This window comes from Excalfactoria chinensis, chromosome 11, assembly GCF_039878825.1.
Source record: "Excalfactoria chinensis isolate bCotChi1 chromosome 11, bCotChi1.hap2, whole genome shotgun sequence".
NCBI lineage: Eukaryota > Metazoa > Chordata > Aves > Galliformes > Phasianidae > Excalfactoria > Excalfactoria chinensis.
The window spans coordinates 8368996-9515180 of NC_092835.1; the positions used below are offsets into that span (position 1 = coordinate 8368996).

General features: G+C 41.2%; 21 protein-coding genes, 3 long non-coding RNA genes and 1 other non-coding gene across 55 annotated transcripts; 11 read left to right on the forward strand and 14 right to left on the reverse strand.

Annotated features, from left to right (window-relative positions):
- The first annotated feature begins 3396 nt into the window (after positions 1 to 3396).
- Positions 3397 to 73640, forward strand: WTIP (WT1 interacting protein). Its single transcript, XM_072346852.1, has 8 exons — positions 3397 to 5176; positions 28429 to 28530; positions 54858 to 54925; positions 62477 to 62539; positions 64875 to 65005; positions 66044 to 66095; positions 67886 to 67954; positions 69613 to 73640. The coding sequence occupies exons 1-8, from the start codon at positions 3739 to 3741 to the stop codon at positions 69763 to 69765; spliced, it is 2076 nt and encodes a 691-aa protein (XP_072202953.1). The 5' UTR covers positions 3397 to 3738; the 3' UTR covers positions 69766 to 73640.
- Positions 73641 to 119917: 46277 nt separating this feature from the next.
- GPI (glucose-6-phosphate isomerase) lies at positions 119918 to 140207 on the reverse strand. Of its 2 annotated transcripts, XR_011904976.1 has the most exons (19): positions 139599 to 140207; positions 136561 to 136651; positions 136304 to 136372; positions 133645 to 133764; positions 132541 to 132624; positions 132307 to 132453; positions 131052 to 131123; positions 130022 to 130066; positions 129208 to 129261; positions 128172 to 128232; positions 126484 to 126527; positions 126106 to 126258; positions 125657 to 125786; positions 125225 to 125301; positions 123918 to 124046; positions 123286 to 123361; positions 123130 to 123196; positions 120529 to 121692; positions 119918 to 120057 (listed from the first exon to the last, which is right to left on the reverse strand). XR_011904976.1 is itself a non-coding variant. In XM_072346197.1 (18 exons), the coding sequence occupies exons 1-18, from the start codon at positions 139715 to 139717 to the stop codon at positions 121569 to 121571; spliced, it is 1662 nt and encodes a 553-aa protein (XP_072202298.1). In that variant the 5' UTR covers positions 139718 to 140207; the 3' UTR covers positions 119919 to 121568. The 2 variants fall into 2 exon arrangements, 1 of the variants encoding a protein (XP_072202298.1); XM_072346197.1 differs by having other exon boundaries at positions 119919 to 121692.
- Positions 140208 to 156476: 16269 nt separating this feature from the next.
- GARRE1 (granule associated Rac and RHOG effector 1) lies at positions 156477 to 207781 on the forward strand. The gene is made up of 14 exons (XM_072346691.1): positions 156477 to 156553; positions 183062 to 184381; positions 189394 to 189600; positions 191339 to 191479; positions 191760 to 191855; positions 192000 to 192161; positions 193083 to 193241; positions 196487 to 196584; positions 197869 to 197994; positions 198627 to 199615; positions 201958 to 202123; positions 202624 to 202758; positions 204296 to 204374; positions 205198 to 207781. Exons 2-14 carry the CDS (start codon positions 183887 to 183889, stop codon positions 205519 to 205521), a joined length of 3177 nt encoding a protein of 1058 aa, XP_072202792.1. The 5' UTR covers positions 156477 to 156553; positions 183062 to 183886; the 3' UTR covers positions 205522 to 207781.
- SS18L2 (SS18 like 2) lies at positions 164735 to 209682 on the reverse strand. 3 transcript variants are annotated; one of them, XR_011905007.1, is made up of 5 exons: positions 209560 to 209682; positions 209323 to 209399; positions 208933 to 209120; positions 202622 to 202742; positions 164735 to 164891 (listed from the first exon to the last, which is right to left on the reverse strand). XR_011905007.1 is itself a non-coding variant. In XM_072346693.1 (3 exons), the coding sequence occupies exons 1-3, from the start codon at positions 209626 to 209628 to the stop codon at positions 209033 to 209035; spliced, it is 234 nt and encodes a 77-aa protein (XP_072202794.1). In that variant the 5' UTR covers positions 209629 to 209682; the 3' UTR covers positions 207737 to 209032. The 3 variants fall into 3 exon arrangements, 1 of the variants encoding a protein (XP_072202794.1); XR_011905006.1 differs by lacking the exon at positions 164735 to 164891 and adding an exon at positions 207663 to 207733; XM_072346693.1 differs by lacking the exons at positions 164735 to 164891; positions 202622 to 202742 and having other exon boundaries at positions 207737 to 209120.
- Positions 209683 to 210315: 633 nt separating this feature from the next.
- Positions 210316 to 227823, reverse strand: LSM14A (LSM14A mRNA processing body assembly factor). Of its 6 annotated transcripts, none has more exons than XM_072346415.1 (10): positions 227423 to 227823; positions 221409 to 221572; positions 220398 to 220530; positions 218653 to 218772; positions 216741 to 216917; positions 216372 to 216434; positions 215687 to 215866; positions 214176 to 214347; positions 213474 to 213702; positions 210316 to 211652 (listed from the first exon to the last, which is right to left on the reverse strand). In XM_072346415.1, exons 1-10 carry the CDS (start codon positions 227541 to 227543, stop codon positions 211629 to 211631), a joined length of 1383 nt encoding a protein of 460 aa, XP_072202516.1. In that variant the 5' UTR covers positions 227544 to 227823; the 3' UTR covers positions 210316 to 211628. The 6 variants fall into 6 exon arrangements, with proteins under 6 accessions (XP_072202516.1, XP_072202515.1, XP_072202521.1 ...); XM_072346414.1 differs by having other exon boundaries at positions 218653 to 218775; XM_072346420.1 differs by lacking the exon at positions 216372 to 216434.
- A 3675-nt stretch (positions 227824 to 231498) lies between these two features.
- LOC140257111 (transcription initiation factor TFIID subunit 4-like) lies at positions 231499 to 358234 on the forward strand. Its single transcript, XM_072346133.1, has 15 exons — positions 231499 to 232644; positions 236400 to 236572; positions 243876 to 244013; positions 245118 to 245345; positions 246112 to 246234; positions 247721 to 247810; positions 249612 to 249869; positions 258390 to 258495; positions 262613 to 262727; positions 268327 to 268496; positions 285127 to 285257; positions 286226 to 286351; positions 295026 to 295082; positions 315363 to 315485; positions 356502 to 358234. Exons 1-15 carry the CDS (start codon positions 231585 to 231587, stop codon positions 356667 to 356669), a joined length of 3066 nt encoding a protein of 1021 aa, XP_072202234.1. The 5' UTR covers positions 231499 to 231584; the 3' UTR covers positions 356670 to 358234.
- On the reverse strand, positions 357944 to 552976 carry KCTD15 (potassium channel tetramerization domain containing 15). Of its 6 annotated transcripts, none has more exons than XM_072346145.1 (6): positions 399633 to 400610; positions 398217 to 398301; positions 393886 to 394061; positions 373651 to 373795; positions 367444 to 367749; positions 357950 to 361839 (listed from the first exon to the last, which is right to left on the reverse strand). In XM_072346145.1, the coding sequence occupies exons 2-6, from the start codon at positions 398226 to 398228 to the stop codon at positions 361684 to 361686; spliced, it is 795 nt and encodes a 264-aa protein (XP_072202246.1). In that variant the 5' UTR covers positions 398229 to 398301; positions 399633 to 400610; the 3' UTR covers positions 357950 to 361683. The 6 variants fall into 6 exon arrangements, with proteins under 6 accessions (XP_072202245.1, XP_072202246.1, XP_072202247.1 ...); XM_072346146.1 differs by lacking the exon at positions 399633 to 400610 and adding an exon at positions 399158 to 399401; XM_072346147.1 differs by lacking the exon at positions 399633 to 400610 and adding an exon at positions 398386 to 398475.
- LOC140257118 (uncharacterized) lies at positions 409278 to 553117 on the forward strand. 2 transcript variants are annotated; one of them, XR_011904963.1, is made up of 3 exons: positions 409278 to 409333; positions 519699 to 519873; positions 553007 to 553117. It is a non-coding gene; the product is annotated as an uncharacterized lncRNA (long non-coding RNA). The 2 variants fall into 2 exon arrangements; XR_011904962.1 differs by lacking the exon at positions 553007 to 553117 and adding an exon at positions 552923 to 552985.
- Positions 427953 to 594279, reverse strand: CHST8 (carbohydrate sulfotransferase 8). Its single transcript, XM_072346143.1, has 4 exons — positions 594156 to 594279; positions 552883 to 553106; positions 433706 to 433743; positions 427953 to 431608 (listed from the first exon to the last, which is right to left on the reverse strand). Exons 2-4 carry the CDS (start codon positions 552989 to 552991, stop codon positions 430469 to 430471), a joined length of 1287 nt encoding a protein of 428 aa, XP_072202244.1. The 5' UTR covers positions 552992 to 553106; positions 594156 to 594279; the 3' UTR covers positions 427953 to 430468.
- PEPD (peptidase D) lies at positions 594011 to 758174 on the forward strand. 8 transcript variants are annotated; one of them, XM_072346135.1, is made up of 15 exons: positions 642875 to 642980; positions 646576 to 646759; positions 647998 to 648125; positions 660045 to 660108; positions 662688 to 662735; positions 664354 to 664415; positions 670057 to 670101; positions 673264 to 673339; positions 674748 to 674794; positions 705109 to 705177; positions 710540 to 710617; positions 726063 to 726211; positions 740238 to 740422; positions 750374 to 750565; positions 757530 to 758174. In XM_072346135.1, the coding sequence occupies exons 1-15, from the start codon at positions 642964 to 642966 to the stop codon at positions 757677 to 757679; spliced, it is 1494 nt and encodes a 497-aa protein (XP_072202236.1). In that variant the 5' UTR covers positions 642875 to 642963; the 3' UTR covers positions 757680 to 758174. The 8 variants fall into 8 exon arrangements, with proteins under 8 accessions (XP_072202241.1, XP_072202236.1, XP_072202237.1 ...); XM_072346142.1 differs by having other exon boundaries at positions 642946 to 643046; XM_072346141.1 differs by lacking the exon at positions 642875 to 642980 and adding an exon at positions 643144 to 643437.
- Positions 758175 to 761191: 3017 nt separating this feature from the next.
- CEBPG (CCAAT enhancer binding protein gamma) lies at positions 761192 to 766645 on the reverse strand. Its single transcript, XM_072346151.1, has 2 exons — positions 766532 to 766645; positions 761192 to 763315 (listed from the first exon to the last, which is right to left on the reverse strand). The coding sequence occupies exon 2, from the start codon at positions 763208 to 763210 to the stop codon at positions 762755 to 762757; it is 456 nt and encodes a 151-aa protein (XP_072202252.1). The 5' UTR covers positions 763211 to 763315; positions 766532 to 766645; the 3' UTR covers positions 761192 to 762754.
- Positions 763323 to 811321, forward strand: LOC140257116 (uncharacterized). 4 transcript variants are annotated; one of them, XR_011904958.1, is made up of 15 exons: positions 763323 to 764023; positions 764774 to 764984; positions 767289 to 767351; positions 791049 to 791131; positions 791218 to 791695; positions 793334 to 793510; positions 796728 to 796842; positions 798314 to 798513; positions 798743 to 798908; positions 799007 to 799117; positions 801296 to 801384; positions 802261 to 802423; positions 804061 to 804173; positions 807772 to 807844; positions 811203 to 811321. It is a non-coding gene; the product is annotated as an uncharacterized lncRNA (long non-coding RNA). The 4 variants fall into 4 exon arrangements; XR_011904957.1 differs by having other exon boundaries at positions 763323 to 764984; XR_011904959.1 differs by lacking the exons at positions 763323 to 764023; positions 764774 to 764984 and adding an exon at positions 767056 to 767191.
- Positions 779026 to 781552, forward strand: CEBPA (CCAAT enhancer binding protein alpha). The gene has a single exon (XM_072346492.1). It carries the CDS (start codon positions 779386 to 779388, stop codon positions 780358 to 780360), a length of 975 nt encoding a protein of 324 aa, XP_072202593.1. The 5' UTR covers positions 779026 to 779385; the 3' UTR covers positions 780361 to 781552.
- Positions 811322 to 823130: 11809 nt separating the features above from the next.
- On the reverse strand, positions 823131 to 952380 carry LOC140257117 (uncharacterized). The gene is made up of 5 exons (XR_011904961.1): positions 952208 to 952380; positions 951681 to 951751; positions 825472 to 825573; positions 824216 to 824333; positions 823131 to 824020 (listed from the first exon to the last, which is right to left on the reverse strand). It is a non-coding gene; the product is annotated as an uncharacterized lncRNA (long non-coding RNA).
- A 113-nt stretch (positions 952381 to 952493) lies between these two features.
- On the forward strand, positions 952494 to 982983 carry SLC7A10 (solute carrier family 7 member 10). The gene is made up of 11 exons (XM_072346313.1): positions 952494 to 952635; positions 969585 to 969789; positions 973052 to 973203; positions 973833 to 973958; positions 975108 to 975261; positions 976643 to 976766; positions 976862 to 976965; positions 978084 to 978180; positions 981077 to 981226; positions 981577 to 981754; positions 982723 to 982983. Exons 1-11 carry the CDS (start codon positions 952494 to 952496, stop codon positions 982839 to 982841), a joined length of 1551 nt encoding a protein of 516 aa, XP_072202414.1. The 3' UTR covers positions 982842 to 982983.
- A 5012-nt stretch (positions 982984 to 987995) lies between these two features.
- On the reverse strand, positions 987996 to 1011341 carry LRP3 (LDL receptor related protein 3). 3 transcript variants are annotated; one of them, XM_072346674.1, is made up of 7 exons: positions 1010910 to 1011341; positions 1007328 to 1007375; positions 1001680 to 1001818; positions 994508 to 994716; positions 993147 to 994233; positions 992170 to 992302; positions 987996 to 991309 (listed from the first exon to the last, which is right to left on the reverse strand). In XM_072346674.1, exons 1-7 carry the CDS (start codon positions 1010974 to 1010976, stop codon positions 990503 to 990505), a joined length of 2490 nt encoding a protein of 829 aa, XP_072202775.1. In that variant the 5' UTR covers positions 1010977 to 1011341; the 3' UTR covers positions 987996 to 990502. The 3 variants fall into 3 exon arrangements, with proteins under 3 accessions (XP_072202775.1, XP_072202776.1, XP_072202777.1); XM_072346675.1 differs by lacking the exons at positions 1001680 to 1001818; positions 1007328 to 1007375; positions 1010910 to 1011341 and adding an exon at positions 1000727 to 1000821; XM_072346676.1 differs by lacking the exons at positions 1001680 to 1001818; positions 1007328 to 1007375; positions 1010910 to 1011341 and adding an exon at positions 1000497 to 1000593.
- A 13657-nt stretch (positions 1011342 to 1024998) lies between these two features.
- TRNAT-AGU (transfer RNA threonine (anticodon AGU)) lies at positions 1024999 to 1025072 on the reverse strand. Its single transcript has one exon. It is a non-coding gene; the product is annotated as a tRNA-Thr (tRNA).
- Positions 1025073 to 1026192: 1120 nt separating this feature from the next.
- WDR88 (WD repeat domain 88) lies at positions 1026193 to 1034126 on the reverse strand. Its single transcript, XM_072346833.1, has 11 exons — positions 1033921 to 1034126; positions 1033244 to 1033354; positions 1032602 to 1032687; positions 1031372 to 1031435; positions 1030735 to 1030873; positions 1030364 to 1030493; positions 1028310 to 1028494; positions 1027663 to 1027745; positions 1027397 to 1027465; positions 1026907 to 1026999; positions 1026193 to 1026330 (listed from the first exon to the last, which is right to left on the reverse strand). The coding sequence occupies exons 1-11, from the start codon at positions 1034002 to 1034004 to the stop codon at positions 1026193 to 1026195; spliced, it is 1182 nt and encodes a 393-aa protein (XP_072202934.1). The 5' UTR covers positions 1034005 to 1034126.
- Positions 1034127 to 1035096: 970 nt separating this feature from the next.
- On the reverse strand, positions 1035097 to 1048434 carry GPATCH1 (G-patch domain containing 1). The gene is made up of 20 exons (XM_072346324.1): positions 1048326 to 1048434; positions 1046934 to 1047068; positions 1046561 to 1046646; positions 1045975 to 1046135; positions 1045547 to 1045644; positions 1045331 to 1045389; positions 1044758 to 1045003; positions 1043800 to 1043947; positions 1043095 to 1043174; positions 1041945 to 1042149; positions 1041304 to 1041591; positions 1040728 to 1040909; positions 1040328 to 1040455; positions 1039929 to 1040062; positions 1039368 to 1039537; positions 1038452 to 1038692; positions 1038017 to 1038127; positions 1036769 to 1036893; positions 1036108 to 1036253; positions 1035097 to 1035418 (listed from the first exon to the last, which is right to left on the reverse strand). Exons 1-20 carry the CDS (start codon positions 1048399 to 1048401, stop codon positions 1035397 to 1035399), a joined length of 2841 nt encoding a protein of 946 aa, XP_072202425.1. The 5' UTR covers positions 1048402 to 1048434; the 3' UTR covers positions 1035097 to 1035396.
- A 3235-nt stretch (positions 1048435 to 1051669) lies between these two features.
- RHPN2 (rhophilin Rho GTPase binding protein 2) lies at positions 1051670 to 1076722 on the forward strand. 2 transcript variants are annotated; one of them, XM_072346764.1, is made up of 15 exons: positions 1051670 to 1052118; positions 1061537 to 1061652; positions 1063222 to 1063350; positions 1066181 to 1066256; positions 1066968 to 1067045; positions 1067546 to 1067670; positions 1068602 to 1068768; positions 1069512 to 1069699; positions 1070965 to 1071121; positions 1071593 to 1071712; positions 1071809 to 1072003; positions 1072639 to 1072715; positions 1072812 to 1072958; positions 1073772 to 1073927; positions 1075284 to 1076722. In XM_072346764.1, the coding sequence occupies exons 1-15, from the start codon at positions 1052062 to 1052064 to the stop codon at positions 1075533 to 1075535; spliced, it is 2040 nt and encodes a 679-aa protein (XP_072202865.1). In that variant the 5' UTR covers positions 1051670 to 1052061; the 3' UTR covers positions 1075536 to 1076722. The 2 variants fall into 2 exon arrangements, with proteins under 2 accessions (XP_072202865.1, XP_072202866.1); XM_072346765.1 differs by having other exon boundaries at positions 1071593 to 1071661.
- On the reverse strand, positions 1052131 to 1079705 carry FAAP24 (FA core complex associated protein 24). Its single transcript, XM_072346767.1, has 9 exons — positions 1079677 to 1079705; positions 1079444 to 1079588; positions 1078852 to 1078991; positions 1078407 to 1078559; positions 1076766 to 1077873; positions 1072806 to 1072950; positions 1055659 to 1055841; positions 1054883 to 1055081; positions 1052131 to 1053290 (listed from the first exon to the last, which is right to left on the reverse strand). The coding sequence occupies exons 2-5, from the start codon at positions 1079553 to 1079555 to the stop codon at positions 1077631 to 1077633; spliced, it is 648 nt and encodes a 215-aa protein (XP_072202868.1). The 5' UTR covers positions 1079556 to 1079588; positions 1079677 to 1079705; the 3' UTR covers positions 1052131 to 1053290; positions 1054883 to 1055081; positions 1055659 to 1055841; positions 1072806 to 1072950; positions 1076766 to 1077630.
- A 156-nt stretch (positions 1079706 to 1079861) lies between these two features.
- CEP89 (centrosomal protein 89) lies at positions 1079862 to 1097389 on the forward strand. Of its 2 annotated transcripts, XM_072346686.1 has the most exons (19): positions 1079862 to 1079992; positions 1080178 to 1080284; positions 1081098 to 1081253; positions 1081820 to 1082027; positions 1082857 to 1082959; positions 1083688 to 1083716; positions 1084169 to 1084223; positions 1084555 to 1084773; positions 1085114 to 1085256; positions 1085637 to 1085687; positions 1086737 to 1086820; positions 1087464 to 1087567; positions 1087970 to 1088085; positions 1089213 to 1089393; positions 1090040 to 1090207; positions 1090865 to 1091006; positions 1091714 to 1091803; positions 1094077 to 1094246; positions 1095392 to 1097386. In XM_072346686.1, the coding sequence occupies exons 1-19, from the start codon at positions 1079954 to 1079956 to the stop codon at positions 1095621 to 1095623; spliced, it is 2397 nt and encodes a 798-aa protein (XP_072202787.1). In that variant the 5' UTR covers positions 1079862 to 1079953; the 3' UTR covers positions 1095624 to 1097386. The 2 variants fall into 2 exon arrangements, with proteins under 2 accessions (XP_072202787.1, XP_072202788.1); XM_072346687.1 differs by lacking the exon at positions 1080178 to 1080284 and having other exon boundaries at positions 1079897 to 1079992; positions 1095392 to 1097389.
- A 6805-nt stretch (positions 1097390 to 1104194) lies between these two features.
- Positions 1104195 to 1113966, forward strand: SLC7A9 (solute carrier family 7 member 9). The gene is made up of 12 exons (XM_072346669.1): positions 1104195 to 1104299; positions 1105595 to 1105742; positions 1106567 to 1106809; positions 1107429 to 1107554; positions 1107879 to 1107978; positions 1108759 to 1108803; positions 1109120 to 1109243; positions 1110968 to 1111071; positions 1111854 to 1111950; positions 1112669 to 1112818; positions 1113363 to 1113537; positions 1113902 to 1113966. The coding sequence occupies exons 1-12, from the start codon at positions 1104195 to 1104197 to the stop codon at positions 1113964 to 1113966; spliced, it is 1482 nt and encodes a 493-aa protein (XP_072202770.1).
- Positions 1113967 to 1115705: 1739 nt separating this feature from the next.
- On the reverse strand, positions 1115706 to 1136875 carry TDRD12 (tudor domain containing 12). 3 transcript variants are annotated; one of them, XM_072346589.1, is made up of 29 exons: positions 1136742 to 1136875; positions 1135501 to 1135553; positions 1134527 to 1134682; positions 1134082 to 1134218; positions 1132928 to 1133047; positions 1131563 to 1131618; positions 1130751 to 1130836; positions 1130117 to 1130315; positions 1129476 to 1129552; positions 1128546 to 1128650; positions 1127990 to 1128175; positions 1127185 to 1127341; positions 1126580 to 1126707; positions 1125985 to 1126176; positions 1124761 to 1124889; positions 1124205 to 1124322; positions 1123344 to 1123480; positions 1123052 to 1123257; positions 1122796 to 1122895; positions 1122198 to 1122385; positions 1121658 to 1121862; positions 1121439 to 1121531; positions 1119759 to 1119928; positions 1118482 to 1118603; positions 1117633 to 1117687; positions 1116902 to 1117015; positions 1116661 to 1116814; positions 1116497 to 1116563; positions 1115706 to 1116189 (listed from the first exon to the last, which is right to left on the reverse strand). In XM_072346589.1, exons 2-29 carry the CDS (start codon positions 1135519 to 1135521, stop codon positions 1116104 to 1116106), a joined length of 3564 nt encoding a protein of 1187 aa, XP_072202690.1. In that variant the 5' UTR covers positions 1135522 to 1135553; positions 1136742 to 1136875; the 3' UTR covers positions 1115706 to 1116103. The 3 variants fall into 3 exon arrangements, with proteins under 3 accessions (XP_072202690.1, XP_072202691.1, XP_072202693.1); XM_072346590.1 differs by lacking the exon at positions 1136742 to 1136875 and adding an exon at positions 1136462 to 1136537; XM_072346592.1 differs by lacking the exon at positions 1135501 to 1135553 and having other exon boundaries at positions 1136742 to 1136768.
- A 1748-nt stretch (positions 1136876 to 1138623) lies between these two features.
- Positions 1138624 to 1142500, reverse strand: NUDT19 (nudix hydrolase 19). The gene is made up of 3 exons (XM_072346535.1): positions 1141776 to 1142500; positions 1140829 to 1141036; positions 1138624 to 1140120 (listed from the first exon to the last, which is right to left on the reverse strand). The coding sequence occupies exons 1-3, from the start codon at positions 1142475 to 1142477 to the stop codon at positions 1139894 to 1139896; spliced, it is 1137 nt and encodes a 378-aa protein (XP_072202636.1). The 5' UTR covers positions 1142478 to 1142500; the 3' UTR covers positions 1138624 to 1139893.
- Between the last annotated feature and the right edge of the window lie 3685 nt (positions 1142501 to 1146185).

Genomic DNA, 1146185 nt, shown 5'->3' on the forward strand with positions numbered 1-1146185 from the left:
CACGGTGAATAGCTGCATTTGCAATGAATAAGAAGAATGTAAAATATGTTAAATAGTGTTTTACTGCAGATTTAGAATGAGAAGTGACCCGTAAACCTGCGGAGTAGTGTTAGTGAAAAATACTTTAAATAGTTGTGGCCGGCAGTCAAAGGCAGCCGCTGAGCTACAATGCGTTCTGTGCACCAGGAGATGGCGCCCTAGAATACATTCGGTAATGGCAATTTTTAAAAGCAGCGATTTGTGAATGAGTATTTAAAAACAAACAGACAACAACAACAAAACCACGCTAGACTGCAGCCCTAAAAGCAAAACAATGCAGCCTTTGTGATGCTTGTACTTTCATTCATATCCTGAAGTAGTGTAAAAATAGCTGCATGGTTTGCTGCTTGCAATGAAATGGCTATCTAGATCTAAAGTGTTTTGGAGAGCTGGAATGACCTTACCTGACTTTATTTCCAAATGAATCACCCAAGTATTAATGCATATTCATATCCAGACTTTATGTTCTGAAATGCTTGCTTATAATTAAATTCACCACAATACAAGTGAACATACAGGACTCAAGCAAGATAAAGCAATATAAAACACAATACAGCCACAACTTAAATGAATACAAAATAAAAACTCCAGATGAAAATATTCCTCTTTGTATTTCTGTATGGATTTCACAAGTATTTCTTTTTAAATCAGGCTTTGAAACAGAGGGAGGAACAGGAATAATCGTGATATTCTTTACCCAGAAACAAATCCATTTCATAAATGGAGATCAGAAGAGTAACCCCAAGTAGCACTAAGCCTTATTTACTTGTGGATTTCAAAAGGTAGTTTTGTTGTTTTCTTAATGTGGGAGAGAAAGAAGGAAAGTGCAAAACAATAATCAGGTAGCATCCAGTTTAATACACAAATCTGCCGAGCAGCTTCGCATCGATAAATGGGTGCAATGAGAACATTAACTCCCTCCTGTGCTGTACCAGTAAACACACATACGTTGTCAAACATGCTACGGTGCAAGTCAGGCAGATTTTTGCCACGGTCTTAAGGAAGGCCAAAGTTTCACCAGCGAATTCTTAAATCTGCAGATTCCCTGCTTTGTTTCAGCTTGGGGAGACGAATCCCCAGCAGGCCATTAATTTGCCCTGCCTGCTGGCTTGGCCAGGGCTGTGCTGAAGGCACTGGCAATTAGAAGAAACAGGAGTGTGCTGCCTGTGAGGCCCAGCCGGCCAATATTCACAGATCAATAACTCCACCTGGCTTTTTTGCTCCCTCTAAATCTGACACAAAGGAGTTTATTTAGCAGAAGCAGCTGGCTTTCCTTCATATCTGATGTGCTGATATAACTTAACAGCAGACACAAGGATTGCCACAACGAATTGCAAAGCGACGTTCTCCTTTTTTTGATATTCCACGACAGCTCTTGTGTTCCGGGTTGCACTGGCCTTTTTGCAATATAAACATTTATTTCAGGATGTTAAAATTAAACATGTGCACTTAAAACAAATTGGGGAGAAAAAAACTTGTCAGCACTGTCACACTGTAATTGCCAGTCATTTTTTCTTTTATATGGCAGTAAGGAGCGTGGTAGGGGCACTTATTACAGCAACAGCAGCTCTAACTGTGTGTCTTGTTTGCACAGCACTGCACATATGGTCCTCTGTGAGAAACGCAGCGCTGCTCGAGTGCATTGTGTACCTTGCAAACATATTTATCTCACCCATGTGGGCTACATCTGTGGCTGCAGCAGAGATAAGCACTATGTTCATTACGTGTGTGACAGGAGGACGATGTGCTGGAGAGGAGCAGGCCTGCAGTAGGGACAGAGCGCTGTGCAGGAACAGCCCTGGCCCAGGGCTGCAGCAGACGCGACTGGGCCTCGCTTTGAGGAGTTACTTCTCCAGTGCAAGCTTTCAACAGTGAACGTGAGCGATTCATATCATTTGATCCAAGCTGCTTGCTAAAAAGGGCTGTTTCCTCTGATTCCCTAGCCCCTCTCAGAACCCAGTGTGCTTTCCCATGAGTTAATACCAAGAAAAGCACGTGCTTGAACTGCTGAGGTACCAAAGGCGCACTGAGGAGCTCGCTGCCTGCTGGCAGCATTGTGCTGTGCTGTGCTGCCTGGCACAGGCTGGCTGGGGCTCAGCAGAGAGCCGCCAGGACCACAGCCTGTGCCTCAGCTCTGCAGTGCAAACAGCCACTCGGAGTGTTTCCCTGTGAGCACACAGGCACCTTGCTCAGTTAATTGAGAACTGAACAACAAAAGCTCCTGAAGCAGCGTCCATCAGCTTGTTCTATAGGGCTCCGATGATCCAGGCTGTCACACAGCGACAAGGAGCGCCTGGCTCGCAGGTGGGCTGCATTAGCACACATACAGCCACTTGTGAGCGGTCTCCTCCATGTCCCACAGGTCTGCTTTTCAGAACCGGTTCTGCTTACTTTGTTGGCTTGCAGGACCTATTTATTTATTTACTTGTTGCCCGCCACCCCGCACACACAGGCTGCCCATCAGTTGCCCTCCACAGCTGGGGAGCTTTCTGAGTACACAGTTGCATTCAATGTTTAATTAGGAGCGCTAACAGGACAGCACGTCCCTGGCACGGGCAGGGCACCTGCGGCCCTGACCTGCGGCCGTTGGTGGGTGCGGGGCGCTCAGCTTCAGCGCTGTTTGTTTCTGCGAGGACTGCACGTAATCGGCTGCAGCAGCGCAGCTCCCGTTCGTGCCGCCCCCGCCCGGGGGTCTCACACAGGTGTGGCCGTCCCGCTCCCGAGCGGCGCTGCGGGAACTTCCACTTGCAGCTGCAGTCGTTCGGCGGGCGGTTCGGCGGGCACGCGACACCCCGGCCCGGCGCTCCCGCGCGCGGCGGCTCGACCCCCGGCGGCCGTTAAAGCTCTCCTGACGGAGCCCGCCGGGGTACGGCTCCTCCGGGCGCGCTTCGCCCTCCGAGCGCCGGCACGGGGACTGCCCTCGGCCCTGCTCCGCGCCCTGACCGCAGTGACAGCCCCGATCCTGGGCGAGCAGCGGCGTCTGCGGCCCCGAGCGGCTCTCGGCGACCGGAGGGGAGGCTGCCGGCCCCGCGGCCGAGCCGCGCCGCGGCCGCCCTCTCCCTGACTGACTCGGTGAAAATCATTGTTTGGCTCCGGCATTAACTACATTCCAGCGGGACGCAGCGCCCAGTCTCCTTCCTCGCATTCCTGCCCTACACAAAGGAGTCCCTGCCTCGCCGAGCCCCGCGTTCCTCTCGCCGCGCCGCGAAGCCCCTCCGGAGCGGCCGCCGCCTTCGCCCTCCGCCCCGGGGTGCGGGCCGGGCCGGGGCCCCGCTGCGGGGCGGCCGGCCGGGGGCGGCGGGGGCAGGGAGCCGCCGAGCGCAAATTCCTCCGCGCGGCGCGCCATTGACTGGACCGAGCAACTTATTTAAGGCTGGAAAGTGACACGGGGGCTTCTCGTCTCCGCTCGCCGCTTTCCGCCGGGCAGCGCGGTCGTACCGAGGCGAGCTGCGTGGCGTGGGGATGCCGCCGGGGTGTGCGCCTGCCGCAGCCGGGCCGCTCTGCGAGGAGGGAGCCGCGTCCCGCTGATAGCACCGCCGATGCCCCGCGGGGCCGCGGGAAGGAACTTTTGGGGGTGATTTTTTTATTATTATTTTTTCCTTTGGCTTTTTTTGTTTCTTGGTTTGTTTTTCGTGCTGCGGACTGTGTTTTCGTAAAGAGCTTCCCGACCCGCTCCGGGCCGCCGGGCACCGGACGAGCATGGAGAAGTACGAGGAGAACATGGCACTGAAGGCCACTAAGTTCATGGAGGACCTGTCCCTCTACGAGCCCTGTCCGGACGCTTCCTACGGCCGGGGAGGCCGCCGGGACCTCACGCTGCACCCCGACCTGGAGGAGACCAAGCGGGTCATCGCCGCCCACATGACGGCGGAGCAGCGGGGCCGGAAGATGAACGGTACCGCCGCGCCGCCGCCGCCCGCCGAAGCGTTCCCCGCCGCCACCCCCTGCGGCAAAGCCGCCCCGCTCCGCGCCGCCAACGGGCGCCCCGCCGCCGAGCCGCCGTGCTGCGAGGAGGGGCTGTGTACCCGCTCCGAGGTGGCGCTGCCCTGCTACAGCGGCTTCCCCGACAAGGGCAAGCGCTACTCGGCCGAGGGTTACCGCTACGCCGCGGGCAGCGCCTACGAGGGCGGCTACGTGGCCAAGGGCGGCGGGCGGGCTGCCGGCGGCTCGGACGCTAAGTACGGCAACGCCAGCCCCCGGGCCAGCCTGGCCGCCCCGCCGGGCCCGAGCCCCGGCGTCGAGCACGGCAAGTTCTCCAGTCCGCGCTCCAGTCTGGGCAGCGCGGCCGCGCCGCCCTACGAGAAGTTCTCCAGCCCCCGCTCCAGCCTGGTGGTGCCCGGCCAGGAGAAGTACGGCAGCCCCCGGGGCAGCCTGGTGCAGTACGACGGGGCCGCTCTCAGCCCTCGCTCCAGCTACGCCAGCACGGCCAGCGACACCAGCAAACACTCCAGCCCTCGCGCCAGCCTCACGAGCTACGACGGCGGCAGCAAACCCAGCAGCAACCGCACCAGCGGCATCAGCATGGGCTACGACCAGCGGCACGCCAGCCCCCGCTCCAGCACGGCCAGCCAGTACTCGTGCACCACCAGCCCGCGCTCCAGCTACTCGGACTCCAGGTACGGGCCGCCGGGTGGCGCCGAGCTGGACGGGGCGGCGGCCGCCGGGCTCGTCGTGGCCAGTCCCCGCTCCAGCCTCTGCAGCCCCGAGGGCCGCGGCGCGCCGGGCGCCGCCGTGGTCAGCCCCCGCTCCAGCATCTCCAGCCAGAGCTCGCGGAGCTCCCGCGGCTCTATGAGCGCCTACCCCGAGCTGCAGCTGCCGTCGCCCCGCTCCTCCCTGCTGGGGCCCGGCCCGCAGGAGGACTGCGCCGCTCCCGAACTCGGGGACGTCTACCGCAAGGTCCGTGCCCAGTCTCCGCCGCGGCACGACCCGCAGCACCCGGCGGCCGCCGGGCCCGACGCCGCGCCCCCCTACGCCTACAGCCCCACCAAGGGCTCCGCTTCGGCGCCCAAGTTCAAGCTGCCGTACCAGGTGACGCCGTGCCGGGACAGCGGCCCCAGCCAGGCGGAGAGGCGGCTGGAGGCGTTGACGCTGGAGCTGGAGAAGGAGCTGGAGATGCACATGAAGAAGGAATACTTCGGTGAGTGACTCGCCGGAGGGGCAGGGTGCAGGGGAAGGTGGCTCGAGATGGTGAAGGTGTGTGGGACCTGAGTGCAGCTGAAGGCTTTGGCATTAGAAAAGGGTGCATGATGCCCAGGGCTGCTCTAGACCTGTTGAAACCTCTGGTTATTGCAGGAGAAAGCCAGCTTGCAGCAAGTACTGACTGTTACTGGTGACACCAGTGTTTGCACCTTACTTCGTAACTGATGCTTTGTCTCTCGTTCTGTGTAGCTTGTCGGGATCTGTGATGCTTTTCCTTCCAGGGGCTGATAGGAGACTTGTCTGAGGCGTTATAGAAACTGTGCTGCTGGAGTTCACAGTGATTTATGTTTTTGTCAGTAAGACTCAGTGTCCCCGGGTTGTGGCATTTGTGATCTTACTTTCAGGCTGTGTACTGTGTTCTAATGCTTGTAGACAGCTTGGCTATTGAGGCAGTTCTCAGTGTCTCATTCGGTGATGTCCTAGGCCATGGTGCTCCTGGGAACCCCAATGTTGTCACAGCCCCTTGTGGCCTTGCAGGACCCGCACTGTGTTGAGTCAGGCAGGGGCTGGTATCACCCGTGGGGTGTGGGAGGGAGGGAGGGCAGGAGAGACCTTGTGTTTGCTGAGGCTGTCAGCCTGTTGGCTATCTCCTTGACGTCTTTGTTCTTTATAGAACACAAAGCACGTGGAAATGCTTTGTAGGCACACCAAAGTTCAGATAGATCTCCTTTGTCTTTTATTTTGTACTGGGTGGGAAAGGCCAGAATATCTTTGGCAGGTAATCCTGGAGTGTGCAAGTACTGCCCTGCTCCTCTGAGGTGCAGGGGACTGATGAGCTGGGTGGTAGCTGGGCTGGGCACCCCTGGCAGTGGGCGGCTTGTCCTCTTCTTGCTGTGGGGATGAGGGCTCTGCATAGAGGAGCTTGCAGGAGAGAAGGGACAGTGAGACCCAGGCAGATGAGGAGCATAAGGTGATCCAGATCCCAGCTGTGGCCATGTGCATCAGGGCTGTGGAGTCTGTGGCCTTCTGAGGCAACCTCTCTGCCTTTCTGCCCTGGCTGAGTGGAAAGAGAGAGACTTTCTGTTGGTGGGCAATCTGATCGATAGAAGTGTTACTTGGGACAGAGACACAAATTATCTTGGTCCTTGACTTAAATGCTGAAGATTCAAGCTGCTTTCAATGTAACATTAGTGTGCCCTAAGCATAAGAGAAAGTACAGGACTTAGTGTGGTGCTTGTTGTGAGACAGACCTGGGCTGTTCAGATGAGGTAGCTGAGCGAGCAGTGCTCTCTCCTGCAAGGAAAACCTTTTAGCATTGGGCACTTGGTGCAGGGTTCAGGTGATTGCTGGAACATCAGCAGCTGAGGCTGGTAACGGTTCAGGTGTGAGTATCTGCAGGAGCAGGATTGCAGGGGAGGGTAGTTAACATGCTAAGAAATGTTATCTTCAAAATATCATCAGTGTCCAGAGCTGAGAGCTGAAATATGCTTAGGTAAGAGATGTAACTTAGAGCTGTCTTGACCCTTTGAGAGAATTCTCCCGTGGCCAGAGGAGCTGGGTGTGATCAGGGGCTCCAGGAGCAGCCTCAGGAATGGGTGTTGCAGATAGTTCTTTCTTATTTAGAAGAGCTTAACCGTTGTGTCAGTATTTGCATGTGTAGGAATGTGTTGCAACAAGCCCTAAGCTCTGGCAGATGTGTCCTGTGTCAGATCAGAAGGCGGTTTGCCTTTATGTCTAGGGAACGTAAATGCCAGCTGCCCTGTGTATGTTGTGGTGGCAGAGAGAAGCACTACTGTGTCTTGCACCGTCAAAGCAGATGAAATTCAGAAAACATGGTTACTGTAAAAGAAGGATCATTTCTAAATCATCAGGGTTTTAACAAGTCCTGGCGGGTCTTGGTCCTGCATTTCTGCTTCTCTCATAGGGGTGAATGCTGAACTTGGGCTGAATGAACATGCAAAGGGCAAATCTGGTATGACTGCAAGCTGATCTGTCAGAAACAAGGAGAAAAGAACCAGGGAGGGAAAAGTCCACTTGCTGACAGATCCGTTGATGTAAATAATCCACTCGGATATATTGGAGAAGGTCTTCATAAAAAAGAAGCCAGCAAAAAGTTTTGATTTGCATTGTGGTTCATGCATACTTGTATCTGACACACTCTAAAGGCAATTGCAGAGTGTCCTGTGGTACCTATGGACAAAATAAACGTTAAGCCAATTGTCTAACAACAGATGGTTTAATACTCCTTAATTGGATGAGCTCCGTTGCCCTATGAGTAAGCGTTCATATGGTGACTATAATTTTACTGTGTTCTCTGCATTCTCCTCATCTCCAGGAAAGGAAACAGTAATCTCTATTTTGTCCATTCAGTAATGGACGCAAATCTGCTCATCTGTGTGGTACTGTGGTACTGCTGTCTTCGTGCCGCTCTTGTTTTTGTCCACATATGACTTTGAAAATGTAAACAGTGGGTTACTTTGAGGTCAAGTGACTAAACTAGTCCTATTAGGAGAAAGAAGTATCTGTACTGCTTGTGGGTCAGTCTGAGTGTTCCACTAACTGCCTATACTGCCAGTCTTGCTCCATTTCAGATGGAGCCCATAGTATGGGGCAGATAATAAATGATCAAGCTCTTGTTGCTGCCCTTGATCTTTCCCTTTTCCTGAGATGGGCAAGGCAGCAATTCTAGATCAGGTGTCTGCACCAAGTTAGAATGTAGAAGTGTCAATAGCGAGACCTAAAGAGAAGGGACAGGGCCTAGTCCTTTGGTGATGCTGCTCTGACAGTGCTGCCCCACTGGGCTGGTTTTGACCTTGGGGGCTACCTTCCACCTAGAGAGGATGGACAAGAATTACCTTGGAGCCCTGCAGGCACTCTGGAGCTGCTGAAGTGCCCTCGTGTGACTGGAGCATGTACAGGGGCTGAGCACTGGAGAGGCCTTGGAGGAGCTAGCAGACTCAGCAGACTGGGGGGCTAGCAGCTGCTCTGAGCAGTGCTGAGTGCTTTTCTTTGCTGCTTGTCCTTCTCCATCCTCCCATTTCTTCCTGGAGCCTGTTCATCTGCACAGTGAAGGAAAATGTCATTCCACAGTTGGTTTAATTTGTCTGAAAGTGGCAGAGCTGCAAAAAGTGCCTTGTGCCTGCCCTACTCCTGCTTGCACAGCTGAGATGTAGCACCTTGCCACTTCAAGTGCTCCTGCCAGCACACTGCAGCCACATGTACTTGCTGATCTTAGAGAAGACAAGTGAAACTGAAGCAGCAAAAAAGGAAAAAATAAAGGAACATGCATGGTATCAGCAAGCTTTATTATTAGCTTATTTTGGGGGGCTGTGTTCAACAGCCTGCAAAGGTTCAAGTCCTGTCAAGACGGTGGTACCTGGGGCTGTGGCATGGCAGTGCTTGGAGATGCTTCCAGGCTGGCAGTAGGGGTCCTGCTCACTTGGAAGCTGAAACAGCCTCCAGCTCTTAACAAAATTAGTGGCTGTTCTAATAATCATTCAATAGATGTTTGGTTTTGGTTGTGTTTTTAAGTGTTTTTTCCCTGTACCTGTGTAGATCCTGTCTCTGGAAGTAGATTTTGCTTCACGCTCTACACTGGTGTGGGTATTTCTGTTTTGACTCGTTATCTCTTTCTGTTAGCCTCACTATGCTGTTTTAGCTTACCCTCAGTCTAGGCTAGTTTGTTGCTGCACAGTGAGGCAGAGGAGCACAAGGAGGTGGCCAGATGCATCGTATCTCTTCCAACTGGAGTATTTCACATCATCTGAAACTTTATTTCTTGCATATCTCTAACATTACACTTATGTATTCCAGAAAACTTAAGAAAAGGCCTATGACTCATTAAGGAGGAGGGGGAAGGGGAAAAAAAGACAAGACTGGAAAAAACCAACAGCATAGCTTAGCCCAGACACTCATTTAATACTCAACTGAGAACTACCGTGCCTATAAAATATGTAGAGACTTACCCTGGGTGACTGAAGAGGGAGTAAGGATTTATTGCTAATGACACCTGTTTCCAAATTTGTGATCCTGTAAAGTTCCTCTGAGCAGGTTTTGCACAAAGGCTTGTAGGCAGTTGGTTTAAATCTCTGTTGCTCAGGCTGTGGTGGTGTGCACGCTCTGACAAATTCAGCTCAGCTGTGTTGCCCAGCATGGCCGTGAGTCCTGGCTCTCTTCACCACTGAGATGGGGGCAACAACAGCAACTACTATGTGACTTGAAAGGAAAGAATAGGTCTCATGGAACTGATGTGGTTGTTGTAGGAAAGGCTTTGGCTCCTGCCTGAAATCCTGGCTGAGTGGGCTGTGAGGTGCTGTATGGAAGTTCTGGCTTGTTTGTTTAAGCACATGCCTTAGAGAACTCCTCTGTGTGTGATGTGTGCACTCTACACCCGGCAGTGATGAATCCTCTTAGAAGATTGTTCCCTCACACGTGGCAAAGCAGAGGTAGCACCTCCAGTCCCAAACACAAAGAGCTCTGTGTGCTGAGTGTGGCTGTTCACCCTGCTGTGATCCATGCTGCAGGAGTTGGTCTGGTGCAGGGTCTGTGTGGTAGCATGCAGGATGTTTGCGGCAAGTGTGTTCAGAGTTTCCCTTGTGATGAATTTTTAGGAGCTGAGTTACCTAAAGGTGCCTCCAGGTCAGGATAGCCTGGGCTGGTCAGCCAGAGCTTGGATTCGTAAGAAAGCTAAAGCTGGGCCTGAACGAGGCTTCTAGCACTGACTTTTGAGGAGTTGGTAGTGAAGATAAGCAAATTCTAGGGAAGGAAGTCAGATATCTTTGAACAGGGGTGTGATGTGGTTGGAAAAAACACAAATACTTAAGACTGTATTTGGGGGAAGATGATTAATTCTAATGTAGTTAATTGCAGACGGCAGCACTCCTATGGATCTAGTTTATTGTGAGAGTAAGAATGTACGTTCACAAATACCAAGGGAAGTGTGGGGAGAGATGTGCTTACATGTAAAGAATAATAATATGTATTGTCACAGAATAGCCAAGGAAAGGTTTAAGGGAACAGTGATGAGGCATTTAATAGGTTACTAATAGTCGTGCCTCAGTAGATACCATTGCTCTTTTATGAGTTTGGCCTAACAAGGTATGTTTCAATTCAAAACATATTTAGTCTTTGTGAGAAGTAGACAGCTATTGTGGAAGAACTGCTGGGGATTCTCAGATATTTTTGGTTAATTGGTGAACAGTTTGACTTACAATGCCACAGAACTTCTGGAAAGTGAAAACAAGATGTTTTCTCCCTTTTCATGTGGCCACTTAGAAATTTTTTTTTAAGTTAAAATAAAGAGCAAAGAAAAGCCATTCCTAACTGCAGTTTGACAGTTGTGCAGATTTAGATGCTTTTGCATTGCTCCAGCTCTCTTGGATCATATTTCTTGTGGTCCATGGGGACATGGAGACCTTGTGGCCTCTCCCAGGCATGGGAAATACATTTCATTCTGGCGGTCATTGCCTAAACCTTTCTCCTGTGCTGCAGCCTTGTTCCAGAGCGCGTACTTTGCAGAGAACTGGGTTCCCATGAGTAAAGCTCCTGTGGTGGAAGGTCACTGGTGTTGCTGCGCTTTTTCCATCTCCCTGGATGTTACCTCTGTATCAATGGTCCCAATTTACAGAGTTGCAAGAAACACTGAGTCAGGCCAGTACTGAAAGTAGGTTGCTGGCAGGGTCATGGTGAGGTGCTGTTGGACTTGAAACACAGGGCTAGGAAACTGTTTGCATAAAGCCCAAATCGAATTGCAGGTCATCTGAGGTGCGTTTTTGTGTTCAGATCCCATGTGTGGCCTTTGCGTTTGCATTGCAGTACGTGTGTAGGGGGGGATTTTGGAGGGGATCAGTATGATTTCTTTTCAGAAAAAAGTATTTACTGATTGAAGTGCTCAGGAAATGTTCAGAGTCAAAGGAAGAGTTTTAATTAGTGGCTAATACTGCTGTGGTGGTTTTTTTGTTGTTGTTTTTTTTTGACAAACAGTTATGTGCAATTTCTCTGTAATTGGTTTGTTGCCCATTTTTAATCAAAGCCACGTTTCTCAGATCAAAACACTCAATGGAAAACAGAACTGTACAACAATCAAGTGTATTGGAGTCCAGATTTTGATCTGGTTTGAAAAATAAGCAAGTAATTTTCTCAAGTGTAGGTCAGTAGCTGGTATTCTTAGAAAGCATGTTGGCTTGTTCTACCTGTTGTGGGCTGGAGCAGGCCTGGGCCTCTGTGCTGCAGCACTGTAAAGCAGTGGCAGTTCACGTCAAGTGATGGTGCTTGCTGCGGTTGCAAACTGCTGTGGATCAGTGCAGCGATCAGTGGTTTAACTTTGGGGGGGGAAAAATGGTACTTTAGTACATCTGATTTTCTTTAGTGCTATTGTGTAACATAGGAGAAACCCCCAAGGACATTGTAGGTTGGTGCTGCCTGTCTGCATGTGAAATGATGTGCAGAACAAGTCCTGACAAGTGATAGAACAGGGACTCTAAGCATCCTTGTGCCCTTCAGTCCTGTTGCCCTGTGTCAGCTGCTGGGGTGGATGAGAGTTTTTAGCAGAACATCACACCTCCCATTTTCCTATGTATACATTTTTATTGCACCTAGTCATCCTGAATGCTAATTTGAATCTTGCACCCGCTGTGTATTTTGGTAGATGGTCTATGAAGCATTGGAAGGTTTTCAGTGGCACTTGAGGGGGTTGTAGCTTTACTGTGAACATTTGAAACTACATGGAAGTAATACTAAATGTAAAGTTTACAATGACACTTGAACTCTATGAAGAGGTAAAAAGTTAACAATTAAATGTTTAATGGAAAAATAGATGCCACATCTGTCACCCTGCCAGCACTTGACAGGGATCCTGTGTGGAATTTCACTTAACAGAGCATGCTCTGCTCTCATTGTAAAAGCTATATGCAATTTTTCCTGAAAAAGTATCTTGTCCAATGGACAGCAAGATTCTGGAAGTTATGATGTAAATAAAGATGATCAGCTAGAGTTAATGATATGAAAGAGGTCTTTGATGCTCTCTCTCTTAAGTCCTGCTGACCTCTTTTGGCTTGTAGAAAATTGGCTACGGGCACAGGATTCTGAAATGCTCTGTGCACTTTAAGTTGGATTTATTGAAGAAGGATGTGAGTCCTAAGAAGGCTGGAGGCTGTATCCTGAAGTTGAGTGACAGCAGCTCCTCCAGGTGTTGGTGTATGGGCAGCTGGAAAGTTAATTAATCCTTCTCCTTTGTCCACCTGTGATCCCTGTTGCTCCACACCCTTTCCATGCTTCCTTGGCTGAAGTTTTGCCCATGTATCTTATGAAAACACAAGGATTCTTTTAGCAGAGCTCCAGTGGATGGATGGTGTTCACACAGGGCTGACTTGGCTGTGCCTCTGTGGAGAAATTTGGTTTCTTGCCATTAAAGGGTTTCTTGCCAAGTCAAGACTTTGCCAAGACTTCTATTTCCACCCAGTGCTTTCATGTGATGTTTTTTCCTCTTTCCAGCAAAGTGTGCTGTGTACTTGGCTTTTTCTCTCCATTGTTTTCTTATGCACAGGACACCTTACTTAATGGTACGAAGACTTAAAACTGGAGAGGATGTACCGAGCAAAGGAATAGGTCTGAGTATGGGTGATGTATGTGACAGTCATCAGGCTCTGGTTGGTAGCTGAGTGCATACAGCTACCTGATGCTGTGTGAGCTGTGAATGAAAGGCTGGGGCTCCAGGTTCTATTGACCTTTCTTCCTTTGGTTTCAATTTTGGCAGCGAAATAGTCCTACCCACTGATACTTTGTTTTTCTTGAAATATTGGAGGCTATTAGGTGTGGATTTAAATGCTGTTTCACGAACAATTGGAGAAAAGCTCCTCATTTTGCATGGTCTGGAAGGAGAATCTCTTAGTATTGTTTTTGTACTGGAGTTCAGGGGAAGATTATTCTTGTGCAAGGCCTGTGAGAGTGGCATAATACTTCCTGGCACCAACGAGCAATGCTTTCAACATGGGTCACTACCCAATTAAGAGGGGAAAAATCAAATCCACGGCAAGTTTGGTGCTTGTCAGGGCTTGGAGTTTTGTGTGATTGCTGCATAGGGAGAGTACAAAGCAAGGTTTGCTGCTCGCTGTAGTTTCTGTCAGGGTAGAGGCATGGCATTTCACTCACTAAGTCCTATGCAGTCTAAGAGCCGTTGTACTCTTTGTGCTGGGAAGACACAGAAGTGCCAGACCATGCTGTTGGAAAAAAATGATAATTACAAAACAAATGCACACCTTCCAGGCCTACTAGGAATGGGAGAAAAGAAGAGAGTTTTTGCTGGAACAGCCTTACATGGTGTATAAGAACAAACTGACATTGCTCTTTTGGGAAAATCCTTCCCAGCCAGTGTTGCACACCTGGGAGGAATTCAGGCTGGTGAAGAACTGGCTCAGAAGGAGGTGATCCCCAGAGGCTAATTTGCATTTGTTCACAAGAAAAGACTTTGAAGACACTCCAAGCACAGACTTGAAAGTCAGCTTCCTGGTGCGCTAAGTGTGTGAAGCTTGTGCTGCTGCTCCCACCTTGCAGGGGGCTTTGCCTGACTTCCTTTGCGGGGGGTGGACGGAGCAGTTTGGACCTGTCTGGCCGTAGTGCTGACCAGCTCTGTCTGGACACCCCTGCCTTGTTTGTGCCCACCTAATTTATTTCCAAAGCTGTGAAAGAGAAAGAAGAGAAAACATTCTAACTCATGAGACCGAGGCCAAGACTGAGACTTTGCAGGCAGAACTTCCTTTGAAAATGCTGAGCGTTTTGCTTGGGTAAAGGCTGGCAGAATTGGGAAGTCCAGTGGTACATTATTGCAGGGTCAGAGAAGGGGTGAGTCACAAGGTCTGGGGGGAAGTAGAGTTTCTTTTGGTTTTCTGACCAAGTACCCCATGAATAATGAGTATTTTGGCTTAGAGTTTTGTCATTTCCAAATAGGTCGGTCCCTACACAGTGTGCTGTGAAGGGAATTTCTAACCCTGCTCTGCAAGTGGGAAGATGAGCTGAAGAGCTGCTGAAGGCCACTCTGCTGAGTCAAGGTGGAACAGGGAACTTGCAGACTGAGTAGCTCCATTCACCTGAGTACCGTGTCATACCTGGGGACTCTGAGCAAGGGGTTGAATCCCTTTCTATCAGTACCAGCAGTGAAAAGGAAGGCTCTGGGCTCCTGCTGAAGCACCCAGCTGCTCTGAAATCTGTGTCTGAAGCCGTGTGTGAGGGTAACAACTGATACAAGTTAGGGATTTTTCCTTTTTCCTTGGGGGTGTTTCTCTCTCTGACTCTTCTAGCCCATGCAATTGGCAAGGATGGTATACATCAACTGGTCCAGGTAGTCACAGTTCCTTTCTGCTCTCTTTTGATCTTTTGGATGGGTGTTGATGATAGCTTCATTACCGTAACTTGCAACAGAAAGGCTTGTATGGGCCAAAGACTATGGCTTCTGCAAGGAGGTAGCTGCTCTGGTCCCTCAAGGTTGCCATTATTTTTGTTGTGATGTTTTAAGCCAAGGAGGAATAGGCAGGCAGCAGTAAGGTGGAGGGAATGGCTTTTTAGGGGGTGAGTCACTCTGGGAGTGCCCACTGTGCCAGGGCAACTCACCAGCATGTGCATATGGAGACTTAAACAATATCTGGAATGCAAGAGAAGGCATTCAAAGAAGGAGAGGAAGATGCTGAGAATTTTGGCAAGTATGCAGCAATGATAGCTTAAAGTTTTGAGAAAGCTGTTGTTTTACCTTTATCTATGAAGCTTATACTTGTGCATTTGCCCCATCCTCCCATTTTCTAGGCTTTTGCCATAGCAAAGCATTTGCTCATCCAGAGCTGCTCGCAAATGTGGCTTAGCTGAAAGTGGCTCTTTGCATTCATTTTGAGCCATTTTCAGTTTGAGAGTAGAGCCTAATTATGGAGGGACATGTTAGACCATAAGTTGTATTTTGCTGTATTCATTTGAAACTGGATTAGGTGCAGCCAAACTGCAGTGAAATCAGTGAAAAATCTTTAATTTGAGGAGGTCTATCTCAAACTCTACCTCGTGTGGCTCTGTGACTCGTAATCCTGATTTTATTCCTGTTTGCTGTTAGTGGTGGGGTTGAAGCTGTTTTTTATGTTGTTTTTTTTTAGTCCCTTCTTTCTCAAAGGATAAGAACTAGATACCCAGGTGAGGGAGGCATTTCTAAAAAATGCTTGTCAACAGGCAGTATTCCTGTTCAGAAGCAGCAGCTAGGACTAGTACATGCTGCTTCTGCAGAGTTAGTTCTCCTCACATCACTTCCTCCTTTAGCACTGGTGTTCTGAACAAGATTGTAAACAGACAAAAGCTATCTCCAGTAATTCTGCAAGCAATTTGTTAATCAAATTTTTGGCATAACTTGATGCTTGTCCCAAACTTGAAGTTGATTTACCAGAATAAGGGTTGTCTTGGGTGTCTAAATTAGAGTTAAGTCTGGCTCCATAGTCAAGTGTGACTATTTCATAACACATAGTTCCATGTTTTTCATCCTGAGCTCAGGGCCCAGGCAATAACTCTTCAACCTAGAAGGAAAAAAAAAACAAAAGGTGGGATAAGTCTGTTATGTTCTCTGCAGGCTGAGGTATAGATTTGAACAGAGAACGGGCCACATGATGATCCTAAATAGACAGTGAGTGTTTCAAGTAGTGTGATGGTAATTGTTATAATTTGTTGTTTCCTCCAAGGGCCCCTGGGTCAGGTCATCTAAGAAATAATAGTAACTCTAAACTCTGGGCAGTACTGTACAGGAAGAAATCATTGTCTGGGGTACACCCAGTATTTCAGGTTTGAGATAAAGGTTCTTTGCCTGTTAATAGATGCTTGATCTGTTTCAGAGGGTAGAGGATTGAGATATTTGCCAGGATTTAAACCTAGTGTTGTGGAGGAATGTAGCTTTTTCTTCTCTTTTTTTCCTGAATAAGATGTAAGTTGCTTCCTAACTCTCATGTGGCATCACACACCTTTGCAACTTGTCAGTTGGTGCAAAGAAAGATAGGTGTTCTGCCAGAGACTTGTATAAGCCATTGCCTTAGCATGAGCCATTGACACCACTGCAAGACATGAACTAGGTCTGCCATCAGATGAAAACCCATTGGGAATAATTGTGCTGTTTGCTTCATTTTTCTTGTTTTGCTTGAGGTGATCTCTCTCTCTCTCTCTCTCTCTCTCTCTCTCTCTCTCTCTCTCTCTCTCTCTCTCTCTCTCCTGGGCTGCCATGGGAGACAACTAGAGGAGATGTTGTGTGACTGGTACTAGATTGAACAGAAACCACTCATTGGAGGCTAGACAACGATTCCTTCTATAAACTGGACAAATAGCTTGTCTCTCAGAAGGGATGAAAACCTTCATCTTGCAGAAGTACCAGTTGGAGAAGCAGAGAATTCGTAGTCACTAGCTTGATAATGGCAGTGCTGTGCTCTGCTCTTACAAAAAGAACACAGCAGGGAGATTCTTCATTAAGTAAAAGCTACTCTTATTTCTATGGATCTAACTACAGAAGAGGCTGGATTCATATGGAAACAGAGGCTCCATTAGTTAATAAAATAATAAATAAAACCCAGAGACATCAATTACTTCTGCTAGTTTTCAGAATAATTTTTGTCGATTTTTTTTAAGGGGACATTTACGAATGTATGTCTTTGTGGGTACAGTAAAAGGAAAGATTCCAGAAAGACTTCTCTGAAATTAAGGGAATAGTTACAATTGTTTGTACTGCAGTGAATCAGCAAGTAAGAATTAAAATCCCGACTGTGTGATTTACACACTGATCCTGAGTACTTTGATTAAAGGTCAGACTCAAATGCATTTGTGCTTATTTGGAAGCTTAAAGAGAAACCACCAGGGATAAGATCTCTAAGTAGAAGCTGGGATATGGAAATATCCTTATAGCTCTTATATTGCCTGTTTTGTTTTGTTGTTGTGAATTTAGCAATAGGAGAAGCTTTAGTAGAAAATGAATGTCCTGCCCTTTGTAGTACGTACAGCAGAGGAATGCACTTCTGTAGGCTGTCCTGACTTAGCATATCACTGAAAGGACTTTAAGAGGAGGTAGGGAGAAAAGGGTGTCCAGCAAAGTTGATTTTTCAAGGACTGCCTTCTCCAAGCTCAAGAGTGGTCTGTTCTGTCATGTAGGAAGACTCCTGAAGAAAGAGTGGCAGGAGGACCACGTGTCTGATCAAAGAGCTCCTAAGAAATGAGAAGGAAATGTGTAAGAGTGGGAAGCAGGGATAGGTGACTGGAAAGGAATGTAAAAAAAGCTATCTTGGCATGCAGGGTTCAGGCTAGAAGAATTCAAAGCTCATCTGGTATTGAATCTGGGCAAAGATGTCTCAGTTGTGGGTGTCTGCTCTGGCTGCGGCTTGGTGCTACAGCAGGTTGGGAGCAAGTTATGTCCAGTTGTGGTGCAAACTGGTCTTGGCTGGAAGAAGTAGCATCTTGCACCCATTGTGAGATAGAAAGTCTGGCAACTGGGATGTGTGCATGTTGGGGCTGTGCGGTCTCATCCTATCTTTGCAACAGTGGCTGTGGTACCCAGTTCTTGGGTGGACCTTTTAAATATTTAAAAGGCTACAGATACATACCATGCTGATCATAATCAGTTGTGAATTATCTTTTGTTGCTCTTGTCACAATCCTAATCTGAACTACTGCTTTAGTAGTAGGGAAATACTTAACGCTGATGTTACACGTGGGGTTTCCACCATGCTCTGTCATGTTGAACAGGCAGCTCAAATGAGGTGGAAGGGGTTACCTCTCTTCATGTATTCTCTGTATTTTGCTGAGTATTTTAATTAAAACCAGACGGAGGAAAATTTTTCACACAGTTTCCAATTTTTAGTGATTTCACCTGCTGTTGAAAATTGCATCAAGACATAACAGTGAAGGGATGACGTAAGGGTGAATGAATGTTCCTTTTAGCTGTAATGAATAGAGGCTTCTCATATCAGTTAAGTGTTGAGTTTATAATTATGAGAGGATAACACGTTTCTGTTATTTTTAGCTGGTCTTCTAAGGCATAAATTTGCTAACATTTCACCACTTTGTGTAACCTTTCCAAACAGAGAGGGGAAGCTTGCCTGATAAATTACATAAGATCACATTTATTTGGTGATGTTTACTGTAACTAATGAAGTGGAAAATTGTTTTTCTTAACCCTCCAGTCTTTCTGTCACTTTGCTCTTTCCCTGGTTTTGCAGTTTTTGCATTTTCTTTTTGCTTCATATATAGAGATTTTTAAAAATAATTGTTGTTCATTGTGCTTTAGTAGTAGTTTTCTTAAGTATGGCTGAGCCACAGTTCTTTTCTTATCTGGGTACTATAGCAGAATCTTGATTCTTTCCTCCCTAGATGAGTGCTGTCTGGGTAGTGGGGTGCTGCAGTGCGTGCTGGGACTGAGGGGGAAGAGCATCTTGCCTCCTTTTACCACTTTTGACTTGATTCTGGCATCCCAATCCACAAGAAACAGAGTTCAGGCTCCTAATTTTAGCTTAAAATGAGGGTGTCTAACTGTTTTCATGCCTGCAGGGTGAGTGTGCTGCTTTTGGGAACAGACATGGGTTGTGGTTGGGTACTTGCGGTGCTGAGGGCTGGTTGACAGCTTCTGTTCTGTGAAGGTGATGCTTGTTACACACCAGGTTGCCAGTGCAGTGCACAGTAATCATTTTAATCTTCCATCCTTTTTTATTCATTTTCCTCCAATTATGAATTGAGTGAGGCATTCAGGGGCAAAGTGGGGGAAGAGGGATGTCTCTATCTGTGATGTTTGTGCATTTCTGGATCACTCAGCAGTACTAAACCAGAGGTATGTCGTGTCTGTTGACATTTCTGTTGAACCAGCCAGACAGGCCACATACCCCAGAGTTCATGCCAGTTGCCGGAGAGTGGTGTGTTACCTGATCCTGAACAGACAACACCTGATCCAACAAAAAGTCAAAGCAGTCCAGTCAGTTGATACCTGACATAGCAGAAATCGTGCCAATACGAAGTTAACAATATGTACTTTACACTGTGTAGCATCTTCTTATATGGTAGTAGGAGTTGTGAAGCTAGCTTAATTCTACTGCTCTACCACTGCCAGTCTCAGTGGAAATGTCACTACTGAGTGAACTGAGATCTGCTCACCACTAAGTCTCAGCAGTGCTGTCTGGCCATTGCTGCCTTGGAGAGCAAGCCACAGAAGATGAAAATGGAGCCTAAGTCCTATCATGGTTATGTAGAGCATGAAGTTGTCTTCTAATGCAAACCACTGTGAACAGAAAACTGTCAGAAACAACCATTAACGTTTGCCTTTGGTCTGTATTGGAAAGCGGCTGAACATGTGACTGGCGAGTTTTGTAGAAGCCTCATCTTGTTTTGGAAGTTGGCAATGTCTTGATTTTCTGATTTTTTTTTTTTTTTTTTTTTTTTTCCACATGAATCCATAAGAAGGAAATGAGCCTGCTTGTGCAGCACTTAGCATTACTGTTTCTCAGGGGGTAGGGAGGTGAAGAAAGCAAAATTGGAATATCCTGTTTACATGATGCTAGTGTTATATTTCACCACCTATCCCGAGAGCTTTTGTTCGGCTAGATCAGGACAGGCTTTTCTGATGGTCTGAGAGCCTTCCTGTCCTACTGGAAGAGGAGGTTAACTGCACTAGCATGGAGCTCCTCCCTGTGCCTAATTGCTTGGAGAAGGCTGGTTTTTTTTTGGTGAAGCTAAGGCAGGGGAAGTGGGGCTTGCCAGGATAGTTATTTGAGAATTAATGTTTCATGAACTGGAGGTGTGAGAAGCCTACAGCAAATGACTTTCTGAAATTGCTGTCCCTGCAGGATCCCTTTATATGAAGGTATATTCCACTACTCACTGCATTTCCAAAGCATCATTGACTTGCTTTACTTGCTGTGACTAAAAAAAAAACAAACTCAGAGGTTTGAGGTCACAGAGGTTTTCAGGTAATTTCTAGCTTTAATTCAGTAACATCTTTTAAAAGTGTTGTATAGTGCCTACCTGTGTGCTTGCTTTTTATTTAAGTGAACCTGTTTATACTTCTGGAAATGATAAAGAACCTCCACAGTGCATGCTAATGACTGGGGCAGCGTTGCAGGGTAGGTAGTAGGAGTTACGCACTGACATCAGCTTCAAACACTTGAGCACTGTTCATGGAAGGAGTGGTTGAGTATATAACCCTCTGTGGTTATGTAATGTCATGCCTTTTCCAGAAGGGCATGTTCATTCTGGAAATAGACCATTATCTAAGAAAATAGAAGAATGTACCTGGAAACTTTCTAATGAGTCTCCCTGTTTAATCAAGAACCCATTTTAAATATGTTAAGGGAGGCAGATGTAATATGACCTATTTCTGCCATATATTAATAATGACTCATACAAGCAATGTCAGAAGACTGTAATGAAAAATCTTTCCAACTTGACCTGAATGCAGCTGATGTTTCCGGATCTGACGTGCTATGTAGTTCATGATATTTGCACTGCATTGCTGGTGCTTTAGTGTCACTGTTGTTACCTGGCTGTATGGATTCTCAAAGCCGGAGTGTTAAAATTGGTTGTCTTTTCCATGTTATCTCAGAAGGCTCATACATCACCTTCCCAACAGGTAATTCACCCAGGGGAGCTTTGGATGCTGGCATTAGATTTTTACGGACTGAGCCCAGGGCTTTCAGGAGCCTTCGTTATTTCTGCTTGTAAGCATGACTTCTGTGCCTCTCGGATTTTACTTGGCCAGAGGCAGCCTCTGGGTGCAGTGGTGTGTCCTCTGCAGCCAGCAGTTGTACAGACTTGGGGCTTGGTGGCATCAGCCTGTTTTCATCTGATTGCTGCTGCCACTGTGCAAGAAGTTGCTGCTCCTCAAATGTCTGAATTGTGCGTGATTACACTTAAGATTCCAGGCAAAAAGAGCCAAGTTAAGGATTTTGAGCAGAAAGGCCCTGTTGACCTGGGCCTGTTGGACAGAAATGAAATAGAGCATGCAGCCACCTTTACTGGCAGAACTAAAGGGATCCTAGTCCTTGGTCAAAGGGTGGGGACAAACAGCTGGAGGTGGGTGTAAGTTGGTGTCTACATAGTTATTGTAAATGCAGCTGCAAGGATGCTGCCCACAGTGAGATTTTCCTGATGTTCTGCAGTGGAGAGTGGGTAGGATATGGATGGATTTTTATTGACTTGTTTTTCCCTCCAGAAGTCACTCATTCTCACTGGTGCTCTGCATTACTAACTATGTATGTTTCCTTCTTTTAATAATTTCAGTAATAAAGAGTTGCTTTTAGGATTTATTTATTTATTTTGGCCAACAAGTCAGTTGCTGAAGTTATTTGTAAGTCCTCTTGTGCTTCTAGCTGTGATTGTCAGCTTAGTCATGAGCAGTCAGCTGAGCTCTGAATTGCAAACAAAGCGACCCAAAGCAGCAGACGATAGAGCAGCCCACAAGAACTGTTCGGTCTTCCAGTTCGTTGCCTCAGCTGCAAAAGATCTTTCTATAAATGCCAAGTGAGAAGTATAAATCATCCTGGAAGTGCTGTGCACTAAATCAAGAAGCAGAGAAATAAATGAATATTTGTAAACCAAGTGTCAGTGTAACTAAAATATTGTGAAGAACAATAGCCCTGTGATAAGCCTTGTGCTGTTGTGAGGCTCTGTGGCAGAGTTAGATATCCACACAAAAGAAAGTTATGTGGAGGCACGCCGGCTGTAGCCAAGGCAGGATGAACTCTGTGCAAATAGTGTCAGTAATTTCATGGTTCAGAGCAGTAATTTCACATACTGTATGGAGCAATAAGCATTTTCTGTTCTAGCTTCAGGCTTTCAGTGTGTGATTGGGTGGATCTACTTTAAAAGTAACAAAAGCCTTCCAGTTTCCAGCAGCTGCTAATCAGAGCTGATACTGGCTCCCATTACTTTACCCACTCTGTGATGCTGACCCAGAGTTGCCAGGGTTTAATTCACCAGCACAGATGTTTGTTGAGTTGATAGCTGCTAAAATACAGTAGGAGAAAGCGGTATCAGAGAGTCATTTCTACAGCCTTCTGTCTATTCAAACTCATACCCGTTGTCTCACACTACATTTGAAACTTTGGAAAGCTTCCAACAAAACAACCCATGTATTAACTAAGCAAGTCAGAATAGGCAGATGCCAGACCCTGCTGACCTGCTCATTGGCAGCATGGATTCCTTCAGGCTGATAAAGTTCAGCTCCAGTGTCCTGACCAGCAGTGCCATGCCTGGAACTGGTCCCAGTGACTCCTTTCCTGGCTTTATCCTCTTTTAGCAGCTTTGTCCAATGCAAGCCATGATTTTGCTTAGCAATAGATGGAGATGGTTGATAGTTTTTGTTTGTTTGTTTTTTCGGGAGTTAACGTTTGAGCATAGAGCTTGCTTCTGCAAAACTTTCAGTGAAAATGAGCTTCACTGCATGAATTCATGCCTAATTTCTGCTCTCCGAGTAAGTTCTAAGCACACGTGCCTCCTGCTCCAAACCTAAGCTAATTGCTAATGCCCCCTCCAGTATGCAGACAGTGAAACAATGGAGATCTTTTCATGTTGGCTGACAAGTTTCTCAAGAGCCCAAATGGTGTCTTGGTGACATTTTTAGTTTTTCCAGGAGGAGGAAAGCCAGGGGGATGTGTCAGAAAAATTTAATAGTAATGCTGAAATGTCTTCTGGTCTTGTTTTAAGACATTTCTTGTTTGCTGAAGACATAGGTGATGCACCTATCTTTCCCACAGTTTAACCTTGTTCCTACTTTGTGTGGGGTACATGTGAACCAGAACAGTGTCACTGGATGAGTCCAAGTCCCCCCCAGCCATGAGGAATCATGACTATGTGTATGGGTTGTGGCCTGGGAGGGCGTTTAAAGTGTTCACTTGAGTATGTCCACTTCTTAGTCTGTCATTTTTCATCTTAAAGTTGTGATGTCCTTTCATCTTCCCAGTGGGAGAGGGAGCAGTGTAAGCAGCGTACCCAGCTGATCCCCTCATTATACCTATTGCAAAAATGCAACAGCCAACTCTTGGTAGAATTATTTTGCTGCTCAGAGCATCTAGAGTATATTTTTCTTGCACATATCAGATTTCATTTTATGTTGAGTACTGAAGTCTTGGAAAAATTGCCAGGCATCCATCAGGTGACAGATTCATTGTGAGCTGCCAATAGTGGCAAGACCTGGGAGGAGTTCCCTCCCTGGCTGCTGGGAAGAGGCTCTGCCCCTTTGTCCTTTGTAGGTGCCTTGCTTTTTACTAGCAGTCTCTTGCTGGTGATGACGTGTACATCAGAACATCGCTTCTCCTCTGTTTATTGGAAGAAGGGGAGCATTTTTCTCTCCTGAAGTCACAGCATCCGGAGCTGCTGCAGAACAGGATGTCAGTACAGTAGCTGCTGTCAGCTCAGGCAGGTACAGCTGCAACACAGCCTGGCTGTCTGTGCCTTAAGCAGCTTTGCTGCTTCGCTACTTACCAGCTTCCCAGCGGAATATTTTTTAAAGGTGGTAACACCGCCCTGTTTAAAGCTTGCTTAACTGTGAGGGGCTGCAGGCCTTTCACTGAAGGAATGCCTCCAGTGGTATGGGCTGTCCGTGGAGGTCTAGCATAGCCCATCTGCAGTCCTCATGCTTTCACAGTTAGCTCCTTTTACCACACTTTGCCTTCTCTGAGCTAAGGTTTCTTTCTCCTTTCTAATTCTTGCTTCATGCCTGCAAGTTTTCATTCCCTGCACCTGAGAGTGCCAAAGGGGTGCGGAAAGCTTGTTATTGAGGTTTCTGGGGATGGTCTTTCTTTCCCTGAGAGGAGAAAATGAGATTTTGCAGTAGCCTGAGGGTAAAATACACTCACCCTCTTCCCAGCACTGCAGTGTGAACAGAACTGCTGAGGCAGGGAGGGATTCATCTGTGCCATGTGTTAGTTGTTAATTTTAGCTTTACCATAACTCTTGACGACAGGGCATGGTTGTCTCCTACTGTAGGCAGCATGTAGCAGTTATCCAGGAGATACAGCGTGACTGTAAGACAGTAAAGCTGCAGCTCATCCATGCGTTGTGGCATGCTGTCAAGGAGTGCAATAGACAGATTCTCATTCTGACTCATACAGCTGCTTCTTGCTGAAGTTGAGGCCATATGGTACCATTTTTCTTGTATTTGTGCTAAACCATTGACTTCAGGATAAGTGAGGATAGAATTAGGTGCAGGCTGATTTCCACTTGTGCCTGAGGACATGGCCTGGCCAAAAGGTCTTATATCTGCTGTTATACATACTGCATTTAATCTCCGACTATCGCCTTTGTCCCAATTCTTGTAACTGGTGAAATTTGGATGAAGTACCAGTCCGCTGCCTGCACTTGCATGGTCAAAAAGACACAGGCTTGTCAGGAGAGAGATCATCCCAGAACTGGATGTACAGGACCCAAACTGACCTTACTCCAACATGTAGACTGCTGCAGAAAACTCTTATGTGCGTGATGCAGCAAGTTTTACTGCATAGCTTGAAGGTCTTATCTAGGTAGCTGCTGGTACCTTTGTTACACTGCATGCTTTGATTTCTTGGGTCCAAACCAAAACCAGGCTATGATAGAAAGTAGATATCTAGGCTGATAACAGGTTTTCTATTTTCTTGTGATACTTGTACGGGAATTCACTAATGCACATGTTAGCCAGGGAGCATTGCTTTTCTGATAGCTCTGTTGCTGTGCAATGCTGGAGCTTGCCCTGGTTGCACCTGGAGATGCCATTCTGAGTGATGCAGTCAAGCTCGATGAAGTGGACTGGTTGAAGTGTGGGGGAGTGCTGGTAGCATGCTGTGGCTAACTATGGCAGCCTCTTCGGAGCTCATTTTCTTTCCAGCATTGCTATTAATGATGGACTTCAGCTGAGGTCCACAGAGCACGTTTGTTCAGTGGTTTCTCCCCACCGTTCTATTAAATACTGTGTAAAGATGCAGACATTGTTTTACCTCAGCTAAGGAAGGATACGGTGTCATGCTACTGCTGAGGGAGACTTTATGCAGACTTTGAGCCTATATGCAACATCTGGTAACACCTTTTCCTAGCTGAAGAGAGAGACCAGCTCTGTAGGAGCATTGGACCTAGGTGAAAATGCAGTCATTAATGTGTTGAAGCTGGATGTACAGTTGGAAGCTTAATGCAGAGGTGTTGGGAGGGACAAGCAATTGAATGAGAGCTGAAACAGCTGACCTGAAGTCACGTAAAGTGAGGGATCAGAAATGAGATGTGCTTGCTGTGTAACAGAGCATTCTTCATTGGCAGTTTAACAAGTTTTGGAATTAAATCTGGAAAAAGAAAAAGTGATGTAGCTGTTATGTCAAGGCTTACACAAGCTTGCAGTGTGCAGTCTGGGCTGTGACTGGTGGAAAACCAGACCTGAACAACCATGTGATCAGTGTTTTTCCAAGGCAGTTATGAGCTCACACTATGCTCACACCACAGCTGCATATATACTTTCCAAAATATACTTTTGGAATTATGCATATGCCTTTTTAGCATGCTGATGGTCTCTGTGGTCATTTATTCCTGGAGCTAATGACTGCTCTTTCAGAGAATATAAGTTAACAAAGTGACAGCTGCTCTTAACGAATCACTTGCTGCAGAGACCAACATTAACATCCACAATAAATCCTCCTTTTGCTTCTAATGGTTCACTGGAGCAATGGCAAATAAATTAGGCAGTACTGAGCAGTTTTTATCTGAGCAGTTCATGGCTGTAGTAGAAGATGAGAACTCACTGACAGTAACATCAGAACTACAGGCTGGATTTCTGTTATTCTTTGGATAAACAGGAAAGCATAAGTAGGGAAAGGCGAATGTGTGACCTCACAGCCAGGCTAGTGTTAGCCTTCCATCTCAGGTACACAGCTGGCATGAAGAGATGGGAAAGAAGAGTGCGGCTGGGAAGCTCTCATAGGTCTCTCTCTTCTGGCTTCTCTACCTGGAGTTAAACTGAAATATGGTACAGCAACCTTCTGCTGAAGTTAAAAGGTGTCTGATTTCTGAGACAGCTGCTTTCTTTGCTGTGTGTGCAGCCCCTCTGCCCCAAAGGCCAGGAGGGATGGCAGTTATTTCAGGGCTTGTAGCCTGTGGTGGGATGGCAGGTTTGGGAGTTGCTCTGGCTGCTGTTGGTTGCAGTGCTGTTGTTGTTGGTTCATCCTGCAGCTGCTGGCTGACAGACCCTTTTTCTGATCAGTGTCTGCAAAAATCAATAGTGGTCTTTTATCAGCAATTAACCATTAACCCGCAGCTAATAGCAGACCTTTTTCATAACCTTTGTCTTCGCATAAATAAATAGATGTAACAGCCTTGGATAAGGCAACAGATATGCTGAAGTTCCATTTTCTGTATCTGAACTGAGCTTGTCTGAGGAAGGACCAGCGATACAATGAACTGATGGATATAGCTGGCAGCTGGTTAGGTGTAAGCTAAGGACACGTGTCTAGTATTACTAAAGCTGTAGTTTCTGCTTCACTGAGACACAGAATTCAAGTTCAGGAGTTTGTTTTTTTTTGTTGTTGTTTTTTTAAACTACTGCTAATAGATTTGCTGGTTTCTTTAAGGCTATAATTTCACTTAATTGACAGATATTCTCATGGTGCAAAATTACAGCATTGTTGACCAAGATGAATGAAGAGCTGATCTCTTTTCATGATTTGAAAAGAGGTAGTTAAATGTAGAAACACCAAGAAAAACCCGTAACTTATGGAAGGTCTTCCCATTTTAGTACTTGGATTACTAGTGTAGGAAGTTGCTTTTTTCTTTTTTTTTGTCCACACAGTCCATACAGATGCACAGTTCAGTTTCAGAACTTGAGTTTAACGTAAGTCTTGAGTAACTTAAGGGTCAGAGTTACTTCTGGGCTGTTGCACTGTCTGACTGCTTCTTTACTGAGAGATCTGGTCTCAGTAAATCTCAGCTGCATTGATGGCTCCTGCTCTTCTGCCAGCATTGCTCATCTCCTTACTGCTATCTGCCAGAGACAGATGGCATTTTCTTTCCTCTCCAGTTCATATGCTGGAAGTGGAAAGGGAACTGAGACACCAAATGATTTGTTAGCCTTTTTTTCTTGCTATGTAAGTTTCTACTAATTCATAATATACTAATTTTCTGTAAGCAGCTTGCATTTATATATATTTTTGTGTATGCGTATAAAATAAAATGCTCATAGCATAACAGGGAAAAAAATCCGGGAATAGCATAACAGGGAAAAAAATTAAAGCTCAGTTTTGTAGTTCTTGAGTTCCTAGACTTCCAAGTACATTAGCAGTTTTGTTGATGCTAGCAATGCTGAGCTTGTGCATGCATTTGTAGAAATAGGGCCTCAATCAGCCCATAGATCACAACTTCCTTATAAAGTTGTGCGAGGTAGAAAACTCAATTTCTGTTTTCTACTGTAGTGTTTCCAAATTCAGAATTTTGAGATGCACTGTACAGCTCCAGTGAGAGACCACTGATTATCTCAGATGAACTTAATCACTTCTCTGGAATATGTGGAAGGAGGATTCAGATTTGTGAGCATTTCATTTCTGCTTCATAATGAGCCTGCCCTGTATGAGACTGACAGCTGAGTTTGCCAGCTCTGTGCTCCTCTGTACTTTCCTCTTATACAGACCATATATGAGAAACATCCCCCACCTCACCAAGAGCAGGTTTTAGGCACTGAAGGTGAATTTCTGCTCCCACTACAAAACTGCCAGCCAGAGTTTTCGCCCTTAGACCACGAGAAAGGTGTAAGCTTTGCTCTTCTGTTTTGTAAGCTCCCAGGTTATGTTTTAGGTTGCATATTACTAATTGTGGACGGTTAAGCAATTATTAAATCCAACAAACAATTCCTGTTTCCCTGTGCTGGCTTCCACCTGGACCAGCATTACTGGTGTATTGTTTGTGCTCCTGGAGAGAGGAAAAGAGAAAATATTTCATTTTAGACCAGATTGTTGTCATTTATAATTACTGAATGTAAAATGGTCAAGATCTTACTAGATTGTTTCTTCAGTAAAATTTCTATCTTAAGCTAACCTCAGTCTCCACGTGTTGAATTGCCAGCAGAGGCCTGCTCCAGCCCGCTTATTTTGGGTTAATTACAATGTATTTATTTCATGCAAACTGTCTGCTGCTAACTTGCCTACTTGAGTCTAATGATGTGGAGGAGCTCATTGATTTGGGGGTACTGTGAGTGCTAAGATTCAATGGCCCAGAGTTAACTTGAGGATCTGAAAAGAATTCTAACATTTGTTCTGTTTCTTCTTTGTAGGCATTTGTATAAAATGTGGAAAAGGTGTGTATGGAGCGAGCCAGGCTTGCCAAGCAATGGGTAACCTCTATCATACCAACTGCTTCACGTGTTGCTCTTGTGGTAAGTCAGACCTGCTGCAGCCTTACTAAGTGGCTTCCTTTTGTAATACATGTTCCTGTAGCAGCCAGTGTGCAAAGTGAGACCTCATCTTGCTCGTTTCCTGAGGCAAAATTCCTATGTGAGATTCTAGCTTCAGAAGTTTGTTTGTTTTTTTTTTTTTAATTTGTAATATGTGAGTGTTCAGTGGTGTTATTCTTAAACAACAGCCCCCAAAAGTAGTATTTGGTTGTTTTAAAGGTTACATTTACAAAATGGCTTCAGCTTGGCATTTATAAGCACTGTGAGCTTGGAATCACTTGTTTATGAAACTGTAATGTATATTTAGGATTTTAACAGGGGGGAAAAAAATGATAAAATTTGTGTAGCCAAAGCCATTTTGCCTCACTATTTGTAAATGCAACTCCAATCAAGCATAGATATATATCTACATATATACTAATAGTTTCTGGGCTTTTGTAGTGCTCAATTTTTTGTTTTGTTTGAATGTGATAAAAAACAAATAGAAATCACAAGTTGATACACCTTACGCAATATTTCTCTTTTGTAAAGGAGAACTGTAGGTAAATCACCATCTGCTTACTACTCTTGGAACTTCTTTAGCTTTCTCTTTAAATCTGAACGCATGTAAAAGTGATGCACATAGTATTTCATTTGGGGGAGTCATGGCTTTGCCAGGGATAACAGGCATTGGAAAATTCTTGGCAGCACTTTCAGCTGTGTTTGTTTGAAGCTAGGCACTGTGGAATCGTGTAGCGGCTTGGGTTGGAAGTGTTGTTAAAGCTCATCTGGTGCCAGTGCCCTGCCATGGGCAGGCTTGCCACCCATTAGATCAGGCTGCCCGTGGTCTTATCCAGCCTGGCATTGGAAGCCTTCAGGAACAGGTGTCATGGTTTTGTACGGTTAACTTGTGACAATAGGGCATCCACTGGCACCCCGTGCCAGTGTCTCATTGCCCTCTGAGTGAAGCACTTTAGATGGAAGCTTCCTCGGTGTTTTGTTTGAAACTGCTGTGTGCTCACAAATTCCTACCAAGTTCAAGGGAAGGAGGAGAGCTTGTTTTCTCTAGTAAGGTAGTTTTCCTTGATAGATCCATGCTTTTTCTTTTTTTTTTAATGTTCCTAATATTTGATATCCAGATCAATATCTTATTGTGACACATGTATACAGCAAAAGATGGAACAGAATATGCTGAGTGTAACTTGTTTATTAAAATAATATTTAAGGATTAGAGAAAGAGAGTAAAGGATTATTGGTATAGAACCAAGATAGCTTATAATGGAAAAATCATTCCACTGTGAAGTTTACTTCTGAAAGGAGAAATGTTGACTTTTTTCCTGAGATTTGTACAGATAAGTAAATATTTGTTTAAAGAAACCTACAACCTGAACGTAGAATTCAGTGACCTTTATAAATCACTCTGGACCATTATCAGGCTCTAGAATAAACTTGTCTCAAAGCTTGGGGGGTTGCTCATGATTTTGTTCAAGTTTGACAGTGAATAAGTAGCTATCCTGTTGGCTCCCAGAGTTAATGAATCACAGAATCACAGGGGTTGGAAGGGACCTCCAGAGATTGAGTCCAACCCCCCTGCCAAAGCAGGTTCCCTACATGAGGAGCTCTAGCATCCCACTGAGCAGGGGATTACAAAATATGACAGTGGATAATATCTTTTAACTCATTGCCAGCATTAACCTAATTGCATGGGTGAGTTCCAGCTTCCTCTGTGGGGCAGACTTCTTTTTTTTTTAAATAGTTAAGATGCACTTTTATGACCACAGGTGTCTGCACACAAGTAGCTTTGTTCCTCAGAAGAATACATGTAAGGGCTAAGAAGCATATTAACAGCAAAACACACTCCCAGCTTAAGTATCCAAAAGCACAACAAGCTTTTGTGACCATTCTGGTGAGGTGCGTGTGGCTGCTGTACATCTAACAGAGGCGATTTGAGACATGTCCTTTCAGAGAATGATTCTGCCTCGCCCTGCTGTGCTGTAGAATTTCATGACTCCTACAACTTTCCATGAGTCAGTCATGCCCATATGTGTGAGAAAACAGTTGCCAACTGAGCTTCTTGCTGGTACTGTTAGTGGGCTGGAGAGCCCAGATGTCATCTGCTAGGATACTTTGTGAGCAAGAAGTGTTTGGGTGGGATTTTGCCTGCAGCCTCTGATACAACCTACAGAAAAGGGGAGCAGTCTGGGCCTTTCTGATGTTGGGCACTGAATAAGTGTCTGTACTGTTAATGCAGCAGCAGGTCTAAGTGCAGGTGAAATACTTCATCAAAATTTATATTCAGTTGCCTGCAAACATGAGACAAAAGCAGAGTTTTTCCTCTCAATTCAGCCTCTAAATAGTATCAAAGTGAACACAGTTGGAAAGAGGATGTTGCACTAGTTTTTCAGATGCTCACACTTGATTTGGGGCATCACATGCACTAAATCCAGACCTTAGGAATGAAGCATGCAGGTCAGATCTATGGGAGCTGCATCCTGGAGTGTGCTGCTTAAACAGTTTTATCATATAACTTGTACAAGCAACTGAACGCAAACTGCTTACAGTGCTGGAGTTTATGAACAGGGAGTTCATTTTACCATATCGTTGGTGAGACCCAGTTGTGCTCTAGTTTTGATGCATGCCTTCAAAAAGGTGAGGAGAAACTGGGAAGGATCTGGAAGGAATTATGTGGGTGATGGAAGAGTAGAGAAAAGATAATCACTAGAGCCCAATGTATTTTGAGTATCAGAAATAATGGGGGCAGGGGTTTGTGGCTTGGCTGGAGCTTGTAATCAACTTTTTCCAGGAAGTAGCATTAAAAAGTGGTTTCATACATACTAGATACAAACACAAGACAAACCTCAAGACAATTCAAATAGGGAATCAAAGACAGTCTTTATATGATGAAAATCATTAATCACTGGAACAACAGCAGAGAAGTGCCAGATTCTCTGTTCTTCTGTTTGCAGATTAAGACCAAATGTCCATTTGGAAAGTGTCTTAAGTTTAATACATACTTGCCTGGGTAATAATTAAGGACCTTTTTTAGGTCATATATCATGAATTAATGCTTCTCCTGGCCAGTACAGTCTGTGTTCTTGACAGGGGAACAGAAGTGTGAGCAGTTATGCAGACAGAGACTGTTGGGACTCTTCTGAAAGCCCTCATGCTTATCTCTTGTGATCATGAATGCAGAAAGGTTAGGAAATACTTCAGAAATGTAGTAGATAAACAGGAAAGAAGTGGTGATTTGCCTCCTGTAGACATTCTTGTTATATGCTTGCATGGTGAGTCTCTTCATTGTCTTCCTTGTTTCTAGGAACTTTGGGGCAGGACTTGATAATATTGATTCAGAATTGTTTGAAATGTTGCAAGTGAGTAGAGATGAGAGGAGAAATGAAACAAAAAGTCAATGATCCCGTAGGCAGAGATTTCTGTTAGAAAAAGAACACAATAAAGAGGCAGAAATGCATCAGTTGGTTTTGGATATTTGAGTCTTACATTTGCACCTAAACAGTGTCAGCATCTCAGAACTTTGCTTTTTCAGTTATGTTTTTATTTCTCTTTGTAACTACCTATTGCCTTTTGTGACACGCCATGTTCCTCAGGCAGTTTTCAAAGGTCAGGTAATTCTTTTCAGGTAATATAAAAGCTAATGCTGTCCAATTTCATTGGGATCAGATAGTTTACATGTATCTTCATCACAGTCTCTTACAGAAAACAACTGAAGTTTGTTAGGGTGCTTTTTAACAGTAGATTCAATTTCCCCATTAGTTGTAATGCCATTGAAATCTATTTTAGGCCTTGATTCAGCAAAATGCTTATGTATAAGCACATGGCAGTTACTCATATGTAAGTGTGCTTTGCTGGATCTTAGATAACAAAGAGATTAATTTAGGCAGCAGCATATACTGTCCCTTCTGTTAAGTGTAAGATTTTTCATTCTGGCAAGAGTTCAGCTGCAAATTTTGCTGAAAAATGTGTGCCTGAAAACCTCATTGTCTGGTAGTATCTCAGAGCATGACAGGATGTCTTGGAGGATAATTGCGATAATGTCAGATCTTGTGTGCTGTAAGTGCAAGTTGGAGGAATTAATGGGCTCTGTTTGATACTGCTTGGAGAAAATAACTTGCCTGTCACCTCCAGGCTTTAGGGGGCACAACAGTGTTCAAGTCCCACTTGCATCAACAGCATCTTTTCAGGCTGAATATTTTATTCCAGTGCCACCGGCTGGAGGCATTTCAGTAAAATAAATCTATACTATGAAGAAATCAACTTGGTCATTGTTTCTTTCAGAGTGGTAGAAGGTGGTGGTAAGGAGTGAGCTTTGCAGAGTCTGGGGGGTTTGAAGTCTCTAGGCTCTAAAAGCTGAGATGTATTTCGCCATGGAAAACAGGGGCATATTCTGTTTCTGATGAAGGGAAATGTTTGAGCATGCCATTCGTCTTTAATTTGCGCTTTTGCCACTGGTGTTAAGGCACAGGAAATCACTGCAAGATCAATCAGAAGCCTAAAGCAAACTGTATAATCCCAAAGGTATGCAGCTCATTTCTTTCCTAGTAGGTATTGATTAGTCTGGAGTACTCGGGGGTTTTGTACAGCCATTTCATTTCAAGGGATGGAACATGAAGTTATCACAGTTCAGCTGCTTACTGGCAGTGTGGCTGCTGCCTCAGTGCTAGCCTTTGTCCAGACTGTACGAAACTCATTGGTGCAAGCGTCTCTTAGAGATCACAGTGAAAGCTGTCAGCACATTTGTTCTAAAAGGCCCAGGAGGGATAACTGTAGCACTAGGTATTGTTGCCCTGAGGGTATGATGTGGTGTTCTGAATTAGCTGCTGCTCTCCAACTGGTGTAAAAGGGGAATTAGTTCATAGATGTATTTGCAACTTGAATGTAGACTTGTATTATGTCTCAGAGGCAACAGCTGCCTTCTTATTGAGGCCACTGAGTGCTGCCTTATGTAAATGTCTATTAATAGGAAGCTGGTTGTGTCCCTACTTGTACAAGTTCCTTGTGACTCTGGAAAAGTTCTTTTCCATGTTTGCTGCCTCCAGTTGAACTTTTGTTTGCTCTTGGTGGTAGTAAGGCACAGAGCATCCTAAGGGATGCCTCCCTTTGGGGATGTTTCCCCTTAGTGTATATTTATCAGCAGTTGATGAGTTTTGGTGGTTAGATTCTGTGCTGTGTTTTTAATAGAATGAAATAAAAGTCCCGGTGGAAGGCTTGTTTCCAGTTCATATTTGTTCCGTCCCCACGTATTTATAAGTCTAGTGTGAGTCATTGCATCCAAATTGCACATTGCCAGTGTTTGCTTCAGAGCCTTCAGTTAGATTCTCTGTGAAAGTCTTGTTCACATAAAACAAAATTCAGTGTCAACTCTGAGGTCTATACTTTGTCCACTTACTGTGGGATTGGTAATCATGGTACAAATTTGTGTGTGTGCATGTTGATGACTTTTAACTCCGTAGTGCTTCGTGGCTGAATTTTAGGTGACTCAGTATCTGTTCATCTGGCTACCACCATTTTGTGTCACTATTCTGAGCATAGAGGAACACAGCGAGAACACTGAAGGCAGAGAAGCTGATGAATACTGCTTTGAGGGGTACGAAGCTGAGCAGTGAAAGTCTGCTGGGTAGTTCACGTCATTGCATGCTTTCCTCTGCAGTTTTTTAACCACATACTGTCAGACCAGCGCAGACTGGAATTTTGGGATTTTTGGTCTGTAATCCTGTCAGAGCCATTAGTTAATACCTGGTTCTTAGGGGAAGACAAGCTGGCGGATGATTCAGTGCTGTGCATGTGGGAACATTCCTTGCCGACCCCTGCGGCCTGGAGCGTGAGAGCTGGATGCCCCGAACTTGCATAACTGCGATTGTTACTCATCTTCAACTCAGACCCCGTGTTCAGATTGAATTCATGGCCACCTGAATGTTTGGTGGTTTCCAAGCCATAAATGGAGCTGGCAGTAGCTCCTGATGCTCTGTGTGCTGGGCTGTTATTTTGAGGAATGATTCATGGAAAAACTGAAGCACTTTAGAAAGATGTAAGTTCAATTAGGAAAAAGTACTGAAGGATTTGTGAAGTAGTCTCTCGGTGTCTCATAGGTAGCTCAGACTGTGGTTTGAGTTGACTTGCAACGTTGCTCCAGAGTGCAGAATTTTGCCTGAGTCATTCTGTGACTGGGAAAAGCTACAGCTTCCACTTTGCTCTGTGCCTTCAGTTTTAACACCTATCAAGATGGACAATTACAAGTTATGTAAGGTATGTCTGTTGCTGCAGTCCTGGGAATATCTATGAATATGAAACTCACCTAAAGGGAGGTACTTGCTTTAAAAAAGAGACAGGCAGATTGTAGAGATAACAGCTGGCTGGAGATGTTTGGGTTTACCTTGCACTCTGAACCATGAATGTGTCTTAGCAAAGGAATGTAATCTTATGTCTTGATACTTAGAAGCCAGACTTGGATACCAGCTCCTCGAAGAGCCCAAGTACATTCAGGTACCAATTGGTAGGAAAATATTTCCTGTATCTCAATCCATTTGGAATCCAATAGTATTCTTAGCTTCAGAAAAAATGAGAAAGGATGGGGAAAGGGTAGTCAGAAGTGTTTGAGTTGGAGTCGACGTAGGAAACTCCTTCATGCAGAATGTATTTAGCTATGAGTTGTTTTCTTTTGTTGCTGATGGTGTGTTCTTTCTTTTTTTTTTTTTTTTTTGTCTTTTGGTTGTGACTTTCAGGCTGTATTTTGCAGTGCTTTCTGCATTGCTCTGTGTCCCAGCCATGCTGTGGTCTGACGCAGCACTGGTTTCAGGCAGATAGATCGGTGTCCCTCTGCAGACAGTTCTGCTAGATATTATGTCACAAAAGGTTTTCAATTCTGTGACTGCTTTAAATCAGGTTGGTTCAGAGGTGTGGCAGGACCTGCTTTTTAGGGGCAACACGTCTGATTATCTCAGTCCTGGGTCCTTGCTTTCAGGGAGTTACCTCAGATGCTCAAAGAAAAACGTGTGTTTAATAATTACCTGAACACAGAGTATCACTCTTCTCTGGGCAACTGTCCAACAGAGAAATGAAAAATGTTTCCACCATCCTCTGTTTCTGATTCATGGAGGAGATGTGATTAGTAGTTGGCCAGTGGTTTGTCTCCATCTCTGTTTCCTTGGAAAGTATTAATTGCGTTCTCCCATTAATTACTCTTGCATTAAATGCATTGGATGGTTATTTTAATCGGTGGAGGTTACTTGGCAACTAACGATGGGAACTTTCTTCTGCATTGACTGACCATAGATGTTATTAACACAAAAATGTATTTGAAGAACTATATGAAAACTGTCATAAGCAGCACCTGTGTTCTTTTCAGGGGCTGGAAATCTAAAATGCAAAAATTAGACTCTCAGAGGTTTCAGCCTTAGTTTGTTATTTTTAAGAGCTATGGTAAATGCTACAGAAATCACTTGTGTAATTCTGTTTGTTCTGTGTAATTTTTGAGTATTAACTAAAAACAAAGGAAAAAACAGTGAAAAATGTGTAAAAGAAAGCAGATAAAAGGAGATTAGGGGGAGGGGGGGTAGTTGCTGAATGTAATTTTATTGATCAAGGTTCTGCTGTATGTTGTTCTTAGGTGTTTTGCAAAATACTTGTTCATTACTTTAGTATTCAGAGTATCAATGTATCTGAAAACCAAGCCCCAAAAGGCCGTGGAGTTCTCTTAAATCACTCCCAATTCAATGTATTGTCACTCTGTAATAAGTGAGGCCTGCCTTCACATTTATTGGCTAATGGATGTTTGTCTTTGATCACATTGGCACTCAGTACGGCTGACAGTTTCCCGTGCTTATTCTAGTGAATTTTGGCGTCGGTTACAAACCTGTCCATGTACACACACATACCCACGTCCATGGGATTGGCCTCCCTCTAAAAGCCCGTCTCCTGGATATTCTCCTACTGCTTAACTGAATCTCTCGTTCCTCTGTCCTTCTGCCCTTTGGATGTGTGGATCCCACTGCCCCTGCATTTTTACTGCTTCTGCTATCTTCATCTTCATGTGCTCTAACAAAGGACAGTCTTTCTTTGCACTTCATCCATATCTCCTATCTGACCAAGATTACTGACCAGTATCCTCACCAGTATTTTTTGCTTAGTATTTAATTCAAGGGAGGGACATCTGTATGGCCTAAAAACTCATTGAAGTTTCACACCAGAAAACAGCTTGTGTTTTACCTTTCAGAATAGTTTTGTGGATCAAAGGCTTCCACTATCACTTCTCACTGTAAAAATGGGTTTAAGAAAGCTGTTTGTCGGAAGATTTTTTGCTACATGTGAAACAAAATAGATGATCTTTTGCTTGCCTTCACATTTATGACATTGATTAAACAATAGCAGCAGACCTGGTAGTATTGTCCCTGGACAGGAAGTTTGGCATTGTCTTTCCAGTTTCCTTTTGGCAGAGAATATTAACAGAAGACTCTTGTTTTCAGCTGAATTATTAAGCTGGTGGTCCTGAAGGGGTAACTCAGCCCTGTGAATCAGAGGATGGGGTTTTACTCCACTTTGCTATGGACTTGTCACTGTGGGCAGATCACTGAACCAGTCTGACTTTTCCCATGCAGCTAATTCACACCTACCTCACAAAAGGGATTCTGTGCTGATTTCATTAATATTTTGAAAAGAAATAGAGATCCTGAGATGGAAGTACCAGAGGAGTGACAGGTTTTGTAAATTGTTAAATAACTGTTATATCACAAATAGATGCATTTGCTGGAATAAACATTTGCAACATCTGGCAGCCAAGCCGTGCAGCTGTTACAGCATGCTACTGAAAATAATTACTTGCTCAAATAATGCATATCTGCAGTTTATGAAGGACCATTCTGAGGATTGTATGTCGTTAAATACATGGACTAATGTAAGATTTTTAAAAGACTACTTTCCCAGCACCGTTCCCTAGAGCCCTCAGTGCATGGGCCATGTGAATAATGTTCCCATTCCTCTGTCCAAGCCCAATGTTGTGTTTTTAATTTATTTTAAGTATCCAAGGAATGCTGTCTCCAGTATTCAGAGGACTCTCTAAATCGGATGTGAGGCACAAATACACCAGAGAAGCATATCAGAGAAATGGGCTTGGCGCAAAGCCCACATAAACAACCATACTTTTATTTTTTTTTTCCTTGTTTAAATGATGGGACTTGGGAGGATCAGCCGATTATAGCTGTGGTGGGCTGTCCTTGGGACCAAGGAAAGTGCTTTGGTGACCCCTGGTATTTGACATGAGCTGAATGTTTTGCTTCCTTATAAACTTACTGTTATAGAATGAGCAACTTTGTTCTGATAAATTGACTTCTGCAGGTCACTTTCCAGACTTGCTTGCTGATGGGTCAATACTGTCTTCCATTCTTAGGCTTCTCAGGAAATTGTAGATTGGTTGTAAGCAGGTTGGAGTTTTTCTCTGCCCCTCTGTCTTTCTCAAAACAGGAGGAATAAAATCAGTAAATTAGATCTTAGTAAACATTTTTCCCCTTCCAATAAATATCTCATTTCCTGGAAATTCTTCCTTTGCTCAGAACTTCAACTGAGATTTTTTTTAGGTCTATCACTGTCTGTGGCCAAATCCATTTCCATTTACAGTCTAAAATACCTCTGACTTTATGGGCAGTGCCATGAGCTTTTGTTGAGCAGCAGGAGCCTGCTCCGATCACACCAATGCTAACAGCTTTACAGTGTGGTTCTCCCTAGGTGAGCCTGTTCCCTGTCCTTGTTTTAAACCAAGGAATGTTCATTACAAACACTGTGACAGAAATCATGGGCTAAAATAGGACTTTTTCAGTAAAAATATTAGAGTGGAGCCTCTGCATGGGTGCCCTGCTTTGAACTGACATAAATAAAATATGAAATCTTCATGCTTGTGAACTCTATCCCATGGTGTTGAATTAGGTGTGGTAAATGCTTTTTAAAAACAGACATGATGCAGAACCCCGCTGTGGCCTCCCTTGTGGCCAGCATCCAGTCTGTATTCAGTATTCCTCCATTTATAGGATTATTGACTCCATTTGGCAGTTTTCAGGACCAGTATCTGATTGAGCACAGCCAGTGCACTTTGGCAGCCAGCAGAGATAACATGATACACTGCAGTATCTGTGTGTCTAGAAAGTGGAGCTGGGCTGCTGAGGATGAAAGCATTTTGGTTGTGGCCACTACCCACTCCTAAACTGCTCCATGCTGCCCCTTTAGATGGTTACCCCTTAGCAATACTCTTTTTCATGTGAGCTCACTACCACTTCTGGCTCAAAAGTCATTTAAATCAATGAGAATTATTTTCTTAAAGCAGTGGAGGGAGTGGAAATGCAGTAATTTGAGGTGTAGTCTGTGTTTCTTGCCTGGCTTTGGGCATGCAGAGAGTGAGGATGGGTTATTTAGGGAACGTCACTGCATATTTGCAGGATGCTTAGTCCTTCTCTTCCTCCAGATGTTTAGTACTCAAAGAACAGGTCTGTGGCTACCATTGCTCTGGAGACAAGTGCTTCAACATTTCACACACAGTACTGCTGTTTCTGGGAGATGAAAGGACAGCTATGCAAACTGAAATGGCAAAGACTGTTCCCACTTCTCTGTACTTTGTCCTACAAAGTGAAATAACAAGTGAAGATATAGCTCTGTATTTTTGCCTGTAAACTTCAGTTTGTATGATGGGGACAGAGATGTGGAATCCTACCAGAGACAGTAAGCATTGTTATTCTTGCAGAGTGTTTTCTGCCAAGTCATTTTGCAAGCACTGCTGTTGTCTCGTGCCAGGAGTGTGTTGGGAGAGAAGGGTGTAGGAGAGGCTGCTGACAGGCATAGCCTCTGAGATGTGTTCAAACCCCTGGTAATAAACTTCAGTGTCAGTGAGGTTACCGAGGCCTTGTGAAATCATTCCTGTAATCCTTTGAGAGCACTCACTGCCGCATGCTGTTAGCAGAGGGCTCACAAAAACAGGTTGCAAGTCTCACAGACGTCCTGCCTTGCCTCTGCCTGCTCACTGCACGCAGCAAAGGTAGTATGAAGGCAGCTGAGTTGGGCACATTGCAAGGGGTTCCTTTGCTGCTTTGCGCACTACCCCGTTTAATCTTCACAAGCTCCCTTTATCAATACACAAAAGCAGCTATATTCTTTTTTCTCGTGTTCAGGACCACAAGTAACTTCATACTCACTTCCCCATCTGCTCTCACTGCTGCTTCCCCTGCGATCGGCTGATTGGTCCCTAGCACTGCTCTTCTCTGCTTGCTCTCTGTCTCTCTCTTGCAGGCCAGCTTCAGTATGGGGCAGACAGCCTGGTTTTCAATGCTGCCCTTTGCTCTGGTTCCCTATTCCCTCCTGAGGCTTGCTGCTTTCTCCCTTCCCTCCCACACCAGCCTTCAAACTGATTTTTCTTGCCTGGAACTATGAAACCTCAACCCAGTTTGATGCACTCTTGTAAACTTCCACAGCACTCAGAATAACAACAAGCTGCCTAGCTCGTAATAGGTAAGGAAGCTGAACAGAGAAACTTTTATATTATCTGCTGTAGGAAGAAGTAAAGCTAGTAGATACTGCTGGCTTCTGGCAGCAAAGCTGGCCATGGTGGTGTTGATGACTCACACTGCTTGTGTGCATGCATGCAGAATATGGCTTCTGACAAGGTCTACCAGCTCTTCAGTTGTACCTGTGTGGAGTTAGAGGGATCTGATTTATTACCTCTATAAATGTGGGCATGTATTTAGCAGTCAGTTTTTACTATTGGCTGCTGTGTCTAAATGGTTCTCTGTCAATGTATTTTAAACCATAAGTATGGCATTTTCTTAATGGTAAATTGGATAGAGTTACTGGACCTCAGTTACCGTGCTGGCTGCTTTGGTGATCTACCCTGTTGCTCTTCCAGCTGTGGCCCCTGCAAAGCTTTGCCTGGAAATAATGCAGGTAGCTCAGAGTGAGTCAGTGGATTTCTGACAGGAACCTCAGCAGTGTAAATTCAGACCTGTGGAAGCAATTCACTGGATTGGTATTAATGACCCAGTGGTTTCCAGAGCAGTGAACGCCAAAGTAGAACATGTGTATCCCAGGCGATGCCCGTGATGATTGGCTGCAGGAAGAAACCTTTAAAATTTCAATAGCGCATGTATATGTAACTTATAAACAAGCGTATGTATATTGGGAAGCTGAAAAAATTCTAAGTGGTAGAGGAGCATCATAAACAAAAGTCTGAGGATGGCTGTTCTAGAGGAAGAAAGCCTAAAGATTTCCTAGTCACCAGGATTTGTTTTGCTGCCTCCACAAGTTATTTAAGAAAGAAGAGTTTATACAATTGGGAAAATTACATTGGAAATTGTGTACTTAAACTGTTAAGAAGACACGGCGGTGAGAGTCAGAGATCACGTTCTAAGTCTTGTTTTTGAAAAAGGAAAACTGTTACTTTCTTTATCACCCTGGCTAAATTCTAGAAGTAAATCATTCCTGCTGTTAGATAAGTTGATTTTCAGGCAATAGTGAGGGGGGTTCGCTTAAGTAAGGCAATCTGTGGTTGGTATCTCAGAAGTACCTCATTGTTTAGATGATGATGATGGTGAAGATAATTTGGTGTTGGGTGCAGAGATGGTACACCTCAGATGCGAGCAGGTACAGGCATGCAGAACCAACATGTTAGAATCTTTGGGAGGTTCCGCTGAAATATGTGAAGGGGAAATAATAATTTATCAGTGAAATTCTGCAACTGGTTCTGTACAGTTTTGAATGGTTAACCTTGGAGTTTATAGCAACCAATGCATTTGGTGTTTGTGGTTTGCTGTACAGCTGCTTTTCCATGAAGGTTTCTCTAGCCCAAAGTTTTGTGAATGGGATATGAGGGGGAAAAAAAAAGCATCAGGGAAATAATCCAAAAGAAGGAATAACTAGCTTTGATATAAGCATGGCTGAAGGCAATGGTTTTCATTGTTTTAGTCACCAGTGGCTGCAGTGGCAAGCTGATGTCTCATGCTGGTGAGGGAAGAGGAGAAGGAAGTGGACTTAGTAGAAAATTGATTGCATCTACTTGGGCTCTTTCCAGCTGAATCCTGAGTTAAGTACATTCATCCTGAACTAATCGCTGAGGAGAATTGGCTGAAATCTCACATACTTCTTAAAAGGAAAGCTGAGCATTAAAGGAACAATATCCTTATTGTACCTGAGTGCCAAGGGGAGTGAGTGGACTATCAGAAGCCTTACCTATTCAGCTCCATGTCTTGGAAGCTGCTTGTGCTTTTAGTTTTAAAGGGACCTAATGCGGGAGGTGATGGTCAGTCTGCCACAAAATACCAAGGATAGGCTGTTTGGCAGGGCTGTTTTCTGACTGTATTTTGAACTGGCTCAGCAAGCCTCAGTTCATTTCAGTAATTCAGTACAATTATAATTTTGAGTTGTATTTCATCAACAGCAAAGTAGATTATCAGCTAAAACACATCTAAGGCCCTAGCAAGTGTGGAATAAACCTAGACTGATATTATTAACATCAGTATAATCATTCACTAGCATGAATAAGAGAGCTTCAGAACTGTCAGAACACTGTAATGCTTTGCCATCCTGAGGTTTTTCACACGGTATACTACTAACCTGTCTAAGCTTTCTTAGCACTGTTGGTGCTGAAGGAGAACATATTTAGACCCCCTTTTCCAGATGGTGAACTTGCATTATCAAATTCAGAGTTTAAGCCATTGCTTTCTAAGCACTGTAATTCTCAATAATCTCATGTTAATGCAAAGGTTTATATCAGAATGAGAATCTGAGCACTGTGAGCTTGATTTCACAAATGTACGGGTTCATTGGTGTTGGCTGCTCAACTCTCTGGATGTGACTCAGTTCAAGCACTACCAGCATGTTTAAGCTCAGCAGCAGCATCCTTTGATGCTACTCACAGTGAGGTGCTGACGCATACAGTGCTACTAGGAGGAAGAACGTAAGCTGTTCCTGTGCAAATCCATTCTTGTTTCTCTGAGATAACTCAGAAGGTAGTTTAGGGAAATTGCTCATCACCCTTGAGGCACTCCTGCATGTTGCCGCAGGTTTGGGCTGTGTCCACTCCTTGTGTTCAACATACTTTTATGTATAAAGTATTAGGAAAGACGGTGACGATGCTATTGCTATTTCCATGGAGAGGTGACATCTGGGATTTTGACCAAGTTTCCATTCAGACTAAGTTATGATTTTGAGTCTAAATTTGAAAGGAGAATGACTTGCAGGAAAGAACTGGTGGCAATGGTTAGGGGTGTGCAGTGCCCTCAGCCAACTTTCAGTGCCCAAAGCATCTAGCTAACTGTTGCAAGTTAAGTTTGTCAGGTGAAGTTTCTGGTGGATTCCTGTCCTAAACATCCAGATAGCAGTCGGGACTAAATGACCTTCTTAAACAAGAATCCCACACCTTCAATTTTACTGGAATACAGTGATTGCTTCTTTTGAATGTATTCCCATAGGAATTACGTCCCGTGTGAAGTGCAGCATGTCACTTCTCGTGGAGGCCGCTTGTTAACTTGGGGCAGTGCAGAACTCGGTGGCTTTCACAGCTCCCATAGGGAGAGCAAGGAGTTTGTGAGTTGTTTGTAGGTGTCCACTTCTGTGTTACACAGCAAGGACCTGAGCAGAGTGTCAAAAAGCTACTTGCTATAAATACTAGCCGTGTCTGTGACCTGCATCTTTTTCATTGCCATACGCAGCTCAAGAATGAAGTTTTAGGCTTTGATTTACAGCATTCTTCTCTAGTCTTGTGGTGATGGCTGGCGAGGCTGCCTTGTTCTGTAGGAAGCAACAGAAGCTGAGATTAGGAAAGGTTTAAAACAAACAAAAGGGGAACACTTCATACAATGCATAATGAGACTGTGGAACTCGCTGCCATAGGGACAGTGTGGATGCCAGAAGTATAAATGAGCTCATAGAGGAATTAGACAAATTAAAGAAGGATTGGTCCAGTGAGACTATAAAACATAATAGTCTGATGCAACCTGCGGTGCAGGAAGGCCTGAAGTGCTGCTTGCTGGAAGCAGAGAGGTTGTTCTTGGGAACACATCAGCCTGTGCAAGCTCTGTTTCTAGTGCACTTTCCCGTTCAATTTCAGCTCTTGGCTGGAGACAGGATACCGTGCTAGATGCTGTGCTGCCATTGCAGTAGTTCTTAATGGAGCTTGAATAAAAACCACCCACCATGTTCCATGGGTAACAGCTAGCGAGGCTGCTTGGGAAGGTTGTATCCTGTGGAGTCAGGAAGGCTTGGGCTGGAACTGACTGCAGTTCGGTGATGGATGTATTCTGCCATGGAATGGGCTGACACTGGAACCCCTGGGAGAGTATGATAAGACAAGTATTCTTTTAAGTCCCAGCTCACAGGCAGCAGCTGGGAAAGCTGAATTCCTTGTAGATAACAAGCTGGGTCTGTGATGGAAACATGAAAGCCTCCCATAGCAGAAGCTACCTTGGGGTAAGAGATACACCTCCTTCCCTTCTGCTCGTTGAGTGGTGGGAAGGTCTCATACAGCTTTTACTTGATGATCTCTGTTATTCTGCCTTTGTTTTTTATAATTTTTTGCAGTTGTAAAACTAGTTCTGAAAAAAAGAATCCTAATTCAAACAGATTTGGAGCTTTATTCTACATTTCCCTGTTAGCACGTCTGTTTGCTAGCTCATAAAGACTATATTTTAAGAGGAATCTTAATATATGTAGGCCAAAGCCAGCTATTAGATCAGTACAGGCTCTTGCATTTCTGTTTTTAAATACATGCTTAGCATACAATTTTACAAAGTCCTTTTAAATGCAAGTTTGTCTGTCAGAGCTCCATGGAAATAATTTATGCCTTAATTCTGGAATTGATGGGTGATGGGATAGAATATAAATACGTAAGTGGGGAAAGAACAGAAATTTCAACTTTTTGCAACTTGTCTGGAAGTTTGAAAGCATCTGCAGTTTATAATATGGTCTGTACAGGAATGCTTTGCCTCAGTACCAGAAGTTAGAGAACTTCTAGTTCCTGCAGTGCTAAGTAGCCTTCTGGTTAAATAACCTGACAGAAGAGCAGGAGGAGAGAGAGAGGAAGAGAGAATTCCACAGTAGAGTAAACATGGCATGGAGATTGTGGATACCCTGCCAAGAAAGGTGGGGTTTTCCAGCCAGGTAACAAAAGATATTAGCTATTTATCTATGTAATCCTACTGGAGACTGACAGCTTGGTCACACAGCTAGATTGGGCCAGAAGCACACCTTCCACATTCTCTCCTCTCAGTCCCAGGTTTGCTGATTTAGTGAAGATGAAAGCTGCAAAACGGTCTGAGCATGACATACCTAAGTGCAAAAATGTGGGGCTTCTTGGCAGCAAGGGCATGCTTTCTGGATGTAAAGGTGCTCTCTTCGGTGTACTAGTTGACACTAGGCAAGGTCCAAGAGAAGGTAATGAGTTTTTCATTTTGACATCATGGCAGGTTAAGGCAAACTGCAGAGGAGACTTTAGAGTTTACCTTGAGTTACAAATGTGTCAGAGTAATAAAGCACCTTGTTTTCATCTGGATTTTACTGTTTGGCTAGTGCACAGCAAAGACGCAGTATGTTGGGGCAGGACAGTTTCTACCAGCTGCAAATTCAGCTTAGTGTATTTGTCTGTGATGGGAGGTGTGGGTACAGTACTTGGGTCTGGCAGCATAGAGCCTGGTTAGCAGCACAGACACAGAATTGGCCACTGTTTTATACAAGAGGGTGGGGCTGTGAGTGCCCCTGTAAGAGATGGGCAACAGGAATTGGGAGGGAAAACAGCAAGCTGCCATCCGCCCCTTTGGGACAGATCAACTTGAGATAGAGATTGAAAATGATTGCTAATTTGTGCCCAGAGGTTATTTTTTAACATACAAATAAGAGTTAGTGTAGGAACTTAAACTGTGGAGGAATGTTCAGATAAAGGATTTTTAAAAGACGTTTTAAAATACCGCGTAAATGTTTTAACAGATAAAGTGGATCAGAAATTTCTAACAGTAAACTTGCTAATCCTTAAAACTGTTCGTGTCGTACCATTTCTACCTACCTGATGATAATATTTGATTAGAATTTGTTCACAGACTGAATACTCATTCCTGAAAGAATCTATGTAAAGGGAGGAAACAATACACATCCTGTACTCCACCTTCATAGGCCTCTAGCGTACGATGCCACCTTTTGTTTGCAAGAGTTTAAATTTCAAATAAAATCCCAGCATTCTTTTGAAAAAAAGGAAAGGGCCTCTCCCCTGCTTAGATTGTCAAATCCCAGACTAGCCCGGAATTGAATAGGCCAAGTCAGTGACCTCAGTCAGAAAGAATGTTGGTTATTTACGTAGGGCTTCTGCTATTTTAGCAGCAAACCTTTTCTTCTGAAAGGACAATGTATACTGTTTTGTGTTTACAGCCAAGTAAAAAGCTTGTACATTTGAGATTTGCATTGTAATAGCCTCGTAACTCAATATACGGCATCCTCAAAAATAGCAGTGCTGGACTCTGTTTTGTCCTGGCTGGTGCCGGTCTTTTAAAGCCTTTCACAAGAGTTCTCTGAAAAACCATCCTAAAGATTCAGCTGCTTATATATTTGCCTTCGCGTTTTGTTTTTCTCTGGAGTTTTGCTTGTTTTCAGGGACTAAATTTAGCGTGGTTTCTTTATGAACTATCGGGCCACTGCTCAAAATATTTTGATGCATCTCAAGCTAAGCTGTGCCCGCAGCTTGAAACCAGCAAAATGTGTGAGCGGACGTGTGTGTAATTCACACACCGAGCAGTTTCCCTGAAATAATGGAAGATCTTTACAAGCATTCTGGCCCGGTGGATGAGCCTGCAATTCCAAATGGTTTTTAAAAGTGTGCCTTTCTCAATAGATCGTAACCATGAGGAGCTATTGTGTGAGTAAAGCACACATTTAGGATCCAATCCTGCATTCCTTAAAGTCAATGGGAGTCTGAGCGTGAAAGGAATGCGGGATTGGGTCCTGAAACGGGGAACCAAAATTGTGTGCCAGATTGCTTTGAAAAGAAGAATATAGCACATCCACAGTAGCCACTTTTTAGTGTTTCAGATTTCAAACGGCTGCAGTCTGTGAAAAGTGCCTTCTGCCAACATGCAGTATCTTCTATTCAAAGGAATTTGGCATTGATTTTTTTTATTTTTTTTTCCCCTATCTTCAAAACCCTGAAAGCCGCAGAACTTCACCCCTCCTCTCACAAAGCCGCAGCGCTGAGCATTGTGAGATGGGGACCGGGCGGTGGCGGTGGGGGATGGAAATGTCACCCAGCCCGGTTGCGGGCCGTGGGGTTGGGCCGCAGGTCTGCCGGTGGCTCCTGGCCCTGTACAAAGAGACGCTGCACGGCTGCACCCTGCTGCCGCAGCTGCGGGCGCCGCATGGACCGTCCTGCCTTACTCGGGGGGGACACCCTCCTGTGGAGGAGATGGAGAAGAAAAATGTAATTAATGGTTATTGAGGCGCTAAGCAGCCTCGGTGCTCCTTGTTTTCAGCTGAGTAACAGAAACCCCAAGTAGAGGAAACCTCTCTGCAGATAGGCAGTCAGAAGCCGGAGTGAGGGCTGGAGAACTGAAGGCTCTAACTTAATGTCAGTCGAGATGATAACAAATAAATAAAAAGCATTGTAAGCTTTTGTTTTCTTTGGGTACATCTGTAGTGCCTGGGCAGGCGAGTGCCCCCTTTGTAGTGAAAGAAAATAGATGTGGATGAAATGTATCCATTTTGTTCTGTGCTAAGTGGTAGCGGAGGTAACAGAAACAAGCTGTTATTTAATATTTTCACCGATTTCTTCTGAGTTTGTAAACTTGGTCTTTCTCTTAAGGCGTCAACCTCTAACATTAAGCTTCTGCTTCTCAGACATGCTGCTGTCCTGACTTCTGATTTGGCAGATAGTATTCCAAATATTGCATTCGCTTTTCGGTGCTTGAGCTGTCTTAGTCCCTGCTTCTCAATTGTTAAAATGTGTATCTAAATTTTTAACGTAATGTTTTTTGAAATCTGGATCTGTCTCGTGCTATCAGAAGGCAAACACAGCTGGCATCTTGCATGGCAAGGAAAAACAGACTGCAGCATCTGTGCTGGAGAATCTAATAGTAGGGATGGTGGTCTCTATTGTGGTGCCCTGTGCTGTTGTGTGTATCTGCAGCCCCTGCCACAGATCCATTGGGCACCAGTCACCCCAGCACAGGCTCAATGATGGGCCCCTGGGGCACAGCCATGGGTGGCACGTGGGATGCAGTGGTGCATGTGGGGTTCTGTCTGTGCATGGAACAAGGGCAGCCTGTGGATGGCCTTTGCAGAATGGCTCTAAAACAGCAGTCCCCAGCCAGGAGCTTTTGTAAAACTAAGTTACCGAGTCCACCCTGCTAAATTTTAAATCTCCTGAAGCAGTGCTGGCTCCAGCTGCAGAAGGACAGCAGGAGAGCAAATGCAACTTCTGCTCAGCCTAGGCTACCTTGTGACTGCTCTGGTTTCGCTTGAATGGCGTTCTTGGGCAATGTGCAGGCATTTTCCTTCTCTCTTATGACCACTGTGAAACACTTGAGCAAATGTTGCCGTGTATTAATTCTTCCTGTGTATTTACATGCCACTTCTAGTCCAACTCTTTGAGAGACTCGCTTAAGATGCTAGCATGAGACTGGTAATGCTGCTGCTGCTGCATCAGTTGCTGCAGAGTTGGCGTCTGAAGCTGCTAGCCAGCAATTAGGTCCATGTTTAACATTGCTAAATAAAACAGATATGCACAATTTGTTGGTCAGTCAGGCATGAACAGCCAGGGGCTGATGTGCTCAGAAAGCTGCATGAGCTCTGGTCCAAAACTTGGAGAGTGTGGAAATGCATACTGAGTGCCCCTGGAGCAGCACTGGGCTGTGCTGGGGGCTCAGGTACATCTCTGTGCCTGCAGCTGGAGGGGAGGTGCTGCAGCAGGGCAGCAGCAGCCATCCCACCTGCTCTCACACAGCCACCCCTTTCTGCCTGAGCAGAGCCCTGGAGGAGCCGCACCTCCATGGGAGGGAGATGCAGGGGCAGAGCTGAGGTCTGTGCTCGTGTGTGGTCAGACCTACCCAGGCATGTTTCTAGCGAACAGGAATGGCAGGTACTCAAATAGTATTCCGTGGCAATAACTTTGGCTGTGCAGGCTTCTAATTAGCTCTGCTTTAACGAAGGAAGCATCCTTATCTTTAGCAGCAGTGCAGCCGAACTCTTCAATTGCAGTCCACACTGGGAGGTTTTATTTATGTTTTCTGACTAAAATGTGGGCTTCTTGTTCCATACAGCTGTAACATGAGAAATAAAAAGGATATTATTAGTCATCTTGCATGTTGTTCCCACTGAAACCTTCTAGCATGAAGTTATGAGAAGAGGCCCATATATAAAAAAATATCCTGACAAAGATGATGAAGGTGAGGAACTATGCCAGTGTATTTTGCAGCACATGAGTAGTTTAAGGGCTGTGCCGGGCATTATCTTTCAAGCTGAGGCTGCAGCATTCCCATTATGTCAGAGGGGAGCTGTTTGTTTTTAAGCAGCAGTAGCCCCTGAGACAACACAGACTTCTCACATGAACTTGCTTACTCTACAATAGTAGTAAATCATTATTACCCAACGGTTGCATGCTTTTAATCATCAAAGTCCTTAAAATATTATAATAATGCTTGGCACTTTTCAACTTCAAAGCACGCTGCAAGCAGTAATTAGGTCTAATAACCATGCTGTGACAGTGAGACATTGCTATCTGTTGTTTTACAAAGGAGAGGAGGGGGGTCAGCCCCTGACTCGGTTGCATCATCCTATGTGGGGCTGTAGATCTACTACTGAAGGCTGTGACTTGATAATCTCACCTCTCCATAGACAAACATCCCCCTGCTAACAGCATCCAGAAGGGCTTTGAAGATGTTTTCAGTGCTGCTGGGGAAGGGGAAAGGACATTTTCAGCACTTGGAGCTCCTCCTTGAGACTGTAAAACCTGATCTGATTCACATTTTGTTCCATAAGGGCCTGGAGCAGCTTTTGAAGCTGTTGGAAAAAAGTTTTACCCCATCTTGGCTTCCTGGCTGGTGTGTTTTCACCACCAGGCAAAGTGTTGTGGAGAATGGAGAGAATAGTTGTGGACAGCATGTGTCAGTGGTGGGTCATTTTTCCTTTTGCAAGTTCTGTCCTTTTCTAAAGCAGCCATTCTCTTATGCCTTCCTTTTAGTTTGCAATACACAGAACATAAAAATGGTGCAGGAAGTAATTATTAGACACATTTAAACAGTAGAAATGCACAAATTGGTTAAATGGAAAATTGACGTTAAAAACCTAGAGCTGATTCTGACTTTATGTATTAACCAAGTTCCAGGGGGCCTGCTTTCCTTTGGGTGTTCGTTGTCTTGGTTGCAAATACCAATTGTGATCATTCCTCGAGGGAGCTTCATTTCTAGCTTACCTTTTCACATAGATATCTTAGCATTTAATAATGCCTCATTCTTAATTAGAATATCTACGAGCTGTCTGTCTTCTGCCTAACATAGCAATACCTTTTTATCCTGGAGCATCTATCTCTACCTTATCAACATGTGGGTGTCAGTTTAAAACTTAGTAGGTGGGCATATATTGTCACTCTAAGTGCATAGGCTTTATTTTCTGTAGTAATCAAGGCTAAAGAGCACTAGGGGAAAAAAAGAGCTTCTTGTAGCAGCTGATGTTACATATCTGCACCTGGATTACAGTCTGGACAGTGTTCTGCCCTTGTCTTTGGACCTGCACAGTCCCCTCATATGGTCTTGACTGACCTGCTGCTATTTGGGTCAGATATGAAACTGAGCTTCTTCCCTGCTGCTGTTGAAAACTGGTCTGACAGGGTAGATGTGCCAAGGTGGGTATCCAGCTAAAAGAGGAAAGAAGTACAGTGTTTGTGAAACATTGTACTTGTGAACTCCCTGCTATGCTGCTCATTATAAGTGCTCATTATTATTATAATGAGCTATCTACAAGTTGCTTCAAGTTTTGTTAGAAACTCTGATTTTTTAGCTTCGATATTATGAAAGTGAATAGTAACCCTGACTTGGCTGTACTCAGACACTTACAGGAAAACTGAGCAGCAGGCCCATTCTGTCAGTGGACAGGAGATGTACCTGGTTATCTGACCAGATGCTTGACTCAACCGGCTAAAACAAATTTGGCTAAAGCTTTTCTTAGGGTTTACTTGACAGAACTGGGTTACAGTTGCATGGGACAGACTCTGTGGGCTCCAGAGCTGCTCCAGTAGCTCAGGAGAAGAAACTGCCCTGACAGCAGCTCAGATGGCTGTTCCTGCCTGCAAAGCCTTGCACCCTGGTACAGGGCTTCCTTGGCTGGCTGGCCAGTCAGCACAGTGCTGCTTGAGGCCAATGGGTGCCCCATGCTGTGGCTTTTTTGGCTTTGTGTTCCTAGCGGCAATTGCTGGCGCGTTTGGGTTGATGATGGTGCGGACTTGGTGCCAGGCACTCCCAGAGCTGGGTGTGTGACTGTGCTCAATGCAGACATTTAGTAAATGCTCCTAGTGGGCAAGTGGAAAGTAGATTTTTGCCTTCATTTCTAAAATGCAATGTGTAGACACCAGTGCAGTGCAGCCTGCACTACTTGTGTGATAACTTACTGCTGCTTGTTTATGAGATACTATCCCTGAATGAATGTCCCCTAAGGTAGAAGACCTATCAATCACATTAATTATTGCTAATAATAGTAATTAGCATGTGAGTAAGATATTTGCTTGTTTTATGAGTTTAGGCAAGTCAGTTCCTTAATAGGTGGCTTGTTGTTTTTTGTCAGCTGTGAAATGGGGAAAATAGCTGTTTTCCTCAGTTCTGCAGCAGTGTGAGCGTTGCATGTGTTGTGGTTTAACTTAGTAGGTGCTCAGCACCACAGTCATTCACTCACTCCCTCTTTCCCAGTGGAATGGAAGAGAGAATTAGAAAAAAAGGAATACTTCTAAGATAGAGAAAAGTTAAAGGATAATAGGACTGTATGTATGTATATGAATGTGTACAACAAGTGATGCACAAGCAATTGCTTACTATCCACTGACCGATGCCCAAGCAAGCCCCCCAGCATGCAGAACAGAGAGTGAGATGAACTCTCATCCAGTTCTAAACTTTCCTCCCATGTGATGTCATACGTTATGGAATATATCTTTGGCCAGTTTGTCAGCTGTCCTGATTCTCTTCACAGTGCCTTGGGCCCCTCAGAATCATAGAATCACCAAGGTTGGAAATGACCTCTAAGATCATCCAGCCCAACCGTCTACCTATCACCCATATTTCCCACTAAACTACGTCCCACAGTATAACATCTAAATGCTTCTTGAACCACCTCTAGGGTTGGTGACTCCACCTCCTCACTGGGCATTCTGGTCCTGTGTCTGACCACTCTTTCAGAGAAGAAATATGTCCTAATGTCCAACCTGAACCTTCCCTGGTGCAACTTGAGGCCATAAGGCCTGGGAGGCCCTTGAGCCTCCCTGCTCCTTTTGCTCCTCTTGTTGGTAGGACAGCAGAGGAAATTGGGAAAAATGAAGTGTCCTTGGCATTGTACAGCACTGCTTAGTATCAACTGAAAGCATCAGAGTGTTATCAACATCGTTTTTCTCCTAAAACCAAAATATTGTAACAGATACTATGAAGAAAAACAGCTCTGTCTCAGCTGAAGCTAAAATGGTATAAAACAGACCACATCAGCTGTATAGGAAGGGAGGTCAGTTATCTGTGTTCGGCAGCTGGTACAGAGCCACGTGGAATCGAGCAGCAGCTCGCACGCAGTGCAGTGACTAGCATAGGGGCCTGCAGCTTTGCTGTGCTTGGGTGAGGTAAGGTTGTTTCATGTCTCAGGGCAGTCAGCTGCCAAACACCTTTGATATTGTAAGCATTACTGAGAGTCAGTCTAAAACATCCTTTTTGCCATGTTTGCTTTTCACCCTTCTTGTTCAGGGCAGAAACAGGCTTGATTGATTTCTGCCAGGGTGCTGTGCTGAGGAAATCACAGGATTAGAATTTGAGGCCCTTCTGTCAACCTGAGCTGCCAGGGTCTGCACACTGCAACAAGGAGGATGTACAGGCCCTCATGTACCTTCTGTAGTGCCTCAGGAGATGCCAGTGCCTGCCCTCACTGAGGGCATTGCTTTCTTGTAGAGATGCTTCCAGCAGCATAGTTCAGGATTTGCCCCTAATTATCTCTGCTGCTTCTGATCACAGTGGGTGTGCAGTGAGGATGATGGCCAGAGCTTTACCAATGAAGCCAATGCCCTCTTTCTACACCAGTGAAGGTAGTGTGTGTAAGTTGGAAGTGCATCAGCACATCAAGTACAAGTGTGTGGCCTCTTCATTTCCACCATATGAAGATGTCCTTCAAAAAGCTACTCTGACCTGTGTCCTTTTCCTTCTTCCTTTCTCATAATTTTACTATTAGCTCCTTTATTTTCCTTTAGGTAAGTACATCAGGGCAAAGGACAGCAGTCCTTGGTTTCTTTTCTGGAGCAGATCTTTTCCATAGCCAGATGTCCCCTTATCCAATTCTGTGCCTGCTCGGCCCTGCACCCCAGCAGAGGATGGTACTTGTCAGCAAGCTGGCACAAGCTCTGTGCTCAGAGATGTTCTGAGGGATGACAACAGGGCTGTAGTTAAGAGCAGGCTAGGAAGGGCAGTGACAGATCTTTTGGTGGAGTGGCTTGAGAATAGTGGCAAAGCAGCAGAGATTGAGAAGTGGTTGCTCCTGATCCAGCCTAGAGAGGCTCCATGGACCCCCTTGAGAGTGATCCTGGCCTCATGTCTTGTTTCTGTGATATATGGCACAGAGCCGTTTTACCTAAGAGTCTCAGGGAAGATTGATGGTCTCAGTGCATTGTCTATGCTGCTGGGCTCCTGGTCCCCACCAAAGCTACCAGGCAGCTGGAAAGACAAACAAGTGCTGACTCCACCTACCAGCAGTATGGAGACAGCAGCCTGTGAGATCGACAGCCCAAGAATGTGCACACAAAAGAAGCATTTCCCTCTGCCACGACAGTAAAACCGCCAGACAACCACATGCAGCATGTGATTTCCCAGAAGCATCAGTCCAGATCCTAAGTTTTTTGTGCCACACACTGTTTCCCAGGATCGGATCACAGGGGCAACGTGTAAAAGGCACTTTTAAGCAATGAAAATTAATCATATTTTCCTCAACACTGTTTATGGAAACCATGGGGCGGGGGGGAGGCTGCTTCTGCACCTCCGTGCTTGGCCAACTGGCTCAGCTCTCTGGCCCTGAGAGTTGAACCCACTGCACAGATGGGCAGTGTTTATGGGGCAGCTGCTCTGTCTTGGAGAAGTCCAAGCTTGTTCTGTGGGCTTAACAGTGATGTGGGAGAGATTTTCCATTGACCTGTAGTACGGAGTCTTTTGCCCTCTTCATTACCCTTGTGTCCCTGACAGTATTGATGCTGTGTGCTCCCATCCGCAGCTGGTGTGCAGCACACAGTATGCACTGTGCCATCTTCCTGCCTAGGCTGTAAGTGGCTTGTGAGAGCATCAAAGTATTTGGGAGCTTTGGCCACTGGGAACCTGACAGGGAGTGGAAATAAAGTGAGTTAGCACTGGTTTGGTTTCCATCTACTAGCTGATTTTACACTGATAAAATCTCTTCCCCTTTGATGTAGCAATTCTGGTGTATAGCAGAAATCTCGTGTGTGGTATCTAAAATCTGGCTGGGCTTGGTAATCTCTGAGTTCCTTTTTTTGTATCCTTTTTGTTGGGGCTCACTGTAGCCCGTTGTGTATTTCTTAACTGTAAGGAGTGCTGCCAGTTCATGATGATCACAGGCTGTGTCAATAGAGTTCTGTAAGATTTAATGAAATCTCTTGTTTTCGATGTGATTTTCTGTGTTCACCTCACAGGTAGTTCAGTGTGTAGTTATTTTGACATTGATTGATGCTTTAGTGACAGGATCAGCCATATGCTGTATTCTGTGTTTGTGGTCCTTCATAGACAAATGTGTTGCTGATGTTGATTCCGGTGGATTCCAGTGCTGTGACTTCACTTTCTAAGGAAACTATCAATTTACAAATGAGCCTTTCCCCACTGCTCTTTGGCTTTAGGTTTCAAATTTTCCAGGAACTGGTATCAGCTGAGTTCTATCACTCACAACGAATGTTTGGTTGATAAGGAGTTTGTAAATGAAGGATGGACGCTGCAGGCTAATCCTCATCCATGTACCTGGATAGATGATGCCAAAAGCTGGCCACACTAATACACGCAGCAGGGCATACTTTGTATTTGGTATCTTGAACAACTACGTTTGGGAAGAAAGTATGAAATTCTGACAGTACAATATTTTAACAGGGAGAAGACTAAGAGGAAAAGCGTTCTACAATGTCAATGGCAAGGTGTACTGTGAAGAAGACTTCCTAGTAAGTAAGACTTCAGGCATTTTTTTCATTGTTTTTAGACCAAATTGTTTTTTTATGTTGGGCTGTTCGCTTTGAGAGTTGTTTTTGTCTTCTGGGGTATCCCTCTGCCAGTGCTGGAATTGGGAAACATTGCTACTAATTCTGTAACAGGATTGGGCCTGTAGTTTGGAGAGGTGGGTATGAAACCAAGTACGTAACTGTTCAAAAGCCATTACAAGGTATAAATTACAAGAATAAACAATGGAGTTGCTTAAGCATGGGGTTTAATTGCATCCACAAAGCCTGCTGAACTCAAGGTTAAACATCTGGGGAATGCCAGTCACAACAAGAGGGAAGGCATTTCTGTCTGGAGCACATCACCGCTGTGTGCAAGTTGCTTTGTCGCAGGTGCAGTTCTGATATCACAGCTCTGCTAGGAATGATGTGGAGCTTTACTGTGATTAGCTAAAACCTGTTAGCTACAGAGGAGCGACTAATTTTCTCTCCATGTGCCCAGAGTTTTTATAAATGCTATATGTTAATAGAAACTGAGTCATGAAAAGAAAAAGGACGTTATTGCTGGGTTGTGCTGTTCCAGAAATAAAGTATTTGTACAATTAAAGATGCAGACTGTGCAGCACACCCAGAATGATTTCATAAGTGGCAGACCATTTATAATTAAGAATGAGTGAACAGTGTGGCTGGGAATTGAACTGCTACGTTTTAGCTTACAGGATGATGAATTGGAGAAACCAGTGTGTTGAATTTACAGCACCTTTGCTGTTTATTGAAATACCATTCATTTAGAAGCATGGGTCTTCCAGAACAGCTTTCCATTTCTAATGAAAATATGTCCATCCTTTTCGCAAGGGAATTACTCAAAGTATATCCCACAACAAAAGTATTACTGTCAGTTCAGACTGCACAAATGCATTTCTCATCAGTGCAATCCATGGAAATCATGGAAATTCTTAGAATGTAAGCCATGTTTGCCTTCATGTGCTATACCTGTACCCTCAGCCTACCACAGCTGGAAACTCTTGAGAAGGGCTGGTTATATATTGTGCAGAAATGTTACTTGTTGTAACTGAAATATGTTACTGTTTCGCCTGTGTTTTGGAGTGAAAATGTTGTTTTCTTCCAAGCTTTTTTCAACTCTTTCTTGTCCCTGTTTGAGTAGAAGTGTAGAAAGACAGGAAAAGTAGAGTGTGAGCTGGAGGGGCTTTTGACCCTTTGAGATTTTTACTTTTTGCTGTGTCAGAGTGGACTTTCTCCATGACCAAAACCTTTCATTCAGACTCAATGGACATGATTGTTGCTATCAGCTTGTAATCTCAGCCTATACGAGGCAATTTTAAATCTGAAAATCTACATCTTTTTGGAGAACATTCAGGGTTTGAGTAAGGAATGGACATATTCTGTAGTAGGTTCTGTAGGGAGACGCTTGCAGTGATGTTCCCAACAAAACGGGTTAAGGACCTGATAGGAATATATTTTTTGCAACTATGGAGGCTGTTTGGATGTTTAAGGTATAGATTTTTAAGCCTGCGGGCACCTTGTAACAGATATGTCCTAGCATGGAGAGATGAGAGAGAAGCAGACTCAAGAACTGCAGCAAATTGCAGTAAACAAAATTAAATTCTGAAGTTATCCCTGCCAGCATGAAGCGAGCTGCTTCTCAAACAGTGACTTTGCTCTCTTTCATTTTCCCTTGAACAAACCTCATAGCAAGAATACCAGAAACTGCCTTGTTTCTCTAATTAAAACAACTTTGTCTATTTTGGAGTCCAGTGGACTGAGCAAGCTCAGAACATAGCAGTCAGAGGAAAAGGCTGCATAGTAGTGTTCAAAAAGGAAATCACTTTAACTACTTCTTGCCTCTAGGTCTTGCTCTGAAGCAGTGCAGAAGCCTAGTGCTGTCTAAAAAGAGGTGTTCTCTGTCCAAAACTGAGCTGACTTTTTTTCAATATAACTGAAAATTTAAAGCTCCAAACCTTGCTACAGATTTATATACAGATAAGCTGCTCATGGTGCCAAAGTAGAATGTCAGTCAGAGATGGTGGGGAGGTAGACTGTCTCATTGCAAATTATTTCTGAGTATTAATTGCAGTTGGATGCAGTTTGGGTCAGATTCTGGTCTCATTCTTAGGCATGGAACATGGGGGGGAGAGGGGGGAAACGGAGAGGGAAAGAGTAGCAATTGACCTACATTGTGATTGTATTCCTGCTAAGAAAATACTGTCTCCTGTTGGTGTCCTTGCCTCCTTGGCTTTTGTTTCCCTTAAAACTGATGAGGATGAGTTACATGATCTTATATGTATAGGAGTGTTGTCAAAGTTACAACGTTGCAGCTGTTGACCTGGTTATTTATTATACAAATCTGACCCTCTCTTTGGAAGGTACTTTCAGTTTTTGGACAGAGGTGTTACAGAAGTGCAGATGTTGTCTGCACTTTAAAATTGCATTATGAGCAATTTCCACTGTGCAGCCATAAAACTATCCAGAGCACAGATACACCCATCAGAAACCATTGGCAGTAGCTGCAAGGTACATTCTTCTAACAGATAGTTTTCCCACATGTTTGCTTTTATTGAGGGCACAGATTATCTTTCTCCAAATCAGGCAGGTTATTTTGCTCATTCTTTTCAGGGAAGAGATGCTAAAAGCTTTTGGACATGCTTGTAGAAGCACAGATGGAGGGAAGATGCCACATGGCATTGCTGGGATCATCCTTGGACAGTAGCGTTAACCTTGATGTGTGAGGGATTCTGAATCAGTGTGTTAGGGCTGGTGAAGCACTACTGGAGGAGGGGACGTGGCAATACTCTTTCTTCTTTATTTGTTGTCAGCTTTCTGGTCCTGATCAGCTGCAAATTCTGCTAGTGCGCAGATGGAAGCCACACTGGCTAAATGCAGTGAATGAATCAGATTTAGGAAAAAAAGCCACGGTGGCAGATAATCCTGATCCTACCTAGGCGTGCCATAGAGATTTCCTAATCTACGGTTTCTGGTAGGAGCGCTGTGGTAGCAGTACTGTGTTACTGAATAGAAGCAGGAAAAAGAACAAAACCAGAAAGCCCTAACTTTTCACTGGTTTGCTATAGCTCCAGGGAAGATACATTTACTCTTCATGCCACCTTAAGGTAGCAAGTCCAGCAGTTTCCAGCTCTTGCCTCAGCCCTCTTAGGATACTTATTTCATGAAAGGAAATAAAACAAATGACAGTTTAATCCTTCCCTGAAAGCTCCTAGGACACAGATGGCTAACTAGCCATAACAGGGACACTGTTCCTGGTGAAGTGAACAAAAAATAAATTCCTTACTGTATAGTAAATAATCCCAGTCAGATGTGCTTCTGCCAGTTTGTTGATAAACTGCTGCCTCATCACGGGTGAAGGAAAAACAGCTCAGTAATTTTGTCTTTCCAGTTCAATGCTTAAATATCATGTAGAGAAATTTAAAATAAATTACTGTTATTCTTGGAGAAGAAGACTTTTAAAATGTCACAAAGCAGCCTGAATCTTAGATCTGTTACTGCAGTGTTTTTTTGCTTTTTTTTTTTAACTTTTTATGGACCTTTCCTTTTTCTCGGGGTAATGAACGATATTGAGTTGGGGGTCCAGCAGAGGTTAAGAAATGAGAGAATTTCCCTCTAGGGAGGAGATCAGAGAGAAAATGAACCTTGTGACAGCTGTTAGTTACGTTGCTTAATGTGCTACTGGAAGACACTCAGATGCTATAGAAATAACTTATTACTGACACTACAAGCTGCACTGCATAGCATTAAGGTCACACAGAACTTCCTCTTTCAAGATGTTTTTTTTCCCCCGTCTTACAACTTTGCCAAGTTTAATCTTTTAGGCTGAAATTCTCTGTGCTGGGGTTTTGCCTTTGGCTAACTTTGCTGTCAGTTTCTGTTGAAGGTTTCATCTAAGTCTGTTCATCCATTTCAGTGAATAAGACTTCAGGAAGATCTGTAACCTTGTCTATAAATCCTCAAAGGAGAAAGCTCTAAAAATGTCAGATGCCAGCCATACAGAGACATACAACGCTGGGAGGCCTTAGAGTGTCTCCTTTCCGCCCTTTGTGTCTCTGAGTATGGTCAGCCCCATGATGGCGTGCTTCCTGCCATGGCCACATTCCCTCCTACAGAGGAGTGAAGGCTGAGGTTGTAGCAGATGGAGGGTAAGCAGCCTGCAGTGCTGACAGAGCTGTGCCTTGAAACAGTGCTGGCTGCCTCTCAAGTCTCCCCCTCATTCCAGTTTTCCAGGGCTTCTAATCATTCCTTCCCACCAGCAACTGGTACCTCCTCATAACACCCTTTTCCTTGCCACAACCATAGCGTCTGCTCTGTAACTGGCCGCTGCAACACAGAAGTTGGTTACAGAGAACATACTGGGCCTCATCTCATATCCAGAATTGTAAAACTCTCAATGACTTTAAAGGTATGAAAGGGGCAATGTGTGCAAGACTGGCAAGGAGGAGACAAGGATCATAGGAGTGGGATATTAGTGGAGGGCTGATTGGGTGATTTGCACCTTCATCTCCTGTAGCACCAAGTAAAATGAGACACTGACCTTGATGTGGGCTGCTAACATACATGGCTGAAATGTAAATATTAATGATAATGAGGCTGTTCTTTTAATTTGCATACATGATGTTTTCTAAGCACGGCAGTGTGGGAAATGGCCTGTCCCACTTGTTGCGTCCCTAGGAAGATAGTTTTTATTTAGTGTAATGGAAGCTGGTGTCAGCTGGAGTCACGAAAAAAATAATCCAGTTGAAAGGTAAATGATTTAAGTTGTAGCTTGTGTCTATTTGATCTCTAATGGAAGTCACAGAGCAAATGTAGTTCTAGATAATTGCCAGGATGTTGCATTTAGGAGGATTGCGATTCAAGTACATTCTCCAGTCAGAGAACAGACGAACGTTGTTAATTGATATATTTAAGAGAGTAATGGAATGAAAGCTTGGAGAGGGATTTGCTGTGCACAGTTTCTGGTAGATGTAAGTTTGAGGAAGTCTGAGAATATTTTCAAGGTGCTGACTGCTGTAGGTTGGGACAGGAGGGACTTTTAAGTTCTGTAACACTGATACCATTAATCTAAAGTGGACAAATCCAAGTCATGTGCATTGAAAGGTGGAGTTGGTTACCAGCTGAATTCCTGGGTTTTGGCGATGTTTTTCACAGTCCGACAAACTCTGTGCTGAACGTAAAGTCCCTCCTTGCCCAATCCATATCCTTCAGCTGCAACTAAGTGGAAATGCAGAAACATGAAGATATGCTGTGTGGTAGTGTTTCCTTACTGGCAGCAAGACAGGGTGCAGCAACAGGGTATATGGAAGATTTTTCAGCAAGATGAAGAGTAAAGTTCTGGACTATTTTGCTTTAGTTTGATCTCTGCCACCTGCTTCAAGGCTCCAGTATCTTTGAGTCTGTGAAGGCTCCATTTTGTTCAGTTCAGTTTAATCACTGCATTTAAATGTGTGTGCAAAAAAAAGCCCCAAAAAACAAAAAAACCCCAACCATCTGCATGAAACCAAATTTGATATTCTCTCCCTCTTTTAATGTGACCCCATGAATTTCTTGCATTGTTGTGTCCCATGTACTAAGGGTCCCATGCAGAGCGCAAACAATAGAGCAGTGAGAAGACAGATGCTCTGCTAATGGGAAACCAAGGAGAAGAGAGTCTGTGAGGGATTACAGGCAGCCTGGGGTTGGAATACATTATTAGCATAGCACCCAATTCAGAAATTAGTTTTCAGAATTAAATGCCTACAGCATTTTGGCAAAAGCTCCTGATCATCCCTCTCAAAAGCCCCCGAAGCATAAAAGAGTAAGAATCTCACTTTTAGGCTTAACAGTCACATTCAGTGACTTCGCAGTTGTGTAACGGTTTTTACAGCTTCATACCATGGGCAGTAACTGCTGCACCTACTGAAATGTGACCCACTCGATCTGTTTGCACAAACCTTCAGCAGGTTTTGTACATCTCCATCAAAGAAAATGGGTCTGAATGAGATTCCAGGGTCTGTTTCCAGGAGGAAGGTTTTGTTTAATTGAGTACGTAACAGCAGGGAAGTGCATCGGTCTCTCCTTGGGCACAGTTAGGCATGTGAAGGAGAAGCAGCGACACGTCCTTTCAAAGACTTGCTGTTGCCTAAGGTAGAAACTTGGGGTCCTGAAGCCTCTGTCGGGCGTGCTTGGTTTTGTTCTGTTTGGTTATAGACCAACACAACAGTCATGTCTGAATTCTCAAAGAACAAACCCTGCAGAGCTGAAGTTGGCTGACAGGTGAGATAAAAAAATGTAGAGATGATGATATATTGTTTACCTCTAAACAGCACTGCCATCATATGGAAAAATGGTGCTGCTGGGTTCCCTGCCTGTTACTGTTTTCCAGTCCAAAGAGAGGTAAAGCACAAGCAAAGCCTAATCTACCAGCTGTCAGTAAATCAGGTTTCTGATTTGTCTGAGACCAATGCTGCCATCAGAAAGAAAGAATAGTGTAGTGGTAAAGGGACAGCGTCCCCAGCCTGTGAAATATTCTATCACTGCTATTAGACTTACTACCATTTTTCAAAGTCTTCTTAATAGAGTTAATGTAGTTCTGAAGGTGACAAATAACAGTTCCCTTGTTAAAAACAAATCGGGGTTTTACTATAATAGGGTAAGTCATGTAAAGAGTGATTTTGTGTCTGCATAACCTTTCTTTCTGATAAACAGTGTAATTTATGACAATCTAGTTAGCACTAAATGACATTAATGTTACCACTAAGCCATTCTCTTCCTGGGAAATAAGGTTCTTTCTTAATCAATAGTTGGGTAAATGCTCCTTTGCATTCCTTATCAAACGGCAGCCAGATGGTACCGGTAAATTCATTCCAGCAGGATTTTAGAATTAGCAGGGTTTGAATTATTGTTAATCCTCTGCTGTCTGTGCCGCCAGGACCTACCCACCTGTTTCCAGTAACCCTTGAGTTCGCAACCTTAGGAAAGAGTCTAGCCAGATGGTTACTGAGATACAGTGCAGCCAAGAAGCATCCTGAGCAGCGAGGCCCTTTTACTACCTCAGTTAGAAGACAAAAGCAAGGGTTTTGATACAAAACCTGCTACTTGAAAGCAGGGAGGTGAACTCATCTGTTTCGTCCAGACTTGCACACCAGTTTGGCTGCACAATTCAGAACAGTATCTTGCAGAAATAGCCACCTCTGTATGTGCTCCTCAACACTCCGGTCTCTTTTGCACAAGTTTCAGATCGCATAAGCTATATTCCTTAATGTGGAGCTGTGACAGCTGCCACACTTGACTTTTCAGGCCCATCAAAGTGTCTGCCAAGACCCTTTTCTTCATAATCACTTTGCTGCATAACAGTAATGATTTTGCCTCCAACCTCTTGATCTGAAATAACGTGTAATCCCCTCACACCAGTAAAAAGGAAAACATATGGCAGCAGATCTATTGTATAGTTTGCTTTCGTATACAGAACAAGATGAAAAACAGTTTGATGTTTATTATTTCTACAGCTAAAAGAGTGGCTAAATAACCCTATTCTTTCTGTTATTTCAATAGTACTCGGGTTTCCAGCAAACAGCAGATAAGTGCTTCGTTTGTGGACACCTTATAATGGAAATGGTAAGTGACCCAAACTCCTAACTGTGGGATATAGTTTTTGATGTATTTTGAATAGTGGTCTGTTAGACATCATGCTTATTCCCTAATCAGAATATCACCGTCTCCGCTATTGTAAAGGCAATTTTTCAAATTGAGGCAGAATTGTAACCTACCTAAAGTATATTCATCCTTAATTGCTATCAAGTACATGGAGTTGGGCTTCTCTCATGGGATGCTATTTTTCCTCCACATGCCAGTTAAAAAAGAAATAATAATAAAAAATTGGATTTTAATACTAAGGGCAGAATATAGGCCACAGCTTTGTATGAGCATGGTAAAGGAAAACAAGACGAGAGTTTTTTTAGTGGGGTTGAGGTCTGGGCTAGCAGAGAGGAACGCTAGCAGTAGCCTTGAGGTTTGTTGCCAGCTCTGTGACTTACTTCTTGTTTTATTTACCTTCTGCCACTTGCTCTATGTCTGTTAAAATCTGTTGTTTGCTGCTGTGATTTGCAGGGAGACAGTGTTCAGTTACTTTTATAAGAAAATGAAGAGCTGTGGTTTGGGCCAGATACTGCTGGCATTCTCCTCCGGGTGAAAGCAGGATAAATTTCATCTGTTCTTTCTAAACAGAAATTCCCAAGTAAAATGGTTTGCACACTGAAAAAGTGCAGATCACATGTATGTCAGTGTTTTCCTCTTGCTTTAAAATGTATACGAACATTTATTTGTGCACATAATAGAAGTAGCAATTACACTGCAAACACAGAGGTGCAGTAGGAGCTGGAACAGAGACTTCACTAATGAGAATTCTGGCACATATCCTGGCACCACTGGTTGGACAAGGATATTGTTCGTTTTAGCCCAAGAGCAAATTTCTAGAGTTGTGTCATGCTGGGAGGGGGAGGGGTATCACAACTTGCATGCTTTGAACTGGCCTTTAATTGCAGGATGCCAGGCAGGAGTCTATAATATCTCATTGGTGGAGCTCAGTGGCTGGAAGCTTGGCAGGTCTGCCTTTCTCCCATCAGCAAGTATACTCCAAAAAAAGGAACCTGCTTTGGGAGCTCCAGGAATTAAGCAGTCTTATTTGGCTAATTGCTTTATGTTCCTCCTCAGGAGTGCACAGACAGCAAACACGTCTGCACAGTCACATTACTGGTGTGCAAGTGAGGAACAGTGCTGCAGCCTCACAGGCTTGAGTTCAGCCTGAAGCTGTTCAAGGGCTGAAAGTGCAGCTGTTCTATGGCCACACAACCACACCAGGCTAATAGTGCTTGTTATGTAGCTGTTTGGATAGCAGTGCATGCCTAAAGATAAGTTGCATCCAGGTAGGAACAAAACAAAATGTCTGATACCAGTCACTGTACAGAGAGCTATGCTCCATGTCTTAGTTCCTGTTGATCTTTACCTGGAGAAACAGCTGCTGGGCCACATGAGCTTTGTCAGTGGAGATTCTCCCTGTACAGTCCATATGTCGCTGGGTGCTGCTGCTAGCAGAAACTTTTGTGAAATTACCTCCCAAAGGTGGTGGTTACACCTGGATCATGTGTGATTGGTGCTGTAACCTCTTGAGAGTTGCCTGAAGATGGAACCTTGTCTAACCCTTCCCAGAACCTAGTCCATGAACTTGGTGTGCTATCTCTGAGGGCCCTGTGCCATGCCACCTTCACTGAGTGGAAGGGATTCTATAACAGTATTGAGAAGACTCCATAATAAAGGCTTTCTGTGAAGCCTTTAAAATCACAATCACAAGGGTTAGAAGGAGCCTCAATCACCAAGTCCAACGCTCTTGCTAAAGCAGGTATCCTACAATAGGCCTCAAAGGTAGATGTCTGGGCAGGTCTTGAATATCTCCATAGGAGATATGCAGTAGGGAAGGTTGGCATGGCAGAAGCCTGGGCAGTTTTGATTACCCACTGATACAGATTTTAGCCAAAACTGATGGGCCCCTATAACTGAGTGATAACTGGGCGATAACTGGGCAGTAAGTGTGGTGAAACAGGAGTGGTAGCAAAGGAAAACCTATTTATTTGTCTGTTTTACTATTTTACTTTGTAGGTCTCCAAAGCTGTGCTTAATTTCTGTTGGGCAGTATTGGCTGTGCAGAGCTAGTGCTGATGGGACTGACTTAACCTGATTTTCACAGATCTCTGTCATTACTGGGAGCCTGATTGAAATCCACAGAAATCAGGAACTTCATTGTTTTAAAAGGCCCCTTGCTGACAGAGCTCCAGATTGGTAATTTCATCCCAAAGCGTGTGCTTCTCACTGTCCTTTTACAAGTCAGACACAGTGGTATATGAGGAAGCATTTCATGTAATTGTGCAACCACTTACTTTACTCTTTGCCTTTTAAGATCTTACAGGCCCTTGGAAAGTCATACCACCCTGGCTGCTTCCGCTGCGTGGTATGTAACGAGTGTTTGGATGGAGTCCCCTTCACTGTAGATGTGGAGAACAATATTTACTGTGTCAAAGACTACCATACGTAAGTAAACAAGTCCATTGCATGCTTGGAAGGTTTATACTGGTTAAGTTACTGGTATAGCTGTGAGCCTTGCAGTAGATTAAGACTTATTCCTATTTGTTCAGCTGTCCCTTAGCGCTCTTCTCACCCGTTGCATTTGTAAAGTGTTTTAGAGTTATCCTAAAACTCACTCGGTGGGTCCTCTGAGGAATTCAAGGGCTAAGTCAGGTTGAAACTGAGGTTGTGTCAGAAGATGTATTTCTCTGGTGGCTGCTTCTCTACTTCTTTCAGGACTTCCATCACTAATTAGACATGGCTAATTCTGCAAGTGGTGGTAGGTTCTGCTAGTGTCCAGATGCTAATGGTGCATGATACCTGGGAATACTAAGTTATGTCAAGTTAGATGGGACAGAAGACACAGAATTAGCAGCCAGTGTTAGAATGATCTTACCTTCACCTGATGAAGTTTTATTGTTTAACTAAGTGATTGCTTTTGGACTCTTTTCTACTCCTGCTCAAAGGCAATGTATATGCTCTCTGCTGCAGCCAACCAGTAACTCAGCCCATGGAGTAGGAAGAAATCACTTGAAATTCAGTTGTATTAGTCTGCCTGTATTGTGAGGATGGAGTGATGTTGGCCCAGTGCCTACCATAAAATGCAGCGATGGGTAAAACCAGTTTGGTTTACATAGATCTTAATTAACTGAGATCAGTCCCTCTCCCATCTAGCATGTGAGCTGGTGACAGGCCCCAGGTCAGGAGCTACTTTGCAGAATTTGAATGGCCTTATGAATAAAGAAAGGTGAGAGAAAGGGCACATATAGGAAGAGGGCTGGATTGATAATACTTAGAGGTCAAGAAAACCTGAGCAATAAAGCTGGGGTAGATGTACCTTTCTAAGTCTGTTTCCCTGAATGTTGTAAAAAAACAAACTGTAGAGATGCCTTGAAAGCCAGGTTCACATTCTGCTAAAAGAAGGCATGGTTAGAAGAGTTCTCCTGGTTCTACTTTTTGAAGAAACTTTAAATGTGATTTGAACAATTTCTTCTTACCCCGTAGGGTTTTTGCACCAAAATGCGCTTCCTGTAACCAGCCGATTCTACCAGCACAGGTACATGTTAATGTGCACGGACTCTTTACAGAAAACAGCTGTTGGCATAAGAACACTTTCCAAGAACTTTTCCTCCTTCTAGAATGTGTGTCAGACATTAAATTAAATACAGTTCAGCAGTAATGTCACTCCCAAGCATTCCCAGCGGTTGTAATAGTCACAGTGCTTATGTAGCATATTACTTTGTATCATTAGGGTGCTTTCCAGGTCTTAATTACGCCGTTATAAATCTTGTTTAATTGAAAGCTTTAACTGGGGCTCCAAAAACAATCCAAGAAGTAAAGCCCTGTTTATTTTCAGAATTTCCCATTAGCTCAAGTAGCAATTTTCCATGTCCGCTATGTTTGCATTTTCAGTGTGCATCTGTTATGATGCGCAAGCTTGAAAAGACAGCTGAAGGGTTACCCTGACCCTCAAAAGGCCACACAGCCAGTTGTCCTGGAAGGCCACTGTGATAAAGTGGTTAAAGGGTGGAAAAGGAGGTAGAAGAGTTGCCTAAAAGGAAAGCCAGATGAATGACTGCTGCTTGCAACCTCAGACCACTGTGATGGTATAGTTAGCACAATAAGACTCGGGAAAAGATGATCCCTTTCTGCCTGCCCATAGGGATGTTCCATTAAGCTCCAGCAGCTGCAGAACTCTCTGAGTTCCCGCTGCTTGTGTCACTGGACAGCCTGCTCATAAGGAAGGCCCTCAGCACCTCGTTTGTCCTCTCAACAGGTGCATATAGCCAGAGCATGCCTCCTGTAAGCTGCTGTGCCCTAGTAAAGCCACCGTTACCATTCCACGTCATCGTACATTTGTCATTATTATTTCTGCTAAGTGGCCAGGTCTCACAACATTAAAAACCTTAAGAAAGCTGAGACAGAACTTCACGCGTGCTGATGGTGGTATAAGGACTGAAGTTTCCATAGAGCTTTTCTAGTTTCATGTCTTACAAAATGATTAAGAAATTAATAATAATTAAAAGAAGGTAAAAATGCAGTCATACTGCTGACTCATTTGATGGTTAGCAAGATAGACTCCATGTTCTTTCCCACAGAGGTTTCATAGGTTAGTTCAAGTCTAGCAGTGCAGGTGCTAGCCTGCCCGTGGCTTCTCTCAGACATAGTCTACGTCATATCTGATGCTCTAACCACACCTGGAACTGGAAACAATGCGGGTCAGCAAATTTAATGAGCTCTGTCTTCAGAGGCATAGAAGAGGCTCAGGGAAAGGCTGTGAGGTTACAGGAAGGGTTACAGCAGGGCCTGGGTTGCTGCCAGGTATTATACAACTCCAATGCATCCACTGTCACACTTAGGCTTTGGCCTGTGTGCATAATGTAAATCACCATAGGGTACATACAGTGCCATGTGCAGAATAACTGTGCACCAGCTAGTTTAAGGGGAATTAATTGTGGAAAAGTCAGGATGTCTACTATGAATAGTGGCCTAGTCATTATGTCATACTGTTTAACTTATAATTTGTTCAGATTCTGGGTGCTCCTGGAGAATGATTTTATTTCAAGAGAAAGCTGTCTTTTGAGCATGAAATTTCAGCTACTCTTCCCGAATTACCTTTATGACCTATTTCAGACACCCACAGGGCTGCTAAACAGGAAAACTGGTACTGCAGTGCAGTGCATGGAGGGGCAAGACCCTCAGCAGTTACAGAGCTCTGTTCTACAAAAGGAGAAGAGAGAGATCCCACACAGAAGCACCTTTCCAAAGCTATAGGTTGGGCACTGAAAGATTGAGAAAACACCACTTAAAAAGCCCACTCTTACCTTTTCTGTGCTTTTCCAACAGGGATCTGAAGAAACCATCCGAGTAGTGTCAATGGACAAAGACTACCACGTGGAGTGCTATCACTGTGAGGTGAGTGTCATGGAGGAGCTGGGCAAAGACACGGGACAAGGCTTTGCTTTTACCAAACATCCTCTCAGTGGGTGCGTGACTTGCAACCCCGGGTGCATTTGCTGACTCCTGCATGCCTGGGCAGGTAGGGCTCTGCACTGTGGCTCCTGGAGGGAGTCTGAGGAATGAGTGCTAGCTGGGCTGCAAGTGGCACTGCTATTTCCACTAGAACCAAATAAGGTTCCTTTTGTTTTTCTCCAGTATGTTTAACAGGCTGAGTTTCGTTTTGGTGGGATTTTCTCTGTACCTGTAGATGGGGAGAGATGTGGTTGTGATCTTTGGAGGTTTGAACACGCTTATGTAGGGGAAGACCTTTACTCTGTGCTGGAAAGCTCTTCCAGGGGATCTGTGTATTTCCATGCTGAATGAACACTTGTTTACTACATAAGAGAGGAGGGGTATCAGTGACACTGCTTTTGTGCAGAACATTTAACCATTTATTGGAACAGATGAAGTTCTGGAACTAGTGCTCCTGCTTCACAGGGAGGAGAGCTCAGTCGAGTGTTCTGTGTACATCCCAGGAATATGAAGAAGGAGACAAACTCTTTAGTTTGAGATCAACCTTTCATGCAATCTAGCTAAAAAATGGTTTTGAGGAGGTTTCTAATTGAGGGAGAAGGACAGCAAAATTCTGGACATCCTGAAATGTATGTGAACCTACATCTGTGTAGCCTATGCACTTAGCCTGCTCCTTCCAACAGAGGTAGCTTATACTCAAGATAAATTGGCATAGGACATTTCAGCATGTGGAGAGCTGTATTTGCCTCCCTTCTTCCCTCAGCTATTGCTTTGTGCAGGCTTCACTTAGGATGACAGCTCCCTCCCCTTCTATTGACATTATATTAGAATGTCCCAATGGGGGTTTATTTTCTGTTCTGTTTCATTATTCATTTCCCCATTCTCTTTCCAGTTTGAGGCAAATTAAGCTGCTTCCACATCTGCTGAGAATGGCAGAGTACATTTATGTACAGTAATCAGGGGGTTAGCCATGTGTTAGCGGGGGTAGGTTACTGCCTAATAGCCTCAAATTAGGCTCTCAAACTGTACACACCGGGTCACTGCTGTCTCCAGATATGCCAGTTCAGTCAGTGCCAGCATTCTGAGGTATTCACGCAGACACTTTGCAAATGTCCAGTTCCTATGAAATGTCATTTAAGTTGCCATCCACCATCTGTTCATCATGCAAAGTCAGTAGTCAAGCTTGGAAACATTTCTAGTGTTCTGTGTCATCTCCTCCTGCTGTGACAGCTTAACGGCTCCAGTGAAACCTCAGTAGATTCTCATTCTAAAACTGAAATCCTAGAAGTACTGGACTTTCTTCTTGCAGAAAAAGGAATACAGTTTTAGAGCGGTTTTTGTCCGAATTGCTTCTATACTGATAAGATGAAGAGGAGTGGGGAAAAAAATGTTAGAATTGGGTTAATATTAATATGGATAGCCCTAGTATATTTTACTGATGTCATTTTGTGTACAGTAGTCAGACCCTGAGTTACCTGCTTTAAACTCTTGACCTTGCTGCCTTTTGTGGCAGGAGAGAGAGCACTCAGGGTTATTCAGCGCTGATAAAAGATGACCTACCTGAATCACTCATGAAACTGGGATGTATATTTTTCTTCTAGGATTGTGGCTTGCAGCTCAATGATGAGGAAGGCCATCGTTGTTACCCATTAGAGGGCCACTTGCTCTGTCACGGCTGTCATATCAGGCGCCTTAATATTAAATTGCCGTCACATCCACCGCCGAGCTATCCAATGCACGTCACAGAACTCTGAAAGACATTTCCATTGCCTCAAATTTAAAGTGACTTTCCTGTTCCTTTAAAGATGATATTCCAGTAATAACCATCTAAACCAGCTATTTATTTTTTAAATCAGAGGTAAGGGGTTCTTTCTAATCTTGTATATATGTGTTCTTTTATTTAGACATTTTCACTGAGACACCGTCTACTTGAACAAATAGTGCGCCATTAAGTCATAACTGCAAGTGGCAGCATCTTTAAAAACAGTGGTACAAAGGGCTGTTCTGCACTCCTGGCTTATCGTATTCGGTGGAAGTTTTGCCCAAGCAAGAAGTGCAGAATAAATTTCCAAAATGTAGCACCTTTATCACATTGCAGCAGGCATGGTGAGATACATGGCAGCAGCTGCGCTGCTTTCCCTGAAATCTGGTCTTAGAGAATACAAGTATCACATTTAAAAAAAAAAAATTGACATTCCCAGAATTAGTGAATAGGAAGCAAATGAGTGTTTTTAGCAACGACAGTTTTCAGCATGAGTTAGAAAGTGGCATTCTGTGAAGACGCATCAGGACAGCTTTTCAACCTACATGGTTCCAGAGTGATCTAACTTGGTCAAGGGTCTCATAACAAACCACGAAACAGAAGAGTATATCCCAAAGAGCAGTACATGCAGGGTTGTAACAATTGAAGGAAGCTATTCAGCTCTGAAATTGCTTGTTATGTACTAGTGTAGCTTCAAAATGCATTCCTATGAAATTGATGATTCGGCACTTTGTAAACAATTCATCTTCAAATCTGTTTTGTTTTGTTTTAATAGGGTTAGCAGCCCCTCTCTATGCAAAGGCAAACTTGTCTTTGTGCTGCTTGTTTTATGCAGGTTACCATTTGTTCATTTGTTACCAACTGCTTTAAATTATATGTTGAGATGTTAAAAAGGAGGGGCTGTGCTTTCTGTATAATTTTTCTTATCAGCTTTGCGTTCTTTTCTAGTTGTACTTTTCAACAGATGATGGTGGTTATCTTCATTGGATAAACAAAATACAGTTTAGCAGAAATAATAATTTAGAGTCAGACAATTGAAACACCGATATTTTATAACAAGTATTAGATGTACATAGAGTGTACACACTTTCATGTTTTGCATAAGCTGTTACAGTAACCTCAGAGCTCTGGGGAAATATTTGTCTTCCATATAGGAAGTTGGATGAATCTTTTTTTTATGGTTTTTCTACCATGTGTTGATGATTTACATGCAAATCACACATCTGTATGTTTAAAAAATTCCTTGCATTCTCGTGAGAATTTATCCAGCCTTCCTGAATTTGTATTTTAAATAAATCCATCATTGCTGTCTTTGTATCCAAAATTACAATAAAATAAAACTCTTCTGCTCCAGAGGAAGTGGAAATACCAGACCAGATTCTCAGCATGTGTAAACTGGGACACTTCAGTGTGAGTTCTCAGCATGTCCAGAATCTGAGCGGTCCATGCAGAAATGATCACGTTAAATTCAGCACGCAGACTGATGAAATGACTTATTTGGTAACACCATTGCAGTTCAGCTTCTTATGCTCCATTGATTTTTTGAAAGCCATTTGTGGTGCTCTTGAAAAAAGTACAAAGGGCATCCAATGGACACTAATTCCTAAGTGGAATAATTAACTCCCTTAACAGAATTTTTTGACAGCCTGGAATTTCCTTGGGGAAGTGGGGCAGAGCGAAGGAGGCAGGAAAAATTCTTGTGAAGTATTTTTTTTTCTGTTAGTAAGGAACAAAAGCTTTGTTTTCTGAACTTCTGCCAAACGTCCTCTGGCCTAGATGAACCTGTTCTATCCAGTGCTCTTTAAGCAAGTCAAATACTCCTTTAAAAAGTAATTTTCTAATTAATATACAAGTTAGTGTGAGAGCCACGTACTATAGGAATTACTGTATAACTCATGCTCTGTTTCTGCAGTGTGAGCTAGGAAGCCCCCTTTGCAGAAGGGTAGATATTGGCTGCATGCACACATGCCTTTACAAGCATTACTTCTGTGCCCACAGTCACCAAACGAGCCTCAGAGAGAAGCAGAAGTCCCAGTGCCTCTTGTGCAAACAGCAAATTCTACTAGAAAAAGAAAAAAATTGTCTTCAGTTGGGTTAATAACCAGGTGAATTCCAATAGGGTTACTAGGAACAATAGGAAATGGAAGGTAGAGCTTCAGGATAAACTTTTAGCCTGAGCTGCAATGTAATACTTCACCATTTAAGGAAGCTGCTTTGGCCCACATCTATCTTTGAGGTATTTCTAATTGCTTGTCTTTACAATTACATATTAAAGAATTCAAATTAAGGAAACAATCATTAAAATACACAGGGGATGTTTGGGTCTGTTCCTCCAAGCAACTCATCCCATAGCAGTACGTGCTGTACACTGATGCAAAGCCTTACAAACCACTGCGGCCAGAGGTGGAGGTGACTCTGGCATTTAGCCTGGCCTTCCGCCAGTACCTTCCTCAGCACTTCCACCTCCAGGCAGCAGCAGGGTTAAGTTTCCTGCTCAACGTTACTTTCCAAGGGTCAGCAGATTATCCAACATGAACGTGTAATGCCTTTTTTGTTTGTTTTTTGAAAATGATCATACTTTAGAACAGAATAATGTTTAATTTCACATGTTAATTTGTCTTGCTTGTAGTTCTGCTCAGTTCCAACATGTTAAGTATCCTCACAGTGCTATTCTGAATGTTACAGTTCCAGTATAGAGTAAGAAATTTGTTTAAGACCAGAAAGCAGCAGTTGTTCCAGCATTTCCTACAGACAGGTGTGGTTTGGGTTTGGATAATGAAGTTTGCCTTTCCAGCATTTAATATAAAAACTGGCGGTTGAGTGAAATTTGCCAGTTTTCAATCAAAGAACAGAGGAAAAAAAATAAAAGCTAATCTGAGATAACGATGTGTGCACGCTGTAGTGCTAGGAACAGCTTCTGCACATTTCACCTCCTGTCTGGGGAATTATGTGAGAAAACTTCATTTAATTATTTTCTTGAGGACTGTATGCTTAAATTAAAGCAGTTCAACACAGATGTAAACTTTCCGGAGCTCATTTTATGACGTGGTCGTTCATAAGAGGCCTTTTTACATTCTGTGCTGTCAGAATATTTCCATGAAGTTAAAACGATACCAACTTGTTCTCATTTGCATCAGGAATGCACCTTACTGCTTTGGTAAGGAGGTCTTACCAGGTCCCTGCAGCACAGAGCTGTTCTAGGAGATTCAGAGTCCCTCATGTGCTGGAGGAAGCGTTCCAAAGAAAGGACCAAAATAGTAACTGAAAAACAAAACAAAAGAATGCACTCAGATAATTGAGCTTTCAGAAGGAGTTTGTTTGGGTTTCTTTCTGTTTCTTTTCACTTGTGTGCACATGTGTGTGTATGTATATTTTGTAAGGTGGAGCTTCAAAAGGAAAACATGGTTAGAGGAGCTCTTTAAGACGAGAAATTCCAGAGTAGTTAAGTAAACCAAAGCTCTAAAGGAGACAAAAGCTGCTTTCTTGTGTTGCAAGGAAAGTTTAAAAGTTTGTCATTCATCCTGTAACTAATGCCGTAACTAGAGTGTATAATTTGACTTAAATTAAGTTTTCATTTGAGAAATATTTTCATTTTCTTTAAAAGAATATAGTTTTCTTCCAAGAACTTGGACCAACGTTGATTTTTATTTTGTAGGAAATATATAAATTCCCTGTTTGTATATCATGTAACTAGTTTACATGCTGAAAATATACATTAGTTTAACTATTTTTGTATATATCCTTGTAAAACTTTCAAATGTGCTTCTGTCTTTTAGTCTTTAGAGTTACTTGTGGTTTTGTGTTTCAGTGTTTGATTCCCTTGATTGTTAAAGAAAAATAATTGGGAAATGTAGATTTATTTATCTAAAGAAGAAGCTACTTGCTATCTCCCTAAGTTATTTAATATTAAAGTCAGACGTTTCATTTAACCTTAGATGCTATAATCTGCCTTTTTCAATAAAGACGTTTTCTAGTTATCTTTGATTTTGCAGTTCATTGCATAAGTAATACATGTTCCTTAATCTAGGTGGGCTCTGACACCGTTTTCAGGAGACCCTCGTACTGCCTAAAGAAATGCCTAACTGATATTAATTTATAGCAGCTGCACGCATGAAAGATTTTGGTCCTCCAGTGCAAGTGTTACTAATTAAGGTCTAAAACATGCCCACAGCTAATATTTTGCAGCTGCACTTAGAAAAGAATGTAGCCACTCTGGCAATTTTTAATTAAGCTTTAACCAGTCTGGATAGCTGACATGCAGGCCAGTCAGTGTGGAGGAACACTTCCTTTTCAAGACTTCCATGAGATCTCAGAGCGTTCCAGAAGAGCTGTACAATCCTGGGCTGTGAACCTGCATAGGTCTTACATACCAAGACCCTGGTTTGGAGAAGTTACTCAGTTTTCTTTGCAAAGTCATAGTAAAGAATCCACGGCCAAAGCTCTGACAGGATCAGAAAGATGCACTTTTTTGCGTATCAATCTATCTATGCATTTTACCTTTCTGAAGCTCCGTCTCCAGCTTCACAGCACAGATGGGCATGTTTACCCCACACACAGCAGTCCTGCGGGAGCAGCTACATCTGTCATGCAAAAGATCTGTCAGCACTGGTATCTCCTCGTCGGCTGTAGCCAAGAGTGGATGCCTGGGGAAGAAGTGAAGAATAAGGTTGTATCCCTAGTTTCTGTACACTTACATTCACTGTGTTTCTTTTAAATTTACCTCGTCATCGTCCCATCCCTGTGGATGCTTTGTCCCCCAGCAGCTTGCATCAGGTGTTCACAAGCAGCTGCTCCAAGCATGATGCCACTCTCTCCACCAGGGAGGCCTGCCCCAATCCACGTTGGATTTTCCAGAGTACAAATGGCTTCAAATTCAGGAATGAAACTTTTCGGTGGGTTTCATACAACAGCTATTTCAGTACATTTTTCTTCTACATAGAACAGAAAGAGTTACAAACAATTGTTTTAGGGACACAGTCTACACTTCTGTGCTTTGAAACAGACGTACCACACATCTGTAAGGACTTCCTTAAAAATACATGCTATTTTCTCACAATTCTAAAAAAAAAAAATCATTTGAAGTGAGCAATTCACACCCTCTTTGAAGAAATAAAAAGTATAGACCATTTAACTCATAAAGCATCTTAACAGCACATCACGAGTGACACAAATGTAGTCAATAAAATCCAGGACATACTCATACTGCAGCAGGTATTTTTATGCCAATCCCCAGCTAGCCTGGTTGAAAAGAGCAGAACACTTAAAAATACTTACTGCCCTTTGTGGGCCTCCTTGCAGGAAACACATGCTGGAAAATGAACGTACATTCACTGCAGAGAGACCATGAGTCAGGGCCCAGCTCCCAGAGGGGAGCACCACAGAGCTTGGCAGTGGCATGTGTTTCCCTGGCATCTAAGCCACAGGGCAGCGTACCACTGGAAACTGCTACATGATGCATGACTGTTAATCTGCTGCCATGCAGAATATTCAAGAGTGCTTTGCTAGCCCTGCTTTTCACCTTACCAGCCGTTCCCGGGTCTGCAACCTTTAATTTGCAGCTGTAGAGGTAAACAAAGATTTGCCAAGCCTCCCAAGAATGAACCAAAGACACTGGCTGCTGATGGGAACCACAAGGACTGTGTGAACTACACCGCTGTGTCTGCCTTCAGCTCATGTCACTGTTACTCAACTTTTAGTCATCCTAATTCATGGACTGAGGCATAAGTGAGGACTCAGAACACGTGAGGCTGGACAAGACTTCAGGAAGTCATCTGACGTGACACTTGCTCCCCTCCCAGAAGGCCCAAAAGCAAGACTAAACTTATGTGAGTGTAGTACCTTAAATATTCCCTTGGGTGCATCATTGAGGAAGCTGGATTTGCAGGCTCATTCCCACCTCTACTACATCTTCTGATCAGCCCAGTCTGACAGGCACTAACACTCAGCTGCTCAGCATTCCCATTGGGTGTTAGAGGTTTCTTTCCAAAACACCAGCTGGCTGGATCACTGCTGCCAGTACTTCTACTTCACACCAGCTAGGAGGAGCAAGATGGCAGAAGTTAGCAAATGAAGAATGACAACAGGGCTCTGCTGAAGGTGATAAAAACCAACTTTGGGTCAAAGAAGCACTTCAGTTTGTACACGTTTTAGACTGTTATGGTTTCTTTCAAAGGCAATATCCTTGAGGGTGGTGAGTTTTTGTTGTTTTTTGTTTGTCTTTTCCTAAAACATTCCAATTTCAATCATTGATTTAATTACATTAAACTTTGGAACGTGGCAACAGACTTGTGAAATTCATTTAAAAGTAAAAGACAGGATTCTGCAATTACAGCCTCTGTCCCATCTGAAAGTTTGGACCTCATCACTCTGAGCACAGAAGCAATCTGCAGACTTCTTCCTGCTTGTTGCCCAACTTGCAGCTTTCCAAAGTACAGAATTTGGCTTAATTTGCCAGACTGTGATCCTACTTGGTGCTACCAACTCCTGCCTGGAATCACATAGAGATAAGAAACTCTAAAGGAGAAAACAGTATTAAGTAAGGGGATCTGGAAAAAGTCAGCGAGAGCCGCTGGATGCTGAGCAGGACAAATCATGGTTAGTTTTTTCGATGTGTCTAAGCTAGATGTGGAAGCGTCACCCATTAAGCAGCGACTTCTTGCTTTCCAGAAGAATTTGCAGGCTCTCCCTCAGTGACCACCTCTGGGACCATCCTTGCCACAGAACTGAATTACATAGCTTTAAAACTATGATGTCAACCACCATTTTTTGGCAAAATTCCAGAAGAGTACAATTTTTTTTTTTTCCCCCTCCTGTTAACCATTCATATAAGGTTCTACCACAGTGGTCAATGCGCAGCACTCACCTTCACTTAACACTGAGATCGTAAAACTAAACCTTAAGTTGCCATACTGCTTATTGAGAGCACATACAAACTAGTTACATTCTGCTGCATCTACATCTCTCTTGTGCTGTCAATTTTTGTCCAACTGGAAGAAAATACTCAACGTTAGCTGTAAATCACAGCACTCACACACAGTGTAGAACTACAAGCTGAAAACTGTGTAAAGGCTAAGAAACCACACAGAGAACTGGCTTGTCAGAAGTGTTCGGTATCTACCTGGCAATACAATCAAGATAAATTCTCAAAGATTTCAGTCACAGATTAAAAAACATCCACAAAAGCCCATATCTGTACGTACATAGAATCATAGAACACTTCCCCAACATGCCTGGGGAAGTCAGAGAATGAGTACTGCACTGCTTGCTTACAGTGATTCAAATGAACGGACCATCTAAAAAAAGCAGCCTTTCCTTTAAAAATGGATGTTAAGGCCAACTGATGGTTTCACTGATACTCACTGGCTGCTCTGGCACAGCAAGTAAACACCGTGCCATGAACTGTTCCCAGCTAATGAAAATGAATGTTGCTCAGATAAAACCAAGGAAGCTGTGCTCATTCAAGCTACATGAACATCTCTCATCCTATGCAAGACAAGGCATTAAAGATAGGAAAGAAAATTCATCTGTGTCCTTCACCATCTAAATCCTGCAGCTGAAACTTCATTGAAATACAGTTGAAATAAACTTTGCTCTTTGAAGGGCAGTTATTACACAGCTGTGGTCTCACCTTACTCCCTTGTCGGTAAAGTTCTCACACTGCATATAAGGATGGATGCAGGAAAGGATTAGAAAACAAGAACAGCATGCATGGCAGGGTGCAGCAACAGGCAGAGAGCTACAAGAATTGCCTGTGACACCTGCAAACTGTGAGTGTAACTGAACTTACCTCTAGTAGTCGACACAGATTTCCACAGAGCTTCCTTAATAGGAGGAGGTAAAAAGGGGCACTTGGTGTCCTGCAGCAAGAAGTGCACACATCTTTCAAGCTGATGGCAGTGGCAGCACTCCTCCACACCTGGGTTTGCCAGGAAGCTCATCTGAGAGTTTCTACTTCAGCAAAAGAATAGGGGGGAAATAAATAAATAAATAAAGCTTTCTACACCATTTCTGTCTCCATTCCTTACTGGGATATTTGCTGGCAAGGGAGAAGCCCTTTGCCCACCAGCTGGGCACATGGCTGTGGCACCTTGGCACAGGATGCTTGCCAGCAGCCAGTCTATAACACATTAATTCTTTTTATCAAACATTATGGTAACCCCAGACAGATCCTGTTGTTCCTAGCAGCATCTTACTATTTAGAATAGATCCCTTGCTGTCTAGATTCACAGGCTATAAAAGCTATACCTACACTTCATTTGGCCCTTTGTTCTTTTTTCGCCCCACTATACCACACTTAAAAGCAACAGATGTTCATCTGTAGTTTATTAATATAATTGTATTCTCTATTTAGAAGAAAAAACGTTTATAACCTTTTAGTTTTTAACATTATTTCCCAGCAACCAGCTGGTAGATGCCCTGTTCCCCACAGCACATTTTCCAAGCTCTGGATCAAAAATGTATTGCTCCAAAGAGCATTACAGAGTATTTTAAATGTATCCCAAAATCACACTTTGGAGACAGGTGCTAACTCTGACACACAGGTACAAACACATACCCTTGTGCTTTGCTGTTCCTGGCAGCATTCCTGCCCTTTCCATCTGAAACGTACTGAATATCCCATTTTACCATTGCAAAAATGCCCCTGGTGCATGCTGCAGATACACTCTGAAGGACAGGCAGCAGAGGAGGCAGGAGCAGAACACACGAGCAGAACACCGGCTGCAGCCAGGCTATGGCAAAACATGGGGACCAACATCCTGCACTGCTTTTGGTGACAGCATTTTCAGAGACACCACCAAGCAGCCTGCTACAACAAATCAGCTTCAAGAGCACAGCAAGAAACACCCAGCAAGCCAGAGGTGACCTGGCCAGTGGCTCTGTATACAGAGATGGCTGCCACTCTGCATCCTGCATGGTGCCAAGTGCACCAACTTTGAGGGACACGGGAATGGCACCGGAGGATGTTTTTCTGTTGGAAATACCAAAGTTATTTCAAACAACGATACCCCTAAGGAACATACTCGGAGCATCCCTCTGTGAGCAGCACAGCCAGCTACCCAGCCACCACAGAAAATAGGAGAGCAGCACCTCTAGCCCCTCTCCTTCTGCTCTAACAGTGCTGACTAGAGCTGCAGGATGGCACAAAGCCTTATCAGATCCCCCACATTGAGTGGGGCAGCTTCTCTGCCACATTTCTCACCTCACGAATTCTGAAGGAGATCAGTAATTAGTATCTCAGAGGAAGACCTCCTCCTCCTGAGCTGTGCGCTGCTGTCGTACATCACAGAGAGCTCCAATAAACTCCACTGCAGTAAATGAACTCAGCTTTTGTTGTGCATTTTTTTGTTTTTTTTTTTTTTAATTGTAAGTAGAAAAATTAATTAGTTTGGGTTTTTAGAGCTTAATACAACCACATTTTGGCTGCCTCTCGAGATGGCACTTCCTGCCCTGTCCCTACTTGACAACAGATTTTTCAGTCATTAAGAATGTTCTGCATGCACAGAAATATCTCGGGTTATTTTTCCCATAATCAAAAGAAAACAAATCCCAGAGCAGCCCTGGCAGGCCGCTTCCGGCCAGCACTGCTGTGCCCCCAGAGACCCATCATGCTGCTGCTGACTTCAGAGGGCAAACAAGAAAGTTTTCTTTCAGTATAAAATTAGACACTAAAAATGACTTTTTTCCACCCCAAAACCAACCTCTTGCCCAAATACTTTTCCACTAAACATATTCCAGGACAGAAACTTTAATGTATACGAGTGGCTTGGATTGTATTAAAGCAGTGTCTATGTTCTTTCCACACTCCCCTCCAGCTGTCAGTACACCTCACTTTGGTCCTGGGCAATGCAGCTCTTAGCAGTCTCTTTGAAGCAGTTGTGATACAGCTCAATCCATGTTATCAGCTACCAGGATGCCCTCTGCTACCAGCTGCTTGCTTTCACATGCTTTGTCTTACAAGGCCTTCTCTCATAAAGAATTGACATTTAGAAGAAAGCGCAATATTACCTACCTCATTATCCTCCTATAAATCCCACCCTAACACCCTCACCTGCTGTAATATCTAAACAAGCTCTGCCAATTAGACTTACTAATGATCTATGGCCACCATCCTGTACCTTCCATCTTAAATTAGGACAGTCAACCTCTGAAGGCAAAAAGCTATTTATTTCTATTATTATTACAAGGAAGCCATTCCTGCAACCTTAAACTACACGTTTATGAGTAAAGGCCACCAAATTTTCAGTGCTGCCAAAATATCCTTGGCCTGATGTAAAGGCAGTTCTGCTATAGGAAGTATTTGTCTACTGATGTCTGACGCTGAAAGCCATCCTAGCAAACATCTAACAGAGCTATCCTTACCAGCAGTGTACCCACAGCAGATTTACCCTGCTAAGTGTAAAGAATTTCACAAGCAGTTCACAATAACTTACCCAACTAGTCTTTTGCTTCCCCTGTTGAACAGCATGGGTGAGAAAACTGCTGGCCACTCTCTGGAAGTACTGTTAGAAACCTCTGAAATGCTTTGTGTTCTTGCAATAGGAGCTTTAGCAAGAGATCACCTTTGGCTCTCCCAGCCTTGGGTATACAAGGTCAGGTGAATCACTGCAACGTCTCCTTTTCATGTCTGATCAAGTATCCAAAACTCAAGTTCAAGAACTCCTGCAGACCCCTTAAGTCCCGAGGATCCTCATTCAAGAGCAAAAGCTAGCAAAAACAAGGCTGTAAAGCAACACAGTTTAAGCATTTAAGCAGAGTTATAAAAAACATCTGAGTCCTAAACTAACCCTGCACTACCCACCTACAGTACCCAGCACAACAGAGATGTGGTGTGATGACTATGCCCTCTCAAACCTTGGTCCATCAGCAAGTCCTTCAGTAAAGCTTACAGCCAGAAGTCATAAACCTAGCAGGATTGGTGCCAAGGCAGTGGGAAGCAAAAAAGGGCCTCCAAGCAGCATGAGCACCTGCAAGCAAGTGATTAGCTTACAAAAAGACCCGTATTCTTTGATTTTCTAGCATTAAAACAAACAAACAAATCTATTAAGGAAGGGAAAAGCCAGAAGTTTTTCTTTTTGTCCATACCTTAACTTTTTAATGTTTCTGTACAGGATGCTGCAGAACTCCATAGAGCCACCTAGTGCTGGAAAAATCACTTGCCAACTCCTGGGACTTGTCCTCTGCTGTCCCATAAATATTTGGGACTAAGTGTCTGGCAAGGAGGAACAAAAGCCAACTTTTTGCAGAAGTCAAGACCCTGCACTTCCAGTTATGTGCAGCAGCAAGTCTGAGAACAGAACAGCCGATGAACTGTGCATACAGGAAATACATTTTTATCCTAATAAACCAGGGGTAAGAAGGACATCCTGAAAAAGACATGGCAAGTGACCAGGGATTATCAAGTAGTTATTATCTGTGGGACTTCCCCTCCATGCTGCTGGCCTAAGCTGAGCAGCGAGTAAATCTAATTATTTGTCAAGGTACCTGAGTTGTTCCTCTTGCCCTACAGGCCCTCCCAGCTCACATTCTCCAGCTACTTCACTTTATTCTCTTCCTAACAGGGAACCTCTTGGATTTGCTTCTTACTTCTTGGTGATTCCTTGCCTTCACAGGGCCAAGACTTCCTGTCCTCATATCCAATCATGGCTATGAAAGAATCAGCATGCTGTGCCCCCTCCAAGTCACTTGCTCCTTTGCTCACACTGCCTCCTCCCATGTGCTGGCACAATCAAGAAGCCATGCAGTGGAACAGATCAGGGAATCAAACAACTGATCTGTATCAGAACTAATCCAGTAAAGAAAATAAACAAATAAATAATATATATATATATGTATATATATATAATTTTTTTTTTTTTTTTTTTTTTTTTTTTTTTTTTTTTTTTAAAGTTGGCAGCAGGCTAGATCAGTTACCCGACCCTGTTTACCACAGGGGTGATGCACTGATGCTTGTGAGAGACGGAAACCAGGAGTAACACAGGGTGAGCTGGTAGCCTGATATATTCAGCAAATGACAGTCTATATTCAGCAAATGACAGTTTCTGCTATGGGCAGAAACGTCCAACAGGAGAATCTAGAATAAGCCCTGCAGTTCTTCCACCAGTCAAAAACAGGTTAGTTAATGCCTCTCTTTACAGCCTTTATTTCTCTGCAGAGTTCAGATTTGTTGCCTGTGAGATTGCAGATAGCCTTGCCCCGGAAGCATGCAGTTTGGATGTCAGACTGGAATATCCAACTTATCATTTCCCCTCCCCCCTTAGAATCTGAGAGGACGTTGCCACAGAACTGGCTAGCTGGGCCTTGGAGAGATTCTGTTTCTTGTTCTCTGGTTTATAAGGGAAACTTGAAACAAATAAAAATTATTCTGGCCTCCTACTAAAGGTCAGCGTTGTGGGGAAAGATGACTTGTTTGGAATTCAGTCAGGAAGTTTAATACAAATAATCCAGCTTGGAGTTCTGTGAGAACAACTCCCAGCCAAAAAAAAAAAAAAAAGCACTGATAGAACTGACTGCAGAGCTGCAAAACTGCTTTCCAAACTTCCCAACCGTTTTTGTTCCCACTGATAAACCCGGAAGCTTTCAAAGCTGCCATGTGAACAACTATTTAGTTGAGGTGTGACAGAGATACTATTTGTACCTTCTCAGATAAAACTAGGCCTTATCAGCAGACTTAAACAGGAATGAGCAAGGGAAGGAATTAAAGGTGTGAGTTGCCATGCAGCTGGACCACACCGTACAGTGTCTCCATTGTCTGTTATTGAACATCAGGCTGCAACAATCTTTTTTCAGTCAAGTACTCACACCATGGAAAAGAGCAGCTGAGACAATCCAACTACTTATTTGCAAATACATAACTAATTATTTGTTATTAAAGAAATATTGCACTGGTGTACAGGTGTCTTCTGCACATACAAAGGAATATTTGCCTCGCTGAGCCTCCATCCCAAATTACATTTAGAAGTGTTCATGACTCAGAAAAGCTTTCTAGTGGCATATTCTCAACAGAAGTGGTATTAAGAAGCTGATATTGGAATGAGTGAAAAGGAGTAGATGCTCCACCTTCATGGCACTATCAGCCTTGAAAGGATGCCTTCAGAAAGAATTAGAAATCATTTGTGCTTTTGTGAATGTGTGCCTAGATACATAAGCACATGTACTTTTTAATAAAGCTCACGAGGACATAGCTGGTTGAGACATTCCTCCCCACCACTGGAAATGAGAACAACGTGAATTCTCACTTCCTCACAGATTTATACCTGTGTAGTTGCTCTGACTACAGCCAGTGGGGCTATAAAAGAATCTGCAAAGATTTAAACCCAGAGTTAACCAGACTGGTTTTGTTTTTCTGGCTGACCAAAGAGCTGCCACTAATGAACACCAAGTCTTTCAAGCCTTTCTTGTTGCTACACAGTATTATTCAGTTCCAACAGCAAGCAGCTACTTAAACAGGTTATACCTGGGACTAAGAAAGCATCAAGACCAAAATGCCTTGTGATATTCCCATAACAGCCAAATAACATGGCAAGTTCAGAATGCCACAGTCTGCGATAAAATTGTCCTGTAGTAAGAAAAGACCACACATCAATCAAAAAGCATGTGGCTTTTTGGTGTGTTTCCAGAGCTGCTGAGCTAGAATGATAATTATTTCATGTTGAAAATCTGCAAGTAAGCGTTACGTTCTGTTTCTGTATCTGAATCTAACAGGGCAGCCTGCCAAGTACTAAATATATACACACACACACATATATATTTGATAATTTTGTGCAGCTCTACACTCAGCCTTCCAAAAGAGGCCTCTGCTGTTACCTGCACACAACAACCCATACATTCCTCTATGATCACAACTCTGTGCTGCCCTCTTTACTCCAGTATCAGTTCCAGTGCCTGATAAAAGCAAAGCATCAGGAATCCTCTTTACACTTGGTGATTCAGCATTTGTCTTCTCAACTAAAATAACCTGGAGAAAGTTTGGCTTCATTCAGAAACAGTCCTGGTAATCCAGAGGGGAAAAGAAAAATCAGAAGGCTCTGACTCACTGAGTGCTCACTTCCAACAAATAACATGATGTGTTGCCACCCAAGATGTTACAATCAGACCATTAAAACATGGCTGTCTCTTTTTGGCTCCAACGACACAGCAGCAAATGGATCACGTATCAACAGTCTCTCCCTTTCTTCTGCCCTGGGGAGGCAGGTGCAGATTCAAGGAAGGTTGACAAAATGGACTCAGATGTGACCAATTTGTAAATTCCCAGGCAGTATCTGGAGAAAGCTTACTGCTGCCAAAAATGTGCACTTTGAAACACAGCTGAATGTTTTCTCTGTTTACAGTAACAGCTTCACTTCACACAATCCCTCTCAAGATAAAGAATCAGAAGCATTTTGGTGACCCATTAAGCTTTATGGTGTTTAAGCAAAAGCATCAGTGCCAGCACTTGCTCACGGGTGGTAGCAGAGAAACACCCCCAAGTTTTCTCCCAGAGGAACAGCAGAATTTTCTTCATGTATTTTAGCAAATACTTCAGAAGGGGGGCAAAAAAAATCCAAAATTCCATTTCCTAGAGAAGGTTAAATGACAAAACGTAACCACCAACCACACACCTCTGCCTTGAACAGAAGCAGCATTTTAAACACAGCTTTTAGAAGGTTAATTCTCCTAAAGTATATTCCTGAAAGCCCTGCAGTCTTAAATGAGAGCGTGCCGTCCCTGTTAAATGCTGGCTGCCAATGTTTTGACATTTGGTTCTCCCTGAAATCCACCTGAGCAATGTGGACTCACTTCTGGCTGTGCTCTGCACTGTTGCACACAACACACTGTGGGCATCTGGATGACCAAACATCATCCATCTCATCTGTGTTGATGGAAATTATTCTATGCTTTAGGAATAGCAAATTAGGACTACTCTTCTGAAACAGCGATAAAATTTTACTACATACCATGTTTCAGGTCAAACTTCCCCAGAGTTCACATACATTTGAAGAATACACCTCATCTCAAATGGATGGGTGGAAGGATGATGGTGTTCAGAAACAGCCATCACGAAATTTTCAAGCATGTACTCGCCCACAAAGCAATGGTGGCAAACTGGACATCACCCTGTCTTAACTTTGCTATTTATAAACTGTTATATCTACAAGACAGCCCCACAGCACGGCACAATGATGAGAAACAAGCAGAGTCCTGAATTAATGCATTGGCACTTTGTGATTTCCTTTGTGTTGTCACACTCTCCTTATTTGCTGATGGAGATTGAAGCTCCCTGTATGAGTGGCAGCAAGCAGCCCTGTAGCGGTCTCCCTCCCTTTAACTGCTGCCTCCAGTTAAACAACATGACAGCAGTGACACAGAACAGCTGCCCCCAGAAAGTTTACTTTCATAGGCCCGCAAGAGCCTACCATCCACAAGTCCCTGCACAATGTCACATCTAGCTTTCATGCCACTCAATGCTTTTAAAAGTCTCCAGAGCAGGAGCGGTGGCATGCAAGGGGGAAACAGTAAACCTCCTACCTCCAGAGTACTTCAGCAGTTTTGCAGAATTTCTTTTTTTTAATACCTTGAAGTACTAAAATAGGTCAGAAAGTCTGTTTTTCCATATTATTTACAAAGTCTTTCCATGGTTATGAATGATTCATGTGGCTCCTGAAGAGTAAAAATAAATTCTAAAAAATGAAGTCCAAGAAGCACCCTCCTACTCCACATTCATTTTTTGCTGTACCCTCGAGCTCTGGAATGATACAACAGAGGGAAAAGGAATTCAAGTGTATACATAAAGATCTATACAGCTACAGCATAAATATATGAAAACGCAACCCCTGAGAATACCGGCTGCATGTTTAAGAAGACAGCTGCACACAGGAGGATTTCATGTGCGAAGTTGGACTCCAGATGAGGCTGTAAGAGTTCCAAGGATTTACGCTCAGGTGCATGCCTACATTTTCTCTTAGATATTTTGTCAAGCACTTTGTCACAGACACTCAAGCAAGCAGCTTCGTGCTGGCCATAGATGCCTATTTCTGTAAAAGAGAGATGGACAAAAACTGTTTGTCATTTGCTTTCTTTGCATGTAGGACAGCAGTAGGATACTACTGATGAAACAGAAAAAGCTTGTACTACACGAGACTTTCTGGAGATGGGAATTTCTGATAATTCAGAAAAGCAAAGCCAGCTACATCCCGGAAAAATAGTTTTCACCTCTTGCCTTGCTGTCCCTGGGGGTACCAGCACAGGTAGGGGATGCACGTGCGTTCTGTGGTTTGCTGCAAAGAAATCAGTAAAGCTGGTGCACTGTACGCCTACCACGAGATAATTCAATACACCATGACTGAGTGGAAAGGCACAGAGACAAAGTCAATTAGTGCGATCAGCAATTCCAAACTGCAGACATTACATCTTGCTCTTGGTGTTCCTGGAACCTTGAGTCTCACTCTAGAAAAATTAGTGCAGATATTCTGAAAGAAATTAAACAGAAAAAACAATAGCAATTCCTAGCGATCAGGCTAAGGATTACACAAAGTGCAGTACAAACTCACCCTCTTAGGGAAATACCTCTCATAATCCCACATGACATTTTGCCAAGGTATGCACACATACTGCAATTTTATTATGGCTACATAAAAGCAGATACCAAACCTCAGAGCTGAAGTGTCAACACATCGACAAGAAACTTGAGCCTCTCTCTAATTGTGCAAAATAAGTTCCCAAGATGAGTACAGCTCACAGTGCAGGCACGTTTGTTTCCAAACCTTTTTGTGGATAGCATGGATATCCAACCTCATGACATCCTTCAGAGTTCTGAAGGGAGACAGTGACAAAAGTCTGAGCTCCTGACAGCTGAACAGATCGCTCATTTGTGCAGCTCTGCCCAAAGTGAGGACGTATGTTGTGCAATACTTAAGGCTTCTGCTCCTGCCCTCTTCTCTCTTTCTCTGAGCAGTCTGCTTAATTCTAAGTAACTCTCCACCGAGCTGAAACAACCGTGCCTATATCCCAGTGGTACCCCAAGAAACAGTTTGTTGATGCTTGTAAGTTGTTTTGACTGTGGTAACAGACACCAGAAAATGATTTAGAAATAGATTTCTGTGGAGTGGGAAAAAAAACAACAACAACCCAATGAACGTGTAAACATTTTAAATGTAGTACTTATATAAATACAACTCTGTATAACAGAGATCTTCTAGTTAATACATATAAATAAAGAATGGTTTCTGAGCAAACCGAACTACAACACAGTGTTTTTTCTGTATAGAATTCAAATACAAGGACTATATTTTCCATGACAGTATCAAATCAACACTTGTGAGACAGCCAAGGCGATATTCTGCCCTGGATATCTTTTCTTAAAAATAAAGAGCTTAAAAGAAAAAAGCTGGTAAAGGTGACATAAAAACTGAACTTCAGCAAGCTTTCCCTATTAGCCAAGAGCCTCGCATACTGTGGGTGGGAATCACACAACTGACAGTTGAGGAGGAGGTTGTCTACGTTATGTCATTAAGATTTGAATACTATTAAGAAACACTTGAAATGAGAGTCACATAAAGCTTCTGTACGCAGCAAAGCATTGACCTGCATTTCCACTGGGATGGTGGCCTTCGCCACCTGCACACTTCTGCTGCTCCGTTCCTAAATGCTGGAACTCAGAGAGCAGAGTATTGCTGAAGTCAAATGATACTACAACAATGTGCAACCTGTCTCTCCAACACCAGCAAAAATAATTTTATCTGACTTACAAGCTTAATCAAGACTTGAAAACCTGCTGAGTAATATGCATGTTTAGCTTCCAGGTGAGGTACAGCCTAAGAGCCTCAGAAATGATTCATCTCAGTGAACCAAGAAATAAGCAAACAGTGAAAGAGTGCCTGGGCAACTGAGGTGCTTATCTGGGACAGTTCTTAGTTACAATTAGTCATTGGTACATTTTTGTTATCACTTCACACCACATTTTTCTTCAATTACAAAGAGCTGACACAGTCTTTTCAAGACATAGTTGAGACAAACCATAAATATTTCTTCAGTAAAAATGTTGTTGCTATTATTTAACATCTAATTTTCCTTACCATCTGTCTTACATTAATTCTTGCCCCTTCCATAGCTTTATGTTCAGTGTTTTGGAAACCAGTCAGCTCCATAATCCCCATCTCACTCATTTCCCAAAAATGACAGTGAAGAGGAATAGAATTTCTTCCTTAACATTTCCAGTTGTGGCAACTGAAAGGATTACCAGGCTGTGCAGTAAAGAAATGCTCTTGCACGCACAGAGAGGGATGACCAACAGCACTCCAACCAGAAGTCCCCAGAGAGCACCACCAACTCCCACTGCGCTCAACATGCCTCTTCTGTGGAAACTATAAACACCTTTATCTTGCACTCTTATTGTTTTACCCCAGTGTCATAAATCACAAGCAACACGTGTCCTGCAAGTATTGATATTTTGGCAAAATTCCTCTCAAAAACCAGGAAAAGCAATCAAAAATACACAAAATTGCTGGGGACTTCTCTGAGAGGTGAGATCCCAATGTTCAAACTTCACCTTGCCAGACTGCAGTGACCTGGAGTGAAAACCTCTGCTTTGGCTCAGACACAGCAGGTACTTGCTTTCTCATAACCCAAGTGCAAGTAATCTTTTTTTTCTTCCAGTGCTTCTTCTCTAGCCTCACTAGTCCCAGAGGTGTTCTATCTCAGTGATAATTTTCTATAAAATTTTGTTCAGCCAAAAACATGCCTGACAGTCTCTGATCTTAGCATTTATCTGCTCTTCTTATTCCCTGTGGTTACATCACTTTGAATTATCCTGTGTGAAAACTCACTGTCTTGATTACAAAAAGTACAAAGCAGAATATTTACAACACCTAAGAGATGAGCAAATTAACGAGTTGCTGGACATGATAAAATACACAAGAAAAAATGGTGCAAAATTTTATTTGAACACCGAGACTTCAGCGATGGATCATGTCATGCAGTAATGTTTGAATCAGCGCATGGCTTGTATTCCCTACACAAAGGGACTCTGCTTGACGTAGACTTACCACACTACCAACACTGCTGATATACTTATTTGCATGAAAAGTCTATCATGTTGTTTTTGTTGTTGTTTTCTAAGGCAAATATACCCCCAACCGTATTTTCCTAAAACACAGTTCTTAAGGGTAAATTATTACCTTGTGTAAAAACTAGGCGAAGCTTTAGAAGTATTTTATGTGACTTTCCTATCTATGTAAGCCTTCCTCAGGTACTGATGTGCCTGAGCTGAAACACTGAAATCGCCACAGTTAAGACAGTAGGAATGAAAGTAACATTACATTTGTTGAACAGAAACATAACAAGTGTTTCCAAAACAACACGAAAACGCCTTGCAATCAAAATGCAGCTTTTTCACTTTTAAGTATGAAATAAACTTTTTAAGTTAAAATCCTGTTCAGCATATAAGAAAAGGTTCAGCAACACATTGCTTTCCATCATTAGATGAAATTTTGAAAGCTGTTTCCTAACTGAATATTTCCTCACAAATGTTTCACACACTTCCAACTGACTTTAAATTCAGCTGGTGCTTGTACCTCTTATGCTCAGAAGAGAAGCAGCAGATTTCAGAAAATAAAAGTACTTATCTGTTCCAGAACGAGCCAAGGTTTTCAGAAGGGAAAAGGCCTACAACAGTTCACAAGAAGGAACGGGTGGTTGGTTTTTTTTTCCTTTGAAAGAAAGAAAATATAACAGTCACACAGTGGTTTAATTTGATATCCAAGATCACATTTAAATAACAAATTAACTTCTAAAACATTAGAAAACCCACTCTTTATGTTTAAGCAGCCAGCAGGAAAACCGCAATGCTCACAGCCCAAGTTAATTTCCATTAATCTATAGGTGGGACTTAATTGTCCTCAAACAAATGCAGTGCTGCATATTCTCTTCCTTGGAGATACACTGATGTGTCACAAAAAGAGGAGGATGCAGCATGGTTTTATACTGCAACATAATGTACTTTCTTTCATACTCCAGAGCGTTTCCTGCCCAGCACTGCATTATTTGGAATGATTCCACAGAGAAAGGCACTCTGTCCCTTAGAAGTTCATTGACTCCTACCACAGACCTCCAAAATATGGTTCATTTCCAAGGTAAGAGCAAGCTACTGAACACAGACTGCTTTGATGGGTTAGAAATCAACAGCAGGAGAGAGTAATTGCAAGGAAGGGCTCTACCTAATCCGCATTACAAACAAAAACCCATCAACAAACACTTAAACACATCGTGTTTGTATTACCTCAAGGCACAAGAGAAATAAGGTGCTCTTCTAGGACCAGGAACACTCACGGTCAAGGGTGAAAAAAGAAGCTACTTCCTTGCTGACATCCAGGGCACAACACAGGATCTCCACCCTGTCATGTGGGTGGCTCTAACCACAAAAATCCACCCAAGAAAGTCCTAAGTAAAGGACACGCTCAGCTTTCAGCAAAGCATTACAGGCTCCATGAAATGTAGTTCTTGCTCAGTGCAATGAGAATACACTCATCTTTCACACAAAGTCGACCGAGTCTATCAAAACTTCCCCAGGGTCACAAACGATCATCTCACAAATGCAAAACTGAAGTTTCCTTTTGTGTACTGTATGGAAACTAAGCTAGTTCAAAGGAAACAAAAAGGAAGACAAATTCCCCAGTGATTATCTGATTCCTTTCACATCTTAGGGCACATTTACTAGCCTTCCTAACACAGGTTTTAAAGGATTTCGGTCCAGCTCTCAGGACAGGCAAAGACCACTGAACTCTGAGCCAGAGATGCACTCAAATAATGAGGACGCTTCAGAGAGGGACTTTTTGTTTCAAGGAACAGGAAGCTGAAGGTTTCCTCTTGGAAGACAGTTTATCAGGAACAATAGCACTAGTAGATGAAAAACATGTATATTTCCTTAAGGCTTTTGAAATGACACATCAACAACAGGTAACACACATACAGGAAGGATTCACCTGTACAGGATATTACCAAACTGCACAGGGAAGTTCAGCTGGACTGGGAAGGGTGGTGAAGTTATGCCTAAAACATTGTAGGAAATAAGCTCTACAGGTGAAGTTTCAGGTGCCCCCTGCCAGAGGCCATGCTGAGGTGTATGGAGTGGGATGCTTTGCCCTGATTTTGGATAAGATGAGGAAAGTGAAAAAGAGAAGAACGTTGGAGATCTGTGTCTGATACTGGGAGATCCAATCACTGCATGTGTAGATGGCACTACATTGAAGCCTGCCCTATCTCAATAAGAGATAGCAGCGCTTGGGCCTGTTTTCAAACAGTATCTTTCTTCAACTAAACATCCTTTTCATAAAGGAAAACAAATTAGGGCAAGAACTTTACAGTTCATCCTAAAGATTAGATCAAGAAGCACATCACAGTCCAAACCATCCATCAATGGAGAAGCACCAGTTTAATCCTACCCTTATAGGTCTTTCTCCCCAAGATATTGCAAGGGCCACATGCTGCCGAGTCAGTGCAGGTGGTGAAGCCCGCTCCTGGGCCACAGGAGTCAAAGTGCTGAAAGTGGCACCCCACACCCTGCGCTGTTCTGGCTGTGAAATATATCTACTCAGATGGGAAGAGATGTTTCTGCAACACCTCATTCTCCTGGCATGCTGAACATGGAATTAACAACAACAGCAACAAAAGGAGTGGGATATTTCTCAGCAGTTTACAAAACAAACAGAGAAAAGAAACAAAACACAAAGAAATTTATGACTAATACAATATGGTGGGGGGAAAAAAAAACAACGCACAAAAATTTCTGTTTCCATTACAAGGTTTATCTACAGCAAGATGGTAAACAGAGTGGTTGAGTTCAAAATGGATCACACTGACTATGGAAAGGCAGCTTTTGTTTACAGCATTGCAATATAAATAAAAGCTGTTTGTAGCCATATAAAAGCATTATTGATAATCCCCAGCTAACACTTATCTCTGTCTCCAAGAGGCTAGTTCAAACAGAGAAAAGGATGATATCTGATACTCACCTTTGTAACAACTGAAGGTGATGAAGGATTCTGAATTCTAATAGTTTTGGGGATCAGTCACTGGAAGGAGCTAGGAGGGAAGCATCAGAGCACTCACCACCTCCTCATCCTCCATGAGTGCTTTTCCAGGTACCAAGACTAATTACTAGCAGAAAGCAGATTTTAAGGCAGCTATTTGTACAACAGAGCTCATGATACCAGGTATAGTCACATGGTCACAGAGTTGGAAGTTCAAAAATTCAGTTCAATCTGATATTTTTTCTGCTAGCTGCACTCATGCTGAACTGCAGCTCAGGGAGTAGAATTTGCAGTCAGAGCTTCTTAGGAAGTCAGTGACAGCATCACCCGCATTTAGTACTAGATGTGACTTCAGAATTAAGAACTGAAAGTGCCTCAAATGAAACAAATGCTTGTTCAAAACCCACAAACACATAAGTACTAGTCACTACACCCAAATGCACTTCATACATAAACCAAACAGAAAGCAAGATGATTAAAGCATTTGCCACGTAAGATGCACACAGCTCTATGAGCAAAACAGAAAAACATGTCTGCAGATATGTAGATATCAAAGATTTATCAGTAGAATAATATGATAGTTTCCATGATTCATAACTATCTTGTTGAGAGGGCGCAAAGAGTGAGAACATAAAGACAAAAGAGATCATGTGATTTTTAAGATTCATTCAGTAAGCAACTGACTATTTCTAACAATAATGAAGAAAATGAGATTTACATGTATCTTGCAATATTTATGACCAACTGGGTCCAAATATTCTTCCTTAGCAAACTGGTACACAGGTATGTAAAATAGCACTTACACAAACAGATCACTAGGTGTATAAACATTTCCCCATAAACGTTGTTAGTTTCTCAAGCCAAACCTGATTCCATTCAAACCCATGGCACAATTTCTTTTGACTTTTTGATTCAAGGGGAAGAAAGAATGGGAATCTGACCTCTACAAATAATAAAAATAATAATAATAATTCTCAAGGTTGCTTGCTTTGATTTAAATCAGCCCAACATATTGGATTGTTCAGCAGCTTGAAAATCATTCAGCAATTGAAACAGATTTATAGGAATTCACTTCTGCAATCTCTCCTCAACACATGTTCAGTGAAGCCTTCACAAGTGGCTTTTTCCTCTAGACTGCACTCAGATTTACATTGCTGATACATCCAAAGGCACTAGAAGTTTTGCCTACAGATTCAAAAAACAGTCCTTTGTATTTGGGATGCAGTCATATTTTAATTCCAGAGGACAGTCTGTTTTCCTTCCACTAAAACAAACATCAGATATTCTGTTTTATAAGTAGCTTGACAGAATTCTGGTGTGTAAATATACAGAAGCCCTACTTATTAATTACAGCTAGCTTTGTTTAATCTCTGCACATTTATAGGAGTTTACTTATTTTCTAACAGAATAATCTTATTTATTTTTTCCATCTACCAATATTGCTTTCACCAGCAGCTAAAAGGCATCCAGGAAAAGCGATCCATAAAACACAGCAATGCAGTACATTTCCCATTGCTGCTCAAGTTATTAAAAGGTTAGTTCAAGTCTGTAGGCAATGAAATCATATCACCACTATCATTGCCTTGTGGGAGCAATAACTCTGGGTGGTCTGTAACACTACAACTCCTGGCCTCCTAGATAGTATGACGATGTTGTCTAGAATAGCCTAGCAAGGAGCGTAACCAGGCCGAGGCTTTTTGACCTCATAGATAAATAGGTTTTGGTGAAAGCTGTTCTATTATTTTTCAGATTAGCTTGGACTTGCATTTGGTTCATTCTCACTTGTGGAGATGGGGAAGAGAAAGAGGGCTTGAGATATCCAATTAATGTTTATCCAGCTGCAGTAGCTTAAAGTATAACTGTCAACATCTCCGCTCCCTCATGCAAATCTAAGTTTGTAAACAATTCTAATAATTCCTCCTCACTGTTGTTCATTTTAGTTTTACATTCCTCACTGAGCAGCTACAGCACTTGAAGCAAGGAGAGCAATGCTAGTGAATCCAGTGTTGACTGTGGTGGAAAAAAATGTTGTACTAAAACCATGGGCTCCCAGAACAGACTGTTCAATGCTAATTTTATATCATAAAAAGCACTGCCAGTTTGACATCAGAGTGGAATATTTTTCATACTTTTTATATAATCAAGAGCAACTGTGTTGCTTTTCTTAAAAAACAAACAAAACCAGTTGATTCAGCTCCCATTCTCTTCTGTAAATGCCTTAGAACATTTATGATTTTATTTTTTTTTAAAGCCACATAATCAGAAAATTCACCTTATGAGCATTTTCCAACTACCGAAATACATGCAGTATTTCATCTAATTTGCTGATAGTTTGCTTTTCCCTTGCTGAGAGCCAGTAACTCAGGAAAGATATCTACTAAGCTGTTGGTATCATAAGTGAGATGTTACATTTTTTTCCCCTTTTTTCATTAATTATTAAATAACGATGACAATAATAGTGGAAGAAAAGCTTAACCATCACTGAAGACATTTTACTTCAGCCACAGTGAAAAGCTCTTTTTAGATTTACATACCTTCAGCAAAGGCAGGCCTTTGCTTAGAAGTATTTATGCACAGGTTTAAAGGAGAATAGCTGTGAGGAAAATAATGAGCCTAATGAATCGCCAAGACTAGTCTTGCACATAAACATTTGTAGCACTGGGGACTGACAGCTTCAAAATTATAGAAATAATTCACTTTTAGAAGAACTTTTAGATGTTAAAACAAATTATTCTCTGAGCAGCAAAATCAAGTATTATTTCTCATAGAGTTTACACCTCAAGGTTACTTGCTAACCTTATTGAACCTACTGTTGTAAAATACATGTCTAGTTTTCACATATTGAATTGGCAGGTTACATCCCAAGAAGAATGCATAAGCACAAGGAGCTGGTCCAAACTTAATTCCACACTTCCTATCTATGGTTTCAGTTCTCAGCATTGGCACAGCTTCTATATTACCTTCTAAATGCAAACATTTACATTTGCCCACACTCATCCAGAATTCCAGCAACTGAAATGAATACCATGTACAATCTTACAACTTCAGTATGGCCCCATATTTCACATCCGATCGCATTTCACATCTTATCTGAGAGTCCTACTGTGTGTCAGTCTACCTTCAGTTCCAGCTGGCAGATGGAAGATTCCTGTCTTCATTTAATCTATCACTTCTTTCTCTCTTCTGATATGTGCTGATAAAGCAGTTTTATGAATTTAGCATTTTGGTGGTTTTTTTCCTCTTTATCATCTTAGTCAAGACCCTTCCATATTTCCACTGGGGAAAGCCATCACTTTGGTCAGTCTAGCTGCCAAACAGACACTGAACATCACCTTTAGAGTCCTGGAGGCCCTCAGATGGTTTCTCATATATCATACCATCACATATGTGATGAATTCTTAAGGCCTTGAGTTACTCTAGAGGCTAGTATTCCCCAGATTTGCCATTTGACCAAAATGGCACCATTTATAGTAAATACCTGATTCACAAAAATGCCAGAAAAAGCACACACCACTGCTTACAGTCGCATCTCCTCTTTGGTAAATGACTAAGGATATTTCACTGGATAGGGAAACATGGTCTCTAGACATATGGAGATGAGAGATTAGAAATAAGTCCCCTGGGAAGCAGATGAGAGGTATTATATCTTCCACCTGGACTCAAAAGATCGTCCCTTCAGCATTCAGTAATATTAATGATGGAACATGATATGAAAAAGATTCACCTTAACCTACTAGGTAACATTACTCATGTCTGCATGACCCTAATAAGGACAGTATACACGGCTGAGGGTCAGTTTGGCACACAGATGTTGCCCTTATCTGACCCCTTTTCCATTTGCAGAGCAGGAAGCCCCACAGAGCAGCTGCTGAAGGGCAAGAGAATGGGATGATATTACAGAGGTTACAGCTTCTCCAGTTCCAGGCTTTTTTAAAAACAATCTGAAGCTCATTAGTTTTTTCACTCATACAAATCTGGACTATCCATTCTGTCCATTCCTCGTCCCTGAATTTCCTCATTTTCAATACCAACACTGAAAAGAAATCAGAATAAGTTCTACTGCAGGAAGCTTTTCTGTGACTTGTCTCATTGCTTCTGCATATTCCAGTGGTAAGTCCTAATTTTCTGCCAATATTTGTCAGTATCAACCTGCATCAACCTGATATCAGATTCACTCACAGCATATCATTTAAGTCATTTTTATAAGACTTTCTCAATGGTCTGGCTTTATAACTGCAGAGTAGCACATACAGCTTTACAAAAGAGCTTGAAATGCAAGCTTCGAATACAGGTTAAGCACATCATCATTTTGAGACCCACTGTACCAAGCACTAGGTGCCGACTTTACAGCTCGTCCACCCTATCTACTTGAGCAGCAATATCTTCAAAGAATTCCATCAGGGCAGTGAGCTGTGACCTCCATTTCCTGACACTGTGTCAGCCCGCTGTAATCAAGCTGAGCTTTTCTGTGTAGTCTTCCATTTGATCTCTGAAAAAAGAAAATGATTTCTAGGACTTTCCAGCTAACAGATATCAGTCTCTGGAGCTGGTGCGTATGGGTGCTTTCCCAGACAGTCGAAGCAAGTTGTTGTGCCAGCACACGTGAGGACACAAGGAGCTTCTATGGAACTTCTATGCCACCCTGGCATAACATATCCCAAATTTGCTCTGCTTCCCTCCCCATGCACCTTCCTGCTCTTGGGCAGGAATTTGCTGGGTATTGTCCATACACTGAGAGGGAGGAAGGGCTTAGTCCTTGCCTCAAGTTGGAGCATGTGCCCGGCACCAAGCAGGGTTAATGAAATGAGAGGGGAACAGCAGCAACCTAATAAATCTCCATGAGCCCGAATGTGTGTCCTGGTCTGTATCCCATTAGAGACTGCTTATTTAAAAAAATAAATAAAACCAATATATCTAAGTGACACCTGGATACCAGCCAGTCCTCATTTTCTACCTCTAAAGCCCAATTCCTTAGTCAAGCAAACATTCACATATGAGAGATAAAACCAAAACGAATCCAAGTTTCAAATAAAAAAATAATTCTTACAAGGCAGATGCTTCCTTTAAAAGCATCTTTATTATGATTATTATTATGGAAGCTGCAGAAAACGCAATTTACTTATTTTTCAAATAAAATCCTGATGTCTGTTTTCAGTACAAAACAAACAAAAAGACTTAACATTCCACTACAAACGTGAAGCTCTGAGTGAAATTTTGGGATTTCAGCATTGGAGTCGAGTACAACATTATTTTACAGCATTTCATTTTAGATGTGCTTTTGTTTGTTCTTAAAGGTACTGAGGTTAAAGGCTGTTTTATTTTGGTTTTTTCCTTAAGCGCTGCTGAGGCTTTGGAGCTTTGATGATTTCTGTGTGAGCAATGTAAATACCACCTCTTGTTCAGATAGACTTAAGAAAAATTTTGATTTGGTTATGTTTCCATTAATTTTTATTTTAAATAATTATGAAGCCTGTTGCAATAGGGTGGAATCTGACATGACATCTCTAAGCGTTCTTCTTAAGAAGTGGTATAGAAAGAAAGCTTACTAATAATGTTCAAAAACAGTGTTCTTAATGATAATTACTGTTTCTGAAGTTATATTCTTCTAAAGAAAAGGACTATTTATTTTCCTAGAAGACTTTGCTAATGTATAAGCCTATTATTGAAGAAAAAGTTCTGTGCAGAAATTAGCAGAGCAATGGACATCAAAATATACAAATTCTTTTTCTAGTTAGGAATAGGCAAGGCAGATAAACCTCATGTGCCAAGTAAATCTGTATCATCAGAGAAGGACAAAGGTCCCTTAGGATCAGTGAGAATACTCAATTTGTGTACAGATGAGACATCCACCTAAATTCTAATGATTTTTAAAAGTTTTTAAAGCAACAGAGTGGACCTTCCCCACTGTATTGTTAAGAGACCATGTCAGACAAGCACTTTCATCTTTTTTAACAGCCATAGCCTTAGCCTATGTCGCCCTGTGCATAATGCACTTGAGAACACACCACTTTCTGAAGCAAATGAAGAACCAGTTGGGCTAGCATCAAATGACTCCCTAGGGAACCAGACTCTTTTTTATAATCTATAAGCCCATTCAGGGTAAATTCAAGATACTCCAGAGCAAGGGTTGGGCTACTGTGATCCGCAGCAAGGGCACTGCACCTAATTCCTGCCTCCCATTTCTGTCCCAGTAGGGTACAGTGCAAGAAACTTAAAACTTGTGAGGATGTAGTTGTTCAGCCATATCAAGGGTTCATGGTACATCACAGGGCAACAGGCAGCTGGAACATCGATTTATTGAATTCAGATGTAAAAGAGATTTTTTTGCTCGCTTAATGTGAAGTTTCAAATTGGTCGCAAGTCTGAACTTCCAGAAGTCAACAACTCCTTAGATTTCAAATAATAATTCTAAAGAGGAGATTCAGACAAAGATGAAAACCATCTAGGTGCCATTAGCTCTCTTCCCTCGCAAGAATTAAACAAGGTGGGCAGAAGGAATAAAGAGGAAAAGAAGAGTGAAGGTACCAGCACCACTTTGAGTTTTCTTTTTTGCAATGCTCTTATTATACTAAAATATATACTTGCCATAAACAAAGAAAAACTGCACAACTCTGTTTGTCCCTGGAGAAAAAAAAAAAAAAAAAAAAAGAAAAAGAAAAAGAAAAAGATTGCTTCTTTCCCCCTACAAAGTTTTGCCCTTATACTGTCCTTGCCTTTATTTTCATTATAGCCTTTGTCTTTCTGTAATGTCTGAGATTTCTTTTTAATCTTTCAATTACTCCCCAATATCCATTGTCCCAATTCTCTACACTTCTCCTGCTTTAAATGCAACCCATGTCCCACAAGCATGTGAGGAGGCCAAATACCAGGCATCTTGGCACAAGCTAGTACTTTACACCTATTCACAAAGAGAAAACATTCCTCTTTTCTGAAGGAAAAAGAAAAAAATAAGAAGGGGGAGCATAGCTCCACTGAGCACTCATAGCAAAGGGATGAAGTAATGTTTACACTCAGCCTTTCTAAAATATGTCTGGTTCTTTAATAATGACCTGTCAAAGCTGAAAATTAAGAGAAATACAGTCAGTCTACTATTGTTAATTATCCATGCTACAGTAATTTACCAAGTTTCTGTGAGTGTCTTCATCACGTTAGCTCAATTACACCTGCAAAATAAGAGGGACTTTGCTCCAGAGCATTCTGAGCTTGCCCCATGGTTTCATCTGGAGCAAGTCACAGCCAGAGCTGCTTGCAGACCCCGCAGTCCAGCAACACCTTGGCTGCAGCTCCTGGCAGCCTCAAGACCCTCCAGGTTTCTGCACACAAGCCTGGCCCCAGGCTGGACTGATGCCCACGTACAGAAGTGCAGTTGTGCCCAGACATCCTATTTCAGGCACTGATGTGAACATTGTGCCCTGTGGATGAGCAGAACAACATAGTTTCCCCAAAACTGTCACTGCTCCAGCCAGTGGTCAGTCAGTCCAGCATGAGGATGGAAAGTTCAGTCTGAGCACTGATGCTACAGCAAAGAGTGCAGGGCAGCTCTGTTCTACCAGACCTCAGTCAGGCACATTGCACAGAAATCTTAATTCTTCTTGCCTAGTCAGCAAAAAAAAAAGACAACAAACGGCAACGAATCTCTAGTGTGAGCAACAACCTACAGTCATGGCAGAGGAAGATTTTTAGCCCGAAGTGTGAGTTTATTTGCCTTCATTGTACCCTTTTATTTCAGAATGGCTTCTTAAAAAAGAATTGAGTACCTGCTATCAAATCACAAGCAGTATTTAGGAGACAGCATTATGCTTTTCCTCAAGATGTAACATTTTGAGCTCACACTAAAATATTAAGATGGTAAGGAGAATTTATCACGCTGTTTAAAATCAGATTCTTAGCACTATGAGCCTTGATAAGGTCACGGTGTAAAACTTACAGGCAAAACAGCACAGACCAGCACCAGAGAGGGCTCTGGGCATGAGCACTACAATCTCACGGGCATGCACAGCTACCCAAGGAAGTTGTGTTCCAGGCATGAAGAAAAGCAATCTACTACTCAAATAGGAAACTTGCACTAGAAACATTTACTAGTGCCTATTTGCGCTTTTTCAGCTCCTAACTTTCAAGCCCCTAAGTCAACAAAACAATAATACACAATGTACTCCTCCTATCGAAGCGAAGGTAGATTGAGCCTCTCATCTGAAGAATTTATAGCATAGTCATCACTTCCATGCCCTGTTTTTATTTTCTAATGTCACCACAATGCACACACATCTTTGACATAAACCACCATCCGTAAATACAGAACAATACTACTATTTTTTTTAAATGATTGATTTAACACCCCATCATAATCACACCTCTTCACATATTTCAACAACAAAGTCCATCCTACCAAGAGTACTTTTTTATTCTCATGGGCACCCATGCCAACAGCAAATTATTCTCAAAAGATGATAGCACCTGGGGGATGCCATTGGCTGTTAAAGCAAGAGCACTGTCCTGGGAGACAAACAGGGGTACAAAGACAAAGCAACGCAGGCAGAGACCTCAGCAGCAAGCAACTTAGTCCCTGAGCAAGAAGAGCAGGTCCAGTGGCACAAACCAGGGCCAGCCACAGCCCCACACTTACCAGACAAGTTTTCCACAATGAGGTAGGTCTGAGGTCAAGCAGGGAAGCCAAGGCAAGGTCAGGAGCATCAAGGCACACGGTCAGACACTGGTACACATGCAGTGTAGCTCAGACCAGGATTGGAGCTTAAATACCACATCTGAACAAAGGTAGGATGTCCCCAGGGCAGCCTCACACAGCTTTTCTTCATAACACCGTGATCTGAGGTTACAACACAGCTGCCCTTCATCAGCGTTAGTCTTGATCATAGTCAGGTGGGTGGGGAAGATCTTACAGACCCTTTTGTTCTGCTCAGCACCTGATGTTCAACTCCTGGAGCAAAGCAGCAACCTCAGAGCTGTGTGGTCTCCCATCTCTACAACTGTACTCTTCAAATAACTTCTGTTTTGCACAGACTTTCAGTGCAAAGAATTATTAAGCAGAATAGCTATTCTATTTATGTATCTGTTGGCTGAATCTTTGAAAGCATAGTGACTGGTGCAACAAATATAAATCTGAGTTTATCAATTTTACTAAAAGGATTACACTGAAGGACTCTTATTCATATACTTTAAGTTAGACATATATTTACATTAATGGCAAATTTGTCAAAGCAAGAATTAGACCAATCAAGGGTCCTAAGCATTGTGGGCAAATCTAAGTGGGATTATCTACCTGCATTTATAAAAATAAAGACAACGTTGAAGTGTAAAGACAGAAGGCACATGTTTAATAAAAATGTGATTAAAAAAAACAATCCACAGACATAACACACAGGTTTACGTATGTAAAACGTGCAAGGGCCAATGCTCCACAAGCACACTGCAGTATTTGAGGAAGTCTACAGTTATACACTTGTTTTCTGAAAAACAAAAAATAATAGAAACAACAAAACCAACTATGATTTCAGACAGCTATTCGAAGAAAAACCAGAAGCAGAAGAACAAGACAGGTTTTTACTGTGTTAGGCTGACTTAGCAAAGGGAGGTCTTTTGTCCCCTAACAGGCATGAGCTGTGCACAGCTGTGAATGAGTGAAAGCAATGCCCAGGTGATGCAAAACAGCCAAGAGGAAGGCACAGATGCCAGCATGGTGCCTCATTTGCCCTTGGCAGCAAATTAAAATTTGAAACTCTACTTCGAAGAGATTTCTGCTCACTCTTATTTTTCTAGGATTGAAGGAGATTTTTGTTTACAGAACACAAACTTTGCTCCAACCTGATGTTTCTGCAAAGCTGCATGCTGTTGCAATCTTTAAAAGAAATAATTTAAAAGGTTAAGAAAAGAAATTCCTCAATGACAGGGATTATTAAGTGGGTTTTTGTTGTTGTTATTTTTCTGTTTTAAATATTTATTGCCTGAAAGCATGGTGATAGACTCAAGCCTATGGGAACTGAATAACTAATAATACATGTAACTGCATAAACCTTATGCTGCTCCATGATAGGTACTAGTTTGGCATATTCAGACAAGTGTCTGTAGGCCTATTTTACATTATCTTCTCCTTTAATTTTCATACAGCTTCTTCCACCCCTAGCAGCACTTTGTCATTAAACAGAAAGTCACAATATAGTAGCGAATTTAAAGTACATAGTAGAGGTTGTGTCACGTTCAGCTTATTAACCAGCAGTCAAAAAACTCCTCACTAAACTTTTCCTCAGAATTAAAGTGGGGAGCCTTAAATTGCCTCATCACCATGCCTCACAGCTGCACTGCAAGCACACCTACCAAAACAGGGCCCATTCCTAGCAGTTTGCGTATACAGATGCAATGAACAAAACATCTTAGAATACGTGCAGCTTAACCTGATTAAAAGAAATGCCATGTGTTTTAAAACCAGTCTATCCTATATTGGTTTAAAAACAAAACAGTCCGTACCAGCAAGTGTTTTTAATACTGAAGCTACGTCTGCAGGCTGGCTTTTGCTTGCACAGACACTTCCTCAAAGTGAACAAAAGCCTTTGACAATCACCACTGAGGGAGGGAGTACAGAAATTGTTGTATATTATAAGTTTGTATTCTTTAATCATACAATTCAATACAAAATGCAGACCATATTTTAAAATGCTACAGAACCGTAGATGCCAAAAATGGAAAGCTAAATTGGTCACATCTGAAAAGCTTTATGATGATGTGTGCTTACCTTTCAGCTGACAAGCATTTACCATTAGCAGCTGGTGTTTCAAGAGCCATCAGACAGAAGGAAAAAAATCAAAAAAAGAACCTAAGCTTCACACTAACCCTAAGGTGGAAACATACAAGAACAAAAATTTACTATCAAGTCTGCTATTTCACTTGAGAAAGATTTCTAATATGAATAAGGCTGCAATGTACATATTAGTGAACCATATTACACTTCAAAGAGCGTTTGTAAACAGAGGAAGTAAGGAGCATTTTTGTCTGTTTTAAAAAGAGGCATTTCATTTTACTAAAACAAATGGAAAATAAATACGTAATTTCTAATTAAAAAAAACCTTGCTTCAAGAAATAAAGCAAAGATAGTTTTATAAAACAAAGGCATGCAGGGTTCATAAGCAACACCCTGCTTCTCCTAAATCAGTTCTGCAGCAAAGCTGGATGCCCTTTGTCATTTTTTTTAAATCCTTGTGTGTTTGGGGAAAGAAGACTCCTGAAAACAAGAATGTTAAGAACCCAATAGAATGCTTTATTTTTCCCTTCCAAAAGAGTAAAGCAAAATAATTTTCTGGAAGAACTTGCTTTTGTGCTTCCAGGCACTACATACACAAATACAGTTAAAAATACTACTAATAAAAATATATACAATCCATAGATTCCCCATCAAATATTGAGCATATCTTGTCAACAGATGGTTTTGATAAGGCAAGATGCAGTCTCTACATAGAGCACCTACACACTCAGGACCAGACTGCCTCCTAATACATTTTTATCCTTAAAGATAAAACTTGTTGAACAAAAATAGCTAAATAAGTTGTTCAGAGCCACAGGGGAAACAATCCGATGTTCTGGCTGGCACCACCAGCTCACTTTCTCACCTACAAAAACCTCACAATCACTGTGGCCACAGAGTATTACAGCTGGCTCATCTGACACTACCAGCCTCTCAGGGCATGATTTCTAACCAGTCAGCATGAATCAACCACTCCCCTGAAGCTGCAGGTCCAGCACTCACTCACATAAAAACACTTGTCTCGATATCTGTGGTCTGCTGTAAATTTCCTCTATTAAAGACCCCCTAGCTTTCCCAGTACAGCATTAACAGGAGCAGAGCCCCCAGGCAACCTCAGAAGAGAAATAATGTGGAGTAAGTTCTGCAGAGTGACACCTACTGAGCAAGGCAAAAGTACTGATGAGTTCTACACAGCAATCCATGAAAACTCACTTGTAGTAACAACAAGGCAGGCTCTTCTTTGCTTTGAAATATGAGTGTGCACAGGTATAACTCAAAAGAAGGATGCAAGTTGCTGTTTTCTCAAGCACCTTGCAGATGCAGTCTGTTTATGCTGTTTATACAAAGATAAGTTTCTTTAGAGCTCCCTCTATTGTGAAATAGAAGAAAAAAATAATAGTTCTCGGAGCAACTGGCAAAAAGGATGATTATTTTAATATACAGTTGAGAAAGACAAGATATATACTAAAACATAAATGTTAAATTAAATCATCTTAGGAGTTAGTAACCACAAGTGGATATTTAATTTCTGAGGAGTGAGAGAGTGGGAGAGGGACTGAAACATGAACAGATGCAAAGCTCTGGAGGATTTTTTTTTTTTTAAAATTAATTTTCTTTTTATGTTTTTTTTGAAGAAACTGCAGTAGGGAAGTTAGGGGAAATACTCCAGCAGCTCTTCAAATTACCCTCTTTCCACAGTTAAAAACAAAACAAAACAAAACAAAACAAAACAAAACAACCCAACAGAAAACCAACAACTTTTAATTGCCTTTTCTCGGCAGCAAACTGATCGTACTGAGATAAGCTCACCTTTGGTATGCCATTAATTTCAGTGCGGTCACAGTGAGGATGAACGAGCCTGTGTCTGACCTAGATCTCTAATTCAAATCAATATTTGGAATGAAATGTTAAAGTCCTGTGAACGCTGTAAATATGATCAATAAACACATCAAAGTGGAGTATAACAAACCAGAATAATGTGACAAAACCTGTGTTGGGGCAGTAACTGATGTAGCAATTGACAAGAATCACAAGATAACAAATTCCTCAATAAATGCAAGAGTACATAGATATCACTTTGGATGTGAAAGCAGCTGTAGCATATCTATCAGTAGAGCATAAATAAAGAAAAGAAAAATGACCTAGGTTGGAAGCAGTTTACTATGTAATATATACTAATGTATAAAATTTTTAACTCTGGAAGAAAATCATTTTATGTGCATTCATGCAGTAAATGGAGATGGATCATTCTGCCATTCACACTTACCTTCTGTGTCAGTATATGTAAGTTTCCCAGTCATGAGGAAACACAGTTCAAGCACACTTGGCTCTTGCTTCTCATGCTCTCAAGGTAGGCTTGTGCACCAGAGTTGCACCTAACCCCATCCGAAACACTTTCTTTTGCCAATTTTCTCTTTAGAAAAAAAGGAAGACCAAGAACATCACCACCTTACCCGTAAGTGGGACAAAGGGCTGGCACACTTTCATTGTAGCATTGTTACTAATTCAAATCTACAGTTGGAAGTGGAAGGAAATGCTTTTTCTTCATCTAAAAGTATCCTAGGCTGGCTGAAGCCTGGCTACTGCTCTTACCCCACTCCCCAGCCAGGCATGCACACAGACTGAACACCACCACAATTCAATACAAAAATCACATTAGCTATTCTAGATAAAGTTAGCATCAAGGGAGCTGTTGTAACAGTTTTCATCTAGATATAGGAAGGCAGAAGGGAGTCCTGTGAGATACTATTACCCTCTATTACTTCATGCCCACAACAAAACACATCTGAAGGCACTGCAGAAAACCTGTGTAATACCACTGAACAGCCATGCACCTGAGTGCTACACCACCCGTCTCCATAATGCTCAGGGACACTGAATTCAATTGCCACAGGCACAGCCTTAAACGGCTGCCTGATATGAATGTTCTCAGACACACTACACTTCATAGTAGTTCCACAACACACAGATCACTTTCTTTATCCTCCACCACAAGATCTTTGGTTATTTATTCAAGCACCATTTTTTTTTTCTTCATTCTTTGATTAGAGATCACGAGTTCAGACCCACACTCACTATGGGAAATGCTTGAGCAGAGCCTCAGGAACTACACAAACAGGTTTGGACCAGGTGCAAACTATCCAAATTAAAAAGCAAAGACCAAAACAGAAGCAGTTTGTTTCACCAAGAATGATGGCACTGGAAATTGCAGTGACTTTTCCAACTCTCCTGACTTCCTGTGCTGTCCTACAAAGCCGTACACACACATCTCAGCAGCAGTACCTCACCAGTACCACCCTAAAAGCCAGGAGAGCAAAGAGAAGCCCTCATTATCCCCATGGAGCCAAATTTGACTGAAAAAAAAAAAAAAAACCAACAAACCCTTAACATTTCTGGTATCCCCAGGGTAATACAAGAGTGTTTTTGACAGGGAAATAATTAGCACATCAGAGTGCACAGGGCAAAAAAGCATGCAGGTACAGCTTGGTTATAAAGAGGAATCCAGAGACATTACACAGCAAGAGCCAAACCTCCAAGCCCCACCCCATGAAATCAAATTATGGAGTCACGCATGCTTGCAAGGGTGTGAACAAGACAACTAAATCTTTCATCTGAAAGCAGTTCATGCATCATTTACCATTACTGCAGTTAAATTTTGATGCTGCTGCATCGCTGTGGGTGGTGTGTTTCAATGCACCTCTGTAAACCTAGGTGAAAAAAAGATGCAGGAAATGAGCTGAACGCAAACATTGTGGAGAGAGTTGAGATTTTTTTCCCTCTTTGCCTTGGAAGAGACACAAATAGCTAACGGCTGGAGGTCACTTGAGCCCCCCAGCTAGTCTTTGTCATAATGGACAACAACCGCCAGGTCTGCAGGTGATAAGTTATCGTTTTTCAGAAATATTTTGTATACCTCCCGCTAAGCTTTTCTGGTATTCAAGGCACAAATCAATATTTGGTATTTTCACTGCGCTTGAGGTGCTATTGTTCTTTGTGTTTGGAAACAGTAACTGTTCAGATGTTTATAAAGGTAATTAGGGTAGTTTTAAAAGGAATGTGAAGTAGAAAAAAAATCTAAAATATTTTAAAGCATGTAAAAAAAAAAATCTCCCAACTCAAGCTGGCCCCAAGGTTCTGTATCAAATTAAAGAAACAACCTAACTTTTATTTGGCAACACACACAACCCTCAACTGGCCACAAATGGAAGCCTCTGCTCCCTTCAGTGCTTCTTTTTTTTTAAAAAAATAAGAATTGGAGCATTCCATGAAGCCAGAAAGAAAAAAAAAAAAAAAAAAAGAAAAAGAAAAAAAAGAAAACAACCATAAGTCAGTTATATCAGTAACAACAAACAGCTGCTTACCTTACAAATCCCAAGTCTACCCTTCTGGTCAGGCCTGTATCTCAAGAAATCTTGTCTCCCTGCTTCTCCCCTTCCCTCACATCCTACCTTCTCTTCCCATGCAGTGCACTCATCCACACAGCTGCAGTTCATCAGTTCCCAAACCCTGCATGCTTACAACTGTTGCCAGGTAAATTCTCCAACAACCCCTAGCTTGATTTCAGCTTAACTAATTGCATTCCACCTGCATACAACGTTCTGCCATGACTCTAAGAAAGATTTTTCAGTTTTCTGCTTGCTATGAAAAGAAAGCATTTACCCTACCTACGAGCATTATTAAGGCCAACAGTTGCCTAAATGGTTGACAAAAATGCAACCAACAGAACAACACCAGAAAAACAGATGATCAAGGGGTTCTGCCCATTCCAGCCAGTCCAAACTATGCTGTACCATCTGGGCTTCCTGCAAACAGAAGAGACAGAAGTGACAGAAGTGACACCAGTTTCTGTTTCTAGCATGCAGTCACAAAAGCAACAAGGCTATCACTCTGTCAATCAGCAGCCACCACTCAGCCTCACAACAGCAGTAACAATCTGGACTATTGCCTTGGCTCTAGCTGGTGATAGCTGAAGTGTTTTAGAGCTGCAGCAGGACTACATATAAAATATATCTATACCTAAAAAAAGGTTACAGGTTATGAGTTTGCAGAAATAACTGTATAGGTCACCCTTCAGTCTCAGCCTCTAGTTCAGTTCCCTAGGCACCTTGTTCATGGCAGTACAGCAGGAACAAGCTTCAGGTCTAGCAGGATACTGAAGAGAGGAATCAATAGATCCATTTTCAGACACTGCACTTGTTCCAGTAGTATTGCAGCATCTCACTTTTTTCTCTGCATTCAACTCTAGAACACACAGAAAAATAATGATAAAAGAAGGAACTGAAGGACTGAATGGCTTATTACTGACTACAGCAGAGCCATTAACAGCTGACTCGAGCTATCCTAAGCACCTAGCAGAAGCGGTTGGGTCTTGAAGCAGGCACAGCACTTGTATTAGACTGCCTTTTCTTAGCTCTACTCCAATTGCGATAACTTGGAAATTGGTCAGCCTTGCAAAGAGTAGATCTTTCTTCTGTTTGGATGAGGAATAGAATCTAAGCCTTTACTGCAAGGAGCAACAGTTCTGGTAATGCAGCTGGTAACGTGCAGGAAGATTTTCACAAGGGTGAAGGCAAACATGAGCTGACTGAGCAACTGTGCAGCTGCAGCAGTAACAGCAATTGCTACTAACCTTTCAGCCATTTCACTGATGGTCCACAAGTACAAAAAATGGAAAAGCATCATTAATTGCCTGTATTTTTAATGGAATCACACAAGGTTGGTCCTCTGCCATTTAACAACTATATCTATAAACTGGAAAAAATATAAACTGCTTGAGTAATAAATCTGCAGGTCACATAGGTGTCTGAGGATGGTAAACCAGAATAAAGCATGGCTCTGCGACACAGCGATTGCTTTAAATTAGGCTGCATGCACTGCAAGTAGTAAGATGTAAGATTATGCATCTAGGCCTGAAAACTACAGGACCTACGTCCATACAAGAGCAGTCTGCAGGGGAAGCAGAAATCAGCTTGAGTATCACATAAAGCACTATAGCCAAAAGGACTTACCAGATCTCTAGATCCCTAAACAAATCCTGCTATGAATTCTGTTGATGTAAGCCCTGAAAAAATATACTCTGCTTCTGATATCCTTAATTCAGGAAGGAAATAAAAAAAGAATGAAGGTTCAGAAAATTATAAGATGACATCAAGGCTCAATGCAAGACACACGGACTGAGGGAGGCTGGTATCTTTAATTTGTTCATGTCTGATTTGAATGTACTGTTTTAATGTCCAGGAGATTTAGTACCTGTCAACTGATTGTGCTTGTTGTACTGCATTTGAGCTGTATTCCTGCTGTCCAAAACAGGCTAGGAAACACTATATATTTTTATCTCTAATATATATATTTTTATCTTTTATGAAAGGGAAAAAATAATATATTTCTTCCTGAAGTCACAAACATTAGGTATAGCCAGTGTATTCACATTCTTTATGGTATTAAACATCTTTGATGCACAAGGTTAGGCAAAACCAGGAAAGCTATTCATTCAAATCAGGCTGTTAGGGGATATGACAGTAATAGTTTTGTCTTCTTTTGTAGTATAGCAGTAAGTTTGCTTTCCAGATGAAGCTCTTATTCGCTCCGGATCTCTTCCAGTGGGACATAGCAGTTTGCAGCTTCTGATCTTTGGCATAAGATTAATAGTTTTAAGTTTGTTACAGGTGTGTTTTGCAACCTGCGCTTTGTAGAAGTATGTAGAGCAGTATCATGAAGACCATTCTGGACTTCCAGACATAACTCCAATGTGGTAGCAGAAGGCAAGGCTTAATGACAGTGTGACTCCTAATCTTATCACTCCACTCATGTAGTAAGTGCAGAAATTTAGTGCAAACTATCTGATTTCTACCCTATGTTTCTGAATCCATTCAGGTCAAGACAAAACAGAGCTAACGTACTTCACAACAGTTGGATCAGCAGATATTAGTAAAGCTCCTGGAGATGGTATATGTTGGATATGAAGCTACAGGCGAAGAATTTGAATCTCATAAAGAGAGTTCCATTTGCAGCACTGTGAGAAACACAAAGAAATCCTGTTTTGACTAGTTAATTGAGCAAACATTCCATCCAGCCCTAAAATATGCTTGCTATGCTTTTTCAGATTTTTTTGTGTGTGTGTGTGGGGGGAGGGGGGATGTATCACCTCTTAGCACGTTCATGTCTGCACCAGTCTAAAGAGCAACTGTCTGTTTCAGCACCCTGGGGCTCACCTGCTGCTCCCCCATTCCTGCCAGGCTGGATTTCTTTAAGGAGCATGTCAGTAGTAGCAAATCATCTCATGCACTAGGAAAAGGGAGACTTTTATATTCACCACCAGATTGGTTGTGCTGTCTGTTCCCCAACGAAGTCTATACTCCCCTTGACTGCTTTCTGTTAGTGTCGTTTATCACACATCATCAGCCCTGCCTTCACTTGCCCGCCTCTCCCCGAAATTCTGGCTCACAGCATTCTCCCACCGGCTGCTGTGTTGGCTGTGCCAGACTACCCTTCTGCCCTGCTCTATACAAAATCCAAGTCTCTCCCAACACCATCAGAACTCCTAAGAAATCTTACGTTGTCTCCCTGGTGCTCTGATATCTCCCCTTCTCCTTGTTGCACTTGTGCATTATGCACAAGCTCCCCTCACCTGCTCCTTGGCCCCACAGCCTGCATTCCAAGTCCCCTCCCTGCGGCACTTTTTCCCAATAGAAATGCCAGGCATGGACTGCATGGCCAGGGTCTCTCTGTTTTCTGTACTGTACACTTGACGTGTTTGCAGCCTGATGCAAAGCTCATTCAACCAAGAGAAACAGTTCCTTCGACTTTAATGGATTTCAAATGAAGACTTCAGACTATGCCTCCACAGCAGCACAGGAATAACGACAGTGTTGTGTAGAGATACGAAGTCAGCTTTAAACTAATTAGGTTGGATCCCAATAACCGTCTAATCATAGGAACAGGGAGCTCAATACTCAGTAATTTACCCTAATGAGACTGTAAGCTTGTCAAAGAAGAAAGCCTGTGTTTGCTTAAGTCCGGTTCCAATTTAACATCATATGCCCACTGCCTCTTAAGAAACACCTACTACTTGTTAAAAAAAATGAACCCAGCACTTGTCAAAATAATCCCTTTCTGCACTTTTGTGGCTGTTTAAAGCAAATGTCCAGAATATAAAAAAATTTGTAGTCAGTTGTCACCTCTCTCCTCTGCCCTTCTACACACTAAATAAACATCATGTGTAAATACAAAATGCAATATTGTACAAAAAGGCAGGAAATGCCGGCTACATGAACCTGTGCCTTATTTAACAATTTATTAGGAAAAAAACAAAAAAAGAAAGAATAAATAATTCATTCTTCAGTACATAGAACCAGCTATACCTTTCTTTGTAAAAAATGTAAATGTTGGTATTACTTTATCCTTTCGAAACACACAAGAGAAATACAGGACTTTACAGCCAGAAAAACAAGTTTTCCATTGGAAACTAGAGATAGTAACACCTGCAGCCTTCAGACACAGGAAAATGTGTAAAGAGAAAAGCATGTTGAGTGACAGAAACACTATTTTTCCTACATTTCAGTATGTACTCCAAATTCCAGTTATGCAAAAACTGCAGCTTAGGCTTCCCTTCCAAATGCTATGGAAATAACCTACATTTACATATCATTTTCTGATTTTAAGGAAAAAAACGATTCGGTTTTAAGTTCACATGCAAACACCACTGGCAGGTTCATTCTGCCAACACTGTCCAGAACAAGTGCCCACATGTCTGAAAGGAGACTCCTGACTTCTTGTAGTGGTGTACATTCAGCAGGCACCACTGAAGCCAAAGGCATCTACATAGTTTTGGATATCAACCAACATAAGCAGTAACCCAAAGATGGATCTGGGAGTCTAACTTTGGGTTTCCAGCTTTGAAAGGCATGATTTGTTAAGTACTTCTGAAACCGAATGCCATCTGCTCATCACACATGCCTTAATTCCTAAAAGCAAAGCAGAAGGTGGCAGCGCAACATTAGAAAAAAGTACACGAGCACCTTCCATAAACACTGTTAGGCCTGAGAAGATTGGCAGCCATCAAAAATCAGATCTCTGAAATCACAGGCTGTGGGCAAAGGCACACACAAGTATCAGAGCTGCGGGCTTGCGTTGCCCTGTTTGAGTTACTCAGAATCCTTTGGTGCTTTCTGAAAATTGTTTCCTTTTGTGTTTTCCTTTGTCAACGGAAAGCTCCAAACAGAATATTTGTGTGTTTTCCATGAGCATAAGGAAGAGAGAGTTAAGCCTCTAAGCTAGGCTGTAAACAAGCTCCTTCTCGTCCCTGAAACAAAGCGGAGCTTTTAAGCAACTGCTAGTTAAAATGCTGTCCTTTGGAACTGCTCCCAGTCCTCCAGGTTACACCAGCAACAGGTTTCTGGTGGTTTTAGAGTTCCTGCTTTTCAGTCTACAACCTCTGCAATCAGTGAGAACAAAAAGCCAGGAAAAGCAGAATAGAGTGTGTTAAATGCCTGCTAGAACAATGGTTATAGGACACCAAGTTCTATCGTGTCCATGTCCTCAGCATGCCCCGCACAATTTTTACATGCTGGCATGCGTCAGGACAGAAAGGCTTTCCTAAACAGCAGAAGCCAAATTCAGAGCTAATTATGCTTGTTCCCCTTGCATCACCTCTCAGAGAACTTTGTGCTAGACTTTTTGATCAGAACGGATTTCATGCTAATAGCAGGTGTGGTAACGGACAGCAAAGAGAAATGTCCTACTCATTGGTAAGCTATGCACTGCTTACTCCCACATTTCCAGCCTCCCTGAGCAAGTACTCTCTACTATAACTTCATCTTTGCAGTATTAGGGATATTCTTGTATTCTGTTTTCTACTTCCTGGTGCATATGACATTTTTTGTCCCTTCTTGCTCTGGACCAGCTCCAACAGCTGTACATCTCTGTTGTGCTGTGGGCCCCAGAGCGAGATGCAGTGCTCCAGATGGGGCCTCCCAAAAACAGAGCAGAGGGGGACAATTCCCTCCCTTGCCCCACTGCCCCCCCCCCTTGTCCCCCCCCTCCTTTTTCTTTTTTAACTATCTTTATTTATATATTTAACTATTATTTAACTCCACTTTTTTTGTTTGTTTGTTTGTTTGTTTTGGGGGGTTGTTTGTTTTGTTTTTTTCAAATAGCTGAGTTTTACTTAACATTTCTTAGGGGAAAAAAAGAAACAAAAAACAAACATTTCAGCAAGCTCATCCTAAAGAGAGAAAACCTGTTTGGTCAGAGCTCTACACCAAACTGGGACCGTTGCATCTAAACTTCTAAATTTCAAATTCCAATGAAAAGGCACTTACATATTTCTTAAAAGACAGAAATATCTGCCAAAATTTCATATAATTTGTTTTCTTTATACTTCAGTCATGCTCAAAAGCTCAATAGTCATCTATCTCTGTTCTTAACATATTAAGTAGCATGCCACATTTCACCTAATGTTCATGTCCTACTTCTGAGGGAGCAGTGTAAGAATGCCAGAACACGTAACTGATTTGCTAACAGTTGGGATTTTTCTAGTCATACAAACATAAGGCTTGAGGCATCAGTTTCAATTTGCAGATGATAATTATACCAAATACAGCTAGTAGGAGAGGTAAATAAACACAGATAAGAAATAAATATAATTGTGATCCAAAACCAAAAGAAAATAGATAATTAGGTATCCCATAGAAAGATTAGCTGAGTTTCTGCTAGAGTGCAGAAAGTTGGCTGGTATGCAAGGCAAAGTATATGTTGTGTAGATATGACAAGTCCTGACAGATGTACTACCAACTCTGGTTGAACACTTGCAAATACAGTCCTTGACTGTGCCACTAATTTGCCCAGCCAGACCATTACAGACAAATAAATGCATTTAAACTAATGGGCTCCACACCAACCCCAAAACCCATCTTTTGGGGTGAGAGTGCAGGACCAAGAACATCAAAACAAAGTTTAGTGTTGATAATGTTGGTTTTCTTGCTGCACCTACAGGCATAGTAAAAATTACATTAAGTTACATACCACAGGCTAACAACAAGTAAAACTGGGAAGGACAGAAGATGCATGCTTTTAACAGTTTTCTTCTGTAGAAATACAAGATTTGCTTAGAAACAAGGAATACGAGTCATCTCCACTGCCAGCATTAAAACAGAAACAACTAATCAATAATAATCCTTGTAAAGCACTAAGTTCATCTTTGAGTACTGAAAACCCCAAAGTTTGCCCCTGGTGCTATGAAACATTTTGTCAGTAGAAACTGTCTAAAAAAGACATAAAAATGTAAAATTCATTCAATGATTTTTTTTCTTACACTGCCATCTCCAAATTCTAGTTCAAATAATCATACCCTTTTTTTCCTAAATACCCTTTTCAGTTAGGATTAATTTCTATTCCAACATTGTTTCAGTGCTAGACAACACGTTACACTGTTAGTGCTCCTCAGATTTTTTCCACAAACCACCCTGGGTGACAGATTCACCTTCAAACTGAAGCTAGTTTGTCACTTTATCAGGCACCAGTCATTCCTTCAATGTCATATGTCATTTGGGAAAAGGGCCATTATTTCCTATGATGAATATTTTTAAAAGACAGATCCTAGTAGTTGCTAGAGTTGGTGACTGTACAGTGCATCCTCTACAATTTCAGAAGCCACTGAAAACTCACATAGAAATGTTACATATGGCTGAGTAGGGCACACCTACACCTACACAAGGCTTTAGGGCACTAGCACAAACCACAGCCCAAAAGTTTAGCTTGGTTAAGTCCTGGTATCCATGAAAGTATCACAGATTCTCAGATCTGATGTTTGTCAATAGTCAGTGTTCAAAATTTCCCTCCAGCAGAAGGGAATGAGGAGGGGTCTCATCTTGCAGGAGGGAGCCTGACACCACTAGAACAAGATTCAGCATTACCACCTAGTGGACACAGAGCGCTCCTCCTGCATTCTCACTCCAGTCCTCTGATGACATTCTAACTTTTCCCTTTGTTGATACATTAATCAGTTAGTAAACTGCTGTGTCTGGATTTGGAACATAAATGTTTGTCCTGACACACTACCAAAGAAGGCTCACATTCAGCTTACCATAAAAACACCATTAATGTTTTAAGCACTAGTCTGGACAAATCAAACCTTGCAAAGTCAGTAAGTCTTGACATTCCCTGCCATTTTCAAGCAATTTTGTAATAAACACTTAGTGTTTCAGAACTCTAAAAAATCCTGATCTATCCTCTAAGATAATTCATTTTATAAACATACTAAAGACACTATTAACACACTTTGCTTCAAAGGAAATGAGCACCATGTTAAATTTAAAAACCACGTGAAGCCTGAAGAGTAGCTGAAAGTCCAAAGTAAAGCATCTGGGACTAGAATGCAAAGCAATTTAGGTACCAGACTCCTGCTGATTTAGGAACCAACATGCCTTGTAGACTAAAGCTGATTTATGATTCCCTCAGGGAATTCTGTGTTTCATCACTGATTTTTCTGTTACCATAACACTTGATCAGTATCCTATTTCCCCCACTTTGCACCTCTCCCTGAATGGGTTAATCTTCATTCTGCAAAGTCTGTTAAAGAACTTCTTTCTTCCATTTCCTTTCATACTGTTTGATTGCTTCAAGTACTTTGAATTTCTGCTACATTCCAATCCCTTTAGATTCTTGCAACACCAGTAAGTTTATAGCCTTTATATTAAAAGATCACACTTATTTAATTCAACTTACAACTCTAGATTTGCCTACCTGGGACACAGGCTACTTTTTTTGTGGACTTTTTATATCTCAGGAATGTCTGCTCAGCTGGTCCCATTAGTATCCTCAAAACGTCAGCAGAGTTTAGATATATCTCTGTCCACTACTGAGATGCTCCAGCACTCTGTCTTTGGGCTACCCAGTCAGTACTCATGTTTCCAATAAGCACCTTTTGCTAATTATTACATACTTTATTTTAGAACAGTAGCTCCATGAAACAGCGAAAGGCACAAACTCAAGTATTTTGACTCAGCAAATAAATCTCAGAATTACTTGCCACTTCTAAATCTGAATGCTTAGAGGAGTGTGCAAGAACATATTCCCCATCCAAAGCCAAGCCCAACAGGGAAATCAACAGACGCTAAGTGGCTAGAGAGGTAGACGCCTCTAAGAGACATGCTATTATAATGGTCACACAGAAGCACTATGAGCACTTCAGGTGCATTTGCTCTTTTTTCCTTCTGAATGCTGCATATTTCTGATTTAGAAGTAATTTTAATTAGAGTCCACTGATTACAAAAAACAGCAGATTGGCAACCCAGGCGGCTCCACAGAATGTGATCAAATAAGGAGAATAAGACTATGTTCCAAATCAAATCAGGTTGTCTTCTTCCCATATGCCGTTCTCAGCTGTTGACTTAATAGCACTGCACGCCCAAGGTCAGCTCCGCTAAAAATGAATCCTGACTGCATCATGAAGTTGGCTCCCACACAGCAGCCCTTCATGCAATCTGCCATGCTGCTTTTAATCAGGAACCCTAGAAAATGCACGTGTGCAAGCAGCAAATGACAGCACCGTATGTGAAACTTTGGCTTAGAGCCACATGCACCAGGAGAGAGAAGCTCTGTTCAGCAGCAGCAGCAGACAGTGAAAAGGAACATTTCCCCCCCATTTGTGAACATCACTTCTACCCAGTGCTAACATCTCTTTGAGGCTCTCCACACTTTCCTAAACACAAGCTAACCTTCTCTTCCCATGTGTTTTAATTTCCCTCACTAAGTTTAGGTACCATCATTATATTGAATACTTCCCCTTTAGCTTTCTTTAGTTTATAGAACTGACTTGCAAGACAAATATAACAAAATACCGTAAAAATACATTTCTCTCTATCTTTTCACAAAGTGCCATTATTGCCTGTAATGTAGCAATGAACACGGTTCTGAGCACAGCTTGTTCTGTTAGGCCTATACCAAAAACTGCAATTTTGATTTAACATGACTGAATAATACGTTTACTGCATAAACCGCATTAAATAAGGTATCTAATCATTGGAGTGCAATCATGTATTAGGAGGGCAGAAATCCTTGGTGCACAAAGAGGAACTGTTCATGTACTTGTGTAGAGCAGAAAGCTCATGTTACTACTAGCCCTTCTGTCTGTAGAACCAAACAAGTGTTTTTTGTTTGGCCCAGTCTTGCACATTTGCCTTAAAACGTGCTTGCAGGCAAAAGAGCTTTCCTGCTAATGGAGAAAAAGACACACAAACCTCTGAACTATTTGTTTTCATGGGGAGATGAAGCTCTATGCGCTATAAAATACCATACAATAAAAAAAGACAAAACAAACAACCTGTTTTCCTGTGACTGTCTTCAAACACTCAATTCATGTTCTAGCTATATCACACAGAAGGGTGATTTCTCACTCATAGATGGTGTTATTTAGGAAAGTTACTTGCTTCCAATGCACATACGCCAGGATGCCAAAGATTACTGTGCATCCACCACAACCTGTGAAGATGCCAAGGAAGGCAGTGAGCACAGCACCCATTCTGGTTAGTGATGCCGTTCTGTCCTCTCTGGGATATAAACTCTAGCCAATTAGCCACTCAATAAAACCGCACCCAAGTAAAGGGGATATATTAATTTTGTAAGTACACAAGCTCTTAGCATATATAAAAAAAATATGTTTTCTCTTAAAACAGCAGGATAAGATGCAATTCCTTGGGGTCAGTGAAAAGACACTGCCGATGACCAAGGCCCTGTACTTCTGACAACAAGTATCCCCGTAGCCTCCCCTTGGAGACCCATTAATTACCTCCACACCCTGCTGATACGTTCAATTTTTATTTTTATTTCAAAATCAAAGCTAAATAACTAGAAAAATCATGTGGCTGAGTCAAACTGTGACTGTATGGGTTTTAATTTTTGAGATTAAAGCAAAGTACAAAGACACACCCAGCCAGCAAAGTCTGGAGACAATAAGATGTAAAGCAATCCTCCTCCTGACCTCACATTAACACAGAAATCACCCTACAGCATGCAAGTGTCAGCCAACAACGGCACCTACTTATTTCCTGTCAGCTTGTCCCTTTGATCTAACCTGATCCTTCTTCACTTTATTAAAAACGGTCTAATCTTTTGACTTTGATCTCCCCGTAGGATTCTTCAAAGAGCTTCAAATTAGCAAACATGCAAACAACAAAAAAATGTACTCTGTATCTGCTTGAAACAATGATGTGGAGAACTGTTTCCTTCCTCAGCACACAAGTTTAATGAGGGGCAGCATTTTAAAGCCAAAAGATGCCATAGTTATCTGTTGTTTATTGGCATTAGGGTGGATGACAGAGTCCAAGCTTTTTTTTACTGGGGGTGGTTTGCTCTGAAGGTGTAACAAGGCAGCCCAGCAGGGGTAGCAAAAAAGCCATGTGCATACTTCATTCAGCATGCCAGATGAAAGGATTATGTCACATTCAAGAGCAACAAAGAGCTCTGTTTAAGTTTGTACCAGGCTGGAACTGTGGGGCAGCCGTTAAAGACCACCAAGGTTTTAAATAAAACCGGACACTTTCAAGTTTCCTCTAGTTTTCCTTGTGGTAAATCCACCCAGTATGAAGGGAATGTCAGTATCTCCCAGGAGGAAGATGTATGAGGGTTTAAAAAGAGTGAAAAAAAAAAAAGTTAATGTAACTATATATGTATTTATGTATACACACACACTTATATGCACGTATTTTATGTATTGATATATACTTCTCTCTTTCTTATTTATGGTACTCCCAAACTTAAGAATATCATCATGCTTACTTTGTTCCAGCAAGGCAAAGCTCTGCTCTTTGACCTCTCCTCCCACAGCTGAACAGTCAGAATCATCCCTCAACTGTAACTTCAATTTAGTCCCAAGGGTTCCAAATAAAACTGGTGTTTTTCACTGTTGAATCCTGCTTACCTCTGAAAGAGGCTGTGAAATTATGTTAGATTCTACATGTTTTAAGTTCCTCACATGTGCATCACCCTCAGTGTGGAAACTTGTTTTCATCTCTCACTCCACAGAGCAGATCTGTAGCCATACTGAAACAGTCCAAAAGTTTTGCAAAACAATCCACGTCAACAGAATTGCCTCAAGACTGCAGTTAACCCAAGGGCCAGAGTAGTGTCCACTGAAGTCAATGTGACACTTTCACGTGTACGTGAAAGTCTAGTTATCAATTGTGACGCAAGAGGTTTTCTCAGCAAAACCTTAATCCTGCACAAATACAACTAATCAGCATCTGCCTTAGACTCGTATACACACATCTTGGCCAGCAGCATACCATACCACGCTCCATTCTATAAGATTAGAACTAATTACTTAGTCAATCTACCACCTTGATGCTTACGGTGCTATTTTGTACACATACATTGTTGGCTTACCTGTGTAACCCAATGAAGCATCCCATGCTGTGTCTCCTTAGAGGCCTGCAAGAAAAGCACGCGTCCTGTGGCTCACACACGGGAGTGAGGATCAGATCCTGGTACAGCTCAAGGGACCAATGAGCTTCTGCTTACTTCAGACATGTTACTTCCTCTCTAGTCACTTCCATCACACAGCACATACAATGAGATGTTCCCCTTTCCTATTGTCTCACTGGAATTCCACGCTCTCCACAACAAAGGCTATTTCTGCGTTGCATATTCCAGCAGTATCTGGTTGGCCTTTATTCTCCTTGCAGTATAGAGAATAACAGGGTTTCATCAGGGAGCTCAGCCGCCACCTTTAGAGTTTCCTGGTCAAACATTTTCATCACTAGAGCATCGTTTACAACCAGCACCCTGGGTTTTGTTCAAGTCTAGATGCCTCCATTTCTGCAGCTTTCAGGCTGCCCCTCAGCCAGCACACAGCACAGTGCTGCTCTGCCTCCTCGCCTGGCCATGCTCCCAGGGCCTGCAGCTTCTTCCTGGAAGAGGCTTCAAGCTGACCAGCTAGAAGTTTAGAAGAAAACCAACAGTATGCTGCAAGATGGTCTCGTGTACCCATTTAGCAGGCAGCCAGTCACCTTCAGGAGCACCCCACCTCTACAGCGCAGCCCGTCCGTTCTCTGCATGTCACCTGCAGCCTGCCTCGTTACAGGAGAATTTCCCGTAAGGCTTTGTTCCCTTTTTTGTCCCCGTGGTTGAATGCAGACATCAAGGATTCACATGAACGCACACGCGGAGCTCGCAGCCCTCGCTCTGCCCGCAGCCCTCACAGGAGCCGCCAGGTGGCGCCACGGGGCTGCGGCACGCGCCGAGCTGCTGCGCGGGAAGGGCGGGCGCGTGGAGGAACGTGCTGCGGAGCGAGCAGCTTGCAGGGTACGGCTGTAACAACCAGCGTCCTGCTGCTTCAGTTCTGAATCGCCACTATGAGAAGCGGGGTCTGAAAGCCAAACAAGGTCTGACAGCACCATTGCTTGAATATTGTTTTATTACACACAACCAGTATTGTGATCTTACTGCTGTCCCACTGGGTTTTTTACGTTTGCAAGCTAACGGCACCTGCTGCTGACATCCCTTTAGCAAGAGTGCTCGTTTCACAACAGCAATGAGGCTGCACACATTGATAAACCAACACGTACTCCTTAGCAAGATGCATTCTTTACAGAGTTAAGAGAACAAGTCTCGTTCCCTTCCCTCTCCAAGAAAAGCTTCTGGAGTTTGGAATTTGCAGAGTAGCACCCAGACAAAATCGACAGCCTTCCCCTCAGCCTTGGACCACAGCAAGCACAGCCTCACTCTCCTGCCACCAAACGGAGCCCTTTCACAGCTGAATGGCAGTTGTACGGCTTCCCAGGAAAGTATCTGAGCTCCCACTAAGGGTGAGTGGTGACAGTGCTTGATGGAAACAACACTTCATCAAGCTCATATCAAACCCAGAGCACCCACAAGCAAAAGACAGACACAGAGTGAAGTTAAGTTCGTATCCATGCAGATAGCTGCCAAGGTCAATGAAGGGATTACTGGTGTGGCAATGGTGGGTGATTAACTGGCAGTGCTGTCAATCAATGTGTAAGCAGCAGACATGCACATTAAAAGGTACAGGCTCAGACTTTCTAAACAGTAGCCACTTGCCATGGAAATTTGCTGAGACTCACAGTTAATCCATCTTACTTTTCCATGCTTGTGTCTTACCTTCTTAATAAAGGTGTTATAGAGAAAAAAGGCAATGCATGCTCATCTGCTAACACAAGGGTAACAACAGCAGTAGAGAATTAGAGGATACCAGCAGCCTGTTCACACATAATTGACAGTGCATTCTATTCAATTCTTTTAGAATAGCGATGCCCACTTAAGACTGAGATGAGTGAGATGAGCTGCCTGCAGAGGATACCAAAACACACAGCTGCAAGCAATGCCAGACTTCAGCTTCATATAAGCTCTTGAAAACAGTTTGGAAAATAAAAGTATCACAATCACTCCAGAAGCTTTCCTCCCTTTTGAAGAAAGAAGCCATCTGTGCAGAGCTTCCACAGCTTCTGGAGAAACAAATACAGACTTCCATTTGTAAACCTTGCACAGCAGCACTGAAAATAACCTGCATCTTGCTCAAATGCATATCATACAAACTGAACAGTTATAGCTGTAGATCACTTGATTCTTTGAACATACATCCTGCATACAGCAGACCCAGACCAGGGCAATGACATGGCAGACAGAAGTTAGTGTACATGGCTTTAAGAGAACCTTACACACAGTAAGGCAAGCCTTTCTAGGTATGCACCTAGTATTTAAAGATACAGAATGAAGAACTTCTACTCATCCATCACATCTTTTATTTTCTGGTATCATTGTGATCATCTTTAAGGAAGCTGACGGATTGAGGAACGTACCAACTGCACTTCACGGATGAACAACCACAAAAATAGAAAGCACCTATAGAATCTCTGGGTTTCACAAAACTAGCTTTCATTTATAACACTTAACGCAACGAGGTCAACTGCCAACAAGTGAAGAAGCTACATTGGTAAAGTGCTATTTTTGTTAAAAGTGGCTAAAAAGCACAACTACAATAGACTTGAGTATTCGGTGGTTAGATTGTCGATGTCCTCAGCAACTTTCATTTCAGGCTCTGTGTTTTTTGATGAAACTGATGAGCCCGTTTGTTGAGCTATCATGAGATGTCACTGGAGCATCTGACTCCAACTCGGGCTCAATTTTCTTGGCAAGCTGCTTTCCAAGCTCAACTCTGTGTTTATAAAAGACAGAACAGAGAGGAAAAACAATTAGTGCTAACAATATAAAGCATGGTAAAAGATGTGCCAGCAGAGAGTAACGTGACAGTGAAAAAGTCAGTGTTCATGAGTTACTGAACAAAGGATTTAACCAAGTGCCATTCACAAAAAGCTGAAGTTCTCACAAGTAGAGCTGCCTCATTGAGCAGACAGCTCAAGTTACAGGACACTTAGAAAGCTTTGTTTTGCAGCCTCTGCACTGTTTTCCCCTTCAGTACTCATTTGTATTATGCAGCCAGTCCCAAAGCAGAAGGTATTCACCTTGCTCCTGTTCAGTATTCAACACATCACTCAAAACACTGATTTGTAGCACTAAGACAATAAACAGCCAAGCTTTGGGACTGAAAGCTTTCTTCAGCACTAGAGAACTATCCTGATGAGATAAGAAACAAGAATCTTCTAACTGCTCCAAGAAAAGAAACTGGTTCTACAGCATACTTTGTTCACCCTCCCCACATTCTCCATTTAGTTTAGATTCCATTCTCAGTTTTTCTAATACTGTAGAAAAAGCTCCTTTCATACCTCACTCCCAATTTCAGATTCTATAGTAGATACTTAAGCTTTTACTAGACAGTTTCCAGTTTCTGCTGCTCTAAAATACATATAAAGAGTAACTTTTATCCTTCAGTTTTCAATGAATGAGCTATTCTAGGCCTTCAGAGCAAACTTGCACTTCCAAGTAACTCATCACAGCATAGACAAGTCTCAATTAAAAAAAATCCTATTCATTTCTCAAGCACTTTTTCCTGTGCAAGCTTCTTACAAAAAAATGTTGTGCAGTTAATATTACTAAAATTAAAGACAGCATCCAATTAGTCTCTGAAGCCTTCCTCTTCAAAATAAGGGAAAGTAGCAAAACTCCTCATAAAGTAGCTGTTCATGGAGCTCTACCATGTACCTCTGAGACAGGTGTATTCCAATGCAGGAACATTCTTGGTAGATGGCCTCATCTAACTCCAAAATAGGAAAAACTAAAAGGTGGTCGCTCTTTTGACTAGCAAATGCCATTCAAGATGCCTACCAAATGTTTCGTGAGGTAAATTCTTGTCCCCTTATTTTAAAGGGGACATTATTTCCCCCTCTACTTCTCAGAGTACAAATTCAGCCTGCTCAACTATCTTCTTATTATTACTGTATCTTTTCTGCATTTATAGTTGGTTACTTATTTAATCTGAAAGGCAAAGATCCCCAAACTCAGTTTAGAGTCATTACTCATGGCTGGACTAGGTTACACAGTGATCTATTCCTAAAAAAAAAAAAAAAGTTTACATTTAAAACTATCCTACAGTTGTTTGATTTAAATATCTCACTATTTTTCCATCACCTTCTCTAAAGCATGGCACATTAGGGAATACAACAGTAAGTATATAAGAAAGATCAAGAAAACTTACCCCCACTGATCATAGCTGTTAATATCCCAAACGACCCCCTGAACAAATATCTTGTGCTCATACATGGCTATGAAAAAAACAAAACACCACATTTGATCAGTAACCTTATCATGAAGTCTTAAAGATAATTCACAACCTTAAGATCCATTTACTTACCAATGATTGCTCCCAAGGTGAATGGGTTGAGTTTTGTAAACATGATGGAATTGGTTGGACGATTACCCTCAAAGACCTTTCAAAAACAAGAGGTACATTACAGTACAGTGCACTGCAATGAGTTTCTGATGCAAGTTCCACATTTTCCCTACAGCCCACATAAAATTATTTGTATTAATCGAAAATACCAAATCACAGAGTCCTGAAAGCTTTAAAGGCTAATGGCTTTGTGACTGAAGCAGTATTTTCATACTCTGCACATTTTGCCCATTGTTTATTAAAAGCAATGGCAAAATGGATCTCCAAGCACTGATACTATTACTACAGCTCTGGAGAGTGGCAAAATACAAACCTAGGGGCACCGAAGAGACAGCTCTTATTTTTCCCTAAAATGCCTCAGAAGACTTCCAGTCATTATTTTTAATGGTAGTGCCATTTACAGGCTGCTCCACTACACCTGACAACCTTTAATACCACTTTCACTGCTGTCAAGACAGTAGCACTTGACAGCCACCTGAGGGCATGGCCCCCATTATACCAAGCTCCATCAAGCAGCTTAATACCACAAATCCCTCACTGCAGCAGTATTACTAACCAGGAGGAAACTGAAAAAAATGACAGAGCCTGCTTACCTTATGGGGAAGAAGCTTCTCCAGAGCATCTCCACTCAGTCCAGCTGCTTGCAGTTCCTTTCGAGCTTCATCAGCAGTCTTTCCTTTCATCAAGGCCTCAGTCTGAGCAAGGAAGTTGGCCAAAAGGATCTAGGAGGTAGAGATGGATACATGAACTCAAGCTATTATTTCCTTAGATAGAAAAGTGATTCTCAGAGCCTGAATCCAGACAGATGCACTCTAGTGACATGTCATATTTTTAACACTATGGCAGTAAAGTGTGCTAATTTTGTGTATTACACCTGCCATTTCTTTTTACCTCAGTGCTATTGATTACTATTTCAACAGTGCATGCATTCAAAAACATCCAGGTTTGCCTAGAGAAATCCTGTCCCTGCTGGAATAGACAGCAAACATCCTAGTATGAGCAAAGGAAGTATCATTTGGTATATCCCTTTCACAATGACTAACCTTTGTGGAAAAGCAAAGTTGGACAACTATTATGTTTTTACCCTATGAAAGGTAATTCTTGCAGTACAGCAACACAATGGAAGATTAGGTTACTATTCCTTGCCTAACGTTCAATTGCTAGTTGATGGGTGGGCTTTTTCCTATCAGCTATAGTGAAAATAAACATGTTATCTACAAGAAATAGTAAAAATCATTTTCTCTTTCACATAGCCATCTTGTAAGTAGCACAGTTTGTAGTACAACTGAAGAAATTTGCTGGTACAGAACCCAAACAACATTTTTAACCTGAAATCACCACAATGCTAAAGTTTAGCTGACAGGATATGCTTTTTCTGAATTATACAGCAAGTGATAAACCTGAACACTTGTTTCCACATACAAAACACATAGTTTGACATTGTTCCTTGAGAATCCTTGATTTGATAACTAAAACATGTTTTTAATATCTACACAGGAGGTTACAACCCTAAGCATGCTGGGTAGAAAGAACAGCCACAGCATCTGAGGAAACTTTCACCAGCTCTGGTAATGTGCTTCTTCCTACTCTGCGAAGAGTTACACTCCTTCAAATTCCTACAAGGAAACTCATCTCCACAAGCCTAGTTGATCAGCTTCTCCCAGCTGGAGGCCACACTGCTGCTCTACCTCAATAACTGAGCCTACTGCTCTTAAAGAACAAGAATGCCTCTAGACAAGTAACTATAATTTGCATTTTTTCAAATCTGTTGCAAACATTCATGGAGCCTGCATGTATGGTCTTCAAAGCAACATTTAGAAATCAGGCGCACTACAATACTGGATAAGCTTCAGTGTGTTCGGTGATGAGAAAATGTGCGTTCTGATAAAGATTTAATTACCTTGTGATGCAAACCATTTCTGACAGGATGTTGAGTCTGAACTGGGATCATGAAGTCACAGGGAATCATGCGTGTTCCTACAAGAAAAGCCATGTTCAGAGCCTTGCATCAGAAGAAAAATTAAAACAGTAAATTCTCACTTTATGTTGAGTTATTGGTAGACTCAGCCACTTCAAAGATTTTCTAGGTCATGTATAAGGGGAGATGACAATACAGCTCAATAGCTTCAGTTTTAGCTGACTCCCCACACTCTAGGAAAGAGACCAACATCTCATGGCCTTCTAAACTACTAATTAAGAACACAATAGTAGTATCACACTAGCCTGCACAGAAGCCCAAGCCTAGTTTCTAAACCGATGTCAATTCTGTAGACTCTTACTGCTTTGTAGTCAAAATTAATTCCAAAACAAAATAGTGAATAGTCTGTTTTACCTTGATGAATGAGTTGGTAAAATGCATGCTGCCCATTGGTGCCAGGCTCTCCCCACACAATAGGGCCAGTATTGTAGTCCACACGAGATCCTTTCTTGGTAATGTATTTGCCATTAGATTCCATGTCACCCTAAAAGGAAAGAGTACTAGTATCATTCTCACAGAACCATACACCATCAGTACAAGCTTCCATACATACTTGACTATAATACATACAGCTGCTTAATTTATGGACACAAACTTAACTGACATTTAAGGAAAAAACATATCTAAATTACTTGAACAAATGATGATAGCCATTTTCACACAACTTTGTCCCTGATTACATGAATTTACATAGTTGCAATTTTAACCTAGCAACATATATTCAGGTTCTAGAACCAGGTCAGAAACATACCTTTATTCTTTATCCTTGCTTTTTTAAACCTTCTGCTCCAATTGAATCTTACCTGCTGGAAGTAGGCAGCAAAGCGGTGCATATATTGGTCATAGGGCAGAAGTGCGTGGGTTTCACATCCATAGCAGTTTATGTACCACACCCCCAGCATGGCCAAGATTACAGGCACATTCTTCTCCAGTGGAGCAGTATGGAAGTGTTTATCCTATTCGACAAATCAAAAAGATTACATTTTCCTTGCAGCAATTGTCATACCTCCCAAATCTTTAAGCATTTTGGTTTTTTTTAACTGCTGTTTTGATCCAGAAAGCTCCCAAAGCAGCATCATTCTACAAGCACTGCTAGAGCACAGGGAGATGAACTTCGGAAGGCAGGCAGCTTCTAGTTACTGTGCTAAGAAACAGATTTGAAACAGGCAGCCCACACTCACCATCCAGTGGCCTCCAGCAAGCAGGCTCTCAAAGTTGTCAAAACCTAATGATTGAAAAAAAGAGTTAGTTTAAACTTACAGCTTAGATGTCATCTTCCTGGTAGAGGCAAGCCTGGAACAGCCTGAGATTTTTTTGTACACAGAAAGGCTCCCTACCACTAACTGAGTTTAAAGTTATATTCTGACTTTGTACCCCAGCCTTATTAATGATTAAGGCATGGATCTCGGTGCAAGACCAACTTCATGAAGCATACTTTACAAACTTCACCTAAACTCCATTCAGGGAGTGAGCAACAGGAAGGAAAACAAAGGCAATTGACATCTATTAGTCAAGGCTGCTGTTTCCAGTTTCTCCACTTATTGCTACAGTGGAAAAACTTGCCCAAAGTAAAATAGGTCAATGAAACAGGAATTCCTGCATTTGGGCCTGCAGATGTGCACCTGAAGTAAGGTCTTCTGAAAAATATTTTAAAGGTTCTTATTCTTTGTTCTCTTAGAAATTAAAAAAAAAAAACACCTTTGATTGTTTGCTCTATAAATTGGGGATTTAACCATCACATATTTTCACTAATGAATATTTTACTAATATTCTTTCTCACAGGAAGCCAGAAACCCTGATTGGCACATGTAAAAAAAACTTATGAGATTGTGGTGAAACATCTGACAATCAAAGCAGGAGCTCTACCTATGGTCAGGGGGCAGCTCTGGCAGATGAAGGATGCAAGATGAAGCAGCACAGACAGAGTGGCCCATCAGCAGTCAGCACTGTATCTGTCTGACAGCACGGATGAACAATTTATTGCAGACAAAACAGTGAGTGCCTGACATTTATTTTGCTGATCATGTACGCTTTTCCCACATGTGACAACTCCCATTCACATCATTCCAAGAATTCCACAACCAGTGTTTTTCTTTTGATGTCATTCTAAGGAAATTCTAGCTTTCAATAATAACTTCACAGTCTCAGAATAATTACTGGAAAGGAATGATGAAGGAAGAGACACAGGGATGTAGAACAGCCTGTTCATCAAGAAAAAACACTTCCCAGAGCTCTTTCATACACACTCTGTACTCACCACCTGTGTTTGAGATATGCATCAAAGACACCAATGGTGCCATAAAGCACTAAGATAGGTGAGGATCAATTTAGAAGGTCATCTATGTTTGCTTCACAACCAACCAACTGCAGTTAGACTACAGGGTCTAGTGGTATGATGATGTTTTTAAGAGAAGGAGTAGTGGAGCAATAAGAATATGATGGAATATAGCATTGTTTCCACTCTACACACAGTTCTCATGCAGAATTTATGACATTTTGTGATGCATTTTGTGACATGCTGTCACAAACTTGATATTCTACTCTTAAACAGTTTAGGCAAATCAGTTACAAGATTTAGCTTTCAAGATTGATGTGGCTTTTTGTAAAGCCAAGCAACTTTTGGCTATACTGGAAACTAAAGAGATAATCTGACCATTTCTATCTACATGTGAGCAATTTCCAAGATGACATTTAATAGTACTTCTGACATTTCCTTTGCATTTGATCATTTCAGCACAAACATTCATCTGCTTACAGAAACAATTGAGTAAGTCTGTCCTAAATTTGATTCACAATCCAGTACTATGCAGTTATTCTTTAAGTATACTCCCCAAACAGATTCCTATCAGTTAATCACAGGAATACCTACCAATATGAAGGGCAATGGAGAGACCAATGGCTGACCACAGAGAATAGCGACCACCAACCCACTGAAAACAAAAGAGTGGTTTACAGAGGAGAAGCACAAGGCTCCAAAATTCAAACTTATTCAAACTACTACACAATGGCAGCATGCTTAGACTACTTTCAGCAAAATATTACTTTCGCTGATAATCCAGTACACATCACATGGAAAAGTCAAGGGGACCTTATAGCAGCCCTTTAACAAATACTTAAGTGTGCATTTCTTTGAGGATGTGAAGTTTTCTACCTGGTCTAGAGGTTATGATTTACATGACATATCTGCTGAAGCACTTCCTTTCAGAATGTCTGCAGCTCACTTTGAAATACAAGCTTAAATTTAGTATTAACTGTTTTCCCACTATTTATGCTCTATAAGTACAATCTGCTTCAGCAAGGCTTTGACATTTAGGAAAAATTAACACTCTAGGTAAGTTCTAAACTGCAGCTATAAAATCTGTTTTGTCAGAGGCAGTCAATGAGACGAACCAAACTGATTTGAAGCAGAAGGGTCAAGGCTAGATGTACTATACTTAAATATGCATGTGCTATAAAATATCAAACTTAGATTCCTGTTTCTAATGTTTGACCTTTACAGGCGTAGATTATATACAGTAGACCCCAACAGTCAAATGTCACAGCTTATAATAACTAGGAATAAGGTAATACTTCTATCTCCTATTACCCAGCAGATGATTAGTCAGCCAAGAACATAGAAGGTTCCTCTTCAGACCTCTAAACCATTCTGTTAAAATCCTGTTGTCAAAGACAAGACTATTCTACCTGTTAGGCATGCTCTTAATTTGTTTCAGTCACAACTTTCCACATGTTTCAGTGCTAAGAATACAAGTACTATTTTGGGGGGGGATTTTTTGTTGTTGTTGTTTCATTTTTGTCAGTTACATTTAATCAAGATTTTTCATAAATAAATTCAGTTATTCTAATAGACATTCTAACTGTAAGGGATATTCTAAGTACAGCACAACATCAAGGCTTTTACTTACATCCCAGAACTCAAACATGTTCTCAGTGTCAATTCCAAACTCCTTAACTTTAGGCTAGAACAGAAAAAAAAAGTACAGAAGATTAAAAGTGTCAAAAATTTTCATGTCCACTAAATATGAAACACTCATTTGGTGCCTATTAAATGCCTTCTATTTTAAAAATACATCACTGCCATCACATTTCCAAATAGCACTATCACCATTCAGCAGTTCTGAATGCTAAAACATACACTGCTTACATGAGAATAACAATATAGTAAAAACTGACACTCTCTACACTGGAAGTGCCTGGAGTGGAAAAAGGAACTTCACACCAGATGACTTAACAACCTCTCACTTACTGCAGAGTCTAAGTGCTGCATCTCTTTCCAGCTCAGTCTTTTTTTTCCTCCCATGAAATGCCATGTCAGTGCAAATCACATTCACTGCATGTAACATTGGCACAAGCTACCTGCATCACTTCAGCAAGTATCTGTAGAGTTTAAAAGTACCATTTGTTTATAGAGAAACTGTGCACACATACACACTTAAGAAAAAACAGGTACCCCTCTTAATAACAGAAAGCACTTATGCTTGAAGTATCCATCATTTCGGATTTACAAAGCTCTAGAAGAAAAAGTAAATCTACAGTGGTGATCCACTTTAGTACTCTGGAAGTTCCAATTATTTTCAGCAGAATAAATGCATTATTTCAATAAGAAGCTGAGCTAGAACACCATTACTTGAACACCAATGAAGGCTTCCTTACTTGACTTACAAGGAGACTACCTTAAAGGTACACAGAAGAAAGTCTAAATAAGATAGTTATACTTACACCATTGGTAGACAAGGCAACAAAATGCTTGGCCACAGCTGAAGGCTTAATAAAAAAAATGAAGACCATTAGATCTGAAATGCTAATTATTTTCATTTCTTGTTATAAAAACAACTTGCTAGTATTTTACATATAAGAAAAAACAGTTTACTATCATTTTTGCATTTATCAACTTGAAATCATCTTATTTGCATTCACTGTAAGACTTGGCAAATAAAGTGTGTTCTGACAATGTTCTCAAAGAGTCTCTACTTCCATTGAGATATTTGGCTATTTTTCTTCCAAGTACATAATCAGCCTGCTGCACCACTAATGCCACTTCCAAACACTTCAACTTTGTAGTACCCCTCCCTGCTAGGGAGGAAAGACCAAGTACAACTGCAACTGATAAACCTCAAGCTAGAGATTTAGACTTTGGTCTTTCAGTGACTGTTCTGGCAAACTTCTATAATGAGAAACTTAAAAGCTCAGTTTTCAACCTAAGTACAGCTAATCTGACTATAACATGTTAAAGATCTCATATTAACTACCTGAGCAAGCACTACTTGCTGCTTCTTTTAAATGTTAGAAACAGGAGGGAGTAAGTTAAATACAAGGTTCATATTCAAAGCACAGCTGTCTGCTACAGAATCTCTGTATGTTACTTTAACCATAGTTTCAATTCCAGTTTGGAATGACTTATCAAGAATTGGAAGACAACGACATGCAGACACCATATTCTTTGATTTCCATGTCATTGGTACCACCAAACTATTAACCAGCTCTAAGGCAGATACCATCGTGTTATTTGAAGGCAGGATTTGGGAGAAAAAACAATGTTGACAGCACAAAACTTGTTTCATGGCTTCAGACAGACAGCTTGTCACTAACCATGATGCACTTCAACATTCTGTAATGCATTTGCTAAGCTATGCAGCTTACATTTGGGCAGTTATTGGCTCTGCTTCAAAGCTTGCTTGAAACGACTAGGGAGAAACTGCACAACAGGAACCAGTTGCATTCTGTTATGTAACCCAAGCATTAGACTTACATCCTTAGCAGCATGTAGGAACCACTCTTTGGCCGTTACCGCATTGGTGATAGTTTCTTGGGTGGTGAAGGTCTGAAAATCAGAAAATGAAAACATTTTATATTTAAAATTGAAACAAGTTCAATTTGTTAAAGTATCATTTAGAATTGCCCTGCTGTGGTTATCAGGAACAGGGGCTCATAACACAGGGCTGTTGGCACACTCCAGACAAAAAAAAAAAGCAAGCTTATCAAACCAGTGTAATCTTTTCGCTGGAACTGGGATCATTACTCCCTGTTTCCTTCCCTCCCCAGCTTAAGCCTTCTACTTTTTCAATTCACTAAATATAAAGTTTTATCACTCAATTAAAAAGGAAATAACTGAGCTTCCAAACATGACAGTTCACCTGGACTGTCCTTTTGATCTCCAATTCCTCCTCTTCCATGAAGCAGCACTCATTTCAACTAAAAGTATTTTGCTGACTAAACATTTTCCTGCTTCATGAAGTGTACAAAGTTCAGTCATGCAGATCTGCAAAGATCTACAACCATTCTGATGTACTCAACCATCCAAATCTTCCTTTAAGAGTGAACACTACATTCAACCTCATATCTCCAGACATATTTCATTATGAAACACAAGCCTGTTGTGGCAAACAAACAAAAAAAAGCCATTCATCCGCTTCCAAAGATATTTAATTATCCAAGTACAGTTTGGCAAATAGAAACTGAAGCGTTACTCTTAATCTGGCAGTCTTCTAAGGCTTTGAACCATGATGCCTGAACTCAATTACTCAAAACTGACCATTAGCATTACTTTGTGAAGTTTTCTTATTATTCCATAAGTTGCTCTGCCACACTATTGCCAAAATAAGATAATGAGCACCAGAGTAGAGCACAGCCAGCATTACACACATCCATTTACTGCAGATTCTGTCCTCAATGCTAAGAAGGGCCTAGTGTGCTTCAGAAACAAAGCAACCCAAGTTACGTAATAAAGAATTTAAGGTAGCAGTAGAAGATCTTCTATGACAGAATGAAGATTTCCAAACAGAACGTAGCACTACTGACCAATTAACTGAATCATTTTCAGTGCTTGAGTACTGTACCCCTGAATATTTCATGCAGCAATACAAGCTTTAATTCCAAGCTTAGGAAGAATCAGAGCAAGCCTTTTTAGAAATAGTTCACTCTACAGATATCTGGTTTAGGTCTTCCTGTTTTGACTGAACCCTTTGTCACTTGACAAGTCATACTAGTGATGTTATTAGACATACCTTTGATGCAATGATGAAGAGCGTGGTTTCTGGGTGAAGTTCAGCCAGGGTTTTGGCTATATGAGTGCCATCAATGTTAGACACAAACCAAACACGTGGGCCTCCCTTGGAATATGGTTTCAAGGCTTCAGTTACCATCAGAGGCCCCTAGAGAGAAGCAGCAGTTAGGTTGTCTTAACTGCATATATGCACACAAAAAAAGATGAGAAAGGTATATACAACTCAGGTGCTTACCAAGTCAGAGCCACCAATCCCAATATTGACCACATCAGTGATAGCTTTTCCAGTGTAGCCTTTCCATTCACCACTACGGACTTTCTAATGAGGGGGGAAAAAAAACAAACAAACCACAACACAGTAAGTATTTTATGCTATTTATATATTGAAATTAACAATTTTAACACTGGAAGCAGGCAGTTTTCAAGTACTATTGTAGAGAATCTCCTTAAGACAACACAGCTTTATACTACTGTCTTTGAAGCAAGTGTTAACTGAGTGTCTAGCTAGCAGTTAGAAGTTTAACGCACATATTTACAACAGACTGCAAAATTAAATCTTGCCCTCCTGAATCTGAACCATTATAGCATTCACAACAAGTAGAAAAGCAAAATAAGTCAAGCTAAAAGTTAAAAAAAAATGCATAATAAACTCAGATATTTAATTATTTGCATGAGATTCTTGACTCAAGGGTTTTTATTTTTTAGTTGTCCTTAATTAGCAAAATCACTTCTAATTAAAGTGGAAAACTTTATCATATTAATAAAGCCTTGGAGGTAACACCTACGGGCAAACTAGGCATTTGAAAAGCTTCTCTACTGCATATTTATGTTTTGCATTGAAATTTCTGGAGTTTTGCTCTGAAGCATATGGAATTCTCTGCTCTATTCTTGCTGGTTTTTAAACAGTTATCGAGTCCCAACAAGAAAAAAATATGATCGTTAAGCAGTATCAAAAAACTGCACTGATTTCTGTCCATTGAGTACCATCCATGCACTATATCCCACATAGCCAGGAAATGATGTTGACAGTTTTTAAATTCCATCTGTTTAGGTGAGTCAACTAAAACAAGGATCTTCATTGTCTTTCTAAATATGCTGCCTAATAAGATTTATTTTAAAATCCACTTTGGAAGTGATATTCCAACTGATGATTAACAGCACAGTAAGTCATTCCTAGAGCAACTATAATTCCACACTTGAACCAGTAATGTTAGAAGCTTGCACAAAGAAGCAGAGAACAGACTGTGAATCAGCCTACAACCAGCACTTGACAACATGCATATAAGGGAACCTGACTGATTACAGTACATGAAAAGTAAGTTACGGTGGTACTTGATACCTGGCAGAAGTGTTTCATCTTGTCCAACACTTTGTTTACTTCTGGAACAACATCTTTCCCATCTACAAGTATTGGGGTATTGGAACGATTTCTCAGAGCGATGTGAAGCACAGCTCGGTTCTGAAACAAGAGCGGAAAAAAAGGTGCAAGTCAGAAGTAACTCCAAAGTGTCCCATCCAGAAAGTTGTACAATCTTAAACACCATCAAAAACTCTTCAGATTAACTGAAATTGGCAGCAGTCATTTGTGTATATGTGTAATAGAAATGATGAGTCTCAGCTTGAAGCAGTGATTGAGAACCTGGTGGGAAGGCAGGGCCAACCCAGGGCAGCTCAGTGCATGCAGTGCACCCGAATGACCAGAAGAGGTAGAGCCAGGATGCACCCCTTCCCAGCCCTCATTTAAAGGTTGTCAGAGGAGGTGAGGGTATCTCCTGCTGGAGATCCCTGCCTACCTGCAGCCTTCCAAAGGTAAGTAACTCTTTTCCTTCATTTCTGTGCCCAAATGCACCAGCCACATTCTCATCTGCTGCAGCCGAAGACTTTGCCACCCTGCTATTATCATCCCATTATAGCATTACAGTACATATACCCACACCTAATCACCCTCACTTCACTCAATCAGTGCAGAGGGCTCACAACCTCACTGAGTAAACAAATCTGTCATTTTAACTACTTTAAAGAGAGCACTCAAGATCCCTTACAAAGCATTGAGTACTTGAGGCTCAGAATTCAGCAATACTCAAGTCCTCAGTAACACACTTTTTTTTTCAGTCCTACAAAGGATCAGTTTTTCTCTTAATAAGGATTCAAATAAAACTGTTTATTTCTCTGGTATCGTCTGTTATCCAGGAGTCCTTTCCATACACAGAGACATATCTGAATTATTTTTCATCAAATGCAGAGATACAGTAACCACATTATTCTATCCACTGGCCACAATTAAAGGTCCCTTGAACATCCTGCACACCAGATACACAGCAGTTGGTATCTATGGGGAGAAAAAGCACTCCTATTAACAGAGAATGATCATTGCAGTTTGTATGCTGCCACAAGTCAAAGAACCAAAATCTGGCCTCTGACTTGCCTGTTCAGGAGCTTATTGTTTTAATCTAGAGCAAAGGAGCTGTAGTCAATACTAATGACTAAATTAAATAACTTGTCTCCTGCTTCATTGTTCCTCATTAAAATGAGAGGCACTGAGAGACCAAGGCCACACCAATAATATACTCTAACAAGCTATCACTTCAACACAAAATACTTATAAAAAAAAAACAACAAAAAAAATCAACACTGAGTTAGTGGTTTCAACCGTTAATAATGAAGATGTATGTGCTTAAACGTGGAGCAAACAGGTTTGTTGTGCATTTGTTTTTTAAACTCCTACTCATGGAATTCTATTACTTTGTGAATACTGACAATACAGAATCATAGAATTACCAAGGTTGGAAAAGACCTAAAAGATCATCCAGTTCAACTGTTCACCTATTACCAATAGCTCCCACTAAACCATGTAATGTATCTATCCATGTAACATATCTAGCTTAACAGATTTTTTTTCAATCAAGACAAGTACTGGCATTCAAAGTACTGCCTGCTGTTATACAAAAATACTTCCTAAGTTCTGGTAGGCAGTAAAGAACACCCTCTTAACAAGTGATCAGATGCATGCTACCTCGTAATGCACTGCTTCTGCAGCATATCAGGCTACAATCTCTAACTCAACAGGACAAACACCTGGCAATATCACGCTTGAGCGTGCTATAAAGAATTTCTTCATAAGGACCAACCAAGCAGTTGATGCCTGCAGCACCAAATACAGACATGTCTTAAATACTTACAATGTCTAAAGAATGCCCTAAATCAGCATAAGAGTAGTGTACAAGTCAGCTCTCACCACTCAGCAGCACCCTTCTGTCTGGCTGCTCTAGGTTTATTCCATCATGCTATTTGACAGCAATCTGTTTAAGGCCTCATCAACATTTCACATGTTCATACTCCATAACCAATTTGCTATTCTACATTAATAGAAAGTGACTTATACCAAATTTAATTTCAAGTCAAATTCTGACCAGAAATGGGAAGTAGCCTGAAAAAGACCAAAGTCATCATGTAGTTTACTGTTAAATCAAGTCATCGTATTCAGACGGTACTGAAGGATGGAGCTGGCAGCTGAAACCAAACACATCAGTATTAGTGTGTTCAAGTGCTACTGGGGCAAGTACATCCTTCTGCCAATCTTCAACCACCAAATTTACTTTCTGGTAAATAGTGGTGCAGTTCTATCCTCTGTATGTTCTCATGAAGATCTAAACATCATTATAATCCTCAGATCTGCAGATAGCAATATAACCTGTCTTCTGGAAATAAGTGGCTATTTTTTAAAGACACTTCATAGTCTCTACTGGTAGAAGTACCCAAAATTAAACAGCTTCAGTAACCCAGTATGCCTTACACAACCTTATTCACGTTTTCTTCTGTCTGTGTCAGAGCTGTTGACATTTCTCATGTAAGTAATGAACAAACATTACAACCACCTTCAGCATTTCAAAGTAGCAATTACAGTAAGTTTTCCAAAGACTCAGCTCTTAGATGCACGAACATCCACAATTACACATGCACAACTGAGGGGAAAGATCCACAGACAGAAATAGCCTTACCTCAGTGAAGTTGATCTTCTCTCCACTGAACATTCGTTCTCTGGCACTTTCCACACCCCTTGACTTCGCCTGAGTAACATAAAAATAGATTCCTCTTAAAAATAGCAAGAAGTCAACATGTGCTGCAAAGGTCCAGCTAACAGAGAGCAAGCATTTACCACAAGACAGCCAAAGAGAAACTGTTTGCTAGAGTCAGTTACCGGTAAGAGTTAACTTTCCTAGAACACTGAATTCACAAAATAATTTTGTTTACTTACCAGTTCGATCAGCATTTTCATCACTTCTTCTGTAACCAGGTTCTTTGAGTAGTCCAGTAAGATATCCCCATGATCAGTATTCAGAGTCAGGCTATCAAAACAAATATTTCAGTTAATTGCACATTTATGACAAATCATCAACAGAACAATGACAACTCTACAAGCTCAGTAACTTCAACACCAGTTGGTCTAAGTTAGTAAAGAGAACCTGAGAGACCAGCTGGCCCCCCAAGTTCTGTAAGATGACTTACTAAACAGCATATCATTTTAACTGAAGATTGCTGTTTCAAACAAGTTATTGTGCCCATTTTCTGCCTGTAAAAATACAAACACAATGAAGTATATTCAATGCATAGCTGCATAATCTCGTCCTGTTGTACCAAGCCACGAGCCTTCTCTAGCAATTAGGTTTTTTCCTAATACATAATAGGTTAAAAAAAGCTCATCACAACCTTCTGCTGCTAAGAAAACCAAACTGCTTTCAGTTACATACCGATCATTTCAACAAATCCAGACATACTTTCTCCTATGGTGACATGAAAAGAGCTACTTACATGTCTATACGACTTCACAGAGAAAAGTTATCTGCCAAGCACAATGCAGAACTATATCCAGTTTGTGCAATGCACAGCCTTGCTACGCTCACAGCCTCAGAGGATTCTCCATACAATTTTACCAACCCTTATCTGAGAGCCATACACAAGCATTTCAGAACACAAACACCTCAGGTTTACATCCAAGCTAAAACATCGAGACAGCTGTCTGTTGGAAGTCTACTAAGCCCTTTCATATTCACTAACCTTATATCTAAATGAGAATTGATACAGCTCCCCTATTGTCCTCCACTATTTTCAACCAATTTCTTTGCACTAATTAACAACTTAATGAATAAATACATTTACTCTGAACTCCCACCTCCAAGTCATTTGGAAAGCTTCAGACAAAGCACATCAGGTAACTTCTTAGTAACTCTCACTTCTGCTCCACGTGCCTGACCATAGGAAATTGCACATACCTAAACCGATGGTATTTCCGCCCTGCTTTCTCTTTCCCAACACTGAGGCCTCATAACATTTACTGTTATTTCAGTGATATCTGGGCTAGGAACTTCACAGGATGAAACACAGCATAGCTGCTATTCCAAAAAGATATGATGGAGCAGGCAGCCATCTGGACAGGAGGAATGGGATGGATGGAATTCATAATAACAACAATCAGCAAGGCCTGGACACCTTGCTGGTTTCAATAACTTAAAGAAAAAAAACTGGAAGAAACTGCAGCCAGGTGGCATCCCAAGACATTATGCAAGAAGTAGCAGCAATGGCTACCAGTGAACACAACCAAACAATTCCCCACTTCCCATGCACGAGGCACAAAACAGGCACACACCTTGATCTCACCCTGAACTCCTGAACCAAGAGTTCCGCCCTTTCTTTAAACAGAAGAACAAAACCCTTCAGCTCAGCTGCATTCTGCTACACTATCCATTCTGCAATACAGCACCTGGTGGGAGCGCCACCCAGGTGAACAGCACTTGTCACATAAGCCACATCCACACCTCAGTCACGCAGCCTGTCACTGGGAAGTGGGAGGCTCACCATTCCTACTCACTGTACACCCAGGCAGCACAAGAAGCTCAAGGTGTGCCCTACAGGTCTGACCACGCTGCATTAGGGAGAGGACATGCAAGTTTTCACAAGTGGAGATGAAACAGAAGGAAGAAAGGGGCTATGCTGGTAGGACACAGCCAGTCAGTGCTGGGTTCCTACAGTAACACTTAACAGCTATGGAATCAAACTGAAAACAGCCAGTTTGATTCAGCTCTCCTTTGTCCCATGGATATCAGGAGATTCAGGCTCTTGGAATGCACAGGAGATACAGAAAGCTCACAAGCAGAACGTTACTTCCTACTGAAAAGTTTTAACTAAGATTATTAGAATTGCTCTTCTCACAATTAAGCAACATCCTGTTAGAGCCAGATAACATCAGCAGTCCAAAGACTTGGTGCTCCTTTTCCATCCCTGCAAACCGGCTGTGCGGAACCTCACATGGATGAGCTCAAGAGGAAAGAAGTCACTTGGCCTGGGATGCTGAAGGAGGTGTTGACACGTGCAACAAGGAAGTCCTACCTCTGCATTTAAGAGCTCGCTGTATCTGCATTGGGGGGCTTATGTGCAACAGAGCATCAGCGATGCACCTCCACATACACAGACCTGCCTGACTGCTGTACAGCCCAGCAGACTTTTCATCAGCCTGCAAAGCTCTTAAAGCAGTCGTGCCATTTGACGGACTGGGGAACCCAAAGGCTCTCACACCGCTTCCACGCCTTACTTCCGTAAGGAAAAAAAACGAAACACACAATACGTTGTTTGCAAGGTGCCGGCTGCTGCACGGGCTGCAGGAGTCGAGGCGAGCAGGGCCGCTTCGTGGCGCGGGCCGGCTCAGCGCTAATCCCGGCAGCCGGGGGCGGCTCCGGCCATCGCCGCAGTCACCTTATCGCGGGGCTTTTCATGACTAAGCACGCGGCCGCGAGATGGCCGCCCCACAATGCCGCCGTGCGCGCCGCAGCCGGCGCTGTGCTGCCCGGCACGTACCGCGCTGCAAGGATGAGTCAAGGACGAGCACGCGCGGACAACGCGCTCGGGGCCGCCGGATGAGCCCCCCCGCCCCGCGCCATCCGCCGCAGCCCGGCCGGGGGGCGCTGTAGGCCCAGCAGAGCGTGCCCGGCCCGCCGGCCGCCTCCGTGCGCTCGGCTCGGCCACGGCGGCCGCGTCTAAGCCGCCCCTGGAGCGCCGCGGGGAGCGGCAGCGAGACGGGCGGCGGCGGCGGCCCTCCTCCAGCCCGGCCTTACGTGCACGCCGCGGCTCCTCGCGGCCCCGCCAGGCCTCGGGGGCCGCCCCAGGAGAGCGCATCCCGTCCGCTTACCGCCAGCCCCCCCCGGACAGCACTCCGGAACGCGCCGCAGGACGGGAGCACCACGCGGCCCCGAACCTCACACGCGGATCGTCCCGCTCGGCTGCGGGCAGGGGCTGCCTCACCTGAACTTATGGAAGCGGTCCTTGTCGCTCTCGAACAGCTGCCGCAAGACGAGCTTGGAGGCGTTCGCCTTGTGCCACTCGTGCAGCTTCTTGAAATGAGGGTCTGCAGACAGCGCCATGCCGGATGACAGAGAGAGACAGCGAGGACGTGCGACTGCAGGCACGGAGAGTAAAGCGGCCGCTGCCGCCCCGCCTTTATAGCAGCGAGCCCGGCCCCGCCCCGGCTCCTTCCCCTCCGCGATTCCCTCCCTGCCACGCTGGGGTCGGAGCCGGGCTGGGGTGGTACGGAGCGCGGCGGTGCTTGAGAGCGGCTCCCTGTCAGGCAGCGGTGTCGGAGGTGCGTCCCGTTATAAATCTGCGCGATCCCGGAGCAGCCTCGTGAGGTTCCGCTGAGCGTGGCGGTTCTTTTTCAACCAGCTCGGCCTGGGTTCAACTTGTCCGCGCGGCGCAGCCCGGGTGAGGGCTGCCGGGGCGCTGTGCGGGCTCTGCAGCCGGCCTTAGCGCAGCCGTAGCGTTCCGAGCCCCCAGCCGGCACCGAGGCGTCGAAATCCCTGAGCAGCTGAGCGCGGCATCTCCGGGCCGCAGCTTCAGACATGTCGCTGCCGCGCCTCGCCCCGGCCGTTACATAAGGGCTCGCCCTGCCGAGGGCAGGCTGGGGCGGGCGGCGGCCGCTCGGTTGTGTGAGCGGCGCGGCTGTGCGGCGTATGGGCGTACAAAGGATGCCAAACTGTGGAGATTATGCGCTTGGGGCTTAGGAGGATAAATCCCGGTGAAGTCATGTTTTAAGAACCTAAGCCCCTCGGTGGATCTGAGCCGAAATCAGAGTCACTGAGCGTGAACTTGGCACAGATCGCTACAATCACAGCCCCAGCCTGCAGCAATAGAACCAACGTCGTTTTCCTCACTCAAAAAATATTCTATGATCCTTAATTACGTTATGTATACTTTGTGATGTGTACTTTGGTCACTGTGGCAATAAACGGGTCCTTCCCTGAATCAGAGCACGTTTGCTTGTTTCTAGGGTTTGGGTTTCCAAACTTAAAATAGCTGTTTAACAATCCAAAGACTTTTTCTTCAGCGTGACAAATCTTGAACATTTCAAGTCTCCGGGGTTTTTTGTTTGTTTCTGTTCTTTGCATTTTAGAAGGCTACACTCATCCATCTCCAGGTTCATCTGACCTAAATCCAATGGTGGCTTCACATCCCAAATCTACAACCGTTCTCCCTATAGTTAATTTTATACATGCAAGAATGTATGAGTGCAGGTCATCAATAACGACATATTAACTCTGGTTCACAATACGGGCAGTAACATCACAGTCTTGCTACTAATTCAACCTTCTAAAATGCTTATTTTGTTACCCATGACTACAGTGCATGCTGTTCACATGCTGCAAATTCCATTTGCTTTCTTATGTAGTACTATAAGATCTCAAAATGCTGTTTTCTCTCGTGTAATTGACCTAAACTTTCAACATTTGTATTTTCTTGTGTGTCCTTTGCAGCCAGCACTTCCTTACTTCCTGTCTTCTATCTCTCGGCTACAGGGTGCACACTCAGGAAGTTCTAGAGTTCAGATTATTCCTGCAGCACACTATGCAAATTTTATGACACACGCAAAAGATATCCAGGTCAAGGTCCTAACTTTAATCTCTAAAGACCACAGGATAGGGTTTGTAGCTGTTGCAGGAGTTGCTTGTCACTCCATAAGCTGTGTGACAGCTGATCACTATAGGGACAGCGAGGCCTTGTCTACACTGAAAAGATCAATTGTAGACAGCAGGAGGAGGATTTGGACCTGGGAGGTTCAGAAGTTGAGACAGCTGCTTCTCTGACAGCTGCTAGCTGTCCTACCAATTAAAGATTAATTCTAAGGCAACTAGATGGAAGCCATCATTTAGAACACAGACAGGACCTTAGACTAATGGAAGATGGTGTGAACACAGTGATGCTTCAGCTCTTGCAAAGTATCTGTCTGAAACATGTTCTCATTCCAGAAAGGCCAAAGGCTATCATAGCGAAGGATGACACCCTTTGGGGCTAAGAAAGGATATTTTAGTAAAGGATATTCTGTAATTGATGGAAATCCATTTTCTGACCTATGGGGTACAATGGTGAATTTACCATTTTACAAATGCCAGCCTCCATTAACAACAGCTGCACAATGACCTACTTATTAGGAAAGACAAGTGAAAGTTCCATTCTGGAAGACAGCTGCATAGAAATTAATATTTCTAAATGAATGTGTAGAGCCCAAATACTTCTGCCTCCAGCAGTTATGCCAGAAAGGTTAAGCGGCATGTTTAATAGATAATCTCTATCATTAATTTATCAGAAGGAACCAAGTGGCTAATTTCCCTAATTGAAAATTTCCGGCATGCAGGGAATTTTTCATCTATTCCATTCCCAATTAAATCCATTGTACTAACTCACTTTATTATATGGATGCAAACAAAACTACAGCCTTGAATCCTGCCTTTGTTTTCTAATAAGGAAACAAAATATTTGAGCAGTAGCAGATAAAGTAGATTTTTCTGAGGACTGAATCTGGATTTTGAAATCAAATCCCAAGTTCCAAATAGAAAAAATGGGCCAGACTTGCAGAGCGCTCCACAGCCATCAGGCTTTGTCAGTAGTAGTGAAGTAAACCTGATCCCATACTCACTGCTGTGAATTAGGTGGAACAGTGCTCACTGACATCAGCAAAGAAACACAGGGTGAGGTTGGAGCAGAAAAAGGCATGGGTCAGTGTGTTAATTCCAAAACAACCGAACTTATCATCTCTACCTACATTTTCAAGTACTGCTGCGAGCTTAAAGCGCCCTGAATTTTTAAGAATGGGAAGTTAGTCAGGGTGAGGTAAACTTATGACAATCGGATACAGAACCTTCTTCAGGTTTGGCACAGAAGAAGCAAGTTTCATGCTAAGGATAGACAGGAAGCAATTGTTCTGACTTTGCTAGGTTAATCAGTAAAACATTGAGGGATAGAGGAGTGCCAGTATTTGTGGCAGAGGAGGACACTGGCAAGGGCAGAGGTAATACAGCTCCTACACAGAGCAGGGACCAGCAGTTGCGCATTTCCTTTGTGCCACAAGCAGTACATGTGGAAAATTTCCACGTATTGTAAGCTCAATGTCTCCATTATATCCATGTTTGTTTGTTTTTTTCCACTCTGCCTTTTTTTTTTCTTTCTCCATGGCTTGTTTTTTCTGAATTCTTTTTAAGTCTTTCTGACCACACGTGGTGATCACTTTGTTTAGAACTCCCACTGCCATCTCTTTCTGTTTTGTTACTTGGTCATAAGAATTCACTCCTGTGTGCAGTAGTTGATTGCAGTAATTGTGCTTCTCATATAACCTGTGTAAAGACTTTTGCTTCACTAGACAAAATACAAGACTTTGGAATATGGATGTTTAGGAAGCGTACTGATGGCTCTTGTGCAGAGCTGCCAGGTTTTGAACCCACTGTACAGATGCATGGCACTTCTGAACTCACTGCACAACATCTCAGCTTGGTGGTGCCTAAAAACTGAACCTCTGTGCTTTTCTGAGGGTTTCCGAATTTCACTGGAACCAGAAGTCACACTCCTAGTCCCAGGAACTGTATGCCCAGTACTGAAAAATATTACCATTGATGAATCATATGGAAACAGTTCCTGGCTAAAAGGTAGAACTGCACATTTAATATGCTTTCCATTTGTCTTGTGTGTCACATTTCTCTTTCCCCCTCAGAGGGGCTGTGGTGTGCATGTGGGATTCTTGGCCATTCCAGCTGCAGACCTGCCTGGTCTCACTGCCTGTGCCCCAAAGCGCAGCTCCAGAGGTGGAAGAGGAATGAAACAGCCTGGGCCGGCTGCAGCCCTGTCATGCCCAGCCAGCTCCTCAGCAGGGCAGCACTATGGAACAAATGTCCTGTGAGGCAAACAGCCACGCGGAGGAAGAAAACAGTAATAATCTCCAGCAAGCCTACGAGGCAGGAATCGTTCATGGCTTTTTAGCAGTTATGCAGCTTTGCTACTCGATTACCAACAGATGGCAATACTGCACTGGTTATCGCGTGTATGTATGCAGTACTATGGACTTAACAGGTAATTCCAAAATGGTTACTACATTGTTTTAAATTCTTTCAGTAAGGTTGTAACATACAATCATTCTGAAGAAAATTATGAACGTTGCCTGCTTTGATGGCTATCTACAGAAGCGGTGTGACCTATCTCTTTACCAAAGAAAATGAGAAATTAGGTAATTTCACATAGGGTTCTGTAATGATCAATGTTTCCTGAAACATTTCACCCTTCTGGGTCAGATCCTTGTGAGCTAACCCAATGAAGAACCTACTGAGACAAATGCTGCATGAGTAGGAAATGTCTCTGTTCACCTGCTATGGAATGCACGTGGAAAAGAATGCCAGTCTCACTCTTCTGAAGAATTTACTCTTTCCATGATTCAATTACCAGCCCACAAAATGACTGTAATGCTAACACTTCACATGAATGGTAACAAGTTAATTAACATTTCTTAAAGTCCTGAAACCTCGAATTAATAATGCTCTGGAGTATAAAGACATAATATTATTTCATTGAGCATTTGTCATTTTAAAAGCCTTAAGCCTAAAGCTTTAATCAAACTCTATAAGATGAGAGCATTTCATTTTTGTCGCATTTGGATCTCAGCTCCACTGAGATCCACGTACTACTCAACTACGTATTTCTTTGGAGAGGAGCAGAAGCACTACTCTGTATACAGTTATGGATACTGGACCAGATGGAGTCCTACACTTGAGAGAGGTGCATAGTTGTTTAAAGTTATTTTTAGAAGACATCTTCCCTGAATGTACAGACTGCAACACTTCTATTAGCACAGAAAACATTCTCTTCTTCAGTTAACTATTGTTTTGCTGAAGCTTTCAAGCCAACATTTCATTTTTTATTAACATAAAATAATTGTTGGCTACCAGATTTACACTTGTTTAACACAGGAATACATTTATCTTTGATACAATTTGTCTACAAGCAATGGATTTAACAAGGCAGGAAATTGATTTATAATCTTCCATTATGTTATATCATGTAGTAGAGAAAGCAAGGGTATTCTTTTGAACAAAAGAAGTGACAGACAAGGACTATATTAAGTTATATACAGCGCTGTAGAATCCAGAGCTTTTCATGGTGGCCAAGAATTTGCAAAGTATAAAATCACTTCAGATGTATATGTATGATCAAGGTGGAAACTTCATAGTCAACTGGCAATATACATTCTGCCATAAACATTAAGACAGGAATGCAACTGAAAATGCTGAGACACCAATGACTTCAATGGCAATAACATCAGGCCTCATGCAGTGACATAGATGACACTATAGAGGATTAAACTTCTTACAGGAACACTAGTTTAGTATCCATACAGAAATCTTCCTCTTTTCTAAAAAGCTCTATTCCAAAATACAAGACCTCTCCCTTAAAGATATGCATTTCAACAACAGAAGATTGTTCCTCAAGCCTCATTGCTGGCTCAACACAGCATCAAGGACCTCACTGAAAATGGAAAGAAATTGAGGAAGCGCAACTTATAACTCTGCTAATGATGCAATGGCCGGGAAGCTTACTCTTTCATAACTGCACCAGTGCTATCACACTAATGAAACTAGGTAGTAGGAAAAATACTCAGAGGGCAGTGGAGCTGGGAGCCTGCCCAGAGCCATGGATGCCCCATCCCTGGAGGTGCTCAAGGCCAGGCTGGATGGGGTTCTGGGCACCCTGAGCTGGTGGGGTTGGGGCTGGGTAGGCTCTAGGGTTGCTTCTAATCCAAGCCATTCTATGATTCTACTAATCCAGACAGCATGCAAGCAAGCAGATTATTTTTATGTAGAAGGATAGTGAATTAAATTTAATGCCAAAAATAACAAGACAAATTCTGTATATATATATATTATATTTTTGTCTATATTCACAGTAAAAACACTAGCCAAGTTCTCAGAGGAAATCATTGGGAAAGCCTGCTTGCGGGCCTGTGATTTAGGCATCTTTGTCTCATTTCCGCAATGTGAGCCAATCAGTTAGGTAAAATATGGTTCCACTGAAAACAATGGGAATTTCATTTTTATGTGAGAGCAATTATACTAGCTTTCATTACTATTACTTTTTCAGGTAATTGTTATAGGTACTATACATTTTATTAGCATTAATAACATATTGCTACAATTATGTGTAATTATAATTATACGCACATAACATATTGTACTTATTTTGTACATATAGCATACAACAGAAAGGTCTTAAACTGCTTGGAGATAATGCTATGTTTTGCCAGGTAGAAAATAGTTTTCACAACAGAAATGGTTTAATGCGGTTATTTAAATTCCTTAGGTTGCTAGCAAAACAGATTTCCTACAGACATAGGGTTTGATCTTTGTCCCACTATGTTCAAAACAAGGATTGCTCCTCTTAACAGCTGCAGAAACAAGCTCTTGGAATATTCCTTTAAAATATGCTTAGTGCTCTTAATTGTTCACCATTGCTGCACTGAATATACATGTCTGAGGATTAATGCAGTATCAAATAGGAGCTGACTTTAAGTTTCATTATCTTGGTTATATGCATATTAAATCAAAGTTCCAGCAAATTCCCTACGTATGATTTTTAGACTGTCAGGAGAGTCCCAAATGGGAGGCAAATACAGCTTTAAAGGACCATTCACATGCAGTACTTCTTGGCAGCTGACCCACTAATGCAGACTTCAGAGACTTGTGCTTTGCACTGCTATCATTTCTGTGACTGGTTTCCTTCCTCTCCTCTCAGTGGGGCTCCTGTTGGGAATGTAACACACATCACTGGAGTAAGCAGCGATGTGCCAGTCTGCATCTGCTACAAAGCAGCCTAAAAATAAAGCCCAATTGGACAATGCCATTTGGTGTACAGCAGCAAATATTCTAGTAATGTAAACCAGACAGTCAGCAAAGATTAATGATTGTTCAGCTACACGCTAAACAAATTGCAGAGTCTTAAAAAAAACAAAACCAGAAACAATCATTTGATATTCATTTATAAACTTAATCTCTCAGGATTTATCATCATTGCGATTTAATGAATTATCATGAGTGAAATCATAATGAGAATCTTGTTAGAAAAGCTGTTTAAAATGACTAATATTTTAAGAAACCAGCCCATCCCACAACTTTTTTCAGCTTGAGGGAGTTGTCTAGTAATGCAGATTTTGTTTTAGAAGATGCCTGCCCATCAAGTAGGCTTTTTTTTTTCATTACATGTCAGGGGAGCCCAATGATCTTGCCAGTATTCCTCTTTAAAATCCCAGTTCTGTAGACTGACTTAAAAAGCTGATCTTCATGATGATTTTGCTCCTTCAAGCAGATTCTGCTTGAAATACTTGTTTGTATTTTTTATCTGTAAAAGGCAATGGTCACATGGAGTGCACCAGTAGCTATAATGCAAATAATTTCAGGCTCTTCCTTTACAGAAACAACTTTCCACTTTATCTTTCATGCTACAGTACAATGTTGGGTAAGGAAAACTCCTCAGGCCTTTGCATTTTGAGGTTTTCTAATTCCTACTGAATTGAATTTTAAGGTTATTTACAAACATAATTCCTAATTCATATATTTTGGTCTTGAAACAAATGCCTACATTTATTTTATGCAAAATGAGAGCAGCGTTAAACACGTACTGGAATCAAACTAACTGCAAGTCTTGGACTTTTAATGAGAATATGTATAAATGTTTCACATAGCAAGACCTACCGTGATCTTTAAAAGCCACTAACTAACTACATGACAGAGAGGCCTTAGATATCTTCTGTTGTTGCTAACTATATTTAAGCCTGGAAATCCCAAAATTACACGTATCCCATAGCACAGCTGGAGAAATGAGCTTTACAAAGATTTCTGTTTAGTATTTTCAGAAAAATGATTACACAGTCTAAAAAGCATAGGGTATAAAACCACTACAGATGGAACTAAGTTCTTATTATGTACTGTGCTGTTTTACCGATTCTGCATGTACAAAAACCATGAGGGAATGTCTCAAACTACTATGAGTTTGATCTTCTCAGGAAACCACTAGTCCTAGGCTAAGGAAAACATCAGTTGCATGGAACTTGCAATCAGAAGGTCAAAATTAGCAACTCTGAAGTATGTCAGTATGTTATTTACTCTATAAGAGGAGAAAAACATAACTCCCTTCAGGGACAAACTCATCTGATCTGCAAATCCTACTTCTGAAACCATCACTGGGGTCACCTCGTGTACATAGTCAAGAGTTTGTGTGTTAGCACAGCAGTCAATGAAGTTCACATGTTCGTGGACAATTATTCTGGGAAATAGCAAATCATATAACCTCAACAACTACACAGACTATTTGTTCTCTAGAAGAAATGTTCAATAGACCAGGGGGTGTATGGGAACTGATGAGTCAAGGCCTGAACCACTGATTGAGCACCTGGGGAAAATACTGGGTCAGTCCTGGGAGCACAGGTAGAGGCAATTCAGCTGTGTGGCTGGAAGGGATGCAGCACCTCTCTCAGACCCTATTTAAGGGCTGGCTGCCACTGGGGAAGGATCTCCAGAAAGAGATCCTTCCTTGGTGAAGCCTTCCTCTGCACATCTGCAATCTTCTGATATGGGTGAGCAGTCTTCTTCACTTTCCTTACAGTATCTTTCTGTCATAATGGTCCTTCCATAATTGCACCACTGTTGTAATGCCTTTCCCATTGCATTGATCTGTCCCATTGCTACAGGGGGATATATGTGCCTGCTGTATGTTTTAATTTACAAACACAATAACAGAAAATTTTCATTAGTTTTATAAGTAATATCTAATACAGTCTCTATGACAGAATTGTCTCCAGAGAAGAGAAAATATTTAGATCTGCGTTGTCTCCTCAAATCACATTGCTATTCTTAAGCCCCAGTGTTACTGCAGTTTATTTACCACCTTCTTCTCTTCAAAGCTACTGCCACAGTGAAAAACAAATTACAACTCTTTGTATCTTTATCACATCAATCTTCACAGAAAAACATATAATTCATTTGTTTCTCACAGTGTCCATGGTAACAAAGACGGGCAAATTCTTGTATGTACCTATTCATGCATGTATGTGTTTCTTGCTATGTTTTAAGGTTGCCTTTGAGCTCATAAAAACTGATTACAGCTGATGTTAGTACGGTATAAAAAAGACTGGTTTATTGTTCTGTTACCTTTATTTCATACTGAGGCAGCATGTATTTACTCTATTGTGAGGGGATTAAGCAGAAGCCACTACATTTACAATCAATTCTTAGTATGTTCCCCTACTAATTCATTTGATTTCTATATAACTGTGCAATACAATCTTGTTTCTTCTCCTTTTAAGCTGTGCTGAATAACTGTTAAGTCTCTCAAATATTACCCCACTGAAAAGGAAAAGGCAGCATTCTCAGCATCTTATTTTTGTCCTCTCATCTTCTGACTTTATGAATGCCAAAGGTCCTTGAGATGTATATGTAGTCAATACCAGTATCAAAGTGTCATTCTGAGAGATCTACGTAATATCAGTTCCCCAGTCTCACTCTTAAAATTCCAAAAGAAAACTAACATGCAAAATCCAATAACAGAAAACAACTGATATATAGATTCGCTTGGCCTACATATTGTTCTACTACTTATCTGCTAATAACGGATAGTTTGAAATTATATGCTTAAAAGGACCTGAAGTACATCTTCTTGAGTTATAATATCTTGCTTCATCGGTGTGAAATTCACAAAAAGGGGACTGGTGGGTGCCATTTATCTGCTTCTTTTGAGTTATTTAGCAGTGCTCTCACAGAGCTGAAATTTTTGTTGCCCTCAGATTTCAGCTGTCAGTTGCTACCACATAGCTATGGTTCTTAGTACTGACACATAAGCAACGCTTGTTTAAGTTGTCCTATGTGCATACGTGCAATTCCTGTGAGACTGGTATTTTGTTTCTTGCCTCTTAGACCAGCAGCAACTGTGATCCCACAGTCTAATAGACAGTAGCTTTTTATATCTCCTTTTTACAATACTGAAATTGATTAGATGCCATGTAAAAGAGCTGGGAACTGAGGCTATCAGTTCCAACAGAGCTACACACAATTAGAATTAATGACAGATGAATTGAGACCTTTGGAGCCAAACCACAGGAGAGAGGTTTGCACATGCTTCTTGGTGTAGAAATTGAGATGGGGATGCAGAGAGCACTTTTAGAAAGACCACTCAGACATACAAGGCATCTATCTGACTTAGAGGTCATGGTGCACTTAGAATATGGTGAAGGATCTAAGATTATGTGGCGTGCTAAGGAAACCAGTAGAAAAGGTGAACCCTGAGAAACCTGCTCCTGATCCCTGATGTGTCCAGCTGTGCATGATGTTTGCATCTAATAACATAACCAGCTGTTTAACCTTTTGGCTAAAGAAGTTTAAAAAGCCAGCAAACCATTGGATGCAAAACCACATGCTTCATCTTAGTGATAAGCAGAGTGAGTTTCTCAAGCCTGGTGTTGAATTCATGGAGGAGAACCAGACCCAGGTGGGGGGACCACGATGAGTGCAAACCAAATACACTCTTAGCTGCGGTTATAGAAAAAGTATGGAAGTACTGGAAGCTGACAAAACAAACCAAGAACCTGAAACCAGCCACTGAGGTCAGTTACACCAGCTTTCCTGTTGGAACCAGAAGAAAACAGAGCTCAGCTGAGCACGTATTGCTAGCTGTACAGGCTCCAAGGAATACAGACCAGACTGGGATGCCAAGGCTTTGCAAATAAGTCCTACTCTTCTCTGTCAACTCTGTGACTATTGCCTCTAGCACAAGACAGACAGAGACTAACTGACAGGCATCTCGCATTTCCTGATGTCACCAGGGAGCCTGGATTGGTTTGGACATGATGCCCAAAGGAGGCTCTGTTTAGGTTTAGCAATAACTGTTTAAGAAGAAAGCTCTGATAGTCTCAGGTTTCATTGTTCTGAGAAATGCCGTCTTGTACATGGATTACCTGCAGCACAATCCCACACAGAGCCTTTGGGTATTTCTGTAATTAGTGAAAAAACTTTAGAGAAAAGACTACTTCATTCAACTGGCACAACTGCATCAGAACACAGTTTTTACCTACTAAACTTTTCTGTGCAGTAATTTAACGAAGTTTAAACTACGAGATACCAGCCTACAAGTTTCTGTTATTCCTCTGTTCAGCCTACTTTCATAATTACATGTTCTCTATTATGAAATTACTCTTTTATTTGGCAGCCTTCCACAACACAAAATAAGCTGTATAGGCGAAAGGTAGTAACAGTAACACTGAGGCAGCTGAAATTAAGTTACCTTTATAACAGTACTCTTACAGACATTATGATGCAACAGCTTTCAGCCCCCTCTATTGCAGGAATTACCCAATGCAAATTCTTTAATAATACCATTTGGGCTTCTTTCCAGACCACTTTAAAGATCTATAAATATTTATAAACATATACGTATTTTGTATGTTTATATAAAAATACTTTAAAATAAATCACGTAAGATTCATCATTCATCCATGAATGTTTCACATGGACTTAAAAATAAGAATTGTATGTCCAATATCAGACACTTTCTAAAGATGTCAAATTGCATTACCTGGAACATATACAATGCTTTAATGAAATCAGCTGCACAACATCAAAAAAGGAAAGTGTATTTTGGCAGCTAGCCTCTAATTTCGAACATTTAGTGGAAGCAATACAATTTTTTCTGTAGCTGTTTATTAATATTGCTTCAAAATTCATTCTAAACTTTGTTTTAGTCTTTCTTAAATTGTGTTTAGACTCAATTATGTTAGCAACTCTAAATACTCTGTTAGTAAATACTGTCAATCACACAGAATTACATTTCACTCCTGTTCACAATCTAACAATGTTATATATTTAAGTGCCATATTAATTTCAAGGTAACAAAAATCAGTCTAATTCTCATTCATATATTGAGAGCGTATCTGTTTTATAAGTCTAAGATTTACTGTTATGAGCGTATCTGTTTTATAAGATTTACTGTTATGAAAAGTTGTCAACAACAGTTCTTTGTTCTTCATAAGTAGTCCCTCAACACCTCCGTGTTTTCTGCATTCTTTGCACAGTTCTAAGCCAGCTGCTAATAGCTAATAATGAATTCACAATTGTTTGCTACTCAGCAGAATAAACTCGTTTTAAATACAAGAAATTCTCCCGTATTTAGATGGCCGTGCAAACTATTTTACCACAGCTGGTTGAGAAGAACATTTTTGTGGTTTTACAAGCTGACTCCTTTTTGTGAAAGTTTTCAAGAAAACAAGCAAAATGAGATCCCAGACATCTGAATCATCAGACTTCAAAAAAAATTATACATATACTTGAGCAGTTGGCTTCCTGAAACAAAAATGTGAAATGTCAATGACAATTTTGTGTGTGTAGTTGAGAGTGCTGCATTCCTGTGCCCGTCAAGCCTGTTGCAATGGACAAAGAATTTCAGAGTCTAGTTCTCCATTTCAGGACAACTGGAAGACGGGTTTTAAAGCAGAACAGCAACTTAAAAACAAACACATCTTCTCCTTCATCTCTGGGCTAGGGACAGTGACCTTAAAAATATCCGAGATTCTTCCACTGCCTGTAAACAAAAGTGAACTGCAGGCAGTCACATCATGTGTTGATCTTACAAAACATTCTTACTCGTTGGCTATTTTTTGGAAAGGTTATTTGCTGTCAATCAAGCGACAAGTTCTGCTTATAATAATGATGATGATATCAGACCAGTAGAAGAGAAGATTACTATGGGGAGTCTAAATATATAAACTAGAAGGTCATGGGATATATCCAACATCAATAGAAGTCAATGGCCTCTACTCACTTCAGAGTTTGACCGGTACTTGTAGAAATAAGAGATTATACACATTTTCTATAACCAGTATTACTGTCCTGCAACCTTGACTTTTTTAAGGTGACTCAGATCTCTGATTTGCTTGCCCTTTTTTGTTTTTAGGTGGCCTGACACAGTCAGCCATGTTCACTCTTTCCAAAGTGAGACTTGCCCTGTGAAGGTAATGGGCAAAAGTTTTTCCAGACAGCAGGCTGGGAGCCCCAACCATAGGGCTCTTTTGCCATTTGGTAGTGTTTACGAAGCTGCTGGGCAGGAGGCCAGTTCTCATTTTAAGCCTCAGGTTGGACACAATGGTTGGTCAATGTACTGAGGGGTATAAAGCATAGGTCAGCAGCTTTCCTGTCAGGCAGCAAATAACTGAATTTCATTTGTCTGAAATGGGATTTCAGTTGTCCAGAGCTGCTGGACAAAAGGCCTGTTCTCACTGCGGCAGCTGGAATGGATGATTTGTGAAATGTATTTTTAGAAGTCTTATTTGCCTACGTGTATGCCTGCATTGTCAAACATTCAGACAGCAAGAGCAAGTCAGGCTCTGAGCCACAAGACCTGTCACATACTGTACAAACTGTATAACGTGTATCTAGATCTAAAACTGCATTTTCATTACTTCTCAGTATTGCTGTTCTTCCTGTACTTCAACATACGATCACAACTTTCATAGCAGTCACTAATCACAAAGAGAAAATCACTGCTGATGCAACAGATCACATCTGCTTTGCAAAATCACCCTTCACTGCCTTTCCTCCCATTTTCTTTTCCTAAACGTATCTCTGTATGATTAACAGAAACAGGCAATCCCTGTAAATTAGCTTTTTCCCTTAACAGGACAACCCACTCTTGAGGGATTTTATGACTAACATTCATCCTCCTAATCTTATCCCACACCTTGTGATACGCATATCCTTATTAACATTTGCACATGGCTATTGTGCCAGTGCTGCTTTTTTTTTCTGTGCTAATGATTTCTTCCTCTTGCAGCCCTGAGATCAGGTTGCACTCATAATACGTTTCAAAGCTGGTTTCCTCTCTCTCTAAACGGCATTGTTACGTTTTTTGTTTATGCAACTCCCCAGTTTCCTTCCCTTCCTATTCAATGGAAGTCTTGGAAAGCACATCTCGTATATATGTAACATCGATAGGAAAATTATAAATACAATTGAATGCTTTTATTGTATGCAGATCTACGTAGGACTTTACTAAATAGTTCATCATACTACAACCTTTCAAAACAGTTTGAGTTTGCACACACACAAATTCACAATAAATCAACCTGTCACACCACATACTGCCCAGTCCTTAGGAGTTTCCCTTTTATTTTCAGTGGTTATTATTTACTTTACTAAACAGAGTTTCATTCTCTATGCACATTAAGTGTGAACTTCCTATTTTTTTCTCAGTCTGTCTTAAATTTCTACCATCTGGTTAAAAGACATTGGTGCTCAGGCTGGGATTCCTACCAGTCTTCTGTGCATTCTTGCTCTTAACCCATACATTTCACCTGCAATCCTCCTCAGGTGTCATATCTTTTGAGATGTAGTGTTAAAAATGGCTATACAGCACTGTAAAACAAACAAAAAAAGGAAACAAATCCTGCAAATTAAAATAAAAAAAAAAAGCTTACTAAAAATGTATAACATCGTTACTATTCACAAAACCAGATTCAGTGCAGAACCACTCAATAAAATTAAGCCACTTGGATAACAAAATGCAGCGCAGATTTGAAGACCCCCTGCTAGTATAAAAGAGCATTTGTGAGTTGTATTGAACTGCAAGATTAGGTCTGTAGAACACAGTATGTTCCTATCAGTGTAGCTGATGTAGTCTGGGGATCTGTTGGCAGAAATGTATCTATAGTACTCTTTAGAAAAAGTATGTTGGACAGCCATCACCTGGTACTGTATTTCTTTACTGCAATATTTGTCATGCTTTATATTCCAGCATTTGCCAGCTAATCATCAGAGCAGAAGATCGTTGTGATCCTGTGAGCACCAGATCACAATACTTGCATGACCAAGTACTGCCAGGTACGTGGCTTGGAGATCAGAAAGAATATTCCCAGAGAAGTTCATAGGTGAGAAATGCCAGCTGCTCAACAGGGGCTATAGAATTCTTACTGGACAGGGCCTGGGCTGGGCATACAAGAAGACTCGGGAGTGAGGGGTAATGTTTGCCTCAACAACTCCTGCTGGTTCGCCTTTTATTTCAGCAGCTCACAGGGCTGCTCTGCACTGGTTGCGTGGCACAACCTCAGCACCAGAACAACGCCTCAGCTCCTGGAGAACTGATAGCAGCCAGAAGGCTCCAGCTTGGCCCCCTGCCCGCCAAAGACAGAAAACTGTACACCTGAAAGCAAAAACAAAACCAGGAGGTATTTCGGGTCCTTCTTTGCATTGCTATTAAGGTACAAACCTCTGATCCCGGCCTGAGAAGAAAAATCGACAGCAGTATTTCTTTGTTTTCTCTTTCCTTTTCCTATAGCTGTTCAAACCCCATCTGAGTCCTTTATTTTTTTTTTTTTTTCAAATCAGTGTTTGCCATTTAAAAGTGGCAATCCCTGCCTCCACCCCCCACCCCAAGGTACCTTTTCCAGCATTTTACTCCAGTTTTAGAGTAAAAAAGAACACTCTGGCACCTCTCCCTGCTGAAGGAGTGGATAATGTGACAGCCTTCTGTTCCCTTGCTTGCTTTCCAAGTATTTCCCAGGTGTCTCTTAATTTGATAACTCAGTTGACTAGGAAGAGACACACTTAGTAGACATGCGAAAATCAGGGAAGTTCGGAGGCAGAGCACTGATGAGCAGCCCGGTCTGCCAGCAACCATCTGCTACAGAGATGGAAACAAAGCCACAGATTGCTCCCAGGCAGCTCCCCACAGACACTGCTTCTTGCTTGTGGCTAGAAGGTGTCCGACAAATTGACACTTTCACTTCTTCCCACGGTGTTTTCTGATTAGCAGCACTAACTGGTGGAAATGGGTTATTTTCACTTTGTTGGTATCATATTCAAGAGGTGTTTTTTGGGGGGAGGCTTATTATCTATATTTTTTTAGGATCACAGATGGATTAACTCAGTCCTAGAAATTTTCTTTTCACTTATATAGAACTGTTGCTCCAAGAACTGTTAACAACTCTCCTATGATTACACAATCTGATCTTCTAATGTCTACCGACTATTTATGTTATTATTTGCTTCGTTTCAAATGTAAGGTTCTAACCAGACCTTGGAAATTAAAAGCACTTTCTGCTAAGAAGTCAGGATTAATGGGGCAGTTTATTTGGAAATTGGATTTGAGAATACATCAAACTGCACAGCAAACGTCTCCATGTGAACTCTGAATTAGGCCCGAGGAAAAGGAACAACCTGCTTCACACTCACAGTGAAGCCATCAGGCACAGGCCTGCTCCTCAGCAATCGGTAACACCAGTAGCACTGGGATAATTACGGCCAAGGGACCAACTTCAGGTAACCTTTGTGCGTTTTACCTAATTCCCAAATAAACATTTAACAAGGGTGCAGAACTCGGTATTTTCTCTAGCTGACGGTTTTAAATAGGAGTGGCATACAGTGCTCTGCAGGTGCCACTGGCCATCTCTGTCACAGACCGTTCCTGTGTGGAAGAACGCATCGCGTCCGGCCACAAGACAACAGGGCGAGAACCTCGTCGTGGTAAACACACAGCAATACTGTCAGATTATCCTGCCTGCATCCCCTACCACGAATTAACGCCCTGTCCGTCCGTCGCAGCTCCCAGCGGCCAGGCCCAGCCCCCGAGCCAGACAGGACCGGTCGGAGGACCTCCGGTGCTGGGACCGAGCACGATCCGCTTCAGCTCAGCCCCCCCGGCCCATCCTCACCTCACCGCGATCCGCCCCCGCGAGGACCCCCGGCCCTCGCCCTTCAGCCGGCGCCGCCCTCCCCCTCCCGCCGTCCCCTTCCCGCTGTCACTCGCGGCTCCGCCCGCCCCCTCTGCCGGCCCCTCCTCCGGCGCCCGGTGGAGGAGCCGCCGTTTCCGGAGTACACAGAGCGGGGTTGGCCGTGCGGCGGGGTTGTGGCGGACAGGTGAGCGAGCGCCGCGGCCGTGCCCCGCTGCCCCCGCGCCGCCTTCCCTCCGCGCGGCCCCGCGCCTGGGCCCACCCCCAGCGCTGCCCGCGGGCCGGGTGCGAGCCCTACAGCCCGGCCGGCGGGGCCCTGGCGGTGCGAGGCACCGAGCTGGCGTGGACGGGCACCGAAGGGGGCGGCGGGCGGCGCTCCGGACAGCTCCGCGGGCCGCGGCGGGGGGGGCGCCGGGACGGCGAGGAGCCCCCGGGGAAGCCCGGCTCGGGGGGAGGGCGGCGGCGGCGGTGGCGGCGTCCCGGGGCGCGGCCCGGGGTTCTGTCGCCGCGCACCGTCGACAGCGCGGGGCCGGCCCTGTTGGCGGCGGGGACAGCCGGGGCGCTGCACGGCACAGCTCGGGGCGGCGGCGAAGCTGCGGCCGGCTTCCCCCAGCCCCTTCCCTCCGGCCCCCTTCCCGCTGCCGTGACCCGAGTGCGGCCAGCCCGGCGGGGACTGCGCCTGCGGGAATTCCTGCGCACCTTCCTGCGAAATAGTGACCGCCGCCCGGGGCTCCGGCCTGCTGCGGCCCGGCACCGAGACCCCCGCCGCCGGGCCTCGCCTCGGGGCGACGCTGCCCGGGCCCTGCCAGGTGCTGAGGCGGCCCCTCGCCCCACGGGCCGGGCTCGCGGGCGGCACCGGCGGAGCCGCCCCGGTGGGGCGTAGCGTTGTGCTCACAGCCGGCCGGGGAGGTGGGTTTCTGACAGCCCCCTGCCGGGCAGGCGGGCGGTGCTGTCTGTGCCGCCGGTCACGGCGGTGGGGGCTCACAGCCCTTCACCTGACGCTTGCATCAATGGCTATTTCTTGCTATTTAGGGTTATATTTAGCATGCTGTGTGCACACTGCAGGCAGAAGAGGAGAGCTCTCGTTTTGGGCTGTACATTACAACTTTACTCACAGGCTCGAGCTTCTCTGTGCTTGAAATGGGGCCTGCGCTGGGATGAAGGGGTTGGTGCTGACACGTGCCAACTGCATGTTACTTCAGGAGTTTGGAAGGTTTTGAAAGATCTCGTGTTGTTTTGCTTAAGATTATAAACCCAGTGCCAGGTATAAATCAGCCATTACAGAGGGACAGATGTCTGGGTGCTGTGGTGAGAAGATCTGTGTCTGTCGCGTGGCGGAGAGGAGCTGCTGGGCTGTCAGTCAGTGGCTGTGGGGGCACACAGCTGCCAAAAGTGGAGATCTGGTTCCCAAAATGGCTCTGCACTTTGTATCCCCAGTGTGGCTGCTGGCAGGCTCCAATCTAGAGGGCTGGGGAAGAGGTCAGCGTGGGGTTTGAGGGCATTGTTGTTCCTGTGCTCAGCCCAGCAGTGGCTCACGAAGTGCAGGGTGCTCCTGACTGCTGCTTTGGGCTGTCGGTGGTGGGCGGCTGTAGCCCCCAGGGTATGTGGTTTGTGTCACGGAGCTCCCAGCCACATGAAGGCTGTGGTACGCTGCTCATGGGATTGTGAGCTCCAGCTGATCACTGTGCGCACGCAGGTGCTATTTGTGTACCGATGCAATTTTTCACTTGGCTGGAGACTTTTGCTAAGCAACGCTTTGACACGAAATAAGATGGACACTTCTTCTGTAAATAATCCTTATTTTTCCCAATCCGAGGCTTGCACAGTTTTCTTTTGAGCTTCTGGGTGGACTTTCTAAGTATCGTTTTTGCAGTGGCAGCGAAGCTGTGTTTCAGGCCAACACACAGGTTTCTGGGCTTCGCGTAACCTTGGGTGTGAGTCGTTCCTTCGTGCGTGTCTTGTGCTGCTGCTCCTTAGGTCAGCGTAAGGCATAAATCCTTCTGTTAGCACTTTTCTTTCTGATTCAGGAGTTACTCAGAGGTGTTAGGAAACGAGAAATACTGCATACAGGGAATATTTTCCAGATGAAAGTCTCTTCTGAGACTCTGCAACTTGGTCAGCAGTTGTCCTTCATACTGAATAATATGGAAATATCTGCTGAAAGTCTCTAAAGAAGAAGTGTAGGTTTCTCCCACTTAACCATCCACTTGTCTTTGATCACTTTCTGTATTTTGTTCTTCTGTTGCCTCCATCCTGACAGATTTTTTTTCTCTGCATTTCTTCCCACAATCCATTATTTTTCACGAACTTTTCTTTCTCAGCACAGAAATTACAGCCAGTTTTTCATTACAGCAAAACAATTGTATTTTTGTGGTCCTGCAAGGCATAAGTAAGCTTCCTTTTGTGTCTTGAATGGCATGTAGTTTTAAGTGCCGTTGCTTCCTCTCGTTACCCAGAACGGGGTTGTGTGAAGAGAAATTGTGCTGCTGCTTTTGTTTATATAGTAGTGCTGTAATGGGAAAAGACTTGTTCTTGGTACAGTGAAAGCTGGTACACCAGAGATCCTGCTAATGATAGTGATTAATAGGTGCTGCTCAAAATAGCTATCACTGTTGGTATGACTAATTGTACTGTATTAAAAGAGCTCCTTTATACCCAGTAATCTCAAGACGTTTCTACAGTTTGAGAGAAACGTGTGATCTGTGCAGAGAGATAAATGAACATTGAAATGCAGAACTTACACTGAAATGTGGCAGCTCTTCAGGAGCTTGCTGCTGCTCTGCAAAACCACTTGGGGCTGAAAAGGAAGACTATCTTCTTGTGGTTACTGTCGGTAGATAGAATATTATTACTGGAATTGGATGCTGGCCAGAACAACACCCTACATGTTGCAAACAATGCCAGGGTATTGTTAGCAGCTATAGAAGGGTTTTTATATCATACATGAAAGATGACATTTCCAGCAGCATGGGTAACCTCATCACAAAAGCAGTGTGCTGGGGCTGGCGTGCAGGGCGGATGGTTGTGCTGGGTTTGACAAAATCCACATTCTGATCACACCAGTCCTCCTAGAGCCTGGCAATACGTCTCGTTAGCGTTTCTTAACCTTTGTTGGCCTTTGGGTAACATCGGTTAACATTAAGTAACACGCAGCAGGCAACATTGTGCTCTCCAGGCAGAACTGTATTCTGGGATGTGTTTAAATTTTGTGCATCCTGTAGCTGGAGGCAACTCTGGAATTGTTTTTGGAGGCTGTAGATCTAAACCTCAGAAGGTGCTGTTGGTGGCTGTAGAATGTGACGTTCTGCCTGGTAGGATGAAAGAATATTTGGAAAGCTAAGAAGAAAATGTTAAAGATGTGTTCCAAACTCACTGAGAAGGAGCTGGTGGTTGTGTTTTCTTGTGCCTCTTCAGCTTCTTGTGGGATTCTTGTCTTCTGTTGTTGATGTACATAAAAGATAATTTTATGGTCGGAGGGATTTAGTGCCTTCTGATCCCCAAAAAGCTAAGGTGTGTGAGGAGGAATATGAGGCATTCACTTTACTCATACAGCTTTCTGAGTTACCTGTTGAATTTGTCTGATTTGATCCTGGTCTTCTGGCATTCTGTGATATTTGGTCAAATCCTTGAATTTTCCCAAGAAGGTTCTGAATTTTGTCTTCTGTTAAGACCATTGCCATCTTTTGAAGGGGACAGCATTGGTGCTATCGAGATGTGTTTCAAAAGAAAAATTATTTGGGGAACATTGTTATCTTGAAATACCAATCTTGTCTTACTCGGCTGCAATTGCAAGTTAAGTGTATTGGTTACTTACAGTCACCTCTACAGATTTATCCTGCGTGGTTCTGTTATGATCATAAGCTTTGCATGGGGCTGACCAACTTCCAGGGGCCTGGGTTAGGGCAGCCTGGGAACATGGGAGGAATGGGTGCGAGGGCAGAACAGAGATCCCAGAAATGCTGGCTGAGCTTTGAAGAATAGAAGAGGGATGAAAAGGGAAAGACGAAGCACTGTGGGGAATCCTGAGCTGTCTGAGTGAAAGCCAGCAAGGATGGATTTGAGGTGGGAGTAACTGAGGCTTTGTGAGGCTTTCAAGAGCCTTTATAGCAAGTCATACACTCTCCAGCTGTGGTGTTGCATACCACTGGCAGTGCATTGGCTTCAGGCTAAACGATAACATACAATTGGCATGAGCACATATTACAACTTTTAATTGAAGCAACGAACTGGGATGTTCTGGGCCGTTTCTTCGAAGAAGTATTTTTCACAAAGGAGATATACACTCTCCCTTCTGAGGATAGCTCTAGGAGATAGATACGTATAAAACTGCACAATTATCTAAAGTGCACAGCAGCTTTGAAAAGATTTTGGAAAAATATCTGATCCCCATTTAAAACAAAAAATGTTACCCTGTGCTCTTATTTGTAGGATCGCATCAGAGAAAGTACGAACTTAGGAGACACCTTCACAGCACTCCTTGAAGCCGATTCCCAGTTATGTTTTTAGTAAAATTTTCTCCTCGAGATGACTGCGTATTTTCTACTTAAGGCTCTCTAGATTGTCATTGTTGTACAGTGGGGCTGTATTCCTTCTTTGTGATCTTCCATCTCTTGCTTTTCTAATAACGTTCAAATCGTTAGGTTGTTCTTGCTTTTTGCAAATATGGCACCTTTTGATGTTCTCTCTTTTTGTCTTTCAGTGGGGTACTTGTCAGAAGCTAGCATTTATTGCTATGCATTCTGTAAAACAGCATTGCCAAAGATATTATTTGGAAAATTCTGACAGGAAAATTCCTCTGCCTCTTTATCAATCAGCCCATCTCAGCCTTGGATACTGTACTGTGTTCTTTCCAGACTTGTGTGTTGGTTGGGAAGTCATAGTGGAACATGTGAAGTGGCTGTTTAATAACAGCATTGAAGGTGTGATTCTTGTTTAGTTGCATGCTCAAAGTTGACATTTACATAGAGCTCTGATTACACAGGATTCCTCACAGGCTCTGTACAACATATGCTGGTGCAATCTGGGGATGGAACAGACCTTCTTTAATGCTATGTTTTGGGAACTTTTTAAAGCAGTGTATGGAATGTGTTGTAGAGGAAAACATAGAAGAAGAGCATGAAGACAGGAATGTTATGGACCATTTCTCCCCTTACATTCTGAAGATGTCCCTAGCTTTTGTTACTGCCAGAGGTAACCTAGCAAAGAAATCCGTCTTTAATTCTTTCAGGAACAGAGAGTTTTAGTTTCACAAGTAGATTTCCTCAGTGTGATAAATTGGTGTGTTGGCGAGTTTCTTGGTGCTATTAAGAATTCCTCTGGATTTGCTGGGATAAAATCATTCTTTCAAGCAGGTCTACGTGCTCTGTCTGATACCATGATATTCAGGGCAGTATTCTAGGCATTCTTCTTGTTTATGAATCTGAATGTCTTGCTCTTTTGTACTGATTACAGAACTTGGCTGATTGTGCTGTAGAAGAACTATTCAAGTCGAAGCATAAGAGCTTCCTCAGAGAAAGATAAAGCACCTGAATGTCTACAACTCACATTCCAGAAAAATCTTGAGATCTTTTAAGTGTTTCTTCAAAAGAGCATGAGTACAAGCCAGTATTTTTAAAAGTTCCTTCAAAATACTCAAATCTGGTGATCTCATCCTGAAGATGTGAGATGTTCCTTTTATATGGCCCAGCCATAGACTAGAAATGCTGAAAACAAATGAAAGCTGTAGTGACCAGAAAGGACTGACACAGAAACAACTCATGCTGTTGTTGAAAGACTTTCTCTTTATCCATCAAGCTTGTGACAAAGGCTGAAGATTGCAGGGGAAAGATCAGTATGGGTGAATGTAATTCTATGCCAGAATCCCGAAGAATTGAGGAACATGATCTTTCTGTTTAGTATTTCAAAATCTTTCTCAGAATGCTATTTGCAAGTCATGCACCAGACAGTATTAGGCAGAGGGAGGAAGAGGATAGCTAAAGATTTCATTATTCCAGATCTATTAACTTAGTTTTTTTGCTTGCAACTTGCTAAGTATGAAATGGAGTTATCATCCCCAAATGGCTCAGATGAAGCCATGAATGTGAAATAAATGTAAAAATGAATGCGGGTTTTCATCTTCTGTTAATTTGAGGGTCCCGAGGACAGGAATAGTTTTTTATTTGTATGTTTGTACAGAAGAATGTCTGCTGAATGTCTGCAGTTCTTTGTCTGAGCAGGAATTGAAGGCCCTGTAGTATAGGGCAAAGTTAACTAAAACTGTATGAGTATGTTGTATAGAATCCAACTTCATCAGTGTGTAGCCCTGGAAAGAGCTGTATTTAGTCTCTTACCAAAGATACAGTTAGATATTTGTGTTCATTTGGATAAGTGACATGGTTTGCAAATATTTGCAATACAAGATAATAAGTTCTGTGCTTTTTCCAATGTGAGATGACTGTTTACAAGCAGATGATGTAGCTGAGAGCTTTAATATGTCACAAAAAAAAAAGTGATCTGAAGCTAAATAAGCATGTATCATTCAGAAAAGCTGAAAACTTTTTTTTCAGCCTCTATTTAAGAAATAGAAAAAAAAAATAGTTTGGTTTATTTGTTAGTGATAAGAATTTTACCTTATGGAATTTAGTTCTGAGCAGTACAAGTGAAAGCTTCAAGGCTACCAAGTTGCCACGTTGTTGGCAGGACAGCAGAGGTTTATGTAGGTACTCATGCATCCTTTACCTATGGTGAGCAAACTGACGTGCTGTGATAGCTCACACGGGAGTACAAATAAACTGCACTGGGCAGGAACTAGTGTATATAAGCAGGTTATAATACAAAGTTGAAGTTTTGATGGTATTATATCTTGCACTTCTTTATCAGTTACTTTTGAAGAGAAGCTGAAGTTTTTGTATAGAAGAGCAGGGCTGTGTTCAATAAAAACTTCCCAAAAATAATGGAAGTAAGTGGACTTTTAATTCTAAGGGCTTTTTGTTTTTTTTAAGAGACTTCTGTGCTAATAAAAACTGCATGAGGTGCAGGGAGGATGTGCCAATTATTAGAACAATGTACTGAAAAAAAGAGTGTGTTTGCCTTTACTGGAAATATGCTTGGTTCTGTACTAAAGTGTAGAAAGAATCCTCACTGAGAGAGCTTCCAGTTTTTCTGCATATCTTGTGCTGCTTTCAGGAAGAGAATGGAAACATTTTCTCGCAAGCAATCCGATTAGGTTAATAAACCTTTTCTTTGTTTAAATGCTGCAGTAACTTCCAGGGCAAGAGATTGTGATGTCAGATTCAGCACTTTGACCTCATTTCATATCCAAAGTGAATAACTTGTCTCCAACTTTATAATGCTACAAAATAATTCAGGTGATAAGTGAACATTATATATTTTGTAAGGATTTGACCATGAATTATTATTTTCCTGCAGATCCATGTTGTCAGCACTGCTTCGAATGTTATTTCTCCTGCAAATATTTATTCATAAAACTGAAATAGTACTGTGGGTCATGGGACTGATGCGATGTAGTTTGGCCGACTTTGGTCAAGTGCACTTCTTGCTTTATCCACGTGGAAAAGTGATGCATCTGACCTGTGCTATTTTGAAATTGATCTGTTGCTTGGTTTTGTGGTTAGGAGAGATCCTGGTCTGGTTAAGTGAAATCTGTTGCTCTGCAGATGTTGCTGAACGCGAAGTCTTTTGAAAACCACTAATAATACATGTTTTGTTTTTATATAGGAATGTTAAATTTTTGTGGCGATGGATTGGTATGATAGAGTAAATCCGTAGTTGATGCACAAGATTAAGAGAAATGTTTTTGGGAAAAGTTCATTTTCTTCCTTTGAAGACAAAACAGGAAGAAGCTCTTACTTTTCCATTTTAGTTTCTGGAAGAGTTAGATTTTATGAAGTTTGATTAGAATTGCCTGGTACAGTCTGACAAAAACAACAAACTGTAAAGATGCAGTTTCTTCTCAGAAATCTCTTGTTGTTTCAGCCAAGGAATATATCACCTCCTCTTTGCATGTACAATTTGATATATTCTGATCCAGCATGTGAGTTACTCATCTCTATAGGAAGTTGTGTTGCACCATGTTGCAGTTGCTTGATGTGATGAGAAATAAATTGTATGAATTCAGGGTGTCTTGCATGCTATATCTGTGCTAAATATATTTCTCTAAAAGGAATCCCAATATGAGCAACGTTAAACTGGTACAGTTTTCAGCAATGGAAGCAGTTAATACTGATTATTGAGCTCAGTGATATGTAAAACCCTGACAGTACCTTAAAGCATTGTTGACTTAGTAAGCTTCCTATCCTCCACATAGCAGTCTCTAAAGGTTGTGTTGTCAAGGTGTGGTAGTTTGTTTTGTTACGTTTTTTTTCCTTTTGCATCACACCATCATCCTAAGACAAACAGTTCATTAGCTTTGTTTACCTTACCCTGTCTAGGCAGATAGTGTTTCCCCAGCAGGCGGTGTTTGAGGGATGGTAATCCATCTGAAATAGTCCAAACCCGGTGATCTCGGAAGATTCACTCAATACATTCTGAAAAAAAGCAGAAAATAGTAATTGCAGCTGTAGAAATCCTCAGAGGGTAAATACTGGGCAGGTTGACTTAAATATACTCTTGTGTCTTCAAACACAGGATTTCCTTCTTCCTTTACAACTTACTGTTGTCTTTCTGCTTTGATTGGGCACTCTATGTCTTTTAGGTAAGACCCAGAATTTTAAGAAGTAATACAACTGAAATGTTTGTTTTATATTTTATGTAAAGAGGAGGAATTGGTTTTTATTCTTTATTTTCACTTAATAATTTTTGCTTTGTTTTCCTAAAACTGATATTTACTTTCTGCTGTATGGAAGATACTGCCCCAGCTGACTGGTGGTAAGCTGTAGGTTGTGTGGCAGGCCCTTGTGGCTTACTCATGTTTATACTGGGATGCCTGTCCTGCTGCTGCTTCTGTTCACTCTGCTTTCCCTTTTAAAGGTTTTGGTTTCTTGTTAAGTGCCTTCATATGGAGACTACAATAAGAAGCATATAAAAGTGACTAATCATGCTTAGTGTAGTCTTTAGGATTTATCAGATAATTAGGAGGAAAACTTTACATTCACCTATGAATTACTAGCTTAAATGTGATGTAAATCACTGAATCACAGAATTGTAGGGCTTGGAAGGGACCACTAGAGATTCAGTCCAACTCCCCTGCAAAGCAGGCACCCTACAGCAGGCTGCACAGGTGGGTCTTGAATATCTCCAGCGAAGGAGAATCTACAGCCTCCCTGTGCAGCCTGTTCCAGTGCTCCATCACCCTCACTGTGGGGAAGTTGGTGTGGAACTTCCTATGCTTCAGTTTATGGCCATTTCCCATTGTCCCGTCCCCACAGACCACTGAAAAGAGGTTGGCCGTGTCCCTTTGACTCCCACACTTAAGATATTTATAGACATTAATAAGATCACCTCTGAGTCTTATTTTCTCAAGGCTGAACAGACATGGGTTGCTCAGCCTTTCCTAAGAGAGGTGCTCCAGGCCCTTTATTATCTTTGTGGCCCTCACTGGGCTCTTCCCAGGAGATCCCTGTCTTTCTGTACTGGGGAGCCCAAAATTGGATACGGTACTCCAGGTGAGGCCTGACCAGGGCAGAGTAGATGAGGAGGGGGATCACCTCCCTAGACGTGTTGGCCACCTTTCTTTTAATGCACCTCAGGATTGGCCTTCTTGGCCACCAAGGCGCACTGCTGGCTCATGGACAACCTGTTGTCCACCAGGACCTCCAGGTCCTTCTCTGCAGAGCTCCTCTCCAGCAGGTCATGTCCCAGCCTGTACTGATACTTGTGATTATTCGTTCCCAAGTACAAGACTCTACACTTGATTTTGTTAAACCTCATCTAGTATATTGCTGCCCAGCCCTCCAGTCTGCCCAGGTCCTGCTGAATGGCAGCACAGCCTTCCAGTAAATACAGCTTAAGATGCTGTAATTTTTACTGAAATGGCATGTTGTAAAAATTGAGGCACCACAGGACTTTTTGACTGGTGTTCTTTCTTGAGTTGTTTTGTAGGATCTTAACTTTAAAACAATAATTATGAAGTACTGCTTCTGACCAATAAAAAACCATTGTCTTGCCCAAAATAGGGACAAAGAAATGTCTATGTTTCAATTTCAGAGGCAAAGATATTCCAATAGAGTAATCTGAAAGATATGGAAAACAGCTGATAGAAGAAGTTTCTGTCAGACAGAACAACACGTTAGCTGTAAGGGGGATATACAGATGCATTTTGTAAGCGGCTGTGCTGTTTAATATGATTCGTTGGTATGCGTGTAAGAACTCAAAATGCTGTAGACTGCCTTCCTAATAGCATTTGAGACACCATAAATAGTTTAATCTGATTCTGATCATCACATTCATATGATGTAAAGAAAAGAACTTCTACTGCCAAGCCCACACTGATTTCATTTCCTTATGCTGCTGAATCTAGTCACTCTATTTATTCTCCTAAGCTTTTTTCCATTTTTTTTTTTAATTTTTATTTTTTCCTGTTTTGCACTTGAATTCAAGTTGAAAATGCTCTTGATTGTATGTACCTGGTATGGATTGTTAACTGAAAAAGGTGAAGTTCATTGTTCTGATCTCTGCTGTGAGTGTTACTATCTGCGTAATTGAAGCACGGCTTTAACTCTCCTACTGTGCATGAGTGAGAGCTGGTGTATAAAATATTGCTTTGATTGCAGTTAGTCTCATTTATGGCTTTAGTATAGATTAGTCCTAATAAAGTAGTTGGTAAATGCAGGACGTGGCGTGATCTGCTCCAACCACATAATGTTACGAAATGCTTTGCAGGAAGGTTTGTTGTATTGTTTGTTTGTTTTAATTATTTCTGAAATGAAATTTTTGAGAAAATAATGAAATATGAATGTAACAGATATTATTAGGTCTGAGAAGAAAACATCTGTTGTGACTAAAACCAAACATAAGTACCGTGGTGAGTTATAAGAATGCATCTCTGTTAGTGTGGTTTTTAAGTTTGCTAGGGTGAATCTAAAAGTAGGAAAAAGAAATTGAAAATAGGACTGATCCTATGGACTTGTGATCAGAAAGTAAGGCATATTTTTAATGTTCAAAGCTTGCAGATAACTACGGACTTGATATCATAGTAGGTAAGAGGAAACTGAGCTTTTTGGGAATAGATGGAAAATGTAGGTCTAGCACATCTCTATTTGTTCATTACAGTATTCATTGGGAGATTCCTGTGGTCACATGTTGCAAGCTTGTGCAGAACCTAAAATTGTTATTGACTAACAGAGTAACTCTGGATGTAGAGCAAGATCCTCACAGGGGGCCTTGGCAGGAAGGAGGAGCAGTAATAACACGGTGTTGTGTTGCTTTGGTTTTCCTCCATACACTTTGGAGTCCTTCCCAATGAAGTGCATTAGCTGTTGTGTTTGGTTGTGCAGTAGCAATTCGTACTTCATACTACCGTCAGCAACTGTGGATCACGGTACAGACATGTTTTCTGTCAGTCTGTGAAAAAGGGATAAATGTGAAAAGAATTATTACTTGTACATAAAGAACATAGTCGAAGGAAAAACAGGAAAAATATGAGCCTTGCTTACTTGTTAGGTCTGCAGCTAATGGTTCTGCCGGGGACTATTACTGCATTGTTTATCTTAAAGCAAATATAAGGTGAACTTTTTGCTCAAGTAATAATTCCACTTATCTTCTCCTGGGATATCTGTGGAAAGAGTCATTATTTTTGTTTTTATCTCTTAACTCTATTGCAGGTTAGACAGGAAGGAGAGGTCCTTTAGCAATGGAAGAACTTGGGCAGAAGTGACTACACTAGCAGGCTGCCCTTTGTGTTCTGCTGAAAGCACATCTCCCTCCATAAGCAAAAGAAGGTAAAGTATTTAAACTTGTTGAAAGGAAAATGTATTTTTGGGTAGGGGAAAAAAGCCAGGCTATGTACAAGGACAGATTTAGGAACTATAAAGTAGGCAGAATTCCATGGGATGCGGTTGAAAAGGCCTTCCTGTTTCTCACAGAATGGGCAACATTAAAGAACCCATCAATTTGTAGGTATCAAATTAAAGCAAAAGAGAGCACTGGGAGAGAAATACTTTTCCTGAACTTAACAGAGTTAAGTGCATTGTTTGCTAAGGTGGGAGCAGAAACAATTTTGAAAAAGCGAAGAGCTTTTTATTACCATCCTCGCTGAGTTCAGAATTGTTCCCGTAATCCTCATGCTAAAGGCAGAGGCATTTTTAATATGATATTTACATCTGATAAGCAGTGCTGTATTAGCTCTTTGCTTATGTATTTTACGGAGACCACCGTAATAAAACGCTTAATGAGTGCACTGTTTTGAAATAGCTACTGAGGTTGTCTGACAGTAGAGGTGTGATACTCTTTTTCCATTTGAATAACAGCGTCCTTTTTGAAAACATGCTGGCAAATAGTTTCCTAGCGCTATAATAGATTTTTGTGGCTATCCTTCATTGACATCAGAATCACAGTGTTGGTTTTTGAGAAGTTTCTAGCTGTCACTTTGGGATGGTGGGAAAAAAAACCTTTCAAACATTGAACCTGAAGACTTGATGAAATTACCATCCAAAATGTGTTTTTGCAACCTCCCTCCCCCTTTTTTTTTCTTTTCTGAGGAAAAGGCAGCCTTGAGTCTTGACTTGAAGTTTCCATTTATGTTGACAGTGTCTTTGTAGTTCAGTTTTTTATTCCCTCAGTAGCCACCTAAGGAGGAGTTTCAAATTGGGCTGCTCCTGATTGCACTGCTCCTGTTCTCTGCTTTGTGGTGTAAACAGATGCGCTAAGGACGTGGATGAGATAAGACTTCAATGTTTTTATATTTTTTGTTTTCCAATCCATTTCAAAATTTAGCTCTACTGCCTTAAGAAGTTCTTGCACATGTTTTTCTCTCGTCTAATTTATGTTCACTTATCTGCTTTTATTCTTAATTGCTAGAGGCTATACTCCCACTTGTGGTATTCAGTTTCTGTGGAGCTACCAATAAATTCAAAGGATGCCCTGCTGAGAATAGGATAGAGACTGAAAGAGTGGGAGAGAGAAAGTAGAACAAACTAATGATACTTACTAGAACTGCCTGTGCAGACTAATGGAAAGTAAACTGTATTTATTGTATAACCTTTTGGTAGCATGTATAAATTGAACAAAACCTGTTGTAGCACTTCATATCCTAGTCCAAAAATTATTCCCCTTCTCTTAATTTTAGTTGTGTAGTCAGGTTGTCCCCTCAGCTGATTATGTCTAGACTGTAATTCAGAGAATAATTTTTGAGCCACAAAGGGCAATTTCTTTGCTCTTATCATTCTAGGTTGACTAATTTTCTGATTAATGAAAGAAGTGCCTATGCAGTTGGCCTTGTTTTGAAAGACTTGCTGCTAGCTTGATACAAACATTCTGGTATGTGGTAGGTTGGAATTTACTCCCTCTTCTTTTCTCTTCCGCTTTTACTATGTATTCACTAATTCAAGGTGACCAGATCTGTCCTTCACTACAGAATAAGCACGGCCAGCTGAACAGTGATAGACATTGCTGCAGCCTTCTGAGGTGATGTGTTTTCTAGGACTGAAATAGGTTGTTTTAGGGTAGGTGGAAGAGTGTTAGCGTGGTGTTGATGAAAATGCAGACATGCTCTTGTAAGTGTGCGGCTCTGCAGAGGGCACGGCTGTGTCAGACTGCAGTCTCCTGGCCAGGGATGCATCCTGAAAACTGGTTTTCAGCACTTTGGAGATGGAAAAATATTTTTTCATTCTTCAGGGAATTGTTCTGTATGAAAGTGCTTCTCTGGGAGAATCTGTGCACAGAGGAACATCTCACCCCAGCAACTGTTCAGATGTAAAAAAAAAGATAAGAGATATGAAAGAGGATTATGGATTGTGCTAGTGAATCAGAAGTATACATTCTGACCAGGATGGACACCCAGTACAGTAGGCCATTTTTATGCCTACTGCATAAACTGCAGATTTTGTTACTGTTAAAAAAAATGCCCAAGTTTAAACAAAATATACAAACAGTGGTAGGTGAGAAGACTTCCTTTGTAATAGAAGCCCTGTAGTTTTTAAAACATCAGCTTAATGTCTGCAAATACTCACTAAGTATCTATAATTGCTGAAAGTTTATGCTTCACTTTGCAGACTGCCCTGAAATGTAGTGCTGTTGTATTTTAAGGTCTTCATCTAAACCTCCCAACAAATAAAGCTGTTTCATTGCAGCGGAACATTGGCAGCAGCAGTGAAAACTTCTTTTTCGGAGGCTTGTAAATCTGTAATACAGAAATACTGTGTGTTTCTAATGCTCTTAAAAGTAATGTAAAATTGTCCTCAACAAGAAGCATATGCTTATAAATCCTGGTGTAGTCTGTGCACTATCGTGACTATAGGAAGCAGTATCTGCCACATGGAATATTTAATTTAAAAAATTGGGATAAGGGTCGTGAATTGTATGCTAGAAATAGAAAATAAGATTAGAGGTTATGTTTCAGGCATGGAGCCGTCTCTGGGGGGGGAACAGAACAAGGTTACTTCAAGGTTTGGAGCCTGCTGGGGGGTGGGGAGAAGGGAGGAAATCCAGCAGAGGCTAAAAATGGTGCCTGGGGGGGATGTAATATATTAAGTAAAATTTACCAAGCGTCTCCTGGGCACCTGGTATTACGGCTGGTAGCCTTTTGTGTACCATCGCCTGTCCCTGCCCCATTAGTCACGGGCAGCGCTTGGGACTGCTGAGGTGGCTCTGCCTGGGCTGCTGGCACACCGTGTACACAAACAGACCCAGTGGCAAAAAGGTCGCTTTTTCTAAATGTAGCACTTGGGAAATGTGTTTGAGGGGTCTGGCCGGATCACTGGTAGATGCATCAGCTCGTAATGAAACGTCGCTTCGGTGTATTTGGCATCTTTGCCACATGCTACCGCTGGCAGAGCAGTACTGTGTTGCAATTCCTGCAGCAGAAAGCCCTTTGCCAACACGAGGTGTTGTGAAGGAGTGTCATTTGGCTTAAACCACCTGAATGTAAGCCTTGCATTTCGCAATTGCTAGTTATTTTCTGTCGTGATGCATCAGTAAATACTGGGTATTTCAGTCTTCATTTGTGAATAGAAATCAGCTCTGTTAATGAATATTGAAATACAGGGGCTCAGTTAATGAGGTGTGAAGTGAGGATCTTCCAGAGGTATATTTGTGTGGGGTGTCTTGGGCTGATGGTACTGAGTGCTTCCAGGGAAAAGGACACTTGAGTTTTCCGAAAGATGTGGCAGAATGTAAGAGTTGGGTTTTGCTTAGGGATGTGTTCCTCCGGATTCCAGTCAGTAGATCACGTTAATTTCTGTTATGGGTTGAAGCATAAATGCAGCGTCTTCTCCAAGATGTATTATACCAGCATAAGTGCCTCTTTGTGTCCTCTGCTGGGAGAGAAATTTCTTGCACAACTCAGTGCAGAAATTTTGGCACATAATAAATAACCTGGCGACAAATCATGCGGATGGATGAGAGCTTAGCTGTTTACATAAAACTGTCAGTACTTCTACTTCCAGGACATCGTGAGGTGGTCTGACTGTGCATCGTATGTTGTAAATTAGGTCAGATGATTATTTCCCAATTGATAATTTTATTGGAGAATATCTGGAGAGTTCTTTGGGGAATATTTTCTAACAACTTTTGTTTTAAAAGAGAAAATCACTTGACATCAGGTCACGTCAGTATTTATCTGGACAGCAGCTTGACTGCTGTGTGTCTTTCCATGCTGTGTACTTAATGTAGTAGCTTAAAGCTGGAAGTTGGCAGAGCCGTGTGTGCTGCAGAGCCGTGCCGGTGGAATGCCATGTATGCATTTGTTAGCAAATTGCTGTAGTGTTATTTTTATTCCTTAGTAGCATCTACACTGATTATAGGACGTGAGATTTATTTTCCAAGTGCGTACATTTATTTTTATTGAACGAAGTTGGTAAACTTCATTATTAAGAGTGTGAACTCTTTAAAAGAAGCAGAACAGCAGCTTGCTGACACATTGACGACTTCTGCTTTTTTAATATAAAGAAGGTAATTTAAATCAAGCTAGTTTTCCTGGGAACATATAAATGTGAAACTAAATCATTGAGGTCTCTGAGAAACCAGAAATTTCTCCCATCTGTGTCAGTGTAAGGAGTGGATGGAGGCCGAGCAGTGCTCTAACAGCCCTCAGCTTTCAGGATGCAGTTATTTGAATTTTAAGTTGACCTGTGGCCCATTTTGACATTTATACTGTGTGGATAAAAGGCAACAAATGATTCCGTGGACTCAAATAGAGCTCAGGATTACTGAAGCAGCTAATAGAGGACACTAAATGCAGGAGTCTGGTTTGAGCTGTGGCCATTGTAGTTAACATGGAGTGCTACCTGCTGGGATGCACAGTCTTGCTTAAGAAGGGCAGGAGGAGAATGCTTTTGTCTCTGGTGCTTAACTGCTGTTTGGACCAGCTGCTAATGGGACTTACAGAAAATTGTTATCTGGGCAGAACCGAGTTTTGGGTGTACCTGGGGGGCAAAAGATGACAGCAAGGAGCTGCTATGTTTTTCCCTTTGGATATTTATTAGAAATGTAAAAACTGGAGAGTACTACTACATTTGATCTTTTCTAACTGATCGTGTTTTGACCCATGACTGTACAGTGTGAGTTGGAGCTATTTTAAATCTCATCTATATTTAATTAAGACTTATAAATTCTGGTCTTAATGAGGAAAGGAAATAGCTGTGCTGAAAGACATAAGCAGCTCTTTTGATTGGAAAAAGTGAAGAAAGGTTATGAAGTATGCATGCTGCCATTTCTAGTTTTTAATCTTTAGGAACTCAAATTACTTGTCACCACTGTTCGTTCATCAGCTACAGAAATTACTTCTACATAATTTAGCGTATAAAAATGTAGATTTTTTGGAAGCAAAGCATTTTGACAGTTTCAAAAAGTCTCTTGTCAGAAAGATTAGTTCAAGAAGGATTTTGGAATCGAGGCTAAAACTGTTCACCTACTAAAACATAGGAAATTGTGATTTGCAGCAGTGTTGTAAGATGCATTTGCAGCATTATGTACACGTGGATGTTTGGTTTTGTTATAGGACAGACTGCTGTGCACACTGGATTGTCCTGGTTTATTCATATCCTGTGACTGTGAATCAGATATTGCTGTCTATATACAGACTGAATTGCCAGCCAACTTTGGGCCCAAATATGGTAAACATAATTATGTTCATTTGCTATAAAAATACATTCTCCTTAGTTTAACATTTTCCATGATTACAGTTTTCTGATAATTCCATAATTTTCAACATGAGAGGGATGTGAAAGGCCTAATTATCATGTCCCTCTCTTCTGTATAGAATAGTTTGTTATCCTGGGCAAAACTCCAGCTGCACGCTGATGAATCTGCTGCTGCTCAAACACAGTAAGCCTGTAAACCATTTGGAAAGTCAGAACACAGGAGCTGCAGTGCAGGGACGTGAATCTGTGCATTAGTTCGATGACAAAAAAATCTCATAGTTGCAACTGTCAGGAGACAGTCCGTGTGTGTGCTGGTGTCAGTGTTTCTGATACGAAGCACTCCTGTTTTCTATTTCCGGAGATGAAATTTGTATTTCAGAACGCTTAATGCTTCTCAAGTAGGAGACTTTCAGTGAATGAGTTGGGTGAGGGGGAAGGAAAATACTCAAATAGATAAAGCCTCTAATGTGTGCTGGAGAGAATAAGTACAAGTAAATATTGAATTAGTCCTAAGTATCAGTCACAAGGAAATAGAATGGCAATATAGTCACTAAATATGAAAAAGTGAATAGTTTGCATGTGGAAATACTTGCTGATAGTAGCCATTTCATTTGCATAAGAAGACAAAGATTAATATATTTAATACAAGTTAGAAAACATGTTTGCAGGGATTTAATTCTTTTTTTTTCTTTATATAGTCTAGTATCAAGGGAATGTTGCAGTTGTGTTCTGTGGCCAGCATTGAGAGTTTAGAAGCAGTGTTAATAATTTGGGAAAGATGATTGATGTTGAGTTACTCCAAATGTTTTGAAACGTGTCATCATCCTTGTTGTAAACAGGCAAAAAATCTTATAAAGGCTTCTCAGGATGTTTCGTACATAGTCTGTCTCATGCCCGTAGTACTCAAATAAAGCTCTTCTGTGAAGAAAATATGAATGTACAGATGATTTACGATTTTCATTGCCTTGAAACATTACTTTTGTCTAACACTACTAAAATCTTCGGGTACTGAAGTGACTCCGAGTTTTAGTTTTCCTTCTTATTTTGCTCAAACTGTCAAGAAATGTAGTTGAGGAATATTTATTTCAGTGTAGAGGATCGAATTCCAAATATGTATATGCTAATAAGTGTAAGTGCTGTGCATTTGTGAGGCGTAGTTTCTGTGTTGGCTGGAAGCCTTGTCTAGAAGTTAACAGAAGTATTTTTTCATTCATTGGTTTCTCAATCAGCTGTTTCAGAGAGCAGCTGTAAATAGGATGTCATTGCTGTGTGCTGCTTCTGATCATCCACAACTTGTAGTGATTAAGGAGGTAAAAAAAAAAGGCTACATTCAGCCTTCTCAGTAGATCTAAATTGGCCTCATGTAACACTGCAGTGGTTCTAAGTGGGTGCCTAGGGAAAGGCAGGAACGGGGTAAACTCGAGGGCTGCAGATGTTTAAAACTGTCTTTGGCGATTTGCTGCATGTAGGGCACCCTGAGCCTGCAGCTGGTCTCTAGAAAGCCAAAGGGACCAGGATAGTAATACATATAGTAATACATATAGTAATGTATGTGGTACGTCATGCTTAAACACTGTAGTATTTGACTTGGGCTGTTACTCCCACTTGTCTTTTCAGGTCTTGTTTAAGATATGGTTTGTTTGGGGGTAATGAAAACTTCTTCAGAAGAACCTGACTTTGAAAGAAGAGACTTTCAGTTATCTCTGTAAGCACTTTGCCAAAGGGTAGGAATCATTCCTGTTTCCAGGGATGCAGAAGCTTTTCATGAAGTATTTGAGACCATGAACAAATCATTTTAAACAAGTAGGAATTAAGGCTCAGCATTGAGCCCTCTTCAAATCCTTCATCTGCACTGACTCAACAGTAACGAGACTTTTCAAAGCACTCTGCAAAAAGCAAATTGTTGAAGAGATTTAGGCAAGGAAAAAAATTTAGAAAACTTCAGCATTCATTTTAGAATGCAAACTAAAATCTTCTCATCCCATTTGATAATACTGAAAAATCTGGCATTGATTTATAACAGAAAACTGTAATTCATGATTTAACAAAGTCTGTGAGAGATACTACTAACTTTACTGGAGTTAATCATATGCTGTAGTCCATCGCTGAAGTGAGGTCAAAGATTAAACTGCTTCCAGGTTGGAAATGTCTACTGTGAGACTGTAACATTGTCTGTGTCTGTTGCTGTTGTTCTGTGTTGTGCTGGTCTTCTGCAGAAACGCTGGAAGCCCTGGTTTTGTACTTAATAAAGGAACAAGAAACAATTATTGTTCTCTTAGTACTTGGTTTTGCTATTATTTTTTAACTTAGAAACACATGGGCAGTTTCTGCAGCTTAAAAAGTCTTCTAAGTGCATCTCTGAACGTATGATGCGCTGTGTGGATTTAGGAGGGAAGACCTTTGCAAAGGGTAGGGGTGTGTTACCTGAAATGGCTGTAGCTGGGCCACAGTGTACAAGCCTCACTGACTAATATTGATGTTCCATACATGTTTTAATTTATTATTTTCTGTAGCTCATTCTTTTCTTGCCTTCCTTTCAGTGGGAAAGGAAATCTGGCTGAAAAATCCCATTTGTGGGAGTAGATATTCAACTTATTCTCAGACTTGTCTAGCAAATTGTCTGCTTTCCATCTCTTCCTTGAAGCCATGGCCTTCTATACTTTGACTGCAAGTGGCTTCCTTTCAGAGACAGCAGGCATCTCTTCCCAAGCAGTCTGTAGGTAGTGATGAGAAGTAAAGAATGCTGTAGACAATGTATTCTGAGAGGCAGAGCTGCGTCTTTTTTATGGAAAGCTTACAGTGTTTATGCTTGCTCTCGCTGTGGTCCCATGAATTTTTGTTCATCTAAGCACGTTATACAGTTCTGAGAGAGCGAAAGTGTGAATGCTCGTGGCTGTTTAGTGCACCCTTTTCGGATTTGAAGATAGGTCTCGAGTCTCTGGCTGTGAATCACATTGCACAGTAATTTCTCATGCTTTCTGCAAGTGCTTTAAGCTACCATATCAAGAATGGGCATTATCTTCCTTCTCTTCACGCAGAGTTTTCTTTCAAGAGAGAACTGGTCCTGTTCTTAAACCAGATAAGCACCAACTGCCAAGGGAGGATTGAAACAGTGATCCTGATCTGACACAGGCATCTATTTTTGACGTTCAGGGAGGTACTCAAGGCTGAAAGAAGGTCTGGTATAACACATTCCTTTCACTAGCTTTTCCTTTTGCTGTCATAACTTACTGCTGAGATTTCAGGTAGTGCCATTCTGTGTTACAGGTCTTTCCTAAAGCAAAATGTGAGAAGCTGTCACATAGTTCTGGGGCAATGCCCTGGAAAAAAAATAAATGCATTCAGTATAGTAACAGTGCTGAATTTGGTTTAGAAGATTACCTACTTTGCCAGTGTATTTTATAGGGAGTACAGCTGGATAGTTCAGGACTATGGATTCTTTCCCGAAGGGTTAAGCACTTGTAAGTGAGGCGGTATGGTGCTGAGTAGTCAAGATTTTCAGTCCTTACCTAGTTCTGAAAATGTTTTTTTCAGTGTTCTTCAGTTCTGTCATAGAAACCACTCCAAAAGCAAGTCCTTACTGATTTGTTTCTTTGGGCGCAGGAGGTGGGGTTAGTTTTGTTTTTGCTTTTCATTTAGGACACGTAGCATAGCTGTGCTTCCGGAGTATTTGTCAGTGAAGTCCAAAAAGCACAAGTTGGCACAAATAACTTAATAGTATTATTTTAAGGAGGGTCATTTTGGAGGGGAAATAAAGGCCTAGACAAAACATAATAAATAGTTTTAGAGACCGTCTATAAATATTAGATACTTTGTTGGTGAAATTTTTCTTTGACAAGCTAATAAATTAAGTTTCTGAAGCCTCCTACTTAAATCTAATAAATCTCCATGCTTCTATTTGTAATTGTTTCACTGCTAAATGAGAAAATCAGTTTCTGTTATTAACAAATTAGTCTGTTTAGATTTATATATGACCCAATAGAATGCTCAGTTGCTTCTACACAACTGGTAGAAGGGAAAGCATGGAGCAAATTTAGTGCTGTGGCCCAGGAGAGTGGGATACAGTGTCTGGTGAGCCAGTATTGGAAAGGGTAGATGCTGGAAAGGGGATGTTTCCCGCAGGAGCTTTGTGGGCATGCTAAGGATTGCCTTGCCTTCTTGTTTTGTTTTGTTTTTTTTTTTTCCCCTCCAGCCATTCTGGGCAAACAGCCAACAAGGAATCCCTACAAAAGCAATTCATGATCTAGCAAGAACTAAAATTATATTGGTATTATCGGCTATTTCTGTCTCTCTTCACCTTTCCTTCTTTGCTCTTCTCAAATGGAGATTTCCAAATGCAAGAGGTGCTTGGATATTCCAGCGGTTGCAGCCTATGCTCTTAGGAAGGCTCTCAGCCCAGGTTTTTCCTTCTGACTATGTAGAATGAGTACAGGCACCTGACCAAAGGCAGCTGAGTTTAAGTGGTGTGTGGTGCCAGCTGGGAGGCTGAGCTGTTGGCACGGGCATCCTCTCCCACCGTAACTGCTTCCTCAGCCAAGAAAGTGAATTGTTTGATATCTTGAGTATGTGACTTAGGAGCAGTGGGAAAGATGCTGCTCCTGAGTGTAACTGACTTTATAAAAAATAATGAATTCCGACCAGGAAAGCAAGTTTAAAATATTAATAATATGAAACATTTTTGTTACCTTTCATAAGTAGTATATGAGAAGTAATCTCTTGTTATTGTAACTTCTTGCTATCGGTCATGTTCCACAAGCTAATGCTATGATTTTTGCATTGCAGGTTTATTATTGTGATGTTTAAATAAGCTTCCTTCCAAAATGCATGATTTAGAATTTCCCAGCAATATGATACTGTTTTCTTTTTATAACTCTTACGTTTTAACTGCATGACAGTCTTTGCAATGTAGCTTAATTCTACGGTGTTTCTTTTTTACAGATGGAGTGTTACACAGCTGTTGAGAAACTCCTTAATGTTCTCATTATTGTTGATATAGCAACTTAAATATCAATAGAAGTGGTATCTTAATTGAGGGTGGAGATGTTCTAGTTGATGGCAGAACTGAATTTCTCAGGTTATGAAATCTGTTAATGAACTCTGTTATTCTTTATTTTTAATCTCTGGCCTATGGATTGTAATATTTAGTGTTTTTAAATAAGTATGTGTTGTAAATGTTTACCATGCTCTGTTGCTGTGGATGCAATCCATCTTTAGTTTGGAATAGCTTAAAATGAATCAACTCCCAGTTAAAATCCGTGAAATTTCTTTGTTGCTGTCTTAAAATTGGGAAGAAAAAAGGCAGTTGGGAACTACTTGTAGGGTATTTTTCTTAGCCCGTTAATTTGCTAGGATCCTGAAAAGTTGATTTGGAGGAAGTAGTTAGCATAGTTTGTCCTAGTTCACTCTTACTCTCATCTACCATTAGTAGTTTACTTAACAGGAGAAGCAAAAAACCAAACAGCTTGCACACTGCACACAGCTATGGCTCTTGTGCCTGGATGAGAACTTGATATGATTAGTTTGTGCCTTCAGTATACTGGTGCAGTGTTATTAAGGTCCACGTTTGAAGTTGACTTCTCATTTGTCTTGTTGAACTTTCTGCTGTAGTGCATGCTGCTGGCTTGAAGCCTTTGTGTAGTTAGGCCTCTCTGTGCTGCTTTCTGCTGAATCCCTGCTATTGTACCTTCTATCTTTGCTGTCACCTCTTCCATGCATTTGTCTTGTCCTTGCTCACAGGAACCTTGCAGTGGTGAGGAAGGCAGGGCCTGTCTCATGGCCATGGGCTGGGCCAACTGTCCTTCCCTGCTGGTGGTCATTGCTTTTGGCCACTGAAATAATAGGCTGTAACCAGTGAGTGTGAGATGCTGATAGACAAATCTGTGTTGTTTAGGCAAGGTCTTCAGTTCTGATCCTGCTGTTGGTGAGAATATTCAAAGACTGTTCTTTTGGAAATAGCACTTTGCTTCTGGTTTGCTATTCAGATGTCAAAGATCATTTCAGATTATTTTTGGTGGTAACCACATCTGGACTTTGGGTAGGCTGGCCAGGAATAGGATCCGCTGTACTTGTTACTGGCAGCAGAACTGAAAGGTGGAATAACTTCTTTAGTAGTGGATTTGCACAAATCTGTGTAACTGAAATTGAGAGGGACTTGGTGTGCTCTCACAGGAGGCCTGTGACTTGGCAGCTTGCTGACCTTTTGGCCTTGCAGTAGACTTTGTTTGTTCAGCCCTTTTCCTGGTAAGTCATCTGGCCACTGGGGTTGTTTCTTTTGAAGTAACCTTTTTGGGGAATGTTAATTGCACTTAGTTATTTTTGTATTTGATTGTTTTACGTGAATGGTGCTCATGGAGATAAGCGCATCCTGAGTTTGGAGGAGTGCGTCATGTTAAGGGAGGTACAATACTTAAGTGTTACTTGTAACCTGAGCTTTTCTTTGGAGAGTATTTCAGATCATCTTATTGGTATGTGTGTTAGTTACGTATATATTACCCTTTTACTGAAATTACAATAAACTTCACGAAGGCCACCTTTGCAGGCAGTTCTTAAAATTGAGATCAGAACCTATTTTCAAACACCGTAAATACCTCAACGTACCATTTCTGCCTTTATGTTGTTTTTTTCCTGTTCTCTTCCCCATCTCACTGGGAAGGAGGGAACAAGCAAAGGGCCGTGTGGTGCTGAGCTGCTGCTGGGTTAAACTGCAACACCAGCATGGTCTACAGAACGTTTATGTAGGTGATAAATAAGTTGTCTGGAAGGACTTTGGCAGTAACTGTGTAACTGGCCTGACTAGCGATAGACTTTTGTATTTTATCACTGCTTCCTCCACTTAATTTCCTTTATTGATTCAGAGAAAGTGTTGCCTCCTCTTATAGCAGGGTGATGGCATATGGAGCAGATTAGGGATTAGGCCTCACGTTACTCAGTAAAACAAACTGGAAGGTGCCAAATTCTGTTTGTATGAGAGTCTTCTGTGTTATTTTGTGTCTCTTGCAATCAGTGAAGCTGCTGAAAATACTTGTGGTTTCTTGGGAAGCATCTCAGCACAAGCAAAAAATTGGGTGCTCTTGTGTTTAAAAAAATAAAAAAAAAATTCAATCTGCATTTTTTCCTCTACGTACATGCAGCAATTGCTGGAGCAACTCATGCAGATGTCTGCTCAACTATCTGTGGAAGTTCAAACATGTAACAATCCCTTGCAACGAGAGCATAAACAAGGTGATGAGCTTTTTCAGTAGCACTCTGCAGCTTTCAGTGAAATGGCATTCAATGTAGAGCTTGCTTTACGCTGTATATTAGTACTATTTTTAACTTTGAATAGTATGTGAACAACGTTTTGGCCTTGATTGCACAGGGGGAGAATAAACTTCATTCGTGGTATGCTGTTTTCAGTCTTCTGTACTCGATTTCTGAACACTTGTGTTTCCTACAAAATGAAATACTCATACAGACCTCGCAGTTATATGTTGGACAGATAGCATGTTGTTCTCGTATCACCAGAATGAAATCCTTTGCATTTTTTTCTAATACAGCAAGATTTGGACTGGCACAAAGTTCAAATTGTTATAATACAGAGTCCCCAAGAGCAGTGGTGCATTAGAAGTATTGAGGAGGGAGAGAGGAGCGTGGGAACAGCCCTCTCTTCACTTTTTCAGGGAAAGATACAAAAGGAAGAGTGTTTACTTTATACATAGCATGTTGGAGTCTCATTATAGAATGTGTAATACATGCCTAGTGTTCAGAAGAGTCAAGATCGTTCTTCAAATAATTGTCTTTACAGATACAGAAGGCATAAGCCGTCCTCTTTAAACTTGTGTTGGTTTTATTATAAGTGAATTTCGAAGCCTGTGAAATGCTGAAGAATTGCATATGTTACTACAGATTTGACTATGAAACTGTCTGTAAGACATATTGATCTCTAGTGTTAATAGAAAAAAAAAGCTGTGTTTATGTTTCCTACAGCTTTGCATTTCATGTGTTCTTTCTGGGTGCAGCAGGTTGTGTTATCAGTTCAGTGCCTTAGCTTCCTGAAAGGCTCAATGTGTAATCAGAACAGACAAATTATAGTGCATCTCTAATGTGCTTGTATAATCCAGTGCTGTATAGCTCAAACTCCTTATTAGCTTTTTTTTACTTCTGCTGCTAATTAACACATGTTGCATGATTATTTTTTAACTTCTGCAATGTGAAACTCATATCTACTTAGGGAAAATAATCACCAATTTACTTCTACGGTGCATGAAAATTAAGAGACTCTCTTGTTCTGTCTACATTTTTATGCAATCAAGACAAATGATTTAATCTTGCTCTCCACTGTAAGGCACTGAAGCTTGTAAAGCAAGGAGGAAAATGTTTTCAGTTCTTCCTATGATATTGAGACCTAGAAAATTCCATTTTAATGAGTTTGCTGTGTTGAATGTGAATTCTGAGAGAAGTGTAAAGTTAGTTATTAGGAAATAAAGTAATCAGCTCGAAGTACTTTAATAAGAGATGTGCAGATGCAAACGGGAATGCCTGCTGTATTTTATCTGTTCATCATGTTTTTAAAAGTGCTAATGTAGAAGAAAATCTGCTCTTAATCTCAGAAGCAGAACTGTCTGCAGCAGTGACTTCCTGAAAAACTTGTGTGTCTGTTTTAGTGGGTGTGAGACAATCTGGCTCCCTGGGTGAAGTTCTGCCTTGCTGTGTCTCTCCTGCTTTATTTTTTTCTAAACCTGTGAGGCTGTGTTTCACACCTATGTCAAAACACATTGTAATGCTGTAACGGGATGGAAAGTAGAGTGATAGCAATGGGCTGGCAAAGTCTTTGGCTACAGCAAATGAGAACGTGCCCAAATGCACCAGCCACAGAAATGAAGGAAAAGAGTGGCTTACCTTTGGAAGGCCTCAGGTAGGAAGGGATCTCCAGCAAGAGATACCCTCACCTCCCCTGCCAACCCTTAAATGAGGGCTGGGAAGGGATGCATCCTGCCTCCACCCCTTCTGGTCACTCAGGTGCACTGAGCTGCCCTGGGTTGGCCCTGCCTTCCCACCAGGTGCTCAATCGCTGCTTCAAGCTGTGACTCAGCATTCCATTACACATGATATGTGTGGGGGGGAAGGGTTCCTTGACTTCGTAATTATTTGAAAAGGGTAAGGTTAGAAAATGGGATAGCTCCCCCTCAGGATTGCATTAGCAGACCTCTGCTGTTGCAATGGGGATTGTCCATTAGTCCTGAGTTTGACAATCTAGGAGGACAGAAGAATTAGGAAGAAAATATTCAGCAGTGTTGAGTTTAGTGCCATGATGATACCAGCTTGTAGCTGCTTCTCAGTCAGTGCAACTCTCCCTTCTTTCCAGGCTTACGTATTGTCAACAGTGTGTGCCTTGTGCAGCATACTGGCATGTTGCAGGAGTTAAAATTGTAATGCTTCTCATTGTTCTATGACATCTGAAACATTTTTTTTCTCCTTCACAGGAAATGACCTAGAGGCCTTACAAATACATCTGTGCATTTTTGGTCTGAGTCGACGATCGAGGGCAAGTGCAGTCTGGAAGCACCACCACTTAATGTTACAACAGAAACAACTACCTCAACAAACAAGGAAAGGGGAAGAAGGCTCGCAGTAATAAGCACTCTAATTTTCAGTAGCTTACACTTGGAAAGTCTTCTCTATACCGAGTCCGGATTTTTTTTCCCTCCAGTATTAAGAAGAGACACTACAAGTAAACTAATTTGGCAGACTGGATCTGTCAAGACGTTTGAAGATATTTGATCTGCTGACATAAGGATTTGCTTTTTTTAAGGAAGGCGCCTCTGCACTGCTTTTATAATCGCTGTTGATCGGTGGTTTGCTCCACTTTTCCTGTTACTACTAATTGGAAAATTGTATTAAAGTATTGCTTCTAAAAATATTATTTGCATTGACAAAATTTTTGTAGACATAACAGCAAGTAATCATATTACGCTCATGAAGAAACTGTAGGTGATAACTTCTCTGCTTTTCTGTGTGCAGAGTGGAATACCGAACCAGACGGAGCATTACTGAGATACTTCGGTTTGCTTTCTGAGTACAGTTTATAACTGCAGCAGGGCTGCACTGAACACTGAAAATACTAAGTCAGCAAATCTGCTGCCTTTCTCACTGCTGATACAGATTATACAGACGCTTGCCTTTTGGAAATGCCTTTTGTGAAACCTATGTACACAGTCCTCCACTGTTACTGTACATAACTATATGTTTGGGGAAGGAATTTGACAAGTGATTGTTAATTCAAGAAGTCTTCGGACAAGCACTCACTTATGTATTGCTGTAGTGCACAAGAAAGCAAAATGGACTATAAGCGGCGCTTTTTGCTTGGCGGGTCCAAGCAAAAAGTGCAGCAACACCAGCAGTATCAAATGCCTGAGCTAGGCAGGACCCTGAGCGCACCACTGGCATCTACAACCCCAGCATCTCCCCTGGTCTCCTCAGCTGCTGCGGGCAGCTGCAATCACCCCGTATCCCATACGACTCCGATTGCAGACATCCAGCAGGGAATCTCCAAATATCTGGATGCACTCAACGTATTTTGCCGTACGAGCACTTTCCTTACAGACCTTTTCAGCAGTGTATTTAGGAACTCTCACTATTCTAAGGCAGCTATGCAACTGAAAGACGTGCAGGAACATGTCATGGAAGCAGCGAGTCGACTCACAGCAGCAATAAAACCAGAAATAGCAAAAATGCTGATGGAACTGAGTGCAGGCGCTGCGAATTTCAAAGATCAAAAAGAATTCAGCCTACAAGACATTGAGGTAAGTTACTTTGGGGGATTTTGTTTTGCGTGTGGATTTGTATCGTTCAGTTGGACTTGTACTTAAAAATCACTGCTACACTGAAAGTTCTGCCTTTTTGTGACTAATGCTGATAAAAAGAGAAGCATTTGATCTTTGTTCTCAAAAATATTAAGTTATTTACAGTGACCATCTCCCAGTTGTGTCGGGTGAGATATTTGGTGGTTACTTTTGCATGGGGGTTTGCACTAAATTTAAAGATTTCATGAAATAAGATGAATTGTAATTGAACTGTACTACTTACATAATTCTAATCGGTACTTTTCTATGCGATTTAAAGTAAACTTATAACCTCTTTCTTATTTGGGGAAACCTATGTCCAGTCTAAAAAATAAATGGTAATAATAATAAAAGCAAAACAAACAGCATCCCGCTGCCCCAAATTAACAAGCCTAAGTAACTAAAAATCAAACAGTAGTTTAAATCTTTGATGCAGTCCTGTGTGGAGACAGATGTTGGACTCAGAGGAACCTGGTGGATCCCTTCCAGCTCTGGATATTGTACGATCCTTTGATTTCTTGTTTCATGTTAGTTAATTTCTAGTGATATTAGGCCATCTTCTAAGTTAAACCGTGTTTTCCTTGGCATTATCCATTCTGAAGGGAAATTTGAACTCTTGGGAGTGGCATTTTGTCATCAGTATTCACGTAAAGCTGCGTATCAGTTGAGAAACTATAGAAATTAGTAGCAAGAAATAGGTTTTTTTCCATGTTCTGTGCTTAGTATACAGTGAAGTAAGATTGGCTATATAGTTAAAGAAGATACCTTTTCTAGACTTTGAACACAGTCTAATAAATCATCTGCACAGAACTGTGCAAAGGCAGTTGTCATCTATTTTAACATGACCGTAACCTACATAAGCCATGAAATAAGCATTAAAATCTCTTCACTTTGGGTATTGTGGCCTTAAATTCAATGCTGCATCCATGCATGACTACATGACTTGGAATAGCAAGCAACTACAGGGACATGTAGTAATCAGACACCCAGAAAATAGGGCTTCTGAGGACAAACTAGAAAGACTGACTTTTACAGAAGAGAAAACTAAGAAGGAAAGTTGGTAGTCGTCAGGTATGTAAGAAGCTGCCTGAAGTCATGGAGTTGTTCTGTCCTTTGTGTCCATGTAAGATGGAGTAAGAAGTAATGAACATAAATTTCAGAAGGGAGGACTCGTTTCAGATGTTGTGGAAGCACTTTGTAATGTCCAAGAATCGCTGAAGTGGTTTGCTACAAAAGGTAGGGAGCCTCCATCACAAAGACCTTACAGTGTGTGTTAGACTTGCATGTAGCAGAACTGACTGAAATTACTCCTTGGGACAGAACAGGGACCTTTTGAGATCCAATCCTAATCTGCTGTTCTGTGATTTGAATACTGAACTATTTATGCTAAAACATGATTTTATTTTTTTTCCTCCTTATCTGTGTGAAATGTTGACATCTCATAAACCCAGGAGCAGGATTACAAACTCACTTTAAATCCACAGAATGGAAGCAGAAAAAAATGTGAGGCTTGCACAGCTTCACCAAGGTACATTGGGGAAAAGAGTGTGAGAGGCGGCATAATTTTTTCATAGGACTGAGGGGTAAATACAGTAATATCTCAAGTTGTTTTTCCATCTTTGCAGTAGGTGACTGAGGAACATAATTGATTATTTTTTTTTTGTCTGAAGAGGAAACAAGATGTTTCAATGTCTTGAGTGGCAGCTCAGAAATGTCCTCAGGAGCCTTTTGTTTGGGGTGGGTGTGTTAGACTGCCCTTGGCTCCTTGCACTTAAGTGTAGTGGAGCAACTACCCGTGGAATCTAGTTTTTCTTGCAAGTAACTCTTGTTAGTGAATAGCATTGTTTCTTCCTTTGGAGGTGCTTCTGTCATATGAGATCGCTCTTCCAAACTGCAGGGCACTGCTACATAGTTAAAGTAAAATAAAGTAAAATAAAATGCAATACTCTGATCACTTTCAGGAATGTATAAGAAAGAGGGTTGTCTCATTATCTGGCACACCAGTTTGAGTAAAGGCTCATTGTTAACATAATAATATTGGTATTGTAGTCTGGTCTGTTCAGTGGGTGGGGCTTGACATCACCCAAACCTTGAAGAACTGGTATAAATAAGGAAAATGAGGATAGTGGGGAAACCACTGAGTAAACCTGTTGTGGTGTCGTGTTTCTGTCTGTGAGTTTTTTTGTTTGTTTTGTTTGCTTAGGGAAAAAAAGCCAAAGCCATTATACTCCATTATATAGAATGGTATTTGGAACTACAGATCATAGTGTCTATCAGGTCTAGAAAACTGATGCTGCTTACTTGTTAATTTTATTTATGCTTATTTTAAGCAACGGATTTTTTAAACATTTGCTTCGCAGGCAATTTGCATGGCATCACTGTTCAGCACTGAGATCTGGCAGTTTTGCATGTGCGTTTTCTGTATCAAAATACTCTGAAATGGATTACATGCACCCATCACGATGTTAATGTGGGGCAGAATGTAACCTGTCACTACAGCCTCATCTGACACTTCTGTTTGTATGTCATTGGTTTAATTAAACTCATCACCTGCTTCAGTGACATGGAAGTCTGAAACTGCATCTCCTTGGAAGTAACTTTGCTTCCAGCTGCCTAAACACAATGACAAATCCCTTTTAAGTTGGGTTATTCAGAGAGAGACGGCTGCACTACCTGGTAAAGGACTAGGAGAATTGTGGTGCCAGAGATGTATTTCTTGGGATAAAGTTTGCAAGCCAGAAGACCTCATCATATTTGCAACATAAATGATTCTAAGAAATAATACAAGAAATTGCCACCACCAGCAGAAACTTACAAGTTGACACCTGCAATGGCTCCAGTTCTTTTTTGAATATGACGCAATTTCTAGGTTTTAGCTTGTTCTTATTATGGTCTAAAGTAGGGGAATGGAATGCTTTTGCATGGCGAAGTAGAGAAAAGTAAAGTAGATGGTGGTATTCCTCATTGTGGAAACACATCCATACAATAATGTCGTTCTGCACATCTCACAACATGAAGTGTGTCGCTTTACACGCTTTGGTACTGCTGGCCAGCCCTGGCTGTATTTAAACTGGTGGTGGTTGCGCTTTCCCACCATGAAAACAAAGATATGGCTCTTTTGGAGGAAAATCTCCATGAACTGAATTATAAAGCAAAGTGAGTTTGCTATGTAGAGTGAGCATTTAATTCTATGGTACAGAAATCCTCCACCAATTAGTCTCTATTTAAGCAGTTAAAGCCACTCTTGCCCGTTTCTGAGGAAGACTGGGATGGATTATTTTTCAAACAAAACAGAAGTTTGGCGAAGCAGATGTTGCTATTTATCTTCACTGCTTAACGTTAAAAATTACGCTAGGAATGCTGTGTGGAGCCACTTAAACTCAATCATTTGTTTATTTTGAACGTTATTCCCAGGCAGGAGAAACTTCAACCTCTGTACCTTAAATATTCTTTGAAACTTAATCAGCTTGAAATTCCTAATGAGTCCTGGTTTTCTTCTTCCCCCAAGAACTGCATTCTTTGTACACAGAAATATTCACATTGCAACTTTGTTTGTTTGTTTACTGGAGTGTTTTTACAAATCTTTCCATCTCTGTAGTCAGGAAAGTTGAAGTTTTATTCATCTTTATCATTTGCTGAGTGCTTTTTTAACAAGGCAAACTGCATTTTCAGGGGTCAGTCAAAGTACCAAAAATGTTTAATTTTATGCCTCATACAAAGAAGGGAAGTGATGAAACCAGAATGGAATGTCAAAAGGAGACCGGATGCAATGGAAAAAAAAAAAGAATTGCCACCACGGATCCTTTTAAAGTAGATAGCTAATGCATATAACTGCTCATATGACTACAGCGTCTTGCCAGTAAGATCATCGTGTCTGAATATTTTTATTCCAGAAGAATGTAGCTGAAAATAAGCCAGATAATTTATTTGCTCTAAGGCACAATGGCTTTGTACATTCTTTGTATTTTATGAATTATTACTATTATTCAAGTCTAGTCTGTTTTAATAAATCAACGTCAAATATACATTTTAAACCACCTCATGACAAACTTCATAAAAGAAACAAAGCATTTTGAATAGCTTAAATTCTTTCTGCAGCAATCTGGGAAATACTTGCTTCTCTCCTGCATCCCGGATGTGCTTTGTTGCAAGCCTCTGTTCACTTTAGAAAGTGTGGCCTTGCAAGCAGGCATAGCACTTGTGCATACGCTGCTTTGTCCTCAGAGTTGCCTTTTCACGTGGCTGTACTGCAACTATTTTACACATAGCATCTACACCTAAACACTTGGTTTTGGGGATCTTTACTTTGTTTTGCTTGTAGTAATGTGGTCATAACTGTTACTATAACTGTAACAGTAATTTACTGTGATTACTGTAACTGTGGCCTATCTATGGTCATAATTCTCAGAAGCAGTGTTGTTAGCATGAGAGGGAGATAAGCAGGGATGCATGGGGTGCAGAGCCCACTGCTTTGGGTGGCTGCCCTGTGCAGCCAGCTCTGGCATCGCAGAAACTGGTGTGCTGTCAGTGCTGATCCCTCCGGGTGTGGGAGCAGCCCAGCAGCCCTCTTGCTCGCTCTTTCCTACTCTACGTCCTCCTTCCCAAAGGATTAGTATTAGGTGACACGTTTCAGTGAGATTTTCTGACAAAAAGATTTGTGCCAGCATTAGCATTCCTGTCAGTAATTCCTGTTAGTAATTATTAGTTGGTTTGGAAAGATAAACTTTTGAATTAAACTCTTCTGATTTTGTGATCATGTATTACAATATGGATACATTTAGCATAAATGCAGCCAGGTCTCTTGTTTTTTTGCTGTTGACTGTACTTGTGATAACAAGCTACTTTTGTTTTTGTTTTTTTTTAAATTATTTTATGTGCCTGATACCACGGTGTAACTTAAAGGTTAGAAGAAGGGAAAAAAAATCTGTAAAATCTCTTATTGATATAAAATTGTTTTTTTCTTCTTCCTACAGGTGCTTGGACGATGTTTCTTGACAGTGATGCAGGTCCACTTTCAGTTCCTGTCACAGGCTTTGCAGAAGGTCCAGCCGGTGGCACACTCTTGCTTTGCTGAAGCTGTAGCCCAGGAAAGAAAGAATGTTGGTGGAGCTGGAGCCTCAAATTTAAGCCCCACAAATGAGCTAGAAGATGCAGTAAGATCATGGAGAGGAGCAGCAGAGGTATGGAAGGCTCAGTGTGGTGATACTGTGTTGTATTCATTGGAACAAAAATTCAGGCCTAGACGCCCTAATAAGAGAAGAAAATCCCTATTTTAAAGAAATGCTGCATTTGAAGGAGGAAACTAAAATCTGTTTTACCTACATGGTGTTTATATGATCTCTGCCCCATGAAACGCTTTTACTCATGATATGATTGTATATAAAGAGCGCACAATGGAAACAGCTGTTTGTTATTAGTGATGAATTAACGACGATCAAATATGGATCAGTGGACAGAAGGAATTATTTTTAAAAAACAGTCATTGCAGATACAGGGTGAAATTTTAGATGAACAATAACTTAGATAACAGCTGTATCTCTTTAATTCTGAGCACTAATTTAATTTTGTGGTTTTTTGTGGTTTTTTTTTATGATAACTTCTAACAGTTTTTGTCTTTGTACTGAGGGAGAATTAGCTGTTAGGCTCAATGTTCCTTGATCAATCAATAGCTGGAATGTTTATCTTATTGCTTAAATATACTACTCTCTGGACTTGGATTTTAGTTAACACTGCTACTTGTGGAATCCTCTTCTGCCAAAAAAAAAAAAAGTACTTCCAAGGAAAAAACAGTTGTATGAGTTTTCCTGCACTTCCTGTACATTACTGAAGTGTATAGACTGACAGACCAAAATGGCTTTAGACATGGAGTACATCCCTTAGAACTCTGAATGCAAAGGAATTGTTTCTAATTCCTACCATGGCGTGAACTGCTTTCACTAGACAAAACAGAGATTGGAAATGCTTGCTGTATACTGTAATGTGTAATCTAATCTATTATAATCTATAATCCTTGTGTAGTTTTACTTCTTTTGTATAGGAATAGTTAATTCTATGCTTATTATTTCCATAAAATTGTGTTGTAGCTTCTAGAAATGTCCTCTATTTGCTCTGAAGTCCATTTAAAATCTGCGTAGAATTAAAAGTGGACTTGGAGACCTGGGACTCGGCCCTTTTTTTCCTAACACCCCATTTCAGCTATTTCTCTTAATAAAAACTATATTTCAAATAGAATTTAATACAACTATTACACTATTCAAATCAACAGTACCTAAGGTCTAAAATGCAGCCAGAAATAGGCTTCTCTTTGTTTTCCACTGCTCAGTATTATTTCAGTTTTTAAGCTAGGTATTCTGTGTTTAGTATTTACCATTTTATTAAACTGCAGTATGTAAGCATAATGTTATGCTCTTATTGCATGTGGTTAGTTTTAGTCTTGTGTGGTTCTTCTCAATTGGTACCATTGTGATCACCCTTAGCTTCATAAGGTGCATTGTATATACACCTCCATGTCTGTACGTACGTGATACGTTTGTTTCTGCAGCAAGTATTTTAAAATACCCATTATAAAAAGATTTAAGTCCTTCCTCAGCTGAGCACACTGATCACGTGGCCTATGTAACCAGGAGCCATGGTCCAGAGAAGGAATTGAATTAGTAACAGCAAACAATGCTGATTTGATTTGCTATCCAACACCATACAAATTACACGAGATTTATAATTTCAGGGTGACCCTAGAAGTTGAATCAGTTATAATAAGTAATTAGCTCCAGAACTCTTCCACCATGTGTTTCTTCTCATCTCCTTTATGTTTTAAACTCTGTGTAGTTTATTTGGTTTTGTTTATTTGTTTTTTAACTTGCATGTGATTTTGGTTTGGTGTTCAACTTCTTAACGCAATAATTCTTCTTGATGTTATAGGCTACATCTCGATTGCGAGAAAGAGGTTGTGATGGATGTTTGGCAGGAATTGAAGTTCAACAGCTTTTCTGCTCTCAGAGCATAGCAATCCCTGAACATCAGCTCAAAGAGCTGAACGTGAAAATTGACAGTGCTTTGCAGGTGAGTTTTTAAAATCAGTTGCTTTTGTGTGCATTTAGTGCAGCCAGTGGGACAATGGATGAAACAGGGAGGGAATATATTACTGCAGAAACATGTACCACAGGCAGCTCTGAAGTACGAGAGAACTACAGGTATTGAACTGACATGGTAAATGTGCATATGCTACAGAACTAAGTAAAACAGATCTACTGAACAAATTTTATATGTGTATGCAGACACAGTGACTGCTTGCTTCTTTGCTGATGTAGCTGTTCCCTTTCAACTTTTTGTTTAATGTCAGGCTTACAAAGTGGCTCTGGAGAGTTTAGGCCATTGTGAATATGCAATGAAGGCTGGCTTCCACTTGAACCCAAAAGCTATTGAAGCAAGTCTTCAGGTAGGATCTGCTAAACCTGATCTTTTACCCCTCTTTGCCTTAAAAATAACTATTTAAAAGAAGAAAAAAAAAAAGAATTGGACTCATAAGGATGTCTTCATTATCTTCATTTCCTTCTAACTCATCTGTGTCTTCCTGCTTCAGGGCTGTTGCAGTGAAGCCGAAGCCCAGCAAACAGGAAGGAGACAGACTCCACCTCAGCCAATTCAGTGTGAATTGCCCACTGTACCGGTTCAGATAGGACCGCACTTTCTGAAAGGAATATCCTTTAATGAGTCTGCAGCAGAAAACCTGAAGCTGAAAACGGTAATAGTCCTGAATCTAACCACAATGGTTAAAAAACAAAATGAGAATCAGTAGAACTCCTTAAAACTCAGAGAAAACCTGCAGTAGTTCAGTGCCAAACTTGTACTTAAAAGTGCATATTTTTAGCCTGACTTCCTGTGGAATCAAGATGTGATAATGCTGTAGGTTCACTCCTCCCTCTGATAATGTTTAAACCACCTAGGCAAATTCAGTCCAGTGTAAGAGAAACACAGAAGTCTAAGAGGTAATTGGGGTTCTATAAAGTTTTTAAAATGAGGTTGTTAGGTATCAAAATACAAAGAGGAATCCTTACAGACGTCCTAAGCAGGTGATGGACTTCAGAGCTCATACAATCTTAAGTGCCAAAACCAGTCAGGACTGTGCCTTCTGCTGCTCAAGGAAGTACTTTAAAATAAGCAGTATTACAATATATTTTGTTCATGACTTCCAAACTTTAAGCAGTCTTTCAAAGTCAACTTAAAATGTATTTTTAGAAGTTGTAGAAAAGTTAATTGAATTTTCAGTGTAAAGAAAACACAAGAGGTGTTCAGCGAGAAGTAATTTGGGAATTTTAATCAGCTTTTTCCAGTTTTTAGATAAGGCCAGTCCTTGCTCCTGAAAGTGTTGAAACAACCAAAACTCAAAATGTTTTTCTTTTGTCTTTGAAGTGCCTTTTGTAGTTCTGATTAAACTATTCTGCAAAAGCTAAATACTGTTTATCGTGTTGGAGTTCCGTGTTGAAAATAGCACACACTGACTCCAGTGTTTCTGTTCTGCAGTTAAGGTCTTAGATATAGGACTGCTGAGAGGTAGCACATGTAGGAATAGGTGGTTGAAAAGCTTTTGAAAAATGTTTACATATGGAGGCCATTAATGTTAGCATTGCTGAATCACTTGACGAAAGGTGGGTTTATTTTTCAGCACACAATGTTGCAACTAATTAAAGAAGCTGGATGCCATAATGGACTTACACCACGGGATGACTCTCCTGTTACTGAAGTACTAAATCAGGTTTGCCCTTCGACTTGGCGTGGAGCCTGCAAAACTGCTGTACAATTGTTATTTGGCCAAGCGGGACTGGTAAGTAACTACAGATAGGCTCAGCAAAAAAAGGGCTACTTCAACATCCTGAAGGAAAACTAGATATTTAAAGTGTTTGAAAACTAATTTCTTACATCTTCCTCTGTGTTTCTGTTTTTAACATGCAGCTAACCAGTAATAAACAGGATGTATCCTCAGGAATGCGAGTTTGTAGATGCTACCTGTAGTTGTTAGGGGCAAGGGAAGACAAGAAATGAGACTTCAGTTCTAATAGTGAAATAGGAAGATATTTGAATCTTCCTGTTCAGTAAGACAAAGCAAACAAAACAAGGACCACCTCTGCCACTTTCTCTCAGCTCAGCTTTGAAAAATGCCATTTTTCTATTTCCTTTCTCCTTCAAATGGAAGCTTGGTTTTGCTGCAGAACAGAAACCAGTATGTCTGCACCAAGTAATGCAACCTGGTGCCTCCAGCAGAAGGCATAGCAATGACATGCCTTTCTGTAGACGTGTATATTCTTTAGAAACAAATGAGCAAAAGACACTATAGATTCTGCAGTATCTATGGACTTAGTAAATAGGTGTTTGAAATGCATTTTGATAAGAAAACGCACTTGTGCTCCTATGACCAGTTCCTGAGATCTCTTCATGTAATGAAGTGTTGATAAATTCATTTTGCCTCAGAGGATGCTGTACCCCCCACTGCTTCCTTTCCAACAGAACAAAAGCTTACGGGTTTCATTGTCGTGTATGCTCAAATCTTGCCCTGATCAGATTTTGGGAGTGGCCCAAGGCAAATTTGAACTCAGGAGTCTGTAAAACTGATGTCCCCTAGTCTAGACATAACTAGTTAGACCTGCTGGTAATTAAATCACTGATACTGTTCAGGTTTATCATAACATATGGAGAGTTGTCAGCATAAACTTATTATATGTTCTCCCATAGGACAGTGCTGATACAAAGAATATTATCTCAGTAGAAGCATGAATGTCTTTGCCTGAAATTCTTGTTCTGAAAATAGCAGGTTTCTATCTTCAATGACACAGTAATGAGCTCTACACATAGTTGAAATACTTGTAAGCCTTCTGTCTGAGTTCATTCTCACTTTTGATTTGTTACAGTATGAATGGGTGTGAGGGTATAAAACGTGTGCCATAGTTCTTTTTACATGATTCAGTTATGCTTGTGTGTAGTCTCATGCAATGATGGGAAAGTAATTCATTTATTTAAAGCCTTCTTTGGGTGGAGATGAGGGAGGAAACACCTTTAAAGCAAGAACAATGGATGTCTGATGCACAGGAAACTATCCAGTGAGCACCCAGCAGGCAGGGAGCGAGAAACATGTTTATTTTATTTGGTGTGCAACTCGGATAAATATATCATGGGACAGTATTATGCAGTCTTTCGTTTACTGCTTTTGAGAACTAAGCTATCTGCATTAGTTCAGAATGGTGAGGTAAGCTGAGTCAATATCGAATTTAAAAAAGAATGTTGATACACTCACTATCTTTGGCCTATTGTGCCATGTGCCTTTGCAGAAGAGACTCTTATTAAGTGTAGAAAGCACAACGAGGTGTAAATTTTATTTACACCTTTTTTTATTGTTTTAGGTTTTTAACTTAAAGAATTTTTAGAATTGTGTGTGTGTGTGTGTGTGTGTGTATTCCTAAGGTAACATCTGAATATATACATGTGCGAAAGGGTGTGTGTAGATGAAGAATTCATGTCTTTTCAGATTTAGGTCAGCTAAGGAAATGTTTGTTTGAATAAAAAGGTGAAGGTGTTAAAATAATTCAGAGGACAAATGGAAATAAAACTTTGAATTTGCGTCCTGCAAAAAAAGAGTTTAACTTAGTCTCTAATTAGCCATCCTTTCCTGTGCAAACAGATCTTCGTTAGCAGAAAACGTGCATTGTGGAGCACCAAATCTAATAGTTGTAAATCTGAGATATTGTAACTGTGACCAAATGTTGAGAAGTGTGACTTTTCTAAAGGGAAGGAGGAGGAAGAAAACACCAAACAAATGCAGGGAAAACCCCTACCCACGAGCATTGGCACTGCAGTTCATCGCTTACAGGAACGAGCATTGGCACTGCAGTGCATCGATTACAGGAACTGATCTAGATTTGCACCAATTAATTTTACTTCTTGACTGATGTGAGAGTGATCTGAGATGCAGACAGTATTTCTGGGGGAAGCTGAGGGGAAAAGAAGAATTACTACTTAGTTGATCCTGCCCAATTATAATTGCAATATAGCTAAATCTATACCAAATTGCTTAAAATGGTACAAACATGAAGAAAAACTAATGGTGTTGCACTGATACTATGTTAGGTATTGTCATGAGTGGATAATAGCATTTTGCCTTGTAACTGTGCTTAGACAGATTTTACAAGTCCAGATAAACCTGAGCAAATGTTCAGAGACTGCCAGAGGAAAATGAAGGCCTTATGTTAAAACATTGAAATGGTAGAAATAGTAATGCTTAAGCATGGTTGGAGGAGTTTGGTAATGCAGGAGAGAGAAGAGAATCTCAGCTGTATTTATATTTCACCTTTCTTCCTAAACAGTAATAGACGACAAGACAGAAGTAGAGCAAGTGTAGGATGATTGCAGAGAAGCCAGTAATGCCCCTTAAGGCTTATTTATGCTGGAGGACTTTTTGCCATTTCAAGGATAAATGGTACAGCTAATCTGCTAGTCACTGGAGCAAGAACTGCTGACTGTTGCCAAAAAGCTGCTGGTTCAGCATGACCAAAATAGGAAATTATGGAAATGATCAAAAAGGCCAGCTCATGCAGACTGGACAACAACAGAAAGCACAAACCAAATATGGAACTTACTATCATTGGTATTGAAGTTTAAATGAAGTTGGAGTGAATCCATTCCTTCTCAGTTTCCATAAAAAGAAAGGTTCATGACAGATTAATTTTCAAGACTTTCATCTTCTGTATAAATTCATGATGTCTTACAGAAGGCTTAGAATTAAAAAAAAATAAAAATTCAGCAGTCAATTTTCTTCTCTTTACTACTGTTAATTCTCTGTTACCTACAGTACTGTTGGATAGAGATATCAGTTTACATGCTTTCATTTTTTCTTTCCCCGAGACATTAAAATAGAAATTAACGTATGATGATGATTTTTGAGTTGATTTGTTTTTATCTGGTTCTTTGTATATCTGTAGCGTGGCAGGGAGCTGAGACTATTGCATCTTGACTGGTGATAAAAATAACTAGAACTAATTCTTAAAATTCATTCCCTTTTATTTTCATATTATTTTCTAGGTGGTTGTGGACACAGCACAGATTGAAAATAAGGAAGCCTACGCTCCTCAAATAAGTTTAGAAGGATCCAGAATAGTGGTGCAAGTTCCATCAACTTGGTAAGTGAAAGTACTCATTGTAGATTATACTAGTAGGTCTGACAGAAATACATGGGAAGGAATACAGTGCAGTACAAGTGGAGCAGGGACTACTGTGTAATTATGGTTTATCTTCCCTAGGTTCCTTTATGTGGAACTGACTACCACTATTCATCAGACTGACCAACAGTTGTACTTGAGCTGTCTTTGTACTAGTGCTCCCTCTGTTGGCAGGAGTGGAAGGGAAGCAAGGCTGGTGCATAAGGACAAAAGAAAAGTAAAAGCTAGGTGACGAAAGAGACAGTTAAATAGATATAAATCCAGAAATACTCCTGTTACTCTCCCTGGCAGGTCCTGGATGTTAGATGAGATTAATGGAAGAGCTTTAGCTCTTAACTAATATGTTCTTTAGGAGCTGCTGTGAACTGCAGAACTCTGTGGTTCAAGAGGTGCCATACCTAGTGGTTTAACTAGTTGCCTAGGAAAGCATAACATTAATTTGCATTTTTAGGTGAGGTCTTCTTCCCTTTTGAAACACTAGTTTGGAGTTACAATACTTCCTTCATTTGTTCAGTGTACTTGGTGTTATGAACTTCAGTGTAAAACACTGCATTCATCTGAATCCTTAGTGAGATAGCCTGTCGCTGATGGTACCAGTGGTGTGTCCAGCAGTGCAAGTCAGCCCACAGTCTGTTTATCCAAATTCATCTTTAATTCCACTATGGAGCATAAACTGGCACTTCTCTGTTCCCTTTACTTAAATTGACCTATTGTGAAAGAACTGAAGTACTGCTGAGCGCTCTGTGCCAGTGTTTGTAATCTCTGAGAAAGCCCCACCTGCTGGCACACTGAGAGAGAGTGCCTGTTTACTCATCTCCGCCGAAGGGGCTCATTAAATACTTGGCAACCGTGCCAGTATTTAAATCCAGGCTATGCTGATTTCACCTCAAATTAAGTCCTAATTCTGTAGATTATTGAAGAATTACAGATCAGTGAAATCTTCCACAGATTATTGGATGCGCTGAATCATTTTTCATGTTGTGTCAGGCTGGGTGTATCTTGATTTGGAAAACAAACGATCAAACTCTTGCCTACAATGAATTGTTACATAGTCAACAATGAAAAAAAAAAAGAAACTAGGGCTGCAGGTGTTAGTCCTTGGGAATCCTCAGGTATTCATGTTATACTGCCTTACTAGCTGTACCTTTGTAGGAGCAAAAGTAGCATATTAATTAGCCTTTCATTATCTGACTAGTATGGTAAAATTGTTCAACGTGACATTCCAAGTTTTGATTTTGATTACAGGTGTCTAAAAGAAGATCCAGCAACAATGTCTTTGCTACAGAGGAGTCTGGATCCAGAGAAGACTTTGGGACTAGTAGATGTGCTTTATACTGCTGTGTTTGACATACCAAGGTGGAAGGAGGGAAGGTACATCTCCTTTTGAGCCTGTTGTTTAAACAAAGCCATCACTGTTGAAAAGACTATACTGAGGAATTTAATAGCACTAACCAGAAAGAGAAATCACTGGTCAAACAAAGCAAGAAACTTGTATTCTATGTAGTTAATCTTGTGGGTGCATACAGAGATACAGCATACTTAAAAAACAAAACAAAAAACCTTGCAGCTTATCTATGTGCACAGAAGTATTTTTCTCTTGCATAAAAAACCACTTGTTTTATATTAAATTAATATCTTTGTAACCTGAAATGCAGTTAAAAAATGGAGAATAGTAAATGCTACTGCATGTCACAGAGTTACTGAATAGCTGGGATTGGAAAGGACCTCTGCAGATGATCTAGTCCAGTGTCTCATACAAGCAGGCTCCTGTAGAGCACATTACCCGTGACTGTGGTTAATAATAGTTTGAATTGTTACTGTAAGTAGCCAATGTTCTAGCAGTCCGATAGAGAACTTTGGTTTTATTTCTTCCACTTTCTATTACCCAAATGCATTTTTTTTCTCCAAAATATAAACTCAGTTAAATTTCTTTAGATATCCAATGCAGCGTTAGGATAAATGGGGTTTATTGGGTGGTTTGATAAATGTTTTTGTTGATGCAGGGAGCAAGCTTTGCCTTGTATTCAGATCCAGTTACAGCGTGAAATCTCAGACTTTGGGAACCAAGTTGACATGCCATCTGGAAATGGAAGCAAATCTTCAGGTGGTCTACAAAAGACATTTTCAAAACTGACTTCACGGTTTACAAAAAAAACTTCCTGCACCAGTACAAGTAATAGTGGAAGTTATTCAATCCCCAATACACCTTCCAAAAATGTCTTCATAAGTTCCAGCTCAGAGGAGAAGGCTAAAATGCCCACTAACATAGATGCACGGCTACAAAGCATTTTGAACATTGGTAACTTTCCTAGGACCACAGATTCACTGCAGTCAATTCAGAGCACAAATAATCAGATAGTAAATGGGTTTTTAGTTGAAAGACAGGACAACTTCTTCAAACTGGATGAAGGCAAGGATGACAAAGGTATGAATTTACCAACTGACCAAGAAATGCAGGATGTTATAGATTTCTTGTCTGGTTTCAACATGGGCAAATCCCAGCAGACTTCTCCAATGGTGAAAAGAAGAAACTCTATTGCGTCCTCTACAGCAACAGAACAAAAATCAGGAACAGTACAGCAGCAGCCCCAGTCTGTCTCTCACACACCACTGCATCCTTCTCAGCAAGGCTTGTCACAGCAACAACAGTCACAAAAGCAGCAGCAGCAAATGCAATATTACCAACATTTGCTTCAACCTATCGGACCACAGCAACGTGTACCTGCCAAATGGCTGACTAATTCTTCACAGCAGCCAGCCCAAACTGTTGGAGCTGGATTGTCTCATTTAAACCAGTGGAATAATCCTGGTTTTTCAGATTTAAGCTCCGATTTATACAGTTTGGGTCTTGTGAGCACCTATATGGACAATATGATGTCAGAGATGTTAGGACAAAAACCACAAGGACCCAGAAACAACACGTGGCCAAATCGTGACCAAACTGATGGAGTGTTTGGAATGCTGGGAGAAATTCTGCCTTTCGACCCTGCAGGTGTGTGTACATTTCTTTATTACTTTTTAAGAGAATCCTTTTACAAATAAAAGAATACTGTTAAATATTCTTAGCAGTAATTATTTCCTAGTGCTACTTACGAGATGCTAAGGTTCTTAAAAATAGAGATATAGGTATTTGTGCATGGCTTTTTTTTAAACATAGGTTGAACTGAAGTACAAAGAAAAACTTAAGTAAAAACATCAGCAAGTTTCATTAACAGATAATTGGAACAAATTCCTTGTTAATCTCAGTGGTAGTTCTTACCTTTCCTATAGGGATCACATCCAAGTGTTGAAACATACAGATAATGCTCCTCCTACCGTTATTTTTTTTAGCTTGATTAAAAGAATTGATAACATTTGGATTTATGTATTTTGCCTCCCCCATTAATTATTCTTCCTGCCCTTTACCAGTCTTGCATCTTTCCCATATTCCCTTCTTTTCCCTGTCAGTATGGGAATCATACCAATTCCTGCTCTCTGGCTGTTACTGCAGTGAAAAGCTTGGATGCTAAAGAATAAGACACTAAGGAGCAAGCGTCATGTGGTTTGCCATATATGTTGGAACCACCAGTAAACTTGAAATGTATGGGGATTATTATTAAAGATGAAGTGAGATTTAATTGTTTGTCTATAAGCAAATAACTTAGAGACTATAAAACTGAGTATAGAATCTGGGTCTAAGAGGGGATTAATGATACTACTGAAATCAACAGACCAATCTTTTCTCTTACAAATATATCTGCTGATGTGGAACATAGCTACACAAACTTTGTTACATGCATTTATTAGAAGTGCCAGAAAAATCTTTTATAAAACCACGTTATCCTTTTCCTGCTGTTACCTCTGTGTGTGTGTGTGTGTGTGTGTGTGTGAGAGAGAGAGAGAGAGAGAGAGAGAGAATTCTTCAACCAAAGAGATTAGAATTAGACTCTTTCTTCATATAACATGCCAGGTTGAACTGTGCTGTTGTTTGAAATCTAAGTTTCAATTAGTGTAGTACAGAAAGCTTTAGACATACACACACAAAACATTCATTTTCAGACTTCCGTAGGACTTGCACATTTGTCACTTGAAACAAATTGGGTAACTTGATGAATATTTCCAGTCTGAAAATAATGACTTTTTAAAGGAAAATCTAATTAAGAACTTACTGAACTGATGGGTTTCTTTTTATGGTCAAAGGCCTAAGTTGCTGCCAAAAATGTATTCCACAGTATTTTTATAATCTCTAAGGAACTGATGCTGTATCAGTAGAGAGAAGGCTGACAATCTGTATTCTAAAAAAGTATTTTCACAGGCGAACCTATCTCATGAAAAGGCGTTTATCTGTTTTTACAGAGGTAAAAATTGACACAAGTTGCTATTTTGCATGTACCTGTAATTTAACACCTCATGCTACCCAGAGAACAAAACTATTCTTGCCCTTCAGCACCTATCCTTCGATCTGAGGATTTGTCTAACTTCCAGCCTCAGCTTAAATTGACATAAAAGTATTTCTCAAAGTAAGTAGTAGTAGTGGCAACACTTTGTTTCTGTACAGCTGTCAGGTAGCTCTGTTACTTGCTAATACAATAAAGGATGTCTAGAAACAAAGGTAACTTATTTGTTTTTGTTTTAATTTGCATGCAGCAGAACATTAGAGCTTTCCTTCAAATGCTGAACTGAATGTAGGGGAGCAATCACATGAACAAAAGGTTTCTGTTTTCCAAGCTGTGCACTCTAAGACTTTTTATGTTAAGAATTACTATTTGTTTTCAGTAAATATCAGTCTTACCCTGAACTGCAAAGTATTTCAGGATCAGAATTTTTTCAGAATGGCTGTGGACTTTGTAAGAAGTAGGAGCTTCTGGGCTGCATGTTCTAATGAGATCAGTCTGAGCTTTTGATCTCTTGAGAAGCAAACCAAATCACACCATGGAAATCATTTTGTGATCCTGAATAAGCAATAATAATTCAAATATTGTTTTTCTGAAATTGGATAAACATCCAGTCTTCAATTTTGTCAGTATCTGCTGCTGGACCTTTCCAGGCATCGGCATGTTCATAGTCACAAAATGCTCCTCTTCACAGAGGATGAAAGGGACAGATGCAGATGAGATGAGAATTCCAGGTGAGAATTATTATCTACCATGTACAACACATTTACTTTTTAATAAAACATTTCCTATTCAGTGTTCAGTGCTCCATCAAGAAGTATAAATTGTTTAGCATTGACTATGTGAGAAGGCACTTCTTTTCTGCTGGGGTATAGTCAGGTCTAGAGGATTCAATGAAAGGGTTAAATGCAGTAAAAGTGGCTGAATGTCAGCTGCTGACTTCATGATTTCTTTTATTTAGTTGGGTCTGATCCAGAATTTGCCCGTTACGTTGCTGGGGTCAACCAGGCTATGCAACAAAAAAGGCAAGCACAGCACGTCCGTCGTCCAAGCAACACACGAAGCAACTGGCTCCTGCCTGATGATCCCCACAAAACCTGGCCCTTTCCTGAGTATTTCACAGAAAGGTAAGACCTGGTCAAGCTACTATTTTTTGTTTTTTTTTTCTTTTTTTTTGTATTTGGGTCAGTTCTACACTCACAACTTGGCAAGATATGGGAATAAGAGCTATTTTGTTCTGATTGCTGCTGCACCTGTAAAAGTTGCAGCTCATGGCAAGAGTGAGAAATCTGAGTAACTGAGCATTTTCTAGCTCAGTTACACAGTGACAGAGCTGAGTGCTTAGTGACTGCAAAACCAACAATCTTTTGTTTTCCCTTCTTGACCAGGACAGACAGATATTAGAATATATATGAGCTGACTGTAACCTGTAATGGACAATTGGTGATATGATTGCTCAGAAGTAAATACATGAAAGTATGTGTTAGTTCTACATTTAACAACATATGGAAATGTCCTGGTGCCCTGAGGTATCATCTGTCACAGAGATTCAGCATAACTAACTAGAGCATACAGTCTGGACCAAGCATTATAAATACAAGGACTAATAAAACGTTTTGTCTTACAGTGATGTGACAAACAGCTGGTCTGGTACTCAAGGAGATTCTGCCAGCTCGAGTGATGAGACCTCCTCAGCCAATGGGGACAGCTTGTTCTCCATGTTCTCAGGGCCAGACCTCGTCGCTGCTGTAAAGCAGAGAAGGTTAGAAAAATGAATAGAAATACATATTGCTTTATAAAAATTGGTGGTGTTTTGATAATTTCAGTGCCCACATAATTGACTCCTGTTACTCAGATAAAGCTATATGAATGTTGATTTGTGTGCTACACTTATGTGAGTCAGTGTATAGTGTGCATGGTTGTACTGCTAGGGGTTCACAAATTGAGTTATATTAGCAGATAAATCTTAATACACATTAGCATCTGTACAGATAGCCAGCTGTTGGCTGAAACTGATTATGTCGAGAAAGAGCTGACATATGCCCTGTAAGATAGTCGATTTGGGATGACACTTCTTCATAAAGTACTGGGGTCTTAGAGATCATCTTTGAATTGGTTTTATAAACTGTGTTGCAGTGTAGCTTTGTCATGCCCCTACACTGCGTTTTGATACCAGCAAGTTCCTATTCCCCAGCTTCTCCTGTAGCTTTGTGGCACTTGATAATACTACCCATAATATATAAACTTCTGTCTAACATTGCCCACCACCACCATTTCAGTAGTTTTAAATACTTAAATACTTACTATTTGTGCATTTCTTTCTGATCAAAAAGGGAGCTTAATTACATTCCTAAATAAGCTCAGTAACTTAAAAACTAAGCTAGGATTTTAAAACATGAATAATCAACAAGTGAATTTAAATGAACTGTGAATGCATTTAAATGTAATAGCATAAATTACAATGTAGTTACTTCCAGCTTTCCTACAGGGCTAGTAGCTCTGTCTTTGAAATCTCAGTGATTCCATGCTAGGGGTTAGTTAAGAGGATAATAAAATGCTCAACATGAAGCATGAATTCCCACCAATTAAGGCAGGAGATGAAGCATGATCTCTCACCAAATTTCAGTCTGGAATCATCAATTCTCAACTTATTCTACTTTTCAAAACCTTTTCAAAAAATATCCAGTGACCAAATACTTTTAAAATTAATATTTGATTAGAGACAAAATCAGAGTTGATACATTAGAATACAGCTGTCTAATCTCTGGTGACAGGAAAAATATCAGAGGCCACGCTGAGAGTTTTCTGCAGTTACCACAGAAGTTATTTTTATATGCATTGGGGTAAAGAAAGCATGCTGGGGTAAAATAAGATGAAACTGAGGCAGACAATTTGAAATGAATTGACTTAGCCAGGAGGTGCTTTCTGAATTTGTACCTTTGCCAAAACTTTTAAGAAGGGAGAAAAATAAATGCTGAATTGAAATAAGTAGGAGACTAATAAGTCTAATAAGCATCACAGCAGAAGACAAACTCATCTTCCTTTGTCATCTCCACAAAAGCATGTTGTTGAAACTGTAGCTCCACTGCTGAGTCTCTGACTGTATTCAGTAGCTAATTTCTTGCTGCATTAACTCGTACTTTTACTTCTACTAAGAAAAAACACGAAATGCCAGGACATATTCTAGGCTGTCCAGTAAGACAGAGTAGAACTACAGAATGGTACTCTAACAGCAGATTGATGTATGTGACTCATTTAAAAACAAGTAAACCAAACTAAATGTTGTTTTCTTGGTGCAGAAAACACAGTAGTGGAGAACAGGAACCTAGTACGCTACCATCTCCACCTCTTCTTTCTGCAGCAGATGACCGCAATCAGGTAAGCGGAAAACATCTTTGTTTAGTCATTTTTCCTGCATGTGTTTTGGAGTGGTTTTCATTAAGAAACCAACTAGAATACACTGCCCTGGCAAGGTGACTTGTGGAATACCATGTCCAGTTCTGGGTTCCCCAGAAAGACAGGGAATTTCTAGAGAGAGACCAGCAGAGGGCCACAATGACAATTAGAGGCCTGGAGATTTCCCATGGGAGGAAAGTGAGACCTGGGATTGTTCTGTATGGAGAAGATGGGTAGTGGAGTGTGGGTAGGTATCAATGCTTGTAAATACTTAAAGCACTAGAAGGGTGGGAGGCCTTTCAGTGGTGCCCAGCAGTAAGTCAACGGGCAGTGAGCACAAACTGGAACACAGAAAGTTCTATGAGGAAGCACCACTGGAATGGGCTGTCCAGAGTGGTTGTGGAGTCTCCTTCTCTGGAGATGCTCAAAACCTGCCTGAACACATTCCCGTGCACCTTACTGTGGGGAATTGCTTAGCAGAGGGGTGGGACTTGATGACCTCCAGAAGTCCCTTCCCACCCCTACAATTCTGTGATTCTGTTAACTACCTGGATTACTAGGAGTTTTAATTTATGGCAGGGCTGCTGGTCATCAAGGAAATGGGCTGAAATACACAAAGGCTTTTCAAGAGGGAAATACTGTAAGAGCTTCGAGTTGTTTATATGCATCAATTATGGTTTTAAAGGTTCATCTTCTGAAAATGTTGTAGGGAGAGGATTTGTTAAGTAAAGAAAAGAAAGTATGTTGATCAAAAAACAAAAAAACAACCCACTTCACAAACTAACAACTAATTCTGTTTTCTCAGGATAATAAAACAAAAACCTGGCCTCCAAAGGCACCCTGGCAACATACATCCTCTGTCACAAATACACTACCCGGTCAGAGTACGTCTTTGTACCCTATGAGCAGCCCTGTCAGCCAGTGGAGTGACACGATGCAGATCCTTCAGTCACCTGTGTGGGCAGCAGCCAACGACTGTGCTCCATCAACAGGAATTTCCTCTAGCTTTGCCTATGCGCAGCAGCAGCAATCACAGCAACAGGCTTCCCAGCACAAACAGATGAATAAGGGCTTTAAATCTTTTCCAGTAAAGCACGAACGCAGACCATCTTACCTGCATCAATACTGATTGCTTTTCATATTGGAAAATGCAGCACAGGGCCAAACAGTTATGAAGTACGTGTACTTTTTTTCACAATTGTGCGTTGGCTATATCCTGTTTATCTCATTAAATTGAGGGGGGCTTGAGGAGAGGTATAAAAACTCTTGAATCTTATTTACAGTGCTGAGCAATATGGCCAATATGTTTGTTTGTACATGAAACAGCCCAAAACTGTGATGTAGAAATGCTTTTACAAATATCTATATTGCCTTTACTTTCAAAAGCTTTTTTTTTAAAAAAAACAAAACTGCTGAAGGACTACCACACAAAAACACTGTATTTTGTAGCTATTTTTCATATAGATTTATAGTGGACATCTTACTGAAACACGACGAATATGTTGAAGCAAATATACAGTGGTCACTTTGCTCAGCACTGTGTTTAAATTTTTGAGCAGACAAGCTGGAAAGCCTTGGTTTCTTTGTTTCTTCCATTAATGGCCTGTGGGCAACTTTTTTTTTTTTCTTTTTTTTTTTTTTTTTAAATGAAGTGTAAGCGCAGCTTTTCATGTGCCACACAAATGAGTTCATTGTAACGCTGTTGCAGAAGCAGTTGTGAATGTGAGTGTTGTGGTAGTTTCCTTACTCCAAGTATAGATCAGCAGAACCACTCAAATTTGTGTCACAAATGTTATCTGAGCTGCTTAAAGTAGATGGCACCTGTGTGGATAATATGACACTGGTTTGCAGATAAATACATTTGTTAGCGCTTCATTTGGCCAAAGGCATTATCCACACAGTACTCCTTCAGTGTGTGAAAGTACAGCCTGAAAGACTACTTGCGTATATTTTAAAGTCTTATTTCAGATGCTAGTTGATCTAAAAAAAAACAAAAGTTGTGAGCTGGCTCAGCAGATAATATCACAGCAGATAATATCAGAACTGTCACGTGGGGTAGCAGGTAGCTGTAAGAACGTTATTTTTTTTAAAGGATAAAGTAATTATTTGCAGTCAATATGTGCCATTAAGTGAACCTGTGGAATTGGGACTAATCTTCCAACCAAAGTGGATCTGGGAGCGACTGGTGCTTAAAAAGTGAAGAACAATGGTAAATATATATATAGCTATCCCACTGTATATTAACTGAGAATACAGAAGATTCTTTATATAGTTAGAGCTTATTTAAATTTTCATATTTCATCTTTGAAAGAGACTAAAAACCACAATATTTTCTGGTATAAGAGTTTTGACAGTATTAATCTTATTTTTGTATTTTTCTTAAGTCATATCATTCTAATATGTTAACTACTAGTAAAATGTGTTATTAGTTCTAACTACATAATTTTTCAATGAAGAGAAAGCACATTTGTTGTTTTTGTTTCTACAAACTAAGTACATCTATATCTAAAGATACCAAAAAATTAATACATAAATATATATATAAATAAGAAGTATACACAACACTAAAACTATTAAACATTTGGGTATTTAAAACCCATCCACCTTTTTTGTTTGTATGGTGATGGGCTGTATTTGCTGGCCCAGATTGTTACTTTTTGTGCTGTTTGAGGATGCCAATGTTGCCTGTATTTATGATATTGTCACCACGTTTTCTGAAAGTTCATACTTACATGTTTACAAAGATTTGTTTGCTGTACATAGACTTTTTACAGTAATGTGCTTTGCACAATCAGTGTGGCTTGTCTGTAAATTGTTGATGGTCTGTACTACTACAGTTTTGAAAACCCTCTGCTGAAAATGTTAGTGGTTACTTAACTTGATGAATGGTTTTGAGTTTCCTCAGTCTTGTCATTTAGATCTAATATTAAACCCTACATTTGGTTGTAGTTACTGGTTATTCATACTAAGACCAAAACGGAAGTTAATGAAAACATCTTGTTTTGAACTCCTAACAAGTGCCAAAATTATTGCTATAGTTTGTGCAGCTGATTCATAATGACAAATGCTGGCAGGTTTCTAGATGTACATAAGTAAACTGCAGAAACAAAGTCTGTCTGCATTTTGACCACGTAGGTGCTACTATGTCCTTTGCTTCCGATTGTTCTGAACACTGGTAATTTTAAGAGTTGCTGCACTTGGCAAACGAGTCTTGCCATTAAACTTCACTTACACTGCCAAGTGCAAGGGTTTGGTGCTTAGTTAACTTACCCTTATTGCAGTGCTTCTGTGAATAGCTAATGCTTCTGAACTGGAACTGTACATTTTGTATTTTAAAGCTTCTGTAAAAGTAAAATATTAGCTTTATTAAAGATATACATTTAATAGGTCATACCTGTTTAAAATATGCACCTTACTGAAAATGAGCAGCACCTAAAATTGTTATTTTGGTTCGTAAACAAAGCCCTTACTTCATTAACATAGGATTATTTAAGGTTCAGAGTTGTGAACTGCCTACTTACATCTTATAAAAGTGAACTTAATACACCATACAACCTGAAGCATCTTTAAAGCTACACGTGCATAGGAAAATGCCTTAACAGTATCTTTGAACTATTAGTGCAGATGAACATTGCCACAAACACGTAATATGTGAATTTTTAGACAAGTAAATGATTTTAATGGTAGTGAGTGAATTTTTTTTTTGTTTTTTTTTTTTTTTGTTTTTTTTTTTTTTTTGTTTTTGTTTTTTTGGGGGGTAAATGGTGAGAAGGGGAGAACTAATTACTGAGGCTTGTTTAGCTTCTGCTAATTGTATCACTGACATTTACAGTCAGGTGTAAGGATATATATAATAACAAAATAAGCTGTGCTTTCAGTAGATAAGAGTATCAGACAGCTGATATGCTGACAAATACCCAGGGTGCACACGAGGCTGTACTGATTATGCAAGAAGTTTCTTGTTTACAGAATCTGTAGAGCAGAACATTCCAAGCAAAAATGAAAATCGTGATGCAAGTGGGGCTAACATCAGCCCTTTCTTACTGAACTTGACTGTTGCATGACTTAAAAGCTGTTACCTCTTCCCTAGAATTCTGAAGTTCAAGCTCCTATTGCAATAAACCCCAACATGTTCCTTTAATAACATGTTAGCATTAACCCAGAAAATATTGCTTTACAAAGCTGATTTATTCAGCACCATTTTTACAATACAGGATACCCAATAGTCTGTTGTTAAGGTACAGGGCAACATGCACCTCTTATGATTTCTACTTTCCCACCTGCTCAGTGCCTGTTCCTGTTACATAGTCTCAGAGATGAAACAGTGGCTGCCTCACTAAGGCTGCCAAAATCTTCCAAAGGCAGCAGTGGTGGTTTCCTGACAACTGAGCTGTTTTCAGAAATGCATAACACTGTGGTTTTCCAGAGATAAATGCTTGGTAATTCCCTCTCCTAAGTAACTACTTAATAGGAAATAAGAAGCTATTCTAAAATTAGAATTCTAGAATTCACGTTTTAAGATAGAGGGATGGCTCTTTACCTGCCTTGTGCGACTACACCTCCCTCTCACAGTGGCAATCTAAACTAAAGCCTTTCTATAACTCTTTAAAGCATCGCAGCCTGCAGCCGGGTACATGCAGTCACTCTGTAGTTTTCTGTGCGCCGGGTGGTGTCGCATCTGCAATTGTGGCTAAATAAATGAGGTTTCTGTGCAGGATATGCTGGTACCTATCAAGAAAAGAAAAACATTACTTGGCAAGTGAGCGATGGCCTGTTGTTGTCCAGCCGATGACGCGCACTGTAGCCGTCGCTTCCATAACCCGCTCAGCACTCCGTACGCGGTCTGCGCCGCGCGGGGCCGGGCCGAGCCGAGGCGGCCGCCTCCCACCGCCCCCCGCGATGCAGCTCGGGGCTGCCCGCCTGCACTTACTGCACGCAGTCGGTGGCGCGGCCCTTGCTTTGGTACTCCACGATGCAGCGGATCAGCTGGTCGTTCTCCTCCAGCAGCTGCGGCAAACACAGCCGTCACCGCCCGCCTCGGCCCCGCCTCCCGCGCCGCCGCCGAGGGGGGTCGCGAGGGCGGCGGCGGGGCCGGGCGGAGCCGGAGCAGCCCGAGCCGCGCCGGGGGGTCCCGTGCCGCCACCCCGGGATCCCGCCCCTCACTCACCCGCTGCAGCGTCTCCTGATTCACCTCCGCCTTGCCGCGCAGCCGTTCCGGCACGAACACCACCGACATTCCGCCGCCGTCCCGCACCTGCGCTGAGGAAGCGCCGCCCCGCGCCTGCGCTGACAGAACTACCGTTCCCGCCCCGCGCTGAGGCAGCCGCCGCTCCCGCTCCCCCGCCTCCCTCCCGCTCTCGCGCTCCTCCCTCCTCGCGCCCGGTTCCCGCCCGACCGAAAGCGGCCGATCCCGCCGTGCCTCGTGCGACGGCACGAAATAACTGCCCACAGCCGGGTAGTATTGAAGAGTTTATTCTGGTTTAAAAGAAAAGCCCCTCGCTTCCATGAAACAAAGTAGCCCGCCGGTGGCCGCGCCGCCCGCTCCCTGCGCACAGAGCCCCCGCCCCGCAGCTCCCCGTACCGCCGCCTCCCGCCCGCAGCCGTGCCGCGGCCCCGCGCTCCCACAGCGCTGCAGCTGCTCGGAGCCAGCCCGGACGGACCCGCAAGGCAGTGCTGTTCACATGCAAAACATTACTAACAGTGTTATCTAACCGCTACGGCTGCCAAATACTTGACCTTAATAAGGAAACCAATTACAAAATAGTTCCTCATAGTGCTATACAAAAGTTATAAAATTAAGATTCTATCACCCACTTTAAATATCCCAATTTTCCAACAGTGCAGTTTTCCGCATCTTTATCACCACTGAGTACTTTGAAGTAAAAAAAAGAAAAAAAAAAAAAAAAAAAAAATCAGTAAATTAGATCAAAACGTTTAGTCTTTGGATCCCTTTATTCCTGTGGCCTTCACATACATATACAGACACAAATGACCAGGTCTCTATTTCAGCATATCCACAAGGTGGAACTAGGCATTCAGAATTGGCAAGAAGTCCATACTATGTCATTTGCGGATGCAATGTCTTACAACCAGGTTCTCATCTTCTCCAAGCTATGGCCTATCAAATGCAAACAACTCCAAGCACTAGAATTCCTCACTCACTTATGTCTACGGGTATTACAACAAAGTTAACGTTTCAAGAACTGACAAATGCAGGCGTACTTCCGGCCCAGGCATTCCAGAAGAATCGCTTTAACTCATGTGCCTGGCCCATTATTAAAAAAAAAAAGTTAATATTTATCACTAAGTAAAATTAATTGAAAATTGGGACTTACGAAATTTCTTTTGTCCTCATTTGAAAAATATCTCTTTCTCTCATTTGGTCAAATCCTGTGATATGCCAGAAGCTACAAAATCAATTGCTTGCAAGAGAAGCAAAGAGTGTATCCAGTTTTGTGTAATGGAAGAACGTTTTAAATCTTCATTGTACTCCAAATATAAAATCAAATTTAAGCCTGAAAAGCTGCTAAAGAAATAAACCCAACTAATTCAGTGTTCTTCAGCATATCAACTTCTGCAATAACACAGTATGTTTGCCGACTTAAAAATGTTTATTCTTTAAAAAATTAGTTGCTTTTTATACAGCTATACAAAGTTTGTAATGTTTCTTTGGCAATGGGATATAATGGAATTTTACAACTATATAAAAAGTTTCCTTTGCCTAAGAAACAGTATTTACTGTGTGTACATATCTGACTGACAAAGCAAGTTTTCTACTGTCCAGCACCCTAGTTGATAAAGTACAACCATCTCAAAAGGGATATTACAGGATTTCCAAAAAACAACCTTCAGTGGATCAAAACACTCACAGTATCGACGGCCTTCTGCATACAATTGTCCTTACAACTCGAAGCAATTATCAAATACAGTTTAGTAATAAGAAAAATCCTTTCAGTGATGAAAAAATACTTAAACTCCATCGAAGTACTGCTTTATAATTAACTATACATAAGAAATTACTTATCCTTCTGTCTCAAATATATTTAATGCTCACTGCTCTCAAAGATGGCCATTTTTCAAAAAGTAACTGCATTACACCCCTTTGAAATTAAATAGTTAAATCCCAGTGCTGGTGACAAGTATACAGCAAATTAACTTCATTCTTTGCAGAGATTGAAACTAATTCTCTGGATCAAGAAGATCTAGACGTTCACGCAGTTTCAGCTTTCCTGTAGACTATGCAGCAACTTTGTTGTCTTTCTAGAGGGAACAACAGTAGAACGTTACAATTAATTTTGCAGAACAACAAACGCAGGTTAACTTGGGTAACAGCGCTGGGAGAAGATACACTCCGATGGCTACTTTTGATCTGAAATCAGGAAGGACACCTCCATCACTACATTAACAGCTGATCAAAATAGTGGCAAGCACAGAGAGCTCACTGACTGAAGCTGTAGTGCAAATCGTCTGCCTGTATGCCACACCTCCTACTTACCCACACAACTGTGAAACGTTCATTCACAAAATCCTGTCTATGATCTTCAACTCCTCATTTCAGTTCATGCTCAGCTACTAAACGTTTCTTTAAATCACAGGACTAATTCTTGCAATTTAAGCAAGTAATCGCTGAGGGACAGACCTTCAGTTATGAAAAGGCTTTAAAAAAAACCTGAATCTTCAACCAGAAAACAATGATTTTGCACTGTAAAAATTCATACTGCTCACAAGGTAAGTTACCAGAAAGAGTTCTTCTGTCTGAATTGTCAAACTCTACGTTTATTTGCATTAGTTCAGTTAATTATATTTGTTACTGATTTTAAACAGTGTGCCCACATCATTTCTGCTCCTTCATAGGGTAACATTCCAGTTGAAGACTGTGTCTACAAAAATAGCTTGCACTGAAATCATGACAAGATTTTATTTTTGCAAGCAACTGAGCCCTCATAATTTATGTAATCTGTCTGATCCATTAGCCAGTGCTAATAATAATAAGAGGCAGGGTTTGGGTTGATTCTAAGAAAAGGAAAGTGCACCACTCGCACAGAATAGATAGACACCACTATCAAAAGGAAGATACCACTAGCACAGAATACACTTTGCTAGCAGAGGGTGGCATCCAACTTCTCCTTCCTTGGAATGGCTGATAAAAACAGGAGTTAAGATATTCAACAGGAAAGAGGGAAGTGCATGCCTTGATAGTTTTGTATAAGTCAACTGCCTAACTATACTCTAAAAGAGAAACTGTGATTTCACCTACCAAAGCTTCTGCAGAGCAAATCACTATTTACGACTACATGACGATGAAAGCATGTTTGTGCATGTTTGGTTAACGAACTTGTACAGTAACTTGCACATAATGTTTTAAGAAACTTTAAGCCTCTTCGTATTTACTCAGAACAATAATACTTGTTTTTACTTTTAGAAAATATTTTATCTGTGGGATGGGCAGGGATCTTTTCTGCAAGATCTTGCTTTATCTCCCCAAGTTCCTTTTTGCTGTATGAGTGGCTGAAAAGAACTCAAAGTTGCCTCAGCTTTCCCAGTAGCTACTGAACTACAGTAAATTACAAACAGTGCGTAACAAACTTACATATGTCAAATATATTTGAGCGATCTTTTGCAAAGGGTCATCTCCACACAACTTCAATTACTCTATTTTAAGGGCTGTGTATATTACAAGTATATAGGCACTGTTCTAACTCATTCACAAGAAGTCAAAGAACTTCCTTGCACACTACAAGTTAAGTTTCTTCTTTGTGTTTTTCAGTATTGACTAGAAAAATGCTTGCAATTCTTATTCTTCTCTCATATTAAATCTGTAGATCTTTTATATTTTTCTTCAAATCCAGCTACAGAACAAATATTTAGGACATCTGATTAATGGCAGCTTTTGGCTGCTGCTGATAGCCAAACAATGCTAAGTAACAAGAATCAACAGACTTTCTATTGAGTAGCTGAGTCGACCTAGACAATACTATTCAATAACTCCTAGTTCAACATCAAACCTAAAAGCAGCAGGAGTTATACCACTAGTTTCCAAATACAGTTGATCAAGTTATAGTAAGATTAAATATATTTTACCCTATATTCAAAGTCAGCAAACTCCCTGCCTCCACGACCTCCTCTGAAACCACCACGAAATCCACGGGGAGTAGTGAAACCACCTCTTCCACCTCCTCGTCCTCTTCCACCTCGGAAACCAATCCCCCCTCTGCCTCGGAACCCTCCACGACCACGATTAGGACGCAGTGGTATCCCAAAGGTCTCTGCATTCAATCTTCTTTCCTCAGCCCAGGTTGGTCGACGCTCCCTGTCACATACATAGGAAGAAAGACTGTTTTTCTGTCTTTAAAACACTTAAGAACGAAGGCTGCCCTGCTTCGTTAGAATCACCACAAAGGCAGTGAAATAAAAAATGATGCACTATCACATCAAATTTACCAACTATGCCTTCATAGATGTCTGCCATATAGAACATAGATGTCTGCCAAAACTCACTTCACTCAATAAAGAGGTGTGTTACAATACCGGTTATAAATCAAAAACACCCTAAGTTTCCTTCAGTGAACAGCAAGGTCTGTAACCTCTGTTACAACATGATAAATTAAAGAAAAAGAGCCATTTGCAATTTGAAATGGAGAACAAGAAAATAAGAGTTTACAATAAACACTAACTTCTAGTTAACTTCTGATTCAGAACAAATTGTAATGAGTAGTGCCAACACAACCTTATTACACAGACACTCATTAAATAGACTAACAAGCTTCCCCTTACAGGCCATACCTATTGTCATCACAGGAGATGTTATCGAAGAAGGATTTGGTTTTGTCATAGTAGCAGTTGGGTCCGAGTGGATCTTCTTCATCTGCATTCCCTTCGCTATTTTGGGTATCAACACCTGAGTCACCTTTGTCTTCTCCATTTACAGGCTTCTCTGGTTTCTCAAGCTTGTCTTCTGGAAAAGAAAATTAAACAGATTCCTTCCAGGCCATCAAACTAGACAGTACAGCAATATTAATCTATTACAAGACATGTATATACCGCCTCCCCCCCCTTGCCTTTAATAGCTTCACTGCTCTTCTCTGGACATGCTGCACGACCTCGATGTTTTTCTTACAGCAAGGGGCCCAAAACTGAACACAGTACTCAAGGTGCAACCTCACCAGAGTTGAGTAGAGATGGACAATCACCTCCCTGCTCCTGCTGGCTGCACTACTTTTGCTGCAAGCCAGGATGCCACTGGCCTTCTTGGCTACCTGAGCATGCTGATGGCTCATGTTCAGCCATGCACCAAGACACCCAAACCCTTTTCCACCACACAGTTTTCTAGCCACCCTGCCCCAAGCATTGCATGTGGTTGTTGCAACCAAAGTGCAAGATCTGACAATGGGTCCTATTGAACTTCATCCCATTGGCCACAGCTCATCAATCCAACCTGTCCAGAACACTCTGCAGCGCTTTCCTACCCTCAGGCAGATTAACAATTCCCCCTCAGTCTGGTGTTGCCTGCAACCTCACTGAGAGTACACTCACTTCCCTCACCCAAGGTTTCTCATTATTCTGTAAAATTTATTATCAACATTAAACTAACCATCTATGTGTCACAATATCATTTAAAAAAATATCCAGAAGAGGCAAGCACCAGAGAACTAATGCTATAGGATTCTACTGGTGATTTTACTCTGCTGAAAACCTGACATACTTTTAGCCAACTGTTTGCTAAAATAGAGAAATCTATCTTATTGCATTTTGTCCAAAAATTGGCATCCATAACAACCAACAGGAGCTGGTCACAGAGAATGAGGTAATTAAAACATAATCCTGTCAGAAAGCAAAATAAACATGCTAGCAGCATAGATATGAATTACTCTGATGTTTCTTTAGAAAAGAGTAACAGCAAAGAAATACCAGAAACTTTGCACACAGAAAACCTCTCACATTCTCCTGCAAAATGAAAACAAATATGGATTTTCTTTTACTGCATCTTTTCCCGAAGAACACTTACGACTGGGACTTCTACTCAAGTATTTTTAACTGACAGATTTGCTAAAGCATGCCACATACTTTCAACTTACAATTCTTTCAAAGCCCATACTTCAGTATTTAACCAAATGCTTAATAAATTAAATAGGCGATTTCAGTTTACTTGTTAATTGGTTTATTTTCCACTACCATAAACAAGACTTTGAAGGTAATAATCCTTAAAAGCTGTTTCCCCAGGGCAGCAATAAAACTTGAACAGCAAGACATGCTTATTTTACCCACGCTTAAATCTAAAGCAAGTGTTGGTTTACCTTTGAGTTTAAGTTTATTATGAAATTCTCTATCAATTTCCTCCTTGTTGAATTGTGCGTTTGCACTTTCAAAATCGAAGTCCTTCTCAAATTTCATTGGACCATCCCTCCTAATACCAAATCTTCCTCGGCCTCCTCGGTGACCTCCACGGCCTCTCCGTGCTGAAGGAGCACCTGGAACTAAAGAGGGGAAAACTTTTTTTTTTTTAAATAGCTCCTCGAGTAGAAGTTGGGACTTCATGCATTTGGCACTTCTGTTTGTTACAGCTCCTACTGGAGCAGCTTGTAATTTTTTAATTCGCTTACAGTAAATACAGCTGTGATACTGAACGCATAATGCACTAACCTTGGGGTGTACTAAAAGACTTCCTGGAAATCATTAAAAGCTTTCTTAAGATATAAAATGCTAATGTCTTTTCAGTTGAGTATTTTCTTCAAACGATAAAGTTTGTTTCATTCTATTATGTTTACAAATCCATGACCCAATCAATGCACTACAAACAATACTGTGAACGCATTCTGAATTCTTAAGTTTTATTCTGAATTCTGAATACTAGAAACAAAGTCTTTGCACTTTGCAAAGTATGCATAATGCTGCATTTTTAAAGCAGGCTTTAAAAAAAAACAAAAAGAGTAACTCAAGTCTGAAACTAGAATTATAGCTATTTCTCAAAACAAGATTTACCAATTTGTCGTTTGTTTTCATTTCTGAGTTCATTTTCTGATCTTGAAACCTTGTGTGCTTCAGCTAAAGTTGGAAATAAAGAGATGTTTGTTTATCCAATTAGGTATTTTCTATCATACTTGTGTATATCACTATACGGCCCTGATTTTCAAAAAATCCAAACCTACGAAAGTAAAATATGAGTTTAACTTCTTACAGGAGGAAATAAATAAGTAACTATTTGACTTTAAAAAGCAATATGTAAAATCTAGGTCTCTGCTACCCAGTCTACTAGTAAAGGGCAGCAGGAAAATTCCTACATGTTAACCTCAAAAAGAGCACTTAAGCTGCATGTGGAAGAAAACCCATGTGAAAATTATCCAAAGCTACCTCGTCTGTGCTCTTGACTCTCTAATGATTTTTGGCTAGCAGACACCATAGGTCTGGCTGGCACAGGACTCCTCCTCCCAACTGGTGCTGGAGTAGGCAAGTGGGCTGAAGCTGTTTGTACTGCTTGTTCCATGGTAGGGCTCCGTCTCAAATGATCTATTTGAGGGCTTGAACGACCTTCAAAAAACAAGCAAACAACAATTATTTCTCATCCATAAATTTAAGTTGCTGGTCCCAACCAATCTAGACTGACAGGTTTATCTGCCTTACCAGTCAAGCCTGCTGTGTCCAAAGAGGAAACAAATATTTCTGCACCCTCAGATCCACTAATCCAGAATGAAGGATATTTAGCAATTGCCCTTCCCCTAGTCTAAAAGAAAAAAATGGGTAGGACAATTAATCCCTACCAACACATCCACGATGTGCATTTAACTGTGGAATGAAATTCCTGGACCAAGGTATACACATCCTTTCTGCATCCCTGGAAAGCCAAAGAAAAGCAAATGCTCCCAAAGGCGGAGACAGAGTTACAATACTTACATTTTATTTCATCTAGCACAATATTTTACATTCACTACAAAATAATGAATAGCGATAGCTAGTGGCAGGCAGACTGAAGGTGAAGGAGTTGTGCACACTTCCCCATAAACTGCTGTCCATACATTTCAGCTTGCAGCATGAGTGACTGGGGTCAAGAACACCTTTAGTACTGAGATATCTGATGACTTGATCTCATAAATTTGTTATATGATATGCGCTAAGAATTTAGTGGGATGAGACCTAAGTCCCAAGAAAAAGAAAAGAACAGGCATTCCACAAAAAGTTTACAAAACAGAAAAGTTACTACACATGATCTAAAACAATTACTTTCAAAAGCAAAAATACACAGAGAAACTTATTGGCGTTCCCTGTAAATTTTTTGGAACAATGTTTGCTTATCTGAAGCACACTGTATGAAGTAAAAAAATCATACCCAATTAACTTCTACAGGAAACAAAGCAACGCTTTCAAGAGAAAATATTAAATGCTTAGTGTAATTAATTAATTAATTTAGAACCTATTTTTGGTAACCCACAAAACTAATCTTTGAAGGCAGTCCCTACAAGTTACCAAACTTCACCTAGAATTCAGAAACACCAAGCAAAATGTTTTGACTTTTAACATAACTACATAAACTCAAAAATAGCATCAGGACTGTATGTCTGTGCAAACTTGCAGTCACAGCAATGAAAACTGGAAGAACAGGAAATATGCATTTGGGATCTGGGGAGCAAACTTAACAGATATTCAGGACAAATTAGGGTTAAGTTGCATGATGTTCAGTTTCTTTTCTCTTTGCCACTCAAAAAAGTATCAAGAATTAATTTCACTGCTGTTTGCTTCTTTATGCAGTATTACACAATAAATCACGCAGCTTCTATTATTGTTAAGCAGACTTAACCGTCAACATCACTATCTGTACAGACATTCAAGTCTGCTGTAAATACTATTTAAACACGTTAAGAAAATACCTTTAGAAATAAAAACAAAGAACTGAAGATGAATGGACTTCCCAATTAAATCAGCATGAAGTATCTTGAGCTTTCTCATACTATCAATAAAACTACACGCCCAATTTCCATATGTAGCTATCTGCTAAAATTATTCAACTGAACTAAGTCCTACTCCTCAACAAAGACATTTTAAGAACAACAAATGCATTGCTAACACAATTACTTATGCAGCATATCTAGATGTAGGAAAACACATTTATAGAGCAAAAATTTACAGTGGTTTGGGTTTGTTTGTTTTTTGTCTTAATATAAAATGTTTTCATGACAGAATTGTTTGGTTATATTTCTGGCAATCACCTAAATCACAGAATTAAGGAAATTATTGGTCAAAAGTAAAGTAGTTTTTCAAAACAATTTACCTTGAGACATTTGTGTTTTTAGTGCTCTTGCATCTGTTGTAAATGCAGAACCAACTGCAGTGCTTTGGGACATGCTAGCACTGGCTGAAGAGTCTGTTCCAAAAGACGTTAATGAACCTCCTGCTTTGAAAGAAATAACAGACTTGTAAAACCGTGGTTAGACTTTTTTTTTTTTTTTTTTTTTTTTAAGCTAAAAACCACAAAAGTTAACACTAAATGATCAGTGAAGTCATGTCAGGCAATCACCCTCTCACTCAACAAGTGATGGGGTTGTAATACCCCGTTGTATTTATTTAAAAAAGTTCACATCATAAGCATAAACAGAGCAGGGTCAGCATCTCAGAGAGTAAAGAACAAACACAACTGGTAGATATTTCAATTTCCTGTCTTTCACACAAAAATATGACTATCAAGTTTTACTTATTCAAGTTGAAGACAGTTCTGCAGCCTACCTTTCACATGAAACCTTTTCACATGAAACCTTTTCAGTAACAGGAGTAACACTGTCAATGTAACAGTTACAAGAATACAGGATCTTAGGAGATAAAATACATAAAATAAAATTAAAAAAAAAAAAAGAAAATCCTTTGAAACTCCACTTCTGCTGTCTTTTCTCACTCACCAAGATGAAGGCTTTCACCTTCAGACTTACTGAAAGCCAACAGATAGATTTCAGTTTAAAAAAACCATATTTTTCACTAAAGAAATAAACCGATCATTAGTGATCTTTAGTATCTTAAAAACAAATGCAGGTTCCAATTATACTAGGGAAACATTTTTATGATTACAGAAGATTAAAAAAGTAAATTCTAAATAATTTACTTAGAAATCTAAGAACTAAGAATCTAAAATAGTATTTCAACTACTTTTAAATGTTTTAGTCATTGGTGTAAGTAACACCATACTCTATTACAGTTGCATTTGTATCAGCACAACACATACCTGTCACTAAATTTCACTGCATGCAAGACCTCAATTTCATCGTCAGACCCCCAAATTCCTATCTTAAACTACTGTGAGGTACAACAGCATTATACTACTTCACCTGTACACACTGAACAGAAACAAGCCTCGTGAGGATTTTGTTTCTTTGTAAAATGAGGCCCTTACACACTCAGGTGCCGTTTTTTTATTGCTGTTTTTTAATGCTGGAAACATAAACCGAGTTCTCTTTCTACTTAAGAAACTTAGAGGAATGAAAGTTGGTGAGTCTTGCAGTACATCTACAGCATAAAGGCACAACTAACACACGCCGCTCACAAATACTTCAAGCAATGGACTCTGTACCACACTAACATCTCATGAATGAGGACTGTGCTGGCACATGGGCTGCTCAGTAATCCAAATCCTTGGTGAGGCACACACTACCTTGACCAGCCTAGGAAACCAGATATTCATAGCACAGCTGAGGCTTTTAAGGAGGTGCTGCTTCTACCACTTGTGAAATAGAACAAACACAAGATGAGTGTAATGAATATATATGAAATATAAAGAACTCATGAATATATAAGCCCTTCACCACTCATCCCTCTGAAGGCGGTTAGTTCTCAATCACACGAACACTTTGATTAGATATACAAAGACTATAAGAAACCTAATACTCCTCAGCTACACTACGAGACTGATACAGACTGAATACTCTGGATCTGCCCCTTAGGATAAAGCACTGAAGGAGTTACAAGCTCTGTCTGCACACACATACCTGCAACCTCACTTACAGGAAAACACAAAAATAATAAACATACCAACTCCAACAGTGCCAAACTGCTGTCCCACAAGCGGGCTTGGACTAAACTGACTGTATGCAGGCATTCTGCCAAAAGGACCATAGGACCCCACGGACTGGAATGAAGATGCTGTTGAAGATCCTAGTGAAGACTGAAGACAAAAGCACAAGAAGTAGAACATAGCTCTATAAGGCAAGAAATGCAGGAACTATTTATGAAGATTTACCCTAACACACACAAAAAAAACTTAACTTCCAAGAGCTTGTTTTAATAGCAATTATTTAATCACTTCAGTGGAGAAGCAAAGACAACACACAAATAGATAAGCATGCAGATTACTCTGCATAAAAAACCTCAAGGCAGTCAGCAGCAGAAAACATTTTCACAAGCATGTGTACAGTTTAGAAAGTGCGTTCACCACATCAATACCACACACTTGTGAAAACAGTACCCTAAAATGTGCAATCTCTTCTTTGGAACCTCCAGTACTGGATTTTACTTTGGGCACACACTCATAAAAGCTTCTGTCAGCAAACCTGAGAAGTGCTACATGTTTTTCCTAAAGTTTCAAAAACATATGACCAATTGACTAATGAAAGACCCTAAGAAAACAGAGGGCAGTGAGTCTATTACAAATTTGGGGTTAGCATTAACACAACTCCAGAGACCTCAGCAAATGCTGACAAAAACAGCTGTACTAGAATAACCAGAAGATCTTAGAGGACTGCAGGTATAATCTGCAAGAAATAGTGAAGATTTTTGCCTTATCAACCAGCTAGTCATTAGAAATGTGTTAACTTTTGTGTCCAGTGAGCTGTGCTAGAGTTAGACTTCAACCCTGATTTTACCATAGTTAAGAACATGATTCAGAAGAGGAAAATAAAATAAAATAAATAATGTAATGGTTCTTTATACTGGTTTGTGAACTTCAACAAAGATTTGATTTTTTAAGCACTCTCAGCTAGAGAGCACTCAAAGCTGCTATGTTGTATCTTAAGCAACAAATACATAAAATATATTTTGACTTACCTGAACAATAGCAGGGTCCTGCGGCAAAGAGCACTGAGGCTTTGGTGGCTCACAGACAGTTAAGTCTTTAATATCACTACCACGGAATATAATATACTCAAAGACTTCATCTCGAGGCGGTATAGGTCTGTCAGTTGGTCTATCTTCTGTACCAAAGGAACGAACTGCAAAAAATGGAAACCATCTCACATTTAATCAACATTTCAAATATACTGCAGAGACCAACTGTTTTAAATAGAAAGAGTAAGATTTTATTGAGCACAACACTTATATAGGCAGTATACTCTTTACTGACTTTATTAACTACTCAGACATAAACAAGGAATTTGATCTTGCAAATCTCAGTTAAAATTGAAGCAGAAAGGCATCTCTTTGGTTCTTCACTAAAACACAGGTAGCACAATCATGGGCTGAATATTTCCACTGCTTAGTGAAGCCGAGGGGAAGCAACAAAGTGGTTTTTGCTTATGTTATCACTCTCTGGACATTAATTTTATCAGTAGAGATGCAATGGAGCAACAAAGGTTGGTAAACCAGTCCTGTGAATTAAGGACTACATGAGATTGTACTTCATGTTACGTATTTACAAACTGGGAAAATAAATAAATAAATAAATAAAATAATAATAATAATGCCAAAATTACCAGAAATGAAGATATGAAAGATGACAAAAATCAAACTTCTTCTCAGTAGATTCAAGATCTGAATGAATATTTCAGGTCAAAGTTAGGCTCTATGTAGTATGTGTGGACAATTTTCATGAAGCAGATCATATTTTTCTTGCTGATGTAAATTTCACATGATTTTCACCAAACTAAGTTAACTGGGGCAGGATTATCTTCCTAAGCGTATCAACGCAGTATGCAGCATACTGAGAAGTTACATATCTTTATATGTACTTAGCTGACTTCCAACAACGTCCAGATTGTGTAATGATGCTTATCATGCTTTTCCCTTCCCACTAAACACTGCATGCATACATGAATAGAGCATCACATTACAACTTTCTTCAAGGCCCTTCCACACCTTGTGTGACAATCCTAGCTGAAAACAAGATGGAACAAAAGACGTGTCTACAAAAGCTGGAGCTTCATAAACAAAAAGTAATCAATGAATTGCAAGAAGTTAAGAATAAAGCATCAAATTCTACTGAGCATCAACATGCAGCAACTCCAGTAACTCCTTGCAACTTTTTGTACTAGCTTTTTAAGAAGCTTGTTTGCACTGTAACAAACTAGAATCTATGCATCGGTACTTAGCATTAATATACGAAGTTTCCCCTTCTTATTCAGATGCACAATCAGTTTTGAGACATTATTGGGTATTTATTTTCAGTCATAAAACCTTCAGTCTGAGGGGAGACCTTTACTGCTCTCTTCAAATAGCTGAAAGGTGATTGCAGTGAGAGTGGGGTTGGTGGCAGGACAAGGGAAAATGGCCTCAAGTTAAGCTGGGGGAGGAGGGGGGTTGGGGGAAGGGAGTGTTTAGGTTGGGTATCAAGAAAAACTTACTTACTGCAAGGGTTGTTAAGCACTGGAGTAGGCTCCCCAGGGAGGTGGTTGAGTCACCATCTCTGAATGTGTTTAAAAACCTTTGGATGTGGTGCTGAGGATCACAATTCAGCAGAGAGTTGTTAGGGTAGTATGGTTAGGTTGCAGTTGGACTTGATGACCTTTAAGGTCTTTTCCAACCTGAGCAATTCTATGATTCTTTTAGACTTCTACAAATATTAATTTGCAAAATGAAGCCAGTAGAAGCTTAAATTCTTGCAAAGACCTGAGCATTTTCTTTAGTACAGGAGAGCACAGAAAAGGAAAGGGGTAGATTTCATTAAGTTTTTACGAAGCTGTTTTTCAGGGTCAGTTAAGGAACATACTGCCTACATGTTATGAGGTTTATGTGTGCCAAGATCAACTGTGTGTGCAAAACGAAACCCACTCATGTCCACCTCCCCCATATCTTGTCTCCCTGTTAATGCTCCTATGAGTATGAGAATGCAGACTAAGTTAATGTTCCAATGGGTATGAGCCCACTATAAGCTGACTCCTTCACATTAATCTTATTGCATTAATGGTGTGCAGCCATCCAAATATGCTACAGAGAAAAGGTGGTGAAATTTTGGGTAGAGATGGTAATTGCAATGACTTGTTCTGGTAATGATAGCCTTCCTTTGGTCATCAAACATCTCACAGACCCCTTAAAAGTGAAGTTATGCTGACTTCTGTAATTACACGACACATACACAGTAAGGCTGGTAAGACTGTCTAAATGCTGTATGCAAAGACTGATTAATTACATGTTTGCAATAATTCACTTTGCAGGAGAACAGAGCCCTTTTTTGCAAGTAGAATACACAAATTGATTAGTGGAGTATTTTTTCAGGTGTTGGATTTTCTGCTGACTGACAGGGGAAGTTACAATGATCACACTGGATAATGAAGTAGCAATAATACAGTAAGATGTATTAAAGTATGCTATATAGTAGTAATGTAGAAGTTAGTCAAAATAAGATTCAATATATGATTGCCTTTTTGGATGGATGTACACCACAGCCCTTTTAAGTCTTACAAGGTGATATTTTTTATGTGCTTATTTTCATTTCCCCTCACTCTTCTATATTTTGCAAAGTACAGTTTGCTTTTGCATGTGTCATCAAACTATGGATAATACTATCACAGCCGGCTGAAAACACCAGAATATTAACTGCTTATTAATGAAGCTGTTTCATGAATTTAGTATCTATTAATTATAATGGCCCAATGCAACTCCATACAAAGTCCCAGCAGCTGATAAGTGAAAACTGATGCATTACAGCAGAAAGATAGCATCTCATTTCCTCATTCATATTCACATCCCCAAGGATTCCCCAGGTACCTACCTGTCAGAGAACAAAGCCTGGTTGTTCTTACATAGCCTACCTACGTTAAAAATCTCTTTTTCTAAGTTAGTGTCTTGAAATAGAAAGATACGTATTACCAGCGAAAGATAACAACTACTTTCTTAACACTGCAACATATGAGATAAACAGAAACCAGTCATGATTACATGATACAACTGCTCACAGGCAGGGCAGAACCACTTTTCAGAAAGAAAACCTGACCCTGCGGTTCCCCAACAGCCCACTCCAAAAGTCTGGATCCAATGATTGTTTAAAAAAAAATAAAAAAATAGAACTGGAAGGACATTTCAAACTAATTTAATTTGAAAATTGAGAATGAGAGGATTTTTTTTGTTACTAAACACTACCTCCTGAAAAGCCACGAATCCAAAGGAAACACGTGCATCAATACCATATAAAAGCCTGAAATAGTTGTGTAATGCAATAAATGTAATACTTTTAATTGGAATTTTTATTTATAAATGACAGACTCAAGCAATTTGTGAAAAGATGCACTGCCTTCCATTATCAGTCTCAACATTTTTTTAGAGTTCCTATATATATTCCTTGAACTCACAAGAGAAGCTACAACTTTTACTACAGCTTAATGGCTTTGTAAACAAAATTAACAAAGCAGAACAGGCACAGATCGTCCCTTAAAGAACTGAAGAGAACCATCAGCATTCTATTATCAACCCAAAAATCTTATTTCTGCACAAATCATTCCAGATTTAAGATAACTGAGGACATTTCACAAGCACATCCTCAGTTTCATCTGACTTCAGCTGAGCCCACTGAAAGCCCTATTGGCAGCAAATCTGTAGTTATTCAAGAACAGATTCTAATTCTACTTTTATACTTCATGTCACAAACAATTTCATCTATTCTAGTTAAGAAAAAGAATAATGGTAAACTGTCATGCATTCAACCCAGATAACAGTCACATGACACCCACCACAGAAGCAAAAAGTTGTTTTTCTTCTAGCAGTAAACCTGATCAACATACGTACAGCTACAGACAGTTAAGATACACTTTTTCTTTCCCAGACCTAGCTATAATTAACCACACTTGTCGCCTTATATATACACACTCTGTTCTAACGCATGCATATGACCTAAGCTAAGCTTTCATTTGTTCAAAAACGTCTACAGACTTGAACATTTTGTTCATGAGCACAGTGAGCTGTTTCAAAGCCTAACATGGTTGTTATCAGCTTTCAGATTAAGAGCAAGATTTTAGGTTCTTAGTGGTCTAGAAATACTGGTTTATTTTCTTCTGAATCATAACACTATTACAAAACACAAATTCCTGAGCAAACTCAGCCAAGTTATATTAAAATAAACGAAATGATTTAGATTTACATTTTTTATTAGAGTTAGGAAGAAAGTAGATTAGATTTGTAACTGTAGTTTGATCCATCTTAAATAACCACACTTTGGCAGATATGCCAGAACGTGACTTAATCGCTCTTGAGAAGTCATGAAAGACTGGCTTGGTCAGCATTAAATCTGTCTAATTTAAGGTAAGACTATGACAAGCTCCACAAGAATAGGACTCCAAGTGTTTCTGTATGAATCTTAACAACCACAGCATTCAAGTGGAATTTCTAAACTTTTTTTTTTAAATCACTGTATTAATCTTTTTCTCATATAGAGAAATACCAGCTATCTTTTTTGAACAGATAATTCACTTCTAGCAAGGTGAATCAACTTGAAGGCAACCTTAGAAATAAGATCACATCAAGAGAGTTAAATGCCCAGTAAATGAACTATGCACGCCAAACAAACCAGCTATGAAGCACTGTAAAACATACATATAAGAAGTCACAGCATAAAGCAATATATTCTTTAAATAATAATTCTCTACACACTAGAGGGTGGGAGGGGCCTTAAAGTGACATGGCACACAAACAGAAAAATACCATAAATGCCAATGAGTGACGAAAGCAAACAAACTGCTGCATGGTATAAACTCCAGAGACCAACTATTAAGTATCTATATGAACTATACTGAACGCGAACAGAGCTCTGGAATATTCTCAGTCCCAGAAGTTTAATTTACACAAGGAGCAATTTTCCTCCTTGCCTATCAGCTGGATAAAATCTGTTCTTATGTGTGTGCTTGCATTACTTAGACAGACTGAATAAATGTAAATTAAAATAGAGTCTATAAGTATAAAGATTTTCACTTAATTTTTGACCGGAACATTACACACTCACTGTGATGACCACCACGATCGTGCTGAGAGTGCATTTTTGCAGACACGAAACACTGAAGTCTTTCGTTTGTGCAGTCTCAAACTTTTTTTCATTTGCTGGTCTCCAACACTCACCCAGTAAACATCCCCCCCCGCCCCCCATAGCTTTCCAGCTCACATATTCTCCAGTTCACATGCTCTCACCTATGTCCGCACCCAATTTTAATTTATACAGTGCCATAATTGCTTACAAAGAACTCTCGACCAGCTTCTTTGTCGACAACCTAGCACTCGCAGTACCTTCTGCAGACTGCAGCTGCCTCCGGTTGTCTCCCACCGCGGGATGAGAAGCGTTCAGCAGTGCGCAGCCTCTTTAGATTCGGCATTTTTAATGATGCAAATAAATCCTCTTTCTTTCCTCCTCTCTTACTCTCTTTTACGAACTCAGGACCAGCTGAGGCTTTCACTTCCCCTCCGTTCAGGACTCCTTCCAGCAGCCCCTCCTGCCCCGGCCCGCCTAACTAAGGCTCTGAGCCCCTTTCCACGGCAGTGCCTCCGTACCCGTCGGGTTTCCCACCCCCCCGCAGCGGGAGCAGCGGCCGCTCCGCGCCGCCACGACTCTCCGAGCCCCTCCCTCACTTCCACCGCCGATCCAAGGCGTCGCAGCCGCCACAGGCCCCCCGTCAAGGCTCCGGTGAGGGGAAGAGGACGGAAGATCGCGTCTCCGGCCAAAACGCCGCGGGCTCTCGCCAGAACTCCCAAATTCCCCCTCGCAGCCGCTGCTGAGGCCGCAGGCCTACCCGGAACCTCCTTATCACCACAACGCCGCCACTTCAGGCTCTCGCTCCATCGCTGCGAGGCCCCAACGGGCCCCACGGGCTCCCCACTCTCTCCCGCCCCGTCTCCGGGACCCTTCCTTCGCTCCGCTAGGCCCTTACCCTTGGCCAGAGCCACGGTGGAGTTCTCGGTGTCGATAGTGTACAGGATCCCCTCATAACGGATCTCGGCCTTGGAGATGAGGCTGATCTTGCTCCCGATGTAGGGCGTCCCCCCGCTCATGGTGCTGCCTCCTCGGTCAGGGACCCCCCCCCTCCTTCCCTGCCGAGCGCTCCCGAAGCCGGACTCAAACAACGAAACAAGCCCGGCTCAGAAACGTAAAAGGCGCTCTTCTCCTCCCGATTCGAGGCTGACTTTTCGCCGATCCTCCAGCAACAGCTCTCGCCGCGCAGACTCCCTCAGCACACCCCGCACCAAAACCGCCCCGAAGCTCCCAACATGGCCGCCGCCTTCATCTTCCCTCAGCGGCGCCCCCCTTCGCTCCAGCCGCGAAATGGATGCCGGGAGCAGAGCAGATCTCGCGAGAAGCTCCAGGCGGAGCTGAGGGCGGGGAGCGGTGTTGGCGCCACCCGCCTCATTACCTCAGAGGCGCTGGGCGCTTTGGCGCGCTTCTCTTGCGCTGCGTTGTGTGGTGCAGCTTCTTCAGCCGGCTGGGTTTGACTGTACTTTGCCTGCCAGGCCCAGAGGTTGTGTGCTGGGAGAGCTTCGTGTTTGCGCTGCTAATCCTGCTAGCTGTGCGTTTTGCAAAAGACACCCGAGCAAACCACCAGCGGTGTGTTTTCTCAAAGATAGACCAGTCAGCAGGCAGTGGAGAATTCCATCACAAGAGATAAGGAAGTAAGCTGAGAAAAACAAGTTAAAGGCTGTGAAACACCATTGGCAAATGAATTTCCTAAAAAGAAAGAAACTGAAGGTTGGTAATATAACTCTGCCTGTATATGGCTAGTAACATGCTTTGTGTAGGTTACAAACCTGAAGTACTCAGGAGTGAAGATCCAGGGAGAGAGAACTAGTGCCGGACATAGAGAACAGAAGATGATATTGCTCCCACAAGTGCATTCCTGCTTACAGGATGGCGAATAAACTTACTTTGTATGAGGCGTTGCCTCAAAATTACTGAGACGTTTCTCACAGTCTGGGAGCTCGTGTAGGATCCAGTCACTTGGCGTTATCTCACCACTGTAAACAGGAGAGGTGCATCCTGCTGATGTCAGTGGTCCTCTTGGAGGTGATGGGGTGACTTCCCAGCATGGCTGATAGAAAACCGAAGCTATTCTGTTGAAAGGCTGGCTCTGCAAAGTCTTAGGGAATGACAGGCACCATCATCGAAAATTAGATCTGGTATCTCTGCGCACAGATCAAGGTAAGAAAATTAAAGCGTTGCCTTGGGGTTTGGGAGACCCTTGCATAAGGTATGACTGAGACATTAGTGCAAAGTGATGGTGGAGTTCTGATCCACGGTTCTGTAGTCCCATGAAGGACACAACTAGAGCTGGATGAAGCATGAGACTAAAAGAATTGCAGGGAATGAGAGAGCCTGTAAGCGTATGGCACACTGTGTGCAGAAAAGTGCTCAGCAGTACAGTCTCAGTTTTTCCAGGTCCCAAGTGTAGGTGTGCTGTATCTCTATGAGCACTGAAGTTCATAGCAGTGCACTGGGAGGGGCTGGGAAAATGGGGAGCTCCAGGGAGAGATGGGGTGAAGAAAGAGTCTCTGGAATTGTGTCTGAAGATAGCTCTTTGGGAAGAGTGATTTGGAATTGCAAAAATAATCCTAAAACCGGGAATGAATACAAGAAAAAATGGTTAGGTATTGAGTACTAGTGTATCCTAGAGAGCCTAAGATGAATGTCAGTATTTTGGCTAAAATACAGGTAGGTCTGATGAATATGTGTTTTGTCAGGCTTTGAACATATATGTAAATAATAAAACCCCCTTTTTCAGAGGCTGAGTCACATTGTACTGCTTGTTGGAAGCAAGAGGTGAATTTGTTCTTAGCAAAAAGTCCAGACCAAGGGGAGGAGGAATTAAAGACAAAATCCATCCAGTGGGGTCCTCTAGATAATTTGCTTTGAAACACAAGAGAAAGCCCAGGTTTTCTGGAAGAGCTGAGGTATTTGTAAATAGGAGCTGTAAAGGCTTATGAAAACTTTATGCCAAGGTGGAACTGACAGTAAAGTCATGGAAGGTCTTAATGCCCTGCAGGTACTACAACAATGTATTCTGAGGATGTTGTGAAGTATGCAAGAGGTGTGTGGCCATGTCAGGTCAGTGGGAGGCAGCTGCTGAAATCAGTATCTGTAACTCTGCTCTACATAAAGCATTTAATAAGAAAGATAAAGGTACCTTTCTCATGATACCTTACAAGGCAAGAGAGAATCTTGCTGACCACTAGAGGATGGCCTGGAGCTGCTGCTCACTGTGTTGAAATAACAGCGTCTTCTGGAGGAGATGTAGAGCCTAACAGCCATCTAGAGGATCAGATTGTGTGCATTACATTTTTCCTGCCTCCTTACTGAAGGAGATTAACCACCTTCAGGAATGGGTGGAGTTTAGGGGAGTGTAAGCAAAGCTTTGGAAGAGTTTTCAGGAAAGACCTGGCCTCTGGCTGGAGATGCTGATCTAAGAGCAGAGAGAGAAGTAAGTGGAATACATTGAAATACAGCTGCTTTTTCCAGATCCCCATGTGGCTTTGCTTCTGGCCAGTATCTATTTCAAACAAAGAATAATTCAGGATTGTTTTTGAAGAGGTCTAATGAGGTGAGCACAGTGGTCTGTGATTTTCTAGGAGCTACATATGTATGGAATTAAGTAATGGAGATGAAAGAGCAACAGATTTGTTCAGAAATGTTTTCTATACTTTTCATCGTTGAAATGCATGTAAATATTTTTAAAGGGGCTTTTTTTTTTTACTTGTGAGAAGTCCGTTCCTAAAAGCATTAATCTGGAAAAACACTACCCTGAATAAAAATGTGTAACCTGGATGGAAACAAGTGACCAGCAGCTTAGCCCCATGAGTCCAGCCAGATCATACAGTGTGACTTTGGAGTTTGAAAATGGATTACCAGCTGTGTGTGGGTACAGCGAGACCATCATTCTTTCCTACACGTTCTCTTTGTGCTCAGAAGGTTATTCACTGATCTGCGTTTTTCAGTTTGGAGGAGAATCCTGAAAAAATCATAAAGTGAGTCACCATTTCAGGCCACCGAGTAGCAGACCAAGTGCATCCAACTTTGCAGCCATCCATGCTATCCTAGATCGGCAGACAGCCGCTGGAATCTGAGCTGTTCTCTGCTGTCAGCTTGAAAAATACACGGTGGTTATCGCTTGTGTGCAAGAAAGGATGTAATGAATCGTGGAAAGTGATGTGGGCAAAATCGCTTTCTCCGCAGGTCCCATCAAAGAAACTGCTCTGTCATTTGTCAAAGAAATTACAGGTTGGGGCTACCGTTTTCCTCTTGGAAAGCAGCGATGGAAAAAGCGCGTATAGAAATGCAATGACATAATTGCTACAAACAGGACGAACCGCCTCAAATTTCCAGTGGGGACACTGAGGGCAGCGCCGTGAGGATGCAGAAAGCTTCCTGGTGGGGTTACAAGCCTTCTGCTGACAGTGAAATGCAGGAGTTCTGGACACCAAAGCTTTAGAGCAGACACGACAGCCTGCCTGTGTGAGAGCTTCCAACAGCTTCAGCAGCACGACGCCGCCTTGGAAAAAAGAGCCTGCGCTGGGCTGCTGAGCCCTTCTCACAGCTGCCTGCTTTCAGTTCTCGCTAAGAACCACCTGCTGCCTGGGATTGTTTTCATGAGAAATGACTTGAAGGCAAAGCACACGGTTATGGCAGCTTTGCGAACGCCAGGTAACGCGATCGCACGACCCTTCATTTGGCAGCGTGCAAACGTACAGCGCTCCGAGCCGGGCCGGCAGGCTTTCCCAGCGCTCTGCCAGCCGTCAGAAATCCCGCACCGCCGTAGCGCTGCTGCCCGGTGCTCCCTCACGCGGTGTCCCCGCCCGCACCGCGCGGTTCGCCAGGCCCTGCCCGCACTGCCGGCCGGGAGCGGCGGGACCCTGCGCATCTCGGCAAGGATTCCCCGACGCCGAAAAGCGAGCCCCGCAGCGCCGAGACCAGCGATCCGCCCGCGCCCTACGAGCGCCCGCCCCGCGGCGAGGGGAGGAGGAAGGCGGCCCCTCCCAGGGTGCCCCGCGCGCGACAGAGGCCGGCGCGCCTGCGCGCTGCGCGGCCGGCTCCCACCTCAGCGCAAGATGGCGGCGGGCGCCTCGGACCCCCTGGAAGAGATGCTGCTCTTCTCCGAGGAGGTGGACGAGAAGGCGGTCAGCGACCTGGTGGGCTCCCTGGAATCGCAGCTGGCCGGCGGCCGGGGCTCGGCCGAGGCGCCCCAGCCCAGGACCTCCGCCCCGTCCCAGCAGCAGCAGCAGCCGCAGCAGCAGCAGCGCCAGGGCAGCCTGGCGGGGGGCAGCAGCCCCGTCCGGCAGCAGCAGGGGCACCCCGCGCCCCCCCCCGCTACCGGGGCGGAGGAGGCTGCGGCGGGCCGTCCCGGAGCCGCGGAGAGCCGAGCCCCCGCCCCGGGGCCGCTCCCGTCCCCGTCCCCCCCGGCGGCAGCGGCGGCGGTAGCGGCGGCGGCGGCAGGGCGGGGAGTGAGTGTAAACAGTAGTAGTGTGCAGCAATCACATGGAGCGGCTCTGCTCGGCGGCAGCCCCGCCGCCCCGGCCCCGTCGCAGCCCGCCGCACCCCCGCCCGCCCCGCCTGTCAACAACCATGTGGCCGCCAGCACCGGCTCTCGGGACGCGGGCAGCCCCAGTCCCGGCCGCAGCCCGCCCGCCGCAGAGCCGCAGCCGCGCAGCGAGGCCGCGGAGGGGAGCGGGGCGGAGGGCGGCGGGCGGGCGGCGGCGACGGAGGGAGCCGACGCCGCCGAGCCCGCTCCGCTCCCCGGCGAGGTGGCGCCCAACGGGGAGGGCGCCAGGGGCCGGGCGGCGGCGGTGCCGCCAGTCAGCGGCCGGCAGAGCCCGGCCGGCAGGGAAGGCGGCGCGGCGCAGCCCAAGCCCGCGCACGGCCCGCAGCCCGCAGTAAACGCGCTCGGCAACTCCGCCAGCCCCGCGCCCGCCGCTACCCCGCCGGCACCGGGCTCGGCCGCCAAACCCGCGGGCGTCTCCAAGCCGGGCGCTGCCCTCCCCGCCGCTTCGCAGGCGATGTCGCCGCGGCCCGCTCTGGGTGCCGCCCCGAGGCTGGTGGCCCCGCAGCTGATCGTCAGGCCGCCTCAGCAGACCACCATCCAGCTGCCGCCGGGCTTCACCATCCCGCCCGGTAAGTGGGGCGGGCGGGGCGGGCGCTCGGCTCTCTGCTCGGCCTTTCTTTGACGGAGGTTTTCAAAGTTCGCGTTTTCCCGCTGCTCGGCGTGTTGAGAGCTAAAAGACAGGCACCCGTCTGAGGGCGAGTTCTGGCCGACTGGCTGGCATGAGCGAGGTCGTAGTTGGCTTAGGGCACTTTGCTGTTGGTGCAGAGTAGTTGTGCCTCTTGTTTGGCGAGTACTTGTTTTCCCTCGTTGGGAGAGTGGTGGTCACGGTAAGTAATTTTGTAACGGTGTAAAAGCAGCTGTGCACCAGAACAATGTGGAGTGTGTTAACCAGGAATCACGTCTCTCTTGAAGCGCTCTGCAATCTGCTATACTCTTGATATGGAGAAAAGTTTTCAGGGAGCACCTTCTCATGGGCACCAGGTGACCGTATCCACACTGCAGTCTGATTTAATGTAAAGTTCATCCTTTTGGGGTGTGTGACTGTGTTGCCCCTTACTGGGTATGCACAGCCTTGCCATCACTGGATTTTGTTTCCAGCTGTGAAGAATTCCCCATGTCCTGCTTGTTCTCCTTTTATTTTCTTGGTGTTTTGTAAAGATGCAAGTTTAGCTGATGAATCAAAGCAGCATCTCCCCATCCCGGTAATTCCTACTTCACCATGTACTGCTTTACCTAAACATTCCCAGGGTCTCAGTCTGTGCTCTCATGCTTAGATTACAATGTTGCAAAAAGTTGCTAAGTTTGTTACAGGTCAAGGAGGTGAATTGGCAGGTAAACCTTTTTTTATTTTTTATTTATTTATTTATTTTTTTCCATTGACATCAACAGTGTGCTACTGCCTGGAGATGCTGATGTAACCTCAAATAATCTATTTCTTTTGCCATGTTTCTTTTAATAGCTGTTTTTGTTAGCTAAGATAAATAGAGCAAAATGCAATAGAAGTGTGTTTCTGTAGCTGTGTATTTAACTGCAGTTTATGGAACTCCAAATTCTGGTGTCCCAACTGGATAAAGTTCAGTGGTTTCCTGGAGACCTGACTAACTCAAAGGGGTTAGTTTAAAAATGTGTGGCTATATTCCAACTGTATTGGTGGCTTTTAGCGATTGATTTCACATTTTTAATATGCTTGATAAATACTAAATACCTGTGATAAGTTGTATCATGACCTTCTATACAGTTTCTGTGGCTTATTGCCTTTGTTCCACTATGTAGTTTTTAAACAGAAGGGGAAAACAGCCCCTTGAAAGCAATCTTGTCAGAGGTTTAGAGACAGTTCTGGAAACAATAGTGTGGAAAAAGTATCGCTTGAATTTAATTTTATTACTAGATAGCTTGAAATCCATTCAATTTGCATTAACAGGAGGATAGCATGTTCTAAGGATAGGAGTAATTCAGAAAATAAATTGCTATTTTTGATTAATTGCTCTTTAAGTTTGTGCGTTGTTATTAATTGATATTGAAGCTCTTGTATTGTGATCTTCTGCCTAATGCAGAAGTTTAGAATGAGTTTATTTTAGCAAGTATTACTAATTAGCATTTAATAACCAGTTCTAGCATTTCATACCGGCTTACGAGTTGGATCTTTTCATGGCTGACAATAAGGAAAAATTAATCTCCATGTTTAACTCAATTCCGAGGATCTGATCACTTCCTACGTGCTGCAAAATAGTTTTCAAGTCCTTAAAGCTGGATTAAAATATAAAATTGCTGCACGGACATCTTTGTGTCTGTAGAAGCAGTTATATCTGCAACTTTTATTCAAACCATGTGGCTCGTGTTGCAATTAATTTGTCCATTCTTTTTTTTTTTTTTTTTTTTTTTTTTTTAATTCAGATTGAATTTTACAAGGTTGGAAAAGTAATTAACAAGACGTGGGGACACGTTTGCGTGGGGACAGGACTAGGGGCAACGGGCTGAAACTCCAGCATAGGAAGTTCCGCACGAATGTGCGCAAGAACTTCTTTACGGTGAGGGTGACGGAGCACTGGAACAGGCTGCCCAGGGAGGTGGTGGAGTCTCCTTCTCTGGAGATATTCAAGACACGCCTGGACGCCTACCTGTGCGACGTGGTGCAGGGAGCCTGCTTTGGCAGGGGGGTTGGACTCGATGATCTCTAGAGGTCCCTTCCAACCCCTATAATTCTGTGATTCTGTGATTCTGTGAAGACAGATGTGAATTGGTGTAGTGCCAGTAGAACGTGTATTTTTTTTAATGTGTGCTAGGCTTTATCCTATAAGGATTTTTATATTAGGTTCACGACACTCAGAGGAATGGTATCTGTTCCACACATTGGGGCAATGTATTAATATTTGTTTGTCCAGAACAGCAGATATCCAACACAGCATCTGCTTGTGGGGTTTCCTACAAACCATTAGGTCTGGTGTCAGAAGGGCTGACGCACCCAGAAAGTCACCGTTTTAAGATTTGTTGTTGAACTCTTCTTTTAAAAGTTCCTCATCAGGCTCTGAGGGAGATGGGATCGTATCCTTTGGATGAGGTCCTCACAGTAGCTCTGTGTGCTTTTTACGTTAAAACTCAGTTCCCACAGCTCTTCAGTTCATAGTGGCAGAAATGTGTTTTGTGTTTGTGGTTTTTGTGAGTTGGTGAGTGAGGGCTTCTATTGCAGCTGCAATTCAGTTGTGTTCATCATGAGACTGATGAACATCATGAGATGGGCTCTGTGTTTCTATGTCAGAAACTGAAATAAAAGTAAAGACTGCTTTGAATTTGGTTACTCATTATAATTGTGCTCAGTATGTTTCAAAATCTATTTACTGAGGTTGTTTGTTTGTTTCCGGGAAGCTAATACTTAGAAGTGAGTATACGTTTTTACCTTCTTTATTTTCCCTTGCAAAGTTATCAAATGTGCAGGAAGAAATCTATACGTACAGATAAGTTGCAAGAACAGTGACTCCTGGCTCTGTTATTAACAGACTGAAAGATTTCCGAGACCCTGAAAGACCTGTCCTTCTTGACAGTACTATATATCCTACTTGCATCTAGGTTAGATTGGAATGTATTCTGAGACTAACTTGAAAATTCTTTTTAGATAATGTATCTGGAGAATGGCTTCTTAGTTCTGACTGATCTAGAAAAAGCACATTATGTGCTTGTAGCGATCTTGAATTAAGTGTAAAGGTCCAGGTGACTCAGGGGCCACCTGAGCCATTGGAAGCTCCTTTTAGACCTGCTGATAGTGGAAAAGAAGGACAGTTACAATAAGGGAAAGTCTGGATGTGTAGAGAGGCTTTTATTTGTGAAACGTATTATGAGAAAACAAAAGTATTTTCATTTTCATCCAGAAAGTACTCTGTTCATTTAAAACAATTCCTTGGGATTTTCCTTAAATTCCCATGCTTCTAGTTGCGTTGGGTCTCTGGGTGTGACAGTGTTTTTTTTTTCACACCCAAACCTCCCAGTACAGTGATGGTAGGTACCGAATAAATTCATGTGTCAGTGCTCAAACATTAACTAGATCTCAAATGTTGTATACTCAGAAATGTGACTTAATGTTTGCATCTACACGTTCCCTAATGCTGTTGTTTTAGTAGAGCTCTCTTGTCATTGTCCCTGGTATGTTCAAACTAAATGTTCTCAGCAACTTGACCGTTGTTATAGTTTACTTTAATGACTATTTCTTTCAACTTTAATTCTCCAAACAGGACAATGCTATTGTTGTTTTTATTCCATATTTCATAGTTATGCAATTCTTTATGATTTGTCATGTTATTCTTTACAGTTATTGTCACTTTATTCCCACTAGGTATGGTCTTGGTGCGCACGGATGCTGGACAACTTGTGATGGTGCCTCAGCAGGCTCTAGCCCAGGCACAAATGCAGGCTCAAGTACAGACACAGGGACAAGGTCCTACCAGCATTTCTCCTCGACTGTCAGTGCCCACAAGCGGCCCAGTTTTTCGCCTAACAACAACTCAGGTATGTCTGGCTTGATTTCACCTTGCTTTTGTGTGTTTCATTCTCCTCTGTCATCTCATACATTATCAGTTCTTTGACAAACATGCTTCTCGCACATGCGCTTTTTTTTTAATTGACAACCAGGAAATACTTATTCAAATACAGTTTCTTTTCAGCACTTTTTTTTTTCTTTTTTTTCTTTTTCTTTTTTTTCATATTTTTTAAAAATTTCAGAAAAATCTACTTTGCAGGTTTTCTTCAACCTTTTTGGGCTGATATTTCATTGGAGGTCAGAAGGCTCAGTCTTAGACAGAAATTAGTTTGGAACATGTGCCACTGACTTAGTAAATGACTTTGTTCCCTCTGTGAGTCACTGTGATATTCCAGTGTGGTGAATGGATTTATGTGATCATTAGATTTTACTAGAAATCAGAAACGAAAAAGCAAAGCACTTTCTATGCCAGAATTCACAGTAATTAAATTTCTGTAATATACTTTATTTGGAAGAAAGATATGATTCCTTTGATTCACTTCTGGATGTGATTGATCTGCACTTAAAGCTTTGTCTATGTTTTGACTACATTTTACTCTATTTTAATATGAATTGACAAGATACTGTGCTTTTCTCCCCCAGACTGTTTCAGTGGAGAGTGTGGAGGTTGTGTATTTATTTATTTTAAATTACTTCGTATACTTTTTTGGTTTAAAATTCTGTAAGGGTGCTGTTCAGCTTCAGACTATGTATGGCCACTGCTTAACTATCTTACTAAGATGTAGGGGCAAACATCTTCAGATGTGTAATGCTGTTGTGCTGTGATAATTACGGACAGAGTGAAAGGTAGTTTTGCCTAAGTTCTTTGTTTATAGAAGAAATAGATAACCCTGAGTGAAATGGGGTGGAAAATATACCTTTATAATTTTTGATTGATTCTTGTGTAGCTTTCTTGAAATATCTTGAATGTGTATTTTCCTGTGTTAATATTTGATTGCTATCCCATTATATGCTTTGTGTTTTACATCTTGTTTGTAGTTTAAAAGATTGTTTAGTTAAAAACTAAAACCAGTGGTAAACTTTTCAGAAGAGAAGGAAGCCAGAATAGAATTGTATAATTGAAAATGAGGTAATCTAAACCATAGAGCAGCCAAGAAAAATGCAAGTTTTAGATGTGAATGTAATAGGAGTAATGTGTAGTTCAACAGAGTGTATCTCAATAAGAACATGAAAGCCTGGAAACATTTGATGAACTTAATGCTGTCAGAAAAAAGGGTAAGCACAGTATTAGATTGACTATTGTAAAAGAACTCTGCAGAAAAGGCAGCTGGTTAATATCTAAATTCGTGATATCTGGAAGGGTAAGAAGATTTGTAAAAATCCTTCAGAGATAAGTATGAGATGCCAGGAAAATAAACACATTGACAAGCCTATATTGATTTCCAGTTGTTTGGTTTTTTTTAAGTAATTTGACACAAAAAAAAATCTGGACAATATTCATTAGTTTGAATGTCTGTCATTGGTTGTTTGCTTTCTTGTTTTGTTCGTTTGCTTTTAAAATAAATGCACCACTTTATTGTTGACTACGACAGAATATATAGCACACACTCTAGGAATGGATTCTGAGATGAGCATACAGTACAAATGCATAACAGATCATGGGGTGGGACTGCACCAAGAATATGACCTCAGTCTGTTAAAATGAGTTAGGTTTAGTTGGTTTGGTTTCATACTGTAAGTTTTTGTGCAACTTTAATTGCTGTGGCTAGCATTCAGAATTAAAATTCAGAGTGGAAACATTCATAGGAAATTACATATTAATAAATAGTTATTTGAGAACATAAGAGGAGTACATCTTTATTGTACATAGAATCTTATGACAAAAATACAGTTCTGCTTGGCTGCATGTGTTCAGTCTTTATTAGAAGACTGGAATTTTATGTGTGCACAACAGATGTTGGGAGCTGATCACATTGGCCTCAGGCAGGTGTTCTCGAGTCATGTGAAGCTGTTAAGATTGTGGAAATAGTGTAATCTGACTTGTTGGGTTTTTCTAAAAATTTAGCTCTGATGATACTGCATGTTCACGTGGTAGAGATGCTAAAAATCTGAGGGAGGTAGTTCTAGTATTAGGATGATGTTGTTATTTTTTACAGAATTCTGACCAGCTAGATAACCTGCAGAGCATTATAGATATCTCTTTATACGTATTGGTGTTAATTAACAGCTCGAGAATAGAGGCCAGCAAAGCCCTAGGAATGGTAAACGCCTCACAGCATACAATAATTTGGGTATTTTTAAGGTGGTGAGATTCGAGTCATGATATTGTAGCCAGTCAGGATTCATCTTCTTCAAGAGACCTTTGTGCCTCTAAAACTGAAAGCTCTGTGAATCTCTTTCCTCTCAATAAATAAATAAATAAATAAATAAGAAATGTTTTAGGTGTTCTTAAATGGAATTGACTTAATCAATTGATACAGCTATATACAGCTATGCAGGCTCTAGGCTGCTTCTTTAGCCTGGTAATATATCAAGATTTTCTTCCTGTATCCCAGGACCACTCACTGTTTGATAAATCTTCTCCCAATTGTTTGGGAGGGAAAATTCCTGTGACTTCAGCAGCTGTGCTTATGTCCAGGACGGTCTATGAGGAAAGAGCCAACTTTCTGTAGGAGCAGCAGAAGAAAGCATAGTTTAATTTCCCTCAGGATTTAGCGTATGAGCTTAGCGTAACTCTTTCCTTTGATTAAAAAACAAGTGTGTGTTGCCTTGCTGAAGGGTCAGAGCTCAAATATCTCCATATAAGAATATTTTCTTCCCTGGGTAGAAAAGTATGGATTGTGATTGCAGTGTCAAACAGAAAAGTTCAGGAAAATTGAGACATGCGAATTCCCATTCATCCTACAGTAACCTCTTCTTTAACTATGCAGCGAGTTACAGACTCTGTGTGATAAATGCACAAAGATAAAAGCTTCATCTAGACCAGGCGCAATAGTACTGCAATTACTGCCGCACTGCAAACTGAAATTGAGTGTTTCTTTCCTTTGGGGTGCTTGGCTTTCCTATTCAAATTACTTCTTTTGATTACAGTTAAAAATGAGAATGGATGAATCAAATAAGCAAGTACCTTGTGGGAGAGGCCTCAATTCTGGTTAGTTTAGTGCATAGCTTAAAGGCTGTAGAGTATGGGAGCATCACAAAAGAATGTGCAATATTTGACGGGCAGTCAGAAGTAGTGGAATGGACTTGGTGTGAAGAATCAGCATTTGAAAATAACAGAATAGTGCAGAGAAAGCAGTTGTAGAGACAAGTACCTGTAATGTGAAGGTGTGTGTAATATTTCAGTGATCTTCTAAATTTGTGTGTGGTTTCTTTAAGTAAAATATGAAAGAAAGGCTTGAATATGTACAATTGTATATTAAAATAATTTCAGTTCAGATCAATAATAAGGTTGTAGAAGGCTGTAGATGACTGAGAGGGGTGTTCACTACAGCTAACTACAATTCTTTTTTCTTTCTTTTTTTTTTTTTTTTTTTTTTTTTTTTTTAAAGGGAGATTATATGTCCAAATATTCAGATATAGAAGAAGAAAACATTTTTCAGTTTAGGAATACAATTCCTCTTCTCCATGTAGCTAACAGGATCTTATCTTTTTAAAATGTTCCGTGTTCTATCAGGAGGAACTTACTCTTAGGAAGGATTATTATGAACTTTTGTTGATTTAAGAAGTTACACTGTGAGTACTTTCTCACTGATAATGCTTGTTTGAAAAAAACATTTAACAAAATAATAAATTTATAGTGAATATTGGTTTGAAATAACAGTGCGTAATTTTCTTTGTTTTTTATTTTATTTCTACACATTTAATTTAGTTCCTTTTTTTTTGATCAATATTTTTTTTTTTTCTGCATATTAAATCATTAACATTGGCAAAACTGTACATGCTGTACAACCTCAGAACAGAATGCTTTAAGAATGATCTGTTATTTGATGGAACTTCAGTTATCTTAGAAAAAAAATTGTTCTGGAGTCTCCTGTAAGTAGATCAATAAGGCACAAGTTGACTTGCATCACCGTATACTTCAGAGATGAAGACTTTTGGAATTATTATTTAATTTGTTTTACACATCTGCCTCCATATCGTGTTTGGAAGCCTGTGCTTGCAAAATTATGAAAAATGGGTAGGTGCTGCCATCTAGTTTTTCTCTGGTGAGCTTCTTTTGTTTATCTGCGCTTCTCATTTGTGCAGTTGATGGCTTTTCATGCTTCTGACGTGACACATACTTGTTTGCTGGTTTTCAGGACTGTAATACCCTGTTAGTTTTACTTTCATAACCTAAAAGGAGAAGCATAAATTTTTCAATTGAAATTATTTGAATTTAGTTACAAAATTAAAGTGCTTCTGGACAGCAAGAAGAAAGAAGTGAGCATCATACAGAGGAGAGCGGTGTTAAGCAGCAGCTTGGCCTTTGCCATCATGAGGTCTCAAATTATTGATGTTTGAGAAGCTCTTCTCCCTAAAGCTGAGCCTATCAAGTCTGAGATAGTTCTGATGATACACTTTGACTTTATTTGTAATTCTCTTGTTTTATAATTTTGACATTTTTTTTCTGGTTTGTGTATTTATTTTTCCTGTGTTTCACATCCATCCTGCTTTCCCGATAAATGCTTGTTTTACTTCTAAATAAATTGTTAGCAAATTGTGAAATTTTTGTTGTTTCCTGAAGTTCATTAACTTTATTATCAAATTAAATATCCCATAGTATTTTTGTATAGACAGTTTTGAGGCTGGTTCCTCTCATACAGTATTCTGGAAAAGGCATCTGTGTTAGCAGGGCAGGTAGGTTGAAATGCCAACATCTTGGCTGTGCTCCAACCACAGAACCATTTTCCTTTCCATGCATTCTGCTGTTTACCCTTCATAGTGTTAACTTATAATTTTTCAGCTTCTTAAAGTATCATGCCTACTCCCAAACATTAGTAGAATTAAAATTAAGCTTGCAAAGATTAGGAAGTGCTGACTTCCTGAGCAATGTAGTAGTGGGTCCCATGTGTGTGTGCGCTTTACCATTATCATGTTACTATTTTTCTTAATTCCTAAGATGGGTAGGTTCAACAACCTTGTGCAGAATTATGTGCCATTTCTTCCTCAGCTGTTCAGTGGATTGCTTCAAGCTCATTTGCTGCTTAGTTTCTAAGCATCTTTTTGAAGTAGGTATTAATAACTAAACAGGGTTTCTTCTGCAGTGCTTACCCTTTCAGTAACTTTCCCAACAATACGGTCGAGGGGATTATTAGCCTCTTTTTATAAGTAGAAAATGAAGTTATTAAGTGAACAATTAAATATAATGTTTAACTTTTTGTGTTTTGACTTCACTGTCCTCAGTTGCAGCCATGACCATATCGAGTCACTATAACTCCACTTTTCAAGTTGCACACTCCTAAGTGTATGGCATAGGAGTATTCATATTAGGTTATCTGTATTTGCATGCAATAGAATAATTGTGCAGCAGCACAAACACTGTGCCATTGAGGCAGGAGTAGAATATAACCTTAGGGCCAAAATTTACATACCTTTACCCACCAGATTCTTTGGTTTGCTATCTGAAGTATTCTCAAGTGTCCCTGTGGAGATCTGTAGTGGAGTATTCATTCACGTCCTGTTTTCTTTGCATGATAATTCACAGGTGCAGTGGAAAAGCCTCTTAAACATTACATTTATATATTTAGGAAATGCAAAATACATGATGCATCTGTTCAAAAATAATACACTACATTTGAAAATACATCCCTTCCTTGGTCTTTGTTAGTAATTTTGGAGTTTAATTACTCTTGTACCAAACCTTAGCTGTTGTTACTTAAAGATCATTCCAAAATCTTCTGTGTTCCTGTAGGAGCTCGATACATTGGTTTATGATTTTCTTATACAGCACTGATAGTTATTTTGGTGTTTTTTTTCCCCATGTATTTCTGTTGACTTATTTACAGTTTTCCCTTCGTAGAAAAGGCAGCTGATAGCTTCTAAATCCTAATTATTTTACTAGATCTTGATGTGTTTGTGTTGGGAGTTCTTACAGTGTCTTCTGGCAACTCATGGTTGTCATTTTAATACAATTTTCATGATGCTTGGAAATAACCTAGGGGAGATTCTGATGTTTCTGATCCACTCAATTCTCATTTGACTTTTTAATATGTTTGAGATTTGGAACCATGGTAGTAATAAGTTGCATTAATTTCTTTGCAGTTCTTTGGTAGTAAGGCTTTTTCTTCATGTCCAACTCATTAATAGATTTTACTGAAACTTTGTATCAAAAGCTGTTGTCGCCAGTGATTTTTAAAATAGGATGCATTCAGGCTTAACACTGCGCAGCTCACTCACGTGGTCTGGCACAGTGGAGTATTGTGTATGGAATGTGCTGCACACTTAGTTGGATAACACAATTATGATACTGAAGTTTCATGTTTTAATTATATGCAATTTTTTTCCCCAGAGCATATTCTTATGATGAATTGAGAACATTTACTAATTGAGGAAAATTCTGTGGCTAGTAATCTGAGCTATGTAGAGTTCTGACTGCAGATCCTTCTTGGAGCTGAGTGATGTCAGAAGTTTGCTTGGTTATCTCCCTCCTTTGTAAATCCCCACTTCTGTAAGCAGTCACTGACCAGAAGGGTGCTGGCAGCATAGGGATTTTTAGCTCAGAAACTGATCATAAGCAAATGAACAGGATATGCAGTATTCATATTCATAAATGCAAGCATTCTTCATGTACATATAGTTTCATATGAGCAGTGAAATTGAAGCTAGTGGTCTTCTGTACAATTGAGAAAAGAAATATGGCATTTTAAATCCTAAGAAGCATTTATGATAATGCTTCTATAGAGACAGACAGTTCTACCTATTTGTGATGATGCTGTTTATTACCTCAGCATGAAAGATATCCTAACTCAAGAGAAAAAAATCTTGAGAACTATCCAAACAAACAAAGCAAAACAGAGACAGACAAAAAAAAAAAAAAAAAGTTGCATTTTTTTTTCTTCAGATGTCAGGTAGATTTTAAAAATTGATTTATTCCCCAAGTACGGAAGTTAGATATCCAGTAGCTGGTGTTGCTGGACTGATTGGTGTATTCATCTGGAAAATAAATATATTTTTGCTGCCCAAACTTTGTCCCAGTCTTAATTTTCTTTGAGAAAAATTCATAGAAAAAGTAAGTGTATACAAAAAGAACCAGTATGTGTCCTGCGAATTAGAAACTCGCATGTTGATGTATAATTACATATAAGTACTACATATAATTAATAATTAATTTGCTTACTTTTCCTTTATTAGCAACCAACTTCTGTAGCCACATCTACTGTCCGCCTTGGACTTCCAGTGCAAGCCAAAGTTGTTCAGGCAACTGCGACACCTGTTAGTGCTCCAGCTGCTGCGACTCTGCCAGGAGGTTCTATTCTTTCACATACCACAGTAAGTACTGAGAATATAAAAAGCAAAAGATGGAGGAAGAAGTTTTTGTTTATAGTCATTTGGTTTTCCTAATGTGAATTTTAATGAGAAATGTTAATCCATTTAATTTTATCACAAGCATAAAAATCAGTTATGAATTGATGGACTGTCTGTTTTATGCTGGTGTTGGATGATAGGCTATATTTTATTTGGTGTTGTTTCCTAGCTAATTGGAAATAATGAGTATTAAAGTAAAAAATCAGTTTGGCTCGTTAACATTATTTCAGTGATGGACACATAGCACTAGGTTTGTCCCCTGTCAAGAACTGTGGTGTCTGCGGCTGCATGGTCGTCAGTGCCACAGTTCCTGGGTCAGCTTGTTCTGTGTTTGTGCCAAAACTCTGCAGGTAGTTTGGATCAAGAAGTCCTAGTAGCAGCATGCTGTGCCACCTGGCTGAGCTCTCCAGTTTCTGCAGTGCCATTTGGTGTGTCTGTTTGAGACTTTGGCACTGGGAAGGGTGGCATATTTAGTCAGATCATGTCAGTGCTGAACGGGACTGAGTGTGTGTATGTGGTTCCCTGTTCAGTCTGATAAACTTTCCAGCTTTCTGAGATTGAGGAGTGTGCAGCAGGATCTTTACAGCTATTTATATATTTATATATTAATATTATAGCCCAGCTATGTTAAAGACAGTTTGCAAAGCCTGTTTGCAAAGGCTAAAGCACATGTGCAGCCCTTGGGCTCAAATTAGGTTGTGAAACTGTGTTATGTGTTTGTGTAATCTGGGTCTGGGCTGTAACTGTGGTATAGAGCATTGTAAACCTGATGACATGACAACAGATCACTGGGAATTATCTTGCTTATGTTAAGGGAAAATCTACAAAAAGTTGAATAAAAGAAATAATATCAGAACAATCATCTTAAAGGACTGGGTATTAACAACTCATTTTTAATTGTACATTGATTTTTGTGGATAACAAAATTAGTGTTATGATAAATAAATGTTTTTATTTTGTCAGTGAAGGTGTACTTGAAATAAATCTTCTTGTCAGACTTCTAAGAACTTTGTGGTTGGGTGAAAGATTTAAAAGAATGATCTGTTTTCCAACATAAAACACTCATAGGTGTCAGTAGCTACAACAAATGCTCAAAATTTATTCAAGACTACAGTATCAACGGGAACACCAACATCTCAACAGCCTGCAGTAATTACTGGTGGACAAACCCAAGCTGCAGCACAAAACCAGAGTCAGCCTCGGCTCCCGCTTCCACCTCATACAACAGCACAAGTGCCAGCACAGCCCCAAGTCATACCAAGCTCTCCTGTACCTGGAACTACAGTTGTATCACAGGTAAGTATTAAAATATTGGTGGCCCTGCTAGGCAGGGGGGTTGGAACTACATGATCCTTGAGGTCCCTTCCAACCCGGGTCATTCTGTGATTCTATGATTCTATGATACTCATTTCAGTTAAGTGGGATGCAAATTCTGAGAGTGGCTGGTTTTCTCCATCTTGCCATATATTCATAAATAAGTGAACATCTATGGTTAAGCTGGAGTGCCATGTTTCTGGTTTGCAGAGTCCTAGGACCAAATTACGACATATAGAAATATCTTGAAAAATAAGAGAATCTGATCTTATGCTGTTGAAAAACATTGGATATGGTAGAATTTGAATGATTTCTAATTTGATTTTGTTGTTGCTGCTTTGTACAATTGAATCAATAATTTAACAAATTAGGGTAATTTAGGGAATGCTTTACACTGTGCATTCCAAAGGAGAATGCATCTGTAACAAATTGTTATGTTAGTTCTTGCATTTATAGTTACTTCTATCAAGTCAGACTGTAAGATAGGTAATATTTCTTTCACTGACTTCTGTTAGTCATTGTGAAGTATGATGTTAAATAATAAACATTTAAAATAAGCTAAATAAGAAACAAAGAAAATGTCAGGTAACTGACAGCAATAGTAATATAGCTGCTGTTATACATGCAATATCTCCTGCTTGAATTGGAACAATTTAATCATTTTCTCTGTTTATGGTGATTGGAATTTACAGGGATCATACTTGGAAAATAGCGTGTGTCTGATTTTAATTTTCTTTGTCTTTTGCAGGAAATGCAGGAGAATGTGAAAAAATGCAAAAACTTTTTAGCTACTCTTATAAAGCTTGCTTCTCATAATTCACCTTCTCCAGAAACGTCCCGCAATGTGAAAGCTCTGGTTCAGGATTTGTTGGTAAATATTTAGTTACCTTTCACTAATGTTAATTATCCATTAAATTCATTGTTTATGCATGAGTAACGTATGCTGAAAACTGTTGCTGTAATATAGGGAAAGGAGTTGAGCTGCATCAAAATGCAGATATTCTGTTATTCTGTATATTTCAAAAATCTGATAAGGTAGACTTTCTCTTATATTCCGAAAGGGGAAATTCAACAGAATATTTAGTATGGATTAATCAAAAATCTTGTTTTGATAGATAATTCTTTGGTCTGTGTGGAAAATTTAGGTTAAAAAAAAAATATATATATATATTTTTTTTTTTTCCTTGAGGATTCATTAAGTTTGCCTCCAAACCATGACCTTTTCTGAAAAAGGTAAAAAGCTGATTAATGTTTTAACCACAATATGAATGTAGAAATCTGCACAATGTGATTGAGAGTTTCAAGAACAGAAGGAAAAGTACTGTGCTAATCTACAGAGTCTAAGCAGTTCTCCAGGTAGATGCCCCTGTATAGAGCCTTAACATTGAGTGAATTTCTAGAGGAAAAGCCATCTTTCACCTGAACAGAATCCTTGAGCTTGGAAAAAAGGTTAACTAGAGTAGTCTTCAGTGCACCAGATAGTTCAGAGTTATATAAATGCACTGCAAACAGTTGGACAAATGGTCAAATTTCTTAAATGGTATCAATCTTCAAAGAATTTGCACTTGAAAGTAGTTGATAACTATTTCTTTGAATTCATTGACAGAAACCTGTATAGTTTAAACAACTCTTAAAACATTTCAGGTAGGAATGATTAGGCAATAAGATTCTATGGTTCCAGTAAAAACTCATTCTAAGTTTTCCATGGAACTAAGAAACAGTAACTAAATAAAGATAGCTACTTAGTGTGTCTTGTAATAATTGAGCACGTATATATGAAAGATATTTATTTAATGGATGTTGTTCTGGTTTGTTTCTTTTTCTCTGTCTGTCTAACAACCTGATTGTACTGGAAGTGTCTGAAAAATATATCTGGATTATACAGTTCTCCTGTATTTACTACTTAGTAAACTAGTGTATATATGTATAATATAATCCATATATTTATAAGCTTACATTTTATGAATATATGTATGTGTAGGTGAATGTTTTTATGTATGTGTACTTTTAATATATGCATATATGTATACATATATTCCATTAATTTAAACCGGACCTTTATAACTGTCTTTGGAATCAAGTAAAGCTGTTTTCTTATTATAAGATCTGGCATATTTTGTAATCACCTGTCACTCTACTTCAACAACCTCTGTTTGGATTAATATTTTTTTAAAAGAAATCAAGAATCAAGTAAATATGTGTGTGTATGTAAATACATATGTATACCACATGTGGACATTTTTACATATGTGAACTTGTTCTCACTATCTGAAAAAACAACTGAACAACAAAACTGAATTGTTGACAGTTTTTGATTGCTGTTTTTTTTTTCTCCTTTTTTCTTTTTTTTCTCCAAGGATGCAAAGATTGATCCAGAAGAATTTACAGGCCGCCTTCAATCAGAACTCAAATCATCTCCTCAGCCATATCTTGTACCTTTCCTTAAGGTAATGCGAATATTGTTTAGATGAATTTATTTCAGTGGAAATGTTAGTACTTTGAGTTTTAGAGAATGTTTTTTAAGTGGAATTAATTTCACCTGTCTAAAGCAGGAGTAGTCAACATTTACTTTGAGGTGAGGGTTTCTACTGAAATCTGCTCAGCTGAAACTTATGCAGTACTCACCTCTGTCAGGCCAGCCAGGTGCTGCTTATTCCCTTCCTGACTGGGAGCCTTGGCTATGTACCCCAGTTAGCTGCACCCAGCAGGCTGAGAGAACGGTAAGAAAGAGGGAGATCTTCTGTTTGAAACCCTGGTTTAGGTTTAGGCAAAATTTATGTGTGGTCCAGAGCTGATCTGGAGCTTACTGCTTGAGTAGCCTTGAACTAGAACAATTTATTAACCAGATTTGTTTATAAAAGTTGTTACAGCTTTGTTTAGAAATGATATGATGTTTATTCTGTAGTGTTTCTTTACTGTTAAAATGTGTCAAGCTTTCTGTGTAGTCCATTTCTGTAAAGCACACCATTTCCACTGGAAGAATTACAAGGTCTGTGGAATGCTTCAAATTCTCCATATTCTTTATTGTAATCTTTGAGATATTTAGAACTTTCAATTCATGTGCAATTGTGATGATGAAAAACTGAACTGCATAATACCATGGAAATAACCGATAAGCTGATTCTGCCTGTGATCTGGAACTCTTCATATAGAAATTCTAATGAGTTTCCAAACAGATTTATTGATCCTACAGGAGGGGTAAATTTAACTTCTGTTTTTTTTTCCTACATTACCTAAAATAGCTTCCCTATGCAAGATTAGACACGTGCAAACCATGCTTAATTATGCTGTAACAAATCTGCAGCTATTGTTTTGAAAGCATTTTTCTTCTCATCCAAAAATTCTCAGTTTAGCGAAGATTTCCTCTTTTTTTCTTCTCTTTTCATCTTTTGTTCAGAACTGTCTCCTATTGCTTTTTGTTTTTTCTTTTTCAAGTTATCATTAACCCTTTTTTCTTTCTTGCTCTTATTCTACAGTCACTTTAGCTTGAACACAAGTTTTAACTTGTTTCTTTTGCTTGAAGTCCTTTCTTGGCACCAAACGTTAAATTTTAAATAAATATTAGAAATTTAGAAAGGGCTATAGCTTGAGTTAAACACTCGTGTTCTACAGCTGCCTGAGGGAGAGCACTTCAAAAGAACACTACTACCACTTAAATAGTAAAAAGTTTATTCATGAAGGTACGGTATAGCCTTTTGGAACTGTATTTTTTGGTTGAACTGGTCTGAACATGTAAAGCACACTTTTCTAATGCAGTCAGAATACGTTAGATCAGTAGTAATACAGTAAACAACTATTGCTGCAGGGGAACAACAGTTCAATCATCATGTTCTAGATACTGGAGGCATGTCAGGAGAAGTAAATTGGTACAGCTTACTTCTAGCATTCACTAGGTTGTTCTTACTGTTCTGCCTTTTCTCTTTCAATTTTTTGCCCTTCCAGAGACCCAGGCTACAAGTTCTAGATGATCTTAACTTGGGGAGGAGGATTATATTTTACCATGATAGTGGAATTAGGGCATGTCAGTGTCTGCAGAGTTGCTAAATACAAATTGAAAGCTTACTGAAATTATAAACTGAGCTTTCCCTCATATGTGTTCAGTATATTTTCTTTTTCATGCTAAAGTTGTTTGTACCATTGGAAATAAAGATATAACCTTTTAGTTAGGTTTACAGCAAATTTCAGAAGATTTTATTTCAGGCAACCTGGTAAATTTGATATTTCATGAACTTTTTTTTCTGTTTTTAGAAAAGTCTACCTGCATTGAGACAATCATTACTGAATAGCCAACATTCAGTTTTGCAAGGACAGCCGTCTCAGCAGTCGCTTCAACCAACCAAGTTATCACAAGTTATACCTCAATCTGCCTCTGGAAGTATTTCCTCCATTGTCACGACGCAGACAATAGGAATAAGGCAACCAAACAACATTTGCACAGTCTCTGTATCAAATACAGTGCAGCCTCCTCAGGTTAAGGTGGTACAGTCAAATCAGAGTTCTCAACTGGTAGGTACTGTTGTATACAGACTAAATAGCAGTTTTTAGTGTTATTTTTATTTCAATTAGTTTGGGAAATACTTTCTATATCAAGTTCTCTGATGTGCAGTAGCAGTTCATTTTACGGTTGTTTACATACATGCTGAACCATTAATTTAGATTGCATTATTAACATATCTTAAATTTAAGAAAAGCTTGTGTGGCCTTTTTTTCTGAAATATGGCTGTTATATGATCACAGTAGAATTTGAATTAATTACAGATGTAGAGCAGAAAACTTAATAAGATTATAGGTAAGAGTATAATTTTAGATATATTGCTTTTCTTCCTTTAGAACATTAAAATTTGCTAACTCATTTTCAACTATTCTGTATGTAGTTATAAAATTTTGTATCAGTGTGTTTTGTTTTCTGTACTTCATTTACTGAAACGTACTCTGCAGGTTGGAGTTCTACATGATAAGATTTGTTAATTGCAGAGGTATTACCAACAGGGCAAAGCATACTCAGTTATTGAGAGGATGATGAGTTTGTCTTGTTGCTTAAGATCCTTTGAGTGTGTGTACACTTGCAATTAAAACATGTTTGGAATTTTTATGAAGACTCTGAGTGCTTAAGGCATCATCATCCTTCTAAACAAAGATGTAGAATTTTGGTCTGCAGTTTCTATGTATAGGTGTGTGAACTACTTGGCTTAGGTTTCAAAATTAAATGAGCGAGTTCCAGAAAGTGTGTTGAGCTGGAACAGTTCATATTATCTAGATTCAGAAGTGCAGGTATGATGTTGTAACACCTTCTATCCTTGAATTTATAGGCTCTATAAATGTAATAGGTTTTAGGAGGCATGGAGGGAGAATGTTTATTATTATTTTTAATTAAAAGTGGCAGTACACAGTTTGAAAACGCGGGTCTTTCAAACCTTACACCTGGCAGTTAAATTACTAAATTGAAATTGAAATTAATATAATTTTACCAGCCTTCTGTGAGCAGAGTTTTAAGGTGTAAGAACATCTGACTTGGTTTTTAGACACCCTACTTCAGCTTTTGTAGTACACAGAGGATGTGGATGTTTTACACCTTTACTTGACTGCTTTCCATTCAGCCATGTGATTTTCTTTTCTGGGATGTTTTCACTCCACCTCTTCTGGACTGTTTTATTATTTAGAGAAGTGTTTCTTAGACTTTTTTTAGCTCCTGCTTGTCTACATCTTGTAAGACTGAATTGACAGTAGCATTTGTTCTTCAAGGCAGGGGAAATGTAACTGGTTTTGATTACAGGCAGTCAGTGTACAAATTAGTGTCTGACCTGCAGAAAGCAAATTTCTGACAGCAGCTACTAGGTTCCTTACAGGTATAAATGCTTGTGGCCACTACATTTGGTCTGCTCTCACATCACAATCTGAGGGCAAAGCCACTGTCACCTAGCACTACTTTTTCAGTGTTCTGCAACCCACTCTGAGCACTCCTGTGACCGTTGGGCAGGCTACATTCCACCTGTGAGAAACACTGATGTAGAACAAAGAGCAGTTCAAAGATTTTCTCTTATGATAAGTAAGCTCTTCTGGAATATTTTCTGGATGGAATAAATCCAAATTCATTCAGGTCTTAACATTCACATATGTTCTCCCTCTCAGACGTGCCCGTGCATATAGAAAACAAGCAATCGTGACATTATTTGGTGTAGAGACTAACCATGTGAAGAGCTGCTTTGTCATTTGACGAACATATGCAACATGAGGGAAATGACAGCTGCATTGAAGAGACTGGTCTGGTGGGCAAACGAAATTTTCAGTCTGTAGGGAGCTGATAAATCTAGAGATAAATTTTAATCATACTGGATACGTGAGGTGACATCTCTGTTTTCAGGTGGCAAACTGGAGCAAAATTATCCTTAATAGTTCTAGAAAATATTTAATGGAGAATGAATACATAAATGAAAATTTGTTGGCTTTATTGTAAAATAAAGCTGTATTTTGGCTTCTGTATTTGTTTTTAATTTATCAGTTACAAAACTGATTAATAGAACCAAACATTACGTTAATCAAACACTTTTTAATGTCCCTCAGATTAGTACTGTACAGACAAAAGCAGCATCAAATAATAGGAGATACTGAATAAAAAATCCTACATTCCACAACAGCCATCGTCTCATGTGCCAAGCAGACAACCCAACATCATCTCATATCATGCTAATAGTTGTTTGTAAGTATTGACTTTTTTTGTAGTGATAGTGATAACGCTCTTCACACTTCTTAGTGCTTCCCAAAATCAGAGCACAGCAAAGAACTCCTGGCAATCTTGCCTGGAACTTTTCCGGAAGAGGAAGATTACAGCTGGCTTGCCTGAGGGCAGCCAGCACTGATGAAGGAAACTGGCTGAGCTCCAGACTCTCCAAGCCTGAAGCTCAATGGAGAAAGTTCCAGCTGGCTATGCAGACTGTCCAGCTGCAGAAGGGCAAGCCTGTTTTGGAATACAGATCTCTCAAACCAGCCAGTTACAGTATCCATTTTCATCTTAAAACATGGATAATTTGTTAGCTGTTCATTTCTTTTGACTTTTCTGTTTTACAAAGGGGTCAGTATTAGGCAATAATCCACAACACTTTTGGGAAGATACAATATTAATCTTTATCACTGCATGCATTGAGTCTTTCAGAGCACCTCATCTTATACTGTTTGAATTACATTAGTCAGAATGATGTTCTTTAAAAGCATTACAGTAGGAGAATGCTCTTCTCTAAAGAATGTTCTTCTTTAAAGTCAGTGAAATACTGTCCTTCTGCATTCAGTAGTGATCGAGTTACTCCATCTCTTAGCATTTTTGGAAAAATCAGTCAGAAGTTATTCTGATTTGTTTTTGCAAGATTTTGCTTTTTTAAAACAAAACAAACACAAAGAATGTTAAATTGATGGGAAAGCAGAATTTTTCCAGGAAAGCAATATGAAATGTATAAGAAGGCATTCCAGCAAAACTGAGACATTTGAGGGTAAAGCTGCATTGTCTTCACATGTTATTCATTGCTAATGAAGCATCCCTGCTGATAATTTAGATAGAAATTAGTGTAAGACAAAGAGCATGTCTGTACAATTCAGCAGTGGGACTAAGATGTGTGAGCTGTTACTGTCCTGATTTGGTGTACATATAGTGAACCTAGTACTGTGTAAGATACTGAGATGTTAAATCATAGTCATCTTCACTTCATGTTGTATATAAGTTCTGTCTGTAGGGCCAGTTCATGTGGCTTGTGGCTCTTCTAATGTGGTGATACTTCTTCCAGTGTGGTTTCTCACAACTAGAGACTTCTCTGTGTACTGCTCAGCTTGCAATTTAGATTGCACTAAAGGAGACTTGATCATTAAAATCTGTAGTGCTGACACAGATGAATGAGAGGATTGTATTTTTCTGTCTTGTAAGGTGTGCATCCTTTTCTAAAACTATGACAAATCTGTGTTGTATAAGAGATAGGCAATTCTATTAGAAATGGTAGCTACTACCAGCTGGGGAAATGTGGATAAGTCTTGGGCTAATATTTTATTGATGAGACACTAATGAGATAAGCCAGCAATCAATTTCTGTAATTGTTCTAAGTGCAATGTTCAAAGTTTCTCTAAATTGTCATCCTCAGTAGGCAAAAGCTCTTCATATGCTGATATATGCAGACATTGCCTGCCTAAGTCTAGGTGTTATTGTGATTTCTGTGAATGATAAAGGTTGTTTTTAGTTATTAGAAGTGTTGAAGCTGTAAGTAGATTGAATAATGGAGACTGATTTGCACCTTACATGTTGTGCTGTTACAGTGTTACAAGAAATATTTCTGGAGGTTGAAGCCACTTACTGAATTTATATGATAAAAAAACCCAAAGAAACTTGAACTGATTCATCTTAAAACAAATTTAATTAGATAATCTGATTACATAAACTAACCTATAGACTGTGCAGGTCTAGTTGGAGTCTTTTAGAAGATAAGATAGAGCAACCGAGTATGCAAATAAAATACAGTGGCAGAATAAGCATCATGTTATGTGGGGATACTGTGCTTTGTTTTAAGTCTCTGCTGAAGCCTTTCTGTCATCAGAATTGTGCTTCTAGGGGAGTGTAATTTGTACATTTCTTCAGTGACTCACAAGAAATGATTTTGTTCTTGTCTTATGTACAAGGTGTCTTAGAAACTGAAGAGTAGAAGTTGCCTATTTGGATAAAAGAAGTAGTTTATATTAATGAACTAATAAATACCTAGTTGCAAGCTTTGAGTTGGTGTACAAGAAAATTTATATAAAAATGTGTGATCTTCAGTCGGATCAAAACCTATAGTTTGAAAGTTGTATGCCTGCTTGAAATACAGTTTAGTGACTTCTTAGTAGGTTGCTCTGAAAGTAATGCCTGCTAATTTCCATGGAAACTGCAATGGATTCAAAGAGCACAGTAACAATGTTACAGCAAATTCTCATCTACAAACCACTGTTATTCCATGTAGTCACCTTCATCAGCTGTGTGTTTTCACCAGCAGTGATCAAGAACCTGCATGTAGTGCTTCTAAAAATCTGCACCGATGGAGGTGACCCACTGTCACTGTTGCCACTGCTGAAACGCATCACCCACCACCTCACTGTGCTCATGTCCACTGTTTGGGCTCCATAAATGTTCAGCAAATGTCAGTGAGTGTTGGTGGATTCCACTTTTTGTGCATGGAGAAATTCAATATTGGTGGAAAGGCTCAGTAACTAATGCCACACCAGCATCCACCTCTGCCATCATGGGCCAACATTACTTTCAGAACAGCCCTCCTACACTGGGGAGCAGGTCGGACAAGTGTCACAATGGCTTTTGTTTACTTCATTACTGATTTGAAAACTCAATAAGGCAGCATTGTCATCTTTACATAAGAAATCTTATGCTCCTTCAAAAAGTAATATTTTTATTCTATTTTTCTCTGGGAGGAAAGCGGTAATCATGTATGTGTAAATTTTGAGGCACTGTTGAAAAATTCTTTTACTATTACAGCATGTTCAGTAATGGTAAGTATGAATTCTAGGCCCATGAAAGCATGAACATTCTAAGTTAATGCTGCCAGATTACATGATAGCTGAGGTTTGATATGACATTTATCTTCAGGAGCGAGGAGACTGATAAATCACAAGTGGCATAGCCACAAGTGAGTTAGCAAGTGTTTACTCATGAGTGAAGATGTATGTCATATCAGTCCATAGTCATTCTGCATTTTGAATGAGTAGCTTACTTGTTTCTTCCTTCCACAGTAGGTTTTGTGTTATTAATTGAAAGAAAAAATGTTCAGTATAGAACATACTTTTGAAATTTGTTTCTGTTTAGTTCTTTGCAGAAGCTTCTGTTTCCTTTGTTGTTGGTTTTTATTGCTATGCTGCATGCTTAAGCTTTTGGATCAGATGCTTCTGTTGTGAAGTGTTGCTTTGTGTAAATCAGATGAGACTAATATTGCAATTCCAGTCAAGATACACACAGCATGTCAGTGTGGCCATATGCATCTGCAAAGAAGCACCTGGATTGTTGACATCTGCAAAATTCCTTCCCTTGAAACCTTTAATAGAGTGAGCTGTAATCTGATTGTTTTAAAGGATTTTTCTTTTTAATGGTTTGCATGTAATAGCATTCATTTCTATTTGGTATCTCTCTTGTAGATATAAGGGAAACAGGAGTTGCCATCTTTCTACTTCAATCCATTTTATGCACTTTGGCTCAATTCTTTTTTGGCTTGTATTTTAACCAAAAGAGTCTGCATCTGTCTTCTGTGCATCTTCCCATTCTGTAGTTGGGGACAGCAGTAAGATCTCCCCTTCTGCTAAACATAAAGTAAACATCTCCAATTGTCTCAGTATACTAACAACACCCACTCGTCTATCTTCTGTGTTGGTATAATTTAAGATATTGGTGCTTGTGAGCTGATTCAGCATGTGAATGGGTAATGTTAGATGTGGTACGTTCAGACTTTCAAGCAATGAAAAACATAAAATTGGTGAAGTAAATCATCTCTTAGATTATCATGCCAACACCCTGCTCATTGCTTACATTTTCCAGGCCAAATTCTGGACAAAATAATAACGTTTATGCTGTGGGAGAAACAGGCAAGAGGATTAGAACAATTTAAATTAGTGTAATTGATGAGCAGTGGTTTAGATTGTTTATAAATTTTCACGCAGTTTAATCTACCTCTGTTTCATCAGTTTTTACGATGTTCTTTATTTATATTTGTCTGGAAAGAAAATTGCACATCCTGTTTCAAAAACAAATTGGTAATGTTCATTCCTTAATTGTTGCCTGTTTTGAAGATCACATCTGCAATGAAATATATCATAAAAGCAAATAGACTTAGATTTCAGCTTCTAAAATGTTGCTCCAAGTTCAAGTTTTTCTCAGTCATTTTCTGTACTTTCAGCACTTTTGTGTATGCTGAGATCCTAGAACAGAGCACTTCTTAATACATTCAAAATATATTCATATATATTTTTTAATAGTAAAGATAGTGTCATTATTTACATAATCATAAATGGTTAAATACTAGCCTTTCTTTAATAGTCTTAATTGACCCACTTTGTAAAGTATTTGTGTGAAAATATGAATCAAATGGAACAGAATTTGATTCTGAACTCTACAAGTTGTTTGCTTCACAGAGAAAGAATTTAGTAACAGATGACAGTAATACTAGATGATACTTCCATGCACAGGTCACACTCATGTCCTTTTTGGCATGACTTCTGGCCAACTAAGGTATGGCTGCTTTCCTTCGCTATTCTCTGAAGACTCGTCCAATAAAATAAATCACGTTCTCCTTTCCTGTTAAATAGTTGTTTTTTACTTTTGGGCTATTATGTCTCCTTATGAAAATATACTTGTATGTGGAAATTTTTGTGCCTGGAAATGGAGTCTAATTAAATTTTTTCCCTCTTTTTCACTTGTCACTTATATTCTTCTCTAGTTTGAAACTTGGTAGCTACTTTATTCTTTCCCTCCTGAGTATGCTGCTATTTACTCACTGTCTGTCTTGACCTGGTGCGTTTAGTCTACTTGCTCCATTTCTGTGCTAATTCCAAATACTCACTTATTCTTGTGTCTACAGTTGAAGCTGAATTTTTAATCTGTTCTTTTTTTTCCCCTTTTCTCTTTCTGCAAATTAGAAATTCTTAATACTTTTACATCCACAGGTTTATTATGACCTCACAGCTTTTAATATTTTAGGTTGTACGGGATGCAATTTCTGTAATTGAAAATGTCCCTATTTGTTTTTTCCTCCAGATTATATTAGAATTCTTGTTTCCTCGTTACTCTCTTCTCCTGTTTGTAGTTTTCACCTTCTGATTCAGGAGCCCTGGTTCCTGTTGATGGAACACTTGCCTGTCTGTTCCCCAGCTCATTTTTATTCTCTACTTTTACATTTCATTTGAAGATGTGTGTGTATATATGTATGCATACATGTATATATATGTATATGTTTCTCCTTTCCTTTTCTCCATAGCACGCTTTGAAGTCAGATTTGGTCTGTCATTACGCAGCTAAACACTGCATTTGCATATACTTTGTAAGAGTAACACCTAGAGATGCATTGTTTTCTGTTCGCTTTGTGTAGCGGGACATGATGTCTTTGTGGAGGTAATAAGGGTGCAAGAAAGTGACTTGTAATTCAGAAACGGGATGTATTATGCTATGGGCCAACACAGGAGTGACTGTGAAGAGCACGTGACTTCCATGGTTTTTGTGGTTGTAATTTATTTACAGTTATCTGCCTGTATTTTCAAAGTTTATGGATTTTCTTTTTCCCCTGCTTTGCAGCATCCAAGTGTATCACTGAGTCCTCTGCTCAATATGTCTTTGAATACTTTGGCCCTGATTTCTTTTAGTAATCCTTAGAAATTACCTTTGCAGGTTTTGTTTTGTTTTGTTTTTTGTTTTTTTCTTTGAATTCATTTCTGATCCAAATTCTAAGTTTCTGATCCAGTTTCTGTGTTGGGTAAGGACCTCAAAATTTGAATAAACAAAGCCACGAGAACATCCAGTTAACATTTAAAAGATAAATAATAATCCCCAAATATTACTTTTCCTTTTTGTGTACATCTGATTTTAGAACTCATAATATCTTGGATTTTACTTCTAGTATGTATTTTCTTTAAAAAGCATAGCTTTATAGCGAGAGACCTAACAGCTGTAGATGTAAACCAATGAAATTATTGCAGCATTTTCTATTGCAAATACTTTTCTTCTCAGTAAAGTTTGTGAAGAGAAAAGTCTGAACTTTGATGTTTGCCTCTCATTTTTTTATGAAGGTTGTGACATACAACATTTGTGTCAAATATTATTTTATCTTTTTTAACATAAAGGCAAAATATGTATATATACACACACACACAACCACATGCACTACGTGAATATGACTTTTGTCACTAGCTGGTTGTGCTTGTAGAGATCCATATGCTTATATTAGTAACTGCAGGTATTAGTATGTTTACGTTGTGTGTGTTTGTGTATAAAGAGTATAATATAAGTATACTTTTTTTTAATAATAGCAGATTATCCAGTCAACATCTGCTCAAACTGTGAAACGAAACCCTGCTTGCCAGACTACCCAGATTAGGATGCCAGTGGTAATAACTCAGACCATTAGACCACAAGGTATGGGTTTAAATGTTTTAGTGAGATTGTTACCTGTGTATGAATTTCATTGTAATTACAAATTAGTAGCATGGGAAAAACTTACAGTGCTGATGTTAGCAGGCTTGACACTTTTTTTTTTTTTACTTCATACTGGCTGAGGAGTGCATGTTTTCACTGTGCAGTTTTAACATTTCAGACCTATGCAGTTAACTATTTTGAAGTTACCTTAGAATTCAACTTGCATGTGCTTAGTTTCTTACTCAGCAGTAAGGAACCTGACTTTTACTATTGCACACTGTAACTCTGGGCCGAGAAAGAAATGCTTCGTTTTTCCTGAAGCTTCTAGAATTCCTCAATTTAATCATCCGACTTTATCTCTTGCTCTTGAAGCAGAATGTTATAGCTCCAGAGGTCAAGATAGGAGTTGGAGAAATTTCTCAGCTCACATGCTTTTTTCTGCCAGTATGTTTGCTCTTTGGTGAGGTCAGAGACAGTTTGCAGCAACCTGTCATGCCAGGGGAGAAAAAGGTTTAACGGTATACACAACTTTCTCAAGGGTTTGTGCACAGGTGGGTGAATGTCTGGCTGATGCATCCCACTTTTTAAGAGGGTTTTGAACCCAAAAGTATCCTTTTGTTCCTTTCTACCACCCTAGACCTTTTAGCTTTGGTGTATAATTACATGGAAGAGTATCATTTTGGATATGGGGATTTAGATGATCAAGGATTTGTAATGGAATACAGAGTTTATCATCATGGGGTACTGAATCAGAAACCAAACTAATTTAAATATACATGGAAGCAATTGTTTTGTCTTTTTCATTGGTCTTGGGAAAAGGAAGCTTAAAAAAACAAACAACACACACAATAGCAGTTGATATCTTGTTCACTTTAGAGAATCCAAAGGCTGGATGGACATGGAGACCAAGGTGTCAGTGTAATCCTTTTGTAGACTGCTTTTTCAGGTTAGAAAGATGTGCATTTACTTGTCATAAAAGGTATGTACTTGATAGCACTGACACTCATGTCCTGAGTTTATTAACGGGAAGAGTATTCAGTGCCTTACAGTGCAGACTTTCACTTCTAACGTCTGAGAGTAAAGGCAGATTTAATTTCTGTTCTTAGTCAGTATACTGCCTCTTACGTTGGGAATGAGAACAGTATGCAAAAAATTTGCATGATACTGGCATCACCATCTTTTAAACAGTGACTTCAGATCAAAGATTTATTCCTGATAGCCAGTAACTGGCCAGTGAAATACAACTTAACTGGCAGTTTGGGTTAAGAAAAAGTCCATAAAGGTCAATTCATGTGAAGCTGTGCTTTCAAGTCAGCTTATTCCTATTTACAAGCTTTTTTTTTTTAAGCCTACCACTACATTGTTTTAATTACACACACAAAGCGTGTGTGTACACGGAACGGAAGTTTAAAAAATGCCCCATTGTGAAGACTATATATTCTGCAGCCCATGTCTGGAGAAAAATCTGCCTGTGTGTTCACAGCTCTAAGAAATGCCTATAGCATATTGCTGGATTACTGTATGTTTTGATTGTGATGTGTTGTTAAGATTTTGTTCTGTGAACACCAGTATAATTGTGTTTTATGCTGGTTTAATGGTTCCCATAGAAAAAGGTAAGATACTGGAATAGAAATTTGTCTGTATAGAAAATTACTGGAGTAAAATTTTGTGGAGTGTGACTTTTCAAGGATGGTTATGCCAGAATTGATCTGACTTCCACAGAGTGTAGCATTTTACATTAATATTAATATCAATGCATCCATGTGGAAACTGTAATGCTTTCAATGCTATAGTATAGATATGTGGCAGACTCTAAAAAGTGTCGTAGTAGTAAATGGCATCCACACTGGGGAAGTAACATTATAATTATTTAAGGAAAAAGTCACACTCTTTTATCAAAACAGTTATCAGTACAAAATATCTGTGAATTGAATCTTGACAATGGAGGAATAGAGTCAAAGGGTAAAATCATTAGTCAGCGTGTTCATTACAGATATTTAGTGTGTGCAAAGACAGAACTAGGAACTTAGGAGCTAAAAAATGTGGGTTTATTTCTCAGAATCATGCTACTTGAAATTTGAAGCAAGGACCCAGTGTTGAAAGACTCTGTATGTCATTACCAATCTCATGAAAAATCACCCACAAGTGATTTTAATTTTCAAAGTATGCCATAGTGTAAATTGGTAGGTGAGCCATAATTTTTGTCTGACTCTTTAATCACACACAATTGTGATTTAAACTGGAAGACTTGCATGTCATCTCCAAACTTACATTTATTTTGTCAGGTCCATTTGAGCAGAATTATGTAACAGGGTGAAAGAAAGCAAGGTCTTTTTTGAATTTCCAATGTAGACATATAGCTTTCCTTCAGCCAAAAAGTTAACTACACTGTTGTTGTACGCTTCCCTTAATTTTGGGGGTCAAAAGTTATCATCTGTGGAAAAGAAGAGACTCTGATATTAGCTGCAATGTTTATTTTGGAGAAGTACTACTGTTCCCTTACTGCAGCCATTGCAATAATTTTCAAGGCTAGTACACTTAATTTCCTCAAAACTTGCTGCTGAAAGCAGAGATCTGCTCATTTTTATTATGATATAATTTCTTTCCTTTCAATTCACTTAGTAAAAACTTTTCAATTAGTTAATCTGAAATAGTTAAATGGACCGGGCCGTGAAATAATGCTATCTGTGACATCTCACAGACCTTCAATTTTCTGATGACAAAATAGTTTTATTCCACAGGCTTAGAACTTGAAGTCCTGAATCTTGTTTTGTATTTGCTAATGTTGAAGGTTCAAGCAAAAATGTTTTTGTCGAGGTTGATTAACTGAATGAAAACTGTCAATTAAGTTTTGCTCTCAGAGCGTATATTACGCTAGATGAAGACTGGGAAAGAAAAAGAGATGCTGGGCTCTGAAAAGCTCACCCTTCTGCTTCAGCTAAGTGCTAAAAGGATTTATTGTGATAGATGTGGTTTAGGTTTTCAGAATTCATCTGAGTAGAATAGCTTATTTCTACTAACATTCATACCATGCCATTTTTAGGCAATTGATCCATAGATGTGCAGGAAGAACTTTAATGTACTTCTCAGTCTTAACTCCTATAGTTTGTGATTCAGTACAATTGAATGATATACAGAAAAAAACAACAAATTAAAATCTCTGAAGTCAAGTAGACATGTGACTTAATTACTTTCACTTGTGAACATATGAGTGGGGTTTAAAGAAATGGACAAAATATGTCCAAACTAAGCAGGTCTTAAAATAGAACTGAAGAAAGACGTAGTAAGTCTTTTTCATTTGTCAGTACTATTTGAGTCAAATACTGTTTCAGTGTTTTCTAATGACAATTAATACATGTCCATTGACTTACCAATTAACAGCATGAACATAATTATTTTTTATTAGATTTTCCAAATGTCAGGCCGGAATTAATTTTTATTTTATTTTATTTTTTTAATTTGGTTTCACGAGAAGCTGAATGTTCACCACAATTTGGCTCAGTTAGGAATCCCATTATCTCATACATAGAGACTTGCAAAGTCAAAAAGCAGATATGTATTACTTTTTAAGCAAGAGCTTTTTCAAAGTAAGAAAGTAAAAGAAAACCTTTACGAGGGAGGGTATGTCAAATTTTAAGATAGTATGGGGCCTTTCACATACAGTAGAAATATCTAAAAATACTTCAAGTAACATTTTGAACTCAGCAATGCATCAAAAATGACTGTATAAGGAAATGTAAAAGGTGTAGTTAATACCTTGAGTGACTAAAAACATCTACGTTAAGAACATGTGAAATTGTTTCTGTATGTTGTGCGGAATATAAAGAAAAATGGTTCACTGCCAATTGCAAACACACAACCTTTGTGTGTAACGTAACCAACATTGGCCAATGGTTTTCATGTATGGAATATTCAGCATTATGTAAATATAGAGCAAACTGTAATGTTAATACAAATTTTATGTCTAAAGTTGTTCTTCTTCAGCAGTGTAATCTTTAAAAATAATAACTTCCTTTGTTTGCAATTTACAGACAGTTAAATTTAGTTCCTGGACAGAAGGTTCTTTGATGTAAATTGTCTAAGACAGCTCATAATAACATCGCTTGGTGTTTTTCAGGCACAGTAGGGAAGGCACCAACAATACAAGCCAGCAAAAGTCCTGGGGGCTTTGGTGTTCAGGTCTCTGCAAATCAGAAAAACAAGCTGAATGACCCTGGAGGTGGTTCTTTCAGGTAAAAAAAAAAAAGAATGCAGGAGGGTGGCTGGAGGGGGGGGGTCTGAAATGTAAAATTTGGAATTGGTTTAACACCAGAGGGCAGTGTTTTACAATAATTCCTGGCTTTCTTACTGTGATTGGATGATAATTTCCTTATTTAGTTGTATTAGAAAAAGAAAATAAAAAGGAGTGGTGGGGCATGTCTTGAGGATTTTTATCTAAATACACTTTGGAATGTTTTATAAAGCCTTCACTTCTGTGGATTCCAATAAAAATTATGGTAAATGAAATTATGTATATGAAGCTTTAAAAAATACACTGCTGCTTTTATGTATGAGATTTGAATGTTCATATGGAATATATCTTGCTGAGAAGATGCTAATTGTAATGACAAGGCATCCTGTTGATAGATGACTGCTAAGCTGCAGCCATCTCCACATAAGCATACTGCAAACACTGTTCTTGCTAGTGTAGTTTCTCTGTGTAAGTGTACTTCTAAGAGAAGATAAAACATTGCTTTATCTTCATGTGCCTACTTTTGTGGCAGAGATTGGGTTGTTCTGTGAGTTTCTATAGTAATTTGGTGCTGCAAAGTTCAGCATAGGAGCGCTGCTGCATAGAGCTGCTATTTGCAGTTCTTTTGTACTGGAAACTTCTGTGTTTGGTTGTTTTTTCTTTTATATTTTGGATATGTTAACTGTTTGTAGTGAAAAACTGGTCTTCTGTGTATTGTGTTTTGATTTCTCTCTCTTCCTTTCCCCCCCCACTCCCCCCCATCTTCCACTGTTGGGAGTACATTTAATGTGCATGTAATGGTTGAGCAGTTTCTTTTTCTTCCTGTTCCTTCACTAAATGACAAAATAGTCCAGAAGGAAATTAAAATCCAGGAATTCTTATGCTGCTCTGATGTCATCAAACCAGTAATTAATTTTGCAGGCTTAGACTTTTTCAGGTGCAATAAAAGATTTTGTAGCTCTTTGTGAAATATCTCTGCTTTGAGGCATGTCAGTATTGCAACTAATAGCAGTAGTACTTAGTATTAATCTAGAAGCAAAATCATTCAATTTTTTACTTTCCAATGCTTTTGCCTCCCACTGAGTATTTCAATGATTTAAAATGTCTTATGGGTTCAATTGTACTGTCTTAATAAGTATTTTTTATGTTTGTAAGCAACATGAGCATTTATTCTTCGTTAGTATAGCTTTCAATTTTACATACACCAAAAGGGACAGCATTTTTTTAACTAGATGTTGTAAACTGTGCCAGGATTGATTCTTGCATTCACTTAGTTTATACATAGAATATATTAGGTTAGTTGGAATTGTTAATTTTCCCTTGGGGAGAAGCAAATGCTCAAGGCACTGATTGATAAATCAATAAATCTTTAGTGAGTTTGGTAAATAAGCTGTCAAGGGTGTATGTCATTTTTCCTCTAGAGAACAAATTTTAGTCAGAATGAATGTGTTTGTTTCCTTGCATTGTTTTCTCCTTCAAAATAGTAAGACACAATACTGCATTTAAATAAGTCCATAAAATTGGAGGGATTTATTAAACAGCAGCAAAGATCAAGCTTTTCCTTGATATCTTAACAAAGAATTCAGTTGTTTGCATATTTGCATTTCAACCCCTAACCTTTCCTGAGGACAAATAGATGTCTGACTATTAAGCCTAAAGGCACAGAGCTGGAAATCTGTATTAATCCTCTGAATGCTGACTAGTTTTCCTCAACATTCCCAGCGTGTGTGAAGAATGTGTTTTTAGCCAGAAGGCAAACTGGCATCTAAAGCAAAGCAAGAATTTTGAAAAATAGTTGTGTTATGTATAAATTTATTTTGCCCTTAGTGTTTCATTATTGCATATTTGTTTCATTATTCTATATTCTACTTTTTAAAAAATAACTTATTCTAGCTTTTTACTCATGTAAGGAAGGTGCTGGTCACCAGAAATGGAAATGTGCACTTGGCTATTTTTGGTTTCTTGCAGTCATACACATTTTTAAACTTATGACATTGTTCTAGGCTGAGAAACAGTGGAAGGAGTTTTATGAGAGACGTAGCAATTAGGAATGTCACAAATTACAGCTTAGCCTCTAATGTCAGCATTAGTTAATTAATTGTAAGACTGCGTACATGAGTTCACCAGATATTGTGGTAGCTGCTCTATGACGTACAGTGTTCAGCCCTGAGGCTTCTGCACTACAAAGATGATATAAATTTGAAATTTTACGTCACCTTTTTTTTTAAATATTAAAATTTATCACTAAATTTTTAGGTGGAAAATACAGACCGTTCAATTTAGTTGACCTTTCTACATTTACATAAATGAATGGAAATTGGAATTGCATTGTTTGTAATATTTTTTGTTTTATAGTGGGTGTCCAGTCTTGGTACTTAATAAAGTGCAAGTAGAGGTTTATGTGGTTAGGAGAAATGAAGCAGACTGCCCCTTGATGTTTGCATGGGGCCTCCATATTGTGCTGCAGCTGCTGTGTACATTGCTGGTCTCATTTAGAAACATTAGAGCTTCCACTGATGTTTCATACTACTGAAGACAATGAAAATAGCATGCTCTTGAAATAATTATTACCTGCAGTTCAGATTGTGGTCAATATAAATAAAAAGTGGAATCATTTGTTTCCTCTGAAATTAAGTCAAAATCATTTTAGTTGGAAGGAATGTTGCGTGGTCAGCCACTCCAGCTTCTGAGTCAGGGCAGTTTGGTTACACCAGGAACATGCCCAGTTCTGTCTACAAGAACAGAGGTATGCATTTGTACTCCTGTATTGTCCTATCACTTCCTAACAGAACTGAGTGAAGCTCAGAGGCGTTGTACTTAAAATTGGGCACTTTTTTTTTAAGTAATTCATGTCATAAAATGACTGCTACCATTTGAACCTTATCTTAGTATTCACATTTGATACTGTTGAGTGGTTTGTTTTGAAGAATAGTATACCCTGGAATAAAATAATCAACTTCATTTCAGTCTTTTGTCTGCCCAAAAGACATGCATTCTGAATCAGATAGGTCTATTACTGCCTCTTCAGTTTATTTAAATCAATGTTTAATAAAGTAGCTTTGGCAAAAAACCTCAAAATGCTTGCTGATATATCTGATAAGGCGCCAAGCACTGTGCCCTTTTGGAAAAACTAGTAAGTGAATGCAGGTGTTAAATGGGTGACTTCACCTCAGAACAGTATTCTTAAAATCATAAGCTGTAATTTTAAGTTTCCTTATTTTTTTCCAGATCAACGTTTCAGGCTCAGAGATGAGCATGTATTTTTTCCACGTTTGTCAAAATAAAATGAAGTGTTGATGACAAATGTAGTATGTTCTGTCATTCTTCTTTTCTTGTTGCTGGTGAGGTCCAACATAGACTTCATGGATGAACTGTATGATAAAGAAGTGGTAGGGATGAATCTCAGAATTAAACCTATAAACGTCAGAATAAGGATTATAATAGAATTTGCATATGTAAAATGGATGCTTTTAAAAGGTAATACAATAGTGGCTGTTGCTGTAATTTCAAGTGACACATTCCATCCGGTGCTGTAGCTGATCTCTGCTCACCTGATTTGTAGCCTTAGTGCTTAGTGTCTTGCATATGTGCACGGACTGCTATAAAAATATGAAATTTTACTTTGGAAAAAGTGAGGAATCAGTGGCTTATGCTGTCTCGGTTGTTTTATGTATTATTTTATATTATTTTACTTTTTAATTTCTTTGGGAATAGTTCACTATTGGAGATTTGGACATCATGAGCTCAAATCTTAAAAAGTGCACGAGGAGAAAGTATTACTCTGCAGTCACACATAGGAGATTTATTCATAAGTAAAATGCCTCCAGATTTTATTAATGTCTTGTCTTAATTTAAATAAAATCTTTGAAGTACATTATAGAAAACTGTGCTAATATTTCAGTTTTATGTGCCAGGATGAAAAAAGAAAAGATAGACAGTAATCATCAATCTAGCCAACCACTGGATGGCATCTTTGTTCCACTGAATGACTTTTGAAGACATGGAGTTAGAAGTTGACTTCTGTAGAAAATTGTATGGCAAAGATGCTGGCCCTCTTTTGTATACAAAGGTGTTTATGTCAGTATCCAAAACCAAGTTCTCTTTGTGTTGAATTTCTCAAAGTAAAAAAGGATAATCATAGAAATTTTACCATCAGACTGGAAAATCTGTATTGTTAACCATGATTAATGAAAAGATTTAACATCTGTCTTCTTGCTGATATAAGATAAAAACAGATGTACTTGGTGGTAGTGAATTGCTGCTGTAAGTTGACAGGAAATAATTCTGTCCAGGAGTTACGTTGATAGTCTTCTTTGTAAGCGCTATTGCACTGATTTTGATAATTTGTATGAATTACTATTTTGTGCTCAATAATAATAATAAAAAAAAGTAACTGCTTTCCTGATACTGCGTACCAAAAAGAGAAGGTAAAACTTGGAATCTCGGGATTATCAAGGTAGAATTTTAAACAGACAAAAAAATGCTCCGTGAAAAGTGACAGTATCCTCAGGAATTAAAACTCTGGAGAAGAAATGAAGTTCTTAGCTCTTGTGGAAAATAACAAAAGCTGACTTGTGCAAGTAACAAGTTTTTTTGGACAGTCATTGTAAAATTTGCCATTTTTAGCCTCAAGTATTGAGTGTATTTCACCAGGCAAAAATCCCTTCAAAAGAAAGCAAAACCAATATCTTAACAAGGTACCGAAGTCTTTTGAAAAAATTGGTTTCTCTGAGGCAGACATCTGGAGGAGTATGGGGGACAGGGAAGGCATGGATTTCTAGATTCCTCTCCTTATTTTTGCTCTTAATCCTTACTTGTAGTTTTGTTTTTTACTGTTTTAGCAGGCGAAACTAGGTATTCTAGAGCATGTAGAAGGTCACGTATGTATGTTTTCATATAAATCTTTTAAATTAAACTGCTTGTTTTATGCAGTAATAGAAGTTTGAAGTTGGATGTGCATGGATCTTTTCCATATGTATATTCTCAACAGTTGTGTGGTCATTCCTAGAATACACTCAGATACAGTGTCTGTGTCACAAATAGCTCCAAAGCAGAAAGTGCTGAAAACAGATGGTTTGTTTCCACAGTTATGAGCCATCTCTTATAGAGGTAGGAGTTAACAGATGCTTGGGAGATACCGGTATGATCTGTCTTCTGAAACTCAAATTTGTCAGTTAGTCCTTCATCAAGCTGTTAGGAAGGGTATTGCAGAGCAAAGAGTGGTTTGGGAAATGCTGCTACCATCGTCTGAAATGCAGTTCATTTTTCTAAAACTAGATGACACGTTCAACTGTTTTTGTATGTTGCTAGGGAAAATAGTATTGTACAATTAAACCATGCTTGGAAACCAAGCTTACCTGTGAATTCATTGTTGTTAATCACAGATGAAGAAAAGGCACCTCTATCACTTCCCAATGTGATCTAGAAATAGTTAATTCTGAATCTAGAATATATAATGTGAGAATTGAGACCTTGATAGATGTGATTTAAGTTGGCCTATACAGCAAGCCTGTTGCGTGCTTTGGAGTAGCAGTTAATTTGTATGTATTAATTGAATGTTTCCTATGGATAATTATTTTTTATTTGTATTTTCATTATAGAGATGATGATGACATCAATGACGTTGCCTCTATGGCTGGTGTTAATCTAAATGAAGAAAGTGCCCGAATTATGGCTACCAACTCTGACTTGGTTGGAACCCAGATACAGTCATGTAAAGATGAACCCTTTCTTGCTGCTATACCTCTACATAAACGCATACTTGAAATGGGTGAGAAATATGTCCTCTCTTTTTGGTGGTTTTTTGTTCTGTAGTTCTGAGTAGCGGAATATGCTTAGTGTTAAGATTGTTATAAGTAAGGGGGCTTTTACCTTTTGTCATATAATTTTGTATTCTTGAACTTTCAAGGTTTCTGTGATAGAAGTAAGTGAGCTATACCAAATCAGAAAAAAAACATCGCGTCGGTCCTTTCATATTTCATACTTTACCCATGTTTTTTTATATCCAAGGATCTCAAAGCTCTTTGCAAACATTAATTATTTCTCACAATCCTTCTTCATGTTTTACACATGAGAATGTTGAAGCAGAGAGGTAAATTAAGTAGTTCAGGTCACAGAGGACACCTGTGAATAAGATTTAACAGATTGCTGAAGTTTCCTGTCAAGGTTTTTTTTCCCCCATGCAAACCAATAATTCAGTTCCTAATGCTTGCATCTATTTAGGGTCACAGTGATTTTCTTCCAGTATTTTTCCAAAAGATTTATTTATTTACTCTGCCATTTGAAAATGAATGTTATAAATTTCAGTAGAAAAAATAATTACTCAAAATTAGCGATGCTTTAAGGTTATTAGGCATGCTCATTAAGTATTTTATTTTACATACATAATTAATATATTGTGTATGATTGTATCTTACCTAAGTGTATCTTTTCACCATAATTTTTGGTAATGTTTTCAGGTACATCAATGTCTTAAGAGACAGAGCTCCAAGTGCACAGAAGCTTTTTTATTTTTCTAAGAACTCTCATAAATTTGGGAAAATCTGTAGGGAATCATTGTCCTTGTGGCTTTAAGGTCTTGTTAAAAATCATTATATTTAGGTTTTTAAGATTGTAGGCTTTTAAGGTTTGAAGGATATTTCTGAAATATTGTGTTTATGTTCATTGATTTAATGAAAGCCTTTTCAAGTTGCAGTTACAGCAGGTTTCTTCTTTAAACTACTGCTGAGCTTCACTTTTGTGTTATAATTAGTTGAAGCCATTCTGAGAAATGAATTTTGTATGTTTTAGTTATCATGTTGCAATGATATGACAATTACATTATGTGATGCAGTGTGGGAAAGCATATGTGCAACATGTGCCAGCTGAGATGGGAAGGCAGAAAGATTTTTGTGAAATTTGTTTGAGAAAGTGTTGTGAAGGATGCTCACATAATGGTTTATACAGGTGTTGGAAAACAAAAAGGAAATGGAGACCGTTAAAAAGAATGGGAAATCAGTAATAAATTTGCCATATAAGCCTTAATGAACTGTCTGGGTGTAACAATTGCTGCACAACATGGAGCTGTAATTACAAGTGCAGGACTTGCAGGAATCTGTACATACTTTAAGAACCACAGAACCCATCACACTATTCATCACTGCCTTTTGGGGTTTGCTTCTCTGAGGAGCAAATCCCTATGGCTGTTTTTGAAGCTTTATTGGCTTTGATAATTGAAATGAAACTTTCAAAGCTTTTAAAAGCAGCTGCAGGGATTTACTTCTCAAAAGCAGTGAATCCAAAAGAGCGGCCACTCCTAGTGATCTCCTGCAGCCACTTTTGGAGCTTTATTTTGTCTTTATATGAAGCCTTTTATAGTTTCGAAAGTGTCTGTGGGGTTCACTAGTGGCTACTATCTGGGATCTATGGCTCTTGAGAAGAGAATTCCTTCAGCTGATTTTGAAGTTTTAGAAGCTTGGTTTTCACTGTGTGTGGCCAGATTTGTTGATTGCATGGGACCACACAAATTTAGTAGTGTGTGCTACTGGGCACTTAAAATAACAACATTGTAAGATCATGATGAAATGCAGTCTTACCATGTGTTGCTGTGCCTAGACACACCAGGATTTAGCACAGGAGGCTGTGACCTTCTCAGACACATTAGGGAAAGAAAGTGTCTTATGCGAGTCCTCATTCTTCTGTTTTTGTTATGCCTGTTGACAAATGAGATAAAATGCATCTTCTTCTTTTAAACTGAGTATGACTTAAATAGACCTTATTTTCTACCTTTAAATCTGTTCATATTTAATGATCACCTTAGGTTCAGGGCATGTTTTTAATGTTTTAGTAATAGAGAGATTTGTGGTATGTACAGTATTAGGAAACTGTTCTCCCTTCTCAGAAGCTAGATCTTTCAAGTTTTCTGTAATATTAATCTCTTCCTCTCTTTTCCAAGTAAGATTTCTGTCCAGCAACTCAGTAGTGTTCCCCAAAGGCTGTTTCAGAGATCGTGCTTCCATTCACCAGAGTCAGAATATAAACTGCTAAAGCAAGAACAGATGCTTCTCAGTCTTTGGGAGTAACCACCTGCCAAATGCCTCAAAGTTATAGTGAAAGAGGTTTCTTAATATATTGTATGTTCTTATCTCTACTGCTCAACTTGGCATAGCTATCATCCAAAGTTTATTTTAAATCTAAATGAGTAATATTATTATTGATCCATCTAAATGGAGGAAGTAACTGAAAGGTAATTCATGCAAAAATATTCATCTGCTTTCCACATGCTTCCTTGTCCAATTTGATATCTAGTTGTCTTTGTCTGGTAATCATTGCCGTTTGTTATTGTAAGAAGACAGCATTGTGACTGTTTCAGTTTCTTTGATGTGAAACCAAGAGTGGATATTTCTGAGTAGATAATGTATTTCTTTTGCTATTCCGTACAGGATCATAAAAATTTAAACCCAGATCTTTCTGTATGACAGAACAGCACAACGAAACACATGCAAAGAGCTGTAAAACTGTTGTTTCTTTTGTTCAGAGGCAGAGACTGATGTTCTTCGTGCATGTGCTGATGTGCATGTAAACTTTAAAAACTTTCTGGGCCTTTAACTCCATTAGTAAAGTGAGTGGGTAAGATAAGCTGAATAGTGCTGAAAAATCCTAGCTTGTTTGTTTGTTTTTGTGGGAAAGAAACAAGGAAAATAATTTTGTGGATGTTTCACTTTATTCATTCACAAGCTATTTCTTCATGGGTAAGAATGCTGTATTGGTTTTATTAGGTTTTAGAAGATAGTTTTAGACATCGAGTCTTCACTGTTTATCAAAAGGGTCAACACTTTAATAAGATGGTATGGTGTAGCAGGTTGTTTTAAGAGTGGAACTGTGCTTTGTAACTGTGTTGTGAACATAAAAAGTCCTTGATTCAGGAGTTACTGTAGTTACAGCATTGTTCCCAAGACTCATCAGATAAGAGTTAGACTATACTGTATTTTTAATAACGTGAATGTTATCAGGACATAAGGATGGGTTAATAAGGTGATCTTACGTATATTGTGTGATAACCAAGTCCATGGAAAGGTGCATATACAGAAAAGAAAGGGGGAAAAATACCGTAAAACATTAACAAGCAATAGCTAAGAATTGTATTTAAATAAGAACTGTATATGGTGAGAATGTAATGATCAGCCTAATAACTAAATTGCAGTCATTAACCCTATTCTTTATCAGGCTGTGGTTTTCTATTCTGGATACCTTGTAGCAGTTCATGTTTGACTGTTTTGTTGTTTGTTTTTTTCCTCGTTTGTGTTTGGTTTTAACAAGATGGGAATATGAGTTTTTCATAGCGCAGTACATTTTTTTGTGTGTGTGCAGAAGCCCTTGTGAATATCTTGTTGGTTTTACCCAGCATGGTACGGTGGGATGAAGTTTGCTTTTCTTATGCAGGTTACTTTTAAAATTTCCACTCATGACAATGATGTGTCCTTCAGTCTTTTTACTGAGAATTGGTGGTCTCAGGACTAGCAATTGCAAAAACTTTGCTTGTGATTTTGTGGTCACCAGAGCATAATATCCTCACAAGTTTAGTGCTTGCAGTATATTAACTCCCACAGCTGTATTTCAGTTCTTACGTCCTCTCCAACCAGATTATGCCATTTTGCTTTTTCCATGGCTATCCCTAAAATGTCACGTTCTGAGAAGGAGACTCTTAACCTTAAATTAACTGTCTGCAGTCAATAATAGTAACAAAACATAATTTTGTCTTATTTTGCTCTCTGTGTTAGTTTCTTTCCTTCTCACTTTCACATCACCTTCAGTGTTCTTCACTCAATGTTTCGATTTCAGTTTGTGTTGTTATAGAGCTCTGGCTAAATAGAATAATTACAAATGTGACATTGTAAGAAGCGTGGGACTGATTTGGCCATATTTAATCCATTTTTAGTGTCCATCTTGTATTTCTAAACTATTTATACTTGAATGTGTGATAAAAACGCACTGAAGAATTATGAATTTTTATGTCACATTGATTCCTAATTATTTTTATGTCTTCATTAAGAAATCTTTTTTTTCTGTAACATGTTCTTATTAAGTTATTGATTTATGTATATAAGCAAGTATTATTATATGTTTCCTTTAAGAAGTCTATTACATGGACAAAATAACATACATCTCTGATATTTGCTATCAGTAATTACTACTGGATTCTCTTGCTTTGTCCAAATAGATTTTTAGTCCAGAACACATGTAATGGTTTAATGGTGTAATTATTATGAAACTTGTCATTGCACTGTTGAATCCAAATGCTCCTAAATCAGAAGAAGTCTACAGTCATTCTTAAAATGGCCTCAGAGCAGTTCAGCTTTATAGGTTTAAGCCACTGTCTCTGCTAGTGTAGCAGTTATAGGGTTAGGTTCAACGTAATACATAGATTTACCTCTTTGTTATTTTACTGGCAATTTATTTTTAATTGTCTAGTGACATGCTGATCGTTGTTCTGCTTGATTCTTTGTTCAGTTATGTTTGAATTATGTGTCTGCTATAGAATGCATGTTAAAACATAAGTAAATAGCTTATCTGTCTTTCTGTATTCTGTTGCATATTGGATCTACATTTTGACATCACAGTGGCAACTGAATTGTATGCATGTGTACGTATTTTAAATAGTTTGAATACTCTGGAGGGCATTTTTTATTGTTAAACAACCTAAAAACTGGAATATCCTTCATGGAACCAGGCCAGTAGATTTCAGAGTCTCTGTTTAAAGCATTTGTTACTAGTTTTAATAATAGAGTCTTTCTGTCATCTCTGTTTCATCTGTTTATTTGTCAAAAGTTGTATTCATGTTTGAATGAGATAAAGCTACTATTGATGATTGCTCTTTCACATATGGAGCATTTCTAACATAAAAGTATACTTATTTCTGTGGTTGGTTTACTTTAGAGTGTTTTCATAGCTGCTTAGATTACAGTTGTTGTGGGTTCTGAAATTCTGAGCCATCAGATTGCCTGCAAACATGTTTGTTTTTTTTGTTTTCAGTGCACTTCTTGTTGATCCTAGTTGTTTCCATTATTGACTTTTAACGTGTTATCCGTACGCTGATTTGCCTTCAAACTGAAATATTCCTTTCAATACCACTCTTTTCCAACAGCATATTTCTGTCACGATGGCCTCCTTAAATACTGTGTACATAGCTCTGGTGTTTGGAGATGGTTCTAACGTGCAAATCAGCCCATGAAGTCCTTGTTCTCCTCAAGCATAGAATTTTGAAGTTGTTCATTGTCCTAAGAAGATACATAGTCCAGTTGAACTGTACCTAGAGAGGTGTTTTCTGTGACTTTAGATGTCACTTCCCAGGAAAAGAAAAGAATTGTAATTATATATTACATATTGCAACTTACTGTGCATGCCAAATGTGTTGACTTTCTAAAGCTCCTATGAACTCAATTATGTCACGTGTAGGGAGACGTGACATATATGGAAATGTATATAGCTGCTGACATAAGAAATAGTTCTGTGGCTTTCTTAGTAAGTACAGAGTTTTTCTCCCACTCTGAAACACAAGCAGTTTACTGGAAATTTAATTTAGGTGTCCACTTCTTTACCCTTATCAATGTTCATACTTATGAACATTTAGTTTATTATTTTATATTCAATAGCAAATTTGTTGTTCTTTACTGCTATTTATTGTTTGCAAATGTTACAATATTATAAGACAATTAAATGTGGTTTACATTTATTTTTTTCGATTTTAAAAAAAAAAAAAAGGTGGGAAAAAGCTCCCATCTGAGTATCAGCAGCAGTGTTGCCAAATAAACACAACCAGTAAACATTTCAGAAGAGTGTTAAAATGTATCATTGTTCTTTCTCTAATAGGTCCATGATTAGACTTCCTGTTTTACAAGATGTCCCAACATGTGTTGGAATGATAACTTCAGTACCACCTGAGAGCTTGGAGTCTTGCCTTTCCGTGAAAGGTAAGGCAGCCTCTGTTCAACATTTTTTGTATATTTCTAAGGTTTTCTTTTTATTACTCTTATTGTTTCTGCAACACTACGACAAATAAATGAAGATATGTTCAAACTATGATTATTTTTGAAGAAAATGAAGCTATAATTTGTCACTCAGTTTCAGAATAAGTTTGTATCTGGAAACAGAATGATTTAAATTTCTCAGTCTCTGCAAAGGAGGGTAAAATTAATACCATTCCATGGAGATTCATTCTTTGTCAGATTCATTCATAAGATCTATCTCATAAATAGATTTCTGGTAATAAACATGGGATGTAGAATAAGAACAATAAAAAGAAAACCTTAGAGAACCATTCAATATTGCAATAAATCTGACTTACATTATCCCTGTAGGCAAGCTCCATGCTCTAGAGGTGGTACTAATGTCCCGAAACTCAACACATGTTGGAACATCTTTGTGGAGTAGGAAGTCATTGATCAGTGAGCAGTATCTTCGAGGATCATTTACGGGGAAAAAAGTAAAAGGTAATAGTTTCTAAAATATATTGCAATGATTGTTCATTACGTTTATTTGGCAATCCTGCTGCTCATACTAAGGTTGCAATGTTTTTATTTCTTAAAATTACTGAAATACCTCATCATTTTAAGTCTTTCTTTCTCCTATAAGTTGAATTTTCACTTAAAATTCCAGTGCTCTGCAGGTAAAAAATGTCACTTTCTGTTTTAATACGTTGTATTTGTTAGTCTTCTTTATGCTGCTGAATCTACTGCGCACAAAGTCCATGTTGTAGGATAACTCACTGGCAGTTTGACACTTTTTTTCAGTGGTTAAGGTATCAAGAGTGTTAGACTGTGGTTTCTCTAGTGTTAAATAAAGTAAGCCTTAGCCAAGTACTGAAAAGTATTGAACCAGTACAAAGACTTTTTACTGATAACAAAGGATTGTTTTCAAGGAGGTAACTGCATCGCTGGACGTTGTGCCAGATGAGGTACCATCTGTTCCTGCACGATAATGTAAATGTATGAATCTGATAGAAACCACCATAGAACACATCTGTTTTGACAAAATCAAGTGACCACTTCTGATCTGGATTCACTTTGTAGTGGTGGATGATCTGGTAATACACAGATTTAGCATTAATTAGTGAATATGGTGAGACGTCCTGATCTTGACAACTTTTCCTCGAATCCTGGACTTGCACAGATGCTGTTGCTGACACTTTGAAATTCAGGTTATGGTCTACTCTTCTGGTATCCTTTATAATTTCCTTTATTCTTTGTGCACAAATATCTTTTCCAGGTGACTTGCCCATCCTGCCTCCTTAAGATTTGGCCTCATGTTTAACTAGTCTGCCTAATATCAGTGAACATCTGTGATAGCACTTCAGACACATAACCTACAAGACTTTTATAGGGTCAGAGTTAGAGTTTCTTCAGGAAAAATAAGTTGCCATAGTCTCTACATTATTTTCATAATCAGCTTCGAAAAAACAGAAGCATATAGGCAAATTCTTTTTCATGGTATTTATTTTTATTCTCCTGGGAACGTGAGAAAGATTGTTCTGGTATTGCAAGGACCATATCACAGTATACTGGCATCTGTGCTTGTCATTTCTGATATTCTTATAACAGTTTTTTCTCATGTCTTGTTCACCTAACAGAAACCCATAATCATATTGTTCTTTTACTTAAGCCTGAGGTCCTGTAATGGTTTAATATCTTTTCCTCTTTGGTTTAGGACACTGAGATTTTGATTTCTTCCACAAGGAATTAGGTAACATACAGTTTAGTTACAGAGAAAATACGGGAAAAGAATAATCATAGTCCACTTCTGTTCCTTCAGAGTTCAGATTCTTTTTCTGTCCACTCTGATCCAGCTGTCAAGCTTTCTGTCTGAATACCAAGTATTCTGTTCTACTACTAGATGCGCTGCTTTTCTGTTAGTGCTTTCCTGATTTGTGGCAACTGCTTCCATTTTACGGGCCTCCACTTAACTGTACGTAAAGCTGTTTGGCAACTAGCATGGTTCTGTTGAAGACAAACTGCTTGGGATTATAGAAATACTCTTTAGGGATGATTAATAGCTGCCTTTTAGCTGTTTAATTACTTAGCTCAAAGACAGAATTTTGGAAACTGGATTGCCTGGTTATAAATATTTTTAGGTCAGACCTCTTCTCAAATTAGTTCTTTCTTTTTTGCCAAAAAGTATGAATTATGTTTGTAATCCTGGACTTACGCTGTTGTTTAAGAATTCTTCTTAAAGAAGTGTAAGGCTTTTTTGTTTTTTCTCATTTTTTCATTACTTTTGTCAAAAAACGCTAATCACATAAGAAGGGTTAAACGGTTTCTCTAGTAATTCTTCTTCTGTTGCCTGGATATTTTTCCCTGCTCTAAATCCTACTGACTTGCATAATAGCTTTGAATAAGCATAGAGAATAGGCGTTTTGGCCTGGTTAGACGTGGATTTTTGATCCGTGCAGCTCTTTCCCTGCCTCTGTTGTGTTAAAATAATTATACTGCCATGACTCCCTAGAATGGAGCTATTTTCCACTCTGGTCTCAGTCTTGTAAGAATTAGGGGTGTTAGGTAAAATTAGGAGGTGAATGTTCATAACAAGCAAAGGTGAAAAGTTGTCAAACCTTTATTTTAGGATGTTGCAGGTTCAAGAAATGACTTGAAACATTAATGGAAAAAAAAAATTCCATCAAGAGGTAGTAAAGAGTAAGAGAAGAACTTTAGGGTTCTATATATGCTGTATATGGTTGCAGTTTTACATGGACACTCTATATTTTTTCAGCAGCATTTCATGCTCCTACTGTTAGAGAATGGGTGCTGGACTGTATTATTCAGTATGACCTTTCTTAACTGTTTGTACAATTGCAGAAGCACAAAAAATTTATTATAGTATGATTTGTACTGAATAAGTTAAATCCACTGTAGTACCTGAAAAAAACTTTGAGTGCTTTTCTCTGCAGCGCATTCTCCTGCAGATGTTGAGTCTTAGCTGAATCTTACTTTGCTAAAATAATTTGGTTGGCACTTATTTGGGAGAAGGCAGAGGAAGAGAGTATGACAATTTCCATAATATTTATTTAGACTTTGTATGCATTAAGTTGCATTAGAATTTGATGGCTGTTCTTTTCTCCTGTGTCTTGCATTGAAGATACCTAAGTATTTCAAGGATTTTCATCTGTAAGTTGGATTTATTTATATGTATATTTATAAATAACTAGTGTTGCACTGATTTCTCAGTTTCTTGAATTGCTTCCTGAAGAACCATCTCAAGCTGCGTAGCTCTGAAGCAGTACAGAAAAGACATTAGACCCCAGCAAATCCTGAGTACTCAAGCGGATCATGCACTTTTATCCAGAAGTGAGCTCATGAGATTTTATCCTATGAAAGGAAGAATGTTCTTACATAAACAAGCTTACTGAAGTAACTAATTGGAGTCTTCCATTATTTTGTACATAACGTTTGTGATAATGTCATTATTTCTAGCATAGTCAGCTTATGTGAAGGTAAACTAGAAGTGTAGGATTGAACAGTGTGGGGTGCTAGTTTACCAAATCTTTCCCATAACAGTTAGTTCAGGATTGATTTGGAGCTGTGGAATAAATCTTGGCCATCTGCCCTTCACTGAAGGGATGCTGTTTTGTACCTGCCAGAGGGAATTGTTTACCAAAACACAAAGCACTTGGCACCAATTCTCTCTAGTTAGGCACAAAACGTTCCCTAGCCTGTGGTTTCCCTAAACACTCTCCAGATTCCAGGTTTCTCAGAGGCACCTGCTCAAACTACTTTGGATTTGCTGATTTTGTGAAGGAAGCAACTAAAGCTTTAGCTTTACCTTTCCTCATTGTGTCTCCCAGACAGTTTAACAGTAGAGCAATTCAACAATGATTAAATTATTTATTTGTTTATTTAGCAAGACTTAAAGTGAAGCTTCTTTTTGTTTAAAGGACTGAAAACCTAGGATGACAGCTAAAATCATGATACTGTTTGTTTTGCCAGGATTGCTGGGTTATCTTATACCCCTAGGAATCTCTAATCCCTGTCATCACAGCTAGTGATTTACTATTTGCACATCACTCCATTTAACAAGCTTTTCCTTCTGTTTTTAATACTAAAAGGTAGACTGGGGCTCTGGCAGCCCCTCCAGACAACTCTGGAGCGTTTTGTACCCAACCAACCTCCTCAGTTTCTTTCATTGTTGTGTTCAATCCCCAACTGTCTAGCTTAATGTGTAAGATGGAGTTTTCCCTTTGATAGAGTTTTGAATGCAGTGTTGATGGCTGAGGACACTGCTGCATGGGAGATGTCCCCTGTCCTGAAGCCCAACCTGATTAGACTGGGACAAGTAAGTTCAGTAATTACTATTTTATGGCTCCTTGGGCTCTTAATGTGTTACAGTTGTTTCCTCACTGTGTTTAGTCAGGCTGATTGTTAAATGCTGTTGCTCAGTGTAGAATGAATGATGTCATAGTATTAGGCAAAGTGCCTATTGCTTTCTGCTGATTTCATGACCTCGTTCTGTAGAGAACACATGGTATGTTTTAGGACCTGCAGATATTGTTAGTGTTGTTCTAGAAGGAAACTGCTCACCACTTTTTCCCCATTTTTGTCAACTGTTAGCTGTCAGAAGTTTCTGTACCGTTTAAGTCTTGCATGATGACTACTTTGACTGGTCTTGATGTATTTAATAATATTTAATTTTAGAGGGATTGACACCTTCAACAGAACTATAAAATCATCGCTTTTTTCATGCTATTAAAATGAAGGATTGAAATTAATTAAAGAATGACATCATTTTAAAGATTTCGAAGATTACTTCAGCAATTTAGTGGGGTAATTCTTTCAAAAACACTATTTTTATTGATGGGGAAAATTACAGAGAGACAGGCTTGTAAACTGTAGTGGATGTTTTGGGATGAATGAGGAGGAAGGATGCATGAGCTTATATTCATGGGTGCAATTCAAGGCACAGTCAGGTACTTTTTATGCTCTGGGGATGGGGTAGATAGGTATGGCCAAGTGCTTCTTGGTTTAATTATTCCCCATCTGATGCTGTTAAAGGAGGTAAAATAGAAATTTAGACAAATTAGGAATGTCCCAGATGCAAGGAGGATGAATTCTTGTGATTTCCTTCCATCTTGCTCTATGCAAGCCTATTGTAACAGCAGATGAGGCCTGGACCTGAGAAATCTGTTTCCAATTGTGGCTAATGTTGAACACAAAAAACTTGAAGTTTCTTTTAACTTTAAGATGATAGCAGTGAGTGCTTTCTGCACTTCTGGCTGACCTGTGATAAGGGCAAATAGAGACCAAATAGGCTCTCTCCTGGTGTTTGTGTTGAAGGACAAGACAAATTCAAGCTCTAAATATATGCTTTTTAACCATTTAAAACCAATTCTCTAAAGTTTTTTTGTTTTAAGTGTAAATGTAAAGGCTTTATACAGGCATTCAATAATTTATCACATCAGTAATCAGTCAGACCTAATGTTTTGCAAATAATTTATCTTTGATCTCCATCCTGTCAGTCCTCTTTAAGTATAAATTATTCAAGTAACTTTTTGATTCTTTGAAAGCCTGTCTGCAAAGATAGTGTTTTGTCCTGCTCCTCAGATAGGACAGTATTCCTCTTATGATTTGTTTTGGTTTGTTTGATCAATAAAATATAATTAAATTTCTAAAGCACGGCAAAGTCGGTACCCATCAAATATGGAAGTAGATAATAGCACTCTTCAAAATTTTCACTTCTTGGAAACTGAAAGTTTTCAATGACAAGGTTTAGGCACTTTTATGTTTGTGAAAAAACAACCTTGTGCTAGTGACACATATGCCAATATCAGAATAATATTGCTGAGTGCTTTTTCCCTCAAGGTTTTTGAAACTTATATACAAGTTCTAACTTTATAGAAATTCTCTTGCAATATTGCAAACTTTTAAGTAGAGAACAGTTTATTTGTAACAAAAATATTCCAGTGCTTTTTTTTACTTTCTTTGCATGCTATTTCATATGCTGTAGAGCTTTATTAAATGCTGACTGTGCCGTGGTTTGCTACTAATGCTTTCAAAAACATAATTAAGATTTAATATGTAGACAGACCTTATTATGCTGTTCTGTAAATGCTTGGCAGATTAGAAATTTGTTCATTTTGGGAGTATTAATTTGTGATCCCTCATACTTTTCACATATGATCAAGTGACTCAACCAACTACTTTGTAGTGATACCCCTGAGGAGCGATTGAGACTTAAGTTCTGTCACAAAGAATAGAAATGTTCCTGCAGTCGTTCCTCACGTCTTCATGGTCTTTTACAGTTGTAGTGTACTGGCAAGAATGCTTGAATGAAAAACATGACCTTAATTTTCCTTTTTAAAATGTAAAAACACAAATTCAAGTGGAGAGATCGGTTAAAATTACAGCTTGGAGCCTTGCTTTGCTCCATCTCCACCTTTGTTGTTATCCTTGATGATGTTTTTATCATAGCTCCAGGAAAAGTTCAGAATTACATTGCTAAAGTCATTTTAAAGGCTTAAGGATTGTGCTTGATGTTGAAAATGCTTAAATTTAACAAATGTATTATTTAATAGCAAGCAACTTTTTTCAAACTATGCATTTCCTGATGTTTTAAATGTGTAGCTCCTTGCTACTTTATAATGCTGAATTTGGGTTATGAATCTAAAAGTTAAGACGTCCACAGTATCAACCTTAGAGCACATTAAGGGGAGCAGAAAAGAAAAAGGAAATAATTATAACTTTTTTCAAAAAAAAATAAAAATAAAAAATCAAGTGTTCAACAGCAGTTTCTTGATCAACATTAGTTTTTTAATCTTTATTTTCTCTTTGTATTTTTTCTGTCTATATGTCTGTAAATATATATACTGTGAGCAGATGGTACAATTAAGGTGGGAATGTAGAATGCTGGGGCTTAAATAAGATCTGCAATTGAACCAACTATCCAGTGACCTGGTTAGTAAGCAGTATCTTTTTCTTCACCACTACAAGTAGTAACAGTTCCCAGCCTTTCGCACAGTCAGTTCTCCTGGCATTTCTGCGCTATGTTTTTTTGCTACTTTTGCTGCTTTTAAGTGTCTATTGATATAGCAGAAAAAATATACAAAAGCTATTTTTAGAAGTCTCTAAGAAAGTTATCAAAACTTTTCTTGAGTCAGAAAGTCAGTGAGGCTGCATACATGGCTGTTTATGAGAGTATAACTTAAGCAACTTAGATGAAATTATTGTTTCAGGAGCATGCTGGTAATTTTCCCGTCTTTGCCCCAAGTACAGTCCAAGTATTTAAGCAGTGTGCCAAATCTTCATGTAATATACAGCTTTGGAATGTACCCTGCTTCTGATGTCCTATGCTAGCAGAACTTATGACTAGTGTAATTTAGAGCAAGGAAGACGTGATGCTTCCACACATGATGAATGTTGTGGATGACAAGTTGATTTCTTATACATTTATCTTTTTGTACTCTGGTTTCTTCATGTTTTTTGGGGGAAATTTGTGCTGTATTCTTTCTTCTTTAGCCTGCTTTCCAAGGAAAGCTACCCTTAAATGATGGAACAGTCTATTTGCCTTCCTTCTCTCTCCCTGCAGATAACTTTTGAATTTATTGATAAATCAACAGTTAGATAGCCCTTGTGTGTGTTCCAATTGAGGGGAAAATCAAATTTTCTTTTCTTCTCTTTGCTCTTCTGAATGGTTAGCTGCCAATCAGCATTCTTGTACAGACTTGCCTCAGGGCAAGCTGGCTGTGCCCAGCTGGCAAGCTGGATAAATGTGGGCTGGAAGATAGGCCAGGGGGTGATGCTAGATGTGTGAGGGAACTACAGATGTTGTGATAAGAAGGGATAACAAGGAATGTGGGAGGAAACTGGAGCAGTTCAAGAGGAGCAGGGATCATAGAATCAGACTAGACTGTCTAGGTTATTTTCCATCCGAGTCTTAAAAACATACAAGGTGAGAGATTCCATAGCATTTCTGTACAAAGTATTCTAACATTTAATGAAGAATTCTTGCCCATGTCTGGTCAGAACCTTTACTGTTTCAGTTTATGAATTTTTCTCATCCTTACTCCAGGCATCTCAATAAAGAGTCTGGATTAATCTTCCTAAATAACTGCTGCCTTAAGCTTTCTCTTCTCCCAGATAAAGATCCCTCAGGTTCTGCTCATATTGACCGCATGTTCCAGCCCTGTAACAGTCCTGGTGACTTGTCTCTGGACTCAAAGTTGTGATTGCAAAGTTGTTGCATTGGGGTACCCAAAACAAATGTGGGCTGGGCCAAAAGAAAAGGAGTAGTGACCTCTCTTGATGTGTACTGACGACTTTTGCCTCCTGTTGATTCAATCAGCTGTACTGTGGCTGGCTGACTGCCCACCATAAGTTTTCTACCAGCTCTGCACCATTTGGTGTGCTGTCATCTGCAAACTTGATGAGGGTGCTTTAGATCTCCCTGTACATCCCTGAAAAAGGTACTCAAAAAGGCTAAGTTCCCAGGACAGACTCGTGAGGGCCACTGTTTATAACTGGCTTTCTGGTAGTTTCCTAGAATTGTGAAGACATGTGCAGAGGGATTTTGGGAGTAGGAAATCTTCTGGGGTTATCAAGGGAGCTGGTGGGGAGGGCCTATGACATGACTGTGAGAAACAGGCATCTCAGGAAATGATCTTTTCATTATGGATGAAGTTCCAAAGAGTTGAATAGGCAAAACAAGCTGCATAGTAGTTGAGTTGACTTAGAGCAAAAGTACTTAAAATTAGGAAGACTTTTATCACAAGAAAAGAAAAAAAAAAAAGATGGTGGTAGCTCTTTATTACAAAGCATTGTGTGTTCGGAGAAGTTGGGTAGCTGTAGTTAAACTGCTGAAATTCAAAGATTTGTTATTGTAACAATTATTCATTCCTACTCGTAACTGGAATACCTGGCAGAATTTTCCATCTCAAACCTCTCTTCTAGATACTACTTAATTAAATTTCCCTTTCTGCTTGTATTTTATCGTTCAGACTAGGTTTTTTATTTTCTGATTGATAGCTTTGCTTACGCATTTGCATAATAAAATGGTGCATGCTCAAATAGGTGTGGATATTGCGAGCCTGACTTGCGCAAATAGCTCCCACCAACATGAATAGTCCCAACGACTTCAAGGACTTAATTTGCATGAGTAACAGTTGCAGCGTTGGGATCTTAATGTGAATGTCTGCTTTCCATTATGCGTTCAGCTTTCAGCAACCTCGGTGGAGCTCCATCTCTATTACAGGGGACAAATTGGGCACCAAGACAGATGGAATTTTTTTTAGCGGCAAAGCAAAAATCAGTTGAAGTCATATACATACTGCTGAAGTCCTCAAGGTATCGTGTACAGCATGAAGGCAGTGATGGCTTAAGTTAAAGAGATAACGACTTCAAAGAATCGTTACAAAATAAAAAAAATTAATATCAGAAATATATGACAGAATTCAGTTCTGGGAAGCATGGGGATGATGTGCTGTAGTGATGTAATAAAATATACATTTAAATAGAACGATTGGGGGAAAAAAGAAAGAAAGGAATAAAGGAGCTCAGCCAGCCGGGCACGGCCAGCTCCTGCTGCAGCTGGGTGCATTATGCGGACTCTCCCCACATGCACCCCCTGCTGGGAGGGCAGTGCTGCCCCACAGGTGGTGGCACAGCCCTGTGTGATGTGTGTGCTGGGGGCTACTCTCAGATCCTACTGCTGAAACAACAGCAGGCTGTAGGCATGCCAGAATGCTGCTCCATAACTCGTCTTCATTTTTCGGATGTGTGATGGTTTCTTGCCCTCAAGTTTGGCTGGAAAAAGATAGAAACACATCATAAAACAGGCTCATTTTTAAGCCTCTCAGGTTTGTATTTGTGTGGAGGTACCTCCCACCAGAAACAATGACTGCTTTAATTAGTCACTGAGGAAACACTTTCCAGAATATTCTCAGTCAATTTCCTGGAATGTTTTGCGTACATATTAGTATGTCAGAAGTGAATGTATTCAAACACTTTTAAGGCTTGTGTTTGTTTAAAGAGAAACTAGTAGTGTGTGCTGTGGGCCGCGGCCTGGGTGTGTGGGCGCTGAAGGGGTCAACAGTGGTGATCCCAGAAACAAAGGAATTGCTGCTTCTGAGAACTCAGATTGCCTCATCTTCTCTTCTACTTTCTGTCAGTATACTGTGATAAAGCCTGGTAAGGTGCCTGAGTGTCTTCTGAGGGGTAAAGGAGCAACTCTGGGTTATCTCAAACTTCAAATCGTAACCACATCTGTTTTCAGCAGGTAATGCATGCATCACCAAGGCTTCAGAAATGTACTATCAGGAAAATAATAAAACTCTGTGTTCTTTACAGGTTGGGCTTTTTTTGTTGTTTTGTTTTGTTTGGTTTGTTTTGTTTTCCTTCGGTGGAAGGTCAGCTAATTTTCTTTTCCTTTGTTTTGCTTTGCTTTAGCTAAAAAATTAGGAATTACTGATGTGCCAGCTGAGGTGGTTACTTTTATTTCCCATGCAACCCAAAGCAGATTAAGAACAGTAATAGAAAAAGTAACAGTGATAACCCAGCACCGCATGGAATCATACAAAGTAAGTGTGTAAATCAAGCTATTGGATGTCATATAGTGATGCAACTTGACACAGTTTTCTTTCTTAGCACATGGTGTTTTGTGTTCATTTTGTGTGCAGAGCACATTTTAATCACAAATTTATCTACCTCAGTGCAAAAAGAGCTGTGGGATGATGACCCTGCTTGCTGGACCTGGCTTCTTTGTCATAGAATTTGTGTGTAAGATTGTATTCATCCTTATATGCAGAAGTTTCCAGCTTGGCTCACCTGTTAAGCTATTTCTGCTCACCTTTTGTGAACAAGGCTGTTGTTTCATGCCTTCTCTTTTGATCAGGATAACCATTAACTGGATAAAAATAGCTTAAATGTATAGGAATCTGTAGTAGCTATAGATGTCTTTGGCTGTGCAAAATAGTAATGCTTCTATACTTGCCATTTAAAAAATTTTAGCACAAAACTTAAAATGTTTCACTTAAAGAATACAATGATAAGCCAGGGATAGAACTGTCTTCAGAGGGAAGAGCTACTAATTTGTCTTAAGCCAGCAACTGAAGGATTCAACTGTTAAATTCTTCACTGTAATTAAAGAATATTCTCTTGAAAAAAAAAGAAAATTCAAGTTATTCTGATACTATTGGTAGTGATTGTATTCTTGGAGAAAATTGAAATAATTTAAATATCTCAAACCAGAAGGAAAATGGTAGTAAAATACTGCAAACCAGTTGGAAATTCAAGTAAGTCAGATATGTTTTATTATTAAAAATGACTTTTTTTTTTTTTTTTTTTTTTTTTGTTTTGTTTTGTTTTAATAGAAGAAAATTGGTAGCAACTGTTACACTCACACAAAAGCACACAGGTGGCTGGCTTCATTTTGCAGCAAGCTTGATTTTTTTTTTTTTTTTTTTTTGTAAGTACGGTAGAAAGATTTCAATGTATGCATTCAGTCTTGATGAAAATGCATGTATTCATAAAATATTGTTCTTTACAGGATGATGAGTGGTATGAACAAGCTACAGATGTCCGATCACAATTAAAGTTTTTTGAACAGTTGGAACGTTTAGAAAAGCAAAGGAAGGATGAACAAGAGCGGGAAATCTTGCTGAAGGCTGCCAAGGTATTTCTTTATTCTATTTTTAAAAATTATTTAGCAGTTCATAGTCTTCAAACAATTACTTAATCTCTTGAAATCTGTTTCTGGAGCAGTTTTTGTTTCTTATGCTGTAGCAGAAATGTTGAGTCTCAGCTTGAAGCAGTGATTGAGCACCTGGTGGAAAGGCAGGGCCAACTCAGGGGAGATTAGTGCATGCAGTGCACCTGAGTGACTTGAAGGGGTAGAGCCAGTATTCACCCCTTCCCAGCCCTCATTTAAGGGTTGGCAGTGGAGGTGAGGGTATCTCTCTGGAGATCTCTGCCTACCTGCAGCCTTCCAAAGGTAAGCAGATTTTCTTCCTTCATTTCTGCTGCCTTTGAGCTTCTCATTTGCTGTAGCCTAGGACTTTGCTACCCCACTAACATTAAAAAACATTACTGTTTTGACACTGCACCTTTAATCTACCAAGTCATGCTGTTTATCCACAGTGACAGCACACCTAGCTTGCTGGAATGCTCCTGCATATGAGATGGGCTCTTGAGAATATGTGAGACAATGCCTAACATATCTGTGGATAAATTCCTATCCAAAACTGCTGATTTAATTGTATTACTGATTTATCAAACTGCAAATAAGTTTTTTCCTTAGTTATTCTGAGTTATTCATCTCTTGTTTTACATTTTCACTGAATTCTTTATTATGTATTCTAAAGAGTTTATATGACACAACTCAGTGTTCAGTGGTAAAACTTTGTCTGTGCTGTTAAAAGACCTTTCCATTTGCAAACTTAACAACAACAACAACAAAAAGGCAATTGAACAACAGAACCTGACTTGCTAGTATCAGAAAAATGTCTCCCAATTTGGTTGTTTTCATCTTTCTTCATCTTTCTTTTACTTGTTTTCTTTCTTAATTTGTAATTGTTCACATTCTTAGATATTCCACAATTTTGCACAGAACATGTATGTGCCCTGCCCTTTAAATGTTTAGATGGAACACTTCTCATTTTTAATGCTTTTTTTTTTTTTGTTCTTCATTTTCTACATTCAGTGAATACATCTTGATGAATCACATTTTCTTTTTCTGTGTCTATTCTTGTTTGCTACTTTTTGAAGTCTTTTTTCTTTCTTTCTTTTTTTTTTTTCTTTCTTTTTTTTTATGGACATTGAGGAAAATGCAGTCCTGTAGTCATTAGTTTAAAAATATTTTGCCAACTGGGCAAAGTCATGCGCAAGCTGATCTAAGGCTGGATTAGATGTTATCACTTCCAAACTTATGATGCCATGTTTTTTGGATTCTTTTTCTTTTTCTTTTATCTTGGGATAATGTTGATTCCCACAAAGTCGAGATTTAGGAAATAAATACATTAAGTTTGATTCCTATAGATTAGAGAGCAAATTCAAATAATTACACCAAAAAATGTTGAAGAAGAGTCTTTTACATGACTTGAAAAAATCATTTGAATTAACATAATGCACATGTAAAATTTATAAGCTTTATAACCAGACAGGCATAAAGAAATTTTGTACTAGAAAAAATATATTTTGGGGAAAAAAAAGAAACAAACTCACAAAGTAACCATGGGAGAAAAATGCTGATTTACTGGCATTAATGTTTCAATTAATGTTTTGAATTGAACTGAGAATGGTAGCATCTGTCCCTGCTGGAGCGTGTGGCTGGCTCTCCGTCATGCTGTTCCGATGGATTGACCACCTGTTTCAAAACTCACATAGAACGCAGTTCAGCAAAACGTGGTCGAATTACAACTTTTTATTCTAAATAATACGTTGTTTGTTAATTCCTTGGAATCTAGGTTGCTGCTGAAATGCAGGGTTCTCTGTACTTCAAAAGACAGAACTTGTGATCTCTATTTTGAATTCTTACGTACACAATCCTGGATTTTGGTCTTTCTGGTCTTTTTCCACATCCTTAGTTGTTTGAGGAGATGGAAGACTTTCTGTAGAGAATGCAGTAATTGCAGTGAAACAGTTATTAAATGGACCCAGTTAAAATCTGCTTCATCTGCTCTGGTAACTAGTGATACAGACCAGAAACTGTTTTGTGTCTGTTTGTGACATGCTGATTGCTATTTGTGCCTGCAAGGAGGATAAAGATTAAACTGGTTCCGGAGACTGAAATATTTCTTATGGGAAGAGATTGTTTCACAGGTTGGGGCACCTTTGTCGCCTGGATAGCATTGTATATTTGAAAGTTAGAAACCTTGGGATTTTAAGATGAAGTTTCTGTTTCTGCTTATTTTTCAATAAACACTTAAATCTAAAAATCATACATATATTAAAAAACAAAACAAAACAATACAGAAGCTGCTGCTTCTTAATGTGCCTTTCAGACAGTGTTTTTTTTCATCCTGTACATGTTTTGTGATGTTATTCTGCAATGTTTTTAAAGATACTCAGAATAATTTTAGGAAAAGTTTTGAAGTTGCCTGCTAGTGGTACCTAGTGTGTTGTCCAGGTATGGAACAGCATACACAGGTTTAACTAGCTTAGTGAAAGTTCTTTTGTAAGTACTTAGTTTGTGAAGCCTCTTTATCAACCAAGTCCACATATTCACGGAGAATAAGATTCTGACAAAGGGAATATTGTGTTTGGATTGACCTGCGACTGTATTTCCAGCTACTACTCTAAGATATGAGTGTAGAATTCTTAAGTACCCTGGTGGGGTAGGATTTGCTACAGGAGATGTCTTGGGAAGAACAAGAGATAAAGTCAGATGGTGAGACCAAAGGAAAACATAAGGCTTCAGGAACTTTTAATAACATTTTTGCAATATAGTGTTTATTTTTAATTAAATACCTAAAAATTTTAAATGGGACTTTACTTCAGGGTCCTTTGTGTCATATCTGATAACATATGTGTACCAACCTAGAATGTATGGCCCCAAACATTTCTCTAATGTCTTTACTTTCTGGCAATACTTGTTCTAATTATAGTGCTTAAAGATGATATATTCATCCGCAAAACTGTGCGATCTGCAGTTGTCATCTGGTGGAGCAACTCTCGTTTCACCAGATGTAATGATTTAAATAGAGAAGCTGTACAGGGAGGTACTACAACTGCCTTGATTATCATTGCTTTTGAATTTTCTTCCTGTTATGTGAATAATAGGGTAAAGGAATAATGACACAAGGAAGGGCTCTCTTGTGTTTGTACATATACACATATGTGGAGCGCATTCTCTTTAGATAAACTATTTTGGAGAGTCACCTCTTTCTCCTTGTTTGTTTTCCTAAGAAGCCACTGGCCATTCTTTCCATTACATGCAGAAGCAGAGGTCTTTTGAATCTGTCTTTGGTGGTTGGTATGGGAAATCAGAAAAGAAGCTAAGGGAAGTCTTAAGACAGCAGAAAGGTCAAAAGCCAGACTGAAATAACTTCAGGAGGTTACCTTTATATTTGACGTGGTGTGTGTTGTGTGGACTTTCTGAAAACACATGTCTTGCTGTAGTGAAAGATGCATTCAAAGTGATTCATCCTTTCTGCTTTCATAGCCATTTCCAAAATCTGGAAAATGTAGGTTGTGTGTGTCAAATAGAATGAGGTTCTGATCTGAGTGTAATAACACAAGTATTTCTGGCAGCAGAAGGGAGTTTGTGGTCTATTATCGGTATTCTGTATTAATAGCACAGGCCTGTCTAGTTGTGGGTTTTAAAATATAACTATAGCTATCATAGGAATTAAATCTGCTTTGTGGCCTCTATTGTATAAAATGTATCAGTAAGTAAATTGAAAAATTGCTTGGTGTTGTTTGCACAGTTAAGCGGCATTTATGGATGATGGATATTTTGATAGTGCTGTAGGTTGAAGGGCTTTTTTATTGGAGAGAGATCATTGAAATTTGGCTGTGCAGATTTCCTTACACAGCGCTATCACGTGCACCTCCTGTCATTACTTGAAGGGCCTATCTCTCTGAGTGAGAGATGAGTTCAGTCGTCATGCCAATTTAATCCTTTCCTTCTCTTCTGAGACTACAGTGGATGTAATGCTGCTTTTTTGTGAGATGAAGCACTTTCTGAACTGAAACTTGTAACTCAATTCTGATGAGAGGAGAGCAAAGAGTGAATTATTGCATTGAGATAATTTTCTCAATTTTAAAAAATTTGTTACTTCAATTTTAATGATTTTAAAATGAATCTTCTTTTAGACCTGCACTCTCGCAATCTTCCTCACTGTGGTCATAGCTCAAAATAGGGTTTTACCCTCAGCTATGCTGCTTTTAACTCTCACTTTTTATTAACAAAGCTAATGTGAAAGCAAAGTGTTTCATGTTGCCAATTTAATTTCTTTAATTAAAAGTGAAAGTTATAAGCTGGTACAGCCGTGGGTGAAGTTCTAATGTCATCAATGGGGAAAAATAGGTTTAAAATTGAAACTGTTGGCACAGCAGTGACTCTCAATAGTACAGCACCTGCAGTTGTGACTCTTCACTTTATTTAATGAAAAAAGATGAATTTGAAGCATTTAAGACTCCCAGGACATGCATTGGGAAGGGGGAGATGAGGCGTGAGTGCCTTAACTGGGATCAGATTTTGCTGATCAGGCAGCAGTCAGGTATTCAGGAATGGAGAGATTTAGCAGACTGAAATCATCACAGTTGTACTAAATCTAACAGAAACCTTTTTTTGCTAGTGGGGAAAAAAGATGCAGCTGTAGTGCTACTTTGACATTGCAAGTGACAACACAATACAGAATAGTGGTCCTAGTTCAGTGCATCAGAAAGAGTGTTATTCTGCTCATCTGCATAGATGACAGGTGTCCTTCAGTTTTAAAAATAATTGTTGCCTTATTACATTGAAGTCGTATAGATATTCCTTTGAAAATACTTTTGATTCCTAATGTAAGGCAATTGTAAGAAATATGAAGTCTGCTCCTTAAATCTACACTGTTATGTGTGTAATGAGATGTCTGTTTTTGTGGCATTCCTCCTTAACACAAGCAAGAAGAAAAGCTGAGGTTTGGAACATTAGTTTGGTAACATGTAAATGAAACCCCGTATTTCTAATATGCTTTGGATGCACGCATTAAACATGTGCTGCTTTTCATACTTTCAAAGTCTGATATTTCCATAGGGCTAATGTGATCTATGCAGCTTTCAGATAAATAAGGTAGCAAGTTCTCTAACACAAAGCTCTTTTGTTGTTAACAATTAAAATATCAGTCTGTCTGGTCTAATGAAAGTAGCTTATGTTTGGGAGAAATGTTAACAAACCTGGTTTGGAGGATACGTTCTCAGTAGAAGACATCATTTAATGTATTTAAAAGTATGTTATCTAGTTATGATCATCATTCCTAGGTTTCTCTAAAATTATTATGGGAAGCAAACTTGCTTCTAAGGATGTTTATTCACCAACATGAAAATGTATTGCATAAATCCAGCTTTCATTATTTACAGATATGGAGATGAAGAATAGAGTGGGGGAAGGGAAAAAGAGTCTTGATGAACTCTTCGGAAGTGTTTGAGTATGGGGTCTGACTGGTGGATGTTTCTGAAGCTTTAGAAGGAAACACAGAGCTGGCATTGGTGCCTTAATGGATTATTTGATTTTTATTTTTTCTTTCTCTTTTACAAATCAATTGGGATGCAGCATATTAACTTTTGGAGGTTAGTGGCAAAGGAGAAAGGAAGACAAACTCAACTGTAGCAGATGAGTTTGTAAAAATAAAAAAAAAAAAAAAAAAAACTAGAATGAAAAGAAAGGAACAATTAAGTGGTGGCTTGATGAAAGTAAGTGTAAAGTATTAAAGTAATTGGTGAATAAAAATGATAGGAGAGATGCAGGCACTACGAGAGCTGAATAGCTGCAAAATTATTCAAACTTCACAGGACCAAAAGATGCTTACATGTGGAATGGAGTGTAAAGAGAAGCCAGTGACATTTTTAAAGCTTATTTAGCCACCTCTATTAAGTCTGACATTTTCGTTTGCTTCTATTTACTTTTATCTGCATTACATCAGCATTGAAGAAGCCTTTTGTGGGTTAACATCAGATCATAAAATGAATTAATACAATTGTTATTGCTTATCCTTTTTTCTCTTCCTTTAATGCGTTTTAGTCTTTGTATGCTGATTTTATTTCACTGGCTTACTGATTTTCAAGCTGACACCATAGTCTGCAGGAACACGTTTTATTTTGAACAATCTGTTGGAAAATCCCTACTAGCATTTGTTTGAACACACACAGAAAAACCTCAAAAACAGCAAATAGAAAAATGACAGTAGAAATTACTTAATTTTATTAGTATGGTGCTTACACCAGCAGTGACACATCCAATTTAAAGTTGGAATTCTACTTATTTGAAGCAAGAGCTTGAGCTCTTGGAAAACAGCATTTCATATGGGTTAAAGGAATAACCAGAAACTCATTGCATTATCCTGAATGTAAAAGTAGTTCTAAATCCACTTTTTAGTCTGGGTTTTGATATCTGACAATACCTGGTATTTTAAAACTTCATTAGTGATGTGTGATTAGTGATTTTTTTGTGTTTTATGTCACTCAGCAACTAAGTGCTTATTTTCACCTAAGTAGCAATCTCTGCTATTTATTTTGTGTATAAAAGGTCTGCTGTCCTGATGTCCAGATCTACTTTTATTTGGTCAGTTCCTGAAAATAAACAAAGCAAAAGAAATAATCTTTAAATGTAAAGAAGACAACAACAAAAACCAGATTACTTTAAAAAGAAAAAAACTTTTTCAGAGTTTTTCCTTCACTGATGGAGACGAGGAAATGTAGATGTTACTTTGGATCTGTTGCTTTCATTTTTTTTTTCTCCCTATGTCCCTGAATGCAACACAGATCTGGTATGTTTTCCAGGATTCTGTCACTTTCTTATAGAAACTTGGTAACATTATTATACGTCTCAGCTTGATTCTCCAAGGACTCCATGCTTTCTCCTTCAGCTGAAATGCTTTTAACTTGTGCTTTGCATTTGGCAAATGATTCAACTTCATGTACTAGTATGAATACACTTTGTATTTCTGTACTGCTTTCTCTGCGAGATTCAGAAAGCAATAGAAGTTCATTGTACTTATAAATTTATCATCAAAAAGCTATGAAAAAACTAAAGCTGATTTCCCAAACATCATACTGGAGAAACTGAGGCACACAGTGATTGAACTGTCATCAGAAAATGACAGAGCAAGGACCTAATTCAGCATAGATCTTAAATACCTAAGTCCGTCTCCTAGAGAAGCAACTTACTGATCTCCCCCCACCCTAAATAGATACGAACATAATCAAGTTCTGAGTAATTGCTCTAAATAGAGTCCCAGCTCTCTGACATATCCATGTATTTCATGAATGTGTCTTTTTGTTTGTTAAACAGAAACTAGATCAGATTATCTGCATTTCTGCATTTTTCTTTTTGTCTGACCACAACACCTAAAAGGAATCTCAGTCTACTTAAAATTGTTTCTTTCTTTGTTGGCGTAACTATAACATGAGAGTCTAATTCAGTCATCAGTTATCTACAGTTTTTGGTATCTCACTGCTTTAATACAGACGCTGTCTTGTCAAACTACCTTTTATGTTAACATGCACAGAATCACTGGTAGGTAGCTCTGGAAAATGATGCTAACACTTTTGACACTTGCACTGTGCACATTTTCTAAAAACCTCCTGGTTGTTTAATTTGAGCTTTCTTTACCATTATGTGTTGTATGTGTGTTAACATAACTGTATTAGCAGAAAAATTAATCCTAAATAGAAATAAATAAGACTGTGAGGAAGAGGGTAAATAGATTGGTCATCATTACTCTCATTCTGAAATGATAACAAGACTCTCCTCAATAGCACATCCCCTCCCCTTAAAACTTATCTTCAACTGGTTCAGTTCATGTATTTGTCACTTCTGAATGTAAAATGATATGAAAAATTCAAACAAAGGAAAAAAAAAAAAGAGTATTTGTAGGTTGATAGTTTAATACTCTTTCAAGTTTCAGGTCTGTCTTCAACCTAGAAGGAGGCAGAGAAGGGGAGAGCAAGGAAACTGTTCTTTTAGGAGTTATGTAAACAGTGTCAATTTAAATCTGAAACAAAGAATGAAATAAAACAATACAATCTTTCATGTACCTGGGACAAGTTTTTTGTGGAACTTCTGGATATTGCCAAATCGTGCAGTTAAAGAAGTATAATAATGCACATCTGCCTACCTCTGTAATTTCATACAAATTGTGTTGTCTTTATTTCTGTAGGTTTGTTGTTTGAAAGGGTAACATTAAAACTGTTTCCAGCACATTCTCTACCAACAGCTGAAGGAAAAAAAAAAAAGTTTAGATACTAACAGTAAATTATTTTAAAATAACTCCCTCACTGACAAATTAAAAAGATCAAATATTGGGAAAAGGTGTCAGTTCTGCTCTCAGACGCTTTAGTTTGTTGGTATTAAGTAATTGAAATCTAAACCTGTATGGAAAATTTAGAATTGAAAAATAAATGGAGGTGTTGGTTTTGTTTGTTTTTAAATTTAAATGTTGAGTAGATTTTACTTACAACTGAATATTAAAGGCCTTTTTGGTGAGGCCTATGCATTTGAAATTGCACCCCCGTGAATTTAAGTATTCCACCTTTGACACCTTGTATCTTGTTCCTATTTCTTTGCTATCTTTTAACTTACTGCAACAGATGAGGGGTTCTTAAACCATCTGTTAACCTTTTTTCCCCATTTTTTTTTAAACATATAGAGTCGCTCAAGGCAAGAGGACCCAGAGCAAGCTAGACTGAAACAAAAAGCAAAGGAGGTAAGCAGAGCTAGAGATCATTACACTTGACATTTCAAGGCTTGAACATATTAATTTTTTATGCCTTGCTACTTGTATATCGTTAATAAAAATCTGACTAAAAACTTTTTAGGATGTATTTGTTGCTTTGCCTTTGATCTTAATGTTTGCAAACTAATACATTAATACATGTGAAGCCTAAGGAGATTTTATAAGAGAATATTTCCATACATTACATTTTCATTTCCATTTTAGGTAGCTCTAGCTTTTGTTGGGTTGTTGATGACAGCAGCATTAGATTTTGGTGCAAAAATATATGCCTTTGTCTTTTTTTTAAATGTCACTTTCTTAGAAATGTGTTACTTAACAATTCTGTTGTGGCAACAGTCTTTCAAGTAGTGTAATTGCCAGTCATTCTCTGCACGGTGTGGTTCAGTGTACCATTTACTCATTGTTCTAAATTGCAATAATCTAACGAATATCAAATAATTTCAGTTCAAGTTTTGATATGTTACTTTTAGTATACCTTAACGTGCTGTAAATGAGAGTGACGATCCTTTGCTTAAGGCATCTTATAGCTTTGGATCAGTTTGTGACTTAAATTAAAAAGGTTAACATATATCCATGAATGGAAAGGTGTTCTTATGAAAAAGAAATTAGCATCATATGGAGCAAACTGATGCTTTTTTTCTCTAGCTAACTTGTTTGGATATATGCACTAGAAGGTAATAATAACAGATTAGAGGGTAATATATACAGAAAAATGCATATAACACATTTTTTTTTCTATTGACCTGTTCTTCCAGTTTAGTTTCCCTTTTGGCAGTATTCTGTAGTTCCGTTACATATACAGATTTCTTTATACATGTAGCAGGAAAAAAAATCAAGAATGCAGTTAACTTTTGTTTGTCTTTTTCCATTCTGTTACTGTGATTCTTGTAAACTTAAGGCCATCCAGTGTTGGAATTGTCAGACTTTCTAATGAAATATAGAGAGATTGAATTATGTGGTAGGAGAAGACACAGACTATTGAGCTTAGTAAGCAGCCTATATATGCAAAGGAAATCACACCTGAAAATATGTGGAAAATAGTTGTTGTTTGGCAAGACTTGCATTTGAGCTGAGAACTAAAACTACCATGCTGCTGGAAATGAAAGTGTGCTAGAAATAAATGCATTTCTTGCTGTGACAGTATTTCTATTCACTGCAGTTCTTTTCTTCGTAACTAGAAACCTGAGACAGGAGAGTAAACGACAGGGCTAGAAAATACATTTTCTAATAGAATGAATTATTGGCTCTTTTTATAGCTGTGATGGAAGACTTGTGCTCTAGACAGTGTTCTTGCTTTTGGTGTAGCTGCTGGAATACCTCCCTCTTGTATGAAAATCCAGTATTTCCATTTAAGCTGCATTTCTTACCCACTAGAGGGAGTGACGCAGTGCTGTCATGTGAATAAAAGCATGGGTATGAAATGCATTATAAGTAATTGTAATACTGGTATTATTAAAGACATTGCAAGTAGCTTGGTGATAATCTTATTAGAAATGCTTAGGTTTTATGATTTTAGAATAGAAGTGTTCCTAGAAATGCTAAGACATTTGAGTATATGCAGAGCGAATACTTCTGTTTGAGTGCTGCACTCTCTTCTCTTGTACATCAGCCCTGCCTTTTTTCCCACCCTTCTAATGAAAGCATATAATTTGCTGGCACCTTGCCTCCTCTGAAGTTGAATTTTATTCTACATACTTGAAAGCATAAGAAATTTAGGCATGTAGGCATGTATCTGTTTTTAGTAATTAGAGTTCTATGGCTCTTCAGCTATTTTATGGACTTTCACATAAAATACTTACGTACCACAAAATTGAAACAAAACTCGTACAAAAGAAGCTAATTAGGAGGCATTACTTCCAGAGCAACATACATACAGAAGGTCTTATTACAGAAACCAGATGTTACAGTCAGGTTTCACGCACACATGGATTAGCACTATTATACTTAAGTCAGTGCAACCCACTCTTATTTCAGTTTGATTGACTTATTTTGCTTTAACATCAGCCTGCTTCAAATGGATTTGAGTGAAAGCAGTTGGAAAATGCACCTGTGGGAAGGGTTCATTGCTTAAAATTCCATTACTTTTGCACTTTTAAATTACTCCAGCTTTCTATGGTTTTGCCGGTGCACATTACGTGATTTTAATGGTAGACTTACTTAAGAAACTTGTAGAACACATTTTCCATCCAACCTCTTTCAGGAAACTATTTACATTGTTTGTAACAAATTCTGAATTGTTTCACTTGTATTATATCTTAGTGTAAGAAACAGAATTGTTTGTGAGTAGTATCTACTTCATGTTCCATGACTGAAGCTTTTAAATTTAAGTTTTAGAAAATACGCTGAAGTTGTCTGGAAGAATAGAAAGTCACAAATAATAGTTAAAGAAAATGAGTTCTCTAATTTCCATTCAGAAGGTTCATTAAATGGGACGTAAAATAGGCCGTATAACTGATTGATCCAGATTAGGAATAATTGAGTCAACACCTAGCAGTTAATCATGTGAATGACTTGGAAGAAAGACAGAGGAGGTTCAATCCTAAATATCCTTTCTGTCATGAATATTTTTCCTCATATTCAGTACCTGTTGACTAAAAATCTTTTAATTTAAAAGAGAAGTAGCTGAGTGTGTTGATCCTGAAAGATTAACTTGGTTAAAATCTTTGTGTCATCACCAACCAAGAATATTGCATAATAATAAAAACTTAAACCAGACACCATAAATGTCTGGGCATGTATCCAGGACCTAGATCAGCTTAGATAACACTCAGATGAATCTATTCTCAGATGTACTTGTTAACCATGTAAGTGAAATCACAAGCCTGTTGATCTTAGTAATAGAAGCCTTGCTAATGCAGGCATCCCATTTTTCTAAAGTTTAATAGTCCTTTAACAGTGATATTTAAGTGGTTGCTGCTGCTGACTGTTACACTGGTGAGGAGCTTTGGGAGTACCCAGCTCTTGCGTAAGCAGACCAAAGGCAGGTTTTTTCCACAGTCTCCACATCACTGTGGTACTCGTCCCACCCGGGTGCTGTCATCCTCCTTGTCTTTTGTAGTAACAGATTTATTTGGTTAAGTTTTACGTTTTGAAATGCATTCTTTGCTGAGGTACGTACACAAAAACATCTGTACTGTTGGGAGAGCCTTAAGATCCTTCTCTCATCTAAAAATACTAATGAACTATGTATTATGTCGATAGTGCGATGTATTTTGTAGTTCTTTAAATGCTTTAGGAATTTTAAATCTTAAAACAACTTGTATTAGCGATAGTAATGAAACTCTAGTGTTATGTATCTAACACTTCTACTACAAAACCAGTTTTACTTTGAATAATTTCTTGTCACCACATTAATACTTATATATCAACTCAGTAGGTGTGGTTTCTTGTAAAAAATAATAGTTTATTGCAGTCATTCATGCTTTGAAAGGACATGATTGAAATGAGAAGCAAATGAAAAGGATTCTGTTTTGTTGAGTAAGTTCTTTTTTCCACCTTAGTAAAGCAAGGTTCTTCAAGATTTTTCTAGATTTTGTGATGAGATGTCTCAAGTTTTCTGTTGTACCATCCCTGACAAGGAAGTATTCAAAAGCAACAATCTTCTCTTAAGTGGTTTCTTATAAAATCTTTGTTGGGAAATTGAGCATTTTAACTGAAGTAAGTTTGAATTAAGTTTCCATTTAGCTGTGTAATCCACCCGAGGGTCATAAGATGCAAGGAATAACTGGGAATGTGATAGTAATGAAGTAGTGAATTACTGCAGTTGAAATACTGCAATATTTAGGCAACAGTGTGTCCTCAGGACTTGGTTGTTTCAGAAATGTTTTACTGCATCAGTTTACTAATACTGTAGGTGTGATGCAGAAGGAATGCCAGTGTTTTGTCAATACATGCAGGAGGCTATCCAACTGCCACTTTGTGTACCTGCTCTTGTTACCGCAGTTCTATTCTTTATACCTAGAAAAATGCTTAGACTATTCCTGTACTCTTTAAGCCTGTGCAACACTACTGCAGATTTGGCTCTAGAGTACAAGGTTTTCCTGAAGTTATGAAGTTTAGTGACTTTAAATACTAAAGCTGAACTTGCATCTCAGAAAGAAGCAATCCTGTCTGTTATCAATTAAAATACTTTCATGAAAATCCTGCTGTGTTATCCAACTTATTGCTTTTATGTGAAATGCATTTTTTTCCTTATGAGCAGAGATTACTTCAGATGTACAGATATATTATGATAGCAGTCACAAATTCTGATAACTGGAGTTGATATGAGCTTCTGGGAAGGACAGGAGAGAAACAGCTTTGTATTTGCATATGCAAATACTGCTGATGAAGAAATTATTTGTCTATAACCAATTTATTCATAATAAATACATTTATTGCACAGGAATCTGAATGTGTAGATCTTCTAAACTGCATATTAGCTTGAAGATAGTGAGTATTGACAATATTTAGCTGTGTTTCTGAGGTACTTAAGAGCTTTGTGCAGTTGTAGGCTTACTGTTCAGCAGAATTCTTTTTGTAAAATTGAAGACCATGACTCTTCCAGCCTCTTTCCCTGTGCTTGGAGCAGAATTGATGGCAGGTGTTTGGCTGAAGGTGAAGTACGGCATTACCTGTGCTGTACAGAGTCAGAAAACTGAGTAATTGACAGGAGAAATAAAGCCAGGAAATAAAGGGAATGGCCATAGCACTTTCCAACTAAGTCAAATTGTTTTGTTCCTGCTTAGGTAAAATTTATATTAATTAGAGTTGAGTCAAGGACTAGATTTTTTTTCTGGTCTTTTTTCTGACCTAGCTCTGACCCAAGATTACCTCATTAGTCTAGCACAAATCTAAATTAAATCCAATCCTGTCCAACATAGTAATTTCCTTTCTTAAAATCACGTTGTTGGAGTTCTGTTGTGGTGCATGATTTTAGTGCATATACAGTGCCTGGCTCTTGTTTGCTTTTTATAAAAGAAAAAAAAAATGGAAAAGCTTATTTGTGTGACTGTTTGTAATTAGCATTATAGCATTATACAACAAAATTCTGTTCTACTTGTGTACAAGCTAAATTCATGGTCTTTCTTAACAACCTAAATCTATTTCATATTTGATACCTTTTTATAATAAGCTAAAAACACTAATTCACTAATTATTATCTAGAAAACCTTAGAACGTTATTAGACTCCATTGCTGGAGTTGCATACAGTTTAGTATGCACTGTGTAAGAAGGGTCATTTGAGTCATTGGTATCTGTTGATGTGTTTTGCTACTTCATGTCAGACCTGAGTCTTTGTTTTCTGAGTGCTTATGAGCAGTGCTGAAAGAGGTGGCAAATGGGGACTGATGCAAAAAATACAACAAATGATCAGAACAGAAGAGAGCAATAAGAAGGAAAACTTTCTATTCAATCATTCTTCATTACTTATCTGGTGTATAATGTCATGGTAAAAGTGCTTCTAGAAGAGGTGTTGGAAAGGCAGCAGTCTTCAATTCAACACAGCAGCATGGTTTTGTATGACTTAGATTTTGTATGGCAAATGTATCTGCTCTGATGCAATCTGCTAGTTGAGGCATTAGCAGCTGTGAAGGCAAATGAGTTACAGTATTTTTCTCACTGAAAGATTCCCATGTTGTTCTCCTAGAATTTGGGAACATGGAACAGTCATGTATGTTTGTTAGCTTTCCTTTTCTAGATCCTTACTTCTCACTTTTCCCAACAAAATTTTACAACTTTACACTGATTTTTCCAACAAAACTAATGAGGAAGATTTGGGACTCATTCCCAAACTGAAGTTTGACTTTGTTCTGAAACATACTTTGTTTATATTAGAATATTTCAAAACAATGTGACAGCTGTTACAAAGTGTGCTTTACCTGATGTGCTTTACTTTCTGAAAAGCTGAAGGGATGGGTATACAGAGCACTGGAGCCCTGTTTTGTAAAAGATCGTTGTAACAAGCAGTCTGTCATTATGAAGTAACAGCACTACTTAAATACAAATGTACAGAACTTGGGCTTATTGTGGATTGAGCTTTCTGTGAGGACTCTCTGTTGCTGGAAGCGGCTGTTTAGAATCTCACCAGAATAATTCAGTAGAAACTTTCTCCTGTAAAATGAGTTTTCTGGAGGTTGTGCATGAGAGGATTTTTCAACCTTTCAGATCCCTGCAATTTGCTTTCTGTGTCTAGAGGAAAAATGACTGCTTTTGCATTGTGTGGCTGTGCCAAACAAGGGGGTGGCAGCCCCTCTGTTTCTAACCACTTCTGGGTGCATGGACTGCAGAGCACAGAGAATTGCAAAGGGAACAGTTTTCTTCCACCTTTGTGGTTCGGGGTATGCCATAAGGGTGGTTTAGCTTTGCCTCTGCTTTGTCTTAGCAATGGCACCCACAGGTTCCGTGAGAGGCAGGGAGGAGTGCATTCAGCAACACTTCCTCCTCCAAAACACTTCTACATTCTTTCATGTATTTGAGTATATATGTATGTAGATATAGATCAGATCAATTTCCTAAAGGAAGACGTGAAGACTGAATTTCCAGTTCTCTTTCTGGCTCAGTGGTATTTTGTCTAAAATGGGTCATCTTCAGGGAGAAACAAGAGAGCTTAATTTGTGACTCTGGCACAACTTTAAAAAAAAAGAAAAAGAAAGAAAAAAAAAAAAAAAAAGAATTAATTTCAAGCAAGATGTGAATGTGAAAAAATCACCAAACTGTTTTATCTAAACTGCAACAGATTTACTCCCCTGCTGATCTGGAAAAATGATAGTGCTTTAGGTTTTAAAATACGATTGCCTATTTAATAAGTAGAGGGCAGCAAATGTCAGCTCTGTCTGATTGTCAGAACCTGAAGAGGTTACTGGGAAGACAATACAAATTATGAGCTATTTTGGTCCCTTCATCAAGTTTGCCCTGCAATACTGCAGCTTGCAGGGAGAGGTCAAGGTGTACTTAGGCTTCAGCCTGCAGGGCAAGTTTTCCCCCATCCTCTGTATGCGCGTTGGTTTCTTGCTCCAAAATAAGCCTGAATGAGGGCTTTAATTCTGCCGCTGAGCTAACATGTTTGTAAGCCCTGTTTGGCAGCCTCCAAGGGCCTGAGGCAGCACACAGCTGCCAGCTTTCATCTGCCCCCAGTTCCTCGGGGCGCTCCAGTCACATGGCGTGACCTGCGGCGGTGGAGACGCACCTACTAAATCTTCTGTTCCTCTGCCCACTCAGTCTGGGTACTGCACATTGCACCGGCAGCAGGCAGCTGGCCATCAGCAATCAGCTGCATACCTCCTGCTGACAAATCTTCCATTGCTTTTTTGTGCAAGACCCACATACGGAGTTCTACCCGTGGTACCCACATCTACTCCCTGTTATAGTCAGGGAGGGCATTTGCATCTTCTGTTGCTTTGCAATGGAAGGCCCTGGTTTGAAGTGCACACTCTTGGTAGAATTTACTGCATTTCATAAAATGAATGGTGTTCCTGGCCTGTTAGTAGGAAATGAAAGAGCTTATTGAAGCAAACTTATATTTGGAACTGTAAGTGATAACATTTTTAAAAGGATAACCTTTAACCTTCCTTGCCAGCACATTTTTGAGAAATGTGAAGTCTGTGTATGTGATACTTTTGTGCATCTCTAAGTAATTTATAAGCAAGACTTAAATTTTCACAGGCCTCTTATACAAGAAGTAATCTGGTTCTGTAAGTCCGCTTTGGAAAAGTATCCTATAGTTTTCTTATTTGTCAGCATCTCCTTTTAGAGTGTGTGTGTGAGAATGTGACAATTTATGTTTATGTACATGTATGTATTAATTATGGAGAAATGTGAACATCAGCTTTGTTGTCACTGTCAAGGTTTGTTGTGGTTGAATTTTTACTATTGAATCTTCAGTACAGTTAACAGTAGGGTGTCAGCTTTGACTTAGTAAGTACTAAGCATTTCTGTCTATGGCTAGAGTGTGTGTGTGTGTTTGTATATGTCTCTGTGTGTGTATGTATATATATACACACTTTTCTCCTAGGTTGCAAGTCATTTGGCTAGTCAGTAACAGAGAGAGGACAGGAAAGCTGTATTAACATCTGGTCTTAATTTAGTCTTTTTATCAGAAAGACCCTTGTCTGTCTGTGGAAGAGTCTGCCAATAGTTGCCTCATCATAGCAGAATAACAAGATACTGCACAACATACTCCTACAACTCATTTCCCTGTCTAGTAGTAGTATATTTAAAGATTAAAAAATACAAAGTGTTATTGCCATTCACAATGAAAGCAGTATGGTTTTCATTCCTCAAGTATGTGTTTACCAAGGGAAGATATGACTCTCTATAATGTAAACATTTAAAAGGAATTATTGCATTTTTGTTGGTGAGTTTGTGATTAACTTCTAGTTTTTTATGGAAATAATCAGGAAGTTCTGAATCAGTTTTTGTGGAATGTTGTATGTTCGTGCTGATGTTTCCATACACTGAAGCGTTGTTTTTCTGATATCTTAGTGTTCCGTAGGATTTAAGAATATGAAATGTCACTAGGCTATCCTTCAAATATTTGTATCTTGTAGCCATTTATTCTTTTTTAAAAATCTGAGGTGATTCAGAGCTGCGTGGAAGACTTCCAAAGAGTGTGAAGCTACACTTGTCAGCTCTATAAACTACTCTCATTTAGTCTCAGGTTAAAATCATATTTTAGGATGGTGAAGTCTGGATTGTACTAGAGATTGTACTTCTCAGAAATGGGTAATTTGAGGTCACGAGAAACTCTCTGGCAGGGTTGTCTGAGAACAGTCATTAATCCCAGTTTTGTCAAGGTTTAGTCTCTATCATCTGTACAGAGATAAAATATACTTCACTGTTGAGTTAAACCTTTGTGTGTATTGTGTGTAGTCACACAACTTGATCAGTAGGAGGTGGTGGGGTTTCAGCGGTATGTGATAGTGTTCTGCTCATTTTTTAATGTTTTGGGTATAGAGAAAATGTCTTATAAACAGTATTATTATCTAAAATGTATGTTTCTTAAATTTGCCATCCATTAGTTTATGATTCCAGAATGATTATAGTTTATGATGTGTTTTGTGATCTGCCCAGCTGTAAATAAATGAATGTACATCTCACAGATATTCTCTGGTAATTTTAACTGAGGCATTAAAAATAATTCCTGAGCAAAAAATGCTCATCTATCCATCTGTCTCTATGGAGAAATTATCTCTTGTTAGTATTGAAGTTTTAAACACAAAACTTCTCAACGTGGAGTTCCAGTGGGGAAGGAAATGTCTGGTTTAGCATGCTAGATGTCGTTTGGAAATGTGGAGATGGTGTGATAGATTATGGTCTAAATGGTAGAATAACCTGACTCTTTTGTCTAACGGATTATTATTTTTATCCTGCTTGCATTTTTGTGAATTTCTGTCGCTTTTAAAATGTCTGTTCCTAACATTTAAAATATTGGAAATTGAATTCTTCTTTGCCACTTTGCTGCAGCACTAGAATAATAAATCTATTGACATCAGTGGCACTATTCACAACAGACAGAATTTGCCTCTTTGGTATTAAATATAATCTCATATCAAAGCATCCCCTGCGAATGACTGGAATTTGTTGTTGCTGGCTACATTTAACACTTTACTCAGATGCAAAATATTTTTGTAATTACCTATGTATAAAAGAATCTGTCTATATATACTCTTTGATGACAAATCAACTAAAAAAAATATTATTTTTGAATGAATTTTTGGTATTGCGTATTTTACATAAATTTCTAAACCCTTTACTTTGATTTTTATTGAAGATGCAAAGAAGAATGTAAAGCTTTTAAATACACCAAATTTTTGTTCCAATAATTTCAGATTTAATTTCCAATGCCTTTGATAATAAATTTTGTTCCAGAGTTTGTGATGCATTTTATAAAGCGGAGTCCTTTGGTGGGTTGCTTACTGAAACAATAAGCATTTGTGACAGGTTGTTTGCTGAATAACTTCCTCTGTGCATATGGCAGATCATAGTTCAGTAGTTAGCAGATTATCCATTGTGCCTTGATGTTAAAAAAAAAAAATAGGATACTTCTCAGTCTATGTTTAAAGCTGTTCTGCACTGTCTTAAGAATGGTTATATTGAATGGGATCTAAGAGAAGTTTGGGGAAGTTGAGGGATGCTAAGGAATAAAAGAGCACAGCAAACAGATTGTAGTGATTTCAGCTTTCTGTTCATGATCCTTTGTAATGGGTGTTGTGAATTCTACTGAATTTGCTTTGAAGCAGGAGGCAGTTAATCAATTCTGTACTAAAACAACATTAAATATTGTTCAAGATTATCGCCAAAAGAGAATATTTTTAAAGGCATGTAGAACCATTGTTACTTAAGAGCCAGTATTCTAATCCTGTATTTTTAGAACAACTGTAGCCTGAAGACAGACTTTTTTTAGACATTTTATGCACTTCTAGTATTCTAAACATAAATTTTAGGTTGTAAAGAAATTTTTCCCAATTAGAAGAAAGTCTTGCTTTCAAGATTGTTAGGAAGGCGAAGGTGTAATAAAGGGATAGTCTGTAGTTTCCCTTGCTTATTACGATGTGCTAAGGAATAAGAACAAAGAATCTAGTGGTGTTCTTCTGTGATTAATTCTATTCTGCCGTTGATGATGCACATTTTAGACTTGTAATGTGTTGCAAGATCATTAAGATCTAAATCAAAGATTCAATTTGAAATAAATGGAAAATAAATTAAATCTGCATGTGTTATTGTGGAGATGGGGAAAGTATTTTTGAGAAAAGCAGAAGGAAGAAAGAAAGAATAAAAAACATTTTACTTGAAAAGGTGAATGCAAGGAGGTACACTTTAGATCATCTCATTTCCTTTTTAATGCAAATCTGATGCCTTGGTTATTCATTTTTATTATTTATTTATTTATCCTTATTCAAAAGTTAAGGATTCTTACATATTGTGAATGTAGGTGTTATTATAATGCACCTAATAGTGCAACTATTGCACTCATTCCATCTATTAATATAATGGTTTTCAAGAAAAAAATAACTTTGAATAAAATGAATTGATTAAAGGACACTTAAAGTGCTAAATTTAATGCAACTGCAGTTCTTTAAAGCAGGAAAACAGGAGAGAAAACAAATAATGCCCCCTAAGCAGATGCTTATTCATGTAGGATAGCTGCGCTTTGATTTTGGAGAGGTGAAGTGGCTTGCAGTTGGAAACCTTAATTTATTGCGTCGTTATTTATGTCTGCAATAAATGAGGTATAAGCATAAAACATGAAAAGGAAAATTAGGCATTATGCTAGATGTCTTACTTTTTGTATTTTATTTACATGAAATATATGGGTTTTTTTCTAATGCCATGTTGCTATGCCTTTTGTTGACCATATCTGTACTCCAGGTCTGTCTGCTTGTTTCCATTGGCTTGTCATGTTCACTAATTAGGGAACTGCTGCATGATTCACCTTGTTAATTAGAGGGACTTGCACACAAAGGCCCTTCGGGCAGTGCGAAAGAAGAGCCTAGCACTAGTGCCCTGAGAAAGCTACAGCCTGTGAAGTAATTCTTCTCATCTACCTTCTATTTTTTATTTGAAATGAATAAATCATTGAGATTTTCCTTGTGGAGTGAGAATGCAAGAATTCACATCTTTGTAAGATGTAAATTATACGTGATCAATAGAAGGAGATGACTACTGTATTGTACTTACAAGATTCCCTAATTTACTACTTGTCAGTGTATGAAAAATTGCTTGAAATATTTTGTCCCCACACTGGTATTTTCTTCCCTTGATCTGCAGGAGAAATGAGCAGAAGCGGCTTTGCTGTACTTAAATCTAAAATAGAAAAGATGTAGATTATTTAAATTTTGAGCTTGTTTTGCATCCCCAATGGAAATTCCATTTTGCCAGCGAAGCCCCAATACTACCCCTACAACTTTTCAGGAGAAGAAGATGGGCGTCTGGCTACTTTTGTTCCACACTCTATGCTGCCTCAAATCCCACTTCCAAAAAGAGTAGCATGCTTCCTATATTGCGTATTCTTTAGTTGAATATAGTTTCAGAATAAATTAAATTTGTTTTCATCATGTCACTTAGACTTGATCGAACTGCAATCCAGACTGCAAAAAAGGATGTTGTGTTAAAAGTGTACCACTAATCTCTGTGCTACCCATTTCCCATCTGTTTATGACACTATAGAAATTAACTGCGATCACATTCTTTCTAACTGTTTGATTAGAATCACTTATTACAACCAAATGATCTTAGTAGACTGCTGCATTTTCCACATTTCCTCGAATGAAACTGGCAGTTTAGAGATAAGAGTTTGCTATAGGAATGGTGTAGATTTCTGGTACCAAAATCTGGACTTCTTTTATATATATATATATATATATATATATTTCTAGTTGTCTGGTCAACTAGTCTTTTTACTACTCTGAAGTTTGGTAGTAACAAAATATAGACAGGTAAATTTTACAAAAAATCAAAAATGTGTATTTTAAAGGGTGGGATAAATGCTTTAGACTGAGCTGAGCTCTGACAGCTTGGCATACAATCTTAACTTCTACAATGTTGAGATCTTCCTGTGTACCTCATCCTTCGATTTGCTTCATTGCCATGCTGACTAAATCACACTTTCCCCATGATTTTGGTGCTTTATGGAGAGTTTTCAGTGATGAATTAGTTGTTCTGTAACTCGGATATAATGAAAGATTCTTTAAAGGATATCTTCCAAAATGTTTATTTCAGGAATACTGAATCATAAGAAAATCCACGGTGATTGGTACTCATTCTTGTACAACCTTAACCTCTGCAATGAAACTCTAATTGCAGTAGGAGTCCAGCCTCTAGGAGTTAATGTGTGCACTCCAGCTTCAAGTGTGGGGAGTTGTTAGAAAGCTTGTTTGAGAGGTTCGTTTGAGCCTTGCATCTTCCCACACACTGTTTTAAAAAGATGAAGCATGTCTCCTCACATCTCTTAGGTGAGTTAGCTCCCATTATCCCAGTATAGCCAGCATTGTCAGATCTCCTTAACCAAAACCACAACTCAACAAGTTTGCTGTCAAAGCTATCTAGCTTTTTCAATGTGTGGCATCCCTACCATTCCTTTTGCCTCCCCAGCCTGCATGAATATGTTTATTTTCCTTTGAAAAATAGTTTGTGAATATATGTAGATGCCTCGCTGGGTTTCTCCAAAAGGAAATAACAGACCTTAGGGAAATACTTTCTGAACTTTTTCTGACTCTTACTACAGTTAAGTTGCAGGCATCTGAAAAAGTTGCCATCTGTAGTAGTGCTGTTTTGTGATATTTGTGTGTCAGAAAACCGTGTTTTCAGTTTCTCTATGTTTGCACCAGCAAAACTGAGAAGAACAGTTATGGAACTTAACAAAAGGCTTAAAATAAGAGTGTCTCTGGCTCAATATTGAAGAGCCTGGAACTGCTGCTAATGGAGATAAGTTGTTTGAGGAGTCGTTTAACCAAAACCAGACAAAATGTGTTGAAGCTTTAAGAAAAGATTTTTAAAGTGAAAAAATGTAACAAATAGTATTAGTGAAAAGGCACAAAACACATTGTTGTAGCACATTTCTAGAGGAATTGGAAGGACATCTTTCTAAAAGATGTATACAGCCTTGTACTATAAATATGAATATGGCTTAAGAAATGATTGGAGAGTTGTGGAAATAAATGATTTTAAGTTAAATTTGAATAGCACGTTTTATAAGGAAAATTGAAATGTCAAATGAATGAGAATTGTATACAGCGTTAACAGGAAGTTCATAGACATCTGTGAAGACTGTTAGTTGATCAGAGACAGTGGGATGAGAAGAATTTCTTCAAAGTATTTATGAGGAAAAAGTAATATTGGGAATGAAGTACCCTGAAAACTTAAGACTTTACTCATAGTTGTATGTGGCTTCTTCATGCTTTTCATGTTTTATAAGCTATGAGCAAGGTGTTAAGAAGACTTGCAAGAAAATCAGACCATACAAGTATAAATGTATATAAAGCAGTCCAGATAACATGTAATGAGGAGATGAAATTGTTGTTTTACTGATCATTATTTAAAAAATCATAGGTAATGTACGTAACTTGAGAATCCTACAGTTAAGGCAGGATGCACCTGGCATTTTCCATATCAGAAGTTTAATACGTTCTCCCAGAAGTGATGTGGCCAAACGTTAATGGAAATTTTGAGTGAACTTCTAAAACATAATGAAATTAGAAATAATGAAACAGCATAGGTCTATTGTAGGAAAGGCATCTGGTCACAAATACTCTCTTTAAGGTTCCAGAACTATATTCATATGCTCTTTATTCAGAGAGACATTCATCTTGGGAGCTGAAATGTTCCCAGCTTAGTGTTTATCCAGGATGATTTTTCCAACACTGTACAGTAATTTTTGACTCTCAGTAAGAGTGTGTGAAAGAAAGAAAAACCACGCACACGCACTCTTTTTCAGTACACTGGAGCCTTCATATTCAAACAGATGAGCAGCCATCACAAGTGACCAGTGGAGTTTTTACTGTGTGGTAGAAGAACTGTTGTGGAGAAGTAGCATCCAGCTTTGCAATGAAGAAAACAAGATATTATTTTGTAGAACTGTGAGTATGATATGTGCAGTGTATGCTTTGGTGTTGTGCATGTAACATGCATATTATTATTGCAGTATTACTAATTCGTGTTAGCTACTACTGGTTTCTTACTAGTAGTGTGCTATTGCTGTAGGAGCTTTGTTGACTTTTAGAGACTTGGGTAATGCAAGAAGAGCAAGGATCCAAGCATGAGCATTCTGCAGAAATTAGCTGTTTTTCAAGGCTCTCTCTGAAGTTAACTGATTTTCTAGTCTTTCTTGATCATTGTCTTGGACTTTGTTGAGGTTACTACCAGCATTTTTAATGAGTTTCATTTTTTTAATTGCACTTTCTGTTGTGGACATCTTAGGACATGTATAATGGTTCCACATTTCAGGCTCTCCTCAGCAAAAAAGATGTTTTTCCAGAGGGTGTAATCACTGTCTGAGACTGATAGATATATGTTGCAGAACCATCAATTAAGGCAGGCTTCTCCCAGCATATGACCCTGCTATCAAGAATTAAATCATTCATTGCAAACAGAATTAGGAAGGATATCTATTGATGCCTATTGGCTAGAAATCAGTTTTTAAGTCATTGTTTATATGATCTTCCTTTCATCAAGCTTTTCTGCCATTCAGTGCTTTCCATTGCCGATTCCCTGTTTGGTGTTCATTTCTGGCTGTCTTCATTCTCGATTGTGGTTTACAGTCTGCCAGTATTTATAGTTTCTGTCAATCCGTTCTTTGTCCACTTTTCATCTTTTCAGACTATTTCTGAACTATGATGGGGATTGTAAATTGCTAAAGTCTAATTATTTGTGAGCTATTTTTTAACTACAGAAACTTAATTCTGCAGCTCTGTTTCTACTTCCATACAAAATCCTGTATTGATAGTATCCATATATACTTGACTACCTTCTCAAGCTCTTCCTTCTTCTTTACATTCACAGTCTTCTCTGTCACCAGCTTATTTTTCTTCTAGGCCAAAAAACACCCCTGATTTCTATCTTGAATTAGAGAAACACTCAACCTTTCTTTATCTGATATGATGCCACTCTCTCCTCTTCCCTTTTAAAAAAAAAAATGTATTTGTGTAATTTGTATTTGTATTTGAATAATTAGGCTTCCAATCATTCTCTTACTTTCTGATAATATTGAAGCAAGTTTCTCATGCTTCAGACCTTAAGGACCGTGGCTCAGCCCCATGTTTGGTCTATATCTCTGCTAAAGCAAAGGTAATTTATTTTTGTAATTTTTGCCCTCCATTTGGAGCACGTTTTGCCTTCACATCAAGATGCTTTTAGCGCATGGTTTTGAACAACTCTTGTCCTTCTGATTAGTAGCCTAATATCTCATTTGCTTTTTGGCATTCACTTCCCTGTAGATTCAAGCAAAGGAGAGCTACTGGAATGTTTGCTTAGTTTGACATTAACAGACCTATTTCTCTTGGGATGCTCACTTTTGTGTTCACTGAAGTAAGCGACTCATCTATGACCAATACAGAATAGCCACTGCTAGGCCATTTAATTTTCTGTACTGAAGTTGCTTGACTGGAGAGCTTGTTTGTCCCAAATATCCATTTGCTTTATTATTACCTTTCCAGACAAAACTAATTCCTTGAACAAATATATACAATGTATTCCCCTAGCCATAGCATTCTGAATTTGCTTTTATTTTGATTGATGTCATAGAAAAGTGGATTATTATAGTACTAATTACAGTAATGGTTGGGGACTTAAGATCTTTAAGAAATCTTGACAAAGAATCCATGCTCATTTCTGAAACAGGTGGTTTTTTCTACTTGCATGGGCCGCTTCATGTGCTGGTGGAAATAGAAATCTAAGAAGAAAAAATGTGCTGAACATATACCAACACCATATGTTTATTCATTATTGTCTTAGTGACTGTTCTCACAATGGCTTGTAGTGCAAAAGCAGCTTAAAATAAATGCTTGGTTTCTGCTGCAAAATTATTTACTAGACATCGTGAATGTGTCCTTGATGTGCTTTGTAAGTTATTAAATCTAGGGTTTGAAGATTGAATGTTGATTCTTCCGATAGGCGTACGGCTGTCTTCCTTGTGGCGTATGGCTTGTGGTGCTTCTTTTTTGAAATATCTACATGGAACAAGTAACAGCCCATGAAAAACAAACCAAAATTTTTGAATCTCTGTTAGTTTTTCTTTAATAACGCACTAGTGCCGTGTTCTTTTTATTAGTGTTTCATTTTGTGAAATAGTATTGATATTCTTATGCTGTACTTCTTGTCAAAGGCATCTCTGTACGTTAAAGCTGTCATAAAGGAAGTAAGTGGTGTGCTAAAAATAGATTAGGATTTCTTTTGTAAGCAGTTCTCTTCTGTGATATATTGGAATATTCATCTTTGTTTTAAATAAATGTTTTGACTTTCAAAAAAATTAATTGTTGTTGATTAGAGTAGTTCCAAATGAAGCATTGGTTCTTTTCCAGAGGGCAGGAATTTTAATATTGATAAATATATCCATATTAATTGTGGATGAAGGCAAGTTAAAGAATGATATTGAACTGTGATATGAAAATGACAGTAAATGTGAATGCAGCAATGAAGCAGCTGTATCTCATTGGTTGATGTAATGAGTTGGATACATTTCTACTAAAAATGTTAATTAATAAGAAAGTTATTTATTTTATCAGGATGTATAGTTGTAAACAGGTGCTTCATTTGTTTAAATATCCAGAAATTATTACCTTAGTTAAGAGAGAAGCTGTATTATGATAACAGGCTGCTTTTTAGGTATTTCACAATTTCAGCCCCTCATTTTTATTATATTTCAGGATACTGTGATCTTACTGATAGCATACATATGCTTTTGATGTAGTTGATACATTTTGACCAATATTCATTTAGGTTCACATAAAAAGGCTTATATTTTTTGTTGGAGTATACCAAGGTATGTGCTGTAAAGCCAGTATTAGCAACTGTATTTTGTATTTACCTGGAGTTTTTACACCTGGCAAGATATTCCTTATTTGTATTAAGGTAACGTCTACCAGCCCCAGTGGCACTAGATGGTAAGTAAAGCATGTAGTACAGAAGGATCCATGTCTGGAGAGCTTATAGTCTGACTATCTGGGTGAAGTGAGGTGAGGAGCACAGAAAAGTGAAGGGAAAGGTCTTGCCAGTACTCACACCAAGTGTCAGTGAAATAGAGCCCACCTCCTTTGGCTCTGTCTGTTGAGCCAGGTTTACTGTCATCTGTTAAATTACACTTAGCTGAAAATCTTGTACACTTGTTTGGAGCTAAGCCGATGCCTTTGTCAAAAATTAGTATTTGATATCATAAACTATCTTTAGCTCTTCTCACTGAATAAAAAATACATGACATCCTGAGTAATAAATGAGTGTAAACCCTCCTGCATACTCACAAATCTGTTTAATATTTACTTAGTGAAATAGCACTAGAAACATTGCAGTTTTTGAGGTGAGAGTAGGATTCGTCCCACGGTGTGCAGTTTATACAAACAACATGTTTTATGTCACAGCTGGCATGTGCGAAAAATAGAAAAAATACTGAATTACAGATAGTGGAACAATCCTTCACAAGCATTACGTGTGTACATTACATGTTGACACCATCACTGTGTATTGCATTGCAGATTGTTCAGCGGGCAAAGTATTAGCTTACTGCTGGTTTGAAAATGGTGACTTTGGACAAGATACTCCTATAACAATAACCTTTGTATTGTACCAGCTATGTATCAGGCTGTACTTCTGGTTCATGCCTCCCAGGAAACTAAAACTTCTCTGCTGCAAAATTTCTTATTCTGTGAAGCCATCCACTTTGCAGCTTCGTCTGAGATCACTTGAAGCCAGTTGGCCCTAGCTTAAATATTCATCAGACTTCTGATAATTGTGATAACCCTTATAGGCTGGCAAGTATGGCAAATTAGCAAAAAGATGATAGATCTTTTTTTATATGCAGTTTTATCTTCAACCTTTCCTGGATATATGTTATACTATAGTAATAATTTCTTCTCTAAGGTATTTGCCGGTATCTGGATTTGCACATCTATTTACAGTTGCCTTGAAGCCTCATAATTACAATACAGCTGAAATGTCCATTTTCTTTCCCTGACTACAAATAGGGATCAATCGAATTTTAAATGACTGCTTACGGGCTAGCTCCCGATCATGACCTTTGTAAATGATTAGAGCTCACCACTGTTGCTATCTACCTTGAAAGGGTAAGCGGGCAGGTCTGTCTAACTGGCATTTAATCTGGAAGAGAGCCAAAGATATTTGAGCTAAAAACCTAATATGAGTTGGCAAAGAGAAGTGTGTGTAGACCTTTGCAGTATTATTTAGATATTTTTTCCATGTTTCTTTTTTGTATTTAAAGAATTCTTTTATCCTGTAGATAAATTAGGTGTTTATTTATATATAATTTTGTACTGAAGTTCTGATAGTAACTGAAGATGTGAAAATAGGTTTTCAAACACCAAATGTACTAAATTTGCTTTTTCTGAAGAATGCCAAGATGTTGCATTGGTAAATGAATGAAGCTGAAAAATGCAGTAAGAAAGATTTATGAAGCAGACCTGGTTTTTCTAGGCAGTACTGAATGGAGAAAAGATACCATACTCTGTTCTTTTCTATTTAAACCTCCTTTCCTTTTAACATCGGTTAGGTAATTTGGACCTCACTCGTATATGCAGCTCACATTTACCTAAAGTCAGACACTTCTATCTAGGCCTATCAGTTCAGATTTATTTTAATGAACAATTGTGCCTGTATTGTACAATGTCTTCATTACCATTACTCAATTTCTTGAGTTAACCTTCTATGCATTTCTGTTGAGGGAGGAATGACAAAAGTGGGATTTGCAAACAAATACTTGCTCTGAATTTGCTGGTGGGGTTGCAGTATTACTAAGAGTTATGAATGGTTTTATCTAATTAAAATCACATACTTCTTACCTCATCAGATATTTTTGTGCAAGATGGATTATCAGAATATTTAATAAAGTAATATTGTTCATGGAACTATGTCTCTTATTATTAATTCTGTAAAAGAAGTATACAGTGAGTATGCAATCTTACCTCTTCATCATGTGGTAGCTGAGGTATTTTCTTTTTCTATAGCACATGATGCTGTTACATAATGAAACTGGCAGACTGTTGTCTTAGCCTCAAAGTAGCTAAATATGTTGTTACCTAAATCCCAATCTCATAAAGCAACTGTAGATTCAGTTTCTATGGTTTTTATTTCAGTATTATTTTTTTCTAATGTTCAAATAGAGGTAATTTATTTAGCGTTGTTTTTTGTAAGTGAGTATCAAGCCTAGTTATAATATTCAAAGTAAATCTGAGATAAAAGAAAATGTATTTTTTGAGAATTTTAATCAATAGTTACATTCACTGTGTTGATATTAAACTGGTTTTGTAAACTTAATATGTAGGGCTTAATAGGTGAGACAGTTTTGAAGGCTAAGAGCAGGGCTTTCGAAAACCCCATGATATATGTGATATGTGGAAGCAGAAATTCTGTGGAAAATCAAGAGAATTTCTCTGTTTCATTATTACTCTGCTACAATGCTGCATTCTTGAGCTGCTAAAATGGTATTTCTAGGAATAGCTTGGTACTGTTAGTAATTGTTCATATATGATTTTCACCTTTTACTCATAAGTCTGGAGAATGCTCTTTTTGTTATGACAGCAGAATAAAATCTTATCTTTTCTCTCTAATAGATGCAGCAACAAGAACTTGCACAAATGAGGCAGAGAGATGCCAATCTAACTGCATTGGCAGCTATTGGTCCCCGGAAGAAACGGAAGCTTGATTCACCTGGACTGCTTACCATAGGAGGAGAGGTATTTGTTTATACACATAGTAAGAGACCCGATTCTTTCAAAAGCTAGTAAGAGTAACTAGAGATACAGCATTCTGATGTTTTCAGTGAACTGTAACCTGGAAAAGGAGATACAAACTACAGAATTAGAAGGGCTGTGAGTCCAGTTTATCTTATTTGTCACAGTTAAAATGACATCATTGTTTAGTTGAATTTTGAGTATTGTCTTTCAACAGATGTTAAATAATATTTTAAAAGGAGAGCTAAACCTGAAGTACGTAGGTGTCTCCCTACAAATGTTTTGTGTGTCTTTGTACTGGTTTTCACCTCTGTATTATACAAAGGAAAATAGAAGAATGGGTAGGGCATGAAGAAAAATCTGGAAAAACAAAACTGTAGTCTTGATCTCAGTTCAAACTGGGAGCTTGTACTAATACTGGTAACTGAGGTTTTGTGATAAATATGTCAGAACCTTTTATGGAATGGCCCTGCAACTGCAGAGATGAGTTTCTAGTCGTGCTACATTATGTTGTAATTCCAAGAAGAATACCATGCCCTAGAAGTAGGATCATATTTATTAGCACACAAAGCAAAGCAATATCCTCAAAAGTGAAATATATTAGCCAAGGTGGGGAACTGTGATAATGTGGTTACATTACCTTGGATACATCTTACTGAGTACTGTATTCTATAGTTCAGTTACAGTTTAACTTCTTTTGTTGCTGCTACATACGCCTACACCGTGGGAGTCAAAGTAATTCTATTATATGTGTGTTCTGAGGAAAATGCAAACATTTTGTTTTAAGTAACTAATTTATGTACTTTGACACACCCATATAAAGAGCAGCTTTCTGAAAAACAGGGAAAAAAGATTTTCAAGAAAAATGGATGAACAGGAGTGAGAGGTCCTCAAATAACACTTCCACCAAACATCTAACTAGTTTCATAATGTGACTACACAGTAGCCTAAGCTGATCTCTGAGCTTTATCCCAGTCCCTAGTGCATTCCTATCCCTTACATTGGCTTTGGCTCTTGTGCACTGTGCTAACCCATTTCCATTTGATAAACTGGCAAAAAACTAAGCTAACAACAACAAAAAGTGAATAGTTTTGACTTAGTTTGCTGAGGTAGTTTGGCTTAGAACACTGAAAAAGGAGCTTAGAACAAGGTGGAGGGAGATAACTTGAGATTACCTGCTATCACCTTCATTTACTGTGTCTACTACCTTTCTTTCATTCTCATATTTTAGATAATCTGCTGGAAATGGCTTCCTATGTAGCAGGCAGCAGTTCCATCACTAACTCAGTCTACTTTTATTATGTATAATGCAGTTTACATCAAAAATTTAAGAGAGGGTAAAGAGAAATGAGACATCATCTAGAAGAATTTAGCTTTTCGTTTTGCAGAGTATGAAATATTACATGTGCAGAATTGTATACTTTTATTTGATGGTGTCAAGCAAAGTAGTTGGAAAATATCTCTAAATACTGCTGCTTTTAGCAATTTAATATGTGATTGTCATGTAAGATATCAACCAATCCTGAAGTGGTACTGCCCAACTCTTCTTTGCTGTCTGGGTCCTTTCAGTTCACACAGAGCAGTGCATGGCAAAGATAGAGCAGTGGATGAAACATGCAATAGAGGGAAAGCAGCAACTATTTATACTCTTTAGTTAGTATCCTGAAGCACTTTCCAGATAATAATATATTTTGAGATGTTTTTGTTTACCTTCTGGATTTTTAATCTATTCAGTTTCAATTTGCAAGCTTTTTTTCTTGAAACGTAAGGCTTTTTATTATTAGCATTGAAGTTTACTTTCATTTATGAAATAGATACTCTCATGTAGTTGTAAGAGTTAAAGCTTTTAGAAAATAATGAACAAGACAAGGCATGGTAGTTTTAAGCATCAAGTATTTGAGTATTGCTAAGGTAACATTAATGCAAAATTTGCATATTTCAAAATCTTTCCTTTTTGTCTATGGAATGAAGGTGTAGAGGCTAAGTGCAGGTGTTTGTTATACTTAAGAAAAATAATGTGGCTTTTCATCAAGACCTATGGCTAGTATCCCAAAATGCATAAATAGAAAGTATATGTTTGAAATATCTGAGGGTATAATTTGTTTAAACATCAAGTGAAAGCCCTCTCCTGGTACTTGCTGGCACAGATGGTTTTTGAATACTGAGCTTCCAAAGGCAGCTTCAGGGCTAGTTCAGTGAATCACCACTTATTGAAGACAGTCATTTTAGGGATAAGAAAAAACCTCTTTCTCACATTGTGGAAGGGCAGTCAATTTAGGAATATTCAGTGAAGTATCTTGAAAATCCACCTTCCAGAAATTCACAGGAGCGTAGCGCTCAAAGGAGAGCTGATAGTTTGTTTCTTTTCACAGCCAGTGTTTATTCAAGCCATTAAAACAGCCTGGAAATATAATGTTCTTGCTGATTTGAATATCCCAAAATGGCTATAGTTAAAGTGGTGATATTTTGAGTAGGGAAAAACTAATTTTTCAAGGACTGCAGTGATTGACAGTCTACTTTAGATTATTTCGGTAACCAGTGTGGATACCAACTTGATTGAGTTGTATTTCTTTCATTTATTCTACTAGCAGTTGGAAGCATAAGGATGAATACATGATTATCTCGGAGGCATTTGGGTACTATGATGGAAAAAGTACTTCTGGCTCTAGACTTTTTAGTCATCTGAGACTGAATGCGATTCATTTGCTTGCACTTGTAAGCAGGTGGCATTCTCACTTTATGTACGAGTTATCTGTAGGTGTTTCAGCAACCCCTACAGTTCTTCTTCAAACCTATTGTTATTTTTTTAAATTATTATTTGATTTGATTTGATTTTTTTGTCCAAAAGAAATCTCAATACTAGGTAATTTTCTGTTTGGAGTGGGTTATCATAGTATCATAGTATCATAGTATTGTGCGAGTTGGAAGGGACCTTAGAGATCATCGAGTCCAACTCCCGGGATTCGAGCCCTCTGTGTAGCAGAGCGGCACTTCTACCCCCTGCTCCACAGGGGGGGATTCGAACCCGGGCCCCCTGGTGTTGCAAACGGGAATTCTACCGCTGCGCCACCGGAGGCACCGGAGGTTACACGATAAATAAATGGGATAGAGCTTCTCTTGGAAAACATGGCCTTGTTTCCTTCTTTTCTCACCCCTTTCAAACAGGAAGAAATGCATGGTCTGTCTTGCAGAAGTCCTTGTTGCAGAAGGGCTGTGTCGTAGGTTCTTCCCAAAATGTCTGTTCAAAGAATATTGTGCAGATTTTGAAGTTTGTGGATCAGCCAATATGATTTTAAGCATAAAACTAGTTTTGAATGATCTGAAAGAAAACACTCTGAAGTATTTTATTCAGGGGAAAAACACCAGTCAGTATGATTGCTGTGGTCTGAGCAAATTTTGGGGGTATTTGGGACTAAGATAGTTTTATGGCATCCTCTTTAAAAAATTATTGGAACGACTTGTTCTACAGCTCAAGTGTCAGCTTGGTCTTCGTGTTTGTGCAGTTGGCTCTTGATAAATAACTTTTTGTTTTAAGTGGTCAAAATACATTTAGAAAGCAGTTGAATCTAAAGAACCTTTATACTGGTTAAGCTTCAGTTATATGGAAGTAGATATAATAGACCATAATGCCTTTTGCAAGTGTTTATGGTCCAAGAAGTTAAAATTTTTCATGCTTTTAAGCCTGTAGACTAGCAGCAGAACATGATGTTTCTTTATGATTTATTATATCATTGTCCTTTCAAACACTGTTGCTCCATGCATCACTGACATGATAGAATGCAGTAGATATCTCAGTCTTGTTTTGGTGTAGGATGTCACTCCTGCAGATAGTTGTGATTTCCCTTTTAGGTGTAGCAAACTATCAGTTAAAAATGTTGGTTTGAATTTTCAGGTAGACAGAAGGTAGTTAAGCAGTGTGTCCTCATCTCTCTTTTATGGAGTTGAATGCATACGTCTTTGTGAAGCTTTGAAATGTCCAAGTTTAGATCAGTTTTTTGTGGCTTGTTTTGCTTGTTGTTTTCAAAACTCAAAATACAACATAAAATAATTTGCAGTAAATATATTAATATCTATTTGAAAGCCAAAGTATTTTGAAATACTTTACAGATATTATCACTAATTATTGTGCCTATTTTTCTCATTCTTAAATAAATGAGATTTCAAATAATTTACCATAATTATTACTGTATTTCAGATTTAACTTCAAATGGTGTTTTAATCCATCAGGAATATTAAAAAAACATATAATTGTGGGTTTATTTTGTGAAAAGAATTTATAATCATTAACACATTTCACAGGCTTGGTAATAGAAAGTAGGAATGTCTTAAACAGGGGGGCAATGCCAACTTTTTATTGATGATTTATATATTCACTTCATATTAGAATTATTAACATACATTGTGCCTGTTGGAAACAGGCAGAAATACAGTGAGTAAGAAGGCAGAACAATTTTGTATGGATCTCATTTGACAGGAGGAAAAATAGTCAGTTGGCAATACTAGAAAATAGAAAGCGGGCTCTGTGCCAGCACAAACATTCTTTTTCACTAGTAGAACAGGTTTGCATACTGTTTGTATTCCTTTGATCTGTGGAACACAAAATATTCTGACACACATTCTGTGATATTAATCATTTTTCCTTACTGGCCAAGACAAATTTGATTTTTACTTCATTTGGAGATGGAAAGGGTAGTTGATCCCTGTCTGCATGGTGTTGATCTAACACACAGAAGGAGACCATTAGAGCATTTCTTTCCCTGCTTTTCAAAGGTTTCTTCCTGGAGCCTTACCTAGTATTTTGTATTTAAACTAAAATCCTCCTTCTTACTAGAGCACTGAAAAAAAAATCATGTTGAAAATAATTTTATAAATGTAGTACTATTAAATACAATATTTTCATTTATGGGTACTTTAGAAGTGTAGTCAGTGTGTGCAGCTTATTAGCAAAGAACATGAGAGCTTGGCAAAATGACTTGAGTGGTTAGTAGTTCATTATTTGTCAGTCCCTATACATGTCGCTGTTATTTGCCAAAATATTGTTTTTCTTCTTGCAAAAGTCTGCTCCTTTGAGGATTTGGGGGACAGAGGGTATGTGAGTTGCTTGTTGTTAGGGTGATTTTATGGAGAATTTAAGGATTGTTTTTATTTACTTATTATAAATGGGTCACTCTGAAAGTAATGACTCCTATTTAGAATCATAGAATCTTTAAGGTTGGAAAAGACCTCTAAGATTATTTAGTCCAACTGTCCACTTACCACAAGTGTAGCCCACTAAATGTGCTCCTCAGTGCCACATACTCACATTTCCTGAACACCTTCAGGGACTCAATCCTTTCCAGTGCCTGACCACTGTTCTGACCACTGTTTCCTAATATCCTGCTTGCACCTCTTCTAGTGCAACTTGAGGCCATTCCCTCTAGTCCTATTGCTAGTTACATGGGAGTAGAAGCTGACTCCCACTTTGTCATGACCTTTCAGGGAGTTGTCATGATCTCTCCTGAGCCACCTCTTCTCCAGTCTAAACAATCTCAGTTCCCTCAGCCATTCCTCATGTGAATTTTGCTCCAGTCCCCTTACCAGCTTTGTTGTCCTTTTCTTGACACGCTCCGTAGCCTCAAGTGTCTTTCTTGTAGTAAGGGACCCAAAACTGAACACAGTACTTGAGGTATGGCCTCACCAGAGCTGTGTACAGACAATCACCTCCCTGCTGCTGGCTACACTGTTTATGAAGCCATTGGCTTTCTTGGCCACCTGGGCACACTGGTGGCTCATGTTCAGACAAGCATTGAGGCATTGAGAAGCTCAGCCTTTTCCTTATCCTCTGTGTTCACATTGCTTGCTGCATCCAGTAAAGGATGGAGATTCTCCTTAGCCCTCCTCTCCAGCAAGCATCAATGAATGTCAGTAGGCCAATTTTTTTCTGCATGAAGGAATTCAGTTCCACATCTTTGCTTCACAGTATTTCCATGTCAGATGCCAGCTTGTCAGACTGCCCCTCTGCTGCCATCTGTCACCTCACAACAAAATGGAATGGAATGTTGGTGGGAAGATTCAACCTCAGCCATACCAACAATGTCTGCCTCTGATGTTCTGGGACAACATAATAAAATAGGAGCCACTACTTTCAAAGTAGGCCTTGTGTTTTCTCCCTTCAGTTTCTTAGTGTTCAGAGGAGAAATGATAAACTATATTTTGTGGCCTCTGTTTTTCTGACATTTACAATTCAAGAATTTTTCTTCTTCTTGCTAAGTAAAACTGTAAGTCTAAAATAATAAAAGGACCTAGCTGAGGATTTTTCAGAACTGACTTGAATGTCTCCATTGACTTCAGAAGACAGGACTCAGGTTTCTGTGACATTTTCAGATGTCTGTGAAAGTATTTTCTTAGAACTTGAGCAGAAAGTGTCCATGGTGTAAGATGGACACATGGAAAGATTTATTATCCTAAAATTGCACTGCTTCTCCTCTGACTGTCTCTTCTCTAACAGAGTTATGTGAATCATCAAATTATTTTATTTCCTTCTCTCTTCCATCTTGTTTAATATCAGATAACTTCGGGGTAATCCTTAGAGTCTTAAGAAATTTAATAAGATGTCAATTCTTCAACATTTCCAGCCTGATTCTTTAAAGGAAGTCAAGTAGTATGTTGGTGACACCAAGGATGATTAGGGTACAGTGTTTAACATTTTGGTTTCCTTGGAACCTTTGGGCAGGTAGGCTTGAACTTCAAGGGAATCTTTTTGCTGGCTTCTAATATAAGTGGTTCACATTGAAGTACTGAACAGAATTTTTGTTATTTAACCTCATCCAATCTGTAAAACCAAACTGTTACCCGAGTCTCTCTTCCAGACAAGAGTGTCTAAGCAGTGCTTCTGCTACTTCTGTAGTGTTTCTGAAGTTACCTTCATACAGCATCAAGTCTGAGAGATTCTTTTAAATTCCATGATATAGGATACAGTGAAAACAGCTTGGAATAACAAGAGAAAATTCGCTTTGAGAAAATGAAGTTATCAGTACAAGCTTTCTGAAGTCCTGCAGGTAGTCTGTATTGATGCTCCTGAAACAAATCTGGCCACCAGTTGCAAAAATGTTCTGTCGATAAGGAGAAATTTCTTTCTGTAAAAAAAACACCTGACATAAACATTTCATTCAGAACTCATCTTGCTGTGTGTACTAAAAATGATATTAAGTAGTTCTACTCAAAAGAAAAAAAAAAAAAATAGAGTGCATCAAAGAGGAAGGAAGACAAGCCTATTATGGCTTCCTCATGCCACATATGAGTCTTCCAAGATTGCACTGTAAGTCTGAATGGTTTCTTTATCAGTTTGGAAGTATTAAGGTATGTATAGAATTCATGTATATTTAAACACAAATTCTAGAGTCAGGTCCTATTACAGTTTTCATAAACAAAGTCATTATGAAATGACAAAATATCAGCAGTTTGTGGTGCAGGGCTTTCTATTCTGACAAATTTTGCTGTTTAATGATCATGATGTGCTGTCAGCCCCTATAATCTACTGTATACTGTAAGAACATTTTGAGCAAACATTTGTTTAATTTGGAAATTATTGTTTGCACTACTTGCACATCTGTTGACCAGTCTGCTACTGTCCACATTTCTCTTTCGAATTTGGCTTTCTAAAATTTGTCGATGATAAAATTGAAAGCAGTGACTCAAATACTTAAACTGAGCTTAAAGCCAAAAGCTTGACAAGTTTGCATGGCTTACACATCCTTTCTTTGTAAGAGAGATGAGAAAATGGATCCTGGTTGGCCGTGTTCACAAGAAGTTAAGCATCTGAGCTCCAGACCTGCAAGGACATGTGCACATGCTTAACTTTAAGCACAGTGGTTGGTTTGTTTGAAGTTGGTAGCATGCCTTGTGTAGAACATTAATTACATGCAAGAAGCTTTTGTTGGATCGCTGTGTATTTCAGTGTTCCTGTCAGTCCTTTTGTGTTTCCTACTGCATGAACTCTGCTAATCTGTAACTGATTCTGATTTAGGAAGTGCCTTATTACTGTTTTCTGTACATGATAAAAACAGAGTTTTCTTTTTGGGAAACAGGCATATTGCATGCTTTTGAAAAGTCTCACATTATTTGGCCATCAAAGACTTTGGGACTATAAGTGTGTTTAGGGGCAGGCTTCAGAACTTTCCCAATGTGTCTTCAATATTGCAGGCTGTATTTTGCTTTCAAAGAATTAACATAGTAAAAATATCTGACGGGGATCTTCGTCTTGGTGTTCCTTTTGTTACAGAGCCTATTCTAGTGAGTGACTAGGAAAAAAGGGGTTTTGTTTTTGTTTTGCCTGCAGTCAAACAGGAGCATGCTGGTTAAAGGGATTCTGTGGGGGAGTTGGACTGGAGAGGGCCTGAGGGAACTCGGAGAGACATCTACCACCAGCAGCTTGTCTGTGCTAGCTAATTATAGCTAGGGTACTGTTTACTTTAGTGGTATACTCCTTATTTATTAGTTACTTAGTTACTGCTTGCCTTCAAGTTACAGGCTTGCAGCCAGTTGCTGCAGGGGAGGTGCAATAGGAAGGGAAGGGCATCATGCAGCACTGCAAATCACAGCTCCCCGACCTTGGCATGTTTTTTAAAATATATATATTTTTTAATTTTTTTTTTCCTCTTTTTAAATGAGACACAATTGGAGATATGGTCAAAAAGAAAAGTATGCAAGTTAAAAAATGGAAACAAAGGAAACAAAGAATATATATATATATATATTTTTACAGTCTAGCAGGACTGTGATGACAAAATTATTGTTTGCATGATTTATAAAACTGTGTTTGTTTTCTTCTTTTAACTCCTGCTTTCAGACCAAAATCCCACTTTTTTGTTTGTCTAAAGTTCCACCGATTTTAATAAAATTTTGAGTTTTATACCTTTTTTAACTGGTACCACTTTGGGAATCCAAAGTTTGTTTATTTGGGCACTCGTACTAGTGAGGTAGTTTCACATTAGCATTCTTCCAAGCAAATGAATCTACACAGACATGTTTCTTATAATTAACTAAAACTAAATTAAACCATAATAAAGATTGTATATGGAAACCATAGGTCATTTAAAAGCCTAAGCCCTTCAGAGTTAAACATAGATGAGCTACTTAAGAAAATGTTACCCTAATTTGTCCTCATTTTTGTCATGAACTTTGAGCAGAGCCTATGGATTGGCTATGTGAAAGAGATAGAGTAAGTACATAAACTTATTTCCAGCGCTGGCTTTTTCATTGCTTTTGTTGTTCTGTTTGTAGTCGTGTTGGCATGATAATGATCTCAGCAAACAACAGGACAAAGAACAGTAGTGCTGTATGGAGGCAAATCAAGAGAATTGTGAGATCATCTGCAACTCTGAGAAAACAGAAGTTATCACAAATAGTGCTTCCCATGACTTAGAAGCATGGTGATGGTGATGGTGTTGACTGAAATTATCAGTAAAAGAATTATTTCTTTAGTCTTTCTGAGCATTACAGTATCTTGTAAAGCTGGAAGCATAACAAGAGCTGGACCAGTTTCTGAACAATATAGAGGAAGCTCTGTTAGAAGAATAAGCATACTCTAATAATACGTGGGGGGGGAGAGAAAAAAAAAAAAAAAGGAAAAAAAAGAAAAAAAAAAGAAAAGCTTCTATCTCCAAAGAAGAAGGTTGGGAATAAAAAAGGAGCACAACAGGTTAAACAGCCTTGGCCGAAGAAGTGAGTACCCCTAGGCAGACCAGCATCTCTAATCAGTGGTAGTGGTACTAGCTCTGAGGGGAGGGAAATTCAGGCTGGTGCTCTCATGTAACATTAAAAAGGACAAGCAGTCTGTCAGGAGAAACAGTCATTGGCGTGGGATTTCTTCTCTTGATCAAAAAGACAGCAGCACTGCAGCCTGCTTTATCTATGAGGGAGGTGTCAGCAGAGGGCATTTTTTTTCCCAGGCCATATCACTGGCCTATGGTGCATTTTTCCCAAGCCATAAAAGAAGTCACCTGCATTTCTCTCTTTAGCAAGTTTTTGCTGATTTTCTTCTTTCTTCTCTTTTCACTTGTTTTCAATTTTATGCAAGTAAAATCCTTCCCTCCCCTCACATCCCCCCTCTCCTTTACAAAGCAGAAGGGGGAGCTAAACCTGATGGACCCGAAAAATAAGCCTGATATCCCTATCTCGAAAGCCAGTACTTGTTCTGTCCTTTCTATTAGTAATTCTCTATAAATAACAAAAAATATATATTTACTATAAGAAATACTGTGAATCCAAATCTGGAATTAGTTAGTTTCTAATAAGCAACTTACTTGTAATGAGACATGTTTTGTGGGTTTTCTTAGTTAAGGGCAAGAAGAATTTATAAGGGCGGTCTGATTCAGTGCCTGATCATCATTTTCACACTTGAGGATTCATCTGTGTCCATATCACTTAACCAATAATGCTTCATTTTAACAAAAATTCTTCTGGCTCTATTATATTTAGGAAATTATTAATGAGTCTCTAACTAAAACATCAACTCTGTTCATATCAAATCTGGTCTCTGTGTGATCAAATCTGTAGATCATGTATGTTCTGCATTTGTGTCTGGCATCTAATCAGTTTGCAGCAGTTAAGGAAAATTAGGAATGTTTAATGAATATTTGAATACTTCTATTAGTTGACATTCTTGATATGTGTTAGAAAGATTTGAACTTTCCAAGACAAGAGAAATATATATCTGGATCTGTTAATGGCCCATCACAGCATTTATTCTAGCTGTTGTGACTAATAAGTTAGTTTGACATATTCAGGTTCCCTTTTAGAGTGTCATATATTAAAAAATGAGATGTAATTCATAATCCAACTTCTTCTACCTGTTTTTGAGCAGTGAGTCTTTATTGGTCTGAAGTCAAACACTAGCATTAAAGAGACATAAAGATTTTTGGATTTCAGGTTCATTTAAAAATGTTATTTATTATATAAAATTTATCCTAGTGGTGATAAAAATAAATTATTTTCAATGTTTCCTATACTTCTGCCCTTACTGTGTAAGTCTGTGGTAAATGCATTAAGTTGTACTAACTGGGAGATAGCAAAGCAGTACTTGTTCTTTTGAGTATGTTTTTCCAACTACGGATTCTACAACATTAGATTTTTGCTATTCCTATTTAAATGATGAATTTAATTTAAATCTTCTAATTTTAACATAACTCTTTAACAAGGCCATGTAATCTATAATCTAGTTGTGAGTTATTTCATTTAACTGTACAAAAAAAAGGAAAAAAAAACAAAAAACAAAAAACCAAAAACAACTCAATGATAGCCTTTTCTGTCCTCTCTTTTCTCTCCTTTTGAAGACAAAGCTACCTGACTTATGGCTGGTTAGAATGAGCATCACGTAAAACAGACAAATCACGCTGTGTCAGATTAATCCTCCTTAAGCGGCTTACACTCCAGTTGCATAGAAAGACACCATAACATGGAGAACTTGTTCACAATTGACACCAAACTATAGATTGCATATCAAAGAAAATGCTTTACCTACCTATTCTGCAGTCTACTCTTTAGTGTGAATTGTTCTTCTAGATCTGATAATAGAACACTTCTGGCTGACTGTACCGTATCAACTTGACATTTGGAATACAGATATATGAGAAGCATGTCATGTTAACAGAACACTACAACAGTCATACTTTGTCTCAACTGATGGGGGAATTGCAGCGTACAGAGTAATTCATGTTGACAGTAAGAACTTGCAGATAGGCAGCCTAAAATGGTGAAATCATTATAGAAATTTATTTAACTGGTTGAATGGCCGTAGCAGATTGGTTGAGCCAGCCAAATCAAAGAGAATCTGAGGGAGATATCTTCTCTACTACAATTTTAAAGATTAATTTATGTCTGGCTTCTATATCCTTTGGAATACATATATTTATATCTTTGAATATTTATACAAACATAAGAGTTAGTAGTTATTGATTAAATAGTATATTTTTCATATCTATTGTTCAGAGAATTAGGTACTTTTTCATGGTTACTGTTTGAGAAATAATCTTGTAAAGAAGGTGAGTATATAATTGGAAGTAAACCAATTTTGTTTGATTTACTTATGAAAGAGTGTTTTATCAATTTGATTAATAACAGAGTTTTATATTTTAATTTAATTCACAAAATATTTTCCACTTGCGTGTTTCTCTGTGCTTTTAAATCTCTTATTGGTGCTAAAAATCAGATTTTTTCCTCAAAAATTGAATAAAGATGATATTTTAGAGGGAGAGTCGATGCTATGCCTGTAACAATAGAGACAAGTGGAAATGAAAGAGAAACCTTGGAGTACCTTCTATTCCTGCTTTTAACTGAACCTTAACCAATCACCTACATTTGTTTTCTTAGTACTTAATTCAACAGGTTTTAGTCATACCCTCTAGGATCTCCATAATACAATTCTGTAGGTACAGCAAATTCTTCAAATCGCCGTCAGCAGCAGAGCACACAGGCATGTTACAGACTTCAGGCACGAGAGACCTGAGTCTGTAGAGAGAAGTATGCTTTGAGTATCATCTGTATAAAAAAAAAGAGATATCCCAAACTTTGCATTTAAAAATATTTCTCCAAAGTATCTCTTTCAGTGTAAATGCTGATGTGAGTTGGTATTAAATGAATCTATAGAGAAAGCTCTTTAGCCCAGTGCAATGGGAATTTTTCCATTGTCAATCTGGCTCTACTTCTGTCTGTGGCTTACTCTAGTTGACTTTATCTTAGTGTTCTTATCTTGTTCATTGCTATTCATAACCCATACTTGTGTGAAGATGGGCCTTTATTCATATGAAATATTTGCCAAGTTCCTTGTTCCTTTATGTAAAGGAACAATAAATACTATTTGAACATATATACCTTTGATTTGTTTTCATTCTCAGTTTAATTATGCAGTGTGTATTTTAGACACGTGTGTCTGATTCTTGTCTTGTATTAATTTGTCTTTTCATGTTAACAAGTGTGAGTACAAAGCAAGCAAAAGCAGTACCGCTCTCCAGTTATCGGTGTGTTTGAGGCCATATGTGTGTTATAGTCACAGACTTTTAAAAGAAGGTGTTAGCCAGAAGATTCTCTCTTTCTGGATACTTTAAAGAAATGCTTTCCAAAGATATAAAGGATGACATTTTGGCATTCCTCAGCTGGATGAGAAAAGAGCAGTCTGCCATTGACTCCACTTCTCTCTTTTCCATTTGTTCTTGCAATTCCTTCAATGCTTAGTTGGGAGAAAAAATTGATTGCATAGTAGAGCTAGGTTGTGGTAGAAAGCAAGCTGAGAATATAAGTATAGTTTTCAGTATCTTCTGCTAGCATGTATAATTTCCACTGCTTAGAACTGAAATGTTGTCAGCCTCTTCCTTTAGTTACTTAACCAATTGCATTTTAGCTGTTTTATGTGACATATCTATCACATGGAGAAATAATTACTAAGAATTCACAAGGCAAATGAAAGGTGCAGGAATCTGGGATTGATATTCTGATGCACTGCTGCACAGGTACTGTTTAAGGTTACTGTTTCTGATTGAAGTCACTTTCACCTTTGTATGAAAGCAGCATAATTAATCAGACTATAATGAATTCAGGTACTGCCAGTTTGTCACCTCAAGAAAAAAGTTACCAGAGCAGGCTGAAATCCAATTGAAAATGTGGTCATGATTAGTAGTTAATATTTAAGGCACTGTTTTAATACGTGTAGTGTGATGGTAGACACATTTTGACAGTGTTGGGAAATGTGTTGCATGGCTTCAAATGTACCTTGAAAAGTAAGTGCAAGATGATCCCAAATTCTCATGCAAATGAAAGTATTATTTTATGATGCGTTTTACAGAGGTACAGAATCTGCAGCTCTAAATGTTTCCTGATTTGTCTATTTAGTTTTGCCTTTATTAGCAAAGACCTCAGCTTGTTTCAGTGTGAAAGTTGGATTGGGCATAATATATCCACCTGAAATCAAAAATCACCGAATGAAACAGCAGTTTAGCTTGTCTTTTAAGTTGTTACTCTTAGTGATCTCTTATAAGTGTATTTGAATAGAAGTAATGTTTTTGAGGTTGTACACTTTCCAAGGGAGGTTTACATCACTATTCTTGGTACTATTTTCAAATGTAAATACTGTTGTTAGTGATCTGTAGTTCAGTAGGAAAATTCAGTGGGTGCTTTTGTGTTGTGGGGGAAAATATATATATATACATATATATATATCAGGATTTAAGCATTGCTTTATTTGCTTAGGTGATTTTTAAATGCTTTCTATTTAAATTATTGAGATTATATTTTAGCAGTGCTTGCTTTCCATGGCTTCAGAAAGGCAATCACAGTGCAAACAACTATACTAGTGGTGATCTTTGTGTGAGCCCTCTCATGGGTCTCACCACGGTGAAGTTCAGACTATAGAATGGTTCATACTTCAGACAAAATCAACTGGATTATTTTAAATAATATAAATAGGTGGTATGGATTAAGTTGGCTGATATCGCCTGGAGTGAGTTAGGGAGCGCTCAGATGAACTACTCTGCTGGCAGATCTTCAGGATAATAACTTCAGCAGGGGGCAGTGAGGAGCAGCTGGGGGGCATAAAGCCTTTGATCAGCACAGCTGGATCCAAATCTAACATCTGTCTATAGTCTTAGACTCAACACTTTTGTTAATACTGTGAGCTGTATTTGCATTTGTTAGATTATTTTGGTGACAGTACTTTTCTGTCTCTAGTGTTCCATTTCTTTCCATAATCCCCCCTCACAGCAAAATCAGTATTGGCAATTCAGAAGAAACAGAACAATTATCTTCTTCATGTAACCCTTTAACAATTATTAACTTTCCTGTACTTTTCTAGCAATGGTTATATGTGGAAGTCTCAGTAAGGAGCAGCTGGGAAATTAAAATGCAGGAATTACAGAAAGAAGCTGTTCAATTTTGCTGCATTTGCCATCAAAGAATGCATATACGTATTCTCTTTCTCAGATCTAATAAGAAGGAGCCCAAGTGCCCATATACCCAGGATATTTCAGGTTCCTGCAGTCATGAAGCTTCCCTGTGCCTGTGAGGAAGTGAATGGCTGATGGAATGACGAGAGGCTTGAATTTACAGTCCAGTGCACGCTTGACCATAACTGAGTTGATTACAAACATTCCTGTAATAATTTAACAATAATTTAAAGAACACAGGGTAGAGAAGCTAGTATCAAAAACTCAGTGTTGTGAAGTAATAGCCTCAATATCTCTTAAGCTTCCTGCATACACTTAATCCTTTCTTTTTCTTCCATATTCTCTATTTGCTGCAGAGAAACAAACCTTGTAAGCATTTGCTTATATTTGGCATGGAATAATAAAGCAGACAAGTGTCACATGAATGATTGTGACACTTGTACAAATGTCTGTGAGCTCAAACAGGACAGGCAAATTATGTTTTGACCCATTAACTATAGCTGTCTTAGAAAAAAAATGCCAATTTATCTAAACGCTTTAAATCAAGCAAACACTTAGGACTCAAAAATTTGTCAGAATCATACCTTGAGTTGTCTTCATATTAAAAGCATGCTGAGATGTATCCTTTCAGTTTACTGAAAAAAATACAGCTTTGAGAGGATGAGAAGGAGGAAAATCAAATTGAGTATATACAGATATAGACCAACAGTTTTCCATTCATTATATTCTATTTCCTACTGCTTATCCATTAAACTGGAAAGAGAATGGTGAAGGCTTTGGGTATGTTATCCTTTGGCACTGTCAGTTTTTGAAATTTCCTTTTAGCTTCCTATAGTATTATTTTAAGATTCTAGGGTTGTGGTGAGGAGTTTTCCACAACATAGTACACATAACTGCCTCTGTGTTAAATGAGTGAGTGGAGTAACCTGGTTGTGGAACTTGGATGTGATGCTGCAAATAATTTATTTTCTTATTCAATATGGCTGAAGTTGATAATTGATTTGAAAGAGGTATTTTGTTAAAGAAACTGAACTGCATAAATTCCCTTATCTCAAACATTCAGAGTTATCACTGCCTCCTTTTTTAGTGTAGATATTTTTGTAGTTGCATTGCTGTGTTGAAGCCTGATGCCCTTTGAACTTTTCTTGCCAGCTCCCAGTAGTCTTAGTCTGGAAAGATCATTCAGTACTTGTGTGATGCAGTAACTCAAAATGCCCTTCCTTTGCCTTTGTTTCCTGCCTTCTTCCTTACCTGTTAATTATCTTCACTTTCTTATCTTTCTTCAAATATAGACAAAAAATAATAATCAAGGATCATGTACATTTTTAATGCAAGACTACATTTCCATGAATTCAGATTTCATTTTTGATACATTTTTCTAAAAATTGTATTAATGTTAATGAATTCTCTGTTACTTGTTTTTGAGTATGTAGTTGATAATATGATAATACAGTCTTCAGAATTTAGGCCAGGGAATAAAAGTTTCAAGTATTTATGCACTCTTAGTTTCAGTATTCTAATGGGTCCTCAAAGGGCAGCCTTTTATTAATGAGAGTAATTTGGAACAAGATTAGCTGTCCTACTAAGGAGTAAACAGTCTTGAATGTACATTTGTATAGTCTGGTTTAATATAAAGGAGGAAGTTAGTTTGGATCTGCCCGGGTGAGACAAAAAAAAAAATCTCAGCTAAGTTAGAAGGCATAATAGCACTAAAAAAGTGAGGCACATTTTTAGAATAAAATGAGAGTGAAGACTTGGCAGATTAGGTTTGCCATATATCTATGATAGTTAAAATAACCGCATTTAAAATTTTGAAACTGTAATTTACATACTCATTTATTATTATTCAGATTAATACTAAAAGGGCAGAAGTCATCCAAGGAACTTACACATTAATTTTCTTCCCCTTCACTACTCTGAGGATTTATTTCAAAATATTTTTCTAGTACCTTGAATTTTGTTGTTATTTTTTTGTTCTAACAAGAAGTAACTTTTCATTCTGGCTGTCTATTAATGCTGCTGAGAAATAAAGACGCTTTTACAGAATGCTTTCAAGCACAAAAGGAGATGGTTTTCAAGAGATTATTTTACATATTTACATATTTTACCTTAAGCATTTTGTAGTCACTGCCTACTGGTGAATGTATCAGATTTTTACACACACTTTCAAAATGAACCAGTTTTGCTTCTAAGCCATTGCAAAGGGAGGAAATGAATTCTAACTTTTTTCACTTCATTTTCACATCCTCACATTTCCTTATTTCACATGGTTTAAAACAAAATGCCTCCAGCATTATTTTTCCTTTCTCAAGAGCAAAGTGAATGTGACTTTTCTAAGGGGGTCACAGGATGCCTCTGAGGCCTGTGGGTGTTACTGGACTGCTGCCTGCTTTCAGCTTAACTGAAGGGCTTGTCATAGTTTTCATCTCCTAAGAAATTAGCCCTAGGTGCTGGCCAGAAGCAGGAGAAGGCAGCATTATGAGTCCCACGCTGGTTATTTCCCACTGACATCAAATCCTGAGGTTTTCAAATTAATCCCACACAAAGACAACCCTTCATTTTGGTGCCAGTTTGAAATTAGACTGCAATAATGACCTTTTAAAGATGTCTAGTTGTTAAGATAACCCCCTGTTGAAACTTGAAGGTAGCCATTGCACCCTGTGTTGATAAGACGTTACTGACGCTTTAGCAGATTTTGTAAAGGTGACTGGAAGTCATGGCCAGTGACTTGACCTGTGCTGCTGAAAGGAATGAAACCGATAGCCAGCCAAGCCTGCCTCGCCTTGCATCTCGCTGCATTCTGGTTCCAGAAACAAACAAAGGGTCTTTATAAACTTCCAGCAGGCAGATTAGTTACAAACTAGTAATAGACTTTCACAAAAGGGGACTGACTTTACCATCAGAAAAAGTTAATACTCAGCTCAGAGTGTGAATTAAAAGCATACCTTCTAGTACTTTTACACTGGCTGGCAACTGGCAAAGCTTGGAAAATGGAGCATTAACAATAACCATTAATATAAACAAGTAAAAGAGTAATTTGCTGTATTTTATCCTAAAGTATTCCATGTGAAGTAAAAACTGGCCCAATAGAAAATGGGCATTGCAGCATACATCTGTGCAGTTTGCAGGAGATTTTTGTCTATTGTAATGAACAGAAATCTGGTTTTGTCCAAAATTAAAATAACCCACCTAATTGGTTCCTGGTTTTTCACCCTAGGGTTTAGCATCATAAACCTACATGAGTTTACCCTGTGCAAAATCATCCTTCATTACCAGTAATAAATAGGTATGAAGCTGGAGATGATAACTCTTTGTAGTCAAAATAAGTGTATGTAAACAACAATGAAGCACTGAGTATGAAAAATTTTGATAGCTATTTGGTCTTAGCAATTGTTTATGTGCATCTCATTTAAGAAAATATATTTCTGTAAAAATCTGTCATTGTTACTTGTAAAATTTACTATGCTCAGTTTCTCTGTGTTTTTAAATTTTGTACTTCTTCAATTGCAGTTACAACCATACAGAGCATAACTGATTGCTGAGGCAAATTTTATTATGAATGTAACTATTTATAATATATGAAAATTTCAGCTGTTTAGCCAACATCAACGACAAGTTTTCCTTTAAAACTATAGTAAGTCCCATAGACTAAGCACTTTTCAGCTGTTTGAATACTCTGCTTTTGACTGTTTTCAGTTATTTTATTTCTATTCACCAAAAATAGAAAATATGCATGAAACATTTTATTATTTGATGGTGTACTACACCATCTGCTGCCATAATGCACTCAACTAGTACTTGTTTTGAGAAATGTGCTGTGAAATCATAGTTTGCATCTATAGATTTTGAAAACATACAATATACAGACATTTAAGCATTCCTTTTTTTTTAACCCTTAGCATTGTTAGAGCTTTCAGAAGCTTCTCTTCAGCGTTTCAGAAATTAAAGGGTTATCAAAAGGCAGGCATCAGAAAAAGACTGTTGATGCCTGTATTTCTCTTTTGAATATCAAAATAGTGGGGATTATTTGCTTTATCAGTTTAAGGGGGTTGTAGAAAATTGAATCTTTCGTTTTGTGATCATTTCTCTTCTTTAATATATTTCACCTAGTTTAGAAGTATGGATCAGAAACTCACAAGGAAAACTGATGCCCTTTCCTGCAGCTAAATTAACAGGAATCACGTGGAAAACAATCTGAGCCTTGTATGAAAAGGGGAGCCATTAAAATTAGCCCTAAGCTATGGACTGCACCCAATATCACTAGAACTGCACTCACTGCAGATGTGGAGGCTGGCTCTCAGGCAAACTGAGCTGTGTTGTATAGCTACAATTAAAATCAACTCCTCTGCCAAAAAATAAAAGGGAGGAGGGTAGAAGGAGAACATCAAAGACAGATTGAAATGTGTAGTTAGTAATAAGAGTGGTCTCCTCTTGAACCAAGCCCTGCAGCGATTCATGGCCCCCTTGTTAATGAGAAATTTTGACCTCTGGTTTGTAAGTTAAACTTGTAATCCCAGCTAATGAAGTAAATCAATCCCAACTTCAGTCTGTTGTTCCCATTTTTCTTTGCACAGTGTGTCTGGGAGTTGGTATCCAGGTCTACAAATACGATTTGGGGGAAAAAATTTATTCAACAGCTCTGTAACTTCTGTTTTGCAGATTCACTTAAATATGTCTGAAGCAGACAGATTATTTTAACTTGTCTGTTTGTTTGTAAAATGTCCTATTAGCGGGGATGTTTTAGACACTTGAAAATAATAGGCCTTAGTTACCATTTTAAAAGGTTTACAAGTATCCCCTAATATTCGTTTCATGAACAGATTTACATTTTGGATTAGTAGATCTGTTTGAAGTTATTTAGGAACCATATTTTAATTCTTGCTGTATGTTTCTGGGGATACTGATGATCGTTCTGTGTCAGAAAAAAAGGTTTCCCACTGCTTTGAGGGAAAACAGATTCGCTAGCAGTAAAAACAAATGTAAAGCTAAGATGCTAATTTTCATAATGGTGGATCATCCTTTGAAATACATACTGCCACGTCTTGTAAGCCATAGAGTGACAAAAAACCTAGCCATTTATCCAGCCCAAAAGCCTTCGTAAAGCCTCTGAGTTGATGCCATGTCATACCGTATTACTAAAGAATCTGTAAGAGATCAGCAGATGGTAAAAAAAGGAAAAAAAAAAAAAGGTGAAGCTTTCACGACAAAAATGAGAGACTGGATTTCTAATGTGATCCCTTAAAATAAAACATCATCAGCCAGGGGAAGAAAAATGCTTGTAGCTGCTTTCCCTTTCCTTTTGTATTGGTATCTTTGTAGCCCCTTCTACATGATAGGACCTTTTTTTGCTGTAATCGTTTTCTCTATAAGAGGAGCTTTTATTTTAGTTTATAGCTGATTTGTGCTACAAATGCTGCTTTGCAGGAGCAGAAGCTTCCCAACAAAATGTGTTTTTCTAACACAAGGGGTACGTGAGCTCCCCTCTAAAAGCAGGGGATGTGCTGCATCTCGGCCCTTGCTTGCAGTGGTAGGCAGAGTGGTGCAGAGCTGTGCCTCTGAAGGTTTTGGCTCTAATGTTGTTTTTTATAGCCACGTTCCTGCAGTTTCACTGACAAAGCCACATTGCATATTATGATCTTCTGTAGATGTCATACGTTTGTATTTCTGTTGTGAAGAGCGAGCAAACAACCAAGTGTTGCTGTGTTTTATGCAATTGTATTAGAGAAAAGAGAAATGGGTTTACACTGGTGAAGTAGGAAGCTTTTGTGATTGATGCAGCTCAGTTGTTTTTCTGTGGTGACCACAGAGGTGTGTGGGTTTTTCTGTTTGTTTGTTTGGAGGTTTTTGCTTTGTTTAGCTCAGTGACTAATCCAATTCTCTTACTTCTAGAGTTGGAAGTCTTATTACTTATGTGCCTTAAAAAAAATGGTAGATTCTAAAGGTGGCTTCTGATGGGATGTGAATATTTGCTGCCTAGATGGTTGTCCAAGGCTGTGGGTGCTGCAAGCAGGGATGTGTTCCCACCAGGTGGGGATGCACAGGTCCCAGTGAGTGACTTGGCACCAGCCTAACACCTGGCTCTCTTAGCTGAGGGATGCTGCGGTGCACTGGGAAAGCTGAGATTCAACCATGCTTGGAGAAAAGGCTCCTTTATACCATAGTGAAGCTTATCTTTGAGCCAGGCCTTGCAGCAATGGCTCTCGAATAAGCTACTTTTATCCCTTTTCAGAATGTAAAGGCAACTGAAATGGTGGGACTGGAAAGAGCTGCCTAATAGGAGTGTTTGCAGAAAACCAGCAAGTTGTGGGGCTGAGATGCAAGAGACTGTCTCCCAAGGATAGGGTGCAAGAACTTTTCTGTAGAGGAACCAAATATTAATGCAATCCAAATATAGAGATTATATCCCCTAATAAGCTTTAGTTTGTAGTGTATGTTTTTCCTATGTATCAAATGTACTGAAAAATTATGTTACTCAGAATTCCTCTGTATGTAGAAAGCCTCTATTTGCTTTATAAGTAACACATTAAGGATTACATATAGTTTTCAAAATACACATGAAGGGCTAAATTAATTTGTGTGCTATTTTTCTAGATGATAATGTACTGTATAATCATCAACTCTACCTATGTTGTTCTTTGAAGATGCTCATGACTCTCAACGATCCGAAGTGGGATGTTTTATACAGCTACAAATCATCAGTATGTTGTAGGCAAGAGTTTATTTTAACCTATTTTTTGTCTCTCTAAATTTAAAAGAAGCTTTTTTAATTCTTACAAGTGGAAAAACACAGCAGTGAAGCTGTTCTCAAGTGATACACCTTAGTATATGGAGGATCCTGTTGCGAAGAACTTCGAAAATAATCATGGTTTATTAGCTGCACAGTCTTTTCCCCTTTGTTTCTATTCATTTAATTTAAAGTGAAACAACTCAGCATGCAAAACTAAAATTAGCTGCAAAAAAAGGTGTAAGTGAATAAACAGGCAAATCCATTAGAGTCGATGGGTTATTGGATCCCTTGCCATTCCTCAGATGGCGGCCTATTAAAAGTGGTAATGTCTGCCTCCAGCGTGGCCTTAAGGCAAGAAAGAAGGCCAAGACAGGCATATTTCACATGCATCAGACACAAGAATTAAATAGACCAATGTTCCCTAAAAGACTGAAGTACATCTCTTTCTGACGTTCATCTCGGGCAAAAATTCATTGATCTCAGTATGTCCCTTGGCAATTATAAAATATTAAATCCAAGTCACACTTTTCTAGTTGGCTTAATTTTTTCTCTATTCACAGCTTTCTATTTGATCAATTTTAACAAGTTAGGAATAGCATCTAATAATAAAATAAAAACTGCAGAGTTTAAAAGTTTGCTCATTTGACATTCTTGTATTTTTGCATTTAGTCTTTAAACCTGCCCATCATTTTATTTTATTTTGAGTAAATTTGCACACTACATAGATGAAAAGAATATGTATTTATACACGTAGACACAAAATAAAAGAACACCCTTACCTGTAACCTTTGAATTAGCAGTTTCTTTATAAAGGCAGATACTCATTTATGGTCATAGTATTGCAGTGAAATCTGTATTTTAAAGCTAAATCTGTGTTGTTAATCATCACTGTTGTAACTAATGTCAGACAGCAATTATTTCTGCTTCTTGTTTTTCTTATTATGTCAGAGTGGAATACATAATCTTGCATTCTGAATTACTACTTACACAAGGGTTTTTCTGGTTGGTTTTTTGTTGTTGTTTTTATGTGTGTGTTCTTGAACCAAAATTTGATTTTGTTTCTTTTGTGTCTATAGCACTCAGGCAGCAAAATGGAAAACGTCCTGTCAGATCTTGGATCTATTTTAACATAGATTTGGAGGTTGTAATGTACAATACAGCAGAAGGGATACAATTGTTGTTGGTCTTTGCTGACGAGAGACTGTAATTTGAGGAAAAATACTTCTATCATGGCAGTATACCTGTTGTGTTAGCTTGTTCTGCTCCTGTTTGGCACACTTACAACCTTCCATTCCTTAAATAAGCTCATTCAGTGGCCAACAGCTATAAGCAATCTTGGCTGAAAAGATGTCAAGAAGAATGCTCAGAATCTTGGTTGGCTTTCAAAAAGTGACAATTTTGATTATTTACTATCAGTGAAATTACCCCATGGAGAGGGGGGAAGGCTAACCTGGAGGTCTTACATTTTCAGAAAAGTTAAGCCTAGGATTTTGCTTTGCATTTTGGAAACAAGATCCTGTTGTCATGTCGCTACATGTTTATAAAGTGCTTACATTTGTTTTAGTAAGAAAAGCTATTTTAAGTATTAATTAAAAAAAAAAAAAAAAGAAAGAAAGAAAAGAAAGTATAGCTCTGTTAACACCAATGGAGCAAACACCTTGTCCTGTGTGTGCTTGGTTAAGCATACAGTTCTAAATGTGAGCCACTCAAATGTATCTTTTTGTGCTTTCTCAATGGAATTTTAAACCTGGAAAACATTCACATTCACATTCAACAAAATGTGCGTAAGACTAAGCTTCCTATCTGTGTTCACAGTTCTCAGCATGGGTTTGAATTCACTTGCTGTGAGCTAGGGCTTCCTGGGTGGCTGCAGGAGCTGGACTGGCTCTCCGGTGGTTGCATTGGTTGCACTCAGACCCCCTTTTGTAAAATGAGGATATTAGTACATCTTATCTTTATCTTCCATCCTTTTTCTCTCTCTCTCTCTTTTTTTTTTTTTTTTTTTTTTTTTTTTTAACCTTTTGTTATATTGCTAATTGTGCCTGTTCCTTGCTGTAGTTTTGTGCAGTAGATATTGTAAAAGAGCCCATTTTCAGATGAGACGTAAAGACAAATATAGTTACTAATTGACTGGTACCCATCTATCCCGCTTGAGACCAACAAAGAGGTGTGGATACGAAGCAGTATTCAAGTAGATGGGAAAACTGGACTGGTGACTTAAAATCTCATTAGTTGTAGAGGTTTTGGGGTTTTTTTTCCCCCTTTTTCATAGAAATTGTGATCTAGGCATTTAAAAGTTACTTCAAAAGCAGTGGTACTCAGAAGCATGTTGAGTCCTGAAAAAATGTAGATATAGTTTTCCTTTTTAAAAAATATTTATTTTTAATGCTTCTGGAAGAGACAAAGTTTTTAAAAGGTCTACAATAAAACCTAGATTAAAAGGTATCTATCTCTATGTCTCTCTCTATATGTGTATATATATATGTAATGTTTTTTAACTATCTATCTCATTTGCTCTCAGTCATTTGATACAGCATTGTAGACTGTCTCAAACATAGCTAGAACTAATCTTGCTGAACTTAGAACAGTTGTATTCTATGTTTGCTGAATATAAGTTGCTGGAGTAAACTGGACCTTTCCAAGGTTCAGAATGCTACTTGGTAATATATTCTCTGTAGTGCTGATTTTGTTGAACAGCCAGCACACCCTTATGACCAGACAAGATTTAATTTCAATTTGTTGCCTAATGGACCAACACATAATATATTATTTATTGAAAACTTGATTCTAATTGAAGTTGTATCTCATTAAACATTAGTATATTGGGTTCAAACACTACTTCTGTTCAAAACTTCCTTCACTGAGTCTCCACTGCTGTTGTCCACATACTCTTAATCTCCTGCTACTCATCTGTCCTGAATATAACTTTTCCCTCTTGGTCTTTGAGAATTTATAAATTGCATAACTAGGTTTGTTTTTGAAATCCATTTAGAGTTTTGTATTTCAACAAAATGACACAAAATAAGATTATTTTTGGGTAAACCTATTTTGAACATTTCCACAACTTCACAACATCATAGGGAAAAAAAGTCCTTCTCCAGTTAGCTGTTTTATTTTATTCTACACAAAGAATTACAACTATTCTTAATTTAGAAATAGTAATAATAATAATTTTAAAATGTAGATTAGTAATAATTCAGTTTTCTGGATTTTACATGTTTTTTTCCCTAGTTCTGCATTACGATATTCTTATACGTTATCCTATGATGTTATCATACAAAGGTGAAACTAATAGCTGTAAAACATGACAACATCCTGCTGCAAAGGATGTGCTGTGTTGTTTATTAAAGTGATCCTGTTTAAAGAACGTTTTACTGAACTTAATTTTTCTTGAGCTGCATATTAATTTTAAAGGTCAGTGTGGTTAGTTACCATAGTAGTGACCTAAAAATAACCTTTCTAGTGTACCTGTATATTTCTGATCTGTAGTGTTCGCATTCAGAAATGTTCTTTCCCTTAGAGTTTCAGCAGCTAAATAAGTTGCAACCCCTTCAGCTATACTCATAAAAATTTGCTTCCAGACAACATGGTCTGTTTATTGTGTAATAATCGAAATGGCACTAAATTGCAATGATTGCTGAACACTTAGGAATTGCATTAACCACTTAACTGCTAAACTATTTTCCATTTTCTACCTCACTGTGAAGTATTATATTGATTTTCCTCTTAGTTAGAGCTGCTTACTCAACCTCTGAGATGAACAGAATATTTTAGTAGCCTCGTAGACTGTCGTATTTTGAGTCAATCAGCAGTGACCTTGGATAAGTATTTTCTAGAGGTTTTTAAAAGAGCTACCAAGCTAAATAGCTTGTAGTGCTTATCCTTGAATCTTTGCACAAAATTGAGGGAAACACAAAACGTCTTTTCATAAATGAGTTAAAAATTATAAGGAGGAGTAAATCTTTTCTTCCCTCTGAAGTGGGCTGTTTCCTATTGCCTTTACTACACTGCTGCTAAGACAAATTAGTTAATGGTTATAAGGCCTTATTTGGGGACTTAATCACAGTCTATAATGTGGTGCTTGGCATGTAATTAAAAATCTAAATATGGTGATAGGTGAAGATTTTTGGTAATAACACTGCTTTCTGTGGAGAGGATGATTTTTTTGTTTGCTTTCTATGTAGTCGTATTTAACTGCGGTGAAGTATGCAAGCATCTAAGAAATATCAAACTTATAAGCTCCTTGCTGATAGCTAAACTAGTCTTGCTATCAAATGTTTTAGTTTAAAATCTATTTCCTTTTTCCTTTCCAAGATTTATAGAGATAAATTCTGCCTCAACATATTTATGAGATAATTTATAATAACTTGTTAGGAAAAGCAGAGGGGTTTTTGGTTTGTGTTTCTTTGTAGGGCTTTCATGGGTTTTGTTTTTTTAAGCAAAACCTTTCTGAAATCTTACAGCAAAAAAAGGGGGGAAAGGCTGATACAGGTAAGGAAGAGTTAAACAGAAATTGAGCGGGGATGCTGGGGGGCAGCAGTGCTGCAGAACATAGCAGTGTTCGTGCGAAGGCAAGTCATTTCCCGAAACACTGCAGACACATGGCCTGAGGCAGTCTAAAACCTTTGGAGACCAAAATGGCTCGCAGGAGTTAGAAGTAATAAGGTGTTTTTCCCTTCTTTCTCCTTCACTGAAATTCTGTAAGGTTGCTATGCATTACCAAGGAACAATGCCACTATTTTTGTGTTTTATATGGGTATTAAGATCCATTACAATTTGACATTTTTAAGATTGGTTATCCTGTAGTTTGGTGTTAAATTGAAGTTGTTTGTTTTGAATTTAATTCTTTCATTTTTCAAAGGAAAAAAAGGCAGCACTGCTGTGCTGATAGCTTACCGAAGTGTGCCAGGATTTGATGTTTGAATTGAATGGTTGCTGTCTGAAAATATGGGCAAAATTATCTTTAAAGGAACTCTTGATTTATTTTTTTTTTAACTTCTTTTTTAATCATTTAAAAGTCAGAACGATGCTTTCTGGCTAGCTTTTTTACAGTCAGATTGTAGAAGGTATTGCTCATCTCTCTTTAAGGCATACTGTTCCTGGGATTATTTTTAACACTATGTTACACATCTGAGATGTGTTGTGCTTAATGCAACCTGCTTATGATTATTACAACCCTCGATGTTTGTATCATCTAAATAAATTCCATATCAAATAAATTACTGCAGCAGTGATATTAGGCCAGCAGCAATGTAAAGGACATCTGTTAACTCTTTTTCAAATGCCCTGTCCTTACTCGTTATTCTATACATTTCTGTTGTTAATTACAACCTAAGTACGTTACATCCTCCTGCAAACAGCACTGTGAAGACCTGCTTGGGAGGGCAGAGGCAGGCCTGGGAATGCCAGGGGAACTGCTGCTTGTTGGGTTGGGGTGAGCACTGAAAAGTCATGTAAATCAAGGTGGTGGGCACGTACTTACATTACTGCAGTTCTGGCAGCTGGCATTGCTCTAGCAAGGGAGACCTCTAAATCATCACAGTGCAGTCTGTGCAACTTCCCCCATGCAGGCCCTGACAGTCTAGCTTCTGATCATTAGCGCTAGCGAAGAAGTTGGCAATGAAACTTTCTCTGTCAAAATCATTTTATCAAAGATAAAAATGTTTGTTGAAAGTACATCTGTTTCAAAAATTTATTTCTTGAGAGGTTTCTCGGCTCCAGGATGATGTTTCCACTGAGGAAGCGAGTCTGCTGTCCATTGGTGGCAGCACCTGGGCTGTTGCACAGGCTGAGCCGAGCTGCTGTAGCACAGAATGGAAACCTTGTTCAACACTGAAATGTGGGAAACTGTTGTTGCCTATTGGAACCTAACTCATTAGAAATCATTTCCTTTTGCTTGAAATTCATGCCAGACTGCAAGGTTTTTTGCTAGCTGGCACAAAGTGTGGCCCAGGTCACCATCTTTATTTCTTATTTAGTGCATCTAAGATATTTGATCCTGTAAATAAATAAAATTATGTCTTTCAAGGGTTAGGAGATACGTAAGAACTTCTGTAAATTAAACAGAAGCAGTAATAGAAGGACTGCAGAGGTTTTCTGTAGACAGTGTCTAGAAGCTTTCTGTTTCTTTTGGGAAACTTGCCAGAATAGTGTGAATTTACATTGCTTTTCATCAAAATTGTATGAAAAATAGATGCAAAGTAAAGGAATACTCAGTACGTATGTTTTGGTTTTGCAACTTGAATATTGTCTGATTTTCAAATTACAGCCTTACATCTCAGTGTAATTGAAGAAAATCTGTAGTATGTATTTATGGTATTTCCTGTTCTAGCATTTTCTCTTTCTTTATTACTGGAACTCAGTTAATCACAAAGTATGTGTGGCTCATTGCAGTGTATGAGGCTGTGGAGGATCCACAGCTCTGATAAGGAACCTCTGGTTAAATGATTCATCTGAGAACAGACTGAGTGGTTGCAGGGTGAACTGCTTGCAAGCGTGGAAGTTCCTGGTTGCAAAATGGCATCCCTTCATTCTCTCCATGGTAAAACCATGACTTGCAGAGCCTGCCATGCTGCTGCCAGCCCTGGTGAATGCTTCTGCCAGAGATTCTCACACATGCTCTGTAGAGGCTGTCAGATAAGATCATGGCTTGGCCAACTTTTATTTATGGGCCAATGAATTATGCAGCTGGGGTAATTAGATGTTTTTGTTTTGTGAATCAGGTTTATGCTCCTGGGGTGCCAACCTAGGGAAGCCTGTGAAACTGCATAATAAAAGTCATTTTTATGCAGAGGGGGAAATATTTGAATGCAAAAGAGAATTATGTGTAGGGAAGGTAATGTCCTCCTGCATTTGGAGAGGAAGAGTGAAGTGTAAACTCTATCTGTTATCTGTTAAAGCTTTTATTTCTCTTGCACTGGATAGAGATGGAACAGACAGTTTTAGCATAAACTCCAGAAGAAAACAAGTACTTCTCTCTTCCCCCAAGTACAGTTATAAAATATAAATGCTCTTGTGTAGTTAGAAAACATGTGTGGAATTAGATATGTGTATTCAGGGACTCTGTGTGTGTATAGTCACTGTATGCTATTTATTTACTAGAACTCCAATTACAACTAAAATTCAATGTGCTTTCATCAAATTATAGTTTCCATGATGTCCTTTAATTGCATATTTTGAAAGACATTTGAAGTAGCAAACTAGCATGTAGTTTTGACTTCTCTAACCTACATGCCTTATGTTTGTGCCTCAAGATAACATTGAATAACATATTTAAACTACTCATGTGTGAAAAAGCAAAATTATATCTCATGAACTGATTTCTTCACACATTCAAAAAATTGAATTCCCCTCTTGTTCAGATACTAAACAGAAATCAGAAGGGAAATGTTTTTCTAGAAATGATATTGTTTTTCAAATTGGAGATTATGTGAATACCTTTAATAAAAATGGGTGATACTCATTTTAAAAGTTAAATCATTTTACAAAGGTATACTTTTATAAATATGGTTTTCATTATGTAGGCATTACAGTCTGGTTCAGTTGATAATGAGTCAGAGAAGTTTACTGAGCTGTTATAATTTAATATTTTGAGTTGAAAATGGTTATTGTGAAATGGTAATTGGTGATAACCATATTTGCTTCTTTCTTCCATTTCATCACCCAGAAGAACTAGTAGTGTTGAGTGCTGATGCTTTATTTACATGTAGTAAAACTGAAGGTGTATATGATCTGGATGCCATTCATTTTTATTAAATATATATTTAGGATTTATATATGCCTGTATGTATAATTAGTTTTGTTAGAGGTGTGTTTAAATAGTAAGGCCACAGTCTTCCATTTTAATTACTGTATTACTGTTCTCTGAGTTTTTGTAAGCAAGGCAGATGTTATATTTAAAAGCAGTGTGACTGATGAGCTGTTCTGGCAACGCCTAGAATTAAAGCTTAGACTTTCAAACTCCAGCATCTGAAAATAGAACTTGGTGACATGAGATGCAAGTCTTTAAAAACAAACAAAATAAAAAGCTAAAATAACAAAAGCTTCAAGCATTACCGCCCAATTTACCAAATCTGTCTAATTTTCCTAACTTTAAGGAGAATTTATGTTTATTACCATCACATTAACATTCTATTTTTTTATATGATGCTATTGTTCTGTTTAATTTGTAGGGTGACTCAATAGCAAGACAGTAAGGTGTTATAGTAATCTTGCTGTGTGTGCAAAAACCTAATTAGAACTGCTCCACTGTACAGTGTGAGGTAGCTAGAGAGGGACTGAGTCAAGCAGTGTGGAAAGCATTGCTGACAGATTGTAGTTTGTTCTTGGAAAGTATCGAGTCCACTGTAGTTCCACTGAGGATGATGCACTTCTCTAAACAGAAGCAAAGTACTTTGCAAATGAGTATGTAAAGAATGTGGCAGGATCTTGAGCAGTACTTCTCGGAATAAAGGATGTTCTGGCTACTGATTTGTCTTAGTAACTGGAACAAAAAGAAAAAGAAAAAAAAAATTGTTTAAGAAGACCTTGACCAAATAGAGTCACCTGAGGAGCAGTGAAGGCTTCTGGAAAGTAGCACTGAAAAGTAGTGGTCATCTTGCTTACAATTTAATTACAAAAAAGGGAAATTAGAGGCCAGGATCTGAGAACAGTGGTGGGAGGGAAAGCTGATATGGGATTATCAAGGTTAGAGTGCAGATACAGCAGATGGTAAAATAGTTATAACCTACTGTACCACATGGGACTGCCACACACGTTCAGGTAGCGTATTATATATGCCATGTGGAGAGATCAGTGATCCTAACTCATGTTTTTAGTAAGACCAAAATAAAGCTCCTGAAAAAGAAATTTCATATTTTCAGACCAGATTAATGAACTGTAATTGGTTAGACTGCACAATGGAGCTCAGAATTAAAGAAAGGGATACAAGAAATTATGCATAGCATGCCACCTTATCATTTTTAGTTCCTAAAAAGCTAAAATGAAGCTTGTCTTTCAGGAAGTCTATTTCAGGCTCATTATGCTTGAATTTCTGAGGAAAGTATTTAAAGAACAAACAAATCTACTGCACTGAATTTAGACCATTAAAAACAGGTTGTCATTTGATTTATGATTTTTGCAACTTTTAATCAGGCCAAATTTTCACAAGAGCACACAATTTTATTCAGGTGACAGCAAAGTGATAATTTTATCCTTGGAAACAATTACGACTTCCCTGGGTTGTGGCACTTCAGAAAATCTTACTGCTGATGTATAATTTCTGCTGCTATTATTCAGCCATTTTTTAAAGAATGCAATGGCATGAAAATGTGAAGGTAAAAGACAAAAAAAAAAGAGAGAGAGAAGGGTTAATCAAGTCAGAAGTACTGGGAGAAGAAGTGGAATGGTAGCAAAGAAGAAAAATGAAGGCAGAGAGTTGTGATTTGGAGTGGTGCTAAAGAGCCTCTGGGCTTGAGATTCATCTCGCATTTTATAATGCTCATGTTGTGTTGTATCATAATGCACTTGCTTCTACTAGAGCTAGCTGTTTCTCGTCTCTTATTGCCAATGGTAAAAATAGGCCAGTAGCATCATTCCATACTATTGAGCGCATTCTGAATTCCACACTGTTTTTTACTTGCCTCTCTAATTAATTTAGTAATCCTCTTCAGTGTATGTGCATGTGTATATTTGTGTATGTCTGCTCTGTTGCCCTCTTCCGTCATCTGTTCAAGTTCTCACATTGCTGATGATTGGTTGTGCCAGCTCTCTTCCAAAGACAGGGAATTTATTACACTTCACTGCCTTTTGTTTTTTGCCTCCCAAAAATCCCATCATGGTCTCCATTTTGGGTCAGTACTTCGGGAAAGGTTCTTCTATAGCTAGAGCCCTTTCTTTGTTGTTGTTGTTGTTGCTTAAGTATTATTCATTTTCATTCTAGTTTAGGAGTAATCAGATATGTGAGAGCTGTCAGTTTATATATTGGTCATTGTCAGATCTGGGGATCTACTCTCAGTGTTTATCAGATGAGTTGTGGTAATAGGGGAGCTTGTGTCTCCCTTAGACTTTTTCCTATTAAATGTTTTAAATTTGCTCATAATGGAGCCCTTGATTTTGGCTGTAATATATATTAATAACTGTACATGTATATTTTCTAATGAGGGCTAGGTTATGGTAGCTATGATATTTATTTTCAATTTTTTTTCAAGGTAGTCTGCATGGTACCCAATTTTACCAGGATAGTAGAAGTGAGAAATTACAGGTAACTAAGAGCAGAGCTTTAATGTCTGGAAATGCTGTCTTTGTGTGTCACTGTCTCCTCCATGAGTATCTGTAGACTGAGGAGATTTTTCCTTCGCATCAGCATGGATTGCTCCATCATGCTTTTGTTACAGCAAAATGTAGTTGGTTAAAGAATTTGTTGTGTTCGATCCCACTTTATAAAAAGAGATAGATCTGGGATAATTGTGAGAGTGCAGGAATGTTAACTTCACAAAAGCAAGTTATTTAAATGGCTTAGTTTGAAATTCAGGGCTTATTCTTATTGGTTACCTAAAACGTAAGTATAAAATATTGCTTGTTTGCTCTGCAGTGAAATGGCTCTGGTGGAGGATAAGGGTTTGGAATTCCTGAGGAAAGGGAGGATTACAGCTTTTTCAAATGTTAGAGCAAAGTTTAAATCGATGTTATTCTGTTTATATGTTCAGATAATCTGCTTTTCACTCAAGGCTTGCCTCATAATGGAGACAAAGGGAAAATCTGGAGGTTAGAGGAGAGCACGAAGCAGTCGGGGCTTTTGTTTATCTTTTTTTTAATGATTGAGGGATGTCTGTTAAAGCAATATGAAGTTGGGCAGCAGGTCCAGCTGTGGTCTGCAGGGTAGTGATGATACATCCAGGCCATGAAGCCCATAGAACTGATCCCGAAAAGGCAGAAGAAAGAAGCTCAGGAAAGGATCTGAGGTTAAAAAGTTAACTGTTTGAGTTAAAAAGCAAACTGTGCCCATGCCGAGCGGGAAGCTGTCTTCATCATGTAGAAGGGGATTCTAAGGATCACACTGAGTTGGAGCTGCTCTCTATATACTGATGTCTGTAGGAAGGGAAACAGTCTCCTTTTTGGAGCCTTTCTTTCAAGAGCTATTGGTGCAGGTAGGACCCAGAAGTTCTGAACAAAAGACAAACTAACTAACAAGGCTGGTAACTTAAAAACAGTCATGAGAAATAACTATAGGAAACAGAAACATTAAGAAATAAAGAAATGAGTAGCTGAATGATTCAGACTTTTCCTGTTGAACTCTGTAATTTTTCCCCAATGTCTGAAATACATTAGGCCTTAATTACATTCTACGGTATGTGCAGTAACAGAAGGTGCTAACCAACTTCTGTATGTTATTTATAAATGTTGATCTCTTATTTCCTACACACTGGACTGTTCTCTGACAACTTATTAGCATTTAAGGCTTAATTTTATTGCCACTCAATTCTAAGATAACTGCATTGCCTGCTTTATTTATTTAATTATTATTTGATGGACTGGATGTATGAATTAGGGCCATATACCACCCTCAATCCACAGAGGAGCCTCTGGTAATTATGCAGAAGGGTTTGTAACGCTATTCTTAGATTGTAACTAATGTACTAGCAAATTTTACACTGAAAAAAAAAGTGCCAAGAGCTGGTAGATCTGTGGCTGTTTTTGCCCTTTGTTTGGCAAGTAGTGCATAAAGTCACTTGATTGGCACTTGCACAATTGCTGGGAGTGTACAAGATGGCCCACAGTTGCAAACATAATTATTTTAAAGCCTGGGTGTTATACATCATAATTAGGCTTAAGAACAGAAAGTCAGTGGAGATGAATGAGGGCAATTCATTCTCTCAAGGGTTGAGGAAATGATTTTGCGTTTAGATTTCACATTTGTAATTTTTTTTTCCACAAGGATTGAGATTTAGAGTTTTCTGTCTGCCTTTCTTCTCCACATCCGTGTGAGGACTGACAAATATGAAACAGTTATATGGAATCTGTGTCTCATCTTAAATAGAGATGTAGCTAGCATATAAGGTGGGCAAGATGCGCTTCTTAGCCCTGGTTTTCTCCTTAATCAGAAGCAGCAGCAAATGAATCTAAGACCCCCACAGTTAGCCTGTCCCCTACAGTTGTTTTGCTCAGCGTGTCTTCCATAGCAGACAGGCCAAAAAGCAGTCTTTACTGGCTTAGCAATTAGAATATTTTAATTAGATATTTAAACAATTAAATGTTACAGTTGTGTGTCTAGAGATTGATGGATGTCAAGAATATTGTAATTATTTTAAGTTTAAACAAAAGTCACAATCATACAGGTTAAAAAAGAAAAGGCCACCCACTATGCAAACTGCACCACCAAACTGCAGTAGTTTAGAACTAATGCAAGGATTACCCCAAGAGAAAACTCAGCTGGGAGTCAAGTATGATTCCAGGAAAATGTGAGTCCTGCAAGTTCCACTGTAGGGCTTCTCCCAGAGTTGGTCTGACGTTTCTTCTCTCCCAGTGAGAGGGAATATGGGGATGTACAGAGTGGTTGGACTAGAGTAATACTGGCAAGTCCTTAAAAAGAGGGGAAAAAACCCACATGCTAATATTGAAAGATGAGAAGGAAAAGGCACCACAGCACTTGAAAAATAACAATAAAAAATTTGGCAGGATTAGTATTTCAAAGGGAGCCGCACTTGATTAAGCGTTTGGAAAGCATGGGAGGAGAAGCATTCCAAGCAAAATGAAAATATATGTGTATGATGGAAACAGAATAAATAGAATATTCTACTTATAATTAACGCTGCAAGAATTCAGTCCAAGATGAGAATTCTTAATCAGGTAAAATTGTCATTGCTTTTAAGTCCAAGTAATGCAGTGAATTGTGTTAGGTATGAGATGTTTGTGGATAAAGATGTTGGCAAGGCCTGTCGCTGCAGTGGAGAGCAGGTCCATGAAGAAAGTTAAATGAAAAGACCTGGAGACTGCAGCACCTGAGCAGAGCTTGTGCTGAGAGGTGGCAGAGGACACGAGGTGCTTTTATCACACACTGAGAGAGGAACGAGGGATACAGGAAGGCCTTTGAAAGGTGAGAAGTCCTAGCGGAATGCCGAGCTGTATCTCAATGCAGGGAAAACCTGAGTTTCTTTTTCCCACATTAATACAGCTTATTGTTCAGAGATCTGCTTGGATAAATTGATTAAGAATCTGAAATGATCTGCAGTCTGATTCCTTCCTGAGGCTGACCCGTTGAGGACTGGGCAGTTGAGCGTTTATCTCCCTCGAGCAGGTAAATGAAATGGCCCGTATCTGCTTCATGTTACTCCGTGTTATTTATTTCCATTGGGGCTCACTTCTCCCCAGGTTGTTTCGCACTGAGATGTTCCATGACTTGCTTTTTGTCTGTTCTGATTCAGTTTTTTGAGGAGGGTGGTCAGGGTGGCAGGAGGTGCTGAATTCTTTCAGCAGGAAGGTTTTGGTGCAGTGCTGTTTTGCAGAGCAGCTTTTCAATTAGAATAGCTCTTGCATATGTGATTTAGCTCTTAACATAACGAAGGCAAAGAGCAAGTATATATAAAGCATTCTTCTTGTAATGGCAGTCCGTTTATATGGGTTGAAATAACAGTGTGTAATTATAAACTAAAATGATCACATCTAAAGAAAATTCTTTCACTGTATCCGTGTCTCAGTATGATTTACCTTCCTCTCACTATTTCTTAATATAAAAATTACTGCATGCTGTCTTTGAAATGTTGCAATTGTGTTGGTATTTGAAGTACTTGTAAATACTTGTGCAAATCAGTTTTTCTGATGTTTGTCTGCAGGGTGAGGTGTGTGTTTATGTGCCCAGGGGAAAGGAGACGCATTTGCATCCAAGAGGGCGTTGCAGGTGATCGCGTGCCAAAACGGAGTCTGTAGGAACAGTTGCACTAAAACAGTATAGGGTAAAACGTTTGCAAATGAACATAACTAGCTGCCTAAGAAGTGATGGTATCCTCCCTGGAAATGGTGCTGACCTGAAGGCCTAAATGATAGCTTTTGGTCATGAATCTCTCTAAAGACAATTGTGGTGCCACCATATTGTGCATATGAAGATGCACAGCCCTTTCGTAGATATAATTACATTTCATACAGTATTGTTAATCTTTGAGGTGCTGACAAACAGTTATTATTTACTTTTCTGTACTTCAGGGGAATACTGATTTAAGGATGTTTCAGCTTCCATTTAAATCAGTTAAATCATTACTGTTAGCCTTAGTAGGTTCTGAATTAAACTCTAAATTACGTGGGACAGCTAATCATACATAATATTATACCTGTTTTTCATGTACAAAGTGCCTCTCAGCCAAAGATCTAATAGGACTTTATGCAAGCAAACATTATTGCTGCAAAATATCTCCAGAATATTTCTTCTGATCCAAGATGTCTTATTCACAATGCCAGACTAATAGATACGTTATCTTCCCACTCCTCTACAGTTCATGGAGGCTGGAGAGAAACAGTTCCTTGTGTTTTTTACTCCATAGATTGCTGAGCTTTGTATTGTTGCTGTGTGATTCCCACTTTCAGACATGGGCTTGAAGTGCAAGTCTGCCACAAGGATGTGCCATGTAGCCTGGGAAGAAAACCAGCAGGTCTTTTATCATTATTGCCTTGTCTCTCTGGGTCACAGAGAAGCAATAGCCGCAGTTCAAGACTGTGTTCAAAGGAGAGATGTCAGGACTGAATTGTTTTCTGGAGAAGGAAGGATGGATAAAATATTAAATGCAATTTTCTATTTGCCCTTATCTTAGTGTTTTTTGGCAAGAATATCACAGCGTATTTCGATGGCTCTATAATTCAATGCCTTCAAAGATTTAAAGGTATACAATTTAATTGTTCAGTGGTAGAAATCCCTGTTATAAAAATCAGCGTAGATTTATTAGAAATGTTTTTATGTTACATGAAAGATATTCTGTCCCAAACAAGGAGCGGCGTACTTTTCAGTTTTACTCACTTTAATTTTCATGCACCTGCTGCTATAACTATTATAGAATCATAGAATGCTGAGAATTGGAAGGGACATTTAAAGGTCATCTGGTCCAACTCCCCTGCAGCGAGCAGGGACACCACAGCTCCATCAGGTTGCCCAGGGGCTGATCCAGTCTCGCCTTGGAAGTCTCCAGGGATGGGCATCAACCACATCTCTGGGCAACCTGCTCCTTTGTGCATTAAATTATAATTCAGTGCTCAAGGACATTTTTACTTTCTGAGTAGTAGTTTGTCCATGAACATTTTGGAAGAGGTGAGCCTGCTTTTTTTAGTCCAGTCTCTCAGCAGCCTTTAAGCCTTTTGGGAAATACTGATCACACCTGGGAGTGGGCAGTGAAGGGGGAGAGAGGCAGAAATAGCGGGAGAGCAAGCCCATGGAATTGTCCTGAAAACTGTTAGTTTGGGTACAGGAAAGACGAGACATGCAGGTGCTGGCAGTGCGGAATAGGCTCCTGTGTAAGCTCCACCAGCCCTGGGGTGGGTTTGTCTTGGGGGGGCCACGTGTCTGCTGGGTGGCTGGTAGGAGTGCTGGGCACTTGGTGAGGGTGGGAGAGGAGCTGGCCATGGGGTGCTTCTGAGACGGTGTGGCTAAAGGCTCTACGGGCAGGGGGACATCTGTGGTGCATGGAGGGAGAATGTTCCTGGAGGGGGTGAGAGGTGATGAATGCCGTGTGGAGGAGCTGGTTTTATTCTGGTAAGAAGTACTACAGGAGAAATGCAATACATCTGGAAGAAATCAGGCTCCATGGATTTCTCTGTTCACAGCACTATTTGTTTTAGTATCTAGAGTGTATGTTTGTTTGGCAGATGGCTGTATGTTTACCTACTAATCTACCAGCTCTTCGGCTGTTACTTTATTTCGAACTAGAGCAGAATAAAAATTACTCTGCGTTTCCAGCAGCACAAGTTTTCTCACAGACGATGATCATAAAAATAGCAAACAAGCTGAGTGGCCCAAATCTTGCGTCTCATCTGACGTGAGCTCAGAATTGCTTCAAAATGTGCATACTGAACCAGTTACTGCTCCGTTTCTTTTTCTTAAGCCACAGTTTAAACCTAGATAGCTTCCAATGGTTGAATTGAGCTTGATAGCCCAACATGACTTAGAATTCTGCGAGTTGTATATGCACATGTCAGCTGGATGTATCTGAAGTGTGTTAGTGCTCATTATAGTGGGTGCAGTCTGGCTATGTCAGTGGGTCCTGGATTACAGGTTCACAGGAGCGCGGCAGCCTGCCCTTTTTGCCACTTCCTACCTTTGACTGTCGGTGCATTTCCCTTCCAGGCCGTACACACAGCCCAGCTGGGAGAGGCAGTGCTGTGGGTACGCAGGAAAGCCCCTTCATCGCCCACCTCCCTGCAGCCTGGAAGGGAACAGACACTGAGTGATGCAGAGCCTTGCAGTCGCTCTCGCTCCCTTCCTTACTGTCCTGTGCGATTTGCAGCTGCTGAGTTTAGAGTTGAAGGAAGGAGCGGGTGAAGCAGCAACAGCAAAGAGATGGTGGGAGACAGGAGAGAGCAAGATGGAGGGGAAACAAGTCGCAGTAACTTGTCTATGTTGGTCCTTTCAAAATGAAGAGGCAGGAAGGGTTCATGCAGTATATATATTGTATAAATTGTTGGCTTTTTTCTTCTCTTTCTTTCTGGTCTGAAACAACTTTCCCTTACGTTATAAATAGAATGTTGCTGATACAAAAACTGGTACTGATGTATTTTTGAGTGGGTGTGATTTGGTAATAGCTTGGGTGTGGCAGGCAGGAAACAAAGGATGTAAACAATTTACAGCCACTTATTTTTTTATTAGAGCTTTTATCTTTGTAACTCTTACGAGTTGCCATAGATACAGCCAAGATTGGGCTTGTTTGTGTTGGTGAGGAGCCTGTCCTGCTGATCAAAAAAAGTTTGAAAAAGCACAATCTGCATTACTTCAGTTCTGCTGCTCTCACCAATGAAATACGCTTCTATTTACATACATAGTTAAAAAGGTGGTACTTGGCAGCACATGTTTTTAATGTAGCACTCAGTAATAATTTTAAGTTCAGTACCAAAAATTCAGTCTTTAATTTAAAATGGAGATCATTTTGACAGGGACAAATTCCTGTTCTGTCAACTCACAGATGTGTTTTTCTGCTTTCTAACGACATTGTTACATTATTTTTACCTTGTAAAAGAGGATTACGGGGTGACAGCAGGCTCCCTGGTTGGCTGCAAGTGAACGTGCACAGCTTCATGTCCTGTTATGGCCCTGCATCAGCTAGAGGCTCTTACCACCCCAAAATTCAGTACCTCGAGTGATAAATGCATCGAATGTGTCTTCATCTTAATTCCAGCTGCTCAGCCCAACAAATACAAAGCAATTATTGGATTTATATGTACCTCAACAAGTAAAGAAGTAGTTTTAGATGAGGAAAAATTAATAGAAAAGCTACTATTATTTTTTTAAGGCTTGCTGCAGCGTGTGCTTCGTGCTTCTGGGCCAGTGAGCTGCAGGTGGTATTTCTGATGAGTTCTTGGTGTGAGTTCAGGGTGGCTGGTGGCCGCGTTGTGTGTTTGCTGCTGCTCGGATCTGACAGAAGTGTTGCTGGGTAGGAGGAGAGATTCAGCGTGTAGGAAGAAGAGAAAAAAGAGAAATATTTTTGAGTCTGTTTAATTAAAATAAGTATCCAGGTGGTCGTTCCTTGGAAAGTTGGAATTAGTCACAACAGCCCTGGCTGAACAGAGTGGGACGAGAGGCAGCTTAAGGTGGGGCACTGTTCCAAACCTGTGGAAGGTAGAGAATGGAATGATGCTCTTCCATTTAGGAATGCAATGTGTTTTGGCATAAAGGCTGAATAAATTCAGAGCACTGCTAATAAATGGATTATGCACTGGGGATATGTCTGGCTTCAGCATGGATGAGCAACCCTTGCAGCTGCAACACATGCTTTTCCTATGAGCGGTGAGGCTGGGTGGTAAATCAATTAATCTGTTAGGAAAAGCTACTTCATACTTAGAGACCAGAATCCCTAAGATCAAATGCTCATGGTGCTCAAAGGTTGTGGGCTTTTCCTTCTCTTGCCTCCAACCTTAGCAGCATTCATTTAACTACAGTAAGGCTATGTTAAGAGAACAGGATTTGAGCCACTGTTGTGATTTAATAATCAGATATGAGGGAAATGTATTGAGCAGTATCGCTCTGCTGGTGAGCAGAAAAGCAATAGAGAAAAGTGTCACCTCTTCCTCGCAATGTACCGTACATGTTTTCCCCGTAACCTTTCAGTACTAAAATCACGCTGAACCGTATTTGTAAGGGCTGAAATCGAGATCATGCAGGAAGTATTTCCTGGGGACAGAAAGGTAGGTTAAGAGCAGCAGTAAGTAGGCTTGGTATTTTAAAGGTATTGGAAACTTCTGCCAGAAATTTCAGAGATTTGAAAAATAATTTATGCATTTTTAGAAATTAAAACCTATTTTTCTGAGTTAGAGCATTCTATTTTGCCAGAAATCAATTGCAAGTACTAAAAGTGGTCTTGAAAGGATGGAAAGAAGGTTGAATGTAGTGGTCAAGTTTCTGTTTTAAGCTCAGCAAGGCTGCAGTGTATACAGTATGTTTGCTCAGTTTCTGAGTATTCAGACCATTGTGTCTTCAGGCCCAGATCAGAAATTAAGGTAGTTTTTGGATGCTACCTCTGTTGGAAAGACCAGGATGAGTTATTCAGTGATTCAGGAGCTTCAAACCAACTTAAACAAGTTTTATCATTGTTTTACATAGCAGTACAGTTATGTTTGTCTCCATCGTCTTACAGTGTCTGAGTCTTTGTTGTGATTGCTCTCCTTGATTTGTCCATCTCACCAAGATGGTTCAGTGTCTCCCCACACCAAGCCTTTTTCTTCAGGACACCCAGAGGAGGGAATCTGGGCATGCGTGGGACCTGCAGCTGCTGAGGTGATGGCAGCAGCAATACACCCATACAGCGCTCACCTTGTTCCAGCCTCAGACGCTGGACGTGGAGTACAGACTGTGCACGCATTTGATGTTCTAAAGAAGGTTTCATCTCATGCAGTTGGTTCTGTCCAAAAAATACTGTTGACATTATACAGGCCTAATACATCTGTGGTTCACGTGACTGTAGCAGGAGAATTTTCAGTACCTTTGTCCTGTGCTGTAAGCAAATACTGTCCAGTTTTATCCCATGTGCTTGTTTCCACTTGTTTCTGTACTCAGTCTAACGTGGTGAGACTCAGAAGTAGAAGGAAGTCTTACATAATACTTTCAGAGTGAGGCTCATAATACACGTGAGATACTTAAAATAATCCAGCAGGTGGTAGCTGGAGGAAACTCCCGACTGTTGCAGGACTTTGAACTCTGCTGTGTTTTCTTTGTAGGGCCTCAGTATTTCCGGTGGAGGTCAGGCTGGTTTGGGGACTCCTTCATCCAGGCAGTACGCACGACAGAAAATAACGCGAGTAAACCTCAGGGACTTCATCTTCTACATGGAACAGGAAAGAGAAACGAGCCGTTCTCTCCTGCTCTATCGAGCTCTGCTTAAGTAAAGCCAAGAATTGTACTGATTTCTCCATACAGAAGTTCAACTTGCATTGAAAAGCTGTCATTTTAATGTGCCTTCTATTTTTTTCAGAAGTCAATGTTCTGGTAATTTTGTTTTGTAAAACTGGCAGACACATGCAATAAATTCCCTTTATGTAAAAAAAAAAAGAAAAAAAAATGTGCAAAAGGTTTTAAAACGTTAAATCTGCAGATGTAACCAACTCCAAAGGCTGACTGCATTTGGCCACGTTCGATAAGGCTAACATAGATGGCATTGATTTACAGAAATGCCAAGTGGCTGCCGTAGATGTCGTGGCCAGGAGGACCAGGACCTGAATGGGGTTAACCTTCGTGTTCACCGGCAGTGCTGGTTTTCCTTTAGGGTTTGCTGTTTCCACTAACCATGGCAATACCTGTTAGATTGGATCTGATTGCAATTTTTTGCACAGCTAAAAGAATAACCAGTGCACGCTGTCGCACATTTGATATATTTAGGACTTTTGCTTTTACAGCACAGTGCGCTCCTTCAGCCCTTTGCTGAACCAAATCCTAAGTGTATGAAATCTGTGCATTCGGGTCCCAGCTGAGGTCCACCGAGCTTCCTCTTGCTTTCTGAATCTCTTCAACCTTTTGCACATTTGTAGCAGCTGGTTAGTAACATGAATCCTTTTATTTTCTAAAAATATCTTAATTTATTTATTGCACAGAGTATGGTTTAGTGGTGGTTATAAAAGAGAGTATTGTTCGGGAAAGATTTTAGAGTATCCTATATGGATTATTCGAGTCACTATAAAGGAAGCTTTTGGGGTCCAGTTCCCTCTTGGCAGTCACGAGAGCCGGGTGTGCCCCGGGGGCTGGTGCTGCGGTGACCGGCGGTGCTTTGCCATGGACGACTGGACCTGAGGACTCCAGTCCAGAGAGGCTCGTGGACAAGTGCATGCCTTTAAGCATATGGGTGGCTGTAAGTTCTTATGGCGGGATGAATGCTTTTCAAATGTTTTGCTGAATTGGATTTTCCAGGGCCCGCACCAAAGCCAAGCAAAGTTATTAGTGTGAGTCTTTTCAAATGGGAATTGGACAGGAATGCTCAGCAAGGAGGTGGGCACAGGTCGTGCTTCAGATGTGACAGTATTACCGGTAGCCGTGGAAGGGAGGCATTTGCTTATTTATCTTTTCAATTTTACTACGTTATGCTTGCCACTTTTTTGAGGCAATATTTTTTTGTTTTTAATGGGAAACCGTAGCGAAAGCACAAATAGAACTATTTGTCCAATAGTTTTAAAAACAAAAGTTTTAATTATTTTTTAAGGTTTATGAAAAGCAGAAGAAAATTTATACTGCTGCTATTTAGCCAAAAGATTATTCATAAGGTATTTAAGGCCAGGAAGTGTAAAATTATGTTTTAAATGTATTGATAATTTGTACATATTGTTTATAAAGGCCTTGTGTTTATTAGAATTACGTTATTTTGATGATTTCTGTACATACTCGTAAATACCCCCAATTTGTGTGAAAACATACTCCCTTATTTGTACTTATTTTGTAAAGAAATAAAACAATTTACTAAAGTAACACATCGAGTGACATAGCATTAATTTATCAAACATGAATTTCACATTGTCTGGTAGTTCTTAAGCACTGTTCAGAAACATTTTGCATTAAAATATTAACAGGATACCCACAAAGAAATATTAAAACCAAATACTTCAATGTTTTGTTGTGCTGATTCTTATCCCTTGTCAAACATCTAATAAAATTGTCAACAAACCTCGATGCTATTAATGCAGTGAATGAATGCACTCAACAGTTGCCTTTTCAAGGGTGATCGGTCCAATAAGCACAACATAACTTTCTTCCACTTCTTTTCAGACGTGGGAGCAGAGCGGTGCCATGGGGTTGTACAAAGAGGGCTGGCAAAGACCGTTCTTTAAGCCACAGCTTCGGTGCTCAGCAAAAAAAAAGGTCAGAATGATTCTGTTCCATCACATCAGGCTAAAACCAAGCTACGTTTGCTTTTTGGCCTTTGTAATGAAAACATCTGCTGGCTGCACACCGGTTCTATTGGAGACTCGGTGATATTTTAAAACCTGTTTTAGTGACGCAACGCGATGTCCTTGATTAAGTTACGTTGCTATCATTTAAGGCCAGAAGTAAAAATTCAGATCGGTTTTTGCTGATGTTGCTGCCTAAGAACACAGGGAAAGAAGTAAAAAAGATACAAATGAAACTGTAATAAACTTTAAATAAGTGACCTGAAGTTACTAACTAAAAAAACATGTCCTAGCTTAACTTTTTTTTTTTTTTTTTAAAGGCATATTTCTTCTAACCAAGTGATTGTTTCCACATGTCTTCCTTGCCTTAGTGCTGTTCTGCAGTCAGTGCTGTGATGTCGTGGCTCAAACTTTCCGTCTCAAGTTCACATGAACGCAGCTGGTGCAGCCTGGAACTTCTCACGACGCCACCTTCACAAACTGCCGTGAGTACCGGAGCTGCCTCACTGAGCTGGAAAACGAACGGTAAACACCAAAGTAAAAAAAACCACCAGCCAACCACAAAAACTTCCAATGACTGCCCACATGCACCTAGAAGCACCCTGCTTCCTTCCAAGCGTGTAAGAGAACCGGCTGCCTGCAACTTCAGTGCAAGTGGGCCATGCTCAGCACCATGCAGGGACATGGCGGCTGCTCCTGCTGGCAGACAACCCGTGTGCACCTCTGTGGCGGCTTTGCCTGAGTAGGAATAGCAGATCAGGGTGTTTATAAATGGAAGTGTGACATATCCACCTTCATCTCCTAGCTGAGAGGTAACAAAAGGAGGAGGATGCACAGGCGAGCATTCAGCCTCTGCTAGTAGTAAGTCTCCCCAGTCAGGAATGCAGGACAAAAGCATACATGGGATAAAAACAAGGAGCAGAATGGATTATTTAAGGATATTTTGAACTTCAAGTCAACTCAATGTATGACAGTAATAAATAAAACCATTTTTTCCTTCTCTTTTTGTAAGACGAGGCTACATCAAGCTGAATGGAACAGAAGGCCAGAGGAGACGCAATCGGAGCTTCTCACCTTTCAAACAACGTGGGAGATACAGTGAGTGTTCCACCCTACTTGCTTATTTTTGATCATTTACTTTACAGAAATGTTTATGGCATGAAGTACTGTATAAGAAATGTGCATACACAAATACATGACAATTATACGTTAAGTTCTTTACAATATTAAATGTATAATATACAATTCTACAGATATCTTACATACAAAGGTGAATGTCGTGCCATGTATTCAAATATGGCAATGCCTAGGAACCTTAGACTGTCGTACAAGTATAAAACCACAAAATAAAATAACTTTACAACTCTTTTGAAGTAGACAGATTTGCTCAACTGTTTTGCTAAGTTAGCAGGTCAGTATGTATAGGCTAAGAATTTCCTAAGGGATTTCTGGTTTGGGCAACCAGGGTTAGAAAAAAACACCTGCTGAGGTCTGATTTTCCATGGATGGGGCATCCCACATTTATCCAAAAAAGCAGACCTCTGCCCAGGTTGCAGCTTTGCATATTCAGTACAACTTGTCACTTCAAACATATCAGTCTTAAACTTGAATCTTTATTTTGCCTGATTATAATCTTTCGGTATTGAAGAATCATTAACCTTCAAATACTGTCATGTATGGCCGTATTTACGCATCTAAAACGTTTAATTCGAATTCAGCATCTACAACAGCGTTCTATAAATGAACGTGGGAGAAACTAAGTTGTGATTAACACGTGAATTAGTTACTGAGGACCCAATCGTGCTGAACAGCAATAAAGAGGATTGAGCAGAATGCTATTTATGACCTTGCACCTGCAAACACGGTGCTGTCTCCTGAGTTAGGAAGCCCTGTAAGTCAGAGTCAATACTGGTTCATCAGAGGAGCAGTAACCTCCTACAGACATGGGCTTGTTTGAAGAGAAAAACAGAGGGCAGATACACAATTGGCATTTTAATAATAGTTTAAAATATAGAGGAAAAACAATCTAAACAAACCATGGCCTGCTTTCATCGGACAGTGGAAGGTAGAGGGTTTTAACAACTTTTTGCAAAAAATTCCAGACCCATAAAGAGTTGGTTGTCCCCATAAACACGGTTCATAAATGAACAAGAGGTGGCAGAGCTTGCTTGGCAGAGCCACGATTCTTTTGACGATGCAAAACTTAGTTTCTGAGTCAAAACACGACTGGCTTTGAGAGAGCTACAGCTCCACCATAGGTATGTGGCCCTTGTTTGATGGAGTTTTATCTTGTGCTTCCAAATCCCTACTTTTGCATGTATTGCCATAATTGGCCTTCTCAATTATTTTGTTGCTTTGTTTTGTTTGGTCTGTTTGCTTGTTTTTCAGTACTGAGCACCAGTTGACTATAAATCGGTCCTTTTCTGATTCTAGATTCTGTCCACAGAAAGATATTTCAGTTGGAAATGTTGTATAAAAATAAGCCATTTGCTAGCATGAGTGAGTACAATCACAGAAGTGTAATGTAACGTACGGAGGTGTAAAGCACATCTGATATGAGGAGGTATGGCAGCCAGGGAGGGTTCTCAGTGCAGTTTGTAATGTACCACCTTCCTCTCGGAGGCCGCACTTCTGCGCATCACGTCTCGGGCTGTTGCTGGGAAGGCTGTCGGAGTCGCTTCTCCTGCTGATAGATTCAAATTGCTTTAATTGCTCTTTCTGCAGAAGTCCGTTCTGGGGTCAGGGTTGTACAAAGCTTTGCCTTTTTCACCACCGCAGCTGTTCAGTTCAAAGAACGTTCCCACTGAGCCCGGTATGCTGAGCATGCTCAGTAATTTCATCGTGGAGAGCAGACAACTGGTTTTTCAAATGCATTTCATGGCTGGCTATGTGACAGGTAGTTTCAGAATACCACTAATTGGCAACATAAAGTCAAAATCTGTTTGCTAATACTGTTTTGCAAATCCTTAGTGTTTCACATAAGGGACTATTAAACACTTCTATGGTTACAAAGGAGTACAGGTAGGGTCTAGTCCAGGGGCTCCTGTTTTATTCTGATCGTTGGAGTGGGTTGTGGTCGTCTGTCTTCACGACACAGCACGTATTCACTGAACTGAGAGGAATCCACCCCGCCACCGCAGGAAGCTGCCATGTTAAATCCCTTCTGAAATAATCTTTCGAGCACCTGCAACGTGGAAAAAGAAATCAGCTTGATATTTAGCAATCGTTAGTGATAAAAGCTTCTGGGAGCACTGGATCTAAATGATGGATTTAGTCTTTCCAGTCTTCGTGGAACGAATTTTATTCAGCTATAATTCTGTAACTTATTCTTAAATGACTACACTGTGATTAAAGTCTCGCTCTCAGCAAACCTCTGCAGAAAACAAAAATTAATCAAACAAATAAGTGCTCTACAGAACAGCTTACTACATTATATAGTAAAATACTGGACTGCAGAGATATCGATGCTATCTCTTACTGCTTAAACAAATCAACAGCAGGTTTAAGTCATAATAAAAAGTGCCCATTATTCATTAGTAATGTGAACAGTCTCGCAGATAAGGGCTGAAAGCATTTGCAAGCTCTTCTTTAGGAGATGAAAAGGTTTTAGGAATCTGAGTGACACTTGCACCAGACCTTCATGGAAATCGCAGCTGTGATTTTCCCTTGCTGGAAGGGAGTGCTGCTTCTAGCAAAGCACGGCAAAGACAGGATGTGGAGCCAAGACATGGACAATAAGGAGACATTCTGGCCCAAGAAAGAGGTTAATTTGTATTGCCCAAATATATATTTTCTCTTTCTCCTTCTAGAGAAAAGTTGGTGCAATTTAGATGCATGAATTTAAGGAACCCAGAGGCAACTTTAATTTCTGAGACTGTCACACAGCACATTACCGCAGGATATACTGATCTTGGCAGTGTGACGGGGGCTTTGTTTTCACATGGGTGAGCATGTTGATATACAGTTTCCCAGCAGAGCAGGAAGCACACAGACTCTTTGCAGCATTAGGTGAGAGTGGCTGCCAGATCCACCTTGGGCAGATCTGCAGTGTAAGGTCCACTGGAGGAGATGTCGTGCTCCCTCCCTCCCACTGGCAGCTCACCTGAGCCCAGGGCAGTAGCAGTGTCTCCAAAAGTGACATCGCAGCATGACAAAAGACACTTAGACACCCTTTAGTGCACGAGAGACTCCCACCTATTACAGGGGGTCGGAGGGTTGGCAGGGCTCATTACATACAGCAGAGCTGAACCAGGCCTACAAGTAAAGATTGGCTCAGAAACAGGAGTATTCACACCCACATGCGCAGTCTCCATCCATTACTCCTCCAGCCAAGCCTTTACCAGAGGCCATGGCACTGTGAGCACTAAGCCAAATTACCACGTAGGCTACTAACACTAATGATACTCCAGCACATAAGTGAAAAATCAGAACTGGGTCTGAAATTTGTACCACTCAGTGCACTAACTGATCCGCATTTATTTTACAGGCAGGAAAAGTGGCAACATGATTTTCTCTGTGGAAAAATGTCACAGAGAAGCCTCCTGCACTGCTCTGGGTGACAGCCCCGCCGTGGTGCTGCTTCCGCCGCGCCATCACATGGATCCACCACACTGCCAAGTGAACCTGGCCATTCCCTAAGCCTGACAAACGCAGTAATGACCCTCATGTGACTCTGCCACCAACAGCTCCAGGGACTCCGTTAAAAACCTGGCCACTCAATTTAGGTAAGTGTCTCAGCAATATCCCCCACATCAGGACACAACTTGTGCGCTTTCATGGGTTTGCTGCAGAGATAATTTGATTTCTTTTTAGTATCACCATGAGTGACACTGTGAAGCACTTCAATACCTACTACAGTGGTACCTCAGTCTTAATGGTTCAAGGCCTGAGCTAATTGCTTACAGAGGTACTAAAAATAGTGCCATGTTTGCACACCAGACCTCTGCCCTCACCCCTACACACAAACCCACGTGAGGCCAAGGTGACCATCCCTTCTTTGCTTGCCATGCAGAATCTGCTCAAAATCAGCTTGCCCTGAGGAGCTCAGCCTGGCCTTGGGACGAAGTGCCTTATGAGCTCAGGAAGTTGTGCCAACCAGATATTTTCCCTGAAAGTTGTAGAAATCAAAGTGCAAAAAGCATCCCAGTGTACAGAAGGAAAAGAGGAGCCAGAGAGGTTAAAAGAAGGGAGGAGTAAAAAAAAAAGTAAAAAAAAACCCAGTAGAAGCTTACCCCTGTCATTTGTCTGGGCTGTACACAGCCTTTAGGGCAGAAGTGACGTAACACACACGTCCCAGCATAGTTTTACTAACACTTGTTCCTGCTCAGAGAAGGCAGGAGTTTGCTAGAGAAGGAGGAATAAAACGTCACCAAGCTGTTTCACAGGCTGGCATGTGCTTTGACTTTGTGTCCCTGTTCTTAACCCAAGCAAGCAGGCAAGAAGAGGACAAGAGGCAGCTCAGCTACAGGAAAGGAGGCTTCTTCCATTTAACTGGGCAGAGAAACAGAGGATTGACAGGTAAAATTTCAGAGAGAGATGTGACTTCAAAACCTTGCTAAAAACTTTTAAAAATCAATTTGGTTGTAAGACAAAACAAGCACTGGGGTGCCCTTGGCTTGCCTCAGTCCAAAGCAAAGGAAGGCTGCATGTTAACACGGGGCTTTTGTTTCCTGAGCCAGCTGTGTGCTAACACACAATCCAGGTAGGCATTGTAGGCATTACACCCTTAGAGCACCGCATGCAGAACAAAGCGATTCGTTTTTGCTCCCCTTGCGCTCCAAGGACTGGGCTGCAGGCTACCATGGAGGGTTAGAAAGCGTGGGATCATCAATTTTCTGGGCAAGAAACAAAACCAGTCAAATCCTGTAAACAATGCTGTGAATGTTTAAATGCAGCAGAGTTCTAAGGATAACTCGAATGAGGTTGTGCTCAGTTCTATGGAGAAAGTCTCCCAAGGGCTGTTTTCCATGTGCCCCGAGCATTTGTTTGTGTGCACCAATGCATGCATGAGACTAAATGGCATGTTGAACACGAACAGATTTAAATTCCATTTAGTGAACTTGGCCCTGTGTGCATTACTTTTTTGAAGGTAATAGACAGATGGAGGGAAACCAGTAAGTGCCTGTAAATAAAATCTGAGCTACTTTCCTATAAATCTCCCAAAAGAATATGCCAAAAAGTAAATGAGTATCAGCTGTGGCTCTCCTACATACAAGGAGTCAGGCACACAATATTGAATAGAGGATTTGTGCTAAGATTTAATATACTCTGTCTCCCGGTACTCTGAGCACAAGAAGATGCAGGCTCTGATTTTGTTGGAAAGTTTTCCAGATAAAAACATGACATTTTCACTTCCTGCATTTTGTTTACATTTTGCAGAATACTAAAAGAATGCGGTCCTGATTGTGAAGGCTCAGTGCTTAACACAGATACGCGTCAGAGGATTCCTTCTAAGGTAGGCTCATGGATCTCACCAGCATCTGTTGTGAGGTGTTGAAAAAAGCAGTCTCAGTCTTAAGAAAATGATACCAATATGTGATTACAAGTGGGCATTAAATAAGAGCTGCTGTTTTCTGGTTGCCACCACCTACTCAGTGTTGAGGTTCTGTGTTTTATATGCACAGCTCCTGACAGAAAGCACTGAATGGAAATCTTTTTAAAAGAGCTGAAGGATTTATAAATGTTGCAGCTGTGCTACCAAATACGTTAAGCAGGACAGAAGGGGACAAAAGTGATGCATCTCAGCAAAGAGCAGGCAGATTTATCACAGCACTCTGATATTCTCTGAATGTGCTTCTGCTCCACCAGCCACTGCACCTTATAACTGACCTCCCTTAACTCCTCGCTGTTTACTCCACCATACTTCCATCTTCTGACTCCATATCGTTTTGTCAAAAAAGACTGGGAAGTGGAAGGGTAGTGCCTGTGTGCTGATGAGTGTCCATCACAGTCAATGATAATTAGCCGCCTATCTCGTCAGGCTTTTGTCTCAATAATGCATCGTTTTCAAGAAAGTGCTTGAAAACACTCTTAATTATACAGTAAAATGATGTAATTGAATACAATTGTATAGACTGTAGACTCTCTGATATAGAAATTTTCTTTCATAAAATCAACCTACAAAATGACCTGATTTTGACTGAATTCAAAACACAATCCAGTAGTAATAATTGGCATTCAGCTTTTATTGCAGATAGTAATAAAAGCATGCCACTTAATAGAGCCAAGTGTGAGCCTTGGCTGCTCGCTGTGCTGCACCCATCAGTGACCCTTTATTGTTTCAGTTACTCTGATTTCTTGAATGCCCCTGACCATACTGCACAAACAGAGTGTGGCTGAAGCACAAACATGCTTCTCTACCCACTCACCTTAGCTGAACTGCAGCTGCTCCCCTCTCCAGCTCAGTGGTGAATTCATCGCTATTCCCACTGCTAGAAAATGGATCTGTCTCTGACCCACCTCCAGCCTTCTATTTTTGGGGCAGCCCACTCCAACCCTTGCTGAATGTGAAACTGCTAAGGACTGTGCAAAATTAACCGCAGGCAATGGACTGTTAAGTTCAACTAAATAAAACACTTGGAAGTCTTAAACTAAGAATCACACAAATCACTGCTTTTTAGAATGCTTTCAGATGAAAGCTTCTGTTACCATACTGTTCTTACCAGACAGCGTCCAATGGTTTCAGTGGAGAGAGTCTCAACTTGCTGCATGCTGACAGCACTGGTAAGCAAGTGCTCTAACTTCTTCTAACTGCTTTGTTACTGTGCCTCCATCCTGAGCCTGTCTGGCCAGCCTGTCTCACAGGCCAGCTCTGCTGTGGATATTTGCCCATAGGGAAGTTTATCAAGACCACTGAGGCGTTTCCCACAGCCCAGCCAGCACCTCTGGTGACGGTGGCTTTGGAAATGTGCTCCTTTAGGTTGATTTCGATTTCCATAATGATACTCTTTCTAGCATAATTTAAAGGCATACATGCAAAAACCAAGAGCTCTGTGTTTTCCCATGGTAATTAAGGAGTAAGTTAACAGCATCATCAACGCTGTTCCTTCTCCTCAGCCCAAGGACAGCTACAGCAGAGCTCTGGCCACAGTGCTGGTGATGCCTTGTGAAGTGGCATTTCTTGCCCAGAAGGCTGCTGCCCAGACACAAACCACCTATTTATTTCCGCTACCACCCACCTATCTGTCCAGTTATCTTCTTTTGTTTCATATGTTTAATTTTGAACCTAATGTCAAAACTCTGAGCACAAAATGAAATACATTTTGTTTAAAATACTCTGGGCGATTTTTATAGAACATCCTTTTGAAAAAAAAAAAGTGCAGAGATCAATTTTTTTAAGTCCATCCCGCAGGCGCCATCATTTAATTATGAGTGAGACATAAATTATGCATTTACACATTGTTGCATTTTCTATAAAATGGTGTGGAGATTTTTTTTTGTAGTTTTTGGAACTCTCTCTTTCTTCCCGAGGGCACTTTGGAGGGAAAAAAAACCTGCTGCAGGCCATACATTGATGAAAAAATTAGCATTTATCAGTATAACACCATTCTGAGACCAGCATGGCACTAACATACACAAAATCTAAATCTATTTTTCTGCTTAGACTTAGGAAAACCTGAAAGACTGTGATCTCACCAGGCAGAAAATGTCTCCTTGCAGTATAAGCACTAAAGGTAATTGGGCAGAAGCAAATAATTTGCATATAATTGAACACGGAATAATACAAAAAAAAAAAAAAGAAGAAGAAGAAAAAAAGCATCTAGATGAGCCAGCACTAAAAGGCCGTTACCTGCACTGAGTTCAACCGGCAGTATCCGTTCAAAGGAAACCTAATAACGTGGGTAGGGTCTTGGTTCCAGCCTGCGTTTACAGAGTTGCACATGACGTCCCCCGTCTCAGGGAAGATCTCTTCTATCAAAGCTTTCTCCCCACTCAGTGCAATTCTTTCCCCCAGATCTGGAGTCACTCTTACAACCAAGCAGTCACAAGGCTGGAAATGTTTCCTTTGTTCTTTCTCTTGTTTCCATCGCTCAAGTTCCTTAATCATTGGCTGCAGCTGGTAATACTTTGCTTCTTCATATAAAAGATTAAAGTCCTGAGAGGAAAAAAAAAAAAAGGAGAGAGAAACTAGAAATGCTTATAGTTCTCTTTTAAAAATGAGCATTGTTCCTGTCTGACCTACTTAAGCTTATGTATTGTCAGCAAGAGTGCAAAGGCAACAGGTCAGGTTTCCCATATTTTGTCATCTTTACACCTACACAGAAAACCACAGTGTGTTAGTGATGAATTTATTTGAGCTGACCATGAAGTTCCCATTGCACTGAATTATTCTTTCATTTATTATCCCACAAGCTCAATGCAAGGCTTTACTTTTGGATTAAGAAATCAGAATAACTGGTTGCAATAAGTAAAGAATACTGACTTAAGAGAAGTTGACTCGAGCCCTGATCTTCACTCTTGACCTTGGATATTCCCTTCTGATCTTACGACAGTAGATCTGGGATTGTGCTGTCATCCCTCACATATGTGTTACAAGATAGAGATGGCAGTTCAGCTTCTCACTTCTCACCTGGTTTTGCCACATTTGAAATGAAGTTGCGGAAGCGGAGCTGCTCCTTGCATGATTATTCAAGCACACTTTGGAACCCAGCAAAGTACGCGGCTGTAGTGACCACCCAGTAGCTGAGAGCTCAGCTGTGTTCATTCCAACAACTTGAAAGAACGGGCTCCTTTCAGCCAGCTGTCCATAACCCAGCAGGGACATTCAGGCAACTCACATTCCCAATTTGATACAATTCCCAGTTAATTGAGATGTCATCTGCATATGCTCATTAATAACTTTTCATCAGATTTCAAACGGATCTTCCCGTCTCAGCTTGAATGCATGGGAATATAGCGGGAAATGGGCACCAAATTTGCACAAGGAAATAACTGCAACACTACCACAGAACCCAAAGAAGAAAGATAATCAAAAACCATTGAATGTACAACACAAAAAGGTGCAACTTCTCACAGCATCATGGAATTAACCTGTAAAACCTGCTGCTGCAAGGAATTGCTGCTGAACCAAAGCAGTCAGCTGTGCTGGAATTTGGCACCATAGAGCCACTGCCAGTAGTGATGAGGTGCTTCTTCACCTCAGGACTGCCTTCAGCCTGGAGATACGTGAACATTAACAGTGACACGAGCAAGGTTATTGCATTACAGAAGGGACATCTGATCCTTTGCATCTCTTTGATGTCTGTTAGGGCTGGGTCAATATGCACACCACTAATGGAGAAAAAGGGACTGGAGAAGGTGCAGAGAGAAAAGAGTGATAGGAGCGAATGTGAGGAAATGGGGGCAACAAACACTTGAGAAGGATCCAGAAGATGAAAAGCAACAGGAAGATTAAAGAAGAAATGCTGTACATAAGCTGGAGGTAGCATCCGGCCTGCCAAAGAGCTGCCACCACCTGGTGTCAGGTAGGAGCGTGCCAACTCCAGTGCCTCATCCCCTGCAGTGCTGGCCCAGGAGTCAATCAGGGCTGAAGACAACTGGTGTCTTTCCTACACATCAATGGAAGGTATTTTTTTCCCCCCAGATCAGCATGCTTTGCTGAGACATTACTGTTTTTCTCTCCCCACCTGTGAAGCTATCTGGTTACTGCATGTGGGATCAGTTTAAATCTATAGGGATTAGTGGTTTAAATTAAAAACAAAATACAACTTCTACCCCAAACTTTCTGAAATCTTCATGCAGGACACCAGAAGAAAACAATCCCCCATGCACCTGTTTGTTACAGAGGTGTGGCAAATGTTTGCTGTGAATCTGTTGGCCCCATACACCCATGCTATAGAGTTAGCAGGGGCACGGAGCACTCACAAGTCAATGGAAAGTTTTCCACTGTTTTCAGTAAGTTGCACAAATCTGGTTTTGCAGTTTGTGTTCATGGCTACTATAAAATAATGCTGTTTGTTAGGAATTGACTGTGTGCTAGTAGAACACAACATTAAAAGCTATAAGAGGTGGTATAGCCTTGTCCATTTTTGAAAGCAAACAGAGGTATGGCGCTCCTAAGACTCAACACACTGCTAATGCACTCTCTTCTCATGCAGGTTTTATAAACCAGCCATAGAAGTGTGCAGCTGTGACTGGACCAGCAGTGATGCCCAGCTCTGCACTGCCTTCGCAGCACACTCAGGATGCTCAGGTAACACTGACTTTCCACCCTCACGCTGTAGATGTAAAATCATATCCTGATGATTTGCAAATGTTTAACAAAATATCAAGTACAAGAATTTAACCACAAGGGACCCCTGCCAAGGAGGTGCCACAGGAGCTGCGAGAAAAATTTCTCCATGCTGTTTGTTTGGATAAGTTACCGAAGGCAGATGCAAACACGAATCTTCTCAGACCTATCAAAAGAAGGCAGATTTCACTGTAAGAGGAACAGGAGTAGCTACAGGGTGTTAACTGCCTAGTGCATTGGCAAAGTGTACTCTGTTTCATTGAAACCCAGCCTCGGAGCAGCTTGGTGTGGCTTCTGTTCCAGGTGTATGATGATAAATACATATATGTACTGCACCCTCTCTCTCTCATGGAAACTCCATTTTTTGCTGGGCAGCTGGCAGCATCTCAGGTCAGATATGGTGTGGGATCCAGGAGCTCCTTGTCCTGCAGGACAAGGTCTCCCATCCCTGAGTCCCTGCTAGCAATGGTGGGGCTAATGTGAACCCTCAAGCCTTCAACTTCTTGTGGCTGCAGTAGGAATTAGTGGGCAGGTTCTGTGCTGTCACCCAGAAAAGGGAGCAGGCAGCCAGCTGGGATGAAACACATCTCGCATGAACCTGGTGCTGTTCTCTCAATAGTAAAGGGTTTATGTACTTGAGTACATAAGATTGACTCCTGAACAGGCTTTCTACCCATTTTTTCTTGTTATTTTTTGTTTCTACAACAAAACAGTCATTCTGACTCAACGTTTCTTTTATAATTCAGTGCCATGAAGATCTGACTCCTGAACATGAGAGCAAGTTGCTCACTTCTGCTGCGATGAATGCACCATTTGCTAAGGTCAGTGTGAAAGCACTTAGAAATAGATGTAGGCATACAAATTTTAAGACTGTATAATATAAAGCAGATGCCACCTAGCCCTATGGGTAACCTCAGTAAATGTCCTCTGCATTTGTGCTCCTCTCCTCCTTGACATCAAATGATGATGTATATATTGCCTGTATCTATTTTTGTTGGAAGATGTCTAAGCAGGGAATGACAAATAAGTAGGTACAATGGGCAGTGTAGTCCTGGTTTTGCATGTAGAGGTATTCTGTGATTGAAGGGGAGAATGCTGATCATAATTGCCATGGGGAATCAAGGCAGATATTGGGTTCTGGATGAAGGTTAGCTCCTGTGCTAGCCACCCACTAGCCCTGCAGTGTGGCAGACCCAGGGTGCAGGCCCAACACTTGAGGACATGTGTCACTTAAGGTGGAATGGCTCCATGCATAGGACTCTGACAAGAGCAGAAGGGAGCTGTAAGCCATTGCCTTGCTCAGCAGACACTGCAAAGCAGAACCAAGCCGAGAGCTCATGGTAATTTCTCAGCATACTTCATGTGGTTAAAATCCCCCAAGCCCAGGAAAATTATATGAACTATTAGAATGTTGCTTTCAGCAGGGAGACCTGTCAGATTCTAAACACTTTCAAGTTCTGGCTTATTAGTAGTTGGAAGAGTAATTAATATTCACTGTAAACACACCAGTCAGACTTGATAATAAAGAATCACTAGCCTAGGAACACATACCCCACTTTCTCTGCATTTCAGTGTTAACTTAGTCTGAAAACAACGCTTAAACAGCAAACACTGCGAGGTTGGTGTGGTACTAACATTCCAAACTTTGCAAAATAACCATCTGAGCAGCAATTCAAGTTGAAAAGCAACTTGGCTAAACCTTGAGGCTAATAAACTGCTTGATTAAATTAAGGGGTAAAAACTAATAAATATTCAAAACACTTGATAATGCTTTGTTTGACATAAAGAACAGTTAATGCAAGTCTCACTGGAAAAACTGTCAGGTTTTATACCTTAAATAGAGTTTTGCATTTAGAAACACCGAGTGATTCCATTTGCTGCCTTTGATTATTGTCTTCTGTCACTTTAATCATGCTGGTAAAATTACACGATTTCTGTGAAGTCAAATCCGTTTACAATGCAGTTTTAATACAGCTTTGCAATGCATTCTTCTATGCATTTTTATTTAGTTACTCCCTACCTAGCAATACTTTGCTTTGTTCTTGAGCCCTCATTAGCCTGGGGTTTGCTCTAAAGCTCTCTCAGGGAGGAACCAAATAAAGTACAGTTAACCCTATGCAAAGAGATGGTCTGGAACAACGGACTGAGTTGGGCACAGCGCCGGCTCTCCCAGGTCTCTCCCAGCCCTGCCAGCGGCTCTCTGTGCAGGCAAGTCCTTGGCATCCTCTGACACTCTCCCCTCGAGGCTCTTACTGAATCCTGCTGGTTTTGTTTCACAGCACCTCTGAAATCCATCCTCTTGGCTGCTGGTCGAGGCCATAATCAGGGTGAACTAGATCTCTTCTACATTCCCTTCTCTGTCTCTCTTTGGCCATCAGATTGTCCAAAACACTACTGATAAAGCACCTCTCTGAGGCTGTATCAGTACCACATCCTCTTTAATTGTTCCTTCTTGCACCCCACAGGTCTTTAGCTTCAATCCTACCCACACATTTGTTCTCATCTCTCTTGTCTTGCATCCGCCCCTTCATGCTCTGCCGCTCCCCACATCACAGCATCCTGTGCCACGGTGCAGCCGCCCTGGCCTGCCAGCCACTCCCACAGAGCCCAGTGCTCAGACAGCCCCATAGGGCTGGGCCTTCAGTCCTGCCTGGGAATGCCAAAACTTCTGCTTGGCCTTGGCGCAGGAGGTGTGCATCCACTGCGCTGTGTGTCTGCTCAGTGTCAGCTGTAAGTGCTGAGATGCTGGTATCAAATACAAGTACACTCGTGATTTAAGAAAAAATGTCTGAGGACCCGTTTGCAGCAAGAGGATCAGCTGTATGCTGCAGTAACTATACACTTAGTATGACTCAGGAAGGCCTGACTAAATTACCTTGCCTACCCAGTCCAACATGAAAAATGAAATCTTACTACCAAGCACGGGAACTTTCCTTTCTAGTAACACTCAGTGTCCTCTAAGGCTGAGCGGGTCCCCATTAGCATCCCAATTTATTCATCATTTCATCCTGGAGTAAGCTCTTTTGTTGAATCTTGTCATCTAGTTTGGATAGTTTTGTCTTCTAATTTTCATACATAAGGATGACAGTGTTGCAAGTTTCATAAGCACAAAGCCAAATAAACAACACTAGGAGGAGAGGGTTTCAACAATCAGGATTTACAAAGCAATTTGCTGTCATTATTTCATAGAAAACATGTATTATTGCTCCTTAAAAGTCCCTCAATAAATTCTCTTTCCCACGAATATTCTGACATTCATACATTGTGTAAAAGAGCACTTATTGAAATCAAAGTATCTGAACTGGATATATCTAGCAGAAATCCTCATGGATTTGTTTAAGGGTGTTTCTTTTTCATACCAACAAGAAAAAGATTTATACCATCTAATTACTCTAAGTATCAAATTTAAAACATTTCTACCAGATTCTGAACATTAAACCTTGGTGAGTGCTAGTTGCTGGTGTTGATTCTTAATTGTTGTTATACTCCAATAAATAAGCTAAAAATGTGAGAAAATACAATTAGTTTAGAAAAACTGATTTAGCTGTAAGCTTCATCGTTTAACTTTTTATGGTATCCATGACAACCATTGGTCCATTTATTAAATAATAGCATCCCTAGCGTAATACACAAGTACTAAAAATCCCAACAATAAACAGCAACATTTAGCTAAGTGTGTTTAGGTCAAGCACACAAACCAACCTCCTCCAAAACAAATGACAAAATGGGGGAAAAAAATAGATTGCAGACTATAGCTTTCCTTACCTTGAAGTCTTCTGGGAGCAGTAGCTTAGATGTCCTTAGGAAGCTTAATATATATCTGAAAATTTCACCATCTCGATCAATGAAATAATGTTGTTTTAAACTGTCCAAGACAATAGGCTCCGTGCCATTAAACAGACGACTTATTCTGAAAAAAAAAAGAAAAGAAAAAGAAATGGGCAAGAGAGACAAAATCTCATTCCCCCCTCTGGGTGTAAAAAACATCCACTCAATATAGCTGTATCAATTCAATGTGCATAAGGTAATGCGGTGTCTTCATTTGGTGACAAATGCAAACAAACGTAGGAGGATAGACGCCTTGGATGTGTGCACACACACACGCATGAAGTGCCCGTTGGCAACTGCTCCTAGCACAGAGCTCAAACTGCTCTGAATCAGCGCTGCAATTTAGGCTCAGAGCCCCAGCAAGGGAAGTGCCTATGAAATTCTCAGCCTGTGGCTGGCAGGATAATCTCTGGAAGAACATATTATTGGATAAGTTATATACCCCTGTTCACGGGTACCACTCATGCAGTACTGGGATGCCACTCACAGATGAGCTCCTGGATGCGAGCTTTCTCACCAGCTGTGCTGCCATTTTGGTCAACACCATCAAAGCTCTTCCACATGAGAGGGGAGGGTGCCTATGCATTGTCACGAGCTGTACAGACACCTTGCTGCTGAATGTTTTGGCAAACCAGCAGCAAGGGTCCATACAGCCCCAGCAGTGCCCTACATACTGGCTTCTGTTGGGAGAACAAAACCTGCCAAACCCTTCCTGAGCAAAGGCAAGGGGTGAGGCCTGAGAGTACAGGTCCAGCTGGGTAGGTGTAATCCAAACCAAACACTGCATCTGCTGCATTGTGTAAGTTTTCTCCATGTCCTCCTGATAGTACGCTCTGCACCACACAGGCTGGGTGATTGCTGGGCTGCACTTCCTCTTGCCTCTCCTCTCCAAATGTCTGGCTTCTTTCAGAAGGCTTTGTCTTCCCATGAGAAATAACCCAGCTGAATATATGTTCTTGAAAGGAAAATCACAGGAGACAGACAGCAACGACCTATTAAGTAATTGAGTCCATCTCTCTGACAGTGCAGCATTGTTCCCAACTGCAGAATGTCTCGTGTTTCAAAGTCAAGTCTTCAATAACCCTGCCAGTGAGGACTCCACCATTTCCCAGTGAGACTATTCCACAGCCCGCTAGATTTCACTGTCGAGCGCCATCCCTTAGGCTCGGCTGTGCAATCCACCAGTATCCCCCACTGCCACCAGGGAAGGGCATTTCCCTGCCGTGGAAAGAAGCCCACCCAGCCACTGTGCGAGGCAATGGCCAGCACTGCCAGTGAGCTCAGCAGCTGCAGCCCGGCTGCTCCTGCTCTCCAGCCCCACAGAGAGGGCCTGGGGCATGGCTGGGATGGGGAGTAGCAACCCATGTGCTCACAGCAGTGCAGATGCTTGCAGCTGCGTGTTTTGAATTGTGGGGTCTTTGTGGGTGAAATTTGTTCTCTGCAGCTGCCCCTCAGCCTGGTCTTCCAACTTTCTGAAGTAGTTACAAATATAATTAACATGCCATTAATTTCCAGATAAACTGTGGAGATAACAAGTTAGCGATTCCCTACTGAACTCAGGTAAGAACCCTTCTCCACTCTCACATAAGCTCCAGGTTTTCCTGTCTGCTCTCATTCCCTCACATCTGTGCTAGCATTCAGCTACTCTGAGTTACTTAGAATAATCAAATGCTTCCCTAAACCCTAATCATAATATATTTACTGTCTTTCTCCAACCTCTAACTTTCTAACTGTATCAGAAAAATCCAACTCGCACTGCAACATTTAATTTATGTAATCCCAAGGTTCGGCAAGTCTCCAGTAATTCATTATTTTCATTTTCATTGTTATTTGAGGGTCTATTTGCTTGAGACAGCTAAATATATTGCTTGGTGCAGAGCTAAATTTCAGCCCAGGAACCAGACAGTTCATTTATGTCCTTAGACATGCACAGAGCCTGGGTGCTGTTTTGGGTTAGCCTGAAAGCCGATAGAGTAACTCAGTGTTTCAGTACAAGACATCCATTATTTGTGTGGCTACCAAAAGTTTTGAGAACTCATCTTTCCCACTTAACTCCCTAAACAAGCTGGGTTGTGGCTTAAACCTCCTCCTACTGCAGCCCGTCTTCTGTGAAGTCTGTAAAAGCGAAGCAATGGCTGTTGTTCAGCTCCTTGGTGCATGTGGGGGAAGGTCTGCCAACAAAGAAAGGATGCAGGGAAGACAGGATACAAAATGCTAATGGGCTGCTCTTTAATGTAGTGAAGCTTTTTTTTTTTTTGTAATGAAAACAAAACACGAATTTTGAGGCCTTTGTAGAGTGCCTTGAGCTGTATTTCTTCACCAGCAAAATTACTGCTGGGGAAAGAAACTTGCAGAGTGTTGAAAGACTTAACTGCCACCCCAAAAACACAGTGATGAATAGTTTGAGGATTTATTTGACATTTTAGGGGTCTGTTGTGTTCCAAGAACAAGCTTCGCTGCAGCCTTCTGTAATGCTGCGTGTGGAAAGTGATCCTGCTTCTCCTGCCTCATCAGCACAAGCTGTACCTGCAAAAAGCCTATCAGAAAATGCAGTTCTGCAAGAACACAAAATGGACCCAAATGACAGCTTCCAGAAGCAGCTTTGGTGCACTGGCTTTACTTCTGATAAGCGAAGCTGTAGAAGCACAATGACCAACAGCTCTGCTACCAGATGCACTCAGCAACCAGCTCTTAGGTTGCACAGCACACACTACTGTGTGCAGATGTGGGAGCTTGCTGCAGCTCTCAGATTTAGCAGAGGGTTGTTAGGGTACAGACTGTGGTTGGACCTGATGATCTTTAAGGCCTTTTCCAACCTGAGTAATTCTATAATTCTATGATTGGAGAGTGGTCACTCCAAAATGTTTGCTTTATGAGCAGCCCTGCTGCCTAATGCATCATTTTCCGGAGGAGCCACTTGCTTATAGCACATGGGAATGATGCTCCCAGTGATGTCTGCAAACTGGAAGGCAGAGGAAAACAGAGGCAAGGCAAAAAGAGCTGCAGATGGGTGAGTCTCAGCAGTGAATGTTTCTTCAGTACTCCCACCTTTTAAGAGATTGTTCACTTTTGTATTTAAAAATGCTTTAAACTTTTTTTTTTTTTTTTCTCCCCATGTTTCATTTCCAGGCAGCAGCCAAAGCCAGGATCAAGCAAAACAGTTCCAACGTGCATGTTTCCCCACTGCTTTCACCTTCCTGGTCAGGTCTGGCTGTGCATTGCACCCTTCCCAGCCATGTGCTTCTCTCACAACTGTTCCAGCCTCCCTCTCACCCGGTCCCACTCCATGTGTGCCCACCCAGCCCTTTGCAGGGTTCCAGCTTCCAGCCCTGCAAAGCTGGGTGATGAGTGAAATGGTGCCCAGCCTGCAGCTGGATGCTTCTAACCCCTCTTCCCAGCATCCAGAATACATCCTGTTGATCCTATTTTTGCAGCTTCTTTGTGCTTCAGTTGTTTCTGCTAAAGGCTCTTTTACATTTTCAATAATATTTAGCGAAAATGCCAGGGGGCAAGCTTCTGGCTTTGTACCTATTTCACTATGATATTAAGATCTCCCTTTTTATTAGATCAAAAACAAACAGTGAAGCCAGCCAACCCACAAGGACAAGAGTGCCAGTAAATTCTTTCCTGAGTTCTTGGACAGGTAAGGAAGCTGTGTGTGAGCACCCACAGACACCCCTGACAGCACTTGCTCCCTCCTGTCCACCCAGGACCATGCAGGTTGCCTGCAGCCAGAGCACAGTTGGGGAGGGTGCATGGGGGCACCAAGTCCATAATCCACTACAGCCCTCACCACACACAACCTCATTCACAGACCCACCCAAATCCATCAGAAAGCTGCCAGGGCTTTTTGCTCTCTGAAGCACCCCACCTTCTCAAGATTGCTGCCCAGCCCAGTGCAGCACAGCTGGGCTTTGTGCATCACCAAGATGGAAGTTAATTGCATTTTGGGATAGGCAAGTGTTTGCAAGTGGGGGTGCTTTCTCCTCTTGGGCCAGATTAACCATTTTCTTGACAGCTCCCTTCCTGAACAGAAAACTGAAGTTCTTTCCAAACAGATCTGATCCCAGGGGCCTTAAGAGGAACACCAAGTACAGGGGGACCTGCAGGAAAACAAAGCCAAGTATTCACTGAGTCTCCACTGCTGCACCTCGCTCCCCCAGCCAGCACAGCCACAACACGTGAGTGACAGCCTTTATCACAACATTGCAGTAAAAGTATTAATTTAACTAATTAAGTGATTAATATTTAACCATTCCACGATATTTTTGTCATTCATAATTCAGTTGTTTGCGTATATTAAAAATTTATTCTGTAGACACTTTTTCTGCCCAATGTCACATCAGCAGGGAGTGCACATTATAGAGGACTGTCATTAAACGTGACTCTCTTCTGATTTTATGGGAAGAGCAAGAAAGAAAAGAGGAATGCTTGCTGGGGAGCCCCTCCAGCATGTGGGGCTGCGCACGGCTTGCTTCCCTGCTCCATCCTTGCTCTGTCCCTGCTCCCTTCTGCTCCTGCTGACACATGGTTGGGCTGCTGGATCTCTGCAGCTCCTCCTGCACCGTGCAGGCTCTGCTGGCTGCATGCAGCTCCTGGCTGCTGTGGGGCTGCAGGACAAGAGGCTTTGAGAGGTGCAGCAGGGAGGAGGAAGGGGTTGTACACAGCTGGAACAGAGACAGGGGCAGGCAGCGCCACCCAGCATGACCTGAAGCCACCCTGCTGGATGTGGTAGCACTGTTGGGTGCGTAAAGAGTCCAGCCACTTCTGCTGAGCCAAAAGGGCTGCTTGCCTCCTAAACATTTGTTCAAGGTGGGTATGATACATATTGCTATCTGCTCTGTGGTGAAAAAGTGCTGTGAATGGGAGTGGAGGCTCTGGAGAGACTGGAGAGTACCTATCCAGACAGCCAGGAAGTTTGGTCCCTGGGTGAGAAGCAGGAGGGATGGCAATAGAAGGGACAGGGGGAACATGGGCACAGACTGTCCCCTGCCTCCTGCTCCAATGGCAGCCAGGAGGGAGGGATGGTAGAGAAGTCAAGCTGGGACTCTGTTTTTAGCACCAACAAGGTATCAAATAGCACCGTATCTTAGTGGAGGGGTGAGTAGGGTAAAATAATATCATGGGCTTATCCACCTTTAATTCCTGAAAACCTTGAGTGGCTGCCTTCTAACATTGGCCCTGGAATACCATAGGAGTTACTAGAGCCACATGCTCACTTTGCAGCGCTTTTGAAGGATATTATGCTTGTTAACTGGGACCTGGAGGAACTGCAGGATCTATTACCTAGATCTAATACTTCATATTTTGCTGTTCAGGCTTGACTGTCTGTTTTTGTAATAGGTCAGAGTTAGCGTATGTAACACCAACATGTATTTTTACAAGTCAGTAATCCAAAAGGAACATTATCATCTGCCATGCAGAATCATTCTTACAAAGTTCTGGAAGATTTTTTGCACTAAAAAGCAAAATTAGTATAAATTTTGTCACTAAAACAAAGGTAAGTAAAATGATGTTTTCCGTTCTATGTTACTATCCGCTGAGGACCACTGAAGCAACAGGCAGTAAAATCCACTGAAGTGAGCTGTTATTTCTGAAATACCACACAGCATCCATAATGATAAGGTTGAGACGTCGCAGGTCTTTCTCTCTGCTTGTTGCTAACAATCTGTCTCCACACTTCAGACACTTTCCCAGGTATCTACTTGATATACATACAGTTCCATGGAAATATATTTGAATTTTTATATTTCATAAATTTCCTTTTTTTTTTTTTTTTTTTTAATTTGTAGAGTTGGAGTTGCCTGTACTATAAAATAGCATTGGGAACACTAATCCTGGTAGAGAAATACTCTTGTTATCAAAAGTCTGGCATTGCTCAGTGTGGCTGAGCGTCTCTCAGCTCCTTGGGGAGGAGCAGGAGGGAGCAGTCACACAGTCAGAGCAAGCAGAGCAGTGGCCAAGGAGATCTGGACTCCAAGTGCTTTCATTTCCATGTGTTTCATTTCCACCAGGTTTATTACAGTATTAACCCATAGCCCTTCACCTTGTTGGGAGCCTGGAATTAGGCCCATCAGCACTGGCCGCTCATCCCAAATTTATCAGCAGCATGTTCGTTTCCTGAGGGCCTGCTTCTGCCACCCGTCTCCCATAAACAGTTCTTGAGTAAAGCACTGCTTAGCCATGAGTAATGGTGGCAGAATCCAGCCCTAAGTCAGGCTAATGATTTTATTTTGCCTTATTAAACTAGCATTTGTATATTTTAGTGTGTTATTTTAACAGCTATAAAAAGACTTCACTAAACAAACAGTTTCTAGTATGTTAATTGCTATATTACGAATTCTTTCATTCTGCTCAGCATATAACCACATTTATAAGCTGGATAAGTAGAGACACATACAGACAGAACGGCACTCATCCTACCTACACATCATAATTCTGCCACATTCATTTCAGTTGCCAGTTGTGAAATGCATTTGCTGTGCTTAACAAGAAAAAATGTAACTTTCAAATACAGGTAGAATTTGCATTTCTCTGTAAAACTTCCCTGTGTGCTACTGACACTGCTCTGCTGGTCTTTTTAATCTTTTGTAACAGAGAACGTGAGATACAGCCTTCCATTAAACATACCATTTGCATTTATCCCCTACAGCCTCTGCTGTGCACCATTCTGTTGGTCACACCCAGGAGAATGCCTGCCTTATTGGTGCAAGCTGCGAGGTTCTGCTGCAACTGGAACTCAGCCCATCCTCAACACCCCTGAGCCCTCGGCATAAAGCTCCCTGGGACATGGGCAGAAGCCACTAATTCAGTTCAGAATGATGCAGGTGCCACAAAAACCAGTGTACCAAAGTGGGTTCCATCACTGGGAGAGTGGCTGGGCTGGCCGGTGCTAATAGCAGTGCAGCCTCACACATTGCTGTGGTCAGGCAGGCTGGCTCTGCCGGCCTGGGCCTCACAGGCAGCAATGGCTGGGGAAGAGCATGAGGGGCACAGTCGGGCTGACTGCATCATTCTAGCAGAAGCATCCAAATGATATTACAGTATGATACCAACCCTTGAAATACAGAATTCATTGCAGGTAGGAGGTAAGCATTTTCTTCTTCAGTGAAATATGCCAAAGCCCACAGGAGGGTTTGCACATGAGTAACTGCACAGGAGTTCGTACACTGTAGGTAATATCTGTGCATCTGGGAATTCATCTCACTTTAAACTGTGGACTAGCATTTGAGTTAAATAAGTATGTTAGCTAAGTTAAGCAAGTGCATTGGCTTGATTTTCTTCCAGAACCATCACTTTTTCCAGTATGAAGTTCTGGATACTTTTCCTCTTTTGTCTTTCAGTTCATTCTAACTGAATTTCTATCCAAATGATTAGTGAAGATTAAAAATACTAATACAAAGTTATATCACTACAAGTATCCTATGTGAATTATAACATTGTTGCTGCTGCTCTTATCTGAGCCCTGTGAGAGTTCTTGGCCTTTCATGTTTTCTCAGTAGAGAATTTACAGTAAATTTTGTCCATGAAAATCACTGCAGGAACAAAAATTCTTTGATTTCAAACAAACTCCCAAGCTAGCATCTTAATGCTCTCTAGTTTCCCAAAGGTCCCAATCCTGCAAGAACTGTATTTCAGTTCAAACTGTGGGAGTTGTGGGCACTCAACAGAATTAAGTTAATACCTGAGAAGATGCACAATTCAAATAAAACATGCTTGCCTGTACAAGCCTTTTCTTGCTATTCCTTTAAACACCCCTAAGTCATAGTACTATGAGGGACCTGACGAATAAAGGGTTGCATGTCACACCTCTCCCTTCTTACTTGCTGCAACTTCAAGTGGAAGCTAACCACACATTTTTACAAATATTTTCAGATCTGAGGGTGTCTGGACATTGCTGCCACTAACATCAACCTCGTACAACATGCTGGGAGGTTGGCAAACATGCAAATACTGGTTTTATTTTAATGCAGATGGCCTAAATCCTTGCTCATTGAAGTCAACAGAGAAACTACCAGTGGATCTCAGTGAGGGCAGGAAAAAATTCCAAATGTAACTCAGCCCCCTTCCAGGGTGCAAGTCTGGCCATCCTCATCCTTTGCATGTGTGGGTGCTGTGAAACCATCACATTTCAGCCTACAGTGGGAGTAAGAAGAGCAGGCACTCATGGTCTGCACCACCTTTATAAAACGCAAATAGTGACAGTTAACACACTTTGGTACCCACTGCTCATGCAAACTGATAGAATATTTCATCTGTCCAAGCCATGTCCCTGCACTTCTGAGCACAAGCATATGAAAGCTGAGCAGTTTTTTTTTCTTATGATTGTTTTCTTTCTTTCCAGGCCAGCAGAAAAAAGCCACAAGGCACGGTCCGCCAGGAGCTCCACTGCCTGCCTCCACTACACCAGGATGCTCTCCACTGACATGGACAAGAATGATGCCAGTGACACTGGGTATGGATAAATTAACTTTATGCTTTATGTTTTCCTTACAACTCAGGCCATGTGGTAATACTGGCAGTAGGCTGGCATGCCAGTTTGTGAAACTGGTAACTCTTCTTGCTGAGAATTATAATATGGAAAAAACAGTTTATCTTACATTCATCCTCTATGTGGTTTTCCTACACCCCATCTTTTTGTCCTTTGGTGAATAAGCTATGCTGATTTTGCAGTGTCCCAGCATTACACTGCTGAATACCTCATGCAGTTCACACCACTGCTCTGGTACAAAGACACCAGGAGCAGTTACCAGCACACCCAAGGCCACAGCTGTTTGCAATTCTCTGTAAGCAAGTGATTTGGAAGTTGTACCCAGCTTCTCTATCCATGTTTTTGTTGTCACACTTAAAACAATGCGTGGATTATGCTCCTGTTCATTTTTGCATTTAATTACACTGTATTTTACACAGTTTATTTTACACATGGCCATTTTCCTGGCTTACTTAGAGAAACTGAGCATGTCAATAACGATTTGTTAACGTGATTTTGAAGGGAAAACAACCAACAAAGACTTTACATCTGCATGTTGCAAGTTGGAAGACTTGGCTAACAGTTTTTTTTACTGGTATGCCTGAGCAGTTGGCAGGTGAAAGGCAGAACCAGAGTGCAATTTCCAGTATGTTTTTTTGTTGCAGCAGCAGGGAAAGAGCAGGTAAAGAGAAACACTGATACACTAATATGTCAAGTGGGAGAACCAGGCTCCACAGCCACATTCTGGAAGAAAAGAGTGGGGAGCCTTATTGCAAGGAGGGAACTGGCACCCCAGTGGGAGATGGCAATCGATATACCTGCTGCACAGAGGATGCTTTGGGCTTCACCTTGGGGAAAACTTGACAATAATAAGAAAACTGTTAACTGTTGGATTCTGATGAGGTGCAAAGTTGAACCTGGCTTTTTTATGTGACTGAGAGAGATTCATTCTTAAATACAATACTATGGTCATGGGTTTGATTGTGGTCCCAGTGAAGTCAAGACCAAAACATTTTTTTACTTAACTGAAAACAGAAGTCAGCCCCCACTTTAACCCTCACATCTGCAAACAGAATTTAAATGAATGTGAATAGAAGAGGAAATGTTCAGAGCTGGCAACAAATCTATCTTTTTAATTGGGAAAAAAAAAAAAAAAGCCATCACTGAATTTATTCCTCTTTCAAAAGCAGTGTTAAGTACTTCTGGCCCATGTTCAGTTGTCATTCCCTCCCAGACAACCCCAGCACAAGTGGAGGACCAAGCTTCATCTACTGTCATCTACTGATTCCCATGGAGTTCAACTAGCCAAGTTTGTCCATGAAATTATATGTAAGTTTTGTAACGACAGAATTTAGGCAGTGGTCTCCCAGAAGGAATACCACGTTCTCTAAATGCCAAATCTGCAGCCTCTGATGTAATCATACCCATACAAGTCATTGGCATAACACCATCAACACAGTATGACACCAGTGTTAAAAGAAGAGTCCCTGTTTTTCATTGTCTGCTTTCTCAAGAGAGAGATTTGCTGCTGCAAAAGCTTCTACCAGATCTAAACGGATTACCTGCAGCACTGGTAGCATCTGCTCTCCATTAGGACAGAGGCGTAACGGGAGCCTGCCCTTTGGACTGGGATTCCTTCAGCGTTTCAGCTTTATGGTGAAAATCTCAGTTTCCATTGCTTGCCAACTGATCCTTTCTGAGTCTGACCAAGAGTAACGTTGCAAGTGCTGCATAATAGCTTCCCAGCATCCACGTGCAGGATTCCTTTCAGGTATTGCTTTTTGTGGTCCTCAGCAGATAAAAAAGGAATTTTAGCCTTTGAACTCATACCATACTACAGTAGAGTGAAATCAATACAGTACACATGAACACTGGAATACCTCTGCTTAGCCTGTTTGTCTGGTGCCCAGCTCTGACAGACAGGCAGTCATCACAGGGATTGTATCAATGAGGAATGCAATAAGTGCACGCATGCTAAGCTAAAAGCCAGCCCTCCTAGCACAGATTCAAGCGAGAGCAAATCAGGTGAAAACAACAACAACAACAACAAAAAAAAACAAAATACAAAATCTCTTAAAATGTTTGCCTGCAAATTATTTTTAAGTACCAGAAGATAAAACGCATGCTAATCACAGCAGATGAGTTGGAAGAGTAGGTAACTTTGTGGACAGAACATGGAGATATGAGTTTATAATTCTGGAGCTCATTTCTAGCTCTGCAGCTTCTCCCAGCTGCAAAATCAGGTTAGGAAAGCCACCATCCTGGGTAATGCTGTATCAATGAAGTTATACCAGGGATGAGAGTGGCAATACTTACCCATTTCTCACTCAGCAAATTATTCATTTAATGTCAGTATTGCACAATGGAGCAAGCTGATGTGCTGCAAGGACTTAGCACATTAATCTATTTGTTACATTCATGTAACAAAGAAACTTGGCAAAACTGATGTAGCTAGCAGCAGTTTAGGGCACAACCTGTGTTAGCTGTAGCCTAGCATGTTCCACATCACACTGTTACTGTGTGCTTTCATATGTCTTCTATTTAAATATGCACTTTGTTCTAAAAGACTTTATTAGCTCATGAATAGATTAATTCTATTTTCAGTTATACAGGTACAAATTTGGAGTATCTCCTTCAAAGCCAGTGAAGTCATCTTTTTGTGAAGGTCATCTGACCAGGAAAGGCACGTGCACCTACCTGCAAGGGCAGGACTCTTCTGTGCTCACCTATTGATTTTATACCTTCAGATGTTCTTTGACAGCTGTCTACACATCAACAGATATTCCTGATGTCACTCCACAGTAGAGAACAGAGTTACACCAGGGATGATTTGGGGCAGTTTTCTAAAAGAACAGGACTTATTTTGTTTCCATTTAAGCTTACTGCAAAACTCTAATTGACTTCACTGGAAGAGAGATTTGGCCCAATGCACTAATATCCAAGCCACCTCCATTTGCTTCAGTGATAGTAGGCAATGAATTAATAAGACCCAATGTATTTTTAAATCTTAGATTTCATAAATGATCACAAGCATGTAGGTCACAATATATACACAGAACGACACCTACAACAACCACCAGTGGGATCATTAAAATAATTAAATTAGGCCTAAAGACAAATTCATTTCATAACATGCTCCTTACAAAACAGATACCCCTTGCTTCATAATCTAGGGACTCTTTTTTATAAACTTCCTAAGTAGTTCATGAAATATCCCCCTAAGGAGACCGGGTCTACTTGCCATTGCAGAGTCATTATAAAGCAAAAGTTTATAAATCACAAGACAAACACCAGTGATGTGTACTCAAAGACCAAATATGAAGAGGTAACACTTCTTTTGCTTTGCTGCTGCAGTGGTTTGCTGTGACCTCAGGACATAATTTCCAACACAAAGTTACTGAATCCGCATCGTAACGTAACTCCTCTCCATGTGTTGTGTCTACTGGATGCACAGCATACAAAAAAATACATCAATAAGGGGGATTCCTCTTTGTTTTAAGTGTAAAGCTGCTACAACTGTGAACCTGGGCAAAGGTGCAGTATTTTGCACCATGTTCATCAGCAGGAAAACAGCCTCCACTAGCAGCACATAAAAGGAGGAGACAGGTTACTTCCATAGCATCCTATGGGAGCAGTTTCTCGAACCGTGCTGCTAATGCTGATGCTTTTCGTGTTTCATGTTAGTGCCCTGAAAACGACTGCTGAAAAATACTTAAATTGTGCTGCTGGCACTGAAGTGCCCTGGCAGGTGAGAGGTGAGTGGTAAACAAAAGGAGGAATTAAAAAAATGACAGAGGACTTAACCAACTAACCTCAGAAACTGCTATATATACATAGCGCTAAAGCAAGAAAATGTTGAATTACTGGTCTCCCTATCTCCTGGGTTCTATGTGTGAGTTTTAATAAACCAGACTGATTTTTAACTCATTGTAAACAAGAAGGAGGGGAATTACTAATGGGATAAACTCATCCCAGTTATTGTTGCAGGAGAACAGAGAAGAGCAGAAAATGAGGCAAGGCCATCTGAGTTTGCAGCGAAGTTACTGGAGAGACAGCCCAGCAGCCCCGACCTGCTCTCAATGGCCACAAGTGACATCTGTCTGGTCACAGCCAGGATGGACAGATTGCATAGAGAACACCTCCTCTGTCTTCCCTTTTGACTAGCCAAGCCAAAGGTAATATCAAGATCAGGAACATGGAATTTTCTCAAGTGCAGGCTTTTTGAGCAGCCTGTGCTGGGCTTAGCAACACAGCTGTAATTTTATTTCTGTAATGCGGATGAGTGTGGTTTGCTACCTTCTCCTCTCTAACAGTAGCTCAATCCACCCCTTTCTAAGTGCTGTAATACCTACTTGTGCCTAGAACACCACACAACTCAGGCTGTAATATATATATGTATACAGAGAAATAATAATTTCAGAAAAAGTGTTCATCAGAGACTAGCTGTGTAACATTTCCTCATACATTTCATCAAATATTCCAGGTAAACATACTAATAATTCATTCATTGACAGGTCCCAATCTCTGCACCCAATTAGAGTAAGATTTGTGCTCCCAAAGGATAAGCTCTGCTTCCCTCTCCAGAGCCTGCGGGCAGTCCCTGGGCAGCAGCTGTGCTGGGCAAGGCAGCATTTATGAAGTCCAGTAAGGAGTAAACACCTTTATCACAGCAGACAGCTCAGCTCTGTTGTGGCTCCCTACATGCCAGTTCGTCAGAGATCCTGGAGAGATGGACACAGACAGGTCTGAAGAATCAGTTTCCATACAGATTCCTTTGCTCCCATCTCTCACAATAACTGGACTGAAAAGTTGCATTACAGGGCTTGTTCTCCTTTACCACCAAACCCACCACCACTGCTTAAGCACAGCAGCATCCTTGGTTAACACAGGGAAATGTGTTTTTGTGTATTATTTCCATGATCTCTGCTCAGCTTCTCAAAGCAGACTCTGATTCTAGGATTTTTCCCTCTAATGGAAGGCAGAGACAGGGTACCTAGGTCATTATCCCCACCTGTAATTACTTCCCTGTTGCAGATTTTTATTCCATGGAGGCCACACCCAGTGTGCCTCCTTTATCCAGGCAATGCCCTGCTCCTCCCAGACCTGGCTCTGGTGAGGCAGCTGCTGCAGCAGCTCCATCCAACCCAGCCAGGAGAATGAAGGGTTTCCACCTCTGCCTGCCATACTCTGTCCTGCACGCTACCCAGTTGTGCTGGCTGGGTCCTGGAAGCAGCTCCCATCCTGCCCCTAACTTCCCAGAGAGCTGCATGGACTTGGGTGGCTGCAGCCACTCAGCACCCCTTACAAAACAGCAATGTTTTGCTGTACAAACACAGAATGCCTGGTTCATTTTCCATTATTTGATTCAGCAGTCTGGAAATAAAGAGTTCTTTTCCAGCTCCCACTCAGGTAAGCACAGCACCCACAGGTTTAGATGCAGACTGAGGGGAAGGGAGGGTGGGATACAGAAAGGATCTTTTTAAGGATTTTTTTTTTCCATTAACTGTTGGTCAGAATTCCCTTGGAAACCAAAGACTTGCCCAGTCATCAACCAAATGAGAAAAACTCTCAAGATTTATCTGTTAATTACAGGTATGTTAAATGTAACAGAAAATGATTTTAATCTCCATGAAAATTCTTATGTTAATTCAGAAGAGGCTTTATGCATAACTGAAATATCTGCTTTTCTATTATCTTCTGCAGCAGAGCTGGGGGGGCCCTGGCAGACTCGCCCCTCTAATGTCAGTGCACCACAACCAGCATGCTCGTGCCATACCTAGGCTCTGCAGCTCTTAGCATCAGTAGCACAGGAAAACAATCCTGCCTCTTCAGGTGTTTTCCTTTAAGGTCCATGTATGTTTCAAGTTCACAATATCTATTAAAATTAATGAGCTTTGTGCTGCAGCTCAATGCAGGTGCATTTTGTAGAGCTTTGCCTGAATTTGGGCTGTAGGCACCAATTAAGAAACTGCCTTTTGGGTAACAGACCATGCTTTTCAGCCTGCTTATGCCTGAGCCTCGTGCCACCCCACAAATGACCTCACTGGGAAGAGCAGTACCATACTGAGGGTGTAATGTGCACACATTGTACTAAAAGAGCATCACTAAGCAGGTCTGCGGAGATACTGAAGAAGGACAACATGCTGTACACACTCCAGGTGAGTGAGCTGTGGTCAGTGTGGTATGGAATTGGAATTGAGAGGTTTTGGAAATGCCTAGGTTAGTACTGATGCTAACAATTACACAGGGCCAAAAGAGAGTGAGTGGACCCAGGAGAGCTGGCAGTTTTCTGCTCCAAATTGCAACCCTGACCTCAAATGTGCTGTGTTTTAGAGGCCACAATCGGTCTCTGGTTATGAACAAATTTGCTCTTAACTTCCTGGCCAAAGCAGAGCATTTGTTTAAGAATTGATTTACACCTTTCTGCCAGTATGTGGTGAGTGACAGGATCTGATAATTGGCATTGTTTTCTTGTAATAGCATCAAAACTCCACAGATCTGATGAGGAATTGGTAACACTGGATTGATCTTATGTGCTTTTACATGTGCTAAGTCTGGAGAATTACAAACACTGAACATGTCTGAATTAAGAATTTCCCTGCTCTCTTCCAAGAAGAGGAGGAAGTTCTTGGTTATAAAGGGTGAAGTGGAAAATCTGTCTTGGAGATCTCAGTATTGGATGTGTTTGAGTTAATCTGCATCTGGCTGTAGGGTGTCAGCAGTCATGGTCTGGCAGGGACAACAGGTGAGTCTTGAAACTTGGAGAAGCACCTTGTCCTGGAAGTCATTCCAGCCTGGTGAATGACAGTTTGCTTTGACAAGAAAAAGTCCAAAACTTTAGGAAGCTCTTTTGTAAATTCCTTCCAAAAGATCATGGGTTCAGAGGAAAATAAGGCAAAGAAAATGGGAAAATTCTACTGTGCCTCATAAAAGCCTACAGTCGTATCATTGCTTTCTGAAACAGTTAAATGAAACACCTGTGCTGGTTTTCTCTGGAGGGCAGAGCCTCCAGAGAAGTGGGTGATGAAGCCAAGGAGCCTCAAGGTCAGGGCATGCACTGTTAGCACTGCCTTGGGCCACAGAGCCAACAAGATTTGCTTTCCTAAAGAGGTAAGAGAACTTTAAAAAAGGTGGGTGTTTTTGGTTAACCAGACGGAGTAAAGGCTGAAGGTCCAGTTTGGCAGGTCCCAACCACCTTGTGCTGCCAAGTGGTGTTGGGGAAGCTCCCTCAGGTCTGTGTGATCACATGGCTCCCACCAGGGAACTTCTGCTTCAATTAAAACGATGTCTGCTCACTTCTCACACATGACCAACACTCCTGGAAGTGAGATCTCCTAGAACTTCCTTTCAAAATAACATCTTTAACAGAGGGTTAGTCAACAAATACTAAGTAACCAAGAATGTACAACTCACAAGGAGCTCACAGCAATTCTCTGGGATAAATGTTAAATGGGGCTGTAAAAAGAACAGGCTTCTAATGAAAAAAATGCTTTCTAACAATTCAAAATCATATTGAATTTTCAGTGAAATGGCAAAGTGTGGGCTTGCTGTGGTATAGGGAGATTGGGAACTTTTTGTTCTTTTCCACTCAAAGTTGATGAGATATGTCACTGAATTCATTGGGAGTAAGACTGGATGATTAAGCAGCATCTTTGGGTAGACCACTCTGCGCATTAAGAGCTTGGATTTCTGGTTGTCTTTTATTTTTGTTTTTTAAAAGCTATCATATTCCCTTGAATAAATACAATTTACAGCTCACTTTATGGATGTGCTGGTCTTTGCAGCCTTTATAATCCGTCATATGAATCCACACTCAAGTGTCAGTGTGTGAAGGGGTTGCTTTTAGAGGTTCTGTGGGTGAAAACATTAATGGAATTTCTAGAGGAAATGCTCTCGAAGTTGTATAATTTGTCTGTTCAGTTGGTTACTTTAGAAATAAGATATTGATGGTAAGAGCATTCAACAGAAGTTGTTTTTTTTTTTCTTTTTTTTCTTTGCCTTTACATATCTGTAGCTCATAACTATCAGAATTGGTAGTTTTGGTGGAAAACTTACTGAGTTACAGAAATCGAGCCTTATGTGCAGATAAGTCAGTGTCAGCCCCTGAGAATCCCCCCAAACTTGTTAACTTGGATGGCCATTTCAGGTATTCAAGAATAGCAGCTTCAACTAGCTATAAGAAGAGGGATTAATCCTACTACTTCTGAGATCATCTCTGTGACTATTATGCTGTTCTTATGTTGTTTCTGCTCACAGTACCTTTTGCTTGTTTCTTTTTTCCCTTGTCTTTCACCCTCCGAAAATCCAGCTTACTTATGTATAAGGTGTTTCATTTAAACAGCCAACTGGGAAGACTTGTAAGAGTAAAGACTAAGGTGAGCACATCTAGTTTGGAAACTGTCCTTGACAGTGGCTGTTTAACCCTTCCCTTTTGCCACAACAGTTGTGTGCTGCTCCAGTGTTCTCTTCTTTAGAGAAGTTATGTAGCCCATAACAATTTACTGGAAAGAGGGCGTCTACCACCTTTAGTGCCTAATCTGGCACCCTTTGCTTATGCAAATCTAATCAATGGACAAACTCTCTTCTATCAGCAGCTGCACTAGTACGAACAACATCAAAGACTTCATCATAGTTGCTCCGAAACAACTCTGGGAACGCTGACATGCAAAATTAGTTCTCCAACTTTACATCGCCAGCTACTCCCTCACGTGAGTAAGACTCCAGAATCAGGTCCTTTGTTTCCATGAATAAGGGCTAACCACATAACTTGGGATCAGAAAAGCAAAGCAAGTAAGTGGGCTGAGCACAGTCAATCCTAACAAATTACAATAAGAAATGTATCATGCTGCCTGCTGTCAGGTGTAATTTATGTCATACCAGAGGGGTGACTGGAGAGCAGGTATAGGCAGGAACTGGTCATACCTATACTTGCTCCTGCTGGGCCTGATCTGGCAAGCTGCTGAGAGCTCTTCCCTCCCACTGAAATCAACACAAACTGAGTTCGTTTAGGACCTAACAGGATTGGGCCTCCTCTAAATACTATTGAAAGATAAACACGATTCAATGATTTTTTCCATTTCCCATTATCAAGTGATGTCTCTGTGTACAATCACATTTATATACGTGTCCTTATACATGTGCGTGTGCTGTATACATTACAAGCTAACAGCCTATTTGGGATTTTGGAACACAGAAAAAGAAATAGAGGTTGTAACATGAACAGGAAGGTTATTCCCATAGCTTTCACTTTCAGTGAGTGCAAATTATATTTTATGTGACACAAGCTAAGCTTTAGCAAAGCATTTCAGCATATGCTTACATCTTTCCCTGAAACAGAAGCTAGAAATTTGTTTAATTTCTTGGATTTGAAGCTTATGAACTCATGCTCAAACCAAGAGTTTAATATGCTGTCCAAAATAATCCAGGAAACTCTGCATGTGGATGAGTATGGCTATGCCTCTATATGTGGCCATGCACATCATCATGTGAGCATAATTTAACAGTGCTATGGCATTCTTTCCAGATGTCTCACCCAGAAAAGCTATCTCCTTCTTCTTGCATCTGCAAGAGATGCCTCTCTCATCCAGAGCACTGCAATGGCAATCTGTGCCTTGTGGAAGAATCACACAGAGGCAGTGAAGCACCATCAGGAGCTCCCATCGTCCCCACTGAAATAACTGCAAGTTTTATGTAACTGGGAATGAGAGTAGGACAGGCTCAATGAGGGGTAACCAACCAAGTCTACAGAGCACTGCTGCAAAAAGCCAAATTATGAAGAAGAGAAAAAGCCCACAACAACTAAGATTTGATTTGAAACTTAAAGTGAACCCTCCATCCATAACATATGTAGCAAGGCAGTCTACATAGGTGGTGGTAAGGGGTTATGTTTTGCTATAAAACTATACACAGTTAATAATTATTCTTTCTGATTTTCAGATCTAGCTCTTTAAGCTCCTACTCCTGTAAGGACCGAAGTTTGAGCAGCTGAAAAAGCATTCAAGCCTTATGAGATAATACTGCGATGCAAACAACGTACAGTACACAGCAAAACATCTGGCAACACAAGAGCTCTGGTCAGTCACAGTTTTGTATTTTTAACTTAAATAGAACTACAAAACGCTAAGGAATATACTTCTGGTATTTTAGCAAAGGGGGAAAAGATTTTAAATTGCTGCTCTGTTCTCTTTATATAAAATATGTGAATTTCTGTATATTCTCCCAAAAGTTACATAACTGAAGCGCTTATTAAGCAAGTCTGATATGGGGCATATTTTAAAAATAGTGTCAGCAGTGGTATTTTAAAATGTGGAAACAGATGTGCTATTCCATCACAACTACTGAATCTTCTCTGTATTTTTATACTATGAAGCATTTGTCTCCTTCTCTGTTAGAAATCTCTCCCCACTGAACAGACTTCTCTATGATTAAAGTACCATACAAACATTAGACAGCAACTGTTCTGAAAAAAAATCATATGGTTTCAGTCTAACCATAAGATAGAGGTATTTTAGTAATTGTTTCTTTCCCATAAATGATGCAGCAACTATCTCTCCTTGGCATGAGAACACATCCCTGTACTTTACGACATCAGAAGCGTACCAAGGTATCTCCACAAATGCCATTCATTACTGGAGATCCTGCCAAATCTGTGCCAAAAAGCTAGTTCTTCAAAAGGAGAAATCTCCAAATAAATCTAGAGCTTTACAGTGGTTGTCAATTAAAAAAAAGTCTTCTTTACAGAAATACTGGCCACGCAGGTAGCAAAATCTCTGATATCTCGCTGGCCTGAGCTCTGGATTACTTTTGAGTCCATAGTGCCTCCTTTAAGCAGTCTGACAGGCACACTGATACTGCATATCCACACCTTCTGGTGGTTACCTACGAGGCATTTATCCTTCTGAAGCATAAACAGTCAGAATGACAAAAAGATGAATCATTTGAGTGATCAATAACTGTAAATCAAAATCAGGTACTACTGCAATGGAAATATTTTAACCCTGAAAACAGTGATCTCTTCCACAGTACCATTACAGGTCTGATGCTACCCAGGATGACTCGTACATCGTGGTGGCCAGTACCCCACAGATCTGGGCAAGTAACAGAGACAGCATTGCATATACTCATGCCACCTCAGTTCATAGTTTGATGCATCTGGAGTTAACGCATTCAGTGCTAATCAGCTACTCTAAGCCACACAAACTTGATCCAAAGTGTGGCTGCAAGTGCATGGAGCTAGTATACTGCCTACTGCCCATAGGACGTGCCTGCTGCCACAGAGGCACTGAGCTGTGCCTGACTTTCAGGTTTCTGCTGGCAGAACAAAAGCATCTATTGGTTCTAGCATAACTGAACTGTTTCAATTTCTTGAAAGAAGGGGGCCTAAATCTGAAAGGAATAGGTAGCCAGGTACAGTTGGAAATAATCAAGGACACCAACAGGTGCTTCACACGTGGCAGTGTAGTGCTGAAGACACTGAGAGAGAAAATGAATAGGCTCTCTAAATAATACATAAATTGTACAGGCATTTTTTTCTATACAACACCAGGGAAGTTAACGTATAAATCGGAAACTGAATTATTCATAAATGGTGAATATATAACAAATCATATTTCACACCGAAATATGCCGCACAGGTACGTACATGAGTATTTCCATGCAATGAACAGAATGAGGCAGAGAGCCTGAAAACCCACAAGTCTTACCTGGAGTCTGGGTACTTGGTCAGGGTAGCCAGGCTGCTGGTGTACATGTGTCCTCCTACATCGATGTGCACAGGAGCGTTCGACTTGGTGAGCTGGGCTGGGAGAGGAATTCCTTGAGCAGCCAGAGGAGAAACTGGGGACCGTGTTAGAGACAGACGGGACATGCTTCTTCCCTCCTGGAAACGGAGGACAAAAAGAACAGTTTTTCTTAAATGTAGCAGTGTGTTACCTTTATTTTCAGTGTGATCACAGATCTAATCAGATCATTTTTGCATCTGCCTGATCACATATTCAGCTAACAAATTATTGCCACCACTGTAATTAAGTGTATTTGCATCATTTTCTTTAAAGTACCAGAGGGGAAGGGAAAGATGCTTATTAGCAATAAGAAATCAAGAAAAAAAATTTCAAGGTGTCAGCCTCAAGGGGCATAAAACAAACTGCAAAATTCTAATTAAAGGTCGCGGGCTTATGTGTTAGATGTGAAATATCCCCTGACAAACGAATAACCAATTTGTGAATTGGGATTCAGGGGGTTTTGCAAGTTTGTCTCAGTAACGAGACACCTCTAAATTAGTGACTTCCTCAGTACCTAAGGCATTTAGTTTATACAAGTAGTAAATTTCATATCAAACCGGGATCAATTTTGTGTCTTATTTTCAATAATTGCAAAATAAATTGATAATTTTTAGTTAAGCCTTAATACTAGATACAAAGAACTAATAAGCTTTCAAACCGAATGCAATACCTGGAAGCAGTGAAAACAGAAAGATACATATATATAAACTGACCTGTGTTTTCATGACAAGAAGCGTTAGAGACCACTATGCAATCTGGCAAGTGAAATTACAAATTCAACATCCATCTAATGGCTACTGCACTAAAAATGTTTGAAAATTAGCAGAATTACTGAATTGAGTCAAGAATCTTAAAATGTCTTACAAATGGAAAAGATTAGCAAAGCAGGAGAGCAGTTCTCTTCAGTAAGAAAAGCACAGCTTATCCTGCTGAAACGTGTGTCTCAGAGCTAATTTTGGTTCAATCACTACAGATAGCACACATGGCAAACAAAAAAATCTGCTGTAAGTTTTAGAACATGTCCATTCATTCTCCCCCTTATGGGTAAAACAACATATGCAAAACATTATAGCTGAAGATATTTCTGAATATAATCTAATTTTCTTGGTATTTTGTTTTGCAAGCATGCTACCAAACACCCAGTCTCTCCCTTCTATCTGACAAGCACTTCAATACAGCATTACAAAGTGAATTCCCATTTCTCCCACATTACTTTGATAGTATTTCCTAGAAATCTAAAGCTGGTCTTGTCTTTCTTCTAGCAGTAAATATTTTGCACGAGGAGCCTGGCTATGACACACAATGAACATGCAGTTAGAAATATTTGTTGTAAAAATACAAATCTGAGCTATGTAGAAAGGAGCTGAAAAATCTTAATTCATCCAGACAGCTTCATAAAGTCATCATAACGTCTCCATTAACTGCATTTATCTAGTTTAGCTCCTAAGGATTTCTTGCATCTAAAGCACAGCAATACATCACCCCATTATGAATCCACATCCTTTCCTCTTCGGAGGCAGAATGGACCTCTGCACTGAGCACGAAGCAAATGCCAGCTCTGTCCTAGGACTTCTGTGTCAGTCGATGTGAAATTGGGCATTAACATTTTTGCTACAGCACCACCTTCAAGGAAAGTGATTGAATCCTTTCATGACTCAAGACGCTGCTTTCTTCTTTCCCACAAGAGCTTGTTGTGGGCAAGCTTCAGTAAATAGGTTGTATAGCATAAATAAAAGAACTAACTTTCAAAAGCAACTTAGTATGTAAGTACCTGCAGGATTTTAGCGCTCTGTTTACCAGTCTGTGGGTGCCTCATCTGTCTGCCAACACAAAGGTTTTTCTTTCTTACCAAAGAGCACTGCGAACTCATATTCAGTCTGTGCTCCCTCACTTAAATGAAAGGGTCAGGAGACACAGGCTGAATGTCAACCCTGTCTTTGTTCAGACCCTAACTATTATCACTAATGATAAAGGTACCTCGCGCAGCACAGAGCTGCCTTAGAAACACATCTCATGCAGTTCCACAAAACAAGTGCCTAATTAGGGCTCATCTGCACCCCTTGTTACAATTTCCAAATGAAATCAAAGGGCTTCCAGTCCTCTGTAAACGAGTCTTACATTTAACCATTTGTCTTGAAATACAGACTTTTATTTTAAAATATGCACAGACAGCTAAAGATCAAGTGATCTGAACCTATTTGTGCATATTTAAGCACGGCTGCTATCTTAGGATTTTGTTTAATGTTAGTATACCAGTAAATTCCTTGATCTGTAACAAGTCTGAGATTCTCAGTGAGGCCATACTCACACAGTAGATATTTAATTTATACTATTCACTGGAGGGACCTTTTGAACAATCCTCTGCTTTTGGCATCTCTCAGCTAGAGCATGTGTTGAAAAAACACTTAATTATAGAAAATCACTGGAAAGCTAAAATAGTTCTCAAACTTTTATGGCTTTTCGTACTTACTGAGGATGCTACCGGCTTTTTGGGGGAGGAGGGGGAATCAGAACACAGGCTTTTCCCTTGCTCAGAGAGGACTCGTATTAAAAATGAACCCAAGGTGTTTATGAGAGTTGTGGAGTTCAGTCATTTCCTATGAGCAGATGATCAGGGGGCGTAATTGTTGAGTGTAAGGACACTGAAAACACTTGTAGTGCTCCAAAAAATAAGCACTCTTGTTTCCTAAGGTACCGTAACACTATTTCTAATGACTCCTTCCTCTCCTTAATGTAAAGCACAGATAAAATTCATCACACTTAGTAATGCACTTATTTTATGCACAAAGCAAAATCTTAAATGTATTTATCCAGTGAAAGTCTTTATGCACATATTTTCTAATGCTGATGTGAAAATTAAAACCTTAAGGGTAACTATTGTAGGAACACTAACCAAATTCATTTATTAAACCATGTAAAATAATCCTTGCTCTTTAGTTGCCTACGACAGGATACAGCATCCCAACTAGTGGCACAGGCAATAACCCTGCTCTAATCAGTAACACAGGAACCTGCTGAAGGCAAAATCAATAGAGCCCGCTTCCCAAATTATCTGAATATTTAGTTTTTCAAACATTGCACACCAAGATCTTTCAGAGCCAGCTTATCTTTTTCTGCCTTTCTAAGCTAACTGCATAAGTACTGCTTGTAAAAACTATTTGCCCATGCAAAGTGAAATAATCACAATGCCATGCTCATTTACACACAAAATGATTTTGTGTCCCATTGTGCTCACAGTTGTTCAGCTCTCTAGGGGTGATTAAACTAGCTATGCTGCTACAGCTTGAGATGATTTCACTGAATCGTTTCTCCATGAAGTTGCTTCTTTGCTAAGCTGTTATTTTAACCATAAAAGGTAAACAGAAGGCAGTTGTAAGAGCTCCATTCAGCTCCGTGCCCAGGGCTATAACCCTAGGGCAGAGAATGCTGAAAGACTGCAGAATTTTCCAGGGTGTTGCCTTTCTTGCTCTAAAGCCTTCAGGAATACTGTTCATTTAATACACACTCTAGATGATACATTTCAGATCCTACTAAAAGAAAGACTTCAAAAGTGTAAGAACTTTTGGGCGGATGAAGCTTTCCCACCTCTGCACATAGCCCGGGGCCATGGTAACCAATACTGCTGCTGATGTTGGGAAAATACAGTAGAAATAAACTGCAGAGAGCAGAGCAGACAGATAGGGACAGGGGAGGTGAAAGGTTGCAGGAGAAGCAAGCGGCAGCCTGGAAGGGATAACGAGAAAAAAAAAGGGGGGAGAGCGGAAAAGGAGGCAGCTCTGAAGGAGGGACAAAGTTAAATCGAGGAGCAGGCACTTAAAAAGACTACAGATGGGAAGCAAGACTAATTGCGGATGTAAAAGCGCTTTGTTTCTAAAGTTTATTGTTGCCAGGATAAAAATTAATTGAAACTAATGCTGTTATTCACTCGTGCAGTTTAATTCCTTCATGCACATTCGAGACGTGAAATGAGCACCGCAGGTTCCAGGAGCCGCCAGTCCCCGCTCGCTCCGCCCGGGCGCCTGCGGGGCCCCGCGGGTCGCGCCCCGCGCCCCGCCCGCAGCAGGACCGACGCCCGCCGACGGGCGCTGCGGCCGCTCCGCTCCGCCCGGCTCCGGGGAGGCCGGCGCCCGCCCGCGGCCCGGCCCCACCGCCGGAGCGGCCCCGCCGCAGCGCTCCGGGCCGAGCAGCTGCGGGAGCGGCCCCAGCCCCGCGGCCCCGCGGAGCCGGGGGCAAAGCCCCGGGCCGGGCATTACCTTTGTCTCCATAAACACGCACGGCGACCGCTCGGGTCTGCCTCCAGAGCCACTCGGAGACAATTGGTTACGCTGAGAAGCGAGCCTAGAGACAAAGAAGGGATGGGGTTACTTGAAACCTCGCACTGGATGGCTCCAAAATTTAAAGTCCGTCAACATTTGCACACACCTCCGCGCTGCCTCACGCACCGCTGTCCCGAGTGACAGAGTGGATCGTGCCCAAAACTTTTGCAGGGGGGGTGGGGGCTGCCTGCGAGCAATCCTCGCAAAAAAAAAAAAGAAAAAAAAAAAAAAAAAAAAAAAAAAGAAAAAAAGAGAGAGAGAAAAGCAGAGCCTTTCTTTCTCCCTCCCTCCCCGCCCCCGCCCGCTGTGGCAGCCGCCGCTGTATCAGTGCGGCTTCACGTCACCCCACGCCTCTCCCCGCTGCTGGTCAGGGGAACCACCGCGGAGCGCCGCAGCCGCCCTCCCAACTTCTGCCTTTCGCTCTGAAACGCGGCGTGCCCGAAGGGAACCATCGGCAGGGAAAAAAAAAAAAAAAAAAGCACAACATGGCGTCCTTTACTTATTCCCTCATAACAAGGAGATATCTTCGATGAACGCGAGGGCAAAAAAGCCCCGTAACCCCGATCGCATCCAATTTCGGTGCAGCCAATGGAGGTGAGCGTTAGCCAGGCTAATGTATGAATTTTGCAGAAGTGTGCCACATCGCATGCAGGAGCAGAAATGCAAACTATAGCCTAGAGTGGTTTGAAGTCTGCCCCAGCCCGAGCCTTCCACTCTCACTGGCGCCAGAGTTTCATTCACAGCCCGCCCGTGCTTTCCATACGCGGCGCTCCCATTGTCGCCCGCCTTCCCTTTGTGCCGAGCCGCCCCGCCGCCACCCCCGCGCCCCGGCCGCGCACCCCGCGCCGCCCGCCCGACCCCCGCGGCTCCGCGTGTACCCTGCGAGAGCGCGGAGCGGGCTGCGCTGCCTCCGCCGCGCCGGGGCCGGGCCGTCTTCAGAGCCGGGGCCGGGGCGGCAGCGCGGGCACCCCGGGCCGCGGGGCTCCGCCGGCGCTGCCCATGCTGGAGCGGAGCAAAACAAAACATACACACACGCACGCACACACACGCGCAGGCACACACACGGCGCTAGCAAAGCGGGAGCTGTAGCTTTAAAAAAAAAAACACCCCTCTGCCGCTTCTCCTCCGGAGCCGGGAGCCGACTTAGTTGGAAGAGGCACTTTCCCAAAAAAAAAAAAAAAAAAAAAAAACGGAAAAAGAAAAAAAAAAAAAAAAAAAAAAAAAAGAGCGAGAGAAGGCGCGAGCGCGCCGCGCGGTGCAGCGCAATGCAATGCAATGCACGGCTCGGCACGGCACAGCGCGCTCCAGCCCGGCCCGGGCAGCCGCGGGAGCAGCCGCTGCCGCGTTCCTTACCTTGAGCACAGGATGAGCCGCGAGCCCCCCTCAGCTTTGGGCTCTGCTGGGTTTGTGTGTGGATGGGCTCGGTTTTTTTGCCTTTATTACTATCTTTGCTCCTCAGATCCTGCTGTGATTATTATTATTTTTAAGGCTTCTCTCTCTCCTCGCTCGCTCTCCCCCTCTCTGTTTTTGCCGCTTCTTTCTATTTATGTTGTGTGTGCGCGGATGTGTGTGTGTGAGGGGGAAAAAAAGCCTTTAAATGAAACTGCCGAGGCTGTTATGAGAAGAAAGGCAATAATCCCGTCTCTAAATAACAGAGGGAAGGGAGAAGAGGAGGAAAAAAAGCGAATTCTTGCTCAGGGCTTTGCAAACGCCTGCAGGGCAGAGGATTAGGCTACAATTAGCTCAGCCCTTTGCTCTCGCCCTAGCTAATTTTGCGATGAAAATTGGATATTTTCCCCTGCTTTTAGCGAAGGTCCCCAGATTTATTTCACACCCCCACCTCCCCCCCGTAAAACAAAACACGAGCCCTGGAAATGGATGGGGCCGGGAAGCGCCGCAGCCCGCGGAGCCCTGCGCTGCCCGCGGAACTGCGCGGCCCGGCCCGGCCCCGCCGGCGGTAACGGGTCGGTGCCGGGGAGGCTCGGGCCGCTGTCACGTCCTTCCGCGGGCTTACTGAAAAGAAGAAGGAGGAAAAGGGGGAAGGGGGGGAAAAAGCTGATTTTAATCATTGTCATTTGGTCTGATGTAATATTTCCCCAGGCGTTTTCAACTAGGCATAAATTTTCAGCTCCCAAATAAGTAACGCAGGGCACGTTTCTCACATCTCCCGACTCCTCCGTTACAATTAGGGTAGCACCCACTCCGCACTTGTTGATAAACTACAGCAAGTTCAAAAATAAATAATAAATAAAAAAAGCGCCGCGGCCCCCCCGGGCACATCCCCAGCGCCGGCGGGCTGCAGACGGGGGGTCTCGGCGGCGGGGGTGGGGGGGGCCGCAATTATTTCCAGCCCGCCCGCCCGCCCGTCTCCCCCTCCCTTTCACCCTTTGCTAATGTCTCGCATTGTAAACGCCAAATTTCCTGTAGGCCATTAAAACCAAATGACGTCTATCGACATGCATTGTGCTATTGCGGAGCGCCCTGGCAGCCCGCCCCCGGCCAAAAGCGCCATTTCAATTAGAGCGTGCGGCGCGATGGCGCGGGGCTCCGCGGGCGGCTCCGCGGGCGCGCAGCGCGGCCCTAAGGGAAGGGGGCGGGAACCCCCTCCGCACCAAAAAGAAAAAAGACAAAAAGAAATGTTAATACAAATTAAAACAACGCGAAACCCGCCCCTCAACTTTCCGCCCAAGACGCGCCTCCGCCCGCGGCTCCGCGTTTCCCCGAGCCCCTGCGGGGGGATGCGCGCCCCGCGGAGAGCGGCCCCCGCGGGAGAAGTTCGGGGGGAGCAGCGCCCCGCAGCGCCCGGCTCTCGGCCGCCGCAGAGGAGGGGCTCCGGCAGCTGCGCGCCCGCGGAGCGGCGCCGCGCGTCCCGGTGGCCGCGGCCGGGCGGGCTGCAGCGCCTACTAGCCGCCGAGCGTGGCCGCGCAGGGAGTTACGCAACACGGCGCGGCCGCCCGAAAGGTCAGCCCGGCGGCGAGCCGCGCTCCTCTCCGCGCCCGCCCGCGCTTCCCTCCGCGCCGCGGGGCTCGGAGCGGCCCCGCCGGTGTCTGCCCGCCTCGACCGGCGGGGAACGAGGACAGGCAGGCAGGACCCCTGCAATTCGTTTTTTTTTAAAGTTATCTTGCGTGGCAGGAATAAACAGAAACTTTTCTCCTAAGGGTAGCTTTTTTTTTTTTTTTTTTTTTTCTCTCCCTTTTTTTTTTTCTTTTTTTCTTTTTTTCCCTTCTCGAGTACAAACTACAGGAGAAGAGGGAAATTTTCTCATTAAAGTTACATCCCTGCAGTTAGTTCAATTACTTGATATATGCAGAAGATGTTGTAAATTTAAAGATTTAAATAGCTTACAAAGATGCCGGAGGCTCCATCAGTTAATTTCCTTAATTTATGGATTTTTAGCTGAGCTTCTGAAATGAAAAGGAGAATGAGAACTAGGTCAGCGGAGAGATTTGCATCCAGAACAGACTTAAATTTGTTTTCCTTGACCATCCCACCGGCCCAGGTGCGGGTCTCGGTGGGGTTCCACCTCTGAGCTCTGCGCGGCCCCAAGGCCAGCTCCGCCCCGACGTGCGGCCACTGCGCGTCCCCACGCGGCTGTCCCGCCTGCCGTCGGACCGGGCGGCAGCCCCAGCAGTGCCACCTCTCAGCGCTCAACAAGTGGAGCACGAGCAGGACAAGATGTGCCGAGGCTCCGTGGCCCGTCTCCCAGCCCCAGCTACCTCCTGTTTCTATAGGGATGAACGGTCTGCTAGGGTTCACTTGACAACGTAATTTTTACTTCCTCTGTGATCTGCTGAGTACTAAACGAAAACCAAATTTGAGAACCTTGTGCAGCAAGTAGAGCATTGCAGGAATAGGATGTTTCTGCACTGAGATGCGGTAAAGAGGAGAAAGAAAACGTAAGAACACCGCACTGAACAAAAAGTAGAAATTGTTTTCTGACTCATCCCAACACAACTGCCACAGGTGCCACTTCACTGGCATGCATGGCTAATACAGATCTGCTTTGTTTGTTTGTTTGGAGACCAAAGACTGATCAGCATTTGGGATGAAAGAGGCGTGCACATGGTGGGATGTTTTTGCAGTAGCTCGGCAGAACAATGTACTTGAGAGCTTTGAGTTTTTCTCACCTAGATTAGCGCTGAGGATAGATAATAAAGCATTATAGCTCCATATGCACTCGCTCATCTCTTTCTTCTCACTCGAGTGTGCGAATCTTTCTGTTGTTGTGTTTCAATATGTATGAATATATACATATGAATTAATACTTGAAAGTTTGATACAAACTAAACAGTTTTAGGAAGCAACACTGCAATATGATCAGTATCGGTGTTTGTGATTTAACGTTTCTTTTCCCACTAGATGAAGTTTCTAAGATTTGCAAGGTACATGTCAAGGACGGGTATATAAATGGATTTTTATTTATTCACAACTCCAAGACTAATTGCTTCTCTTTGCCTGAAGGCCAAGAGATTGGTTTTAATATGACACTTCAAAAGTATTCATAGAAGTACAGAGATACTAAGTGTCATTGTTTAAGAGAGAAATCTCACTATGCTACTTGTGACCCTGAAAATAAAATCTTCCACTTCAGTTTGAATCCTAATGCTGTTTTTCAGAGTTTCACTTAGAGCTCAACTATTAAGAAGTGTACAAAGGAAAATATTAAATAGTATGTAGTGAAGAAAAAAGAAATACTATTAGAAGCGAACATAACTTATTCTCTCAAAAACTCTATCATCCTACTTACAAAGCAACACAAAATTTATAACAGAAGATTCTTGGGCTAGGTTGTAGGATATTACAAGTAAAGGAGCTAAGTTGCAGCTTACCATAGGAGTTTTAAACCTTCTTGGCTAAATGCCTTGCATGGGTCTATGAAGATATTAAATACTTCATGTTAAATACTTTGGATTTATTTTATTATTAGTCAGCGGTTCTTTGCATTCTGTGCAGATGCTTCAAAACTGAATTGTCAGAACTGTTCTCTAATGTGTTTTTCAGTCTAATTTTTCCATAGCTCATTTCAACCTTTTCAGTGAACAGATCAAAAATCACCCAATGTTCTGATAACAGTATGAAATAGAAATCCATAGAGAATCCCACCTTCTTTTCCTCCATCTTTCGATGTTTTCCAAAAATAACACTGCATATTTGTCAGAACGGAAAATGAAAGTTTGTGGAAAGATGCAGATTTTGAGCAACAGCGATTTCCTATCAAGAAGATATTCCAAATATGTTCGGAAATGATCAGGTTCAAAATCTATTGGCTGTGTGAAAGAAGGTATAATGAACTGAAAAAAACATCAGCCTCTTCTACACTATGACATATGAATTTGAATATGGATCTCAAAGTGCCTGGATGAAGATATTCTGGAGACCTCATCCTGTATTAGTGCATATCCTTTCCTTTATGTGTCTTCACTTGAAGTTTGAGTCTGACTTCAGCACCTCTCATGTTACATATATGAATCTGAGGCCAGTTCTGGCTTCCTGGCAGTAAAAGCAATATTCACACTAACTGCAAAAAGTACACAAAAAGAAAGTCCAGTCTGCCCAGTCCTCTTCTTTGAAACACTTTATGCTCCAGTGGGCATTTTAAATAAGAGAGAAAATAGAACATTTAATGAAATGTTTAAAGCAAGCGAGAATTTGAGTTTTGTTCCATTAAAAGAAAGGAATCTGTGTTTGCATGTAGATTAATACTCTTCTTAATCACAGTTGAGACACAGATGAAATCCAGAAGTAGTTTTGAGTAATAAATTTGTTGTGGTTTTGTTGCCTTCAGTGAGGTTTAATGGACATGACTACATCAGCCTTGTCTCCTGGTGGGAGAAGACTGACCACAGCCAGCCAGGGAGAAGCACATCTGAGCAGTCATACCATAGGTCCTGTGACTAGCACCATCACCTCCCTCAGTTACAGTGAGATAGAAGCGGAAGTGTGGAAGGCTGATGTTACAAATGCATCGAGCTACTGAGAGAGGTTTGCTCTTGAAAATATGAAGAACTTTAAGATATCAGCACTTGCTTCAGTCAGCTGACACATAATGGATTAATTAAAAAAAAAAAAAAAAAAAAAAAAAAAAAAAAAAAAAAAAGAAGGAAGAATTAAGGACATCTCCCAGCTGAAGCCAGTGGCAGTGCAAGTTCTGTAGCAGGAACTTGATCCAGGGTTTGCTAATTAAGACAAAAATTTGTTTGTCATTTGTAGGCAGATAAGGGATTTCCTGGGAGCTGTAAGCATGGCCATGAAGAGAATAAAATCTGATCTTTAGGAACTCAACAAGTCTTGTCACTCTATTGCTTGAAATGCACTTCTATTGTTTTCAAGAAACTTATTGCTGCTGAGTGAATTTATAAACCATTACTTTATTGCCTAAATAGAGATGGACTGCTTTTGAGACTATCCATTATCCAGCACCTAACTCATGACAACGGTGTAATATAATCTACACTGGACTGCAAAGATAAAATAGCTTGTCAGGAAATACAGAATAGAATAAGTTTGCCCACCTCTTCATGCTTCCAAATGCTACAAGCTGAAATCAGGTCTTAAAATTAAATTTACTTAAGATGTCCTATGTTAACTTTTTCAGCATGATGTTTCTCAGCTTGTGTTCTCTCATTTATCATCTTAAGCAGTTACAGTTTTGAATATTTTAAACATTTTTAAGTTACTTTTGTGCCATTTGTTTTTAGCTCCTTGTTAAATAAAGCGTATCCATTTTATAAATGTCATGGTAAGGAAAAAAACATTTCCATGGTTGAGTGTAATCTATTCATTGCTTTTTAGAGATGCATGGTACTCTACAGCATGTCACAAATCCACACAGTGTCTCTGAAAGCTTGATTTTTGCATACGGATTGCTGACTTAGCTGAACGATGTATAAGATCCTGTGCAGCCAGGCAGCTCCCAGTTGAATATACTTCTAAGGGAAGTTGTATGCATAGTTTCTTCTAGCAAAGGTCTGGAACAAGTTATACTGCAAAAATGCCACTTAACTGAATACAGAGACTAAAGAAAAGAGCCATAATGCCCCTTTTGGATGCAACTATGTACTGTTTTTAGGGTTTGAGGTAGGCACAAGCACATCCAGAACTAAAGATAAGTTGCTTCTTATTTATGTAGCAGTATTTCAGCACTCTTCCTCTTTGTCAGATAGACTGAGAAGTCTGAATCTTGTGTGATTGAACAGAACCTGAGAAAGCAGTAGCTCAACAAAGCACGATGACATGGACATGAGAGTAGAAGAAAAAGAAAACTGAGCAAATTCTTCATATATGGATTCTGGAAAGGGATAGAATAGTCAAGATAAAACCAAAGAAAGTTAGATGTCAGTGGCAAGGAAGAAAATACTCGTAAGCACTGTGGTTTCAGAACCACTGTAAGCGAAAGGATAGTACAAGCTGTTGTAACCCTCAGACAACAGGATGAGTAGACAGATGAATTCTCTTTGGAGGCAAGGGAATGACTTCTAAGCCATGAAACCATGAATTAAACAGTACGTGAAGAGTTGAGTGAAGCCCACTTTTGTGTTGCAAAATATCTAATAGAAAAAGCACAACTGGGAGGAGAAAACTAAAAAATTAATTCAGGGTCATGAAATTCATCTGTTAGACTAAATGAAGAGCGAATTGGAGTTTGTGGGCTAAAACTAACTTGCAAATTAGTACACATCTCAGAACAAAACTAATTCCTGGTAATTGTATGAAAAGGCAGAATTAGCAGTGTTCTGGTCCAGCATTCCTATTACTGCATCACAGAAAGACTCGAAACTGGCAGTGGTTTTGTATGATTGTCCTTTCAGATCTGCTTATATTGTGGTGCTGCCACATGACAGCTTCAGTTTTCAGCCCAGTGTCCTATTCCCCACAGTGGTCATCCTGCCTACCTGTGATGTGTGCAGACTCCGCTCAAGCATTTCCACCACATGTCACAATGGAAACACACTCCTGCCAAGAAGATGATGCATCACATTGCTGCTTTTCCTGGCCCACTTGAGTGCTGCTGTGGACAAGAGTTTAACCACAGCTTTGACACCTTTGTTTTAGTACAAAGAAGATGAGAGCTCTGAACCTGGCCAGCTAAACAGAGTCTAACCAAATCCTGTTATGCCAAAGACCCTTGGAAAGGAGACAGTATGTCAGACATATGGTCGCAACATGCTGTGCTGCAGCCATCCTCAGCTAGCGTATGGTCTCCTGAGTACCATTGCCAGCTGGGCTCTAATTTACACTGGGCCTGAGAATCAGGGACCTTAACAGTCTCCCTGATGGTCTCTTCTCCTTTGCTTCACTGATTTCAGTTAAGCAGATTTTCAAAGCCTTTCATTCCTCCTGCCTGGAATCCTTTGAGGCAGATACAGTGGTATACACCGCTTTACTTATACTATGTGTTTGTAAAAAGCGAAAACAGACAAACATTCTGCAAGAGGAAAATTTCAGAATCTTGACTCTGTAAATTTTTTGCTATCAATGGTATCACTTTGAATGTTGTGTAGGTATGTGAAGTTAATAATACAGATGCCTCCAAAAGTCTGATATAAACACAGCATTGCCAAGTAGAAGAAATCATATTTACCTGTTCCGACCTTTATGTGCTATAGCACTGTTTTTCATGGCATGTTTTAAAAGGCACGCTTCTCACCATGACTCATGTATTTGAAAGGAAATCATGCACAGAATAACCAAACTCTTAAGTTAAATAAACGTAACATTTAGTTTAAATATTCTATTACAGTGCCACAGTTTTTGACCTTGTAGCCTAAGTTTTCAGTTGGAAAAGTTATTAAAGGAAGTCAGTTTTGGATTTTAAAATCCAGTTTTTATTTTGCAATTAGCCTTTGAGGGACTTTCTGAAGGAATCTGTAAACAGATTAGTTTAATGCAGTTTGAAAATAAGAATGATGTGGTGCTACCGGCCCAAGCACACTGCCCTTAAAATAATTTGTGGCAACAAGTACAGTTATGGTTTTTGTCCATCTTTGAACATTAGACTCATTCCACTTTAGGCAAAGGACCAATGCATGTTTAATGTTTGTGAAGCGTTACCCAGTTGAGTATTCTGTTGTCAAGACATTCTCCATGAAAAGAAATGCAAGCATGTTTTCAGACATATATTGTTTTATAGAAAGGGTATATATGTATATATATATATATAGTCTTTGCTGAATGAAGGCATTTGAGGAGCCCTTGCATCAATTTCTCATATCAATCCCTAGTTCCTGAACATACAGCATTGTCCACAACACAGGAGACCAGCCTTGCTTTTCCTCACAAGGTTCTCTTGACCTGACCAAGTAAGCTGCTAGCAAGCAACTATGTTGGGGAGCCACCAGAATCTGGTGGTTCTGGAGAAGGATAAATAAATTGAACTGATGAAAATCAACAGGACCATCCATCTGCCCGTTGTCTCCCACCTATGCAGCCATAACCCTCCAGTCCCTCCCTTTTGCTGCTTTTCTGCTCATTTTCTATTTCTTATTTCAGATGACACTGGGAATTTGGAGCAGCAAAGCATCTCTCCAGGTTTCTGTGTGTGCCTAGCACACTAGGAACCCGTTTCTTACCTGGACTCCAGTGCTCACCACACGACTGCTAACAAGAGCCATGTCATCAGCTCTGCTGGGGAGGCTAAACGATGAGGGATACGAGCAGGGATTACACTTGGGTCTGTGCGAGGATCCCAGACTGCTTCTGCATTTGCTGCCTTTAGGAATTTTGCTGTTCAGTCACAGGCCTGAAATTCAAATGCAGCTTTTTTTCCCTGTGGGCCACATATTTACTTGCTTTTCAAAAGCATCTTGCATTCATATTCCCAGTATGGCAGGGTGTTTCCACTGTGAAAAGGGCAGTTCTTCCAAGAGATTAAAGGTTCTTCCACACATCTCAGGAGCGATAAAGCCAGGTGATGGCTGCTGCATGCTGAGGGTCGGCAGAGATGGGGATCCTCTTCCCCTTCACTCTGCATTTGTAGAGCTGTTAAGAAACCTGCTTGGTTTTGTGGAAGGAAAAGGACCAGAGGCCACTCTCACATGGCACCATGGCAGCAGCATTCCTCCCTCATCCCCACTTTGGTTTGTCGGATGTATTTTGCCCTTTGTTTCTTCAAGCGAAGGCCATTGCTGGTGCAGTCCTTCTCCTCAGCACTGCCACATTTAGGATGGCAAGTCCCTGTTTCTCTTGTTGTGCCACATGAAACTAAAAACAGTGGCCCCACTGGAGTTGCTGCTACATTAAAGATGTAAGTGAAATAAAAAATCACTTTCAGAGCTTTTTATTTTTTATTTAATTTTTAATTAATCTTAATTAATTTGAATTTTGAAGCGATCTGAAAAATAGCTTTAAATGAGTAGATATATATATATATATATACTTAGATTTTCATTTCCAGCGCTGAGAGCATGAATAATGCAGGACAAACGTTGTGGCTCCATCTGTAGTGCAGGAGCCAGAGTTTGTGTGGGACAGGCAACGGCGGCCAAAGGGCTGGGGTTTCTCATCTCATCAGAGCTGTGCAAGAGAGCCGGTCCCGGGACAGCCATGGGCTCCTTCTCCTCATGGGAACTGCTGGGCCGGCTGCCACGGGCCGGGCCGCGGCCATTCTGGGCTCTGTGGCAGACGCCCTCAGCCTCTCTCCCGCGAGCCGCCTCAGCCCTCCGCTTCCTCCTCAGCCCGCTCCGGCCTTCCCGCCAACAGCCGTTGCCACGGAAACCGGCGGCTGCTCCCGGCGGGGTGCGAGGGCCGCGTGGGGAGCAGCGCCCCGGGGGCAGCAGGCCCAGGGCACGGGGCTCGGCGCGCCGTGGGGCTCCCTGTGGGGCTGCGGGCGCTGGGAGGGTCTGCGGGTGGCAGCCTGACACCGTAGAACGTGTGTGGCTGCCGATCTGACAGAGAGGTGAGTGCAGGCAGGTGTGGGGGGTTTGGGCGGGCTGCTGACTTTGAGGTAAAAGCTGTTTGTGTGCGCAGGTGCGGGGCTGCGAGTTGGTAGCGACTGCAGCCCGACGCCGGAGCACGAGGCGTCACGGAGCTGCCTGGGGAGCGCGGTCTTCGGAGAGGTAGGAAGCGTTGCAGTTCTAATTAATGCCCATGTGGAGTCTGATTGTGCTGCAGTGTTCTCACGGGTATTGTAGCAACCAGGGTATATTTTAGGGTTCGGTTAATTAAAAACTATTTATAAATCTGCTGAGGTCCTGAGTTGCACTTTGCTAAGCTTGGCTCTCGTGGCTCCCTTTGCTACAAAAGTCCCCTCGTGTTGTATTTATATGGCTACAGCAGTTTTTTGGCCAACCTGTAGAGCTTGTTGTCTGCTTGCTTCGTTCTCCATAGGATATAGGATGTTGGCCCTGCCAGCTGGGCAGTGGGAGGGTGGGTTGGCACTCACTTTTAGCCTTTAAAGAAGAGGAAGCCTTTCCCAGGCCTCCTAGAAGTGTGGCACGTGGGTGGTAGTGCTGGCTGTTGCAGGCCCTGCAGGGAGAGAGCTGGCTGCAGCCCTCCTGCCCCTGTGCTGGGTTACAGGGCACAAGTTGGTAGCCTTTGGATGGTGTCTGCATGCTGTGGTAAAGCCTCCTGAGGTGACAGGAGTTAGATTTTGACTTCATTTTGTAGACAGTTCTATTTTTTTTTCTGGTGTTAATTGTAAATGCCTTTACAGGAGTCTAAGGCATCTTGTCTTTTAGCTCTATGTATGTAAGACTAGCATCAGCAGTGCATTTAAATATGTATTTGTAGCAAAGATATGCCTGAATTATTTGAAATGTGACTCAAGCAACTTGATAGAAATGGCCTAAACTTTATACATAAATATGTGTAAATGTATCTACATATTGTAAGTTATTTGTTTTTGAGTTTGGTAAAAGGGGAGCAAGTTGTAGAAAGGCTTGGGTTGGAAGGGACATTAAAGATCCATCAACTTCAAACCCCTAGTTTATCGCTTCTGACAAATTAAATGTAAGGGCAGTAGTCCAAGTTGGATTCTTTATGTACAGTGACTGGATAAATCTAGCCTTTACATATCTCCAAGCTCCAGTTTCACACTGCATTGCAAAGCATGGCAAGCTTTTCTCAAGTAAGTGCTGATACCTGGGAAAGCTTGCTAAACTGCATGTGATGTTCCAATGCAAAACATGATCTTTTCTGAGTACTTTTGAGGAAAAAGGGTTGCTGAATCATACAAGATTACTTTCTATTCTTCTGAGAACAGCAAATGGTAAAAACAAACAAATGGAAAACTCCAAATCCCAGCTGCTGAAGTGCTTCTGTTTTATTTCACAAATGCTTGCTATGAAGGTTTTCTCTGGCTGTGGAGGTGCATTTTAGTACTTGAACTGAATTTCTTGGCTATCTACTTGAGTGGCTTGTTTTATCAAAAATCTGCCTGACATAAGCACCAAAAGTGTATCTTGATGCCTTGGTCTGTGGGCTGCATAGAATAATTTTGTGAAAAAGGCTGACAGTGTCACAATAAAATAGTTTTGTGCAAATGCTGTTTTGGGGTACAACCTCCTGCCTTTATATAGCTTGCCAGTGCTGATCCTGGTACAGATTTGATTGTTTTAAATGGCCAAAAGCAAGCAAACAAAGACCTAATGGTATTTAGCAGTGGAGTTTGCAGAGAATAACACTTGTGCTGTTCTAGGACTCATGTTTTTCATGTGCTTTCAGCCTGAGAAACAAAACATTGGTTCAGTATAGATATACAGGACTGTGGTTAACAGTTTACTAGACAGATTGAGTTGTCACTCGCTGAATAAAGGAATACTTGATCCTCTGTGCAGCTATTAGGAAAGTAATAATTTGAGGACCAGAGCTCACCGTTCACAGCAGAGCTACTCCAGTTAAAACACAGGAGCTTTTAATGAGAATTAATTGGGGGAGGGGAGGAGAACACACATGAGTCCCTTTAACAGAGAATTACAGCATGTTTGCTACATTCTGTGTAAATAATAGTTTTTGTCTCTTCTGTTAGCATTGTTGTTGAGAAGCCATGTCCATATCATAGCTTAAAACACTTCATGGTAATTCTTCCCTTGATTACTTAATGGAGCTATTGCTTACTATTGGCTTTTGTCTTCCCTGCCTACATGGATATCTGGTGATTCAGTGGATGTTTATTTGCTCAAATTTAGAACTCATGTGAACCAAATCCTGACCTCTGTTCACCTACAGTAAACTTTGTCATGCAATTTAATGTCTTTTTGCGTTTCCTTTTTTTTTTTTCCCCCACTTTTTTTCCCCTGCGCCTGATAGTTACGCTAATAGAGTGCTAACTTTGTGATATTTCATATTTACAGTGTTAATAGCAAAACAGTAGCTGTGGCTTTATTGTGTGAGAGGTTTTTACTATTTTATTTGTAGATCTAAAACCTACAAGATATGATATAAAAGCCTTCAATATGAAAAATGTTACATTTCTGAGCAGACAGTGAGAAAATTGCCTTTTAGAGGTCAAAACTCCCAGTGCCTCTGGCAACATGGCCTTGATGTCATTTGACAGGGTGGAAACACAGCCCTTCATGGGAATAAACAGCCAATACCTGCATGATTCATTTTGTTAGGAGGGTTCTCCCATTGTTGCTAGGCAATATTTGCTAGGTGGAGTTAAAAAAAGAAATAAAAAAAATAAATAAAAAGAAGAAAGAAAAAAGCCAACAACAACAACAAAAAATCCATCACCAGAACCCCAACAGTTGTCTTGCTGTTGATGTTCTTTTTATGTTTGTTTGTTTTAATAAGGTGGAAATTTCTCCCTTCTGCAGAGTTAACAGAAGAGGCAGCAAATGAATCCCAGTAGATGACTTCCCTTTTGAGAGGCAGGGTGGGGAAAGGGGAGGGAAAGGATTGTCACCTGGTTTGCAGAAGGTTTTCGTTCTCTTTTCCTCCTGCTGTACCTTCTTAGAGCTGTCTGTTTGGAAATGCTCAGCTGTTCTGCGATGCACAATTCTTAGAGAAGAAACATGGCAGAGACCAGCAGACATTCATTTGAAATGATTTTCATTCGATGCATTCTGGAATGGACTTGAAAGCAGGTCTCAGAGGCAACTTGTATGTACCAGTTTGTCTTACATATTTATTTATGACAGACTTGAATCTTCAGGATGGTATTCTATCAAGTGACATACTCACTCAGTGTGATGTGTGTCTAAAAATAGGTCATTGTCAAGAGACAGGAAAGAAATTGCACAATTTTATACACTAAACCATTACAGCTAGTATGATGGCACACTCTGAAGCTGAAGTAGCACCATATTTGAAATGAGCTTGCTATGGATTATTTTTCTAGAATATTAGATTTGGATTGTATTTTATCAAAACAGAAGGAGGCTGACTGCAGGCTCTAGAGATGGCTAATGGGAATGAGTTACTCCTGACACAGCAGTTCAGAAACAGGTCTCAAAGTAAAATCAACCAGAGTTCATATCAAAAGATAAGTGTTGGACCAAAAGTAGCTCTTATTTCAGGGATATTGAAAACATTACTTTTTTTTTTTTTTTTTCTTCCCCTCCGTGTGTTAAATCATACCATAAATCATTTAATATGGGATTTTGGCATTTGTGTTTGAAAAGAATGTTTCTTTTGTGTGTGTTTAGCCAAGGTGAATACATTATTTTCCTCTGGAGTAAATTAATGGCACACTTTAAAAGTAAAAGCAAAAAGGAATGATACTTTAAGAACAGGACATTGGGAAAGGGATTCTTTTCTCCTTAAATAACCAGTTGAGGTGTAACAATGTGGACTTTTAGCCTCTAAGAATAATGTTAGGTTGTTTGTTTTTTTTTTTTTTCTTGTAATGACAGCGTGAGCACTATTATTTAAATAAGGACTGGAAATCAGTTATGCAAAGTAACGTGTTCTGGTGCTTTACTGCAGCGTTTTTACTTTCAGTCAAGTAGAGAGACTCATGTTTTGTTAAGGAACCGCTGTGGAAGTGCTCCACAAAGGAGCATATAGATCCATGTATAAGGTTATCCAATAGGGTTTGAGGTTAACAGGTAAAGGCGTGGGCAAGAAACGAAGGAGAAGTGTGACATCTGGTGGAAAGATAGTAACAGGAGCAAGAGATCTGTGAACGATAACCTCCAGCTCTTTTAAGGAGGAAGGGAAGGATACTGACAGTGCTTTATATGTATACCACTGCTGGATATGTCACTCATCCTGGATCCATATCTTGGGACCTCACAGTACATATTGTCCAAATCAGTAAGTGTGGGGAATGGGTTATGTACTTAATAAATGCTGATCTTTTCCCCTAAAATATCAAAGAAATTTGTTTCTATTGAGTAGCTTCCCTGATTCCTGAGTCTTCCATAAAAAAGTAAATTCATATGGTATGTGCTGAACTACCTTAGACAACCTGGATCATTTCTTTCAGAAATCATCATCACTGCACAAATAACATCCTTTACTTTACATACTTTCACGTACCTGTCCCAAATCGGCAGGACTGTGTTTGACTGCCTAGTCCGGTTCAGTTGTCTGGGAGGTAGTGGCTATGCCATATGGTATTGATTGTTCGATGTCAGCTGGAGATTCTTTTGTGTTACTTTGTTACTGGTTACAAGTTACAATCACAATTCTACTTTGTAGCTCAGGCTCATCTCCAGTGCATAACCCCACCCCCAGTCCGCTGGAATTTTCCACTTAAGTACAGGTCCTATTGCCTTTGGATAGTCTTATTCTCATGGATTTGTTTCTTTTCTTTTAATGCTTGCGTGTAATTTTCTAGGACAATATAATATAAGAGTTGTGTATTGCTATTGGCAGTGACTTTTCCATGCTTTGGGGGCAAACTCCATCTGCAAGTTTTTGCCTGCTCGCTCAGAAATAATGCTTCTTGGGAACTGGCCAGTTATGGCAGGGAAAACAGATAGTAAATATCTACAACTGCAGTCCTAGCATTTCAGCTTTCCATTGCCGACTGGAACAGTGCAAAAATTAAGTGGTTCTTGGTCAGGCCACACGGGGCTTGTTTGGCAGAGTCACAGTTAGGATGGTATGTACAAACTGTGATGTTTTAGTCCCCTAATGAGTAAAACATTATTTATTCCAAAGAGCAAATTGTTCTGCTGTAGTAGTAGAAATGCAGCTTCTGTTAATCAGAGTTCTTGATATTCTAAATGAGTTTGAGTGGAAGGAGGACTCAGGTGAGGAGGTTACTGGTCCACACTGCACTATTTAGTTCAGTTGGACTGTTCTTCCCCATTCTACCTCTTTGCCAATTGTGGTGATGATTACACTTCTCTGTGTGTGTTTGGAGTAGGCTGTATATGCATTCTCATACTTGTGGAACCACATCAATTAAAATCAGTTAAACTCTCAGTTACTGTCATACAAAGAATGGATGTAGGCCAAGCTTCAGTTGCTTCATGAGGTGCCTGGTTTATGTTTTATCTTGAGGTGAAAGAAACAAGGCTTCTGTTTTTCCTCAGGGAAACCAGTTATATCACTCAATAGCTTTCAGAAGATTACCTTGGGAGTATATAGATAAAAAGGAACAGTTACTCCAGTTTATCTGTCTTAATGACCTAAACGAATGACACAAGGTTTAGTGAAGCTGAAGCCAGATCATTTTTAAAGAGCTCTCCAGACCTAACCTAAAATTCAAGCTAGTAGTTTTGGTTGACCTGAGAACAGAACTGATGAGTTTTGGTTCTCAGCACTCTATATAAAGACACTGAGCTTCTTATTGAGTCATAATCTGGTGATGATACTGAATTTGTGCTGGCACAAGGTGCGTTTTTACTGTAAATGTGACCTAGGTCTGAAAATAATAAATTCACTTAAAGGACTTCAATAGTGTACTCTTACGATTTTAGTTGCCCAGAGTATCTATTCAATATTATTTTCAATTTGATGTCTCATGTCACTGAGTGAGCAAAGTTGTTATGTATTACTCTGGAGAGAAATGTAATGTGGTGTGGGATTGAAAAGGGGAGCAATACAGTGTAATACTTGCTGCACTCTTGTGGACACAAGGAGAAAAATGTCCTTTGTATTTCCTGAATTCGCAATGCATCTTTATCAACATTTATGTAAATAACACAGGCTTCCCTCTAACAGTTTAAATTTCTGACTGTGCAAGGAAGATGTGCGGCCTCTGAACAAGCTGAGAATTTGAACTTGTGTGTCTTGGTCTCCTTTACTGGTATGCTACTGGATGGTAGCACTACCGGTAGCATGTGCTGAGGGGAGAGGAAGAGTATAGGAAGGGTTCCTTAAAATCTTTCACAGAAATGTTTGCATATAAGTGAAAAGTGAGTGAAAGTTGGGTACAAAACTTGCTTATGGAAATATACCACTGGATGCCACTGTTGCTTCATGAAATGTCATACTAAAATAATATTGACTCTGCTTATTTGAAAAATCCTTTTTTCCTCCACTCTTCCTAGTTCTTTATTACTTTAATCTTTCTTCATATCAAAGAAAAGAAGAAGTTGTGCCCCATTTCTTCTTTTCAGCAACATGGCAGTACTTTTCTTGTGTCTAGAAGTGACAGCTTGTCATAAGAAAGACAAAGAAATGACAAAGGTTCTGGTGTTTTTTTGTTTTGTTTTTTCCCCTTCTCTCCTTCTAAGGTAAAATCTTGAAAAGAAGAAAGGTTCAGATGAAAGAGCAGCTAATTTTCCTTGCAGATAAATTTCCTTCACTCTGACTCTGAATTGATCTGGATACAGAGACTATTCCTATCCTAATGTCATCTCAGAGAGCAAGGCAGGAGGTTGCTCTTGCAAGTATGTGTTTATTTCCTTTCCCAAGTGTTGGCTGTCTTTTGCTTGAAAGGATATATATATATATATATATGTTTTTTTTTAATTAATTTTTTTTTCTTTGCGGAAAGCAGGGAGGGTGAAGGTCATTGGGTGAAGGTTTGGTGATGTGCTTTCACAGGCTCACTTGTAATGACCTGATTAGTAGCTCTTGGTCTGTTCGTTAAGTCTTGCAATATTTCTCTTTAAAAAGAAAAAAAGACAAAAACAAACAAACAAAAAAACACATGGAAGCATACCCAGAAATTTATTAAATGAAAAACAAAAACAATAAAACTCCAAAAATCTGGAGCCTAATTTTCAGATGGTTTGTGTTAATTAATTTTTTTTCTTTTTTAATTATGTGCACCTAAGTCTTGTGCTTTCCTATGGAGGAAGGAAAAAAAAAAAAGAGGAAAAAGATGAGAGACTCGAGCTTCTTCTAGTATCATGGTGGTATATGCACTGTGCTAGCATGGCACTGTCAGACACAGGGACCCCCTTCTGCTCTGTTCCTGCTCTATTGGGTAAGCCCTACATGTTATTGGTTCCACAAAGTGCTAGCCTAATTAATGACAGTCAAAATGTGGAGGAAAAGCAAACACAATGCAAATGATGTGTTGAGAGAGCTCTGAAGGAAAAAGACAATAACCATGTAGCCCTGAGAAAGCACGTTTATTCTCTCTCTGCAAGCTGGGCGGGAGAAGGCAGACAGCAGTGCTTCAGCCCGGAGGCCTTGGCAGTGCCATGGAAACGGCACAGGAGCACCGCATCCCTCTGGCACTCCAGGCCTTGTGGCTCTGCTGCAGATTTACAGACAGCAGCACCCACACAACCTGTGTGGGGCTGCAGGGAGGGGGAAGGTTAAGATATATGTTTGTTTGCTGCTTCTTATATGGTAAATCAAGGGAGAAGGGAAAGAACAAGTATATATACTAAGTTCATTGTCAAAGATGGAATAGCAGCTGCAGCAAAATCCACTCTGCTGGATGTCTGACAGCCAGAATGCAGTTTAATTACACCACTGTTCACTTAGAATTCTTGTCTCTTCTGGAATCTGGGCTGAAGTTTTGTCTGTGTTATGTTTGTATCCTAAGTTTTCCAATGATCAGGACTGAATGCTATGTTATGTTGTGGGAGGTACTGAAGGGAAGCCTGCCAGCAGAGCTGCTGTTGATGCCACATAAACTTGTAGTGGTGACCCAGATAACATTGAGACTGACACAGTAAGTTACAGTGTCAGAAGAAATAAATGTCTCCTACAGCCCGTCACAAAGCTCCAGCTGTGCCACGGTACCTGCCCTTAAGCCCAATCTACCCAAGATACTGACCCACTGCTGACAGAGTCTTGCTGGGCTTTGCTCAATTATGAACTAGCTGTGTATGTTGTTTCAGAAAGTGTACCATGCTTGCAAGTATTTGGAAATTATGGTCACTTATGATACTTTGTGAAGGACATCTCCAAAATTGCTCTGTGGTCTCTGCCATACCTGTAAAGAATTGCTGTCAGTCATATAAAGCTGACTACTCTCTGGAGAGCAGTTTGTGCTCTCTCCCCTCATTTCTCACCCTTTGCTCCGTTCTTCATCCTAGACCTGGCAGGGGAGTAGGAGAAATTGTGGCTGACCAGAAATCTTCAGGAGGCTTTCTTCTCTGTCCTGAGACTGTATTCACAAGTTGTCTTTCATATTATAGCATACAAAGGGGAGGTTTTCCCAGTTCTTAACAGCTTGGAGAGGGTTCTTCTGCAATTGTGAGGATTTCATGCTTATATGCTTCCACAGTTTCTTTTCAGTGTTCCTTAAGTGTATAGAATTCAGTCTCTACTGCATCAAGAGCCTTTTGAAGTTTAATAGATAAAAATCACTAACTTGTAGATGTGGCTATTTTAACTTTACCAAGGACATTAAGGTATTTCTGTGGGTATTAAACCACAATGCCAGAAATGGCTAATCATCATTCTGTAATTCTTACAGGAAGCAACAGACAAAGAGAAAATGTTTTTTAGGAGCAGAGCTTGTGAGTGTTTCTCCATGCCACAGGCACTGTCAGTGTTGCGCATATGGCTCTGTATGTGTGTTTGTAGTCATGAATCGTTGCAAAGCAGAAACCAATTGGTTTTACCCCATGTAAGCACCCACTTGCTTATTTATTTAAATCTGCCCAACCACATATACTCTTAGATTAGAAAGAAGAAACAAAAGGTTAAATTATTGATTCAGTTGTTATGCAGACTTCCCTGACTGTTCTGGGAGCTGGAGCAAAGGTAATAACTCAGGGCCAGAGAGAAGACTCACTGGTTATTAATCTTAATTTGCCTATGGAATCTAACTGAAGAGAGTGTGTATGTGTGTTTTTTTTCTGGACAGCAGTACTATGAGACTGTAGGTTTTGTTAAAGTCTGAACTGGAAGTAATTGAGGAGAAATAAGGAAAGCTGATATACTGGTAGTCTGCCTGTCTCTTTCTTTTCCCTCCTTCCCTTCCACAAGAAAACTTAGGAGGGGGAAGGCTTACTCTGAGTAAACCAGCTGAATTTCAAAAGATGGTAGAAAGATTTAGTGGAACTGCCAGTCTTTGCATGAGCCTGAAAGCGTGTGTGCTGGAAGAACAGTTACAACAGAAACAGGTAATTCTTAATAACATCTGAGTAACTTTTGCAGTTAACAAGTCCTTCTGAACAAGGCGTATGGATTTTAGCATAAGCAAATCAAGAGCATTCCCGGATTTCTCACTGACTTTATACCTTCTATACCTATGCCCTGTTCAGTTCTAGCTCTGATGTGTGTATCCTTGGCTAGTTTTCTTAAAGTTGGAACAAATGGGCTTGTTTGTGCCACTCTCACTTAGAGTTGCAATGTAGGCAGTGCGTAGAGAAAGTTAGGGAAGATTGACTATGTCTGTTATTAGTCTCAACCAGTCCTTTTGTTATGAGGTAGGATGTTGATTGCACAAAGCATCCTAAGAGTCTGCCTATATTATACTTGGAAAGTAGAAAACCTTAGGAAATGAATGAAAAGGGCATTGCTAACATTTTGTCCAAAGTACTTAATGATCTAAGATAAGAGAGAACACAAAAGAACTGAGTGGTGCCCTAAATATATTTGAATGGGTAAAAAAGAGTTGTATTAATTATATGGCATGCTACACTACACATGAACAACATTAAAAAGTCAGTCTTTATCTTAAAACACTTCCAGTTCCTACTGTCCTCATTATTAACATCCATATTCTATGTTAATGCTGCTGGCAAGAGGTGAAAGCCATCCAGGGTGAAAAGAAATTAGTTTCATTTTTCAGTAATTATGAGGAAAACTCTGTTCACTGTCTTTAGTCTCTCTCTCAAGTTATTCTAGTGCTGCTGGTTAAAAAGATCCTGTTCTCTATGGTGTTTTGTTAATGATCAATGGTTTCAGAGATGATATTTTTTCAGCAGCATAGCCTCTATTACTGGAAAACTTTTTCCCTCTTAGACAGCTGCCACATCTTTCAGAATCACCTTTTATTTTCTATTTTTTTATTTTTTTATTTTTTTGCTTGTTTTGTTTGTTTGTTTTTCAGCTTGCTGCCACAACTGCTTGAGGTGCAGACTAACATTTCCAGTTTTTAAAGGAAAAGCCTCCTCCTTGAATATGGGTATTTAAGTTGAATCTATATGAGGGGAAACACTGTTAGTATAGCAGCCAGGTAAAGGAATGGAGAATAGAAAATACAGGACAGCTTTTTAAGACAGGGGCTGTCTTACGATGTGGTGAGCTCTATATCAATATGTAAAATATATAGGTAGCTCCAGAAGTAATGAATCCCTTTTGTTTCAATAGCACTATTTGGTAGAGCAAATTCCCAGCTACAGAACACTATTTTTAAGCATGGTCACCACCATTAAATGGTGCATTTTTGCCACTGATAAACAAGAGACTCTGTGTTGCATTTGTAACAATCTGCACCAGTGACCCACTGATTCACAGCTGCTATGATAGTGTTGTTGGTAGGAAACTTGCTGACACAGTCCAATAATGTGCCAGCATCCACTCCTTAGACTCCATAAATGTTAAGCAAGTGTTTTGAAGTGTCAGTGGGTGCAACTTTTTTTGCACGGAGGAATTCAGTTACAAATCTTTGTTTCATATTCATTTCCATGTCAGATGCCAATTTTTCAGACTGCCCCTTTGCTGCCATCTGTCACACGGAAACAAAATATAATGGAATATTAGAGGGAAGGTTCAACCTCTACTGCCATACTGCCGTCATCTGCCTTGGCTTTCATGGATAAGTGTGTTAAAAAAGGAGGCAGTACTTTTGGAGAAGCCCTACAGTAATTTGTCAGCAGCAATTTCCTGTTCTTATTTCAGATAAGCCTTTTGTTTTATAAAGTCGAATGGCAACTCATCAAAAGATTGCAGTAGGAGATTTGTAATGCATTTTGAGAGTTGTGTCCAGGATGGCTGGGGTACATGGGAATGGGAATGAGAATTTCTTTTTCACCTCTGAAAACTGGAGTTATATTGTTATATTGTACTGTAAAAGATCAGTGGTCAAAACAGAGCTGAGTACTCGGCTTTGACTTCCAGTGCATCCATTTAGTGTCATGCAAAGGATTAATTACGCTTCAAGTGATTTGCTTGAATGGGAGAGAGCAATAACTTGGGTACTTAATTTGCCTATTTTCTTAGTGTATTATGTCCCTTCATATCTGAGTGACTTGTATAAGTAAGTTCATTGTTGAAGTGGCCTCGCGCCATTTGCAAAATTTCTCTGGTATTTTGTTGTGACTCAGCCACATTGAACATCTGAGCCCTGTGCAGCCACTCGCTCACTCTGTACAATGGAGAGAAAACTGGAAGGGTTAAATTGAGAAAACTGAAAAAACGTAATGGATGGAGATAAAGACAGTTTAATATGTAAAGCAAAGCTATTGTACAATCAAAACAAAACACAGAATTCATGCACTGTGTCCCATGAGCAGGCAGATGTTTAGCTATTTCTTGGAGAGGAAGGTCTTGTCATGTACGATGGTTATCTGGGAAGACAAACAACGTGACTCGGAACATTCACCCCATCCCACCCGGCCATCCTCCTTTCTTCAGGCTTTTATTCTCTGCATGTCTTATGGTTTGAACTGTCTCTGTAGTCAGTTCAGGTAGCTTGGACCTTTCTGTCACAAGATCACATCTGTAATTAAACATCCTCAATTTTTAAGGCTATTGACAGGCACTGAGATGCATCAGAAATATACTGGGACAAGCTACAGAAGACTTTCTATAGAACATCAGGATTGTGCTTCTACTGAGAATGAAGTCTTGCCTTTGGCTGTTAGCTATACTGAATGCCTCAGAAGAGAATGAAAGGGAAAACCTTTCTATAAGCAGGAAGCCAACTTTGAATGCAGAGATATGTGACTGTGTGCTTTGATTTACTTTTTCTCTGTCTTGACTGTCTCTGCTGTAATACTGTTAGTTATTCAGTCCTTTGGGGAAAACAACAACAACAAAAAACCCACAGAAATGGTGTATACACCAATGTTTCTGTTTTATGGTAAATATCATGAGACCTCACGGATTTATGGTATAGAATAATGTAAGAGGTACAGTGCCCTCTTATTCTAATACTTGTTGAAGAACTGTCATTGATCCAAATGAATGTTTGTTCTGAGATATGTTTGTTAAAAGGTTTATGTCCTATTACTATATATGTGTGTGTGTGTGTGTGTGTGTGTGTGTGTGTGTATTTAAGGTAGTGGCAACCCTTTTTCAGTTATTGTTTGCACCAAGGTATCCACCTGGAGAAATAAACTGTCTGGTATTGACTATACATATCGACTGAACAAGAGTCTTTAATGCAGTTAAATACAGTTAATACAGTTGATGGTAGTGAAGAGTGACCCTGACTCTTGTGAGACTGAGGCTTTGATTGTTTAACATCTCAGTGGATCTTAACATTTTGCCTGTGCTTTACTTTATGGGCAAGTCTTCTGGGTTTGTGGAGAGAAAAAAGAATTGGGAAGAGGGATCTTAAGATGCTCTTTTTCAGAACATGTAAGTAGTGACACCTCGTGATTAATCCTAGTTTGACTGCCCAAATGCTTAAGTAGTGTGGATCCCATAATGCTTCTCCCAAGCAATTTAATCGTCCAGCCAGGGGCTCTGCATAGCACTTTTTCTCCTTTTACCCCGTGTCTGGCTGTTTTGCTTAGCACAGATTCTTTGTCCTCCATGACTTTCACTGTACTGATGTTTATGCACTTATCTTTAGGGACTACTGAATGAAAACATTTGTAGTGAGCCTGGATGCATTTTGGCTACCTATCTCAAATACAGTGACTGTAGGTGCTAATTTCTATATTTTTCCTATAAGATTTGTGATAGTGTGTGTTCTTGATGAACTGGGAGAATGATGTAGAAAATGTGTTAAATGTCAGTGAGAAGCAAAGCTCTTTAGGCTTTTAATCTCAGTGAGTTCTTGCTTGATTTAGTCAAAATCTTCCTGTATGCTTGTTGACAGTGATGCTTAACTCTGAAAATGTGAAGACTTGAGGGTCTGTCTGATTCACGTGGGGGAGTAGGATTGGCCTAATGGGACCCTGGTTGAAACTTCAATTACAAGAAGGCAGTTATAAAAAATAAAAATAAAAATAAATAAAATAAAAAAAATTAAAAGAAGTCCTCCTTATCAACTTGTGTTGTTAATCTAGTCAGGCTAAAAATTCTGCTTAATCTTAGTGATTATTAAGAGTTCTTCATTTCTGTGAGATATGTAGTGGTGTTAAATAAATTACAAATTATTGAGGCAGTATATTAAAGGAGATTTAATCAAGATATCCAGAATATGGTGACATATTTAAAATCCCATAATACTTAAAGAAAAAAAATAGAGGGAGTAAAGATGCTTTATATACAATTAGTGGCAATGTGATTAATAACCTTAGGCTCAGATTCGATGGAGTCCTTTGAGGATTGAAGGATTTTTCTCCTGCATCCCTGGGACCAACTGTATGCCTTAATTACTAATCAGTCAATGAAGGTAGAACTGAAATGTGTATATATACTTGAATTTGCATTAAATTTGTTCCATAAACTTGGATTTGTAAGGCTGAGTATCTCTGCAGATTTTGATTGCGCTCAAAGAATTTGTATCCATGTTAAGAACAGAGATCTTTCGAAGCTGGCAGACCTGTCTGCTTCACATCAAGTGCTATTTGACATGTGTAAAACATGCAAAAGGTAGTTGTTTATCAAAATGAAGATGCAAGTGTTGAGAAGTTTTAGACCACTGAAAACCAGGCTTTCTAGTTTGCCAGGGCAATGTCGTGTCGTTTCTCATCTGTCCTGTTTCTTTATGGATGTTTGAGCAGGGGTAAGAGACTTTGATATGCCAGAAACAAAAACGTGGTTTGAAACCATTTTGGGATAAAATAGAGAACTTGCAAGGCTACATAAACCTGAATTGAATACAAGTGGAATTATATATTTTTTGAGATTCAAACACCCATTGATTGTTACATAGCATGACTTATGAGCGGACAATAGTCTTACACAGCAATGACAGTACTTGCCTACTTCTGTTCTGCTTCTTCAGTAAAAAGGAGGAGTCAATGCCTCCAAAGTCAGTTGTGTTGGGAAGCCTGGTGTTTTGGAAGATGTTGCTTTGCTTTGTCAGATGCATCAGCAAAGGAACTTATTTCTAAGCTATAGTTTTTTTTTGGGAATAGGAGAATATGTTCAAAACCAGCCTTGGCTGTAATTTTGGAAATTACTGGTTTCTCAGTTTCTCTCGAGAAGTGAGGGAGAAACTTGTTCTCCTTGTTGAAGTGGGTAGGAAATGCTTAAATGGCTTATTTTAGTTGAGAGCTCCCTGGGCAATTCAACCATCCAGAAGACAACCAGAAATGCATCTTCCATGGGAAAGGACAAGAGTTCAGCTAAACTGCAATTATTTAACTGAACTCATTTGTCACTAAGTGAAGTCACTACGAAGCGCTTTAAATTAATTGGGGTATCCAGATACCAATGAAAACCTATTCATTTACAAATCAGTTTTGTCAGACTGGTAACATTCTGAGTATGCATCACCTTTAGTGTGAGTTCAATTGGCCATCAGTGTCATTTGAATCAAAGATGACAATGTGATTTTGTTATTATTGATTCTGCTGATCTCTCCTGTGCAGTCAGAGCTACGTGCAGATTAGCTTAACTGAAACAAGTTGCTCCAGTTAGTGATTTTTGTCACTGATCAAATTTGCTTCTTGCTATCTTCACTCTTACCTTACTGAAATTCAGATTTAGTAAGCTACTTTTGTGCATAACTTTGTTACCCCAGAGCAACTGGATAGCGGTGGTGCAGTTAGCATTTAGGTGGGCTTAGGTGGATGTCACAGTGCTAGTTTGTAATAGGTAGTGCTGAAATAAAAAATATATGGAACTTCTTAAATAAATAAATAAAGCAGCGACAACCAAAACCACCACAACAAACACAACCAAACACTCCCCCCACAACATCACTTACTAGAATTTCACTGGCCATCTTTTTTCTCTAATCAAATCCTTGGAGTCTCACTGTGCACATGTTGTCCCTTTATCTAAAATCAATATTACTTCTGCACATGTTTGAGCACTTTCAGGTTGCAAGGTTTGGTCAAATGCAGCCAGGTTCAGTTTCTTATCTCAAATTACTGTTTTTGAAATTCCCTGAGAGCTCCAAGGTAAAACACTGGATCGCTACCTGCTTTCTGCACTGCATTGATTGTAATGTGTACCTGACTTTCAGTTTTGGTGGGATGATCTAATGAAGTTCTCAGACTTATTTCAGATAATAAAAATTATCTCATTTTGTGCAGAGATAAACATGGATAAATTGTCAGATTAATAACCTGTCTCATGTCTGCCATGCTTTCTGTACTGCTTAAAATGATCACTGTATGCATGATTTATGAAGACAATATCACCTTGAAGAGTATATGCAGGTGTCACTTTGGCAAGATTAATGTCTGTATGGGTTTCAGTGGAGAAATCTAATGTTAGAGCAAGAAGCTACAATATTTATATAGTCTATTATATCATCTTCTATTGTTTAGACTATCAGTGCTGTTGTCATTGTGTGTTTTATTTTCTAATACAAAAGGATACATTATTGAAAAAAGCAAAAAGGATCTTAACCAAATTCTATAGGTGAATTGAAAGCAAGGTTTTGATTTCAGTAAGTGCAATGCAATGAAAAGCACTAATGATCACATCAGTGTGAAAAAATACTTTTTCTCAGAGACAGAAGAGCGGAGATGTACAGGGCAATTCTAGGGAATAAGACCCCAGACCAGATAGGTTAACCTGAGTTAAACCTGATAATTATTAGCCCAAATCTCCCAGTTACCAGCTCTAAGCATTAGTACACTTGACTTCTACTATGTGTACGGGTGGTGGTGTGAAATGATTGTAGAAAGATTGTAGAAAAAGTTCAGCTATTTGACCTTTCATAAAAATAGCTAAAATTGTGCCCTTTGCTCTTCAGTGTGCCTACCTATCACTGTGACATGGCTCCTCCTTGGCTATATCACTATGCCTAGAAAGGGTTATACTGGCTGGATATATGCTTGAAACAATGATAAAATAACTTTTTTTTTTTCTTGTGATCATAATGTACATTAGTCTATATCCATGAATTCCAAGGTGAACTGTAGCCTGGAGCTTTCATTTGATAGCAAAGGAGCCACCTCCACTAGTGTTTAATGGGTTGGGACAAGCTCTTATAATGCAGTTGCCTTAGGCCGTTGCTTCCCTAGCTGCTGCTCCCTCTACTTGAACTTAATCTTAACACCTTTTGCAGCTGGTGACATTACTTATGTTTGGATATGTTGAGAGGAAATTTCTCGTATTAAGCAAAAATAAATCTGGACAGGAATCCCAGATTGGGAAGAGAACTGTGGAAGAGTTGGATTGTGAAAGCCTCTTTCATTTTTCATAACTTGACAGCATAATTTTAGGCTCCAGGAAAAAATGATGACACTGCTAGAAAAGATCACGGATAGTCCTATAAAGCAGAATGGGAAACATAGAGCCAGCAGTACAGTAATAGATGAATTTAAACAGGAGAATTCTAGTCTCCTACAAGGCAGGCATGTAATAGAAAAATGGATCACTGCAATTCTGTTGAATGTCTTCAGGTTTTTCTTTTTTCTTTTTTTCTTTTTTTTTTTTTTTCTTCTCCATATCAGATTGCTGAACATGGAAAAAGCTTGTTTATATGGCTGGGTAAAACTCAATGAAGTCTAAAATGCTTGGAAAATTATTTCTAAAGGCTTGTCTGTTTGGCAGATGTTGGATATCTATGTTCCTTGCTACATGTAAATTAATTGTCTGATGAGTTATGTGTAGAACTTCCAAAAGTGTTGTTTTTAAACTAATTATTTTGAGACATTCATCAAAACAGACAAGAAAACACTTTTTACAAGAAAATACTTCTTACAAGGCTGAATGTTTCTATGCAGTTAGTTATAAAGCAAACATGATTTTTATTCTCACATGAGTCATAGCTAACTGTATCAATTGCTTCATAATGTATTATCCAAATAGCTTGTTGGCAATAAGCAAAGCTTAATCCCATTATGTGTCAGTATGTTCCACACTGTCTTGTCCTTACTGCCCAAGGATTTAATACTTTCAAATACTTCACAATTTAATTGAAAAGTTGAACTTGTGTGTGTTTGCTGTTCTTAAAACTTGAATCCAGTGTGTGTGTGTAGATACACATTTAATTTTTGCATGTGTAGTCCTGAAAAATTTGGGCAAAAGGGACTGATGTGTGACAAGTAGGTCCCTAGTATATCTAAGTGCAAAACATAGACGTTACATCAACTCCACTGTGTTCTTACAGCAGTATTGTGCTGGGGAACATCTGAGAAGTTTGTAGGCTTGTCTGGTAGCTACCACTGCAGAAAGCCAGGAAAACTGCTCACCTTTCTTAACCAGCAGCTGTCTTCTTGGGAGAAAAGTAATTACATCCATGTTGCCATGAGAAGCTTGGGTCGTTGTTCAGTGTGCGTGGGTACGTGCTGAGGTTTTGAAGTCACCACAAATAACAGTGCCAACCTGAAAATAATCCCTTGAAGCAATGTGAGCTCAAACTGGCTGTGCTGTGACTGTCTCTTGTGTTGTGGTCTGAAAACAAACTACTGCTGCATGTAGATGCTGTTGTTCTGGTACCGCTGAAATTAAAATGAATAGATCAGGCTGTGATTTGTGCCCAGCTATTGATGCAATTTCTTGCTGGGAGGAAGAAGTTAATGCCTGTTAACTCAGTGATTCAAGGTAACCACTATCGATAATAGGCAATGATAAATACAAATAAAAAACATAAACAAAAAAATTCACTTCTTTAATCTGGAATTCCAGATGATATAGCACTACCTGTGCTGGCCTAACTCATTAATTCATTTATTGCAAAAAGAAACAAAGAAAAACTATTTAAAAGGCAATGCATGTTTGATATTCCCTGTATTATTTTCTAATCATCTGTAATTCTTATGTATCTCTTCACACATGTGGATTCTTATATTAACATATTTCTTTTGATACCTTTAGCATGTAAAACCTTGTTTGCACAGATTTTCTTTTCTATGTGTATTTCATTCATATGCATGTAAACCAGTAGATAATTGTACATGCATTTATGTGGCAAGTGTGCTTATGCTGCGGTCTTCAGTAATAGTGTTACCCCAATGGGAGGGGTGGTACAACAGAATCAAGCATTAATATACTGTGCTGTACCAACAGCCCATGTATGCGGATCTTTCTTACTCTCTCAAAACTAACAGCATTAGAACATTCAAAAAGCAGATCTCTTCAGTAAGTTACTCATCTCCCTATATACAGCTTGCCATAAGCGTATGTATAACCCAAGCCTCTCTTTAAATGATGATTTGTTAGTCCAGATAAAATAAAACCATCCCGAAGTCTTCATCTTCGTTTGTCATTAAAATTTTTATTCCTCTCATGGTTGTTAGTTTTTATTGATGTAGTAAAGATTTTTAAGTAAAATAGATTTGGGGGCTGAGGGATGGAATAAGCTCCTGAACTTGACATAAGAAGGGCAATGTTGCTGTTTTTTTTCCTATATAGGCAGTGAATGCATTGTGCAACTTTACCAAAGAAGGCTGTCAGATGTAAACATGACCATATGGCTCTATCAGTCAGTGTGTGTGTGGGTCAAGCTGAAAACAAAGCGGGGTGACGGAAGAGGAAATGGAAGGAGAAAGTCAGGTCTTTGATGTGAATCTAGCTGGAAGATGAAGTTCTGTAATATTTCCTAGAGCTTTCTAACACTAGCAGAGGGCTGAATACAAATGCTAACCAGCTTTGCCTTGGCCACACTGCAGAATTAACCTCCATAACCATGAGGGCTCTGATCTTTATGATATCTTTTCCTTATGTAGTGAGTGTTTGTGGCTTCCTTAACTACATGCAAATTAACTGTACCAATTTGAGTACCATCACTTTTTAGAGCTCTCAATTAAACGATAAGGAGAGCATAACTCAAGTTACTGGTGGTGTTCTTGATTATGTGTGCACACAAATAATAATCCCATCACTATCAGAATCAATGCTTTCCTCTACTTGTGCTTCAAAGGCACCTGGTTTTCCATGGATCCCTCCTCAGTGAGACCTGTAGAGAGGAGCTCTCAGCAGCACCTGTCTGTTGGCAGAGCAGCCCAAGTGGGTAGGCTCCCTCCTGTTTGGCGCTAACAAAAAAAGTTACTTGGCCTGAAAGTCTGTTGCCCTTCCACGCACTCAGCTGCTGATTGGGAAGCTGAATGGGCAGAAGGCAGGATGGGGGCTGCAGCAGCAGCAGAGTGATGAGGAGCAGAAGGCAGATGGGTGCTAACTGGCTTCGTGGAACAGTGGAAGTTGTTATCTTTTTGAAACTTTCTAAAACATCCACTTCTTCACTGAGTAAAAAATGTTTGGGAATGAAATGCTGCTGTTAGTCAGGTGAAACATTCGTCAGTAATCTTTAATGCAAACTATTTTTATAACATGACACTTCTCTGTTAAAATTGGGAACAACAAAGAAACGTGGGATGTTTGTAGGGAAAGCGAGCTGTAAATAAATGTGTGTGATACATGAAACCATCTGTATAAGTAATTTTTGTTTTATTTGGACATGTTTTATTTTAGTTGTAAATGTAAAATGATTGAGGGGAAAAAAAAACCTCTTAGATATTTGTACACTTGTACTGTGCCAGTTCTGGTGAAATTCTGAAATTGGTTGCAAAATACAAAATGTAAAAATTACTGAGGTGCTTAAGTTCGACATTATTGTAGAATCTGAGACTTGTTCCAGTGTGGCCTTGCATCTTAACTTTGAAATTATTATTTGTTTTGTATGGCTAAGGGACATGTAGACAGGGATACCACATCCAGAGTGGGTGTGAAGGTTAACAAAAGCATTAAGGTGCAGTAGAAGGTCTGCTATTCTGTTCTTCCAAGAGATTTTTGCTGGAAAATGAATGTCTTTATATAGGAAAGGAACAGCTGAATGACAACACTTGGAATATTTTCTGTGTGTGAAACTGAATCTAATTGTTACTAAAATAAACAAGTGCAAATTGTTTGCAGCAAAGAAAAGAACTATCCTGGTGGGCAGGAAGCTGCATTTACTCCTGCTTGTTACTATAAAGAAAAGATTTGATATTCTTGGTGACTATAAAGATTAAACCAGAGATTTATGTTAATGCAAAGGATTAAAAGAATCTTAATAACATGCATAAAGATGCAAATGTTCGCCTGCATTTTATCTGCTTGCAGATGAATATGCCATAAGGGAGATACTAAATGGGGAGAACGCATCCTCTCTCTGAATGGAACATCTGGTTTAATACTGCACTCGCATGGTGACTGAGTATTAATTGTTTTCACCAATGTATTTTTTGAACAGTGTGGTACTTTCCTTTTTTTATTAATATTATGAGGAAATATCAATATTTGACCAACTTCATACATAGTGCCCATTTGTGTGTGGCTTGATGCATTGCAGATTTTGATGAAATATATGTATTCCATATTTGTTCTTGCTATCCTGTAATTTCCAAAGATTTCTTTTTCTAACTAGTAAAGAACTTAAAATACTACATTTGCTGTAAACCTTACAGCTATGTTCCACCAGTTCCAAACTGTCCTTCCACTGTAAACACAAGCTACACCAACATGGAAAATTTTGTGCTTTATTTGGGAGCCCTGACATATAGTATTATTATACATGTATGTACATACACTTCTTAAATGATTTGAAAAAGGAGGCATTTAAGGTGAAGGTGTAAACATCACTAACCACTTATGTTCTGTTTTGGGTTTGTTTTCCTGTTCTTTGACCAATCCTTACTAACAGACAGGTGTGTATAAACAGAAGCCGCCTGGGTTTGTAATGAAATTCAACTGATATGGGAAGTGTTCCACCACTCAAATCAATATAAATCCTCAAAAGGTTTTGAGTAGTTAAACATCAAATAATCCATGTAGTAAAAGTCATAACTTCGTTGCCTTTGAGAGGGAGAAAGCTGTGCAAAGTACTGTTGTGTGATTTTAGTGGTAGTTCTTTCTTCATTGGAGTGCCTGTCTTTGAACTTAGGGAAAGTCAAGTTTTGCGGAGCACCAATTAGGTGCAAGAAAAAGTTTGCATCTTCTTCCATACTTTCAAATTTCCCAACAAAGTCGTAATCTATTAGACACGGGCTGCAAAGCCTGTTGACATGATCCCAGTGGATGTCCATACCCACTGGCCTGTGTACATCCAGGAGATATTGAATGAACTCTTTAAATTTGACTCCAGAGCCTGTCCTTAATGCTTCTTTGGTGGCATTGACACGGTATCTGGAAATGATGGCTTTTCCAAACACGGGATGATAGTAATTGTTTGGATGTTCAAACTTGTCCCGAAATGCAGATACCAGCTTTTCAAAAGGTTCGCGAATAAAAAGCATCTTTGTGTAGGTGTTGAGCCTGTGATAAATTCCCTTGCGATCAAACCCATCCAGCCTTTTTAGATAGTTGCCGTAGTGCACTGTGTTGTGTTGTATATCTTTAGTGGAAGAAGCCAACCCGTTGAGAACCATGAGAACCCGTTTCCAGTTAGAGCAGCCAGCTTTTGGTACTTCACAGTATAAAACTCTGTATTTATCTTCTACAAATATTCTGGAAACATGATAAGGAGTGATTATTCTTCTGTTATTACTCTTGTACTTAGAACAAGTTTCCTTCATTATTTGCTTTCTTTTGCTTTGTATCTGGTAGAGACTTTTCCATTTGTTATTTCTGTCATCGGATTTAAGTGTGGGCAAGTTGGGAGTGGAACTGTTCATGGAAATCAGAATTGGGCTCTTCTTAATTATAAACCTCCTCCTCCGTTTATGGAGCCTCATTGAATTAGTTTCCTCACCTTTCTCTTGGTAATCTTTCATAACTGTTGTGCTGCTTTGCCTTCTGTCTGTGCTCTGAAGCTTGGAGGGCACGTTTTCAGGTGGGTGTAACGAACTGCTCAGCTTTACTGTTGCTACTCCGTCTGCAGTACTTAATCTTCTATCCTGGTTATTGCTGGAAATGCAGTCCTGATAGAAAAATAGATGAAAGATGTTACTAAATGATAGATTTATTTGTCACTATTAGCATCTTGTGCAACATAACATGGATCTATTTGTACAGCTCTGATTGTATTGCTGCAAGTCCTTGGTGCGGTGCTGTGCTGGTGGCTTTTCTCTATGCCTACACTCATTCTGAAGGCTGATATGAGTCTGAACTGGTAAATTCTGGTTCAGATTTGGGTTCCACTCTATTTTACTTGGTGCCTGTGCCCATATTTTGATAGACTTTTGCCCCAGATATGCCACTTTAAATTCTTTTGTTGGAAATGTCAGCATATTTTGAGGATTTAATTTTTCTGGACTGCCTGTTGTCATGCATCTGTTTCATGTTTTGTCCCCCACCCCTTTCTTTCAGTGTGTTATCTTTGCACAGGGGACAGTTGTCCCCAGAGTGAAGCCTTCCAGGGAAAAGGAGGGTAATGGGGCTTGTGGAGTGAGGATGTAGAGGGCAAATAGTGGGAAGAAGGAAACAGAAAGAACTGCAGTGGTAAGATGGAGTCTTTATTGAGTAGAAAGAGATGAGGTTAGAGCAGCATGAAGCAGAGACCCATGGGGAGCCTGGTGTGAGGAGAGTTTGGAGACCAGAGTAATTCGCACTTGATGAGAAGCAGCAAGTGATAAGAATGAAGCTGTGACTGGGATTAGGAGGGTGAGAACAGAGTAAGCAAAGTGGGTCTCTGGATAAGGAGTTTCTGGGACTTGCTCTCTTTCATTAGTTGGATCTCACTGCTTAATATTCCTCTTGGCACCCAGCCTGGGTGTGTTCTGCTGCTTCCTGCTTCTCAAAGCAGCTTCAGAAAATCCCTGTCTACAAGTCTATGCCTCTACATCTGAAATTATGTTCTGAATATACTTGAGCTCCTTGTCAACCCTGTTTTGAGGAGTCATTTGGGAGCTGAGTGGCATATGAACCACTAGGGAGTCTTTCGACAGAAGAAGCACATACAGCTGTGCGGTGTATATTGTTTATCAAAAAGATTTAATGTTTATTTAGATGTTTTATAAATTGTAAAATTCAGATTTTTCAGCCTCTGTTCACCCCCATTTGAGTGACTTGAAAAATAAGATACAGGAGGAATTTTAAGGTATACACATGAGAAACAAAATTAGTAGAGTACTATGCAATTTGTTGTGGCACTTTGTGCTGTAGAATTTGGGCTTCTAAAAAGCTTTGACTGTTCTGATAGTGGTGGTTTGTGTGATGGGCAGACAGGGAAAGCAACTGATGATATGTTACACAAGATGTATCTATTCAGCTGTCGAGAATGATAGTTCTCTCTTTATCTTGAGAGGCTGCTTGTAGTGGTCAAATGTGTATTGAAATTTTTGTCTAGATAAAATACGTGACATGACACATTATTTCTAACGCCCTTCCCATAGTGGCAGAAATCTGATTTTATTTATTCATGATATCGCTGATATTTCATGTTGATCAGATTCAAACTTCTGAGATATTTACAGTGTGGTAACAAAGAACCTCTAGGTCTTGAGAAGCTGTCATGATTTAAATGTGTTCTGTCAATGTAGTTATTGCTCCAGAAGCCCAGGCTGGATCTACAGAGATGGAGGGATGTCATTCAGATCTCACTGCTTTCACTAGGCAGTGGCTTTTGGGTAACAGCTGGCAGCACCACAGTTGTTCCTTTGCATACTTTGCACTGGGGCTTGACCTGAAATTGAGTAGCTGCTGTGGGCTGTCACTGCTGCTGCGAGTGTGTTAGTAGCCACTAGATGGAGGAATTTCACCAGGATTTTTCTTTAGCTTATTTTTAAGTGCATCTCCAGACACTTCTTTGCTCAGTGCAATTTCACACAATATTAATCAAAGTTTACAGTATCTTTTAGCAACATCCAATGTAGGAAAAAAGCTCGTAAAGCTAAAGTTGAGTAGGTTATAAAATTCATGTATGAAGAAGAAAATTTGCACTTAATGGCAAAGCTTTGATGCATGTTTCCATTTCAGTGCTTCATCTCTAGACTAGTTGTGTTATCTGAGCCATCTCTATTCTTACTCCAAACTCAGAATAAAGATACAATTCTCCTTATGTGCTTCTGGAAACTTACTTTTTTTGGTTGCTGGAATTCCTTGTTATATTTTATCCCTAAACAAAGAAAGAAATTACAGTCATTATTCAGTAAAAATACATACACATTAATTTTGCTTGACTGATATCAATGTGTGTCTTCTCAGTAACTACAGGGAGAACAGAAACGTTGTTAGTACAGTGATGTATGGATCTATGATGAATTGAAGTTAATGTGTATTTCATAGTAACAATGCTCCTTTGAAGGACTCTCTGTATATGAAAAAGCAATTGTGAAAGGAAGTAAATGTCATTACTTCCTTTCTACAGGTGGGGAAATTGAGATGAAGAAAAAAGCCATTGCTTAACCTCAGTAAATAGGCCAGTAGAAGAACAAGAAACTCCTGATTGTAGGTTTGAGCTCTAAGAAATGTTCTGTGTGTACTTACCCAAAGCTGTATTACAATTGTTTTTCTATATTTTCCTAAACTTTGGTCACTGGGGTTCTTAATCACAGCAGTAGTCTGCACTGAGCACTATCTTTTGCTGTGAATCCAAAGCAGTGCACAATGGAGTTACGTGTAAGAAAGAACTGTGTTTTGCTTAATCTTCTGGCTTATATAGTGAAGACTGCCTGAAAATGTAATGATAAAGATGTGAAAATCCACAGACAGCTCTGTAAGTTGTTCTTAGCCTCTGCTAGTATAATAATACAGGATGCATGATGGAAAGAGTTTCTTAATTACAAAATTAGTTCAGAGCTTTTCAGTTTATAACAACCAGCATTTGCTGTCAGTAGTTCTAGTTTAATAAATCTGCATTACAAAGCCACAACGTTTCAACAATTACAGCTAAAGGTGTTACAAGACACTCTTAGTGAAAGCATCACTGGAATAGCTTAGTCCGGATTCGATTTTATTTTGATGTGAAATCTCTTGCCTTCCTACTTATTCACACTTCACTTAATTACAATTATAGTAGTTAGCCCAACTTATATAATCAATCATGGTGCTTTTTCCTCTTTTAGAACAAAACTACAAACTGATGCTAATAGTAGTTCAAGTCAAATTGCTAAGTTATTTCTAGGCTGTTAGAGCTCAACCTAGCAGTGCTTATTGCTGCTTTGGTTTGTGTTTGAGTTTTAACTCTGCCGCAGCAATTTGTTAGTTGTAGCAGAAATGCTGAGTCACAGCTTGAAGAAGCAGTGATTAAACACCTGGTGAGAAAGCAGGGCCAATCCAGGGCAGCTCAGTGAATGCAAAGCACCTGAGTGACCAGAAGGGGTGGAGATAGGATGCACCCCTTCCCAGTCCTCATTTAAGGGTTGGCAGTGGAGGTGAAGTTTTCTTGCTGGATATTCCTGCCTACCTGTGGCCTTCAGAAGGTAAGCAGATTCTTTCCTTTGTTTCTGTGCCTAGTGCTGTTGTGTTTGAGCAAGTCCTTGCTTGCTATGGCCTAGAACTTTGCTACTCTGCTGTCATTGCTGCGCTTTCCATTGTGTTACAGCATTAAATTTGTACTAGATTCAAGGTGGACTCTTATAAGCAAATGGCATATTATTTTTACTTTATCTGAAGTAGGTTCCAGATGTCTAAAGTGAGTCTGGGTTAGAAAAGATTTAAACTGGCTGTCTTGTGCTAGGCTTTATGTTACTGACTTGCTGTCCAGGTCTTGATGTGATCAAAGCAAGGATCTTCTATTTTCCGTTCTTGTGTAATGTTACAGAGTAATGAGGGTATGGAATCTGCTGTCCAACAAGAATTACAAAAATCCAGCACCAGCACTTTCTACATATTCATACTAGAGCCTGGATGATTGGGTTAAATTGTAAATCAGTTGTTTGCCAGCACACGTAACCTCTTGCTTTCTTTGTAACCATAGATGCAAAACTTTAAGCTACTTGAGCTAAATCTGTGTTGGCTGCTTGGCCTATAGACTGAGGCGTCATTAATAAGGCTAGCTGGAGTAGCTGCCTATCTTTTACTTTGGACTTTCTTATAGCAGAGTTTGAAATTAAATGTAATTTTCCTTAAAAATTTGTAGTATTGTTACAGTGTTCCTTCTTTAGGAGGTAGCAATCATATGTGCGAAGTACAGCTGTGAAAAATTAATGCAGAAAAAAATTTGGTTCGTGGGTTGGTTCTGATTTCTAGAGTAAATTTAGCATAATGCACTGTGAAACAATGTTGTTAGGAGAATTACTCACAGTGGCTACCAGTTTCAGTTCCACTTTTATTCCTCGAGGTATTTCATTTTTTTAAAATCTTTCTTTAAACTAGTTTGAGTGTTAAATCATGCCTCATTCTCTGTCACAGAGGGCTGGAGGTTTACTTTGCTTGTTGATAATGCCAAAATATGTAGGTGAAGGTTTACATATTTAAAATATTAATCCCACTGTGAACAAGTTGTGTCAATGAGTGTAAGGCAGAGAAAATGGTTGTGCAACTGTACCCAAAAGATAGGATTTTGTAGGCATTATATCCTATTTTCCTCTTTGTTTCTAGGTACACTTTGTGATTTTTCCCAAATGAAAACATGCATAGGTGAGAAAGACTTGGTCACTAATAAGAAAAGTAAGCCAGTGTTTTGGACTGAATCAAAGGCAAACATTTGAGCATGCACTGTGTCTAGATTGTAGTATAAGAGTTAGTGTTAAGTTCTTGACAGCTTTGTTTAGTTATAGTCATATAGTCTTGACATCCGTAGGAACAGTGATAGTTTATAGCAAAATCACATCCTCAGTGTAATTACCCATAGAAGTCTGCATGTACCTGCTATGAATAATAATAAAAAAACAAGGTGCAAAGAGCAGCTATGGAACCTGTTCTTTTTATCAGTTATTATGTTTCCATAGCATCATTTCATAAAGGTTTATTGTTTTAGGGACAAATACCCTGCGCTCACATGCTGTCCTTTGAAAAATTACAAATAAATGCTGGTAGGCAACGAGTAACAGTTTTAGAAAATGATTTTTCACTTATTGCCATTAACACTTAGAACAATAATTCAAGTTCAGTGTAAAAGTTTGGTGGAGCACTTGCCAATCCCTTCAATGTTTCCTGAATTGTGACTCCTAAGATTTGGCTTCTTCTAGCTGTCTTTCTCACGATACAGTCTGTCACTTTAAATTCAAAAGTACGTGAGGAAAAAAACTTCTTAAGTTCAGTGAATTTAGAGAAAGCATATTGCACAGATCTACTCTGCTAATCAACTGTAAACTTAATGTTATGCTGCATCTTTGTGATCTTAACAGTAACATTTGAGAGCTAGTAAGTAACATGGATGATAATTTCTCTTTGCTGTAAATAAAAGGATGGCTGTTGTCTGCTGTGCCCAGGTAGTTGGTGATCATTTGATGTTTGGTGCCAACATCTCTAGTGCTCAGACAGCGAAAGAATAGCCAGGAGATGGAATCATTCTATCAATTGTATGCTGTTACTGTCAGTTTCTGAGGTGTTTTTTTTCTCCTTCCCTTGTGTAATCATGATTTTCCAGACCTGAGCTTGGTCTGCTTTTGTTGTCTTTCAAGACATACGAGCCTTATGCTTCATCCAGTCCTACCATATAGTCAGCCCCATTGTGAGCTTTTCTTTTTTTTTATTTCTTCAAAAATGCTACTTGTAACACAATATAATGGCCTTCATCTTCCCTGTGTAATATTATATAGCTTTGCCTCTCCTGCCTTCTCCTCTATCTCGGCTTCAAGACCTAATTTTGGTTTGCCTGGAGTGGTGTTTTGTTCTGTTCAGAGACTGCACTACAGCTGAAATATTTTTTAATAAAAATGGTAACTTCAAATGTGCTTCTGTGGCTCCTTCCCTTTACTGGGCTTCTGTGAGCAGCATAGACTTGTTTGCTTCATCTTAACTGATTTTTGAAATATGTATACTCTGGAGCTGCTGTTTACATCATTGCATGAACATCTGAGCCAAGTGTCCCATTCCCATGTGCTTCAGTTTTATGTGCTTACTCAGGGAAGACAACCCATACTTAATCACAGAATCAATAGTGGATTAGTTCACAGAATTCTGATTAGTGTGAAAAATCATTTGTTTCAAAAGGATTTTCCCCAGAGTGCTGGTCAGATGGTTTTAAATTTCAGAGAGAAAATAAAAAACATGCAAAAAAGAAAAAATTGAAAGAATCTGGCCTGAACTGTATATATGTTATATATGTTATATATATGTTCATTACCTGATCCCAACTTATTCCAATATCTAATTGTTTGCTTATTTTAATTAAGTTACTTAAAGTGCAAAAATGGAAATGCTGTTATATATGTAAAACCAAGGAGCTCACAATAAAAAATATTTTAAGTACTTGGAGTACTTCTTAACTAAAGAAACTTTGTTAGAATTCTATATTAAAACTGAGGCCTAATCAATCGGAAAGTATATTTGTTTTAGTTGCTTACTGTGCCAGTACGTATGATTTTATATCGAAAATTCAGTGTGTTTTTTTCTGAAAGAATTCAAAACAAGACAAAAAAAAAAAAACAACAACAAAAAACCCCAAGAAAACAAACCAACAACCTACCTTGAAAGTCACCATCTAAGCTACATACAGAACAACTCATTATAATAGAGGAAATTAATGTGGCAACATAAAATAAGCTAAGCACAACTACAGGATATTTCAGTTCTGTATCAAGAAAGGAGTCCATATAGTGAAGCTATGTAATGTTTTTTGAGTTAACAGCAAAGCTGGAGGTCTGCAGTGTCATTTCCCACAGAGGAAATAAATTTTAAAGTGAGTGTTTTGGTTAACTGATGCAGTGCTTGAGCCACTGTCAAAGCTAAATGCTTAGTGACAAGACAGGCATCATGGTGTCTTACAGAGAATTATTTCTGAGTCACTACAGTATTTAACTTCAGCTCATGTTTAATTTTACATCAATTTTTGCAGTGTTGAAGACAAGGCAAGAGAGTTTCACTATATTCTCTGTGTATAGCAAGGTACATGGAGGAAGTTCTAAAGCCTACTAAAGGTACTTGACCAAACCTATCATTCTTGAGTAGAATGCAGTCAAATGCTGTCTCTATAGCACCTTTTAGTCTTATAGAACTTAAAACCAGATCAGTTTGGCAAATCAGTTTTAAGTTGTTGTGCTTTGAATTCAAATACTGGTTGTCCTAAACCCCCATATTATTAGCTGATAAATTTTACCCTGAAAATTTTTAATCCAGACTCATACAGTGATTTTGTTCATTTATTTTAAAGTAAAAACAAGATTAGATTTCTCCAGTGTGCTTAGCAGCAAAGATCACAGTTCTTAAATCCATCTTGCTGACTTAAAGAAGCTGCAAATTTCTTAAACAAGTTTGGTCGTTATTTCCTTTGCACAGAAAAGGATGGTCAGAATGTTTTCCTGGCAATTTCCCAGTCTCCAAAGCAGCCCTTAGAAGCTCCAAGTAGTTAGGCCTAACTTTGAGCAAACAGCTTCTGGCTCTACCAACCTACTGAGTTAAGGTTTTTTTTGTATTTTAATAAGCTGCTCTTCATATGTGAGGTTCTTTGTAAATTAAAAAGCTTGTTCTTCCTTATTTTCTGCTTTTTGTTTCAATCATAACATTGCCAAGAAGGCTGTATTTAACAATTACGATGTATTTTAGATGAATTTGAATGCTTTCTTATAAGTGACTTGTTCTTAAGCAGTTGTGGTGAAGTGGAATACTTCCTAAAAGAGTGAGCCATCTTCTGCCTTGTTTTCTGCTCTACTAATCTAGTACTGTGCACAAACTGAATTGCTTCATATTGATCTTGTGCTTTGCATTGATCAGAGTCAGATTCAAAGAGGTAGGCATTGAATCTAAGTAGAACAGTTGGTTCACACTGCTAGACCAGATAAATCTGGGGTATCTCCATCCTATAGGCAGCAGGCAGTACAGTACCATGCTGCATTTGTACCATGGGGTGTTTGAGATGGTAGCAGTTCGTGTGCTCTTTGGTTGATTAAAGCATAATTACTCTAGCTTTTTGTGACTGAAATGACATTCCATCTTAGTGAAGTTAGGGAGTCTCAAGACAGAAGTACTGTACGTCAGGGAGACAGTGCAATTCTGAAGGGCGTACCTTGGAAATAATTAAAAGCATTAGGTTTATTGATCAGTTTCAACAAGAAAAAACTACAAATTGGGGAACCAAAGTGAGAGATCAGTAAATTTATTAAATGACTTTTAATGTTTCTCACTTCAGGACTTCTGTACTGTCAAGGAACTTGGTATTCGCAGTTCACCTGTGGTAGCAGTAACCAATCTGGTAAATCAGAATTGAGCCAAACTGCACATAGTTACCATTCTGAAGTACCATTCTTGCGGAGCTGTTGCTTCAACCTACTTGGCATTGCTTCCCTCTTGATTTCCTGATTTCTTTAGCTGGTATTCTTGATGTAATGTCCCTCTTGACATTTTGACTTGGGCCATCTGTCGTACACAACCTTCTCTGCTTTTTCTAGAAAGGGATACTTGGAGTAAAGGATCACTGTGTATGAGCCTGGTACCCATCATTTCTAAATATGACAACTGTCTGAGCAAAGTTTATACAGCGCTTTTGTTGTTGAGTTCAGGAGTTGTAGACCACTGTGTAACTTAGAACTGGAAAATCTGGATACCTGTTTGTCTTGTTAGAAAGCAATAGAACAGGTATGCAAACCCTTAGAGACAAACACGCTACTATATTTTTTTCTGAGACTATTCTTTTGTTCTAATATACACTGCTTCCATCTGCTTGACTACTAATTATATAACTTGCACTTGGTCTGTATGCTTGATAGCTAATAAAGGAAAGGAAAAATGCATGGTCCCGTAGTATTGCAAGCTTAATTGAAGGAATACAAGAAGCCTCTGCTTGTAAATTTATTATAAGGAAGGTACTACAACTTATTTACTTAGTTCTATTTACTATTTAACTATGATTATTAACAGATGAAATTTTCTGACTATAGTGGAATGCTCACAGCTTGAATCAGTGATTGAGCACCTGGTGAGAAGGCAGGGCCAATCCAGAGCAGCTCAGTGCATGCAATGCACCTGAGAAGGGGTGAAGCCAGGATGCACCCCTTCCCAGCTCTCATTTAAGGGTTGGCAGTGGAGGTGAGGGTTTCTTGCTGGAGATTCCTGCCTACCTGAGGCCTTCTGAAGGTAGACAGATTCTTTCCTTTGTTTCTGCGTCTACTGCTGATGCGTGTGAGCAAGTCTTTGCTTTCTGTAGCCTTGGACTTTGCTACTCTGCTGTCATTGCTGTGCTTTCCATCATGTTACAGCATTATACTGACTTCATTTGTATTTGATGAGAATTCTGCGTAGTGGTAAAGTGAAACCTGTGCTATTGCTTTACCAATTCTTTCCATGGATCTATTGCTGGGAATAGCATTAACTACCAATGTTAGTTTTTAGTTACTGTCAGCAGTTATTTGCAATTTCTACTTAATACCATTCAGTTATTCTCCCTTCTTGTATTTAATATTTGTACAGTGATAGCTTTCATACTATGACTTTGGTGAGGACTTTACACTTTTTTTTTAAGGTAAACCTTAAACTAAGGTTTAACACATGGCACTGCATTCATGCTTAGTGTCCTGTGCAGAATGTTCAGGTAACTGGAGGAGTTTCAGTGAATCTCAAGCAAGCACTATATGTAACTTGTGACTGCAGTGGAGGAAAGAATTAATTGGACAAAAACAATGGCTCACCTAGAATCCCAGAAATACTTCAAGAATTTTTGTAAGTGGAACATTAAAGCTTCACTGGTCTTTGTAATGGAAGGATGAATGAGTAAGACAGGTAGAAGTCTGGGTTGCTTTCATTTCACTGGGAGAAGCATTTATTTGTGAGAGAAAGTGCAGATGGAAAGAGAAGGCTGCATGCAGAGCTTAAAAGGTAGAGCTCTGGTGGCTGAGTGATTAAGTTCACTGATTGGATAGATTGACTAAGGATCAAATACCATTGAAGGGAATCCAAATGCTATACGGTGTTGTGCTACAATCAATTCACTGAAACTGATGCTTTTTCCCCTTTTCCTGTTGTAATAGTTAATTACTGACAAGTCTTTCTAGTATGAGATCAATATGTGGTGGGGTTTTTTGTTTCTAATGGTAATATCTGTGACTTAAGTAAAAATTATGGTATAAGAGGGGTCTTATTTGGACAGACTATGATTTGTGGTATGAGAAACAAGCATACAGTTGTTCTGAGAAAGCTGAGCATTAGAGGTTGAGGTCTTTGTGGGGACTTCTGTTCCTGACTAATGAACAGCTGGAAGGTAGTGGTGTTACTCACCTTTAATCGGCACTGAGTCCTACCATTCTCCATTTGGGGGTTTCCCCTTATCTTGTTAAGGAGCTCATTTGTACTCAGTCACTAAAACTTGCATGGGGATTGATTTGTTGAGCTTTCCACCTAGATTATGACTGTATTCTTGTACTTTAACTGCCATGCTGAGGAGTTTGTTTCTAGCTGCATGTTTCTCCAGAAGTGTTATGTGGCAACAGGTCACCTTTCACATCCTTGAAATATAACAACAGTGCTTTTACCAAGAAATCAGAGGTGTGTGTTCAAAAGTAGCTGTAAGAAATGTATTTAAAACAAAGGAGTGGGAATAATGTGTTCCACCCGGAGGTTTCCAGTTTTAATACTGGGAAGCCTCTAGATGCTGTATTGTTGTTTCAAGAAATGTAATCAGTTGATAATGAAGTTGAGACACAAATTAAGTCAATTGTTCTTAACTGCAGTCGTTAGAGGAACAAACAACAATGCTAATGTCAAAGATCATGGAGGATTTTGTGATTACAGTTCAAGATCATATCTGATACTCGATAGACTTTTATGTTAAGTGTGGTACCTATACCTGGCAAAACAATGCTAACAAGTGTAAGAGGCAGTCAGGTATTGCTATTGTCTCTGGGGGCCATCAGGCTTCTCCATATTAGTAAAGAGGAAGCTTGGTGTCCATGTTTTCAACTTGGCTATGCAGAATTAGACAATGAAGAATAGCGGTTAGATATCCGAGAAGAACCTTGTCTGGACAGTTTGTCAAATGTCTCTTACACTAATGTAAGACAACAGTGCTTGAGGACAGGTGGTTTCTTAAATGAGAGAGGAGTTCTCTTGTCCTGATCTATGGGATAGAATAGACAAACATGACTAGGTACTGGTTCTTGTTGCTTGAGATGTCTGCAATTGAACCCAAGGAAACAAATTTATAGTAACTTGAGAAAAGGGTATGAAACAGGGAGAGAGACTGAAAAGTCTCAGATTTTCCTAGTAAGATATGAAATAAATGAACAAACTTATTCAAGATAGAAACAGGAAAAAAAAACCCACACACAAATACTTGCTATCATATAAGGACTGGTGACTCTCGATAGGTTTCATCTCTTTTTACTAGACTGTGCTAAAAATGGGCATCTGTTTCTGAGTTTTTCTTTATGCTTCATATGACCTGCTTGAGTTTTACAGGTTCAAGTGCTTACAGAACATATGGTTTGAGCTTAATGAAGCATTATAACATGAGACCCTCTGGACCCATTTAGCAACAGTAGGGTTTAGAGGACAATTGCTCTATTAACCACTGCTCACGACTCTTACAGTTAGGAACTGCTTAGATCAAGATCTAATCTATCTGCAGCTCAGTATCTGCACTGGAGGCCTTTGTTGCCTCTCTCCTGTACATTTCCCAACACGCTTTTACATCTATGTCCTGGCCTTATTTTGTCTCCCCACATATGACTGCAAACGCTTTAGGCAGATTGCAACCTAAATCCTCCCTCCTTCAACTTAAAAACTACTTTTACAACTCAAGTTTGGGATGCTCTTTAAGACAATTGAATCTGATTTTATGTAACTACCTAAATGGAGAGATGTCAACTGGCTGCTGAATTCTGTTAGTGATGAACATAGCTGAATTGTGCAAGAACACATAAGTCTGACTTGACTGAAAGCTTTTCAACAGTGATTATTGTTTGGAGCATTTCAATATATTTGTGGTTCACTCAGTATGTTGCATACAGTGTATATAACACTTTTTTTCCATTATTGGTGAGCAGAAATGAAGTAATGTGCCACTTTCATTCAGTTTTCTGAGAGTAGGCTTATGTATGGAACTGTTCCCTGATAATGAAGCTCATTGTGAACTGTATATATCCTACACAGTGCAATTCAATATTGTAATTCTTTGAGGTGCATTTGTTCCAGTACTGATTAAATCCCAAGGTTACAGCAGAAAGCTATGTGCACGCAGGACTTTACTTGCCTGATGACTTCTTTAATCTGAAATGCAACACTTTTTATCCCTTCAGCTGTGTTTTTTTCGCTGATCTTACTAGCTTGTTGAGGGTGCATACAGGTTGTATTCTTATTTGTTTATGGTTGGTAAGACATTTTCAGATCTTTGAAATTAGTATATACAACTCTAGTAGGAAGCCTTCCAGTTTTAATCTTTCATGTTTTTTTTTCCCTCAATTGCTTATTAATGCTTTCCTTTGACAACTTAATTCATTTCAGTCTCAATTTTCACTTTTGATCCAATCTTAAGAATAAATTTATATTCAAAGTTGTGACTTCACTGTAATTGCAAGGTGCATTTAAAATGAATGACATTCATCAGAAACAGGCCTTTTGCTATTTGCAGTTCTGATTTGGTGGTCATCTTATGTTCCTGTAGCTAATTCAGAGTAGTGGGGGAATAAAATAAAAGATGTTTTTACTTCAGTTGCCGAGTCTCTTCACCCCTTCCTATAACTGTGCATTTGGTTTGTCTGTACAAAAGTGAAAATATTCAGAGTATACTCCTGAGAGAACCTCCATGCTGATTATGCAGAGGAATTTGAGAAAAATATCATGCTTCCACTGGCATGGCTTGTATGTGGTGCAGTATAGATGATCTTCTAGAATAAGAATATATGCTACATGAACAAAATATCATCAATCTCCATTTACGTCAGAAATTTGAAACCATGGCTCAGTTTTGTTTGAAAACAAGTGAGATTTAAGATAGTCCATTTACATCCCTTCTTCCCCCATTAAGGAAGGTGGTAATAGCCAAACTGTTGACAGCAAGTGCTGCAGGAAGCAGCGTGTGTGATTTCCTTGGTGGCTGCCAGACTCTTCAGATAAGGCTTTCAAACTACATTTATAATAACGGAAATACACTATGGGAAAGATAGACAACATGGTCTTCAGCAAGCTTGTTTCATACCAATATACCAAGGTATTTTTCCGTCTACCAGTTATTCCAGCTTCATACTGGTGCATTAGCTTTGGGGACTCACTGGAAGACTGAATGATTCATTGCGTTCTTTGTTTATACAGAGAAGCAATATCCTTTGAGAAGTTTAGAAGCAGAACCTCTGTTATAAATTCTGAATGTACTCTTGCAAATCTGGGTCCTTGGTCTATTCTGCAGTGACTGATTTTGTATTTCATAATTCTGTGTTTCTTAACAATGAATTCTGTCAAGTCACAAGACAAAATATCAGGCAAATAATATACTGATTTGGAATGAATTGGAGCATGGCACATGTTAACTGACTGATCAAGAAGATAAGTAAGTGGATCTCTGCAAATACACTTGTGGTGGTCTCCTTAAATTCAAGGTTATTGTTGAACACAGGCAGTGCTTTTGAATAAAGAATGAATTTTTCTTTTCTAGTTTTTCCCCCAAAGGTTTTCTCCTGGTATTTTGCACCACCTCCTATGACTTGGAATTTCTCACAAGCTCTGTATTTTTAAGTTAAAGCTGGCAGTCAGGCTCCCTGGCATTTGCATTTTTTTTTCCCCAGTATTTTTGTATTCTAGTTGCATGTTCTCTTTAGATACGATAGATTTTTCAAGTATCATTATCCAGTATTTTGACTTCAAATCCACTCTTGCCTAATGTCGCTGTATGCAACCGGTGCAGAAAACAACAGAAAAAAAAATCCTTGCAAAAGTTAATTTTTGTGTACGTATGGTTTTCAGGATGCCTGTCTATAAAGTTTTCTTTGGTTCTGTAGGATTGCTTCCACCTTATTCAGATGTAGATGTGACCTGTGTTATGTCAGGAGGCTCTAACAGTTTTTAAAATACTAGATTCTGTTGTATTATGAAAACCTGCATAGCCAGGGCTGTTTAAAATCACCTGTTCCAGTTCTCTTTAGTGATGATTTCACCTTTGTCAGTAAGATGACACAAAGTTCTGTTGTTGTTCAAGCTACAGAGATTTAAAACTAGCTTTAGTTTCTTTGCTTGAACCGTACTCTGTGAGTCCTCTGAAAGGAACTAGTTGTTTTACTGCTCTGCATCAGTTTTCCCCACAGAACTGTGTGACTATTCCTTGTTTATTGGGTTCGCTTTCTTCTCTTTCAACACCCTGAAGGCATCACAATATCTAAGATGAACATACACAAGCGTCTTGAGAGAAAAAAATCTTATTAGGATTTCTAATGTTCTGAGTATTTCCCACCTTCTCTTATTTTCACTTATTTTCACGTGGTTTTGTATAACTTCTAACTAAGTAGTAATCCAGATGGGAATTTCTCTTGTATTAAAACTACATAGGGGTGGAAAACCTTAATTCACTTGTTATTGAATTAATTATTGAACACTGAGCTAAAATAATACAGAAACCCTGTGTCAAGGGAAGAACCTATTTTCTTTCAACTGGTTCTAATTATATTAACAGCTGAAGACTTTTTTTTAGTGTATACAAAAGCATTTGTTTTTGCGGTATGACACTAAAAAGAATGTATTCTGCTAGAGTTATATGCATTTCATATCAGGATTGTGTAGTAAAGCTAACAACCTGTCTGGTTTATGCGGCTCTCTTCCTGAGAAGCTCGCATGGTACCGTCATGCAACCATCTCTCATCGCATTATGGTGAATCTACATAGCAGCATGTGCATGAAGACACCCCGTTTGTAGTATGTCCTGCTCACAGCCTTTTATTTTTTTTTTCATTGATCTTTACAAGCCTGTAACTCTTTTAAAAAATGTGTTATTAGATAGATATTGAAAGGAAAATGCTTATGGTGACTCTACAAAGCCAATTGAGTTGTCTTTATTAGCTTGTATAGAAGCTTTTATTGGGCACAGGGTCTAGTCTCAGTAAGATAGCGAGCTGTGTTTAGACACTTGAAACCTGTTTCTTTGAGGCAACTCCAGAAGCCTTTGGCCATGCACTTACAGTTCTCTACCCCTGTGAATATACTTTGGCAGGTGCACTTCCTTTTCTGATTTTTCTGCCCAGTCAAAATACAAAGCCTTAAACATAGGTACCTGATCCTCAGTAGTAACCAGTGGAAGAGGTAAGTGGTGACTCCTAGTGAAGGAGCAAGTTCCTTTGTTTCCAGTGCAACAATGGCTTAGACACTAAACATTAATTTTCATCAAGCACTTTGCTATAAATCTCAGTTTAGTATCTGTTTCAGATGTTCTAGATAAATCCTTAACCTTTAAGTTGTTCCCTCTTGTAATCCTCTATCACTGATGAATCTTGGCAGTGACAAATGGCTTTGCTAGACTCTGCAGCTACTTGTTTGTGTTCTTCTCTGTGCTTTCTTTAGAGGGAGGACATGGCAGCTTGGAGAGAGCTAGTTTGAATACTAATGCCTATAAATGGCACCCTTCCTTACATTCTTTTCTTCCCTTTCCCCAAGCTCTGAGTGTCTACGAAAAGAAGCCACCTTTTTAACATAGAAATGAAGCCACTAACCAACTGACCAAACAAGAAAACGCACCACAAAACCACCTTTGTCTCTTCAAGAAAAAACTACCTTATGTCATTGAGATCACTTGCTGTCAATGTATTTTTGAGCTCTAGTAACATAGCCAATACAAATGAAAGAAATAGTGACACGTGCCTTTGTGTGCTTTCCGTTTTAAAGAAAACAGTAGAAAAGTATTGATTACGGACAATGATTTTCAAAAATGAAAGCAGTAGAATATCAGTTCCTATATAACGTAACAATTCTGCAGTTAGTGCTACTAGTGAACTGTCATGGAACAGCTGAGTACTGTTGAAATAAAAACAAAATTCAGAATAGATATGAAGTGAACAATTCCATGTTTTCTGTCTGATAAAAAATTTTTGGAGGGTAAGTAAAGATAAACTGAAAAGCTGAATTTCATGTAGAAAGCATCCTTTTTGACCAGTCCTGCTGTATTAATGTGGTCTGTTCTGACCAAGTGCAACCCAATGGTTACATCGTGTGTGTTCAATATGCAGTGTAGATCAAGAAGACCTTAAGATTTTACATAAAACTGCTTGCTGTTAGACTACAGGAACTCCCAGCTGCAATGCCTTTGACCCAGAGCCAATCAGCACACGGACTTTTTGGTAACTGTATAGAACCAGTAAGCTTTGAAATGAATGGTGAAGCCTTTAAAAAGCTGCAGTAACGTGGAACAGGAGATCCCTGTTCTCTGCCCTGAAGTGATGCACATCTACTGCTCTAGGCATGTTTTAGAGCTGAGTGTGCTCAGTACCTTCCAAGACCTGGCATAGACCCTACATTTTCACAGTGCTTCCAGCCCAGTCTCATTTCTAGTTATTGGCTTAGAGGGAATAGTCTTTCTTAATGACCTCTCAGGGGTACCACAAAACTTTATTAATATTAAGCGAAGAACTTGGAGATCCTCCACAATTATGTGGTTAAAGTAAGGCTTTAATGGTGTGGCTTTGTCACAGGAAATAAAAGAATATGTCCTATTGCTTTGAATGATTGTAACGACTTTTTGTACTGTTTGTTAATATATTTAGATTAGATGCTAACGTGAAAGCCTAAACATGCTGTCATCTTCAGACTCGCTCAAGCAATTAGAGTGTGGCTTGTATTGTTTTATAATTCAAGCCTGCCGAAGTCATAAATTAAGAAGCTCATTAAATTTTCAATTGCATTAATAGGAAAATTCAACTTATTAAATTCTTTGGTAAGGCATAATAATGAAGTATTGGAAATGCATCTTTTTTTTTCCTCTCTGTTCTCATTAGTATTTGTTGCCCAAATAGCCTTAATATAGCAATAATAAAGCAAGAAGAATATTAATTGAAGAAACTGTTACACAGAGCTTAACAGTAGTCTTCCTTATTGAATTCTTAAGAATTGCTTAACAAGTTCTCCTGACAGCCTGCTCCATAAATAGCTGCATGCACCTTGGCAGCAAGGTGCCAGCATCTCTGCACTCTGTGCTTGGTGCTATGTTGTTTACAGCAGGCTATCAGATAAATACCAGTAACACTGTTCTTATTTGGCAACACATGACACAGTTTGATTCGATAGGTTGAGTAGTTTAGAAATTAAAATATTAGGAAAAAAAAAATCTCAGCTTTCCCAATGTTTGGAATTTGTGACTATGTATTTAATGGAGAATGAAACCACAAACTGCTGTGGGCCATGTCTGTACTGGTAGAAATGGCTTTGTGTCCATTAGAATCCTGACAAATGGAGTCACGGCTGTGGTGGGCTTTGTTACCTCAGTGAAACTTTCAATACCAGCTAATTATTCAAGCACAAATTAATTGAAAGTTAATGTAGTTGTAGGCAGTTATACAGCAGCTGACTTTGTCATGCTATATTAGTATGCTTGTGTTACAGCAGTACAAAGCTTTATGGAATTTCCTCGTTCATCTTAATAGGTGTTAGAGGTATGTAATTGCATTCTCTGCTTACCTTGGTTATCTCCAACTTCTGGTGGGACAGAGGGAGAACTGAGCATGAGGGCACATGGAATCCTGAACACGTAGTACTGAGTCATTCCAGACAAGTATGCACACAGAAAAACATTTGTCTAGATTATTTGAAGGGTGGGTTTCTTTCCTGAAAGTAGACTGCTATCACTTCTATTGCGTGCTGCCATTAAGTTATAAAGTTTGAATGGAAAAGCTACATTTTTATATCCAGTTATACCTACAAATAAAATAAAATCATACCAATTAATGGTTTCCTCAGCTTACTACTCAGTCTGGACAAAAAAGGCCAGAGTTCCAGAGGTGTCTACACTTCTTCGAGCTATTTGGTGGTATCTGTTTCCAAACTGCTCCTGTGCATGTAAAGGTGGAACCTAGTGCTCTGTCAAGTCCTTTAAACTCCCAGGGATTTTGGGACTGATGACTATTGATCCATTTAAAATCCTCAACTGTATCTCACAGCAGGACATTTGGTAAATGGATCTTTTGTCACACAAGTAGGTGGTATTTGCAATATTAACTCTTCTTTTTCTGTCTGAGTACACATGGACAGATGTACAATTAGATAATTGTAAGGTCAATTAGTTATTAGTTCATTTTTTACACTCCCCCCAATTTTTCTTCTGTGAACCCTAATACTTTTTCCTTCTGACAGCGTATCTTAGTTTTAGAAGTCTTGGAAGTTTGGGAACATGGAAGCAGTGCTGCAAATAATCAAACCTACAGACACTTTTCACATTTCTTTTGCTGCTGCTCTTGTCATTTCTTTGGGAAAAATTTCATAACCATCACCGCTTCTCAGGGAGGTTTAATAACCGAGTAGTGCCAAATCATAATCTGATGGGTTCATGAGTAGAGGTGCCCAAGATATTGCAGGTCACAGGGAAAGACAGTGCTTCTATTTGTGCCTTTATGAGATGATTTTCCTCTGTGGGGTGCTGATCTGGTTTCTAGAAAAATGGGATCTTAAGATGTGGCAAAGTAACTACTTGGCATTTAACTACTTGCTACTAAAATGATAGCACTTTAGAATCTGATTCCTGACTTTTAATTGCTATAGATAGATAATGAGATTTCTTACTGTTTTCATCATAATGAAGATATTAGCAGTAATGCAATACAATGTATTTATCTATGAAACTTCAGTAGTTTACTTGCTTCTTTCAGCGATGTGAACATTTACCAATTCTCACCTGAGGCAGTGTTCTGTTGAGCAGATGATATCAGCAGTGGAAGAACTTGGCTTTGCTTTTGGACCTGAGCAGCTCAACCAGTTTTCTTCCTGGTGGCAGCTGCAACCCAGTTTGCACGTATCACTGGTGCTGGTTGTACTGGGAGATGTTAGTAAGGAGCTGAAGTACATTGAGGGCTGTGTGTTTTTCACAAACCTTGGGAGCAGGATTTCGTATAGAAATGTGTGACTTCTAGAAAAGTGCTCTGTCTTTAAGATGTTCTTAAGCTTGTTTTCCTAAATCAGGGCCATGCGGAAAACTCTTTCCTTGGGTTTGGTTTAAGCAGTTAGACTTAAAGTATAGAGATAAAATTGAACAATTTGGTTAAAATGCTTTGTGGTTTTGTGCAATGGTTTTTTAAAGACAGCACAGCTTCTGGCTTTTCAATTTTTTCCACTGTCAATCAAAATAAGTTTTAATCTACTTTTCTGTGCATTTCTTTTAACAGCACTGCTACAATAAAACATTAAATAATTTCATTAACCTTGGCCTAGACTTGCACTGAGAATCTCCTTAATTGGGCAAGCATAGCACAGATGCGAGATCTACGATTACTGCAGCTATGCCAATCTACTGGCAATGTGTCATTTTTAATGTGACAGCTGTATTCCAGCAATCAAGGGTTACAGCTTCTGGCAGCGTGAAGTTCTCATTATGCCATTTCTGCTCAGCAGTAAAATAATTATTTCAAAGCAAGCTGCTTCCTTCCCATCCCTAACTGGAGACGTCTTCCTGTTTATTGTTTTGTGGCTTTTCATCTCATCGTTATTTGCAGCAGCTGGGTTTGTGTGTAAAAGCTAGTGTTCTAAGAGTGGCCTGAGATATATTACTGGTTGGCTGCTTTTATATATCTATATAAATATAAAATAAAGGCAAATTTATTTTTGAAGTACATTTATCCTTCAAGTTAAATGAACTGGAAATAACGAAATTTGGTGTGTTTTATACTTGTTTAATTAGGTCACATATACATCATTTTTGTAATCTTGTCTTTCTGCTAATCTCTGAACTCTTAAAATGTTCTCCCTATAAAAATTTCTCTGAAGGAATTTAAAAAAAAAAAAAAAAAAAAAAAGCCATGCAGGAGCTGTCATAAGAAATTCCTACAGCAGAAACCTGAATCTGTTTGACTCATTTCACTTGAGATACTTTTGAGAGGAATATTTTTTTTCTTAGTTTTAGTCCTGAAACAGTTAATTTTCTTTTAAAATCCAAGGAGCAAAGAGTGAATAACTGAACTGTGGAGAAACACTGCTCTACTCAACAAAAAATGGTCACGTTTGCAGAGGTCAGAGTCTTTGGTCAACCTGTCTTCCCACCCATCTTTCCCCTTCCCAATTCTGGAGTTACCCTGGGCATGGGAGGGAAGAGGGCTTTTTCTAGTGTCGCAGACTAGAGAAATAAGCTGAACTAAATGAGCAAGTAACAAGAATAAAGCCTAAAGCAGTTATGTACCACAACTATGTGACCAAAAATAGAATCAGGTTTGCGAGGATCTAATGACTGCAGTAGTGATAACAAATGTGGTGGAGATTATCAAAACCTCGTGAAAAGAAAATCGCTTTTCATCAGTGCCTTATTTTTAGTAAATTGTTGCTGAATTTTAATTTGTAATTCAGTTTCCTTAATACATTCACCTTACATAACTGAGTAATCAATATCACTGGGTGGGCACATTGGTTTTGCTTCTCTACTTTAAAGGTCGTGCTCTAATTTGAGCAACTATGAAAATTATCATTTTTTTCAGTAATTTTAGATAAGACTTCTCTGTGGCTTTAAGAAAAGTATACTAATATGCTTTTGGGAGCAAAATAGTTTGATACATTACTGCTATGTGACAAAACCAATACAGAATCTTTATTAATAATCCTATTAATGTTTCATCTAATGTGAAGGAAATGGTGAATAAATTGTGGCTTTAACCCACTGCTGAGTTTCCAATTACTATTTTTCTCCCTATCTGCTTGCACTATATCATTTTTTTTAATATGACTGAAATGTTCTAACAATCAAGGGTTAGGATCCTAACAGCATGAAGTCCTCATTACGTGATTTCTGCACTACAGCAAAATAATGATTGTGAAGCAAGCTGTTCTCCATGTAGCACTTACAGAATAACTCATAAGACTACCCATTTACCAGCTTCTGGTTATAGATTCAATTACTTCATGCCTCAGGTTTGTGGATGTTGGAATCGCGTCATGCATCTGTCTTGAGCTGTACCATAAAAAGCGTTCAAAGTGAATAAATTACAGGTGATGTTCCCCAGAAGCACTCTGAGGTTTTTGCTTTTTCCCAAGCCACTCAAGGCTGCGTCTTCTAAAAGTTTAATGAAGGTTTCATCAGCCACATAAAAGCCTGCTAGAATGTGGTGGTCTTCTTCCCTTTTCTAATACTGCCCCCAAATCTATGTTTTTCACAATTAATAGAGAGGCTATTACACTTGAAAGACTGACTTTAAATGATACGTTATAGTTCCAAGTTCTTGTTAAACAAAATGGAAGAGGTAAATAAATGGAGTTTGTTTTGGCTGTGTGGATGCCAGAGAGCACGTTTTTCAAAACAATACAGCTTGGTATCGTATCAGTTTGCTTCCTTTAGTAAGCAGTAGAAAGTTGGCAGGAGATGGAACTATAAATACTTCACTGTTTGAAATTGACTCTAGGTACAGCCACTGTATGTCTGCTATTTCTTTATTAGGGATGGAGCAGGGGAAAATGCAGGTTTGCCTGACTGTACTTCATCTGACCTATAGCCTCTTTTTTTCTTCCTTTTACTGTAGGAGAAAATTAAAGCGCCCCTGTAAGACCAAATGCTTTTTTTGATAAAAGCCTGTTATTTTTTTTTTCTTTTCCAAGAGGAGGGGATCCTGCAGTGTTGACAGTGTACAATATCTTGCAAGTAGTGATGACTTGTTGATAGTGCAGTTGTTGACTGTTGATCTAAAGCAATTACCAAACTCAAAACTGAAAACCATATAAACCGTACCAGAGTTATACTTCAATTATTGATTGTGCTTTTATGAGAAACTTAGCATCAGCTATTGTTTGCTTGCTGTCTGGTGCCCTGGAGAATGCAGTAAGGTGCTTGCTTGGAAAGGGAAATAATGAATCCGCTTGCAGCAGGGTCTTGCTGGGTTTTTTTTGTTTTGTTTTTTGTCTTTTTTTTTTTTTTTTTTTAATCATCTTATTTCTGAGTTTTACCCAGTAGAATTTCATGGAGAACAAGGCAGTAAGGCTATCAGCACAGCCCAAGCACTCCCTAACACCTGGTAAACTCTTACATTCTGTATAGCCATAGAGTGGCTCTCAGCTCACGCTCTGCCCTGTAGTTCCACAGAGCTGATCAGCTGTGCTGGGAGGGAACTGTGGAGGCAAATATTTCCATGATACCTCAAGTACTGGGAAGCAACCTGAGGGAAAATTAAGATTTTTTTGGACATGGTGAGACAGGTAATGCATAATAAATTTCTCTTTATGTCTGGAATTTGGCAGACTGAGGCAGGCTGCCAACTCTTGTGTCAAAGGGAAGCCTCGCTTCAGAACTGCGCTTGTTGCCTTCAGTCAGTGGAGTGTCAGGATTAGATCACATATATGGACAGCACTGACAAGCTGTTTGTGCTATAAAATTAGAATTCTGTCCCTTTATAAATGATGGCTGTTTTCCCAGCAAGTGGAGTGTGTGGAGAATTATTTGGTATACATACATTGTTTCTGCACTTTTTTGCTGCATGTGGAACTTGTGGCTGGTGAGTGTAAAGCAGGGAGTACTAAAACACCTGGGAAACAGCTGATTGCTGTGCATGGCTCTCTTGCTTCTTAGGGTAGTCTGGCTACTGACAAGAAAAGAACTTAAGGGAAGTTATGGCTTCCTTAGCTCTAGAAAGCAAGCTACCAATCAAAGGAGACTGGTGCTCAGGTGTTACACTTGTGATTTTTAGATGCTTAGGTGCGTGGTTTTAACAAAGACACAATAGTGACATTTTTATGCTTCTCTTTTCTAAGTGTTACATTTTTATTGATTTCCAAGTCTTACTTTCCTGACCTTTGTTTGCTACCCCTGATTTGCAGAGACTCAGAGAGCAAAAAGATGCAGTTTCATGTATCATTAATTCCTTACAGCTTTGGTATTTATCTATCTCTTGATACTGTTTCTTTCAGTGCTTAGTTTGGATAACGGGATTGTAAATCCCATTTCTCCTACTCCTCCAAAACTTATGGGTGGTATAAGCACTTTTGTATTCGCATTGTTAACATCCGTATATCAGCTGTGACAGCATTACTGAGGAATCTAGCGATACTGTTTTCATGTGACTGTGTTAATATAATAGAACATGTGTGTACACTAATGGACAATCTACTCTTAAGTCAATGCCCACTAAATCATTATCTTGCAACTTAATGTAATTATCCCAGTTGTCCACCATATATTGGTCTAGGGAGTGTTTGTTATTAAATAAGTTAGGTATTTATCTTAATTTATAAGCTAGTTAGATCTATTGGTATCACAGGCATTCAGAAAAATGGTATTTAGTGGATAATAAGCAAAGAGAAGACAGAACAAAAGAATTCAGAGTGTAGATGCTGCAGAGCAGATAGAATGACACAGAAGTAGAGAAGATTCCCCCCTGTGTATGAAGTAACTGAATTTGTATTGGCAAATAAAGAAATCAGGAGGTACCTGAGATTGGCAGGGCAAGAGCCAGGGGAAGCCTTTATCATCTTTAACATCATTTCTTATAAGAAAAAGGCTTTAGCATCATACTTTCTTGTAGGCTTATAGTTACAGACAAATGCAAGACAGATATGAAAGACTGGACTTCTGCACTCTGTTTTCTTCCTGCCAAGCCTACCAGTGGAGTTCTGAATGACTGCGGCCTATGTGCTGCTCTTTTGGAAGCTCTGCTATGGCAGGAGACTGGGCTGCTCTTGAGCCAGTGAGAAGTAATTTTCCAAGCAAGAAAACTCAGATGGTTTCTCTGATCCACCTCCCTGAATTTGTAATGATGTGTCAGCTGCCTGTGGATGCCTGGGGGACATTGCAACAGGAGAGACCGAGATGTCTTTTGGCACAAGGAGGAGGGATACTGGGGATTAGCAGAATACAGACAGTGGGGGAAGTGGCAGAAGTGGAAATTCACTGAGCAAGTAGGCTGCAGCCTGAGGAGATTCATGGTATGTTATTTTTGTGGAGTTTATGAAGAAATTTTAGCCAGAACCCATTTTGGAAGCAGAAATACGTGTTTGAGTTTGCTCACCCTCTATCCCAAGAGGCTGCCTTTCCTTGTTTTTCCTACATGGCTTCCTTGCCTCTGTTGTTAGATATATAACTAAGAATTTGGTCTCCTCAAACCTCATTTCACTTTGCCACAGTTTTCCTTTGTCCCCTAGATTACTTAAATTCAATTTTGAAAGAACCTCCTTGTTTCTCCTCCTGTCATCCCTGCCTATATACTCTTTTTCTGGGATCTGCATGATTTGCGCCACAAATCAGAATCCTTGGCAATGGTGTCAGTTCAGTTATCTCTCTGAGGCTTCCTAGCTGCAGGGCTGTTGTTATGCACAGTGTGGCAGGTTTCCGTTAGGTGACATTAGGTTAGCATAGGGATTTCAGGTATTACATCCTTGAGCTTGGGTGCTGAGATACCGTCTCCCCATTACATAGCGCAGAGGCTTATCAAGCAGAGTTGCTTTTCAACTTAACTGTTAGGAATCATGGGAGAGGTATGTGATGGATTGCCATGGTACAGAACAAGATGAATATGGGACAAGAATCACTGCTGTAGAAACCTACAAGGTTGCAAAAAGGTAGCATTCACTTAAAACATAGGCTTGAAACAATCTCTTTTACTTCATTATAGTTGTCTTTGTTTCTTCTTCACTAAAGTAATATAATTATGTAATATATGTTATAAAACCGGTTTGTTGAAGCCATTTCACTCACTTCACTGGGACTGGATTTTTTTCCTTAGTGTTTAAAAATGACTCACATAGCTACAGTTCTGCAGATGTACCTAAGTGTGAAGATGAAATAAGCCTGGCCTCTGAATTATAGATCAAACTGTATTGTACACCTAACTAATGTGTCAAAAAGAAACTAAAATGTTGAAATAAGTGAGCCATTTATTGCAACATGACCAAAAGGCAGAACTGTGAAGCCTAACCTTTACAAAAGCCCAGCTTGCTTTAATAGTTTTATACTTTCTAGAAAGGAGCCCATTCATGCACTTCAGTAGACACTGGCTCTTTTATAATCTTCCCCTTGTTCTTAAATAGGAATGAAATTTGTTAACTTCTGTGGATGCACGCAAAAGAATGCATCCTGGAGTGACTGTGTTAAGAACTCAGGTATCTGTCATAGCTTTGAATTGTATTCTCACTATCTATATAGAATAACATTAACATTGTATAATGCTATTGTGGTGGAAGTGTGTTCAGTTTCAAAATTGGTATTGCATTTTTGTTGTCATATATTGCTAGTTTTTAAACAATCTGTCTGCATCTTGTAAATATTTGCAGCAGTTCTTTTTAAATTGCATAATGCTTAGAGTACTTTTCAGAGCTGTAATGTGTAGAAACAATTTTGCATCAGTAAAGAAATCCTATGTGTTTGCATCTTACAACAGCAGAGTGTACATGTGTACCTGCAGAGTAGAAATAGACTGATTAAGACTCTTGAACATTTGCCCTTGCATGTTTTGTTCTACTGCTGAACGTGCTATTAAACCAATCCAGCACACCAGCAAACAAGATATGAGGAGGCAGTTATCTCTTTATTAAATTGTGAATAACTCTCTGGCCTTTTCTGTAACATTTGCAGCTATATAAAGTGATTAACAAAATCAGGAATATTAATAGGAATACAAAATACAACAAGGAGGTCTTTATGTGCATCCAGTCACTAAACAGGGTTTTCCAAATGGTCTGTTGGCAGCGTGTGGTTAGTTGCATTTCAGTGCAATCTGTGGATTCTAGGGGAGGCTGCTGTATTGCATGTAAGATGCCATAGAGTCACTTCACTGGTCTTAGTGTTCACTACACAAACTGGTGTCATTAAATAGAAAGATGTTTAAATTTTTACAGAGTAGCTATAGCCAATTAATTCTGTGACTCTTTGTTCAAAATGGTGAACAGAAAAAGATCTCCTTTTTATTGCTCTTGTCAGGGTGTTAGGGAGGCTCTGAATTTTTTTGTGTATTGTGTTTTGAATGGAAGGAGAGGGACAGCCATTGTGTTGCTTTGAGGATACATCAGTGATGCAGAATTCAGTGGGTAATCTGTGTGTGTAAGTAAACTCATACATCCATAAGCAAAGTAGATTTCTGTTTTGTTGAAATCAAAAATATCGAAGCCTGAGATGGGCACTGTGAAGGCTGCAGAAAGTTTTGTACATCCAGAAGAACTCCCTAATTATCCCAGTTCTGACTGCAGGGTCTCATTCATGTGTGTTGCACAAAGCTAATTGCTCGCAGCCCTTATGCTCTGATATTAAAATTACTTAGAAGCAGGTTTTACTAAAATATTTCCCGTGAATGGATTTTTGTAGACTGCGCTCACCCAAGTTCTCTAGAAAATTGGAAGCTTTCAGTTGAAAATCTGTTATATTTAATGCCTGAATCAAATGCCAGCATGTTAGCAATGGAAGCCCTGGCTGGATGGTACGCTGCTCCTTCTGCTAAGCCAGGATCTTCCCTGGGGCCATCTGCCACAGCCGGGCTGGCAGGCCAGCTCTGTGCTGCAGAGTGAGTTGAGGCAGGGACAGTGGGAGGTGTGCCTGACCAGCACCAAGGCTCAGACCAGGGCTGCTCTGGGAGTTTTAGTTCTGTTGGGATGTGCTTGGTTTACAACTTTGTTTCCCTGCAAGGTTGTTGTGGTTTTCCTCAGAATGATTTTCTATTTCCTCTGCCTTTGAAGATTTTTCACCTCATAGTATCTGTGTCAATTACTTTTTCCTAAAGTCATTTTCAGAAGTCTTATCTTTTGATCTACAGCATTAGGAAATGCAGAGAAAACTACGAATATCAAACTACGTGTATAAATAGGACAAGAGTAACAAACGCACACACAAAAAAAGAAAACTAAGTCTTCAGGTTTATGATAAATGTTCTTGGTCAAATGAAGCATTATGGGATTTTTCATTGTCACTGTTCTGTTTCTGGGTGGCCAGAAAAAGACTTCCACATCGATGATGGTTATGCAGTTTCACTAACTGTAACAATCCTTACTCTGCTGTGTTTGCATGTAGGGAGCTGAAGCCATTTCAGTGATTTCTCTTAGGCTGCTGAAACTCCATTTGATGGCAATAACTTACTGGTTACTGCAGCCCTGTGCTGGAATCAGAGCAGTGACCTGGAGATGAAAGGCTCCGTATCCCATTCCAGGCCCCAAGTTTAGCTGGTCTTGGCCTATTTTAATTTTCCTCTGCAAGCATCCGCTTCTGCCTCTGGAATTACTGAGTGAAACAGGCAGCAAGGAAATGATTCTGTTGCTCATATTTCCACTAAGGTTCAGCGGTTGAGATCACAGCAGAAATGTGTGGTGAACTGAAAGGCTTTTCTTAACTGTTCTCTGTGATATAAATGCTACAAAAGTGCTGTGTATTCCAATTAAATTTAAACAGTAACTCTAGCAGGGAGCAACTGCTGTGCACTCACAGGATAAATCAGATTTCCTACTGAGCACCACAGTATATTTAAAATAAATAAAAAAATTCAGTAATCTCCATAAAAAGCATACGTATTTTTTTCTGACTACCTTGCTTAGTCCTTCTTGTTCTTATACCTCAAGGATAATGAATTACTTTACTCCAATCAAGAAGAGATTCCTTCTAATTGCCAAGTGCCTTAGCCAGTAGCATCTTGTCTCCTCTGTTGTTCATAAGCAGATGATGGAACCAAGATCAGCTTATCAGTATTGAACTCTACTTCTGCAGACCCCCTGTGTGATGTTGGGCAAATCATTCCCCTTAAAGTGGGTATAATTAAGCTTTTGTTCTTTATCCACCTCAGATGGAAAACCTTTGGATTGGAGATTTTTTATTTTTATTTTTAAATCTACACAGATTGCAGTGAGTCTAGCATTGAATTCCAGTCAGGGAGAATTATCATGGAACAGAATCAAATCGGATTTGTTACAATTATTTTTGTTGCTATCTGAGTTATAACTGAGTGTGAACTCATGGAATTTGGCTCATTAGTGAGCAAGAAAGGTCCAGTTTGAGTAACTGATTTCAGCAGATAATGTACACAAACTTGCCATAGGATGTATATCTGTACGTTATATATGCCTTTTACTACAAGACTACATATATACGCTGCTTCAATACAAGAAGGCTATGAAGTTGCTCAAAGGTGTGGAGAGTAGAGCAATGAAGGCAGTGAAGGGACTAGAAAATGAGACCTATGAGGAGCAGCTTGGTTTGCCTTGGAGAAGGGGAGGCTGAGGGGTAATCTCATTGTTTTCTACAGCTACCTGCAAGGAGGTCTTTATCACTTTTTCTCAGACAACGAGTGATAGAATGGAAAGGGAATGGTCACAAGTCTGTCCTACCAGAGGAGGTTTAGATTGGGCATCAGGAAAAATGCCCTCTTGGAGTGTTAAGTCAGCATTAGCATAGGCTGTCCCAGGAAGTAGTGGAGCCCCCACGTTCTTAAGAGATGTGTGGATGTGGCACTAAAGGACATGGCTTAGTGGTGATGCTCAACAGGTCAGGTTGATGATTGCACTTGGTGATGGTGTAAGTCCTTTCCAAACTAGATTATCTCATAATTCTGTGTGTACACATTGTATCTTGTCTACTAGGGGAAGGCACTGCACATACAAGCTTGTGATGAGTGATATCATACTGTAAGACAAAAGATGAGCCATATCTTAAGACAATGTTTATCACACTTAGCAGAACAATCCAGGGCTGCTGTTTCTCCTGTTGTGCATCAGCAAAATGCTTTTATTCACTTGGCTAGCTAGAAATACATATTTTAACATTGTTTAGGTTTCTTTGCATCTCTTGCTACTGTAAAGTGGGCAGAAATGACCTCAGGAAGGCGTACTAAGACTTGAAGCTTGCTTGTGCAATGCTTTGACTGATAATATAGTTGTAGCCAAAAGGCCCAGACAGCCAACTGTGCCTTTCTGTGGGCTCCAACCTGACTGAAAAGAGAACAGATTTAATTAAGGCTATTATCGATGTAGCACTGCATAATGATTTACCCCAAGTGAGAGCCAAAATCTCATTTGTTGGAGGTTAATATAACTTCATATGTTTGAAAGGCTATAGCTCTGTCTGTTAAATGTAATAACTGAAATTTTGTATCTGCAAGCCTAGTTGTTCCAGGCATAAAATGAGAACCAACTCTATATTTACTCAGACCTTTTCTGTTGTTTGAATCCCTTTATGGATACATGAAAGAAAGTCTGATGAAATGAATTATAGATTTAAAAAAACAGTGAGAGTTGCATGCATTTCAGATTTTTATGTTGTATAAAGGGAGTCTTGGGAGTCGAGCCTGACAAAAAATCCCTTTTTTTTTTTTTTTCCTTCCATTTTTTTCTCTTAAAAAAAAAAAATAAAAAATCAACACACCACCAAACCATTGCATGAGAAATTGAGATCAGGATAAAGAACTGTATTGAAAGCTACTTCTTGAGACTTGAAATAGAAAGGACTGTGAGGCAGCAAGTAATGAAAGTTTACACGTACATCATTCTAGAAAATACATCAGTGGGGCAGTAATCTGGAAGATGTCTATGCATCTAATGCTAGTTTGTCAGGTTAGCATGTGAAGCACATGGTTATCATGCAGTGTTGCAATGAACTGAGAACCGTGTAAAGTGCTACCAATTAACAGGGAAGCAGTAATGCACTTTGAGAAATGGACATCTAGTCTATGTTTTTTCACAAATACTTGTGATCTTCAAAGGTGATCATAATGTCTGTACCAGAAGTCATCGTGACTCTATGATTTTGCCTTCCCAAGAAGCACAGTAAAACAAATGACTATAAAGGCTTTCTAAAATCAATTTAGACGAAGACTTAATATTACACAATTAAATATTTTCCACTTGTTATCATATGGGATGAAGTAAGAAGCAATGTTATCTTTGAATTGTTAAGTTGGTGTTTTGTGCATCCCAAGGTGATTTTTGCTTAGCTACATTTTTCTCCAAGTTTTGTATTGTCTTAATAAAATGGGCCCTTTTTTTCCTGCAAAGATAGTTTATATCTGCCTTAACCAGGTGGAACAAGTACCTGAAGAAAAAAAAAAAAAAAAAAGATGGACTGGAAACCTTCATTATTACTTTTTTCCCCAAACCAAAAGAGAAATTTATCACAAGACTTGACAGTGTTTCTAAAGCTTGAGCTATCCTGTTTAAAGTATGTATTTTTCACTCTTTCACCATAAAATCTCCAGAAATATTCTGTGAAATAGGAACAGTCAGCTTGCAAATACAATGTCAGTCCAGTTTCATGGATAGCTATCTGTCTAGCAGGAGGTCACAACAGCATGCAATCAAAAGAGACATCCCAAGCTGTTATCCTGTTTGCTTTGAAGTGTAACACAGACTGCAGCTGTCAGAATTGCACAATGTATTCTCAGAAAGCAGATAAATTAGGACTAAAATGCTGCTGTTTTGGGGAATTAAAATAATTAACTGTAGGTATGTGCTGTGTTTCTGACTATCCAAACTTACTGGTTCCACATAGGAAAAAAGAAACAGGTTTAAGTATTATAAATGTTTTCATTTGCCGTGTTCTATGAATCTTATCCTGTTACAAATTGAAATGTGCTGGGTGTAAAAATAGGATGAAATTATTTTTGTAAGAGTGGTGTCAGTCAATTTTAATGCATCCAATTAACACAAGATTTTCTCAGGTCTTTGCAAGGTTTTAAATGATATGAATAACAACAGTTGCTCTTACTAAGTAGTATTATGGCTACTACTGTAACTCAGACTTCTTTTAAAGAAACATCTTTCCTCATTTTAGAAATGTTTGTAAGGTCAAGGCTTGCAGAATAATGTAATCTAGGTGCCAAACCTGCATTGTGCCTCTACTTGTTTGAATGTCTAAAGTTGCAGAGAATGTTTCCTCCTTAGAATCTGGCATATTTACATAATTATTTACAGAGTTATTTAAACTGCAGAAAAAATAAAGCGTTCTGTTTAAGATTATGGAGGATATTTTTCTTGTGCTGACTTTTTTTTCCCTAGAAATGCTTCAAGCTGCAGACATGATTTTGCAGAGTTTCATTTCACTTGGCATTCTTTTTCCAGTGCTTTAGTGAATAATTTTCACTGAAATAGTGGGATGAGCTGTGCTAGGAGTTGGTATGTCAGACCTTGTAGTTGTGGTAATTGAGACTGAATAATTGATAAAAATCATTTTAACTTCTTGCCCTGACTTTGTGGGTTGCAAATACTGTGCTGTAGGCACTACATTCACCCTTTGTTAGACTAAGGGCTAAGAGCTTTTGTTTTTCCATCTCTTTTAGAATTAGAATACCACATGTACCTCAGCGTTTAACGTTACAGTAAATTAAAATGGCAGCAATGCAGCCTTATGATCTGAGCCATAAGATCTCAGCTCACTTATGGGTCTCACAAGCCACTGCTATTTAGTTTTCTGCCTGCTGCTGATGTGCAATGTACAAATCTGTGTATTTTGCTGAATGGCTGAAGTCAGAACACCAGCAAAGTTATGGTAATGTCTGTGATTAGTAAATGCTAAACTATGAATTACCTTTTGTAGCTATAATGCTGTATGCCTTACCTATAAACTTGGTCTGTTCTAGAGATTTCAGAGCAAGTACAAGGTTTTTTTTTTAACCTTGTAGCTGATAATGTGTGTATGTATGTATGTCTAATTACTGTTCACTGCAGAAGATAGCTCTGTAGAAGATTCATTGCCTAATGCCTTTCCTTGCCCAGATCTTTTTCCTGGACAGTATAACTGCACGAGATCAGTTTCAGGCTGTCTGCAGCTTACCTGCTCTGCTTTTTGTTAGACTTATAGATGAAGCTACTTAGATATGAATTTCAGTTGGTTTCTTCCATTGAAATTAATAAGATTATTAGTTTATAGATGATATTTAACTCCCTGATGAATAGAAGGTAAATTTACTGCATAAGAACAAAGTGCAGAATCAGCAGGCCAGTTAACTTCCCATCGTCCCTAGTTCACTACTACGTTCTTGGTTTTGAATGTTTAGGAACTGTGTGGTGTTGTGACAATGCTGTCTACCAACAAAGTAAGCAGCAGGGTGGTGTAAAACAGAAACAAGTAAAGAACAGCAAAAAACTCCTTACATGTTTATTTATTTTAATTGAAAATTATTCAGCTTTGACTGTAAAGCAGTATTTCTCTCACTAAGTTATTGCTTCTAAGGATTTTTTCATAGCTCTTTGCCATTCTAAGTCATTTATAATTGCCCTATTTTCCATGTCTATTAACATGTAGTTCCTGCAAGACAACTTCAGGGTATTAGATGTCAAAAAAATTGCCTGCTATTAAATGTCTATTACAAGGGTAAATGTTCTTTAATTAAAGCACAAAGGAGAAAGATAGTTGGCTGGCATTTAGTAAAATATTCATAACAGGTTGTCATGCTCCAGTCAACAAGGAGTTGAGAAGAAATGAAAAGAATCCTGTTTAACTCCAGGTCACAGAAGAGAGCTTATTTCTGATGTGCAGTGCTGATCTATTTCTTCTTCCTACATACACTAAATTTGAAAGGCAGAATGGTTTGATGTATTGTGCGGTTCTGTTTTAACATGCTTTATTGATGAAAAATACTTCAGCTTAACTTACAGCTTAATTTAGATGGAAAAAAGAATAACTGAGACAGTTCAGAAGCAAGCATTGCTGCCAGATCTCTGGAGGCATCAGGGGACTTAGGTAGCATCAGGTACAGACAGGTCCCTCCTGGAAACCATTGCTTCCTTGGTGCCGACAGGAGAGCAGCAAGCATATGGTGATAGGGCACTGTAGAGAACCAAAGGAAGTCTGCTCTGTCCATTTTCATTTAACATTTTTTCACAATATGGCCTTTCTTTTACGTGAAACAGAGGGTTAAAATTCAGGAGCTGATGAGACAGCTCAGATTTCTTGAGTAAATGAAATGTAGGTGCATTTGATGTATATATTCTTTCTTTATCCTTCACATTGTTATTTGTTGCTTTAAATTACATGTTGGGTAAGGCTTTTATTTTGTCCCTAGTTGAATTCTGATCAGAACTACATTACAAATGACTACTACTGTCTGTCCAGGAGTGAATGCAGCAGCAATCTGACATTAGGCCAACGTCATTTGGATTTCAGTAGAAAATAGATTCTAATAGATTAGAATGCTAGTGATGGAAATACTGCTGATTGGTCATCTAAAAATGATAAGATGCAAGTCTGTTCAGAGATCTGAAATGATGCAGCAGGATGGATTAGTTTTCAAAACTTTGAAAGTACAATTCTTCACATGATTGTGCAGATCAGTGTATACTGCCAATAGATCTTTTTCTGTCTGTGTGTGTATGGTGGGAATCAGTCACGGACTTTCAAATCTGTAGGAGGTAAGGAGAATTAAGCCTGTGTTGTGATTCTTCCTTTTGCCTTAAGATGTGACCTACTTGTCCACTTCCAGTTGCACGTTAGTCTTGTTCTGGCTTTAAAAAAATAACCCAAACAAAACAGTGCTATTTTTCTTTGCCTTCCCTATTCTGTTTAAGCCTTCTTCTTAAGATACATCCCTGACAACTGTCCCCATTTCTCAAGCTTTGAAAAGAAGGTGGTTGTAGTTTCCCAAGTGCAATCTGTGCAGTTTGAAAACAAAGATATTGCTCTGTCAAAAGAAGACTTCCTTTTGAAAAGCAAAAGCAAATTGTTTAGCTGGAATTCAAGCAAGGGCAGGAAGTGAAGCATTTGTTTGTTGTATGAAGTCTGGTGAGTTTTGATAATGAGTCCCTTAAAATGAATGATATTGAAGCTTTTCTAATTCCAGACGGATAAGAAATAATAGTTACATGTTTCAGCTTCAAAGACAAAAGTAACCTTTTATCACTTACTTTAAGAATCTTCTTAGTAAAATGTGTTAGAAGAATGTGGAATGTTATTTAAATAACAATAAAAAAATCATCTTTGAAAGCAGTTTTTTTAATTGCCATAATCAAAGTCCAAACACGTTTCCCTTCATGCTTTAAATAGATTCTCTTAATGACAGGTTTTTCCTTAATGAGGAATAGAACAAAGGGAACCTGTACGTGTTGGTGTGACTTCAGTGTGACAAAAGTTATGATTTTTTTGACAGCCCCCTACTAGGAAAATACCAGAACTGGAGGTGGTTTAATTAACGTGTAGCTATGAATTGCTAGTTTGCATTTTAAAATAAACATTTTTACATTAGCATCTGAATATGTAGTTTAAATAGAAAAGAAAGCACAGAAGTCGACTTATGATGTGACCTACAGCACAATATTTTTTTGATAATACAAATATCTTTTAAAATTGGGCATTCTTGTTGAATATATGAATCTCTTCTCTGAGTTTTGTGGGATTTTAATAGTTCAGGGTAATTACAAAATTCATAGTAGTTTTTGGAGATATATTATTGCTCTATTATTAAAAGCTGTGCTTTGAGAGGAGAAGACCTCTTAAAAACTTGGAATGGAATTGCTTTGTTCAGAGTGTCTGGTGAGATGCTCTATTTCAGCTGCAGGAGAACAACAGTGTTGATGTTTGTAGCTGCTTCTAAGCAGTGCTGTACAGAGCCAAGGGCACTCTCAGCAAAGGGCCCGGGGATCTGGGAGGGAGCAGAATTAGGACAGTTGATTTAAACTGGACAAGGGAAATATTTTTACCATATGATATCAAGCAGAAGGAGTTTTGAAAGGGATGAGACTCCATCAGTCTCTCTCGTCCACTGCTCGGGGGGTTGGCTGGGCACTGGTTGAGGGGTAGTGAGCAATTCCTTGTATATCACTTGTTATATACATTAATATATACATATAATTTGCCATTATAATTATGCTTTTTAGTTTCTCTATCTTAGTAAATATTTTTACCTCAACCCTCGTGTTCTACTTTGTCATCATGGATTTTTTTTTTAATGCTCTCTTCATCCCACTGGAAAGAAGGGAAGTGAGTGAATAACTGTGTGGTGTTGAGCACCTGCTAATTTAAACCACAACAAGTGGAGAGTGTTACTGAGGTTCATGAGACCAAGTTAACCTACATGTAATTGTACTTAGAAAGGAAAAGAAAACCCCATACTTAATGGTGATTGAATTTTGTGCAATTGATTGCACTTTAAAAATGTGTTTTATGTGTGGTACTTGGTAGAGAGCACTGTAGGGTTTAATAAAAGAAATGACTCTGATACAAATAGTGAAGAAATAATCAGATAAAACATAAATTTTCATGGCAGGGACAGAACTCTGTGTTTAATATTGAATCTTGGAACAACTTTAGTGAGTCTTATTTACTTTCTAAGGAATTATTTATGTTTACCAATCTTGCCAGGTTCTGTTAGACTGTAAAGGACTAAATTCTTTTGCTACCAAGAAAATATCTGATATCCTTTGGGATACACAACAGCAGCACGTTCTGCACATGCACTTCTACCTGTGATGTGCGTGGGGAGATGTGTGGGCAGCTACCCCAGGTCTCTGGTGGGGAAGGGGTTGAGGGCACAGCCCTGTATTTAAGATAACACCTTGTGTTGTGGTTCGCCTAAAGCGCCACAGCCTGTCGAGCCCAGCTGCTGAAGGAAACTTTGAAAAAATATTGGTTTAAATATGGCAGCCTAAGGGGACTTTGATTAGATTTGTATAGACCAAGGAAAAGAAAAGCTCTCCCCTAAATTCCCTGTAGTCCAAAGTTACCCAGCTACTGAGACGATGAAGGACAGTAAGAAGAACTGTGGGCAGCCCAGACATTTAGAAATACCATGTTCAGTAGGGCAGGGATGGGGCTCTGGGTCTTTGAACTAGGAAGGAATGTTTGCACTCCTAAAAGCTTCTTGCTATGATGTCAGATTTTTAATTTTTTTTCAGCTACAAACTGCTCCAAAAATAATCATAGTTTTTAAACAATTAATTATTGTGATTACATACTAAGACTGATGGTTTGGTATCTGTTTAATTGGAGAGGAAACGGCCATCAGTTATTGAATGGTGGGATTTAGTTTTTTATTATGCCATACAAAATGCTCTGAAAAACAAAAACATATGGACAGAATCATGGCTGTTATCTGAAATGTAGATGAGGCAAGGGGCTAAGGAGCGTCTCCCTCCTGCCCACCCCTCCAGTGGCATCTGCTGGAAAGGTTACTGTGCAGAAGCAGTTCTGTAAGAATTTCCTCCCTCCTGCTCCCTTTTCTCTCAGCAGCATCTGGTGCAAGAAAACAAACTGCAATATGAAACTAGGTTCATTGTTAAACTGAGATTATAATTTCCACGTCATGCTGTCCATTTTCCCCCCTCCCTCTGTTTGATAATAATCTAGTCTCGTAATGAAATTCATGAGGCTGCAGCAACAAAGGAGCTCATGGAAGAGAACAGGAGCTTGTCAGATGGTATAGATTTGCATACTAATGAGCATTATGATGTTATTAATATTACAAAAACTTAGTCGTATCCAAATGCCACTGAAATGGGGAATGATGGATCACGATGAGACTTCAAAAATAAATTAAAAAATACAGTTCACGATATTGCAACTATACCTCGCAACTGCTGAAAATAGGAGTAGACCCCGTTCTTGTAACTGAATTATTTTGATTTGTGTGTTGTTTCGAGAAGGTTAATAAATGTAGACTTGCAATATGTTTTATTGTCTGTACTGTATTGGAAAAAGTACTCAAAGCTTCAATTTTCTTGAAAGTTATGAGAGTTTGTCTGAAAGTAATGCCTCCTGTATGTCTGCTCGAGGCATCAGAGGTGGATGTTGGTGGTATGGCAGTGGAGGCTGAATCTTCCCCCCAGTATCCCCTATCATGTTGTTGCTGTGTGACAGATGGCAGTGGAAGGGCAGTTGGACACAATGGCATCTGCAGTGGAAGTGTGCACGAAGAAGAGGTGTATCAGTGGATTCCTTCATGTGGAAAAAATTATGCTGATAGACGTTCACTGATGCTTGCTAAACATCTATGGAGACCAAACAGTAGATGTGAGCACAGTGAGGCAGTGGGAAGTGCTTTTCAGTGGTGGTGACAGTTTGTCAGCTCTGCTGGTACAGATTGTTACAAGTGTGGCATGCAAGCTCTTGCTGGCAACAATGCATAGCTAATGGTGGTGACTGTGCTGAAAAAGAGTGTTTTGTACCTAAGGATTTGCTCTATCAAATTGTGTTATTGTGTTAAGGAAATAAATAGGAGGCTTTACTTTCAGAGCAGCTTACGTACAAAGGCTGATGTCAAGAAGCACAACGGATAGGAACTCACAGGATTGCAGCTCAGAAGGATACTGTGCTTTTTGGACTACCAAATGTGATTTTTTTTTAATTTTTTTTTAAGTAAAATATATTCATGTTTTGTACTGAGATCAGGATGAGAAATAAAGCCAAAGTAAAACTTCAGCAGCTCACATGGCAGCTTCCTCACCTTCTGGACAGTTACAGGTCTTGGTTTCAATTTGAAAAGGGCACTTGGCATGTGCCAAGTCTCACATCTAATGACAATTTGAAATGCAATTGTCTGGGCTCCATTTCCTCTTCTTTCTGCTTTGGCTGACAGTGATGGCTGTGTGGATGCAAGGCACTATCTCAGAGCAGGGCAGTGGTGGTCTTCTGTCTGTTCTGCAGGACAGCAGAGAACTTTGCTTCTAGCACATACACTTTTTAATTAAAATGTGGAATGGAGAGGGAATGTGCCTTCTTGGATGCCCCTGTTACATGCCACCCTGTGGTGTTTTTTCAGGATGCCATCCTCATCCTTTGCTGTTCAGCAAATGAAAAGTATATATTTCTGAGAAGGATGAGGAGGATCAGGCTTGCACAGCATTTGGCTGCTCTGAGAGGCTTGTTCCATAGCTCCAACAACACAAGGAATTAATTCAGAGTAAGTGAAGCCTCTGTCAATCAGCAGGAGAGTTATGAAAAAGCTGGAGTGTTTCATTGCATGGGTGTGATTGAAGGTAGAGATGTGTTTGGGAAGAGTTCACTGACGTGGAGACCGCGATAGACTCAAGTAGAATTTAGTGGTTGTCAGTGTATGTGAGTCTAATAAAGCAATTTGTGCTTCTCTCTTGCACGGTGTAACTTATCAGGGTCACTGTGCCCAAGTGAAAGCAGTCTTAAATCTCAGTCCAGAACAATCCTCTGACAATGAAACTTTGCAGGGACAAAGGAAGAAGCTGGGCAGTCGGGCTGCTGTGGCTTTGATGTGGCTTGTGTGGGAGCAGGATGCAGCCAGCTGTACCCTCAGGAGGTCTGTGAGCCACAGGTGCTGAAAAGCCCAGCGACACCTCTGCAGATATTTTTGTCTCGTTAGGTTTTAAATAATGAGAAAGTATCATGTAGCTGACATTAGAAATACCTTTGTTCTTCCAGGGATTGTAAAATAAGAATTTTCATAGTGTTGCCCTATGTTTAGTAGCTGTCGTAAGAACTTGAAAGGTTTGTGGTATCCTTTTTCTTTCTCCTACTGAAACAAAAGATTTTCACTTCTCTGTTAATGTGGATTAATAAATCTGCATTAACTAAAACATGTAGAAAAGTGACAGTTCTGACAGCCTAAATTGTACTCATTTGTGATGCCTTCTCTCACAGGGATTCACGAGCGAGCAACAGTTCTGCGTAGCTCTGCTTTATCTGATCAAAAACACTTCAAATTTGGACGAACTGATAGAGCATGGTAGTGTGGGAGTTGTCCCCAGTGGCTGCCAGCTGTGTTGGGTCCATCGGACCATGAGAAGGATGGCAGCACCTCAGCGTGTTGCCCAGCAGCTGTGTGCTTCTGGTGGGCATGTGTGTGTTGACTGCTGGAGCGGCTTTGCTGCAAAGGACCTGTCTCTTGTGTTCATTTGTGTTTCATTTCTTGAACTAGAAAGTTGAACTCTGGTGGCAAAGTGACCAATCTATGTAAAAATGTCATTGTAAGTTTGAGACTGGTTCTTAATTTGCAACTCTCTATTAAACAGAGCTAATTGTTTGATGTGAAGCAATCAGAAATTGTAAAATCATTAAGGTTGGAAAGGACCTCTAAGGTTATCTAGTCCAGCCATCACCACCACACTCACTAAACCATGTCCCTAAGCGCTACGTCTACGTATTTCTAATATTAAGGTTGCCTGAGCAGTCCTTGTTCTTCAGAGTTGTTTTTAATGCTTCAGATTGCTGGATCTGACTACAAGGTAGAAGCCACTCTGTGTTTCTGTTTTTGACTGCTGAGGTAGACAGCGGTAAATAGAAGTTTAAAACAATTTTGACTAAGAACCTAGTTTCTCTTTTGCCTTCCCCAGCAGTAGGACTGAACCAGTGCTTACTTGCTAGTGCATGCATTAGTGGCCTTTGTATAAGGCACAGCAGCAGCCTGGCATTTAACAGCACAGAGACTGTGGGACAGCATTGTTTAACAGGAGTCTTGGTAGGATGGAGGAGCCCTCCCACAGCTTTTATTGTGCTCAGTAAGGCCTAGTCCCAAAATCTTTCCCAAGAAACTAGTGACTGCTTTGCAAAAGCTTTACTTCAGATTTTTTTTTTTTGTTTTCTTCAGCATAGTTCACTGACAGTGTAAGCAAGGAGTGGGGCTGGAATGACTACCATGCCACAGTTCTTCTCCAGCTGTCAGCACTCTCAGGCCTGCTAATCCCAGTCTGTGCTGTTTCTGTGTTCCTGGGAAGCTGGTGCTGAGCTGTAACCTCTGGGCTGCAGTGTTGGTTTGCGGTGTATCTGTGCAGTGCACCCAGTATGTTTGGATACTGAGGCTGACTTCAGTTGTGTTGTAAACAGTTCATTAACATCATTGGAATTTTGATTATATGGGGGCTGAAGGTTCCTTTTCTTCCCCTTCTATCTTTACCACCAAATTGTGTTAGTTACGAGCACGCTGCTTCATGCAAAAGAAATGAATCTAGCATCCGTGAAACAATCATTTTCTACAAACTGTAACTACCGGGATCAGAAACAATATTTTCTAAACAGAAATACCAGTACAATGCAACTTTGAGTTTTCTCAAATTGGTATGTAGCTTTAAATGAGGTCATAGCTATGGCAGCCTCTACTCACTGTTGTGACAAGCCACGCTGTTCTCCTTTCAAGGAGCATAAGTCATTAGTCAGAGTGGTGCTATTGCTTCAATATGCAGCATCGTCTGCTTTGAATGAATGTATTTGCAGCATCAACAGTGAAGTCTGACTTTTCTTTGATGTGTCAGACTGTTTTACAGGAGTCAGACTATTGATTCTTACTTCCTAGAGACAATGGGAAGGAAACTGGTTCCTGGAAATACCTGCTCAAACTTGATCCTAGTGGTAATTTCCAGTAGTAGTAGTAGTACGGTAGTCCAGGGCAACCTGATTAGACTTGGAAGTCTGCTCTGTTTGGAGTAGGAGGCTGTGTTAGAGACCTGCAGAGGCATGAATTTTTCTGCAATTCTGTGATACCCTTGCTGTTCAATAGGTCATCTTGTTCCTATTATGTTCATATTTTCTACTGTTTAATGCTACATTTCACAGCTCCACAGTAAAACACTTTACCTTTCTTTGGAAACATTAAGGTCTCAGTGGCGCTTTCAGTGATTCCCAAAAGAATTATAAAGAAATTTTATGAATTACTTTCAACAGTATTTTTGAGCAGAGCTACAGTGCCTGGCTGTGCTTAGTGAGTTGGTGGGTGTTGATGTAAACAGATGACTGCAGGAGAGTATTTTAAAGAAAAATGTATGTTAAACCCTAGTACGTAGGAATTGACTGCTCTGAGTCTTTGCTTCCTTACTCATTTTAGGTCGATCATGATTTAGATTAGCTGTCTGCAGTTTCCTTTCTGCAAGAATTTTGCCTGTAAGTGAAGCCTAAAGCCATGTTTTGCAGAGCCTAAATTTTGCTATTTGAGGTTCAATTGATTTCCCCTTCAGTTTAAAGAGAAAGCTCCAGGACACCAAACATCAATACAGTGACATTACAGATGCTGGGCAGCCGATGTTAAATGCACTGCACGTTTTGATCTTTTTTCTGTGGCTTTCCCTTTGCTCAGATACCTTCTGAGATTTCTGATTTCTTTCCCATCTCAGTTTCATTTTCCTGTCCCCCTACCCCTTTAAAACAAGCAAACAAAAAACAACTCCATAATGTCCTCTTTTAAAAATATAAATGTACACATATACATATTTTTTCACAGCAATTAATGTGCTTGGTATCATTTTTGTGTGAAGTTTTTTGTTTGTTTGTTTTTGCTTCCTGAAACAATTAGCTCGTGGTTTCAGATCTGTTTGTATGTTAACAGATAATCAGCTTTCTATCCTCTGGTCTTTGTACCTTTCTTCACATAGCTCCTGACCCATTTATTAGCATGCCTCCCTGTTTTGTTTGCAGTTTAATTTTTGTAACTTTCTGCCCCTTCATCTCTCCATGCTGTGCATATTTCTGTCTGGATTTCCTTCTATCTGATTAAATTTGTTCCATTTCCTCTGTCATTTGAAGCAAGCTTCACTGATAAAATACTTCCCGTGATATAATTCCCTTTTCTGATGTTTAGGCTATTGCAGTATGTGGGCCTCATCACCCACGGAAGTCAGTGGTGTAACTTCTGACAGGCAGCAGTGCTGCAGAGAGTAGCTCCAGATGAGGTTCAGTGATGCTGTTTGCTGAAGGTTCCAAACAAGGTTTTTGGAGTATGCAAGAACCATAGTATCAGTAAGGCTGGAAAAGACCACTGGGATCATGTAGTTCAACTGTCAATGCATTTTCACATTGCCCACTAAACCACATCCCTCAGTTCCACACATCCACCCTCTTCTTGAATACTTCCAGTGTCAAACAGTAACTGTAGTTTTATCCCTAATCAGAGTCTTTTTCACACCAAAAATCCTGTTAGTAGCATGAATTCCCTGCAACCAAAACAGCTGCCACTTGGCTAATTACTACTGTGGCCATTTGTGTGGATTCAGGTTAGTGTCTGCCGGTTCATGCTGTAATGCTGGCAGTCTTCCAACACCTTCTGTAATTTTTCTTGTTAGCCTAGAGAGGACAGACATGTTATCCTGTAATTTAACTACAAAGAGATCATAAAACAGAAAGGTCCTGAAGAAAGATGGTCTTTTAATGTCCAATACAGCTGAATCTTCCTTTTTAATTCTAACTAAAATTATCCCTTAATTAAAATATGACAAGTTAAAATTGAGATTAGCATCTTCACTGTTTGAGATCTAACTTGGCTTGAAAAAGAAAAAAACAAATTATGTCGGCAAGTGTGAAATCCCTGTTTCCGATTGTGAGCTGTAAGATGCTGCACTGAAAATCAAAATAAGTCACAGGAGCTGATTTTTCTGTTGAGCTTGATCAAAACCAGCTACAGATGACATTAGTGTCAATAAGTCAGGCACCATAACGAGATGTTACACATAACATTAATAAGTGTTATTCTCATGTATGTTCGGTACTGTAATTTCTGATTTATAGTAGCAGATACAGAATTGAAGAATCACTAAGGTTGGAAAGGACCATTAAGGTCATCATGGCCAGTTGTCAGCCCATCACGAGCATACCACAAACCATGTCCCTCAGTGCCACATCTACCCTTTCCTTGAAGACCTCCAGGGATGGTGACTCCACCACTTCCCTGTGCAGCCTTTTCCAATGCTTCACCACCCATCTGGAGGAGAAAATGTTCCCAATATCCAGGCATAATTTGAGGACATTATTGGTCTGAAAGCATTTTTTTTTTTTTTAACTTCTGTCAAGCTGCACATTGGTTTTTTTTCCTTCTTTTATTTATTTTTTTTTTTCCTTCATGAATTTAGCCCTCTTTCACCTGGGAAATAATCTTTGTCCATCTCTTGGTTAAATGTGTGTGATCTAATATGACAGAAAACAGAATCTTTAACAATGTGATACATTTCCCTCTTTAATGGACTAGACCTCTAACTGGACTTACAGGAAATTAAGGAGCAACAGAAAAGAAATGACCATGTGGCAAACTGCAGTGCATGCAGATGATCTATGTACTTTTAATTAACATTGTACTTGTTAATTAAGGATGTTTTTTTCTTTTTGTGTGGAGTTTAAAAGAAAAAAGGTCACCCATTTTGATGCTTTGTAGTAAGATGATTTTGTGCCATCTGGATTATCAGATTTAATGTATGTATATTAGCAGTTAAAATCTTGAAATAAATTTTAAGAAGTGCTGAAACAAAACTATGAAACATATGCCTTCAGCTCCCCAGATCTGCAAAGCAACTGTGCAGCTTTATTTCTTCATTCTGCAGTTGGATGAACTCAGTGGATGCCTCCCAGTTGTGCTGGGGGGAGGAGATACTTGGCTGACAGTAACAGGGGAAAGTAAGCACGATGACAAAATTCCCTATGGTTTCCAAGAGAGCAGGATTTAGCTTTGAACTTTCAAAAGATATCAGTGGGTACATGTGATTTGCGTTTTTTTGTGTGAGCAGTTGCTGAACATTTGGTTCTGTGTACTAGTTCCCTTTAAACCAAATTTACCATTTGATGGAACTGCAGCTTCTTTCCTCCCTTCAGCCATTACAGAATGGTTATGGGCTTTGTGTGTCTCTGCATCTTCTGAATCTAAAATCTTGTTCCCAGTGCTCAAATAGAACATACATCATAGTGTCCCTTTCTCTTCTTGCTCTATGAAATAGTTGCGTGTTTTGTTTTTTTTTATCGATATGAGAAAACGAAAGGCTGTGTAACAGGTGACTTTGGAATACATTTATTTATTGCAAACCTAACAAAATTGCCAGTAGGTGCCCTTTATTTCCTTATATCTTCCATTTCTGTGATACCTCAAGGTTTGAATTGGACCAGATGATTTGTGGTTGTGTCTCTAAGCATTCATCAAGTTCTGGAAGCACATAAGCCAATAAGAGACTGAAACTGAGAATTTGTACTCTCTAGCAACTGCTTGGGACGACAGTTTTTCAGCTGAAGTTCCATTCTCGTTAGAACTTCCAATTCTAAACAGTACAAAGATTTTTTTGATTTTGATTTTGTTTAAGATTGTCAGTAGTGGAATTCCAGACCTTTGAAGCACGAGTCTGAAATACAATTTTCAGATTAATTTCATCCTTATTTACTTGTTTGCAATTCTTATACAAATGTATTTAGATGCTGCCTTCTGGCATTCTTCAAAGAATTTTTTCATAGCAGCTAAGAGGGCACCATCTTCATTTAAAGTATTTCTAAGAATAACTAGAAAGCAATTCAATCAAGAAATCTTTTGTGTGTATGTAAATGGCTTGTACGCACTGTGACTCTTGAAGTTCCGAGGAAGTAAATTTGGGTTTGTGTCTCATAGTAGGCAACACAGGATTTTAATGTGATCATAATTTAATATAGTATCCAGAAACAGGACCGTAATTTAAGTCGTAGGTCAGTATTTGGACTGATGAAAAGCTGGAAGCAGGAAGAAATATTCTAGGATATGTAAGAGCATGAGTGAAGAAGAACACTTATTGGGTAGAACAGCAGTAAAATTAATGTAGAATGTCTAGACTGAGTGTTTTCCTTCTGCTTGAGGCAATATGAAGCTTCCTTTGAATGAAACAACGTTTGAATATTAAAACCAAACTAAAGCCTTAACAAAAAAGTCACCACTTGTTTGAGTAAATGTGAAATGGGCTTTCTTAGTTAACAGAACAATGTATTTCAGCGTGCCACTGGACAGCCTTTTTTGTACTAGGAATATTTTCCATGGTGCCTGTGACCCTACAGGTAGCTAAACTGATTAGATGCCTTTGCCTTTCTATTTCCTGAAAGCAGGTCTCTTCTGAAGCAAGCAGTGCACACTAAGCCAGAAACTCATTTGAAATCCTGAACTGACCAGTTCAGGTGTGTGCAAAGGAACAATGAAATGATTTTTGTACAGATAGATTGGTGCTTCAGAACCCTTGGGAATGATGCTCTTCATTGTTAGCACCCTAACCCTGATAGCACCCTAGTATTCAGTTTTTGAAAGGCACATATAAAATTGTACTTTGAAGTCAGTATCTAACAGAATTACTGTCCCAGTAATTTGTTTGGCTTGCATCTTTTTTTGAAAGCAAAAGGAAATTAAGATGTTTTCAGTTTGGGCTAAACACAATTTATAGTATTGCTAGGCTACTGAAGGCAGCAGTAAATGAGAAGGATGTGTGGGGAACTTTGTAGACAAAGGCAAGAGCATGTCCGTTAGCTGAGGCACAAAAAAAATGGATCAGAGTAAAAACCAAAAGCTAGATATAAAAGACTCTCCTCTCTCCCATGCACACACGCAACAATTAGATCAAAGAGCACGATAAGCATGAGCTTGATGAAATTTAAAGTTGGCGTTAGTACCTATTTAGGTAATGAGGTGTCACTGGAGTGAAGATCACAAAATGTAACTACAAAAGAAAGAAGCCTGCCAGGCATTATTAAACCACTGCTTTGACTGCAATCTGAAGGTTCTCTTGATTCCTTTATGCAATGGAAATTTTAAACAATGTGATTAACCTTAACTGTATCATTAATATAATACTCAATTTGAAACATGCTGTGCAATTTCAGTTGCACCCTCTCTGTTAATCTGATATTTGTAATTGATTAGCATGCATAAAGATGCCCTTTAATCAACTAAGTGCTGCTTGCACATACATATGGGCATGAGAGACTCCTGCTAGAAATGCATTCACAACTTAAACACACACAGGAGATGTGAATAGATACACATTGTAGTCGCTACTTGTCACACGAAAATTTAAGATCCTGAAATTTTGACAGTTTTGAATAGTTCACAATTCAAACATTATGCGCAACTTAAGCATCAGTGCTGGTATAATGTTAGACAAAACCCATGTTACTAGCTGTGGAGCTTAAGCAAATGAGCAATATATTAATTGTACTAAAGCAAATGACAAATAACAGCTTTTCTACCGATTTGGTTTGAATCAGTACTGGATACAAATGCTGCTTTAATTTTATGACAACTCATTTGAATAGTCAAAACAGTCTTATTCCTACTTCCATTCTAGAAATGCACAAACCATTCTGGGTCAGTAAGCTCTATCCTACTTCATTTCATTCTGGATGCTTGCCTAAAGCTACTGCTCATGGAATGCCTCAAAACATTTCCTTGATTACAGGTTTCAATACCTCTGTTGCTTCTATTTACTTGCATTTCTTCTTCCATGTATTTACACTGGTGCTAACAAAGAAGCTCTGGGAAGCTGCTATTGTATTTGTATGGTACACACCTCTGTTTGGGAAACTGTAGTGTCTTAAAAAGAAGAGGGCTTTTCCCAACTGCGTAAAGCTGTGCGTTTCACCTGTATTCACCAGTTCACAGTTACACCCAAGGGTAAGCCTGACAGTTGTGTCCTCTGTTTCTGTAATACACCTTATATTGCCATTACATTGCCATTGTTTTACCATTTTATTGCCATTCAATATCCAGCATTCCTCAGATTTTTGAGAAACTAGAGTATTATGTATGCTATGCAGTATGGCAGTTCTTACTGAATTGGATTATTTCACTGGTAACATATCTGAGAATTTGATTCAAAGCTGAGATTTTTGTTTTGCGCGGTTCCTGCAGCAAGGTGTTAGGACTTCAGGTAGCAGCACAGTATTGCTAACTGAGGTGTTAAAAAAGGTGAGGCTGTGAAAGGTAGGCAAAGCTTGCAACTCAGGCTTTCCCTCCACAAAATAAATGACTGTTCTGAGGCTAACTGATGGAAGAGTTGGACCTATATTTGTTACCGTCCCATCTGCCAGTAAAAACTATTCAAGCAAGATGTTGAAGATCCTTATTTTCATAAATAGCCAAATTTGGGCTTTTAAGAGTTGAACTGCTTTTGCAAATACCCTTTGTTGTGTTTCACTGAGGGTTTGATTAAGCAATGACTGGTTTATCTGAAGTATTGCCCTTCACGTTAATCTTTGTGCATCTGTATGATGAGTGCAACTTCAGTTCACTAATATTTTTTTCTGAGATTGCTACCAAATGTATTTACTTTATCATCTTGTTCATAATAAGAATCCTGTGTAATTCCCAGCAGTGCCACAGGTTTATATTAAGCTCATGATCTTATGTATGAGCCTGAAATTAATGTCATCCTCTGATATTATCAGGTTTATGTTTTCAAGTACGTGATTATCCTTTGTCAAATAATAAGACTTCTATAGAGTCATAAATGACTCTTTGAAAAGTTTACTTAGGGGACTGAACTTTCCATGGACTCTCATGATTGGTTTTTAATGTTACAGCTTCTTTTGCCTTACAGAAGTTTTATCGGTAACTTAATCACTTTTTCTTTGTTGTCCCTTTTTATTTCTGCTTTTCCTTTTTCAGGGAAATTACCTAAGAAATGAGAATGGAGTTTCTTCATTTTTCTTCAGCCAGATTTTTATTTTTTCCTGTGATCGCTATAAGAAAAATTCATTGATGACAAGTCAGGCAGAGGGAGGAGTGGCGAAACCCAATTTACAGGCACATTTGTTTTTAATTTAAAGAATTACTTTGCTTCAATGGCCACATTGATCCCCTACCCAAAGTATAACAAAATACAAACTTAATTATTATGTTGCAGAATGTTTAATATCTAGACAATACAGTACTTCACAGTATACCTAGAAAGAGAAAATATGAAACTCCCTGATGTTAATGGTCTTTAAAATATAGCTGGAAACTATTATTCAGTTCGGTATACTGGTTAGTGTTTCTGTCCTTATCCTCTATAATGCCTTGACTGTTTTGAGCTACTGATAAACAGTGCATTTCAGTGAAGGATGTTCCTGTTGCTGAAGTTTATTTGATGTTGACTACACAAGATCCTCATTCTCTTGTACAGTCTCTATCTGCCAGTTAACTGCTGAACAGGTTCACATTATTTTGTTTTCGTTCATCCTTAAGCATCCTTACAAAAAGCAATAGCTGCCTTACATTTAGCCATGTGTTCTGATTACTCGCAATATAGAAAACCTGCCAATACCAAATATTCTACTGCATACATTTTATAACAACGTACTTGCAGAGACTTATAAAATTCATTGGTAGACCAAACTACTGAAGAGTTTTGTTCAATTAACAGGGAGGAAATACAAGTGGTTATCTTTAAAGGACAGACAGATTCCTGTAATGCTTTGTGTTCCTTGGAAGCTTTGGTATACTGTGTGCTTGGTGAAGAAGTGTGGCTGGCATATGAGTGGCTCACTGGGCTGGGATTTTAGAGCCTGGAGAAGAGAAGGCTCTGGGGAAACCTTATTGTGCTCTTCCAGTACTTGAAGGAGCTTATAAGGAAGATGTAAACTGTCTTTTTAAATAGCCTGATAGTGACGGGACAAAAGGGAGTGATTTTTGAACTGAAATAGGACAGACTTAGAAAAGATGTTAGATGGAAATTTTTTGCTCAGACAGTAGTGAGGCACTGGCACAGCTACCCAGAGAAACTGTGGATGCTGCATTCCTGGAGGTGCACAAGGCTGGGTTAGATGGGGCACTGGGCAACCTGAGCTGCTGGTGGGGGGCAGCCCTGCCCATGGCAGGGAGATGGAATTGGATGGGCCTTAGGGTTCTTCCCAACCCAAGCTGTTCTGTGATTCACAGTGGCAGTCAGTTGATTTGAATTTATAGAATTGGCAGCACCATGGTCACCTCAAAGAAAACTTTTCTATTAATTCCTCTTCCAGAAAGGAAACTCATATATTTCAGAATTCTTTCCAAAGTAGCATTGACTTTACTATAGAATACATAATACAATAAATGAGCAACAGTTAATGAAAAGTTCTTGTGAGGCACATGACTATAGGAAAATAAATGGTAGGGATATTTTTAGGTATATAAACTAATTATTGTAATTTAACTTTCCCTGTGCTATCTCTTTTTCCTAGCCAGGGTAATGATCTGTCTTATCACTAAAGTGCCTCTACTAAATCTTTTGAAATGTCAAAAGTGAACTAATATTTACATCAGAATAATAACTACAATTACCAACCCACTTTCCAATTCATTTGGAGTAGATTATTCTTCAGTACTAAGAGAAATGGAGCCTTACTGTAATACTGGAATGAGTTTAATTAATACTTTTTCCACATACAGCAGGCAGATAAATGAAATTCAGCCTGTAATTTAAGACCCTGGGGAAATAGTATGATATTAAAGATGCTTTGAGTGATTGACAGTTTAATTTATTACAAAGAGCTGTACTCTGCCTTACCTTGCAGTTCATTCCATCATTGCGATTTATGATTTCAGCTGGGGAAAAGACCAGTGTTCAAGGAAAATTTCCAAACAAAATTTTTATGGATTTCTGGGTGCCACCCATCAGTTGCTGCACACCTGTAACCCTTTATTTTGTGATAGTGACTGATAAAGAATGCAATGTGAAATACCAGAAGTAATACTGAAAATTTCCTGGGAGCTGGGGAATATGATATATTTGTCTAGCAGAATTTCCCACAAGTTGGTATCATATTTTCATCAGGAAGGAGAAAGGGTAATTGGATTTAAATGTCAAGATGTTCCTTGTGTAGGTTTGAAGTCACACATCTATTTTCTCAACTACAGTTTTTGCTTGTGATTATGAGAACAGAACCCACTCATCACTGAGGTTGATGGTGTAGAATTCTTTAGGAGTGAGTTGAATGCTGCAATGTAAGTTGAAGTCTTAACACAAGAAGAAACACAATACCACTGGTACAGATGAAAAATTGTTCCATTGAACCCAAGCCTCTCTCTGGTTCTATGAGGGCCATGTTCTACTGAGAGGTTTTTCTTTAGTGAAGTGCAGGAAGACCATCTGCTTTCTCCTGACTGCCAGCCTCATGCAGAGCATTTCTGTCCAGCCTCCCTTGCTTCTGTTGTATTGCTGGTACTCCAGAGCTGCTCTGTTAGAAAGTCTAATTTGACAGGTACAGATTTCTAAGTAGCTTCCAATTTTTGAGTTACTTAATGAAAGCAATGAAGAAGAGATGCTGGGACAGGGAATGCGAGATAGCAAGTAGCTCCTTTTTTGCTGAACTGTTATTTATGACAGCTCTGGCTCATGTGTTCGTAGCACCTAACTGCATCTTGGTGATGCGCCCAGCATCACTAACATTCAGTAGGTGGGAGGCAGCAATCAAGTGAGTACTGCATGGCAGGGTAGGTGTGTGGCAGTAATTTTTAGCAAAGACACTAGTACAAATCCCAGTTCTTACAAACTGCTCCAAATGAGCTTTCTTTGCTTGAAAATGTGGCTTCCTTCAGACAATGCATAATCAGTAAAGTAGATTTTAAGCATTTTTATCAAAGGGAGAAATACAATCTTTTTTACATGATTTTACCATTATGCATGGATTATAGCAACTGACTTGAATAGGTTGACTTCATTTTTCATTTCCTCATCGTGACATATAATCACTTTACAGTCCCACGTATATCATTACTATTATTTAAAGCATTTTTATACCTTCTGTTGCTGAATATGAAGATAAATTGTTGCCTGCACATCTGATTTTGAACTCCTAGTTGAATGGGTGCTTCAGGGTGTGTTTATTTGCTTTGTTGCTGCTGTATGCTTTTTTTTTTCCCCCAATATCTATGAATGCCAGGAATATGAAACCTCCTTTTTTCTACCAGCTTGGACTAACTGGTCTACCTGGCAAGGCTTCTTTTTTGTCACCACATTGCCATACCATACATTACAGGTACTTAATCCAATCCCTGAAGGTAGTTTTCAAATTCTACTATTTATGTGCATCACGACAGATTCCTGTCATGCTGTGACTCATTGTTGGCCATCTGTAGTATGATACTGGGAAACACAGGAAAAATGGAGTTACAACATCATTCTTTCCATGGGAATCAGTTAAGGAAGAATATTAGGAGTATCCTCAAGTTTGAAAATCAATCAGACATTTAAAATGGACTTTAAATCATTAAATGCTCTTCCACTCATTAGAGACATAAGGAAATCCTGTGGAATTCTTCTGGGGGCATTTCTTCTGAACAGAGCTAAGTGCCTTATCTTGGTGCTGCTGAAGAAGACAGAAATTGTAGAAGCACTGGCTGGCACGGAGGGAATGCTCCCACCTGCTGCAAACAGAACAGGTCAGCAAAGCAGAGGTACATTTTAAAGTAGTCAGTGGCATGTTAGAAGTATGGCTAAACCACCTGAGGCCTTGCAAGGCCTGAGAAGTGTACAGGTTCCTACCTTATGTCTTGTCTTTTATCTGCTGGAAATGCTTAGAGCAAGGCATGAGAGCCTGCAGCCCTTGCACAGCCATCACTCAGAGCCAGGCAGAGGCGAGTATGCTGCCATGGACTGAGTGCAGAAGAGCAGGTTGCTATGAGGACTACCAGAATTAACAAGTAACTCCTTGTAAAGCTGTAGGGTTTCTATTTTTTTCTTTTCCTTTTTTTCCAGTACACAAATATTGCTGAAAAGGATTTGCAAAGCCTATGGAGGTGGTCCAGGAGATCACCTCTCTGTGAAACTGCATTTTAACATGTTTTGTAAGGAGTCGCATGGCAAAGCTTACAGTCAAACTGAAATCTAGTATATGTAAAAACCTTCTGTGTGTTTAAAAAATTTAGGAACTGTGGCTCTTGAGAGAATGAGGTATATCAATATGATGTCTGATGGATGTTTGCTTAACCTGTGCCTATTAAGAATGACAGTGTTTCTGTAACCTCACTTAGTTACCTTTTCCATTATAATTACATTTTCACATTGAGTTTTTCCCAATCCAAATCCCTTTCACCTTAAAATGAAGCCAATTATTTCTTGTCCTATTCCCAGCAGACACAGAGTACACAGAGAATAATTGATCAAACCTCCACTTTGTAAGAGTATTTTACATTAAGAGGATTCATCTCATACACTTTTCCAATCCTGTCTTTTTTGGATGATGAGGAAAAGAAAAAAATCTCAAATCATAGGGATTTTTCTTTCATTATTTTCCAAGGATGTTAGCATTCTTAATAGCTTCCATGAAACTCTTTGTTCTCATCTTGCTCTGATGGGAGTGTGCCCAGAAGACAAAAAGATAAACTTCTCTTCAGACTCCAGATCTTAGGTTGCCTGAGCCCAGGATTTAGTGACAAAAATAGGGTTATCTTGAGTTTCTTAGTGCATTTGGATGGCTCTGAGAGCATACGATCTCCTTATGGCCACTGCTAAGCATTTCCTTATCTAAATACAAAATTTCCTGAGTTAGGATGCTCTCCACTTTTATAACTGCTTTTCACAAAAACAGTGTGAGATTCTAGAGCCAATTCCTGTGATTGAGAATGCATGTAACATAGATGCACATCTATAAAAAACAACTTTATTTTTGGACCTGGTATATTTTGTGTTTAGTGTATAGCCCTGGCAATACTGTGACCAGAAGAGGAATCTAGCTTGCAGTGTTAATGGTACTAGGACTTGCTTATTCATCGATTTCATTTAAACTCTGAATCTGTGATCATAAAATGTTGTGCAGTTATTTCTTTATCTCTCAATTAATGGAATTGAGGGGGTGGATTTATGGAGAGGCATAGTTATATCAGATAGAATTTTTGTTTGTTTGTTTTGATGGATGATTCTGAAAGCTGCAGCACTCTGGGTAAAGCAATTAAAACAATTTCTTGCTGCATGTGAGGATCATTAGGATGCCTCGTCTCTTACAAGCAGGATTCAAAAGTCTACAGATGAAATTACTTATTTCAGAGACTTGGGATAATAAAGGTTGAGACTAAATTTGCTTCTGAACTATTTATTAAAATATTATGGTTGACATCCAGCTGCCTTTAGCAGCAGTGAAAACCACTGTGAAGTAAAGGAGTATTGAGACGATATAATACCAAGAATTCCTTATCAGAGATCTATATATACCAGTTACATAATGTATTTTCTGTTGTCACCAGATATAAAAATAGAAGATGTGTTTGGGTAAGGGATGATACTAAGCTTTATAAAATTCTATCTATTATCAGGAGGTTTTGAAATATTTTTCCTCCTGTTTCATAGTAAATCTCCTTCATGGGGTGGGTTATGGTGTTCTCCCATGCTTCCATTCTCAGCTGAGCTGTCTCTGGACACACACCATGCCATGTTGATTGCAAATTGAAATTTATTTGCTGATCCTTATTGAGGTTTACAGTGTAACTGATATGGGCTAAAAGTCTGCACAGTCAGCTGTGGTGACTGGGATGAAGAACTGTAACTTATACAGCTTTTGTAATTCAGTTATGCTTTAGTTGTGTATTTGTACACTTCACGGGCAATATATTTAAAAGCTTCTGGAATTTATGATGTATTCCAATGGCATACTACAAACTTTTGAGAAAGACTTGTTAAAGCTATAACTTTCCTCAAAGTTCACACTATTTCCTTCCTGCTAGCAAATCTCTGCCAGTGTGACTGCTGCTATATTTTCTATGCTAGGGATGACTTGTACCCTAAGGCTTGCAAGAACTTGTGGCTGCTTCTGGAATGCACTGAGTTTCAGGTTTCCTATCATATTTATATGCTAATGTTTTAATCAGATGAATTCTCCCTCACTCATTTTACTTAATGAATGATGACCTTTTGTCTCTGCTCCACAACTAGTAATATATTTAGGCATTAAATATAAATCTTCCTGGCAAATGAATTGCTTATGCATGTTTGCCGTGTGATGTATCTCTCTTCTGGTATGAGCAAATGCTTTGTTTAAACAGGAAAACAAATTCCATAGCATCTTCTTTTCCTCTTTAATGTACAGAGTTAGACACTTCAGCATGGTTATAATAATAATATATAGCTAGAATGCTGTATTACTTAGACCGTGAGTATGTAATGTGGTAGATCCATTGTGTGAAAGTATACATAACTAGCAGAATCTCATTTGATGCTTGATATCAAGGCAGTCAGCTCCCATTCGGTGCGAGCATATATTCTTCTTTACATCCCTTTCCTTCTCTGACTCAATTGTGTCAGAAAAAAAGTGTTTGTGTATAGAGCAGTTTTTTTACCCCAGAAATTTCTGAAGTCAATAGAAACCAGTCACGTAACTGTACAAATCCAAAGTGAACTACAGCTAATCCCCATCGTTATGTTATAATATTTTCTGTTAAATTTGTCAGCTGAACAAAAAGACATACTGAAAGCATTGATTCTAATGCTTCAGGAACAAAATTACTTCTACGCTACAAGGATCAGTACGTAGCACCAAGAATAAGTGTCTGTTCTTCATAAAGAGCCTTGTTGCAAAAAGTACTGACTTTGTCATGACTTCTGTGCCTTTGTTACAGGACAGGATATTCCCAAGATTTTGTGGTAAGGTGTGTGTTAAACCAGTAAAATTTTCAGTGTGTGCTGTATGGGTGCCTGCTGATCTGAATGCTTTGACAGAAAGAAAGCTTCATCATGCCATTAGATTGGAATAGAGCCTGTAGCTGGTAATTAGCCAACTGATCACCTGTGTCACTGGAAAAAAGGGATGCAATTGAGATGGACATAATGATGTCTGCAATAGCACTTGAGGTGTCGTCTCCGTACATGAATGTTTTTTATTTCAGTTGTTTGATGGTGAGAGCATTAATGTTCAGATTAGAAGACTTGAACCTGCTGCTGCCCCTGCAGCATTCCTGCAGATGCTAAAAGTGGATCTGATGTGAAGTTTTGCAGTAAAATGCTTTGAAAATTATGCCAAATAAGGAAAGAGAGACAGGACAAAGAAACAACATCAAGGATTTTAAGAGTACAGTGGTGCGGCTGTGAGCAGAAGCTCCTTTAAACAAAGACTGACACAAACCTGTAAGATGACCTTTACCCAGAGTAGTGTGGATGTGATCAGTAAATTCAAGAAAAGCTGAGGTGCTGTGTGGTAACTTAATGAGCTTCATGAAAAGGGCAAGCATGAAATTAGAGATGAATTAGTTTGTTGTAATTTAGATATTTGTCATCCTACTCAGGAAACTTTTTTTTTTTTTCAATTACTTTCAGCGTTAGAGCTGAGTATAACATACAATTTAAAAAATGAAATGCACAGAACAGTTTGGAAAAGATGTGTCTTTTATATTCAGCTGCAGCTGTGATACTGGGCAGAGGGAGGTAATGAGGGAAGACCCTCAGTGGAAGCTCTGGGTGTGTGAAGAAAGGGAGAAAGTGAGATATCTAGAGATGGTATTTTTAGAATTGACAATAGCATGTCAAATGTAGTCATGTAGTGGTGTTTCTGCTTGAAAGGATGAAGTTAAAACTGATTCATACGGCATATTTTAGACCTATTTATTTTAGCATTTGCTCATCAAAAAGAATCTGTAAAGAGATTCTGTCCAGGTGAAGAAGTCTAAAGAATAAGAAAGTAATGATCTAACATTTCTTATATTCCCATAAATGTATTATAACTCCCAAGAAATCCCAACTTTTTAATATTGATGTCAAAAATGAAAGGTTCAATAGGTGCTGTAAGCAATAATTGTATGACTGTGGGCCAGTGCACAAGGTAGTTTCCAACTTGAAGATGGTTACTTTTGATTGAGAGGGATCTGCTTGTGCCTAGGTTGGCACTAACAGAGCAAAGCTGTGTAAACAGCTTTCTTGCCAAGCCAACTGTGATTAGAGCCTCTGGTAATAGGAATTTCAAATGTGGGATTAGAGATTCCAGGTTAACTTTAAATTAGAAATGAAGTTTGCCAAGCTGGTGAAAGCACTGTCAACAGCAGCACCTCTGAAATTCCGGGCAGCAAAATGATTTTGGAGATTTTACAAACAAATGAGTGGGACTTCTTATTTTTAACATGCCTCCTCTAATTTTATGGGCGACTAGCCAACCTGCCAGGGAGTTTATAAATGAAGCTCGAATAAGAGAGAAGCAGGTCTTTGCTGATAGTGGGATACTCATACATACAGTTCAGAAGGCACAAAACAATCAGTGAAAGGGTTGCAATGTGTGTGGGGAACTAACTAATGGAAAACATTGCTGCAGATCCTATTAGAAGGGGCATATCAGCTGGCAGCTGCTAACAACCTTTTTCGGAGACCAGTCTCAGCTTAAGCCTTCTCACTGCATCGATTGCTGTGTGCAGAAATGTGAACTGAAATGTGCCAATATGTGAGGGGAGTGTGGTGCTGCAAGCACCTCTGCAAAATCACCCATATAAGGTTAATAGCAGGAAAGTGCTATTTTTTGCACTTCTGTGGGCTAAATGTAACTTAAACCTACAAGTATAAAGCTTATGGGAGTGACACAGGGCTGGGAAACAGGGAAGTGCTAGCAGAGGCTGAGCAGCAGGTAGGGCTGGGTCAGGCACCAGCACTGTTTGGTAGCAACAAACAACACTGGAAGAGATGGCCTGACACCCACACGGGGAGCATATGGAAAATGCTATTTTATGTGAGATCTATCTGAGGCCATGTAAAAGGATAGGGCAACAGAAGATTCTGTGAGCAGATGTATGTAAGTGGGTTTGAGAGGAGACCAGGTCATCCTTTGTTTGCAGCAATGCAAATTATACTTCAGAATTCTTCATCGCCTACAGAGGTGGAAGATGCTGGTTTTGCCTTGACTTGCAGTTCTACTTTTCTTCTGCTGTTAGCTGTTGTTTAAAGTAGGAATGTTTTGAACTCCTTGGCTCTCCGCACCCCCTCAACCAGTGAATCTGTTGAACTTCTCCCTGAGAATGGGGAAGCCACCACCAGGTGGCTGCTCTGGTGCCACACTTCTTCTGCATTATGACTTTGCATTGCTGAATTTCCAGTATATTTCTGATTTGTTGAGATAGTGCTCACAGTTCTCAAATATGTGTCAGTACTGTCCTTTTTTTCTTCCAAATCTCACCCACTGCTACAGGTATTTGTTTCTTTCATGCTTATGTGTGCAATGGCTAAGCTGTGATACTTGGTGTGTATGTAAGGATTTCTTGTTTCTCATCAGGGTACCAGAGCTGGAAAATCTCACATATTACAGCAAGATATTTCTTTTGTCTGTGTGATGGAAGGGCTATAATGCTCATTTTCAAAGTCTGTTATGAGTCTACTTTATGCTAATTTGCTATTGAATTACTGTGCCTTGAGCCAGGAGCTTTAGGAAGCACAGACTTCAGTATTAGATAAAAGCCTATTCAGTCTACTTTGACATCAGCTCCCCATGCTGCACAGCGTTCATTTAGTTTTGAGTTACAATTTCCTCTGTATTTGTACTGGAGAGCAGTACAGTGAATGCACAAAGGAATATCACAAGCAGCCAACTGCCTCACCTTATGGAAAAAATAAAGCCTTGATTTGAAAGGTGCCGAAGTTAACATGATAGAACTGGGCACTACAGTCTGAAATGCAGCTGCAATCCTTCTTCCCTCAAGTAGCTGGCAATTCTAATTAAAGATGAGAAATTAATTTCATATTGTCATGTTAGATACCTCTGGCGCTGAGGGAGTGTCCAAAGACTGTGGCTTTGTTTGCTTTGAATACAACTGAAAAAATTCATCTCAGGAAGTAGGAAGTACATGGCTGTGTGTTTACTAATGACCACAGTATAAGATTTTTCTGGAGTTAATATCCCGTTATATGTGAATATCCATTATATTCACTACTTATTTTTCACTGTTGAACAGTCATAATGGAAAGGCAATTAATACAGCGTGTTTGGATTTTCACTGACATAACATTTCACTGAGGCAGTGAAAAATATTCTTTAGGTTCCTGTGTGGCAGTCAGTGTCCTCTGCCACCTTCCTGCGAGGTGTCTGGGTGGCCTTGGCTTTGACACCAGGCGGTGGGAAGGATCTTGGCCATTCTGGAGCCCTTTCCCAGTGATGATGTGTGGTTGTGCCTCTGCTGCAAGGAAAGTGCTAAAAAAAATCATCACACTTTCAAATACAGCTTTTCAAAAAATACTGCCAAGAACAGTCCAGTGTTTTGAGGGTGGTAGCTTAGGTAACATCCCTTTAATTTCAAGACATTTTTGATACTGAGAAATTTCATTAACTGCTGTGATAGAGCATGCATTTAAGTTGCTGGTCACCAAATTGGATCCTGGCTGGTGAAAGAAAAGGTGCTCCTACAGTGGGCAGGCCAGGCTTGAGCTGGGGGTTCGGCTTCACCTGCTCACATACAGTCTGCTGACAAGTCTGAAAATCTCTGGGCTTCTCTTATGGCAATAAAGCCCCTCAGAAATTGAATGACTAACTGGAAGTTCTGTGGACTGCAAATATGAAACTTCAGAGGGGAAAAAAAAGTTAGAAGTGAAAACAAATCATTCTTTCAGCTTCCCACGCACAACACCTGAATGTTGAGGTAGCTGTAGATGCACATAAATTTCTGCAAGCAAAGGTCTGAAAATAAACACAGCAATGTAACCTATGTCTTCAGTACCAGCTGAACTACTCAGTGCCTGTGAGCCCCCAAAGCTGTTGAAAGGCTGATGAATATATAGGGTGAAAGGTGTGTGAAATAGTTAAAGCAAAACGAAATGCAGCAGTGAATTTTATTTTCCTGAATGCTGGTGACTTTGTCCATGGGTCCGTTGCACATATTTTATTAATGTGTTCAAATATGTGGACTGAGAAAATAGATCCCAAGAAATGAAATATATTGTAGATTCCTTTTGCAAATAAGCCTCATATAGTTGTGTGCGGAATGTACTCATCTGAACAATAAATGTCCCCCTGCTGAAATTACAACCACCTTCCAAGATAAACAGATAAATAAAGGTCCAATCAGGCATCTTCACAAATAATGAGGATCCGGTGCCCTTATTTCAGAACAGAATTGCAACTGGATTTAATGGAATTGTTCATATCCCAGGCACTGTGGACATTGTCATCTATTTCACAGCTAGAAAGAGGCACAGGAAGAAAAGCAAAATGAGGAATTATCTTGCTTAATAATAGAGGCAATAGAAAACCTTCAGTTATCATTAGCATACTATTAGCTACCAGGGGCTCCAAGCCTTACATTTCTTTTGCTGCTTGGCTAACTGTGTTTTCATAGTTTGTTTGAATTACTGAATGTAATTTGAACATATGTGCTGAATACATTTTGTCTAGAAACATAGCGCAACAATTCACAGATCAGTAAAGGGCTAAAAGCCTTTATGAACATAGCTTGTTATCATCTTTCCTGACTTCTTATATTTTGTGCTTTGGTGCTTTAACCTTATGGACACTGCACTTTGTTACCTGTAGAAATGCCATCTTCTATTGAGAAATCTTCAAGTGCTCATTTATCTGCATCCAACCTGGCATGTGACATTTTCTAATGCTGTTCTTAGGTTAAATTTGATTGATATTTTCTTGTTAATGCAAGGAAAGGGAGCTGTCAGATATGGAAGGGAACTGCAGGCTCATGCCATACCACGCTATGAGTTAGAATCTAGTTTGTATACAGTTGAAGTCAGTGCTCTGTCCTTAACTGGCTCTTCCTTGTTTGCGTATCTTTTTCCAAGCAGATTGCATCCAACAGATGATGCTTCCCCTTTACCAACTGCATATCTGTTGTGTTTGTTTTTGTAACCATTGTTGTGAGTGTATTCATTGGCTGCTGTCCAAAAGATTCTACATCCTCCTATAAGGACCGTGGTAAATTTGGTAAGGAAGAACGTTTCACTAACGTAATACTACTAAGCAAGCATTTGAGAATGATCTCTAAGGTCCCTTCCAACTCGCACGATACTGTGATTTGAGAATTCATCACGAATGTGACCTGTGTCACATGCAGGCATTAATGGCTGTCTGTTCTTCTAGAGAAACAGTATACAGTTATAATGTTGACTTGTTTTACGATTTATATCTGAAATACATATAAAGCATATGTGTATATCCTCTCTATCTTAAAGGAGAAGTTTCTTGACAATGGGGGAAGGGATGGGGGAAAAGTACTATATCAGTGACAGCTGCTGAAATTTGTCATGTCAGCGTGAGGACTGCTTGGCTTCAGGATCCTGCCTGGCTCATCTGCTTGTCTGGAAATGAACTTGGTGCAGTAACAGACTCTGACATTGGGATTGTATGTGGAAGATCCTGTGCAAGGATCTAGGTCTGTGACAAGAACACCTCATGTCCTTTGGATAACTGCCACTAGTGTGATTTAGCTGTTTCCATGGTGGAGTAGGAACTGAATGCAGTTAGCATTCAGTAAGGTTCCTATCCCATCCAAATTTTCCAGGTGATTTGAATTTCATAAACGTCTTCAATGCACAAATGCAAGGAAGTGGTAGTAATAGTAGTAACAGTGCTTGCAGCTATCCTAACAGTGGGGGTTCGCATTCTCTTAACTGAAGAAAACAGAAGTTTATGCCTCCCTAAAGCCTGAGTGCAGTGGATGGACTTTGTTAAGCTGTCTCTTAAAGTACACGTGCTGTGAGAAGCTGCGCCAGACTTCATTTGGAACGTGCATACAGGTTTTGATTAGAGAGTGGAGTACTTGGGAAATATGTTGCGGAGTTATTAGAAAGGAGTTGCTTTCTGTGTCAACTCTTGAGTGTAAAACCAAGTGACAGTCTAAAAGCATTCAAAGCAGCTTGTTCTTAATTCCATCTGCCAGTAACAGCTTCTTCATTACAAGCAAAAGGAGGGAAGAAAATACAAAGAAAGCCTCAGATAATATACCTATATATTAGCAAGCTTGTTTTCTGCCATATATAATTGCAGCTATCAGTTTCTGTTTATAATCCAGTAATTTGCTTAGAGAATGTAATTCCTATTTTGTTTGATAGGAGCAGTTGGAATTCTGATAGAAAATGTAACCCAATGTATTTAGCCCTAATTTTAGAAGGATATTTTGAAGCCAAGTTCTTGTAGTGGATTTTTTCCTATATTTTGGAATAGCTGTGCGCAATTCAACTGGCATACAGTGGTAACAATTGTATGCAAGAAGGATGGCATACTAAGAATTGTAAAAGCTGGATCACCCACTGTCTGATCATCATTTTGGAAATTCACAAAACCAAGCATTTTAGCCCACATTAAGGAAAATGTCTGTGTAAATGCAGGTGTTAGTGGGTGAAACAAGTATCACAGAAAATAAAAATACCTGGTTATTTGTCTGCAGGGCAATGTTCAATCATGGGCTTTGGGATAATGTGCCAGCTGTACATTTACAGCCTTAATGAAAGAACTCTTCTAAAGTAAAAAGGGTGATACTAGGTAAACTTGAACAAACACCACTAGAAGCATGTCTTGTATTGCTAAAGCCATGCCTGGTGCTACAGGAATGCAGCAGCAGGGCTGGCACAACACTTGTAAGGGGAGGCTGGGAGCATCACTGTGCTCCACAGCACTTCTATGCAGCTCTCGTACATCACCTCTGCTCTGCAGGTCAGGCATTGCCACCTCCTGCAGCGTCATCACGTGTGGTCCAAGCAATTTCCCTGGTATGGCTGGTTCTCCTCCTGCTAGAATTTGGCATGGGCAGCTCCTTGGAATGGCTGAAAGGCCAGCTCTGCTTTTTAAAATTACACAGAAGTATTTGGTAGAATTTCAAACAAACCATAGTCCCTCAGGTGGATTGAACTGAACTTCCTTCACTTAAATTCCTCTCTGCATACAGAGATTTTATCACACCATGAGCCTGCAGCTCAGGGTTTGACACAGCTCACGTTGCTCAAATGAGATTATAACCATCAATACCAAAATCTCTAAAACTAATCACTTCAGTGCTGCTCATATTTAGTGGGCACCAGAAAGAGAGATCACAAAACAGCGCATTCTGTGTTAGCTGTGAATTTGCTGTAATATCCAGTTGCTTCTCATCATCTGGCAAGATCTTTGCTGAACTGTTTGCTAAAGAGAACAGGTGTGTTCTCTGCACCAGCAGCAGGGTATAGCAGTGCAATTCCAATCCATATCAAGGAAGAGAATTGTTTGTGGTTTTTTTTCCATTTAATGATGGTTTTCCTAATAGTAAGGAAAAGCTAATGATTTCAAATGAAACTTATCAATTTAATTATTTCTCTATTTAAAAATTCATTTTCCATTTTTTTCTAATGGTATTTGTAGTAGGCATATGTTGTACTTGAAACACAAGCTTTAGAAGCCTCAAGTTCAGACAGCTTTCATTTTGTGTAAGTAACCCATGAGTATTTAAGAATAAAGAAGCCAGTTGCAGAGCATTCTGATGATGGGACATCACGAAAACTTGAAAGTGCTGCCTCTTGGGCAACCCGGACAGAACAAATCTGATTTACAGACTTGTCTTGGATTTCTGAAAGTGCTTAAATAGGTCAAAAGTGTAAGTACGATTGACTTAAAAGTCAATAGGATGTTCTGGAGAATCCAGTTCACAGTCAGTTATTTTCTAACATGTAAATTATTTTGAAGCAAAAAAGCATTTAGTGGCTGGCTGCACACATCGAGTTATGGCCAAACCTTCAATTGGATCTTCCTGCAGTGAGTCATTGGAAGTCGTGTCTTTAGCAATCCTGTGGGGGCCAAGGTCTGTTCTAGCAGGATTAAAGTCTTAGAAGAAAAAACTTAAAATCTAGATCGCAAAGGTTTCAGGGTGGGAATAGAGATTTAGGGAAAATCCTATGTTTTGCATGGATGGACAAGATTCACATTGCTTCTTTGCCTTTGAATAGTTATGTGCTTGCTGTGCTACTCCCAGATAGGTAAGTTACCAACAAAACAGGGATTTCTTTGATGACTGTTCGTTTTGTCTCTCATCAGGTATTTTCATTAGTAAAGTAGGCTTTCTATATACTCAGGGAAGAAAGAGAGTCAGAGTGCAAGGTGCAAATGCAGTCGTTTTGAAAAACTATGGAGTAGTGGAATTACGTGGCCATGTTTTTTCCCCACATACAGGCTTAGATCCAGGACCAACAAAAACATACTCCTGGGCTATTGGTTAGACAGCAGGTTACCCTTTGAATCAGTTCCACCAGAGATGAGGTTTGTACATATCCGATGATTTTAGTTTGTACTCAATGTTATACCAATGTATAACATTGTATATAACAATGTATAAAAGAATTTACTGTTCCTGGATGCTTAGATTTTTATTGTGTTTATTTTTTGTTGGAACTGTAGCTGTAACAACCGGTATATTTTCCTGTGCTGCTTTTCCTTCCCTGCCATCATACTAAAATAAATAAACAAATGAAGAAAAGTGTCACAGCAAGAGATCTGCATCTCTGTTGGCATGCTTTGACAGCTTTTCTTTTTCTGCCCACTAATTCTCACCCATGCACTGTAAACATACATATTTCAGTTTGTATTTTTCTCTTTCTATAATATTATTTATTTATAACGTAAAATAAAACTTAATGTGTCAGGTCTCTCTGGTGTACTCCCAGACTACCTGGAGGAATTTCAGAGGAAGACTTTTTCCTCTTAACCTGTGATAGCATTTCCAGAAGTGGCTAAAATTAAGGTTGGAAATGTGCATCTTCCTCTCGCTCACCTAACAGGATCCCTGCTATTGTTCTCAGTCTAACAGATGCATCTGATCTTTGAAATCCTACCCGCTCCCATTTTTATTTTTCTAGCCCTGTAATGTTTTCTGCTCTTTGCTGAAATGATTGCTGGGAGGAGGTGATGAGTTCTGTGGTACAGGGCCAGTCAGACACAGCGATGCTGACTCTTGTGGCAGCTGCAGGGGCACGTGGGGAGCTGTGGGTGTCAGGGGAGGTGGGGAAATGCCTGCTGTCATCTCTGGTGGTACCTGGGTGGGTAAGTGTAGTGCTGGCTCTAGAAAGGTTAACACATCTGTGACTGTGTGTTGTATGAGTTGGTAACAGCAGATGTAGACACACTTGATGCACATACATTTGCCACAATTATGCGCACTCTACCAATACGGTAGAACAGAAAGGATCTCGCATTCAAGTGGTCAGTGATATTCTGTTTCAGATTCTGTAAATGTGTCCAGTTGTGCAAAATAGCGTGGAAACATACATAGCTGGTTTTGCATCAGTGTCTATTGGCCTAAAATGCTTCAGAGAGTTTGGTCAGAAGCAATTAGTTTATCTGCATGAAAACATGAGCCTCCTGTTGCTGGCAAGGTCACTGACTGCTTCCTTTATCTGCTGCCCTGGGACACATTCCCAAAGCACTGTGAAAGGTTTGTTTTAGTTTCCTTTTGTCTACAACTGACATATGATAAGTACCCATTACTACTGAAGGAGCTGTGTTCTTTCGTGCAGTCCTTCAGCAGAGTACAAGAGTGTTAAGGCTGTTGGACTGAAGTGACAGCAAACATTGCTCAGTTTGTCTCATTTCTGACATCATCTGCTATGCTAGATGTCACTATGAAGGTATGAACTTTGGTTTCCCATAAATGCCTACATAGGAGACACCACCTCCCTTCATACCCCATCTCAAAATCTGGAGTCCTGCAGTTACTGCAGGCACCCAGAGCTCAGCCTGGCAGAAGGTGCCACCTGTCATGGTTCTGGAGTTGGGATCAGCCATTGCAGTGTATGAAGAGCATGGTGGGTGGATAAGGGCTGTCTTGGAAGGGTGTGCCGTACAGCTGGCCAGTATGTGTGGGCAGGTGCTCAGTCTGCTTAAGGCATGGGAAACCAAGTATCCTCAGCCTTTTGCAGCTCAGATTCTTTTCCTTTTGATCCAGCCTAGACCAGTCTCCTAGAGCTATAATAGAGCTTTAATTAGAAAGCATAAAATTAGTGTGTGAGAATTTTCTTAATTGGGGCATCATTGTGGACCTATTACCTCCTTTAAGGGGAGAGTGATTTATTCTGTAGAGATTTGAACATGGCACAATCAGTAGGAAGAATTCATGGGCAGTCGATAAGTCTAAGAAGGTATAAGATATGATATCAGCTAAAGCAAATTCATAAAATATTAACCGCGTGTCATGCAGGGGGATGGAGGGGTGTTTTCTTTAGCATTTTTGGAATAGCTTATTTGATTAAAGACAAAAAATGAACATTTCATGCCTAATCAACACCTGGTAAAACACCGCGTCACTTCTCAAAACTGACCGATGTCGCCATTAAGCAGAATATTTGATAATGCTGTCATGCTCAAGCAGCAGCAGCTATTGTCAGTCAGTATCATGAAACAGAATTGCTTTCTTTGAGGAAAACCCAATTAAGAGAATTCCGAATAACAGCAAGTAGTCTGTAACACTCCTAATGCTATTGATTGCGCGACCGATTCTTTTGACTGCCTAAGGACTTTGTCAGAGCAAAACCTTTATCGTAGCTTCATCTTTCACGTGTGCAGATATAAATGAAAAATAGAATTGTGATTATTCATGTTGAATTCATTGAGAACTCTTAACTGCTCATGCAGACTTTGGATTTATACTCTACAAAGGAAGATCTGTGTAACACAGCTAAAATGTGTAGAATGATATTCCAGTATCTGTCAACAATATGAGAGCAATGAAATAGATGTGTACAAATGAGTGCAGTCATGCTTCATATGGTAATTGGACATGGAAATAAGGTTTGCAGTTTTCATCCATATGCCTAAAGGTTTGAAATCAGACATGATAATCTGTGCTGTAACTCTGAGTAACAGAAGGAATTGGTTGCTTATTCCTTTATGCACAACTTATTTCCTGACCTTCGCTGAGGAAAACCCCAGGTTTTTATACTTTCTGAAGTGCTATTTATTGTTTTTTATTTCAAATGTGGCTTGATAGGAAAATTAAAGAGTTGATAGTGGGTGGAAAATTGACCTTTTGTTCTGAATTTAAAACACATTTCAATTTTCTTCAGAATTCTCGGTCTTTCTTATTATCAAAATCAACAGTATCTGTCAACAATACAAAGGGTGAATGTGATTAACCACCCACTCACTTGGAACAAGTGGCATCTTGATTCATTTAATTCAGAACACCTAAAGCTGTCAGAGCCTTACCATCTGCTGAGGGTACCTGCTGTAGTCTGAAAAGCCCTTTTAGCAATACACTGCTTTGGTCGGATGAGAGATACCAGGTTTTCCTGTCTGTATTTTGAGAATGCTTGTGTAGTTTTCACAGAAATAAAAACTACGCAACACAAATTGCTTCAGGAGGTATAAATTAATTGCTCCCCAAATCAAATCTATAAGGCCTCTCATGTAATTTGTGTTAATGCTGTAGTAAAAGGAGATCGCGCAGTGTCAATAATTGACTGCATATATCCAAATGAAGATGATTCATTATGCAAATCTTTCTGAAACACGTGTATCCCAGCTGCTTTTTCATTATTTCATCAAATATGTCAGAACGTGCACTGTGAAACACCGGGTGATTTATGGAGCACAGGCGGAGCTGCAGGTCTGAGGGACCGACTGCTCTGTGCAGTGTAGCGTTGTTGTCTCTGCTTTCCCCCTGCTAATGAATCTGACTTAAAATAATGCTAAAAGATAGAATTCTAAATTAAGTATATTGATTTTTGCTTCAGCTTCTGCTTGCTGCTGTTTTACTAACAAAGCCTAGTCATTCTGACTGTGACAAAGGTTTGATAGAGCAGAAGAGCCTCGTGATGGTCACCTTCCATCACCTTTGGAGTGGGTGTTGTGAGTAATGGGTGAGGGGTGCTTTGTGGCATAGGAAGAGATAGTTCTTCTCAGCTGCATCTTTTATACAGATGAATATAGAATATCAGTTTCCAGTTTTGTCAGCCTGGCTCCTCTCATGCCCTTTGTTATGAAAGCCATTGTACTTACCTTAACCTAATATCTGTCCTAGTTTGCATTCTGCTTGAAAATAATAGTAAACCTTTTATAAATGCAGTCTGAGTCAGTGAAATCAGTGCCAGTAGCACAACAGAAAAATTTATCCTGGAGCTGAATGCTCTTTGTAATGAACTGTGTAGGAAAGGTACCTAAAAGCTGCATTCCTCTTAAGTGGGAAATGTGATGCCAGAGACTATGTTAAAATTAAAGTAGGCAATACAACGTGGTAACGCTGGTTAATTATTTCTATCACTTATGTAGGCTGGCACCAAATGCCATGGATATACAGTGGCTGGAATCAAATCTTCAAAAAAGCTATCAGGAGTCTTTCATGTGGCTCCAACATTCTTTGGAGTAGAAACCAATTTATTTTGTTGTTGTTTTTAATTGAGTATACATCCACTCTATTTATTTATTTTTAAATACCCACAAGTCTCCCTTCTTGTGGTTTTTCAAATCTTGGCAGGTTTGAAATTCTGCTTTGTAAACATAACTGGTGCAGATGTCAGCATTTTTTAGTCATTTTCAAAACTTGGCCTGCGTTCGACCATGGAGCATCTTGGGAAAGAAGTAACAGATTTCGGAGATACTACAGGAAACAGACAAGTGTTTTCAAAGTCAGCTCAGCCTTTTAGGAGTGCAGTGGGAAGGACTCGGATCTATGGGTCTTTGGCACACGCACACATACATTCATTCCTTCATAAACAGGTGTTGTGTGCCTTCAGATTAAACACATAAATTGGCATTGTCAGTATAAAAAAGCATTTTTGGTTGTTTCATATCTATCTTTTACTTCATGTCAAGGCTCAGTACCTATACTTCTAGTTCTTCTGCCTTTTTGAGTTGTGTGGCTATAAGAAGAACAGACACTGACGTTTGCACCTGGCCTAAATGAGATACACATTTGGGCTCTGTTTAGAGGGTTGTTATGTTTAGCACAAAACCTGCTACTGCTGTGTTCTTGTAGCTTCTGGATTTCTGGGAGAGACTGCCCTATCTCCATCTTTCTTGTGGCTTCTCAGAGATTTCCTGTTTGATGAAGTTAGCATAGCCAGCTCTGACCACGCTCCCTGGCTGAAGAACAAGTTATTTCATTTCCCTGTGGCCCAGTTCCCCAGTATGTCATGAGGGCAAATTTGGTCGCACTTTTTTCTGCAGTGCTGGCTCGATTTGTAAGTTCTCCTGTGCTCTGTGTCTGTGCAACACCCATTGCAGCCAGAAATGTGCAGCCCAGGGGACTGCTCTCTTGACTCTCTTTCTCCTGTTTGTAAGGCAAAGAAGCAGATCTAGAAAGTGTTATTCTGGAAAAACTCTTATGCTTGGAGTCTAAATCCCACTGGGCTTGGTAAATAGATTCTACAAATGGGGTTTTGTTTTCAGGCGCCCTTAATGGATGCATGGTTTGTCGTTGTTTTATACTCATTTTACCCTGGATTGTGGCTGAGGGTTGGCTTGCAGTAAAATTAGAGAAAAGGGGATCTAGGAATTGTTTGTGGTTTTCTGTCTGGGGTGTAATTCCTTGCACTTTATGTGGTTTTGAAAGCACTGTGAGACACTCCCCATTGAAGCTGTGCCCATTCAGGTGTGTATTCCCCAGGGCTATAATGCGGGGCAGAGGAGCAGCAGAATCGCGGAGCATTACAGAGCAGCCCCTGCTGTCACTGCTGGGGGCTGACCCTGCTCACATCACCTCTCCAGCACGCACACTGCGTGACTCCCCACTCCAACAAAGCACAGAGTTTAACAGACGGGTGCCAAATATTTCAAGTGTTTGTTTTTTGTTTTGTTTTTGTTTCACGGGGTGCTGTCTGCTCATAGAAAAAAAAAAAAAAGGTCATTTTGATAACAGGTTTGGAAATAATTCCATAAATAGAAACATTCATCCTTATCCTGTCAGTGAAAGTGCCTGACTATAAGATTTGGAAACAGTCAAATGATTTGTATTACGGGTACATTTTATCACTTCTAGTGTAGGGAAGAAAAGTAATTTCCATTTCTCTTTAGAGTACACTGAGCCAATTTGCGCTGAGGTTGATCTGTGGGCTAAATTGCAGGCAGTCATGCAGCAGGCTTAGTTTTGGTAGGCAAGCATGTGTGGTCAGAGGTAATGCTGAGTGGAGAGTCCTGGTACCTTCTCTCCTGCTGCCAGTGCTGCAGCTGACACCTTTTTATTTAATCAGTTCACAGTGTCTCCCCTGCACCATTTTTACTGCTTATCAACTCATTAGGAATTTTAATTTAATTGCCGTCTGTGAACATCTCTCCAAGGCATTTACAGAAGGGGTGCCCTCAGCTCTGTGCATGTGGCGCTGCGTTTGGACATTGGGCCGTGCTGCTGTTTGGACACTGTGGTAGAGCATAAGACTTTTCACATCGAATCAAGCTTTTCAATACTAAAAGCTAGCTATGCTTTTTTAATCATTTTCTTTGAAAACCACTGTTTTCATTTCTAAAAGCAGCATGCGTGCCAGGTGCCTACTTTAGTGCCTGCATTTTTCACCCCGGGAGCAGTGGGGGAACGAGGCGTTGCTAAATGAACGCACTACAGATCCCTGGTTTTACAGGTACCTTCACAGCACTCCTCCTGCTGGCTCCTGCAGGCTGAAATTGCTCTCTTTCTGTAAGTGGTGCCTTTCAGAGACTCTTTTCATTCCGGTTGGCTGTGTTTGCTGACCGTGTCAATTTTTGTTTGGAATGGCCCATGTGTGCTTTGTGCAAGGCAGTCGCTCTGCTTACAGGTCTTTAAGTTAAGGCAACAATGTCAAGGTTAGTAAGGCTCTTGAAAAAATTAAAATGAAAACCTTGACAACCTTATAGAATTCCATTCGGTTGATTTTTTTTCTGTCTTGAAATAAATTAAACACACTTATTTCCAGGAGAGAGGAAAAGGAGAGAGACTGTGGGGAAATAGAAAATAGTGATCAAGGGCACAGAATTAATTACCGAAAGAAAGTCATCAAAATATGTGCAGTGTGGGAGCAGGGTAACAGGGTAATGCAGAACTGAGAAAAAATAACAGGTTTGTAACAGGAAAGAAATTCCTAAACTAAATGAAGAAAAACAATATGCTTTTTTGTTTGGTTTTTGTTTTTCTGTTTCTTACAAGACGGAAGCAGAACAGCCAATGTGACCAAACGATAGAATAGAGAAGATTTTCTTTGGGAGTGTTATAAGCATGTACTCGTAGGTGTTCCTCAAGCAGCAGAGACTAATCCTTATTTGCTTTTTATAGACATACGTAATTTCATTTATTAGATGCAAGTCGACACTGTTTCAAGTATAACGTGGTAATATAAATATGAATAACACACAGTGTATATTTTTCCTGGTAAACGATAACAGGAGCCAGAAATGTTCTCTGTGCCTCTGTTCTGAAATTTTATGATTTTGGTACATGAACCTTTTAATTCACTTTCAATAAATTGCTTATGAGCCCCTTGAAACCTGGTCCAATTTAATAATATTAAAGACAAGAACTTTCATAAAAGCGAAATCCATTATCTTTCCTCATTAGTGAAGGCATTTCAGACAAAGATTCCTACAATTGCTCTGTAGCAATACTTTATATGTGTTTTTTAATTAAGATGTGAGTTTATTTGCAAGTTCACTACTGATGGTTTTTGAAAAGCTACTTAAGCTGGTTTTGTTATATTCCCTCCAGTAGTGGAGTAACTTTCTAACTATGGTGGCCCTTAACTTTGCTCAGGGATTTGTCATTTAATTACTCTCTGGTTTTATTTGGGATATTTCAGATTCATAGCAAGCTCTTTGATTTTCCTAATGATAGAGTAGGCACTGAGATGGAAAATGGTCTTAGTAGCCCTTGTTTTCATCCCTTTCTTGTACCAAGGTGTGTCAGTGTTACCAATGGGGGAAAAAAGCAATGTTGTCTTCCTTTAAACGTAATGAATTATTTATCAGAATGGCTATGCTTAGAGAATCCTCTGTCAGGAAAGGAGGTTTGTGTTTTCACAGGAGAAGGAAACAATTAGGTGTCTGCATCTGTAGAGCCACATGCCTTTGGAAGCTATAGCTTTAGTTCTGGGAGATGAGTTTTCCTTGGCGACCATTTGCCTGCTCTCCCTTTTGGCAGCTCTTCTCCATCACTTTATGTAGACCTGCATTTACTAATTTTCATGTAGTATCACTACGATATCATATAGCTGAGCATTATTTTATCCAATATTAAAAAAAATAAATCTCAGGAAATATGAAAGTCACATTTCCCTCTCCTCTTAATTCTTTTATTTTCCTTTCCTATCTCCTCTCACTGCTGTTAAGGACCTGACTTGCCAGAGATGCTCCATGTGAAGGTGCCATGAGGAAACAGCGAAACCCTTTGGAAGTGGTAGTGGGCTGTGGGAGCAATCAGTCTGAGAGGACAGACTCTCACATTCACCTCATAATAGTGATGCTTCTGGTACCATCAAGCTTCACTCCCCAGAAAAGTGAAATTCCTTTGTTATTTAGTTAAAAACTCGGTCAGCTTTGAGATTTGCTTTTATTTTTCATTTTTTTCCCTAAAGAAAATAGCAGTGTTTTCAGCAGTCAAAAGTGTAGCTCAGCAGAACTTTGTATCCACTGTCTATAGCATCTATTCACTACTTTTCTATCCTCCCTCCATTATTGACACGTTATTTATAAACACATCCCTTCAAAGAAAAATTTGTATATATGCAATTTTCATCTACAGTTATGAAATGGATCACTTGCCCTGTTCAGAGCTTTCTTCTCCATTTCATCTCATTTTATTTCTAATCACTACTGGTTCAGCTTTTACCGATGTTTATAATATCCTTTTACTTTCATATGGAGTACTTTTGCAGTTGACTCAACAGAGATAAATATTACCCTATAGGGATCCGAGCAGATATGAATTTTCATGACCCTTTCATATGTATACGATTGACAAGGGATTGTCTTTCCAAAGAGAAACTGTGATTCAATTCCTGAAACAAAGTCAGAAGAACCTGCTCTTTAAGCTGATTTAAGCCAACGAACGTGTCAGTAAAAAGAGGAATAAAATTAGTGGAGCTTGTACCTCTGTACTGGAATTAACTCCTTCCTTTCTGACCAAGTAGAAGAAGGTGGGAAGTTCAACCAGGAGTGTATTGCCTGTTATGTTTTACTGACAGGCAGGGTGCTTGTAAGGATTTAATGGAACATCTTAATGCATCACTTTCTGTCAAACTAAGTTAAGTATCATACTCCTGAATGGATTTTTAAATCTAATACCTTAGAAGGGAATTCAAGTTGCTGATAAGTAGAGATGACATACTGTGCTTAAAACGTGAAAAAAACATTAAAAAGTGATGTATAGAAAGCTGAATGCACACATCTAACTGAATTTAAGAGCTTTTTTTGTTCTTCCTTGAAGGAAAGGACTGCAATTTATACCATAGTCTTAAAAGATAGGTGCAGACAGGACCAGCTTTTGTCTTTTTACAGAAATAGGCTATCATTAATACCACCCATGACAAAATTCATCACCATCAGCTGTCCAGCCAGGTAGAAGCAGCAACAGTCATTCTTTCTGAGAACAGCTCCTATAGTTAGGGGACACAGAAGACATTCTCTAGTTCATTTTGTACTGGTTGCAAATAATTTATTTATTTGGAATTAAGACAGACCTTGAGCTGACTTTATCACTTATTTATAGCTACTGTTATGAGGAAAATGAAGGGCCTATTACTTGTGCTTGATGCGGTCTTCACTCTTCCATTGTGTTTCAAGGTGAGCTTGACCATGCTCTTGTACAGTTACAAATTCTGCTGTAAAGGTTACGCTTCAAAGTCGTTTGGACAATGCTTGGTATACTCAGACATTATGATGTATCATCTTGTAAGCTGTTGGGGGAATGTAAGAAGCAGAAATCCTAGGGATATACACGGGCTTCACTTACTAATAGGCACTGCTGAAGTAGATAAACTAGGAGGCGAGACATTGACCTGTTGATGCCTGTTTAGTGGAGGGCTGTGAGACCTGGGGCTGTTCATCCCAGACAAGAGAAGGCTCTGGGGAGACCTGAGAGTGGCCTTTGAGTATCCAAACGGGATACAGACAGACAGGGACAGGCTCTATAGAAGGGTCTGTTGTGACAGGAGAAGGGGAAATGGTTTCTAGTTAAAACGGAAGATTTTGATTGGAGATGAGAAAAAAGGTGTTTGTTCTTTTTTTATGATAAGGGTGGTGAGGTGCTGGCACAGGTTGCCCCAGGAGGTGTTGGATGCTTCATCCATGGGGACATTCAAGGTCAGGCTGGACAAGGCTCTGAGGAAACTGATGAAGCTGTAGGTGTCCCTGTTCATTGAAGGGAAGTGGGACTTGATGACCTTCAAAGGTCCCCTCTAACTGAAATGATTTTATGATAAATTCTGTGTTAAAAGATGATGAGGAAATGAGCAGCTGGATTATTTGAAAAGAAAATAGTAAATGGTCTTTGTGTTTGTATATTTCTACCATTTTAAGAGCCAGTTGTCACTTAATTGTGCTTGAAATAAATGGAGTTAAAATAAGATTAACTCAGTTCAAATTAATACATTGCTCTAACATCGACCTGTTTAAGCTACTGGGTGTTCCTTAATTCTTGTGAAATAGGAATTAATGCAGGAAGGAGTTTCATCAGGAAGGGCATCAGTGAGATGTGCATGTGTACCTCATCTGCTGCTCTGCCTTTTGTTTCATGCTCAGCAGTCCCACAGAGTTCAGTGGAGCTTGGGGAACTCCATTATGAAGCTGAAATCAGGGAATGAAAAGATTGATGAAAGTATGTGCTGAAGCCTAGGAGATGTGAATCGCTGCAGGAAAATATGGGCTGGTTACTTGAGTTCAAATCTAGTGGATTACACTGTGACTCCAGATAAGGGGACTAATACTCAAAAGCAGAAATCTGAAATTGGGTCCCTTCAATGGAAGAGGTTTTGCAAAGTGCAGAACCTTTGACAACCTGCATGGACTTAACTGGAACATTCAAACGTGAACTGCTTGGAAAATCAGTTCAGTTTGAAAACAGCATAAATAGGATTAAAATACATAACTTTCTGGTCTCTATGTTGGGATTTTCAAATGGCTTTATGACACCAAGAGCTTTTCCTGTTTATGTATATGAATTCCCTTTTATGATACACATATTTCCCTTATGGCAAATTTCCTGTCTGATATTTGGAAACAGTTCTATTTTTAGGTATGTTACTTAAAATGTTATACTGATGGTGCATCTGAGCATTGCTGAAAAACTCTCAAAGTGCTTTAATAAGAACATTTTTGAAGCATTTTTTCCAGCTTAGTGGCAGCTAGAAATAACTAAAATAAGCCATTAAGAAGCTAGTCACACTTCTTTAAAATTGATACTAAGCTGTTCATAACACATTCGGAACAAAATAGCATTCTTTATGTGTTCATTATAGAATGTGCCTTAAGGAAAATGGATTTTGTTGCAGTAAACTACAATAGTTATGCATAGAACAAATACATGATAAAACTAGGAAATGGAAGAGCCTTGAAGACCTGCACACTGTAGTGTGTGAACCACTGTTCAAATAATATGAATAGTTCACACAAAAACCTTAGTAGGAACACGTACTTACAAATGTTTTGACTGTGTGTGGTACTCTTTAGAAAGAAACAGAAGTAGTGGATTACAAGAAAATGAGTATTTTGACATGCATTTCATAGTTAACTTCTATAGTTGTCTTTAAGTTTTTTCTTCACCGATGCTTGTTATCAGTAGTAATGCAGACATGACGGCTCAGTACTGACATGCTAGTGAACACGAGGTGCACAGCTATTAAGACTGGATATACAAACAAGAAAATAAGCTTCTTCTGCAGGTATCGATGTCATTGTGGTGACAATATGACACCATTCATCATGCGCTACTATTCCTATGAGGTTTTACAAACTGAAATTCAGAGTATCAAGGTGCTTTACTGAATTGAAAGGCAGGTGCTGCAGCCCTACTAGCTGTGCTGCTGCTCCCTGATCTGTGTGTGTCCATGTGCTCCTCTGTTTCTCTTGGCTGGCTAGCCCCTCACGTTGCCCCTCTCCCCAGCTTCAGGCCCAGAATTTCTTCCAGTCACACCTTACGGAAGTCACTGCTCAGACCTACACGTACCCACCACATACAGCTCTCTCCATCTTCTGACCTAGTGGACATTAGTAATAGTGATTTTACTGTTCACTTATGCATGGATGTAAGGTCATAATAAACAGACTTGATGAATGCTTCCAAGATAATTTTATATCCTAGCCAGCATAGGATTGTCTGGTGACAATATTGGCTGGATTAACTGAATTGCAGAAACCTCCTAGCAGTGGGCAAGGAGTTAGTGAAGTGCTCCCTGTGATGCATTTGGAGAAGATAGCACTGGTGATTCTGAAGGTGTTCTCAGAAAGGGAACAGCACTGCACAGAGATGGTATTAGCTCATCCTCACAAGTGGTAAAACACAGGGCATGAGGTACTGTTTGCTCTGTATGAGAATCCTGCTTCTCTATTCCTTGCCATGCAATGGAGTAACCAAGTGTGAAGTCCCAGACTGTGCTGCTTTTGCTTATTGAGCCAGGCTCTGAAATTCTCCTGCATTTATATCTCATTACAGACAAGTACTAAAGTCTGGTAAATCCTTCAGAAATCTATAATATTGACAGGTGTGTTTTAATTGAGGAAATCAGCAAGTGGTAGGACTTCCTTTCTCTTCCCAGGCTCAGAAGTTACATTTGCTTTGACAAAGCATTTTCTGCTGTATTTGGTTCCTTTCAATTGCTGCACCAGTTGAGGCCCAGAGCATGCAGTGCCAGCCACTCACACCATGCTGCATCATGTGGGATGCGCTGCAGAAACCATCCTGCTGTTTCTCTGCTCTAATAAATGAGGAACCTGTAGGTAAATTACAGCTTCTGGTGCATGATCACGGACATTGTAAGTGGCTGCACCACAGTTGTCTTAGCAACAGCCACATCCCACAAGCTCTAAAGAACAGCTTCTTAACTCACAAGTGCATAAATAGACATCCATGCTTTGTATCTATGTTAAGAAATGCATGTACATTGTATTAAGTGTTCTCCTCTACACTAGGAATAATTTATAGGAAAAGCCTGTGATAAATATGCATTTTCTGTTTTACATGACTAGCTTGCGTTCTTTCATGCACTGTGGGATACTGTAATCAAGAGGACATGCATACTGTAAATGAGCAAAAAGCAAAATGCCTCCATGTTGTTCCATCTGAACAAGGGTGTATTCTGTACATATGAAAAAAATCTTGTCAGGAATCTGACAAAGTGCCGTGGGGGGCTTCATAAGATTTTCAGTTATGATTGGCTACATCTGTAGACAGTTGTTTAGAAGGAAAGACTGCCCTAACTGTTGCTGGCTTTGAATCAGAGCTGTGTTTAAAATGAGCTTCTAGAGTCTGTTCACTGAGAGCGAGGCCCATTGAGATGAAATAATTGACTTAGGCACCAACACTTGAATTATTCAATTCCTTTTCTGATGCGTGATTCTAAATACATGATTGTGAGAGGCTGGCAGTGTGAATTGGGCTCGGGGGCTGTGTAATTCTGATACAGTGTTATGATACAGCAGTATCTGTTTGCCGTGCTTTTATCTTGTGCTGAAAGGAGAGTGATTACTCTACCACGATTGGATAATTCTCAAAGATTTTACTGGGGATTATTAGTTTTACTGCTCTAATAAACATATAATTAAACAATGCCTCTCTATTATTGGATCCTAGTCTGCTTTGTACACAGTGGATTTACAGCATGTCAGTAAATATTGAAATTGCAATGCCATAATTAAGATTTACATAAACCTTCTTTGGGAAGAGGATGAGATTTACAGTGAGAATCAGCTGAAGTATTGCAGTAGCTGGGAAGTGTCTGACTGCAAGAAAGAAACAAGCTAGTTCAGGCCTTTCTGTCTAGATGGTGGTCATGGATATGAATGATTTCAGCCTTAAATACAGCACAGTCTGCACTTTGAGAGAACAAAAGTCCTCAGAGTCTAGGACAGTACACGCTGACATAAGCCAAGGCAAATGAACATCTAATCTGCAATCTATGAGATAACCTTGAATCAGAGAACATATTTGGGAGCTCTCATCCTGCACTAGGCTGCTGCAGCTCTATTCCATTTGACATGCCCGGAGCTGCCTAGTGCATTCCACCAAAAGATGTAAACTGAGGTGTTCAGACCTGGCATTTGATTAAAAACACAGCATACTTCATTAGAACCAGCGAGACTTTTTCCAGACAAAAAAGACAGTAAAATATATTAAGTAATCGATCAAACAAACTACAGTATAGATGTCACATTTTATGAATGTTTTGTGAAACCTGGTGATGAATAATGCAGCTCTTGACAGACCTAATGTGTTCAGGTTAGTTCATGTTAAGCACCAGCGAGCCTTCACAGCGTGTGCCCTGTGAGTGTTGTTAGTGGGGAAAGCGCTGAGCAGCGAGCTGAGCGGCCGTACCGTGGTGTTTCGTTGGGTGGAGGTGATTATTTAACTGTGTGACGTAAGTTTCTTCTGAGAAAGGTCAGAAAAGTGGTCCCAGTAGTACAACATCCTTAATGAAGAGAACCGTTATCACCTTGTCATTTACTGTGGGTTGAAGTAGTGCTGTGTTTGCATTGAGCCTAAATGGGGAATGGCTGAACTGTAATGTGCTTTGAAGTCGAAGGTACCGCATCCATTCTCATGGTGGCCAGCCTTAACAAAGCTGAGGAAGGTTGGGATTAGGAGGGAGGCTGTTGGGTATATGCTTCCAGTTATAACGCTCACAGCAAGCAGCTGTGCTTGTTGGAGCATGTGCTCACCAAACGTAGAGCAACCAGTGCAGTCTTTCTCTGTGTTGCTGTATGTGTTCCATACAATATATTTTCTTTTCTTTAGATGTAGTTTTTGTGGAGAAAAGATTTATACAAGCGCACTGTGCCTCTGTTTTCCCATCTCTGGTAACTTTTGGACCCACAGACTACTTCCAAGTAAATGGAACAAAAGAGGTCTCAGCTATAATTGAACTATTAGCAGCTTCATGGAAATGAGCAACTGGGTGACAAACCCTTTAAATGCCTGGATTAAGGGAATGTGGCAGCCTGAGCTGTCAGGCTGGTTAGTCTGTGAGAATTTGCAAGGCAGAAAGACTGAATAAGTGCCTGAGCTGTTGGCAGTCTTAGCCTGAGCTCAAGTCTTCAGTCAGCTGTGACACACAAATCTGGAGGAAAGCAGGGATTCGTTAATCCTGGTGCTCACAGAGCTGCACCTTGCTTAGCTGCTGTTACCTCAGGCCAGCCCGAGCAGTCCGCTGTGCTGAGAGCTTGTGATGGAATCCCCCATTGTTTAAGGAAGTAAGCTGGCTTTAATTATGACATTTGGTGATTTTTGTTTTCAGTAAGAGGCAAGTACTGAGGGTATTTGAATTTCTTTTTTAATCAAACAACATCAAAAAGGATCTCATTCCCAGTACGCAAGGTCTTAACTATGTTGTCTCACTGATCTCTTGGTGGTGCTCATGTAAGTGAGCTCAGATACATTTGTCGGGCTTTGCCAAATCGAGAATCTAAAATTAGCTTTTGAATTCATGCCTGCTAATTATTGTGTCTGTTTCAGTTATTTTTCCTTTCATTAATAGATAGGTGTGCTCTTGTTCCTGAAGTATTGCCTCTCGCTGATAGTCTGTTCATTAGCAAATGTGAAAGAGAAATGAGACTGGTGGGAAGAAAATGAGAGTTAGAGTAAATATTAAGGAAGATCAGACAGCACTCCCATAACTTTTGTTTCTGAATGGTGCTGCAGTAACATCTACCAACTCATACGGCTTTTTGCTAGGGTGATTCGCGTTCCCCTTCAAACATTAACATCAGCATTATAAAATAATTTAGCTCTTGTTTTTTGTCAAATTAAGATGCTTTAAAAAATATTTTATAGGTTGTTCTTTGCAAAGCCCATAGAACAAATTAAGTAATTTTTACATTGCACTAAAAGTATGAATCTCATTAGATTCAGTCCCTGGAATTTTGCCATAGCTCATTCTATGCTACTGTTCTCCTGGGAACTGGATGGTTTGGCACCTGATTGCACTAATTAATGCTGAACTTTAAAACCTTGAATGCAGAGAAAATTCAAATATTTAACATGCACTGATATTTGCAAAGTGAAAAGATGGATTTTATGCAGAAATGTGATATCCAATTTCTTTCTGCAATGATGCCAATACCTTGGAATTAACTCTCAGTGATGTTTAGTAGAGTAGCAAATGGAAGGAGCTGCTGCTGTAATGTTACGAATAACAACAGTAATACCTTGGCCCTAGGTGGGCTTTATCCTCATGTTCATCTCTTGTGCAGCCTTGTATGGGAAGGAGAGAAGGAGCAATCAGCTACTGAATGTGTTTATGAGTTTATAATACACATGCAGATCTATATAAAGGATTACAAAAGCAGGACTGTTGCAATATCTAAATATAGGTAACATTTTCCATCCATATTGATAGTGTAATTATTTTCTACTCCACCATTCCTGTCAAAAATGAAAGAAAAGCTTCAGCCATTTGACAGCATGCAAAACTGTGTGCAGCTTTGAACTTGCTTATCAGTGTGGTATTTTCAAGTGTATTTACATAGAAAACATTTCAGACATGTTTATGTTAAATCATTTTGTATTCAGCTCTAACTGCTATTACACTTTACCTTTTTGAGGTGTGGCTGGGAAGTGATATTTTGCTTTATGCCCTTCATTTGTGAGAGAATCCAGTTAAGTGACTGGAGCAGACACTTCCTATCGGGAGCCAGAGGAATTCAAGTTCCTCAGTGGGAAGAACAGAGAATGAAGTTCCCATGGATCTGATTTGTAACTGGTGGTTTAAGCACACTTTGTCAGGCCTGTTTTAGATATTCTTCCCAACCTACCACTAAAATTGCTTTTTTACTCTGCTTTCTGAGTGGTACCTAGAGACCCAGAACCCTTAATTCTCACTGAAAGCAGTCTAAATACTGTTGTCTGTTGTGAATACATAGTTGTCTTTCTAGCAAATGCAAATGCCACCTTTTTATTTTGGGTTCTTTGTGAAGTCTTTAAGTATGTTACCAGGGAGAATACTTATCTTAATAGATTCCTTGTGTAAGCACCTGGATTAGCTATCTGCAGGAGGCTCAAATACTGTGTATTTTTCCAAACTTCTGTTTCTACTTGGCATTGTCTTTATGTCCTTAAATCACTGGGCTGGCCCTAGGTCATATCTGTAGATCGCATGGATAATTTCAGAGGGTCATCATTTTCTGACAAAGCAGCTTGTGTAATTTGTGAAGAGTTACCTGCCACATAAATCCAAGCTGCCTTTCCTCTGAATTGCTGGCTTCAGCTCTACCTCTGGGTAAAATCGTGAAAATGTCATTTATTCCTCATAAAAAAGCATTTGGTATTTATACTAGCATTGCTGCTTCAATGACATCTACCAATTTGAAGCTGTCAGTTATTCAGCTAATCCAGCATGTGTAAAAGCTGATCCAATGTAATGATCCAAGTCCTACAGATGATTGCTTCATTGAAAAGTGTGCTGATCCCTAGAAATGCAGAGAGGGATCCTGAATCTGTTCATCACGACTGCTCCGTAGTCTCCTTGTAATGGTTACGTGACTGCTACTTGAGCAGCCAAATGTCATCTGCTGTCATTCAGCCCTGATGGGGTGGTTACCCTTGTAAAAACTCAGTTCCCTAATACCAAGGCGGGCTCATGGCTCTGCTTTACCTCCTGGGAGGCTGTGAGGAACTCATGTATTGTGCTGCTGCATTGAGGACTGGATAGGCAGAGAACTTCTTTCAGCCAAAATTAGAGAAAAATATTGTTGCATCTGCATGTGAGAGGGGAACTGGCCCCCTGAACAAGCAGCGTTGGCAAGCACAATTAAAGCTGGGTGCTGGCTGCCATCAGTCCTTAGACTGGAAGTCAGGAACCTGAGGGAAACCTCCTATAGCCCCCATGCAGGTGAGGCACAGGGTGGGATGGCATTTATGGCTCTGATCCAAAGATGGATCAAATCTTGAAGAAAAGACTTTGGCCCAGATGCATGCTGAATAAGTACTTACTGCAACATCCAAATACATTTAAGTAATTGCTCATGCAGCTTAGATGCTGCTGGTATAAAGTGGTAGCTTCTGGAATAAACCTTCAAGAGAAAAGTCAACAGAAAAAGGATGAGATTTAATGAACAAACTGTGCTGGGCACATTCTGTAAGTCTGTTTGCCTACTGTGCACATATAGCTTCATCCTAATAGCTTCTCACATTATAAACAATAGTATGCCTTCACATAAAGACTAAGGAAATCAGACACAAAAAGTCCTTCAGCTGTCAAGGACAAATTTATTCATAAGAAAATCCCTATGAAATATTTGTGCTGCTTTGCAACAGAAAAAGAAAGGGCTGAGCATCTAGGTGAGTGCTGTCCCACACCCCAGGGCACCCATGCAGATGCACAGGACCCCATTGGTGAGTGTTCTGGGGGAGCCAGGTGCTGGGGCCCAGTGGGAGCCATGTGGCTCGCATTCCCACCTCTGTTATCACTGCTCTTTAATCTTGACTTTCTGCAGGACTTTTATTTTTAGCGCTAACGATAAAGAGAAAAATGCTAAATCTTAGTAATTTTTATGCACCTATGGTTTAAATCTAGCAGTTAAGCCTGTGAACTTTATATTACTGCCTTTCTGCTGTCTTCTTCCTGACAAAGTGGAGGGTCTGCCTATAGTTACAGGTATGCTTGGAGCTCTGTCACTTTGCTCTTCTTTGACTACCCCAAGCCTAATTGGCTGGCTCTGAAGAAAGAGGGGAGTATTTGGGCTTTTGAGAATGTTCTCCTTTTTAGGCTGCTTTCCAACCTTTTCTTCCCTGCTTAATGACCCATTCAAAAAAAATTTCAATGAAATTCTTAGACTAGATTTACATAAGATCATTAGAGTATTCCAGCTCCTTTACTTTAAAATATTCATGGCAGCCTCACATTGCTGGCTTCACAGAACCAATTTCAGGAAAAACTCCCGTCAGCTTCACTGAATACGGACGGCAGGGTAGAGCTCTAATTGTCAAAAGCTCAAAAGCTTCAGCTTTGGTAGCTGTGCTCTGTGTCAAGCACCAATTCAGGCAGTGCCTCATTGTGCATCCTGCGCTCCGTGGAGCCGGGGAGAGGCAGGTTGGGTGCTTTTTATTGTCCCCAATCTTTGAACATAAATTGCAGGAACTTGCTGACTAAAATCTCAGCCTATGAAGGATTTTCTGCATATCATGCATGTGTAACATTTCACTGGATTTGCAGCTTTGGGAATAAAGCAGTCTGTGCATTTTTATATTAAAAATTCCTTGTGGATTTTTGGCTTGCTTGCCTATTATGATATTTGCTTTGGATTGTTCTAGAATAGCAAGAGATGCAGTCCTGTTAAAGGGTGGCTTGATTTATCTACAGAAACAGTAGGACATTTTTACATGTGAGGTTTATCTTAACTTAAGCAGAAAAATTCTGTGCAGCATTGCTGTAGTACAAATAATTTCTAGGAGGGGTAATAGTGGGGATAGCATCTCAGCCCACAGACTGCCAAGGAGGAGACCAGGTGTGAGATCCAGGGCTGGAAAGCTCACTTAAGGGTCACAGCAGCAGAGCAGGAAAAAAATCATTTGCATTCTTTCCTTTTCCTAAACACCTTTGCATTGAGCTGCTGTGCTGTACATACTGCAGCAGCAGTAGGAGTAGAATGCTTCCGGCATCCCTGTAGCACAGTGCTAACAACACTGGCCCTCGTTTCTGAAGAGTATGCAAGCTCAGAAGAGCACGGTGCCTCAAATTCCCTCCGTACTCTTTAACTGCTTTCAGTGGTTGTGCCCAGTGAGTCTAGATCCGGAAACACTTTGCTCAGTGTTGTACAGTAATCCCTACTCTGCTAATCCTGGCTTAATGAACAACCCGAGATGCAAAGCAAAGTCCCTGGAGAGTGGTAGGATGCAAAACGTCCCCCCATCTTAAAAATTTATTGCCAAAGCAACTGTGCTTGGGTGCGTATTTATATGTTTTAATGGGAATGAATAATTTAAAGCCATATAAAATATATGAATGTGACTTTAAATTAATCAGGTTTTTGTGTATGTTGCTTGGCAAATAAAAGTGACTCTAGGGATTTTGTTTTACTTCTTTTTTGTTGTTGTTCTCTAAGGAGGTGATTTTTGAAAAGACTTTTAATAACATTTCCATAAAACTGAAGCATGCCCTTTGTCACCCCTCCAAACCCACACGTTTCTGCGTTTCAAAGCAGTCATGCATTGTAATCTGTACTATGGGGAGCAGATCGATCTCTGCAACCACTTGAGGCAGAGGAACAGGTGTTAAACAGGGGAGAATAAAACATCCACCTTCACCTTGCTGAATTGAATGGAGGGGAGAGCAGGTTGGTGCTGCAGGGTTGGGTGTATGCAGGGACTGAAAGGATCTCCAAGGGCTCTGGAATAGGGAGATTTGAGTGTAATTGTATCTGTGTTGTGGATTCTTATGTGGAATTTCGCTGCATGCTTTGCAGTTGGTGAAAGACGTTCTAATGTCTGCATTAAAGGGTCAGTGCGTTATTAGGAGATCAGCCAGTCGGAAACGTGGCTGTTTATGTCTGTTCCTGTCATTTTTTTCTAATGTTGCATATATTCAGATCTGACATGTGAACAAAGAGCCATCAGGTGACCAGTTCACCGTGTGTTGTGTTTCTGGTGACTGATAGCATTCACACTTGGAATATCCTTTAGTGACTCCCTCCCAAGCTCATGCAACAAAAATCACCTCCAAAGGTGAGTGATTGCTTAATGTTAAGTGAATTACCATCTGAATTGTCAGTGTTTCAAGAAGTCAGTATTTGAACACTCTCAGTGGAATGTGTTACATGCATTTCTTTCTTACTTATTTGTTTGGTCAGAGTATTTAAACTCCAGGGAACATCTAAACATCTGTGTGCATAGTGGGTAGAGGGCAGAACTTAACTCTGAAGTGAGTTGGGGCTTAGATATGGCTCCTCAGACCACCATCCCAAGACATCACTTCATAGACTTGTAAATATGCTGCTTTCAGACTCACCCACTACAACTGTTTTCCTTTTGTGGAAAGAATGAGCTATCTGTTGAGTTTGGCTGACTGGATAGTCAAAACTGGGGCTTAAACTCTTGTTGTGTTTAATTTGGCGCAAGGACGGACAGGATCTTAGGTCTTCTGTAACCAAAGTGAATGCCACACCTGTCAAGCCATAGTCTTCTGGTCCCTCTGTCCCCCTAAAATTGTCATTTGGGGGTCCAACATAAGTTTTTTCTTCAGCGATTTCTGTCAGAAGTGAAAATAACAGTTTACCTGCCCCAATTATATCTCCTGTGTCCAGAGAAATTAAAAACAAATCCAAAATTTGTCTTTAAACATTTATCTTCCATGAAGACTATGAGGATGGCTAGCTTTACCTCTTCACTGGCATCATAAATCATTCTGGCTTTAGGTGTTTTATCTTTACCATGCTTGTCCTTCTGTGCTCTGGAGCACACGAAGGGAAGGATCGTGGCAGCACCATGAGGGCCACTCGGCAGGATAAGCCGGGTGAGCCGCAGGCACTGAAGTAACTGGCAGCACAGAGTGGTGCGGCTGTAGAGCACACAGTTCAATTTCGTTATAGTTCTTGGAAATCTCGGGTATAATCCTGTCTGTAGTTCCTCTAAGCAACTCGTTTTTCTGTGTGAATGAAGAGCAGCAGGATAAAAATACAGTTTTATACTTCTGAGAAATTGCTCTAGCTGTTCCTCCTCTTTTTGGGTTAAGCGTCAAAATTGCAATGAATTCAGTCACTCTGCAAGAGAGCCCCGTACTGAGAGGCTGCTCTCTCTTATTATCCCAGTGTCTCAGAGACAGGAGCATTTTACTATGACCTCAAACTTAATTTTCCATCTGTCTGGTAGTTGAACTCATATCCCATCATAGTTTTGAAGACGTCATTGAAGAACCTCTGGATTTTGCAGTTCACAACTGTTTTGGAAACCAGGTAGAACATGTAGGTTATGAAACTGCTCAAGTTGTGGCCACCATCAAGGATTTAAACAGCTTAATTGTATTAATTGGCCTATATTTGACAGTGATCATGGTTCTGCTCCTTCAGTTAATTAAAGGTAATGACTAGGGCCTAGAAATTAATTCATTCTGCTCATCTATGAAGTGCTTTTATTTAGCTGCATATTTTTGATACTATCTCCTGAAAGAAGTTATTGCAAGAGTGACTATGAATGAAAATGTAGATGTTATTTCTCCTGCCATCTGAATATAATCTGGCATTTCTATGAAAGCAAAACTGAGATTATCTATAGATCACCAGGTAGGAAATCATTAGCTGTCAATCATACGGGCTGATTAATGCTGGGACACCATTCTTCTATTGCTTCTCACAAAAGGTCTGACATATTATTGATTTATTTAGCATCTTGATATTAGCAAATACATATGTCTAAAAGAAGTTATCCAAAATGCAAACACACAATGAAAAGGTTTGTTTAGACAACATGTGGCAGGCAGATACTCTTGTCCAACAGAGCATGGCTGACTGACATTTTGTTTCTGAACTGAAGCCCTATGGTCAGACAGGTGTGTTTTTGGTGAAGTAAATAAATCTTTCAAACAACTGATTTCTAGTATCAAACCAGAAGGAAAATTAGCCTGTAAAGCTAGTTAGCAATGTAAAATGTTCCCTTCTCCCTGAAAAACACTCAACCAGTTCTTCGTATCAAACTGCATTTGACAAGTGGAGTGCTAATATTTGGCATTATTGAGTTATTTTTGCAGTTTAACTTTAGAATTGACAACTATTTACAGTACTTAAACAGGGAGCTATTAGAAGACAAACATCCATCGGGGAGCATAGTGGGGAAATAAAACAATGCAATTAAAATATTATTTAATGTGAATTAATTCTAAGCCAAGTGTGACAAACAGCAATTGCCAACATTTCATCCTCTCTTGTAGCACTGACTTGTAAACTACAATTACATCTGTTGTATTAGTATTCGCAATAGTGATGCTTGTGATAAATGATCGTATCAAATTTTAATGGCTTTCCTAATGTTCACAAGAATGACTGCAAAGTGAGGTTACCTTCTCTTAAATTTATTGTGCCAAAAATACTGCATGCAGCGTACTGACAAAAATCAGCTTCCTGTCAAGTGAACAACTTCTACAACAACAACTTTGCAACAAGAGAGTAGTGGAATAGCAAGCAGGAGAAACAAAGCGTCCCAGAAAAATCTCCTTTCTGAAGGAGATAGGAGCTGTGAGCATGATGTATTCTAGTGCGTGTTAGAGGCAGAAGCCCATTTATAACTTTTTACAACAAATCATTTTATATGGTACACATCAGGAGCAAAGTAAAAGACAGTAACACAAACAAATTGGGGGAACAGAATGAAAAAGACTCCTGATCTTTGGTACACTCAAATCACTGCCTCTTACACTGTCAGAAGCATTTTTGTGTTACATATACTCCTGGTACAAGTAACATATCTTGTTTTGTTTAATGAAATCACACCTAAAATATATCACAGGGCCATAATTTCTGCAGGAAGTTATTTGAATTTAATCAATTATTTCTCATATCTTTACCGTTAGCAAAAGTAGAAAGAGATTCTTTCCCTGCAAAGCCAGGCTCTACCTGCACTAAGCTCAGAGGTAGGATTGCACTGAACACATCAAAGCATACTGGTGGCTTAAAAGAATATCAATGTCACCAAATGCTGCCCAGTCTCATTTTCATGTTCATTTTACTTACACGTAATTTAGGAGTCATCTTTTTTGTATGTAGTTTGATTTTTCTCTAATGTACAAAATTTACAACCATGTTCCCCAAGTCTTTCAAACTTAATTCTTTTTGGGCAATTTAAGCTCTTGTCAGAAAGGCTCTGACAGTGTGAAGAGAAGCCTGTTTAGGAGTCGTCTTATATCCAAGCTGATGGCTAGACTGAGTACTCATCTAGCACAGTGCATGTCACTTCAGAGGATCTTTCATTACCCCTTGTGCAGAGAAAATGAACAAGGCTGACTATGCATACTCTTTGGATCAGATTCTGATCTCTGTTACAGTGGTTTATATCTGTTTGTTTATATTGGTCTAAAAGAGATCACAATTTCAAGGCTATTGATATATGCTACAATATTAGGAAAAACTCTTTGACCCAGTAATTTGTGTCCTGGTGTCTGTGTCATAGAGAATCTGTACAAATGGGATGCTTATAGCCTAGCATTGCAGATGTGTGTTATTTAGGTGCTCCAGTAATACTATAATAAAGTGTAAGAGATAAGATCAGCAGCTGATGCTTGAACCTTGAGATATACCTGCTGTATAATCCTAGATGCTTGCTTCTGTATGGTTTATATGCAGGAAAGCCAGTGAAACTAGCACTTGAACAGAAAAAGAAATACTTGGGAAGAATGAGAGAGAATTCTGGGTTTGCTGGGCTTCTGTTTCAAGCTGTGAAATGCTAGGAAAGAATCAATGTTTATCTTTCTGTTGTAATTCAAAGATAATTTCTAAATGCCACATAAAAAATAGGAGTATGCTTATGACATAGATTCAGCAAACATATGGCTAGTTCAAGATATTTAAGTGGTGTGAATCGTATATTAAGGCAAGACTAATTTAGTGGCTACACTAAAGCAAAGAGACATCCTGCAACAAATGAAGGACCACGCAGCAGGACATTTACAGTAGCAAATACCCATTTGTGCCTATTAGCTGCTGTGTAGAGGCTTGTGGATAGTACCAGGCATCCCATTTCCACGGGCTGAGGGTCTGCTATTCATCCTTTGTTCAGTGATGCTGAAATGCATTGCATAAAATCTATGCTTTAGCAATTGAGGAAATTAAGCAGGTGCGTCATTTATCAAACTGCTGATTAAATCCATTCTGCTCTAATACATAATGGGACAAAAGACCCCTCGGTCTTACTTTAAAGTTTGATTTGTGAGCCTGTGCATGCACTTGCAAATTGCAGAGATGTGTGGCTTTCACACACATGTACATATGTTGTAGGAAATTGTGTGGGTTGGTGTGATATGTTTATTTCCCTGAGGTCCCACTCATCTCTTAAGGACTTATTCTGGCTTTCCAAACCACTGAACTGCTCTGACTAACCAACCTTACTTAAATTAACCTGACAGATGGGGAAACTTCCTCCTTTTTGCAGCCCCCAACCCAGCTCAGTTTTGCAGAAGTAACTTATCCATTTTAGATGCTATGAAAGGAAACCTCTGACTTAGTATAGGGCAAGGTGTGGGCTTGTCATGGAGGACAGCAGCATCCTGCTACTTCCAGCTGAGAAATCTCAGTGATACCAGAAGTCCCAGAATCAAATTGCCACACAATGTGTCAGCTGGCTTCATATTTAAATTTTCTTATCTTGTCTGTAGATCACCTTGCTGAAGTCCAGGAGAGAGTGACCGATGTGGTGAACCCACTGTGAATGGTGAACCCAAGTGCTCATTGCAGGAGGAGCAGCAGCGTGACTCAAGCCTTCTTTGTGAGACCAGCCCATCAGCAGCACCTGCCAGGTTCCCTGCAGCATCCAGGCTGGGAAGTCTACAGGTGAGCTAATTATTTTGGTGACAGTTGGGAGTGCCGGCTTTCTGCCAGGTGGCACCAGCTCTGTTTGCTTTGAGAAGAGATGTGAAATGATTGATCAGTACTGAAAGCATTTGTGTGTGCTGCAGGATTGCTCATTACTTCATTCCATATTTCACATTTTTGGGACTGCAGTTCTCTTAATTGATCTACCTCATGCTTGTTATACATGAGTCCAGAGTATGCAAACAAAATGCTTAATACTTCTGCTGTGGCATCCTCCACAGATGGCCAAGGGAGGTTTGTGGTGCACAAGCTTTAGAACTGAAATCAAGAAGAGAAAATATGCTATCAGCAGTATAGTCAGTCATTCAAGAAGGATTTTATGTAGTTGACTGTTGTGTTAGTGCTCTGAACTTCAAAGATTTTTTATTGCCCTAAGCTTCCACTGACCTCAGATCTCTTAACTCTGGTGCTTCCTCTTTACCAGCAACAATGCCAGGTGTTCAACAAAATGTGTGCACAATTTCTGTTTGGTTATTTTTATTTTTATTTTTATTTTCAAACAAAAGAGAAGGAAAATATGCACAAAACTGCCCTTTCCCCTCTCATCTCACCTTTGAAAACTGCTGGATCATTTCTTTTGACATGTATAAAGAAAAGAATCAATCCCACGAGATATTCCTGGCATGGAACACTTTAAAGAATGAGTTTAAGTTTAGCAGCTGAGGTACAAGATGTTATAAGGCAGTGCTGGTAACCACATGCATTAGTGTTGCATGCTTCACATCACATCTCCAGTTATTCTTCAGTTTCAAGAAAGATCAAATGCTAAAAATTCTCTTCATTTGTGGACCTACTTGCTTTATTCTGCATATAATTCAAGAAAATTTCTTTCTATTTAATAAGAAAGTAATTTAAAAAGAGAAAGTGAAGAAAAGGTAGCTTTGTGCTAGCAGTTTAACACTTGGATTATGAGGTTCCTGGTACTGCTTTTGCTTTTCCCATAGATATTCTGTATAAAGTGACTAAGTGACTGAAGATTGTTTCCTTCACTGGTAACACAGTGACACTCATGGTGTGCCTGGACATTCTATTCTTATTTGCAAAACACTTTGAGACTCTCAGAATGAACATATGAGTAGTGTGTAGTATCGATATTAATTAGGAAATCATAATTGGGCTCTGTGGATGTTTCACAGCTGGCACCTGCAAACCCAGGAATTTGGGATGAATAGTTGCACAGATAAAGCTTGCTGGGCAGAACAAGAAATTCGAAAGTAGATAATTCAGCAGATTGAGCTTTGGAGATGCTTTCATGGCAAGAATTTTGGCTCAGTGGATTTAGAGGGAACTATCAAAAGATTCTGGAGATTTGGGGTATCACAATGTAACTGGGGTAGACACACATGAAACCCCTCAGTGCGCCACCAAACCGTACTGATGTGAGGGATGCTTTTCTTTGTGTAAGCACAGTACTGCTCTAAGCTGATCCAGTCTAACAGCTATGTCTACAAACATCCATGGAGACAATTCTTTACAATCTATGTTCCTTTGAAAGCAAAGGAAGTTAAATTCATAAAGCATTTTTGAAAAGCCATCTTTTTTTGAGGAGGGGCAAGGAGATCTGTTTGAGCACAGGGCTGTATTCGTATTAGGTAATGGTGTCTAGGAAATCAGATGAGGAGGAAAATTATGCCACAGAGAGACTTTTTAAAAGGCAGGTTTAATTTTAATTTATATATATATATGAAAATGTTTCTGTGCTTCAATATGGCTTCTGAGTTTTTAATGTAATTGTTTAACAAAAAAAAAAAAAAAAAAAAAAAAAAAAAAATCCAGTGTCTTTTACAACTTTAATTTTTGTTTCCAGCTGCAAATAGCAGTAATGGAAATAACTGATGAGTCCAACAGGGTACCCTGTGCCTTAGGTTCTTCCTTTGGTAGCTAGACAGAGATATTTACTTCACACGCATTACAGAACTTAATTCGTTTATATTTAGAGAGCATTCTCAGCTTTTCCAATAGAAGGGCAAATAATTGTATTTGCAACTCATACTGAAGAAAGTGCACTTCTAAACATTGTTTTTTTCTATGTAATTTGTGATCTGTTGAAAAACACTGCGCTCCTAAGCAGACTGACAGAAGCTAATGCGTCTGTGCCATGACAGCTCATCAGCAGGAGCTAAAGCTGACCTGTAGCTCTTATGGTGTGAACCAACAGTTTGCATCTGTAGCACAGTAAGGATATGGAGTAAATACTTCATAGAGAGAGATGAAATGTTAGCTGTTGTCACTTAGTCTGCAGCAGCTTGTATTGCTAGCGATACTTTGCAGTTCAGTTGGGTGGAAGTACTAATGGACAGAAATTTGAACACAATTGTGAAAGGAGCTGTCATGCAGATTTCTCACTTTTTTTTTTCTTTTTGAAACTGCCCCCTGAGCAACTTAGTGATAGCAGAGCTTTCTAACATCTTTAAATGTTGCTGACTGAGAAAACAAACACCACTGTCACGTTTGGAAAGTCAACGCAGAGAAGTGTCTCATTTGTAGGGCGATTCATTTCGATTTTCATCTTGCTGCTGTCACTGAGGATACATGAACAACAGCAGTTGGTATTATCAGGAGACCTAAGCAGACCTGTTTCGTTGGCTGACTTGACAGCTGTTCCGTGAAAGAGATTCATGCTCACAAAATCAAAAAAGTAGGAAGACCACATTTTCCTTTTAACCCTTTTTTGGCTCACTGTGCCTGCTTCATGCTTTTATAAAGAAAGTCACAAAATGGGTCAGCCTGCTGTGGAAAAGGTGCAAGGACTCTCACCCACCCACCCCTGTCCTCTTCAACCTCTCCTAAAGGCATCAGGTCTGGCCTGGGGTAGTTTAGCGCAGGTCATGGACAGGGGGCTATTTTCCCTGCTACACAAACAGCACAGGAAGAGGTTCATGTTATTCTTCTAAACTCTCAGTTCCTCCAGGAGCCAGGATCCTTTAGTCAGGCAGCATCTCTTTACAAATACGCAGCCAGTTACGTGTTTTACAACTTGCACATCCATTCAGTTTTCTACTCGGTAGTTTTAGAGAAAATATTATTTACCAGATACAGTTGCTAAGTAGTTGTTTCTGTGCAGTAAGGACATTGCAGTGGCTCTATCTTAGCTCTTCTGAGATTTAGATTAATTTGCAGCGTCATTCTACATGCTGACCCCTCGATCCAAAGTAGTTTATGCAGTAGTAGAGTTTGTCTTGTGGTTCTTTAGGTGACAGGAACTTTAATATCCGCTTGTCTGATAGGAATAGCAGTGAATGCACTACACTAACATGTATTGGTTCCACCATTTCATTTAGCTCCTGTTGTAAAACTCTGCAAGTTTATCATATGTTACTGTGAGGTGTTGGTGCTGTGAATTGTTACACTCAACAGGAAATAAAAGACTGTGGAAGTGAATCTCCATAAGAAAATCAAAATTGATACAAAACTGTGCTTTATCACACACATGCCTCACCAATGACACTGATGGAGGATGAAGGATGACAGGTTTCAGTGGGTATTTAGTTTAGGCTCTGGAGTTCAGCTCAGACTTCACTGAAGATAAAATGTAGAAAAAAAAGCAGTTTGTGAATGAAATTAGGGCACTTCTTTGCAGTCAGCCCAGCTGATGCTCCTCTGCATCTCTCTGTAAGAGCTTTGGGAGACGCTCTCCCCACAGTTGGATCTGCAGGGCCCTGGCTTACATGACTTCATGGTGGTTAGGATTAGTCATTTTAAATGAATCACCAGTTATCTGGGGCCAGTGTCTCGGCTTGTCTCTATATAAATCTAGTTTAATTATTTTTGGATTAAAGATACTGTGTGAAGGCTGTGACATTTCAGTTCAGAAAAGCTCTTTGGAGATCACACTCAAAGGTCTTGTTGGCTCTTTTTGATTTCCATGCACTGGGATATATGTTAGCTATGGCATTTGACTTCACAGTCAGATAGGAAAACAAATCTGAGCGTACGTTTTTACCAATGCGAATGTGAGCAGAAGGATGCCGTGCAGGGATGAGATCCATCTGTCTCACACAAGAAAGCTCCGAATTGCTTTACTCAAGGAGTGCTACCACTAATAGCCAGGGACAGGACCGCCTTTCCTAGCAAATGCTATTTCCATTAGTACATGTTTACAGAACAAGTACATTAAATATGTATTAGACACATTTCTGGGCAATATGCGGCATGTGCATATGCTGGTAGGGAGGCACAGATGACGCTCATTTGAAATGCTGCTCATCAGTCATGAATTCATTGCTGCTGGGCCACTGAGGGTACAATAAATGCTGCCCCTTTTCACAGGACAAGAACTCGAGCTGATTACTTTATTATGTGTGTCTGATACAGTACACAGCTGTGTCGTATGTCCACTGCTACCAGAAGAAAAGATTGGAAGGAAATGACAAAAGGCTCTTCTTTCAAACAGGGCTCTGATGCTTTCTTACCAGCTCAGATTTTTGCCATTAGCTGAAGGCCACAGCCAGGAGTATTTTCATGTAGATGTGAGTGAACAAGAGTCCCTGTCTTTTACTGTATGTTAGCAAGCAAGCATGACATACAAGTAGTTGTCTCTCATTACAAGCCTTACTGAGCACCTGAAACCTATTGTTTATTAGATTGTTTAGGACATGCAGTGGCTTTAAATAGTGAATAGATGTGTTCTGATATAGTGTCATCTCTTCTGCAGTGATGAGGTTGAAATGTGAAAGATGCAGAAAGGGAGAGAGGCCAACCTGATGCCTTCTTTTATAAGTATCCTTCTCCAAGTAAACCTCAGTTTAGTTTTCCAGAGCTTCTGCTACCTATAGAAGTCATTCTCATAACTTTTTAAAGCACATAAGCAGGCCAGTTTCTTTCAATGAAAGCAATCACCTTCTTCCAGCTTTATATAGAAAGAGGTGCTTTGTTAGGTTCCCACTGGCAATCAGCCATTATCAATGTAATTATCAAGTGCTGTGAATTTTTATATAGGTTTAAGTGCTCATCCCGGCCTATTCAGCCCAAAGGCTCCTGGGACAGTCTCCTGGTTCTACAGGTACCTACAGGGTTGATACTTTAACCAACCAATTCCCCAACCTCAGAATTTCAGCAGAGGGAGAGGAAATTCTGGCTTTTTGCACCACAGCACATGGTTGATTTCCTGAGGACTGCGATCATTTTTGGATTTTAAACTCTGCTGTTTTGACTTTAAACATCAATGTGCTGGCAGGACTGCTGGTTACAAACACTTCTGTGTAAAAGAGGACGTACATTTGTACACCTCACCCAGGCACATGCACAAGAACTGGCTTGTGCTTTGACTTACAAGTTGGGCCCAATGGGAGGTTGTCTGTCTTACTCAGATTGTAATACTTGGTCGCACTGGAGTGTCCATGTTTTAAGTGAGTCTGTCTCTTCCAATCCTCTTTAATGAATGATAATTTTGTGAATTTTATCCCATTTCCTCTTAAGAGCAGTCCTGCTGAGATTTTAACGTGTGGCAAGGTGCCTGGGGGTTTAAACAAAAACACCCCTTCCAACTTCTTTTTTCATTAATAAATTATGAAACGACAATGTTTTTAATATCCTTCCTAAAAGCTCCTGTGCTGTCAGTTGCAGAAGTACTTTGTCACATGCTTGTTGTATTCTGAGTAGTTTGATGCTGAGCTCGGAATGTTTGCAGTCTGTTATGAAATTATAGTGCTTATAGAAATATTATTCAGAAACAGGGTGTGCATAAGGGTCTCTTCTTTCCATGAGAATATAACCCGCACTTGTAAGAGCTTTCATGCTATTTGATTATTTTATAGTATTTGCTTTGTATCATATGAATTAAGCCATACCTCTTGTTGGTGAACATGAGCATGTATCTATAAGCATGGACTGAAGAAAAAGCAGCACAAAACAAATTGGTTGCAAAATAACAGTGCAGGATTTGAAGATGCAATTCTTCGTTAGCATTTCTGTAAAATATCTACCTGAACTCTACTATGTATAACAACCTCTGCAGCGTACAAGGGCTGTAGGACCTCTGCTTTCCTGCAGTGAAAGAATGATGTTCTGTGAGAGATGAATTAGAAACTGTTTTCTCATCTCTCGTCCTGTAGTGCTGTTTAAATACAGTCAATAGAAATGTGTGCTACAGAGTCAGATCTAGTGGTAAGGCAGATCTGCTGTGTATGAAGCAGACACTTGCTCTGTATGAATTCAAGTATTTCTTGTTCTGCTCCTCTGGCCCTTGGTTGTCAACCAGGAAGAGCAATCAACTGTCAGTGACCGGCCGCCTAAGGAATGACATTCCTACCATACTTCTTTTGATTGGTTTTCAGAATGAAATGTTTTGACAGCAGTCTGTAGGAGCAGGGATGGTGAAGTGTGGATGTAGTGGCAGAGGTAGAGGGCTGGTAGAGCACTGGCAAGCAAAGAAAGGGGGGTCTACGCAAGTGCTGTTCTTGAGAGGGAGCTCTGGGTTGGTATTTGCAATTTCTTCTCAGGGAAGGTGTCTGCACAACAGAAGCACTGGGCAGAGATTGTATGTAGGCAAAATCATGAAGCAGTTTTCCAGCAATCTTTCCTTTTAGTTTTTGAAGGTGAATGTGACAATTCACCTTTTGTTTTCTCAGAAAAGTGGAATCTTCATTTTCTGCAGAGCATGGCGCAAGTGTAATGCAGTTACGTGGGGAGGGCAACCCAGCTAAATGAATCAAGCCATGATTTCAGAAGGGTTGGTTCCTGAAGGGGAGGCCTGCGAGGCTGAGAGTCTGCAGTGCCCCTTCAGTGACACTGTTATTCCCCTTGTTTTCTCAGAGACTGCCAGTAAAGTCAAAAGCTGACGGTTTAACATTAATTCTTGCTGATGGTTTCAACTATTCAAACTCTCACCTTCTGTACTGAATAAGAGTTAGAAAATTATAGAATGAATTTACACAAATGTGTTAGATTTACCGAAATGCAAAAGCTCTGCTTTCAAGTGGTTTAGAAAAATTAAGTAGTTAATGTGTTGGCAGGGGAGCGCATGCAGGTAATGCAGTACTGGTTTGTTGAGCCCTTTACTGTGTCAAGAAAAAGCAGCAAAGGCTTCAAATGGAAATCACTGATATTTGAGCATATAAAATTTGACACAAATCCATTTCCAAACTGATGTTCTAATACTTCAGCTCCTATAGAAAGCCTGTGTATTTTCAAAAAGTAGGACAAAGCAATAAAACCTGCTACCAACTTCTTATTTCTTAAATGTAAAAGATTCTTCCCTGCATTTCCAGAAGGTCGATCTTTACTTGTTCAGTTGTCCTTCAAATAATGCTAAAAATTGAAGTGCATACTAAAGAGCTCAGAATATCCTCTATTAGCTCAAACCAACCAAAAAAAATCACACAATATTCTGTGCTTTGTTATAATGAGTTTCAGTTCTACGTGTTTACCTACTGAAATGCAGGTTACCATTAAAACTTGTAGGATAGCAGGTAATAAATAGTGAGCAGGTGGGAAAAGACGTCCTGCAACTGATGATTACACATGTTGCAGTAGCAGTTCAGAGATTACTTTAATAATAGACAAGGCTGTAGCCTGCTGAGCAGATGTATGACGGCGCGTCCTTGACCATGCCCAGAACATGTCTCAGCATCTCGCTGCCACTCTGAGCTTCACACAAGGACAGCTGGCTGCTAAAAATAACTGAAGGGATAGCAAACTAAAACATCAATATGTTAGGGAATGGGATGGTTCCATGTACACTGAACAGCACTGCCATGCAAATGATGAATCTCCAGAAGGAGAAGAGAGAATTAATTCTCATATTGCTATTTTGCAATGGCTTAAATATGCACGGAAGCTATTTTCAGTGACCAGACAATTGCATCCTGTATGGCTTTGTGAATGCAAACTGACAAGCTGCTTGAGGAAAGTGCAGTGCAATCATTTTTGGGCTTGAGCCAGGCATATCAATCGAACCATGGCTCCTCCATAGCTGCTCAGCTAAAGAAATGCAGAACGAGCATGTCATTTCATATTGAACAGGAGGCTAAGAGTTTAATGACTGCTCTGGGACCTCAGGCAAGACTTCCATCAACATAGTTAGCCACTGTTGTTTTCAAAGGAGCCATGAAGTAAACAGTAAAGCTATGAGAATTTACTGCACGTCTCTTGTCCCATGTGAAGGCTGGTAGGATGCCTGCATGTGCTGTTTGGTACATACAGCAAAATCCTTTCTTTTATACGGCTCGTGCCATTTGTGAAAATTAGAGTTCCTGGTTAAATTAATGTTAGGTGTTTAGAAGGTCTCCTAATGCTGCCAGCAGTCTCCTACACTACCAGTACTGCATGTTCTATCCAAGGCCTTAAGTCAGAGTGACATTGCTGTGATGTGATACAAAGTGTGAGGGAGTTCTTCCTTTGGCCTTGAGCATGTTGTAATAATTCCTCTTCTAATAAATTTACTTTTTTTGTTTAAACAAAGTAACAAGCAATACAAACACTGTACGTGAGCAGCTCTGCTGCTTTATTACTGTTTCAGCATGAATGCCATAATGTCTGCTAAAGAATACTTGGTGTAGAAGACTCAATTAGCCAAAGAAATCAAGCAGGTAACTTGATTCGATTCCAGCAAGGACTACTTGGCACATTTTCAGTAACTGAAGGTCCAATCCTATTATCTCTAATATGTCAGCTACCCTGGAAGATTTGGTTACATTTTATGTTCAAATGGGAGTGCCTGTTCCACTCAGTGGCAGTGCAAAGTATGGTACAATGGAATGAGAGAGTGGGGATGGACACGTATGAGGAAGAAGGTTGTTGCAATGCTGTGTGCCTCACCAGCAGTGGAGATCTCATGTTTTTTAATGCAAATGGAATCCATCCATTGCTTTTTGTGTCAATTCCTCCCAGTTAAAGGTGAATAATTGCTGCTAGAGATGAGCTGCAGCAGTTCCAGGCCTTAGTCTGCACTCAGTGCTGTGCTGCTGAGGGTTTTCAGCCTCTCTTTTTATCTGTATATTTTGCTGATTTCTGAGGATTACCCATAAGCAGCCTATACTTAAAGCATCAGGTGAATGCCGTCTTCCTGCTGATCTACCCAGGTGTGTTTATGTGGATGCAGTGGCATTCAGTAGCATTGAATCAATCTACTTTGTGTGCATTTTGAATTGATCTACTTCAGATAGAGTTTGGGGTTGGTTTTTGTTGTTGTGGTGGTGGGGTTTTTTTTGTCCATTTAAGAGCAGAACAAATATGATTATTAGCTGTCTTTTTTCAGCAACAGCCTTTTTGCAAAGCTAGAAGATATGAAAATCCTGAAATGCATTTTCCCTGGATCATTTAACAACTCAGGGCTTGATCTTCTAAGCAGCAGGTAGTGAAAAAGCACAGCTAAGCCACTGGTGGGATTAAGCAGAGCACTGTATTTATCTCTAAGACTGGAAGGAGAAAGTTGACTTAAAAGTGTGGCTTGTTGCTGAAGTTGGCTGGGAACTACTGCCTGCCTCAGTGCCTGCGGGCTGCAGGAGGGATGCAGTGCCACCAAAACGCTGCCAAAATCCTCATGGGCTGGGCTCCCACCTTCCCTTGAGCCGCGTTCTTCCTTGCCCCTTGAGAAACTGAGTTTGTTGACAGCAGCAGGGGTCTCTTCAGGCTCAGTGCCAGGTCAGCTGGTGCATCCCTCCACAGCAGGGCCTCCATACACACTGTGCCAGAGCGAGCACCTTCCTCTGTGCTCTGAGCTACAGCTCTGTTAGCCTTGGAAGGAAGGTGGCTCGATTTAGAGATATACGTATCTATTAATAGATATCATCTTTTAAGCATGACTTTTAAAATTTATGTTTAAAATGAGTTTTTTATTTTCCAGATCCCTTTCTCCTGCAGTCAGGTGGTGGTGTGAGTAGGTCTCCTTGTTCTCTCATGAATAAAGTGTTCACATGAACAGGAAAATATTAGAGAAGAACATAGAAAAAAAAAAAAAAAAAAAAAAAAAAAGTCTGTTTAGATTAACCAAATAAATACAAGATAATTAAAAATCACGTAAATTGATCCTGCGAGTTCCAATAGCCTTCAAAATGTTGATGCTGTGGGTTCTTTATATCTTCAGCTTGCATTTTTAAATGAAAACACTGAATTAAAAAGACTTCTAGGGGAAACTGTAATATACACCAATACTGCAAGGGAGAGGAAATTGTTTTGTAATGAGTGAGGAAGGGAAATGAGCAGGTATTGTTTCTTTGCTTCAGTTTCTTTCCCTCACAATCGTAAGAGTTTACACAGTGATGCTTTTCTGTCTTTGTTCTATCAATCCAGAGTGTATTAAGTATAAAGCAAATATTCACATTGTGTCATTCACGTCCATGGGTGTAGGCACGCAATTGAGGTTTTGCATGTATGAATGCGTTTGTAAAATCAGTGCTTCAGGCAGGTCTTTCCAAAGAGATCCCTGCAATCTGGTATTAAGTAATCATAGATGTGCTCTGGATGAAACACTTCAGGAGGTACAGAAATGAATTTGAAACCACATAAAATACTCGTCACAGTTTCCCCAAAGTAAAATCTTTTGTTGGATGAGAAAGCACACGAGGCTGACAGGCAAATAACCTCAGAGGATCTCTCTGTGGGGTTGGTGTTGCAGGGGGATGCTGGCGATATGCCCCCGGCAGGCAACAGCAGCCCCCATCCCAGGGGCTTTCGGGAAGGAGTTAAGAAAAATGTGTCAGAAACTTCACTGCTCTTTCATGAATAAAACTGAGGGCTGCTGAGAATAGATGGTACTCCGGGGTATCAGTGCAACATAGTTTTAATGCACATTTATTCTGGCCACCTTTCATTAAACTGTGGTGCTTAGCTGGGTTTGTGAATGTGTCTGTTCAGGCTGCGTTCTGCTTGGAAATAAGGAAGCCTTCAGTAGCATGGGGAATCATGTGCAGAGGGGCCAAGTTAGATCATCTCAGATAAGCAGTGCTCAGCACTGTGATCACACTGAAGTCACAGTTAGATTTAATGTATTTGTTATGATTTGCTTTTTTGTTTCATTTTTTTTTTAATTTTTATTTATTATTATTATTTTTTTGGCAACTGATTAGATATTGCAAGCATAAATGTTTGTGGGACAAAGGCTGAATGATGTTGTAGAATAACTATTGGCCCAGAAATGCCTTCATGCAGTTTTAGGGAAGGGAGAATCCTGTGTGGGGAGAACCCAGGCTTCATAAAGGGAATGGCTTTTTGCAGTTAGGTTTACTTTCCATTTATTTTGTTAAATCCTGTAAAGCAGCAAACATGTTTGTTCCGTAAATGAAACCTGTAAGTAATGCCTGAAGATCCAAGGCCATTCAGTAAAAAGATTAAAATTACATCATGTACCCTTATTTTTTGGTACGTTATCACCACTCTAAACTTTCTAGCAATTTTCAAGTACTTTACCAGGTTATAAATTACAGTGGAAAACATGAATGAGAATCGGAATCACAACATGGAACAAACTAAACTTGATAGCTGTGTTGACTGAGCACACTCAGCAGGGCACAGATAAAGAGCATCTTACGCAACCCAGGTGGGAATTTCTTGCTTGCCTCTCCTCCAAGGGCATTCCTGATGCTTCAGGAAATAAATCCTATTTCCCATATGTTTCATTTTCCTGGGTATTCAGAAGAAGCACTGACGTTACCAGCTCTGACAAAAGGAATGAATGAAACAAACTGCATTGCCCCATCACTCATGTGGTTCCATAAAATCAGGAGAGTTATTTTAAAAAGTGGATGAAGCCCAGTATTTTTAAGTTCAGTTTCTTTCTCAAAAACTGATTTCAGGTGTTTGCAGTGAATGAAGTAATGAATTTGCAGGAAAATACTCTACAATAATGTACCAAAAATATAAGCATATAGGGTAACTAGCGCTAAAATAACTGGAAGCGTATTTTCAGTGCTGAAGGGATGCTTTTAAAAATGTGTTTGCAGTGTGATATGTACCGTCTTGGATGCCATTTTCATTCTTTGATGCGTCTTATATCAGAATGACACCACTGTGTGACTTGGAGGCACAGAAGAACGTACAGCTTCATTTCAGAACAGAATAATCCGTGTACTCACTGCAACGCTTTTATCTCCAAAGCCTCTGGAAAGTGAGTGTGTTGCCAGATAGGATATAGTAGAAACTGTAGCATTTTAAGGAGCTGCTGAGCTTCACCCATTTGTTTTTATTTGATTGCATCAGGCAAAATCAGTAATCTTAGCTCAAAGCATTTTTAGAGGTGGCTTAAATGAAGGCAAATTTAAACTCTATCCCCTAGGCATTGCTGGGCTGAGTCCAGAGTGGCGTTGCCACAGCTTCACTGTGTGATTCTGACACAGCCAGCAACTGGGCTGCTTCCAGCAGCTAGCCCTGGTGAAAAAATGGTGAATACATACATAGAATAGGAGCTGGAGAACTGACTTGGTCTTTTTATAACTCAGGAAAAGACGTTATTTCTTTCATTCATAACAGTCCTGTAAGTGACTAAAAACAAAAATTTGTGATTTTTTTTTTTTTTTAACTTTTCAAACTGAATTTCAGCCTTGGCCTCAAATATGTTCTTGCACAACACAGTATTTTCCCCAGAGGATATTAAAAATGTTTAGGCACTAACAAGCAGTTACAGCAATGTAATGTAGAAACAAAGTTTATGTGGCAGGGGAGTTGGACCTCCACGATCCTTGGGGTCCCTTCTACCCCATGCCACTGTATGGTTCTATGGTTCTATGATTGTTATTATTAGCTGTGGAAGGCTGTGTGTATGCTTCCTCTCCAGTTTCACTCTATGGCTGTTTTTACAGTCAGAGGTGTTCAGAATTACTAAACAAATTAGATTGTGAATGTTCATATCTATGAGCAACCGTGCAGTGATCCTTGAGCCCTCAGTAGCTGAAAGCATGTGTGATTTCATGCTACTGTGCGCCATCTTCAGAAATGGAATTTGCTCAATAAGAATTATTATAATTAAAATGGCATTTTCCTAGAATAGTTGCTTGTGTACAGTTTCCTGGGATTCAGAGAAAGCTGAGGCTGTTGGTACCACGCATGTCACTACCCCGTCTGGTGCCTCCTGGAACAATCCCATAGGTTCTGTCCAGGATGCTCTTGGTAAAGTCATCCAGAAACATGAATCTGTAATCACGAGGAGCAGTTTAATCCAAGTTCATAAATGTCAGATCTTCTAAATTAACGTGTCATACCGTGGCTTGCACACATTCCCATATGCTTAACTCATGCTTGCCAGTACCAGAAGGGAATACATCCTGCATATTCCTGTACCTAATGGGTGCCCTTTCCTGCAGACTTGCAAACACTGGCATGTGGCAGAGAGGTACAGAATGACATTTTGCATGTTTAAATTAGCTTTGTGCTTTTCAGAAATGCGCTCAGAGCAGGGACAGCATTAAAAGAAATATTAAAGAGTGAGTTCCTGTCCATGAATTGGGATTTTGAATTTAAAAAAGGGACATATTGTAAAATCTTTTCTGTATGCAAAGTCTTGCTGATGCTTGGCTGCGCCATGCGGCCAGACTCCAGCATGCCTCCTCATGTTAATCAGAGGGGAGTTCTGCTCACACACTGGCACGGGGAAGCTCATAATTATAAAAACATGACTGGAGGCAATGAATTTACAACCAGCCTGACTACAGTTGGACTCCTAAATCCATAACCATTCATCTAAATAAGTGTTCTGGTTTATAAAAAGTGCAGTTAGTTCAGTGGGAATTGTTCCGGAGTGGAAGTGTTCCAAAAAGAAACGTATTTCTATATGAAACATTTGTGTTTGTACATAGAAAAACACAGTTTTTCGATTTTTTTTTTTCTTTTTGGATTTTGTTGGAGGTTTCAGTGGGAAAAAAACCTGAAACAAAACATGAGGAACAAACTCCAATGTGTCATTATGGAAATAATGACTTCAGGAATGAAATGTTTTTGTTTTCTAGGAGAATCTTTAACCTCTCCTCTTTAAGCGCTCAGAGAATCAAATGATTTATTTAAAGATTCAAGAATAGGTTTGGGGAACAGAACTGACTCTTCAGCGTGCCTGAGGTTCCCATACAGTTCATCAGGTAATAAATATTGCTTACTGAAATAGTTACCCTCTGGTCGTCTGCTAATCACAGCCAAAGTGATTTGACAGACTGTATTTATGCAAAATAATTAAATTGTAGGTCTTTGCAGAGAACTTTTGCATAGTTTTACTATTAATTTAACAAATGTAATCCGTAAGACTGAGGCTTATCACTGAAATAGCAATAGGATTTTTGGGGTGTTGCTAAGCTGCACTGTAATTACAGGTTTTGGATATAAATTGCTCTTGTGTGTGAGAGCAGCCAATGGCTCATGAAAATGCATTAACTTTTCACACCGGGTCGAGACAGTGCATACTGGGCTCCCTCCGGTAGGACTTGTTCCTGCAAAGATCCACTCATTTCCATAGAGGAGAAGAAGATTGTAAAATCAATACAATCACTACAGGTTTAGCTAATCTATTTTAAAGGCGAGCTTGCGAGCAGCGTGCATTATTAACACAATGAGACTGGTCTGTGCTTACAGCTTTGCTGCCAGTCAGCTTCCCACACACCAGTGTGGCCACACAAACTCTGTGGTCTGCAAAGTGTCTGACAAGTGTTTACATGTTAGCATTCGTTAGAAGACTCGGTCAAGCAATTCATGCTAGAGTAATTGATTATCCCAGGGTGACAGTTCGTGTTTTGAAATAGCTGCCAACCTGAGCAGGAGCGGGACAGTCAGACCAATGGCAAAAGACATTGATGGACAAACACTGGGATTATTGAATAGCTGCTGGAGTGACACACCGGCGTCTACAGAGTTTAATCAATGCCTCAAAGACATGGCAGCGTTATAAAGACTGTTTATTTCCTTTCTGTGCACTTATGAATTGTTAATGCAGTCAATACATATTAGCTTCATTTGTTGTTTGGTTAAAATGCAATCTGAATTTTCCAAGCTAAGAGTTGCCTTAATATCAGTTTTTATATGGTGAAATGTATGAGTCCTTGCAGACTTATAAGGTTTTATTGATGGTTAGAAAGGCAAGCATAATTCCTGCCTTTGTTTATTCCAACATTACAGAATTATTAAGAGTTGACATTGCAGCGCTTATTGAATGAATTCATTTCCTTGGCAGTGTGTGCATTTTGAATTTTCTTGAGTTAAGCCTGAAAAAGTGGATGCATCAGCAGAAGTTATTGAATAGCAACAGTACTGCAAAAGGATTTCAAGCTAGAGCAGTGCAAAACTAAACCTAACAGCAAATTATCCACAGTCAGTAAACATCTTGGAACAGATCATCCCTTACTTAATGGTACCGAAGTCCATCGAATTACCCAAGAGACAAGTTTGGACCGGTATTAATTTGCAGCAGATGTTTGAGTAACTAATTATTTGAAAGAGCTTGAGTATATTGCAGTATAATTACTTGGTATTGCAGCTTACTGCTTTGAGGGTTTATTTTTGTCTTACTCTTGCAACATAAGCAATACTGCAAAAGACATGGTGTAAGTTTTCTGAATGATTTCTTTTTTTCCCTGAATATAAAGAAACAAGAATTGTAAAACATTAGATGATAGTACCTTAAAAGTAAAGCCAGGAATTGACTGATCTGTAACCTGCACTGTGGGCCCTGTTCACAGTCAGACAGTCACTCCTCTGACATCATCCACTTCCATTCTTTTTCCTCCTAGGTGTCCTCTTCACTTGCACGTGGTATCTATAGGGTGGCATGGCAGGACCATGCTGGCCCTGGCAGAGGTGCTTTGTTCCTTGTGACTGGTGTGTCTAGGGAAGGTGCTGGGGCTCACATCTTCCTTGGGAGCTTGCGTAAAGATCCAAGTTTGCCCTAGCATCAGCTGCAGCTAAATTCAGTTGCAGTTTCCTTACCTTTGCTCTTAGTTTCTGAATTCCAGGGTTTTCTGGGTGCGGCCATAATGATGCAAGCATTTGAATGAGGAGCAGGGGGAGGCCTCACGGCCAGGCCCTGAACAGCTCAGGCACTGGGTGCTTGCTGAGTTATCAGACTGTTCCTGTGTCAGGGAGGGAGAACTTTATGAAGAGGAATGAAAAAGATTGGGGTACTTTGCTAAAGTGAAAGGAATTTCTTAACAAGTATGACCGCTCCTGTGTTAGGGCATAACCTGTTTTTTTTACTAGGAAGAATACTGAAGAAACTTTATTTGATAATAGTTTATTCCATAGCAGGCTATTTTGCATTTTACTCTAATTCATATCAGACCTCCCATTGCTAAAGACAGGATATTTTAGTAGATAGGTGGAGTGCTGATCTAAGCCACCATGGCAATTTCTGTGCTCCTATTAACAGAGGCTTCTGTCATTTCAGTGACAATTAGTAGGCAAATCCTATTACAGGAATAAGATCACCAAATCCTCAACTCTAGTTCATGCTATTCACTCTGATAGGTGTTTAATTATAAGGATTTTGCAGGCTACAATACTTGGTGCAAAAAAATAAAAAAATACAGAAATTGTATTAGAAGACTTAAAAATGGCAAGTTAGACATCCGCTACTTCAACACTATCACTCTCACCCTTTTAATTGAAATAATTACTTTTCTGTGTTGGTCACAGTGGCTTTTTATAACTTGTAATATAGGAAAGCCAGCAAGGTCTGGCGCAGCACAGGCTTTTTCCTCTCTGCTGTATTATTAACTTCTGTACCGAAGTGCCACCAGGCATATTATCCATTTGGTGCTTTGATCCTTTTAAATTTGCTTATTAGTTGTACCTAAGAGAGAGAAACAGTGACTGAGTGAGTGACAGAGAGCTTGGGCAGCCTGCAATGCACTCCACCGTTAACCAGCCCATCAGTGTGCTAAAACAGCTCTGCTCTGCGTATTGCAGCTTGGTGCACACTGGGAGAATGTGGCAATTACTCAACAATGAGCAAATCCATTTTTTATTTAACAGAACTGTTGATGCTCTCTTGTTTGGTTGGTTTTTGTGTTTCTGATAGAAAAATGGCCAACTCCAATAAATAGGAAATCTAACCAAAGTCAGGGGAGCGAAGGGCAACCTCTACAGTTTTTTTTTTAGTTGGAGCGCAGGGACATGAAGGATGGTGACATGTATTAGAAGAATCCCTTTCACTCTTGCATAAGCTGTCTTTGGGAATATGTTGTTTGCTGAATAAACCTTGGACTTGGTCCCTTGTGTAGTTTAAGCAGCTCTTCTTTATGTGACTTAATTCCTACTCTTCTGTACTGCTAAGTTTTGCAAAGTATTTAGCGTTAGCTTAAATCCACCACGCTTAGATTTACCAGTGAAATTTTAATGGGAGGAGACTGGGATCTTCTTTTTTCTTGTTTGGAAAATGGCACCTAGAGGTCCACATTGCAAACCTTCAACATAGAAGCTCAACTTGGTCTTCAAAGCTGCATCATGGTGTAAATTAGCGTAATGAAATTAAGGATTCTCACTATCGGTGCGTTTTAAAATCATAATTTCTCTATGATAGAGCTAGGACAGCTGCTCTGAACCTCTGTTACCAAGGTGTACATTTAGTTCCCAGTCTTTTATTGCATTAATTGTTCCTTGGATTCATTTCATTGTAAGCTGGGGGCTGAGAACTCTCAAGGTGTGCTGCCTTGGGCCGATGCTCTTTTCAGTTACTACAATTAAACCTAAATTAAAACAATTAAACAAACAATTAACTGTTCTTCAAAAGTGATTTTCATATTTTTCACAAAAATGTATTTATTTTAGCAGCTCACATAACTCTTCTGTCCCCTGTTCTTCTGCAAAGCCATGAATGCACTTTCTCTGTAGCTCTTTCAAATACAGGTGTCAGCAGTGTGAGTCTTTGTCACACTTTGTATTTTGTTATCCCAAGACTCTAAATCTGTTCCTTTTCTCTTCCATGTTATCTTAAATATCTTCATAACAAAAGTGCTGCAAAAGCTATTGGAGAAAGATCAGTCTGTCTGACAACATCATTCTTTGCAGTCTGGTAGATTTTGAATAGAGGCTACCAGCTCTGTTATTTGAAGTAGCATTCTCTTTAACAAAGGAGGATAAGCATCAGAAGCATCTAGGGAAAGCCTCTGATTCACTGTGAATATCAATTTTAACCAATAATAAGAAAAAAACCCAGGGCATCTCCTTTTATAATCTGAGTTCCACTCTACTGAAAAATAAGGGCTTGAAGGAACAGAAAAATACTCTGTACAAAATCCAAAGGAAATTGATGAAATAGTTCCTATGACTTCAGTGGTCTTTAAATCAGGTTTTCTGAGGCTATTTTTCTAAGGACAGAGGTGGATGAGTCTTCACATAATTGTTGAGGAAATTAGGTATTTATATTTGAGTGGGTAAAGCAATCCTAGAAAGATCTGTGTCCCCAGTGGACCAGGAGCTTGAAGGCTGAGGTGTTGGTTGGAACCTGCAGAGAACAATGGAGTGCTGGTGCTGTGGGTGCTGGAGTGGGAAGGTCTGACCAGCAGGAGCTCATGCCCACTGCAAGAAGGGCTTGCATGGCTTCTGGGGAGTGGGATGGTGTCTGGAGCTGGCTGCAGCTTGGAGCAGGGAGAGCAGAGGCTGTCCATTAGGGAAGTTGAATTTTAACCCAAACTGGACATTGCAAATCTTTTGTTATTTCCCCAGGTAAATCTTTACCTTTCTTTTGTTCCATAAACATAGCTAAATGTTAATAGAAGAGACTCAGATGATTTCCATTTTCTAGAGGGTTAAATGGGTTGGCTGTAAGCACCTGGAGTGCATCTAATGTGTTCCTCAAAAGCTCCCCCAGTAGAGACAAAACAAATATGGTGTGATTTCTGTAGAAATTGAGTGCGTTCCTTTTAGGTTTGTTGTTTTTTTTTTTCCCCTTGTAGCTGAGTGAGGCTGCAAAAAAGGCCATTAAGTGCACTGCACGTTCATTTATGGCTGATGCAGGTCCTGTGCTGGCCCAGGAGTTAACACAAGGTTTTAGCAGTATGAGTGATTGTATCTGGTGTGGAGCACCCCTCATAGTACACACTCAGGAAGGTCTGGGTTTTACTTCACTCTTCTTTTGGAGACAGTACCTCTGTTTTGTAGACTGAACCAAATACATAGCACTAGGAGCATTTCTGGAAGTTGTACCCTTATAGCAGTAGTTTCTGCCTTCATTTAGTCTGTAAACCTCTAAAACTGTTCCGTGCAGGTATGGACTTCTTTATGTTGAGGATGGTTAGGAGTAAGCTTACATTTCATACCAGTTTTTTGGACCTTTCCATTACGTTAAAAACAATCCGTTGACTTCAGAGGTCCACAGACCATACTGATTTATTGGCAACTACTGCACTAAAGTGCACCATGGAGGGGCAGAAACATGAATGTATCAGAGCTGTACTCGCAGACTGGCTGCTTGGCATCTCTAAGCATCCTGCACCTGGGCTGTTTTATTGTAAGGAATGTTGACAGATGCAGCTATGAAGGACCTGTACAAGACTGTGTGTGGATTGCCTCTAGAATAATATTTTGCTGGGGAGAAATCCCTACATTGTATCATCAAATTGTGGATGTATATTATTAGGTTATATTTTTAGAAGTTAATGAATTTTAAGTGAAAGATTTAATTCCTAGTGACAAGTATATACTGCTAAGATATATAAATACTATATATCTTGTTCTAATAGTCCTACCAAGCCTCTGAGTAGTACGTGGCACATCATTTTGTTTGCCATGTCCAGAAAAAAGCATCTATCATAACCTTCAATTTTAGTGCCATCAAATAACCTTTCCAAATGCTAATTTCCCTGTAATGCATTCACCCTGGATTCTGCATAGGCCAATGCAACCAATATGTAATTTGTAGTTTTGCTTTCTTTTTTGAAGCACCCGAGATAGGCTTTTTCATAATTACTGTATTTTAAAATTGATATCTAATTTACCACCTATATTATTCTAATCACAGAAACAACTGTTTGCCTGCTGTATAATCATACTTTCACATTATTCAAAACCAGTTTTTATCTGGTGAACTTCTGACAATTTTTGCTTCAGTTTCAGACAGTTACTTAATTGTCTTGTTAACATGGATCATTTGATTTTATATCAGATTAAATTGCTGCCTCGATGGTTCATTTTTGCAAAATGCTGCACTGACAGAAAGGTACTGAGAATTTGAATGGATATATATCTTATTAAATGCAGATTTCATTAGCATACTATGTTAATATTCTTTTCAGTTCAATAAATCTGTGCAGCACTTAAAAAACTATTAGTTTCTCTGTAAAGCTTTGGATAAACATTGTGAGGTTATATCTTGGAGTTCATTAGTCTTTATCCATGTGTTTTAGCATATATTAGTTTATGTATATATTTCAGTATAAACAGGATGTTGGCTTTTGAAAATAGCTTCCTGTGGGCAGGTGTTCACTCAGCTATGGTGCAACATGTGGTCATCTCTCCTACAGTGCAGCTGATGGTCGTTGGGCATGGGCTGGTTTACTGCTGTACATGTCTCATGATATTATTTTGTTTAGGACTAGATTGCTTCAGAAAGGGTTTGTATCTTTACCTTAATAGAATCATAGGATTCTTTGAGTTGGAAGTGACACCTTAAAGGTCATCTAGCCCAACTCCCTTGCAATGAACAGGGATGTGCACAGCAAAATCAGGTTGCCCAGGGCCTGATGAAGCCTCCAGGGATGGGGCATGAACCACATATCTGGGCAACCTCTTCCAGTGCCTCACCATCCTCACTGTAAATGACTTTCTCCTTACATCCAACCTTAAGCTTGAAGCCATTTCCCCATTTTCTACCACCACAGGCCCTGCTAAAGAATCTGTCTCTTTCTTTCCTGTAGATATTGAAAGATATCCCCTTCTTTCCTGTAGATATCATAGATATCTTTCCTTTAGATATTGAAAGGCTGCTATCAGGTCACCTCACTGCCTTCTCTCCAGGCTCAAGAGTCCAGACCTAGCAGCCTTGCTGGTATTACATGAGCTGCCAAACACCTTCACAGCCTTTGAGCATCCAATTAGAAAAACAAAACAAAACAAAAAATCATCTGAAATGCATTTAGTTCAGAGAATGCAAAGAATAAAACTAGAAAACTTTCTTTCTCTTCAGTATAAATAACCTACATGGCAAATTTGATTTGAAGAAGCACTGTGTTGCATTGCCCGCCTCTGGGAGTCCTGCAGGTATTGCTGCCCTGTCAACTCGCATCTGACACTGACACCGCAGTGCCCACTGCGAGGACAGAGAGACTTCCCGGCTGCTGTTATTGCTGCTTCTGTGCTGAGGGGGGGAAAACCTTATTGTACTTGGGATCCAATCTTGCCCAGAGAACTGTGCGATAATTAAACCTGTGGCAGACAAAACGAACCAGCGAAATCAATCCGTTATCTTCAGTGAGTTCATTAGGCACTACCTAGGCGTACTGCTAAGGGAGAGGGGATATTTTAACACTGTAAGATAAAGTAGTGTGAAGAGAGAACAAAACTGGAAAATGCAGTGTACAGCTCCTCCTGGGTGCTTTGTGGGGGGGTTTTCTGCCAGGCCTGGCCTCTCAGTGGTTCCCAGCCGTGAGGTGAGGCCTGTGGTGGCGGCTGAGCTCTGCTGCTTTCTGCCCCTGCTCTTCAGCTGCTGTGGGACTCCAGTTTCTGTCTGTGGCAGTGGCCCTAGCAAGAGTTATCCCCATCCATTCCTGTTTAGAAGTGAGTTGGCTTCAACTATGAAGAGTGTGTTTATTTATTTGTCGATACCAGTGTTCTCCTCATTGTGATAGAGGAACACCATCAGAAAAAATGACTTGTGGCCTTCTATGCCTGAACAAGCCCTCCAGGCTGCCTGCTGCCGCATCCCTCAGACTCTGCAGGCTGTGGAGAAGCTGGACACAGCAAGACTAATGCAGCTGTGCCTTCACAAGATCTGTGTGAAGTTACTGCCAAAGGAAGTTTCAGCTTGTTAGATGAAGGAAATACAGTGACAGACTCATGAAACTAGGCTAAGAAAATGCAGTCGTTACATGCAACTGATCAAGTGTGCACTTAGGATTTCCTTCTCCCAAGGTAAGCCTTTAACTCTGGCCGCCTCCTCCATTGAGACAGGAGATGGTAAATATTTTGCCACTAGTAATGCTGGTGTCAGTGTGCTTACTTCTGACTGCTCTAAGTAATTGCAAGAATATGGTTTTCTTGCTAATTAATGATGTTCTCATAGCAAATGGGGTTTCTCTTGGAATATTAGCTATCTGCCCTTAAATGTTTTCACATCAGTGGTTAGTTGCTATAAGGACAGAAAAGGTGGGCACCATGAAGATTAAAATATTCAGAATTCCTGAAATGCAGCATCAGCAGTTCGTTGTGAATCATCTTCCATTATAATTGTTACTATCTGTTTGTGGTGGTATGGAGGGCTGCAATCAAAGCAGGCTGAATGCTGTAAAAATTCATATAAATGTACCCCTCTGAACTCAGCAGGAGGCAGAGTTTGACTCACGCTCCCTAATTTGAGGAATTTGAAATCTAATTAATGTTACATTGCAACAAAAGTATAGGAGCACTGAGACAGATGTGTGCTTTTGCTGTGCAAGGCAGCTACAGGGCTGGAATAGACAGTTTCAGATGAGGAAAGGTGAAGGAGGACAACAGTGTGCAGTCTGCCATGTTGCTAAAGAGGGAGACTGCAGCCTGCTCAGCCCTGCTCCTAGGGCTATATTATGTGAGACATTTAAAAGTCATAGTTCTTTCTCCTTAGCAAAGAATTTAATAATCAAAATATACAGTGGAGCCAGTGCTGCATCAGTTTCTCCTCAAATCTCTGCAGTAAACAGGGCAGGCTTTGGCTTTGCTCAGAATCATTTGGAGTGAAAAGGAGAATCTTCTGCACACTTGGAATGGATGATAGTGATGGCACAGCCAAGACTAATATAAAGAGAAAATCAAGTTCATTTCGGCTTTTGAAGTTAGAGAGGAAAAAGAGTAAAATTCACTCTTCTGTGCTGCAGGTCTCCCCTTCCTAATCTGTGATTTCACAGAGGAAAGAAATTGTGCCACCGAGCTCCTTTCAGGAATTGCCCTTGGCTTATTAACTTGCTTTATGTGTTGTCCAGTTTCTGCGGGAAAAGACTGTTTTGTGTGGATGGTATTATTTTAGAAGGTGTCTCAGTTAATTATTGTCTACTGGAACATCACCTAGGATATATTCTTTTTCTGTCATGCAGCTGAATACTCATGCATTTAAAGGTAACTCTTCCATAGTTCATTAAATTGTGTTGCGGTGAACTTATCTCCACTGGGTCTCAATTAAGAAATGAAGCCAGTGCCTTTAGAGGAAAAGGCAGAGAACAATCAGAATACACTGAATATGTAATTTGATCTCTTGAAATAAGCAAGAGGAAAAATATGGTTGGCAAATGCTAAGACAGTAAGAAGGTGTTGGCTCTTACAGTTTTGTGTACAGAGGTTGGATCTGATTAGATCATTACTGTACAAGAGAAGCATTTAATGCTTTTAAAAATTTAAGTTCTAAGTTCGTTAACTACTGTGAATTTAACGTAGCAAATATTCTCTTTCCTTACCACTTCCTCTCTCTCCATTTTAGTTCCCCTGGGAATTTCAGACACACTGATTCTGTGCCTATTGTCTATTAACATTAATTATAAAACTGCAGTGAATTTTGTGTTACGTTCTAATTTAATTAAGCATTTTTGCTCTAGCAGTAATTTGATTTCCCTTTTTAGTGTTTAAAATATGTAGCAAAACTGGTCTCTGGATTTCATTTTTACAAAAAAAAAACAAAAAACAACCCAACCCTTCAAACTCATAAACTTCATTAAATAATTTCAAATATGAAGAACAGTACAGGCAGTGATATCAGCTTTTCTTTCTCATACCTCCTTCACTACCATTCTTTGTGTGCTGTACACACCTTTGTTCTTTTTCTTCTGTTTCTCTCCCACTTACGTGTTCTTCTTTGCTAATGGTGGAAGGCTATTATAATGGTTTGCTAATGGTTCATTTCATTTTTCTCCTACTAAGTATAAATAGTTCCAGGAGCCATTCTGAGGTATTTACTGCAGTGCAGATAGTGGTGAGAAATGCCTATGGAGGAGGCAATACCATTGCTAGTTTAACATGGACTGAACACATCATCACTGTATCTGAGTTAAACAATTCCTGGCTTTATACTTTCTCCATGAATTTAATTCTCTTCAATAGCTTGAAAATGAGCAGCTTATAGATGCAGAATGGCTGGAATTTTAATTAGGTTGTGACTTAAGGATGCCTCCTGTTTCCAAGTTACTAACATCTCTTGAGCTAAATGAATGGGTCAAGTTTCATCTTAACAGCTTATAGAAAATCTCTTGATTGGTTTGCAGTATTAATTTTGGCCATTCCCTGTGTTTCTCCATGCCCATTTAAGTGAACTTATTGTCTGAGGTACCCATGTTTGTTGTGGCCTTCTGAATTCCAGCCCTGTTCAAGTTCTCATTGATCAATGTATTCAAGAAAAATTTTAAACAATTATGGTGAACAAAGTAAAAATGAGCACAGAATTACTTTGCTCTGATTGGCACTGTACAAAAATTGTAGTGTCTGCCTGAAAGTACATACATGTACTTTTGTGACTACTTGAATATCTACCTTTTGTTTACAGATGAGTAATGAGAGGAATTTGTTTTCTTCTGTGAGATAAGCATCATCATGCTTTTCCTAGCAGCTGCATGCACAATTAGGAGGGCCCAATTAAAGTTGCATTCAGTTTGCACAAAGCGACGGTGATTGCTGTCTATAATTTCTCCTGTGGTTTGACTTATAGGCATTATGCTCTACGGAACTTTATTAACAAATAAACTCAAGTCAAACAAGTCAAGAAAAGAAAACCAAACAACAACCAAAACAATCTGAGAAACAGTATATAGGATCTTGGCCATTGTGCACTACATACAACTTAAAAAAAGGAGCCACTTCCACCCTTTCAAACAGCCAGCATGCAAACTTCAAATTTCCTCCACTTAGGTTTGTAGGGTTTCTCCTCCTGGCCACAACAGTAAGTACGTGTCTGCCTTCTCTGTTTCCATGTCAGTGGGACTGAAAGTCAGCCACTCACTAGAGCAGGTACAGGGTATCCCAAGATGCCTGAGAATTTAATTCTAAATAATTCTAAAGCTAAATATACCTTTGCTTTTTCCAAGCAATATTTATGTCATCATTACATAAATCCCAATGCTGGGCTTTGTGTAATTGGTGTAAAAAAAGCAGGAACAGAAGCCCAACAAGACTCAATTTCTGTAGGTATGAACAGCCAATGGGTAGCAAATCTGACAAAAAAGAGGGAAAGAGCATGTCTGAATTGCCTTTATATGCAGAGGTTCTGCTTAATCACAGGTCTCCTTAAGTAGCTAAAAGAAAAAAGGGTCAAAAATAGGACCTCATTCTATGTGATGCAGAACATCTGATTCTCAGACAGCAAAGCACTTCAGGTGTCTGAGGAGACCGAACGGTCAATCCACTTGGTTGGTTCTGAAGTGCTTTTCTGCTGTAGGATAGGACCTATACAGAGCGTGACTTAAATCATTTAATCACCTTACATATGTTAAGTGGTGACAGATTCAAAACCAATCACTTACTTTCAAAAGTAAATATACCATCAATTCAGAGAACATGATAATGATGTCAACAAGAAGTTGTTTGGCTTTTTATGCTCTCGTAGGTAACTGACAGTTTTGATGCTGATACACCAAGAAAGCCATAATAGAGAAGAAAGCCACCTTTAATTTCAAGCTTCACTAGAATCGTGAGAAGAAAATTAATGTTTACTAAATGAAAAAGGATGGTATTACTGGAGAGAAGGAGTTTTCTTTAAGCTTTTAGGGGAACATTATTAACTTTGAGGAATGGAAATGTATACAATATTGTAAAATATTTTTAATCACACAAAATTTAGAAAATCCAGGAAGTATTTTAAATTTACCTAAGCTCCTCAGACTGTATCAGGTTTTAAAAAGGAAGCAAACTAAAAGCTTTCTACTACCAATACCTTTCCTATGGAAACTTAGATATAGCTTCATATCCAAATGAGTGTTTAGAGGTGATATGAGGGTCTGTTGATCAACTATTGCCCATTTCTGTAATGCTTCTGCAAATTTCTCAGGGAATCTTGGAAGCGTACAGGCTTGCTCCCTTGGAATGTACTTTCATAAAGCTGCCATTCTTGGAGTCCTCTGACATATCCCAGTGCTGCTGAGTTTTGCCTGTGATATGTTGCCAAGCACCATGGACGAATGCAGCTCTAAGATGGCAGGTCGGTTTTTATTTTGCCAGACACAACAGAGAAGTGTCAACATCTGACATTTTTTTAACAGTAGGCTTTAAAAGAACTATCAGACTTTTTTTTTTTAACCAGTCAGTATCTGAGAATAAATAGAAATAGGGGGGATAAGGAAATTTGTGGAAGTGGAAACTGTACTGTATTATGTGAGTCTGATTTAGCACTGCATCGTTCTGGTTTTATACTGATAAATACACTTGGGATTAGGTGACAGGGACTTTATGCCATCAAATAAATGGGCACTGGATATGAACTCAGGCAACTAATGTGTGTGCAGTACTGCAGTGGGATTATAACTGCTGCGTCACTGGTTTGTGGGATAATCTTGCAGTCGAAATGCTTTGGTCTTGCATTTTTGTTGCAGGATCTTGCAATCTGTAGGTACGCTCAATCCCCTGCAGATTCCCTGTGCAGTAGGGAATGGAAGCATTTAGCAGGCGACTTGCCTGGCTTAACACAATAGCGCGCAATGTCTGAGCAGTAGCACAGGACAGAAAGAACCACAGAAGCCTTACATCCCAATTGCACAGGCAATTGGCTTAGCCTCTGGGGAAGCACTATGGTTGACAGAAAATACTGGTTACGGGCATGGTGGCCTGCAAGTTGTAGCTGAGAGCTGTATTTGCTTTAAAGGACATCACTATTGACTTTTCAGCTGTTAAAACCATGTTAGCATAAACTTAAAAAAAAATAAAAGGAGGGAGAAAAAGAATCAAAAAAAGTTATGAGTTGATAGAGAGCACATTAACAAATGCTTTATTTTTCGTGAAGCTGCCAAGGAGATGGCATAGTCACAAAAACAAGGAAAAGTGGTATAGAAGACAATCTTTACATGTTATATGTGATAAAACAGGTGATAAGTGATTGCTTTCAGCACTAAACTCCATTTCTCTTGAACAGGACTCCACTGTCAGCATGGTGTCTTTTGTAACCATCTGGACAGCATTTGATTCCCCTTTGCTGTTAGACTGATGAAGCTGCTGCCAGCACATCCCAATTTTCAAAATAGCCAGGCTCACAGTTAGTGTAAAACACAACCATTTCAAGCAACAGGAAAGAGTATCAGATTCAGAGTATCCAACTCAGAAGACCACATTTCCATCTCAAGTGCCTTCTCTCAGTAGAAAAGGAGATCTTTTCCTTTTACTCCCAATGGCTGCTGGGAACTAATCTGCTTACAGGCACATTCCTTTCTAGAGAAGTTCAGAGGATGTGACTGCTCTTAAGCTTGTGGAATCTAGCTTTACACGAGTAACAGTAGGGCACTAGTGCCTGACGAGTGCATGGCAGGGCCCACTTGCCTCCTGTACCAAATTCTTTTGTTCTCCGTTTCTGCTGGTTCTGTTAGTTGAGATGCAGAGTAAATGGCTCTCAGATCATAAAGACAAGCAAGTTATAAATTGTAGGAAAATTACTTCTGAAATTATACATCACTGCCAGTTCATTTTCCATTGTGTTTTTAAAAAAGTTTCCAGTATAAAAAACAAGTGGTACATTGTGCACTAGGAAAGTATTATGCAAATTTACTGCTAACACGGAGATGTGCATATGCCTATAATTTGTGACTAGGAAGTTGCATGCATTCTGAATAAGTAACTAAGAAAAAATCAGTTCAGATATAATCCTGGTGTTTACTCTAAGGCTACTGCATTATACAGAAGACTTCTGCACTGTTGCTCTCTTGTGCCATCAGGTTTGCTATAGCACTGATGTGCAGGCTCTTCTGACTGTCTCTCTCCTTCTTCTTTCCCCATCCCAACATACCCTTGGTAAAGCAGAAAATAAAGGGGATGACAGCATTATGTTCAGAATTGGTAGATGAGGGAAAGAGCAATCTCTGCAGAATCCAAGTCAGATGAGTTTCAGGCTTAGTTATATTCCTGCTTGACTTTCAAATGCTGGTACAGAATGCAAACCCATTTCTATTCTACTCTCTGTTTTCACTCTTTTTGGAGTTTTAAACTTGCAACATTTAAGATGTGGAAAATCCTCTTACCAGCTCCCATGGGAATGTGCATCTGTATATATTCACCTTAAAAGTTTTAACTGAAAGCTTAGAGGTTTTTGAAGTCAGAAACCATATGGCTAAAACAAAAAAAAAAAAAGTAAACATTAACTGTTTCCCATGGACTTAATCACCTCATAGAGAGTAATTTGCTGAGTGTAGGTTTACAGAAATATTAATGCTCTTTTTCATTTGGCTATATTTTCTATAACAAAAGTAGATGCCATTTTCGAATATCCCTTTGTTTCTAGCTGGAGTGTGCAGAGCGTGTTCCATAGTACACTTATATGTATTGTATGTGATGCAAACGGGAAGCAGTTCTTCGTGATTTGTGACTCCACACTTAGTATTCAAGACCACATGCCAGCCCATAGACTGTCAGTTCTGCAGCTCTGAAGTTCCCATAGGTGTTAAAAATCCAGCACCGAGCTGTCAGGATGGCTTCAGCCTCTGGACTCTTCTTTCACTACTGATTTTATTTGTCCTAGTAATCCCTTCTTGTACCACCCAAATGCAGCTCTTGAAAACCCAAGTTCTTCATAGTGTTGGTGATCTCAAACACTGCATTGGCCCAGAACAAGGCTATGATGACCCTCTTTCATCCAACCAGCTCTTCCATGGTCAGTCCCAAGAGAGAGGGACTATGTGTCTATGTCTTGGTAGCCACAGGGTCTGGACAAGCCCCTTGCTGGCTGGAAGTGATTCCACCACAAGCACAGCAGTGCAGTGGTTGAACATTTACTTGCTGTAAAGTTCTTGCATGCTTAATATCCTATCAAGAAAAGGAGATTTATATATGCAAGAATTGCTTGTGTTAGGATAGGAATGTATATATTAAGTTTCCCTTGTGCACCATGTGTAAATGTACTTAACTTTATTCCATCCCCCCTCCCCCAGTAGTATTTTTTACTGTCTCCGTTTAAGCAATGTTTTACACACATATACAGGACAGCATTACATTTTGGTATGATGTAACACTGTATCTCATTCATATCACTGCTGAACCCACTCCCCTGCTTCACCCTGTGTTCTTCATAATAATAGCACTCTCCATGGAAGCCCAGGAAATGTCTGTTTTAAGTGAAGTTATTGTCCCTTTAATGACCACGGGAATATCCACAGCAGTTTATATATTGGCTTGGGAAATCTGTTCTGCCCACCCTAAATAGCTGTCTGTCATAAATATATCTGCTCAGAGCGATACGCATTATATAAATAAAACTGTACAGGCAGAATGGTTGTCAATCAGCAGGAAAGGCTCTACGCCCACTATCCAGAGCGTATATACTTTGTAAGCATTGGTTTCCAACAGATAAATGTAATCAAGGTTTATATGCTCACAGAAGCCAACAGGATGGGATTGTTTCACTCGAAAGATCAGAAGAAAATTGTAACTAATGTTGTGGAAAATTACTTTGGTATTGCTTTCTCAGTACAGCATCACAATTAGGTAGCAATGTGAAGCACAGGGAAAGAATAAATGAATAGTAACAAATCAACACAAACAGCTACTGTCAGGAGTACTTTGCTCAGTGAAAGTAATGTAAGCATTACTTAAAGTTTTATGACTGTGGATTTTATACTGGTTTAAGTAGTACATCAAGGTCTCACCATCGTGCTCACTAGGACTAAAACAATCAGGAGCAATTTCCGGAACAGACAGATAAAGCTGAAGTACCAAAGTATTTTTATTAATCTTGTTTCATAAGTTGTACTGTCTTAAATTAAAGGTGACTGAATGTACTAACAGTGAAAAATGCCCTTTTGGACAACACAAACTCTCCTATGGTGCTTTTCAGGGCAAAACAAACGTTATTGACTTTTCTGTAGCTTTCCTCAGAAGATTCTAACCCCTGCAAATGCACTTTGCTACATAGTAACTACGTGGGAAATGCAAAACCAAAGGCTAATCCAATAAAGCACTGCCATGCAAAATCTGTTGTCCTAAGCAGCTTAATGACACATGCATTTTTTCAATTCTATTGAGGCAGCAATCAGACAAGCAAATTATAGCAGTATCCGCTCTCCATTAGAAAAGGACCCCTTTGAGGAGAAATACTCTGATGAGGGGAAGGGAAGCATCCTTTTCAGCACACCAAAATGTCTCTTGTGATTGACAGGTGTTCACAGGAGGCTGTCTGGCAATGAAATATGCCTACTCTCTTTGTAATGAGATGAATGACTGTTTTTTCCTATGTCCTTTATGCTTCCTAATATGTTTTAGTGATAACTGGTATCATTTTCAGAAGGAGTAGAGGTGAGGAGTTTGTGAGTCCACCATGAGCTGAAAGCACTTAACGCACATGAAAATCAGCCAAACAGAAATAAGAGTAATTGCATGGAGCACCTTTTACTCAACGGTGCAGTCTGATTCCTGTTAACATAAATTGTAATTGAATGTGAGAATTGAGAAATTGACTGCACACCTTTGGCAGTAACAACATTGCTGGGATGTTCATTTTGTAGCTATGAAGAACCCTACTGACAGCTACTGAATACATCAAGGAGTGCAGCAGGGAGGGAAGAGAAGAGGACCTCAGTTCAAACTTGCCTTTATTTAAATGTGCTCGGATGTCCCACTCAAAAGTTACATCCTCTATAATAATTTACAGTATATTGCACTCAGCAGTTCAAGAGGTATGTGACTGAGAATCGAGCTCAGGAATTACCATTCTGTTTGGCTTCTTGTCAAACATTCAGACAGTTGTTAGTGCTTGGGGAGGGGAACTAAGTGACCTACAGAAAGGAAACTTCAGGGACTGCAGGTTAGGTAAAAGTGACTAGTGAGGGCAGGATGGGGGGAGAAGGGGAAAAGGATAAAAGTCTTTAGGAAAATCAGTGAAAACTGTTCATAGAACAGGGTAGCTATTGTGCAGAAATATATTTTAAGTCTAGGGACTGTCTGACCAGGAGTGCTACTTTGTCTTAGAAAGGGAATTTTATTCACCATCACAGCAGATCTAGATGGGGCAACTGGAACATTGCGTGCTTCTGCCAGGGGTTTCCAACCCACCAGGCTAGCATGAGGCTTTTGGTAACATTTAAAGTATAAAAGAGGAAATGATCCTTTCCTTGTCCTAAATCCTTGGGGCTTTGGGCCCCTGCAGTTACTGAAGGAGATATGATCACATCCTATAGGTTCTATCTAAATTCCATAGGTTATGGTACAACCACACCGAATATGTGGCCAATAACAGTATGAAGGTGAGTCTGTTCCCAGCATAAAACACATTTACTAAGTGGAAAGGCAGGCCCTGCACAGTGTGCACCTCAATAGTAGAGATATCTCGGTGATTTCTCTCTACCATGCATTTTGTGCAATCACCATTTGGGGCATTAAACATATAATCTGCTCCTGTGAGCTTGTATGGCTAATTTGGGATGTGTAATTTCTGATATATTTTTTTTTTTTTCCTATTAACATACAGACCTCATAGCAGTACTGATTCCAAATGAATATGCACAGTACTGTCAGTTTTAATCTGTAAATTATTTTGCATCTAAGTATACAAAAACAAATTAGAAAAGAACTGAAGTGACTGGTTAATTCTCTGCTTTCCATGACACATTGATGATTCATTATATCTACAGTTTCAGCTGAGTGTCTGCATTCAAAATCGGTGTGCAAATGGACTAAATAATCAACATGTTAAAGTATAGATTGTTTAGTGATATGGAAGTAAGTGCTTAATAAACCTGGGCATGGAAATCAGCACATAACGTAAGGACTTCTGTTAAAGCGTAATGTAGTTTTGTATTTGGGTTCAGCTGCTTTAAAAATGTTACTAATATTTTATCTTGAAAATATACACAGTCACCTTGACTGTGCAATGAAGTCATCAGTTGAATAGACTTTTTATAAAGCACTTATTCAGTCAGAGGAGAATTTCAGTGTATATATGAGCAAACACAGCTACTGAACCTCTGCGCATAGGAGTATTATTACGAGCTGAAATAACGGTGCTGACATTTGTCTAGGCTCTAAAGCAGCCTTCATTGCAGCCTTAGTCAAAGAAAAAGTGACTGTAAGGAAATCAAGGGAAGTCTTGTGCATTTTCACACTTTTTACATGCCCGCTGTTTAAAAGGAAACCACTACTTCAGCCTGTAGTTTTCAACTTTTCACATGAATATGGGGTGGCTTTTTTTTGGCATTTTACAGTTTAAAGTTAGTACCATGAAAATATGGCATACTTAAGAATGGAAACTGAAATATGTAATAGAAGTTATGCACATTAAAGGAAGACATCTTCAAATATTTTAAGCTTCTTACATGACTTATTTTATGCATCTCTTATCTTGCATCTCTATGAAACACTGAATATCGTATGCAAGGATGGGTGTATTCAGAGTTGAACTTTGACAGAATTTCTCAGGTCCAGATTTGCAGTGGTATAACTGGCAGCAGAAGTCAGTCTCCACTTTAGCAGACAATTAACTTCATCCAGCTGGACCCAGTACACCTTGGCAAAGATTTCTGCATAATCAGTCAATTGTTTCTTGGAACTGCTTTTTATGCAAACTCTTTTTTTTTTTCTTTTTTTTTTTTTTTTTTTTTCCTTTTTCTTTTCTGTGGTCAATTAACCTCAAAATGCCTTTATTAAAGAAATAAATAAAAGTACATACCTGTGTTCAAGCAACCTTTGTGGAAAATGTAAACATGTTAAGGGTACAAGTATAAAACACTGAACATGTAAGAGTCAAACAGAAACAGGAATGCTAACCTGGTGTCTGCTGATGAACTATTTCTCCTGGATCCTGCAGGTGAATGAAGACAACAAGCCCAGCTGCTCCAAACAGCAAGATGAAGGAGAACATACATGTCAGCCTCATAATTATTGTTCTCAGATCAATCCAGTTTGGACCCAGGAAAAGAACTGCATGCAATCTTCAGAGCGCCCTTCACTCATAGTCTCGTCCTGTCGTCTGGAATTCTGGCATAATATACCTACAAAAGGTAAAACAAAACCTAAAACTTAACACACAGAACATATATTGTTTAAGATACATTAGTTGATTGAAGTACTTTTTTAGATCAAACTACTGATTTCTTTAGTATTTCTTTGGTAAGTTAATTGCAGTCATCCAGTCAATTTCAGTCCTATCAGTTTGTCTTTGGTTATATGTCACTGTTTTTAACATGTTGAAAGTACAATGCAGAGTATCATCAGAAATATAACTTGGGAAAAACGATCATGCCATGACTGTAATTTGCAGAGAAATCCTTTTAATAGTTTCCTTTCTTTGAGTGAATTGTATGTCACTTTTTATTTTGCACTGATTAAGCAATGTAAAAACCATGAAGTGAGATAATGTGGGAAAAAAAGATTACACGTGCAGCACCTTGCATGTCAAACATGAGGAGAGTGACCAACAACTGGCAGTTGCCTACTACTTCAGCCTAGAGGAAAATAGTTGGAGTGGGGCGCAGCAGGTTGGTACACAGCCTGTTGGAAAAGCTCCATAGGCATATTGATTTCCAAAGAGAAATGCTGGTCACAGTGCTTGGGCCACCTTTCATGGGACTGCATAAAGCAGCAGCAGACAGAGTGCAGGGAGTGAGCTGACTGGCTGCAGGAACACTGGGCACTGGAGCTGCTGCCTCTCTTCCCCAGGGAACCCTGAGCAGATTTCTGGGCTCGGTTCTGCAGTTCTCACGGCTGGCTCTAATACTTGCAGTTATGTGCCATTTCAGGGAAAAAGCAGCAGCACTAGTCAGTCCCAGATGGGCACCGTGTGTGTGATGCTAAACCTCTGACTGCACACAGTCTTAAGGCAAATACTTCATTTTAAGCACACAAATAGTCCCACTGGAACCAGTACCCGTTCTGGTAAGAGTTAAGAAGTGAATAGATGAAAGAATGTGAACAGCAACAACAACAACAAAAATACATTAGCAGTGCCAATTGCTGTATTAATTAAAAGAAATGCTTTTGCCATGCAAGTGTGCTGGCCATACATTTTTTGGTAACATGTGGGAAGGTCCATTAAAGTGCAGGCACTGAAACTGGTTCCCAACAAACATGACCACGTATCTTATCATCAGATTATTTAACACGAGCACCCCGGCTGGAGAACAGCAACAGATTGCAGGAGTCACTTTGCTTTTATTGTATTTCTAATTGGAAATGTGAGCTGGTGTAAAGGTTTCTGAAGGTAGTCTTTATTTACAGAAGAGGTTTTAGGTACAGAAGGCTTATGTTACATTAGCCTGCAGGGAGGATGGGTTGTGGAAAGGTCTTGATTCAAAGTAATTATTCCAGGAAAAATCTTTAGATTTCTTGATATGCCTGGAACATTTGTTGTTAGAGGCAACTTCATTTGCTTTTCATGGTTTCCATAGCTGATTTTAATTCTCTGCAGGGTATTTGTTTTCTAAATTTCGAAAATGCACCAAAAAAGAATGCCATTTTTGTAGTTCCAGTGAAGTCATTTTTGAAACTGGCTGATAAGGTTATCTAGTGGCAACTATGTTTGTTTATTCAGTGTGTAAAGCAGCCAGAGGTAGGCTTGAGGCCAGGAACATTGATGGATGCTTGTATCTTATATGAATGCTAAGCATCACTATGTTCTGTCTATACATAGGCAAATGCAGCTTTACTGTCTGTTAAAAATGATGGCAGAGGTTAACTGCATATTTTTAATTATTTTTCCCTTTTTTTAAAGTAAAACCAAATGGAAATTAAACAACATTTTTCAGCACTAGCAAAATTGAATCCATGTGGGTCCTTGCATAGCTCCATCTATGTGTGTTACATGCATGTGGACTCATGGATGGGGTTTTTTTCACATATATTTACTACATATATACATTTTAAGGATCAAATACTAACTCTAACGCTCCAGTGGAGCCAGATTAGGGAACGATTAGCCTTCAGAGCAACTGTGTTATAATTCCAACCACTGCTGTAATGTGCAAGCAATTAGGGAACATGAACAACTCTGCCTTGAGTTTACTGCAGGAGGTGTCCATACTAAATAGTTTGGATAAGTGGATACTTAGGACCACATGACCTGTGGTAAGGCTGGTACGACACCAAAATCAGAGCATCATTTTGTAAAACCACGCAGTCAGAGCTTTCTAGGAATTGTGTTTAGCTCCCTGATGTAAACATTTACCTTTTTCTAACCTATTTACGCTCTCTGCATGCGCATGGGGAGGAGAATTCTACTACCCCAATTATACAGGAAAGGAATGAAGTAAATTTCTTTCCCAAGATTATATAGGAAGGCTGTGACAAAGCAGGGAATTGAAGTGTCTCCTAGCCCTGAGCTGCAGTCAGCAGTACTGCTCCTCTGCTGGCAGTGTGAGCTGGCAAGAAATGCATGATCATAATTTGAAAGACAGTCCCTTAAAAACATCTACTCCCAAATAACTGTGTTTTTATTTGCATAATGATGAGTTTTAGGTCATTTTTTGAATGAATTATACCCTTGAGCAAATAATGGGCTTCTAAAACAATTATTATTAGCTTAAAATGCTAAACCATTTTCACTTTGTGATTTGTTGAAATGTTTTTGTTTGAAGTAAAGGCAATATCAAGAAAGAAGGTCCCTAGCTAGTTCTTAATTAGTGCAAGAAATGCTACAGTAGCAGTTTTTAACAGTTATGTTTACATTATTCCATGTCCTATAGGACATCTGTGTTCAGGATCACATGGTCTTTTAGTTTAGACATCTCACAATGCAGCAGTAATGAAGGCTAGATGGAAGCATGTACCGACAGAAGGCCTCATGTAATGATACAACTCTAAAGAAATACTACTGTCATTCCCTGTTCACTCATCTTTGCGAAGAGCAAATGTAGAGCAAGTCCAAGAAGGAAAGAGAGCCTCTTCCCTCTAATAAAATTAGTACCTCTTGATGAAACACAGTTTCAGAGATCTTCAAATTATGGGTCTAAGCTTTTCCCATCTCTGTTCTACTGTAATTTTTTCAATCAGTTGTTTTTAATTAACATGTCCTAGGAGAGTAAACATAGTGAATGGGAACGACTGTTTTATAGATGCTGAGCGTGTACTTCATGAGCATTCCCAGGCTGGTCAGAGAGCTGCAAGAGCAGTTGGCATCAACTGCTACATGTGAACCAAGTGTCCTCATTTGAAAATATTGTCTGTAGTTAAATCCCACGATTTAAAAGATAGATCGGATTTTAAAATAAAAAAAATAAAAAAGAAGGAAAAGAAGAAAGAAAAATCTTAGTGGGGCATCAGCTAACAGTTTCTTCAGGCAATGCTTCATCAGGTGTATGAGGGAGAAGGATGCCTTGTATGGGAGCTCTGGACTGGTGCACACAGAGCTCCAGAGAGTTTCGCAGAAATCTGCAGCCTTCAACTTATACTTTGCATTTGTAGTCACATGTTTCAACTGTGCATCTCACAATAGGCAAAAAGATGTAATTTTTTATAATTCTTGTTAGTGTTACTGAGAGTGCAAGAAGATAAGACTGCAAGCAGCTTCCAATCAAAACTCCATTTTCAGCTGCCCTGAACTTATTAAACGGATGGGGAGCAGTTCAACAGAACACGCCATAATGAGCTGAAATATCTAACTTTTAATTTATTCTTCCTTTATACATTTCTTCAGTGGATAAAACTCCTGTGCATCAATATGAATTTTTCCAAGCTTTCCCATTACAATGGTATGTGAATGTTCTGCCCTTGAAAGCAGCAGAACTGTGTGTATATGCAGATAACAATTAGCACGCAGGTAGCACTTTCCAGTTTAAAGACATTCATTAATCACCATAGCACTCATCTGAATTGTGAGGTGAGAAGTATTAGCATCAGGTAGGAGAATCAGTGGTGCATCATTAAAGCGAACCTTTTCAGGAAAAAGGCTGCACAGTTTTAGATAAGAATCTTACAAATAAATCTGTGGAAAACAGTTGACTAGTTTAGCAAAATACTCAGCTGTCACAGCTTTTACTTTCTAACACAGAAGGACTCATTCCCCCCTGCTCCTAGGCAATTCTGAAAGCCTCTTAGAAAGATATCATGACTCCATGTGGTAGGAAGGATGCCTTGTTTTATCTGCTTAGCCGGATCTGAGCTGTTGCACAGCATCCACTGCTGAGCCTGTCTGAGTGGGAGCTCCCTGCAGCTTTTCCTGGAAAGGTCTGTGTCATAAAAGTGGGGCCTTGGCCTCCTGGCAAAGCAATTTTTGTTTAGATAGAAGTTAAAATGAACATTTTAATTTAAATCTTCTAAGGAGAGTGACACAGAAAGCAGTACTTTGGAGACCTCCTTTTTTGCACTTGCCCTCTGGCAATCCTCATGGCTAAACTTGAGGCAAGCAATGTGACATTATGATAATGGTCAACCCAAGAAAGGCAAAAGAGAGTTTTCTGCCAACAACATCTCTGTTGTTTAATTCCTCACCTGAGATGCATTACCTAGGCTGTACTTGAGGTTGCATCTAATGCACAGCTGTTTGTTCATTCACAAGTTTTCTGGATGTTACAATCTCTCCCTTGTGTGCCAACAAGTCTGTGAACAATGACGCGGATAGTTAATAATCTAAGGGCACAATGTACTTCTGGTTGAAACTCAGGGGGCTGTCTTTGGACCATCTCAAAGGGACTATTTCCCTAACAGGAGGCAGTAGTCGATACTTCAAAGGAAAGCACAAAAACCTTGAGAGCAAAGCAGTAGGCTAACTTGCCCCCAAGAAGAGGTCTGTCTATCCATAGTGGAGATAAACTATTTATGTGCATAGCATGTCTTAGACTGGCTGTCCACGATGTCAGGGCATGCACCATTCACAGCACTACAAATATCACAACTTTTAACTTTAAAAAAAGTTTAGAAGGTGTTTCAAGAGCTTAGTCACTTGGTGAGAACAAATAGAATTAGCTTAAAGGTGAAAGAAATTGTGCTAAGACAAGAATGGAAGAGAATGACTAAGGAGAGACAGAGACACTGTAAGGCTCCTGCCTGCTGCAGGATAGCTGTGTTCATTCCCTTCTTGGGTCTTTGCTGTGAGGTGCTGATGCAGCTCCAAGACAGCTGAGGAGTGTAAACTAATGCCAGCCATAGATTTACATTACCACGTACATCAGCAAGCCAACAGACTACCCAAGTTGTTTGCAAACATCTACTGATTGCTAAATTGGACAATTACAAATCACCTATGAATCAGTGCAAATGCCTAGCTCACACGTACATAGTAAACTTCATTTTTCATGCTGTACAAGCTGCAGCAACCAGTTCCTTTAGTTGATAGCAGGCTGCTGGTGCAGAGCAGAGTCAAGGCTAACTGTTATTCAGCTGGCGGAAGCATTCAGGTGTTTGTGCCTTCTCAAAGAAGGGACTGATGTGTTTCCATCAGACATGTTTCTGCTGCTGCTTGACCATTTACACAGTACACAGCAGGGATTTTCCTGGGCATTGTTGCACCATTCTTGGAATGCAAACTGAGGTCCAGGGTGCTGTGGAGCTCCAAGTGGAGACACTGGTCTGTGCAGAACTGCCCACACTGCACCGAGCCATGGGGCCTCAACACCATTTTTTCAGATGCATTGACTTTTGGTGGTATTGTCAGCTCAGAGATGTTTATAAATGCAGGCATATGCTCATAAAACAATCCTTAACAAATAGGAATAAAAACTGTATGTTCAATTTCAGCATTCCCCTGGCTGATGTGGGGACATTTAACTGAGAGCTGCCAGCAGCTGTGATAGGTTTTGTCTTCTGCTGTACTGTTCTGTGTTCTGAAAGGGGGCTGTAATGGTGCGCTCACTTTATGCGTTATTAAGCTGATTTTACTTAGATTGTGTAATCTGGTTAGTGGCTGGGACAGTGACAGTGCGCAATTGGCTGAGTGGAAAATAACAGAACACTGTTACCACAAGAATATTAGAAAAAGATTTGCTATTACTACAGAAATTACCACTTCTAGACATATTAACTGTGTTTCTGTGAGCTGTGTGAACAACTGCTGCTCTTTGTATCTAAAGCCGAGCCAAGCAGCCAAGCATTCACTTCTTCACTTCAAAGCACTTACAGAAACTGAAGACCTTTCAAATACTGGGCACTGTATCTTCCTGTCACTCAAGTATCCACTCTCTACTGTACATCAGGCTTATTATGACATTCACAGGAAAAAGAAAAGATTTATAAACCTTATCCATATTTACCAGTAAAACTAACTCTTAATAGCAGTTTTACACATGCAGACATGGTACTCAGGGTGGGGATATTAAAAGTCACATTATTCTGTAGCTGTCAGCACTTCTTGGAAATAGGAAATGCAAATTAATCCTAAGTATTATGCCCCAAATCCTGTAACTTTTGCAGCGTAGAAAGAAGTAAGAAGTTATTAATCCTGTGGTTGCTTCCATTCACATTCCTTTCATCTTTGGGCACTGGATTTTCTGTCACTGTCTTCTTGCTGATGTATCAATAGAACAAAAATTTTGATTTTTGGCTTGGAGAAGATAAAATTTGTTTCCATCTGATATTTAAACACGGTTTTTAAAATTTAGTCTGATTTGTTTCAACTTGGTATGTAATTCTGTTCTTCTTTGTGTGACAACGAAAAGTAAATGTTTTGAAGATGAATGAAGTAAGAAATTTTAGGTTGAATCCAAAAGGCTTTGGCAAGTGGTTGGTTATGACGGAGGGAAGGGAGGTGGCTCAGCCTTCCAGTCTCTGCAATACCAGCCCCCCTGAGAGGTCCGATGGTGAGCCCCCACCCCCATAGCTCTGCTGGGCACAATCTGAGCAGCCAGACAGTGTAGCCAGATGCACGGAGCAATTTAAGCAATTTGAATTTAAAGAAAAAAAGGCATAACCTGCCTTGTGTGATTTCATGCAGCATTACTTTAAGCTTTCAGTCTTCCTAAGAACTGCTTGCAGAGGAACTGGTGCTTGGGTGAATCAGACCTACTGACCTGCCTGATGAGCTGGCTCCAATTCTTTTCTGCAACTTAATTAGTGTCCCCTGTGTCTCAGCCATCCTGAATCAATGCACACGCTGAGCTGACCACCCATGTTATGTGCCACCTGGTGCACACCAGTCTTTGTAGGAAATTAGGCAGAAATTACTGGCTTTTAACAGCTCTGTTTCCCAGTCACTGATGTCATTATGCATTCCAGCTTTCAGCATCTCCCCCAGTTATGTAGAATGAGAATTTCTTGATATGAAGGGAATCCTGAAAATTGCAGGACCCTTTTTTGCTCACATATATGTGAACCCACATTCTCCAAAAAGTGGAAGGAATGGAGTTCAGCAGGCTTTCTCTTCTTTCAGTGGAAGTTTGGTTTGTCAGGTATTAGTGGGCCCGTTTCTACTTTGTAGAAACTAGTTTTGTCCTTAGCACACGTGCATCACTAGAAGGTATACTATCCCACAGAACATGCTAAAACCTGAGTTTTGGAATAACTGCAAAAAAGCTGCAAAATTGTTTTATGTGTCTGAAGTCAGAGCAATAGCACATAACCCCTTTTCTGATTCCCAGCCCTCTGGCAAAGCTGCTCTTCTCATCCCCTCCACATATTGCAGTATGAAGCAAGCAGGTACTTCTGGTTTCCACTTTCATCTACAATTTAAGACTAAGTGGGACAGCACTCAGTAAACAACCAAAATAATCCTTTCAAAGTCAAGAAGATTTCATTCCTATCTTTCTAGGTGCAAATCATAGCAGGAGTCATGTGTTACTAATCCCCCCAGTACTGCAGTAGGTCTGTAGCAAGCACACCTCTCTGAGGTCCTGGAGGGGTTATAATACTATTTGTAGGCTAAAATATAATCTCCGAAACAGTTTGATTTGGAAATGAAAAAAAAGTCTTCTTAGCTTTGTTTCGAATTACCATCTCATGGGAGCTGTACAGTGGAAGTAAAAATAGTGAGTGTAAGTGATGAACGTGTCCAGCTTCTGCGCTGCCATGGAAAGAACACAGGGCAGCAGATCCCCACACCAAGGCACCTGGCCCTGCCACCAACAGGGCTTATAGGGCTGTTGTCCCACCTGCAGCATTTCATTGCAAGAACTTCTGCTGAATGCAGTGAACTCTGGTCTAAAATACTTAGGAGAGGTGCCCAGGCTCTCAGATGCCCACTTCGCTCCAGTTATCAGAAATGATTCCCTCTCCCTCTACTTGCCTCTTCTCTTTGAAGCAATTGTCACCAATTTACCAAAGGGTTCTTTTAGATGATCATCATTTAGTGAACTGCACAACTGTATGACAGTGATGATTGAACCTCCCTGATACAGTCTTCTTCAATTGTCCTAAAGTTCCTTCATTTTTCTCTTCTACAGGTTTCCTGGCTATTCCAAATAGAAACACCTTCTTTCAGAAGATTCAGAGCAACTGGAGTGAGCTGGACTTCCAGAAGTACCAAGTAGGTAAGTGCGTGGGCACATTCCCTCCTTCATGTCAATACTAAGCAGATGTACATTGGATTTTGCATTCATAAATTATTTTTTCTGTTCAGTTTTAGATGAGTTAAGGAGAGAAAAATGAGAGCTTAAAGTTTAAATATATGTATTTTATATGTATACATTCCTAGCAATTGGGTAAAAATTTTATTAATGTGAGAAACCTCTTGAGATTTTAAACAGTTTCTACAGCAGGGCTTTTGAGTTGTTTTGTGTACCTGTGGGGGTCTGTGTCCTCCAACATCACAGCCTAACTTTGTGCCATATTCAGAGTTCATGTAATGCAGAGTGGAGGTTCGTGATTCCTTTGTGTTAGTTCCATTTCCTAAAACTGTCTGAAGATTCTTTGTCTGAGAGTCATAAGCAGGCAAGAGAAACACACAAGCTGTAAAATGGTCCCTGTAAGTTAGGAATGAAAAGCCATTGTTACATGTGAGGGTGGTTTTAATTCTGCAATTGAGGAAACAACATGCAACAAAATTTCTGCAGAAGCAGAAAGAAAACAAGCTCCTGGCTCACACTGTGTCTAGTTCACTGTGATGCTACTATGGTTACTTCAGGAAGAAGAAAATAGCCTTCGTAACCTTGGAATGGAACAGTTTGCTATGACAATGGAGGGGGCTCCTTTTTTGACTCAAGCAGTTTTCACAACTGTGTACATCTGATTGTTTTCACCCAGTACTGGCTCCCTTAATCCTTCTAGCCTTGGTGACTGATTTCTTTCTTATTGCAATATCACAAATGCTTTCTCCCTAATGAGAGATCACTGTCTGTTGAGTCAAGGTTCTTTTTCACTTTGACTATGTCACTATGTCACATAAGTTATTTCTTGTTGCTCTTGATTTGAGCAGTTGAAACACAATGGCTAATTGAAAGGAGATACTCTGTAAAAAGATCTAGTTAGAAAACTAAGGGGGTTTTTTGTGGTTGTTTTTTTTCCCCTCTGAAATGCCTGTTAAATTTACTTTCCAGCTGAAAAATTTCCCCCTGCATAAATGGTAAAGTAAACTGAAATATTTGCGTTTTATTTTGAAGAGCAAATTTCTAAATGAAATTGAATATAATTTTTGTTTTGAATTCAGTTGTAGTGTTATGGCATGTGTCAGTGGTGGGGCTGGGGCTGAGCTCCCCCCTGTACACAAGGAAAGGCTCCTGAAAGCACAAGCTCCTGGGCAGAAAGGGAGAGATACCCAAACCATCCTGGTCCATAATGTGTGATCAGGAACTACTGGCGTGGCACAGATGCAGCTCTCCTCTGGTGCTGGTTCAGGATAAGCTGTCTGGCAAGGGACCGCGGGTCCCCATTTACACTGGGGAGCAGAGACACCAGCATGATGGTTACTGTACTAGTGACCAAGATGCCAACGTCAGGTGTATGTCTAGTTCTTCTCTATCTGTATGCTACTGTGCACTAGAATTTCAGATACTCCACATTTCAGAGAGTCAGAGGAAACACAGATTTTGAGCAACTACTCAGCCTTGAAACAGGAGAGGATTTTCAATAGTGAACTGTAATGAGAATCCTGAGTAGGCATGAACTCTCTTTAAAATCTGTGATGCTAGTAGAGTGGAAAAGAATATTACTATTTGGTTTGCTGTTATCCAATTATTTTTAAGCACCTTTTGTCAGATTTGTAATAAGAAAAGATAAGGCAACTAGCTGCTAGGCATACTTTGGTGCTGTAAGTATTGGAGATCATTAAATGTCACTGGGAAAGTTCCTGTTGTTACACTGATACTCTTTAGGAATGGATATACTCTATTGACTGGATGCATTTCACATCAGGTGCAGTTTGTAACTCATCTGCAGTCAGTGAGGAGAAGGCAGACAGCCTCCAAACTTCTGTCCTTCTCTTTATGCTGTAATGTAGATGGGCACAGTGGGGTCTGCTCCAGAGGCTGGAACAAATTGTCCTAAATACTTGTGACAGATAAGTATCTTCCTGGTGAAGAGAAAAGCATATTGTGATATTCCCCTCCACAACACCAGTGCTCTGGCTATACTGCTGAGACCCCTACCAGCATGTTAGCCCTGGTGAATTAGGCTCATCTAACTGAACAGCAAAGTTACCATCAGATTTGGCTGTGCGCTCTGCTTACTCTGTATCAGGCAGGGTTATTGTAATGCTGGAGGCCAGCGTTGTTGTCTCTTGTTCCTTTGCTAAGCGCTGTCTTCTGACTGCAGGTTGGGGGTGTTACTGCAAGGCAGTAATATCTGCATTTGTTGCTTAAATTGAGGAATTTCCTTCCAGAGAACCTGACAGAAGCTCAGAAAAAAGAATGCTAGTTTTCCAGTGTCACTCACATCTAATGGTTCTGTAAAAAGAATCAGAATTAAGATTTCACTGTTGATCCTGTGTTAAATGTCAAAAGCAGGAAAGGAAGGTTGAAGCTAAATAGGTGCAGAGATCACCTGCCTGAATACTTCTTCATGAGGCTGATTTCAGAGGCATTCTGCATACACCAAAGCATCAGAACTTGTCCTGACACAGATGATACAAAGCAAAGTATATCTTGTTTTCTTGTTGGTTTGTATTTATAGTTCCCATCAATGTAATATTTGTGTGCATCACAATCATTAGTGTTTCCCCTTACAACATTTGTTGGAAGGAAAGAAGTAATTGCATTCATTTTTATGTTATTATTTTACACATGGATGCATTTTTGTACAGGTAGGTGTTGTCATTTGCAAGAAGTCATTCAGGATGTTTCTTATGAAGGCAGTAGTTGGTGCTGGCTTTCTCATGCCACAGATAAAGACTGTAATAATGAATTCATTAGTGACAGATGAAATTAAACCAATATTTCTTTGTGCTATTTTTTTCCCAAAGACTTGTTCAAATATTTTGTCTTTTATAAAACCTACATGGAAGAAAAAGGGTATCTGAGGGGGTATCACCTACTAGTAATATTACTGGAGTAGTGTCACATATACTCTTAATTCCATAAAGCTTCATGAGACTTGCTTAAAAAAAAAAAGAAAAAAAAAAAAAGAAAAAAAAAAAGAGAGAAAGAGAGAGAAAAAAAGAAAAGAAAAAAAGAAAAAGAAATGCCATTTTAGTGCAAAAGGTGACCTGTGAAAAGTCAAGGCTCAAGTCAAGAGACCAGGGGTGCTTCCATATTCTGTAGGTCTTGTTCCACACCTGCAACCTGCTGAGCACTGCAGCTTTTGTAGCAATTAAGGGATGTCTAATCCTTCTCCTTTCTGCACGCACCGGCAGAGGTATGGTTCACATTAGTGTGGCTGCTGAGCTTTGGATTTCATTGGCTACGTCACTGCAATATCCCTTTTGGTTTTTAATTTTCCAAAGGTAGCACACTGCAAAATGGCTTTCTTACTCTCTTGTACTCTGTGACTTTACTGATGTTGCTTAGAGCAATGGCATGGTATGCAGCCCTACAGCTCTGGGCATGGAGTTCCTGGGGTTGTACGAGCTTATTGATCTACATGCTCAGTTTGATAGAGAAAAATCAAAAACCTATTCAGTATCTAAGGGGGGCTAAAAGAAAAGAGAGGACAGAGTCTTTAGCATGGTCTGCTAAAGAGGACGAGGAGAAATGGTTTCAAAGTAAAAGAGGGGAGATTTAGCTTGCATATAAGGAAGTTTTTTATAGTAACGGTGGTGAGGCACTGGAATAGGTTGCCCAGAGAGGTGTTGGATGCACCATCCCTGGAAATGCTCAAGGTCAGGCTGGACCAGACTCTGAGCACCTGTTGGAGCTGTAGGTGTCCCTGTTCGTTGCTGGGGATTTGGACTAGATGGCCTTTAAAGGTCCCTTCCAACTCAAATGATTCCATGATTCTGTGTTTTCAGGTCTAGGCTTTTGTTAAGCTTTCATTAAAATTAGGTGGCAGATGTTCATGGTTACAAACAGAAGATCATAGAAAACGGTGCCAGAGGGGCTGAGCATTGCTGGTCTGCCTGCAGTGGAAGTTATCCCCAAGATAAACTAAATCAGCTTCACTTAACCGTTGCTAAAAGATGCTTAGCAAATCTGTCCATAGAAATAGCCAGCCATCAAAGCTCCATCGTCTCCCAGGACTTTTAAAAGAAATGACCATTTTTATAATAATTTCTGCTTTTATCACCCTGCAATTATCTTCTGATGAGGATACCTGGTGTGCCTCAGCCAGGAGCTGAGCAGACCTCTGGGCTGCTTGCAGTGCATCAATGACAGCCCTGCCATTCCAAACTGGATGACAGAGGGACAAAGTTTAACTCCTGCTTCCATCACGCTCATTTTAATATTAAAGTCCATGCATCCAGAAAGCAACCTCAAGCCTGGAGCCTGGCAGCTTCTTCAATCATTCTCTTTCAAAAAAATTTCCTACAAAAGCACAAGCCCAAACATTTACAAGCTGATTACACTCCCCTACCCTCAACTCTGGTGCTGACAAAATCCTCTGAAGCTTAATTCTGATTATTTGCACTTGCTGAGCCATCCACGAGTGCTCTGTGGTTTCGCTTCACGTGCTCTCAAGAAGCCAGTCACAGACACAGTGTTCTGCAGTGAAGCAGATGGGAACATTTCCATTTGCTGCTCAGAGACTCTCCTTCACTCCAGTTCTTGAGAATTAACCTTGCCTAATCCATGGTAGCACATTTTACTGTGAGCCATCCCACCACTGAGAACCTGCGTAGCCCACGGTGTGTAATTATTTGTATTAAGCTATCCAAATTTAAAATCAAGACCTTAAAAATAAAATAGTTACTGACCTTTCAGCTCATGTATAATTAAAACCAGTTCTAATGTTGTGCACATAAATAATAGATAGCTGTTTTCACAGATCAATGCCTTCTCCTGCTTTATGAGGAGCATTTTTTAAGTATAATTATCGCGCCTTTAAGTTTAATACAAAAATTTGATGTGTTAGCAACTATGGGTTGATCTCTGTACACTTTTCAATTGTAAATTGCACTTTAAAAATGCAAACAATTATTAATATTGATTTGGACTAAAACAATATTGAATTTCAATATATATCTGGCTCTTTTATGAATTACTGAGCACAGCCGGCATGATTATGATGAAAGAGTATTTGCACGCTCAATTTCCTTTCAGCAAGAAACCTTGAGGAGTGCTAGTTGTGTTCAGGCTGATAATGATAAAGCCATACATTCAAGGAAAATAAGACTACCTTAAAATCTCAACCAAAGCATAGTGAATGAATATTTCATCCTATACGTGCGCATCTTGCACCATGCTAGCTGAACTTGTGTTAGGAACAAATATTGAGAATGTAGTTAGAATACAGCTGTGTGCCTGAGCCCTTTGCTTTGGCTGCGTATGGCATGCAGTTATAAAATGATGTCAATCCATCACTGCAATTTCCTGTGACTAAGTAAAGAGATGAATATATTCCCATCCCCAAATGCCATAATGCACCAATTTATTTCAGTGTCATTAAAACCACTTTTATTCTGCAGCTGGAACAAACATTTCATAGCTTTACTGGCCAAGGTGTTGAGCTTCTTCTCGGCTGCAGTCTCAGGGCTGTTCTAATTGCATACAGAGGGATCCCCATCTTGGGTGCCATAGCCAAGGTCAGTGCAGCACAGTGCCCTCACTGCGGGCACAGAGCAGGGGGTGGCAGCGCTCCACTGAGAGCCTGGGTACGTGGGCAGCGCTGGGAAACAGAAAGCTGTGCCTCCAGGGAGAAGAGGTGTGTACTCAATCAGAACAAAATGTCAAAGTGAGATCTTTGCAGAAATGGATTTTCAGAAAAAATTAATTTATTGGGACCTTAAATGGACTCTGTGTTGCACCTGGCTGCTCACCAGTGGATGTTGTGCAGAAAAGAGCTGATCTGCTGACGATTTCCGGGCACCCACTGGGCTTTGGTTCTCCCTTCCCAGCCCTTCTCTCCTCACAGAGCCCACACACCAGGAGGGTTCAGAGCCGGGGTTCAGCCTCAGCATCTGCCTGTGGAGCTGCTCTTGTGTTCACCTTCTGCCAGAAGTGGAATTGAGCAGTGTGAGGTGGGCAGCAGCCACAGAATCACTTTTAATTTCCCAGTGAAAAGTATTTTTTTTCCAAACTTTTTGTTTTCACACAGAAAAAATTCAGATCTGTGAAAAGGGCATTTTCTTTCTGAAAATCCTTCTGCTGTAGAATTCCATAACTAGCTCTTTTTCTGGAATTTACTCCCACATAGACTGAAAATAACCCAGACTTGGGGACTTCCCAGTTGTGTTACAAAAGCTATAGGGTTCTGCTGGAGCCTCTGGATACAGCTGAGCTGTGCTGCTTCTGTTACAAAGGGGTGGGTAGTCAAGTGAGTGCCTGTAGGGCTGTTCTGAGTGCTGCTGGGCCTTAATTCAATTGTCTGTAATGAATGATTAATGACATTAAGGCACTTAACCTTGAATAGGGTTGTAATTATCTTGATTATAAAATAAAATCCAGAAAGCATTTATGGCCTTTGCTATATTTAGACCTTGTTATTCTGGAGAGTGTGGTTCAAGAATTTTGAACACTTGAAATCAGTACAGCAGAGAAATGAAATGAAGTGTGATTTTTCTTTATGGTACCTGGCATAGGTGTTCTCCAGAATGATTTCACCCTTCTGTGAGTAGAGTAGTGGGTCTGTAACAGCAAATGCCTGTGTTCCTTCATTTCATGGGTAATCTTGTTTCACAGTTTTATGCTCAGATCCCCATAAAATTATAGTCACCTCTCTCTGCTATTGCACATTGTAATAGCGTTGGAGCTTTGATTAGAACCAGTCAATTTTCTTTGCCAAAATGGCTTTTTAGCAAAACAGTACCTTGCAGAAAACCTTGTCTCTGGCCATAATCTTGTGATGAAAAAGATGTGTTCCCTGGAAAAGCTTTGTGTGTCTCATATTGCCAATACTAATATTGTGGATATCATTATAATTTTATAACATATAATTGTTGTAGGACTTACAGGGCATTGATAGAAAATCCTTCTAGGGACTCCAGTCCCCAGGACAAAAAAAAAACAACCAGATCCATATCAGTTTTCTGTAGTAAACACAAGTCTCAGTGCCTCTCAGCAGACAGAAGTCCAGATTGTAAGAAGGGAGGAAATTGTTCCTGTTAATTTCTCCTCAGATTAATCCTGGTCCTGCCTAGTCACCACATACTCTTTAGCTAGATGAATTCTGGATATGCAGCAGAGTCTGTACCTTCCAATCTTAACAACCACAGCTCACAGCTAATTCTGCGTGGCCTGAGAACAGGCATAATGCAATGGCTACAGAGGATCCCCTGCGGGGTGTCTTCATTGAATAGGAAGAAGCCTGTCAGGTGAGGGCAACTACTGCAATATAAGGGTGTACTGCTACTGGCTGTATGTTCTGCTTTTGCTGTGATGTATTTCTCAAGAAATTCCTTTCATCGTCTTGGTTTTAGATAAGGAATTTTAATATTCTCCATCCTCATTGCTTTGTGTCACCCAGGGGACATCTGACATCCTAAGGTCACATCAGAATTCTTACTCGAGTTCAGCGAAAGCAACGTCTGGCTCCTTAGCACATTTCTCCCCAGACCAATGCCTCTGTTCATCCTAGCAAGAGGGAAATATCCAGTGCCTGCATCTGCCTGTTAGTTATTACTGTATGCTCATCAGATGGCAACTCATGGTTTACAGTGTGACTCCAATAAAAAAAAGCACCGTGGGATTTGAGGAAAAAAATGCATTTGGAGTCATATTGCACTTGCTATTAGCAGTGCGTGGGCTGATCGCTAGTAGTAAGCCGTGGTTAGCTGAACTGTAGCTTTGCTGCTCTGGGTGTTGCACATTGCTGTAAAAGTTCAATCTAACAAACTAGAGAAGCCATTTGAGGAACTCCTGTGGTTCCAGATAGCAACGTTTCAGCTCTGCAGCCCTCTTCAGAGCTAGCAATGACTGGAGTTTATGTACCTTCACCACAGTGAAAATTACAGCTTAGACCATACACTAACTTGCTGTGTGGACCACAGCATTAGATCTCCCAAATACCCAGGTATGGGAGGTTAAGTGCACCAATTTAGACTTTATTCTGGATTTTCCCAGCTTCTAACCAGTCCACTCCATTGGTTTTTTTATTATTTATAATTTATTTGGATTTACAGATGAATTTTGCATTCCTTTTTAGGAGCTTCATGTTTGATCTATGACATGCTGCATTGCAACATGTAGAGGATCTGAGACCCCTGAAAGCTCCTAGCTCTGGTTTAAACATGCTTCCAGCACACACTGTGTGAAGGAAGCACAGGAGATTCTTAACTGCATATGTGTATTGTAGCTGCTCTAATATCGTAATTGTGCGTAATGGTTAGAGGTCAGTGAACTGATAGCACTAACTCTCATTACCAGCCTGAATCCTAACAGATGTAAACTGTGCATCTGATGGTTAAAGGATACAATGTATTTGTGATGGTTAAAGAATACAATGTATTTGTGTTTTAGAGACCTATTGAAACATTTAAAAAGCTGTTTTGGCTTACTCCATTAATGGAAAATTCCTTGCTGCCTCCATTTATCTTTTTCTCCTTCTTGCTTCATCGTTTTTTCTATTCTGCCAATGCATAATAAGCAACTTCCTGTTCAAGTGTTTTAATGTCAAAGACATTAAAGTGGTAACCCAGGGGAGTTGGGGGAAGTCACAAACAGTAATCGTAAGCAGAGAACAGTGACTGTGAGGTGGAGGAATTTTCAAGCTGAGTGCAAGTGTGCTATTTCCAAACTGTTCTGGAAAGTAGCTAAGGGAAGCAGCCTTATTGTCACAGACATATTCATCTATTCCGGGATTCAGAAAAACCCAAACTTAAGACCTGTCTGATGAGTTGAAATGGCTGAGCCACGTCAGCAGCATCACCTGACCCCCACTGCCACAGCTCTTCTCAGAGGAGATGGTAAAGTTGGGCAAAGAGATCCCTGCTTGCTAAATGGTGCTTGTATTATTTACTTGACCAAGACTAAAATGGTAATTCCTATATGATCAACAGCATCTCTTCACTTCATGCCACATTATAAAAGTGAAATAATCAGAGCAGAAATTCACAATACTGCAAATGAAATGCTGAAGCATATGGTGGCACAGAGTGTAAGTAGAGCACGATCCTCTGTGAGCAGGCGGGCTGTTGCTTGGGTGAGATGCCTTAGAGTAACTAGTGACTGCATCTTGCAGATTTAGCGACTGTTTTTCTCCTACCTTGTGCTGCTAACTGTAGATCTGCTGCCCTTCAAAATGTTATGACTAATGCATAAAGGGCTGCTCCTCTCCAGACATTCAACTTTTCACTAGCTAGAGACTTAAAAAAAAAAAAAAAAAAAAGAAAAGAAAAAGAAAAGCCATGAATCTGTCTTTGGCTGTCGGTCTCCAGGCATGTAACCTTTACTGTATATGCCATGCTGGCATTCATTGTCTCATCTGCACCGTGTTTATCAGCTTCACTTCCTTGCTGCGTGCACTGCAGTCTCATAGATCCTTCTGTATTTACTCTTTACCCTCCTCCTCCATAACTACAGAACTAAATGGGAACAGAATCTTGTGGTGAGACAACCCAAAAGGATCTAGGCAATATTTTCAGCTGAATTTCTCTCCTTGGACCTTTATATGTCATTGGTGTATCTCTCAAGATGCCTCTGGGGTCTTGAAACTAATTTTCCATCATCATTAGTGAAAAACTTTATGCTTCCTTTCATTAATGTCTGGTACAGGAAGGAGAAGAAGTGCTGTATATGCACACTCTTTTTAACTTGATGCCATATGCAAATAATTAAACGAGGCACGGAAGCAATGGTTAAAAATTCTGCAAAACTTCCTCATTAAACTAAGCAATTATCTGCAAGAAGAGAGAGATCTGAACTCTCTCCCTCCACATCCATGATAAAATCTCCACATCTTGCAGATGCTTCGTTTTTGCCCAGGAGGAGAAGAATCACATTTAATTACTATGAGGAGTGAGGACAACACAGTGGGGGCATAGATGGTGACATTCAGTTAGTGTCCATCAGTGAGGTGGCTGTGACTTGGCACTTGATCTGTTTGGATATTGTATGCAAGGTCACAGCTCCATGCAGAATTGGTGGAAATGTTAATTGAGTTCCAGTGATGGCACATGCTGCAAAAAATAAATAAATAAATAAAATAAAAATTTAAAAAATGATTCATGAAACTCTAGGGCCATGACTGGCTCATTAGTACAACCCAAGCAGTTCATACTTCAGCCGTCTCATCCTGCCTGCTGCATTACCTTGGCATAATGTCTGAGCTGGGCTGTGAAGTGAACTGCAGAAACTGATTCAGCTGAGAATTAGTCTGTCAAAAAAGAATGCACTGAAAGAAAGTCATATTTGTGGAGATAAATGTATTTTCAGTGCACTAAATCAGAGTAAACCCCTTTGTCTTCTAGTCCTGCACTACGGTTTATCTATTTAGTCATCTGCACAGTCCTTGTCACCTTAATAGTTGAGTCTTCCACAACCTGCTGCTGTGAAAACAGGGTTGTTCCCATTTCACAAATAAGAAGCAGAGGTAGAGAAAACTGAAGAACTTGTCTAGGGAAGTGGGAAATCAGGAGACAAAAAGAGGCTGTGTTTGGAATTTCCACAGCTCAGGTTAGTGTTCCAGCTATTGAATCATCCTTCCTTCTCTTAGTTACTGAAGAATAATGAAAAAAGTAAAATGTTTATTTTTTGTATAAGAGGAAATTGAATATGCAAATCTAAAAACGGGAGTAGAATTTGTTAAGCTTACAGGCTGAAGTTGTGTAAACCTGCCAAGAGCTTCAGTTAAGCAATTGTTTTGCACTAGATAGGATGTAGGTTAGTGGTTTCAGCAAATACACAGATAATTAACTGAAAATTCCTTTGTTCTCGTTGACAGCATAAAAGCAATGCAAAGAAAGAGGAAAAAAATCACTTGGGAGCAGTGCAGCGTCTTTCAGGGTTTCCAGTGAGATACACACAGGCTTATATTTGTGAGGTTTTCTAGTGCTAATGAAGAGGTGTCAGACTGGGAGCAACAAAACCTGGCAAGTTTGCTGGAAAACCTCAAATATGAAAGGAGTAGCTCAAATCTCCTCCTGCCCCAGTGAAGTGTTGTAAAGGGAAGACACATCCACTTAGTCTTTTTTCTCTTCCATCAGTGGTACAGCAGGTGGCTGCGGACAGGGAGGTGGGCAGAGAGAAGTTTCTGAGGTGCTGCCAGGCTGTGACACAGAAAGCAGTTTGCCTGTTAGCAAGGGAATCAGGGCACAGTACAACACTTCTATCACTTCTTCCTAGCCAGCACCTCACTGCTGTCCCTGCGATGTATCCATGCAGGTCTCAGTGTGCACAGAGAGCATCTGTTCAGTGAGGACAGTAAGATAAGGGAGTTCCAGGCTCCTCTCTTTCTCACTCCCTCCAGCAGATGATAACAGATCTGCAAGGTACCCTGTTCATTTATTACAACAGTGGTTAGTGGGATGTGAATTAGTGCAGCATGTCCCAGAAAACAGAAACTATTGCTTTGCTAGTGAAGTTATTATTAATTTTAGTTAGCTTTTTTAATGGCAAAGTCAGAAGTATTATTTATATAACAAAAAGGAGTTTATTACCAAACAAGCAGTGAGCAAGTTCACCAGCCATGTCTGTGGGGTGCTCAGCAACATTTTTAGATTAGTTCCCAGTAGGTGTTGGATGAAGAGCAAGGTTAGCACTGCAGGATAAATGCAGTTCTGAAGTTTCTGGAAGGAGCTGGGAGGTAGATGCAAAGTGTGCTTAACAGGCAGCAACAATCAGAACACCACCACTGGCAAAAGAACTTGCTGAGGTGTCTGCTGCTGCAGCCTTGTTTGCCAAATAAGTTCTCTGTAAACTCTGCCATCATTAAAATTCTCCGCAGTGATAACAGCACTTTCCCTGGAACATTTTGTTGAAGCTGGCAAATGGAATTACCTACTATGACTGCTCTTTTGAGCAGTGTACATCTTCAACAACAGTCCTAAATAAACCTGTGATATACAGTACATGGAACACCTATTTGTATAAATATCTCTGCAGAGGAATGCTAGAGGTAGGAAGAATAAATTACAAGCGAGAAAATGGCATTTTAAAATGTACTCTAACCCTGTTTGCTCCCCATCTCTCTCTGCACTGTTTCTCATCGGCTCAGCTCCAGCCTGTAGAAAGGCAAAGGTCACAGTTTTTATTTACATAACACAAAGTTTCTAAATAGCAAGCATTAAAGAAGTAAACCTTTGCGGGGGGGTGGGGGAGAAAAGAGGTGTGAACAAGAAATAGTAATTTAGCCTCTGTGACCAGACAGGTATCTACACTAGGAAATAATGTCATTTTCACAGAGATACATTAGCACTGTCACCGATGTATGCCAGAAACACCAGTCTCCCTGTTGGGGAAATGATATTTTATTTCAGTGGAGGGACACCAAATTACTCTCTGTTTCATTCTGCGTGCTCAACACTTTGTACCTGATCATGCTCAGGACACTGTGTTTCTGCTTAGGCTATGACTGCTCCTCTGAAATCTGAAACAACTGCCATGGATTTCTGAGTAATCCCAGGTATGGAGTACGTCTTACTCTAATCCTCAGTTACTGTGGCATACAAATGTCCAGACCTGAATTAAATGCTTGGAAAGAACTTTTCAGAGCTGGTGCTTTGAGCACCTCTGTCAGTTTCCAGCCCTGCCAGGCAGCAGCGTTCAGGACATCTAGAAAGAACCAGAAAGCTTCACCACTCCCCACTGCTGTAATTCAAGAGTCTGCTCCACTTTGCAGCAAGTTCAGCACCAAAGAGCAGGTTTTCCTCTCCTTCCCCCCCAGCTCCAATCATCTCTTTTTAGAACTGCTCATTTTGGTCAGTTTTTGGAAGAAAGAACCTGGTCAGGCAAAAAACCTTATAAAGTGGGATGGTGCTGGTCCAGGTGTGTTGTTACAGAGCAGCTAACAAATATAAGAGGTCTTTGCCAGAAGAAACAGTTGCATTATATTGTCCAAAGGAGATTCATAACTGCAATCCAGTAGAGAAGCTGCAGTGCTGCTACACCGAGTCAGCCAATAAAACTTGTTCTGCTATGCTCTTGTATCTTTAAATAATGCAGAACAGGTATGGTAAATCCAGTCAGGTGTTATGGAGCTTGTATCATTTTCTACCCATTTGGAAGATGACTTTTATCACCCTTGTGGTATAACTCCAGTGCAGCTGTTATGACTGCCACGTCTACACCTGGCAGAGGAAATTTTGTTTAAGATATCAGCTCTGGTGAAGGATGATTGGGAAGAAATGCAAAATTCATTTTCAGGATCACTTCCTATGCACAGCAAATGAGAGATACAAATGGATGTTCTCATTTTTCACAATATCCTGCAATCCCATGTGGCCCAGGCCTCATTATAGTGTCAATGCAACAGTCTGTTGGTGTTCATTACACCAGAGCTAGAGCAAGGAATTCCTAAAATCCTCAAGGAAAACACATTTGGTTTGTCATGCTCAAGAGAAGCTTTGCAAAAATCCCAAAAAAGAGGAAAAAAAAATATATATATATATATACACATATACATAAGAATTTCTGTGACTTTCAGAGAGACGTATCTGCACATACACATTTTCTGTGGTACCATATTTTAGAAGGGCTTTTGAAACTGATGAGACATGGCTTCCCAGCAACGTGGTGGAACTCTGCTCCTCTTTCATAATTCAGGGCTACCGAAATAACAGTTGCATTATACACACCATTAAATTACCCTTCCCAGAAGCAATACCCAAAACTTGCTCCTATGGGTACCAGGATGCTAAAAATGCTGTCTGTGAGAGAACAGGTGAAGCAGATTCTGGTCCATGCAGTCCTTAGAAGTCCCAGCTGGAATCTATTACTTCTATCAAGAGCATTCAAATGCTTTGCAATGAGGGTAGTGCTGCTTTCTTGTCTGTGATGTAGCTTTTCTGTAGCTAGTGTCTTGTTTATTTCTGAGGTCCTAAGGTGAAGACAGTCAGCCCAGAGACTAGGAAAGAGATATAGCTGGGACAAGTGAGACATGCTGCAAAAGGGCCAGCTCATCCTGGAGGAGGGGGAAAGGGCAAGTGAGAGCTGCTGGAGTATTATGGAGAAGAGGCAGCTAAGGACAGGTAATATGAATAGCAAAGGCATGGAAAAAGGGTTGAGATAGTAAAATTGATGCTGAGCCCTAAATTGAGAAGTAGTTTCTGGATAGTAAAGCCAGTGAGAGCAGAAACAAAGAGAGATGTGGGACTCCTGCAACAGAAGAGGCTCCAGTGGTGTGATGACAAAGGGAGAGAAAGCTGTGGATTTTGTATCCTCACCAGGTCCTACTCAGGTAAATCATACTTTTTTCTCTCCACTGCATGTAGTGAGTGATATGGCAGTCTCTACTCCCTGCCTGTACAGCTCCCGAGAGTTCTGCTTTGCCATGACATTGCTGTACAATGTTTCTAAGGTGCCTGCCTTCCTGTGATGGATATGATCTCTACTAGCAGGCATGCTGCCCTCTTTGGTTCAGAAATGTTTTGCAGTCTTTGGGGTTAATAGGTGCAACACTCATGTACTATTATCTGCTAAAACAGTATACCCAAGGAATAATCAATAGCGTAGATCCAGCATGTCACTCCTCACACAGGAAACTCTTGGATCCTGCCCAGTGCTTGTAAAGCATGTGCAAATTAATGAATGTATTCATTATTAATAATGACATAAACATGTGAAAGCCTTTTAAATAAATACTTCAAAGAGTGCAAAGCCTGCCACTACAATGAAGTCTAGGGGTTTTCAGCTGCAAAGTACAGTAGAAAATTGTGGCCAAAAGGATCAGATGTTTAAAATTGATGCTTTCAGATTGATGAGCTACAGCAGAACTCCCATATCTACAAACAACACATAGACTGGCTTTCAGTAGTGCAACTCTCTGATGTAACTATACAAGTAACCTTGTTTTCCATCAGCAAAGCTTATTCTATTTGTTAGATGTAAGTGTAAAAAATAGAGTGTAAAGTGCACAGACCATTTTAGTTATCAGCTGTTTCCAAATGAATATCCCTAGCATTTCTAATCACAGCCATCTGATTTCCATTATTTTGACTTCCTTCCTCTTTGGCTGGATCAATAATGTCTGATGTAATAATTTATTAACATATACTGGGGAAATTATTGATTCTACCTGTGCATATTAGATGGGAGAAAAATATGTCAAGCTCTCTCTTTAGTCCAAATGCCTTTCGAGATTTAAATTAAGCTCTATATGGTATTTGTATGAAGGATATTAGCATAGTGTGTAAAACAAATGGCTGTAGCTGAAATGGATGTTTTACTTGCCCCAGTTCCCTTAATATGTTTATGGCACCCATCACCACCATGTCTGTTTCTCATACTCTAATAGCTTTGTGAAATGTCTCGTTCCCCCTCTGCCTCCCTCCCCTGTGCATTACACAGCAAACTACAGCGTAGCCCAGTGCTTTTCATCAAGGCTGAACTTGAGGCCAAGCGGCAATTTTATTTAGTTGAGAGATGTGCTGTATACATTGAAAGCTCTCACATAAATCCTGGATGTCCATGGGATGATCAAAAGCTTATGTGTCTAATGTGGTATGGGGCAGGATTACTACTGGGCTGTGATCATGTTTTGAGGTGTGAGGTTCATTGGTGAAAATGGTTTTTGAAAGTAGACAAAAAAGCATGTTACAGTGTGTTCTATATTCTAACAGTACCACGCCTGAGAACAATGTATCATAATCAATTTGCAAAAATCAAAGACATGGAAATCTGGCTAATTTTGTTCTTAACAGCTCCATATTAATAGTACCTTGGGGGAAGGAAAGTCAAATTACAAAAAGAAGTGCTGAGTCATTAAGTGGAACTAACTTGCCCTCCTCCAACTGTAACTTGTCATCAAATTACTTACCATGCATATGTTGTAATAGCTAACTGTAGTTCCTTTTCCATATCCTATAGTTTCAGGAGGAGATGAATCGACTTAAAAATGGCAAATGTTTTTCCCCTTAGATGCAAGAACATAAATCACTAGTAATACTGAGCTCTCTGCCTCATATTGATTCTTTCGTGAACTAAGCCAGATGGGTTCAGATATGAGCATGATCTAATATTCCCCTTAGCTAGATTTATAGATTTCTTTGTGCATTACCTGACCATAAATGAGTCTTGCATTATTTCTTGTGTGCCTGTCAAATTAAAGAAAAATATTCTTGTTGACCTTTAAACCTGTGAGGAAAAAAAAAAGTCAGAGGCGTTTTACTGCATGTATTACAGTGATCTTAGTGCTTACATGCCAATTAAGGGCGTGTGATTATGAAAGAGGTCTAGCAATTTGTGTTGTGTGTAATGATTTCATTTTTCAGTAAAGCACGCAATAGATATACAGACTGTGGCATAAGCTACATTGCAGATAATCCTAGAAGAGAGAAAAAGAGGAGAACAATTTGGCACAAGTCATTCCTTAATTTACAAAAATGAGCACTGATTGCAGGAACCGAAATGTTTTTCTGGAAGAAAATCATTCTTTAAAATGCAGGCACAGCAAGGAGAAATGCAGAATGACTGCCACATGAGGTGTTAATACCATTAAGGGCAATGAGCATCATGAGCCTGCTGACCCCAGAGACCTCTTCTGTCAACAAAATGAGTTTAATATGTATGAAAAATATTGAGTAGTGTATCATAAACCTATCATTAAGGCCCAACTCTGTGCTTGGGACTTGCAACCAAAATCAGGTGGGAGGCACTAAGTTTTGTCTGAGTAAAATGCTCATGCATAAACTGCATGGATGGATTACAAAACAACCCAGGACCTCCTGTCCCCATTCTCAAGAATGTTTCCATAGCCTAATGACCCTATTGTCCCCTCAGTATTTGTTTGTAATTAGTGCTCAGAGGTATCAAATACAGGTATTAAAAAGTATAGATTCAATTTCGGTGTTCTTTGGTTTTTGACCAAGTAAAGCACATATGCTCCAAAACTGCTTAGTAGACCAGACCGCTGTCACATTTCTTTGCGGGTTGTATCTCTATTCTGTCTCTGACAGAAGATGATATTTTCAGTAGGAGCAAAATTTTAGCTTCTGTCTTCTAAGAAAGATTGGGGTTTTTTTCTGTGTGTGTTTTTTTTAATCTTTTCATGGTCTGTGGGCATGCAGCAAATCCTGGCTGGTAGCCCTGGCCTGGGCTCTTTTAGGAACAGGCAGTCAGACCGATTTGTGTTCTCAGTTCTGTATCCAGAAACACCTCCACATGTCCATATACAGCTTGGACATAGCTTGGATCTCTAGCTTGGATATGTTCAGACTGGCCAGCCCTTTCTTCAACTGAAAAACAGGGATTTGAGACCATTCATGTTCTTGATAAGGTCATTGAGCTGTTGCGTACCCATTAATTAGACTGCAGTCTTTGTTGTGTTCCCAAATGGCCCTATTTCAGTGAGAAAGCTGCTTTCTTCCTAATGACCAAAGGCCAAAGCATATTCAGTGTTTTACACCTGTCCAGGGATGCACTCTAACAGGATATCTGTTTTGGGCACCAATGTATTCATGAGAAAAAGTCATAGGTACAGATTTACTTTTGTTTGAATACTGTATTTTAATTTGAGTGACTGACCAAATTTGTTTTGTTATTATTATCATTATTATAGTAAGATTCTAGTTCCTGGCAATTGGGTTCTGTGGTGCTCAAGACACTCGTATTATATATGAGACTTCAAGTGATAGTCTATGCCCTGAGGAGCTCACAATAAAAATAAGCAGACAGAGAGATAAAGGACATGATTCAGCATCAGATGTAATTTGCTGTATGAAGCTGATTCAATTGTATTCAAAAGATTTATTTTACAGATGAAGAAACTTAGGCACAATGAAATTAAATGATGTGCAGAAAATACCAAAGAAGTCTGCGGAAAAGTAGGAACTGAAACTCTGATTGCCTGTAGCTCCCAGGACAGTCCTCTCCTTTGAAGCAGTGGGAACTATTTATACCTTATGTGAACATGTCTACACATGCTGTACATCCTAATCTGGAGAAATTATACAGCCCTACATAGTTATGCTACCCAGCAGGTTTTTTATTCCTCTACTGTGCATCAGTCTGGCACTATCTCCTCTTTCTTCTGTGAGTAGTTTTACTGAGATGCACTTTTGACTTCTAGTACAAATGGTGCTTTAAGGAGAGAGGTTTACTGCATAAAAAAAAAAAAAATAGAAAAGATACCTCATTTCCCTATTCTGGTCAGTACATGTATATGAAAAGTATTGTGGCAATAAATCAAAACGCAGTGATTGCCATTCCCCTTCCCATGGTGATTTATAATTGTGGATTTACGTCTGGCTAAAAGACACTGTTCAGACTGCCTAACTTGCATGGTAATAACAGCAAGCTCTCTATTTCCTTTTAGTATGGCAATGGAGACTGAGAGCCCCTTCATTTTAAACAATTCAATGAACGTATGAGAGTTAAAACCTTTTGGAGAATACAAAATTAATAAAGTACGATCAGTGAAACCCTAAATCATGATGACAGTGTGATCCAGTGTCTGCTAGAGACGCTCCTTGACTGCAGTGGGGTTTAAGTAAAGCATTTATCTACACAGTAAACAAAAAAAGAGGAATAAAAAGAGAAAAGAGGCAGGGGAATATTCAAGAATTTCTTAATAGAATTGAGAGGGTAACAGCAGAGGAAAACTATTTGCCTTCTGGTACTATGGACTTCTACTTCAAAGAAAAAAAGATAGGATGCTGTAGGATCGTGACATCTTTTTCCCTTTAGCAGCATTTTTTTCTGAGCAGTATAAACACCCATGAGTCACCTTCACATTTATAAACTATAAATGTAATTATCTTCAGTCCCTTTTCTTAAGCCTTTTCAGAAGTTGTTGTTTTCCTAAAGTTGTCTGGAAAAAAAGCAACTACAAAAGGCTGGTAGCTTGCTGTCAGTGAGGGCTGGACTTGTACTCCTGTCTGAGAAGCAAAACAACAGATTGACCTGTAAGACCTTTACCATCTAATGAATAGGATCTTAATAATGGGCTGTTCAGAGAAGGAGTCTTCTGCTGGCATCAAGAGTTCAGCTAATGTCCTTTCCTGAGATCTGCAGAGAGCAGCCTGTGAACAAGCTTAAGGCAGCCCTTGGGTTGGAAGGGAAATCCTGCAACCCATGTATTTCCCCAGAGCTCTCTTTATTTTAACACTTACAGAGCCGTATGGACAGGTTGCAGGTGTTAGGGATTCATTCTAGACAGAAATGTCTGATAAGGTCTCAAAATAAGGAACGAAAGGCAGAATTACCCTCTGAGTTCACACAGATACCAACACCTCAGCCAACCAAGCCAAGCAGCTTTGCAGGCCCTGACATCCTTCAGGGAAACGCGCTGTGCTCTATAGATCAGCTCTGCACAGAAGATAAATACCACTGTTTTGCTGGGTACACCAGCCTGCCCCTTACAGGGCTGTGAGGAGATGAACTAAGCTGGGCTCTTTGGTAGTACCTGTCACTACAGTCAAAGCACCAAATCCCTCTCCTTGTCCTGTGCTTTATTCTGTAATAGAAACATAGACAGTGGTGACAGAGAAAATCACTCGGGTCATCTGGTTTATCCCTTGCCTTGAGATTGCTTCTTGCATTTGTTGTCTTTAAAGATAGTACCTCACCCAAAATTACCACCTGACCTCAAATCTGACAGAGAAATAGAATATTACTAAGACAAACCATGCTGGGAAACCTGGTTTATTGTTTGTGTAGCAGCAGACAATGAGATCAGGGCTCGGTTTGCAAGATGAAGGGAAAGGATTGTAAACCTTTCTCCTTCCCAGGGGAGATTCTGAGGGAAGGAACAGGAGGAAATAGTGCTGTGCATCTCTGAGCTGTACTTTCCTAAGGGAGCAGTAATCTCTGAAAGCTGCTGGGAATCACTAGGAAAGGAATAAATAAATACTTCAGTGGGCTCAGATCCTGAGGGGCTCTTCTCCCCTAGTCCAGGGGATTCTCTGGGAAAGGACTTCCCTAACCCTTTCCCTTATAGGACTCAGGAAAGAAGTCATGCTACAATATCGATCCCTTTTCTCCCAGAAGGGCAAGGAGGAGAGAAAGAAGCAGTTTTGTTCCATAAGGCTCTATGCAGCTGCTGGAGGACATGATTGCTCCTTAGCACCAGCTGCTGCAAGACTTCACTTTGCAATGTTAACAGTGGTTTTTCAGGGCCTTGTGTATGCTCTTAGACCACTGGTTATATTTACTTTTCAGCAGGTGTTTGCTTTCATAACATTCAAGAAGACCAGAACAAGATCTAGGGGCAGTGAAAAGGAAAAGCAAGGCTGCAGGGTGATGTGGACTTCATGTTCCTGGTGCAAGAAGAGCCTGGGCTGGCAGGTCATTTAAACTCTAACTTCAGAAAACAGTGATATTTATGGCCAATTAGTGTGGAGATAGGAGGTTCTTGTTCTTAGGGACGGACAGGAAACACTGCTTTCTGAAGGACTTTACTGATGTATTGTCTCAGGATTTACCTTCCTTCTCCAAATCCTGTCAGCATCCAGGGACTAAAGCAGAGGCATTCTGGTGCACTGTTGTATTTAGAACAGCCACAGAAAATTAGGATCCAAATCAAATCCAAGGTATCATGTGATTGCACAGCAGACTTTCACGGTTGGAAATGCTCTGTGCCACACTCAGCTCCTGACAGAACTCTCACAAGCACTGTGAGCGATGAGCTCCTGTTCGGGAGCTAACAAATTTGTGTGGATCAACGATTATTAAAAAGAAAATGTCATTAAAGAGGACAGTTCAGTGCAGTATCATCCAGGAGCTGTCAATGTCTCTGCTGGGAAAATTAAAATAATGTCATCTTACAATGCATATTTCAAACATTTTGAATTTAATAATTAACTAAAAGCAGAAGCAGCACTAAATTTCCAGAGTGCATTTTGGTCTCTGTTGAAAACATGGGTTCTCTGAGAGGCAGATTACAGCCTCTTGTCAGTCGTGCTTAACCCTGCTGGAATCTTTCATTTATGAAATTTTGGTAAACAAAACTGTTTTTAAACAAGGCAACTGACCATTTTACACAGTAATTTTAAACAAACAAAAAACCTATTTGGTACTTCCATTGGAAATGACTTTTAATTTTGAAGACTTTAGCTGCAGGGAAACACTCACTTGTCTTTGGAGCACCCCTGAAGCAATTATTTCCCCTACTAGTTTTGGTTCAATCGCTGAACATAAAAATTAATTATTCAGTTAGGTTGATTCTGGCATGAATGAGCCCTGCAGATGGTTGTAATCTGTCTAATATTGCAGTATGGAGCCTGATTGGGAAGGTGGAGTTGTAATAAAATCGTCACATTGCTAAGAATAAATGTTTGTACAGCTTGATGATAGAAGATCTTTTAGAAAGCTTGTTGTGTCCATCCTTGTTGTGATGGCAGTCCTCATAGTCATTGCAATTAGTTATTGAGGAGTTCTTTCTTTAATAAGCTTAGAATTAAGAATTGGCTATTTTAAACGCAATATTATTGGTAAGGTATTTTTCATAATCCTTCAGAATTAAGACGCTATTTGTAATTTAGTAGAAGCCCAGGACCAAAAGTCGGCTCTATTTCTAAAAGCAGAGCTAAGTAAAAATAGAGGGCTGGTACAGAGGAATGGAAAGTACAAGGGAGAAGCAGGAGAGCACTGGTTAGCATGATAGATTGTTCTGTCCTACAAGGGACATCATTACTGTCAGGTTCTGCAGAGGCATCAGAGTGAATGGAGATGTGCAGAAATCTAATCTGGGCACAAGGATGCAGGGACACTTGCTATGGTGTAGAAGGCTTTTTCTTCCAGTACTTTGATTTTCTTAGAGATTTTATAACAGCCTAACTTCACAAATGTAGGCTCAGATTTCACCCTTCATCTCTCTCTCCTGTTGCGCTGGGGGAGCTGTAATTCTTTCCCCATACAAAGCTCTTGCTCCCAGGCATAGTTTCCTTTGCCACAACGTGAAACAACCTTTTCCTGAGGCTTTTTGCTTTGCGGATTTGTTACAAACTTTTTTTTGGGGGGGAAAAGAGGCAGCGAGGTGAAAAGAGACTTCTCTGCTTTGTGGGCCCCAGCAGCCAGCTGAGCTGTGGGGTTGGCTGAGGACAGCCTGGGGCTGGATGAGCCAGGAGTGGCTGCTCCTGTGTGTCCTAAGCAGGACCAGCTGAATGCAGGGTTATGGGGGCAGGTCCAGAAGTGCCACCAGGTCAGAAACTCCAGGGGAGATCAAAATCATAAGGATGGAACACTTCTCCTTTCCCAAAATTGCATTTCTTTCCCATGAATTTTGTATTCAATGGCAAGTTCTAAAATTGAGGCTTTCGATCTTTAATGCAACCAAAATCAGAACTTTCCGTAGGGTATAATTCTTCAGTTCAGCAGTAAAGCTGAGGGAACCACCACTGGAGAAACAGAGCGTCTTGGGTCAGGTAGCTGACATTACTTTCTGACAGAGAGGAGCAGCCAGTGGGCGCAGGCAAAGTCCTGGGGGTAACTCTTCCTCCTGGGCAGCTGACCAGTGCAGAAGGCTGCACCTCACTCGGGCAAGGTTTTTGCTTCCAACAGAGGCTGACCGTACGAGTCTTTGCTGTCAGATGCAGTTGTTAGCCTTGCTTCTTTCTGCTTACACCTTGGTAGCGAAGTGGAGAGTTATGTGGAATGTTTTCATTTGCAAAATTACATTTGGTGAAAAGCCATATTTCATAAAGTAAACAATATTAAAAAAAATAGTGCTTCTCAGTAACATAATATATAGATAATGAGGAATTGTTTTCTGTGAATCCTTATAAGTAATGGCTGTGCAAAACCATGATGCTGTGTATTGCTGGTTACCAGCCTTCAAAAGAAGATGAAAACAAAGAAGGGCACTGATACATGGATTAGAGAACATAACATGCGAAGAGGCTGAGAAAGCTAAATTCAGAGTGGTGAAAGAGAAGGCTCAGGGGGAACATGATCACAGTCTATAAATACCTTCAAGGTAACAATAGAAACGAAGGGAGGGAATTATTCACAGTCTCAGAAAAATTGTAGGCCAGGGAGCAATGGCCTGAAGCTAAGAAAGAAAAAGTTTAGGTGAGATGTTGGGGGGGGGGGGAAGAAACCCTGACAAAGGAAAGCAACAGAGCAGTTTAATAGCTGAGTAGGGAGTGTGCCCAGCATAGCGTTGCTGCCAGGTCTGCGTAACAGTGAGATGGCATATCCCTGAGAAAATGAATAAAAAGGGGGTGGGGGCTTTGATCACATGCACAAGGAGCCAAAAGAGATGACAGGAGTGCCTCATGGTTGGGCACCCTGCTCTGGCTGTGCTGTACAGCACTAGGTGCATTGCCAGGTAGGGCTGCACCAGCTGCTTCCTCTGCCACACTCACTTGTATGTGTCCATTGTGCGCACCGCACATCCAAATGTGAGCCTCTGCATCCAGTACAGAAACAGTATGGTAGCAGCAATGCTGTATCTGAACCAGTCTCATGCAGTTCTAAGAGTTTACATTTGTTGTTAGTAGAAGTGAAAAGCCTGATGAGCCTATGCTGATTTCTCCAGTTGAGGGTTGCTGGTGTTAAGATGGCTCCAGGCAGCAGATGAACAGTTTGCCAGGGGTATCTCAGTGATGAGCATCTTGCAGAGGAAGTTTTTTGGACTTACTGGTTTCTTGTTTACAAATAACTGCTTAATGTAATGATTCTCTGATGGCTTCACAGCAGATAGTAGAAAAAGCCTTTCAGAAAGGATCTATGTAAAGTCATGAAATGACTGAATTACAGAGGAGGCCCATTTCTGGCAATGCAAATTCCTGATTATATCAGACACTGCTTGGAAGACCAAAACCCATGACAAGTTTAGGCTATCTCTGTGAAAAATCTGGACAAAGAGCAGCCCAGGAAAGCAGCAGGGGTCTGACAGACTTTCCCCAAAGTTACCTTCCTTCAATAATTTTATAAAACAATCTGCAGTTACACACATAAGCTTGAACAACAGTATCCCTGAATAGCTATTTAAATGAGAGAAACTACAGCCATTCTAAAGACATCTCTCTGTTACAGTCTCTAATGAATGTAACCTTCAAGGGGCAATAACTTCTGTGAATTACACAATGTTTCTGTGATAAATGTCATACGTTACAATCTCAGTTATCAGCTCCTCTGGCTGTGGATATGCATTTCTCAGTGAAGCATCTCAGGCACACCCAGCAAACTATAACTACAAAGAGCAATAACGTTAGAACTTTCTTTGAAACCTCACATTAATAACTTTTCAAGTTATTTCTTTCCCACATGAATACAAAGGGCACAACAACTGTTTGGAGATCAACAATGATCGCTCTGTTCTAGCTATCTATATGGAAAATGCCTTTGGCTAATATAATTTAAGCCTCTTCTGTAAATTCCTTTCATGCTTTGAAGTTAGCTAACAATCTCTGTCATTTAAGACCAATGCTCAGTGATAACTGGTATGAGCAGAGAGGGATGCTGGCCCTGAGGTGTTACCCACTGCCTGTGCTGCACCCTTCCCTGCTGTGGGGCTGCGGAGGTGCAGGGCAGGGCTGACGGCTCCCAGACAGATTGCAGGCGGCTGGGGAACTTCAGCCACGTGTCTGGGTAGGTCCCAAGGTCACCGCTGGAATCGGGAAGGAGAGCTATATAAATTACAGAGCGCTGGGCTGCAGCCAAGCCCCCAGGAAGCTGCATTTAGCATATCATTCTCTGAGCAGCAGGATGAAACCTTAACTCCCTTTCAGACAGAATTTGAATGGAATTTCTTATAAGAACTGATTGAAATATCACTGCTTGACTTTCTGCTATGACTCCAAGACAGATTGCGATCACTGGAGGGAGAAGAGGGGTGTCTTCCAACCAGTCTAAAATGATGATGAGGATGATAATAGAACCCTATCAAATATTTATGGTAACCAGATTAATTTCTCTGCTAGCAACATACCAACATTATTGGAGACTTCAGATAAACTCTTGATGTTAACCTTAGTTCAGCTTCTCAGTATAAACCAAAGGCTGAATGAGCTCTTTTTGGTATTCTGAATTAAATATGCTCAGCAAAGCTTGATAGTGTTGTAGTTGGCTCAGTACAATGCAGCTGATTTCCAGACTGCCATCAGTGCTGGAGATCCCCTATGTAAGGTGCAGGATTGGAAGACACGTGAGCTCTCAGCTCTGGCCAGTGGCTCCCATTATGTTACATGCAGTATCTAATGCTCTTAGGACACACTGTGTCCTTCAGAAGTTTCAGCACAGCGAAAGCAACATAACTGTGCTATTCCAAGGCATTAAAAAAATAATTTGTATGAGGAAAGGAGGAAATGATTATTCTAAGGTTAGGAAAGTTAGTTTAGAACAAAGACGTTGGGGGAAAAAAAAAAAAAGATATGATCCATGTAAATTTTCTGTATCATAAACATAAAACCTCTGCATCTAGCTACTGCACCATTAACTCTGAGACTCTGTTTAAGATGTGCAGTGTGATTATTGACAGTCTATGGACAAAGGGGCAGCTTGAGAGGAAATCCGCTCTCCTCATCCATGAAGGAAGAGCAGATGCATTGGGTGCTGGGGCAGCTCCTGCTGTGCTGGCACTGAGCTGGATGGTGGGAAGCCGTGGGGAGATGCAAGAGCTGGGGGAGAGCTGGATATAGGCAAGAGGGAGGAACCCTGGTGGGCAGCAGCTCACTCATTTGATCTCACGTCTGTAACTAGTAAGTAGGGGTGAACTATTTTGCTTGTGAGTTATAAGCAGTTCCTTCAAGCACCGTACTGGGACTTGGCAGGGCCTGGCTAGCAAGGAAGGCCAGCAGTGTGGTGATCAGAATAGCTCTTGTGAAGAAAAGCTGGAGAAGTAACAAATTAGCTTTTGTTGGAGAGTGGAGGATCTTTAGATACAGGTGTGGTGAAGTATATTTTGGGGAAAACTAGAAGAATTCAAGTCTTTAAAAAACATGGTAGAGATGGAAGGGAATGAAACTTCTCTAGAACGAGACCATGTTGGATGGCATAAGTTCTTTGGGAGACATGAAATAACATCTGGTCATGCTCTGTTACCTACCCACATCCCAATACCAGCGTCACTTCCCAATGAATGGCTGTCAGTCACTGCAGACTGGGACAAGCCTATCGTTTCTCCTGTGTGAGAAACCAAACAAGTACACTTCTGCCATGAGAAACAAGGGCTGTGTTCTATGAGCACTCCTTTCTGTGAGCCTTTGGCATCCACTGAAATGAAGAAAATAACTGCTATTTTGAATTGCAACATAAGGAGGTCATTCATGGCATCCTTCCTTGCATGTGCTTGCAGATTCATGTGTTTCATTGACCACAGTGATACTTTTACAATTTCTTCCTCTATTCCGTAGATCTCTTCACAAATGGATTTTGTGATTCCTCAGAAATGAGATGATCAAAGGATCAGGAACCAGAAATAAGTTTGTTCTTTGCCAAATGGAAGAGCAATATTGTTTTAATCCCTTCCTACATACTAGTCTAACTTCTGGTGCAGCCTTTAGATTTCTGAAACTGTTAGTAATTCAGCTCATACTGATTTATATGCTTTATGTAGATCAAGCAGGTCATGCAAAAAAACTTTAAAAGTCTATTATGTAATTATGTAGCATCTCCCATTAAAGATCTTAAAAGCAACAGAAAAATTAATTCATCTTTAAGTTAAGCAGTATCCCCGTTTCAGGATATAAAAATGAAAGGGTGTTAAATCAAATGTTCAAACGTGGCTGCCTGAAGTCAGTGATCCACATCCATACATTGCTCGCTAACTGCTGCTTTGATTCTCTGAACTCGGAAGAGATCGTTTGTGCATTGGAACAGAAAGAAAAGCCAGCATTTCTCAAACTATTTATGAGCAAGTTTTAAAGGAATTAAAAGGGACCCAAATTTAAATACCAGGATGTTCTGTAGCTTTGGCTCAAACTCGGAATTGTTGAAAAATAAAGCAACTTTCACTTAGCTCCTACCTACAGGTGGATGTCAGCTTGCAGGCATTCAATTCAGAAACCACTCTGGAAGTTTATATAGCTGATGTGGTAACCTTCAGCAGTGTGAATAATTAGTGCTCTCTCAATGGGCGTTAAGACAGCAACTAGCTGATGTCCGCCAGGTTGGGTCCTGGGTGGCTGGGCCAGAAGGTTGGCCCCGCTGAGGGCTGTGGTGGTCACCACTGCTGGCACACCATGTGCAGCCTCCAGCTCCACTCCCAGGGCAAGGATGGCACCCCATGGAGCCAGGCTGCTCTCTGATGGAGAGCAAAAGGCCATTTGTACATGCCGTGATACACATCTCAAATTAAGTATTTTAAGGGAGGTGCAATCATTGTCAGGTCTGCATATTTAATGGACCTTGAGCTATAAACATGCTCAGAAAAGTGCCTAGTTAATATCAGTTTGACAGTGAATTGGCACAGTGCTGAGCTCCGATGCATCAAATTAGCATCGATCTGCAAAATGTTACTGAAAGGCTTCTTAAATCTGCCAAGTTTTTAAAAAAATCAATTCCAGAGAAGAGGGCTTCTCCCCATCCCTGCCTTTGCTGTTGTTTTATTTTTTTTTTTAAGTCCTTTCTAATTCCCTACCCAGAGTCCAAGGGCATTCCTTTAGAAATGCTAATTCTTTTCAAACTTTGTCTTCCCCTCCTTGTTCAATAGTGATCAATTCCTCTTAGGTCCTTTCTTCTGTGTGCAGTTTTAATCCTCCCTCTGGGTCAGGAGCAGTGCAGCTGGGACCGCACGGTGCCTACCCGAGGTACCCTGTCTGCTGCACGTTTCATGCACAGATCCTTTTCTGGGATGCAGGTGCTCCTCTGGCCTCCTGTGGCTGAGTAATAACTTCCAGGTGGGAGTTGAAGGAACTGGCACTACCCTATTACATTCCTCCATGGCTTTGGTCCTGGCAACTTCGACAGCTTCCTCTCTCCCTGCATGACATTAATACAGCTGTGCTCAGCAGACCCGACTTAGCTGGAATGCCTCAATAAACACAGGAACGCTGGCACACGCTTCTCTCCAAGGGGTTTGTGGCTCTGCTTCAGTTTGAGCTCTGCCTGCCAGCAGTGGGGTTTGTTAACATCCTGGCGGCCTGAGAGCCACCCTGCTCCAGGCGCTCCAGCAGGGCAGTCCCATGGTCTGCTGGGAAGGGGAAGGTTTTGGCAGAGACTGATGTTGCTAGAGGAGGCATTCTCTGGTTGATATTAGCTCACTTTGCTTGCATTTTGCTCTATGGATTTTCAATAACTGTGATAGAAGAGCATATGTTGAAACAAAAGAATTAAGACACAATGGTGACATTTTTCTCCATAATTTTTTATCTCGGTCTAAGCAGGGATACAAATGGTAGCAGAAGGTTTCAGTACTTAATAACAGAGCTTTCCTTGGAAACATCCTGTAACAGCTATTGAAATGTTTTGCTAACAGAAGTCATGCAGCAGCACCTGTTAGGCTTCTGACATTAGTCTTCATCCGCTGAAGCAAGGGAAATTGAGTCAGTTTTGGAAGAAAACCATGGCATAGGCTGTTAAAAAACTGCTGGATGGGAGGGATGTGTGCTGTGGCACAGCTACCGCACGATGGCACGGGCCAGCACCAGATAGTGCCCAAAGCAGCCCTGCCAGCTCTGGAAGGTTGTCTCCAGTATGGCAGCTACTGTGCTGCAAGTGTCCCTCTTGCTCCAGTCCCTCTCAGCTACCCTCCCACTGTGCTGCTCACCTGTGAGGTAATGGCATGAAGGCAGAGCTCTTGACATGGCACATGCCCACAGCTCAGGTGGCACTGGGAGCAGAGCTGGTGCCTGTAGAGCCTTTCCTTGCTGAATGGCTGTTGCGGGGCTACTGGGACTGCTGTGCTCCAGTCCAAAACTCCCCAAACAATGTACAAAGGACTCGTTTTTAGGTTGTCCTCACCTGATCCCAGCCCCAAACAGAAGCAGGAAGCGGCTGAAGGTGTTGCTCCCCTGAAGCCAGGGAGAAGTGTCAGCTGCCACGTGATGACTAAGGCTCACACACTCATTACTTCTATCAGTTAGAGCTCTTAATCATTTTGTGCTGTTTCATTCTGTAATGTGAATTCACTTCAAGCTGTGAAATTCACCATTTTTGCCATGACTAATTTGTGAAATCTGCCACCTTCTTTTGTGATTTGCTTTGTGCCCTAGTTAGGCATCATCTGTCTGATTAGGGAAATCTGTGATTTGCTTCTTGCAGTTGAGCCAATACAATTTTATTCCCCTCCTTTCTCCTCTCCACTCTCAACTGTGATTTCATCATTATTTCTGTCTTTCCATGGGAACAGAGCAGTGTGGAAGCCATCTTTCTGGGACGTGCACATGGTGAGCCCTGGCTTTCCTCTTTTGCGTAAGGCGTGGGCTGGGCTCGGTCTCGTGTGGGCTGAAACCAACCTGAAGATCTGTCCTGACTTTGGCTAAAGCCGCTTATGTCTGTTATTTCATGTTTACCATCTTAAGGCATTTCCTCCTGCCTGGTTAATGCAATATTTTGGGAATCATTTCCAACCTGCCTTGCTAGTGCCTTGTTTCACAATGCATTCATCTGTTACTCTTTATACTGAGTGTTGCTGGCATTACTAAATGCTATAAATATACCCAGTATACCATAAAAATACACAAGCAGCTGACTGGTCCTGCCTGCAAGAAATACTATTAATCTTTCATTTTTCACATGCTCTGGGCAAGATCCAGAGGGTGCTTGAGGAACATATAACAGAACTGGGTCCTAAATTTTGATTTTCTCAATGATTGGTTAATGTCTAACAATATTTTCCCATGCTCTTAACGTCTTAATTGGTCTTTGAAGAAGTGGACAAAGCATTTGTCCTTCTACCCATAATTCACACCCTTTTACAAACCCAGTGAAATGCTATTTTGGTATTTCTCTCGCTGAAATACAGTGATAAATTGTCTCTGTGTAAGATCAGTAGGAGCAGTACAACGGATGTGCCGGGGAGCTTGCTGACTTGCTCTTGCCAAAATGGACCCCTGCCATGAAGTTCAGAGGGATCATGAGCTGCCCGGGATATCCTTGTGCTTCCAACAGTCCATCAGTGCTAAAGCACGTGGGGTTATGGAGCACAGAGTGGCAGCAGATGAAGACAGGAGAGCAAAAGGAACCTTCCCTCCTTGCTCTGCTCATTCTCACCCCAACTTTCCTTTCCACCCTTCTCTTCCTGTAGTCCACTTTTCTTTTTCCCCACCAGTTCCACACATGCTGAGTTAATCATCTCCCTATCCAAAATGCAATCATGTAAATAAGATCAGCAGCACCATTTCTATTAACAGATGGATAAATGGGAAGTCTGTGCAAATCCCTGCCTGTAATTAACCCTTCATTAGAGGCCAGGAGGAGGTTCAGGAATATCCCAATGCACATTCATTACTTCCATCCAGCTAACAGAAAACCTGTGGGCCGGATCCTGCTCAGCACCCCATAGTCTCCTCTACACCCACCACACTCAGCGCAGGTGCTCAGCAGCCCTGCCAGTCTCAGCTATTTACTCAGCACCACCGTGGACTAATCAGATGGCAATAAAAGCTTTTACTGTGCCATCCTGTTTGTGATCAGCAGAAACATAAAAAGCATGTTAGCAAATTGATTTTTGGCATTAATTGTGAGCAAAGAGCATTATCCTGGGTACCGATACTTCTTTTTTCAGGAGGGAAAATACTATTTTAGTATTTCAGAAGTGCTTCTGGAAGAAGCCCAGCGGACACGCTTTTCAAATACCATAAGGCAAAGAGTAGTTACTGAATCTCATCAGTGTTATTAGCTTACATAAACATAAAAATTTGAATAATGTTGAAAAAGCTGAATTCTCCAGATAATCCATAATCAGTAAGCGTTCATTACCGAGATGCAGCAGATATGCACAAGATTTCCCCGGTGATGTGCTGGTTACAGGACTTGAGTGGTGCAGCAGAGCCGCACAGCCCGGGCACAGCAGGTGTGGGCACCTTCCCAGCCCCACTCAGAGCAGGGCACTGGGGCTCACAGCCTCACTGCACAGCTCTGGTGGTTCATAAATAAATCAGCCCCATGCGATGATTGATGTCTCTGTATAAATAATTAAGGCTTGACCTTATGTTATGACACTTGGTAAATTTTTTGGTGCTTGGAAGTAACGCTCAGAAAACATCCCTGACACTGGATAAGTAAGGGTGGGATGAGATTCGGGGGGGAGGGGAGGCGAGTTTTTGTTTACATTCATTTTGTGCTGTTTGATTCCATCAGTTAATTGATGATGATGATTATTAATCTCTGTTGCTGTCTGTGCTACGGATTTAATTCCTATCGGTGATTGCTGTTGGAAGTTTGCTCCATCAAAGCCACAGTCTGATTAGGTTTCAGCAGCCCGGGTTCCAGAGCTCCACACATCGTTGCTGTGGCCCAGGCACTTGGCACCGATTTTTGCTCCCGATTTACTTCACTCAGTAGTAGCGCTCCAGCAGCCCCGTGCCGCTGTCACCCTGCCGGAGCAGGGCAGGTAGCAGGTGTCAGCAGAAGTTTAATTTTGGAAGCTCATGAATTCCAAAGGAGAGCTCCGCGGTTATCCCCGACACAGAGCTGCTGTGGCCTGCTCCTGGAAAGGAGAAATCCCGGGGACATGGAAGGAATTGAAGAGATGCCAGGCAGCTGGCAGGGTGAAACCTTCCCGGGATGAGCTGAGGACAGCCCTCATCACATGGGAGCACCGTTAACAAACAAAAGGGATTAGAGGCTTTAATTCTGATCTTCACTTATGAGACCGCGCACGTTTCCCATTCATCCCTCTTTGGTACCGTGCCTATTTTCTGAAGAGCTGCAACTTTTAAATCTGGCAATAAAATACGAGCAGTTTGGGGTAAGCTTCTAACCTAAACAGAACAAAAAGAGAGCATCTCGGGTTTTTGCAAGCATCTGAGTCTGCACACAGCACAGATCGGCTGCAGACAAAGCAGTATGAGAACACCATTGAATAAGGCTTTCCTAACCCCTCCAAACGCGCACATACGCAGGGATCCGGCGGGTCCCGCTCTGTCCCCGGCTGTTCGAACACTGCGGCCAGGCAGCCCCAACCGCGGAGGGACCGGGACCACCCCGCCCTGCCCCGCCCCGCCGGCGTTTGTCACTCCGGGTGCCCGGTTTCCCACCGGAGGGATGCGGGACCTCCGGGACGCGCCGACCAGGACCGCAGCCCCGTTCCCCTGCGCGGCAACTCCCGGCACAAACAGCGCATCAGTGTCCCTTCCGCTGATGCACAATGTGAACTCCGGGTGAACTGCATTTCCAAGGCACTGAGCTACCAGCGTTCACAAACTAGTTTCTTTCGCATCCCGTTATTTTTCGCACAGAAAACGACCCGGACGGCGGAGGCACGAACCCAGGGCAGCACCGGCTCCGGCTCCACCCCGATTCCATCGCCCCAGGTTGCGCTCCCGGTGCGGCCACTCCGCGCCCGGAGCTCCGCACCTGCCGGGCCGCCGCTCTCCGCGCATCACCGGCACCGGTATCCGCGGCCCCGAGACGGGGGTCCGGGCGGCCCCGCCGCAAGTTCGGGGACTTTCCCGAAGTGACGCAGGGAAAAGTTGGGGCGCGGCTGGGGGGAACCCGAGCGGGGAACGAGCCACTCACCTGCGCCGCGCTCAGCGCATCCTCCGCTCCGCGCGGCCGCGGCTCGGCGCTGCTCCGCGGGCGGGAGGAGGCAGCGCGGCGGGACGAGCGCCCGCAGCTCCGGCAGCCGCCGCCCCGCCCCGCCTCCGCGCCGCCGCGCCCGGCCCCCGCCCCGCCGCGCACCTCGGGAGCCGGGAGACCGCGCTGCCTCGGCTCTGCTCCGCGGGCGGGGCCGGGTGGGCCCCGCGGGTCTGGGGCGAGCTCGGGGCGCCGCGCCACTGCGGCCGTCAGATCGGGGTCGGAAGGGTAAAGCGGGGGTGGGAGAGCTGCGCCGGGAGCCGGCAGCGAGGTTCCCCCCGGAAAGTTATTGGCCGGGGGGTCCCGAGCTGGGGAAGCCGCCGGGATGATGCTTTCCGAGAGGGAGCCGGCAGGGAGGCTCCGCGTAGCTACGTGTAGGTGCGAGCTGCCTGCCAGTCATGTCCTCCTCCGGTCTGCGGTTCTGCGACGGGATTGAAAATAGATGCATTCGCAGAGAGGGAGAGGAGCGGTCCTGCGAGGGTGGGAGCGCAGCGCTGGGGAGCGGTGGGGCTGGGGTGGCTGGGTGGGCGCCGTGTGGCGGTGACCTTGGGCAATGAACCTGAGCCGCTGTGGCAGCCAGGGCACAGAGGGGCCGGGGTGTCACGTCTGGGAGTTGGGCTGCAAACTGTGTGGTAAGTGCGCAGACGGGGCCTCTTGCACTCTCTGCTGGCTGTCCTCCATCCTCAGATGTGGAGAAGCTTTTCCTCCACGACTGTACTGTGGAATAGACAGCCTGGTATTGGCAGAACCCGGGTAAGGAGGTAACGCCTGGAGCATCCCATGCAGCAGTAGCTGGCTGTGACTGCATGGCTGCAGGCTGACCTGCAGGAGCCCTTTGGTGGGACCCGGTGATGCCCAGTGGGCCCAGCTGTGTTGTGCTGGCATCCTTACCATTGTCCTTAACAAAACACTACAGTGCTAACTGCGTGTCATATCTGCTGCCCTCCGCGTAGTTGCAGGTTTGTCCTATAAACAGTCTGTGACATTTATCCTTTGTCCAGACTAGCAGAAATACATTATGCTTAGTCCAATCCCTGGCAATCAATTATTCCAATTAAGTAGGTGTTATATTAAAGTATTGATCAGGGACCTGATCCTGTATGCAGCTCTTTGCTGATGAATGGAGTGTTTGGCTGAGAGTTTTGAGATCTGACTTCATGCGATTCTGTTGTAACAGCAAAATGAAGTGCACACAGCACAGCTTTTTGGGGAACTGCATTCGTTCCACTGGGGAGTTCAGAGACAGAATAGAACACATTCCTTCCACAAAAACCTTCACTTGAACTGCTGCTGTCATATTCTTTGTGATGCAAGGATTGTAACAGCACGATGAAGTCAGGATAACTGGGGCAGGTGTGTTGAGTTACAGACTGGGGTTTTAAGCAGCTGCTGATGGGTGAGGCAGGTGAGTAGGGGAGTGCTGTGCTGAGGGCTGGTTCTGCTCCGTGTCAAGAAACTTTTCCTGCTGCATCGGCAGAGCAGGGTGAGCAAAGCGGGGTTCTCTTTCTTCTGCCTGGCTTTTGTTATGATAAAGGTATTAAGTGGATGACCTTGACACCAAGCCCGAGTCTTGGCTCTAGGTGTGGTGCTGGGGAGTTGCTGCCCCTTGCCTTGAAGGTTTCCTGGTCTGGTTTTGTTTGGTTCTGCCTCCGTTACTACCAAAATGTTTTCAGAAATTTGAAAAGGTGTCTTGAAACAACCATTTCTTGAGTTAATTGTTGTGTTTAGGATGATGTTTTTTGGTTTTTTTGTTTTTGTTTTCTTTTTCTCTTTGTCTCTAATGGAACAGAAGGCATCACAAATCCCTTTTGTTTACTTCTTTGTTTCTGCTCCTGACTGCCTAATAACATGAGCAGATACGTGTGTGGCTCTGGATGCAGTCTGGTTTTAGTTAGTGGCTGTTGTGAAGTTAGGAGGAAGAGCAAAAATCAGACAGCCTTGGTCTGAGAGGGTAAGTTAAGGAAGTGGGGGGGAAACAAAATTATTCAGGAGGTTGTAAGAGAAGAGCATACTTAAGTGCATGAGTTATAACAGTGAAAGCTTTTCACATATTTATCGAAAATGAAATTTCTTCTTTCTGTAAGACTAAAACGTGTTAAAGCTAATGCAGAGTTTACTGGAGGGAGTCATTGGTCTTAGTAGCTCTGCTGACTCGTGCAGTGGGTGTGTAGCTGGTGGTACTGGCAGCTGCTTGTGGTCAGGGTTGTTGGTTGTCTTGTAGTACAGACTGGCACATAATTAATGGGGTTATACACAGCGTTCTTTAAAATTGGGAGGAATTTCTAACCTTTGTTTAGTCATAAACAGTGTCTGTTTTGGAATTTTTACTGTGAAAGACTGAGAGGCATTAGGGAACGAGTGAGATTTAATTATGAAGCTGCTTTTGGTGCTCAGATGCATGTAAAATATTTCTCATATAAATTATTTCTCTCAGTGATTTGGAGCCTGATATTTATAGCAGTGTCATCCGAATGCTTTAGACAAACAGTATTTCCCCAATCCTGCCAATTATTTGCAAAAACAAAACAAAAAAAAATTGTTGTTTTTTTTTTGTATTGTATATTACTGGGAAGTTCATCTTACATTGAGTCTTTATTCCTCTCTCATAAAATAGCACAGAGAAAAATGAAGAGAACATATGGTGTCTTCTATCAGTCAGTCATCATTACTGCTTCTTCACACTGTGTCATCACCCCACAAATAGCAAATGAGTGTGAATTTCTCCCTGCTGAAAGAGAAAGGAGCAGACTGGTTAGTGCAGCCAAGTAAAGAAAAATTAATAAATATTACAATAACCATCAACTGGAAGGTTATATAAAATATTAAAGACAATGAGAATGCAGAGGGAAAAATGAAACTTAACTGCCAAACAGTTGTACCAAACCTGCAAATGTTGATCTGGAGCAGGACTCCTGGCCTTCTCTTGATTTGATAACCAAGCTTGAAATATTGATGGGACACAGTCTCTCTTGCCCATTTTTTATGAATGATTCTGTGCTATTGAGGTGCTCAAATATACAGTGCTTAGATAAGAACTGTGAGGAGTGTAATGTAATAGTTTGTCTCTGGGGCATCCATAAAATCCTGCATTTCCTCTTTAAGCAGACATCTAGGAAAAATATAATTTTATTTAATTCCCTGATGTTCCTATTACACTTCTGGTGTAAAGGTTGCAATTCAAATCTTTATCTGCAAAGCCTCTCTGCCATGCTTAAATCTCTTGCAAAGAGATATATGACAAAGCAGCCTTGGAAATAGCTGCCAGAGGAACTTAATAAACCCCAACTGCAAACATCCATCCCAGCTTTGAAAGGGATATTTCAGAATCAACCTCCTCTAGAAGCAGCAAAGGCAGTTGAGGATTATGGGGGGAAAAAAACATGCATTTATAGGCAGGAGAATGGGATGGTGTCTGCTGGGAATCATGGAAGAAGCACAATGGTAGGTAATGCTTGGGTACAAGAAAGCAGGGTTGATGTTTGGTCTCTGAGAGCAAGAGCAGATCTGGGGGAAATTCTTATTTTTTGACATGTCCATGCACTCTTCCTCTGGAGGAGAAGCACCTGTGTGTGTAGCACCTGAAATACAGGAGTGGCAAGGCTCACAGAGGAGCCAGGATCTTTATTAGCCTGAGCAATACCATTTGGGCAAAGTGTTGAGGATATAGAAGGTTCTTTGGGAGCAAATAAAAATCTCAGGAGCAATTCTGGAGACTTCAAAAAACAGAATTGAAAGACAAGTATGAGATCATATGGTTCATCCTTTGGTAGCAGCAGCTAATTGTCCTCTAGAGACAGACGACATCAGATATTTCATAAAATACAGCCAAAAGGCCAAGAAGGATCATTGTGGTTTAGACAGGGAAGCCTGAGAAGCATTTGATTTAGTCCAAATGAAAGCAGCCAGACTTACCAGTCTGAAAATCCAAGCATCTTACTCAGAAGTACTGTATGTTCAGGAGCTGTGTTGATAGGCTGGGGTATCCAACTGGGCACTGCAGCCTTTGTCACAGCAGGGATGTGCTGGGGAGGGGCACAGAGGGGTTCTTTCAGCAGGATGCACAAAGGTGTGGAGGCACTCCCCATCTGAAGTGTTTTACTGTCCCTGTATTGTTCATCCCATGTAATTTCCTTTTGTCCTTTGAAGGACTGAATCAAAGGGTTGGTTGTGTAGGATAGCGGTGCTCTCCAAGGCATAATTTGTTGTGAGTGGAATGTTTTCCTGCTCTAACTGAGGTCTCAACTGGCTGTACTCAGATCCCATCCAGTTCTGGCAGTGGGAGCTGGGGTCTCTGTAGGAATTGTCGGCTGGCCTGGATAGATCTGCTGTGTCATTTCTGGAGACAGGAAGCCAGGGACAGAATCTGTGTGCACCTCCTTGTGGTCTGTGTTTGGGCAAGAATTGAACCCTGATCTATCAGTATGGTGATGGACTTTGCTGTGCAAGCAGATGAGATGACCCTGAGCATATTTTTTCAAGTGGATGAGTGTAATGAATCATACAGGGAAGATAAATTGGAGAAAAACATGCTTAATGCTTGCCAGCAAAAGTGATCCTCTGCACCAACTGGGATCATTCTATCACTGAAGTAAAGCCACCGCTCTTTCATAGCTGACACTAACAAGTTTCTTTTTAGGATGTAAGGAACAGGGGCAGATCTCTTGACACCTGGATTCGTTCTTCTTGATTTTTATGTGCTCTGTAAGTCAGTGGAATGAGTCAGCAGAGGAGGCACAGAGCAGGCGTGATTCTGCTCCTGAAGAATGTCAGAGGACCAGCCTAAGCAAAATAACCAGAATGCAGTAAATAATGCTTTCCCTACCTCGGGTTCACTTTTGCTCCCACTTCCCTTATCGTGGCCCTTCTCCTCCCACTGCCTTCCCTGCCTTCTGCTCTGTGCTCAGGGGGACCCCTCTGCCCAGGAGAGTGCTCCTGCGCTGTGCCTCCTTCCCACACATGTGCCTCTGCCCAGATTTCCCTTGTGGCCCTTCTCTTTTCTTTTGTTGCTTCTTTTCCTTCTCTCTCATGTTACTAGTACTAGTTCTGCTTACGTTGTCATCGTTTTGTTTTTTTTTTAATGTATAATTAAGGAATTGATTTTGCACATGGTTCACGCAGGGGGCTGAGTCTGTGAAAGAAGCCAATATTTCTTGTTCTTCTTTCTACCATTCTTTTGCATCAGTCATGCTGTTTTCAATAAACAATTAAAATAAGTACAAGTATTGCAGCCAACTGGGATTTCACCTAGTCTGCTTGCTTGAACGTCTGTTGTGTGAAATGGGAATGTCTTGCTCTGGAACTGTTACATGATACACAGTTTCATTACATGACACTGCTCCTCATGTACTTTCACTAGCTAAAATAATGAGAGGAGAAAAATGAGGTGAAGTGGAAGCCATGGATTTAGTTCAGGTTTTGCACCACCTCATTGGCTGGGTTTTGTTTGCAAACCCAAGGGTGCTTGAGATTCAGGTCACTTCTCTCAATCCCCCTGCAGTGGTAGGCGTGTGTGTGAATGCATCAGAGAGGAGAGATAAATGACTCACATTATGATCCATCTTTATTTCAAACGGTGCTCAGCAAAAGTGAGAGGGTGGCTTTTGTGTTGCAAACCTCATTGATTTAATTTTATTTTGCAGAGCCAGGTGTGGTTTGGGTAAAGGAGCTGTATAGGCATCTTAACACTGAGATGCTGAGAGTGGCACAGACCATGATGTCACTTTGCCCAACTTCTCCAAGCGAAGCTAGCAGATCAATTAAGGGGAAAGAAAAGTAAACTTCTTACACCTCTGTGTTTCTCCCTGATTCTTTCCTCTCAGTTTTCATTTCTTAACAGGCATCGTCGTCTTGTTATAGGTAATAGAATCTGTAGGATAAGAAGGCAAAAATCCTCACTATTGACATATGTGGTTCAAACTAGCTCTTATTTTCTTTGTAAATTGGGAACTATGGAATACTGCAGCAGATGTCTTGTCAACTGGGGGAAGACTGCTGTTGTCCTTTAAAAATCAGCTGCTGCCTAGGTGCATTGGATTTCTTTAGAGCTAAAACAGGGATGCTTTCAGAACTTGGCTTACAATCTTTCCTGAATTTTGAATCACAAGAGCATCTCCAAGGTCACTTCCTGGAATACCTTTGGATTTTCATCACTTCTGGCCATCTGGACTGGATGAGCAAGGTGATAGAGATGAGCTCCTTTGTGAACAACTGCCCATGTGACAAAGGGAAGAATGCCCTTAAATGTTGTGAAATGGGGAGGCTCAGGGCTGAATTGGGATTTCAGTTTTATTTTCAACTGAGCAATGTAACCTTTCAAATTCACAAAGCGTTGTCAGTTCTCATCATCCTTTACCTAGTCTGCTTGGGTTTGATTTCTGTTTGTATTTTTACTACCCAGGGAGAAACAGATTCTGGCATCCTTTAGTCTGAACACTGTCAAATCCTGTTGTAGTAAGTAAGAATTACTTTTGTGAGCAAGATTTAATTGTCAGGACACTTAGAGAACAACAACAAAAGAATACCTGTATATTTTGATTCAAGCACTTTGTCCATTCTGGAAATAAAAGAGGAGAGAGCACAGGCTGCTGCATTGGTGTGATTGTACTAAAATAGCAGCTTGTGTTTACATTTTAACTTTCCATTATGAGGCTGCTGTCTGTGTAGCTGGAAGCACACATTTAGGAGGTAGAAAATACCTGTTTTGTAGGCCTCATTATGGTGACCCAAACCACCAATGCACAAGCACATATCCTTCTGCTGTGAGTACCAGCTTCTGGGGTGAGGGCTTATGGCACTGGGGATTCATTTTGCCATAGTAAGTGCCAGAAAAGAATGCTCTGAAATAAGAGATGCAAATAATATTTTCTCTGCCTCTCAGAAATTGATTTTCCTTGCACAGTGAAAGTGGTCAGCAGCTCTTTTTAATGTGCCGGCATTAAGTTTGCTCAGCATGAAAATTTTCCTTTATATCATCCAGGGCCAGATCCTGCCCTCACGTTCATTTTGGATGGTTTCTTAGTATGCCAAATGTCTCATTAGTCTGCAAGTGCGATACAATGAAGCACAAAGCAATATTTTATAGCATGGCAGACTTGAAGTACTGACTGCAGTGTGAATGCTCTCGGTCTTTCATCTAATTCATTTGCACTGATCCATAGTAAAGGTGATCCCCTGCATGGCTTCCCCAAATGCTGATGGTGAAAATACAGTCGTGTAGTAGAGATGCAAATGACCTTTTTTAATAATTCATATCTAGTTATGAAACTGTACTCAAGGACTGGGGGAGCTCCCCTCCTCCTGCTCCCATTCCTTCCCCCTACTTTTTTGGAGAGACTGAATGAAGGTCTTAGCTTAGGTTGTCATTTTGCAAGTCAAGTGGTTTCCTAATCAGCATGTCACCCAATTATTTGACCTTTTGCACCTTAAAAAAGCAATGATACAGATCACCAATAGGAATTCAGTGCTGATATGTCAACCCTTCTTCATTAAATGTGCCAGCTTGGATTGCAACCTCTCCTGCTGCTGCTGTCAGAATACTGTAAACTTTGTTTGATCCCACTGGGTCCTTGAGGTTTATTTCATTAAGGAGCATAATATCTCCTAATGGAAGCTAGGTAATAGTAATACCAAGAACTAGCAAACAGGAGACTTCGTGTCAAAAGAGAATTCAATTTTAATTAATCTTTTCAGAGTAATTCAATTGAGTCTTCAGGAGGAACCTATTTCTGCTTTTCCCCATAGTTTCCTGCACTGATTCTGCATATTTTAAATCTGTAGCTCGGTATTCTGAGAGTACATCTAAATAGAAAACAAGAGATGCATGTCAGACCACATCTTTGGAGATCTGCTTGTACACAACAATTGAATCTTTCCATATTAGCAGGACTACTGCATTGTGGTGACAGTAGGAAGATCTTTGTTTTCTTCTGTGTCTCTTTTTCCCTCTTTCCTTCCCACAACGTACATGTGTATCTTTCTGTACGCAAGTATAAGTGTACATAAGTGAAAATATATATTCTTATTCTTGCACTGGGAAGAGGATTTTCCTCTTCTGACTTTCAATTTAAATGTGAGAGACACGTTTTATTGTTGCTTTCTCTGCATCCATTTAGCAGAGCAAGAAAGAATTATGTGTCAGTGTGTATGAGTGTGGTATATGTGTGTTTAGTTTCTGACTATATCTACAGCCTACTGAGCCTGATGTAATAATTCATGCTGGGGTGACAGCCAGTTTAGAAATGATCCTCCAGAAAATGGGGGAAAAAAAAACCCACAACGAACATATAAACTTGTAGTATTATCTCTTTTTAGTTAGTTCATCTCCACCCTCCCACCCAAGGCTTTCTACATTTTTATTCTGATATCCTCAGGGATAAGATAACCATCTCTCTGTGTTGCTGATTTTTATTTTTTTTCTTTTTTCTGATGTTGCTTTCAGTTAAAGCCCTTTTATTATGCAGACAATATTGTATTGATTATGGTGGGAATGTATGGCACCCTGATGTGCTCTGCCCCCTAATCCCCTCCCTCCCTGGGCAGTGGGCAGTCTGTCCTAGCTGGAAGGTAGGGCAGGATACCCTTGTTTTAGGTGCAAAAGGCACAATCTCAGAGCAGCAGCTGTTTCTTGACACGCGCTTTATGGGTGCTGTGAAAGCGAGGGGCTGATCAGTGAAGTGTGCTGGAAAATGTGGTCTGGTTTGGGTAACTCATGGCTCTGGACAGGAACCAAAGAACGTCACCCTTGTTACTGTCACCTTTGGAAGAATGGGTAATGTGCAGTCGAGTTGAGACCCCTTTGCAGAGCAGGAGCCCGAGGGAGGCGGGCAGCCCTGCTGCAGAGAGAGAGCAGCCAGAGCTCTGCGGTCTGGCATCTAGTGCCCTGTTTGCTTTCCATTTAGTTCTCTCCTTAGTTTTATTTAAGATTGTTTTGAGAACAGGAGGCTTCTGCATTTGGGAATTTAGCACAGGGAGGGGAGAACACTAGGGTTATGTATTGCTCTTTCTGTAAGTATATATAATATTGCTTTTCTTGTATAGTGCAACTTGAATTCAGATGCACCGCTTCCCCTCACTGCAGCAGGTAATGCATCTAGCTGGAGAGCTTCAGTGGGATGGGGCAGGGCTGACAGGAGAAGTAACGAGTTGAAGGGAAGAGGGAGAAGAGAAATGATAGTTAGAAAAGTGGGAAAAAATAGTAAGAGTTAGGAGCAGCGAGCAAGAATGAAGGAATAAAGTGTACATTAGGAAAAAAAAAAAGAAGAGAAAACACAGAGTGGCTTGAGAATGGCAGGGAATCTCATCCTTCCATAAACTACAGCCCCCAGGAACCAAAAGAAGAAATAGTTTTAGAGCGTTGCCTTGTGACTGGTCAGAGGAAGGAGCTAGAACGAAAGCCTGGAAGTAATGGGGGGGTGGGGAAATACAGGGAGTGCATCTGAACATGGTGCAGCTGGTAACAGTGCTGCGCTGCGCTGTACTGGCATGCACAGGTGCTGGTAGATGTCACTGAGCACTGTGCTGAATGTGAGGCTGGACCAACCATGAGAACTCCCAGTTTTCTGATAGATATGTTAAAAGATCTTGACTATATTGTATTTATGGGCTATTTGTTTGACATGATGTAGAAATTTGCTTTTCATTAAGTGAAGAGAGAAAGTGAATCTGAGATAATAGTCTAATTTATAAAACAAAGCATCTTTTCCTTGGCGTGCTTAATGAAGGAGTCGAGCTAGTGCAGGAAGGCAGCAGAAGGCAGCTGCAGTAAGCATCCCAGCAAGTCAGCGTGGGGTAAAAGTAGCATTGGGTCAGCAAATGGCTGGAGCCAGCAGCTGTTGGGTATGTTGCAGGGGGTCATCCCTTCCCAAAGGTGGAATGGCAGCAGTAGGCTTTGCATTTAGGGGCTGTTGACATCACGTTTGTCATGTTGCCTTGTCCTCACACAATCACTCACCCTCTGTCTCTGAGCACACTGCCATGCTGTATGGGGAATTGACCCACAGAGCAGATTATGGGCAGGCAGGGCTGATGTCTGTCTGGAGAAGCACGAGGGATGGGGCTGTGGTAAGGAGCAGGGGTCTAGAGTTGCCATCTGCTGACAGAGCTGTGTCTCTCTGGAAGCAAAACAGCAGTCAGATGAGGTGCTTGGGTGCTGTGGCACAGGAGAGAGGTGGCCAACTGACGTCTGACGCTCAGTAAGTGAATGGAACAACAGATAACAGGTCTGAAACTAAGTGTTCTAGTTCAGAGCCTGTGACTGGGTGCATCCTTCTTCCTGCTTCAGTGTTCGTTTTTCTCTTGCTCCCTTTTTTCCTTCTTTCTTCAGCCAGCTCCACTGTAAGTGTTCAGTATGTTCTTTAATCTTAGGAGCTGTGATATAAAATGATTTAAATATAAATATTTAAAATCCCAGCCTCTGTAATTAGCCCTGTGTTGACAGAGCCTGATTGAAGGTGCTGCCGGCTCCCCAGCATGGCCCCATCAATACACAGCCCCCAGCACATGGTACAGAGTAAACTCGCTGCCCTGTGCCCCCATGCCAGGCAGAGCTGAGCTAGGTCCAGAGGGACTGGGCACAGATAGCTGTTGCTGTCCCTACCACAGCTTGCAGTGTGGTATGAGGCTCAGCTGGGGCTCTGCCATCACAAGCACTCCCCTGTTGCAACTGGAGAGCCAGAGCTGCTGCCGAAAAAGCGAGTGAGGAAAGGAAATGATGTGAGCTCCAATAACTTGCAGGGCTGTATTTGGAAAGTCCAAAGGGACTGAATATACAGCTGCCAAGAAACGGTTCAGCCTGTCTTTGCGTGTTTTTACCATGCAGGCAGGCAGCATGTGTGCAAGTGGCTTTGAAGCACATTTCAAGTGGAAATGTCTTTGCTATTGCTTGATAATTGCTGTATCATATCCCGTACTGCATTCAAATCTATGCGGTGTTTTACAGAAGGCTTTGCAAAGCTTAGCACTGATCTGCTGCAGCTCCACATGCCTTGTGATGGGGAAATGCAGGGCTGGGGGCTCTTGGGGCTGGCTGCAGCCCAGGGTGATGCTCCTGGGCTTGTGTGTGATGGCTTGTGTTGAGTCATCTGTTGCCTGCTGGATGCAAGAAATAACTGACTCCAGCATGGCTGGCAAGAGAACAGCTCCAGAGAAAGCAGCCTCTGGGGCATTGCTAGAACACACTGGAACAGTCTGCCCTGAGAAATAGTGTTCTTTGGAGATACTCAAAACCCACCTGGTTTTCCTGTGCAACCTACTGCAGGGAATGTGCTTCAGCAGGGGGTTGGGCTTGATGACTTCCAGAGGTCTGTTTCCACACCTATACAATTCTGTGATCCTGTGGCTGCATGCAGTGGGAGCAGAGGGTGTGCTGTAGGATGGTCATTGCTGCTGCTGGCTGTGCAGCCCGTCTGCATTTGTGGGATTATTCAGAGCTTCTGGAGTTTGCATTTTCTCTACCCATATGTGTATTCTACTAAAAAGCAACATGTGAAGTGTAGATTAGGATGGATCAAACCCAACCAGTTCAGGGAGCATTGACTTAGATGTGAATGCTTAAATTTTGTCAAGCTTGAGGATACTTCCCTAAGCAAAGGAAAGCTGCCAAGCCAGTGAAGAAGGTTAAGCACGAGGGAGAAATAATTTCTTTGTTCAACTGCTGCCAAATGACAGATACTTAACAAAGCATGCATCTAAACAAACATCTTTGCTATTTTTCTGGCTGTGTATTAGATCCATTGCTCTTGAGACTAGTTGTGTTCTGAAGGACAGACATGCAAAATCCCTTAGTAAACACCATAGGAAACTTCGGGGCTTGAAATGATTCACTAATCTCTCTCCAATCCCCTCTGTGTCCCCCCCACCCAGACCCATTCCCCTGTATGTCTCATCCCCTCAGCCCCATGGCCACAGGGAAGCAGCAGCTCCTGCCTGTGCTGTGCTGTCAGAGGCTCACATAGTTGCAATGCCTGAGTGGAAAGGATAAATGCACCTGGACAGTCAGTGACACCAAGAGCACACTGTACACTGAGTGCTCTGGATAAAAGAAGCTGCAGTGCATCAGTAAACAGCTGTATTCTGTGCTAAGTGGGCCCCAGCAAGCCATCCTTAACTTCATTGATGCTAACAGATGCCTTGGGTTTGCACTGATATCATCACAGGTGAAACTGGGATTTGAGAGCCCTGCAGTGGGAGCGTACATCTCCTGTTGGGCTGAGGGCACTCGGGCAGTCCAGAGCACTGTGGCCCGGCACCATTTTCCTCTTGCTTAGTGTTTAATAACTCCAGCTTTTAGCACTTCCACTTGTTATTGCAGTGGCTGACAGGGGACCTAGAGGAAAATCCAGTCTTATTGATACTGAAAAGGTCAGTTTTGTTGAATGTTTCCATGGTGAAAATAATAAATTAAATATATTCAGTCTTTTCAGGCTATTCAGATCTGCGGGTTGGGCTGACCAAGATTTTCCTGTGAGCTGTTTGAATAGTATCTCTTTGCACAGCTTTTATGGGTGAGGTGGGTTTTTTTCACTTAGGGAAAAAAAAAGCCTTTTCTCTTTGTTAAGATGAATTCTTCAGTCACTGTAGCGCTGTCAGTGCACAGACCATGACTGAGACACCCACAGCGTGGTCTGAAGGCAGCAAGGAAGGTATGTCCCAGAGTCACCCTTCCAGTACAGCCGTTTCTGTCCCACTGCCAAGGCTTTGTTTTGCTTCCGCTTCAGTCCAGCAAGTGGACTCCCATTGCCTGACCTAGTGATAGGTGTTTTGAGCAAATATTCCTTCCTTTGCCTCTGGCAAATACCGCTCAGAATTCATCCATCTCCCATTGGTGTCAGTGAGGTCTCTGTGAGTCCCCATAGGGATATGTGTTACTAGGACTCTGACTGACGTTGGTTGATTCCTGAGGTATGATCTCTCATTTCTTAAGCACTGGGTGCTTAATGCCTGGCCTCCTGTCAGCAGCACATGTGACAGAGAGCTGCAGCCTCAGCCAGGGTGTGCTGGAATGAGAGGCTTGTCTGTGCCCCTGCCTCCTTGTGTGGCGTCTAGGATACAGCAGGCAGTATGTATCTCATACACTGATTGGAGTTAAACGCCCAGTCCTGTTCTATGCATTTTCAAATAATTTCCCATCAAGATTGCATACTTTCTACATTTCTTTTCCTCTCTGCTTGTTACTGATGTGCCATAGACATGAAAGTAAGGTCTTCCCTTTTTAAGAGTTCATCTTCTCCTACTACTCACTGCTAATTGGTTCTTTCTTCCTGTAATTTTGATAAAACTCCCTCAGCCCCAGGCATGGTGGTACCTACCACAGGGTTCCCCAGCTCCTGCAGTGTGTAGTTCCAGAGCTGCAGGGCTGTGCTGCACATCAGTGGAGGTTCCTGGCAAACACCGGCACCAAGGTGATTTTGCTTTAAAATGTATTTGGCATGCGAGTTTGTACCTGGAGATGTTCTTTGACTAGGCAAGCTGGTGCCGAGCAATCAGTCTTGGGCTTTTCGGCTGCAGCATGCTGATCCCACATATATCTTGGCAAATGCTGCCCTGGCAGGCAAGCTACCAATCGACCTGCTCTCCTTCTAGCATGGGCTGAGCCCAGCGTGGCTCACCCCTGAGCATGCATGTCAACTCAAGAGCAGGTTCTGTGCCCTTTGCTGCCTCCTGCTCCAGCCTTCTTCTGTCCCAGCTTTTTCTCCTGCTCACGTTTCTGCTTGCCCCTGTATGACCTTAAGAGCTCATGGCTTTTCTCTTGGAATGATGAGGAGCTGGGAATGGCTGAATCTTCTGCTTTGCTTGCAAGGCACAACTGTATGTAAATTGAAGGAATTTGCATTGGTTGCTTTTTTTTCTTCTTTCCTAGTATCTCTCTCTCTCCCTCACTTTTTTTCAGAGTGGAATATTGTAATCCTCATATAATATCCTCAAGGTTTTTATAGTTCCCAGTCTTCCCATCTCCTTATACCTGGCAGTTTCTGCATGCAATACCAGCCTCCATATGGCAGTGTGTGGCTGGCAGGAGGCTGTGCCATGCTCCCTGCCTCTCCTGCCCTCCTACCCTCACCAGCCCTGGTGCTTCACTCAGCAGACTCTCTCTGGTGAGTTCTTCCCACATTGTACATACATTAAGTACTCCCAGCCTCACAGCTTTTAGCTGCTTTTGCTTCCTTCGGGGGCACTCTTCAGTCTGTGCAGCTCAGACCAGTTTCATTTTGCATTCACTGCAGCATGAATTGAAGACTGAGGAACTGGAAAACAAGTAGATTGCAACCTTTGGTTATCCACTGCTGCTCTGAGTTTATATTCACTCTGTGCCGCGCACACATGTGCACATACTTGCTTAGGCATTCATGCGGTTGGGTTGTTCATTTCTCAGCACAGACAGTTTTGCTATTAACATCTACAGAAGTTTTTATTTTTGAAAACAGATGAGCACCTGCTAGCTGGTGTACATGGCTTTGTGCTGTTCCATTTCCCAGTGACTCAGAACAGAAGAGACCAAACATCTTTGTGATCAAAATGAAGACCCAGCAAGTTGCTGTTTTGGTCTCGGTTTCTTAGGGAATACAGTGAACTCTGCAGAATTATTCATTTACTACCCAAATGAAATAAAACGGGTCCTTGCCCCTTTCTCCCACAGCATAAATCCAATCTGCTATGACAGAATTTTACTGTGATGTATGGTATTGTAGGAAGCAATTATGGAAATGGAAAGAAAGAAGGAATGCTCAAAAAACGTTACTACCAGTCATTGTGCGCTTTATTGCTGAACTAGAGGGCCTGCTTTTACTCAGTAAAAATGTAATGCTCCCAGGAAAGGCAGCACAGCCAACAGTGGGTGGAAGAGGCAGGAATTTTCTGCACCACAAGGGTAGAGAAGTGAGGAATGCAGATGGTAGGGAAGTACCCCGGCTAGTGCAGGAAATACGTGGCAGAGCTGGAGCTCATTGCAGGAGTGTCTTATCTGGAATATCATCTTTCCTCTTATTAATACAGTCTTTCAAATAGGATTTTATGTATGTTTAAACTTAATAACTCATCCTTCAGGATGAACTCAGTATTGCTTGGACCTACATCCAATTTGGGTTGGATTAGATCTGTTGGGAACTGAGGTTGCTCCTCTTTTCCTGAATAAAGCTCTTAGTGAAGCTGGAGCTATTGACAGATTACCATTCATAGCTCTTTATTGCTTACTGTAGGTTTATTGCAGCCTCCTTTCCCGCTTAGCTCTCCTTCCCTCTCTCTGAGCAAACATAATGTACAGCCCATGTAAATATAAAACATTAAGCAATTACTGGGTTATTTCAGATGCAGCGCTAATAATACATCATTTCTGAAAACCACAGCTTCAAATATAGGGCATGCTGTACCAGTCATCTCGCATGATGCTCACTGGAAAGCGAGCTCAGCCATTACTGTTCTATCTCTGAATTATTACTCGCTCACCCCAGGAAACAAAGGGGAGTCCCTGAGGTTAATGTGGTTAGTAAAGCAATTTGAGGAAGCTGAGCTTATATCTGCTTACACAGTGTACAGAAGATATTTAAACAGCAGACTTCAATCCTATGCTCTTTTCCGTCAGCTCTTACATCGGTGTCTTTCTTTTGTAATGGCTGTGTGTGTTCTGCTGAAATAAGAAATGGTGGATTTGAGAATGTGCTATGTGCAGAGTCCCTAAGGCAAATTGCCTGGCACCAGCTTTATGAGAAAGATAGAAGTTTCTTGCTGAAAATGAAGACTCCCAGATTTGTTTGGCCTTCGTGCTTCACATCCTCCCCATTTCTGCCCCACTCAGCCCTGGGCTGTGTCCTGTAAGTAACTGAGTGTTGTTGATGGGGACGAGGGGCAGGGACACCGCCTGGCACCCACTGCCTGGCTCCAGTAGGCCACATCTCACATGGCTCCTCCGCATCTTGATGCTCCATGTCTGGGCAAAGGAGAAAGAAATGATTCCCCAGCTGTGGCGGTAGGTCATTCTCCATGGCAAGGGGCTTGCAGTGCTCTCAGTCGTTGATGCAGAGAAGTGAACCAAAGCATTCTTTGGGGGCAGTAGCATTCCCACACCTTTGCCACTGGCCCTGTGAGCTGATGTGGCTGTGGCGGTAAGGGCACATGGGATGCTAGAATGCAGCTGCTTGGCACTAGTGCAGAGCTAGCCTCTGATATGCAGAGCTGCTGGCTGGGGATGCGGTGCTTTGGCCTAGCTCCCTTTGCAGTGCATACAATACATCTGAGGGTGTTAAATTTTTTAATAAGTGCCAAAGGCACATGGGCAGGGCAATCTCAGAGAAGTTTGTGCTGCCTGTGTTGTGCCTGTTTGGTGGGTAGACAGCAGAACGAATCTCCAGAGCTGTCAATCCGAAGCCTCCACCAGCACTAAAGTCCCTGGAAAAGATGTTTTTAAAGAAAGGTACAGATGCTTTTTTCTTCCTTGGAGTTGAGAGTCAAAGAGAGTTAGGATGTGCTCAAAAAACCTCCTTACTGCTATTTATAGGCTCCCTCACTGCACCAAATAATCTGTCTTCTGAATTTAATTTGGTAAAACATTAAAATCCCACGTTGTGGGTTCTCACTGTGCGGCAGGCTCGGAGTGACTCATAGCACACTGACCTCCAAGCTCTGCAAATTGCCATACTCTGCGCTGATTATTTCTGCTGTAATAGAGCTTGTTTTGCACAGAAGCATCATGGTGGCCAGGCAGAGGCAGGTCCCCATGCACTACACAGCACCGGCCCCCTGGGGAAGGTGCACCCAGCCCCGTGCAGGCTGGCTGGTGTGATAGCTCTGCTCTGTGCTTCCACTGCAATAAATGAGGTTTTACTGATGGATTTTTGGCTGGCCTTTCCCAGGCATCTGGCTCGCAGCTCAGCTAGTTGTCATGGCAGTAATGGGACTGCCCATGATCCTGATAAGGGTCAGCTGGCTGACGGATTATCTTGCCCTTTCTTTTTTGCTTTAAATATGAAAAATGCACTTCTTATGTTTTCTTGAAAATAACTGATCTGTGATTCCCATTTGGGACCCTTGGTATTTGGATGCTCACATAGAAATGTTGGTGGGCTATGGGCGATCAAATCACAGGAGAGGGATGGCATTTCAGTCTTTGAACCATATTAAATGTAGAGTATTATAGGGCATCTTGTCGGTTTAGTGTCCAGACTTAATTTGTGTATATGTAGGAATAAGCAATGCTCACTTATCTCTGCATCATTTACCAATTACCTAAACAGCATCTATAATTATGATTCATTTATTTGGGTTTTCTCTTATGGGATTTCCTTGAGGACAGATTAGGAGAGAATTAAAAGAATATGACTTGGTTAACAGCAAGGCTTTATCCAGGCTTGCTCAGACTGCCTGTGATTCCTGTTTGAGTTCAGCATGCGAGTGCAGTGGCTGCAGTCTAATTCCTTATGGGCACAATAAAAATCCTCAGTTTGGATGGCCCTGGTTGTAATCTATAGCATGTTTGTATGGGGAAAAATAGCTAAACCTGGGGCATTGTGAGGAAGCCTCTGCAAGCAGTGCCTATAATGCTTGTGAGCGTACAAAAGTTTCCAGTGTCGAGCCTGTGCTTTTGTTAAATTCAGAATTTCAGTGCATTTAAGAAGCACTGATCAATAGTTCTTCACATCTTCCTCTCTTTCTGATGTACAAAATTTGCTGAGCGTGGATGAGAGGCGCAGCTGTGAGTAACAGGCCTGCGATTCATTCCTTTGGGACACACTGGCCTGGTTTGGTAAAATGAGTGTTTTTTGGAAGAAAAATTCTGACTTCTCATAGAAGCCTTAGGAAGCTGCAAAGATAAATGTTTTCAGTTCAGAACTGGAGAAAATGAAAATGTTTTTGGCTTTTTCATACAAAGGTGGACCTCCTCAGAAAGAAAGAAAACACATTTCTACCATTTCTTGTTCTGTACCTCACCCCTCAAACATCCCCCACGTACATTCCCCAAGGCATTCATAAAAGAAAATTAGGTGGAAAAACTTCAAGCAACCTTGTTATTTACAAAGGGAATTTTTATCAGCTCTCAGTTTGCAGAAGAAAATCTCATTCCTCCAGAAGGAGAATCCCAGACATATCTCTTTTAATGAATTTCAACCACAAGCATCACTTTGTGATTTATTGGCCAAACTCTAGTTAAGACTCAGATATTGATAATACTGCAAACAGAGGAGAGATCGACAGATAACATTCCTCACATTTTGCAGAATAAATGACGGATTCGTACTATTTATTATCCTTAAATGACTTGCTGTGGCCCAAGGCTACCCTCTGTACTTAGGCAAAGCTCACGGTAGCCTACAGTAATTTATGGACTTTGCAGTTTAATCTGAGAACCGTGACAGAGCAATGTACTGGTATGTGAATGCTGAGCATCTATAATTATGGCAGCCTCCTCACCCACAAAATTTTTTGAGACCTTGAGCAAGTTTTTGTTGGTATTTTTTGTGTATTGGAGAGACATCTGGACTAATAGCTTGTGAAGAGGGATTTGAATTTGGGTTTCCCAAACCCCAGGGAACGCTGCAGTCACAAGGTAACTAGCTGTTTGCTTTCTCCCAATCTCTTGTCAGAAATATTTGAATTTGTTGCTCCTCTGAATGTGGGAGAGCCAGCTGGGGTCACACAATGGTTAATTATTCTGTAAATAGCACACATGGCAAAGTGAAGCACTGCTGGGAGCTCCCTCAGCTAGGAGAGCCTGGGCACCTCCCAGCGCCACCGCCATCACAGTGCTGGTGGAGCCGGCCTGGGCTCTTCTGCTCAGCCTGCAAGTGTCACGCTGGCACTGAGATGTTGCTCAGCCAGTGCTTCAGCTGAAGAGAGAAATCTGCCCTTCTTGGGAAGGTAGAGGAAGTTGATTAATTGATGTTTTCTGACAAAACACGTTTTGCCAGAAAATCCCTACTCAGTTCTAATTAGGATGCTGTATCTGGCCTGCGTGTTTTAGGCTTGTAAGGCTGTTTGGAGATCAGATGGTGAATTGTTACCACTGAGAGTAATTTCCTAAAAATCTGTTTAGTATCCTGGCAGTTTGCAAGGAAGAAAAAAATAATAATAATAATAAAAAAAAATTGCTTGGGGGCAGATTTTCTGCTTGGTGCACAGGGATTTGTAATGCAATAATTGCAGATGGGTGGGTAAGTCATTGCACTGGAAATTTACTCCTTAATGTCTTCAGAATGTAAGGCAAGGTGATTTTTCTATGTAAACTTTGAGTTCTTTGCCACTTTAGATGCCAACTTCCTCTTAGTTAGAAAGCTGATGAAGTTTGTAAGGCAAAGAGGGAGGGAATGTGCGCTGTTGCTTTAATCAAACCTGGCTGAAATAGCTCAGGTAGATTTCTGCTGGTTGGCAACGTTACCGTTTCTTAAAATTCGTGTGGTAATTGAATCTAATGTTTGTGCTGGAAGCTGAATGCATTTCAAATGTGAATTAGACCTATGTAATGTAGAGCAGTGGTGCATAATTAAGGTGTTTCATAAGATTTAGATTTGCATTATATCTGATTTTCAAGATATCTACAACTTTCTTTGCAAAATGAACCTAATTCCATTAGGAAATAGGTGCCATTTCATCACACATAATGTTTGCATCCAGGAATTATGAAAATGAATGCAAAGGGAAAACCTGGTTCATACATATTTATCAAGCAGTATGAAGGAACTCTGCAAGGATTTGAGATGGAGAAGTGGGGAAGATAGGACTTCACCACATGGGCTGGTGTAGGGGCAGTGCTGTGCCCTGAGCTGAGCCACCTGGCTGTCTCTGGTGTGGTGCTTAGCAGGACACTGGGGCTGGAACTTCTCTGTGGGCCTCAAGCTTATTTTAGAGCGTACCAAATAATTTTTCTTTTCAGACCACTTTGATCCCTGAAGGAAGGGAAAAAATTGTTGTAGATGATGAAGCTAAATGTAATCCGGATGAAATCCATGATCAACACATGCTGGAGATGTGAGAGGTCTCAGCACCCACTGCTTTCATCTCCTGTCCCTTTCCAATTGAACTGAATTACTTGCTGTTGGGAATGCTGCCGAAGCCATCTGTGTGTCCCTTGATTTTCTGCTTGTTTCACACTGGGTAGGTGTCTTGGTGGGCATAAAACCAGTCTGAAGGGCAGCTCTGAATGTCTATAATAAATAACAGCCTCTAAGAGAGCATCACGGGCAGCAGGACCCTGAGAATTGAATCTACGAAGCTGAGTGGTTGACAGCAAAGCCTGTCATGCAAAGCAGTGCTGAGAAAAAGTTCAGCTTCTGCGCTGCCAAGGCTAGGAGGAATTAAATTCTGGCTCAGCCTCCAAAATGCTCCTAATTAGAGCCGACTGGAAGGTCTGATATACTTTAGAGGTTTTGACAGTGAATGAGACTTGAATAACTTGGGGTGAGAGTTTTTGTTAACTTTGACTTCCAGTTTGCTCTTGGCAGCACTAGTAATGTTGGATAAGGCATTAATTTTAGTTTCAAATGTTCTCAGTTTTCCACAAGCTTTTATCCTATTTTTAAGTTTCCTCCTGTTCATTTTGTATTACTGAGAGGATGGAAGATGTATTAATTTTAAAGTTTCCCCAGCTCTTAGGATACTTCTTAAGCCATCCTCATCTGCCAACCTAAATGCACACACAAATGATTTGCCATTATTGCCCTAAAAATGTAAAGAAAACTCTAAGAACCCAATTAGCCTTTCCCTATAACCATTAAATTTATATGAGAGCATAAAAATCACACTAAAAAACTTATTAAATTGATTGTGTAAGCTGGAGAAGTTCTTCCTAACAAGCACTCACAGAACACAATCCCCTCTTTGCACAGAGAATTACCAAAGAACAGAGAAGCAGAACAAAATGTTACTGTGCATTCTGTAAAATGCATGTTTCACTTCGTAAGGGCTGCTGCAGCAATAATTTTCTTCTGATTCTGACCTTTGTGAGTTTAACGTTGCAGTGCTGTGGCTGGAGCTTTGGCTTCAGCTGGAGACCAGAAAAAGACTAAAAATAAACCTAATTTATTCTAAGACAGAAACCCATGGTCCATGTAACTCTAACATGCAATTACAGGTGTGCTCAGGTTCACTCAGCCAATTCCTATAGAAGTTCAGTTGATACACTTGCAGTGTTAATTTAAAGCTAGTAGCAGGAGCTGCCAGAAGACAAATCAGGCCGGTTTCCTGCAGCTTTGTATTTCTCCAGAAGCTTTCTTCCAAAAGAGTAGCTTTCTCTTACTGCTAATTCATTAATGTTACAGTGTAGTGCATTACTTGGGACTTTTTCTAGGGCAAACTTTACCATTATGGCTATAAGTAGCAAAAAACAACATGGCCGTGAGTCAGATTTCATGAGGTTTTTGCTAGAGATGCTAGAGATGTTGAGGATGGGTCTCTGTGGTTTGGCGTAGCTCCTGACTTGCAAAGGCAGTGCTGGGTGTGAGGCTGCGCTTTGCTGGCTCTGGAGCTAGGTCACAGTGACTGTGTGCTTTAACTAAATAGACAGGGTTCTCACAGTGCTTCACCTTGCTGCTAGTTTGCAGGGGATGGTGGGGTTTGGGATGGTGATGAAGAACACCCTGCTACTGCCTGGACTTTATGAAGCTGTGGGTAAGATGAGTTAGCAGAAAGGCTTTGGGCTAAATTGAAATCCTAAGGATGCAAAACTGGATTGTAAGAGGTGAGCATTAACTGATAGATCTCCAGGAAGAGAGCATTTTAAGTGCAATTGCACAAGCCTGTATGACCCTAAAATCTGATTAAGAACAAATAAAATTATATTGCTGGGCAGACAGAGACTTCTCTGAGATCACTTTAAGCCCTTGCCTGGGGCAATTTATCAGTATTCAATATGATGACCTCTCTGATAATATTGTCATCACCCGAATGTACAAAATCATGTTGTTGTTTTTTTAATCCTTGAAGTAGGATATTATTCATTATTTTTCCCCATGATTGATTGGCACACTTTGAACTGAACTCCTCAGGAGTTAGCACTCTCTAATTGTTGTTTGCTGATCTTGGCTCTGCCTTTCTCATCACATGTTTGATTATTTGATGTCTGAAGTACTTGCATGAGCACCTGTTAAACTAGTTTCAGATTATATGTGTGTTTTAGGCTTTTTTTCTTCAAGAAAAAAAAAAAATCATCTTCACACTGTCTGTTAACCAGCTCAGCCATCACTCTCTCTGTGGTTCCCAGTGGAGGAGCTCACTGGGTGTTGCCAGTGTCCCTCCTGGAGGAGTTCCTGACCCTTGTCTTGTCAAACATAGACAAAGAAGGCATTTGATTTCTTGTAGCTTGGTAAGAGCACGTGAGGCTAAATAGAACTATTCATTCATAGTGTCCTTTTAGGCACATTTCCTGGACCTTGACCTTTCTTGTTGCTCTCCTTCAGTCTCCAGTCAGTTGTCCAAGTCTCTCCTGAGGGACAGTGCCCGAAACTGACTGTGTTTTTCCAACAGAAGCCTTGTCAGCCTTGGGAAGAATAGAGCAGTTGCTCTGCACGACTTACAGACTATCCCTTTATTTATGCATGCATGCTTGCCTCTTTCAAAATCGTGGCGTTCTTGATTCACACTCAATGTAATTTACTGTAATTGTTAGATCCTTTTCTAAAGAACTTCTAACTAATCAATTTTTCCTCGCTGTATTTGTGCTGTTGATTATTTTTGCATGCTCTAATTGAAAGCACCCTATTGTTGGTGCTAGGTCTCCAGATTGTCAGGACCATTTGCAATTCTGATCCTCTCCTTACACACATATGCAGTCCGTTCTATTTGGGGGTCATTTGCAAATGTACAAAGAATACTCTGTATTCTGTCTTCCAGAGGACTAATACAGCATTCAACAAAACTGGCTCAGGATAAATCCACAAGGAATACCTTTGTTCTGCACATCCTTCCATTTTGACAGTAAACAATCGATAACTCCTCCCCAGCTTTAGTCACCTTGTCTGTTGTGCATCCACCTACAGCAGTTTTGTCTACATTGTGTATCTCTGGCACGTATAAAAACATCATGTGAAACAGCGTCAGAGACTCACTAGGTGAAGTATGACATCTGCCCTTCTCCCTTATCCACAAGGACTTTTACCATGTTGCAAAATTAAATTAGATTGTTTTTGACATTACTTTTATGTGAGAAATTCATCTGTAGTGCTGTTCATCTCTTTCTTGTCTTCTATGGGCTTACAAATCACTTGTTTATTCATTCCAGCATTCTTGGCTGCCCTTTAATTCCCTAGCTCTGCCTTCCTCCCCTGTGTTAAACATAGTCACTGTCGTTCTCTGATTGTCCTGTGCCTCCTCCATGACTTCCCGAAGGTTAACTCCTTCCCAGGGGCTCCTAATGATGTCCCTGACTGGTTCAGTCTAATAACCTACAGGCTCTATACCTCAAGAACTAATTGGCTGAAGCAGCTAGAAAGATCTAACTTACTGAAGTACCCTTGAGACTTGTAAAAAAATTTTTTCTTCCCCTAATGTAGATGGTGATAGATACTTCCATCAGAGGTCTTAATTGTTAGTTATCTATACAGAGTTGACCTTTTGATGGAGATTATTGCTGGAAAGAAAGCTTTGCAATCATCAGCATTCACGTCTGCAGAGCTGCAGGATGACACTTCCTGGATTTCACCTTGTTATTCAGTTACACTCACAATTTCTTAGTTGTACCATGTTTTGTCATTTCTGTTCACTGACTTTGTCCCAGCCAACTCTGCACTTTGTTAATGCCTGCCCTGACAGTGTCAGGAGCTTTATAGAGCCACATCATGCCAGAGCAGAGGGCCCAGCCTGTGGTCAGCCAGAGGTCTGCAATGGATGGCCCTTCTGCTCACAGAGCTGCTCAGTGGCCAAAAAAAAAAGTACATTTTGAAATCGCTTCCATCCCTTGTTCTAAGTCTGTGCTGAGTCAGTGTAGACTAATTAGATCATCTGACCCTCATTCTACCATTTAGAAGACAGAAGACAACTGGTAAATATCACAGACAATCCTTGTCTTCATGTGTAACGGCACTATTGCATTTCTGCCTTACACGGCTGTGTACAATGGAGCCAAAGAAAAGCAGCTGGGAGGAAACGGCAGACAATGAAAAAGTTCTCTGGCCGAAGCGGTCATGGTGATGTATGGAAGAATTGTGTTAATTTATATGAAGTGGCTTTTGCTAAGGCTGCTTCTGCTTGAATTTGATTTTGAAAAGAAAAAATTATTCTTCCTTCTTACTGCAGACTTCATAATGCCTTTTGTATTCTTTGGTCAGGTCACTCAGTACCTGAAGCATCCCACAGCTTCCCTACTGCAGATAAAATAGTGCCTTTTGTTTCCCCTTGCCCAGGCCTGACCTCTCTGTTTACCTTGCCATCCTCATCTCTCCTATGTCTCAATTTTTGTGGGCTCAGCTGGTGCATAAGGAAACCCTTGTGAAGGATTTAAAGGAGGCAATCTTATGGTTGTTGACATTCTCTTCCTAGTTTCAGTCCTTGGATTCTGACAGTAGCATTTGGGTCCAGTTCTGCCCCATTTCAGCCTGATTAATCTTCTTTTCATCAGACCTGGAGTGAGAGCCCTCTCACCCTCAGCATGGGGCCCTTGCATTCCCAGGGTTCCCATTCCCCATCCTCCCTGAGTACTGATGGTGCTGGGAAGTTCAGTCTGAAGGACATAAGCCACCCTCAGAGTTACAGCTGATTCCCACAGGAGCCCGACCTTTTGTATCCCAAGAGTGCCACAGTCCTTGGGATCAGCTCTTTGCAGGACAACCCAGGGCTCAGCACCAGCCTGTTGTGACTTGGTACTGCCATGAGGACAGGAGGCTGATCTTGGTCCACCAAGTATGGCCTTTCTGGGGAGGTTCTGCCTGCTGCAGCTGCCTCCTGTTCAGAGTGTGCTGGCAGCAGCCGGACACGACTCCTCCCTGAGGCAGTGCCATCTCCTTTCTTTAGGAAATTCAGTTTTCTTCTTCCTCTGGACTTCCCAGCTCTTCTGACCAAGATCCAACCCACAGGTCTTGACTACTGCTTCACTCTCGCTACTTTATTACAACTCGGTACCTAAATGGAAAAAAACTAATAAACCCTTCACAACTCATAAAGCATTGCCACTGTCTGTGCTTTTCCCCCTGTACCTCTGTTGTATCTTCCTTTGCTTGTAACCCCTCCACCTCATTTTCTATATTATTACTCCTCTCATACTTGTCACTCACCCGTTTTCAGACTTTTATGCACCTGATAGATCTGGTAAATGAGAACTGGATTCCTAGTAATTAAATAAGTTCTGACTCCTGTGTGAAGACAGGGTTAGAAAGGTCAATCCCAGATAGTTCTGGGGAAAACTCAGAGGAGCTAATGTATAAATCAGAATTTGAAGCCAAGTTTCTTCATATTTACAGTATCTAAAAATGAAAGAACGTGGAAACATTAAGATGCCTTGAAAGATGGTAATTCTCAATCTAGTATTTTTTTAATGTGTTATGAGTGTGTGAAACACAACTTTTGTATTAAAAATGTGGTGCTCATTGGAAAAGGAGAGAGGCATTTATTTATGTGGCTGAAGAGAATTCATAGGCAAGATTTAACAAAGAGAAGGTATTTCTAAGATGTATGTTTGAGATAGATTTATAGATTTATATCTAGGCATAAATACCTGCACCCTGAAACATCCCTTCACCTCCAGGTCTGTGCACATGGACACAAATATACCTGCATGCATTTACCAAAGAAGCATTTTCTCCTATTGCTTTCTTTTAATAATGCACATCAATATTTTTGTCACTATTTTGTTTTTCATTACCTCTTTAAAGCTGTTGTTAACTAGTAAATTAGATCCAAAACCACCCATAAAAGCTGTCAGTGACTGACGTAGAATAGCTTGGTTATTGAATGGAAATAACCACAACTATTGCAGCAATAGCATTGGCAATAGAGTCATAAAACTAAGCACATCTCTCGAGGGCTCTACATACTGAATGATCTAAGCCTTGTAAATCTTCTGTCATGCAGCAAAATACCAGTATAACTCATTTTACAATAGACAAGCTAAGGTAGAGAGTGTTAGTCAGTCTCCAAGAGTCAAAGCAGACCCTCAGCAGGTGTGGGAAACAGATGAGGGTCAATGCTTGGCTGCATTGCATGGATCCCTTAAGCCTGATGCTGCACAGGGTCTGCACACTGGAGAGGCTTCATCCGAGGTGGGTGATTGCCACACGCTGAGGCAGAGGTGGGAGGCTGCAGACAGAGGGCTGCTTGGCAGTGCCACTGCTCCATGCCTATGCAGCTTGGCAGCAGAATGGCCAGCCCATCATGAAACCTAGGCTTTACCTGCAGTAATGTCAGAGGAATGGATATCATTGTAACTCTTTGATAGATGACTACAGCAAATAAGGGGCAGATAAGATGCTGCGATAGAAAGATAAATAGGTTACATGAGATACACTAGAAAGAAGGACAGTGGTAAATTAGAAGCTATGTGTCAGGAGAGCCACTAGGATTACAGGGCATTGTTATCATTCCGCTAACACAGCTGTAAATGTTGACTGGTGTCTGTCCTTCCACTCTTGTCAGTGACTTCAGTTTTCAGAAAGCAGAAATGTTCACAAAGGACTTGGGGCTCCCCAAAAAGCCTCCTGGTGCTATTGGTGCTCTGTGGAGCAGATTCGAGATCTTGATTGCTTTTGCTGTCAGTGCTGTGTGCTGCTTCATCCCTCTGCACCAGGGATCACTCCTCACTCTGGAGAAGCAGCGCTGGGGATTTAATCTGCTTCCAGGCAAAAGGGTGCTCTGCACAGCTCCATCCATAAGGCAAAGGAGTAGGAATGTGGGCAGGATTCTTTTTCTGCAGGGATGTGGGGGCAGAGAAGTCAGGAGCCAAGTGGGGGTGTTGTCAGGATTTCTGCAGGTCCCTCTGGTGCTGCTGTGTTTCATCCCGTTTTATAATCTTCTTGAGCTAAATGACACATTGATAAACTGTCGAGGATAAATAGTGTTTTCCAGACGTTACCAGACAGTGGGGACTTTTTCAATGATCCTTTGTCACTGCTTAAGATCAAAAAGGTTTGTAACCACTGAAATGGGAGGAAGAAAAGGCTTCTTGATATTGCAGGGAGCATTTAGGTATTGTATTGTTTAGTTAACATGTTTTGACAGATGTGGTTTCAAGATGCATAAAAATAAAAAAAAAATACCTATATAAACCTCATCGGTTGAGGATTGGAATTTAAATTTACTTCTCACTGAATGGCACTATTGTGTTGTTCCATGAAGCCAGTGGAAAGGCATAGCCATAACAGTGCCTGGATTTAAGACACTGTATACCAGGTGGACATGCATGGAGTGATCAGAATACTAAGTGTCACCGGTGGTTTACAGTGAGACTGAGAGATTATTTGTTTTAGGAAGAAAGATGAGCAGGCCTGCTGTAAGAACATGAGGAATGTCTGATTGGGGGACTTACGGTGTACGGCTGGACATATTTCACTATGATTAAGCAGCATCAAACATAAAAGTTGGATTGCTCATTCTGGTTATGTTGTTGGTCCTGGTGTCTCAAGGCAAGTTAATCTATGCCTCTGGTTCAGCAGTAGCTGGGAGCTACATTTTGACCTTTGGAACACGTTTAATCACTTGTTGCCCTTCTTGGATTCCTTTATTTTAACTAGGGTCTGTGTGTGAGAACAGTCAGCCTGAGCTTTGATCCACATCAGGATTTGACCCACCATCACTGTGATCTCTGCCATGCAGAAATAAAGGCTTTAAAAAGGATGTGGAGCTAATTTTGCACTGGCCTTTGGTAAGGTTTGTGCTGCTGTTTGATTCGCAGCATCCCACAAGCTTGTACTGTCTGCAGTAGTAGGCTTTGGGTGGGAATGCCTGGGGACCTCACCTGTTGCTTTCAGCTTCTGCACTGATCCCCCCCTTGCTCCCTGAAGAAAAAAGGTGATGTGCATCCATGTGTCTTAAATAGGAATTCATTATTTTGAGGTTTCCATAAGCAGAGTGGACTTCTAGCATGCAGTGAACAGGAGCATCAAAACTGGAGGTTTGGGCTTCCCAGCACATACCTCCTTGTGGGCCAGCAGGGCTGGCTGACTGGCCTTGGCTGCAGTTGCTGATACGTGCTTTTGGCAGAAAACTGTACTTGGAAAAGCAGACACAACTGCTGATTTGGATGTAGTTACACTTCCTTACACTTGCAGTGGGTTTGATGCACAACTTTGTAGCATCATTCAGTTTCCTGCTGCTTTGCTGCGTCTGCTGTGTTCTGAGGCCACCCACATGCAGGGACAATGCTGCTGCCACTCAGTGCTTTTAGTAGTCTTGTTTGTAAGGGTTTCTTAGGGTGTTTGTTTTTCCCCCATGTATACCTAAGCAACTAGTAGCATGATGCTCAGCTTTACCAAGCCAACAGTAAAGGAACTGAGTGCAACAAGAACAGCAGGAAAAATACAGAAAAAATGTTGGGGATTAAGTGAACGTGCATCTTATCTCACCAGCAGGGCGTTCACTGACGTGTCTGTACAGAAAGAATTTTATGGATTCTGATTTTACAGAGGAACATTAAAAATAAACATGAAGTGTTAAGCATCCTAGAATTTCAGTCACTGGAATACTTCAGGCTCTGGCACTTTGGAATTATACTCTTGTTCCTAAGACTGTAGTGGGGTAATTTGGGTATTCTTAAGGTAAAATAGCAGTGGTCCTGATGGATGAAGTCAGTGTTGCCGCTGGTACTGTAAGTCCTCTCCTCAGCTTTCTGCTATTGTTCCTAATGGAGAAGGATGAGCTGTCCCTGAGGCTCTCATTCCTGTGCTCCTGGTCCTCTATAATTCTCAGTGAAGAGGAAAGACTTGAGCAAGAAAACAAAAACCACACTGAGCTGTGTGGTGCTCAACAAAGGCAGATGCAAGGTCTTGCACCTCTGTCATGGCAATCCCTGCCATCAGTATGAGCTGGGGGACGTAAGGATGAAGTACAGCCCTGCCAAAAAGGACCTTACAGTACTGGTGGTTGGTGCCTCACAGCCTACAGAGCCAACTGTGTCCTGGGTATATGAAACGAAGTATGGTCAGCAGTTCAAGGGAGGTAATGCTGCTCCTCTGCTCTGCGCTGGTGGGGCCTCACCTGGAGTACTGCATCCAGATGTGGAGTCCTCGGTACTGGAGAGACATGGACCTGCTGGAGCACATCCAGAGGAGGGCCATAATAATGATGCAAGGGATGGAGCACCTCGTTTATGAGGACAGGCTGAGAGAGCTGGGGCTGTTCAGCCTGTAGCACAGGCTTCAGGGAGACCAGAGAGCAGCCTGTCAGTATTCAGAGAGGCTATAGAAAAGAAGGGGACAGACTTTTGAACAGGGTCTGTTGTGATAGGACAAGGGGAAATGGTTTCAAACTAAAACGGGAGATTTAGACAGGGTATAAAGATAAAGAAATTAAGGGTGGTGAATCACTGACACAGGCTGCCCAGAGAGGTGGTGGGATCTCTCCTTGGAGGTACCCAAGGTCAGGCTGGACCAGGCTCTAAGCACCTGATGGAGCTGTAGGTGTCCCTGTTCATTGCAGAGGAGTTGGACTAGATGGCCTTCCAACTCAAACAGTTCTATAATTCTATGAAAAAAAGTAAAAATATTGTTTATACATCATATATATTCATACATATACATATGATATTTTTTAAAAGATCTAATACATATTCATTGAGTCTATTCACCAGTCATTTGTGCTGCTCTATAAGCTGAAAATAAAAGATGGGAAGGAGGAAGGTGAATCATTTTACACCTTATTCCAAATAAATCAAAGCAGTAACATCAGTTATTCATCAAATATGAATCAAGCAATTTTTTGGTCCTCTATGGCAGTATGTCAGAGCACTACACCTAATTCATGTTACCTTGGCTCACCAGTGCATCTTGTGTGGACCTTGAAATTATGTAGGCCAAATTATTAAGCTGCTCAGATGCTTCATGAGTTTGTTTTCTCATTTTGAATGTGTATTGCTAGACATCCAAACAGATGTGTGTCAGTGTTGGTTTTACCCCTGAAGAGTTTACGTTACGCCCTTGGCAGATCCTTCACAGCAAACTGCTGAACAATAATTTCTGTTCATATCTTCTCATTTACTTCCATTAACTGTAGATGATGCCTTGAAGATCTCTGTTCCTTTACCTGCTTGTTACCCTCTTTGGTTTAGTTGTTGGCCTGTGAATGTTCCTGAGAATTTAAAAATGTTGTCCAGATGTATCAATGGCTAATTATTAATAGAAATAGCTTTTCAGAACTCATTTATATGTTTAGTTGGTATGTTCTGCCTTGTTCTTAAGAGTTTGTGTCTGCTCTAATTTGAGGAAAAGACTTTGATTCTTAGATCTGTAGCCAAATGCTAGAATACTAACTGACAGCATCTCCTTGCTTTTCTTTCCATTTTAATATATGCAGCATTTAAGGCCAAGCCACATAAAATTACTCATTGACTCCTTAATTGTTAGCTTTGGTGAAAGCTTTGCTGAACAAGAATGGAAGGTTTTGGCTGGTTATCAGTGGTGGTGCTGCAGTAATACTGAATGATGACATCTCTTATCTCCAGTGCCTCAGACAAATGTGAGGGAGGACATGAGATGAAGATCTGTAGATGCCAGGAATGTCAGGGAGCAGAGATGGCAGAGTGGCTGCAGGGCACAGAAAGGGAATTTGGTGAGGAATACTGGAATATAGAAATAGAAAAGAAACTCTGAGATAATAGAAAAGAAACTCTGAGATAATAGAAAATTCTCTCTAATACTCTGTACCCACGGTATTATCCTCTTTAGAGACAGCTTCTTTTTTCACTTGACTTTCTCAGAATTTAGACCCATGTACATGTAACATTTGATGACTTAGGCAGAAATAAGTCTATTTTAAAAGCTAATCTTTGCATTACACATTGAATCCATTATAGAATCTCTTCTACTTTAATGAAAAACCTTGGTGAATGGATTAAACAGGAACAACTTATATCATAAATTTGACTGAGGCAGCTGCTTAAAAATTAGCATGAATATGTCGCAGTAAATACTGCCCCAATCAAATAAATAGTAATGCTCAGTACAGCTACTGAAAGAACTTAGTATAAGAGACCTAAGTGTATTGTGCATTATATGGCATTTTAGGTGTCACTTTGAGGGACAATATTTCCATAGCACTTAACAGACACTAGATGTCTTTCTATGCTGTGGGACAGAAGAGTGACTCCTACTTAAGCATCATACTGAGACCAAGAATTTATGGCTTGTTTTTAAGACCAAAAAAAAAAAACAAAAAACTGGTTCTTCTATGGAAGAAATGTGGAACTAAGACATAAAGTAAATCCTCTGTGACTTCTGCGATTTACACAACTCCATGCATGCTTCCACGTGTTCTGTCCTCAGAAGGAGCTACTAGGGAATGTATCAGCACAGTTCTTGTGGTTGTTGCATGTATAGGGAAAGAAAAAAAAGGGCATGATCCCAATTTCATGCAGTCTTTTTAAGGTGAACGAGCAGAAGTTTGGAGTGAAGTCCTCTATTGTAGAAGAGAATGATTGTCAAGCAGATTGAAATAATTGGGTCAGGGCTGTGATTACAGTGAAGTTCTGCTTTGCTAGTAAGGGCAGTATTTTATTCTCCAATATTCAAAAATCTTGGACTTGTAACAGACATGAACAGACAGAACAGCAAGCGGAGTAAATCTAGACCTACTCTATGAATCATTTTTCTATTTTATTTTCTTTCCCAGGATTCACTGGGCTGTACAAATGTTGCCTTGTTGTCACTACTGCAGCCAATACATTTTTCCTGCTTGGTAAGAGAACAAGCCTTTTCCACTTACTTTGAGCATGCTGTTCTCACAGGTAAAATGATTATTTATTTATAGGACAAATGGGAAGCTACTTAGAGGAGATCAAGTATGTAGAATGAAATGGCAAGGTTTTCTTTCACATCACAAATGGAAGTGATTCACTGCCATCCCTCATTTGGAAGATCCTCTGTATTGTGGATGTCCTAACCCATCTATCCCCATGCAGTGTATCCTGGCCTGCATGAGCAGTGTTGTCATGGGTACCCATACTTATACATGAACTCTGTTCAAACAGAGCCTAAACAATCAGCCATAGATGGAGAAAAATTCTCTTTTCATTGTAAGAGCTGAATTTGTGCTCACATTCCTCTTGTTCTCTGCAGAAGCTTTTTGCTCAGTAATACTGATCAAACTGCATAGTAATATGGAGTCAAATATCAAAAGAGCTGTAGCTTTTGAGTTGGGTTGAAAAGAGGGGCATCCTGCAGCAGACTGGGTGAATGAAGGAGACGGGGGCCCCCAGGCACTTGTGGTCCTTCTTGACAGCTCTAGCACTCGTGGTAGTGGCCAGAAAATACTGACTTACCATCTACCAGCTGGTTGCTGCTACTCTCCCTCTCCTTGGTGAAGCACACGCAGCAGATGGGAAGTATATCAATACAAAAAAAAGATGATTCAAGCTTTTTGCTCCCCCACTCCACCTACCCTATAGATGTTTCCCAGCCCATGGCCTGTGGATTCCCAGTTTTTGATAGAAAACACAGGCTGATCTTGAAATGTGTCAGTGATTCAGAGGGAGGAAAGAGAGTCTGCCAGATGGCTCTGCTTTGTACCTTCTTCAGCTTGCAGGATAACACTTTGTGATTTGCCAAACATTTATCATTTTCCCCTATCTTTGTGCTATGGAATGACGTTAAACTTATGGCCTCTTGGCCCCATTTGCCTACAGAAGTAACAAGATGATGCAGCATCATGGAAGGAGAGTGAAGAAAATATGTGGTTATGTATGCACTAGTGTGAAGGAGGAGAGAAAATGGGGGTGGGGGTGTTGTGGAAAAAAGGAAAAAATCTCATAAAGAGTATAAGTAGCAGAACTGGAAACACCCCCTCACTACCCACAGTGAGCATCTCATTCCTCTGAGAGTCTGCCTGGAGGAGTCTTAAATCCATGAGAAACCAGAAGGAACTATTTATTCTTGTGATCATCATCCAAAGCAGAATTATAGCTGGAATTCATGAACTTTTTGAGGTATAGTGTTTACTAGAATACAAATTAAAATGGCACTTTCTTTCCTAATTTTCTTTGCTCTCTTCCTCCTATTGCATTGTAAAACTGCAGAGCAATTCCACTGGGGCATGGTGGGCCACTAATCTTCATGTAGAGAGACAGCAGGATGTGCTGTGCTTTCAGATCTGTGTTTCATCCTCCTCTTCTGTCCTCCTTATGGAATCTCTCCAAAGCTTCCACGGAGAAAATTGTAACCATGTTGTTGTTCACTTTTCACACTCTGAGAGTGGGATATTGTCATATCATATGATTAGGTTTTTTGTCATTCTACACTTGCATAAAGGCCTAAACAGTAGTAAGACTGTAAACACCTGTTTCATGACCTTAGTACAAGCTTCCTGGTTTGTGGAAATGATAATCTGTGCAAATGTCATACATACAGCAGAATGGGAGGTAGAAAATTTGTAGTTGGGAGCTCTAATTTTGTGAAGTTGAAGAGATAATTCAGCACAGAAAACATGTCAGTAATAGGCTGTTGGAGCATGTGTCGCTTTTGCATAGAAGCTCAGTTTATGCATGTAATTTACATATTCTGATAGAACTCTCAGCTAGGCTTTTAAAATTATAGTCCTAAACTTTGAAGTGATGCTTCAGCATTTCCAAGTTCAGATCAATGCATGCACAAACCTATTTAGCAAAACGGCATGGATCTATCACCAGCAGGCTGAGAATACAGCTCACTTCAGCTTTGGTTCCCAGCATTGTGTGTTCCGAACAGAGGTCTCTTTGTGTCACTGGCAGAAAGAAAAGTTCGGCTCCAGAGGAATCTGCAGCCCGGTGCTCAGCTCAGATGCTGCCCTGCTGCAGCCGAGTGGATTCTGCGCAGGGTCCTCCAGCCAGGTGCTGGTGCCTCAGCTTTACTTCCAGTCATCCCTACACCCTGCAGGTCCTTTTGTCTCCCTTACTTGTGCCTTTCCATGATTCTGGTACCTATGCAGCAGGACCACACACAAAATGAAGTGTTCTGTACCCAAGGACAATCAGTTTTTTGCACAGCCCAGTTTTTTGTCCATGTTCCAGAGGGAAAAAAAAACCAACAAATAACATCTATATTCAGTTCTTAACCATCACATTCAGGCAAGTTGTACAGTTGCAGCAAGAGACCAGAGGTTTGATATTGGCAATGGCCTGAACGCTTAACTACACTTAGTATTTTGGATGTGATGCTCTTTATAAATAAATCAAAAACTACATATCCATTGGCTTAATATTCTGAAATCTATGCAGCTTTTCAGTATAAGTTTATCTCAGATGGCTTCTTAATAAGCAGACTGCCATAACAACTTGCCTTATAGTACAGCACGAGTGCACATAATTCAGTATTTGCTCATGTTTGAGATACAGATGCCTCAGACATGCTTCTTTGTTCAGAGACATCCAAACTTTGGTTTAGGCATAATGGCATTTACTATATATTTGCAGGCAAATTAATATCTAGTCAGGGATGCATCTAAGCACTGCTTTGCAAGCAATTGTATGCACAGAATTTTTGTTTTCTCAAGAGGGAAACATGCAAGCACACAGTCTAGGTAAGAATAATTAAATCCTTTATGTCTGTTCCTATTTTAAAAGTTTTCCAGTGCTGCTGCAGTGGCTACAAGGGCAAAGCTGCTTTTGCTACAGAGCATATCTAAATGGAAATAGAGCTAGTTACAAGTATAGGTGCTGTGCTGCAGATGCCAGCTCTGGTCGGAATAATAGCCTTAATATGAGGGTGCATGCTTTCTCAACAGCTCCTGCTATGCTTATGGTAGCTTGACAAGGACTGTAGGCATTGAGAGCAACCTCCTTTTTCTATCCAAACACACCATTCTCAAATGTAAATCGCAACATAAACACAACGGCTATTATTTAAAAGGGCTTGAGCTCAACCTCTCACCTTCTGGAGGTTTGGCTGACACACATAAGATTGGGGTCTTCTTGTAATCCAGTATTTTTTCGTTAGCTCAGCAGGTTTCATACTTGACTTTGAACAAATAAATGCCATGCTCAAATTCAAGCTCCCAAAGCTGGCATGTGGGAGAGAAGTTACCCTCCATTCCCCACAAAGGCTTGCTCTGGGCACCGGCACCACTGTGGTGGGAGGGCTCTGTTGTCCCCAGCACCAGTCTGTCAGGAGAATTCTCAGTTTCAGTGGATGCTGCTGAACAGCATAAACTTCCCTTTGTTTGCAAATGTCCTTAGTTTGGAAATCACATTGCATTTCTGTGAAAAGCAGATCAACATTTAACTCTTCTTACTCATCTCTGTATGTGAACAAAAGGACAGCACACTGTAGATAAGAGTCTGATGAATGTGATCTCTTTCTTGTTGGCTATGAGAACAGATTTACCATTGCCTTTCATTAAGGTTTCACAGCACAGGCCTGTGACAGTAATGCCCAATCATACTATGACCAATACTGATTGTTCCCGGACAACACAAGGTAGGAGCTGTTGCAAATACTTGGATCATTTCACTTCTCCACAGCCTATCCACGGCTTCTATGGAGACTTTAGAAAATCCAAAATAGTTTCAATCGAAGGCACATGGGTGAGGGAGTCAGCCATGGCTGTATGCGTGTAGGCGAGAACAGAAGTTCTGCACCTGGTGTGGGGAGGCTTCTGTGTTCCTATCACCCATCCCATCTGTTTATCAATATTATGATCACTGAGGAAAAACTCTGCGTTTTTAAACCCTCAGTTTTGACTTTCATAGTTTTGTCAGCAATTTATATATGATTGGCAGAAGTTTGGATATAAAAGCCTCTTGGAAGCCCAGAAACATTAGATTCAATCATGAGATTTTATAACTGCTGCATCTGGATCCGTTTCGCTTGCTGCTGAACACTGAGACGCTGGGGATTCCCACTTGCATCTTGCTCTGCTGACCTGGTATCTAAAAATATCTTACATAAAGAGCTATACCGTGTTTGGGTACTTCCCCATACATTTTGTTTTAGCCTGATTCCACATATGGTCTTCACAAAGAGCACAAATTCTGCCAGATGTATAGTCATGAATCCTGCATTTGCAAGGTGGATGCAAACAGCTGAATTAGGGCTGCTCAGTCAGTGAGCTGGTCTACACGCTTGCTGTAAGTGGGGAGTCAGCTGTGGCAGCCTGAACTCCCTGGGTGGACTATCCTGTTTTAGTCTTGACTCTTCCACGTGGTAGCAGAGGTTTGACACTGTATGTCTGAGCACACCCTGAACGACATTACTCTTCCTCAGCTCGCTACTGGTAAAATGAAAATATTTTTTCATTTCAGTGATTGATGTGTGACATCTGACCAGTGACTCAGACAATAAAACTGCCGGTCCTTTTATCTTTCCATTATTCCTTAAGCAATCTGATTCTCTATTTTTCATTTCATATGTACATTGGCTGAAAACCTTAACAATATTACAGCTGTAAGTTTTATCTATTTTGTGAGGTAGATTGCTCCAAATAATAGCTATTTCTTCTTCAGGTTCTTTGCTTGAAGACTTTAAATCTTCATATATCTGCAATTACCATCTGTTAATCCAAGAGTATAATCAATCTAACACCTCCATTGTATTAGAAATGATTTTTATGCTTCTTCTAATTTAATATCATCTGCAAAATTTGAACTGCAGCTTTCAACGCCATCAGTCATATCATTTGTGGATGACAGTACAGCGGAAAGATTGAGTTCAAAAGTTCGGGCATGTAGCTTCTTCCTCAGTTCTTGCTGGGTTTCATGTTACTTACGGTTTCTGCTTCACCCTTCTCTTAAAAACTTATTTTTGTTCTACTTATTTTCCCCCTCTAGAAGTGATTGATTTTTAGCAACAGTTTGTGGTCTTTTGTGATTTTGTTTTGTTTGTTTTTTGTTTTGGTTTCTGTATTTCTCCTCAGAAGAATAACACCGTGGTTCAGGTCTCAGAAATACGATCTCTGATTTGAAATACTGTGATGCACTGTGTTACTCTTTCTTCATAGGGATGGTGTCTGGTTGCTTTCAAATCAATATTCACTACGGTTTGACTTTTCTGCTTAAAAGAGGGCTGAGCTATTCAGGACTGGGAGAAAGTCTCAGAGGTGGGTCTGGAGTGAGCAGGAGCCATCTCAGCTGTAGATAGAACCCCTGCGGAGCACAAATAATTCTGATTTAACTACTGAACTGGTAGGAAGTATCCAATTTTAAAGAATGATCTGAATATTCTTGTGATTGCAGCATCTGAAATACACAGCAGCACTGGGATTAAAATTGTCATACATGTATTTCACAGCCTCCTGGTAACAGAAGAAATTCTGGCACAAGGGTCAGCAAAAGTCTTGGGAGTCTTTAAGTGAACTTCAGTCATTTTTGGATCAGGTCCTGAAAAAGGTGGATAGAAGTAACCGAGGTGTCAGCTCGTTATGCACAGCAAGCCTCCTTGGGCAAAAAGCCAGGATGGAAGAAAGCAAGATGAAATTCATTAACTGCTCTCCCTCCAGTGCTGTATGGATAGGTATATGCATAGAATGTGATTTAAAATATTGCTGTAGTGTTTGAAGCACTCGGTATTCTTATATCCTGTCACCAAAATATTCATCTCCAATCCAGTGAGCCCAAAAATGTTCACTTGGAGATTTTGATAATTACATTTTTTTTGAAGAATTTAACATAACTAAATAGTGACCATTGCCTATCTATTATTTTAGTTTCCTCATCTGAATTCATCTTTCTTTACCTAAGGCCAGCTCACTGCTGCCTGTGGAGTCTACATGTTCTTGGGAGGAACCATCTAACCATCTGCTGACACATTTGGTTCAGTACAGGGGAATACATGGAACATCCCTTTCATCTGCAGGTACTGCAGCAGTCTCATGATAGGTGCTTTACTGGAAGCCTCTGGACACCTACACGGTGCTTATTACTCTTCTCCTAGCTTTGTAAGGAAAGGTTAAAGTCAGATTAAAGTTTGGCTAAGCTCACACAACTTCAGCCAGAAAAGCAATGATATTCGTGTTCCATTTTCTGGGAGCAGCTGGGAATGCCTGTTTGAACAGAAAATACTGTCTGTGCAAAAGCCATCTCCCGCATGGGGCTGGCTGACAGCTATTGCTGCCATCAGATGTTCTCTAAGAGGGGAGGATGGGACGAGAGAGGCACGCTGCCTATTTGTGGTTTCCAGGTGTAAGTGCTGCCTTGTTTGAGGGAGAAGTCTGGGGAAAAGGAAAGGAGGAAAGGACTCTGCTAAGCTGTTGAGGAATCGAGACTACATTTGACAGCGCTGAATCACAGGCTGTGTCTCTCCACATTCCCACTGGTTTTGCTGAAGTCACTGGAACCTCTGAAGGACCCAGCTGGCTGCTCAGGCACAACTAATTGCAGGATTGAACCCAGATGGTTATATTTGAAATCGTCTTTAAAATGATTCATACATTTTCTGATTGTCTGTCACGTTAGAAGAAATCTGGTATCTTTATCAAATCTATTTTTTTGTGTGATCCTGGGTTCAGAAGAGAGCTTGTTAAACTTTTATTTGTACTGCTCGTACCATCAAGGTTACTTATCATTGTTGCACAAGAAAAGGAAACATATCAAATGAAAAAATCAGTTTTATCTTTGGCAAATGCCTGTATTTTGTCTTTGTGTGATATGTTGTCATTCATCATCTAACCTTGGGGAAATCATGGGCACTCTAACGATGTAAGAGGCCAATAAAAAAAGAAAACGATTTCAGTAAAATTGTAGCGAGGGATATGTAAAAGAGAAAAGCCCCTGGGTAATAAAAATTACCCATGCATAATGACTGTGACTGCATTGAGAAGACATGCTGTACACACTGTGCTGCACCAACTCATATACAGGATGTCCCTGTCACCAGGCTTGGGTTTACAATGGTGAAGGGAGAAGAAAAAGAAAGTCGGGGTCAAGCTCAAAGCAAAGGGCTAAGAAGCCAAGTACTCAGTAACTGCTCCTATGTCTTTACCTATCTCTTTTGCCTCTTTGTTAGAGCTGTCTCTTTTGATCTTGCCTTTCTCATCATTGCCTCTGCTACAGAATTTGGGCTCAGTTCCAAGGTCGAGGTCTGCTCCTGCTGAACGTCTCCCATATCCTTCCCCTGTTAGTGAGGCTGCATCATTAGAACCTGGTAGGTTTGCACAGTGCCTTTGGCAGTAGTATTCCTCATTCTTTCTTCAGTGCACTTTTGTGACTACTTTTCTTCAGTTAACATTTGGGTAATATTTTCTACTGTCATCCCCTTAGTCTTGGTAGGCACAGCTTTAGGAGGCTTCTTAACTTTACTTTACTTTTTTGAAGACCTAGCCCTGATCATGTCTTAGTAATGACCCGTGGTCCTAAATACTCTGAAAAAAAGGCAGCCTTTTGCAAGAAACTGCTTTCCTCAGCAAGTTCTGTTTTGACAGATTGCTGTCTCAGCAAGCAGTGCTACTTGTGGTAGAGATTTAGAGTGTACTGGGTGTTTTTATTTTATATTTTACATTTTTGTTTATTGCACTTTTTCAACTTGCTGATTCTCACACTAGTGGGAAGAAGGAATCTAAAAATAAATCTGAGGTTAGGATTAGGTCAGTAGGTTAGTTAAGTGGGGCCGTGTCTTTCCTCACAGCCAGAAGTTATCACACCATGAGCACTTGACTGCCTTGGGCGATTAATTGCCTGTCCCACTTGTCTGACCAGCTCCTAACAAGCAAGAGTGACATGAATAAAACAAGTAACTGTTGATCAGAAGTTATTACAAATGAAGGGTTTTTCTTCCGTCAGCTAGCCTGGCTGATGTCACTGAGGTCTTTGAACTTTGGTTCTGAAGTTAAGCAAGTCTTCCACAAGCAGTCAGTCAGAGCTCTCACAGCACATAAAGTTCTCTGCAGATAAACAAGTCCAGATATAATATAATCCATCCTTTTCTTCTGCTGCACTTCACCCCAGTGACTCTTTACTAATAGGAGTCTCCTTCTTTTCCATGTGACATTTTCCATTTGCAGTGACATAAAGGATGCACAGTGAGGGCCAGACCCCTCCCCACAGCCATTACATTCGCTGGCTCACTGCCTCCCCGTTGTCCACCACTGCAGATTTAAGCTCCCTGTCTCCATCTCTGCAGACTGTCACAGCTCCTATTGTGAGCTACTGTGAATTTTCTCTATGAATCGAACTGCTGCTGAATCAAGTCCTTTGTATCTCCTTATTCTGGTTTTAAAAGAGTTTTTGCTAATCCTGTTGGCAGAAATATTGATGCCAGAAAGCTGGGCAAGTGAATCCACGATGAGCTGGGTGCTGCTGAGGCTGACTTCCTCTGGTTCAAAGCTAGGTTAGTTTCAAATTAGCTGGGGTGTCAAAACGCTGCAGCACAGTCATTCCTGTGCCTGAAGCAGCCCAAAGAACCTAAATTAGCAACAACTTGGCTGATTTTATTCCAGCTGCACCAGCGGTTTGTTTATGTGGAGAGTCAAACAGCAAACACCCACAGGGCTGTTAACTCTGCAAATCTTCAGTAAGTATTTTCTAAACTACTGCTGACAAATTTCTGACGAGGCCTTAATCTCTGCACAATCTATTGGGTGCTGTCAAAGCAGCATTAGTCAGGCTGTCATCAGGCAGGCGTTGCGGGTGTGACTCAGAGGTTTGCATTCTGGTACTCACTGCAGAAAAGCCACATTGGGAAAACCTCCCAGGGAGCCGGAGCCTCTGCCTAGGAGGGGACCCTGTGTGGGATGGCAGCCTGAGGTCTGTGCCTGGAGAGGTTTCTGCTCCTCCATAGTTTACACCTGGAAACAAGTGAGAATCACCTCTCTTTTCATTCTTGGGACAGCAGCAAATGCTATTGCTTTTCTACCACTGCTCAGTAGAATGCAAAGGTTGATGCCTTGAAGAGAAATGGCTGCTGCACAGGTGAGGCATGCAATTTGAAGTAAGGAAAACAGTGAATAAAGTCAGATCCTAAATTAGCACTGCTGTGTTTAATACTGGAGCTGTTCTGGTTATCATGTGCTTGGTACATCCTGCTACTCAGAGTAAGGCCTCAATCCCTGCCTTGGAAGGGGATCAGGTGGGGAGGAGCGCAGGCTGCCCACCACAGCCTGCCCACGTGCAGGGACAGCGCCTGCACTTTGCTGCTCCTTGGCCTTGCTCCTCTCCTCAAGCTCGGTAAGAACCCATGTTATTTTCTGAAGCCACGTTCTTTATCTCTGACCCTCCTCTGATGCCAGTCTGGACTAGAAGAGTTGTTGCTGTCAGCGGTAGTAAAAAAAATTACCACATCTTTTGAATAAGAAAACAAAACAAAAAAAAATCACCTCTCCTGCCAGCATAAAAAGCAAGGACACCAAGCAACTGTTCAAACAGAGCCCCTGCATACAAACAAAGATGCCTGTCAGGGCTTAAGGGGGAAAAAAAGGGCACAGCTGTAGCACCACATTAATTAAATTGTATGAGCCTTTTTATTTTCAAGGATGCAGACAGATGCCACCTGAAACATGGGATGCTTGGAAGTGACACACACACAATTAAGCCACACACGTTCTTTGAGCTCCCTTTCTGAATCTCCATAGCACAGATTGAATTAACACTACAAATGCCAAGTGAAACTGTTCTCACAATAGCTTAAACTTGTACAGAACTAAGGGATAGACGAGTAAAACTTTTTGAGTGAGCAGATCAGTATCTCCCCAAAATTACTTCTATGTTTGAGACTGTGAAGTTAAAGCCAGGTAATTAAACTGAAGTTACAGGCTAGGCAGCAAAGGAAGGTGATCGTGGTTATTACTTTTGATGTCGAATTTTATTGAGCTTAATTCTCATGCAGCTATTTGTAAATATCCATGCCCAGAATAAGCTGTGCAGGGCGGCTGCCAGTGAGAGCAGCAGCTGTGCCCAGAACCCAGCAGGTACGCCCTCTGGGAAGGGGGGCTGTGTCTCTGAAATAAACCCAGTCTTGTGCTCTTATCAAACTGGTGCTCTTTGAAAAATGTCTCTAAATATGACCTGTTTTTTAAATAAATGCTAGTCAGTTGATTCATTAAAAGGCAAAGAGGCATAGTGCAGATAGGATGTGCTTTGTACATCTGGCACAGTTTCCAGTGCCTGAGAGAAAGGCTGTATTCTGTCTTTGGGGAGAGAGCAGTTGTGTAGAATAGCCATTTTTTACAGTTCAAAAGATAATTGAATTCCCTGATTCACAAGCTCTCGTTTTTTATCTTCTCTGTCTTCTAGCATATTCTTGCCCAATCTTCATACCCCCCCCCAGCTGCCATGTTAAATTGTTCTTGTGGGAACGGGGTATGGGTACTGGGGAGCATAATTGGGCTGATCAAACTAAAACATTGCTGTAGTCATAGGGTGTAAAATATGATTAGATAATCTGATAGGCCAATTGCTTAGCACTTTGTTCTTAAATTGAATCCAAGAGCCAGGTGGGTTAAATATTCAGTCTGATGCAGAGGACATGAGATGAGCAGTTTGCATGGACAGGAAGCCGTAGATCTCTCTTCGGCAGCTGGCACTGAGGATGAACTTTCTTGTTCCAGTCAGACACGGCTGCAGGAAGCGGTCTGTGCGCTGTGGCAGATGTGGCCCCATGGCAGCACCGTGCTCTGTCTGCTGCCGCAGCCCCACGCGATGGGATGATGTGGGCTGGGCACAGCTGAAGGACGAAGGACTGCTCCACCCATCAGAGGGCAGCAGTGGAGAAAGCAGGTCTTTGTTTCGTGGCAAGGAGGGTAGGAATGGTTAAAGCAGAAAAAGGAAGCGTCATCCATGCAAAGCCTGAAAGAATGTGTTCACTCATTTCAGGTGAGCTGCCTCTCTTAGTAACCAGGTCTAACCTGTCTGTGCGAGAGCAATTTCTTCATCATCAACAAAATGTACATCTTGATAAACCACTGGCTTAAAATTTTAATGTGCTACCTCAGAGCTGAAAACAGTTTCCATATAAACAGCAGATAATTAAAGAGGATTTTTTCTTACAAAAAAAAAAAAAAAAAAAAGTGGGAAATCTGGCTTAAAATAAGTGTGAAGATACAAATCATAATCTGCAAAAACCTGAAGGCATTAATCTCTTGAGAAAACATTTACATAAGCATATAATAAATTTGTTCTGGGATTTGTTACACATTGGGTGGAGAGTATATTATGCCGACAGTGATGAAAGAAAAATTAAGATTTGTAAACAAGTTCTGTATTATAACTGTACAGTGTATTGCTAGAGATCAGGTATATCTGTGGTATCAAAGGGAACTTGCGTGGGAAATGATGGAAATGATACCTTTCCTTTGTACAAATGGACAGATATCCATAAATGCTGGATGGACAGTTTTCTGTCACACCGTGCAGTGATTTCATCTGCTTCTCCCCACACTTCACTCAGGAAGCAGCACAAAGCCCCTCTGCCACTTCAGGACCGTCCCTCTAAACACGACCAATTTACCTCTGCTCCGCAGAGAAGACTGAAAATGAGAAGTGCTGAGAGGTTAAATTGTGGGTCATGTGAAGTAGTTTCTTATTTAGATGTGTCCACAGTAACATTTGTAATGCTGTTGGGTAACAGCTGCAGTAATACCGCATTCGTGTCCGACAACCAGTTTTGTAAAATACTTCAAAGAAAGGAAAATGCCTATGCTAATTGGTAGCAATGAAAAAAGGAAAGCAGAGGATAGTAGCTTGTGCCTCACACCTGGCACTTAGCTCTTAGTGACCCGTGCTGACATCGCACAGCACAGTTTTGTGCAGGTAGTATAAGAGAGAGAACACAGCTTAGAGAAACAAAGACAGGCTCAGGGCATACGGTTCTGTGCACTACGCAAAGGGCACAAAGACAAATGTAAATGGTGTCTTCATGGCTATGGGTCAGCAAAAAAGTCAATATATGAACATGCTGAAAATCATCCAGAAGTCGCCTTTCACTGAAGCAAAACAATGAGCTGCAATACCCCACAACAGATTCTTTCAAGCTGCCAGAGAAACTGGAGAAACATGACTGAGATGAGCAGGTTGGGCACTGATCCCTAGGAGAACAAAACAAAACAAAGCAACCTACCCAAACCCCCACTACAAAGAAGTCATCTGCACAGCTTTGCTAGCGCTGTTGTAGTACATGTTTTATGAGGGAAAACTGAGGCTGCAACTTATAGACACTGAGAACAGACTGATTTAAATGGAACAATTTAAGGAACAGCAAAAGAAAAAAGAAAAAAAAAAAAAGTGATCTCCAAATAAAATCATAATAATTTATAAAAATCAGCCAAGGTACTGCGATGTTACCTTCGTTACCTTGGACTGGTCAGACCTCAGTGGACACATTTTGATGATAGTGGATTTTCTTACAGTGAAGTGAAAGTCAACAGGGAGAGTAATGAGGCGCTGTAATGCTTTGCCTTTCTTGTCTTTTATAATAATTTAGTTCAAGCAGGCTTTGGGAAAATCACACTTTTATTTCAAGATCCAACAAATCAATACAGCAGTATACATTCAGTGCTTGAGGGGAAATTTACTCAAAATGGTTTCATGATGAAAATGCCGAAGGCTGATGCTTTTGTTCAATCTGTTACTTTGAAGGGACCTTGTAATCTTGATTCCAAATTAAAGACTTGTGGCCGTTGTATCAAACAAAGGCAGATCAAGTACCTCTTCCAGTGAGGAAATGGTGGGGATGTGTGTATAGCAATTCAATTAAAAACAAAATAAAATAAGCCAAACAGTATCAGCACACTTTAGCATAGGAAACCATAAACACTTTGGATTAACTGCTGACTCTACAATATATAAAATACCGTCACCAATTTATCTATAAGTTTATCTGTTGTTCTTTGCTGAACCAGTGCCTTTCCATCCGAGTGAATGTGGTCATGGAGCATCTCAGCCAGCAATGCTCTTGCTTCCAACAGCCTGGGGGAATAACCAATGGAAAAACAGATCAAGCTGAACTATGAAAGACACTGAGCACAGATAAACCAGTATTTCCTTTTATTTTTAATTTTTGAGATGGCACGTATGTATGGGAGATTGGTAATCACAGCCTGAACCTCTGATTGATCAGCTGAGGCAAGTATGGGGTCAGCTGTGGGAGCACAGGTGAGAGTGATGTAGCTGTGCTCCTGGAAGGGGTGGAGCTCGACTCCATCCCCTCTGAGACCTCATTTAAGGGCTGACTCCCACTGGTGCAGCATCTCTTGGAGATTGCTCTCCAGTGAGGACTGCCCCCAGTTTCTTCAGTCAAGGCACCACCACTGGTGAGTTTTCCTTTGCTTACTCCTTCTGTACACTTGCTACCATCTGTATATTAACAACCAATACACACGTATAAAACTGAATCTCTTCAGGTATTTAGGAGGTAGCAGAAACTTGCACTGAAATATATATTCAAGTAGGGATCTTAGAGCTTGCTTTCCAGTTCATGCCATGACACTGGCAGGTCAAGATTTCTTACTACAGGACAATGTTCTCATTGCTGCCCTGTGCCCCTCATGGCAGCCCCAGATGATCAGGTCTCTCACCAACTACTTTTTCCCAAAGCAGGAGGGAAGCTCCAGCAGTGTGCAGCAGTCAGAGTGCATTTACCTCTTCCTGTGACACTTGGCCAGAGCTGGAGGGCAGAAAGGAGAGGAGATGCTCATGTAGCACATGCTGTCATCACAGCTACAGTGTGCTTTCATTTTACCTAGTTTGTATTTGGACTGCATCTGCCCTTGCTGAAGTTGAATTTTCATCTACTGTACCATAAAACCAGGGGAATATATATAACAACTGTTATATAACTTTCACATTATGAGAGGAAATTTATAAATCTAACACTGTTTCTTTTCATATAGCACAACAGAAGCTATGAGTATGCTCAGTGATACTGCTGAAACACTAAGGTGAGCTCTAAGATCCTGCCTGAACAGCAGGAAAAAAACCTGAGATAACAGGGATGAACAGCAATGCACAGAAAAGTGAAAAATCCTGGTACCAAATATCAGTGCTGTTTTTTAAGTGTGAAGTGACCAGTTGTTACAGGAACATTTCTGATAATATTTCTAAAGACTTTTCTGCCAAGTATAAAAAGAATAATAAACGAGTCATCTTAAATCATTCTAATAAGAGTAAAAAGTGCTTATCATAGAATCATAGAATGGCTTGGGTTGGAAGGGACCCCAAGGATCATCAAGTTCCAACCCCCCTTGCCTCAGGCAGGGCTACTTCCAGATCTGGTCCAGTATCATGCAGGATAGTTAGTTTTGGCTAACTGGCAAAGCCTGGGGAGAGGTAAGGTGCTGCGAGGTGAAAGAGCTACCAAAGAGTCATTGCTTTAAAATACTTCAAACAAAGTCAGAAATCTGTTGGGCTGGGCTGGTTGGGCAGAAGAGCTGCATTTGTTGATTCACAGCAGTGCATTCAGAACAGGCAGTACCTCCTCTCTGCTGACATTTACTGATGTTGCTGTGTGTTAGGCAAACACGCTGGGACACAAGGGACCCTTGTGATTCCTCCTTCCCCTGGAGAGCTGAATGTGCTCCTGAGCAGAGGGTGCAGATGGGCAGAAGAAAGGAGCAGCTTAAAGTGCAAACCTCTCAGGAGCTGGAAGGAGATAGAGTTGAGTCCCAGTGGTGAGGGAAAGGGAGTCTTCCTAGGGATCCTCAGGGTCTGTCTGCAGCTTGATATAATTCAGAGAGACACTGCCTGGACTCAGAGCAAGACTGCAGAATGGCTGTTCCTCCCCCATTAGCTCTGCAAGGACAGACTGGGGCATACTTACATTCAAATCTCTGTTTTGTCTCATTCTGGAGATTAGAATTTTCCATATTTAAGAAGTACATCATTATTCTCATGGACACCCAAACTGCTACGGCAACTTTGAAGGTGACAAAAATGCAAAATCAGGCCTTCAACATCAGAGAGAACATTCTTTGCCAATGCAGGCAAACGCTAGTGGGAGGAATGTAACAGGAAAGGTCATTTTAATCTTGTTGTAGAGGAAAATGCTCTAAACTAGTTGCTGGGACATTAAGGTCTATCATTGCATTATATCAGTTGCAGAGTAAAAAGCAGCAGAAAGAAAAAAAAAAAGTCAGAATGATCTGTTTGCTATAAAGCTGTTCCTGCACCCAGTCTGTTCTCAGTATAATTTCTATGGTTGGCTTTTCAACTGGCTGCCTGTACAATTACCTTGCAAATGAGTTTAATTTGTGCATATAGTAGGAGTTTCATTCTGTCGTGTCATGAGACAGAAGAACAGCATGTTTTAGGTAACAAACAGTACAAAGTTTTTTTTTGTTTTTTTTTTTTTCCCCTAAGGAATGAAGAAATAGAATCTTATTTTCACTGAGATTTGATACAGTGCAAGTAACTCTTCTAAGTCTTGCAGTTGTTTTGGGAAAGGGGATAAAATGGCCATGGGTAAGAGATGACAGAAATAAAATAAACTGGATTAAGAGACCTAGAAAACTTGTTTTAGAAAGCAGATACAAGAAGGCAGGAGACCTTTTCTCCAAGGAGGACAAGAGGTACCAGAAACCATTCATAACGGTATTTGGAAGTGTAGGGGAACTGCTGGGTCAGGGCCTGAAATGGTGATGGAGCAGCTGGAGACAGGCTGTGGCTGGGCCAGGGAGCGTGGGCAAATTGTTTGCACCTGTGCTCCCCACTTGACCAGAAGGGGTGGACCCAGTGTGGAGCCACCCTGGGCTTCAATAAAGGCCAGCTGCTGAAGGAACCTTGGACCTTCTCTTCCCGACAAGAGGTGCTGTATTGCCAGGGAGCTCCTTCACCAGCCGCGTGAGTTCTGTCCTTTTGGTATATGACTGTTGGTCTGCCTGCAAGTACTTGGCCTGGTATCACCTGTCAGAAGCAATTTTGCTTCTTTGTAAGAACAGGAAAACTATCTTGAGAATTTCCTTTTTTTTTTTTTTTTTTTTTCCTTCTATACTTTTGTCAGAAGGAGGCATTGAGCTTCCCTGTCTCCTTCCTTTCCACCTAATCTTACACAGAAAGGCTCCCCTCTCGGGACTTGCAGTTGATGTTAAAAATCTTCAGAATTTACATTAATTGAAGGAAGTTCCTTGCAACTGAACGGCCTATCAATAATAATGTCTAAAATGGGCCTAGCTCTGCTTGTCTGAACCAAAGATAAGTATTTGTTTTTTGTCAAATGGGAAGTCTATGGAAGAAACCTCATTATATATTTTGTAGTAAGGGTCTGTGACCCTTAGGCATAGAAACATGAAATGCTAGATGGTGACTACTTGCCTTTTTCCCACTGTTCTTGTTATGCACACTCCTCTCCAGGCTGTCTGCAATCAATCTTTCCCTTTGATTGCTCTGCAGCTTTCAGACCCCACTTCAGAGCCAGCTGTGCAGGAGTAGCTGCGTCCTTCTCCAGTCTGGTCAACTGAAGAAGGCAGTGCTCAGTATAGGAGCAGCCATGAAATGGAGCTGTGGATGGCACGGTAGCAGTGCAGTGCTGCACGCTGTTACGGACTGAATTTTTACTTTTGCTGCAGCACAGCAGGCAGCAGCCGTGAGAACCCTGGCGGGGTGTTTGTCAGTTCCTTCAGTTACCCACCTGATGGAAGTAAGGGCGGCCTCAGGTGCTGTGTGAGCAGGAGGGACTTTAGAAGTTATTTAATTACCCGTTAATGTTGTAGTTTCTGCCTCTTTACGGCGCCCCGCCCCGCTCAGCTCACGCCTTCTCGGCGGCCCGCCCGGCCCCGCCGTCACGTGACAGCCGAAGTCCGGAGAGGCAACATGGCCGCGGCGGCGGGGTAAGCATCGCTCCTCGGCCGCGGGTAGCGCCGCTCGCCCCGCAGCGGCCCGGACCCGTGACGGCGGTACGGGGGAGCGGCGGTACGGGGGAGCCGCGCTGTGCCAGCGCCGGAGGGGCCCTCGGGGTTCGGGGTTCCTCACCGGGAGGCTCGGGCAGGGCCGGCTCCCGCCCCGAGCTGTGGGAGGCCGGGCCCCGCGCGCTGAGGGCGAGCCGCTGCCTGAAGTAACGGCCGCGGGAGAGCTGTGGGGGGGATCGCCTGTGGGGGGCTCGCGGCGTGTGGCAGCCGTTGCCGCGGGAAGACGCACCTGCGGGCCGGGACGGGTCGCCTCGCGCGGGAGCTGCTCTTCGTGCAGGTGAACTCGGCTGGTCTTATCGGCTCCTTGAGTGTTCCGTTACAGACGGACCAGAACGGGGGAGGCTGGAACCAGGAACCGAACTCTTAATGTCACACTCAGGTGAGAACTGCTGTCTGGTGCGGTTCTTATCCCCCGAGTTATCAGCTCTGGTTCCCTGCCGAGTGCAGCTGGTAAAGAGGGAGGAGTGGCTGCGATGCCCACTTGGTGCAGTGCTCATGTAGAGCTGTGCTGGTGCTGCTGGTCTGGGCCTCGTGCACTGATCCTGTTCAGTGTGGGAACGGCATAAAAACTGGCTAGAAGTCAGGCTGTTGTTAGTGGTTCTGTCCGTTGCTCAAGGCATACGAATAAGGCCCAGTTAAATAAATGACAGTTGCTGGAAAAGCAGCGATTTCTTAACTTCACTGAGATTTGTGGCTGGCTTTGTGATCTCAGCAGAATGTGGCAGGCCCTGGGGTGAGTAGTGATAGGACAAGGGGGAATGGTTTTAAACTGAGACTTTAGGGAGCTTAGGTTAGATATTAGGAGGAAGTTTTTCACACAGAGGGTGATGATGCACTGGAACAGGTTGTCCAAGGAGGTTGCTGATGTCCCATCCCTGGAGGCATTCAAGGCCAGGCTGGATGTGGTTCTGGGTAACGTGGTCTGGTGGTTGGTGACCCTGCACACATGGGGGGTTGAAACGAGATGATCCTCGTGGTCCTTTTCAACCCCAGCCCATTCTATGATTCTGTAGGGAAGGAAGTTTTTAGTCGTATTGTTAGGTGGCAAATTCACAGAGTTTTTTTGATGTAATTGTATTTTACACATGTGCAAGGCAATTATATATTGCACCCCCACCCAGCTTATTGTGTGTGGTCAGTCCAGAGCATCAATTCACGTATGAACAGAGCGCCCAGGGAGCTGAGCTTGATTTGCAAGCCCTACCACTTCCTGCAGATGTGGCCGTTGGGTCTGGCACATGAAGCTGTTGTGATTGTTGCACTCTTTAACATAGAGACCAAGGCTGTGCTTATGGAAAAAATGTGCAAATCTTAACCAACTGAATAGAATCAAATGATTAACATTGTGGCATCAAATTCAAGCAGGGAGAGTAGGCTCTGTTATATATGTATGAGGATGAACATAGTTTTGCTATGAGGTTAACTAAAAATTGCAGATAGTCATTTTAAGTTACGATGCATTTTGGCTTGAGTTTTAGGATGCAATAAAAGACACTCTTGAAGTGGTTCAGGAGATTACCAGTCAGAAGTCTTGCCTGACGTTGTTATTTCTCCTTTGGTCTCCTTTTGCTTGTCATAAGTTTTAAGTGCAGTGGAAGAATTAAAAGTAAAGACTGTGCTAAAACCTCTTTTTTCTTGGTTTTGTTTTCTTATTAGCACACCAAGATCTAAGTGACCTGTGGCATAAGGGTATCTGATTATGTGCTCTCTTTTCTTTTATTCATGCAATGATGTGAGCATGAAGGTCCTCAAGGGATGATCTTCCTTGGTTACAGCTTTTTGGCTTTTTCTGTAGTGCCAAATTGCTGAACCACCACTGTGCACCCAACAAGTCTTGCTCTTAATTTGTTGAAGGTTTGGGATCTGATTTAGAACTTTCCGTAGTGTTTGCTACAGTTGTTCAAATGTGCTTTATTTTCCTAGAGGCTGGTGTACTCCAAAATGAAAGCTTATGCTGTGCTTCCACACTATGATAATGTTGTACAATAGGTAACCTGCAGCCCTTGGAATTATTGCTGCCATACTGCTGGGTTATTGGGGGGCGTGTGGGAAGTAATACAGATAAGCACTTGGGTTTTGTGCACCATCAGCTGCTGTCCTGGGCAGACCATATGAAAACTGGATTAGTAAGAGCAATCTTTTACCTTCTAGAATGACTTGCGCTATTAAATCAAGTAGCCATAAACAAGTAAAATAAAATATTTTATTAGCTCTTTTATGCTGTGTGCACAGTATGAAATTACAGGGTTTACTTTTCTGAGGCTGATAACGCCTTTCAGGAGATTATTTTATGCAGCAGTAAATGAAAGGTTACTTTCCAGATTGCCTATGAAAACTATATAATAATTAAGGTGTGGAGCTCTGCTTCTCCAAGGTTAAGCCCGTTGGTGGTTCATTCCTGTCATTTTAGCACAGTAACAGTTTAATTGTAGCTTTCTGTCATCTCAGCTGGAACTATATCTGATTTAACAAAAAGGCTCATCAGCCGTTCAGAATAGCTTCAATAAGCAGAAAGAAGCTGAGGCAGAGGGGCATGCTGGACTTCATCATAGGTTTATTGATAAAATGGTATTGATCTGTCTTATTGGAGCTCTGAAGTATAACTTTGGTATGTTAAAAATTAAGGGAAGTAAGAGGGGAGAGTACCCTTAGATTCTTCTCTCCTCACCTGAAGGCCGCGCACCAAGTCCACAGTGCTTCTGTAGTTGTACTCCAGAAAATAGGAGTGTGGAACTATAGCAAATGGGACTGAATCAGCAGTATCTGTCTGTAATATTTTAAGCATTAGAATTTGGTAATAACCTTCTTATTTTAGCATAAAAGCTCATTGCCTCTAAACTGCATTCTCTGGAGGGAGCTTCTGTTGAGTACAATCCCGTAGAAATGTCTTCAGCTCTTTGCAGTGCTTGTGCTGCCTGAGTGGTGCATAGCCGAGTCCAACAGGAGGTGGCTGCTGTGTGTTGGCCATGTGTCAGCTCAGCCTCTTGCTGTGTGTGCAAGAGTAATGTACGTGCAACAGAAACTCAGACAGTATCCAAGCATGGTGAACTCACTCTATGCCCACTGTCTCCTATCTTTTCTCTGTGATCTGTTTTTTGCTACTTCAGCACTTCCCAGAAGGCCACAGTGACACTTCGCAGGACAGTGTGGCCTTTCACTTCTGTTTTCAGTAACACAGGTCTTGCCTTCTTTCCTTCTCTTTTGCCCTCACTCAGCTGGACTGTGCTGTCATCACTTTCTGGATCTGCTTTCTGTGTTACCGCACATGGACGAATGTAATGTGCTACTCTGGCAGTTGCTCCCAGGTTTCAGTGTGAGCGATGTCTGCTTCTAGCTAGAGGCACTGGTTGTGTACAGCATTTCTTTCCCTTGGGCACTTAGAATCTTGTTTGTTGAGTTTAGTAGAGAAAAGAAGGTTGAATTAAAGCAACAAGTGCAAGGTGTTCGAATTGTGCTGACTACTCTGCCTTCCTTTAACTTTCTTTTAAAAATATATGTATGTGTATATCTTTTCTAGACCTTCTTTTTGGCTGGGGAATGAGACCTTGAAAGTGCCCGTAGCACTCTTTGCATTGAATAGAAGACGACTGTGTGATCGCCTGCGACAGAATAAGGATGTCCAGAAGAATTCAGTCGTTCTGCTTCAGGGCGGAGAGGAAACCCAGAGATACTGCACTGATACTGGTATTGTGTTTCGCCAGGTGAGAGCTGAATCAAAGCTTCAAATCAAATTAAGAAGCTGCCTCTTGAACTGCATGAATTTTTAAACTCTGTTTCATTATTCTTCCCTATCTCAGATGTTTGCATTGCTTTGGCTCGCTGAATTAGGCTTCTTTGTAACATTGCCTCTTCATCTTAGTCACTCTTACTCTCTCAAGGCTTTGCTATGTGGGCTCCTTATTTGACATAGAAAGGCTTAAGCCTGTTCCAGACCCTACTGCCTAATGCTGTTTAACATGATATGAAGGGCAGCAACTGAATATATCTTTCTTTTTCTTGTCTGTCACAGAAAACAACAACAAAACACCCCCTTCTTTCTGTAATGAAATGTTACAATAAAGCGCATTCAGTGTGTGCTTGCTATTTTGCAAATAGTTTTTTCCACATACCAGGTTGTATCTCAGAGTTTCTTTTCTAATTAGACTCTTCCCTGAATACCCGTGTGTTCTTCTGCCAGAGAAAACTTAATATGTTAATGTCACACTGAACACAGTCTTTGGTAAAGTTGCCCTCACAATGCTCTGGTGGTATATACCAGTGCAAAGCTGTGTGCTTTGCATGGTTGCAGCAGTACTGATTCTTTTTGTTTTACTAATTTTAGCAGTTGATGTTCTAAAGAAACAAAACCACGTAGTTCTAATATAGATAGCATGCATCTTAATGCACTACTAGACTGCTTTTAGAGGAGATGCATGTTTCAGTGTAGTAGAGTGTATCCCTGTTTTCATCCAGACTCATCTCTGTATTGTTTGGTATTTTGTTGTTGGATTGCTTTTGAATTAACTCTTGGCTGAGGGCTGTTCCTATTGAGGCTTCCTTCTTCTCTTGGGGATATTGTGTCTTCACTTCAGGACTCTATCATTACAACCCAGTGAGTCTGCGCTCTGATTTTGCCTGGTGACATGATTATTTCTTCCCAGTACTAAATTCTCTAGGTCTAGACTGGAAGATGGTGTTTTATTGTGCCAGGTTAACTGTTGTGTATTTCTTACAGTAGCTTATTAATCTGTTTGTTGCCACTTGCCAACAGAAATATTTATTAAAACTTAAAACTAATTAGCCTGAAAAGCTTTAAACGTAAACCACTTCCTTTTGCTCCGAAAGTAAAATAGATGTCCCTTAAGATGTGTGAAGTACAGTTTGCTATGTACTGTAGTGTATCTTTTGAGTTTGTAGAAGCAAGGGTTTTTTACTAAGAGCGTATTTTGTCTTAACCTAGGAATCTTACTTTCACTGGACTTTTGGAGTAACCGAAGCAGGCTGCTTTGGAACAGTAGATGTTGATACTGGAAGATCCATGCTTTTTGTTCCTCTACTGCCTGAAAGTTATGCAGTTTGGATGGGAAAGTAAGGCATATCTTTTAACTGTGTTAAGATGTGTCTGTATATTTAATGCAACTATCTGCGGAGCTGAAATGCTATCTGGTTTTAATCACATGGTGTTAACTGTAGTGATACGTCTATGCAGTGATACAAAATGTGATTTTTGGCATTGATCATATGAGGTCAAATGATCCACCAATGTTCAGGAGAGAATATATACGGGATTGCGGTCCACAGATCTCATGGTACCCATGGAAGGAAGCTGAACCATAGAGAAGTGTGTAAGTTTTCTCTTAAGACAGAAGAAATTATTTAATAAAGTAGGCTATTTAAGCTGCCTTGTTAGTTAATGAGGCTTTTTGAATGGGAGGAGATAATTTAGGCTGTTTGGCATTTTCACACTGAATTTTTATTTTTTTGATGAACAAACTGACTGGGGAATATGATTTTTTTTTAACATCTATTTTTCTACCTGTGTAGTAAATGTAGCTCAGTGCTGTAGTAGTGAAAGAATTAATTTATGTATATGTTAATTTCCTTTCTCAATCTTAATTGTATTTATACTGTCTAACCAACTGGAATTTCATGCGTGTGTCTACGTGGACTCAGAATATTGGATTACTTCTAATTTAATATTTTAATCTCAGATTACTTATAATTGAAGCTATCGATTATATTTTAATGCTAATTTTGGGAAGAGGAAAACAATTGCAACCATTACCATATGCTGGACTGCGTTAGACCATATGGCAGGGAATGGCTGCTGTCTTCTCAGAGAGTTTCTGTGAATATCACTGCCTTAGAGCTGCCTTGGAACTTACATTGTTTATGATCATTTTAAAATGCAAATACTGCTCCCTGAAATACTTCAGCTGAGAGCTGCTCCTGTATGGGAGGGCGAGTTCTGTTCAGCTCCCACCTGTTCTCTAAACTCTGTTCCCTAGTGGAGGTTATTCACATTTATAGACAAAGCCTTTTCCTCCTCGTAGGTTCTTTTCTGTTAGTTCCATATCCAGCTGTTCCATACCCTTGTGCTCTTAAAAATATTACTGACGTTCAGCCATGTTATTTTGTATTTCTAAATGACGTAGTGTTGCTTGTATATGGTCGTCTTTTTTATTTGTTGTACGGCACTATTGATTCATTTACAGAATTATTAGTCTGGGTAAAAATGATTTATCGTTACTGTATCATTTCTTATGGAATGTAATTGTCTTTCCCCACCATCTTTGCGTTTTAATTTCTTCTCTTTGCCTTCCCTGCATCCCTGTTTGGATTTCATTTTCCTTTGGTCAGCTGTGGCCATGTGCTTTTTCTGCTTGTCAGAAGGAGGATGTATGAATAACTCATCTGTGAGGCAGAAGCAGTTCTGCTTCAGAAGTTAGTTGGCAGGGAGTGCTGCACACAGCTTGGGGTTGTGTTCCTTCCCAGAAGAATCAGTTCTAAGTCAAAAGTAGCACTGGAGAAACAATGTTTGCCTTCCATCCTCTGTTTATCTCTGCTGCTTGCCTTGGAAGTGCTTTCTCTGTACATGCGGAAGGTGCTGTGTACCAGTTGAAGAAACATTCGCTATACATCAATGAAGCATGGTCCTGTGCAATGATGTGTGTGATATTGGTAAGGCTGCTATTTTAGTGGGGCCTGCAGCTTTCTTCTAACACAGGGTAGGGTTGGTTTGTCTGATGCTTGCATTGCATTCCGTTTTAGACAGTTGCGGAAATCTGCTACTTGAGTTTAGGCAGAAATACATGGATTTTCTTCACATGAGCACACAAGGTGCTGTGTTACTGGTGCTGTATTATTGAATATATCGTGTGGTGTACCCTTATGTTTTCACTTCTGAAGGACATACCTTTGGGTTGTGTTCAAAGACATCACTGAGGTACTGTGACAGTCAGAAAGGTGAATCTTTTTGCCACTGAATAATGAAAAAGTGGAGCTTCTTTCAAATTGCAGTGTTAGTTTGGCCAAAAGCAGCAGAGTGCCAGTGGGAACATTTGGTTGGATGTGAGACGAATTGTAGTTTACCAGTGAAACCATGAACAGTGGAATTATGTAGCCTCACCAGTTGCTTTAGTTTTTACCAGTGAAGGACAGCTTTGTGTGCTGATATGGTGTGTCTGAGAACTCTCACCAGCACAGCGTTGGCGTTGGCAATGGCACCTCTGGGCTGCACTCTGCCTGCACTCTTGGTGCATTGCTGAGGATAACCAGCACTAACGCTGTAGGAATTCTGTAGAGCTCAGACAGAGCTGTAAATAGCTGTACAGGTACCTTTTAGAAGACCTTCACCCTAAAATTACCTGTGCAGTTTTAAAAGGAAGGAGAGATTTAACTCAAAGGATTGGCAGAAGAAATTCTCAGAGAAAAAAGAAAAAAAAAAACAACCCAAAAAAACTCAAACCCAAGCAAATCAATGTCTCTTAAAGTTGCAATTGCAGAATCATTGTGAGGATATTTGTTTGACTGATGGTTTACATTCATGTGTGGAAGAAATAACAACAGCCAACCTGTTCTTAAATGCATGGGCAGTTCTCCTAGTGGCAGACAAGCCCAGCTCTACTTGCAGAGATTTTCCAGCTAACAACTAAGAGAAGCATTTTGCACACACATTGATTTTTACTTCTGCCCACAGTCCCACCTGCTGTTTTCAGGGCAGAAAGAGAGGCTCTGGCAGGATGGCTCTGGGGGTAAGGTTTTGCTGTTCTGAAATATTTTCTGAATTTTAGAGAAAGACTTGAAGAAATTTAAGCAGTTAAATGAGACCGTAAAGGCTTCGGAATCATAGTTGTGTTGTAGATGCCCCTCTTTCTCTGCACAGTCCTACCTAGCCAGGTCTGTGCTACAAAGCTGTTAGCAGTTGTTTGGATTCCTCGGAAGCGTTAAGCTGGTATCACTGCATGTCTTGCACGGAGACTTCAGTTTCACTAATTAATGCTGCACCTGCCATTTACCTCCTTAATTATAAATGACAGAACTAGTCAGTGTGCTGATTAAAGATATTTTATAAAGTAAAACATACTGTACAGCAGCTGCTTTATGTGGAGTGGATGCCAAAATAACTTAATTGCCCTGCCATGTAAAGAGTATTTTTAACAGAAAACAAAAATATTTAACACCTTCATGCTCAAACATTAGAAATATGTACTATGTGGAACAGAGCCATGTTTATATGTAGTTTCCCATGTTTTCTTTGAAGCCCTGCTGGCTGATTGATAAGTATGACAACATTAACCTAACGTTGCATTGGTTGTAAGCATATTTTTCCTAAGGTTGATTGGAATCTGCCTGTATATGAGAAATTGAACCTTGGCATCATGCTTTGGGGTTGCAATGAAGCACAATGAAAAGCTTTACCAAAGTTAATATTTCCCCAGTAACTCCATGAAGATGTTTCTCAAACTTTGTCATCATTTAGTTAGTAAATAATAATCCAAATCAACCTTTGCTTTTGGTGATTAGACTCGACTGAGTTCAGCAAAGCTGTCAGTCGTGCTGCTTATTGGCCAAAGTGCTTAAGTATGGATTTAACTTTTCCCAAGTGCTTTTGTAAAAATGTTTTTCAGTTTGTCTGGGTGATACAGGCTTTTATTTCCTGCGGACTCTGTGTTGTCATGGGAAGTTGAAGCTCAGGTGTGAAGAAGCTTTCTCCATCTCTTTCTGTATGAGGATGGCTGAAATGTTGTGGTGTTTGTATTTTGAATAATTGTGAGTATTAAATTGTGCAGCATGCCATGGTTATCCAGCTGTATCACAGTGGCTGGGGCTAGTGCTTTAATTAGCCCTAATTCTCACTACAAGAAGCTGGATCTATGCAAGCTTATATTTGAGGCAACTCTGGAAAGGCAGAGGGCTGTTTATGGGAGCTGTAGGGGATGAACTAACCCTCTAATTTTTGGTGCAGATTTTGCAGGAACGAGGGACATTTTCTGGATGTTTGAATGCTGCTGTACACGCTGACCCCCTTCTCAGTAACGTGCTGTGGAACGGTGTGCTCAGCTAGTGGACTCTCAGAAGGGTCTTTGGTTTTATTCTCTGAACAGACTTGGCATGTTGTCCCCTGGTATTTCTTTTCTTGGCATTTTTTCTCTAAATTAAACTATATTTGATGTTTTCATTTTCTGTGTCTATCAATTTCGATCATTCCCCACCATTTATCCCTTTCATTATCCACTGAATTTTTATTTTGCAGTTTAAAAAAACAAATCCCTCTAGGTCATCTTATTCCCTCTTTGTACCAACTAGCAATTGCAATTTATCTGCAGGGTTTGTTGCCACCTGCAAATGCCATCTGTGGATCTCATGAACACATTCAGTCCTGCTTCCGAATCCCATCGCAACCAACTTCAGCCTTTGTGGTATCCCACTAATAACAACTTTTAGGCTGTTGCTATTTATTGAGAACTTCAGTCTGAACTGATACGATACTTTTCAGTGCTGTAGTTGGAGGGTTTTCCAGCTCATCTTTTTATTTATCTGTTTATTTGGGTTTAGACGTTTCAAGTTTTTAATATAAATAGTCTTTGGGTCTCAGGTCAGATTGTCATGTTCCTGCCAAAGCCAATCTGAGTTGATTTTGGAGTGTAAGAGCCTTCTGAGAGATTTTTATCAAATACCTTGCTGTAATTCAAGTAGTACATCTGTTGCTTTACCTTTCAGTCCTCACAGAACTCTGTGCAATAAAGCTGCCTGCTTTTGACTGACAAGCCTGACTTGTGTTATTCCCCATGCTGCTTTTTTCCATGATTCTATTTCTCTCCATAGCGCAGTGATTTCCATTTCTCACCTCCTGTTCATTTATCCACAGAGAAATACCGTAATAAAAAATTACTTCTACAGAGTAATTAGTGTCTGGATTGTTCTTGCCACTTCACTGATGATTGTTTTTCTCTAAATAGTGCTGCTCCAGTGCACTGACTTCTCAAATTATCAGTGCAGCCATTGTCTCAGTGTTCAGTTCTCTACAAGCCTTGTTAGTCCTGGATAAATGTGCCCTGTTTTTAGCACTTTTACTTCAGCAATTATTTCTACCAAGCTTTGCTTTGTAAATGTCGGAGTTTATTTGTATATTTTGCTGAGAGTCCTTTAAAAAAGTAATAGTAATTTAAATCAGTCCATTGATATGCAGTCTCGATCAGGGTGCACCTTTGACTGGATGCACAAAATAGCGCTTTATTATTTGTTAAATTGCTTCTTTGTCTTCTTTTTCATGTAGGTATAGTGAGAAATAGAACAAGCCCTAAGTAAATCTGCTTAAAAACACTGTGTTGGAGATTTTTAGATGTGGCTTTAAACCTTGACATGAGTGAGTTAAGTCTTGTCTATGCACTTCTCATGCCAGTGGTAAGAGGGAAAATGTCGGTAACCCTCAGCATGCATCTCCTATTTTATATTTCATTAATGCACCAGCAGGAGTATCGGGTTCAGTGGCATAAAGTTGTGATAACATTTTGAGATATCAGAGAATGGAAGTTCTCTTTTGATCAGGCATACCACATGCTTTTCTCCCAAGGATTTGGACACTGCTGGCAGCGAGGTAAGCTGCAGGAAAAGAAATGCCCTTGGGGAATGTGCAGCTGTGCTCCAACAAGGCTCTGCACCTCCACCACATCTTCTGCTGTGCAGCAGCTCTGTTTGAGTGCGGAGCTCTTGGCTTCTTCTAGGCCAGGATTTGAGGAAGAAACAAAAGAAAAGCAAAACCAACCTCAGTTAAAATATCTACAGTGCTGCCTCTATTCTTGCACTTCTTAAATTGTGTTCTCAGCTGTTGCTGTTAATGGTCTGTATGGTTTGTATGTGCTACCAGCTTCAGTGTGTCTGTGTACAAACCCACTGTCTTTGAGGCAGAACTCTGGAAGAACATCATCTGTGTTGAACTTTGTCAGGAAGAAGGTACAGAGAGTGAAAAAAACAACCAAACAAACCAACTGTTTTGTAAAATAAGAAAGGGGGAAGTGTGATGAATATTAATGTATCATAAGAGCTAATTGTGAGTGAAAAAAAGGAAGGTTGTGTTTTATTTGCTGTGTACCCCTTTTCCTGTGCAGTATGCTGGAGCTCTGAGCGTCAGAATCCTTGGCCTTGGCACTGTGGCTGGGAGGTATCAGAACGCTTTGTTAATTCCTTTTAAATTCCGCTTTTTTCAAAATCCATCTTGCTCTGTATGATATCAAAGGGAGCGAGGACAAGAAGGTTGCATGTATGCAGATACTTCTGTATTTCAAAGCATAAAACTGAAATCTAGGTAAACGTGGGAAGAGACTAACGTTCGGGTTGTCAGAGCACATGCTGAAGGCTGCCTGCAATACCAGCCCATCACTACTGTTCTGATTCATCCCTTGCTTCACGTCTTTTAATCTTCTCATTTGCAACAGAGGAATTCCATTGGCATGTAGAGGTGATTGCATTTTCTTGGACCAAGTCAGGGACATCTGCTTGTATCTTGCAGAGCCTCCTGTGTTGTTCTTTCTAGCAGTTCTTGACACCCCCTTGTTTGGTTAATGTTTTGCCATCTGTTAATGTGATGATATTATAATGAGGAGGGAATCTGTTGAAATTCTGACAGCATGAAAACATTGCTTTTGTATTCCTTTTCCTCCTTCACCTTTACTTGGTTTGCCGATGCATTTCTATTTATATTAACCTTTTTATGGAGTCTTCTGGAAACTTTCACTTTCTTTTACTTTGTTTCTAGTAAGAACTGAGAAACTGTCTTAGTCTGGCTTGTGTTACTTTGTGTCATTGTGTACTGACTTCCCCTCTGAGATGCTAAGAGATCCTTGCAATGATTATGGTCAGCAGAATCTTCCTCTTGCAGTGGAGCCAACTTTAGTGTACATCTGTTGCTTTCATTTGTGATGTGATGGTGCAGTAAGATGCTGTTCTTTCAGAATAGCTTCAGAACAAAGAAAATGCCAGTTGTGAAAAGTAAGGAATTCTGAAACACCATTCAAATCTTTATATCAAATGTATGTTATAACTTATGTAGATGTAAAGCAGATAGAAAGGTAGAAGCAATTTTTGTAATGTAAGCATGTAAAATAAGAATATAGCTTTTAACACTTTTGCAGTGCGCTGATGGTTCTTACGTATCTACTGGCTTAGACAAGCTGAAAAAGAGAACAAATAGGGAGCTCTGAATGATCCTGAGTGTGTGAGGTGACAACGTGTTGGGCAAGGGATTAATACAAAATGGAAGAGAAAGCAAAACTGGCAGTTGTCATTCAGACAACTGCTAGTGGATAGAAATGGTGCAGCTGCTATTTCTGCAGTGTTACTTATGCAAATGTTCAGTTCTGGCTCTGAGGAAAATGAAAAACAAATGAAGAATCACAAAGCTGTGGTGATGAACTATTTCCTCTTCCACTAGTAAAGCCTGGAGGAAGTTGAATTGGTCCTAAAGGTAATGTTTTTATCCGGGTGTTTTAAAAGGGCTCTCCATCCTGTTGTAAGAATGGAGTTGGGAACAGAGATCACACTGGCACAGTCTAACAGCAGGATATGTAACAATGCCAGATGTCTGAAAATCAAAGCTTCTAGAAATCAAACTGAAATCAAAAGTGTACTTATTCTGATCTCTCCTGGCTTTTAAAGTCTGTGAGTTGCTTGTGGTCTCATAGGAAATGTAAGGTATATGAAAATAGCCATGGCATTAGGACAGTATTGTGAACCTGGTGTAGACCTTTAAATTCAGTGGACTGTGTAGAATTGAAAGAATCCAGTATTTGTGTCAGCCTGTCCTGGTTGCTGTACCCATGTAGGAATTCAGATGTAGCCAGATTCCATGTTGGTTTATACAACATACATTTGCTTACAGCCTTAATACAAAGGGGGGGAAAAAAAGCCCCAAAAGCACAATACTTGGAGACTAGAATAAGTGTTATGCACTAAATGTGATAGAACAAGCCTAGTAGTTTTAGAAAAACAAACTTGGATGGTTACAAGTAAAAATTCCTTTGCGTTCCAACTTCAGATTTTCAGTTCTTTGTAAAAATAAATGTCTCCATAGAAAACATTTTGAAGTTGTCCCCTGCTAGAATTTCTCACCTTTTTGCAATGAGCGTATTATTCATCATGGAAAAAAACGTTCTTAATCTCTTATCCTACTCTGCAAAGAGATACAGACTTGATTTAGAATTCCAACTGAAATGATGAGAAGTTAAATTGAGTCACTTCAGAATAATCTGAATTTCCTTTTGGAGACAATCTGCTGTAGAAAAGCACTGAAAATCTGTCCTAGAAGCATGCAAAGAATCTGACTAGAAAGCAATTGGTAAGAAAAAGTTGTTGTCTATTGAATGTCATCTGGAAGAATATTTTAGGTGTGAAAAAGATACGTGAATGTATTAAGTCACAAATCAGTTAGTGGTTGCTTTATGTGCCTTTCTTTCAGGAACAGTTATTAGCCATTATAAATTCTACTCAGTTTTTTGTTTGGCATTTGTGATGTAGATCCATCTCATTCTTACTTCTCTTCTGCAGGCAGTTCTGAAAACTAGAACTATTATATTGTGTTGATGTTAGTAGGCTCGTGCTCCACAGTCATTGGAATCCTAGCAGTAATGTCAAATGTGTAGAGCCTTAACATTTGCTGTTACGAATTATTGTGCTGTAATGAACAACAGCCGTAAAACAGTTTTAGACAACGTGACCAAGTTTTTATTGGCTGGAAGGACAGCGTGGTTAAGAAAACATTACTAAAAACTTGAGGTTTGGGTTTTGTCCAAAGGTATAAAAGGTTAAAATTATATATTCTGTTTTTATTTATAGATAAGCTGTCAGACCTGTTTGTCTTACTGATGGATAAACAGAGGAGTCAGTGTTTCTTTGCAAAGGATTGTGTTGAAAGGGAGCCAGTCATAACACTGCGGTCTGTCACGCTGGCAGCTCAGCCTGCACTGATGTGATTTGCTGGTGACTGTTTGAGCACGTTGGTGTTTAAATCACAGAATCATAGAATGGCCTGGGTTGAAAAGGGCCATAAGGATCATCTTGTTTCAACCCCCCTGCTATGTGCAGGGTCACCAGACACAAGACCAGGCTGTGCAGAGCCACATCCAGCCTGGCCTTGAAAGCCTCCAGGGATGGGGCATCCACAGCCTCCTCGGGCAACCTGTTCAGTGCATCACCACCCTCTGGGTGAACAACTTCCTCCTGATATCTAACCTGAACCATGTTCTGTGCTGCTCTGAATGCAGCTGAACCAAATGGCAAAGTTTGGAATAAACTTGAAGTCTACACTGAAGTGATTCCTGCTTTCTGACTGTCCCAGGCTGTGAGAAGCCGAATCTTTGGGTGGCTCCTTGTGTGGCAGATGTGTGGGCACGGTGTGCTTTGAGAAGTTAGGAGCTGCTTATTTCCATGATGACGTGAAATGGTGACTTGTGCTGTTCTGGAGGCCAGCTATTGAGATTTGTAACAAACATGAGTATTTGCTGGCTGGAGTTTAAAAAGTGCTGTAGATATTAATGCTTTTTACACATTTTTCCCCCAGCATTCTGCAAAGACGAGGCTATTGCTTCAGTTCACATCAAGTTACAGAGGTTAATTTTTTTTGGATAGGCAATGAAATACATAATGCAGCGATACTTGGGATCGCATCTTCCACTTGGGTAATTCATTCTAATTAATTTATGACTTGCTGTAGAGTTTTTACTTGCATTCTCTGCAGTGATTAATCAGAATGTTGAGAGTGGCAGCCCATAGCAGTGTTACAGAACAAAACCAAATGGAAGAATTGTAACAAATTAACTCATTCTACCTGCCTAAAAGTCATTTGAAGAAGCAGGCACTTGTAATCTGCGTAAAGCATCAAATGTACTTGAAATTATCAAAATTGAATATAACCTCCGATTTTTCATGAGGTCAGTAACCATTCTGTGGGAGGTGTAATCCCCTGTAACAGTGGTGGTCAATGATAAACTTAAACCTATTATACATTTAAATTGTGTGAAAAATGAATACTGAGCCTTGCTAAGAAGCTGCGCTGGTTCATTTTTACTGTGATGTGATGGGTGGTGCATAAGGACTTCTCCGAGATGCCCACCCAGCTGGGAACCAGCATGGTTGTCATTACAGTTATACTGGTAGGAATTGCCTTTGAACAGAGCATGCCCATGTGCAACTCAAGCTCTGTATAGGAAGGAAGGAGTGGAGGAGACTTTAGAAACTAAACTGCGTGGAAGAGATAGTAAGGTGTCACAGTGTTGGGACAGAAAGCAGCATGTGGAATGAAATAGAATGCAGGAAGTGCTCAGTGAGGATTGTTGTTGCTCCTCTTTCTCCCCAAGCTTGTTTTGCCTTCTTTCCTGCTTTTCTGTGTGACGGTGCAGAATGTTTTTCTACTTAAACACAGACTTCCATGTGCATTTCTTCATTCTGCTTGTCTAGCTCCGCAAAAGGTGGCTCTTAGCAGAAATCTTCCCAGTAACCCATAGGGAGATGTGCCTTCACTGCTGAAGCATTGCGGCTCCCATGGGATGAGCGGAGGATGGTGGTCTGTGGGAAGTGTATGTGAATTTGTTTTACCATCTAGTCAGAGGTGCTAAATGGGTGAAGAGAGAAGTGAGGCAGAGCCTTGAGTGCTTCAGAGAGGAGCTGAGAAATCACAGTGGGTTGTACTAAAAGTTTGCTGGCTCCTGCTTTGAGGCAGCAGGAAGACCAGCAAGGAGGTAAGTATCTGGGAAACTTGGTTGTGTATCGTTAGGTGCAGTGAAGTCATCTGTACCTGAAGGGTGACCTGGTCGGATATACAGAAGTTTAGAGCAGTGTGGGAAGCTGCTGTTTTCTTTGTCTCAGAATACAGAAAAGATTCTCAGCCTTGAAAGGATGATGAGCTATTTGTGTTCCTTGAAATGATGATAGTGCTCAGAAGAGACACTGGAGGGATTACAGCTGGTGGAATGGGGTCAATAGTATTTTAGTATCGAACATAAGCAAAGAAATAAACTAGTAGTAGTTGACTATAGAGCATGTAATTAGAGGAGGCAACAAACTAAGAAAAGGAGTTTTAAAACATTTGGTGAAGAAGACAGAAGTTTTATTATTGGCATTGTGGTAGTGAGACTTATTCTTACATAAACAGCATTAAATGAAGTGAATAAAATCTAACACGTCTGTGGGCATACTTTTAACTAATACCCAACTGACAAGAAACAGTTCTCAGATTCAAACTTCACAGGTAATTGCAAATAGCACTTCAGAAGTCTTTCTTTATAGAACACATAGTACTGTAAATTGGCTGTAAATTAGGTGGTTTTACAGTTGGGATCCTTCTGATACCAGATGAATGGGTTGGAACTGTAAAAGAGAACAAAAATAGGAAGTGCTAAATCTGTTCATGATGTTTCTGGGATGCTAAAGTCACACATGCCTGCAGCTCTGGTGTCCTGGGGTGGAAAGGCTGCAAAGCACTTCCTGGTGGCCCTCTGGCTGCCTCATGCTCTTGTTGGTGGGCTTGCAGCAGGGATGAGGCTCCTGCAGTTGTCAGGCACCAAAGCAGAAGGTGAATATTTTGTTCATTCTTCAAATATAACACAAGGCAGGCTGGCCTGTTGCTATTTCAGCATCCTTTCACCATCTGGTGGGTTGGAAGATTGTAAACAAATGTCACTGTAAAGCTCTTCTAACAAAGCTGTCTTACACGGAGTGAATAGGTGGATGTGTGTGTGTGTGGGGGGGAAAAGACCACAACATTTACTTAAGGAGGAGATGGCTGGAATATGAGTATCAAGCATGGACAGGGCTAAAGCACAGTGATTTTATAGCTGTGGCAAATTTATCTGCAATCTACTTTTTTGAGAAATCGAGTCAAGGATAAGAATACTGAATAATCCTTAAATCTGCTTCTACTGTTATGATAGTAGAGAGCTTTTTTTTTTTTTTTTAAAGTTAAATGTAACAGTAAAATTAAATCCAAATGTTTCTTTCTTTTGTTTCCCAAAGGATTCACCCCCCTGAACACTTCAAGAAAAAGTATGCTGTGGATGAAGTCCACTATGTGAATGAGGTGAGCTGTCTGTGAATATAGAATTAATACATCACATTGATTTTGCTCCCCTGTTTACTGGGTATCTCCTGACTTAGTGAGGGTGTGGGGTTGTTTTTTTTTTTGTACTTTTTGTTTTAAATTGCTGGGAAGTGTCCTTCGTTCTTACAAAGCATTAACACATTTTTAAACTAAAAAGGGGAGAAGGGGCTGCCAGTTTGGGCTGAACTGCATGGTTTTAATCACAAGTCTGTCTCACAAACATGTTGTGGGCTTTATGCAAACTGTCAGTCTGTATCCGTATCCAACAGAAACATTTGCTAAGTACGCTTTTTTCAATGCCTTGAAGATTTGAAGAAGATTGCTGTCAGTAAGATTGTGTGTCCTAAGTCTGGCTGAGAGCCTCTGAAGAGCTATGAGGAATGGCTGCCAGCTTTGCTCTTAATTTGTGTTGAATCATTCTAATATTTGAATAAATGGCTATATTCTTAATTTCAAATGCAAGTGAGACTTTCTTAATCAGATTTCTTATTTCATTTTTTAGCAGCTGTTTATATAGCTACATACCTGGCCAGGCATCTTTTGTGTTTTTTTTCTTGGCTTTTTGTTTGTTTGTTTTTTTGGTAGGAAGGCTCAGCAGGATGAGGACAGTATTCCTGCCAAGCTCTGTGATTAATTTTCATGGAGTGCAGCTTGAAAAAAAAGAATCTGATATTTCTGTCCCTTCAGAACACTTAACTGTAATTCACAAGGCACAAAATTCTGCCCTAATCAGCTGTGGGGATGCTTCATTTCATTTTCACAATGAATCTGGTTATGAAGTGAAGTTTGAAGTTGAGGTGGAGGGAGTTGTGCAGAAGTTTCTTTGTGTTGAGAGTTGGAGTTGCATGTAGTGTAGACATTCCTGCCATACAGTGCAAATGGCACATGGAAAATGCATGTTTTACTTGAAAGCAAACAATCCTGCATCTGCAACATTTATTTTGGGTCACTTTAGATGTTTTCCATCAACAAATGCTTAGACAGCTCATTGATGAGAAGAAGAACTCATTAGGTGGACAGGTAAGTTAGTAGCTTATAGGCCGTTTTTCACCTGGGCTACATGGTTTGAAGTTAGAAGCAGCTGAAGCCTGCAGTTTAACCGTTTAGCTACCTAAGGTTCCGTCTTGCCTGATTTGCGAAGGAAATGATTTTCCGCCATCAGAACACTAGGGGCATTTTCAGAGGATGATTTTTATGTCAACAAATAACCCATCTGTGTAAGTATGTAATCCTCACATTTCATTTTGAAAAGAAATAAAATATGGAAATGTTATTTTTATATCTCACTGCAATATGCTTTATTTTATTGCTATGATTAGTGTGCTGTTAAGCCGTTCTAAAGTTGGTAGAACTGTGCTGTATGGAATTCTGTCATCTGTTCGTTGCCTCAAGAGATGTGTAATTCAGTGCCCACCTTTCTGCAGCAGCTTTGGAAGCCCAGTTCTTTACAACCCCAAAGATTTTATTCTCACAGGATTAGGGTGGGAAACAGGTTTTTTTGTTTGTTTGTTTTTTTCCTTTTTTAAATCTTCTAGCTGTATTTTTCCATTTTTATTTCTGTCTAAACATAGTTGCAACCAAAATACAAAATGTTTAAAGATACTGATATTCTAAGAACAAAAATCATTAAGATCAAATAATTTGAATTTATACTGAGCATAATTGATTTCAAAAATAGCAGAACAGCAAACACTGGAGCTCTCTGCACATCTGTTTAACAGCACTGCTGTACCGTATTTCAGATCTCATCTCTTTGTGCACGGCCAAGTTAGTTACCTCGTGAATACTGCACATTCCTCATTACTTCTCTGACATTTAGGAAGATAAGACTGTTAACAAGTTGACTTGTCTTGGAAACAAACCGAAAACTTTAATATTTACTTTGAAGAGACCAGTTTTTGTGTTGCTAACAGTGTCGTAGGGAATACTGAAGGAGAAAGAGTACTAATTGAATGCAATTGAGTTATTTTCTGATTGGGATAATTTTCTTGAGAGGGTAATGATTTGATGTTTTTGTTTCAATTCATGTGTTGGTGGCATGAAATGGAGCAGAGTTGAGAAATTAAAGCCATTAATCTAATCCTGTGTAAGGGAAAGACATTTTAGTCTAAATTAATAAATGCTTGCAAAATGCTGAGTGAACCTATTAGAAATGTGTGTCACTAGAAGACAACTCAGTAAGAATAATACTGATTTTAGTGCATTTTGACATGATTGTATTAATGCATGTGCTTTATATACAGTAGTGCATTGAGGATATGGAGTATCCTGTTAGTCCCTATTTCTGTGTCAGGTTTTCTGCTAATATTTCCTCTGTCTCCAAATAATGTCTTAACCTTGAGATAGTTACTATTTGAAGGGCACCAGGAGCATAAATAGTGTGTCTTCTGTCTAAATATTTTACTGGCTCTTACTGCAGGTGTTGTATATTGGTACAATGTATGAAAAGCAGCAGAGCAGTTTTATGTTTTCTAATCATTTAGTCTATATTGATGAAATATGGTGTGATTATGAGGGGGAAAAATAAGAAATGACACCAATCCCAAACTTGTTTTTAGATATCCAATGTCTTGGCTTCAAAGAAACCTTCCGTGCTGCTTACTTTGGTGAGTAATAGTGTTCTGAAGAGTAACTACCAATTACCTTCAACAAGTAGATCACACTGTTAAGGATTCCTTTACTCTGTCATTCCCTCTATATCTTTTCCTCCTCATCCTGTGAAATTTGAGGCCATGTGTCCATTTTAAACTATTCTTCTAGCTCCACCATGACATTATGTTTTTTGACTTGTGGATTTCCAGCCTATACTCTGGAAAGCTTTGTTTGTGTTCTGGTAAAATTTGACAAGCTTGCCCATTGTGGGCCTTGCTATCCAGCCTTTATAGAATGACTCTGAACTCTGTGGTTTTCTAATACTGCTCTGGCCACGTTGGGCTTTTCTGTGAGAATTCTTTAAACGTTCAGAGGATTCTCCATGGGATGGGTAAGTGAAAACAAGTTCTGCAAGGAGGATGTGATTGAATGCCTGCCAACTGGTGCTTGCTCTTGGAAGTATGATCAACAAGCGGAGGTACAGCCTGTAAGCTGCTTCTTCCCTGCACCTCTTTCCCAACTTCTTTTCCTGACAGATTTTTTTGTAGACCTATCTCTCGCTGTTAATAGTATTTGATTTGTTGTCTCCAGTCTATGTAAGAAATGATTTGCTGATGTTAAACTTTCCCTTACAGCAAATGCAGTGGCAGCTCCTGGGTTTCTTGTTTTCCCATGATAGTTGCCAGACAAGTCTTACAAAATACTCCTCCTTATACAGTCACGTAGCATGGGATCTCATTTCTTTATCCATTGTATTTTGGTCCTAAATATAATCTTCAGTCTTTCTTTCATTGTTAATATAAATATTAAAAAGATGAAACGATCAGTAGCTTTCTTTTATGTTGTTTCAGAGAAATGACTGAAAAAGGGCATATTTTATGTGCATTTCCGCACGTCAGGTTTTTAATTAGTGTCTCTCTGTGAGTGGTCCATTGCAATTGGGAATTTTAACAAAATTTTTGGCTGAGAGAACGGAGCTGTGATGCTTTCACATTCCTCCCACTGCTATGACAAAACTTATAGAGAAGGAAAGAGTGCTTCTCTTAGTGTTGGCTGAAGGGAGGCTTGGTCCGCTCCTCCTGTGGTTTCATTCTAAATACAGAACTGTAATACTGCTCCACAGGGTTTCCCGTATGCATGTCAGAAGTGTTCATCTGCTGTGTGGCAGCCAAAATCCTCATGCTTGTGCTACTTGCTTGAATGGAAAACTGTAGGGGGACAGCGGGATGCTTATTTAAATAGTAAGCATTGCCAAGGCATTGTGGAATTGTTTCTTTTAAAATTAAACTACTTTAGAAGAAACCTTGGTTCGTTGTTATTCTCTCGCCCTTTGTTATTCTATAGGTCTCTCAGCTCCTTTCAAAACTAAAGGGAACTGGAGGGCCAACCCTACCATTTTCCTAAGCAGCATATCCTAGCCCAAGTTATATGCTGATCTCCTTTGAAATGAATGATTTCTTATATTGGTCTTCATTTTAACAAACAGGCTGCCTTTTTTTCCCTTTTTTGTAAAGGTGATTCAGGAAACCGTATGCATTTTCCTAGATTTACTGCTGTTAGGCTCCCTGCATAATCTGACTTTTAAATACTTGTATGTGGCTCACAATCACAGTCATTTTTTTTCCCTTCCAGCGTGGTGTTAACACTGATAGTGGAAGTATCTCCAAAGAAGCTTCATTTGAGGGAATTAGCCAGTAAGTGAATTTTTTTGGTATGCTGTTTTATGGTTATGTTGAACTCATCTTCTGTTTCACATTAAATGATGTTTTTCATAATGGCCGGATGTTGAATGGCAGATCAAACTTTTGACATGCTTCTAATGATTTGGCATATAGCTGGATGGAGCGGAGAGAGATCAGAGATCTCTTTTGCAACTGAGCTGATGTTTTCCTTCCTTTGCTTTTGCCCTAAGTAATTACAACAACACAGACCCGTTCCGTGATGTTTATTCCCACCTTTAGAGATGGAATACTTGATTTTCAAATTTCAGAAAAAGGGATTTTTATTAAGCAGTCTCTTTTTTTTGTAGTGACTTCCATAAGAATCATTATCAGAATTAGGAGTTCTGCTACGTATAGAAAAGTTACAGCAAGTGCAAAATAAATCACCTTTCTGCCTTGGCACATCCTTTTTGTGTCCCTTGATATTGTATTTTTATGAAGCTTGGTTACTAGTGGAGCTCCTGTCCTTCTACCTGAGGTATTTTGAAAAGGCTGTTAATAAAAATGCATTGCATGCTGCTCTGGGAAGCAAGGATGGTGCCCTTGATTTTGAAGGAAACAAACATTTTTTTTGTTTTAATGTCCTAAGATGAAATCATTTTCCATTGTATCCCAAGCACATGGCAAAAAAAAGAAACAAACCTCTCATTGAAGGACCTGCTAAAAGGAGCACATGTGCTGAGATGTTGAGTAGGAGGCCTTTCTTGTAGTCCTTGGCTCACTGTCACCCTGCTGTATTTTTCTCCAGCCACCTCTGTCCACAGCACGTTAATTCTGTTCTGATAATCGCAGAATGTATTGCAATTCTGAGCAGTCATTTGTGTAGTCAGATAGCATGTGTTCTCCTCAAGTGGTGTTTTCTCTGCGTCACGTGGACTGAAATCTGATCTCATAATTACTTTGTATTTCCCTTCACAACCTAAATGGAAACCTTATGATTGTGAAGATTATTCAGGACCCTGCTGGCAAGCATTTAAGTATTTTTTGCTGCCCAATCAGTAAAATCTGAACTATTTCAGAACGTAATCAAGCCATTTTGAATTAATATTTGGTGCCCTTTCTCTTCATAGTATCATAGTATCGTGCGAGTTGGAAGGGACCTTAGAGATCATCGAGTCCAGCTCCCGGGATTCGAGCCCTCTAGTGTAGCAGAGCGGCAGTTTTACCCCTTGTGCCACAAGGGGGATTCGAACCCGGGCCCTCTGGTGTTGCAAGTGGTGGTTCTAACACCGTGCGCCACCGGGGGCACACAGACTCCAGCATTTTATTTCTTCCCCTTTCTCATATCGAGTTTATTGAAACTTGTATGTTTCTAATATATTGGTTTCTTCCAAGTTGAGCTTGACCAAACAATATGTTCTTCTAAGCCATGCGTCTGGCAGTGACTGCACCATGCCTTCTCCCTTGCTTGGCCAGACTCAGGTTCAGCCATTAAGTTATTTCATTCCTGTGCTCCTTTCCATTTTCTAGTTAGTTCCTTGAGATGTTTCTGCTTGCTACCGCCTTTTTGTGTTTCTCTTGCTCCCATTTGTTGTATTTCTCCTGGATTGAGTGTGCTCCAGCATAGATGCTTTTTTTCCCCTTTTTTTTCCCCTATATGGATAATAATAGAAATAAATGCATCATTTCCTGAACAAGCTGAATCTTGCTCTGTTTGGAGGCTGTTCTGCTCCCCTCAGAAGCCACCTTGCCCTAATAATGTTGCTGCCATGCCTTACTTTTTGGAAAGTAATCATCCAAACTATTTCATTATTTTTCCACTATACTAGATAGTCATTTGAGGCAAAATGGCTGCTGTGGGTTATTTCCATGCTCACTCAGAACATCACCCAAGTTGTTTTTGTTCTGCTGGAGATGATCAGTCTTGTTTGTTTGCAGGTAATAGAACCTGTCATAGCAAATCATGTAACAGTTGTTTCCATTGTTTGCATATAGCTCTCTTCTGGATAGCAAACTATGTCTTACATTAGAGTTCTTAAAAAGAAAAAGAAAAAAATAATATATGTACATATATATATATACACACACACATATATATACACACACACATATCTTTTTAAGTAAGAAGCGGGCATGCTGCTTGCTTCAGATAATGAAGACTAACTGAACGCTGGGCCAAGGCTACTTTGTTTTTGTGTGTTGAGGTGAACCATTATAAAAAAGACTATCCATATTAAAGAATTTTAACATGTATAAATGTTTTAGTTTTGTCACCATATACACATTCTGTAAACTGACAGCAAGGTCTCATTATACAGGAGCTGTGGATTTCTAGCCTTTTTTTAAACTAATGAAATTATCTTGCATGTTGAAGGACAACTGAGTATGAAATCAATTTTAACATGCCACTCACTGTAGTATTTCTTAGTTCTGTGTTGATTAAATGGGAGCATTAACGCATATTAAATTGCAACAATAGCAAAATGTCATTTGTTTTCTTCCCTCAGACCATGTATCTCATCATCAGGTATTGTCAATTTGCAGATTGCAGTGAAACGTAGAATTGGATTGCTCTGCACGATCCTCTTAGCATTAGGGCAGTCCATGGTTTTTAAGAGTAAGTTGATTATTGTTTAGCAGGATCTAAACTTGCTTAAAAGATAAGGTAGAATTATTTTATGTAGAAATTCCTGCAGAAACTGCATGAATTAATCTGTATTGGTGTGCTGTGGTTAGTGGTGATGTGTTCTTCTCCTTGAGTGCACTGTTTAACCAGTGACTTAGAACATGGCTTGTTTAGCTGCCTTGTTCCTAATTAAAACAAATATCATCTGAGTCACTAGCTTTAGATGTCCAGCAGTCATAACTTTGTGGTCTTGTGGCCACTCACGTGGGACCTGCAAGCTAAGCAAAATTGAGACTGTTCAATCATTTTATCGTGGGCTTCTTTGAAAAATCTATGTACAGTAGCTCAGATTCTCTCCCAAGTATGAATTGATGCTGTGTTCCTGAGCCCTAAGATCTTGTTTCATTCTTGATGATATATCAGTCTGCTCTTTGGGTGTGAGAGAGAACTACAGTCCTGCTCATGACCTCCTGCCTCTTCTCCATGACCCCAGCACTGCTTTGTTTTACTCTTACAGCCTTTCAGTGTGTCTAATTAGTTTTCCAAGCTGACAGCAGTGAGCTGTTGTGTGGTAGGTGGTCACACAGTGTGTAGAACTTGAGTTTTTGGCAGTGCAAAGGCAGTTCAGGAGGAGCTGTTAGAGTAGGAAAAGGGCTGGGGGCTGGGGAAGAGCCTGGTACATCTTCTTTATAATCTTTTCTAAAAGCATTATTTTGACCTATGCCAGTGCACAGTTGTTCCCCAACCCATTTTATTTATTTTTAACAGATGGACACAGTCTGCTTGTTGGTAGCTTCATAGTTTTACCATTTGACTTGTGATTTGCTTTTGGCTTTGTCTGTGTTTGTGATTAAAGAGAGATGTGAATTTTCAGATTGTCAGTCTTCATCTGTATCAGCCTGTCCCTGCCCTTAATTTTCTTTTATTGCTTCACAGTGACTATATATCTTATTTACAGAGCTTGTGTTGGAGCTTTCTGCATTGCTGCAGTTTCTCCTTACACTTGCATTCATTGATTTATTTTTTGTCTGACGTGCCTTGACGATTATTGAAAGTCCTTTGTCAGTTGTTGCGGTTGCAGTTTAGTTCTTCCCTGTCTAGGCTTACTCTGGTGCAGCTCACCTGTATGCTTTCCAGCCCAGTAATAGAAGGGAGCTCGGGCTTTTGTGGGTTTTCTGGTATATTTTTTAAATTGATGTATTACTGTGTCATTCAGATGTTTTCCTGTGTATGAGTTTGTGTTTAACTGGCTCTTCCATTCCTGAATTATTTCTATGTTGGACTGGCTGGATAGTAGCTGTTGGATGGGGATGATTAAATCCAAAATGTGGCTTTTTTTGATATTACAGGACTTTCTTGTTTCCAGGTGACAAACCTCGTTGTGTAATGATGAAGTATTTTGGGACATTCTGGCTTTTGGATTGTGTTGGTTTTCCAGTGGTTTCTAACTGATACGTGTAAAATTGAATACCATACAGTCTGTCCTTATTGAATGTTCAGATAAGGTGTTGTTTTCTATCTTGAAGTAGGAACACAAAGCTATTAACCTTCACCTTGTTAGGATTTTATAGGTTTATGAGCACATGTTCTTGAAAAAGAGACACATTTTTCCTCCTGCTACAGAAGGATGCAGGAAAGCGCTGGTACAATTAGAAGTGGCTTTTAAGTATTTTTGTATATTGGATTTGTCCTTTAGTCCCTTCTGAGGTATTACAAATGACCGTTAACCTGAAGGAGATTTATTTTTTCCTCCCGAAATTGTGAGGAAAATTAATTGTTGCCTTCCAACATCCTTCTGAAGGTCTGTTGGGAGCCTTGGAGCATTTTAATTCTCTTAAATTCCCTAACTGAAAAGCCAATGGTCTTGAGCCAGACAAAAGTATCTTTGATGCAGAACGCTCCTTAGGTATTTAAATTGTAAGCAAAAAAAAAAACCAACTCTTGAATGATGCTTGAAAATCCATTTGTGTTCCACTTAATTACTCAGATTCTTATTCCATTGGCCACTGTATTGTTATTGTTTAGAGAGCCTCAAAACAGTTCCAGGGAGACATGAATTGCTAATGCAGAAAATGAAGGGAAAGAAGTTTTTGAGGCTGAGGTGAGATGGAAGCTTTGCCTTGTCTGTAGATAACAACAGATGAGAAGTTATGTTGTTTTTTTTCAGTCTTCCTCTAAATGATCTTGTTTATCACTTGTACACAGAAACTGGAATGTGTTAAATAATGAAATTAGCAATTTAATGCACTTAAATTCACTGAAGAGTTTTTGGGAAGCAGAGTTCAGATCACAGAACCATTTTGCTTGGGAGAGATCTCTGAAGATTGATCTGGTCCAACACACGCTCATAGCAGTGAATTGGTAATTTAAGATTTTACTTTTGCTGGAAGCAAGTTTTATGAGTGTTTCCTGAATGTGCTGTTACTCTGCTTTCTGCACATTCTTAGAAGCGTGTGCTTGGTTTATTCTCAGGTATTTCAACACAAACTCCTTGCCTCCCAGTGAAGATTGAGCATGGTGCTTTCTCTGTTCTGTGATCTACTCTGACCCATGCTAACTTCAAATCTAATATTTGGGATGCCTCGTTCTGGTCTTCCAGTATTTAAAGGGAGATGATAAACATGAGGGAAATGAATTTTTAACACATGTAGATAGTGATAGAACAAGGGGGAATGTTTTTAAGCTAATGGAGGGAAGATTAAGATGAGGGAAATTTGTCACTGAGAGGATGATGAGGTGCTGGAGCAGATTGCCCAGGGAGGTGCTGCCATCCTTGGAGGTGTTTATGGCCAGGTTGGATGGGGCCCTGGGCAGCCTGAGCTGGTGTGTGATCCTTCTGGTTGGCAACCCTGCATATAGCAGGGGAGTTGGAACTAGATGCCTCTTCAGGTCACTTCCAACCCGAGCCATTCTGTGATTTGCCTTTGCAAGTTTTCACAGCCTCAAGGCAGGCACATTTTTTTTTTAAAAACAAACAATCCCAACAAACTCTGCAGTCTCTGCTTTTCTGAGCATCTTGTTGATGTTTGTATTTTTTGCTTTCTGCAGATTTAATGTGAACAACAAAATCCTTCATCCTGAAATTGCAGAATGGTGAGTAACAAAAAGTCCTTTTGTTTTAGTAGTTGAGCATGTCTGTATTCTGAACTATTGCTTCAGAGATATTCTCTCAGCAGAACCTTCTACTTAGTTAAGGATATGTTTTAAGTTTAGGCTGGTTTCACATCATGGGCTGGAAATAAGGGTTGAAAGTAAAAATATGGTTAAGTAACAGCATTGAGAAATTAAGAATTTATGTAACGTTCCTTAAGCATCAAGTCTGGATAAAAATTGTAATAGGATGCGTTTGGAACTAAGTCACATTTACGTAAATGTGAATTTGTATGAATAAGAAAACTGCAGATAATTCATATTCTAGCAATGCAAATCAAAGGTAGGTGAAAACTAAGTCCAAACATATAATATTTAATAAGGTGTTACTGCTTCCCTAGGATTTATTTTAACTTCATTAACTTTGGCAAATTATTATTCATGTAGCTGTACTTTTTAATTCTAGGAAAATTCTACTGCAGCCTGTCTTGAATAGTAAGAATTAGTCTGTGTGACGTAGTCTATTAGGAGCTTGTAATGCTACTGCATTGATAGGGGAGGTCTAGAAATCTTCACATGTGCTCTGAAACCCCCGATATCCTACTGTGCTGAAATGGTCTAAGTCATTTAGAAGTTCTTTATGAAGTCTTATTTATCTACAGTGATAAGGCTGCTGCTGTTAGCTGGCTGGTTTGATGTGGGGTGTGAGCTTTTTGCTGGTCAGGCATAGGGAGCTTTCATCCTCAATCACTTCATAGTTGTGAGCATCGCAGCCTGAATGAGCTTCTCCAAGTGACCTGGCAGGCTGTCTGAGGACTGGGGAAGGGAGCTACATCTTTGCCCTGTTGCTTGCTTACCTTCTTGTTGGTTTAGAGCTACAAGCTTGTTCCCAAGTCAGCTTTCTTGGTAACATTCACCTTATTAAGGTGCTGTGTTACTAAACAAAGGTAGAAGATTTTTCCAGTGATACCTTGGAAGTGGAGGAAAAAAAAAAAAATAACTGTGAGTCACTCATCATCCTCGGGGTTGCCATGCAGTACTAACAAAAGTGCTGGGCTCTCAACATCTCAACCCGGTTTGGGAGAGTCATCACTTTCTGTTGCACAGATATGCTGCTGGGAGCTCCATCAGCAGTACCAGTGCAGTCAGCATGGGAGCACAGTGAGTTTTCTTTGGAGATCTGCTTGATCTCCATCTCCCCTACTAACAGTTGGCTGGTGATTTCTGTTGCTCTTGGAATGAATAAATGCTTTCTGTGAAATGTTTTCGTGCTTGACCTGGTGCAAATGGAGGGGATGAATTCCATAAAAAGGCGAAGGGTAAATATGCATTTGGATATGCAGAAGATACCAGAGAAGTTATGATCTAAAATAAATACCTTGACCCTGAAGCCTTATGATCTAGTCACGTAAAAGAGATACTGTTTGCACTTGTAGCTGAGCTGTTACTAACTTGTATTCCTACCAGATACCAATAAAGAGATGAGACATCTGAATTATGGAACAGCCTATTTTTCAGGCACTTGCAGAGTGTGGATATGTACTGTATATTGAAAGTAATATAAAGGCACATCAAACAAGTATTAAATTACCCTGCTAGCACAGGCAGTCTTCTGAACAGGATTTAAAACAAAATAATCTTTAAGCCTTTGCTACCTTGTTCTAACATGAATATATTTGAGCCACTGTTGTTTGTCTTAGCTAAAAACAGAAGCAAGAGTTTGTTTCGTCATCCATGGTGAGGAACTTACACCAATCCAGTGGAGTTTTGTCACCTTGGTGTGCATTTTAAAAACTAGTATTTCTCATTCTCGGCGCGCATCATGATTATTGCCATATTCCAGGTTACTAAGGATGTCTGATTCCTTCCTCTTTGCTATTTTTCTGTTTGTTAGAGCATTTTGATATCGCTATTTTTAAAAAGGTATCTTTACTCTTGCTGGAAGAATTTCTGTTTGGGTGGGAGTGGCTGATTCACACAGCAGTGCAGTCACTGTCAGTGGGAAATGCTCTTATCGCACGTCAGAGGCACTGATGGCTGAGTAACTTTCTTCCGGACCCATTAAAACAAACTGCAGGAGCAGAAAGGTAGCAAATAGTTTTCTACAGCAGTGCGAGTAGCATTGTAATAATTAAAAAAATAAAGGGTGCCTCAGTGCCAGTTTTGGTACTTTATACCTGCTGCAAGCTCCGGAGTGGAACTGGAAAATACAATGCAAGTGTTTTCACCAAATTCAATAGATGTAGTTCTGTTCTTTGTAAACAGTAACTGTCGTTCATGGCAGCCTTTGAGGTGGGCCTGAGAAATATTAAGAAATCAGTAAGTGTAGCAGTAGGAAGAGTAGGTGGTGTTCAATAGAAAGTAGGAACTATCTCCACTTCTCTGCATGTGTCACAAAATAGCTGCTTCTGTTTGAACTGGGCTGTAGAAAGCAGTGCAAATAGATAAGAATTTAATGTTAAATTTTTTTAGCTGAGTTCAGAACAGAATATCAAGGCTCATGGATAAATGCAAGTTCAGCAGTTCATAAGGCATGAAGAACAGGGTGTTATTTTTTATTGTGTTTTTTGAATACTGAGGAAAGTGGACATCGTGGCTGTAATTATTGCCTCTGTGGTTTCTGATCTTCATGGTTTTGGATTTCAAATACTAAACAGATACAGCATTTGTTCCATCCATTCCCCCAAGGTGTTGCAGATAGGTGGGAGTTGGGATTGTGCTGAATTAGAAATTCTGGAGCTCTGGAAATTTCATTATGTAAACTAGTTTCAAATTATGTTTAAAAAGTAACTCAAGTCCGCCTGTACAAATGTTCCACTTGTAGTGTTGAGCAATGACAAATACAGAAATCCATTGCTTTTGTTCCAAGTGTGCTGTGGAATGACTTGAAAAAAGGTTGATTGGACCACTTGTTTATTCATCTCAAAATAATGCAGGCTGATGTTTGGAATGCCTGTAATGTTCCTTTGTAAGATTGTTTTGCTACTAGTGAATCAATGCCAATAGAACTTCGCTGCCATGAATACTTTAATAGGACTCTGTTCTTGAGGTGTACTTGGTCTTATTTTACTGTAGGCGATGAATATTGTTTTCAGGTTATTTTATTTTGTATTCTTAAGCTAAGAAGTTGCAACCTAACCAGTATCTGTTCTGCTTTTCTTTAAGTCGTGTGATTAAGACAGACATGGAATTGGAAGTTCTGCGCTACACCAATAAAATCTCCAGTGAAGCTCATAAAGAGGTAATGGATCCTTTACTGTTAATAATTTTTGCTCTTAGTGTAACAGTGGTACTCAGAAAACGTTCCCAGCAATCCTGAATTACTTAGTAATAAAATAATGGAAAGGCTGGATAGAAATAAGAGGGTAATATCCCTCCTATTACAGCCCAGTAATATACCTTGCATTGTCCTTGAACTCACTGGTACATTTGCAGTGTGTGAGAAATGAAGTGTGGTTTTGGATAAAAGCTGGAACCTCGGCAGAGGGAGACCTGCTTGCAATCTGTCTGCTGTGTTTGCACAAATACCTGTACAGCAATAGGGAATGAGATGAAGATTTTTTCATCCGCCCTGCCTCTGTGTGTGCAGCTCTAGGAAGTCTTGCTCTGACAGTTTACTCAAGTCAGATCCTTATAAACTGTGGGATTGTTTGCATGCACAGTGGAGGACAGTGCCAGAGTTCCTTAGATTGCTTCTCAGAGAAGAAGAGTGTGTCCCTGTGGCGCAGTGCTTCTGCGGGCCATTCTGCCAACGCTGCAGCACTCAAAGATAAAGACAGGCTCTCAGTGGGGCTGCTTTGGTTGGACCTAGCACTGTATTTGTAGCATCATATTGCTATATTGGTGATATGGTTAACTTAGGTGTCAATCCTGTACTCTATACAGTGATTCAGATGCCATGAGTTCTGAGCAGAAGAACAGAGGGAGCTTAGTGAAAAGCATCTGAAGAGGTTATTGACTAAACTGTTGACTTTGCCCCTGTTCTCCACATTTCTGAACTGTGAAGCATGAAAATATCGTAAAGTGCATATTGTAAAGAGTTACGCAATTGCGTTCATTCTCCCTGATCAATTGTAGTCCTTAAATAATGTCACCCCATCTGAGATAATTCCTTCTACAGAGCTGCTGTTCAGCAGAACTTCCCTAATGCAGAAGCAAAAGAATAATGCTGGGGCACATTCTCAGCAAACCTGAGAACAAAATTCAGATGGGAGGTGTAACATGGTGTTAACTCTAGCAGAGTTCTGTTGATTCAGATTACAAAGCACTAAAAGGGATCTTCCTTTGTAGCATATTCCATTTCACAGTTTTGTTTTGCTGGTGTTTCATAAAACAAAAGGTCTTGCTGCCAAGTTCAACAGAGCTTTCAGAATTTAGCACTGGTATTTTGATGAGCTGCACTTCATTAGGATATACTTTGGCAATTAAGCTTGCTTTATTGCTGGAAACTGCAGGCATTTTAAAAGATTAAAAAGAATTTGATTTCTAATACAGTTTTGAAGTACATTTACTGATGTAAGTTTAAATGAAGTACAGATGATATTTTTGTAATATAGGTTTCTCTGGAGATGCTTGGTTATAAGTAATAAATTTATAAATATGTGATTCCCTCCTGCTAAGAATGTCCCGTGTTAATATGTATCTTACAGGTAATGAAGGCAGTAAAAGCTGGTATGAAAGAATATGAGCTGGAGAGGTAAGAATTATTTCAATGAATGTAATAAAAAAGGAAAGGTCTGTTTGTATTAGGGGTCGATGCAAGACTCGTGGCACAGCAGTAGCATTGATTCAGTAGAGAGCTCTTTCCTATTTGAAGACTGTTTCAAGCATTATTTTGTTATTTTGGGGTAGTGGCACTTCATCAGTTTCAGTCGTGTATTTGATGATGGTTGATTATATTTTCGTGGTGGTGTAGTGTTGTATAATTTTTCTGGAGTCATAGTAATTTATAGAAGCTTTAGGAAATAGCTGTTCTTGTTTGAAGGCATCCAATAAAATGGTGTTTATGGATAAGCATTGCCCTTAAGCTTGTTATGCTTAGAAGTCTACCAGTAGGAGTGTTTAAGATCCTTATAAAAGGCTGTGTTCAATTACATCTTGCCTGCAATTACAAGCCGATATTACCTGTACAAGGAGCTCGTATCACAAGTGTGGTGGGTATTACTGCAGCTGTTAAGAAGCCAACAAGAACACCACACATTTCTGTTGAAGAAATATGCAATACAAGCATATATAAAAGGGGTTGGCTGCTGGTGATTGATACTGTAAGTGATGTGTCTAGATATGAGAAAAGCGTTGCTTTTTTTTTTTTTTTTTACAGTAGGTCATCTTATTAAACATGGCTTCAATCACCAAGTCCATTTATTTTTATCTCATATACAACATTCTCAGTTTTCAAAGTAATACATAATAAAGAAATCAAAAGTAGTGGTCATGTCTCAGTTACTGTTGTTGTTTCTTGATGGACATTTTGCAAATGTTAGCAAGCGGACCAATTGGATGCCCTGTGAGGAGGGGAGAAAAGTGACCCCCGTGTTTGTGATCAAATTTTAAAGTTCCAAGCATATACAAGAAATTGCTCTGATTCAAATATGTCCCTTCAGAAGCTGATTCAGTTAAATAAGTGCAAATTCTAGGTACAGACAAGCCCAAAGAACAAGCCTGGAGCAGTAAGTACAAGGGAAAGGGAATGTACTGTAGGTCCTGCAGAGCAGAGTAAAATCCTCTGAAGCAAGCATTTGTGTTATACTGGCTTTCATCTCCTCCTGGTTTAACGAGGGATCATGATATAAAATAAGTAATGCCTTTAGAACATATGCAGTACGGAAAAACTGGTGTTACATTTAAAGAATTTAGATTTCTGTAGACTCATGCTCAATAGATTGCTTCAGAATGCAGTTATGTATATCACCAGGCAACAGGGAAAATATGTTACATACATTCTCCTGTGCTCCCATTAACTTTACTAATGCTCTTTGTATCTGCGTTCATTTCACTTGCTACCCATGTGAAGTTTCTGTTGCTGTGTGAAATTCATCCTTGCGCCAGTTTCTGTTGTCTTACCGCTTAAAGGAGAAAGGTCCTAAAATGCAAAGCTGCCATTTCTGTGCTTTGCTGTGGGTAGCTGCAGTGTTTAAACATAAATTCGGAAGCAGTCTGAAGCAGTCCGAAGTGTGTTCTGTGTACAAATATACACCTGTGTAGTCTAGGAAGGGAACTTCTGGAAAGACCTGAGAAAAGGTAACATCTAAAAATAGACAACCTTCGTTGAAACCATTGAAATTGTTCAGCAGCATCTAGAATCTTGGAGTGCGGAGAACTAAACTCTTGATGTGTATTGGTTTATTGAAATATTCACACTTCTCTTTCACACATCAATTAAATGTTAATGAGTCTTTTCACTTTCTGCTGTTCTTAGGGTTTCCACTCCTCTCATGAAAGCTTTTGAATTGTGTGCCCCTCTTCCACAGGTGCATCTGCAGTTTCTGCTGCTGTGAAATCATGAATTTTTGAAATGAATAAAGATATCTCTTGACATGTGGCCAATGGCACTTGCTTCATATTGCTTTCATTCCCTGACATTCTGCAATACAGCACATGTTTTTGGGTAGAAAGCTGATCTGGTTTACTAGGAGGAATAGTGCCAGGGATCCCAAAAACAATTAAAATATCCATTACCACACTGAGCGCGTGAGAGCTGCCTTTTCTTTGTTCATTTGGTTAAGCTGCCTTCCTACAAAAATGTCACGTCACTTCAGCCCTATAATGCAGCAAAACCCATCTAAAGCACTCTTGGAAATATATCCAAGAGGCAACAATACAAAAAGCTGCTTGTATTTCTGGGTTTCTGAGGACTAACTGGAAGGAAATTAGAGAAATCTCTGGATAACGATCTCTTTTATGTTGAGGTTTGAAAGCTAGCTACAGAAACTTGTTAGAAGTGTTGTGTTAGTGTTTGGTGGTAAATGGTTTAGAACCAGTAATGAATTAATACTGAGGTATATAAACACGAATGCGTTAAACTGCAATCCAGTCAGCCCTTATGTGTTTGGTGGGTTTTTTTTTGGTTTGATGTTATTTAATATGTGGTCAGTTGACTTTAAGGAGGCAGCCAAACCAGTTATCTACAAACAGTAATTCTCAGCGCCTGTAATTACACATAAAGTCATTTTGGTAGGTCAGAGTCTGGATTTTCTTTGATGTAGTTTGTTCAGTATTTGTGCTTATCTCATGTTTAATTAATCTTCTGTTTAATTAAAGGCTTTTAATTATGAAACTGCTCCATGGTGAATATACTGTTAAAATACAGCAAAAAGATAAATCTCTTTAGCTTGAGAAGTATGTGGGGAAAAAAAAACAACCTAATTTCAGCTGGTTTAGTGCATATATAAAATGCATGTGTTTACAGAAGGTTATTGTTTGTGTATATTTGTTAACACATGTGTATTTATGTACACATAGTCACTGAAAGTACTAATTAAAAGAAGTATTTTCTGGTTTACGATCTCCATCCTGCTGGATAGACCTCCTCTATGTCAGTGCTGTCAGTTTTTAGAGTGATGTATTTCATCTGCTCATCATTTACCAAATGAAGTTTTGGTTCTTCTGTGCATTTTCTCACTTCCTCCCTTTTTTGTTTGGGAGAATAATGTTGTTATTGCTTATTTGTTTGGAGAGTGACGGGAAGATGTATATTATGGCTAGAGAAGAAACGAGAGGAGAGCAGCATGCTGTAGGTATGGTACTGGGCACGTGGCAGGTTTCTTGTCCTGTTCCTAATAGCACTGAAGGCCCTGTGGTGGGAGCATGGGCACATTCTGGGATGCATTGAACCATATAGTATTCCTCATTGCCCCATGATGCTGGCAGCACAAAGCCTTTGAACAGATGGGAACTTGGCTAGTGTAAGGACAGGCTGTATGGTTGTGGTGTGCTGGGAGTTCAGGGAAATTGCTCCATGTGGCTCCCTTGAAAAGAGTGAGTCTGAATTGCTTTGCATGGTGGTTCCACCAATAAAAGCAGCAAAGAAAAGAGGATCTGACCAGACCTGCTGAGGGGATCCGGTAGCTCCTAAGCATTGGTCTGGCACTGTTGTTACGATTAACTTGCCACTTTTTCTTCATGTGTCAGCTTTCCTCTGCAGAGCTGTCTGCATTTTGGTGGTATATCTTCAGTGCTTCATGCTCTCACTGGTACAGGTGATGCAGGGTAATGCTCCAGCAGCCCAATGGAGAAGTTCCTGGCTGTGATGCTGTTTCCAGCTGTAGTTGCAGAGGTGTTGGTGGGGATCACTCAGAGCACAGCAGCCCCAGCAAGAATTTATCCAATTGGTTGGATGTGTCCCTACTGTGCTGCCTGTTGTGCAGTGTGTCTCTTAGCTCCATACAGATAATTGGAGTGATTTTGTGCTAGTTAATGGTTAACTTTAACTCCTCTGTGCTCGTACAGCAACAATTTAAAGAATAAAAAGACAAGAAGGCAGCTACAGCGGTTTTTGCTTCTTGGTTTACAATGCGTGCAGACTATTTTTACACTTTGCATCCTACCAGCTAAGACTGATGGGAGTTCTTTATCCTTATTCTTTTCAGTGCTGTCCCTGATTCCAAAGCAGAGCTTAGACTGAGATGAGTTCCTGTCATATCTGTCAATGTTAAATTTCACTATCTGTGGAAGCCTAAGAGTGCTCTCATGGATTATAGTTCTCATCTTTTCATTTATCTCTCTCTCTCCTCTGCTCCAGTGGAACAAACTGAGAATAAAACATACATGTTATTTCACTAGAAAATAGCCAGAATCATTTTATTTTCTGTTAGGTATTTCCTTTTAATGAAATGCTTATTATTTTAGCTAATCTGGATTTACCACTTCATGTCTCTTGATAGATTTGTCCTCTTTGAATGTCCTTGAGAAAGCTGCTGACTGCTGCAGCAAACCATCTTTAAAAAATGTTACGGTTTTCTTTTTCATGCTTGATCTACTTCTTGCATTTAGAATTTCAGTTCAGGCATGGTCTTTCTGAGTCCTTTGCATAAGTATATGTGGATAGCAAATGAAAATGACCGCTGCAACTGGCAAAAACGTGCAAGTAAATTCTTCACAGTTACATTCTGACTTGGAAGTGATGCTGAATTGTTCCACAACCCGCACTAGTATTTCTGCAGAGCAGCCAGGAGGGCCAGCACTCTATTAATCTCAAGCAGTCTTCTCAGTAACCAAAAAGCAGTTTATTTTACTATAATTTTAATGGTTGGTACCATTGGGTAGCCTGAAAGTGGTTTGACTGCTTTGTTTCCCAAAGCAGCTACACAATGAGACAAGATTTTTTTGTTGGTTATTGTTAACAAAAGGATGGAATGAAAACTTCAGGGAATCTCAGAAACAAAACAAAACAAAACAAAAAAACTGAAGCAGAGGGCAGAAGTGGCCTTTTCCCACATTTGAGGGGGAGAAATCCCAACAAAACAGTTTGGTTTTCCTTTGTTTCTCTTTGCCTATGTGACCAGCATATGCTGTCTGGGCAGTGTTTTGGTACTAAGACAATCCTGTGCCTAATATATTTTGTTTGCCTTTATGTCTAGTTTTGCTGTGTTGAAGAAAAAAAGTTGAAGTGTTGAAGGAAAAAATGGATCAGCAGCAATTTCTGCCTTACCAACTGCTGGTAAACTTGCTGGTACAGCAACCAAAATGCTCCTGTTCAGAGGGAGTTGGAGGGGACTCTGCTGCCTGAGCCAGGTGCAGGGTGGCCTCTCAGCTGATCCAGAACTTCCTAAAAGCAGTGACGTGGAACAACCTGCAGTGGTCCAGGGCCAGGTCAGCACTCTTGGTTCCAGGGAATGCCAAAGCTGTTTTGAGTGGTAAGGGAACTCAGGCAGGTTATTATAATATAGCACATGTTTGATGTTTTCTTTTAAATGTGGATGTCTATAGCTTTTGTTTCAAGTGCCCTTTAAAAAGTCTGTACATCTCAGTGGTAATTGCTTCCACTATCAGAGCCCATAAAGCACACAGAAAACTCAAGTACCTCAGTAGCAGCTCAGTGCAGAGCTGACAGCATGTTAGCATCTGCATGCTGGCAGCTGCTAATGGCCAGGGTGGTTTAGCCATTGCATTTCAGGAGCCCAGTGCCCAGAGATGAGTCAAGTGAAATATCATTCCAGAGAAGAACAGCTGGATTCAGGGCGGCACTTCCATTCAGTCTTCCATCTGCTGGAAAGCATAATGGGGATCTGCTGACTGGCTCCATCAGTGAGCTTACCGCAGCTGCAGTACCATGAGCTTTAATTCCCATATTGCAGTTGGACAGTGAATTTACTTCCAGTCACTTCCTTCTGACTTCAGTTTAAGTTCATGGATTTTTTATTGTTCCGTGTGACATTTGTTACTGAGTTTTCAGGTCTTGACTTTGCAGTCACTGAAACTCAAGAAAAGGGATATGAACATCTTTTAAAGTGTTAAACAAAGGTTTGGTTCTGACCCAGACCTACCCCAAAGCTTGGCTGAACTCAGTGGGCTGAGCTGGGAAGCATGCACAGGTGCCACTGCTCTGCTAATGCAGTCCCAGACAGTTTCTTAACTCAGATGAATTAGGAATTAATCTTAAAATCTGAATTTAAAAATTGATTAAAAACAAACAAACAAACCAACCCTGAGCAATGTTCCTGTTCTGTGTCACAGAGGCACAAAAGCAGGTGCACACACACACACACACACACACACACACACACACACATGAACATAATTCAGCAGGAGGTGTTGAGGATTACCTCTTCAGCCTGGAAACCTCCGCCAGGACCTCATCTGCCTTAGGGAAGAGGCTCTTTGCTGTAGTAAGTCCACTCTGAAAGGCTCCAGCTGTCCCAGCCCTGGCAAGCACTGCTTGTTTCCACTTGCTGCTCGCTTCTCCCCAGCTGCTGGGAAAATGTTGAAGGCAGAACCCCTGAGGAGGGGAAGTGCAAGTTGCAGTGGACCCTGCTGGAGCTGGTTGCATTGAGCTGCTGGGCTGTACCGGGGGGAATCCTTGAATTGCTGGCAAGGAGCAGGATAATTCCAGTGTATTCCCAGCAACCTCTCAGCATTTCCCCCTTTTCAGGAGGTCATGTTCACTTTCAGTAGAGGACAGCTTGGTTCACCTTCTGGACATCACTTTAATTAGCTCTTTGTGTAGAGGAAAGATGTTTAATTGCAGGGGTCTCTTCTGTGACTTGTGATTGAAGTTCCACATAATTGGGTTTTATCTTCTGTGGAAAAAATCGTGGAATTGGACCATGTGAGTACTTTAAAATAAAACCTTCTATCAACCCACAAATGACAAAGAACAATTACCATGCTGGTAATTAGCAGTTGGCTCCCTCCTTTCTGAGGGAGAGCAGTAGAAGGATGTAGGCAGCATGAGTGCATATGGAACTGCGTTTGATTGCATAGCAAGATGCAACCCAATTATAAATGCTCTGTCATTGTATGTCCTTACAGACTAGTTAGCACGGTTTGTGCAGTGGTAATCCATAATTACCCTTCTAATATCTGTTTGGAAATCAAAAGGTAGTCACAATTTTTATTTATGTTTGCAGTCTGACTTCTGTTGGTGTTTCTTAGAGTGACAATTACTGTTACTTAAATTAGGACAAGAACAAATTTTCTTCCCAAATGAGCAATGCTTTCAGTTTTTTACTGAATGTAGCACAGTACTGAGATAGTGAACCAATTGTCATTACTAATGATGAGCTTGGATTTGCGGATAAGTGAAATGAACTCATAGAAGACAGCAGGCTGAACTGATGGTTATTTGCTGTGGATTTTGTTCATGCTTATTCAGACAAGTCAAAAGTAAAGATTCTACCATATGTGAGGCTTCAATGAACTTTTGTTCATTAATTTTTGCTAATTGCTGTAGAAGCAGGGAGATCAGGGGGATGTTAGTTGTTCTCTTTGGATGACTACAACAGCAATGTAATTGTACTCAGACTGAAAGCCCAAGAACTTGAAGGAACTGTGCAAAATACTGAGATGTTCTGTTAATAACAGGATGTCACACATTGACCTTCTGAATATAAAAAACATTTCAGACAGATGAAAGGAAAATGAGCAGATTCTGTTGTGTGCTGCCAGCATATCCCTTGCATCAGTTCTATTCCAAATGGGTTCTTAGAGAATCCTCATTGCTGTCCTGTGCCAGTGCTGCCTTCCAGTGTCTGTCATGGTGGTTCTTTTGTGTTTATTAATTGTGTCGTTTTTTTTCCCTTTCTCTCTAGGGGCAGAATTGAGTAGATCTGTGTGTCACAGCTACGTGTGGCAGTGTGTAGTGGTTTAGTGTACCTGCTATTAGTGGCATTGAAAAACACATGATTAACATTGTAACTATATGTGAAAGTCGATGTTAGTTTGCTTTTTTTGTGCATTTGAGCTTGGTCTCCTTTACAGGACTTTTTTTTTCCCCCTCAGCTATTGTAACTTTTCCTTAGGTCTTGGTCACAGAGCTTTCAGTATTGTTCAGAGGTGGCAGACTTTGGTGGCTCGGGGCTTGTTAAGTTCTGAGGTTACAAACAGTAATACATATGTGAAGTCAGTGAAGGCAGGAACAGACAGGGCTGCAAGTGATTGCCTGTGGTGAGAGATGCTGTGGCACTGGAGCTTGCTTTGTGTTGAAATGTGCCCACCTGTGCTGGGTTCTGCTGTCCAGGCAGAGCTGAAGACAGCCTCTGTAACTTAGGTGAATTGTACAGCATGATAGAATAGAGTTGAACTGCCAGGCAGAAGTGATGGAAAGTGAACTTTAAGTGAAACTTAGAACTGGGGAGGAATCTGAATTGTAATAGACAGAAAAGGTGATGTTTCTGCTAAAAGGAATATGCCTCTGTAGAGAACTCAAAATACGACGTTAGTTCTGGACTGGTTAGGCTTTGCTTTCACCAGCTTTTTCTGAGTAGATGAAATGGAGCCTCGAGGTGGTCTTGGGAAGTGAGGGATAGGAAGGGCTTTGCTGAAAACAGAGGCTGTCTTCTGATTCATCTAGGGAAACCTATATATTTAAAAGAACCAGTGAGGTGTGAGATATTTGAAGACACCAGAGGTTAATCACTGTTACTTGGGACTGTTATTTGGGAGAGTTCTTGCATGAGTTTAGCAAGTTCTTGCTGATGTTGTCTGTACTACTTTGTGCTTTGTTTCCATCTGGGTTCTAGCACTTGGGATCAGTGTAGTGATTTTACCTCCTTGAACCTAGAATTGACAGCTTCAGGAAGACTGCTGTCTGCTGTTCTCTGGTACCCTTGTGTACTTCATGATATGTATTGGAAGTTAATTGATTCTTACATTTCAGCCCATTGGTCTGCCATTAACTACTGATTTCCACTGCTGATACTGAGTCTTTCTGCTCTTCCCTTCAGCCAGTGTGTCTATTGCTAAGAAGCTCTGGGGGGAAAAAGCAGCATCTGCAGAGCTGGAGTCTGAAAGCTGAGGCCAGCGAGCAGAGCAATGGGGCCACGGCTTGTTCCTGAATGGGCCTGGAGACACACAGGTTTTGTGACCTGCTTACGGGACACCTGAGCACTTGTGTTATCCCTGCACTACAAAAGAAGAGTTGAAATGCTCTCAGTAATTAGGAAAGGCATCATAGTTATACATAGTAGTTGCAAAAATTATCCTGCATCTTCACCTAAAGGATGGAATGCTGCTGCTTCAGGTTGTTGTCCCATAAAAAATCTGAATTCTGCAGGTTACTAAATCTGTTTCAGACATTGGCATCAGAAATTGACTGTTGTAATCTTTTAGTATCCTCAAGGCAGTAGGTTTACATATCCCGTGTAACAAATTATGGCATTATTGTCTAAAAATAGCTTGAGTACTCAAAAAAGCACTGAGAGCAAATTAAGCTCTTCAGTGGGACCCCAATGTATTCTAATCTAAGCCCTTCCTGTGCTTCTGCTTACACCGTGTTTTGAATTGGAATTCAAACTTCAAATATTCAATTTGAAACTGAAAGGAACACGGCGAAGCAGTGGTGGTTGTTTGCGTTCTGTGCCACTGAATAGCACTTGTGTGTTACATGCTGTGTGGGTGGCTGTGTGTTTGCTAAGAAGCAGAACTGAAGATGAAAGTTTAATTATTTCTTCAAGGCAAATCCTCTTTCCCATGGACTTAAGCTTGCATAAGAAAAATGAAGAGTCATAACGAGTGTAAAAATTGGCTAAAATTAAAAACCATTTATTTTTACCCTATTTATTCTTCTGAATAATAAAACTTCCCCATGGGTTTTTGGAACATATGTGGAATAATTACACTGCAGAAGTGGCACTTCAGTTCAGCTTCTAGAGCTAGGGCAAACATTGTGATTATGCTTCAAGCTTAAGTCTAGGTTTTATAGAAAATCTCATTCTTGAGGCTCTGTTGCCGTCAAGTGCGGAAAACTGTGACCCGTGGATTGGTCCCTGTGGGAGCAATTATTCTTTGCAGAGATTTTTTTTTTTCCAACACTGAATATTATAGATGTCAGAAAAAAGTTTAACCCCAGTAACTCTAAAAGAATGTTTCCATACCTGCTGGCAAAGGATATCTATTTTGGCTTGTATTTGCAAGCAATTTATATCTAAGCCAGGATTTAAAAAAAAATAAAACTACTTTATAATCAACTCAAAAGTATCGGTGCTGTCTCTTAGTTGCATTTTGCATGTCTCAGTGAAGACAAAATAGTGGCTGAGGCTGCTGGTGCTGCCTAATGCAGTGCTGTACCTGAGACTCACGATAGGATGCTCACAGGTTGGACACAGCAGGAGCTGATGGTGAGACTTTATGTTACTGCTGGCGGAGGGGAGAATGTGGAGAGAGAGAGAGTGGTGTTGCTTAGGAACGTGAGTTAACACCTGATACTCGGTGTGGATGAGAGGATTGTTTTGTTCAGCAAGTGGAATGTGTTCACCACACAGCCGTTGGTCTGTGGGAGGCAGTGGGTAGAATATTGAGTAAAGTCTAATGCTTGCCTTCAGCAGAACCTTTTTCTTTTTGAGGAGATGCAGTGTGTGTGTGTTTTGTGTGCTTAATTTTGGCTTTTTTGGCTTTAATACACATCAGTCATCATCTGTCAAAGTGTATGCATTACCCCTCCAATTAAAATAATGCACTTATATTAATTAAAAGGCTTGATTCCAGACCAGTAAGTTTCCTGCCCGTACCCCTCTCCATTTTCTCTTGCATCTTCTTAGGTGCTGGGCGTGGTTTGGTCATTAACTATGACAAAGCTGTGATGAATTTTGTAGAATTTGGATAGTGTTGAAAGGCTTCTGCAAAGTGGAGCTAGTACCGAGGTGCTAGGAGGGACATCACGGTACCTGTCTGCAGCTGAAGTCTGAGGTGGACAGGAGCATCTTTAACTGACCTTGGTTACAGCACTGAGACATAAGAGAAAAAACAGTCCCAAATACACCAGCCTCGGGACTGGCTTTTGTCTTAGAAGAACTCGAGTGAAAGGCTGAGTGCTGCTGCCTGCTGAAGGAAGGAGTGGGAAAGAGAAGTGGCTTGTTTGAGCAATATCCTCCAGCAAAAATGTGAAGAAGGCTTGATCTTTACTGGCATTTCAGAGATTTGGGGGGAAAAAAAAAAGGAAAAAGAAAACTTTCCATGCCATCTTTCATAAAAGAAGATGAAATTTAAAGGCTGATGGGGATGAGCAAGAAAGCATATCTTTTTATGTATTTCATCATGCTAGGAAATAACAGTTGCAGCAATAGCTAAATAATCTTTATTTTTTTTAATAGAGGAAAAGCACATTGCTTCTCTTATTTCATTAGATGGAACACAGGCCATCACAGCTGTGCATAGTGATCTCCTGATGTAGACCATGCTCTCCATTTCCTTCTAAGTGGGAGTTACTCCTGCATGGTTTTACATATATTTTTTCTTCCGAACAAGTATTTTGAGCCGGTGAATCATTTATCTTGGCAGTACTCTTTAGAAGGGGGAGAAGTGGAAATTCACCTAGCTGCTGAAAAGGGAGCTGGGAAAAAGTAAGGATCTGCTGCCACGATCAGTAGTGTGCTTGTAGATATTGCCAGTGGCTTAGAGATCAAAGAGCAGAGAAATAGCTTCACAGTAAGGGCCCAGGAAATCCAAAGTAGGGAATGAGTAGTGCCTGTTCTTTATTTATGGCATGGCGTGGCTTTGCAATCAATCTACGAAGCTTTGAAGAGAAAAAAATAAAGCTCTGAGGGAAAGGGCAGGACTGTACAATTAGTTGTTCCTGTCTGCTGACTTGTCTTCTCTAATTCCAAGGATGTGTGCTGAAAATGAGTGATAGTGTGCAAAATCTAAACTATTGCCCAGTTCCTTTGTAGATGCAAGCTGAGGTACGGTTCTCATCACGCTGGTTCTTGGGGGATATTCGGTTTCATCTTAACTGTAGATTATGTGTAGGCTGCTGTAGTTGGAAGAATTTAACAAGGGTTGTGTCTGTGGTGTAACTTTCAGCTCTTGTACATCAAATTCCTGCTCTGATCTCCTCTTCTTTCATCTCTGCTGTGTGTCTTTCATTAAAGAATTGGCTGGTGAAGTAGATGTGGTAGTTCACAGAGTGTTTTCAGAACCACGTGTATGAGCAGCTTTTTACTCAAGTAAATCAGTATGGTTTAGAAAATTTGGGAATATTGTACTGGAATGTGGGTTTGGAAATGCAGTTTGTAATTGTCAAGACAGTATTTGGGTTGAGACTGATTGTCTGTTATCTTATATGAGATGGACACTTGAGTTGAAAGGCTGATAGCTGCCTCTGGGCATTGCTCAGTTTCAGTTTAATCTGTTTCAGACTTTGGGCGTACTGTGGATGTATGGTGTCATTTTTATGGTTAGTGGAGCAGTTATGGGGGATGTGGGGATTTACTATCCACATACATTAGTAGTAACGTGGACATGATGAGTAGATTTTTCTGATCTGAAAGTTTTAGCCTCTTTTACAGCAGTTTATTCTACTGTTCAAAGCCATTTATTTACTATTAAAATCCAGGAAACTTGTGTTTTAATAATGTGAAAAATCAAAAGAATTGTCCAAAAGTACAAGTTTAGTTCCTGTAGTGCATGCAGAGTGTGCTGTCAGTGTCATTGCTGCTCTATAACTGTGCATGTAATCCCAGGTTTTTAGTTTCTTTCTGATAAGAAACAGATGTGACTTTTAACTGGGATTGTGGAGGACTTTTTACGGTGTGGCTGCTGATGTATATGATGTTCATTTCCAGAAGTAGTAATTTGCAAACTCGTGCAAGGTTTTCCTAGTAACAATCCAGCCAGTGTTACTTGCTTTTCATATTTCACATTTCAAGCTCATCAGTTGTTTTATTCATAAAAGTATATTCCTCACTTTTGTTTCTCACATTACATAGGAATATTAACTTCAATGTAAAAGGTAGCGTAGGCACGAATGAATCTATTTCTTCATTGTTCTGTTTGCTTTCAATGCTTCCTTGCTTCTACCCATTCATTATTTCACTATCAAGACTGCTTGAATCTTGGAGCATAAACAGCGCAATGTTTGGTGCTCCATCTTTTACGCAGTTAATAAATGTATCAGATTCCCAAAGTGTAAATCAAATTACGTAGCCTATTACACTTTACATAGGAGAAACAAAATATGAAATATTTCACAGTACAGAAAACTGCGTGTGAATCAAACTTTTTTATTGTTCCTAAGAGATACAATTTTGACAATATTACAAGCTTGCAATTTATTTTCAGGCTGAGCTGGCACATGGTTTCAATGAAAGCAATATTCCTCCAATATTCTGCTAATCAGAACATGTTTTTAAAGCCAGTTTTCTTGCTGACTTGTGCTGCTGTAAGAGAGTATCTGTTTGAGCTCCCTGAAAGTGTGCGTCTCCACCATGCACCTTGTGGTGATGCTTGCAGGCTTTGTGTGATGTTGCTGGCTTGAGTTTGAACCATGTAAACCTTCAGTCTACGCTGAGGAATATTCTTAGAGATTAACAATAAAAATACAAAATAAAAACTTGTTAAGGACTGAGAGGGAAAAGTATTTTTGTCCATACAGACCTGATCTTGACATAGCAAAAAAAGTTGGCCTTGATGTTCTTATGCTATCTCTTGCGTTGAAAGAATGGCCTTGTGTGACTGTCCATAGAGTTTTGTTGGTAGGAATTTAGATTTTCTTAAGTAAACCCATTCAAAATACTGTTTGTGAGACATTGCTCTAAAAATGTTAAATAACAGCACATAAATCAGAATGTATTTTCTGCAAAATTAGTGTGAGAAATATAACTCAGTATGGCTTAGAAGATGCTGCTTCTTTATTTCAGAATGAGTTTTACAGAAGAGTTGATGGGAATTCTACACGTTATAATTGTGTTTCCAACTGCTGACTTTGGGTTTGAAGCAGAGTGTAGAGCTCTTATACATGTATGGCAGCAAAGAGTTCAGGCTGAAGCAAGAGGGTTTTTGCTTTCCAAACTTAAAATGGCATTAAACATCACTTCAAGATTTCAGCTGCATTTTTAACGTTTGTTTTCTGTATCTTGTTTCTCTAGGCAGGTTTTGATGTATGTATAATTAATATACTATTTATAAGTAGTTTGTTTTATGGAGCGTGTATGTCCATACATGTGTGCACACACTGTAATTTTAAGTACACCCTGTTGGAGCACAAGGTGTTGGGCATGGCAGTCTCAGGGGGTGTAAGTTTCAGGTATGAAGCATGTTTCTTCTAGAAGGCTGTTGGAGTGGCAGTACCCTTTGGATTTACTGATGGTTTCTGAGAATTCTTGCCGTCCCAGTCCTACACTTGCAGTTTTGAGGGCACATGAACTTTGCCAAATTTTTCTCAACGAGATCCATTGTTTCTTATTTATTGTTCCTGATCTACATGCAAAGAAAGGTGCAGCTTATCTGCAGCAATGAGGAGGAAAATACCAGTTTGTCTTGCCTTTTATGATCAGTTGTTAAAATTCAACTCAGCCCTCTCTCTCTAGAAGTTAACTTGGCTTTTCCTCTCTGTTACAGCGAAGTATTGACTTAGAGCAGAGTCTCACCAGCACCTTCGCCCTTCTCAGCTGAATGGTGACATCTGAGAGGAGGGAGAAGGCTTGTCCTCATAACAGCAGTCCTGGGTTCACAGTCATAGAATCGTTTGAGTTGGAAGGGGCCTTTAAAGGTTATCTGGTCCAGCTTCCCTGCAATGAAAGGAGACATCTACATCTCGATGGGGTTGCTCAGAACCTGGACCAGCCTGACCTTGAGTGTCTCTAGGGATGGGACGTCCACCACATCTCTGATATATATTGCAGTTTTCCAGGGATTGCTAATTGCATTAAGAATTACCTTGATTTCCTGATGCCTCAATTAATTTTAATGCTTCCCACAAGGTTTAGGTAGTCAGTCTGAATTGCAGCCTGTGAAGCTTTAATCTGTACTGTGAAACAGAGCAGCATTGATTCGTGTTAGTTTGTTCAAAGCTGGGAGAAAGAATGCCAAAAGTGACATTATTAAGGTTGCTCTTGTTGTCTTAAATTGCGTCAGTAGCTTGCAGAAGGCAAGCCAAGGCTGCTAATTGCATGCTGCTACAAGGAAGCAGAAAGCTGTACCACAGAAGTGGTGATGTGGGCATTTTATAAGCGTGTCCCTGGTTGTTAGCTAATTATATTTTTTGTAGGTATGTGGGGAATTGAATGAGATATTTAAAGGCCTTTGCCATGGTACTTCATTCCCCACCTTTGGATGTGTTACGTGTGTCTTTAGTCTGCAAAAAATATTTATGCCACCAACAGCCCATGGTCACTGAGTGGTAGCACAATGGTAATGGCCACTGCAGTGAGGAAAAGCAAACAGCACAGCCCCGGTTCAGGAGAAACAAATACAAATGGGAACAGTATATTGCAGGAAAATGCCTTGGCAGCATGTGAAGAGTTAGTGGGGATTTGGTGTGTGGTGCTCATCTGTTGTCTTAGAAATCTAGGCAATAAAAAAAGCAGTGTCTGTAATGACATTCAGAGGTCTTGATTTTCAGAGTGATTAGAAAGAGTGAATGCTGTGCTGAGTTGGAGTAAAGAATTAAGAAGAGACTTTGCTTGAATGATACAGAAGCCCAAAGGGATTAGGGATGTGCTTATAAGACTACTAAACTTAGTAGCTAGGGGGAGGGAATATAGACATGTTCCTCAGCCATCAAAGAATCTTGACAAATTCCACAGATACTGGATATCTGATATTACAAATTACAGATATTACAAATTTTCAGATATTGGAAAAGTTCAATGGAGCATAAATAAAGAAGCCATAAAAACAAAATCAAATCCCTTGTAAATGGGGTTGTTGGGAGTGGAGAGTGGGGAATGGAAGCACTGTTTCTGGCAGTGGGAAGCAACTTAGATTTCATGGGTTTTGTAAACAGTTATTTGTGCTTGTTTTTTCCTCAGTAGTCAAAGAAGGTTCACAGAAGTGGTTTGGTAGTTGTAGATTGCAAACTCAGAAGCTGGATGTGTCTGATCTTACCAATATGATTATATTTATCCTGATAAAAATAGGTAGCTTGTAGAATATTTTATACTTTATCTTTTTCCAAGTAGGAAACTGTATCTGATTTATTCTGTGTGGGGTGTAGTGGTATTTCTGTTTAAGGATTCATTGCACTCAAGAGTCCCCAGTAAATGAATTGTGTCTTGGCCTAAACATGTGCTTTTCTCTGAGGCTAGGGGCTGATGTTCTGTGTATGAGTGTGTCAGGATATTGGTATGTGCTGGTATGACACATTGTCTCATGGAGGCTATTTCCTTCTATATGCATCCTGTGGCATGAAAATAAACACTTATTTATACAGTTAATTCATTAGTGGCAGTAGATGAACCTGTACAGCTGTTCTTTTTTTTCCCAGTGAAGACTGGTAGAAACCAGTTGCTGGAGGAAGCACAGAGGAGCAGCAGTGTTTTCTCAAGGACAGGTGGGGGCTGGGTCAGCACTGGCGACTGTGAGCTCACCTGGTGCACAAGGAGCTGTGAGAGAAATAGATCCATCTGTTTTCATTGTCCAGGCTAGCAGGGAAGGAAAAGAGTGGCTAGAGAGTGAAAAATATATTGGATTTCTTTCAGCTTAAATTATCAAAGTGCTGCTGCTAATGTGAGGAAAGACATTGGTTTCAATCTTCAAAAGCTCTGTAGTTCCATTCCTGTAGTGCCTTTTCAGGAGAATTTAAACTTTTAAGGCCAGGTTCTTGAGGGCAGCTCTGTCCTATTGGATGCTCTAGGAATTGGTGCTTTGGTATTTTGGGAATGTGGGATTAAATTTCCAGGATTCTTAGATGCTTTCTGAAATGACCTTGAATCTTCTAAGCCAATCTTGATTTAAAAGCTTGTCTAATAATCCAGGAGGGGCATGAAGAGATTCCATATCTCAGAAATGAGTAGCTGCAGCCTGTGTGATCTGCTTGCCATCTTCTGAGCAGCCCTGCAGTGCCCTGGTTCACCGTGCAGGCTGCTATTCTGCAGTGGGATGGAGGAGCTGCTCTGGCCTCCTGTCAAGAGCACAGCTCTGCACCTAGAGAGACATTGCATAAAGTGGGATTTGTTGAAGTTCTTAGGAGTAATATAAGAGCTTGAAATACTTGAATAAAAGTGCTCCTGTTGCTCGTACTTGTTAAACAAAATTGAGAGTGATGCATAACATCTTGGTTGTAAAGTTTTGCTTTGGCTCCATTCTTGATATGAATAATAATGTCTTCGTGTCTTTGGTTTGTGAAAACTGGGCTTCTACCCTTCATGCATTATCCGTCATGGAACTGGGTTATCTACCCAGTTAAAAATGATGTTTCAACTACTGGTGTATTTTGTATGCAGGTGGCATGAAAATGAGGATTGATTTTGTAGGATGGGGCAAGCAGGAATTATGATTTAAAAGCCAGTGCTGTCTCTAGCAAAATGCTCCTATACGTTCTTCTTTCCTGTAGTGATTTTCTGATTAGTTCAATGTCAAACAATCTCCCTCACTCATTCTTGTAGACCTTTGCTCAAGTACCTGTATTAAGTAATTTGAATTTATTATGGTAAGCTATGTACACTTAGCAGTACAGCAGAATGCTTGCCACTTTGCTGCAGAGCATCTCATGTGCTGTGACCTAAGCAGTTCTGACAGCAGAGAGTTCAACTGCAGCATAGAGTTGTGATGGTACTTACAGTGCTAGGAGGTCTGCCTGTGTACAATATCCACTTAATGCAGCCTAAATCCAGGGAGCTGTCTGCTGGTCCTGCCACACTCTCTAATGGCTGTTAATAACAGCTGTTCTGGTCACCCTTCTGACTGAAAATCTATCTGGTGCTGTTGCATCTCATGAGGCAGATCAGAATTGACGTTTTTATTGATGTGACTGCTGTCTGCTGAATACTAGGGGACAAATAAAAGTAACTGAACTCAAAAAGGAGGGGAAAAGGTCATTTGTTTGGTGGAATTACCAGCGAGCTGAAATGGGTAGTTAAGTAAGTGCTCCTTTAAAAATACAATTTGAAATATATTTGAAAAATGAAGAATTAAGATGAGCTTTTTAGCTATCAGTTGTTTTAATAACCTACATTTATGTTCTTGAATATAAAAATCATTTCGTGATCAACTTTATTATATGAATCCATGATGCAGACAAATCTCATTTAACACTTCTGTTTCTTTTCCAGTGGATGTAGTATTTAAAGCGAAAAGTTTGCTACACAATTGTTTCAAAATGAAGTGAATTCTCTTCGTTAGCTTTTGCTGTTTCCAAGCTACTTTGATGTAATGTAGAGGGTCCAAATAGCGATGTATATTTTAGTGGATCATCCAGTACTGATTTGCAGGGGGTGGGGGAAAGGAGAGAGACTGATAAGTGCAGAGTGTGGCTGTGGAAGATGCCCAGTTGAGATCCTGGTGAGGGAAGCTGATTTGTCAGCAATGGCAATGCAGTGTTCCAGCAGTGGAAGACAAGTGCTTAAAGAAACCTGGATTTAGTTTTTTATATTAGATTACATTTTGTAGATAAACTGAACTCCATGACTGTAATATACTTAGCCTTTGGTAATGCATTTAACTTATTATCACACAGCATTGTAATTAGTTGTGTGCGATACTAATAAGGTACACATTAAGTAGATGTAAACTGGCTAACTGACAGCTGTTAGGATCAAATCCTTTTTTAAGCGTCATGTTGTTTTTTTTCATGACTAGGGCTACAGAGGAGTTGATATTAAGTCTGATGGTATTTGACTTATCAGATGTAATTCCTAGATCCCAATAAATCTTATAGATTTGGATCTTTGAGAGTTACTAGGTCATCAGAGGATGGCACAGGATGGATGTCAAGCTTATGGTGAGCATCCAGAAAAGGGCCACAAAGAAGATCAGATTGGCTGAAAGAGATGTGCTTGTTCAGTCTGGAGAAGAGAAGAATGCAGGGAGACCTTATTACAGCCTTCCAGTTTTTAAAGGGAGATTATAAACAGGGAGGGGAGAATTTTTTACGCTGATAGTGATAGGACAAGGGGGAATGGTTTTAAGCTAAAGGAGAGAAGATTTAGATTTGATGTCTGGGGGAAGTTTTTCACTGAGAGGATGGTGAGGTGCTGGAATTGGTTTCTCAGCAAGGATGTGGATGCTCCATCCCTGGAGGTGTTTTATGGCCAGGTTGGATGGGGCACTGGGCAGCCTGAGCTGGTGCTTGATCTACTGGTTGGCAACCCAGCCTCTGGCACGGAAGTTGGAATTATGTGATCCTTGAGGTCCTTTCCAATTCAAGCCATTCTATGATTAAAATGATGGAAGGTTAAGTTGTATGATCTGGGTAATTTGATCAGCTGAGTTTGTTATTTTGTATTATTAGTACAAAATGTGCTTTTATATAGACAAGAGAGAGGTCAAATTTAAGAAAGATTTAGGTGAAAGCTACAGAATACTGACCACATGATCTGGACGTAAATTAGAAATGAGGGCCTGCAAACAGCAGCACACATCCTCTGTGTAGCGAAACTCTCAGAAAGAGCTAATGAGGCTTCTAAATCTGCATCAGAACAAAGGCTTAATTACCTCAGGGAACAAATCTAATCCAAGGTAACTTTTCTTTAATTCTTTGTCTATAATACTCGTGTTGGTTGTCTGTATAGAAAGCAGTACTCTAATGTCAGCTCCATTTTAAAACCGGTGCAAAGAGAAAAGGTTTTCACAAGAAGTAAGAGTCCCTTTATGCAGAGTTAAGTGGGCAAAGGCATTTTGGTACATGCTTAAATGAGCATCCTTTAAAGACCTTGCTTTAAAGTGTGTGTTCCACTTCAGTAAGATTAAGTGGTCTAAGCAGTGTACAGGTACTGCTGGAGCTACTTGAGCATGTGAACAGAAAGCCCCGTGCAGTTCTTAGCTGATACCAGTTCATACTGCCTGTTTCCCTGTCTTCCTGTGTGCCTTCATCCTCTCCTGAGGGGAAGGAGCCGTGTTTGGTAGGTCACAAGTCTGTATAAAGAGAACAGATGATGCCATTTTGGTCCAAAAGCAAGACCGCGCCTCCTGCAGATGCAACCTTGCTATGAAGTTTCACATCTTGACACAAGCAGTTTCAAGTCTGGAGTGCATATGTAGCTTTTCAATTTCTTTTTGGATAGATACAAAAATCACACTCTGGCCAAGTACTGGGATTCCTTTCATTTACTGCTTTGGAGCCTCTGCAGCACCAGGAGTGGCGTAACTGAAACACCCTCAAGAGTTTTAGGGAAGCAGTAAACTGTTGTGTTTTTATAGCTGGTTGATGTCATCCTCAATTCTGCATGGTGTTAATTCTTTCTGATGAAAGCAGGGGATGTGCAGAAACTGATGAGCACTGAGCTAGGCAGTTTCCTGTATGTTGCTTATGAGCTTTGCCTGACAGCTTAAATTGTTTCAAGTTCTGCAGAGGCTGATCTTCCTCTTCACTTTCATCTGAATGACAGTTCTTAATAGGCAACGTGGACCAAAGGAACCACAGTCAGTATTACTGATTTATTCGTAGGTCTGAGTGAGGAGAGCAGCAAGGGCTTCAGTGTTCTTGAGTCACCTTTACTGAGTGCTTTTCATTCTACTCCCCATACATACCTGGTAACAGTGTTTATTTTGAAGGTTGTATGTATGTGAAAAGTTCTCAGGAGCTTTAGTTTTTAAAGCTTCATTCTGATGAATGTAGCTTTGTAACATTCCCCACACATGAGCCGAACAGCAGGTATGTTGACACTTCCAGGCCAGCTTGCAGGAGAGTATGTCCTCCTGTGTCCTTTGAAATGCTTTCTGGTGCTGTTACATCAGACAAACTTGGATTTAAGTTTCTGGTCTGCTGGGACAGAAGATTGCTGGATGCTCAACAGATTAATCTGGACATTTCTAGCTATATAATGTTAAGCTGTTGATACATGTTTTCTTTACTCTGAGTCTTTTCCAAAGACTTACAAGTCCTCTCTAGATTTTTATAACAGATACTTCATGCCCCAGGAGTAGATCCTTGGAGTCATCTATCTCAGGCTTGGCTCTCAAAAGAGTAATTCCATGGGATTGAAGAGACAAGTGTTTGAAATTCAGGAGGCTATAAAATTGATTTTTCCACAAAGAAGTAATTTGTGGTAAATGTTGTGGTCCTCCGGGCAGCTATTCACTGATTTTATATGACCAGGACCCTTGAAACATGGGCAGAAAGATTAGAGAAGGACATTTCTGATCTGTCATTTATCTGCACAAGCCAAGGAAACTTTTTTCTTTCTTTTGACCACGTAGTATCTGGAAGCAGATCCAGCCAAACATACCTCTTACTGTAGGCTCCTCGGGGTGCTGGGGTCAATGTCTTGGTCTAGGAATGAAAACTGTGATTTTAGGAAAAATGTGGATAATATTCTGTAGTTAATTAGATGAAATGTTTGATCAAGTTTTCCATATTTAGCTGCACAATCTTTGCTAGCAAAGCAGCAGTGTGGTGTGTTACACCAGAAGATGTGTGGGAGAGCAAGGAGATGTTGCACAGGTCTGCCTTCTGAGAACTAAAGCTCAGTCCTCCAGAGGAAGTGAGAGTCTCTCCCTTCCCATGTTTGTGGTGTGCCCGGGGTACTCAGCATGGTGTTGTACACTCTGTCCTTGCCTAAGTGGAAGGTCTCTTCAGGCAGAGAAGGAAGTCAATGCATACTGGATAAAGTGCCATCTTCAAACAAAAGCACTTAATATACTTAGCATTTAAATAGGGAAATTAATCTGTAAAGAAGACAAGCAGTTGCTTTCAACCATATACCTCTGATTATCTTCTAAAATAATGTTATGTTTCTGGTGCTGGACTTATTACTGTCCTTTCTGAGCACTTCTGACAGAGTATTTCTTATTGAATATTTCTCACTTAATATGATCGTGCATGCTGTCTTTAAGTATATGTGTCCATGGACATCTACTGGGAGGGGCCATAAGAGACAATAAGAACAGTATCCTGGTTAGGAGGCCAAGTAATGTGATGTGGTGGAATACACATTATGTACTATAAGTAACAAATGTGAGTTTTTTTCTTCAGAGTACGTCTGTTGTAGTCTTTTTAAAAAGTATGGAGTGCTCTTGATAAACCTTGATAAAGCACGTGGGCACGACCGTGTTTATCCCTGACATCTGTTAAGTTTGAATACTTAAATATTCAGATTATCTTTTCAGGCATGTTCTGCTCAGGAGGTAGTTGTGTGCACTTCATTATGTTCTGTTGTTTCTGTTTAATCAGGATATAAATGTGCAGCCTGCTTGGTAGAGCATTTTTGTGCCATACGCAGAGATAGACAAAAAGGAAAATGAGAAGGTTTATATGAATCAGATTGTGCAGAACCTTGCCCTGTGTATTGAAATGTGTACAGTGACTTCATCATAACTGCCTGTGATGTGAAAACATCTTACCGTCAGCATTTGTTAAATAATTGATATTTTCAAAGGAAACTTAAAGTGAACCCAGCAATTTCATTATCAATCCAAACAGAAAAAATAAGCTTATGAAAATTAAATTTAACATCTCAGCCAATAAAAATAACATATGCTTTGGGTTGTTTGTCAAGTGCAGTTTATTAGGAAACTCAACCACGTTTCTCTTTTAAGCTTATTCATTTCTTTGTGCCCAATTCAGATCACTGAAAGTAGTAAAATGCTACGGCAGAATTTACTCTGTGATACTATTACTTGGAACGTTCCAAACAGAGTTTAAAAACGTATTTAATACATTTAATTTATCGGTTGTGAAGTTGTCTCAGCAAAAAATGTTATGATGCTAACATGCAGTGGTAAAGGCTGGATTACCACAGGACGTTGGATGTTGCCGACCAGCTATCTGTGCATGGCATGATTTGGAAAGAAATTACTGTCACATATTTGCATTAGAAACTGGATTAGATGTAGCATAGGATAGCTGACCTTTGATCATTCTTGTGTCTCAGCCTTCCATTAATGCAGAAGTTGAGAAGCTGGGTGCCATCATCATGTTACATTCATCTCCCACCCTCCCCTCCAAGATGGAGGAAGAGGAATTTCCTATCTAAATGAACTTGGTGGCTCCTGCAGTGTGTTGAGCGTCTTGTGGCTGTGTTTTTCCTAAAATCAGATGAGGAAAGGAGTAGGAGTCTCCTTATGGTTTTTCCTTATCTAGCAGGTTTTAAGTAGCCTTATGCTTTGAGTTCAAGAATTTTGCAGACATACATGAGTAATAATAAGGATAAAGTATTTATCTTCATTATGGTCACTTACAGCTAATTTCTTTTTAGCATTTTAACAGGATCTATAGGGAGTCATTTGGATTTTAGGCTTGGAGATAATTGAGTACCTTTCTGCTGCAGAGAAGAAATGCAGAGAGAATTGGCTCAAAGCTAAAACAAGATTCCTGTACTAGCACATATATTAAACTTCCTTTTATTTGGTTGTCACCCCAATAGGAATGATTAGTGGGTTGTGAAGAAAGAAAATGTATTGCATTACATCTATTAAAGCATGTTTTATATGTAACAGTAATTAAAATATAATTGAAATCATGAGTTCTCCTAATTATTGGCTTTACATAATGCATAGTTAAAGAGTGAGCGTCTATAAATGTGTCCTTTTTACACATCCAGAAATGGTTTGCTGGCAGCATTTTAATTAAAGATGGATTAGTTAAAATGCAGTTTAATCATTCTGTCATCAAAGGATTTAGACCTCATTAATTAGCTGTTGATAAATAGGTTTAAACTGCAAAAAATTTAATTTAAAATCTGCCAGTTGAGATCTGGAATTATTAGAGTTGGAGAAATGAGTCTAAGAATTTCATGCCTTTTCTTTCTGTAATATGAGATTAAGCGTGAAATCTAGACTACTACAGAACTTAGTTTACATGAGTACAAGAGTGCTTCAGAACTGTTGAAGAAATAAGGAGATCCTTCTTAAGGACCATTGCCTTGTGGTGTGGTGATAGGTATCTGTTTTATGTATTTGGTGAAGACTGTAAACCTGTTTAAAAATCCTGTGCTGTATAAAGGATTGTGCTGCCATGTTAACTATCTAAATGCAGTGGATGGGAAGTTTCAGACATGTAAGCAGGAATGTGAGTCAAAGTGCAGAAACCAATGATGGTGTTGTGTTGGAGGATACGTTTTGCAACTTGTAACACACTCTCTACTTCTGTGATCTCCTTTGACATCAACATTGAACCACCCAACCAAAGGGGTGTTGAAGACAGCATGTAATGTGTTCATGTGTTTAATGTTGTAGTGGACTCCAGAATTGCACTTGTAGTCTTGTAGCTCTATTAACTGTGGGGACAATCGCTTAACTTCATGGCTTGCAGTGATCTAATCATACCCGAAGCATTAGTGATGGCACACTTTTGTACCACATCCTTCTGTAACCAGAAGTAATGGTAGTCCTTTAACTCACTAAAGCTCTAATGAAATCCTTTGTTACAATAACTGGTGTTGTTTTCATAGCAGTTCCATTGCAGACTTTGCAAATATGGGAGAGCCACATGCAATACAAAGTTGCTGTAGGTTGAGGTTGTATGTATGGAAGAAGAGTCAGGTAGGCCTTGACTCATAGAATCGCTGAGGTTAGAGAAGACCTTCCATCTAGCCCAGCCATCAGCCTATCACTGCCACACAAGTTTTTGAGAATTAGTCTTTGCAGGTTTGTACTATGAATGTCTTAATCAGTTTAATTTCTATCAAACAGTAACTATGAGGATATAAATCGTTGTCATAATATTTGAATCTATAAGTCAGCTGATTTTTATGCAGTTTAATGAATTCTGACAAATGATAGATGCATTTTCCATGTAGATTTAAATGAGTTTCAGGAAAGTACTAATTTGACAGCCATACTGAAGGTTTTCTTTAAATACTTCTTGAGTGCAAGTTCAAGATCAAGGGATTGATTTATTGAAGAGGTGTTTTTGCAGTGTGCTCCTGCGGCTGCCTGTCTCTGCGCAGGGCGATAGGGGACACAGTTCCACATACGTTATTAAACTAATGCATGGTATTGTGGTGTGTATTTGTTTTCTGCCCCAAAATCTATTGTTAAAATTTTATGTGTGCAAAGTGATGGGGGAAAGCCTGCTTCGTGTGGAACAGGTAGCTGTGATTATAGATTACCTTCAATCACTGCAGATCGTATGTGATGCTTATGACAGTTCTGGGCTTTGTCTTATGTGTGGGCTTCCTGTTTCATGTGTCTCTGGTTTCCAGGTAGCACTGACAGCTGGTGAAATGGCTTTGCCTTCATGGGCCTTGTTTCCTGAAGGAATGCATCCCTTCTGGTCTGTGTACTTTTGTATGATTAAAATATATCTGCATGTGGGCAGGACTTGCCCTCTGTTCCTGCCCTGAGTTCTGGCTTGTCATCCATCTTAGTGCAGAGAAGTAGCGCATTTAGAAATACCAACATGAATTTTTGATTACCAAGGTGAGGCCATTCATGCCTATTGCTGCTTCTACTCAGCTTTTCCTTATTTCATTATAGATGTTCTGCACTGTAGTTACATTAATATTCTACTAGTTTCATGTCATACCTGCTTACTAAAGTTACGGTCCTTCTGTTCCTTCTGAACTCAAATGACATTTTTCTCTTCTAAGCACCTATTATTACCTGGAGTTTGCTGCAAATAATAAAAATAACTGAGTTAAAGAGGACAAAAAAAATGAGAACAGAATTTAGAATTATTGACTTTTTTCAAGAAATGTCACAGTTCTGCCTTGTACGTGGCACACATGAGGGTGATGCTCAGTAGAGATGCCTCACAATGCAGCAACGTGCAGTATTTTTGGCTAATATTAAACTTTAGCTGCTGCACTCCGTGGCAGAGCAGCCCAGCCATCAGGATGTCAGCAGCAGTAGCCTCAGCAGTTGAATTTAAGAGGTTGGTGCATAAAAGTGTTTTTCTTTCCTGGTATTTCTGGAGAGTATGTTCTATTCTAAGCCATTCCTAGCCGTGTGGACCACCTAGTTGATAATGTTGCCTATATAATATCTTTAATGATGTCTCTTGGGACCTAGGTCTGAAATATAGGAGAAACTTCTGTTCACCTGCTCAGAGCATTAATTCTGCTTGATCTGATGGTAATTTTAATCCACCATTTGTTCATGAATAGAAATCTGGGTGGTTTTTGCTCTTCTGCACTCCCCTTTATTCTATCACACTGAAGTTTTGACACAGTGAGGTTCTACTGAAACAACCTTGGACACATTTTGCAATACTGCAGCATTGTGTTGTGAACAGAATGAAATCGGGATTAGATAAACAAAACCTTAAAACATCTGGTAACCCATGGAAAAGGAACAACATTGCAAAAGTAGTATAACAAAGCAAAGTGCCCTGTGTTGAAGAACATCGTGGCTTCTGAACAAAGCATTGCTTGCCTGGGTTTATGTCCCTTGCTCAGCTGTTAGTCTGAGATCAGAAAGCCTTCTCCCTTCTGTCTGGTGTGTAAGTACTTCAGATACCAAACTGTATTTACTATGGCTTAATAATTACATGTGATCTGGGCTTTATAGCTTCCTCGTGTTAAATACTTACATGTCTAGATGATCAAAACAGTGGCTGTCAGTCCTGCTATAAATAGATCAACTTTGGAAAATTCAGCCTTTTGTGAATTCTTTGGGGAAAAAAGCTTTGGTTTTTAGCCTGTGTTGTGGCTGTTCTTGATACTGAACACTGTACAAAAGCATAAGGGCACAGTGTTGTTGTAATTCAGCAGTAATTCAATTCTCATAGCTATTCACCTATGTCTTGCAACTGTACTTGTTAAAAAAAAAAAGAAAGAAAATCCTCTGAGTGCTGTATGAAATTCTCTTAAGCTACTGTGGTTTCAATTCATGGTTTCAAAGTTGAAAAACCACCTGCTTGCATTTCAAGGAGAGTCTCACGGGCTTTGTTCAAAGAATGCTATTTTTGAAGTGTGTGAAGATTTCTTTTTATTAGGAGGCAACTTTCTCAAAAGTGCGCTGAGGAAATTATTGTGAATCTGAAACATCCTCAAGCCAGTGAGTGATCGTTTGTGGGGGGGAAACATAGATTGTATTTTCAGTGCAAGCACCTTAATGGGTTACTGACCCAAGAGCATCCTTGACCCTTCCATGGATTGTGTGCATGACAAGGGAGGTTAAGTTTCTGATAGCCAGTCTGTGATACACAGTCTGCAAAACTGGTGTCTGAGCTAGCAGTAGGCAGCAGGTGTGTTCCTGAAGAGGCTCCCTTATCTGGCAGTAATGCCTCGGGTGATTTAATGAGGTTGGTTGTCTGGCCTAGGCAGACTTGGGGTGGATGGGTAGTTGTTCCTCCCTTGCCAAGTCCTGCAGCCTGGGTTACTTGAAGACACCCTACTGGGGTATAGGGGTCATGGGGAGGTGCCCCTGAGGATGTGGTAGGTAATGTCGCAGTAACTTGACCTAAATTACTTAATTGTATTTGTATTTAGAAGTTGAAGCTTTTTGATCTAGAGTGTCTTGGTTTTGGAAGTGAATAGCTGAGAAGTATAAATTGTGGTTGTCTTCTGAATATCATGACTCAGAGCAAACAGCAGGAATTAAAATTAGAGATTACTTGTTTACTTCTTTGGGGAAATAAAAACCCCACTTGGCAGAATGCACATGAATGCATTTTATTTTGGTGACATGGAAGACCTGAAAAGAAGTGTGGGGGAACTCATTACTGATTGTTACTGTCCCTCCTCCCTTAAGTGCCTGTGTTCCATGAATCCATCTGAGTTAGGAGGATGGTTAATATTAAGCTATTGGTTTCAATTTGCATTTCTGGCATGGATCTGGTTGGAATTGTTAGAATGCATTAATCAGCTGTAGGAACTGGACTGGAGATGATTTTAAGATGCAGGCATCGTTGTCAGAGTGGTTCACACAACTTGTCAGACCATCCATAGCAGGTTTTACTGCAGGACCTTGTGGAGTTGTGACTTTTCAAACATTTTGGAAGTTTGTTTGAATGGATGCAGTACTTCTCAAAAATACCAAGTGTACATGTTTTCCTGTTATTTCTAATAATAAAGAACCCACACAGTCAATTCTTGGCAGAGCAATGGTGATGATGTTAATGTGCACCTCAGCAAATCTACAAGAGTTGGAGTGGGGTGGGAGCCGTCCTGTGAGATTTACTTGAGTTAATGGAGGTTAGTGTTTCCTCTTCTTTCAGTTAATGGGGGGGAACAAAAAACACTTGAGGTTTTTTTTTAAAGCTACAATTAAATTCTAATATAATATTGCTAATCAGTTAAAGATGATGTTTTTGGCACCAAAGCCAGAATGCATCTTTGTATTTATTTTTAAAAGAAGAAAGGAGAGGAAGGAAAAAAGATGTTGTTCCAAAGCAGTGAGTGTGTGTTTAAAAGGTAAAATCTCACATGCAAGTACACCAGTGGCTGATCTGTATACATGACTGAGATGGTAAGTGCATGATAAGTAATGCATACACCCTCCAGGGAAATACTGCATAAAACATGGCAGAAAAGCTTTGAAACACATGAAAGAGGAAAGAAAGAGATGCTTAACTCTTGCATCTGTTGGTTGCATTAAATGCTCACAGAGAGCATCCAGCATTAACATGAAGCTGCCTCTGCTCATAAGGAGTAGGGAGAGGTCAAGATGCAGTGTTTGCAGTAAATATGGAGCACCACATTTAATGATATTCTATCCAACTATCTCAGGCTTCTTACCTGTGCATTCCACTTTTTGATAAAGACTATTCCAGTGGATAGAAGTGAAACCCTGGTGTGATAGGGTTTAGTGGCAGGATCTGCTTTGTCTTCAGTGGAGCCAGGGTTTTAACTACAAAGCACTGGCAGCTTCTGTAATTCTTTATCTGTGGTGTTGGTTTTTTTTGGCTTTGAAAAGCCAACTTTTGCCATTAAAAGGATATGCCATCCTTCACTTATTTTAGACAGGCTATCCAAAGCAGTCTGTGATAGCAATGCTGAATTTCTTGCCAACCACCTGAATGTGTTTCTGATGAGTCATAGTCTGAAAAAGTAAATTCACAGCGATGTGAGTAGTTTTACTGCTTGTACTGGATAACTCATCACCTGGCAGTCAGGTTCTCTTCAGCTCAATCACATAAGCAGCTCCTCACTATGTAAAGAAAGTCCACAGTGTTTGATGAAATGATCAGATTTCCTTTTTTAGAAAAAAGAAAGTTCAAGCAGCAGATGGATAATACGAAGCCTGTCTTAATTTATTTACTGCTTTTTACTGCTAATCTGGGAGTACTGCAAAAGGTGACTGCTGTTATTGTGCTGCACAGTTTCATATAAATTCCAACCATGAATATGTGATCAGTTGTCATATGGAAAAACAAGCCCTGCTATCCCTGCATCAGTGATGATGGAAGGATGTTTACAACCTTCATTATTTCATTTTTAAAGCTCTTTAGAAGGTTACTTAAAGTTTCTGACTGGAGGAAATACTTTATCCAATAATTTAGCATGAAGGGTCTATAAAACACGATAGAAGTTGCTTCCCGGGACATAACTATACATATATAATGGCATAAGATATTGTTTTGCAAAATGTTTGTGCTGTGCTGTGTCCTGCAGAATAAACCTTACCTGCAGGCAGGTTGGGAGGAGCACATCTGTAACTTTGCTTCTATGTGAGGGCAAATTGTGGTTTGGATTATTAATTTCCTTAGCCAAATGCAGTGCTCTGTCACTACATCAGTTCCTCTTTAGCTTCTCTTTCATTTGACCTGTTCTTTGCAGTTACTGGTTTCTGAGGCAGGAAAAAAAAAATCAGTTTTTCTGCTTTGCAAAGCCACAATGGTTTGAGCAGAAAGTAAATCTTGTATAATGTGTCTCCCTGCTAAGTCCTTAAATGTAGGCTTTTCTTTGTCCTTTTGTGATCAATCTGTACGGTTTGCTTTGTTTCTCTTTAAATACTGTCATCTTGTGTAATTTTAAAATCTAGTTTGGATTTACAAGCATGTAATGTCTTTAATATCCTTCAAAGAACTTGAATTGCGTTCTGTGGATTGTTTCTGCAGGATAAAATCACAACATCTCTATTCTTTGAATAGCACCATTATCACTCTGTGTTAATGAAATGATTTCAGTATTACAACAAATGAGTTTTTGAATCCATTCAGTATTAAAGGGAATTGGATCGTAATTAGAACATATTTCAAAAAGAGTAAAAGGATCCATGGTATGTGCTTAGCTCTTAAAACACCTAATGCTATATTAATTGTGCTTTGGGCACATCTGCCCTCCTATGAAGGGGACTTTGACAGTAAAGATGAAAACGTTTTAATGCTTTTGAGGCTGAAGAGCTCCTCCAACAGGATGTCAATGCAACGGGGAGCAGCATTCAGAGGCACTGTGCTGCACTTAAATAAGGGGTGAGGTGACCCATGCAGCTGTCGAGCTGTAGGGCATGAGCTCAACGAGCGCTCACCTAGGCAGGTAACCCAGTAATGAGCCAGGATTGGTAGCAGCTCAGCTGTGCTGAGGCAAGGCTTGCTTTCCTCTCTGTCTTGTGATGCTTCTGAATGCACTAATAATTACCAGCTCTCTTTCTTTGCAGCCTTTTCCAGCACTACTGCTACACCCGAGGTGGCATGCGCCATACTTCCTACACTTGCATCTGTGGCAGGTAAGTTGATGGCTTCTATTGAATTGTTGAAATGTTTATTGTCAGTTTCCCGCTGGATAATTGTAATATTGTTCCTTTGAGGCATGCGGTGTGTTTGTGAGTGCCACCAGAGTAAGGTTTGAACTGTTTCCTCTGGAAAAGCCAAGAAAAGGTGGCAGGTGTCAGATCTTAAAGGGCTCAGTTACAGGTTCTACGATGCCTGCTGCTGCCAAGATATAGCTGTGTGCTCGTATCTTTGCTACAGTTGGCTCTTTTATTAAGTAGAGTTATGAAGAAGGGCTCTAGAGCTATTCTTTGTTGTTCACAAATACTATTTTTGGAATACACCTGAAGTATTTCATAGCATTTTCAAACTTCTTTGAGGTTATGCTGCACTAAAATTGATTTGGGGAAGTGAGTTTTGGAAACATTTTGCTCTCTTTTCTTGCTCAGCAGCTGGTGTTGGAGCTTTTGAGTTTGAGAAAATACAACTTTTTATAAGAAGTTCTCCCTTCAGTTGTAGAAATGCACGTTTTTAATTCGAAGAATTTCAGGATAATAGTGAAGGATACATGTGAAGGACAGCTGTGCACTTTGTGCAGAGATTAACCCCATTTAGTTAATGGATATCCAGTCAGAAATATATAACAGATAAGGTGCATCTATTAATACATAGACTCCGCTGCTAGATCTAGTGATACTCAAGGCATTTGTCCAAGTTTACATAGGTTTTTTTATTTAAAAAAAATAAAAAAAATTAAGCTAATGACAATGTTATTTTGCTTCAGGGGTAATGAAAATGATCAGTATCTCTGCTTTGTTCTGCTGTTTACTCAATTCATTATTTGCAAATGCAGTTTTCCAGTTTATATGCCAAATTGCAGTAGGAGCATGAGCAGTTTTATGGCAAATTGTGCATCTAAATTGTCAGGAAATTTTCCTGTTTTAAGTACCATCATATAACTTGAGAATTAACATCCCATTGCAACAAGACTTCATCTCTGTGGTATCATTACTAGCTGAGAAGGTAAAATCACGTTGTCTCTGTGCATGATTTTCCACTGCCGTACAGACTGCACACTTACAGTGCATCAGAACCCATGCTGCAGAACTGGATTTGGGTACAGAAGCTAGAAGCAGGGATGCCATAGCTAACCCTATTGAAACTCCTACTGGAGTAGGAAGGTGGTGTGAAGCATAGTGAGTCCTTGTCATGGTACAAGATCCAGATGGCATCCTGATATGTGATTTTAGCTGGGAGTTGGCACTGTATTCTACCTCTGCTACTGACAACAGAGACAAACTGGGTTTAAAAGTAAAACAACAAAAAGGAAAAAAGCCTTTGTAAATGAAAAGCTGCGTTCTGATTGTGAGTAATGAAGTAAGAACAAATAGAATTAACCATTTTAGGCTAGGTCCTAATAAAATAGATACAAGTAGATCTAGTTGATGAACTCAATTAACATAATAATGGTAAAAGTAATAGGCGTTTTTAATTACCATGGAAATGTGATTGTAGATACTATGCTTAACTACATTTAAGATTAAAAATAGCTTTTACAATTAGGCTTTTTGAACAGTTAGTATGATTCTGTTCATTCTGAGTTCTGTTTTTTTTCCCCAAACTTCAAACAACAATATTTGACACGTTCTTTCCTTTTTAGTCACTGGCCTGATAATAATTTCCAGACAAGAGAATCATGTTTTTAATTAAAAAATGTTTTCTGTTCAGGTTTTAGAAAGGTGCTCTATAAAGCAGATGACAAGAGTTATCAATGCTGTCTTTCATGTAGAAGTCATTTGCTGCAGTTTGAGTGTATGCATTTATTGCTGTCCTGTCCAGTACTGATGCTGATCAGGAGATGGTGAATGGATATTTGATGCAACTTAATATGTGTCATGTATTCACTCCTGTGTATTCACTGTCTAATCAGTTAAGAATGATAACACACGTCAGTGCTACGGCTTGTCACATAGTTTGCTTAGTGCTGGAGTTAGCAATGCTTTCAGAGGTTGTCAGCTTGTCAATGGTTTGAAGCCCCAGCTGATGTTATGTAAATGCAAATAAAGGAGAATTGTGGTACCTGATAAACAGACTTAGATATATTCAACTGAAATCTCTGAAGCATTGATTTCAGAGGGGTGTGCAAATACTGTGCAGTGCCTTGAAATTCAGACTGCTCCTTGCAGTGCCTTAGTGTACCTAGTGGTTATTTTGCAGAGGAGGAGGGTGAAGGTTAAGGCTACAGTACTTACTGTATCCATGCTTTTAATCCTTTTCAACACAACGTTTTAAAGTTTCATCTCTTAGATGAAAAAGTGAAGAGAAGACTGCTAATGCTTCCTTCTGGATTGACTTCATAGTTTAAATTGTGATGGAAGTAGCTTGCTGGTTCAGTTTGTGGCCTGTTGATTTTTTCTTCAGATCTTACCACAGAGCTAATAGCTGCTCTTTTTCTTATGTTTGATACGCAACTTAATCCTTTTCTTAAAATATTACTGACATACCTTCTCTTTCTTCTGCTCATTTCTTTTCACGCTGTTTCCTGATTTGGCATGTATTTTGAGGCCTATTTTCCCTTCCTAGTAACCTGAATCTTTTCCCGCTGTTTGCAATCTCAGTGGTGCTAATTTGCTGCTTTTCTGCTGCTCCATGTAGTTCCTTCTGTAACAAACATGTCTTTGGCATCAGTTAGAGGCAAATTATTAAAGGGATGGAAATAGGCCCATAGAAGTCTGTTAGAAGATGTTTCAGCTGTGCTGCCCAGAGGCAGACTTGGACATCCCTGTTGCTGACCTGCGGAGGCCCAGAGCCACCCTCCTCACAGCTCCTGGTGTGGAACTCTGGCTCTGGTGTGAGAACTTTGGACTGTTGCTCTTTGGGGGAAAGAAGGAGCTTCTCCAGCAAAGCTTGTTTGCTTTCTGATGGCTTGGGGGTACTGTTTAAATTGTTTTGAAAGCCACCTTGAAAGTCTCACAAATCATTATGAACAATTCCTGGTTAGCTGTAACGTTCACCTCATGGGTACATGTCGCTTTAGGGAAGCTTCTTAGCATTTCTTCTCAAGCATCTTCCTGCCCTTAATGTGTGAAGGTATTTCTAACGAGGAGGGGCTGACTCCTACCTCTTGGAAACAGGGCGGAGGTGTGTCCCCACCAGTGCTCAATGTGGATGAGCCATACATTTCTGAAGCGAGTCATCCCTGTCCCAGGCTTTGCATTTCTTCTGAGAGAGAAACAACTTGTGAGAGCTTTCAGGAGGAGGACTGGTGTGCCGTAGGTGCTCAGCGTGAGGGCCCTGCCTGGAGCTGGTGTGGGGAGATGGGCCTCTTGCCTGACAGAAGCCACCCAAGTGCGTATGCTGTGGGGATCTGGTCTTCTGCACCAGCTGCTCCTCTGTGTGTTACAGAGCCTGGGTTGGAGTGAAAGATAGGGAGTCTTAAATGCCAAGAAAGACTGTGTGCTGCTTAACGCCTAAGTAACAGTGGTAAAACACAGATTTGTGTGCATCTTTGGTAACAGTTGGTGCCAAACTTTACAGAAATATTTTGTAAACTAAAACCTTTACATTAAACTGTGCAAAGGAAATCCCTCGTCTTTGTATTTGGAACATCTATTATTGAAAACATTTGTGCAGTGTTCATATTTGAACATAGGAGTTGTTTATGCTGCTGAAATGATGCATAATGCTGAGTGCCAGCAGATGATAAGTAAACAAGTTATCTGCAAATATGTTAGCGTGAAGTCATGCCCTTAAGCTTCATGATAAATTTTTGGATAGTTGCTCATAAGTATGTGCTATTTGCTTCTCCTTTATCTGCGTTTCTAGAAAGAGATAAGGAATAGAGTCTGCAACTAAGATCCTGGCAAAGTGCTGTGGAGAGTGTGTGTGCATGCCACTTGTGGGGTGCTACCATTGGGGCAGCATCTCAGAGCATTGCAGCCTTAATTCTGTGTTTATTTTAACTCTTGATTTAACAACTTTGATTTTTCCCTAAGTTTTATACAATTATAAGAAATACATTCTCTGTCAGAAAATTATCCCTATTATTCTGAAATCTTACCCCATCACTCTGTTGGTGCCTACTGATTCCTACATGCTTAAACAGTAAGACAGTGATCTTGCTTTGTATTAATGTGATCCAGCCCTTTAGATTGAGCATCTTCTGAAAATTAAGAAGGCCTCTGCTTTCTCATCTATAATCCTTGCTGATGGAGTTGTTATATTCAAAAGAGTAAATAATCAATCAATTAAGTATCTAAATGCTCACAATTACTGCCTGTATCTTGAATGTAACATTTTTGGGGAAATGCAGCGCGTTTTTACTGCTTTTGCAATTGCACTTACCAGAAGTTTAACTTGAGAAATATGTCAGGTTGCACATTTACTTCAGGTACAGCAAAACATTCATGGAAATTGAACCTCACATTTCTTTCACCAAAAATACGAAGCTGTTCTACCATCACAGTTGAAAGAACAGTGTGACCAAAATGGTTTTGGTAAAAGGTAGACTGGAGAGGTCAGAGAGATGCCAGCATAACCCTGTTCCGACACTTGTATTTTTGCTTATAGCTCTTATGGCTATTGGAAGATAGAGAGCATCTGAATCTCTTCTGCAGAAGGGTCACATCTTGCAGTCAGAATAGCAAAATGCCCATTTTGTAACCATTTCTGCTGAATGAGATAACAAAACATGCTACTGCAGCCCACGCGTGGGCAGATTTTATGGCAGGTCTCACAGACTGCAAAATGTCGTGCTCAGTATTTCAAGATGCTGATGTTTGCATCCAGATGTGGAGTCCTCACTACAGGAAAGACATAGACCTGTTGGATCACATCCAGAAGAGGGCCACAAAAATGACCCAAGGGATGGAGCACCTCTCCCACAAGGACAGGCTGAGGAGCCTTTGGCTCCTTAGCCTGGAGAAGGCAACAAGGTGACCTGATAGTGGCCTTTCAGTATCTAAAGGGCAACTACAGTAAAGAAGAGGACAGACTCTAGCAGGGTCTGTGGTGATAGGACAAAGGGAAATGGCTTCAAGCTTAAAGAGGGTAGATTTAGTTTGGTTATAAGGAAGAAGTCTTTTACAGTGAGGGTGGTGAGGCACTGGAACAGGTTGCCTAGATATGTGGTTGATGGAGACTCCCTGGAGACTTCCAAGGCAAGGCTGGATCAGGCCCTGGGCAACCTGATTGAGCTGTGGTGTCTCTCTTCATTGCAGGGGAGTTAATTAAAAGGTGTCTTCCAACTCTAAGGATTCTATGATTCTGTAGTTCTATGGTTACATTTTTACAATGTTGCATTTACAGTATTCCTTCTTATGTTGTGTTTTAATGTTTCTTCTTCCACTAATTGTGGTGAATTTTCTTTTTGCCTCTCAGTGGGGAGAACTCATCTGTTCTGCACTATGGGCATGCTGGAGCCCCAAATGATAAGACTATTGAAGATGGAGACTTGTGGTAAGTAAGAATTTATTTATTTGATGTTTTTGTTACATTACTGGCTGTGTTTCAATATTTACATGATATGTAATCTTGGAAAGACTAAACTTTTAAAGCAGCATGTAATTTTGCATGCCAAGATATTCTGATTTCTTCCAAAGGTTCTGTTATACTTCCATCCCCAGTTGAATAGGAAATAAATAAAGTAGGAAAAAATACAGTTCTTGAGAGTTTGGCATTGTAGTCATATGATTGCAAGTACCGTACGTTTTTCTCCGCTTGTTTTACATTGCACATGTTGTGCGGTATCACTGCAGATAAAAGCAGTGTGAATAAAATCACCAAAGACATTACCATAGATTTAAAGACAAACCTAATTGTGTGACATGTAACAGAGGAATACAGCTTTTGTACTTCACCTCTGAGGACTTTGATCAGAAAGCCTGCATTTGTAGAAGGATGGAACTAGTTCTGGAGGAGTTAATCGTAGCTATTTAGTGGAGGTTTTTTATGAGGTTGCTTTTGTAGCATGTGCAGTGAGGGTGCAGGTAGGTTTTTTAACAGTTGGATGTAAAGATGTGGAGGAAAGCAACTGGGTATTATCATAGGACCAAAAGCCCTTATGGAAAACAAATTGATTTTTCAAAAGTAATTAAAAAACAAAAAAGCCCTGTTAGCTGACATTCTTTGCACATCTGCAAGGACTGCAGAATGCACTTAATTACAGTATGTAATTACAGTATGTAATTTCTTTTTAGTAGTGTAGAAACTCCTTTACAAGCTTTGTGTGCAGTGGTTTGTGTATTAACTTTGTATGTGCTGAATAGTTTACTGAGCCAGACAAACAGTACTGTTTATTTATAGTGCTACAGTGGCTTTGACCTACAGTCACATTGTGTTTGGGTAGATGATATCCTGTGAGGGCTTTTTTTTATCAGGTAGGGCACACCAACATGGCACTGTACTGACTGTGGTGTTTGATTAAATTCTTAGAAAATCACGGCTTGTGTTACTGAGACACAACACAAGGTATTATGTGTTCTGAACCTTAATATTAAAATTAAGGCATTTGCACAGTGGAAGGAATAGTGTCATTGGGAAAACACAGGAATGGAGATTATAAGTGGGATCTCTGCAAGCAGCAGCCCCACACATTTTTAGCTGTCTCAACAATAAGAGCAGGGATTAACTTTGTTTGAAATACCTTCTTCCTGAGATGGTCCGGTTTCATGTCTTAATTAGATGAAGTTTGCCAGGTGTAGATTGGCTTGTAACAAATAGTTGCCCAGATCGCCTTGACCAAAGCCTGTCATCTTAGCACAGCAGGCTGATGTGGTTAGCTTGGCTGTGCTCATAGGGGCAGGATGACCCTTCTGCTCATAAAGATAAAGAAGTTGTAAGAAAATGTAATTGCATTTGTGTGAGGATGATTTAAAACTACACTCATTTTCTGCAGTTTTGGAAAAAAAAAATATTAAAAAATCATGAGCTAGCTTCAGAATACAAATGATAGCAAACCTCCTGTGGGGCTTTACTTGTATGCGTTTACAGATTTCTAATTTGGATGTAGATGTGCCTGTGTGCATACAGAGTACGTTGTTTAAAATGACAGCATGCTGATTTGTTTATGTATGTTAAAGAGATCGTGTATTTGGCTCTCATTTAAGCTCTTTAATAGCTACTGGGAGCCCTCTGTTGGATAGTCTTAGCAAGCCATGAATACAGAGAAAAAAGTGGCTTTGCTTTCGATGAAGAGGAGGTGGGATTATTTCAGCTTCTGCCAGTAATTTTGTTATGGATCTACTGTAATAACTCCCCAGAATAATGGAATCCTGTAGAATCAGAAGATCAGGTGCTTGGTGTGATTTCTAGTAAATTATTTAACAGGGATTCACATATTTTACATGAAATTATGTAATTCATAGGAATAACATTCAGTCATTTAGCAGAAATATGCTGCTTGGGTGCCTTATGTTCTAAGCAGTGAGATGAAGCAACTGCCAGCAAACAAGTCAACAAAATGCCCAGGAAAAAAAAAAAAAAAAAAACAGAAAGCGATTAATGAGATTAATGCCTTTCTTCCTTGAAATAGCCAAGTGTTCTTTGAGAAATATTAGTTACAAGGATTTGCAGGTATCAACAAGAGGCCGTAGGCAGGATTTGTTTAAGACTGATTCTCTGACTTCTCCTCTAAAAACTGTGTCACATTTAAAACAGTCTGATTTCATGACTTTGATTTTTGAAAATTAATCTGCATCAAGTGGATTTATTGCTTCTGTAAAAACTGCTATGGAATTAAATTTCCAATATTGCATCATAATCCACATCTTTACAGGCCCAGCTTCTGTGCTGGAAGATCTCAGTGCAGGATGAGGACTAGAAGGAGAAATCCCGGCATGTCTTATAAATATGGACTGTCTTGTTAAGCAGGGCTGTCATTTTCAGTCTGTTGCATATTACAAACAAAATAGCTGACACAAAACATTGCTATTGACAGAAGTTGTACTTCTAGGGTTTCAGTATTCAACATGTATGTGCAAAGCACCGTACTGATATTGATATCAAGTACAAATATTGCAATTATAGCAAGCCAGTATTATATAAATAATTCATGTACACTAATGCCTGTGTGGTGGACATGTGCATGAGTATGGATGGCATGGTTTGAAACAGGCACTTTTCCTGCACAAGAATCTGCCATCTTCATGGTCAGAAAGGTGACACAGACAAATTGCCAGGCCAGGCACCCTTGTGAATCGCAGTTCTGTGCTCTCTGCTCATTCACTTGTGTTAACATTTAAATAAAATCTTCTGCTCAGAATGTTGAAAATCAGCATTACAAGTGCGTGCAGTGCTGATGTACAGCCAGGCTAAGATACAAATACTGATTTTCTTCTATCATCGTAAACCTGTGACAGCTTGGAAGAAACTGAGCCCAAGACTGAAGTTTACTGCATTATCTCGAGGTATTGCATTATTCATTGTGTGCTGAGACGCCTGCTGGTTCTGTAGTGAGGCCGTGACTTTGCTTTTGGGAACTGGAGTCCTAAGCAGTTCTAGTTTACTGCCTCCTGCCCTGTGCACAAGAGGCCTCAAAGAGTCATGAGATAACCTCAACCCATTTTCCAGTGGGTTTGGAGCCCCACTGCCACCTTCAACACAGTTTGGATAACGAAAGGTCTTTCAGTGTTTAGAAGGAAATTAAGTGGGAAGTTACTACTTAGGGAGAAGGAAAGTGGATTGAAAGAACCCAGATTTAACTCCCTGTGGTGTTCAGCATGGAGCAACAGCCATGTCTGCAGGGAAAAGGGAAAAGTGACCATCAAATTACATGGGGGAAAATGTGGGGCCAAACATCTCCTGTCACCTTTGTGGTTTGACATGTTGTATAGGACCTCTTGGAGGTGTTGAACCTGAAGTGTGTATTTTACATTTTGATTTTGAGAAGGTATTGAGGAAAATGATAGCTTGTTGCATTCAGCTCTCTGCCTTTGTTGTGTCTGGTATTGCTGCGGGGTTGTTTTATTGCAGTTGATTCCATGAAGTTTGACAAATGGGCGGTGCTTCTATGATCTTGAAATAAAGATTGATTCTTCATGATGAGGCTCACACTTAAATACAGAAATGTAAGATAATAAGCCTGACCACAGATATTGCAGAAATAGATATGGGTATTGTTACCTGAGATGATTTTCTGTGTGCTGGTTGCAGGCCTTTGTCTTTTATGGCTTCTGAAAAATGCATCTCAGTGAAAATTGAGCACTTATTAAACCAACCTTCATTGGCAGGCTTACTGGTCCTTACATTTTTCCTTGTTACGTGGTTTGCTGTGGTTTTGCAGAATGCTGCAAGTAACTGTACTCTGCTGAAGCATGTGGCATTCCTACCACGTCGGTGCATCCTCCTATGTCATAGAATCATAGAATCATAGAATTACTCAGGTTGGAAAAGACCTTGAAGATCATCAAGTCCAACCGCAGCCTAACCAGTAGCCTATCTCTTAAAAAACAACCGCAAAACAAACAAAAAAAACAACAAAACAAAACATGTCACTCTGGTAAGGAAGGCCTCTGGCTCTGTGGCATGTCTCCCCATCCCAGCACAGCCCTTGGGAGCACGGTCCCTACAGGGAGTCCCACAGTGTGATTCAATGCGAGAGCTCAGGTGAAATCACAGTGAATACAGGAGGACAACATCAACTGCATGCCAAGTTCAGCAGCCCTTGGAGAAATGCCATTAACCTCGTGTTCACAGTGGGCCTATTTATTGTTCATAAAGTTAAATTATGATGTAACTTTAAAAGTTTCAGAGAAGCAGGTTGGATCATCAGATGATGCCCTGCATTTTATGCGGCTGTTCCTCTGAACACTCCAATATAAGCGTACTGGTTCCAGTGAGGCCAATAAAAGTATGCAGTAGCCGTGGAGAAGGCTGCTTCCTGCTGGGAAGGTTCTTGCCTGTTTTGGCAGATAGTTTTATTGGATTTTGGTGCCAGACTTTAAGCACTGGAAAACTCTTATTAATGCCACAGAATCAAATGCAATGTGTTAGAGAAGTGCCATCTTAGCATAATGCGTCTATGTTAAATGTTTTAAATGAGTCTTGGCTGTAATAACAGGTATAGTTATTTGCTTAGGCAATTAGTAGAGTTGGGCATTTGAAAGCAATCCAGTGTTGCAAAATGATTTTATTGGACTAACTTAACTCTGAGGAATATTTTCATACTCATTTCTTTCCTTAATATTCTAACGCCAATGTGAAGTACCAGAATTACATTGACACCAGGGGGCACTCAAATAAGTGCTGCCTGGAACTGGAGAGCTTTGTGCTTTGATACTGGAAGCATAGTGGAGCGAGGCACAGCACGTGTCCAGGAGCATTGCCTTTGCGTGTAAAGCACATTCCACTTGCTAGTGCTAGGTTCGAATTTGGTTCCATCTATTTGGCACTGATATTTGCCTTTTTGTAAATGTGTTGTTACTACAACTTCTGGTGCACTTGAAATACACTGATTTAACTTCTAATGCTCCTCCTCTTGGCATTTCAGAAGCTTGGTCAATCTTGGGGAGTTTTTCTTGACTGCATATAGAGGTAGTTGAGACAGTTGTTCTGTGTGAGACAGAGGGAAGATGCTGCATTTCAGGGCTCTTTATTGCTCAGTTACCCTGATGAGATCAAGGAACATTTGCAGGTTTCGTGGTGACGCTGGTCACTCAGAGGTGCGCAGAGAATATTGCAGAAGAAAGCTGCTTGTTACACGTTCATATTTATTGTTATAGGGTAGGCCTTCTGTTTAGTGAAACGTGTTACTTTTCTAACTTTCCCCTTTTTATCTGAAAGCTTAGTAGAGAATTTTCTGTAATCAAAAGAGTTGTTATTTTCTACATAAGATGTGTGCATTTATTTTCTACACGTACTCATAGTATGTATGTATGATGTATATTGCATTGAAACCACCTGCGTATTTCTCTTAATATCACTTGGTGTTATTTGTAGAAAGCTGCGTTATTCCCTTCTGTGCAGGAATAAAGAAGCTTGTAGTATAAAAGGATTTTTCCTGAGTACTGAGGAACTATCATTTATTTCAGGAATATACTGCAAAGGCTTTCAACTATTCAGCTAAAAGACTTGGGTGAGCTTGAGGAAGGTATGCTGCTAAGGAAGGCAGAGGTTCGTTGTGCTTCCTTTCCAAGCTGTGTTTTGGAATTTGCACTGTGTTTTACAGAGTTCTCTGGTATTAATGCCAACCTGTACGCCGATCTGCATTTGTCCAGGTGGGGGCAATGTTGCATTAAAAAGCGGGATCTGCCCAATCTTTATGCATCATGTAGTAGAAGCCTGCCCTTTTCCACCCAAAGTACTTCATTGTCTGCCATTAAAACAATTTATCCTACGGAACAAAATATTGTATTTATTACTTCTTGAAAGCACTGCCCTTAAGATCCCAGGATATTAATGTGTCAGATGTAAATGCTCCTCTATTTTATGTGGGTGAGAGTAATATTTTCATTTGGCCCTGTGCATTTCTACGCGTTTTGAAGTTTGATGCTATAATAATATGCAAAAATTATGGTTAGCTTTAACCTTTCAGTCTGCAGTTTTGAAACAACTGGTTGTTAGTTATGGTTTTGTTTCTAATAATAATAATACCAAGTACATTGCTACTACTTACAGGCTGCTTGCAAAATCAACTGGCCTATCCATTTCTGAAACAATTCCTTTGGCTCAGTGCCTTTGGTTTGATGAAAATGTGTTGTTTTCATGAAGTGGGGGTATTTTTCTCCTTATTGTGCCTATGGAGGATAGTATTTGTGATTAAAAATAGAAAAATGTATTTTCTAGACTTGGCAATAGTTCCCTTTGAACTGCTTGGGTTGTGTTGGTGCTGGATAATTCAGGTGCTGAGGGTGCCTCCTTGCCTTGCAGCACATGAGATTTTTTTTTACTGTTGCCTCTAAATGAGATGTATCTTTTCTATTTATAGATTAGTATTCCCACCATAGTCCAAAGCACCTGAGAGTGTGCAGTTACCTTCTTGGCTTCTTTTTGTGTTGATTTGATTAGGGGTGTTTAAATAAAACAAGGAGAGTAAAGACTAGTAGTTTTAATAGCTGTCGACTTAGTATTGAACATTCACAAATGCCTTCCAGTTCAATCCACTTCTGGTGGTGGTCTTTGACACGAATAAATGTCGAGGTATGTCAGAAATGCCTTAGGTACTGCTTATTTTGGACACTTTGTGATGGCAAATCCTTTCCTGTTGCTCTTGGTGTAAGAAACTCCATCAAAAAGTTCAAAATAGAATTTTAGAGGGAGTCTGTCTGGTCCTTACACCACCCTATGGCTCAGAGTGGAGGTGCCAGTAGGCTCCAGCACACCCTCTGGGTACCACCTAGGAACCAGCTGCAATTCCCAGTCCCTGCATTCGGAACAGCCTTGTGTCTGTTCAGGAGCCCCTTGCTATGTCTGGGATGGACACGTGGCTCTCAGCACGGGGTCATGAGCAGCCCTCCTGGTGTGGTAGTGCACTGTGTGCAGGCTGAGTCTCTATAGACCTTTAAGGAAAGAGCATTTCAGATTTCAGTTGCACGTTGCCAAACTGTGCGTCCAGCTTGACGTGCTGCTCTGCAGAGTGGGGCTTTTTTCTGAAAAAGCAAAAAATGTTCTTCCTGGCAAAATAACAGGTGTGGCTGGGGAAGGGCAGCGGCAAGCTCCTTGTCTGAAGAACCAGTTGCTGCCTTCATTGCTGCACAACTGATTTGAACAGTTTGGACTGATTTTCCATGAAAAAGCAGCCTTTCTGTTTGTTTATTTTGCATTCAGTTGTCTTGTTTAGTGCTGTATTCTGACACCCCTTTGTGATGGATTCCTTTTGAAAGCTGATCTTTTGGTGGTTGACAGAACAATCCTAAGGACAACTGCAGTAACTCAAAAAATAAAGTGTGTACCATTGGTCTCTATCTTGGTTTTCATCAAGGAAAAGAAAACCAGAAGCATTAACCATTTGTTTACAGGAATGTGTGTGAGTGTGCACATACATACAGTAGGAGTAGTTTTGATGGTGTTTGCAGTGAAAATCAGTGGGTAAATGTCTGACACTTCACCTACTCCTGCGATCTGCAACAGTTGTTTGTCCAGGTCAGAGTGCTCAGAACAGCTGCTGATCGCTAAGACTCTCAAGTCCAAATGTTAGTGCATGAGAACAGTGGCCTGAATCAGAAATATCAGACATATGCTGTTCATCTTACACAGTACCTTCTTCTCAATGTAGGCATCTAGAGTCATGCAAAATTTTGGTCACTTGAAAAGGTATCTGTGTTGTTCATGTTCTGTGCTGCTATCTCTCAGTCCTGGTGAGGAGCTGATGTGGTTTACTCTCTGCATTGTGACTGGGAAGTGTGCAGCAGTCAATGCAAGCCGTTCCTTGCACATTTTCTCCTCCTCCCTGCAGCTCTGACATCCCCACTCCTTGTTGGAGCTCGCAGCAGGTGGCAGCGGGCCAGAGCGTCGTGTTCACCGCCATCTCTGCTACGTCGACTTTTCTAAAGAGAGTGCTGTTGCTTATTAAATATGCCAATTAAAAATGGATAATAAAACCAGGGGAAAAAAAAGCATCCATTCAGCAAAAAGGCAATCTTATTTGTCAGAACTTCACCTGGGAGTTTGCCTCACCTGGCATATTGCCTGCATGGGTCTGGTAGAGGTGTGAAGTAGGCAGCACTGACACTTTGCCTTCTGCGTCTTGTAAAGTCTTGGCTGTTGCCTCATCCTTCTCCCTGCCTGGCAATACCAGCTCAGTATGCCCAATCTTTATTTGTACCCAACCTTTCTTTCCTGGGGACATCCCTCTGCTTAGCAGAAACATGTGGAGATGGCTGTCTGGGTGAGTTCAGCTGTGAACAAGGTAATCAGAAGGTTCTTGACTCTGTGCTGTCAAATGTTACATTTATAATACAACACTGATACAGAGGGTGAAGGAGGGATGATGCTTGATTATGGAAATTGATTTTTTTAGTGCAGAAGCTTAAGGTTGTTGTCTTCAATTTCTTCAATACACAAGTCTTGTAAGCAAGGGATTCCTTCTCAACCTGTACGTGAAAAGAATCAGAAATAGCGCAGAAAATCTTACAGTGGTATTACTGAGCCAACATCCAGCTGACTTGGTGCGTTCATTGAGATTTAGATTTTCTGTCCTGTGAGATAAATGGATCTGAAGTTCTGCCTGGCTCAAATTACTGAGAGAGAGAGAGGGCACTCCCACACATTGCTGTTGGTTTAGGAAACCATTTTCCCAGAGGCAGAGCAGCAGGGCACACCTTCCCCAGCAACCTGGGGGCATGGCCATGCACACCTACGCACAGCTGCACACCTGTGCCAGGTGGTGAGCCATGGCTTCTGCGGCTGGGGGAGTGAGGGGAGCCCTGGCCAGAGCAGGACATAAGTGCTCAGGGAAGGCTGTTTGTTTGGTTACTGGTTTATCCCGTTCTTTTTGGTAACCCTGTCAGCCAAAACTTGTGCATGTTTGTGCTAAAGCTACTGAGTGTCTTGTAGTTGACAGCATAGAAGTTTTGGGCATACAGTCTTTTCTCGCTCAGAATTCAGTGAAGTCCATTGTTATTTTTCAGCCTCTCCTTTTTGAAGCAAAACTTAATGGTACATTTTGCCATCTCTGCATGAGAAGGCTGAGACAAGTCTGCCAGTAGCTGTAATAATCTGGGAGAGCCCAGACGGTGTTGCAGAAGAAGCAGATTTGGGAGGGCTTTGGAGAAGGTGGATGCAAGGACGCGCAGCTGAGGACAAACACAAAAGTATGAGCCCACATGTAAGTCATAGCCCAGTGTGTGTAACGACAGTCACATCATCATTTGCTGTCTCTGTAATTGTGTTACTTGTGTGGGCTGCAGGATCTTCTATTGAATATGAGACTTAACTACAAAGTCTAATGCTTTCTTTTGACTTTCTGGAACCCAATTTCCTACACATGAAATACTATAACATTTCTCCAAAGTGGGTCTAAATTACAAGGATGTTGATCAAAACAGCTGGTCCTACAGTCAGCCAGCCAAAGCTGGCTGCATCTTGCACAGAGCCAGTGCTAAGCCCTCTCTGTATTGTGTCAGATAGAAGTTAGGCAGAGCAGAGCACCTCTTCCAAAGCAGCTTCCTGAGTATGCAGAACTTTATGCTATTCTGTTCCAGCTCTCTGTTGGGCTTTGTGATGTTATCTTACTTGAGGTTGCTTTTTTAGTTGATAAATCTTGGCTGGTCAGTGGATGAGTGAATAAAAAAGCGTGTCACTAGAATCTCTATTTTATTTTGATATCATTTACTGTAATTTATGCTTGTGGTTGACTATTTAAGCCACTCTGTTTCCAAATCACTTGGCACGTTTCCAAAGATGCATCTCATAGAGATCCTGATACCTGATTCCCTCAAGCTTGAAATTGCCTTGAAGTGTTTAACCAAACAAATAGTCAGCTTTTGTTGGTGTGTGACTGCTTCAAGATTTAATTGCTGCATTGAGTGTAAAGCACAAAGTGTGCTCTTGGCAGACTTGGAGCATAATACAAGGAGTTCACAGAGAACAAAATCTCCAGCTGGGGGTGACTTGCTCTTATTGCCATAAGAGGAGAAAAAGGTTTGTGCACCTTGATTCTGGCTGTCCTGGGACTGGGCTGGCACCAGTTCATCTGTGGCTGCTCTTAAGTGTGTTAGCTAATAATGACTCAGATCTCTAAAACCTCAGTAAATGTAACTGAGTAAAGTGCACCAGTACTCCTACCTGTGCACCTTTAACCCCAGGTATGAGAAGGACATCGGTAACACCTGGCGATAGCAGCTTTCTGATCACCGGTCCTGCAGTCCCTGGGGGAAGGGAAGGCTTTATTCTGAGAGCAGGCAGGGGCTGTGGGTGCTGAGGTTTGACCAGCCCCATGCCCAACACACACTGCACCAGGGTCTTGTGGGACTCATGGCAGCAGTAGCTCTGCAGTGTTCGCTGAAGAAGACCATTTTACTTTTGTAACTGCTGAGGAGACCCATTTCTGACTGTGCACGCAGAGCAGCTCTGCAGAGCAGCGAGGTGGCAGCTTTTACACGTGAACTCATGGGAGTAGCTGTAGGCTTCCCAAGAAATGCCTGCGAGAGCTTGTCTTTGGGTTGGGTTGGTGGTTGGATCACTAGAGATTCGTACACATGGCTCAGATATCCCAAATAAAGTATTCCTTCCCATTGTGATATTGGCCATAATTTGCCTCATTGCTTGGCAGTTTCAAATTATTTGACAATAAAAATGTCAGCAAGCCTATAAAAGTTAAAAACACGCTTGGAGGAGGAGGAGGCTTTACTTGGAGAAAAAAAAATGTAGTATACAGTGACTTTACGCAGAAAAGAACCACAGTTTTTCTAACTGGAGTGTTGGACAAATTGATTTGTGGTGCTTTGCAATCAGAGGTTAAGAAAGCTAAAAGTGGTATTAAAACACCTATTATTTGTCTGGAGTTTAAAGCCAAAGATGTAAGTAGAAAATTGTGTTTCATGGTGCCGATATTCGTGGAGGTGGCAGGGCCACCTTCCAGCTCATCTGCATTGTGCCAGAGCTGCTGCCAAGGGAAGGTGCAGAGAGCGTTAGTGCATAGCATCACATAGACTTTCCAGTACAGCAGTGCCGTAGAATCCTGCATCCTCCTTAAAATCAGCAGGACTCAAGTGTCCTTGAAATATTTCTTCCAGGCTGCCCTGCTGGGTTGCTGCAGCAGGGCACTGGACCCAGGTCCTGGGGACAAGGAGGAGGTGGAGAGCCAGGACCTCCAAGGACAACCAGAGAGGTCCCTGCTGGAGCTGTGAGCTTGCAGTGTGTGCTTCTGCTGCTTCTTAGCTGGGGACTGCGTTATATGCAGCATGATCTTAAGTAGTGTCAGGTTTCTTGCCTGTGAGGAGAAAGAAATGCAGTTTGTCTGTTTTGAAGGTTAGTTCTGAAATGGATGCAGAAGGCAACTATATTGGCTTTGTTGGCTAACACTGTAATACTGTCAGTAGAGTGACTGAGAGGTTATCTGATGTCTGTAATGCTTCGTATTGCTCAGTTTTAGTTAAGTGTATGAAGTATTTTGCAATATGTATGAGAGGAAGAATCATAATAAATAATAGCACGTATCTCCCTTAGGAGATCTGTGCCCATTTAATGTATTTGTTGTGTGTCTTTTACACATAGTATAGCTTCTTATTAGTTCTAGAAAACAAATTAAAACAGTAACGTGGAGTTTTTAGAACAGTTTAGGTTTTCCAGTTGTTAAATGTTCTTATATGCCATGCACTTTTCATCCTGAAATGAGGCTAGGTAGCCTTTCATTGCTTTTGCTTGCAACAAAACAATGCAAAGAAAGATTAGATTCTCTGTGCAGTGCTTTTAAAAGAGATTCATCTGTGCAATAAAAGACTCCATCAGATTCAAGCTCCATCAGTGAGCACACCGACACGTAACCACGCTCTCTGATCACTGGCACCCCTTTGCTGGCCACTTTCTCATCTGAGGCTCCTCAGAAACATGACATTTTCAGACTCCTTACCTGTGGATACATCTAAACCCACACTCCACAACTGCTCTCTTCCTGAAAAACAACGGTGTCCTGTGATGAAATTTGTTATCATTCTACAGAAACAAGAATTCTTGACTAGAATAGAAAACATAGGTATTCCCTTAGACATGTAACATTCCTATTTCCCTTTTAGATAAATCAATAACGTTTGGAGATTTTTATATCATTGCATATGTTACTTGACTTTAAATGATCCTTAAGAGGTAAAGCATAGATCAAGATGTTTGGGGCCTGTTCTTATTTGCATGTCTAATTTGTTTATATTGCTGCTGTATTTGATAGTAGTCCAAATAACATGAAGTAGTTGTTTCTGCACATGGCCTTTGTGAGACTGCCTCATCAGTTCATTTTTAAAATGCGGTTGAATACGTACTAGAATACATTATTAGTTCATCTTACTACCAAGCAGTAATTTCAGGGTAAAATAATGTATTTTATCTAAGGAACCAAGAGTTAAGCAACCTGCTTTTAGAAACTTAAATAAGTTAGGTACAAGGGAAGACAGCAGTTTAGACTTAGAGTTAAGTATGCTTTATCACGTGTTTTTATAATACTATAAATATATTAAATTTATATTAAATTAATATTATGTACTATATAATATTATTTTTTATCACCTATTTTTATAATTATGCTTTATCGCATATTTTGCCTGGCAAGCAAGAATACAAAACTGGGATTTTCTAAGGCTCCCAGTATTTCCTCAGCTACAATAGCAACAATATTTGGTCTATTTCCATGTCTTGGGAAACATTCAGTTGGGATCATATCCATTAGTTAAAATGGAAGAGAATTCCCAGTAAGAGCCAAAATATCTCCCAAATGTGTGGTTTGTTTTGAATGCTTTTTCACTGAAGCATACGGTCTGGAAGGTGGTGGAATCTGAAAGATCATCTTCCCTCATCTCTGCTCTCCTTTGGAAGCAAGGAAGCCTGCACAAATGGTGCTTCCTGGCTTGCAAGCCTTCTTTAGCATACCAACAGCTTTGTGACAGCTTTTTATTCTTCATTACTTAATGCTTCAGTAGCTCTAACAACTAGTTACCAACCACTAAACAATGAATGGGTATGAGAAAATGCTGATAGTTGTAATTTTTCAAGGAATAGTTAGAGTAACACCTATGGTAAGTTCAGGTTAACCACTCCACAGGTAAAATGTAGAAGGAACAGGAACTTCTAGTAGACTTGGACAGGGATGTCAAAGGTTGCAGGTCTCAGCTTTACTGGAGCCATGCTGAATTGATACTTATGGAATGGAACAGGTGGGCCACAAAAATCCCACCAAGCACCATGAGACTTTGTGGTTGTTGAAAGAGTTCCATTTGGGATAGGTTGGAAGATCAGCAGCTATTCTAGCAAGTATATCAGGTTGGTCTGTTAGAGAACCCAGCAGCTTCTTATGTAATTCTTAGCTGCTGCAGCTACTTTTCTGCATCCTCAGATATGATTTTCTGTATAATATACTAGTATTTTATAGAAGGGAGTCTAACCATAAAATCAAAGCTTACTGTTGATGGGGTTTCTAATGCTGAGGTTTGGCTAAGCTTGTTTGCAGTTGCTATATTGGTGTCAGATCCTGCTTTTTCACCCTGTGGGCCTGACGTTTACTGTCTGGTGCGTATCTTTTTTCAATGAGTGACTTTCTCTTTTAAAATATTACCATTGACTCTGCCTGCACATGTGTAACTTTGCAATAGTCTCTGTAACCTCCTGGAGTGTGCTGCTGTAGCTTTAAACCTCCAACACTTCTGCATCTGTAAAGCACAGGGTTTATTCCTGCAGTTCCAGTCCTGCAAGTCTCTGCAGTGAACCTTGCCCGCCGTGGGGAGGCTGGTGATGACTTCAGCAGGGCCTGCACTGAGTGCAAAGATTCATTCACAGAGGAAATTGCTGGGTGGATTTTAAAATTTGAGTAAATCTTCACAAGTACGTGTGTCTGTCTGTGTATGCAGTGGAGCAAGAGGAGTCTCAGCACTGCTGAAGTACTGTCTTGCTTTATCGCGGTTGCATTAGTTTGCTTACTGTCTGTTGCTTTCAGTGGCAGTTAGGTTAGAAATGGTGAATGTTTACAGCCAAGTGCCACAGCTCCTGTTGCAGTTCCTTATACTTACCTTTACCTGGCCATGCGCACTGGCTGGGGGCAGAGCTGTGCCACACACTTCTAATTGCTGCTGTGACTGGGACTCGAAAGCAGAGGAGGCCGCAGCAGTGCCCTTCCTTTTCTGTTCCATCTGCCTGGCCTCGCGGTGGGGCAGAAGCATGAGACAGAAAGCTCCGAGGTGTTCAAATACAGCAAAGGAAAATTGTGTTTCACGTGATGAGAGTCGCAAGCAGTTGTTTGAGGTCACTGTGAGAGGACTTTAATTAGCAGGTTTCAGCTGTGGTTCATTACCTAAGAAACCAGGAGGCCACACAAATACTGTGTGTCAAGACTAAAGTCTTACATGTAAAATGTGCCTTCTTGGAATCGGTACGTGATGAACTTGGGAGCTATCTGCTAACTATTGTTTGGTCCAAATGGTTATTTGGTATTTTGCTGATTTTTGAGCCAGTTGAAACAACTGCAGCGCTTTATCAGGTGGGCTCAGGAGGCACAGTATTGCAGGTGTATAACCAAATTGTCACACAGGCCGCTCTTATAGATTGAGTTCTAGCAGCTGAGCATTCAGTTGTGAGTTATTGATTGCTGTGTAAGTATGATTCTCAAACCATAAGAGGTTTTTTTTCCCATAAAAAAAAGTTGGTTGTTTTTTTTCTTTGATGCAGAAAACTGTACTAAATATTCTTTTCTGGTTGGATCTTCCCATAATGTGTGTTCCTTTAAGCCCTGTTAGGTAAGTTTGTCTTAAAGGAAAGTTTGTATTATGAGTGGCGGCAGTCAACCTTTATTGGGGGCATTTTATTTAAACCATCAAATGTGTTTTGACACTTCAGTACAAAAGGCCATGATTTAATTAGCGTTTCTCTGTTAAGTTTTGAAGTTAGAGCCTTTACATGGTGCTGGCATTTCTCAGGAAAGAAACAAAAGACATTGCATCTCCTGAGAAAAGGTCCCAGCAACTGGAACTGAACACCTGGAAAAAGATTCCTCATGTGACTTTCATCTTGCTTCCTGAGCTCTTGCAGTGTTTCCATCCAGGGCCAGTGCAGCCGGTGGAAGTGTCCATTTAAGCTCTAGGTAACACAGCAAATGCCCTACTGCTAGCAGGTTGCTGTCATCTCATTTTACTTAGGAACAACATTCAGGTGGGGATTATGTGTCCAGCTACCAAGATGTGGATCATTCTTAAAAGCAGAGCAAGAAAAATATTCTTACAATTTGTTTGAAATTAAAATTTTAATTTCTCCCCTCTCTATTCCTTTTTAGTCTGTTTGATATGGGAGGAGAGTATTACTGCTACGGTTCTGACATCACCTGCACCTTCCCTGCGAATGGAAAGTTCACTCCTGACCAGAGGGCTATCTACGAAGCAGTGCTGAAGTCATCACGTGCTGTCATGAAAGCAGTCAAACCAGGTAAAAGATCAGTACATGTCAACAGGAATTGAGAAGCTTGATGGCGGTATTCAGGCTGTCAAGGCAATTATGTTTGGATTTTAGAAACTGCTGGAAAGGAATAAGATGGCAAAACTCGTTTCCATGTTTAAGCAGCTCTTAATAGCGAAAGATACACAACATACTCCATGTAACACTTGAATAACACATAGGCAACTATTAATAGTATTTAAAATATATTTTGGTCTCCCACTTTTTTTAAAACAACTTTTTTAAAAGGATAAGTTCAGCAGTGACAGTTGTTATTTGCTGTTTGCACTGGCAGCCATGTATCCTGTAAGCTTCTGCCAAAGAGTGAAGTCAGAGTTTGAGTGAACGTGTCATGCTTCAGTTTATTTCAAGCATTTTCTGTATTTGTCATGTAAACTCAATAGAAATCTTCTGATGAAGAGGAGGATGAAGTGTGTATCTTTGAGAATGGTACTTGGTTAGCCTTAAAAAGCTTTAGATAGCTCTGGCTATCAGATATTTCATATATGCATTTAAATTGCAGGCGAGCTAAATTCATCAAGCGTATGCCTGGCTTGATGACGATCTTATTTTCTTCAATTCTACTTTAAGGGCAGCAAATAAATGCTTTTAGAGCTAAACGCTGCTGTGATGTTGAGTATTTCGCTGATGAAGGTGCTTGAGCGTTTCTCAGTAAAACTGATAGAACAGGTTTGAGAAAAATGTACTTAATGTACAAAGTGCACTTGTCCTTTATATTTACCGCATTAGGTTTCAGACATCGGACCCTGAGAAGCATGGGCTTTCTGGACTGCCAGTCAGAGCATATGTAATTTTGCTGTTTTACAAGCTGGCAGCAGCACCATTCATTTGAGCAACTTGGAATGGAGCAATAACACTTGAAGCTTTTCTGAAAACAGATATTTTGCCATTTTAATAGCAGTGTGCATATTCAACCACCTGCTGTTCCTCTCCTGAAGATTCCTGTTCATATTTTACTTTACATTTCAGTGCCACATTTCACGCACTATTTTAGCAGTATTTCTCACTAATAAGCTGTGAACTACCTGCAGAACTTAAGAGCTAATACAATTCGTTACTCAGGATTATGTGAAGAGTTGCTCAGTTAACTTATCCATTTGTGTACAGTCAAAAAAATAAGGACATGCTAATTCTAGTATTTCTGCATGTTACTTGCAAGAATTCCTTTGCAAGTCATCATGTGAGTTGGAGATTTACAGTTTTCCAGAGATGTCTTTCTTAATGTTTGGGAAAAGATGGGACTGAATCTTCTGCTCTCTCGCTGTTCTTTAGATTTTTTGCCTGCTTAGAAGAATGGTGCAAATGTGTTTATCCTGCTTATGAGGCTAGTGGTCATGATTTTAAGAATCAGATCTTACTGGAAGAGTTATTTATTTCTGATCACATTTCATTGCGTTAAAAAGGTGGTCATAGGAAATAAGAGACTGCTGTTAAATATATATATATATTTACTTAATATATATATATAATTATTTTTAAAGCTGTCATAAATCCTTTCTAAGAAATCAGTATGTTGTTCCACTTTCCACCAAACTCCTTTAGATGGCTCGGCTAGCTGCAGTAATAGTGATGCTTGTTTCAGCAGTTTTAATTAAACACCTCCATTCCTGGAGGTGCTCAAGGCCAGGTTGGATTGGGCCCATGGGCAGCTTGATCTGGTGGCTGGCAATGCTGCCTATGGCAGGAGCTTGGAACTAGGAGCTCTTTAAGCTATCTTCCAATTCAGGGCATTCTGTGAATAAGTAAGACAGAAGAAGTGCCATGTCATGTACTTCTGGACTACTGGGTTGAATGAGGATTGTTAACTCCTGGTAAGCCAGTATTGGCTGTAGAACAAACAAAGCAAATTGAGTTACCTAGCGTGGCTGGTGTCTCTTCAGGCTGCTGATAATACCCTGAGCCCCTGGAAGGGGTGAATACAAACTGGATGTGCTGCTTCCTGCTCTACAGGGGGAACCCGTTTCTATGTTGGAGGCTGCAGCTTTCTCAGCCTGCTTGAACAAACCTAATTGGTTAGCTCATGTGCTAAAGCACTAGGATCACTCCTGTGGGAGTCTTTTGCTGTCACAAAGGGGAGCAGCAGGTGGTGTGACTGCAGCTTTCAGCATCTATTCTCCCTGACTAAAAGAAAGTAAATGCTTCAGGTGTATTAAAAAGGAGGAAAAGAAGCTTGTGGGGTTTGAAGTCAGGAAATGTAAAATTCAGCCCCATCGTATTTTAGTCAGATTTTATGAATTATGGAGTCATTGCTCGTTTTGCTGTTATTTTTGTCTTTATTTTCTGGGGTTCCTGAGATCAAAGGAGGGAAAAAGACAGTCAAGTGACTTGGCTCACATGGCAATAACCATTAATGTGGCAGGCTGAGTAAAAAGAATTTACGCAGCAAAGTCAGCAACTGTAGAAAATGTTACTTCTCTCCAGCTGCAGAACTGGGGCCTTAATTATGCCTTGTGGCAAAGGGTCACAGGGGACATCTAGTTGTTGTCTTCAGAAGGTTAATCATTCCCAGAGTCTTTCTCATTGCGAGATAGGAAGCAAGTGCTGCAGAGAGTCACTAACTAAATATTGCATTACATAACTGGCTTTGGAAGGACACACGTTTGCTAGCCACCTTAAATGGTTTAGAAAGATGTGTATCATTCAGGAGTGGGATTTTCTTTTTTTTCTCCTCAGTTTGGTTCTCATGTGAAACTAGCTATCAAGTGATGTTTCCTTCTGAGACATAGACTCCTTATACTTGTTATCAGCCATTGTAATTTTTAAAAGACATCCTATTTTGTTGTAGAAAGGTATTCATCTGACTGAGTCATATGTGTGGTCCAAAAATGCACACAGCTCAAATCACATCTGTAGGTCTTCATACCTTACACAAGAGAGAACAGAGCTCCTTCTGCAAGCCAGATAATGTAATCTGAAAACTAAAGGTTCTCTGTGGGATCATAGCCCAAGTTTGGTGCAGTCATCACAACTCCTGTCAGAAACCAAATTTGTGTAAGATAAAAGAGGAGAAATACATATTCTATTATATTGCATAAGCAGCAATTTTGAAACTACTGAATGTGGATAGTGTATAAAAGCAGCAGTACAAAGTCTCTGAAGCGAAAGAGTCAAAACAGCAGACTTGTGTGGCAGTGGGATAACTGCTTCTTTCCTACGAAGTCAGACTCGTGATCCAAAATGCCAGAGGAATGCTGCATTTCTGCTTAGGGGATATTCTTAATGTGCCGAGTCCATCTGGGTTAGATTTACTCTTCCACAGAGCTGAAATACAGGGGCAGATGCGCAAAATACTGACACTTCCATTCCCTTCACTATGAGACAGCATCTACTTCTTACTCAGAACAATGATTTGAGTAACAATTCATTTTTATGTAGACATTGTACGCAGACTTATTAAAAACAGTGAAACTGTAAAGCTAAGTGTCCCAGATTTATTCCAGAAGTTAGTGTCTTAATTTGTCTCTCTTGTTCATTGTTATTTGATCTCATTAGATTTGCTAGAGTATTTGAGACACACTAGGTGTGCTCCTGGAGCCCATCGCCCATGGAAATGACCTGAAGAGAATTCAGCTCACACCCTTCAAAACACCACTGTGTAAACTAAAATACAGGAAGAGAAGATGATCAAGAGATTTCACGCTGTAGGATGATAGGGACTTCAGTACCATTGCAGGTATATGCATAGTTTCTCCCTCTGCTGCCTTCATGCAGTGAGTGTACCAGAAGGATGGCTAATGAGCAGCTATTCAATAGTTTATTTTAACCTTTTGTGCCATGCTTGGCCTGGAGTCTGTTTATTGATACTGTTCTAAAACTGCTCTGCATCCAGATTTATTAATGTCCTCACTAGTTTTTTGTGAGAGTGCTCCCACTCGGCACAGGTATCTCTTACAGGCAGCATCTCCTCTTGCCCTTCATCATAGTTATGGGGAAGTGTGCAGCAGTTCCCCTTCCACAGACAGTGGCAGAAAGATTGGAAAAGTTGTAAAAGCTACTGACTCATTTTGGATTCCAGGATTGAAATTTACCAGACTTGAGATTCTTTAAGTGATTTACATAGTGCTCTTGCTCAAAACACAGCTGTTTGACCTCTGTTACAGCTGTGAGCATCCAGCCTTTCTGCCAATCAGACTGCAGAATTGTTAACCCAGGCACTGGCTGAATGAAGGAGAAGGGTTATTGAACATACATAAAAGAAGTAAAAACAAAGATATCTGAAGCAAGTTGCTGAGCATCTTGATGGGAATCTGAGAGCAAGGCAAGAATGGCTGTGAATTCCCAGCAGTGACATTATCAGATCCTCAGTTTGCCCCTGAGAATAGGCCTCAGAGGTTTCGTCTCAAGTCAGCAGTAACCACTCTGCTCTGTCCCTTCTACCAAATCCTGGCTCCTGCCTCATTTTGTTTATCACAGTCATGTAAGTTAGATCCAATGCTGATGTAATAGCTTTATTAAATAAGAAAATAATTTGTTACAAGTTATACCTGGGAGACCAGTATTGTTGATCATTAATATAAATCTGTTGGAATAAGTGTGTAAAATAATTGGTTTTCCTGAAAGTCCCTCTCTGGAACTTCTGGAAGATGTGTGTTGAACCAGGGCTTGGACCAGGTGCCCTCTGGCGTCCCTCCTAACCAAAGTCACTCATGATTCTCAGTACATGCTGAGATGTGCAAAAGAAAATGTCAGTCGTCAGCCCAGAGTTGTTGATGGGAATCAGTGATAGTTCCTGGCTCTGGCTCTTAGTAGGGGAGATGTTTTTCAAGCATAAGGGTAACATAATGTTTCAGTTTCTGTGAATGAAGAACATTGAGATGCCACACAGCTTTGAGCGTCACTCTTGTCTGGTGGTTCCCTTACTGTTAGTGGTACATAGGGTCCAGTAGTGATTGCGAAGTTGCTGTGGAATGGTTTCTGTTTTATCCTGTAACAGGTGGCTGTGTTTTTGTGTTGTCTCCAGTCTCTCAGGTGACTTCTGAAGATTATTTTTCGGATTATGATCTGAAGCATTTCGGGAATGTTAGGAATTAGAGTTCTGTAACTCAGAGCTGATGAGGACAGGATAGTGGCAGCATTGAAATTTCTCAAACATGTTCAATCTGCTACTGTGCTGATAAAAAATAAAAAGGAATATGCTTATATTTAGTTTTGCACTTAAAGCTATTTTGGATGAATGTCGTAGGTCACAAACACTATCTTGAAGATTGATGAGCTAGATATTGAAGTAATCATGAACTTTCCATTTACGTCCCTTTGCAATTGCACACTGGGATCACTGCACATTCCTGCCTATTCTGGAGAGTAATGGAAAGTCACAGGAGAAGGGGAAGGAAAGGAGTTTGTTGTACTTAACATTCCTAGTACTGTACAGAATTTGTGCATGTTTTGCAAAAAAAAGAAGCTGAAAAGCTTTCTCCAGTCTCCACTGTGCATCATAGGAGTGGTTTTTGGGAGCGGGTGAATGAATTAAAGCACCTCAGGCAGTGAGTTCTGCCACCCTAAATTCTGGTTTAAAAAAGCCTTTTTTTGTGTCACAAACTGTTCCCAAGGAATAGTTGAGAAAGGGCAGGTTGGAAACCACTCAATTCCCTATCTCTCTATTTATGTGATTTAAAACACTTGTATATCCAAAGTTCCCACTGAACCAAAATTGCATTCAAACCTTAGGAGAGCAGCTGGGAACATTTGCTGATTGATGCTTGTTTTATTTGCTTTGAGCAAATGAAAACGAAAAAATTGGTTCCAAATATGCACAGAAGTTGTTAACCAATGCAGCGTGAAAGCTTTCCTCCATGGGACACTGGCACTACTATAAGGGCTTCCCTTTAGGACTTATAGCTCTGGCTGGTGCTGGTTGGTTTGTTTTCCTAAGTTCTAGCTTGTTCTTAGGTGTATATGCTTATCCCTACCTTCTGTGTTCTACTATTCAAGGTGGTGAGTATCATGTTGCAAGTATCAGAGACAAAGGAGCAGAGGCAGGGTCCTTGTCCTTGGTTGCGTAGGACCTTGAAAAACCCCACTCTTTATTTGTAGGTACACAGTACTGAGCAAAGTTATCTTACTTGGTCTTGATCTTCTCCTGGGTAGCTGTAACTCTACAGCTGGTGAACTGCTGTGTGAAACTCTGTCCGCTTTTTGTGCCTTATGATTTCTACAGTTTTTGTTTATTGGTGTAGCTTCCTAGGCTTGTTATAGTAGAAAGGCCTTTTTTGACTGGTTTCCTCCATGTACATTCTTCCAAGAACTGTTGTAAATTAGGACAAATCTTTATTTGTCCTAATTTATTTGCCTCTTTATTTTCCAGTTCCTTGTCTCCTTCCCTTTTGTTTGCTGCTGAGAGAATCAAGTGGTAAAGCAAAAGGAGGTAGATACAAACCTAGATGATTTACTTTGCACAGCAGGATATGAAATTTTGAGTGGTGCATTGACAACATTTTAATGCATCTTGCTTGTTCAGGTCTTGCTTCTTCTGTGTGATGATCAGATAAAGGATAATGTTCAGTGCATGTGTTAACACTTTCATAGCCTACTATATGCAACAGAAAATAGTGCAATTTGAATTCAAAGTCGTACTGTGATTCTCTGTTCTCTGATCTTGTCGTGTTCTAACAATTCTTTAAAGAAGAATAGTAGAGGGTAGGGTAGTACTAAGAACAGGGATTAGGATAACTCAAAAAAAACTACTTAATAGGAAACTAACAGCTGGTGTATTTGACATTGCAGATTATACTATTGGCAGTTTTTTTCTATTATTACATTGAGCAGAACTATGCTTAGGAACATCTGCAAATTCAAAATTGCATATACAGATTGCCTCTTCAGCACTTCTGCCTATCTCAGGAAACTTCTAAGAGTTGAGGTTCATTTTTTGTCTGCTACTAATTTGAATGGTGCTTTAGAATAATTGTCGCTGTATTCATCTGGAGTTAAAACACATTGCACCTAAAGAAAGAAATTGAAACTGCTGTTAATATGTATTCCAATGAATAAATAAGGTTCTCATTCACCTACAGCGAATGTCTTTTGCATGCAAGTCATTTGTTCTTTAGTTTAAGTAGTGCTGAGATGTACTTAGTAGAACACCATGCAGGCACACTTGTGTGTTTTGCTGCATAAAACCAGTAGCTAATTTAGATAATGTTTTAGAAAGAAAGGGCACCGTAAACCAGACCTTAGACAACAGCACAGCAGGGAGGGGTATGGGAGCACAACCTAGTTTATAGTTTGTGTAACTTTAGAATTTCCATATGAATTATTCCCATTCAGATGGTCCTATTCTAGGGGAAAGTGCTGCTGAGGTTGTTAATTTGCTGTAATATCGGCAGCAAAACAATTATTCTCAGAAAAAAAGGTAATAGCAGAAGTTGAAGATTTCATACAACCTCTCCTGAAGAAGAAATGCTTTCAGAGCATGCTCTAACCAATACTTAGTATTCACAGGTCCTACAGAATGACACTGTGGTATGTTTTTCCTCCCACACTTAAGAATGTGTTACTGTGTTAAAGACACAATTGAAAGGTAAATCTTGTCAATCTATGCTATTAAAAGATATTTGTAGTCTGCTGTCTATCTTCTCTATTGAATGGACTTTGCTCTATTTTTCTTGCTATCGTTTATGTTCATAAATAAGCTCCCCTTTGAGTACTTGCTTTCTGAAATTGACACAGAGAGATGTTACAGCTTTGTGTGGTTAATTCCGTTGTTCTCAGTGTAAAAGCGTAAACCTTCAGTCACCACCTAGGAAATAGAGGCTGAAAGCATAAAAGATGCACAGATAGTGAAGGCAATCATCCTTGATTCTTGTGAGGTACCATTACCTAAAGATGGTGCCATTGCTTGCTGGAGAGTTTGTTACTAGACTTGTAACCAAACCTTGTCCAGAACAGCATTAACTACAGCAAGAGGGAGCAGAAAAAGTCGAATTCAGCAGATTCTCAGTCCCTCTGTGCACATGCTGATATGCTGAAATGCAGGATTTCAGACTGTGAGTCTCACTGCAAACCTTCTGGGAGTCGTTCCTTGCTGCTTGTGACTAATCCACAGGAGCTGACCCATGCATACAGTGACCACTGCAACGTTAGGAAGACAAAAATAACACTGAGCAATTTCCAAGTGCATGAAACCAGCGCTTCCCAACAGTTGGGCTGTTCCACCGGGAGTTGGAACTGAGTCTGTGCTGGTCACAGCGCCGTCCTGGGGAGCTGCTCCCAGTCACGGCCCAGCCACAGCTTTCCAGCTGGGCTCTGCATCTGGACTTCACTTCTCTCTGTGGGTCTTCAGAGGTGTTCCACGTACAGAGCAATGGGAACGCTTAGAGCCTACATTGGCAGCAGTTTTCTATCTTCTCTGAAGGGAATATTTTTAAGACAATTTTTAAAATACCATTTTGTTCTAATTGTAGCAGATTGTTCAGGCATAATGTTGTACAGTCCTGATTGTAACAGTGGCTTTGATGGAATAGCCCACCACATTGTGCTGTGGCATGCACTAATTTTCCTCTAGTTCAGTGTTCAGGAAATGTACACGTTCCATGCTGTAATTTCAGTTGGAGTACAAAGTTCGTGAGTCGCTCTATCTTGACACTGCATCAGCTGTAGCTGTCAGAGTGCAAACCTGCTGGACAGGGATTATTCTGTTTGCCCTAAATCTTATCTAAACAGTCTTTTAAAGCTTCGAAGATTGATAAGTTTCCTCACCGTAATCACTCCCTCCGAGCACTTCCCTCCGTCCCCCAGTCCTTTTTCCTCTTCTTCGCAGCATACCTCTGTGTGGAAGGAACATGCAAAGAATTCATAGTATCTGATAGTGCTGCTCAGTCCAAACATTGCATCTTTCCAGACATGGAAAAAATCCCTTCTCTTGCTCCATGTCTACATCTATTCAAATAGCTTAAATTCTGGATGTTGCTTATGATGTGTTGTAGAGCATCATATGCAGGTTTTATAAATGAGTAGGAGGGGTTTTACTGCTTAAAACTTTTAAGAATACTGGTTAAAAAGGAGTTCCATGGCATGAGCAAAGAGCACAAGGCTTCACAGCCCTTCACACAGGGCTCAGTGTGTTGGAGACAGTGGGGTCGTTTCTGGTTCCTCTTGGTAGCTCCTAATGCTTTGAGGGATGTTTTTGGAAGAGCTGGTGCTTAATGCTGGCTGTGGCTAGTTCAGGTAGCAGTGCCCTGCACAACATATGGAGCTGTGATCAGCCTCACTGTTGCCCAAATGCTGTCATTCCTCCAGTATGGAGTTTTGACCCAGAGTTGCCTTACCTGGCTGGAAAGCTGAGCAACTGCTTGGTATTCCAGCTAGCGTGCCGTAATGAAAGCATGAAAACCAGAAATGCAGCTAATTATTCTCTAGCACTCAAGTGAAAAGAGAAGAAATAATTATTTTATAATTAAAGCAATGCTTTGGTTTTTCAACTGGGCTTGATTCAATCTTTGAAGGACCTATTGTTTTATGTCTGATATGGTTATTGCTTGTTGGCAGATGTTGTGTTGTCCCAGTGGCTGGCTGGCCAGGGATTGCATGTTCTGTGTTTCAGTGGCGCTGCCAGGGGACGTCAGGCCTTTTGCCCTTGTCTGTGGACTCTCAAAAATAAGTGTAACTTAACCTTAGCACAATCTGGGGAGAAGTTTCTACAACTTTGCCATGCTATTTTTTTTAGCAGGATTGTGACATTTGTGCTGGCAGAAAAAAACAAAAAAACAACCAAAAAAAACCAGCCCACCCTACAACAACAAAAAAACCCTGCTAAATCATTTGTGGTTTAATCATTGTCACATTACAACCACAAAGTACCCTAAGTAGCGGCCAAAAAAATCCTGTTAGGCCTTTTCAGAGCACTTTCCGACCAAAGTGGCTAAATACCACGCAGCGATTCTAAATTGCTTTTGTATGCTGCTTCAGCTTTATGTTCTGGAATAGCCTGCAATGAAACTTTGGAGAATCATCATGAAAAGAGCAGCTAGGTAACAGCAACTGACAAACAGCTTGTGGTGCGAGGTGTCAACTCTGACCTATAATTCTGCTGTCTAAAAGTTAGGGTATGTTCACGAAAAGACAGGTATGCTTTTAATTGCTGGTTTCACTAGAAGCCTCTCTTTCTCTTTTTTTTTTTGGGGGGGGAACAGAAATCTTCCCTGTCAGTAGGATCAAAAAGATGTCCTAATGGAGGAGATCCTCCTCAGTTCTGCAGCGCAGTGTTTTATCTGAAATTCAGTGGTTTTGGCAAAGAGAAAATTAGAGGGGAAATAGCTCCAGGGAAGTAAAACAATACACGCATTATCTTTCTCTTTATTGTCCCCCATTAATATCTAAGAACATTGGATAACATTCAGGTTTAATTTGCTGTTCTTTTAACTCAGCACCTCGCGATTCTGTGGAGTTCTGTTACACTATTAGCAGAAAATTAATAACCTCTGTAGTTTAAATGTTATAGTTAATCCACGATGTATCACATTTCATTATTGGAGGTACCCCTGCTGTGTAGTTCACTTTGTAACCCAGAGGGTTTCATGGCCTTGGGCTTCATGTGGGGCTGGAAGAGCTGCCTTTTGCCCTGCCCTCCTGCCCAAGCATATGCTGTGCAGCCAGTAACGAATCACAGCCTAACAAGCCCTGGTAACAAGCTTTCCTGGGGAGCCAACTGTTGGTTCAGTGACCTGTATTACCCAGTATCTCGTTTGGCAGAGAATGAAGGATGGAACAGACACTTCATCAGCAGATTTTCCTGAGCACAGACTCATTTTGGTACAAGCTAAAGTCCAAGGACCCTCCAATCTACCTTTCTAAACCTCATCTGTCAGTGGAGTATAATTAGTGTATAAATTGGCCTAAAGATAATGTTACTAACCTTACACAAAAGCATATCTGCAACTATGATAAACTTCTTCAAAGCTTAAAAATAATAGTGCTGAATAATAAAACAGTAAAACATCCTCTGGGGTGACTGGTGGTGTGGGGCTAATGCAGAGTGGTGTTGCAACACCATCAGCTGTTGCAGTGACACATAACTGGTGTTAGCTCCACTAGTGCTGAGGGGTTTTTGGGTTTTAGTTGTATTTAACCATTTCATCTTGCTACAAGAGTGTTAATATGATGTTTGCTTTCTGCTGTGTCAGCTTGCAGCAGGTGACAGAGCTCTCCACCAGACCATGGCTAATCCTGAAAGCTGATGTGTGCAAACATCAAGTAACTTTTGTAAAATAGGTTAAAGACAGGTATTTAGGAAGAGTTCTTTATTGGTTAGGATGACTTCCTTTCTTCAGCTTAGTGCTGGGAATAAATTACTGTAGTTGTTTCTCTTATTGTTTTTGAGGATATAAGAGTACTAGAAAATGTTTGAAGAAAATTTGGCATTCTGATCCTCTTTGCTTATCAAATCTTCTCTTTAAAAAATAAAGGGTGAAAAATCTATTTCTATTAAATTATCAAAAGTTTATTCCTAGCATGCTGGGAATCTGTTCACTGCAAACAAGACTGGGATGGCACCATTGATTTAACTGGAGCACAGAAAGTAGGTGTGATAGAGTGAAGCACAAAGTCAGACAGTACAGTGGAAATATCATGCATCAAAACATGTTTTCTTTAATATCCTTGAACTCCCACTTACTTGAAAAGCCATTGACTTGTTGAAGGAGCTCAGATCTAGTCGGCAGGGCACCTCTGGGCAGTGCCTCTCCAGTGCTCAGTGCTACTGCAGAGAGCTCTGAATGCTGTCTGCATCCAGCAGAGCTGGTGGCACCAGCTGGGAGGGAGAGGAACAGTCCTGAGTCCTGCAGGGCTCTGTTCAAAGCACTATCCTTAATCTAAGGGAGAGCCCAGAGCTGCAGGGTTTCCATCCCGCTCCATCATTTATTTTGCAGCGGAGCTTTTTCCTGTCCTCGGTCTCTAATGAAAAGATAAGATGAAGAAAAATCCACAACAGATGCAGAATTCAGGGCTCCAGGGGAAGAAGGAAAATCGTGCTTTTTCTCAGTGAGGGAAAAAGAAAACAGTGGAGAGCGTGGGAAGAATGGGCTGTATTGGATTCATTCGGGGATACTTGGGACTTACAGCCACAGCAGCCTTTTCAGTTAAGGAGTAATATCGTTGGTCTATTCTGTTAAACTTCTGCAGAAAAATGAATGTGTGCTTCGGGTGTTTGCTTCTGTGATGGGCTTATCCTTCTATCTCTTGTTAGTTGCATCTCTCTGAGTTTCGTGAAGGTTGCCATATGTCTCCAAGCAAAGTCTGTAGGTTTGCATTGAGGCGAATGGTGCTGCAGAGTTGTGGAGGGAGGCCTTACTGCAAGCAGCAGGCACCTCGTTTTACATTTATTCAGAGCATCTGGGATACAGTCGTGCTTTGTATTATGGCAGCACAGTTCTGACCTTTGTATATGTCCAAAGGGGAGGGAGGCTTCAGTAGTTGACCATGGTCAGATATTGTATGTGGCTTTGCAGCCATGGGGATGAAAATAGTACAATAGTATTACAGTAATATTCAACTGGGGTGTCATGAGAGTGCTCTCAAAAGAGCATGTTGTTTGCCCAGGAAGAATACTAAGGGTGACCTCCAAAGCAGTCTGTGTCAGTGGCAAGTGGTGGAAGCTGAACTGGCAGATACATGCAGAAATTCTGTATTCCCGTTTCCAGTAACCTGGAAAACAGCTGTGATTCAGTAATACCTGGAGTCTGATGTCAGTAATACTTGAGTGATGCGCTGTAACGCATCAATTATATCACGTGGTAGATTGGATGTAGTCTATTGTAACAGGGCTGTGAAATAACTTTGTATTGCAGTTCTCACTTCTTTAGATTCACTCAGTGTTCAAAAAAGAGGAAGTGTAAAATCTTGTCAAATCTAATTGCACTGAACACAGTTCAAAGAATAGCTGGTTATAGGTGTATTTATTCTTACTAAAGTAAAGACCTGTGCAGATCCCTGAGGGGTACAGGATCTGTGTGTATGGGATGTGGGACGGAGCATTCGTGTGCTCAGCACTTGGTGACCTTTCTATCAGAGCTCTTTAATACAACTGGATTTTATTGAAGTCATCCCATAGTATGATTTTATTTCACTCTCTGAGGCCTCAGTACTGTTAGAAAAGAGAGCTAACATGATTCTGATATGACATTTATGTTCACAAGACCTTAAAGCCGCATGTTTAACTGCATTAAAGCAATGGAACTTGATGGGACTTTGGCCTTAAAAATTGCTGGTTTATTTATTTATTTAATCATGCCAAAATTAAACAAGGAAAATATTCTTTTACCGTACCTTAGACCTAGTTGTCTTGACTCTGCAACTGCTCTGGATGACTCAAAGCCATGGTGAACTAATTAAGACAGTGCTGTTACTAACAAAAGAACTGCTTTTTTCCTCCCTCCTCCCCCTAGCAGTTTGTCAAACAAAATTGTATCCTATACCAAAATGATAGAAATCTAATGTATCCTGGCACTCTGTCTGCAATCAACCAGCAGTATTTTGTAACGCTGTTGCAGTATGTGTATTACAGGGCTTGTATTTTACGCAGCTCGTTAACACAAGGGAATCATTAATTTCTGGAGAGCATCTTTGCCAGAAAGATGCGGGCTTTAAATCTTGTACATCAATACAAAAGTACCGTCCTTCTCAAATGTCCTAAACGGGTATAATCACTATAGAATATAATAGGTGTGATAATATTTTATGTCTGCATTCTAAATAACTGCCTTTTGCAGTTGATGCTCCTTTGAAAAACTGATAAATCTGCATCTCTGTAGACATGCTTAGATGCAGTGTCTTTTTCATGTGGACTTGGATTATATGATGCTTCTGTGTCTTCTCTGTAGTTTTCCGAGCTTTGCATGCATGCCAAGATAGTTTTGTCTTGTTTGAAATATTTCCGTGCTAACGTGCTCTTTCCACCTTTGTTTTTTATACAAAGGGCACATCTGTTGTATCTGCCTTGTGAAAGCTGTCTCTAAAAACTTGTAGCAATAGTTAACTCAGCTGCCTGTTTCTGCTCTCTGAGGGGTCGCCTGGCCTGATATGCACCGTCTGGCTGACCGAGTCCATCTGGAGGAGCTGACTAAAATTGGCATCCTGAAAGGCAACGTAGATGACATGGTGAAGGTTCATCTGGGTGCAATATTTATGCCACACGGACTTGGACATCTACTTGGAATCGACGTGCATGACGTTGGAGGCTACCCAGAGGTTAGTGTTTGTCTGTGATCAACAGCCTCGTTGTTTAACCCTCTGCATTTGCTCAGCTTTTCTCTCAGCTGTATTTTCTCAGTGCTTTATACGGCTTAAGAGGAATCTTCTTCTTTCATTAAAGTGAACATTGTTTGTGGGGAGTGGTCAACTGATGCCACTCTGAGCATCCTTAATCTGTTCAATTTCTGTGCGCTTTGTGATGTTCTTCAGCAGTTCACCTCTGTGATGTGTATCACTCAGGTAGGTGTAGGTACGCCATGGCAGAGAGCTGTGCAGTGTCTGAGCCACATGAGACCTGGAGTGAGAAGTCTCGCTCTGTTCCAGCTGTGAGACAGCTGTGGAAGCCCACTGCTGTACATGGGCTGGTAAATCCTGTGGCATGTGGAAACCAGATGGATTACATTTGTCTCTTGAACTTTGCTCTCACTGTTAATTTAGGCACCGACATAGATATGTTGTCCTGGAATGGGGATAGGAATAAAAAGTTCATAATGTCTTTGTGAAGGTGAAAACACAATTTCTTGTATTTAGAGTTTCTGTAGAAAACACAAAATGGTTAACTTTTTCATTGACTTAATGTGATTATTTGTGACTGCAGACTGCAGGTTAAAAAAACAAAGCAAAACAAAGAAGCCCTCTTTAAAGAAATTGAATATAACATTTGAATACAGAGAAGAAGTTCACAGTAGCTTCAGGAAGATATAGAAGGATTTTCTGCATTACATTTTGGTGATTTGAGACTGTAAGGATTTTCAGTCATGTAATATGAAGGTGAATCAGTAGACTCCTTTCTTAGGGAAGATAATCCTCCTACATGAATGATGAAAAGGAAGCCAAAACTTCTTGGGTAGAGTTTAAATTTGGTGGAGTTGCTGAAGCTTGAGCATGTGTTCAAGAGCTGATAGGGTAGAGAGACAGCTAAATTTTGGGAGTTAGGGAGAAGAACTGGGAGAGTAAAAAGTCCCGTGTTTGCTTTTATTTGGTACTTTTTAATGTAATTTAAGGGACTTTTTTTTTTTTCTGAGAGAAAAATGATCTACCCAGAGTTCTGTAAGAGCACCTTCTTAGAGATAAAACTGGCTTCAGGGACTGAATTTTCACAGGAGTTGCACTCTCTACTTTCATATGTGGAGGTGTGTATAAAAAACAAACAAAAAACAACAACAGCAACAACACCCACTAGAGCTGTATGCAGATTGGAAGCTTTGTACTTGCAAATGTTAAAATCGTTTGGTTGCTAGACATGGAACTACACTGTTGAATTAAGAACGTATACGTGGCTAATGTACTTTCAAAACAACCCTAGGTAACAAATTTCCTGAATAGGGGGTAAGCATGGATGTGAACTCAAGCAAATAGCTGAAGACCTGTGTCTGTGTATAAAGATACATGTGGATGGATCGGTGGCGTCATCTTAGTTAGGAAAATAACAAATTTGCGGTTCTATAGAGGGGGCAGCCTCATTAAACTCCCATTACAGCATTAATTCCACCTCTGATAGACCCATCTCTTCTTGCAGCCTAAAACGTGAGGTTCCTTGCACTGGGCCATTTGACCAAGGTGATGTGCCCATGTCAGAGCTGCACTGGTGCAGAGCCCACAGCAGGCACTGGTGGTGGAGTTGGAGGGCCCGAGGCCCTGATGGGAACACGGTGCTACAGCAGTGGGAGCCACAGAGCTGAAAGTGAGCAATGGGGGTTCTTCTGACTGATATGATACATGTCTGTGTTAAATAGCACAAGGTTCTTTTGCAGTGTTTCATGAGAAAATGTGTTTTGAAGATGCCAAATAGATTTGGGTGATTTTTGGTGCATTTAAAACGTTTACCACATAGCAAGATTTTGACAAGGAATCTCAGAAAGCCGTGTTTATTGAATGCTGTGCCTGTACTATCGTGCTCCTTTTTCTTACTGGTTAAGAAGCAAGTTATTTGCTTTTGGCCAAGGGATTTTCTGGGAGTATTACAAAGGATTTTTTTAAAATAAGAACTTTTTCCAAGTGGATCTTATTCCATTATTTTTCCTCAAGTGTAAACAGTTACATTTGGAATAATACAATAAGCTTTAATTTCCTAATTTTTATCCGTCACAAAGTTTTGCGTGCTCCAAAACAACTATTTCCAGACATTGTTAGCTTAGATTAGTTATTCATTAGTAGCCAAAGGTTTTTTGTTGTTTTTTTTTTCAAAATTGGCAGTAATGAGTTTTCATCTTTTCCAGTAAACTGCTTTCACATGCAGCATCGAACGAGTGCTTTCTTCCTCCTCGACAAACACTGAACAGTTTGCACATTTTCTATAAAAGAGATTCTTGAACATTAGAAAATCAAACGTTTCCTATCCTTTATTACCATAATAAGGAGATATCAGTGTTGGCCAGCCACAAATGGAGCTCAATGACTGTGTTTAGGACAGGATGTTCAGAAGCATGTAACCATCAGTGTCCTCCATAGAAGCCAGTAAGGAAACGTTCTGATTTTCAGAAGTGCTCAGCAGTCAAGAGCTCCTTGGAGAATTCGGCCTCGTGTAGCGCTGCTGTATTCCTGGTGGGGAAGCGGAGCGCTGAATGCTACTTTGAAAATCCGTCTGCTCCTTTTAAGGGTCTGACTGCAACGCGAGCAGCTCTGGCAATGTGGCCCCAGTGGTACTAATCATTTCAGAAGATCTGGCCCTCAGTCAGGCAGAGCGAGCTTCAAAGGGTGCAAAGCCCAGTGGGCTTAGCTTCCACTGTAAAATTTAATCATGGAGGTGGTTTTCCCACACTTTCATTTGTTTCTGGGTAAATACGATATGGGATATAAATGAGGGTTTGTGCGTGATGCAATTGAGAAAATGGGGTAGGTGATCTCAAATTTTCAGGCCCTGAGGTGGATGCGGCTGAAGTTTTCATTTAAATCTAGGTTTTGTGTCTCTAGATGCTTGAGTTGATTCAATTTCATGTTATATTAATTGACTGTAGGGCTCTGAAGAATGCTAAGTACATTTGATGACTTTCTATAATAATAAGCGGTTAATTTAAGTTAGGTTAATAACCGCTGTGATTTTACCATCTTGTGAATAACGAGTTTCATTTTGTTTTGTCTTTTAGAATTACAAGATTTACCTTAGTTTAAAATTTTAATTCACTTCTCCATTCTCATGAAAAGCCAATCCTTTCATTACTGTCATGCATCAGCAAATCCAGGTTAGTGGTTTGGTTTGATCCTGCAGTGATCCATGCCCTCTGTTCCTGTGCATGCGCAGGAGCACCCTTGTTGCTCGGAGAGGTGTGTGAGCTCTGCCTGGCTCAAGCCAGGCTTTCTGCCTGCTCCCAGATCACCAGCTGGGGATTTAGGTTGCCAGACCTGGAGAACACAAAAATAACCTCGTTTCCTTTCTCATTCTGGCAAAAATTATTTTCCTAATGTGTCCTGCTTTATGCTGAAGCAGATTTTGTTCTTTCGTGGTTAGCATTGCAAATGATGCATTAATGTTTTTACCTTTAAGAAGCGGGAGATGAGGTGCACTTACCACAGAGCCTAAAGTTGTTATGTAGAGCTCCAGCGATGTGAAGTGCCTCCCTTGGTCATAACCCTGCAACACCTTGCCAGAGCATTGTGTATCCAGGACCTGCAGATGGGATACAGTCTCCATGGTAGGACGTAAATGAGCAAAGAGAGGAAGGGCCTTTTTCCACTTATAGTGAGAGGCTTTTTTGTGTGTTTTTTTCTCACGTAATCGATTGTCTACACCTTCAGAAAATATCTGAGAAATATTTTTCTTTGTGGGTTCCCCTTGAATCACTTGTGGCTGTTTGTGTTCCTCCTTCACAGCAGGGCCCTATGGCTGGGTGTGCTGCAGAGCAGCAGGGCACAAGCACACACTAAGCCAGAGAGGCTTTGAGTTCCACAGCACTCCTGTGCAGAACAGCGCAGGGAACCCTGCTGCTTCTTGGTGACGTTGGGTAAAACACCACATAGCAGTTCTGCAGTGCAAAAGGTTCTACTGTGGGATCTTAAAGCCCTCCAGAGTTAGGTTCATGGGTCTTCTTATCCCTGCTGTGGCATCTTGCATGTGCTCAGAAAAGGTGTGCTCAGCTCCCAGCAGCTTTTCCCTACCAGAACTGATGCTGGAGTCTGGGTGTTGTGGAAACCAAGGCCTTACTGGGGGCAGGCTCAGGTACAGTGCTGTACTGTCATCCCACAGGACTCCCGCTTCCTCTGAGAAAATAAGTTTTGCAGGCTTGGGTTTTTTGTTGCTTGGACAGGGTTTCATTCAATTTGGTTAGACATTTATTTATTTATTAAGGAAATACTTGCTTATCTCTGTTTTACTTGTTGAAGTTTGTTGCAAAATAGTGTGTGCTAAGAGAGCTTTTATCTGAGTATTTGTTGTCCAGACCTTTCTGAAGGTGTAGCAGAGACGAATGGAGCTGGTGGTTTTGAACAATTCATTCTAGGTGCAGTAGGAGTACAAAACCAAGATAATAACACTTCTTGTTTCAACTAATGTAAAAGTAAGGTATAAAAAGTGCCATATTTCAGGCATTTCTGCTATGCAGTTTCTTTTAATATGCAAGTATTCCAAGTATCCAAAGGTCCATGGAAGAAAAATGCCCTTCAATTAAGGGTGTAGCCTGTGTGTCATAAGAAAACCTGTCCAAAACAGTGCTCGTCTTTGGTCTCATCCTAAAACAGTGTTGCTGATGACTTTAGCAATTCTTTATCTCATCTCCTATGAGTTATCTGTCTAAATATTCTCATCTTCCAGATGTGTGTTGCAGTTGTCAACTGGTGATTTTCTATCTCTATTATTCTCTTAGGTTTTAAGAAAAAAAGAATAAATGTTACGTTGCATTGTTTCCATTGTGATGGCAATGGAGCTCAGTAATATCTGAGGATCAAGCAGTAAAAGTGAGAGGTGAAGTTATGCACAGAACGATGCTACAGCCGTGGATTAAAATTCAGGGCAGGCAGAGTTACCTCAAGTAAATGAGAAGTGATTCTTCTTCATTGCTTGCAGTAGCAAGAAATTTACTAGGCAGTTTAAACCTGATATCGCAGTTATTACCTAGAAAAAGAACAAGAAACATTCCAAATAAAAATAGCCAGTTGATATAATTTGCCCTCCATTTACCTAATATTAACTTTGAGCCTGTCCCCATACTCCAGCTGGTAATTTGATTCTCATGCATAAGTGGAAGCTTTGACTTGCAAATGCCACAAGTGGTTTGTGATGCTTGGGGCGCATTTTGGTGTAACCTGCTGCAGATTTCAAAGGCTCGACTGACTAGCAGTTCCTTCAGGTGACTATAGGCAGCTCGGGCTGCTGGGGAAAAGCGGGATAGGCTGCATAAAGTAATCTTCATTAGCAGCACTCATTTAGAGAAACAAGGGCTGAGAGGGAAGGGACCAGGAGACAAATGAAATGGAATTCAGGACTGTTATTTTACTAGCCACATAGGGCTCCATTCTTAATACAAGAAACGAGCTAATTAGAAGTTGGGTATATGCAATGGGAGAGTAAGGAAGAGTGAAAGAGCTGAGATTTTGCCTCAGCGTTGATTTTTTTATATAATCTCAATAAAAGATCTGTATTCTGTCAAGTCTGAAAACTTGGTTGAATTCAAGTTGGTGAAATGGTTAGGACTTAGCTGTTTCAGATGTGGTCCGAATAAGACAGTCTAATTGTCAGGCTCTAAGTTCCGTGATGATTTAACTAGAGAAAAGCATCAGAAAATAGTTCTGTGCTGTTCAGTATTTGCAGTTATAAGCAGCTGTGGGGATCTGTGCTGCAGCCATGTTTTGCTGCTATAGCTGGCAAGAGAAAGCTTCTGGTGGTGCCAACCAAGTGTTGCACCCCTGGGTTTCAGGAGGCAGTGTGATAGCATCTCTGCACTTAGGGTGTGTTGGCTCCATGGGCAATGGCCAACCAGCAGAGACACTGCACGTGTTTTCCTTCTGACCCAATCTGAATACAGACCCGAGGTCAGTCTCACCCAAAAGGGCCTTGAGCTCCCAGTGTCCCACTTTGCCTGGTAGCTGGGGCCTGTGGGACCAGACCCAGCATGGTGCTCATTGCAGTTCTCCCGTGGAAGAAGCAACATGTACCACCATTAACCACCGAGTTGCTTAAAAGCCAGCAGTTATTCATCTGGGGATGTTACAACTTCTGGTCTTCCATAACCTGTCCTGAGGGACAGGCATACTTGTGTATTTCCTGGTTCCCTCCTTATTCCAAAAATAGATCTATATTTTATATTTCTCGGCACTTAATTTGAACTTTTATTTGCTTACACAGTAATGAAATCAGTTTACATAATAATTCTCTTGTTCCCTTGACAGTCCTTATTGCCTAGACATGCTGTTTTTTGTTACCTTACATGAACCATTAATTGGAATCTGATGTTCTTGGCAGAAGTACAGTCACAAATGACAGTGTCATACATCTGTGCTTACTGTGGGAGTGTCTCAGTTTTAAAATGTGAGCAAACCTCCAAATAAAAGCACTCTTAGACAACAGTTTGGGAAGTAGTTTGTTGTTGGAATATACAGAAAAATAAACAGTTATTTGAAAAGTAGTTTTCCCAAAATATCACTAGAAGTCTCTTTTTAGATGCCTAGATGTTACTAGTTTCTAGATTATTTTCTCTGCTATGAGCATGTAAGCATACAGCACTGAGTGTCAGAGGGTTCTGATGCATAGCAAGGCTTCCAGGATAGAACAGTGGCAAAACCAGGTAGCCTCTCTGCAGCTGTCCCAGTGTTCAGGCCTTTACTCTTCATCTACATCCAAAATATCACCATGGTTATTGTTGGAAACAAGGCATTGGTTGTCTAGTTGCAACATAAAGGGACGTTTCCTCCTTGTGCTGAAGAAAATCAATTCATGGCAGAGGATTGATACTGACGGATGGCAGTGTGAGGCTTCCCAGCTCTTTTGCTTACATAGGGTTTGATGTGATAGCAAGTGGCAATGTCCTTGTTCTAGACCTGTCACCTTCAATTTGGGGAGAGATGGATCTCAGTCCTTCAACGAATCCTTCGATATCTTGGTTTTGGAAACTGCCAAAGCAGACGTGATGGAGTTATACCTACTGAGATGTGACTGCCTCCAACATTAGATGTCACAGGGGATGCTGCAGCCGTAGCTCAGTGTATGTTTTAATCCAGTACTGTTCTTGGAAGAAGGATGTTGCTGTCCCTTCCACCTGCTCACCCTCCCCACCTGTCTCTTGCCCCTTCACAGCGTGTTTTTCTTCAGCCTCACCACAAGGTACTCTGGGGCTGCCCTCTGCTCCTCTTCCATTTCATGCCTGAGCAAACACCATGTGGGCCTCTGCTAAGAGAGAGCCATGAGCCCACCCATCCGTGTCCTGCCTTCTGAGCAGTCACCTTTTCCCCAGAGGCAGTTCAAGATGCTTTTGTGGGAGTATTATATCTGCTGCTATTCGCAGAATGACTCCAGTGCCCATAAAACTCAAGGATCTGGAGATGAAACCAGGAGTTTGACACCACGTGGAGTTGCTCGGATTGAATGATATTGGAATGAGCTCATGGATTCTAGAGAAGTTGAAATTATATCTATGGATGAACAGGGTCAGGGGTACTTCCCCTGCTGCTGCCTGGCCAGGCAGCCTGTTCCTCTGGGGCTGCCCATGCTGCTGCTCTGGCACTGCTCATAGGCACTACGTGTGCTGTTGGCTTCCTGCAGGATCACACCATGGGCAGTGTGGACACATCTGCACTTCGCTTCAGTCAGTAGTCACGGTGGTATCTGAAGGCATCTGGGTTTGACTGCCGCACCTGGTGTTAAGCCTCATTTGTTTTAAGAAAAGGTCAAAAATGTACACGCCATGCCAGCGCTGCCTTCAGATGATGTTTGCCATTGTTTTTCTCACTGTGCATTCATCTTTCTAGCATCTGTCTTGGATTGACTGCCTAAGAAAAGGCATTTACAGACAGAATTGAAGGGAAGTACACTTAAAAGCCAAATAAGAGCTGTTTGTTGTAAAGCAGCTGATAGATAGTTGGCAAGACACCAAAAGGTCCAGACACTAATCTAATTGGTTACAGCTCATGGAGAGATTAATCCACAAGATTGGATGCCCTCATTTCCTTTATGCACTACAATGAATGTGTGAGGTGCCAAACCCCACGGGACAGCAGCAAGAAAAAAAAATGGCTCCGCTTCTGCACAGTGATTGTTTCAAGTTCAGAAATACATTGATTCTCTTTGGTTTCTGATAAGAACCCAAATCAAAGTTCTGTGTTTGATAACCGAGTATTCTCGTTTCCTCAGTACAACAAAGTCATGTTTTCTTAATTTAATGTAATAAGCAAAGTGCAGATCAAGCATATGAAATGTATGAAATATCCAGTGAAAACTGACAGAATACGTTTGTTGCTTTGCATGGGCCTGGCTTGCAAGGGCACTGAGGATTGCATACATTCTGCATCTCTCAAAGGGAGGCACATGCAGATATACCAGCTAGTTAGCTCTGGAAGTCTTGGCTGCTCTGAGATGCCATGCATTGGGACAGAATAAGCTCTGCAAGAGGAAAAAAGAAACCTCGTTATTGCTTGGACGACCATTGAGAACAAAACAAAGCTGCTGAGTGCCTATTGCAAGTGGTATTTCTCTGAAAGTGGAGCTCAAGAGCAAACAGTGCTTTAGGGTTACATGCACTTTGAAGGGGTGATTCAGAGAGATTAAAGCCTGGCTGATACTCAGGACCCTGCCTCCCCTTCCCCACAGAACTTCTACCATTGACGTGCAAGAAACGTGGGAGCGCAGCCATGCCAAGAGCACAGGGCAGTGCCTGGGCAGCATTCTCAGCCTCCCAGCAAGGGGATGTTCCTTCCTGCTCGTTTCAGGTGCTGTGCTGGTGCTTCTGGAAGGAGACACTCTCCTACCAACAAGGAAAATGGCCATGACCAGGTCATGGCTGAAATGGCCAGGTGATGGATGTGGAAAGCTACCCGGAGACCAGATAAATACAGCCTTTGTCTAGCAAACCCATTGACTTCTGCCTGGCTAACCTGGAAAAGTTTCCAGGAGTGGAGTTCAGCACATGTACATGTTTGTGAGCTTCATGCCTGTGGACTATTTACTGGTCACCATATTTGTTGATGACATTTTGCTACAGTTGCAAAGGATTTTCAAAAAACTAATGGGATTGAGATGTATTTTTTTCAGATGTTGCAATAGCTGGCACATTTGGGGGAAGAAAATTAATATCCTGAACTAGTCCTTGCAGTGTTTCTAATTCCTTGACTAAGCACGTCCTCATATATCATTTTACTTTGCCAGCTTTGGGGAAGAAGAAAATGTTTTGCTAGTCTGGACTTGTTTTAACTCGGTGCTGAATGATATTATTAAAAACTACGTTGCCTGAAAGTCTCAATCTGACAAAAGTGTAGTTTTTAATGGGCTGCTTTTATGAGGTCATGTGCAGACTCATTGCTCCTGAATCGAGATCATAAATGTATAATTTTAATAACATACAGTGAGAACAAACATTTGCATTTTCTTGGAGAAACTGCTCTCTATTGCGTAGTTCAGCTGTTTCAGCCACGATATGGAGGGTGCGTTTCATGAATTGCATGTTGCTTAAAATATACTTTTCAAGGTAAGGTACAGAAAGAAATTACTTTGTAATTAGCAAAGCAAGTAATTACTTTGTCTTCTAGAGCAGTACTTTTCCAAAGATAGTGCGTGACAGTAGCAAGCACATCACGAGACCAGAACCTCTGCAGTGCAAAAGCAGTTTGGTTGTTGAGTTGAAACCTGGTAATCACCGTATGTGAAAGTGAAATGAGGGAATGATAAGAGATGATTGTGTAGCACAGTTTCAGTCCCCCACAACTTTTAATTTGGATGTCCAAGAGAATAGCCAGCATAGGAGGGTCTTGATAAAAGGTTACCCACCGTCATTATTTCTGTCCATTGAGCTGGTCTTCCTTCTACAGGGAGTGGAACGCATTGACCTGCCAGGCCTCCGAAGCTTGCGCACTGCCCGGAACCTGGAGAAGGGCATGGTGCTGACCATCGAGCCAGGGATCTACTTCATCAACCACCTCTTGGACCAAGCCCTCCGTGATCCTGCACAGTCATGCTTCATCAACAACGATGTCCTGCAGCGTTTCAGAGGATTTGGTGGGGTGAGTAATGTTTAACTGGATGGTTTTCTGCAGTTGATTTTCTGTTTGTCTTTGCTATGTACTTGAGAAGAAATCTTTCGGAATTTATAATGTATTTTATGGGACGGCTGTTCCTGAAACAGCCCCTCGGGCCATTTTGCCCTACAGGCAAACTAGTCATTTTTTTTATATTTTAAAATATCTAATGAATTTAGATGAATAAGAAATTTTTCATTTCATCGATTTTTCCGTTGTTTGAAATACCTTCAGTCAATGCTGTGAAGTTCTGTACCAGGTAAGTGTTTCGTCTTGGGAAATGTGTATGTTATAAAGTGTGACTGAGATTCGTATTCCAGAGTTAGCTTCCTGCAGCAGTGGTTGGGTGCTCCCTCACGGGGCTGGAGAGCCTTGTGCTGTTCAAATCAGGGAGACGTTAGAGAAAAAAAGCAATAATTGCTATTTCTGAGTTACTGCCGGAATGGCCTGAAAGTAATGAATTTAAAACCTCCTCTGTTTTCCAATGGAATGGCCAGTGGTCTTCACAAGGTCTCTTGCTCAAGGTATCACATTGCAGGACTTACATAGTAGCGTGTCCACAGAAAAGGTTGGCTGACTCAGGGGTTAGTTGTGATCTGAAGATTGTTTCCACTCAGACACTGCTGTGTAAATAAAAGGGCCTTGCTTCTTGCTCTCCAGGGCATTTCCCATTCAGAACCACCACCCTAGCAGAATGTGCAGCAGTTGCAGTGGCTTCCAGTAGGTTTGCATTTTAGCAGAGCAAGCATTTGAAGGGTGCTTCATTGTTCTCTGAGCTTCCGTATTCATGCCCAGAGAAGATAAAGCAGGCAGCTGTAATGCCCCATCCTTCTCTTGGCTTTTCTGCTAAGTCTCAACACAGCTAACAATCACTGGCAACGGCAGTGATTTTCTGGTATGAGAAGTCAGTCATTAGGAATTGTCTGCTGCTGCCATCAACTAATTTATCACTGTATGCCATCCATGAGAGGGTAATTACTGTACTGTTCTTGTTCTGAGCTGGCTTTGAACCACCAGCCCAGACCAAAAGGTTGTGTGTGCCATTACCAACCACATGAGTCAGCTGGGGCCTGGGCAGCTGCCTCTGGAAGCTCACTATCTGGTGTGAGCAATCTTATCAAGAGACCTGGGACTTTACCCTCTCTGCTGTTTAATTCATTGCTGAGGTTTGGGACGTTATCTGTGTTGTTTCTTTATCAAAACTTGCCCGCCAGCCAACTGAGATCCTGATGAATGAAAGGCAGTTAACTCTGCCTTTTCTAACTTTGAACACGTTGTATATGGTACCACACACTGAAGCATATTCTAAAGGAAAACTGTAGTGTGCTCATGTAGCTTAACACCACAAGGAAAACAGGTTTAGCTGTTCTCATTGTTCTTGCAAACACTTTGAGGGTGATCCGTTCAATTCACTCCTGGTGTGCTTTCTCTGAAAAGAGTTCAGTGAAGCCCGTGTTTTCCCATGGTTTGCTGAGAATGCCTCCTCCAGCTCTGCTGGCTTAGGGCATGGACGTGGCTCACCTGCTGTTTGTTTGCATGCAGCAGGAACAGCAGCACTGGGTCTCTACCTTAGCATGAGTTGCTGAATTGGGCACTTCTGTTGCAGAGAATCCAAACAAAGCCTAACTTTCTGCCCTGTTTTTGCTTAGCTTCCTGTAATGTTGAGTTGTAAGGAGAGTGAGCCAACAAACGTTGCTGCAAGGGGGAGCTGCCCAAAAACGATTGAGCAAAAACCTAAATCTCCGATCCCCCTGTGAACAATACATTTTACTTAGAGAGAGAAAGAAAGAATACACACATCCCTGAGCCAGATGTTGTCACTTGATTTTTTCCAGGAGAAGAATAGAAATAAAATCTGAGATAGAAATGTATCTGAATATTTCTAAATTCTAACTAAAGCTGAACTGTAATGCAGTCAAAATGCAATTTGCTGTTCAGAGTTCGTAGTTATTCACGTGCAGGTTCATTCTGGCTTATCCAGAATGAGTATTTCTCTCTCAAGTGCATCAGAAAATTCTCTCTCTGCGTGATTAAAGAAGACCTCATGAGGCCCAGTGTTACTGACACAGCAGAACTGGGATTAGTACTGGTATCAGTTTTAGCCAAAGAACTCACTACAGCCATGTCCAGTCTTCCTTTATGTTTAAAAGAAAACTCCATTCTAAAAAAGGGAAATAACTAGTCTGCTTTCCTCTGCAGAGCTCAGCACTAATTAAAGTGTTCTTAATTTGGCTCGATTTAATTCACTTCAAAAATGAGCTTATATGAACCAAAGTAACACCACTGTAATTCTGAGTAAGACTATCCACACAGGGATTTGTGGAGTTTAATGAATTCACCTTAAATTCATGTCTTTTTGGTTTGGGATAATTTTCTCAGATGTGACAAGTCTCTGCATAGAGAAGAGAAGCTGTTGTGCTGTGCCAAACGTAGAAGACTGCAGCCATTTATTGTAATTTGGGCTGTCCGGTGCTGGCTGTAAGGAGGTTATGAAACCTTCAAGAGCAAGAAAGAACAGAGAAAGTGAGAGGTTTTCCCTTATGAACCTGAATTCCTGCTGGTACCAATGGGGTGACACTGGCACAACTGCACACAGTCAGCACAAGTTGTGTCCAGCTCCATGCCTGCATGCAGCACAGACACCTGTGCTGCACGACTGCAGCTGCTACGTGGAAATCTTGCAGCCTGCCCTCATCCCAGACTAGAGCTGTTCTGTTTTAGGAACTCACTGTAGGGAATCTGCTTTAGCAGGGGGGTCTTGTGATCCTGTGAAGTCACTCAGTCACACATCCGTCAGTTCTTAGTCTGTAAAACTAAGCCCAGTTCACCAAGGTCATGAATGCTGTGGGGCTGTCCCAGGGCACTGTGCTGTACCAGGGCTCCGTGAGCATTGCTCTGCTGAGAACACAGAGCCTTGCAAGTCAAGGTGTGTGCACATGGCTGTGAGTATGGCTCAGGGAAAGCATGTGGGTCCTGAGGGAAGGGGAAGCACCAGCTCCAAATGCTGCTCTTCAGGCTTTGAAATGTCCACTCTTCATAAGCTGATTACTGATTCATGCAGTTTGTATGATGTTTTCGCAAAGACGCAGTAATAATGTTCAGTGTTTGGCCCTAAATATTCAGCGTCTTTTCAAGCTTTATTTTGTCTTAGGATTTGTAGAACCAGTGTTACACCTAATGTGTGAAAACTTTATGGGGCTTAGAGAAAATGCTCACTGACAGCTAGGCACACTCATCTGCCTTTTAACATCTCACGTCATGCAGCAGTAGTAACACTACTCAACATATCTTGGAAAGGTTTTCACGGGAAAACATTTGTCCTAATGGAATATGTCACTTTCTTTAAAGTTCTGAGAAGCGATGGTTGTAGGCAGCCCCAAAACAGTGACTGGTTGCTTAGAAATCTTCTTTAACCCTTTTTACTTAAGTTGCCTAATTAACGTAATTGGGTTAAACTAAGAGCAGTTGTTACTACCCTGCATTTAGCGTATAGTTTATTGGTTCTTTTTGAAGCTTGATGAAGGGAACGTGTGCCTGAAGCTTCTTTTTCCAGCAACATCAGTTAATCTAGTGAAATGCATGGCCTCACCCTACAAGTCTTGATCCTCTTTTATAAAATGTTTATACGTAGACCTTTAAAGTAAAGTGTGCCTGACATGAGAATTTGCTTGTGAGTAAGAGGAAGGAGGCTGGCAGCATGGGGTAAGAAGGAGTCCCTGCACAGCACAGAGCCCATTGGCCTCTGTAGGAAGGCTTTGTGTAAAAGGGGAAGAGGAAAGTAGCAAATGCTTCCCCTGTCGTGCGACATACCCACCTCTCTCTGATTTTAATGTAAGGATGGATCTACTTCCTAATCAGTCCCATGAAGCATGGAAGTCAAATTCTGCTTGTGCTAAGTTTGCTTATTAAAAATTATTGGTGAGTTGATAGTGGAGTTTAAGTCAGTTGTTTTGTCCACGTGTATCTGCCTCAGTAGTAAAGCAGCCATAAAAACTGATGCGTGGATGTCCCAGTTGGCCCAGTCCTGCAGATCATGCGCTGATTTACCTTGTGTGGCACACGTGTGGCACGCATCCCGTCCTGCTTTCCCACAGGTCTCCTGCTCCAGGATTTTGTAGCGATTCTGTTTCTGCTTTCCACAACCGTAATCAGACAAATGCTCAATAGATTAAAAATTGGAGATGTGTCACCAGTGGTCTTTTTTAATCACATCTGGGATCTGTCATCGACCAAATCTGGGCTGTTTAATTGGCCAACATTTTTTCTTGACTCTCAAAAGCCTTTTTTATATATCATCATCCAAAAGAAATGAATGAGAGCTACAACCCCCTTCGCTTGGAAGATAACACAAAAGGCTCTGGGGAGCATGACTGTATCAGTTAGTCAGGACAAAGTGCGAGGCTGTATATGTAGCTGACAGCAGTGCGGTGTTAGCTCGTGTGCTGTCCTTGGCCATGCCTGTACAGCCCTGCTTTGGGACCAGCTTGGGTCCATTGAGTCAAGCCACATGATGGTCTGCTGCTGGCGTTGTGCGGTTGTGCAATCAAATCTATCTAAATAGGTTGTGCCACTACCCGTGATAAGTTTGAGGGTCCTGATGTTCCTGGGCACTTGGCCTGTGCAGGATAGCTTTGTGAAATTGCCATCTCACACTGCAGAAGCCATGTGTGGGGGAAAAGCTTGCAGGGAGCCCCTGGGAGCTGCGGCACAGTGTGGCCTCACACCTCCGCTTGCTGCTCCTTTAAGCCATGTTTGGTTCCAGGCCATGTTGTAGCCCTGAACTGAGCAGCACTGTGGAACAAAGAGCCTGAAAACAGGGACAGCTCTGAGAGCAAGTTTCATAACTGTCCCCTGCTGGGAAAGGCAGTCCCAAGTCAGCGAATGCTGCCAGCCAGATCCAGCATCTTTTGTCCATTTGGACCGAGGACAAGAGCAAGCCAGGCTCTCCTGGAGGGAAGGTTTTGCAGGTCCTCTGGTGCTGCTGCTTGCTGTGGCTGAGTTTAAGCTCAGTGTTATGTACAGAGTTTGAACAAAAAGAACAGATGCACAAATTTTTTCCTCTCTTGGGAGCCTGTGTTCCTCTGCACTTGTGTTGTCTTTAACCAAAGGGATAATGCACAGTAAGGCTGGGCAGTCTTTCTTCACCATTAGGATAAGCACACACCGTAGGTTGGATTCCTGCAGGCAGAGGGCAGCTGGATCCTGAACTTCTGCTAAGAGTGAAGGGGGTCATGTGGGAGCAGCACAGTGGTTCTTGACAGCTTCCCCCACTCTGGTGCTGTGTGGCACTCCAGGCTCAGGGTCCTCCTGTTTGCTTTGGATGCATCTGGCCCCAGCACTCACCATTCTTTGCTCATTCAGGATCTTTCTCTCTGGACCTTTGAGAGAATTCCTCTCCCTGTAGTCCTGAGCCAGCTTCATCCCACTTTGCTCCATTTTCCTCTTACAGAATTGCCCATTTCCAGGTTCCAACTGTTCTGAACTCTACCTCTGCAGCCATTATATCTCAATCCTGTCTCTCCAAACTCTATCTTGCCTTCCCCAGCTCCTTTCCTCACCCACATTGCATTTTCCAGCTCATTCCTGTCCTGATTTTCTCACAGCACACACAGGGCACCACTGATGGTCAAGTTGTCCTGCAGGCTGTTCCCTGTGCTCTCTAGCTCCTGTCTGCTCTGCTCTCAGGGCAGTCACTACTCCTGAGGCGTGTCCAAGTCTGGCTGAAAGAATAAGATGCTAAACTGCAGAAAAAGAGCAACATTGGGTTTTTTGCTAATCTCAGTTGCAAAGCAGACAAACTGCGGCTGAAATGTTTCTGTAGCAGATTCAGTGAGGACTTCCATCTCTAAGAGCTGAAACCACCCATGTAAAAGCAGTCGAGGATGAGTTTGCTGTGTGGTTTGCATCCCCTGTACTGCCCAGCATGGGCCTTTCAGACACAGTGTGTGCAGCTTCCAGATGTACAGCTGTCTGAACCCAGTGTGTGAACTCGGAGTTGATTTATTTAATTCTGCTTCATAATACACTTAACTTGATACCAGCTAAAAGAAATAATTTGGCAAGGACATCATTAAACAGTTTAATAAGGAGTGGATGACTCATTCTGTTTGAACAAATGGATTATTGTGCAATCAGAAGTACAAATGTTAACCAGCTTTATTTTTAGTTGGAAATGTCAAGAGGTCAGAAACAATTAAAACAACTGTAAGGTGGGAGTCCCCGAGGTGTGTGTTCTCTTGGATTTACACCTTACTAAAATTGCTTTTATTGCAGCTTAGCGACTTAGCAACATTTTTCTGATAAGATAATGGGAAATGACTATGTAGGCACATTTACTGGTAAGGAGAGATTAGAGTCAAACAGAAACGGAGCATACGTTTCCACAGAACAAGAGCTGGAAAACTGAGAGGATCTGCTTTTTTCCTTGCATGATTTAAAACATGGCGATTGTCCTTTAAGAGGAATTCTGACCTGTGCAGGAAGTTCTTATCAGCTCAAAATTCAGTGTTTGAATATCAGCTACAAGATACTTTGTGTTGCAGTTCCTCCTCTGAAAGTGTGTTCTATCTAGAGAAGATGTGATTTGTCAGCACACAGCAGCAAACTGCAGGTCAGCACTGGGACTGCTCCAGGAGCAGGCACCTCAGCAGGCACTGCTGTCCTGCAAGTGTAGAGGCAAATCCTGGGGCAGCATACCTTTTCTTGCTCCTGTTATCAGGTGGGGATGCACCGACCCTGTGCAGCCTCACTCACATGGCCCTGGGCACCTGCAGGAGCACCACCAAACTGACATGCAGGCCACCGCCTCCTGCGGTTTTGATGCTTGCTCTGTGTTCTGCTCTTGTATCAGCTGGAAACACACCTGGTGCTCCCGCAGCCATTGCAGCTCAAAGTGCTTCTCAACTCCAGCTGGAATACCTCATTGGTAACTGTGTCTTCTCTGTGACAGGTCCGGATTGAAGATGACATTGCGGTGACAGACAGTGGAATGGAATTGCTGACGTGCGTCCCACGTACTGTGGAAGAAATAGAGGCTTTCATGGCAGAAGGCCAAGGCAGTGCCAAGTCATTTGGCTCTTTGTCCAGCCAAAAGAAGTGAGCTTCAGGGTGATGCTGAATGTCCCACGCTGATCAGTCGTCGTTCTGATTCAATGCTGCAGCATATGAAATCAAATTCATCCAATTCTTCATAGTGAGAAGAGGGCAGGCTATTATCTGGAATGATTCATTAATGAAACATAAAAGTAGAAGGCTTCAGCACTGGATATCCAGGTACCTCCAACATGGCTGCTTTGCAGGCAGTAGTTGACATGACAAGTGCTGCCTGAATAACCTTGCTGCAGCAACGATTATTTCCAGTTAAATCTGAATTTTGATGATAGAGACTCTTTAAAATACAGGTGATCTGAATGCTGCCAGCGGTTGCAACAAGAAGTCATTTGTTAAGCTTTATCACAAGTATTGCAAAAAAGAGAAAAAAAAATCAGCTCTTCTCAGTGGACACAATGACACTTATATTTTTCTTATGGATCTTATATCAATGACGATGGAGTAAGCAGAATGAAATTTGTATTAAAATTCATCCTTGGCATCATTTTTGTTCACAGCTTGTGTTCATTAGGTTCTCCTGCTGCCATTTCTGCTTCTTTACCTCACCTTTCTGCCAATTTGTGCTCTGGAAACACTGACCCTTTGTTAGCCTGACTTCCGTTCTGGATACAGGGTACATTGATCCTGCACACAGCCTGGTGCTTATTACATTTGTTCATCTATTTGTTCCTTAAGATTGTAGATTGCTGTGGTGTTCAGAAGCCTTAAAACCTGCAAGGAGGAAGCATCTTCATTCCAGGGCTCTGTGTCAGTCAGAGCTGTGCTCTGCCAAGCGATCGAGTTGCTTCAAACCGCCTGCTGTTAGAGGCTTCAGAATTAAATCATGTGAATTTTATGTGGATAGGCCACAAACATTAATAATGATCACAAAATAACTTTCTATTCATACAAGATTTAAATCACCCAGAAAATTAATCAGGAAAGTGACATTGGGCAGAAGGAGTGATGCCCCTGGATTATTTCACAGTGAAATTCCTTGGTCTTCACCATGTGAAGTGCCCTGTTTGGCAGTGGGTCACCAAGCAGCTATAAAGAAAGAGCAGGTTCATGTTGCACAGCTCAGTGCAGTCAGCAGAAAGAGCAACACATTCACCAATCCTGAAAGAACTGCAGACCTCCAGCCGCTCAGAACCAAGGGGCATAAGGCCACAATGCTGTGCTTTTGATGAGTCCATCAGCAACAGAGATAAACACGATGTGTTCAGTAAGCAACGCTACTTTTATGTAGTCAGAGCAACCACGACACAAGACCTGTGTGCATTTTTTTAAAGGCTGCTGGCCATCGCCTGTAAAAGGTGAGTGTGGGAGGTCGTGAGATGGGAAGGGATGAGAAGGGACAGACATGAGGTCAGCAACTGTGGTGTGCAGCAGCGCTCCTGCTGAGCTTTGTGGTGCCGATGCTTCTTACTTCTGAATGCACATCATGTGCAGAGGTGCCGGGCTGTGTCTTGGCAGCTGTGCAGGTGCCAAACACCACAACCTGCAGACAAGCTCCAGGCTCATCTCTCCCTGAATGCTGCGAGACTTTCCAGCACAGGGTTGTGCCTGCAGCCTCAGCCCACTACCCTGTGAGTCCAAGTGCAGCTGCAGCACACTCTGAATGCACCCAGACCGCTTGCTGCTCTGGACACTGAAACCTGCAGTTGCTTTGGTTCAACAGCAGTCATCGTGTTACAGTAACACTTCACAGATTTAAAAAAACAAAAAACTTTTGGAATTGTTTCAACTAAGCCGTAACAGCGCAGTTAATAGGCCTTTCCCTGCTCGTGATTAGTGCTGGCACACGGCGGCGGTGCTCCTGCAGAACAGGTCTGGTGCTGGGCGCTGTGCAGGCGGGCTGTGCCCTGGCACGCAGTGTGCGGGGGGAGAACCACCTTCCACAGCCAGGGCCTGAACTCAGCCACTGGGGATTGTAGCCTTCCTTCCACAGCTGTGTTCTGCAGTTGGGTCATTTCTACCCACTTAAGCAAAAAGCAAGTTAGATTTATTTATTTATTTTTAATTAGCATTGGAGGTAGGGGAGAAATAGCAGGGTGGTATTTAATGTGCCTTAAATGTGTGCATTGGGGAGGGAATACAGGTTGTGACAAACTTTCCTTATGACTACATTAGTATTTCTTAGGCTGTTAGCTATGTTTCCCTGAATGCTTTTCTTTCCCCCCGGTGCAAACAGACTCAAATAGAGAAGCACCAAAATAACAGGAGTGCCCGGTGCTGAGCAAGCGTGCGTGTTTAAAAAGGTCCAAGTTCTGAACCAATAGATTTAAGCCTTTGGTGCCCCAGGCTGGTTGCACTGGGGGTGCATCTCTGTGCAGTGACGCTGCTGCAGCTACATGTGAGCGGGGCAGAGTCTCCTGGTGCTCAGGGAAGTTGGAGTGGAAAAGTTCCTTCACTGGTGTAAGAAAATGGGAATCAAGTTTCATGGTGAAATGTGTGGTGCTCTGATGCGTTTTCTTGTGACAGGCTCTGTGTTCTGTCACAGACTGTAGCTGCTAGAGGAAAAAAAATGGACCGAAAGGAAAATTCTGGCTTTCACAGACCAGCGCTGATTTTGTTTGAGGTGTGTGCATTCCCACCTTTCATTTGGAAGAGGAGGGATCTTCTGAGTTCAGTGTGAGAGTTCTTCTGTGTGGAATGTGGGCAAAGCCCCCCATGCCTCTGCTCCCTGGGGCCAAGCTGCTCTTCTGGCAGGAGGCTCAGAATAAGTGGTTGCAAGGAAGGCACGAGCCTTACTCACACTGAGGATAGATTTAAAATAACAACTTGTCAGAGTTGCACACTGTCTGCATGCCAACAAAGCAGCTGCTAAGCTGGAAAGTCATTGCACAAACAAGTAACTTGTAACTTTGTGGTTTTGTTTCACGCAAGAAGGAAGTGGCATTGGTGCTGTCAGGTGGAGAAGTGACCTGCTGGAGCACCTGGAGTTCCTGGATCTCCATCAGACAGCTCTAGTTGCACTCAAGAGACTAAAGAAATGATTCTGGAGGCAGCCCGTGTACAACGAGGTTGGAAAAGCATCATAAAGAGATTTGGGGCCCATCTTCTGGTTATCAGGAGAGCAACGCACACTGTGCTGTCAAACCATCAGCGGGGCAACAAGGCCATGTAGTTCCAACCCAGAGCAAACAGAGGGAAAGGACGGGGCTCGTGCCAGAGCTGGCACCCATCTAAGAGATGCGATGCAGTCAGGTCATCTTCCTCCTTAAGCAACAACCCTTGTACAAGGCTTGTCCCCATCCCGACTGTGGATGCCCCATCCCTGGAGGTGTTCAAGGCTAGGTTGGATGGGGCAACCTGGTCTAGTATTAGATATGGAGGCTGGTGGCCCTGCCTGCAGCAGGGGGGTTGGAGCTTCATGATCTCTGAGGTCCCTTCCAACCCAGGCCATTCTGTGTTTCTATGAATGGAAACTGCTGTATGTATTTCTCTGACAGCTGCCTGAGGTGGTCACCTCTGCATCTGAGGGAAAGGGAAAAGGGACAGGAAAAATAAGGCCAGCACTGGAGGCAAAATGTTTTTATTAGTTTCTGATATTTCAGTCTTAACTAATTAAGCTGCAGCTAGAACCAAAAAAAACATATATTTGTAAAAAGACTACCATAGTCCAAAACAATCCATAAAAAAATGCATCTAATTGCCTTTGTATTAAAAATTGAAATTCAGAAAGAACTTTTAAAGGCTTTATTTTCTAACAGCATCTTCATAGAGATAATATCCAAGGTTTTTTTTTGCTAGGTACAGGTACAAGGCAAACAAGCATCCTACAAAATACGGGAAAAAGGTAGTGTAGGAGGGAAATGAAGACAGCGTAATAATCCACTAGCCAGACACACGGGTTAAATGTAACACAACCATACCATCAATGAAATACTTAAAAATGAAAATAAATTAAGGTTACGCCACAGTTCCTGCTTTCCTTTTGCTTTTAAAATCCTCAATATATAGTTCATACCACTGCATTATGGATCATGGCAGACTTATCACTAGCATTTTAAAAACTGCTATAGAAAAGCTTCTATGGAAATAAGACTGAAGAAACTCCTTCACACAACTGTGATGGCTATAGAAATTCTGCTGAATCAAGTGTTCATACGCGGCCCATTAGTTTTAAAATCACTGTGCATTTCTGTACAGGCTGAACGGCTGTGAGAATGGAAATGAACAGAAGCGAAATGAGATCCACACATTCTTGCTGTTGAGATGCTGCCCTACCCCTTTTGTTGCTCAGCCAAGCTGCGTATTTTGTTCTCCCTGATACCGCCACCCCAGCAGGAAAGCGGTTTTGCAGAGCATAGGTTGTTGGTTGTTGGTAGCATTTTTACATTTTCTGGAAACCAAAATCTTATTCTCCTAACCGTGCAAGCCAGGTTAACATACGCAGGCATAAAAGGCCTTGTGCTGCTTTACCTCTGATACTTGGTGCTTCAGACCACCACCCGCCCCGTGGAAACCAGCTGCCTGTAAAGATCATTACAGAATGTTGCTGTTTTTCTAGACAATGTAAGTACCCCAGCTTGCATTGCTGTGCCCTGCCTGTTAGCGGTAACCAGATAGGAAAAACCTAGGTAGTGCTTTGCAGGAATTGCTCTGTAGGTAGAAAAGCAGTTCACCAAACAGGACAACAAACTCTCTACGGCCTTTGCAGTTTGTAATATGTAATGGAGAAAAGGAAGGGCTTAAATGCACTAAAAGGTATTTAAAGGAATTCACCCAATGATGACTTTCTGATTCTACAGTGAACCATCCTGATGAATTTCTCCCAATGCTAAATGTAAGAAGGTGAGCGTACATCTGTGCAATGCTACTTCCATAACAGTAAGCTCCCTGCTGACTCAGGACTCAGATCTGCACTTATTACACAAATTTTCTAGAGGAGAAAAATATTTAACGCCTTTAAAGAAATACCCTAAGCAGTTTCTGGTTTAATTGTATCAAATCTTCAGTGTTAAACCTAAAAAGATCAGCACACAATGATGGTTAAAAGAACCCCTTATTTGCTCAGTTACTGCATGGGTGGTGCAGCCAGGCTGCGCCTCCAGAGTTCATCCCGCCGGGCTGTGGCAGTCACTGCTGCCCACTGCTTTCTGGATTCGTTGTGGTGCTCTCAGTGCCAACAGGTTGCACATTGTCTGCGAGACTGTGTGCATGCTCAAGGAATAAGTCTTTCAGTACACTCAGCTCCTTGGTCAGGAGCTTAATTTTCGCCTCTAAACGTTCATTTTCTTCTTTGAGCTGGGTAACCCTTTGCAGCGTGTCTTGTGCTTTCTGCTTGCTTTTTAACCGGCTCTTTTTCACTGCCATGTTGTTTCGCTCTCTGCGCTGACGATACTCATCACTGTTTCTATCCACAAAGGAATTCTTCTTTCCCTGCTTGCTGGGAGGCACAGCTTTGCCTCCACCACCAGGACTAACGGGAACCAGCTGGGGAACCTGCTGCAAACCACTGCTGTGCGCCTGGGTGTGAATCACGCTTACTCCGTTCGCATCTGTAGCGGTGTTCTGTGGGGATGTCTTGCTCATTTGGACGGGCTCTTCTTTGACACAACAGAATATCAGAAGACTGTAAACTCTTTTCTAGATCGTGTTTCCAGCAGGTCTCCACATGGGTTAAGGGCAAGGTGAACCCTGAAGGAAAAACAAATGCTGTTAAAGGTGCTATGTTCAGTCTTACACATGGCTGCCTTTGGCATACCGTACCGATGGCACATCTGGCAGCAGCACACCAAAACTGGAAGTGGAAAAGCTGCCAACTGCTGGGACATTTCAGAAGCCTCTCGAACATATTTGGATTGGAAGGGACTGTTACTGGGTCATCCAGTCAAGCTGCTTGCATTGTTCACTGGATTTACTCAGTTATTCCAAAGCCATCCCTGATGGATGGGTGTCTAGCCTAGCCTTGAAAAATCTCGTTTCACAACCTCTGTCTTGGCAACTAGTTCCACTGTCTAACTTTTCTCCCAGTTATATAATTTTCTTAATTTTTAGGCTGAATTCTTTCTTTTGCAGCTTAAACCCGTTAACAGCCTCACTCTTGGCCAACAGGAGTGCCTGATCCTTGTCTTTTCCAGACCATCCTTCTGCATGCATGCACGTTCCTTGCTGGTCTTTGCTTTTCTCTAGGGACAGCCCACCCTCCCTTGAACATCTCACCACATCTTCCAGTGCTTTCACTGGCTGTGGGATTATTTTACTTGTTTTTGAAGACGGAGCCCAAACCGATGGTTGTTTTAAGGTCTCAGCAGTACTCAGTGCAAAGATGTACAAGAAGAGGTGGTGTGTGCTGTGAAGGCTGGGACTGAACGACCCAAAAGGAAACCCTCAGCCACAAACAAGGTAAAACCTTTAACACTGCTGTGAGGGCAGGTGGGACGGGAAAGCAGGGTGAGCGCAATGTGAGAATCACTGCACTCGAAAGACAGGACTGACAAGGAGACACGGACTACAGCTGACCTGCCCACAGCACACTTCCTCTGCTGTGGCTCTCACAGCCATCAGTGTCCATGCTCCTCCCCAGCAGGCTGCAGACAGTCTGAGGCACGGACACCCTCCCACCTGGGGCTCAGCCTGCTCCCAACCCTGCTGGTGGTACAAGACTCCACCGCTGCCGCACCTCCTCTCCTGTCCCCAGGAGGACCCATTGGGAAAGAGCAGCTGAGGTCAGCAGAGCACAAGGCGAGCAGCGCAGTGCCCAGCCCAGCCGTACATCTGACAGGAGGCCGTAGTCTTGTGTGGCAATGCTCAGCCTGTATTCAGGGGCTCCTCAGCTGCATGCTGCTCCTGTATATGTTTTCCACCACAACCTGAGTGTCATTTTACATTCTGCTGGGTTATCATTAATGACACTAAAACGTTACTGTCAATTGCACATTTTCTTTCATAACCTGCAGGAACCTGAACTGAGTGCAGCTGCACAGCACGGCTCGGTAACATTCACAGCAGAGCCCACTAGTTTGGCTTCAGTGTTATTCAACATTAACATTCTGTCACCATTTTTGTCACTCCCTTAAAGCCAGTGAAAAAGGTGTGAGAGTGGTGTGAGTCTAACCACACCCCTCAATGCGTTTTCCTGTTTTCATGTTTCAGGACAGAAGGATGTCGGGGCAGACACAGATAGCACGGCCTCCATTCCCCTCCACTTCAGCACGGCAGCGCTCTCCTGGGCAGCCCAGCTAGGTCAGCACTGGGGAAATGCCACATCTGCCAGCTGTGTTGTGCCTGCTGCAGAGGAACAGGCTGCGCTGCCCTGGAAGCATCACAGCCCACCAACGTCTGGCAAGTTCCTTCACAGCACCAGGTTTCACTTGCTATTCTCTCTGTGCTATCAAAACTATTTAATAGTGTTCTAAGATATGCATAAAAGCTCGATCTGATGTCCCTGCAATCCAAAGGAAAAAATGATGCGCTCCATTAGATTGAAAAGCAATGGGATAGTTAAGTTCTTGGTGAAGGAGAACGTGGGTTGAGCAGAGAGACAGAACCCAAGTGTCACATCTCCCAGCTGCTGTTAGCCCTGATGCACAGAGCACTTCGCAACAGGTCTCCTCCAGTTCCTGACACCGGAGCTTCCCCATGCTGTGTTAACTATTTCTGCAGTGGGATACTCTCTCCTCTGGTGCTCATGTGGGAGATGTGACACGCGGCTTCTGTCCTGCTCCAATGCTGGGTACTGCGGGGCTCCTTCAGGGGCTGCCACCAGGAGGTTAGAGGGTATGCAGAAGGGGCTGTGGCAAAGCACTGAGCGCCTGGGGAAGGCTGAGAGCAGATGGCTGCCAGGGCTCGCTCCTCAGGTGTGTGCCACCCTGTCGCATTAGCTGTGGGAGGGGGACAGCATGACATGACAGGCAGCAGCTCCCCGGCATCCCATTCCCTCGCAGCTCCCAGCTGGCACAGGGCAGCTCCAGGCTGGTTCCGCCCAGCACTGCTGCTGCTCCAGCGGCCGGAGCTGCCCGGTTCCATCGCGGCCCGCGGCTGCCACCCACCACCACCCAGCAAACACAATAGTGGCAGCCCGGGGCTCCGCCGGCCACATCTCCTTGGGGATGTGCAGTCCCAGGCACATCAGGCCCTTAATGAAGGGCTTTGCCTTCTCCCCAAAGTTCGACGTTTCAAACGTTTGGCTCGGTAAAAAGAAGATACCAATTTGTTAATTAAATGAGGTTGTTTTGGTCACTCGCTGTAGGCTGCACGGCTGCCCTGCGCTGCTGCCACAGCGGGACGCCGCCGGCCTCCCCTCGCGTCCCCGCACACGTTCCCGGCGGAACGCGGCCCGACAGCGCCAGCCGCGCGGACGCTCGGGACGGCCGCTTTCGAGCCCCGCACAGCGCCGTCGGGACGCGGAGCTTCCGCGCGGGTGGCGGCTGCAGCGGCCGCTTCTAAAGGTGAACCGGCTCCTTCACTCCGAACTTCTCGGATCTCGGCACGACGTGACGGCCGCGCTCGGTCGGGGCACTGCGGCTCCCCCAGGCAGCGGCCCGGGGCCGCCCCTCCGCGCTGACATCAGCGCCGCCGCCCCGCCCGCTCCCCGCCGCCCCTCCCGCCTCGGCGTCCGCTGCCCCGGGGCGGCTCCCGACCCTCCCCCGCCGCCCCGCGGGGCTCTCAGCCCGGGGGCCGCCCGGCCGCGCTCCTCCCCCGCCCGCGCGGGGCGCACGGCCGCGCCAAGCCGTGACTTCAGCGGAGGGGGGGGGGGAAGAGGAGGAGGAGGAGGAGAGGCGCGGGCCGGGGCCGCCCGCCGATTGCATCATGCGCTCCCACGCGCGGGGCCGCCGCGCCACCGGCGGACGGACGCGGGGCGGGGGCGGCTCCTACGGACCGGCGCGGCGCCCCCCGCTCGGCGGCGCTTACCTGTGGCGGCGCGGGCGGCGGCGGAGGGGAGGGGCGCGGCCGGGCCCGAGCCTCCTCGTTCACGCGCGGAGCGCGGCCGAGCGGCGATTGCGAAACCCGCCCCGCGCCGCCCCGCCCCGCACGGCGGGGTGATGCAACGCCCGCCCTGATTGGCAGTTCCCGCGGCCAATCGCGCGCCCTCGCGCTTAAAGGGCGCGGCCGTGTTTGTGCGGAGCTCTGCGGGCCCCTCGGCGGCTCCGGGCGCTGCGCGGCGCGCTGCCCTGCGGGGGGAGGCGGCCTTGCCCTGCCGCTGGGGGGCGCTCGAGCGGCCCGGCCCCGGGCGCCATCTTCTCGCCTCGGGCGTGAGGCGGTAGCCGAGGCCTGCGGGGCGGGAGGCGCTGCCTTCCTGCGTCCCTCGGGCCGAGGGGACAGAGCTGAAAGTACGACAGAACGGCCGGATGTCTGAGATCGTGGGTTACGTTTCGTTGCCAATATGGCAGAGGTGAAAGCTGCGAGCAGGCCGTTAGTGCTTCCCAGCCGCCCTGGCTCTGACCAGGTGTGTGACGTGAAGGAACATCCCCATCTGAAGCTCCGCGTGTGCAGCGCCCTCAGCAGCTGCGGTGCTCACCTCTTCATAACGCCCTGTGGAAAACCAGCCCCAATTGCTGAGGAGTTGTGAGGGTTAGTCTGGGCAAGCGGCTCTATGCCGCTCAGTACCATAGGATACTGTTTGTCCATCTCTGGTATTTAATATCTCACATGTTTTTCTGTTTCCCAGTTGAAACGATCCTGTTTTCTCTGCCCATGTTTCATCCGTCTGTAACTAGAGCAAAAGTTCCAGGTAAGCATTAAGCATTATCCTGTGCTTAAATCCTGTGTGCTTTTAGAGTGCTCCCGTGGGGTTTTAGAGTACTTTATCACCATTCATTCTTTCTTCTTCGAAGGAAGATGAAGAAAATGAAAAATAGATGAACTCATTCTCGTGTAGCCTCCTTGTTCTAAATCTTAAAGCTCATATGTCATCCCGTGCACGTTGGGAGCTCCAGCGCTTGGCTGGCATCATGTCCTGGTGCAGGAAAGCTGTCACACAATGTGCTTTAGGTGTTTGCACGATAAATCCCCCCGGTGCAGATGGGATTTGAGGGAAGCAGTCACAAAAACACAGGGAGTGTTGCTGTAAAGGCATGGCACTGATGTACACACCTTATCTGCTGGCTGTCACATTAGGTTACATGAGCAGTGCGTTGGGTGTGTTCGTGTAGCAGCAGTCCACCCATAAGACTGTGTGACTTTGTGATGGCGGTGTGCTTTCACATACATAGCCCGGTCTTGTGAGTCTTGAAAAACTAGTCCCTGAAAAACAACATCAACAGTAAAACGTCACGTTTTCAATGTCTTCAAGTAATACACAGCAAATCACAGCTCAGGGCAGGACTACTGAAGAAGCAAAAGCTCTCTGTGGGAATTGGAGGCAAAGATGTAGGGGGTGAAGGAATCTGTTGGTGGGTAAATGTTCCCATTTGGCACTTGGTCAGTATGTTCACTTAATGCTCACCAAAAAAAGTTTTCTGCTGCTTTATGATCAGAGTGTGAAAACTGCTTTATTTCTCCATCTTATTTACTGTCCTATTCCAGTGTCTATGGTTGTTACCTGTGGACAGTTATTTCTTTGCCCTAAAATAAAAACCATGAAAATGCACTGGACTACACTTCTTTTTTCTCCTGTATGCATTCGGTTACCTGCCTTCCCTCCTGGGTAACCTTCACTGGACTTTTTACTTTAAATTTACACATTTCTGTTAAACATTTACCTTTCACATGTGGTTTAACTGTGTAGTTTTCCCCTCTATCATGTCTTTAGAATTCTAGCAGGTGAGAATTCACTTCTTGAGTTTTAGAAGAGAGGAAGTTGTTTATACTTTTAATATGTATATACATATGAATTGGTCCCTTGGACTATTTGTAAAGCGTGTCCGTGGGCAGGTGCACTGAATGGTTGTTTTCTTACTAACTGTTCTCACAACCTCGAGTTGTTTGAAGCTGGACAGAAAGACTCTGTGGACTATGATTGCATTCTTTATGATCACGAAGCAGTTGGCATTCTTTTGGGAATGCCCCAATAATACAAAGTCTGTAGTAGGAGTTTTCCCTATTATTTTTTTTATTATTTCTTAATAGCTCTTGTATTTCCACGTTACAATGTCTGTTTTTTGCCTTCAGGACTGACCTCCACCAAAATCAAAGTGCTACTGTTAGAATTGTCTCCCACCCCAATTGATAATTTAAATGTGATATAAACTTGACTATTAGTAGTTGATTTGTCAGAGATAGCCCTTTTGAACAGGTGAAGAGAGAGGAGAGGATGCATTGCTTAGTAGTGGTGATCACTGTTTCAGGACTGCGCTGCTAATTCTAGTATTGACTCACTGTAGCCTTGGAAAGTTACAGTGTTTTTGTTCTAGAAAATACTAAGTAACGAAAGCAGCCATTCTATTCTAATAGCAAACATCCATTTTATTGTAACACTGCCTGGAGAGGAAGAACCCAATGCTTTTGTTCTTTCTCTCTATGCTGCTGAGCATTCGTACAAGAAAGTATTTCCAGTTGCTGCTTCGACATCTTCCAACACTGCTTTCTCTATGCCTAGTTATCAAAATACCAAGAATGTGATGGCTGTTCTTAGGCTGCCACTGAACAACACTGTTTTTTACTTTCATGTATATGCAAAGTGTTAGAAAAAGCAAAGCTATATGGCTAAAGGTGAGTAAAAACAAAGTGGATAAATATTGAAAGGAAAATGCAATGTATCATGTGTATGTGTATATATAAAATCTGGTTCCAGGGAGGCTTGTTAGAACCAAACAAGTCTGAGCGAGAATTAATGGCTCACACCTGGGAAAAAGAGGCGAATGCTCAAGCATCCAGGTTTAGTAACTGCCACACCTGTCCTATATTCCCAAAAGCATAAATGAGTTCTGTAAGGATTTAGATAGCTTAGCTTTTGAACGCACAGTGCCATGGCTCTTTTCCAAGGCATCATCAGTCACCGCATGAAAATCCCCACCCTTAATTACCAGGGCATTACTTGTCATGGGGTATATTCTAATGAAGAACTTCATTTGTACGATACCAAGAGGAGTAAATAATTTTGGGGATGACTTCTTCCCTGACTTTAAAATGGTTCTTCGCAACAGAACCATAAAACACCCTTCCAGAAAATAATCATTAAAATGAGAGTGACATAACGCAGGGTCATCTTCAGTCCCATGGAACTGAGTGAAGGAGAACCAAACGTCTTTCTTATCCATGGTTTTATTATTCCCTGCAACTTACGTGATCTCTGACGTGCCATATAAAGCACGATGAACAGCTACCTGAAAAAGAAAAAAGAAACTGAGAGTTTGGCACCTGGACAGGGGAGAAGGAGCATGGCCCACCTGACTGTTCACACTGTGTCACTTCTGTTGATTTAAATGAATAGAAAGCTACTTGTTTGTGTCTGTGTGATAGAAACTATGCAGGAGAAAAAAAGATGAGAAAGCATACTGGCAAGTACAGAATGTCTGCCATTGAGCTGCTGCTGCTAATATCCAGGGGAATTATGTGCTAGATTATCAGTGACAGTGGTATTTTTGTCAGGCAGGTACAGTGTATCTCATATCCCCAGGAGAAAAGAAGTATGCAGTGTCATCATCCTTCCAGAAAGTCACTTCTTCAGTTGGGTGAGTTAGCTGGCAGAAAGGCCTTTTCTTTTCCTATATCTTAAAATGGAAGCAAGATACAACAGAAACAGTGGGGCACAGCTCCCTGCTCTTTGGCTGTGCATACTCTCTAACAAACCATAGACTCTTAGAGGAGCAAAGCAATTACATTTACACTTGCAGGCACTTGGAAACCTCTGTCACTCTGAATTTACCAGATATAATCCAGCGTTAGTTTTCTATTGTACGAACACTGCAGCCAAAATTGTGGAAAAATACCTCTTAGGTAACATGTCCCAGGACAACAGTTTCATTGAAGATGGGCTCATCTGATTTATCTTGACTGTAAGTAGATCAGATTTCCTTCTGATAGGCAGAAGTTTTACACCCCTTCGTCATTAGCCTGTCCATCAAGGTCTGGTTTCTGTACCTCCTCAGCCATAAAAACAAGCTCAGCAAATCTTTGTATAGGAAATTGTTCTTGATCTGATTTGTTTAAACATCATGTGTGGGGTTTTCCTGAGTGATTTATTTGGTCAGAAGGACTTGTACAGTTAAGATACTAATGGAATCTTGCATGAGGAAAGAATTCAGGATCAACAATATTGCAGCGATGTTGGTGATTAGGCATTACTTTGAAGTCACACACAGTTCCAATGGAAATGTGATTTGGCAGTTGGAGAAAAGGACTTTGCTTACCAGGAAATGAAATTGTGAAGTGCGCTGTTTATGTGTCTACCTTACATCATCTTTTTCCTCTTGTTAGAAGCCCTTTGACATTAGGGGACTCTGCAGGTGGCACAGTGCTGGGGATTGCAAAGCACGTGCTCCTGCTTTCCTTCCTTTATACAAAGGGAAGACAGGATGAGAGCACACACGCTCCTAGCCAGAACATGAGCATGGGCAGCCAGTCCAAGAGAGCTCCAAGCAGAAGAAACTGCCCTGCTTTGAACAAGCGGGGGATGTTGTGCTGTGCTGGTGCTGTAAATAACAGGAAAGTCTTGGGCACAAATTTCAATGCTTGGAACACAATAGGCTTATAACAAAATATTTAATTTGCCTAAACGCTGTCCTGATGTGGGGACATTTATTACTCGGTATTTTGTGGCAACAACAGAGCATACTGCAGCATATTGTGAGGCAGTCTTTATGTCTCTGGATTTTGTCATGTGAAGGGGCACCAGCTGTGGCTGTAAGTTGAATGCGGAGTCACTGGCAGCTCTGAGTTACTTCACGTTATAGCAGCGTCGGTAGTTGAGCTGGGGGAAAGCTAAAAAGCATTCAAGCTTTTAGTTAGTATTTGAGTGCTTTTGAAAAGGTTTCTAGAAGGATTTTCAGTAGGTTTCAGATTTGATATGTGCTGCATGTTCTGCTACTCCATCACCAGATGGATTCCTTGGCTTTGACCAAAATATGTAAACCCAAGGATTTACAAGTGTTCCTGTCCCACAAGGGAGACTGAATAACTCTGAGTCCATTGGGAAAAAAAGGCCAAGGGGCACTGGGGCAAAGTCGGGTTTCCTGAAGACTGAGTTTTCAGTTGATGTGTCAGGAGATTAGAGCTCCACCTCCAGCATCCACTTGCAGAGTTAGCTTTTCTCACAGGACAGGCACCTGTATTTGTCTTTTGTGAAATGCAGGCACAGTGGAATCAGCAGCTGAGCCTGCAGCTCTGTGCAAGGGGCAGTTCTGGTGAGGAGACCTATGGCACTCTTTACTTAAATACAAACAAGTGCCTCAAACTTTTATCAGTGACATTCTGAGCTGGGTAGCCAACATTTATTTCAGTTTATTAATAAAGGAGAAAACTCATTCTGTGTGGTGAGGGGTCTGGAGACATTGCTGAAGATGCACATCATCTCATGGTGACTTAAGTTGAACATAAATGATTTGTGAGGCTGACAGGGCTCTACAGACATTACAAACAGGTAGAAACACGGTTCTGTACAATGAAATCCAGTACTGTAGCACCTGACACACTTGGACTTGTTGCATGAATTGCTTTTAGAACACAGTTCATATGATAAATAATTTGGAATGCTTACCGGCTTTTAGAGAACAGAAGACTTTTCTAAAGTTGAATTTTACTTTGCTATGTTGAATTTTACTGTGTGTCATGTCTACCACATTTATATGATAGATGTGAGCACTTTGCACTACTCACTTCCCTGTTAACAGCAAGTTGGAGCTTTTTTAAGGAATGTACAATTTATTCTAATAATTATATATATAGTTTGCAACAAATTAGCATCTAGCTTTGTTGTCTAGGCCTGAAAGAAGTATTTAGAGTGAATAATTTGGATTCCAAACACTTTTGCCCATTTTCTATGTTTAATCACAGCAATAGGAGGAACAAAGTCCTGGTTGGAAAACAGTTTCCTTTTCATTTAAACACAAATAGTTTGTAAGGTCTTTTTGTCTGGGATTAGGTACCTCTCAGCCCTGGCCTCCTGCTAAATTAATGGTTTTGATTACACTTAGCTCCACTATTAAGTATATGAATCAGCTGCACATGTAAGACACGTGGCACTGTTGGTGCTCCTAGTTGAAGAGTAGTGCCATTTCAGCATTGTTTTATGGGCATTTAGATATGAGCACTTCTTGCTAACAGCACCGTCACTGTTTTTACTTTCTGAAATATTTTTACTCACAATAAAAAACCATTTTTATGCTCCCGTAAAATAAATGAAAAACATGATGGCTTCCATCAGAAATCCTCTGGCTTTATTCACATGAATGCTGTTAATGTTTCTTTATTTAATAGTTATTTGAAGCACTCAGTAGCTCTGCTGCTAATCATAATCAAAGCGTTTTAAGGCAGCCAGTCTTGTTTTCCTTACAATGCCCTTCCTGCCTCCCGAGTCCAGTTTCCAGATTTTTATGGGACTGTGACCCACTCAGGAGCAACCTACTGATCTTGGGACTGGCCTGGCTTGTGATTAACTCTTATTGCACTTAAGATAAAGACATGTTTTGCATAAAGCATAAGGTTCCCATTTGAACAGAAAATGTCAGTGAAGGGTCTTGTGGAATTTGTGCAGTTGCGAGTAGTGTCTCATTTTTACTACAGGGATAGCTCTGGTGAACATGATTGTGTGTAACCTATCTTTCTGCAAAGGCTTGGAAGGCAGAGTAGATGTTATCTCAGCAGGTAGGAGTGCCAGCTCCTTTCACTGGATGCTTCAAGTGACCTTTGGAATCCCCGCAGGGAATGAAGGGCCATATCTCATCTTGCCTTGCTGGCTGCCCTGCCAGCATGCTGCATGGGCAGTATTGAGGTGAAATCACTTTGTAGCAGGCTCTGCATGCCGCAGATGGAAACTCAAGCGCCGTATTTCAGCCTGTAAGTGAAAGCTGCCTCTTCAGTCACATCTTCGTGCAACGAGTCAAAGAAGTTCTGATGCCAGAAGTATCTCTATTATTAGTTTGGAACTGATAACAGAACTGCAGTAATTGTCAAGCTGAGATTGCCTCTGCTTGCTTCCTTCCACCATGCCTGTTGTTTCCTGTGTGCTTAGTGTTCCTTTGATCATGGTTAGTACTCATTGGTGATGTCACCAAGTCACTCTTCGAACTTTGTGAAGCTTCCTTGTGAGTCCCTTCCCTCTCAGTGCCTTTGACATTTTTCATTTAGCAGGGCAGCTCCTGCTTAGATTACTCATGCTTAGATTACTCATTAATCCCTGGGCTGCAGCAGTATAATTGGAGGAGGCTGAGTGTAGCTCAACAGGGAGGTCAGACTTTCAGATAGCATCCACAGTGAGCAGTAAAGCTGCTTTCTGCTAGTATGGTCTCAATGCTTTTTAAAACATCACATTTTAAAATCTGAGTCGAACGTGGCTCAAATCCTTTCTACTGCAGAAGTCAAAGCTTCATGATATCAATAGCAGAAAGGTGTGTGCATCAAAGGTGTATGTTATATCCAATCCTTGTGCTGCTCTCATCCAGCTGAAATCTGCCACAGTCAGCAATGTGTCTGTCCGTGGCAGGACAACACGAGTCTTTCATATCCATACTACACTACAGAATTTAACCTTGTGCCAGATCGCTCCTCCAGTTTCATTTATGTTCCTGTAACAGTGTCATGTAAAAGGGAACAAAGCTGATGTAAAGAATGAGAACACAGACAAGTCAGTGTGTGTCAGGAACTCCATTCTGTAACAGTGTCTCACATACTAAAGTACATAATTAAGAAATGGCATAGATTTTTTTGAGCTGAAGTTCTGTACGTAGCTCATGCAGGCACTTAACATCTAAATTAAATGCCTGAAGTTGGTGTCCTGTGTACATACAGAGGTAGGGAGCTGGGGTCTGTTTGTCTGGGTTTGTCAGGAGTTTAAATCTCCTTTTTTTATTATTGTGTCGTGGATGATGCCAGGAGAAGTGATCAGCCGTATACTGACAGCTAAAATCTTCGGAGAGAGACCTTTCTGCCCCTGAAAGCAGAGCTGGGATCTGAGTTCAGATGATGGTGCTCACTGCCCTGTTACTGTTCTGCTGCAGCACATGTCTGTTAGCTCAGGTCCACGCCAGTTCTGACTCAGAGCCATAAGCCTTCCACACAGTGCACAGGAGCTAGGAAAGGTATGAGCCATATTTCCTATATGCTCCATTAAGCATACAAAGGCAAAGATAAGAAAGAAAAGAGTGACATTTTCTTGGCAATTTACTTCAACATAAAAGTTAGTGTTTACATTAATTAAAAAAAAAAAAAAAAAAAAAAAAAAAAAAAAAAAAAGTAAAAATAGCAGGAAAATACGTGAAAAATAAAGCATTTCATGTGGGGAAATTTTTGCATGCTCACTGTTTGTGATGTTCGCACAGGACACGTGGGAGAAGATCACTGAGCTTGGCTACTCATTTCTTGTGTGGCCTTGGCAAATCCTTCCCTCTCCTGGCTCTGTAGCTGTGAAATAGAGCAACAGCGCTGCTCCACCTGCCAGGGAGATGTGACTGAATGAATAAAGGATCCTGAGCTATCGATGAAACCACTGAAGTCTGTAAGGGAGACAAAAGATTGGAAAGTTAAATTCAGGAGGAAAAGGAAGGAAGGATGTTGTTTTGTCTGAGGTAGAAGAGTAGAGAGAGAATGGGCTACTTGTGGGTAGGCCGAGTACTGAGTAATGTGGTAACTGATGCGTATCAGTAAGAGAACTGTGAACGTGATGTGGTGAATTCCTTGAGATAGAGGTGATGCTGTGGTAATGCAGAAGAGACCACTGCAGTGCGATGAGGTGCGGTACTGTCACATCCTCCTTTTTTTGTGTCTGGTGTCTGAAAAGCATTCTGAATGTTCTTGGGTACCACAAATACGGTCACTGAAATACGATCCTAATTGTAAAAGAGAAAGAAAATATGAGCAGGCTTCACAGCCTGGCTGTATGTGGTTACAGGTGACAAGTAGTTAAGGGCAGTCTATGAGCTACGTGTGGATGGAAGCAGGCAGTAGGCAGGCTGATCAAGTGAAGGGATGCTCCCAGGCAGATATCATGGTAAATGCAGCAGGGCTCAGCTCTCAGGAGAGGAGCCAGAAGTTAACTGAGCATGAGGACAGCAAGGGTTGAGGGCATGGTCTCAGAGACTGTGAGGATATGGAAAGGGAACAGGAAGGTTAGTGTGGATTTGATTTCATTCACCTTGGAATTGCAAACGTTCTTCCTCCAAAGAAGAGCTGTAGTGATATGTAATTAAACCACCTGGCAGTGAACTAAACTCTGCACATAAAATGGTCATCAGTCCCCAGCTGCTGTTCCTGAGTGCTGCACACTGCTCTACCAGCCTGTAAAGCTTCAGCATGTACAGCCTTCTCCCTTGAAAATTGTGTGTGGCAGCCTTTCCAGGTGCAGATCATGTTTTCCCTCTCTGGGGCAGAAAACAGAGGAGATGGGTGAAGTTTATGTTTAATTGCACTATGAGAAGGGGGTACACTTCAGTGCACAGCACTGTTCCCAACTGAGGACTGTGCCCCTATCCCTGCCCTCTTGCTCCCAGTGCAGGATCTGTTAGATCTACTTTCTTTCCTGCACCTGTCCTGCAGGTGGGATAGAGGAGGGGCTGGCAATGGTGCCAGGAGGAGCTTTGCATGCAGTCAGGACATTCTGGAGCTTTGTCAGTAGCAGCAACGTGTTCTCAGTTCACAAGGCAGTAAAATAAACTTGTAGAGACACTTTGGTTCTTAACTGGGCTGCCACATGCCAGGTTCTGCGTGCGGTTCAACGCTGATGGATCAGAGCAGAGCTCTGTGCCTGCATCCTGCAGCAGGTAACCCACTTTGCACCCTGCAGACAGTGCAGGGGCTGAGGTCAGGAAACATTCAGAGCACCCACAGTCCCAAAATTCACTTCAAAATTCAGCAAGGATATTTAATTCCCCCATCGCTGTGATTTTCTCTCGTTTCCTTCCCTACCAACAGAAACCAGCACAGCCAACTTTGTGTGATGGCTCTCAGCGGTGTGCAGGGTTTTGGAGTGCTTCCCCAGCCCTCCCTGGTGCGATCTGCTGTGCGATGGAAGAATAGCACCCTCAAGAGTTGACGGCCGTGCTGCTCCAGGGCTCCACAGCACTGGGCAGGCACCCTTCCTCCTTTTGTTAAGGAACACACTGGCACATGCAGCCGAGGCAACGAGACACAAACGTTTCTTTTGCCATCACATGTGAAATGTTTGGCACCGGTCAGTGTGGGTGTGGAAATGTGTGCCTGTCCGAGGGATGGCAGCTGCTGAGCGTGGCATTTGCCTCTAGAGAAGAGGCATTCAGAAAAGAATTGTCCTATTTATTTAAGTCTGGGAAACTTGCTTTATACCGTCTTAAAAGAATTTGAACAGGAATTCATGTTTTTGTGCAAAAAGAGATTATTTAAAAGTACTTCACTGAGATAAAAGGGGTCTATGTAAAAAATACCGAGCAAACCAGTCCTTAAATTGTGGGGACTTGTTTGTTAATTACAGTAATTAGGAATGGAATCTGATCCTAAACTTTCTGATTTGCTTTGAATTTCTCTTAATGCGTGGTTAGATCTTAATTTTCAGAAGGATTCTAAAATGTGGGACTACAGAGGCCTCAGTATTGTAGTTCAGTGACAAACTGAGTTCTGTGCTCCTGCTGCTGCCCGCAGCGCAGACCTTTTGCTGTCACTGTGCGTGGCTGGTTCCTGCCCGCTGCCTTCAGGGCACAATGTGGCCGCAGGAAACATGGGCACGGCCAGCACCGGCTCTTGGGCCAGCTGGGTCCTACAGTGTCAGCAAGTCTGGGTCAGCATCTGCCCCTCTTCTGCAGATGGGTTTGCTGGGGCAGAGCCTGCAGGATCCGCACAGCCAGATGTGGCAGGGTTGCCCAGAGAGGTTGTGGGGGTTCTTCTGTGGAGATACTCAAGACCTGTATGGATGCCTACCTGTGTGACCTGCTGTTTGGAACCCGAGTAGCAGCGGGTTGGACTCCGTGATCTCTTCAGGACCTTCCCGGTCCCTGCAGTTCTGTGATGCTGTGATTTCTGCCCACGCTGAAGCATCCCAGATTTCTGTCACAGGTCAGGGGATTTTCCTCTCTATCAGAACTTTGGAGTTCTTCCATATGGGCTCTTTGCTTGATCAGGCTGTGCATACCCTTTGTACCCACTGTTATGTGCTGAAGCCAATGTATATCATAATTTCAGAAGATAGCATATATAAAAAGCAGTTAGGATTTATCTTTTCTGTTGACACTGAAAGGTGAAAGGTATGTTCATAAAACATAGATTCTGTGTTCTGTATTCTATATGAACGTTTCCCACCACACACTCACAGAAGGCTGTGCTGGCTGCACCTCGCGACTGTGTGGGGAGCAGAGGCTCACAGGTGTTGCTTCGTGGGGGTTTTGTTCCTAAGGCTTTGCCAGTCACTGTGAATTGCAAGGAACTCTGAGCAAGCAATCTGATATTACGAGCTTCTGGTTCATTCAGCCATCCGGGACTAAGAAATGCGGCAGTTCTTTCTGTAGCCATAGCTGTGCTGGGGTTTTCTCTGCCGATCTCCCTCTCCCCTGTTTCACTGGCTTCGGTGCGTCCTTCCTTCCACTGTGCTGCTTTCCGAGCGGCCCGAGCCAGCGGATGTAGGGGCCGGCAGGTACGGCTGGACGGGGAGGAGGCGGTTCCGTGCCTCGAATCCATCCCGGGCAGGGAGCGCGGGTTCCTCGGGCCGCGGCTCTCCCAGCAGTTGCTCTGGGTGGACTCGGAGCTGAGCCCCGGCGTTTCGCCTTCCGAGCGGCACGCGGCCGAGGTTTATCTCGGGTAAACGCCGGGATCCGCTCCGCGCCCGACACAACCCGAGATTGCGGTGTTTGCATTCGGGGAAATCCGTGATTAAATTTACCTGCCCGATTCGCGCCGCGAGACGAGGCGGGACGGAGCGGCAGCCCCGCGCGTTCATCCCCGCACCGCCCGCGCACGGTGGAAGCGGCGGGACAGCGGCAGCGCGTTCCGGCCCGGCACTGCCCCCGGCCCCGGCCCGCAGCGCGGAGCCCCGCAGCCCCGCCCCGCAGGGCGCGCTCCCGGCCGGGTCCTAGCGCCGCTCGGGGCCGCGCTCCGCGGGTCCCCACGGGGCTCAGCTGATGAACCCCGCGCGTCGAACCGGGCCGAGCTCCGGTAACTCCGCTGGGACGGCGCCTCGGGCCCCGGGGGCGGACACCGTGCGCCATCCGGCCCAGCGCCCCCGAGTTCGCGCGTGATGGTGAGCTTCGGGGCCGCTCCCCAGTGGAACGGGATCGGACGTTGCGGGCTCCGAGCCCCCAGAGCGGGGGGGGGGGGGGGGCGGGAGGAGCACAGGGCCCCGCGCAGGGCTCGGCGAGAGCGGAGCTCCCGAGGGAGGGCGGCCGGCCGGACCGGGGCGCTAAGAGCCGGGGCGCGGTGGTCAGAGGTTCCCAGCAGGACACTAGAGGGCGATCCCCGGCCCTGCTGCGGGGGTGTATATATACGGCACGCAGGACCGAGGCAACCCACTAGGAACGGGACAGGCAGGCAGGCGGCGAGCGGGGCTCGGGCGGGCCGGGGCGGGGGACGGGCTCCGGGCGCGCCGAGCGGAGCCGCGCCGAGCTGAGCCGGGGGAGCGCGGGGTGCTGCGGGCTTGGCAGAGCCGCCGCCGCCCCGTCCGAACCCTGGATTGCCGGAGCCCTTCACCATGCCCGGCAGGCTGTAGGTGCTTCATGGAGCAAGCCAACTTCTACGAGGTCGATTCCCGGCCCCCGATGAGCAGCGGCCAGCACCACCAGCTCCAGACTCCCCTGCCCGGCAGCGCCTACGGCTACAGAGAGGCTCCCTCGGCGGCGGCACCTGCTGCGGGCGGCGCGGAGCTCGGCGACATCTGCGAGAACGAGCACTCCATCGACATCAGCGCCTACATCGACCCCGCCGCCTTCAACGACGAGTTCCTGGCCGACCTCTTCCAGCACAGCAAGCAACAGGAGAAGCACAAGGCTGTCCTGGCCGGGGATTTCGATTTCCACAGCATGCACGGGGCCGGCGCGGCCGCCTCGGCGCCGGGGCACCACCCGCAGCACCAGCAGCAGCCGCTGTTCGGCTGCGCGGCCGGCTACATGGACGGCAAGCTCGACCCGCTGTACGAGCGCATCGCCGCGCCGGGTCTGCGGCCGCTGGTCATCAAGCAGGAGCCCCGCGAGGAGGAGGAGGTGAAGGCGGCGGCCCTGGCGGCCCTCTACCCGCACCCGCAGCAGCACCCGTCCCACCTGCAGTACCAGATCGCCCACTGCGCGCAGACCACCGTGCACCTGCAGCCCGGGCACCCCACGCCGCCCCCCACGCCCGTGCCCAGCCCTCACCACCCGCACCACCCGCACCCCCCGGGCGCGCTGCCCGCCGCCCCCGGCGCCCTCAAGATGATGCCCGCCGACCACCGCGGCAAATCCAAAAAGACAGTGGACAAGAACAGCAACGAGTACCGCGTGCGCCGGGAGCGCAACAACATCGCGGTGCGCAAGAGCCGGGACAAGGCCAAGCAGCGCAACGTGGAGACGCAGCAGAAGGTGCTGGAGCTCACCACCGACAACGAGCGGCTGCGGAAGCGGGTGGAGCAGCTCAGCCGGGAGCTGGAGACTCTGCGGGGCATCTTCAGGCAGCTGCCCGAGAGCTCGCTGGTGAAGGCCATGGGCAGCTGCGCCTAGCCGGGCCCTCCCGCTGCTCCGGGCGCTCCGAGCGGTGCCGGAGCGGGTTCAGATTGTGGGGGGTGGGCTATTTGTTTTTCCTTTTTTTTTCTTTTTTTTTGTTTCTTTTTCTTTTTTTTTTTCCCAACAATAATGACCAATAAAAGAAGCCAGGCAGCTGTAGTATTACCAGGTCGGTGCCTTAGGGTTGACACACGAATAAGCTGAAAAACGTGGTGGGTTTTGTAAAGAGAAAGGTGAGGGGAAGGAAGAGATTAAACAAAAAAGCCCACGTGTCTACACAGGGTAAAAGACAATAATAATAGTAACAGTAATAAAGCACATAGAGCAGCCCAGATGTGCCTTAAAGCTGCCTGCAGGAGCTCTGTGCCCTCAGCCTGTCGAGGAAGGAGCGCGGGGACGTGCGGGCTGCGGGGCCGGCACGGGGACGGCGGCGGATGCGGAACGGCAGCAGCGCCGGGACCGTCCCGGGAGTCAGCGGGACGGGACGACCCGAGCGACGGACATCCGGACCGGCGGACAGCCGGGTTCGCGGGCAGCCCGGCCCGGCAGACGGACAGTAGGGCCGAGGGCGGCCCGGCGGAGCTCCCTGCGCCGACAGGAAGAGCGGCGGCGACTCGTACTGTATGTCACGACATGGCGAAGCACAAGTGAATAAATACCTATCGATGCGGGTATTTACTACGAACTCTCAGCGTATTTTGCTTTCTCCCAGGACATTCAGCTCCTCTCCGTGTCTGTGTCTGCCCAAGCTGTGCCTCATGTAATGTGAAAGCCTTTCCGTGTATACTAGCTACACTATTTTTATCGCATTACTTAGATCTTTGCCATCACACCACTTTCTTATCTGGTGACAGAGACTATGCCCTCGTGCTGCAACGTTATTTTATTGTTTGTGTGGGTGGGTGGGTGAGTGCGAGCTGCGCTGCTGCGGGCGGCCGCGGCCCCGCTCCGGGCCCGGGGAGCGCTGCGCGGGGCTCAGCCCGCGGGAGGCGGCCCCGTCCCGCCCGGGGACAGAGCCGGGGCAGCGGGAGGGCAGCGCGGGTGCGTGCGGGGCGCGTGTGCGGCGTGCGTGTGCGGTGGGAACGTGGACGTATATGCACACATCGGTGTTCTGGTTTTGTTTTTTTAATTTGGGAGGGGACCGCATATACAGTTTTGTCGGTTACATTCATAATAAACAGCATATACTCTGCCATCACCGCCCGATGCGTATTCCAGTGCTCGTCCCGGGGCCAGGCGGCTCCGAGCCCCTTTCGGCACCGCGGCGCCGATCGCTCCCGTTTGTCCCGTTCGCACGACGCCTTCGGGAGGAGGCGGTCTGTGCCGTGCCGCGTGCAGCTGCGATCCCGCTCTGCGCTGCGGGGCCGGGAAGGAGGGAGCGCCCGGGTGGGACGCGAAGCCGTCGGGACACGCGGAGACGCCGCGCGGCCGCTCGCGGTGCTGGAACCCGCCCCTCCCCCGGGGAGTTTCGCCCCGGCCGGGCACGCAGACGCCGCTCCGGGGCTCGACGCGGCACGACCCTCCCCCTCCTCTCCCTCTCCCGCCCCCCCCGGGGCAACGGCTACCACGAGGCGCGGGGCCAGCCGCGACCGCCGGCCCCAAAGGGCGGCCCCGCCCCGCCTCGGCGCGCCCGGGGTCGGGTTCGGGGCCGCAGCACGAGGGGAGGCGGCGCGAGCGGCAGCTGCGATAGGGCGCCAGCGCCCCGCCCGGCGGCCTCCAGCGGAGGGAGCGCGGCCGGGTCGGGCCAAGGGGGCCGCGCCGGGCACGGGGGTATCCGGGGCGGAAGGCCGGCTCCGAGGTGAAGCGACGCCCGACGGGGTCGCGGAAGGAGAGGTCGCGGCGTTCTCCGAGTTCCGCCGCCCCAGCGCGTATCAGCTGCCTCGGCCGCGAGCAGCGGAGCATCACGGGGCGGGGCGGAGAAACGCTCCGCGGGGACGCGCCGAGGCGCACGCGGTACGGCAGGCGCGAGGCCGGAGGGAGGAGGCCGGGAGCTCGCCATGTTGCGGGCCGAGCCGCGCCGTCACGGCGGTACTACGAGCGCTCGTGCAATCCTCGGCGGGACGCTGCGGGTACGTTCCGACTCCGCTGAGCGAAGGTAAGGCCGGGCGGCGCGGAGCACGGGAGGGCGTGCAGCGGGATGAAGGATTTTTACTTCTCGGTTAGATTCACGTTGGGAGCGCATCGCTTGTTGCGGGGGAACAGCTGCGCTTTGCGGCCGCCGGACAAAAATCCGGACGTTTGGTTTCTTTCCCCCCCAGTCCCGCAGAGCCGTGCCGCGGCCGGCCACGTGCTGCGCTGCGCGGTGCCGCCCGAAGGGTCCGTTACTCGCAGCAGAAAGCGCTGGAGATGCCCGCCGTAACAGCGCGAGCCGTGCTGCCCGTCCCGCAGCGCGTGTCCCAGCCTGGCTCTGCAGGACTTACTTCCCCGGCCCCCGACACGAGGCCCAGAGCCCGGGCTGCGACACGAGGAACGGGACGGGGAAGGCAGGATGGCGGGCGGTCACGTGGAGCGGGGCGGGGGGAGGGAGAGCGGCCGTGTGCTCACACTGCCCGGGTGAGAGGTTGCTCGTGGCCGTAGTGAAGTCTGGGCCGGGGGTGGAACGACAAGGTTTGTCAGTGATTCATTTTCTTCCACTGTGGCGGGGGAGTTTTTGGAGTACTCTGCTACTATTTTCCTGCTGGAAGGGGCAGCGGGAGCTGCTTTGCTGTTAGGTGGAAGCAGGTGCTTCTCTGTGCCGTGTGATTGCCGAGTTTGACCCAGTTTGGTGGTTAAAAAGGATGAACATGTAATTGAGTAAAAGGTTGGGGTAGGCCTTGGTATCTTAAATCTCGACTGGATCTGAGGAGTCGAAGCTCACCCCAAAGGCGTTACAGGTGGAAAATGAGCACGTGTTCAGAGCTCACTGAGCATGGCCAGAGTGGCCCGCTGGTCTGTATGGGACCTGAAATAAAAAGCAGCTTTTTGGAATAGGGGTTTTTGTAATGCTAGCTCTGCAATCTGGGTTCTCTTTGAGATGGCTAAAGGCAGCACATCCACAGCACACCGCCTGCCCGGTGCTTTGCTGGAGGCTTGGTGACCTCACCCTCTGTGCAGGAGCAATGGGCTGGTGTCCTGAGCAGCGTGTGGCTGCGACTGTAATTGGAAGGGAATCCTCACAAAAGGAAATCTGATTCATTTACTCTAAATATTTAACTGCAATTTTCTTACTTTAACACCATCCTATTTTACTGCAGCATTGCATCTTGCCTCCAAAATTAATAGTTAACCGCTGAGAAAGACAGGTCTGGCAGAATGGAAGTCAGGCATTATATTATCCCATGAGTCATGTGTGTACAGAGAACCAAACAAGTGTTAGCCAATGGCTTTGAGCCCAAAATATGTCAAAGAGGAGATGCGTATCTTCATTTATATTAAGTAGATAGAAAGCACGTTGCTGTTCCCATTAAGCAGGTTGGAGCCCTGCCACTGGCTGCAGTGGGAACAGGATGGGCCCATGCAGCAGGAGCTGACTCTGGCTACCTGCACTCACCATAGTTTCTGTGCAGTAGGGGCAGCTTCTATTCTGACAGTTGTTCCTAGTTAGCAGGGAGTTTGGAGACCTGCCCTAGTTTAGATGCGATTCCTTTCTGTCAGATGAATTGATTTCTCCTTTCAAGTAGGACGATGCGTGGCAGCGTGAAAGGGATCAGCTCAGCTTCTTTCCTCAGCAGGGCTTTTGTGATTTCTGACTACTTACATCTTTCAAAGCCACATTTCGCCATTGACCCTGCTTTGTGCATTCAGACCACTTTATTTGGCAAAATCTCAGTGGAATCAGGGAAACTCTTTACTGAATAAATGTCTCAGAGATGTGACCCTGTCCCTCAGGGAGGGGAGATGATATGAATAGCAGCGATACACCCCGACCAGGGACTGGGAGATGAGGGCTGCTGCTGAGCTGCTGCAGGTCAGTGAGTATCACGTGCCTGAGCTTTCATGTACAGCTGTACGCTTGTCTGTTGCACACACGTTTTGCTTTCGTTGTGTTGTCATTATATGTTAGGTCTTAATTCTCCTTTGTGGGGCAGAATTCAGTTTCCTTCAGTTTGGAGGCCTGGAGACGTATGCTCACTAACTTCTTTAAGCTTATTTGCGTGTGGATGATTTCCTTAGAATTATAAGCCGTGGCGGAGGTTTGGTGTTGGCAGTGCTGTGCAGGAGCTGGCTACGTCCACAGAGCTCTGTCTGTGACCCGAATTAGCCCTGCAAGAGCTCATGGGCCACACTGAGGGCTTTTGTGCGCTTTCTGCAGCAGGTAATGTTTGCTCTTCCCTTTCTGCAGCTGTAGGAGAAGAATTCAAATAATGAGAATGTTTTAGGGCTCGTGTGAGCAGCAGGTATTTTGGTATTTGCGTTCCATGCTCCTCACTGAGGGTGTTCCTTGAAGGTTTGCACACTGGTGCTGGACATCTCCTCTGTGGATTGCAGGTGTCCTCTCACTGCTGGGGAGGAGCTCTTGGTGCTGATGTGGTTGCTCAGCTGGCTCTGTGAGCTGTGGTGGGACTGAAGTGGGAGCTCTGCTGCTGTCCCGGCTCTGGCCCACAAACTGCAGCGTTCAGGAGAAAATGGGATATACTGAGGGGAGGAAAGAGAGAGGGCAGACATCAGCTGTTGAGGTGTGGGGGAGAGGAGCTTCAGAGTTGATGCTGCTGGCGGCAGAAATCTCCCTGATTTAGCTGGAGTGGGAGCAAGTCTCCAAAGGAGGGGGATCCAGGCCAGGGGACAGCCAGAGGTATGATAGCTTCTGTTAGAAGGCCTGGCGTTTGGAAACTGAGCCTGGCAGGTGCAGTGTGATGGCAGGAAGGCAGTAGGCATGCTGAGGACACTATTTTGTTAGCTTTCACACTATATAACATCATCTGTTTATTTAGAAAAGCATGTTTTTCCCCCCAGTCAGAGTCATTTCCCGTGAAAAGCAAAGTGCTCTTGCTGGGAGGACTGCTGGGATCTGTGAAACATGAGAGCAACCAGAAGATTTACAGAAGATTTTGAAACACGGGGGAATCCTTCCTTGCATTTCTTCCATCACCAGCGTCCTTCCCTGAATGCCGGTGTGATGGGAGAGCAGGGCAAGGATGCAGTTCATGTCCGGGCTGTGTTTGTGATGTGCAGTGTGGGCTGTACCCCACTAACGCGTGCAGGTGATGCTGGTTAGCAGCTGCTGGCATGTAACACAAAAGTGAGGCACATCAGCTTTTGTGGACAATTTGTTAGTTAGGATTTAAAATGGCAAAGCTACTTCTGATCTTAGAGTAGTGAACTTGTCCTGTAAGCAGCTTTCTAGATGTCACGTATGACTGCATTAGTAGAGTCTGTAATCTGTTGGCAGTTATGGCTGCTAGAGCTTTGCAGTTTCATTAATTTTACGTGCTAATAAATGGCTCATGGGCAGCTCCCTCTTACCAGCCAAAGCAGTAGCACTGACTAAAGAACCAGGAGACTTAAAAGGGAATGAAATTTGGAGGTCGTTTTGTGCATCTTCTGTTCTTCTAACTTAGTGCACTTGAGTGAGGTTTTCAAGTTTTTCATCATGTTCGTGCTTTGTATAATAAAGGTTGGGGAGACATTGTTTGCCTTGAGAACTGCGGTCAAGTTGTAAGTTGTTGATCTGCTGTGTGTCGTCCTGCCAGCAGGGCTGAGCTGATGGGTGTGAATTGGCCATCTAGGCACAGTGCTGCTGGAACCTCAGGGCTCTGAACCTCCAGCTGGTCAGCAGCCCACAGTTATTAGCAGTGGGTGATGAGAAACACCTGTGAGGGGAGCACTCTCATCCCAGGTGTGCTGGGTGCTGGCAGGCAGGGGCTGGGCGTGTGTGCCAGGCACCAAACAGGCACAGAGGGCAACAAGCCCAGGCTACCTTAACTGCAAACGAGTGACTCAGCTGTTTCTGCAAAGTTTGGAGTTTCAGCAGAATATTATTTTTTTTTCCGCTATGCTGACAGCTTTTCCACCCACGTATTGCAAACGTGGCTTTGTGCCATGGAGGTATTTTGGGATTATAAAGCGTACTGCGAGTTTTTGGGGTTGTGTATGAGAAAAGGTGCCTTCTGGATCTTGAAATACGTAGGTTGTGAGTAGACTGGGGGTGTAGGGGACTTCTTTGTAAAACCCGAGGCTTGGAGGAGATAGATCCCCATCTGTCATTCACCTGCTTTTATTTATTCCACTGAAAACCAGGCAGTGTTTTCAGACAACCTGTACCTACAGAAACAAAATACTCTGAAATCCCCCAAAGTTTTGGCAGCGCTTTTATTGTGGGCAGTTACTCATTCACACACCTGGTACGTACTGTTGGTCCTGTTATTGTAAGGCATTCCCAAACAATCCTGCAGGGAAAATAAACTGCAGAGAGAGATACAGGAAATTAACCATAACAAAATGCAAAAGGTTTCTTCATCTGTCAAGTGTATATTGCAATATTCAGTGAGTTACTGTGCTCAGCTGAAGATGAAATTGGATGGAGTGTGCCTGTAATACTACTGCAGCTTGTTGAGCTCTTACCTGCAAATACACCCAGCGTGCCCCAAGCCCGTCCTTGCTGTAAGGCTGTGCTCCTTGTCGGTCTGGGACCACCATGTGGATCAGTCAGGGCAGCACTGATTGTGGAGGTGGACAGCCAGGAGCTGGGGTTGTTGTTGGTCATCCCTGTGCTCAGCCAGCTGTGGAATCCAAAGGTTTGCACTGTTGTCACAAATTTTTTATACCACAAATGCTGATGCGGCAGCAAAAGCCGCTATCAAGGCTCTCACCACATCATAGGAATGGAGAAGAGAAAGAGCAGAAATCCAGAGAAGTGCTGTTAGTGACCAGTAACCGCCAGCGCATGGCAGATGGCTCTTGTGAAGCCAGCAAGGCTATGGCTTCTCTAGACTCCTTGTAGTGGAGGGGCAGTAATTCATCGGTGATGTCTGCAGTTGCCCTCAGCTCTTTTTGCTGGTTGGATTTTGGGGTTTGGGTCTTTGTTTTGTTTTGGTCTTTTATGAAGTTACTTCCAAAGAAAAGATATAATAGAATATGACAGCATATGTTGAGCATAAAAGCTATTACGTTCCTCTGGGAGCTGTTGGAGGAGAAGAAGCCGAGACGCTGAAATGCAACCCCACCACTGCCATGAGTGCCCACCAGCAGCTCAGATCTCTGCGGTCATGCTGGGCAGGTCTCAGGGAACCAAAGGGACAAGTGACTTTTGTCCCCGGCCAGCAGAAAGCCACCAGGCAGGGAGACAAGCTTTCCCTCTGTTTCACCCTCAGGCTGCCAGCAGGCCAGGGAACAATTCCTCCCAGCACCTTGCACTGCGTGCTGCCACGCTGTCCTTGTGTCACAGCAGGGCAGCCTGGCTCCACCACTGGCTCCTTCAGTGTCATAAGGAGGGGGAGCAGTCCTGCTCCATCACTGGAGCACTGGCTCGGCAGCCTTTATCTCTAGGCTGAGAGTGGGGATTTGTGAGCCTGAAATTCAAAGTGAAACTGGTGGATGTGAGTGCCATGGGAACCAGAGCAAGCTGGAGGTTTACACAGATCCCCGTAGGGTTGGGGCTGCCGAGTTTCATATGGTGCTAGAAAAAAAATAGTGTCTCTGGAATAAGAATCTGTCTGTGTCTCGAGGCAGCTGTGGGCACCTCCAGCCAGCACCTGATTCACTCACGAACAGTTACCTGCGAGGCATCTCAGCTGGCAGACACTTGTCCGAGGCGCCCGAGGCCGCATGGGCTGTTTTCAGTTTAATCTATTTTTAATGTGGCGCCTTATTCCAAACTGCTGAGTTCTCACATTTCCAAGCCGTCATGGTAATAGGATTGTGCAGCCTTATTGGCTAGAGTTTTCCACCCCCAGTGCCAAACGTTAGGCTTCTAAATCCATATTTAAATGCCTAAATGAGGCTGACGAATCCTGCAGGAGTCAGTAGGAACTGGACGTGGTCTGCCCCTTGGAAAATAACCAGGCCATTGGGTGTGTGAGCAAAGCCTTGCTGTAGGCACCCAGATGTTCAGGTGTGGGACACTGTGCAAGTTGGTTGAGCCTAACTACAAGCACTCTATCCCCGGTGCCTGAATGGCTCCAGTATGGGGCACACTGCTATGAGGGGTGAAACTTCACAGCCTGCTGATGTGTGAAGCCTTCTGAAGGGGCACCGGAGTTGTGTTTTTGTCCAGGATGGCCGTGTGTGTCAGTGTGAAGGATGGACGTGAGATTAGTGCAGACAGGAGCCTTGTTGGGAATTTGGAAGTGGGATACGCTGAGAATCGTAGCAAGTGCCCATCCTTTGCATTGGCTTTGTGTGTCTGCACTACTTCCGTACCCGTGATCTAACACTGCATATTTTTACTCTGCTACCTTCTTCTGCTATTTCTATTTGTAGCACCCTGCTAGACTTGTTTCCAAGCCGATCCAAAATTCTTCTGAAACTCCCTATGCTAACAGCAGCACGAAAGCAGAACTGCGCAGTGGCTGCAGCAGATACGGCAGGATGGCTGAGCGGTGTTGGTCACTTCAGCCTTTTGAGTTGAACTGAACGTGGGAACTTTATCTGCCAAGAGAAGCAGCTTGCAGAAGTTATATTATGTTGCTTTTTGCGTTGCAGACCTGAAAAACACTGTACATGGAACTTCCAGCCAACACTTGCAATACATTCTCTGATTCCTTTGTGTGGAGGGCTTGTTTTCATGTTAATATTGCAAGGTAACACATAAGACCATGAAAATATAACAGTCTTTCATCCAGACAAGGCAGAACTGATTTAGTTTGAAAGAGTGTTTTATTGCTGAATGAAAGTGTCAGTTCAGTTTTTATCCTGCTTTCAATAAAGGGGTAAGAAACAGTTTCCAGAGTCTCACCAGAAGATAGAAGCTGATTCCCTTGGCTAGTCGATGGCCATGTGCTAGAGACAAAACTTCAGCAAACCACGTCCTTTTACCCAAGGAGCACAGGTAGAATGGAGGAACCTTATTCTGTTGGCTTTGGGTACCCCATTACCCTGAGCCATCATACTGCTAGCTGACTGCTGGCCCAGGAGCACCAGGATATGAGCAGTGGGCACCATGCTGTGTCACCTTAAGAGCCAGACTCCAAAGCCAAAAGCGGAGCTGATGTGTTGAGGCTTCCCAGAACAGTATGTTTGATGTCTAGAGGACAGCCTGAAAATGCAGGTGTTTCTGCCGCCTCCTTCCACTCTCAGTTCCCTTGCCATCTCATCTGAAAACAGAAACTCCGTGCATGCTTCATGTTTGCATCCACTGAGGGCTTCCAGTGTCTCCCCAGGGACAGAGCCAGCAATCCTGCTGAAGTAAGAGAGAGCTTCTCCCTCCTTCTGCCTGGTGTCAGTCTTCTAAGTCACTGCCATTTATTTTAGAGTATTCACTGGGGAAGTGGGTGACCTGGGTTCAGTGCGTTCCTCAATCTGTGCATCTCTCACTTCCCATGAGACAGTCTAACTGCCAGCCCCCCGGCTATTCTGGGTGAAGCCATGCCTCCCAGCAATGGGGTGTTTCTGCTTCCTTTCCCACTGTTGGTCAGCAGCTTTTTCCAGAGTGAAGTGAACAGGGCTTCATGTTTTGAGGAGCCTCAGGATTCATTTGGCTTGCTGGGAGCTGGGTTCCCAGACCCCACTCCTCTGCGCATTCAGGGTATCATCCCTCTATCTTTGTGTGCCTGTGAATGAGAGTGGAAAAATGCAGCTCCTTGGAGGTGCTGTGCTGATGTGGGAGCAGAAAGCTTGCATGTGAATCAGAGTGAGACCACAGAGTGCAGGTGGCTGAGGAAGAGGGACCTTACTGAGACTGGGCTTCAGTGCTGAAGTCAGGTCTATAAACTGCCTAGTTTTAGGTATTTGTTTGGTGGTAACTCCTCAAAGCCCTTCTCTGCTTTTTGTTCTGCACCCAAAGGTCCTAGTGGGTCAGCAAGGATCTCTACTGCTGCTCTGATAAACATTTCCAAGGTTTATTAAATGTGCTCTCTGACGTTCTTTTGTGGAGACACTAATTTGACAGTCATCATGTGAGAAACTCAGGGTTTGCCATCTGGCCTGGCAAGACTTGGTTCTTCTCACCATTAATTAAACTGACATTATTGCACGCTTTTATGATGGTGGTTATGATGTGTCCTGCGATAACACCAGGGCCAGTACTGAGGCATGCACAGCACCTTCCACTCGCATGACGTTTGTGGGTGGTACAGCCGAGCACCTCCGGACTTCAGTGTCAGCTCTAAAAGCTGAGTTTCAGGGCCCCATTCAGGCTCCTTCCCCTGGAGCGGGTTCTTCTGGTTCTGAGGGGATGGTTTCACAAGTAGGAAGACGTAGCTGGGGGGAAGAAGGGGGCAGTTGCTTGGCTGTAATAGAGTTGTATGACATGCCCTGACAGGAGATCTTACTGACCACAGCTTTGCCCTGCTTGGTGAGACTGTGACCATTAATGGGAAAGTGGATCGGCAGCAACAGATAGAGCAGGGAGCAAAAAGAGAGGAAGGAAGTGAAATAGAGTGACAGCTGAAGGCAGCTGTAAAAAGCAGGTAGGTACATTGTGGTGGTGGCTGGAGTGAGGAAGGAGGAAACTAAGCTTCTCTAGGGATGAGACAGGAGGTATCTGTATCCTGTCTGGGATGGACGTATGTGGTGCCCAGCAGCTTAACCTGTCCGTAATCCCTCTTCAGACCCAGCTCCAGGTTCTGGATGGCGGAGTATTTCCTGTCTTCAGTGGTCTCCAAACTGTGACTCGGCAAATGGACTGAGATGGGTAGGTTTAAAGAAAATGCCCAAGTATGAGGCTTGGGAGAAGTCCTTCTCAGCACTAACGCTTGCCATTTTTCTCCTCCCTGCCAGAGCCTTGGATGCTCAACTGCTCAGAGTTAACTCAGCAGCTTCAAGAGATTCAATAATATTTGCTTTTACCCAAATCCCTCGAAGTCTGAGGGAATGGAGACAGAATCAGTTTACTGAGATAAAAAGCCAAGAAAAGTAAATCATCCTTGGGTCAGGAGGAGCTCTCATTTGAAGAGGCCACAGATGGCAGGGATGTTCATGAATCAGCAGTTTCACAGACCTCTGCCCATTCAGGGAGTAATGCGTATAAACAAACATGAAAACGGCAGAGAGCCGCAGAGCTTTCCAGCTCCTTCCTGTTCCCTCCACGCAATTGAGGGGGCCCTCCTCAGAGGAACGGGACAGAAGGAAAGGGCTGCTGCCCTGGACTCTGAGCTTGTCCCAGGATGGTCATCCTACACCTTCTGCTTCAGCTGTGTGAAGGCCAGAGGCTAGAGTGACGGCAGGATGTCCCCTCTCATCCCATTAGTGCAACCAGGTATGCTCTTCGGTACAGGAGGCAGCTGCTGACTAGCCTGGTGGCAGGCATTTGGAGTTATCTGAGACAAAGGAAAGAGGGGTGAGGTGAGGACATGAGCTGTTGCACCATTGCACTGCTGCAGGTGCAGAACAGCTCCTGTACATGCGGGCTGTGTGAGGTGGGCCTGCCCCTGGTGTGCTCTTGCTCTTTGATACTTGCCCTGGATCTGCTTGCCCATGAGGCTGGGACCTTAGGAGCCCCCCAGAGCTCTTGCCTGTCTGGTGTTAGGAACGTTCTTCCTGCAATTATTTGATGTCTGTCAGATGTGATGGCAGGAAAATGCAGCACCAGAGGGCTGTTCCAAGGAGCCCCTACTTAGAGGGATTTGTGTTTGTATTCTAGGGTCTGCTGACCAAGATGCTTCCAAAGCAATGCAGTGTCACTTCCCATGCTGCCCAAGTGTCAGCCTGGGTGGTGCTTCTACTGGAAGATAACATGCAAGTGATGAGAACTGGCCAAGTCAGTGACTGTGTCTGAACTGTATTTGAGACTTTGTCGTGGTTTGAACCAAGACAGGCTTTTTATTAATAGTCTATTTGGGATGAAACACAGCCCGAGTCTTCAAACTATTGTGTGGGATGGGAGCTGTGAGACTTCTTTAAAGCTGCTAGGCATCACAACCAAAAACTTCTCAGTGTGCTTCCGCTGAGGAGATGCTGCTACTGAGACTACTGGACTCTGCCATTCCCACAGGAGCAACACCTCACAACATGTCAACCCTAGCAATTATATCTAAGGAGCAGTTGTAGTGGATATCACAGGAGATGTACAGGAACATCTATGGCATTGGGATTTATTATCAGTAAATCGGATACTTCAGGTTCATTGCGAGGTTGGAGAACATCTGACTGTGTAAAGGAGCTGAGGGAAGTGTTTGAAGTGAATTTAGTGAATGTGACTGTATGGTTAGGTAATTAGGTTGTCATCCACATTTCCAGGTAATAGAGAAGATTGTCTGAGAAAGACATTTCCTGAGAAGTAACTACCTCATATAGTAATGAATAGTCAAGAAAGCAGCTGTTTTTAAAAAACATGTGTTCATTTGGTGTTACTATTCTAAGGGTTTCTTGTGTTGGTGTCCAGACTCTGACAAAATTACCTTTAGCTCCTTTGACTGTCAGTGATAGAAGGCAGTAGCTAGGCAAGGCCAAGTGCACAGTGAGAGCTGGCACAGTGCTGTGGCAGTGCGGATGTGCTGGGGGTGAGCACCTTGAAGAGGGTCATTCTGAGTGGTGCTACCTAGAGAAAAAGCAGCCTGCTGATGAGGTTCAGGAGTGTGAAGCACCGTAGGGCATCAGGGTTTAGAAAGGAGTAGAAGAACTTGGGTCGGAAATGAGCAGTGCAGAGCGATGACATGCTTGATGGAAAACCAGCCTTGCTGAGTGAGCACAGTCACAGAGTGAAAAGCTGCCCACCGGGCAGATACCAGAGATCATATGGTAAGCAGGAAAATGGTATCAATCTAGTCACAGTGTTTTTTGTGACTCTTAAGACATTGATGGATGAAGACTCAGTGAAGAGAAGCTTCCTTTTTCTTATGTTTTGACATCTTTCAGGCTTAAACATGAACTAACTACCATTATCCTAATTTTACAGATGGGGACAGACAGGTTATGTGACATGCTCCAGGTCACATGAGCAGTGTGTGTCAGAGTGAGAAACAGCACCTGGATCTCTCAATTGTGAAGCTGTTGCTCTTGGCACTGCGTCACCCTGACTGCAAACAAAACACCGAGATTGACTTTGCCCGCGTCCTTCTTATGCCTACAAATGGTAAGGTTTTTGAACAAATCAAAAAGAGTCACTCCTCCAATTTGTATGTCCAATCCTCTCCATGCAGTGGCATAATGTACCCTAGAGGAGTCTGTAATTAATACAAGTAATTACCCCTTGCTGCAAAGACTCTGAAACATCACTGGTTAAGAATCTAGATGAAACTTTCACCTTGTTTACTGACTGCTTAATGCTGTGTGATTCAGGGTGGATTGGAATGATATCTACAGGAAGAATTAACTTGGAACCAAGATGAACACTGCAAACTTCTTGGTGCCATTGTCTTGACTTGGCCACCACTTGAGCTTTAATAGAAATAGAAGTCAGGGAAATAATTAGGTAGGAGGTAGAGTTAGCTATTGTAGTGGAGTGTTTGTCATAGTTTGCCTCCTTCACTCAAAAAGCTTTAATATAAAAGGAGTGGATATTGGTGGCTTGTTGGCACAAGAGCATATGTAGGTTCTAGGCGTGTTCTTGGTCTTCAGCTACGCTGAAGATCGTCAGGACTGGAATTTTCTAAAGAGCCTAAAGGACCATTACTCCCAATGCACAAGGCACCTGGACTGCATCCCACTCTAAGGCCAAGTCTCAGAACTATCCTTTGGATTCCAGTTCCCAAACCTGCTGTTGCTCCAGCTACATACTGTGGGCTGCTGCTTTTAACCTGGTAGTGTTGCCTGAGGCACCGGGCACCTGGCATTTCATGACACCAAAGAAACACCCATTAATTGAAACTCATCAGGCTAACAGCTGCTTCTGCTTGCTGTGGCTCTATTTTCAGCTTTTAGCTCTGAAGCGAGGCTGACAATTTTTGCTGGTTTCTCAGACCTCCTATTGAGTTTTTCTAATTAATATTTTTGAACTACTTAGATGTTCTCAAGTCTATGGTGATCCAGAGAATTATTATTACTGCTGGTATTATTAAGGCTAATAATACTGCTAATAACCTCAGTGAGCTTAGCAGAATTCAGTTTGACTGAACTCCTTGCCACAGATGAAGAAAGCTAACTTTGGTAATGTGAAGGGTACGTGACTGAGTTACCAGTACCTGCTGTTTACAGGGGGCAGGAAGAGTATATTTGCTCAAATGAAAAAGGTCAAGGCAGAGGCCCATTTGCTGTTTGTTAATAAGTAATCTGAAATACAACACAGCTTTACTGTAACAAATCGGCCTAGCTTAGCTGTCCTTCCATCACCATGATATCCAACACAATTCTAGATGAAAATGCCAGTTTAGAAATAATCCATGTTCTCACAGATTATTTTCAACGTCTGTGCAGAGGGTTTGCAGCTGGGGATCCACAGCAACAGCAGCAAAAGAGCCTTCCATATTTTACCAGTTCTTGTCTGGGAAACTGAGCGAAGGATGAAATATTAGAGCATTATTTGTCTCCTGGGAGCTTTTCCCTTAGACTCAGTGAGACCCTGTGCATCTTCCCTATGGAAGCATGCCAGTCCAGAGCTGTGGTGTTTGCTGGTCCACTTACTGCACTCTGTGAAGGTACTGATGTAACCTTACAAAACCTCCTACATCATCTCAGAGCCTGGCCCATAGTCAGCAGTTAAAATTCAGACATGGGTGTCTTAGAGTATCCTTCCAGGAGACTGAGCGTGTGTGCATTGCAACCTCTGCCTTGTCTGTGGGCTTTTGCCAGAAAAGGTGGCTGTTGTCCAAGCAACAGTTGTCTTGAGATACCAAGCGGTGATTTGGGAAAGGGCCGGATTCTGCCCTTTGTGGTTCACTTACTGGGCACAGGCAGGACTCATTACAAAAGGTGTTCCTATTCATGAGACACTTAAAGTGCTTATCAGAAAAAAAAAAGCAATACTGGCTGTCCAGCTGCCAGCTAACCTCAGATTCTCATTTATAACTCTTAATGTTCATGTCCTTCAGCTGCACCGGCCTGAGGCACCGTAGGTGTCACACGGCTATTCCCTGAAATAGAGCTTGTGATGTGCACACTGCAAGAGAAGGCACTGCCAACACATAGGCAGCGTGGCACTGCCATCACACACCCACAGCACGGGTTTGCGAGGGGCTTTGCCACATGCACAGGTATTTCTTGAAGGAAGGTAGCTGGGGTGCATGCACAAGTGCACACGCACGAGGTCACCTTTGGAAACAGGAACCATGCAGATTGCAAACTGCAGTTTCTGGCTTCCTGAAATGTGATTTCAAGAGGCAATGATCCTTTTACAAGTCAGCAGCTCGGTTCCAAATGCTTGTTAACCAAGGTGGGAGGGAATGAGCTTGGTGAGGGAAGATTTTTACTACAGAGCAGGTCCCATCTGGCTGTGAGCTCGCCGTCTGTCTGGTACCAGAGCTGTAACAAAGTCATCTTAAGCTCTTGGGCCAACCCCCACTGTAGGCAATGGCAGAGGAGTGGTGAGGGGCTTTCTGCAAAGTCACTTGCTGACTGGCAGTAAGCAGGACTGGGGCTGTGTAGCAGCTGTGGAAGTGAGGAAGACAGGATCATACAAGGAGATTGTAGGGTCTTTGTAGTGGGATGGAAAGAGGATTTATGCAGCTTGAGTGTTCACATGCTTTAGGAAACAGTGTCAGTGGCTGTTGGCTGCTAGGAAAAGAGTATTTTGGATGCACCTCCTGTTTACCTGACTGTTCTGAGATGCTGACAGAAGGGGAAGGAAGAAGGGGAGAACACACATTGGCTGGGGGAAGCTGGCGTGGCTGGTGCTGCCCTGTGTGTCTGTACCTGTGTGACTGGCTGCAGCCGGATGGTTGGCAAGCAGTACAGTTTGCAGAGATTGTTGAATGGATCTGATGTGCTGAGGATGTTTATCACAGAATACCTGGCATGGGCAGCAGGGATTGTCATGGAATTGATACTTCTGTGAAGTTGAGCTGAGGATCTGAGCAGATACCTTCTGGCTGAAGCATGGCTAGGAGGAAGGTGGCATGAAGTCCTTGATCCCGTGCTGCCACACTGCTCTGAAGGAACATGTGACCATGCTGTATGTCACATGTCCTGGGAGGGAGAGTAGCAAGCATTACCAGCTGGCAGCCCTTGCAGAATGGTGATGCCACATGAAAATACACGTGTTCATTACTCATGAGATACATATTTGCTGCTCATCCCCACCTTCCCACAGCATTATACACCCAGGGTGGTGGAGCTTTCTGTGCCTGTCCCTGGATGTTGTGCTATTTCCTCTTGCTGCTCTTTGTTTGGGGTAACATCTGTTGTTTCTGTTGTAGTGTGTTTCAGGAGTCACTAGCAACAGTGATACACTGCACTATTCCTCCGAAGACCAGCGAGGATTTGCTTCTTCCCCTGATATCAATGGGAAAGCTGGTGTATCTGGTACCTGAGGTAACGTGATTAGCTAGAAAATGTTAAGTATTCCCTGAACCTAATCATGAGCATCAACCCCCATCACGCCTCGAAGGCATCATGATGCGGAATTTTTAGACTACGCAGTCTTTTGTGGACACATGAGAGATGCATAATGGAAAGCAAGCTTAGTGCTGCAAACAGCACTACAGTCACATTCTGTTCTAACCAACAGCCAACTGTGATGCCTGGGAAATTGTGCAGGTGGCTTCAGAAAATCATAAGTAGTCTATTATCACCGAGAAGGGGGAAAAAAAACCCTTGGGAGATTTCCCTCATGACCATCTGTTAATTTTCTCCTGAAACCATTATTGATTTCCACAGAATAGCATGCCTAGTGCCCTGCAAACAGCGCTGCGGATCAGAGCACTGCATTGTCACTGCTGGACCATGCAGCCTTCCCCAGCAGGAATTAGCACACCCATGGCTTCCTCAGTGTGTACCTCAACACTTCATGCCTGGCAGTCATCAGCCTCAGACACAGTTCTTCTGTTCTCCCATAAGCCCTGGGCTTTGCTGCACCTCACACAGGGGAGCACCCTTCGTTCACCTGGCAGCCTTCTTCCATACAGCTCCTATAGCCTGTTCTGTCCTAACAGAGGCCTTGCTCAAAAGCTGCCATATCTGCATTCATTTAGAGGTGCTCAAGTGCTTAGGTGCAGCCCCAGGTCACTGTAGTATTTCGTGTTGTCTTAGAGATGCAGTGCTGAGAGTGCTTGTTGTCTGCAGTCCACTTTGCACTTATATTTTGACCAATAGATATGTGTGGCATGGTAAAAATAACTGCAAGCCTTTATGACAAACGTCATCATGCTGTGTGTGCCCTGTGGCACCCACAGGCTCTGTAGCTAATGGTGGCCCTGGGGCTGGACCCAGCAGGAACAGCATCTCTACTTGTGCCAAGCTGTGGAGGGCATGAGATTGTTAGAGCACTGACCACACAGCATGGCTGGCAGCTGCTTCTGCTTTTAGCTGGGAGTCCCTCGTGTTGCACAGGGTAGGGAATGCAGTGACAATCCAAAGGTGAGTGGTGGTGGAAACCCAGGTGGATTAGTTTGGGTGGAATTACATAGTTGAGTTTTCAAAGCTTTCTCTTTCTTTCCACGTTGTTCTGAGATACCAAAGGTGCTGTCCTCAGGTCGTGGCCTGGGGGTAATGTAAGCAGCTCTGCTCTTGATGCTGGCACCTGGGAGCAATTGCTGGAAGTGACCTGGCTCTTCCCTGTGTTTCATGTGTGTGTCCTGGGTGTGCTGAGCAGTTTCCAAAGGAACTTTCTGAGCACTGAAACAGATGGGGAAACTGGCTGTGAAGCAGTTCCTGCAGTGAAGTGAAACTTAGAAACAAGTTTGCTTTGTGCACGAAATAGAGAGTTTTCCAGGCTTTTTTTTTGTGTATTTGCACTTGTGTGATGTTTCTTCAAAGAAATGTTACCATTTGTGCTTTTTTACAGTAAGTAAATCTTGAAAAAATATTTCTTTGAGCAACACAAACGAACACAGAGAGCATTTGCTATTTAAGAGTTACGTGAAGACAGTTCTTCAGTTTTGGGAAGAAACCAAGCTTTTCCTCTCCTCCTGCAAATTAAGAGCTGTGCACCAAAGTGTGTCAGGGAGAGAGCCTTACCCAGGAGGGAGTCAGTGCAGTGCTGGGGTAAGTGGGACTTTGCTTCCAAAACAATAGCAGCGGTACAGATTTTCCCAGTGGCATTTATGCCTTAGCACGTGCTACTTCACCAGCCTCCTCATTTGATGCTCTTGAGACCTGAGTGCCCAGGCTGAGTAACTACCTGGTGTAACCATTTGCAGATACAAACTTTGGAAGTTATAGCCAGGAGTGCTTTGATGTCTCAGTATTAAGCTCTATGCTTTTTGATTTGCAGTGCCCACCTGCCAGCTTCAGAGCCAGCAGTCCACACCAAGTGCCCAAGGCAAGCCTGATGCTTCCACACAAGGTCCAAAACTGTCAGTGTCGGGACCAGAGAGACTAATAGGAAAACTTAAAGTTTTTAAGTGTGCAGCCAGCCAGCCCAACAGCTCCTCTGGAAGGTGAGTACAAACAGCCTTTCTGTCACAGCAAACATTTAATCTGAATCATCAATTGCTGGCAGCCAGAAGGTGACAAACTGGGTCGCTGTTGTCCTCAGGGTCGTCGTTCCCACCTTCCACCTCTTGCAGAGCATCCAGACGATGCAGCAGGGAGCGGGGCACTGCTTGCCAGCACTCAGCAATGTGCAGTTGAATCACTGGGCCACAAAGTAAGTGCGTGCGAGGGAGCGTGGCTGTTTTTCCTACTGGTTTGAGCATTCACATGGGAGTTTGAGAATCTGGACTCTGCTCCCAGGACTGTTTATGCATTTTACGTGGAACAGTCACCGGGTAACATAATCCCCAATCAAAGCCCTCAGGGGGTTCAGGCAAAGCAACGCCCAGTTTCTGGATCCTGATCAGAGTTAGGTGTGAAATGGGCTGAGCTGCTTGGCCCTGTCAAGACTGGGGCAGTTCTGGGCATGCATGAAGGTGGAACTCTAGATAGCTGGAGAACTGGAGAGTATTAAAAAAAAAGCTGGCGATTGAACGGGACAGACAGTGGGAAGAACCTGGGAGCTGCAGCAGGCTGTACGTGTGGGCATTTCAAAGTGCAGATTTAGGGTAAAGCCTCATGTGCCCCAGTGATGAAGCCCTCTTACAGGGAAACGATTGTTCTCACAGATTTCTGAAGTAGAAACTTATTTACATAACCTTTTTTTTTTCTTTTAATGTCCTGTCCTAGTCACTGCATTTGCTTGGATTTCTTTCCACTAGGCTGCATGTGCTGAGCTGCACAATGGTGGCTGCCGTATGAATAGCTTGTTATTCTTACCAAGCGTGACAACTGCTGTAGCAAAATCAAGAGCAACCTGCTCTAATGTAAACTGATTTCAGATTGCCCCTGGCAGTCCCAGCTACCTCATCTAACCTCTTTTTCTGCCAGTCTTTTTTTTTTTTCCTCCTTTTTTTTTTCTTTTCTCCTTTCTCCACACTGAGACACACCCAGTGCTTTCTTATAAGGTGTTTTGTCACACTGGCTTTTCCACCAGTGTCCACCACACACAGAGAAGCTTCTCTGGTGTTACACTTGGTATGTCCAAAGCCACTTGGGTTCTCCAGCAGATGCAGAACGCAGCTGCCAGCTGGGGAGAGCTCTGCAGTAGTCACCAGTTGTACCCAGGAATATCTAGCTGCAGAGCACCACAGGTGTGTGCCTGGCTCTTGGTGAGGCTGTTGCGTCTTTGATGCCCACCTGTGTTTGGAACACATCGGGCTCAATAAGTTCAAACAAAGGCTTATTCAGAGGGATGGCCGTGTCAGGTGGGAAGGAGTTGTTTTGCTACGAGAGTGGGGGCAGTTGGAGGTGGGCTGGGGGAAGGGGACATTGTGGAAGAAGCAGTCTGATTTGACAATCAGAGCTGCCAGATTGGTGTGTACGATGGGTGTGATATAAATTGCTACCTATAAATAAATACCACAACAGCATTTTAATGAAGTGTTTTCTAGTAGCACTTGTCCAGGCTGGTTGTGTTATGCTAAAGGCTGGAGAGGTATCTCCAAGCAAGCTTCTTGGCCAAACCTTCATAAACATGGTCTCACCCAAGATCTAACTATGATTTGTTTGGATAAGAGGTTTTGCTTGTTTGTTTCTGGACCTGCTCTCAAATACATACGGGGTTTTACTTCTATTTGTTTATTTCTTGTGTCTCAGTCTGGGTTTTGTGTTGCTGTCACAGTCCCTAACTGGTGCAGAGATTAGGGCTAAATCTGGTGCTTTTTCTGGGCATTCATTGTGGTTCTGACAGCAAGCTTGCAGAGTGCCTGGGTCAGCTGCGGTTTTGCAGGGGGCATCTGGGGCTGTGATGACTCACTGTGGTGACCTGTGTCTCTGCTGAGTCTGGGAGGTAAAAATACCCTTGCACACCGATGTCTTTTGGGGAGCTCTCTATACTTGGCACACCAGGAGAAGCTAGCACACCTGGCACTGCAGCCCATGCTGCTGGAAGGCACAGCGTCACAGTTCCACACCCCACATTTGCAGTGTGGTTCTGCTAAGACCCAGCAGCCATTTCTCATGGTAGCTAGTGGGTTTTTACAGAATGGGTTGTCTGAGCCTTTGCAGCCTGGAATGCTGCATATAAACGTGCACGTATATATGGTAAGATGCAGATACTGAAGTAGGTGTTGCATTTGGAGGCCGTATGTAATACATTGCTATTAAAGTATTTTGGGTCAAAACAATTGTTTTATTAGAAAGTCTCACAACGTGTCAAGTTGCCACCACAAGAATGTATGAGAGCTGCATAAATGCCAAATAAAGCCTGGAAATAGTCTTGTTGATGCTGCCTCTGAAGTGAGGAGGTTTTGACAGTGCATTAAAGACAGACTTTTCTTTTTTTGCTCAGGTTGAAGATCAGAGAAAGAAAGTTCAGTTCTTTGATCCTCGAAGATAAAATCTCAGAACTGAAGCATCTTGACTGTCTGGACTTGTGATGTATGCACTGAATTCATTCATATTACAAATAAGTAATAACTGGCAGGTGATGCTGTGGAGATAACAGCTTCATTCTTTTCGAGGAATCTCTAACTGACTCCAGCCAGGTCTCCCAGATCAGCAGCTGTTTTAAAAAAAAAAAAAGTCATTAAATAATTTTGGTTGGAAAGAGCATCTGGAGGGCTGCAGCCAGCGTCCTCAAAGCAGGCCTGGCTTCGGCTTGAGCTTGGACTACTTGGGGCTTTGTTGTTTAATGTTGGAATTCTCCACGGGTGGAGATTTCACAGACCGCTTTGGGCACCCACGTCAGCTTTCATTTTGACACATTTCTCCAGTTATATTCAATGGAACTTCTCCTACTACAGCTTGTGGTCATTGCCCTTGTACTGTGGCACTGCTGATGAGCATCTGGTTCCGTTATCTCCTGTGCAGAGAGGGTGCAATTGGCCATCACCACTGCACAAGCTTGCTGGTGACTCATGATGAGCATTTTGTCCACCAGGACCCCAGGTGCTTCTTTCAGTGCAGCTCCTTGCTTGTCACTCAGCTCCCATCCTCTGTTGTTGCACAGATTAATTCTGTATCGCGTGCAGACTTTGTCTTTCTCTTTGATATATTTGAGGAGATTTCTGTCAGGTTAGTCTTCGAGGCTGATGAAGAACATACGGATGGTTGTCTTGTCCTCCAACATAATGATCTACACCCTGCAGTGTCACGCACAGACATGCAGAGCACGCGTTGCACCCTTTCATCCAGGATGCTGGTGAAGACAGGCCCTAGTGTTGTCCCTTGAAGAATGCCATTTCTTAATGCCGATTAATTAAAAGTCTAGTTGTTGACCATTGTTGCCTTTTGAGCTTCATGTGCTTTTTCCAGGCATGCTGTGGGCCATCCAGCAAGTCTGTACCACCCCAGTTTGGTTTGGACAGGAGACAATGTTACAGGCTATGCGAAAACCAAAGTGACTGACATCTGCAACGTTCCTAACCTTGTTCATCCAGCACGTCATTCCAGCACGAAAAGCAACCACGTTGGCCAGGTACAGTTTGACCTTAGTAAATGCACACTTACTGTTCTGAGTTGCCTTCTTGTCCATGTGTTTGGAAATGGCTTCCAAATGGAGTTGCTTGGTTATGTTGCCAGGAAAAAAATGTACTGATACCTTGAAAATGACATCTAGTTCTTTGCTAATGCTTAGGCTAATCCCTTTCAGAAGAAGCCGGTTGATTACATGTGTGAAGTTTGTGACACCTACAGCATGAGCCTGATGTGCTGGTTGAGGGAATTTTTAGTAGGGAGCAGCTGAGCAGGTCAAATTCAGAAGCAACCTAACCAGGACACACCTACTTCTCCACTGTTGGAAGTCCCTTTCTTTGCAGCCCAGCCACCAAGAGTGACCTTCCTACTGTTGTTGCCATGGCTTTTGTGTTACCATAAAACAGTCCTAAAGGGAAGAAACAGGAAATCAGGAGGAACCAAACCAACAGGCAGTATAGTATGGTATTGTATGACCCTGGCACCCAGCAGGGATTTGTCTGGTTTAGTAAGAGGAAGAAATAAGAAAAGAAGGGGTAAGGTTAGCTGCTTGGAGAGTTGGGTGCAGGCCTGGTCATTTCTAGAGAGCATGAATATTTCAGTCAACAGGAAGGGTCAGGCACGTGCCAAAATACACATTAGCACAATGGCCTATAGCAGGTTGAATTCACAGAAGACGGTTGAGTTTCGCTAGGTATGACTTTGGCAAAGCCTTTTTCCTGCTCTGGCCCCGCAGTCCAACCTGGTGACTTTCCAACCATTTTCTTTCTTACTTTCTATCATCATACTTATCTAACCATTGTAGTTCAGGCCCTTGTGAACCAATGTGGCATGCCCTTGGATGGCTTGAAGCTCTCACCTTATGGCAGGTAACAGCACTTGTGCCCAGCCAACACAACATCTCTGAAGTCTTCTGAATCACTCCTTCCTTTTGTATGGGAAACTCTCAGAAGTGCTAGACAGAACATTGGAGGGCTGGCAGGAGTCACTGGTGTGTTCACAGCTGGGAAGTCATGGCAGACCAGATATGTCTGTGTGTCTGGAACTAGAGCAGGTAATTGCAATTGAGGAAAGAGGCAGGAAGGTGCAGTGGTGGGAGGCAACGAGCCTGAGTGCATGAACACTTGGGCAGACAGCATTGCACATGGCTTACTAATGAGACAAAATGTGTATAATCCTGTCATCTTTTACTGTACCCGTATTAATGTGATTGAGCAGCTAAATTTCTGCCTCATTTGCGATCTTCTTACCTAGCGCATTAGAAAACTTTCAGCAGTGACACACAGAAAAGCAAATCAGACATTGCTGTAGTGATATGCACGCTGTGCGTGTGCAAGTCCATGTGCATCTCTGAAGGAGACACAGTCTCAGGCATGTATGGCTAAAGTTTAGATTGCTCCGCATGGCAGGCTGTGGTTTCCAGGGTCTGAAGGTAAGTGTGTGTGTGTACCTGCATGCTGGAGTGCAGTCCCTCATGCGCTAATGAAATCTGACTTGCTGGGTCACCCTCCTGCTTCATTTGCAGTGACACAATATCATTTAAAGTTGTTTGCTTATTACAGAGATAATATCACAAGGTGTGGTGCCCTGATGGGAGCCTAGCAAGAAAGTAACACTCATTCACCCACCCACCTTTGGCAGATTGTCTGAGGGTCCCTCATTGGCTTCGTGACGGAAAGTGGTTGATTCATCTCCACCCAGCGGTAATTACGTGTTGCTGCCTACTGGAAGTTCCCATGTTTGGCATTGGACTGGTAAGCCTAGAACTCATTGTTGAGATTCACTGCAGAGTGAAACCATCATTCTTGATGCTTTTGTTTTATATTCAGCCTAGTAAGTTACTTAGTGTACATTATATCGTTTACTTGTGAATTTTATATCATCATTAAAATGCTCCGAGGTGCTGTTACCCTGGTATATTTCACAGCAGCTATTTACGTGCAGCCTTCCTGTCAAACAGGGAAGCAGTTCTGGTAGCAGAAATTTTAATGATGTTCTTTTGTTGCCTTTTAGAAGAGTGTCCTTCTTTTGTTTTTACTGTAGCTCCTCCTGCATACAGAACAGCTCCTTCCAGAACAGCTTTGCCAGCCCCCAAAGCTGATCATTTCAGCCCCTCAGCTTTAAGACACAATCGCTCCCTTGTCAGCGCAGTTCTTAACCAAAGTAGGCTGCCTTGGCAGGTCTCCACTTCTTCTTTGTTTAAGTTTATTTATTTTTATATCAGAAAGGTAGTAAAATTGACAAAAGAGGTTTATTCAGACTCTAACTGTACAGTTTACCACACATACAAAATAAAACATCCAGCACGCTTCCTTTCAATTTATGGCATCAATGCCAAGCCGTTAAAATACCAGAGTTAGTCCACTTCTCCCTGCCTTGACCTTTTGAAACCTTTTTGCATCAGTGTGCCATGCTGAGTTTTGTTTGTTCTGCATCCTCCATCTTTTCAGGACCTTGTTGCTATAAAGTGAGAAGACTTCACTGATAGCACACAAGGCCCCAGTCTCCTGCATGCAGGGCTTTCCCTGGGAGGAAGGTGTGGGACTCAGAGCACCTGTGGTAGCTTGGCTGATGGGGCCTGTGTTGGGTGGAAGATGGAGTCCTCCTGAATGGCTCAGGTGTCTCCTCACTCAGGTTCTGAGTGTCCTGTTGCTGTGGGGAGAAGTTCCCAAACAGCATTAGAACCAGTGTTAGCCGTTTTGGGGTCAGGCCTCCGCTTGGCTGAGCCCAGTGTCCTGGGGCACCCGGAGCTGCTGTGCTGAGTAACCTGTTTCATGCAGCAAGCACTAAATCCAAAGACCTTAAACAACCAGTGAGTTCTCATTTATGTATTAGATTTAGTATCCAAATGATCCCATAAATACAGCTATGGAACAGGAGCTGCAATCTATTTAGCAAGGTCTGTTTCCATGTATGTTCATCAGTGAGTTGGGATCAGTGTGGGTGTAGGTCCTGGGGACGGATGACTGGAGTTAGCAAAGAAGAAAGAGGTGTGGGTGGATGGAGTAACATTTCAAAAGAGAAGGTGAATTCGCTACTTTTTCTAGCTGCCCTTCAACGGTGCTGCAGCTACAATGATACATGGGGGTCTGGAAGAGGGAATAAATAGTCTCCTAAAGCCTAGTTTAGTGGATGGAATAGAACAGCAATGGCAATGCAGGCAGGAGGAATCAATTCACTCAGTGTTATTTGTTAACTTATGAGCTTCCCCACCTCTGTAGGCATTGTAATAGCAGTGTCATCTGATACAGGCCTGCAGCATGTCAGCTAATGGGCACACTGCTGCCAGGGAGGTTCTCAGACAAGGTCAGCAACAGCCGGACCATATACTGAAATTCTTACTGTACAAGCAGCTTTTTCTTTCTGACCTGGGTGCTGGGACTGTCCATATTCCATGTGTGTCTTTTGGTACCTGCCTTCCAATTGTGAGGCTCTACTTCTCCCCTGGGCGAGTTGCTATGCTCCACTGACAAGAGTCACTTAGCAGTATCGCACGGCAGGCTGGCATCCACAGGTTTGTCCAAGAGCCCGTCATGTTCAGTGCTACTGAAAGCCAGTGGGGTGGGCTGCCCAGATCCCTTTGGTGCTGATGCATCCCATTTTGCTTTCTTCAGCCACATCTGCATGCATCCACCACCAGCATTGCTGAGTGTCTGTGCCTCGGTGTTCTGAAGTGCCTTCCCTTAAAAGCAGCTGAAGGACATTACCTCCTGCACTTGATGGGATGCGTGGTCTCTGCTCAGCAGTGAGTGCAGCCAGAAACCAGGCTCTGGGAGCTCTGTTTTGACTCTGGCACAGTCTGATGGTTTGAATCTTGTGCATGACAGCCCAGGGCTGCTGCTTGCCCTGCTTTGGGTGAAGCGACCCTGGTTTGGCGGGTCATACACCCACACCTCCAAGCTGTCCCAAAACTAACTGGTGTGTCATCACCTTTGTGCTCCTCCCAGCTGAGCAGAGACTGGACTTCACCTCCCCCTCTTGTATCAGAATTGTCCATCTCAGCACAGACTACATATATATATATATTTAATTTGTACATTAGAAGGATTTTATATCATAAAATGCGGTAATAGCCATGTCATTGATGACTGGAAGTACTCAGAGATCACCGGCTCTCAGTGCAGTAAATAGAAAGCAGCAAGGTTCTGCAGTTCATTTCCAAACAGGTGAGTGGGAACTCTGAGAGCAGGATTAGTGTGTCTGCAGGTCTGGTTTCTCCTTTCCCTGAAGTGAAGGTGGGCGTTAGTCTGAGGTGTGCAACATCCACATCATGCCTGATCTCAGATTTGCCAATGTGTGTTCATTGCTTTCTACTCTTTAGCAATCAAACAGAAACTTTTCAGCTGGTACCTACTGGGTGACAGACAAGGTTTGAGAAATAACCTTTCGGTCCCTATTGCAATATTGTGAAAATGTTCTTAGGTGATAAGAAGCTGCATCATATGAGTAGAGCTCATTATCTCAGCACAACCTGTATTCCCTGGTATGGCTCATGGAGTTTGTTACTAAAAACGTGCAGCAGTTCTCTTGGTGGCCATGTGTAATCTGCATGAGAAATGTACCAGATGGACGTTAAACTTATATTAGCATGTTTCTCTGTTCTAGAACCCTTTAAGCTTAATTCCTGCTTAAATAGCATTGGTGATAAAGGCCACATTGCCTGCTGTGGGAGTGGGACTTGATCATTAATGCAATGATATGATAAAAAGGTCTTGTTGCATTGCCAGTACTGTGATTGCTCAGGACACAGGTAGCACTCATTACTTTCTGAAGCTGTGTTTAAGTTTCAGAATTTGTATTATTTGCCACATAAACCATTGTAAGAACAAAGCGATACGTAACAAACAAAGGTTTCTTCCCACTGAAGCAGTGTTGAATCATCATGCATTACCACCAAAGGAACAAACCAAGTTTTAGCAACAGCAGTTGGCAGTATTTCTATTACATGGCATTAACCAATAATTTCTGAAAAACGCCTGTTAATTATGGCATTCAGCCCTTGCAGGCAGTTCTATTTTATGAGTGCAATCCAATATGCAGCCACCAGCTGAAGGCTGTAGCCTTTCATTGTAGCTGAACAGTCATGGAATCACAGGATGGTTTAGGTCGGACGAGACCTTAAAGATCATCTAGTTCCAACCCACTTGACATGGGCAGAGCTACCACTCACCAGATTTGGCTGTACAGGGGCCCCATCCAACCTGGACTTGAATGTCTCCAGTGATGGGACTTGCACGGCTTCTCCAGGCAGCCTGTGCCAGTGCCTCACTATCCTCTGAACCCCCTCCTAATATCTAATCAAAATCTCCCCTCTTTATTTAAAACCATTCCCCTTTGCCCTGTCTCTGTCAGACCATGTAAAATGTCGGCTGCCCTCCTGCTTGCCAGCTTCCTTCTGGAAAGCCACAGTGAGACTTTTCTTAAGGTAAGACCATTTCTTAACCTGATTCTTTTCAGGGGAAATCACTGTTATCACTGTTATTTTTGGTTTTGTTGGTTGTTTGGTTTTAATCCTGACATTGTCAAGTAACATTCAGAAGAGATGCCTTACTCACTGCTAACCTCTGGGCAGCTAGTCCTGCTGGCGCACAGCCTGCCAGCTTGGGGCAGCTGCTGAGCTCCAATATGGCATGGCACTTGTGGCCGGGCTGTCAGGCAGCCAGCCTGGCTCCAGAGGCTGCATGAGCTGCCATCCTCACTGCGGCCCTAACACCAGCAGCAAACTGCAGGCCCTGGGGCACAGAGGTTGCACAGTGGCGTCTGCACTGCAGCACCCAGCACCATCAGCTCAAGTTTCTGAGCTGCACTGTGCTTTCCTGAACACTGAACCCCCATGATAGACGGGGCAGTGGGGCTGGTGCATTGCATGCTGCCATGGCCATCTGCTGCTGCTCTTCAGCTGCTGTCTGGAGGTGTCTGCAGGAGGACATCACGTCATGCCACAGAGCTTAATCTTCTGGCTACACAAACACATCCTAGAATGCAGAGAGCAGGAGCAGGTAAGGATAGATCTTCTGTAGGTAACTATAACAGTGACTGAAAAAAGTGACATTTGTTTTGTACTTATCACTTTGTCTAGCAGTAATTATTATTGCTATTGTTAGTGCTTCTATTGCACTATTACCTGAGGCTGACTAGCCAGTCTGGGCTCCATTGTGTTTGGCACAAACACATCCAAACTCCTCCAAAAAGCTCCTAGATCAGGATGCAAGTGACTGAGGATGGCAGAGAGGAGGGATAAAACCAAATGAATACAATTAGCCTAGGCACAACTTAGTCATTCTCTTGGTATAATTATGAAATGGACAAAGGTAGTGCCAAATAACCTCAAATGCCCTTCTAGCTATAATTAATTATATTGCATAATAATAGTGTCAGTTTAAACATTGTTTAAAAGCTATGCTTTACTCAAAATTACAGCCACACTTAGATTCTGCACAACAGACAAACACACAGCAGTGTCTTGACTTCCATTTTCTATTTTATTGTGTCATCAGTGCATAAGAAAAGCTCTTGACCAAAAAGGAGTCACTGATACAGCGGTAAATAGAAGTGGGCAGATTCATCTGTCTGTGGTATATGAGGAGCAGGTAAATATTAGAAGTGCCCAGAGTAGAAGCAGGTACAAAGGGAGTGCCCTTTGCCTGCATTTACCTTTGACTACACCACTTAGAAGAGTTGCATAATTGATACAATTGAACCACATCAGGCTCTTACTTATAGAACATAATGAAATGGTTTTCAGCATTGTGGATCGTGCTACATGGGTGATTGCCATGTATGCATCCAGGCAGAATAAATAAAACCATTTCCCTAAGGTATTGTGTCTCTTCACCTTCTCTGCTTGCAGCCAGGACTTAATTTTGAGAGCAGTTCTCTAGCACAGCACGTAGCCCTGTGCGGCTGCTGCACACACTGGTGCAGAGCAGAGGGCCTTGCCTAATGCTGGAGGTTTGCAGCTCCCATGCAGTACATGGAGTGCTGTCAGAGACTGGTGAAGTTTAGGGGGCACACATATACACACCAGGCTATGCAGCAAAGACCACTGCATCTTCCATTTTTTCCTGTTTTCAAACACCCGTTAACCTGTATGTGACAGAAATGTGGCTTGCCTGTAGAAGCACAGTGTTACTGGCGGCAGTATTTGATGGCTGCTGTCAGTGATTGATGGAAGTGGGAGCGAGGCACAGAGTGGGCCCTGGATAAACAAACAACACAGGGAAGCTCCCCCCCAGTCTGCAATAATCGCTCATTGCTGGGTCTTACTCTGCAGCTGTGTCATCCAGGGGTGACTGTGGGCTACAACAGAAGCACGAGCATTGGGTGGCACTGAGAAAGGGTTACTGTAGAAGTTACATAGAATACTGTGCTGTTATTTTCTCTCTCCTTTTTTTGTTCTTGTTGCTATCATGGGAAAGCTACGGCTCCTTCAGAAGTATTCCTCTCGCTGGATACTTTGCCCATTGTTACATGGTGTTCTACTATTCCAGTTGCATCATTTAAACTTGGCCTTTACTTATGATGCTGCATTGTTTTCTGTATACGCTTTATAATTAGAACTACTAATTGCAAGCTTGCCTGTTGCCTTTAGTTGCTTTTCCAGAGCATTACTTGCAAAAAACTCACAGTTACGTAGCTCTTTTCAGTTGTTCTGCAAGCGTTTTCATAAATAGAAACCAGGACTGCGTTTCTTAACTTAGCAGTATCTGAGCTTTAGCTGGTGTGCAGAAATACACGAGACACAGAATGGAGTCTGTTCAGAAGCTGTGGAAGTTCTCCTCATACTCCTCCTTCTTCTGAATAAAAGATAAAATCCCATGAGGAATGATGAGGTCGTTCCCACCAGCTGTTACCTTTGATTTTTAATTGGTGGGGTTTTTTTTTGACATGCATAACTGCTGCCTAAATGTCACCTTGTCATCTATGGGAAGCAGCATGCAGAAGGTATCCATGCAGTGTAATTGTTCTGCAAGAAAGAGGTCATTTCCATACACATGCTGCAAACTTAAACACAATGGTCCCATTTTATCACTTGTTATTTCAACTTTGCTGATGATTCAGTGGTGTTATTCCGGTGAATATCTGGAGTACAGCAGTGAATCAGCTCACCAGCTCTGCTTCGTGCTATCTAAAATGAGGATCCACCTACAGGTAAAGTACTATCGCCCCACGAGTATCTCCCGGACTGCAATCTGTCCTGGCTTGTCAGGTCTTCAGCGGAAAAGGATTGCATGGGTTCAGAACCGAAGCGTGTGCTGACTGCTGCTTTAGTCAGTGGGAGCACTTGTGAACAAGATGAGCTGGTTTTGGCTTTTCTAATGATAAATCACTCCCAATACTGGAGCATAAGGTTACTTTTGCTTTTTTAATTGCTGATGCTTTTGTTACCTGTGGTTGCCACGGATGGAGAAAGCAGCACCTCCACTGCTTGTTGCCACTTCCCCGGGAGGGCTGCAGGGTGTAGGGCAGTGCTGTGCTGGGAGCAGAGGAGCTGGGTAGCAGTGATGCTCTCCTGGCACCGCGCAGTGCTGGTGGTGGCTGCAGGGAGACACCTCCCACTGTGTGTGTGCAGCATTGGTGGTTAGATCTGCTGCTACAGCTGTTCACTGGCAGCCACGAGCTCAGCTTCAGTGTTATGCTTCAGTAAAGACCCAGTGGAAATAATGCTGGAAAGCATATGTAGGTGAACACAGCATGTTCTTTCAGTGTGAGCATGCCACAATTTACTAACTAGCTTCTATTCAAACTGCCAAGTAACTTCCCTCTTCCTTAAGTCATTCCAGTTTGTTCCTTTCCCAAAGTTGGCCTTAAAGGACATCCCATATAATCTGCTCTCAGCCAGTGCCTGCAGATGTAGCCTTCTCCCAGTTGCATTAACAGTGTGCACTTACCTCTACTGCACCCCATTCATAGATGGATTACCGGACAGAGCCCAGCTGTGTGATGGTGCTGGCACAGTCAGCAAGAAGCAGCAATCCTTGCTTTGAGCATCAGCATCACAGAGGACCTGAGCAGTGAACTGAGCATACAGCAGCCTGCAGGAGAGAAGCAAAGGTTCCATTCTGCTGTGACACCAGCCCCTACCTGCACAGAGCAGCTGTCACTGCCAAGGAGACACCAGGTGAACTCAGGAAAGGGAAATGTCGTGAGAAGAAAGGGGGAATGAACCAAAGAGATGGAATCTGACAATAACACCAATGTAAACACAGGCCCAGTTTTTATCTTGTGCGGAGATTGTTTTTGAGAACAAATGCAGAGCGAAATGAATTCATATACCTCTGTACCAGGTGCCATCATTAGTCAGTAAATGAATTATACATAATTATCTGCTTTGTATTTAATTCACTTGGCTTCCAGTTTCTTACTCTTCGTACAGTGAAACTATCTCTCACACAAACACATTCTCCATGGGCAAGGAGGTTTTGGAGGGCTGCCATCATCCTGACTCATGAATCAGACTCCATGATTTGAGTGATATTTATCTAAGCCTGCAAACAAAGAAGATGGCTATGTGTCCAATGAGAGAATAATTATTGTTATTATGTTTATAGAGCAACAAAGTCGGGAGTTAGGACCCCAGGGGAAAGGCGGCAGGAAGGGCGAGCTGGGCAGAGGCAGGAGGCTGTAGGCAGTGTTTCAGTGCAGGGATGTGCCAGGGCCTTACAGGGCTCCCTGCCTCTGAGTCACCTCTGCCAGGCATCACTCAGTGGCCACGGCGGACAGCGAGGTGATGCCAGCTTCCAAGGGATGCTGCCGGGGCTGCAGGACCAACTCCCTGCAGGTTTTGCTGGGATGCTGGGGGCAGTGCAGGGTCTGCCAGGGCTTTGGCAGCAGCTGAAGGCTTGGGGTTGGCTCAGGGCACTCCCAGCAGCTCCACCACCGCAGTGCGGCACAGCCAGAAAGGGAAAGAAACCGAAAGCAGGAAGAGCATCCTATGCAGGTAACAGCTGCTGCCACAGCAGGTTGCTGAGGCACAGAAACATCCCTTGGCATGGCAGTGGGCTCACCTTGTTTCGTGCCTACAGTGCAAGTGTGGGCAAAGGAGCACTGCTCCACTGCACGGGAGAGCTCTGGACGCTGTGACAGTGGCAGTGCTATGTGCAAGCCTGGTCAGTGCTCTGTGCTCTTAGGGCAGTGCTGGAGGAGACTGCCTGCTGTGGCCATCCATAGCAGAACCAGTAACTTCAATCCTGCATTTCTAAAGTGCCACCAAAGCTTCATCTCACTCTATGACACCCCCTGAGGTTACAGGGACCCAGCCCTGCCAGGAAGGGCACCTGATGTACGTGGGCCTGCACAATACTCACTCTGCTCTGTTGGGCCCATGGAGCAGGCCTGGTCCCACCTGTGTTCACAGCTTGGTGATGGAGACTGGGGGCTCCTTTGGCACCACCAAGCAGACCCGGCTCAGCACAGCCATGGCTCTTTCTGCAGAGCCTGCAGATGAATGCCAGACTGGAAGTGTCCTGGTTTGTGATTAAGTGCCAGCCATCATAAATGCAGGTGGCCCTTCTGTTGAGAGAATCAGAAATCTAAGTACCATTTGCCTGCATTAACTCAGCTTTAGACTGTAAAGCTGGACTCACCTTGCAGCCATCTCTAATCCCCTTCAGGTTACAACACACAGACACAGAGACAGCAGCACAGACAGGTCAGGACACCCAGCAATGCAGTCAGTGTAGAACAAATCCCACACGGGGAATAAACAAACCATCCTGCTCTTGCTCTGCAAAGATCAGCTTGAAATGCTTCCAAATTTTGCCCCAGTTATTGGGAAGGGGATGAAACCAATAACTACTTGATAATCAGTGCTGCAAAAAATGTGCCACTAAAATTGGAAACTAAATAACTCTGTGCTACTCCAATCAAATCACTTCTGGAAACATGTCTCTTCTTGCTCGATGTTTTAACTGATGATTAAATGCACCTTAATATCCCAGGAAGAAACACGGAAAGGCTTTGACCAAGGAAGTACTGCCAACGCAATGGTACGAAATGATCCTCTGGATCACAGAGCGTTCCTTGGGGGACGCATCTTGCAAGCGCTGGCTTTTTTAAACTGCAGTAAATCTTCCTTACTTAATTCCTTCTTCAGAATAACTTCAGTTTTCTGGAGTGGGTTGATAGAAAATATCTCTGTGGTAACATTAACAGCCCAGAGGGGGAAAAAGAAGAAGTTTTTACAGGAGAGCAATCAAAATATTGCTGAGACAGGACTGGCCACAAGGGGAGAAACAGCGGTTTCTGGACCTTTGGTAAAGCCCGGGAGTCCTCCATCTCACAGAACTGCTGCGTGGCCCTGGGAACGGCTCCCAAAATATGTTTGTTTATCAGTTGGCCTAGTACAACTATTACTGCTCCCCACACATTTGGTCTACAAGGAATCTGAACACCCTTGAGTGGAGGAGATGGTGGAGAAATAGCCCAGCACCGGTCACTGTAAATCACACTGCATATGCAGCATTTCATATACAGGCATCTCTCACCACATCTCATTGATGCACAAAGGCTTTCCATAATTGTTAGAAGGAACATCAGGCAGTAACCAACCTGAGATGGCAAGCAGTTCCCTGCTTACAGTCCCGGAGAAATAGTGCCAGGAAGCACAGGACCAACAACGGCACAAATACTTCTCTGTGAGCGGGTTGACAGAAAACAGCAGTGTGAGGCCATAAGCTGCTGCTTTGTCATAGATCACTGCACCCAGCACACCTGTTCCTGCTCACCCTGGGGCTGTTGCTGGACATAATACGCCTTCAGCTTTTATTTTCTTAACGTTGCAACACGGATGGCAGCTGGCTTTGTACATGTGAGCACGGTCATACTGCCACACACACCACAGGGTGCAGAGCAGCCACGTTCCTCACTGTCAAACCCAAAACGTTGCTCCGCAGTTCCTGCTCTGATGGCAGAATTCGAACATCACACAGTGTGGGCACAGCAAGTTCAGGGCTGGCTGCAGAGATGCACTTTTACAGCACACCGTGCACTGGCCATCAGGTCACTTCTCAGTGTGAGTACTGTCTATTTGGGCCCAGGATCACTAAGGAAATAGAAATTTCAAACTCCTAGAGGAATTTTTTCCCAATTCACAAGCTGTTTGATGTTAACAAAGTCATACATTGGAGTCAGTGACAAAAGAGCACAGGTTCAGCAGCAGAGATGTGAGATAAGCCCCACAGTTGCTGGACTTGTTGAGTTACCCCAGTGAAGGCAGACAAGTAATTTACAGAGCATTTTAACAGTCTGTGCTTGTGGGGATTGTACTAATTTTTTTGTGAAGATACCGAAGTAATTTACAATAGGAATATTGTTTACCTGCCCTGGGAAGGTTGCATCGCAGAGCCGTGTGTGCTTTGGATGGCTTAGAAGGGGATGGGGTGAAGGAGTGGAAAGAACCACATCCTCCTCTTGGTCACAAATCACTCATGTTTTTACCTGAAAGACCGTAAATGTGTCTGTTTGCAGTGTCCTGGCACGCAGCCTGGGAACTTCCATTACAAGATGTAGCTCCACCACACTGTGACTCTCAGCGCCAGACATGGAATCTTCAGCATGCAGAGAAAAGCTTTGACATCGTGACTGTGGCAAAAGAAAAAGCCTGGTTAATCTGACAGTAGAGTTCACCATTGCTTTCCCATAGAGCTGCCAGGGTATTTCTCCTCTGACATTGCAGCACACCCTGGCTCCCAGCTGTTATGTTATTCCATTTTGTCCTGTTGCACCAGCCTTGCTTTAGGACAAATACATGAATCTGTTTTGGTGATGTGAGGCAATCTAGCCCTGACCTTGTGTGGTGCTTCACACAGACATAACGCATCCTCTGAAGCCAGGGGGAGCGTGGCTCTAACAGCTAATGGCAGTGCAGGTCATGTCCTCCATGTCCCAGGCACAGGAGGCACCTGCTTGCACACAGCCCGACCTTCCCAATCTCTTGCCTGCAGTGAAGGAGTCAGGACCTGGGCTCCCACTGTAGCTCTGTGGCAGAACCAGCCTCTGAGGTCATACAATGTCCTCCAGTGTCGCTCATGGGCACAGCTGTGAAATCCAAGCTTTTCTGAAGAACCCACTCCTGCCCGTGCTTTCTGCCATTCCATGCCAAAGGAATGCCAATGAAGCCCATTTACAATTGTTTTGCTTGACATATGGGTCCCAGATATGGAGAAATTGCCAAAAGAAGTCCCTTTCTGTTGGGTGTGGGTGTACGCTGTTGAGCCCGGCTCTACAGGAGGGAAAGGACAAAAGGACAGCCAAAGAGAGGAGAAAAGCTGGGCTGGGAGGGAGAGGCAGAGGAAGATTTTGCGTGCGCCCGGGAAGGAAACAATGGGACAAGGGGAAGGAATTAAAAGAACCACATCCTTCTCTGCATCACACCCCTGCAGTTACTCATGCTGGACCAACCCGTAGTGCCTAACATCGCTCCCCTGTGAGTGCTGTGGTAAGTTCTGTCCTGTCTGATGTGCCCAGGCACCATGAGGGCAGCAGCACACGTGGCACAGCAGATCAAGCCTCTCTCCTTCACAATGACATTCTGACGTGTCCCTATTCTTATTAGCCTATCCCAAGTGCGTGCGCCTAATCCAGCCCCACAATCTGGAACACAGGCCAAAGCATGTTCCTCCCTCCCCTCCACCTCTGACCCCGTGGCCAAGCCAGCCCTGACCCCACAGACGAGCTCTCCAAGGCTCTCAGCAGACCTTCCAGCTGGGATGTTCTCACCCACTCCACTGCCCTGCAGCTCCTCTTAGGGAAGAGGTACAAAAGGAAGGGACAAAGACAAGGTGGTGTTTTCTTGTACCCTCTTATTGCCCTCCCCTCTCAGGCCTGCCTGCTCCTCAAAGCTCAACACTGTGCTCATTAACTGCATGTCTAATTAACGACAATCTCGGTGTTTTTTCATTATTCCTACATTCCATAATACAGTCATCCTCTTTGTGATATTCACCTTTCTACACTATTTGCATTTTCAAAGCATTTGCAACCATTTGCTGCTTACGTACAACTCTACCACTTCCAGAAGTAGCGCAAGGTAAGGGGGGATGTCAGCCCTGCCTCCCAGATAGACCCATCAATACAGAGAGACATCAGGGATTATCAGCAGCACCCTCGGCATTTGTATGTCCAGTGTCAAGTCTTTTGTTCTGAACAATCCAGAAATAGGCCTCAGTTTACCATTCCCTCCAATTAAAGGATATCTGAAAGCGAAAGGCTCCAGCCCTCTGTGTTGTCCCTCCTTTGGACCTGCTCTAACAGCTATGCGTCTCCTGAGGCACATCACTCATCACACATCTCCTGGACACTGAGCCATTGGCTGCAGCTCCCTGGATGCAGCCATCCAGTCCATTCCTTTTCCACAAAACAGTCCATTCAAACCCGTGTCTCCAATACAGAGACAAGGACATTATGTGGGCCATGTCTAAAGCCTTACAGAAGTTCAGGAAGGTGACATGAATTGCTGCTCCCCTTTTTGAAGGTAGAACTATGCATGCTTCCAACTCCAGCCATTCTATGATTCTATGCTCAATTTTCCTGCCTCCAGTGACTGCAGAGGAGTTTTATTCCTCCCTCACAGCACCCACAAAAGCACTGGATTGACATTTTTGGATAAGCTTAAGCCAAGCTGAAGCCACCATCCTCTCAGCTCTCAAAGTCCTACAGCTCTGAGGTCACACCTTAATAAATAGCACTGCTACTTCAAGAGCTTCTGTTGCTGAAAACAGGACCAGTACGAGGGGACAGGCTACACACTTGGAAGCATGCAGAGTCCTTCAGGATTTATTTGTTCACTCCAGAGAGAAAGTGAGTCATGAGAAACCTTAAGGTGGAGCGCTCAAAACAAGGAGTGTATAAATGATTAGGAAGGGAAGGTCAGCACCAGTCCCTCAAGTCGGAGCATGTCCCACTGTCGATGGTGCATAAATAACACCAGCTGGATGCTTGTGGCTGTAGGAGAACGGCTATTGCACTTGTAGTCCCTTACACGACTCTGGCTCTTATCATCAGTGTAGCTGATCTCAGTTTTCTTATTAAAAATAAAGTGGCTGATAAATGGGGCTCAATCAACAGATCTGCTTTCAAGTCAAAACTGCATGCTTGACAAAAGCCAAGATTAAAAAAATGAAATAAAAGACAAGCTTTTACTGCACAGAGATTCAAACACAGCAATGGGAGATGGACCTGAGTTCCACTTGCTCTCGTGCAGCAAAATAATTAATCACCTTGTCAGATAAAATCCGATTGCAAAACCTGCATTAGCACACAAATGCAAATGAATGAAAAAACATTCTCTGTTTTCTTCAGACCACAGGTTGAATTCAGAGCATTTGCAGAGAAGAAAATGATCAGCCAGCTTCTCTCCAGTGAGCACAAGCGATGGTGATTTGATCAGAGATACCTGGCAAGGCCACTGGCATCTTCAAAACCCGAAGACAAACTCTTACGTTACAGAAATGCTCTATGGGTAACACACCAACGCCTGACTACATTATCTCTAGATCCACTGATACAGTGCAGCACTGCATAATGCAGCACCTGAAAGCTTGGAGGGGTTGGTACTTTCACCACTAACAGCTGTACGCTGCACTGGGGGAATCCTGGCCAGTTCTGTACTTTATTATCCAGCTGTGACAAAATCTCCTATGGAGATAATGAGCACCTTTTCCTCTGAGTTTTTCTTCAGATCCTCTCTACAGAGCTGCTAATCAAGGATTGAAATTGGACAGGTGAGCTGTCACAGACATCTGCATCAGGTGAAAAAGAAGTATTTTTCACCTTATTTCTATTTAGAAGTTCAAGAGCACAACCCTACCATAACCCAGCAGTAAGAAACTGTGCCAAGAAAAGCTGTCTATTTACATACAACAGACAACACGGTCACCAGCCTGTCCTTCCTCATGGAACTTCACTTGTGCATTTTGCTTTCACCCATACTCTAAGACCCCTTGAGCCCTACATGCATGTAGATACTTGGCTGAAAGTAAAGGATGTGACAAAGAGAAAAGAGGCCGCAGAGACGCAAACTGAACCCAGCAGCCTGTAGGGAACGAGGTGGACCCCACACTGTGGGATGGAGACCACCAGCTTGAACAGGGTAGAGCTGAGCATGGACATGTTTGTGGTTCAGTGGTTCCTGTCCCAGTTGAACAGGACAACTGCAGTGACAGAATGATAACTGCATGAAGCCAGTACAAAACCTGAATGCTGACCGGTGCTTCCCCTGCCCATGCAGGACAGGGGACTCTCCTACTCTCCAGCTCCCGAAGCAGAGGACAATCAAGATGTAATTGCCACGTGTTCAGGTAAAGGAGCATATTTGGACCAAGTTTCACACATGCATGCTTCCCAGCCCAAGTGCCACCTCCATTAGCAACAGTACCTTTGCACCACTGCTTTCTCTCTGGGATAGTTCACAGCTCCTCTGGTGATTCTCCGGTGCCGGCGCAGTGTGCCTCGCTGCTGGGTCACTGACCTGGAGAATTAAAATGTGATTCTGAGGTTTAACAAAGTTTAACATTGTCCAGAACTGTACAAAGTTCAGTGAGTTCAACCTGCCTTTTTTGTTCTGTCTGCATACATCTATAGCTGTGTGTGTCTCAACACAATGCATTTGTGGAGGTGCTCCATACATCTCTTTAACTTGAGAATCTTACATTTTACAATGTGGAGTATAGAATCCTTACTCTGAGCCATTCCTACCCCTCAGGATAGTTCAGGGCAGACGCACTTTGTTCTGCACAGAAGAACAAGTGCTCACATACATGCATTTTCCTCTCATTCTTGTTCATTTCTGCAGGCACTGCAAATGCTGATATGGGCACGCTGGAATGAAGGAATGACACGCAGTCTGTCTCTATCTTTTCTTCTTTGGGAGGTATTACAGAGGGCTGCCCTTCTCAAAGTGTTTGCCAGTGAAATTAAGTCTGCATCCATCCTGTGTAACAAAAGAATGAAACGACACAGTAAAAGCTACAAACTCATCAGAGGTTTGGCAGTCACTTTAGATCACAGAAAAAAACGTCTTGATTCACATACACTTAAATGAATAAATAACCAAATTAACTACTTAAGCAGTGCTATCATTCTTTGTCAGTGTGATCCTCAGGCTTATGCAAAGTGTGTGAATGCTCTCTATGCGGCGCAGACAAGCATTTCAGAGGGAAGATGCATTACTCAGGTTCCTTTGCAATGAACTGTACCGAAAAAGGATGTTAAGCCTGTAAGCTCAGAATTGCTTTGTCTTCATCATGCAAGCACGTTGCTGAGACATGGCTGGCTGGCACAAGCTTATTCTGAGAAAGTCATAACAAAAAACCATGTATTTATTCCTTTTAAAAGAAATGAGGAATAACCCTGAAAGCTGACCAAGCTCTTTCCTTCTGTCCCCTTTGTTATTTTCCAGTATCTCTGGGCCTGAGTCAAAACCACAGCTGTCCATCTAGCTTTCCCACCGACTTCTGTGGGGCTGGGATGGGGCTTGCATGTTATCTGGCTTCAGTGCTGTCCAGAGCTTGTCATCTTATATCACAGGCTCCCAAAAAGACAGAGCAGCAGACCCCAGACAGCGTGAGGTAAGAATACAGATTAAGGCTGCCTGGCACAGGTAATTGTTTTAACACAAGTGGTGGTGAGACATGGCTTTAAAATTCAAATAAAGGAGTGATGCTTTAGCATGATACCCTGTGTCTGAAGAGCAACAAGCACAACAGATGTGGAGGCTTTGGCCAGTGAGATTTAATAATAATATGAAGAGGAAACAGAATTGTGACTGAATTTGATGTCTGATCACAGTTCTTGTCCTCTCAACTTTGCTAATATACATTACTGCTCTGTTTGGGTTTCTTTCTGGGAAAACAGTGACATATTTGGGAGGTACGTCCCTCCTTTCTACTTGGACAAGCAGTCATTGGAGGTGTTATCTATCAGGGATTTAGGCACAAATATTTTGTCATCCAGGATGGCGCAGAGAGCACCACCGTTATTCCTGAGCTTGCTAGTAGAGCCTCAACAAACTAATGCTATGCATCTGTGTCCCAGACCAGGACATATCATTGGTCTTTGCAGACCAACAGCCTTCTGTTCTCCTGTCCCTTCTGTTCTCTTCTAACCTGTACAAAGTATGTGAAGTGCAAGCGAGAAAAAGTCAACATTTGTTCAGGACGACCTTGCACACGGGATGGAAGAGCACACGGCACCCAGAGTACATCAAAACACAGCTCTCCTTACACAGAGTGGGTTTTGACTAAAGAAGTAAAACCAGGAAGGAAATGGTTAAAATCAGAGGAAAAAGGCACAGTTTAATAACCACAATAAACAGCTACTGACCTTGCAGTAATGCAGTGGTTTCCATAAACCCAGGCACTTTGCAGAGGTTGCTGGCCCCATCCACAGCTATCTTCTTGAGCACGCAAGCATGAGGGGCGTTCACCTAGGCAGGAAAATATTTTATCCTTTATTCACACTAGGAAGAAAATTTCTTCTGCTGGCAATAGACCCACCAAACACCAGAAGCCTCACCTCGACCACAGCGTGCAGGCCTGCAGTCATGGAGAAGAATGCTCCCACAGCTGAGCATCCCACTCCTCCATATATTATGGGGACCACCCCCCCACTTTGGAGACTTTCTCCGCTGTCCCTGAAGGGCTGAATTTCCAAAAATTAACATTTTTCAGGCTAGTCTGTTATTATGGGTGATAATTTTCATCATCGTTTTTAAAGGGAAGGTTCAGTGGCCCCATTAAGAATCTGAGTGCCCGTTGTTTTTTGCTATTTGGACGAGCCAGGCTGTAACCATGGGCTTTAAAAATAAATAACTTGTTAATACCCTGCTGGCTTTAAATAGAGGTTTTGGCCCATGCACCTTCCCTTCAGGAGTTTGATTTCTCAGATCTGAGCTCCATCATTTGGCGGCACTGCAACGTGTGCCACGTTTTACCTTCACACAAACCCTCGCATGATTTTTCTGGAGAGCAGGTAAAGGTGTAACAAAACTCGAGCTGGACAGACTGAGGTTCTGAGAAACAAAGACACCAAAAGTGTGGCTCCATGTGGGAAACGTTGTCTCAATTGGATGTGATCATCACCACAGGTAGGATGATGAACCTGAGGGCTCAGCTCCCTCTTGGGACAGCAGAATAAACACATTGCATGAGTTTTCATTTCAAAGAGCAACAAAACTTTATCCAGTCAACCCCAGCGCACACCTAACAACTTATCCTGCAAATTGATAATTAATCTGCTATGTTATCCTCAGAACCTTCCTGTTTTGGCTGTTTTCTCTTCTGTTTTGTAAACTCAGATCTGCTAAATAATGCAATCGGACTTCTCCTCTCCAATCGCTGTCATTTTGTCCTACAACACTCAATGCCACTTAATAAAGTGACAAGAAACAACGCACTGAATGCAATGTATATTGCTTGCATTCGTCTTCATCGCAACAATGAGTCATTATTCAGAGTATGTTTATGTAATATCATAAATACCAATCTCTGGTATTTATGCAGCATAGTATTTACTTGGGCAAGTTGCCACATGCACTAAAGAAGTAAACAAAGAGCCATTCTTTGGAGGGTTAAAAAAGTCTTAAAATGAATCCAATTTTCCTTCATAAGGCACTCCTTGTTATTTTACCTAAAGTGGCTCTTTAAGATATACAGTATGATAAAACACACAATTCCTGGGAGACGTAATTATGGTTCCTAAGAGACTGGTGAATAAACAATCAGGAAAAGAGTGTTTGTTTTCCCTAGGTTTTTCTTAACTATTAATGGAAGGCATTAAAAAAATGGGGAGGGATGTGTTGGGTCGATAAATGGTAAGGAAAGCTGAGGAGCACACTTCAGTGAACACACAGGGCTTCTGCCTTAAAAGCAGTACCATTTTATTGGATTGTAAATAATCCTGTTTTGCAAATGTGTTTGCGGTGGGTGTAAATACCACAGTGCGCTCTTTGTTATATTTACTGTACTGCGTACATCAATGGCACAGCACGTGTTCCAAAGTAAAGAGCTCGCCTTGTCTCACGTTACCTTTAAGCATTAACACAAACAACTTCCTTCGAATCAAGGTGACAGAACCTTCTGCATTGTACGAAATGTTCTATCTGACACAAATTCCTCAGTGCGGCGGGGGCCCCGTCTGGCACAGCGCCGAGCCATGGCAGCTACTCCTCTAGCAAACCAGGGACTGCAGTCAGCACAGCACGGACACGGACACTGGGAGCACGGAAGATGGCTAAAGCAGAATCAGCAGTTCAAGAAAACCGTCTTGCAAACCACGTATATTAGAACACAATCAAACAGGACAGTGTTGAACATTGGTCTACACGAAGTCACTCAGTGATTTTAAAAACACATACTGCTCATTTCTCTACATCAGTTCCCTCTCCTGTAAATCAGATTGGTGGAACCAAGTCATTCTGTTAGTGAGCGAGTGATGGGCTATAGAGTGCCCTCACTGAAGCTCAGTTTCACACCGCAGGGCCTTGGGCATGCCCCAGCTCCCATCACTGCAGCCTACTAACCTCGTGTTAGAAACACCTCATTCCTTTAGCAGAGACAAATGGAGACCTCACCTTCCTCCTGTGGCAAGTAGGTGTCAGAGCAATAGATCACACTGCTGCAGTTAATATTCATTTATGATCCACTTATTTCCTTAAAATAAATAAATAAATGAATAAAAAAAGCACTGCAAAAGTCACAAAAGAGCCTATTTTCCTCAAGAGATCTAAAGTAAATGCTGATGCCATTGGTGGGTTGAAGAGCACACACGGGCTATGGGTTAGTGCCTACATGATGGGAGAAATGTCATCTCTTTTTATCTGTCCTGCACACACTGATTTGCAAAAATGGTGACAAAAAACGTATGCACAGGATGAATCTGCTCAAGCTAGTACTTGTTCCTGTCTTTAGGATTTATTAGAGAAGTGAATAAACATACTTGTTGTGGTAATTAACCCCACGTAAATCACAAATCCTGTCTTTATAGGGTTTTGTTTGTGCTGCTGTCATTAAGAGCTATTCAGTGTTTCCAAACTGGAGGCAGGCCCGAGGTGAAACCTCAGCAAGCAAAGGGAGAAGATGTACAAAACTGGGGACAAAGCAGGGAGACCCCTCATCACTGGGCTGCTTCCTTGAGGCTCCAGCAATAAAACCCACCAAGCCTGAGCACCTCTAGGCAGTCTCAGTTTGGTAACTACATCTTTGTCATCCAAGAAAAATAGACTGACCACCAGGCTCTCGACCCCCAGGCCCTGATCGTGTGAGACCCATTTCCTTCACCCACACAGAACTCAGGATCCATCCAGCCCAGTGTGTGGCACATGTGGGTACTGCAGTACAAACTGTTCCTGCCAGGCTGGGCTGTTAGCTGCTCCTCAGCCTCTTGATAGCCCCTTCAACAGTCTGCATGAATCATGTCACTGATTTCAACAGGCATAGGATCAGGGTTAATACTCCCAGACCAGATACCTGCACAGATGCAGGGTGGCAGTGCTTAGGAACAGCCCCTTACCTCCTGCTTTGTTGCTGGGCCCATCCTGCCCTGCTCCTTCCAGCAAACACCTCTGGTAAAGGAAGCCTCTCTCCATAAAGAAATGCCTTCCCTTCTGTAACAAAGCCCTCAAATTAATTAGCAGTGGTGTGATGCCTTCGAAGAAGGTCTGAAGTGATACTGTAATGCTGACTGAGTGGATACTTCAGTCTGGCAAGTCGTTAGACCTCTTGCTGACATCTGCCATACAGAACATGCAAATGATCGAGATGAAGTAATAGCAATGAGGAACAAGACAGTTTCTACGCACAAAGTTTTGATGGCTTTGGTAAGGAGTGGTCGATCAAAGATGCCTTTCAGTTCAGGACACTTCTTACTGGAGGAAGGTTACCCAGTGAATAATCTGGAGCCGCCCAGCTAGGAGCCTGCTGGAGGATGAAAATATAATGAGCTCTTCATAGGTCAGCACTGCTTGTGAGACAACAACACTTTTCCACTCGTGCTATGAACCCATCCTGTCTTCAGGCTACACTGGTGAAAAAATGATCACCCAACAAAGACAGCACAACACAGCAAAACTGAAAACACATTTAGCAATTTGCATACCTTGCATGCCATAGAACACCCCCAAATCCTGGTGGAAATGTGCATAATGTGCCAGACATCTTGAACCCAGGAACTCCCCTCCCCATAATCCCCGGGGACCAAAAAGTTTCTGATTGTACTCCAGCTTCCCCATAAAAGCTTCATTGTTACAGCAGCCCAGCCTTTACCAGGAGTCATGGCATCGGGCCACAGCCTCCAGGGACGCTCTCAAGCTGCACAAAACAAGTTTTTCCAAACAGTTTAAGTATTTCCCAGCCCAGACTCTCACATTCTAGTTGTTTGTGCAGGGACAGTAACCCACCAAGCCCTGCCTAAAATACTGGTTGTTTAAACTCCACAGAGACATTTTTACTAACATTCCTTACTGCCGTAACCTCTTGACCACTTTAAACTACTATTAACAGGCAGACTCCATAGGCCTAATGTCAAGGAGTCATCCCCGCTGCAAAGAAAGCAGCAATTGGACAATAGATACATGGCTGCTGCTTCCTGAGCACCACTGCTGCAGCTGGAAATGTCTTTGTTCAGCTGGACATTGCAGCAGAGATACATACAGCATCAATGAGGCACTGCCCAGTTGCAGTAGGGGTTTGTGATGATAGTGGGGACACTGACTAGGTAAAAGCTGGTGGGTGCAAGGAGGTGATGTGGTTAAGGGGAGCTGTGCCTGCTGCAGCCCTGTGTGCTCTGGCTGCAGGGCACACGGTGTACCAGCAGGGCACACAGGTCTCTGGTCAGACCCTTGATATCCCATATCTTCCCCTCTGTTCCTGCTATAATCAAGCTAATCAGGGCACTCGTTTGCTAAATTAGTACTAGTTCATGAAACGCTAATTAAAAAAAGGTCTGACTGTAATTCTCAGCTTCTGTTTGCCACGGACTCTCAGTACTTTGGAGGCACCAGTGTGGGCCCAACACGCAGCCAGAGCCAGGCATGGATCAGAGCTCCGCCATACTGACCTTGTGGGAGTGAAGCACCACTCTGAGTCACCGCTCAGCCATGCAGCGTTTGGTGGGTTTTAACACAGAGCTCTTCAGAAGGCGGCTTTTAGGTGTCTCGATCTGCAAAGACAACAAAATAAACAGAATTGGATCTGAAGAGGAATTTTTTGAGTGCTCAGCACTAGGCCCCATATCTGCCAGGAGCCCAGCAGCCCTCAGTGAGCCGCTGCAGGCTAGTGAGTGCCAAGGGACAAAGCCTTTGTGCACGTGTCTGAACACACTGCTGTTTGAGGAAATAAAGGGCTTTAAATGTGCTAGCGGCATGGCCAAGGGCCCTCAGTCCATCAGCACATTATCCCTTTGGGCTCTGGGCAGGGATGAAAGCTGCATGGACAGACAGCTGCCCTTGTGCCCTCGCCAACCGGGCAGCTTCAGCCAGCAAGCACGTAGCACAGCGTCACCCAATACCTTGGTAAGGCCTTTGGCTCAGTTTGGTCTAATTTGCTAACACATGCACCATAATTACAGGGCTTGTGTTTAGGCATATCTCAAGAGTTCCTTGTACATGTAATAAGAGAAGCTCATTCATCTGGATCCCATGAGGGAAGAGCAGTCCTACACCATCCAGAGTCAGACCCCTTTACACAGGTGCCACTGAAAGCTATCAGGCATCAGTTGCAGATCAAACCTGATGTTTTGCAAAGTTCTGCTTTTGTTCCTTGCATTTGCTTTCTGGCAGCCCTTATGGTGCCTGCTGGCAAGGCAAGAGCAGGGATACAGACAGGCTCCTCACAGCACCCTGTGTTGCTCCAGCTTCTCAGTACAGTCCCTCTTCCCTTCTTGCCCCAGCTGGGGACACCTCGGTGAGTCTGAAGGTACCAAACTGGAGGGTGCTCCTGAATGACAGTCACTGCTCTGCTGGTGGGTGCACAACAGAAGAAAGGAGATTTGACTGTCTACATATGGCTCCTTGCCAGCGTAACTACATTGCTTAAAGCTGCACTGCCTTTCTTTACCTTTAATAGCTATCAACCATCATAGCTTTCTCTGCAAAAATTTAAATGGAGACCAAGTCCAAGTGTGGAAGTTGATCCTTTCTCTTCTGTGTGCCCAATGGCAACATCTTGTGTTGTTTAATGAGCTCCATCTTGCATGGCATAGGTTGAGCTTCAGAAGTGCTTCTTGGTGTTGTATCAATCCTTGGCCAGGTAACACAGCTGGGCAGCTTCTCCTGGCTCTGCCTTCAGCTTGGGGTGAAGCTTTTCTCTCTCTCCATGGCAGTTCTGCACACTGGAGCTGTGCTTGCTCCAGCCTCAGCAACACTTAGTGCTTTTGAACAGTGATGATCAGAGCCGTTTTTCATGCTCTGAGATGACAACTAATGAACACAGAACAGATGACACAGTTAAATGATAGAAAAAAGTTCATGGCATTTATTTGCCTTAGAATATTTCATTAATGTGAGACAAATTTCTAAGAGAAAGCCTCTGAGTTTGCCCCCTAGACAGGGCTGCAACTGATGTAGCAGGCCGTGTCATGCAATTACAGCTTAGCAGACTCTAGGAATAAGCAAGAGCCTGTGCAAAGCTGTGAGGGCTCAGCATCAGGGAGCTAGGTTTGGAACAAGCACTGCAATGGTTCCTTCTGGTAATATGGTGAATTCCTACCTTAAAGTAGAGCTGTGGTATAGGGACACAAAGTGATGGTACAGACTCTGCAGTGGTTAGTCCTTGTTGAAGCTGAAAGGCTGCAGTGTTACTAAGAAGGTTGGTGCCTCTTTCTGGGTGCTTTTGTAGAGTTTCTGACAATGGCTTAAGACATGAAATGCATAAAATTCTCAAGAGAAATGTTTAGTTCCCAGAGAGCTGAAATATTTTGAGCTCTTGCACTGAATTGTTGGCTCTGTCTGAAAACGAAACCATGCAGCTGCCCAGACCACCATGTTGCCACCAGAAAATGGACATGGCTGTGAGTGCAGGCCCTGCCAAGGTCCATCTCCATGCTCCCACTGACAGATCCCAGCTCTGCACTGGGGGAGCCCTTCCACTGAAGTGCTACAGCAGCAGTTGCTAAAGCTACATTTGGCCTTATATCTGACTTCCTTTGATTTTTTTTTCTGCAACCTCTGGCAGGTCTTCAGTGCATTCAGTTCTTTATATTAGAGCAATCAATCCCACATGCAACCAATTAGGTTTAGACATATTTCGGTGACCATAATATTGTACAGACATTCTATCAACTTTTCAACAACAGAGGGTGGCTCCTACATGTCACTTTCTAGTGGGGAGCACGCTGACTGCAGTTCAGAAACATCCCAAAGAGAAAAACATATCCTAGAATTATACTGAGCCCGAATGTGCCACTTGTAGACAACATTCTGGCTTTGTGTACATACAACAGGGACCCAAACACTGTCCCTCCTCAATGCAGCACACAGGGCAAGAATCTCGCTAGACCTGCATGACCAGGTTTACCATCCAATAACCTCATCGCCTGCCACTGTCACTGCTTGTGACACGTACCAAATATGTTTTGACTCTCAGAAGCGAAGAGGTGGCAGCACTCCCAAAGCCTTTTAGCTCCATTTCCTCAGACTGTGCCCCTAAGGAGGGATGGGAGCACAGACAGTATGGGTGGGCGTTTGCCTTCACCGCCTCTGCACTGAATGCAGTTCGATACTCATGGCTCCTCAATCCCTGGCTGCTGTGCTGACATATCATACTCCAGCCATTACAATCATATTATCTGAAACTCCTCCTTGTGAAATCTTCAGCTGGAGACGCATGTTCCTGTTACTCACAGTGGGAAAGGCCTATTGATCTACATTACTGACCTATACAAGGATTCTGGATGCGTACTGACAGTTTACCCTGCCAGACATAAGGCTTTAAAGGACTAGCCATAAAGAATTACTTGGCACATGTCCCATAAGGCAGGCTGGATGCCTGGCCCAAATCTGGGTTAGCATGTGAGCTGTGGGGCTCCCTGACCAAATGAAAAACAGCAAGATGAGGCAAGATACAGGTAATGAAGGTGGGATGGCAAACATCACAGCTGGTATCCTCACGGATGTACTCACAACTTTGTTTCCCTGAGCAGGGTAAGAGACTGCAATCCCTGAGATCACCCCCAGAAAGAAGCACCTCTTTCACGTGCTATGGACGTCCAGCACCTCAGCACCAAGCCTGCAGTTACCACCAATTAATGCACTAAAGCCAGAAAGAAATCACAAAGAAAAACAGCACAGAACGAAAATGCAGGAAATAGCTTCTACTCAGGCATGGATGAAAGCTGAAACACAATTCCCTTCAGATAACCCTGGAACAACAAAATTGTTCCAAAATTCAGCACAGGCATTGAAAGCACATCGCCAGCATCTCCTTTGAGCTCTGTGATACAGGCTATTGACACTGGTATTTGTTAAAGAATCCTAGAATCTCTTCACCATGGACTTTGCTCGGCTAGTGACCAAGAAGGGGCTCAATTCCTCATGTGGGTCATTTCCATCCAATGGAAGGAGCCAATGCTGATTCCACTGAGCAGCCTGTTTGTTTGCTCTGCTGCCAGGGAGAGGACTTCTAGTGCCAGGGGCTTGGTGGCAGCAAGAACAGCTTCACATCAACTGTCCCATGGTTTCAGAGCTCTCCTCAGAAACTGAGTTCTCCTCTCTTCTCTCACATCAGTGGAGACTTTCTGGTCCTCACCACAGCACAGACATGTAATGAGAAGACCACATGAGGCATACTGTCAATCACAGTTCTGGAGCTGGAAATTTGTAGAGCTTTTGTAGTGCAAGACATTCTGATAACACAGCAATGGGAAGCCTAATGGACTTCAGATGGGAAATTAATGGAGCATCTTTCCTTCATAAATGTATTTGTGTCAGAATCGCAGTGCTTTGAGGAATTATTACTCTTACCCAGAGCATTTGGAGGAAGATATGCCAGCAATTCTTGGAACAAAGCATTTAGATTTTTGATTCTACATAATATATGCATTTTTAAAAGTTGTAATAATCCAAAGAAGCCCAAACTATTTATTTTTGTGGAATTTTCCTTTGTGGAGAATTTCAACATTTTGAGGTTTTGTTCTGAATTGGAATGAAAACAAATTTCAAAATCTCAAAATTGTCTGTGAAACACAATTTCCATTCTCTGGTCAGCTCATGTTTCAGGCTAGAACATGTATAATAGCTCCCCTGCAGGGAATCCCTTCAGGAAAAGAAAAAAGTCTCTGAATGAATTCAGTGGTGCAAACACACCGTTTTCAGGATCTGCCTATTTTTCCATGTAGGTAGCGGTACCGCTGAGAGCTCCCCCAAGTCACTACACAAGAAGCCTGCACACATTCCTGAAAAACCTATTTCTGAAAGGCACTGCTAACTTTGCAGAATTGATGGTGGCCGTTTCCTGGTAGTGCTATTAGTCATTCAGTCACAGCTGTCACACAGATCACAGAACAGACCTCCTAACTATGTTTTTGTCCTACCTTTGTTGGACCGTCCTGAACAGCTTTACATTGCATTTACAAGGTAGATGCTGCGCATTCAGATTAAAACGTTCAATAGAACAGGATTTGTGTTCTGGGATATCTGACTGGATTTACATATTTATAGCCTTAGCAAACACTCCTGCCCCTAAAATAAAATAAAAAAAATCACACATGACAAACATTCAGGCTTGCAGCTGCATGCGGAAAGATCAAGAACCCACACTGGGACAAATTAATTATTAGAGACTTCGATGGAGATCTACTCCAAATGTTATTGCTGGGAGGGTTACTCCAGATTTAGAGTGACATAAATGAGATTTTAGGCCAGTCTGCTCACAGCAGCTTTATCTCTCACAAAAGTATGAAGAGGTTTAATTCTTACATGAATTAACACAGTAAAGTTAATCATGCACTCTATGAAAAACAAACCCTGCATGCCACGTTTGTGTTTGTTGCCTTTCTCTAGCCATGTTTTACTGCAAGGGAGTTTGAGCTTGCTGTTATTGGTGTGTGCACAGTGCTGTGCTGATGTGTTCTGGAGAGTGTCTCTGCTCCTCCAGAAAGCAGAGGCTCTGTGTCAAGGTGAAAAGTGAACTAAACACACATTCTGCAGTCAAAGTTTGTTTATAACTCTGGACTCTGCTGGGGCAGTTATGCGGCAGTTTCACTAAACAAACAAGTAGAAAGCGGGGCAATGTCCAAACACTGGTGTGCAGATTATTTAAATTGCATGAATAGTTGTCAGAGAAGGAAAGCTGTGAGTGAAACACATTGTCTCTGCAATAAATAAAAGTGCATGAAAGGCGGCAGATCTGACTCATGCCCAGATATGACTGTAGGCTGGCCTTGTCTTTCACCAAGATGCCTCCGACCAACTATCTCAGCATAATACAGGAAGTCATTGGGAGCCCATTTGGAACTTGACATATTTGTTGCAGAATCAGCAACATAAATCTTTCAATCCACCTTGAGTACTGTAAGGTGTGTGTTAAATCATCACAACAGAATGCACCATCTGAAGAGCTAGCTACAGAAGGGAAACCAAACCAGAAGGGCACGGTAAATCCATCAAGGAAGGACACAGAAAAGCCCTACTGGTTGGATTGGTACCATAGCTGTTCCTTTCCCATGCCTCAATTCAGCAAGATATTTTCTGCCATTGCACCCTATAAAGCTGTCTGCTCACCTTGCATATACAGACCACCTTCTTTGCTGAACTGCCCCTGTATCTCATGCCCCTTAATGCAGCTCTCTTTAGAAACCCTGTTGAGATGCAGAAGTGCCACTATTCCCCATTTTATATAGGCAATTAAGACCTAACAGACTGCCAAAATTCAAGTAGACTTCAGTTGACACTTCCCCTTCAAATTTTCTTCTAGAAAGACTGAACAATTGTTTGGATTTGGAGAATATTTCCATCCACCCGTCTCTCAAACTCCTGCATATCCTTTACTGAACATACACATATCAAAATGAGCAATCAGTCACCTGATACAGATAGATTAATTATACACATAGAAGTTCATAAATTTGTTATTGGTCCCTGTGATGTAATCACAGCCTTTTGACATAGTATCCCATCTTTCTGTCCATGCTAGAAAGTGCGTGAAAAATGTGCCCATCTGATTAGATAGCTAATTGCAATGTTAACTGATCCCAATATAAATATATTCCCTCCTTGACTGTATTGTCTAAGAACTGTGGCAGTGTGCTTCCTGCTCAGAGCCTGGCTTTGCCATGGCACTGCCCCATCACACCCTGGGTACCTGCGCTGCTTGCCACTGCTCAGCTCAGCTCTGGCACTTCTGGAAGAGGAAAACCCTGTTTCATTTGGAAGTGAAGAGGAAAGGGTCTAACAGGGAGTCAGCTCCCTGCCGAGTATGACCTCGTGGCAGTTCTCACGTATTTTATAATAATTCACCAGCAAATTCATTACCTAAAGTCTTAGTCACTTTCCTCAGTAAAGCACAATCATTCTTTAATTTTTACTCACGAAGGCTCCTCTCCTTGCAGTATGCCTCTCCTCCTTGCAGTATGCCTCTCCTCCTTGCAGTATGCCTCTCCTCCTGTACTTGGAAAATTTCCCTTTAGACACTGCCGTTATTCTTTTGCATTTTCATTCTCCATCAGTATCTGAGAATCACCCTGTTGGCTGCGGTCTGCTCTGTCTGTAGCATGCAGTGCCTTTGATACGAGCAACTGTAAACCAGGGTCATCTGCCTCGAAACACGCCAAACTGAAACAAAAATAAAGATTTGCAAAATTAACACAATCATGCAGATTTATTCTAAGGGAAGTGGGCAGAGAATTGGTCCCAGGAAGACTGTAATACAGGAATCTCTAGATTCCTAGACAAAACCTGTCTAAGTGAGTTTGTGGTCAACACTTGAAACAAACAATTGGCCCTCCCATCAGCTCTCACAACAGAGCGCTCATGGCAGAGCTCCATGTGGCCGACACAAAGCGCTCCTCTGCGGCTGCTGCTGGCAGCCCAGCATGGGAAGGTGCGGTAATGTATTAATGCACACCACAAGGCAGAAACCACTGCTGTTTGTGATCCTACCTCAAATACTTTTTTTTTTTTTTTTTTTCAGTATGTAAACATGGGAGCAAACGGGCTGAATGGCTTAAAAAGCAGCAATTACGACTAAAACGCTAGAAAGAAGAAGAAGATATTGTTGGGCTGAACAGAAGTGAGAGGGAGGCAGCTCTCCAGCTTGGAGGGACAAGGGATTTGTTCAGGGAGCCACAGAAATATTTGTCTAGATGCCACAGAAGAAAATGAAGAAAAGTATGCTTTATAATTAATATCACAATGATCTTGTATCACTAAGATCTAGCAGGCTGGGAAATATTTCCTTTGGGGAAGTTCTGGACTTCAAAATCTAGCAGAGATTTTCCCATAGCTAAAGGATAAAGACACACAGAGTAATTAAAATAGTATTAGATTCCCCCCACGCAGAATGTATAAATAAAAAAGCAGCAGCACTTTTACAGCAGCAAAGATTACACAGGACTGAGAATACAGTGAGAAAAACCTGAATGCCATCCCATAGGCGGCCAGCTGCAGCCTCTGACGCAGCACACCGTCAGCGGGAAACAATGGCAGAAGTTAAATAGGTCAGGGCAGAAGCAATAAGGAAGTAAAAGAAACACAAAATCAGTAAGTTTATCGCTTTCTGACTTTCAGTTCCTTTTACAATATGGAAATAGCCGGTTTGCAGCACCAGAGCGCAAGAAGAGCCTACCACAAGCTTTAATGCACTTTTCTAAGCAGATGATTGCAATCACAACATTAACAAATCTGTGTTACTGGTAGTAGCTGCAGCACCAATGGCTGCTGTGTTACAGTAGCACTGGGCATCACAAACCGCCTGCCCGGGCCCAGGGCATATTGCACCCTACTAACGCACAGTCACAGTTGGAAGAGTTTAAAACCTTGATCCTATTTGTTTGTGCAAATTTGATTTGATTTAAAAATTTGCTCCATTCCAGCAAAGATTTATGTGCGTGCTTTTCTCTACTGCTGTGAGGAACGTGACTAGTCGCCATGTGGAAAGTGAAGCAGAGGCAGGACAAGAATCAGAAAGCACATGCAGAAGATGGGCATAGCATCCCTAACCTAATAAAGACCCAATCCCTGTCTTTATTTCCCTTCACCTTTTTAATGCCAGGCTCCTCTGTGCTCTGAAAACATGAACAAAGACCCAGAGCAGGATTAGATCGCCTTAAAACTTCAGAGATTAAAAAATGGCAATCCAGCTTGGCTTCCCATCGTTTGGCATCTGGTTTCTGTGCCTCGCAGTGCATTTGGATAACACTTTCAGGCTTTTCCCAGCAACTGAAGAATTAGAAAATTATTGTTTAAAAAAATAAATAAATAAAAAATGTGAGAGTCATGTGATCGTGTGCTTCCAGGAGCTGAGACTTGAAGAAAAAGCCCACCCCACACTCACAATAAAATCATGAGAATTGAAAACACCAGCCTTAAGAAGCTCATCCAAGATTTCTGCTGTGCATGTGGAAAACCAGGGTGTTGTCAGGACCAGTTAGCTAATGTTATAAAGCCTTCAGAAGAAAAAACGTTAGTTATTATTTAGGAGGAAACCGAAGTGCAAAGTGTTTTACATATAAATCTGCGCTTTAGAAGGGCAGCATTAGAACACAAGATTGAGCACTGGATTACTGATGGATAATGGAGAGGTTTTAAACACAGCCATAACTCATTCTGCATGAAAATGACTCAGCAGTGCCTTGACCAAGCTGAAAAACAGGACCTCTGGAACCGATTAGGAGTGGGCTGCCTCCCCTCCTGCCTCTCACCTCATCTGATCAGGACAGGAGCAGTGCGGAGCAGCTGGGGCAGGGAAGCTCTGTGCCTGGCCAACTGCCCGCCTGCCTCCCAGGAGCAGAGCAAAGGATGGTGGCACAGCTCTGCTGCCCTGGCAGGTAACGCTGCACAGAGCAGAATGGCATGAAATGCATGGTGTGAGTGTCCACATCATTGCTATTTGGGGGTGTCAGACCAGCTACAGCCTGGCTGTGTGCTCTGAAGCCGCCCACTGGCAGTCAGAACCCGTTTGGAGCATCTGGTTTCAGGCAGAGCAGTCCAGTTAGCACAGCATAGACCATGTTACTGTACAGCAGAATCAAGGGAGGGGGACAACGGGGAGATTTACTTCAAAGATGACTCCTGAACCAAGCCAACCCACTGCCACCAGCTCACCCACATCTCCATGTGACAGGCGAATGGAACGTCAGCTTTTGGCCTTCTGAAAAGTGTATTTATTTTAGGCCGGGTATTTTTCAACTTCATCCACTTATGGGTCCATAAAAAATATTGCTAAGGGGGTGAGGATTCTATTAAACCACGTGCAAGCCTGCTGATAAAGCGTTTTACTTTTCCTTTGCACCTTTTGCAGTCAAAAGTCCCACCCTTCTTCAGGCATCTAGAGCTGAGAGTCACTGGTTTCAGTTTTTTGGGCCAGATCTGTGAGCAGCTGAGCTCTGTTCAGTTTGGTGGCAATAGAATAATTCACACATGTTGAAACATTCATCTCCTGGCTTTAGCTGCTTGGAGATGGACCTGTCTTACACGCTACAAGCTGCTTGGAACCCACTGGTCCTCCCCTCCTACAGATGAGACGAAGGGAGTGCTGTTACTTTGTTAGGAGAACTTAAAACAAACAAGCTGCCACCAACTGCAGTCCATGTATATGGTTATGATTTTAAATTGCAAACAGGAGGCTACTTGGCTTTGCATGGTAAGCATTGTCTGGCAGCGGATGGGCTCCTCTGATCTCCCTGAGCCTTGGATTGCTGCTGTGAGATTGTGTCACAACCAGTCATTAATTATTTCATCAAAAGCTTATTTTTCTCATTTCCTCATCATTATTTCCACCTAGTTTCTTATAAATTGAATCCAGTTATTGGCAAGGCTTGTTTCTCCCAGGCAGAGGAAAGTATTGACCTTAGAAAAAATGTTTTGTTGATATATGTCGCTCGTGTGCATATGTATGCACACACCAAGCAGAAATTACTGTATATGTGTACAAACACTGCTCTTCCCTGCTTGTCCTCCCACTTGCTCTGGAAACATATTCCCCTTATTCCTACCTGTTAATAGAGGGAAAACGGAGCCTCTCTCAGAGGAAAAGCAGAAGGGAGGTGAGCAGTACTGTTACCTCCTCAGGAGACAATTATTTTTTAAAAGTGCCACAGTATTCATGGAAAAATTGAGATCCCTCCTGGTAGACAAAACAGGATAGTTCCGGCACTACTCATGGGAGATAATTACAGCCTCAAGAGAGTCATGAAGACCAAGCCCAAGGAAGCAGGGAGGAGCAAGGCAGCCAGAACGGCCAGAGCAGGGACTCAGCAAGATGTCGCCAGCCACCGAGATGCAAGCCAAGGGAGAGGAACAACAGCTCCACCAAGGCCTCCCTGCCCCCAGAGACAAGAGCAGTCTCACAAGAACGCGGTGGCTGGCAGCCCAAAGCGCGGAGGCTCCAAGGTTGCAGTGGGCCAGGGGTGAGGGCAGTGACTCAGGAGAGGTCCCCTGGCAGCCCCGCAGCTCAGCTCAAACAGCAACAGCAGCTGTGAGAAGGAGGGCTGTGCTGCCATCCTACTGAAGCCTAGGCAGAAGATGGGAGCACCAGCAGCAACCTGCTGGCCCTCTGTACAGCCATCTTTGTGAAGAGCCCAGCTGTTTTGGGGAAACATGGAATGTTCTCATGAGATGTTCAGTATGTAATGCACAAAGCACTGAGGAATGCCAGCGAGGTCCCTTCTGTGTCTGACTCAGCAACGCTCTGTGCTAAGCGCAGTTTATCCTGCAGCTTGTGCTAAAGAACGCACGACTCACCACAAGGACTCCAACTCTTTCACAACACAAGGGGCACAAGAACATGACAGTCGCCTCACTGAGCCAGGCCAAAGGTCCATCTAACTCCTGTCTCCAATAGTGGCAAAAGCAAAATGCCTGGGGAGAAGTATGAACACAGGGTAAGCACATACAGCTTTTCCCCTGAGTGTTCTCCAGCCCCCAGCCATCTCCAGATTAGGAACTTCTGTAGCCAAGTATGGGTTTTGTGTGCTTAGAGCTCTGTAAACTGCTCTGAGTCGCATCGTTCAAAGGTCTTTGTGTTTCCCCAAATCTTTGTGCTCTTTCAAGATGTATTCTTTCTGATCTCTTATTATTTGCCTTTCCAATAGCTGGATGCATGCCTGTCTAACACCATCCATCTAAATTTTCCATTTTGTCTTATTTTCTCCTCTTTTTCCATCCCTCAAACTTTACCACATTCGCCAAAGAAAATGTCTAAAGTACAACTAACCTGCAGGGCCTGTCCGTCACTGGAAAGTTGGCTCTTCTATGCTACAATCTGCTGCAGAACCTTTTGGTTCCAGGCTTCACATACTGTCCTCTGTCTCCCCACCTGCACTTGTTCTCCATCTAAGGGGACTCTGGATGGAGGGACCCAGTTTTAGTAACTAAGCGCTGACAACATAGAGGCAGCATGTCCACAAGATCTGCACCACGTAGCTCATTCCCAGAAGCAGCAAGTCATCCTCAGTGCTACGACAGTCAGGGAGGAGCCCGTGTAAGAGATCACAGCTGTCCCTTTTGAGAAGGCAGTGTCCAGGCTTCATCCTGGACTTCCCCAGAGATGAATCACCTCTCCAAGAAAGCTGTTCCCATGAGTGCAGTGGGTTCAAAGAACAGCTCTTGCACCCATGCCAATGAGTCAAGCTTCTGCTCTCTATGCTTTCTGTTGGGTTGTCAACAACATGGACACAGAGACTGCTGCTTTTCTATCTGAGGAACAAAACCAGCAGATCTTCCTTACTTGCAGTATAGAGACCGAGAGTTCTTAGAGCCAGGAACCACAGTTTTTTCTTCTGGAACATCTAACACAACAAGATTGTGTCCTGGCTAATAGCCAAGACATCTGTTCCCATATGAATATTAATGCTACACCTCAGCATGCACTCTCTCATAGTTGTCAAGGCTGTAATTCACAACACACTTCTCACCAAGAGATTTTTCCTACGCAGTGCTCCAAAGCCCTAACAAGCTTTGAGCAGATGACAGAACAGCCTGGCAAGCTGGCAGTCATGGCAAAAAATGGACATTTCTGCAGAAAAAAACCTCAGAGATTTATACAACGTCTTCTGGAACAGCAATACATTATGGAAAATCTACATAATTGCACTCTACATGATGCCATCTACTTTATACAGCACACTGTGCTGGAATATGTGCGCCGATCACCTAAGGTACACTGGGCTCCATTTAAAACACATTAGTACTACTTGGTGCATCTTCTCACACTTGGTACACAGAAATAAGCACCAGGAAGAATATACATGTGCTCTGCTATCCCCCCATGCACATGAGGGGGTAACACAGCAGTGCTGTGTCCCAGTCACCACAAATCTGAGACTCAGCACGACAGAAGTTATCTCCTTTTGGAAGTAATGTCACTATACGGAGTGTCCTGATTTAATTTTCAAGAGTGTGGTTTAATGGTAATTGGTCCATTTAAGCCTTTACATTGATACATTCCTGGACCAGCCTCTCTCAGATGAACTGCTGTTGCAGTGAGCTCATGCCAGCAGCTTGTCTCAAAGCCCCTTTTGGTCTCAGCCCCCCTGCTACAGTTGCACACTATGCTGCTGTTCCTTTAGACACTCCTGAGCTCCGGCTTGGAGCTCTCAGCTGCTACTGAAGAACACAGCAAAGGCATGACTTAAAGGAGCTCACAGGTGCCCCTCTCCCACAGCATGAGGCACCTCCTCAGCCCCTCTGCATTGGCACCACTCACACTGAACCGACTTTTTGGTTTTTCACATTAAAAAGCAACACTCCTTCCCTCTTGTCTGTCAGGTGGACTCAAATGGCAGCCCCATCATTGATGGCAGGATGCAGACAGAGCACAGAAAAAACAGTGAAAAGTTAGAGTGCTTAGGAAGTATTACAGAAACCAGAAAGCCAAAGGAACCTCACTGTGCCAGCGCAGTTTCTGAGATAACTCATTTGAAAGCAAATAGGGAATAATATGTTTAAACTGAGGCAGAATTGCACAATTAGCTGGGGCTGGGATACTACCTAGTTGACAGAGTCAGTGATAGAAGAGATCCTTAGTCATGCATCAAAAGAGGGCTAGACACATTTTTGGAAACAAAGCAAACCAAGGCATAAAGACACTGGCCAAGGTTAAATGAGCTGGAAAAGAAAGTGATTTATACACCCTGGGCTGATAAAGGCAGGTCTTGTTGGGCTTTCGGAGCAGTCTTCCCCCATTTGTTACTGTTCCTACATTGCTTGCGTGTTCAGTTCATATTGATGAGATTAAATGTAATAGCTTTGGAAGTGTGAAGCCGTGATTGCTTTGAAACTCTCAATCAATGAGATGAATCCAGATTGCCTTTCTCGAAGCCAGTGGGAAATGCTGGACTTAAACCAGTTTGGCAAAAATCAGTATTCAGCTTTTGATAACATAAGAAGGTATTGCTTAGCTTAAGCAAAGGTAGCGAATTTGGACACTTGGGAATACACTATTCTTATCAGAGAAAGAGTATTCTTTCTTTCACCATTATTAAATAGTTTTCTGATGCAATACTCAGTGGCAACCAAACTACATATGGGCTGAAAACATGCCGAGGTTTTACAGCTCCCATTGGTGCAGCATCTCTGATATTTGTATGCACAGTCCCAAAAGGGAAATAAAAAAAAGAGACGGCATGGAGACAAGACCTGGCTCACACGTAAATGTGCCTGTTCGAGCACGTGTATCACGTTCACTGCTACCACCTACTACATGAAAACTGAAATGCTTGAATCAAGAGGAGGGAGGAGGCGTTTGGGGGGGTGTCTTCCCTCTAGACTCCGTAATAAGTTACGTCAGGCTTTCTCAGAAGCTAATCTGTGGCTCGCAGGCCAGCACGGTTTGTTGCCAATGACAATTTGTTTCTGCATCACCAGGTCACAGGGATCAGGTGGGGGCAGAGGGAGTGCTTCTATCAGCCCAATGAGATGAGGCAGAGCTCTGTCTCCTTCCCCCTTGGTTGGCTTCTCCCTATTCTGAGTTCGAGGGTGTGAGTGGGAGGGAAGCAGCCCTTTGCACAACAAAACCCCAGTGTGCTCAAAGGCAGTATCTGACCACTCCTGGCTAGCAGTTGTAGTTCTTCCTGGACAGTTGAGTAGTTCCGTCAAGTCAGGAGATGAAAAGACTGTGTAACACACAGATTGTTTACTAATGGCTAGGCTGATGAGATATTGGCCATGATACTTGTGCTAATGATACCACACTGGTCTCCCTGCAGCCACTGTAGAGCACAGCAGCTCAGGCACTGCCTCTCACCTCCTGGATCACTGTCCTGACACACAGGGTCTAAGGGCAGAGGGCACTGCAGTAAGGGAGGTGGGTGCCACTGCAACACACTGCGCCAGAGCTGCTAGCCTCACTTTGGGTGCATGGTGTGGGCTCACCCTGCATGCTGAGCTGGTGGCAGCCCCCTCTGCTGGGTGGGCAGCTCTGCAAGGACAGCTAAAATAAATGCAGGAGCTACTTTGCAGGAAGTCAGTATCAGACAAGAGGAAACTACTGTTGCAAAATGTGGTGTAGGATGTGAAATCTACATCCTGGCCCACGGAGTCAAAAAAGAGGAGACAGGTGCAAGTTGCAAAGGATGGATCTCCTATCGACCGTATGGGAGCCTGGCTATGCTGCAAGCACGCTGGGGCTGGAGGTCCAGATACAGCATAGCTCTGAGGCAGTTTAAGAACAGCTTTGCCACTAGACTTGCACAGAATATTCTTTCCCAGGCTCTCTCCAGTGCCTGAAAGAGTTTGTCCTGATCTGTCCTGATTGGGTTTGGATCAAACCCAGAAAGTACGAAGGTTTCAACAGAAGATGATTGAGACCAGAATATCTTGAACAACTCTAAATCCAAGCAGATAAAGGATCATTTATGACACAGTCTTCATTTTATAAATGAAGCAAGAGATATGACGAGATAGCAGATTAAAGAAGATAAGCCCTCTGCTGTTCTCCTTCAGTCTGATACTGATCATACCAAGCTCCAACTGGCTTTAGCTCAAGGCACTCAGACTCTGCAGGGTTAAAGCCCAAGATAAAGTGTGTGGGGAAACATCATGAACTGAATATAGATTTCCCGGCTGTGGCCACGATTCCTGAACGATAAACACCACTTCCCTCACAATGAAACACTGAGCAGATAACAGTCTTAAATAAAACTATTACAATAAAACAGAACTAAATAAAACAGCTCGTAATCTGGGACCGGAGAGGGGAAAACAACAACTTGAGGCATCTTGAAGGTACACCGATAGATAATGGCTGAAGAAAGTTCACACACAGACTCAGAAGCAAAGACTGCTACCAGCACTGCAGCTCTAGTCTATGAAGCCAACCACATAGAATTATAACTGTGTTCACATTTGCAATTTAGAAACAAGATTTCACCCTCAACTGCAGAGTTGCTGCTCACCTCCCACTGCAGCATGCTGACAACAGGGTGTGTGCTCCAGCAATGGCAGCAGAGTGTCATTGCTGCCATCTGTAATCAAGGTCTGTGCTGCTCCGGATTTCACTCACCAAGATTTTCTCATGCTTACAGTGTCTCTGAGAGATAAGCAGGAGTTCCAGACACTAGAAACTCATGATCTGTTCCTCTCCTGACATCCATACATACCTCTCTTCCACAGCATCCTTCTGCAAGGAGTTCAGCTTCCTGCAGATCTGCAGCTGGGCTCAGGCACCTAGGATGACAATTTGGGGTATGCCTCCCTCATGTATTAGTCCTCAACAGTAATAGCAGCAAGAGCACAGCAGTCTCCAGTGCAGATACAGCTATAGCAGCTGTGGGAAGCAGTGACCTTTGATGCTACATCCTGCTTCTCCCCCATTACATCCTTTTGAATCCCACCTGGGATCTCTACCAATCATGCTTACAACTGCAAAACCACCCAGAAGTTTGTCTAAAATTAGAAGCTCTTCATCCAAACTCTGAGCCTTTCATTCTCACCTATGTTGTTCCTAAGGAAGACGTTCTCCATCATTTCTATAGGCCTCCTCGTCATCCCAAACTACATAAACATTTCCTTGCTTTGCTCACTTGGCTGCATTTAGAAAATTCCAAACCCATCATGTCTTTCCCAGGTGAAGTCATGAAGTTTCTGAGCAGCCTATCTCAGTGGATGACTGCTGCAGTGGCTCTCTGATTGATTCCTCTTATCTTCATGATCTTAACACATGCAAAAGCTGCAGCTATGCAAGGCATTGGCGTTGCTCCCAGCTGGGGAGATCTGAGCACCTGGCTGAAGAAATTCTGCACTTCCTAACTTGTTCTTACTTTTCATACGTCTTGGAAGAAACACCTATGTATAATAGGGTACATTTCCTTCTCTATCTTAAAACAAAACCAACCAGCAACAGACACAAAGTGGCTTCTGGCCAGGACTTTCTTCAAAACATCTGCTCTGCAGCTCATCCAGGCTCTGTGCCCTGTGAAACCAGACTGTAACGAAGAAGGAAAGGAAGAGGAAGTAAAATCACCTGTGGCTTTGCTTCTAAAGAACTGGATAGTTACGTTAGGCTTGCTTTAGCCTGGCTCTGAGCACAGGTGTTAACTAAATAAAATGGGTCGTTTTTCTGATTGGTAGCCTAGAGATTTAGGGCAAGAAACATGTTACGATCACAAGCAAATCAAGTGCATTCAAGAAGTATATAATTCTCTTGTATTTACTACATTTTGAATTTATACACTATGTAGCATAAATGTAGTTTTGTCAACACTACTCCTACAGGTACAGCTGTTGCAAACTTGAAAATGTCAAGAATTGGCACACACAAGATATTAACTGCCAAGCATTTCAGAGATTACTCTGTGCATCACCAAACCTTGGCACTAAATCCTCTTATACCATCTAAAGGGTAAATTTTTGGTTTGTTAAATTCACTGTGTTGTCTGCTTGGCCACCCAGCTGCTGCTATCTGACTGCTGTGGTTGGTAACCGTAAATGTGGGGGCCATTTTGAAACCAAAAGAGATTGAAGACAAGAAGAGGAAGTCCAACAACTTGAAGATGCTATCATCAATCCACAGCTGGCCAGGAACAGGAAGCATGCGGAGATGGCATACATAACATACTGCCTCTATAGCACAGAGACCAACAAAAACTAAAGGCTGTAGAAGCAACACCCATTATTTCTGAGTAAACACCAATCTAAGCTGGTCACCTATGAGCAAGGAGCACATACTTAGGACATGGGCTCTTCCCTGGTGCGGTTCACACACAATCTTTTTGACAGCACCAATGCTTTTATAGCTGGTTTAGAAAGGGAGTAGGGCACAATGCAGACTGAAGTATAATGAACTGCAATGAAAATTGAGGATTGAATTTCATTCCCATGAGCATAAGAACTTTGTATGGACCACAGTGGAAGGATATTCAGGTCCTGAATGTTTTCATCGCCAGTTTAATTGTAGCAGATGAAATGCAAAACAAGACACAGCTGCTCAGACAAAGTTTGCAGGAAAATATAACGTTATCATCACCTCGGGAGCTTGCATGTGAGGGAAAAGCTGCCATTCAGAGAAAGGCCATTTCAGGCCAAACATGAAACAGCCAGATGTGGGAAGGCGCAGCAGTCCTCAAGAACCAGCCTGGAAGGAGGGTGTGCTGGGTGCTCTCAACCACAGAGCAGCAGCTTCAGCAGAGCTGTTTTCGGTCTGAGGCAGGGCTCTGCTTAGCACTCACAGCAGTGCATCTGCTGGTGCTGCATCCACTCAGATGCAGAGTGGCACCATTTGGCTGCACCTGCACCACATTCCTTGGGCCTTCAGCAACATGTCATACTGTCCCTTCTGCAGCCACGTGGAGTGAAGGGCCACAAAGAATCAGTGATATTTTCCAACTCCTTGTGCAGCCTGAAGGCTAATGTAAAGGAGAAGAGCTCTCCAACCTGGGAGGAGCAGAGCACTCAGGTTGGTGCCAGACAAAGGACAGTGAAAGAATTACATCTTGACTTGCAGCTGGCAGTTTGAGCAGCCCCAAGAACCTGACCCACAGCTCACTCAGTGCTTCAGAGTGCAGCCTGAATCTCTTTTTATATTTTTTAAATGCCACAAAGTATGTTGTGCCTGCAATACACTTGCATGTATAGCTTGCATCAGGTTGCATTAAGGTATAGACACTTTTTAAGCACAGCCCACTGTAAGAGTGCTCTCATTAATGACACTGCACTTGTATTCATTTAGAGCAGAGTTCAGCACAAAGCCTACAGAGCATCACAGCAAAGAAATCAAAACGGGCACATTCAGCCTAAGTGTTAATACTCCGTATCTCCACCAGCAAGGTAATTACAGTAATCCCTTAATTACTGGCACTGGGAGAGTTTGAGGAAAACCTGCCTGGCAAACAAGCTCACCCTATAAAAAACAGAAGCTCACAGGTCAGAGAAAAGCTGGAAATATTCAAATGAGTAAACAAAGGATGGGGAAAGTTATAAAATCAGTGACAGTAAAAGATAATCAAAGGGGAGATACGTAAAAAGAAAAACCAGAATCCACATGTTAAAGATTACTTTCTTGTCTTTACCACTTGCTTCCCACAGCCCTTCCTGGCAGACACACAGGATCCACTGCACTACATGAGGCTACATGAGGTCCCTCACTAACCCAGCACTTCTTCCTTCACACGTCAACTTGGTGGGAGAGCAAGGACATGCAGAACTGCAAAGAGGATTCCCCAAAACTCATGCTAGCTGTGCTGCAGCCCATTGCTGTACCCACTAGCTTCTACTGCCTTCCACAAAGCCAACTCGCAGCATGCAGTGAGCACTGTGCCGTCCTGCCCAGCATTAGGTGCTAACAGGAAGCCCAGAAGGACTAGATAAAAACTGAAAGGAAACAAACAGCACCAGATGTAGTGCATTTAACCAAGGACCAGGCTGCCTGAGGAGCCTGCTCCAGGCGAGGGGCTGTGCTGCCTCAAAAGCAGAGCGAGGGGAGCGCTGGCTGAGTCACCACTGCTTCCTGTTCTCCCCGTTCTGCGATGGGGCAATGCAGGCCGACCAGCCTGCTTTCCTCATGGGGCACCCTGTTGTTCTGGACTGCAGAGCAGGAAGGGAGAGCGTGGAGCAGCAGGGTGCTGCCAGGCACAGAGTGGGCAGCCGCTCCCCAAGTCTACTGTCAGTCTGGGTAGTGTGGGTGCCCTGGGCATCACATGCAGTGAGTATGTGACATACACTGCTCTGTAAGCACATGAATCACAGCCAGGGCAAACTCCCACTACTCAGCCTGGTCAGAGAAGAAGAATGGTCTCAGATTCATTCCCAGCATATTAATTTGCTTGGAAAGATTTTAAAAATTGGGATTTTCCATCAGTTTGATGTCTCAGGACACTGGGGTGTATTGGAGTTTCCTCCTTTGGTCTGTAGAAAAGCTGGCTACACCCTTTAACTTCAACAGGACGTGGGTCTGTGTGCTCTTCATCAGAGCTCCAAACGTAGCAGTGGGGAATGCACCGTGAAGAACTGCGCAGAAAACAAGTTCCCAATTCAGGCCCCACAGACTGTGCATTCAGGATGGTTTACTAATAGCAAATCACAACAGCAGCATATCATGCACGCTACCCAAACGACAAGCCACTCCTGAATTACTAATGCAGATTTGTTAAAATAGAGTAAAATATGTTGAGTGAAGTGCTGAACAAACTGCCCTAGCAATCCTTCCTCAACAGGATGGTGCTCATTCTCCATTTTCACAGCCTTTGCCTCTTTATATGCCTGTTCTTTGATCCTGGATCATATCAACTCATCCAAACATTCACATGCAGCTCTGCCTTTGTTTTAGTTGCTGGAGGCACAGCAAGACCACAATTATACCACACCAAGTGGAGACCTCTGTAACGCAAGGGGATCTGATAAAGATTTAGGTGGGTATGTGTTCTATGAAGAACATGCTACATACCACCAGTTCAGATTTCAGATCAGCAGACTGATTGTATCGTCCAGGGAGTCCATTTCTGAGAGGACATACTTGGGGAAGACAGAAATGAACACAATCCTGGTAGAAACTTCCAGTATTCATTAGATAAAAACGTGGTTCTGGCATCTCTTGTGACTTATGCTCTGAGAGCAGAGTTGCATGCAATGTTTTGCTGCAAACTGCCTCATTCTGTGATTATAAAAATGCAAACAAACACTCTCAGAATTGCTCATAGATTTGCCCTTCCAACAACAAACACCAGGCCAAGTTTATCAGTCCTACTGGCTTTGGTAGAGATACCCCCCCCAGCCTAAATTTGGCTTGCTGACCTTTGTGCCTCTTTAAATTCGGAGTAAATGTTAGTAGTTGTGAAGATGACGGACTGCGCCAGACAGAGCAGGCACGTGCTGTGCAAGCTTCCCCACAAAACTTCTGCTGATACAACACAATCCTGACCTGCAAAACCTCCGCTGCTCTACAGTCTGGATTTCTTAAAGAGAAACTGTTACTAATGTGATGCTAGATCCAATTGTTCTGTGACAATGAGCACATCTCTCTGAGGAATTAGACCAAACATTTCGGGAGATCCAAAGCAGCCTTGAATTCTGCTGAGGGTCTAAAAGGAAAAAACAAAACAAAAAAACCACCCTAATTAAATCTGCAGGGGGAGAAGAAGCCAGAACCCAGATTTTCAGACTTCACCAAAGACTGCTCCAAATCTTGGCAAACTGATGGAAAATAGAGCAAGCCTTACCTTGCTAACAGCCTTCTGAAATGCTCCAGTAATCTGGAGAAAGAGTCTTAAATATATGATAAAATTGAACTATTCTCATTAAGGCTCATTCAAAGTGTGCCTATTGCAGTGTATCTCGCAGTCCTAGGAGGGACCAACAAAACTGCTGGAATAGATTCTGCCCCTTTTTGCACCCTTGTTGTGCCCTTGGTCTTTGACTTGCCCTCAAACTCAATTATGAAGTGATTCTATATAATGAGTGGACTAGAGAATTGCATATATATGATTTCCCTAATTACCCATTGCATGCTGTAGTTGATCATGCAATAACAATGAATCCATTATAATTAAATCTGGGAATTATTAATTGGTTCCATTTACATATATTGTCATCTTCCATAGGAGCTGCAGGAATCTGTTGTCTTTAATGAACTTGAGCTAGAAATCTCGGCGACTGTTTGAAGTCACACAAGACAGAGATTTATTCATGGTAGGTAGTTTCCAGCACTGCTTGCAGTGCACCAGTATTCCTAGTGAAGATTAGGTCATTAATTTTGTGCATGAATAAAGGCTGAAATGCACATTGTAATCATTAGGTCTGTTTGGATTTTTTAATGTCAAAAATTAAGAACCTTAACTTGTTTACTGCCTAACTATAGATCGGTTTGTGTGGGGATGTTTATAATGAAATTCAGCAGCAAGGGAGCAATATAAAAACCGAGGAACTGGAACTGATCTCAGGAATAGAAGTTCAGTATTGTCCTAATAATTAGGCTGGCAGCTGTATTTGCATGGAACCATGCTTTTTCTGTAGTACTCAATTAAGGTTATTCAGCTGCCTTGATGTGTTTAGAAACAAAACCACTGGCATCCAAATAAGGCTAATAACAAAAATGCAATATGATGTTTCCCATTTCCAGCAAAGGGTAAGAGAACAGATGTTCCTTATGTTGCCATGTTTCACCAGCACAGGGGGGAGCTGAGAAAGTTTGCAATTCAGAGTGACAGTGCCATTAAACTAATGTAGTACAGAATGTGCACGATGGAGGCATGTAGCTCTGAACAATCTGTTTGGGCCCAAAGGAAAGGATGGGAGAACTGGAATTGACCTTTCAGGTTAAAAAGGAAAAACAAATCAACAAAAAATTCCTCTGACCTCTCTTCCTATCTTGCATAGAGCGATCTGCTATCAGATGTGACTGCTGACAGTATTCCAGGCTCATTTTTGCCTGAACTCCCAGACCGTGCTATGGAAATCTGAGATTCAGAGGGGAACAGATGCTTCCCTGCAGTGCCCCGGGCCAATGTGTGGGCACTGTGCAGGGCTACATGGACAGGCTGTGCTGCTGCAGCTGTGAGTGCAAGGTGGCAAAGGAGGGCAGCTGGGGTGTCAGACAGCTACCTCGGGCACGAAGTGATCTCCTGAGCTCAGACAACGCAGTCAGTCCGTGCCAGGATGTGGCATCATCACAGAGCAGGATGGACTGACACAAGGTGGCAGTACTCTCAGAAAACTGCCTCAGCTTCTCCTTTGGGATCTCTCCCAACCAGGATAGCCGCTGAGAGCTGCCACCCCATCACCTCACCATGACATGGCCATGGCACAGCCACAGTGCTGCCAGCCACCATGCCCACAAGTCTCATCAGTGCACATGTGCCCACAGCACTAGCTGGAAGGGCTGATAGCTGTCACCATGACAGGAGGGACCTTCACAAGGTTCAGTTCTGGAGACTTGAGTCTGTGGTGATGCCAGCATAGGCTGAACCAGTGGGATCAGTGCTCAGTAACTGCACAGGATGAGGCAGAGGATTTCACTGTCAAACCTGGTGGATATTTGCAAAATGTCCATTACATAAAGACACAGACAAAAGCTGAAGTATGAGACGCACCTGATTCAGACCTTGGACTCATGGCCTCCTGTCCTCATGTGTTGAAGCTCCCTACAGAGCTGGACATCACCATGCAGAGCAGGGGGAGAAGCCCAGAGGGACAGTAAACACCAAACACCCCAAGGAGCAGCTCAGCCCTGTGGGAGCCTTCCTCCAGCCAGCCCCAGCAAGGGGAGCCCACACTCACAGTAATTCCCTAGAAGAGCTGAGCAAAGACATGAGAAGATACGTTCCCCTGGGCAGACATTCCCTTTTGAACTCAAGCCTTCCTAATATCCTGGGGCCCTAAACTCAAGAGAAAAGTATTGTAAGAAACATGTTAGCATAATTTTGGGGAGGGGGAGCAGTGAACAACAGGCTGCATAGTCATCTCTGCCAGCCTTGGGTTAAGAGTTCAGGCGCCGTGCTGGGACAGGCTGGGAGCTGGGGTGGGAAGGCTGCTGGAAGACACACAATATCAAGCAAAGGGTACATCTACAGTGAGGCAGATGAGATCAGGGCCACCAGCAGAGAAGGAGACACACAGAAACCAGTGGGCGCCAAAGTAAAGCGTCAAATGGATCCAATATTGGTTTTCCCTTCTGTGCAAAATCCCTGGGAAGGCTGCAGGCTCCCAGACAGGCAGGTTGTACCTCAGGCTGCCCTGTGTGAGCCCACTGCCTCTGGGGGTTGGAAAGGGTGCCGGGCACCACTCTGGTAGCTGCAGGTCCTCAGCGCCCTGCAGGATCAGAACCTTTCACAGATCTGGAATATTTTCACTGACCTTCATCCAAATATGCCTTGTCTTGCTCACTATGCCAAAGTAAATAAATAAATAGACCAACAAGCAGAAATGCCTTTACCGGACATTATTCTGGGCTGATTGGTTGTGAAACTTTACTCAAAACCCCAAAACCACAAAAACTGCCAGTTTTCCAAGCCCTGTGTTTTTCATAGCTCTCATAGCATTCTGAATAGTTTGCATTATTTCAAACATAGAATAAATATACATTTAAACTGGTTGGATTATTGACACAGCAAAAGAGAGAGAGAGAGAGGAAAAAAAAAAGGCACTTAACTCCTTGTTCTGTTTCTTTTTCCCATGAAGTGAAATAGGAATTAGCACTGCTGAGTTATGCTTTGGACTTTCACATTTACACATGTAGATGCTGACAACAGCCAGTGCCTGCAAATGCATTTGTATAAAATCCATTTAATAGAAGTACTTAAATTAAAAACAAATAAAAAATCACCACTTATGTCTCTGTGCAATTTACCCAGAGAAAGGATATCGTAATGGTCCCTGGCACTTGCACAGTTTTTATTCTTTGTGTTACACACCACATTCTCTAATGTTAGTACATCATTATACTTCGGCAGAGCTCCATAAAACACCACAGGCTGCTGTTGCCCCTGCTTTACAACAAGGCTGGAAAAAGCCCAGGTAAGCTGACCAAAGCAGTGATAAGAGCCATGACCATCAGCTCCCTGCTCTATTCTTGTTCAAGACGGCATTTGGTGGCCACAGAATGGACTTTTGAAGCCAAAAGCCTGCAGCAATACCCTGCTGGGGCACAGCTCTGTGCCAGGCTCGAGGTGCTGCTGCCCTGACTGTGCCTGGCCCATCAAGGCTGCATGCTCACCCCTGCCCAGGGTCACTCACAGCCTTAGGGGAGAAGAAGCATGTTGGAGCTCCCAGTCCTCTATTGGAAAATCAGGCACAGAAGGCAATTTCTCCATTATTCCTTCAGAAACTCTGTTGTATTTCACAGAGTCATAGTTCCATAAATTCTACATGCTGCTGAGCAGTCACGAAAGGCTAGCTAAGGACAGGAGGACAGATGTCTGGGAAGGAAAACCAGTCTGTTATATTTGGAGATTGTGCTCCCATGAGTAACCTTATACAGTTATTCAAATACAAATGTCTGAGTAGCTGAACCGTCATATGTGATTAAATCTCGGCAACAAATTATGTTAATATTGCTACTTCAAGAACACAAATTAATTAAAAAGTTACAAAATATAGGCATGGAAATTCATGTTGTCTAGAACCTGTATAGACAGTTTCCCTTTTCATACAATAGCTGGATTAATTACAGAAGTTGCAAGAAAATGAGAACGCTCATCAATTAGGGTATTAGAGACATGAAGGCTCACTTTCTTGCAATGCTGTGAAAATGTATTTATAAGGGAATATGAACAGTACCATGCCCATACTTCTTATATTAATTGCAACCTCGAGTCTGTTAAAATTAAAAAGTTGTAAAATCGAATTTCAGCACTTGTTCTTTTTCTTAGCATTTGTGTTGTTCTCTGGTTATAAACAATGTCAACTGATCACTGTTTTTCAGCTTTGCATTTGTTTCTGATCGGTTTCACCCGCTTTCCTAAACAGTTCTCCTAAGAGACGAAGTGGCACTTTGGCAACTGCTCAAAACAGGAATTTACTTTAGTGCTACCTGGATGGTAACGTGCTTTCCCAACATGGGGTCCTTGGTCTGAGTTTCACTTCTACTGAAAAAATGCTGTCTTTGCAGCAGTAATAATTGAACTGTGGAAAAAAAGCAAATGCAAACAGCCTTAGTCAAGCTTCGGTTGTTGCTTTTTAAATAGCAACAGAAGAAATCCCTTTCAATTTCAGTTACAATCTGAGCCTAAAACTTTCCCAGCCTTCACAAAAACACCCACCCTTTTTCTGGGACAAGAAGCTGCTGCGAAGTCCTTCAGACACAACCCCAGCACACGAGCACTTCTGTGGGCAGCAGGGCCCAAGGTTCCAAGCTTCCCTGAAGCTCACAGCTTTCTGCACAGGTGCTTCTTTCCCACCGTGTGAGACAAGGGCCTCCGATAGCATTCCAAATCAAGTGAAACTGCAGCGAACAAACAGCCAGGGCTGCTCTCCACTGGAGAGCCAAATGCCTTCAGGTCTGCCTGGGTTTAATACAGAGCATGCAACCCAGAGCCTTTTATTTATTACTTTGTTCTTTTGAGCTGAGGAGGGAGAGATGCCATTTTTCTTTTTCTGCTCCTGCAACGTAGTCACCTATTAAAGTTATGGTTATGCTCATTTCTGGAATTTGTAATGGACGGTAATTGTGCCTATAATAGTAAAATTGCTCTCAGCTAGGCTTTAACTTTGCTGTGATGCATTCCCTACTGTCGCCCAAATCTTGGGATAATAATGAGGCTGAGCTGCTTTTATCACAGACAATAAAAACTGAACACACAGTACTGCAGAGAAATGAAGTGAAACACTTCCCACTGGAGTATCAAAATGTAATGCATGTGAGTTAACAACAAAAAAAGTACTTGATGATTAATATGAGCATTAATTAAACCCTGTATTAAGATACTTCTATATAGTGCTGGAAATTAATGCTAGGTCTCAACTTCTCTCTGATTTCATTGAGAAATTACAGCAGTTCAACAGCTCTGGAAAACACTGCATGCCTTAAAGGAGATCTGCAATGCATTAGCAAGTGTCATGATGCTTTAAGCAAACCAATTGCTCAAGAACCATCCTTGATTAAGAGTCTGGTAGCAGAGTATTCACCAAATATGTAGAAAGCATAGAGAGACATTGTTCCTAAATATACTTCAGTCCTTATTTCTAGAGATGAGATTATTAATTTCTGCATCTTCACACCAAGTTTACTAACGCTAATCTCCATTTCAGCTGCAAAGCTTTTGGACCCAGAATTTAGGATGACTAAAAATAACATAGACCACAAGCAAGCACAACAGCCTGCTCTAAAAGCAAAAGACTGCCTACCTCTCTCAACGTGATACAACTTTAGCCCTTGGCAATCATCAAACCACTAAAAATAGCTGAAAATAAGTTTTGCACTGTTTCTCCCCATTCTGGTCATAGCAATCACTGAAGGGATCCCTACCACCCTCCGCCTCACCTGGAATTCACAGCGCTCCTTCTACTCTCACCATAATATGCCAGCGCCCTCTTTTCCCCAGAGCATTTCGAGAATGAATATGTCATATATAATTCTCATCTAAGACTATTACAATAGGTTATAATAGAAACAATGGTGAAATGGCTTTGAAATAATGATGGATGGTGCATGTGGCACACGAATGTGTGCTTCATCACTGGCTGCCTTGTGGATACTCGGGTCTCTGAGGCAAATCTTGCTTGCAGTCCATTCTTATTCTTTTCAGTGCTGAGACCTCTTCTACTAATCCTCGCTCCTTCTCAGCCCATGTCACTGTTCTTCTGTATTTTATGGCAGTTCTGTTTCCCAATTCTGCCTCCAAGCCATTTTTGCCCCACATTCAAAAATAGGAAGGACCCTGACATGGGTCTGTTGCTGTTACTCCATGACTATGTCTGAGCTTCCTATCATGGCGTGTCCCAACAGCATAACATGCACGTTGCAACAGCAAGGAGCTGTGGCTTATGGCCAATCAACTGTTACACTACCGCGCTGTGCTGCTTCTGCGTTCCCCTGTGAGGAAACCTTGCAGAGGCCCTAAACCATGTTTCATAACATTTTCTGGTTTTGTATGTCAGACTCATCTTACTTGCATCTTTCCCTGCACAAGTTCCCCTTGGGACTCCTCAGGAGCTGCTGGTGTGGGCAGCAGAAAAAATGGGCCCTTCATTAATATTGATTGTTCACTGAGCATGTTAAGGGACAGCGTAGGGGAACTGATGGGAGCTGGGTGCCCAATTTTTTTCAACAGGGCATCAGTTCAAAGCCTGGTGAAAGTGCCTGCACAACCCCACAGATTCCTCATAGGAATTTACGGTCAAAACATACAAATCAGCTTGGACTGTGTCATAGAAACATAGAATCGTTAAGGTTGGAAAAGACCTCAAAGATCACCAAGTCCAGCAGTCAACCCATCACCACCATGCCCACTAAACCACGTCTGTAAGTGACACATCTACCCTTCTCTTGAAAACCTCCAGGGATGGTCACTTTACTGCTTCCCTGGGCAGCCTGTTGCAGTGCATTACCACTCTTCCTGAGAAGAAATTTTTCCTACTGTTCAGCCTCTGCCAAGAGCAGGCTCTCCTTGGAAAACCAGTGTCTGTGTGCAAAAGTCCTACCCTTGGCTTTCCAGAAGCCTTGAAAGTAAGATCTTTTCATAGTAGTAAATACTGAAGGAATTGAATCGTAACAGCATTTAGCAAAATTCTGTTGCTTCCGTAAATTGTATCAGAATAAGCAAAAAACAGGTAGTAACAGACTTCTAACATGGAGAAAGCTAAGAAAGCCTTGGCAAAGCAGAAAGAAATTGAGAAACCATATTTCACAAAGGCCATACCTGTATCATCTGGTTGTATGAAAGCACCTTAGCATTCTCATTTATTTTGTTCTTTAGTTATGAAAAATTTGGTAACAGGATCTAAAGCATGCTGCCAAATTATGGATAGCATGCTATACAACCCATAATAACACCACAGGAACATATCTATGCTTCATAGATGAAAAATCTGAGAGCAAAATGTGGCCTTTACCTCTGCCTGGGCTCAGCACAGCATGTGGCCAGCCATGAGCAGTGCTGGGTTGAGGTGAGCCCCACACTGACCAGGCACTGAGCAGGTATTCAGACGTCCTCATTTACAATGCACGCTGCAGCCTATAATCATAATAATCCTGTAAGGCAGTGTTCTGTGGCTGCCAGAGACCAATTAAAAAACTGGAAATATTACTTTTTTTCTTCTCCCCAAATCAAGCCTGAGGCAAGAAGTGTTTCTTTGCCAGATTCTTTCAGCCCTCTGTGGATTAGCTTCCCAGACTGGGGTAACCAGATGCTTCATACATGTATACAGGCAATGAAGGTGTGGCCTATGGTTTTCAGTGTTTCAACTTGCCAAATATCTTCAAGATTTTGGAGACTACAAGCTGTTGACCACTGCTGAGCAGCAATAGAGAACCCTATGGGAAGGTTTTAAGGTGCTAAGTCTTGTTTTGCTTTGGGTTACTTGCAGCTCTGGCTAGCACTGCTGGGCAGGCTAACACAGCAGCAGGGCAGGAGCTGGGCTGTGTTCTTCTGCTCCTTGCTACAGCACTGGTGAAAACGTTCAAGCTGAACTGAGCTCCAGACATGGAAGAAATACCAACCCAGCACCCTAATGCAGAACTGCTGTCACATTCATCTTCAAAGTGCCACATTATGCTCTGAAATTCATTTCACTACAAAACAGCCGGGAAATTCAGTGCCCCGAAATGAAATACATGTTGAGCTGAAAATGCTTCCTCTCCGCATCACACCACAACAATAGAATGTCAGAAATATTTAAGAGTCACTGAGGTATATATATTATTCACACAAAAGGATGCCCTCAGCAACACTGTGAGTTCCTTACAAAGCCAAGGACAAGGTAAGAGCCAAAGAGAACAGAGACTTAGGAAACAAAGAGCAAGAAGCTAACATCTCCTGCAACATGTGAGCACAAGCTATGGGTAGAAAGTGGGGCACATGATGTGGTAGGTAGCTGGCTTTGAGCATTGGCCCAGTCTTCTTTGAGCCACTGAGCACAAAGCACCTGGCAACACAGCATATTTTGTTGCATCCCATGACTAAAAGGGGTTTCTGTAGACATCTTCAGCATTTGGAGCCAGCAACTGGGGCTCTTCCTGGCCCTCCAGGACACTGGAAGACCATGAGGACCTGGAAGGAGCTCATCCTACAGCTCTGGTCTCCAGTCGCTTGTTTGTTATTTATTATTGTTTTTATTACAGTAGCCTCAAATGGCCCAAACATACAAGGGTACCACAGGGTTCAGCCCTGATGAAAAGCAGATGGAGAGCCAGACCCTGCCTCCAGTAATAAAATGCAGAAAGCTGATGTAGCAATGCAACAAAGCTTTTGTGTGGTTTCCTTCTCATTGCCCCTGTCTCTTGCTCTCTAGGGGACAGAGGAGACAGAGTCCTAGTACTGCTCTGTGATATTAGTATTCAGGGAACCTATTTTCAAGGGAGCAGAAACCAAAGGCAGCACCTGCCTCCTTTGGCCATACCCAGATCTTAACAGCCCTGTCACATTCAGCAGTTTCTAGCATTACCAAAGGATCCCCTGATGTCCACAGGATTGCTGTTCACGAACATATAAAATGAGAGGCATAAAGATCTGGCTCTAATCACGTTTAGTTGTTTAGCCACAACCTTCTTAGATACCACCGCTCGTGCTAGGTTCTAAGCTTTGTACTTCAGCCACCAAAGCTCTGTTCACAACAACGTCACCCAATTTACGCTAGGGAATGTGTAAAATGTCCCTCTCCCACCCACAGAAGTGGCTGAGGAGATCTTGCTCAACTGCTGCACAACAGAAGCTGTACTCAAGAAGTCTCAGCAAATAAAAGTAAAGTTCAGAAAATAAGGAGTCTGTTAAAAGCAAGGATTATAATGGAAAATTTTTGCAACCCTAACTCTTGCTGTTTTTAGAGAGATAAGCAGAGGATAGCCAAATTGAAACCCAGCTAAAATGTCTGGACTAATTCTTCTGCAAAATGCCCATACAACTGTTATTAAACACAAAGCCAGTGCCCACAGCAGCCCAATGCAGCACAAAGCAACGTGGGGCTACTGACTCAAGCCACCTCCAGAACCAGTAACACTGCTTCCTTCAGTGTTTACATTATACCAAGAGGTTTCCCATTCAAATTCAGATCAGAGCCAGCCCTATTTAGCTAGTTAATTCAGGGGAGATTATATCAGAGGAAATCTGACTTAATGCTGATTTTAATAACATATCAAAGCCTATTTTTACTTTGGATAGAGGCAGAGACGGTCCTAAATAAAACATTTTTTTTTTTCTTTCTAAATTACCAGTGTTAATAACATAAATACAGAAGTGACAAATACATTTGTAATTGCACAGCTAGTTTGTGGTATTGGCATAGCAGAAAATGTTTCAAGCCTATAATACTGTCAGTAAGAATTACTTTAGGTAACAACTTGGGATCAGTTACTTCCTCTAAAATTGGAAATTGCTGAAATTACTCCAATTACCAGAGCTCTCTGGGAACAGCACATACACATACCACTTGTCCTCTGTGCTATTTGGGAATATTACAACTAATAGCAAATTATGGAACATCCATAACTGGCTATCATTATTTCAGAGAGAGCTTTTAATCTAAATTTGATTAAAAGACCATTTTTGTTTCCCACGTTTTGAGAATACAGCAGATGTGGATCTGAATGCTGTTATGTTTGCTAATAGACGCAGGACACATGGCAGTGTGGTATTAATAAAGGTTTGGGCCAAGATTTTCGAAAATAGGAGCTTAATTTTGAGATTCCACCATCCATATTTAGTGCTGGAAATGAACAACCTTTTTTTCACAGAGCTCCAGCAGCTCCTATTGAAATCAGTGGGTGTCAGAGCTTTTGGAAGTTGAATCACTCATTCAAGAATCCCAAGGGTGTGTTAGGAGCCAATTTTTCATCTCTTCTTGTTTAAAAATCAGGGGATGAGGTTGTGTGTGTAGCAAAATTTCCATTCACTTCAATGAAACGAGGATTTTTTTCTCTGATCTGTTTTTGAGAAAGCCAGGTTATCCCGAGAGCCACAAACAGCAGTGAGTTATGCAAGTCATTCCCGCTCAACAGAAGCTTGAGGTCATCCCAGAGATACCAGGAATTTTATAGTGTTACTACTGCTATTTTAGATTGCTTTTTGTATGGATCTGTCCCGTTTGGTGGTGCATCTGTTGCTTTTTGTTTTTCTGTGTTCTGAACATTATTATACACATTGAAGCAAATGACAATTCTCACCCGTGGGAAGACATGCTCCGAATCAATACTGTGCATACAACAAAATGGGAAATACAGTACATTGCAGAGACCTTCCCCACCTAGACCGCCCAGCTTCAAAGACTGCTGTATTAAGGGCACTGTGAGGGGCTGGGAATGAAGTCTGCATGGCTGCAGAGTGCAACCCATTTTTCTCTCATTACTATCACTGAACGCCTTTCTGGAAAGCATTCCTCAGTAATCACAGACGTGGAGAGGGCTACACAACAGCACAAGGGCGGGAGGAGAGAGATGCAGCACCTCAGCCTCTTCTTTGTGCTCACCAGAGTCCCTGCCATCCAGGTCTCCTCCTGGAGCCACTGCAGGCCGCAGGACCATGCTGCGATCGGGGCATATTTTAGACACATAAGGACGTAAGTCCTTATGGCTGTGAAACTCTGGAAGGCTGGGGCAGATTCACTCCCTGCCTATGTCATCAAAACTGGAGCTACACCCAGCGAGGCCTGAAGCAAGCCCGTTGGCTCCAGCTGGGGTGAATCATGCCAGCGTGGAACCTGATTCTTTAGGGGAGATAACATTGTAGCTCAAGTTTTTAATAAACAAGGCTGGGCTTGAGCTTCCTCTGGGTAAAACCACACAGGGCCTCTCTCAGTTTCAGGAGGTGAGAATCAAAACAATACTCTGCCTCCAAACCAAAGCTCGCTTTTATCAATTTCCAGGATTTTCCTAATGCCAATGTTGTGGTTCTCATTTTTCCACAAAAACGTTGCTAATAATGGAGCCATCTCTTGAAAAGCTCCACGATTTATAGCAACTGGCAGCATGTTCAATACGTAATTGTTTTTTTGGATCAATCACAATCTTATTATTTGCCAGTCTCCCCCACCAAGATGCATTTGAAGGAAATCATTCTGCTGACGCTTCCCTGATAATTTTGGCAATTCCAACCCTTAAATTTAGCAGCTGTGCTGAGCGTATACCTTAAGGGTGTGAAACCCAAGGGCTTCCAGTTAAGAGTTAAAGAGTTAATTGCTGGCAGTGAACAAAGACCATTCACTACCATAAACCCTGACTTCGTCCAACTGGTATTACAGTGAAATACTGAAGCAACATTGTCAACAAGTTCAAGCAAAGATTTCATAGAATTATCTGGATAGGTAACAAACATTAGCATGTCATCAGCTGAGAGAGAAGTTTTATACCGCTTCTAACAAGAAATATGTTGTATCCCTTGAACTTCTTCTTGGGGTCCTGTGGTGATTGCTTTCAAATCATAAATTATCTGCACTTTGGGACTGGTCAAGGTTTTGAGCTATCTGGCTGAGTTTACAAAGTACCCCTGCTTAGTGTTAGCTGGATTTATTTCTTATAGTGACAATTCAACTGGTCTGGCTGAATATCAAGTGCTGAATAACTCTTTCTATTCTTGAAATTCTAATCTTTGGGAAAAAAAAATTGTAATCAAAAATCCCGTTTACCCAATAATGCTGGATTACTAATGATGCTGTCAGCAGTTGCTAATGGTGACAAACTATTATTTCAGCAGAGCAGTTCCACATATCCAAACAGATCTGATAAAAACACTGCAACCATTTGCCTATTTTCACTGAAAATGAACACAAACGTGACTAGAAAACACAAAAGTAAAAGTTAGACAGGATCAGAACTCCTGGCGTTCTGTAAGAATGGCTCTGCCCAAAGCTCACACCATCACATGCCATGCAGTGCATGCTCAGAGCTCTGTGGATGCTCTTGTGCTGCCCAACGGTTGGCCATCCTTGGTCTGCTGGGTAAGCAGGTGCAGGCCTACATAGCCTGCTGGGAACACTGGATATTGGGCAAGTCATCCATGGGAGGGACGTATTGTACAGATCTCTCAGAAGAGTAACAGGTGAGTCAAAACAGGGGTTAACCACTCCTGAACGTCTAAACACACTGCACTGAACAGCTATGTTCAACCTGGTCCACTGAGATCTCACAGCATCCTTTCCTGCTTTACTGCTTAATGCTATCTGGCCACTTTGTAACCTCTTTTCAGCTGTGCAATTATACAACCAGCACAGAACATCTGCTTTTTGTTAAGTCTGAAACATGCCTCATCAGTGGTTGAATGAGGGGATAAGCTGGTGAGCAGCTCTGGAAGGACTCCTCATAGCAGCAGGGCACTGGCTTTCCACTGATAGCTCTGGCAGCACGGAAAGCATTCTGGCTGCAGCCACTGTGGTCATAATGGCACGCAGTTGGCATTTTTTGGTTGGTATTTATTGACATAACTCAGCAACGAGGAGGCTACGTGAGAGAGCCCCCTCCTTACACTGGAATGTTCCACAAGCAGGAAAATTCACCTCAGCCAACCTGGATCCTCAGCACTGCTGGAGAGCAGGAGGCTCACAGAACAGGCTGCACTCTGCAGAGTGACTGCAGGGTGGTGAGGAGAACATGGCCTCATTTTGAATGATCAGCTCTTTACTGAATAGAGTTTGGATCTGTTTGGGAGTGTGAGGTTTTGGGGTGGTTAAATTAGAGCTACTGCTACCCACAGGTACTCAACAGAAATAATACAGGAGCTATTGAAACTAATGGACAATTAAAGAAAAAGAGGAATATGATACCTATGAATATATTCTGCCTAGAAACTGAAGATAAGAGGGTAAGTGCCAGAATAGGATTCCAGTATGAAAAGTGGGAAGCAGCAACTCATCTCAGATGTGAGTGGGGTTGGAAGGTAGAGTTGCCTGCAGAAGCTGGAAACCAGACTTGAAGAGCTTCCACACCCCTATTTCCTACAGGGAACAGAAAACAGGCCCTTCATATTATGAGTAGTAGTCATGAAAATTCATTTTGCCATACTTGAGATAGAATATCATTTATAGATTTTTCCCTTTTTAATGGAAAATTCTCTGTAAAGACAGATATATATATATTTTTCCACAACACTTTAACAGAAGAGCAGTTTTCCATTCAAACAATGTGGGCAGGCAGTTTCCAAAGAGCCAGTCTGGAATAACAGAAGAAACCCAGGGCTGTTCCCTTACCTTGCTAAAAGAACCACAAAGCCATCTTCTCTTTTGTCATCTATCTAACAACTCAGTATGAGAACACAGGTTTCCATTACTTGAAAACTTCTCAGAGATGAAATCACTGAAACACTCTGTTCAGTGTATAAGTAACACTGCCGCAAATCACTCCCAACAAAGTGTCAGTAATTGCTGTTAAGATTTAGGTAGATCTTTCACAAAATGTCACACTTCAGGAATTAGTAGTTAAAAACACAGTTTATATTTCAAGACCAAATACAGAGCAGAAATTAATCTCTATCCATATTGTTATCCATTTAAGCGAGTGATGACAGGCGCTGTATAAACATCAAAATGTGTGATAAACGGAGTTGGTTTTAATTCAGCGATCTGCCTGGAACAATGATTGCGCTGAAAGGTATTTTGAGAATCAGATGAAGGCAGGGAGCTGCCTGGCTAGAGCCAGCCTTGCTCACCATTCCTGTGTGTGCTGCTTCACGGCCCCAATGGCTGCGACCCTAAGGTACCCCTAGCTTGTTACACACGGGTTCTTGCTTTAGCACATTGCACCGGCATGGCAGCTAAATCCTATTTGTGAATGAAAACATCCACCAAGATCCTCTCATGTCAGGTATTTTCCCTCCGTTACATGTCCCATGCTAATTATAGAATTATCTGAAGGGCTTTCTAAGTGATAATGACTGTAAAACACAGTTCGGTGTTGCAATTACATTTCCTCTTTCTATCCTGTGAGGCTAAAGATTAACTGATTTCATCCTAACATGCCAGTTTTTTGATAACTTCATAATGTTTCCTAATCTCTGACTAACTTCCAACTGATGAGTTAACTACAGTAAAATAGGTAACACAAAACCAACTTGAAGAACTTCTTCTCAGTAAAAGCAGTGACTGTGAAAGACGGAAATAATTCTGTTCAGCTGTGATTCACTGAGATACTGAAGTAAGTTCTGGACTAGTTGTGGCTATAGGAACATTCTGCCTTGTTTTCCACGATTCCTAACATTATTCGAGCCTTAAAACTTTCTTCACAACACTTTTGAAACTGAACATTGTACCAAGGAAGAAAAATTACAAAATATATGGGGTCCATGTCTAAATAAAATCCCAAACACCATTTTCCTTAATAATTTGCAACACACACCCAACATTTGGTTGTCTCAGGTTTGGGACATGCACTTTGGCGTCTTCCCAGTGAGAACACTGAGCAGGTCTGCAGCTCCCCATACCAGCTGTGCGCTGTAGACGCTCTGGGAACGTGCATGTTGGCCCAATTCTCTTCATGGGTTTTGACTCCATTCCAGGAGAATTAGACAGCACCACTGTGCCTGCATTGATTACCCCATTGTTCTGCACAGCGGCAGTTAGTCTGATGCCTCAGGGAAACGTTGGAAATGTGCTGCGAGTCCCGTAAGCTGTTCTGAGCATGGAAAGCAAATCCAAACCCAAAAGAACTGGACTTAACGAGAAGTAGCTGGTGCATGTGGATATAGATTCTGTCCTTAGGCTATTAAGGTCCCTCCTTTGCTATGCAAAACATCAAGCAGGGATGCGAACTCAGCTCAAAAGTAAAGGAACTCTTGTGGATGCAGCTGAGATGGTAAAATGTGTTCACTGGGTGATTTTAAGCAATTACGGGCAGTGGTGTCCCATGAAAAGGGTGGCAGAGAGCACTGCTGTCAGCCCTGCACTTGGAAAATACATTCTCAGCAGACTAACATTAACAGTGCCTAGCATTGCCTTGCACTGCAGCATTCCCACTGAATCTGAGTCTGTCAGCCAGTTCCTGATAAAATGGAGAGTTAGCTGTGCCTGCGTTTTGCAGTATTGACTAAACTAGCTTTGACAAACATTCATTAATCCCATAACTGCCTTCCATGACAGATTAGAGCATGCCCTGATTTGACTTGCATTTACTGCTTAAGATCACACACTGAGTCAGACACAAGTGGAATCCAGGAATCTTGCCTCCGTCTCCGGCATTACCCACCCAGGACTCAAGCTGGCAACTGATTTCATCAATCATTTCAGCATTTAGGGGGTGCCAGTCACCGGCTGCAGGATCCAGGAGGCAGAGTTACCTCAGTGCTAAAGAACAGGAAGAACAGCATTCCCTGCGTAGGGCTGTGGGTAACCCTGCACACATACAGACTTCTTACAGAAACTTCTCCTCACCAGTCTACAACATCAGTCCTAAACAAAGGAGAAAGCCAGCTTTGTACACTGGCCATGGCTTGTGTCCTTGGTAAGATCTCTAGATATTCTAGATATATTCCACTAATTCCATTGACAGAGTGCTCTGCATTTTTCCAGATATGAAGCCTATTGTTTAACCCAGGTAGGACCTATCACAGATAAAATGCTCAGGGCATGACTAAAGACTGTAACCCTCCTCACATACATGGGGGACATGACACAAGGTTACACAGGTAATCTAAATTACAGCATTTCCTATCTCTTCTATGTTTGACTTCATAACTAAATACATTTTTCTTAGTGTCACTTGTGTGTGTGTGTGTAGTAGCTCTATATGCACTGCTGAAGGACTGTGTAGCCTTCTTCACTTGCCATGAGCTTGCTGCAAGTAACTGGCAAATATCTGTGTACAGCAAAGTGAGCTCCCTCCTGCAGCTTGGATGAGGAACGAGCAGTGTCAGGGCCGTGAATACTCACAGTGTCAGTCAAGGCATCAACCTCTGGCCTCAAATGACATAACTGCTGCTAGTGGCTCGCTGATGATCATGTCTGTTTGCTTTTTAAAATGTTCTCTAATATAGAAGCTCTAAGTGCCTTCTAGGATAACTGAAATACACAGAAGTATAACAAAATTCCCAAGCTCCATGATTTTACCTGGATCATGACTGCAATACAGGGTTCACTGACTACTGACAAGAGTCCTCATTTCCAGGTTACTCTAAAAAATACTGTTGATTTTCTAAAACTCAAGATATGGCTACATTGCACAATCAGACACTTAATGATGTCCTGCAAGCAAAGATTTTATCAGTCATCTATACTGTTTGAAAAGTCTCAAGGATAAATCCAATGTGTAAAATTGCTTTCTGTCACCTTAAAATAGACAAAGGTTCTGCCAGACAGACGTGAAAAATAGATTACCAGTTGGACACTGTGGGGTTATTATCAGTGCATCATTGCTTTTAATTGATTGATCAGATAAGGAAGGTTAGGGGGTAGTTTTATAACAAATGGTAATTTCTTCCTCTCTTCTATGGGCGTGCTATAGGAAGCAATAGACCACAGAACATGGCTACCCCCTTTGATTTTACTGCAGATCTGGCCACAGGAAATGTTGCACATTTGGATCAAGCAGGATAAACAGCAAGGACTTCCTCTTTTGTGAAATCATCTTTAAGCAGCACCCCTCCCCAGGAAAATAGGTTTTCCACTTTACATAATGTTGCAGCAGCAGTGGTTTGTTCCTAAGCTTTTTTTCTGGGTAGGTTATGAACTTTACTGCTCTGACCACAGATCAGTTATTTATCATAACAGGAAAGATGAGACCAAAGATATTTCCTAACCTTCTTCTTTGCAGATCTGAGAGAAGCAAACCAGCAAACATTAACGCTTTATGTTCAACTGACAAAGATTACCCAGAAACATTTGCTCGTCTTCACATTTGACTGCATTCATCTACAATCTGAAACAGCAAGGAACAAATCCATATACACAGTTTAACTTAGATCCCTTCTCCAACCTGCTATAACTGATCTCTCAAAGGCAGTTAAACAGGTACAAAGACAACGATTTCATTTAGAGACATACTAAAGAAGGTGGTAGGGTAAAAATCTCATTCCTAAAGAAGACTCCTCCACTCTGATATTTAATGCAGATGTTCCTATGTATCCTGGCAACAAATTAAATACAAGAAATAATTATTTCATATATTCCTGCCGACAGGAAGGATTTCCTCACCTACTGTATTTGCCCCTTCAGCAGCAGGAGTCTGAAAACGCTGAACTCTAGTGGTAGATTCAACATACTTTTTTATTTTGCAGGAAAATACTAACAACTGTAGGAAAGCACGTTCCTACATCATAAGGCCATATGACAAGATGTACATAACTGGGATTGCTCAAGTTACTGTACCACAAACCTAAAGAGTAGAGTATTTCAGGACCAGATTGCAGCACTTAACCACAGGCCTGCCGTGTGCTGGTACAGGGCTGTGCTGTGGGAAGGGGAGCTGGGGCAGGCACTAACCTCTGCAGCACTAACCTCCAGGAGAGAACTCAGAGCAGACACCAACAAGCATGCCAGGCAGTCAGAACTGTACTAAGAAACGAGGCACTAGTCACAGGTTGTCAGAGCCTGTGCTCCTGCTACCAAGGAACAGGGTGAAGCCCTTCTTCTAACACTCCTCCACGCTGATGCACACAGCAATTGCCTCAGTTCACAACGAAATGCATGAGCCAGTATCCTCACTCAGTGCCTGTAAGCATAAATGCTAACTCCTGGTCTGTTTGCCCTATGTATAAGCATCATTTTGCTACCAGTCCTGGAAACCTTGAGGTCTCGCTCCCAGCTTGCTCTTCTGTAGCACTGTGTCCAAGGGACCTCCACAGGCTCTTCTCAGCCTGTACTCTCTCGTTGGTTTTTTAGGCATCTTCCTCTAGGATACTGGCCACCATGAAATTAATATGAAAGGGAAACTGCTACAGTCCTTCCCAACTCAGAAGACTGCCTTGGGAAGGTCTTTACTACATGTGTGAGGCAAGTGAATTTCCTTCAATCCTTCAATCCAGCGCACAGGAGGTGAACGTCATTGCTTTCCCTCCAGGAGACACGTCTGACCAAAAAGCGGTTTCAAGTCAAAAGGGTTTAGCACTGGCTTCAGTTAAACTTCAGATCAGATTCCAAATGAATTATTTTTGTTTCCTTTTGACATCATTTGGATACTTCCTAGTTCACAGGAGCCTGAACACCCAAACAGGACTCAGCAAGTTGGAACTGCAAACCATACGAAGAAAGCCTGCAAGCCTGAATTTGCTGAGGCTTGCCTCAAACAGAAACGTGGGTGATCTACAGCTTATGGGGCGTAAGCCGCAGACTGCTGGCTGTAAAGCACATACTCCCATTTCTCTATCCCTGTGCAGCCGCCAACAGAATTAAGAACAGAGGCACTGAAACACTATCTTGACTTAATTCAACACAATGCCCAACTCCATGAGATTCCCAACTATTTCCCTGCTGGAAACATTAGCAAGAGAATATATGCAATTAGCACTATAAAAAAGCCTCTGAGCAGCAACAAGCAGATTCAGCACTGTATCTCAAGTAAGATTAGCTCCTCCTGATCAAAAAGAAGGGACCTGATCAGCCTACTACTCAACTCTGTGTCTTGTTTCTGGGGCAACAATATTCATAAAATCTGTGGTCTCACAACTGTGTTTAGAAAACCCTTCATAAGATAGGTAGGTAGGTAGATTGATTGATTAACTGATAGATGAGCAGCAATTAAATCTAAACTCACCTATTTCTGAAACTACTGTATTTCTTCTGAACACAAGTTTGGCTGTTACGTAAATACCTGCAATCTACTCAGTTTAAATCTTTAAAACAAACTGTACCTTGGTAAAGAAAACTTAACAGTTGCCCTTTTGAATCAAGACCCTTCTGCTTAAGCAGAAATGTCATTCATAAGAACCATAGCACTGGTGGAAGAAAGACAGATCTATTGTCTAAGAAGCAGAAGCTATTTAAGTTCCACGATGATGGAGGAATCTGGAAGCAAAGAGGTGGCTGAGGGGCTTTTTTGAGTCATACAATGCCTCGAGCACTGCAGAGTTGAGAAAATAATAGCAACCTGCTTAAGGGCTGTGTCTCTTTCAAACAATGATGACTACTATTCCAATCTCATTTTAGTTCTGCTGCTCTGAGACACCAATGACTCACAGCTGACACTTCCGGGGCTCAGCCTCTTTTGAAAGTGTTTGCTTTCCTCGTAAGCTTTTCGGTCGAGTTTAAAATCTGACTTCCCAAGACTGAATGGATAATCTGAAGAACCTTTTGAGGGTAATTAAGAAACATGAAAATAGCATGTTTTAGCTCTGCTACTTCTATCCTTGATATCTTTCTAAATAATGCCTTTACATTTTTGAGAGGCACTCCAATACTCCAGTGATTACTGATGTAGACATAATACAAGTAAGTAATAAAAATTAAATTCAGTTTCCCCTCTCTGACCTCTTGGTACCTCTTGTCTGCTCTGCTGAGACTAAGCTCTGCAAATAAGGAATACCGTTTCCTCTCCTCATGAAAATTTGCTACAGGCATTCTTAGGGCTCAGAGCAAGGAGTATTTCTTCTGGTGTTCTGGAGCATTCTGAGGCATATGATCATTTCAATATTTCAATAGGTCTTGAAATGAAGACGCTCCCAAGGATTAGATCCACAAACGACCACTGTAATGCTGACTTACCAGAGCCCAGCATCTAACAGAACCTGCAGCCCTGAGAACAGCACCCTGTACAGCACTTCCAGACTCAGACACCAAGGAAGGAAGGGCAAATGTGAAGGGGAAGCAACCATTTCAGTTTGCCTATAGTAAATGCCAAGAAAAAGATTTCTCAGTTAGACCCAAATTGAGTTGCTCTAGAACTTTGCTCTAGAATGCATAGATGCTTTGCCCACTACCACATCTTCTCTCACACGTTGGCACTTCACTGACACCAGCCCCTTCTCCCAGACCTACTGGCACAGCATGCATTTCTCTCCCCTTGGTGGGCAGAGCACCCGTCCAAGATGTGGGAGGTGGGAGGCTTTCCTTTCTCTGGGGTGCTGCCAGCAGGAGAGCCTGTCAGAAACTTGGGAGAAAATTGAAGGTCTTGGGGTGTGTGGCATCACACGTACCCCTGAAAAGGTAGATCACACACACTGAGGGTTGGGAAGCAACAGAAAAGCAAGGCAAAGAATATGCACAGCTGGAGGGGCAGCTCTGTACAGCTGAAATGTTTGTAGTTTGACTGTAGCAAACTGATTCAAAACTCATTTCTGTCTCTTAATGAAGGCGAAAATTCTCTTTCAGCATTTTTACAATTATTAGGCCTCCAGGAGTTTTTACTGGAAATCACTGACAAGCTCCTGTCACAAGTATAGATTACTCAGTGTTCAATGGTAGAGTTTGGCTGACACTTTTATTATACTCCTGAGCCAAACAATCAAGTACATTTTCGGCCAGATGACTCTCCTGTTGTACATCCATATATGCCTTACGGTACAGCTGTAAACAATAGTGAAAGCCTCTACAGGAAATTAGATTTGCAGATCTCTGCTTTTAGAGATTGGGCAAATTAATTTGATTATTCAGTGCTGATCAGTCACTGATATATTTTGCATGATGTATTCCCAGGGACCAAACCAAAGCGACACACAATGTTAAATTCAAAGTTACGTTGTCACCAAATTTTAATGTTACTTAATTTGAAGCCTACTCTAGCAAATCACCAAACATTCAGTTATGGTTTTCATCAGCTCCGATGCCAAGAAAATGCACTTATTCACTAGGCCAGTCATACAGTGCAATGACAGAAAGGGTACCAACAACAACAACATGAGTTTCTTCCAACTGTGCTGTGAATGTTTTTATCAGCGGTGCTCAACCAACAGATGAAGCTGTCCGCATTACTCAGTCTAAATAACTACTCCTTCTTCATCATTTTGGAACGTATTTTCCATTTCAATTCATTTCTTCTTATCTAAACTCTAATGAGTTATTGAATGCAGCCCTGTGTCTTCTCCAAGGCATGCTGGCTGTCCAAAGGCTTTTATTTTTTCTTGCAAATTTATCATCTTAGATGGGGATTTAAGGGGAGAAGTAAGATATGTGAGGATTGGAAGCAAAATTCAGGCAGGCTTTTTAAAATCTACCCTCATACAAGCTAAACTCCTATGATGGCATGTGTGCAGGAATAGCAGACATCCTGCCCTGAAGTTCCTACGCTGTATTCATCTACACACAAGTTCACACTAGGTCAATTAAACATACAACAATTTTATTTTAAAGTTGGAATTTGATGCTCAGGTAAGGCCCATTCCTAACTGATTTAGGATAGCCCCAAAATAGCCTGCTTCAAAAGATGCTGCAGGCAGCCTTTTAAACAAAAAGTTAACAACACATTTACGTTTCATTTCCAATTCTGTTTCAATTGTGAAATCTTTACTTTCCACTTATTTTCACAAAGCTCCATTATTGTCAAGATGAGGTGAGCTCCACAGGACAGGATCCTGTCCATGCCTGTGTAAAACCCAAATTGCAAATGGACCACGTGGAATTTGCCACTCTAGAAAAACAACAGTGAAGATCTGAAGATTGTCTTGGAAACAAAGAAGTCCTTTGCCAGTCTTGGCTTTGCACTGACCACCCACATCCTCAGCATAGTACCTAACAAAAGCAAATGAGCAAGGAAGACCTAACGGTGTGTTCATTAGAGAACACACTGAAGATCACCACACAACAGAGGCAGACCACTAGCTGAAATTACATCAACTAGGAGCAGTTACATCAACATAGAATTTAATAACATACAACACTTACAGTACAAGTGAGATACTAATTGCTTCATCACAAAGAAGAAAGCTGAAGAAATAAAACATGGAATTTACTTCTGTATTTTCAAACTACAATTTGTTTTCATTGCAAGGTGAGAGCTAGCTCAGAGTTTAGACTAAGAAATAATAAAGAGAACAAAAGCAACCAACAAAGGGATTAAAATAACCACAGTACTTGTTGAAGGACCATCACTTTTCGTTTCATGTTTATGCAACAAAACAGTTTCTCAACTCAGATAGTGAGTTACAGCAGTGATGGAGTTTAAAAAGCATGAATGATCACTGAAGAAAAAAGATACAGAATGCTACTAGTGACCTGCTTCTTTACCCACAGTGGCCTAAAGTCACCTACTGCTCATATAACCACTGCCTTAAGTCTCCATGAATAAATATTTCCATCAAATCCAATCAGCTTGACTGAAAATAGATTGTCTGTGGATCCTGAACGATCTCTGGCAATTTGGATGCAAACTTAAGAGGTCAATGATGAATTACGTCCTAACTAAGGAAAGATGAAAACAAGGGATGACAGACACTGCAAAGAATGGAGAAAAGAAAATGGGGTAAATGTTGAAACTCACTCAGGTGTAACTGCTTGTGGCAAGAAAGGCCATTCTGCAGTACAGAAGTGAACTGCACACTCGTTAGAGCAAAGTTTTTAAAATAAAAGAGCAGGATGTTTGCATCACTTCTCACTGCAGCATAGCAGTGCTACCTCAGTGCTCCCCACACTGCTCATCTAGGCCTGTAAGCTGGTCCTTAATCCACTCCCACTCTCAGGATCACAGAATTAGTGCAGCCAGTAGCAGGAGGACAGGTGTGTAGCCAGCAGAAAAGACCTAATGGAAGGATTTAGGTTTTAAAATAAAGCAACCTATGTTATTGTAAAAGCTGAAACAGAGAGCAGAGATTTAAGAATGGTGGGAAAAGGAGAGAAAGAAAATTACTGACATTCTGCTGGTGTTACTGGGAATACTTCACTTATTCTGTGTAACCAATGTGTATCCCAAGGTGTGGACTGAAGGAAAAGCTATTCTCACTCCATCAGTGAGATTGCATCATCATCTTGAAAACAGACCAGAATTCCTTCCTGGGAAACTTTCACTGGGATTTATTAATTCTCTCCCAAACTCCGATTATGATGAAGTTTACATGGGTTAAGCTGGCAAGAACATCATTTCTCGTCTTTGAGAGCACAGGAGAGCTGTAAAGTGGGGATTTGTATGGAAAATTCAGCTGTGGTGGAAATGTGAAATTGTGCATATCTACTGTCCCTGTGAGGGCTGAAAACAGATGAAGACTGGCAGGCAGTAAAGACAAAGAAGAGCAAATTCACACCTTGTATCATCCTGAGAACTCCAGCATCACAATGAGCAGCCTTTGGAAAAGGCTATATGGGAAGTTTGGCTTCAATGAAGTGATGCCCATATAGAAGATGCATCACTTACATGCCTGGAGCTGAGTCAGGCTGTGGGCGCAATTCCCAAAGGCCCTGTGCCACATCCCCCAATGTCTGTACCCTCAGAGAGACCCAACCACAGGCTTTGCCACAGTGTTTGTCAGGGTGCATGGGCTGCAGAGACCTGCAGGACCAGGGAGCCACTTGGTGCAATACCCTATTCTTGATGGGAGGAAAAATCCTTGTTATTCTGGTATACAGATCATTTCAGACAGGAGCTGAGATACTGCCTATTGCTTTGCAGTGCCATATGCTGGGTCTTTATTTCCTTTACTTTAGCTCACTTGGGCCAGGGTCAGCCAAAGTACAGCCTGCAGCTGCTCCCTTCTTTGATTATTGATGAGGATTAGGATTTATTTTTTATATAGATCTCTGTAGGTGTGCAAGACATTTCACACAAATATACAAGGACAGGGCTCTGAAGAGTTCATACAGCCCAAACATGTCGCAGCACAGCTAGTGAAGACACAAGTATGATTAAAAGCTTATTGATGTAAGCTCCATGTGTATCTTGTTAGCTGGACAAATTGTAGGTTGTTTAGTGCGGCTGTTCTCATAATGCAAAGGGTTGTTTTTATGCCTAACGTTTTAACCTTTCGCTGTAGGTATCTGCTGTTTCAAAGCTGAGCTCACTGAACTCCTGTAAGCGAGGTTGGTGAGGTGATTTTCTTCAAATACAGCTTATGGAAAGGTTTAATTCAGATTAGCACTCAGGAAATAAACATTATTAGGTAAAGGGCAGAAGACGGCTCTTTGCTCTTGCTCCAAGACAGAGACCACATGTCTATAGCTTTACCTACAGGAGTAAGTAGCCAGCTGTAAGGACATGAGACTTCTTTCCCAAACCTTCTGAGCCCTTTAGTGGCCCAAGAGTAGGCCCACCAGGGTCTGGGTAAAGGGAATGACAGGAATTTCCCCAGAATGAAGATAAGTATTGCCCTAGTATTTAAAAAGAAAAAAAGAAAAAATATAAATAAGAAAAAAATATATATCTGTGTGCATCCTCACTCCATCCCCTATGCACCTGAGTACAGGTGAAGAACTTACGTAAGCTTTTTCATGGTTTTTGCTGAGCTGGTTTCCTAACATCCACTCATCTGTTTTATTACCTGCGCCTCACCATGACAAGGCTTTGGAAACAAAATGTGAATGAAGGGACCGTTCTCTTCATGCTTTAGCAATGTTCACAAGTTTTAAATGGCAGTGTTCTGTCTAGTTCTTATGTAAGCCAATTGCAATATCCTTTGAGTAGGTGTGTGTTGAAATGGGATAAGATCAGTGTGTTACAGAGCTATTTGAGTACATACCCTGTGAGGTACCTGAAGAGAGATGTCAGGGTCACAGCAGCTCTGCACTCAGCTGCAGGGCATGGCTGCTGCAAGGCAGGTCACTGAGGTTCTCCCCTGCCATAGAGGGCTCTAACAAAGACATACAAATCCTTATTTTCAGAGTTAGTAGGTAATCTAGCTGGGAGTTAAACTCTGGAAAACAAGCTCAGCGTGTCCTATTTGTCCTCACAGATAGTAAGGAGGAGTTGTCACTTTCTAAAACTCTACTCTGAATGGTTTCCAGTATGTACAAGTTCAGCAGCGTGCAAAAGGAGGATGATGTGTTTAAGCCTCTAGCATGAATTTCAAAGTGGACTTTAAGGGGCTTTGGGGATGAGCATGCTGTCAAAACAGAATTTACACTGGAGAGGAAGAAAACTTATAAGGTTCAATAAAGATCCCTTTTGCTGATCACTAGAGAACAATTGCAGCTGACTGCAAGAAAACTTGAATGATGAAGACCAATGCAAGTCCTCAGTGATACAATCCCCAAGACCAAGTGAGACGTGCCAAGGTCGGAGGCTAACAATAAGCAGAAGAACTGACACAGGAATACTAAGAACTAACTTGGCGTATCTGAGATCCATCGAACCAGCAATGCTTACCATCAGAGACTTCAAACATTACTGAAGAAATTTATTTGGCACCAGTTGTCTGAGGGGTCCCAGATTTGACAATCTAACACAGCAGCGTTTTAAGCCAATATGAAGCAAGAGGCATCCAAGAGGATAGCTGCATCTGAAGAATACAGCTGGCAAGACTGGAGATAGAGCCTTCCACAGAGCTATCACTGCATGATACACAGTGCTGTCCGTGATGTTTCAGCAAAACACTTCCTGACTGCCAGAGCCTTCGAGTCAGCAGTATTTACTGGAAAGGATACAAAAATGGATGCCTTGGGTAGAAGCAGATCTACAAACCACCCTTTCAGCTAGCGAAAGAAGGGCACTGATTAATGAGCTGGCATACACAGGCACACATTTTATTCCATCAACTTTACAGGTTGGCTGAAAGCCCCCTACATTTTGCAAATCGTGATTGCTCCTAGGGGAGTATCTCTGTCTGGTTAGTTTATTTGTTTGTATGTACATTCAGTAACTAAGGTCAGAAGTTTTATAGCAGCAACTGTCTCTGAACTGTTACTTGGCTTTGATTTTCTAGCCATGGCACTGAGAGTTTTATGCAATATTGTTAATAATAGAAATGCACTTTGTTTTACTTTAAACTAATTACAAATTTGCCTGATTTCACATATTTCATGTGCATGGGTAAAAGGTAATTGCTATACCCACTTAAAATCTGAAGATAAAATTCTGTCTTTAACTATATAGATTTCACTGATGCCAACAAGGTCAGAATTCATCTGTAGTAACGGTCTAGCCGTAGCATTGTCTAAACATCTGTTACTTGCTGTGAAATCACGGTGGCACAAACGTATTCTATAACCTCTAGAAATGACTGCCTGCATCTGAGCTGAATACACATTAGAGAAACGCAACAGAGCTTGCACAAAGACAACCAATTCCAGGTTACAAAATTACATCGCTAAATTTGATCGGCGCAAGTCCTGCAGAACCCAGCATCCACAGCTACACCTCCAATTCAAAGCTATTCTTATCCCATTTGATTTCAAGCCTCCAGCATGGAGTTTGAGACAACATGCACAAGAGTATTGCTCACCTAAGGTTTGGAGAAACACCTAATTGCAACACTTTGGCCTCCTTTGATTTTCTAAAGCAAACTCTGTAGGACAACAAAATTACTTGATGCTATCAATCACTTTATATTTCATACACATACACTGGACAAGTATGGTTTATCAGAACAGGGGAAAGAAACGATGCCATCTATTTATGTGACCCTTCCTTTACAAACATTTAATACCAGAAGCTAAATCTGATGACTGCCCACAGGTATTCTGTGGCAATGTTCACACATAACCTTAATGTGTAATATCTGCAGAAAAATGAGTCTCATGAGCATGAAAACAGCTAAACTCACTGCACGACTTGCAATAAACAGCATTGCAGGAGTACTGATGTGTAGCTTTATTTAAAAGCTAAGAGTGGAAAAGTAGTGTCAAGCACCAAAGAAAACAGAGGTTTTCACCTTCAGTATAAACTGAGAAAAGGAGGGACAACACAAGCATCTACAACAAAGGGCCCCTTTGGGCACTATGCCATCATCACCTCTGCTTTCCATTATCAGCAGACACTAACAAGAATTACAATGTTCAGGTTCCATTTTGAACTCCTGTTCATTGGAGTGTATAAACTTGTCCTTTTCCATTTTCTTCAAACTGAAAATTGGCAGAGGAGCGCTTGTGGGTGGGAAGATTTTGGAAAGACTATTATTTTTAAAATCTACTCTTTTCAAACTGTTCTAAATACAGCAGTGGGGAATATGCCCTGAGGAGCAACGCTGTTGCATGTCTCTCAAGGGAGGGGTATTGACAATTAGATATTGTCAGTTTCTTATTCAGTGCAAGAGGAAAACAAGCACACGCACTTCAGGCTAACTCATGGAAGGCCTCTGGCCCAGCTGAAATGATGAGTTCAGGGTGATGTTGTGAGGCCAGGAGACCGGGAAGTTGTCCATCAAGGGCTCCCAAGGGTGGCCTGTAGTCCTCTTGCAACACACAGAGCTTTTGTATGTGGCCTGAAGAGGATCTGGGAGCTGTGGCTGCCTTCCACAGAATCAGCTGATTGTCAAGGCTGCAAGGAGGCCTCCTCCAGAGGTTCTGGGATGGTGCAAACATCTGGGCACTTGGGATCTGTCAGCCAGAGAGCCTGGACTAGACAGCCCCTCCAGAGCAGCCAGGCTTTTGGCAAGTCTCACAGCTGTGTATTTCAGACCCTTGGTTATTCCTCCAACCCTTCCCATTGCTTCACATGACAGCAAGAATCCTCAGCAAGATCTAGCCCAGAAGCACAATGCTGCTGCTAGGATCAAGATGAATTCCTGCTTCCAAGAACAGCAGAAGCAATGCATAGCTCAGCTCATGGTGTTAGAGTTGAATACAGATGGGGACAGCAAATTCCCACTCCAGGGGACAAACTGGTGGGGCAGACTGTCCCTAGGAGAGGTGCTCCAGAGGAATATAGGAATTTAAATCTGGGAGAGGAAAAGGAGGATAAAGTATGATAATGAACAATAGAGTCAAGGCAACCTAAACACCAATTTGCAACAGTAATCCCCTGTTAACATTTTTTCTGTGAAAGCTATAATGCCTGCAGCTGCCTGTCCTTGCATAGTGGCACATCACCTGCTTCATTCACCACCAAATCCCATAAGCTCCAAACACAGTCTGCTTAGAAGGACCTTGGGGATATGGTCAAGAAACAATGGACCTTCCCTTCACTGGCACAGATCCCAGCAAATCAAATGTCTTCTTTGTTTCTTGCTTCACTCCCACCTTCCCTATACTCAGAAGGATGCTTTGGATAATGGCAAAAGCAATGAAAGCATTTGCCAGGTGTCTAACAAAGCAAAATATTTTCCTGTGAATTGCTGAGTTCACTGAGTTGCACACAGTAAGATCTCAGCATTGCCTGGACATGGCAGGGTGGTACAATGGCTTTAGTTATGTTGGACTACAAAGCTGAAGTCTAGTTCAACAGGGGAAAAAAACAAACAGCGTTCGGCTCAAGCCCTTATTCCATAGTTTCCACACCTGCCTTCTTACAAAACCCCAAAATATTAATTCAGCTCCAACTCAGAAAGATGCCAGAAACCCAGAGCTAACCGTACAGAAAAAGGGTGTGAAATTTAAAGCAGAAATTTTAACAAACTTCATTTCCAGTCATTTTCAAGAATAACGTACACATGGATCTTCCTGTACACTTGTGCTCGTTTGGGTTGGACTACAGGGGATATTCTAAAGCACATTAATCTCTAGGCACTGTAAAGCACATTCCATCTACCCTGTTCTAAAAAAGACTCAGATCATGTATGTACTGAAAAGCTGGCAGCTGACCCTTTCAAACCTGAGAAAAACTGCCTATCTTCACACCTGTGCGTAGCTTGCTGCATTCAGTAGGTTTGCTCATACAAATTTGTAGGACTTTGATTCATTTGTTTGCCATTTCATAGTCCACTTAATTTATCAGCTACAAAGCAAATATAATACAATTACCTAACAAGAATATGTAAAAAGTAGACTACGACATGCATCTGTATCTACGTTTCCTTCTGTGTTTCTCAGGAACTAATGCAATTACAAAGCCACTTTGATGGAAACACTTTTGCTGACTCCTTCACATAAGAGAAGTTACTGGCAGGCTCTTATCTCCTCCATCAAAGAGTGTTCCTGGAAGGAGGACAGTATCGTGGCTAGAGATAACCCATCATGGAATCTTCTGCACCTGCTGGGCTGCAGCATCCGCCCTCTTGGTCACATGTAAGTTATGGTGACAGAGATAGTCGTTTCTGTCCCTGTGCAGATCAGCACACTCCACCCCATAGAGCAGCAGTGGTGGCACTGGCAGTTTCCATCTGCCCAAGCAGTGTGTAAATCCCCTCAGAGTCTGCTCTGGAGTTAGATGCTCTTCAATCACTTGCTTTGAAATGTTTTCTTATAAACTCCACAAGGCGGAGATAACCTGCCCATTTCTGGAAGCGTGCTTTCATCAGGCAAAGTTAATAATACCTACAGTGTAAAGACATCATAATCCTGTGGAGACAGGTTCTATGTTGGGGCCAGGACCTAATTAGTGACAATCATTCCTATTTCAGATTACTGACAACTCACTGCACTGCTTTCCTAGTACAGCACTAGAAACACGATCTATTTCACAGCACACAAAGAGGAGCTGTACTAACCCTGGGAAAAATGTACATTTTATGTCCATTTCCACCAGCCATTTCTCCTCTCCACTTGCCAGCATGCAGATAGCAGAAGTCTTTCACAGCAGTTGCTTAGACCACCTCACTCTAGATGTGGAAATCTGGGCTTTTATGATGACTGTCCAGGATGACAATTGTCACGTAAGGCGCACCATAGAACAAAGAAAGACATGGCTCATCAGCAGCTGCCCTCAGCCACTCAACTCCACTTGAATCATGAACTAAGTACCCTGCCCTGAGGAACTTACAGGTTGTGCCCTTAACAGTGAGCTCAGCTTACAGCCTGATCCGCTTGAATATGACCAGAGGAAAGGGGTAGAGATTGAGCATACACTGTGATAGATTACCAAGCAAATAAGATCCGACGTCTTTTCATTCTTGTTCTTCCAGCGGGTGAAACACATTGAGGTGTGATAGCAAATACTCCGTACAGCTTGATGTTAGGGCAGGGTATTTCAAAAGTCAGGTGCTAAACAGCAGATATGAGCCAAGCAGATACAGTTTTGTGCAGCAGCTTCTTCGTCAGATGTCAGCATCCAAAACAACGCACAGGATATGACTGATTTTAAAAAAGGTAGGGAAATAATGTGCATATTTCTTTAAATCTGGGCAAAAAGAAATAACTCTCTGAAACACACTTTTGCTCAGCTCCGAGGGCTGCCACCCTGCTGCTTTAGCTATGTGGAAAGTCAGGGTGCTCCTTCTGTTCTAACATTTATTTGCTGCATCCTTGTTTTATTTTTAACAGCTTACAACAGAAAGAAATGCGTTATCGCATGACTGTCTAAAGCAAATAGTACATTGTGGTTTTGGGCTTGGACACTTGAATGTGTAACTTCCCAGCAACGAGCACTGTTCTCTCAGTAGGGCACTTCTGGTAACTCATCTCTCCTACTGAGAAATAAGGAAAACTGTCACCTAGCGAGTGCGACAGCTATTTCTTACAGACCTCACATTTGAAAGAAACCAGAAAATTGACAACAAACTGCAATTATTATACAACACACAGTGCTGCACAGAAAGTGCTGATTAACACCAGCGCTGGGTCTCACACAGCGGAGTGCAAACCTGACCTGCTAGAGGCTATGGTGCTTCCTTGCCCATGCTATTTCATTTTCCTGCACTTCAGTTTCCCAGTCTGTGAAAATGAGTGCACCGTAGTTTATTTTTAAGCATTTCAGCAACTGGCACACTGTACCTCAAGCTCCTTAAATGGTTACATCATTTTCACTGCAATGAAAAGTTTACTATAACAGCATTTCAAAACCCCTCTCTATGTATTGTACTTTCTGTTCTCTAATCTGACTGTGGTTTGACTTCTGGCATTTGAAGTTCGGGTTTCAGTGGTTGTTTGGCTTCACACAATTGCTAATGAACACTGATCTTCTAATAGATTTGAATGGGCTGCACAACCAGTGGGGACATAACCAATGCAACTTTAAATACTGGCCTACAACTCACTCATGTAGGTCCTACTTATCAGTGGCTACCCCTTTGATAACATTATTAACAGAATGTAAATGTGAGCAAGTTCCTTTTCCAGATTCACCACTCACTTGGACCACATAGCAGAGAATTTTGGACTGAGACTGATGAAGAAGAAATGACCTGGCTATATATTTAGTTATTAAACATTTCTAACAAAAACTGTGCTTTTCATCCTGGCAAAAGATACAATATAGCCATGTTCAACCTTTGCATTGTTTATTGATTATTACCAGATTAATCAGAAGCTGATTCATCATTTGATCAGAAGTCAGATTTGTCACCAAAAATGACCAGTACTTTACAAATTACTTTTGTTACTGCATATTTTCTGCATGAATTACCCTGCCAGTGACTTGGGGTTTCTTAATCATATTAATATTACCAAAGAAAGAAGCACGGCAAATAAACCTGATTTCTATCTTCCGAGTTTCACCTCATTTTCTCAGTCTGCTGCTGCACTCAACCTGTTAGTGGGCTGTGAAACTGCAGTGAATGGGCTGTAGAGCAGCTGAGGCCTGCAGTTTCAGGCTGTGAGGAGTCATGAAAGGCAAAACAAGCAGCAGAAGATGATCGCAATATGGAGAGATATATGGCCAGCATTTGATTTAGCTAAACTCTAGCAAAGCTAGCCCAGAATTACCAGGAGCCAAGAGATGCTACAATTATGATGCACATACTTTATCAGGCAAAAGTCAAGGGATGTTCATTAGGCACAGTACTGAGACAAGCCCCATAGGCAGGTGCTTCCACTGTGAATGGGAAGAACAATTCATATCATTGTGAGAGCTGATAAAGGCATTAAAAAACCACTTTGCCATGCTAATAAGGAATTGCAACACTACTGGAGCAAAAAAATCTAATTCTTCAGCATCTGTTCACATGATTAACATCACTGATTATTCATGCGATCACCTGAGGAAAGACCAGATGGTTTATTCACTGGGTTTGAATCTCTGACTTCTAGCATAACAAATCTGCCCCTCTGAAATTAACTGGAGGAGTCGTGCTGTTAGCAGCGCAGCAATGCTACTAGGAGGTAAGCTGTACATCCTGTCTTCCACAACTGGAAAGTCCGACGCATTGCAAAGATGTCACATACTTTTCCTCAAAGGAAACACAGTAATGTAGCTGAATTGAGAGAATTCATGTCAAGCGTTGGTCATTTTTCATGACCTCACTTCCCATTTTGCCTGGGACCTTGGACTTTAAATGATGGTTCACTGCCCTGCAGTCCAAAGGGAGTCAGACTGCTCCTCGGTATTGGCAGTATGGCATGAGCATGTATGAATCAGCTGCCAAATCAGGGTGCATCCTATACACTGCAAAAGCATTCCACGTCCAGGGGTCAATTATACTAGCTCACAATCACAAAATCACACATGCAATGAGGGGGATAAAACTGCTGAATAAATCTTTTGTAACCGTTATTTTCTACTGCTCTACGATAAGCAGCTCTCTTGCTGCACCAGCTGTGGGGCACCTTATCTTTCAGCACTATTTCCTACTCTACCCATCAGCACTGCTTGTAGAGCTGTGACTTTCTCTGCTATAAGTGAGGCAACCCTACCATTATCTAACACACTGATTTCAAGTGCAGTTGTATCAGACCTATAGCAACAAATTTGCAGCAAAATGTGAAAATTACAAAACTGCAAACAATTGTTTGAAAGTACTGTGTGAAAGTACTAGTGAAAAATGGATCCTGCTGCTAAGCAAATTAAAAAAGGAACGTTCCATTACTTGAATACTTCTGTTACCGAAATCAGGAGAGTGTCTTCCAGTAAAATCTGGTCAACTAAATGACTCAACGTGACTTCCGAACTGACCATAGACTGCTTTTGAGCTCCATGCACTCACAGAAGTTCTCGTGTCCAGGGTGGATCAGAAAAAAAGGAGAACTGAAAATGGCTGACTGTAAAGATGGCTACACACTGTACTTCCTTATTTATACCAAAATAAAATAGAAAACATTATTAACCATTTTAAACTTTAAATGATGCTACCAGTAGCACTAGGAACACCAGTAGAGACACACACAAGTACATGCCCTTCATTCATGCTCATCCTGCTTGCTAGCTGGGCACTGCACACACACACACAAGGACTTTTGCATACACATCTCCAGCTCGCACACATCTCCCAAACTCACATGTCATCTCACAGACAAGCCATGTGACCTCCGCACAGACAGTCTGAGGCTTCCCACCATCCTGTTTACATTCAGTTACTCTTGCTGCAGTGTTTCCTGTTCCAAGCCCAGGGAAAATGGAAGGTGATAGAAAAACATATATAGACATTGGAAAACCCAGGCCAACACTTGCAGTTGATTACTCCAGTGCTGGTGCTCAGCCTTTAACACCTGACCTAAGCCTGCTCCTAGGGCACAAGTGAGCCCACAAGGTGCAACCAGGAAAGGAGTCACTCCAACTGCTCCCATTTTCAGGGACCTTGGAGTTCAAGGGTTCTGAACAATGGTTACCACTCAGAGCCATCTTACGGGTCTAGAATTTCAGCTCCAAAAATAGGCAAATACAAGAATAGCACTGATTGAGCAACGCCAAAGTGAAACTATCTTTAAAGACAGACAGCAACCGGGAGAGAAATTCTAAGCTTTGAAATGGTGAAGGTTTCACAAAGGAAAGCTTACAGAATTTGCAGCAAAGGAGGAAAGCTCTGGCCTCTGAGAGGAAGAATGTAATGTCTTTTAGAACAGAAGGTATTTGAAGGGTGATGTGCACTGCTCCCGACTTTCTATGATGAGGAGAGAGATCACTGTGACGTCTAATGCAAAAACTACAGAGGATCAGCCTCTTGCACAACAAGTTTTATGGATAACAAATTTCAAAATTAAGTGCATCTTTTCCTGGGAGGTAAGATTGACTGATTTCATTAGAACTGCTGTGTTATGAATACGAGTAGATCTAAACCAACCAAAGAGAAACGCTATGTTCAGAATTTTTGTCTGTGCACTTTTCAATACAGATTTAAATTCCTGCTCTTCTAAATGCCAATGGACACACTTAGCAGCAGCTTTAGAAAGCAGCAGTTCACTTGCTGGCGATACAAAGCCTAAGTTCACTTTCTGCAGTATGAGCAATGGTTGCCATTAGCCCAGTCCTCTGTGGGAGCTGAGGGTCAACGTGAAGCTTCCAATTTCCTGAAAAATGATGTTAGCCATCCTAAATTCTGGAAGAAAAAAATCTGGGGGGAAAAAAAAAAAGTCTTTGCCACACTATAATCTTGCAGAGGAAGAATAGCCCAAAAGAACAGTTTGCCTTTCTCCCAAGAGATAACCTGGAGTCTCAAGGAAATCTTAGACATGCAGTCCATGGAATTCAGCTGCCAAAGGATAATACAGCCACAAATAGAGCTGGTACCAAAGGTGCTGCTTTTGTTGCATCTCTCTTCCTGAAGTCTGTCCTCCAACAAGACAGAGCAACCAACAGCCAGAAATAACACACACACTGGGGCTGGAGTAGAAGGAAATGTACACTCTGTGATTGGGAAGTTATAAATTATGGGAAAAGCAGATGTGATTTTGTGTCTTCCAGAGAAGGAAAAAGGCAATTAAAATTCACCTGCTAAGCACACATAGGGCCACACAACTTTCTCTTCCTGACCTTACTTAACTTCAAGGTTTTCATCAGCTTGCTCAACCCCACAATCGTCTATTGTAATAAGAGGGGCATAGCAAGTTCCTCTTCACAGCTAAAGTCATGCAGAGGGAAATTACAGTTTCATTTCTTTGGATAAACACTAGCAGATTGTTATCTTGGTACTGATTATGAACAACATCGTGAGCATGAAGGATAGGACTCAATAATTTTCCCATAAGCCTTGCAGCATCACATGAAATGCTACATCCAGACGTGTCTTTGAAAAAGGACAAGAATGGCTAGAGAAAGGTCAGGGCTGAAGCACAGAACCACTGCACAGCTGAGACCAGAATACATCAACACCTCACAAAGACACAGTGGTCTAATTAAAATGAGTTTAAAAATGATTCACCGAGTGCTTTTAAGCCTAATTAAAAATCACCTAATATAGTAAACTGTGGTACTCGACTACATTAAGATTCACTGATAGATGCAACTTCAAACTGCGTGAAGAATATCCTGTGCTGGGAGAGGGAAAACAGTGTTACATCTATCCAATAAGCTGGATTTTTGAGTTTAACCAGGAACAAGCTATAGTGAATGAGGCTTCCATGCACTCTAAAAGCTCACCTTTCCCCTCAGCCAGCTTCCTCTGCCTCACCTACTGCAACATCTCTGTGCACGACTCAGGATGGCTACAGGGGGACTGGAATTTGGGAGTACAGTGTCCTCTCCCATTCAGCTGGGTGCAGATGCTGACTCCTTTGGAGGAAGCTGTGTAAAGTTCTCCAGGAGTTAACCTCAGGTTAAAAATTTGCATTCAACTTCCTTAAGATAACTGGAAAGAGCATTTAGGGCTTCACTGCATTTAGCAGGGTATGTGAGAGTGCTGAGGGCTGGAACTGCTGAGGGCTGCAGGGCTCTGCAGGGCATGGCAAGGGACACCTTACCTGTGTATGCCTACACTCTGACAGTACAAGATTAAGGTGATGGGTTCTACAAAGGATGCTTCATATTCTGAGTGCTCAAGGGGTATCAGGATGTTTGGAGGGCACAGGGGCACAAGCCAGTGTTCTGCTGCTGAGTGCTCTGGGCAGCAGCATCTGGTTAAAAGCCAGAGGATAAGAGAATATCTCATCTGGGAGATGTGATGTTTTGGATCAGTATCCAAGAGGGTGTTGTATTGTGTGTTGAGAGGAAAGCAGCCCAAGGCTGGCTCGCCACCAGCCTCTGGGCTCTGAGGTATAATGTGATGCTTAAAGACAGCAGTGGCAGCCCTGCTGCAGTTGCACACCCCAGGCTCAAGCTCAACATTGCTGCATAATGCACTGCAGTCTTATGCTTAGGGCAGCTGCGTGTGGGAGGAGAGCAATGAGATCCGAATGTTTTCTCTCTCTGTGCTCTCTTCCCCTTCTGCCCCCAGAAACTGTGCCACTCTTGGCATGCTAGATGTAGCAAACAGCTGACAGTGCTGTCCCCAGACTTGGTGACAACCACAGAGAATGTGCCTCTGAAGGCAGTCAGGACAGAACCCCTTGGGGGTGCTCAGAGCATGCAGTCACTGCGGCACCATCAGATGCTGTGCCATGGAGCAAAGAGTCAAGCTCCTTCCCTGTATGCCTAACACCACAAACAGACCTGTTTATCCCCACAAGCAAAGCAGCAGCATTGTGCAGACCCAAACCTGCTCATCAAAATTAAGCCTCTCTTTTCTCTCAATATGGAATGAAAGCAGTAAGCCCTGCTTTGTAGAGAAATCAGCTGAGGTCAATACAAGCAGCAAAAAAGCTTTTGTAGCTGGCTTGTACTGCCCTTCTCTAGGAGCTCTGGTCACCTCTAAAGGGAATCTGTACAAGGTACAAGAGGAGTTGAAACACCTCCTTCCTGGCTCTCACCAAAAGGTAACAGAGAACCCTTTTTCTCTGCACCTCCCTACTATTCTCCTCTTAACAACTAAGCTCTTTCCCAACCATTGGAAAATACAGTTCCAAATGCCTGATCTACACACATGGGCCTTGTCAATGGGGAGTGCAGGGAGATATCACAATTGTTTCTTAATTGATTGAAAGACCAAAAGAAGCTGAGTCAAACAAATCCCTTGGCTTCCACACACTCCACTCCCTTTGCTTTGGGGAGATCCAGCAGGATAGGAGGGGAGATAACACTTGGCAATAGCAAAGTGGAGCTTTTAGGAGGAGAAATAGGGCTGTCCACCTCCCAGGAATTACTGTAAATCTGTCCTTTAAAGATAGAATGGTGAGACCGGGATGAAGTGGAAAATCATCATGCCAGGAAGACTTCATTTGCTAACCAGAGAGCAGAAAAGCTGGTCACTGCCAGCAGATACCTTCTATTTTGTTTTCACTTCCTGCCAAGCTGCCCAATGGGTAGGTGAAGATTTAGTCAGCCCATGGCTTCCCCACTTCTGTATGCTGCATCCTTTGAAAGAACACTCTTACTTTCACTTCAGATAGTTTATCCTACCAGAGTATTGATGTAACAAGCCCCAGCAGCCCCTGCAAACCCACAGCAAGGGGTGTAGTCCAACACAAGCCGTTCTCCGATGGGCTGTGATGGTCACTGGCAGCTGCTCCTGATTAGAGTAGCCCCCAAGATGCTGTAATCTCTTCTCTACTATTGCTCTAATCAGTGCTGGGGCCAGTTTGTAACCTGTCCTCAGAGCAGGGAGTTATAATTAATTGGCTATGGCTCTCCATAGGATCTAAGCACAGCTCAAATCCCAGCTTTTGCAGTTTAACTTGAGGCTAACACTTATCAGAGCCTAACATTGCTGTAATTAGTTTTTCCACAGTGCAAATCAGGACTGTTAGTGCTGCATGCTAAACAGAAAAGATAGGGCAACAAAAGTACATGAATTACTGTGAGTTTTGACTACTGTTCAGGCAAGTTTCAGCTGTGTGTTTACTTTGCTATGGTATGAAGGCCCTTCCTCAGAGACGAACCTATAGAACTGAGGCCATACATAAATCAAACCCGAGCAACATAGGAAAAGTACAGTATGTATTTCTCCCATAAAGTAATAGTAAATAATCTACTAAGTTAATGGTTCACTGATGCAACTCGGTTTAAGAGGTGGAAGAAAAAAACAGGGATGTTTTATCTGTGACCCTTGGCTTAGGTTTGAGATACAGCTTTAACTGAAGAGCAAAGGTTAACTGTAATAGAGTATGTTGGCATTACTATAGCTTAAAAGCAACATTCTGATATTTTTTTTGTCAACATGAAGACAACTTCTTTAATGGTGGCAACAGCCATAAAATTCGACTGCAGCAAACTATTTGTAGAGTTTCTTCAGAGTGCCATTGGAGAAGACAACAGGAGGCAGAAAAAGAAGACTTGGGGCAGAAAGGAGACTTAATATTAACTTAAACACTACAAGAGAAGCAGCACAGTCAGGAGAGCTCTCTTTGATGGTGGAGACATCTTTATAGACAGAGTGAAATATGGTAAAATTCATATATCAAGAGTTGTGCCCAGGCAGAACTTTTACTATGAGTTCACTATTATCCTACCAGACAGCAAAGACTCAAGAAGAAAAAATAATTAGGCAAATAGTAGGAACTGTTAGAACAAATGCCGCCTTTAGGTAACACATACATACAAAACAGAGCAGAACGTAGCTCCTCAGCCAGGGGCCAGCCTTCCAAATGCAGCCCAGGAGGGAAATACATACATTTTCCCAGCTGAAAATGTAACAAACGGCATCAGACTGGAGGGTACTTCCATCACTTTGTTTGTCTGACAACTGGTAATACCCCAGGGGACAGCAAGGGGAGGGAAATTCAGAACTGACCACTACGAACAGTGAGTCCCTGCTCTTGGCTGGTAGTACAGCGCACCAACACCAAACTGGTCAGCTTGCACAGAATTAGCGTGAAATAAAATGACAGCGAGGGCAGCAAGAGACACTGAGAAGCACCAGAAAACTTAATTGAAAACAGTCAGTCTCCACTGAGAGGAACTTTCATGTGGCTTTTTTGGCATTATCTTTTTGAAAACACTGGCGCTTTGCTACCCTTTTAACTTCTGGAGTTCTCACAAGGCCTCTAAACCAGGTCTTTATTTATTATAGGAATTTTGAAACTATTTTTTGCATTCTTTTAGACTCATTCAATTCTTGACCCCAATTACGCTGAATAATGTGGTTACGACTAACATAAATATAGTTCCGTTATAAATCAGGACATGTTTGTCCATGCCTGGAGACAGCCCTTTTTCTTCCCATTGTTCATGTTCTACAGCTGTCCAAATACATCCTCACACTCCCTGGAACCTGCAGCACAATCCCCACTGCCACAGCTGGTGGGAGCAGAGGTAGTGAGCTTCAGGCCTCCCCCCATGTGTGCCCAGCTGGCAAGACAATGCCTGCTCCAGTTTGTACTGTGATGCTGAAAGGCTGAAAGAAGACTTTGCTCCTGTTAGGGGCATTCGGGCTCCCTCCCAGGGATGAGTGCTGTCCGCATCAGTTTGATAAAGATTCCTTAGCTGGATGGTTGGCTCCCTAGGGCACAGTACAGTCTTGGCTTATCTGGAGCAAACTTTCTATTGCATCTCTATGCAAAGAATAAGTGATTCCAGGAATTCAACTAAAACTGAGTATTCAAGGCTTTCCACAGCGAGGATTATGAACAAGACAGCAATTGTCATCAGATATTAGTGATACCACAATTGATTAGAATAGAAAACAAAATTATTACTAGTATTGTCTCCTGGTGAACACTGACCTTAACTGTCATGCCGCTCTGGCACGTCAACTGCTTTATTGACACCAGGACAACCAGGGGAAACCAGAACAGCACTTCCATCATCCTGTCTTCCCCACCAAACAGAAGGCTTGTCAGGAATGTTTTGTATTAAACAACACAAATAGCAGGGGCTAAACAGTAACTGAGCCAGAAAGAGGCAAAGAGACAGTGTTAGAGACCCTTTCTCAGCCTAAAGCTAAAAATACTGAGGTGGCCAGCAGAATATGAGAACTCTGCCCCTGCTGCATCCACCAGCTCAGGTCTTTAGGTACAGTTCAATAATTATGAAGCACAGCACAACAAAGTGCCCACTTGCCTTGACCTATGACTGTGTAGTATTTATGGCTCTTTTCCATACATTCCCTGTTCACAGATGTTGAACTTGGAAAATATTTACTCAGGGGCACGTTCTGATTCATTAACACAAAGGAGGAGCTATTCCATGAATAATCCCACTGAGACTAACTGGACTTTCAGCCTTACTGTCCAGCTCCATGCCCTCTTTCACAAAAGGTTAATTGGGAGTAAAATACTAGAGGATTATTTTTATCCACTGAGGTTTTATTTCAAAATACTTGCACGCTTTCAGAACACTGAGTTTAGAAAGTTCACCCATTAGAGTGCAGTACGTTGGCATGAAGGAAAAGTTTGCAGCTAACACATGATCCCGGAAACTCTGCAATACATGCTGAAGTGCAGTATCATAGTTTTGCAATTAGATTCACATTCTAAAAAAGAACTGAGATAAACTAAGAAATAGTTCTGCTTCAGTATGGTGAAGAGCTACAAGAATTTAAATGAAATTTGCAGACAGCTGCTCCCCAGCCTCTTTGCATCACCCTGGGCTTTGCAATGGCGAAAAGTCTGAAAGTCACCATGTTTGCTTCAGAATACATCACATTGAGCTACGCTGCTGCAGTTTCTGTCATTACAGAAGCCACCTCTTAGTCCAGTGGGAAGCCTCTATGCTCTCACAGTGCTAAAGCCTAGCTCTGCGCTTTGTACCTGCACTGACACTGACTCAACATCATGGTAGCTTCAAGCTGCACTGAGCAACCTGTTGCTGCAAGAGTTAGGTCTGGCTATATCACCTCTGTCCTTGTCCGATCTTGGAGCTGATTCACCTGAAAACCAACCCAACAAACACCCGGTTCTTGGGCCAGCCAGCCTGTTTGCTCCATCAGCAGCTGTGCTGGAAGCCAGGCAGTGACGCTCTCTCAGCAGGAACCCACACATGGGTTATCCCAGGGCAGTCACAATGCTGCAGGCTGAGGCTCTGCTGTCACACCAACCTCACGCAGCAGCACTCAGCAGGAATAGATGACAGGACAGGTGCTGAATGGATATCCGCACTGAATATATCTGATGTACATAGGTTCAAATGGAAAATTGTGAAACTCTCTTTGAGTGTTTCATAAACAAACATTTGCATCTTGGACACCTTTTAACATTTCTTCAGACACTGATGTTGAGCAAACTGGATACATATGTTTTCTTTGTAAAGTTTCCAAATACAGTTGCCTCAACGCTTATCTAAATGTCAGTGGGAATCTAAGCTAGGTAAAAGAGCTCAAGGCAGGGCCCTTTGGGTAAAAGAATATTGCCAATTATTTAGCCAAGAGATTAGAGAAAATCTAGTATAATGCAATTTACAGTTTTGCAATGGCAGGCATTTCACACGTATCGATACTTCCATATCGATCACACAAACCCACCACAGCATATGCAAGGGAAAAGCATGGGAGCTCCACACAGGAGCTGCCAGTGCTGCTGTTCACAACACGTGTGGGGGCTGCAATGGAGCAGAGCAAACTTCAGCTCAGTGCAGGACTGGTCAAAACAGAGGGTTTATGTGGGGTTCTTCACTGGAACAGGTAGAACCCTGCAGTTCTACTGAAAGAGCTACAGTATTCTCTGCATCCTTACTCTTGCACTTAGATCTTCACTTTTTTTCACCCAAGGAGCCTTTGACGAGAGATCAGAGCTGTAGTTGCATGATCCCGGGTCATTGCTATTCACACGTGTGTGGTGATTCAGGTTGTCCACAACAATGTGTCTGAAAATGTCAGTCCAAGTTACAGCAAAGTTGTGCTGCAAAATAATGAGGTGATTGCTCAAGGGTTTGTGCTTGGAACACAAGCCTTGGATTAACTACAGAGATATAAATCTTGCTTCAGTGGGCTTTAAGTATAGGAAGATTTATCCCCAACATTGCTTCTTGCAGGACATGCCTGGCACAAGCAGATTAAACCTGCAAGCACAAACAGTACCTTGCTTCTTTTCCCATCTACCTGGAATAACACAGCCCCTTCAAACCTCTTTTCTGTACACCACAATATGGTTCTGTGAGCACCCATCTGAAATCAGCAGTTAGCTACAGCCTTACATCCACCCAGCAGAGCAGGGTTTGCTCTGGTGTCTTTTTTGTTGAAATGTGACTCTTCATAGCCCTTCCTTCTCTCGTGCAGATGCTGACCACAAGGAAAACCACAGTGATAAAGCTGTTTTCTCTTATTAGTCCATTTTTGTAAACAGTTTTGAGTGCATGAGCATAGCAGCTCCTTGCTGAGAGCTAAGGAATGGAAACCTCTACTTCGGGATGAAATGTTAATGAACAAACCTATGCTTCTTTAGCCTGAAAGAAGATCATTACCTGGGTAAAGCTGTATCCAGAGAAATATTTGTAAAATAAAGGTGAATGTGGGAGCAAAACTAATGGAGAATCAGCTCCTAATTGCTCCCATATTTACACTGCCCTGTTGTTTGACTGTTTTTTCTTTCCTGCTCTGCTGGAGCGTTTTTTTGTTTTCATCCCCATTTTCTTTACTTTTTGAGTTACTGACATCCAGGCAAAATATTATAATATAACCAATGTATCTAAAAAATAGGCCTGACTCATTAGGCTGAGTCAATCTAACACGTTTTTCAAATCACAACATTGTCTAATTTTAAACCATTTTAATGCAATTTAAAAATGTTTCAGATTTTGGCAGGAAAAATAAAGGGCAGCAAGCAGTGGTAGAATAAAGATCCAGCTGGCAGGGAGATAGAAAGGAGAAAGCAATTTTGAGAAATGCATTGTAATTGGTAAGGAACGATCTACTATAATGAAAGCAAATGGATTTTAAATAACTCAGCTAAATTGTTTGTGTATTTTTAAAGTAAAAATAATTAACCATCTTCCAGAAACAAAACCTTCTTAAATACAACATATTTACAGAGGCTCTTGAGTGGAAAAGCTGCTGCTCTGGCTTATAGAAAACACACACACAAATTCTTGCCTCTAAAACCACATACTGACAAAGCTTGTGTTTTGTTCTCACATTGCTCTGCAAATGTTATCTAGTAGCTTTCTGAACTAATTATTAGCTGTCTTAAATACAAAAAGATTGCAAAAAGTAAACCAAGAACACATCTTTTTTCTTTTCACCTGCCATTTCCACAGGCAATAGCTTGCACTGATCATCAGATGTGCTGTCTTTACCAAAAGGAAATATATGGTTACTTCCAGAGGTACTTCTAACAGGGAAAATCCACAGAAAAGAAACAGCCCACAACAACACTGAAAGCAGTTTCAAAGAGCGCAATCCCTAGTGATGCTGTGTATGAGCATCATCCTGCTGAACTCACAAAGTGGCAACAATGGTTATTTTGGGTAGCTGAATTCAACTAGGACAAGCATCAGCTAGGATGCTGGTCCCGCAGGGACTTGCAATTGCTCGATTGACCTTGAAGTCATGCAAAGAAACAGTCTCTCTGCAGGATCATGGCTGGAGAGATCAAGCTCATCTCTTTTCAGCTGGGCAAATGAAAACCACTTGGGCACACTGCCTTGTAAAACCTCACTGTTTGAGGTTTCAGGCTGACTGCTGGCCATTCTTCCCATCAGAGCCTTCCCCCAGGTTTGTGTCTCAGCATCCCAGCAGACAGGTGTCCTCAGTCACTCTGCTCCCAGCTGAGGGGCTGAATGGCCACAGATGTGGCCAGAGGCCTCATGAACATAGAATGGAATTTAGGTGGTGTGGAACCAGTCTAGGAGGTGTCTCTCATTAGATACTCCTTAGATTAGCCGTTAATGACAAGCGTCTCTCCCTCCTTTTCTTTCCTCACAGCAGTTTGCTCCAGCCAGCAGCAGGATCAGTGTCAGCACACCCAGCTGAGGAGCACAGGGTGGCCACCCAGCCAGGCTCACAGCAAGGCAAAACTCTGTGCACAGCCTCTGCTCAGCACATAGTGCATCCCCAGCCCATCCCACCCTGTGTCTGGTGAAGGGCTTCTGTCATGAGCATGGGCTCAGCTTCAGCAACAACAACAAATAGTATCACGAGATGGTCTGAGCTACTCAACTTCAATATACCGCTCAGAAAATGGCCAAGATAAGCACAAATAAAAAATTAGGAAAAAAATGTATCAAAAAGTTAAAGAGATACGGCATTATATTTAACAAGATATTCATATTGATTTTTTTTTCTTCACAATTCTGCCAAAACCAACCTATAACCACAGCATTCAATTTTTCAAGTATATTTGCCTGAGGCAAGGCAAATTTTTTCACCTACACACGTGGGCTTTTTCCAGGCATGTATGTGGCTGTTGTGAGCACTATTATCCTTCATTAAAAGTGATAGATCTCCAAGATAAACAGGCACGGATTACCATTCCCCAGCTGAGTCTAGATCTATTACGTAAGTAATCACTCAGTTTCTATAGTTCAGCTTTACAAACATTAAGTTATATACGCTTTCTCAATGTCTCTCATCACATTATAATTTCTTTTCTCTTTACCTGGAATCTCTTGCTAAAATAAAGAAGTTTATCTTACTAAATACTAACCAAGTACTGCATATACATACATTAATGTGTGGAGCATTAGTTCAGCAAAAACTAACTTAGTTCCAAAACAGAGAGCTTCTTAGAAAATGCTCATTAAAAATCTCCAGGTGGAATTACATGTTCATGCAAGTTTGTTTTCCAAGTAAAGATAATGTAGGGTTTCTTTTTTTTTTTTTTATTCATTGTGAAGCAAAAAAAATCAGCAGTCAAATGTTGTGGGAAAGCATGTCTGAAGTGATGATGGGTTGCCTAGTTATACTGGGATGCCTGTATACATCAGGATGAAAGAAGACTTGGAAAAAAAGAAAAGAACTATGTTGTCTGACATCAAACTGACTTAGCCAAAGATTAAATTTTCATAGAAGTGGTAATACTTACATTTGTTCAAGGAGCTTGATTTGAGCTCCAATTCTCAGCTAACCTCTCAGCCAGCTCCTTACATTAGTTGTTGGCTAGACTGAAAGCTTCAAGCAAAGCTACTGAAACAGCCAGTAAGTACACTCATGCCTCAGAGCACTGCAAATAATTTCCATTTCCATGAATGTAATCTATGCACAGAGAGAGGACAGAGGGAGCCCGCAAGAAACAGTATCTTCATTTTATCTACTGCTCTAGTACTTCTACATGCCCACACACCAAGTGCTCTGGGGGCAACCTCTGGTCCATAAATGCAAACATTTGGTTTGAGCGGTCTGTGTGCAGTTTACAAGCAGCTGACTGGTTCTGCCTGCACACTCATCCACACAATCCATTTTTCTAACGTACAATGGCTCTGCCTCCAGATGTTCCCTTCCAAAGTCACGACAAATGTCTGCTTCTCAGACCCCTGGCTGAGTTCACCACGTAGGGAATTCAGGCCGGCTGGAAAACAGCCATTCCATTTCGTACAAAATTATTTCTGTGTTTGAAATTTGTCTTCAACACAATACAAAATAAAAGCAAATACCCAGGGAGATCAAGCTGCCTTGTATCCCCAACTCAACCATCAGCAGTAAGAGCATTCATCGAGCTGTGGAAGGCTAAGGTTCAAGTCCCAACTCTGAACCAGGAAAACAGTAACTTGAATCTGGATCTCCCACATCTCAGATGAACATCCTAACCACTAAACTTGGGTGGAGCTCTTCCTCTTGCTTTTCCCCACCCTGGATCTGATGACATTTTTACTGGAAGATATATATTTGTGGAGAGGAAAAAAAGAAAAAAAAGAAAGAAAGAAAAAGAAAAAAAACAGGAATAGGTATGATATGAAAAAAATATCCTCAGGATACACCTAGAACCTGTTAGAGTCTAGATTTATTCATCCATTTTTAAGATGAGTAGAAACACGATGTTTACCCCCCCCTTTCAAGGACCTCAATGGCAAACGTGAGGTAGGCCTATTCTGCAGTGGGAGAACACGATGTGTCAAGTGAGGCAAGGGGAAATATATCCACTGCATATTTCAGAGCACTCTGCATGGCTTACTCAGCAGCAGCCAGAGCAGGAGGACAAAGGAAGAGATGGTGCCAAAGGTTTCAACAGAATATACATCACCCCAGCACTTTCCCAGTCATGGAAAAGATACTGTAGGAGAAAGGAGAATGTCCATGAAGGCTTCCTTGAGCATCCCCTGGTCACAGAGAGCAGGGTGAAGGGTAAATTTAGTCTCTTCCCTCTCCTGCCAACTCCTTGAAGTGCAATGACAAAGGGGCACAGTGAGGTAGGTCAGGGGCTTTGCAGATGAAGACACCAAGCACTTCAGCTGGTAAATTAGCCCAGAAGCCTCAGATCTCAGACAACAACTTGCCCTTGTTACTTCCAGAGCAGAGGTCAAGCCAAATGAGTACGCTCCCACTCTGTGCCATGAAAACTGAGAAGGTTGCTGTAAAAAATGGCATCACTTCCAACAAGGCTGCCTACTTTTCTGTTCGACAAGTGTGAAATATAATATAATAGAGTTTCATTGATTTTACAGAGGAGGGAACTACAGAACTGCATGACAAACTGCCCTGCTTTCACCATGGGCCAGGCTGGCCTTCACTTGGCCAGGCTGAGTCCCCACTGAATTGCTTTACTTAGGGCTCACCCGCTCAGCACACTGCTCATTATTTCCTTTTCCTGATGGATCTTTTCACTGTTCCATAAATTGTGTACATATGAAATGGTAGGTTCGTTGCTTCATGCACTTACAGGTCAAAGGAAAAAGAGGAGTGATTTTCCCAGAAGTTAATTCTACTTATTTTCTTTTTATTTAATACAGATGTTTTTTGCAATGAAAGATGGGATTCTTCTTCAATTATTAACTGCTATCTGGTAACTTATTATACAAGATAAAATTAAATGACTGTTTAACCTTGGGCCATTCACCAGCAATAGTCATTTTCTGTGACAGTTTCATTCTGAACTCTCTTGTAACAGGAGGAAATCCTTTGGTTTTAGATATATGTGTGTTTTATTTTATTTTTACAGTTTTATTGTTTGAATGATCAGGAAAAAAATACGGGCAAATGCAAGATATATCTCTCTGGATCAACTGGAGTTAGTGAACCAGATCCCAATAGCACTGAAATCCTTAAGCGCTACACCAATTTCATGAACGTCAAGAATATGGGAAACACAGCAGATGCACATAAGTAATCATTTAAGAGGGAACCTTTCTCAGGTTTTATCATCTCAAAGCAATAGATACAATAAAAGACAAAAGAATTAAAAATCTTGTCTAAGATTCCTGCCTTTCCAGACTCCTGATTTTGTTCTAACTAATATGGAAAAGAAGCGTGTCATTAAGAAGTGACACATGTAAAAAGAAAATATATCTCCTGACACAAATATATTTGAGGAAATTCATAAGAATTTATGAATTTTTATGAATAGTGAAGAACACAGACAAGCCTATCAGTCAGTGCTCACAGGCTGTGGACCAGCTTGTGACGACCAAGTCACCCTCATTTTTGGTTGCAAGTTCTTTTTTTCCTCAATATATCGAATCAATATCTAACATTTCCTCTTGGATAATCCCTCTCCAGTCAGATCATATCCACTGTCAGCAGATAAACATTATTTGGTTTTAACGTGACAAGAAAGACTTTCGTCTGGCATGGCACATGTTAATTATTTAACATGGAAGAAACAAGGCAGAGATCTTACAGCACACAACACTTAGTTTCACCTACCTCTGACCCAAATATTTAATTGGGGGATTATAATTAGATTCTCTCTATCAGGGCCTTCCCTCTCAGCTATATTCCCAGTACAAAGCACTGTCCTTTGTCCTATTTTTAACACAGGTGATGGAAAAGGATTCTAGTTAGTTCTATTCCCTAAACCACATAAGCTGTCCTTCCACAATAATCTCTTTATCTAACCACCGCATTGTTTTCTTTCTAAATATGACAGACATAATATAAAACACTGGGGGCTTTGAGTTTCTTTCCAAAGTTCACAAGGTATGCTGGCTTGTGCGTACATGCTTTAATGACAAGAGCTAAAAGCAGTGAAAAAAAACCTGCAGCAGTACTGAAAGTGATCCAGGATGAGCAATACAGTATTCAGCCTTACTAATTAGTGCAGAACATAGTTACAAAATTGCCAATATCATTAACACATTGCATGCAACTTTGCATAATAGACTGTAAACTAACCACATTGTAATTCCCAAGAAAAGATAAGCACATTTGGTAGATGAGACTCCCAAAGAAATCTCCCTCGCCCCACCCAACTCCTCTATTTCCCCTTCCCTATCACATCACTGTTTGAATCTGATGAGCTATTGGACATGTTTTAGAAGTGGCTGTTTTCTGGTGTTTTCTTTTTCCAAATGATGAAAAAATCTGATATGATTCTGTGCAAAGATGAATGAATTTTCTGGATAAAGCATTAAAATCCAGGTCATGCTGGGTCACTAATCATCTTTGCACATGTAAAACTCATTTGTGTAGATAACTGAAAATACAAACCTATCCATCTCCTGCTTATTTACCATTTGTATCATATTACTTACATTAACTGAATTTGACAAGAAAAAGTACATAAGAGAAGGAGACTGTCATGAGTTACAGAAAGTGTTACATATTCTAAAAATTCAAGAATACCAAGAGCTTTTTGGATGGCAGCAAACCAAAGCCTCCAGCTGGGCTAGCCCCCTCAGTGGTGGCTGCACCATCAAAGTTGACATCATAGCTCTTAGCCTGCCAGTGGATAAGCATCTCCCATGAGCTCCTATGCACCAGCACTCCCATGGCTGGCCTTCCCAAGTATTTAATCTACATGGATGACATTACTAACTGTAAACGCAAAACCATATTCATGTTACCATTTTGAATTCACATTTACCTATGTCTGAAGTCATATCTTAGAGCACTTCGAGCTGAGATGCTTTAGGACCATCCCCACCCCCCCAGCTGCACAAGAACATTGCAGCAAAGACACTGCAGGATTAACAACCCTTTAATGATCTAGTAGGGTACACAAATTCCAGCTCATGTTAGGAAAATAGCTTAAAGTAGGCACACATTTCAATAAAATTTGTGCTTAAACCACCTCCATACCTGAATAAAGAAAATTCTATAGGGATTGCCAATGGACTAAGTCACACATCTAGGCTAGACCCAGGCTGACTGCACAGTATTTATGCACATTAACTGCACCTTGCAGGAGGTGCCCCCTTGTCCTTAAACACATCCTTTCACATCAGCACATGCAACCTGATGCAAAAGCTGGGTGTCACCCACTTTCTCAGTTCTCATCAGATGCCAGAAAGCACTGGCCAAAAGCATTTTGTGTCTTCCTATCTCCTTTCTCTCTCTCATGCATGTTCTCTCCCCCTCACGCATTGCTTAGGAAGGTACTTCGTAATTTGCCCGCAAGGTCTTTTCCTAACCAATCGAAGATACAGAAACTCTTCAGTGTGGTGCCCTTTTCCAAGTCCTCTTGCACATAATTAGTCGATATTTAAATACAGTCAGTTGGAGTTGAGAATGTTGTCTGTAAACAATGTGAAGGGAGTGAAAGAGAGAGACAGTCAAGCCAAACAACTTGACACCCTGCCAGCCCAGCAGGCATCTGAAATGAGTTTTCAATTTCACATCAACATTTTTGTTCCAAGAAAAAAAGAGAACTTGCACTCTATTTAAAAGCTGTTGCAATTCTATATGCTGCCTGAAAATGAGCGTACATCACCTTGACTCCTCACATTTTGTAAGAGAAGTGACCTATTGACACAAATTAGGATGCACTTCAAACTCTACCCATCTCTTCTTTCTGCCAGGAGGTTTCACGTGTTTAAGTGTACTGGAAGAGATTCAAACCCAGCCCTTTAACCTGGTGTGTAATGTGCTTCAAAGTTACACATTTAATATGATGCCAAACCCTCGTAACTTTTTATCCTGGACCATATGCTTTCATCTCTGTAAGTGATGCATGCAAAGGTCTGACTCACTTATGAAATCCAATAGCTATCCAAGGATGAATCTTGTCTGTACTAATAAACTGAAAACACACAGTTTGTTAGAAAGTAACCATACCCCAACTTCATTTCCTCCACTGAAATTTTTTAGGTCGACATTAAGCTAGGTAAACCCAGTGGGTTTCTGAAGACATCCATGCAGGGCAGCTCCATATGTCTCTTTTAGGTTTAAAATTTACAAACATCTGACAAACCTTTTGTTATTGTGTCCTCTACTTCTCTCCATTCTTGTAGACAAGTTTATCAAACATATTCTCATACCTTAAATAAAAATGTTTTTAAACAAAAATGCCTCCCAAATAACATCTAAGTAACACAACTCCAAACTCCTAATCTGTTTTAACCACAAAAAAATACATCTTCATAGATTACCAGGCATGAGAGTTTTCTGTCAGCTCTCTTGGCTGGCCAGACATTATCTGAACTTTAGAAGCCACGTTAGGTTTCAGCACAGTGCTAAAGCTGGGTTGATAAGCCTTTCTAATGAGGCAGGTATATTTGCTTGGGCTTAGTACTGTGCTAATATGATTGTACTCACACCCAGTCATCTCAGAGTACAAGTGAAAGAGCACATGAGCTTTTCTTCTGGGGTAGACGTATCCATTGCATTCTACAAAAAAAGTATCTGTAACCTGCAGGCAGCTATGCAATGAGATAAAAGCAATGCCTGTCAAAACACAGACAGACTGAACATTCAGCATCCACAATTATTCCTACTGAAATAAGCTGAGCTATGAGTACATAAGATTGGCTCATCTTCAGGAGTACAGTTAATCCATGCACTATGTGCAATGCTATTCCACAGTCTGCATAGAGTTCAGTCAAAGCACCTTCTTAGATGGCTGTTAGGGACTTGAAAGTGCTCCAGATACTCCACTCAACTTCACAGTTTAGAAATTTTATGATCTCAGAGTGGCACAGACTCTACAGAAAGCAGCTGTTTTTTCAGACAGGTTCTCCTCCTCTTTCACACTCTCCATTTCTAAGCCTCCTTTCTCAGGAACTAACAAACACTTCTCCCATCTGAACTTTTTGTATCTAGGGCAGACTCATAGTTCCCCTTTAAAGAAATACACCTCAACCAGTCCGTGGTTTGTAGTCAGAGAACCACAGAATATCCTGAGTTGGAAAGGACCCACAAAGATAACTCAGTCCAATTCCTGGCTCCATACAGGACCACCCCAAATTCAAACCCTATGCATAAGAGCATTGTCCAAACGCTCCTTGTACTCTGGCAGCTTTGCCACTGTCCTGGGGAGCCTGTTCCATACCTGAGCACTTGCTTGTGAAGAACTTCTTCCTAATACCCAGACTCATTCTCCCCAGTGTAATTCCACACCATTCACGCCATCCCCTCGGGTTCTAAAGTCTTTGCACTGTCTAACCCAAGTCTTCTCCTAAACTGAAAGAGCAGTTTCTCAGATGACATGAAGTACAGTAAATTCCTCACCTTTCTCACAGGTTATGTACTAAATTAAGATGCCAGAGAATCTAGAACATACATGCTTTATGGCCCTGCTCTAATGTGAGTATGCAAACAAAGCTGACCAAGAGTCACAACAAGACTTGCAAGTACTTGATTATCTTAATGAGTCTGCAAAAGCCATCCTAGCAGAGATCAGATCTTTTCCTTAAAAAAAGTAAGGAGGATAAACATACACATACAAATACACAACTGATTTCTGTAAGCCCTGACTTCAACCACCCCTGTGACTCTGTAGCGACATGGCCTGTTTCCAAAGACATGAAGATAATACCCACTGCTACCCACAATTCAGAACAGTGACAAATAGTGAGGATGAAAAACCACTGCCAATTTTATCACATTTTAGAAGCATCATTTAGGAAAACAGTATCCTACTCAGCCATTATGAGCCCTGAGCTGCCAGTCAGTGGTGGTCCCTGATGCCCCAAGTTGCCTACCCGGTACTTTACTGCAGCACCAGTCTTAAACAGGAATCAATGAAATGGCATTGGCAGGGCAGCCAGAGCAGCATGATGGAGATACTGGTCTATCTGTCCAAAGAAGGAGCCCTCTTACACACAGAGACTCTCAGTTTGTATTTCCCAGCCAGATTAGGCTGGAGTGCAATATTTGAATCCCACAGGGAAGCCACAGCCAAACCAAGACTCAAATCTGAACTTTTGACAAACACACAAATACAGATAAATGTGACAGTTTTTAGGGAGACACAGAATAGAGATCCAGAGTTTCCTGCTATAACATGAAGCATAACCATAAACCAGGGCTCTTCCCCTGGACACACTTTCTGTAATGTTTTTCCACCTCTGTTCTTCGGTTTGCCAAAGAGCTAAAGTCCTGAGGGACAACCTCTGCACCATTCCCCAAACCATGGGCTACAACAGCATCAGTACAGCAACACTCCCCAGCCTTCAGACATGCCACATTTTGCAGGATGTCCGTCATGTTAACACCAAAACATAGATCCTGTAAAAACCTGTGCCTTTTATAAACTTAATATTTTACTAAAAATGGAGGAGAGCTGTTTATATGAAAGAGGATGAGGTCTAGAGTATTTTAAGGTTTTTTCTCTTTGACTGAAGGTCATCTCCACAGGAACACTTTCCCAGTTACAGCTACGTTGGTATAGTTCTGTAGTCACACTCACATTTCCTCTTTCTCCTTGTGGTCACTTTATTCCAGAATTAGGGAGTTTTATTTTTTATTGTAAGTATTTCCATCTACATAAAGTAAATAAGTAAAATATAAACAGACAAACAAAGAAGTGTTTGAGTAGCAGTGCCCAGACATGTGGCACGGTGCACATCACTCCCTTAGCTTCTTTGTCCGCTGGCTTCAACCTGAGCACTGTTACTTTGTGGATGAGCTCCTCTCTGCTCTTGCACTGCAGATTTTCCCCAGCTGCCAGAGGAGAATCCTGCACCAGAGTTAAGGCCCTGCTGTCACAAACAGATGAGGCCCTGCACTCACTTCTTATCCCATTGTAGCAGTCCTCCTCACCTCAAGAGTCACAGTAGAGGCAGCACTTCCTATGAAGAGTAATATGCCCATTCTCAAGATGGAGATAACATGAGGCTTTTCAGCCAGTCCAAGACTGGGTCTGATCCAAATTGCTAAAGCTGTGCTGAGGTTTCAGCTTATCTTATAAGGGACAATCCAAGCATTCTGTTCCCTGCCTACCAGCCTCAGTGGTGCTGTCTGCACAGCACTAGACTTGGCAGTAATGCACACCTAAGAAGAGACTATCACCTTCAGGACATGGATGTGAGGACCCTCGTCCTCTCACCATAACAGAGCGGTAACGCAGAGGCAGTTTTATGGTGACAGTGGCTTATTAACCAAACCCACAAGCATATTTCCACATCAATGTGACTGTTCACATCCAGAGAGGATGCAGTCCACTATCAGCCAAGTACTGCACCAACAGCTCTGAGTCAGCTTTACCCAGCCACCTCCTAGCTCATTTTACAAACCATTTACCAAGGGTACACCATCCTCCTGATGCCATCACCACAGAAGGCAGCGAGGTCACAGCCATGCTATGAAAGCAGGAGCTGCTGCAACCAGACCTGAGTTCAAATGACTGAACCACAATTTCCCCTCAACAGTACCACAGGGAAGATGAAGGTCCACAAGGTAGCTCAGCTGCTGCCATGCTGTAACCTGGGAAGGGCTAGGATAGCTGCAGAGGTGGTGTGTGCAGCTCCCTGGAGGGAAGGTGTGCCTGCAATCACTCACCAAGAGGTTCCAAACCAATTAAGAAGAGACGCTGACAGGCTATGATGTACTTTCCTTTTTTTTCCCCCCCCTTTCTCAAATCCTCAAAGGAAAATGCTGGGCCACAGTATCAATGAACTTGTACCTCTTTTCCAAATGCCTATGAAGGAGATTATACCAGGAAAAAAATAAATAAAAGATCTCCCCATGGACTGTTAGTGAATCTTTATCACTGGCAAGAGCACATCCCACAGTTCTTGTTCACAGATGACTCCAAAGTTATCAGATCTGAGTAAAACTTGTCAAGCAAAACCATTTTCCCAGTACAAAACGACACTCCACTGTAAACAGTTCTTTTCTTTAGCGGCATATGCTGCCTGTTAAGTTAACTTTCAGAGATGGGAACTCTTGGAGCAAATTATTTTCTGCATTAATTTTTTTATTTCACTTCAAACAATTTATTGCACAGAAATTTCCTGTTGTTTTTGTTTGCTTGTTTTCCCCGGGATGAACCAACAAATACCAAACTTCCTAATAGTTCTTAAAGCTATAGGTTACTCGTATGAACTTGTTACAGGAAAAAAACACTAGGAAAAAGACAACACTATGACTGTGCTTGGTTTATGTTACAAGTTAATACGCTATTAAATGTTTAGGTCTTATTATGCACTTTAAAAATGTTAGTGCTTAATGTACTCTGATTAGAGCTTAACGAGCCCTTTAAAACGTAACAATGTTAAACCACCGAATCACACTGTGTCTAAGAAGTAAGAGGCTTAAAAAAAAAAATCTTCTGTTCCTCACAACCTAACCCTTACATTAATAAAAACAAAATCCAGTCATAATGAGTTTATATCATATATCAGAATGTTTTGACATCCTTAATGACTGGGAGTTAAAAAGTTGGCTTAACTCTATGTGCTAGTGTGTGCTTGTTTGAGTGTAGGAGTTAAGGTTAGTGGTTTTTTGAAAGCCTTAAATAACAGAGATAATGGAGATGAACATCGTGCGTTTTTGCCATAACTGGTGTCTGGAATCTTATTGCCTAATTTAAAGGGCCAGTTATGTGATTGTGAATAATTGAGAAAATATCCATTTAGGCTCCCAGATGTGACGCAGAGGGCAGAATACCTGTGTAGTGACACTGCCAGAGAAATCTGGTCAATGCTTATTAGCACGCACACACGAGCAGAGAGGTGCAGATTTTCAAAACAGGTATGAAGGTGAACCCATGGTAGTGTGGGGGACAACTATACATACAAATCAGGGCCAGGCTCTGATGCCTGCTCTAAGCAGCCAGCTCTGTGTGCCAACAGCAGTCCCACTCTGGCACTGATAGGCACACTCTTCCAGCAGTAGACAGCTCTTGCAGCCACTGTCTCACAACACATACCTCATACTACTGTTCCTTACTTGAAAAGAAGCTCTAAAACAAAGGACACCGATCACAAACTCCATTGTAACCTGGGAAGCATTACACAGGGTAACAACGTCAGCATTAGAAAACAGATGCATGTGCTAAAAGCATTGCAAGATACAACTTTATAATGTAGGGAGAAACTGTTATGGTCTGTAAAACAATGGATACCTCCAGCAGTGGTCATCAAACATCTTGAACCCAAAACTACTGCTGCTGTGACACTTATTTCTGTGTTCTGTTCTTCTAGTTTAAGTGCACATTACTGTCTTGAGCTTGAACAATCACTTGGGCAAAATATATTGCTCCAGTATATGCCTGGTGTTCTTGAAAACTGTAAATCTGGGTGACATCCAATCACAGCAAAACAAAACCACATGACTTATCTAGCTAATGACAGAGTGTGAACAGTGAATTCTACAGTAATAGCCATGACAGATAGTTCTTGAGGTTGAAATAGGCTTGCATGTCCTATTCATCAAATAATTCCAAATAAATAATTCAGCAAAATGCTCAGTCTTCATGGATAATTAACAGAAAAAGTGGCCTAATTAGTCCAATAAACTGTTTGCTGCAATTAACTCTACTAAGTTTTAAAGGGCCATTCTTCATGGATACAATTTTCAAGAGGACTATTAAAGTATTACTGAGTATTTTCCACTGGCGTGGGATGCGTTTTCAAGCTGACTGTCCCAAGTCAGAGCATTTCAAGACATTAAGAACGATCATTATATTCTCATCACAGATAGGTTATACTATCAACTCAACCCATGCACACCTCTGTGCTCACACACCACCCTGTGACATTCAAGCCCACACTGTTTACGTACTCCTTGTTAAACTGGATCACCTTTTTTTTTTTGCTAGATAACATGCCATGCAAAATTTTTCTTGCCTTTGGTTTTACTTGTTTACTAACAACAGAATATTGAGAAACAACATGACAAATGTTCAAAGGATTAAAAAGTTCTTTCCTTTTCTCTTGAACTTTCATGTTCTATTCATTTTAAATTTGTGGTAAATTAATTTTTTTTAATTTTTCCATATTATTTTCCCTATGTTCCTGTGTATTAAAAATAACTAACAGAAAAATGATTCCATCTGCTCTGTACTCTGATGTTTATGCCTTCAGAGACACTGCAAAGAGCAAAGAGTGCTTCAGAGCCATTCTTCCCAGTCCAAATTTTCTCCAATCTCGAGCACACAAAATCACAAGGTTAGATTAGACTAATTATTATTAATCAAATTCACTGAGTAATCCAAACACAAAAAAGCTCAGTGCTTTAGTCTTCTTCCCATTTTCTTTCTAGTGCCTGAACTTTTCTGATTTACATATGGCAGCTTTTCAAAGTCTTCTGCTTAACTGCTCAGCAGAAAATACAAGAGAGAGAGCATGCAGTAGGAAGACAGACAAGAAAATAGGGAGAGAAAAGGAAGACAAAAAGGAAAGAGGGAAGGCAGTGCTGGAGCACAGACTCAGAGCACTGTCAGCAATGCCTGGTTAGGAGGTGTGTGCACAAAGTGCTCAGGCAGCAAGAGGTAGCCTCATGCTTTCCCATCACTTGGGCCACAAGGCTCTGAGAGGTGCACACGATCGTGGGGGCAACGCTCACCAGGACAGGCTGTGGGCAGATGTTCTGCACAATCTGCATGCCTATAAAACACCCAGCCCATCTCCCTTCTTTCTTTCGTGCTCCTCATTAACTTACTTCAACAAATAGGGTCTGAGTCTTTTCCCACCCTCCTTGCACTGGGCTATGCCTGACTGCAGGCCAAGGAAAAGATTGGCAGGAAGGGGTTTGGGAAGGGGCACAGGGTACAGCAGCACGGGCACATCCCCTCTGCCCAGGCTCTGCATGCTGCTTCCTTGCTTCCTAGGTTCACAGGGGCTGGCACAGGGACTCTGCTTTGTGCACATCTCACCCAGTGCCTGGGTTACCAACTGAGGCTGGCAGCCAGCCACAGGCATAGGAGCTTGCTAACACTGCCCTGCCTACCCGTAATGCGACAAGGAGCAGGGCTTGCTGTGATGGAGAAAACATTACATTCAGATCCTGTTAGGATTCCTTAATAGGCAAAAGGCAGAAGAGCGAGGAAAGAGAGCAAACAATATGTAACAGCATTTAAATTAAGTACATTAACAATAAATAATCCCCTGTCAAGAATTTGTCATGTAATTGTATTTACTGCACTGAACAGAGGTAACCAATGTTGTGAGAGGGTGGTTTGCACTCCCAAGATGACTCTCCTTTGGGGACAGCATATGTGAACAATCAGTCAGACGTGGGATATCAGCTGTGAAAAACCTCCTCCTGCACAGCCTGCCAGTTGGGATGGCTAGAAAGTCAGCTCCCTCTGCTGGATGCAACCAGGAATTCAACATACGCTGAACTGATCTAAACCAAGGCTTGGGTGAGCTTTGACATTTCCACGGTTTTTCTCCATAATCCTGAAACCACAGTCAAAAGAAAGCTGTGCTCCCTGAAGAACTGAGGTGTGAATGGAGGCACAACACATTACCTAAGCAGTGGCAAAAATCTCACTCCCACTTGCAGGGCATGCCAGGAATCCCCACCAAACCCAAATCTGCCAAGCCAAGTTGTGTGACCTGCTGTCGCTGAGTGCCAGGATCCACAGAAATATCACTGCAAAGCAGACCTCTCTCGTGGTTTAAACACTTTGTTTCCCAGGTCTTTTGCAAACAGAAGGACTGTGGCCACGAGTAGGAATGTGGCTCAGGCAGAGTGCATGTAAGGGCGGCGGGACTCTGCCTGAATCGAGAATTTGAGAGCAAAGTCTGAGATGGAGACAGAGACCAGACCATAACAAGAAACTTTACAAGGGCTTCCAGTGTGTTAACTGAGTGTCCCTTGCAAGAAGGTTAAGATATTGCACTGTTTTCAGACAGTTTCCAGACCACGTGGGAATACAATACACTTCCATTTAGAGAACTGCAGCTTCAGTTTGCAGCTCACAGGAGCTCAGAAAGCTGTAAGATGCAACTAGCAGAAGAATGATAATGTAGGTGCCCACAGCTCACTCACCACAGCCTCAGATAAAATCAGTGGCAAAACAATTAAGAAGTTCCTTTTTTTAAAAAAGTAGAGCTTACAATGACTATGTAAAAATGCACATTAAAGAAGTTTACTTAAACTCTTTTTCTCTTAGACTACATTAACTTCCAGATATAATCCTTTAGGATTATATTGGACCTTTAACCTGAGAAACTGAAATTTTGCCAAACTTTGAGTAGTGCCCTTCAGAGATAAATATACGCTAAGAGAAAACAAGGCAGAAAATCAAAAAGCAAAATGAAATTATGCACATAGCACAAGTGGTTTGTCCAGACAGGAAGCCATTAGGATGAAAGCCCAGACTTTTCAACTCCTGTATCTCTATTTTCACTACAAAAAGAGCCATTCTAAAATGGAGACATTTAAAAGCCAATGATGAGAAAGAGACATATGTGCAGGACTCTTCTCCATTGGAATCACCCCCCACAAGAGACTCTTTCTTTCTACCAAAGAGTCAACAGTGCTCCAGATCAGACACTCCGGTTAGGTGGCCAGAGTCTTTTAAGAGCAGTATTGCCAAAGAGCTTTAAGAGTAAGCATGGGAATGCATGCCATAATAGGAGAGATTATCTACTACTGTATCTCACTCGTTGGGTAAGAAAAACAATCTTGTTATCCAAACTCCAAAGCTTTGGACTTGATAGTACTATTACAAGTAGATATTCATAGATACACACAGAGCTGTCTCCAGGGGTGTTGGTGCTGTATAAACACTGAGCAAGCTAAGGTTACTCTAGTTCAGTGGCTCAGACAGGACTGACTCCTTAATAAAACTGTGAACCTCTCTGAGCTTTGATCCATAGCTCAGTTAGAGAATTTGGAGTCAGCCGGAATAACCTCCACTTCTCTGAGGTGTCAATGAGTGTGGGAGTCCCTCACTGTCCTGCAGCCATTCTCAACAAGTGTGAGGTACAGATGGGACAGGCAGCTTGTGGCTGGTGCCTGCACTGTTCCACCCCCCAGATCTCAGCCTAGAGACCTTCTCAAGAGCCAAGACATATACAAGCCATTTGGGTAAAAGTAAATCAAGATCTTACTTGACTCCAGGGCATCTACCCAAAGAACTTCACTGCCAAAACTGTATCTTGCCACTTAGTTTTAAAAATGCTCATTTTACACAAGCACGACAATATAAAATGCCATTAACAATAAAATATAAAATACATTCCAGATATTATTTTCAGGATAGCATATTGAAAGACTCTCATAAAATACTCTGTCATAATGCCACTCAAATTAGTAGTTGGGTTAGTGCTTGTCAGCTAACATTAGTGTTAGATGAGATGTTATAAAAGCACGCACTCTGAAATAGCAAAACATCCCACACAGAACAGCCATCTTGCCCAGGAGAAGGTGCAGATTTTTCTGCCTCCTGAATGGAAAAACAGCCCTAGATTTTGACTCTGGAGACCTGGCTGTAGTTTGTTTGCAGAAGGAGACCAAGTGAGTCACTGGAAGTCTTCCCACTTTCCAGCTCAAATTTCACAGGACTCGTTGTCTCTGGGGGAAAAGGAGAGTAAGGGGAAGAAAAGGGACAGTAAGGGTCAGCAGCAACCCTGATCACTGTGCAGGAATTGAGTCAGGAAAGGAAGAATAATGCATGGATTATGAAGTACACAGATACAGAATATATCTACACATACTGGAAACATTTGAAAGGTCCTGCAAACTAAAGCACTACTCAGACTAGGAACAGAGGCAGTTCTTTGGCATGTGCTGGGAAAGTCATGTTTAACCATTCCAGAGTTCATAATTGCCACAATCCGTAATGATTGATTTCTCTAGTTTTTTATATCAATTTTTATACTGTGCAGCCCAATAACAATTGAGTGGCTCTCCAGAATCTTTCTTACAGCCCTTTCTTAAAGCATGACAAGTTCTGATTAACATTTGTGACATGCTTATATGTCACAGACTGTCATCTGTTTTGAGGCAAAAGAAGCTTTCAGGTTGTTCTAAATTGTGTTCCATGGCTCCCTGCTGAGCAGGTATCTGTAAAGGAATCTCATGAACAGCTGAGCACAGAACCTCTCCCAGGACTCAATCTAATGACATCTATGTCAGGATGAATCTAAGTTGCCAAAAATTATTTTGGCTCCTTTGACATGAGGATGAAAATTCCCAAATCTTAGTTTTGAAAAAGCTGCACCTTAAATTTGGCTGTTTTTATGCCACAGCACAATGCAATCTGGCAGCATTTAAACAGCTTGTGATGAGTGCACAGTAGTAACTAGCAACACAACTCGCCTTTTATTCTGAGTATCCTGTATAAGAATTTACAAGCTTGTATAATGTTCCAGGGTTGTAATATTACACATCTTGAAGATTTACTGTAACTTCTATTGATAGGAACAACAACAACAACAACAAAAATCATTCTGAATGAAATATTGCAAGTTAGCCTCTTATTTTCTGCTGCATAATCTGATTCATATTTACCCTCAACATTAATATTAGCAGTGACAGCTACGTTAAGAAGCGCCTACAGAAAAGCAGCATTTTTACAACCTCTCAATTTCCTGCAGTGATTGTTGATCTCTTTTTAAAGTAACATAACTTAAAGTAAATGCAATCTGTTCACTTTTCACTCATGAAAAATGTATTTTTATGTTTGGCCTTTAAAAAGGAAGAAGAGAAAGGAAGTCATCCCCGTATCCCCATTGTATCGAGTGTTTCCCATAAACTCCCTCCATAGGTTCCTTGCCAATATTTTTGTTTCTAGTCCCCATGGAAACCAATACAATGACTTTCATATCTGTTTCTTAGAAAGGACTATTCCAGTTCCATCTTTCAGACTATGTAGACTGTCAGGAATTGTTGAAATGTTCTGGTGCTCAGTGACACTAACCAAAAAGGTGTCAAATCCAATTATACTGCTACATTAAAATACTTGCCTTTAGAATTTATATTCACACCAGCAAGAACTTGTCAAAAATGACCAAAATCATCCATTAATTTTGGCAGTTCACGTATAGTATTTACTTTAAAGTTACAAAATAACTTAATAAAGTTACCTAAAATTAAACATTTAAGAATCAGTCAACCATTTTAGTTTCTCAATTTTTCCACTGCTTTATTTCTAAGCTCTCTTATTCCCATCTGATGCTATAATGATACAGGAAAAAATGTAAGAGATGAAAAAGATGGAAAATTTCATATTTTAAATGACTGGGTTTTGCATTAACAAGTCCTAATTTTTAACCTATTTCAACTAACTCACAACTATCTTTTCTTTAGGAAAACTGCAGTCTTATCTTCTAATTAGCATCCCTGCAGATACCAGTACATGCAACGAGATGCAAGTCAAGCATACTGCAGGCAGCCTTTCTCACTGCACAAAAGCATTGTGGAACAGTCAGAGGCCTATCCAGTGACTCAGGAAACTGCACCGTGTCATTAATCCAAAGTTCTATTTATGGGATCTGTGTAAAACAGCAGCCATTACTATGAGCTCATGCTCTGGCAGCTATGGAAGAGCAAGAAAGCACCTCCATGATTTAACTCCAACTTAAGTGAGGGCATGTAACATGGAGACTGATGAAGAGAGCCCATGTACAACAAGAGAAGGTTCACTCAGGAAATCCAGCAGGTTCTTAGTCCTGCTTGGAGTCAATCAAGAGTTAACTAGATTTTACTTTTGATATCAACTGAGACAAATCACAATGTATCTGACTGCATTTCCAGCCAGGCTGTACACATTGAATACTTAGTGGTAAATCCATTTTACAGAAAAGCCTATATATCAACTCAGATTCTTTATGTAGGTCAGATGTCTATGAATTTTTTTCCACATCATCTTCAGTATTATGAAATCTGACAGTGAAAATATCTGAAGTTCCTCTTTTATGTGAGGTATGTCTTGTACAGAAAGTGCTGCCTTCGTTACATCTTGAATTCTCTTTTTGTGACCTGTCACCTCAGGTTACAAGGCCAAAGGTTGGCCAGCAGTTACATTTTTGAAGGACTCGAGAGCTGACTTACAAAGGTCATTACATCCCTCTGTTTGTTCCCACTGACAGCGTTCAGTTTACCCACCTTAACAGGTAATTTTTGTTAAACTTTCTCATCCTGCACAGAGTGATTCCCTGACCAATGAAAGGCATCAGTGCCCACGTTGACGCACCCTCTCAGAATCTGCAGTGTGTCATATGTGTTGTTTTTTTCTGCACAAGCATCCTTAAGTAACACAAGTCTGTTTGTATAAAGGATATGGCAGGAAGGGAAGTTAAAACTGAAACCTAATGAAATTTGAAGAGATAATTATAGCTAAAGAATTGATGTTTGATTACTGGACTTTACACCTGGGAGTGTACTATTGCACACATTAATATAGTCTTGGCAATGTGAGTGCACAAAAGAACAAACATCGTTCTGCACAGATGTGAATCAGCAGAATAGTGTTTTCTCAACTGGGAAGTGGTTTAAACTTCCTCTTTCATCTCCTATTGTTTTTAGAAAATTGTCTTGTGATTATTCTTCAGCTACACAAACTAAACCACTCCCTGGATAGGCCTTGGGTATGCTTTGATTTCATTAACAATCTGAAACAAAAACCAAAGTTCCTAGCAATAGAATTAGATGCATACCAGAAGACATGACACCATCTCCTTGGCACCAGAGTTTTTGGTGGTGATGGCTTTTTCCCCCATCTGCAAGTAATGCTGAACTTTCATTAGAAGTAAGTAGCCAAGAAACAATCTCCTGGCTTAAAAAGAGAGATGCTGCCCCCCCACACCCAATTCTTCCCTTGGCAGCACATACTTAGGATGAGACGGAGCTAAGACACCCTCTGCCACTCCTCTCACAAACCCCATTGTAGCAAAAAGAAGATTAGTATATCTACAAGCTATAAGTCTCTGTGCATTTCTGGACTTCAGCGTGCCTTATATCTATACACCCTGAAAGCTACAGGATCTGGGCGTAACAAAGACACTTCTATGAAGAGTCCCCACCACCCTCACATGCCTTTTGCATTAACTGCAGCTCCTGTCCTCAGCAACATACACAGTATTGTCTGTCTTTGAACTGCAGCAAGGCCTGTAATGCACCCACTGAAGCACCCAAACCCTCCACACTCTTTCACTATCAATTGGAACTAACAGAGAGAAGGAAAAAGCTCTTCTTGTCTCTTGCCAGTACTGGCTTACAGAAACAACCAGCCTGAAAGTTGTTTCCCTTCATTGGCTTGTGAGGAACTGATACATTTTCACTTTCCTTGGGTGGTAGAAATAGAGAAGGTTTTAACAAATGAAAAAGGAGCACCCATCTGGTATCTGAGTCTTTACTGTTCCTGATGCCTCAAACTTTTCTCTTTATAGTTAGTAGATCAAAACAGGATACTAGAAACATCCCAGGAGTAAATCCATGAGTGCCAAACCAGACTAAGCTTCACTTATTTTAGGTTATCAATACAGGAAAATTGCTCAATTAGTGCTTTCGGTTTACATGAATCAGAATTCATGGGCACCTGAGATTTATGTAAAGAGATGGAGACTGCAGTCCATGACATTAACTCTGCAGGGGAAAATGGTAGAAGCCACAGAAAGTTGGAGATGGGAGATCTTCAAAATAACATCCTTATCTGCCTGCATTTTCTCTCTTCACTCAACATCTGCTTCTGGTCATTGACAGTGACAAGCACAGGGAAGAGGAAGCTTTGGTCCAACTCAGAATGGCTTCTGCCACTGCCCTGTTCACAAGGGACATCAACACAAGTGTGGTTAGTGATCTGCTCCTGTTCTACTTCAAGAAGGAAGTGAGAGATGCTGAGGATGTGAACAAAGCAGACTTTCTTTCCCTGCTGATTTCCCGTGAACATTGGCCCTCCACAGCACAATACTACCAACGCTCCTACCAAAATCTCATTCCCAACAGGAGGTTCCTGCACTTACTACAGGACTAAGAGAAAGGCTCCAGGGCTTCTGCAGACATCATCAACAGAAGGAAAGGGCCCGAGGCAGAATCTTCAGGGACTGTAGGAATCACTAAAGATCATACAAATTACTTCCACATTTCTGCACTTAGTGAATTTAAAACTATTAACTGGTCACAAATAAGATATTTGCAGTTTTAAAACTGGAAAAAAAGCTGGAATTTTAAACTAGAAAAGTTTCACTTAGTCAGTAAAACACTTGAGCAAACTAAGGGAGAATTGATTTCATGGCTATTATCAGAGTAGTCAGCTGCATAGCACTCACATTTCATTGCAGAAGCAAGCAGATAAACAATCTCCTTCCATTGTTTGTAGTAATCATAGACTGCTAAATAATTTCATGTCATTATTTCAGTTGTGCAACAAATAAGGGAAACAGCAAATGAAGTCCAAGACTCCTTTCGTGGTTTCATACTTGTATTTAAAATCTCACCCTTTCCTTTTTTTAAACCTGTTTAAGTCAGACCTCTGATTTGTGCATTAAATACCTGAAAAATCTCAAAAGGACAGGCATACTTTTGCCAGAACAAAAGTATATCCCAAAGTTATATTTACAAGAGTACATAGAGTATATATAAAGTTATATATGCAAGAGTTTAAATATTCCAGTCTCTCTGAATGGAGGAGTGGAGCCATGTAAAATGCAACGTATCTGATGGCATTCTGATAATTAATAGAATTTAAACTTTCAAATACATATGACTCAATAAGTTTTGAAACTCAAAGATAACATCACCAAAAGAAAAAAAAAAAAACAAAAGTAGGCTGCATTTCTCAGTAAAACTCTCACCTCATACCTGATAATTTCCTTTAAAATTGATTGCCTGTTAGGATACCTATAAAGCTAAGATAGTCAAGTTCATATGTCTGTTTATTCGTGTTTGTATTCTGATAGCGTATGTTTTGAACTCTGTTCAAATATAAAAGAAAAATAATCCCAACCTACAGGAGTTAAGTAATGAAATGGATAGAATGACTTAATAAACAGACAGAAGTTCTGTTTGTTCACCTTTAACATCTAGAACATTTTCAGGGAGATTCTTCGCTTTATGATTCCCCAAAAACTCAGAACAGTCATAACCTTAAAACCCAGATGGCTTATCCTTGCTATCCAAATCTCAAATGTAGACCCAATTTTTAAAGACCACTTTGAAAACAATTCAGGAAACAACTGGAATGTCTCACATGGTTTTTATGCCAACTTCATATTGTCGAGTGGCATTAGGTAACTCACTGCTCAAAAGTACAGCACCTGAAAAGCGTGAGATGCAGATTGCTGTGACTTGCATGTTCTCAGAGCGTGTAGAAGACAAGCATAGAGAATAATTACATATTTTAAAACAATTATCAGACCATCCTTAATTCACTAAAATGGCACAAGATGTTCCAGGTACACCAGCATGACCTGTGACAAGACATGGGCTGCAAAAGCTCAGCACCAAAGCTTGATAGATGTTAGCAGTTTAATTGCTTCAGGTGAATCTAAGATTTCTCTGCCTCTGTATGGTTGAGCGTATTCACATCTGTTGCTTTAACAGCACAAGAATCATTTTTCACTGTAATAGACTTCAAGCAAGTCTGGGCAATCTGAACATCCTGTGTTGAAAGGGAAGATGACTTTATGACACCATTTTCTTATTAGCATAACAAAGTTTTTTTTGCTGGTATTTCCCATAAACCATGCTGGAGAAGACAACAGAGGAACCTAGATGTCAAGCTGCATCTTCCCCGCAGAATCCACATCTAAGAACAACACTGTAGAGCCACCAAGAGTACTACCACCACACAGCCAACACTGCCAGGCAGATTTGATGCTAGCTAAATGCAGAACAGGATGGCTACTAGCTAAGGATCTTCCTAGGTGAATTACACTTCTTCACAGGGCTAGCTGGCCTACTCAGAATGCTTCCCTATCACTAAAGGGATTTATTTGGAGATCTCAGGTGTTTTGGCCCAACCCTGCAAAACTTGCATCCTAGTGACTTGAGACAAAGTGGGAACTTGAAAGGAAAGAGCAGAGTGGGAGGAAGGAGTGGACAGACAGCTCAGAAGAGCTCACATACAGGGATGAAATTAGCCAGGAAAAGAGAATATAAAGAGGACAAAGAAAGGAGAGACGCTGAAGAAACAAGAACGTCACAAAACAGCATGGTCAGCGATAGAGTGGAGGAGGGTGCATTTACTGGGAAATGCCGCTTTAGTCATCCCGAAACTGTTCGGTGGTTCATCTGGAGAGAATTAGCAGGGGCAGAGGGGGAGCGGATTCACAAAACTGCCTGAGGAAGTGGTAGTGTCAGCCCTGCAGAGCCAAAAGTTTGGCTGTCAGCACACTTATTCAGGTTGTGTGGGATCAGTTGTCTTCTCTGGCTGATGGCATCTGAACCAACATTTCTGGAAGCACCTTGCCCTAGGGCATTCAGAAAGCTACACTGAGCAGGGTGGGAACAACACAGCAGTCTCTCGTGTTAACACTGTATGAAATGTCGCTCTGTATGAAATGCTTCTGTACAGCATTTGTGAAAGATGAGGGAGCAAGGAGAAAATTACTCCATTACCTGATTGTTGACAATGTGGGATGAAAAGGTTGAAGTTGCTGAATAGTGGATATTGAGGATATTCTGCAAAGTGGAACAACAGAAAGACAGATTGAGAGCAAACGAGATTCCAGATCACATCCCAGTGAAGGCAGCTCTGTGCTCACTTAGACAATGTTGCATACAATCATCTCAAGCAGAATAGGAATTAAGCACTTGTAAACCAAAGCAACTGTTTTAAGTGGTGCAGATGCACAAAAACAAACTTACAAGAAAATCTGCTTGAGATGCTTGGAACAAAAGAAAAATTTCACCTTAGGTGTTTTGAATTTGGTGTCAAAAACAAACAAACAACAACAACAACTGTAATCTAGAGATCTATGGGATCTTGATGTATATAAAAACTTTATATTTAGATTCTGTATGTATAGAATTATATATATTATATAATTGTGATAATCAGATATACAATTATATATAGATAGATATAATTGTTTAGCTTGGTGACCGAGCAAAACATTGATGCACTTCTCTGAAAAAGAGGCAGAAATAGTGTTCTTTTTGGCTATTGTACACAGGAATTCAGCCATCAGCAGTGGGGAAGATGCAAAGAAGCCAAAATCAAAGGCAAGAAAGCTGAAAAAGGAAAAATAAGACACAAAGAGGAAGAGCTAACCCCACCCTATTTTTTCTGGCACCACAGGCACCCAGAGTACATGACATACGATTTCTTTCACTGTGTTACAGGAGTAGGAGGACTCACTTGATTTCTACCACACCTTCTGCTTATCTGCCACCTCCCACCTACATTTAATATTCCGAATTATCAGAACCCAGATTTTCTCTTGGCAACTTTCTGTTGTCCCTCCCTCATTTCAGCGTGAATGTGCTGGTGTTAACAAGGTTTGCTTTGATCCTGAACCAGATCTGAAGGTGTCTACACAAGGCCTAGTCAAGCTGTGAGCGTACCCTGAGGTTAAGCAGGTTCTTCAGCACTGCTTATTCCCTCACAGCTGTACAAAAATGATGTCCACCTTTACATAATAAAACTAAGCTAGTTAGGCAGAAACAAGAATGATTTCATTCATTCACCTCATACTTAATCCATCCCCACTCAGCCTTATGGACACAAGCAGCCTAGGTAATTCAAGGGGACCAACTGCATGACAGTGTGGATCTTGTTATCCTTAATTCTATTGAGTTGCTGTGTATGAAAGAAACATAATAACAGTGCCTTCAGGACTTAAAGTCATCCATGATGTACGAGCTGCTGGCCCCTCGCACCAGGACAAACCCTGCCACAACCGGGAAGGACCACAGGGCTTTTGAAATTCTCATACAAGTAACAGGAGCTCTGCTTTGATATACAAGAAGCTGAAAGTCTGCCATTTTACTTATTCGAAAGAAATTAAATTTTAGATATCTTACAAGTATTTCAATACGGAATGTTAAATACCACAATTTGTGCTGCAATGCTGCTGAAAAACACAAAAGGATCAACCAAAGCAGCTGCAGACATTTCCCAGTCTTTACCTTGTCATTTCTATGCTGTCCCTTTATGCTATGAAGAGTTTTATTTTCCCTCTTCTTGCTTATTTGTACTGTTCCACCATCTTCTGCCCAAATCCTTCCACACACAGCCTAGAGCAACACAACTCAAAGGAGGAAGAAGTTACATTTAAAGACAATAGCTAAAATACACATGGCTCACAGTCTAATTATGCAGATCTCCCTCACTCATCCAGCTTATGAGGTCTGTAGAACAATAGTTCCTTCCTTGTTTTCTCATTCTTACAGACCAAGGAGCTTGTTATCTTCTAGCAAATTTATTGTTAGGTCTGTCAACAGCATCTCTACTTGGTATTCACAAAGTAACATGCATTGATCGACTAAATCACAGCAACATTGTGCCGTCTCTCCACTGTCACTCCAAAAGATTGCTACAGATACTCCAAGAACAGAATACTTCTAGTTTAAATACAGATCCCTGTCACAGCCAGAAAACAGGTCCTGCTCCAGCCGATGTTAGGATGCGTTATACCGCATGTGGACACCACTGTGCCACTGCCATGAATCAGAGGTGTCACATGCTGATGCTGTTTACCTCTTCTCAGAGGTCAGCAGAAAAACTTCTGCCCAGGCCAACTCCCACTTTCACGCTACAGCCCTGCCACGGCCGCATAATCAGACAATGGCAAAAACAAACACTGTCAGTGCTGTCTACTCACTCCTGTTTACATTTTAATGAACTACTCTAGTAATAACTTCCAGTTTCCTCCGCTTCCAGAAAGCCAGCACTCCATAAATATTGAGTTGTACTATTATCTGCTGATGTACCAGTTTTCTATAAACAGAGAAAATCCAGACTTATCACTGGGCCTAGCTGTTGAAAAAGGTTAGTGTAGCTAAATAACAAAACAAGAATGTTGTTTACTTGTTAATGTTCCACTAATGAAAAAAAGCTGTTATGGTTTTGATTAATCTAGACCATACCGAACAGTTCTGGCGTAGCTTTCCTTGAGGAGTGACTATTGATTTCCTCTTCATTCTACACTTTGATACAACATATCTGGAATCTGGCCCAGGTTTCATAACTGCTACTATCTCCACATTAACAGCCTGTGCAAGATTAGAAATAGCTTTTGAAGATATATGCAATGGTGAGGCAATCCAAGAATTTTCTCTGCTTCCACAGGTTGAGCTTTCACATCTGTGCATGCGATAGCTTTTAAGGAATTAAAGGTGTTTTTAGGCATGATCAAACTCATCAATTGCAACTAATTAATTCTGCCATTATTTAGTTTTCTAGCACAATGTTGTTTTTTCTCTTCCTTTCTCTGTCTGTATTTATAATACCTGGTGTAGACACAGTAATGACCAGATACTATGCGATGGTGACTGCTTTATCAGCATGAGGGAGGGAGGGCCACACAGTCTCAGAAATGGTAAAGTCAAGGGAATAATACCGGTGGTCTCAAGTAAGTGCCAGTGGAATCTTCCTACTACTCTTCTCCATCTTATGTCTCATAACCAGTCTAATGATACTCCATATAAGTCTGTATTCTGTACAGACTCTCATTCTATTTATACACACATAAGGCACAGGCATAGCTTACCCAAAATATGTGGGTTAGGCAAGTATTTTTTTGTCTATAAAGAGCAACATACTTAGAAGTCCACAGTAATTTACAAACAAACAAATATGTCAAGAATATTTTTAAAATACTCAGTGTGGTGTATTGATTACCCGTACATAAAATATCCCAATTTTGAAGGTTCCCATAAGGATCACTGAGTCCAACTCTTGACTACACACAGGAGCACCCAAAAATCAGACCAAAACCCCGAAAGCACCACCCAGACAGTTCTTGAACTCTGGCAAACTCAGTGCCGTGACCACACATGTAAAACATCATCAGAATGTATTCTGGTCACTTCTAGGAACACACAGCAGAACTAGTGACATGGTATTCATGCCCCAAATAAGTCGTCTTTGAACACTGGAATATTCTTTTGTTTGTTTCATTTCCTCAGCAATCACATAGTAGCTACTTGAAAAAACTGGGGGTCTGAAAGTCAAAAAAGGCTGGGTTAATAATGAAAACTGGGCTGATAAAAACAAAACCACCCAACCCTGCAATAAATAAAAAGTTTTTCACTTTGAAATAAAACAAATTAGGAGCTGGCCTCTTACAAATCAAGGACTCAATACCAAAATTAAAGGCAACTGTATGTCCAGAATAGATCACAAAAGACTTTTCCAGCAGTTAGGAAACATCAGTGCCATGTTACAAAATAAAAATAAAAAAAATCCAGTCTCTCCTGTTTGATATAACTTTTGGATGGGTATGTCTGTGCAAAGAAGGCCACTGTGATCAAAGGGACAAAGAGAAAGCCTTATGGAAAGGGAACCACAAGAGCTGAACTGGTTAGCAAAAGCCAAGAAGGGATGAGATCAAGATCACGCTTTATGAGCACAGCTGCTGAAATAAAGCACTAAAGAAAGAAAACCCATTTAAACACATAAACAGCATTTGCACATTGACAAATTAATGTAAGCTGGCCTGGAATAATGTCAGCTGATAATCAAATTTCCAATGATCTGAGCAATCAGACTTTGCAAAAGCTTTCCAATCAGAGCAGGAAAAGAAAAAAATACTTGATTTGATGACCTTCAGTACACTTATAAAGGGAAGCATATTTACTGGTGTCCTTGCAGAAAGGACTTGGTTTGTCAGTCTTGAGTATACACACATGACAGAGAACAAAGGCCATGTTTATCAAAGGAAGTAAGTATTAGCAGAAGCCTATCAGACACTAATTATATTTCTCAGTTAAATTAAACTTTCTTAAGATGTCTTTAGTGTGTCAAAGTTTAGGCGGGAGCTATTAAGAAACCATCGGGCAGTGGATGCCTACCCTCAGCAGCATCCCAGCCCAGACGAGACAAAGTGCACCATAGCCCCTAGACATAGCTCCTGACACTGGTTAGAGATCAAAGCAGGCACCTGGACCCTCTGACTATCAGCTGCAGTTTGCCTTGGACAGCCAGTAAGTGACAGTGAGACCCAGCAATTCAGTACTGCGACTTCTTCCACTAAAGACAAAATAAATACAGCTTGCTCCTTTACAATCCCACCAAACAAGTCAGACAGACAGACCAGCTGACCAGTCAACTGTGATGAAACTTACGTGTGCAATGTTTTAACTTGTAGAAAAACAGAAATTATTTGTATGGCCTGAGTCAGAGTCTAAAAGTACCCATTTCATTGGTCACGTTATTCTCACAAAAAGCTTCACATTCCAGTAATGCTTTCTTTTGATCAACTTTATCCTTAATAGGGTTTCATTTCTATATTTTGTCTCAAAGACACAAAACTGGTACCTGGCTCCATGCTATTCTGTCTACCTCACAGCCATTCATCAAACAGTTGTTCATAAAACAAGAGCGTCCGGAGTCTTCCTTTTTTTTTTCCTCTGTAACATTTAGGTTGGAAGGAAACAAAGAAACATTTACTTCCTGTACCGGATTATGCACTAGTAACACTTTTGCTTTTGCTATGATTACATTTAAGCATCAAACTATATTCATTTCAAATAGTACAAATTAATATTTCATTAAACCACAGCACTCAAGCAGCTAGAATTCGAGATTTATGCAGGGAAGAGGTAGGGAAAGAAGGGGAGAGATGGGAAGGAACAACTTGAATTCTAAATAAGAGCAAATCAAGTACTAGGTAAGGAGGTTTTGGCAACATGAGAAGTTTTAGCTAAGAAAAGAACTGTTACTAAGGATGTTGCACTATTAGGCAGAGCTCTCTAGTAAAGAGGACAGCAGGGGAGCAGAGAGACCTGAGTGCAATGGAGGTATTCAGATACCAGCTACAGAAGGGTTTGACTAGAGGTTTTAAATAGAGTCAGTTATAGCCTGGAGGAGGGACAGTGACAGAATGACCTTTTCAGCCCTACTTTTTTATTCAGTCATCCTAAGCAGTGTGTATAGGTTTTCTATTTTGTTCTTCAGATCACAAAAATAAGTAAGAGAAAGGGAAGCAAGTGTACACACTCAGCTCCAGTCACCCTGGACAAAACAAGTAGCAAGGTTTGCTTCACAGCCCTGAAAACACCAAGCTACATTCTGGATTTGGTTTCTGCCAAAGCTTGTTTTAGAAAGGCTATAGGCCTAATGGGAGCGCAGACTGGGCTTTCCTATCCATAATCTAGTGTCCTGAAAAGCCAAAAACCCATGCTGAACTGAGCTACTGAGTGGTTTTCTACTGTGAAGAGCAAGGGTCATGGGAATGGGCCATATTTCAATGAACGTTTCCTGTTCTTAGCAATGAGATCTGATCTCGTGCACAAAGTAGACTATTGCTCCCTTGATGTCCAGTTGCACACACATGGAGAGTCATTTGGAAAAACAGAAAATCTGTTTCTTATATTTTAACTAGATACTACAGTTATACAAAAATATTTCCTACATTATTGTTTTATCGCTTCTGTGGACTCTCTTACTCTCTTCTCAATATCCACAGTAGTTCAGCCCAGATTCTTGCTCCAGCCCCTAATATCTGGCACTTTTCCTATTTCAGCTCTGGTGCATACTCATCAGGACACACAGATATACCCCAGCACTAAAAACCCATGCATTATTCTCTACAGAAATTGTCACGACCATGAATCTGAGGCTTTAGTTCTCAAAGTCCAGTAGAACACAGAAATCTGCAAAACAACAGTGGATATCACAGCAAAGTGGTAGTTTTAAAGAAAGCCAAGAAATGGCCTTACTGAATCAACACTAGTGTCCACCTGGATAATTTTCTCTCCATCTCAAGCAGCAGCCCGCACAGGCTCCACTGCTGCCAGGACCCAAGCTGGCAAAGGCCATCAGTGCAATCAGACCATCAGCATATACACTGTACAGACACTCAGCTCAGTTTCCCACATTAGGAAAATAAAAATTAATAGCCTTTACTTTATAGATAAACGAATAACAGGGCACAAAGGAAGAAGAAATTTTAGATGGGTGAAACATATACCATGTATTTTTAATAGTGCAGGTGATTAGCCAGGTTGTTAGGAATGCAGTACTGAAGTCTTTACATCAAGGTTAGATGCTTTGGTACCTAACTACATACCTGCAGGTAGCACTTGATGAAAGTCTATGGCCTTTGCCACACAGGTCAAAGCATTCCCTTCCAGCCCAAAGAACATAATTAATAAGGGCAGTAAGGCAGTAGGTAAGGGATGGAACAAATTGGCCACAGGCAAGAGCAACAATTAATAAATAATACTCTGCATATAATAATAGTCTCATACAACATTTCACATGTTCAGTGTGATAACTCATTAATCATAGCAACAGCTTTGTATTCTTTGCTGCCATTCATCCATCACCTTGAAGCGCTTTACAAATGTTAATTAACTCACAGGCTTTCATTCGAGCAAAGAATGAAATGAAATGGCACTGGTTCTGATCAGTGTTAAGCTGTTCTTCAATAGTACAGCTTGTTGACTTTCTCACTGAATCTCAAATGTGCAAATCTTCCTGGAAACAAATCAGAAAATGTGTTTCTCCATTCAAACATAACTATTTCACTGTATTAGTGGCAATATGGCACAATCCATCCCTTCACATTGCACTCCAGTATAACTTCATATAACACAGCATGGTTGAAGCGTAAGAAGAGATTGACTTTCCACAAGAAAATGGGATAACTGGTATTTTAGCCTGAACATCTGGCACTTTTTTTAGCTAAACCATTTCCTTAAAAAGCTATTTTTGTTGTTTCACATTCGCACACTACAAATGTTTCACCAGCTTCAGCTCAACATCTGAGACAGGAAGCTAATTTCTTTGCTTTGGTGACCAGACTGGAGCTGCCCAACACAACTGGATGTCTGCCTATTTTTATAATTATTCAAATTCCTTCAATTAGCACCGTAAATTCACATGACATTTTGTATACATCCAACCAATTTCTGGTCGTACAATGAATCTCTTGGCTTCAAAGGGAGCATATGTATAAATGAGATGCAGGATTTATCCAACATCCCCATAAAAACATCATAAATTGATTATTCTTTACATTCTTAGGGCATATTCCCATTGTACACACATCTCTGATTGGAGAGATACTGAAACAAAATTTTTTGGGACTCCAGTGATCAGAGCTTGGAAAGGTCAGCTAAATTACAGTTACACGGAGTAAGCAGAAGATGGTTAATAACTGGAAAGCTAATATAAACCATCACAATATCTCTTCCCATCTTCTTAGAAATCTCAGAATAATACATCCAGACAACCCTAAATTTGAACTGTTAGAAAGCCCTATACATATTCCACACTAATTAACCAAGAATGCCATCTTATATCATTCAAGTTTTATATCAAGAATCCTTGCAAACATGTATTTTGCTAACAGATGTTCATATACACTTGGAAGACATTGGAAGGAAATGCCAAAGAAAGGCAATACCAAACTAACCTAATCACTGAAGTATTAAAATCATAGGAGTTGTGTAATATTCTGCAATAAGCATTTACCACCTATTTTGAGAATCCCTTCCCCTCTTCATACCCTTAAAAAATACCAGCAGTGCAGGACAGAAACAGAACTAGCAATTCCTAACTTTTAAAATAAGAAGAATTCAGAGCAGAGCCAGGCCTCACCTTAAATAATGGTCAGAGGAGGAGGAAAGGATAATATATATATATATATATATTTAAAAAAAAGTACAAGAACTACACTGAACAGGTGTCTGCATAATGACAGCATGAGTAGAACTAATAAGCTTAATTTCAGCTAGCTTTGAAGTCAGGTGCAGGCTATTAAGAGAAACTGTGGGTTGGCATTCCTGGGAGCATGTCTACTAATAGTATTACACAAATAAGCAGCCATTTCTTCACAAATAAGCAGCCATTTCTTTACTACTTTGGATGGTCACAACAAGCTCAGGCTGAGAGTTTTCTTTTATCAATAAAGCGACTAAAATAATTCAAATCATGTTGTAAATTGATGCATTTTACATATGGCTCTGTGTAGGTGTGCACACACAAGTAGCAATTGCTTCTAAATTATGCAAAGCATCTACCTCTGTTACATTTCCTCTAACTGGTTTGCAGATTAAAATATAGATGAAGTAAACTGGAAAAGAAAACCTATCATGTTCAAATTAACCCAAAATATTCCATGGGCACAATTTGTAATGCTAGTAAAGAACCGGAAGGAGTCAGCCTGTTGTTTGAGTCATGAAGCAAGTAGTCCTCTGCTGCTCTGAGATCAAGATGTATTTCAGCTTCTTTTCACCTGTTCAGGGACACCGTGAACAACTCCTTATCTACCACCTGTCTTAAAGCAGAAAGATGGCACATCACAGCGACACAGAGAACTTTCTGATATTGTTGTCTTAAGGGAGCTCACATGTGCTTTTTAATAAAGGAAGATCAGTCTTCTTTCCATTGAGATAAAAGGAACGTAAGAATGAACGCAATTCATTAAACACTGATTAAATGTGTTGATACAGTACTTGCTTCAGTTTTTACGGGTGCACAAACCGTCGCCTCCTGACTTCAGCAAAACTCTGCCTTCACTTCATTGAATCTAGTATCTTCTTCCAGTACTAAATCATCTTAATTCTTTCAGAGGAGACTTTAAGACTGTGCTCTTCAAAACCTAGCATATATGGCACAGCTCAAGATAGTAAATGCATATTAAAAGCATCTATTCTTCCATATACCTTTAATTTCACTAGGAAAGCTGAAACTTAAAGCACTGATTACATCAAGTTTGTGACCCACTGTTTTTCTGGTTAGAGTTTTTTCTTTTAAACCCATAGTAGATACACACTGTCAAGGTCAGGGATATTAAAAGTGATTTGTTAGATGTAAAATACTGTTTATTATAGTCTAAAGAGCAAGCCAGCTTGAAATAATAAATTAGTGCCAGATGAAAAACTGCCAGAATTCTCTATTATACATGCCTTTCCCTGGAAGGGATCCCAGATTATTATTTTTTTTGATAGGCTCTTTTAGTAAAGACTCCCTGACTTATGGAGTGTGAGCAAAAGCTATAGCTTATAAACGGGTCAACGAGGAGCATTAAGGGCTCTGAAAACAACAGCAACAAACAAAACTTGTGTATAAACTGAGCTGTGTCTGCAGCCTAAATGCTACAGTACTGATGAAGTGCAACAAATAGTAAGAAAAATTTATGGAGTTCAACCATGTAATTGCAGCGGGTCAGATACTTGTAGCATCATCAGAAATCATCAAGAGGGAAGAAACCTGAATTTCCCATCTTTCCCTATGCTGCATATTGTTCTGCGTCGTTTCATGAACAACATGGATCTAAAAAATATATATATATATACTTCCTCTGAATTATGCATTTCATCCTTCACACAAGCTTATCTGATTCTGGAGGGACATATCTTGACGCTATAAAAGAATGAGCAAGGCACTACTGATAACAGCTGGAAAGCTGGACTTTACTCTGCTTCTTGTCCAAAGGTAGATGTAGCCAGGTATCCGGCAAATTGTTATGTTTTTAACAACTATGCAATTGAAAATTGTATACTTTAAATTTATACACTTTTTTTTCTTTTTTTTTTCTTTTTTTTCTTTTTTTCTTTTTTTCTTTTTTTTTTTAAACTGCAAGACTAAAGAGAAATGAGTTCATGATTACTGAGTTCACCACTATATGCTGAGAAAGCAGGGTGGGACCATCGGTCACTGCAAGTCAGCGCTAACAGCAGGGGCATAAGGAAGTGCTTAAAGCCAAGCAGCTGGCTGTTGCTGGGAACCTGGAGGGAAAAAGGAATGACTAGAAGTTTTAATTGTACGTGTTGCAAATATCGTGTAGTTCCAGGTCTGTTGGACGGCTGTTTCCTCACAGATAAGCCAAAAAGTGCCATCAAAAGCAGTCTGCCAGAAATAAAGCAACAAAGAGGCCCCCACTAGAATGGTCAATGCTGAAAATAAAAGTCATTTTATAAATGTTTACATGATGTAAGTTTGGAGTGTAGAGTCCAATAATTCTCACTGGCTCTTCTCTCTCACTTCCGTTCTTGGCAGCTAGATAACAAGTTCAGCCAAGCAACTTACTTAAAATGTACTGACATGAATCCCCATAGTGTAAATAACATATCTTACCTATGAAGGGTGATTATGTTCTTTATACTTGAAAATAAAATCTTCCTAGGCTTTTCACGAAAATCAACTGTTTGCATTCCTTGCACAGTTTACAGTATAGTCTATAAACACAATACTGAGCATAGCTGTTAATAACTAGATGTTTGAAATGGGCCCAAATCTGAAACACGGAGCTGACACCCCAGAGCACAGAGGAAGTTGGAATCTGAACATTGCATCTCCAGTCTGTCTCTGTGGGAAATGAATTCACAAAGCAATAATATCATCATAAACAGCACTTAACGTGTTAGGGCTGATCCTGCCAACCCGTACTCCTCCAGAACAAAAACTCTTGGCAGGTCTTATGCACTGCTGAAGTCTCACTGAAACTCTCTAGAAGGGCCTTATGTGAGATTTAAGAACAAACCCATTGCCAAAGGGTAACATTAACCCTTCTTGCCTGTACCACCGACAGCAGTCATCATGCTGGTGTAAGCAATGCGTGACATATAACAACAGGTCAGGCCATACATCACCTCTGCAAAAAACATCAGCCATGTGATTTTTTGTCAACCTACATTTTGGGGTTTTATTGCTAGTGATTTGTAAATAAGAGCAGATAAATCTCATGAGTACAGAGATCAGCATAGTGCACATTTGAGTCACCTTTTGAAGCATCATAATCGCTGTGGTCTGCTCACAGAATCAGAACCCCTGTTCTGACACTTTCTGCAGCTGACAGTCCAGTTCAGTCCAGCTGTGTGTTGGTCAGGGACTGGCCTGGAGGGTATCATACAAGCTGAGAAGGAAGCCAGAGAAAGTAAGTGCTGTGTTATTGGAGGAGGTGTGGACATGCTGAACATGTCGGAACAGTACAGCTCTGCTAGCTGAGATCTGTCCCCTGTCCTCTCACTACTGGCACTGGCTATAAGTTTCATTCTCCAGCTGGCTAGATGAGTTATCTTCCACAGCAGACCAGTATTATCCTCCCAAATACCCATATTGACTTTCACAGCTGAGATTTTCTTTTTCCCCCTGTGACACATCCACAGACATTAAAGTTTTGCCTGTATCTGAATGTACTTTCTGAAGATGAACTCCTGAAGCAATTCTTTACATTTCACTCTCTTACAATCTCCAAAGAACGTGTTAGAAATGAAAGTAAAATCTGGGCAAAAATTTGAGGCAGTAAAGAACTTCTCCTGTGCAATAAACAAGTACATGTATACAAATACTGCATATAGATAAGGCTACTTGTGTGGACAGGTACCATAAGAGTACCTGCATAGACAGGTACACAAAGTTGTATACAGTACACAATTTGCATACTGTCACAATGTCTGCATAAGAAATTCAGAGGTACATCAATTTATTTATTGCATGTGCTATTCAACTCCTCAATTTTTAATGCGTGACTTCACTCTCACGCCAGACTGAACTTTCAAGGATTTACCATGAAAGAGGAAAATATATTAAAACCATGGAAATTGCGTTAGCAACACTTAGTTACCACCTTCCAACCTAGGAAGGCTGAAAAGCTGGGGGGAAAAAAAAAAGCAAAAAGCCCACACTGACACACACCCTTTTGAGGTTGGAGTATAGAATGCCAAGAAATAATACTGAATTGCAGCTGCTCCAGGAAATCTACGCTCTTCGCAGCAGGGCAAAGGGGAAAAAAACACCAATACAGGTTGGGATCAACAGAAGTTCCATGATAAGGTTTTCAGAGGTTGTTATTCTCACTTTGGCCTTCAATTTCAGACTCAAAATATTTGTGCACTGTCAGAAGCATTGGAAAATCTTCACAGCTAAAGAAAGAAAAAGCAGTACTTAAATGGCATGGGATATGTTAGCACTGGAGCTTCAGAACCTCCTTCTTGACACCAGCAATCACAGGAGGGACTTGACAAAGCAGCTCTAAGGTGGAAATACTTGCTGTGAAGAGCCTGAGAAGCAATTCCTGCCTAAGCAACATCAGTAAATCATCCCCACAGCAATAGAAGGGCTCCAGGAGCATGAACATTAAAACTGCAGAGCTTAGAGATGTCCTAGGATGTCATGTATTCTCATCATCAGCGATAGTTCTGCTGTACAGCAGAATGTTTCAAGATCCCAACCCAACTCCTCTTTGGGCATTTTTTTATGCTTCAATTGCTCCCTCAAGCTGGACCCTATAGAACCACCACCTTCTTCAGCTTCTACAGGAACAGAATATGGCTCTCCTTGCCATATTTGCTCTTCATCTGAGGCAGGTTGCCAACTAGAAAGCCTTTAACTTGAACACAGGAGCAATGGGAGAGATACATGATCTTTGACTGCTCAGGAACAAGGCACTCATGGCTGACCCTTTTCCTCCTGACACATCTGGGACTCAGAGAGCATCACAGAATTCATAGCATTTGAAATGTGTTTTGTGGCTTACCTTCAGATAACTGGAGCATAAAAGATTTTAAAGCTAAACCGAAACTAAACAACAAACATATATATATCTCCAACTGAATAGCATATACTAGAAAGGATAGCTACAATCAACAGTGAGGGGAAAAAAGCAGAAAAAAACTACATATTTGTGGTTAAATAAACAGAAGACAAGCTTACTAAAATGTATCTTCATATACACACACACATATATATGTGTGTATATAGAAGCAGAGCTGGAACGCTTTCCTATCAGAACTATGGCAGCTGTCCATTAAAAGTGCTGCTGGAACACAACAATATAGCAGACTGGCTTGGAACTCATCCTCTGGCACAATGACTATTACACATGGATTATTCTTCTACTACAAGACAAAATTCTTTGAAAAGCACCTTTTGAACAAGCTGCTGAGCCATTACACCTTCCTTTACATCCCTTCAGCAAAAAAAAAGAGGCAACTTGGGATAAATACATAAATACTAGTTGTACAATCATATTGTTCATTACTTTTAATAATGCTACCTCCACCTAATTGCAATAATGTTTTCGTTTGTTGCTGCTGTCTGACAACCCCTGGCAAATTTCAAAATTAGGTCCTCTTTTCTACAGTGATTGAGGAACTAAAATACTTCAGCACTGTAATATTGTTAGAGCTTCACGGCACCTGAACTCCTGCTACTCAGTCCCAAATGACTTCTGAGCACAGAAGATCTTTTGACAGACTTTCTGAGCTTATATCTGAAATGAGATGATACCACAATATAAGATTTGCTTAGCATAGACATAGACATTTTCACTCACTATCCTAAGATACTCCAAACCAGAGGCAAATTGTTTAGCTTTAGCAAAAGGTCACACAGCAAACATACACAGGACCTGCAGAAGAGCTGGTGCTGGAACCCAGGTCTTCTCACGTTTCCTGTTCCATGCTTTATTCAGCAGCACTACGTTCCTGCCATTCTCTGGGCGTCTTTCCACCTTTTTAATTAACCTCCAGTAGCAACCATTAACTTGCCTGGAATTACTAAAGAAAGGGGAACTGAAGGTCATCTGTGTTTGAGGAGATGGGATGGGAGCCCACCAGCAATCTACTATCAGGCTCACTCCTGGCAGGGAATATTGCCGCATGGTTCTTTCAAACCTTCTCTGGCAGCAGAATAACAACTGCAATGTAAAATACAGCCAGGAGTCATGAAGTCTAATGAAGAGCCAGAATGAATTCCTAGACGTTTTCCACCTCAGTCCCATTGATACAATGAAGTGATTCCCAACAAACAGCATAATCCTTCTGAGTGCCAGGGCATGAATCAGCACATTGGTCCTCTCTGACCAAAGATCTCCAGTGGTTATCACACAGTTCTGCAAGGCCTTTGCTCTACTCAGATCTCCTGTTGCCAGCAAAATGAAACCTTCCTGTTTTATTTGTGTGATCTGTCATAGCACCTCATTCAGGGTAAAGCAGTCTCATACTAACTTATTTTGCACATTTCAGTTCTATAGAGGCTCAAATTAGTTCAGACATGACAAAAGATACATTAAAATTTATCCTTAAGCACCAGTGGAACAACGTTTGCATGCTGTCCTGTACAGAAATTAAACATCTGCTTCTTTCAGGCTTCTGAGCCACAGTTCAGTGACTGCACTGTCATTGTCTCTCATTTTTTACACATTTTATTTTGACATAAGACAACCCTACCAATATTCTGCTACTCAGGGCTTAGCAATAAGTCTTTTGAGAGTATAAGGTATTTCATAAGTGTTTTTTAAGGCAACTGAACTAAATCAAAGGAGTAGATAGAAGCATTCTGAATGACAGGCCAGTTTGATTAACAAAAATGCATAGGCATCCAAGGATTAAGTCTACAGAAAGATGCAGGCATTTTAAAATATAATTTAGGAAGAAGGTAAGTGTATTACAACAAAACTGACATAAAAGCCTGACAATCTGGATATGCCTTAACTTTGGAGGAATCCTTATGTTTTAGCACATATTCTTGCTCCTTCAGCTCTGCCCAGCACTCATGGATCAGGATGCAGAAATTCAGTGCTTGTCCACCAAAGCCTCTTGACTTGCCAGATGGTTTGGCTATGCCTGACAGCAGTCAGAAATAAGGCCTCACTCTTTCAAAACACCGAGAGCAATGCACACTCTCTGTTGAAGCCAACTCAAGTATAGGAAGTAATTCAGAACTCATTAGACCTGAAGATGAAAAAGGAGAAACCTGAACAAACCTATCTCTGAGAGTTTGCCTGGGAACTGTCTGTAACTGGGACCAGACTCTGATTGTTGTCACAGGAATGGTAGGCTGTCCTACAGGAACAAGGCACTAACCCAGTGACACTGTTTCCTATATTCACATCAGGTTGTTAGGCAGTCACCTGGGTATCACAGTGCAGTATTCCCACTGGTCCACAAGGGCATTAAGCCAGCTTTGCCTAAGAAAGTTCCTGTCTGAATCTATACTACAAGTCTGACAGTTCTGGTTAAGGTAAGCATCAACATCTCATCAAGCAGCCACATGAACAGTCTTGTATCCTCCCCCCCAGATTAAGCTAGATCTGTTCCCTTGCAAATTGACTTATTTCTTGATCTTGTTCAACATGTTGAATAACACCGCACAGGAGAAGATCCGATCATAGGATGAGAACAGAGGAGGTTAAGGCAGGGAGGCCAAGCCTACAATAAGACAGCATCTACACAGAGCACATCGGAACTGCCTGAGTAGAGATGGGGACAAACTAACTGGTCTTTATTCTTAAAGACAGCTGTTGTCACCTATCAGTATAAGCAGGGAACTTCATTACTCACTGAGACTAGCAGCTCAAAAGCTTGCAAAATGAAGATGAGCCTTTCAGGGATGCTACATTAACTCAGCTAAAGTGAAAAACAAAGAAAACTTCTCTGTGTATGCAGTGGTCAGAGTCAGCCATTAGGAAACCAGCGTCCTTGTGCAATCACAAATGTCTCAACTTTGTACTAAACAGTGTAAAACTATATGAATCAAAGTGTGACTTACCAGTATGAAAACCCTGAAAGTGCTAAGCTACTAGTCCTTCATGTCAACCTTCTGTAATGAAAGGATTAACTGCATCTTCTAAAATACTTACAGAAATTACATCAATAGGGTATGAATTGGGAGAATAAACTTTCACAGATAAAAACAGAGGTCTGTGAGAATATATGACAGGCATTTTACTGCTTTGCAGTGGTTCTAGCCAGCACTTCTGCAACAGAGGGGAGTTTCAATTACTCTGGGGCACCAGGCACAGATTGAAACTCATATTTCCTTATCTATTTAAAGTTACTCAAATAAGCATAAAGTAATGGTGTAATCAGAGAAGCTATTTCCATTAATCTTTATTTAGATTTTTTCCTTTTTTTCTTTTTCTTTTTTCTTTTTTTTTTTTTTTTTCTTTTTTGGAAAAACAGGCTGTAAAGTTATTTTATAATGACAATCTTAGTTTGCATGCAATCTCACAGTGCACAGAATACCTGTGGGTTTACCCAGGCAGAATTCCCACTGAATCCACAGGGAATTTTTTCCTGATTATCAAGTACAGAATCATTTCCAGTATTTAACATTAGTTATCTCTGAGATGAGTATTGCCAGCACTGGAGCAACTTTGAATAGAGAAGTAGGATTAACTCTGTTGTATCTTTTGCCTGAATTCTGCTAGCTGTGACATTTTGTAAGCCTGGGACCAGCTGTGATTGAGGTCCCTGCATATATGCTAGAGGAGCCCAACATGTGACGTCCTGCATTTAATTAGAACTTTAACTGAAATATATTTAAACAAAAGTCAGGATAAAAGGTGCCCCTCCCCTTCATCCAAATAAATTATACTCCCCAACACACACGTGAGAAAATTATACTGTTTCAAGCCCTAATAAGGAAAAAAGAAAAGAAAAAGAAAAACAATCCAGTTACATCACATATATCCCTGTCAGTTATTCATACAGAGCATGTGAATGTCATATCTCCATTACAAGTAATAAAGGCATGCATTTGTACCTAGTATGCTTGCAATTGCAGTAGATGATGTAAAGCAAATAAAGCAGAATGCTAAATAGGTAGGTCTTATTTGATAGATTCACCTGAGATAGAAACAAAACGCACAAAACCAAAATGCTCCCATTAACTTCTGCAGTCTTTGGATCAGCTCTACTTGCCTGCCTAATTAGGTCTCTTCGAGCTTCCTGGCAGGGAATGCTGAAGAGGCCACTTTGCCAAGACCTCTCCTACTTGCTGCTGACTCTACTACTCCCCCTCCCCAAGGAGGTGGGGGGTTCTACAGCACAGAAACCAAATACATCCTTTCCAAAACTGCCAAGACATGTATGAATCCAAATGTGCAATCCAAATTTTGGTTCAGCTTTAACAATATTTCCTTTGTCATATGGAAATTATTGCATACTCTACTCCAAGGAAAATACAGATATCCCAAAGTCTTACTCAAAAGCCCAGCTTTTAACACTTTGGAGTAGACTGCATGAGTTTGAAAGCTTTTGGCTAGCTTTACCAGCCAGTTTCATCTGGTGGGTCTTAATTGCCATCTAGTGGTATTAATATGTAATGCCTTCTCACGACATTTTGCATGTTACAGCCCTTAATTGCTAAATCGTGTTCACTTCATCACGAACCGACCTGTAAATTTGCTGGACAGAACTGCCCAGGTGTTTGTTTTGGCTCAGCTCAGCTGAACACAATGGCCCACTTTATCTGGGCCATGGAATGTCTGTAAAATACAAATGGTGGTTCCTCTTCATCCTCAAAACCAAAGCTATACCTAACTGAAATAACAGCTTGTAAGGTCTGAGAAACAAATTATTTCTCTATGCTGTTCCCAGTGTGAGGTTTTTAGAACTGTGGAAAGTCTTTAACTAAAATGCCAAAAGCCTAGACTGCCTGGACAGCAACTCTTAGGTGTTGGTAATGAGAAAACACTGTAAAATCATAATTCAAATCCCAAATAGTTACAGGGAAAGAAGAAAATAAGGGTAGTTTTAATTTACAAATAAATAATAAAAAAACCTTTGTTTCCAAATGTAGATCACTGAGCCTATCAGCAAGCTCACTGAGCAAAAACTGCTTCCATTTATAAGAGCTTACGTTCAGATTTCCAAATACCTCATTCCTATCCCTCCAATTAGCATGCCACATATGGAAGATATACCAGATACCCTTCACCTCTTGTCCTCAAAGCTATGAGAGAAACCAAGTGTTCCTTATTTCCTGATGAATCCTTAATTACCTGCAATGTGACATATTCCTCCTTCTTTCTTTTTGATCCTAAAATCTGAAAGGCAAAGCCAGCAAAGCACACTGTCTTTCTCTGACCCTTTCATTCTATATATTTTCCCCATCACAGACTTTAAATAATAAACACTTGCAAATGCGCAGCATCCATCTGCATTCCCTTACTGTCTGTCAGTCTCTTCATAGACCTGGTAGTCATTTTGTCATTGGCTCAGCTGGATTCACATCCATAACTATTTCTCAAAGGGCAATGGAGATGTGCTGGACAGCAAACTGCTGCCTGCCCAGTATGGTGCCAGAACCATCAGACCCCAGGCACTCGAGTGGTCATCAGACATTACAGCAAAATCAGCATTCAGTTTGTGACAATACTTCAGATCTCAAATCCTATCTGGTAACACAGGAATCATTAGCTGACACAGATAGCAAGGGAGAAACAGACGGGTTCATCAAGGGTATTTGTGCCTATCCCTGCTCTGAGAGCATTCCACATCATTCTTTTTGTTATTTTATCTACTTTGCTGTTATCATTTTCAAGCTAATTAGCCTCAAAAAACAAAAACAACAACAACAAAAAAAACCCATATCTTTATTAGGCAGCTTTATCCTACAAGTTACCAGGTAGGCCAAAGACAAGACTCCTACCTGCAAAAAAAAAGACTGTCAGCCTGGAGTTTATGCACCAAGGAACATGCCATGTCAGAGCCAGATTAAAGAAACCTTTTTCTAAAGTTTGGAATCCTTAAGTTAATATCTGGGCTGTGCTAGCAAAGAAGTCTATTGCATTGAGTTGACAAAGCTTACACTGACCAGACATATACTTACAGTTTCAGGCCAGCCCTATCTTGTGTCTGTCTGGATCATTAAATGATCCTCAGGATGATGACACTGGACAGGCACAACTAGACTAGTAAGACTGTTGCTGATAAGGACAGTTTAAAAGTGAATTTACTAGAACGAGACAGAAGTGCAGCTTCAGTGGATGACCTGGGTCTAGTGTTTTACTTGGTAGCATTTTGGTACACCCAAACGCAACTGCATGCTGTGAGAATGGTATAAAATCTATTCATCTTCTTTTCATTTTTATGCTACTTGAGATTGGAAGGGCACTACGGCAACCTCAAGCAGTTTCCAGACAGTATGTCTAACAGAGAAATCTGCTTTGTCACATCTGAGGTCTTGACAGGAGAAGACTGTCTCTCAGGAATGGTCATCTCATTGCAACCAACACAGGAGTCCTGCGTGCTAGAATAACACTTCATAGTAAGTGGCAAGTAAGGACAAAAACAGTGTGACCTGCCTATTAAACAATAACCTTATTGAGAGAAGTTCATTATCCCAAAATGATCTGAACTTATTTCTTAATACTGCCTTTCTATTTAAGACTCACAAACATTTAGCTACAAGAAAAGCCCAATCACATGCTCAAATCCATGTTAAAGTACAAGCACAGTTTATAACTCAACACTCTCTGAAATATTATGTCCTTGGGACAGGCAGTTTCTGCTACAATCAGTTATTTTTATTTCTCATGTAGCCATGATTCCATCTGGAAAGAACACAGTTATCTCCTGTCCAACAAGACAGCGTGCTTTCATGTGCTACGTGTCATCCCATGGTATCTCAGCCTTCCCCAGACTGCAGTTTTAGCTGGGGAAAAATAACAAGTGAGAACCAGGCAGTGGCCTGTTGCATAAAGTATGCTCAGCTCCTGACAGGACTGGCAAATGGTTAAGGAGGCACCAGGCACCAACTGTGAGGACAGTTCCCTGAATGATCACACTCTAATGTCACCTGGGCTGAGTCCCACCACCTATAAGGAAACTATCAGCAGAGATTCCAAGGGCTTCTACTGCTAGGTTAATTCACTACATTTAAAAGCAGCATGACCCACTGTACATTTAAGTGCGTGATTCAAGGCACTCTAAGTATCAAAACAGGCAGACGCTCTGTGACAATCTCCCAATAGCCACTAGTATTCTCCAATGAAAAAAACAAAGCCCACATCTCGGTGCCAATATTAGTTTAATTACTTACTGTGCTCATAGGGACTAACTTTAAACCATCCAAACAAAACTGAAAGCCAGTAAGTACCACGGGTTTTGGTGTTTTTTGTTTTGTTTTTTAAACACGGTTAATAAAAGAATAGTAATAATGTATCAGAAAAATACAGACGCAAGCTAATAATTATCCTTCACACTTGCACAGCACGTTTCATCTGAGAAACACACGGTACTTGAAAGACTGAAATTAATTCTAATTAAACCTCTCAGCATCCTCTGCTGTTATATGACATTTGCAGAGTGCTAAGGGAGACTCAGGGCTTAGGTAGGTTGCCCAGGATGATACAGTAATGATACAGCTCGGCACTGGTGGGGTCAGGCCAGAAATCTAGATCCCATTGCTCAGATACCCCGCCTATAGCTCAGCACTGGGTTTTCTGCTATAATGGAACAACCGATGAGACAAAGGGAAGAACAACCTCTTTATATTCAAAAATTGTGAGATTTAATGGCAAGCTAAATTGTTTTAATAACTGACTATTTTCTTCAGGCTCTACATATGCTTCTCCATTCCCCGCTTTTTCATCTCATGCTCAGCCTAAGCATGTTGAATCAAGCACCGTCAGGACAGGAATTACCTCTGGAAGGGGAAGATTCTCTGTCCACACAAGATGTGTTTTCCAAATCTAGTAAGATTTCAAAATGTATATAATAGCAGCAGCCATCAACCGGTGGAGCTTTCCATTAAAAATAATTGCTATAACATTTAACTAACTGTATTTTAATGAGACTTTGAAAATAGATACATTATTCTCAAGAAAGAAGGGGGGAAATTAAAGAAACCAAACAAGCAGAAAAGATAGTACAGGATGAGAAGGAAAGAAGGTGCCCATCAGATAACTGCTCAGACCGAAGATAAACACTTTCTAGAGCATTAGAATAACATTTCACATTACAAGAGACATAACATCTGCACAAATGCAACCTTTATTTCCCACCTTCTTCTTAGCTTATTTAATAATTATAGCATAGGATAAAGCCTTTTCCAGTAAGTACCTCAGATTTATTACTTGAAAATTATTAACAAACAATCACAGCAATTCTTCAGCCTGCGACCACTGAGCTTGTTCTTTTGTTGCACACCTCTGAGTGCAAAGAATGGAAACACAAAATAATTCCTCGCTGAGCCTCCTTCCCCACAGAGAATTCTTCCTTTTCTCACTCAAACATTTGCTATCTGAATTCCTGGATCTAATCCACATAATCTACATTCAAAAAGATGTTTGTTTTTCTTTTCTGCCTAATTTTTTCGGGAGGTTGGTGACCAGCTATTTCATGTGGGTTTTGAATAATCTGTTAATTAATTAAATTGGCTAACTAGAAGAATCAACAGAAAAACCTTAGCATATGTACAGGAATGAACAAGTAAACTAAAGCACACACAGTAACAAATAAACTACTGCAATCATAAGCTCTTAAGCTCTCTGATAAATGCGAAAGTCTTGATTTGGGGAAATACACTTCAAGTACTTGAAATCACAGTGAAAAATGCTGAAGAATCAGAATGGGAAATCGCACTTTTTTTTTAATGCTACGGCTGTTTTCCTCCTAAAGATTTCAGAAAATAAATAAATAAATGAATTGGATGAACATTAAGATATTGGCAATGAACTATTATCTGCATCTAACAGAAAACATGATAGAGATGCCCATATATTGCTCCTGGTTCACTCTGGCATCCAGAAACAAATTTAAAAGAAAAAAAAAAAAAAACAATGGTAAAAAAGAGCTCATGATCGTCGGCCATCACTAATGCCAAACACACCGCTATTGCGGAATCCTCACTTACTACCTATCAAGTAGAACTTTGTTCTACACTATTATTCTTTGAGTATATGATGTACGCAGACAAAACATGATACTGGAAGAACTGAGAGAGACACACACCGAGAAAGAGCTGCTATATTGCAATAGCATCACCTTGCTCCACACTTACCAATCTTTTCCTGAGGAAAACGTCTTTCACATGAACTTCCATTTCCTATTTTAGCAATACCACCTTCCTCTTTTTTTCTCTCTCTCTGTGTACTCCAGCAGCAGCTTTTCCTGTTTAAAACATTTTGCAATTCTGTTCAGTCTCTCTGCTGAAAGGGGAAGGGTTGTGGTTTTTTATTTGTTCTTAAGCGCAGATCTCTTAACTGAAACCTTAGTGTTATGTTGGTGCAGGACACGCAGGAAAAAGACAGGATACCATCCTCTAGAGGTGAAAAGACCCCTTTGTTTCCTGCTTGTTAAACCTGAATGAGTGTATGGCAGACATCCACACTTAATAAACAGACATTCGTTTTATGCTTTTACAATCCTCATCTTCTCAGAGTCTGTAATGCAGTTTTTATTTACTTCCAGCTACAGAAAAAGTCAGATTTCCACAAAGTGATACTTTTGAAAGAACAGAAAGATCACCCAATTCATTCTTCCTCTACTGCTGCTCTGCAAAGGAGTTAAAACAGAAAAAGTGTAAGACAGGATTTTCTCATTAGAGTTAACCCAGTGTTCACTGATCAATGTCACTGAGAGAAATCAGGGTGCAAAAAGCCTTTTTCTGCCTCCCATGACAGTTGCCACAATGAAGAAGATCAGAAAGGCAATAGCATCGCAGGGTCTTTGTTTTGCCACAGTGCCATCAGCATTGCTGTCCACAAGGCCTTTCGCCTTTAAGAAAACAGGTTGACATGTCAACCATTTCAGCAGAGCAACGCAAACATGGCTGTGTGGTTAATGTGGGTATGGAAAGGCAACAAGACAGGGTTCTGTTCCTGCCTGATACATCAACAATCAACAGGAATCAGGGCTAGATTTGATCAATATGAGATGAGGTGAAGATTCACAGAAGAATTAATCCATGGAATCCTGCCTGAGCTACCCAGCCTCCTCACTCAGCCTGTCAGAGATGCCGAACACCAATAGTTCCCTTGAAGATGACTGCATTTGAGTGATGTCTAGCATGACCAAGCCACCAGCACCCAAAGCTGGGCATCTGAGTCTTGAAGACTTACTTCTCAAATGTGAAGGCCCCATTGGTAGAACTTAAATGTGTTTGTTAACTGAAGTGTTTACACAGGTTTAAAAATGGGTTAGTGTTTCTGTAATGAGAGAATCTAAAACCAGAAGCATTGCCTAAGTAATCTACCTACACAGGTAAACATGCTTCTTTTAGAGAGCTGCTCAGCTTTCAGATGTTCTTAGATGAATACTACTGAAAAACAACATGTTAGTATTGTGAAACAGAAATAACTAAAGGCCAATAGAAATTACAGATTCTATTTATGAAATGATACAGCCGTGAGGTTGAAAGAATACGCATAAGTGAACAATGTACATGCTTATATGTATACCATGCGTGTATGCAGCTGACAGCATTTTGCAATTTCCACACAAGATCCTAGGTTCTTGCCTAACATGTGGCATGACTGTCCCCTGATGTATTAGCACCTAGTAGTTATTAGTACTTTGCTCATCTCTACTGCTACTGAACTGTAAATTAACACCTCATTTGTAAGACCCCCCCCTGCATTAGTCTTGGTCTCATTTCTAAGGTCTACTGGGGATCACAAACTGGGCATCCTCGCGCTGATCTCTTTCAGAAAGCTTCCTCTGAGATCCTTGAGTACATCTACAAGGCTGGACCTTGAAGAAGAAACATCTAAAGACACACAAGCATGGTACCACTGGTGACCCTTTGATCCTCACAGCACAGGGAATTTTTAATATCTGGAATGGAAGGAATTTGCCACGTTTCTCACCTCCTATGGGAGGGCCAGAACTCCCACACACAACCATTCCAGGTTTGAGCTCTGTTATATTCTGCTATGCACTCACAATATCAAGTCCAAAGAGCAAGAAACAGTGAATGAATACTTAACCAGACACTCAAACTCTGCCAGTTCCTCCCATGTAACACAAGATGAACGCTTACACTATGGCACCCAGCAGCACATGATGACCTAAAAATCCAGGATATAAATCACAGGCTGGGCTTCCATCCTCACAAAATACCACCTTTTCCCTTCTGCTCTGCTAGATGTCATTTGTGCTGAAGGAAAAGAAGTTGAAAAAACAGCTCAAGAATTTTCAGAGATAAACCCATCCTCCATGCAGTATACACGCCACTCTAGTGCCCATAAATACATTCATTATCCTTGAAGGCATAAGAGAAACTGAGTTTTGATTCTCTCTAAGTGCCTGCATCCCTGATTCATGTTACCTTTTCACCCCAGTTTCCACTGTTGCAAAGATCATGCAAAAAGGCAAAGAAACAACCCAGGCACAACCAGGGGCAGTGCCCTGTTTTACAACACAAAGCAGAGGGCTGTAGGCATTCTTCAGAAATTGAAAAGCCAGCAAAAAAAGGGTGTGTCGGGGTACGTGAATTTTACCTTCATAATTACCCTGTTATTTAAAGCTAATGAATAATTACTACAGCAACCTTGTTGCCATACAGGGTGCACCTACTCACTCATAGCTCCAGACGAAACCAAAGAGTCACATTTCAGGCCCAGTCCTCCAAAGATATCTTACTTAGTATAATACTCAGTTTGCCAACATCCCATGATATTCACACTTCTGTTCACTCAGCCAGATCCCTCGCTGGCATTTATTGGTCCCAAAACAGTTTCAAGTTAATCAATCCAGTTTCGTGTTGATTTGTGGCTTAAAAAAAGAAAATACTTCAAAATTCTTTGTGCTTACTGTTCTGTTCAAGTTTACACTCACCTACTGATTTTTTATTGGATTATCTTCTATCACTTAAAACGTTTTTATGTGCTGAACTTTCCTTCCTTGTTACGAACAAACAAATAGGAAAAATTACTTTCTCAGTACAAAATCCACAAGAACAGAGAAATTTCCAATTTGAGCAAAGCAAGAGAGATGAAAATTCATGAGAATTTTAGAACACTAAGGGAAGAATTCTTTATTACCACAGCAGGAAGCAGGTCATCTTCATTCAGCTGCATTATCAGCAATTAAACACTGCTACATATTAGAATAAAATAGAAATAGGCACATGTGTTTTTTGTTTGTTGTTAAGACATCTTCAGAAGGGCCTACCAAAAGAATGCAAACTGTCTAACAGAGCAAAGCACAGACCTTAGCTCACTTCTAAGCACTGGAGGGGAAGGGAAGCATGCACTGCCCCGTTACATCTCCTCCTAATTTTCTCCCTAGTCTGTGGTACAGACAGCCAGAAGGCAGGAGGTCAGTTCTTGTTCTCCCATCCTTACAGCACAGAACTCAATACAGAGGCTCCAATTCAGTTCATCTACAAAGACTCATTTGCAGTTCATCATCACAGTTCCAGAGATCTGGAAAAAACGCTCATTTTACCTCAGCATTCAGGATTATCAGAGCGATACATTACTTTTTATTTTCACTAAAACTGAAACACAATTATTATGAGGGCTACTCTGAAAGAATTGCTTCCCATTTCACTATGTTAGCTCTGTGTCAAAGGCAGATACTGTTAGTATGGCAGTAGAGACTGAACCTTGCCACCAATATTCCACTACATATTGCTGCTGTGTAGATGGCAAGATGACAGCAGATGACAAGATGGCAGCAGAGGGGCAGTTGGACAAAATGGCACCTGACATGAAAGTGCACATGAAGCAGAGGTGCGTCATTAGACTCCTCCATGTGGAAAAGATGGAACCCACAGACATCCATCAGTGCTTGCTGAACGTTGATGGAGGGTGCAGCTATAGTGAGGTGGTGGCAGTGTCTTTCAGCAGCAATGGCAGTGACATGAAGGACAAGCTATGTTCCAGGCAGCCACGCACAGCTTTCACACCATGAAATAGAGCATCTCATCCATTCAAATCGACTGATGGTGGTGAGTACATGGAAATAATGGTGTTTTGTGGATGAGAATTGGCTCTATCAAAGAGCATTATTGTGCTCTTTGCAACTTATGTAGTTTCCAAGGAAAGAAATAAGAGGCATTACTTTCAGGGTGACCTACATAATTAGGACAACCTGGACACTGGAAATGTGAAGACTGATTTCTAATGCCCACCACTTAAAAATCTGTTCAGAACTCATCCCACCCCTACACATCAACACAGGTTTTGTAACTCTCAGCCAGAGTTACAGTCTTCTGGGACAGCATAAAAGCAAAATTATCAGCTATATTAGGTAATATATACCACCCCAACATAAACCAGAGATGGTCAAAGAAGGTCAGGATGCTTTCTCAGGGGAACACCAGAGGACATTTATCAAAGGCATTCCACCTTTCAGACAGCAAACACAGCCAAATAAGTCAGTACTAAACTCATGAGCTGTTCTTCTCATGAGCCCCCAGCAGATTGCTTTTCCCTCTAGTTTAGGTATCATACAGATCAGCAGCTGATCTGTGTAAGAGCTTGTCACATCACAAGATTTCTGTTCTGGCATCCTGAGCTACCTCTTGCCTGGTAACTGCTGCAATGGAATGCCTGTGGTTGTACAAGAAGAGGGGGAAGTAACACAAGAGAGGTTCTATTAGATGTCCTACTATGGCCATCAGCAGGGGAAAAGCCATAAGCCTTGGACCTGGTCCTGAGTCTATTATGTCTTCAATCTCCTCAAGGCTTTTCCTCTTCTCCTCAAAAAGGTTGCTGAAGATAAGATAGGGTAGGAACCATGAGTAAGAGGATCATGAATACATATAACAGAGTCAAGAAATGAGTCCCTTCCCATTGAAAAGGATGCAAAAGAAAGGTGGAAAAAATTGTTTGGGGATAAATGATAGAAATTTAGTTCTCCTGAATTCAGAAGGGAACACAGGCGAACTATATGGGGAGTCAGTATACGCAGTACTGACTGTGAAAACACACAGTCTTGGGATACTGCCAGAGTAAAGCAGCACTGGTGCTTGTCGCCTTACAACGCACACCAGGCCACACTACTTTTGCTCCCAGTCCTCAGGGACTGACACAGTTTATTGGCTTGTGCTACCCTTCCTGAGCAAACCCATTGGACACATGGGGAAAGAGAGGCAAAGAAAGGCCAGGCAACTAATGCTACAGACTTTGCACCTCCAGCCCTTTTTCTCAACTCACCTACAAGGGAAAAAAAATAAATAAAATCAGACAGTTGAGTAGGACAAACATTGCTGAATGTTTGCTATTAAACGAAACCAACTCTCATTATTTCTGCACCAGCCTTGTAATTGTGACAAGCAGGGAAAATGCAAATGAACTGTGATTAATTTTAGTTTTCTGAAACCACATAAAAATGAAGCAAAATTTGGATTTGGAATATTACCCGTGTTGAAACAAAGCTTTATAACACCTCCTGAGACAGCCATAAAACCGTTGCTGCATATCAAAATACTGAAAAGACAGCCCTGTGCATGTTAACATGGTAGCTTTATAGTACATTACGCCTCTTAGTAATTGTCATAAATCTACAAGAACTGAATTTCCCTGTCATTCCACACACCCCAGGCACCACCCTCATAGATACAAACCAATACCATGGATGTAAGTCATTCACCCACTCTCTGCATGCAAAACATTTGATACTGAGCACCCAAGACCCAGACTAATTACTCGTAAAACCAAAAGGACCATGAGCAGCCACCCTGTGGGGAAACACCCAGGTTCAAAAGCTGCTATATTCTTTCCTTTTAAAAAAAAAAAAAAAAAAAAATAGATTTCTTTTCAGAAATGCAGAAGCTCTGAAAACCACGGAAGCAGAAAGAGCACAGCAGCCAGTATTTCAGTTTGATAATATGTCCCACTATGATAACATCAAACCAAAAGAAGGTGGACATGAGAGCCTGGACAAACACTTCCAGAGCATCGCATTTAGAGATATGTGCCCATAACAAGCTTTATGTTTGCACTATGAGCAAATCCACTATTCAATATCCTCAACAATATATGTTAGATCTCATGGATTAAGAGCTTTTGCGAAGCCTTTGTAACATATTTCACTCCATCTATATTCGTGCTTATCATTAACTCTTCTTTACATGGGTGCTCTCTAGGCATTAACCTTGTAAAAGTCACCTGAATTACTGAAAATGGGGAATAAAATACCTGCAGAAATTTCACAGCTGTGCCCAAATGTTTCAACCACTGTATACATTATTTTCAAACCACGCCAAGTCTCCAGGTATTACGTTCACATGGGGCTGTCCTTTTGATCTATTGTATCTTTCAAGAGACAGTTTCTTGGCCTACTGGGTTTTTGATTACCTGACAGGAACTTCTATTTATTTTCTAGCACTGAAACTGAAAACATCTGGTGATTTACTGAGTCTACAGGTTAAAATCATTTTAAAATATATGCTATTCTAAGAGATCAAGTAGACTAGCCACACCTCTAGATCCCATATGGTTTATTAAGCAGAGAATAATAAATGTCAAAAAAGACATTCAATAAACAAAAAGAATAACACTTAAATGATTTGGGGATGGTCAGTCAGGGAACATTTAAATGTTATTCTGATGCTGGAGGATTATTCAGTGTGTGCCCAGAAACACACAAGAGAAGACATATGAAAGACTATTGAGAGGTCATTCACCACTGCAGCTCTTCAACACCAGACATTTCTTGGGCACCCTGTGAACCGCAAATTTGGTGGCAGTGTAATTCTAGATGACTGGAATCCCACATCACAAAACTTGTCTCTTTAACCAGTGCCTCTATGAGAAGTTTCAGAAGAAACCTACAGCACATCTGTAACAAAGACTTCAATGCCGCATCCCCACAGAGTCACCTAGAAGCCAACTTCACTTGATCCATCAAAGCCACAAGCTGCAGTCTCAGAAGCACCTGCTCTTCTAAAAGCCAAGGACATTCAGATGACCCTATAGGAGTATATAACAAGAATGGGATAAGAGCAGCTTGCCCAACAATAGAGGAAAGTCTTGAACATCCAAGTACTCCTAGAGTTCAGGCTATGGTCTATGCCATTATATGAGAAAAACTAAAAGTTTTGGAAGCTGTAGCCAGAGATGCACAGAGGAATTACTTCATTCTGTTATGAAGCCAGACTCCAGTGGAGCACTGGTCAGTAACTCAATTAGCGTAGCTGCCTCTTAAGGTGAGAGAAAGTAGCGCAGATCATGCATTGTCCTGTAAGGAAGCAGTCCTGGTACTGGTATGTTCAAGAAACATGCCTTAAAAGTGAAGATGAGATTTCCCAAGCCCAAGTAAAGATACAAACTCTTCCCTTTACAAAGCCTAAATATTTAGCAAAAACATTGCCAATTATTTCTTTATCAGTAGGAACAATTCACTTTTCAAATTAGCAACTGTGAACAATGCTTTCCCTTCCTACTTTCTTTTGTTGTGTGCTTGAGATTTTTCCCCTGCCATTTCATCTTCTACCTTTTTGTGACTGAGAAAGACGTCTCACTCTTTTCTGGCAATAGAGCAGGCAAGACAAATGAAAAACTGAAAACTGTTTCATATTTGCTTGATAAAGGACAGTAGCTCACTTAGGAGGACTTGAAACAACAGAGGCCATGGGCAAGAGCATTAAGTCTGAGACTGAAGAGAACTGCATCTGACCCCCCTTTTCTGTGAGTAGTCTTCTACAAACTTGCCTGGTCAACCTTCTCTGTAACACCACCTACCCCAGAGGGCTCCTGTAGGGTAGCTGTGGTAAAGACAGAGGCACGATGAGGACACGGGAATGGATGCCAGCAAGGAACTGCTCTTCTCCCCAAGCACTGCTCTCCTTTCCCTTTGAGTTAACAGGGATTGGAGCAAAGCCTTTTGTAATGAACATAACAAAAGACGATGAGCTGGCCTCAAAGCAGTAATAAAAAAAAAATTTAAGAACTCGTATAATAAAAAACACATTCATATAACTGGGTTTTATTATTTCCCACAGTTTTATTTTAATATATGACTCAGAGTGTGGAGACAAAGGTATGATTCAGAGCAATAATGGAGCTTTAAAAGTTCACGCTACCAGCATGGGCCAGACCCTCTGGTTGCCACTTACAGGAAACCCCCAGTCAGATAAAACCACTGTCCAAGCCTGTGTATGCTTTGCCCTCACAAGGTGAAATGTACACTAAGCAAGGTGGGTACACTGAGAGGAACAGACAGGAGAAGCATGTGCTATGATAGAAAATACCACAACGAGAGACAAGCAGAAGTGAACAAGCGAGCACTTAGATGCTCTTAGTCCTTGAAGAATATTTAACCATGCTTCTTAGACTGTAGGAGACTGAGCACCCTGAAATCCAACCACCAAATGGCACCACCAGTGATCAGTGCCAGCGGAGCAAAGAAATAGCTGAAGCAGGCATATTTAGCCATGGCCACATAGGAGAGTTCATCCAGCACTCTTGGCTTTGGCCTCCTGCACACACACCTGCAACTGCTCTGCTGAGAACTACCAGTATTTCAGAAATTATCCTTGCTCACTTTCCTCCAAGAGCTCATCTTAGGAATTGTCAGGGAAAAGAAACAGATGTTTGTGAATCAGAGGAATACACCAAGCCTCACAAGGAAGTACAATCCTCTGCCATAGCCAAGTTAAACTGGGTTCTTTGATTTGTCACTGGCTTACTCAAAGCCCCAAAGATTTGCTTTGAGCTCAGCTTGAATGGCCAACAACTCAGGTAGAAAAACACCAATTTGTCTGAGTTGTCAGCAGCTCCCTGAGCTACTCCTGAAACTACAGGACTTGACTCAACAATTTGAGACTTTCCAGATGAAAATATTCCATGTGCCACAGGCTGGCTGTGGTTCCAGTCCAACAAAACACTTAAGTGCATGCCTCATTAAGAGCACTTGCACAACCACCTGCTCCCCTGTAGTTCATAGGTGATACAAGGTCTAGATTATCACTATTTTCAAGAGTGCAGTCCATACAAATTCCTGCACCTCATCGCTTTAGAACTGAGCGCACTTGAAAACATTGAAAACCTTTTCATTAAGATTTGCAAATAAAATAAAATAAAGAAGTTCCACAGTCATTCTGTAGGTGCCTGTCTACATCTTCCAAATTTGAAAGGATGGAGATGTTCATTAAGTAACCAAGCACATATGTAAATGGCCAAGAAAGGGCACTGCACTGATCTCTGAAAGGAGGCAGAAAGAAACCACCAAGGTTAGGCTGGGCTGCAGGACATGAAGGTATCCTAAAGCAGTGGTTGGATTGGATGATCTTAGAGGTCTTTTCCAACCTTAATGATTCTGTGATAATATTTATTGTGCAAACAGCCAGAATATCACTAGAAGGGAGGTCAGTGAGATTACAAGCACAGAGTGAGCTCTAAATCCTGATCATCCTCCCGGTTAGACACACAGCTTTTCACTGGCTAACAAATTCCCTTTGCATTTCCTTAATTCCGATGTGCAGACAGCAAGTGAATACCAACACCTGGATTAAGCTGCATCTTTCCAAGAAGTTGATGTGTACACATGAAGGATGGCTGGCCACATGCACACACAGAGAGAGGAGTCCAGCTGTTTTCCAACACAATCTCCCTCTCTATTGGCAAGTTGCTCCAGAAAGAAGAAACATGCTTGGAGAATCTTCTGCTTCTAGTTGCATTTATGCAGGCTGCTCCCTGTCTGCATTGAGGGCTCTCTGCACTCTCAGTAACCCTACTAAGATGTGCAGCCAGAAAATCTCACTGCACCCACCCTCCTCCTGAGTTTCGTCAGGCAACACCCAAGGAGTCAAACCCCCTTCTAGGGAAAAGGGCAAATAGGAAAAAATCTGATGCTATCATCAAAAATGTTTGGGATGAGGCACTGCGCAGCAAATCCCCCTTACCCTCCGATGATGATATGAAAACCTGACAAAGAAAAGGGCTATCCCTCCTCCACTTCAAAAAGTTCACCAGCGATAATACCAAAATATAATACAACACATAAGACTAAGCCTTCAGGCGGACTGCAATGGGAAGAAAACATCTGCTCTAGAGATAGGCAAACGAGGTTACAGATGCAAGGCCATCCAAGATTAAATCAATAGCTGGAGTTTGAGCATCACCCATCACTTCCCAGTGTGGGGCATATAGCAAGTAATGGGCTCCCTGACAAGCCTGCCTTCCTGTAATATCTTTGGTCCCACAAAGCTTTTTCTCTAAGTACAGGTTGTTTTGACTGAGAAGCACCCAGGGCTGGCAGGTTGTAACTATGATCAAGTACTGAAATGAAAGCATCAAAAGTGGTGCAGTCCTCATACAGTCCATACTCTTCAAGCAGTGAAAGGAAAGAAATGTTTGGTGTAGTTGCTGTGGTACATGAGTTCAGCAGGTGGGTATCACTATCCACAACTCCCTCTTGCTCTGTCCAGGGTGCAAGCAAAGTTCAAAATAACCCAGTCATCTCTGTCTGAGTGCACCTGTACCCTGCAGCAACCAGGAAGGATGGATGACCCAATGTACTTGCGAGAGCCTGTCATCTCTGTCTCAGCAAATTTTGGGGCCAGAGTTTGTCATTAGCGGGGAAGCCAAGCCCAGATTTTAACCTCCTTGCAGCTCTGTTTTCCCTGTTTACCAAAGAATATCATTTAATAAAAATTATTCCGGCAGGTCTACAGAGTAGTTTCTGTGAACTCCTATAATAGGTACATACTGGAGGGGATGAGTATGAACTCTAAGCAATGATTATTACTTAGACCAAATATACATTTCTGTCTGCAAGACAGCTCTACATCTTGCATATAGATGAGTTCCTGGATAAGAAGATAATCTACTTTATTTGTAGTGCAAATTTTCTCCAATATGTTAACTAAAGATTTTCTCCAATATGTTAACTAAAGATGATGATGTGTGTTCCAATTCATTACTCTCTTCATAATCCATAACAGTGTACAGATAAAATATTCCATGATACAATGCCAGCTTACTAATAAGGGTAAAAAAGGGGTTTGATTTGTTTATTATGGTGGGTGTTTTTAATTATTGTTTTGTTTTTAAGAACTCAAAGGCTGGTAGATAACCTGCCGAACAGGCTTTCCCATTCTCTGAAGTCCAAACCAAGGTTCTACAATTGATTCTCTATCCTGATCTGTTTGCAGCTTGCAGAAACACTCAGGTACACCAATCCCATGCATGTAGGAAATACATCTTCATAAAGAGATCCACTAGTGAGGATCTGTGACTTGACAGCTTAATAAATCACCTCTCTGCTGGCATGGGCCATAGGAGCACACCTTGTCTCCTTCAGAGAAAGTAACAGGCCCACATAAAGCCTCTCACCCAGAGCATACAGCTCACGGGCCATTTTAAAGGCTGTTCCTTTCTGTTTCCCAGCTGTTAGTTAACACCTTCCAGCTGAGACCCAGCAACTGGCTGTGTAAGCACTTCTAGCCAGTTCAAGGGCAAAGCCCAACAAGTTGCTTCAAACCACTGCCAGATGGCTCAGCTAACTTGTTTGATTTTGTCCTGGAAGAGTCAAAAGTGCTCACAGGTCAGGAAGAGTTGAGAGGGAGCTCCAAAGACCTGCAGTATTGGCCCTGACACCCTGAACATTAGCCCCTTTCAAGGCACAACTAAGGCAGGTTAGGTTGGGCACCACTGACTTCACCTTCATGCAATCAGGGACCAGGGAGACCACAAAAAGGTAGGAGCTCTATCAGCACCCTGCTCTATCATCTCTCAGTGGTAAGCAAGGCTTAGGACTAGCAGCCTTGAGATTTCCCTAGCAGTTGACGTGCCTCCTTGGAAGGACATCAGTCCCTTGTGCAAACCCACCACAAACACACCCCCTCAATGACATACTACATCAAATTGTGCTTTGTAGATACATGCAGCAAGACTCTCCCTTTTTAAAGACTCCAGCCCATTTCAGCAGGACTTTTACTGCTGCAGAAATTTCTATACTTTTCACAATAATTTTAAACTTTGAGCTTAGAAGCCCAGTTTTGAGAAACAAGTCCTTTAAATAATCGGCGCAATGAGCAAGGTGACCATTTTGGCTTTAAAATCCTGACTTACAGGACCAGAGTGCCATCTAGCGGCCTTCTCCCAGCATGGCAGGCGTTCACAGGAATTGGGGCCATGGTTATTGTATCCGATAAGGAACGTGTTTCACTGAGCAAAGGGGAAGCAGTGGATATGAACTAATTTCCTCTAGAAACTCAGAGCCTTCGGTTCTGCTCAAAGTGTCACTCTCATAAGTAAGATAATAAGAGCCAAGTTATAATTGTCACAATTTACACATGTAAATTTATGAGGGGGAAAGAAAACACCCAACAGCGCTTCTAAAGGGGTAGTTATTCACAAGGCACTGATGAACTGAGATTTCAAGGGGGACCCCTAGAATCTATCAGGGAGAAATATTCATTTTGAGTGCACCAGAAAAGAACGAACAACGGCCTGTAGAGAAGCAGCATGGAATAAAATTTGGGATAGTCTCAATCGATACAGGGATATCATAGGAAAATTACATTCAACTGAAAGACCGGCCTCAAAAGGAAGATCCTGCACGCAGATGAAGAACAGGGAGAGACAGCGTGGGCTGCAGTGTAGAGGGAAAAGGATCTGGTGAGGCTATTCCTCCTGAAAAGGAAGTGAAACACATCACGGTTAACCTCAAACCAAAAACCCAAGTCAACAGCACAATACTTGAAGTGTTACTTGTGAGAAATCGAGGGGATTATCCCAACCCAGTTGGACGTTGCAATGCATTAAGCTTCAATATTATACCCATCTTAAGCAGTAAGAGCAGGGTTTAAAAAAACATATTCTTGGAGAGGGGGGGAAGGTGGAGAGAGGGGAGAAGAAATCGGGGTTTTTCTAATACACAAAGAAATAAGACTAAAAATATTCAAGCAAACTGGTAAACTAAAGTATGTTATACTGAAAATGAGTCAAACAAACAAATAAATAAATAAAATAAATGTTTGTTCCAAAACTGACCACTGCCTCATTTCCCTTCCATCACTTCATTTCCACGTGCTCCAGTAAACACACCAACAGTAGGAGTGCTCAACTGGAAGTAGGTTCTTCAAGTAACTGGCTATGCAAACCTAATTATTCAACAACTTACAAGTAACTCCTCACATAATCTACTTACACACATCTACTTACAAGCCACCATGAAATATCTTTGAGGGAGTGATGTAACTTGAATGTACAATGGCCCATTTTGTACAGCTGGAAATTTAGAAATACACAGTTCTGACACAGATAGAAAAGTGTCCAACAGCTCATGCTTGGTAAATAACTTACCTTAAAGACAACAAACATTCTGGTTTACCAGAATCTAAGGATTAAAGTCTGCTGCTTTGAGTTGATTTTTTTATATACTGACAAATTACTTTTCTTAGTAGGGTCTGTGGAGAGAGTTATTAAAACTAGGTGAACTTGTATTGTGTACAAAGCTCCATCCCTTCTAGAGCAGGGCAAAACAGTTATATGACCTGAAGTATCTCCTAAAGTTTCTAAATTACTGGATTCAAGCTCACAGATCTTGCAGAGGACAATGGAAGAGCGGAACCAGTCAGCCTTACCAGTATGGCTCTTCCCAACTCCCAGAGAACGCAATACATTGCAGGACTCAGAAGATATACCCCCTTTTGTCAGGAAAAAGTGAGATGAGAGCTTCGTAGAAGGCCTGTCTCTCAGCTTGCCTTTCTGGTAATCAGAAAACTTGGGTGAGGTTATCTCCATTCAGCAAGCCTGGAACACACTTCTGAAGCTTAACTTAATTAGAAGCCATGGTTGTAGGCCTGAACACCACTTATCTGCTAACTCCAGTTTTTGATTACAAACCTACCACTAGCTTTAAGAGACAAGAAGTCTTCCCAAAGACTTTAGAAAACAGCAAGAGACAATCAGTGCTCTATGATAACCAAGGCACCCCACTGCCTGCACAACACAAGATGGTTTTGTTAGAGATGGTTGCTGGATTCCAGCTCACAGCACTGTGCTCGTGGTACCCACACTAACCATTACAGGGCAATGAGGGAGAACTGCACCTACTGAATCATAGAATCACAAGGTTGGAAAGGACCCATAAGATCATCTAGTCCAACCATCTTCCCATTACCGTAGCTACAACAAACCATTAAACCCTATCTCATGCTGCTTGGCACAGAGTTTGAATTGTCCTGGAGATCAGTGCTTCAGCAGGGCAGAGCACCGCCTAGCACAAAGGTTGGTAGCAATCATCCCTCACAGTCTGGTTACTCAGCCCTCACTTTGTCCTTTAACAAGATACAAAGGTAAAATTACATGATTATTTTTAATACATAAAGTTTGCAGTGATACAGAATAGGTGACAATCAAGCAGAATGAGGTAAACTTTCCTCTGAAGTTGATTAGCAATTAACATTCACTTTACAATCCCATTACTCCCCTAACTGCCTTTTGCTAAACCAATCAACCTGCTCTTTAAAGATACCCTACAAGTGCTTTACCCTTTCAGCTACCTCCCAGCTATTGTTTACGGTGACCCCATTAAGCTGGAAGCTGAACTACACTTTAACAACTGTTTTCAGCAGCAGGCACGGGATGTCTCATTTTTGTAGGGTTGGTCGTGTTTGTTTTAAATAGAATTTCTTTTTTAGATGGGTACAAAACCAAAGAGCTGACAGGGCATTACAGTCACAATCCTTGCATTACTTTAACCTCTCTTTCTTCCTATAATCTTCACACACATTAAAGATTATATTCACTTGAAAATTCCATCACAACCCCCCTCCTTAACTAACATGCTGAACTCCTTTATTTCTTCCCAAAAATATAAGCAAACTGTCACTGTTTGCCCCCCTCCTTGTTTTTGAAAGCATAAGGAACAAATGAATTGGTCCCAACAACTTTAATAATTTCTGTGCATTTCAGAACATTGAGAAAAGGAGGATGAAAATAGCAACAAAAGAACACATGCAAGCTTCATTGCATCCTCTCTGTGCAGTTGCTACGCAGCAATTGCCCTCCTACGAAGAACTCTGGCTTTTTTGCTTACTAACATTTCATCATTCAATTAGATACTGCATGTCCAGCTCCAAAACAATTTAAAAGGCTTTGCTCTGGAAGTTGTCTCATATAGCTTGTAATTTGAACGTACATGCCTTCTGACTTGCTTCTTTTGGAAGTATATTAGCTATAGGACAGAACACACAACCTCAATAAGCAGCTGATACTACCACAAGCAGTATTGAGAAGAATCCTCTCCTCATGCAGAGAACACAGTGAAGCCGGCAGGCACCCAGCCTAACTAAATAAATAAGTAGCTTCTGGCAGCTAATGAGGGCAACCTTTGTCATACTGCCTTTTCCAACAGGGCTCTGGCCCACTGCTGTTCTACACCCCTGTGATTTGCCACGGATATAGACATATTGAAAGCTCATATTGTGAGCTGCCACCTGTGTACCCTATTAACAAATCAAAACACTTTAAAAAGAGAAGATTTCTTATATAATTTATGTATGCATGGGGGGGGAGGGGGGAGGATTCCAACAACAAATAGTAAATCAATGCTCATTGAATGAAGAGCTACACAAGAACCCAGGACTACACCCCTAAATGAAGTTACTCACATGATTTCCAGACTGTACCCCCCACAGCTCAGCCTCAGGTGCCAGGGAGAGCCAGCACAGCTGCTGGGCAGCAGCCGCCCCCAGCCCCCATTACTGACACAGCTGCATCCAACCCTGCTCATCACCCACACCTGAATCCAATCACACAGATACGCCCCTTGCTTTTCATCAAGGAGGAACAGTTATGGAACAAGATGTACAGCACACACCTGCATGCTGATGAAAACAAACGAACCTGCAACTACTGCACAATAGAGCTAGAAAAGATAGAGTTAATTAAATCCTATTATTTATTGCCTTCAGCCCACAACCAGCACGCACAGTTTCCCATCAGTGTAAGAGCACTGCCTGGAATTTCCATCTTCTGCACAGCGACACCAAGACTCTACATGCAGTTCAGAGCAAACCAACGTTTCCACCACAGCAAAAGAAACCAAGTACAGCATTATCCTTTTAAGTGGACACTCATTTAATGTATCTTGTGCTTCATCTGCAAAAGTTAAACGACCATAAACTACACAGAACTCAGTAACACCGTTAGTAATGCAGCTGATAACAATCCTGTACTTCTCGGGTTTTGTACTTCGATAGCATTCAATTTTAGTTTTACCTGGAACAAAACAACAGACAGGTGTGTTTGCATCGAGTTAATCCCAAAGTCTGTGTGAGACCCCATCAGAGGTGCTACAAATTACTTCAGCTGCCACCAATGGAAACCAGAGCTCAGCAACATAAACCACTTAGGAGGAACAGCTAAAACATCAGGATGCTTCTGGGCATCTGAGCTTTTGTTTGCGGTTTGCACGTTTCCCTGCCTTTAAAATGACAGTGGCTAGTATGCAGTTCAGGAAGCAAATCTTCCTGTAAAGCGCTTCCTTACCAACTGTGTGAAGTCATTCAATAGGAGCACCTGTTAAAAGCAGTTAGCGAGGCAGTTTGCCTAGAAACAACAATTCTGTGAACCAACACATCAATTTTGGAAGCACATCTCAACCTCCGAACATCAGTAAGTTTTCTTTTAGGTTTAAGTAGTTTATAAAGCAAAATCACTCACGGTTCTCCGCTCCGCGGTTAGTCCTCGCGTTTCCGCAGGCGGCCGCTGGTTTTCCAGCCGGTCCGTTCATCCTGAAGCCAAACAAAACGGGAGCGATGTCACCACAAAAACTCCCACCTCCTTCATCCCCAAACCGCAGCCGAGCGCCTCCCAACAACGCCCCGGGCCGCCCCGCGCTGCGCCACGCGGCCCCAACGCGCTTCTCACCTGCGCGCCTCCCGACCGCGGCCCCAGGCGGAGATTCCCCCCCTCTGAGCGGGGCTCCAGCAGCGCTGCGGAGCTGCTCGCGGCACAGCCGTCCTGAGCCGACACCGGGAGCCCCGGACAAACCCTCGGCCGTTGTGATGGAGGAACCCGGGCCGCCACGCTGGGATTTCACTTTCTAATTTCACCTGAGCGCACAGGGAACCTCCCTTCCCCCCCTCTAACACTCTACGAAAGGGGCAAAAGATGTGTAAATTCCGTATGGCCCCGACATCTCCCTCGGTCACCCCGCGTTCCTGGGAACGAAGCGCCCCAGCGATTACCTCCGTGCCCCGCACGTGGAAAAGAACCTCTGTTTGCTCGCGCCTGCTTTGCTGCGGCCGGTGCGCACGGCGTGTGCTCACGGATGAAGCCATCTGCTCCGTCCCGTGCTACCACGCGGCGCTTCCCCGCGCGCTCCCTGCAGCAGGTGCGCCGGCTCCCAGCAGCAGGTGCGCACACCCGCCGCGCGGCCCCGAGAGGCGCTCGCGCATCCTCATCCCGGCGCGCTCCCGCCGCCCCCTCGCGCCCCGCTCTCGGACCCCCCCGGAGCCCCGCTGGGGGCGGCGCATGCGCGCGGCTCGGGGCAGCGCGGGGCAGAGCGGCGCGGGCACGATGGCCGGCGGGGAGCAGCGCGGCGCGCCCGGCGGCCCCGAGCGGGTGGCGCTGAAGAAGGAGATCGGGCTGCTGAGCGCCTGTGCCATCATCATCGGTAAGGGCCGCCGCGGGCGGAGGGACCGGTCCGCGCCGGGTCCGTGCCGGGTCCGTGCCGGGTCCGTGCCGGGTCCGTGCCGGGTCCGTGCCGGGTCCGTGCCGGGTCCGTGCCGGGTCCGTGCCGGGTCCGTGCCGGGTCGCCGCGGACAGGTGGCAGCCGGGCGTGCAGATGGGCACCGGCTCCCGTCCGCGGAGTAAGCCGGCGGAACGCCCTCCCGTCCCACCGCAGGCGTCGGAGCGGGGTAAAGTATTGGCGTTGTCGGTACAGCCGAGCGGTGTCAAGCGCCCGAAACGTTCGAGCCGAAAACTTAGGCGGAGCGCCCCGCGTTTTGCTAAAGGGAGCTCGGACAGCCGCCCCAGGAGCGGGATTGGCTGCGTGCAGGTGCGAAGTGACACCGCGTGTCAGCGGCCCGTCCGTAACAGCGAGGCACGGCGCCGGCGGACGGCGCGGCTCTGCAGGCGGCACTGAGCGGAACGCGGCCGGCCGGGAGGAGCCCCGCCGAAGGCTTTCGGCTCTAGACCGAAGTACCCGTTGCCCTGAGCTGGAGTTTAGGCGGCGGGTGGCTCGCAATGTAACACGGGGGGAAGACTTCCTTCCGAATGATGGGAGGTGTGCCGGCGGTGTCACGGCTCTGATCCGATGGCAGCGCAGGGTCTCCGGGGCAGAGATCCTTCTTCCCTTCAGGGTTTCAGTATCAAACTCAGAGGTCAAAGTCACTGTTACACGCTATCTGTGCGTGAAAGTGCCGCAGATACCCAAAAGATGCGAGGGAATGTTTTTGCGTTAAGAAATGGTCTGACGCTGGGATGTGTAAACTTTGCACCAAGAGTTACATTTTTGCTGGCTGTGCTGCAGTTCCAACCACCTGCAGGGTGGGCAGAGAGCGCGGTAAGCTTGGCAGTTAGTAGCCAGAAGAGGAAACATGAGGGACTGTTTGGAAAAGACTGTGAAGATGAGGCTATAAATCAATGAGCCCATGATTGCCTTCCATGTGCTAACTGTGCTAGTTCAAAATAAAGCATTGTACAGTTTGCACTTGGAGGAAATGATCGGATTGTTTTCTGAGTGCCCCTGGCATAATGTAAGGAGGCAAAAGAGAAGGCTTTGTGGTGTGAGTGCCATTATCCACTGTGTTTGACAGTGTTCCAGTAACAGCGGGGTCTCCCAGTGCGTTGTAGCGCATTATGACCCCATGAAACCTCATGGTTGCACCCAGGGAAATACAACCTGCCTTCAGGTACAAGCACGTCCCTTCATCCAGCACAACCGCTCCAGGATCTGTGCTGTTAGAGCTCAGTCTGCCCCATCCCAAACTGCTTTGTCTTAGATATGGTTACATGACATGAAAACAAATCTCTCCTGCTACTAACAACCTCCTAATGTACTCAGTTACACTGCACATTGAGCTTACCAACACTCAGATGAAGTGGTACAGCTTAAAAGGAAGTGACACGCTTTGTCTACTAAGTAGTCACTGACAGATACTATTCTAACTGCTTGAAAACTCACATAAAAATTACCTTTTCTTTAGGAGATGCGTACACCTATGTCGTATCACATTCAACATTCATTTTATGCATGTGCTACAGAGCTGGTGATATAAAACCTGTGGGGCTATGTGTGCAATTAAGACTACTGCAGTCTTTTCTACCAGCACAGCTGTGCGAGCTACACAGAGAAATCTTATCCAGTGCTTCAACATCAGTTTTGCCAGTGCAGATGAAAAACCGGGTAAGAAGCTCCATGAGTTGGCTCTGTGTAGTTCCTGCCACATTCCACTGCTCTTTAGAAAAGTACAAGAATTAGAAACAGCAGCCTGATTAAAGTCTGATACCAGCCTGCTACTTTTGATCTGAATAACAAAATCACCTTCTTACATTAGTAATGTACGTGCAGATGTACATACAAACTGCAGCCATGAGATGTTTAACTGTTTGCAAGAGATATTTGATTATTTGTTTTATACAGATTAAGTATGTTTATATATGTATATATATGTATATATATAAACATCTCCTAAAGCATTTTTTTACTGAGCTTGTAAAACTGCGTGCAAGTAGCCATAGGGTTGCACTCAGATTTTGGTGAAGTCCATTGTATGGTTGTGAATGTATACAGCAGGCTACATAAAAGCCATTAGAAGACATGCAGATTAAGCTGCAATGAAATATGTTAGCTAATTCTAAATACACCTCCTTATATTGCTGAGCATAGGCAGAAATGATGTGCATCATCTTAATAATGTTTCTCGTACTCATTCTGTTCACACATAAGCGTGGTGTAAAACCCCTATGTCATAATATGTATGCAAAAATATTATCCATATGATGAAACTGCAGCAAGGAAACAAGCAAACATATTTCCTTGGTTGCCACAATACCTGCCTGACGTTGTACTTGTTTACTAACAACCATGTATGCATGCATCTACAGGAAGTTTCCACTTGCATAAATACCTCTTCCACAGACAGTGCTCTGAGATAGCACCAAGTTCAGAGGTGTAATTGCACTAGGCAGGATTTTTCCTCCTTGCCTTTCACAGAAAACTATTTACAAGCCGTCCTGCATGCACTTCCATGCACTCCATCCTTGCTGATACATCTCCTGTTGTTTTAACATGCCCTAAGTTCCCACAGCTAGGCCTTACACAGACATCACCAGGACTGGCAAGCTGCGAGCTAAACACCAGGGAAAGAAAACACACAGAACTGGGAGAGGCCTTCATACTCAATTCTTCATAAAATGTGAGAACTCAACAAGTAATGGATAAGTACTAATGCCAGCTACCTGGTCATGTTGCGTGTGCCACTGGTGCTAAAGGGGATTGGCTGCTGGTCATTGAACCAACCAGCACCTGGTCAGATCCATCTCCTTGTCAAGTAGCATATGGAATGACCAGGAGATCCTCCCAAAAGGGCTTTACTGGAATAGTACCCCAATTCCAGGGCTGCAGCAGAAAGAAAGGTGTATGAAGGAAAGACAGTCACCCATATCTCGGTGTTATTTCTTCCTACTTCTTCAATCCTACCTGGGTTCGCAGAAAACAGCAGCATTGCAGCAAGGTTCTTCTCCCTCTCCGAGTCTGTGTGTGAGCACTGGATTTTGGAGCTAGCTGGAGTTTCAGGACATGCTTCTGTTTGCCATCTTGTGAGAGCAATGCAGATTACCTCAATGGTTCTTATTCATGAACAAAAAAATTGTTGCTGAAAAGAAAGAGCCTTCCTTATCTCTGTTACACACGTTGCTAACTAGTATTTTAGCATTCAGTTGCACATGGTGCTTGCTGGCAGAGCATACAGTGTTTAAACCTACACAACTATTCAATACTTTTTCAGGACAATAGGACAGACCTAAACTGCAGAGAAATGTAATTCAACATCTTGTCCTCTTATAAATGCAAACTGTGGTTAAATAAAGGTGGGAGTCATGTCTTCCTTAAAAGCAAGATACCACAAAGGTACTTTTGAGGCACTAGAAAACATTTTTTACCAGAGTCTGAGGCTCAGATTCATAACTTATGAAAATGAAATGTCCAGGAACTATAAAGAACAGCTGATAGGTGTCCGCATTTTGATGTGATGCTCAGTACAAAAAAAGGTGCATAGTACTGAGGAAGATCAAATGCTACATTTTTAAAGAGAAATTTAGAAATGTTTATCCAAAACTCATTGTGCAAGTTACACTCACAGGGCAATATACTTCAGGGGTGATAGTGCACTACTACATCTTCACAGTCTGTGCAAACATGCGATTGTTTATCAGGATCCTTTGGAGTAAGCCTTCACCTGGCTTGGGGAGCTGAAAACACACCACAGTTTTACTTGCAAGAAAAGCCATGGCAAAGTTCAAACAGCTTGGTAAAATTCCAGGGAGATCCTGCAGCTTTTCAAGGCTAGCGGCTTACCTCTGACTGCGATTTTACCAGGGGAGGTAAAAAGGAGCTGCAACCTGGCAGCATAAAATGAAAATAAAAACAAATTTATATTCTCCTCAATTGGCTCACACCATAAATAGGCAATGGGTCTGATTGTCCATAGATGTGCCTTTCTGCTGCGGTCTGTGCGTATCCAGAAGTCAGCTCGCAGAGCGGCCGAGTACAGCACCAAGTGCAAAAGCTGCAGTAAAGCAAAGTAAAAAATGTCAGCATGAACAAATCCTTCCACACGATGTTCAGAAGCAGCAGCAGGACACAATGACATCTTTTTTGACAAAAAAGAAGCAAACACAAAGTTTGTACTTTAGGAAATCATCAGTGCTTAAACAAAACTTAGAGCATTTGCAACGGTTCTGTTTCCTGCTGAATATTTGGCAGATGTTCACTGGTTTGGGTTGAGTGGTTGGAGTTTGAGTGTTTTTTCCCCTTTAGTTTTTCTGGAAAAGTGAAAAATTCTGATTAGGCTGAACACAGTCACTGTGATCAGAAAGCTGAAGCGATGAGCTTTGTTATGGATGTCAGTAGTTGCAGATACTCTGCAACAGAAACTCTCCTTCTTCTTCCTCGATAGACAAAAAAACAGAGGTAGCATCCTTTGGTAGTGTCTTACTCCTGATCTGGCAGTACAGTGCCTGCTTTCAGTGGTGCCATAAATCTCCACTCGCGTTCCCTTTTCCTGTGCCTTGCAGTTCATTTCCTTCTAGCATAATGTAGCCTTTTCTGTTGAGAAAGTCTGCTCTGCTTTGGCAGGCTCACAACGAGCATAAAGGGTTTGGTAGAGGTTTAGCTTTTTTGTGTTTGGAGCTTTTTGTGTGCCAAACTCTTCCTTTCAAGACCCTGTTTTTGTTGGGCTGCGGAGCAGTTCCTACTAGCTGCCACACTTTTTTGTCATCTTGATTGCAGCATGATAAAATGAGAAGGCATTTGTCAGTGCTGAAGTGCCCCAGATATAAAACATCCTAACAGTGTTGGTTTTAGTATTAGTCCAGAAAAACCCAGAAGTCTTCCAAAGACTTCTTTAGCAGATGTTCCATAGCGAAGAACAAGGAGACAGTGATCCAACATGGACTGAGCATCTCAGCATTCTAATTCCTTTTTAAATGCCTGTATCCCCTATAGCAAGGAAGCTTAGAGAATATGTAAGCTCTGCTCTCCTGCAGAAGAAAGCCATGGTAAATTCCTTTCTCTTCATATGCTGGCCTCAACAAAATCTCTTTAGGTAATATTAGTTTATTCTCCTGACTTGTTCTGGCACTGACCTCTGTAAGTTAGGGCTGAAAAGCAAGATTAGAGGAATGGTTCTCACTAATTGATCTAATCTTCAAGATCTTGTAGGTTCTGTTATTCCGATTTCAGGTAATGAATGGCCCACTCTGGAGTTAACGAGACCTCATTAAATTCTTGCACTTGGACATGCTTCCTCATCTCTTTTAGACAATGGGGTAAGTTCACTGGATTTCAGAGAAAGAAAGGTGGAGAAGCACGTACTGGTGAGATGTAAGTCTGCAACATTGAGTAATGGAGTAATTCATACAGTTGAACCACTCTTCTTTTAAGCTTTCTTTAGAAAACTACTTATTACTGCTTATGGAAAAATAAATTTCTCCCAGATTTGACAAGTCTTTGTTTTGTTTTTGTTGTCCTTAAATGCTGTTGGAATTGCACATGAAACATGGGGCTTTAAAGCCAACAGTGTACAGTAGAGCATTAGAAATCAGTAAGACTCAAAAAGGTTACTTCTGAAATAGTCTGCAGTCAGGTTGAGGGGCTGTGAGGAACAATGGCTCTTCCTTCAGTTTCATGAAGCCACATAATCTAGATCAAGCCAAACATCTTAATATAATAAACCACAAAAGATGTGTTTAAACAATAAAAGGACCTTATTTATTGTCACAAAAGCCTGGAGAAATCAAGTTAAGAAAGAACCTCATTCTGTAGAGAAATAAAATTCCTAATCTGATATGATCTATATTGATGCTTGTCATGAGGCTGCCTGTCACAGAGCTTCTAATTCACCTGGTACACTGGACAAGTCACAGATACATTAATAACGCTGCATTAACTCTGGGTCAGATAATCAGGGATGAGCAGTAAGGATAGAAACAGTTGCTTTTCTTTCCTAGCATTCAGACAATGGATGTCAGCAGATAGCAGGCCTGTCTCCTGGGTAGCTGGAAACATGGGAGCTCAAGCCTTGCTTCATCACTAACTGCAAACAATGCAGACACTTCAGACATCCATGCAGAGGAGACCAAACCATTTCAGAAACAGTGTTCTAGGACTTTGTAAGTGCAAAACGACAAAATGAAAGAGTAATCGTGGATAAAATGAGTTGATCAACCCTTCCAAATGGGGAGGTGTTGGGGGATAGTTTTGTTTTTAAAAGACTGGTGCTGACCTTGGCCTCTGCCAAGTGCTTAAAGGTTTAATTATTATTTATTTTTATTTTGTATTTTGTTAATTTCGGTCTGAAAACTTGAAAAGCCACACACTTTGGAAACATAATTAACCAGCTCAAGTGGCCTGAAAATCATAATAGTATTAAGTTAGCACAAGAAAGTATCCAAGCTTGATACTTCTAAGCACTGTACTTAGACTCAACTAAATTAAAAAGTAGCTGAACCATATTCTAAGAACACGGGGAAAAGAGTACTCGCTTCTGGGTGGTGCCTTCACATGCTTAGCCTTCAGCTTCGAAGGGCTTTCTGTTTCTATGACAGAATTTAAATATTTGGAGTTTAAAATAAGCTGACAAACTACTTTTTTTTTGTATTGCTATAAGTAGATCTTGTTGCAAAAAGCTATTTCTTACAGTAAACTCTGCCAGAAAGCAGTAGGATACGTCTACATGTTTGTTCACTGTGGACATGGATGGTTTCCAAGCAACGCATTAAGATTTAAGCGGACTATTACAAAAGGTACCAAAATCCTGTAAATACTACCAGTACATACAGAAGAAATGCCTCCCCTTACTGCTCAGGCTCCCAATGGAAGATTAAAGATTAAAGACCCCCTTTTTTAACAGTCCCAAGCCCCTCCAGTGGGAGCTGAGGTCTTTACTGACTCATAGGATCTGGACCTATATTAAATCAAAGCAGCTATATACAAAGCACATTAATCCCTTGTTAGCCACGTCGCTGGTGGCTGTATATCAGCACAGTGCACCTGGATGGATAAGGCACATCAGGCTACAGAGTGGAGGGGGGATGCTTCTAGCCTGTCCTTCTGAGATACTGAGCTAGTTCACTTCTACACTGTCCTCCAGACACTCTGGAAACAAGTTTTTCCATATGAGGGGAAGAGAGGAGTTTTTCTGATGACATTTTTATCCAGCTGGTCAGCTGCCTATAGCAACCTGATATATAAAGGCCTCATGAGCACCACGAAGGCTACAGATTCTGAAGACACTTAGTTTTGACAGGTAGCCAGAGCTTTTGGTAATACAGAGTTCATAAACAAAGCAGAAAATTATGTAGTAATATTGCTAACTCGTGAGGTCATAATAAGATATCTGGCATTTTCCTTAAATTCCCAGACAGCAGATATTTAAGATTTTCCTGAAAAGCTGCCGAGTTTCTAGTTTTCATTGGTAAAAATATCTACATTTTTTTCTAAAACTAAGTAAAAGATTTAAAAATAAATAAGGTCAAGGTACAAACAGCACCGATTTCTGAATCCTTTAGTCAGGAGCACAGTATTGTAAGTGATGCCCACAGCAGAATTTGCTAAGACAGATTCAGGACAGAATGTAAGTTTGAGCACCCGACTAATGTCCTGCCACAGAGCTGTGAACCCTGTGAGAGCAACAAACTTTGCTCAGGTCCTGTTCACACCTGCATCCAACACAGCATTTGTGCCAGAGCCCAGGCAGTGGCAGTAGAGCTTAAAGGAGGTTTTCACTCAGCCTGTTCCTAGCAGAAAGCTGCAGCGATCCCAGCAAGGTAAGCAAGGAGGTGCTGCAATGAGGTGGGGACCAGGAGCTGGTGCCAGCTCCAAGGCAGCTTCTTCTGCTACGCCATCTAGCAGAGTTTCTTCTGTGCCCTTGTGTGAGTGTACCGTGCAACTCATGAACTTCACACTGCCATTTTAGTGCATCTTTCTAATCAGACAGATGATGATACTTCTATGAGGACAGGAACAGACAGGAAGAGGCTTTCCTGCTGGGCAGCATTTGCTGATCATTTCCCAGAATGTTCAATTAATGTTTGCCATGCTTCAAGCTAAGAACCAAGACTAAAAAAATCATCATTTTCCATGACAGAAATTACGGTGTGAGAGTCCCTTCCATTGCAATGAGCAGGACTGAGGAGTCTGGGCTGGCAGAAAGCTGTGTTTGTCATCTTGTCCTCAGCTGACCCACCACATTCCCTGACACAGTCGAACTCTTTGGCTGCTCTTACAGCTAGATTGGTGATCTGCGGAGCAGAATTTTTTAATTGCTTTACTTCTGGATAAATACTACAAATCATTACATTTGCAGAGGGCACTGTGGGAGCTGTCCCAGAGGCCTGTGGGATTTCCCAGCTGAGGGACAAGCATTAAAACCAGTGCATGGCTGGTATGTGCCTCTCAAGCTGCTGCAGGGAAGCCTTGCTGCACTGCCAGTTGCTTTCCTTAAAAATCAGGATTTATCTGGTGGTGATCACATCCTGGCACGCCAAATCCTAGGGAAGACTCCCACCTCCTGCAGCATGCCTGCAAAGATGTGACAACACCTTTGCTGCTTTCAGGTTAAATTGCAGGTTGGGTTACTGAGGTCCAGAGAACACAGAAAACAAAGGTAGGACAGATAACAAGAGCTGGCACAGCACAAGGCTGCACTACTCATCATGTGCAGTGCTACACATTCCTTCCAGGGCAACCCAGGCATTTTAGGAACAGGAGAGGGTTTCTCTCTCCACCCCTCCCATAGCACAAAGGTAGGCTTGATGTTCAGTTTCCCTCTGGAAGTTAGCACACAAAGGAGCACTTTGCTTCAGGGGCCCTCTACATACTAAGTGCACAGGGCAAGGGGCAGATTGGGCTGCAGTGTGGCTGTCAGAGCGATGCAGTTTCACCACCACCCCAGGCTGCCTGCAGCCCCCACTGGGGCCTGCATTGCCACCTAGCAGCTCTGCCCTGCCAGCAGCACTGCTCAGGAACAGGAAAGGGAAAGTGAAGTGTGAAGCCCAAAGGTGGCTGTTTCAGCGTGGACACACAGCCCTACCATGATGCACACTGCTTTCAGGGCGGTGGCAATCTGGAGCTCCTTCTGTGTCACTCCTTTGAGAAAATCCCCAGGAAAATGCCTCCTGCTTCCTAGCAGAAGGCTTTTCTCAGCATTCCCCCCTTATCTGTGGTGAGCATTGCAGCACACAGACAAGGGCACGGGAGGCTGAGATTTGCTCTCCATGGTAATGAAATGCAGCCCACATATCCCAGCACTGGCAAGAGAAGAGGAGAACAAGTCAGAAGTTAAGGAAGTAGAGAAATCAGACCAAGTACAAGAGTCAGAACAGAGGAGCAGGAAATAAAGCAGTGGACTGTGCGCTTGAAAAGAGCAGACAGAGCCTGCAGCCGGTGAAAGGATTAACAGAATAAAAGGAGGTCTCAATTCAGAACAACAAAAATCCTATCATACAGGCCGTAACTTCTCCTTTGATATAAGCACATTACAGCAGCATTACTCGAATCAGAATAAAGCTGCACACAAGCAGCCCACCCATCTCCTCTTTATCTCACCTGCTCCAAAGATGCCGCATCCCAGCCCCGCCTGGCTACTTAGCAACTGCAGTGCAGGTCAGCCCTCAGCACCTGTGTGGGGGAAGGTGTAGGTCTCCTGCTGACCTCAGCCATGAGCAGTTTCTAAGCGTGGGCAATTTGTTAATTAATTGATCCTATCCAGTGGATGCCCATGTGCATATTCAGGAGAGATCCCTGATGATGTTTGCCAGAAGAGAACAGCATTAGGGCAGTTGCATTTGGCTGTAAGCACTGCATTGATCAGAACACACCTTATATCTGCTGCAGTGAGGTCAGTCAGCACTGACGCACCCTTCCTGCAGGTACCCAACACTGGCAGCATCAGCTCCTTGGATGTCATTCAGGTGGCAGATCACTTTGCAATGACCGTGTGAACAAAACAGCTCTAAAAGCTTGCTCTGTGAAGTTTTTCTGTTTAACCTTCTGCATGAGAAAACGCACAGAATATCATTAATTTTACAAAGAGAAAAGAGTGCTCCTCTTCACAAAGGCAGAAATTTTAACCTGTTTGGTTTTAAGCCACTGAGTACCTTGGTAGAGGTTGGACTGTTAATGCTTTGAGCATGGTCAGCCTTATACAGCATGCAGCAGTGTCTGGGTAAGCAGAAAAGCAATGCACCCCGTAACTGCACCTTGCAGGTTTTGCAAATGTTGCTTTTCTTTAAGACTGCATTCCAGTGCTAGAAGAAAGTAATTCCAAGCTGATCACCGTTGTGAGACAGTTCATCCAGCATAAACTGGGGCCAAATGTGCAGCTTGCTGCTTTTAAAGAACTTTCCCAGCAGCCCCTGACCTACAGAAGGTCCTGGGAAGCTCCAGGCTGTCCCCAGCTCCTTCTCAGGGCACAGGGAGAGGCAGCTCTGCCATGCACAGCTGCTCATTGACTGCTCTGAGTGCTGAGGATGCGAGTTCTCACTGAATTGCTTTGATTGCATTTCTCTAGATTATGAATTCCCTAATTGCGATGCAGCCACCTAACACGCACCCAAACCATCACAGCACCGTCTGCACACACAGGTAGCACCCACTGCTATTTCCGCTCATCATCTTTGCAATTTAATCAGTCTCACACTTGCTTAAAACACCAAAGACAAGATACTTCCTCTCAAGGGAAAGATCCCTGCAGTCACAAACAGCAGCCAGGAAGAAGCGAGTTGAGGATGTGACTGCTGCAATAGCGATACCCATTGACACGCAGCTGTTCCTCTGTGTGCTGGCATTGTGGCTCCAGGGGTCCCCTCTGCTCCTTGCTGAGCTTTCTGGTGTAGGAACAACCTTCCTCAGGTCCACACAGACTGGACACACGTGTTGGTGCTCAAAATGCAGATACCTTCCTTACAGGTCTGAGGCAAGTTAAAGAAAATGCTTTTGTCAATATTTTTAGTAGCCTAATTTTAAAAATCTTTAAAGTTGGGTGTAACATAATCAGATCAGGAATTCTTAATGCAGCAAAATCCACTTGGAATGCCAGAACTGCAGTTTGTGGTGACTGGTCGTGTTCTTACTTGCTAGGAATTTTAACATAAATATTTGAACTGAAGTCAGATTTTTAGATCATTTAATTTTGTTAAATACCGATCCCTGCAGACATTAAATCACCACTGTTATTTTTGTGGCCATTTTTCATTTTGTTCCTTTACAAGCACATTAGCTGAGGAGCCATAATTCTTTTTCCACTATTACGGCAGTTAAATCTTTTTCTCACACATGAAATTAAGCAGTTATTAGTTTAATGCCAAGCTCTGTCGATTCTTTTATTCTTCATCCATTCTTCATTAAGAGTTTTCAGCATACTATTTAAAGAAGTTCAAGACCATCACATGAACTACTGCAAACATTGCCACGTCGCCCCAGTTTGTGCTCAACTAGAGTTCAGGGCAAGGCGCACTGGAGCATTTGCTGCTTTTAATTCCGTGCCATTCCTGTATTTTAGTAAATTTCTGAGCCTGAATTCTCTGTCCAGACAGAACTTCATTTACTCTTTGTATTTCCACAGTGGGAGAGCACAACCTCTGGAGTTATGGCTGCACCTGTGGCACAGTGCTGGGTTAGCACCAGCACTGCCAGCTGCGCTGTCACCTCAGCTGCTCACATTGGTGTGTCATATCCTGAGGTCACAGATAGACGGTGACAATCCAAGCCAGTTCCTAGTGTCCTCAATTACGAATGTTTAACTCCTGAAAGCCAATTAGCAGCTAATAGCTGGACTGAAGGCTGCTTAGTGTAGCACTTTTCTGCTAACTAAATAACTCACAATGGGATATACCATCGTCATTACTGACATCATCCACCTCAGATTTCATCTGGATTCAATACACTTGTAAAGCCCAATTCTTTTCATCTAAGCTTTTTTTTTTTTTTTTTTTTTTTTTTCTTTTTCTTTTTTCTTTCCTTATTTGAGCAGTAATCTCAAGTCTTTGCCTTCCTAGTCAAGATACCCAGATCCACATATTCAGACCACCTGCTAAAGCTGTGCCATGCTGGGGACCACACCAAGCAAGGGCTGTGTGTGGCACTGCAACCTCCTGACGGTGACAAACAGCACTTGCTGGAAGCCTTTGTGCAGGCAGGTTTCTGCTTTGAGCACTGCATGGCTTTTCAGAAATGCTGCCTACTGCAACCCCTCACTGAACGAGTTGCACAGTGATTTATCTGACTGCAGCAAAAAAAAAAGTGCCGAGTTCTTTTTTTTCTTGACAGTATTTCACTTCTTAGAGGAAAGAACTGCTTATCCAAATTTCTAGTAGAAACCCATTCAGAATTTCAGATACATAACATAGAGCTGTAATGGAAAGCACAGGCAGTAAAAAGGCCTGAATGATATTTTCTTTGCTAACCACACAGGAAATTGCTGTTTTTATCAGGACTAAGGTCTCTGCATACAGCCAGTAAGCCCTTTCCTAAAGAACTGCCGAATACTTTCAGCCAGCTGAGAGATCCATTATTTTTACAGCCTGTATGGATTGTGTGCTGCAGACAAACAGAAGGCGCCCTAAGGACTTTGCTCTCAAAGTGATGGCACAAAGTATTGCCAGACCCCTGCATTTTCTCACAAACACTGTCATATTTAGTGCTTTCTTTCCACATGCAATTCTTGAAATATTTTAATGAGAATTCAGCTTTTGTTTAAAAAACGAGTTTCAACCTCCACATTTGCATTGAAAAACACCAAATCCTGACCCCAAATGCACTCCCAGCAGCTCAGAAGCCAAAGGTGTGCTACAACCATTGGCTTTTCCAGCAATGTCCTGTGCCCTGATGTCTGCCACTCCTGCAGCTTTGGAACACACACATCTGCATGGAGTGCATGTCCATGGGCAGCGCCTACACTGTACAACAGACTGCTCTGGGGAGTTCCTCTCAGGGCCAGATCTCGGCACCTGAACTACAAGCACAAAGAAAGCCGTGTATTTTCACAGGAAGGACTGGAGGATGGGCTCTTCAGCATTCTGTTCAGCAAAAGATCTGGAGTAGGAGCTGCTTCCTGAGTTCAGTGGGGATGGAGCATGGCTGATGGCAGAGGGACTGAGCTGCTTCCAAGCTACTGGCGAGCTTCAGTTCCTTCTGTGTGGCACTGCAGCAGCAGCCCATAATGCAGTGCCCAGAAACCAGCATCCAACACGGAAAAGACGCCCTACAGGCACTGGGAAAAATATTACCTAAAATCACAGGGCATCATGAAACCATAGCACTAATGCTATGCACCAAGGAGCAATTCCTTTCAGTGGTTTGGAGAACCAGCACTATCCCCCCCAGCACACCAAGCTGCAGCTCGTACAGTTCACGACCGTGCTACAATGGTGGTTTTGTTTCCATCAGTTCTGCGCCGGGCTCGGTGTCACCAGCAAGCGCCCTCGGTCACAGCCCGCCTGGGCTGTGAATGCCACTCACAAAGCACAGGCTGAGCTGCCAGCTTGGGCAGAGCTCCCCAGCAGCAGATTGCAGCACTGCATACAAAATGCATCTGGGAAAAGACTGCTCAATATTTTTTAAAAAGCATGAATTCCTACATTATGGGACCTTTTCTTTCTCCTTTTTCTTCTGCATCCTATTACCTTTTCATACTCAGCTGCAGCAGTATGCATTCTTTCCTATACACAGCATCTCAATTAGTCAGCCCTGGTATCTGTGTTGTTGCCTTTTCTTCTCTCCTTTCACAAAAACTCTTTAAGGGATGTCACTCCATAAGAACATCAGTTTTTGCTTAGGAGGGATATTCCCAACCCTCCTGGGCATTTTAGAAAATATCTTCTTAATTTGAAACATGGAGCCTTAAAAAGAAAAATAAATACAAAACTCGGGAGTGAAATAGCCTGAAATAGACCATTTTGAGAGCTTATGGTTTTAATCCAGTATCTTTTATTATTTTTTTTTCCCCCAGTATTGTGTGGTTTCTGTAGCCCAGAAAAATGGGAAAGGGAAAGAAAGGAGGAAATGGCTGCACGCCTTCCCCTCTGCACTGCAGGCACACATCTGCCCCATGACTGAGGGCTGTGTGTGATCAGCAGAGCTGCAGCAATCACCTGAGGTCTCGCTGACGTCGGCAGTACTGCAGGGGTCATTTTTCCCCACACAAATGAGCAATGACTGACCAGTTTTAAGATCCATTTTCTTTAAGTTAAGACTAAAAGGGCTTTTCCTTAACATCAAGCAAGCGCTGCTGTGGTTCTACCTTTAGACAGAGCCATGGAAAGAATAGTGTAATTTAAGAATTAGTTTCCTCTAGGTTTGAATAGGTAGTTTTGTTGCAAGAAACTAATAAGCTGAAACAAATTATCCCCAACCCCTCAAGCACAGCAATGCAACTCCCACACTGCACAGTCAGTTTCATTCCAGCTGTGGAGTTACTCTCCAAATTGTCTCCAATTCTTGCTGACCAAATTTGGTTTAGAAATACCTCTTTTTGGGTAAAGCCTTTGTCTTACTGCTTAATCTTCCATCCTACCACATGGAACCTCCTGAAAATTCTGCTTCTCATCAGGCAGTTTCTGACACTTCTTTGAGCATTTCCCCATCTCCACTGTATCTATTTTAAACACATCCTACACTGAGTGAAGTGAAGGTGCTTCCCAGGCATATTGCCACAGCTATGGCACATTTCCATGTGAACATTTTGTTGTCAGAAGGGGTGTAGCACTTCCCTTCCTGCTGATATGACTTTCACACATGTTGCATGAACAAAATAGGAAATCCATCAGGAGTTTAGAACTGAATTTTGCCTTATACTCATTCAAGAGGTACGTTAGACTTCAGAAACAACAAACTACGTAATTCAACCAAAAAACATCTGCGAATGTTTGCATGAAAGAGCCTCCAGAAGTCTACCAGTCCCTTCTCATCCTGCCCCTGCAATAGCTACACCAGAAGGCATTAACATTCAATAGACAACCTGTAGCATAGTGCAGCACTGCACAAGAAGGGCTGCACTGGCAGCCCCAGCATGGCAGGAGGGCAAGCACTTGAAGCCATACTGTGCCACACACTGCTCCTCCCCACAGCCACCTGAGGCTGAGCAGCAGCTCTCTGCCACCCTGCAGTGCCCTCTCCTTGAGGCGGAAACACAAAGCACAGAGAATCATGGCTTTACTTAAGGTCAAATACACGTCTGACAATGCACCAAGCCACCAACCTTCTGGCTATGCATTTAGCCTGCCCTTTATTACCACCACACCACGCTGCTGTCTCTGCAGCTGCACCTCCCCAACAGTCACCTCTTTCCCCTGGCCCTTTAGCCCATCACAGATCTGCTATTGTACCCAAGCAGCTGAGAAGGTGGAAGAAACCAGACTCAAAGACAGCCTGAAAGCTGCCCCAGCACTTGGATGCCCCAGATAGCAGAGGGTTCTCTCAATTTCTTGTCCATTATCAGTTTGGGGGACACCATGCTGCAGTGGAATTTTCTCCTTTCTACACGTAGTAACACAATGTCAAGGTGACAAATTACATGTGGAGGTAGCAGCTCTGAGCTCGCAGAAGGGCAGGCACTCACATTAGCTGATGGCTGCTGAGCAGCAAAGCAGAGCTGAGATATACATGGACAAAGGGGCAGTATAACCAACACAGAGGCCCTGCCCCTTTGTGCAGCTTCTGTGGGCTCAGCACCAGGGCTGCCAGAGCAGCATGTCCCAAGGACAGAGTTGAAGCCTACTAGCTCTACAGTGCTACTGTGCTTTACAGGCAGGGCTCCTGACCTCCCACTTGTGATCACTCCCTCCCCCCTGTTATTTACACAGAAGTTAAATTTGGACATCTTCTTGCTTAGCCATTGGAGCAGCTTGCTGCAGAAGGAAGCAGCCGGCCTGGCCTCTCAACATTCCTTCTGGCTTCTTCCCAGCTCACCACATCCTCCTGCCTTCCTCCCTCTGCTGTCCTTGCCCCCTGGAAGGGAATGCAGGAAGAACATGGGCAGGAAGAGCTGGGTGTTGCATTTCCCTCATACATCTCCCTGCCCCTTCCCAGGCTGTCCTATTTGCCCCCATCTCTCTGTATACAACCCGTGGCACAAAGGAGCAGACCTACATCTCAGCCCCTCCTGGAGCAGGGTGGGGGGTTCACATGGCAGTGTAAATCAAAGTTTACAATCAAAATACACACTTGGTGTATTTCTTCAAGTGGCAGCTACAACTATCAGCTTTCATGTAAAGAGATAATGATTGTGGTCTTCGTCTGTCTACAGAAGGACTCTTATTAGTGGTATCCTCAGAGTTTAATGATTAAAATGAAAATTGAGAAGAAGTTTGGTCAACATCACTTTTTAAAGTGATTTTGCAACTTGTAGGGTTTGTAACATTTCCAGACTTCTCCATGACTTTTCCAAGCACAGTCTTCAATCTGTCCTTTCCAGAACTGCCTCTCTTGGCCCCCAAATTATGGGTAACCCAGCTTTTTTTTTAGTTTAACCTCTGAACTCTCATCTTTAACTCTCATCTTAAAATCTTGATCACACAGTTTTAACTCCTTTCAATCAATTGTTGATGAGAAGTGACAGCAGGCAGCTTTTCAAGCTGCCCCAATTCACACCACAGAACCACAAGCTCTAAAAACAGATGCTCGACAGATCCTTGAAGTGCTTCAGCAGATCCAAGTGCTCAACCTGCTTGATTCCAGATCCATGACAACTTTTTCCCTCGGGCTTAATCAGATAAAACACAAGCAAGCAAACTTGGTGAAGAGAGGCAGGGACAGGGCAGGGGCACCGGCTGGATTTGTTTGCTTTTAAAAAATAAAGTTCATTTCTCATTCACTTACTGCAAACTTTCTGTCCCTTCCAGGTAACATCATTGGTTCTGGGATCTTTATATCACCGAAAGGGGTTTTGGAGCACACTGGCTCGGTGGGACTGGCTCTCATTATTTGGGTGCTTGGCGGCGGGGTCGCTGCCCTGGGATCTCTGTGTTATGCTGAGCTGGGAGTTACCATCCCCAAATCAGGAGGGGACTATTCCTACGTCACAGAGATCTTTGGTGGGCTAGCTGGGTAAGTACCACATCTCCTCAGAGTCATTGGAATACATGCTTACATTCAGTATTTAGTGAGGAAAAGACAGCTGACTTAGAAGAAACAGAACATTCATAAATAATCTGCTTTTGCAAAGTCACCCCTTCTGTTCTCACCCAAAATACCAAATTGCCCCTTTGCAGCACTCCCAGTTCTGCCTTCAGACTGCAGGATGCTTTCATTTTCCTCTCCAACTCAATACAAATCAATGGCTGGAAGCAATGCCATACCCATATGATGTTCATGCATGCAAGCAGTGAGTGGCAGCACAGAGTGTTTGAGGGTTGCCAGTCTGGGGCCACTCCCCATAACCCAAAGCCCTCAATTAGTTATTGGTGCAGAACTCTAACCCAAAGCCCTGCTTAATATTGATTCAAACTGCAAGTAACACTTACCTCAAGTATCTTTCTGTATTTCCTTTGTTGTTGCCAAAATCTAAAATTTCCAAGCAACTTAGGATAACATTGATAATGATCAAACTACCTTGAGCTTTCATAAGTCTACTCAGCTTCTCCCATGATCAGATGGTGTGAATAACTTTCCACTTCAAACTGTTTCGCTATGACACCCAAGTACTGTTCACTCTGACTTCATTTTCATTGGCTGCTCTAATTTCATATTTTATATTTAATGTGCCATCATTTGGGGAGCACAAGCACATCCCAAATATGTATTTGAAAACCTGGTTGCACAGGTTGCTGTTGGAGATCCAGATCAGTCCATGCTGCTCACTGCTTTCCACAAGTGAGACAACTGGCATGCAGAAATATCTGCATATAATATCTGCAGAAGTGATTTGCACTTGCATGTGAACACCACAGCTTTCTAAAAGCAGAAAGTCCCACAACATATTGCCACTTATTCCAGAGTGTTTTGAAAAGGAAAGGAAAAAATATATATCTAGAGATGCTGTGTAATGCACATCCAAACTGATGGGAGGACAGCCATTAAGTTCAGCAGTCACCGCTCAGATGGAAACCACAGCACGGCAGAAGCCTTTAGCTCACACAGCAGCTCACAGCAGAGCAGAGAGGGCTCAGAGGTGCAAAGCAGGAGTTGCTCATCAGCCCATGGCCATGAGCGCACACAGCAGCTCAGATTTCCCATGCAAACTGAAGCACTCTGACTTCCTGAGCACTGACTGAAGAATCACAAGAACAGCCACATCCGCCTCTTTCTGTACATGCAGCTCTTGGGCCTTTTTCTAAAGACCTGGCAGCTCGTCAGTCAGCAGGGAGAAATGACAGAACTTCTCAGAGTTTGGTAAATGAATAATTGGTGAAGCTCATCAGAAAGGGCTCAGCCCCCACATCCACAGGTGTGAGAACACAGTCCTGGGCAACAGTATTCCACCCTCTCCATTTGAACAGCCTGGCCAGGTCACCCTGCAGGTGCCACGGCATTTTCTGACCCTGAAGTGGGCTTTGTGCTCCCAGCAGCTCAGCATGCCCCTGGGCATTGCCCCCAAAGAAGCACAGCCCGTAAGCCAGGTCCTCAGGCTGCATGCAGTCCACTGGTGAGGGCATCCAACAGTTAGGGCTCTGAGACCTCCTGCAGACATAACTGAGGTACTTCATTACAGGAGATCTGTAAAAGATGTTTTTTTGCTGGGGAAATCCTGTTCTTATTTTTTCCTGTACAATATTCAACTAAAAGGTGGTACCTGAAAATCAGCAATTACCTAGTGGGCCCAGAGGGTTGGGTAGTACATCAGGACCCATTCCTGCCAATCAGCCATAGCATACGGCACAAGGACAGACATCCCCAGCACACACCTGGGGTGAGCCACAAGAACAATGCAAGGGCACAGCAGTGCTACCCCAGCACCAGTGTGATCTGAGCAACCAGCAACAATAGCTCTTGCACAGAATTAGGCTTTGTGCAAGATTTACCTAAAAATAAGACAACACGGGACCTAAATCTTAGGCAAGTTGCCTATTTATTTTAATGCTATTTTCTCTCAGCCCCCTGTTTGGCAGCGTGACTTTGCGACCCTCTTCTAAAATTCTGCATTTAATTTAATTGGTGTTATCAGCCCTGCATGTATTTCAATTCAGCATGAAACAAATTGACTGTCAAAAATCTGCTGAATTATTCACAATCCCATTAAACCATATTCTAGCAGATACCAACTTTAATGCACTTTATATTACAACATAGAAGCAAGTGCCAATTTCGCCTGAAATACTGTTTTCTGAGTCATTTTTCCCCATTGAATATTTTTAACTGGATTCATTTCTCTGGTCTACACAAAGCACATGGGATAAGACAAAAGCTGACTGGGAGGAACCAGAAAACCTATCACCTGCATGGACATGGCTCTGCCCAATCCTAGCCAGCTGCAGGCAGTGCCCCCTGGGGCACACACAGCTGGGCCTCATTCCAGAGCAATCACGTCTGACCTCACACTCACCCAGCACCCCCAGAACAATAGTATCCAGTGAAGTAACAGCAGGTCCCTGGGCTGTTCCCAACACCCAGCTGGGTGAGCAGGACCTGCAGAGCAGCCCCAGCCTGGATGCATCATCTTTAGCATGGTATGGCCAAGACGGTTACTAGAGAAAATCACTGAACCATGACAGAAAGCACTAAAAGCAAAAAGGAGTCTCTCTCACACACACACTGGGTTTTAACAAACAGTAGTGATAGTTGGGGAACATTTGCATCATGGTAATTTACTGAATGAATTCACTGTAGTTAATATGAAAAGGGAAGCATCAGACTTCTCAGAAACAACAAGGTAAAGCAAAGGAGGTATTGAGAAGCACTCACCGCCATGTCCAAGGAGCACCAAAAGCAGCTCTGGCATCCAGGCCATCTGCACCAGGAAGGGCAGCCCAGCCCTGCTGAATTTAAGGGGCTGGCAGCAGGCATTATGGGAATGAGCAGCCCCCTTAAGAGAGCAGTACAACATAACCCAGAGATTGTGCTGTTTTGTTTGGAAATGCCATTTCTGACACTCGCTAAAGCAAAAAACACCCAATGCTTGTAATCCTCACTCTTTGATGCATTCCTAAACTGCATTTCACTTAGGAATGTTTAAACTGAAATCCAGATTGTGCTGGGAGCATAGGAGAAAGGATGAGGAGAAGCAAAAGTGGGTGACCGCTGGCTATGAATGAGATTACAGCACTAGACCCCAGTGTCTTGGGCATTTCCAAACTGCAGCAAAGCTGACTGTGTGTTACTCTCCTCCAGCACAACTAGCCCAGTTTTCTTGTGTTTTTTCTTGTGTTCTCAGGTTTCTGCTGCTCTGGAGTGCGGTGCTTATCATGTACCCTACGAGTCTGGCTGTCATCTCACTGACCTTCTCAAACTATGTCCTGCAGCCCGTGTTCCCTAACTGTATTCCCCCGTATAATGCCTCTAGGATCCTCTCCATGGTGTGTTTACGTGAGTATTTGCTTCTTGTGCACACAAAGCTTGCCTCATTTTGAAAAGGATCACTCAGCAAGGCTGGGTTGATGGCCCCAAAACCAAAGAGCAGGAGTGTGCCCCATGTGGAGTGGCCAGTCCCTCCCTGCCTGCACGCAGGAAGTACAGTGGGCTGCAGCTCATCCCTGTACAGTAGTGGCAGATGAGCTCACCCAGAGCAGGTTTCCCACCACTGCCTCAAGCCCTCCTCATCTTTTAACATTCCCAAATGCAGGCATGTAGGAAGTGCATATTGCCACTGGTTTTGCATTCATTACTTACAGAGCTGGTGGGACTGGAGCAGAGCCACAGGGAAAGAAGACATTCTCCGTGTCCTGTAAGGAGGCCGAAACCCCAGTTCAGGTAGCAGATTGAGCTCTGAGCAGGCACAGCCTTTGAGCTGGAGAAGCCAGGCAGCAAAGCCCCAGGGAGGAGAGCTGTGATGGATGCTCCTCTGCAGCTGGGCACCTCATAGGGCAAGGCCAGTCCCCTCCTCACCTCAGTTATTGCCACGCAGGAACTATGCGGCAGTCAGTGGTTTACAGCGCTGTGTGTGTTCTTAAATAAACATAATTTCATTTCACTGAATTCAGTCTTTTGCTCTCCAGTACTCCTGACCTGGGTGAACAGCTCCAGTGTTCGATGGGCAACGCGCATTCAGGATATATTTACGGCAGGAAAACTCTTAGCCTTGGCCCTTATCATTACTGTGGGCTTCATACAGATCTTTAAAGGTACTCTGTGAGACAGCTCCAACACGGGTATGGTACTGTTGCTACACTTGCTTCTCTCACCCTCCTTACAAAGCCAACCAAAGGGACTGCAAGGCTGTGGAGCAGTCTCTGTGCTGCTGATTGGGCTCTGGGTGCTGCGGGTGCTCTCTGGGCTGGAAGGAGATGGAGGATGACATCCACATAGCAGCTGTGTGTTCCGGTGGAAAAGCATTTGTCTTGCATGCTGCTGAGGGATTTATTCCAGGCACAGGTGCACTGGAGGTTTATTCTCTGTGTGACAGCCATACACAGAGTCATGAAAATGATGGCACTGCAGAGAAATGAGCTGTATCTTCCCTAAACATATTCCTTTCTGTCCCGTGTTGTTGATTTTGATAAAGGAGAAGTGCATCTGGAGGTATCTTAGAGTGGTTACAGGAAATTTATGATTTGTTGCAAGGTCTTTAAATTTTAAAGTGCTCTGAGTGCAAACTGATAAGCAGCGCTGGGCCCAGTTCAGGAAGATACCGCATTTGTTTTGGGCATAGGCTGGTTTCCTACAAGAAGCCACTTGTAAGACTGAGAACTACAAAATGCCGCCTTCTTAGGATGCAGAAATGTCTGACTGAATCACCAACTTAATGGAAAGCAGAGAGCACAAAAGGCTTGTGACGTTTTTATTGTGTCTGTGATGAGTCATGCAAAGAAAGATGAAATAGGGCATTTAGAGAGCAGGACTATTTCTCAGTGATAACAGTCCCACAGTCTTAATAAGTCTTCCAGCCCCATAGATATTTTCCCAGTAGTCCTACTGAACAACACCAAGTTCTTGCAAAAGTAAACAGCATTAGGAACAGAGAGGAGTTTACCCCATTGCAGAGCCATCCTCCAGCAGTGTGTATGCAACAGCAGGTAGCAGTAGTGCTGGCAGAGAGCTGCAGAGCCCACTGCCTCCCCAGGACACTCTCCCACAGAGAGCACTACAAGTGCAGTGCCAGCCAAAGCTGACTTGTGGAACATGAAGAGCACAAAGTCTCAAACATAATTGAGCAATGAAAAGAAAGGAAAAAACAAAAAACAAAACAAAAGTTCACCTATTTCCTGGTGTCTCTGGTGGGCAGCACTTCCCTCGGGGGAAGGTGTAAACTCTTGCTTGTGCTTTCTGTGCAGGAAACTATGAAGAGCTGACACTGAGCAAAGCATTCAATTTTTGGATGACTCCATCCGTGGGGCATTTAGCACTAGCTTTCCTTCAAGGGTCGTTTGCATTTAGTGGCTGGAACTTCTTGAACTATGTAACAGAAGAGTTGGTTGATCCCTGCAGGCAAGTATCCCTTTCCACATCAACCACAATTTTTTTGAAGTGCTGAGACATGGGAGCCATGTGACAACATAGTTCATTTAATGAGCTGCAGCGATATCATTACAAGTCCTGTAGGACAGGTGTGGCTAAAGGAGAGACTTTTTGTTTGGAATGTGAACAGGCTAGTTAACAAAACACTGTGCTGAAATTAGGAACAGACTGCACAAAGTATCAATTCAATTACAACAGCCTATGGACAAAGCAATGTCATCATGGCCCTGACCAAACATACAGTGCATCCTTAGCAAAAAATTGACCGATGAGACGCCACATGTATCTATAGGGAGAATCACTGTCTCTTGTTAGAAAAATGTTGGGCTCTACTGCAAGTTACTTTGCTTTTTCACCCAAAGGGGATGTTATACAAAGCCCTGAATGAGGAGATGGGAAGACACCTGACCCACAAGCAGCACTCCCTGGCCTGCACCTGTACCACAGCATGGCTGCAGGACCTGCCCCTGGGGTGCCCCATGTCAGCTCTCTGCAAGCTGTGTGTGTGGGAAGGAGCTTTGAAATGCCCTAACACCAGCAGGGGGGGGGAGCCAGAGGGAGAGCAGTTCTACTTTAGTAAAACAAAGCTCAAACGTTTCCAAATTTCTGAGATGATAAAGTGGAATGGCGGATGCCAAGAGCAGCTCTAGGAGCATCAGCTATTTCTGGGCATGCCACACACACAGCAGTTCAACAAGAAGTTCAAGCACTTGCACAGGCTGGCTGGAAGTGAATGAAAGCTGCCGTCTCATGAGCAGTCCTGCACGGGCCTTCACACCAGTGAGTGGGAAAGTGCACGCTCAGAGACCTTGGCAGGAATAGAGAAAGAATAGCAGTGCGTTCCCTCCATAAAACAGCAGCACTGTAATGGGTCACCACAATTACAAACCTGAACAGTGAAAAGTTATGACTTCTGTTAGGCAAATATGGCCTTGGTTGAAAAATAAAAATGGAGGGAATAGACTGAAATATTATTATTTTTGCAGGCTCTAAAGGGAAAATATTTAGAATATAAAGAAGTAATCTGGTAACAACAAAAACAAAAAAATCTTCCAATTTTTACTAAATCCATTCAGGATCACAAAGATTAAAATACTTCTCTTCTGTTTGTTTTTTTAACTTCTTTCCAAGTGTGACAGAGACAAAAACGCATTACTGCATTAGACAGAGATCTGTCCAGCTGCCCACCTCTAAAGAGGGCTCTAAGTAAAATATTCACCTGGGAAGGTACCACAGCATTGTAGCAAATGAACCCATGCGGCTGGTTGAGTGCCCCAGGCTGTATAAGGCTATTGTGGTCTCTCTATGTATGACTGTAAATTCTTATCTACCCTCCTAATTCTTTTATTAGGAACCTACCTCGTGCCATATTCATATCCATCCCATTGGTGACATTTGTGTATACGTTCACCAACATTGCATATTTCACTGCCATGTCACCCCAAGAGCTCTTGTCCTCCAACGCTGTGGCGGTAGTAAGTAAACCATTCCCTGGATGTCTAAAATACACTTTGATTTCAGTTCTGTGCTTTGCAGTGTATTTCAGTTTCTCTGCCTTCTGTTGCTTTAGACATTTGGTGAAAAGTTACTGGGCTATTTTTCCTGGGTTATGCCAGTCTCAGTGGCCCTATCTACATTTGGAGGAATAAATGGATACCTTTTTACCTCATCAAGGTTAGATGGAGTACAATTTTATGAACATTATCTAATTTGGGGAGGGACTGTTTTAATTTGATTTGCTAAAGAAATGCTAGATAGACATTTTGGATGTTATAGCATGGTGAGATCATTGTTGGGCATGTTGGATACATTCAGTTATGAAGTGCTCTGTTTCAATCAGCAAATGTAATATTGAATCACAGAATCTCTTGCAAAATAATCCTTATGAGCTACTAAAAGCACCTGCAGATGTGGAATAACTTCCAGTAAGAGGTAAACACGGCTTTAGTATGGAACCAAAGCAATTTTACATCAATAAAGTTCCAGTAGCTACAAGCTGAAGTATACTTAGCTGAAAAAGGAGTTGCAGGGCCTGGTTCAGTTCCCAGTTACAGGCATCACTCCCGCAATGAAGAAGCTCCTTCCAGGCAAGATGCTTTGCGTGCACACTGATGATAGCAGGACCAGAATCTTCAAAGTCTATTTGTATTAATTGACCTTCCTGAACTCAATTGAAAAGTTATAATTTTTTTTAGAGGAAACAATCCAACTCTGAAGTACCTCAGGAAAGTTATTGATCTGAGTGCTTCCACAATTATTATCATGAGATGATAATAATGCACAAGTCTGAATGCACGTGTAACACGTTATGCATGTAAAAGTGAAATCTTAAGGCACATGAAACCTTAACCAAAGTCCTTTTGACACTGGAACTATTATCTGTGAGATTTTTGGTGCCTTAGCAACATATGGCTTGATCATCTCACAGCTTCCCTATGTTCATGGGTAAGCAGGCAGTGCTGCTGGCAGATGGGGACTGGCAGATTTCAGTCCTCACCCTCAGAGATAATTGGGCAACTCAGATCAGGTGATTTCACAGATTACGTTAGCCATTAAAAGCCTCCTACATGGAATGATTGAGGTGAAACAACTTACACCAAGTTATTCACAAATCTCTAGTGAAAGTAAGAACCAAGCTGTGGTCTCCCCCAGATTCAAACCAACAGCCAGAGAGCAGCTTCCTTCTACTCCAACACCCACGAGGGCAGTTGAGATTAGAGACATTGTACAGCTAGATACTGAAAAAGCTGTTTTACATGCAATGGATTAGTGCTCCTATTCTTTTTTTGCAGGCTATGTTTCTCTGGTGCCCGAGAAGGCCACTTGCCGAGCTTGCTTGCCATGATCCATGTGAAGTACTGCACACCCATCCCAGCCCTGCTTGTCTGTGTAAGTTCTGTTGTCTGTGCCCCATTGCCCTGTAGCCTGCTCAGGCCTGAGCAAGCTCTTTGAAATACTGATTCATGGAAAGGAGAGCTGCCATTGCAGTTGGGAGCAATACCCTGGTATCTAACTCAAGCTGCTATCTAGGCCCATTATAACCTGTTGACCCTACTGGGGAGGTAGAGAGTGTCTTTGTCTGGAAATGAAGGTACCTCATTTAAGAAAAAATGAATTATTTTCACCAATTTTGCTGGCTTTCTGCAAATATTTCACATGGGGGAAATCCCTGCGGTCACTGTTAATCCCACTGTGGCAGGTCTAGTATAGACTCTGCTGCCAAAGCCAAAGACAAGGCAAGACCAAGGGAGAGCACAAAGTGCTTCAGATGCTACACTCTATGAGCAAAGTGTCCTGTGAGGTATGAGCTGCAGTGTTCTGAGGACCTGTTAATTGATATTTCTTTTCTTTGAAAAACAAGTCAGCCATTACAGCAGCCCTCCATGAAGTATCTGCTGAATTAATACATTAGGCAAACAAGAGGGGCACCCACAAAAAGTAGAACATATGCTGAATGTTGGGAGGTTTTGGTAGGTTAAGCTGCTGTTTTCCTGCAGGAAGATCTTTCTTCTTCTTATACATAATGAATTTCCATGATACTGATGACTGATGGAAGTTGCTATTTGAAACAAATACTGAGTTTTAGCAAGAACGGAGTTTATGAATATGTGATGAGCAGAATATGTGATGTTTTTTGCTGTGGCAAAGAAGATATTAAAGAGAAAAATGACCTTCAGCGCTGCAGTCCCTGAGTGCACAGTGCAAGCAGGGAAATTCTTCCAAAGGGCATCTGCTCAAAACGCTGGCTGCATCAAAACAATGAGGATTTGATGCAAGATGCACTAAGATGCACATCTGCGTGACTCTCCTGGCTCTAACAGCAATTCTGGCACAATACACCCAGACATAATTTCATCAGATAAACCTTCTGCACATTCCACTTTCTGGACAAAATACCTGCATAGCTGAGGCCTATGGCATTCCCAGGGCTCAGTGCCCGACCACAAACATCTCGTGCACTGCCTGTACAGGATGTGGGGGCAAACTCCACAGCCCATCTGTCCTGCCTTGAGCAAACAGAAGGTGCTGGCTCCATCCCGGACTCACACCAGGCAGCTGAACTCTGCTGATGCCAACAAAGCAGAACTTCCTCATCCTTCGAAATACATCAGCTCAAACAACATGCTGAGTTTCTGTGCTGTTTCATTGTGAAATAGCCACACCATGAGCAGGCTGCCTGCACCAAGCAGGCCTGATAAATCAGGCGTGTGTCAGCCTCTCAGTCTGCTCCAAATATTTCCCTTAAATTACAGTGCAAATTACAGAACCAACACTGCATATCAATTCATCATTTGAAGGTGCTTTAATGCAGCTCAGAGTATACCAAATGCTGCAATGAAATATTAATTCCTTAACAAATACAAATGTAAAAATAATATAGTGTAGGCAGCTACAATAGCAAATGAGGTCAGACCTCAGGCAAACCTAATTAATACATCAGGTTCTCTTTCCTTTTTCAGTTAATTGCACCTGGGTTTTTTTGCATGCACAAAGCTTTCTTTGTACGCAGAAAAAGACCTTTTTAGCATCACCAGCAAGACCTGTATTTTTATGAATCCTCCCAGAAATGAGGGGTCCAAGCTAAATGCAAAATAAACAAACAGGGTTTTTTGCAAGACAGCAGAGTGACAGGTTCTCCTGCCCACTGTGTGTCAGGCTGCCATCAGGCCTGGCAATCAGGGAAGGAAACACGCACTCCTCTGCAGCCCAGTGCCACTCAGGAATTACACCATGTGGCAAGCAGCTCTGACATATTCATGTCACCTACACAAGAAGCATCAGCACCCCAGGTGCCTTCAGTGCAAAACCTGTTAGTGGTAGATGTGTCTGCCAGCACGCACCTTTCAGAGGAATGTAGGAAACATGTTATGCCGCACTGGTATAAAACACTGCCCTATTTTAAATGAATGTTGTAGTGCAACCGGATCAATACGCTGAAATCAGCCCCCACCTCCAAGTAGCTTTGAGGATTTTAACAGAGGAATGGAGAGTGCAAAAGGTCACTGACTGTGGTGATACATAATTACTGGTGTCAGTGGTACAGAACTGCCCCCTCCCTAGAGACCGTTGCTATTAAAACAGCTAATTAAGGAAAAAGAAGACATAAGCAAAAAGAGTAACATGAAGCCAAATCCTGAAAGCTCTCTGAAAGGATCTGGACATTTCATTTCCCTCAAGCTTTGGCCACCAGGAGACAATGTTTGCAGGATGATATGCAGTGTGAAGTGAGGTTCATGCCTGGGATAGCAATGGGCAGGTGAGGCAGGATCTGAGGAGCAACATTATGAATCCTGAACCAACTCTCCTGACGTCACAGTTATTCAGAAATAAAGGACAAACAAACAAAACTATGCATGTAAATTTTCACCATCTGTCTGCCAGTTTCCTAACACAAGCAATGCCCACGAGATTAATGATGTCAGTCAGCTGTAGCATGAGCCACGGGCCACTGGGAAGAAAGGGCAAAGCTTTTATTCTTTATAATACACACAGGGCACCTGCAATAAAATGATGCACTGACCACAGAATATTAGCCTACAATAAATCCCTCGTCTCATAATAGACAACTTCCCCTTTGCCAGAAGTCCTCATTATAGGGTCCAAAACCAGAAACTGGTGGAGTGTAGCCACTGAAGGCAGGTACAGAAGTGTCCAGCTCAGGCAGCACATTGGGACCATAGGCAACAAGAGTTAAACTGCTTTTAGCTTTTTTGGCTTGTTCTTATTGCTTTTAAGCTACCTTGTTAGTAGTGATTCACATTAGATCACCTTTCTCTCTTTACAGTGTCTGGCCACTCTTATCATCATGCTTGTTGGAGACACGTACACACTAATCAACTATGTGTCATTTATTAACTACCTCTGCTATGGAGTGACAATTATAGGCCTGATCGTGTTACGCTGGAAGAAACCCAAAATCTTCAGACCTATTAAGGTGAAAATGTTAAAGCTAAGTCCCTTGGCTTCAATGCAAAAGGCACGGGGGGAACTACTGAAAACCATGTGTCCTCCATTTTGGTTTTTGTTGTTTGTTTTTTTTTCCTTTTGAAGATCAGTTCATTATTAGATGTAATGGTGAAGTTTCAGTTTCAAACCATGCCCCAAAGCACCATTTGTGTAAAAACAGGATACAAAGGCTTCCAAAAGCAAACTTGCTAGGTTGGGCAAGTGACAGTGGCAGAAGGAAGGGGACAACCCATGAGGCTCTCAATGCCACAGCCCTCGTTGCCAGCCCAGTGCTGCCCTCACTCTGCAGTCATGCTCTGCTCTGTTCTCTCTCTCCAGGTGAACCTCCTCATCCCCATCACTTACCTGGCATTTTGGGCATTTCTGCTGGTCTTCAGCCTATACTCCGAGCCGGTTGTCTGCGGAGTCGGACTCATTATCATTTTAACTGGAGTGCCTGTGTTTTTTCTTGGAGTCTACTGGAGAAATAAACCAAAGTGTGTAAATAGGCTAATAGGTAAGCACTGCCACAGTGGCTCGGTGCACTCCTAAGGCCCACTACTTGTGGCCTGCAAGGCTCAGCCCCCACTCAGCCCCCACCAACGATGAGATCTTAGTGACCCCAGCCACCACTGGCATGCACAGCCTTCAGACCCCCACAGAAAGCAGGTCAGGTGCTGCTTGTGGACGGCAATACTTCAGTTTTAAATTAGAAGGAATGACGAGCCACCAGGCAGACAGGCATGATGCAGGTGAGCCATGGGCAGGAGGTAACAGATGCATTTTTGTGTCTGTTTGTGCAGGTAACTGCTTTCTTCACCCCTTGTGCCCCTGTGCATCCCCCAGCTCACTCACCACAGCCTCAACCACAAAGCAGATGCACAGGAACATCACTTTAAAAGCACGCAAAGAGCAAACACACCATCACAAAAGAAATAATAAATGACAGCACTCTGCCTGTCCCTCACCCCGCTCTCATCCCAACAGCACCACAGAACCCCTGCATGACATGATGAATTATTTCTCACTCAGATAACAAAAAAAACTTGCCTTTTCCCCTCACATCACAGTGCACATGTTGCTTGTGATTGGGCTGTGCCTGGCTTGCAGCTGTTCTGTGGTGAGGACTTTCTCTGAGCAGGAGCAGCTGCCCGCCCAGCCACAGCCCAGCTCCCTCAGCCTCACTGCAACTGCTGGGCACTGGCGCTACCTCAGGGACAGCCCAGCGCCAAGCCCAGACCTGCAGGCCTCAGGGCAGCACAAAGGGCTCTTCACAGCAAAGCGACATTCCTAAAGGCACCCAATATTAACCCACCTGTGTTTTGCAAACACTGACGTGTCACCCCACGAGAGATAAAAGCAGCCAAAGGGAAGGCGGGTGGTTTGGAGGGGACAAGGCCTCTGTGGGGAAGATGGCCGCCGGGTCCCGCACTGCGTCACACAGCACCCAAGCGGCCATGCTAACCACACACTTGCTCCCTGCAGAGTCGGTGACGTGCTGGGGACAGAAGCTGTGCTTTGTGGTGTACCCCCAGGGGGGGGCGGCCGAGGAGCCTGCTGCCCACTGCCACCTGCCCAGCAGCGACAAGACACCAAGGAAATAGCAGAGCAGCCTCTGGCGCCAAGGGGGCTTCTTGTTTACATGCCCATTTTTTGCAATACAATTTTCTGGAATTAAAGAAAAAAAGTTTTAGAGAATAGTGAGCTACACCCTTTATGGCATCTGTAGCTTGTAGTTTTTTCCCTAAAAAAAAGAAAAAGAACAAAAAAACCAACAACAACAACAAATAAAATATGAAATAAGGCACTGGTTGTTTTTCTTTTTGGCAGCACACTCACTCAGCAGGGGAACACAGCACAGCTACAGCTCTGAAATACTGATTCTAGCAGCCATAAGGGCCTGTTTGAGAGATTGGGGCATGTAAAAGCATTTCTAAAGCTCCCCATCACAAAAACAAAACAGAAGGGCAGAGGAGAGGAGACGTGGGATAACACTGCTGCTGCCCCAGCACAGGCACAGCCCAAAGGATCGTTTCTTCCATAGGACAGCTGGTGGGATACCCACACAGCCAGGGCTGCAAGGAGCAGGGGAAGCACGTGGGACAGGAACAAGCCTGGGTTACTGTACAAAAGAAGTCAGCTTGAGCATTCAGACACCATTTGACAACAAGCATCTTCATTTTTGAAACATTTTTGCAGAGGAGGGCTTGGGCTCCTGCACAGCAGGATCTCGGAGGAGCCAAGATCAAAACCCGGTGCTGCTCTTTGCTATGAGTGAGTCAGGTGACACTCCTCATTTTAACGGTGCTCAGAGAAGCAGCAAGTCTACATCATTCTCACATCAGATGCTCTTTAGAAAGTGCTTTGCATATTTTATTTGCAGCAAACACTTAAAAAAAAAAAAAAAAAAAAAAAAAAAAAAAAAAAGCAAAAAATCTGGTTCATACATTCAATAAATTCATAGAGATCTGCTGCTGTAGCAATATGGCCACTTTCACACCAAAGAATCTTCCGAAAATGCAAAATAGCTCTAAGCAACATTCTGAACAGCTCCTGTTCTTTTGTAACTTTTGAAAATAAAAGCTATCACATTCAGTAGCCTTGGAAACAGCCACGGGAATTTAATTCTTAAAGCAGCTCTCTGATAGCAGCCTTGGTAGAAAAATTAGGGGTTCATTAATCTCTTAGTTTGTCAGGTGCCACACGTTACACAATGATTGAGGAATAGACTCGAGGAAAGTGTCTTTCCACTACAATGCATTATTTAGAAGTATTTTTATCTTTAAATACCTGTCCGTGTATGTCCAACCCTTGAGATGGTACACACTGAAAAGAAACTGTTTACACTCTTCTCCTTCTATTAAGCCATTAATCATAAGACATTAAAAGACATATTTAGCTAAAGAAAAACGTGGCTTTGTACATACATATGCACACACACCTTAGGTAGCAGTAAAAATGAAGCCTATAACCTCTCTCCAGGCAATCATAGACTAACTTGAAGAAGCCACTGCCTCCCAATTGTTAACTAGCTTGGGCTCCAATTTTCCCTGACTGTATTTCAATGCTCTAAAACAATAAACATTTGCCCTTAGATCAGAAGGCTGAACTTGAAACAGGAGGGTTGGGTAGAGCTCATCTTTGAATTATATACCACTCTCCAAAAGCTGTTCCAAGATGTCTCATTTCATTTTTAGGAACAGTTTCATCTGTGCTCCCAACATCACGTATGTTATTATTTTTTTTAAGGCTTTGCAAAAGTTACTTCCTATCGTGTACTATTTCTAGCCACAGAAATCAACGTGCGGAGCTCGGAAGACAAGTTGATATGCTGACTGAAATTCAGCAGCGTGCTCAACTTTGTCCATGTATGTTATATATTACTATATTTATGTAGCTGAATACATACAGAAGTATGAGAGGCTACCATGCAGAAAAATACCCTGCTGTTCATTCTTTTAGTGCTGGCAATACCATTCGGCAAATTTCACAGCAGTAACAGAGGTAATGCAAATACTTAGAAAAGCATCACCTTGAAGTTAGCTTTTGAGACTGAAGCCAGTAGGAGTTGGATTGTTCTCATTGTATCATCACCATACAGTTATCGCAGATCACATTGTCACCGTGCCACGCAGCGCACACAGCAGTGGGAAAACAGTCTGTCTCCCAAGAAAGATGGCATCCAATAGGCAACAGGAGCTGTGGGGGCACAGGCAGGAGAACCCTGGACTAATGAGGCAGAGCTGTGTGGCACAGCTGCTCCTGCAGGCCCCACTGCTCTCAAATGTTTCCATGACCTTGGTACAGGAATTGGCTGATTCCAACTGACACCAGTACATAAGGCAAAAGACCTTGATCTCAGCAAGGTCAAAATAGGACACTCATATCAGTCCAGAGCTTTTACCCAACTCAGCAAGGATTCATGAGTCACCGTGTATTTAATATTCCATGCACAAGCATATTAATTGGAAGTAATTTGACGAATATGTATTGAAAGACACACAAGCAATCTTCCACCAGCTGAGCTCAATGATGTGCTGTCCCACACAACTTTCAGAGGTCTTCAGAGAAGATTTTCTCGTTTTTCAGAGTTTGCAAATTCTGGAAACAAAATACATTTTCTTCTTGGCTCTTTTGAGAGCCAAATGAATGACAAGACAGAAATGACTGAGCTTCTGAAGTACGTGTCATAAATGAAAGCTTCGTTTAAAAAAATGTGAAGGGTAAAGCCTTGCTTGGAATTTGTCTTTTCCTATATCTGAGTTCCAACTGCTTTGGCTTCTTGCTTGGGAGCAGGCCCCTATGTGGAGCAGGCACTGCTTCCTGTTACTAAAAGCAAAGCACCTTTTGTTTAATTTTAAAACTCCTCATTCCTCAACACTTCTCACTGGTGCTCTTACTTCGACTATGCAAGAAACCCCTGCATTTGGACAAAAAGGAAATTCCAAGGAAGAGGATTTGAAAGTGGGCAAAGGACACTGTTTTTATTAGAGACCAAAAATAAACATCTTAAAAACCTGGGGTAAGAGATAGGAATAGAAAGGAAGGAAACTCGGAAGGCACGACAAAGCAGGAAATGTATGAAGTGCAAAAAAAAGGAAACTTCCACCACTCAATCCCTGTAGCCAAGAACTCAAGAGCCAGAGTCTGAAATGAGAAGGGTGTCTTACTTAACAATTTGCTATGTTAACAGAGACGTGAGATGAGGCACGCTACCTGGGAAGCTTGGGTCATGGATGGAGAGTCTGTGTCTAAATCCTACTGCCTGCTTGGGAGACGAAAAGACGCTTCCTGTTCTTAAATAAGCAAAAGCAATTCTTCTCTCAAAAAATCTGTCAAAAGAAACACATAAATTACTTAAGACTTTTCAAGCTAGCTTCTTGGTTTGTCACAAGACACATCTGTTGTGCTACGCAGGCTGTCAGCAAACACTGCTGCAAGTGCACAGGTATCATTTATTACTCTGTCTCCCTTTTACAGGCTCTATTCATTTCAGACACATTTACAGCAGTATTAGGGTTGTAGTATTACTGCTTGTGTCACTGTTATGGAAGCTGAATTAGCACTTCATGATGAAGCAAAGCAATCACCCTTTCCTATGAGATGAGGCAGCGTCAGCCCTTTATATCAAGCTGTGCCCTCCCATCCTTCATGGTTATGGATAAATCCTAATGACAATGAAGTCTGTACAATTCTCTACCACACAGACAAATATTTCCATGTTTGTAGAGCAAATCTCTGCCAACACAAAAGAACTCAGCCTATGCCTTCTACTAAAAGTAAAAAACAACCACAGCAGAACAGAGTCAATGGTTCCCTCCAAAGACATAAACAAACACTGGAGAGAGGAAGCATCAGCAAAACAAACACAGCCCCCAGCAATTGGCAATGAGGTGCTATACTTCAGGAACCGTGTTTTTTGTCTGTTTTTTCTCTGCAACAGAGTCATAAAGAATCATATACTCCACGGCTATGTTTTGTTATTTGGGGTATATGTATGTGTCTTTTAAAGACATCTGTATACAGCAGGAAATTGCTACTGGCAAGATTTCGCACGTACTTTCCAGAAAAAGTGATGCACATTTACAGCTTCAGATACCAGCAAAACATTTACAGCCAAGAAAATCACCACACACCACCTTCAGATCTTCACACCGAAGGCTCCTAACTGACTCAACATATGGAGCCGGCAATGGGCAGTGCTTACAGATGGCACCCTCAAGTGACAGTCAGAAATCCACACTCTCCAGACACGTTCAATTTTATTAAAAATCAAGAGATTGAAGCAAGAGCAAAGTATGGTGATGCCCAGCATCTTACTTGGATAGTATCATTGTCCAGGAACCAGCAAACACAGGTAACCACGATGCCATACCTGAACCATTCATCTGTACACACACTATGGTAAAATGTATTTCAGTGAGTATTTACAACACACACACACACAAAAAAATAATAATAATTTTAAAAAAGGGTAAAATTAAAAAAAAAAAAAAAGAAGGCAGAGAACAGAATAGAAAACAAATACATTTAAAGGACTTTACAGAGTCATACACAAGCTGGAAGGAAAGTGCAGCAGTTTCAAATAGAAATACACCCCATGTTTTAATAGCAATAAGAGAGTAAGAGAGCACTTCAGTCATGATGCTGCCTGTGAGTGGTTCTTAATCTTAAGGATTCCTCTCTATTCAGAGTCATTTTTAGGAAGCCATTTTTTAGGGAGATTGGACGGTGGAGTTTTGTTGGGTTTTTTTGGTTTTGCTGCTATTTTTAAATCTTAAATACTTTTTCCCTTCCATGAAAATCTCTAAAGAATGCAGAAAAGCACTATTAAAATCAGTGTTAAAAAGATAAATTCATTAGCTCGTGAGGTTACACAGTCAGTGAAATGCGATTATATTTTTCCACCGAGCAAAGAATGACATTTTCTGTTCCCACTTCTGGCATAGTAGCAGTTTTCCACAATTTTTTTTAGTAGGTTCTGAATATAAGAAGGCAGCTCGCATGGAACAGAAGCTGGGTGAGCTTCAATGACAGTCAGCTCTCTGCTTAATGCTTACAAGTGATGGAGAAAGGAGGGGCAGGCATATGTACTAAGGCAGACTCTGAGATTTCCTTCACATATCGACATTTCAACACATTTGTTTGTGCCCACAGCACACACGTACGGGTTTCTTCTGCAAAACTGACTCTTGCCTCCAAGGAACGGACCAGGGGAGCTAGGAGAGAATACTCTATTACAGAATACAAAACATAGGTGTTTACAAAAGCACCAGGCTTTAATGTCTCATTTATGCAAGGCTGTAAATGGCAGCAGTGATGGCTGTGAATATTCCTGTACACTTCAAGCATCAAATTCTCATTAACCTGGATTTTTGTCAGTTTCTAAATAAAAAACCCTCTCACTGGAATTTCTACTGAGTTACCAAATGGATCAGTACACAAAATATGCAGTATATATGTAAGAAATTATGTTAAGTTGCATCGTAAAAGAGAATACAGTTCAGGGTTGTTCTCAGAATATAGCAGTAATTTGAAGCATGTATTTCAACTCTAACATTTCAACGTATTTTAACTTCAAGAGCCTTACAGTGATGATAACTTAAGGCATAGTATGATCTAAATTGTTCTTCTATAGTAACACATTACTTAAGAGAATTAAATTACACTTATTCTGAAGATCCTTCATATCATCACAATGTTAACCCTGAAACAGTCCTCCTCCCCACTAAGATTAGGCTTACTGTGTTACAAATAGAACTCCTAAGCATCTAAAATTACCTCCAGGAAAAAAAAGTTGATACTAAAACCTGCAGCCTTCAATGCAAACAACCCTGGCAGCGTGATGACTACAGTACCTGGCAAAGGCACCTAAAATGTTGATAAATGCTATGAAATTAACATCTCTTTCAAAGCTTCATTTCCTTTGATGGAAGGAATTCTGATCACAAAAGCACTTGAGAAGAAATGAGTGAGTAGTGCTTACTTAATGTAACTATGACTTTTGCCCATTATGCATTTTGCTACAATCCTTTCTATGCTCTTATAGACTTCTAATCTTCTGCCTCTGGAAAACACACCATGAAACCAATTTGCAACTGAAGACAAAAAAGTAATTTCAAAGTAATTCTCTCACATTACATTTCAGTAAAGCTAAAGTCTTAACCCTTATTTTCTTAAAGCACTTCCAGAGGGAGTCCTAGCAGAAGATTCAGGGCACATGTAGTCCATGTAAAAACATTCTTGACACTTCAATGTAAACTGTTCACTGCAAAAGCCTGTGTGCTGCAGACAGCACACCCCAATTCTACCGACACCCAAGTCCACCCCAGCTTTACTAGCGCAAGTTACCAGTTAATAACTTCAGGCAAGTTGAATTCCTACAGCATTAAACAGCATCAGAGCACTTGGATACTTACAAAGGAACAGCTGAGATAACTTCTTTGTTCATTTCTGCATGTTGCATTCTAGTTCGTTACTGCCTCACCACAGGATTGAAGCAGAGCTCCTAAAAGGGCAGGGGGAGAGCCTGGCCCACACTGGTTCATGGCATCATCCTATCCACTGCAGCGGGGCCAAGCTATCAGACCATAACCAGCTGTGATTCTGCAGCAGGTCACTCCTACTTAAGCAATACTACCCTTCTTCCAGGTAAATAACTTGCTTACTTCTAATTGCATCCTAAAAAAACAAAACAAAAATGTACCAGTTTAAAGCAGTACAGAATTCACAGTGTCAGCTTTGAAACTGGCACTCTGTCCTACTTCAATCCTTAGCAGAAAGCAAAAGCAAACCCCTAAAATTGGCTTGAAAAAAAGTTTCAAAAAGCTGCACCTACGTAACAGATCTACAAGCAAAACCATGAAGTAGATTTTATTACAGAATAAAGAGTCTGATCCTGACAGTTACCAAGTGCTCAGTGCTTCCTACTGCAGCCAGATGTGAAGCCTCAGAAACCTTTCAAGTACAACCAAAGTGGTGTAACCATAAAAGTCCCTGAAATCAGAGGAGAGGAAAAAGGGCAGGAAGACAGCAAGCAATTCTTCAACCTTTGCAACATCACTTTGAACAGAGTAACATATGACAACATAAAAAATATTGTTGAACACAGGGTTTGATGCATTTCACACTCTTACCACAAAGCCATAGCAGACAGGAATACTCTGTATACTCTGTACAGAGACTTTGGTTCTAGTGGATGTTTCAAATTCTATATGGCCAGCAAAACATTCCTGAAGGAGCAAAGGAAGCAAGCTACTGCTAGAAATAGGGAACAACAAAGGATTTTATTTCCTCCCAAAATTTGTAATGATATTTAATTAAATTTTAGTTAAATAATGACGCCTAAAAGGACAATGTTATTTTTTGATTGGTACTCACAGTCACAACTGGTGCCTGCCCCAAGTTCCAACAGTGTTAATTTCTGTAAGACCACTTGAAAAGTAAAGAAATACCAATTCCCTGAATGGAAAGTAAATAAAGCATAGAAGAAATAAACAGTGGAGATGCCTCCCCAGCTACAGTGACACATTCTTGCTCTCCTAGCTCCTGACATCACATACTGGCCTACTTCTGCCCCATTGGAGTTTCAGGAATAGCAACAAAGAAAAACTTGTCCCATTTAGTCCTGCACTGTACTCCCTGGGGATTAAAGCACACTGGTTTTCATGGACAAAGCTGAGAGCACAAACCACCTAAAATCAAAGTGCACAGTCATATAAACAATGAAGTTACAAAGTTTACAGGGTCAAAACAAAAGCTTCTACTAGCAAACAAGTAAAGACTCATCATCGCTTGTACTGATTTCAGAGAGGGGAGCAGAGGACTCTAACATTGGCACTTCCACAGAATGGCAACAAGCTGCATTAATACCCAAAGGCTCCTCCCGATGAGAGTTAGGGCAACACTGGTTTTGTCCATCCACTTGGATATGAACATTCAAGGGGCTATCTGAATAAGCAGATTCCCACTTTTTTAAGGGTAACCTACATGGCTCTTCACTCGGTGGATGACTTGTACTTAAATTACTGCCCTCTGGGACAGTCCTCCTGGATGCTGACCCTCCATGGATCGTTTCTGCGGCACTTTCAGACAAAGGATCTCTGAAAGACTTTCCTGAATCCACTTTACTGGGCTGCTTGAGCTCACTGCCTGATGTCTCAGCACCTGCAGATTTATCAGTGTGTACAGACTCAGGCTCTGCTTGAGCAGCAGTGCAAGTGTTCTCTAAGACATTCGAAGGCAACGGCTCTGTGATTTCAGTCTCTGGCTGCAAGGTGCTACATCCAGCTTCTTGCAGGTCACTGGCATGGGTGTCTGCCTCTAAACTAGGTCCTTCAAGTGAAGGCAGAGGACTCCTAGTAGTCTCATCCGCATGGTTGATGATTCCATCACCCAGCGTTGTCTGCGAAGTGCGGGCAGGTGTCAGGAGTGGGATCTGTCCTCTCACCCGAGGTCTGTGGAAGAGTCTGTTCCAGAGACGGCCAAGGCGCCGCCGAGACGAGCTTCGTCGTGACGAGTGACGTCTCATCTGCCTCCTCATGGCTGTCCGGATGTTCTGCAGCACAGATGCCTGTCACACAGACGTAACCGATTTAGCATACATTCCAAAGACTTCTCCCATAGCTCATTCACTAAGATCTCCCTTTTAAGAAAATTCTCCTCATTAAATTTGTATTTTCTAACAAACTATTAAGATTGGCAAAGCCAGCTCTGTCTCTACCAAAACATTCTCCACTAGAATGCTTTCTTAATGAGTTTAATCTCTTCTTGTTTGCCCAACAGGATGCTCCACAATTGCTATGAGAACACCACCAAAGAACAAGCTACAGACCACCAAGTCCTCTGTCATCAGCAATAGCAGAGGATCCTCAGAACCTGGTAACAGAAGAGAAAGGCAAACGCACAGTACTGCTGCAACTGAGTAACAAGCTATGAGTGCTTTATCACACTCAGAACGGCATCACGGTGGGATAATTTTAAGTTTGTGAGAGATATTTAAGAACTCAACAGTAAAATATCAGTATGACTTAATGGCTTCCCAGTGTAATGTATCTGTAAATAAAAATTAATTCTATAATTTCCCAAAAATCCTCCTAGAGACCTACTTTCTTATCACCGCACACATTTACAGTTTCAGCTTGGATAGCTATCTTTCTTTTTTTTTTTCTCTGTTCTTTCTGTCTTGACATACAGCAAAACAGCGTGTGCTTTTCTCACTGCTGTTCTCTAGCAAACAGATTTAATGTGTTCAGAGCACCAAGTTAAATGACTATGATCCTACAGCTCAAAGTAAAACATATATTATTTCAGTGAGAGCATTTCCGTTTGTTAACACAGCTTCTCTGCTACTGACAGAACACTGTTCCAGATCAGCTCTAACTTTTAGCAGTCTGGCTGCTACTAGGTTCATCAGCACTCATGTCACCATACTTGTGATGCATTGTACACAGGGAAGTCTTCGACTGGGGGGATCAGTCCTTGTGCAATCAGCTGCCCATAGGAAGGTGGAGCTTCTCGCCGCACAAATTCTGCCTCAAGTCGTGTCATCTGAGTCTCAAATGCTCTGGGAACAGAACCACAGCAGAGAAAAACAGAAGAGAACTTGCAGTCAGTTCTGCCTTCTCTCACGTTAACGCACAGACACAGCACAGAGGGCTTCAAACTAAGAGCAAAAAGGCAAATCTTTACCTGGACTATGTGAAAAACCTTATCAAGATGCTAAAACTAACAAAAGGCACAATACTAACAGTGAACCAAATCAGCAAATCCAATCTCAATTTGAACGTTTTCCAATATGACAACTTACGCCAATAAAGGCATTAATTTATTCTGCTTATTTTTGGAAAATACAGCATGAAACACCGCAACAAGCACACACCAAGGGCAGGCCCTACAGCTGCCCTGCCACAACCAAGGCACAAGGCTTCCCAGCACAGCATGCCAGCTTTTGTTCCAGCTTCAGAGTTATCAGGAGAAAACGAAGCACACCGTGCCCTAAACACAAGTGTCAGCAGCACGACACAAAGCTGGTGCATATGACAAGAGACAGGCACCAGGAAATCCCTTCTGACTCTCTCCAAAATGGCACAACCACTGTTGAACAAACATACAAAGCACACACAAAGAAAGGAAATTTCTCAAAGTAGTTTTGGTATCTGTTAGATTCAGGCTCTGCCAGAACACAACAGATGTGTATTTCCCATAGATCATAGGAGAGATGACATTTTCCCTACTTCTGAACATCCCGACTGCTCTTCTCTAAGCCTAAATGCAGTAAGTTCTACTTAACACATTTCACAGTATTTTCTCAATTCTTTGGCTAACAATTTACTTTTTTTTCCTCCTCTGAACAAAGAAATACACAGTCAGTTATTAAAGAATCATAAAACCAAGATGTTTTTATGTACCTGTATTCTCTAGTCCTCAGAGAATATAATTTAAATGCACAACCCAGAGCTATCACCAGCAGCAGGCCGCACACGAGACTCCCAATCAGAGCAGCTGTGATGACCTTCCTGGGAACGATCACCAGGCAGTTATGCTCATCACTTCCATCCTGGCAGTCTTCCTGGCCGTCACAGCGCCAAGTCTCAAAGATACACAGATTTGTGCCACAATGGAAGTTCCCTGGTTGGCAAGTGAAGCAGTTTTTTTCATCTGAGCCATCTGGGCAGTTCTTTTGGTTATTACAGCGGTCAAGTATTGAGTAGCAAAGCCCACTATTTCCTTCACATGGATATTCATTCTTCTGGCAAGCTGGACAGTTCTCCTCATCCTTGCCATTTGGACAGTGCCACCAGCCATCACAATGTTGCTTATCTGTGAAACACTCCTCATCACTTCCACAGGGGTGTTCCCAAGGAAGACAATAGCCTTTCACCTGGTAAGTTGCATTGAACCCATGGCCGGTGCTCTTTGAGCGAGCATGATATGAGACTGTGAGCTGGCCCTTTGATGACTCCACGCTCACTGGGTGCCTATTGTTGTGAAAAGAAAATGTTTGCAGTAATTTATCGCCTCTCTCTTCAATGCCATCATACACCTTCACATAGTCATTGTAGCCTAACTGCAAATCAAGCTGCAACAGGACATGTCGATTATCTTGTGTATCCACATACCACGTGCAACGAAGGTCTGATTTGCTGTGATCAGCACGGAATAAGTCTGGGGAAGCAAAAGATCCATAAAAATTACCCAGCTTTTTGCCACAGGAAAGATCAGGACAATTCTCTTCATCTGAACCATCACTGCAGTCTTTAACTGAATTACATCTCAGCTCGTTCGTCAAGCACTTGGTGGAGCGGGCTACACTGCACTGGAATGTTCCTGAGGGACAGATGCTGGATGGAGGCTCTGTTGGAGGGACAGTGCAGTTTCTCTCATCTGAGTTATCCCCACACTCATCCATGGAATTACATTTCCAAGTACTGGGAATACACTTTCCATTTGCACAATGGAATTCATCTGACTGGCATGCAGCCTGACCAATCTTTCCTGTGAAAGAAGACAAGCAGAAAAAATTCAATGTCAAAACTTTTGTAACCATCCAATGTCACATTTTAATATCCTCCCTCTCTGAGTGTCACAAGTCAGACCAGTATACTTCCAAGAAAACCAGTAAGAAGTCAACTGGAAAAAGTATCAGCGTTATCACGCTAACACCTTAATAACCAAGACTGGCCCCAAGACTCTCATCAACAAATAATACTCATGTCTTCAAGTTTTACTAGAGTGCTTAAGCAAAGCCAACAAAAGTGTAAGGTTTTACCTCTAATATAAGAAAGGCGAAATCCCTGAGACTGTCCTGAGCTTGATGCATCTGAGTGAAAAAATATCCAAACGTGATCCCTTGCAGAGATGAAAGACGGAGGTATGGAAGATCCACACACTTTATACTCCTCTCTCTTGGAAGACGGGCCAATCATCAACCAATCTACTGTACACTTCTGAGATTCTTCCAAATCAAAGTTCTTAAAACTGTTAGTAACAAAAGAAAACACAAGCAACAAAAGATATTTATCTGGAACAGTCAAACAGTGAAAAAACAGATTGTAGCAGCTGAGTTTCTGCACAAGCAGTGCTGACATAAAGAGATCACATTCAAAGATAATGAAACATCTCCAGTATCTCGAGTACACATAAACATAGCACTCAAATTCTCCCAGTTTGGAAAAGCACCCATCTCACACAGCATGCCAAGTAGCTCCAAAAGCTGAAAGAATGCATCTCTTATTCAGAGCCCATAAGCAAAAGTACTTCCTAAAACACAGATCCAAGAAAAAGAAAAAACAGCAAAAAGCATCACAGGGAAACATAATAAATCATTTCAACAATATTTTCCAACCTTAGAAGCTACTAACAGATGGAATGAGATTGGAAACTATTGTATTGGAATAAGAGCAATAGGAAACAATACAAAGAACCCTAAGGGGACAAAGAAGCAAGACAAAAATCAATTTTTCAAGCTGGGGATAAACAGGGAGAGGACAAGATGAGAACAGCAAGAAAGGAAATGGAACATAAAGTCTATTTAACTATGACTTTTTAGTTCAAAGAAGAACGCATTCCCTTTCTGAGAATGCAAATGCAGAGCATATGAGCCTATAACCTTCCACCATCAAACATCCAGCTCTCATGCAGACCCAGAGCCAATGGTTATTCCTAGCATTTCATCCAGTGCAAAGAGGTGTTCCAACTGTTTGCTGAATAAGGCCATATAATACTCCCTAACTTGGAGCTCAGGAACCACGTTGGGTGTTCGCTCACACTCTAATAAACAGATTGTATTTGCATTCAGTAATCTGCAGTAACAGCAGCTTTGTACTCCTCGCTGTGAAAGGGCACAACATTCAGGACACTTAGAACTGTATTGTATTCTTCTTTCACATACCTAAGCTACACACTATTAACTTGGTAACAGTCTGCATACTCCACACAAACACCTGAACAGAAAAGTCAGAGAGACCAAAAAGCTGCTATAAAATAGGAACTTCCTTCCACAAAGGACTTCCCAGAAACACACAGGAAGAACTATCTGAAAAAGATAAATGGAAGATAATTTTCTGACACCAAGGTGCATTTACAAAAGGCTGTAAAAGCCTGCCAGACCTCGCCCTTTGAAGGTGAACTCTGTAAACCAGACAATTCATTTTAGAGGCAGTTCAAGCCTACACACAGCCCAGAGCTCTGCCAAATGTACTGACTTGAAACATTGTTTTTTGCAGTTTCCACAAAGAGGATGATGAATAAGAGATCCCTGAAAATGTTAAACTAAAATGGAAATTAAAGTATCTCCAGCAGCTTGTTGGACACAAGTCCCTCCTCTTTTCTAACTCTTTTTCTCCTATTACACTCCACATGTCATCCCAGCTAGGAAGAAATCTTCCACAGTACCCAGTTCTTTGCTATGTAAGCAATCTCATCAAGCTTTAGAAAACAGCATATTTTGCAAGGGAAACTTATGGTTTTTATTCTGACTTCAGATTCACTTAAGTATTCAACCATGAGAAGAATTTCTGCCCCAGACATTCTGCAAAAACTTCTTAATAACCAAGTGTACAAAGAGGCACTACAGCATCAAAAGGAGTTACATGAAGCAGCTATGAAACTGCCAGCGCCCACGTAAAGTCTGTTGTGAAAGATCTGAGATAGCACTACTGAGCTACCACGTTGGTTTCACTTTCCTTTTCTCAGCTATGACACACCAAGAAGAGTTTCTATCACCTACTTGGAATATTATTTGTAGTGTTTTCCTGTCACAAAGTATTTTTGATTGTAATCACTGGAAATAGCTATTTGCCCAACAACATTTGTAATAGAAGGGAACAGTCACTAAATCAAATAATGGAAGCTCAGAATTTGGGAGTGGAGGAGAGGGAAACAACCAGAAAAAAAACATGCTTAAGTGAAACAAATGAGAACATTCACTACATCTTTAAACTCACTTCTGTGGAGACTTTAGATGTACCAGGAACAATCTTACAGAGCTGAGCAATTTGTTCTTCCCTGCCAGCTCCCAGTACTGCAGCCAAGTCTCAAAGGTCACTCATTTTCCCCACTGCACTCACGCTTGGTTTACAAACTTCTGCAAATGAGCCATCTACCCTGTATTTGTAGATAATTACCAATAGCTACCTCTATTTGCATATGTGCACAGCTAATAAAGAGCAAGGAAGAGATGAGAATGAAGAAGCAACTTTAATCCCACCTTTTAAAGCAGAACCCTACAGAAGATAACTGATTTTCCTGAGTACTGGCTGTGGATCTGAGATTCAGAACAGAATCCCACACTTCTCCACCCAGAAATGCAAGCATTAGGCTCAAAGCCATCCAAGTACACCAGTGGTGAAGCAGGATATACATGATATACATGACAGAGGGTAGCAGATTGAACAGTCTCCTTGAGAACACCAACACTCAATGCCTCACTGCCATGCATGAGCTACTGAAGCAACTGCCTCAGTGTTCAGAAAAGGGAGATACAGAACATTGTCAAGAACAAACTCCCTGTTTTCTCAGAAGCAAGAAGTACCTCAATTGCATGTTGGTGCCTGAAAGTTTGAAACATCGCTGAATAAACACAATTCCTCTGAAATATAACTGCTCTAGTTTTGGTGTAAAGTTTTAAATACAGTAGATAATATAGCAATTATAAAATTCTTTCAGAGGGCAAAAGGAAAGTCAAAACAATTACAGTCTATTTCATGCAGAGTATAATTGAAACAAATTTTGCTTTGATTAAGGCATTGTTACTGTAGAACAGCCCTCCACAAGCACCCTTTTACATTACATTGTTATCACTAGAAGCAAATTTTGTCCTAAATCAATGGTGATTTCACTTAAGACCAAAAATATCATGTGTTTGAATGGACTGTCAGTCAATCTCACAAGAAAAAACTCACAGCAAAATATGAAACAATACACATGCATATATAAATACAGAAAATTGGCTTTCACTTTACAATCCATCTGCAATGAGGTTTTGTGCAAAAAGATTCTGCCATATTGATCTGACATTAAATAGTCGACTGATTTATTTTACCTAGGAGTTCTGAATAGGGCATTCAACCTCTGCTACTTCACTTCTTTCATCATCTGTAATTAGATCTAGTGTTGCTGTTGTAGTCCTCTGAAGAATAATTCAATCCTGCTACCCACAAAATAGAGCATGGGGACATTTACTCATTCACTTGAACTTCCTCAAGCCGGAATACAAATTTCTGTGCCAAAAGGATCAGCCCAGCAGTGAAGTGACTGATGGTATAGAGTGTAAGTAAGAGAGAACATCCCTTCTGCTGCTAATTCCTTTTAAAATAATAATAATAGCATAAAAAAGTACAATAATAATCCATTTCACATTGTGAGCATTCAAATCCCGAGTATCAGAACAACTCCGTGGGAATGGACAAATGTAGCACAGCCTGCTTTTATGGAATACTGCAGTAACAGGTAAAATCATTTTTCTTTAAAGGTATGTTATTGGAAACAGGTTACCTCCCACACTGAGCAGGACTCTGGGAATATGCAGGGAATTACAGGACAGGTTGTGATCGGATCTAGCCTGTAACATTACTCAAATGAAGCAACAGCCACCTACAACAATATTCACCCATCAACTGTTACATTACCTGTAAATTTCTGGATAGAACTTCACTAAACCAGCTTACCAAATACTCATTTACACTCTAATTAAGAGAAAAACCAAAACTGACTACCTGCAGAATTAATCCTTAGAAGAGATTTTTGGCATCTGCACCAGAAAGAGCAGTAGCCACTAGAGGAAAAAAAAAAAGCACTTGTATAATTGGGGGGGAATTCCTTACAACCCTCTATGTAATTTAAACATAAGCAGATACAGATCAAAGCTTGGAAAAGCATTCTTAACTGTAAAAAGATAAACATGGGATGATGATGAGTGTGAACAAGAACAGTTAAAATGCTTGAGACCCAGCAGATGTAAAACCTGAATGGAAGTAAGAATTTCAAAAATGTCCAACGTGGCCCCTCTAAAGTCATTACATTTGGAGAATAAATATTATGGGTAAATTAGCAGAGCACAGTCCCAAAATAAATCAGAGCGGCCAATTAAGCAAGAAAAGTTACTTCTATTTGCCAGCCTCTCACAGCAAGTGCAGACTGTGAACAACTGATGACTTAATTGGCTCATTAAAAACTTCTGTTTACCCACTGGAGCACAAGGACCTGGAAGTCAGGAGAGCTCTATTCTGCTCCCCGCTTCCAAGCACCAACCCTGCAACCTTAGGCAGGAGATATGGCTTGTTTTTCAAAAGCACAACAAAATTAAATACATGGCTATTACGAGTTTTTCCAATTAATATCAAATTCTGAATCACTGAGTTCAGTAATCACAGTATCAAATGGGCCCTTCAATTTGTCACATAAATACCAGCAAGCCTTGACACAAACACACCTCAGCTTTACTCAGAATCTCCACCTCAGTTGGCACCTCAATGTTTGTTCCCCCAAACCAATGACACACATCACTGAAGTGAAAGCCAGCGAAGCCTCCTTAATTAATACAGAACTTGAGAGGGTCACTATGTAAATAATTTCTCAACACTTGTATCTTGAATTCTGAACATGAAGAACATTTTACTCTTGGCCTCATTAACTCCTATAATAAAATGCAATTATTTATAGGGTCCCCACATCAGAGCTAATTACAACAACCAGATAACAGCAACTGATAAAAGAATCTTTATCTTTTTCTCAGATTGGTGGAAACACACAAATACAGCCTGTTAAGGATGATGCAAAAAAGCAGTTAAAGTGTTTCTAACTTTCTAACTGTGATTTCTAACAAGTAAACTAGAGAGCAAAACTGTAAGCGTGGAAATGTGAGGATATGAAGATAATCAACACCAACATGAAAGGTAGATACCAAAACTAAGCTTCTAAACGACACTTCCACAGGAAACAGCACATCACATCCATATGTAGATCCATGCATTGTTCTATTAAAAGCTGCTGAATAATGGGTTTATTAAAAAAAATGACCACCGACTGCATGTTTTAGAAATCAAAACCATTTCAGTTGCAATTCTATCCCTCAGTGACTCCTGCTGTATCCCAAATATGCTACTTATGTAACACTGCTGTCCTACCATCAATGAGAATCCAAGATCAAGGCAAACGCTTTCAGAATGACATAACACAAAGGAGGTGGTGTATTTTTTGTTTTGTTTTCTAAACCTGTTAAAAATTAGAACTTATCCTAAGAATTACTTTTTATTTTCCCAGGAATATTTCCTATGCCCTGTTGGCACACAGCTAGGACAAGGAGCACACTCCACCGTTAATAGGAAAAAACGTTTTAATTTGAACTCCGTTTTCCATTTTCCTAGGCTGGCACGACAGGCAAAGTTAGCTGCTGCTTTTATATCTTTGGCATTAAGAGGGCTACAATCTTCTAAAGAAATCCTCAGATGCTGTAACATTTTGCATTTCCTACACTGTAGTGAATCATTCCAAGGACATTTATAGTCAGAAACGTAGCGCTACAACTCGACGCTACCCACAAGGCAAACTGCTCCCTAGGATGTAAACACACAGCTCCCATTGTTTGCATGTGCAGATGAGAGCAGGATATGGCTTTGTATCCAGTGACAGAAAACAAACCCATTAGAAAGAAATCTTTCAAAACTATTGCTAATGGACACATTCAAGCTGTGTACACACTATTACCGGTTTCCTCATCCCAGTTTCCTTCAATTCTTTACCCTCTATTACATTCATACCTGCTAAAGAGAACCCTAATTCTAACTAGGAGCTCTGAGACATTTTCAGAGCACAAACTGCAGCACTATTCTCCAGAGCCAAGTGCTGTGTCTCATTTATATGCTTTCTCAGAGCTTCCAACAATCTCTGCTTTGAAACAAATTCTGCAAGTCCAAAACAATTTAATGGGGTTGAAAAGCATGTTTCTATTTATGGTGCTCAAATGTTGGCAGGTTATCTACTTCCTTACTTTTGACAAGTAGATCCCATTTTGAACTAGGGATGGTGGAGCCCTCCTATTATTCCATCTGTGGCAGATTTGTTTTTAATTGCTGAGCATCTGCAGCTGAAGAGGTTTGCACTCCTTTAAAGCAGCTGAGCAAAGAATGAGCAGATGGTGTCAAATACAACAGTACTAAAAAACCAAACAAAAAAACCCTTCCCAGGTTTGCTTTTTTTCTCTTTTTAAATAAGCAGTTCTTGGTTTGAGAAGGATCCTACAATTATTCAAGAGAAATTAATCAAATTTACACTAAGCTGATATTATAGGCTAAAAATCTTTAATAAACCGTGTGTAATATATTCTAGTCTTTACTACCTGAAATTGTGTGACAAACGCTAATTATTATTTAATTCTGTTAGAAATAAAAGTTATAGAAAAAAGCATTTGTCTTTTTGTTAGCAAGCATCAATAAGAAACGATGATCTCCATCTGTTAATTAAGCATAGCGTCATTTCAGGACATTACAGAAAAAGCCACTTTTGCTCCAAGAAACCTAATTATCCTACTGAGGCTGCTCCAGGTTCTATAGTATTCATCTATTCCTTCTTATAGGCAATAATGAGAAAGGAAACCATTTAATTTGAGTAAATATATCACTGCTTCCCACCTCATCATCTATCAGAGGTAGATGAAATCTCACAGGTATTATGGAGACAAAAATATTAACAGACTGCAAATGACTTGCATATAGCATCAACATGGATGCCAGAAGTAACCTACAGAAACAGGACAGCAGAACGTTTCTAAAATGCAGGTGCCCAACTTGCAACCCATGCTCCAGTATGACCGAGTTTACTGTCCATCCCTTCAATCACTTGGTAGCTCTGGCAAATAGTTCGATATTGGTATATCAGATCAAAATATACAGCTTCATTTCAGCAAAGCAACCAATCATCCCCACAGGACATCACAAACTATACCTAATTGTTATCATGTCTCCACGGTCTCCTTGAATGTACCAGCTGCAGTTTACTGCTGGAGGATAGTTTCGTGGCCAGGAAGGACTATAGATGACACCCCGTCTCTCTGTGTGCTGCTCAAGTTCTCCACTGCAAGCAACTGTTAATAAGAGGGAAAAAATATTATTGTTAATGCTTCACCTAATCAACAACTCACATTAGCTAAAAGAGCTTTCATCAATTTCTGGGGATTGCAGACAAATGAGAGTCAACAGTTTCATCCTCTTATTGCTTTCTTCCCTGCTCAGTTTTTAATTAAGGCACCCACTTGAACTGTAGGTAAGCATAACCTGCATTTCAATGCAGGATCAATCAATAACCTTGTATGAATTTACCAAAGGCTACAATCAATATCCCTGCACAGATCTGCAAGAGAGGATGTAATGCAGAAATCCTTACCAGCTGCCCAAAGCCTGGCTGTGACACCAACTGGAGAAGATCCATATTCAGTGTAAAGTACCTGGAAGCTCATTTCGCTATAACCTATTCCTGGATACGTTCATTCTCCTAACCATATGACAGACCTGAATGGTGTCACGGTTAAACCAACAAAAGAAGACAAACATTTAACTGGACTTTGATTTCAAACGTTTTCACTGAAAATTCCCGAGTACTTTAAATTCCTCCTGAGCTCTCACAGATATCAATCTTCCAGAAAGGGAAGTGTTTTCAAAGCCTTCTCAGATCCTCCAATGGAAATCTGCAGGCCAATCAAAGCTGCATCAAATACTTACAATTTGTAATTAAGCAATTCAAAACTGGACGTGAACTGCTCCAAGGACAAGTGGGAAAGCTGTGCTGCTGGGAAGATGTACTCTCAGCAGACTATGAGAGAGGAAATCTCTGTAATGCAAAAGCTATTCTGAACACTCTCCAAATATATATTTAAAACTATTTCTAAATCAGATCACTATCTGGAGCAGGACTTCTGGATTACAGCTGAACATTCCCATTTTTGACATGTTTTACTCCCAGCTTGGGGAATGAAGGAAAAAAAAAAAGAAAGGGGGGGAAAAAAAAAGGTTTTCTACTCTTTAAAAGAAGTATATACATACACATACTCCAATACCCATCACAGACCTGCAGCATTGCTTACATCCAGGCACAGATGCATCATTTTGGGTTGAGAGCCAGGACAGCCTCAGCTGCACAGGGACAAGAGAGGTGCCAGCAGAGCCACACGGATGCAGGCACTGCAGGGCCGTCCTCAGAGCCCATTCTGCAGCAGCCCCTGATAAGCTGGGGCTGGTGCTCACCCACCTGCCCACAGCAAGCACTTCTCAAGCGAGAGCCACAGGAATACAAAGCACAGCGTGAGCAACTTACCTGAGGCAAAACAGAAAGAGCCATTATTTTTACCCTCCAAGCAGGGCGTTCCACTGAATCACGTGTCTGCAATTCCTACTAGTTGCAAAGAGCACAAAAACCTCCCAAACGCACAAACACAAGTAAACATGTATTTTCCAAGCAAATATTTTGCAGTGAAGGGGTTATAAAAATACAAGAAAACCCTTCTTAGCACATTTCTAAAGCAGAGACTCCACACCGAACGCTGACAAAATACAGAGATGCAGTTACAGAAACAAGAAAGCAAATGTAAGACCCCACAGGGCTTGTCAGCTCAGGCTCTCAACACATTTCATTACGCACACCAAAGCAGCCTCCTCAGGCCTTGAGATGTGCTCCTCCACACATCTATCACTGCACAAAAATACCACAGCAGCAAGGGAGGACCCAGAGTGAGCAGCTGTGCAAGAGGAGCTGGGAAGCGCATCTCCTGCTGCCAAGTTACTGAAACTACTCAATGGGAAGGAAACAATGTGCACACAGAACAAGCACAGCTCACAACACTATCCAGAGGCTTCCTGCAGAGCCTCACAAACATTTCTGTTCCCCTTGCACCTACTCTCTCACTGGATTAATATCCTGCATTGACAATAAATGCACCAGCACAGAGAGCATGACCAGCTCTTACACAAAACCGATCAGAGCTCATGTCTGAGAAGGTCCCAGTGACACACTGCTGACTACCTACCAGCACCTTCACTCATTCAGTGCTGCAGTTCAGCAGAGAATTCCCCCAATACTCTCCTTTGAGCCCTAGGAAGTAATTACAAAGATCTGACCAAAAGCTACGTGACACATCCCTGATTTCCGAAGTAATGTCACTAGCAGGTTTTCTTTTGCAGCAGCAGTTTCCTAAGTCGTAGCAGTGAACCTGATGCAATGTGACAAGTTTCTCAGTGAGAAACACCTTTCCTTGTTAACACTGCACATCTGCTATGAACATGGGACAAGGAATAAGAACAGATGAAAGAAAAAGATTTTCTATTCTTACGGAATGATGGTAGCTGTGAAAATCTAAGGATACGAGCAAGGTAAGGGCTGTGCTGACACTAAATGCTACTTAGGTCAGCCCCTTTGGCTGTGGCCATTGTTGAGTGAGCCCTACACTCCTGCCACAAAACAAGCATTTCAGACTCACCTTATTCAGAATTAAAAGAACTATTTCACTCTTACAAAGACTGCTCACCTTATATACATCGCCAAAACACACGTACACTATTTTAAGGGTATGCACATAGCCCCCTGGGGAAAACTAGAAGAGGACACACACACTGAACTCCTACCTTGCCTACCCAAACCTCACTTCAATTGCCAGGTGCTTTAGACACCCTTAGTTTCTTGTCAGTACTCATTACTATGGCACTTAAAATTGACCAACAGATCTCCTTCCTAATGGTTATCCCTAACACCTTCCTTGTGCACTGACTGCTGTGTAGCAGACAAGGTGAAGTATTCAAGCATTGCTTCTGAGCAGCTGTTCTTTCACCTGCATAAATGACAACTCCATTTTGACACAGAAACCCACACTAAACAGAAAAACCACGAGGGCACACTGTCATATTGCTGGGGTTTCTGTGCCAACAAAGGAGCCTCAATTCCCTTCCTAGTTCCTGTGTGAATTTTGCGGAACCACAAATCTACATGCAGTCTGTGTTACTAAGCTGGGCTTCAGCACAACACCAAGTATCAACCTTAAGGAAATACAAGCCTTCTCAAATTGCCAAAACATCCTAGAGGAAAAGGGAAGTCTCTAAATAGCAAGGCATGCTCCTGGATGATGAAGGTCTTATAAGCAACGATGCACAAGGAGAGCGGTGACAACTTTTCTGCAACAACTGTTTGTGCCTTTACACACAAACACAGCAGCAAAGTGAAAACTCAATTTACAAACCCCCCAAAATGGCTTACATTTTCCACATTCTGGATGCTTTTTCATTCAAACGCAATCCTGGACAAGGAAACCAACCCAACAAATCTTACTGCAGTGATTTTTTATTTTTTAAATACATTCTCAAGATAAACAATAATTAATCTTTTATAGATTAAAAACAATGAACGTTTCAGTGTCAGAAGGGGTTTGAGTTTAGAGTTTTCATCAAGAAGGCTGAGGAAGCTGGGCTGCTCAGCCTGGAGAAGGCTGAAGGAGACTTCACTGCACCCTTCCAGTATTTAAAAGGGGGTTATAAACAGGAGGGGAATCAACTTCTTACTTGGATAGACAGTGGTAAGACAAAGGGGAATGGATAGATGTGGGTTAGTGGGTATGAGGGGTTGGGCTGCTGGTTGGACTACATGACTGTGGTCTTTTCCAGCACTAATGGCTCAATTCTATGAAATTTTCAGATGATCCCAGCAGATCAACCCTGCATCTTTGCACCCTTCTGTGATGCCCTGGGACCTGCCCCAGCCACAGAGGGTACATCTAAACCATCTGCTCCAGACTAAGAGAAGCCACAAGGTGCTTTCTCTCAAAACTTAATGTCTAGCAAAATATGCCTCCTTAACAGCTATCTCAAGGCAGGCAGAACACTCTCTCCCCCAGTTCTCTACCTGCTCCCTCAAGGTGTGCTCACACACACTGCTTAGCACAGATCCCTTATGCCTGCAGTCTGAAGGCTCCCACTCATTTTATCCATCCCACAGCCAGCTGCTGCTCCCCCAGCACCAGCACACACAGCTCGCTGACCTGGCAGAACCTGAGCATTCTGAGGGACCAAGAAGCAAAACCTGCTCACCTCAGGCAGGGGAAAAGCACACGGGGAGGACTTCTCCCTTTCAGAGACAGCTTTGATGGCTTGAAGTGCTATACAAACACAGCTGAGGTGGTGGCTGAACCTGTGTTCTCCAGAAATCTTTATTTCTGCCATTGAGAGCTTTCTGAAGAGAAACCCCACTACACCATTTTGTCTCTGATAGATGCTTTATCAGGACACATTTGGGACAGCAAATGCCCCTCTCCATTTTTATTAGGGCTTCTATGAAACGCCTCCTGCAAGAGGGATCCCAGCAGAGTTATCTGCCATGCAACAGCACTACCCTCACCTGTTATCTTCCAGCACACAGGGAAAGAAGTAAGAAACGAACTGCATTATGGCAAAGACCTTTTATGATCATTTTTCACACTGCTCCAGTTACAGTGTCAGCAATCAGAGTAACTCAAAGCTGTATCAGAACAAGAAATCATGAAGGCTACAGTACTGTAAGGTTTTCCGCATACTCAAAGGAATAAAAGAGAAATGTTACAACCCTGTTTCTAGCAAAAGGACAGCTTTAGAAAGGAGAAGAGCCAGCAGGAAGAAGTGTTACATACTTCAGGCTGAGGCAGTAATACCAATCTGCCTCTGTATAATTACTCAGCTACACTCTGTAAACTTAAATACCATACAGCCAGGGGATGCCAAACTCCATGAGAAGCTAAGAACAATCCCAGCAGAACAGATCAAGACAAAGATCACACTCTGGACTTTTTCTGATAGAGGAATGGAAATATAGTATTGCAAACAACACACACCCCATGTGACACATCCAAGCTGACCTAAAATAAGCTTAAGGAAGTCATCTAATCATACAATTAGTATCCTTTCCCAATTTAAATCTTCTCTCAAAACTCCACATTGATCTGAACACTCAGACTCCAACATTAATCAAACCACTGCCTTAGAATTGGTTTTGTGTTTTCTCATTTCCTTTTCCCTTGCTTCCCATATTTGGTTATTATGTTTTAATCTAAGTTGTAACATCTTTAGGCTTACAGTATGCCTACTAACATGACTGTGGATTGAAAGGCACAAGAGGACCCTTATCACTAGGAGAACTCTGGTTATACTGCTCCAGTAACATCAGTAAGCCACAGTACAACTACAGAGAAGGAAATTACACTAAGTGTCAGGACTCTGATTTCATTTTCACTCTGAGACTCACAAGATGTTCTTAACATTCTGGTTTTAGCTCCTCTGGGAATGGGCCTCAGCCCCCGGCTTGATGTTCCCAGGCACATCTCCTGAACACAGATTTTCCCCCAAACATACCGGCACATACTGTGACTTTAGCTTCAAGCTTAAGATTTTTTTCCAGCACAGTAACACTGATAGAGTCCAACAACCATTCCAGCAAGATTAAAAAGTTCTAAGCTTCCTAAAATGACGCTGCTACCCTTTCTCAAACAAAGGTCATTCTGCTTCGCAGTACAAGTTTTCAAACAGCAAAAGAACAGTAACAACTTCAAAACAACAATAAATATAAATAAGAAAAGTATATCTTACCTAATGAGGTAACAGCACTTTCTATCTTCCCACTCAGAAAGAGATTCACTGCAAAGATAAAAAGAAAAGATGTTACCACAGGTTGCAGTGGCACAAGGAGGCAGTTCACAGTCTGCCATTTCTAAGTGTTTGCTGCCATGTTTATATAAAGGTATTACAGCCTTCCAACAAGAATTCTACTTCTCTACACTGAGAATTCACATGAATCAACTCTCATCTTTCAATGAACAATACTAGTTCAGTATCAGTCAAATACACTACCAAGAGAAACAACGAGTCCATCTACTCAGTTGTCTTTTGTGGGTTTTTTTTTTTCCACTGGGGAAGACAGAAAAACAATCACACCAAAACATCCGTAATCACAGCTAGTCACTTCAACAGCTCAAATGTTGTAAAAGAATTAATCAGATTATCTTTAGATGCATGCTCTCTGAATAAAGCAGTTTGTTCCTCCCAGGTAAATGTCACCTTGAAAATAAGTTGCAAAAGCAAACATAGTTAACTTGGCTAATCAACAGCAATGAAGTTTTCAAAAAGGCCTATTAATGAAATCAAAGCAAAATGAGACGGTGCTTGCAGCTCACATCTGACTTCCAGGCCAGTCTTCAGATGCTCTCCACTTTCTCAGAAGTCTCCTCTCAGAGAACACACCATTAGAACGATCTGATAAGAGAGGCTATCACCAACATTCTTTCCCTGCTGCTGTTACTGCAGAGCTCAGTGCCAGCACACACTTCTACTGGAGTTTCCTCACAGATACTTCAAGGCCCTTTTCTAGTGATTACACCGCATTTCACTAACTACAGTGTTCTGTAACCCACAGAGACAGCTTACTAATAACGTGACAAACACTAAAGCAAATCAGAAAGGTTTAAAAGGTTACCAACACTTAATTCACAACACCCCAACCAGGCACCTCATTGGCTTTATTTTGCATGTGTTAAATCCAAAATCTTTCTATAGCCAATCTGCAGCAAGTGTTCAAAAAAAAAAAAAAAACAACATTAAAAATGAACAATGGAAGAGGAACTGCTGTGTTCCCAGCAGTGACTGAAAGCCACTGACAATTAGCACTATTTCTGTATCAGGGAGGCAGGCTGAATATGGGCCCCATTGTCTTAGCACTGTCCAAACATCACAGGACAACAGCCCTGGCTCCAGCCACCTTCACCAAGGGAAGGAAGCTGTGGGACAGTGCAAGGGAAGGAGGGCAGCTGAGTAACAGCTGTGGCTTGAGAAGAAACAGGCTCAAGCTACACATGTGCACTCAAAAGCATTAATACTATGTTCAGAGGGTGTTAATAGTGCTGGTTTTATTACATAATTAATGCACAGCAGCATTTATTACACGACCAGGCCATGGTGCTTTGTAACCGCTCAGTCAGGAAGCGCACCACACTGTGCCGGGGCAGCTCCACACCTGAGCTGCACAATAGGTGCTGGCCCACAGCAACGCGGTGACAAAAAGTTTCCCCATGTGGCATGAAGCACCACTGCTCCTGTAACCATAGCAATTCAGTCACACAGACTGAGAAGACATCAGGCAGCAATTAAGTCACAAATGTGAAGGATGTTATGAACGTTAAAATATTTTGCTCCTAAGTATGTGAATGTAGTTAGACCAACCAGGTTACCAACCAGGCTCTGCCACTGCCTTTCTGCATATGTCCTGCCTGAGTTTTCCCAACGGGACAGAACACGAGCTCCAAGCAGAGGTTCCCGAGAGGGGCCCTACAGAAGGAACTTGCAGCAGGATAGGGCTTGGGGGAAGAAGCAGCAAACTCAGAGCTCCTTGCTGGGGGCAGCTCAGCCAGCAGCCCCAACTGCAGCAGCTCTACCTACACAAACACCTACCGGCTGGCACTGCGGGTGTCTCTCATTTCCAAGTTCCCCAGCACAAGCAGCCCGCAGTCAAGAACAGTTCTTCTTGCTTTCCTCAACACAGTCCCTCACTGCCCCCCACTCCCACACAGGCCCTCAGATCAGAGCACTGCAGCCAGCCCCGATGCACTCCCAGGAGAGTCACCAGCTCTGCTATTCTGGTTACTCCTCCACTTGAGAACTTTCTGCATTCTCCAGAATTTCTAAGGAATGAAGAACGAAAGAGCCTCGTGGAAGAACAGCTGCCACACAGCAGCTCCGTGCCGCAGCTCACAGCTGAAGTCACACGGCCACAGTCCACAGCAGCGTGTCTACAGAGACACCAAAGCCCACAGACAGCCCTGGGAGAGCAAAAAGCAAAGAAGGGCTGGAGAAGCGAGAAACAGGAACTGAAAGCAACGACAGACGGAAAGCACTGGCAGGCAGGAAGTAACACACAATAACAGCTAAAGCACTGTGCTCTTGTGGGGTCTCTGCAGCACGGTACCTGATAAGCTTCCCCCCCCCCCCCCCCCTTGCTTGTCAGCCCACACAAGGGACAGGCACAAAGCACTGCAGAGATCTACCAAACTTCCAACCTCACAGCACCTCCAGAGAAGAACAAGAAGTGTTCCGGCTTGGACTCTGGAACTCACATGATCTTCAGTGATGGTGTTAGTCACTTTTAGAACAACTGCGCTATGTTTAGTAAATAACAGAAGTTTTAACCAAGGTCTGAGCAGGCCCCAAGAAAAATAAATGGCTGAAACTTATATTTTAGACTCAGGAGCCCAGCAGGCAGTGCCCTCATGATTTCACTGTTCACTCATGCTGCACACACTTCTGGCACCCCTTTACGTCTCTGCAGTACAGCAGCAGCAGGAGGCAGAGATGTTTCAGCTGTTCTGAAGCTCACAGAGGTTTCTGCACTGTATTTCTTAGTTAACACAGAGATGTCTTTAGTCACCACAGCAGTCTTTAACTTTCCACACTTTCCTGGGCAAGCGCTGACGTTAAAAACAACTTCTACAGAAAGAGAATGAGCTGTGTGGCCATAGATACCCACTTCTGACTGTTTATGTAACCGATGCTGCCTATCACTTGGCGTTACTGAACACAAACCCGCTTTATCAGCAAGGAGCAGAGGGTTTCACGCAGCCCCGCGGGCTGTACGTTTATCAGACAGCACTCAGAGCTCTCGGAAGAGTTGGGATCAGCCCAGCGTAGGCCCCTGGGGCAGGCACGGGCCGGGCCGGTAACTCCAACCGCCGGGCCGCCCATCTGGACCCTGCACAGGGGGCACAGGGCAACAAGAGCCAGCGCAAAGCGCCTTCCTTTAGAACAAGGGCTTCCCGCGGGCGGCCGGGAACGCGTCTCCGTGCTGCCACAGCCCGGCACCTGCCGCAGGAGAGCGGAGCATCGGGGGACGCGTTCCCTCCCGGCCGCTCACAGCTGCGGTTCCACTCCGCGGGGACATCGCCGCCGTCCAAACTTTTTTTTTAAAGCCCTGCACAGTCACCGCATCCAACCCGACCCAGGAGGAAGGCGCGTGACCCGGACGGAACACGGCTCGGCCCGCACAGCCCTGCCGACCCCGGTCTCCCCCAGGCGCCCGCAACGCAGCCCCCGCCTCGCCGTGCCGCGGAGGCCTCCGCAGGTGCCCGCAGCCCGGCCCCGTACCCGGACGTGCCCCGCGGGGAGCGGCCGCCGGCACTCACTCACCCAGACAGATGGCGGTGAGCGGCACCAGCGCGCCCTGCCGGAGCTCCACGGCCGCCGCCTTCTCCATGGCGGGTCGCCGCCACCTGCACTTCGGCAAAGGGGGGAAGCGCTCGCTTCTACGCCCGCCCGCCGGCCACCGCAGCCCGGGCAGCCGGCAGCGGGGCGGCCGCCTCCCGCCGCAGCCGCATGGCTGGGTCGGCGCTCCGCTCTCCGGGGCAGGTGGAGGAAGACGGAGCGCAGCGCCGCCGCTCCGCCGCCCCACGTGACAGCCCCGCCGCGCGGCTGCGGCGCCCGGGCCGGAGGACGGAGGGAGCGCCGCCCCGCTCCGCTCCGCGCCGCGCACACCTGGGGGCCGCCGGCAGGCGGAGCGCGGCCCGCGGCGGAAGGGAAGGCGAGGGCCGGGCCCTCCCGCGCGGCGCCGGGCGGGCGGCTTCCTGTCAGGCGCGGGGCGATCCGCTCCCGCCTCGGCCCGCTCCGCCGCGCGGCCATCGCGAATCCCGGGCCCCGCGGCGCCCCTCCGCCGGGCCCGTGGCGGGAGGCCGCGCCCAGCGCCGCCGCGGCCCTCCGACCCCCCCTGCCGGGGGAAGTCGCCCCGCGGTGCCCGGCGGAGCAACCTCTGAGGATGGGGGTCCGGGGGCTGCGGCTGGAGCGCGAGAGAGCGGTGCCGGGTTTGCCCGCGTCGCGCTTCGCCGAAGGGAACGCGGTGCGGCTTTTAAACGGGACGGGGGGCTCCCGGAACGCTGCGTGCCGCTGTTCGCAGCTCCCCGCGGACGGACGGCGGCATCCCCCGGCCGATGGGCTCAGCCGGTCACGGTTTGGGGCTGCTCACGGTACAGCTAAGCGCTGTGCAGTGCCACGGGACAGAGCCACGGCGGAGGTGTACACCGAGCGGCGACAGAACAAGGTCAGCCGGGAACTTCATGAGATAAACATGAAAATAACGAAAGATGGAATAACTTCGTTCGGGCGAAGACTTCCTGCATTGTACCAACTCCATCTGGGGCATTTCTTGCCCTTCCCTTGTTCCTCAAGTGCCTCGCTAACAGCTCCTCACTGCACAAAGAGCTTCTCCCTCTACAGCACAACCGTGGGGCTCGGCCATGCGCCTGCACCTCACTGGCAGCACCATCCCTGTCCTGCTGCCAGGCAGTGTCACCTGCCAGTGCCAAGGTGAAGCCCTGCAATAGGGTCAGTGCTCTCAGTGAAATTTCCCCACGTGCTTTACAAAAATTGCATAGAGCCACAGAATGTAAGGATGACACAAGAGACAGCAGACGTGTCTGTGGGGATACCATCCACAGCAGAGACTCTGATCAATGTCAAATACCGATCGGTATGGACAACATCACAGACCAGTCAATAACATCCACGATGGTACTCGGTTTCCCACTACAAGAATGCAATTTCTAAGTGAAACTCATCATTAGGGGCTGCCCGTTCAACGTTAAGGCCTACCTGAATTAGCGGTGCCTGTGGGAGCCTCTGGCAGTGCAGGAGCCGTAGGGTCACAGCAGCATCAATGCAGGTATGTGGCCACCTCTGGCCCAGCCTCAGCTGCAGGCACCTGTGGGCCGTGGCAGCGGGTATCTCAGAAGCACAGCAGGCTGAGGAGGAACACAGAAAGCAACAGCCATTGTGAGAGGGAGCGGGACACTGGGACATAACAGAGCACGTGCTGTCAGTAAACAGTTCAGGTATTTATTGCTGTGCATGTCTCACCTAGGGTAACAGCTGCACAAACCTAAACATCTGGTGATGTGATTAAAAGAGGAGAGAAAAGCGTATTTAATTTGCCTGGGGTGCCGTACAGTTTAAAATTATTAATTAGAACTCTGGTTTTCATTCGCCCACAAGCTCACGAGTGCGATTTTAAACACGTATCTCAGTTAAACAAATACTTCCAAACGTGCCTACAATAAAACCACTCCACAGAGCTACTCTGATGGCACCATATCCTGCTGAAAATTAACCCACTCAGCAGAAAGTTCTGGCCAGGGAAAGAGAGAAAAAGACCAAATTAAAAAATGGGAAAGGAAACACCAGATAAGGAAGAGAAGGAAGGCGGAGTGGATGGGAAATCACTGGGCCAGACAGAAAGTACTTCAGGGCATTGGTGGTGACAGCTCCGACCTGGAGTCTGGGAAGCGCATCGCGTTGGCTGCAGAGAGCACATTAGAGTCAAAGCACGGACTCAGGTTCCCTTTTGCTGATTCTTATTTGATAGTGAAAAACTCTGGCAGAGTGGTGAAAGAGAGGGCTGAGGGCTTAATGCCTGAAAGCACCGGAGTTCACCAAAGGACGTCTCTCGGCACACTGAGATATTGCTTTAGACCTTTTTATTCCAACAATATAAAGTGTGGCCGCAGCAATATCTTGGGGCTTTGGCTGATCCTTATCCTTGCTGAGCTACAGACTTGTGCTTTATCTCAGCAGCTCTTTGATGGGATTATTGTAATTGTAATTCACGTTTGTCTATCACTCTGGATCTTAATGGATGCCTAATGGATGACTGGCCCGAGGATCAATAGTACCACGTTTTGTCTACTTGGGATGAGAGAAGTGAATGTTAAAACAAATACGCCTACTATGCTAAAGATGCAGAAATAATAAGCAGATCAATGCAAACCAAGTTTGTCGGGAGGTGAGAAGGCCCCGCATGCAGCATGGGAGGACCTGTGGCCCTTCTGCCCGCTCAGCCGGCCCCACCAGCACGTGGCTGTGCCCTGTTTAAGGAGCATAATAAATCACACAGCGTTTTCCACAACTAAATTCTTTCTAATCTAGCCAGACTATTCTTAAACCATTAATGGGCTGATGATTGTAAAATCACTTCTGTCTGGGTTTCTGAGCAGTAATCTTCAAATTATGGGTTTGAAACAGCAATAATAGAATGTGTCATAAAAGAGTTCTTCCTTGGTAGGTCTATTATTGTAATAAAATAACGTATCTAGTCACCTCTACATTCTGCATTAACCCTTTTTATGATAATTACAAGTAAAGCGTGTCTCTGGTTTCCCTTCAGTAACATCCCCTCACATATCTCTGAAACAGCAGGCTACATAGGACTGAGAGCAAAGCAACACGCACGTTCTTTTTCCTCCATGCCAGCAACTCGTTCAGATAAAATCCACTCCATTTTAGAATTACTCTTGCCATTTGTGTAAGACTAACTTCCAATTCTGAGTTCTAATTTTGAGTCGCATGCATTTGTTTTCACAGAAATGGAAAGCTTACTCTTACATAGTTGCACGAAGCCAACCCATAGCAAGTTGAAAGCCTTCATACCCAGCATCAGAACACGCGATACGGAGGAGGCTGCAAGGAACTTTCATTACTAGAAGTCACACATGATGTGTGCTGAAGCTCTAGGCACTTTCATTCATTTTAATGCTTTTTAATGGAATTGGATCACAAAAAAAAACGTTAACATCACCAAAACAAAGTTCTGATAACATTCTAGGAGGAATAATCAAGGGATATTTTTAAATGTGCAGTAAAGATGAAGACATCCTAAAATGATACAACAGCGTTGACTGAGAGATTATGGATTTCATTGATAACAGTACTAAAAACATCAAAGGAACCTGAGATCTTATCCTGTTCATGTGAGTAACCTGTCCCAGACTGACTACATGCACTTTTATTACATATTCCATGTCACTTCCATCTGCATCTGATTTATGTAGCTCATAAACATTTATGCTTCTTTTACAAATAACCCTTGTATTATATTAATTTGGTTGAGATTTTTTTAAGCTCTGACCCCAGTATTACCTGTTCCAGAAGTTCGTTGTATTTATCGCTTCTCCACCATAACTCAGTTTCAAAGGAGAGGCAGCAAGAGCAGAGCTGTGTAGATACGCAAGCCTTGAAATCCTCTATGTTTTCATCACCTCTGTTCTCTTTTGAAATCTGGCATTAAAGAAAATATTAAGTACAGTGACACACATAATTTGTTTCAATCTCACATAGTTTACTGCTGGCTTTACTTTTTAAAGGAGTTCATCCTGCACCACCACACAGTGCTTTCTGGCTGGATTTAATAAGGTTTACATTTAGTGACAACAACACTCTCCCTGAAAGGGAAGAAAATTCTCAAGGGTACTTTTGCACTGACCTTAACACTATTCCTGTCTTGATCTATCATAGATCATTACTAAATTTCAGAGGGAGCTGCTTTCCTTACTCTTCCTCAGGAATTTGTTATGCATGTATTCTATGAAGAGCTGAAGAAAACCATTGTAATTCACATCTGTTTTATTCAATGTGACAGGAATATATATAAGCAACTTGGTATGACAGGAAAGTGAATCCAGGTATTTGATGGAAAAACACTATAATAAGATCTCCAAAGTACAGGTTTTTCCAAAGAAAATGCAAAGTTGTGCTATTCCTCTGTGACACTACAATGTTCAATAAAAGCTTTTATTTGTATCAAGCAAACCAGATTATGAGCAGCAATTACACTGGGGCAACTGCTTGAAAAATAGAATAATTTTCTCTTGAAAGGGCCATCCTTTGTAACTATTATCAAGGCAGCATTAATTGCATCTTCATTTTTCATACTTGTAGCTTAACTCTCTTAGCAAAGCTGAAAGGTCCGCATAACCTGCTCCATTAAGTACGTAAATTAGGTCTCCTGATTACTGAATGGTGTTATTGAGGTCAGAGTTTTGAACCATACAGAATAATTACAGAAGAGGATCAGAACCGCCTCCATTTCTAATCTTGGTGGAAATAACTTGAGGAAGTTTATTGTTTTTTTTTTTAATCAAAATTGTTAAACTGCACTTTACAAATAAGTTCCGCTGCACAGCAAGTCATTCTGAACAACAGAGCCAGGCCAAAAGCAGCACTGTTTCATTTCTCTCTTCTTTTTGCATTTAAATATTTTAATTCAGTTTCAGGTGTGTAAGCTCATGGCACTGCTTCGTGCCAGCAATGATGTCAATTGTTTCACAAGGTACCAGGCTGTCACCTGCCAACCAGATGTGACGGTGCCTGCAGCATGCTCTGCAGTCCCAGCTCCTGGTCCTTCAGCTGCTTCCCAGTCCCACTGCACAGCCATTCTGCAGCTTAGCAGCATCCGTTCCTCCAAGTTTATTTCACTCACTACTCCACAGAAAAAGGCTATTTCAACACCATACCTCCTACCCAACTTGGTGACTTACCACTTAATAACTATGGATTGACTCAGGCTGCAGTAATGCTAGTTTTTATCATGTACTGGAAAAGCACTACACACCAATGGTAAATCCAGTGAACAATTAAGATGCTAAATTGATTTCTTTCTTCTGGCTGCTCCTTCATATCTATTGATGAACAGAGTTTGGACAATTTAATTCATAATAAATCCTTTTATGCTGTAGTTGTGATAGGGCTTACTCTCTGGTAGCTACAGTCATTGAAGGATTTTCTAGTCTCCTTGACGTACAAAATCTTTGGTGAACGAGGACTGAAATAACTCAGAAGCAAGTTTCTTCTGCTTGTAAATGATAAAACAATGCCAAGGTACAGCTGAATCACATTTCAGATGTACAAATGTTTTCAGATTCCTCTTCACAATTCAGGGAAATGATAGGATCAGTAAAACCTTGTCACGGTTCTATGATTTCTGTTATCGGTCTTCTACATAAAACCCTGACAAACCTGAAGTTATATTTATTTTACCTACTTCCTACAGAAGAAAATGTCACAGTGTCCCAAACTGTCAGTACATTCTTAGCCAAACACGCACTGGTTGCATGAGTTACTACAACCTTATTTTAGAATTTAAGTGGGAGATCAGACAGCTTGGAATTGGGAACACAATAGCCAGAGGAGGTTACTCAGCAGTGCTGGCAGTCCCCAGCTTCATTGAAATAATGATTAAAAAACAAAGAGTACATTTTAAAAAGGTGTTGCATGCAGCCAGGCATATGTAAAATATAGCATGTGTGGAAAAGCAAAGCAGAATTAGAACTGAAGAGGCACCTTCAAATGAGTTCAGCACCTGATTTCTGTACTGGGTGAAGAAGGACTAGAGAATACACAACTCAGGTGATGAGGCTACAGCTTCCCCATCGTGAACCCCCGTAATGTTCCCACTGCCAGCCTGGAAAGTGCCGTCTGCTGTAACTACCCATTGGTTGGAAACACTGGCAATTTTTAGAGCTGTCCTTCCATCCCTTCCTGTGACTGGGAAACTTGTGTGAAGATCCAGGACTGGTACCCATCAGACCGAGCACAAGGCTCAGCAGGCTGACAGGTGAGGAGAGGTGCAGCAAGGACTAAGAGCTGGTGCTCTGCCACACCACCTGTGAGCGCCAGGGGAAATCACTGAACCGCACACTGAGCACTGCAGCAAATTCACTGTCAGCTGAACTGAACAGTGCTCCACACTACCTTGTATGCTTACTACAGACTGCCATTTTCCTTGTATCCAGCTACCAGCTCAGCAGGAAAAGTGCAACAAGCTACGGACAACCGCATTCTTCATGCCTCACTGATAGCTAAATAATATTGTTTGCTGGGTTTTTTGTTTGCATGTTTTTCAAAAAGTATTTTCTATTTCTGATGCTTCTATATGTAATGTTCTGCTAGACCACACTGCACGAAGAGCACTTCTTATTCACTGCAACACCCCACATAATTTAAAAAGTCTTAATGATTTTATACTGCAAGCATGTCCTTGGAAACACCTAAAATCATTATTACTAGCAGTTCTTTCACATTTGTTTATAACTTCTCAATACATGTTTATAGCACAGTGATTTTGGGGTTCATAAAAGAGCAAATTGCAGCTTACTTCCCAAATGATTGCAAAGTTCTCCTTAACGTGCATAGATGGGTCACACAGCAAAATTCGGAGCTGTGCATCAGTGAGGCAGTTCCACAGAAAGAATGAGAAACGATGTTAAAGAATGCATGAAACTCACCTAGAAAGTCCTCTCAATTTTTCACAGGGACAATACAGACAGATTCACAGTACATATAATCTATTAACAGGGATATGAGGATGATGCTATACTGGCTCACCAGGACAATATTCTGTCAGCTAATTTTGCTAAAAGTAAAAGCAATTTTAAAGCCTAGGGGGACAGAAATACCAGCACATACTTAGGTGTGAATGTGAGATCATTCTTCAGACTGTGTGCCAGTACTTACAGTTAAGGAGATGCAGGATGTGTTGATTCCACAGCTACAAGTCATAAGGGATGCTCCCGTGATAGAAAAAGCTCTGGAATATTTGCTGCATCGCTGTGAGTAAATAAATGCTTCTCGCTGGCAGCTTAGTGATGTAACCATTAGCTGCAGGAGCAAGAAATATAGTATAAACACTCAGTGTCCCAAATAAAAACTGAAAGCATCTGGTCAGAGATAGGGGGTTAGTAGACACAGATAGGAAATCATACCTGCCCTGAAGGTGTGACAATTTCATCTCTATTCCTTGTTACTTAGGCTAGTTTTCAGTATTAGACTGCATACAAAACCTCAAAAACATTAAAGCTGTCTGAAGTGTGCAAGTGAGCTCACTGTATAATGACTAATATAAAAATGAATAACATAACAAATCAGCATGCTAATTCAGACCACATTACTGAAAGGGCTGAGAAAACAAAGAAGAGAGAACAGGAATAAACCATGGAGCAAAACTAAATGTCAGATTTCCAGATGAATCAAAGCTGCTTCACCCTTCAATGAAGCATAAAAGCATGAGAAGTCGGATTTTCTTTTGCATAAAAAGAACCAAGTAATCCAATATAGCTTTTAACTGTGACTTCTTAATGCACAGCGGAGCTATGACTGCCAGTTGTACATTCTGACCAAAGCATGTGAATAAGGAAGAGCTCGTGGTAAATGAGCTGAAGAATGTGAAGAAAAAAAATCATTGCAACAATTGTGTAATAACCACATTGTAAGAAAGCAGCTGAATGAACAAGATAGAAGCTCTGTAAATACATATGCACATAGTCTACAAATGTGCTTGGAGAGAATTAAAAACAAAAAGGTATCTGGCAGTTTAGAGATCGAAACTATTCTGTGAGAACACGGGTTTTTGTTTTCACAAAACGTTCATGAGATATTTGATAAATCCTTCATATGATTTGAGGTCTGAACTATACAACTGTGTGCACTGTTACAGTACAACACAGTAGGGAAATAGGGAAACATGATGCCACAGGAAGTAAAATATTTGTCAAAAACTGAGAAATAAAGTCAAGAAAAATAAGAGAAAATTCTGCTCCTCGTAAGTCCCTTTTTCTGAAGGTAGAGTCATCCAAGATCCTCCTTCATATGCATCAACTCCACACACAGGATCAAGGATACTCCCCTGAGCTGACATTTGTTTATTTACCCTTGAGGGCAACAGTAGCATGGCTCTGCTGCCCAGAGATGTCATCCCTTCCCAGGATATTTACATGGCTGTCAAATCATTCTGGTTATTCCCTTGATTGAGTGGGAGACAAAGGTGCCAGATAGATAAGCCAACTAAATTATTGAAAAATAAGGAAATAACATTGGAAAACGTACAATAGATCAACTCACAATAGCACTCACTAGTACCCGAGTGTAGCAGCTGCAACAAGCAACAATTATGGAAGAAAAATGTAAAGAGAAGTTTCACTATGTTTATACTTTACATGTTTATGAATTCACTACAACAAAAAGCAGTCAAACAAGTAGACAGAACCAGCAGAGTCACAAATTCTAAAGAAAAGTAGCTAACAGAAATATCCTTTGATCTTTGTACAGATGTAAGAGTTCAGGGTAATGCAATACACATACCTCAGAAACTGCCAGGAGATCCAGAGTAACATATGCATCCACAGCTATCAGTGCTCAGCTATCCCTTATTACAGCACTTCTTCCCATGGCAACACACTCCTTGTTGTGCCAGTGTCTGGGGAGGCACTGTGAAGATTAAACCAGTTTTAAAAGGTATTTAAATAAAAGAATTAGTATTTATTTATACCCACATTTATATTTGTGCTTCTCAGAATCATTTATAGACAGGTTGTGTTGATTTTTCAGTCAGTAACCTGACCAACCAGTTGCTTTGTTGTGTACTAAAAATATAGCAGCTCACATACGAATATCAAGCAAGTCAGGAAACCAAACCTATGCATTTATAATATTAACCTGTTATGGTAACTTGTCAATTGTCAAAAGTGAAATTAATTACAATAACTGTTTCTTTATCTTACTTAAACAATGTTCTTCTGCTCTAACTCTAAAGACTAGTACTTATGTCCATAAAAATGGTGTTTTGCTAAAGAAATAGCAATCCTAAGAGCCAGTATTTAATAACATTATTTCATTACACGATACGGCATCGATCCATTTACACAGCCGGAGGTGCAGCAATTGTGAATTCAATTCTTCTCGTTTCCTTACTGCAAAGAACTTCGGCACTCTGTGATTAGCTCATTTGTCCTCAACCCTACATTCACTGAACGTAACGGCAAAGCAGAGCCCATTGATTGTAGCAACACAGAGGTATGAATCACAGAGCTTTCCCACTTCTCCAAAACGAGGCCCACTGGCAAATATTTAAGTGCCAAGGGATTTTAAATATTTCATCCCGTGTCTATAGATTTACTGAAAGTACAGTAATCCCAGTTGGAAACAATTACAATTACTCACTGCAATGCCCACATTTAGCTCAGCACAATTCTAGATGGATCTGCAGGCAATTTACTCAATGCATTCCAGTACAGAAGGGCTCCGCAGGCATTCAGTAATGCCCAGAGTTCAGGGGACAAAAAGGTAATGCAAATAACATTAGTGAATCACAAATCTTGATGTGCAGGTGTTCACAATCTCAATAGAACCGCAATGCAATTTAATTTCAGAAATACTTGTATTTACTGAATAAAGCGTGCTCTTTTCTTTCAAAGCACTGTCACTCCAGCGGCCATTAGTGAATGTTCTTCCTCAGGTTCTCCACAGGGAAGAACAGAGACAGTGCAAAGGCCTGGATGGATTTCAGATTGCACAGTACCAGCCAAGGGCTCTGCAGGCAAATTAGCTCTGATCAGTGTCAGGCAGGCCTAAAGCTAGTGGTGCCAAGACAGCCCCAAATCTATTTTTAAGCTCTCCTGAGGGCCCCATGTTCAAAGTTGCTGAAATACAGAAACCAGCAGCAACCGTGTAATCAATTTATGTGAAATCATTTGGAAATGATTAAGTCAGAGATTCAACAAGCTGGTATTAAAAGAAATGACTAAATCCTTTTCTTATTTTTATCATTGAACTGAATTTGGACCACTGCAGCTACTTATAATGGTCTGGGTCTTACCAGCACACAGGGATGCGCTAACTCACAGCTCTTGGCTCTGCTCATTCCCCGTTTGCCTTTGCAGTTACTAATTCAGAAATTCTCCCCTAATCTTCCCAGTTCCATTCCCACAGAGCACAGTCAGACAGACTGCCAGAAGAAACAGCACTTGGCCTTGTGGAAAGAACATGGAATGTGCACATGAAGGTCGCTTTCCTCTTGCCATACCAGAACAGAGGCAGACTTTGGCCATGGCCAAAAGGAATTTGCTACAAATACCTGGGATACATTTCCTAAGCCAAAAGAAAAGGATGTCATGTGATGGTGGCAGCTGTACAGACTGCAGCATCCCAGCCTTCATCACACATGCATTTGCAGTTATTGTGATTAAGGACACGCAGCTCTCACACTTTAAATGACACTCTGTTAAGAACAAAAAAAGCAATAATTTTAGAATGCAACTAATATAGATAACACTGTACAAAAATTGGGTTTGGGCTGCTTAAAAGTTATGGAAATAATGGGTTATTGGTATGCTGCTCAATTAAGATAAAGAATAGCTATTATATAAAGACAAACCAAATAACCACGACAAGCACTCAGTGAAAGAGCATAGCCCATTTCAAAGGGGAAAACGTGTTCATTTTGGTAATTCATTCTGTTCTGCATGAAAATGCAAATTAAAATGCTAATTAAGGGGAACATGCACAACAAAAAGAAAAGTGTTAGTACTGACACAAACAGCCTCTTAGGGCTGGCCAAACAGAACTGACTTCAATGTGATTTGGCAATTGTTGTGTTACTGACAGCAAATGTTCTAACAGAAAGGCAGGATATGGAGTCACGGAATCATCAAATCAGAACCAAAAATTAGTCCATCAGTTCATACCAGACTTTTTTTTCCACAAAAAATACATTAACTGAAATCGATAGAGAAGCCATAACTCGTTGTTTCTGGGCTATGATGTTCTAGTAAGTTTATTCAGGGAGAAGCATCAGATGAAATTGCAGGTACAAGAGGTTGTGTTTGCTCTTACCATACCTTCAACCATTTCATTTTGCTACCACAGGAGAAAAAGAGCAGCATTTTAACATATATAGCATATATATATATTAAACAAACAAACAAACATTGTTTAACAAGTCATCCAGAAACAATACCAAACCAGCAGTTATGTCATTAAAAAAAATGTGTTTCAGATGAGAATTCTCAAATCCTTGTGTTAAAATACTGTCACAAGAGCTTCAGAAAAACTCAGCACTCAATAGTTTCCACTGACAGTAACAAGAGCTTAGCACACGCTTTGGCAGGAATCACATGAAGGTTAACTGTGCTCAATCATACATAAGTAAAGAAAAAGCACAAATACTATGGCAGATAAGGACAGACCTTGTTGTTTTGATGCCAGTGCACTGTTAATAACAGGAGAAAAAGTCTACCCACGTAGCTTGGGTTGATTCATCTTTTCCTCCCCTTATTATGAATCAGATTCTTTGTTATCATTTATTGAATGAAAACCTGACTGCAGCACAGTCAGTGGGAGCTGTGCCACTGACGTCAGTGAGATCAATTCCTTACCTCACTAAAATTGATAACAACCTTATATACTTAAACAAGGATATTAGACTAGCTACAATTGCTTGAAGGAAAGAAAAGACCTGTTGCAACAAGGAATAAAAGACACTTCCCTGGATTGCAGCCTTTTGGCTCCATTTTGCAGGAGCTGGGCACACAACTCATTATTTTCTAGCTAAACTGTCTCCTTCCTTGGAGAACTTCGGTGAATCTAAATTGCACTACTGCCCTCTGTTGTGCTTTTTGTCATCTAAGTGATGCTCTGTGGGATATCCATTTCCCAGATCAGTTTCACCTCTATAAAGGTCTGAGCTGTGAGTATTAATGGCAGAATGAATACAGGTGAGGAGCTGATGTGCTGGGTAGTGGGGGTGCAAACTTCTTCCTTCTCAGTAGGACTCTTAATGCCACTGCTTACCTTGTAAGAACTAACAGTGAAAATCTTACAACAGTCCTACAAGCAACACGTCATTTCTGCAAATTAGTGATAAAGGGAGAAAACATTCGTGTCAACAAATAATAAGTAGAGAATGTCTTTTCTTTCTACTACAGAGACTGCAGTATCCCAAACACCCCCCCCCAACCGACTACAAAGTTCAGAGCTGATGACACTCCGGCAGATCCTTTCATGGCACATGCATCACATCACATTATATGGGCATGACACTGTAATGGTGCATGCCTGTCAAAGCACAACACTTTGCAAAGCAGCACGCCAGGGAATAGGAAAGGGCAGCCTTGCAAACTGGGGTTAACAGGCGATGTGGTTTCACTCAATGTTTTCATCAAATTTTTTCACTCAGATCTTGGTGAATGACGTGCAGGCAGCAATGTCGGCCCTTGCAGACAAACTGCAAAAATATCTTCCCCTAAGCCCACAGTCACCGCTACAATAAGCACTAAACATTTGACTGCCTTTAATATTTCCCTTCTTTAGGCAACTGTCCCTATGATACAGATGTCTCCAATATGCACATCTGCCTGCAGGAATCACTTCACTTCTTCCTACCCACAGACATGGAGAAATGAAAAATTAAATTTGATCACATCTGTATGTGAGAGCTCAAGACGCCAGGCTGGAAATCACTGGAGACTGGCAGAGCACTCTGGCAAAATATCACTGCACGTTTGCCCTGTGCTTATGTTCTACCCTAGACATGCGCTGCTGGCCACAGCTACAGAAAACCCATGGGGGTAGGTGCACCTTTGGTCTTCAATCTGCATAAGAAAATAATTATACTCTAAGTGATACTCAGCACACTCAACTTCATTTTGACAGTAGCCCAGAATCACTGTGACAAGCTGCACAGCAAATACTGCTCCAAGGAGGGTTCCTGCAGATAGCTGTTAAGCCAGACGCTGATACAGGATGTTAGTCCTGCACTTTGTGCTTGGGGCTTCAAGAGCTCCATCCCAGCAACAACTCTATGCTCCGAATGTGCCAGTGATCCCATTTATAGTCCTATCAGCTTCTGTGTGGGCCAAAACCTGCCTGAGGGTACAGCTGGTGGGCTGGGATGTGCTTTACTGACAGGTTTAGAGTCTCCTGACCTCAGATGTGAGGAGACTGCCTGTTGTACGTTTGGACTGACTGCACTGAACCTAATTCACCTGCCCAACACAGAGTGGAGGAGGTTGGCCTTTGACTTTAAGAGATACCTCAGGAAGTTCCGTCACCTCCTGCATCTGCAGCAGTCTGAGGGAGGACACGGAGCTCCAGCACAGCCTTCCCTCAGGAAAGCCAAAAATAAAACTAAGAAAGGGTGTGAGGAGAGGTGGGGAGGCCTGGCCACAGGGGTGGCACACACCTCATGCTGGACATCTGGCCAGCGTTCACACAGCAAGGGAGAAAACCTGAGCAGTGAGTGAGCGGATAAAGATTTAGAGACAGGAAGCAAAGACATTTAAGAGAGAAATTCTGTCCACTCTGTAGGAACAAAACCAATCCTTGTTGCAGCTCACTTGGAGTCTGGGTGACCAACCAACAGCCCCACATTCTGGGCTGCCCAGCCTGACACAGGCAGCTGCCATGACAGTGCACAGAAACTGGGCAGCAGGAGCAACGCCCGGCTGCATAAATAGATAAGCCGTACGTGCACACCCGTCATTTCACACACAGCGATCGTTCTGCCCCTCACGGCCGCCCGTTCCGGCACACACAGCCCGCTCCCCTTCAGCCCCACGAGTTCGTCCCGCCGCTCCGAGAGGCGGTAAAACGGCGGCCGTGCGCAAAAGGCGGAGTTCCCCCGCGCAGGCACCGCTGGGATTCGAACCCAGGATCTCCTGTTTACTAGACAGGCGCTTTAACCAACTAAGCCACGGCGCCGGGCGATAGCGCTGTGTGCTTCGCGGGCCCAATACATCGGCACAGCAGCGACCCGCCTCCAAACTGCGGCGGGGAACAGCCTACCTGCGGGAACGTACCTCCATCCCAGTGCTGAACGGCAGTCCTGCCCCACGTATCCTCCCTCTGTTGAGTGTCTCTTGGAAAGAAATGCTGAAAACGCTGCAAATACCGCTTTGAGGAACAAGGCTTCCAGACCCTTTGAAACGCAAAGTATTTTATTAATTGATATCTGCACACACACTAAATAGATATAATCCTCGGGTCACTCCCAAGAATACCGCACTCCGTGCTGGATGGACCCTTGTTAGACAGAACTAGTTTGTGCTGAATTGTGTCAGACATGAACTACAGCTTCTTCTCGTGGCTGGAGGTCATTGCACGGCAGTGTTTTAGGGCAGCAAGAGGGAAAACAAGTTCATGGTCTGGTTCATTGTTTTACTTACAAAGCTCCTTCTGATGCCCTCTGAAAGCCAAGATGCTGTGTGTGCCATAGTAAAGAAGAATTGTTTATCTAAGAAATGGAAGGAAACTTGACAATAATTTATAATTCACACATATTCATTAATAAATGGAGCTTGGAACTATCGTATTCATTTCAAATTGTTTAAAATTTACCAGCAGGCAAGTAAATAATTTTATCCTCCAGTACCATACTGTACAGGCTTCAGCTGCTGGGCAGTTACAGTCTTGACTTGACGAGGCACAGCTGCTCATGGGATTAGCAAAGTGTGGGATCATAGAATTGTCTGAGTCGGAATGAACCCTTAAAGGCCGTCTGGTCCAACTCCCCTGCAGTGAACAGGGACACCTACAGCTCCATTGGGTGCTCAGCCTGTGTGTCTGCAGGGATGGGGCATCACCACCCTTATCATCATCTTTCTTCCTTGTATCCAGTCTAAATCTCTCCTCTCTTAGTCTGAAACCATTTGCCCTTGTCCCGTCACAACAGACCCTGCTCAGCAGCGTAGTTTTATCATTCCTCCAGAATACTATGGCAGCACAAGATTAAACATTCAGCTTTATATGTGTAGTACACGAAGGCGTACAGACATTCCATTTATACTCACTTATGTTAACATCCAGAGACTGCCAGATGAATTTAAAGATCAGGAGGGATGGAAGGTGGCGATGGCAAAATATTTCTTGCTGGAGCAGACAGACGACAGAATACACACTTGGATATCACTTCAAAGTCACCGTGCTGCAGGCTTAAGAAAGGTCTTTCACATTCTTCGCACTGGTGTGAATACAATGAAAAAGGCAGTTTGGCTAATCATGTGAAAGGTGGGCATTATTTCCCTCAGAACGCAGCTCTGCACACACACACAGCGAGGCCAGATTTCTGAGACCATAATCTGATGAATAATTTTGATTAGTGGGCGTATGTTGAAAGGAAAAAGGAAAAGAAAGAAAGCAAGAAAAGCTGATACAGGTAGATAGATAGATAGTAATTTTGGATGGAATATTAACTCAGTATAGTCAGGATGAAGAAGTTTTGCTGCTGGCCAAACACGTGACGTTTACTCTATTTCTATTGGACTCTATGCAGCATTAATTTCAAATTCAACAGAAAACATTTACAGAAAAGTCAATGACATATTTTACTGTTTGTTGCAGCTCTGCATGTGAATTGGTGTCCTTACCACAACTGCTACTACTACATTTCACCCCCCCAAAAAGATGGGCAGATCTTTTACAGAGAAAGAACAACCCGTTAGTGCTTTCAACTAGCAAATCTCAGACTTCCCTTTAAAAGTCAAAGTTTGTTCCTGGATAAAGTATGAGGTGTGGCTAGCAAATAAACTGATACAACCTGAGCAATTTTTGAGCCTTTTTCTTTACTGCTTTCTATCACTGAAGGTATGAGATCCATCTTTTCAATGCTCCACAGTCTCAAAGTGGAATCCTGAGAAATAAAAGCAATCGTTTTGACATGTTTGTGCATCACCAAAACACCGATTTACACGATTTCTGAGAATATGAGCTGTCATTTCTTTAGATGAGTCTCTCAACAGGAGAGTGCTAAACCTCTCTCACGTTTAAGCATCATATCTTTGGGAACAACCTGCAGCAATCTTAAAACTGCATCGACGTTTTAAGAGAACAAAAAATAAACACAGTCATCACATTCTTTTTAAGATTTTCTATAATTACTTGATGTAGATGTTGATTAGAACATAGAAGGTTTACGTGCAACTTTTTATTGTGAAACATCAGTAAGCAAAACCTGACACAAAGGGATGAAATCTTCACATCCATTTATGATTTAGCTCTTGAAACCGCATTAGGAAAGTGGTGATCACCTTTGAGGCTGAAAGAATCCACTTCTTGCTTTCACTAATTGCGACATCTGTCACCCAGTCCCAGTGCCCCTACAGTAAAGCAAAATCTAACTTGAAGCCAAGGTAAGAATATATTGTTCTAACAGATCACACTGCACAAATTCAGCACATAATCCTGCCCGTATCTGCAAAGGATGGGCAAGGATATTGGGTAACAAATACGCTTTGAAAGGAGCACACACTTTACAGCTTCTCATCAAACTACCGGCCAAATAAAACTGCAGTACCTTTAAGCTTAACTTCTTATATCCTGCATCTGTTTCCCATATGACTATAGCGTTGTCATATCCACCAGATACTACAAGTGATGCTGAAACATGAAATCAGAATATTTACTGTATATTTGCTTTGATGCAAAGGCTAATAAGAGACTCCTTCTAGCACTGTGTCAGACTTGGTTAACACAACATAAAGAATGAGCTATTAGTCCTGCCTTGACAAGATGCTTGAAGTTCCTTTTGGCTATTTGTTGCTAATGTTCTTGATTTTATAAATAGTAAGCCTGAGTTTACATAATAGTAATGGAATAGTAAACAGTAATAGTAAAAATAGTAATAGTAGTGAAGTTGCAGAAGGGAACAGCTAATTAGACCAAGACATAAAGAAACTCATATCAGCCAGTTCCAGTGGAGAGATTCTGTTCCAGTACAATGGCAGTTTGCAATAATACAAATTCCATGCTTGTAGAGGAGCTGCTAGTCTGTGATCTGGTCATCAGCTTCAATTTACGCAGAGATCATTTTCTTGTAATTAAATATGCTATCTTGGAAATGACAAATTACTTACATGATTGGAGCGGTCACTTGTGGCTCACCTGTTATGTCACATACGCAGATACTGAGTTACATCATGTGCTGGTATACAGATAACTCACCATCATGGCTAAAACAACAGGAACTAACAGAACCCTCATGTCCCTGGTTCAAGGTAACAGGTCCATGACTCTGAAATTCTTCTGTTTTTATATCCCATATTTTTAAGCTCCTGTCCCAGGATGCTGTGCACAAGTAACGACCATCAGATGTAAAGCAGCAATCTGAGATAGCATTGCTGTGTCCCCTGAAACATGAGAACACCCCAACAGTGAGGTTTTGTAACCATTATCAAGCACTCAGAGAGCCTCCTGCAGCACTGAGTGCTCTCTCCATCCAGTAGAGCACCATAAATGCATCCTGAATGTTAACTGCATGGATAGTTCTGTAAAGAATATAGCTCTGGAGCTACTCACAGCCCTGCAGCCTGCATGGGTTTGGGCCCCTTGCAGGGTGAGCCACCAGCTGGAGGGAACCCCAACACTGTGTGAGCAATGACATTGCTTTGCAGCTACAGAACAACCACACTTCTTTAAAAGCAAGTTACCAAAAAAGGCATGTGAACTTGCATTCTAATACTCAGAGGAAAGAGATGAATCAATTTATATTAAAGTCTATAAAAGGAATTTGGAAGCTCTGGAACAGGCTAAGAACTCTGGGGCTTCCTGCAGTCTGCACCAGGGAGGGATCATGAGCATCTCTTACAGGAAACAACGCTGTCATCACTGTGATTTAAAGGAAATATTATTACAATGCTCCAGATTGAATTTCCCATCCAAAATTATTCCTAATCCCTCAACAGAGCATTTTATTACTGTTTAAAGGCACTCTCTGTTTATTGTTGTTATAATTCAAAGCTATATTTGTTGACTTTATTTAAAGCTACTGCTATTTTAACAGTTCACTTGATATCTATTGTATAATTTATTCTTAAAAATGATAACAACGCCCTACATTGGCCTAATTTTTAAATGTAATACTTTTTCCAGTGAGAGATGTAAGGGTTTAGCACGGGGAGCTGTAGGAGCTCACAAGGAGCACAGCTGCTGGTACTGAGCATGACATTCTCCAATAGTAGTGCTTTTTGTGGTGTCAGCTTACAAAATCAGAGGCAGATATTGGTGGTATGGCAGTAAAGATTGAACCTTCCCACCAATACTGTTGCTGTGTGACAGATGGCAGCAGAGGGATAGTCTGACAAAATGGTATCTGGCATGGAGATGCACATGAAGCGGAGGTGTGTCACTGAATTCCTCCATGTGGTAAAAATGGCACCCATCGGCATTCATTGGCACTTGCTGAACACTGATGGAGACCAAACAGTGGGTGTGAGCACAGTGAGGCAGTGGATCACAGAATCACAAGGCTGGAAAGGACCTACCACAAGCCACTAAACCATATCTCATAGCTCCTCATCCAGACTCTTCTTGAACACTGGCAGGGATGGCAACTCTACTACCTCCCTGGGCAGGCCATTCCAGTGCCCAACCACTCTGAGAGAAAAAGTTTTTCCTTATGTCTAAACTAAACCTCTGGCACAACTTGTGGCTGGGGTCCAGAGCATCTGTCCTGGAACCAGTCCTGTCTCATACTGCCATTAACAATATAGATAGTGGGATGATGAGAGATGAAAAGAAGCCAAAAAGGGAAGCCAAAGATGGTCTACAATTATATAGGAAAAACTATTAAAATTCAAAACGACCGCTGTATTATTTCTCCTTCACTACATAATGTTTTTAAAGGCTTCTTTATTCTATGTAATATTTTATCTTCTCACTTGTCAATTATAAATTCTTCCTAATTAGTAGGAATTACACCAATAAGTTTATACTTCAGCACTATGTCGCATATGCTTCTTCCAATGTATATAAAAGAAGATAGGAGCTCTAAAAGTAGCACAAAAATGCTGCCAAAACACAACTTTTCAATTATTTACAGCAGGAAGCTTAAGTGAAAGTTTTCATTCATGCATTCCATGTATATCATCTGCTTATATATACCTTAATTTAGTTCAACAACTACAGTTCATTTTCTCCAGTACAAATCTTACCATAACTGATAACTGTCAAGGATGCAAACAATACCACACATAATTAACTATAGCATTATTTCTTACTCTTTAATTGTAATTGAGGTGGATCGAGCTACGATATCCCACAGCTTTATCGTCTTATCGTATGATACTGAAGTCACTCTCTGATTATCAGGATCAAAACAGCATTTTGTGATCGTACTCCTGTGATGACCTACGGAAAACACACCAAGAGGAACTACTGTAAAGCTGCTTCCCAGCTTTGAATCATTAGCTTTCCATCTCAGTGCACAGGTCTGAAAGGCAGAACTACCCACAGCAGCTATGCACCAGTCTATCTCCAAAACACATTTATCAAGGAAGGGCATCTGAACCAAACTGAGTTCATTATAATTATTAAGAAATAAAAGAACTCGAGAGCTGCATAAACAAGACTTAAAAGTCATAAATCTTACCTTGGACACGTGCCACCTGTGTTGCACTTACTGCATCAAAAACAGATATGGCATTGCCATTATCTGAGCCAGATACCACATATTTGCCATCACAGGAAATATTACATGAAGTTACGATACCTTCATGTTCTTTTGTCCACTAAAGAGAAAATAAAGGGTTTTGGAAACACACTTGAGGGTTAGAGATAAGAGTCTTTAACAGCACTGGCTTTAATCTCTAAGTAGGCTCAGAAGCAATGGGCTTGGTATTACATTAGTTTGGTGAAAGGTGATAGAAGTATTTATATCCAATTCTATTTGTAAAATAGCAGTAAGTTTAAAATTAGACAGGGATATCTTGTTCAAATCTTAAAACATTAATTCAATCAGTCTAACATATCTTCTGAGACAGATGATTATTATTACAGCCATTTTTATCTGAAATAACCGAAACATCTTCATCATTAAGGGACTTAACATGATCAAACAACCGATCAGATCAAAAGCCGGACTAAAAATCAAGCCTGCCTCCCCTGATTCTAGTGCACTGTGCAAAGAATGAATGCTTTGGTTTTTTTCCTTATTTGCCAATAATGAAGGAACACATCTGAATGTTACAGTTACACCTTCTTGATAATGCACTCAAAAGGATACATACAAGCACTTTTCCTGTTTCCATATCCCAAGTCTTGACAGTTTTATCATAGGATGATGTAACCACTCTAAAAATGACCATGAAAACAGCACTCAATGTTTTCGCTCAAGAGAAGATATTTGAAAATAAATGCTTTTAATTCCAACAATGACTTACCATCCTGACTCATTCATTTGTAAACACTGCAGCAAAAATTGCCTTTTGCAGTTTAAAGTTTGTAATTATTTACATTTCAGATATAAACTAACAATAATGTCATGTACACAATGTTCCGACACTGGTCTGCACAAACACAAACCCACATTACACAGCAAAGCTAATTGATGAGAAGTGGCAGGCTTCCATGAATGAGGAGGTCACCAAGTTTGCCCTCACATTATTTTATTTGAGTATTTCCAAATATCTAAAATAACATCTATATGAATGTCACAGTATTTGTAGATAAGGAACTGGTGGCATTTTCTGTTGGGAGGCAGCAGGCAGAGTGGCACATGTACAATCCAGTGATCAAAAAGTGATCAGTCAACTCTTTAATTTGATAAAAATTGATTTAAACTACAAATTAATGATAAAATATAGCAGAAATAATACCCCTGGAGGCAACACGACATCCTCTACTCAACCAAATGTTAATGCATGCTGCAGTTTTAATTATTACGTCCAGAGACTGACACTAGATAAGATACATTTCTTCCTAAATTGAAATTACAGGCTTAATGGAAAGGATACGGAACATTAATAAACAATACAGAACTTTTATGACCACATAAATCTCACTGACAGATGAACCCCTGTGCCTTGGCTTCGGTGTCGTTCTTCTATGCAGTACCTCTTCTCCTTTCAGAACATAAACCATAGACTTCCAGCCACAAATAACTCACAAGTAGTAATTCCTTTACCCTGAAAGGGTCGTGACTTGGACTGTTCCTTCAGCGGCCACCAAATGAAAACCAAAAGATTTAAGCACTGCTGTACAAACTGTATGCAAAATGAACTGAAAATGGAGTCTGGCAGTGAACGGGCTGCTACCAGACAAAGACAAAGGGATAATGAGCAGAAAGTTAAGCAAAAGAAGCTTCACTTTGATGAACTAGAAAACAGTAGAAACAACTGAAAAAGTAACTGGTTTGTTCTAAATTTGTCCAACGCTTTTCACATGTAATCACATTTAACCTTGAAGATCACATTAATTGTCACCTACTTTTTTAATAAATAGTGATAGAAAATAGTCACCTTCTGCCATCAGGACTCAGGTTGCATTCAGAAACTGGGGCTGTGTGCTCTTCAAAAGTTTGAACAGGAAATCCTTTGGCAACATCCTTGAATAAATCAGGAGTTTGATTCTGAAGTGCTTTTTTGTGAAAAAAAAATAACACAGCACCACAAAACCAAAGCAAAACAAAGCTGGTAAAATAAGGTTAACCTGACATGTGTGATCTAACCTAAAAATACAAATGGAGACTTATTTCTGTGTATTCTAAAAGTCAGTTGTGAATGTCGTGTTCAAATACTGATAGCCATACTCATCAATAGTGTCCATCTAAGTGCTGTCTCGTGTTTCACAAGCCTGCCTCCACACTGGGCTGGTCCAGGCACTGGTGCCAGGACTTTTTGTTCTGTTTGTACAGAACCAACCAGAGGTTCATTGCTGGGCTCCTGTGTACTGCAGTGATACAGATGAAGACCGCAACTGCAAAAAGGCCAACATCCATCACACTGACCAACATTTCATTCCTTGCTCATCCTACTCTGTCGCCTTCCTCTGTGAAGAGGCTATTTCAGATTCTTTACAAAATTATTTCACCTATCATATTAAGTCATCACCGCAACAGATGTTGGTTTGGTTTTTAATTTGTTGTTGTGTTCACAACATACCCAGAGCTTCACTGTTCTGTCATAAGAGCATGAAAGTATTTTTGAGTCTTCACAGCAAAAATGGCAGGAGCTCACAGTATCGCTGTGCCCTCTCAGAATTTTAAATTGAATCTGTAAGCAAACAGGGCAAAGTTTAGGAAATCTTCTCCTGGAAACCCTTGGAGCAGCCATGGCCACACAGTGGAGTGCAATGCAGCAGCAGAGCTCTGTGTGGAGAGGCCACATCCTGCTCCAGCACCAGAATGCAGCTGCTTGAGTTGGTCACAGCCTGGTGGAGAAAGAAAGGCTGGTGGATTTGATTTGTATTTTCTGGAGAGAAAAGGCTGGGTTGTTTTCTTTTGTTTATTTTTCTCTCAAGCAAAGTAATATTTAAGTCTCAGGAAGTCTCTCTCAAATCTCTCAAAAAATCATTGTATTTCAGTGATTCTGGCCCACGGAGAGGCAGCACCAAAGACTCCCGGCCTGTGCTGTTTAGCCACAACCACCACCATTTGTGTGAGGCATACTCTGAGAACGTCTTTCTTCAGTCACTGAGTGCCCACCACAATTCTGTGCGAACCAAGCCACCGAAAGGCCCACCTGCCCCAAGTGTTAGTGCTGAGCTTTCAGGAGCCCCGCACCAGCACTTTGCCAGCGCTCCCTTCCTCCCAGCAGCCCTGCCCAACTCCCCGGCCCACCTCTGCCGTTTGCTCCTCGGCTGAGAACCTCTCGGGCTGGGACTCCACGGCCAAGGGCTCCCCGCGGCTGCCCCCTGCCGCCATGCTGCCCGCATCACCTCAGCCGCAGGCCGCCCACTGGCGGGAACGCGGCCCCGACGCCTTGGCTGCACCGCGCGGGTTTGCTCTGTCACAGCCACGCTGGTACAACAGGGTCAGTTTTATATCTTCCCTGCAGCAGAAGAAACCTCCTCAAGGCTTCAGGTGTTTTCTCTCCCAGCCCCAGATGTTCTTTTTGGCTTTATTTTACAAACCACGCATTCTGTAATTCAACACACAACTATTAACCACCTTGCTCTAACCAAGAGCTGCCACAGAGCTGCAGGTACCGAAGGATGCATCTGGAGTCAGAAAGAACCTAAAACAGAGGATTTCAGTTAAGGCTTTTGTTCTTAAGTTTAGACAACTTTGTTTTGGAGTTTCTGTGCACCTGGAAGGTGAGAGGCTGTGGGTCTACATAACAGCTTGCTGGTTTGTAGCTTACATTAGTACTGCAAGCTTCAAGTATTTCCTAAATGTACTGCATGAAATAAAAGTAGTGCTTCCATTGTAAACACATATAATTGCTGAATAATGCAGATATAATTATAGTACTAACATATTAAGGCTAACTCGGCCTTAATTTCTGTAAAACTGACAGCTTATTGGTTTAGGTCTGCTCTGACAAATGCTATTCGTACTTGGGAGGTGTTCCAACTCCAGTTACAGCCAGATGCTGGGAAAACGCAACCTGAATTTCTGCGTTAGAAATGTTAGAAGCCACAGAAAATACACATACCCAATACATATTTTCTTCAGTTTTTAAGTCCTTAGCTTAATTCCAACAAATGTTTGCCCTTCAGAGTGAAGGGAGAATGGTTGAAAAGAACCTTCAAAGATGATCTAGTCCAACCACCTGACTTCTTTAGGGCTAACCAAAACTTAAGGCACACTACTGAGGGCAGCTCCTGGAACACTGGCAGACATAGGGAATCAGCCACCTCACAAGGTGCTGCCCATGTCTGACCACCCTTGTGGCAGATAAATTTGTCCTAATGCCTTATGTAAACCTCCACAGAACAGCTCTGTGCCATTGCCATGCTCCTTGAGAGATCTAAGGTTTTAGAGGTCGGAGGTTATGACTTATTGTACAAAAATGATTTGTAATACTTGGTTTATTAAAATATCTTGCTTCGTGTTAATTAAGACAGAACCTGCAGTATTTCACATTATGCTGCACGGAAGAGGTCTTTTTCAACATTCCATAATCATTACATTTTAATCCTATGAAACATCACAAAATAAACATATAAACATTTACTTTCAAACAAATTCAATATGAATACGTTATCTACAATGCTTCAAAGTACATATATACATGACTGATCTACCATCATGGAGGAGATCAAAAATTGGAGATCTAAAAAAAATCACACAGCAATGAAGAAAGATGCCTCTTCAATACTGAAGTTGTTTCAATCTAAAAGAAAGAAAGAAAAAGAGGACAGACTAAATAGTCACATACATCGTTAGGAATATTTAATTACTTGAACAGTTTTTTTTAACCTTAAATTAAGAAATATCAATAACTTTGGATAAAAACACTTTATCTCAGTGCTCAGCAAACACAAAGACTTCCAAACTATCAGCTTGTACAACCAAGTCAAACTATTCTATACACTGCTCTTTGCTGAAGCACAGAATCATCCCAAGCATCAAAGCCATACAGTGTATCTGTCTGAACTGGTCTCTTGGTGATTATCAACAAAATGAAGCTGACTTAAACATTCAGAAGCAGACAACGTTGCTTCCAACATTTCCAAGTAAAGACAGTAGACGAAGTCATGGAAATATGACTCGCCATCTGCATTTCTTGAATTCCTTCAAAACATCATTCACCTGTAACTATAAACCCTGATAACTAACATAACGTTCTGTGTAGACCCTTTTATCTCTAGAGACCTCCACTGTAAAATTAATTACCCCACAGTTTAAGATACTTGCAACATTTCCTCACTTCATTAAACAAACTAGCAGGCTTTAGAAACAAAGAGAGACCTGCTGATCCATATTTGCTATGAATAAGTTTACTGAACTGCAGACTCCTACACTGAGGTTTCAGTTATCCACTGCAAAGTTTGCAAGTACTTCAGTCAACTTTCTGTTTACCTTCTTAGAAGTTCTTTAGGTGACAGGTTTGTAGAATCTGTATCACTAAGGCTATCACTGCTGTCTGTAGAATCTGAGCTGCTGTCTTTTTCTGACTTTTTATTCTTGTGTTTTCCTTTGGTTTTGTGTTTTCTGTGTTTCTTTTTCTGTACAAAGAAAAACAATTCATTATACCACCATTTTCATTTTGAAAGAGCTGTTTTTTCTGAAAGGCGATAACAACAAAAAAGCAAACATCCCTAAAAGTCAATTTCATTGTAGACGCTACATTCAATTGAAATACTTAACAGTGACTTTTGCTGGGGCACTATCTCGCCTGAGCTAACAACAAAAAATAAATGCCAAACTACTCACCTCTTTCCAACACTTCAACCTCATCAAAAGAAGAATTTGATTATTCGTTTATATAGAAGTTGTGAATTATACACAGCTCTCAGAATATGCCTGACATCTTCAGCATCAAACATTAAGCACTAACATTCTTTCTGTACTCACATTATCTAAATGGGAAAAGCAGCACTTAGCTGAATAATTTCCTGTTGTCAGATCCCAGTCTGAAATCACCTGAGAATCTCAGTTATTCCAGCTCAGACACACTAAATAAATCACAAGAATATCTGATCAAAGAACCAACAATAAATCAATTATTTTAATTAAATACCTTTTCCTTTTTATGCCTGTGATCTCTCTTGGTCTTGTGTTTTTCTCTGTTCTTTTTATGTTTTTCTTTCCTACTAGACCTTGGAGAACTTGCTGGCACCACTGTTTCTTGTTGCCACGTAGAGCCTGAATTGCAAAGCAAATGCAGAAACAAAAAAGTACAAACAACAACAAAAATGTAATTTTTATATTTAAATTCTATATTAATGTAACAGGCTGGTTTAAGAAAAGCTTTCAAATAGGTGTGAAATGGGTAAACTTATAACTGCAGTGTTCCCACTGTAACGAAACACCTTTTCAATCTGTTAGTGTCATGGTTTTGTGCTGTCAATATTCTACATCATGACATCATGTGCGGTATGAACTGTTTTGGTGGTATAAGAAAGTGTAACAGAGGGTATGTGGAAGTGTAACAGAGGGTATGTGGAAGTGTAACAGAGGGTATGTGGAAGTGTAACAGAGGGTATGTGGAAGTGTAACAGAGGGTATGTGGAAGTGTAACAGAGGGTATGCGGAAGTGTAACAGAGGGTATGCGGAAGTGTGGAAGATTCATGCTCCAGATCTGTGGAATGGCAGCATCCCGAGTACTCAGCCCTTGGAGGAAACTACATATCCCAGGGGACAACGCGGCCAGAGATGAATCACCAGAGGAGGAGGACACACATATAATCTCGCTCCCAGGCTGGAACGTCCCTCTTTTCGCCCTGTCTATCGCTTTGGAGCGCTCCATCCCTGCCGTCTCGCTCTATCAGCAACGTTCCAGCCTGTCGCCTAGAGATTGCAGTAGGCCCCCGGTTCTCCGGGACTCTTTCTCTCTCTTTCTTTTTCTCTGCCTTGTTTGATATAGTAGTTGTAGTTATATTGTATCATATTGTGTCTCGTATTTAGTAAAATAATTTCTTTCCTTAGATTGCTGCCGTTGTTTTTGTTCATTTCTCCCCTTCTAGGGGCAGCAGCCTCTATCACGGATAAATCTAGATAACCCGATTACAGTTAGTAAGGAAACTGCAATGCTCGTTCTGTATCTCCATTACAGTTCATTAACCCTGCCCTCTGTGGAGCTACAACAAAGTTAGTACAGGCAAAAAGATTCCTGCTAGTCCCTCACAGTGTGAAAACAAAGCATGTGTTGACATGTTTGATCTGGCACTTAAGGAGTAAGGTACTGATTCACAAACATTTACTGAAGATGGATGATATTTTTCTTTAACATGTAGAATTTATACGCTACAAGTCTACAGAACCTACCAGAAGAAAAAGATGGAGGCAACTTTGGACCAAATTCCTCTGCATCATTCTGTTCCTGCTTCAAAGTAGACAATGAAGAAACACCAGGCTCATCTTTAATAGTCATGCTGCCTATGAAAAACAAACAAACAAACAACTCATTCGTTTGAAAGAAAATACTTTTTTCAAGAATTATCAGAGAAAGTTATTGATCAGCTGCCTTTATCTCCATGGACTGCCAGGACCAACTGCACAGCTGACATCCGGCATGATTTCACCATATTGCCTCTGGTTTTGTTTGTTTTGTGGGTTTTTGTTTTTTTATTAAACAAAAATTAGGCTGGTTATACAAGTCAGTTCAGAGTGTAACACTGTCCTAGCAGTCCCAGGAGTACTTGATTCATAAAGGAAGCTTTTACAAGATGCTTATAAAAATAAGCATGCATTAAGAACTACCTTGTATGTAAGAAGAAGAACTATCAGGTAGAACAGCTTGTATGTTAGAAGAACTATCAGGTAGACCAGCTTGTCTGGTGGTTTCTGAATCTATTACTGAAGCATCTGGTTGCTGTTCTTCATCACTCTCTTCCTCAGAAGAAGATTTTTCATCTGAGGAACTCACAAAGATGGCCTTGAATAAGTCCATGGATGGTCTGCTTTCTTCTTCCTGCTCCTGCTCCTTATCTTCATTAGTTACCTGCAAAGCAGTGTAACAAACCACATTTAGATGCCTCAAGAAACTAAAAATCTCTCTCTGATCAGTTAAGCAATAAAATAATTCCAAATATGCTGAGATATATTGACTAAACAATCAAACATCACAACACATAAGAAGTTCACAATCTTAGTAATTCTTAGTTCAATCCATTGGAGCACTGCTAAGCTCAGTTTCCTGTAACGAGTAATAAAATTTGTGCTCCATGCTCAATTGAAAACAGATCCCAAGTTAGCACACATTCTTATTCATTACTTCAAACTTCACTTACACGCCAGAGTAAATTTATTCAAAAGGAAAACATTTCCTATCTCTACAAAGTATGTATCCTCCCCCTCAAAGCAGAAAAGATACATACATATTCTGTGCCTGTGAGCAAAGTGGGTGCAAGGTACTGAACTCAACTCCCAGACTCCAAGGGACATTTTATCTGTCCTTAAGCTGCTACTTCAAGTGTATCCATGCTTATTGCCCTTGTGAAAGCCAAAGTTTTATAACCTCAAAATTCTTTCAAAAGCAATCTCCCTTTCTTTTTCCTTATCCTGAGACGGCCCTTTGGCAAGCTAATCTTTAGCAAACCAATTCATACAGTACACAACATTATTTCCAAGGTTTACAGTCATTCTCCTTTATACTCCAACACCACTAAGAACCCACCTCACTGGGAAGCGTTTCAGTTGTCTTCGTTCCACTTTCTTCTGTTGTTGGCACTGGGGGCTTCTGCAGAAGATCAGCTTTTGATCTGGCAAGACTAATGAATTCACTGATAGAATCTTTTTTCTCCTTCTCTTGATCTGATATGTCCCATCTTGAAGGTTTCTTTGGTTCTAAAAACGTCCCAAACATTCAAATCACTCACAAGCCAAATTCTACCGCATTTCATGACCTACTTGATTTTATTTTAGTCTGCTTCTCCACCCTGGTTTAATATTTTTTCTATCTTTTTAATGAATATCTGACCTATAAAGGTCTCCTGGGTGGAATATATTAGCATCATCTCACTGACTTTAGTTTTTAAGTCTGTACTGAATGCATTGAATTCATTGAATTCATTTCTTATTTTCAATTTTTATACCTGTTTTTCTTTTATAAAAACAACCAATAAGACCAAACCAATATACCACCAGATGGATGGATTCATTCTCCATAACAAAGACAACCATTTTCTATATACCACTACTTTATAGCTACACGACTTAAGAAAAACACCTGACTTACTGCTCACACTGTCATTCTCTTGTTTTCTTTCACTTGTTTCTTGTGTTACAGATGTGGTAGGCTCAGACAGAGTTAAGAAATTAAATACAGAATACTTGTCTCTCTTCACTTTTGGTAAACCAACAATGGAAGACCTGCAGGGAAATATAACTGGTTTTTGATTACTGTCTTCTACACACAATTAGCTGCAACAAACGACAGTAGTACTTAATATGCATATTATTTTGTCAGTTCTTTCACTGTGCTTTACGAGGCCAATTAAAACATTACGGGATTCTATAATACATCTATTACAATACAAAAAGAAAACATGAAGGCAGATTTTTTCACAAGACTGAAAACTCAGAATTTCCAAGAAGTGTTCAAAAAATGTAAGAACTTCTAAATGAATCATCTTACTCAGGGTACGGATCAGGAACATTAAATCTTTTGCACAACAGCTTTTCAGGGTGCCATTCAAACTTGTCTCTTGTAAGTTTGCCAAACATCTTCATCTTCACAGCAGATTCCTTATCATCAATATCATTCTGAAAAAGTCAAACACGGTCAGCTGTGTAACAACTCCGTGAATTAACTATTACTGTTGTCATACTAACAACATGACAGACAAACATTTCAGTGTAGATTAACAGATCACTGCTTTACATGCATTAAGTCTTTTCAGAGATTTACATAACAGGCAACAAAGCATTACTGACATAACTACAAAGGAATTTTAAAGAAGAATACTTTTGTAAGGCAGTCTTAAGGCAATAAAGGAGTTTCAAAGTACTAAAATACTTTGGTATACAACATATACCTCCTGGTCCCGAGGAACTTCAACTTTGTCAACATCATCTTCATATTTGGCCCGGGTAAACCTGGATGCCAGCGTTGAGTTGGAGGACTTGTAGAACATCGCTGCACGCAAGAATTCCTCTTGTTCTCTCCCTCGTTCCCATTCAGTCATACTTGGGTCTAAGTAACGCTCCAATGTATCTACTGTAAGTTAAGGAAATAAATACGTAGAGATTAAACCTAACCTAAGTTTGATGCTTTTCAAGAAGAAAAAAAAAGGCCATCATCCCTGCAAGTATTTCTTGAATATTTATTTTAAGGATAGTATTAACCTCAATTGTTTTTTTTTTCTTGACAAGTAGAGGCAGTTTTTCACAACAGCAAGAATGAAAGCATTTGCCAAATGCAAGACAGATATTTTACACAATTTTACTTGTAATGCTGATTCTTTGCTTGTTATTTTTTAATCCTTCACCTATTTAATAGGTGTTTAAATTCAAAGCTTCACCAAATAATTAAAACACAGAGCAAGCAAAAACAAACCAAAAATACTCTTCCAGAGAAAACTAAAGACATCAGGATTTCTCTCTTCACTTACTTTTTTCTCCTTGTTTAAGGCTTTTCACAAAACTTTCGTATCTTTTTTGTTTTTCTGGATCTTTTGCAAATGGTTTGAAGTCACTAGAACCAGCATTTGCTAACTGTCCCCCCAACAACATTTGCCATTTGTGAGAAGCATCATTTGGGGAGGCTGGCTGGAATCTGCTATTCCGGGGCTGCTGAGGCAACATTTTTGCTTTCATTTGTTGTTCAGATGCTTGCTTTACTTGTTTGAGTCTCTCTCTGTCTTTCTCAGACAAGTATTCTAAAACAGAAGGAGCTGGACCTATAACCAAAAGTAGAAGTGAGAGGTAAGTGAAAACAAAAAATTAGTTCAACTATTTCTGATGCTTCAGTGGAGTATGAAGCCTGAGTATACACAGAGAAAACACTCTTCTGCAACAACACACCACTATAATGGCAGAAACAGCAGATGGAAACTATTGGTCACTATGTGCAAATAGCCTAAAAGATGCACTACTTACATTACGTCATAATTTTTATTATTGTACATAAGAACACAAGTAAAACGTACAAGTTACATTAGAACAATGTTCAAGTCTGGAACAATTTTTACTGCTACATAAACAACCCGTGGACCTAAAGAACAAGGAAAGGCATGTCTGCATCTACCAATACCTTTTAGAACAGTCTCTCCTAGTTGTTCCCTCCTCTGAGATGCATTCAGTGCATGCCTGCCTTGTTGTGCAGTGTCACTCCCCAGTTTTCCACTCGATTCTTCTAACACCTTTTGTAAATGGTAGTTTTCATTCCCAGCTGCTATTACAGGCCGAAAGTAATGGACTGGTCTGTAATTTCGTGGCAGATCAGGTGGCAGATAAATCTTTACAGAGAAGTGGAAAAAACAAAACAACCACAAGAGCGAGATACAACTTTGTATTCATATTTAGAAATGGGATTGAGAAATGAAGTTTCAATCTAAAAATTCCCCAATTTACAAGTAACACCAGAAAGAGACACCACATTCCTTTAGACTGCATCACTAAGTGGCAGTAATACAAACTTCTGGAACAAACTGTTCCGTTGTCAACACGTACTATGCAAAATAGGAAAACATGCACATCAAGCAGCAGCAAAAATTAAGCAGTCTTAATATCTATTGCTTGCTTTGAGAATATGTGCTCCTGATTGCATTTTTAAAAACAGAAGTCGTGCATGATTTAGTCAATTAAACTGTTGAATACTTCTGAGCTTAATGTACTTTCATGTATTCCAGAGTCCTTTTTCTCCATTCCTCATGCAGGCTCTGACTTCAAAGATTACCCCTCTGCTTCTTATAGAATGTAGTTTCGTATACCATGCACATTTCTCCTTTCTGCATTAGCAAAAGAACCATTTCACACAACTCTGATAACTCTTCTAATTTATGCAGTCGTGGAATAAAAGATGCTAAGCAAAGAGTCAGGCCAACAAACTGCCTTGTCACCAAAACAGTGAAGGAGACAAAGCAGGGGGCTCAATTTTTACAGAAAAATGGATGTTACATCTGAAAGACGTAAGCACAGATGTACGTTTTTTATTGCGAACTTAAAACAAATTATCCTTCCAACTTCAGGCAAAATAACAGTGGATGCATTTGTCCGAAGTCTGAACAAGGGCAAAGTTTAAATGTATCCAGTAGTTTGACTCAGATCAATCTTCACTGCTTATTACAACTTATATTTTGTAGAACATGAACCAGTATTATGCCACAGTAAAATCCATACATCTCACATCAACTTTGCTTTGACTGTTAATTCTTAGTGCAAAAATGTCATTATCCGCTTACCTTGTTTGGAGTTGATGGCTTTGATGCCAAGGAAAAGCCATCCAAGATTTTGCCTATATATCTAACTTCTGTTTCAGACCCTACAAAATAACCACAGAGCTGGTCAATATTAAAATACACACATTTTGTAAGAACGCTCCTGAATGTTTCAAGTTTTGCAGAATATTTTAAGGGATGTAACTGAACGTGGCTACAAGCGAGACAATGGTACCATTACATGCACATCTAATATGGTAAGTGCCATTAATTGCACACAGCAAACATCAGCAGTTGCTTTAGATATCACTAAATTATTCCATGCACTTCAAAGCTGCACTACTAATAGAGAATTGAGATAAAGTTTATGAATGTTGTCATCTGAAAACCAGCAAGTTTATCTCAAGAAATCTATTTACAAGTAGTGAGTCATATTTGCAGCCATACGTCATAATAACCTCTTTTTTCAGTGCAATTGAATACTGTGTTTCATGAAGCAGAACATGTTGTCCCTTCTCAGAATGTTACTTGGACACTTAATCTAAATTGGCATTAGTGGAAGATTAGAATAATTATTTCCAGAATTGGAACACACATATTCCGAGAAGTCTAAGCCAAAGCTCCAGGTATCACAGCTAGGAGATACCAATCTAATAGATGTATTTGAAAAGATGGATCTGTCTTAAACACGGACGACACTAGCTCTTCCAAAACAACTACAATGCTTACTTTTTTTGGATCTATACTCCTTAGGTGCCGTCCAGCCATACAAGCCATCTCCAGGTTCTTCATCTTTTAGAACCGTATCATATTTTGACAACGTTTCGGTTGCGTAAATATCATCATCTTCCTCCTCTAAAGCTCCTACACCAAAAGCCTACAATACATTTCAAACAAAAGTAATGAGAACTCAAAAATGTGAAAACTACCTTTTAAATCACTTGTTGGAACACACCTATGTCTGTATGTTACCACCTACAGTATGTAAGGTGTCCAATGTACATACATGTATTGGGAAAAATGTACTACTTCACATAAAGAAAACCAAGTGGTCCCAAGTAGGGGATGATGGGTCTGGGAGGAAGCAAACATATCCTACATGTTTCAGTGCCCTTGCAGGGAGTAACAATAAGTTGTGTCTGTACAAGGTGAGGACAGCAGCCTAATTCTAGAGGTCAGACTTTGAGTCCGATTAAGTGTGGTTAAAATTATTGAGGGGAAGAAAAAGGCATGAAAATTAATGGAGTGTAATCCTCAGAATGATATAAATTGACAGAGCTCTCCCTACATAAGAACTACAAATACAACAGAAGAAAGTAAAAGCCCTCTGCCAGATTCAGCATCACTGAAAGAATTCAGTAAAACTGGGGAAAAAAACCCTAAAATCATATTGAATATCAACTTTCCCTAATCAAAGTAAGACAAGAATTTTCTCAGTTCAATCATTCATTTTACCCTACTAGTTCTCTTTAAAAACATTGACAAATGCAGTTAAGAGTTGGAAGGATTTACTTAATATGAAGATATGGGCAAGTTAAACAATAAGGAAAAGGTAAACTCCTAAACCTGTTTTCAAACCACACTTACAGTTTCTTACAGTAAGTCTACAATGATGAGGTGCCTCCCATTGCAACTGCATTTTAGATTCTATCACACTACTAATGAAGTACCTGAAACGATACCTTACCTGGCCTGTGATCCCTAGTTTTCTTCGACTATTGTTTCTCACATCACCAATTAAATTACTCGGGTCTTCCCAATCAGCTGCAAACAGATTAAGGTGTTCTCTTCCAGATGCACCAAACAAAGCTTGTGAGGGGTCCAAACCCTTATAGCCAAGTCCATGGACATTCTCTTTTGGAGTCAAATCGACAGGCATGACATCTTTTGGTGCAAAGGTCACATTTTCTGGCTGGTATTCGTCCTCTTCATCCTGGTACAAAATAAAAGTATGTAAGAACAACAAAGTTTTGCATATTTGGCTTTTACAACATCTAGTCAATACGAGACCAGGCACGTTCAAGTTTCCATAACCACATACTAAATTATTTATGAACTACACCTGCCCAGTTAACAAAAGAACAAATGTAGTTACACTCAACCTTTTTCATAGTAAACACAGTAAATATTCACAAACGCTTTAACAAAACTTTAAACTTTAAAGTACTGCTTAAAACATCAACAAGTTTTCCATAAAGGCTGTTAACACACATAAGCTACTTATACATAAGATAACAAATAACTTCTGCCTGTACAATACCTCAGAACCTTCTGACAGCCCAGGCGGTAACGCACAACCATATATTTTCACTTCAGGGTCTGTAACAGACGCAACAGCATCGCTATTAATTTAAAGTTCACTACCAAATTTCCCTACGATTAAATAAACAGGTTAAATAAAAGGAAGGATTAAAAAGGACTTTCTAATGGGTGTGTGAATGTAGCTTTCTGAGCTCAGGCACCTCAGTGAACTTACCAGGTTTCTGCCTACGTGGCTTCCTCTTGACTCGCGGTCCAATTCCTTGTCCTTCTTTCCAGCCCATTTTCCGCAACAGTTCCACCCCAATTGTTATTCTAGGAAGAAAACAAAGGAAAGCAAAAATAAAAAACTCAAATCACAATTCTACCATTCCTCAAAATCAAACAGAAAGTTAAACCAATTGAAAGTGCGCTTGTGTACCTTACTTTCGATTAAAATCTGAATGCATCAACATCTGCATATATGCCACATCAGTTTGTGTGTGCCCAGCACAAGCCTGCACATACAAAAACATCCACAAGGAGGCCTCTCTGCAAAGGTAACACTGCAGACTTTGCAGCCTCTTTCATTAATTACTCCAGTCCAATACTGATTCTCTTATCAATGCAAAATTTCTATGCTAACTTTTATTTAAGTTTACTTACTTTGATGGTCCTATTAAGTCATCGAATGCACTAGTTCCTGGAATGGCAGCAACTACTCCAGCAATCTGTCTAGCTTTCTCTTTTATTCTGTCCTTAGCTTTGGATGCAAAATCATCTGTGGTTGTAATATCTTTTGGGGCTATCCCAAACTCACTGAGATCCTAGAAAAGACGGGCAAAACAGAAAAATTACATTAGGAAATGTTTTCCCAGAACTACTTATGTCACTGTAAAGGAAAGAAAACAGGGTGCAACCCTTACATTGGCAACATTTTTCAAGACATTTAGATAGTTGATTTCTATGTAATTCAAATGGTCATATTTTGAACAGCTTTGAAAGCACGTGGATTTCCTGATAAGAAGAAATGAAAAGTTTGAGATATCGGGGTTTTTTAATACTGAGATTACATGAACTTCCTAAGTGAATCTGTTAAACATCCCATAGAACCTAGGAGTATAACAAGGAACTCATGAACTAATTTTAAGTTTACCACAGTTTTTGCTATTTAAGTTATTTTTTCATGGCCTGAAAAACTTACAATCATGACAACAACTTCCAAAAGAAATCTATTTCCTTCTAAATTTACCTCTTCATCCATGAAGTCTTCTGGTCCAAGAACGGTTCTGTCTGCTCTCTTCTGCCGTGATGATACAAAAGCTGAGGGCGTCCATCCTTTAAAGGAGGCAAACCACCAAAAGTGAGGGACTGCAGACTACAAGATAGCATCTGAAAGCAATTCAAACATTTGAACCTTACACCTGAAGGATACATCAGGAGAACATTCATAGAGCTGCAGTCTGAGAAACAAAGCTTAAGGAACTCCAAAAATCCTGTTCCGAGTATTTACATAATAACAAACAGCAGGAGAAAAAAACGATTAATTACATTTATTTCTTTTTCACTGATGTTACATTGCAGTCTTCAAGCAACCCTTCCCAGCTGACACAGAAGTATCTCACCTTCCTTAGTGCCAACAGTGTTAAAGTAACCAGCAGAGAATCCCCCAGTAAACGCCCCATGAAAACGCTGATATCGCCCCTTCGCATCTTTAACAGTCTGTTCTTGAAGAGGAACTGGCTTCTTAATGCGTTCACCTACAATGAGATAAATCAGAAAGCAAGTCATAACTCTATGTAAAGAATGGAATCTCTACTTGCTCCAGAAGCCATTTCTTCCCTTGCAATTAGGAACAGGACCGAACAGTACCTAGTAGAAAGCATCAGCATCACTTACTCCCTCTCTATATATTTGCGTACACTGTTGATGTATGCTGACAGAGAAAAAGCATCAAGTGTTCAACTAGAAATCCTAAATTCTTACTAGTTCTGAGCATGTTCCTTTTCCTACAATCAGACTAATAGATTACCAGCCTGCTTAACAATGCCTCTGCTCTGTACACGTTTCCCATTTGTCACAGGCACAGATTCTCCTTAGCACTGATTGACAAGTTAACTACACTACTTCTTTATGTAAAGTTTTTATACGAGTAAAAAAATCCCACTACTATAAATTTTCAATCAGTTACTCCATTGACAAAACATAGCATTCAAAACACCCCATTCATCAAAGGAAGCTCATGAAGCCCACACCAAACCTTCCAAAGGATCAAGGCATTCAACTGTACTTTACGTTGGTAATGAACTCATACACTGACAAGGCCCAATCCCCTTCTCATACAATCTCAGTCAGACAAATAACAGCATTATCACCATTTACTGAGAACTGAGAGTCCCTGCTTTGGCTAAAAATAATGTGTAACACTACTGTTTCTCTAAGGGTTGGTCCACAAAAACAGTCACTCCCAGACCATGGTTTATCATCGTTCTGTTTAAGGACCTCTCTTCTCACAGCACCCTACTGCTTCCCAGCCCCCGACAGGCAACAAAACCTCTCTCTACCATCAGCAGTCGGCTCCCAAACACCACTCGCCCCAGATGGCACACACAGCTCCCGGAACCCCAGAAGGCAGTCGGACGGTTTCCACTCACAGCTCCCCGCAGTTCGGCACGCAGCAGGCCTGCCAGTAACACCAGCTAAGCGGCAGAGGCTCAGCGCCCACAGCTGTGCACAAGCGCTCAGGCAGCGCTCAGTCTGTACCGCGAACACAACAAGCGCAGGGCAGGCCCGCAGAACCGCACTCGCCTCAGAAGTGACGACGAAAGCCGAGTAAGGCGCGGACAGACTCAGGCCGGGAAACGGGCCCCGCGCGGGCAGCACAGGCCCCGCCGCTCCCAGCCCTGGGCCGGGCTGCTTTATTTCGCGAGGCCGGTCCTCCGGGACACCCAAGCACCCCCATTTAGCGCGAATCAGAAAGGCGGAGGAGGCCAGGCGGGCTCGCTGGGCTCCCTTACCCTCCTGCAGGGGCTGCAGCGCCGTCCCATAGTTCACCAGATCCTCCTCCTCGCCGTCACTCGAGTCCGCCGCCATCTTGCCGCGACGGCGGCTCGCGCGGGTCAACGCGCGGTCACGTGATGCGCTGGGAGTGGCCCGGCCCGCCGTGCGGAGCTGGCTGCGCGCGCTTTGCACACACGGGATCCCAGCGCCGAGAGGAGTTTCCTCACGGAGCGCAGCGCAGCCGGGCGGGACGCCGTGTCGAAACGCTGCGGCGGCTCGTTCCAAGGCAGCGCTCTGAGATGCTGCTCTAATTAACGGCAATTAATAGCGCTAAACAAAGGCAAACGCTGGGCACGGTGCCCATCTAGCTACGGCCTCCTAACAGAGGCACCTCGCAAGGGAAGCAGTTTCATGTTCCATTCGGAACTTGTGCCGGCACAGATCCCCAGGTGACTGAACTCCTTAAAACTAAACGGCAGCACAGCTGTAAAACTAAATCCGAACAGCTGTAAGGGCCTCCTGCACCTCGCAGGTACGGCTTCCTTAAGGAGTACTCTGCAATCCAGCCTCTGTTTGTTTGTATGCACAGAACTGGTTTCTTAAGTGAAACTCCCCCGGTTTCATGTGGTTTCAGGTTTCCCTAGGAAATATTTACCCGGTTGTATGCAAATAGACGGTACCGGGTTATTTAGGCCTAGGGTTGGCTCAAAACCAACAAGCCACGGGCATTTATTTACGTGCGTGCACCGACTTCTCTCATCCTTACTAATTAGCAAGCAGTTATCCCAGAGCACACAGTGGCAACGGGAGTTGTTAGCACAGTGGCTTTTTCTCTTTGTTTGGGAAATAATTGTCCCTAAATAGTCAAATCTTGAAGGGTTTTCTTTCCTTTAAAGCTCTTATCATGTTAGGAATACTGCTGTGATGCGCTATTTCCTTTAAAGCAGGTGACAGTCACTACCTGCAGCTGTTAAACAAGGCCATGCCAATGACTTTTGGTAATGGTAACACATTACGTTTGGAATACGTATTTTTTAATAGCGAATTGAGTGGTGAAACAAAAGCAGCATTTTAAAATGAAAGCTCCAAGCCAGTGCACATAAAGCTGAATTTGGGCCCCCGACCTACAGAGATCAGGTTTTATTTTCTAACGTTTTCAGAGCCTGTTTTGGAATTAGTTCATCAAGGAGGGGCCCACAAATGTTACTTCCCATTTCCTTTATAACGGTCTGTATTCTTTAACAGCAGTCTCCCAAAGAGATACGTTATTATTGACTAGTTTTAGTTTACCTGAGTCACTGCTACCACAGACTGAACCCAGCGTAATCCACGTACAAACACAGAGAACAAAATGGTGATTCTTCTACACATCAAACAATCTTTTGCCAAATATACCTTTGCAGAGAACTGAGTGAGAAACAAAGATCAGTTTAAGAGCCCTTTTCCTCTCTCCTCACCTGAAACTTCCCTCCTGGAGCCAGACATTCCCTTACTACAGAACTACAACCCTCAGAAATGATGAACTCGACAGCTGTCAAGTTACAGGCTGTCGGGGATGCTGACAAAATCTTTGTTGCTCTCATAAGAATATTCATGAATATTCAATATTCCAAGCCAACAACTGAAGGAGCAATAAATAACTGTGTGCCCTGTCCAGAATTCAGGAATCTACCTTCACAAACAGCACGTATTTGAAGCACACTTCTCTCTCTCTTCAGACAGTATCATTCTGATGTGCTTTTGCTGATAAGCCTCCCTTGTCTGTCTGAGACAACAACTGCCTTTGAAGCACCTGTTACCTTCCTGTAACCACAGTGTTTGTAGTCACAAGAGAAATAAAAAGTCTGCTCCCACAGAGCAGTATTGTTACAAAGTCAAATCAGGTTCATATCTCCAGCGTATAACTGCATCAACACAAGTGACAGCAGGAAAGGAATTTCCCAAATTGAGACCATTTTCCATTGCCCAAAGAGAAGTATAAGGACTAAGACTGGAATTTCATATATCCTTTTTTTTCTTTTTTCTTTTTTTAAGATGAGGGAAGGCAAGGCTGAGCAGGCAGAATTAACAAACATGATAGAAACACAGCACATAACATGTATGTATACATACACCATCATATATGTGTATGTGTCTATGTATACTACTGTGTGTCTGTGGTAAGGCTTTTCCAGTTCTGACCTCTCTCTCACCTTGATTTCTGTGGGACAAAAACCGGGACAAGTCGAGCTCTGCCTTCCAACACCTGTTTTCAATGCAGTCATTGTTTGCTTCACCTGGCTGGTTTATCTGTGAAAATGCAGAAAGCCTGAAGCAAGGAGTTCTGGAAAACAAAGAGAGAGATTTGCTGCAGAGATAACATCAGCTGCTCCCAGCTTCAGTATTTTAGGCACAACACACTGATTGTCACTAATGCAAATCCTCCAGTATCTGGTAAGAGATGCTCTCCCCAAGGCAGAGCACGTCCTGTGCACCGTTCGCTGAATTTGGTCTCCTAAGGTTGCAGATGTCAACCAAACATCTGCCTCTGCAGATCCCTTTTTCTGAGTACTTGCGTTACTGATTCCCAGCCTGTTGTTGCTCAGTCTCTACAATGCAGGAAACCAAACCCTCTGATTAATACAATTGTGAGAAACTGAGAAAGTCTGTGGTACGAACCCACCTCTATTTCAGAATTCTAATAGCAACCAAAGAGCTACTGGAAACAAGTCATTTAACTCAGTGGTCAGGAGAGCTGGAATATGTTTTCTGAGACAAATCAGTTTTTGGAACGTTCTAAGCTGCAATTTACATTCCAGGGTCACGGAGAGCTCCTACCCCATCATTACAAAGCTCAGTCCTAACTACTGAGACCATGCAGTCAGCATGTCTTCTGAAAAACAATCACATCCACTCAGAGGAGCACTCTGTGACAGGCAAAACTCACTGAGACTTACTTAGAAATACAGGGTAAATCCTGACACAGTCATGAAGTGCTCTTATCAAAGCGAGGGCAGGGCACAGTCTAATCTGGCAGCTCTGAGGGTGTTGGAAGATATTCTCAGGGTGCTCACTGTGGGGGAGGAAGCCTATAAGAGCTATCTCAGATTCTTGAATTTGCTGGAGAAATTCGCTGTGTGTAAGCTGGCTTTGTCTCATTACAGGTATCCACCAGCAACTGAGAAAGGCTGTAGTCCGTGGTCTGTCACTGAGATATGCTACAAGTAAGTTATCTCTGGTACCATTCTCTGCAGGAACTTATGCTAAGGTGAGCTTTACACACACTGCAGTCATAGTCACTTGTCTCGTTGTTAACTATCTGACCCTCCAACCAGGCTACAAACTCTTACGACTCTATTTGGAGTAAGAGCTTCGTGTTAGATCCATTTTCAATAAACCCAGTGGAAGCAGTGGAAGCCGAGACTGCCGTGCTGACTGCCCAATTGTGCCACAACATATGCTGACAACGTGCTCATTTCTCTCTCACTGATATTCATTTCAACGACGAACTGGAGATTTACACTGAGTTGGCAAGATTTAAGTTTTTCAAGCATTTTTCTTTGCCAGAAGGGCGGCCCTTCGAACCCGACCCACAAGGCGGGCGGCCACGCGGGCCCAGCCGGCCAGAGCGACGAGAGGCACGGCCGCGGGGCGGGGCAGCTGCTCCCCGCCCGCCGGAGGTGGAGCCGGGCGGCGCCGTGGGGCAGCTCCGACATTTCCCGTAGGGTCGCGACTCCCCAGAGCGCAGCGCGGAGGAGGCAGTCTCGGCTGGAGATGATGGACGCCCTGCCGGCCCGCGGCTGTCCGGAGGAGGACTGCTACTTTCGGAAGGTGAGCGGCGGGCGGAGCCCCGGGGCTCGGGCGGGCTCCGGAGCTGCCACCACCGTCCCGGGTCCCGGTCGCCCCGCGCCGCCCGGTCCGAGCTGGGCTCGCCCGCACCTCCACGCAGGGAGCCCGGTTCCGCCTGGCAGCTTTTCCGTCTTTCCGTCCTATTCGCGCCTCGCTCCGTCTCCTCGCTCGCTCTCGAGTAATTGCCGCGTGTACCTGTCGGAAGCTGAGCCGAGCGAGGCGGCGAAGTTAACAGGCTCGTTAGGAAGCCTTTAATAAACATCTGCCCTCATTACCTCTCAGACGACGTGGGCGGTTTGTGCCATGCCCGGGCTCTCCCGGCACGGCGGCAATTACCGCTCTGCGCGGCCGCCGGTGCCGCCCCGGGCGCTCCCCTCGCGGCCCGACGGATCCCCGCAACTGCAGAAACGCGCCCGAACGGCGCTGCCCGGCGGGCTGCAGGGAGCGGGCAGTGCCACGGGGAGCCGGGCAGGACGGGGTGAAACTGCACATCTCGTCCGGTGTCTCAGTTTGAGTAATCCTCCTGTAGGGCCCGTGAGTAAGCGCTTGCAGGAATCCATCAAGGATGGCAAAGCCGTGATCGTCCAGAGTCCTCGTGGCAGCTCCGTAGCACCAGGTGCTGTGGGCTGCTGTTGTACTTGATGTGTTAGCAGAGCCTCGCAAGCTTAGAGAAAGTCAAACTTGTTAAGTTAGATACAAGTTGTCGGTTTCTCTTATTCGCCGTGTTGTTGGGGTCCGGCTGGAGCCTGATGGCCAAACTACGCAGTAAGGAGTGGGAGCCATACCTTGCACTCAGACTGGCCGTAGGATGGGGTTCTTTGTGGTTACAGCACTGTACTTTACAAATAAGGTCTCATAAACAGCATCAAATCAGAGCCAGCTCCATGTGCTGAAAAGTTAAGAAGCTATTCCAATATGAAAATACTCGAAGATAGATCTTGCACCTTGTTATCAGCATCTTCCCACTTTTGAATCACTTATCATAAATGAGTGCAAAATGGACAGAAATCCAGTGTTAAATCAGGTTAAGCTGGGGCTGCACCTTTTTCTCTGTTCACTCAGGAGATCTTTGAAGGCTCTTCTGACTCTCCTTTCTGTACCATTAATACAGTTCTAAACGTCAGGTCAGGTTAGAAGCTGAAAGCCTTCTGTCCCTAGAAGTTAAATGCAAACAGAAAGCCAGTATTCCTTGTTACACATTAGTTGAATGGTCTCAAAGATCAGAGCTTTTATTCTAAGTAGATTCAGGAGCAGAAAACAAGCAAACAAAAAGAAAAACCTGGAATCCCAAACAGACTCACCCTGTGAACCCAAAGCATTGCTCTGGATAGAATATCCTTTCTTTGGACTGTACCTGCTCATTTGAATGGTATGCTAGATGGCTTTGTGTAACAAACTGGTTATTGAGCTAGTCATGTGTGTCCATGGGCTCCCCCCCCCTCCAAAGTCCCTTTGCATTGTTTTCTGTTCCCTTAAAAAAAAAAGTAATCACACTCTTCATCCCCTGGAAGAATCTGAGCTGTTCTACTCGTTCTGCTGGTGCAGAAACACTCCAGTTTCCAAAGCCATTGCATGTGTTTTGAGATGAAAACACTCACTTAGTTGACCTTTTTGATGTAAGAGCTGCAGAGCAAGGTGAAAATACTTCTTTGTGTTAGGGCTGCTCATAAAAGGGCTCCCAAGCATTCTGTATGCAATGAGGTTGTCTTCTGCGCTGTAAAAGGCTATTTAATACATACACTGAGATCTTCATATTGATTAAATTGAGAACTCCTACAATATTCATTTGTTCCAGACTGTTGATATACTCTTGTAGTAAATGGATTGCTGTGGGAAGTCTGCTCAAAGCTGACACAGTGCCCTTTCGTAGCCTTAAATACAACACACCAGACAATAATCCTCTCTGGACCCAAGATGCAAAATGTAAGAACTTGTTTCCTAAAGTCTTCTTCTCTTTAGGGAGGAGGCTCTGTAAAGCCATAGCTGGCTTTGTGTGAACGGTAACAGGCAGAAATGGTGAAACAGAAACACAATCCTGCTTCCTTCTTTCACTCCGGTTGCCACACTAGGAGATTAGGCTTGCAGTGACTGCCGAGTCAGTCCCAGGTGGGATGGCTGGCAGCTTCTGCTGGCAACTTTCAGTGCAGCCCTCGGGCTCTCTTCCTCCATTCATTCCCAGCTGTATCAGCAGCAGCTTTGTGTCCATCCCCTCCTTTCTCCTCAAGGCAAAGGCCCCTCATCTTTGCATATGCAAACTGATTTCCCTTAAACCAATGACTTCCTCTGAGATGGTTCTGAAGACCAGCCTTCCCCCCTCCCCCCCCCCCTTTTTTTTTTTTCCTTTTAGAATACCTAGTTTTAAAACAATTATGCAACCATACAGAGTATGCACAGCTCCATGAGTACTGACACTATTCTCTTACCCTTGTATCAGAGAAAAAGGAGCCTCTTCAACTATTTGATTAGCCACAACTAAGCTTCTGAGAGGGATTTTAGCAACAATCCAGCTGTTGCTCTGAAAATGGCAGGGTGGGAGGGGCACCCTACTTGGGCTTTCGATCAATGAGGAGATGGAGATTCTCACTGGAAGTTTGCTTGGTTTTGTTGTTTGTTTTTTTTTTTTTTTTTTTGCTTTCTGGGAATATACTGCCTAAGGAAACTGGTTCTGCTATTGTTCTGGCTATCTCTGCCATCACACGTTCATAATTCAGTATACCCTGTGGTACAATATCAGGGCAGACTGTACCTGTAGTTCCAGGTGGTGCCTGTGCTCCTGGATGACCGTCCTTGTGCTGCAGCCTTCTCTACATGGAGTTCCACAATCTTCCCCTGGCTCTGGCTGTGAGCCTATGAATCAGCCACGCTTGTGCCATACTCTGTCCAGATCTGCTCCCTGGTATTCTTCATATGAGAGAATCTATGGCCAGTAGAAAGTCCTGACAAAACTAATGATAAGAACAAATAACTTGTTTTAAAAGCAGAGCAAGGCCTTCACATAGAAGGATTGTTCAACACACAGTACTTACAGGCCCATGTATCATTTTGCTTACCTGAGGTGCTTATTCCACTCCAAACAATGTAGCCTACCATAGCTCTGCATCAGATTGTCCTTTATTTACACAAGTTCTTGTGGGAAAGGCAGCTCTTTTTTTCAAGGTGTTATCTGCCTTTTCTCTCCCCTCTCTTTATTCCAGAACCAGCCCACTAAACCAGTGTGTTGTGGCAGAGTAACCCGAAGAGCAGGTCAATATACAGAACTCAGGGTAGCTATGAGGCTGTGCTTGTCCACTCACAGGATTCAAACCAGGGTGGTGATCTCTTAGTAGAATTTCACTCGCCATAGAACATTGACTGGTGAGTAGAAGCAGAGTAAGGAAGAGATTTCTAGCAAGCTTTTTAGCTTATAACTTTTCCACCTTGGTTAATTGCAATACAATGCCTTACACAGATTGTAACTCCTCAGGTTTCTAAATTAGGAAGCTACAATAGAAGGAAAAACCTATGTTTATTCTTCACGCTTACCTTTTCTTTGTAAGTTTGCAGACATGTGGTGGTACAGCACTAAGCATCGTATCTTCAGTTGGGCTGCTTTGGAAAGCAGCACACTGTGTGGACAGGCAGAGCAGTTGGACAGCTAGCTTGAAGAACCTTTAAATTCATGTCAGTTGAGTGAAGATAATTGCTTTCTTTTCCCTTTCTGAAAGTCTGGAGACAAGAAAATTGTTATGTAGACCAAGCTGATGATTCAGAAGGAGGACTATATAGTGGCCCTTCCCGCCAGGATGAAAAGGCTAAAAACAGAACACAAGTAGTTCTGTAAATAGAGTAGCAGTCTGCAAAACAATAATGATGGTAGGTATGATAACTTGCTTGTGAATCAGCACTTCCCTAATGAATCCTCTCTCCTTAGCTTTTGGGCTTTCTTGTGCAGGATTTATCCCCTGCCCTGCTGTGATTTATGGATCAGTTTACCAACCTGCTACACCTGTGCTTCCACTTCGGCTTCGCTAACCTGGCTGCTTTTAGTCATTAGTAGCCAGGCAACGATCAACATTAGCATTGACACAGCAATTGCCTATTTGTTCTCTCTCTGCTTGTCTAGCCAGGCCAGAAACAACATTGAGGTGATTCACACCCCACATCATGCCGTGCTCTGTCCACTCATTATATACAAATTAAGAAAAAAAAAAAGTAAAGCTGAAAGTAGGCCTTCATGAGCAACTAGGAATCATCTGGAACATGGGTCATCAAGGTACAGGCTTCTCTGACCCACTGTGCATTTTGACTAGCGAGTGGTGTGACAAGATACTACTGTATAGAAAATGTGCTTGGTGTAATACAATTATTAATTATGAAATGTATTATTAGTCTTTGAACTGTAGAATACCTGAATACAGAACAATTAGATCAGGCTCTGGAATATTAGTTCTTCCTTAACTCCTCCTTATTTTAAGCACAGATTAAAAACATCTGCTGCTGGAGGTTTGTGGTTAGTGCCCAAGATTTCCAGCATTGAACTTAAAGAATCTCCCAGAGAGAAGCTTCAACTGCAGTAGTAGAAGATGGTAAGGAAATAATCATTTAGAAGCTGGTCAGAGTCCTACTGGAAATATGAGTGGAAATGGTGCCATTTACTGTGACTTCTGCTGTAGCCAAAGAATTTACCTGCATAAGAGAAGTTGCATGCACATTTAAATGCCTGGAGGCTATGGCCGTCTGCATGCTCTGCAGGGTACAAGCAGCACAGGTTGCACTGACTGGGAAGGAATGTTTTATTTTAGGTAAGAAGGCACACCCAGTTTCAACTCTGTGTCACCTTCAGTGTGTGGCTGGTCTCAAAGTTCAAACCATTACCTCATAAGTCATATGCTAATTTCAGATGCTTCCTGTGGTTGCTCATTGTTAGGCAAACAGTCACGATCTCTGTGTGCATCACAACTTAATTTCTGATGTTCACAATACTCCCGTTTTGAAGAAAGATCTGCTAGGCACTTAATCTAAATACAGCTGCTTCTCTGTTCAGGACCTATACTTTCAACAGCTTTCTTCTGTGGTGGGCCACTTCTAAACTTGGATAAACATGACAGTATTACTTGTACCCCTTAGACTGGGGATTTGAAGCTTTGTCAGGTGGGAGGTAGAGGCAAGATGCTGTCTGTTGACAGCTAACCTGCAGTGCCCAACTACAGGCTTACCTACCTATCCTCTTTGTATCTGTGTAATCCATAGAATAAAATCTCTCCCGAATCCCACATGAGTCCCATGGAGCCCATCAGCTTTATCTCCTGCTGCACCCCATCTGAGAGGCAGCAAGTTGCAGCAAGATCCCAGGGGCATTCATTATGCTGTTTGCCAAATAAGCATGTGTGGGATAATGTTTATAGGGTTAAAAGTACAAGGTGAGATATCCAGCCTCCTGAGCTCAGGCATTAATTCTAACGAGAGATGAGCAGGAATCCCTTTGGAATCTGTCTGCGTGCTCCATTAATTAGTCAGAGGATTGCTGCAAAATGTGCACAGGCCCTGCGTAGGCCAGCCTTCATCAGCAGATGCGTGTTTATTTTTCTCATACCAGTGTCTGTTTCTTCTGAGCACGTATCTACCAAGGTACATACCTAACATATGGTAAGAAACTGTTGTGCAGGACTTGCTTTTGGTCAGGCCGTCATAGAAACTTACCAGCTTCCTGATACTGCGATTCAACCAAGCAGGAAGAAATCAAGTAACTGGCTACTTGAACTGAGTTGTTTTTTTTCAGAGGCTAGGAACTATAACATTCAAACACTTCAAACAAACACACCTCTTCATGAAATGCAGTTACACTCAAGGGAAAAGGGCTCTAAAACTGATAGCAGAGTTCAGTTTGAAATGTCTTTACGAGAGGTATATTTACTCTTTTTTTTCCCATCAAAACATGCAATGAAAACTTCAGTCATACTTTATACTTGATCACTTTTGCAACTTCATTAGTAACAAGTTAGTTTGTTAACGATAACACTGCTATTGTCAGTGAGGGTAAAATCCCCTTTGCTTTCCAAGTTGTCTTGCATCTGCAAAGAAATAAACAGTAATTCAATGAAACATCTCTCATTCTGTTGACAAGAAATGAAGCAGTAGGTGTGGAAACTGCTGGGAAGTTTGGCTGCCAGCTGTTCTAATGTACTGAACATCAGCGTTCTTGGGAGTGTCCATAGGTGAGCTGCCTACAGATGCAGGCTGAGAGGACCTTTGACATGGAGGAAGACAAAATGAAGCTTTTAGTTAGACCTTAAGTAACTTTTAAGCACACAGAGGTTGTGCTTTACACAAGGAGGAATCTTCTTCAGATTTCCTGTATCATTTTTTGCTAATGTTGGTTATTTTCAGTGCTTTCTCTGCATCCTTGTACCCCTCAGTATTCTGGCAGCCTGTACGGTGAAGAGTTGAAGCCTGCACATGAGCACAAACTAGCAGAGCATCCCCAAACACTATACAGAGGATCTAAAGCACAGTTTTCCATGAGGTCAAATGCAAGTTCCTTATTGGCCTTGAAGCAGTTGGGAGGTACGTGCAGCAGGAGAGCCTGCTCTGAAAACATTCTTCTGTGGGAACAAGGCCTTTTAGAAGTGAAGCACTTCAGGCACGCTGGGGGTGATCCAGATACCTCAGTTTGTCCGTGCCTTCTCCTTTTTGCCTCAGGGGATTCTTTTTGCACTAGGCCATCACACGGTGATTAGTGGCTGAAATGAAGGGAAACACCTCTGCTGCTTTTCTTCTTTGCTGAGTTTAAGGTCACTGCAGATTTGCATTCAGTATTCACCTGGAGTCTGTTTGATTTCTGGGCTGGACCTTGATCTAACGTCCATGGAAATAAACCAAACGCTTTTGAGCTTTGTTGGCTTGAGAATCAGGCAGCTGATCTTCCTGAAAAAGTTCCCAGAAGTGAAGCTGCAAAGAAGGATTGGAATGACGACAGGAAACTCGTTTTGCATGCAGAAAGGTTGGGGAGTTCCAGGGAGGAGCTGCAGCCCTGGAGAGAAAATGAAGACTGGGCAGGGGGATGATACTTAGCAAGGGTGCTTGGACTAAGGGGTCTGGGTAAGAAGTTGAAAGAAGGGCATCCCAGAGGTATAGAGCTGAAAGGCCCAAGAATAAAGTATTCATGCTGAATACAAGAAGCAAGACAAAGTCATTGGCAAGATTGAAATGAAAAGGGGCATGGATAGAGTGGAAGGGGAGAGACTTTGAACATCAGTAGTAGAGAAAGCAAAATTGGAAGAATAGCATGAGCCCAGAACAAGATGCAGGCTAAGAGCAGAAAGCAGTCTGTAGGTGCAAGGCCTGTTCCCTTGAGCGTGCCTTACTTTTGCTTCTGAATAAAAATGTGTTAAAAGGCATAAAGTATTTTGTACTTCAAAGGCTACTTTTAATCTGATGCGAACAAACAAAATTGCTAAATGTGCACGTACTCTCCAGTAAAAGTTCATCTTCTTTGTATTCTTTTTGCTACCGATGCTTTCTCCTCAAGGAGAGCATGGAGCGCACATCCAAGTTTTGGGCTTCTGCTGTAATTGGTGCTTCATTGCAGAAATGTTTCTAATGAGAGTAATTTAACGTGACATGTTTTTTCAAATTGTCTGGCACTCGATGCTTCAGAAAGTGTTTACAAAAGCTTCATGTCATTTTACCTATTTGTTACAACTTTTAAAAGTAGGGATTTAAAGTTTGCTGTATTAGTCTATGTGCTTTCTCAGATAAGCTAGTGTAAACTGGATTGATCCTCTTGTTTCTCCGTTGCCAGGTCATTTTGCCTTCACCTGCCAACCCAAATAAAAACGTCATGGTCAGAACTTTGTGTTCTGTTTAAATACTTGTTTTTGATGTGCTGGTATGTTATTGCCTGACCGCTCATAATTAGAGCTTGTTGAGAAACTTTTCAGTGCTATTGTGTCTCAGGCAGTTTTTTCTAGTCAACATGTAAGAGGGAGATCCCAAACTGCATAATCTAGTGGCTGGAGTCCTTGTGGGAAAACTTGTATCAAACGGATCAGAGCCTTATTAGTGTATAATGCGAGATGCAGCAGGACCCAGTGGACCTTCTTAACGACACCCAGACGGGCCACTCAGAAGGGCGTGCTTCATTTAAGGGTAAACCTTAAGATGGAGTGATCTTATTTGCTTCAGAATCAGTAGTTCAGGCTGTGGGGATGTGCTGGTTGGCTGTAAATGAGCATTGAAAAGAAAAAGGTGGGGCGCAAGGAAAAGAAAAAGTGGAAGGCTTCTATTTATTAATAAAGGGAGTTAAGATTGTGTTCCTCCTGAAAAAAACACCAGTCAAGCAAATACACAGTTCAGTTTTGTCTTATCAGCACTCTCTGGAATACAATGGCTTGGTTCTCCTCGTGTGAACGTGCAGTATCTTCGTTCTTCTACTTTCATGTAGGTTTGCACGTACACGAAGTATTCTTGTGAATTCTGGATTTAATGCCTTACTTTTTAAGGGCTCAGTATCTGAAGGTATAATAATCGTTTTTCCCTATCCAGGTCTGTTGTTCCTTTATCCCATATTATTCCATCTTCCATCTTTGATGTTGAGGCACCCATATGTAATCCTTGTTTGTCCAATAGGTGATAAGATAAAGTAATGGGCAGATAAGTCATTACACTTGGCACTGTGATACTATACAGATGAAATACTGTACAGGGTTGATTCATATTTCACATTTTTGGTGCAATATGCAAAAGTGATGTTGCGTTAGGGCAGCGCAGACTTACAGATCTGAGAGCATTCCTTGGATCTGAAGAAGATTGATGCAGATAAGCAGTACTGTGCCAAAAATGAGTTTAAGGTATAAAGAAAGGAACCGGGGGGAAGTGGTGGGAATTGTACCATACATCTGAGCACCAGAAGGAACAAGAGAAGAGATTCTTTCAAAAGATCCTAAATCTGTGGGGCTGCAAATCCTGCTTTCTGATAGAGTTGTATTTCCAGGCTTTATCTCCCAGTATGAAACTCAGGTATTTTGGAAGGGTTAAGCAGAAGCATTAGTAAGATTTATTGCCTTGCCAGACAGCAGTTTTACAAAACACTGAGGAACTTAAATGCTGTCCAATTCAGTTGTCATTGGACAATAGCTTCAAAGGATTTTTAGGAGAGAACAGACTGGCTCGGATGTGCATAAGCTCCAAAACAAATACTTTCATCCTAGATTTTAATGTCAGATGCTTTGGTCATGGTGTTTCTTCTGCTCTTAATAACCAAGTGTGAGAAAGGAAATGCTGTCAAAACGGTCATTTGTCATTGTTGTCAACATAGGGAACTGGTATTCATACAACACCCGTGCCAACAGAGTTAATTCAAATGCAAGGTTACTCATTTCTCAGAATTCTGTAACAACAAAACTTGTTTCTTTAATTCTAGGGTTGTAATCCTCTTGCTGAGACTGGTCGAAGCAAACTGCAGAATCAAAGAGCTGTCCTAAACCAGCAGATCTTGAGAGCAGTAAGAATGAGAGCTGGTGCTGAAAATCTGTTACGGTATGTGCTGTCACTCCCCGGTCCTTTAGGCTGAGCAGCAAAGTGTTCTTTTGTGGGGGAGGAGGGAAACTTAAATTATTACTGCTGGACGCTTTGTGAAGCTCCCTGCTTATCTCTGCTGGGACATTACCGGCTGTAAAGTGCACTTCCAAAGCTGTGCTGCTGTAGCAAGTGGCTGCATGTTGGACTTGCTCTAACTAAACATTGGGGTTTCTGAGGGAGATACCAGAACCCATCCTATGGGGGGTGGTAAGCTAGACCAAACACAGAGCCTTAAAAATACTGTAATTAAACTGTTGCATGCATCAGAGCTCACCCAGTTATCTACATGGTGCTCAAGATCCTTTCTATTCTGTTTTTACATCCAGTGTGGATTATGCATGCAGCAGATTTAAACCCTGCTCAAACTAAGCAACCTCAGAATACAACAGAAGTAGAAAACTTGCAGATAACAGACATTTGTAGTATGAAGTACGAGGTTAGAATTTAATCCTTGGGATTCCCAGTTCTTCATCAAGATACTCTGCAAAAATGGGGGATGTGCCACGAGGAGCTGAGATGTATCATAAGGTTGTTCATAGATATTTATGAAGGTTAATTTTAACTTAAATATAAAATGCTGCAAATGTATAAGTCTTTTTGTTGTCTGATGATTTGAACCGTCTAACAAAGGAGTACAGGGTCTTAAAGCTGGATATGAATTCAAGCCCTTCATCTCCAGCTCACATCTGTACTTATTGGTAGTAGTTGAAGTCTCTTGTGAACGGTAATGCTGGATGGAGAATCAGGTTAGAAGAATGGATGTAATGTCCTGAAATATGTAACTAATAAATCACACAGAAATGCTGTGGGGCTGCATTAATTTCCGCTGTGCTAGCGGTCCTAGAAGTTGAAATGTAAATATATGGATGGCAAAAGAACAAGCAAATCCTATTTGCATAAGAAAAAATATTATAAACGTATTACAAGACATATAGAATTACCCAGGTTGGAAAAGACCTTGAAGATCATCAAGTCCGACCGCAGCCTAACCATAGTACCCTAAATATATATACATCTTCCTACCTGTATTACTTGGTAGTAACGCGTTATGGAATAACAGCTTCTCCCCATAAAAGTGTTCTTTCATTCTTAAGATCAGAAGCCTCAGCAGATCATTATTCAGTTAATAAAGTGGGCGACTCTCTTTTGAAAAAATACTTCCAAATTCCCTTCTCTACCCATCGTCCTCTTCTAGGAGGAGACCACAGAACCTTAAAATCAGATAGGGATTCTTTTTGAGATACTGTAATATCGTTGATTAATGTATTTGAAAATGATACTGACTCTTTATCTCACGAAAATTTAGCGCATGACAAACCTTGTAGGTGTCTGCATGCTGTTATCTGGAAGCTGTCGTTCCCTCCTGGCAGAAAAGCTAATGAATTCTGAAACGTGAGGTTCTGTATCATCTCTGAAGGGGATAAAAACAATCCTAAAAATGCTGAGAATGCAAGCGAGGGGCTCAGCTCAGCTTGTGTAACAACCTGCTCCTCAGCAATAAAGAAATGATGTCTCTTTCTTTTGCAGGGCTACCACCAACAACAAAGTACGAGAACAGGTACTACTGGAACTGAGTTTTGTAAACTCAGACCTGCAGATCTTAAAGGAGGAGTTAGAAGGACTTAATATCTCAGTGGAAGTTTATCAAAATACAGAGTAAGTTTCAAGTTACTAAATTATTAACAGAACTTGTATATACCACTGAAAAATGAAACTGTTTCTAGATGAATTTGAATGCTGGACAATAATTACCTGAAAGAACAGAGTTCTTGATTGGAAGAGAACATATTTGATGGTAGATTTGTTGACTAAGGGTTAGTCTGTATTGTTTGTCTTTCACTTGGGAAAGGTATGTGCCTCTAATCCTTAGATACGGAGTCCCTTCGTGAAGTAGATTACTGTAAGAATTGCAAGGTCTTGAGGCATTATGGAGAAACACATGGGACCTAGCAGAATTTCCAGTACTTGATTGGCTAACTGGCTCAATGCATTCTAAAGAGAGCAAACCTGGTGAACCTATCTGTTCTGAAATGCAGTATACACAACAATCCTCCTTAACTGGAGGATAAAAGCACAACACTGCTTTGGAGCTCAAAGCAGGATTGTAATTCTTCAGATGTGTACTTCAGTAGCAGAAAGGCATAAACTAACAGACTAAAAGAGAGATGTGCACTAGATGGAGTTGGGATTACACCACGATATTATTCCAACTTTGAAAAGCATGCTAAATTTCAATGCTTTCCTCAAACATAACACTTTGAAGTTAAGGATTATTCACTGCCTGAATACTGCAAAGATTTCTGTATTGGTAAGGTGTCCTTCTGCTCCTAGAACTAAACTTTTAACATTTGATTAACATTAGCAGCTCAAGATGCAAACTGAAGAGCATTGTGGAGGGGGGGGATCGTTTATGTTCCCTCCTAGCACTTTTCTCAGTCAGGGTTAACTTCTGGATGGATTACAGAGAAGCCTGGTTGCAAGGAACTAAGCGCAGTTTCAGTAGGATGCATTTCAACTTAACTCTAACCTGATGCAAAATATCTACATTTCATTTTTCTCAAAAGGAACTTTGTACAAGTTCCTACAGCCCAACCCCACGGCAAACTTTGACAGCTCTCTATTTGACATGAGAAGTTTTCTGTTGAAAATGTTACTAATCTTTATATACATATGTCAGCAATTAAGTAGCAGTGAAACTTAATGCTGTGAGAATGAGATTGTCCAGCTGTGGTAATCCTGCTTCTAGCTGAGGAGGATTTGAAGTATCTGCATTCTCAGTGAAGGATGAGCAGTAGTTCATGGTTGGTCCGAGGGTGGGCAGAGTTGTTGCAGCTGAGTACTAATACAACTTCTCTCCTGATCCCATTTCCCAGTCTGTTTTGATCTGTTTTATTTTGCCATTCTGATGCTGTTCATTCTAAGCTGTAGATGCTTTTAAAATCCGCTAAATTAATCCATGCCCTCTGCAACTGCTCTCCGGCCTTTTAATAGCAAATAGCTATTAATAGTTATCCTCTGAATCTTTTGTGTGTATAGTCATCAACATGAGGTCACACCCATATTACTAGGTTACCGGGTATTGTATTGCACCAGTTGGAAGTGTTGGCCTTCCCAGTTATTGCGCACATCTCAGTTAGATTGAGGAACATGACGCCACTTCTGCACTGATCTGGAAAGTCAGGACCACCTCCCTAACTGTGCAGTGCCTCCCTGATGCAATCCATGCTGACTCCGTGGGTGTGACACCTCGGAAACGTGAAAAAGAGAACTTCCTCTGAGAAACAAATGCTGATGGCTACAGGAATTGTGGGTGGTGTTAGGATTCATTCAGTCAGTAAGTCAGGATTTTGCTTGCACGCCTCACTTCCTTTTGAAGGAAAAAATACAGACTCAGAGTGATGTAAAAGTGTTGTAAAGTGGTGTGGCTTCTTCTAAAAGCCTCATAGGAATAAAATTATTTGCACTGCCTGGAGTGATGTTTTCCCACTGTGTCTCAGAAGCCCTTCCCAAACTAGGAGAGCTGCTTTCTAGATCATGTCAGCCAAGGCTGCTCCACTGCTAAGGAAGCTGCACAGCTACTCCCATCTCCCCCAGGTTGAATTTTCACCAGTAAGAAAATGATTTTGCTCTCTTTGGTGATAAGGCCATAAATGAATCACACCCATGTCACTTTGTGCTGGTAACGAAATACTCTGATGATTATACAGCTTGGAGGAAAAAGGAATATATCAGATAAACCTCTTAATTGCCAGAAACCAATCCATTAAGCCTACTAAACAGACTATGTACCTGGAAGCAATCCTATCTCACTATTTTGTAATTGGGTAATGTGCTTAGAGGAAAAGCAATATATGTAGTGGAAGTAGCTTTCATTCATGCTGAGAGATGACTTTCTTTTTTTCAGTCATTGATGGTTCCATTGGTTAGTGTTTAATAGTGTGATCCAGTTTTAAGTCCATATTCTCTTCAAGTTTGGTTTTTTGTAATGTTACACTTCTCATCTTTATTGCCCTTCTATATTGTATAGCTTGAGCTGTTTACGAGGTTAACACCTCATCTAGAAGCTCAGTTCTTCTAGTCTTAGGCCTCCTACTGTTGGTACGCTCTGGCCCTGCTTTTCCCTGTTAGACACGTAGCACTTCTCTATATAAAAGCATGGCTAGCATGTAAAATACTAATGATGATTATTGTTAATTACTGTAACTCAATGTGGCAGATTCGTAGCAGCCGTGGAGCTGTTCGCTATCTGTATAACTGTGCAGGTATGTAAAGGCAGAGCTGAATGGCAGCTTTTAAGTCTCCTTTTCTTAGTAGAAAAACAGTCTCAAATGAAGAATGTGCCTCACTCTCTCCTTCAGAACTCACAGGCTTTCCTGGGAAGGACAGAGCTGTTGTAAACTATACACCTTTTACCTCACCACCCATTGCTATGCTAGCTTTCGGTCAGCAAATGAAACAAAAGTAATTATCTTATTAATTTCCATAGAGAGACTTTCAGCATTCCCTTGGTACCTCTTGGCCTAAAGGAAACCAAAGAAGTAGACTTCACTCTGCCCCTGAAGGTAAATTTCTGAGACATATTTCAGAATAAATAGTTAATGGAGTAATTTCCATTTCAAATTTGTTTGAAGAAGCAGTTTATGTATAATTTTGTTGTTGTTGTTGTATTTGTCCTAGAACTGAGGTCCCAACGTGTTTAAAAATTACCCAGCGATTAACTGGGCTGTTGCCTTGCATCTTAATTTACATTCCTGTGGACAGAGGAGTGGGCATGCAGAAGCTGGTATACTTAGTGGAGATGAAGATTTTAACATTGGTGCAGCGCTTCACGTGGCACTAAGCACAGCATCCTTTAAGCCAAGCACGTTTTCCTTGTTGACAAGGAAGAGCTGGGAAGCTGTGTAGCAGCCTTATTGCTGCTTGTTGTGGGCTTTGCCAGCTGTTTGACCAACCTTCTGTATTTTTGGACTACCATATAATGCACAATGCAGATTTTACCTCATGGAAAACTCCCTCTTATATAACCATAGAAGTTGCTTTTACATCTGTAGGTTAATTTCTATGGCCAGATTATTGTACTGCTTATGCTATTGCAAATACGTTAATTTTAGTGGAGTTTGGCAGTCTGTTAAAAAGTTTTTTATGTCCCTTGATTTCCTTGTTATTTTAACTTACAGAGTTCATTTGTCCCTTTCAAAACTATTACATGCTGTTGTTTTAAAACTCATTGGAGTTGATTTAATGATTTCCTGGTTCCTTTATACCTTTTTTAGGACTTTATTCTGGAACACTATAGTGAAGACAGTTCAGAGTATGAAGATGAAATAGCAGATCTCATGGATCTGAGACAAGTAAGTTTATGTATGGCATCATGAGATTTCTGCCATGAGGCCTTTTAGTCTAAAGTTGTAAATGATAACATTTGTATAGAATCAGTGTATGTCACTGTTTTTTATAGCTTACCATATTCCTATTGACTTCATTTCTGAGATAGGGAACATGAATCTCCACTGCCCCACAGCTTTACAATCTTACAATGTCTCCAGTATTATACATACAATTTCTTTGTACCCTTCATAAAACACCTGCATTCCCTGTTTAATTAGCTCTGAGACTTGCCCAACAGGACCTTCTTTCCATAAAGATTATGCACTACTTCCGTGCAAAAGAAGGAAGAAAATAAAAACCTATTTGCAGTTCATCCCTGTGGCCCTAAGCTTCCTGTTGTCACATTGCCCACATTTCTGTGATACGCAGAAGTCCAGAGGAAGTGGAGCTTTATCCTTGGTATTTCAGTATTCATCCTGTAACTCCAGCCAGCGCACTGCATTCTGATTTGTTGTGTTTTAAGGCCTGCCGCACTCCTAGCCGAGATGAAGCTGGCATCGAGATGCTGATGAGCTATTTCCTTCAACTTGGTTTTATAGAAAACAGATTTTTCCCACCTACCAGGCACATGGGAGTGTTATTTACATGGTAAGTGTGGAGATCGTGTGTGTTTGTTTCCACACCCCCAGAACACCATTAATCTTTAACTGCCTTCAGTTTAATTTAAAGCATTTCAGTGTTTCTCCCCACCCTCATCCCACTGTTGTCACTGTTTGTTTTCGTTTTTAATATCAAGTGTAAACCTGACTACAGCGTAGCCCTTTTCACGCTGTGTTAAATTATGATCTGGGTTACAGGTTTACACAAGGGAAAAAAAACCACAATTTTGGACAACTGCACATATTTTGCTGGACTCTGAACTTTGTTGCATGAAGCAGATGGGGGTCAGACCTTCCTTCAGTTTGTTGGGTATCTGGGTCAGGAATGAGGAGTGACTTACTTTGTTATAGTGGAGCGTTTGCTAAATGTTTGCTACATTGATGAACAAGGATGGAGTCCTGAGCTCAGAGTTTTGATTTTTTTGATTGCAAATGGGAATAACTGCCATGCATCCAAAAAGAGCCATTAAATTCCCAGTCTAACTGCAAAAAGGAGCTTTGAAATACTTGTAGTACAGAGTCTGACAGTGCCAGTAGGTAATCTATGGCAACATTTAATAGTCATGCCTAATAAAAACTATGAGAACATAGCGAGCACATAGGAATAGTTCCCTAGTATGCTCTCAGCCCCTGAAAAGCTTTATAGGCACTTCATAATATGCTTCTGGAGAAATGTCTTCAGAAGCTTAAAAACCTTCTGAAAGTTAAGGCTCAGATACATTCTCTGTTTTGCTCTAGTCTGTGGCAATTAGATTGTCCTCAATAAACATAGTGGTATTTTTAGCCACCTTTTATTTGCACTGCAGCAGTGCAAATTAAGAATTACACTTGTTCTTTTGGAAAAACAGAGCAGAAGTGTCTGTAGCTCAGTGGACTCTGCGCATCTTAACACGTATTCTCATCATATAATTTTTCCAAAGGTATGATTCCTTCACAGGTGTTCCCGTATGTCAGCAAAATCTGCTGCTGGAAAAAGCTAGTATTTTATTCAATATTGGAGCCCTCTACACCCAGATTGGAACAAGATGCAATCGTCAGACCCAGACTGGACTTGAAAATGCTGTTGATGCTTTTCAGAGAGCTGCAGGTAGAGATACATAAAAACTAGGAAGAACGTTATGCAAATGTTCCTAATCTCAGCCTGACTTCCTGCTGACTTCTGCATTTCCCACTGATGTTTTTACACATAAAAGATGGAATGGGGAAATTTGAGAAGCCTATTAAAGGGCTGAGATGAAGCTTTAATTCAAAACCTGGAAATGCAGTTAAAACACGCTGATAAAGACAATGAATGCTGTGGTTAATGATTAATGAACTGTAGTTCAAAGGTCTGAGTAATAGCCCTGTTCCGTTTTGCTCATTCTTTGTTTCAGCTGCTTTAACCTCAGTGATGTTACACTGGACAAGAAACAGTTTTAAAGGATGATAAAAGGCTTAGAACTTAATTTTTCATATGGTCATTTCATAATTAATCTTTGTTGTCTGCTGAAACTTGCAATTCATTTCAGTTTGACTGCATATTTTCCATAGATTCCAGAGGCAAACTTGGAAAACAGTCTCTCTCTCAAGCAAAGAAAAATGTAAATTCCAATAAAGGGAATTGGGTGTAACTTCTGGTGCTCTCGTGAATTGTAATTCTGAGATCTGTGCATTTTATGGGAATACAAACCAAAATCAGTAGTCACTTTAATTTCTGCCTGCACCAAGAATTCCTTCAGATTGCTGTAGTTCAAAGTGAAAACGTACGTTTTCAGTCTTATAGTACATGCTGGAATTAAGATCTGTTCTTTCTGTTTTCGTAATGCCAACAAAACAATGCTGTCATTTCAGGAGTCCTAAACTACTTAAAGGAGACCTTTACTCACACACCAAGTTACGACATGAGCCCAGCTATGCTGAATGTGCTGGTGAAGATGATGCTCGCTCAAGCTCAAGAGTGTGCTTTTGAGCAGATCAGTCTCCCTGGAATACGCAACGAGTTTTTCACGCTAGTGAAGATGACACAGGAAGTTGCCAAGGTAAAATAAGAGACTTCATACTTAGTCTTTTAAAATAAGTATTTCCAATGCTGAGTTACTAGATAAAGCCTCTAGGAATGTTAACAGAATTTGTTAAACCTAAATGTTAACAACCGTTACTGAAAACCCAAAGTAGCAAGGGACAGCACTCAAGCTATATTGGAAATTGCAACCCTTCAGAAGATGAAAACGTGAATACCTGCAATTCAGTTATCATTACATTAGAATTAGGAGCTATTTTAAGTTGAATAAAAACATCTAAAGAACACTTGGAGAGCAAACCTGTCAAAGGATTTTTTAACAAGCTATTTACTGTATTGTTCTTTCAAACAGTACAGATCTTGTCCACAGTTCAACACGGAAGGGGGCAGGGTTGTTTGTGTGGTCCTTCCATTAAGTGCTGAGCACTCAACCTGTCTGCAATTTCCCGTCAGCTTGAGGCTATGCAAACTCAAGAAGCTAAAGTCCAAAAGAGTAACTAAATTGTACCTGGGGGAAGGAAGCAGAATCTGATTGGTAGGTGCAGGGCTGTCGTGGGACTTGTGTGAAATATGGAGTGGCGGGCCGTGCCTCAGAAGGTAGAATTCATTCTTGAGGTTGTTGACATCAAAATGTGGGTATGCCAACAGATCTGGATATGCTTTCTGAGCCAGATATAAAAATGGTTCTATACTACCTAATGTGGGCAAGGCCTTTCCTACCAACCTCGCAAAGCTGCCCCGACTTACTTCTAGAGTAGTTGAGTAGCAGGGAGAGATTTTGGGATTCAATTAAAGCAACATCTACTGCTGGAAAAGCTATTTCCATAAAGGATAAAAAGGAACCAAGGATCATAGCTCAGATTTAACTTGACCATACAAAATTAAGAGTAGATGCGACTCCACAGTTTGAGAAGCAAAGTGCAAATCTAGCGAAGTAATTGACGTGTTTAACTTTCTTAGCTGGATTAACATGATGAGATTTATTCACAAATTAAATAACTGTTTGTCATATGACCTTTTTGTGAAGCCATATCGATCAACTAACTTAGTCCATCTGTTCTTGTACAGAATCGATTCATGTTTTCCTGTGAGGAAAGAAATCAGAGGTGGAATTTCATTTTTTTTTAAGACTTTGTTTCAGTCCTTGTACTTGCAGCTTTCTCTTTTTCCCGTCTTTGATGAGATGCATGTGGAATTGTCTTAAGGCTTAATAAAATATCCTTTAGTTGAGCTCCTAGTAAGTAATGTTAACTTCTCATACTTAAATTATATGCTTTGTTCTAGGTGGGAGAGGTTTACATGATGGTTAACACTGCAGTGACTCAGGAACCAGTCAAAGAGAATATCCCGTATTCCTGGTCTAAACTGGTACAGATAAAAGCAGACCATTACAGAGCTCTGGCACATTACTTCCTTGCCACCATTCTGTGTGACCATGAAAGTAAGAATGATTGATTTGTCATATATTCATATAAAGAATACCAACAAACGTATAAACTATTATAATTTCATCTATGAATAAGACGAGGAACCTGGAACTTGTTGATTTCAATCTGTTATTTTGTGGTCATTTCTTGTTCAGATATGAGCCAGACTTCTTTGTCCTTCACAAAAGGATGGAAGATTCAATAAGCAAACTTTTGCATAAACAGAAGATATATTTATATCCATAAATCCATTATGTGCTACTAAGTTGTTTAATTCTTGTGATTCTGTTCTGACATATAAGCATTTCTTGCATACTGATAAAACTTACACGAGCTCTAAAAACTTGAAATTCACATCACTAATATACCTGTAAAAATATTTGACCAGATTTGCAAAGAAAGTAGTGGCTACTGCACAACAGTAGACCTGAGAGCAGAGTATGAAGAGGTGTTCAGTGGCTAACATTCTGTATCAACTATTGTAGTGCAGTCCAGTGATGATGAAGATCAGCAGGAGAAAGCCTTATCTCAGCTCTATGACTACGTGCCAGAAGGTGTGATGATTCTCACCATTTTAAAGGACAAAGTTCAGAGAAAACAACTAGGTAACTGCCAATTTCACCCGGCTCGTGCATATAAGATATAAATAATCTTTTTATTGCCTCTGTGGAAGGCAGCTCAGTTTCTGTTCTTTCTTTCAGGGAAGGCTCATTTACGCAAAGCCATTGTTTACCACGAGGAAGCTCTCAGAGTCTGCGGCTTGTGCAAAAAACTTCGAAACATTGAAGTTCTTCTGGAGGTTCTGACAGCTGCACATAAGCGCTCACTTCTCAAATATGCCCAGCAGGAGACAGAAGATGACTTTCTCAGTCTAATCCAGGCTCCAGATATTCTTCGTAAGTATCCACAGATAGAAATAAAGGTATCTAAACAAGTGTCTCGTGATGATCCCTATCAAGGGACCAATAGAATAATCTTTGGATCACACTAAGAAATCCAGGAAAGACTTGAAAGAAAAAAAGAGAGGGCAGATAATGGATGTGTGTGAAGGAGGTGAAAAAAGATGGTGTTAGAAGATGAATTAAGACCTACCAGCAATGGTAGCAGTAGTGTGCTTATATTACCTGTTGTGGCATGAAATATTTGCATAAAGGATCAGATAAGTACTTTCATGGGGATGTGACTTTATTATATGTTTTCTCTTAACTATTTAAATATAATCAGATGTTTACTTACCTGATTCTGTGATCACATGTATGTGATACACATACACATGTATGCATATGCACATAAAGAGAACAACATCATAGTTTTGTTGGTGAGGATTATTTTAAACGTTCTGTATTGATACTATGATTTTTGAAGGTATTTTTAAAGGTGATTTTCTTGCATATTTCCACAAAAATGAGTTCTTCTATAGTCTAGTAAGAATTTAAGATAAATTTCTAACTAGCCTGGAACACAAGAGAAAGAAATTTATGTCTTAACTAATACTGGAGAGAAAATGAATGTGCTTTTCTTTTTGTTTTAGCTAAAACAGAGCATAAAGTAGAAATGGTTGCTCCTCAGTTCTCCAAGCTGAAAGTTAAAGACTTTTTTCACAGACTGGTATGTAAAATGCTGATGCCCACCAACCTCGTTTATACATTATATGTGAACATTAGACAATATAGCACTGCATGCTTACTGCTGTGTTACCTGCAGGGCCCGCTGTCAGTGTTCTCAGCCAAGCAGAGATGGACGGCTCCACGTACTATTCATTGCCACTGTGAATCGGGAGAGCTGGGATTCAGCCTTAAAGGAGGCTCACCAGTACAGATTCATTGTCTTGATCCATCTTGTTCTGCAGCAGTAAGTAGATGGGTGCAGTGTTAATGATTTATCTTTAGACTCTAGCATTACAGTCTCTGAAAGTAATTTTAGCTTGTTCATATCAGTGCATGGAGTATTTACTGAGATCTAGTGGATGTCAGTGTAGTCAAGTCATACAATCTGAACACATCTTTAGTGCAGTATACATCTTGCTACAGAATCTATATCCCTGACATCACATTACACTGCTGTACATTTCTTCCATTGTTTTCACTAGATAGAAAGCCCCAAATATAAAAAAGCAGGCATGTTATTCCCCATCTAATTTGGGAAACCGGCAGAAATAAAGAAAAGTAGCTACTACAGTAAGGATGAGGCTCAGGATGTGCCCAAAGAGAAGGAACACTTTAATGGTTTTTGATGTGTTGTTTTGTGGAATGGAATAATAAAGCAACATACTGAGGTGGGTACAAAGCAAAGGCAGAAGCAACCATGTGATACAAAAAAGCTGAAAGAATAGAAATAAAAACTAGAGAACATGCATCACGGGAACGATAAGATTCCAAAAAACCCCACAGATTTAACTTAGGAGGAAAAAAAAGGTTGTAAAACTAGCCAAGAGCATTACCAAAATCACAGGTATCACAGTAACCACAAAATGTGCAATTTCGCTACTTGAAACATCTGCATCTTTTTATGCTAGTTAGAAGTTTTTGTTCCACATGTCTGGCTACACCGTGGTTTCATGGCTTCTGTGAGGGAAGTGCCTTCAGGGTGAATACTGTGTAATGGCAAGAAACATTTTACATCTTTGTCATTCCAGATACTAACTTGTGCAAAATTTTTTGACAGTCAGCGGGGCTAAAGGAAGGTGATTACATTGTCTCAGTTGGAGGAGTGGATTGCAAATGGCTCGGAGTGAACGAGGTACTGGAAAAATTCAGAAGCGTGGGAAAGCAGCCTATTGAGTTTGAGGTTATCAGCTGCCAGGATACAACAGCATCTATGGTACGTAATGAGGCAAATACATTTGTGGATGTGATATGTGAGGCTTTTTTTTTTCCCTGGCTTCAGTCCCTGCTTAATGTTTACTTTCACCTAGATAGCCCACTCTGCAAGTGAATAAGATAGTGCATTTATGCATCTGGTATGTTTTAAACAGTCCATTTCAAATCAGCTGGAACTTGCATCCTGACTTAGCAAGCTAAAGTGGAATCTGCGTGCGTAAGAATGGTTTGGGGCAGTGCTTTTTGTTGTTGGCAGCTTTACTTTTGTGCCTGTGTGTTACTGGAACTACCTGGATTAAATCTACCCTAGAATTCATATTGCAGTTGATTTTCCTTAACTTGTTGCAGGGAATTAAAAAAAGAAAAAATTACCATCCTGTTTGGCACAGGTAGAGCCACAATGAAACAATAATTGAGTGCAGTAGAGCATCCAAGTCTACATGCTCCTTCTCTATTTGCTGTTATCATAAATGACCGATATAATTTGTGGAAGAATTTACAGATTAATGTATGTTTTTTATCTTGGGGTATTTTAACTGTCTAGTCAGTTACAAAGCTGCCATAGAAACTTTAAACTAAGGAAATATGATCACAAGGTTAAAAAATGTTAAGCTCTACAAACATTATTTGTAATAAGGGAACATGCAGTTCAGCTAAATCCAGCGCTTCGTGCCTGTAGCATTCCCTGGCAAGCTTAGGCACTAGAACATTGTTGCCTTCAAAGTGATCAAGGTGCCTTCACTGCCACTGGATTTCCTTGTTTTAAATTCATTTTCCTTACTGGCCACAAGGAATTGCATACTTGTCATTCCAAGCTGCTGCAGGACACAAAAGGGCTACATTACAATCAGGCAAACCTAAGATAAGGCAGAGGGCTGTGCCTGCCAGATAACCCAAAAGAACACTCTACAGCAGCAGCTTGTTGTAATAGCTGCAATCAGCATGGGGTTTGTTCACCATTTACCAAAAACCCTAAAGACTTTCTGGGCTCAAGGGACAACAAGGACTCGCCTTGAGGGATTTGTGCAAGAACTGCATGCCCAAGTGTTGTAGAGAGGTTGCTGTTTATGTCCTGCAGCACTTACTGGCTTTTAGCATAACTAACTGTAACAGCACCACCACTGTAAAGGGACTTGTGAATCTTTTAGATGTGCACAGTATGCCCCTTCAGTCTGCAAGGGCAAAATACCAGAAATCCCCACGCTCTGAAGGACTTTGTGTTCTGTACTAATTAATTAGCACAGAATGCTTGCTGTAGTCTGCCTTGGAAAACTGTTTGCACAGTAATCTTTTGTTGTCTTCAAATTGTTGACCCATTTTCAGTGACTGGTGCTTATAATTCTTCTCTTTCCTACAGCACAGCAAGAGTGCCACTTACTCTGTGGGAATGCAGAAGACATACTCCCTCATCTGTTTAGCCATGGAAGAGAACAAGACCGATCAGGCCAAGAAAGCCCCACTCAAACTGCCTTTTCTAAGCTGGGGAACTAAAAACAGACAGAAGGCTGCAAGCACCCTCTGCCTTCCTACAGCTGTGGCTGGAAGTTCTCAGGTTAAGAAAAAGCTTTCTCCCTTCACGCTTCTGGGTACGGAAAGTTCATTGTACTGAATCTTCTGAAGGAGCTGTTAACGTGAAGTTTTTTCTTCTAAATTTATATAAAACACATTGATCAATGTTATCTTTATCTATACACATGCATAACTTCAGACAATGCCACTGACTTCACTGACGACGAAGATCAGAGTTCGGCAGAAACTAGAACTTGAGTCAGATTTGAAGGTTAGAACAGGATGGTTTGGGGGAGATAAAGTAACGGTTTGTTGATGAAATGCCTTGCATGGAGACAGGATTCCTTTGGAATTTCAAAAGACATTATCCATCCCCAGTTTTTATAACTATTGTAGATGGGAGTTATTTATTACAAACTTGATGCTGCATGCAAAACAGGGAACACAGCGAAGGATGATTTAGCTGTCAAAATGCAGAGTTCATAATGAGCTGCTTAACACTACTTCAGAGAATTCTCTTAAAGGACAAAGGAGAGAGGAAGCTGTTAGAGAAAACAGCTTTATGCAGAGGGCGGTCTAACAATTGTTTTTATGCATAAATGTTCTCTGAGAGCACGAGGTATATTCTGTGGAATAGCTGGGATAACTTGGGGAGAGAATTAGAAGGCTCAGAAGTCGTACAGTCTTTTAAACTACAAAGGACTTTGACTCTTCTCTTTTTTGGATCTAGGTTACGCATGCATTATTAAAAACAGGCTTTATTCCAAACTTGAAATTATTTAACCTAGTTACAGTCTGATCTGCAGTTCATTACTCGTTAAAATTGAAAGCTGTGGAACGAATCTCAAAACACATTTTCTAGTATGTTGATCAAGAATATGTAAGTTGTAGTGACACTTTTAAAACATGAGGGAGAAAGTACTTAGAAATCACCATTATCATGGCAGGTAAGAAACTGATATGAAATCTTCTACTTCTTGGAACAGCTCATGAGCGTGTATTGACAAGGAGATAAAACTCTGAGTATTTCTGTTAAGTTCTGCTATTTTATGAAACTAATTGAAAGTTGCTAACACTTTAGTGTTAGTTCATGTCGCTGTCTACAGAGTAGATATTTGCTGTTTGATACTCCAAACTTAGGGGAAAGCTTGTGTCTGGGTATAAACTTCAAAGGTGTCATGTCTAGTTTCTTTAATAATAGGTGTAAATATGTTAATGACTTATTTAAGAATAAAAATCAGATGCTGCCATTGGGTAGTGGCTCTTTGATTTTACCGCTGATTGGAAAACAAAACATGTTACACGTTTTCACTATTCACTGTTTACATACCTCTCCAGGTTTCTGTAACACTCCTTTCAAGGGAAGTATCTCCATCCCTTAGGATTAGCTGCGTAGTTAACTGCCTTCCCCTTCCCACCATCACTGGTCCCTGAGGAAACATGGGGGTAGGGGTCTTCAAGCACAAGTTCGGGCTTTAAGTGCCATACAAATACGTATTTACCATTTTCTGACAGCTATTTAATTTTACAGGGAGCGGTAGGCAATAGCTAACGAAATAAATACCCATTTCATAGGAAATTAAGACTAAAGCACTTTCATCATACACTTCTAATCATATAGAATATGCAAGGCTATTTAAAAATCCTATAAAATCGAGGTTTGCCATAGATTAATTCTTCCACCTTTAATGTTATTAGTACTAGTTTTTACTACTAGAGTTGAAATTCATTTGGTGTACTGAGCAAGGTGGTCATTGGAAGTAGTACAAAACGTACCTTGGAGTTTGCCTTGCAGTATCAATAGCCACATGTTTTGGGTGTGAAATCCAGTCTCCATAGCTGTATTTTCTTTGCAACTTATGATTAATATATGGTAATTGCTATATTTAATATTAAAATTAACCATCCCAATTGATATACAAAAGCATTAATATCTAAAATCTTAGTTTATTTGATATAAAGGAATAAGTTTGGTAACATCCTGTGGAATGAAAAAGGAACTAAGAAAACAAGTTAGCGTAGTCAGAGATGTATTCTGAGAGCACTAAACACAAAGTGGTGTTTGAAAAGCCCTGCTGTACAGACATGGGAAATAAGCAAGCTGTGGTAACTAGCACCAAGTGCTGCATTGCCTTGCTGGTTGTGATGTGAAGTAATTACTGTACTCAGCTGTGTTTCTCAGCAGCTTTAAAAGGTCAGGAACCCAAAAACGTGTGAATTTGTTGTGCCACCGTTTGTCCAACTACTGGCTCGAGTTCTTTGACAGATGCGTTACAAATCTGGTGGATGCTTCCAAACTGTTGCAGTAGAAGCACAGCTTTCGTTTTCCCAACTCCTGGGATTTGTTGCACTGTCCGAAACATTGACGCCTCTGCCAGTTGTGAGCACTGCTTACGGAGAAAGGGGTTACTGGTGTGATCCTTACTTTGTTCACGGACCTGGAGCAAAACAAAACCATAAGCAACACCGAACGCCCTCTACTGGAGCTCTGTTTTTTTGTTTCAGTGCATACCCACAAAGCCTTACCAGGAAACCCAATGGTTTCTTAACTTAAACCATGAATTTGAGGTGTGACTTGGTCCACTGTTTGATGCAATCAGAGAAAGAATAAAGTAAAACGAGAAACAACCTCAGATATTTCCCCAGCCTGGCACAGAGCAAGAGAAAAATAAAAACACAAGTTGGTTTTGCCAGACAAGCATGGATTTCCTGGTGCCATCCAGTGGCACCTCAGTGCTACATCACATACAAAAAGTTCAGTATCGGCTTCTTCCATTTCCTTCCTCTGCCTCCTGCTGAACTGCGCTACCTGTCAGCTGATTTCTTTTCCTTATGTTCAACCCAAATGTTGGGCTTTAAGATCACACATTTTTTTTTTTTTTCCCCCAAAAACAAGTGATGATTGAGTGGAAAACAGGTAATTCTCTTCCCATAATTCATTAAGTCTCTCTCCACTAACATAAGAACTTACAATCTGAGTAATAAGTTGAGAAGCTTCTTCTTGGTTTGCCACAGGAAGCAACACCATTCCAAGTTGCAGCACAACGAGCTTTTGCACTGCTGAGAAGTACTGCGCACTTATTGGAGTCTTCTCAACAATCACAATTCCACCAAGGCTGCTGGCCTGTATGGAAGGGAGGGAGGGGGAAAAAGACCTTGTTAGTAACAAGCTGATGAAACGCAGCACAGAGCCAGCCTGTCAAATGTGAGTTAGATAAAAGCAAATCAGAAGAATGAAAGTTGCAGAAGCTGCACTGAAGGTAAATAAAGCGTTGTTACAGCGATGTGCAATTTGTCAGCTTCTGGGTGGAAATACTACAGATTTTAGATCCACCAGAAATAAAAAAAATAGTGTTTTCAGAAGCACGGAATATGCAAGCTGCAATTGGAAACTTCTCTCCTTATGTGGTACTTACATTCCTAAACCGAACCAATCTCCGCTTGAATTCGTCCCCTGCAACCAAATCCGCTTCAGAAATATATAAAACACAGATTCTGTTGGAAAGATGGAAATCCACGAGTCCCAAACCATCTTCAAAGATGAGTTTAGTTTTCCCTTAAGAGAAAAAAAACACAGTAAAGACACGTGTAAGCACTTAACCGTACGGCTCTTCTAATGCACCAATAATGCTGTTGTGTCGGCTATCAAATTCATTCTGACAGTCATTCTCTTCAAGCAACACCAGCACAAGGAAGCTAAACTGATACCTGTGGCAATGTCAATTAACTGCGGATTCCAGGCGGCTTCTTGACACGCTGCAGCCTTACAAACCCCACAGCCTCACAGCCCCCACAGCCTCACAGCCCCCACAGCCTCTCGCGCTGCCGTTCCTCAGCCGAGCGGGCAGCCCAAACCCGCAGCTGCTGAGCAGCAGCAGTACAAATACAGCAGAACCTTTATAATACAGCCACGAAGTGTTTCATCTCGGCCAGGTGCGGCTGCAGCCGGAACGAAGCGCACTGCAGGCGGTTCAGTGAGGAACGGCAGGCCTGCTTTGTCGCTCTCACCTTGCAGCCTGCGGGCTATCTCGGACCCCCTCCACTTCTCGTTCCCCACCACATGTCCGTAAGGGACAATGACGGATCCCGCTGCCGCAGGGAGGCTTCCTTTCGCCGTCATCGGACCTCCCTCGCCTCCGTTCGCAGTTACAGTCTGTTTTAACAACACGGAAGAGATTTTAGAGCTCTACAGGTCAATAAAGCCCGCGGCAGCGTCCCGCTCTGTGGGGGAAAGGCCCCACCTCCTGCAGCAGCAGCAAACCGGCCGCCTCGCAGCGCGCGCCTGATTGACAGCGCCGTCCGCAAACAAGGAGGCAAAGCTCCACTGCCGAGAGCGAATGAGGAGGCCGCAGGGGGCGGGACTTGCTGCTGGCAGGTTGCTACGGCCGCAGTAAGGCGCGTGCTGATTGGCGGAGAGCAGACTCCCAGCAAATCCGGCGCACTGTTGCTAGCGGGTCTGTCGTGCAGGGGAAGCGTCCGGAGTGAAAGCGGAAGGCGGCGGGGCGAGTTTTAGCCGCGATGGCGTTCGTGTTCAGGAGAGGCCGCGAACGGCCCTTCGTGAGTAACGGCCCGGGGACAGGACATGTTACTTAAAACCATTTCAAGCCTTCTGTTGGCATTAATTGCACGTGACTGTTCTTCCCCCTTTATATTATTTTGTGAAGTTAACTTTTGTGCATGTTTATTTTTTTCACTGCGATCCTTCAAGTCATTGCCAACTAATTTTGTTTTGCGTTGTTTAGAAACATATAGCTCATGGCCTGCTCCCCGCCGCCACCATAGCTCCTAAACCTGCAGTTCCCCGCACCCCTCCCCCTCGTAGCCCAAACCCTTCTCCAGAAAGGCCCAGGTAGGTTCGAGTTGGTTCTGGGTTTGTTTTGCACGATGAGCAGAGCTGTGTGTCTGTGCTGCAGTGTTTACATGAGCCTTCTCATAAACAGAACGTTTTCTAGGTGGAGCAGTTCCGCAGTACGATCAGCAATTAAGACAGTTACCTTTCTATGTAACTTATTGATCTGAGTCAGTTAAAGACAAATGGACTTCTCAGAGCTAGGCTGGTTTCTAAATGGGTGCTGCAGTGCAAGGACCGTGGATGAAGCACTTTCTACTCCTTAGAAATGCTAAGTTAAACATTGCTAACCTGCCATTCTATTGCATTAAAAACAACAACACAGGGACTTAAAAACTTGTATGTAAAACCACTGCTAGGTTTGAACTAGCAATACAGGCCAAGTAGCACCAAGTCAAAATACAAAGTTAGTTTCATTCGTAGTACCTTGCAGTTTTTTCTTCTTTGTTTGCTCCGCATTTAATTCATTTCTGGTTGTTCTCTGCATTTTCCTTCTGGTTGTCCATATTGTTCCAGGTCATTTCTTTGTTTTGACCTCCAGCTGCTGCCATTCCTGTTACAGCCCTCATCGTTCCTCTCCTTTGATCTCTCTTCCCATTTGTCATTCATCTTCATCTTACTCCATCTGCTCTGCAGATCCCACTGGCAGGCACATCCATCTACTTGCACTAGTTTGTAACTCTCCAGCATTTACACACACCTTCTGGCTTCTCTTAAATAGTAATGCCATTTTACACTGCAATAGGATATAAAGTGTGCAGCACAGAGACGGCATCAATATTGTATTGTTTCTTTCTTTCTGTTTTCTTCTAGATCTGCTTTAGCAGCAGCCATCCTTACGACGACACTGACAGGGCGCACTGTTGCTATTCCTCAGCCTCGGCAGCGATCACTTTCTGAAGGTGATTCTGCCCACGCAGAACAGCAGGGCTTTGAACCATATGCAACAGTCACAGAGCTCAGAATGGGGTAGTGTATGCTTTCGGTTTTGCAATCTGAAATTAGAAATAAAATCTTCCAATGAAATAATTTTAACCAAGAGTTACTGAGAACTAATTCAGATCCTACTGTTATAACCAGTTTGCCTCTTAAATTAAGTCTAAATGTTCACAGCTGTTACTCTGTTTCTCATAAAGTGATGTATACCGTCCCTAGAGAGGGAGGTCTGGACTGTACAGTTACTGCACATAAAAACATATTTCTGCCAAATGCCTATCAGTTATACAGTTGATCACTCAAGAATCTTCTGAATTATATCAGGTAATTCCTTTGTGCTAAATTATTATTTCAGACTATTCCTCCTGCAGAATTAGCAGCCTTTGATCTCTAGTGTGATATTTTCTTTAAACTAGAGATTAAAACAGTTTCAGTCTTGTCTGTTTTAAAGTTTATGCATAGCTTAGATTCCTTGTTTGCAGCTAAAGCTTACATATTTGTTTCTGCTGTTGGACTTGTGTACATGCTCAGTCTGACTGCTCTGCTTTACTAGCATTTAGCAACACTGAAGCAGGCTTTGAACTGTTTTCTACTTACAGGCCCAACTGGAAACTTGATGGCAGTGACAGATCTCTGGTACACTCACTGGAAATAACAGGCAGCTACTGTGAAGATGAGGACATGGAAACCTATCTTTCAGATGCTGATAGAGAGGCAGAGGCAGAATCCAGCTCTGACAGTAATGAGAAACAAGGAGACAGCTTCAGCACCAATGCGATTTATGCAGTTCCCTGTAAAAACAAAAAGGTAGTATTTTTAATGCTAATTCCTTTACTGTATTTTAATAGATTGGTGTGAATACTGAATATTACTAAAGCTTGTCATTCTATTCTTACTATTTACTTATTTATTCCATCTTTATTTACATCTTTTAACAATTAATTTACTATTAAACATGTTAATTTTGCTTGTTGATTCTCACAGATTCCTTATGTGGTTATTAGGATATTTTTCTTAATAGGAAATCACCAATATTATTGCTCTTAATGTAGATGTAATGGAAGTATATGTTTTAATCTAGTAAGGTGTCCAATATTTTACTGTGAGCGTGATATTTAAGTACTTTAAGGTATAGTGAAAACTCAGTAATTGATACAGATTGATGCTAAGGAGCAGGACCCATTCAGAGAGAAGAACGTTCAGAGTCAAACAGAAGATGTGACCTTGTGTCTTAAAGACCTGTGGATTTTTGTGTGTTTAAAGCATGGAAGCAGCTTAAGACTGCTGAAGTCACATTTAAAGTTAAATTTGCATCTTTATCCAAAGCTCTTAAAAAACTTAAACAGGAAGAAATAACTGAGTAGAACAGAAGGAATAAAATGCTACACATATGAAAGGAATTGGAAAACACACCTAGGTGAAGAGACAGCAATCAGCAAGAAGAGAGGAGAGGGAAGAAGGGATGTGTTGCATACTGGGGTGTTGCTGTGCAATCAACAAGTGAAAACAGCTAAGACTGCTAACGATTATTCATCAATTCTTTGAGTATTGTGACATCATAAATGGCAGAGCTTTCTTGTCATGGGCTATTTTAACAGTGTTATGATTTAGATTGGCTTGTCTTATTTATATACAGGAAGAGTTTCAACCATCTCCTAGTAGTGATGCTGAGAAGAAAGAAACATCTCAGGAAAGTCAGTTTCAGGTGTTGGTGGATGAATCAAACATGCAATCTGAAGGTAAGTAAGTTTACTTTAAGACAAAATGCCTTAACATTTAACATCATGGGAGACAATTTTTGAACAACCCAAATTTAACATGATAATTATATATTCCCTTTAAAAAAAACAGTCAAAGAAATGTCACAAAGTAGCCATTTCTAGTAGGGAAAAGAAAAATAAGAATTTGCATAGGGGGAAGATTTATCTCTATCCGCTCTAAAACTGAAACTCTTAAACATCTATTAACAGTCAGCATTAAAAACAAAACATCTAAATAGAGTAATGCGCTCTGTCTGGTCTACCACATCACTGATATATGTGCCAGAATCAATCCATTTTATTCTCTGAATGCTACTGGAGTGTTAAGGTTCTCAAAGCTTTAATGGAAGAAAAAAGCCCAGAAGTACTAACAACTGCCAAAGTTAGAAGGGTTAAGGAGATAAAAAGAAAATATCTTTACGCAGTCATTTTTCTTGGATTAAGAAAACAACATTTAAAATCAGCTGGAAGAACATTTTTCTGAAAACAATTTCATTTCTTCCGTGATTATATTTATACACTGTGAGTGGTAAAGTAAGGTATCACACCAGTTTTCTGATACACCACTAAGGGGATTTTAGAAGGACTTTCTTGCACTTATTTACGGTACATAATGTGTAATTAAGTATCCATATGTACCTGTAGAATTGACAGGCTTACCAATACTTCCATTCATAATTAACCACAGATCTGCTTTTCTTTAACAGAGAACAAAAGGCTTGACTTGAATTCAAAGGTAAGACTTATGAGAAAGTTTATTTGTGACGCATTCTGGAAAACATCGTGCTTTGGTGTTATAAAGAGCTGCCAGTTTACAGCTATCTTTTATGACTATCCTAGAGTCTCATACAAACTAAAATGAGGGAGCAATATTCAGACTGTTAGGACAAGAAACCTGGCTGAGTTTTAAATCTACTATGAAATTGTTTTGAGAACTGTACATCTTTGACAACAAAAGAAAATACTGTTTCAGGTGTTCAGGAGTGATCAGTTACAGTGGTAAGTAACCAGATGTCAAGACAGATAAACAACAACTGCAGCAGGGAGTCCAACCTTCAATTTTGTTGATATCAAAGAAACTGTTTCAAAAGTTCTGTTCCTTAAGTTCTCTAGCACTGATGCTGTTCAGCGTGTTTCAGATACGATAACTTTGAGCAAACTGTCTCTTTTTTGTTATTTCTCTGGTAGGAAGAAAAATCATCAGCTGAAAGTCTTATCCGGGAGAAGCCTCCACCATCCCCAGGTACTTCTGATTTTTCTGTGACATTACTGCAAACCTTCACTTTAAAGAATGTGTGTTTATAAAAATACCTTTTCCACCTTATACTTGGTAAGCCTAATACCGAGTTTTTTTTTCCCTGGTGTCTCAGAGAAAATGTGAACTTGGAGCCAAACTTCTGAATAGCTCTTTTTCACTCTTTCTTAATGTAATCTTCTGGAAGCCATGAGTTGATTTATATATCTTCTGTATTACCACTCATGCCAATAATAGAAAAAATGGATTATAATTTGCTGACATTTGCTGTATTCGAGTCTGAATAGAATTAAAATATACTGAACTTGGCCATCTGCAGATGTTTCTATTCGTGCAAGGCAAGCACGGGAAAATATGACTAGAGAAAAGCTCAGAGAGCTACAACAGGAAAACTGGTCTTTGAACAAGGCATACCAGGCTGCGGGCCAACAACTTGAGGGAATAAAACAGCAAATGGAAGAACAGCAATTAAAACTGAAGAGACTAGAAGAAGAAAACAGAAAACTTAAAGAAGCTGCAAAGAAGAGACATAATGAAGGTAGGAGACACATAGTGCTAGCGATCTTGCTTGATTTTTCTAATTCCTTATAACCCGTTATGGGGGCAGCAGGTTTCTGTGTTACTGATTTGAGCAAGTAGCTATGCAGAAGGATTTTTTTGTATGGTATTTTCTGTATTAGTGGATTTTTGTCAGGGAATAACTAGAGGCTCATGAGAAAGAATTACTATATTGTTAGTAATCTTTCATGGGTTTACTCCCTAACAGTTGTGAGAGATGTTCTCTTGTAGTTACTGAGATTTTTTTCCTTAAAATTAACAAATCAATGTTAACATTACTTGAAATTTGATTGAAATGGATAGGGTATTTGTTTTAACAGGAGAGACTACAGAATTACTTTCTCTGAGACAACAAGCACAAGAACTTGTAGATGAAAATGATGCTTTGAAATTGACGGTCCACCGTTTGAACGTAGAGTTAAGTCGCTATCAAACTAAATTCAGGCCACTGACCCAAGAAGAGGTAAGAATGTTAGTTATAACAGCAGTCTGCATGGAAATGTCTAGTTGGGCTTTAATTCACCTTTGAGTTTTTTGGGGTAAATCCAGATAAAATAACTTCAGTTTACAGCTGGCATAGGCTTCCTTCTGAAATTTACAATAAGGCTAACTTTTTAAAGTTAGATTTAAAGGTAAGCACTATGTCAGTAAGATGCTGAAATTTCAGTTTTGCTGACTGTGAATGCATTATACATGCAACACACATAATTAGAAATGTGAATAGTAATAGGGGGTAATAGTTATATAATATATATAATAGTTATGAGTTGTACATTTCTGCAGCGACTGATGGTGCTTTAAAAAGCAGTAAATAATTTGTTTCTTTTTAAATATATTTTTTAGCATCTGAAACTAAATAGTTTGCCCACTAAAGGACCACCACCCCCATGGCTGGTAAGTGATCTATTTCTGCTTATCTGCTCATTCCTTTTCAAGTAAAGCAGTAGAATTTCTTTACTAGAATCAAAATACTCAAAAGTCACAGGATATTATTTAGTGATGCCATTGAACTGTCACATAGCGGTAGAATTTGATGAACATTTGTTTCATGAAGACAGATACAGAGCAAAAACTTGCAATAAATGTGTGCGTCTCTGTGTGAACTCATGATAAGCTACAAGCTGCGTACAGTTACCAGATTTTCACTCCTGAAAGCAATGCAAGTAGAGCTACAGAGAGAATTGTAAATAACATCTTCACTGAGTGCTGTCTGACATATACTTTGCTTCAAGGTCTATTGCTTAATTATTAATCTGAATTATTCCTATCCAGAGATTATTTTAAGTAATACTAAAAACCCATATCTTAGAGATTCTGATGATAGAAATTATCGCAGGCCCATAGTAGAAAGAAGCAGGCAAATAACCCATGAAATTCAGTGATATCCATAAAATTAAACTATACCTCCTAAATCAGAATGACAAAGAACTGGCGTTGGGCTGTCAGGCAGCGCTCCAGGTGCCTGCCTGATCCAGGAAGTTGCTCAAGGTGAACTCCAGAGGTCCGTCCCAGCTCCACCGATTCTTTCATTCTGTGACATGCAGCATCTGAAGATGAGTGAAGATGAATGAAGATGAATTTTCCAAGTTGAAATGCCTAGATTATAACTAGCCGACTAATTCTCCTTTATGGACAGATTTTTTTGGTTTCTAGATTGGTTTGCGGTGCAACTAAGAATGAAGCACTTTCAAGTCCCTTTGAAATTAATGGTATTTTGACTTTGTGCAAATTTATTCAAACGATATTTTCCGTAGTTTAAGGAGCTCTTGAACTATTTACCCCTCCTTCAATTATACACAGAGCTAGTAGCAACTGAAAGCCCTTAACAGTTTTTAAAACTAGCAACAAAAAAACAAGTAGGATGAAAAATTAAAACTATTGATGAAAGTGTGATTTCTATTTGATTTATAATGAGATTTTTTTTTAACTTTTTTTTTCTTAAGCTGGATGTGAAATATTTGTCACCTCTTCTGTTGGCATATGAAGACAGGATAAAAGAAAAGGAAGATTTAAATGTTGCACATGAGGCAAGTTGTCATTCAAAGAAAAAATACTTAGAAAGAATTTATTTGCTGCCTTTCATAATGGGGAACCAGTGCCCTGTATTAGCTGGGCTTTGGATTTAGTGGAAGTAGCGTATTTATTTCAAGTTATTTAAGGATCGGGTACGGCCTGTTTTTGCTCTGCGTAAATGTATTTTATCACCAAACCTTTCAATTAAAAAAATTGTTTCTTGAGAATCTTTTTTCAAACACTGATTAAAAAGCAAAGACAGATTACCGAGGCACTCATCTTTTCTCATTCAAGCCGTATATAATCAAATCCAAGGAACTACATGAGCTTCAGAGCAGAACTGTTGTTCAGAATAATTTATTTCCTTCAAAAACTGAAGCCAGAGATGAGCAATATTTCATACTGAAAATGTATAATATTATCTGGTGGATTCCAGAATTCATGTTCTTGAATCTATGTTTTAATTTCAATATGCTTAATTCAAATGACAGAATCAATTCAGATATACACATGTGAGTTCAAGACGAGTGACTAGTCAGATAACATCGGTAACATGGGAATTATGAAGGCACTCAAACATATGCATTTTGTTGCTGTAAAAATTAAACCAAAATATTTACCTTGAAATATTTACATTTGAAATCCTTTATATTCCAGGAGGATTTGAAGAATTTTAAAGTACAAGTCAAAGAGCTGGTGAAGGAAAATGAAGACCTGCATGAGCAATTAAATAAAAACAACTTAATTACCACTACTGAATGGCAAGTCATATTAATAAGAAATAAATGAAAAATTACTTATCGTTTTGCTTGCTCTATGCAAATGCACAAGATTACAGATCTTAAGAGTAGCAGGGGACTGGATCAGATGACATGCAGAGGTCTCTTCCAGCCTCAAACACTCTGATTCTTTGACTCTAATTTACACATACCTATCTTTCCTTTCTTCTACACTTCTACAGTGAATTGTTTATTTAGTTTGTAAAAAAATTACTTCAAATAATTTACATTTACACAAGCTTACCTTGTGTTTTGAGATGCTTTTAGTGAAGGTTTTTCATTTGTTATTGAAAGGCGTTCTAATATAATTTTAAGTTGACACTGTTGGAAGTCAGTTGTTTGGACATGAACTACAGTCATTTTCTAAACTGCTTGCTATTGCAGGCACCAGCTACAAACTCAGGCCAGGCTGGTCTTGGAAGAAAACAGATTGTTGATGGAGCAGCTTGAAATTCAACAAGCTAAAGCAAAAGATAGTCACAGACAACATGTTCAAGAAGGTATGTGCTTGAGCTGCTAGTCACAGCAACTGCATGTTCTATCCCATAGACAGTACTACAGGTTTTTGTTCATTTTTTTTTTCCCTCGACTTAATAAGATGCTTATAAAGCATTACTGAATGCAGGTAACACTATTCTGAAGTCAGGTGCTGGCTGTCTGCTGATAGGAGAAAGGAATGCCACCCTCACTTACTGATTACTATACAGGACAGTCTGTTTTGACTTCCTTTTGAAAAAATGACCAGAATTGAAAAAAAAAAGAAATTAGTAAAGCAAGTGTATTTCAAGAGCACTTACAACTTTACAGGCTTTCATGTTCAATTTAGAATGTGTGGGATTTATCTGTTCATTTTTCTACTTTGTAACCAATATTTACTACTGATAAAATATAGTTGATTATATCACAGGTAGCAGCATGTGATTTTACATTCATAGTTTGATATTGCTTAGGTTTATATGCATGTGTCATGTGGTAATCAGTTTGGTTCCTTATGATTGTTTTTTAGAGGTTTATATTTAGTTGAATAATTATGTTCTATATCAACCAATTCCTCTCAATAATTTTTGATATTAGACTTCTGATTGAGTATTGAGGAAAGAAGTTTGGCATGTTACAGTTTGAAATCCTAGCACTGAAAGTAAGATTTCTTAGTGAAGATTAACTGCTTAAAAAGCAAGACTGAAGGTGTGAGTTCTGTGAATCTTAATTCACAGATTAGGATATCCTGAAAAACATCTCATTCAGTTTAGTTACTATAAAGCTTATGATGAGAATCATTTGATTAAATGAATCTATATGGCCAATTTTTAATTCTGAAATTCTCTGTTTATCTGACACCTTGTTCCAGAAATAGTTTCCTTTCTGCTTTTAAAGTTGAACTCTCCTCCTATTTATCCTTACCTGCCTAACTGTGGAAAAATTTGGCACTTCTCCCAAACAAATTAGGACAGAAAAAACCAAAGTGTTAAAACATAAAAAACCCCAAAACCCAGACAAATCCACTGTTAGATAATGCTATAAAGAACAATGAATTAATGTATTGAATGAATTAACAAATTAATGGTTTGAGTTCTAAGTGATTGAGTTGATTTTTCTGTACCCTTCTGCATTTTTTTTCTTCCAAAAGCTTCAAAATTTACCAAACAGATAATAATTTTAGAAGAGAAGAAACAGAGTCAAGAAGAACAGATCAGAGACTACCAGAAGCAGCTGAAAGCTCTGCATGCTACTTGTGAAGAGCTCAAAGCCAAACTTGATAGCAGAATAGCAGCAGAGGAGCACTTTGCTTTGGTGAATGACTTGAAAAGGTATGAGTTTGCATATAGTGCAAAAGAAACAATTCTGCAGAGCATTCACATGAGCAAATCCTTACATGCATGTATCATTTTGTAGGTAGGAACATGCTGGTAATTTTCTGTATTTTGGTAGTTACCTTCACACATAAAGAAATGTCAGTATTTTAAGAAGACTATCTTGCTTTTTATAGACAATTAAAAATATAAATCTCAACACTGAAGGCATGAAAATGGTAAAACACAAGGTCTGTCACACAGCGTATTTGGGGAAGTAATGCTTACATTCTGTAAGTTTGTCTTCTTTCACCCGAGGACATTCATTTCACTGTTTCCTGGCACAACCCCTTCCCTAAAAGTTCTATCTAACAGCTTCTTGAAAAAAAATAGGCAGGAAATGCGTTTTGGACTACGTGTTTTATAATTCAAAATTATTTCAAATGCAGCCAGGATGAATTATTTTATTAGTCTTGCTTGTATTATGCTTCATTCACAAACTGGTATGTAATCAGATTGTAAAACCAATCTTTGGCACCACTGAACACTAAACATTACTAATGTACCTTTTTCATACCTTGACCACGATAACCTTACCAGAATTTGCCTCCATACTGAAGTAGTTGTACACAAGAATCCTGTTCTGTGTGGTTGTTTTTTGCAGCCGTTTACAGCAGGAGCAGGAGAAAAAGCGCTCTGAGGTGGAAGATCTGATGGGAAAGATTGCATCGCTGCAAGCTGATAACAAGAAACTGCTTTTACAAAAAAATAACTTCATGGCTGACAAGACGACCCTGGAAGCTGAGATGGAAATGACACAGAAAACAAACAGGTTTCTCTTTTTTTTTTCCCATTTTAAATTACATTCTCATTTTCTCAATACTTTAATTTCTGAACATACCAAAGCAATAGTACCTGTAAAAATATTGTCTCACATCCCAGCGTGCCATTTCTGCTTATTATAGAGCAATCACATCTCCTCAGTTACATCCTCATCACACTTATTTGTCTGGGTTGTTAAATAGATTTGCTAAACTTACATTTTCACATATGTTTGTCTTCCATGCAAATTAAGAATGCATCTTCAGTGATGGTAGTTAGCTGTAGAGATTAATCTTATGTGTGTATCCTGAAAAACATAATATTCCAGTATCTGTAGACTTTTACATGTACCTGAGTGGTTCAGAGGGAGAACAGACTTTTAGAACTAACAACAGTACTACTGTTATATTTTTTTAATAAATATGAGCTTGTAGCCATTGCAGAAATTATTCTTGTGGATAATTGTTACAGTTGCTGTTCACACGCACATTACAAAAACAAAGTTACAAACAATGATACTTTCAGCACTCAAAGCATTTCAAGACAGCACATCTTTAATACTATACCTGATTTTGAGAGTGTTGCAAGTTGAGCTGCGCTTACCATGTGTGTTCTCTGAATGCCATTATTAATTCCCAATCTGAAGAATCTCCTGTTAATTTCATAGGCGATTAAAGAAGAAAATAGGTCTTTTGAAACAGCAGTTGGAGGAAGCAATTGAAAAAGAAGTTGCATCCCATCACTATCTGACAAACCTTATTGGTCTGGTGGAAAAGACAGCTCAGGAACGCGATCATCTTATTTTTTTGGTAATTACCTTTCATTAATTTGATTTGTTTTGGTTACCATCTTACTAGCACAACTCTTAATTTGCATTACTGAAAATAGACAATTTCAGTTGATGGGTTTAGCTACATAAATGGATATTGAAAATAGAATAGAAACAAGAAAAGATTATGTTATAGAAGGGCAGCTAGAAGCATGCACTCTAGTTTCAGGGGGTAACGTAATTAAGCCTTAATTCACATCATCATGAGTGTCTGTAGTAGTATCCATTATTTAATCTGATTTTAGATACTGGCTTGAAATGCTGAAATGGCATATATTGAAGAATAGCATGAAGCCATAAATACTTTGTATGCATTTCTGATTCAGATGGTAAGCTGTGGTCCTTAGTGATATGTATTTCTACTTTGGATGCAAATACACATTAATGCTTCTTTTTAGTGAGCAGTTATTTTGACAAACTTGGGGAGAGTTTTGGAACAACTTCTATTTAGTCTACGTACCTGGCTTGTGTATTAGCTGGCATTTTATTATAGACACATTGTTTCCTTTACAAGATCTCAGGGATGGTTTCAATTTTACTTATTAATACTCTTTCTTCAAAAATAAAGAAGATTCTTAGTTCATCAGACTATTGGAACTCAGTATAGCTTTGTCTTCCTCAATCTATTTATTTTGTCTGCCTTAACTAATGATTATATTTAGTTATATCTACACAATATGTTTGCAGGCCAAGTGCTTGGAAAATGAGAACCATGGAGTTCTTAAGAAAATAGTAGAAGGCAGTTTACGCTTGGGAAGGTTGGAAGAAAAGGTGAAGGTAAACAATTTTTAACATGAATATTCTGTAAAGCTATTATAATAAGTCAGTAGCAACTCCATATCCACGCTGTTATGAAAGATGCTGACTTTGAGTTTTTTAAAAATGAAATCACAGTCATCACTCATCACAAATAACTCTTACATTGTACTTGAATAGTGCTTTCAACAGGTCACTGAATGAACATCATTAACTAGTCTAACTGTGGAGCAGAACATTTAATGCTAACTCCTCTTCCCTTTGTAATTGGAAAAGATTCAACTCAAGTGTATGGCTTTTGCATTTCTCTTTCTAAATAGTCATATAAAGCATGAACTATCCTGCAAATGAAGCTTCTTTTTTAAGTAGGTCACGTGGTTTGTTTGTTTTAACAGCACGTAATTGATAAAATGGTTTTGTTCAGCAGTTGTTTTAAATAAACTTCAAATATCTATTCCATTCCCAGTTACTAAGATAGTGGTCTAAAACTGTTACTCCAGGAAGAGAAGTAATAGGAAAGCCGTAGTACAATATAAATGGCTCCTACATAACTCAGTATGCAAAACATAAGAGAATTAGACTGCCAAGAATGTAGCTTCTTAGAACTTCCTTGCAGGAGTATAGGTTATGTTCCCTTCAGTACCAGCTGCTACATCCATCATCAGTGCTCACCTTCAGTGCTTGCTATATGCCTGTGATGTCATGACCTCAGGCAGCCTATCTTTTATAACACTAAAGACAGTACTACCACTTCCAGCTACGTTATTCCCTCTCTTCCTGCAAATTGTCATCTCCATACACTACTGCTTTACTTCAGAGAAAATTAATGAGACAATCCTGAACAATTCAGGAGTCTGCTCTGAAGGTTCTGAGTGCCTGCAGTTGCAGATGTCAGCATGCCCAGCTCGGTCTGGCTCCCCAAAAATGAGTGTGGTCCAGCTTGGGCCTCTTTAGCCATCCTACTGAAGTTCTGCTGAGGGAACTTATGCATTTCACATCAACTTAGTTATAAGCAATCCTAGAACAATGTATCCTTCACACCTAGCATCATGTTTTAATCACTAGGCCAGAAAGTAATGCACTGTTGCCTTTTGCACATATGGCACAAATTCAACTGGCAAATAAAGAACAGGCAAGTAAAGCTGACAAATGCAGCCTATGGGTTACCTGTCAGACACCGCTTTGAACCATCTCAAGCAAAATAAATCTGAAAAAACAGGTTTACCTTTATCATCCCATTGTATTTAATGTGCAATCATATTCTGTATTTTGTAGATTTCTCCTGGGAATCTCATTAGTCAAATATTCTTCTCCACAGAGGGTATACTTGGACTTTTTTGCTCTGATTCAGATGAAAACTTAGTGGCTAAAGCCTAAGATAAAACTGCATATTAGGAAGACATAAATAGGAACACTTTCAAGGCTTCTCAAAATATGTTGCAGTTTTACTGAAGGAGGTGTCTTGGAAATAAATTTTATGTTCTGCAGATATGCTGCCACTCAAAAGAAGTGTGGTTGCAACCACAAGGAAAAAGAGCTGATACTGGAAAACATTTCTTTTTATCAAGAGAAAAGCAACGTAGAAATATCTAACAGTACATGACATGTTTTTCAGTTCCTCATATAGGTACATAACTGATTGGAGAAGTTATTTCAAAAAGCAAAATCATATGATGGAAAAAGTATTTATTTTGAGATTAGACCTGTATATTTGGTTATTATTGCTATTGTGCATAAAATGACTGGTGCCCTCAATAAACAGAATGAACTATTATGAAAAACAGCAATACATTTAAAATCATTAAGCCACTCTGTCCTACCTCCTGATATTGTGATTAGAGAACAGAACACAAACTTTTTCATGGAATGCATTGATAATTGCTGCACAAGTGTTAAGCACCACAAAGCTTTCAGCAGCTTGATTTAGTGGCAGGGGGTTGGAACTAAATGATCTTTAAGGTTCATTCCAACCTAAACCACTCTATAATTTGTGTTCCATGAAGTATAGCTCTGCATGAACCCATTTTTTGCAGCTGATTCTTTTCACTCAGCATCATCCATACTGTCTGGTATTCACAGAACACACTGGTTTTATATGCATAACGAAGTACAAGTGTAATGCCTTCACAAATAGGTTAATAAAAACAAAAACAGTGCAACATACTTGATGGATTTAAGAAAAGCATCACTGAGGAAAATATTAAACTGTGATTCAATCTCTCACAACTTCCTTTTTTTGGTAATAAAGTGCTCTTATTTCTGCTATCATAACATTTTTCCTGTTAACTCTGCAGCTCTATAAAAAGAGAGCAGCTGGGAAGCTTGGGGATATCAGTCTCAAAATGACTGAGCAGGAGAAAGATTTTGCTGGGAAGACTGCTCAGTATCAGCAAGAAATGAAGCACCTCCAACGTCTGCTGCAAGACAAACAGGAAACCCTTGATGAAGTGCTGCTGCAAAAAAAGTAAGTCTGTTAGAGGCAGAAACAATCCAAACAGACCTGACAGGGAAAAAGGGGGTGGGGGCAGAAGTAAGACTCTATATGTATGAAAAATAGCAATCTAAGCCTAGTTTGTAATTATTTGGGTGTCTAGAAATCATTAAGACTGATTAATTATTTAATAGCATCTTCTACTAAAGGCTGAACACTCACCCATCCACCCTCCAGAACAGCTTTCACACTGGCAGAAAATCAATTTAACGAGTACACACATCAGGTGTCTTTTTGATTCTCCCTCACTGTTTTGTTAACAAGTGACAGATTTGTCACATGCAGAAAGAAAACAAACTTTAATGGCTATGAACAGCAGTCAATCTCCTCTATAAAATACTTTTTCTTAAAACAAAAAACTGCAGAAACAAAAACCTAATTGTAGTTGTACAACAGTGTGTTATAACTGCTGCTTCATTGATGCTTACCTGAAAAAAACAGCTTAACTGCAAAAGGCGTATGTTATGCCATGCTGAAGTCTTACTAATGACTGTAGTACACTGTGTGCAGTCAGGAGCATCCACAATATGATTCTTTGACAACGGCATACTTTATTCTAAAGTGAAGTTAACAAGCACTTTTATATTCTGTATCTGTCAGATTTGTTTAGAAGTTAATCTTCCAAGATTCAGATGCACCACTCCCCCTCTAAATGTATGTTTCCTTAAACCACCACCGCACAGACAAACCCAGAAGTTGACACCATTTCCATTTGGCCCCCACAAAGAGCCATTAGCTGAGCACAGAGGCTGAACTGACCTATTGCTTGATAAGACTTGTTTAAGCTGGTGGACAAGATACAGAAGTCATCATATCTGGCAGAAGAGGAGGTACATGTGTTATGGAAACATACCTGTTACAGGAAGCAGAACTGCAGTCACAACAGCCTGATTCAGAGGCGGTCACAGTCTCACAAACGTTGCTCTTTGTGTTGAATTAACCTCAGTCCTCTCTGATGTTACATTTACTAGGATTTTAAAAGCAAAATAGGACTTTGAATTCAAATTAGATCATTTCAGACATCTAAATCTATGCATTGTATAATTTGCTTATGTGCATACTATAACTGCATACTGTTGAAAAATTGTTTTAAGATTTATATTTATTTTTCTTCCTAGAAAAGTAGAAGGTGAACTTGAAGTCATTTGGGAATCTACATCCAAAGAAAACAGGAGAATGAAAGAACTTTTATATAAATCTTTGGGAAATAACAATATGTGGAATAATGTTACAGGTAATGAGTCATACTTGGATGAAATCTCACAGAAAGATCTTCTTTATGGACATGATTTTAGCTATTGTGATGTGAAACAATCACCTACTAAAAATGAAACTCAACAACAATCTTAGCAATATGAATAAAGATCGCTGATGCTATCTTTATACCAAAGATAGGATTATTACAGAAAGAACTCTGTGCCTGAATTTGACAACACTGAACTGTAGAACAGTTTCCATCCTCAAAATTAATGTATTTTTTAGAATCAGTAATATGACAACAGCATATTCCCCAGCTATAGTAATTATGAATATAAATCCGCACTTTATTTTTTTATTTTTTGAAGAAAAAGCTGTTCCTTACTCAGGTAAAACATGATACGCTTCCAAATTAACATAAAACAACTTTCCAGTTAAAGAGAAGAAACCTAAGCAGCTGATAAGCTTGGAGTTGTAATGCAGGCAAAGCACGTTCCTAGCTTTAGATTAACTGAACAGCAAAAAAGAAAGCCTCCGTGTGGTAAATAATGTCTCTTGTTATACATCTTAATTAAAAGGCCTAATTTTAGGCAGTTCCTTCATTCTGTAGTTCACCAAATAAACTACAGAGAAAATACAACCAGAACCAAAGATAAAAAGAAAAGAAACAATTTTGGTGTCTGTTCTCTGATCTTAACCTGATTTGCCAGGATGTTCTTAAATGGGATTGCAGGCCAAAGATCTTCTTCTTCCAAGGACAGAAATATTTAACTGCAAAGCAGACGGAGACACAAACAGCTTTATGGTGTGTGAAAGCACAGCTGTCCGCAAAGCAGAATTGTAGGAATCCAGCCATCAACACCTTTCCTCCCCCAGTTTTAGCAAGGTTGATGAGATAGATGCTGACAGAAGATGCAGTCCTCCTCCTGACTGCGCAGTCTGAATCCCACTTCAGATTCATCTGCTTCGCAAGAAGTCGCACTGACTTCTTCCAGAGCATTTTCTGTAACAGTGCCAGTCCTTACATTAGTATGATGTGTATTCATCTTCATTTTCCTAAGAATTGCTTTTTCACAATACTGCATGTCAATATGTCAATATTAAGTCATATTATTTCCATTTTGGAACTCATACATAATTTTTTGGATCAGCTTTTTGTTTGTTGTCTCATCTCCATAATAAAAAGCCAAATGGAACCAGAAGATTTTAACACTGTACTGAAATCTGTAACTATAGCAGCTGTATAAAACTTGAAACGTTTAATCATCACATTGACTTTGATAAAGGTAACAAAAAAAACACAGAAAAAGTTAAATACTAAAAAGAATACATACCGCTACTGTACAGGACCAGAAAAATGTCCTGCTTTCTTGAGGCATTTTTTTTCATAGTAAAGTAAAATCATGAGGAATCAGTACTAGGAATTTATTGTTAGTTAAAAAACAAATGAACAAACAAAAAAACCTTAAAATTAGAAGCATTTTTTAACATGTTAAACACGCTCCCCATACACACACAACATTGAGGTCAACTCCCTGTAAACATCACCTAAGGTGGATGAACTCTGAATGCGAACACCAAACATTGTTAAGAAGCTTTAAGCACTTTTACAACTTCTCAATCAAATGAAATGCAGTTACATGCTATTTGAAAACTGGTGTCATAAAAGTGAAAGGTTATTTAGCGATAACAGAAGTTTATGCACGTTGGATACTCCAAGCTTTCCAAATACAGTCCCTCCTGTCAGTGCTTTATCCATTTATCATGCAATACAGTAGTGTCACTAAGGCATTATCTGCTATCAGTTGAGGTAGCACCTACACAGGTTTATACCCAGCTCATCTGGCAAATGTTTTGGTAATACTTAGAAATGGTGACTGAAGTTGCCCAAAATAAACTTCATTCTTTTAGTTACCAGGACTGTGTAGTTTTTGTTAATATTCTTGCACATGTTCAATAAAACTGCTTTTTTCCTACCTCTGGAAGATAGAGGTCCTTCAGCCTGTCTAGGTTAATATATCTATAAACATAGTTGCTAAGTTACATTTTATTGCAACTTGGATTAGGTACATAAACCCATTTAGAACAAAAAAAAAAAAAAAAGCAATATAAGAAACAGACACTGAATAATAGGTAGGGCAGTCTGAACTTTAACTATTCCAGTACAAGGTCTTTTACTTCATGTATTTTCAGTATATGGAGTTAGGCGCTACTGCTGAGAAATGCACACTGTAACATATTTGACATGACATTTCAGTTAAGTGAGTGACTGATAAACACAAACAGTGCTTCTGAAACTTATTTTCATTTAGGAAAGGAGCATGAACACCCACCGATTATAAATAAAGTGCTGGCAGGCAGATGAGTAAAGAGGCAAACGTAACTCACAGCAGCATGGAATAATAGTACAAGAATGCAGGATCAGCAGCTATGAGAAATGGCAACCAGGAACTTCACATGATGACTGTACAACATAGCATTACACTCTAGTTCAACTGTCTGATCTGACTAGCTTCCTTACTGTTTTCCTTTTACAGCCATACTAAAAACCCAAATAAAAACAGTGTGACAGAAACCACTATTAGCATTTGAAAGATCTGACAAAAAGTTTATCTTAGCAAAAAGAATATTCCTCTTAGCCAAAAGATAGTAGCCTAGTTGTTTTCATCTCACTTCTGAAGCCATACTGCGATTGACATTGCCATAGCACAACCATAGCATCAATTGTGGCAGTTAAAAAGATACTTATGCAGTCCATCACTGCCAGGAATTGGTACTTGGCCTTACTAACATGTAAATGATTGTCTGGAGTCCACTATTCCTAAGGCAGGCACACCTTTAACATAATTTTCCTTACCTAATTATTTTATTTGAAACTGTATGGAAATCAGGTCTCTGCAACCCCTGGGCATTGGAGGGAGGTAGTGCCAGAATGTTCTTTCACAAAGATGATAAAGCTGTATCAGACTTGGACTCCTGATAACTGCTACCTCACACTTGAAGAACTGTGACTCTTATCTTCTTTTTCTGTTGTAGTAGTCAACTGGAAGATAGGAAAGAGAAGCTATGTAAGTCGGAAGCAAACAGGACGAGTTAGGATAAGACTTGAACAAGGACCAGTAAAAATTATCTGCCTGTTGTGTGTTCTTCCCTTTAAAGTAGTATCAGCAGTAGATTATAAGGGGATTATTTGTGGTCTAAACATTGAAGGTGAAAGGAAGGATACCAATTTCAAAGTAAAGACAGGTCTGTTCATCTTCACCATTACTATCAATGTGCATACACAAATGTGCATGTATTCTAAACAATCTTCTAGGCTTACTGGTTCTCCTCCCATCTAGTCACAGTTTTGGTCATCTTGTAATTCCTAGAACTACATATTGAACTGTTTTGGTGTTAAGATACTTAAAAGGAAATCCATTTTTTAATGACTTTGGCATACATGTACACTGTATACAACTACAGAACTCAGAGGTTCTTGCCACCCTGCTACCATAGACATGAATTAGAGCTGCAAACGTTGTTAGAAGTAGTAGGAAATTCGTTGTTCTTTTCAGACTTAGCATGTAAAACTAGTCATAAAATCATTGTGTGGCCTTTCAGACCAAAGCCACCATATTCCAGGTGTGTGGGTAGAAAAAAAAAAAAAAAAAAAAAAAAAAAAAAAAGAAATAAAAAAAAAAAGGAAGAAAAATACAACAGAACTGGAAGACATTTCTATCCACTCCACTGTAGTGATTTGTCTGAATAAATACTGAGATAGATCTGCTTAGCAAACCTGAAGACCTTTCCAACAGCCTTATTCCATTCCCTTCTTCGTCATAGGGGCCCAAAGACTGTATGCAAAAACAAGGAAGGGAAAAAAAAAAAAAAAGAACACTGAAGGGTTGAAATAAGGTGGAGTTTTATGAAAGGGGAAAAATTGCAAAGGCTGCATATGGAAGCAAACAAAAGCAAAAGTTATTCTCTTCTTCCCATCAGCAAGTGATGTTAACTACTTCCTAGGAAGCAGGGCATCAAAAAGCACAGCAGTATCTCAGGAAGACAAACACCTGGCTAACAAGAGGCCCTCCAGCTATTATTGCTGAGTAGAATGTCAAGCAAGTATTGGATATCCCTCTGGTCAGTTTTGGTTGTCTGTGCTGGCTGTGTCCTCACTGCATCTCCTGCCCACCCCAACCTCCACACTGTTCCAGCACTGCTCAGCACTAGCCAAAATGCTGATGTGACAAAGGTGTTTTAACTACAAGTCAAAGCACAGCATTTTGTGGCCAGCCAGCACAACTGACTGCCACAGGACACAAGGAACTTGCAACCGTGAGTATGACCTGCTTGATACAGCTATTCAGAATGATTGTTTTCTTACATTCCACTCAAAACATACCTGGAATTACTCAGAAGAAAAATGAAATGCACTTAAGGTCAACAGAAGTGAGATAACTTCTTAGAGCACATCTGTTAACAGCAGGAGTCAAAGAAGAGCAAGTGCAAGTAAACACACCATTCCTCTGATAAAATGAAGTAACCTGTTAGGTAGCAAGGTTAGAATGGAAAGTATCCATTCTGAGATACCACTAAGCCGTAAGTAAAACCTTTAAGTTAAAACAGTCAATACCATTCATTTCAGAACTGCCAGTCCAAAGAAGAATACGTGCATTACTGCAAGCAATAAATACCAGCCCCAACAAACATTAACCTTTATTATTACTGATAATGGTAATAAAAGCTAAATGTATATGCTATTTTCTTGTTGTTTCCTGAATTAAAGTTGAAAATTACTTTTTATGATGTACTTAGTAAACAGTATTTGAAAAGGTTCAAACTACACTGACAGGAATAGCCCACAGAGGGCTTCATCCTGAAGTCCCTTGAAATTTGAACTCTCTTCATACATATACAATTGAGAGGGGAGGAATCTTCTGCCACTGCTGCAGAATGCAATACCTCCTATCCATGAAGGAAAACCAACAGTAGAATTCCTGAACTCAGCATTGTGGGTTTTTGGTTTTTTTTTGTGTTTTTTTTAATTTCAAATGGCTCAAAAAAGGATTGCTGATAAACGTCCAAGTCCTATTACAGCTCTATACCATTCGCAGACTAACCCTGAAAATGAAACTAGATAACAAATAAATACGCTTCTCCATTTTTATAAGGAAACAGGCTATCTGAAAAACATGTCCATTCAACAAATGAGAACTTTTCAAATGCATATTCAACACTGACTCAATAAATTTGTTGATAAGTTGATTCCTTGTCAAGTTAAGGTTTTTAAGACAACAATACTGCATTATCTTTCCATCAAAATTAACCAAGGATTTGTACTTGTCCTTTTTTGTTGGCCTGGAAATTCCAGGCAGCAGATGACATGAAAGGTCTGTTTATTCCATTTTGAGAGAAAAAAAAAAAAATAGCCCCATCTATGATTCCCCTCCCCATTCCCAAAATGTTTTTTTCTTTTCACATGAGCTATTTCAGCAGTCTGTGCAATTTCCATAAAAACAAAGGAGCACTAAGCAGATCATGTGTCTTGATCATCAAGCCTAGAGAACACTGTAATACATAACAATAATATTCAATACAAAGCCAGTTATATGCAATTGATAGATGTAGAAACATCAATATACCACGATTGCTAAGAAAATTTTTTAAGTCCTTGTAAAAGATGCAGAAAAAAGGAGTAAATTGTTGATCTCTGACTTGAATATTCTTTATTCTCCTTTGGTAAAACAAACAAAAATAGCATGCAACTCTGCTGTTCAGATGGTAACTTCTAAACAAGTTGGTTACAAGGAAAAACCTTTCTTGAAGTTTAACCCTGTTTTTAATTCTTACCAAAATAAAGAAGAGAGAGTAAAATTGATACTTGCAAAAACGCAGCTATAGCTTTGATTTCAGTACTGATATTGTTTTGCAATCTCAGCCTCATCAGTGAACTAGATGAAGGGACAGAGTACACCCCAATTAAGTTTGCTGATAATATGAAGCCATGAGGAGTGGCTGACATACCACAAGGCTCTGTTGCCATTCAGCACAACCTGGACAGGCTGGACAGCTGGGCAGAGGAACTCGCTGAGCTTCAACAATGGCAAGTGCAGCATCCTACACCTAGGGAGGAATAACCACATGCAGCAGTACAGTTTAGGAGCTGACCTGTTGGAGAGGAACTCTGCAGATAAGGATCCTTGGATACATTCAAAAGAGAATGGCTAGCAAAGTGATGGAGGTCACCTTCTGCTCTGCCCTGGTGAGGCCACACCTGGAGTACTGTGTCCAGTTCTAGACTCCTCTATTTAAGAAAGGCAGAGAAATACTAGGGAGTCCAAAAAAGGCCACAAAAATGACTAAAGTAATTCCCTTATGAGGGAATGCTGAAAAACCTGAGCCCGTTCGGTGTGGAGAACATCAAGAGGTGATCTTGTTAATGCTTATAAATATTTAGAAGACAGTAGTCAAGTGGATGGGGCACAGGTTCTTTTTAGCAATAGGAACAAACTGGAACACAGTTCCATACAAACATGAAGGAAAACCTCTTCACCATGAGGGTTACACAGTACTGGAAGAGGCTGCCTAGAGAGGTTGTGGAATCTCTTCTGAAGATAAAAAGTGCACTAGGATTCTTTCCTGTGTGACCTGCCGTGGGGAACTGGCTTTAGCAGATGGCTTGGACTCTATCTCCAGAGCTTCCTTCCAACTTCTATGATACTGTGATTCAGAGAAAAATGGACATGGTGCAGTCTGGTTCTACTGTTAACAAAACATGGTAGGCAGAAACCAGTATAAGGTTGTTTCACATTTTCTTCAGGGTCCAAAGCCAGGAATTCCTGTTGATCAAGACTGCATGTTTAAACAGAATAATAAAAGGAAAAAAAAGAGGCTGTCAATGTGCTAGTATACAGCTGGGACAGAATGGCAAAGTTTGGTTCTCTCCATTTGTCATGATTAGTTTTTGAGTTAGCAACATATGGACAAAAAACTCGCCTTTTCACTAGTTTTGATATTTAGGTCCAACAGCATGGGCTTATTTCCAGTCTCGTACTACTATTGTTCTTGAGGCATTGCAATAAGAAGTAGTCTTAAAATATATTAATCACATTAAAATCTGGTAATTTCTACTGTGAAACTAAAAAAAGTCAGTTGATGTTTGACTTGATTAGGACTTACTGCTTGCGTTACCAAAAGTGACGTGAAACATTTTTGCTAGTAGTTTCAGAATGACTACCACAAATGAAGCTACCTTGTTTCAGCACACACAGTATTAGCAATGCTTTCCTGGATATACAGTTGTACAGAAATTGAGACAGGTTTTCTTTCCCCTAAAGCAAGATGAAAAATTGAAACTGCAGATGAAAGAAACACAAGCTGCCCACTCAGCCGTCTTCAGGTTAATGAAAAACAAATGAGAGATTTCTGCTTACACTTCCCCATCTCCTCAAGATGAAACAAGCTGCCTTTATGGGATGCACTTTACATCTAGACAGATACTTTTAAACAGATCCACACTACTACAATTACTTGGAAGTTTATCTTTCCACAGTTTCTAAACCGGAAAACAACTTGACATGAAATTAAAATGCACTCAAATTATGATTTCCTCTCACTATATAATAAAATAGTTAGGTACCAGACAAACATTCAGAACAAATGGAAAAAAAAACTTTTTGTTTTAAAGATAAACTAATTGGACTATTGGTTTACCTGTGGTTCCCATCTCAAAGCTTCTTGGCTGAGAACAGGTTTAATGATTACCTTTTATAACCTCTGTACTTAAGCTGCTGTTGCTTCTGCGTATTCTGGTTTCGGACATGGACCTGTGTTGCTCTCTAACTGGCTGGTAAATCTAACGGGAGGAAAGAGAAACACTATACAGAGAACCCTGGAGCCTGAGTTACATCAAAGGAATACAAATAAGGTAAGTGACAGCATGAATTACTGGAAGATGATAACATGCTCTAGAAAAAAAACTTGAAAGAGAAAAGTTGGGCACAAAGCTGTAATAGAATTCAGTGACCCAAGCCCTGCATTCCTTACATGGGCAGTTTTCCATTATAGCTTGAATCTTAAGCTGGACTATATGTAGATTTTTAAAGTGTTTAAATCATAAACCAGGTCTCTCTATAGCGGAAACACTTCCGAAGACCAGCAGTACTGAGATGGACATTCCATCAATTTAAAAGGCTAAAAAAAAGCCAAGAATTGCTGGATACTTGCTGAATTGCCCAAACACGAAGCACACCTGCATTATTGTCTGTTTAGCTGCAAAACAATCAGTGTTCAGATTCTAACAAGTACAGATGGAGAGTCAGAGGAGAGAGGGGATTGTCTGAATTAACTGTGGGAATCAGGACTAATCTGTTCTAACCTCCATTTCCATCACTACTTCAGGTTGGATTTTATTCCAATACTGTGTAAAACAAACAAACCTCCCAAGAAAATACTACATTCACAAGTCTAAAATTAACAGTCTTGAAGTCAAATTGCTTACAGTCTTATCCTAAACAAAATATAGTGTTCAGTAGAAGACATCTTCCCTGTGTTGACTCAGGGTAAAACAGCAACACTTTCTGAAACAAAGAGCTGCTATTTAGACACTTACAGGAAATGACACCTGGTCTAACATGCTTGCATCTCCAAGAAAGCAGGAAAAGGCCTAATTTAACTAAGATTTTTTTTAACTGATTTTTTTTTTTTTTCTCCTTTATTTAGATATTTCAACAAGTGAATCAAATGGGTGAAGGAAGCTTGAGGAAAAGAAAAGAACAGGACAACAGAAAGGAGGATGGACAATCCATTCAGAGTCAGGAACCCCAAGTAACCAACCTAAAAAAACAGGTAAATGCCTACAACCACTCCCTTAACATGCACATGTGAAGGGCTGGTACAGGGAGGCATTAAGAACGTATGTGTGACGTATGTGTGACGTATGTGTGACGTATGTGTGACGTATGTCATATAAAAGTTGTAACTGCTCTTTTGTGCAGTATCTTCATGGTGTGGCTGAATTACATTTTATGACTCATTAACTACTATGTATATAGCTCTGATATAAACACAAAAGAAAGAATACATAATTATAATAGATTTTTATAATTCTATATAATATTATTATATTATTATAATAATATAATATAATATTATATTATTATATAAATTATAATAAGAATTATAATAATTATTATTACAATTCTATATAAGAAAGAATACATAGTTTTCAAGTCTTTAAATTACTTTTCACTATTTTACACTTCAGAATTGCTCAGCTCAGCATAACAATTTGGACTTCACTAATTCTTCCTATACCAGCTTCTCAGAGGCTGAGCAGGGTTGGTTCAGCTCACGCTTCTGCAAATCCGTTAATGTTTTTGTCCATAACACAGCTAAATGTATAAAAAGACAAATGGTAATTATTCTTCTCCAGAAAATGACTGATACTTTTCCAGAAAGGATATGCCACTTCTTTTACCTCTGACAAGAATCCCAAGGCGAAGTGTAATTTATCTTTCACTTTAAGCAACCTGGAAAATGATACCCTGTATAGATACATTTAGGTGCTAAGAACCTGGACTGGCAAAATATTGGAGCTATTAGACTAGCTATAACTGAATAAGGAAAATTTAAGATGCCCATGTCACTGACTTTTGAGCCTCAAATTTTATTAGATTCATCTAACGTACCAGTCGCTATGAAGTCTGGAGAATGTAATCTTTTCGTTACTTATCAATATTAAGGTCATTTCTGGAGCAAGGAGAGCAGAGCAACTGCTTAAAGAAAAAGGGTAGAATCCCTCTAAGAAGGCACATCTTAGAAGCTACAAAAATTCAGAACTCAAGTGTTCACCAAATTGTAATGCTTACGTTAAATAGTGAAAAGAGAATTGCTCACACAAACAAAGTTAATATTGAGACCCACATAATTCAAAGGATGGTTTATGAAAACCAACATGCAAGCTGGTAGGCCACAGGCCATATACGTATTTGGAAGAAAAAAAAATAAAATCCATAGTTTACTAATTAGCTGAAACTTCATGTCAAAAGCTACAACAAATCACTGACATTAGTTAGTATTGTATTAAACTGAAAAGTAGTTACTAGAAATTACTTCACCAAAATGTCTCCTTTTATTTCAAGGTGGGCCTGATTAGTGGAATCTGTATGATCGTTGGTACAATTATTGGCTCAGGTATCTTTGTTTCTCCAAAATCAGTACTTGCCAATGTTGGAGCTGTTGGTCCTTGTCTAACCATCTGGGCAGTCTGTGGAGTTCTGGCAACACTAGGTAAACAGAGTCAACACAGAAGTTTGAATTTTTGCTTAAATCATTTAATTTACTACTCAGTGTCTGCATACTTGTGAAATGAGTTCATTTCACAAATTAGGTAACAGCACCTAGACTAAGATCAGTAATACTCTGATGTGTTGTTTATAAACAATAGATTAAGCTATTAAAATCATAAAGAATGTTTTTAGCTCATTTTTGAAGCAGGATTTAGTTTTGCTCACTTCATCAACTAATTGTAAAGAGAACACCTACTTAAATCACAGGCACAATAATACGCATAATTTACTAGAAGCGGCCTGGTATTCCTACTGTTTGTCTACAGTCATGCAGTATAATTCTAATCACACAAAATTTAGTAATAAGCACCTCAGAATATTTCAATTAGGAAAAGAAAAAAGAATTAATTGTTTGTTGTCAGATACAGGGCATAGAAATAATTATTTCTGAGGAAGATACCAACTACCACAATGAAACTAAAAGTGCCCCTGTAACTTAAAAATGAACTTAGTAGACATTTTACTTCAAAACTGTGCCACAAGATCTTTTTCCCCCATAGGTTTCTATAAGGTATGTCAACTTACTGCAGTTGTCATCTGATGTTAAGTGTTGGCTTTTAATGAAATGAGAACCTTTGTACTTCATCTACGAGTCTTAAACACAACTAACAGTAAATTCTAGATTATCACTTAAGTTCCAGTATGAGAAGGGTAGGTTACATGTATCTATCCACTTCTGCAATTGCGCTATCTATAAATAGCCCATAGATTAAGATGTGTATAAACCAAATAAAAAAAATAACAAGCATGTTTCTTGTTGTTCAGGTGCACTTTGTTTTGCTGAACTTGGTACAACGATCACAAAATCAGGAGGGGAATATCCTTACCTTATGGAGGCCTTTGGCCCAATCCCAGCATTTCTGTTTTCTTGGGCAAGCTTGCTTGTCATAAAACCCAGTTCTTTCGCTATCATATGTCTCAGCTTTGCAGAATATGCATCAGCTCCCTTTTATCCAGGTTGTGATCCACCTCCAGCAGTCATCAAGTGCCTTGCAGCAGCTGCCATTGGTAAGACTCTTTTATTCTTATTTTATAAGTGACAAATTCCATAATGGCAAAGCAACTTCTGTTCACCTTCATGCACTTCAGGATTGTAAGAATTAATCTTTATGAAGACAGCAGGAAGCAACTCTACAATAAAAGGAACAGAACTGTGAAATAATGTTTTAATTTGGACCAATGTATTAATTTTTATTTATTATTTTCAAAGTACTAACAACAATTTATTTTAATTTTGGAATAAGATGGTAATTGTGGGAAGGACTCTGACTCAATACACAAAATAGATGGATTGCTTCTAGCCTATGGTACCTCTTTACCAAGAAAAACACAGCCATATAATGAACACTTATCTGTAGCAGAAAAGGAAGAAAAAAATGTTAGCAAAAGTATTTCTGTATTAATCACAATGCAGAGCAGTTACTGTGAACATAATTTTGTTGTTATTGTTAAAGGTAGATATCAAATTCAAAACCTTTTTCCTCACTACTTTAAAATCAACTAATTGTTTATGTTAGAAATTGTATGAACATGTACAATCTATGAGGAATAAGGGAAAAAATGCATACACACACTTCTCTTTCAGCTCTGACAAATTTAATGCAAGACACTAATTTATTTCTTCTAGTGGTAATTACAATAGTGAATTCACTGAGTGTGAAGCTGGGAAGTTATCTCCAGAATTTTCTCACGGCTGCTAAAATGATAGTTGTGGCAATCATTGCTATAACTGGGATTGTTCTCCTCGCACAAGGTAATCAAACATACATTCACTTCCAACAATTATTTTAGATTCTGCTGTAATCTTTAAGAATTTCCTACTGACAAAAATGGCACAAAAATAAGGCTATCATCTTTCTTCACTGTTGCTGTCCCAAAGTCTCTCTGAAACTACAGCACTTTCTTTTAGAGGATCTGGGGTAAGAATTTCAATACTACCAATAAGTTTATAACATTTCTATGAATTGATTTCTAACAAAATGTTTCAAAAAACCCAGCAGATGCTGGAGTTTTTCTTCATCTAGTGCTGATCAGCCAAATTACAACGTTTTGTCACTAATATTTGTCTTCTTTCCAGGAAAAACACAAAACTTTCAAGATTCTTTCGAGGACAGTAAAATTTCTGTTAGCTCTATTGGTTTGGCATTCTATAATGGACTCTGGGCATATGATGGATGGTAAGGTATCTTTACCAGTGTTAACAGTTACAGCTTAACAGCCTTTAACTCTCACCCCTAGCAGAACTCAAAAGATGCAAGTTAACACCTGAATTTTCATAATCTCTTAAAGAACTGTGGACAAAGAACAGTGTCCTCAGTTAAAACAAAAAAAAAATCCCCAAGTTACTGTTCACAAGATTTTAAAGTAGATCCCAAAATGGCTACTGCTTCGGTGCTAAAGGTGGTTAGATACTGTAATAATGAGAGACATAAAAACAGCTAATTCCATTTGTCCAGGCAAAAGCTCTGCAGGTTACTGTTGTCTGTGGTCTACTGAAAAGGTGTATCTGGAACTGTAAATTCCAAATTAAGATGTTTACAACACAACTTATAGACATATTGTTAAAGATTAGTCGACTTAAACTTGAGTCCTTGCAACGGGCACAGTGAGCTAGTGCTTTTATTTGATAAGATTTACATATTGCAAAACTTGAAACTCAAAGGAAATTTCTGGTTATTCCAGGGCATCGAACCCAGGAGCAAAGACCAGCTCAATTCAAAATTATACAGGCACTGCTGAAATTGCAGGATGCATCAAAACTTTAAGGAGGAAAAAGTTAGTTACTCGAGGCTCACAGCTGCATAAGAAACTCATACTTTTTTTTCTGTTTGACCAGCAGTTTTATCATTTTTTAAATTTTTTTTATTTTTATTTTTTACATTTAACTGGAAAGGCAAACAGTAACAGGAAGTAACATCTGATTGCTAGTAACATGTTATTAATGTCTTTACTTCCAGGAATCAACTCAATTACATCACAGAAGAACTGAAGAATCCTTACAGGTAAAAATAATAATAAATAAATATGAAAGTTGTACTTCTAGCAATAAAACTCAATTTTTGGCCAAGCAAAAACTTATTTTGGCTTGACTGCAAAGGGAATGCTTACTCAAAGTTTGAATACTAGCAGACAAAGAGCTATCATATATTCTGGCTTTCACAGATGTGACTTCTTCTAATCCTGATTTCTGTTGCTCTACAGTAAAGGAACGTAAACATACCTGAAGAATATCTGGGGAAAAAAAAGAGTCCAGTTTACTACAGTAACAATGCCAATGATACAGCAATGCTAACCAAGTCTTACATTTGTATTCTCTAGAAACCTACCACTATCTATAATTATTGGAATCCCCCTGGTTACTGTTTGTTACGTTTTGATAAACGTTTCATACTTCACCGTAATGACTTCAACAGAACTCCTGCAGTCCCAGGCAGTTGCTGTGGTAAGTCTCCTTATTTTGTAAAAAATAAGAAGAAGGCTGGGTGTATTGAAGCTTCTTCTGCAGTAAAAGTGAATAAAAAGTGACCTGAAAATTTAAAGATAGAATTTATTTCTGAACCGTCAGCCCCACCCTGACCCCCCACCTCTGTTATCTATCACTTCTTAATTGAAATAAAATAAAATAAAATAAAAAAATACAATGACTAATTTAAAATGCTTCATCATATACCAAGAAAAAAATGCAAGCAAAAGCAATGCAGTCTTTGAGGTAACACTGCGTAAAGGCTACAGCTCAGCAGTTGACTGCTTTCTCCCCCTTAAGTACTAAAAAGTATATGGAAAAATAACTGCTGCTTTGTCCTTGCCAGTGCTTCCAGTAGTTCAAAGAAACAAGTACATGCAGAATGACAGCAGATTAGACCTTATCACTCTGAAGGTAGCAATCAGCTGTAGTTCACTTCCTCATTAGATTTAATTTTATCTTAACATGATTAGGAGCATTTTTTTCATTACTACATGACTTCCTATTGCCAACATTCATTAAAGATTATTGTTAAGATTTCAGAAATTTACATAAACACATCTATCCCTCCAGTTTCACTCATTACATTTTCCGCAGGGCATCTGTCGTCTCCCAAACCACCAATCAGTGTCTTGCAGCAATTCTTCACTGTTAGTCTTAAGTAAAAATAAAGAGCATCTCATATACATGCAGAAGGCAGCGTAACACAATTAAGAGGTACCTTAGTATAACAGTACTCAACAATCACATGGAAATCTTTCAAAACATAATTTTGATGCAATTTAGTTATCTTTATTTTTCCTCCATCAAGAGGTACAGTACCTGACCCAAAGTTTTATGTGGATAAAGAACCACTTCTCTGTGGTGTGCCACTAAGCTGACCACCTATGGTAAGCTAGCATAGAACCAGCAATGAAGTGATGAGAAAATCTCAACTGCTACTGGGCAATACAAAAGCAACACAAGCAAACACCAAATGAGTGCCCTGTGTAAACAAATCTCTCCATCTTTCAAAGTAGCATTCTTGCTTAATGCTGATGAGTATCCTGCTACTAGATAAAAAGACTATACTTTGATGTTAAGCTTAAGCAGAAGTGGAACTCTTTATGCTGGACCTTAAAAGTTAATCAGCTGTTAAATAGAAATGTGAAATGTCCCTCCTGTTCAAGCTTTAAATTCTCTTACAGCAGACCAATGTACCTGCATTAGTCCTGATTCATCATGGAAAAACGATATCACCGTAACAAAGTGCAGGCCTACTTTGCAAACTTTGCAAGTTTGTCTTTCTCATGTTCACTCATGACAATGCCTCAGGTGTTAAATCTTCCCTACCATTATTATTCTTTCTCTATAGGTTGTATGTGTTCAGTGCTCTGCAGCAATCATATCTTTTGTTTTGTTTTGCAGACATCCCCAAACCAAGTGTCTTAAACAGAATTGAATTTCAGTGTATTTTTCACATCTACCTCCCAGTGTTTCCTACGCATGCTGCATCAAAAATACCAGGACAATAATATCCCACACTTCCTTATAGAGTCTTACATGAATTAATTCAATTAATTTGGCTAAACACTTTTGAATATATACAATGCATATATTTTATTGGTAAAAATACAGTCTACTTTTAAAGCGGCACCAACATTTCAATATTTCGAAATGTAGTTAAAATAACAAAAATGATTAATTTTAATCCCATATCCCAGACATTTGGAGACAGAGTCCTTTATTCAGCCTCCTGGATAATCCCCCTCTTCGTGGCCTTTTCTACAATTGGATCTGCCAATGGGGTATGTTTCACTGCAGGCAGGTAAGCTCCCATTCTAAATATCTTAAAATTGTTTCTTTTTTTGAAGAATGGAAAAAAAAAAAAAACAACGTATTCATATTCAACCAGAATAAGTATATAGAGAAAACAACTGTGAAGTGCTTGCAAAGGTAGCCGCAGGGTATTTTGCAAAAAGAAGCGGAAGCTTTACAGGTTTGAAAAAACCTCATTTCAAAGTAGATTCAGCATTCTTTTTATCCAGCTGAATTTAAAGCTAATCATTAAGCAAACAAAAAAGATTAAGAATTAGAACACGACTACAGAATTAACAGTCCAGATAAGAACTTGAAAAAGAAGCTGTTCCTTTTGATCTATTGTTCAACATTGCTACTTACTATTAAAAGAAAAAAGTGTATTATCTGAACACAGTAGGACTGTACAGACTTCAAGAGAAGGCTGTCAAGATGGTTCTCTGATATGGAAGAATTTAAATCAAATACTCCTTATTAAAAGACAAAGGCACTAGAATTTTGTTCCAAAACAACTGCAGTTAAATGAAATTTGAAAACGAATGAGTCTGAAAACAGAGTTAGTTTCTGTTCTGTGCACTAATATCAGTTATTTCCACTATTTCAGTTTACTGCAATGTTCCCTAACTAGGAAATAGAGATGCACACTAGAGGAAACTCAATTCAGATGCAGCTGCACAATAAAAACAAATCTTAAGATCAATAGTGCTCTGCACTTCCCCCACTTTTTGGGGAAGTAAACCCACTTGAACTCCACCAGGCTAACACGCTTGCCTTGCTTTTGTTTTTCTCCAGACTTGTTTATGTAGCAGGCCGTGAAGGGCACATGCTAGAGGTGCTCTCTTACATTAGTGTCAAGCGTTTAACACCAGCACCTGCTATCATATTTTATGTAAGTATACACCCCAAGTACATAGAAATTGTGACACAAATATTAGCAAACACTTTCAAAGTTTCCTACCAGCAGTTGTGACACATCTTCACATCTCTGTGGGATTATGACTACAGATGACAGGAATATTGCTAAGCAAGTATTATGAAAAAAAAGGGATTGCAGAAGAAAAGCAACTCCTTAATTGGAGAAGTTCCATTCCACAGATAAATTTTCAAATCAAAATGCTAAGAATCCATGGCATGAAAGTTAAATTAAAAAAAAATTATAATATTGGCATCAAACTTTTTAGTTCACAAGGTGCCCGTGGAATATTTCGTGCTGTATTTCCTCCCTTTCAGAATGCATTTACATCTTCCCATTTAAAACGAGATCTCTACATTTAGTAAACACATTTTAAAATAAAGCTAGACTATATTTATACTTTACCTGTTTACATAAAGGTTAAACCAGATAAACTCAATTTTATTGCCCCATCCACTCCCAGTAAATTCAATACCCCCCAAAAAAAGTGAACAAGCAAACACAATTTAAGTCTTTTAACTTAAAACAGAATTAAAACTACACAGAAGTAGCTGCAATTCACACATACTCAAATATTTAATCAAAAGCACACAGAAATCAGGCTCTGAACACTGTGACCATACAACCACACAGGGACAAAAGTGTAGTTCAATCTTCTACAATATGCTATGCTAACTTTTGTTTCTGTTTTTAGGGTGCTATTACTATTATTTATATTATCCCTGGTGACATTAACACACTCATAAACTATTTTAGTTTTGCTGTCTGGATATTTTATGGTTTAAGTGTATTTGCACTTATTGTTATGAGGTTTACCAGAAAGGAACTCAAGAGACCAATCAGGGTAAGTCCAGCATTCAGTATGGCTTTTCTTCTGTTTCCATAAATAGCAAAAACTAATTCCAGAAGTTTGGATACTTACACAACATCCTGAGGCAGAGGCCTCGGTCCCACATGAAATTTAGCCACTTATTTATAGCTCCATCTTCAAGTTCTGCAACAGGAAAAAAGTTCAAAGACTCCAAAGGAGCCCATGCAATGTTTATTTTCACTCACACAGACCACAGGTAGAAATTCTGTTTCAGATTTTCAGGGATGGGAATCTACAGTCAGCAGATGTGGAGACAGGCTCAGAGTCCACTGTAAGGTCCCAAATCCATTAGAACACAATGAATTATTACACTGCAATTTGCAATACAATGAGATATTTTTAAAGGATTTAAAAGACTTCCTCCATCCATATTCTTGCTACTCTAGATCTGCCAGATCTAGTTCCAGAAATCTTATAAAGCAATGAAACTCTGCCTCTTGTATATACAACCTCTGTAAGAATGGTAACACAACTGGCAAAGTATTTTTGTGAATATATATATTTTTTTAACTTGCAGATACCTATCATCATTCCAGTTATAGTGACATTAATATCCATTTTATTGGTACTGGCACCAATCATCACGGCACCTGAACTGGCCTATTTGTACTGTGTTTTATTTATACTAAGTGGACTTATATTTTATGTACTTTTCGTTCATTTCAAGTTCAAGTGGTCCCAAAAAATATCAGGTAAGTATACCTCAATTGCCAAATTCAACAAGTTTTAGAGTAACTACTCCAACAGAGCTCATTTTATGGTCCATCCTAACTAAATCATATAGTGGGGGGAACAGAAAGGGAGGCAATTTTTCCAGACAGACAACGTTAGTAAAGCTCACTGCATGTCACTAAAGAGCATTTTATCCATTTCTGCAAATGAAAAGGATGTCCAACTTAAAGCAATGACAAAACCTTCCCACCCCTTATTTAAATTTTAGACATGAAAAGACACACAACAGTTTCAAAGAATATTTTTAACTAAGAAAAACAGTATTAATCAGAATATAAATACTTTTTTCCTGATAAGGCTTCTAATAATTAATTTCCTTCTCAGAGCCCATCACTATGTACCTTCAGATGCTTTTGGAAGTTGTTCCACCAGAGGAAGTTGCAGAATAAAATATTTTGTATGTGATAGAGTGTTTTTAAGTGCTACATCAGTTGAAGGAGATTCCATTTAGTTTGGGATGCACTTTAACTTTCTGAATTGATATGTTCATACTAGTGTGCAGCCTTTTTGCAATGCTATTCTGTATGTGAAGTACATTAAATATAAAAATAAAAGATATGAAACATAGACTTACCAAATGCTGTTTCGTCCTACTCACACTATTACTACTGCTCCTCCCAGTTGACAAAATATAACTTCAAATGAAATAACTATAAAGTTCAGAAAAGCACAAAACATAATAATTATTATTAATAATAATGAATGACTTAATCTACTATCACTTTCAAGGCTAAAAAACATACCTGACTGGGGGTGGAGAGGAAAATGATGACAGAAGCCCTGGATTTTACTTTACAAGAAAGCAGGAAAAACAAGGTATTTGTTCCTGTTGCATCTTGAGGGTACGGGACATGAAGACGACAGAGCAGGGATGGCTTCAAAACACAGAAGAAAGTATTTAATACTACAAAGTTCCTAAGTGCAGGAAAAACGTTAGGAATTGACATAGCTCAAAAAACAGCAAGTTTAAGGCTAGAGAGAACCCAGTCCTCATGAAAATCCTGATCAGAAATTTATGGAGGCCAAAATAACATCTCTGAAATTCAATGCTATATTCTTTATGTTGCTCTTCATATACTGGCTCTTGGTACCTGCTGAGAATGTGGGGCTACAGACAGCTTCTGCTTTGACCTGAAGTAGGGTGCCCCACTGTTAAAAAACAAAAACATTAAAAGAACAAACAAAAAACCACATTAGATATTATTTACAAAGTCTATTAAATAACCATCTTACACTGTATTTAGATACCAGACAAGTCAGAGAAGGACAAAATGCACAAAGAAAGAAAACCTCCTGTCCCATCACTATTTTAATGTAATCATTTGACAGTCTCCTGAACACAGGCAAAGATTATAAACTAAACTCAACTGTAGACAGATTCCCAATGGTATCACAATTGTTTAAACAATGTGTTACTTAATAACATAATTGTTACCACAAACTACTGTCGCATGCCAGTTTACCTCTGACATCAAGAGTATTCTTAAATATTCAGAAATCTTTTAAGCATATTGAAAAGTCAGTCTCAAAGATACTATCAAGGGCACCATGAAGTTTCTCAGAAGACAAATTTCCAAACAGCAAGTAAATTCTTCCTCGTTAAAAGTGCAAAATTTAAGGTTCTCAAAATAAATCTGTAAAGTTACTATCATAAATCATCATACAGTTCCACTGGAGAAACAAACATGTTTTGAAGACCTGCAGAGGAAAGGAGTACCGGTTTCATGTATGATGAATAGCTATTACATTACTACTTCACTGTGAGATTTCTTTCTTTCTTTATTTTTTAAATGTGCTCAAACCTAACAGTGAAAAACTATTTACTGAATGATTACATATGAAAGTGCAAAGCCTTTGGGATAGGTAGACAAGATTCCACAGATGAGACAAGAATTTCAGGTAAGTGACAGAACATGAAATAAGGGGAAGAATTTAGGAGAAGTAGAAATATGAAATTGAAAATAAACACTGAATATTCTATAATGGCACTCATTCCCCTGATGTTGTACAGTAGTTAGCTACAATAGTAACCAAACAGAACTGTATTTTATAACAAGTCAAAGTATTTCCATACAAAGAAAGATCGCCATTTGAATTTATTCATGCAGAACTGACAAACAGGCAGTTACAAAGCTAATGCTGTATGCACACAAAGGTTTATAGTAGAAACAATCAACTGGTCATCAGAACTTGTAAAAATCCAAAAAATTATCTACTTCTATCGTGGCAAACTCAGAAAAGTAAATCAGAAGCTCTTTAATTAACTTAAATACATGTACATATTTGCACAAAATTGTTTAAGTCAACAGTTCTGAAGTGAAGACATGGGAAAACATTTATGTCAAGTTATCAAGTATTTCTCCAGATTCTTAGAACCCCAAGTGAGCAAAGTCTTCCTCCTAAAATTAAAGACAATTTTGCAATCTATACGTTTAGTTCCATCAGTTTTTGGGGGTAATTCTCATGCAATAGATACTCCTTTGCAATATTAACCTTAACAAAAACAAAAAAAGACACATCTCCCAATTACTCATCACTTTCTTCATCACTGTCTTCCAAAGAGTCAGCCAGTTCTTCCATCTCTGCAGCAGTGCAATGCAGCTTTTTAATACCTAGAAGTAATTAACAGAGCATAATATTCATAAAGCAAGAAAAACCAAGAGCTTCAAAACAAATATAAGAAGTGCTTCTGGCTACACACTGGACCAAAATACTACAAGACACTGGAAAGAAATTTCTAGGCTACTCTGACAGAAAAAAAAACAACCCTGTGGTTTGCTAGTAGAGGTTCTCTCATGTTTTCAGAGTTGAACAAGAATTAAATAAATGAAATAATTCAGTATTTTAAATAAATGTAGGTAATAAATCCAGATGCAAATTATTTCATGCACAATAAACACTTATTTGTTCATTCCTTACCAATTGGAAAAGGGCTTTTGTCTTCAAAATCTTCCCAGTATTCAAAGTCAAAAGATACACGAGGATTCTGTTAATAAAAAACACAGTCTGAAATATCTGAATTAAACACAGACATGAAGTATGTTGGGAACATTCAGTAATTCCCAAGTTAATTTCCACTTCACCTTGTTCTTTAGTAACTTGCACCATGCCCCTTTTTTCTCTTTTCTGAGGACAATAACAGCCTTGTTATCCTTAATCACACACGCAGACTTCTCTGTAAGTATACACTGACACAACTCCATATCAGCCAAGTAAAATTTGCCTTCTGAGCAGGCACTATGTTATAAAAAAGAAATAAAAAATATTAAATGCAAGCTAATAGCTAAACTTTGTGTTTATTTAGCTTAATTATCTTAAACCTACCTGAAGATTACCTTCTCCTTAGAGAATTCACACTTATAGTCATCTATCCTTGCTATTTGAACCTTCAATGTAACAGCCTCTTCATTTTCAAACCATTTTATTTCTGGATAGAAACTATAATAAAGTTTAATTGGAGTTAGTCCAAAAACAGAAAATAAGCTGTCTTAAGTACAGCCAAGATTCTCACAACAAACAGCACCTGTATGCATATTCAAACCCTAACAGTCTGACTGACTAACAGTGACAGGAAAGCATGTCAGGATGCCAGCCCAGTCTGCTACAAAAGCACTGCCATCTCAGTCCTTGGAGCAGCACATCTATTGTAGTTCAAGTCAGGAGACACTCCATTAGCTGCAATAGCCAGAGGAATAAACCATTCTGACTCATGTAAGAACAGTACCATAGTCTAATCTTGAAACTGCTAATTACCATACACTGTTGTCATGTCTATCTACAAAGAAATAAGGATAAGGGATTCATTGAAAAAATTTTAAATGGGCCATAATTTCCTGCTGAAGACATTTATGTTATTCTACTTACATGTTTTTGGTTTGTTTGTTTTTTTTTAAAGAATATTAACACATCAAAGAGAAAGACAAAACCAACTCATCACATGCAGTACCAATACCTGTAATACCACCAGTTTGCTGCCAAAATAGATAATCTCAATAAGGATAACTGTCCTGTTTGGCAGTTCACAATAAAAGGAAAGCACGACTGAATTTTTGTACCATTTCTGCTGATCCAGTGAAGAGTCTCCTGCTTCCTTAGTTTGAGCAACACCATCTAAAAAATATGAAATGCAGGAAGATATTTTATACTTACCTATACAAACTTTATTGCCAGAATACCCCAGTAACACTACAAAAACAATTTGCTAGCAATCAGGTTACTCACAGTTCAAAATGTGGCATTACTGTCACCTTACTACATACCAGGTGGAAAATAAAGTATAAATGATCTACAATAAACATTCCAGGACCTTGTGATTTTTTTCTTCCCTTCCCCCAGCCCCTCCATTACTCAACCCTCATCTCTCCAAACTGAGATTTCAACTTAAGTCAGATCATTCTGTCTTCTTCTATGTGTAACATCAAGCCACATGCTTTTAGTCCTCTGCTGACTAAATGCCAAGTCTTTGAACATTAAATTAAAAGGAAAAGCTATCTTCTACCATCCTAGATCTAGATATCAAAAGTCAGACTTCTCAGTGAACAATGCTGTTATTCACCTTGGATTTTCCAGTAGAATTTATTTCAATGCCATGGCCTTTGACAGCAAAATGTTCATTCTCTCCTTGGTAGTTAAAATTTCCTGCTTCCCCATCCCAGAGCTAAATAAATCTCAGTATTTCAAGGACAACGAATTCCCAAAACAGTAGAACAGCTATACCAACATGGCTTATTCACACAGCATCTTCAAACTGCTAACTAGGAGGTATTTGTGACTTACTCTAAATATTAGCTATGTAGTACTGTCCTGGGTACTCAGAAGTCTGCACTGTTAACTGAAAAGTCCATCTAGGTGCTTTACTTGACTGCAGATCTTACAAGTTTTTGGAAAATTATGAGAATACTTACCATGCAGATGATTTCCTATAATCACTTTAGAAGAATTACAGTTTTCTGAAGAATTTTCCTGTAAGGACAAGTTCTGCAGTTCAGACACATTCTCCGGACTAGCTGCATCCTCCTTTATGCTTCTGAATACAAGAAGACATACTTTTAAAATGAAATGTTTAAAAACATTAAATATTCAAAGGATTCCTAATGAGAATTTCCAATTCTCATTTAGTTTTTAATTTTACCGTATACAGAAAATAGTGCAGAACTTCTAAATGCATTTCTACACAGAAGCCAACCAGCCAAATTGCTGTCTTAATGTTAGCAGGGATTTAATTGATTTCTTCAGCGTCTGGTACAATGCTGTTTTGGTTGTAGGTCAAAAATGATGATAAAACACCAATGTTTATAGTTACTGCCGAGCAGCATTTTACAGAACCAAGACCATCTGCAGCAAAGGTGGTATTGTTTTGTGGTTGTTTTTTAAGAGATAGGCTACTGGTTAGGCTGCGGTTGGACTTGATGATCTTCAAGGTCTTTTCCAACCTGAGTAATTCTATGATTTTATGATTCTATGAAAGGGCCCAAGGAGTTGCGAGGAAGCAGAAATCTTACAGTTGACTTAAACCAGCCATAGGGATATTCCATACCATATGACATCATCCAGGAGTTTTGAAGGGGGCTGGGAGTGGAAGGAGGAGTTCATCTCTCACTCTCCTGTTGCTTGAGGAGCTAGCTTGGCATCTGCCAGGGGCTGGTGAGCAACTGCTGATGCATCACTAATCATATACATTTATACATACACACACACACACCATAATTATCCTTTTCCTTTTCTCTATCTTAGTAAATGGCTTCATCTCAACCCATGAGTTCTACTTTTTTTTTCCCCCTTATTTTCTCTCTCATCCCAAGGCAGAGGGGGAGGAACAAAGTAAAAGGCCACACAGTGCTTAGCCACCTGCCAGATTAAACCACAACTATGAATGCCTTCATTGTACGCATTTTAAATGAAGAATCTTGGAATCCTTGACAGACCACAAAAGATGTGCCCTTCCACACCACATATTTACTCAGTTAAAAATTTCTTTTTAAACAGCAATGTGCACAGAGCTGTTGCTATAGAAAACATCATATAACCCCACTCATTAAAGAGTAGTGTCCTAATTATGAGAGCAAATAATCACAAACAATATTGTCTGTTTAAATAAAAATCATACTCTACAAAGAATAATGTAAATATCCAGTTATTTCCCTAGTAAAACATGAGCTGAAAATAATTTGGAAACACTCACAAAGGCTCCAAATCCTTCGTGTGACTTGATACCTTCACATGCTCACACAACTTCTGAAGTTGCAATATATGCTCTGGATTATCAGTTCCCAGACCTGTAGACAAAATCTCAGATCGCACGCTGTATTCATTGACATACATCTTCAAATCTGAAAGCCTGGTAACCCGGACCTAGAATTAGAAAGTGTATTACATGAAAAGCACAGCTCAGATTGCGTGTCTCCAAATCTAAGCTAATCTTTAGATAAAAACTTTAGACATCTGCCCATTGACAGAAGTAATTTTTTTCTGAACCTTGAATAACTTGCTAATATTTAACTGTTCTCTCTCAAAATACCAGCAATTTCTTAATTGCAGTAATTGCTCAAATAAACAATAGCTACTCCATCTAGAAGAATCAACCTAGTAAGTAAGTAGGACAAATCTTGAACTGATTCCAGAAATTACAACCAAAATATACACCATACAGTTATAACTACTTCACTAGGTCCCTCAGTTTATGGATTAGAACAAAAGCAATAGAAATCAAGAGGAAAAGTTGAGATGCCATAGGAGAAAGGAAGTCCTGAGGAAAACTATTTGCAAATAGTTTTCTCTTTCCATTCTATTTTACAGTTCACTGAATGGACAGGAAAACAAAGCACAACACATTTTGAAGTGGAGAAACAGCCTCATGTACTCTTAAGCAGAACCAAAACAGAAAAAATACATTATGATCAAGTGTGCTTTACTTGGCTGAGCAAAATGATGTGAGGATGCCTCATCAACTCCTGACTGTAAAAAAGATTCTGCACCTTCTGAGCTACATTTGATAGCAATTCATGGAACTCCCAGCTCTTAAAGTTATTTTTGACACAACACAACAAGTTTGTTTATGACATTAGTAAAGGTATGAAAGGCATCTGATTTTTCTATTTTTCTTCTATGTCAGCACTGCAGTTGTTATATCCAATTGATCGTTATGGGGATGATTCTGGATGTTAACAAAAAGTTCCATTTATGAAAAAATGCACACAACACTGCCCAGTAGTTTTCCACAAGATCAAGAAATCATCCAGATGTTAGTAGGAGTGTAAAAACAAAACAATACAGAAACAAGAGCTCTCATTCTTCCTATACTGATGGAAAAAAAAAAAAAAAAAGTAAAAAACATTTAAAGGCTTGTTTTAAACTGCAGGAAAAAAAAACAAAAAACAACCAATAAAACTGGCTATAGGGTTGAAAGAAAAAAAAAAAGTAACTCAAAAAGATCATAAAATCTGAAAGCGATCAGCAAATTTATCATGGAATAAAAACAAAATCATAATACAACTAGTTAAACAATCATCAATTATTCCTAGTGTGAACAAGTAGCACCTTCCCTTTAGTCCTACTCCTAACTGGTACAAGAACCAGAAGAGACAGTAAAGGATTAGAAACACAACCAGAATAAACTAAGGTGCCTTAGATACTTGGAAACAACCTCAGAGTGCATCCACCTGGACAAGATATCCAATTGGCTTCTTAGTACATCCAGTAATAGAGAGTATACAACCTTCCAACAGTCTATTTTAGTTGTCAGTTACACACAAATAACACTAATTAAAATCAAAACAGGTACCAACAGAAAGAGATATGAATGAATGTTCTTGTTATAAACGAGTATTGTTAGAAGCATGCAACTCAACAGTACCATACGTACCATTGGGTCAATCCATACTGTATTTCCTAAAGTAAACACTACCTTTGCTTCATGAGGTTTTCTTTCAATTTTCTGATGAATATAATGAGTTACCTAGGGAAAACAAAACCGCCTTTGAAATGTATTGCAACATAAATTAGCAACATAAATTTTTCTTATAGAAAATAAACACACAAAGAACTTCAGGAAAATACTATGAAAGAAACCAATGACTATTACCCTTGGGTTCCATTCTGTGTCATTATCAATGGGTTTAACTCTACAAACTACAAATTCCACAGCCTGAGGTGGCAGATGCTGAAACCTTGCAGGTAAGTGAAGAAGCTGAGAGCTTTGGACTTGACTGGTTCTGCCTTCATCTATGTACTCAATTTTGATGTTAAATTTTTCTTCTTCATTTGAAGAAGTCTCTAGCACCTGAACCCTTCACACAGTGGAAGAAAACAGAATTAATATTCATCTAATACGTTAAGAAGTTTTCAAGTACTTTCAACAAAAAGAGGAAGATTCACATTAAAACATTAAACTGTTTGGTTATGCGTATACATATTTGTATTTATCACTTGGCAAACTTTATTTTTTTTTTTGAAGTTTCTTTAAAACAAAGACTGATCTGTTCTGCATTTATTTCTTGCTGGTTTTGGAACATGGTGTGGATGCAGGGGCTGTTTTCCTTTTTTTTAAAATCAAACACTGAACTTTTTTTCTTAATATATATAAAAAGTGTACATGAATAAATAAAAAATTAAACATCTTTACCTGTGAAAGACTGTTTCCTCACAGAATCCATACAAAGCTAGTTTCTCTACCTTTTGAGCAGCAACTCTATTGCTTGTCTCTTTAAAATACTCATTGATTTCTTCAGCAAGAATGGTATATTGGTCCTCGTGTTTATCTACTATACGACCAAAGTAGTTTGTTGCATTTACAATATGGAGAGGCAGTACCTGAAAGCAAAAAATAAATTGGGGGGCAGGGAAAGAAGAGCGATTGTTTCTGAAATAAGGAGATGCATGATATAAATATATAGTAATAAATATAACATAAACCCCCTTAGCATTGGAAGTCAGGATAAAAACCTCATCATTATCAACACAGAGGTAAATCAGAGGCAGTCTGAATTACCTGCAAAACAATTTCAGTTCAAACTAAGAATAAAATCTGGCACACTTGATGCTGCAACCCCTTCAACAGGAAAAAAAAGCTGATCCTAAAAAAAACCAAATTCCTTAAGTACAATATACATATTACAACAGTATTAATGTAATTTGGAAAAAAAAAAAAGCACTATGCTGAAGCATTTATTTATATTTAAGACCTGCCTTCTTACTACCTGGGACAAATAAAAACGACTTACAGTCACATATCCAGAAGTCTGTATAGGTTTAGATGGCATATTCTGGAGCATGTCTACTTGTAAATTAATTTGATGACGATCTGGACACACAGTTCTATTCCTACATAATAAAAAAAACAACAAAACACACGAGCAAAATCTGATCTGATGTACCCAACAGGACAGCTTATAAAGGAATTAGATTAGGTCATTATTCAGGGCATACACTTGTGCAAGGATGAATAATGAGCTTTAAGATAACTTCGTATTTTCTTACTTGCAAGTCCCAAACATTTTAAGATAGGTGCACAATGGCCGTGCAAACTTCTTTTTTTCTTCAGCTTCTAGCACCCCAGCCAGTCCAGGTGGAATGTCAGCTTCAGCACGCTCCAAATAACGCAGGATACCAGCAGTATGGCACTCACTAGTTTCTGTTAACATTATGACTGACCTTGCCTGTAGACAGTCTTGATCAGATGAATCCTAAAAATACGTGTTGCTTCAGCTTTTATTTATCCACTGTTAAATTATCACACATTAATATTAATTTGCTGAAGATTCAGTCAAACCTTTATCACATTATAGAAGTTGTCAGACATGCTGTATAGACGCCGACCGAAGATTATTGGAGAAGAAGGAAAACTGAAATGTATCACACAAGATGCATCTGTAATCTCCAAGAACTGCATGCAGTCATCTGTTAGAACTGAACACATGGTTTATACATAAGGCAACTGACATACTTGTGACATAATGCTTCACATGCCCTATTTGCAATGGCTGCTTCCTTGTCCTCATCCACTGACTTAAAGGTAAGGTCTTTGCCCTATACAGATTTATAAGATACTGCATTTTTTCAGTAAACATTTCTGAAGTATATGGAACACTGTACTACATCACCTCTAGTTCAACTCTGCATCTTGTAACAGTATCAATGAAGAAATACCATAGGCCACAGACAGATATTTCACCAGAGTAAGATTGAAAACATTTCCAGTAATGTAGAAATGCTGATCTGTGTATAAACCTATAAATCAGATACAATTAAGTCAATCTTCTTGCTCTAACATATAAAAGGGAAAAAAAATATGTTTAAGACCAGGTAAGAGTCTTTGCTATTGCAAGCAGCTCCACCAGAGCGTAAGGGAAATAATTACTCTATGACTTCAGAGGTTCTGAATTTCAAACTGAAAATATCCTCTGCATTAGCAGAGGATCATGAAATTAGGAAAGGTCTCTGAAAGTGTTAGAGGTGCTCATAAGGAGAAAAAAATATTAGTATAGACATAGCACTAACAAATAAAGAGATAAAGTAATTTGGACAGAATTGACCTTGCAAAGTGAAGAGAACTTAACATAGTTATTTGATGGAAGACATTAAGTCACCATGAAGAAATGAAGAGACAACTGGAAAACAAGAAGATACTCACCTAACACAACACGACTGCTGCTGCTGTAGCTTTTTGTCCAATACTCTAAGAAATCCTTGAAATTAAACTCCATCTCTTTATGTATTTTGAAGGCAAATATTGAGTTGCTCTTCAGTGCCTGATGACAAAATAAAATCTGTACATTATTCCAATACAGTAACTCTAGGAAACTCTTAGCAATTTATCTTAGTATCCAGCATACCCTTGCTAATGTAAAGAACTGAAGGCAAGGCAGCAAAAGAGGAGCAAAATAGCAAAGTTATTAGGTTGTTTAAATGAAAAATACTGAAGATGAAGGTTACTCATTTCCTGCACAAAGCAAAAACTATTAAAGTTGGCAGCTGTATGGAACTTAATACTTATATTCTTTTGTACGTCATTTAAAACGTGCAAAGTTGGTATACACAATTAGTACTAAAAACTTTCTCTAAATGCATGAACACGTGTAGCATCCTCCTTTTTTTCTTTTCAGTGGTGTCATTTGTGAAGAGTGTGAAATTTAACCCTCAGACATTCAAAGAAAACATACACATAAATTTAGGTTCTTTGTTGTTACCTTATGTACTGCTTCTACTTCATCTACGGAATTAGTGAAAACCAGAACCTTCTGAAGATTATTAGGGGTAAAATCCATTATTTTGAGTAACACAGCAGTTCTCTCACTGCTCACACAATGCTGCACAACCTAGAAATTGAGATAAAAGATGGCTGCTAGTTAATATAATCTATACACATTTTACAACATATTCTTCCTTTTAATGAGTACTGTGCATTCTTACATAATATGGCCTAAATCATGATAGAAAAGGTAAATGGTTGCTCTTAAGTATACAGAAAATACAATTCTCACAGATAAATTTACAACAGTTTCCAGAAGAATATATTCACATCAAAATTAATAACCTATATTTAAGCATTTGACAAAATACTCCATTAAAGTTACAGCTGTGATTTCTCATTCATCCAGTTTTAAATTTTTCAATTGAACTTCAGCATTGTCAAGTACCACTAAAAAAAATTACCTTAATACTTCAAAATGCATGCTGCACTCCCTGACATACTTCTATTAAATAAAGCATCAAAGTACTGACATTTTCAGTTCTGCTCAATCATTTATTAGACTTCTCACAGGAAGGGATCTGACTTCTTCTTCTGGACTTTAATACCTAATGTTGTAAGTCTCTTAAAATTTTTAATCATAAATAATTTTTAGATATAGAATTCAAGTTGTATTTAAAACCTTTTATATTATTATTCTTAAGGACTCCACCAGATTTTCCAGCAATTAACATGCATCTTAATATCTTCTTGACTTATGATTTAGAAAAATAAGTTCTTCATTGTATGGTATATCACAGTGAAATTGTTTTTTAGTAGCTGTATTTTAGGAAAATTTGCCTTGTAGTTCTGTCACTCACAATTCAAACAGTGCAAGAACTTTCTAACTTTTTTTTTTTTGTCACAAAATATATGATTTGCAAATGCTTACATACAATTCTGACTCATATGCATTAGAGCGGATAGTTGAGGGAACATCTTCACCTCAGCCCTAGAAAGAAAGTTAAATCACATTCAGCTAATGCAGAGATTATTTTGTATGTTTCCTAAGAACCACCTTAGTTCATACATGGGAGCTACACCTGAGCAACCTGAACTACAATTCCAGCACTATGTAGTCAAAACAAATAAAAAACCCAGCAGCTACATATATTGAGCCTGATCACTACAAACAACAGAATATCTTAGTTAACAAATAATGACATCACCTCCAAGTTTTTACCTGTTGCACATTTCCAAAAATGGAAGCTTCTTCCAAAGCTGTTATCACAATGTAAGGATCATTCATGAACTCCTTTATTAAACTCCCTATATACTTATTCCACCGAGTTCCAACAGCAATAATTTGATGTGGTGGATATTTCCATTCCTCAGTAACGCGGCCTTTCTTGTAGTAATTCAGTATAACAAAAACCTATAAAACAAAGAACAGCTTTACAATCTTGCCCATTCTAATGAGTCTGTAAAAGCAGTGGAGAGTACCCTGCTCTTCCTGTCACAAGCTAAACTAAAACCACCAAAAAACTCCACACCATCAACAAAACTCAAGTTTCATATCCCAAGCCACGACTTAGCAGTTCCACTACAACTGACTGTATGACTATAAATATATTTTTCCAGTGTTTCAATCTACCAAAAATACGTAAAACATTTCTATTTTATTTATTTATTTAAATTCCTTTGTCTTTTCTCAACACTACCACAGCGTCTGAAGAAAGCTGATATCTGTAATGCCATCTAAGACAGTATGTCTTCAAGACTGCTAGGGGCACTAAAACTGAAAGGCATTTTACCATCAGAATGCATAACCTATTTACCTGTTCAGGAGCTTCAGAGAATAGTACCTCAATTTCATCCAAAATAAGATGGCTGAGTCCAGAAAACATTAAAATGTGATATTCATACAATCTCAGAAGGCTATATGGTGTAGTCACAATTATTTCACCTACAAGTTAGTGAAAAAAAGCTGAGTATTTTTAATTTGTAAGCTCAAAGAGTACAAGTAAAAACACTGTAGGGCACAAGACCACTAGGTGATCTCTTCGGGTACCCTTGAAGAAAGTGTTTAAAATCAAATGCTCAGGTATCAACTAAATGCTATCACAAATTTAGTTTTAAATCAAGGAAGTCCACGATCAGTCCCAATAGGGCATAATTTTCATGAAATCCTAACCTGGTGAAAAAAATACTTATTACAGAGCTCATTAAAGAAAAAGACATGGAGGTAGTAAAACAGCCTTAACACAATTTACTGTTAAATAGTAGTACTGAACTTCACACATATCACTATGGAGTTACAGCACTAAAGAAACAGCATACTATTATAAATGAGTAACTTAATTACTTCTTTCACAATTTCCTGACATTAAAACAGCCCACAGTGTTTTCAAGCATCATTAAGAAAATAAAAAAATATTCTTACATCCTCGGATTTTCACTCTTTCAGCTTCTTCTTTGTTATTCCCAAGTATTATCAATGCCGGATGAAGAGGCCTGGAAGTACATCTGCTGTACTTTTTCAGTAACTCAAAAACAAGCTGTGCCTTCCTCCAACCAGGACATAAAATAAGCACCAGTGGCTACATAGGTACACACACAGATTACAGTGTATTACTTACAATTCTCAACTTTTATCTAGAACTGTACTATCGCAACATTTAGGGCAAAGAAAATCTGAAGAACATGCCTTCAAGCATTTCCAAAACAAAACTTTTAGTATTGCATCGTCTCATAAATGCAGATGTTACAGATCCAATGAATCACATGCCAGGTTACCTTGAGACAAGGACACATGCAGTAACTAGCATAAAAAGTCTAAAAAATTTAATAGCAGTATCATCTGATCTTACTTAGCTTGCACTGCATCACCTACACAGAAGACCCTTAACAACTTCAATAGCTCTATTCTGAGATCTAATACAAGATACAGAACAATTTTCAATATTTCAAAAAACTAACACAAATACGAACTCAGTGAAAACACTTAAGCTTAAGAATCAAAGTGACGCAACAATAATCACTTGTTAAGTATTGCTTGCTATGTCTTTGACTTGTATTCACAAGGTCCAACTCTGTAAGCCTTTATGCAGAAAACTTACATAAGTTGGCAAACTTCATGAAGACCACATTAGATACATACATTTTAGATATCTGCTATTTTTTGCATTTATTATACTACATCTGCACTTCAGAAGAGAAAATGTGATAGTCCTTTAACATATACATACTCCATTCCTTTTTGGCAAGGCTTTGTAGCAGCTTTCCACTTGCAAGATAGCAAGGACTGGTGGAATATATAAGAAAGGGTCATTTCCTTGATAGGAGATGGCAACTACGTCACATCCTCGAGCTACTGCTGGCCAACAGTAAGATTCTGTGAAGTTAGGGCCTAAAAACTTATCCTGAGCAAGTTCCTGAAGAATGAGATATTAAGAGTTCCATGTGAAAACAGTGCATTAATGTATCTACAAAAGCAGACAGAACATGGAGTGTTTTAAGATCTTTCTGATCCATTTCACGACAAATGTCCTTAACACAATATGAAAAAAAAAGAGTTAAATTACTATAGTAAAATAATGTGAATAATGGCTAATATGTCAGTAGAAATCTATATACAAGTGCCTGTGTCAGCTTTCTTTAAAACTTTATTTCATCACATGAAAAATATAAGACATTCCTCAATCAAAATAAAGTATCGCTACAGTAGCATATTTAGTTTATAAAGTGAGAATATCATATACTTGATAGGAGAAATTCAGCATAAAAATCAGATATTGGTGTTACCTTTTTCAGACTATCATGAAGTGGTGCTTTTTCCAAAACTGAAGTTGGCTCAATTTTGTTGCTAAGAAAAACAAATCTTCGTTCTTCACTAGAGTTTTGAAACCTCTGGAATCATGTAAGTAGAATACAGTATTAAAGGCAATACATAATAAAACATCAAGTAGCTGTAAAAGACAGTTCAGTTGGCCATTCACAGAATGTTAGAGAAGCAGAGCAGGATAATCATCTACTGCTAACAATATTGATTCCACTTTTTCCCCCCGAAAAAATTTCTTAAGTAAGAACTCTTTAAGTTCTGTAGTGGTTGTCACCTCCAATACCCAGCAAAACTGAAAAAAAACAAAACAAAAAAAAAAAACAAAACAACAACAACAAAAAAAAACACAGAACAACAAAAACCTGTTTCTGTGAAACTTATTTTTCCCTCCAAGCTGATAAAAGAATCAGTTACATTGCTACCAGAAAGTAAATTTCCCTTTAAATCATCTAGCATAAAATGACAGAAAACTGCACGTTCACTCTTTGAAAAGCAGAGAGTAGATCCATTTACTAGTCCTTATTTGCCTAGAATTTATGGATTCATACTTTATTCTTTTCATTGATACTGCAACTACCTTCAACTGTGACAGTAACCAACTCAACACTCCCGGGCTGATATCTTTAAAATAGTTCAGAAAACAACAGCAAGCGAAAAATAAAAAAAAAAAAGAAAAAAAAAGTTTTGTTTTTTTGTTGTTGTTGTTTTGTTTCTTTGAAATGATCCTCCATTTAAAGAAAGAACATTCTACTTCAACTACACAAAGAATTAGCACGGTCTTGCAGATTTAAGTAACGCAGAAGAACTGGACAGGTGACTACAGCATTCCTTATCCGTCTGATGTACATTTAATCAAATTCACCTTTGACAATTTACTACAAAACAATACTTACAGATTCATTATTTTCATTCAGATCCACGTTTGATCTTTCGTTTGTCTTTTCAAGAGAGGAATTGGACACAATATGACCTAGGAAGAAGATGAAATTTTCAAGTTATATGAACACACAAAAATCCATTATTATTATTATTATTATTATTTACAGCCATAGTTACCATTGTTTTTGTTTAGTTTTTTGTATTATTTGCTAATAGTAAAAAAAACAAAAATCCTCCATCAGGATGGAAAGTTGCACACTTTTTAATGGATTTGAATCACTACAATTAGCACAACCTGTAAATCCTACAGTTTTACAACTGCTTCTGTTGAAAATAAACTCATCCAAATGCAAAACAACAGTACTGCATCAAACAACTGATTTCAATAATACCCAGTGCTATTAAGGTCATTAACAAACAAACACCAATACAACTCACTCCCAGTTTTTGTCTCACGCACTACAAAACAAACAAAGAACACCTCAAAGTATTCCTGCATCTGGTGATTTGATGATTGAGAAATCATAAACATCTTTTGTTAACAGAGTTGTTTGATTCAACTACTGGATTCACACTGAGACAGCAGGCTTAGGTTCAATATGTCCACTTAAAGATATATAACATATTGTATGTTTCTGACATATATTGTTCCCACCTGCTTCAAGATTCATTGGTACCTTCTCTTGCAACCGCACTGGCCTGAAAGCAAGCGCTGGATTAATGATTTCTACTGGAGGAGAAACAATATTTAATGATTTCAGGTTATCTTGTTCTTTTGCTGGACATGGAATATTCTCTCCAGCTTCCTCAAAATGAGCAAAGTTCTTTAACACAAGATCATCATTAATGCATACCTAAAAAAAAAAAAAAATTAAAAAAAGTATTAACACTTGAGCAGTATCACTGCTTTTTGAATAACATTAAACACAGAATAGGAAAGGAAGCTGTATCGTCTAGTACCTTCTTGAAAGAGATTTTAATTTGTTGTAATTTCATGTTTCATGGTTTTAACACTGATATTAGCGCTCACTTTTTTTTATCTATTTGTCATTTTTTTTATTAGTCTCTTTATTAAAAAATAAAATATAGTAATAATAATTAAGAGGGTAACTTACTCTATTACTTCAATTTTTAACATGACTGAAACACCTTTAATAAATAACACAGCACTAACTGTATCTGACATAAGACAAAACTCATTAGTAATGCTTTTCAGCCTTAAAAATTGCAAAATTATGATTTATACTATGAAGTGTACCAACAGGTTTACACATATAGAAGTATCCTACCTTTTCATCTTCTATTGTCACGTAAAGAATAACATGAAACGTATCATCTTCCACAGAACATAACTTCGCTTTGATTTGGGTAGTTGCTAAAATGTAGGAATAAACAAGGAGATCTATTAACCTCTCACTATCAGTATTTTTAAGAATGCAGAAATAGAACAATTAGATGAGTGTGATCTATTAATTTCAAGAGTACGAATGTTTTGATTTTTAAAAGGAATAGGAATCAAAGCAATAAGATCTTAACATTAGAAAGGTATTTTTCTCAGCCTCTGAAGGAAAACTTGCAAGAGTTGGAACAGACCAATGACTGGTCCACAGATACCAGTCAGTCATACACCAGAAGTATTTATAATCCACCCTTAGATGAACAAAGCACAGTACCATAGAAATTACTTTGAGCACAATCCATTTGATAATGTAACTATAATATTCTCTTCTGAGCTAGTGTTTTATGTTCCTGCCACACAACTAGCAAAGACAGCTTTTAAATTGATTCAAGAATTAAGCTAAATACAAAGAAAGGTATCACTAATTAAAACAGTTGAGCTACCTTATTCAACCTGCCCAAGAAACCCAGAAAATGACACAACTTAGACACCTGACACAGCTTATGCAAAATGGAAGCCCTCAGTACTCAAGATGCACAACTAAATAGAATTCTGGCTAAGTGAATCCATACAGACAAACTCATTTCTATTAAAAATTTAGTGAAAATTCAAAACAAACATATATTCAAGTACTATGTTCCTCTGCCAACTTTTTTTCCCCCAAAACAGAAGTGCCAATTACGATTCCAACAAGATTTTTACCTTTCAGAAGACTTCGAAAATACCATGTAGCAGCATTATCCCATCTTTTGGCTGGTCTAGGAAAACAAACACAACCAGTTATCCCACATCATCACAAATTCAAATGGTAATCTGAATAGTGAGGCATGTACAACAGAAAACTTTAAGTCACGCTAAGTCTCAAAAAACACATCTAACAAAAGCATTAGCAGAAACTTAATACTTTGAATATAATTCTGGTTTTGATGTATCAAACTATTTGAAAACTAATGGATATTGCTTTGCCAATATATGATGGATGCATCCAACATAAAACAAACTAGTTAGAAATAAAATAGTATAATGAGAAATAAAGCAAGAATCCACTTATGGAACGTATTAATTACTTGAAATCAGTACTGAACAGTTTTAAAATGAGCACTTTATAAACACTGAAATTCTAAAAACTTAAAAGTATTGCAACATGGTTGTCACTGCTATCATCTGCAGCTGCAAATATAAAATATAAGGGTTCAGACTAAAAACAATTAAACATACTCAGGTTCTCTCTACTCATCTACTAACCTCTTGATAATTCACAAAAATAGCCCACTCAAGATGCTGTTCCTATCCAAACTAAGCTACTATTTTTTCTGTCAGAGTATGTAAGTAAAATATTAATTTTCTTTCAAAGTGTTTAAAAAAAAAAACAAAAACCACCTGTTGGACTACATCTCGTTTTGAACATCCTTTAATAACAGAAAAAAAGGGCAGTCTTCTTGCTCTAAAGTCATACTCCAACCCCACAATATAATCACATCTGACAGATCTTTGACAATGACATTTTATAACTTAGATTAAGAACATTCAAGCATTTCCCTTTACCAGCAGATTCTGGAGAAAACCTTGTCTCCAGTCCTCCAAAGCTGATACAGAGATAACAAATACAAAAGGAGTCCAAAGCATTTCAAGAAGAAAGATAAATGAGGAAAAACAAAGCTATCTAAAAACATTATTAGAATTTCAGTCAGGCAGAATGATTAATAACCACAAACAAGACAGTCAGTAGTAAGACGAGCACCCCAAGAAAGAATACAGAAGGATGAACTGGCAGAGAAGCTCATGTGTTAGCAACTAAGTAACACAGCTCTAAGATGGTAAACAAAGGGCAAAAACTGCCAAACACTCATCAAAATTTCAGAGTTTCTAGACAAATATCAAAAGATTCAAATAGATGAGAAAACAAATCCCAAATGATTAGGGACAGAGTTTTATTTTTGAATTGCTCTTGTAAAAAAAAAACAAAACAAAAAAACGACAACAAAAAACCCACCATGTTTTATTCTTGAATGAAATTTTACATCTAAGAAGTGTGTGACAAGAATACAACTACTGAAATCTACTTACACTATTTTTGCTGCATCTTCACAGAAATTGACGCGCAATGTCACCGGCTTTGTGCAATACAATCCACATTTTTTTGCTCTAAATGGGATTTGCATAAATTTTTCCATTGCAACTCGAACACTTAAAAGAAAAAACAGAAATAATCTCACTTTATATATTACATTTTCCAAAACTAACTGGTGTTTCAAAGACATCCTTTCGTTATTCTATGCATGACAACACAGTTCTTCTAGATGTTTGGCTCCCACCATGAAATTCCACACTTCCCATTTAGCAAAGAAAGCTCAGTTTAATATGTATGCTTTCTGGCACTGCATATGCCATTTGACAATTCTTACTCTTAAGTAAGAAACAATATATGACTAAAATTATTAAGGGAGAAATTAATATACTTATTTGCATTTGTACTCATTACCCTTAAAAAAAGAAGGTATTATTTATATATTGGTCAAGACACTACTGAAAGCTACACCGTTATCCCTTACACGTGGCTTGGTGGGAGATCAAATAACAAGCAACCAGTAAGTATCCAGCATAATCAGTAAGACATCAGATAGAGCGATCTTTTAAGACCCATATGCTTATCACTCTTCCACTAAATCATTTTATACTTAATCAGTATATTATGCATTTAGTCCTATGAGAACATTTTAAACTTACAGCATAGTCAAGTTGCTTTCGATGCAGAAACATTCAATTCAAAACTAACTTAAGGCTATAAACTATTTCAAATCTCTTCAAACAAGTAGGTTTTCTTAATTCTGTTGAGTACCACAAAAAACACCTGGTAATGCTCTTGCTGGATATTTCGTTAAATAAATAAATCTTAAATATAACTGAGAAATAGAAGAAATTTTCAAGATACATTTTAAGATTTTAGAAACATTGGGTTACATGGAGTTTTGTTTTTGTTTTTAATATTGATCCCTCATTAACAAAGGAAAGTAAGTTTCAGCAATGTTAACTGGCAGTCATACATTTCAATCATAACTGCCATATTTAAATCCCCAATGACAAAGGGTAGCAGTTTTATGTGGAGTCACTTCAATTAAACCAGAGCCTTGTTAGTATTTAGTTAGGAAAATGTCACAGTATTTACATGCATTAATCAACCAAATAAATTTCCACGACTGCCTTGAAAAAAAGACACTTACTCCTTTGATTTAACAAAAGCATATTTTGCGTAATCCACTAGAAAACATTCTATTTGATAATGGTCTGCACAGTACATGATAGACTTAACAACCGCTCTACACCAGCACTTCAGCTTCTCGCTGAGAACCACACAAAGCTGGAAAAGAAACAAGAGAATAGGTTCTCACAAACAGAACAAATTACACTGTTAGTTTTCTTAGAAGCAAAAATATGGTACTTACTATATAGCCCAAGATCTACTTTGTAAACTGCAAGCATTACAGCTAACGTAGTTATGAAGCTACACATAAGAAAAACATCCCATACTGATAGAATTTTCTATTTCATAGCAATAATTAAAAAAATAAAACAAATTTAAAAAAATAACACATCTTGGAGGTGTAAATAAACCACTGCAAATATCACATTGTTTCTTTTCATGTTTAAGCACACCAATAATTTTACCTGGTCTTTTTCTAATGTGATTGGCTTTACTTCATCCTCACAAGCTTTGTCATAGAATTGATTCATTTCTGCATTCAGCTTTTCATATTCTATTTCATCAACTATATGAGGCCCACATCCTTTCATAGTAACCCAAAAGCAGCCTGGATCTTCAATCTGGTGTGAATAGCAAACAAAAATAACAAAGAGTATCACCTCCTCCTGATACTTCTATGAACTTCTTCTATGAACACCTTCTATGAACACCTTGGCAGTAAACGTAAAAATAACATGCCGTCTTTACTGAGGTATGTTAAAATTATGAGAACTAATATTGAACAAACAGAATACTAGTAACAAAACATCTTTAAGGATCAAAGCTTTCACTCAGTAAGTGATTTCTCAATTTGCACTCTTTAGTACCACAATACCATATCCACCCTGAAAAGCTGCAGCATTATTTAAAAGGCTTGTTAACTGAACATAATGAGTTAACTGCAAACACATAAGCTTTTTACTTGAACATTACTTCTGGAGTATACAAAAAACAACCAAAAAAATACCAGATGCCAACACATTTTCTTCAGGTTCAGAAGGTCTACAAGACAACATTTAAAACAGGGCCATGGTCTTCTGCTCATCTTTTATGCATTTTACATACTAGTTTTTCAGATAATAAGGTTACTCGGCATTTGAGGAAAATAAATTCTTGCATGATGTCCGACAGGATTCAGTAGATGCTATATTTAAAATTATGCAGGATACCTTCCATTTTAAATTTTAGCTGTGTTCCTACTAACTTCAACTCAGAGGAAATCAAGACAAAAAAATCAAAGAGTGAGAAAATGTATATAATCCACATATATCCCCACCATATCCCCATATAAGAAATGACTACTGAACAGAAATAAAGACATCATCTTATTTGCAAATTTGACATCCAGATTCATTGAAATAAACACCAACCACCTTGGGTTTCAAAAACCCCAGCTTACTCGTAATATGAAGACTTCCATAATGCCCAGCTGTTGAGTCTTCTTCAACACTACTGTAAGAAACCAACAAACGTTTAACTGTTATAAAGCTTTCACTGGTTTTGAAGCATAGCTAAGAAGGATACACTACACATTTTTGCTACTTTAGTAGAAAGCACTGCCTTATGCAGCTACTTTACATGTAAGACTTCAAACTATACAGAATCCTAACTGAGATTTGCCATCCACTTATTTACATACTGATTTTCTGTTACGCTACCACATCAGTTATATTTGTTATCCTCTAACTACTTGCAGTCTATAGGCTGTTATTTTACTCCCAAAGGCCAAAATAAACATTTTGGTTAAAGGATTGCTACAGCTACCTGGTCAACTATGAACACCAGTAAGAAACTCATACATTACTAAAGAGAAATAAACACAGACATGAGTCCCATCCTCAGCCAATTTTAAATATCACATATCGCTACTTGTATTTCACACAACACTCACATGGAACAGAATTACAATAGCAACACACGCCACCTGCTATAGCAAATGATATACACTCTATTTTCACAGACTTGTGCATTGCAACACTGCTCCCCACAGCAATGCTCAGCCTATTTCTTAGGAGAATTTACACTGGGGTAAGTGGTTAACAAAATGTTTCAGGAAAGATAAGCCAAGCCAGCACCCTTCTGCTTCCAAAGCCAGCACTAAAACTGCTCATACAATAACTCCTGCTAAAATATGATGCCAGTAACACACAAGGAACCTAACTTCTTTATGTCTCTCTAAGCATAAAAACCCATAAGTGATCTATCAAGTCACTAAGGCCAATTCGCACACGGAAAAAGGTCTGGTTCCCCTAATAAACAGCCACTCCATCACTAATAGGACACCAAGGCCTGCTCCTGTCCACAACCCATCCAACACCACTATTCACCTCAGAAAGACACGAGATTACAGAAACTGCTACCTTAAGGAGAAGCATAGAGGGAAAAGTGAAAGGACACCCTTCTGACAGCATGGGTCTGATACAAGCACTCTGAGATCTAACTCCCTGCCCCGACCTTCCTCTACCCTCCCGGCCTTACTCCATCTCACAAAGGCACCTCACCGGCACAAGAAAATACACAAAATATCCTGATAAGAAACAGCATTTTCTCCGTTATTATACCTTAACGTTATACTATCCCAAAGAAATAAAACCTTTAGCCACACAATGCCGCAGCAAACACTCCGACCTCAGCACTCACCACAGAAAGCTCCATGACGCTGCAGTAACTCCGCCGCCTCCCTCGCTTACCAAAAAGGGCGGATGCGCCCTCAGGCTGCGCATGCGTAGCTTCGCCTCACTGAGGTACGGGGGCGAGGAGGCGGGAAGGCGTCGTCAGGGCTGGAGTGTGCTTCGTTTTCGGCTCCTTAAACGCATTGTTGTGGAAATAAGCGCAGGAGGTGAGTTCTCGCCTTTTTCCTGGTTATGCGCTTGGGCTCAGAGGGAAGATGCTTGTGGGTGCCTCTGCTTATGCCTCAGGCTGAGGACGGGCTGTAGAAGGAGACCTCACAGCAGCCGGCTGGGCTGGTCCTGCGGAGGGGTCTGTCGGTGTTGCTGCCTAGGCCTGCAGTGGCCAGGGTCTTTGTGGCACTCGTTTCCCCTCAATCTTTCTCAGTCTGAAGCATAGCATGTATTGAAAGACTTGTGGAGGCAGAGGGAGATTGCACTCGGTGTTTCTCTCTTGGAATTAGCTATGCTGAAAAGCGTGCATGATATCACACTCTGTGAGAAAGCACCTACATCTTTTTTGATGATGATCATTCTACTACTGGATACTCACTATTCCACCTAGGCCTTTTTTTTTTTTTTTTTTTTTTTTTTTTTTTTTTTTTTAAGTATTATTATTTTTTGTCATCTCATCTCTGGTTTGTCTTTGTGCAAGTCTGCCTAGTCAACATGCCAGCCCAAGGGTGAAGCACTCAGCTGGAATCCAGTCCATTCCCCCCAAGCAGCATTCTGTTCTTAAGTACCTCAGTATTTCAAATCCACAGCTTTAACCACCACTTTTTAACTTAATGCTACAAGATATTTGCTGATTGTACATCGTAAAAAATTTATGTTCCCATTTGACAGTTATATTCATTTTTATAGCAAGGCAGTATCTTTTCTGTTTGTTTTTTCGTTGTTTGGCCTTCAAGCTCCCCCTACTGGGCCCTTTCACTTTTACTAGTGTAAAAAACAAGTTCCAGGAGGCAATCTGGAGAGGCAGACTATTCATTTAAGCAGGTTTAGTATTGAAGTCACTACTTTTTGACGTGCATCAACACTTACATAACCTATGGAACATACTGGTCCATAAAAGTTCTGAAAAAATCTAGCCTCGTTGCAGAATCGTTTATTTCCTAAAAATACTTTCTCCAAGGAGACATTTTCTACCGCAAAAAATAAACTGGTACAATCACCACAAGGTACAGAACAATAAATAATGATCAAGAAGCCTGTTCATGAACTGTGAAAGACTATATTGCAAAAATTAAAGCAGATCCAGATTATACATCTTCTTATCAAAGAGAGATGGTACTTTGAAGCCTCTATCTACAGAGCCACTTCCCATTGCTGCTAGGCATTCTGCAAGTGTTTTTCTGTCTCTGTCAGTCCGACAGAGAGTAACATTCATTTAGTTATGTTACTGCCTACATGGTCAAAATAAGGAGCATGCTATAAAATTTGGGGAAAAAAAAAAATAAAAATCAATAGCATATCTTCTCAATGTAGTTCATCAAACAGCCCTGCATGGAATAACTCTGAAGCTGAGATACTTGTGTTATGCATAAGAAAAATGCTGATAGGCGTGCTTTTTCCTCTTACCTACCCAGTATTACAGTGCCTGGTGTTAATCTCCAAGTGGTGGAAATCATGTCAGAGGGTAACACAGGATCCATTCTTTGCTTCTTCCTCTCACCATTTTTCTAATTTTCCTGTCATTTTCATGTTGTATAGAATTAGCCAGAATACTGTGAAGGAGAGTGCTTCACAGCAGCAAGGGACTTCTAAACCTAGAACCATCTGTGCGTGTTCAATAAAAAAAACAGAGAAAAAAACAGGAACATTTTTCCAGTCCAAATGAATGCTACAGACCAATTCGGTGTAATGAAAATACGGCAGAAAATTTTATTTTAATTGAAATACAGAACAAAAGTTGAGACAAAGCTTTCAGAACAGCTTTACTGTCTAATCTTAAGTCATCCTTCTTCCAGATGAAGATATCACATAACAGCTCCGTATGCTCCACTTACTGCTCCCCTCCCCCAAATAAAAGATCAGAGAGTAGCTGAGCTTCCTCTGAAGTCTTTTAATCTCAAAGACACGTTAAGAAGCATAATGTGGGATACTGAAATGTGGAAATAGTTGTTTCTAAGGCAGTCCATTATTTCCTGAAGTTTTTGAAATCTTTTTGGAGATGAAGAATTCATTTTTTTCTTTTGAAATTACAAGTAACTTGAAGGTAAAAGTTAAAATGAATAAAAAGAATGTTTACACTCAATCTGATAGATGATAGTTTATGTCTAAATTATCGCTACCTTTGAAAATTGTGACGTTTTGCATAAATTACCGTTAACATAAATTATTTCATTTTATCAAATATAAATATTGCTTGTAATAAATATTTCATAGAATCATTGAAAAGCTTGGGCTGGAAGGGACTTCAAAGCCCACCCAGTTCCAGCCCCTTGTCGTGGGTAGGGCTGCCCCCCACCAGCTCAGGCTGCCCAGGGCCCCATCCAACCTGGCCTTGAGCAGCTCCATGGATGGGGCATCCACAGTTTCTCTGGGCAGCTGTACCAGTGCCTCACTACGCCCTCAGTACAAAATTTGATGTTAGTTAACAAATCTGTATATATGCACATACAGTGTTCTTCCAAAATTTGAAATATGTCAATGGAATTGGAACAGGAGATACATTTATTTCTAGACACAGGTTACAGGTTTAGAAGAATAGTAAAATAATTCTTCAACTCAAAACATACTTGTTTTGAACATATGATACATCTTAATTTTCAGTGAGAAAAGGACCTCTGTGACCCAACAGACCAGCTGGAATACCGCTACTAACATGTAAGTTGAATAAGTTGGTCATTGCTCAGTATAATTGGTATCAAGTCACTCTAAAGTTTATCCAGGTGATTCAGTTGGTGATTTTCAGTAGCTTCTGAACATCATAACTGGCACAACTGTGAAATTTCAGAGACTCCAAGAATTCGATATACAAATCTAAAACCTACAACCACATGAAATACTTTGGCAAGGAATATTTAAGTCTGTTGTCCTGAATACTTGGAAACTGTTAGAAAGGATGAGAAACACAGTGAATACGTATGTAATTAAACGTATTCTAGCTTCAAACCAAATAGGTTATAATCTGCTATTGTAGTTTGCACTATCAGTGTTTATCATCAACGGATTCACGTGCTTATATTTTGCTTGAATATTAACATAGACAGCAAGACTGTTGGTATTTTTTATTACTATCCTGTGAAATATACTACCCTCTTTCATGAGATCTTCAACCGTCTTATCTGTTGACATTGTTAGTTTCTTTTCGCCTGTATAATCTGGATCTTCTGGGTATAACTCATCACCTGAAGAAAACAAACAGAACAGCGTTTAGTTATACAATGTCTGTCTTGTTCCTCAGCTGTTTGATTGAGTGATACTTGCAATTTTAACTAATATTTATCAGGACGTGAGGCTCAGTGGGAATAGATTTGATGAGTAAACAGTCTCTAAACCTCTTCATATTTAACATTACAGCCTGTCGTATCTGTCAGTGACACAGTGCACGTTTCAGAGTTCTTGCTAATGCTAACATGCTGTAACCACAGCAGTTATCTCACTGCACTATGATTGTGAAGACTTGTCTGCTTCATTCACTTGCTGTTACAAATGGATAACTTAATAAGTCAATGAGAATTCTCATTGAAAAAGACTAAATCTGAGTTCCAAAACATCCTTCATATTAAAATAAAATAAAACAATTTCTTCATAAATCTATGTATCCACGGCAACCATATGAAACAATAAAATTAGGGGTGGCAGCAACAATCGCTGTGTTACAGCTGTGTTATAGTACCCAAGTGGTCCAGGAGCTTGCTTCTGACAGTAGCCCTTATCAGCTGTATCAGAGCAGCTGGAGGGTGGCAGAAGAAAAACAGTAGGAAAAAAATGTACTAATGTGACTAGAAAGTTCTTCCCTCACAGTTATAGACTGGCTTATGAAAAGTGGCTCAAGTATTTATCAATTCCCAATGGTTTTACATACTTCAAAGAACCTTCATCTGTTGTCTTACCTGGTAAGAGCTGAACGAAGCCATCCGCAGCAGTTAACATCACAGGCAGCCAACGTTCACATCCCTCTAGAGCTCGATCGGAGCTGAACTTGTGTAAGGCATTCAGTGAGGAGAACTTGCACAGTCTACATAATTCATAGAACTGAGGTGGAGCGAGCCAGATTTCTTGCGATTTGAAGCGCTCAATAGCTTCTAGGGGCGATGACCACTGAATGAGGAAAACAAAGCTGAAATAACTGCTTCAGCAGCACACCAAATTATGAGTAAGCAAAAGCTTTAAACAGTCTTCAGTTTTCTGAATGCAATAAAAACCACGTGTAAACTATATCCACATAACAACAGGAGTCATAAAACACGTGGAAAGTAATTTGTAAAAATTATATTTTTCTGATAAAATAAATAATTTTGAACTTTAAATGCAGGCACAAAAAGAACTGCAAACTAAAATGAAGTTTGGGTCAGACTAAAAGTCTGCTCCAACTAAAACTGAACTCACACTGTAGAGCACAAATAGCTACTTCAGTACATAAATGTGCTGTTCTGCAAGTGTTATTCATCTTGTTTCATCTAATATGGTGAATTTGATAATACAAATGTGTACATCAGCATCTGCAGTACATTTCTGCCGCTATTAGCAAGAAGTTACAGTGTGAGCTCTTTTGAAAATGAGGTCTCAGGTGCTTTTAAATTTCTGTACCGTATAGAGGAGGCAGCAGATGCGCTCCTTCTCACCCCTGAAGGCAGCACTGGCAGGTTGGTGAGCTCACTCTGTGGCCGGCTGGCCGCCCGCTCACCTCCCAGGCAGCGGAGCAGGTACCCCTGGGCCGAGAGAGGCCGGCGAGGCCCGCGGGGCAGCTCCTCGTGCCGCCGTCACAGCGACCGCGTGGCCGCGAGGTGAGATGCGGCGCGTCACGGAGAGCAGCGCGGGCCCCTGACGCTGCCCTTACCAAAAAGGCCGCGATCTCTTGGTCGTCCTGCGAGGTGTGCGGCGGCCTCGTCTCCAGACAGCACAGATAGAACGCGGTGTCGTAGCGCCGCCCGCCGCGGCCCGCCCTGCCCACCGGGGTTAGCCAGTTGCTCCACTCCTGCAGCGCCCAGATGTCGGGGGCGCAGCCCAGGTGTCTGCAGAGCTGCAGGAAGCAGGCGGGGTCTTCCTGCACCCGGCGCCGCCACTCGCCCAGCTCCGCCGCGGAGAGCAGCTGCTCAGCGGGCAGCAAAGGGGACGGGCCGCTGCCCTCCCGCGGCCGGCCGCCAGGAGCCAGTAAGAGTATTCCCGCCTCCTCGAAGGTTTCCCGGATAGCGCAGATTCGGAAGGCGACCTCCCCGGGCAGCGGCGAGCCCAGCAGTTGCCGGTCGGTGGAGAAGAGCGGGGCGCGGCTGCTGCCCGGAGGCGGCGGCCGGACGGCGCCCAGCCCGCAGCGCGGCGTCGCGGGCAGCAGCCGCAGCCACTCGGCCGAGAAGTCCGCCGCCTCCACCAGACCGCCCGGGAACACGTGCGCGCTGGGCATGAAGCCGCTGCGGGAGCTCCGCTGTAAAAACAGCAGCTCGTAGTCACAGGGCCCGAGCGGAGAGGGCGACCGCCGCCCATGCGCGCCCGCCGCCAGCAGAACCGAAGCCGCTTCCCTCCAGTGCCGCAGCCGAGGGTTCATCTTGGGCGGACGGGAGGCGGCGGCCGCGATCGCGCTCCGAGGTCGCTCGGGCAGCACCGCCGCCTGTGGTCTCGGAGGAGCCACTGCAGGCGCGGGCGGGAGCGCCGTGCGCGCCCCGAATTGCAAAGGTCGAGGGGATGGGATGGCAGCTCGCGTGACGGAGCTTGTCAGCCAGCCGCCAGCGGCCCCAGTTCTCAGTGCTGGTCGGTTCTAATCCCGTAAGCAGTGTTCGTGCAGTGCAAGGCTTAAGTAAATGCAGCGGGTTTGCAGGCACATGGCAAATGGCTGAGAGAAGCGAGGAGATCGCTGTCACTTCATTTGAAAAAGTAAAAAAAAAAAAAACAACAACAACAAAAAAACGAAAAAGAAACCTCAAAAAGGGGCAGTTTGCACTTCCTGAGTTTTCACAGCACCGAGTGTGTTCACAGCAGGACAAGGAACGTGTCGATTTGTTGGTTGCCTCGAGGCCGCGGATCTATTCGAGTGGTGCTGAAGGGACAGTGGTTAAAGCCCCGGGAGTCGGCGCAAGGTCGGGAACCGAGGGCTTCGATTTGTAATCGGAGTACGACGAGTGACCGCGGCTGGCCTCGGGGCGATCCCGTTATCTGTGCTTTAAGTTAGGGTGGGACAAAAATTATGTTAGTTCCTCAGTTAAGCGTTCGGCACCTCGGGTTGTTTGACTGTTTTTTTTCTATTAGCCTTTGAAGAGCAGGGCTGTTCATCATCGTTCTGCTCCTGATTTGTGTTTGGCAAATACTTGTATACCCTCCCGTGCCTCTGACAACCACTGCGTTCCATTTTCTGTTTGTACTTAATCCTCGTGAGATGTTTAGACGCAGTTGAACCAGTGGGATCCCAGAGTATATCAACTGACAAAAATAAATAAATATTCAGCACAGACACAGCTGGATCCTACGTTCATCCTGATGTTAGGCTGCAGACAGCAGGGAATAGGTCAGCCACTGAGCTGATTATACAGAACTGGGGCAGAGCAGCAGCTGCAGTACAGCCAGACAGCGCTCACGTTTGCCCTCAGTCTCCCCCTTCCCCATGAAAAAGTACGTATGTAAAACCAAGAGTTCTTGCAGCCTCTTTTTTCATACTAGCTTAACCACTGTTGCCCATCAGTGATTACCATTTTAGGCAATGTAAAGTACATCTCTGTTTCCATTTCCTAATCGAAGACATTTTGAACCTGAAATCATGTAGATTTTGTCACGTTTGTTTTCCTTTTGCATTCATTTTATATATACATCTTGTTAGGAATGTGCTTTGTCTAAAGGCTGCTTTAGTGGTAAAATATTAATAAACTGTGTAGGTCTTCCAAGATTTAATGTCCAACAAGCATGATTGCTGATCTAAGAGATTTAAGGTCCATTACATTGGATAATAATAGCATGAAGGCATTTTAAGTAGAAAGTAGTCATGTTCCCTGGAACATTTTGCAACATTTTCCAGGAAAATCTGGTACTAGCGGACAGTGCAGATTGTATTGTTAAGCTTCTAAACAGGATCTTATCTAATTTTTTTTTTTTTTTTATTTTTTATTTTTTCAACTCAGAGTAGTTGCCATTAGTAGGGTGCCAACAAGCTGGAATATCCTGGATAATTCCTGCAGCTTTACTGCTATACAGCGGTATTACATGTGGCAGATCTAGTTTTGTAGTTATTCTTTCATGGGTGGAAATGTAGTCTTTAGGCTGGAATATACACTGCATCCTTAAGCACATGTAAAATACAGGGACTGTGGCAGAGAAATAGTTGTAGTTATAGCATTGCTTACAGCAGTCCCTTGGGACAGAAGACAGGCAAATGCAGGTTAAGACACGTTATTCTCCACTCCTGTTGCTGCATTTTACCAAACAGCCCTGGGGTATGGAAGTCACCTCCACCTGTAAGGAACTCCCTCTCCTTGTCTTTGAAAAAGCAGTTCAATATTTTTTCATGACAGAGCTGAACCACCTCGTGCAAGATCCCAGAAGCAGATGAACAGGTTCTGAGGATCCCTTGCACAGAGATCTAGGGTGGAAAGCATTGTTTTACTTCCTCCCAGTTTCCAACTAAGAAAGGCAAAACCTAAGCACTGCAGATGCACATGCATCTCCTCTTTCAAAGCAATATTTAGGTTGCTGAAGATAGTTCAGATAAATATGGAAAATGTCCTAAAGCCAAACTAGATTTAGGTTAAGTATAAAGCACGCTTCTTTTATTCATCTCCAAATTACATGATTTCTTTCTTCAATATATTCTGCTGAAATGCAGAGTTCATCTCATTGGTACTTAACATTTTGAGTAATGTTATGAGTCAGTTCAGAAAGAATGCAAAATCTGAGATACTCTTTTACTCAGGAAAGACCAGGATAAATTATATTGCATGTCTTCTGAATGATGAATCAGTGCAAATCACACCACTTCAACAGTTAATTATGGATGAAAAGTAAGGTTCATCATTATTTCATGATCCAATTTTATTTACACACTGTCCTGTGACTTGGATATGATTACAGGAAGTCAGTATAACTTGCATCTGATAGAAGTTTGGTCCCCATGCAGGTTTAGTGCCTAACATATCTAACCAAATGTTACAACTTCATGTATCAAAAAATGAAGCATTTAGTAAAGATAATAATGTCTTAAAATGCCTCGTTTCAAACGGAGAAATTCTAAAGCTTTTAGATTGCTTAAGCTCATGAATTACAATGAATAGGCAGACTTACTAAAATAAACAATAAATTATAAACTGTACACTTTTCCAAGTACTGTGTCTGAAATGTGAATAAATATCAAATCTTGACGGTGCAGGTTTGTAATTACAGCATCATTAAAATTTGTAGTTACCTTCATACTGAATAATTTCCAACAGATGAAAGCAAATCAGAAAACTGGGTTACAGATAGCATTAACAACTGGAAATGTTCTACTTCCAACAGACACATGATGGATTATATCTCTCACGCACACTGAAATTATGGTTCTAATTCTGCAGCCTTCAATTACATGAACACTCTTTACACGCGTCATTTCTCACGAGTAGTGATGGTGTGCATGAACAGTGATCCAGACGACTCCATCTGGGACCCAGAACTCGAATGTATATTTACATATAAAGTGACACACGCAGTTAGCATGTTAGATTCAGTTGCTAAATAGTACATTTTTGGTGTGTGAAGTACTCCTCAGTAACTCCTCAGTAACTCCTCAGTATTTTTTCTTAAGATAGTTATACATAGTTGTATGATGCCATATTTACTCTTCTTAGGAAAGAAAAAAAGCCATGATTTTCAAAATCATGTTTTAGGCTGTGTAATTCCTTAATGCTGATATATCAGTTCAACTGTACGTATTTGAGCATTTGTGTGTAAGTGACAGACTTGACTGGTCATGTACTTCGTTGATTTTTTTTCATACAAAGTGAAAAACTGACTAAAGTTCCAAGAAGGTGAAAGACACACCTTGTACCTTTATTCCATGATTACTGTGCACTGAATTACAACCAGCTGTTAGAGGATTTGTTTCTATAATGTGAAGATGTTATCAGTAAGCATATGATGAATAAAGTCATGTAATAACAGTGTAAATGAAACATACATTTCAATAAAAACAACCGGCAAAACCAAAATAAAATAAAAACAAAACAATAACAAGGAAGAACCCACAAATGGCTGTATAGAGGCTCAGGAGGTGGATTTCTGCCTCTTAGGAAAAGCA

Excerpts from the sequence above, each read along its gene's own strand:
- GPI (XM_072346197.1), bottom strand. The coding sequence starts at position 139,717 with ATGGCGCTGTCTGCAGACCCTCATTTCAAGAAGCTGCACGAGTGGCAC. Across the intron at positions 131,124-132,306 it reads TCTTCATCATTGCATCAAAG|ACCTTCACCACCCAAGAAAC; the intron begins GTATGTCTAATA and ends TCTGATTTTCAG. Across the intron at positions 121,693-123,129 it reads AACAGCTATGATCAGTGGGG|AGTTGAGCTTGGAAAGCAGC; the intron begins GTAAGTTTTCTT and ends TTATAAACACAG.
- LOC140257111 (XM_072346133.1), top strand. The coding sequence starts at position 231,585 with ATGGCGGCGGGCGCCTCGGACCCCCTGGAAGAGATGCTGCTCTTCTCC. Across the intron at positions 244,014-245,117 it reads CTATTCTTTCACATACCACA|GTGTCAGTAGCTACAACAAA; the intron begins GTAAGTACTGAG and ends AAACACTCATAG. Across the intron at positions 262,728-268,326 it reads CCTGGAGGTGGTTCTTTCAG|AGATGATGATGACATCAATG; the intron begins GTAAAAAAAAAA and ends TTTTCATTATAG.
- WTIP (XM_072346852.1), top strand. The coding sequence starts at position 3,739 with ATGGAGAAGTACGAGGAGAACATGGCACTGAAGGCCACTAAGTTCATG. Across the intron at positions 62,540-64,874 it reads GACACCTTATAATGGAAATG|ATCTTACAGGCCCTTGGAAA; the intron begins GTAAGTGACCCA and ends TTGCCTTTTAAG. Across the intron at positions 65,006-66,043 it reads TGTGTCAAAGACTACCATAC|GGTTTTTGCACCAAAATGCG; the intron begins GTAAGTAAACAA and ends CTTACCCCGTAG.
- CEP89 (XM_072346686.1), top strand. The coding sequence starts at position 1,079,954 with ATGGCGTTCGTGTTCAGGAGAGGCCGCGAACGGCCCTTC. Across the intron at positions 1,087,568-1,087,969 it reads TTAATTACCACTACTGAATG|GCACCAGCTACAAACTCAGG; the intron begins GCAAGTCATATT and ends TTGCTATTGCAG. Across the intron at positions 1,091,007-1,091,713 it reads GCGATCATCTTATTTTTTTG|GCCAAGTGCTTGGAAAATGA; the intron begins GTAATTACCTTT and ends ATATGTTTGCAG.
- PEPD (XM_072346134.1), top strand. The coding sequence starts at position 646,553 with ATGTATGTGTATATCTTTTCTAGACCTTCTTTTTGGCTGGGGAATGAG. Across the intron at positions 664,416-670,056 it reads TCATTTGAGGGAATTAGCCA|ATTTAATGTGAACAACAAAA; the intron begins GTAAGTGAATTT and ends TGCTTTCTGCAG. Across the intron at positions 705,178-710,539 it reads TACACTTGCATCTGTGGCAG|TGGGGAGAACTCATCTGTTC; the intron begins GTAAGTTGATGG and ends TTTGCCTCTCAG.
- GPATCH1 (XM_072346324.1), bottom strand. The coding sequence starts at position 1,048,401 with ATGGCGGCGGACTCGAGTGACGGCGAGGAGGAGGATCTGGTGAACTAT. Across the intron at positions 1,041,592-1,041,944 it reads AGGAGAGACTGTTCTAAAAG|GTCCAGCTCCTTCTGTTTTA; the intron begins GTATTGGTAGAT and ends TTTTGGTTATAG. Across the intron at positions 1,036,894-1,038,016 it reads GCCTCCATCTTTTTCTTCTG|GCTCTACGTGGCAACAAGAA; the intron begins GTAGGTTCTGTA and ends TTTGCAATTCAG.
- CEBPG (XM_072346151.1), bottom strand. The coding sequence starts at position 763,210 with ATGAGCAAGACATCCCCACAGAACACCGCTACAGATGCGAACGGAGTA.
- LRP3 (XM_072346674.1), bottom strand. The coding sequence starts at position 1,010,976 with ATGGAGAAGGCGGCGGCCGTGGAGCTCCGGCAGGGCGCGCTGGTGCCG. Across the intron at positions 1,007,376-1,010,909 it reads GCTCACCGCCATCTGTCTGG|TGAATCTCTTTCTGAGTGGG; the intron begins GTGAGTGAGTGC and ends TTATCTTTGCAG. Across the intron at positions 994,717-1,001,679 it reads GGAGACATGATAACAATTAG|TTTTAAGAACTTTGATTTGG; the intron begins GTATAGTTTGTG and ends TGTTACTAACAG.
- SLC7A10 (XM_072346313.1), top strand. The coding sequence starts at position 952,494 with ATGCGCGCGGCTCGGGGCAGCGCGGGGCAGAGCGGCGCGGGCACGATG. Across the intron at positions 973,959-975,107 it reads CTTCATACAGATCTTTAAAG|GAAACTATGAAGAGCTGACA; the intron begins GTACTCTGTGAG and ends CTTTCTGTGCAG. Across the intron at positions 976,966-978,083 it reads TACCTTTTTACCTCATCAAG|GCTATGTTTCTCTGGTGCCC; the intron begins GTTAGATGGAGT and ends CTTTTTTTGCAG.
- TDRD12 (XM_072346589.1), bottom strand. The coding sequence starts at position 1,135,521 with ATGGAAGTCTTCATATTACGA. Across the intron at positions 1,121,532-1,121,657 it reads ACACAGAATGGAACCCAAGG|GTAACTCATTATATTCATCA; the intron begins GTAATAGTCATT and ends TGTTTTCCCTAG. Across the intron at positions 1,117,688-1,118,481 it reads TATAGGAAATCATCTGCATG|ATGGTGTTGCTCAAACTAAG; the intron begins GTAAGTATTCTC and ends CATATTTTTTAG.
- NUDT19 (XM_072346535.1), bottom strand. The coding sequence starts at position 1,142,477 with ATGAACCCTCGGCTGCGGCACTGGAGGGAAGCGGCTTCGGTTCTGCTG. Across the intron at positions 1,141,037-1,141,775 it reads AAGAGATCGCGGCCTTTTTG|TGGTCATCGCCCCTAGAAGC; the intron begins GTAAGGGCAGCG and ends TTCCTCATTCAG. Across the intron at positions 1,140,121-1,140,828 it reads CTTCGTTCAGCTCTTACCAG|GTGATGAGTTATACCCAGAA; the intron begins GTAAGACAACAG and ends TGTTTTCTTCAG.
- KCTD15 (XM_072346144.1), bottom strand. Across the intron at positions 367,750-373,650 it reads TGCTCCCAGAAGACTTCAAG|GACTTTAATCTTTTATATGA; the intron begins GTAAGGAAAGCT and ends TTTTCCTCTCAG. Across the intron at positions 361,840-367,443 it reads GCCGGTTGAACTCAGTGCAG|GTGCTCGAAAGATTATTTCA; the intron begins GTAACGGCCTTT and ends TCCACGTTGCAG.
- GARRE1 (XM_072346691.1), top strand. The coding sequence starts at position 183,887 with ATGTATTGCTGTAGTGCACAAGAAAGCAAAATGGACTATAAGCGGCGC. Across the intron at positions 189,601-191,338 it reads CATGGAGAGGAGCAGCAGAG|GCTACATCTCGATTGCGAGA; the intron begins GTATGGAAGGCT and ends TTGATGTTATAG. Across the intron at positions 196,585-197,868 it reads GTGCAAGTTCCATCAACTTG|GTGTCTAAAAGAAGATCCAG; the intron begins GTAAGTGAAAGT and ends TTTTGATTACAG.
- SLC7A9 (XM_072346669.1), top strand. The coding sequence starts at position 1,104,195 with ATGGGTGAAGGAAGCTTGAGGAAAAGAAAAGAACAGGACAACAGAAAG. Across the intron at positions 1,108,804-1,109,119 it reads GAACTGAAGAATCCTTACAG|AAACCTACCACTATCTATAA; the intron begins GTAAAAATAATA and ends TGTATTCTCTAG. Across the intron at positions 1,112,819-1,113,362 it reads AACTCAAGAGACCAATCAGG|ATACCTATCATCATTCCAGT; the intron begins GTAAGTCCAGCA and ends TTTAACTTGCAG.
- WDR88 (XM_072346833.1), bottom strand. The coding sequence starts at position 1,034,004 with ATGGCGGCAGGGGGCAGCCGCGGGGAGCCCTTGGCCGTGGAGTCCCAG. Across the intron at positions 1,033,355-1,033,920 it reads CCGAGGAGCAAACGGCAGAG|ATTCAATTTAAAATTCTGAG; the intron begins GTGGGCCGGGGA and ends GTTTGCTTACAG. Across the intron at positions 1,032,688-1,033,243 it reads ACAGAACAGTGAAGCTCTGG|GATGTTGCCAAAGGATTTCC; the intron begins GTATGTTGTGAA and ends GATTTATTCAAG.
- CHST8 (XM_072346143.1), bottom strand. The coding sequence starts at position 552,991 with ATGAGGCTGACATGTATGTTCTCCTTCATCTTGCTGTTTGGAGCAGCT. Across the intron at positions 433,744-552,882 it reads AGTTCATCAGCAGACACCAG|GGATAAAATATAACAAGGAA; the intron begins GTTAGCATTCCT and ends TTCTTTGTTTAG. Across the intron at positions 431,609-433,705 it reads AATTCCAGCAACCAAAAAAA|GACTGCATTTCCAGCAATAA; the intron begins GTAAGTTTCCAG and ends TTTTTCTATCAG.
- RHPN2 (XM_072346764.1), top strand. The coding sequence starts at position 1,052,062 with ATGATGGACGCCCTGCCGGCCCGCGGCTGTCCGGAGGAGGACTGCTAC. Across the intron at positions 1,067,671-1,068,601 it reads ATGGGAGTGTTATTTACATG|GTATGATTCCTTCACAGGTG; the intron begins GTAAGTGTGGAG and ends ATTTTTCCAAAG. Across the intron at positions 1,068,769-1,069,511 it reads TGCTTTTCAGAGAGCTGCAG|GAGTCCTAAACTACTTAAAG; the intron begins GTAGAGATACAT and ends CTGTCATTTCAG.
- CEBPA (XM_072346492.1), top strand. The coding sequence starts at position 779,386 with ATGGAGCAAGCCAACTTCTACGAGGTCGATTCCCGGCCCCCGATGAGC.
- SS18L2 (XM_072346693.1), bottom strand. The coding sequence starts at position 209,628 with ATGTCGGTGGTGTTCGTGCCGGAACGGCTGCGCGGCAAGGCGGAGGTG. Across the intron at positions 209,400-209,559 it reads ATCAGGAGACGCTGCAGCGG|CTGCTGGAGGAGAACGACCA; the intron begins GTGAGTGAGGGG and ends TGTTTGCCGCAG. Across the intron at positions 209,121-209,322 it reads CGCGCCACCGACTGCGTGCA|GTACCAGCATATCCTGCACA; the intron begins GTAAGTGCAGGC and ends TTTTCTTGATAG.
- FAAP24 (XM_072346767.1), bottom strand. The coding sequence starts at position 1,079,555 with ATGACGGCGAAAGGAAGCCTCCCTGCGGCAGCGGGATCCGTCATTGTC. Across the intron at positions 1,078,992-1,079,443 it reads GATAGCCCGCAGGCTGCAAG|GGAAAACTAAACTCATCTTT; the intron begins GTGAGAGCGACA and ends TTTTCTCTTAAG. Across the intron at positions 1,078,560-1,078,851 it reads GATTGGTTCGGTTTAGGAAT|GCCAGCAGCCTTGGTGGAAT; the intron begins GTAAGTACCACA and ends CCTTCCATACAG.
- LSM14A (XM_072346414.1), bottom strand. The coding sequence starts at position 227,543 with ATGAGCGGGGGGACGCCCTACATCGGGAGCAAGATCAGCCTCATCTCC. Across the intron at positions 216,435-216,740 it reads GAGTCAAGAGCACAGACGAG|CTGAAGCACACAAGGTTTCA; the intron begins GTAGCTTTGGAT and ends TTCCAACTTTAG. Across the intron at positions 213,703-214,175 it reads ATCTCCTGTGATGACAATAG|GGAGCGTCGACCAACCTGGG; the intron begins GTATGGCCTGTA and ends TGTATGTGACAG.